General features: G+C 37.1%; 3 protein-coding genes, 2 long non-coding RNA genes and 2 pseudogenes across 22 annotated transcripts; 3 read left to right on the plus strand and 4 right to left on the minus strand.

Moving 5' to 3' along the window:
* The first annotated feature begins 58208 nt into the window (after positions 1-58208).
* On the plus strand, positions 58209-686302 carry LOC105465590 (laminin subunit alpha 2). 7 transcript variants are annotated; one of them, XM_071096438.1, is made up of 66 exons: positions 58209-58416; positions 212778-212948; positions 222863-222975; positions 261004-261246; positions 306170-306349; positions 309238-309327; positions 311260-311377; positions 316814-316992; positions 324879-324978; positions 331303-331463; positions 344770-344910; positions 347449-347622; positions 414319-414420; positions 416262-416473; positions 424770-424881; positions 430983-431036; positions 431217-431330; positions 434710-434837; positions 443825-443911; positions 451073-451284; positions 455028-455134; positions 456221-456484; positions 461103-461283; positions 464105-464241; positions 475382-475618; positions 476878-477021; positions 477703-477882; positions 477992-478180; positions 478264-478397; positions 483269-483386; positions 491635-491769; positions 505866-505990; positions 512863-512949; positions 516741-516934; positions 530136-530278; positions 534487-534585; positions 547675-547786; positions 555301-555463; positions 556860-557070; positions 565021-565137; positions 566117-566280; positions 567601-567739; positions 597271-597373; positions 609115-609231; positions 611212-611394; positions 616377-616531; positions 623939-624082; positions 625101-625234; positions 627296-627455; positions 631118-631242; positions 635226-635388; positions 636062-636206; positions 644307-644445; positions 646481-646492; positions 650073-650193; positions 652669-652845; positions 657834-657982; positions 663297-663473; positions 663710-663878; positions 674022-674134; positions 674451-674640; positions 676558-676713; positions 678693-678846; positions 682065-682195; positions 684137-684359; positions 685945-686302. In XM_071096438.1, exons 1-66 carry the CDS (start codon positions 58305-58307, stop codon positions 686100-686102), a joined length of 9681 nt encoding a protein of 3226 aa, XP_070952539.1. In that variant the 5' UTR covers positions 58209-58304; the 3' UTR covers positions 686103-686302. The 7 variants fall into 7 exon arrangements, with proteins under 7 accessions (XP_070952539.1, XP_070952542.1, XP_070952540.1 ...); XM_071096441.1 differs by having other exon boundaries at positions 516741-516796; XM_071096439.1 differs by lacking the exon at positions 646481-646492.
* On the minus strand, positions 96500-98779 carry LOC139363092 (mesoderm-specific transcript homolog protein pseudogene; annotated as a pseudogene).
* On the minus strand, positions 674034-727826 carry LOC139363302 (uncharacterized). 4 transcript variants are annotated; one of them, XR_011623357.1, is made up of 5 exons: positions 727293-727826; positions 695070-695231; positions 691587-691946; positions 679161-679381; positions 674034-674165 (listed from the first exon to the last, which is right to left on the minus strand). It is a non-coding gene; the product is annotated as an uncharacterized lncRNA (long non-coding RNA). The 4 variants fall into 4 exon arrangements; XR_011623354.1 differs by lacking the exon at positions 727293-727826 and adding an exon at positions 721820-727286; XR_011623356.1 differs by lacking the exon at positions 727293-727826 and adding an exon at positions 721820-727285 and having other exon boundaries at positions 691587-691637.
* Positions 727827-744472: 16646 nt separating this feature from the next.
* Positions 744473-947870, minus strand: LOC105465592 (Rho GTPase activating protein 18). Of its 3 annotated transcripts, XM_071096445.1 has the most exons (16): positions 889856-889979; positions 886150-886267; positions 811261-811463; positions 807848-808083; positions 803183-803246; positions 798485-798654; positions 786846-787011; positions 784283-784374; positions 779600-779677; positions 775960-776119; positions 773957-774039; positions 768327-768533; positions 766918-767058; positions 751790-751914; positions 747814-747875; positions 744473-745982 (listed from the first exon to the last, which is right to left on the minus strand). In XM_071096445.1, the coding sequence occupies exons 3-16, from the start codon at positions 811439-811441 to the stop codon at positions 745891-745893; spliced, it is 1857 nt and encodes a 618-aa protein (XP_070952546.1). In that variant the 5' UTR covers positions 811442-811463; positions 886150-886267; positions 889856-889979; the 3' UTR covers positions 744473-745890. The 3 variants fall into 3 exon arrangements, with proteins under 3 accessions (XP_070952546.1, XP_024643626.1, XP_011712394.1); XM_024787858.2 differs by lacking the exons at positions 886150-886267; positions 889856-889979 and adding an exon at positions 947789-947870; XM_011714092.3 differs by lacking the exon at positions 886150-886267 and having other exon boundaries at positions 889856-890061.
* A 30625-nt stretch (positions 947871-978495) lies between these two features.
* On the plus strand, positions 978496-1005538 carry LOC139363303 (uncharacterized). 2 transcript variants are annotated; one of them, XR_011623359.1, is made up of 4 exons: positions 978499-978621; positions 979119-979177; positions 988267-988324; positions 1005409-1005538. It is a non-coding gene; the product is annotated as an uncharacterized lncRNA (long non-coding RNA). The 2 variants fall into 2 exon arrangements; XR_011623358.1 differs by lacking the exon at positions 979119-979177 and having other exon boundaries at positions 978496-978621.
* LOC105465593 (UDP-GalNAc:beta-1,3-N-acetylgalactosaminyltransferase 2 pseudogene) lies at positions 982383-984022 on the plus strand (annotated as a pseudogene).
* On the minus strand, positions 1000721-1043889 carry LOC105465596 (transmembrane protein 244). 6 transcript variants are annotated; one of them, XM_071096450.1, is made up of 7 exons: positions 1043737-1043887; positions 1043470-1043558; positions 1028198-1028283; positions 1025674-1025747; positions 1015589-1015714; positions 1013451-1013495; positions 1000721-1000842 (listed from the first exon to the last, which is right to left on the minus strand). In XM_071096450.1, exons 2-7 carry the CDS (start codon positions 1043500-1043502, stop codon positions 1000799-1000801), a joined length of 408 nt encoding a protein of 135 aa, XP_070952551.1. In that variant the 5' UTR covers positions 1043503-1043558; positions 1043737-1043887; the 3' UTR covers positions 1000721-1000798. The 6 variants fall into 6 exon arrangements, with proteins under 6 accessions (XP_070952551.1, XP_070952550.1, XP_011712401.2 ...); XM_071096449.1 differs by lacking the exon at positions 1000721-1000842 and adding an exon at positions 1009904-1010698 and having other exon boundaries at positions 1043737-1043889; XM_011714099.3 differs by lacking the exons at positions 1000721-1000842; positions 1043470-1043558; positions 1043737-1043887 and adding exons at positions 1009904-1010698; positions 1030668-1030798.
* Positions 1043890-1153433: the final 109544 nt, after the last annotated feature.

Genomic DNA, 1153433 nt, shown 5'->3' on the forward strand with positions numbered 1-1153433 from the left:
ATGACCAATGGAAGTTTATTCCATAAATGCAAGATTGATTTAATATTTGAAATCAATGAATGTAATTTACCACATCAACAAGAAAATGAAAGAAAAATATGATCAATAGATGCACAAAAAGTATTTAATAAAATTCAACACTAATTCGTAAGAAAAAAAAAAGATCCCAGCAAACTAGGAGTACACAGAAACATTCCTAACCTGATTGAGGAAACCTATGAAAAACCTACAATTAACATAATATAACTCTTAGTCGTTCACGAATATATATATTATTCCAACAAAAAATCAAGCACTCATTGCTCTCAGCACTTCTAGTCAATTTTGAAAGTCCTAGCCAGAAAGTTAAACAAAAAGAATAGCAAACTATCGCAAGAACAGAAAACCAAACACCGCATGTTCTCACTCATAGGTGGGAATTGAACAATGAGAACATTTGAACACAGGAAGGGCAACGTCACACACCGGGGCCTGTCGTGGGGTCGGGAGGTGGGGAGGGATAGCATTAGGAGGTATACCTAATATAAATGATGAGTTAACGGGTGCAGCACACCAACATGGTACATGTATACATGTGTAACAAACCTGCACGTTGTGCACATGTGCCCTAGAACTTAAAGTCTAAAAAAAAAAAAAAAAAGGCCATAAGATCCAGAAAAAAAGAATAAAAGCAGACTATTTCAAGAGAATGAGAAGACAAAGCACAGGCTGGGAGAAAAAATTTTCAAAAGATACATCTGATTAAAAAAAAACTGTTGTCCAAACTATACAAAGAACTCTTAAAACTCAGCAAGAAAATAAACAATTAGGTTATAAAACAGACAAAAGACTTTAACAGAAACCTCACCAAAGAAGATATACAGATGGCAAAGAAGCATATAAAAAGATGCTCCACATTACATATCATCAGGAAAATGAAAATTAAAGCAACAATGAGATAAAAGTAGACACCTATTAGAATGGTCAAAGTCCAGAAGGTTGACAACATCAAACACTGTCAAGGATGTGGAGCAACAAAAACTTGTTCATTGTTAGTAGGAATCCCAAATGGCATGACCACTGTGGAAGACAATCTGGCAAGTTTCTTAACAACAAAACACGCTCTTATCATTTGATGCAGCAATTGTGATCCTTGCTATCTACCCAAAGAAGTTGAAAACTATGTTCACACAAAAACTTGCATTCAGATGTTTATAGCAGCTATGTTCATAATTGCCAAAACTTGGAAACAACCAAAATGTCCTTCAGTAGCTAAATAACTGTGGTACATCCAAACAAAGAGATATTATTAATGGGTAAAAAGAAATGAGCTATCACAACATGAAAAGACATTAAGCAAGCTTAAATGCATATTATTAAGTGAAAGAAGTCAATCTGAAAAAGCTACCTACTGTATAAACCCAACTATATGACATTCTGAAAAAGGCAAAACTAAGGGGACAGGAAAAAAAAAACAAAACAAAGAAACAGGGAGTAGGGTTGTGGTGGGAGAAGTGATGAAGAGGCAAAACACAGAGAAATTGAAGGGCAGTGGAAATATTATGATACCATAATTGTATTTACATATACAACCCTGGTGTAACTACTAATTTCTGGTGATGATCATGAGTTAACATAGGTTCATCAACTGCTAACAAATGTACCATTTTAGTGAAGGGTGTTGATGATGTTGAAATCTCTGTACCTTACTCTCAATTTTGCTGTGCACCTGAAACTGCTCAAAAAAATTAATTTTTTTAAAAAAGTTTTTTTTAAAGTAGGAAGATTAGGACGAAAGAAGTAAAACTTTATTTGTTAATGATGACATAACACATTGTATACATAAAAAATGTCTAAACATTTTAAAAGTAAAGCAAAAACAAAAGCAAAAGCCTACTAGAACTAATGAGTGAATTTAGTGTGGTGACACAAATGCTTCCAGAAAACTGAAGAGGAAGGATTTCTAATCTATTCTTTTGAGGCCAGCATTACTCTGACAAATGCATTACTCTAACAAACCAGACAAATGCATTACAGGGAAAAAAAATTATAGAACAATATCCTTTGTTAATGTAGATTTTAAAATTATTAATAGAATTTTAGTAAATCAAATATAATGTATACAATTAATAAAGTGATATGAAAAAGTGATGTTTATGCCAGTAACACAAGTTTAGTTTAACATTTGAAAGTAAGAGAATATGACCCATTATATAAACAAACTAAAAAAGAAAAATCACATGCTTATCTCAACACATGCAGAAAAAAATGTTTAAGAGAATCCAGCTTCTAGTACTATTAGAAACACTCAGCAGGCCGGGCGCCATGGCTCCAGGTACTTTGGGAGGTCAAGGTGGGCAGATTGCTTGAGTCCCGGAGTTCAAGACTAGCCTGGTCCACTTGGTGAAACCCTGTCTCTACAAAAAATGCAAAAATTACCTGAGTGTGATGCTGCGCACCTGTAGTGCCAGCTACTTGGGAAGCTGAGGTGGGAAGATTGCTTGAGCCCAAGAATTCGAGGCTGCGGTGAGCCGAGATCATATCACTGCACTCCAGTCTGGGTAACAGAGCAAGACCCTGTCTCAACAAACAAACAAACAAACAAACAAGCAAACAAACAAAACCATTCAGCAAACAGGAACGGAAGGTGTATTAGTTAATATTCTCCAGAGAAACAGAACTGACGCAGATGGATAGATAGATGAATAAATGGATGGATGCAGAAAGGCAGGGATTGAGAGACATTCATTTCAAGGAATTAGTTCACGTGATTGGGGTAGTAAGCAAGTCGGAAATTTGGCAGGCTGATAGGCTGGAATCACTGGCAAGATGTTGTGGTCTTGAGTTTGAAGATAGTCTGGAGGCAAAAATTCTCCTTTTGGAGACCTTAGTCTTTTATCTTAAGGCCTTCAACTGACTGGATGAGGCCCTTTGCCTAATGAAGAGGAGTCTACTTTACTCAGAATCTACTGATTTGCATGTTAGCCACTTCTAAACAGTATCTTAACCGGAATATCTAGACTGGTATTTGACAAAACAACAGGGCACCATAGCCTAGGTAAGCTGACACATAAAATTAACCACCATAGAAAGGAATGTCTTCAACTTGATAAAATCGTCTTTGACAAACCTACAGTTAACGCCATATTTATTGGTGAAAGATTGAATGCTATCCCTCAAAGATGAGGAAGAAAGTAAGGATACCCTGTCTCATCATTTCTATTCAAAATTGTATTGCAGATTTTAGCCAATACAATATAGCAAGCAAAAGAAATAAAAGGAATCCAGATTGGAAAAGAAGCTGTATTATTTGTAGATGACATGACGGTAGAATATCCCATGGAACCTACAATAAGACTACTCTAACTAACAAGGGAGTCTAGAAATGTTGCAGTATATAGGATCAATATATAAAGTTAATTATGTTTTTACATAGTAGTAATAAATAGGAAAATGGCATAAAAGAATACTACTTAAAAATACTACATCAAAAATATAAACTAGGGAAGAACCTGACCGAAAAAGGGACAAGAATTGTATACTGAAAATTATAAAATATTGCTGAGGTAAATTAAGGAAAAGCTAAATAAATGGAGAGATATGCTGTGTTCATGCGTCAGAAGACTAAATATTGTTAAGATGTCAGTTCTCTAAGAATTGATTTACACATTCAATGAATTACATTCATGTACATGTTGCCCAAAGCTGCTTTAGCACTACAGTAGCCAATTTGAGTGGAAGTTGCCACAAGGGATTGTATGGTCCATAAAGCCCAAATTATTTACTACCTAGCCTTTTACAGTAAAAGTTTGCTCTATTTCTTTTTTATTTTTTTGTTTTTTATTATTATTATACTTTAAGTTCTAGGGTACATGTGCATAACGTGCAGGTTTGTTACATGTGTATACTTGTGCCATGTTGCTGTGCTGCACCCATCAACTCGTCAGCTGAGCCTAGTTCTTTTTTCTGGCTCCTTCCTGTGTCACCTCCGACTTATACACCAGCATGCCAAACTTCTAACATTTTCTAATGTACCATGCTGCCTGTCATCTTCTGTTTTCTCTGAAAGATTGTAAGCTTTCTCTGAAACCTTCATGAGGAAGGCATTGTGTCTAATTTGTTTACTGGGGACTGGCATGTAATATCTTCTCAGTAAGTAACTATTGAATGAATTAATATATAAATGACAGCTTTGGACAAGACAGGTTTGGACCCAGGAAGAATGGTTGAAAAAAGCTTTTGTGACTATTATAATGGCACTTACCATTGTTCTCTTCCAAAAGAACTCTATGTCATTTCTCCCGGCTAGACTAGATTCCAATTTGAGACAGAGTTAGAGTTCTTAGAATCTAACTTTTATATATATATATAAATTGTGGAATCATATCACAAAGAATTATTGTATAAACATTTGTGAAATTAACCTTCCCTCTGACATAACATTGATAGATTTCTGAATTCTATCTTTCAGAATTGCTTTCTGAATTTTTTTCAATCCGATTTTAAATGAAAATAAAAATTAGTTTATTGACTGATATGCTAACACAGGAGGGGAATTCTCTGGGCTCCTTTTTCAGATCAACCACTGACTTATTTTGTATAAAAAGCACACATTTTTATTTGCAGCCCTGCTTTTTCCTATTTAAGATGGTGAGAAAATGAGTTTCGACATAATTCCTTAATATGATTATCAGGAGAATCGTCATCCCTGTAATATTTTAAAGTACAAAATTTGGAAGATCTCTGAGTGCAACTTCAGGGGTTATGGAGGAAGAACAGGTAGGCATCAGTAGCTGGGTAGAGAAGACAAAAGTTACACTTCTGTTATGTAAGTAAATACTATCTTGATATTCAAAGTAAATAAATGAAGTGCTTTAAAGTACAAATGACACTTGAAACTGTGATGGGAACAACCATATGATACTGATCAATAAAAGTTACAAATGGAATCTTGAATGAAAATTACTGATTCAAATCACTAGTTACCTAGTTTAACAATGAAGGATCTTACCTGGGGCAACCACATTTCAATTGAAGGAGAAGGGGCAATACAGCTCTGATACTATGTGTTTGATCATTTGGATTAAATACAGTAGGAACAACCTTAGGAAGCCAGAAGGTACAGTGAGACATCTAAACAATGAAGGGATGATATTTGGGAAGGAAAAGCGGTTCATTATTTAGACATTAAAAAGTTAAACGGATGTTAGACATAGTGCTTTTTGAAGATAAGGATTTATGTCATAACCATGTATTGGATTATAAAGAAATTGGAAAAATATATTGCAAAATATAGATTTTAAATTGGCTAGAAAGAATACAAAGTGACATCAGTCATGTTGCCCCAGAAAAATAACGTCCTAAAATCTCTCTTTGTATTTTTTTTGGCGCAATGCATTTGGCTTCCACCTGTGCAGGAAAAAAGGTGATGGGCAGAAGCTGCTATCATCCCTGCAGAATATTTTTGACTCAGCAACGGAAAGTGACATCCTAAGTTACAGAAAATTGGTGGAGATATACAATTGGACAAATAAAAGTCATTTTATTTCTGTCAGAAGTTAGAGTGTATAAACTAAGAAAAAAGGTTTGCAAAGCCAAAAAATCCAAACCTTAGAGGAGAAGTAAGCAGAAACTGTTGACTTAGAGTAAAAAAATTAGAAAGATAGACAAAGAGTGAATATATAACAGGATTACTGATGCATTATGTTCTTTTTGTGTCATCTCCTTGTTTCCAGAGACGAAGGAAAGATGTGTGAGAAAATAAGCAAAACAACAGCAATAAAAAATACCCAACAACACTCCCAAAAAAGACACAAAACCCCAAATTTGAATATTTATGAAGAAAAATATTTATGAGGAAGGCCAGACTTGAAATCAATCAATAAATCTGAATTAAGTAATAATTTATCAAGTGATGTATGATGTTTCTTGAATTCATAAAGTACCTTCAGAGGGAATGTGTCCTTAGAAGAAAAATAATAAACCTCTTTAGAATTGGGTTTAGGGGATGGCACTTCATTCAAATTTGGAAAACAGAAACAGCTGTTTCTGAAGAGCTGCTATTATTAAGACAATAGCAAAAAATTGTTAAAAAGCCTTTAGATATAGGAAAAAATCAACTTATTCAACATGGTTCCTTCAACATTGACAGACGACAGCATTGCCCATGGATGTTGAGTAGGGAAGTATGGTCCAGGTACTTTTCTGGACACTGGAGATTCTCAGGGAAGTCACAGTGTCAGTTATTAAGTTGCTCACAGTATATTGAGAAAGAGATGTGGAAATAAAAAATACACTCCATATATTTTTGGAGAGGTATACATAGAATACATGAATATATTGATGAAAGAGCTCTTATGTCTCAAATTCTCAGAATGGATTCTCAATTTGCAGGCCAGAGAGAGATCTTACCTACTTTATTCAGCACTATATTTCCAGTTCTTAGAATACTGACTGGCACAGAAGAGTACTCAGCATTTTTTTTTTTTTTTTTTTTTTTGAGACGGAGTCTCGCTCTGCCGCCCAGGCTGGAGTGCAGTGGCCGGATCTCAGCTCACTGCAAGCTCCGCCTCCTGGGTTCACGCCATTCTCCTGCCTCAGCCTCCCGAATAGTTGGGACTACAGGCGCCCGCCACATTTTTTAAAAGAATGAACAAAAATTAAATCGGGCTTAGGATGTTAGGCTAAATTTTACTGTGGAGATGATGCATAAACCGATTCTTTGGGAAAGACAGGAAAAGAATACATCAAGTTACTCAATGGCACAGAAGGACAAAACAGCTTGGTAGTCTGGTTAACAGCCAGTAGGTCTGAGTGGCTGCCAGCCTTGTTTGGGAGATGAAGTCGCTAAAGGCTGAACAGCCTGGAGAGGGGAGCAGGGGTTATCATTTTAGATAGATTAGACATGTAGAGGATACTGAATGTTTGGTATGGAAGCTCACCGAGATAATGGAAGAAAAGCTCTTGCTTGAAATTTCTTTCTGAAAAAGATGAGTTTCAATACTGTGTTAAATCTGACTGTGGCAAGATTTGAATGGGCATCTCAACCAGAGCAGAGGAAGTTCTGAGACTTGGAAATGACAGAAGCACTTTTGGATGGTGGACTTTGAGTGTGTGTGGATTGCCTCTGGCCATGGGAAGGCAGGCCAGGAGAAATAGACCCGAGGGTCGGACTAGAGCTACTCCATATTGTAGTATAAGTCATTTACTGTTCAAAAATTCTCTTCCATTATCACACAGTGGTGATATCACCTAGTGGGGTTCATGGCTAAAGTCATAGTCTCGTCTCAATTGATGGTAGGATATTAAGATAAAACCTTGGGATACTCTCACGGAAATCTGCAATGAAGCCATTGATGTCTTATGCGGTTGCAGCTTGAATAAGACACTTTGGCACATTGTTTGTACATAGGAAGCACACATAAATGTTAGTTGCCTTTATCTTTCTTTGCCCCATATCATGAAAGGCAAATACTTAATGATTTCCATGATCACAAGCATTTGCCTTTCACTGCTCTTTATCAGTATCCGAATTTAGTGTCTGATCTTTTTTATTCTATGTAGACAATTTTTATTTATCTGCTTCGTCTTCTTAAAATGCTTACTTACTTTCTCTCCAACAAGTCATGTTAATCAATTCGATTAAAACTTGGATATTATCTCTATAAGGATACCTAATATCAACCTAATTTTGTGTATTTATTTCCTATGCTTGCAATTGATTTTTCTTTATTCTCACCAAATCTTAACCAATACTTAAGGTCTCTAAGTTCCCATCTAGTGCAAGAAGATACCTTCAGCCCTACTGTGTTTGTCTGAATTCAAACTACTATTGCTTTTCGGTCACTACTACTCATTAGGTATTAATGATTTTGTGTGTTACGGATGATGTCACCAATAGGTTGTAAACTCCTTGACCATCAGGTCTTCTGTGTATTTGTATCCCTCACAATGCTAAATCCAAAGCTCAGTGTATACTCATTAAGTGCATGCTACTTAAAGAGTCCACGTGTGGGTGGAAAAATGATTCTTAAGTCTCTCTACAGCCCTAAATCATGCACCTTTTTGATTAATCAGAGTTGGGAGGTGCCTTTCTCACCACTCTTCTCTTTCAGACTTCTTTATGACCTTTCTTTTGACATTCCACTATTTTCTTTCTGCCATCAACGACTTGCTCAGCTCTACATCAATGAGATCTTTGTGATTATAAAATAACATGAGGTACGCATGGAAAGAATTTGTTGCATATCACTATAAATGAGATGTTGCTCACATGAGGTAATGTGATATGGCAAGCCCCAATCACTGGAATATTCTCGGTGTATTATTGAACACAACAAAAATGGAACAGTTGCACCACGCACATATGACTTTGCAAATTTATTCTCAGAAACGGTGAAGTAGAAACCCTAAATAGCTGCTTATAATTTGCTGTGTTATATATAAATACAACTAAGTGTAGACTTATCTCCAGCATCTGGTTTAGTAAACTGTTTATCAGCTATCTAAGGATCTTTGCTATTATATGAATAAAAAATTTAAAAATGCTTGGTTGAAATTTTCTTTTGTGCTTCTTAAAGGTAGAAATAGTAAGCAAGAATATTGGAACATTTATGAAGAAAATAAATGTTGCACAAAAAAAGCTGTGTAGAAAATTGGACAGTTGATATAAAATTGTTATCACCCTGAATATTTTCTTATCATTATCTCAGAGTTTTTGAATATATCATTTTCTAAGTTATTCTAAATAGCAAATGGGAATCATGTACCCAGTTAATTGACAATTTAATTAGCTGAACTATGATAGTATTTTTCTGATGAGTAACTTAGAATATTAGTTAAGTCAAGCTGATATATTGTCTGCATTTGTTCTGCAGGCACAGCTGTGTTTTTACTTCTACTGACGATAACAATTTTTTAACCCCTGATTTGTGACAAAGAAGGTAAGACAGTCATTTTTCTCTAACAATATCTGTGGTTGTTATTCCCAAGAGAAATTGCCTAAAGGCCCTCTTTTCCAGTTATAAGTTTTCTCAAAGACAAAAAATTCAGTCTCTCAAAAGCTATGAAGAGCTGTGAGCAAACTAGGCTTTTCCCAGTGGGTTTTCCCATAGCATTCCAGGACTACTGCTGTGCCCCTCACTGCCGAAACTGAATGGGGTTATAAATTGTTAGGACTAGAGAGACTAGTTGGAAATATTGGTGAGATCAATTTAACAGTGACCAGTATGCAGTCTATGCTCTCTCAATGCTATTTAAAATTAATTAAATATGATGGAGGTAGAACCCTAGAAAAAAGAAAATCAATACAACTAGACATCTTTACTACTGCTTTTGATTGTTTGTTGGTTATTTTATAATGGCAAATTAATGAAGTGAGGATTATGTGTAGAACTTTGTATGTGTACTTACATACACTTTGTTACATTAAGAGAACAGTTAGCTTCAATGAAATATAGACTTACCTTTTTTTTTTAAGAACTACAATCACATCACTTTGATGGTATGTTGATGTATTTGATGAAGACAGAAAAGAGCCGTACTAAAATGGGAGCCACAGTCCATATGAAACATGCTAACGTTGATAATTTATTTCTACTTCCTTTGCCTTTCTTAGCCTTTCCTCAAGACTTGGACCACACCAGCCTTGAACACAAGTTAAGTTTAGAGTAAGAGCTACAGAGACATCAATCCCTCAGTCCCCATCTGACACTGTCACAGGTGCCCCATGTCATTCTGCTCACTAAAATACTTACGTTTTCATTTACTTATCCTCCTGGTAATTTTTTTTTTTTTTTTTTTTTTTTGAGGTGGAGTTTCACTCTTGTTGCCCAGGCTGGAATGCAGTGGTGCAATCTCGGCTCACTGCGACCTCCACCTCCCAGGTTCAAGTGATTTTCCTGCCTCAGGCTCCCGAATAGCTGAGACTATGGGTGCCCACCACCAAGCCTGGCTAATTTTGTGTATTTTTAGTAGAGATGGGGTTTCACCATGTTGGCCAGGCTGGTCTTGAACTCCTGACCTCAGGTGATCCACCCCCGCTTGACCTCCCAGAGTGCTGGGATTATAGGCATGAGTCACCATGCCCAGCCTCTTCTGGTAATCTTTTGCTGTGGCAGTTGCTTCCACTATCATTGAGAAGCCCCTAGAGGACTGTGAGGGCCCATCCACCATGGCTATTCTTAGAATATTAATGCAAACTTATTTTTCCCACTGGTACTCACATTTTTTCCTCACCTAAATACTATCACAGAATACTGTAAAGTTCACAGAATTGGCAGAGATTTTCTTGATTGATTTCAGCATGACTGACCAACAATGCATCATTGCGTTTTTCAATGATTACTGTACTTTATCCTCAGCTTTATAGTCCTTTCACTGAGGTTACAAAGATGAAGGGTAACAAAATATAAGAATTCTCTAAAAAATATTTTCAAAAATGTTCCTTCCACAGTCACGTGTGTGGGCCTTTTGAATCTCTCTTCAAGAAGAACTTGCTGTTTAACTGTAAGTAGTGTGGTGAGCTGAGAACCTACAGCTGTGAGCACATTCAGTATCTTTTGATCCAAGTCCATACTATTCTCAAACAGCCCCTAGTCAATGACTGAGCATGGTCTGGGCAGTGGTCCTGGTCCATCTGCCCAGAACAGGACTCCACTAAGGGACAATCTTTGCTCCAGAGTTTCCTGTTGGGTTGGTTGAGATTTCATCAGAACTGTATCACTGCTGAGAGACTCCCTGCCCAATCCTTCTTATAGCTCATTTTTCCTTTTGTAAGTATCAGATTTTCATTATGACCTCAAGCCTCTCTCTGCCAGATTCTGCTTCTTTCAACTCTTATCTTTTATGTGTATTGCCTCTCAATAAAATTCTTGATTGCCTATATTTGTCTCAGAGTCTGCTTCCCAAAGAAATAGTATTTTACCTGATTTGTTTAATGCTTAAATCATTTGCTGTGATTTATAATCTAATTCCCCTTTTACTCTCTTAAGTTCTTCCACAAACAGAGTTTGAGACTGGGGCTTACATCTGGACAGCTTATTTGCTAAGTTATTCTAAAGAACAGGAGTGGACACTGGAACAGAATGAAACAGAGAATCCAAGGGTAGTTAGTCAGTTGGTCACTGTGAGCTACTGGAGGAATGTACTACTAAATACCTGTTGAGGAGGTTGGTCAAACCCTTTCAGAACTGTTTGCTGGAAGAATGAAAAAAGGGAGTTGATATGATTTGGATTTCTCTCCTTACCCAAATCTCATGCGGAATTGTAATCCCCAGTGTTGGAGGAAGGACCTGGTGGAAGGTGATTGGATCATGGGGGTGAATTTCTCCCTTGCTGTTCTCATTATAGTGAGTGAGTTCTCACCAGATCTAGTTGTTTAAAAGTATGTAGCGCCTCCCACTTCACTTTCTTCCTCCCGCTTCTGCCATGTAGGACGTGCCTACTTCCCCTTCGCTTTCTGCCATGATTGTAAGTTTCCTGAGGCCTCCCCAGCCATGCCTCCTGTACAGCCTGCCAAACCATGAGTCAATCAAACCTCCTGTCTTTATAAATTACCCAGTTTCAGGTATTTCTTTATAGTAATGCAAGAACAGACTAATACAAGAGTGATTTTCATCACCCCCTGTGTCCCTCCTTGGTCAAAGGTTGCCCTTAGGGTGTTGACTCATTTGTGCTGCCTGGTTTCCTTGTATATGCTTGTATCCAAATGATTGAATGGATTCCTGCTGGCAACCCAGGAGTGGGATAGCAGATAATCCTTTGCCAAGAAGTGAGAGAGAGGAGGAATACCTGAAGCAAGATGCTATCACTTATACCTCTGTACAGCTATTTGCTGCATTAAGGGCTAAAATTAAAAGGCAGGTCAAGAGAATCTGAAGTGTGCCCCAAGAAGTGTCTAATATACCTTCTTTGGAAGCTTCATTACAAGTTAGGCTCAATTTCTCTTAAGGACTTCTGGCAATTTTCCATCTTTAATCCTGTTTTCACTGTATTAAGAAAATTTTGAAATAAATAAAATTATAAAAAATGATGCAATAGGACCCTACATACCCAGCTTTAACAACTGTCAATATTCCACCACTCTTATTTCATCAATTGCTCCCTCACCTTTTCTTCTGGCATGTTTTAAAGCAAATCCAATGCAAAATATCAATTTTTATCTATAAGAACTTTAGTATATATCTCTATTAGATAAGAACTTTTAAATCTAATCACAATATCATTGTTACACTTGGTAAAATAAATGTAATCTAATGCCAAGTTCATGTTCATTTTTTCCTTTTTCCAACATGCTTCTTATACAGTTGCTTTATTTGAATTAGAATCTTAACATTGCATTTGGTTTGATGTTTTTAATTTAATATATAATATTGTGTGTGTATGTGTGTGTGTGTGTATACCTAACACCCCATTTATTTGTTGAAGCGACAGCAACTGGATCATGTGTCCTGTGGAATTTCCTATACTATCTCACTGACTGTTAATGATTCCATGGTGTTTGTATAAGATACTCCTCCATACCAGAGTTTTTAACCTGGGTATCCCAGATTGATAGAATTCAAGGAGTCTGTTACTATGGATTGGATAAAAAAGCATCTTTATGTTCCCTGACCACTACCAGAAAGTTAGCATTTCCTTTATATTGAACGTAGGCAACCAATCACAGAAATATTAACACCACCCTGTAGGCTTCTATTTGTCACAAGTAAACAAGTAAACATTTCCATATAATATTACGGTTGTTGCAGATATCTTGAAGTGTTATTTTCCTTTATTATTATTCTATTGGTTAATTTACATCAACATTTAACTGTGGGTATTAGATACCTCACTAGAATATAAGTTATCAGTTTTCTTGTCCACAATCCTGGTTAGCCAACTAGGAACCAAACCTGAGCCTAATAATTATTTATCGACAACACCATGACTTGGTTTGGATAGACTACATGGGAGTTCTCAACTCTGTTTGTGTTATTAAAAGGCAGTCTTTTGTTACACAAGCTATGAATGTAGACTATGCAAGTTCAAACATATCTTACAGTTGAGGTAAATACCATGTTTGCTATTTAATGTAACTTCTTATTACTACAAGTAGATTGTGTGCTTCCAGCTCTAAGCTTTGTAAGCAGCAGAGGCTCTTTCTTGTTTATATTTTTTCTTGGTACCCTTTGAACACTATCTATGTTATGAAACAAAAACTTTCACATACTAAAATATTAGCAGTGAAATTCGATTTCAGGAAGACTCTATATATGTGAAAAAAATCTTGGAAATTTATGTGTTGAAATGGATTCTGATGTATTTCTTTTGACAGGTCTAAATCAACTAAAAATTATTGCACCCAATCTGTGTCACATGGAGTTGAAGAGAATAAAAAGCAGCGAAAAAATATTCTTTGTTAGAGAGAATTCCTTTTTACTATTTTATTTTAAAATTTATAGAAATTCTTAAGTTGTTGAAAATCATTTATCAAGTTATAGGTGGCAAGAAAACATTGGGGATTCTTATTGTACTTGTCTTTCCTTCCATATAGTTCCTAGGTGAGTAGTTTTATTTCTTTAGTAAGAAAAACAAATCATGATAAAATGTTGAATTATTTCTACACGATAGTAAGGTGAGTGTATATTTTATCATTTTTTCCCTGTATTTTTTAATTTTCTCAGTATTAAAAAAACTAAAAAACAATGACACCATTGCTACCCTCAAGGAGCAATGCAATAAAAAAGACAAGCAAGTAAAACACCAATTTGGAAAGTGTGTGACTCATGCTATGTTAGAAGGACAGACTATGTGCTATGAGAGCAGAGAGGCTGGGTGCCTAACTGATAAGAACTAGGGAACAGCTTCCCAAAGGCATGGCCAGCAATTAAGAGATGAGAAGGAGTTGATGAACTGGGAACTGGAGGTTGAGTTTCTGCTGAAGGCAGTAAGAAGAGTATTTACAAAGGAAAGACAGCCAGAGAGAACATGATATTTTGGAGGAACTGGAAGGAATTTTTAATATCTCAGATTCACCTGGTGTGTGAAGGAGTTGTGAGAGTGGAGGCTAGAGAGGCAGGCAAGAGTGAGATGCTGAAAGGAAGTAGATTAAACTCTCAGGAGTTTCAAGTTTATCCTGAGTGAGGGAACCCACCAAAGACTTTTTATTAGGGCATAATATTACCAGGTGTAGATTATAGAGAGATCATTGCAGGGAGACCAATCAGCTTGATCTTATAATAGGCTATTTGAGAAGTGATTATCTGAATGAGGGAGAGAAGCAGTAGGGCATAGGGGAGGAAATCAGATGTAGGAAGAGAAGACTATAGGACTAATTACATGTGACTGTGAGGAACAGAAAGAATAAGCAGATGACTAGGTGAGTAATTTTGAATGAACTAGGATTTCTATTATTGCTTGACAAGTGTTACTAAAGATATGCAGTATAAATGTGACCTATTACCCTGCATAGTTTTTGAAAGACTACCTTAAATTTTTCAAATGTTAACCAAAACTAGACTTTAAAGAAGTTACAATTTACTAATAATGATCAAGATTTAAGTACTATAATATTAATGAGTTGCTATTTGCTACACTGTAAAATTTAGAATCCAGATGATAATTAATGGGACACTTTGCACTGTGACATCAACTGTTATTAAAATGATACCTGAAGGAAATAATTAAATGTGTTTATGAGATAAATAGCTCTTTCTTACCACATACTTTTTCAGTCATTCATTTAATTTTGAAATCCTCAGATTTGTACTGACTCTAAATCAGGGGTTCTCAAACTTTAGTCTGCATCAGGGTCACTTGAAGACTGTTAAAACTCAGAATGCCGGCCCCGAATTCTTAATCCAATAAATTTGGAGTAGCATTTGGGAATGTGCCTTTCTCAGAAGTTCTTAGGTGATGTGAATGCTGATGGGCTAGGAACCACACTTTGAGAATCACTGTTGTAAAATGTTATGTGAATTTATTTAGTCATTAATTCAACCACTGTATACAAATTTAGAATGAGTACCTACTATGTATCAAAACCTAGAAATAAAACAGTGGGAAAGCTACATAGTGAGTGTTTAAGTTTGGTTTATATCACAAATTAATCCAGTGTTTAGCTACTACTTGCAGTTTCATCTTTCTATGGTATTTTTATGTCACCCAAATTTTTTCCATATGGAATGAATCAGTATTTTATTTATCAAATCAAGACAATTATACTTAAAATGAAATGTAAAGCTATTTCACTAAATCTGAAAAGTGAGATCTGAAGATCTTATATTTGTAAATAGTGATTGAGATACTGTATTAGCTTGCTAGGACTTCCAAAACAAAATTCCACAAACTGAGTGGTTTCAACAACAGAGGCTTATTTCTCAGAGTTCTGAAGATGGAAAGTCTATGATCAAGGTGTTGGCAGGACTTACATTCTGGTAAGGCCTCTTCTGTTGGCTTGCAGGTGGCTGTCTTCATGCTGTGTCATCACATGGCTTTTTCTCTGTGCCTGTGCCTTCCTCATCTGATGAGGACATCAGTCATTTTGGATTAGGGCCCACCCTACTGGCCTCATTTTAACTTCACCATGTCTTTGAAGGCCCTATCTCAAGTATGGTCACATGGATGAAGGCTCATGCTTATGACTTCATTTCACCTTAATTACCTTTTCAAAGGCCCTATCTCTATACATACTTACATTCTGAGGTACTGAGGGTTGGGACTTCAACATATGAATTTTGGGTAAATGCAACTCATCCCATAACAGATATTCACAGTTGTTATGAGAAAATATATCCTTGAAATACAACTTTAAAATTGCCCCCTTTGAATTTGTATCTAAAACATTCTTTTTTCTTTTTCATACAGACAGTCCTTCTATAGCCATAAATTGAGTGCTACTACATTTCCAGGGCTACCATAGGAGCCAAGAGAATAAACAAAGCTTATTTTGCCTTCATTTTCGAAGGTTATTTCTAAATATTTATTTGTAAATTTGTCTATTAGTGAATTACAACCCCTAGTCCTATAGAAGGCATATTTTGTTGAAGGGTCAGTTCCTCAAAAGATCTAAAACATCCCATTTAATTGATAATCTGATTGAACTATCATATAACTCACAATATAAACTAACCTAATCCCAATTTGGGCTAAGGATAAATTGGATTTTCTTGATGCAAGTAGTAAAACAATTCACACAAGGTCGTTCACTCAAAGGAAGACTCCTCTGTAAAATAACTACATAGGGAGTTGTGGACAGGGTTGAGAAAATAAATGAGATCCACTGAGGTGTACCAAGCCTAGCCATTACCACTCTTAGATCAGAAGGTTCAAAGGCAGGAAATTCGGATGTTGGAGCCTGCTGAAAACTGGAATGAATCATGGAGGAAGGGACACACATGGGGAGCTGTAGATGGGTGGGTGAGTTAAGCTACTCACAGAAATATGACCCAAAGCAATGGAGTAGTGAAAATATATTAATTTCTCCTTCCTTCTGCCCTCTATTCCCCTGATGGTGCCTTCTTTTATTCAAATCCCATAAGAAACCAGACAACAAGAGAATCTGAGTGACATAGTCCATTGGGATTGTCAAAGAAAGGAGTAGAATACATGAACACAGGGGAGGACCAACGAATAACAGCAAATAACCAGCACAGAAGCTGCAGTGGGGCTGAGATTACAGTCAGCACAGCCATTCGTATATGTTATTTACAGATGAGAATATGTGTATATCAAGTATTGTTGGTATAAAATAAGCTTGTATTCTTCTGCCTCTGAAATTGAATCACGGAGAAGACTAAGAAATATGCACAATAGATTACAAAGTCAAAAAGAATAAACAATTATGAGCTAAGTCATGTACTGAGAAAAAGAAAAAAAAAGTGGAGGCTCAGTCCAGGAGAGATCACTGGGGGTAACAAATTTATATTTTAACAAAAATCAGTTGACCAATTTTAATGATGGCTTAACTAGTGTCCTGAGCTTATTATGCTCAGTGTCATGGTAACTTGATAGTTGATGTAAGATATTTTCCCAATCGTTGTGGAGGATATGCCCTACTGGAATCTACTTATTTGAGAAGCCTTTGAAAGAAAGTCTTGGCAGTATTCTTAGAGTGACCAAATATTTCCGTCTTTGGAAAGAGTTATACAGTTTCAGAAACTGCTAAGGTAGCTGTGTGGTATTTGAGCTCTATAGGTGGAGAGTGTAAATATATTACTTGACAAGATAAATGAATACCATAGAATAATAGGAAATCACCACGTTTTTTAATCCGACATTTAAGTGCAGGGGTACATGTGCAGGATATGCAGGTTTGTTACATAGGTAAATGTGTGCCATGGCTACACCAATCATCGCATCACCTAGGTATTAAGCCCAGCATCCATTAGCTATTCTTCCTGATGCTCTCCCGCCTCTGAATCCCCACCCTCCAACAGGTCCCAGTGTGTGTTATCCTCCTCTATGTGTCCATGTGTTCTCATCATTCAGCTCTCATCTATAAATTAGAATATACAGTATTTGGTTATCTGTTCCTGCATTACTTTGCTGAGGATAATGGCTTCCAGCTCCATCTATGTACCTGCAAAGGATGTGATCTTGTTCATTTTTATGGCTACATAGTATTCCATGGTGAATACATTCTACATTTTCTTTATCCAGTCTATCATTGATGGACATTTAAGTTGATCCCATGTCTTTGCTGTTGTAAATTGTGCTGCAATGAACATATGAGTGCGTGTATCTTTATAACAGAATGATTTGTATTCCTTTGGGTATATACTCAGTAATGGGATTGCTGGATCAAATGGTATTTCTGCCTCTAGGTCTTCAAGGAATTGCCGCACTGTCTTCCACAATAGTTGAACTAATATATACTCCTACCAACACTGTAAAAACATTCCTTTTTCTCCCCAACCTTGCCAGCATCTGTTGTTTTTTTTTACTTTTTATTAATAGCCATTCTGACCAAGTATTTATGTATATAAAAAAGCAAAAATTAGAAATATCCTCATAAAATATTTTACCTCATTTATCAAAATAGTTGGAGCAATTATAAATAAGAGAAAATCCACCATATGATTAATTTACTCTTATCTTTGCACAGTTTCTGGGTTTTCTAAAATGCAACATATTATTGACAAAGCATTCCATCTTTTAGACAAATTCTACAACTTTATCTCCTCTGACAAATATTTCTAAGTTCAATTTAACTGAACCCATAAGCACTAGAACTCATTATTTCCTTAGTGAATCATTTGAACAAATATATATCACTGCCGGAAATAATTAGCTAAATTACTAGATTGAATTCTATTCATATACTTGTTTGTCATCTGTCTCTTCAAATATTTGTAGCAATTATTTTATTTTTATTTTGCTAAGGTTTACATTGGAAAAGGACATATATGTTGGGAAGAATCATACAGTGATTAATCCTGTGGGCTTGCAGTAGAGTCCACAGATTTGAGCTGTGGCTCCTCCTTGCTAACTGTTTGCCTTAATGAAGCTTTTAAACTTCTACAAACTTTACTTTCTTTATCTGTAAAATGAGGAATAATAGCAATATTTCTGCAAGAATTATTATGAGGAATGTATGAAAAATGTATCTTGATTGGTCAGTGATTTAAGTATTTAAATTATTATTGCTATTGTTAGTACATGTATCTAATATTATACACATCTAAAATATCAAAATAATGATAATATTTACTTGTTTATCAGTATGCCATTTTTTGATGTTTATATCACTGGATATTAGCACAAACAACACAATATGCAACGTTCTCATACTTTAGACTGACCCATTACTTAATTTAGTGTATAATATGCCTATGAATAACAGTAAATTAATATTTTGGACTTAATATTTCTCTTTTGCAATTATTGATCTTTTAAAATAATTTATTATTGGTGAATTGAGAAATAAGATTTTAATATTAAATAGTTCATCTTATAAAAAACATATAATAGCTTAGTAATTTGGGTGAAATTTTAGAGAAAATAAATTCCTAAATGTTAAGTGTTTCCTGGCTGGGCATGGTGGCTCACACCTGTAATCCCAGTACTTTAGGAGGCTGAGGTGGGAGGATCACTTGAGGCCAGGGGTTTGAGACCAGCCTGTGCAACACAGCATGGCTCCATCTTTACAAAAAAATAAAATAGAAAACTTATCCAGGCATGGTGGCACATGCCAGTAGTCCCAGCTGCTTGGGAAAATGAGGTGGGAAGATCATTGGAGCACAGGAGTTTGAGGCTGCAGTGAGCTATGATTGCACCATTGCACTCCAGCGTGGGCAACAGAGTTAGGCTCTATCCCTAAGAAACTTTTTAAAAAAAGTTTCCTCTAGTCACATTCTGAGGCATTCTAAAAAGTCAACATTTCCATCTGTTCTTTCTATCATTAGTGAAGCAGGTGGTGTATGTAATATCCAAGGTGAAGTAAAAATCATTTGGGCTTTCAAAAACTCTAATATGAGTGTATAAGAAATTAGTACTACTCCTGTTTACAGAAATTTTTTTAATGGAAGACAAATAATTTTAGTCATAGATATTTTGTTTTCCCCCATAAAAATAGAGGAAGACCTTAGGCCATTTGTGCCTAATCCCATGTATTTAGAAAGTAGACCCTCCAAGGAAAAATAATTCTAGAGATCAGAAATTCATATCCACAATTAGTACGCCTTGGCTTTTCTACCATACTTTACTGCATTCCTCATGTTGCACATAACATACAGACACAGACACCCAAGAGAAGGTGGCTTAAACATTAAAGGGGATTTATTGGCTTTCATAAGTATGTAACTCTGGAAGCCCCTTGACTTTCTGAGCTGGTTTTGATTCAACAACCTAATGGTATCTTTACGGACCCAGTGTTTTTTGGTATTTATTTTCACCCATAGTCAACTTCATCTTAGAGCTTTCCTCATGACGACAAAATTGTTGCAGCAATTCTAGTGTGTATAACCATACATCATCCTGAAATAAGAGGGTTTCTTTCCCAGCATTCTAAGCAAGGGTCCTAAAATTCACTTGTCAAAGTTCAGCTTCTGATTGGATCAGTTAAGTTTACCTCCATACATTTGAAGTAACCACTATGCAGGGGATTAGAAATGTGCTGATTGATTTAGGTCAATCAGATGCCATGCTCTCTAGTTTAACTTTTCTTATAGTATCTGGGCTACATAGTGGAATGGTATATATACAAACTGAAATTCATAATGCTTTTAGGAAGGAGAAAGGAGTCAATAGATGCTGACTAGATGGCCAATTAATCCACTGCAGGGACTTTAATCAGAGTCAGAAAAAAATCACAAAAATCACAAAATCTAATCTCAGAGATTTTGCTAATATAACTACATCTTAAATTACATCTAGAAATAAATAAAAGCACATCTAAAGAATATGTCTACTAATATTACAGTAATTATTTAACTTGTTTTTTCTCAAAGAGAGACTGTATTACCAAGGGTTACCTATTTTTTTAAATGCAGATCTTACTGAAGCATATAGATCTTGGGATGCAAAAGTCTTAAATGACTGTGGTCAAGTGTATATTGGGCAATGTGTTGCAATGGAGTGTATTATTAGTTACAGAAATTGGGTGCTTAAAAAAAAACTCCTAATAAATGAATAATATAATAGAAAAATCTAAAAATATCCACTCCTAATGGCATCTGGGAGACACTTGTCATGTGAATCCATAGTGCTCAGTTCAGATACCTTTTCATCTGCAAGCATATTATTGGATTTCTAGATCTGGTTTAGCACTGGATGGTTTAAGAATGCATATATGAAAATTATATGTGGTTTTATCTTTACCATTTCTCTGGTGCCATCAACAACCACACCCCCTATTTCAAATAGACCTCCAGGACTGACAACTAACTGTATATGAAGAGAGAAGGAAGAGTTAACATTCCTCTTCCGTCTTTTTGGTTTTAGCACAACCACTCTGGATAAGTTGAGGCAAAACTTCAGTTAGAAGAGACTTGAGAATATTGGGCCAATACACAATACATATTAGTCAAGGTTCTCCAGATAGTCAGAACCAATAGGTACTTAATAGAACCTATGAATATTATAAGGAATTGGCTCATGCAATTATGGAGGCTGATGAGTCCCCAAATCTGTAGGTGGCAAGCTGGAGACCCTGGAGAGCTGATGGTTTTGTCCTAGTTGAGTCTGTAGGCCTGAGAACCAGGTATAGTTCTAGTATGAAGGCTAGTAGGTTTCAGACCCAGGAAGATTCAGTGTTTCAATTTGAGTCAGAAGGCAGGAAAACACCTGTATCCTAACTCAAAGGCAAGAACACTTCTTTTACTCAAGAAAGCCTCAGCCTTCTTGGTCTGTTCAGGACTTCAACTGATTGGGGGAGTCCACTGAGTGGGAGCCCACCCACATTATAGGAAGGACAGTCTGATTTTCTCAGTCTGCCTATTCAAATGTTAATCTTATCCAGAAACACCCTCACAGACACATCTAGAATGATGTTTGACCAAATGTCTGGACATCCCATGAACAAGTCAAGTTGACATATAAAATTAACCTTCACACAATATAAGCTCAGGATGGTTTGTGTGAAAAGTTAACAGATGCTGTAAATTCTTCTTTAGGGACTGAACAAAGCAATTCTGTTCAATTCAAATGAACAAGATATAAAGTGTTGCTCCAAAATTTTTATGACTTTAGAGCCAAAATTCTTCAGTTCTTTATACGATTTTATCCACATGTAATGACCTACATAGAACAAATAAACATGGGTTTGTATATGACTGTATTTGGAGGAAAGAATTAGGAGGATTAGAAGGATTAACGATATAGCAAACGTTATTTAGCCTAGAAAAGAGTTCCAAAAAGGACACCTTGAGAATGTGCATATCTTCAGGCCAAACTATGCTTAAAATTTTCCAGGAAGTTTATTGGTGCTAATATTTCTTAAAATCCTCCAGAAGAGTAGGCTCAGACAATAATTTGATAGTCAAAGTATTGCATATTATATATAAAAGGAATTACTGCTAAGTTAGGCCACACATGAGTTGATTTACATGAAGAAGAAAGGGCTTGGTGGTAGTTTATGCTTGGTTGATGCTGGAGGTCGGAGAAGTGCAGAGAAAGACCCCCTTGACTGCGTCTCAGCCTACGCACAGAGAGGCATAGGTAATTGAAAGAGTAATTGAAAGAGCCCTTTTTATAAAGGATTCCATGAAACAAGGGAATCTTGAGCATTGTCAGTTCAGGGCTCTGGTCTGAAATGTGACTGAGAGAGAGCGGTATATTCTAGTTGTTTATTTTTTCTAAGCAACACAGCATGACACAGACATAGAGAAGACTGAAGGAAATTCAGTGTCATTTTGTTCCCTAGTGAGTTTGCAGCTTTGTAAGCAACAAGAGAGGTTACCCTTATCTGGAAATAATATTTTCATGAAGGGCACACACCGCAGCAGCAGTGTGAGAGGCCACCCTCAGAGTGCTTTGGTAGAGAGCAAACTTCAGGGAGATGCTGGACTAAGTCCAGAGAATTGTTTGTAAGCTTATACAAGACAAAACAACAGGCGGAGAGGACTGGATGGAGATGCTGGATATTTTTTAGACAGATGGAGTCATAATCCAATGGTATTTGAGTTGTTGCTGTTAATAAGATTACTTCATATTGGCAAGGGATGTATTCAATAGCCTATTTTTTAGCTTTATGATTGTAAAAACTAAACAAACAAAAATAAAAAGAGACAATTAATGAACCTCAAGGCAAATAATACTTGTACTTATGCTATGTATTTCAAGGGAACTCTGTTTTCCTATTACATTACTTCCGGGTCAGTGACTTCTAACGTCAGTTGTAAAAAGGATTGCGGATTACTTACGTTCAGTTTAGAGGTTAGTTTGATTGCCTGAGGCATGGATAATTAAATGAATAAAGGAAGACCCAGGAGTTCTCTTTTATATTGTGGGAAGCTAGCGTTTGATATGCAAACCTTTAAAGAATAATTCTTCAGATTGGTTAGCATTGTCAGAGATGAGAAATAGTTACTTATGAGAAAAACATGAAATGTCTTTGATGGGTTTGCATAAATGACTCCTCTACATGGCCCTAATTCTGATGTTTTTTGATGTTTTAAGAAGAATTTTTTTGTTAGTAAATTGCAGTATGTGAACTATACAATAATCTTTCAACACATTTCTTGTTCTGCTTATATTAGAACTGTGGGTTTGAGGTATTCAGACAAGAACTGTGTCTGGTAAATGGATTATATTTTCTATGGAGTTGCTGAAAGACACATACAGCCTTAACACTTGAGTATAAATAAATTATTGAATTTGATGGTATTTGGTTCAGACTGGATCTTTACTCTGAAAATGTTCTTTTCTCATGTTCGCTGCCTCTTGACTCCATCAACTTTGTTTTAGAACTGGTTTCGACACAAGAGAAGAAAAAGTGAGAGCCTTTTACTTGGTAGATTGAGGCTCAATGTTATAATGAACGTCAATCTAGCTCTCGTCTTTACTTATTTCTGAAAATTGGAATTCTGGCTTGCTCCTGTTAATAGGCTATATGGATTAATTAAATTGACTAATTTTTCAAGGATTCGAATATGGTCAAACTCCCTACCACAATAACATTGTGGCATCCAAGTAAGTAAGTTTGAAATTGTCCTTAACTCTACTTTCTACCTCATACCTTCTATCCCACATTTAGCTGTTTATCAAGTTCTATGTTTTCAATGTTCTCGTGAATATTGTTGGTGTTTTGCCCATATCCCCTTGGGTTTTCCTGTCCTTTCCATGTAAAATGACCTGATTTCCAAAGGCCATTTTTGTCTAATGGCAGCCCTTGTGTTGTTGAATCCATTTTGCCCTCCTGCTACTGAATGCACTTCACAAAATAAAAGTTGGAATGAAGAGATAAAGAATAGAGGTTCCTGGGAATTAGCAGCCTTCTGGAAGGAGCCCTTAATTGCTAAGTAGCATATTGGCTCAGGGTGTGCTGTTGAGGGAACTCCAAAGTTATACACTTCTTCACCTGTTTTTCCATAGCACTTGTCCTCTGTGTTTCTTAGATTTGATTATAGAACATCCATTAGATCTTATCTCTTTTGACTCCTCCTCTCGACTGCTCCAGCAAAGGGACCAGAAAAGGGACTTATCTCTGCATTTCCATGATCTTGGGCTAAACTTGGCTCATGATGGGCCTTCAACAAATGGCTACTGAAATGAACTGGGATTATCCTTTGTGGCATCGAAATCCCTCAATCAACCTTTTTAGTCCTCTGATTCCTCTAGAATTGTGGAGTGTTTGACCCTCCATAGAACATAAGCTTCTCTTTCAGGGAATGGACTCTTGGACTCTTGTGCCTGAAATTCCAACTCATGACTTTTGCCTTCTAATTGATGACAAGTTTCATTTGATTTGTTTTTCTGATTTTTGCTTTCCTGGCTAGTCTTTCCAAAAAAGAAGAAGAAGAAGAAGGAGAAGGAGAAGGAGAAGGAGAAGGAGAAGGAGAAGGAGAAGGAGGAGAAGGAGGAGGAGGAGGAGGAGGAGGAGGAGGAGGAGGAGGAGGAGACAGAAATGAATTAAGAAGAAAGTGAATGAGAAAAAAAGAAAAGGAGAAAATAAATGAACAAAATGAGAGAGAGATGATGGGGAGAAGGAGGGAGGAAGTAAAATGACAGGAAAATTAAAATGAGAAGAACGTTGAGAGCTCATGTTAGATGTTCTTCCTCTTCTCAATAAAGTTGGAGAGAAAATCAGTGGCTGAGATAAAGAGATAAGAAGATACAGGACTGAGTGGAGTGGAAAAGGCTTGAGAAACCTGAAGAGGAAAACAGTGCAGATAGATAAGCAGCAGTGAGGCACAGAATTGGCATTTCTTCAATCAGTAAACAATTACAGAGCACCAATATGTATCCTGTCTCATACTGAGCATGATTGAGATGAAGAATACACATCCATTACTTTATATCAGTATTTTCATTCTATTATTTTCACCAAGTTTACTCCTCAAAACATCTAAATAATACTATTAGCCAAAAATATGAAAACATTTATTTAAAAAGCAAAACATATATCAAGTATTTAAGCCTTGAAACTAAGCATTCTTCCATTACATATAGCTGCTACCAATGTCAGAATCTATTATTCTCCTGTTTTGTTGTCCAGTAAAGAGAAAAATACTTCTGGCAATATCACTTTCTTTATTATCTTTGCTGAAGTTATCCAGAAAGCAGGATATTGAGTCATTGTCCCAAAGCAGAAAAAAATACCTGCTGAGGTCTGCTCAGAGGTTTACAATATATTCTAAAGTAAAGTGTAATTTTATAACTAGAGTATTTTGACTCAATTTCACAATTCTAAGAACTTTTAGGCCTATGGCAAAAATCTTAATCTACTGGTTCAGGTTTTAAATTCAATCATAATCTTACATTATTCTTCCATATCACATTTCCTTATCAGTTTTCCCCAAGAAAGAAGGCAATATTATATGTCAAAATTACTATGTACACTATTTACACTTTAAACCTTGTGCAAAGTTAATTATGCAATTATAAACAATGTACATAATAAGTAAAAGGGTGGAATTGGCATCTGACACACCTGAAATAAATTTTTTTTCTGTCACTTATTAGCTGTGACCTCAAAGAAGCTATTTAGTCTTGTTATATTTTAGATTCTGCTCCAAAAATGGGGAAAATGGAGTAATTTAAGAACTCAGTGAATTAATAGATTGAAAACTAATAAAAAATTGGCTGGTAATAACACAAAGTTGATAAATGTTAACAATTTATACTGAATATTTGCTTTTCTTTTAGTTTGCTTTAAGCTGTTCATTATGTGGTCTACTTTCCTATACACTGAGAATTTCCAACCTAAAACTCATGGTGAGGGAGTCTACTTTGTTATACAGAAACTTAAATGACAAACATTTATGATGCTTTGTTGTCTTGCGTCTCACATAGTTAGGCTTGGAAACCAAGTGCCATGTGGCCTATACTTTGAATTGAGATAATGTTGCAAAGAAATATACACAGAAGTGAATCTGTCTTAAAGAAGAAAAAGACAGCCATAACAATGACAATCACCTTCCGGGGCAGCAATATCAGGAGTCCCAGCAGACATTTAGAATTGTTAGTGGTGCTTCCTGTGGCTTTGAATGTGTTTCAGCAGTGGCAACAGTGGCAAGAAAAGTGGCAAGTTCATAGGGTATTATTTTGGCTGCTGATCTAACTGTGTGACTGCTAAACCTGGTTCTCTAATACCACTGAAATTATTTCAAAACCTGCTTTTCTCTTGAATCAGCCAGTGTTAGTTTTTGTTGTTTTCAATGAAGAGCCCAGATTCATAAAAAATTGGGACCAGAAATATTTGCAAGCAACAAGCCTAAGGGAAAATTAGGCATGGATGTTGGGGGGTTGAGAAGTCTGGGATTTGTTAACTGGCTTGGAGGCAGAAAAAAAAATCTAGTATTAAAGGAAAGAACTTTCGTAGGCAATGGCATGTGGTACCCAAGCCACTAATTAAATTATCCACTGTGGTCATCTACTATGAAATAACCATTGGAAGAAAGGCTGTGACAGACCCAGTGTCTATTACAGTATAGTATGAAGGGCAATTCAATTAGTATGGAAGACTTTTTTCTGAATATATAGACATCCTAAAAAAAGAGAATGGTTTTCTCAAATTCCAAAATTCTTGGCTTAAGGCACAGACTGTAAGGGAATTTCTAGGTCCCTGCTGATAGAAGAAAAGATATCCATCATCTTTTGCTATGCATAGCTAAGATACTGAAAACAAAATGTAAGATTGAGTTCATGTATTGCTGAATTGTGTTGAGTGAATTCATTGTTCATACTTTTATTAGTGCATGCAAAACACTGTCCAGATACAAAGATAAATAGATCTTGCTTTTCGGTGCAGAGAGGCACAAACAACTTAATTGTAGTTGTTTAATCACCCAGATGAACCCATCTGTTTTTGTTAGGATTATATTTGCCCGCAAGTAACAAAAGTCTAACTAGTGTGGTTTGTACCTAAACCAAGAAACCCCGAGGTAAGACATGGTCAATGCATTCAAAAGCTCTGTGGTGTTAGGGCCTATGGCTCTGTGTTTCACTTTGATGTTCCCTCATGTCAAAGGATGGCCACTGCAATTCTTACCTCTTCATTCATGTTCAAGGTAGGACCATGTTAAGAAAAAAAGGGCAAAATCTGCTGTGTATTTCCCCATTTATCAAGAAAATAAACATTTTCCCAAAATACCATCAACCTTACACACTTCTGCTAAGGTATTGTAGTTACCTTAGGTACGTGTGTGTCCACCCTGACAATAAGAAAGTATAGAAAAAAACAGGGGAGGTTTGTCATGATGCATTCCATTGGGCTACACACATTGCTCTCTGAATCAAAGTGAGAGTGTTAAAAAAGGAGGTAAGGAATGAATATAAAGTTGTCAACTAATAAGGTATGCCACATTATCCTGTATTTATTTTGCCAGATTCTGAGTGTATGATTGGAATACATATTTTTAGTAACTTGCAACACCTCCATTTACTCATCTAAACCATGGAATAAAGGTCACTATGACAGAAAGGACAAAATGCAATCTGGTGATTTCCTTTCCTAGCAAGATAATAAATTGGAACCAATACTCTATCCCTGGAGAAAAAACACCATTATCAAAAACTTGAAAGAAGCCCAAGATACAATAAAATGCCCTGTTCTTTGGAAAGATCTACTGGAATGCCTCAGACAGCTGATATATCCCCCATCTCCACCAAATTTCAGTGACGTGGTAGTCCCCTGATTTTTCAGAGAATATATTTTCTCTCTTCTGCAGCTGGTTTTTCTCATGAAGGTTTCCAGCGTGGTTGTCTCTTGTTGCTTATCTGGCTTCTTTAGCATAATGTCATTGATGTATAAGTAAACTACTCAGTTTTGTGCAGTATCCTGGGGCTTCAGGTCCCCTCAAGCTATATTACAAGAGTGTGGGTGAGAGTTAACAGAGGTGAAAGACAAGAGTTTAAGTGTACATGTCCAGAGTCACATCAGTGTGCTTTGGGTTTGAGAGCCTGATGAACTAGTCACTTGAGTGTTCGTGTGTGTGTGTTATTATGGGTGTGTTTGCAAAGACAACTCTAATACAGTTACTGATTTATTTCTAACCATTCTTTCTTAAGTTATTTGAGTTTTGGATTACCGTCCCTAAAGGAAACATGTATTGTATTTTTAATTAGATTGGTTGTTAGGCCAGCCCATACAGGTCAACTTAGTCTTGTTAGGCCATGAAGTAGGTATAGTGTGATTGCACTAATGAGCATTTTAGGTCCTATAAAAAGGAAATCATGAACTGCAGTGGAAGAAGAAAAAAGAGGAGGCATCTTTCTGTCTTCAGGGCTTTGGAAAAAAGTAAAAGAACCAAAACTGTTGCTATTCTACTTCCTGGTTATTGATGTGTGGCCCTCATCCAGCTTTACTGTAAGATACACATTCCAAAATTATTGACTTTTAAAAATTAATTTACACTAATATTTATAGCACTGTATTTGCTAGTAAATGTGAAGATGCTTTACGTTTGGGTTCACGAAGTGCTATTTCGGTAGGCTGGCTCTACCTACAGGTCTACTCCCAGTGTTGGTTCGCCAGACCTCTTCTGCTTTCTACAGCTTCTTCTTTTCTCCAATTCTAAATACCTAGATAATTCTGAAACTTTATCTTCTGGAGATTCCTTTGGTGGCAAGCTTGGCTTCTAAGAATTGGGAGAGTGGATAAAGGTAGATGGTTAGCATTTTGGGATTATCTGTACATTGAGTTTTAATGAAACTGAGGCCTGTTTAAAAAAATTATCGTCACTGTTAAGCAGACATTGTCATTAGAAAGTCCTAGTAGTTTTATTCCAGGGCTCCCAATGCCCTAGGAACTACTAGAAAGCATATTGCAGACTTCTGCAAGCCAAAGAGGGAAAAGAGGAGAGAGCTGTTCAGTGGGCAGGGCTCCAGCTGTCTTCTTTGCTTACAGACTTTTGTGAAGCACTAGATGATATTTAATGCCCATTGAAACTTCAAAATTCAATAGCTTGATACTTACAAATTCCCCACTTATAAAATCTTAATTTTTTGAAATGTGTATGATATTTTGTATTAAAAAATATTTGATAAATTTGAGAGAATTAAATACAATGAATTTTAAAGTGTGATTATTTTTATTTATAATTAAAATCAGTAATAGATAAGTACATTGAATTTTAGAACAAAATAAGAGTCTTGTTTTTTCTTCCAAGGCTTGATAGATTAAAGCAGCATTAAATCCCTATTCCATCATTTCCTAGCAATGTGAACTTCTTGAACTTTTTATTCTTTAATTTCCTCATCTGTAAAATGAAGATAATAATGGCATCAATCTAGTGATAGTAAAAAAATATTGTAAGACATTTAAAAGCTTTAGGAGAGTGGCTGAAAGATAGCAAGCACTCAATATAAATTATAATTTTTGTTATTGCTTATTGTGAAATTATCAACTTGATATGGCTTGACCACTGAAAATTAGAATGCCTAATTTATGCAATTGCAAAAAAAAAAAAATAGGACGTCTAGAATAGTTTGAAGTAGAAATGCAAAAAGGAAAACAGATGGGCAATATCCAGTAAGAAAATTTTGCTCAGTATTGCCCATCTGCTTCTCTCTGCCTGCATGCTTTGCAGTAATATAAATTTTCAAAGAGCCAAGTAATATAATTCTCAATCTAGTTTAATTTGTGTTTGCACTTCATTGGCTACTGGCAAGGGAATGGTTAGATTCAGATTTGATGATAATGCCACATAGTCCTCATGTTTATCCCATGAGAGGCAAAGCTGTACAAAAGATTAAAATTAGTAGGAGGCAATTATTCTCCTTATTAATCAATTCTAGACACATTTGGCAGCTTTTCTCTTGCAACAGAAGTACTATTCAAATAAAGGTGGTAGAGACTCTTTTCAAAAATGTTATTTTAATTGAAAGTATCAAGCTCTCTTTAGTAGACCATAACCTTCTTTGCCTAAGAATGTGTTAAGATTAGTATTTTTTCATTTGAAAATTACATAGTTTTCTAAAAGCACGATCATTATTCATTTTCTTATTACCTTAAAGCATGCTTCTTCACAGTGAAAATAAATAGAAGCTTATTTGATTCAGGAATTATGAAATACTGCACTTTCTGCCTAACAGGAAAACGTTGATATTATTTTGATTTCTTTTAATAAATGGCCATTCATGCAGATCCAGATTAGAAATTGGATGATGGTTTTCCTAAATGCAAGACTGAAATAAAGCTTCTGTATTTAGTAAGTGATTGCCAGGTTTTGCAGAAATAAAGACAGAGATTAAGTTTATAGATTACTAGGCCACATGATCATTTTTCTGTTTTAAGAAGTCGATTCAAGCAGGCACTTGGGAATGAAAAATAAGAGACAGTAATTTGGGGTTTACTTGTACTCCAGGAGGGGAAAGTGTGCTGATGGCTTTTCCTCTCCTTTCTCTTGGATAATTCTTAGTAGGGATAGGAATGTAGGGATAGGAAGGTAAGGATAGGAATGCTCTACTGCAATCAAATACCCCAACCTCTCAAGGTCTGATAACAGCAAATGTTTAGATCTTATGTACACTACATGTCACTTAAAACGGCATGGGACCCAGGTACTGCCTTCTCTGGACCATTGCTAGTCTCCATGACAGAGTGGGGAAAAGCACGCTGAAGTACACAGAAGTGACAAATGCCACATTTCTTAACTAACTGGCCAAAACAAGTCACATGACAAGCCAGGGTTCAAATCAGTGAATTGTAACATCTCCACTGGTAGGGTTAATGAATTACCCCTTTCAGCACTCATCACAAATACGACTAAAAGAGACCTTGTTGAATCCCCTGCAGACCTGCATCTGAAAAGTAGGAGGAGAGAAAAATTCTAGTTGTGTTAGATCAGTCATTTTTGTAGTGTGGGAAGAGAGAGAAAAGATCCAGTAAGAAGTAAAAACATAAAATTGACCTTTATCCTGAGTAGCACTTCTAGCCATCCCCAAATTACTCTGGTTGAGTGTTTTGAGATTATATGTCCTGACATGAACAGGGTGCTTCAATTTTTTAAAGACAATTTACTCACTAACTTAAAATTCAGAGTCTGTCAAATGATTTTCTTTCTCAATACCTCTTTTGATCCAAATGTTCTTTCAGTTGAAAATTTTTGTAACACTATGCTAGTTACAATGAATCTACAAGTACTTCATAATTCTTTCTATATTTCTTGTCATAATTTTTGCCTCCATGTAGATAATGGATATATTTTGATCCTAATTGAATTATAATATGGTGTAAGGTAAAATAGGTTGGTGGGACATTTGGCTTCTAAAGAATATTATTTGACACTTAAGATATAAATTTCAACCCTATTTTTCTCCTTCAGAGGCGTGCTGATTCAGGGAGCCATTCTATATTCTTAAACCTCTAAGTCAGGGTTAATGATGTATTTTATGTTCCATACAAGGGTTTTATCTACTGCAGAAGTTTTGTAAAAAAGTCCAAAAGAAAAGAATTTCCTTTAAAATGGTAGAAGCTGTTCTATGGTATGTGTTATCAATTATATTCATAACTAGGAGCTCATTAATTATTTTTTGAAATGTTTTGGTCTCTTTGTGGTAGCCTTCTCCTAATTAAATATCAACATCCTCACTGACTCTTCTGGTATACGTCTGCCTTTCTCAGTTTCCTGACTGTCTTTTCTCCAGGAGAAGAGGAGAAAATTATCTGGTCTGATAAACTGAGGAGTAAGAATTGGGCATGTAACGCTGTGGCTTTTCTATTTCTGATGTTTGACTGCTTGCTCAGTCCTCTGTTCCATAAATAAGTTTTCTTTGGGTGGGGCTCTGTGGAGTGGTGAGGGTGATGCTTGTAGTTGACTCCTAGCTGGTGGAAGTGCCTTACTCCAGGATTTGGTATTGAAAAGCTCTCCTGGTTACACAACAATACGATGGTACTTTCCAACAATACGATGGCATATACTGATTTTTTATTTCTTCTCTGCCTGGCTCCTTTGTCTATCTTTTAACAGATACTGAACTCAGGGAAAGAGAAAATTTTTCAAATCCTAAACATCCAATCCTCCTCTAACCAGCCCCATCCTAGGTTCACTGCTACAGGTTAGTCCATCCAATTTCCCTGCCGCTCTTCACTAATTAAACTGGAATTGCTGGAGGTGGGTCTGGAAATATATATTTTCAGAAAACTCCATATATGTTTTGATATGCTCACAGGTTAATGAAGATGTTGACATATTGATTATATGTGTTGCATACTTTTTCAAGTTTATGTTTATGTTTTCATATTGTTTATGATTTTTGACATAAAGTTTTGAAATTTACTGATAAGGCTATTCATCTTTATATTTTTCCATTTCTGTCTTCCTCTATATTGGGAGTTGAATATTTTCCTGTAGATTTTTAGGGTTTGAATTTAAAATAGGTTATTTAAAAATCACTCCATGAATGCATGCATATTATTTAAAAAGCCCCAAATTGTATAGAAAAATATTTATTAAAACACAAAAATTGCCCATTAGTAACACTTCCAGCCTTATAAGCAACCATCAGGAACAATTTGGTACATGCAGATATAGCTTTGTATTTCTAATTTTGATGTTAACATATATCTTCCTTAGTAACTTTAAGAAGTGTTTGTAATTTTGTGGGTACATAGTGGGTATATGTATTTATGAAGTGCATGAGGTGTTTTGCTACAGGCATGCAATGAATAATAATCACATCATGGAAAATTGGGTATCCATTTCCTCAAGCATTTATCCTGTGTGTTACAAACAATTCAATTATACTGTTTAGTTATTTTTAAACATACAGTTAAATTATTATTGACTATAGTCTAAGTATTTTTTTGTATGCATCAACCATCTCCGTCTCCCCACCCCCCATCACTGCCTACTACCCTTCCAAGCTTCTGGTAATTATCCTTCTATTGTGTACCTCCATGACTTCAATTGTTTTGATTTTTAGGCCCCATAAACAAGTGACAACATGCAAAGTTTGTCTTTCTATGCCTGGCTTATTTCACTTAACTAATGACATCCAGCTCCATCCATATTGTTGCAAATGACAGGATCTCATTTTTTTTTTTTTTTTTTTTTTTTTTTTGAGACGGAGTCTTGCTCTGTTGCGTAGGCTGGAGTGCAGTGGCCGGATCTCAGCTCACTGCAAGCTCCGCCTCCCGGGTTTCTGCCATTCTCCTGCTTCAGCCTCCCGAGTAGCTGGGACTACAGGCGCCCGCCACCTCGCCCGGCTAGTTTTTTGTATTTTTTAGTAAAGATGGGGTTTCACCGTGTTCGCCAGGATGGTCTCGCTCTCCTGACCTCGTGATCCGCCCATCTCGGCCTCCCAAAGTGCTGGGATTAACAGGCTTGAGCCACCACGCCCAGCCCAGGATCTCATTCTTTTTTATGGATGGATAGTACTCCATTGTTTATCTGTACCACGTTTTCTTTATCCATTCATCTGTCAATGCACACTTTGGTTGCTTCTAAATTTTACCTAGTATAAACCATCCTTGCCTTCCTAGGATAAATCCCACTTGGTCATGATGAATGATTGTTTTAATGCATTGCTGAATTTGGTTTGCTAGTATTTTGCTGAGAATTTTTGCATCAGTATTAATCAGGGTTATTAGCCTGTAGTTTTATTTCTCTGAAGTGTCTTTGTCCAGTTTTGGTATGAGGGTAATACTGGCCATGTAAGAATGAGTTTGGAACTATTCCTTCTTCCTCTGTTTTTTTGAAACAGTTTCAGTATGATTGATACTAGTTCTTCCTTAAGTGTTTAGTAGAAACAGCAGTGAAGTCACATCGGGTCCCAGGCTTTTCTTTTTTGGAGAACTTTTATAATGGCTTTATATACTTGTTACTTGATGTTGGTCTGTTCAGCTTTTGGATTTTGTTATGGTTCAATCTTGATAAGTTGTATGTGTCTAGGGATTTATCCATTTCTATATTTTGCAATTTATTGGCATATATTTGCTCATAGTAGCCACTAATGACCCTTTAAATTTCTGCAGTATCAGTTGTGATGTCTCCTTTTTCACTTATGATTTTCATTATTTGGGTCTTCTCTCTTTTTTCTTAATCTGGCTAACGGTTTGTCAATATTGTCTATGTTTTCAAAAAACCAACATTTGTTTATTGATGTTTTATATTGTTTTCATTTCAAATTCATTTATTTCTGCTCTAATTTTATTATTTCTTCTACTAATTTTGTATTTGGTTTGCTCTTGCTTTTCTAGTTCTTTAAGACTCATCATTAGGTTATTTCTTTGAAGTTTTTCTTTTTCTTTTTTTTTGATGTAGGCACTTATAAAGTTTCCTCTTAGTACTGCTTTCACTATATCCCGTAGGTTTTGGTATGTTGTGTTACCATTCAATTTTCTTCTTAATCTCTTCATTGACCCACTGGTAATTCCAGAGCATATTGTTTAATTTCCATGTATTTGTGTAGTTTCCAAAATTACTCCTGTTATTTACTTCATTGAAGTCAGAGAAGATGCTTGATATTATTTCATGTTTTTGAATCTTTTAAGACTTATTTGTGACCTGATTTATGGTCTATCCTTAAGAATAATTCCTGTGCTGAAGAGAAAAAAATGTGTATTATGCATCCATTGGATAAAATGTTCCATAAATAAATATCAGATCAATTTGTTCTGTAGTAAAGATTAAGTCCAATGTTTCTTTGTTGATTTTCTTTCCTGGAGATCTGTTCAGTGCTTAAAGTGGGGTGTTAAAGTCTCCAGCTATTATCATATTGGGATCTATATTTTCTCTCTTTAGTGCTAATAATGTTTGCTTTATATATCTGATTGCTCCAGAGTTGGGTTCACATATATTTTAAATCCTTATATCCTCTTGCTGAATTGATCCCTTTATAATTATATAATGGCCCTTTTGGTCTCCTCTTATATAATGACCAGTTTTTATATTGATATCTATTTTTGTCTCATGTAAGTATAGCTACTCCTGCTCTTTCTTGGTTTCTATTGGCATGGAATATCTTTTCCCCTCCCTTTATTAATTCTATGTGCTGCTTTATAGGTGAAGTGTGTTTCTTGTAGGCAACAGATCATTGGGTCTTTTTTTTTTAATCCTTTCAGCACTTTGTCTTTTGATTAGAGAGTATAGTTCATTTATGTTTAATATTGTTATTGATAAATAGGGTCTTACACCTGCCATTTTTTTATTTATTTTCTGTTTGTTTTACAGGCTTCTCTGCTTTCTTTCTTTCCTTCCTGACTTCCTTTAAGTGAAGGTCATTTTCTCTGGTGATATGCTTTCATTTCCTTCTTTTCATTTTGAGTGTCCTTTGGATGTTTTTCAATTTGAGGTTGCCATGAGACTTGTAAATAAATGGGTTATCTTATAACCCATTATTTTAAACTGATGAAAATTTAACTCTCATTGCCTAAACAAACATGCAAAATTAAAACTAGTAAAACTCTACACTTTAACTTCATCCCTCCACTTTTTAGATTTTTGTTGTTTATTTTTATGTCTTTTTATACTGTCTATGTTTTGAAAAATTGTTGTTGTCATTATTTTTTATTGTTTCATCATTTTGTTTTTCTACTTAAGTCAGGAAAAGTTTACACACCATAATTACCATGTTACACTATTCTGTGTTTTTACTATTACCAGTGAGTTTTGTACCTTCTGATGATTTTTTTCTTGCATATTCACATTCTTTTCGTTCAGACTGAAGAATTCCTTTTAACATTTCTTATAGGGCAGGTCTGGTGTTGATAAAATCCTTCAGCATTTGTTTGTCTGGGAAGGTCTTTATTTCTCCTTCAAGCTTAAAGGATATTTTCACTGGATATACTACTCTAGATTACAAGGTTTTTTCTTTCAGCACTTTAAATATGTCATGCCACTCTCTCTTGGCCTGTAAGGTTTCCACTGAAAAGTCTTCTGCCAGATGTATTGAAGCTCCATTTTATGTTATTTGTTTCTTTTCTCTTGCTGCTTTTAGAAACCTTTCTTTATTATTGACATTTGGGAGTTTGATTATTAAACGCCTTGAGGTAGCCTTTGGATTAAATCTACTTGTTGTTCTATAACCTTCTTGTACTTAAATGTTGATATTTTTCTCCAGGTTTGGAAAGATCTCTGATATTATCTCTTGGAATAAACTTCTACCCCTGTCTCTTTCTTTACTTCTTCTTTAAGGCCAATAACTCTTAGATTTGCCATTATGAGGCTATTTTCTAGATCTTATAGACATGCTTTATTGTTTTTTATTCTTTTTTTTGGTACCCTCTGATTGTATTTTCAAATAGCCTCTCTTCAAGCTCACTAACTGATTTGGATATGTGTTCCTGCTCAAGTCTCATGATGAATTGTAGTCCCCACTACTGGAGGTGGAGCCTGGTGGGAGCTAATAGGATCATGGGGTAGATTTCTCGTGAATGTCTTAGTACCACCCACTTGGGGTGTCCTCATGATAGCGAGTTACTTCTCATGAGATCTGGCCATTTACAACCATGTGGTACTTCACTTTCTTTCTCTTGCTCCTGCTTTCACCATATGACATGCCTACTCCCCTTTCACCTTCTGCCATTCTTCCTGAAACTTCCCTAGAAGCTGAGAAGCTGGTACCATACTTCCTATAAAGCCCGTATAACTGTGAGCTACTTAAACCTCTTTTTTAAATAAATTACCCAATATTAGATTTTGTATAACAATATAAGAATGGCCTAATACACTAGATATTTCTTCTGCTTGATCAGTTCTGTTAGTAAGAGACTGTGATGCATTCTTCAGCATGTCAATTGCATTTTTCAACTGCAGAATTTCTGCTTGATTCTTTTTAATTATTTCAATCTCTTTGTTAAATTTATCTGATAGAATTCTGATTTCTTTCTCTGTATTATCTTGAATTTCTTTGCGTTTCCTCAAAACAGCTCTTTTCAATTATCTGTGTATATCTCTCAGGATCAGTCACTGGTGTCTTATTTAGTTCATTTGGCAAGGTCTAGTTTTCCTGGCTGGTCTTAATGCTTGTAGACTTTCTTCACTGTCTGGGCATTAAAGAGTTAGGTATTAATTGTAGTCTTCACAGTCTGGGCTGTTTGTGCTTGCTCTTCTTAGGAAGGCTTTCCAGGGTTTTGAAGGGATTTGGACCCAAAGTCCAATAACACAGTGATTTTTGCAGACTTGTAGAGGCCTTAGTGATCTTGCATAAGATCTGGAAGAATTATCTGGATAACCAGGCAGAGACTCTGGTTTTTGTCCCCTACTTTCTCCTAAACATAAGGAATTTTTCTATATTGAGTCACCTAGAACTGGGGGCGTGGTGATACAAGCACCCCTGTGGCCACCAGTACTGGGACTGTACAGGTTCTGATCTGAAGCACAGCATTGGGCCTTATCCAAGGCCCTTCCCTTAGGGGTGTCCAGTTCCCCCAGGCCCCAAGCATGTCTAGAGATGCTATCAGGAAGCCAGGGATTGGAGTCAAAATCCTTAGCAATTTATCTAATGTTCTATTCTATTGATGCTAAGCCGGCACTCAAGCCAAAATACAAAGTCCTTCCCACTCTTCCCTTCCCTTTCCATAGGCAGAGGAGCCTCTCCCTATGGCCACCACTTGTCCATGGGTTGGGGGGGGGGTTCTCCTAGGCCACCAACAATGTTCACTTAAAGCCCAAAGGCTCTTTTGTCAGCTTCTGGTGAATGATGCCAGGCCTGGAACTCACTCTTTGGTGAGTTGGCTTTATTCTGGCCTAGTACAGGTCCAGAAATGCTTTCTAAGAGCCTAGGTATGGTCTTGGGAACCCCAAGAGGCTGCTTGTTGCTCTACCCTACTGTGGCTGAGCTGGTATGTAGGGTATAAGACAGTCCACTTTAATTTTCTCTCTGCTTTTCTCAAACAGAAGGAGTCTTACATCATAGCCACCATAGCCGGGAATGTGCTGCGTCTCCCTTGCAACCAGGAGTTCTCAGAGCACATGGTCCACGGCATTCCCTTCTGGCCCACCAAAGGGAACCCTGTTCCTTGAAGGTTATATCTAGAAATGCAGTCCGGGAGCGAGGGCCTGGACTAGAAGTCTCACAACTCTGCCCAGTGCCCTATCATGCTATGGCTGAGCTGATATCTAAGATGCAAGACAAAGTCCTCTTTACTCTTTGATCTCTTCTCTTTAAGAGAAGGAAAGAATAACTTCTATTGCTGTAAGCTGCACTGCCTGGGATTGGAGGAGGGATGGCGCCAGCCCTCCCTTAGCTGTGCCAGCTAGTGTCTTCCCAGGTCGTGTGCCACCCTACTTTGCTGGCTCTAAGCCCAGCCCAGCACTAGGAGTTGTCTAGTTGTCTTTTTGTCCTAGGTTGCCTTTCGCGTTTACCTAGAACCACAGAGTACTTTGTCCTGCAGTGGAGAGGTTTGCCAAGGTGTGCCAAGAAACTCAAGTTCTAATGGCTGGAACGGACCGTTCCTCTCTGACTAGTGCTGGTTCAAATGCTCTCTCCATGCACAGGCACTGGCTAAGCCCGGTATGGCTTTATTTTCTACTGTGAAAAGGCAGCACTGAGTTCAATATAAAGTCTCCCAGTTGCTGTGCTCTCTTGCCCCAAAGAACACAGACTCTCTCTCTGTGCAGCACTGCCTCTGCAGGGGCAGATTGGGAGGGGTGGTGTGGGTGATTCAAGACTGTCTCTCCTGCTTTCCTCAATCCCTCTTTACATGATATGAAGTTAAAACCAGGTACTGTGATTGCTCATCTGATTTTTGGTTCTTGTGACAGTGCTTTCCTGTGTTCAGATAGTTGTTAAAATTTGCTGTTCCAGTGAGGGAGACAAATAGTACAGGCTTCTATTCTACCATCTTGGCTTAGTAACTTCTTAAAATTAGTATATCTTGGTGAAATTTTCATGCCTATGGAACTACTTCCTTTTGATAATGGCATAGTATTCTATAGAAATGAAAGACCATAATTTTTAAAATTCCCCCACTGATGGACTCGAGGTCTCCAAATATTTACCATTGCAGACACATCGCTGGCAAGTACAAGCTTTTTTCTTTGAGCTCCTAAAAATAGAGCCTCATGTTCTTCAAATTAGTGCAATTAGGATGACATGGCATAAAATAGGATTGTGATAGACCACTCAATACCTGTGTGTCTTTGAAACTAGAGCACCAACCAAAACAGAATATGGTACTTGGGGAGTCAATGTGGGCTGCCCAGGCAAAAGAGTTCTTGTGTTTGGAGGCTGTCACAGTGGATATAAAAAGTGTACAAAATCACTAAATGGGAATGCTGAAGAGTAGGTGCTGAAAGAGTGCAGTTGAAGAAGAGCTGTCAGCTGGATGGAGGCCCTTAACATGGGCAATGAAACCTTTGTGAGATGAGGGCTATGTGAGGCTGAGGGCAGGTCTTATGGGAAGTTGGCTGCAGGAGCTGCTTCTTAATGGAGTCCTAATAGTATTGAATCAGCCCAGCTGTAGGCTTTTTCCTTTTATACTGGAGGTTGTATTTCTATTCATGCTTTCTGTACTTCCTTTGCCTGGAAAAAAAAAACCATGTATTAACCTACACAGATTCTATGTGATATTTGCACCCATTATCTTATTTATGAATCAAGCACTCATAATTCACATTAGAGAAATACGGGCTGAGGTAAAACAGACTGTGTATATGAATCATATGTTGCTACAAGAGGAATAATTACAACAAAGGAAATTTATGTTTTAAATGTTGAGGATTCTACCAAATTGTTCCCCAAAACAATGATAATAATTTACAACAACAGGGTTTGAGAATATTTTTTCTGTATGTTCATCAGCACTAGGTAGGATTAACTTTTAGATTTTGTTTGTTCAATTTATTTCACCCATCAGAGTAAAAATAGATACTTCATAATTAAAACAATATCTTATCTAAGATAATTAGTTGAAAAATTTTTGTGTCTTTTTTCCAATTTAATCTTTGTTCTTGTGAATTATTTATTAATATTCTTTGCCTACTTTTACACTGGGTTGCTTGCTTTCTTCTTAGTAGTTCATAGAAACTTAAAAAACATGTATATAAACCATGCACCCATTATATGTTGAAAAAAATTCCTCACAGACTTTGGCCTGTAACTTAACATTACATGTGAGTTATTTTCACATGAAAAAAATTTAACATTTTTATGTGAAAAATTATGCTGATTTTTCTCTGGTGGTTTGGAACTTTATGATTTGTTTAGGAAGAACTTTCCTACCGCTATATTATTCATATGTGAATATGTTCTTTTATAATTTTCATGTAGACTTTTGAAATGCTATTATATTGTTAAAATTTGAATTTATTTGATATTTATTATTCTGTAAGATATGCAATAGTCACCTGTTTCATTTTTTTCCTCAATTGATAGATAGTTAATGATCATAGGGTCAACCTTCCTCCCCTAATTCATAAGGATTTTACCTATAAATCTAAATATACACTATTGAATTGATTTATTTCCAAATTGTTGAAGTGTTAATATCTTCCCTGGTTGTTCTTCTTTTTTTAATTGAAATTTTGTTTTGACTATTTGTAACCTATTTCCCCCCTAAGAAAACTTTTTTAAGGTAACTAAGACCCTCTCCTTAAGCAAAATTTAGTTAGATTCTAGGAGCCCTCTTCTGGATAAGGCCTTGACCCTGGACTTCCATGTTTGTCCTTTCAGAGTCCAGTTTTAGCAAGAATCCTGCTGAGTCCAAGAGTGAGTCCCCCACCCCTGATATCAGGTCACTCTGGCATAACTTCAGCAAGAATCCTGTTAAGTTGGTTTGGCAAGAATCTCCCTGCCCTTGATGTATCCTTTTAGTAAGTTTTCGTCCACTGACCTCACAATCTACTCCTTGGCTATGAATCCCCACTTGTACTTCTTGCATTCGGAATTGAGGTCAATCTCTTTCCCCCATTGCAGCATCCTTGACACACACAAACAGTCATCAGTAAAGTGTTCTTATCTTTTTAACAAATGTCAGAATAATTTTTTCTTTAACAAGAATCAACTTGTCATATTTCATAAATAATTCTAGGGTTTTAATTAGTATTGATCAATTTTGAGAATAATATTTGGCACATAGTCTGTATCTCTAGCTTTTTTAAAAAAATCTGTTGCATGAGTATAATTTTATTTTTATAGGTCTAGGCATACAAGTGCATACAAATGCATACAAGTACACATTTGTGTAGTTTTAAGCTTTAATAATATCAGAAGTATAGGCATAAACTTACAAAACATATTTAAACGTTCATTTAGTTTTTTTACATTTTTTTATTTTTGGGAATTAGAATAATACATTTTTAATTCTTTTTAGTCAATGTTTGCCATCTTCAATCAGAAAGACTAAAACAAAATTAAAAATAAAAAATTTATGATTCACTAAATTAAATGCATGTATAGGAAATGTAAACAAATACACTTTCAAATGATTTTGAGGGTAGGTTTGTATAATTTGTAAAAAGGCACAACGTTTCAAAGTAGATAGAGGGGAAAGGCTTTTCTTGGCTTTTTATCCTGAAAAATGAGACTAAAAATATAAAACAAATATTTATCTTATGAAAATAAAAGATCATTTTAACTGCTCCTATTTATGGCATACAGAAAGAATGAAATGAGAGTGTTTTGTTGTAAATTTTTCTGATAATATTGTGTGAAAACATGATATAAAATTATTTATTTCACATTTGGCCTTTGTAACAAGGTCCTTAAACAGTCCAGTTTTACTTAAGTATGCAAGATTGGTTTGTTAAGCACTTTGATCTTAAAATCATTCTCTTTTAAAGCATTCATCTTGTTACTATCCTTCTTCATTTTATCTTCTTTAATTGCTAACTGGACTAATTTCAAATGATCTGGTTTGTACCTTATGTAGTTCCCAAGGTCACTTTCAATGACTTCATGCAGCGTTATACTTTTTGCATAATTTTCATTTTCATATTGTAGTTGATTTATATTGTAATTTTTACTGTACTATTTGAAATAATTTCTAATAATCAATAAGAGACTGACCAATAATTTAGAGTGACATGCAGGGATATGCTTCACTGAAGTTTGGGAAATAATTTTAAAATTGAGCTATTAAGATAGTTATTTTAATGTTATAATGACTTAATAATGACTTTATCTTTTTCTATCTAATCTAACAACTGTGGAAACTCAGATAACTTTTACCCAGACAATCATCATACCCTTTTATCACATGAGTATTATCCTGTGTTTTTTCAGTCAACTTCCTTTTTTGGGTAGCGTTTATATTATATATCTTTCCATGTTAGGACCTAAAAATATACTTTATTCTTGTATGCGGTATATATGCTTCATAGGTTTATCAGCTCCTCTGTTGGTAGAAATTTAGGAGACTTCTCATTTTTCACTAGTACAAAGAACACTGTGCATAGCTTCTTAAAATTATTATTATTATTATTTTCTTTTTGGAGGGAGCACCCAGATCATAGCTTTTATTAGTTATATGAGAATATTTCCCAATAATAGACATGAAATGAACTTGCTGGGTTGAGATTTTAGGTATTTTACATTTAAGCATATTTTGTCAATCTGCACTCCTCAATGTGTTTAGAAATTTTGCATTTCCATAGACAGTACATGAGCATCCCATATTATGTCCAACTCTTGAATATTTCCAACTTCTTGTTTTTTGTTTCCAACCTGATGGATGAAAACTGGCACTTAATTGTTTTAATTTGTGTTTTCTTACTAACTGGCAAGGGTGAGCATCTTTTTCTATGTGTATTGCTCTTCCCATTTTCTCTTTTGTGAATATCCTCAATATATATGTTACTATTTTTTTTCTATTGAATTATTTGCCTTCTCTTGTTCATTTCTAAGAATGTGATATATGTTTGAAGTACTAAGCTTTTATCTCATATATGTTACACATACTTTCTACCTGTCTGTTGCTTATCTGTTCATTTTATTTATTGTAATGTTAATATTACTTATGGCTTTTCAATTTTGAGGTGTTAAGAAGGCTTCCCTATCTTCTACTATATTTTCTTCTAATGTGTTTATAATTTTATTTTTAACACTTCTAACACTGCCTTTAAAACTTAGCTTTAAGTTAAGTTAAGTTCTTAATCTGCTGGAATTTTGATTTTGTGAAAAATGTGAAGCAAGAAAATCTGGTGGGGTTTATCTTTAAAATATGCCTAGTATCCACCTCTTCTCTCCACCTCAGCTACCCTCTGGTTCTAGACACCATCACAGTTACAGATTTCTGCAATAGCCTGCTAAGTGATCATCTTTTGTCTGTACTTGTTGACTTCAAGCTATTTCAACACAGCATCCAGAGGTATCTTTTAAAAATATAAGATACACTTTGGGAGGCCGGGGCAGGCGGATCATGAGGTCAGGAGTTTGAAACCAGCCTGACCAACATGGTGAAACCCTGTCTCTACTAAAAATACAAAAATTAGCCAGGCATGGTCGTGCATGTCTATAATCCCAGCTACTCAAGAGGCTGAGGCAGGAGATTCGCTTGATCCCTGGAGGCAGAGGTTGCAGTGAGCCGAGATCAAGGCACTGCACTCCAGCCTGGGCGACAAGCGAGACTCCATCTCAAAAAAAAAAAAAGAAAAGAAAAGAAAAAAAGTAAAATAGCAATAGCTACTGTTTTCACTCAGTGTAAAACCAGTGTGTTCAGAATGGCTAACACGATCTGTCCCCATTCTCGCTGGCCTCTCTTACGACTTTGCTGACCCCTTTCTTCATCCTTCAATGTCTTAAAGTTTGCATTGGCTTTAACTTACACCCCACCTCAGCTCTATGCACATATCCTGCTTTCTACACAGAGTACCCAAGGACAACCTGCTCTGTTTCCATAGGCCTCAAGCTAGGTTGCTGCTATAGCAGCTTCTTCTACTTTAGACTGATTGGCCTGCTCTTGCTGGTGTTCCTGGTCCCTCTTTAACATATGAGCACAAACTTTCTTTTGCTTCTTTTTTAGGGTTCCTGTGTTGCCACTAAGTTTCAAGACATGGGCAGCAGTTCTTCGCTCTTCATTTTACTAAGCACCCAAACATGTGCAACTCAGAAGTGTTGGGGGCTAATTCCTAAACAGTGAACTTTGACAAAAGGGTGATGGAGTCAGTGGACAAATTATTGTTCCCTTTTCCTCCTTTTGGAGGCAGAGTAGCTTCATGCAGTTTCTGGAAATGTCTTGCATGGCTAAGCAATTGGCTTGCTATAAATCTGTGTCCAGCTCAACAATATTTTCCTTTATTGTCTTCTATCTAATTCCCTGTTTTACTTCATTTTTCCAGCATTCCTGCTTCTTTGGGATTGTACTTCATAATAAAATGTTAGCACAAATGTGTTTCCTTTAGGGTCTGTTTTCTATAGCACCATGGTTAAGACAAATTTTTCTGCAATGTCATGCTTTCACTGAAGCCTATCCCAGTCACCTACTCCAGGCACTGCTCGCCCCTACAAATCTCTTTGACTTTTTCATTTATTATTACCTAATGTATAATTTCCTTAATTATTATAATTATTATTTGTATCTTCCCTCTTTCCCCATAACAAAAGCTTTCAGGTTATAGAGAATCAGAGGTCTTTGTTTTGTTGATAGCTGTATCCCCAGCACCTAGAACAATGCTGGGCACATAGGAGACCCTCAATTAATATCAGTTGAATGAACTGAAATGAGGTCTGGTGTTGATACTACTGACGAAGCATCACCACCATTGCCACTATAATAAATTTGAACTTATCTCTGCTTCTTTATACTATCAGATGTAGGTTAGGAGGCCTGTTTGGGCAGGAGCTTCTGATTGGCAATGTTTAACACTGTTTCCCTTATCAGTTTCTTGGAAACTGATTTGTTTTCTGTATTGGATGACAAGACCCCTCCTTCTACCAAAAAATCAAACAATAGTTGGTTTCCCAAAAGAAGGACTAGAAAAAAAGAAAAAAAATTCCTTATAGGATTGAATTAGATTTACAAATTAATTTGGAGGGACTCTTTATATTTTGAATATTGTTATCTAAAAGTATTGAATAATCTTTATTTATTTAGGTCACCTTTTATGTTATCTGGATGTTTTCAAAATATTGCTTTATATCTTTGCCTTATGCATTTCTTGTTATGTTTATTACTAGATAGAATTTTTCAAAACTAGTATGAATAGATTCTCATTTTCTAATTGTGTTTGGTATATAACACAATTGTTTTTTATTTCTATAATAACTGTGTATCTATCTTCCTTGCCATACTCATTATCATTGTTTTAAATAATTTGACATTTCTCACATTTAATTACTCAATTTATTTGGAATTTTATGTATGGCATTTAGTGAAGATCTAACTCAATTTTATTTTTCCAGTTGTTCACCCAATTGTCTAAGCCATTATAGCTGATACTTCTGTTTTCTCCTCATTAATTTATGATGCAAATGAGCATACACTAAATTATTTTGTGTCTAGGCTAGCTATGTTTTTGAATTATTTCCTCCACATTAATTGCTCAACTTCATAGAGAAATCTATTCCCTTGACTGTGTGCTCTGTCCCTGAATGACTATGAAATGCTTGCATAAGAACTAAAAATAACCATCTGGACATCTCCAATGACAATTACTTCAACACATCTAACTCATACCTGGCAGTCTTTCTCTATGTCCTATCTCAGTTATTAACACTGCCAGACGGCCAGTTGCTCCAGCCAGAAACTTTAGAATAATCCTTAAATCCCCATATCCGGTTGGTTAGGAAGTCTTGTGAATTCACTGTTCCAAACATCTCCAAAATATTTTCTCTCCTCTCCACTAACACTGCATTCATTGGAGTGCTGTCGGCTGTCAGATCTCAGCTTAAATGTCACCTCCTGTGAGAGGGTGTCCTGCCACCCTATTAAAGAAGACTTCACCTTATAGTTACTGTTGTATCACCTCATTTCTTTCCTTTATAAATGTTTTAACAGTTTCTAACGACTCATTTAAAACTTTTTACTAATTTATTATTTATTTATCCAGTAGAATGTAAGTGCTGTGACAGTGGGCCTTGTCTATTTTGTTTTCTGTAGTAATGACAGCGTCTAGTTTTTTGCATGTAGCAGGCACTATGTAATTATATGAGAATGAATGAATGAAAGAATGAATGACACAATGACCTCTTATTAGTTTTATTTGCTTCCACCTGTCTTAGTCATTTTCTTCCAAACAGCCCTCTGCACTGATAGAACTGGTTACCAAAATAGAGATCTAGTCATGATAAATCTCATTTAAAAATCCATCGCTGCCTCCTTAAGTACAAGATAGATACTACTTTCCTTAGCTTATAAAAAAAAATGATAGAACTACTTTGAATCTACTTTAAATGAAGTTTTGAGTAGAATTGAAAATATGATATTAGATCAAAATCTTAAATTCATATTTCTGTATTAAATTCTGTATTTAGAAAAATTGAGTAGTTTTAGAGGGGAAAAAAACCAACATGAGTTAATCTAGATTATGTGTATCCTTTCTTCAAAGATGTTTCCAACTTATTTTTTCCCACATATTAAATTCTTTTATTTCTATTCTCCATAGGGATTTTTTTGTTTCTATTAATTTTTTTCTATATTTTAGAAATTTAACCCTTAAACACTGTTTTTTTTTTTTTTTTCTAGGTAGAGCTACAGAAATCAAACAGAAAATAATTGTGTTTTGGGATTAGACAGCAGGGTTGATTTCTCTTATGCCATTTTTCCTTCTACAGATAATAAGCCGGCACTGTGTGATAAAACTTTCAGTGACAAGGAAAATGTGCTGTGTTCGCAAATACTGTCCACATGTGACTTTTGAATATGTAAAATGACTAGGTGACTGAAAACTTGAATTATTAGTTTTATTTTATTTGAACTTATTTAAATTTAGCTAATCATGTGAGGCTAGTGGATACTGCATTGGACAGTGCTAAACACTACAGGAAGAAGGCAAAAATTATCAGCCTGTTTGAAAAAGCAAGACTCAATTATCGGCTGACTATAGGAGACAGCCTTTATACATAAAGATAGAGGATGAGAAAAATATGCAAAGTAAAGATTAATTATCAAATATATAGAGTGGATATATGAATATCATGTACATGGATTTTGGCAGAAAAAATATTACCAGAGATAAAGAGAGATATTTAATTATGATAAAAGATTAGATTTTGAGGAAGATATAACAATAGTAATGTGTAGACACTGATAATAGAGCTTCATCATGAGTAGAAATATTATGATGAAGAACTCTTAGTCTTAAAATGAAGACAAATCTTATAAGATTGTGGTGGTTTTAAAATATACTCACATGTTTTCTGATACCCCTCCTTTGTAAGGTGTAACCTAATTTCTTGTCTCTTGGGAGTGTGATCTGTACTTATTTATCTACTTACAGTAAACAGAACTTGATGGAAGAGGTGTGTGTGACTTCTGTGACTAAGTCACAAATGGCATTATGGATTTCTCCATGCCCTCTTTGTCTCTAATATCACTTGCTGTAGTAAGCCAACTGCCACATCATAAGGACACTCAAGGACCCCTATGGTGAAGCACATGTGGCAAGAAGCTAAAGCCTCCTGCCAATGGCCATCTTAGACGTGGATCCTCTAGCCCCATTCTAGCCTTCAGATGACTATAACCCTGGCTAACATCTTCACTGCAACCTCATGAGAGACCCCGAGTCAGAACTACCTGAGTAAATTATTTCTGAATTCTTGATCACAGTAACTCTGTGATAAGTGTTAAATTTTTTAAGCTGCTAAACTTGGTAGCAATTATTTACTAAGCAATAGATAATTAATAGAAGACATAAAAGATGAAATAGAAATAGCCACAATTATAGTTGGAGATTTCAACATTTATCTCTTAGAAATCGATAGAACAAATAAACAGCAAATGATAAGTATAAAGAAAAATGCTATAAACAAACTTCACTTAATCAACCTTTACAGAGCACCCCACCTAAGAAAGGCAGAATACCATTGTTTTCAAGTGAATATAGAATATTCACAAGTATAAATATACCATATGCTACAATAAAAAACAAGTTTCAGTAAGTTAAAAAGTATTGAAATCATGCAGATTATGTTCTCTGGCTGTAAATAAATTAATGAGAAATTAATAACAATAAGATACTGTTATATCTAGCAAAAAAATTTTGCTAGAAATTTCTAGTAAAAATAATAATATTATTATTAGCAATAAGATATTGTTATTTCGAGCAAAAGCTCAAAAATTGAGTATTAACAACGTACTTAAAAATAACATGTAGGTCAAATAAGGAAACACAAAAGAAATATTTCAAGTTTTTCATTGAATAAAAATTTTTCAATTTTCAAATTTGTGTGACACACCTAAGGCTCTACTTAGAGGAAAATTTAGTGCTTTAATACTTAGGAAAGAAAAAAGGTTTACAGTCAATCTAAACTTTCACCGTAAGAAGCTATAATAAAATGATGAGTGAAGTAATCCCAACATAAGTAGAAGGAAAGAAATTTTAAATATTCAAATAGAAATTAAAGATATAAAAAATTTAAAAAACAATAAAATAAAAAGTAGTAAAGCCAAAATCTGATTCTTTGAAAGAAACAACAAAATTGACAAGCCTCTAGTTTGAATGACGTTAAAAAAAATTGAGGAGACACAAATTACCAATATCAGGAAAAGGGGGTATCATTAAAGATCCTATAGACATTTAAGGATAATAAAAACTATTTTGAATAACTTTTTGCCAATAAATTTGACAACCTAAACAAAATAGATACATTCCTTAATAGGTGCAAATCACTAAAACTGATGTAAGAAGAAATAGAAAATCTGAACAGTAATTCTATGTTTACTTGAAATATCATGATATGATTTGGCTCTGTGTTCCCATCCAAATTTCATTTTGGATTGTAGCTCCCATAATTCCCATGTGTTGTGGGAGGGGCCTGGTGTGAGGTAGTTGAATCATGGGGCGGTTTTCCCCGTACTGTTCTCAAGACAGAGAATAAGTTTCACAAGATCTGATGATTTTATAAGGGGGAGTTTCCCTGTGCAGGTGCTCTTTGCCTGCTGCCATCCATGTAAGACAGGACTTGCTCCTTTTTGCCTTCTACCATGATTGTGAGGCCTCCCCAGCCATGTGGAACTGAGTTCATTAAACCTCTATCCTGCATAAATTACCCAGTCTCAGGTATGTCTTTATTAGCAGCATGAAAATGGACTAATACAGTAAATTGGTACCAGTAGAGTGCAGCACTGCTGAAAAGATACCTGAAAATGTGAAAATGACTTTGGAACTAGGTAACAGGCAGAGATTGGAACAGTTTGAAGGGCTCAAAAGAAGACAGGTAAATGTGGGAAGTTTGGAACTCCCTAGGGACTTGCTGAATGGCTTTGACCAAAATGCTGATAATGATATGGATGATGAAATCCAGGCTAAGGTGGTCTCAGATGAAGATGAGGAACTGCTTGGGAACTGGAGCAAAGGCGATTCTTGTTATATTTTAGCAAAGAAACTGGTGGCATTTTGCTTCTGCCCTAGAAATTTGTGGAACTTTGAACTTGAGAGAGATGATATAGGGTATCTGGCGGAAGAAATTTCTAGGCAGCAAAGCATTCAAGGGTTCACTTGGGTACTGTTAAAGGCACTCAGTTTTAAAAGGGAAGCAGAGCATAAAAGTTTGGAAAATTTGCAGCCTGACAATGCAATAGAAAAGAAAATCCCATCTTCTGAGGAGAAATTCACGCTGGCTGCAGAAATTTGCATAAGTAACAAGGAGTTGAATATTAATCACCAAAACTATGGGGAAAACGTCTCCAGGGCATGTCAAAGACATTTGCAGCAGCCCATTCCATCACAGACTGGAAGGCCTAGGAAAAAAAAACAATGGTTTGTGGGCAGAGCCCAGGGTCCCTCTGCTGTGTGAAGTCGAGGGATTTGGTGACCTGTGTACTATCTGCTCCAGCTGTGACTAAAAGGGGCCAAGGTACAGCTCAGGCCATGGCTTCGAAGGTGCAAGCCCCAAGCCTTGGCAGCTTCCATGTGGCGGTGAGCTTGCCAGTGCACAGAAGTCAGGAACTAAGGTTTGGGAACCTCTGCCTAGATTTCAGAGGATGTATGGAAGCGCCTGGATGTCCAGGCAAAAGTTTGCTGCACGGGCAGGGCACCCATGGAGAACCTCTGCTAGGGCAGCGCGGAAGGGAAAGGTGGGGTCAGGGCCCCCACACAGAGTCCCCACTGGGGCACTGCCTAGTGGAGATATGAGAAGAGGGCTACTGTCCTCCAGACCCCAGAATGGTAGATCCACTGACAGTTTGCACTGTGTGCCTGGAAAAGCCACAGACACCCAACACCAGCCCGTGAAAACAGCCAGGAGGGAGGCTGTACCCTGCAAAGCCACAGGGGCAGAGCTGCCCAAGGTCATGGGAACCCCCATCTTCCATCAGTGTGACTTGGATGAGAGACAATCAAAGGAGTCAAAGAGGATCATTTCGGAGCTTTAAGATTTGACTGCCCCACTGAATTTCTGACTATCATGGGGCTTGTAGTCCCTTTGTTTTGGCAATTTCTCCCATTTGGAATGGCTGCATTTTCCCAATGCCTGTACCCTCATTGTATCTAGGAAGTAACTAATTTGCTTTTGGTTTTACCGGCACATAGGTGGAAGGGACTTGCCTCGTCTTAGATAAGACTTGGGACTGTGGACTTTTGAGGTAATGCTGAAATGAGTTAAGAGTTTGGGAGACTGTTGGGAAGGCATGATTTTGAAATCTGAGGATATGAGATTTGCTAGGGGCCAGGGGTGGAATGATATGATTTGGCTCTGTGTCTGCATCCAAATCTCATCTTGAACTGTAGCTCCCATAATTCCCATGTGTTTTGGGAGGGACCTAGTGGGAGATAATTGAATGACGGGATGGTTTCCCCCATACTGTTCTCGAGGTGGTAAATAAATCTCGGTCAGGTCTGATAGTTTTATAAGGGTTTTCTGCTTCTTTTTTTTTTTTTTTTTTTTTTTTTTTTTTTTGAGACAGAGTCTCGCTCTGTCGCCCAGGCTGGAGTGCAGTGGCCGGATCTCAGCTCACTGCAAGCTCCGCCTCCCGGGTTTACGCCATTCTCCTGCCTCAGCCTCCCAAGTAGCTGGGACTACAGGCGCCCGCCACCTCGCCCGGCTAGTGTTTTGTATTTTTAGTAGAGACGGGGTTTCACCATGTTAGCCAGGATGGTCTCGATTTCCTGACCTTGTGATCCGCCCGTCTCGGCCTCCCAAAGTGCTGGGATTACAGGCTTGAGCCACCGCGCCCGGCCGGGTTTTCTGCTTCTATGTCTCTCTCATTCTCTCTTGCCATTGCCATGTAAGAAGAGTTTTTCACCTTCTGCCATGATTGTGAAGCCTCACCAGCCATGTGGAACTGTGAGTCCATTAAACCTATTTTTCTTCCCAGTCTCAGGTATGTCTTTATTGGCAGCATGAAAACAGACTAATACACATTATATTTGAAATTTATAATAAAACCTTTCCAAAAAGTAAACTATAGCCCAAAATAGTTTCACTGGTGAAGTTCTATCCAACATGATGTAGGGAAGGAATTATGGAAACCCTACATGAACTGTTTCAGAAAGAAATATGCTCCAACTCATTATGTAAGGTCATCATAACCATGATACCCAAACCAGATAAAGATATTACGAGAAAATTACCATAGACTGATATCCCTCATAAACATAGAAACAAACATACTTTTTTAAATAGAAAAAGCTCTATTGAAGTATAATTGATATAGAAAACACTGTACATATTTAACGTATACAATCTGATGAGCTTGGACATATACATACACTCGTGAACCAATGCCATAATCAAGGAAATAGACATGTCTCTCGCCTTTAAAAGTTTCCTCATGTCCCTTTCTTCTGTGTGTGTGGCAAGAACACTTCACACGAGATCTACATTATAAAATGTTTAAGTGCACAGGATAGTATTGTTGACTATTAGATACAAAAATACTTAACAAAATATTAATTAATCTACTCAGGTGCACTCAAAATGGGTGCACTAAAATCTTAGACTTCACCACTATACTATTCATTCATGCAACCAAAAGTGACATGTACTCCAAAGGCTTTTTGAAATAAAACAATTATATATTTAAGAAAGAAAAATAGTAAATCTAAACTGGTGACATATAAAGGGATAATACATCATGACTCATTGGGATTTATTGCAGGACCATGAATTTGGTTTAATGATGAAAATCAGTCACTATAATTCACCATATTAACCAAAGAAAACAAATCATGTTTATATAAACAGATGCAAAAAAAGCATTTACCAAAATTTAATATTATTTTGTCAAAGAAACTCTCAGCAAAAGAAGAGAATTTCCTCCACTTTATACCGAGCATCTGTTGAAAACCTACAGCCATCATCATAATGGTCAATGAATGTTTTTTCCCTCTGATAAGAAATTAGGCAAAAATGTCCACTCTTACCATTTCTATTCAACTTTTTAACTGGAGGTCACAGCCAGAGCCAAATAGCAAGAAAAAAATCTAAAAAGCATACAGATTGGAAAGATAGAAATAAAACTGCCTTTATTTTTAGATAGCATAATCCTATGTATAATAATCCTAAAGAATCAACATATAAACTGCTTACAAGTGATTTCAACAATTTTTTAGGATCTGACGTATATAACCTAGATCACATATTACTATGAAACTAAATTTATGAAAAACTAAATTGAAAAATATTTATAATAGCACTCAAAAACTTGAAACACAAATTAACTTTTTTTTTTTTTTGTCTCACTCTGTCACCCAGGCTGGAGTGCAGTGGCGCAATCTTGGCTCTGCCTCCTGGGTTCACACCATTCTCCTGCCTCAGCCTCCCGAGTAGCTGGGACTACAGGTGCCTGCCACCACGCCTGGCTAATTTTTTGTATTTTTAGTAGAGATGGGGTTTCACGGTGTTAGCCAGAATGGTCTCGATCTCCTGATCTTGTGATCCACCTGTCTTAGCCTCCCAAAGTGCTGGGATTAGAGGCGTGAGCCACCGCACCAGGCTACAAGTTAAATTTTAGAAATTATGTTGACATATACATGAATGGGAAGCCAAGTTGGGAGGATTGCTTGAGCCCAGGAGTTCGAGACTGGCCTTGGCAGCATAGTAAGACCCTATCTCTACAAAAAAAAAAAAAAGAAAAAATTTTTGATTAGCTGGGTGTGGGTGAGGTGATATATGCCTATAGTTCCATATTCTCAGAAGGCTGAAGTGGGAGGGTTGATTGAGCCCAAGAGGTTGATACTGCAGTGAGCCATGACTGTGCCACTGCACTACAGTCTGGGTCATATAGTGAGACTCTGTCTCAAGAAGAAGCGCGGTGGCTCACGTCCGTAATCTCAGCACTTTGGGAGACTGATGTGGGTGGATCACTTGAGGTTAGAAGTTGAAGACCAGCCTGGCCAACATGCTGGTATTTTTAGTCTCTACTAAAAATACAAAAATTAGCTGGGCTTAGTGGCACACATTTGTAATCCCAGCTACTTGGGAGGCTGAGGCGAGAGGATAGCTTGAACCCAGGAGACAGAAGTTGGAGTGAGCTGAGATTGCACCACTGCACTGCAGCCTGGGTGACAGAGTGAGACTCTGTCACAAAAGAGAAAAAAAAAAAAAGGAAAAAAACCTAAAGGACATGTACATTGAAAACTATAAGGCACTGCTTAGAATGTTAAAGATGTAAATAAATGAAGACAGGCTATATTCGTGAATGGTAGTCTAAATATTGCTAAGATATCAATTATCCCACAATTTACCTATAGGTCCAACCTCATTATAATCATGTTCCCTATTCTCCTTTCTTTGGGTAAAAATTGATAAACTGATTTTTTAAATTATGTGGACTTAAGAAAGCTAAACATATTCTTACCATATGATCCAGGCAATTGTACTCCTGGGTATTTACCCAAAGGAATTGGAAACTTGGGTCCACACAAAAACCTTCAAACAGATGGTGATAGCACTTGTATCCATAATTGTCAAAACTTGGAACCAACCAAGGTGTTTTTCAGTAGATGAATGGAAGAGTAAACTGTGGTACTTCAAGATAATGAAATATTTTTTTCAGTGCTAAAAAGAAATGAGCTATCAAGCCATGAAAAGAGAAAACTTAAATGCATATTACTAAGTGAAAGAAACTAATGTGAAAGGCTATATATTGTATGATTCCAAATATATGAGCTTTTGGAAAAGGTAAAACTAAGGGGACAGTAAAAAGATCAGTGGTTGCCAGAGTTTGGAGGTGGGAACAGGGAGGAGGCATGAATAGGTGGAGCACAGAGGAATCTTAGGTCAGTCAAATTACTCTATATGATAGTGGAATGTTGGATACATGTCATTATAAATTTAAGTAATTGTAAATTACATTAAACCCTGATGTAAACTATGAAGTCTGAGTGATAATGATATGTCAATGTAGGTTTTCAGTTGTGACAAATATATCACGCTGATGGGACATGTTGATAAAGGGGGAGGCTATGCATGTGTTGGGTCAGAGGGTATATGGGAAATCTCTGTACCTTCTGCTCAATTTTGTTGTGAATCTAAAATAGCTCTAAACAATAGTCTATTAAAATTAAAAAATAAAATATTCAACTTTACCAATAAATAAATTTTTACCTAAATATTATATAACATGTGAAAAACCTAAAATAGTAAAGATAATTTGATTTTGTAAAACAACATTGTAGGATTAACATTACCTAACTTTGAGACTCACTATAAAGCTACAGTAATAGAGACTGTGATAGTGGAATAAGGATGGATATATATATGTCAATGAAAAGAGAGTCCAAAAATAGACCCACACATGGTCAATTGACTTTTGAAAAAAGATCTAAGATAATTAGATGAGGAAATTATATCTTTCTCAACAAATGATGCTGAAGTGAATGGATATCTGCATGGAAAAAGAAAGCCCTTACCTAAGCCTTTACTTCAAAGCAAACACCAAAATTTGCTGGAAATAAATTATAGACCCAACTGTAGAAACTAAGACTATAAAATCTCTAGGAAAAAAATAAAGAAGATAATGTCCACAACTTTGGTGCAAACAATGATTTCTGAAAGGGACAAAAATATTAAGCACAAATGAATGATTTAATTGTATTCAATCAGAATTAAACACTTCTGCTCTCTGAAAGCACTCAAAATGGAAAGTCAAGTCACAAATTGAGAACAATACATATTATAGTAAATGTACTTGACAAGGTCTTTTCTCTAGAATATGTATTTAAATCTTATTAATAATCAGGCAAACAAAGCAAAATGAGCAAATATTTGAAGAAGAATTTCACAAAAGAAGATATACAAATGATCACTAAGCACATGAAAATATGTTCAGCATCATCAAAGAAGTGCAAATGACAATGCCATTGAGATATCACCACACAAGCACTAGAGTGGCTAAAATGTAACACTATTAGATGTTAATAAAGCCATAGAGCATCTGGAACTCCTATATGTTGCTGTGGGAGGAATGTAAAATTATACAACAACATTGGAAAACAGTTCCACAGTTTTGTAGAGTGCTAATTACATACCTGATAATATAACTCCTAAGAACTGATAGGAATAGGGAAATATAAACATGTCCATGTAAACACTGTGTTTAAATAATCACAGCAATTTTATTCTTCATAGCCCCAAACTAGAACAACCCAAATGTACTTTAATAGTTGAATGTATTAAAAAATTGTGATATATCCACATAATGTAGAATGATAGATACTATTAGAATGAGATAGAATATTATTCAGCAATGAAAAGGAATGTACTACTGATATAAGCAGCATGACTATACCTCCATAACATGTTGCAAAGTGGAAGAAGCCAGACACAAAAGATTACTATTTTATTACTGTATTTACATGAAATATGAGAATAGTTATAATCTATGGTGACAAAATTAGATCAGCAGTTGTCTTTTTCTGGGAATGGAGGTTTGGGGATTTATTGCAAAAGATCAGAAAGAAAACTTTTTGAGATTATAGAAATAGATTATATATTGCATACTTTGTCAGATGAGTATTTACATTTAAAAAATGTTCCAAACGAGCATATTTATTGTGTGTACGTTGTACCTTTTTTGTTATTTGAAAAAAATATAACTCTAAATATACTGGTTCATTTTAATTTGGGTTAAATATTTAAGAATTTTTTCTATGTGCTGAATCAAACAAGCAGAGTTGACAGTGGAGATCATAGTCTTATTCTCAAGGCATTTTCATGTAAAATAGGAGCTCAGGCAACTGGAGTGACTGCAGAAAAGCAGGTACAAATATTGATTATAAAATCCTGGGAAAATGTAAAGAGGAAGGGGATAGAGGGAACATGGTATATTTTCATTCTATAATTAGAGTTAGCAGCTGCATCATTCTGATTTTCCTTTTTATTCATTTCAGTTGAGGTCATAATATTGTTGAGTAAATATAATCATTCTGAGCCTAGCAATAGGTTTAGAAGGTTAATTTAGGGTGCCTCTTTGTTATTAGATGTACCTGAAAAACAATTTTAGGCAAAATTAGACCAAATTAAAAACACTGGTGTTTCAATTATAATAAACACTCAAATAGAAGTTTTATTATTGTTTATTATAACAATAATTAATAATAAATAATGTGTGAGTGTGCAGACATGGGCCAGACTACATTTTGAAAATTTCCACAGTAAGGTAAAAGGATTATAAAGCTTTCTGGTATAATATTAACAGAATTAAAAAAACATGAATAATATTAAAGAATGGGCTTTGGCTAGTGATCAGTTCTCTTGGAAGCAATACTCTCTTAATTTTACTGAAAGAAAATTCAACTTTAATATAGTATTTAAATAAATCAATACAACATCTTAATGATAAAATAAAAAAGAGAAAACTATTTGTAAAAGACAATATGTGTTTCAGTATATAAATTCTTGGGTAAAACTACCTTAGGAGACAAAATAAAATAGAAGTTTGCACCTATTCTTAGATGACCCCAATATAATCGATGGGGTGTTGATATTGTGCTGGTGACTCAAATACCATGGGCAAGCTTGTCATCAGTGATGTGCTTCTCCGAAAGCACATCAAAAAAAAGTCAAAAAACGCAAAGTAAATTATCTTCTCAATTTATATAGTAGATGTATCCTAGAAAACAAAAACAACATAAAAAATTTTGATGTGGAAACAAACTTAAATTAGGTTTCAAATATAATGCAAGGTTTTGTTGTTTTGTTTGTTTGTTTACTTATTACATGAATGACCAGTGACCCATTCAGAAGTCCAAGGACAAAATATGTTGTAGGATTGTCCTGACCACTGAGGGACAGCTCGCACCCTGACCCCACAGTATACTAAGGCCTGCAGTAACCGCCGTTCCCGGAGTAAACCAAAAGACATCCTTCTGCAATTCACAAAATCCATTAAGGAGTTGTTTCAAACCTTACGAGAACCACTGACTTAGGCCGTAAAACACAAACGAACAAACAACAACAAAAACTAGGCATGGCAGTAGTTCTGCTAAGTTAAAGAGGAGAAACCAGGACTGGTAGAGATGAAATTGTGAGTCTGGAAGGAAACCATTGCAAAGGTCTTTACCTTTAAGTAAATGTCTCCTAACTGAACTGAAAGCCTTCATTGTAACCATTACTTCGGTCAGGAACATTTCAGAGACGCTGGGGGGAGGGGGGGGAGGGGGGTTGTTTTTTCTTGCACTCCCTTTACTGTCCTCCCAGCAGCCTACCTAGCAGTAAGTTCCCCGGCCTGCAGTGTCCCCAGAGGCACCTTCCCTCGACTAGCAACTTCTCAGACACCCTGACCTTGGGCACGTCTTGGATCTTCTAGGTACCCAGTGGCTGTGCACAGTTTTGCCAGGCCTTTCTCAAGAGGTAAAAGTTCCTGGCTGTTTGCATTTCCCAGAAATAATGTTTTCCATGTGTAGGGATTTTACAGATTTCAAAGTGCTTTCATGTCAATTACTTTCTTTAATTTAAAAGAAGTTCAGATACCAGGTCAAGCTAGGAATGATCCGGTCTCAGAGGGAAGGAGCCGTCTAGGAAAGGAGGATCCTTTAATAGAGGGCCGTCCTGGGGCCGCGTGCCCGGGGAAGGCGAGAGTGGAGGAGTGTCCTCTCTCTCCCCCACCCTCAGGCGGCGGCCCGGCCAAAGCCAGAGGGGGCTGTCTCCTCCTCTTCCCCAGCAGCTGCTGCTCGCTCAGCTCACAAGCCAGGGTCAGGGGACTGGGCGGCAGCGACTTCTCTGGCTCCTGAGAAGTGGATCCGGTCGGGGCCACTACGATGCCGGGAGCCGCCGAGGTCCTCCTCCTCCTGCTGCTCTCCGGGGGCCTCAGGGGCGGTCAGGCGCAGCGGCCGCAGCAGCAGCGGCGGCCACAGGCACATCAGCAAAGAGGTACAGTTGAGGCACGGGCTTGGGTTGCATCCTTTGCCGGGACGGAGACCCCTCACTTCTTCCATTCTTTCGAGAGTTGCTGTCTGGGGACCGCCGTCTTGCTTCGCCGTCAGAGAGTGCGCTTTGGGGCAAGAGGAACTTGAAGCAAGTTCAAGTTCAATGCCCTGAGAGAGTAGTGTAGGGGGAATTACCTAAGTCCTGCAAAGGGAACGGGTAGTGCTTTTCATTGTTCGTTCTTTTCGAAGGGATCTTGCTATCACGATACATCCTGTAAATTGATTGCTGAAATCTTTCCAAGAGAAAAACTTTTTCCAATTGGAAAAAAAAAGAATTTCTTCAAATCTGATTCTGTCCTGCAGAGAAAGGTTTCCCAAGCTGTGTGGTTCATATGGAGGGTAGCTGATGCATCTAATAAAACAATTACACACACACACACACACACACACACACACACACATATATATATACACACACACATATATGTATAAATTTTACAGAACTTTGTTTTCAACTTTTAAAACAGGATTTCTAAAGAGGTTATGTGTTTTTTTTTCTTTCATGGCAATGGCGCCTCCAGCCTCACCTTTTTCAAGCCCACATCTTATCTTCATATCCTATTTTATTGCTGTGAAATCGGAAAATTTCTCCTTTTGTTTAAACACAGAGGAGACTTCTATGTCATGTGTACTTTAAGGCCACAGTGACGAGATATTCAATTTGGGGGACTTTGGAAGATGGCTGTATTTAATGTAACTTAAATAACTTATTCTCCTCAGAGCCTCTTAGTATTTATGTATATATCTCTCTCATTTCTGAAACTTTTGGGAGTCTTTGAAGAGTTATTTTATTATCATGAATTTTACAGGAAGTACATGTGCAGCATTCTAAAACATGCTTTGTAACACAGTATTTCAGCAAACAATTCTTTAAGTTGGAAAACCTGTATCAAAGTAAAAAAAGTTAAGAAATATTTATTATTCTGTTTTAAATATCAAAATGTTTAACCTAAGAGTACAAAATCTGGAGGTTAGAAGCTTTTAAAAGTTTTAATGAGGCTGAATCTGCTAAAGTTTTGAAGTATACTTATCCTTCTTCCAGTTAACTTCTAGCTAAGTCAATAGTTCTGATATTTGTTCTTATAATCTTGCATTTTTAGCAGTACTATTTTTTTAAGGAGTAAAGAGATATCCCAGGCTCCTTCTATAATAATAACTCCCTGATTAAAATTCTTGGAATAAAAACGGCCTTGCATTCACTATATAACTTTTTTTCTTCTATTTTTGCTTTTGCTTCTCTGAGAGGTAAAATGGGGCCAATGTGACTTAATGAATAGAATTTATGAGAGTGATTTTGAGAGTATCTCTGGCCACTGATTTTTTAAAATGCTACTTTCAACTATTCAACTTTGCTCAATTACAAGATGTGTTTAAATAAGACATAATACTTTAATAATATTAGGTAGCTGGGAGAAATGAGGGGCCAGGGGCACCGATCCTTATGTCCACTTGGAATGGGGTAGAAACGCAAAGCATGCAGTGTAGGGATCAAGTGAATTGTTGCTGAGAATTATCCTGAGCACGCATAGGATTTCTCTTTTTCCGTCTCCCTTCTTATTTACTCTCTTTTCAAATAAGGTAATATCAACTCTGATTTCTATGACCCAGGTACAAGATGAAGTGAATTCCAGAGGAAGGGTTTATACTACCATTCTGTCAAGATACCACTTAAATGCTACATACAATAAGGAATTTTATTCAAAATAACTACAACATACAATCTACTATAGACTGCTATAATCTGCATTCTAGTATCCATTATTGTCTTTGTCATAGACCATTTACAATATATTTGGAGGTTGGCTCAAGGATAAATGATTTAAACCTGTTAATGTTAAAAGTATGTAAAATTCATGGAACTTTAAAATTGGATAGTGATTTATGATTTAAAAATGCCTTATGTACATGATCTTTATTCGCCTTCAGATATTATTATTCTCAAAGGACAAATTTAGAACATAGGCTTGCAGTAGTAGTAATTTAAGTTTACATAAGATAACTTCATTTTCAACAACTAAAACACTTCTGGTATTGTTTGTGCTGAATTTTCTTTTTTATGGTTCCAAGGTTTCTTTCCATTAATTTTTTAGGCCATGTTTTCTTTTCAGTGTTGTTCTATTGAAGCAAGCCCTCTGTGAAAATCATGGGATATGAGTATGACTGAAGAAGGGGTTGCCTGGCTGAGATAAACTTTTCTGTTTTTGATTATACCAGCACTGACCTTTCTAGGGAAGCGCTAATTGTGTAGAAGTTCTATTTTTCCTTATAATTCGATGCCAATTTATTAAGAATTTTTGACATGAATCAACCATTTTGAGATGTTGTAATTGAGTTAGAAACATAACCAGACTTTTTGTTTGTTTTTTACTTTTTCTTTGAAATCTTCTGTGGTTTGTGTAGCATACTCTATTGTAGTATGAATAGCATTGATTCAGCAAGAATGATAGTCCAAGGAAATTCTTTAGCTATATTTAAAATTGACGAAATAGGAGAATGATGTAATCAAAATGATTCTGCATTTCAGCAAGTCAGCGTCTAAAATTTTTTGTGATATTCTTGTGAATAATATGTGGAAATGGAAGCATAACGTTAGGTAAATTGCAACTGATTGAAAAATAGTTTCCAAAGAATATTGCATAGTGGGTTACGATCAATGTGGAAAGAAGTCTCTAGCAGTCCCACAGTGGTTTTCTTATGTTCAACTATCTTGGTAATGGCTTGATGGCAAATGTAAAATCCAAGCTTATCAGAACTGCGGGTGGTCCAAAATTGATACAGGTGGCTAAGCAGGTTACTAACAAGTTCAAAAATTTTAAAGGTCTCTAGAGCCTGGACCATGAATGGCACCTACATGAAGTTGCTTTTATTATTCATATCCACATGTTAAAAAAACTCCATTTGTGTTCTTCTGGAAATTAGTTATATCCTTTATATATTTAGGAATGAATATGAAGACAGGAAGAGAAAGGCCACTCTGAATTACAGCAAGTTCAATATGAACATATAGTATAATATAGTGACAAAAAAGGTTAGCTCACTTTTATACAAAACTCATAGAAGCACATAGGTCTGTTGGTTAACACACATTTGGGTATTTCATTGACAAATGGGTGTAGATTCAGAGAGGGGAGAGCAGAATGGTTAAGAGTCTGAGATTTTCAGAAGACGAATGTCCCAAGTAAAACCTTTCCATCTGAACAAGGAAAGATTTAGGGAAGGCAATCATAAGAAATGTCCTCAAATTTTCCGAAGAGTCGTTATGTTAAAGAGAGACTATTCTAAAGGCTGAACGTGGATTCATAGAAGAACATGACAAACCACCAGGTTTGAATTTTATAATATGGAGAAAACAGCTACTCTCCTCACTCTCTCCCCACACCATTTTGAGCTGTTCAGAAATAGCTGGATTGTATTTGACCAACTTGCTTCTGGAAATGACCATGCAGTGATCAGATGTACAACTAGTGAGGGCTGCTTTATGAGGGAATACCTCTACTGAGAGGAAGTTAAGATCCATCAACTGTCTAGCCATTTTTCAATTCTAAGATTCTAATATTGTAGTCTATTGTTTTTAGAGTGCATACCTGTATTTAAATTTCTGAATTCTTAAAATGTCAAGAAAATGTTAAATATATAAAAATGTGCTTTTAAATCCCTTCTGGGATTTAAAATAAAAACATGTTTGAGACAATCCTCACACATTTTTGGCAAGAATACTTACATATTTAGCATGGAATTTCCACATCGCCGTCAATTGCACAGTTCTAAAACATCTTGTGTTATAACACACAAGAATACTTTAGAAATTACCTGAGAAGTTTTCAGGGGACTTATAGTGGCCATAAACCTGGAATTAATTTTTTAAATGTTTTTCTTTGCTGCATATGTAATTTTTTGGCTTGTTTGCCATATACTGACCTAATCATTTAGTAAAAATGATTCATAACAGATAAAATGCATGGCATCTCAACATATTCAAAATATTCATATGAATACATTCAACACTAAATATTATAGATGTGATAGAATTAATAAAATTAATATAAATTTTATATTACGTTATATTTCACATATTAACGTATACAGATTTCTGGTCTATCTTAAGATTTTTCTGCCCTAGGATTTCATGCAAACTAATGAACTGAATCTATATCAAGAGATGCTGGGGGCTGGGCAAGGTGGCTCACTCCTGTAATCGCAGCACTTTGGGAGGCCAGGTGGGTGGATCACCTGAGGTCAGGAGTTCAAGACCATCTGAACCAACATAGCAGAAACCTTGTCTGTACTAAAAATACAAAAATTAGCTGGGCGTGGTGGCATGTGCCTGTAATCCCAGCTACTCAGGAGGCGGAGGCAGGAGAATCACTTGAACTCTGGAGACAGAGGTTGCAGTGAGCCAAGATCGTGTCACTGCACTCCAGCCTGGGCAACAGAGGGAGACTCTATCTCAAAAAAAACAAAACAAAACAAAAATTTAAAGAGTTGCAACTTATCATCTGTCCAGTTTGCAGTAGGGCCTTATTTAGCATCTAGAAACCATGTGAAAAAGATCAGGAAGAAATTATTGTAAATAATTATTGTAAGTGGTTGCACAAGTGGTTTAACTTCTAATCTAGAAGATTCGGGTTTAGGATTTGTTTATAGTTGCAACTTGAAACTCGAGAGCTAAACAGGAATTTAGGCAGAAGCTCAGTTGCAGTGAATGAGAAAACAAGATAGAGTTTAGAGAAAGATACAAGTAGATTTTCCAGGCTTAGTATATGTCAAGCAGATAGAAATAAAACTAATTCTAGGCTTTCCCCATTGTTAAGACTGAATTTAGAGGTCAGAATTTGTGAAGGAAATTGGTGGGGTTGGGCCTATATGCATTAGAATGTGGTAAATGAATGAATGTTTACACTGAGTAAAACAGACAAAAAAATTCCTGCTCTTGTGGAACTAATATTTAGTTGGGATGGAGATGAGGAGACAGGACTATGATGAATATATAATGAAGTAACATAAGAACACCTATATTGTATAGAATGTAGTTGATGATAAATGCCCTGGACAAACAAATACAGCGGGGTAAGGACAGTCAGGAGTTCTAGGAATGGAGGGAGGTTGATGACTATTTTAAATAGTTGGTAAAAGTTGACCACTTTGAGAGGATCTCACTTGGGCAAACACTTGAAGGTGACGTGGGAGTGATTCGTGCAGTTATCGGGAGAAAAGTACCCTCTGTACAGGGAGCAGGCCTCTGAGGATCTAAGCTCGGAGCACGGCGAGAAGGCTCAGAGGAGAAACGGGAAACTGGAACACATAGCATTGTTGACCTTAATTGTAAAGATTTTGCCTTTTAGTCTGAGTGAGACAGGGAGGCATTGGTGAGTTTTAACAGAGTTAAATAAATGAATAAAATCACTGTTATGTTTTTTTTCTCTCTCTCTAACACGCACTAATCCATGGGACTAGACCAACAGTCCAAGCATAGAATTATTTTAGATTCATCTCTTGTCCCAAACATCCCACTGATACAACACATTTAAATGATTCTACATTCAAGAGCATTCCACTTCAATCATCCTATCTTATCTTATCATGGTGAAGCTCAGGTGCGTCTTTGTAACACTTCTTTTCTTCCCTTTGGCAACTCAGTGCTATTCCATTATTCAAAATATATCAGTACCTCAAAAACAACTTGTGTGCCGGGAACTTCCGCAGCTTTTAAAAATTTTGCTCCAGTGTACTTAGAAATATGACATAGATTTTAAAAGGTAATTTTAAATAGTATGCACTTTAAAACAAAAATGAATTATTCACAATTCCACATGGACATACAGGAACTTTGGAGTTCCCTTTTTTATTTTCTATTTCAATATCAAACAGTAAAGTTCGGACACAATTGTTGAAAATGACATAGTGATGTATTGCTCTGATGACGTATTTTATGATATGAACTTTGAAATGCTATCTCTTTTACATTCAGAAACTTATTCTATGCTCCGTTTCCATTTTTGTGACTGTTTTAAGAATCGCTGTAAGTTTTAACAATAACCTTTTGGACTATAGTATGCAATTTTGGCCTAATTTAATTCTGTCATTTAGAACAAAAAGGTGAAAAAATTGGATAGCTTTTCCCTCTCTCTCCCTTCTCTTTCTCCCTTCCTTTCTTCCTTCCTCCCTTTATTTTCCTTTTCCTTTAGTGTTCTTCCTGTGAATAAAATATGGTAATTAAAATTCTAACAAATGTAACATTCAGGAAGATAGTAAGGCAAAACGTTACTTAAATTTTCCTTGTTAAAAGCCACAGGTAATTACTATCTAAAGATAATTTGGGACATACTTTCAGGGTGAGTTAAAGCTAAAGACATTTGCTTGTCAAAGATGTATAATATGGGTTTAAAAATGTTTTTCTCCTAAGTAATCTTGAGTGTGGATCTTAATATGGGAACTTTATGCTATTTGGCTTTTATTTGGACACATGACAATATCATTGAAGATTGCCTATTAATGGGTTATTATTCATAATATCATCCTCTGTGACATGCCTAATCTAGTTCAAATAACAAGTTAATCTATGCAAATTGCTGATGATGAAAATCTCAGGAGCTGTTTAGTGCCTGACACTTAGGAAATGTACCTTGTGCAATGTTAAGTATGTCTCTGCATGTGTAGTCCACTCAACTGACCCCCGAACTGTGTACCTTCCCAGGGCTCTTCATTTAGCTGTGTCCTGAGTGTTAGATGGTTTCGATTGGTATAATAATATGTAGTTGCATTGTGAGCATTAACACATTTACTTACGTAGCAGAGCTGTTCAGTAGATTAATATAATTATCCTCATTTTGTAGAAGGAAAATATGCCCAGCAACTTGTCAAGGACAAATAAAAATTCCAATGCTTGTTTTAGAGTTAGAAATTGGACTTTTATATATTTATCTTTTATAAAACACCCTGAGGAAAAAAAATATATATCCATTTCTGAGTTATGTTAGTCTATCATAATCAGAGATTCATTTGGTATTATGGAAGAACAAAAAATAAAATGTTTAGTCTTGAAGATTTTTTTTCATTTAAATATATACACACACACACACACGCACACACGCTGCTTATTACTATGTAGACATATACACACATGTGTATTACTTAAAACTATGCATTAATTCAAATGCATTCATCACATTTTAGTCTTTACATTCTTAGAACTTTGATTACTGGACACTAGGCTATAAGAAAATATTAATGATTCTTTATTGGCTTTTCTGAAGTCACTTTACAGAAGTTACTGCAGCAAGCTAGAAATACAATGGTATTTATTATACTGTATAATGACATCTTTAAAAATAGTCAATGTGTAAATGTCAGTGAATGAAAAGAACAAGAACCAAACAGATATACCTAAGAATCAGAGCAAGGTTAATCTCAAAAGTCCTTCTGAAAAGATGAAAAGCCTTGGCATCTTCATAAAAACATTCAAAGACTTTCATTTGAAGTTGAACTCAGTTAAGGCAAAGTTTTTCTAATCTCCCAGGTTTTGAGAGGGTGTGTTTGTGTATGTATGTAATTGCAGCACCAGTACACATGTACCATTTACAGCCTAGCACTCACAGGACCTAATCTGTATATTTAGTATGTTGTCTGTTTGATTTTTGTTTTCTTAAGGTATTAGATTTTGTTTATCAAAATCTTTGAATAAGAAAATCTAAAAATTGAATTTCTAGAAAAGTCTCATTGCCCTGACAAAGGATTATGGACCAAAGAATAAATTATAAATGAGACAATTATAATATTCCATCCAGTAGCTATACTGTTAAAATTCCAAGGTGTAATCCCTTTCGAGTGACTTGTAACTTAGAAGGTCCTATTCTATAGAAGAAATAGAGTTAGTAGAGTTTGCTGCATCAAATATAGTTTTTCAAATGCCTACGTATTCTAGTTGACACAATTTCCTGGCTTATTGCCTTCTATGCAATTTTCAATTACTGGATGAAGCTGAAAGTTTGAAAGAGAACATGAAGCAGTGCAATTGTCATTTCAGTGAGCTACCTTGTCTCATTGGTTTGTCATGGTGTATATGTAAAACACTGAATATAAAACATGAAACATCTAGTATAGCCTCAATAAATGTTCATTTTCAAAATGCCTCAAAAAAGGAATTAAACCTGACAACCTAACATGATATTCTCTGGCTGAAAGAAACACTCTTCTCCAATATCATGTGGTATACCAAATTCAGTTGAGGGTGTTTGTGAAGGAAGGAATTTGCGTATATACTTGAAAACACAAGTGTTTGAATTCTGTTCTAATTAGAATTTGTGCTGCAGTATTTTTTTATTCTCAACTTTATAGCTTAGCCTACAATAAAAACTCTTATTAATACATACCTCTTTATACCTTCAGTTTCCACATACAGTACTCTGCTTTGGAGGTAACTTTGAATCATAGAAAATGTATGGACTTGGGAGAAAGCTAGAATTGGATTCATAGCCAAGTCACCACTTTACTCAGATCAAAAGCCTGAATCAACAGAGTTAAATCTTCTATTTGTAAAATAGGTTTAGGTTAGATAATAAATGTGAAAATGCTTGCCAGATAATCAGTAAATGCTAGCTCTTTTCTTATTTATTTTATGAGCATAAAACTAAAAAAATGATATTTGCTTTGCATATAACATAGCGTTTTTGCTTAAAAACAGCAAAATATTCTAAAAATTTCTTTGAGTAGAACCTAAGAGACTATAGATGGCAAACTATTTATCTCATTGCCAAGAGATTGAATAATTCTGTCGAGGTTACACAGCAAGTCAGTAACAGAGATAAGAAGAAACACAAGTTCCTATAATTAGCCAACAGCTACGTTAGTAGCTCTGTGTGAGAAGTGATTTAAAACAGGCAACATGATGGAAATTTTTGCACTAATTTGTAGTTATTCATACTTAAAATGTGATACAATAAACATTTTTTCTAGGAATCTCATTGTTAACTATGTATTTATTTTGTTGATAAACTATTTTTTAAAAACTTCTTTAATACATATAATATCTTTAGATAAATATATGGCATATAGTAAGCATTTCATAAAGGTTAGTTATTATTCTTAGTCTATGAAGTATATGTTTTTCTTGACACCTGCTTGGGTAGAGATGACAATTTGACATGTTTGACACACAATGTAAGTTAATTTCAGCATGGCCTTCAGTGAAAAGTCTATTGGATTCCAGAAAAGCTCTCAATATAGATTGTCTTTATTCGGACTCTCCCTAATTACTACAGTGAAAAAAAATTCTTGGAATACATTATTTAATACAACTCTGGATAGGGAGGATTTTTAGTGTGTCTACTTGTGTATTAAATTTTTAGTGTGTCCATTTTGTGTTAAATCTACTATTAAATTAAACCACCAAAAAACAAAACCAAAAAAACCTACTTCAGAAAATCATGTAACACTCTAACAAATCTCTAGAGAAAACTGCTTTTCTAAACTTGGGAACACTGGATTTTGAAAATATTTCAGACAAAACACTTCTTATAGGCCCTTTTACCTTCAAAGTTTCAATCTTGCCTAACACATAATGTGCAACTATTCATTTTTTCATTCTGATACATTAGAAAAGTCACTGGATTTGTAATTGGAATTACAGAATATAAATTTTCCCTCTAGCTCTTCCTAAAGAGATTACCTTAAACATGGATAAGTCATTTAACTATTCTGAAATTCAATTTTCCATCTAAAAAATAACAATATAATGTTCGAATCTATTTCATGGGGTTGTTATAAGGGTTAAATAAGGCAGACCATAAAAATACCATTATTAATACTATTTGTTATTGTAATAAATGACAGAGTTGGCCTTAGGCATCATTGGTTATGAAGTTTGCTCCACCCCCTTTCTTTGTTTTTTTTCCCCCCAGTGGCTCTTAACCATTAATTATTAATTAATAATGTTATTATTAATATACATATATTTATTAATAATGTTTTTAAAAATGTTTTGTATTAATATACTTAGTTCTCCTGTTTTCAAGGACCCATGACACATAGCTTTCAAACATGGCACAAATTATTTGTTTAGTAAACATATACATACTATTGCATAAGAAGAAAATGTGGTATCTGAAAATGTACATCAGTTTCCTACAAACAAATAGCAAATAGTAAGTATTTAGTGAAACTATAAAACTATCATAAAAATAGTCCAGGGGTTCTGAAACATTTTGTGTCAAGATTCCTTTATCCTCTTAAAAATAATCAAAGCTTTGATTTATGGTATATCTACTATTTGATTGTATTAAAATTAAAATTGGAAAATTTAAAAATGTTTGCTAATTAATTTTTTAAAAAAGTAATAAAACAATTGCATATTGACAAAAAGAACGTAGCTTTATGACAAATAATTTTATATCCAAAATAAAACTCTTCATGTCTGGTTTAATAGAAGAGAACTGGATTCTCATTTCTGCCTCTGCATTCAAATTATTACATGTTATTTTAGTTTAAATTACTTTGGTTTAAGCATATTAAGAAATATATAACAACAAGTATAGATATGCTGTTGGAAAAAAGAGGAGGCTTTCAGTGCCTTTTAAGATAGCTGTAAATATTATTTGATTCTATATCAAAACTCAGTAAGTGGTAGTTTTCAAAATGATTGGCTGCAGTGTGGTATCTGAAACTGTATCAATGATATTTTTGTACTCTTTTATATTAAAATGCACTGATCTATCTTGCACTTAGAAAGAATTTTACCCAAGTGTGATGTTATAGCATCATTCATAGATCATTTGGAAGATACTGATTTACTAGTTATGCAGATCACTCACAAGTTGACAGATTTTCTTGTAAAATATTTTTTTAAATCACATTTTTTATCACTATTGATCTCATCAGAAAAGTCCCTAAATATTAGAAGCTGTTAATCTCACAGTGATAGAGACAAGTTTTTCAGAATTTTTATTTTCCTTTGTAAGTTCATGTAGTTATTGACAAATTTTGTTATTTTTCTTGAACTACAGTTACTTTATTCATTTTTAAGAAAGTGTTTATCAAACAACTGAGTCTTAAAAACCATAGTCAGGTACTTTGTGTAGTACATAGGGTATTCCACGAAAAAAGTGGCTAGTTTAGCTTGCAGCTGAAAACAGTTGTACAAATGCTTTTCCTCAAATCAACCATCATGCTTCAGTATACAATTAATGTTAAAAAGATGTACCCAAGGGTAAAGATTTAATAAATTTAATCATTGTTACTACTTTATCAGGTACATTCATCAGTGAAACTAGTTGTTTTTTTCTTCTGGGGGTGTGTGGTGGTGAAAAGTAAACTGACCACTAGCATGATTTAGTACCCCTGCCTTGATTTGCGCTAATATACCATCAGTGTTTCCCACGACTATTACTTTTGCACCATCAGTGCACATGTCAACACAATGAAAAGGCAGCTAATAATTAAATCTCATTACTGAAAGCATTTTTGCACTTGTGTACCTATGGATAGCAGATCTTCCTCTGAGCTCTACAGGGTTAGACTATAGTTAAGTTCCTCACTGCCTGCCTCTTCACCAATTCTACAAAATCTATAGCCATATGAAGGTAAATTTTGCAATCGGAAAAAGCCAAAACCACTTCCGTTTTTACCTCAGGTCTAGTCTAGGTGAGTGATACCATTTATTTTTAAGGGGGAAGAAATCCAGAAGAGACTCTTCAGTGGAAAAAGCAGGAAGGGTTAAAACCAGCCAGACATACATACAGAAATCAAAATCTCTCCATATCACCTGCCCTTCTTTCTTTCCGTTCACTTGCTCAAACTAGAGTAGAGATAGTGTACTTACCCACAGTTGGACTTATGATGTTATTCTTAACAGATTTTAAAAGTGAACTCATGGCCGGGCCCGGTGGCTCACGCCTGTAATTCCAGCAGTTTGGGAGGCCAAGGCGGGGGAATCACGAGGTCAGGAGATCGAGACCATCCTGGCTAACACGGTGAAACCCCGTCTCTACTAGAAAAAAAAAAATACAAAAATTAGCTGGGCGTGGTGGCGGGCGCCTGTAGTCCCAGATACTCGGGAGGCTGAGGCAGGAGAATGATGTGAACCCGGGAGGCGGAGCTTGCGTGAGCAGAGATCGCGCCACTGCACTCCAGCCTGGGCGACAGAGCGAGACTCCGTGAACTCATGAGCAAGGCTTAGTACAAAGGAAACATGCTAATATCGGTAATTCTGAATATTAGCAGAGGAGATTTTTATTCCTTGCTGAGCTCCTGAACTCACATCAGGAGGGGTCTTTGTACTTTTCATAGAAAGAATTATTGTTAGAAGCACTGGATATCATATTTCTCAAAATTTGGAATTTCCTTCATTTATTTCTAGCCTTTGAAGTTTTGTGATTTCTAAAGCATTTAAAAGGTTTTGTAATGTTGAGAACCTAAAACGTGAATCTTTTCTCTGTGCCCTTCTAATACCATTATATGTGTGTCAAATGATGGATCTGGTTTCTTTTTCTTATTTGTTGGGAGATGTCCAGAGACTCAAGGATCCATCCTTTGACCAACTTTTTCACTCTTCAAGGGCCTCATACTGCTCTGATTTCAGATGTATAGATATTTTGCTTATCAAACACTGCTGGGTCTGAACATGACTGGTAATAAGATATTTCCAGATTAAGTGGACAAATTGCTCAGAACTTTTTAGTATCACAATTTAAATGACTAAATTTTTGAGGTTTATGTGTTTCCAGCCCAATATGCCCTCTCCTTATCTAATGTAATTTATCTTTTAAAATTAGACTGGCTTTGCATATGTCAGATTTTGTATTTAACAGACTTTTTATGTATTTCTTTGTTAGGAAGTGTTCAATGTTAGACAAAGGGAGCAGTTTACTTTGGAATCCATGTCCTGGTCCTGTTGAATAACATGCCTTCACCCTTCTTCTCTCTCTTTTTTTTTTTTTCTCCCATACACTTCCAGTAACATAGAAAGAGTTAATTGGTGTGTCCCATCTTTATTGCTTTTGTAAATAGCTATAGATACACTTTATATGTAGATAATGGTATGTTTTAAAATTCTGCAAAAATACCTTTTCAATTCTCTTTATTCTCTTTCTCAAGCTTTGATAAAATATTTTTCATTCAACTTTTAGTGACTGATTTTCTCCGTTGAGTTCCTGATGTGGTGCTACCAGAAGTGGTGCTGAGAAAACGTTATTCTAAAGTTCCTCATTCACCTAGGATCTGAAATTTTATCATTATTTATTTATTCCTTTGGATAAAACATTGCCCTTACAGGCTATTCTTTTCTAAAATGTTTGCTGTGCTGTTATTATTCACTTTAATGCAAATTAATTTATCCGCTGACCTTCCTTCTTGACAGTTTAGGACTGTATTAAGTTTTCAGATCTGCTTGGTGAGAAATAGTGAAATAAAACTAGTTAACATCTATGGAATACTTAACTATGGGCCAGCACTGCTGTAAGCATGTCTCATGCCTTAATTTATCAAAGGTAGACACTATTAATCTCATTTAACAGAAGAGAAAACTGAAATACAAAATGTTAAGTAACTTTCCAAAAGTCAAACAACCAGTGAACCAGTAGAGACCAAGATTTGGACCTAGGTGGTTCTTCTTTGTGGCCCATTCACCTACCCATGGCAGCATGTGACCTGAACCCTGAAAGAGCACAAATTAGTAAGTAAAGGGCTTCCTTTAGTGACATACTGCAGAGGTGATTTTGTTTCCCTCTTTTGTGAGGTTTCCTATGAAAAGATTAACATTTAAACAATATTTACCATTTACATTCAGCACTATATCCTGATATATCAGAAGAGTCTGTGAACATTTTTTTTAAAAGAATCTTTGGAGATAGCAATGAATAAATTCTTAACTGTGTCAGGTACGCGTGAATTTTTTGAGTCATATTTAAGGGTTTGTAGCACTCCTAGAATTATTAATTGGTAAGAGTGTGCTTTTTTTTTTCTCTTTGTTGTTGTGTGCAGTGTTAAAGCAAAAATAGTCAAGGCCCAGGGCTTTTCCTGGTTAATTAATGGATATATGACAAGTGATGGCAAAGGGATAGTTAAAGTTATTAACTTAATCATTAATTGGCCCAGGATATCCCCAAAGCCACAGCTGGAACTGAAGTACTACAAAAATGACTGTTTTGTTGTTATACCTTTTCTTTACATAAGGAAATAAATAAGCAAAAAGAGGGAGTATCTTACCTATTTGTTGATCAAATATCTTATAATTCTGCTTATGGTAAACTCCCAGAGTAGAGAATATCATCCAGTTGGTCCCCTTTTTGAAACTGGATTGCAATGGAAATCCTATTGGCCAGTTACTGGTTAACAGGAGCTGTAGTGCTAGAGCTGTGACTGCATCAGAAGTCCAGCGGTGTGGGCACAAAGCAGCGCAGCACTTTTGAAGTTAGACATCGAGAGTTTGAGTCCTAGATTCACACCTTGCTGGCTGAGTGCTGTTGAAATAGTGCTGTTGAGCGAATTATGTAACTTCTTTAAACCTGATAATCTCACCTTTAAAAGAATGACAATAGTAGTGCCTTTTTAAAGATTAAATGAACTTAAGTGTTTTTGTATTCAGAAGAGGATGGAATCATCATTCAAAGACTTTATAGTCGGTGGTGTTTTCAGCATGGACAACAGGAGTTTTAACTTAAAAGATCTAGAAACTGGGCTTGTTGGCCATAGTTTTAGTGTGATTAGAGGTGGTCATAGGCTGGTCTAAGTTGCCATATCCTGGTTATGGATGGTAATAGAACTGCCTATTTATTTGATGTCTTTGCTTAGTTGTCTCCTAGGTCCTTCAAAGAGAACATTTGCCAGGATTGAACATAGGTACTCTGCATTTCCTCCACTCTTCTCCCATCAGCTTTTCCCAACTCAGAAAATGGTACCATCATTCACCCCTTGAATCAAATTTGACATCTAGAAGTTACTATTAACTTCTCTCTTTCCTTCACCTCCCAGATTGAAATAATCAGCATGTCTGTCATCTATACCACCGGAGTTTATTCCATAAATATCCACATCTTTTTGTCCTTATTGCCTTCTAGACCACAGTACTGTCTTTTTTTGCCAAGGCAACTTCAGCAGCCTCCCAGGTGCTCTCCCTTCTTTTCTCTTTTCCATTTTACAATCAATTTTCCATGCAATAGGCAAAGTGAACTCTGAAAATAGTAAATCAGATTAGATCTTTCCTCTGCTTAAAACCTTTCAATGCTTTTCTATTATAAGAATAAATTCTAAATTCATTAGATTTTAAGGCTATTCATGACAGCTCTTGTATTTTTCTTTGATTTCAAATTATTCTCTTTTTCTGTTATTTTCCAGCAACAGTAAAGACTTTTTTTTTTTTTTTTTTTTCCATTTCAAGGGCTTTGTCCTTGCTGTTCCTCTGTCCATAACATTGTTCCATTAGATCCCCGATGGCTGTCTCCTTCTCAGTGTTCCAATCTCATGTCAAATGTCACCTCTTAGAGAGGCCTTTCCAGAGGACCACTTTAAATTAGTTTCTGTCAGGCACTCAACTCCCTGTTGTAATTTCTTTGAACAATTAAATAAATGTTTATCTTGAATACCCTTGTTTATTTATTTTTCTTCTTTGTTGTTTGTCTCCCCAGACTGTTGGAATATAAATTCTGTTCTAAAAGAATCTTCATCTCCAGAGTTGAGGAGATACATAAATATATATTTTTTTATTTTGAATTAACACATGGCTGTGTTCAGGCTCTTCTGAACGTAATTCCATAGAGGAGGTCAAAATTGGATTCCTGTATGTAATGAATCTGTCCTGTTTATGATTTTCAGTTATATAATGAGTTAGAAGACCAATCCAATCATATTTCAGATAAACCTCAAGAGCAATTGCTATGGCAGAGAACTAGAAGGGTATTTAATCAACTAGTTCCTCTTCTAAGATCTTTAGCTCTTTAACAGTTATAAATTAGTAAAGTATGTTATATAATGCTAGGACTTTTTGCCTTTCATTGTTTCTATTGCTTTATCTCCAGCTTCTAGTGTGACATATGGTAGGCACTCAAAAATTGGATGAAGAAGCAGCTCTTTTTGGACAGACCAAGAGTGTTGCCTTTTAAAACATTTTATGTGTACTTTTTCCCCCTGATCCTTTTATAGTATGAATGAATATTTGTATAAGATATAAATTTCTACAAATACTGAAACACAGTATGGACAGATATGAGTTATCACTATTAATATCAGCTAGATAATAAATAAAATATCTTAGAAAGTAAGGCTACTTTAAATTATCTTGCTTCTTGAGTTTTTATTTTTCCACCTCTAAGGATATTCCAGTAAGAGTTGAGCAGTATTTAAGCTTTGGATAAGGAATGCGTATTTCTTGGCTTAGTCAGAACTTTTCTGGATGGAAGGTCTTTTTGGATGAGAATTACACTACATAAGATTAAAATGCCCATTTAAGATGTAAATTCTAAGGATAAAATATAGATAACTCACATGGGGCGATTTGATTGGCATCTGTTTTCATTTTTCTTTGTTTCTTTTTAGATACCACCAAAGTCCTTCCTATTTCAGGCAAAAAGATATGTTTTAAAAACCACTCACAAGGCCTCTACAATATGTCAGATAATTCATGTGCGTGCATGTCCTTGGATGTGTATGGTCTCTTGCTTGAAGTTATCAGCCAGCAAAATGGTGAAATACTTAGAATTAGTAAAACATCTGGAGGTCAAGAAATGCAGTACCTATATTCTTTTCCTTATTTTAAGAATGAAACTGATAAAAAGTAAAGTGGAGCTGGCCCTTCAGCAAAGGAGGGATTTTTATTTATGAGTGAATTTGAGAGAAAGGGGGACAAGAAAAGACCTTTGAGATCAGGGCCCAGGTCTGTTTTGTTGCTACTGTATCCTTACTGCATAGCACAGTGCCTGGCACCTAGAATGGTCACAGTAAATACTGAATGAAAAATAGAAAAGGAAGAGCTAACTTTTAGGAAGGAACACTTACTTCCCACTTACAGGTATTGAAAAAAATATGAAGATGGTTAACATTATGATACTGTCAGATGTAGGCAGTTACAATTTCTACTCAACTGTAGAAAAAAGAACTAAAGACAGAATTTACCAGGACATGAAAGAAAGGTGTAAGATCCTGGATTCCTGAAACAGGATGTTCCAATTAAATATTTAAATTTAAGGGAGGATTCTAGGAGTTTAACAGCTATTTAAAATATGCCCTGCTGGTTTTCTTCCTAGGTTCTCCACACCTTCAAAGCTCATGATTTGGACAAGATTGCCTCTTTACTTTTTCTAAATTAATCTGGTTCATCCATTTTTTTGCAAAAAATGACAACTCCCCTCTCTCACTAAGGTATTTGAGCCATCCAGAACACCCTCCTGTCTAGGCATGTTGGCTCACAGCTGTAATCCCAGCACGTTGGAAGACGAAGGCAGGAGGATGGCTTGAGGCCAGGAGTTCAAGACCAGCCTAGGCAAAATAGTGAGATTCCTGCCTCTACAAAAATAAAATGAAAAAATTAGCTGTGTGTGGTGGCACACGTCAGTGGTCCCAGCTACTCAGGAGGCTGAGGTGGGAGGATTACTTGAACCTAGGAGGTCAAGGCTGCAGTGAGCCATGATCACACAACTGCACTCTAGCCTGGGCATCAGAGCGAGACCCTATCTAGGAACAATAAAAAAACCCAAAACAAAAACATGTTATAGATTATCTATAGATTCAATTTTCAAAAATCCTAGGCTTCTCATCTCTAAATATTGTTATAATGCTGCAATTTTCAAATTAGCTTTCACCTTTAAGAAATGCTACTTTCCATATTGGAGTGAATAATTAATATAGAACAAAAATGTATGTCTGAGATTTAGAAAATCTTGGGATTCTGTTTCTATCCTTGCTTATTTTTTATTAAGCTAAGTCATTCATTTTAAGAAATGATCCCCTTTACCCCAACTGTAGAGGTATATACTACCTTATATACTACCATACTCAAAAGGTTAGTAAAGAGGCATAGAAAGAGTAGTGAAACAGTGAAACCTTCTAGATGCCAGATGCTAGACAAAAGTGAAGCATATGACACCAGCATGGTGAAGAAGGAAGCTAATTAAGACCATCAGATAGTATTTGATTTTATTTCTCCATAGAAATCATGATAACTATGTTACATAGTTACTGAAATTTAGACATTAAGTTTGTGGAATCTCTCTGACAGTTATATTAGCTAATCACCAAACAGAAATTTTAAAAGAAGTATTTAATATTAATTCCCAGTCTTAGGAGAATATTTAGCTAATAATTCCACAGTTGACTGCAGAGTTTATTCATTATTTAATTCATAATGTCTTTTCAATCACTTTATTGTTTCTTGATTCATGAAGAATACATACCAAGTGTATTAGTCTGTTCTCACACTGCTGTAAAGAACTGCCCAAGACTGGGTAATTCATAAAGAGGTTTAATTGACTTAGTTTCGCGTGGCTTGGGAGGCCTCAGGAAACTTACAATCATGGCAGAAAGGAAAGCAAACACTATCTTCTTCATGATGTCAGGAAGAAGTACAGAGCGAAGAGGGGGAAAAGCCCCTTATAAAACCATCAGACCTCATGAGACTCACTCACTATCATGAGAACAGCATGGGGGAACCACTCTCGTGATTTACTCCCCTTCCAGGAGGTCCCTCCCCCAACACATGGGGATTACAATTTGGATTACAATTCAAGATGAGATTTCGTGAGGACACAGAACCAGACCATATCACCAAGAGAATAAAAATTAACACAGAATGCCACTTTTCTATTCCCTTTAAATATTTTCAATTGAAAATATTTCCATGACCTGGCAAGTTCTTACAGAATTCAATCACTATTGATGTCCCAATTGGTATAATAAAAGAAGAAAACACATAATTTTGAGACAAATTCCACCTTTCCCACACTCTCAGCATATAAACACATAATTGAAACAAGAAAAATGAGAAAATAAATCAAATATATAATATGATGAAGAATTTACACTATTCATTATGAAATGTGGGACCAAAGTGACAAAAGTAATTGGACAAAGGTAGACTCAGCAATGAGGACCTGGAAGAAATGAGTTTTCAACCCATTTTAAAAGTAGAAGAGAAGGTAGGGTATCAAAAGTAGAGTGTGCTAAGGAAAGTGGAGGGTATTTTTGTTGTTGTTGTTGTTTTTAGAGACAGGGTCTCCCTCTGTCACCCATATTTGCCCATTGCAGCCTTGAACTACTGGGCTCAAGTGATCCTCCTGCCTCAGTCTCCCACAGTGCTGGGATTACAAATGTGAGCTACCCACCACCCGATGTTTTCTTGATTCAGTAAAAGAAAATTGATGGTTTCTCATGTTCACCAGAGGGAAACATCCATTCATTTTATCAATGTGTTCAAAATAATTCTTACTCCTTCTTTCACTTTCAAGTGTTTAATTCATTTTTGTATTCTATTCATAAATATGACCAGATACAACTTAGAATATGTATACCATCTTATTTCATATTAACACACATATTTTGTTCTTTCATAATAGATTTGTGTACAGTTTCATATATCAGAGTGTTAAATATTGAATTCATTATAATTTACTTAGTAAAATATTGATGTTAAAATCTAGTGTGTTTATTTGAGGGGTATAGGAGGCTTACAGTGAAATCATCCTTTCATCAAGATTTCTTTGTAAGACACAATTACTAGAATTGTGCTTTGTGCATTATATTCCATTGACGTAATTTTAAACTTCCATTCTACTTCACTACAAATGGAATTTCATTATATCTGACTCCACAGTAAGTGGGTTCCAGAATCGTTGACATTTAGTAGAATTACAGATATTAATGTCTTTGTATTTTCTGCATTAAAATGCATTATGTGTGCTTTCAATTCTGTTTTAAAGAAACTGCCATTGATTTACATAGTTGTATGGAAGAGTTTTGTTTAAATGCCATTGCCTGATTTCATGGTGGCTTTTATTTTCCTTCTGAAATCATTTACAAATATTTCTTAGGGTATTGGCTACTGTTGGTTTGAAATGAGATAAAACTTATGGACTATAAATATGTTTGTGTAAATTTTCTCTAGCAGTAAGTCTTTCTAAAATCTTTGTGGACATTAAGCTGTAATTGTAGCTTTCTCTTGCAAGTTTCTTTATTCTCTGCTTTATTATTCCCTTGTAGGAAATTAAGTATTTTATATAATAATGCTTAGAACATCTTTCTCTTTTAAAGAAGGAAATTAAGATAAAGAGCTTGGTGAGAATAGCATCTTTTCCCGGATTGTATGTTTCTGAGATTTGCTGATACAGCGTCTGCTGTGGAGGCAGGAGAAGGAGGGATCCGGGCTGAAGAAGTAGACAAAGACAGTGGACTTTGGTTTTAGAGGCCTGCTGCTGGGATCTTCTCACCCATTCCTAGCAGAGCTCAGAAGTAGGCATCCAGTTGCAGGTAATTGTGTTTTGGGCTCAAAGGAGCCCTTAGAGTGCCAGACCTAAAGAGGCAACGCCCGATAAGAGTTTCAATAATTGTATCCGTTCTAGAACCGCCATTTTCTTAAGAGTCTGAGGCCCAGGGACAAATGCCCAGGACATATATACACTTTGATAGAAGGAACATTTCAAATCCATCCAGGTCAAGATCACTCACTAGGTCTTGTGCACCTCCTCCTCCTCTTTTCTGTCTGGAGTTAGTAACTACCACAAAAGACAGCTTTCTGACTCGTCATTATACCACTCACAGTCTTATTTTTAGCTTGGTTTGAGGGTGTCCTGATGAGTTTTTTTTCTCCCTTTCTTTCTTTCTCTGTTTCTTTCTTTCTTTCTTTTCTTCCTTTCCTTTCCTTTCCTTTCTCCCCTCCCCTCCCCTCCCCTCCCCTCCCCTCCCCTCCCCTCCCCTCCCCTCCCCTCCCCTTCCTTTCCTTTCCTTTCCTTTCTCCCCTCCCCTCCCCTCCCCTCCCCTCCCCTCCCCTCCCCTCCCCTTCCTTTCCTTTCCTTTCCTTTCTCCCCTCCCCTCCCCTCCCCTCCCCTCCCCTTCCTTTCCTTTCCTTGAGTCTCATCCTGTTGCCCAGGCTGGAGTGCAATGGCGTGATCTTGACTCACTGCAACCTCTGCCTCCTGGGTTCAAGCGATTCTCCTGCCTCAGCCTCCTAAGTAGCTGGGATTACAGGCAAGCTCCACCATGCCCGGCTAATTTATTTTTGTATTTTCAGTGGAGATGGGGTTTCACTATGTTGGCCAGGCTGGTCTCGAACTCATGACCTTGTGATCTGCCCTCCTTGGCCTCCCAAAGTGCTGGGATTACAGGTGTGAGCCACCATGCCCAGCCTTCCTGCTGAGTTTCTTAGTATTATTGCCAGGTCAGAATTTAGGCATAGTAACATGAAACATGTTATTCTTCATCTGGAGGCCAGAATATAATAAGCACTGTTAATTTAGTTAAAGGAAAAGGCTGCTGTTGAAGATTACACTTCTTGTGTATGTGTGGGAGATTACAGAATAATGTCTCTTTTCCAAGATGCTATGGTTTTCTTTTGCTTATACGCCAATTTTAATCAATGGAGGAATAAGTTAAATTAAATAATTAACCATTTTATAATTTTAGTTGCATATTGGTTGACCCAGTACTTATATGATGGTATAAAGTTCTAGAAACTGGATAACTTTAAAAATCTTTCCATATAATGCATTATATTCTGGGTCATAGTTTCCTATATTATAACTACTAAACAAGATAAACCAATTTTATTTTCAAAATCAATCTTTGGGGTAACTTTTACTTAGAGCCCTGACCTAATAAATGATGTACGTGTTTATTTCTGACATGTATTTTGATAATCATTTAGATTAGTCTTATTTGTGTTGATATGTATAATAAAACTTCTTTGGAAAATATGGTTTATTTATTGAGTTTAAACCTCTTATCTCCATTTAGCTTTCCTAAATTTTAACTATTTTTTTCTGTTCTATTGAAGGCATAGTAACAATTTTGTGTCAGGCATTTTATTCACTTTGTTTCAACTGTTCTTGAGATCCCTGAGGACTAGGACTATTGCAGTTATGAGTCTATAACTGAGGAAAGGAAGCTTATCTGGACAGGAAGATATTTACAGTATGATATAAAGACACAATCACTTTTTAAAAACAACATTTTAAAGGTATAATTTCTATAAAATAAAGTTTTTTTACACATAAGCAGTGTATGTGACGTTTGACAAATATATATACCCATGTAACCATCACCCCAACCAAAAACAATAGAACATTTCTACTTTTCCAGAAAGCCCTCTCTGGTGATTCGCTGTCTTCTTCCACAGCCCTGAAACTCTTATCTGATTAGTTTCATCTGTCCTAGAATTTCCTTTATATGAATCACCAACCATGTACTTTTTCCTGTCTGACTTCTTTCACCCAGTCTACTGTCTGTAAAAATCATTCATGTTTTTGTGTCCATCAATATTTTGCTCCTTTTAATTACTAACATTTTCCATTGTATGAATGTGCCTCCATTTTTATTTTATTGGCCTGTTGATGACATTCAGACTGTTTCCAGTTTTTAATTATTATGAATAAAGTTGCTGTATATAAGTCATGTACAAGTTTTTTTAGGGATATATGTTTTCATTTGTTGTGTTTATCTAGGAGTCAAATTCTTGGGTTGCATGGAAAAAAATGTTCATTTAATTTTATAATAGAAAAATTGTTTTCTAAATAAAGGCATGATCTTAGTCTGATAATGTTTATTTACTTCTATCAACATATGTGTTTGGTGAGTTATTTTTTGGATAATGAATGATACCATAACTGATACTTTTTCTTCCTACTTCTTCCTTTCTCCCTCTTTTTACACAATTAAAAAAATAAAGAGAAAAGTTGGCTCTACAGGGAAAGATTTTGTTTTTTAAGTTTCTGGCAAATTTGAGATTTCTATAAAATTCTTCATAGGCATATAAAGCAGAGTAAGTATATTTTGTTTAACTTTTAAGGCAGGGTATTATCCATTTGTTAGTTAATTGTTTAAAATTTATTATAATTATGGGTAAGGCAGTGATACAAAAGGAAGAAAAGAAAAATCCCAGCTTATTATTTAGTAAGAATGTGTCAATGCATTTTGAGTGAGAAAAGTCATTTTACACTCCAGATACAAAGATGAGCAAGACAATTTTTTAACCTCAGGAATGGTATAGCACAGAAAACAGTGAATGTACGTATATCATTAGATTTAGACAGTCAGGCTGAATGTGGAAAGGACTTTAAGAAAGTTATTAAAACTGTTTTTAAATTATAGGGAAGTAGAAACATTTCCATCTAACAGGAGTAGGGCAGTTTCACAGAGGAGTTGAAATTTGGACCGAGTTTTGAACAGAAGAGAATTTTGATGGGCAGATCAGGAAAAGAGCAGTGCAGGAGGAGGGAATGGTGGGCTGTGGAGCATGTGCGATGAGAAAGGCAGATTAAGTTAAAATAGAGTTGACAAATTGTGAGAACACAGGATTAAGGGACTGGAATTTAAGTTTAGATTTGCTTTGATAAAGAAAAATGTTACTTTGTGATGAGAGAAAATAAGCTAAAAATTAAAAATTTAGAAGCATATCCACTCTGAGAGATTAAGAAAAGTAAAGACGGGGTCTGCTAATGTGTTATTGAAATGGACTGCAGAGTACAGCCATTGGCATTGATGAGTCTAGATGCTGTGAGAAAGATCATTACTACATTGACAATTCTAAGTGGCTGGAGAACTTTTAAACTTTCAAATTCCATATTTTTAGTAATTTTTCAAATGTGATTAATTTAGCCCACAAAAATACACCCCATCATTGATATAACCAACCATTATAATTATTTATTCAACTGGTGTACTTTGTCTCTAAATGACACATTTCTATGAAAAAAGATCAGCTTCACTAACTCCTCAGGCTTCTGGCTGTGACTTTTCATAAATGTCTGCATGAAAGTAAGCTGTAACTTTGCTTCATTGTTGTTTAGATGACATTAATAATTGGTTTTACTTACTGACTACAGGCATTATAATACAAGATTCCATTTTAAAGTTGTGTACTTGTAGCTTATTGCAACATAGTGACCAAGACACCATATTCTTACTTCTGGAATCAATTTGTGGTATTGTTAACAATATCTTTACAACTGCACTAGTCAAGCAGTCAGAGCTAAGCTTTCAGAGCAGATTAGGGGAAGCTTGTTAGCAATAAAACATAGTCAAAATATACCAGGCGTAATCATATTTTTATGTAGTGAAATTACCTCAGCACATAGTGACTCTAAATTAAATGAGTTTATAATTGAGGTTTGTGTGCAAGGGAAAAGAAAATTCATCTGTTATGGAAACTCTCTATATTTTTTACATTATAGCCAAAGTCTTAGTTACCTTTTGAGGGTATCTGCAGGTGCCATTAAATTCAGCTATCCTCTTCAGCTGTGGGTATAAGCATATGGCAAACCCAGGCAAAAATTAGAAAAATAAAAAGGATTGTAAAGAAATGGAAGATAAAAAATTAATAAGAGAAGAGGCAAGCTAACTTCCTCATCCATTTTTTTTCTCAAGGTTATTAACAGAAATTATTTCCAACATATTTATGGACATTTATGTTGGAAATAATTTGCATTTCTACTTTAATGAAAGAAATTGCATTTCTACTTTAAAAATAGCTTCCTATGGCTGAAGGTTTGCTTCAGTTGTTTTACTGTCACAACTCCCAAAAGCCACCTGGTTCTGCGATGTCATATCAATTTGATACTTCAAACCAATGGTTTGTGCTCATTGGCTCCCTGGTGCAAACAGGGAGATAAGTGCTACGTAAATAGCAGGTGAATGTAATTTTGCACTTTAGAAAATGTCTGCACGTTTATTAGAAAAGTGAATGCTGAAATCAGCAACAAAATGTAAAGTGAGCAACTGAGAAATACTACTTATGATAAGAGCTCACTTGTATTGTTTAACTGTGTAATCCTCTATCATATATATATATATGTAATACTTGCTTCAAGTTCATTATAGCTCCTGGGCCCAGTACATCCTAGTCCAGTTCCAAGCATGTCTAATTTTAAAATAGCTATGCTCACTTCAAAAGAAGATTTTGCTACAGTTTTATTTTATGTTATAGGCTTTAATTTTTTTTTTTTTTTTTTTTTTTTTTTTTTTGAGACAGAGGCTCACTCTGTCGCTCAGGCTGGAGTGCAGTGGTGCAGTCTCTGCTCACTGCAAGCTATGCCTCCCGGGTTCACGCATTCTCCTGCCTCAGCCTCCCAAGTAGCTGACACTACAGGCGCCTGCCACCACGCCGGGCTAATTTTGTGTGTGTGTGTGTCTTAGTAAAAACGGGGTTTCACCATTTTAGCCAGGATGGTTTTGATCTCCTGACCTCGTGATCAGCCCGGCTCGGCCTCCCAAAGTGTTGGGATTACAGGCGTGAGCCACCGCCCCTGGCAGGCTTTACTTTTAAAGTTGTATCACGTATAGATAAGAGAGACAGCTTTCATGGACACCTCAATTTAGAAGAGTCTTATGGGCACTTTGTGAGATAAACGGTAAGTGTATGTGCTAATCAGATAATTCTTTTACTAGAGCCTTTAGGTGAAGATACCAAATCTAACACATCCTGATAATTAAACTGGGTTGATCATTATTGGGTTCATTATTATCAAATTTAATTATGCTTTATTTTGTAATGTTTAAAATGTGTTCTTAAATTCAGTAGAATATTAATATATCATGCTTTTCCATTTTTTAAATCTTATTAAAAATAACAAAAATATTACTTATCCAAAAATGCTTTATACTTAATGTACATTACTGATTTTAAGTAAAAGAAGGACTAAGACAATGCGCCAGACCTATTTATGAGTAGCTCTAATTGGAGCAGCTTATTGCTGGACCCTATTTAGTGGTAGAAATAAGGTTGAGATGGCTGAATATTTCATCTAATTTGAAATACTTTGGTGTCACATGGACCTTTTCCTGAATACCATGGCTATGTACTCGCTATTTGGCCAAATGCTGAAAATGAACATATATTTGCCTCTGTCAAAATGTTTTGTAAATGTTCACTCAGACATTGACATGAGCAAGGCAGAAAGGTTAATGGGAAAAAAATGATTTTTCTTTAAAAAACATACATACACATACACATTTCCTCTCTTTTAGTTTTTAACCTGCTTTTTAGATTAGTCCATAGTTGTCTTGGAAGAGGTGTTGGAGAACAGGGTGAGAGCTAAGGAAGGAATTCTACCCAAAGCGTTTTTGGTTCTCTTAGTATTTTGTGGAACAGCATGAGAGATGTCTTCCAGTTGTGTAGGATAAGTACAGCCCACTGAACGCTGCTTACCAGCAGTTTACCACAAGCCAGTTATAATGTCAAAAACATCGGAACCCTTTCTTTTCTTCTATATTTGAATAATGATAAATGCCTTCATGCTGTGTGAACACTATTGAAGTGTGTTTCTCTGCAGGTAAACTTGGCAGTGTCTTGTATAACTACACTCAATGGGAGTATTACTTAAACAGTGTGAAATACATTGATAAAAATTGTATCACAATTTGGAATGATGTTTATGCAAGTGGATAGTCTGCCAGTTATTTTATAGTCTGAAAAATGAACCTCTAAGGCTACAATATCAAATCCAAGTCTTTATAGTTGGATATCTGTAGTGAAAACAACTGTGGGGGAATAATCTAAGCTTAATCATTTGGTGATTAGTCTACCAACTATTTATGATGAGAGATAACCTATCTATTCTTTATTTCTAAAATAAGATGTATAATACAACTAATTAGTCACTATTTTAAAAGGAATTTAAATATGGTTTTCATTGAAATTCAAATATTTAATTGCATGTGTACCTAATGCCTAATTATTTACATGTCGGCTGATGTTACCTATTATTTAACTGCTGTGCTGTTCTTAATTGCTGCTAGTTCATCTCCGCCCATCTCCCTTGGTGATGATAGTCCTGAATTTCATGGCAATTTTCAATAGCAGTTCAATGGTCCTAAGTGAGTAGCATAATAGCCAGGTGAAAAAAAAAAAAATTATTTGATTAATTGGGATATGGGAATTAAGGCCCAAACTTTTAGTCCTTGTTAAAGTTTTTAAAACTTCAATTATCTTGATTCATATTCCCATTTGTTGGGTCGGTAGGCACTCCAAAAAAATATAATAATCAGAGAGAACACTAACTGTAGGTACTAGTTTTAGCAACGGAAATAACTGGTATTAAAATCACTGAGCTTCTGTTACGTGAATCCCTGAGTGTTATGTGGCTGCTTCTTAAATGGATTATGCAGTGCTCTTACAATTGGGCATTTCAGTTGAACACTGATTCAGTAAAGTAACTGGCATTTCAAGTCTTCGTTCTCTAGTGATTGCTTTATCTTTATTCAATGATTGCTTTTTTAAGTTAGAATCTGGTTGCATAGTGCTCCGTTGTTCTTTCCTATGGAGTGGTGTTTCTCAAATAGGGTCGATGTGGAGAAGCCAGGAGACATCCTACAACTCTGAGAAGCATTTGATGTTGGCAGCAGTGGCTGTGAGGTTAGCGCATGAACTTAGGGCTGGAGGTGAATCTTAACCTTCGATTCAGCATCCTTTCCATCTGAACATTCAAGTCAAATTGGAAACCTGTTGGCCCTCCAGCTGGATCTTTCCACTGTTTTAATCGGAATGGATTGGATAAGTTATAAGCCAGATGGTAAGACTGGATCTGATGGGATGGGGTTTGGTGAAGTGGAAACTTTTAAGCATTAGGTTTGAGATAGCTAGGGAGTGTTGACCTCTCTTTCCCCCTGACGTTATCCTCACATTTGTTTTTATTCCGCCAGATCTACCTTGGTCCACCTGATTCTTGTTTTCATTTGTTTTCTTTCATTCACTATGTGCTGGCTTTCTTTCCTTTTTTAAAAATCCCATGGCATCTCATCATCTCTTCTTGTCCTCTCATTCTACAAATAGAACATGAAATTGAAGCCCCTCTTAAAAAAAAAACAAAAAACTAATTATAGAAGTAATATGTGTTTACTCTGTACTTACCACAATTAGAAACTATATATAAGCAAAAAGGAGAGCTTGCCCATCAATCCACATGCAACACTGGTTGAACACCTTGAAGATTTGTAATAGTATATAGAGAAGAACATTCATTTTCTTAACTATTTAAAAGTGTGTTCCGCATTCTCAATTAAAAGTAATTTTATCTTTTACTTTTTCTTTTATTCCTTTTTAAGCAACAAAGGAATTAAATTTCCTTTGTTTTATATATGGCCTATTAACCTCAATGGAGAAAGAGGCTCCCCTTGCTTGCTTCAGGACTTACATATTATTATAGTTAGTCCTTAGGTCAATGAAATGAGAAGAGCTTCACATCAGCCCCTAGTTCTTCCCCGTGGAATTTTAATTTCTCCACAACCACTTTACTGAATGTGTATAATTTTAAGAATTATTTCATTTTCTTACAGCTTTTTCTCTTTGTTTTATACTCTCACCCTATTATCTGTCCTTTTTCTTTTTTCTTTTTTTTTGAGACAGGCTCTTACTCTGTTGCCCAGGCTGAAGTGCAGTGGCAGGATCATGGCTCACTGAACCCTTGACATCTCAGTTTCAAGTGATCCTCCCAATTCAGCCTCCCCACTAGCTGGGACTACAGGCTCTTGCTACCACACCTGGCTAATTCTTCTATTTTTTTTTTTTTTTTTTGTAAAGATGGTATTTTGCCATATTGCTCAGACTGAACTCCTGGGCTCAAACAATCCTCCTCTGTTGTCCTCCCAAAGTGCTAGCATTATAGGCATGAGCCACTGAGCCTGGCTTTTATATTCTTAATAATTCTTGTTTCTTCTATTTATTTTCTTTGCTTTAAACTCATTGTTATAAAGTGGTATGGGTTAATCAAGAGTGATGGAAAGATTAGCTCTGTTTTTTTGTGTGTGAGTGAAAGATTTAGAAGTAAGAAAATATAATTATTTTTCTTCCCAAAGTGATATTTACCAAAACACTGGTAACATTACTTTAAATTTCCTAAATTTATAATTCAATTTAGTGAAGTAGGACTTCTGAAATGGATTTTTAGATATATTGGGGAAAAAAAAATTCAGGATCTAAAGTAAACTTTGTAGGATGTATATATATTTGCATGGCAGTCATGGTTGTGTTTATCTGAAAATCGAATACATTTTTATCATAAAAATCTACATAATTCTAAATAATCTTAAGTGAAATTAGAATTAATATAAAGAAATAAACAAATATTGGAAGTTAGAATTTGCAGATTTATTAGGTGTTAAACTGAATTTTTCATCTTCTACTCCTATCCTCCCATATATACTATATAGAAAATTGTCACCCAACCTATTGTAGAACTAGAAACCTAGTAGTCTTCCTCATCTTCATTTTCTTTATTATCTCCACTACACTAAACATTCCCTTGTAATAAATAAAATATTCACAGCATTGTGCAAAAAAATGTACATTTTAAATTTCTAGTATAAAATTTGATTTGTGACTCTGAGCCCCCAGTTTCCTTAGGGCAAATAATATGGTTGCTTTCAGTTAATTTTAGTCCAATCCAGTAATTGTTCAGTTACTTTTCCATTTAAAACAAGTAGTTCGAGGTTCAGCCTTCTCATCATTTTCTTGATATGGAATCTGGGAGCATCAGGGAACATAAGTAATGTCACGGTGTCAGGATTGGGAGGTATGCATTTTGGATCCTGATTAAATGCATCAACGTAGGTAATATATTGTGATTGTTTCAAATAGTGAAGATCAGAAATCCTTCCTGGCACAAATTCAGTTCCCCACAGTAACCTCAAAATTGACTTCAAACCTACATTCTATCTGACCCATGGTGTTTCGCCTCTTCCATCACTTTTCACTGTGTTCTGCTGATCTCCAGCAAATGAATGCACTCCCATTCTGTTTCCTCAATGATGGGCCCATAAAAATGCTGGAAGTTTTCTTCTATTTCCCTCTTTGAGAATCTTGAGGCACTCATTGGGATTGTGGTTCTGGGGTTGTTTCCCTCTTTGTGCCTAATTATGTGTGAGCCATATACAATCAACTGTTCTCTCAATATCAAGAGGTGGCAATTTTAAGTGTTCTATGTTTTAAACTTTAATGTATAACTTATGGCAGTCAATCGTGATAATACCACTATTCTCACTAGTCATGATCATCATTATCATCATTGTCATCATCGTCATGTAACAATTATATAATGGTTAATATTGGCCACAAATCAATCCTAGTTCCTTAAAATCTATTAGTTGAGCCTTATAAAACCGCCCTTTTTGTAGGTTCAAATGGTGAGTAGAAGCAATTTTATATGGTTCAACTTATTATTACTTCAATTTCCTTACAGGCTTACAACCATCACAGTGACTCAGGCCACCATCATCTCACAACTAGAAATCATCACTGTGGCCTTCTAATGGATATTCTTGCTTCCAATTTAGCCCTCCCCCCTTTGTTTGTTGTACTTCAGCTAGATTAAGCTTTATAAAACACAATAGGATTGAGCAATTCCTCTCTCTAAAATGCTGTCATGGCATCTGATTGACCTTAGTATGAAATCCAAGTTCTGCTAATGTGATTTATAAGTCATGTAGCCGTACATCCCAGTTAGTCTCTGACAGCCCTGGTTTACAACTGCTGCCCCAGCCTAATTAATAGTGGTGCTTCCTTTATTCTCAGAAGTGGACTGGTTTGGATGATGAATTACATGACCACCTTATTTATAAGGTACTTCATGCTCTGGCCTCTGCAATTCTCTCCAGCCTCATCTCTCACCACTTTTTAAATCATAAAAATGAGCTGTATCCATTCTGAATTCCTTTGGATTTATGGGATATATCACTGTCTCTTTCAGTTCAGAGCCTGTGCCCATAATGCTGCCACTGCCTAAAACATCTCTCTGTTAACCTCACTAATGCATGCCAATTTTCATGCTCCTTTTTCCTTTTTTCTTTTTTTTTTTTTTTGACGGAGTCTTGCTCTGTCCCCAGGCTGGAGTGCAGTGCTGCGATCTCAGCTCACTGCAGTCTCCACCTCCCGGGTTCCAGTGATTCTCCTGCCTCAGCCTCCAGAGTAGCTGGGTCTACAGGCGTGTGCTACCACGCCCAGCTAATTTTTGTATTTTTAGTACAGACGGGATTTCACCATGTTGGCTATGTTGGTCTTGATCTCCTGATGTCACAATTCGCCTGCCTCGGGCTCCCAAAGTGCTGGGATTACAGGCATGAGCCACCGTGCCCAGCCCTCATGCTCCATTTTTATAGTTTCTCCAAGAAGCACTTTCTGACCTCTAGACTAGTTTGAATTTTTCTATTTTCTGTACCCATATTGGCTCTATTTTTCCCCTAATCAAACCCTTTTCCCAATTAACCACGTTTATATCCTAGTTTATGTGCTTCCTTTTACCTTGTACCATTGTTTCTCTGGGGCCTTGTAAGTATTTGTTATATAGATATTACATATATATATATATGCATATATATGCACACATATATGAGTGTATGTGTGTGCACATGTTGAACAAATTAATGAGACAAAATATAACTTTAAGGTTGTTTTTGGACTTTGACATCTGGTCTTGACTTTTTATGCTGAGAAAGGGATGTTGAGAGTATGAAGCACTATAACAAGAGAGAAGAAAAGAAAGAGAGGCCAGAAAAGGGCCGATGATTGAATATCAAGAAAGGAACAAATAGAAAAGAATTGAGAGGCTTTGAACTGACAGTTTGGATGGACAACTACATTCCATTTCTGATCATCGATCCTGTCTTTGCACTGTTGCTTGCACTTATCTTAGCAGTGGCACTTAAAAAGCCGGAAACGCATATCTTGCCTGCAATGTACAAACTTACCAGAACATCGTATATAGTAACAGAATTTTCAGTATAAGTATAGATAGTAATTATGTTTGAATTTGAGTAAGTATTTGACTAAGATTATCTCTCCTTTTTTAAAAGTTGGTAAGTTATGTTAAACAAAAACAAAACAATTTCTAAAACGATGACTAAAAGTAAGGATTGTTTAAATCCGTTTTATAAAATTTACTTCCAGAAGATAAAAGTGGGAAGCTGAAGTGGCATATCATTTCTAAGCTATTTTTGTAGGTCGAATTGCATCCTTCAAAAAGAAATGTTGAAGTCTTAACCTCAGTTACCTATGAATGCGACCTTATTTGCAAATAGGGTCTTTGCAAATGTAATTAAGTTGAGGTGATGTCATACTGGTTTAGGGTGGACCCTGATCCAATATGGCTGATATCCTCATAGAAGAGGGGAGGAGATACAGAAACACAGGGAGAAAGCTGTGTAAAGATGGAGGTAGAGATGCGAGTGGTGCATCCACAAACCAAGCAATGCCAAGGAAAGAAGCATGGACATTTTTTCTTGCTGTATCTAGAAGGAACCAACTAGGCTGACATTTTGGTTTCAGACTTATAGCCTCCTGAACTGTGAAATGAATGTCTATTGTTTTAAGCCACCTAGTTTGTGGTAATTTATTATGGCAGTCCTAGAAAACTAAGATAGCGAAATTAGGAAACAAATATAGCTATACTAGGAAACAAATATAACTATTTTAAAAGGGGAAAATATATTCAATATATTTAATACAGAAAAGATGAAGATATAGATAGTAGAACGATCAGAGGAATAATAATTTTTCTCCACTGTTCTCAATATCACTGCTAATTCCTATAAGAACACAATTACTCAATCACTAATCTGCTGTAGTAGTCTCATCAATGCTAAGCCATACTGCAGGAATGAATAAACCCCCAAATCTTAACAGCTTGGCATTACAGAGGTTTATTTCTCAATGATGCAATGTCAAATACAGGTCCATTTGGTGACTCAGGGTCCCAGTTGTCCTCTTCTTGTGATGTTTCCAACTCAGGAAATGGCTTTTATGGTTGCTATGGCAGAGGAAGAGAGTAGTGGGGAGCTGGCACCTAGGTCTTCAGTGCTTCAGCTAGGAAGTCATAGTCATGACTCCGCTCCACATTTTTACAATCTGAGAATAGTCAGATGCCCCTCTTAACTGCAAGGGGCTGAGAAGTGTAGGGAACACAAGAATATTTTTTGAGAGCTACTATCTCTGCTTACATATAATGGCAGAAGAAAATATGCTCCAAAATCTATTAAAATCATACTATGCTCTCAAAGATTCTAGATACTCCCTTAATTTGATTTTTTATCCCAGTTACAGTTTTTACATGCTTCTTTTCATATACATATATACACACACACATATATGTATTTATGTGTGTATGTATACCACACACACATATATGTATTTATGTGTGTATGTATACATAGCTGTTACACAAGTCTTTCCATTAACGTGGTGTTATATTTGTCTTTACCAGAACTACTAACTACTGACAACATAAAACTCTTCTTCACCCAAAATCATTCCTATTTAAACATTTACTAGTGTTCAATTCTAATACCATTGAACTGCTCATAAAGGAGAAAGAGGAAGAAAAGAAGAAGGAGGAGGAGGAGTTTTCCTGTTAAGTTTTTAGAGTAAAGGAAATATCCTGCCATTTTGATTATTTTGAGTATCAATTAAATTATCAGTTAATAATTCAAGAAAATATATCCCAGGAAAAAAATTCCCCTATATAATAAACTACAGCTTTTTTTAACATCCTTCTTAATCCCTCATATGAAAAATTTATACTCCCCCTCTTAGATATTAGTAAGAGCCCATCATCCCTGCTGGCTTTGCAGCTCATGCAGATGGATTATTTCCCAGCATGTGGATGCTCTATTTGACTCCACTGTAGGCCAGCCATCCCTTCTCATCAATCATGTTGCAATTATTTTTACCCAATTACATATTCTTTTGGAGAAGAGAATTATTTAACCAGAAATAACATCAACAAGCCTTTTACAGAATATACATGCTTAAGTTTCACACCATATTGTTGAGATATTTTGAGTGTTTAAAAAATAGTATGTGAATATATTTTGGTTGTAAAAAATTCAAACGAAACTTTATACCCATTAGGATGGCTGCCATAATTTTAAAAATGAAAGGTAGAAATTGGTGAGGATGTGAAGGAATTAGAAGCCTTATGCATTGTTGATGGGAATATAAAATGGTGTGACAACCATGGAAAGCAGTATGGAGGGTCCTCAAAACATTACAAATAGAATTACAATAGGATCCAACAATTCCACTTCTGGGAATATGCCCCAAATAATTAAAAGCAGGGTCCTGAAAAGATATTTGTACATCTCTGTCATAATAGCATTATTTACAATGGCCAAAAGGTGGGAACAACCTGGCTGTTGACAGATGAATAGTTAAATAAAATGTTGTACATGTATACGATGGAATATTATTCCATCTGTAAAGGAGAGGAAATTCTGACACATGCTACCATATAAACGGACATTGAGGACGTTCTGCTAAGTGAAATATACCAGTTACAAAAAGACAAATACTGTTATGATTCTACTTACCTAGAGTCGTCAGATTCATAGAGACAGAAAGTATAATGGTGATTACCAGGGGCTGCAGGGAGAGAGGAATGGGGAGTTATTATTTAATGAGTACCAAATTTCAGTTTTGCAAGATGAAAAGCATTCTGGATGTGAATGGTGTTGATGGTTGCACAACAATGTGAAGGTACTAATACTACTGAACTGTACACTTAAAAATGGTTACAACGATGAATTTTACGTTATGTGTATTTTACCATACTTTAAAATCATTCAAAACCAACATCCTCACTCCCAGTGCTCTATCCAGAGAAAACCAATGCCTTTATTCTTTAGTTATGCGTTTACATAGACACAAATTCTCACATAGCATTATATGGTTTATTCTTTGATTCATTTTGTTTATCACATAAATGTCATCTTAATGCATATCTTGTTCTGCATGTTCAACAGTATCTCAGTCTTGCTATGAGAAATGGAGCAGGGAAACTTCCTGGGCCTAAACTGAATAGGCCATTTTATTCTCTTCTCTTCCACATTCTTTGTGGTTCTATCTCCATTGGACTGGGACTCTCCATTGGTCCTTCACCAATGAGCCATTCTGACAGAATATTTCACCAGATCTAGGATTTCTACATAGTACTTCTAACATTTCAGTATTTCTTTGCCTAAAATTTTCTGTTCTATTTGAAAATTGTGTGCCTTTTTTTTTTTTTCTTTTTCCTTTTTGTTACCTACATGGGGAGGTAGAGTGTTGGCCTTCATGGTCATTTTACCGCTTCAAGGATCAGAACATATCATATCCCAAATTTATAATCCCCAGAGGTAACTCAGATATGTATAATTCTTTAATAATAATGTGATTTGTTCTCAATATTTAAAGTGAACCCAAGATGAAGAGTTGGAAAGAAAATTTTTAAAACTCTAATGCTTTAGTAGGCTCTCAAACTGGTGACAGCTCAAATCTTCTGTTTCTTTTGTCAACATATAAAAATCCAGAATAGCCGGGTGCGGTGGCTCACGCCTGTAATCCCAGCACTTTGGGAGGCCGAGACGGGCGGATCATGAGATCAGGAGATCGAGACCATCCTGGCGAACACGGTGAAACTCCGTCTCTACTAAAAATACAAAAAAAAATTAGCCGGGTGAGGTGGTGGGCACCTGTAGTCCCAGCTACTCGGGACGCTGAAGCAGGAGAATGGCGTGAACCCGGGAGGTGGAGCTTGCAGTGAGCCAAGATTGGGCCACTGCACTCCAGCCTGGGAGACAGAGCCAGACTCCGTCTCAAAAAAAAAAAAAAAAAAATCCAGAATAACAGTTAAATATTCCGTAGCTAACTATTATTTAATACTAATATTATGTCTTGGTTAATGGAAGACACCATAGACCATATTTTGAATATTTATGCTCCTTTTTAATATTGGTAATCCTCCTTCTGAGATAAATTCAGGAATCTTATTAAGGTATATACTGAATCTTATTAAGGTTGACATCCAGTTTGAATACGTTCATCCTCTAAGGTATGGTTTTGGGTATAAGCCATCGAGCAAGCACAAAATAGCGAAGCTGAGAGCTGCAGGACATAAAGATCTGGTGGATTCTAAAGAACTGAGAATGATAGATGGCTACTGAAATGAAGTGTGAAATGGTATCCATAGCTGATATTTGTCTTTAACTGATAAAATGGCTAAAGCATTTCCCGGTCAACACACCACTCTCCCTCCTCTCTTCTTATTCCTCTAGAACAGTGGCCTTCAACCTCTTTTCTTGATAAGAAATGCACTTAAATTGGATAATATCTCTCTAACACATTCACACATAATAAAAATGACACGAGATGTCTTAAAGAAATACTTAGACATTTTACATTCAGAGGACTCCAATATTTCTATTTTATATTCTTTTTAAAATACTGGTTTTGACCTATTAAACGGACTTCAAGGTTCACTAATAAATAATAATAGCAATTTGAAAACTACTCGTCATAATGTTTCACCTTATATATTTGACTTCATTAGAATAATTGAATGTATGTTTATTGTGTAATTCAGGAGTCCCCAACCCCTGGGCCACAGACTGGTACTGGGGATTGGGGACCCACGCATTCCACCAGTCAGTGGCCTGTTAGGAACTGGGCTGCACAGTAGGAAGTGAGTGGTGGGTGAGTGAGTGAAGCTTCATCTGTGTTTACAGCCACTCCCCATCACTGGCATTACCACCTGAGCTCCGCCTCCTGTCAGATCAGCAGTGGCATTAGATTCTCATAGGAGTGCAAACCCTATTGTGAACTGCATCAGTAAGGGATCTAGGTTGCATGTTTCTTATAAGGATCTAATGTCTGATGATCTGTCACTGTTTCTCATTATCCCTAGATGGGACCATCTAGGTGCAGGAAAACAAGCTCAGGGCTCACCCTGATTCCATGTTATGGTGAGTTGTATAATTATTTCATTATATATTGCAATATAATGATAATAGACACAAAGTGCACAATAAATGTAATGCACTTGAATCATCCCAAAACTACCCCCAACCCTGGTCTCTGGAAAAATCTGTCTTCCACAAAACTGGACTCTGGTGCCAAAAAGGCTGGGAACCACTGGTATAATGAATTAGTTCAAATTTACCTGTATAGATAGTAAAAAAACAATATATCTGCAAGCTGGAAACTTTGTTCAAAAACTGTACTCGAAAACCTTCATAAAGGATTTCATTCATTAATTCTTTACTAAAAATTCACGTCTGTGCATGTTAAGGCAAAGAGAATAGAAACCTCTTTTTAAAAATTGCAAAACTCTTATAATGCCTTTCAGAAGATCATCTTTAAGTATGTGCTTCTTAATTGTTTCACTGGAAGTCAAGTTTTCACTTATATTTTTACATGGTGAACTTCCAGGAATGAGATATAAAAACTGTAGGATATGTTAACATAAGACTCCTGAAAGATTCAAAATTCACAACTATCACCAATTTCACCCTTAAAGAGTAGTGTTCCTTCTTCCTGAAGAACTTTTCAAATTCTTACCTGAATTATATTTATTAGTAGTAGTTTGTTTTTTTTCCCAGAAATGTGAAGCCAGTAAAATTAGATCAACATTCTTTCTATTGACTCAAGAATACGGGAAGGTCAATCTAATGGTATGAAATTTGCAGTCTCATCTAGGCTTATAGATTTAAATATTACTTCTATGTTAGTGACTTCGAAATCCTTATTTCCATATTTGACCACTTCTGTGAGTGAACTCCATCTCTAACTTTCTGTCTCCTTTGGATATCCTTACTTGCACATTCCTTCCAGAACTTACAACTTAACATGGCTTAAACTTAACAGCTAAACATTCTCCCTCTGAAGTGTCCCATTCTTTCCACAGTCCTCACCCACCTCCATCAAGTTATTCTCCTCCTGTTTCCAAATTTCTGCTGAGGGTGCCATCAGTCTTGCAGGTATAAACCATTAGATTCCTATTAGATCCCTATCTTTCTTCCCATTATATCAATGAGCAAGGTCTTGATTCTATTTCTTTTTTTGTCACAATTTTTATTAATAGGAAATAAACACTTATTCCAGTTTCAAAATTGTTGTACTTGAAGTTGCTAATTTAAAAAAAAAAGAGTTTTAAATAATCACTTAATAATCATGCTTTGACTAAGACAATGAAATGTGGCTTAAAAAAAAAGTATTCAGCATCATTTGCTCATAGGTCTTTCAGAATTTGTTCTTAAAGTTTCTGGAACTTTCCTGTCTGTAAAGTACAGGAAATACTGAGCTACATTGGAAAGCCTCTCTGGGACAGGCAATGGGGAGTTAAGCAGTTGTCATAAAGGAATCAATGTACATTCAGCACAGTGACTTGGACTGCACAAGAATCCCTTCCCCTCTAGAGTAGCTCAAGAGAGATACGTTTCTAAGCACAGAGGTATGAGGAGTCTCAGACTGTTATTTGCTGTTCGAATTGGTCTCCCCATCTAGTAACAGTAAATCTCTGACACGGATGCTATTGGCCCTTAATGTTCTGTGATTTTAGGGAATAGTTTGGATTTAGTTTAATTTATTCAGAAATCAAACATGTTTAATTAGGTTCACTACTCTGGCAGAGTAAGGGTATGCTGGTTTAGTATCTTTATAATATATATATATATAATGTGTAGGTAAATCATAGTCTTAAATCATACTTAGAATACTATATTATTTAAACTAATATCTATTTTAACAAAATGTTTATAACTAAAAACAGCTGATGAAACTAAATCCAAAGGTATGACAAAGAGGACTCAGCTCTTTGTTGCTTAAAGAACTTTTCAAAAGCGTGTGCCCATAAAGCCATTCAAGGAGACGGAAGGAGGTCCCCTTCTCCTTATTCTTACTATAGAATTCCTATTGGGGCTGGGCCAGAAATGAGCACTTCTAAGTATTTCAGAGAAGTCCAAAGTGTTAAAAAAAAGTCTTCCATACAAAAGAACGTCTTTCTGAATCAGTGAATAGTAATGCTCATCAGAATTTCCTAATAACACAAAAACAAAGCCAAGTTCATACATTCGATCAGTTGTCAAAGTAATAGGAGGTGGATTATGTCAACCTTAGTCAGAGCTCCTGCTGGCTTCTTGCTATACACTGTTCACCAGTTTGAGTAAAGTGAACTTTGTGAGAGAATAGTGTTTGATGGCCAGGACCTCTTCTGGGCATTCTTCCTAGGTGGAATACACAACAGATAAGGGAATAGAGGAGGTAATACAGGGAAGCTCCTCATTCCAGCTCAGAAGGAGGTGATGAAGCCCATATATGCATTCAAGGAGCCAATGGCATCATCTAGCTGTGGATAGTGGCTTATGTGGTGGTCATCCAGAATCGACACTGTGGACCACAGCAGCGTTTTCCCGTACAGCTCCAAAAACTCTGGATAGAGATTTACAGGATCCAATGGCCCATAGATAAAATGAATAGGGATAGTTACAGAGGCAAGAGCTCCCACCCAGCGCCTTCTGAACTTCTTCCTCTGATTGATGTACTGTAAGAGACCATCAATGGCTAAGTTCCCGTCATTGTTGGGGATCGCTGCCCACATGTCCCACAGCTCACTCTCAGAGGGCCAAGTATACAGCCCAAAGACTGTGGTGAGACCTCGAGAGAATACAAAGAAGTTCATCAGTTGTGTGAGGATGGGTGATAGCACACCTATATCTTTGAGTAGCATTTGGAGAAGGAGAGGACGGTGAGTCTCAGGGAAGATACCTCCATTTGACAGAGACTCTATATGGTATGCCGACCAGATCAATTCTGCTTATATCTGAAGAGAAGGTCCTGAGCAACAATTATCTCCACAGTCATGAGACTTGATCCTGAGGTTCTGGAGCCCCAGATGCCGCAAAAGCGCTTCCACAATGCTGACCTGCTCAAATATGGACTAGTGATGTGGTCTCGGTTTGTCACTGAAGCTAACGCCTAAGAAATCAAGGGCAATCACTGGATGAAACCTCAAGGTCAGACCTTCCCAAATATTGTACCAATCGTAGCTGGATGTTGGAAAACGTGTAAAACCACAACTATCTCCTGACTTCCATCCACACCCACAGAGTCTTGGTAGAAGATACGCAGTCCCTTGTAAGTGAAAAACTTGCCTGAAGACTTCCAGGAGTGAAGATCGTGTGAGAGCTGAGGGGGCCGGATGTGCGGGTACGCAGCAAGCAGAAGCACTGCCCACAGCCCCACCCGGACCCACCTGGACCCACCACTCCCTCATCCTGCGGAGGCGATCTCTGCGCGCGGGTGCGTTATCCCAAGCTGCCCGCCGCAGCGTTGCAGAGCACAGGGCGCCGCGGCCCTGCAGGGCCGGCCGGCGGCGGGGGCGCAGTCAGCAACCCACATCCAGCACAGGGCGGCGCCGCGCCCGGCAGCTACAGCCACTCTGGCGTGCACGGCGGCACTGCATTTGCTAGGCGCGACTGCTGCAAGGGAAGTGCCCGGGTGTGCTGGTTGCCGCGGCCTCTATTTCTAAACTATTTCTTTTATTTTCCTATTTCTTTTCATTCCTATTGCTTACACCCTCACTGACTATTGCAACCGCCTCTTGAGGGGATTGAAATATTCACAGATATTCCATTTATTCTCCTTTTGGGCATGTAGTAGGATTACATTTGCTCACTCCTGAAATTAGGCATAGACACAGTCAATGAAATGTGAACAGAACTGACATGCGTTACTCTTAGACTGAGTACGAGTTTTACAAGCCAGTGCATAATTCACCATGCTGTAGAGACAGATGATCTTCCAGATGGATGCCTGAGTGTAGTGTAGCTCAGTTCTCCCCACCCTTCACACATGGACCCAAAATGTACACGGAGCAGCAGCAAGAAATACATGTCCTTGCTATCTTTGTTAGTTTAATCCACAGAGACTTCGGAGTCTGCAGTTATACAGCATCCTAGCCTGTCCTGACTGATATGATCCCTTTACTGATTACTCACAGTCTCTTCTCTCTCCGATTATTCTACATCACTATCATATTAATCTTCCTGAAATAGAAGTCTAATTACATAAATTCCTTATGAAAATCTTTCAATATTTCCCTGTTATCTTCACTGACTTTCACATCACAGAGTGCATCTCAACTTCCTTTTAAAACCGGTTTCTCTACATGCACACACACACTTTCTAACGCGTTTGCTTTTCTGTTCCTGTGATTCTAGGATGCTCTCTGCTAGTCCTGTCCGTTTAAGTGCTACCTATTCTTAAGTAACAGTTCAAATGCCAGTATCTCTATGAGGCCTTTTCTGGATCTCTGCAAAAAAACCGGGGGTGGGGGGGGGGGGGGGCGGGACAAGAAACACCTTCCTTCCAAAGGAACAAAGAATGGCAATAACTTATAAGTAAGCCAGATTTTAGCAATTGGACCATTTTTGTCTTAAATATAACTAACCTGTCTCTGTAGCTTACAAGGTATTCATAAATTCTTCAAACAAAAGAAATTTATCATAAAGGATACTGGTAAATAGAAGTTCTGTGAAATTGTTTTAAAAATAAGTAAATAAATGAATTCCCAAAGGACTTTGAGTCTTTATTGTAGTTCTCATCACACTTTGCCGTGGCCATTTCTAGCACTTTTCAGGCAGTAAATGGTCTTCTTTCACTTCCACGTTGTTGAAAATTCTTTTGCATAATGCCTAGTAAATATCTTAATGTTGAATATCTGAATGAATGAATGAATGAATGAATGAATGAAATTAAGGTTATATTGTATTTTACAACTACCACTTTTTTCTTCAGAAGTCACAACAAGGCAAATGTTGCCAATAAAATAGTTCTCAAGTTAAAAAACATAAATATCTGAGAAATGAACTGAGAAAAGGAGAAATCGTTACAGGACATGAATGGTACAGGATAATAGTACATATCAAAGGGTGAACTCTGGGTCACAGCTTGTGGGATCAGGCAAGAACATATCTAGTCATAGTCTTTCAAATAATCTTCTTAAAAATTATTTTTTCTGAGATCCACTTTTATTCTTTTCTCTGACTAATTTTATTTGGCTTTTAAGCATTTCTTCGTGACTTCAGTTTTTAAACAATTTAAACAAATAAAAATTACGTTACAGAATTGTTACTTTTAAACTCTTACTTTCCACTTGGACTATTATTGTAAAATCTGTTCTTATTCTTTTAATTTATCTATATTCTTTTGTTTTAAATGTAATAATTGTTCATTATATTTTTCTCCAACTGCTTTAAATGCACCAAACCTTCTTTTCTGTGTAAGAATCAAAGTCCATAAATATTCTTTGTCATTATCCTAACCTTGAATAATAAAAGGAAAAAAAAACTCTCATAACTTTTTATTATACAAAATAGTCCTTAAAATATCCCCCTAGTTTTACTGTAAATGTAGTCTTCATGGCAACAGTCAAGAGAACAAGACTTAGTCATTCTTCATCACACATTGCAAGGGGTATGCCTCTTCTGTTGTGAGGCCTGCAGCAATATTCTCACAAGTGGAGCTCTGGGTCATTGACTGCACTTTTGCTAATGAGAAATCTTCAGTAAGAGTGACCAGGCCTTATGCAAATATCTCCAGTAGTTTCTTCCACTAGTGATGCCTTAGAGCCTCAGAATCCATCACTCAACAAGTGTTTACTGAAAACTTATTGATACTCAGATCTTAAACTGTTACTAAACAGAATACCAGATATGGGATAGAATTCCTGCCTGAAAGGTTTATACTCCAGACAAGACTTACATATATTACAGAGAAGCGTAACAGAGCAAGTGATTAAGTTCTAAATTTCACTGTACACCCTAAAAAAAAAGGAGAAATTGATATGGAACATGAACGGTATAGGAAAACGGTCCTTAGGGAGGCCAGACATGAGAGGGTGAGCTCCAGGTGATCACTTCTAGGATCAGGCAAGAACATATCTAGTCCTGGAGTTAAGATTTCTATTTTTTCTAGATTTATAGAGGTACAATTGACAAGCAAAAATTGTATATATTCTAGATATGCATGATGATTTAATATACATATCCATTGTGAAATGATTACCACAACCAAATTAATTAATATGTGTATCACCTCATATATACTTATCACTCTGTGTATGCGTGTTTGTTTATGCATGGAGGACATTTAAGATATATGTTTGGAAAATTTCAAGTAAACAATACAATATTATTAACTATAGTCACTATTCTGTACATTAGTTCCCTAGAACTTATTCATCTTATAACTGAAAGTGTGTACCCTTTGACCCAAACCTCTCATTTACCCCAATTCCTGGCAACTGCCATTCATTCCACCATTGTACTCTCTGCTTCTATGAGTTCAACTTTTTTAGGTTCCACATGTAAGTTAGATCATACTGTATTTGTTTTTCTGTGTGAGGCTTATTTCACCTAGCACAATGCCCTCCAAGCTCATCCATGTCATTGCAAATAGCAGGATTTCCTTCTCTTTTATGGCTGAATAATATTCCTCTATCTCCCTTTCTCCCTCCCTCTCTCTCTGTGTGTGTGTGTGTGTCTGTGTGTCTGTGTATGTGTGTATACCATATTTACTTTATCCATTCATTCACTGATGGATACTTAGGCCATTTATTTATCTTGACTGTTGTTAATGATGCTGCTATGAACATGTGGATGCAGATATCTCCTTGAGATACTGATATCACCTTTTAAAATATATAGCTAGAAATGGGATTGCTGGGTTATATTGTAGTACTATTTTTATTTTTTGAAGAATCTCTATGCTCTATGGTGTTTTCCATAGTGGCTATGCCTATTTACATTCCCACCAAAAGTATAGAAGGGTTTCTTTTTCTTGGTTTCCTCTCCAACATGTGTTATCTTTTATCTTTTATGTAGTAGCCATCCTAATAGGTATGAGGTGATATCTCACTGTGGTTTTGATTTGTATTTCCCTGGTGATTAATGATGTTGAACACTTTTTAATATACCTGTTGGCCGTTTGTATGTCTCTTTTTGGAAACATGTCTATTTTTTAGGTATGTTTAGGTTCTTTGTCCATTTTAAAATAGGCTTATTTTGTGTTTTCTTGCTATTGAGTTGTATGAATTCTGTATATATTTTGAATATTAACTCCTGATCATAGATATAGTTTGCCAATATATTATTGCATACCACAACTTGCTTATTTATTTTGTTGATTGTATCCTTTGCTGCAGAAGTTTTTAGTTAGATGCAGTTACACTTCTTTGTTTTTGCTTTTGTTGCCTGTGCTTTGGGTGTCATACCCCAAAAATCATCACCAAGACCTATGGCAAGGAGCTTTTTCTTTATATTTATTTTAGAAGCTTTATGGTTTCAGATCATACATTTCAGTCTTGAACCCATTTTCAGTTATTTTTGTACATGGAATAAGATAAACATCCAAAATAATTCTTTTCCATGTGGATATCTAGTTTCCCCAATACAGTTTATTGAAAAGACTATTTGTTCCCCATTGTGTAGTTTTCATGGCCTAGTCAAAGATTAGTTGGCCATATATTTGTGGGTTTACTTCGGGTTATTCCATTTCTTTGGTCTATATGTCTGTTTTTATAGCACTACTACACTGTTTTGATTACCATGGCTTTGTATATAGTTTGAAATCATGACCCATTATGCTTCTGGCTTTGTCCTTCTTTCTTAAGATTGCATTGGATATTTTGGGTCATTTGTGATTTCATTTGAATTTTAATTATTAAAATTCTTATTCTATTTTTAGAACTGTTTTTTCCACATTTTCTTTTCTTTCTTTCTTTCTTTCTTTTTTTTTTTTTTGAGGTGGAATTTCCCTCTTTTCACTCAAGTTGGAGTGCAATGGTGCAATCTCACCTCACTGGAACCTCTGCCTCCTGGGTTCAAGTGATTCTCCTGCCTCAGCCTGCTAAGTAGCTGAGATTACAGGTGCACACCACCATGTCCAGCTATTTTTTTTTTTTTTGTATTTCTTAGTAGAGATGGGGTTTCACTATGTTGGCCAGGTTGGTCTCAAACTCCTGACCTCAAGTGATCCACTCACCTCAGCCTCCAAAGTGCTGGGCTTACAGGCATAAGCCACTACACCCGGCCATTTTTTCTACATTTTCTAAAAAAATGCCATTGAAATTTTGAGTGACTGCATTGACTCTGTAGATCATTATGGGTAATGCAGACATTTTAACAATATTAGTTCTTCCAATTAATGAACACAGAAAATCTTTCCATTTATTTGTGTCTTCTTCCATTTCTTTCTTCAATGTCTTATAGTTTTCAGTGTACAGATCTTTCACCTCCTTGGTTAAATTTATTTGTAAGTAAGTATTTCATTATTTTTGATGCTATTGCTTTGGTTTCTTCTTATTATTATAATTTGAGTTCTAGGGTACATGTGCACAACGTGCAGGTTTGTTACATAGGTATACATGTGCCATGTTGGTTTCCTGCACCCATCAACTCATCATTTACATTAGGTATTTCTCCTAACGCTATCCCTACCCCAGCCCTGCACCCCCCAACAGACCCCAGTGTGTGATGTTCCCCTCCCTGTGTCCATGTGTTCTCATTGTTCAACTCCCACTTATGAGTGAGAACATACATTGTTTGGTTTTCTGTCCTTGTGATATTTTGCTGAGAATAATGGTTTCCAGCTTCATCCATGTCCCTGCAAAGGACATGAACTCATCTTTTTTATGGCTGCATAGTATTCCATGGTGTATATGTGCCACATTTTTTTTATTGATTTTTTTCCTGTCTATTATTGATGGACATTTGGGTTGGTTCCAAGTCTTTGCTATTGTGAATAGTGCCACAGTAAACATACATGTACGTGTGTCTTTATAGTAGCATGATTTATAATCCTTTGGATACTTAATTCTTTTTTGGATAATTTGTTGTTAGTATAGATGCACAACTGATTTTCATATGTTGATTTCATATCCTGCAACTTTATTGAATTTATTTGTTAGTTTCTAATATCACTTTAGATGGAGTTTAGGGTTTCCTACATATAAGATCATGTCATCTGCAAACAGAGACAATTTACCTTCTTCCTTTCCAATTCAGATGAATGTTATTTCTTTTTCTTGCTTAATTGCTCTGGCTAGGACTTATAGTACTACGTTGATTGGGAGTGGTAAGAGTGGGCACCTGATAAGGTTAGGCTTTATGTCCCCACCCAAATCTCATCTTCAGTTGTAACCTGCATCATCCCCATAATCCCCACATATCAAAGGAAACCAGGTGAAGGTAATTGAATCATGGAGGGCAGTTTCCCTGATGCTGTTCTTGTGATAGTGAGTTCTCGTGAGCTCTGATAGTTTTGTAAGGGGCTCTTCCCCCTTCTCTTGGCACTTCTTCTTGCCACCTTGTGAAGAAGGTGCCTTGCTTCCCCTTGGCCTTCTGCCACAGTTGTAAGCTTCCTGAGGTCTCCCCAGCCATGCTGAACTGTGATTCAGTTAAACCTTTTTCCTTTATAAATCACACACTTTCTTGCAGTTCTTTATAGCAGTGTGAAAACAGACTAATACAACACCCTTATCTTATTCCTAATCTCAGAAAAGCTTTCAACTTTTCACTATTCAGTATGATATCAGCTGTAGACTTGTCATACATGTCCTTTATTATGTTTAGATACATCCTTTCTATACCTAATTTGTTGGGAGCTTTTATCATGACAGGATGTTGAATTTTGAGAAATGCTTTTTCTGCATCTGAGATGATAATATGATTTTTATCCATTATTCTGTGAAGATGATATACAGTAGTCCCCGTTTATGCATGGTGAATACATTCCGGGACTCCCAGAGGATGTCTGAAACTGCAGATTGTACTGAAACCTACTTATAGTATGCTTTTTATTCTACGTATATACCTATGAAAAAGTTTAATTTATGTTAGGCACAGCAAGAGATTAACAACAATAGAGCAATTATAACAATATACTATAATAAGAGTTATGTGAATGTTGTCTCTCTCACTTCCTCTCAAAATATCCTATTGTATTAGACTCATCTTTCTTCTTCTGATGATGTGTGTGATAAAACGTCACCATGATGAGATGAAGTATGGTGAACAACACAGGCATTTATGTAGGCATTAATCTACATAAAATTAGGTTACTATTGACTTTCTGATTATACATCAGAAGGAAGACCATTTGCTTTGAGTGACCCTTGATTATTGAGCTATGAGAATGTTGACGGTTGGATGCCAAGTGCGTGTGATGTCAATGTCCAACAGGTCGGTTGTGATACAGTTTGGTTACCCTGGAAAAAGGAATGGTTCATCTCCTGGGTGGGAGGAAACAGGACAGTGTAAGATTTCATCCTGCTACTTAAAATGCACAATTCAAAACTTATGAATTGTTTTTCTGAAATTTTGCATTTAATATTTTCAGACCATGACTGAGTGCAGGTAACTGAAACCATGGAAAGTGAAACCAAGCATAAGTGAGAATTCTGTATCACATTTATTGACTCGTGAATGTTGAATTATCTATTTATTCCAAGGATAAAGACCTCTTAATCATGGTGAATGTTCCTTTTGATATGCTGTTGAATTTGATTTGCTAGCATGTTTTTGAGGATTTTTATATATATATTCTTCAGAGATATTGGCCTGTAATTTTCTTTATTTGTGTTGTCCTTATCTGGGTTAGCATTGTATAACAGTGACCTCATGTAATGAGATTGGAAGTGTTCCCTCCAAGTGTCTGCTCTTAGATTTTTCTTTATTGGGAGATTTTATTTAAATTTCTGATTTATTCTCCTTACTCATTATTGGGTACTCATTACCCAAATTTGTTCAGATTTTCTATTTCTTCATCACTCAGTCTTGGTAGATTCTATGTGTCTAGCCTTTATCAATTTGTTGTAAGTTATTGTATTTTTTGGCATATAATTGTTCATAGCAGTCTCTATGATCCTTTTTTATTTCTGTTGCAATATCTCCTCATTAATTTAAAATTTTATTTAGTTGAATCCTCATTCCTTTTTTCTTGATTTGGCTGCAGGTTTGTCAATTTTGTTTATCTTTAAAAAAGTAACTCTTAGTTATATTGATCTTTTCTATTATCTTTCTAGTCACTATTTCATTTATTTATACTCTAATGTTTATTACTCCCTTCCCTTTTCTATCTTTGTCTTAGTTTTTTTCCCTATTTTCTTGAGGTATAAAGTTAAGTTGTTCATTTAAGATTTTTTAAAATATAGGCATTTATCAATGTAAACTTCCTTCTTAGAACATCTTTTGCTGCATCCCAGAAGTTTTGGTATGTTGTATTGTTATTGTTATTTTCATTTGTCTCAAGACACTTTTGACTTCTCTTTGGATTTCTTTTTTGATCCACTGGTCATTTGGGAGTATATTGTTTACTTTCCATATATCTGTGCTGGGATTAATATTTCTGACTTTTTAGCCGGGCTGCCTGTATTCTAATTACAACTTCACCACTTATAAGGTATTTAGCTTTAGGTAAGCCATTTAAACTCTCAGTGCCTCAGTCCCCTTATCTGTAACAATGAGGAAGATAATGATATTAATATTAATAAGAGTATCTACCGCCCTGATTGTGAAGATGAAATGAAATAGTCAGTAGAAACTAGTTAAAATTGTTCATAGTATACAGTATTTATTCTTTTTATGTATAACTGATGTTTTATGAGATCCTTAGAGTGCTAGACACTGTTTGTATGAATTATTTTATATGATCTCACCACAACCTTATAAAAAAGTTTTTATTGTCCCATGTTTTAGGTGGAGTGGTTACAGGAGTTAGTTTCAGCCAACAGTTAGTATATAGAGAAGCTGCTAGGCAAACATAAGATTTTTTTTAAATCTAGCATAAGGACCTGAACACTTTACCACATCTGTCTCGCCTGTTGACTATGAATTCAATGCCTAGATCCCATGAGGCAAGGGTCAAAGCATTTGATGTTGGGAATGTCGAACTCATACTTCTCACAGGATGTCCTTCTGAGAAGTATTCTTTCTCTTACTTACTTATGTTTTGTTAATTTTTGCTTGGTTTTGATTGTTTGTAGACATCAGTTTGTAATTTTTTGTGTACAACAGAAATGAAGGGAAGATCCTGGGAGTATCAACATTTAAGAGTGACCAAAAGAATGGAAGCCAGCAAAAGGGATAGAAATCTATCATCTTGACTCCCAAACCTACTCCATGTTGATAGTCTTAATCTTAGTTAATGATCCCTGCTGCTTGATCCAAAAACCTCAGAATGACTTCACTCATTTCCCTCCTTCTGTACTGTTGTTACCTCTTCAGAGACAAAACTTCAATACTTTCCACTTAGACTTTCACTACTGACTTCTAACTCATCTTTTTCCTGCTAGCTTTCTCTTACTTTGAGCAGTTATCCAGCTTACTCTAAGACCAGAGTAAATTTTCAAAAAAATAAAAGGTTCTGCAACTTTTCATTTTTCTTCAATTCCAACTCAGGTTCAAATGTTTGTCACCCAGTCTAGAAGGGCTTTCCTCCACAATTTTGCTTGGCAAACTCCTTTTCGTCCTTTAAGACCCAACAAAATTGTTGCCTTTTCATGAAAATGGACACTCTTCCATCCTTCCGACATTAACAATGTTTTGTTCTTGTGTCCATGATAAACCTTGTCATAATATATTACAGTTTATCCTGGAGGAAAGCACCACAAGACCAAGAATTTCCTTTATATTCATCCCAATGCTTGATACATAGTAGCCATTTGGTAAATACATGTTGAACGAAAGCATGAATTTATAGCATATTTACCTTCGCTTGACTTGGAGTTTCATAAGGAATGCAACAGCATCCAATTTATGTACTTTCTTTCTGCTTAACAAAGTATCTGACACATAGTACAAAAGTTAAATATAATAAATAAAAGATTAATTGCACAGATTTTTAAAAGGAGATAGAAAATATTTTAATATCTAGGAATTTCACCCTAAGATGGAAGACCTGTGGGTGGTTACAAGTAGGTAAGCAGAGTCCAAAATGTAGTGTCATTTTCAATGGCAGAGGGGAACAGGAGAGTCAGTAAGAAACAAATGCTCAAGGAGCTTGAGTGGAGACTGAAATAGGCATCTCTTTATTATCTTATTGGCTGATTTATACTTCTTATAAAATAATTAGCTTACGCATTACCTCCTCTAAGAAACAAGAATCTCTCCTAGGCAGATTATCCAAAAGTTTGGGTCCAAACATGATCCAAAAGTTTACGTTGGCCTACCATGGTTCCTTTACAAAAAAAGACCAAAAATGTTCTGCCATTCTTGCTCATCATGATTTTGCCTCAATTTTTCAAGTTATGTTTTATTCATAATGGATTTTTTTTTTTTTTTGGTTTTCTGAACGTGTTCTGTTGCTTTTACTGCCTTAAAAAGCACTTATCACTGAGTCTTCCTACTATTTCCTTCACTTCCACATACCCTACTGAATTTTCAAACTGCAATTCAAATATTCCTTCCTTAGGGGAATCTCATCAGACTGTCTCCCTAGACCACCACACCCCACTCAACAACTAGATCACATCCCTTTATTAGGGGTACTATTGTTTCAATATAATTGCAGTTATAATTATTGACCCATTGAATTGGTTGATTTGTGTCCCTTCCTTCTTTATCATAAGCTTTAAGAGGGCAAAATCTATTTCTGTTTTTCTTATCATCTTTCCCTCTTTAGTGCTTCCACATTGGTACATTTCTGACACCTAATAAATATTTGTTGGAAGGAATAAATATTAGTGAGAGAATAAATGGGTAATGCATTCATGAGTGAATAAGGATTATATCATATTTTTGTGGTAAATATTTTGTTTACCTCCAATTACTGAAACAAAGAGTTTCATATCCTGAAATATGACCTTCAGAGTTTCATGAAATGAAAGGTTTGATAAGGCTGGACATGGTAGCTCACACCTGTGATCCCAGCACTTCCGGAGGCCAGGGTGAGAGGATTGCTTCAGCTCAGAAGTTCAAGACCAGCCTGGGCAGCACAATACTTTGTGTCTACAGAAAAAGAAACAAAATTAGCTGAGTGTGGCGGTACACACCTGTAGTCCCACCTACTCCAAAGGCTGAAGTGGGAGAATTGCATGAGCCCAGAAGTTCCAGGCTGCAGCATGCTGAGATCATGCCACTGTGCTCCAGGCTGGGTGACAGAGCAAGAGCCTGTCTCAAAAAAAATTTTTTTTTTAAATAAGAAAGTTTTGATAAGCAGAATATTAGTTTAAATATGAATGAGAAGAGATGTATAGCATTTGTAGGTGTACAGAGCCATATATTCCATAAAGGAAGAAGTTAAGAGCAATGATATGGAATAAGCATGGGGCTTTTAAGAACTTGTCTAAGTAGAGGGTATTCTTTGGTCAGTACTTGAAAAAATAAAATAAGGCTTGCTGGAGTGGAGCAAGTCAATGGAAACCCTTCACAGTTAGGAGGAGCATTTACACTAAATGACTTTATTTCAAACATTCAACAAACACTGACTGTCTATTGGTTACCAGCCATATAATATTAGGTGCTAGGGAAATAGAAGTAAGTAGAATGAGGTGGGGGAGGTTCATTGTGGCTCTTGGAAAAGAAAATACATAATCAAAGTTTGTGTTAGAAGGGTCAATCTGAAGGCTTTTGAAAAATGGATCTGGGATAGGGAGGATGTTTGCTGAATGAACAAATCAATCGATTCAATTAATTCAATAAACTAATTATGATTTTAGTGAGTATTCTGTGAACCCTCACTTAGTTTGATTACCTTGACTGTGACATTTAACTTTGTATTTCACTACTTCTTTGCTTCTCTTACATTCAGTTAAAAATATTTTTAAAACATAATTTTCAAGGTTCAGAAACAAAAAAGTAAATGACATTCTGGAAAAAGATAGATGTGCTTAGAACCAAAAAATAAAAATAATGGAGATGGTAAATATGTAAGTGAGAAATATGATGATGATTTTCATTAACAAAATACACCATTAAATATATTCTCATGTGGTCCAAAGTAATTTCATTCTCTGCGCCCAGCGAGTTGTTATCTACCGATGGTGGTTTTTCAAATGCACCGTGCAGTTAGAGGTCTGTGACCCCCATCATAGACCTCCATCACTGAGAAGTTCAGAGGTAGAAGATGCAGCGGGACAACATTGGCCTCCATTAATCTTAGCTTGAAAAGAGGATCTTTAGAGAACACTATCTAAATTTAGCTGTGTTCAAAATGCTCCACCACAAAAGAGCAGCATAAAGCAATCTCATTAAAACAAGCTCAGAAAACAATTCCAGGATATATGAGTAAAAGCAAACTGAACAATGGAAGCACAAATAGTATGACCTTCTCTTGACTTCTACTTGCACAGCTCTACTTATTCAAGCTCTGTTTTGGACATTAAGCTTTTTTCATAGCCATAACTTTTGTGTTTTTTCAATCATCCCATCTATTATGTTTCCCCTTACACTTTTTATTGAGTTCTTTTAGGAGAAATTTGAAAAAAAAAAATCTTTATAAATCGAGGTTTTTTTATTCAAGAGCTTTTAAAATAACAGTACATCACCAGATCATTAAAAAAAGTGTTCTATTGTAGTTAAGTTACTGTTCATTGAAATTTCTCTAGTCTTCAATGGGAGAGCTACTGTTTCTTCCAGTTGAGCTCAAAAGGAAAAGCAAAAAAAAAAAAAGATGGGCAGAAGCCAGAAATGCTGAATAAATTAGTGTCCTTTTTATTTACTTTTTAAAAACTATGAATTGGCTCATTTAAATAGATTCTAAAAGTATTTGTATGTGGGTCCGAACACTGTTGTCATGGAGATTAAAACATTTTTGCTGTTGTTGTGTACACTAGAGATGGCAGTTTTCTTTTAGTTGATGCTTCTGTAGAATAAAGAAGAGTTGAGCTGAGAAAGGTATGTCTTAATGGAATTGTTAATATGTAGTCTTATTTTGGATGACATTTTAAAATCACTTACATATTTAATCTGTGTATTGTAGAGCATGCTGGGCAATTATCAGTTCCATTGGTAACTGCCTCAGTTGCAGTTCAGTCTTAAGTACTTACCAAAGGGAACTCATCTGGGGCGGCAGGGGTAACTGAAAAGTGTGGGAGCTGAGGAAGTGTTTGAGAGCTTGTGGGCAGTGTGCCTGCTCCAATTGTAGTCTCAGTGAGGAAGAGCACCATCTGTGCAAGATTTTCTCAGATGTCCTCTTTAGAACTCTCATTGTCATCAGTTCTATGTGCTCTAAAATCATTACTTTTTCTTCTTCATTTTGAACATAAGCTATTTTTTAAGACATATAGGTTTTATTTCTGTGTGATCAAAAACTATGTCTCGGGCAACTTCTACTTTTTGGGAGTAACAATTATTTTCTTTGTGGTCTTGACTGTCTCACTCTCTCTGTTTGTATATATACATCTATGGATGTATATATACACAGAGAGAGTGTGTGTGTATATATATACACAGAGAGAGAGACAGAGAGAGAGTCAGTCTTGCTCTCTTAACCAGCTGGGGTGCAATGGTGCAATTATGGCTCACTGGAGCCTCCACCTCCCAGACTCAAGCAGTTCTCATGCCTCAGTCTTCTGAGTGGCTGGGACTACCAGCATGCACCACCACACCCAGTTAGTTATTGCACTTTTTTTTGAAGAGACAGGGTTTTGCAGTGTTGCCCAAGCTGGTCTTGAACTCCTGGGCCTCCAACAATTCTCCTGACTTGACTTCTCAATGTGCTGAAATTATAGGCGTGAGCCACCTTGCCTGATCATCGTCCACATATATTTTTGAAAGTGAGGAACAATAAGACTTTTCTAAGTTTTTTTCTGTTTGCTAACTTTGCTAACTTATCAGAGAAAACTAGTGGAAATAATATTAAAAAGAAATCACTAAATGCTACTCATGGATAATGTGCAAGAAAACACAGCAAAATTATTAGGCACAGATGAAGAAGAGAAGAAGAAAAATGCCCGCTTTGTGAGAATACCACAGTAGACCCTTCAGATAGGAGGTACCTTATTAAGAAAGAGCAATTCTTATTAATGAAGATTTAGAGAGATCACTTATAAGATGTGTTTATGGCAGCAAGCTCATTCGGTACATACATGTAAGAGGAAATCAAGATCTGAAAAGATTTTCAAAGGTTAGAGTGATACATCTGTTATGATGCAAATAATAGTGATATACTCTCTATTGGAGATTTGTTCTCCAAAACTTGACCATCTAATACTTTGTAGGAACTAATATGTATAATATTAGGGGGCTTAGTGGACAGAAAGTTCATTAGTTGTTGGTATTGCGATAGAATGAGGAAAAAGCGAATGGAGCCTTATATTATATCAATAGAATGGTTTCTCAAAGAGTAGTCTACGGCTCACCTGAGTATAAGTCACAAAGGATGCTGACAATGCACAGTCAAGGTTCCCTACCTAGATTAAATGAATTAATTTTGGACTTGGGTTTAGATATTTACATTTTTATCAGGACTTCTTATGTTCACCCCCAAAGTTTGCAAAATGCTTATCTAAAATAAGAAAGGTGATAGGCCTGATCCATCTTCTGCTTAGTAGGCTAAATCTGGAAAATGTAAACCTCAGGTGCCAGACTACGGAGGGATATAGAAAAGCAATTACTTTTTGCATTAGTCCATCCTTGCATTGCTAACATCCTAAAGTTTGGATAATTTCTAAAGAAAAGATGATTAAGGCCAGACGCGATGGCTCAAGCCTGTAATCCCAGCACTTTGGGATGCCGAGGTGGGCAGATCACGAGGTCAGGAGTTCAAGACCAGCCTGGCCAACATGGTGAAACCTCGTCTCTGCTAAAAGTTCAGAGAAGGAAGAAAGGAAGGAAGGAAGGAGGGAGGGAGGAAGGGAGGGAGGGAGGGAAAGAAAGAGAAAAACAAGAGAAAAGAAAGAAAAGAAAAGAAAGATAAAAGAAAAGAAAAGACGATTAAGTGGTTCTAGATTCTACAGGCTGTACAGAAAGCACAACAGCATCTGCCTCTGGGGAGGCCTCAGGAAGCTTCCAATCATGGCAGAAGGTTAAGGGGAAGCAGGCATGCCACATTGCATAAACAGGAGCAAGAGAGAGTGGGAAGGTGCTACATACTTTAAAATGACCTCATGAGAACTCACCATCATGAGGACAGTTCCAAGGAGGATGGTGCTAAACCACTCATGAGAAATCAGGTCCCATTATCCAATTATCTCCCACCAGGCCCCTCCCCTAACATCAGAGATTAGATTTCAATATGAGATTTGGGTAAGGTCACACATCCTATATCACTTTTGGAGAAAGAATGGAGGTAGCTGTGAAGGTTTGTTACATCATGGCATTTGAGGAATGGCTGGGGTGATGGCAAATATTTATCATCTAGAAGAGCAGGCTCAGAAAAGATATACCAGTTGTTTTCAAATATCTGAGAAAATATCAGTAAAAAGAAGTATAGTCATGTCCCTCACTTGCCTAAACATTTTGATTAAAAATGCATTTTAGTAGATTTAATTATGCCCTTTTCCTCTGGTGACCACCTGTTAAAATTTTCAAAACCTAGACCTATTAAAAAAAAAATTGTCAGTAAGATGCATTTGTTGTACCAAACTTCTCAGTTCTGGACTTTTTAATCGGTGTAGTTGCCATTGGACTCACCCACCAGGTTGCCTGCTAATCCATCTGATCTGTGTCACTTAAATACAGCAGGGAGTGAAGAACAGCTGCTTTTCTTATTTCATTCTTCTTCTAGCTGTCATAAAATCCAGGTACCAATAACTAGGGATAAGCGTTTTACCAAGAGAAGTTATTTCAATAGCTTGAACTTAAATACCAGCTTAATAGTCAAAAAATAAAAATAATGTTTAGTATAAGTTTTAATAATGGCATATAGATGAAATAGTTGGACCTAGTGACTTTTAAGTTGTGGCTGCTTTTTAAATGAGTTCTCTGGATGTTTGAGGACTTTGTGTATACACGAAGTCCTATCACATTTGTGGTAGGGAGATTCTAAGATGACCCTCAAGATTCACAACCTCTGGGGTATGCATCCTATATGATCCCCTCCTGTTAAGTGTGATTGGAGCCTATGAATATGACGGGACATCATTCCCATGATTAGGTGACATTTTACAACAAAGTAGAAGATATAATTCGGATATAACTCAGCTCCCTAATTAGTTTTCTTCAAGCTTCTCTAAAGGAAGATTATCCTGAGGGCACCCATCTTAATCAAGTTAACTCCTAAAAGAGCATCTAGTTCTCAGAGAGCTTTTCCTGCTCTTGAAGAAGCAAACAATCATGCTGTGAGAGGGCCACACAGTAAGAGGCTCAGGAGGCCTCTAGAAGCTGAGAGCAGCACTGGATTGATACTCAGCAAGAAAGCACAGCTGAGCTAACACGGAGACTGCAGCCTCTCTAGGTCGACAGGAACTATCATAATCAATGAATGTTGTTTAAAGTCACTACGTTTGTGATAATTTATTATACAGCACTAAAAACCAAATACGAAAGATTTTTTAAAAGTCTGAGTTGAAGATATCTTAAGCCAAATTGCATTTAATACACCTAACCTACTGAACATCATAGTTTAGCCTAGGCTACGTTTAACATACTCAGAACACTCACGTTAGCCCACAGTTGGACAAAATTACCTGGCAGCGCAGTACACTGTGGAATATTGGTTGTTCAACCTCATGAACATGTGGCGGACTGGGGTCCTCAGCTCACTGCCCCTGCCCAGCATCACACAGAGAAATGTGCTTCATATCACTAGCCTGGAAAAAGATCAAAATTCAAAACTTGAAGTATGGTTTATGTTGACTACGTATTGCTTTGGCACTATCACAAAATCGAAAAATATCAGGTTGAACCACCGCAAATCGAGGACAATCTGTACCGCCAAACAGCCCATTACTCAAATCCTCAACTTTTTCTCTTTAATACTTGTGACCTCTATTTATATAGTCAATACTTCTTGATTTGAAAAAGGATTGGATGATAATAGAAGTGAAAAGTTTGAATGATTATACCCATTCTTAAGGATTGGATGATAATAGAAGTGAAAAGTTTGAATGATTATACCCATTCTTTCTTTTTCTTTATCTACAAACCAGCATCCAGTTGGAACACTGTCGAATTTTAGTTCTCAGGTTGTAAACTGCTGAAAGTTGAGACATTTGATAAGTAGGTCTCACTGAATATCACAATTAATCTATTGAAGAAGATTGAGTGATATACACTGTTAAACCAAAGGAAAAATGGTAAATGAAACGATGATTTATATTTTTTTCCTAATTCATGAACATTGAATATTAATTTAGTGGTCTGCACTGGTAGCTTGTTAATTGTTTGATATCTAGCTGAAAAGTAAAGTGTTATATCACAGATAGCTTTCCTAATTGCAAACACATCACCTTGTTTATTCATTTGTTCACTAATCTTTAATTAGGTATCTATTCTGTACCAAATGGTATGCCAGGGGTGAGGATACAAAGATAGAATAGGACGTTTCAGTACAGTGTGAAGAAAGAAACATAAAGAAATAAGACTGCTAAAGTATTTTAACTACCAGGTTTGCACACTGACTTCATGCTTCATTTGGATTTTCTGAGGCTTCAACGTTTTCTGTTTTTAAGACTAACCTCAAGGGTCAACTCTATCATGAAAATTAATTGCTATTTATGTTTCCATCTATAAGAAGAGTGAAATAAACAACAAAATCTAATGACATTGAAAAGTGCTTTCAACGTACTGTTGAGTGGGAAAAGCCACATTTTTAACTTGTATATTCAGTGTGATTCCCATTTTGTAATTCTACTCTCGATCCGTATATGTGAATATAATACATAAGAAAGAGGTTGGAAGTAATTCAATCATGAGGTTAACAAGTTTTAACCCGGATGAGATTGTGTGTGATTTTTAAGAATTATATTTATTCTACCTAATCAGCATGTATTACTTTTATAACCTGAGAGAGAAACATTATTGAAAAAGAAGAGCATGAATTTAAAGGGAGGATGTGAGACTGTAGTTGTTACATATTTTTTTTGGTTTGGAACTTGGTTAGGAAAGGAAAGAGGGACAGAGATTTTGGGACATAGAGGGAGATGCAGGCCTGAGGACAGTTACAGCGTTATAAAGGGAGAGGTTTAAGTATCATTGTAATATGAGCAGAAATTGCAAAGAGTGAGAAGCTAAAATGGAAGGGAGACGATAAATAGCTCAACAAGGCTTTTAGGGAAGCAGAAGTGACTCAGATTTGAAATACAGGTGACAGAATTAGTCCTAAGGAGGAGAAAGAAAAGATCTTTTGAGACCATAAGAAAGGAGGTGGAGAGTTGAGGTAGCCATAAAAAATACAGAGATGAAAAGGTGGGAAGTTAAAAGAGCGTGTGTATGTAGCCTAAATTCTTGCTATGAACTAGAAAGCCAGGTCATTAGCTGAAATTGAGAATGGGATAGGGCTGTTCTTGGGGAAGTTAAGGCTAGAAAAATCCAAGCAAAGCAGGTAACAAGAGAGGGACTTGATTCCAGACTGTGAACAGATTTGAGTCAGGATCAGAAAGCCACCCTGGGATTTCAGTGCTATAAACCTGTAGTGGGAACTCTATAAGAATACTAATTTCTCCCTTCATCTACAAAGATACTATACTGGTCCTGTAAAGAGGCTTAGTCACTTCCCAGTTTATGTATTTCAAGATTATATTCAAAAAACACAGAAGGTTTTCAGTTTGTTCCCTAACCTGACCCCAGTCTCCCTGTTTGCATCCAAGACATACCACTACCACTTCTAAACCACCTCCATCCACACACACAACACACACCATGCTTGAGTCATTCCAAATTATACACCTTCCTCTAAATATTAGTGTGAAATTAAGACATTTGGGAAATGTGTTTGATATGATTTGCATGTTTGCCCCCTTCAAATCGCATGTTGAAATGGGATTCCCAGTGTTGGACATGGGGACTGGTGGGAGGTGATTGAACTATGGGGGCATATCCCTCATGAATGGTATAGCACCATCCCCTTGGTGATAAGTGAGTTCTCCATTAGTTCCCATGAGATCTGGTTGTTTAAAAGAAATTGGGATCTCCCCCTGCTTTCTCTTGCTCCCACTCTCTCCATGTGACATGCGTACTCTAGCTTTACCTTCTGCCATGACTGGAATCTTCCTGAGGCCCTCACCAGAATCAGATGTCTGCACCATGCTTCCTGTACAGGCTACAGAACAGTGAACTAATTAAACACCTTTTCTTTACAAATTACCCAGTCTCAGGTGTTTCTTAAAAGCAATGCAAAAATGGCTTCACACTGTGATATTTGGTATTTTCTAGTCCAATAGTGAACATCTCCCCAATCTAGGATAAATATGGTATGAATATTTGAATATTTTTATGAGTAATAATTAAGCTTATTGAATTATCACAACTCCAGTGAGATATGTCTAATTTTAATATGATTAGAAAGATGAAGAAGTCAAGACCAGTGAGGGTTACTAACTTTTCAAGGACACGCTCATCCTCATGTGAGAGCTGGAACTCAAAACCAAACCTTGACTTTGTCAATATGCACTTTTGGTTCCCAATCTGATGTTAGGTGTAGATTCTTCTCTCCTTTAACCAAGGGCCAAATAATACACCCTCCCACCCCGTCCTGCCCCAGCTCTCCTCTTAAAACCAAACTGTTGCTCTCTCACTTTAGTGAGGTGGAGGGAAGACTATTTCAAATTGACTGATGAATTAACCCTATCAAAGGTCAGAAAAATGTCAGATAACTTACAGGGGGAAAAAATAAAATAAATATCAAAATGTGGAAATGTTTAAAAAAGAAAGACAAGAAGGATAGGGGAAAAGAGAGGGAAGAATAGAGACAGAAAGGAAGAGAGAAGGGAAGGAAGAAGAATGTTTGATGAGCTTATGAAGGATGTCTCTTTGCAACTGAGTGTGTGAATTTAGATGCGTTTATATAACACGAAACAAAATGAAATGAAGGAAAAAAAACCAGATACATTCAGTGATTTAAAAATGGGGTAATTCTTTCTGTTTTTATTTCACAAGTCTTTTGTAACTTATTTTAGAGTTTTAAAACTTTGTAGACATATTTAAAATGCTCAATTTTCACTAAAACAATCACATTTTTAAACATAAAGGCATATACTTGGTGTGACAACCTAACATTTACCACCAAGTGTTAAAGATGAACCCGTTTTAATTTTAACTAGATGATTTAAAATTTTTTGATATACTTGAGAATTTGGGACTACCAAAAACCCCAAAATATGATCCTTCATAGTTTTTATTATTTCTAAACTATTTTGATTCTAAAAAAATATATGTAAATACTATCTGGAGAATTTTAAATACTACAAATTTAAGGAAAATATTGTTTAAGTACTTACAATATGCCCGGGACTGTACATGATGCTAAAAGTAGCAACATGCAATGGTTACTGACTTCAAGTGGCATCTTTTTGAAACAGAGGGCAGAAATGAATAAATCTAAGAGACATGATGTGAGCTTGCCCCACACTGGTGAATATGTGGCACTCAGAAAAAAGAGTGTGTGAAACTGCAGGAGAGGAGAAGCTTTGGGTTTGGCACTCCAGGAAGATATGTTCAAAGCGGAAGGTAAAGGGCACTGATTGTTCAAGAAAAGTGAGTACTCTGGAAAGGGTCATTATTTCTGAAGCAACATACCAAAAAGGAGGCAGGAAAAGAGAAGACAAAACAGCAGTGTGGAAGATGGGTGAGGAGCCAGACCACGTGGGTAGAACTTGAGTATCAGAATGTTTCTCCATCTAAATGCTACTAGGACTAGAAGTCTTATGGACATTTTATTTACTCTACGAAGTACCCACCTCAGTGACAGACAAAGAGTCAACATCTGGGAGTAGCTTAGGCGGGTTCCACACTGCCCAGGATTGAGCCTCTTTCTCTCACTTTTTAGCTGTTTGACCTCCGTCAAGTTATGTCACCTCTCATGCCTCTGTTTTTTTGTCTGTAAATTGGGAATAATAAGGTACCTACCTCTTAGAAGTATTGTGAGGATTATATATACATATATATAATAATATATCATATATAATGTTAATATATATTAACACATACATATAATCTGCACATATGCTTATTATGTATGCCCATATATATATATTACATTATATATTCATGTATATATATACATGTAAGGTGCTTAACAGAGTCCCTGGTACCAAATAAGCACTGAATCAACATTAACTATTATTATTTAGTTTGCCTGAAACATTCAAATGGTGTAGCACTAAGGCCACGTAAAAATATCGTGTATCTCAGCTATTGAAACTTTTTTCAGATTTTTGGGTATCTAGGATAGAGAAGGGGAGGAAGGATCTAGTCACATAATATTTGAGAGTCAGAAAATTGTTTCAACAATAATGTGTTTGTATTTGTCTGTGTGAGGTTTCTATTATGGTCATTTTCATGGAGCCAGTCAAGCATTGACTTTGAAATTAGGCAGATATGAATTTGAATTGCAGTTTTCCCTCAACTAGCCATTTGACCTTGTACAAGTGACTTTAACTCATTTTTTATTATTAAAAAAATAGGGATTTTTCTTTGTAAGATTTTTCAAGAGGATTCAATGTGATAACAGGTATAAGTGCTTGGTAGAGGGCCTGCCATAGATAAATCCTCAATGAAGGGTAACTGTTACTAAAAGGAAGATATAAGGGGAGATACGACACCACTTCCAAATAAAAATCCTGGTTCAATGTTGGAGCAGGGGGAACCCCTTTAAGAGAAGCATCCTCCCAGCATAATGTCCAAAATGAAAATATTTCATTTGTAAGCATAAGAAAGGAGTCATTTTAAGTGAAGCGACCGACTTATCGAGCCAATCCACTGAGCTGTAGCTTGGAGTCTGAGTTACAAAGTAATCTATAGTGATCTGAGGGAATAATACAAACTCCAAGCTAATGATTGTAGAATAAATTCGACTGGTATTTGCAGTCAAGTGTCATTAAGGCTAATTCTCCTTTACAGAGGCAAAAACTTCTTATTGTCCCCAAAGCTGTTGATATAGTATGCAACTCAGCATGTTACAGAAATGTTGTTTATCCACTTTGGCTATTTTGTTAAAAAAAACTTTTCTACCCTTTTTATTTACTTATTTTTAAATTTCTATATTTAATAAGTAAACCAAGCTTCAACACTCTTTAGAAAACATTTCAGGCCCGTCGTGGGGACTCACACCTGTAATCACAGCACTTTGGGAGGCTTGTACAGGAAGATCGCTTGAGGCCAGGAGTTCAAGACTAACCTGTGCCACATAGGGATACCCTGTCTCTACAGAAAATGAAAAATAATTAGCCGGGCATGGTGGAACATGTCTGTAGTCTCTGATACCTGAGAGGCTGAAGTGGGAGAATTGCTTGAGCCCGGGAGTTTGAGGCTGCAGTGAGCCATGATCGTGCCACTGCACTCCAGCCTGGGCAATGGAGCAAGACCCTGTCTTGAAAAAAGAAAACAAAAACAAACCATTTCAAATTCAAACAATATATTTTTCTGAATTAAAAAAGAAAAAAATACTTTCTTTAAATATGTGAAAAAGCAAATGTCTTTTCTAGAGTATATTACATTTTAACAGCTCTTGAAAATTCAGTTAAGTGGTCTAGTGCTTGTGGTAATCTGGATGTTAGCTAAAAAGAATAAAAATTAATTCCATACATTATCAACAGCAAAGAATTTTGGAGTATCTACCATAAATAAGGAACTGCTTTAGATGCTGGAGATCTACATATGGTTAAGATATAATTTCAACTCTCAAGGATCTAGTTTGTTGAGAAACATAGGCATCATAACAAATAAATGTTCTTGAATTCAACAAAATTAAAGCTTGATTGTTCAGAAAGCAATGTCGTCTATATTTAGCAGATCTGAGTTCACTTTTTGTATAAGTAGAAGGGTCACACTTTTATATTAATAGTGATAATATTATTAACATTGTTAGATTTCTTCCATGTACTTTCCTAGGTATTTTGTTTATTCCTAGAATTTTATAGAATAGGTAGTTTTTCTTATGTTAGCCTTCAGTTGCAGGTGATAGAAATCCAAACTGAGCATCTATTGACTCCTCTATTGATCTGTTCAGGGAAGTGCAGAGGAGACCTGCCTTCGCCATCTGTTGACCAGAGGACAAATCACATCGTCAGGACTCTCTCCTCTCTCCTCTCCACTTTCCTCTTTGTTGTCTTTATTTTCACTAAGGCTCTCTTTGTAAGGTGCATAAAATGGCTATTAGTAGCTACAGGATTAGGTCGTGGTCTATAGTAGTTTAAATCAGAGAAGGAAAAAGACCTCCTGTTCTTAAAGTCCCTATTAATCTCTGTTGGCCTTGCATGGGTGATGTGCCCAACCATGTGGGAACACAGGGCAGCTTAGGGCATATTTCCATAAATATCAGAGACGTGGTATTGCCTGATATATATTTCATAGCTAGCAAATGACAACTGGAATTGAAGTCCATGTTTCTTCCGAGTGATCACTCTCCCTCTGTTTAAGTACCTTTCAACTGAAACTGTTTCCTAGCGTTACTTTAATTTTGTGTGAAAAACTATCTTCTCAATTTTAAGTAAAAGCAATGAAAAAGGCCCTCTAATATTTTCTGCTCACAAAAAAATTAGCTTTACAGATAGTGGACTTCATCAGTAGATACAGTCTTTAAGGAAGAAAAACATAGTTCATATACAGTATTACTATACCACTTATTATGTAATGCCTCCTGGATTCTGTAATAATTGATGATCTGTGTGATCTACTTCCCATCTTCCAAGATGTGCCCCTCATTGAAAAAACAGAAACAAAACCTGTGTCTGTAGTATGTATATTTGTGCATTTAAATGTTTGTGCCCATGGACTTGTGTGTGTGTGTGTGACTGTATGTCTATGTATATGTACAGTGTTTGTGTGAGAGGCAAAGAGAAGAGAAAAAAAGTATGATGTTAGCTTATCAATATATTATAATTAAATTATGTTGACTAGTTTCTTTATCTTTCTCTTCCAAACTGATAAAAGGACAATTTTTGGTGCGCCATTTAAAAAGAGAAGAACTTTTCCCTCTATACTGAGGGCAATTTTAAAAGAAGGTAGTTTCTCAGATGTTTCTAGTCAAAATGACAAACCTACAAAGTACATTTGCATTACTCTATGTATACTTTATTGGCAGTGTCCTTTAAATGTTGAGTCCAAGCTAAGTTTTCTTAATCTTCAAAAAGTTTAGGGATCAAATTGTATCCTGCAGATTTTTGTTGTTTTTGTTATGCTAAATTTCATTTCATCTCTTTTTCTCCTTTAGTTCTACAGGGAAATTAGGTTAAGATTGTTTGAAAGTAGACTTGAGTCCAAAAATTTGTCTCTTTGACCAGTAGATTGTTTACCAATTTTTAAAAATATAGCATGCATGTGGAAGAAAATGTTACTTTTGCATGTCAGCATGTTGTCATTATCATTAGAAGAGCACATCTTTCAAAGAAACAAAATATAAACTCCATAGTGATGCCTGATCTTGTTCTTGAAGATGGCTATCATTTTAACTGTTATAAAACAGGAAGGAACATCATGGAGCATTAGATTATAATATCTACAGTCCCACTAGCACACCATTAAATAAAGTGAAGGTATGAATATTTAAATTAGAATTTGTTTTTTATACTATATTATGTCAGGAAGAAATTGCAAGCTCTGGAAATTCTTTGTGTCTTAGGAAAATAAGATTCCATTTTTTATAGCTCTTTTAAAAAAATACCTGCATCAGCAGACGATTGGTAACAGTCATCATATTTGGTGTTATTTAGTATTTCTTAAAAATGTGGCAGTTGTGTTTATGTGGGTGTGGCGTGTTGGCATTTTTACATTATCGATTTCCTTGATTCAATTTCTACTCTGTGCTGACCTGTCATATGGGATAAATATAACTACAGTAAAGCTCTATTGTACTTCAGTATAGTACAACAGATAAGTAAGCCAGATATAATACATTTGGGTGAAAAAAACTACAAAATCATAGAGAGGGAACTTTGTAAGAGCTTTTAAAACAATCTTTTGGTTTAAGGCAGAGAAGTATTCTACAATGAAACACTAGATTGCATAAGATGAGCCTGTGCATGTTCCAACTTAATTTTCTTTGTTACTCTAAGAACTCCCCATATATATGTAAATTTTAGCAGTATTAATGGGCTTTCTTCAGTGTGTCAGAAAAAGATTATAATTTGTGGATACAATCTTCTTCTGTCTCTGTGTCTTTGTCTATAAAATGAGAATAACAATAGTTCCTATCTACAAGTGTTATTGAGGAAATTAATGAATCATATGTAAAGAGTTCAGGACATTTCCTGGTATGTAATAAATGCCGTATCCTCATAAGCCTTTGCTTTGATTATCCCTCAGATCTTGTATTAAAAATACAAACCAAAGATTTATCACTACATTTAATAGAACCATTTTAATGACTGTTGGATTGAACTTTTCCTCTTTATAGAGATAGTAGCACTTACTACTATGGATAAAAAAATGCATGAACCACCTCAATAATAATTGTTATTTAGTATTTCCTTTTGAAGGGTGATTCTTACTATATTTTTGCTCACACCTGTACCGTATGAATTTATCTCTAGACACAGAGATAGAGGTTAAGTATATTTACTGGGACCACACAGCTAGGAATTGGCAGAACCAGGATTTGGGCACTAAAATCTGTGTACTTAACCACTAGCCTACATGGCCATTGGAAATGAATTATACAGAGATGAAAAGTTTTAGTTATAGATTCCCTCATTGAAACTCAAAAACAGCAGGCCAAATATATAAAAGAACTCAAAATCGAGAATATTTTTGAAAATAGAATAAAATGTAATAGAAAAAAAATCACATTTAATAGTTTCTTTCTTCTATTACTTTTACCATTCCAGTTATGGGCATTTGGATACAGTTTGGGTTTAATAAAACCCCCAAGTATGGTTTTTATTAAAATAAACAAATCTATCATTGGTCAATACATCACATTTATCTCTCTTTGCTAATAGTGTCAAATCTGAACAGCAAATATAGAGCTACTATACAAAAATCAAAGATTTAAAAGTTTTAGCATTGCATCGAGCTATTAATCACTGTGAAAACATTTTGAATGCCTCCATTTTTTAGATGATAGCTACACATTAAAGAGGGAATGTAGGTAGAGTGGTTGATCAGTGTATCTAAATAGACTATAGTATGCAAAAACATTCAGTAAAATATATTCCTTGAGCAAAAAGAAAAAATAACGACAGCTGATCAAAACACATGAATTTATATGACTCAATACTTCTTACATTATCATACATTTTGCTACCACTTTTATGAAAACAGTTCACAGAATTCACAATGTGAGGAGCAATTACCATCAAAGATACATAATAATATGCCATGCGGTATATAGAGCCACAGGATGAAGATGGCAGGTTTTTTTGAGCCATCAATTTTACTCAAGGGCATTTTAAAATAATATTTTAATATTAAAGGAAGCATATCGTGCTGTAGAATAAAATTTATTTGAATTTTTAAAATCTCCAACCTGACTCTTCCATGAAATTTCAGAGTTGTGGCTGTTAAATTGGAACTATGCCACCAAGCCCTGGGGTATGTCTATTTATTCTTCTCTGCCTTTAGGGAATTTTTTTAAAAAGTTTGAGAAGCCGTGAGATAATGCAGCCTTCATAGTTATTCTGTTTGTAGATTGGTAGGAAATTTTTGATACTTATTATGAACCCAAGAGTGGAGGTGAAACACAGCACTGGATATTTTTATATGTGTTGGTCTATGTCAGTCAAATAGGATAGATAAAATGATAGTCTTGTTAGTGAAAGAAAATAAGGACAATTAATGTATAATAAACTTAAAGTTACATGATATGACAGCGCAGAATTAAAAGTATGTGTGTCTAGTAATTTTTTTTTTTTTTACCTTGGCAATTGTTGCTTTCTTCGTAGGCTTTTCCTATTGTTTTCTGTCAAGACATTGCAGTCTGTTTTAATCATTATCATCTACTGCTTCTATTTCACTTGTCATATCATACTAATTCATGTTTGGTTCTCAACTAATACTATTTCAGGAGGTCACAAAGAAGGCTTTTTTTTTTTTTTTTTTTTAAAGGAACACCAAAATCAAATGATGGTATGGTAGATTTTATGTGTGACTGAGCTTGTGTGGAGTGAAGAGAAATTCAAAATAAACTGCTCTCTGAGACACACTGCATGGAAATATCAAAGCAGTGCAATTCCCTCATAAATTAAAGGTTATACTGTCATTCTATTTTGGGCCCATCCAGAACATGATGTTTCGAGAGCCACAATTTCTCAGGACACTCTTCTGTTTTTGACTGTGGTACCAAGAAATTTGCCAGGGAAGGAATGACTTGCCTTTATTCTTTTCATTTTTAATCTTTATTCTTTATAAATTTAATTCTATTTTAGCAAATTAAGAATATTTTTCCAAAATCCTTTTAAATTATTGAGTGTTTATTATGAGTATTTATGATGTGCAAGGTGCCAGGCTAATCGCTGGTTGTATATAAAGGTATTTGGACTCCAGTACTATTCTATTTTTATTTTGTAGTCTGTGTGAATTTATAAATCACTAAATCTTTTAGGTTTAATACTCAAAACTCCTTTTGTCATCAATATACCTACCACAGACTGTAAGGGATTATTTCAAGTAGTCAGTTGGGGATTGATACAGTGTTAGTGTATTTACACCATTCTATCAATTTCAAGTGTGTTCTTTTATTCTTTTTCTTTTTTCTTTAATTTTTCCAGGCTGAAATAGTTATCTTTTAAAGTCTATTCTACAGCAGCTACTCCACTGCAGTCATTGCCTTTAGCTTTCTCTGGATCGCCATTAGGCCTCCTTGAAGTCGTGCTTATTACAGATACGTGAGGAGTGCATTTGGCGGGGGGAAAGGGGGAAACAGATGTAGAATAATTCTTTTTTGTTGTTGTTTTTAACACCCTTTTCTATGATGGCCAGTGTTTCACTGATCTGGTTAGCTGTCTCAGTGGCTAGATGGTTTGTCTTGAAGAGCAGTTTACACTGAGTAGTGACCAGGTCCTTGAGAGCTCTTAGCTCATCATTCTTTAAGTATAATTTGGAGTATTCTTCCCAGTCTGTACTACTTCATGCATTGTTTTTTTTTTTTTTTTGCCTATTGTATTTAGAGTTTTTCCTGAAATGAATTTCTCACTATGTATTTGACTACCAGGAAGAGTTGTATCTTCTGCAACTTTGAGGTTTCACTTGAAAATCCTCTTAGCTCATACAGGGAATACTTCATTCCAGTAGGTCCTTAATGTCCTTCCCTGTTTCCTGTTTCTAATCCATTTATTGCTCTTTGAAGATTACCTTATACTCCTTTTTCTTATTATAAAATATTGCATATTCATATTAAAATCTGGAAAATTCATAGAAGCAGAAATAAGTAATCTAATGAATCAAAAACAAAGTAGTGTTTATTAATCATTGCAATTATTTATGAATTTTGGTTTTAATTTTTCAACATTTGGTCTACTCGATCTGTGGCACACATTGTTCTATGAAATCCAAACAATGTTATTGTAAAGTCTCTGGGCTTCTTAGAGCAAAAGTTTTAAAACCATCATTTATATGTTTAATATATTTTTATCTATTTCTAGATTTATTTTAAAGGCAGAAAAATAATATAACAGGCTCCTGGGTATCCATGGTGTTTATGTATTATGAAGAAATGAAATATTACTCATACAGTCAAAACCCTAGCATTAAATTCCTTCCCCTCCCTTCAGAGGGAACCTATTATAATTTATAATTTGTGATCATGAATGATTTCAACTAATTGTTATGATATTTGTATTTATTCTGCACCTTCACCCTCATCATCATCCTTACAATAGGCTTTATCTTTTGGAACTATGTATAATATTGATGTGCTTTGGTTTTAATCATCACCTGCCTCTTGCCTCAGCAAGCTCTAGGTTGTATTTTAAAGGAGGTTAAATATATTTTCACTGAATTTAATAGTATCTAAGTAATACCTTTCGAAGAGTCAAATAATACAGAAAAGCTCATAACAAAAAGTTGCAATTCTTCTATCCCTCCTTCACTCTCAGAGACATGACTGATCTATCTTAGCTGTTTCTTCTAGCATTTACCTCCGGATTTAAAAATAATATATTTAAACAACTATAACTTAATTTAAATATTTTAGACATTATCTCTTCCTTTCCTAGTATGGAAGACAAAGGTGGAGCGCTCTCATCTGACCCTCACACATTTCTGCCTACATCCTGCAACACACACTTAAAATAAATATTTAATGCTAACATTATTAAAACTATATAAATATTACTCACAGCTGAGCTCTGTGGTGCACTGTGTCTCCTTTTTCTTTTTTTTTTTACATGGTTGCTTGGCGTTAATAATTGCCTTGTTTTTAAAAATTAGTCTTAGTTTACTATATACATTTTCCTAATTTTAAACTACACACTCTGACAGAATTATTAAACTCCCTTCAGTATGTTTCATCGCATTTGGAAATCTATTAATTGATGATTTTTGTTATTATTTGTGTTTCATTGTTAAGAAAAACCATCCTGATGCTTTTCTCTCCCACATTTTTGTAACTTCCTTAGAAAGAGGGAAGAAAAGGTAAATGTTTTCCATAAATTATGTGTCTGAAGATGCCGTAATTCCCCCCTCTTTTAGATATAAGCCGGCTCTAGAATTCTAGGTGGAAAGCATGTCTTCTCAGAATTTGAAGATACTGCTTCATGGCTCTCAATTCTTTACTCATCTTACGCTATGAACCCCGGGGTCTTTACATCCCTTGAGGACTGAAGCATGTTTCCACTTCGGGTCCTTTGCACTGGCTGGTCTTCTTTCTGGAATGCCTCTCCCCAAAATATCTTCTGGCTGACTCTCGTTTCTTCTTAGAGAATTGCTAAGATGTACCATTCCCAATGAGCCCCCTCTTGTCCTTTTATTTATTTTTGCAAACTGCCCCTGCCCACTGCCATTCCTGGTCTCCATAAACAAGTCTTAGTATTTCTTTCCTTTCTCTTTTCATGTTCAAATACACTATATAGTTTACTCATGTATTAGGTAAACTTTTTATTGCCTCTCTCTGTACCCCCCAAGCTACTTCCTGACCCTTGAAAAAATGTAGATTCCATGATGGTATAAAATTTTTATTACTTTAAAAATTTTTTCTAAATTAATAAATTATGAAACAATAATATATTCAAAGCAAATAGATGTATGCCTAAACACCTAGAAAAGTGCCTGGCGCATTTTAGAAATTAAAAAGTATTTGTTATGAATAATTTCATGATTTTCCACATTGAAGTTGCAGAGTCTTGCCAATTTCCCCCATCTTACATATGTGATCAGATTTCTGCATCTGTAAACTTTTAGGATTTTATCTTGATCCCAAATGTTCTGCAGTTTGATCACAATATGACCGGTGCTATGAATTTTTTGACCCTGGAAATTCATACCTCTAACTTATAGATTTTAATTTTTCATTATTAATTCTTTAACAATGTGCTATTTATTTATGGAACTCTTCTTAGTTGGATATTGAATTTCATGGATTAATCCCCTAGCTTTTTGTCTTTTCTGTATTTTGATTTGCCTCTCTCTCTTTTTTTTTTTTTTTTTTTTTTTGAGACCAAGTCACACTCTTGTCCCCCAGGCTGGAGTGCGATGGCATGGTCTCGGCTCACTGCAACCTCCGCCTCCTGGGTTCCACGATTCTCTGGCCTTGGCCCCTCTTCCTGAGTAGCTGGGATTTCAGGTGCCTGCCACCACGCCCGGCTAATTTTTGTGTTTTTGGTAGAGACGGGGTTTCACCATGTGGACCAGGCTGGTCTAGAATGCCTGACCTCAGGTGATCCACCCGCCTCGGCCTCCCAAAGTGCTGGGATTACAGGTGTGAGCCACCTCACCTGGCTGATTTCTCTTTTCTTTTATTTCCTTTTCTTTATATTCTATTGTTTCCCCTGGGGAGACTTCCTCACCTTTGTCTTACAACATTTTTAAAATTATCATAATTTTATTTTTAATAACTCTTTTGTGCTTTGAATAGCCTTTTAAAAATTAATGCCTCATCCTGTTCTTGTTTCGTGCATGCCGTATGTTTTGCTAGTTCTCCGAGGATGTTGACTCATTTTTGAAGTTTTTAATCCTATTTTTCCCTTTGTTTCCTCCTCTGAATGCCTTCATTCTATTTCTCTGTTTTGTTTACTTTCATGGGAGATATAAAATTTCTGGGAAAATTTTGCTGTCCAATAATGTTTAGCTGAGACACTAAAATTGTTAAATCTCTGTATGTCAGAAAAACATGTTAACTCAAGTATGAATGAGGTATCATTTCATTGGAAGACTCCCAAATATCCTCTCAGTAGGTTATTTTTATGAACAGGTATTTTCCAATCTTTGTCTGCTAGCATTTCTGTGGAGAATGGAGTATGAGCTAAGGATGAGAATAATCACATTCTACAATATGTAGATTTTCACTTTTTCATCTTTGGTATGAAATCTTATCCTCACCCCTCATCCTTCACTGCATGGTAATTGGACACTTTCTTATTAAATTTCCCTAGAGAATTTTATTAAGGTTCGGTAGAGGGACAGAACTAATAGGATGTATATACATATTATATATAGGATATATATGAGATATATATAATATATAGGATATGATATGATATATATGATATGATATATGATAGTTATATATATGATAGATATGATATTATATGATATGATATATATGAGTTTATTAAGTATTAACTTACATGACTGCACATATATATATATATTAACTTACACGATCACAAGGTCCCATAATAGGCTGTCTGCAAGCTGAGGAGCAAGGAGAGTCCAAGTCCCAAAACTGAAGACCTGGAGTCTGATGTTTGAGGGCAGAAAGCATCCAGCATGGGAGAAAGATGTAGCCTGGGAGTCTAGGCCAGTCTCTCCTTTTCACATTTTTCTGCCTGCTTTATATTTGCTGGCAGCTGATTAGACTGTGCCCACCAGATTAAGGGTGGATCTGCCTTTCCCAGCCCACTGACTCAAATGTTAATCTCCTTTGGCAACACCCTCACAGACACACCCAGGATCAATATTTTGTATCCTTCAGTCCTATCAAGTTGACACTCCGTATTAACCATCACAAGAATAAATTCCCAGTAGCCTCTTGTCAGGTTCAGCAATGGGATAGTAACTAGGTTTATAGGGTTGGCAGGGGGATCTGGATACCTAACTAAGATTTTGCAGCCTCAACATTTACTCCAGTCTTGTAAGTTACTTGGTGCTTCAAATTTCAGAGACATTCTGGGGATCAGCAGCTCAAATAACACTTCTTGCTGTGGTTTGCTCCTCCCCTTTGCAGACACATCCTATCCCCAGCTTTCACTGCTCTGGGCTAATACCACTCACTCCATCCACTTTCCTTCCATCCTATATGAATTTGTTAACATTTCTTTTCTGATGTCATCCTCTGGCCCATATATATACATATTATATATATTTTATATATATATATATGACTTAACTCTTATTTTAGTAGATTTGTGGGTTATAACAGCATTTAAGTGTGTGTGTTCACCATCAGGTTTAACCAAAGTCCTAGGCCTGAGTATTTCAATCTGAAGAACAAACAGAATATGATCTTACTTTCGTACCTCTATTTTTGATAGTCTGTAATACTGAGCCCTATCTATGCTTTCAATCAAATTACCAATGGTATGAAACTCTTTAATTTTGTGTGTCTCACATTAATACAGAGAAGTAAAGGGGGGCTTCCGAGCCTCTTTAACTGCATGACTATTGTGAGGAGGATGCTTATGAGTTGTTCTTCATTTCCATGGGGACAAGGACAATCAAAATACAGTATAACTACATTCAGAGTGTTATTAGAAGTTAGGTAGTACCTTTTAATTGTTAAACAATAAAGTAGTAACATTTTGCTCATTAGGCTTGTGCTTATCAAGACAAAGAGGCCTGATTTACTGATGTAGTAATTTTGTCCAAGGCTTTGACATCCATATGATGTAGACCTCTGGGTACCAAAGAAGTCTATAAATCCCAATCACAACTGTGATTAATTATGAAAATCTTATGCATGTATTTCTTTAGCTGATGACAGAGGTAGAATCAATTAAATATTACTTTAAGTTTACTGCCCCTATTTCTCTTCATTTGAAAACAGCTCAAAAATCTCTTATTAATGAAAGAAAGTGTAACAATCAAATACTCACATTTCTCCTGAATAAAACAAACTACTGATGAGAGACTAAGATAATTATTTTTAGTATCTCTGTTTGTTTATTTATTTATTTATAAGTGAAATAAGACATGATTATATTGGGAGAAGAATAGTGACCCAAGGACTAGATGCCCTTCTTCTGGTACAGTTCTTTCACTATCTGGTATACCTCTGAAGTGTGATTGAACATGACTGATCATAACCAGATAATCTTTAAAGCCCTTATCCTCCCTCCCTTTCTGTATTTTTACTTTTCTTCCCTTCTTGATGCTAAGACCTTGATACCAAGTTGTTCACAACTGACCCACATTCTAGGGTGAAATGATGGTGCATGTTGGAGACAAATATACAAATAAAAACCATATGGTTACATTACTACTGTGAAATGCATGTAGAAAATGCTGGGGTAATATGGACGATTTTCTTAATAATCTAATTTCTTACCTAATAGACAGTCAACATTTCCAGTCATGGAAATGAACTATGTCCACATGACTGAAATCCTTCACATCTGGCTATCTTTAGGCACTAAATTGTGTCACATTGACTGAGTATTTTCCAGAGTGCTTTGTTTACTGTTGTAAAATCTTAAACCAAAATGTTACATCAAAGGAAGAGTTGCATCAAAAGAACCTCAGCAAAACCTCAAAACAACCAAACACTCCACTTCTCTGTTTAAATTATTAGCAAAAGCAGCTCTGTTATCCCAGCTTCTAAGCTAACCAGACTCATCATTTTGGCCTTTCATGTATGCTTTTCCCATGGCCAAAACGTCCGCAAATTACTAATAAATGCTGGCAAGGAGAGAGGTTAAAACAAGGAAGCCATGCGTTTTAGCTGACAAAACATTCACTGAAATGCTATCTGGGTGAAGCACTGAGAAATTCATCATCTGAATAGTCTAAATTATAGTACATGAAGAATGCAACTTGCTAGGGGGACATACCTTCAGCATTATTCGAGGTTAATTTAAACCAACATGCAGATGTTTGTATGCTTCATGTGTGGTATCCCAAAAGGTTATGTTTTCTCTTTTGATCTTTGAATATGCTGATCACCTTTCATGAACAGTGGCATTCAATGCACTTTGAAGAAAACATAATCTTTTTCTTTGAAGGTAACTTGTAAGAAAGAGAAATCATTAAAGCCTGGAGTGTAGGATTGTTGTTGACTGAAATGGTATCAAGTGAGTTGAATGCCCCCTATTTTAAAAGTGGGCATGATCTCTATTATTACTGAAAAAAAAATCTGCATTTTATGTTATATCTGACATGGGAAAGGGATGCTTGATGAGTAGCCAATGATGTTGAACTGGCTGTATTTTCCGACTGACTTGTTTTTCTTATGAAGGCAGCAGTTTAGTAAAATTGTGTTTGTTTTTCTTTCTGATAGTCTCTAATTGAAGTTTGAAGGTTCATTACACAGTGCCTGGGAATATGCTGTCAAATACAATTCACCTCTCCCACAGTGAATGTTGGCATGATTTTATAGGACAGGGTACTCTAGAGCTCAGCTGTCATAATATTTGGCTCCAATTTCATTCATAATGGACAGAATATCTACAATGTTTTGAATCCCTACTTTCAAATGTCAGTGCACTGGAACAAATATTAAAGAATGGGTTTGAATCTAAGCAGATGAATATAGGCCTTCAAACAACATGTTGTGTGTTGTTTCCTTCAATTATGTTGAAATAATGTAACCTTAAATGTTTCACAGATGTATCACTTGAAATCTAAAACACATACTACTCATCAAAGTCATCTTTATTTAAGCTTAGGAAGAAAAATAAAAATCTAAAATGTTTGCTCTTAGTCCACACACACTTCTCATCTGGCAGGACATTTCTGATTTTATCTAGGAAATTGAATATATGTCAGGTAGGTTTGGGTTGCTGGGTAAATGAGTGTGCTTCAGTGTCAGGACTGTTTTTATTAACAGATTTTATAAACTGACTTGGTAGTTTCCAGTTCTGTGGCAAGAACAATCTATCATAATAAACCTGTAACATAAATGTACAGAATACATTCCTGTTTCAAGAGTCTATAAGAGGAGTCCCCTCATGAACAATTTATATGAGAGGATTATAAAATGAAGTTCAGCAGTAGCACAAGCAACTGTGGTGAATGGTGTGTTGTTAAGGTACTTTAAATCATGAAAAAAATATACTTTCAAGGATTTATTAATCTTACTCCAAATATGTATATTTTGGTAAATAGCAATTGGAAAGAAGAGTTTGTATTTCTTAGAAGCACAGAGCTGACCAATATATTGGAAAACTAAATAAAGCCGGCCAGTGATCTCTGTTCTGAGTGAAATAATTTGCTCTGTTTGACATCTGGATGGCTATGTCAGTGTCACTTTATTTTTCTTTTGTGCAAGTTTGATAAACTCTTTAAATACTAATGTGTATTTTAGAAAATGCAAATTCTGTTATATTCCAGGAGGAAGGAAATTGCCTTAGGATATGAATCAGATTTGATAACGTGATCATCAACTGAACTATATCTTATTTATTTAATTATTCTAAATTGATAACATCATGAAAGATAATTGAGATTTTTCCAATTTTATTTTACTCTTGCTTCTTGCTTATTTGAATCATTCATTTTATTCTTCTTCCTACTCAGAGAGGCTAAGCTCTCAAAAGGAAAGAAGTAATTTATTATGTGTAAGTTTCTAAGCATAGATATTTTTCAACAAACACATAAGCAATTATTGAGGACATTATTACTTATGTCACATAAAAACTGTATTTAAACAGGTTAAAAATATTTTCTGGTGAGTTTTATTTATTTTACAATGTTTACAAGTGAATCGTCAAGATGTCTCCCAATATTATTTCCTCTCCAGATAGCAACCTTTAAATCCTCCTTAAGTCATCTTTTATTCCAGTTTTCCTTTTTTTTTGAGTTTAAAGGAAATAAATTATAACAATACAAAACTTATACTCTTGGTCCCATAGCTTCTCTTTTCTGTTGAAATATAGCTTGCTTTTTGGAATATTAACATGTAAACCAGAGGTGTTTATTTTCTTGTTGTTGTTGTTTGTTTGTTTTTTGAACAATCTGACTATTCTAAAACACTTTTTAGGATATTACTAATTGTCAATCAGGAATTGAGATCCACAGATAAACTTATCAGAAACAGAAAATTCTTTTGAATACATTTTTAATATTTAAATAGTCACAGATCAGCACTAATTTTTTTTTTAAAGATTTTATTAAATAGGTAGGACTTCACATTGGATTCAACCTCGTATTTAAAATGCAAATACTTTTTTTTTTTAATGCACAAAAGTTATATGTTTTTTTATTTGCTTGTTTTGTTTTGTTTTTGTTTTGTTTTGTTTTTAAATTTATTTATTATTATTATACTTTAAGTTGTAGGGTACATGTGCATAACGTGCAGGTTTGTTACATACGTATACTTGTGCCATGTTGGTGTGCTGCACCCATCAACTCGTCATTTACATCAGGTATAACTCCCAATGCAATCCCTCCCCCCAATTCTGAAAGAATGTATAAGAGGCTATTAATAATAATAACTAATAACTGAAGGCAGGCTGTGAGTGGAGACTGAAAACTAGATCAATGGCAGACAGCTATGAGAAAAATACATATATATTTTATATATCTGTGAATTTTGTTCTTGAACTATGTGAATTTCTTTCTTTCTCAAAAACATAAATTTAAAAATAATGATTGCACAAGTAAATTCTGAAACATTACTAGATTAAAAAAAAATAAAATAAAATGCAAATACTTTCTGATTTCTCTTTTTGCTAAGTAATATTCTAAGAGATTAGTCATATATTTTAAAATGTTGTGACTGTTTTTATGTTCTATGTTTGTATAAATGTAGAGATTAGACACTTGTTTAAGATCCTTAAAGATCTGAGATAAATTATTTTTGAGAAATACAAATTTCTTTCTGTAATTTCTACCTTCTGTGAATAACTTCCTGAAGACTGTTCTGTTGCTCTTGGTTTATATGCAGGTCTCTTAAAATAAAAAATAAAAATAAAAAACAATACATGAGGACAAAGACTGGAAATAAAGGAAAAATAATTTAAACTCAAGGGATTTTCTTGGGTAAGGCCTCAGAGAATGTTCCAGCTGTTCTTAAGAAAGGCATTGTATATAAAGGCCACATTTAGCTGAATCGATTGAAAAATCCTTATTATTTTGAGAAATAATTCAATTGTTGTCTCAATGCTAAATATTCATGAAAAGTATCTATTCATTCACGTAATCCTTTTTAAAATAAAGTAATTAGAAAAAACAGGTCAATGTGCTAAGAAATGAGCTTTTCTTTATCAAATGGTTAATTCTTTATTAAATGGTTATTCTTTAAAATGAGCAAAGATGAGCTCTGCAAATAAGGTACTTGTAATAATGAAAGTACTATATGCAGGAATACTGGCTTTTTGTTTTTAATCTGCAATTGGTTAATTAAATTTCATTGTGAATGTATTGCATAAAATATATTTCAAAGGCACCATTCTTCCTCATAATACAACTAGCGAAGGTCCAAATTTCAGTGACTCAAGTGTAGGTTGGAAAAAGTCCTCACGGACTTTACGCAAATTGTTAGAAAAGCTTATGTAAACATGACTACTGTGAATACAGACCAGGGACGTGCCCCAGAGTCAATGCGTTCTATTCACTTGCTGCCACAATGCTTTCAGGCCTAGGCTCTTTGCAGACAGAAAGCAGCATCAGGGAATGGTTAGTACCTGTGCCCAGCGGGGTTTGTTGAACTGCTAATGGACACAGGTAGATTCAAGTCCTCTATCATTCCCAAAGACATACAAAATCAAATATTGACTTAAAGAGAAATATAAATGAAATAAATTCTAAAAGGAAAAGAAAACAAAGAAATGTCTTTTACAAGGCACTAAAGAAAGACACAAAGGAACGTTCATATAGATTATTTTATTCAATATTTATTGAGCAAAACGTTTGTGCCAGGCACTGTTAGATTGGCCTCATGAGCTTTGCATGGGCACCCACTTGCTATATATCAGGCTTGGAAACATACTCCTGACCAGCATTTATGCTAGATGTGATTTCTGTCTCATACTGTGCTGAGGGAGTGACTAAAATCTATATTGACCAATACCTGATGAGTATATTTGACAGATGTTTAAAAATTAACCCTGCTCAAAAGTGTAAGGGAATCTCTGCTAATCAGGATCATAGGTTTGCACGGGTTCCTAGGAGGAAAAGAATGAGTGTGACCAGTTTATACACCAAGCATCAAAGGATTCCGTTCTCTCCCTAGGGAAACACGGATTTTACTGCTCAGTGGATGATGAAAATTTGATTCTGACTTTTACACCTCAGATTATTTCTAAGTTATTCAGTCTTAGCCTAGGATTCCCAGCCCCAGGTCCATCGTTGCTCAAGGGTAAGATCACAGACCTAGTGCCTGCATTGTTCCCCTTCTGCCCAAGTCGTGAGGGCCAATTTTGCTCCCTAATAATTTGCGTTAAACAAACCAATCACTAGATTCCTTCTACAGATGAAAATGCATTTATTCAATCAAACAAAAGGGAATCCATGTGAGGCAACTAAGGAAAGGCTTTCCCTCCAGTCTGGTGAGCAGTGGCTATGGCTCTGCTGGCTCTATTTTGGGAGGTCTTTATAAATGACCACAATTAAGCTGTAGATGTACTCATGCCCTAGATGTAACCATCTGTTCTGGGGAATATGGCTTGGTAAACCCATTGGTGTCTAACACTTATTCATGTCATTCATTCATTCATTTATTCAAACAAATATTTTTGAGCTCTTATGAGATGCCAGGCACTGTTCTAAGCAATGGGAAAACAGAAGTAAACAAGTGCCCATTCTTATGATGCTTTATTTTAGAGGGGATGGGAAGAAGGAGAAAAAACTAATGAATAAGGAAAGAAATAAATCAGCAAGATAATTTCGTATAATGCTAAGGATGAGAAGAAATGAAAACAGGTGTTGGAATAGATCATGGGGTGGGAGTTAACTGAAAGGGTAGTCAAGAAAGGCCCTGCTAAAGAAGGGTTGAGTTGGTTAGAGCCCAGTGAGGGACTTTCCAACTCTGGAGATGTTTGCAGAGAAATGCAGAGGTCCTAAGATGGGAATGAACATCTCATGTAGGATATAGCTTCTCATGTTTGAGAAACAGAAACAAGGCCCTAAAGGATCTAATATTGTGAGCCAGGATAAGGGCAGCCAGGGTAAGGGCAGATGACAGGTAGGACCTTGTACTGTGTATGTAGGACCTTGTACATGTAGAAGTCAGATCACGTGGGACCTTGTGCTTCGTTTGAATTTTATTCTAAATGTTGGGAATCGATTAGATGATTTTGAAAATAATACTTGCTTAATACTGTGCCACTCTGCCTACTTTCTGAGAAACAGATCATAGTGAGACAAGGGTTGGAGGCAGGCAATGCTTCTACAGAAGACTTTGATGGGTTCGGTTTCTATAATTTCCAAACTCAACTTTGATGGGTTTGGTTTCTATAATTTCCAAACTCTGCAGGAGACCACTACAGCTTCCTTCTCAGATGCTCTTATTTACTATGGGTCCAAACCCCTCAGCAGATAAAATCTGGCATCAATAACACTGCCAATTCTGGCTAACACCTTGGCCAGTGGAAAGGATTAATATAACAAGAGGGGAGACAACAGATGGAAAACCATTTCTTTTACCTCTTTTTTGGTCTCCACAGGATGACAATAACACTTTGTGATAATCACATGTATGCAATTTACCAGAAGTTTTGAAATCTTAGATTACCTCTAACATTCCAATTTCTAAAGGCAGTGGACATGAATTCCTGCAGCTCTCTGTGAATACATTTTAGCTGTTAATATTATATTACAACTTCCTACATAGTTTTAAAAATTTAGGTTAATGTTTCCTGTTAATTAATTGATTGATTGATTTTTTTTTTTTTTTGAAATGGAGTCTCACTCCGTTGCCCAGGCTGGAGTGTAGTGGTGTGATCTCAGGTCACTGCAACTTTGCCTCCCAGGCTCAAGTGATCCTCCTGCCTCAGTCACGAGAGTAGCTGGGATTACAGGTGCATGCCACTACGCCCAGCAAACTTTTGTATTTTTAGTAGATATGAGGTTTCACCATGTTGCCCAGGCTATTCTCAAACTCCTGAGCTCAAGTGATCCACCCACCTAGGCCTCCCAAAGTGCTGGGACTACAGGCATGAGCTACCGCACCCAGCTTCCTGTGAATTTAAAGTAAATTAATATTATGTACACAGAAGTGACAGCAAAAATGCTTCTATTTGGATAAAACAAAAAAATTAAAAGTATTTTAAAAGTGAAAGATACCACATACTTTAGAAATAACTGGTATTTGTATGCAAGCAGGCCCAAATCTAACTTTGTGTGAAGATCAAAGTCAAGTACAATCATAGCTCATGTTGCAGTTATTTCGAGGTCTCAAAAGGGATAACAAAAATCTATAATAAAAAACAGAATCTGGGTTAAAATCAGTGGAAATAATTTTTATTTCAGGATTAAATAAATTGAGTGAAATGAAGTATCTGGCTTTTGGAGGAAAATACGGTGTCTTATTCTTTATTTTATTTTATTTTATTTTTTTACACCTAGGGAAAGAGCAGTAATACTTTATTTTATTCATTCCCTCTAGGGTTTTGTTTTTTCTTTTCTTTTTTTTTTTTTAATTTATTTATTATTATTATACTTTAAGTTGTAGAGTACATGTGCCTAATGTGCAGGTTTGTTACATATGTATACTTGTGCCATATTGGTGTGCCGCACCCATCAACTCGTCATTTACATCAGGTATAACTCCTAATGCAATCCCTCCCCCCTCCCCCCTCCCCATGATAGGCCCCTGTGTGTGATGTTCCCCTCCCTGAGTCCAAGTGATCTTTAAATTTATAAGCCATAAACTGCAAGTCACTAGCATCATTATGTTGATGAATTACCAGGTTTAATTCTTATAAAAATTGAAATTATCTTCTGAATGCTAAGTCATATTTTAGCCACAGGTAGTTTTTGTTTTGTTTTGTTTTGTTTAATCAATAATTCCTGAAAGAATGAAACTTATTTGACTTTTATTACATGACAAGGTTTAAAAAAATTTGCTTGAATAAAACATTATGGAGCCTGAATTCAAAGCATAGAGGCAGAAAGTAAAGTATGAAGATCTTTCAAATGTCTGTCACTTTTAATAGTTTTGTTCTATGTTATATGACCTGCGAATGTTAAGAGTCTGTAAGAGTTTCTTCAGCTGCATTTGATTTTACCAACACCCTGTGGGTACAGTTAAGAAGATGACTTATTTGAGGCTTTATAACTGAAATTGGATATGGTTCAAATGTTCAACAGATATAAACATACTTTAATTAAGAATAAATATTTTTATAAGATTGCTCAAATGACTTCTCTCAAAAATTTATTCTAGAACATCAGCAAATAAATTTGCATTACAAAATAGAAAATTCAGTTGTGGAAAATCATATTCTAACTTATTCTGATGATGTATTTCCCTTGTCAGGAAGCTTTTCCTTGAAGCGTGTTTTATGATTTGTGATAGAATTATCATCACTAAGTTGATCATTGCCCATTGGTTAGTCTACATTTACTGCCTTTTAGTGACATGAGCTCAATTCTAATTAAGAATGAGAATAGCCTATAACTGTAAACATGGATAGCTACATGTGTCTCTAGTGAGAGGTACTAGTCCTCTTTGACATTTCTCTTAAAGCGAAATTTATCTGGGGTAGTGATGGTTCTACTGGTAGCCATGTGGGAAGATAAGGAGCCCAAGATATTCATTTCTACTGCTGGCATGAGGAATGCTGTTTTTCTGCTCCATGCCAGTCTCTCATTTGATTCAGAAAGATTTGTGTGTCCTTAGCTTTGACCATCAAGAAGAGTCCGTCTCCTTTGCCCTCCTGTGCCTGGTGCCTGAAAGACCTAGTGAAGACTGAAAGAAAAGTTTTTATTTTTTTACATAGTGAAAGCACTTCAAAGCATTTTGTTATACATATCTGTAATTTAACATGATACCTATATTGATCATTTACATTTCAACACATTATTTTAGCAAGTAATGAACCGTTCTTAAGTGCTTAGTGTTGTCATAGGCATAAATCAAGTAGGATACCTGCCCTCAAGAAAGTGTATGATTTTATGCATTGAGATAAGAGAGGATTACTTTCACAGAAACAAACAAATAATTATTTAACAAAATGGAGAACTTAGGCTCATAGGTGAATGTGAGAATATGGAGGAGAATGAAAATCATTGCCAGGTGAGTGGTCAAAGAGTGCATTCTAGAAAAGGTGGTACTTGCACAGGGGTTTGAAGGATGCATTGGGATTAAACAAGAGAGAAATGAGAGGGAAGACAGATCTTCCAGACAGAGTGTCTAGAAGCAGAGCCAGCAGCAGATTTCAGTGTAAGCAATTTATTGAAAAAGTCCTCTCAGATGATATCTGTGGGAGGATAAAAAGAAGCTGAAAAGGGTAGGGGAAAAAGTAGACAAAGATGTGATCTCCAAAGTTGAGCCTCAGACTGATACATGGCATGGTCTGAAGGTAGAATTGCACCACAGCAGTGGGTACCCCTTAAGGAACAGGATGCCGGGATTTTACACCTCATATCTGTCAGTTATTGGCTCCAGGTTCAAGGGGTAGGGGGAAGTGCAAGTGATGTATCTTGCTAAAGGTCTCAGGGTGAGGACGCTCTCATTCAAAAAGGCAGATCTCTGGAATGAGGCAGCTGCAAGCCATTAGCAGCCAAGTCTTGCCTCAGCTGAGAGATGGGTACCAGGATGAAAGGCCTGGTAAAGGGTTATGGGTGTGCCACCAGTGGAATTTCCTACAATTGGAATATATATGCTAGGTGCATACAATGTTAGGTGTGAGAGGGGAGACCAGCCTGTTGGAAAGTATTCATTAATGCATATTTGTCAAGAATTCTAGCTGGTAACACTATTAAACATTAGATATTGCTATTTTATGTTCTTTGAAGCAATTACACTGTTGGAAAAACCTTGTTTTGTAAAAAATCCATTCTATTCACTGTCTCACAGATTTAGGACAGTTTATTAATTAAGAACACTAGATTTCAAGTCAAACAGACCTGACCTTAAACCTTGACCTTGTTCTTTGCTGTATAAATGGTTTTGTATGAGTTACTTAACCACACTGAGCCTCAAATTCCCATCAGTTATATGTGGATTATAATGTCTGCCTCATGCTTGTTGTGAACGTTCAGTGTGATCATTCATATGAAGAAGCAATGAACACAGGGTCTGGTGCACATAAATGTTCAACAAGTGATAGACATTACTTCCTTCTGGATGAGTAAAACCTTGATGTTTTCAGTAGAGGTATTTGGAACTATGGTTGAATCTTTTCTGGGAGTTATTGACAGGACTAGAGTCAGGATGAGGTGGATGAAATGCCAGGTACTTTCATTTGTATGACTTGAGAGTGTATGCATCTAATTTTGCACCCTCGAGCACCTCTCTCACCTCAACACTGGAAAAAATATATGCCGGATTAAAAAAAATTAAATTGGAAAGGATGGTTTGTAGAAATGTTAGAGCATCCGTAAAACTCATTACAAAGGAAAATATATTAGTAATAAAATGATTCTAATAATACCTCGGGAACCACTCTAATTCCAAATCATCTCTATGTCTCTTGTAATGGCTTTCCAATATTCTTTGAAAAATATTGAGGCTATTTTAGTTGTGATATTGGTATTCTGATTTAGTTTAAATATCCTTTTATTCTTGAGATATAACATTTCAACTGAATGGCAACTATGATGCAGTTGAAAATGTACAGAAAAATAAATTACAAATTAGTCAACATATTAATTTAAAAGCAGTTACAAGCAAGTTACTATATTGCAATGAAAGAAAGTTCCTAAAATTGGTAATTCAACTATTGCTGTCCTAATAGCTGAAGTCATTTTCATGTGTGGCAATCCTAAATCAAAACCATCGTATGATACTGCAGACCTCTTAATAGCTTGGCTCCAGTGCTAATGAGCCCAGGACATTAGAGCTCATTTGAGAGCAGGATTCATGATTATTTTAATGTGCAGTTCTCCTACCTCTGGCTTTGTCTCAAAGATGTAGCCACACATGGAGAAGGACACTGATAATACGAGACTTTGACATTCTTTATAATTTTTCTTTTGCCAGGATCCTTATAATCCTTGAATCAAAATGATTGAAGCAGTTATTTTTAAAAGTAGAAGCTAGATCTAAAATGTATTATTTCGTGCCTCTTTCTTTTGACATTATTTTGTTCAGAGCACCTTTAAACATTCTATTGGTGATTAAAATATTGAAACTATAACAGTATTTATGGCATGATTTTTAAATACTTCTTTCAGCTATATACTTCTATAACTTATTGGCTTATTATTTGGTTTAATTGTTCTTAGGTAGCATTAATTATGAGAATTTGCTTCTTGGGAATTTGAGAATAAAGGAAGCGGGAAAGAGGAGGTGGTTGGAGGATGGATATAAACTGTTTTTTCAATGTACTGAAGGCATTTCAGATAACCAGAAGAATCACAGCAACAAGGGACCATTTGGCCATAGGATTAAGCCTGTCACTTTACCTACCCCACGAATAAGTAGCTATAGCAACTTACTAAAAGTGCTTAGCCACCATGGGAGTGGATGGAGTTCTTGCTTTGTGGGGACAATGCTGTGGGACCTCAATGCCCCCATCCGTAAGGGATCTTGGGAATTGCCTTCTAGCAGAGAGGCCAACTCACGTTTCAAATAAATATTTTTCTCTCCTCAATGGCTTTTTTAAGCTTTGCACATTAACACTGACCTAGTGCACCATTTAAAAGTCCTAAATATATCACACAGTGGCCAGCCCAATCAGGGTAAGTGGTCAGACACCAGCATGCTGTGCACAGTATGCTAGTTGGCCTTTGTATAATACAGGGTACACCATTTATGTCCAGTTAACCAGGTGACCCTCTAGTTGCTTTATTAAGCACAGGGTTGACGGTCAAGCAGGTCACAAGGAGGACAAAAAGTGTCCTTGCATCGTATGAAAAGAGTTGCTTGAAATCACAGAATGCCTCCTATTAATTGCTAAAATCCAATTTCCACCTGAAGACATGCCTCCATGACTTGTGAGAAAAATCAATTCTTTAGGTAAATAGGATCTGCAACTCAAACACTCAGACCTATTAGAGTATCCAGCAGAATGCCAGGAGATAGACTGAGCTGCAAGATAAATATGGAGCCATCTTGTGGAATATAAATTTTAATTAAAGGTTTTAAGTGAGCATATAATAAGGAAAGCATTGTTTTATATTAAAATGTATTCAATTATATTATGGGATGGAACTGAAAGTTCACATGCAGTTTTCAGATGTGTCCCCCAAAGTTAATATATTTCCTGGGCACTCATTCACACTCTTCTGCCAATAGTATTAATGCTTTGGGAAATGTTTGAGAAGTGCTATTCTAGTGGAAATGAGCCTGTGGGTTCACTGATTCATTTATCCACTCATTCATTTACTCATTCATACAGTATATAGCTTTCAAGCCACTTTTATGGACTATTTTTATTAACTTTGAATATCAAAACCAATAAAATAGACTTTGTGTCTGCTTTGTGACACAACCTAATGAGTAACAATTTTTAAAAGAAAAATAAATAGCAAATGATGAGTTAAGTACAACAATAAATCAAACATAATGCTATTAGGACCATATGGCAGAAAAACAACAGAATTTTTTTTTAATTAATTAATTAATTATTATTATTATACTTTAAGTTCTAGGGTACATGTGCATAACATGCAGGTTTGTTACATATGTATACTTGTGCCATGTTGGTGTGCTGCACCCATCAACTCGTCAGCACCCATCAACTCGTCATTTACATCAGGTATAACTCCCAATGCAATCCCTCCCCCTCCCCCCTCCCCCTCTCCCCTCCCCCTTCCCCCTTCCCTCCTTCCCATGATAGGCCCCGGTGTGTGATGTTCTCCTTCCCGAGTCCAAGTGATCTCATTGTTCAGTTCCCACCTATGAGTGAGAACATGCGGTGTTTGGTTTTCTGTTCTTGTGATAGTTTGCTAAGAATGATGGTTTCCAGCTGCATCCATGTCCCTACAAAGGACACAAACTCATCCTTTTTTATGGCTGCATAGTATTCCATGGTGTATATGTGCCACATTTAAAAGAGTTAGCGAAGACTTTCCAAAGGAAGTGGCAATTAACCTGAGGTTTTTAAGGATGAGCAGGAGAATTTCAGGCAAATAAAACTTGCAGTGGGGTTGGGGGTAGGTGGATGAACCATGATATTCCAGGTGAATAATTGAGTACTTTAGCTTGGGAGGAGGGCCCTAAGCGAGAAAGTATATGACGTATTTCAGGAACTGAAAGAAATTTGGAATGCTTGGAATATAAAATGTGGGGCAAATGATGGAGGACAAAGAGGCAGCAGGAATAATATGGTTTGGCTGTACCTCCACCCAAATCTCATCTTGAATTGTAGTTCCCACAATTCCCAAGGGTCATGAGAGGGACCCAGATGGAGGCAATTGAATCATGGGGGCAGGTCTTTCCCATGCTTTTCTGGTGATAGTGAATAAGTCTCACGAGATCTGGTTATTTTATAAAGGAGAGTTCCCCTGCACTTACCCTCTTGCCTGCCACCATAGATGTGACTTTGCTCTTCATTTGCCTTCTGCCATGATTGTGAGGCCTCCCCAGCCATGTGGAATTGTGAGTCAATTAAACCTGTTTCTTTTATAAATTACCCAGTCTTGGGTATGTCTTTATTAGCAGTGTGAGAATGGATTAATACAAGGCATTAGAGGAAAAGAGTGGGGAGGGGTAAGGTTGAAAGACAAGCAAGAAGCAGATCATGAACCACTTTGTGAGGCTTGTTAGTGAGTTTCAGGGAAATCCTTCTGACCGCAGTATGGAAAATGAATTGGAAGGGTTAGAAGAGGAAAATTCATTAAAAGGTTATGAAGTAATTAAAGGGATTTAGGATAATGGCCTGAACTAAGATGGTGGCAGTGGGAATGAATAATATGAATGGACTGACAGGATTTTTTATTTTTATTTTTATTCTGTATTTTGACTCAGCAGGCGTTGGTAGCATTAGGTATAGAGAGTGAGGAGGGAGAAGGCTTTAGGCATGACACTCAGGTTGCTGATTTGGTTAAAAGAAGCACAGAAAGATACATTTGAAGAGGAAACAAGAATCCCCACTTGGAGTTTTTTATTTTGTTTTGTTTTTGTTTTTTCCAGTTCCTGATAGATAGCCATGCTCAAGTGTCCGAGTGGCAGTTGAGTCTTTCGAGTCAAAGCTCAGGGGAGAATTCGAGCTGGTGATAATGATTTGGGAAATTTTACTGTATAAATACTCATTGGAACCCAGGGAAATGGGAGGTAATATCCAGGATAAGCTTGCAGAAGGAAGAGAATGTATGGTAGGAACACAGAGAAAGAGATCAACACCAGAGAGGAAGAGATGCTTTACTTGAGGGTGGACTCTACATTTTCATTGTTCTCTTTGAGAGAAGCATCATGACAACAAGAAATTTGATTTATTCCATATTTCAGATGGTTTTGAAAGTGGTATCTCACTAATGAAAGGAGTGTGAAATGAATATTGTTGACATTCCTGAGGAATGTATCTTGGGGCCTTAAAATTTGTAAGTATCATAAATATCATATGAATCCTAAGAAATTCTGGGATTTAAGGATGAGCAGGAGACTTAGGTTCTTGATTCTGTGTTATAAGTTATTCTCCAAATATAGCGGGACCATAGCACTGATGAAAATGATTTATACAGTAGTCTTGTGATCCAATGTCCATGTATGAATAAAGGTTACTGTTCCTGTCCTCTAAATTGGGGTTCCCAGTGTAATACAGAAAGACTACCGTGTGATAGTAAACAGAAAGCACGATCTACATTTGACCTTATTTTCCTCATTGGATGTGTTTATGGATATATTTTATTCTGCTTTTATCTGTCTGAGATTAATGCCTTGTCTGGCCTTTTTTCCTATTAGTACCTTTGGTTATAAAGAACTTTGCATTGTTACATTACCAATTTTCAGTCTCTCTTCTTTTTTATTTTTTAATTTCTTTGCCACCGCCTCTTAATACATAATGTTCTTTCTTCCTTCTTTCCTCCCCTTCTCTCTTTCCTCCTTCCTCTTTTCTTTCTTTCTTTCTTTCTTTCTTTCTTTCTTTCTTTCTTTCTTTCTTTCTTTCTTTCTTTCTTTCTTTCTTTCTTTCTTTCTCTCTTTCTTTCTCTCCTTTCTTTCTTTCTTTCCTTCTTTCTTTCTTTCTCTTTTCGTTCCTTCCTTCCTTCCTTGCTTCCTTCCTTCCTTCCTTCCTTCCTTTCTTTATTCATTTCCTTTATTCTTTCTTTTTTTTTTCTTCAGGGTCTCACTCTGTTGCCCAGGATGGAGTACAGTAGTGCAATCATGGCTCACTGCAGCCTCAACCTCCTGGGCTCAAGCAATCCTTCCACTTCCGCACCCCTAAGCAGCTGGGACTACCAGCAAGTGCCACCATGCCCAGCTAATTTATTTTCGGTTTTTGTAGAGATGAGGTCTCCCTATGTTGCCCAGGCTGGTCTCAAACTCCTGGGCCAAATGGTCCTTCTGCCTCGGCCTTTCAAAATATGGGATTACAGATATGAGCCACCTTCCCCAAACTTTCCCTCTTTTTTTTTTTTTTTTGAGAGATTCTTAAACTAGATTGTACTTATGATAAATGTTGTTTGATTCATTACCTTCAACGGTGCTTTCAGTCTCTGATGGTTCAGACAAATGATTGTGTGTAGTTAACATTTCACCTGAATCAGGTTTCGATTGAGACAATAATTTCCTGACTATGTCTCCACTTCACAAAATTAATTTATTTTAAACTTTTCTCTAGTTTTATCACTGTTTTGATAAATAGTCTTATAGTAGAGGAAGACTTATTGAAACAATTTCATCGCTTTTTTTCTCTTGTTTGCCTCAGAGTATGGTTGATTCATTCTCTCTCTAGGTTGGAGCCATTGCAAAATCAATATTTTACTTTTAAATGACTCTAAAATGTATACATTCTAGTTAAGTACTCTCAGCACTATGAGTTGTCCTTCTTTTAAAGGGAACTTATTTTTCTAAATGATATCATTAAAAACAAGTCATTCCATGAGAAGAGAAGATAAGTACAGAGTTGTAAACCTGCAATAAAATAAGTACCCTGGATATCCAGCTTCACTGACTAGTTTAACTGGCTCATTCTTACTCCTTAACTAAATGCTTTTGAGATGCAAAGGCAGGGTCTGAGGGAAATTATCAATGAATACTTGTAATGAACCATTGAGGCTGGTTGTGAATAGTTGAAACTTCCAATATTAAGGCTCTGTATGCCAAGAATCTAGTTATACTTTCAGAAAAATTTTTTTCTGACCATCTACTCTGTGCCTTAAGCAAAAGCACCTGCCCTTCTCTCTCCCCCTCTTTTTTTTGTTTTATTTGAGAGCATTGGCACAGTCTCGGCTCACTGCAACCTCAGCCTCTCAGGTTCAAGCAATTCACCTGCTTCAGCCTCCTGAGTAGCTGGGATTACAGGTGTCTGCCACCAAGCCCGGCTAATTTTTGTATTTTTAGTAGAGACAGGGTTCCACCATGTTGGTCAGACTGGTCTTCAAACTTCTGACCTCATGATCCACCCGCCTGAGCTTTCCAAAGTGCTGGGATTACAAGCGTGAGCCACCATACCCAGCCAGGACCTGCCCTTCTCTAAAGGCACTTGCTTGTAGTTGTTGGAGGAGATAGGCTTTGATTAACTCATCAACCTAATTGCAAGTATCATTTGACATGAGAAAGGGTAAGAAACAGGATTCTCAATAGCGTGATCTACAAGATAGACAGCAGTCAGTAGACTCTTGCTTCTCTGAGGAAGTGACTCTTGGAAGAATTAGTAGGAGCTAGGTGGACAAACTGGGGTAAAATAGAAGGTTGAGAAAGATGTTTTCAGAGAAGTTTCCACAGGAACATAGTTCCTCTCCTGCTGTACTATGGAGAGAATACGGAGCCTTCAGAGATATAAAAATGTCTTTGTGGCTGGAATGCAAATATGAGGTGAAAGAGTTTGAATTGAGGAAGGGGGCAGAGCATGCAACACTTTAAAGGTTACTTTAAGAATTTAGTGCATTGTACTCATTAAGTGATGTGTTTACCACTTAGGTCAACAAACATTCTGTAAAGGCTTAGATAGTAAGTATTATAAATATTGCAGGTGATATGGTCTCTGTTGAAATTATTCAACTCTGCTGTTGTAAGGGAGAAGCAGATATAAACAATATGTATGTGTGAGTGGATGTTTCAATAAAACTTTATTTACAGAAACAAGCCATGACAGTATCTGGCATATCCCCTGATTCGATCAATCCTAACATTGCTGCCTTATTTCCCAATGTCTCCATTTGAACTAATGCAGGGATATTTTGGAGACTTTAGCAGTGCCTAGTCAGCAAGCATCAGTGTCTGTAGACATTGAAAATAAGATTAAGGAAAAAAAAATGGACTCCTTTGATTTTCCTTTGAAGTAATGTCACAAGAAGAAAACAGCAGGCTGATTCATTTGCCAAGAAAGGAAGAGCATAAAAGACAAAATGAAATGCCAGAAACTAGGTACTAGAGGAAAGGAGTGCTAAGAAAATGTTCAAAAGGTATCTTGAAAAGCAAGGATCACCTGGTAGGTGAACTTGTTCAAAGTGTTCACTAACTCACCTCTTGCAAGAACAAACTATCTTATGAGGCTCTTCTCCAACATGTCTGATACACAGCACGTGCAGTCAACAGACTCTGTAGTTGCAAAGTATTGAGTTTTGTGCTCAAGCTATAGAGGATAAGGCACTGTCATAAAATTGTTCAGGTGAAACCCAGCAAAGCTTAAAAGACTAAGGTGGATTTTGCCTCCTCTTTTAATCCGGTACTAATTTCTTTGAGTAATTTCAGAAAACTTTTTTATGCTAAAGTGATTCGTTTATAAAGTTCTTGTCGGCCGGGCGTGGTGGCTCACGCCTGTAATCCCAGCTCTGTGGGAGGCCGAGATGAGCGGATCACCAGGTCAGGAGACCAAGACCACCCTGGCTAACACGGTGAAACCCCGTCTCTACTAAAAATACAAAAAACTAGCCGGACGTGGTGGCGGGCGCCTGTAGTCCCAGCTACTCGGGAGGCTGAGGCAGGAGAATGGCGTGAACTGGCGAGGCAGAGCTTGCAGTGAGCCGAGATCACGCCACTGCACTCTAGTCTGGGAGACACAGCAAGACTCCGTCTCGGGAGACACAGCAAGACTCCGTCTCAAAATAAAATAAAATAAAATAAAAAGTTCTCATCAAAACCACCAGTGTATTTAAAATATTTTGGAGTTATAATACAGGACACAAGTGAAAGAAGATACTTACTAGGCAGGATGGGCTAGATTATGCTGCAATAATGAACAACCCCCAAATCTTTAGTGGTTGCAAACAACACAACTTTTTGTTCCTCACTCACAATATGGGTTCATCATCGTCAGCAGGGTGCTCCAAGAACCACAACTGCTGATATAGCTACTGACAGATCAGTAACCTTCTCAGTGTTGCTGGTGGCCATGAGAAAAGGCAATAATCATCTTTCATATCAAATATCAGAACAATGCAAGAGAAATATGGCGATTTTACTCTATATCAGTATCACACACACTAACATTTGGTGTGCATTTTAGAATATCTTGCTGGTGCCCAGTCAATGTGTCAACTTTTTGCACTGTATACCCCTTGAAATGTCAATACTCCACAAATATGCATAGTCTGCTGACAGTAACCTGCCAGGTTCTAGACTTCCATATTGATCACTGTTAGCTGAATGTGTAGGTGAATTTTTTTTTCTTTTTTGTTTTTTGAGACGGAGTCTCACTCTGTCCCCCAGGCTGGAGTGCAGTGGTGGGATCTCTGCTCACTGCAAGCTCCGCCTCCGGGGTTCACGCCATTCTCCTGCCTCAGCCTCCCGAGTAGCTGGGACTACAGGCGCCCACCACCACACCTGGCTAATTTTTTGTATTTTTAGTAGAGACAGGGTTTCACCGTGTTAGTCAGGATGGTCTCGCTCTCCTGGCCTCATGATCCACCCGCCTTGGCCTCCCACAGTGCTGGGATTACAGGTGGTGAGCCACCACACCAGGCCATGTGTAGGTGAAATTTTTGTAGGGTATGCATGTGACCATTCACAGAAGGCAAGAGGTTCTCTTTGGAATTTAATTTTCTGTGTGAAAAAGAAATCACATTTTTTTTTGTGTGTGGAACATTTCTCATGGAATAATGGGTCATATTAGGTTAAGTTTAGGAAACTGATGTTTATTGAGCTGTGCACATATCTGCTAAAGGAATTTCACATCTATAAATAAATAAGCTTATTTTTCCATGGTGCCAGAGAGATAATGAGACTTTCATATAAAACTATTTTTGCCAGCTGAAATATCATGATTGTTATTCTAATATTTCCTCCACAAAGACTTAGTGAACTGCGTGTCCATTTTAGAAAGTTGGAGTAGATATTTTAATTTTTTCTTGCTTCTTGAGAACTAGTGTCAACAATAAAAATAGCTTTGATATTAACGTGTATATCTTAAGATTTCTTTGATCAATACTAATTAAAATAAATCTGAAATGCTAATCATTGGACAAATGTGAGATTTTTCCTTTAATTTATACATTAATTGATGTAAGATAGTATTTAGAAAGTTTCAATCCTTTCCAGTTACAATTCTAATTGTCCCTTACCTCAAACTAAACAAATGGACTCTTTCCCATATTTTTCAACTTGGTGAAGGACATTCTAATCGTCTAGATGCCTAAATCAGAAACCTAGGAGTCATCCCTTCATTCTTTCTGTTCCTCACAGTCACACTTAATTAGTTGAATGGTTTTCCGTCCCTACGTACTTCCTGATTTCCTCCCCGGTGCCCTACTGCTTCTCTCCCTAATTCAGATAATCATTTCTCGACTATCCCATTTTAAGATCAAGCTATTTTGTCTCCCTGCAATGATCTTTCTAGAACCTGGTAATGTCATGCCCTAATGAAAAGTCTTTGGTCGGCGTCTGTCACCCAGGATAAACTTGAAACTCCTGAGAGTTGGATCTACCTCCTTTCAACATCTCACCCTTGCCTGCCCTTCTAGCCTCCACTCTCAAAACTCTTTCACACATCATTTGAAACTGAGACATTAAAAATGCTTTCCAGGGCTTGGTGCAGTGGCACACACCTGTAATCTCAGCATTTTGGGAGGCCAAGACCAGCAGATCGCTTGAGCTCAGGAGTTCGAGACCAGCCTGGGCAATATGCAAAACCCCATCTCCACCAAACAAAAAACAACAACAACAACAACAACAAAAAAAACCATAGCTGAGCTTGGTGGTTGTGCCTGTCATCCCAGCTACTCAGGAGGCTGAGGTTGGAGGATCCCTTGAATTCAGAAGTTCAAGTCTTCAGTGATCAGAAATTGAGCCACTGTACTCCAGCATAGGTGACAGAGCCAGACCCTGTCTCAAAAAGAAAATGATAATAATACTTTCAGTTCCTCCAAAATAACATGTCTTTCCTTTGTAAATACTCTTCTTACTGCTTTTAGCAGACATTCAACCTGCAGGTCCCACATCATTGACTCATTCTTGTCTCTTAATTGCTAGCCAGGCCTTTGGGAAGCCATTCTCTAGTTCCTACTCAGTTAGACACCAACCTCTCTGCACTGATAGCACATAGGCTGTCCCTGTAACATAGCATGAGCCACACACTTTCCAAACTTGGTGTTTACCTGCTTGTCTTCTTTACTGCGTTGCTCCTTGAGGTAGCAAGGATGTCTTCTTTATTAGCTTTTTTATACTGAGAAAATTTTAAAATACAGGAAAAGAAACATGATAAAATATATACCCACATTCCTAAATCTTAGAAATAACTGTTGACATTTTGTCATGTTTTCTTTTCTTACTAGAGAAAGAAAATGAAATAAAACTAACCTTCATTTCTATCCTACTTTTCTGCCTGTCTTAGAGGCAAACAATATCACCAGTTTGTTGTCAATTTATTTCCCATTAAAAATACTTTTACATACATATTATTTATCTATAGCCAACAAATCTTATACATATGTGGTATTTGTGTTTTTCCAATTTTAGAAATGGTTTCCTACCTTTCTTAACTTATGACTTCTGACAATTTTCTTTCAAAATTATGCCAATGTGTATAAATCTCAAAAACATAATATTGAGTGGATATGCCAATAGGTAGAATGTCATGTAAAGCTTAATTTTTGTCAATTTTATGAGTAAAAATGGTATATCACTGTTGTTTTTATTTACCTTTTTGATGAATGAGATTTAACTTTTTCTCATTGACCACTCACATGTTCCCAACTCTGAATTTCTAGTAAATTCATGTTTTTCCAGGGAATGAAACAGTGAATGGCCACCGTCTGGAGGAAATGGGAGTATTCTAGATGCATAGTCAGGCAGTGTGGTTAGTACTGTGCAAGAATGGTAGGAGAGGATGGAGAGGAAAATGGGAAATCACCTTGCTAAGAAGTTTGGATTTTATCGTCTGGTGATAGAAATGTATTGATGGGCCCTGACAAGGGTAACAACTATTTTAGAGCTGAATTTCAAGAATCAGCTTGTGAACAATGCTTTGGAGATTAAGACAGTAGGAAGAAGATTTGAAGCGGTAAAGTGATTTAGAAAACTATTGCGGTGGACCAGACAAGAGATGGTAATGGCCTGAAATGAGCAGAGGGAGTGGAAATGAAGTCACATGGCTGCAGTTGCCATTTATTGGAGAAACTGAATTTCAGGGATTTGGATTGGGTCAAGGTATATTATGCACATAAACTAAATGTTAATGATATTTATTTAATATGCACCAGTGATACTCATTTTTCTCTTCACTAAACTGAAGATTAAGGCAATCAGAACCTACTAAACATTGCTGAATTCACCATTGTATCCCCCAGTGCTAGTAGACAAAAAGTATATAATGAATTCTACTAACTACCTTTTGTAGTGTGGTTATTCTTACAGATTTTACCCTTTTCCTTCCTTTCAGTAATTCTTGTTTCCCCATGCCCCATATATCATTTAGCCACTACACCTTTTTGTGTTATTTTGTTTCTGCAATGATGCTGCTGCAATTCAGAACTGCTAGCAAAATCTCATGTTTAGCTTGATGTGATATTTTCCTGCTTATAAACTACCCATGTTCTTGCTGTGCTGTAGTCAATATGTGGAACTCTTTTAAAGCCTCCTCATTCATTGCAGATGTTTGCAAACTTACCTCTCTCCTTAAGGACCCATTAGTATATATTTAAATAGGAAGATCATTAGAGACAAGTATCCACATGTGAACTCCCTTAGCTACTGTTCTTTTCTCTAAATTTGTCATTTTCTCTGTTCAAAACTTTTCCATCTTTCTACTTTGTGGACACCTCTGGAAAAAAAAGAAAGTAATGTCTTACCAATTTTGCAGAATTGAATTACAAGTTTCTCACACCAAGACATTTTTCTAGGGAAGAAACAAGGTTCTTTTGTAGAGACGAGAATTTAAATGAATTTTTTTGCAGTGGGAAGAGAGATATTCTCACTAGTCTTACAGGTTTTCATCTGACTTTATAGTTTAAACTTGATAGCCATTTTGATGGCAGTAAACATGGTTTAGTTAAATTTTACTCCATCCTCAGTTTTCCTGAGGGACTATCAGCTGCTGTGTTTGCTTTACAAAACAACATAAATTGCATGTATCCACCCTGGGAATCACTTCACTGCATTGAATCTGGATAGGACATAAAGATTCATGAATATTTCACAGTTTACTAGGAACCATCACTTTCTTGCTCTTCTGTGTAGATCTTCTGCTAATTAGTTACTTGGTACGTCTAAGATACGTTATTTTTATTATACATTCAAAGACTGTATTACTTTTTATTCCTTTGATATAAATCATAATATAGTGTCTTGTAAGTACGGCTTTTTAAAAACTCTTTTCATAGGCTGCCTCATTCTTTTTAGATTTATGCCCATGATGTACATGGTCCTGAATGTGGAATAGGTCTCTCTGAAGAAAAGTGGGTCAGATGGTCGTTCGTGCAGATTGGAAAGAAACTAGTAGCTTCCTGGTCTCTTTTGAAGGGCTCTGTTGTAAAATACGGATTAGTCAAGGTTTACAGTGCTGTTACTAGCCTGAACACTTCAAACCACCATGCAATTTAAAACTATTCAGTGCTTATGGCAAAATTCTGGTCTTTTGATGTTGGGGCAGGAGTAGACATTTTATTGGAATGAAAGGCAAAAATAGAGATGAAAACATTGGATCATTTTTGGCAGGGGGATTGACTTACCTTTAATAATAATTTTTTATACCTTTAAATCCAGAAATGTCAAGAAGATGACACACAAGAACAAAACAAAAGAAAATTCAATTTAGAGCCCACTTAAGAATCTGACATTGATCTTCCAATGCCTTAAAAATGTTTTTATTATGAAAAAATTTGAACATATAAAAAGTGGAAGATATGGTGTAAGGAACCTTCAAGTACACATTACTTGCTTCAATAATTATCACCCATCAACCAATTATTTTTCATCTGTAACCCCATCAACTGTTCTGTTTTCCCACTGGAATATTTCAAAGCAAATCATCGTCTCATATAATCTATAATCTGCAAATATTTAAGTATGCATATCTAAAAGTTAGAATTCTTTTTAAAAACATAATCTCAATATAATTAAACACTAAAAAATGAACAATAATTATTTAATCCCATCAAATATTGACAAGCTATTATTCTTTTAATATATATGAGCTAGAATTTTATGTAGAGAAAAGCTTTCCACCATTGACTCTTGTTTACCTACAGGTAGAATTCAAACAGGAAAGCAGATCAAATACTTGATTCTTTCTATTTGCCAGTTTTTAGAAAAAGCGAGTTGGTTTACTAGTATCCTTTAATGGTAACCAGTTGGTTTTTTGTATCTCTATGAACTCATAGATTTTAAATATATTTGAGGTGTTTCAATTCATTGCAGTTATGATTCTTTTCAATAATCAAATTGTCTCATCTTTGGTTGGTAGGAGTGTCTTCAACTTGGCTTTCTAGTCCTTTAAACTCAGTTTTCCTTAATGTTTCCCATGCTTTTCAGTGTTAAGGTATGGTAGGATTGTTTTACATATTTCCTGCCGTGGTCTTAGAAGCAGTCATTTCATGGAGGAGTCCTGGTTCCTTATAGTGAAAAAGGGTATTTCAAGACCACAGGTCTGTAGGGCTGTTTACTGTTAACATGTAGGTGGTTTCTAGGTCTTTTCAGTGGACCAGGTGGGAAATATGTATTTTAAATAGAGAAAATACATTATAGTTTATTCTGATATTTCCATTTAGGAATATGAGGCTTATATTTAAATTCATTAATTTCATATTTGTATCTTTTTTCTCATCCACTGAAAGTTTTGATTCCTAATAACTTGTTTACTCTATCATGCTGTCTATATATCATTTCATAATAATAATAGAAATATTATCATATACAACATAGTTGCTGAAATGACTTTGAAAGATTTCTTAGCTACGATTTTCTATTTCTAAAACATCCCACTAGGCATCTACAATCAAATTACCTTTAAAAAAAAAATCACTTGAAAAAATTCTTTTGTGGTTAAGCCACCAAACAACGTCATTGGCTTATTTGACTTTTCACCTGAAAATATTTTAAATATTTGTTTTATAATGATGTAAAACTCTTTTACATAGTTTCAAGGTCAAATTTGCAAAATGAGTTATATTCAGAGACTAGACTCTCTAGATCCATTCATCCTGTTTTCTTCCTCACTAATGTGTAACCATTTTCTTTAGGGTTATCTTTCCTTTTGTTAGAAATATTATATAGAAAAATAGGTTATTTAAACAGTCCACTTAAGAATATTTTTCCAGTCTTTTGCTGCTACAAATCTTGCAATCAGTTGTTTTGTGCATGTGTCTTTTATTTTTTTGTCGGTGCATCTTTAGGATAGAATTTTTTTTTTTTTTTTTTTTTTTTTTTTTTAGGCAGAGTCTCGCTCTGTTGCCCAGGCTGGAGTACAGTGGTGTGATATCAGCTCACTGCAACCTCTGCCTCCCAGGTTCAAGTGCTTCAGCCTCCCTAGTAGCCAAGACTCCAAGTGTGCTTCAGCACGACTGGCTGTTTTTTTTTTTTTTTTTTCCGTGTGTTTGGTAGAGACGGAGTTTCACCATTTTGGCCAGGCTGGTCTCAAATTCCTGACCTCAGGATCCACTGGCCTCGGTCTCCCAAACTGCTGGGATTACAGTTGTGAGCTACTGTGCCCTGCCAGGATAGATTTCTAAAAGTGTGATTACTCAGTCAAAAGGTAAAAGTAGATACATTTATTAGATGTCGTCAAATTCTTCTTTGGGGGTAATGCTACTTTCCAATCCTAAGATCAGCATGTGAGAGTGTGTTGCGTTTCCATAGGTTCTCCAACAAATTATCTTGCCAAACTTTATGTTCCAAGGCTTTGTGGGGATATGTCTGGTAGTTGATTGGGGCAGAGAAAATGAGAAAAACTTAGTATGAAGAAAAGAGTCCTGGGCTTGAAACTAAAAGACACAGGTTTAATTCTTGACTACTCCTGATCACTTGTTTCACCTTAGACAAGTCAGCTAACTTTTTTCATCTGCTCCACAGATCTGTGGTAAGGATTAAATGAGATGACATCCACGAAACATATAACAGAATACCTTGCCATAGTGGTTACTCAGCATGTAGGGTTTTTGTTTGTTTGTTTGTTTGTTTGAGACAGAGTCTCCCTCTGTCGCTGAGCTGGAGAGCAGCAGTGAGATCTCTGCTCACTGCAACCTCTGCCTCCCACATTCAAGTGATTCTCCTGCCTCAGCCTCCCGAGTACCTGAGATTACAGGCATCCGGCACCACGCCCAGCTAATTTTTTGTATTTTTAGTAGAGATGGGGTTTCACCATGTTAGCCAAGCTGGTCTTGAATTCCTGACCTAGGGTAATCTGCCTGTCTTGGCCTCCCAAAGTGCTGGTATTATAGGCATGAGCCACTGTGCCCGGCCTAGCGTGTAGTTTCTAAAAGGCAAAGCAATTGAGATTTGTACAACATTTGGATATCGACAAAAGTTATTTGATGAGAACATACAAGGGGACATCTCTTATGGACTAGTGATTTTTGGATTGTCCACTTGATGTTAACTAAATATCCTTCCTAATGCCAAACCAGACTAAGAATATGTGATGCTGAATAAAAAAAAAAAATTTGATTTCTCTATCAAATATACTTTTAGGTAAAAAAAAATACAAAGTATAAAATATTTGTATGGGTAAATGTTTTACTAAGGGTGTCTGGATTATTTTCTATTGAGCAAAACGTGCTAAACCAGCATAAGACGCACTGAACTAAAGTGCAGTAGAGATGCTACTGTCAGCAAGAAAAGGACTCAAAGAGACAGGAAGCCCAATCCAAGCATTACCTGGACAATTAAACAGTCAGTTATTGAGATTTTCACAGTTCTTAGAGTTTAGACTAAGTTAGGTTTTTTTTTTTTTTTTTTTTTTTTGAGACAGAGTCTCGCTCAGTCCCCCAGGCTGGAGTGCAGTGGCGCGATCTCGGCTCACTGCAAGCTCCGCCTCCTGGGTTCACGCCATTCTCCTGCCTCAGCCTCCCAAGTATCTGGGACTACAGGCGCCTGCCGCCACACCCAGCTCATTTTTTTTTTTTTTTTTTTGCATTTTTAGTAGAGACGGGATTTCACTGTGTTAGCCAGGATGGTCTCGATCTCTTGACCTCGTGATCCACCCGCCTCGGCCTCCCAAAGTGCTGGGATTACAGGCGTGAGCCACCGTGCCCAGGCTAAATTATCTTTTTTAACTTTAAGTTTTAAAAATCATAATGGAAAGAAATTCAGTTCTTAACTTTTATTTTCTGGGCTTGATGAAGATTAAATTTCATCAGAGATGAGCTAAACAAATTAAAACTGAAGCATTTAATTTAGAAACGTCAGAAATTTCTTCAGCCTAAAATTGTTCATTTAAACAAGTTTATTAGATTCTGAAATTAATAGGATACTGAAAAATCTGAAATTATTCTTTCCTGGAAAGGTGAATCGACAAACAGGACAAAATTGCTATTTTATAAGTAATACATATTGAGTCAAGAAATAGTAAAGGATTATTTGTCTTCAAGAAAACATTCGATGAAGAATGGCAATGTTGGTGGTATATAGATGTAAGATGCTTAAGAAGAATGATTATGTAGAAGATGTTATAGACGTCATAATTATCTTTAAGTCTGCCTTCTCTAATTCTGTAAGTTAGTTAAACACAAATATTGATACTTTAATTTTTTAAATATTTTTTAAAGTAGCTGAAAATGGGGCTCCATCCTTCAAAGTTCTAACAATACAATTTATAATAAAGAATATGTATGAGAAACATTTGTTCTTAGAAATTCAGAAAAATCAAATATATAATATGAAGACAGAATAATGTAGAGAAGTTAAAGAGGAGAAGGGGGTGACGAGTTCTGAATCAAGTGAGTTTTAGTTTCTTTTAAGTGAAATCATGCATGCTCCTCACATATGCTAATGTACAAAACATCAATTTATAGAATAGTATTTGAATTACCTGCCTGGCCTTTGCAAGCCTAGACCTTTGAATGTGCATTGGAATTCTTGATGTATATTTTCTAGCTGGGTTACTAGAAAGCAAGACACTTTCCGTTCAGTACCTTGGGCTCCCCATCTATTAAGTGGAGATCATTAAAATCTGTCTTGCATCGCTGTCCTAAGGATTTGAGATGAAACATACAAAGGGCTTAGCACATAGTAGGTGTTCCTAAATGGTAACTTTATTCTTCACCTCAGGCTTTGCTTATACTTATAAAAGCCAGTTTTGTAGATAACTTGCTGACTAGAACTAAGAATAGTTATAAATATTATAAATATTGGCTAAGTTTATTTGAGCTGCTATAACAACATACCATAAACTGGATGGATTATAAGCAACGAAAATTTATTTCTCACAGTCTGGAGGCTGGGAAGTCCAAGTCCACAGCAGTGGCAAATTCAGTGTCCAGTGAGTACCTGCTTTCTTGTTCATAGACAGCACGTTTATTTTCTGTAGCCTCACATGATGAAAGGGAGCAAGAGGGACCTCTTTCAGACACTAGTCACCTCCCTAAAGCCCCACCTCCTGATATCCTCACATTGGAGATTAGGTTTCAACATATGAATTTTAGGGGGACACAAACATTCATAACATAGAAAATACATATTATTTTAAAATGCTTTCTTATTCTTTATGATAACCACTATTAAAACCAAACAGAAAGCTGTAGAACTAGCCAAGGTATCTTACATAGATTTGCTTCAGAGGAGTGTTTATTAGATTCTGTTGTATACAATATTTGCTTAGATTTTTCTGTTTTTCGGGTCCTCGGCCTATGCTATTACAGAAAGAATATTACTCTCTTTTGTATTTACTCTTGGTTTCCTGAAGGAAGCAATTATTTTAATTATTGATTATTTATGGTTTAATGGGGAACCATTTTATTCTAATTCATAGGAATAAAACAATAACAAATAGGATGCATGCAAAATATCTCATAAATGTGTACCTAACAAATAAAACATACATCTTCAAATATGAATATGCATTTAGAGCCTGGCTTGCTGTCTGAGGTCTTAACTTGTTCTGTGCTTCAACTTCCTATTATAATGGATGCTGCACATGGAAGCTCTTGGGTCACCACTGGAGGTAATAGCACCCTGTAGAGTTTTGTGTCTGGGAAGAAGTGGACTTTGTGGTTAGGCAATTAAATATTTACCAATTTGCCTTAAGCCAAGTACATGTTAAAGGACTATTTTGTATTTTTATTTTGTTTTTAAGCAGGCCCCTTTCTCTCATGTTTATCTTTCCTTAATTGGGGAGTGTATTGTTTAGTAAAAAGCTTTAATCTGAACTACTTTCATTGTGTATGTGTGTATGTTGTTTGAAACAAATGAACTAAAAATGTTTTTAACTGAGCTGCAAGTGAAGACTTGTCAGTACATAAATTATACAGTATTATATATCCCTATATATGCATAAAGAGGATATTTTAATCAGCACATGTCCCTGTATTTAAAAGTTAAAAGAACCACTCTACAGAGCTAAGAATACAGGTATTTTCATTTTTTAAATGATTATAACAGGGGAAATTCCACTGTTGTTTCTTTAGTGTTTGATGAGAGATTGTAATCTAATCAGTTTAAACAACTATAAACACAGAGATGATCATTTAAGTTGGATTTTCATTTGAAAAGTAAGTTCTTGGAATTTAGGATATTGCACAATCTGTCCCACACAGGGGGAAAAAATCACCTACTTGTGATTTTTGCTAAATTTTTTTCCCTGAGAATAGAATCCTGCTGGGAAGCTTATTTTATTCTCTTAGATTTGCTTCCTCCTTTTTTCCCCCTCCTGAGAACAATGACTGGTTTACAAATAGAAATTTATATCAACTGACACAGTCCTTTTTCCTTATACTGTTGATCTCAAAACGGTTCTGCAGTCCTGAAATAAGAAACACCATTGCCATTTTTTGGTACAGCCAGTGCTCTCAAAAATGTAAATGGATGAAAGTGATTCAATCTATTATGGAAGCAGAAACATCTTCCTTTTGCTTTACAAATTTTTCCAAGTAAAATACAGTCAGGTTTGTAACATTGCATAAAAACTTGCTTTAGAATTCTTTACAATAAATTGAAGAAAATAAAGCAATCTGCTTCTCATACTAAACTGTGAGGTGAAAAGCATTATTTTAAAGAAATATTTCCATTTTGTTAGTGTACAAAATTCTGTAATAGTGGCTAACTTCTTCAGGAAACTTTTTAGGTGAAACTTATGATTGACTATGAAATCTATTATAGGACAAACAAAATAAAATGAGAATAGAATTACATGTCTAATTAAATGATGAGATATCTAGGCAAACTAACCATTCAAGTTTTAATTTTTATGAATACTTTCTATGTGCCCCTGACATCTGTACATGTGTTTAATTTCCAATGAATTCAAAATACTTCAAGTGGTCTCATTTGAGTATTAACTAGGGAAATACATTCATAGTCTAGTAATTTTCTTTTATGTCTACATTATTTTAAAACATATCATAGATTTTCCACTATACTTTATGACCAGAACACATTTATTTGTAGAATATTTCACTTATTTTATATTACAGCATATGGTACAGGACAATTGATAAGGTCAACTGTTCAAAACTTCAGATGCAATGATGGAGCCTTGGCATTTGTAGATGTAACATTCACAGTTGCAACTCTTTCAGTTTCAGACATTTGTGAGGAGCCTCACAGGTGTGTAATATGGTTTGAAATTTGTGAGGACAGCAATTCGTGCTCTGACTCCAGTCATTGGTGGCCAGTGAGGAAGCGCAACTGATCACCCAGTATCAACTTCACAATGTGGCTTCCACTAATTGGCACCTTATATTAATTTTTATGAAATAATGAAAACCTTATTTCATAACAGGAAGTGGTACCCGAAAAGAAGTTAAATGGCTAATCCTTTATAGTTTTTATAGTTTTGGAAATTTGTGATCTCAAGACTATCCCTCAAGAATATCAAGGTTTTACTGAAGTTAAAGACATTTGTTATTCTGTGGTCAGATTATTTCAGTAGTTGAGATATAGTTTCACATTAAGGGAGAAATCTACAAACTAGAAATGGTTTGCAAATGGCAAGGCAAAGCATTCAAATAACTGTTACATGTGATAAAAATCTCTTTTGGAATTCAGAATGACTAGGTACAGGACCCAGGGATTGGCATTTAAAGAGAACTCTTATACACACACCTAAATTCAACCAAAAAAAAAAGTCTGTATTCTATAATATCCAATTACCTTCATTGTGTAGTGGGGAAAACGAAGAGTTGAATTTCTGGTTAGCTAGATTAGGGTAGGCAGACACCAGCTGTTTGCTTTGACATTTCAATTTTCCCACTTAGCTTTGTCCTTCTGTCTTCCCTTGCCATTGATGATTTTGTTGTAGGTACACCACTTCCTTGAATCGACTGATATGAAGAGAAAGCTATAACTAAAGTTAGGACAATGTTAAAGTAAGGTCCAGCTCTCAGGGCTATCCAAAAGAAAAATGGAAATTTCATTTAAAATAGCTGCATCTTTTAAGTAGGAATATTTTGGGCTATTATATGCCAAACCCATCACTGGTACTATTTAATTTCTCCTCCCATCAATGAGAACTCTCGCTGAGACATATTGTGAAATCTTTCTGAGGATGAAATCACTTAACCGCAGCAATGCCACTGATTATTTTCAACTACAACAACCACACTTCTATGCACATATATCAATCATGCCATAAAACATTCTGACTAAAAAGCTCAAAAGGAAATAAGCATTCTCTTTTCCATATGAAGGTATTACTGACCAGCAGAAAGTGGAAAAATGTATACATAATGTATATAGATACTGACTTAACAATGAGTGAACAGTTGTGTCTCACAAATTTCAGTAGCGTTGTCTTGACAGTGGTTCATGGTGCTTCTGTGTTGCTAGGCAACCCAAGAGGGGATGGCGCATTTAAACGCAAATTTACTTATATATGTTAGATTTTAGACATATTATATTGAGAGTGTATTACACATATCATTACAGGCTAGTTGTACATTTCTGTTCTGTCTTTTATGTGAGCTTCTCTGTATGTACATGAAAGACACTTTGTCTGTATCCTTGCTCCTCTATTTTTGAAAATTAACATAGTCCTAATATGCATTTTTATGGTTGACAGTTGTGGCTATATGAGAGAAAGTATGTAGCCTTTGATGTAAAAAATGATTGTTTTAAAAAAAACATAAACTGTCCAATATACGCTTGTGTGTGTCAGTCAGAGAGGGGAAGGTGGAGAGAGGCAGTGTTTCTGAAACAAGAGATCTATGAAAGAAAGGAACAGTCTGTTAGTTCCACCTGGTTCTTCTCATTTAATTACTATAATTAATATGTGCAGAAGAAAAATTAATAGGGTTCTTAAATCCAGGGAGATATTAAATGTCAGAAATGTGGATATTTGAATTAAAGACGAATCAACTTGAACAACACATTATAATGTTAAAGAACTGGTAGCACATTAATTTCAAGTGAGAGTTTTAAACTTGATAACTGCAGTGGTTTTGTGAATCCAATTTTAAGAGTTAAATGTTGTGTCAATGCCATGAATCAAGGAATAGATATTTATAACAAAAGATCTTTATGAAATGATGCATAATAGATTGTGATGGCTGAAGCTGCTGAAAATTGATGGTCTAAATCAAAAGGATGGATTAGGAATCTTTGTGGAATTATTACACACCTGTAGTTTTGTGAGAAAATCAGGGAATGTCAAGATCTTTTACTTCAAGAAGGACTTGAAGAATTTGGGGGTATACATTATTGTATTAGCTTAGTCAGTTTACAGCTAGCTAGACAGTGCAGACTTGTGAAGGAGGATGTTTTCAGTGTATCACACAAGGATCATGGCACCAGTCCTGAAGAAGTAGGTGGAGCTTTTGATCTCCATCATACCATATACACACCTATGTGTGGGAATGCCGGGATAGAATCTGATACAGTTAGTGTCTGAAACACTTTGAGTTCCTTATGGTACTTTGAATCAATATTTAGTTGAGTACTTGTTGTTCGTTTCTTTGTATTATCCTCATTAGATTGAACCTGTATAGGTTTATATTTGAAACTAAAGATTAAATTGAAAGTAAGTTCTACTGCATATTTTATCAAGATTATTTTTAAAATAGCTTTTATTTCAAGAATCCTGAGTACATATCTACTGCTATCCTCTACTGCATAGAAATTTAGAGATGATGAAAAAGTATGCTCCTGGGTTTGGTTTTCTGGGCAAAGAAAATTAAAAACTTTAAACAGGTATCACATAGAATAATATACTCAACAGAAATTATTTTGTGAGTGACAATTTTCATAGGCATTATATGTCAGATGAAATAGCTAATTAACATTAATTCTATTATATTTAGCATAATACCATATATACCTGGGTGAACAGAGAAGATTTCTAAAGGATGAGTTTGAGAGGTATTGATAAGGACCAGATATTTAGTGAAGAAATCCCATGATTCCTTAGATTTGTGACTCTTCAGTGACACATTTAATTAGTTAATGCTTTGTGAATCCCAGAATTCTTTGTAAATATTGTGATATACCATATTTTTGTCATATGAATAACAATGTAATTCTGATTCTCCTATAGATGAATCTCTGCATTCTATCTTTCATGCTACTTTGAATTCAGTTTTTAAAAGTGAATTTAAACATCACAGTACTTATCATATGATATTCAACAACCTGACTGATTTGTTTTCCATTTTATTTTATTTTATCAACTTTTATCTTAGAATCGGGGGTATATGTGCAGGTATATATCACACAAGATATATTGTATGATGCTGAGGTTTGTAGTACAAATGAATCTGTCATCCAGGTAGTGGGTATAGTACCCAATAGGTAGTTTTGTTTTCAGACAAAGTCTCACTCTGTAACCCAGGCTGGAGTGCAGTGGTGCCATCTTGGCTCACTGCAACCTCCACCTCCTGGGTTCAAGCACTTCTCCTGCCTCAGTCTCCATAGTAGCTGGTATTACAGGCACCTGCCACCACGCCTGGCTAATTTTTTTGTATTTTCAGTAGAGACGGGATTTTCACCATGTTAGCCAGGCTGGCCTTGAACTCCTTACCTCAGGTGATCCACCTGCCTTGACCTCCCAAAGTGTTGGGATTACAGGCATGAGCCACTGCACCTGGACCCAATAGGTGGTTTTAAACCCTTTCTCCTTCTCTCTCTCCCCTCTCTTGTACTCCCCAGTGTCTATTGTTCCCACTTTTATGACCATGTATTTTTCTTTTTTAAATCAGTAATTTTTTAGTTGTTAAAATCAATTTTTGCATAGATGACAATTTACTTAGCCTAATTTCTCATTCTTAAGTAAAACAAAATAAGGACATAATTAATAGACTTGATATATACTGATTTTTTGGTATAGATTACTCAATAAGTACTGAACTTTTTTCTTTAGGACGTTTAGAGTTTTTGACAGGTATATAGTCAAGTTCTACTCTCTTTTACTTCCTTTTTATTCTCTCTGATTATTTGTGTACGAATTCATTCTTTATTGATAATATCAAAATGACAAAACATACAAGGTCTTTGTCCTAATGGATCTTATAAATCTTATGCAGGAGGCAGACAGTAAGTAACTAAACAATAAAATTGTATATGTGGTAAGTGCTATGAAGGAATTAAACAAGTTGACACAACAGAAAGTAGTTGTGTTGGGCAATTTTAGATAGAATGGTGAGTGAATGCTGTGCATGGAGGTGACATCTTGCCAGAGACAGGAGGATGAGAAAGAGCTTGGCATGTGAAGATCGGGGAAATGAGCACATTGGGCAGAGTGAGGCAAATATGAAAAAGGCATGATGGTGGGGAGTGTTTAGTGAGTAAGAGAAACTATCATCAGAGTAACAGGCAACCTACAGAATGGGAGAAAATTTTTGCAATCTATCCATCTGACAAAGGGCTAATATCCAGAATCTACAAGGAACTTAAATTTACAAGAAAAAGCAACTCCATCGAAAAATGGGCAAAGGATATGAGCAGACACTTCTCAAAAGAAGACATTTATGCAGCCAAAAAACATATAAAAAAAGCTTATGATCACTGTAATTAGAGAAATGCAAATCAAAACCACAATGAGATACCATCTCATGCCAGTTAGAATGACGATCATTAAAAAGTCAGGAAACAACAGATACTGGAGAGGATGTGGAGAAATAGGAACGCTTTTACACTGTTGGTGGGAGTGTAAATTAGTTCAAACATTGCAGAAGACAGTGTGGTGATTCCTCAAGGATCTAGAACCAGAAATACCATTTGACCCAGCAATCCCATTACTGGGTATTTACCCAAAGGATTATAAATCATTCTACTGTAAAGACACATGCACACGTATGTTTACTGCACACTATTCACAGTATCATAGACTTGAAACCAACCCAAATGCCCATCAATGATAGACTGGATAAAGAAAATGTGGCACATACACACCATGGAACACTATGCAGCCATGAAAAAGGAAGAGTTCATGTTCTTTCCAGGAACATGGATGAAGCTGGAAACCATCATTCTCAGCAAGCTAACACAGGAACAGAAAACCAAACACTGCATGTTCTCACTCATAAGTGAGTGTTGAACAATGAGAACACATGAACACAGGGAGGAGAACATCACACACCAGGGCCTGTCACGGGGGTTGCGGGCAAGGGGAGGGATAGCATTAGAAGAAATACCTAATGTAGATGACGGGTTGATGGCTGCAGCAAACTACCATGGCGTGTGTATACCTATGTAACAAACCTGCACATTCTGCACATGTATCCCAGAACTTAAAGTAAAAGGAAAGAAGAAAGAAAGAAAGAAAGAAAGAAAGAAAGAAAGAAAGAAAGAGAGAGAGAGAGAGAGAGAGAGAGAGAAAGAAAGAAAGAGAGAGAGAAAGAAAGAAAGAGAAAGAAGGAAGGAAATGGGATAGCCAATGTGACTAGAGTGAAGTAAGGGAGAGGAAGAATAGTATGAGTCAAGTTTGAAATTGAAGACATGAACTGGCTATTCAAGACTTTATACCCGTGATGTGGCCAGGCATGGTGGCTCACACCTGTAATTCCAGTACTTTGGGAGGCCAAGGCAGGTGGATCACTTGAGGTCAGGTGTTCCAGACCAGCCTGGCAAACATGGTGAAACCCTGTCTCTACCAAAAATACAAAAATTGGCCAGGCGTGGTGGCACATGCCTATACTCACAGCTACTCGGGAGGCTGAGGTAGGAGAATCACTTGAACCTGGGAGGCAGAGGCTGCAGTGAGTCAAGATTGCACCACTGCACTCCAGCCTGGACACCAAAGCGAGACTCTGTCTCAAAAGGAAAAAAAAAAAGTTTATACCTGTAACGAGATGAGAAGTTCAGATTTTCTGGTGTGTGTTGTATAAATGAAGGATGCAATTTTCTCAGACAGAAGATAAAAGGAGTTGAGGTTCGTAATGAGGTGATTTTAAGGATCGATCATAGAATCATCAAGCCAGGAAGGAGAGAGTGAAATCAGGGAGAAGGCGACGGATGGGAGAAAGGACCCTGACTTACTATAACAGAGTCCAAGAGTCAGAGAGCTGCACAGATGGAGTGTGGTATGCCGGTCAAGGGAAGAGCCATAGGAGTGGGTGCCTGATGCGGAGAGGAGGAAAAGAGGTCAGCGAGGAGGTAAAGAGCCTGGGCACAGTCATGTTGGTGGATTTTACAGTTACACAAGGAGAGACAGGACGGAAGATGGTGAACCAGAAAGTAAGTCATTAATAATGGCTGAAAGGTGGTTTTATGGGGGATGTGGATTTTCGGAGAGAAAGAGAAAACTGATTAGGAAGTAGCATCAAAGAGGAACAAAGTTGACACACAACTTATCTCTAGATCTTGAAGGTCTTATAGCATATTGTTTCTAAGTCAGAAGTATGATGATGAATGGTCATTTTCCTTAAAATAAAATCATATATCCATACTTACTGACTTACACCTATATGCACTTCTGGGAAATTTAGCCAGCATGTATTTCCACAAGGGCAGGGATAGTTTTTGTTCTGTGGGCTGCTGAATGATCACAGCCTAATGTATTGCCTTCTCAGTAAGCACACATTGACTTAAATCAGTTGGGTAAATTGTAAACTTAATTCCTTACTTTGACTTTAATTTGCAAATTAAGAATAGTGTACTTTTCTTATTTTCAGGCCTTATTTATAATTCCTAATGCTATACGCTATTATGTTACAGCATGCACTTGTATTTTGACACTTTCTAATTATTGTCAAATTATAAATATTACTAATTAATATATCCTTGATTCTTCATAATATTCTATTAACCAGCACTTAACACCTTTTTCATAAAACACTTTTCAGGATATATTTATAGTTAGGGCTTGTTGACACTATTTCATCTTGGTTTCAATTTACACAGTCCAAATTTTCAAGTAAAACCTTATGGAATTATCAGATTCATCGCTAACTTTCAAAACTTTTATAAAACACCTGCTGAGTTTTCAGATATTTATTCTGGAAAGAAAAGACATGCTGGAAAGAAAAATTTTACTTACTCTAATGTGTTTTATTTTAAATAAAAAGTCCTATAGGTTATGATTTTACTGCCTTCTTTTTTTTCTGAAAAACATTAAGGTTTCTTTCCCAAAGCTTATTAGTTAATTGTCAGTTTTTATATAAGTCCGTGAGGTCAAATTTGTATAAGGCAGTAATTTTAAATTCTCCCTCTCTTCCCACCCTTCCTTTTTTCCCTTTCTCCTTTATTTTCTTTCTTCTTCTTTATTAATTTTTAAATATGCATATCTCTTTTTATAGGAGAAAGGATGGATAATGATGGCAGCATTCTCTAACCATTCTAATATCTCATCCTAGAAATTTTAATAAATGATTTACTAACATTCTCATCAGACTTTTTATTATGAAATAATATCAAAGAAAATTTGCTTTTTGAAAAAATATCTTGATACTAGTATTTTACCAAATTCATGGGTATCGATAACTTTTGATTTCTCATTACTTTCAAGTATCTTCTTATTGTAAAATTTTAATCCAATTTCCGATCCCATGCTTAACACATAAAAATGAAGAAATTGATGTTGAGGGACTATCACATTATTTTATTCTGAAAAGTTGTTCAATTATTCTAAAGTTCTATATATTAATCCAAAGCTGTCTCTACTTGGGGGAAAAATGTGTGTGTGTGTATGTGTGTGTAAAATTTTTTGGAGATATATATATATATATATATATATATATATATGAGGATGACTGCCTCATAAGTTTCAGTACAATTGATATATATATAGGTTATATCTGCATTTTCAGTTATATATATTTATATATATAAATGCTTGGCCATCTTGTCTCTTTATTTACCTATCTACCTATAAACTTCAGCATTTTTTGTTTGGGTAATTAATATTTTGAAGTTTTCTCTCTTGTTATCCTTGTTTGGAATGATCTGTTTGAGACTTACTGTGTTTTTAACAAAAGTACATGTAAGTGTGATATACTTAACTTTATTTTTTGCTAAACAACAACCAAAAAGACCCCCTAATTTTGAAAAGTGTCCATCAGCATCACTGTTTGGCATTTTATCATAAAGATTCAATCAGTATTCAATAAATCTATAATTGAATAAATAATGTTAGCAGCAAATATCACAGGCTAGGATCAGCTTAAGAAATCTTCAAAATGTGAGCCTACATAATTGAGACCAAGTGACATTTCATTTGGTGTTAATTAACATATACTGTGTAAAAATGGTATTATTCTTTGCACAACAATATTTTCAGCATTTTAATGTGAATTTTAATGTGCTTTCTGATACTTTAATATGTTTTAACTTGTGCCAATAGATTTTTTTTAGTAAGAAATGAGTGATAATCTTAATTTTATTTTACCCGATTCAAACATTCTTGCCTTGATCTTAGAGGCCGGGGAATAGGCAGCATGACCTCTCATCTCTTCCTCTCTTTCCTCAGTCTTAGTGAAGAGTGTCCTATTCACCCATCTGTCCACACCATGAGCCATACTGTGGATCATCCACTTGCCACCAAGTCCTGCATGTACTGCCTCTTTCCAGTTACAGCTACTGCCTTCATTTGGAATCTAAATATTTCTGCCCTTGATTTCTGAACTGAGTCTGCAGTTAGTCATCTGCTGCCCTCTCCTCATTCCTTTCATCTTTCTATCATTCCTGCTTAATACTTTCCTAGGGATCTCCATGGTGTCCGATATAAAATTGTACTGAAACTTGTAATCAGGCAGGCATCCCCTTTATAATCAGATCTCCATCATCAGTCCAACCTGGTCTTTGACCTCTTCTCACTGACACTCTATGCTCCTGTCATGCTGGACTGTGCAGTTGCTGGGCAGTGTACCTGCATGCTTTCCTGCAGGCTATCCCATCTGACTCTCTTCTCCTAAACCTCACCATATTTGCATGGGTAACATGTCCTCACCTCTTAAGAATTTCCTGAAGTTCTCCCTGACATCCTGATTCCTGAACAACCACCCCTTTGTGTTCACAAAGGTCTTTGTAGATATATCATTTATCATACAGTATTTCCACTGAGAGTTTAAGTGCCTGTTCCCCATCGTGGCTCCTGAGTAGCTATGCAGAAGGTGTAGGGGAAGCAATCTAGTGGAATTGGGCCAAGGAGACTTGTCTCTAAGCTACATTGGCAGAGCAGTGTTTTACTTAGATTATATCTATTTAAGATGGATTTAGGGAGGCTCAGGGAGATTATTGGAGAGAGGGGAAATATGAGAGACCCTAAGCACCTCTTGGCAGCACTTCTGTGTTTCCTCTACTGTGGAGTGAGCTCCTGGAAAACAGGGACTCTGTCTGTCATCTGTGTGCTCCCTGAGCACCACATGGTGTGTGCCAAATAGATTGTATGCCTGCTACATAGTAGGCTCTTAATAAATAAGAAGTGAATTGAGGATTGTAGATGCTATTCATGTTCCCATATTAATTTGCTTTCAAAAAGTAAATCCTCTGTGGCACTGAAGTCTATTAAAAATACACTCTTCTTCCAAATAAAATGTCTGCTCCAGGTGATTTGAGGAAGACATGTGGGCTCAAATAAGATTAAACCAAACCATTGTCATGTACATGTAAATATTACATGAGTAACTAGTCTTACATTTTCTCCACTAATGGGGATTTATTCTAAAAAACTTTTTTGTTCAGTATTTTTTGATGAAGGAATAGTCAGAAATATCAAAAGCCTTCTTACTCCATTTTAGGCTGCCATTTTTTCCCTAAGAGCTGTTACACATCAAGCGTACCTAAATTGCCTTTCTGAAATACAGGAACACAGTGTATTGTCAGTAAAATGGTCTGTGTTGATTAGTTCGTCTTTGGGGTGTACTTGATTCATCAGATGATGGAGATCCTGCTGGCATTTCATGCAACCTGCTATGGTATGTGGGCTTTATTGGCTTCCCAGCAGTGACACTGACACAAATTGTCAGATTTTATGGGCAGTTTTAAACCTAATGAAATACATCCTTGAGAAGCTTCCTTCACCATTTTAGTAGCTGTGCAATTTGAAAGAAAAAAGTCAGTGTACACCACACAGGGTAGTTCACTATTGAAATCATGGAGGACAATGACAGCATGCTTATTTTGCTCTTGAACATGCTGTCATTAACTGCACGATGGGATACTGATGCTGCCTCAGAGGCTGGTATTAATCTTTGTGCCAAACCTTGCAGAAATCCTGCGTGCATCTACTGACGTAAGCATTGCTCTCCATCTCTTTGATCTTAAGATTACTCCTTTGGGGATAGAAGGTAATATAAGGCTGCTGAACTTAAAAAAAAAAATGCTCAAAGTGAGTGAAGGTAAAAGATGTTCATTTTCTTCCAGTACTGAAAATTAAGAGTACAGACCCACATATTATTATACAAGAGAAAGTAGTCCTACGACTGCTGGATAATTTACATACATTATCTAATTTAATCATAACCCTGGGAGAGTGGAAATAGTGCTATTCCTATTTTACTAGTGAGAGACTAGGTGATTTGCTGGTTTTTGATCCCAGGGCTACATGAATACAAAGATAAAGCTTTAATTCGTTCTGTATAGGGTCTCAAAGCAGTCATTTTACTAAATTTTTGATCTTTATTAAACATAGACGCAAAAGTAATAATAATATTTCCACATGTAAAGGGATGATGACAAAAATTAATGTTCAAGACTCATTTCAGTGTTTTTCTACCTCTTTAAATATTCCAGAAATGGTGATACAGTCAGGAGCAATATATTGCCAGGAACTTTGGCAGGATGAGAGATCACTTTTTGGATAGAATCAGTCGCAGGAATTTTCCAAATGATTCACACAGAATCAACTTAATCTTCTGGAAAACATTTTAGGGACCACAAATACATATTGTACCCAGGATGTAGTGTACTTACTGCAGTGTGGTCTATGATTTTTCTTGGCATGCGTAATTCAAAGACCCAGATAGAAATGACTGATTTTAGCACTTCCAGCAATAAAACAAAAGCTCTTCTACAGGAGAATATCTTCATGCATGTTAAACATATCAATATCTCAAGTAAATATAATGAATTTTGAGATAGGGATCATGCCATTGGGGTCTCATCTGGTGGCCATGGGGAAATGGTCCTCTTTCTTGGGTTTCTTTGGAGAGTATACTATTTGACTCTTTAGTCAAACTGAGGATCAGTATTTTCAAAGTCTATAAAATACTTAAGCCATCTTGTAGAAATAAATAGTCTTCCCACCCAGACCATAATCTCTCGAATAATTATTAGGAATTTTCTTTTTTCTTTTAAGCACTTTGGAATTATAACTTAGATTCTTTAAAAACTGAGTTTTATGACTGATTTTTCAAAAAAGCCTCAAAATTTTGACAAATGTTGCATTTATTTTTCTAATTAGGATAAGTATTTTTAAAAGTCACAACATGCTTCAGCCAAAAATCCAGTGTGAAAATAGAAATTAGAAATGATCTTTTGAAAAAATTAAGAAATCATTTTTTGAAAAAGTGTGGAGTCATTAATTAAGTGTTTGACCTTTTGTGGCTTCTTAAATGTCCATTTTCAACAAGATAGAAGCAGTTAGAAGGAAAAGACTATGAATGTAGGTTCAGGGCCAGAGGACAAAAACTGTTGAAATTGCCTTGATATTGATTCATAGATTGCAAACGAGCACTTTTTAAAATTTAAACCCTTGAATATGATATCTCAGGCACAGAGTGAGTTCTTTATATATACAAAACGTGATTCTTACCGCCTGCCAGCTGTCTTCCGATTTCACAAGATGACCTTGCCTCTAAGTTTGACACGTAACTCATAAAATGCATGGCTCTGGAGAACAATTATCACGACGGGAGTATGCTTTCTTGATTATATGGCGGGATCCTCTTTCCCACCTCTGCTTTTGAAGGATATTAAAGGTGAGATTAAAAATGCTCCGGTTGTTCTGCTTGTCTGATTGTAACAGTGAAGAAGACAAAATTGATTCTAGCTTATGGCTCAGTGTTTCAATGTTATTCCGCAGCACTTGTTTGCCAGCAGCTGTTAGGGATTATTGCAGGTTTCTTTGTCAGGAACAGTGTGGCAACAATAATAAATCAGATTTAAACTGGCTACTGAAGGGGTTTGTTTAAAAGATTTAAAAGTCTCTTTAGAGTCAAAGGTGTTAATTCTACCTGGTGAACCAGAATGATCATGCATGTATCTTGGGACTGACTTATATTTTCTAAATATGGGTAATGATCATACATGCACTGAAAAGAGGACCATCTTCTCCCAGAAATATACAACACCAAAAGATTCTCTACCAGACATGCATGAAAAGGTAGAAAAGTACAATATTTCTTTAATCATTTTCTTTCCTCTCTGGTTTAGGTGAAATAGAGGATACAGCTCTGATCATTAGAATTTCATATGGAAAACTCTCACACACATAGTGGATTTGAGGAAATCAATTTTCACTAATCTAGAAAATTCTCTCCTCAAGAGAAAAGGGATTTTAAAACTTTCATGATGTATTTAAATTCAACATATCTTTCGCCTACTTTAAATAGGGAAAAAGTGACTCTAAGGTCATAACGTGGAATTGACTTTACCCTTCCTGGTATAGAATGGCATTTCACATTGAGAAAAACTAGGGAGAAGCACTGAAGAATGAATGGGCAGTGGGGAGAATAATGTAGTTCATTATTTCATTATTTGTCATGGTAGCACCTACTTTATATAATCTATCACTCCTACTTGTCCAAATATGTGTTTCTCCTAAGGTAAAATTTCAAAAATTCTTGATGATGTTTTGGAGGTTCTGTAGAGAAGGTGAATGGTATAGAGCTAAAGCAAATCTTGTATGACTTTTTATTTAATATGTTTATTTCCTATACCTATACCTTTACTGTGTATACATATACACCCATATCCCTATATATTCACGTGGTCACATTTGATTTCAAATTTTATTTGTGAAAAAAGCAGATTTATTATTTTTTCTCTTTGAGGTGGAGTCTCGCTCTGTCACCCCCCTGGCTGGAGTGCAGTGGCTCCATCTTGGCTCACTGCAACTTCCGCCTCCCAGATTCAAGTGATTCTCCTGCCTCAGCCTCCCGAGTAGCTGGGACTAGATTTATTCTTAATCCCATTTATCCATGTGGAGAATATGTCACCCTGCTCATTTCACTTTGCAAACCGACTCACTATTTTTTTGTTACCTCTTTCCATCTATTTCTTTTTGCTCTGTCACTAATAGAGCTTTCAGCTACTAAGACACACAGGAGTGCTTTCTAGAGAGTAACTGAAATTAACCACATACATTGTTTTGGTGGCAAACCTTACAGTCACCAGTCATTTATAGTACCAAGTCCCTGCTCTTTGGGTAACAGTGGAAAAGAAATGCTACCAAGCTCCTTATGTTGAGAAAAGACTGTTCTCCCATTTAGAAGTCTTATGCCCACATCTGTGCCCTTTGCACATTTATAAAATAACCGTGACTTGTCCTTTATGTTTTTTCAAGCATTCATACCATTAGGCAAGGCTCTGCTTAACGGAAGAGAAGTATTCTTATTCTGTGCCCAGGTGGCTCATCCGTCTCTGGGTATTTTCCAGCATCGGAGGTGGCAATAGTGTGCTTAGTCTCATGACCGAGCAAAGAAAATAACTTTCCAGAAATTACTCTTAAAATCTCCCATTATGAGAGCACATGTTTCTCTTAGTACTGTTTACTCAGGACTTTCAGGGTCAGTAGGCAAACTTTTCAACAAATTTGGTTTCTTTTAAAACTTATTTTTGGTAGTTTTGTTAAATGTGCCTGGTAATTCATTTTAAGTGGAAAAGGGATGGAGATAAAGGGTAGGTAGAATTCTAAATGTCCTAAGGCTGTTTTATCATCCTATGGTTTTAATAAGTTTTATCTGGTAACAGACAAACATTGTAAAAACAAGAATGGGTTTAATGTAGTTAAATAAAGAAAATGTATTAAAAGAGAAAAATGAGGCACTGGGTTCTTCTACTCTTGTTCATATTCTTCACCCTTGTGTTCCTTCTGCTCAGGACTCCATTGTAAATGCTCAGGATTAATTTTTTGTTACTTGATGCAGTTCTATACTGTACCTTGTCTTTCTGCAAAGCAAAGATAATATTGTAGTTTAAAACTTGGCTATACACCACCATGAGGGAATATGCTTCCATCATTTTTCTGCAGAAACATTTAAAATTTCTTCAGCTATATTTTGTACTTACCTGAATTCTTAAAAATAGAATATAGATAATACATTTCCCTATTTTTGTGACTCACGCACTGTTAATAGTTACTGTTCTAATTTGAATAATATTACGCTTTGTTAAGTTATTTAGAACCACTTACCTCTATCTGTAAATAACCCCGAGTTCCTATACTGTCATCACCGTTGTTTCTTCTAACATGCTGTATGTAATGTAAAATCAAAATTAGTAAGTTGTTATAATTATTTATGATATAAGAAGTATTCTCCTGTGGATAAAGTACACATTTATTGTGGACATTTATAATACTTTTTGTTTGTTTTGGCGTAATTCCTTTTTCTTGACTATTTACAGGAAATAGCTGGTTATAGTTTTTACCTAAGTCTCATTTGAGATAATGGATTATGCAAATAAAGTTTGCTCACTGAAGGACAAGAATATTCTGTATGTTTTTTTCTGGTTCTTCAAGATGATAGTTCATAAAGAATATGTTCCATTGACAAAGTTAGTTATGTATTTTAGCTTATTAAATGAATTTAAGGACAAAGAAGAGAAAATAATTTTCAAACCCACTGTGCTTGGCCCTCACTAATTATGTTTTTGCCTATGGGATATGGATTTTGGAGGTTATATTTATGATAAGTGACACACCATTTATAAATGATAAAATATAAAATATTTGTCTTAAATAGGGAGATGCTGTAATGTCTCTTTCCCCTCTTCAACATAATCATGTTACAGTGATTCCTCAATGAGCAGCTGAATTTCCACCTCTTCTTGAGCCTATCACCATCATGCTGCTTTATGAAACTCATTTTTAGAGATAAAGCAAATTGTCCAAATGTCACCAGTTATTAAATCTAAATGTGGGCATACAGGTTTTATTTGAAGCAGTCTTTCAGCTTTTCTATATGATTACATTTTTATTTAAAAATTTTGAATAAACAGAATAAAGTGATAGCAAATGGCTAGGCAGCTCTTACGGTGGTCAAGGAAAACCCACTAAAAGAAACCAGCATAGTATTTTGTATGAGCACAGAAGGTGTGGGTTAAAGAAATCCAATGTCTCTATTTTAGAAAGAAATGTCATCAAGGTGGACAGAGACCAGAACATGTAGCACTTTGTAAGCCATGAAAGGCATTTTCATTTTATTCTTGTAGATTTTAAGTAGAGATGCAGCTTAATTCTCACGCATTTTAGAAGTATTTCTTTGGTTACCATATAGAGACAGTTCTCATATAGGGAGTTTATTATTGGGGCGCAAGATCTAAAATAGAAAGACAGGATATGAGGCTGTTGGATCCCCGTTATAATGGTAGCTTGGATGAGATAGATTTCATGAAAATGGGAAAAAGCAGACATGTGTGGGATGTTTTCGGCAGGTGGAATCAATAATACTTATTAATGGACTAGAGATCTTGGTAGTAAAGCAAAGAGGAGAAACTTTAGATAAGGCAGTTAGAGAAGGAAAATCAAGGATAGACTCTAGAGTTTGGTCTGGAGCAATTGCATGGATGGTGATATCATTGAATGTAATGGAATAGATTGGGAGTGGTACAAGATTTTTCATGGAGGGAAGTCCAGAGAAGAGAGTTCTGCTTTCGCCATACTGAAGTTTAGACCCCTTTTTAGACATCTAAATAGAACTATTGATTTACTATTTGGATATGTAAGTCTCGTCTGTATGCCATCTCTTCTGGCTATCTTACATTTGGATCCTGTGTATTATTGACACTGGCCTGGAAAAGCTGGCAAAACCTAGAACTGCACTTGTCCCCTCTGCATTTATACCGTTTCAGTTAACAGGTCTAATTTTAAGTTTCACCTTTTCATAATTGATTATTCATTTGTACACAAGTATTTATTGAGTATCAGAAATAGCATTTAGTCCTTTCAAGCTTTAGTCGTTCATAATCCTATTGTCCAGATTTCAGCAGCATCAGAAGAAGCCATATAAACACTGCCTTGGGATGGCCCTTAGATGGCCACCAAGATCCCCTAGTGACATTTTGTGAGTACAAAGCAGAAGAAAGATGTCCTTCATTCTGTACACAGTGTGCTACATTGTGGTTTAGTTTATTATTAAAGAGCATAATTAAAAAGAAAACATATGCTATTTAGGTCTGGATTTCTAATTTTAAGATTAAATGCCTTTATGCCATATTTCTTTGAAGCTAAACATGTACTTAAACCTCGGCTCCCCCAATAATTAGATATTTGAACATGGTGGAAATAATGAACCTATCATCTTTAAAACAAAGAATATAAAATCTGATAGAGTGGATAACATTATTATAACAAAGTAAACATTTAAAGATTATAAAATATTAAAAGTTCAATATTGTCATTAGACTCTAATCAATGAGTATATCAGGTATTCTGACACGAAGAACTATCTAGCCTTAGAGCTTTGAAATATAACTAAGAAATCCATTAAAATAAACTAAATAGAATATATTCCAAAGTAACTAATGTTTTTCCATATTAACTCAGAACAATTTTGTCTGAAATTAAACTCAATATAGATCATTTATAGGTATAAGCATAGAGTTTAAATTCAGGTAATCTTATTTGGATGTACAAACCATGAATATAGACATTAAGGAAAAGTAGCCATAATTAATTATATCAAATCTTCAGAGTTCACACCTTTCCTCTTCCTAAAAACACATACAAGTTTAGGCTGGTCAAGATATCAGTGTCTGCTCTGAGATCATCAAAGTAATGCATCCATTCTAAGAAGCACCAGTGGCATAGAAGATCATGGTAAAAGAGCAAGAAAAGGAGCCCTCACTTAGAACCCCATAAGACAGGAAAGATACAGCATCAACCTGTCTTCCCCAGTTTATCTGTATTATGGATGTAAGAGCGTTTTGAAATAATATTTTACTTAGTAAAGTAATATCCACAAGCATTTCACCATGAAAAAATTAAACATTTTAAGTATATAATATGAAATGTACCATCTCTGATGATTATTTTTATTGATGATATTCTTGCCAACTCTAAAGTACTCTAACACTAGAATTTTAAACTTGTTATATTTTTTACTTTTGGTATGAATATCAAAGAAAGGTATTACCTGTAAGAATTAGATTCCTCATTGTTCCTAAACAAAGAGTTTCTTTTTATGTAGTCTGCACTAGGAATTGGAAATGATGCACACAAAATACATCCTTTTAACCTGCGAGATTGTTTATGCATCTTAGGTTTGCATAGTTTTGCAAATGCATGCATTTAAAAATCACCATTTGTATTTTGTACTCTTCTGGCTTTTGACTGCAGTGGAAATTTGGATTGAAGACAATGGAAACTGTGAAGTACAATATATAAACTTGCATCCAACCGAGAAAAACCACTACTCTTATCTGCACTTCAATCAGCAGGAGGTTCTTTTTCAGTTTGTTTAGAAAAAGTAGGGCCTGTCATCTGCATGGCATACAATCTTTGACAGAGAAATTTTCTTTTGCCCTTTGTATCTTAACTACTAAGTTCTGCAGAAACTTCTGTCTAACTGCAAAACAGTTTAAGGTATCATCTATGACAACGTTAAAAGTAAAACCCAATCAAATTTTATGTTATCATGCATAATAGACCAAGCACAATTATCTGAATACCAAACAGGGCCAAATATCTCTCTATGATTCCGATGAGACATAAAAGCATTTTAAAAACAAATATGTGCTATGAATCACTTTGGAAAACCTTTGGCATTATCTACTGAAATTAATATGTGCATACTCTGTGATGCTGCAATTCAACTTGTAAGCATATACTCAAGAGAAATAGGTGTGCATGTGTACCAAGACATATTCAAGAATGGTCATAACAGCACTATTAATAATATCTAAAGCTGGAAATAACTAAATGACATTGCTATTGGCAAGAATAAATATTTTGTAGTATCATCATATTAAGAATACTATAAAGCAGTAAAAATGAACAAGCAACTGTTATACCCAACAGCATGGGTGAATCCATAAACATAATAATAAGGAAAAGAAATTATACATAAAACAGGATACAGTGCCTGATTCCATTGACATAACATTCAAAAACAGATGCAATTCAACTTTCATGTTAGATAGAAGTCAGGATACTAATTACCTCTGGAAAGGGTAAAGATAGGGGAGATTCTTAGTATGGGCAATATGCTTTTTTGATCTATATGATGGTTACATAGGTTTTTATATGTAGGTTATTAAAATATAGTGATAATATTATGATCATACATTGAGGCTTTTATTTATTATAATCAGTTGGGATTATACAAAGAGTACATTTGTTCATTTTTCTATACGTATATATACAATATATATTACATATATATACATCAATTTTTTAAAATGTTCTAAGAGAAAGAAGAAAAGCTCAGTAAACAAAAACAACCCATTTCGTTTTCACTAGAGATGAATTACTATTATGTTCAAATCATATATACAGCATATTATATATATATAACTCTTAAAATATGCTGAATAAACAAATCAACAACTACATCTAGACTTTCTTCTGCATCGCAAAGCAGAATTACATTTAAATGCATTTTATTTCACACTTAAAGAATTAAAATAAAACTCTTTTCTGAACAATCTTCCAATATATTGACCATAAGTAAATTTAATATGAGTCAATTATTTTAACGGCTTTGTAACTCAATGTCTGTTGTATTTATCTTGATTTTTATCAAGTTCAGCAATTCAATTTCCACATTTACTTTTGTTTCTATTTTTGTGAGGCACTATACTTTTTATAATAAATGTTACTGATATGACCACCTAGTTAGAAAATTTTGTTCATGAGAGTATATTGATTTTAGCAAAATTTACATATTTACATATATACATCCACATGTTTGCATATGTAAAAATATAGGTTATTTACTTACTATTGAAGTGTATTATGGAAGATAAAAGGTTTTCATCTCTGGCATATGACAGCTTTGGTAACATAAGTTCTAGCAAACTTTCATTACTCCTACATATATATATATTTAATTGTTTTTCATAATTTCCTGGGATGCATCATCCAAGAGAATGATTGAGCTGATGCTAAGGCACCTGCCACATGCCAGACACATGGTGACTTGACTGATGATACATGTGATAGGTGTTTCCCAAGAGAGTCCCTTTAAACAAGGTTTTTTCTCTCCCTTCATATTGATGAAGTGTTTTTTCTAAAGCCATTATTTCATTTATTCTACAAAAGACAAAATTGGCATTTTCAAAGTAGAACACGGTCTTTTGATACCTGTCATCTGAGATACTTACAAGTTTTTTTTATTTTTTTCACAAGTTAGCATCAAGGGGAAATAATAACAAATGCAGTTATTTTGTGTTAGATCTTGTAGGTCTAAATATATGCACAGCAATATTTAACATCCTGAAATCAGGAGTTTTGTTTCTGATGGCATCTTTTTCCATTATGTGATTTGAAACATTTTAGGGATATTTTCCTGTCCACTTTGCATGGAAAAAACTACAGACTTTGTCAAATCTAGTTGCCTTGGAAGAAGAATGAAAAAGAGGAGATGTGTTAACCATTATAAAATTTTAGGAAATGTTAAAAGTAATATGAAAGTCAAAGGAAAGACTGATGAGACTTACTATTATGAAATGAGGTTTCTTCAATAAATATATAAGTACAAAAAAGTTAAATTGTATTAAGAAGCTTGAGAATAAAAAAGAAAAAAAAGCAAAGTATTTAAACCACCCCTCTTGAGCTCCCAGCCACGTTCCTCTTAGTTGTCTAACAATAACACTTCTTGGCTATTTCATTGGATATTTCTAAATGATAGGGTCCTATTCATATATCTCAACTTGTCAATTTTTGATATCATCAATTGACATTCTTTTTTAGAAATCATGATTTAGCTTTCTTATACTCCATGTTCAGTGCTTATCCTTTGAATGTAATAATATCATAATTTTATTTAAATACTATGTGTCTTTTATGATGTAAATATTGTGTAATACTAAAACATCTACTGTTCCATATTTACGTGTTTTATCTTAAGAGGTTTTTTTGTTTGTTTATTTTTTCTGGATTTTTAGTTTTTCTCGTACTTCTTGTCCTATTTGCCATTATTATATTATTTTCCCACTAACATTTCAAAATATTAGTTTTTCTAAATAGTATGACTTTTCTTTAGAGTTCTTCACCCAAAGTCCTCTGTGTTCTGCCTGAACTAGGACTGATTATTCCCTACACCCACTGTACTCTTTTTCTACATTGGATCTACCTTGTCAGGGATCCACACATTCCTCTTTCTTGGTTTACTTTATCATTTTGCTGGAGCACATCCTCAAATGTCTTCTTAAGAGATATTACATGGGCAGTGAATTTTCTGAGTCCTTCTATGTTTAACTCATTGCAATATACAAAATGGTAGGCTTGATCCATTTTATATACTTATTCCTTCAAGTTTTGGTAATTTATCTGCATTGTTATTAAATAATAAAATAATATATTAATATATTACTTAAAATATAAATTCAAATATAAATTCCTTCTAATTTCTCTATTCTATTTTTTTGAAACTCCCATGAGTCAAATTTTTACCTTTTTGTGTTGGTAATTGATAGTATCATTTCTCTCATATTTTAAATATTTTTTTGTTTCTCTTTTGTGGGTGATGTCTTCAACTTTTTCATCCAAGAGTCATATTAAAACTTTATTTTAAAAGATTTGTATTTTCCCTTTTTAATATTATTCAATTTTTCTTCTTGAATCTCTTCAAAAATATTAATTAGCAGTTTGCTTTTAAAAATATTTTCAGTTTCTTTTTTTTATAAGCATTTGTCTTCCAGATTTGTTCCCCTGTTTAATCTTGATTCTTCTTTTCCATGAGAGACTGTTTACTCAACAATCTACATACTCTTTATTCCCTATTAACATTTAACTGTGATATACTAAAATGGCCTGATTGAGGAACTGATTGAGATGATTAAGAGCTCTGTAGCAGGGCACGGTGGCTCACGCCTGTAATCCCAGCACTTTGGGCATCCGAGATAGGCAGATCACCTGAGGTCAGGAGTTCGAGACCAGTCTGGCCAACATGGCGAAATTCCGGTCTCTACTAAACGTACAAAAATTAGCTGGGTGTGGTGGCGGGCGCCTGTAATCCCAGCTACTCAGGAGGCTGAGGCAGGGGAATCGCTTGAACCTGGGAGGCAGGGGTTGCAGTGAGCCGAGATCGCCACTGCACTCCAGCCTGGGTGACAAGAGCCAGACTCCGTCTCAAAAAGGATTGAAAAAAAAAAGGAAGAAGAAGAAGTCTGTGTATAGGGCAGGACAAAAGGTGATTTGGTAGAAAGTTAGCTGTTTTGCCAGGCAGCATCAAATGTAAGAATGTGCAGATTTTTTCCTCTGGGATCCTATCATTTCTCCAGAATGGTAATCTCCATACTTATCCCTGGAGGAGAGGTAGTTACAAGTATTCTGGGGCCACAGCTGTTCTTGGTCTTTTGTCTACCCTTGAAGGTTCCATCACTGGAATAAACCGGACAGTTAGACAGATTAACAGGAGAAAAGGCATACACATTCATTACACGCACATGTACCTGGAAGGCAACAAAGTATGAGACTTAAAGAGGGTCCAAATGATTGAAATTTAGATAGCATCTGGAGCTATGGAAGGAAATAAGGACTTAAAATCTCATAGTAGGTGGTGGCGACAAGCTGTGGGAATGTGAAGAGAGGAACTGCATGGCAAGCAAAGGCTGTCATATCATGAAGATAAAGTCTCTAAGGTAACAATCCTCAGAAGAATACGTGAAAAGGTGTCCCAGGCGTGGTGTCCTGGGAGTTTCCTCTCCTGAGATAGGATTTAATCTTCTCTGGTTCATGTAGATTCCAAGGGAGGGGTTCATGTCAATTACGTTCCTTCTGGAGGAACTTCCCTTAGATAAGGGGGAACTTCAGAGAAAGCCTCTCTCTGTGCTTGAGGAGAGGCAGAGGGGTGAGAGACAGGAGTGGAAGACGAGTCAGAGAGACCTTGGTTCTAAGGCGGCTTCTTTAGTCCAAGTGCTCAGCTCATGAAAGCGCCATACTTCGGAGTACTATTTGCTGAGCCCTAACAGCCACAAATGGAAGAAGTATTCCCCTGTACTTCTTGACAAGTTTGCATTACTTTATCAGATTATGTCTCTTAATATAATCACATTTTATGAATAAGTTTCATTTCACATAACTGATTTATTTATTTTTTAAAACCACAACTTTAATTCCCAAGTGTCTCTTAGAAGTTTCTCCTTTTTGGATTTTCATTTTGATATTTAGTAGGCTTAAATTCCAGTGTTTGACAAAACCCCTGGCTTTTGAGTCACAGTTTATTTCATTATAGTAGACCCCTAATTGCCAAATTACGATATCTTATGAACTGGGAAAAATGCTGACTTATTTAGGACATTATGTTACCTATTTATTCCAAAATATTTCATTTGAAAATCAACTACATTCCCATGTAGACTTTTCTTTGTACAAAAATCAAAATAATTATGGAAAGGTAAATTATTCTGATGCTAAAATTAGCCTTTCATTGATTTCAAGTGGATTGTAATTGGCTAGGATCAAATACATGCTTTATGTAATACAGTTTATTTCTCAAAATGACACAGAAAGTGCACATAATTCTGGAAGTAAAAATGTTCAAAAGCTAAGAAGCTCTCCTGTTATTTTTCTTCCATTTGCTACAAACATATATAGAGTGTAGTTACTTCTCTAGCCATAAGAATTAGCAGAAGCTTTGGAGAGAAAAGGTAGGAGACTGAATGCCCTGAGCATCCCTTTGAATAGCTCAGGCAAGAAGAGGTGCTATTATCCCAGGAGGAGACTGTAAGTGACTTCTGTGTAATTGAAAGTATGTCCTGCCCTGATAAGGACTTGTGGGTAAGGAAACAAGAGACTAGTAAATAGCCAAAGGGAAGAAATCAGAAAAGCTTGCTGTGTTCCTCCACTTAAATGTATGTTATTTCTTTAGGGTCTGCAGGTTTTACAAAGAGATGAAGACTAATTTGGAATGCTACTTACCTCTGTTTCCGAAAGAAAAAGGCTCCTCCAGAATGTGGTTTTAAGTAGGCCATGGACCAAAAGTAGGCCATAAGGCATGGCAGGCAGCTTTATGAACTTCAAGGTTCTAGGAAATTTCATCCTTTGGAGAGTTCCCCAGTGCTTTAAACAGTATTAGAAAGAAAACAGCAGTACAAATCAACCATCCTAGTAAAAATCTCTCCTGCAAGACATTACTGAGTGGTGAAGACGAAGTGGTTTTGCCATTGTTGTTTTGTACTGTTGGTTGGATGGTTTGCTTTGGATATTTGCTTGCTTCTTTGCTTGTTGATTTTTAGCATATAAATAAAATTTACAAGGCTAACAAAAGAAAATAAAGCAACCTTTCAAGAGGCTTTAAGATAACATCATACATTTTTGAGGTTTTTAAGGCTGAGATTCTATTTTGTTTTACTTAAAAGGAATGTTACAATGCTGTTAACATTTTTGCTTATTCTACATTTTTGCTTATTCATGAAACTCAGAAGAAATTCTGTCTATTGACAGGCTCTCATTGTGTATTCATCACCACAGTAAACACTCATTTACTCCAAAATTAAGTGCTCAGTGATATGCATGTTATAAATTCATTCTCAGTTGCAAAATTTTCTTGGTGCTTAAGAAATTGTACTTTAATCGCTTTTAGCCAAAAAGTTTAGCAAAAATTGTAGTTTAACATAGTACTGACTGCCTGTGCTTAGATTTTGATAAATGTGGACAAAATCAATGGATAGATGTATGAGGAGTGCCCAGATAAAATCATCATACTTCAAAAGCTTTTTCTAACATAACTCACAGCTGTAGACTTTTTCTTTCAATAATACGCAAAAACAGTTTTCATAACTAGAAACCACCGACTTTCTATTCAAAGAGGACTTCTTTGCAGGAGGCAGAGTAATAACTCAACAAAATAAATAGAATCTCTAATTTCAAGATACTATTATACCCAAAAGTAATGCGAATTTTAAAAAATATTTAGTGTTTCCAGTTTAGATATTTAAGAGCACCACTCACATCTACATGCCAAATAAATTGACTCCACCCTCCACCCCTAATATCAGGGCCCCATTTCGTCCATTGTCTTTTTTCTTAGTTATATCTTGATATGTCACCCTATTAGTTTTTTCCTTGCAGCATTTCACTTGCTAACTTCTTACCGTTTTTAAACAAAAATTTATACACTACCCTGCCTGCGTCCGTGTTCCTGCTGCCTCATATTCATTCATTCTTCAGCTGGTGGCAATCAGCATTCAGTTTCTCTCTATAAAACTGTTATTAAATTCAATAAGCTTTTCATTTCTGAAACAAGTGAAGATTTTTCTCTATCTTTCCTGAATGCTTTATGGCATTTAACATATCTTTTCTAAATAAATTAACATTATGATGGTAATGGTATATCCAAATAGCTATCCAGTTTTTGATTAGGCAGAAGTATGCTTATGGTCAGTCAGAATAAAAAGTCAGACCAACATGGTGGCATGCACATGTAGTCCCAGCTACTTGGGAGGTGGAGACAAGAGGACCCTTTGAGCTTAGGAGTCCGAGGCTATAGTGCACTATGATTGTACCTATGAATAACCGTTGCACTCTAGCCTGGGCGGTGTAGCAAGACCCTATCTCTGAAAAAAAGAATCAAAGGCCTTAAGAAGTATTTTATTTTTAACTCAGAAAATTTAAAAATTAACTTAGAGCTAAATAGTTTGGAGTTCATAGTGTGTAGAAATGAATCTTGCAACAGTAACAGTTTCCCATTACACATAATAAATGTCTGCTTTGAGTAAATTTGTTGAGGAGTCTAATTTAGTTTGAATCACCAGGAATAGACACAACTGAGGTTTTATAAAATGTAAAAAATCAAATGAACTCTGTACTTCCACTTTTTTACATAAAGTAGATCTTCCACTTCCAGTTACAAAAATGTCTTTTTTTCTCACTCTTGAGTTGTTTATCTGCAGTAAGTAAGTTTGGGAAAAGTGCAAGTATCCATATATACATTGTTTTGCATTTAAAAGAAAAGTGATAATGTTCAAACCCATGGTATGTACAAAAATCAAAAGCTCAAATCATGAATTTTGTTTGTATTAAGGATTTTTACAAATAGTGGCATGAGAATAGTTATTGCTCTTTAATAAAGATAGAGATACCATATTTTGCTTTAACATACCTAGAGGCACCTTTTTCATCAATAGCTTTGTTAGTAGGTCAAGGAGAAATCATATCTAAGTAGAAAGGTCCATGGAGAAAAGAGACAAACCATGTCGGAGTTAAAATTAAATTGAAAAAATTTAAATCAAGGAAACCATTTTTGCTTCTTTTGATATGATGTGCAAAATCATGCATTTTAAATGGGAAATGGGAAATTTCATAGCCTCTTAGCAGTGATATGAGCTTTGTGGTCTGAGTGGATACAGGGCATGTGGGTGCTTTGCTCATTTAAGGAAATTGCATTAGAAACATTCTCACTACATTATGGAGCCACAAGAAAATTTATAGTGATTTCTTTTTGGTGGGACAAAGTACACGCTCTTTTCCAGCTCAGGATCCTTTTCCAGTCTTCCTACGCTTAACAGCCAGTACAAACTTAGTCCATAAAATGTATTTGTTGTGCACAGACCTGCACAAACACACACACACGTAAGGTTTCACGAATCGGGTATGTATTTTGTGTATGTGTCAATCTTAGCCATCAACTGGAATTTGTGTTTCAGTTTGGATGCTAATTTGCCTCATCAATAAAATGCCCTTCACTTACTCTCTCTAGACGTAGACTATTTTCCATCAAATATGTTAGTGATTTCGTATTTAATGCGATATAGAATAGAATGAAAGGTTGTGTGAAATTAAAGTCATGATATCAGTTATCTATCTGTCATGGGGAATAAAATAAGTGCTTTGACCAGATATAAAAAGTATTTATAGTAATTAAGTACATTCATACTGTATCAACTAAATTTGTAGAATATTGATTTCTGTATTGAATTATGTAACATTTTAATTAAAACAAATGTATTGTCAGTTGTGAGCAGCACAGTGGTAAGAATAGTTTGTATGAAGATCGTTGCATAACAGTGCACTAAAATTGAGTCTAACTGCAAAAAAATGAGCACAGTAGCTACACATTTAGAAAGAAGTTCTAAGAATAGAGCAGTTTACATGCAAATAGTATATATACATGTATGTGCTTCGTTAGAAGAAAGAGAATTTATTGTGAGTGGGATACTTTCACTCTTTCAGACTTAAGGATTCTATTTCCCAAATAACTTCATTCATGTAAGCAGCATACTTCATGTGAGTCAGGTTTTATTTTCCAGGTGTTTTCTAATGTGGGAAAGTGAAATACTAGGGTTTGAAATGGTTCTGGGGATGCAGTCTTTCCTGTCAGATTCCAGCAGATGCTGATATAATTTAATATTCATGGAAGACAGGGCAAATATAGAATAGCATCAAACTGATTTTGCAGAGTTTTCAAGCCAGATGTCCCTTGGCATTTACATGGAAGAAGTCTACTGTGTACCAAGTTGCATATTTTTTTGTGTAAGTTCTCAGCCATGGTATGTAGTCATTGGTGTTTTGACAGCCATCTGCTCAGACCTTTCTTTCTCCGTTCAGCCATAACTAAAATTGAATATTTTTCAAATGTCCCAGGTAGTTTCGATTTTAAGATAACAGAAAACTAATATTCAATGTTAAAAAGAAAAAAAAGCAATACCTATCTTTGGCTTAGTAATAACCCCTAAATTGAAAGATAATTTCTTATAAATAGCAGTGCAAAATGAATAAACTTTGAGAACAGAGGCCTCACCTTATTATCAAATGAGTTTGTTTTAATCATTTGGAAGGCTCTCAGCTAGACACTGAGGAAGTTATGGAAATGAGTAATTCCAAGGTGACTGTTCCGAGGATAGCCTTGTTATACATAACAAGCACTTTGTCAACATTTGCTGAATGAATGTGTATGTTAGAATCCATATGTAATAGCTTGTCCATTTGAACATATTTTCACCCCACTAATAGCTTTTAATACGTGGAGGTACACATACACATTTCTGTGTTTTTCGTGGGTGAGATATGTAGGCTTACATGTTGTAAGTGAATGAAACCGTGTTTGATAAGAACTGTTGAGCATTGACTATGCACTTATTGATGTGCTAAACATTCTGAAGATTCAGAAGTATACAATATTATTTCTAATGTTATGGTTACATCTACAGACAAAGAATTAAACAATGATTCTTTTTAATGGTAAGTTGTGATTTTTTTAATGGCAAAGATAGGGACCAAATGATACAGAATAGGAAAGGATGAGTTTTTTCTCTGTCAGAAGGATAGATTTTGAGCTAATCTTGAAACAAATACTAAATTTAGACTTATGGAGAATAATTGAGGAAAGTAAATGAGCACTACCCAGGGGAGGTGGGAAGTGAGATGCTGTGTTCAGAGTGAGATAAGGAAATAATTTGACCAGAGCATGGGATTTTAATTGAGAATATTAAGAGAGAAAATTATAGTAAATGTAGGGAAGGTGTATCAGAGTGAGATTATCATATACTATACTTGAAATATCTAAATGAAGTATTTATGTTTACTCTAAAAGTCAAGTGAGAGAGATTCTGGAGTGAGACAAGAATGTGAGGAATGGGGACTTCTGTGGAGTTTAATCTACAGTAATGCACATTAATCTGATAAATTATTATAATCTTTGTTTTTAATAGAAATGGGGATTTAGAGTACATCATTACAGGTGGAGAAAAATGTGAATTTAAAGCATATTTTGAAAAACAAGGATAAGAATTAGTGTTTAAAACCGAAAAGAGAAGAATTTGTGTCAGATAACTCCAAAATAAAGTAAATGCACATACACGTACACTACATACATGCTCATAATTTAAATTACGAACTATTTTATCACACTCTGCTGTGTAACTTTTTCTAACTCATATTGTATATCATCCATATTGTATTCTTGCATTAATTAATGTATTCATTAAATATGTCTTCAGTACTTTTTTGGGTCCAGTATTACATTAAGCAGATATATTATTAAGCAAGTTTAGTTTCAGAAATTTAGTTCAGAAAAAGAGGGATGATAAATAAATATTATTATGAGTGTTTAGGAATACTAAGACCCTGAATCCATCTATCAGTTTCCCCTGAATCCATCTATCAGTTTCATAACAATGATTTTCAAGCTTGTTTCATTTCTCACAGGGTAGACAAAGACAAAATATATATCTCATAAAAATAATAATTTACCAGGCATGCTTGTTGTAGCCAAGCAAATATATTGAATTCTAAAAATATTGTTTATAGCGCTTGTTTCAACATGCTTGGGACAAGTTAATGTTTACAGTTTTATGAGTGAATAAATCTATATACTGAAAACATTTCATTCAATAAGTTGACCTTCTTGAGGTTTGAATAAATTTTGGAGCCTGAGGGAATCAATTTGGTTCTGAAGTTGATCTCCTAGGTATGTCTAAGTTTAAGCTCTTAATATAATTATCAACCCTTTATTATTTTAATATTTCATTGCATTAATTCTCTTTTGGAATATTTTCGCTGATCAGTAACTTCTAGTCATAAACCATTCTGGTACCAATCATCAAATTTCATATTTGTAAGAAAAAATGAATAGCCTTTGGCTGTCTTGATGTGCCCAAATCTACCAAGTATATATCTCACTTCCAAAATAGTCTCAGGATATGTTTTCTAGATATGATCTTAGATGATGGAGAGTATTGTTAAATTAACAAGTAGGACAAAAATAAACAAAATATTATTTAAAAAACAAGGAGAAAGGAATATGTTAGAAACGAGTAAGAAGTTCCATATGGAAAACTGAGAAGCAATTTTTTAGAAGCAAAAATCTCATGACGCTAAAACAAGATGATGAAGAAATTACTCTGTGTGCAAGTGTGGAGAAAAAATAGCTGGTGATACCATAGTGATCTTACAGCTCATTATACATCAGCAATGAAGAGCTTTAACTACCATGCAATTAAAATACTAGAGAATATAAATAAGAGTGTACCATGTGTATGTGGCAGCATATAAAAACTCAGAAGTGGAAGGAATTTTAGTCAAGTGCTACTCTTGAAAAAGCAAATTGATTAGGAATATTTAATTAGAGAACAACATAGACACCTTCTGTAATATCATTCAAGTAAGAATGTCTCATTTTGGACATCTTACTTATAGTCAGATTGATTCTCAAAACACTTTTTAAATGTCTAGAAATATTTACAATGGTATTTATCCTGAGAAACGCTTAAAAAAAAAATTAGAAAACATAAAGGTGACTGAAGTTAGGAAATAACATAAAATTGGTGATGATGAGCAATTTTCTTAATGGTTGTTCATAATTGGAAAAGAACAGATACGCTCCCAAATATATGAATTGTGAGATGAACTGCAGTAAAAGACCCCAAGAAATTGAGGGAAACTATGGAAATGATTTTAGCAAGTGGTAGCAAGCTATTTTTGGTTGCATTTTGAAAGCAGTTTTTAGAAATTTCTAATTTTGAAAATCTTAAATTGATTCTTACGAATTCTGGGGCTCCTTCTTTCTCAGACCTGTAGGGCAACCAATTGTAGAGACTTCTCCCTTCTGTTAATTGACTAAGATCTGCTTACATATCAAAGGTTACCTCTGGTTCTCAACTGGAAAAAAGAGTTCCTCCTTTTTGAAGCGGTTGACTCAGAATCAGGTCCTTCTTTTAAGATCCTTACATTTAATTACTTTGTCTTCAAACCTGGGGTCCTAATATTTGCATAGGAATTTAAAGTAAAGATTGGCTGACTCTTATTTCTCTTGACTTGTATCTACCCTTACTTTAGCTCACCCTCTGGGCTTGACCTCTAGCCAGTCTCACTTTGAGTATCTTTGAAACTCTCTTCTTATTGTCAACCCCTACTTTGATTTTTTTTTTTTTTTACATTTACTGTTTGCAGTGTAGAAATGTATCTTAAAAATTATGCAGAAATTATATCATATAGTGTGCTTGCAAGGGTTTGAAGCTCTTTGAAGGCAACAGACTTTGCCTGCATTGTTCATTGTTGTGTAATTACTGCCTAGACAAGTGCTTGGAAAGGTGGAGGGATTCAATGAATATGTGTTGCATATAGTTTAAGAAGAACTGGGGCTGGAATTAGAAACACATGTTCCATCTTTAGCAAATCACCCATCATCACTAATCTTTCATTATTTTATCTGTGATATTGAGCAAGTAATGCCTATCCCATCTATGTTATAACTTTGTTGGAAGAATCAAGGGATAAAGTGAAAATACTTTGTAGAGTTCAGTGCTACACATTTATTATGGTCAATGAACTGCATTACCCAAACCAATATTAATTGTACATAACATGTGACAAAGAAAGGCTTACGGTTTTGGAGTTTGTTTGTTTGTTTTAGAAGACCAGATTAACTAAAACAAATATTTTCCGTGAAGAATTTTTTTTCATGTTAGAACTCATATGATTAAATTGATTCACAAAATTTGAGGTCATTTATTAATTTTATGAATATTTTACTGAGCACTTATTTGATGTCAGTGACTCTAATTGTCTCTGAAAATAAAAAGATTAATGAATCATGGCTTCTGCCTTCAAGGAACTTAGAGTTTAATGGTTATAGAATGTTGGTTCAAAAAAAAGGCAAAAATAAAATTCTGACAAAAACTCATTATATCTGAGAGTTTATATGTGCTTGCTAAATAAAAAGAATTATTACCAATAGTATGCTGAATGACTGTAAAATGCTGACTTTTTACTTAAAATATTTACAAGAGGAAACAGAATATTTGTGGGTTTTCCTGCATATTTATGTGTGTGTTCAAACAGCTGCTAGAGAACAAAGTGTTTTGCTATAAACACTGTCAAATCTCACTTTGAAAAAAATGTGTCTATAAAACAAGTATTTTCATAGATATACTAAAGCTGCATAGAATTTGCTTTTATAGCATAAAACAGAATTAGATGCTTGAGTCAGCTCTGAAGTACTTTTTCATGCAACACTCATTCTAATTCCTTACTCTATGCATTAGGCTGAGGCCTGGTGTAATTTGAAAGTGATAATGCAATATAGAAATTCCAGAAGCTGGGGGTGGGGGGAATAGACTGGAATACTGCAAAATGCATCATTTAAGCAATCAAACTCCTATTTCATCAACCAAACCAACCTAATCCCATAGAGAATTCAAAGTGACTCAGAAAAAGACAAACAAAAGATGAAATGTTTTGTTTATTTTCCAGATGGAATGTGTAAACTATCCAGAGGGTAGTGGTATGGGTTTAGAAAGACAATTCACACAATAAATTTTAAGGAAATAATGGTTTTAGTCTTTGATGCTAACATTATTTCTGGGCTTCCAAGTCACTAAAACAATACATGCATCATTTTTTAAAAGTTATTTTTATTGTGTTGTTTGGTTTCGTGTTTTAGTCTTTTTATTTTCTGACAAAAGAAAGTTTGCCATGTCTCCAGAACAGGCACACAATTTATGTACTAAATCCTGATATGAATTTCTTTTCTTCTGGTTTTTTTTTTTTTTTTTTCTTTTTTTTTCTTTTTTCTTTTTTTTTTTTTCTTGAAATGGAGTCTTACTCTGCTTCCCAGGCTGGAGTACAGTGGCACGATCTCTGCAACCTCTACCTCCTCGGTTCAAAATGATTGTCCTGCTTTATCCTCCTGAGTAGCTGGGATTACAGGCGTGCATGCGCCACCATGCCTGGCCAATTTTTGTATTTTTAGTAGAGATGGGTTTTGGCCATGTTGGCTGGGCTGGTCTTGAATTCCTACTGGAGTGATCCTCCTGCTTTGGCCTACCAAAGTGAGATTACAGGCGTGAGCCACCAGGCCCATCCTCTGATATGAATTTCTTTCTTCTCTCTTTCTTTCCTTCTCTCTCTCTCTCTCTCTCTCTCTCTCTCTCTCTCTCTTTTGACAGAGTCTCGCTCTGCCGCCCAGGCTGGAGTGCAGTGGCGCAATCTCAGCTCACTGCAAGTTCCGCCTCCCGGGTTCACGCCATTCTCCTGCCTCAGCCTCCCAAGTAGCTGCGACTATAGGCGCCCGCCACCACACCTGGCTAATTTTTTGTACTTTTAATAGAGATGGGGTTTCACCATGTTAGCCAGGATGGTCTCGATCTCTTGACCTCGTGATCTGCCCGCCTCGGCCTCCCAAAGTGCTGGGACTACAGGAGTGAGCCACCGCACCCGGCCTCTGATAGGAATTTCTTTTTCTTGTTTTTGTTTTTTGAGAGGGAGTCTCGCTCTGTTGCCGAGGCTGGAGTGCAGTGGCCGGATCTCGGCTCACTGCAAGCTCCACCTCCCAGGTTCACGCCCTTCTCCTGCCTCAGCCTCCTGAGTAGCTGGGACTACAGGCGCCCACCACCAGGCCGGGCTAATTTTTTGTATTTTTAGTAGAGACGGGGTTTCACCGTGTTAGCCAGGATGGTCTCGATCTCCTGACCTCATGATCCGCCCGCCTCAACCTCCCAAAGTGCTGGGATTACAGGCGTGAGCCACCGCGCCCGGCCTCTGATAGGAATTTCTTATTGGAGAATCCCTTTATGTGTCCAGCCCGGTGGTAGGCTCTGAGAATACAGTGATGAACAAGGTAAACAAAACATACGTAGTCTCTCCCATCATGAAGCTTACATTCCAGGAAGGAAGCTAGACCTTTGATAGATAATTATCATTTAAAATTAAACCTTGTAATCAGTGCTATGCAAGAAAAATAAGGCAGAATTAGGGGCTGTAATGAAGGACCTGTTTACAAAGCATTAGGAAAGCCCTCATGGAGGAAATAAGACAAGGAAGAAACACTTGTGAACAATAGGAAGGTATGTGGAGTGAGGGAGAGTTAAGGAACAGAGATTTCTAGACAAGCTCTAAGGAAGGGAAAAGCAGAGCCTTATTGTAGAAATGGACTAAAGGCAGTATTCTTTGAATGTGATGAGAGGCTATTGTAAGCCAGGATAATCGTTTTGAATTTTAACCTAGGTACAACTGGGATCTACTTTTAAGAAGACTGACTTGATCAGATTTGAATCTTAAGAAAACTCGTTATGTTAAAAAAAAAAAAAAAGGGGGGGGAGCTAAAGAAAGGATAAGGGTAGTCAGCAGGCCATTAGGAGGCTATTGCAGACGTCCAGATGTTACAAATGCTTGTGACTTGGCCCCAAGTATTGGCAGTGACCCTGGAGAGAAGCAGATGGATCTGAAATTTATTTTGGAGTTAGCATAACATTAAATGATGCAATGGCATCAGTAATGACTCCCAGTTTTCTCTATGAGACACTGGGTGGGTAAAGTAAAATGTGTTGAGCTTGAGAGAATTCAGGAGTAGCTAATCCTGGGTGTCCCTTCGGGTGGGGATTGGAACACTGAAAACCATAAACTCTACTTTGGAGAGTAATATTGAATTTGTGATGTTCCTGAGACATCTAAAAAAGTAGAGATTTAACCAGGCATTTGGATATATAGGTCTATACTTTCAGAAAGATATCTGGTCTGGAGATATAACTTGGGAGTTATTGACTCTACAGATGGTGTGTAAATGGGTTGGAAGTGGATAAGATTTGGGGAAGAGAAGAATGAAATAATAAAATGATCCAGGATTAAGCCCTGAGGAATGCTAATAGTTACTGATTTAAAAAAAAAAAAATGAAAAGAATGAAGTAAATGAATGTGACTTTTCTGTTTCATTTTGTCTAAGTGTTTTAAGCCAGAGAAAACATAATGTGGAACAGTGTTTTTATGTGTGTTTTATCACTAGAGATAGGAAATTGTCAAGCTGTACTTAAGGAGCAGGGAGGGTCCATGGGGAACAGCATCTTTCCTGATGCTGTTGCATTCATCAAAGCGTACATGAATCTCTTCTGATATTTTTGTTTGAGGAACATGAATATAAGCTCATGCTCCTAGCATAGCAATTAGTTTAGAGATTTATCATTGTTTTGTTTTTACTTGTGAATTATTAACTGTAGACACAGCCCTAAATTTTTTTTTGTTTTCTATATCACAAATACTTTTTTTTGGTTTAAGATTCTAAATTTCATTTTCCGTGGCTTGAAACTGTTTTGCACTTCCTCTCCTTGCTTTGTATTTTGAGTTTACACACTAACCTGCCAAAGAGACATCTAGTTTATAGGCTTGATTTTGGAAAGCAGACAGAAGAGAGCAGATACTGAACATATGTTCCGCTGATATTGATGAAGTGAGGTTGGAAGAAGCTTGGAAGCAGTCTATTTCTCTCCAACTGCCACCCCCTCAATGAATATTTTGGGTACCCTTATGCTGGAACATTCCAAATAAGTGCCCCAGCTATGTTTTCTTTTTCTTTTTTTTTTTTCTCATAATGATTCTGAAAGACTTTAGGATGATTTAGAATTGTTCTACAAGTGGAACATAAACCAAAACAAAGCAATTCAAGGACTCTAATTTTAAATGGGTGATGGATGAGATTTCAATGCAAATTGTAAAGACTGAAAATGGTGTGACCAGAGAAGTGCCCCCTAGATAGTAAGTACTCAATAAATGACAGAAGCAGGGTGTAGTATGAACCTGTTTCTTGGGAAAATAGATTTGAAGTTAGACAAAAATCTGTTTAATCAAAGTCTAGATATGATCTTTTGCTAACTTTTGTGTTTTGTTGCTTTGGTTTTTTGGAGTTTTTTTGCACTTCAAGAGGTCTTTTTGATCTGAGGTAGGGTAGTCAATTCTAATTTATTAAGCATAAAGTGATTGGTTACAGGTGTTTTAACAAATACTTGGAGGAGTTTGGGTAAGTTGAAGTACGAACACGTTATTTGAAGTCACTGTTATAGAGGTGCACTATTATGTCCTTCCTGATGTAGCCATTAATATTCCTACAAGAAATCTGAATTATCATGACAGCTTTTTTTTTTCTTTTTTCTTTTTTTAATTTTAGATTCAGGGGATACATGTGCAGGTTTGTGACATGGGTATATTGTGTAATGGTGAGGTTTAGGCTTCTAGTGAACCCATCACCCAAATGGTGAACAATATATTCTGTCAGTAATTTTTCAGTCCTCATTCCTCTCTCAGCTTCTTTTTGTATTCCTAGGTGTCTATTTTTTCCATCTTCATTTCCATGTGTATCCATTGGTTAGCTCCCACTTTCAAGTGAAAATGTGGTATTCAATTTTCTGCTTCTGAGTTATTTCATTTAGGATAATAGCCTCCAGCTCCATCCATGTTGCTGCAAAGGATGTGATTTCATTCTTTTTTGTGGCTGCTTAGTAGTCCATGGTGTTCATACACCGCACTTTCTTTGTCCAACCAACACATAGATTGTTGACCACATAGATTGATTCCATGACTTTGCTATTGTGAATAGTGCTGCAACAAACACACAAATGTAGGTGTCTTTTTGATGATAGTTATTTATTTTCCTTTGGGTAGATACCCAGTAGTGGGATTTCTATATCAAATAGTAGTTCTCTTTTTCATTCTTTAAGAAATCTCCATACTGATTTCCGTAGGGGTTGAACTAATTTACATTCCCACCAACAGTGTACAAGCATTCCCTTTTCTCTGCAACCTCACCAACATCTAATATTTTTTGACTTTTTAATACTAGCTATTCTAATTTGTGTGAGGTATCTCACATGGTTTTAATTTGCGTCTCCCTGATGATTAGTGATACTGAGCATTTTTTCATTTGCTTTTTGGCCACTTGTATGTCTTTACTTACTTTTTTTTTTTTTTTTTTAGAAGTGTCTGTTAATTTCCTTTGCCCACTTTTAATGGAGCTATTTTTTTTTATTGTTGATTTGTTTAAGTTTCTTATAGTTTCTGGATATTAGTCATTTGTCAGATGCACAGTTTACAAGTATTTTCTCTCATTCTGCAGTTGTCTGTTTATTTTTGTTAATTGTTTCTTTGCTGTGCAAAAGCTCTTTACTTTAATTAAGTCCCATTTGTTCATTTTTGTTTCTGTTGCATTTGCTTTTGCAATTAGTCTTAGTCGTTAATTCTTTACCTAGGCCAATGTCCAGAAGAATTGCTCCCAGGTTTTCTTTTTATGGTTTCAGGTCTTGCATTTAAGTCTTTAATTGATCTTGAGTTAATTTTTGTATATAGTGACACATAGGGTCCAGTTTCCTTCTTCCGCATAGTGCTAGCCAGTCATTAAATAGGGAGTCCTTTCCCCATTGCTTATTTGTATTGACTTTGTCAAAGATTAGTTATAGGAATATGGATTTATCTTTGCATTCTCTACTTTGTCTCATTGCCTTATGTGCCATTTTTATACCCTTACCATGCTTTTTTGATTACTATAGCCTCATAGTCTCAGAGCATAGTGTGAAGTCAGGTAATGTGATGCCCCCAGCATTGATCTTTTTGCTTAGAATCTTTTTGCTTTGGTTATTTGGGCTCTTTTTTGTTTCCATATTAATTTTAGAATTGTTTATTCTAATTCTGTGAAAAATGACATTGGAAATTTGATAGGGATTGCATTGAATCTGTAGATTCTTTTGGGTAGCATAGTCATTTTAATGATATTGATTCTTTCTATCCATGAGCATGTAATGTTTTTCCACTTGTCCATGTCATTTATGATTTCTTTCATCAGTGTTTTGAAGAAATAATAATCAATTCCTGGTAGAGATCTTTTACCTCCTTGGTTAAATGTATTCCTAGGTATTTCACTTTTACTAGTTATTTTCTTATGTATGTCTAAATTTTAATCACAGCAAATTTATGGTGTAATCCTATCTTAATTAGATGAATGGTGTCCTTTGTTGGGGATTTAATAAAATCTAATACTGCTTAGCTGGACCAAGTGGCTAAGATGACATTTGAGTCCACAGTGGACCTTGTAGCCTTTCTTTTATTTGGGGTGTCTACTACACAGAGAAAACACTGGTATTCTATAAACATGCCTAAGATCCATTGAAGTATATATGGTTAGCTCTGTTGATTTTCTCTTTGGTTAAAATAAAAATACGTAACATTTTCACTGTAATCTGTTTGGAAGGAAGACAGTAAACAATTTTAAAAATTAATTCCACAGAGAAGCATGTACTACTTTTTCTGATTAAAGAAAAAAAGAAGAAGAAAAGAGCCCATAGCAGCTCTGAAGCCTCCAAAAATACTGTTTTATTTTGGAAGCTGAAAAGGGCATATCTAACCAACAGTACAAGACAAACTGAAAATCCTATAAACAGGAATAGAATACATGCTCTCTTTGGTTTTGTTTGCTTCTGAACAACTGGATTCAACATTATTTCCCCCCACCCCCCACCCCGCCCATCTCTTATGCATTGTTGTTTCAGGACAGCTATGATTCAAATGGGGCTGATTTTCCAGATCTATTAAACCCTTCATCTGCATTGTGGATCAAATACATTAACTTGCTGTCTGCAGTGCACAGCGGGAAATCATTCTCTTCCACATTTTGCTTTGTGCCATTTTTGTTTTATACCAATATGCTCTGACACACCCACATAGCTCAGGATTTCAGCAGTCAAGTATCTCCTTTTCTTCCTTGATAGGTCTTAGAACATTTTAAATTGGTGTATTCTCTTTTTTCTTTTAAGTATTGAATCACTTGCAAACATCTCTGCTTGCATGAATATTTTTCAAAATGCTCCATAAACCTAGAAGCTGAAATGGAACGTTAGAATCATTCAAACACAAATTTTGATTTTATTCCTTTGAGAGGTGATAGGTGCTTGGCATGAACTAGCAGGAGAAATATTGTCTACCAAGAGTAAGATGAGAGAGAGAGGAAGAGAGAGAGACAGAGACAGAGAGAAAGAATGAGAATCTGCCATGTATTCTTGTAAACAATATATGATATCTTAGAGGTTATTTTAAAATTAATATATTGAAGTGAATTGTTTCATTGACTGAATGGCTTTTCCATAGAAAGACTCCAGCTATCATCAGTTATCAGTTACATTATTGGTGGTCTTTACAAACTTGACTATAAATGTTGAGACATTATTTGATAAATACATACACATGTGTGTGTATAAGTATCTATTGGTATCTCTGCATGTTAGTTAAAAATATAATAATATGCCAGATGCAAACAATGAACACAGCTACTCCACAATATTCATTTAGTTTGATATTTAAGCTGATAAAACAAGAAAATATATTTTTAAAATTTTGTGCTAGACTACATTAGAAAGATTTTCTTTAAAGATGTGAGCTTTATAGAGGTCATTTTAAAATGATGATTTTTCAAATTTTACACAGTTAAAGATAGTGAAAATAAAGAGCACATTGAAAAATAACTAGATGGACATTTTCACTGTGAAACAGAATTCCTGAAGTGACACTATGTTCACTTCTGATCATGGTCATTGTATAACCATTGAGTCTTTGTATAATTGCTGTGAGTAGTGTCACTACCGTTTTCCCTTCACATTTTTTCTATAGATATTTAAATGAAGCAACTGTATACATATTTATTCATTTTGTCAGTTATAATCAAGTTATTCTCTCTTAATCTTTCTAGCTTCACTCTCTGTGTGTGTCTGTGAGTGTGTACATAACATGTGATATTTATATCCATCTTCCTTCTTGATCACAAGCAACAGAAATCACCAATACTATTTTACTTAAGCTGAAATACATTTGAAATATATCATATAACTTGCAGAATTGATGGGAAAATTTGAAAACCACAGTGAGAAGATGACAGACATCAAGGTCATCCCTAGGTTTTGATACGTGTACAGAATAGTCATTGCTTACTGCTGCCGCCATCACTACTTCCTCTTTCATTCCTCTGATATGACTATCTCTGCCACTATCATTATCTGATTTTCCTTCTCTCTCTAGTCTGTGCTTCACATGCTCAAGAGTCAAATTCCTAGGCCAAAGTCACATGCACATGCCCTAATTGCTATAGGGTAGGGAGAAAAAAAGTCTCCTCTATTTACGCTTCCTTGGCAGGAGGCAGGACACTGCATACCCTCAATAGTAAACACAATGCCAATTACTCAAGAAAAGAAATGGAGGATGAATGTTGGACAATCAAGAAATGATAAAGGTCTGCCACATTTTTCATACAGGTTGGCTTTCTCTTTGAATATTTTCACTTAGCTAGTGTACCAAAACAGTTCTACATTTCCACCAAATTAAGGGTCTGATTAGTTTAATGGCCTTCATTTGCCATAATTTTCTCAAGAAAGATTATACAGTGCATGTACTTATTCTCATTCAGCAAATTTAAATTTGAGTGGCAATATATTCCAGCTAGTGTTATCCATGCCCTCAGTAATTTCACAGACTAGAGAGCCACTGTAAAAAATATTAAAGTTACAGTATGGTGAGGGTTCTACTAAATATCAACTAAGTAGTATATGGACACCGAGAAAGAAACAGAAAATTCTGTGGGGCAAAGTCAGAAAACACTTTCACAGAGCAGGGAATATTTGAGCTAGGTCATGAAAGATGACCATGCAACAAAAAAGGAGAACATTCTTTGTTGAAGAGACAAGATAATGTCATCACAAAGCATTTTCAAAATGCCTGCTATATTTGTAAATAGGAAGATATCAGTTAACTAGATGTATAAGAATGCATGAAGGAGGATAGCAACAGATGAGTTCAGACAGGTAGAAAGGGGGCCTGATTATAAATGCTGAGATCACCAAGGAGTTTGTGTACTACACTACAGGTGATAGGCAACTCACAAGTCTTTAAACAAGGAAGTGAGTTTTGGGGAAGATAATTTCAACAATGGGGAAGATTAATGGGAGTGGAGTCATGCAGGAAGACTGGGAAGGACAGTGGTGTGCAACCTTTTTGAGCCAGGGACCAGTTTTGTGGCAGACAATTTTTCCATTGACAGGGATAGGGGCAGATGGTTTCAGGATGAAACTGTTTTTTTTTTTTTTTTTTTTTTTTTTGAGACGGAGTCTCGCTCTGTCGCCCAGGCTGGAGTGCAGTGGCCGGATCTCAGCTCACTGAAAGCTCCGCCTCCCGGTTTCACGCCAGTCTCCTGCCTCAGCCTCCCGAGGAGCTGGGACTACAGGCGCCCGTCATCAGGCACTAGATTCTTATAAGTAGCTCGTAACCTAGATCCCTCGCATGCACAGTTCACAATACAGTTCATGCTCCTGTGAGAGTCTAATGCTGTTGTTTATTTGACAGGAGGCAGAGCTCAGATAGTAATGCTTGTTTGCCAGCCACTCACCTCCTGCTGTGCGGCCCTGTTCCTAACAGGCCACAGGCTGGTACTGGTCCACAGCCTGGGGGCTGGGGACCCCGGGTTAGGATGCTACTATAATAAATGTAAGGTAAGGTTAGGATATCTGAATATAAACGTTGATGTGTGTGTGGTAGGGGAGTGGTGTGTGTAGCTGAATTTGAGGTAGAGACAAAAAGTAATTAAACTGGAAGCAGAAATCTTAGAATGGGGAAAAGTAAGACATTCACAAAGTATCTTTTAATATTTTCTGGTTTCTGTGGAGTCACATTTTATTAATGTGTCACATTTATTAATGCTGACTTTGATGTTTATCTACCTAGAAAGAATGACAGAAATTTCAGGAACAAAGATGACTGTGAATTAGGTACCAATATTTTTGTGGACAGTCTTCATGAAGTCAGCCAATAATGGAGATGAGTATGTGGAAAGGGTGCATTATTTGGACTTTTCGAAAAGAAGTTATTGGGCAAGCATGATGGCTCATGCCTGTAATCTCAACAGTTTAGAAGGTCGAAGTGGGAGGATCACTTGAGGCCAGGAGTTTGAGATCAATTTGGGCAACAGAGCAAGATCCATCTTTACAATAATTTTTTCAAAAAATAGAAATTAGCTGGATATGATGACTTTCACCTGTAGTTCTAGCTACTCCGGATGCTCAGGCAAGAGGATCACTTGAGCCTAGGAGGTAGAGGCTTCAGTGAGCCATGATCATGCCACTGCACTCCAGCCTGGGCAACAAAGTGAGATCCTGTCTTAAAAAAATTAAACAAATGAAAAGAAATGAAGCTATTGAATGACAATGAAAGAAACTGATTTGTAAGTGCCCTTCAGGAAGCAGAAGGAGGCTACTGTCTTTCCCCAGTGATTTTTATGAATCCACTGAGGAGATCTGCAGAATTGGTGTCACTGCCAGAGGAAACCAATGCTTCACTTGCAAAGAGGAGTACTTTCTTAAAATTGAGAAATTTGGAAATATATCATAGAACTTGTAAAGCTATGATGAAAGTTGGCCCATGAGTGTGTTTATAGAAGGTAGAACTAGATGGCATAAGACTCAGGAGGTGATAAATGTTTTGGTTTAGAGTAGGAAGGAGAGTGAAACACAGTAGATCTTTAACAATAAAATTTTCACTCATTTGGAATTTTGGAAACTGTGTTTGAAAACCAGCTGTGCCATTTAAATTCTGGGCATTTGTTTCTTCATTTGTAAAATTCAAGTTTGAACTAGGCTTCTTTGAACTAAATTCTTCTTGCCACCAGACAACATCCTTCTTCTTCATCACCTAGAGGAACATTGCCTGCCTGAAGCCTAAGGAAGTAGCCTTCCCTATGCCACACAGCAGACCCCTTAATGGTTCAGTGAATTTCTCATTGACTTGTACAGTGCTTCAAAAGAAAACACTTATGCATCAGACATGATTCTAAGTCCAAGTTCTTCATTTATATGAGATTAAAGAACTGGAAAACTGTACAAGAGAAATAGTCACCTCCTGATTGCAGGCCTGTGGGTTTCTTGGAAAAACTCAGCAATTTTGCTCATCCAGGACTATCTTTTTGCCTGGTTCCTCTGATTCTGAAGGAAGTTGAAAAGATAGTTTTCCTTTGCTGTATCCAACATCCTTTTCTACAGTTGATTTAAGAAATGCCAATCTAACTTTTTATTGATATTGATATTGAAAATACATAAAATCCAATGAATGAGATAAATCTTACATATGTGTCATATTTCTATAGATTTTTTTTGACCAACATTTTATTTTGAAAATTTTCATGCACATGGTAAGGTTGAAAGAATCATACAGTAAACACTACGTACTCAAAATATAGATTCTAAAATTAGGCCAAGTATAGTGGCTCATGCCTGTGATCCCAGGGATTAGGGAGGCTGAGGTGGGAGAATTGCCTGAGGGCAGGAGTTTGAGACCAGCACAGGCAACATAGTGAGACCATGTCTCTACCCAAAAAAAAAAAAAAAAAAAAAGTGAGCCTAGCACGGTGCTGCATGCCTGTAGTTATAGCTACTCAGGAAGCTGAGGCAGGAAGATTGCTTGAGCCCAGGAGTTCAAGGTTACAGTGAAGTATTATAATCATGCCATTCCACTCCAGCCTAGGCAACAGAATGAGACCCTGTCTCAAAAAAATAATAATAGTTAATGCCAGGTGCGGTGACTCATGCCTGTAATCCTAACACTTTAGGAGGCTGAGGCAGGCGAATCAGTTGAAGTCAGGCCAATATGGCAAAACCCCGTCTCTACTAAAAATACAAAAAATAGCTGGGTGTGGTGGCAGGTGCCTGCAATACCAGCTACTCAGGAGGCTGAGGCAGGAGAATCACTTGAACCTGAGAGGCGGAGGTTGCAGTGAGTTGAGATGGTACAGCTGCACTCCAGCCTGGGTGTCAGAGCAAGACTCTATGTCAATAATAATAATAATAACAATAATAATTATAAATTAACATGTGGCTATATTTGCTTTATCACATATCTATCCATCTGAACATATCTACCCATAAATCCATTTTATCTTTTAATATACTGCAAACCTCATTCCTATACACATGATCATGAATATCGTTAACTGGAGTTAAATACTGCTATATTTCTTTTCAAACTCAAATTTATCTACATTGAAATGCATAAATTATCACCCAGTATAACATTCACTCACTGAATGTAATATTTAATTAACAAATACATACACCATTGTAATACAAACTGCTATCAAGAATATTATCATCATCCCAGAAATTTTCTTTATGCCCCTTCCCAGTCAGACTCTGCCCCCAAGCCCCCAAAGGCAACCATTTTTCCTGTTTTATTTTCCCAAAAGATTAGGTATGTTTAAAAAGATCATATAAATGAATAATAGAGTATCCACTCTTTGGTGTAAACTTCTATTATGTGGCATAATCCTTTTTGGAGTCATCAGCGTTGTTGCGTGTATCAGTAATTTGTTCCATTTTTATGTTGAATAGTATTTCCTTGTTTAAATACACCACGGTTTTTGTATCATTTCTCCCATTTCATGGAAACCTAAGGTGTTTCCAGGTTTGGTTATTATGATAAAAACTTCTATGAACATTTTTGTTTAGGTCTTTTTATGGACATGTAGTGTCGTTTATCTTGGATATGTACCTAACAGGGGAAAATGTGAAGGACTTTTGTATTTATTAAAAACTACCTGTTTTCTAAAATGGTTATGCTAATTTACATTCCCAATAGCAATGCAACAGACTTTCAGTTGTTTCACAAACTTTTTAATATTTGGTGTTGTCAATCTCTTTAATATAATGCCATTTAATCTAAAACATGAGAACTTTGCCAATATATAGGTCCAGTTACCGTGATCTCTCACCCACCATTTCTTCATTATAGTTGTCATATATATTCTATTTACAAACATAGGCAATGATGTGATTTTTGCCTTAAATATTAATATGCATTTAAAAGAATTTAAGAGGGAAAAAGTCTATTGACTTCAAGTGTACTTATGCTTTCTTTTATCATCTCCAATTTTCTATTAATCACATATAGTGGATTTTTTTAAATTCTAGATACTGTGTTACATTTTTCAGTTACAGAATTTATATTCAATATATTTTGTTGTTACTATTTCTTTTTTGGTACAATAATTTTGTGCATGTGTGTGTGTCTTTGAGTATAGTTTAAAAGCTGCTTGAAGATGCTTGCTTGCTTATTCCAACATCTGGTTGATCTCAGTACAGTCTCCATTGATTGCTTTTTCTCATAAGTATGAATTACTTTGTACTGTTTCCATATATGTCTAGGTTTTTTGTTGTTGTTGTTGTTGTTGTTTTTGTTTTTGCTTTTGTTTTTTATTGCAACCTGGATGTCATGAATAGTATATTGTAGAAACTCTGGGTTTTTTTATGTTCCTCTGAAGAGCACTCACTCATTCTTTTTTGTTCTTGCATCAGTTGGTTAACTTGACTGGGCCCAAATTTTTTCTTTCCTGTAGAGTGCAGGACCTAAAATCTCTGTTCAGTTTTTCAGTCTTAGTTGGGCTACTTGGAATCTGCCTAGGGCATGTGTAGGTATGGCATCATTGAGCAATTTGGACAGTTTATGCACAGATTGAGGCTCCCTTTCTGTGGCCCTCTCTTTACAGCCGCTGTGGCTATTTTTAGTTTTGTTGACTAGTTCTTCAAGCCAGTAAAACTGTGGGTTTCTATTTGAGTTTTAGCCATCCAGTGCCTTTTCCTTCTAAGTATTCATAGCCCTCCTGGCTTACCTGTTCTTGGGTGCACTCCAGGTATCTGGTGTTTGCTGTGTGTGTATATATATACACATATGTGTGTGTGTGTATATATATACACACACAGGATTTATAGCTGTTATCTATGGAAGCTTTGCTCCGATATACACAGGATTTATAGCTGTTATCTATGGGAGCTTTGCTCCGATAAAAGCTACTTCACAATTATTAAAAATAGAACCTCCATAAGTAGATTTTAAAATGCTTCTGCCATTTGAAACCAAAAAGTGGGATTTTGAGAATGTAGATCATCAAAATCATGCCAACATGTATGAACATACTACATTATTTGAGAAAGCAAATACAGTATAAACACATCCAAACAAAAACGTGGAAATTTGGTGATTTTTTCCAAATGTTTGCCGTATTGTAGCAGAATTTCAATTTTTCACATGATATACACTTAGCCTTTTTCTAGATATTCTGTTACCACATATATATATATATACACTATAGAACAGAGTATATTACTCTATATATTATATGAATAGTCTAATCTCTAATAAAATATATAGTATAAACAGAATATTGTTTGATTTTTTGTTCAGATATTGTTCCTTATAACCAGAACTCCAACTAATTTAGTCTAGTGCTATGCAGAAAAAAAATGTCAATCATAGTTGTATGGATAATGATCACTGGCTTTTATGTCATTAACATTACAGGACCTTAAATTGAGTTAAGAAGCTGTAAGTCAATACTCTCTAAAGGTTCATCAGTTATTTATAGTTCATTTACACTCCTAATGTTTACATAATCTTAACCAAGTAACACATATTGAATATGGAAATAAATATTGCCCTGGCGCTTTTGAATGGGAATAAGTAGGCACAGCATAATAAATTTAACGTAAAATGAAAATGGGTTGCAATCTATAATAAGACATGCTGAAGATTCAATAAAAGCTCAGATATTGATTCATTCTTCAAACTGGTCATTAGCAACTAATTGGAGACCTTCACTGACCAATATGCTTAACTGATTTTTAAAAATAAACAGCAAAATAGCTGATGAAATTTCATAAAGCAACTGTTCCCTGACCATAAAACAAGGCAATTAAATTTTGCAAAGGTTAATTTTTGAGCGAGGTCAGGAGATCGAGACCATCCTGGCTAACGCGGTGAAACCCCGTCTCTACTAAAAAATAACAAAAAACTAGCCAGGCTAGGTGGTGGGCGCCTGTAGTCCCAGCTACTTGGGAGGCTGAGGCAGGAGAATGGTGTAAACCCGGGAGGCAGAGCTTGCAGTGAGCTGAGATCCGGCCACTGCACTCCAGCCTGGGCGACAGCACGAGACTCCGTCTCGAAAGAAAAAAAAAAAAAGCACATAATCAACAACTGTAATAGAAACAAATCAAAGACAAGAATTGAAAGATCCTAAATGTAAATTTTATTAGTATCTTTAGTTTTATGGTTAGAAAACTCTATGAAGCAATGATGGATTGGTGAGGAATAAGTTACTTATTTTATTAAAGATTTAAATAAGCTTTGCCAAGGACCAGATTTTGGTTCTACTTTAGGCCCTGACAAGAAGTCTTGTAAGCTTTTTAAAGAGCTCTCTTGAAATCATAGTTATCGGTCTTACTAATTCATAACTTTGTACGTATCGTTTATCTTCTCTGAGCTGCACTTCCTTCATTTATAAAGTGGAATTAATAAAATTTATACAATGGGTTATATGGGAATTAAATAATATGAAGAATATAGAATAGCTTCAGAACCAATGTTTCTTCTACTCTGTAATCCCTTTGTAGCTGTATGATTTTGCTCTCTTTAATTATTTAATTATGTGGGATAATTGGCGTATAATCCAATTCTATATTTTCTGAACATACAACATGAAGAAAATAATTTTTCTCTGGTCTGTTCTCTTCCTCCTATGATTGCTCAGGCCTGGGAAAGTACAGGTCTTGCCTGCTCCAATCAGGTCTTTCAAGGCTCACCAAAGCAGGGCACAGGGAATCTTACCCATACCTGCAAAACAGGACTGAGGCCATGGTCAGGGTCAAAACTAGTCAGTGCTGAGGGAGGAGGCAAAAATTCAAGAGAAAAACTGACAATGCCGTGGTGAAGTTTTAGAAATGTTAGCACCTGCCTGTGATGACTTTTGTGTAAGTACGCTGGCTGTCTTTGAAGGGGGCAGGTGGAGCTAGACTACTTAAACTCATCATATAAGCCAGCAAGAGAAGTATAATTTTACAGATTCCCAGCATGTCTCTTCGTTCTTACTACCTATTTTTCTATACTGTAAATTAAATTTTAAAGAACTGGAGAAAAATCCACTAAAACAAATTACTAACAGTGACAAATAAGCAGTGGTTTATGTTAATATGTAAGTGCACCATTGTATTAGTTCATTCTCATGCTGCTAATAAGCATGACACACCTGAGACTGGAGAATTTATAGAGAAAAATAGATTTAATAGACTCACATTTCCACATGGCTGGGGAGGCCTCACAGTCATGGTGGAAGGCAGAGAAGTAGCAAAGGCAGGTCTTCTTACATGGTGGCAGGCAAGAGAGCATGTGCAGGGGCACGGCCCTTTATAAAATTGCCAGATATCATGAGACTTATTTACTAGCACGAGAACAGCATGAGAAAACCCTGCCCCCATGATTCAAATATCTCCCATCGTGTCCCTCCCACAACACATGGGGATTATGGAAACTACAATTCAAGATGAGATTTGGGTAGGGACACAGCCAAACCATATCAACCATTATGTATATTCAGTATGTAACCTATCTGTATCTGTATATATATCCACATCTATATACAGAAAATTACATAATCTTGTATGTTGAACAATTACAGATTCAAGTACTCTGACTCACTCATCATTCACATAAGCTTTCAGCATAGAGACCATACTCATATGCCATTCCCTCTGCCTGATACGTTTGGTTTTACTTGCTCCATTTTCCCTAACAGATAAACTTCTATTTCTCCTTGAAAATTGAGCTCCAGATTACTTCCCGATAAGCCCATCTTAGTAATAGTTTTATTCTCAGATCCTTTACTGTCTGGCATGATATGTGCTCAAAACATATTTGATGAAAGAATAGTTGTACAGTTAAATGCAAAATGGTGATGAATGACAAAAGAGACAGATATACAGACAAACTTTATTTATTTAATCATATATCATTTATTTACCTAGAAAATAAAATGTCTAAGATAGATAACAGCATGGAGACCATCTAATTATTTTTAAATTATATGGTCTGATAAACTTCACAAAATTGTTAACCTGATAAACTTAACAAAATTGTTAGGCAGTTTTCACTAAGCCTCATATCATGGAAAAGATAAAAAGAAAAAAGGTAAAAACTTTTATATGATACTCTACTTTTTATAAAACATTACATTTTCTAATGAAATAAATAATACTTTATGAATGTTTAATATTTCTGTAACCAAAGATTACATAAGCTTTCCTTACATCACATTGACAGAATGTTTCATTTTGTTGGTGCCAGAGAGCACAGAGATGAGGGTGGAGTAAATTTATCAGGAATAATTAATGAGATAGTGATTAAGTGAAAAAGTAGGTACCATTGGCAAATCAGGAAAAATTAGCAACCTCAACTTTTAGCTGGAGAAAAACACAAGGCAGGAGGCCAAATGAGAGCTGGGGGACACTATTTTGGAGGAGCAGAATCAAGGGATTTGAAAGATGTATGTATGGGGAGGGAGAAAAGAAAGAACAGATAGTTTGGGTGCAGCTCTTTGGGAGATCTTAAGCATGACTGAGACAAGAACTGAGCTGTCACTTGATCTTTTGAATTCATTTTCCTGTGGAATTTTTTACAGTGATTACCATAAAGATTTAAACTATTTATAATTGCCATTTTTACTGTACTATTATCTTTAAAGAAATCGTAATAATCAATACATACAAGTCTAATGATCAAATATTATAAAAATTTTCCTAATTTACTTTCTTTTTTAATTTTTTATTTCTTTCAATTCCAAGGCCAACCAGGTCTGCAAGGTAAGACTAGATCTATGTTGGTTTCATACAACATTATAGATGCCGTTCAGTGGAGTGATTAAGAGGATAGACTGGAGCCAGATTGCTTTGGTTCAAATCATAGCTCTGCTACTTGCTAGCTGTAATCATGCGCGAGTTACCTAACACCTCTGTACCTTCTTAATAAAATAGAGATAATAGTGGTATGAAGCTCATGTGGATGTTTCGTGTAGCAAATCAGTTCATGCAGAAAAATAATGTACGAACAGTGTCTGACAATAGTGCCTGGCACATTGCAAACATTCAACGATGCTGACTATTATGATTATAATTATTATTATTATATGCAGATGATATAGACAAACATTTATGAGTCCAATATTTATAATCTAATTATTCATTTATTTTACAAATACATTGAGTGCCTACTCTGTCCCTACTATGTGCCAAGCTTTGAGGATAAGGCAGAAAACACAAATTCAAGATCTAGGGATCTCAGTAAAATATCAAGTCATGAGATTTAGTCAGGAAAGTTATTTCTCCTTCCTTCCTTTCTTCCTTCCTTCCTTCCTTTCTTTCTTTCTTTCTTTCTTTCTTTCTTTCTTTCTTTCTTTCTTTCTTTCTTTCTTTCTTTCTTTCTTTCTTTCTTTCTTTCTTTCTCTTTCTCCTTCCTTCCTTCCTTCCTTCCTTCCTTCCTTCCTTCCTTCCTTCCTTCCTTCCTTCCTTCCTTCCTTCCTTCCTTCCTTCCTTCCCTTTCTTCCCTTCCTTCCCTTCCTTCCTCCTTTCCTTCTCTCTCTCTCTCTCTCTCTTTCTGTTTTTCTTGACAGAGTCTTCCTCTGTCTCCCAGTCTGGAGTGCAGTGATGTGATCTCAGCTCACTGCAACCTCCATCTCCGGGGCTCAAGCAATTCTCCTGCCTCAACTTTCTGAGTAGCTGGGATTACAGGCGCCCACCACCATGCCCTGCTAATTTTTGTAATTTTAGTAGAGACAGGGTTTCACCATGTTGGCCAGGCTGGTCTTGAACTCCTGACCTCAAGTGATCCACCCACCTCAGCCTCCCAAAGTGCTGGGATTACAGGCGTGAGTCACCATGCCCGGCGAGGAATGACTTTCTATCAGAAGTTGAATTGATATTGACCTACTTGGCACATATATAGAGCGGAAACAACCTAGACGGTCAGCATTTTTTCTCCATAAATAGAGTCAAATTATCTGTAATCTCAAATGTACCTTCTCCAAGAACAGATTTTTCAGTTAAAGAGTGGCTTTTGATGAGTGTCTTTGCTATACTGTTATTGAAAAAGGGTCTATAATATGCAAATGCATATATATGCATGTATGAAGCACAATTGACATCAAGTTACAGGAAGAAAAGAGACTGAATTTGGTTCTCAGAGGGAATAAAAAAATCTCCCCAGCCCTACACTTAGATGGACCTCTGAGATTGCATCTACGAAAGTCAAAAACTTCTATTATATCTAAGACATAATTACTGGTGTATGATCATGGACTACTATAATGGCTTGTTTCTGGCAATATACTGCTTTATAATATTGCTGGATAGCATGGAAAGCAGTAAAAAATGGTTTTCCAAAATAAACATTCTCTATCTTCTCTAGTCTGGGGGATAAAGAAGTTTTAATAATTATTTACACCAAAGGATAATTGGAGCATGAAATGACCATAAAAAAATTTGCATAGTTGTGAAGAAACATTAGCATGCAATTATGTCTTAATACTAGATATAAAATATATGAAATGGAAGATGGAAGATTTAGTGAGATCTTTTACCAATAACTTCAACAGAAGATTTGTTTTCTAAAATGTGTCCTAGAGACAGGACCTTCTTTCTAGGTAAATAATAGAGATGAAAAATTAAAAAGAGCCTTAAAATCCATACTTAAGACCCAGAAAGAAAAATAATATTCTTTTGATAACACATAGTATTTATGTAATATACTGAATTGTCAGGTATTTATCATTAATTATCTCATGTTGAGTTACTTTAATGCTCTGAAAAATATTTTATCTCAATTGCTTTTAAAATGCATCAAAATCATAACTTTGTTTCTGGTCTACACACCTTCATTTGTCCGTCTTTTTCAGGTTTATTCCCTGCTGTCCTGAATCTTGCGTCTAATGCTCTTATCACAACCAATGCAACATGTGGAGAAAAGGGACCTGAAATGTACTGCAAATTGGTGGAACATGTCCCTGGGCAGCCTGTGAGGAATCCCCAGTGTCGAATCTGCAATCAAAACAGCAGCAATCCAAACCGTATGTATTTTAGTGTGTATTTGTGTGGCAGTGGGTAGGATCTATAATTGTGAGATGTTGAGGCCAAGTTGCATTAAATTCAAGGGTTTGTAATCCTAAGAATTCCTAGAATTCTTTTTTCCACTAAGAGCTTCTTCCTGGCCCCTCTTTGTCATTCAGCAAACATTATCAGACTTCCTTCTATGTACTAAATACGGTGATTGGAGATGATTCGCCAGCTGAAGGCCTGGGGCAGTCATTGGGTTTACTAACTCCAGATACCAGAGTGGTTTCTGAGGATGTGGTTATTAACTCAGGCTATCGTCATTCATTGGTAACCTATGTGCCAGGTATTATACCTGAGATCCAGGAGGAATAAGGTAGGGTATGGTCTTTGAGCTACTGATATATAGTGTGGTAAGTACAAAGGAAAGAATGAGCACGGGGTACTGCAGAATAAAGAGGATGGCCACAAAGTCAGTCTTGGTGTAAGTAAAGGCTTGCTAGAAGGAGTGATATCCAAGCTGATAACCAAGGACATGAGATAAACAAGGGTATGAGATAAACAGGTAAAGAGGTGAGGGAGGGGAAGAGGAGAAGTCATGCCAGGAAGAGAAATCAGAATTAGAGAGAAAATCCTAGTTACTCAGGGAGCTACAAGTAGTAGACTAGAACTGAAAGTGCCAAAGGGCAGAGAGTAGAGATGAGACTAGAGCAGAAGGCTGGAGCGGGATTATGAAGGCATTTAACACCACAGGAGAGGTGATTTAGGGAGAGGCACCATGCGAAGCCCTCTTTCCGGCCTCTATGAACCACAATGATACCTCAGACTTATTGATGTATTTATTCAACAGGCCTTTGAATGCCTCCTATTAGCAATGCATTATATTGGCGCATAATGTTAAATTACACATAACCCCTGATTCAGAGGACCTAGAGGGGAAATAGAGGCAAAAGAAAAGTAAATTTGGTGATAAAGGAACACGAATGCTCCATGTAGATGCTAAGGTCATCTAAAGATTCCTGATTAAGAAATCTTTATATATCTCTATCTCTATCTGTATCTATCTTTCTGACATGCCTTCTTCTCTTCTCCTCCCTTACCTCTCTCTCTCTGTGTATATATATATATAAATATAATATGCATAAAATAATATAGAAGGTGGCTATATACTTATATGTAATCTACATAAAGGTAAATATGTATCTTATATTATTTTTATTTATATTATTTTTAATAAACAGATATATTATTTTGTTTTTATTTTGTTTTTGAGGCAGAGTCTCACTCTGTGACCCAGGCTGGAGTGCAGTGGTGCGATCTCAGCTTACTGCAACCGCCACCTCCTGGGTTCAAGTGATTCTCCTGCCTCAGCCTCCTGAGGAGCTAAGATTACAGGCATGTGACACCATGCCTGGCTTTTTTTTTGTATTTTAAGTAGAGATGGGGTTTTGCCATGTTGGCCAGGCTGGTCTCAAACTCCTGACCTCAAGTGATCCACCCACCTGAGCATCCCAATAGATATATTTTTTGTTAATATTATTTTATATATAATATATAAAAAGGTAGATACATATATATATATATATATGTAGAGAGAGAGAGAAAGGAGGTTAATAAAGTGAATACTTAATGTCAAGTGAGGTGAACTATGATGTGAGTAAAGCTTCACAGTTATATTATTTTAAAATTTACTCAGTATTTCTTCTTCTTCTCTTTTTTTTTTTTTTTTTTTTTTTGGAGACGGAGTCTTGCTCTGCCACCCAGGCTGGAGTGCAGTGGCGTGATCTGGGCTCACTACAAGATCCGCCTCCCGGGTTCACACCATTCTCCTGCCTCAGCCTCCCCAGCAGCTAGGACTACAGGCACCTGCCATCACGCCCGGCTAATTTTTTTTATTTTTTTTTATTTTTAGTAGAGACAGAGTTTCACCGTGTTAGCCAAGATGGTCTCGATCTCCTGACCTCGTGATCCGCCCGCCTCGGCCTCCCAAAGTGCTGGGATTACAGGCGTGAGCCACCGCGCCCGGCCTCTTCTCTATCTTTTTTAATAGAACTTATTTTTAGAGCAGTTTGAGATTCACACCAAAATTTAAAATACAGAAATTCCCCATATATCCCCCGCCCCAACACATGTGTGGACTTCTCCATCACCAATATCCCCCTCCAGGGTGCTACATTTGTTACAGTCCATGAACCTACATTGACAACAGCATCACCAAGTTCATAGACTGCATTAGGGTTTACTCTTGGTGTTCTACATTTTATGGGTTTGGACAAACTTATAATGATATATATCTACCGGCCGGGCGCGGTGGCTCAAGCCTGTAATCCTAGCACTTTGGGAGGCCGAGACGGGCGGATCATGAGGTCGGGAGATTGAGACCATCCTGGCTAACACGGTGAAACCCCGTCTCTACTAAAAATACAAAAAAGCACTTTAGGAGGCCGAGACGGGCGTATCACGAGGTCAGGAGATCGAGGCCATCCTGGCTAACACGGTGAAACCCCGTCTCTACTAAAAAAATACAAAAAACTAGCCGGGCGCGGTGGCGGGCGCCTGTTGTCCCAGCTACTCGGGTGACTGAGGCAGGAGAATGGCGTGAACCCGGGAGGAGGAGCTTGCAGTGAGCTGAGATCGTGCCACTGCACTCCAGCCTGGGTGACAAAGCAAGACTCCGTCTCAAAACTGTAGTCCTGTAGTCCCAGCTACTCCGGAGGCTGAGGCAGGAGAATGGCGTGAACCCGGGAGGCGGAGCTTGCAGTGAGCTGAGATCCGGCCACTGCACTCCAGCCTGAGTGATACAGCAAGACTCCGTCTCAAAAAAAAAAAAAAGATATATATCTACCATGAGAGTATCACACAAAGTAGTTTCATTGCTCTTTTTTTTTTTATTATAAAACGTATGAGAGCTTTTTCTCACAATTTACATTTTTTATCCCAAAAAGAAAAGTGAAAGGCATTGTGCCTTTTTTCTTGGAGCTGGTTAAAGAGAGGCATGCATAGTTCCCTCATTATATAATTTAGGAATGCAGAAAACATTACTATATTTGAGCAATTGAGACATGTGATTAAAATTAGTGTTCATATATATCACAGAATATTAGAAAACATGTTAAGACACCAAAGAAGGCAACCACCAGAAACCTTTCCTATTAATGATTCTGATTCATTTCCTTCTTTTTTTTTTTTTTTTGGTTTTGTTTTGTTTTGAGATGGAGTTTTGCTCTTGTTGCCCAGGCTGGAGTGCAATGGCATGACCTCGGCTCACCGCAACCTCCGGCTCCCGGGTTCAAGAGATTCTCCTGCCTCAGCCTCCTCAGAAACTGGGATTACAGGCATGCACCACCATGCCCGGCTAATTTTGTATTTTTAGTAGAGATGAGGTTTCTCCATGTTGGTTAGGCTGGTCCCGAACTCCGGACCTCGGTTGATCCACCTGCCTCGGCCTCCCAAAGTGCTGGGATTACAGGCATGAGCCACTGTGCCCGGCCGACTCTGGTGAATTTCTGGGTTGTAAGTTGTTATGGTATGGGTGTAGGAGTGGGGAGTATCATTGTATACCCATGTATTTGCTAGCTCTTGTATAGAATGTCAGAGGAAAGGACCTATGTCAGAGCCCTTTGCTTTTATGTAAAAGCCAAGGGAGTTCAGGTAAATGGAGTCAAGGAAGGCAATAAAGGGAAACAGATTTCAAGGAAAAAAATCAGGAAAATGAGGCATTAGGTATGTGATGAAGGAAAGAATTTTCAGGAAGAAAAAGTAACAGTTTTAAATGCTTCCAAGATAATTGAGTAAGAAAAGCATGAAATAGGTTTCCCTTGCTTTTGACAACATGGCCATCCATTGATCACCTTTCTAAAGTACTTAGCAGATTTAAGTGTGGCAAGAGGCACACTTAAGAGGTAATAAATGAATAATGAAGAAGAGGGGAATATAGAAATATTCTCTCAAGTATCCTTGATGTGAAAGAGAATGAAGGACAGAGGAGGTTGTGGAGTTGCAAAGGTTTTCAAAGATAACAGACATTTGAGCTGGTTTAGATGCTTAGGAGGAAGGGCAGGGAAGTTGAAGACCAAGTAGTGGTGGGGATGATGTCTCTCGAGAAGTAAAAACATATGGGTCCTTAAGAATAGTCAAAAACCTTATATTATAAGATACGTACTTTTACCTCACCAAATCAGAAAGAAGGAAGAATGAATAGCAGCACACAGCAGAAAGTATTGGGAGAAATTTCTTATTTGATGATCTTGATTTCTTCATTAAGATGTAAATCTGGGTTACCTGCTGAGGAAAGAAGCAAACATTTAGATTATGAGCCTCTCAGGGGAATAGGAGGGGATCACTGAGCCATAATCGGAATAAAGTGGCAATTCCATATGGAGTAAAATAAAGAATCGAACGTGTGGACTGATACTCTTGGAGCAATACAGGGAAAGTAGAATGGAAGGAGAAGATGGCAAGAAAATTTAAGAAAAGGCCAGAAAGTAAATGAATTGATGGATTATTAGTTTCAGGTTCATTAGGCAAGACGTAAAGTCTAATGGAGGGAAACCAACATTGGTTCAGGGACTGGTGGCCTTGAAAATTTCGTGGAGAATGTGAGAAAGCCCAGGGGCATGAACGGAGTTGTGGGGAGGAGGTGCGAGTGTGTAGATGTGTGTCTAGGATGGGCTGTGCAGACAGGGAGGATTAGAGAGATAAAATATGTAAAACCATAAGTGTGTGTATATGTACGCAGGTATATAAATATACTTATATTTATTAAATATTTAATTTGACATGAAATATATGATGTGTTATATAATATACTTATATAATTATATTAAATAAATTTATATAAGTAGTATATGTACATATATAAGTATATTATGTATATATAATAATATATACATATGTGTATATAATATTTACACCAGAAAGGCAAGAAATAAGAAAATATATCCAATCATAAAAATGGGATGGAGGAATGATACAAAGATTGGGGTAGAAAATAATTGGGATCTCCACTCAATTATTTTTATTCTTGGTTGGAAAAATGGATGAGATGCATTTGTCAAATTGAGTCCAAGAGCTATTCTGTCTCTCACCCTCTTGAAAGTTCTACATTCAGAGTATCTTTTATCTCGTGGAAGATATATATATTCAGCCAATACTATCCATGTTTTCACACTGAAACCAAAAATGAATAAATGATTTCAGTAAAGCAAGATGTATATAAGTTATGATTTGTATTTCCCCATTTTTATTTACCTGTAGTGTTTTTTAAACCCGTCACAGTCTGGATTTACTTTACATTATTATTATTACTATTATTGTTATTATTATTGTTATTATTTGAGATGGAGTCTCTCACTCTGTTGCCCAGGCTGGAGCGCAGTGGTGCGATCTCAGCTCACTGCAACCTCCGCCTCCTAGGTTCAAGTCATTCTCAAGCCTCAGCCTCCTGAGTAGCTGGGACTGCAGGCATGTGTGCCATGGCATCTGGCTAATTTTTTTGTATTTTTAGTAGAGATGGGGTTTCACCATGTTGGCCAGGCTGGTCTTGAACTCCCGACCTCATGTGATCTGCCTGCCTTGGCCTCCCAAAGTGCTGGGATTACAGGCGTGAGTCACCATGCCCGGCCTGCATGATTATTTTTAAATGACCAGATTCATTCCACATTTCCAGATTATGCTTTAGTACTAGAAATTTAGAAAGAATAAAACCCCACAAGAATAAAAATCTAGCAATCAACTGCATGAATATATGTTAATAAAAGTTAGATCAACAGGTGATAAAATTCCACAAATTCAGTGAACTCTGAGAATAAATATGGAAGGTCCGCAGTGAGTTACCCTGCAAAGAAAACGAACCTTGAACTTTCTGACTGTTAATAGACTTTGCTTCCCAATTAAAAACTAGCAGTTTGAAAGGTTTACCTCATCAATGATTCCCTATCCAGTTTTCAGATGCAGTTAGCCCTTGGATTGACTTGCATATTTATCCTTGTTGAGGATGTTATACATTTCTATCTCCTTTTAGATAAGGGAACTATGCCAACAATTCATCAGTATTTGCAAATTAATTTGATTAAACTTTCATAATAGGGATTATGGTTAATTGTTGTTTCATCTCCCAGTCCTCCTTTTCGTGACTAATTCTCTTATCAATTTGACCTGAGGTGGCATATATCAAAATTTCCAATTAGACAACTTCTCTCACAATTACCTAAGAGCCATGAATTTGATTTAGAAATGGGGTTGCACATGTGTGTTTTTCTATCACGTATTAAACCCACAATCTGTAAAAAAGATTTAGGTGGATGTTTGGGAAATGTTTTCTGTGATATTTATTTTTCTTCAGAGGCAGTGCCAACAATATTTCATTTATGGCTTGGATTCCCAATATGCCAATTTCAGCACCCCCTTATGTCACCAGGGTCATTTGTTTGGTATTTAGTTATGCTTCTGGTATTTGCTGTCATCATAGAAACCTGACATCTTCCCTAGCTTCAAAAGAACAATTTAACTAACGCTAACATTTAAATATATTCAGAAATTTTGCTTTTCATTAATGAGACAGGAAGCCTCATCTCTGTGGACTGCTAACATGATGATTTGGTGGAAAATAAAGTCCAGCCAGCTGTTAAGTTGAATTTAAAAATTTACCAATAACAGTGGAATATTTTTGCCCTGTCCTGTACAGTCATATTAAGATTTGCAATATGAATATCCATATCTGGAATAGGACTATCATACCATAAATAGCTCAAAACATAGCCTGTATGTTTTCAGTAAATATTATGGCAGTTTATTATATATCAATTATAAACTAATATATAATACAAATCTTCACAAATCTGAAAATGCCAAATTTAGTGAATATTCAGCTTTTTTATTTTTAAGTGGAGTCTCACTCTGTCACCCAGGCTGGAGTGCAATGGCGTGATCTCGTCTCACTACAATCTCTACCTCCCGGGTTCAAGTGATTTTCCTGTTTCAGCCTCCCAAGTAGCTGGGAATACAGGTGCCTGCCACCACGCCCATGCTAATTTTTTTTTTCCTAAAGATGGGATTTCACTGTGTTGACCAGGCTGGTCTTGAACTCCTGACCTCAGGTGACTTGCCCACCTCAGCCTCCCAAAGTGCTGGGATTACAGGCATGAGGCACTGCACCTGGCCAATATTCAGCTTTTAATAAAATTTTTCTTTTAAAAATGATTTTACTTTCTATCAGATTCCTATTGCATTGAGGACTCAGTTTTGCTTTATTTTTATTGTTTTTTCAAATGTTTTACCAAGTGCAACTTGTCTCTTATTAAGATTTAGAACAGTGTACGTTTTGAACAGATATATCATTTATTTTATGTATATGCATAATAATGGTTAGAATGTTCATAGTTATACTGTTCATCAGTAACTCCGTGAATAAAGGGTTCACATCCAAGATGTTTTCACTGGTCCATGGCAAAGTAAGAAAATGAGAACAACTTTCCACATTTTTCATAAAAATAGAAAGGATACAATTTAAATAATTGTCCTCCATTTTGATCTTATGGTTTTTAAAAACTGTTGATGGTTTTTAAATGCCCTTTGTTTCATGAAATAATAATGATGCTTTATTAAATGATAGAAGTATATTGGAGGTTATTATTACTTGGAAAAACTAAAAGCTAGAACTCCTATATCAATTTCACAAATCTGTCACACATTTATTTTTAACTTCACATTTTTTTTTTCTGAAAATTATGAGTCTGGAAACCACTGCTGTGAGCAGAATTTTGTTATTCCTAGATCAGAGATGACACATAGTGTTGAAGTGATTTTTCTGTGGTCAATTATGTACTAAGTGGTGGAGCCAGGAGGAATATCTAGCTACCCGTGTGCCAGCACCTCATGGTCCCCCTCTCTTTCATCACCATTATTATTAGAATACATGGCTAGATTGCAATATTCGGTAGGAAAATTGGGAGTCCATGTTTGTTCCTCATAGCGATGTGATTTGTTCATTATGTGAGGTATTCCTTCCAATTTAAAAAGGATTGTGTTCTAATCTAAAAGGTCATTCATAAGCCACTCATTTGAAACATCTTCCCAGATAATTAGTTTTATGAAATTCTCAAGACTGACACCCCAAAGCATCCTTAATCTATAATAAACACAGGAGCACAGGGAAGCTCACCTCCACTTTGTTTACATTTCTATGGGCAAATGTGCCGACTTTCCAGTGAGATGTGAGGAACTTAAGTGCCCTTACTGTAGCCTTGGGAATAGAAACAGGATCACCAACAACCTCCACTCCTGCCATCTTCACCCACACGTGAGCAAGGCCTGTTTAGAGAGGGAGAAAGAAAAAGACCTTATATTACTTGGAAAATGAGAAGCAAAGATTTTAGACAAGAACCAATGACTGGGAACCAAAATGCAATGAGTGCTTGGCAACCCAGGAGTAATGGCTGCTGTTGTGAGACATGGGAGCTAAAACGGGAGGAGATGAGAAACTCAGCTTTGAGGGTTTTAAGAAGGAAGGGAGCTACAGCAAAGATCACAGGTCTGTGGGGTTGCCACGCCTCCTATTTTCTTTTTCTAATATCCCTTTTGATTTTCACAATTGGTCCTGTTCTCATATGTCTGGCGTGAAAGTAAGGGAAGATCTGTGGTTTTTTGGTAGGATGGAGTTTCATGTGCCATTGTCTCCTTCCTTGCCATTATTGTGAAGATTCCTCCACTAGAGCTAGTGATGATGGCAACAGACAAATGCCAGATGGGAGGTTTGGGTTATCGTTCATATTATTAAATAGCGGTAGAAAATTGGCAAGTTAAAGACTGGCTGCAAAAAGCTTCTGTAAGGGCCAAGGGAGAACTTCCCTTTTGCCCTCTGAAGGTTTTCTGAAAAATCAACTGAAAAAAGTTAGCTTGGTAGGTGAAAGGCATACAAAGTGTATTTTAAAATACATAGCATGGAATAATCACAGGAGGATGATTACCCAATAACCCCATGGGGGCATAGATGTGGATATACCCTTCTTCACAGGGGAGGGGAGATGGGGAAAATAATGGCAGTTTGGCAAATAGTAAATGATTTTTAGGGGAATTCAAGAACATACAATGGCCTGGGACAAAGTCTGTTGGGCCCACAGAGCAGACAGTGGTTTGTAACAAAAGTTTGTTCAGGTGTGTTGACAAACTTCAGTCCCTCTTCATGTGAAATGAGTTAAATTAATGAAAACTTAGCAAAAGGGCCAGAGGAAACTTTTCTTCTTGGTAAGATCAGACTGTAAGTAGATAAGGGAGTATCAGAGTAAAACTTATTTCAACATTTGCTGGTCTCCAAGGACCTTTAATTTAAAATAATCAGCATACCAGGATGCTATATTTTCGGGTATTGGTTTCTGAGCCTCAATATCTCATAGAATGAATTTAACAGCGTTTTATATTAAAACCAGATACATATTGGACTCCTCAAGTCTTGATAATAACGAATGTGTCAGAAGGGCAAGTGTTCAAGTATCTTTCAACCACAAGTCAGGATTTCATGTTTCTGTTAACAAAGTTGATGGCATACTAGAGCTGTCTCAAGAGTTAGTTGTTGCTTTTTTGAATGATACAGGTCAATTAGATTTTAATATTATATCTTTACACTTAATTTCTGTAGTTACCTTTCAAAGTTGCGCATCTTGGTTGACGGCCAGAGTGCTGACCAGCTCATTCCCCTGCAGCCTAAGCATTTAAACATTTCCTGCTACCTTGTATGATGCTATGAGACAGCTGTCATTGAAGAAATTCTGTTGAAAATCTGAATTACTCTCTTTTTGTATTATTTTCATGTTTATATTCACATGATGATTGTTTTAACAGTTTTATTATTATTTTTTTTACTTTAAAGAAAAAGCTATAAATTAGTTATATGATCTTTTCTTCCTCCTTTCACATGATGCTGCTAACTCAATAGAGAGACACCCGATTACAAATGCTATTGATGGAAAGAACACTTGGTGGCAGAGTCCCAGTATTAAGAATGGAATCGAATACCATTACGTGACAATTACACTGGATTTACAGCAGGTATAGTTCCTCTTTTTTTGTCATTTCCACTTTTGAAACTGCATTTTACATTTGCTGTTTATTCAGTTAGTGGTTTGTGAGTGAAGGGATACTTTTTCTTATCACTCTCTATTGTTTTCTTGATAAGATGAACAAAGGGTCCTATTCATATGGCATATTGTTATTGAAAGGTATTTGGCATTTAATGCTAAAGCACAACTCAAATGGAAGCATGTGAAGAGCTTAGAATTGAATTAGGAGCTGACTCTGTTTTAGCTAGCTGGACTTAATGATGAAAATATGGATCAATAAAATTTTACATAACAAAAATATAATAGTATCATTTTTAACTTTTAAAATAATACAGTGCTCCCACTGTGCTGATGGTGTGTGCACTTGAAGGTTCTTGGATAACAAGGCTCTTGAGCAAATTGCCTCTCATTACTGAGAGTTGAGAAAGCTGTGACAGTTGATTTCAAATTAAACTTGGGTGACTAAATGAGGTAACAAGCCTTGTAGTTATACAAAATTGATGCCGGAAGTTGTTCAAGTTTGTCTTGCATAGGCCTGGGTGCCTTCTATGCTTAATTTCTTTCTTCCTTCTCTTCACAATATTCAGGTCAGGCTGAAGTTATTAATCAGGAATCACCAGCACCTCAAATTATTTAGGCTTGCAATTAGGATGGAAAGTGGACAAATGCCACATTCCATCCTATTTGTATTCCTAAATAATGTGCAGGGGTGATGGTCAGGATAGTTAATGACAGACACCATACACTGTAAAGGTCATGGTTTTTATAAGTTGTCTGTGTGGGGAAGCCCCAGCCAGTGGGCTAGATCAGCACAAGACATTTTCCTAATGAAGGCCATTTGCCACCAGCATGAGTACAGTCTCCCTCCTCCAGTGTCTAGGTTCATTTTGGTGAGGGCTGCATATATTCAAGAGCCACAAAAAGCTGGCTGGAGCAAACAAACTGGCGGGTTACACGGTAGACCTGCCTTCCACCCATGTGGGACTCTTCGGGATATGAGGATCTGGTGGCAGCAGGGGCTCAGTGCTGCAGCTTAAATCACCAACTGGCATGGACTTATTTCTACCCTCACTAGTATACAGCAGCTGAATGTCGGTCCTGAGTAAATAATATTTCTCAGGAAGTCTCAGAACACTATCAGAGAATGGCAAGGTAAGTGACCACACTGATCAATCATGCTTTAGGAAAATTAATCCTGTGCATGAATCCCCTGGAGATCTTAGCCTTAAAATGGACTGCATACCACTCCTGATAAAGACAACTTGATTCTTTATTGGTCACAGGAGTTCTCCCCCTTCATGTGATCATTGAAAGTCTAGTCTCCCAATCAAGAGTGAGTCTGCTGTGCATTGACTCAGGTCATCTCCTGGGACAGGCAATCAATAAATAGTGATGTTTTATTGTTCTGGTTTACTTTCCATTTATTCTTTTAGATTGCACATAGAACAATGGAGTCAATTTTTAATATAATTTGCACAAATCACTTATACTACTCTTTGAGCTCAACAGCAATATTATTTACCTGTTATCAAACATGGCAGCATTTTTCCCCTCCTAATTTACAACTGGATGGTGCAACCACAAGTTTTTACTAAATCATTTCTATCTAACTTGCCTATTTTTATCAATTCAGCAAGTAAAAGAGTTTACCTGAAAGCCTATTTTTCACTGATGTCATTGATATTTTCCTAAATTTGCTTTGCATACTCACTCATCTATTCCCACACAGTATCTTAAAAATTATGTGGATTTGTCTTTCTGTTTTCTCTTCCTCCCATTTAGTTTAATGGAGGTAAGATGAGTAAATATGGCAAGACATATTTTATGCTTCATTCATCATAACAAAGTGCCAGAAATCTGTATATAACCCAGGTCTACTGGACTCCAAAGTCTGACATTCACCAAGTGGAATTGGTACAGAGGATATGTGTTCAAATTCTCCCATATTCCAGGATGGTGTCCATCCATATCCTTATTTATTCCAGCTTTCTATTTCCTGAAAATCAACCTACTGTGTGTGTAAAAGAAGGGGAATTCAAGTAATCTATAAAATGTAATAAACCCTTATTTCTACTTGACTCAAGATTTTAATTTAGTCAGTTATTTAATGATGTGAAAAGTTAAACAGTTTTTGTAATCAAGTTTCGTGATGGAGCTTCTCAGACAAGAAACAGCTTCAGACTTCTCATTTGGCCCCAGGCTTTGGCATAACAAGCTGTGAGACATGTTTATAATACTTACTCAGCTACGGATGGTATATTGTACTGCATTGGCAGCAGAGAAAATGTGGACATTCTTATTATGTAACTGCACACAATAATCCTGAATAAGCCAGCTAATATTAATATTCCTATTGCATAGTTGAAGAACACTGTGCTTTAGAAAAGTTCGGTGACTTGGCCTTGTTTCTAAAGCTTATTATGGGCAGGGCTGGGACAACATGAATAGTCTGGATCCAGACCCAAAGTATACTAGTCTTTTCTAAGGGGAATCTGAAGACATAATCCTAGGGAGCTCAGGATAATTTTATTATATATTTTCAAGTGCTCCAAATATAGTTCAGGTTCAAGAAATATTGCACTATCTTCTCCTGGCTTCTATGGGATAATATAGCCAACAACCTGTTTTGTTATAAAGCAGGGGACTAGAACTCTCATTTTCTAGTATATTCTAGTGTGCCTCTAAAATGGCAAAGCTTCTGTCTTTTCTACCTACGGCATGAAGGATTAATAGGTTATTCAAGATAAGATGAACTATTATCCAACTGGGAGTAAAGGGCAGTAAAGTTATAATGAATAGGTAAATATCACTAAATGTTTGTTTGTCATTGATTCAGCAAGAGGCTTGACCATTTATTAGCTTTTCTTCTTATTTTGAGGTGTATAAATTTCAACAAGTGCCAGTATTGTTGTTGATAAATGCTTGGCTCCTCTGTGACACATTTTTATAAATTAGTATCTGAAACATAACAGAAACTATTGCATTTATTTGATTAAATCACCATACATTACAGTCGGCTTTTTTTTTTTTTTTTTTTTTTTTTTTACATTTTAACATTCAAGATAAGCACTAGAAAAAATAGCAATGTGTTTGGAAGAAAGTAGCTACTTATTTTATAAGTAGATTGTTCTTAGATACGTATTACTAAGGGATTATTAACTTTTCTCAATTCTATTTACTCATAGCATATTTTGAGCAAGTGATTTAATCATGCTGTGCCTCAACTTCTAGATTAGCAGAATAAATACTACAATATCTTGGCAAGAAAATTAAAATCATGATAATGGCAATATAGCAACTAAATTCCATCTCACAATTACAGCTATTAAAAGGACCTAGAGTCAGCATGAACTTAAAGAAAAGCTTAACTGTTCCAGTGATGTGTATATAAAAATGCAATATAATCATGAACAAAAAATACAACAATTTAAAAGAGAGAGTAGTAGGTACTCAAATGTTAATAAGATGTCCAAAACATTCTATTTTAGTATTTTTCCTACCAGATTTCACCAGAATATGTCATTATGTCTGATTTTATTTATTTCTTTTAAAATCTGGCCATTATCTCCATCGTGCCCTTTGATTTGTTTCAGAAGAAAGCTGATTGGCAGGTGGGGTAAAACAGATGGGCAGCTTTTCAGTAGATTTTTCCAACATATATTGTGGTCATACTCACTCCTGGCTAATCCAGGAATGCCATTAATTAGTTAAGCTCATGTCTTAACTAGGAGTCTTCTTCTCCTCAATAAACAATTCACTTCTCTTCCTGGTGTATCCCTCAAAACTAAGAATGCATTTATCAAACAAGATTATCTTACAACTACAGAGATCACACGCCACATATTCTTAACCTAAATATTTTATTCACTGACCTTGCAGAGAAAAATTTGGTGAGATGGGCTAACAGTTTTAACTGGAAGTTATGTTTTAGGAGGAGGATAAACTAGTATTTCTATGAAAATATTACTATACTTTTAGAATCCATGTCAATAGTATAAAATGATTTTTTTTCTAAAGCCTAGAATCATTAATGTAAAGGTTAAACATTTCTGCAAAAATAAAACACAAAATTCATGGTGATACTTTATATATTCAAGTTTTAACAATCATTTAAACATATGAAAGGTGGTCCAATTTTCAGTCTTGAAGGAAGGTCATTATTCTTTCATATCAAATTATTTCTTCATGCTCTTCTTACTGATTCCTGATTACTGATTAAAGGATGTGTTGTACAAGGAGGGAATTTTGGAAAATTCATAATTACATGGAAATTAAGCAACATACTCCTAAACAACCAATGGATTAAGAAAAAATTAAAAGAAAAATTTAAAAATAACTTGAGACAAATGAGAATGGACACACTAACACTGATGAGAAGAAGCAAAAGCAGTTCTAAGAAGAAGGTCTATAGTAATAAATACCTACATCAAAAAGAAGAAAGATCTAAAATTAACAACCTAAGGTTACACTTCAAGAAACCAAAAAAAAAAAAAGGAACAAACTAGGCCTAGAAGTAGCAGAAAGAAGGAAATAATAAAGATCTGGGTAGAAATAAATGAAATAGAGACTAGGGAAACAATGGAAGAGATTAGCAAAACTGTCACTTGGGTTTTGGAAAAGATAAGCAAAATTGACAAAACTTTAGCTAAACTTACTAAGAAAAAAAAGAGAGAAACTCAAATAAGATCAGAATTGAAAGAGGAGACATTACTATTGATACTTCAGAAATACGAAGGATCATAAGTGACTACTCTCAACAGTTATATGCCAACAAACTGGATAACCTAGAAAAAAATGGACAAATTCCTAGACACATAGCCTACCAACACTGAATCATGAAGAAATAGATAATATGAGCAGACCAAGAGTAACGAGTTTGAATCAGTAATAAGAAATACCCCATCAAAGAAAAGTCCAGAACCTGATGGTTTTACTGCTGAATTCTACCAAACATTTAAGGAACTAATACCAATCCTTCTCAAAATCCTCCAAATAACTGAAGATGAGGGACTACTTCCAAACTTATTCTATGAGGCCAGCCATTAGATACCAAAGCCAAAGACACTACAAGAAAAGAACATTACAGATCAATATTTTTGATGAACATAGATGCAAAACTCCTCAACAAAATACTAACAAACCAAATTGAACAGCACATTAAAAGGATCATTCACTGTGATCAAGTGGGATTAATCCCAGGGATGCCATGATTTAACCTTTGCAAATCTATAAATGTGATATCTTACGTTAGTAGAATGAAGGACAAAAATCATGTGATCATCTCAATAGATACAGAAAAAGCATTTGACAAAATTCAACATTCTTTAATGATAAAAGCTGTCAACAAATTAGAAGGAATGTACATCAACATAATAAAGACTGTATATGACAAATCCACAGCTAACATCATACTCAATTGTGGAAAGCTGAACGATTTTTCTCTAAGATCAGGAATAAGACAGGGATATCCACTTTCACCGCTTCTATTTGGCATAATACTGGAAGACCTAGCCAGAGAAATCAAGCAAGAAAAGAAATAAAATTGGCATCAAAATTGAAAAAAAAAAAGGTAAAGTATCTCTTTTTGCAGATGACATAATCTTACATATAAAAAACCCTGACTCCACTAAAATAACTGTTAGAACTAATAAATTCTGTAAATTAGCAGGATACAAAATCAACATACAAAAATTAGCAACATTTCCATACACTCACAAGGAACTATCTTTAAAAAAAAATCAGTAAAATAATCCCATTCACGGTAGCTAAAAGAAAAATAAAAAACTTGGTAATAAATTTAACCAAAACGATTTCTATGATTTGGCTCTGTGTCCCCACCCAAATCTCATCTTGAATTGTACTCCAATAATTCCCACATGTTGTGGGAGGAACCTGGTGGGAGATGGTTGAATCATGGGGATGTTTTCCCCCATGCTGTTCTTGTGGTAGTGAATAAGTTTCATGAGATCTGGTGGTTTTATCAGGGGTTTCCACTTTTGTGTCTTCCTCATTCTCTCTTTGCCTGCTGCTATCCATGTAAGACAGGACTCTCCTTGCCTTCCACCATGATTGTGAGGCTTCCCCAGCCACGTGGAACTATAAGTCCAATTAAACCTCTTTCTTTTGTAAATTGCCCAGTCTCAGATATGTCTTTATCAGCAGTGTAAAAACAGACTAATACAGGGATGAAAGACCAGTACACTGAAAACTGTAAAACAATAATGAAAGAAACTGAAGACACAAAGAAATGGGAAAACATCCTGTGTTCATAGATTGGAATAACTAATATTATTAAAATGTCCATACTACTCAAAGTGATCCATAGATTCAGTGCAATTCTTGTCAAAATTCCAATGACATTTTTCACAAAAATAAAAATAAATCCTAAATATTTTATGGAACCCCAAAAGGTGCTGAATAGCCAAAGCAATCTTGAGCAAAAAGAACAAAGCTGGAAGCATCACATTATCTGACTTTAAAATATATACAAAGCTGTAGTAATCAAAACAGTATGCTGCAACATAAAAACAGATACATAGACCAGCAGAACAGAATAAGAGCTCCGAAATAAGTCTAAGCATTTAGGGTCAATTGATTTTTGTCAAAGGTGCCAAGAACACACAATGGGATTGAACTATCCAATGAAAGGTGTTGGGACCAGTAGATGTCCTCATGCAGAAGAATGAATGTAGACTCTTATCTCACACCATATAAAAAATCCATTCAAATTCTAAATGAATTGAAGACTGAACCTGTAAAACTACTGAAAGAAAACACAGGGGAAAAGTTCCATGACATTGGTCTGGGCAATGATTTTTTTAAAGATATAAACCAAGAAGCACAGGAAACACAATAAAAAATAGACAAATGAGATTACATTAAACTGAAACACTTCTGGATAACCAGGGAAACAATCAACATGGCCGCTCTTCAAATCACTGTATTTATTTTGTTGGTACTATTTGGGTCACTGCTAAATTGGTGAATACAAAAGTAACACAGAAGAGATTATAATATACATGTTCAAAATGTAGAGTACACTTTACCTGGATATACTTTGTTTAAGTACAACAGAATATAATTAAAATCACAGTTCTTGGCCCGGCGTGGTGGCTCACGCCTGTAATCCCAGCACTTTGGAGGCCAAGGTGGGTGGATCACGAGGTCAGGAGATCGAGACCATCCTGGCTAACACGGTGAGACCCTGTCTCTGCTAAAAATACAAAAAAATTAGCCGGGCGAGGTGGCGGGCGCCTGTAGTCCCAGCTACTCAGGAGGCTGAGGTAGGAGAATAGCGGGAACCAAGGAGGCGGAGCTTGCAGTGAGCCCAGATCATCATGCCACTGCGCTACAGCCTAGGCGACAGTGTGAGACCCCGTCTCAAAAAAAAAAAAAAAAAAAAAAATCACAGTTTTTTACCTGCTTTACTTGTATACATATATTTAAGATCATTGTTCAGTATCATAAGTAGAATCTGTGGTTAATTAGAAAATATATTTTCCCTCTAAATGAATTTGTGCTGACTTTTAAAATCATTAATAAATGTGACAGCCAGCTTTGGTGTCTATATTGAAGAAACTGTTCATCCTAATTGGTTTCCACTTGTCTACCCTTTGGTCTGCTTTCAACATAGCAGTCACAGCAATCTCATTAGTACAGATCACACAACGCTTTCCACTAAAAGTGGAAATCTTATTAGTACAGATCACACAACGCTTTCCATTAAAAGTCTCTACTGGTTTTCCATCACATTCAGTGAAAAAAGCACAATGCCCCACAAGGCCTTAAGGACCTTTTCCTCACCTCTTTTCATCTCTAGCCTCATCTGATCTCTCCTCCTCAGTTGCCCAGCTGGTCGTCCCACTGTGTTTTCAACACTCACACGTGCCTCAGGGTCTTTGCACTTGATATTTCTTATGTCTAGAATTATTTTCTGAAATTTCAATGTAACCTGTTTCCTCACCTCCTTTTGGTTTTTATTCAAGTGTTACCTTCTCAACAAGGACCCCCTTGACAACTCTATTTAAAATTGCAGCCCCCAGCCTGTCCACTTCCTACACCGCTTTTCCTGCTTTATTTTTCTCCATAAAATATATCACCATTTAACTTACTATGTACATTTTACTATTTATGTTGAATATCTTTCTAAATGCAATTTTTATGTGCCTGGAGATATTTGTTGTTGTAATCATTGCTTTCTAAGCACTTAGAATAGTGCCCAACATACAGCAAGCATTCAATGCGTTTGTATTAAGTTAATAAATGATTGAATGAATAACCAGTACAAGCCACCGATCCATAATTTAAGAATCTTATTGAATCTGAGAATTAAAGGATTAAGTGATTTCATTGTGCTTCTTATGATAAACCACACTGCATTTTTTTTCTAATTTATGAAATTTCCTTTAAGGTTGAATGGCATTGTTTTAGTCTGTTTGGGCTGTTATAACAAAGTCAGCAGCAATTTATTTCTCATAGTTCCGGAGGCTTGACATCCAAGATCAAAGCACTGGCAGATTCAATGTCTGGTGAGGGTCTGCTTCCTGGTTCATAGATGGCCTTCTTCTTGCTATAGCCTCACACGGCAGAAGGAGCAAATAAACGTTCTGGGGTTTCATTTACAAGGGTACTAATTCCATTCTTGGGGGCTCTGTCCTCGTGACCTAATTACCTCCCAAATCCCCATCACCTAATACCATCACATTGGGGGTTAGAATTTCAACATATGAATTTTAGGGGAATAGAAACAGTCTATAGAAAGCATGAAGTAAATTTTCCTCCAGTTCCTATGCATGTTCTTACTCTACTTTTAAGCATATTCTAAATTTCAGTCATATCTGTCACAATGTGACTTTACCACACTTACAGCTTTATTTGGGAAAAGAGATGTTAATTATTCTAAGTCTTCTTTTGTAACAGAGAAGTCTGGGACTGTCATTTTTGTTTTTTGCTTGACATTTTATTTTTTCCTTATGGAAAAAAAGTTAGTATAAAAGAAAGGGAAAAAAGTTCATACAATGATGCTGTTTAAACGAGAGTGTAAATGTAGGATATGTATTTTGATCTAAAATGTTGATAAACCAAATTCTAGCAATATAATGAAAATGTAAACATTTTGGAGACCCAGATCCTATTTCCAACAGAGTCAAGATGATTGCCCTAGAAAATGCTTCTTGAAGTCATGGAATAAATTAGACAATTGTTTATTTAACAACAGGAACAATAATACATAGAGAGGAGATCTGTTAAAAAATTTGTGAGGAAAGAGCTGTGAAAATGTTGAAACCACATGAATTCTGTTATGGAAAGTCTGAACAAGACTCTCTAAAATAGATTGAATGTGGGCAGTTTTCACAGCTGTCTGATGACTTCCACACACAAAACATCCACATTTCATCCTTTTGGTGGAATACTGTGTATTTTCCAATTTTATTCTTAGGGTTTAAATTTTTACTTACATATTATGCTTATGTATATCATATTTGTTATCTATATTGTAGATAACTAATATACGATTATATTATTTATTTATAAATAAGGAATTAAAAACTTACAATTAAAATCAATTATATTATTTATTTATAAATAAGGAATTAAATAAGGAAGAGACTGTATTTATTATAGATCTTGGATCTGTGACTAAAAACCCCATGCACAGAGAAAATTCTTGAGTTAAATGGCTTCACTGGTGAATAGAAGTTAGAATACCGGTTATTGTTACAAGGAGAGGGAAGATAATGACTGGGAGACGGTATGAGTAAAGTTTCATCTCTGATTTTTTATTATATATATAAAATTATACAATAATAGTGTGTTAGTACATAGAACTAATATAATTGTAAATAAGTATATTTATATTATATAATAAAATATAATATGCAAATATATAATATATTGTATAATATATAATTATACATAATAAAATATGATAAATAATATTGTATAATATATAATTATATACAATTATATTAATTATATGTACTAATGTATTAGCTGTATGTATTTATATGTTCCTATATATAAGATTTTTTCTAGAAATTGACTACATATTTGAATTGTGAGACAGCATGTATGTTTTGATTCATAGATAAGATATGTTTTCAATATTACCCAAATCTCTAAAATACAAATATGGCAAAAAATGCTGGAGCGAAACTAAGGAGAAATGAGGAGGTATAATTATGCCCAGATTCCATTTCTTTATCTATGACTTACGCGTCAGTACATATACCTTAGGTAACTTGTTCTACTTTTATGCTCTTCAATTTGGTCATGTGTAAAATGGAGCCAATAGGCCCACTTCCTTATTATGACGGATATTATAAGGATAAAGTGATGTGATATAGGCAAAGAGCATAGCACACTGCTGCACTTTAGTTGACACTCAGAAAATATAACTTTTGGTCTTCCGCATTGAAAATAATGGTGAATGGAGAATAAATGGGCTAGAGTTGTAATGGGAAAGATGGAAAATAACAAAACAAAAGCTCAAAAATACTTTAATTACTGGATATTTAAATGATACCTACCAGGTTCACTTTGTATATCACCTAAGAACAGTATTTTACTCAATATATTTTTAGTACTTTATGGACGTTAATATTTCTATAGAGAAAGCTTAAAAAATGTCACTTGTGCATTGAAACTCTTTTGTAACACCTTCTTTACTCTTCTGTTGTTATTATATCCTCCAGATTACTTAAATTTTTAATCAAGAAGTAACCTTATTACTAATATGCTCTTTACTTAAAAGCTTTTCTGATTTTTTATTTTAGTTATATCAATCTTGTTTTGTTATTATTTACAGTTTTTAATTCTTTTAGTAGTTTCAACCTTTCTGCAACTTTCCATTTTATATGTTTCATTAATGGCATATAATGAAGTTTAGATGTTTTGTCTGGTTTGGCAGTGTTGGTCTTTTAATGAAACATTCATTTTCAGCAGATCTGTGTGTATCTAAGTGAAGCATGTACACAGAAAAGGTGACAAATAAAAGTCCGATAGAATTTTTGCTAAATGAACCTTCCCAAGTTACTACTACTGAGACAAAGATAACCAGCAACCCAGAAACTTTCCTCATGCCTTTTCCAATTGCTATTTTGCCTCCTCCCCTAATAGTAACCAGTATTCTAACTTCTATTCACCAGTGAAGCCATTTGATCTAGGAGTTTTCTCTGTGCATGGGTTTTAGTCACAGATTCAATATCTATAATAAATGTGGCACTCACTAGAGTTTTCATTTCTTATATTTTCAGTTTAGTTGAGTTGGGTTTTTCAAGAAATTGATCCATTCCCCTAATTTTTCAAATATATCAACATGAGTTGTTAGTGATATTATCATTTTTTAATTTACAGTGATCTGTAGTGATGCCCTTTTTTTCATTCCAGATATTGTTTGTGTAACCTTTGTGTTTCCTTTACAGCTTTAATAGGTCTTCATAATTTCATTAGTCTTTTCAAATAGCCAGCTTTCGGCTTGATTGATTTTCTCTATCATGAAATTGTTTTATTGTATTGAATTCTGCTTTTATGTGTTGTTTTTACTTCTGGTTATTTTTTATTTTAGTTTACTACATTTTCTTAGCTTCTTGAAATGGATGCCTATGTTATTAATATTTCAGTTCTTCTTCTAATATATTTATTAAAGCCTACAATTTGCCTCTACACAGGGCTTTAGTTGCCTCCTACAAGTTTGATGTATTGCATTTTTCATTATCATTTATTTTAAAATATATTCTAATTTTCATAGTAATTTTTTCTGTGGCCTCTGAGTTATATATAAGTGAAGTGCTTAATTTCTGAACTATTGAGTGTTTTTCTAATCTTTTTGTTTTTGTTGTTATTCCTTTCTTCACTAATTCCACTATGGTCAGTATATTTTCAATTCTTTGTGACTAAACTTTTTGAGACTTGTTTTCATCCAACATGTGGCAGTGACTTGAAAACAATGTGGAACAGTTGCCCTGGCTCACTACTGTAATCCCAGCACTTTGGGAGGCCAAGGCAGGTGGATGGCTTGAGCCCAGAAGTTCAAGACCAGTGTGGGCAACATGGTAAAACCTCATCTCTACCAAAAAACAAAAACAACAACAACAAAACAACCCCAAAACAAATTAGCCAGGTGTGTGCCTGTAGTCCCAGCTATTCTGGAGTGTGAGGTGGGAGAATCACTTGAACGCAGGAGGTAGAGTTTGTGGTGAGCTGAGATTACGCCACTGCACTCCAGCCTGGGTGACAGAGCTGGACATCAGACCCTGATGTCAAAAAAAGCAAAGAAAAGAATGCAGATTCTATAGTTGTTGGTTGTACTGCTACAAATACATCAGTGAGTTATATTTATATATATTGAGACTTTTTAATTAGAGGCATACAAATTTGGGATTATTAAATTTAATAGTTTAAATTTTATATTAACCTTTTGTATTAAATTTTGTATTAACCATTTTTTTAATACTACTGCCAGCAGTACTATCTTTAGAGTGTACTTTTGTGTGTGGATTCACTAGCTTCCTTTTTTTGTGTGTTTGCATGATATAGGTTTTCTCATATATTGGGTGTACGTATATTTAAAGTGTATCTTTTGTGAGCAGCATAAATTTGAATTATTTATTTAACTAATCGAATAATCTTTTCCTTTAAATTGAATACTTAATTCATTTACATTTAGTATTACTATACTGATACATGGGTTCAAATTACCATATTCTCATCTGTTTTCTGTTTGTCTTATCTTTTGTTAATTTTTCTTCCTCATAACTTTCTTACTTTTGGAATACTAAAGGTTTTTCCCTATTTAATTATTCTATTTCTTCTTTCATTAGCTTGTCTTCTGTGAAGTCTTTTATTACTCATACTAATTACCATAAACATGGTAACTTGCATCCTTCATTTATCAGAACTTTGTAATGTTTTACCTGAGTCCCACCTCCCCATCAGATTTAATTCTATAGTTCTCATATGTTTAATTCTATGTATATATTAAGCTCCATAGGAAGTAATTGTTACCATCATAAACATGCAGTATTCATCTAGTTTTAAACACCTTTAACTCTTTTGTTTATTTTTTGTTAGTATACTTTGTTTATTTATTTATTTTTGTTAGTATACGTCCATCAAGAAAGTCTCCCATTTCTTTTCTGCCTTTTTAAAATGAAGGCCTGCTAGTGACAAATCTCTCCTTTTTTTGTTTTTTGTTTTTTTACTTTTCTTTACTTTTGAGACTTATTTTCCACTGTGTATAAAATAGAATTTCTTGCTTGGTTGGACTTTTGTTTTGTTTCCAGCACTCTAAATATATCTTATCATTATTACCTGGTTTTCATTATTTCTATCATGAAGTAAGTGGAAAGTCTTATTGCTGGTCCTTGGAAACAAGATCATTTTTCCTTTTACTCCCTTGAAGGCTCTTTTGTTTTGTTTTGTTTTGCCTTTGGTGTTCGGGGGTTTATCACAATGTACTTAGGAATGATTTTATTTGTATAAATACTGTTTGGGATTCAAAAGCTTCTAGATTCTGTGGATCAATGTCTTTCACCAATTTGGGGAAATTCTTAGCCGATATTTTCTCGAATGTTGTTACTGTCCATTCTTTCTCTCCACTTTCCCTGAAACTTCAGTCACATCTCTGCTAAACTGTTTGCTGTGCTCATTATGTATTCTGTGGCTTCTTTTCATTTGTCTTCTCTTCTTTTGAGGTTTCTCAGTCTGTACATTTTCTGGGTGACCTGTTGTTTGGTATAAATAATCCTTTTTTTCTGCTAGATTCAATCTTCTATTACATACATTTACTGGATTCTTAATTTCATTAATTTTGTTTTTTAGTTTTAGAATATCTATTTGATACTTTAAAAAAATTAGATTCCAAATACCTCTCCACTTAGTCATCTGGAACCTATTAGTAACAGTAATTTTAAATTATATGTCTGATAACTCTAACATTGGAAACAACTGGGAGTGTATTTCTATTGTCTTTTCATGCGTTCATGTTTTACTGTTTTATGACAAGCTTGGTAGTTTTTGATTAAATAATGTATGTGTCTGAAAATGTATAAAAATTCTGGAAGACGTTATTTTTCTCTTAAAATTATTTATTTTCATTCTGTCAAGAGTTAGTGTAGAGGCAAGTTGCTTTGATTCAGTCAGCAACTTAAATGTTTTGTAGCTTAGTTAAGAGATTCGGATGGTTGTTTCTAGTTTACCCTTAGTTCTAGGGATAGACTTTCAGGACTCCAACAGAAACCCCGTTTTGTTTACCACACTCTTTCCTTCTTGGCTGATTCTGAACTCCAAAGTTTGTATTCCCAACTCTGTGAGACTTCCCAAGGATCTTCTTAGTTTTTCACTTCTCATGAGTTCATTTTTGCATGATGTTTATCTTCTGGCTCCTTCACCACTTAGAAATTGGCAAATCTCTTGAAGGCAAAAGCTGTGAAGAATGTAGATCTTATTACTCTATGAATTATGGTCCCTCACATCCTAGCTGACTTCATAGCCCTGAATTCTAATGTTTATCTTCTTATCCTCTGAGATTGCTGAACACGCTAAGATGTAGCTTTCTCTATGACTTCCTATTCAACTGTCAGCAGATCAGTAAAAGTACCCTGAGAGGAAAATGGCCAGCTTACCTTAATTTGCTTCCTTTTTGTTAAGTCTGGCTGCCTTGGTTGCTTGCTGATGCCTTCAAACAGCTGTTTTTAGTATTTTATCTAGCTTTTATGGTTGTTGTCTTTGAGAGAAAATGGAAAGGGAAAAAATATTTATTTTATTTACAGTTTTAAAAATAAAAATCAGCATATTATCTGATAAAATTGTTATTGCTTTTTGCGAATTTAAGGAACGTTCTGAATTATTGCTTCAATATTAAAACAGTAATGATTGGAATATTTTGATGGATTATGAAGATAGAATGTGTAAAATTGGGATCATGTGGAAAATCTGGGATGCATGAAATTGGCATATAAAGTAGGCCTAAACAAAGTAGGTGCTATTCTTAGTAAGAAACATCAGGCCTCTTATGGTATATCTGCTCTGAATAATACATAAAGAAAATAATTTAACAGTAATGTGTTTGAAAAAATATTTATTGAGCAACTACTGTTTTTTAAGCAGTGTTCTAAGCCTGAAGTTCTGCCCATTGAAGGAGACAAGAGTCCTTGCATTCCAGGGTTTTCAAGTAAACAATTTAAAATAGTACAGTTCATGGAAAAAAAAAAAAAAAAACAGGATAAGATTATAGACAGTGATGAAAGAGCTAATTTACATGTATGTTCTATGTATGCATTTTTGACGAAGTGCTATTTGAGCTGAGAATTAAAAACCAGAAAATACCCGTCATAGAAAAATCTGGGTGAAATTTATTACCAGCAGGAATAAATGTGGGGTGCTGAGGAATGGAAAGAAGACCAACGTGGCTGGAACTGAGTGATCAAGAGCAAAGGTGGCAGGAGATGCTGTCAGGGAAGTCTCCAGGTCTTCTTAGCTCCTGAAGGGAGTGGTCAGTCATGATAAAGAGTTTATATTGAATTCTGGGTATAATGAGAAACCTGCAGTGGTATTTAAGCAGGTGTAACATGATTTCCTTTATCTCATTAGAAGTACCATTCTGCTAAATGGAGAATGATTACAGTGAGATAAGTATGAAAACTAGATGGCAGTCAGAAAACCGTAGCACTTTTTTAGCAAAGAGAGGGTGGTAACTTGGACTAGAGTGGTAGTAGCAGAGAGAAGTGGCAGGCTGAGATTTATTTGGAGTTCGGCATCATCTGACTTGATGGCGGAACAAATGTGGAGAGTGGGGCCAAAATGTTGACTCCTAGGAGTCTGGCCTGAAGAAATTTTTCTGAAATAGTATGGATTGAAGGAGGAGCAGAATGGAGATACTGGGTGGCAATTAAGGGTCTGTTTTAACATGTTATGTTTGGAACATTCGAGTGGTGCCGGGCATGGTGGCTCACTCCTGTAAGCCCAGCACTTTGAGAGGTCGAGGTGGGAGGATTGCTTAAGCCCAGGTATTTGAGACCAGCAACCAGCCCGGTCTGGTCTCACAAAGTGAGACCCCCATTTCTACAAAAAAAATAAAATAAAAAAATTAACCAGGCATAGTAGTCCCAGCTGCTCAGGAGGCTGAGGCAAGAGAATCACTTGGGACCAGGAGGTCAAGACTGCAGTGAGCCATGTTCACGTCACTGCACTCCAGCCTGGGAGACAGAACAAGACCTTGTCTCAAAACAAAACAAAAAAATTATTCAAGTGGAAATATTAAAGGGACAATTGGATTTATGAGTCTGCAGTTGAGTGATATTGGGAAAGAGACTGTTCTTAACAGTAAAGCCCTGTTTAAGATCATTTAGAAAGCAAGTATAGAGATAAAAAGAGGGCCTATAATTGAATCCTAGTCACTTCAAATTTAAAGATGGTAAGATAAAAATACATCAAGAAAGGGAATCTTCAACTACGGCAATGCAGGTGCTGTGAGGTACAAGTTAAACCACTCAGGTTTTGGAAATACATAAACGGGGGGGAAAACACCTAAATGGTAGTGAGTAATACACACACACACACACATACACACACACACATATATACATACATACATATATATATATATTTTTTTTTAATTAGAGAATCTTTAATAAGAGGTGAATGGCTCCAAACACAGATTTAATTTGGAAGCTCCCACACTAGCAATACCTACTGGTGTTCATTTTATTTATGTAAACACACAAATGTTGACTATGTAGTTTTTGAATTAAGGAAATAGCCAATAAAACTGTGTGGAAAAAAGATAGTGGTAGCAGATAATAGCATGTTTTACTTACTAAAGAGATTGTGTCTAAATATTAAAAGTAATACATTCCCTTCTCAAAACACTTCATTTTTGTTTGTTTTCACAAATATTTTAATGTGGATTTTGAGCCACATTTTCTGTAGGAAGGTCATGGTAGATTAATCTCAAATTAGCTGAAACAATCGACACAACGAAAAGAAAAACCAGCCTTGAAATATAGTGCAACTAAGCAGATCAGTTTAAAACACTAACGAGCAGTTGCCTCTCAGCACTGGGTCATTATGATTATAGTAATATAATACGTTAGGTTCAGGTTAGGAAGCAAAGATGAGTAATCTTCAAAAGACACAGTAAATAGTCAATTTAGCTGTCTACCTTCATAGTATTTACTATTTCCATACTAAAAGCTTACAGTTGTGGGCCAGAATATATGATATTCACGTAATAGTATTTAAATTGAATTTCATGTTTTTGCTTCTTCATTATCCTTACCACCACCCTCCTCAATGAATTCATCTCAAATGATAAGTTTTTCCACCCATCATTGTAAGAATAATTTATTTACTTAATGATTCTGGAAACATGAGAATGTTTATAAAATGAAATACAAAAATTAACAAATGGAGTGGGCAAGTAAAAAGACATTTTCCCACTGATTTTAGAGTATAATCAAGAAAATTAAACTAGTGACAAAATAGATTTATTTAACTTATAAGCTAATTCATAAATTAATTGCAAAATTTATCATAGTATGCATAACTGGGATTTTGCAGATTTTTTGTAAATAGATAACATCCTGATACAATTAACAGATCTCCATCAGCTGCATTAGATTTCAAGTTGCCTTGCTACCATTGTATATATGCATATAGATAAATATGTATATGTACTGCAATACAGACCAGAAGATACAAAGTTGTTTTATTTTGTTTGAATACGTAATATAGAGAACCCTATGTGTTCTATAGCACCTTATATATCTTTCTTTTAAGAGAACCTCATGGGACTTCCAAGTTCTTCACTGAAATAGCTCCTGCTTCTTATATTACCTTTTGATATGTCAGAAAGATTCTTTTTCTGGAAGCTGTTGTTTGCATCCACATCATTGCACAGGCTGACAATCAAGACACTATTTCTCACTTTCTTTAAAACTAAATCAGGAGTTGGGGGAGTGGAGGGATGACTAGGCAGAGCAAAAGGATTTTTAAGGCAGTGAAAATACTCTGTAGGATACTATAATGATAGGTACATGTCCAAACCCACAGAACGTGCAAGGCCAAGAGTGAAGCCTAATATAAACTATAGGCTTTGGGTAATTTTGATGTGTCAATGTCGTTTCATCAGTCATTACAAATGTACCACTCTCCTGGGGGATGATGACAATAGGGGAGATTATGCGTTTATGGGAGCAGTTGAGTGTATGGGAAATCTCTGTTTTTTTTTTTTTTTGTTTTTGTTTTTTTTTCTTTTTTGAGACAAAGTCTTGCTGGGTCGCTCAGACTGGAGTGCAGTGGCACGATTTCGGCTCACTGCAGCCTCCACCTCCAGCGTTCAAGCGATTCTCTGGCCTCAGCTTCCTGAATACCTGGGACTACAGGTGTGCACCACCATACCCAGCTAATTTTTGTGTTTTTAGTAAAGACGAGGTTTCACTTGACCAGGCTGGTCTCGAACTCTTGACCTTAAGTGATCTGCCCACCTCAGCCTCCCAAAGTGCTTGGATTACAGGTATGAGCCACTGCACCTGGCCAAAATCTCTGTATCTTCCTTTCAATTTTGCTTTGAACCTAAAACTCTCCCTAAAAAATAAAATATTAAAAAATAAAAGAAACTCTATGTACCCCACTGACTCTTTGTCAAAGATTATCTGTTGTTGTTTTTTTTCCCCTCAATTCATGCAATTATTAACACTTTGGACCACATTATCGCTATGGTTAGCCTCTTATAATATGCTAAGGCTATTTTTTTAAAAAGTGGTAAAATGACGTAACAAACAATTTTTTTTATCTTAGCCACTTTTTAGTGTACGTTGTGCAACCATCATCACCATTCAGCTCTGCGATGCTTTTCATCTTGTAAAACTTGAAATACTGCACTCGTTAAATAATAACTCCTCATTCTCTCCCCCCAGCCCCTGGCAAACACTATTCTACCTTCGGTCTCTATAAATTTGATCATTCTAGACCTGTCATATAAGTGGAACCACACAGTATTTGTCCTTTTGTGACTGCCTTATTTCGTTCAACATTATGTCTTTGAGATTCTTTCATGTTATAGCATATATCAGAATTTCCTTCATTTTTAAGGCTGAATAATATTCCAATGTGTATGTGTAAGTACACTCACACACATACATATATGGCACAGTTTTTATCCATTAATCCATCTGTGGACACAGGTTAATTCCACCTTCTGGCTATTGTGAATAATGCTATAAACATGGGCATATGAGCTTCAATCTTTAAGGTTTCAGTTACTCATGGCAAACTGAAGTCTGAAAATATTACGTACAAAAACATTTTGAGAGAGAGAGAGAGAGAGAGAGAGTCTACATTCACATAACTTTTATTATTTTATATCGTTCTATTTTTATTAGTTATTGTTGTTAAATCTCCTACTGTGCCTATTTTATAAATTAAACTTTATCAAAGATGTGTATGTATGCAAAACTACATTGTATATATGAACTTCATGCATTGAGTAAGGGTCTTAGGATGTATCCCCTGAGGATAAGGAGGGAATACTACAATTCTACTATTAATTTTTTGAGGAACCACCATATTGTTTTCCATAGTGGCTGCACCATTTTACATTCCCATCGGCCATACACAAGGAATCTAATTTCTCCACACCCTTGCCAACTTTTTTTTCTGTTTTTTTTTTCTTTCTTTTTAAATAGCATCAAATGAGTGTGAGCAGTAGTGGTTCATATTTTTAGTCATCGTTTTCCGATATTTCTCAAGATAATTTTGAAATATTGTAAGAGATATAAAATAACTTCGATGTTGGAAAGAATAGCAGTGAAGAATGTGCATGTAAAATTTGAGAATCTTGAAACATGACAGATACAACATTACATTAAAGGAAATTAAATCCTGGACAACTTTTCTTAGCTTGTAAGTACATATACAACACATAGAAATACATGTACCTATAAGTACATATAAAATACATCCTTTCTAATTTTGGCTATATTGTCAGATTCCTGAGAAAATTATTATCTTTATAGCCTCTGTGATATGTCACCAATGCAAGGCCCATGATAACTCAAAAAGAGTCAGTTAGTAAATGAACTCTTTTATTATTTGTATAAATTATAGTTTTTATAATATAAATGTAGTGTATGAATACTTGTATCTGGAATTACAATAGACACATTTTTATCTCCAGGGAGTTACTACTGGCACTTTTTGAAATCCTATTTTGTCCGAGACACTGGACAAAATATTTTACATAAATTATCTTATAGAACTTTTCAACTCTGTAAGAAAGACACTATTATAATTAGAACATTGTGTATCACAGAAATTAAACAACTTACTCAAAATGACACAGTTAGAAAACAATAGAGCAGAAACTAAATCCAGTTCTTTCTGATGTCAAAGACTGCCGCGTATACTCTGGATGACCTGAACCTTAGAGTAACTAAAAGCGTCAGACTTCTCTGATGTATAATTGTGATAATCTCACTAAAAGCAAGATTAAATTACTACAGAAGAGTCTTAGAATTTAAAACTCTAAAAAGTGAAACTTAGAATTTACCAAAACTGTTACTAACTTCTCAAATACATGTATGGATATAACCTGAAATGCTGGGTTGACTATTGAAATGTCTGTATGTTTTCTTGATTTTTTTCCAAATGTTTTGAAAAAAGTTATTGTATTATTGAATGCTATTCATTGGTCAATTTGAGTAATCTTCTTTTAAGAAATCATGCAGAATTTGTGGGCCCTTGATCCTAATTCTGTTTGGGTAATTCCAATTGCAATAGGCTAAACACTGCACTGGAAGATTTGAGAAAGAATATCATTGATCCATTTTGTCAAAATCATTTCTAGAAGTTTAAATCCTTTTTTCTTCATTTTTAGTGTGATTCACTGATTTTGCTACGGAAAGAACATTTAACTTCTCTCAGTAATCACAAGAAATACCTGCCTGAATGTTTAAGTATCAATAGAGGATTTAAAATTCTTATTACTTGTAAGCATTAAATGAATTCAATACTCCAAATTTTATAAAAGAAGCATTTCTGAAGGTAGAAAACAAGGATAATTTTTAAACACAAGAAATCACATGCCTTTTGCATCATTATCAATGTGGTAAATCCTAAAACAACTTGGTATTAAAATCCATTTATTAGAAACTTGTTTAATTAATATGTCAAATATCTGGGTTTTTAAGTTATATATAACAATCAAAATATTCCTAAAAACATATTGAGAACTTTAACATAACATTTTACCCTTGAAATGAAATTAGTACTGGATGGTTGGATTAAAAGCCAGTAGAAATTATTTATTATCCTATAAATGTAGGACTGTATGAGTTCTTGGTAATCCTTTTTCATATTTTTATTACTTTTTTCCAGTACCTAAGTGGATACTGGTGACTGGTATATAATAGGTAACCAATGAATAGATACTAAATAAATGTGTTCCTTTATTCGATTTTCTCATCTCTGAGCTTTCCTGTCTGTGTTACTATAACATTACTTTATTAAGTATTTTCTCTCACTCCATTACAATAATATTACAGAAGTTATTCCCTGATTAAGAATAGTATATATTGACAATCCAAGCCCTCAAATGAAATTTTTTCGTGATCTGAATGTCCAATAAAGGTATAACATGCTAGTTTTCCAGTAGGTGCCCATTTTCAAGATTCCAAAAGTTTCAACAAAAACATTTATATATTTTTCTATTGATTGCATAACATGGGAATTCTGTTTTGGGAATGCACATAAAGATTATGATATTCTGAACTGTATCCTGAACTGTAATTTATTCACTGTCCTTTTTAAATTTGTCTGTATTTTTGGTTTCCTGAGAAAAATTGTGTCTTTATAGCCATTCTGGATATTGAATATATTGAGACTCGCTTTAATTCTCTTGATTTTTATTAAGACTTTGAATTCCAACTTTATTAGTGAACTACATGCTTATATAAAAGTACATTTCATCAAACAGCTTTCCCTTTATCTCTTTAAAATCATTCCCTTTTATTATTTTCAGTATGCTTTAAAATTAATGCTTTTAAACTTTATTCTTGAAACATTTGGTTTTTCCATTGCTACTTTCCTATTGATTGTTTTCCGTATATGTATCTTGAGATTTTAGTCTAGGTTTTATAACAAGCATAGCTATATTTACAGATTTTTTTCTATAAAGTTTTTTATATAGATTCTAATTTTTAATCTTACAAAAAATTGTTAACACCATTCTCATTTGGATTTATTTCCATCTAGTTCTCCTCTACACACACACACACACGTGTGTGTACACACAAATACATATATATATATAAAATGGCCAGCACACCAATGAAGATAAAAATGAACTTTATAAAGTTTTACACTTCTTTTAAACTGGATATTATATTGTGAACATCCCCATGTAACTGCATAGTATTTGAAACTTAGTTATTTAAACGTTAAATTGCAAACATATGATCTTATAGACTATTTTCCTGCTTCTAAGACTTCTTTGGAACTGTGGACTCCCTGAAATGCCAGGGTAACATAAGTGAGACAGAACAGCTAGGGAACCTCAGGGAACACCACTGACTTTATGGTGTTAGCCAGTATCATGAGAGCCTGCAATGTTACCTTTCAAATCAAGTGATACATTTATATCAATAATTAAATAAATTTGAAAATACACTGTCATTGCATTTGCAATCTTCTGTCTTTGTTCTTTATTCATTGCAATAATAAAAACAAACCAAAAAAACCAACCCCAAATCCAATGACTATTGGCGGGGGAATTATAAGAATAGATGGGAGTGAAGACCCAAGCTGACTTTACCTCCAACTCGAAGATTTTTATCCACTAATCTAATTTCTCTTTCTGTCTCTTTTTGTTAAAAGTTTCAAAGTAGATGTAGGTTCTCTTGCCAACTTGATACTCGTGTTCTTTCCTTTTCAAGATTACATAAAAAGTATAACTTAGATCCGACATATCAACCTGGAATGGATGCAAATATCACTACTGATTACAACTAGTATTTAACGAGGCTTACTATGGACAAAACACTGATCTAGGTATTTCATATGTATTATGTTTTGTAATCCTCACAACTTTATGAAGGAAGTCTACGATTATTCCCATTGTCCAGATGGAAATAAGCTGGAGCACAGAAAGATTAAGAAACTTGCCTAAGTGACAGAGCCCATTTAACAATATACTGCAGCAGTCTCTCGACCAGCAATTCCACTTGAATGTCTTTCTGATGGAGCATCACAAAGTTTACCACTCACAACAGAATCCCTAATTTCCTTCCTCAAAACATGCACTTCTCTCCGTGAATAGCACCATTCTTAAGCCAACTGTTCAGACAAACAAAAACAAACAAAAACCCTGGGAATCATCCTGGATTATTCTTTTCTTTTCTTGCCTTTTAGTCAGGTCCTGCGAATTCTACCTACAAAATATACCCTGAAACTGCCCACTTATCTGAACCGCTATTATCTTTAGCTAGGCCACCATCATCTCTCTCACCAGAGCCACTAGTATCACCACATATCTGGTGTCTCTGTTTCCACATCCCCTCTCTATAGCCCCCTCACCAAACAACAGCCAGAGTAATCTTTTAAAAATATACCTTAGATATCATCACCCCTCTGCTCTAAATCTCCAAACCCTCCAATGACATCTCAGTATATGTAGTCTGAAATCTATATGTACTACATCCTGTACAGCCCACATTACCTGACCCTTGTGTGATTCTCCAATGTCATAACTGACCACAATCTGTTGCTCCTATTGTATTCCAGCCACATTGGCTTTCTTGAGATGAGCCAAGTTTATTCCTGCATCGGAGTCTTTATGCTTGTTCTTTTCTCTGCCTTAAATGCCATTTCCCAAGATCTTGACATGGCTTCATCACTTGAGTCACTAAGGTCACTGCTCAAATGTCACCTTCTCAGAAGATCACCATCTATTATAGAAACCTCTACTTAAAATCGCATTACTTACTCATTTTCCTTGTTCGCCATTGCAGCGTTATCCTGAAAAATGTTTAACAACTTGTTCTCTCCAGAGGATTTTAAAAAATAAAAATAAATATGATTTAAAGTGTTAGCCAGTTTCCGTGTTGTAAATACTCCCTTCATAACTGATTTCAAGTGACCAATGTGCTGTTATTGGACAAGGAGTTGAGAAAAGATACACACGATTAGATTTTGAGAGCCAGTGCAACTGCACTGCAGGTGTATCGCCTGTTCGAATCTTTCTTTACCACTCAATATATTAACACCTAAGTTAAAGGCTGGCACAATAAGTAATGTGTTGCTTGATAATATTTGTAAAATAAATGGATCAGTGAACAAGTTAATATGTCACTCTGTGGTCTTTAAAATATATATAGAAATGCAGAATATTAAAATCTGTAATACATATTTTGAAAAACAAAGGTGAGAGTAATGCTAGCCAAAGTAGGTTTGACTGCAGGCACAACTGTCCTTCCCACTCTTCTTAATTGAAGAGTCACCTCAATCCCCATTTGAATGTTCTCTTTTCAACCTCCTTAGAAAGGTTACTGAGAATGTAGATATTTAAATGTATTCTGTTCATCTTTAAATAATTTCATTTATGTTTAAGCTGCAAAAATTGATCCGAAGTTAGTCTGGTGTATTGTGTAAGCATTTGATACATTTCTAAAATGTTGTTCGTGTCAAGAATATCTACAATTCAAATCATGACCTTCTTTTGGCTTGTATTCTAATTTTGAAGTTTCTGACCTGGACACAAAAATGATTAACTCAAGAATTTTAATAGTCATACTGTTGTTCTTCACTTCTATCAGTAATGATATTTGATAGTGTAATATGCTGAGCAGGCAAACAATGAAAAAGTCCCCTCCATGCAAAATGTATGTAAAATCAGCTTTCAATAAGTGAACAGTATTTACTACCTGCTGTTCCTTTTCATTATTTGCAGTACCATTCTTAGACTCACTGCAGGCATAAACCCTGGGATAAGGAAAAGTTAAGCCTGCATTCTTCATACCTCTAATAAGGCTTTGCCAATAGCTGCAATCATTTTACAACCATCCACTTATGTTTAGGTTTAACAGAGTCTTGGCTTCATAATGAAACACTTCATTAAAGTATTTTTATGGTATCTGTTTACACATATGTTCATGGTAGAATTGCATGGTGTTCTGTTAACCAGTCCTTGCCATTCACATGGACTCAGTTTATAGTGTCTGGTTATGCTACTGAAGATCTTCGAGCTTTACCATTTGCTGTTAAGTAATTGTAGTCAGTCAGACTGCCCAGGAAGCCCCATGGACTCAGTTTTATCCCTCGGGTATCACAAATGAGGAAGAGTTTGATTCCATATTGGTAAAATGCTACTTCTGTTTCCCAAAGATATGTTGTTTCCTAAGATTTGCTTCTAGATTTTGTGATTAAATGTTTTATTGGACAGGGATTTCAGAATCAGAATTTCATGACACTTTGTCCTACTTTAAATGAAAATGTCTATAGACTTTTCTAGTGAAGGCTTTTACAAATCATGTTAAGGGATGATTGAATGCTCACAGCAGGACACCTGGCATTACGGAAGGTCTCCAGAATTATTCTCCCTTTTGGGGGGAACTATAACCATGATTTTTTGTGACACTCATAACCTGTAATATTAATGTTAGAAATCTGTTCGCATGTCACTTTTAAAAATCTTTTTCTTTTTTGCCTCCTGTAGCATGAGTGCTAGTTTGATTAAACTAGACACTTGATTTTCTCCAATGGTAACATATTTTTTACAAATGATTTTTTCTCTGGTGCAACCAATTGGGCCAATATGAGGAACTTTGGAAGGACCATGAGCAGTCAAACTTGCTAACAGCAAAACATATTTTTCTGAAGGCAGCATGAAAAGGACGGAGGAGTTCTCTAAGTACTGTGAGTTCCGTGGGTCCTTCTGAGCTTCAGAAATCCAGCTCTCAGCACTTCATAAATCATTTCTGACCTGATGTCACTGAAGTTGTATTATTATGTAGTTAGTATCAAATTCAGAAAAATTGGGAGAAAATACAAAGAAAAGAATTTGCTGGGTGATTCCTGTAAGAATTTTATCATGTCCTCTTAAAAATGGTAGCTTTTCAGAAATATTTGTTAACTTTTTTGCATTCCATCTTGAGAAAATGTCTATATAGATGAGTGTCATCTCCTATCCTTGTTTTTAAATCATATCCAGAATGACATCAGGCTCTGAAGCCTTCTCATTTTTTCCTTTCATTTACACTCTTCACACTTCATTGGCAACTGAGGTCACCACTTTAAATTTTAGGGTGAAGGCTAAAGGCCAGCTTGACAGACTGTTGGCAGATGCTCTCTTTTGCAAGTCTTCGTTTTAAAGAAAGAATGTGGGATTTAGAAATATTTCAGATTGTCATCTTGGTAGAATTTCTCATCTACCAATGAGGGATGCGGCATCTCTATTTATTTATGTTGTGTTGGTTAGATATGTTCACCCATTAGGTACGTGCAGAGGTACCTCAAACCATCTGAGAGGTGGCATCCCATTTTTCATCATCTATTCAATTGAATTTCAAAAATAACTGACCATCTTTTATATACAAGACATAAACAGACATTTATATTCTATGGTATCTACTGCTAGCAACTTACAACAGTTTTGGGGTAAAATAAAGGCAAACTTGCTTCATAACGAAACAAAATTGAATTATCAAAAAGAAATGTACAGTTGTTGATTTAAAATATAAAATGAGACATGAGAACAACCTTAGGTTAGAAATTCAGATGTAGAAAATATCTGTATAAGAAGTTACTTGAAATACTCATAGGCATGAAAGGTATGCAAAAAGCAAAAGTAGACAAAACTGGATCTATGAAGTTGCTCCATAATGTACTAGTCAGGTGAAGTAGCACAAGTTACCTAGTGTATCAATTTTCTATTGTTAACACAACAGATTACCACAAATGTAATGGCTTAAAACCTCACAAATTTATTATCTCACAGTTTAATAGCTTAGTAATCTGACACAAGTCTCACTGAGCTAAAGTCCAGGTGTGGGCAATATTGCATTTCTTTCTGGAGGCTCTAAGGTAGAATTCATTTTCCAAAATTCATTCATTTAGGATAGAAACTGGAAGAATCAGTTCCTGCAGGTTTCCTGCATCCCTTGGCTCCTGACCCCTTCCTCCATCTTCAAAGCCAGGGACAGTTTGAATCCTCCATTGTACCACCCAAACGTCTTCTTTTGCCTCCCTCTTATACTTTTCAGGACCCTCATGATTACATTGAGCCCAGTGGATCATCCAGGATCATCCTTTCATCTCAAGGTCTTTACCTGAATTATATCTACAAAGTTCCTTTTGCCATACAAAGGTTCATATTCACAGGTTCCAAGAATTAAATATAGATGTCTTTGAGGGACCATTGTTCACTCTACCATAACTAGCCTATCTCATTTCCATTTTCTCATCAGTTACTACCTATCTCTTAGAGTTCTTGTTAGCAGAAACAAATTTCTGTGTGGTAAAGTGCCTGGCAAAAAGTAGGTCCTGAATAAAATGTTATTTTCCCCAAGGAAAAGATTATTAGGAACTAGAACATTGGGACACACCTTTGTTTAAAAAGCTCTAATTAATAAGAACCACAGCAGGGGCACACATGCAGGGGTTGGAGAGGAATTCAGTCAGTGCTGTCTTCTGAACACTCCTTCTATCTTCATTCTCTCCTCTGCCATTGTTTACCTTCCATTTTAGGCAAGGAGCTGTATTAGGAAAATGTGGTTTCCTTTTATTAAAAGAAAATCTCTAAATTATTAATAGATATTACTTTTCCAAAGAAAGTTTCAGAAATGAGAAAAACAATATAATCAAGATCTGTGGACACTTTAAAGACGATGATGATGGAGAAAAAGACTGAATTTTGCAACCAGGTTATAATAGCTCCTGAGGGTGATTATAATAGGGTGATTAGGCCATGCATGGGCTGCAGGGGATTAAATAGAAAAGGAGTGGTAAAGTAATAAACAGCAGAGGATACAGGCTACTCTTAAGAAAGTCCCTCAAGAAGGATAAGAAAATGGAGCAATATATAAGGTTGAAAATAGATGATGATATTTCATTTGCAAGAGCTAAAATTGACTGTTAAGTGACTCTGATCTGTTGAAAGAATTCATGAACCAAGATCAGAAACTTTCTACTGTCTTTGATTTGTTATTCTACGCTGTTAACATTATACTTCTAACACTTCCCATCACTACAAATCTTTGCTATTATTCCCCAAATGCTTTGAACTAGAGTGATTCATTTATGTGTGTAATGTCGTAAATTGGAGTACGTGTAGGTTCTTCTTACCTTGGTAACTACACAAGCACAAAAACCAAAGGCAATGCCAGGTATTTCTCCAGGGTGAATAATTTTTAGAAGGCAAGTTTAAACTGTTATATTTCTGATTGTCTGTGATTCACACCATTGTTGTACTCTGTGATGGTTTTATTGAAAGGACTGTCATGTTCCATGGGGGACTCAGCCTACCTGCTCTTTTACCAGTAGCTGGTGGGAAAGCCATGCTGTGCCAGTGACTTATTCACAGGAGGCAGGTCAATCTTTTGAAACCATAGATTGTTTCAAATGAGAGAGAAATATGGGAGAAGAGAATAGATGTCAAGGGTAATGCTAAAGACAAGGAAAATGCTTGCCTGGGTTTTCCCTGCAGCCAGCGTTGTTAAAAATGATAGCAACTTAATGAAGCATGGAGTACTAAATGCATTAATAAGCTGAGGGAGGACCTTATTCATTCCAATTTGGACTCTGTTCACTCGTGTTACTCGTTTTCTTAAGACTGGACTAAAATTGTGAGACCTTATGGGCCAACAATGCCCTTTAGAGCTGATAATTAATTTGAAAGAATTATTAAAGCATATTTCTTGAGCTAAGAATGCAGTGTATTCACAGTAAGAGGCAGAGTTAACCATTTATCAAGATAATTAAGAAAATGCATTAAAGGTTTGCTCTGTAAGAGCAAGCACTAAATTACCAGTAATAGTAATACTATTATGTGAAAGGCAATCAATAGTTTGCTTATTAAAATGAGATGTATTAGCAAGCTTTTTTATTCTGATTATAAAAATTTTCACATATACACAAAAGTATAGAGAATACAATGGACTCAAATGTACCCAATACCCATCCATAAGTATTAACTCAGGACCCCTCTTGTATCAGTTTTCAACTCATCCACCTCCTACTTCACCTCTCCAGATTATTGGGAAGCAAATTCCATATGTATTACTCTCTTCGTAACTACTTCATTATGTATCTCTGAAGGATAAGACTATTTTATAAAGGAAACCATTGTCACATCTAAAAATTTATGCTATTACTGCTGCTTCTTTAATACTAACAAATATTTACTCAGTATTCAAATTCATCACACCTGCTTCCAACGTTTTTAAAAACAGTTGAATCAGGATTCACTTGAAGTCACATACTGCATTTGTTCAATATACCTAGGTTTCTCAATCTATAACATTATTATTTCCTTGCAACTTATGTTTTTGAAGAAACCATATTGTTTGTCCAATAGTGTTTCTTACATCCTGCATTTTGCTACTTAGGGTTCCTGTAGTACTGTTTGCATATTTCTCTAATACTATATTTCCCAAAAACTGATAGGTAAATTTAGAGAGTTACTCTGGTTCAGGGTTCACATTTTTGGCACAACCACTTTTTTTGTGTGATAATTTCTTTTTTTAAAAATTATACTTTAAGTTCTAGGGTACATGTGCGCAACATGCAGGATTGTTACATATGGATACATGTGCCATGTTGGTGTGCTGCACCCATTAACTCATGATTTACATTAGGTATATCTCCTAATGCTATCCCCCCCCCACCTCCCCATAATAGGACCCAGTGTGTGATGATCCCCTTCCTGTGTCCAAGTGATCTCATTGTTCAATTCCCACCTATGAGTGAGAACATGCAGTATTCGGTTTTCTGTTCTTGTGATAGTTTGCTGAGAATGATAGTTTCCAGTTGCATCCATGTCCCTACAAAGGACACGAACTCATCCTTTTTTATGGCTGCATAGTATTCCATGGTGTATATGTGCCACATTTTCTTAATCCAGCCTGTCACTGATGGACATTTGGGTTGATTCCAAGTCTTTGCTATTGTGAATAGTACTGCAACACATATACGTGTGCATGTGTCTTTATAACAGCATGACTTATAATCCTTTGGGTATATCCTCAGTAATAGGATGGCTGGGTCAAATGGTATGTCTAGTTCTAGATCCCTGAGGAGTCGCCACACTGTTTTCCACAATGGTTGAACTAGTTTATAGTCCCACCAACAGTGTAAAATTGTTCCTATTTCTCCACATCCTCTCTAGCATCTGTTGTTTCCTGATTTTTTAATGATTGCCATTCTAACTGGTGTGAGATGGTATCTCATTGTGGTTTTGATTTGCATTTCTCTGATGGCGAGTGATGATGAGCATTTTTTCTTGTGTCTGGCACAACCACTTTATAGATTTGCTTCCATCATACTGCATAAACTATCTGAGCGTCTCTCTTTTGGGATGTTTGTGGTCATTGACCAGCATTAATGGCCACTGGTCCATCATTTTATGGGGCTCCCTTCATAGTAAACTGCATAGTAAACTATACACAGTGAACCTTGTAGTAAACTGTAGCGTCTTGTGTACTATAGCAATCTACTCCATGTTGCTTTTTTCATTTAGCATTAAATCCCGCCATTCATTGCTCTTCCACCTCAGGGTTTTCTTGCTTATTATTACTTGTTAAAATTCTTCCAAATCACATTTATAATCAAGTTGTTCAGCACTAAGGAAAAAAACTGACATTTTCATGAAAAATGAAATTGCATTACATTTATTTATTCTCTTAGGGACATTAAAAATAACTTGCTATTTTTCAGAGCTAGACTTTAAGATTTGCTTTCTTGCAGAGTGAGATAGAGAAGTCCTTCAAATACTGTCCCTTGAAGAATTAGGCATTGATTTAAACCCTTTTGAAAAACAATTTCAACAAATAATTGAAAATGTTCTCTTCAAAGGATTATCATTAGTCATCCAGTTAGATTATTATTTCTTAGGAATTCTGGGGTGGTGGAATAATTCATTTTCCAATTTGTTAACTTCTCATGAGTTTAATGTGAGTATAAAAAGTCTGTTTTAATTGGGGGCAGAGTATTTCTTTTTCTCTTACAGTGCAGGAGCCAGTTACCCTGAGGTGAAATGGCCTGTTGGTGTACCTGCGACTTCAGGAATTTCATGCTTAGCAATTGCAGTACACACTTGCGGGGGTAGGGGTAGGAGTTTGGATAAGTGGGTTGAACTTAATAACTCAGTGACAATTACAAATCGTTTCACTATGGGAAAGTATTTGAAGTAAGTTTACCTGAAGATAGAAAATATGGGTGGGCAAGCTCCTCCTGAACTCCCCACCACATTATTCTAGATTTATTGAAGTAAATGTAAACTTATAAGGGGACATAAAACTCACACAGAAAATAATAATTAGATGTATTTCCACGTTAATTTTTAAAGTTTAAAACATTATTTAAAAACTTATTATCATCGGAGCTTGACTTAAACAAGTTCAGTTGTAACATTGTCAGAATCTGTATAAGGATCTCTTCAGGCAATTTTTAAGATGAGAGTGAACAACTAATTTTCTGAGATTGCCTAGACATTTTTGTAACGGGGTAGGAGCCATGTTCTGTGTGGCTTAGGTGGGGATGGGGCTTTGAGTGAATGCTCTGTTGTACACAGACTTAATACATTCACCATTTCAGCCCACTTTTCACCTCTGCTTTCATCAGACCTACCTCGGTGAGGTTCTAGACTTCTGCTCTGCTGCAGTCACTCAGTACTTTAGGCCATAACCTCCGCTCTCCTTCCTCGGCAGCTCACCGTAGACCTTCCGGAAAAATGCTAAACCCTTCTCATCCTTTTCTTGTTATTGGTTTCTATTTTCTTTCTTTCTTTTTTCTTTAGAGTCACAGGGGAAGAGCTGATAATCGCTTTGGCTATAGGTATCAACTCAAACAGAGAGACATTACCTGCAGTTCTGTGAACATTCCCAGATTATTCCAATGGGTACCAAGCTTGAAAACATGATGTCTATGATTCTTTCTGGTTCTGATATTGTATAACTCTCATAACTTAATGAAAGCCACCGTTCCTATTTGGATAAATAAGAGAACTGAAAAACACACTGTTAGAACTAAGAATACAAACGAGCTTTCCAAATATATTAGAGATGGCATCACAGTACATGGAAATGTTAAAATCCATAACATGGGCAAGAGCACATACTAGAAAAGTGCAGAGACTCCTTAGAAGTGAAACATTTTTGTTCCATGTACATCCATTTGCTATAGGAGTTCAGGGACAGACAGCAATGTGAGTAGGAGGCAGAGCTCAACATTGGGCAGAAATTAGACACACACTCTTCTCTTGAGAGATTAAGAAAGAATAAATAGAAGAGAGTAATTCAGGTCCTATGAAAAGGATAAAGCATTGTCTTCCATAGAGAATGACCTTCATTAATATTTTTATGGCTTTCATGGAGATCATCCTAAGGAAACAGAAGTCCTTTGGCCTTATTACATCATTACAGAATCACACTTTGGCTGTGTCTCTTAACATGTGTGACAGTGATGCTCAAAAGTCTCTGTAAATCTCCAAAACACAATATTCTTTAGTAGCATTTCTTAGATTTGTGATTCTTCTGGGGACAAAGGATCTGGAATACAATGGGTTCCTGAGAATCATAGTAGAAGATTTTTTTCTTTTTTCTTTTTTTTTTTTTTTTGACAGTTTTGTTCTTGTTACCCAGGCTGGAGTGCAGTGGTGTGATCTCAGCTCACTGCAACCTCCGCCTTCCAGTTTTCAAGCAATTCTCCTGCCTCAGCCTCCGGAGTAGCCCACCACCACCCCCGGCTAATTTTTTTTTTTTGTACTTTTTAGTAGAGACAGAGTTTCACCATGTTGGCCAGGCTGGTCTTGAACTCCTGACCTCATGATCCACCCGCCTCAGCCTCGCAAAGTGCTGGGATTACAGGCGTGAGCCACTGTGCCCGGCTGAGGTTTTTTTTTTTTAAATCAAGACTTAGCAGTGCATGTGCTAGAAACTGGTTCTGGTTTTCAGACTTACTGACATGGGTATAGGTGAGCTAAGATATTCAACTCCAGGGCAGGGTCTAGAGTAGCCAGAGTTCCTGGGCTGCTCACTTCAGGCTATGAGGGCTGTTGAACACTGGTAAAAACCCCAGTACTGTACAAATATCATTTTATCTTAGCCATGATGTTCAAAAGATTGGAAAACATAACTCTATGTGATGATCATTGTCCGTTGCTTATTATTTTGAGACTAAAGGATGCTTTAGAAAGACCCTATTCTCTATTTCCACACTAAATGAGATCAAGTTCTTAATACTCTTCTTATTGTAGGAGGAACACCTAATTCAATGCTGCATCAGTAATTAAATGATATGTTGTTAGATGACATGCAAATGAGTAACAAATTGAATATGAAATAGAAAGCTTCCTTTGTTACGTAAATTGTCAAACACTTGGTATTGTTTTTAAAGTTATTTGAGATTTTTTTTTAAGACACCAAGTTTGTAACAAGTGCCCTTCAACAGAAAAGACACTTGGGTATCATGCGATGTTATCTTAGGTTCCTCAAAGCCTAGCAGTCATAGCATTTTAATACTTATTAATGGAGTGTTTGCCTTCCTTGCTGCACATGAGAACAGATTGGGGTGGGGGTTAATCATCTGGAAATGCGGTATTGTAACTACTGATTTTGAAGAGTCTTTATAATGAAAACAAGACACAGTTAATAAAAGTAGCATAGATAACATTAGAGAGTTATTTTTTTAGGGCCATTAAATATTTGGAGTACAGTACTTAGAAAATCACTGTTAAAATTTTTACAGTTACTCTGAAGCCTGCTAAGAATACTGCTATTTATTACATTTTTAATAATGCTATTTACTACATTTTAAAAGTTTACTCAAAAACTACATGACTTTCAAGTCATTTAAGAAGTCCAAAAGAAACTCCATGCCAACAAATTTAATTAATTTTGCATGGAATGTGAAAGAACCCGTAGAAAATAAATGAAAGAGGGATATTGTTTTGAAATGGGACTCATTCAGTGTTCTCTAAGGCGGTGACTGCTTTTCCATGTCACTTACTGCTGGCAATTATGTTGAATTATAGAAAGAGTCTGTGGGGTCTCTAGTAGAACTTCTCTTCGTGGATTATTTTTATCTGTTATTCCAGAGCCAACACAGGAGCTATGAAGTCATAAATCCACATTGTAGCTGCATGAGAACTTGGCCCTGTCCCATATTTGCATGCTGAGTGTTTTCTAAGCAAAGTTCTTTATCCATAACCTTAGTGGAGTCTTATTTTTCTTAGTGAGTACCTGTGATCTCTAATATGCTTTGTTATCTCTCTTTTTGTTTTATATCTTTAAAAAATATCTCTATGTTTTTATTTTTTCTGGAAGGAAACGGGCTCACTTGAAATGTTTACATAAGTTCTCTCTTTCACAAGAACATGCAGTATTTCGTATTCATTATCTCATTATCTCTTCCCTCCTTGTGTCTTTAGAAAAGTAACAATGGACAACAGAGGGTAAAAGAGTTTAAGTAATTGTCTCAACTCACAGATACCTAATAGGACAAACACTCCAGGAATGTACGCCTTAGTTCCTGCCGGTGACAATATATATTAACTGGGATTCAAGCTTTAACAAACAGAAAAGACCAGCGTAAAACTAATAACCATAACATAGAAGCACATTACATGATTTTGGCTATCCAATTAAACGTAATCAATATCAAATGTCCACTGTTTCAGAAGAATTACAGTAAGAAATATAGCATCTGTAACCCATTTCTCATTTGCCCGAAGAATACTCGCCAGCAGCACTTGTGGCTGCAGTGTTTACCCCGAGATAACTTGTGGATTACCGTCCTCAAATTATCCCCAAAGTTTGCCACGCAATATTTCGCCTTTATTAATATTTTTGCAATGCTCTCGCATATTGACTTTGGAAACAAAAGACATCATTCTATTTATAGCATTCTGGGTTTGATAGTAGTATTTCCATATACAAAATATAGTAATTATTGATTGCAGAAATGTCAAATCCTGGAAAATACAGCATTCCTACATAAAAAATCATTAAATTCTGATCATCATATACATTTCTGTTACATTAGGATTAGAGATAAGTTTTATTTAGAAATAACTCTAAGAACAGTTTTCATATTTTATTTTCACTTTGAAAATAAGTCAAATTTGCTTCAGCCTCAGCGAACATGTTTATGTAAAATTAAATGAGAGCTGGCAGTGAGCTGTACATTTTTTTTCCTAATGGGAAATGGGTTATGGGTTAAAGATGTACCAGCTGGCTGGGCACGGTGGCTCATGCCTGTAATCTCAACACTTTGGGAGGCTGAGGCAGGTGGATCACCTGAGGTTAGGAGTTCGAGACCAGCCTTACCAATATGGTGAAACTCCATCTCTACTAAATACAAAAAAAAAAAAAAAAAAAAAAGAACAAAATAAAAATTAGCCTGGTGCAGTGGCACCTGCCTGTAATCCCAGCTACTAGGGAGGCTGAGGCAGGAGAATTGCTTGAACTTGGGAGGCAGAGGTTGCAGTGAGCCAAGGTTGTGCCATTGTACTCCAGCCTGGACAACAGAGCAAGACTCAATCTGGGGAAAAAAAGAAAGATATAAAAGCTAGAGGCCCTGGCCTCTACAAGCCAGCAATTAGTTATTCGTCTTCCTTGTCTTCTTTATCATTTTAAGACCTTGTCAGTAATACTTTGGGATTACCAGTAGTTAGGACCAAGATATTTCATATTTTATAGTAGAGACAACTCTATCTGTGCATTTTATAAGATTAATCAATTGGTATGTTTCTTGATGAATTTCTATATGAAGAAATTCTACGTGATGAGTTGTTCAATATGAACTGTCTAAAAAACAATTCCTTATGAATAATACCTAAAAATGCATAAGTAGCAAATATCTCTTATAATGGTTGGTGTAACATGTTCTATGTTGTTCCTACTTTTGCCCTTTCTCTGTTACTTATTTTACTTTGTCTTCATTTTAAAGATAATTTTATTTAAAAGTAAAACATTTATGTTCATACAAAAAATATAGCAGAATACGGGATGGAAAATAAAAGTCCTTCTCCTTTTTCCTTGACTCCCAAAGGAAACAGCTTTAATATGTTCACATATTATCTCTCCCCAAATGTCTTGGCATATTCAAGCAGTTATAGGCACATACATAGATATGTGTGTCTATCTGCATTTATACTTATCTATGTGCCTTTGTAAATATAAATTCATCACTATTTCTCACCTGCAGTGATACTCAATAAAACAGAATTCTCAAAGCCCAGACGCCTCAGGACAAATATCTTGGCTGTCCTTCCTATGCTGGGGCCAATCAGCTGGCCTCAGGGGAGAGGAGGCATTTGGGAGGTTGGGCAGCAGTGATCTGTCAACAAGTACAGAAGCACATCAGTATTTTATCAACTAGTTGTTCCACAGCTGTGCCTAAAAGGCTAATACTAACCCTACTTTGACTCATTCGATGGGTAATTTCCCCTCCATGGTTCTCAAGCAAGCCTGCATTCAAGTAAAGATCTCCAAGGACTAGCATCAGAGCCACCTGTATTACCCCATTCCATACCAACTTTTTATATTTTTAAATCTAGTCCCTTAGGGTATACCATAGATCCTATACATGTATGCATGAGCTACCATGTCAAAACTATGAAGCAGATAAAATGTATTTCCAGAGAGCATCCCTTTCAGGATTCCCTCTAGCTCAGCAGGCCTGTTAATCACATTGTAGTGAGCCTGTCCTCCCAATGGTGTCCCACCAGTGATCTCATCCACTTAGAGCTTAGAGCTGCCAAGCTCTCATACCTCATAGCATTTACTAGTCAAGAACATATCATACTGTTTTATTATTATAGCACTTTTCATTTGTCTCATTATTACACTGTATTAACAACACATTGATGGTGGAATAGTAATTTAAACTAGTTTATATCTGTCTTTCTACCTAGAACATTGTATATAAATGTCATTCCATAATGTTTCTGCACTATTTTTTTGGACTACATTGGTAAAGACACAGATATGTACTACCACAAAACATTTAGAATATTTCTTTTTTTACATCTTGAAATTCTACACAAATTTGTAAATAGAGCATTGCCACATTCCTCTCCATTGTCACTCTGTCGACAGTAACAATACCTCTTTATTTCGCCCCTTTTCTTGCATGTTTACCTTTTGTAAGGAGAAGGTACAGAAACCCTTCAGTTAATGTGTTTCAGGTTCAATCAGTTGTCTTCATAACACTGGAATTTCTCATCCATTATTTTCTATTTGGGACTGTAAATGAATGGACATGTATTGAGGGTTTACTGCCACAATGCTAGAACCACAATCTGAACATAGGAATGTGTTTATGTTGTTTTTGCTGCATACTAACTCCCTCTAAATGGCACTTTTTTGAGGATTATCTGATATAAGTAAACATGTTTTCTAAACTATCAAGCACTATTTACACTGGGAATTTCTAGCTTGTATTTTACAGTCTTTAACATAGTAAAGTGAGTAAATTCGTATGTACTGTTAATAAATGCTTTAGGTGGTAATAATTATAATGGAACTTTAAATGTCAGGTGAAATGTTGCCAATGAGTTGTTACAAAACTAAAATCCAATCTTAATCCATTTCTTTTAAAGCCATGGTTGTCAAAACAAAACATCACTTCTTAGCAAAAAAGGTTATTAAATATGAACCTGTAATGGTAAAATCATTTCAGACAACATTATAAGATTATAGAATAAAATCTGAAATAAAATCTACTGTAGCATTTAGACTTATATTTGACATAAAATGATGACAATATTTGGGAATTCAATGTTATTGTTGTTGTTATTCTTCCCTAGGTGTTCCAGATTGCGTATGTGATTGTGAAGGCAGCTAACTCCCCCCGGCCTGGAAACTGGATTTTGGAACGCTCTCTTGATGATGTTGAATACAAGCCCTGGCAGTATCATGCTGTGACAGACACGGAGTGCCTAACCCTTTACAATATTTATCCCCGCACTGGGCCACCGTCATATGCCAAAGACGATGAGGTCATCTGCACTTCATTTTACTCCAAGATACACCCCTTAGAAAATGGAGAGGTAAGATGAGAAAACTCACCATTTAAGCACATTTAAGACGGCAAAATAGGCCTGTCAGAAAGACCTGAATATATCAGTAATTAATGTGAGGGAGATTTTAAAATAGGATTTAGCAAAAGTACATTTAAATGAGTTATTAAATAAAAAAGAAAAACCTGAGGTGATTAGAATTTTAACTACCTTCATGTGTCTCCCATCTCCAGTAAAGATCAGAGAAGAGGAAATAGGTTTAATCTGGAAAGTCAATGATTAATTTTACATATAAAGAGACTTTCTCAACAATGAGGATTGCTAATGATTAGAGAAGGACTGGAGACCTTACAGGTGGCCTTACATTTGTGTGTACTTTGGTCTGAGATGGAGACAAAAGAAATGAATTTGTGAAGAAATGTAATCCACATGAAAGACCCAAATGAAAAGTAATTCTTTCAATCTTTTGATGTTTTTCTGCTGTCACCCCATAGGGCTACAGTGGGGTTTCTTCCCTGGGTCAGGCTTTGTGGAATAGTGATGTGCAGGAAGTCTTAAGTTCTCAGTGATGTGCAAGTTAGGTTATATGCTTAGTTCAAATATGTTCTACTTCTCCAGTGCCTTTCATCCCGTGGTTAAGATTTGAGATTCATTCATTGATTTTAAGCCACATATTCTAAACATGGCTTCAGTTATTATTAGTTTATTAGTTGTGTGTGGAGGTGGGGAGGTTGGTGGTTTTTTTGTTTTTTTCTTCTGTTTTCTGGCTTCGTTGTGTGTTCTTGATCCAGTTACTTAAATTCTCTGCACCTCAGTTTCATCGCCCATAAATCAGGAATAATAATAGTTCTTACCTCATATAACTGTCAAAAAGAATAAATGCATTATTATGTTTAAAGCATTAGAACAATGCTGAAATGCACACTAAGTACTCTGTAAGTGCTATTTTTATTGTTTTGTTGCCATTAAGGAAACCATTACTACTATTATTTTTATTATTATCCTTAGTCTTCTCTTAAATACCCAAACTTTGACTTACTGACTCTCTTGGATTATCCAATACCTCTTTAGTATATTTCCCTAACTTGTCTCCCTTTAGTATATGTGACCCACCTCCTTTCATCCTACCTAATTATGTACATCTCCATTGATACTCACACATCTGAAGCTAGTATCATCTTTTATATTTACATTTTCAGAAAACCCGTACATTCTATCATGCCCACCCCAGCCGATCTAGGGTTATCTCTAAACACTTCTAGAGAAAATTAGGTTTTTGGCATAAATCTGTCAGACCCTCATTAGGCACTATTTGTGTATTAATATATACCAGTGCTTCACTATATTTCAAATTCCATGGTCAAAAATACCAGTTTTGGGGAAAAACATTCCAAATGGTACTCTCAGCAGAGATCTCAATCTGCCAAATGACAAGGACTCAAATGCAGTGAGTCAAACAGCTGTTCAACCTGCTTTGTGCCTAGAGGCATCCAATTCCTGGCCAATTTGGCCTGAGGATAGGAGGGTAGGGACTGCAGAAAGAATTTTGAGTTGAATTTTTATTAATTTTTATCCTAGATTCAGTTTACATAAAACTAATAATTGTCTAATATTTTAAGGCTATTCTATACCTTTAAAAATGATTCAATTCAGAAATTTATTAAGCAATGCAAAATACACTTAGGCAGATATGTAAAATGCATGCCACAAGCATATACCCTACCCATTCTCTCCATTAATAATTGTTCTCCATTTCTTAAACCAAGTCAGCCTGCCAATATGAAACAAGATGTGTTTGTTAGTTAATTACTCAGTTTCTTTAGTTGGCTATATTGTTTTCACTCCTAGACAACACTTACTAAAAACTGTTTATTGATGGTTACTATTAGGAGCAACTGACTGAACTATCTCTATGACATGTTTCCTTATATTCATTTGTCACTCATAGGGAAGTGAATGAAATAAGGAACAGAAAGTAATTCGAAATATCTGTAATAGAATGATAGGATTGAAGAATAAGAATTAAATTCAGACTTCTCCTAGGCTATCTGTTCATTTTATATAGCTTACTTTGTGGAATATGTTACTTTTTTGAATAGACAGGTGATATTCTCCAAGACTCTCAGCTCAATGGTAATAGAACTGAAATAATAATTGAGGTCTCTGATTCTCAGGTAAATATTTCATCCATAATCTGGTAAAGACTAGAAGTTGTCTTTTAAAGTTGACAATCGCTAAACTTAAAAATGGTTCAGAGGAAATATAGTATTGCTGGATCTAATGTAAGTAGAAAGACACATGGAATTAGAAGACCTGGATTCTGGTACTGGTTCCAGTTATTTGTGGGACCTTGGTCAAATGATTTAATCTCTCTGGGATTAAATTTCTTTAATAGATGAATTAGTTCAATGCCAAAATTGTTCTAAGGCAGCATGGTATTTTCTAAAATAATATAGTTTTGGCTATCATACAACATTTGAGGATTTTCTAAAAGTTTTGGATGCTTTTCTCTAACATTATCCAGACAAAGCTGTGGAATAAATCTCACTCATCAGCTTCAGTTTCAAAATTGTGTACTTTCACATAACCCTTAACACCTGGAATACAATTATTAGTCGTTTATGTTCAAAACTTTACAGAGAAGTGACAGTCAAATAAGAGAAGCAAACATTTAAACCAGTACATAAAACATGATTGTATAAGTACTACAACAGTAGTGTGTACAGAGAGCGATAAACCTCCCCCTGCTTGAGTGGAAGGAGGCACATTGAGAAGATAACTTCTCAGAATACAGGACAGCAACAACTCTTATCTCAAAAGTCTCAAAGCCAATATGCAAATTCATCTCTAATAATGCCTATGTGTTAAACTCGGTACATACAGAATTCACCTCCATTGTTGAGGGATATTGTTATTAGATATAGGATTCTAGGTTTGCAGTTATTTTGTTTTGGAACATTTTATTGTTTTCTGGTTTCCATTGCTTATGCAGAGAATGCAGCTATCTAATGACAATCTTTTGGAGTGACTTTTCTCTGATTTCTTTAAATATGTTTTCTTTATCTTTGTTCTTCAGTAGTTTTACTATGATGCTCCGGATCTTCACTGCCCACTACAAGAGCCTCTAGCCATATGTGGTAATTCAAATCTAGATTTCAGTTAATCCAAATTAAATTAAAATTCAGTTTCTCCATTGCACTAGCCACATTTCAAGTGCTCAATAGCCACATGGGACTAGCAGCCATCACACTGGATTGGGCAGAAAGGAACATTCCCATTATTGAACAAAGTTCTGTTGGGCAATGCTACTGTAGATTGTACCTTTTTATTTTCTACATATCTGCAGACTGATGTCTTTCATCAGTTCAGAGAACTGTTCAGTCATTACTTCTCTAAATATTCCCTCTTCCCCATTCCCTCTGCTCTATGATTCTAATTAAAAATGACTTGGAACTTTTTGCTGTATACACTATGTATCTGAAACTCTCTTTCTTAGTTTTCATCCTTTTGTCTTTCTGTAGCTTCATTCTAGATATTTTCTTCTGGATTATTTCTAGTTCATTAATTCTCTTCTCAGCTATGTAAATATTGCTATTAAAGTTATTCATAGGATTCTTAATCATATATTGTATTTTTCAGTTTCTAAATTTCTCTGGTTCATTTTCATTTTTGTTTCTTATTTTTTTTGAGACAGAGTCTTACTCTGTCACCCGGGCTGGAGTGCGATGGTGGATTCTCGGCTCACTGCAACCTCCACCTCCCGAGTTCAAGCGATTCTCCTGCTCAGCCTCCTGAGTAGCTGGGATTACAGGCATGCGCCACGATGTCCAGCTGTTTTTTGTATTTTTAGTAGAGACAGAGTTTCACCATGTTGGCCAGGATGGTCTTGATCTCTTAACCCCGCGATCCACCCGCCTTGGCCTCCCAAAGTGCTGGGATTACAGGCATGAGCCACCGTGCCCGGCCTGGTTCATTTTCAAATAGAAATTGTTTCTCATTTTACATTGAAATTTTATATTTATAGTAAAATTTTAATTTAATGATATGATTTATTCTAAAAGTTTCAATATTCTATTTTTGATCTCCTTGAGCATAAAGTAAAAATTATTTTTAAAAGTTTTTGTCTGATAATTCTAATATATGACCTTTTTGGATATATTTTATTTTCTGTTTCATCTGCTGATTCTTTTTATGCTGTCTTACATTCTTATGTGCCTGATTATCTTTGTATAACAGAAGTTGTATTTGAAAGAGAACGTGTAGAAATAATTTGAGAACTAGTATATTGTTTTCATCCTGTGTGGATTTTCTGATGCTACTGCCAGGCAATGGAAATCTGGATCAACTTAATTCAATTTTAGGGATTCAAATTTCTGGGACATTCAGATGATTCAAAGCGGTGCTACAACCCAATGACAGCTGCTTTAATTCCAGTATATGCTCATGCTCATGCTGCCTGTCTTTGGAGTCCAAGCCAGCGTGCGTGGGAATTACCAAAGTCCCACCCATGCAGTCCTGGAATCCAACTTTTGTCCTCCTAATACAGCAGGGCTGTCAAAGTGCTGCTCATTCTCTCAGCCATGTCTCTGGACAGGAAAATGCTCCCAGGACAAAAACTGTCACAACATACCAATCACCTGTCTAGACATCTCTTTTGTCCTTGATGTTGAGAAGGTTATTCTTCACTCTCCTGATAGCCCTCACATGGCTTTAAACATATATTTTTGTATATTTATCCAGTTTGTCTAGTTGTTATCATTGAGAGTGTTGACTCTTACTGTATAATCTACCATAAATAGAAGCGAAGTTGCACATGCATTTAATTTTTTTTTTATTTTGGAATTTTATTTTGGAATTATGTTAAATTTACACACATATATGAAGATTACAGAGAATCCTCACATTCCCTCATCCAGATATCCCTAGGAATAATATCTTAAATAATGACAATACACATGTTAAAACTAAGAAGTTAGCATTGATACACTGTTGTTAACTAAACCGCAGACCTTATTCAGGTTTCATTCGCTTTACCAATTTCATTTTTTCTCTTCTGGGTTCCAGTTCAGGTACTATGTGGCATTTATTCACTGATGTGTGACAGTTTTAAGAGATATTTTAAGAGATATTTAGAGATATTTCATAGACTATTATTCAATTTGGGTTTGCCTGATGTTTTCTCATGGTAAAACTGGGCTTCTGGATTTTGGGAACCAATACCACAGAGGAAACAGTTTTCTCATTGCATCAGTCATTGTTTATTAATATATGCATATATTTTTGTTTCTTTTTTATTGGTTTATGGGGCTTATGCTTCTATTAATAGGTAGATTTTAAAAATGATTTTATTTTTAATTTTTATGGTTACATAATAGGTATATATATTTTAGACAGATTTTTCATGTGGACAACAGTATCTAAATATTTACTGTGATTTGTAATGTATATTTTTGACGAAGCATTGAACGGTCATTTTCTTCCAGACCATCAAAATATTCCTTAAATATGTCAGAAATAAGAAAAACAAGTCCCTCCCTCCCTTCTCCCTTCCTTTCTTCCTTCCTTCCTTCCTTCCTTCCTTCCTTCCTTCCTTCCTTCCTTCCTTCCTTCCTTCCTTCCTTCCTTCCTTTTTTTTCTTTCTTCTTTAAAAACAGGTTCTCATTGTGTTGCTCAGGCTAGAGTCCAGTGGCGTGATCATAGCTCACTGCAGCCTCAAATTCCTAGTCTCAAGAAATCTTCCTACCTAAAAAATCAACTTCCAGCTAATTTTTAAAATGTTTTTGTAGAGACAGGGTCTTGCTATGTTGCCCAGGCTGTTCTCAAACTCCTGGCCTCAAGTGATCCTTCCACCTTAGCTTTCTAAAGTTACAGTCTTCTGAGATTACAGGCATGAGCTAAGGCCCATCCATGTAACAAGGCATTATGAAATAAACATGTCTGAATTGTTACACACTAGTTAGACAACAATGTTCATGTTTTAGGCTTAGAACATTAATAGGAAATAGTCTTCTTGTGACTAACGCCAAATCTACTGAGTCTAAGGTTTATTACATTGCCACTTGTCTAGAGAATTTTTGAGACATGTGCCAAAATCTTTAGAACATTAGAGCTGAAAGATACCTTAGGTAAATTTCTCATCGATCTATTAAAGGATATTCAAACTCTCAATTTCAGCCTCTGTATCCAAACTTCAATACTGCCCTATGTCCATATCATCACTGGAGAGGTCTAGCCTTTCCTTATGGCCTCTTTAATCTTAATTGCATCATCTCTGATGTTTTATTTGGCTTTGTTACTCCTGCTACTCCCACCTGTTTCCCTTCATGGTTTAGTTTGGCCCCTTCTCTGCCCTCCACCCCACATTGATTTCAAGAGATCCACAAATGTTAATCATGTGGATTTGCCAGTCCCCTAGATAACTAGGTTCAACTACTACCAAGAAAGAGCTTAACCCTGAAGCTTAGCATCCTAGGCCTGCACCCAAAGGGAGAAGAGAAGCTCATTCTGAGCTACGAGATAATCATAAGGTATCAAGTCTCAAGGCCTGGCAAAGGAGGGATAATGGAGGACATAGGTGGGACAATAATATGACCGGGTGTGTCGCTATCCAGGCTGCAAATAGAAGGAGGCTTTGAGCAAAAGCCTTAAAAGAGTTTTATTTTAGAAGAGCAATTTTCTATCATCAATGCCAAGAGAAGGCTCAGCAGGGACCCTACTTTGTCCTGCTTTGAGCAAATGATACTGAGCTCCCTAAGAGGAGTTGCAGGGTATGAAGCAACAGACCACAGGAGCCTCCATTACTTTGAGGTCAACCATAGGGTAGAGTTCTTGTGGGAACAGCTACATAACATGCATGTCCAGCAGTGCCGCAGGGAACCAAGCCATCAAGAGCTACTATCACAGCCCAAGTGCTGCCTCTGCCGAAAGCAGTAGCCCAGATGCTATTGAGAACTGCTAACAAGAACTGCCACTTGGAAGCACCCCGATAATTTGGCTTTACTTGAAAATCACCTAGAAGCATTTGAAAAATAGCTACTCCTGAAACCAGAACTTTTAATTCATTAGATTTGTTAGAAGCTCAGGGCTTCAGCCTTTTAAACCCTGTAGGAGAAAAAGGCACCAGTTATTTAGGGAAAGAATAGTGATCATTCCAGCTACTTCCAACTGAAGAAAGAGACTAACCTTTTCTGTCAAGAAATGTGATAGGTTTTAGTGGACTGAATCTCTTCGCAGGTTTGAGTTGAGCAAATAAACTTCTAACTAAACTTAGGTTATTGATGGTCGAAGGGGTAGCTGAGAGAAGAATCACAGTAATAATGTTGAGGAGGACGAACTGTCTAGATGGCACTGCTTTAGAGATCCTAGAATTAAAATTATAATATTTTTCTGTTGTATGAGACTTTTCCTTTTCTATGACTCAGATTATTGCTTTTAATTTATTTGGATTGTCACTAGGCTGCTACCTAAATATTCATGGTTGCCATAGTGATTTTGCTTCCATTTCCTCATACAGAGAACTTTAAGTTATTTACATACGATTTTTTTTTCCTGCTTACCACCACCTTCTCACTCTCCTGGACTGCAGCTCAATGGAACTTAGATTCACTTTGATTCTGCTTTGAAACATGGCAGGCTTATATAAAAATCCCGGGAGAAACCATCATTAAATCTTGAAGACACTTTTTTTTTTGTAAACTGTATGTAGAGCTTTGATATTATTTTGATTTCCTATGTGACAGAATTTTATATATACAGACAGAATATTTTTCTTCCTCTTTTCATCATCTGACATTATGGTGATCCTTAGAATTGCAAATACAGGAGAAGGAAGACACAAACCCAAGACTGTATTAAAAAATGTTTCAGAAATTCTCCTTTGATATAACATTGTTAAGGTTATAACATGATTTCACATGTGAGTTTGTATGGAAATGAGGGAATGGAAATGAAGACCTAGCCTTTCTCAGTTACCCTTGCAATTGTTCCTTTAGGGAGAAACAGTGGAGTATCACTAATTTGTGTTGGTTTTGAATAGAAATTTAGGTAAATAATTAATTGGGGTTTCAGGCTTCCTTTCTCTAAAAATAATTCTTTTTAGACCAATGTGGGGCAAGTCAGTACCTGGAGCAACAATGTTAAAATACCTCCTTACAATGAGGTTTATATGGAGTCCTCTAAAAAATGAAATGTTTCAACTCTGGTTGGAAGACACAGAGCAGCTGAAATATTTTGGAATGACACACACATAAAATACATAATTTATTTAAGGTAATATGTTGTTATATTTTAAAAACACATCTTTGTAATAAAATAAAGATAAAATTAAGAGGATTATATTCCTCCTTTTTCTCTGTTGATCGGTTAATAGACTCCCTTACTCCTCCTATATATATATATATATAAAATGCCCAGAAAGCATCCACAAATCCTTGTAAAGTTAATGCAGTATTGTTGAAAAACAAAGATAGCCAGAGAAACTGAATGAGAATGGAATCCTGAGGAGAAAACACCAATATTTAAGAGACCTGGTTTTCTCAGTGTTGTGGAACAGGAGCCACTGAAATGGAATAGAAGGGTAAGCTTCTGTTAAGCTGGGTAAAGAAGCCCAGGGCTGTGGAAGAAGGTACAAAGACACTGCACACTGACTTTTGGGGAATTACCTGGATTTGGTTTTCAGGTAGCTCTGCAAGGATTAACAATAGGGTTCAGAAAGAAGAGTAAACTACCTAATATGTGCCCCAGCCAGTTTACATGGTTATGAAAACGCTCAAATTAGATTTTTATGGCAACCCTCTCTTTAACCTCTACAATATAATAGCATTTCCAGCCTTTTTATTCTCAAGGTTCAGTAGCTAACATTGGCTTAAGCCCACTCCTAACTGTGAAATGACTGAGCTGGCTCAGCCTGGAATGCGATGGGGGAACATGAGAGGGACCCAGCCATACCACATGGGGCCATGGCTAGGGAGGGCAGAGGCTACTCTACAAGACCGAAGGAATAAGTGAAGCAAAACACCACAAGCTTACTGAAGTTGGAGGACCAGAAGGAATAGGTGAGGGTCTCAGTGCTAATGTAGGGTTAGTCCAGGACTAAGTAGACAAAAATAACAATAAAAACAACAACAATAATAATAACAATAACAAATGATGGCTAGTATTTGTTGCACATTTATTTTATGGAGGGTGTTAATCTCAGAATTTTCCATGTATAAATTCATATATACTAATACTTGTCCCATTTTACAGCTGAGACACAGGTAGTACAGAGAGGTCAAATAACTTTCCCAGGGTTCCTTAGTTAGAAATTTTTGGAGTTGTGATTTGAATTCAGTATATTCTCAGAGCACCAGAAAGGTACAAGGCTAAAAGTTTCCTTCTGTGTCTGGGGTTTCCTGGAAAATCTGCTCAACACTATAGGCTCAGAAGTCCCCTCTCTTAGCAGGTTGTGCTGAAACTCTATGTGAGATTGCACAGGTCTGAGTTTGAGCTGCTGCTTATTTTTTATTTTGGGGTTTCAGTGTTTTCATGTTTTAGATTTAAAAAATTCTTTACCTTTTAGCTTTGATGAATTACTTCATTTTTATATCTAATAGGGTTTTTTTTTTACCTTCACTTTAATTGATTTCTTAACCTCTTTATCTTGCTTATTTTTTGATCTTTTTAATAATTTTGGATTGCTGATTTTAATAATTTTTTCTTGGTGTATTTATATTTATCAGTTTTTTCTGCTTCAAGCTTTATTCTGGGAAATGATGTATATTTATATTTCTTTTGTGTTGTTTTTAAAATATTTTTAAAATTTTGTTTCTGGAATTTCATGTATTTCAATTGTGTTACATACTTGTCAGATTTTTTTCTTTAATAATTTTTAAAGTGACTTTTTGCATAACTTTTGATCATTTTACTCTTAGCCTATTTTGCACTTTTGATACCTAAATATAATCTTGTTTGTCTAGTGTTTTAGTGTCTTTATTCATTGCTTCTACGTGGCAATAGGAAATATGACCATAAAAACCTCAGTGAAAGTAACCCACATTTACAGATGGCTTGTATTCCTTTATCCCAACCCCCACACCCCACCCATTCAACCCATCTGTAGCCTCCCTTTCAGCTGTTCTTAAAAGACCTTCCTTTTTAAGGGAACTTACATTTTCCCTTCAATACTAAATCCCAAAAGCTATAGCAATACAGAAGATCCACTGACTAACAGTTCTTCCCAAGACAATAATAGTAACTTACATGCATAATTGTTAAAGCAGTTTTAAGGTTTTTGTTTTGTTTTTTGCTATCCATGTTCCTAAAACATGTTATTCCTCTAAAATTTTACTATATGAAATAATTGACTAATGGTTGAACAAATACTATAAACATATAAGGAAGGTGATATGGGTTTACTCACAGAAGAATCCTCAAAACGTATATCTGATTTGGTTCTAATAAGAATCACATTACAGGAGATCCAACAGAAGCTATATAAAAAGGGTTTTAGAAAATGTCTTTAAATATTAATTTGCATCCACTATAGCATTACTATTTGAATTTAACTTCCTTCCAGTACACCTGTAGAATGAGCTATTGAGTTTAACTTCTTTCCAGGCATGGTTATGGAGTCTGCTAGTGTGTGGGCATTCCAGGGGTCACACCATATTAAATAGGCTGGTGATAAAATGGGTAGGACAAGATTTCTCATCAGGAACATTTTAAACAGAATCTGTTGATTCTATGTTGGGGGCGGAGGCTGGGGGAAATAGGGAGATATTAGTCAATGCATTACTTTTATAAGTGGGCAACAGAACCCATGTTTTGTGGTCAAAGTACTGCAGAACTTCCCAAGCATTGTACACATGTTTCAGTTTTTGACCACGACTTTAATGCTCCACAAGGAAGCCCTCTAAGAATCTTTTTCTTGTCCATTTCTATAAGATAGAACAAACTGCTGTGTTAGACATAGTTGAGACCCATTATAATAATGTCACTACATTTTTAAATAAAATTCTGAAATGCCTTAATACATAAATCAGTTTATGAAGTCTTTAAAATTGGCTGCTAAAACCAGTAAAATTATATTTTTGGAACATAGTTAACCATTTTGTGCATGTAAGTGAGACTGTAGAAACTAGGGTTTTAAATGACTTAAAAGAGATATATTTCTCCAAATTGTAGGTAATTATATCAATATTACTTTGACAGAGATATAGTAATTCTCCATCTTAGAGTAAAATTTAATAAAATATTAAGTAAACCAACAAGTAAATACACTTTTGGTTAAACAAAACTTTAAAAATTATGTTTTTCTTTTATTTGACTCAAGCTAATTCTTTCTGTTATTTTTGTTATTAATTGACTACTCAGGTAAAATTCCATCTAAATTGAATTGACATAATCTATTCCATTGTCAGAAAAGACCAGCCCTCTATCCCATTCAATTTATTAAACCGCTAATCTTCCAGACTTTTCTTCAAAGCTTCTCAGTTTTGATCCAAATAAACTTCAGATTTCATTGTATAGACCTGTTACTTCTTGTGTGAAAGACAGTGTGGTTTCATAGAATCTACTCTTGGCCATTGTTAGTATTGTACAGATAGGCACACAAGCGTTTAAATATGCTAGCACCTTATTGCAAAAAAAAAAAGTTCTACTTATATTCATTGCAATTTATTATAGAAAATGTTTTCTGAACTGAAAATTATAAACTGTTGTCAATAATTCAAGTCCCAATTCTGAAGTGTATTGAGATTACTGAACTGTGAAGCAGAAACAATATTTATTCTCTACATAAAGAAAGAAAAGGACTATTAAATGAACTTGATATTATAAGAAGCCCTTCAGGTTGCCAAAACTCATATTATGACATCTGTAATCAGGCCTAAAATCCCAAGTAAACATTCCCTGATGGAATGGCAGATCATGCTAGATTTGCTGGTTAGTATCAGTTTTATTTAACGTTACGTAAGTAGAGTTTAAGCCTTTCAGTTAAAATATGACTCCCAAGCAAAAGGAAGAGGATTAGTGGATTAAATGTTGTTTGTATTATCAATAATATTGGCAATAATAATTTGTCTATTGCGCTGTGTCAGTTACAAGGCACTCTACCATGCATTCTTCCATCTGATCCTCACCAAAGCCTTGGAGATACTTGAAGCCAAAATTGTTATTATTCTCATTTTACAGATGGAGGTGAAGGAACTGATTTGAGGTCACATTGTGGTAAATGTTCAACACTAATCTCTAGTCCAGGTCCAGTTCAGACCTTCTGATGGCAAACCTTATAACCATTCCACTTCATAAATGGAACACTTAGGTCCAATCAGTCATTTTCTAAATGTGTATTTACCATTGGTCACAAGGGTTTGTACGACACTGTGTGGATAATTAAATGCCATCCACCATCTCTACTGAGGAAAACCCAAGGGTGTGTCAGTTAATCAGTCTTACACGGGAAAGATAATGTACTATTATCTTTATTGCAAAAGTATACTTGAAAATACAACAAAGGATATTGAAGCTATTAAAATGAGCTTCTGATCCTTAGGGAAACTATTTCAACACTAGAGCTATCATCAAAAGTCCTTGAGACAAGTAACCCAGGAGTGGAATGGTTATGATTACACTTTATAGGCAAACTTAAAAAGATATCAGGAGTTGCTTTACTAGGTCCCCTGCTATGAAGTGAAAACTGGAGAAAAATGTACAGCAAAGCAATCTAGCCCGAGGATGTGTACTATTTTGCACCATAGCAGACTGACTACAGTCAAATATTTTCATTGGAAAAATGTAAATGAAAACTGTTGCTCAATTCTGCTACTTGGGTAGTACATAAGACATATAATTTAAATTCTAATCATGGATAACAAAAATCCTATACTTATTTTGATACTTATTTTGCAAAGGAAAATGGCAGTCCTGGTAAGATTATAAGTTAGAAAATTATATTTCCTTTGTGTAAATTTGTTCTTTAACTTCATTCAGTAATCAGAATTATTTGTTTCCTTTTTCAAATTATAAGTGCCTTCTAAAACCGAGCCTACTACTATTATGTTGAGCCATGGGAAATTGCCAGTATTTGACTATTTTAGTCAATTAAAATGCAGTTTCATATGGTTTAAACTAATAATATGCCAAAGCATGAATAGAAATACTTGCAGAAATACTGTCCTAAGTATAACCTCAGATGTACACAGCATTTTAGCAAAAGCATCAATGGGAAATCAGACAAGTCCTTTTGCTGAAACAATTTATAAGTATAATAATTTAATTTGTGAAGGCCTTTTCTTTACCAAATTAGTAATATGGTGAATATTAAACTAAACATGAATCATACTACATTTGTTTTTAAATTTTGTAGGTAAGGGGGGAATAGCAAGTAATATTTTTGTACTAATAATCAGGCATTTTATCAGTTGTTATAAGCAACTCCATGAAAGTTGGTGGTATACAGGTTACCAGTAGTAAGTTTGAGAACTGTGTTGTTTTGGCTCAGAATATAAAACATGTATGTATATACCTGTATCTTCACATAGACACACTCTGTTACCCTTATATGTATTATATAATCACATGTGTAGATGTTCATTGTATCAAGAGTGACAGTTGACACCTTTTAGGAGCATTTTACATATTTTAAAACCTGACATCCACTTACAGCACTTATCCACTATTCTCTTCAGGATAAACTACCTTTGTTGCATGACTGTTGGTAAAAATTCTTGGATTATGTCAAGGGAAAAAAAAAATCCTCTATTGCTTTTTAAAGAAAAAATATCAGAATGATTTAATTTTGTGTTACTTTTTATCTCCACATTAGTTTGTTCGTTCAGTGGATTGAAGACATTTTTCTCTTCCATTATTTCAATTTGTTATGTTGCATCCATTTATCTTACAGAAAGATAAACTTTTGTGTTGAATTAGCTGTGGAAGACCAGTGCACACATTAATCACTACTAAGCAAATGCATTACAAAAAAAAAAAAAAAAAAAAAGAGGACAACAAAAATGAGCTGGAATACAGTTTCAGTTCTAACACCAAACAATTTAATATCATGAACAATTTTCTTGGGTATATGTAGCCAGTGAGTAGACCTCAACATTTAGCTATTTTTTTCAATAAATAAATATTGAGCACTGCCTTTATGGCAAACACTGTCTTAGGTGCAGGGGATAACGGACATTATGCTTTGGAGGGATTAGATTAGAGATGAAATAAGTCAGAGAAAAGATCTCTAGTACAGAAAAATCTTGGTTACAAGATTACAGAGAGAGAGAGAGAGAGAGAGAGAGAGAAAATGGTAGTGACCTGTCTAGGGAACTGTGTGATTGCCACGTGGAAAATGTGGAAGGGAATGATGGGAGACAGGCTATGTTCCTAGCAAATTGCCTTGACTCACCATAATTATTTCACCTACTGAATAACTGAATACATTGAGTAGAGAGGCTGCTTGTACCGAACAGTAAAACAGTTTCAGGATGAGAAAATTACATTTTAAACGTACACTTAGGGAAAACAAAAACAAAACACCTGCCTTGCAGAAACATGTCATAGAAACAGATTTTAGGGAGAATTATTTCCCTGTACAATGATTATGATCAAGTAAATGTTAAAATAAAAAGAAGGATGTTTAGCAGCATAAGAAATAGAAACATTTGGAGTTTTAGCTTTAATTTATACAATGTATCCTGTTTTATAAATGTTTTCCAACAATGTTTACATAATGTGGGGGTCACTCTTTAGCATGAGAGGCTCTGTCACTAGAATTGCAATGTGTTAGCCCCTCATTTTCTCCAGTGTTTTTGTAAATCTTTCCATTGACAATCTTTTAATAATTCCTAAAACAATCGGGGCTAATGTTCGAATTCTAAGTTCTTGTCATAAATCAATCAATCCAGTTGGCAGGAGATGGATGTACTCTTTTTGCTGGTGTTCCATGCTAAGAAAAGCACACACATTTTTCTTGAGAGTATGGCTAGCCGAAGAGCATCTGAGAACTGATGGAATCCTAAGGCAGACAGAAAAGCCAAAAGCCAAGTAACTGGTTTTGTCTTCAGCACTTACATTTTGTTGTCTGGGTGCCATGACATAGCCTCTACTAGTTAATTCCATTAAGCAACACGGGCCATTTAAATATAGGCAAAACAAAAACAAAACAAAGCAAACAAATAAAAACTCTGTGACCGCAGAAAGAGCCTGTAACATAGACAGAAGACTACAAATAGTGTTCTTAGGAAGATAGATCATTAAAACAGTAGCAAAATGGGAGGAATGGTGTCCTAAGCAACATAAAGTGGTATACGCTTCTACCTGTACAAACACTCAACTGAAATTTGCCAAGGATCACTAGTGTCTTTGAGGCACCCTTGAGAGGGGAACCCGGAAATAACCGTCATCCTCAGCCCTTCCATGGTAAGGCCCTACACTAGGACTCAGAGGAGAGATAGTTCGGAGCATTTTATCCCTATCACTGGAAAATAGCTCAGTTGGTGCCTAACTTCCTTTTGTTGAAAATAACACAGGTAATTTTTTAGCCAAATGAGATTTTTGTCAAAAAAGCAAACAAAGGCAGAATGTGAAAAGGAGCTGATATCAGTAATTCCAAGAATACTAAAATTTGTCTTAAATAATAAAGAAATAGCATCTTCAGGCCCTTTAGAGTTTAGACTGCAAAATTGGATGCAGATCAAATAGGATATTTATATATTAAAAAATCCCAAGAGAACTTGTACAGCATAAGGTAAATACAAATCAAGGTTGAACAGATATAAGATAATTAGGTCAAGAGTAATCAGCAAAATATATGCAGAACCAAACAATACTTTGATATTCTGGTCTGGAAAGAGGATTTGGGGTTATTCTGAAAAATAACATCACTACAACCCTGTCCAGAATTCACAGCTGCAGAAACAAGAGTAAACAAGTCATCTTATTAGAAGACTGCAAGGTTAAAGAACAGCTAAAGATTCAAAACTAAATGACATTCTTGTTAGTTCCCATTGATACGATTATAACTCATGCAATTCCCTAAAGGAAAACTACAAAAAGGATGTTTCTTGAGATAGGAATACAAATAAACTTTTGCTTGTTTGTTTGTTTTGTTTTAAATCCAGTAATAAGAATGAATGTTTTCTGTATTTGCTTTTAAAACAAAACAAAACAAAACAAAAAAAACTCTGTATTTTATGTGCAGACATTTAACATAAAATCTTTTCCCAATGTCTTTTCTTACATGATTAGGTAGTTGAAAGATGCTACTGTTTACCAGGCATTGCTACAAGCTTTTGAGTTCCATGAGGGAGGGTGCCATGACCTACTCCTTTGTACATTTGCCCACTCCTCAGTTTACATCACATAAACATATACGTATGGTCTTCCATGCAGTCAGCCAAATCAGATAAATCATGCCTGGGAGTTGAAAGTGGGAACTGACTTGTCTAGTTTGAATAATCTGATTATCGAACTAACTAGCTTAGAATTTTGTGGTGTTTGCATATGTCATTCATTTATGTACTAGAGCTACACCTAAATCCCAGAAAAATCGATAACAAAATGACCTATTATTCTAGATTCAAATTTTAAAATCCACATAAATTAATAACACAAATTATTTGTATGACAATGACTTCTATTTTTTTCATTTCACCCTCAGAGATCTGTACTTCCTCTATCCAAAAGCAACACAGAAGCAAAATGTTACAGAGATACCAGAATGTTGCCCAGAAAACCGAGCATTAATTACTCAAGCCAGGAAACTCCCAATTTTGCAACTCTATTTTATCATTTAAGAGAGATCTTTCCACATGTGTGTACTAAAAAAGAACAGAGAAATGACCAGTCTTCTGTAACTTAGCAAAAATACAAATTAGTGTCTCCACTTTGATTTCTCTTTTTGAAATCAATTTTCAGCTGGGCTTTCTTTTGCCTCCGGTATTCTGGATGATCATTTTGTAGCATCTGGATAATTTTATATTAACATCTGGAGTCGAGGGTCTTTTTATTTGTCTGATGCATATAGAATACTTCTGTAAGAAATGTATTTTCCCAGCTGCTGTTTATTCCTTTTAAAGAGACATGGTTAAGTGAGTGTAACAGCCTCCTTAGGAAATTCAATTCCTAAATTCCTTAGGAAACACAAACCATGTTTCATCTGAAGTCCTGCCAGTCTATTTTCTCTCCTACCAGCTTTTCCCATGGCAGAAATGGTTGAGATCTGTACAGAAGGAGGACTTTAGTCTGGTAACAGGTGGTGTTGCTGAATGCAAGGGCCTTTGAAATCAGGCCTGGTTTGGAATCTTGGTCCGGCAATCAATAGCTGTGTAATCTTGGGTAACTCTTTGAAGTTTAGTTTCCACATCTAAGAATGAGGAAGTATAAATACATATCTGCCCACATTGGTTGTATTAAATGAGATAATTTATATAACACATCCGGCTAAGGTGCAGATGTAATAAATGACAGCTGTTATTATCATTTATTTCCGCACATTGCAGCAAGCAACTTACAATTTCTTATTTTCCTGACCTCCTAGGGCTTTTATGCATGCAATTAGCAATTTGGGATTTGCACAAGGTTTTTTCGGAGTACAAGCTTTTTGAGAGCTGTGACTGAATCTTATTCTTTAGAAATTTACTCTGAGTGGAGGAAAAGGAAGAAACTAAGTTGATTAATGACATTATAAAAGCAGGTAGAGAATCATTTCTTTCTGAGCTTCTGTAGCACAGGCTATGAAGTGTGCTAGTAAATTCAATTTTAAGCAAAGTTTCAGAAATCACCATAATAAAATAAATACTGTAAGTCCCAGCTATTAAACTGGCAGGGATAAAAGAGACCTACATTCATTAAATTAAATGCAATGTTCAATGTTGTTCGAATGTTGTTCAAAATGTTTTTAAATTTTTTCTTGTAGTTGATTGTTTTTAAAATGATGACTTCATGTCATGACTCTCAATGATTTTGTTTATCTCCCTGCACCCAAAATTATTCGCCTTCACAGATGAAATTTGGTAATATTGAGACAGTCAAAGGAATGTCCTGAAGTTCTGACCACAGCTATGAATAGTTCTAAAATCTTCTGAATATTTTTGGGATATGTATCCAACCAAGATGATTTGTGTGAAAGGTTTTTCCATTCGCTTAGTTGTATTATTTTTTAATATAATTGTTTAAAAAAGATTTATGTCATATTCACAGATTAAAAGGCAGTTTTTAAAGGAGATGAATTAACAGTATCAGAGAAACAATTTTAATAACATACATTTTATGCATGTATTCATTCTGAAAACAGTTATTTTCTTCAATATATTATTTTCTTATAACTACTTTAAAGAAATTAAGGACTTGCAGGTTGTCTAGTTTTTTACTATTTTTCTTATACATAGCAATATTGGTGCTCAATAATACTAGATGAGCAACTGAATGAAGAGATGACAAAAATAAATGAATTTATTACCACTGCATGTTAAAGAAGTGTACTTTTTATACTTGTCTTTGAGAAAAGTGTCAAGGTGGCATACATGACAAAACACAACTTAAAAAGACAAAAAATTAAAATTTCACTGAACAAAAAAAAGAAAGAAAAATGCACACTAGCTGTTCATCTGGGATGAGTTAGTTGTTGCAGTTGAACTTGTAATTTAATGCAGAATTGTCAGACAATTAGGGCCAAAAAAGAAAATGTTAAATTATCTAGTGTCTCACAAAGAAGAAAGCTTTCAAATTTTCAAGATGAACATTTTATTGGCAATGAATTCTCAGAGCAAATTTAATGCAGTCCTTATGTAAGAACATCAGGTAGAAAAAAGTATAAGGATTTCAAGCATCGCTAGTGCAAAGGACAATATTACTTGCTTATTTCTGCAGCATAAGAAAGCTAAAGATATTCTCTTAAATTTTTTACTCAGTGGTGATCCATGTGTCTCTGAGGAACTAAGATAATATGATTTAATTCTGTACTTTTGGAACAGTCTAACTTAATTCATGAAGGAGTACAGGGGATGGGCGCTTAGTATGTCCACTTTGTTGTCACTCTCAAATGTCAGATGTGCAGACAAATTCTCAGAGTTGAATTACTTGACAGACACTTAAGCATCCGTATTTGTTGCCAGGTAGTCTAAAGTACAGAATGTACTCCTACAAAAACAGAGAGGCAGCCTACTGCCATGCAAAAATGTTTTTTCAGATGGCTTCTGGTTAGAACCAATATATTTTTCTAGCACACACTTTGAGTGATAATAGCTCACATTCCTTGATCATGTGCCATGCGCCAAGTACCATTCTAAATGCCTTGGATCTTGTAACTCATTAAACTTTACAGTAACCTCATGCAATGTACACTCTTATCGTTCCCATTTTGCAAATAAGAAAACTGATGGGCAATACTACCTTGCCCAAGTTTACACAGCTAGTAAGTGGCAGAGTCAGGATTTGAACCCAGGCTGATGGTACAGTCTGCATGCTTAGCCACAATCATGAACCTGCCTTCAAAGTGCCTGTGTTTGCATAAGCATGTGGATACTACAGGATACATACTTTAGACTTATATCATGTAGGAGGAATAGTGACATGAACCATAATAAGAGGAACATTAACTAAACTTTGCTTGCCTTACCCATGAAAGAAAATCAATGTGACTCCCTGCCAGATATCTGATAATGAAAAGAAATGAATTGTGATCAGCAGGATAAAATGAAGAAAATAAAAATGTACACTGAAATAGTTGAACGAATGAATTAACAACCTATTTTATAGCATTGTGCTGGAGAAGAATGCTCATCTTACAGAGGTGATTGTGTCTAATAAAAACTGCACTGGATTTGAAGTAAAAAATGAAAAATAAAAACTGGATCTAATTTCCAATTCTGTCACTTGCAGTCTCTGTAACCTTCTGGTCTCTTTCACTGGGATCTTAGATGTGCCTTCTTAGAAGCTAAATTTTCTTATCTGTGAGTTGGTTTACGATTCCTTCTTCCTCTATCCTCTCACTTTATTGTGATATCAAAATAAGATAGTGTATGTGCATATCCTTGGAGATTTTAAAGCTATTTGAAAATGTGCTGTACTTAAACACGCTGAACATAGTTAAAATACATGCATCTGATTAATGTAAAAACTATACCAATGTATTGTAGTCCAGTTGGAAAGACAAACAGCTTACATAAAGGTCTATTTTGTTGCATTTAAAGTTGGAGATTCACCTCTTATAAATCTCTTCCCAAGTACTGTGATCCTGTCTTTAATACAACTTTAATAGACTGGAATATATGCCAAGAGTATACAGTCAGAATTTCTCTAAGTATCAAAGACTGACGAGAAACCACTGAAAGCTGTGAAAAGTGTGTTATTGTTTTTAATTGCTTCCCTAAAGAATGAGAGAAGGCGAAGCCGGGACGCTAGTGGTGTTGATGGGCTGTTGCTCCTTATCCATGATGGGTAAGAGTGAGGAACTAAGTCTGAAAACTTTTTAAGGGGAAAATAGCAATATAGCATACTGGAAGTTTTGTTGTAATATTTAAAAATTCCAATTAAAAAATAGATAGTGCAAAATTGTATAAAGCAATTATATGAGAATTGTTTGGGGATCAGCGGTTCGAAGATAAAGAAAGTCTCCTCCCCATGTTCTTTTCACTGCTAGCAACGATGAACATTTGGCATATATCCTCCTAGATTTCATTTTCTATGCAAAAGTGAAAATGTATGAATAAAATGTGTTCTTGTTATATTACATAGTTCTTGTTTTAACACAAGTGGAATTATCCTCTATATGGTGTTTATGATTTGCTTTTGCACTTATGAGGTTGTATTTAAAATGTTGTATACTTTTTAAATTTTAGCATCCGTAAATTTACTTTGTTTTTATTTTAACATAGTATTCCATTGAAACGTAAGTATACTGCAACTTATTTATCATATCTCCACTCATGGTCCTTCAGGTTATTTCTAACTTTTCTTGATTATCAGCAATGTTATAATGACTGTCTTGTACAAGTATATTTATACTCTTCCATTAATACTTTCGTAAACAAATCTGAGAAGCGAAATTGTAGGCTAAAGGATATATTGTACATTTTATTTTATTTTATTTTATTTTATTTTATTTTATTTTAAGACGGAGTCTTGCTCTGTCACCCAGGCTGGAGTATAGCGGAGTGATCTCTGCTCACTGCAAGCTCTGCCTCCCTGGTTCACGCCATTCTCCTGCCTCAGCCTCCCGAGTAGCTGGGACTACAGGCTCCCGCCACCACACCTGGCTAATTTTTTTGTGTTTTTAGTAGAGACAGGATTTCACCGTGTTAGCCAGGATGGTCTCGATCTCCTGACCTCGTGATCTGCCCTCCTTGGCCTCCTAAAGTGCTGAGATTACAGGCATGAGCCACTGCGCCTGACCCACATTTTATTTTTGATATGCACTGGCACAGAATTGTGTGAAGAACCAACTAATAAATATGTCTAAGGACTTTCTACGACTTTCTACATGTCTCTTCACATTGGGTTAGGAAATCTTCAAGGAAATTAGTATCCTCGGATATACACAACCTTTTGCTATCGTATTTGCTCTAACATGGAAAAAAGGCAAAAGATATGGGAAAATGTAGAAGTGGGCATTGTAAAAGAATCCAAATGTATCTAATGTCTTCTTCATTCTCCTTCCTTCCAGCCTTTATTTAAAAAATAGCTTCTGAATTACAAGGATATTTTTAAGCCACATGAATCAGTATGCCCCTTCAGCTGGACTTTTCAAGGAGACTGTGAATGCTGAAATGGTTAACAATATGTGAAGCTAAATTGCACTGAACCGTGGAACCATGTGGTGTGGCAATAGTGGGTGGGAAGACATATTAGTCCAGAGGTCCCTGCTGAGCAAAAGACAAAGACCTCCTTCTCCATTGTCCCTCTCTGATGGTGGGCTTGGGATGTATTTTCAGAAATAATTATTTGCAGGGATCTTATAAAAACAAATGAATCACCCTCATCACTGTGCTTGTTCCGTTTTGCGATGTTTGTCTACTAGACTTTCTAAATTGGGAGATTTCGAAATTCAGTAAGAAAGATATTTTAACATTTTTTTTGAGGTCCTCAGTGTCTTCTGCAAATACACTTTCAATTTTTATTACAGACAGACTCTCTTGATGCTGTTGTTCACCATTGCATTTCTATTTAACTTGAATATTTTAATATAGCATGAGTCATTCCCATGGATTAACAACTTTGTATGCTAGCATGTCTAGTTGTATCTTCTGTGTGTTTTCAATGATGTGTCTGCTACTCCAAAGATCTTCCTGAATTTTACATATTAGAAGTGGCATAGCCTCATGACACTTTATATCAAGCAGGAAGTTCTGGAAGGTGATGCTAACAAATACCTCAAATCTGGAAATTGTGTGCTTTAGAAAAATAAAGTCATCTTGTTAGTGAATCTCTATATTAGACTTTCTAATACCTTATAAACAGGTTTTCAGAAATTAATTATATTGATATCCTAAAAAAAAAAAAACCTAGGGAAAAAGCTGTGTCTCAAAGACATTACAATGGAGTAGTAAATTATAAACAATATATTTTGAAATCATAATTAAAATTAATGAGTCAATTTTCTGAGGCATTGACCTATTAAAGATTTATGAGTTACCTAAACCCCCAAATCTTTCCTGAGGTAATAGCTTCAGATGAGATAAAGGGAAGGTATCTTATTTGTTGCTTCACTGCAGGAAAAAATAAAATTTGTGATTATGACTCATTATCCTGATGCCTATTGCAAAATTACAGCTCACTCTTAAAATTTTGTGAAAAAAGATCATTAAATGTTTTAGACATTTCTTAAAACTTATAAGCGAAACTTTCAAGTTTTTAAAACCGATTTACTGGTTGTATATGTAGCTAATTGTCTATGAAAACTTTAAGCTTAACTCTTTGTAGACCTTCCATCATACCATTACTTTATAAATTATTATCAGAATATTGAAGGAAATAGACTTTTTTCCAACTATATTTATGCAGTCAATATTTACTAGGTAGTTTTTGAAAAAATCTTATATGAGAACGTATTACTTGTATGCCAAATGTTTCTTCATGGAACACCGCCAGCATAGACATTTTTGTTTCCTCTGTCCAACTGGATTTCGTTCTGGGAAGCTTCAATTTGTACATGAGCTCATTTTCACAAACCGTCTTACCAATACTTAGAGTCCAAAGTGAAATTCAGGGACCTACGGCCCAGCAAGCCTTCATGTGCTATTCTTTGCTTCATGACTTTGCAAATCTGTGGGAGACCCTGAATCACCAGACTGAAAAGCAGGATTACATATGAAGTTTACCATCTGATTTTTTTCCTAAGGGTTTTTACACAAATGTTTATACCTTGTCTTTTTGTGTGGATTCAGCATCTTCAGGTTTACTGAACAGGGCTTGTGAAATCTGTTGTTCACAATTGAGCTCATTCCCACTGTGTTGATATACTCTGGCTCCCCAACACAGCTCCACCCCACTAACTCCCAACCTTATGCACCACACTATTGGGCTTAAATCCAGGCTCTGCCACTTCCTAGCTGGTTCTTGAGCATGTTCTTTAACCTCTCTGAACCTGTTTCCTCATCCACAAAAAGGATGAGGAACACAAAGGATGGGCTAATATCTTCTTAACACTGATAATTAAATAAGATAAGCTTAAATTATAAAATCAGCATAGAGGGAATGTAAATTGGTGCAACCACTATGGAAGGAAAAAAAGTAGGAAGGTTCCTCAAAAAATTCAAAATGGTACTGCCAGGTCAGGCATGGTGGCTCACACCTGTAGTCTCAACACTTTGCGAGGCTCAGGCAGGCAGAGCATTTTGAGGTCAGGCATTCGAGACTAGCCTGGCCAATGTGGTGAAACCCCGTCTCTAGTAAAAAACATAGAAAAATTAGCCTGGCATAGTGGTGCATGCCTGTAATCCCAGGTGCTTGGGAGGCTTAGGCAGGAGAATCATGTGAATGGGGAGGCAGAGGCTGCAGTGAGCTGAAATTGTGCCACTGCACTCCAGCCTGAGCAAGAGAGTAAGACTCTGTCTCAAAAAAAAAAAAAAAAAAAAAAGGAACTACCATATGATCCACCTTCTCACTTCTGCATATATATGTATATATATATATTCAAAGCAATTGAAATCAGGATCTCAAAGAGATATCTGCATCCTCATGTTTATTTTAGCATTATTCACAATAGTCAAGATATGGAAACAACCTAAATATCTGTTGACAGATGAATAAATAAGGAAAATGTGGTATATATATACAATGGGATATTACTTAGCCTTAGAAAAAGAAGGAAATCCTGCCATTTCAGACAATGTGGAAAACGTGAAGGACATTATGCCAAGTGAAATAAGCCAGAAGTGAAAGGACAAATAATACAAAATATCATTTATATAAGGAAACTAAAATAGTCAAAACTCAGAAATATGAGAGTAGAATGGTAGCTACCAGGGTCTGGGGTAGAGGGGGAAACAGGAAAGTATTAATGAAAGGGTAAAATTTTTATTTATTCCAGATGAATTAAGTCCTTGAGATCTACTGCACTGCATAGTGCCTAGACTTAACATTACTGTATCGTGTGTTTTAAATTTTCCTAACAAAGTCAATCTTACAAATGTCCTTATCACAAAATAATAATAATAATAAATAAAGAGAGTGAGAGAAAACTTTTGGAGGTTATCAATATGTTCATGGCAGAGACGGTGGTGATGGTTTCACTGGTGCATACTTATCTCCAAACTCATTAGGTTGTAAACATCAAATACGTAAGGCATTTTGTATGTCAATCAACCTCAAAGTGTGTGTGTGGTTTTTTTTTAAGCAGTATAGAAATACCTATTTTTTAAAAATTATTACAACTTAAAGCCTTCTAACTCATGGTGTTTTCTTGAAATTATCGTAGTATCTTGGTTAATAGTTGAGATCTAAAAGCTTAGGCCTAAATTCAGATAGAAACCGTGGCACATCTGTTATAAGTTTTGAAACCAGGTGCACAGATCATCTTTGTTCCAGACGATCTTCTCAGGGATGTTTGTAAAGTGAACAGCCTTGGAAGGTAGAGATGGTGTCTACCCGGGAAGCAAAGTGTAGGTTTACTCATACCTTGCAAGGAGAGATGGTGTCTTTCTCCAGATGAGGGGAATATGTTTACTACCCATAAGAAAAGATTTGTGCCCCTTAAACTGAGGGTTCCTCTTCTGCAACACCACCCACTGTGAGTGGCGGCATCAGCTGGCCCGCTTTCTATCTCTCTGCAGGAAGTAGAGCCCAGGCAACTGGCACCAAATATGCCAAAGCGTAAGCTGCTTCCTGGGCTGTGAGTAATAAAGTCCCTTTTCCCTCTTTTAGAAGTCTCATATGTTCTGCCAGCAGCCACCAAGCTGTGTCAGGCTAAATTGTTGTCTTGCAAGTAGAATAAAATCCCAGACCCTTTGCAATCTTTTACCAAAAAAAAAAATAATTAAAAAATATTATTAAAGAAATATTTTAAATACCACATAATTCACCAATTTACCGTATACAGTTCAGAAGTATTTATTAATAGTATATTCACAGAGTGTGCAACCACCACCACAGTCGAATTTTAGATCATTTCAACAACTCAAAAAGAAACCTTGTACATGTTAAGTGGCATTCCTTCCCCACTCCCTGCAAATCTGCTTGCTCTAGCTGTGCTGGATTGATGTCAGAACACAGGAGGGAAGGGCAAACGCAAGGGAGCAGGTAAGAGACTTTCACACAACTCGGGACAAATGATAGTGGCTTGGAGCAGGGTAGCAGCATGAAGGTAGTGAGAAGTGGTGGAATAGAAGATACATTTTCAAAGTGGAACCAATAGTATTTCCTGACCAATTGGCTCTGCCAAGAGGATGTGCTGATCAATTTTCTGTGAGGTGTGAGAATGAGATGGCTGAGGGGTGAGTCCACGGTTTTGGCATGAGCAAAGGGAAGGATTGAGTTGCTTTGAAATGAGTTGGGGAAGACTGTGGGCATAGCAGGTTTTGACAGAGAAGAATAGGAGTCCAGCATTGCATATGTTAACTTGAAATGTCTATTAGACATTTTGGTGAAGCTGAATAGACGGTATATAGTATTCTGGAATTCAGATGAGAAATGCTGCTTAAAGATATGAATTAGAGAATTTAAAGTCATGAGGACTGAATGAGATCACCCAGGAAGTACAAGAAGACCTAGAAAAGTAACAGTCCAAGAACGGAGCTCTAAGGGACATCAACCTTTAGAGGTCAGAGAGATGAAGTAGAGCTAGTAAAACCAAGGAGCAAACACACACAGATTTGGAAAGAGAGATTTCCCATAAGAACATTGCATGCATTACATATTCTCTTGGTTGGATGTGAAAATAATCTTTTGGGAAATATGTGCTTAGACCTTGATGTGATGCATACAATAAGCAAGGGACAAATTGCTAATTCTATTTGCTTCCTAAGAAAATGAAATGTTATTAAATAAACAGTGTCAGGGCAAGGAGTCCAGGTCCATAAACAAAAACTTGACCATGCTTTTCCAGGTTTAGTATACATTAAAAGTCAACAAGCTAGCGTATGCTGTTTTATGGCCCTGAGGATCCATATTCTAAATTATCATATCAGATTTCTTTTTTTTTTCTTTTGAGACAGGATCTGCCTCTGTCATCCAGGCTGAAGTGCAGTAGTAGCACAGTCTCAGCTCACTGCAACCTCTGCCTACCAGGCTCAAGCAATCCTCTCACCTCAACCTCCCAATTCACTGGGACTACAGGTGCACACCACCACACTTGGCTAATTTTTGCATTTTTTTGTAGAGCTGGTGGCGTTTCACCATGTTGCCCATTCTGGTCTCAAACTCCTGAACTCAAGCAATCCACCTGCCTCAGTCTCCCAAAATGCTAGTGTGAGTAACCGTGCCCAGTCCCTATCAGATCTTAAATGTCATATATTCAAGGATAAGTCACTATGACATATGCTTGAAATAACATCTGAGAGATAAACTCTGAATTTACAGACTTTTAAAAAAATTTGTAATTTATGATATATTCAGTTTCTGAAATTCATATTTAACACTTGATATTCAAAATTAGGTTTTGATTCTGGCTTTCTTTGTGTTTGTAAAAGTTTGAAAGACATTTATTTTAAAGTACAATTTTATTTATGATATTATAAAAGTCTTATCAGTAGAATTGTACACATTGAGAAAAAAAAAATGAACCATTCTGCTTCGTTCATATTAGTTTCCTCCCCATTATGATAAGCCAGACTCAAGAAACATTTTATTTTTATGTAAAACTAAGGTGGTGTCTTATGTGATGCCAAACATCTGGGTGAAACTGAAAAATATAGTTAGTCATCAATGTTTATTACTATCTGGATATTCGATGTCATGGAAATGATAAATCATAATTAGCATTTCAATTTGTCAAACAGATGTTCATTGAAAAACAAACACAACCTATTCCACAAGCTGGAAGGACGTTTTAGATGGCCCACCTAAGTATAATTGTTTTTCTGGTTCTCAAGAACAGAAACAAAATTTGTCAGCATAGTTCATTTAATGATGTGTAAAGATAAGGTATGGTTTGTTTTATTCAAAATGTGAGATTTTACACTGAAATGATACTGTGTTGAAATTTGATTTAACCTGTGCTTTTTTAATGATATTAATTGCTGAAAACAGCAGCAGGCAGAATTATAAATTTAAATATAATTTATAGTGTCGGTTTAAATACGGGTATAAGCATATCACAGATTTTTGCCAGGTGTTTTTTGATGGCTTTTATTTTTTATTGTAAATTGACAATTTCTAATTATATAAATTTATGGGGTACAAAGTGGTGTTATAATATATGAATGCAATGTGGAATAATTCTATTAAGCTAGTAACATACCCATTCCCTCAAATACTAATTTTTTTTATGATGAGAGCACTTGAAATTTACTCTTTTAGCAATTTTGAAATCTGCAATACACCATTATTACTTTTATTCACCATGCTGTGCACTAGAAGTAAAAAAAAAATAAAAAATAAAGCCCATTTTTTTAACTGAGATTTTGTACCTTTTGACATCATCTCCCCATTCCCATAGCCCTCAGCCTCTGTAACTTCCTTTCCACTCACACCTTCTAAGAATTTGATTGTTTTAGATATCACATATAAGAGAGAACATGCAATCTTTCCAAATGACAGAATTTTCTTTTTTAGAGCTCAATAGTATTTCATTGTGTATGTGTACAACATTTTCTTTATCCATTCATCTGTTGATGGACAGATTGATTTCAGAATGTGGCTACTGTGAAGTGCTGCAGTGAACATGGGAGTGCAGATATTTCGGCTAAACTAATTTCACATCTTTTGGGTGAATACTTGGAAGTGAGATTGCTAAATCGCATCGTAATTCTACTTTTAGTTTTTTTAGAAAACTCCATTTGGTTTTCCATAATGGCTGTACTAGTTTACATTCCCACCAACAGTGTACAAGGATTCTGCTTTTTCCATATTCTCGCCAACATTTGTTATCTTCTTTTTGATGATACCTCTTCTGATAAGTGTGAGATGATATCTCATTGTAATTTTAATTTGCATTTCCCTAATGATTAGTGATTTCTTCATGTATCTCTTGGCCATTTGTTAGTCTTCTTTTGAGCAATGTCTATTCAGATTCCTTGCTCATTTTTAATTCTTTTTCTTCCTCTTAAGTTGATGAAATTCTTTATATATTTGTGGATATTAACTCTTTATTGAATGTATGGCTTACAAATATTTTCTCCATTTTCATAGTTTGTCTCTTCACATTGTTGCTTCCTTTGTTGTGCAGAAGCTTTTTAGTTTGATATAACCCAATTTGTTTATTTTTAATTTTGTGGCCTATACTTTGGGGGTCAAATTCAAAAAATTATTACGCAGACCAGTGTCATATAGTTTCTCCCCTGTGTTTTCTTCTAGCAGTTTGGAGTTGCTGGTCTTACACTTAAGGTCTTACACTCAATTAATTTTGAATTGAGTTTTGTATATGATGTGAAATAAGGGGTCAATTTTATTCTTCTGCATGTGGATATCTGAAGGGGTGGCCTGCCCCTCCACACCTGTGGGCGTTTCTCGTTAGGTGGAACGAGAGACTTGAGAAAAGAAATGAAACACAGAAACAAAGTATAGAGAAAGAAAAAGTGGGCCCAGGGGACCGGAGCTCAGCTTACAGAGGACCCACGCCAGCACCTGTCTCTAAGTTCCCTTAGTATTTATTGATAATTATCTTTACCATCTTAAAGATAAGGGAGTGGCAGGACAATAGGATCATTTTAGGGAGAAAATTAGCAGTAAGACATACGGATAAAGATCTCTGTGACATAAGTAAGTTCAAAGGAAAATGCTGTGCCTTGATACGCATATGCAAACATCTCCATAAACCTTTTAGCAGCATTGCGCCAGCAAGTCTCGCCAGCAAGTCCCACCTTATGCCCTAAGGCGGTTTTCTCCTATCTCAGTAAACAGAGCATACAATCGGGTTTTACACTGAGATGTTCCATTGCCCAGGACGGGCAGGATTTTTAACCAGCAAGCTGCCTTCAGGCACTTGTTTAACAAAGACACATCCTGCACAGCCCAAAATCCATTAAACCTTGAGTCACCACAGCACATGTCTCTTGCAAGGACAAGGTTGGGGGTAGGGTCACAGATTAACAGCATCTCAAATACAGAACCAAATGGAGTCTCTTATGTCTACTTCTTTCTATATAGACATAGTAAGAGGCTGATCTCTTTCTTTTCCCCACAGATATCTAGTTTACCCAACACCATTCATTGAAGAGACTGACTGACCTTTCCCCATTGTGTATTCTTAGCATCATAGTACAAAAATAAATTGATTGTACATGCATAAGTTGATTTCTGGGCTCTCTATTATGCTGCATTGATCCATATTTCTTTTTTGCCAGTACCATGCTGTTTTAATTAATACTACAATAGCTTTGTAGTGTTGTTTGAAGTCAAGTAGTGTGATGTCTTTATTTTTGTTTTGTTTGCTCGTGATGGGTTTGACTGTTCTGAGTTTTTTGCGGTTTCATGGGATTTTAAAACTGTTTTTTCTATAGCTTTGAAAAATGACATCAAAATCTTGATAGGGATTGTACTGAATCTGTAGATTGCTTTGGGTGGTATGGACATTTTAACAATATTAAATTCTTCCAATCCATGAACACAGGATATCTTTCCATTTATTCATGTCTTCTTCAATTTCTTTCATCAACATTTTACAGTTTTCAGTGTATGCAGGTCTTTTCATTTCCTTGGTTAAATTTATTCCTAAGCATTTAGTCTTTTTTATAGTTATTGCGAATGGGATTTTTTAAACTCTAAGTTTATTTCATAGATGGCATTGATATAGTAAAATCCTTTATTCTATAAATGGCATTTATATAGTAAAATCTTTTCCATGATGAATGATTATTAGTCTTAAATGAAATACAAATATTTGATTTTATAAGTGAAAATATTTCTTAAGTAAACTATCCTCGGTTGCCAGTTTCTTTCTTAAAACTTTAATATTTCCCAGCAGCTTCCTGTGGTTGATTCTTAAGGAATACTGCAGCTGAAAGGAGCCCAGGAATTCTGGGTGATGGAGGAAATATGTGGCCAGGCTCTGCTATCCATATCTTACTCAATTTTCAGCTTGAATTTTATACTTGGACTCTGAGCTTTAATTTTTGTGATCTAATTTCCTTTTCCCCAATAATATTTGTTTTTGAACTAGTCTTCCTCATGCCATTTAAATAAAAATTTCAGGAATAAAGAAAAACACGGAGTATTAAAATGGAGAGCATTAATATTGTTATAAACAGAGCACCCCAAAATAATTATTTTGAAAGAGCAGCACTCATTTGAATTTATAAACTCTGGAATGCTTATTTCAAAATTGTTAACTAATGTGTTAACCTACATACAAATTTGTATTTTTACTTGAAAGCAGGATTGCTGGTACTGTACATGTGCTTTTATACAGATTGTACACATTGAGGATGATGTTTATGCCATAAGAGAATCATTTCCTCTCTTTTTATCGGGGCCATTACATCATTTCTCAAATAGACCACTGTTAGGAAGTAGGGATATATAAGTATAAGGGAAGAGACCCAAGTAAAAACAGAGTGGTGCATATCCTACAAATTGAGACTAAGGCATATTTTATCTTTTAAAATAACATATTTTAGAGACTCAGTAAAAGAATTTTAAACGGGCAGAAATACAGATGTAGCTGTTAGGAGGAAGCATTATTTCAGTCACAGCACATTATTGGAGGATAGGAAGAGCATGTGGTATTCTAGTGAAGGAGCTTAATTATAATAGAGAAGAAAGGATTAGAAACAGAAAAGAAGGTGGATTATCAGGAATAAAGTCAAAGAAGGGACTGAATATTGATCAGATTTTCAGAAAAACCTACAAACAAACCCCAGCACACACTAGCACCAGTCATAGACTGAGATTTGCCAAAGCTAGCTCTCTTGGGGTGCACTCTGGTTCACTGTGAATACAAGTGGGCCATAGAGTGTGACCATTGTGGTCTCTGGCCCTAGGCCATGGAGTGAGATAATTGAGACAAGAGAAGTCTGTATATCATCTCTCCACATAAGCAATAGAGCTCACTGGGCTGCCTGTGAACAAGATTTTAGAGATTCACTTTTATTTTTCTTAGAAGACTGCCACACTTAGCCATCTGATACAGAATGGCATCTCCTCTTAACGAACCTGTATCTTTATTTGCATCTTATCAAACTGGGAGATACTGAAGTTGGCAGTGATGCTGATAGTGGTGAGACATGGAAGATGTAGAGGAAAGCTACAAGGAAGCCTGAGATGGAAAAGAAAGGGTAATTTTTAGAAGTAGATTGGAAGAACTGCTTTCTGGGCAATAAATATTCACTGGACTTAGAATGTATTCCTTTTTTTTTTAAGGAACCAAGTTCACGGTTGTTAGAACTACAAGAGGACATTAGATAATCATGACATTAAATAAGCATAAAAATAATGCTTATTTTTAATTTTTCCAGGTGTCATTTTATAAAGTATCTCTATGAAGAGATTAATGTTAGCTTCTTGTTTTGGAAATAAGATAATGGGAGGGAAGTACAAATGAAACAGTTTTGTTGCCATCTCTCATTGTGAACCAGTTTAAAAATGAAAACAAACAAACAAAACAACTCTTAAGCCCAACAGCAACATTCATTATAATTTTCCTAATTACACTCTCTTTTCTTTTTGCTAAGAAGGAACGGTTGTATTTTTGTCATTAACAGAAAAGGGAACAGTGCCTAAACAACCTATTATAAATTCTTCTGGGAAAGCATATTACAAATAATTGAAAACATCCCTGATTCTGTGAACTTGACAGCAAATGTATAAAAGAAAGCAATTCAGCCCTGGTCCCTGGATGAGTGATTAAATGTTTTATTCTTTTTACCTTTCATTCATGCTGTGTTTGTCAAGAGGAAAGAGAAAAGGAATGCTGTGAAAAAAAGTCCACTTTAGACAAATAACTTACAATAATGATCAATGATCTCTAATCAGCTGTTTACTCATTTTTCTTAAGTTGTAATGTTTCTTAATATTAGCTATTCTGCATGGACCCGGCAGAAAACAAGGTCCTGAGTGTTAGCTTGTCCCCAACTCCCTACCAGCTAACCAGCAGCACAAGCTGTATCTGAGCTTCTTTGAGGGCATGGCCCTGCAGCTCCCTGTGGTCAGTTATTAGTCTGAGTCCAGCAAAGGAACAAGAACACTGTGTGCTTGGTAAATCTACAGGAAACTTCATCTTCTGGTTGTGTGGGAGGAGAGGTCCCTTTGTGTACTCTGTTTCTTTGAAGGAACTAGGGATCTGTTGGTGCTGTACAGATGTCGAGGTGCACAGAGCCAACATCTTACAAACCTAGTAAATAAATGATTAAGATTCAACTCTGTACAGAATCCCCCATAACGGTAGGAACCTAAACTTTGGAATACTGTTGACTTGTATCAAAATTGTTGTTGTCCTATAAGCCATGTAAAATTAACTACAGATCTCCTCAATGAAACACTTTCTTAGAACCTTGATATTTTTAAATGATATCGAGCCATCTGTATACATCATAATGGTGAGCTGCAAATGTGGTGGCTTTAACAAAATTTTAAGTATGAAGTCAGATGTATAGAGGATCCCTTCTCCATTGCATTCTTCTATTTTTCATTTCCCGCTTCTCACAAACTACTGCCCAGATGTCAATAATTCTACAATCTCCTGTTCCTGCAACCTTTGTGTTGGTCCTTGGTCATCTACTCTGATCTCAGCCGCAAAAGCCATCATGTCAGGGGACGAGATTATAGGTCATCCCCAGAGCAACAGCCTCAGCACCTCAGCAGAGATCTGGAGGGGATTTGAGCTAGAAAGAACTCTGACCTTACTCTTAATTGCTTGCATGAAAATTGGATATGGATAAGAAGACAAACCCAAGAACATGTCCTGCTTTCCTTGATGCACATTCTCCTATTGATGTTCAGCTACCTTAGCATTTCCAGAAGCACCTCTTTATTGTGGGTGGAAACTTACTTATTCATGTTATCTCAGGCTGTCCGTGTTGGTAACAGGTAACTGCTATAAAGGGTGGAGCGCATCCTGCTTAATGGAGAGATCCAGTGTCATTTACCTTTTTTTAACTCTTTCAAGGGTAATGACAACTACCAATGGTTTCTCCTGTGTGCTAGATATTGTTCTAATCATTTCACATAAATTATTTCTTTCAACCCACCAAACAACACTATAAGATAGATATTATTTTTATTTACCTTTGTTAGAGAAAACTGAGGTACAGAGAGATTAAGTAAATTGTCTAAATTCACATAGATAGTAAGTGGAGGAGCCAGAATTTGAACACAAGCAACTTGTCTCCAACAAATGTGATCTTAAACTGTGGTTAACTCTCTGAACACACACACAAACACACATACATACATGGAATCACACAAAGTATCAGGCACATGGGGATAAACAATATTAGAAAAGCATATATATACAAACATCCCTACAGTCGCACACATAGACTCAGGTTTATAAACCCACTGAAATGAAGACTCATCATTTATGAAAATATACAATTTTGTTCTGCAAAATAATTTAATTTTTTAAAATTCCTTATGCAATGAGAAAAGATCAGAGAGGCCTGAGTTTCCTTTTATAGAGCTAGGCTAGGGGCTATATTTAGAGTAATTGAACACATGAGTTCACTTGAAAGCAGAGAAACTTGACCAACTGTGAATATGCAATTTCACTCTACAGATGAAATAAAATTAAACAGGGCAAAAGTAAAGAAGAATAGATACTAGGTAAAGTGATGGAAAGAGACACCAAAAAATTAGTCACGTGAAAATGAAACTAAGAGAGGGAAAGGTGGCAAAAGAAGGGAACATTCAGAGAATGTTGATATATTGAGAGGTGAGAGTAGGGAGTTGGTAGGCAAGTGTCAGAGTGTGGAAGGATGGTGACAGTCACTAGGAACTCCAGTTTGCATACACACAATGTTAAGAACATTAGAAATTAGCTAGCCAATGGAATGCTCAGTCTTGAAGAGCTTGTATCTCTGCCTAAACTCCTGTATGCGATAGTATGATTCCAAAAATTTAAGTCTCTGACATCTTGAGTTTTAAGCTTTCTGAACGTTAAATCGGCTGAGACTGCTGGTAGCTATCCTGAAATGCTGCTTCTATACATATGAGTAAAAATCCAAATTAATGTATTTATACAGCTTTTCATTTATGTACTCATAAAATACACACACACAAACACACACACAATTCAATTTTTCTCTGAAGAACCTTTGAGTCAGAGAATGAGAATGAAGGAGACTGAATTTCTCTTTTAAGTTCCGGTCTAGGTTTTGTTCCAATCTAATGACACAGGATCTGGCACCATATTTAGACCTCCTGCTGCAAGATTTTATTTTAATTTTAAGCAAGTGTTCCCACACGGGGACTGAAAACAAAACAGGAAAATGTTGCTTAAGTTTTCCTTTGAGCTGTTGTTATCTGACTTTCAAGTGTACTGATTGTTCTGTCTCACCAATGTAGGTCATTGTACTCTCAGTTATTTTGTTTTCTATCAGAACTTTCTCTAACAGCTCTCCACATTAAGGGAGATCATGTTATTTCACAGAAATTTATTTTTGTTATTAACATATTTTCTTCATCTCCCTATTATTTGAGGTTTTAGCACTTTCTTCTTTGTAGACTTTACCATAAAGCATACGTATTTTTGAAAACTAGGGAATGGCTTTTACTTACTAAAGTACTTAGGTACTAAACCTATCATAACCAATTTCACTTATTAAGATGTTAGTAAGACTTTAGGAGTTGTTGGTTCTTTTCCAGAGAATAATACTTTAGCCCAGCAATCCCCAACCTTTTTGGTACCAGGGACTGGCTTTGTGGAAGAGTGTTTCCACGGAATTGGCAGGTAGGGTGGGGTGTGGGGATGGGTTTCCAGATGAAACTGTTCTTCCTCATATCATCAAGCATTAGTTAGAGTCTCATAAGGAACCTGCAAGCTGGGTCCCTCACATGCACAGTTCACAATAGGGTTTGCGCTCCTTTGAGAACCTAATGCCACAGCTGCTGATCTGACAGGAGGCGGAGCTCAGGCACCTACTTCTGTGCAGCCTGGTTCCTAACAGGCCACAGATAGTACTGGTCCATGGCCCAGCGGTTGGGGACCCCTGCTTTAGCCCTCAACTCTTAGGCATGTTTCAATTCTGATTTTGGTCAGCATAGAGTTTTGCTTCTATTTACCAGGAGGATCTCTACTGTTATGGATCAATGGCAGGAGGTGATACTGGGTCTGGAACTATCCTTTGGCTTAGTGACGTTTGTATTCTAATCTGCCTCACTCCTGCACCTTCTCAGGGGACCTGGGCACTGTCTGATCCCATGACGGGTCCTACATGGTGACCTAGGGCATGGTAAACAGTCTACCCCAGGAAGCCTAGAATGGATAGAATACAGATTCATCCAACACAAATTCATGAAGAAAAGTCAAGATCTGCAGAAAATCAAACAGTAAAGACTATTCCAGAAGAGCAACAGCAGGACAATAAAGAGGAGATGGAGTTAAAATGCTGGGTCTGTCATAGACAGGATTGGAATGGAATCCCAATCAGATGATAGAACGAAGGGAAGGTGCACAGAATAAGGTTCTCACTAGTGGTGAGCTTTCTGTCACTACAAGTCTTCAAAATGGGCCTAGATGACCAATTCTTTTTCATTCAACAAATGCTTATTGAACCCTTCCTCTGTGGGTAGTGATGAGCACATTCAGTGAATTCAGACTGGAATTGAACACACTGAAGCATTAAATGAGTTAATCTTATATGAGTTCGTACATACAGATCACATGCAAGAGTGTCTCATACCCAGTAACTTTGGAAGAATAACTACTATTGTTTTTGTGTACAAGATCTTGCGTATTGTAAAGAAATTTCTGAAATAGCAATGAGGTTGGAATACATGACTAATGATTCTATTCTCTTATGATATCTCTGGTTGGGGCACGCCCAAAACAAAATTTGGAGCAATGCAAATGTTTGAGGAGAGTGAAAGAACTTCCTTCTGGTGTTTTTCCCTCCTGACTTGCTCTGAAGCTACTCCTCTTAGATTGTTTCCTAGCTGTGTATTCCTATATAGTCTTAGCTTAACAGCACAAAGATTTGACAACAGTGTCTGCATTTGATAAAATCTGCATTTTATCAAATGCAGACACTGTTGTCTACATTTCCCAAAAGAGATTGAGAAGCCCTATTTTGACGGCTCTTCTTTTATCTATGTAATTATCATATACTTTAACTGAAGAAAGAAAAACACAAAGATAAATACTATATTTCAACTTTGAGTACTTTTTAAAAATTATTTGAAAGCATTTAAAAATATATGTAAAATGAACTCTGTATGCCAAATTCCTTTCAGAGAAAAAAAAAGAAAGGTAGAGGGAAGGGGGAAATTTGCATTTAGTAATTTTATTTTGTTTTGTTTTGTTTTTTTGAAAATTTCAGGCAGTTAGTAATCAGTGTTCCTTTTGTACATCATGCCCAGTGGGAATGATACCAGGATCTTTCATTCAATTATATGGATTACAGGTCACCCACCTGGGCATGTTTCAGATGAAACTAACCTAAGCTCATCTTGAATAAGGGGCTTAGAAGTAAATGCTTTGTTTGTTGCTTTGAGTTGCATAAAGCAGGACGACCACCAGAGGCTTTGTAAGAAAAAGAATCATAAAGACTTTGAGAAAATTGGAATCCTAAAGCAGCTGAGGCTTTGCTTCTATTTTTGATCGTTTTTAAAAACTTAGTTCTTCCGGTGTTCAGTAGTTCCATAGTAGTTAGAAAGCACTGCCATATGAAATCTGCTATTGGTACAAAAAGAAAATGTTGCAGCCAACTCTGATACAACGAGACAGAGAGCGAGAGAGACAGAGAGAGAGAGAGACAGACAGAGAGAGAGAGAGAGAGAGAGAGAGAGAGACAGAGAGAGAGAGACAGAGAGAGAGAGACAGAGAGAGAGAGAGACAGAGAGAGAGAGAGAGAGAGAGAGAGAGAGAGAGAAAGAGACCTGTTCTTCTTTGACCAGCAGGAAAACAAAACAAAACAAAAAACTGGACAAACCTTTTAACTAGTTTCACTAGGAGAAAAGAAAAATAAAAACATAAAATAACAAACACTCTTTAAAGAAAACGGCTTTTCTTATTATGTTGAAATTTATTAAAGACTATTGCTTTGACTGAAGAATATGTTTAAATATTTTGTAGAAGGCAAAGCTTTCATCCAGGAATGACAAGTGCAAGGACTGTAATTCTAAAGATATTAAAGAAAAGGAGAATGACAATTTAAGTTCAGGGACAGTTGGAATCAAGCAGTAATGATTTACAGCTTTTGAAAATTTTCAGGCACTTAGTGGTCAGTGTTCCTTTTATGCGTTATGACCAGTGGGAAGGATATCAGAATCTTCCATTCAGTTATTACGGGTTACAGGTCACCCATCAGTGACCTGTGGTCACAGTGTTAGGTACTGAAAGCATAATACCTTCTTATGTAAGAGGGAAAGACCTGTTAAGTCTATGCTTAGGGGTAGAGTTGTCAATGATACAGTCATATTTGTTGAACAGTTCAAGTTGCCATTTCCTTGTATTCTTGGAAGAGGTAAGTTCAAGAAGCTTGTGCCCAGTTCTTGACACTTTATTATTACAGCACTACCTTTCAAGCCACTCAGTAGTCATCGAACATGTAAGAGTAGTTGTTCTGTTTGGTCGTGTAAATTTGTAGTGACAGTAGGAAAAAAAAAAAGGACCTTTATTAAAGACCTTCCAAACTAATTCAGTGCCCTCCATGCTGCATGAAAACAAAGTCTTTCCAAAAAAAAAAAAGGAATATTAAGGCACCTGAAGGGACAAATCATTTATAAAATTATTTTTCTCTTTGTGATAAAAAATATAAATGGCTCTGTATACTAAAAAATATAAATGGCTCTACTAGTATATTTAATAATCCTTTATTGATTTACCTAAATGTATGAAGATACCCATATAATGTTTTTTTAAATATTTATTATAGCTCTAAAATAATTTATTAGACTATAATAAATAAATTTATACTAGAATTTATGATGAACAGTCATTAAATAGAATTAAAAATATAGGTAAAATACGGTTAAAGCATATACAAATTTTAAATGATACATGCAATGCACAAATTGTAAATGTTTGCTTGAGGAAAGAGTTAATTCATTGGAAGCTCTATTCTAGTCTATAGTATTTGGGGACTGCTATTGATATGTTCATTCAACAAATAATTACTGATAATATAGTATGTACTTAAATCATTATGTTAAACACTGAGGCTATACAATAAATAAGAAAATGTATACCCTCATTGAACTTAAATCTATTAGCAGACACAAGCAAGTAAATTGGCAATAAAAATAGGGGGGAGTCAAGGGAGTTTGGATAAATTGTAGAAGGAGATCCTAGACAGTCCATGGAAGTATTTGTGGGAAGATGGAATTGGCAACACAGTTGAGATTTTAAAGATATATAAAGTACATCTGTGTAAATGGCAAGCAGTGAGAACACAGAAAAGGTGTTTGAGGAAAGGACCTAAAGATAAGATAGACCGTGACACAGAAAGGAAAGTAAAAATTCAGTGACCATCTAGTAGATATCCAATACATATATTTGAATGAATGAGTGATAGACTAACTATATGAATGGGAAATATTGAAATATAAAAAGGGAGTAAAGCTCTGAGAGGTAAGCATATGTTTTAAGCCTTCAGAGTACCTAATCATCTGAATATGCAAATAAGCAGTGTTAGAATTAATAAAAATGACTCTAAAAATGAGAACTCTTGGCTGGAGAAAATAACAAAATATGAAGTAAAGGAAAATTGACAGAATACTTCAAAAACTGTGCCTGATATAATTGGAAATAATGCCTGGAAAGAGATTGAGTCCATAATCCTGTATTTGCTCATTAAGGCCAGAAAGATTCTTGATAAGGAAATGTCTAGTCTGAAAGGTCTAAAGATTGTATTAACCTGTATAATAAATTATATCTTATGAAACTCTTGTCATTTATACAGTATATTTGAATTACCCATGCATTACTGTTTCATATATTCATGGTATTTTCATATTTTATAACATTTAAAAGTATTTCAATATTCCATTGATTTGAATAAGATTTCTTAAATTACAGTGAAAACTTTCTGATAAGGTATGGTAAGATTATTTTTCAGTGACTATGCTGATACATACAATAAAGCCAGTGACAATTCATAAAGATGATAATACACTTAGTACAAACTGAGCTTCAATGGGATTACTAAATGAGTATGTGAGGACAGAGCAGAGAAAAAGGCCAAGGATTGAGCACTGTGGTGCTCTATTACGAGAAAGTTAGGAAGGATTAAAGGTAGCAGTGAAGGGGATTGAGAAGGGGTAGCTGAAGCAGTAGAAGGAAAACAAGAACAGTGTGTCCTGGAAGTCAATGGAGTAATCAGTTGTCTCAAATGCTGCTAATAGATCAAATATGGTGAGGACTGAGAATTGGACACTTCAGTTAGTAATGTGAAGGACATTAGTGACTTTCCCAAGAGCAGTTTCAGTGGAATGGAGGAAGACCAATGGAATAATAGGAGCCTTGTGGAGGAATAAACCAAAATGTACCTATTTACCATCCCGAGCCAGACTCAGAGCCTTTACTCTGTGCTAGAAACACAATGACCAATTGTTGCATTGTTCCCGTTCCTTGAGCTTTCTACAGCTCACCTTGCTTCTTCAAATGTATACAGTTAGACCTCCGAATCTGTGGATTCCACATCCACGGATTCAACTGATTGCAGATGAAAAATATTAGAAAAAATACCTGCATCTGTACTGAACATGTGCAGACTTTTTTCTTGTCATTATTCCCTAAATAATACAGTATAACAACTATTTACATAGCCTTTACATTGTGTTAGGTATTTAAAGTAATGTAGATGTGATTTAAATAATTTTGAAGTATGTGTGTAGGTTACACGCACATACTATGCCATTTTATATCAAAGACTTGAGCATCCTCAGATTTTGATATCCACAGGAGGTCCTGGAACCAATCCCCACAAATCCCCTGAAACTATAACTGATGAGGGGTGATGGTACTTCTTTTTTTATACAGTCAAAAGAAAAGAGATTAGGCTTATTTTTGAAAGTTCTTTTTATAATCTTATTATTTCTCCTGAAATAATGCCATATTGAGCATGACTGGATTTAAGAGGTTCCCAGATGTCTCAGCCACTCATTTACATACAAATTCTTTGTCCATATTCGTACATTCTTAATCTCAAACTACACGTATGGATTTACTGTTTTGTCTCCTGGGGTCAGCTTACTTTCAATTTGTTTTGCTTATTTCATTTGCACACTTGTAGAGATTGATAACATAAACATGTTTTAAGAGAGAGCATACAACACATCAAGTTGCCAACTTTATCCACTTCTGCTACTTATTTCAAAGTTTCTGATACTTATCCATGACCTTTCAGTAGCCTTCATTCTCCCGTCTATCCATTCACTCAAGAAACTTGTATTGTTAGGGAAGGTATTAGAATTATGGCTCTTCCAGCTGTCCAAAACAAATGTAGCAACATAAACAGACAAGCATAATACTGGAAAATCATCTATATGAGAAATCTAATTATTTGCGGCATAAATCATTTTTAAAATGTATTCTAAAATAAAAATGCCAGAGACGCACGGAGGTCTTACTAATCTGTAAAGGAAACATGATTTATATTGTATGCTTACACTAGTAAAAACAGGATTATTTGGGTGAACAGAGTATCATATTGATATAGTCATTTGGTTATAAAAAGAGATATTTCTGATGAGGTTTCCCCCATTTATTTGCCTTGGAAAATGAATTTCAAAGAAAAGTATAATTTTAAAATCTAAAAAACCAGTTGATACCCATAGTCTGATATTTTCAGTTGGAATGAATTCCTGTGACAGCATGAACATACACCCACCACCAGGTCTGTAATAGAAACCACTTTGCAAGACATTACAGGCTGCCACAGATTTCTCAGGTCCTCACAGCAAGACAGTGGTGGTCTTGGGGATGGATACATTTCATCTTCCTTGAAGACTGATACCACCCTCCGGTTGTCACCCCATAGGAAATCAGGAAGTATGCTAAGCTATCCAGTGGACTTGGAATTACACTGCATTGTGCTAGTGGAAATATCCTATCCAACATTATGATTTATTTTGAAGGAAAATGGAAAAAAAAATACACACAAAACGGTGGAAGGAAGCTGCACACAACATCGCCAAACAGCTGGCTTGTTTTATATCCCAGAAACAGCTTGGGACTAACTGTATTCACAAGATCTCTTGGCAGAGTAGCTTGATGAAAATACCAAAGCTGTGAGAAGTGTTCTTTTGCTGAATCCTTCATGTAGCTATCATACGGTTTATTAACTTAAATGAGAATATGTACACCTTTTTTTTCCAAAATGTGCTTTGTATATTTAAATGAGAAACTTACTGATTCTTTATACGGCACAAACATGATTCACCACAGTATTCGCACCAAATAAACCCTAATAATGTTCAGAAACTATAATCCTAGACATGTATTGATTTCCTTCTTTCTTTCAAGTAGTATTTTTGGGGGCAGTCGAGGGAGAATTTGATAGAAATGTAAGCTTGAGTTCAACGGCACTGGTGACTTTCTTGGGTGCCAAGGTTAATTTCAGAGGGAAATTAGTTTTAATGGCTTCATCCATACATTTATCCATTCTTTTAACATTTAACTCTTACTTCCTTAAGCGAAAAATATAACTCAATTCTAAACACATTTCTGGCTCACCTGCTAGATGCCAGAAATGTGTATCTTGAGGAATATACAAGATCTGCTTTACTCTTTTAGAATCCCTGCACTAGAGAGGATTCAGTATTTTCAGATTCAGTATTTTAGAAGACCTTGCATTCTATTCCTTACTAAGTATCCAAGGTAGATTCAATTAGCTGGAACATATTCATATTTTTATCGTGAGGCATTTTGAGTCTATTCTTTGTGACACCAGAATTAGTTTCTCCTCTCAGAGTTTGCTATATTTCTCTGGTGACTCAAGTAGTTTATTGGCAGTCAGTTTGTAAAAGGCTCCCTGGGATTATCTAAATGCAGGATGTTAGCAATGGAAATACATATCATTGCCTCTCCTGTCAAAAAATGTAATTAAAACACATGATATATCATCTTACAAAAGTGGATGAAAATTTCAGTGGGTGACCTTGAGTCACAGCTCCCCAGTGCACACACTGTCCTGTACCCAAGCATCTCCCAGACAGCACAGAACTCCCACTTCCTGCATCCCTGTACGTTTGGCGCTGTGTGTATGTTTGTGTGTGTGTGTGTGAGAGTGTGTGTGTGTATTTTCAGTTCAAAATCTACCACTCAATTTCACTTTCTTTAACAATTTTGGTTTGATTCAACTTGTTACATAGGTAATAATCCATTTACAAAAAAAAAAAAGTGAAAATACGTGCTTCTTCCTATCTGTATATTGAGAGATTCCTCATTCTTTTTTATGGTTGCAAATAATTCATTATGCAGATATACAATTTATTTAACCAGTCCCATATTGATGGATACTAGGTTATTTCCAGTCCTTTGATGTGACAAAAAAATTATAATCAAAAATGCTGAGGTAATAATATTGTTTTTGTCAGTTTGGGCAGCCATAAGAAAGTTCCATAGACTAGGCGGGCTGTAAACAAGAGAAATTCATTTCCCACAGTTCTGGAGACTGAAAGTCTGAGATCAAGGTATCTGCATGGTTGCCCTCTGGTGAGGACTCTTTTCTGGCTTGCATACTGCTGACTTCTTGTAGCCTCACATGGTGGAAAGAGAGCTAGCTAGCTCTCTGACCTCCTTTTATTAGGTCACTAATCTCATTCATGAGGGCTCCACCTTCAGGATCTAATTATCTACCAAAGGCCTTGCCCCCAAATATCATCACATTTGGGATTAGGGTTCCGACATATGAATTTTAGTGGGGGAATGCAAACATTCAGTCCATTAACCATATTCAGTTCACCTGCATTATAGTATCCATATCATTTTATATCTGTAGAATAATTCCTAGAAGTGGAATTGCTAGGTCAAAATTACTGTGTGTTTCTAATTTTGATAGTTACTGCTCAATTTACTTTCTTGAGAATTTGTATCATTTTAACTTTATACCTGTAAATGTAAGAGACATGTACCTACTCTCTTAGTCGTACAATCAGAGAGTATTACTAATATTTGTGGAGTTGGCCAATCTGAAAAAATGGGAAGTTTATTAGTTTTTAACTAACATTTATCCTATTATGAGGGAGGATCAGTATCTTATAAACGTTTAACAGTAATTTTCATTTTCTTTTCTTTGAATAGGGCCCTCATATATTTGTGCATTTTGTTATGTTGTTGGTGTGTTTCTTTCTTTATTAACAAGAGTTCTTTAGGTAATGGGAACATACTTCCTTTATTTGTGCTAACAGTACTTTTTATTTTATCACACAGTTTATTCTTCATCAGAATTCTTTGCTCTTGGGACGTCTCTGTGAGAGCTTGCCAGCATTGTACACCTTTGGAGGGCAGTTTGTTGTCAATTTCTCAATTCTTCTTTCACATAGAAAATGATCTGACTGAATTGTATTTCTTTCGGTGTCAACTGTGCTAAATTATTGTCCTAAAAAATTCACCGTTCCATTCAGGTTTAACATATTTTTTAGAGTGTGATTTTCATAGAGTATGTTACATTCTTGGTCATTTTTTGTCTTCTTGACCTATCAATTACTAAAACAAAACTACACACAACAATAACCTAAAACAACCTATTGAAATATCTCACTGTGAAGATAGATTTGTCTAGTTTTTCTTGTAATTTTTATTCTCCACATTTTAAGGCTACATAATGTGATGCTTTCAAGTATAGAATTATTTTAAGTTCCTAATGGGTTCCTTTTGTAATCTGATGTTTTATAACTTTTCCCCCAAGTTTTCTGGTTTCCCACCATACCACAGATTCTTAAATAATTTAGGGCACAATAATTTTCAGAGAAAGAATGATTAAGAATTCGTGGAAATCCTAAGAAGGTCAAGTTGGTGCAGTGCCTTGGAAGAAAGAAATAGAGGTAGCTGAAGTATATAGAGAAATGCCTATGATATAAACAAACAAATTGCATGTACATGTATTAAGAAGACTATAACATATGTCAATTACTTCACTGGATGCCAGTGTATAGGCATGTACCTGAATCTGCCTAACAGATTGGGAGAATGGGAAGTTACCTTTATTTTTCCAAGAAAAAGAAACAAAATCAATATTAAAATTTTGGAAAACATAATTGTTAAATTATTTTTCATATTGTCTAGATTCACATCTCTTTAATCAATGGGAGACCAAGTGCCGATGATCCTTCTCCAGAACTGCTGGAGTTTACCTCTGCTCGCTATATTCGCCTGAGATTTCAGAGGATCCGCACACTGAATGCTGACTTGATGATGTTTGCTCACAAAGACCCAAGAGAAATTGACCCCATTGTCACCAGAAGAGTAAGTTATGATGAATCGTATTAGAACCTACAAATGATATCCCAGTTATCTTTTTGTCTGTTAAATACTTTTAAAAAATTGTTAGTGATTTGTAGGAGTGGTTATTATCAAATTTTTATTTTAGAATTTTAAATTATTTTTATTAATTATCATTATTTGAAATTTGGCAGACTTTCATTTGTTCAGATTCAAGCTGTGCCACTTATTACACGTGTAACATTTATCAAACATTTTAGCCTTCTCAAACTTTAATTTCTTCTTTTGTAAAATGAGAATCACAATGTCCAGTTAATAATCTTACTTTTCAGGATAAAATTAGTCTTTGTACTTTAGGTGATCTGTACTGCTATTATAATTGGCTTTGGCAAGTTACTACTGCAAGTGCAGGGGCTTTGAAACATGATTTTTGCCATAACTGAGCCAGTATACACACATGCACACATACAGAGAGCAGTATGTCTGAAACCTTAATGTGCATGGAATTAGCCAGTGATCTTGTGGAAATATAGATTATGATTCAGTAGGGCAGAGCAGAGACACTGCACTTCAAAAACTTTCCAGGTGATGCTGGTGTTGCTGGTTTGTAGGCCATCAAATAATTTGGTTTTATGCTTGATTAATGAATCACAATCCATAGTTTTAAAAATGCACTGTTATAGGAGAAAACTGATTCTACATACTGTTTTATTTTCCTTTACAAATAAAATATTAGGTGAAAAAAGTTTAAAGCATCTTTTCAAAAGCTTTTTGAACACAAGAGCTAACAGACGTGCTGTCTTCCAGTGTTAAACAGGAATTTGTGGAATTACAAGATAGATGACCAACTCAGATTGGTATGAGTGATAACCGTGCTTCCTCCTGTCTACCTTCTACCACATTCACTGGTTTATGGCACCTCCCACATATGCTGCTACACAACCAAGACATTATTATCAGTGAAATCAATTCAGCCATAACTCCATAAAGCAAACTCCTGTGAATAGAGTATCTCCTGTATGACTAGAGGCATAGCTAAGAAAGAGGATTATAGGGAGAAATTAATATTGTAGGACAAAGCACTTAATTCTAGAATGATCCTACTAAGGTAACACCACTGTTATCAGTTGCAAAATTGCTGAATCACTAGGGTAAATAGTTACAGATCCTAAATACTCCTCACATGTTTTCTTTCCTCGTTACTTAACTTCCCACATTTAACCTCTCCATCATCACAAGGTAACTTTTAAGGCTTTAGTTAGTCCTATGCAACGTATGTCAGATGTTTTAGTGCCCTGTATTTTCCAAACTTGAAATAATTTCCCCTTGTATTATATCTCAACATATTGTACATTGTCTCATGTAAAACTAATCATTATTTTATAGCAATGTTTAGACTTTTCACTCATTTAAGAAAACATTTTCAATTCTAATTTTGGTGTGACTTAAAAATATACACCGAGGAAGACTGAATAATATTGAAGTGAAATTTAATCTTTCTTGACAGTATATCTAGCAGAGAAAAAAAATCAATGAAAATAAATTAGTGTTCTTTCTATCATCTTTTGCAGGAGGCAGAGTGGGGGTTGGGGTACACATCTATTATTTGTAACTTTATCGTACATGAGCCTTTAAAATAGTGCAGTGTAAGTCAACATATAAATATGTTGTTTTGAAAGTACTGAAGTTCAATAAACACTACATCTAAATTTAAATATATAAAAATAAGATAGCGAATTTTAGCTCTTCTTCACGACTCAAAGCAAAGCATTATACATTTATATTTGAAATAGATTTCACAGTTTTAAAAGCATTTACAAATACTACTGTATCAGCATTCTAAGCAAATATCTCTATTTGTATGTATATTATTAAGTGATGAGGTAAAATGAAAAAAAAAAAATTTATACTATCCAAACTCCCTAGCCAGTTCCATTACTTCAAGGTCTCGGTATATCAAATAAGATAACATAACAAATATATTTTCAAAGACACTATATGTATGTAACAAAAACAAATAAAAGGAAAAAGAAACAAAGAAGTAAATTGGAAAAAGGGGATTTTTAGTCAGGTAACTCAGATATGTGTCCACCTACATATTCTTGCTAAATCTGTGTTTTTCTTTTGTGTGTGAAATTGGAATAATAGAACTATTGAACACTAAGATGGTTATTTGAATATGATAATGTAAAGTGCTCTGAAAATTATAAAATGTTATGTACATATTAATTAAAATTTTAAAAATAGTCCAGCCTCCATAATTATCCTTAAAAAATAGCTGGATAGATTAAAATAATTAGTAAGATAGCTCTATATTAACTTCATATATAAAGGTAATTGTATGGACTTTTAAACATAGTAATATAAAAATGCAAATGTTCTGCACAATAAACTTACAGTTAATGACTTTTTAATTTTCTTCTTAATAATTAAGGACTATATTGTTATGAGCACAATTTCTCCCTAAATTTTGTTAGTTCTTTTCAAATCCATCAAGTAAAACAGTGTGCATATGATTTGTGAATACTGCAGTTCCTATAATCACAATAAAAGAGGGTTTCTTGCAAGAAACTATGTAAAACAACTTTTAAGAAGAATAGCTGTCCTTAGCCCCAGATAAAAACTACTGTCAGCCACAGGTACTCCAGCATGGACTTGGTACTGACTGGGAGAAAGACATTTCTAAAATGCCTACCTAACTTAAATTAAAGGCCACTCTTCCTTTGGGCTAAGATTACAATGCTAGAAGTTACTTTGTTGGTTTTGTGAGTCCTCACTTGTCCTTAAGAAACACAAATGTCCTTCAAACTAAGGATAAAAGCAGAAAATAAAGTTTTTACTGAATGTCCCCTTTTGTTATTTTCACCTTGCAATCATCTTAACAGGATTTCTCTCTGCATTGCTTTTTGCAGTATTACTACTCGGTCAAGGATATTTCAGTTGGAGGGATGTGCATCTGCTATGGTCATGCCAGGGCTTGTCCACTTGATCCAGCGACAAATGTATGTATATTTATAGGATGCTTAGGCAAAATGAAGCCCTGTGCTGTAAAATGTTTCATGAGAGTCTTTGCTGACAGAGAACACTGTAAATGGGTGTCAGGTCCCCACTTAGACAGTGTAACAGAAATCCATGCCAGGGTGAAATAAGAGCTGGCAGTTAGGATGATAGACTTTGAAATCAGCCATCACAGTATCAGAAAACAGATTAGTTTTTCTTTTTTCTTTTCTTTTTTTCAAAAAGGCTCCAAACTGGTCTATTTTGAAACCTCTCTAGCTATGACAGCCTGCCTCATGATGTAGCTTTAGCGAATGCCTGCCATCAATCAACCTGACCATTTCTTTTATAGTTTTTAATCAAAAAATTAATGCAAATGAATTAAAAAATGTGCAGGGAAGTAAATATATAAATGGCAATGGAACAGGAGGATAAAGTAGGGCAGGGGCAATGAGGGGATGGAGGGGGTGGAGTGGATGAGAGAATCAAGAGAGCAGTAGTGGCAAGCCGGAAAATGCCAGAATGCTTTTGGATAGAGTTTTTTCATTAATGACAATGAATTAAGTGAACATAACCTAAAGGAGAAGATGAATAATGAGCATCTGTTTTTCCTGTCGTAGACAAACTGGTGAAATTCAAACTCATCTCCTGTATAGTATATGGAAAAATACATTGAATAGTAACATCAGTGAATGTAAATAGGCCACAATTTTTTTCTCAAATATTGTAATGCAAATGACATTATACTCAAAGCTAGTTTTCTGATTATTGGATTATAATGTTATCTCCTAGGAAGATTAAAGTACACTAGCATATTTTTATGGGCAAAGCTGCAGTGCTGCTTTCTGCCTGGTATGGGTGCTTTTTTTTTTTTTTTTCATTTTTTAAAATTTTACTTTAAATCCTGGGATACTCATGCACAACATGCAGGTTTGTTACATAGGTAAATGTGTGTCATGTCATGGTCATTTGCTGCCCCTATCACCTGCCCCATCACCTAGGCGTAATTTTCCACAGGCTTTAGAGTCCCTTTGTCTCACTGGCTTTCTGCATTTTAAAAATCCATTTACTGTTATTTTATTTGTAAGAAGTGAAAGAAATGCATATGCCACCATGGGATACAATGCTGCCATAAAAAGGAATGAGATCATGTCCTTTGCAGGGACATGGATGAAGCTGGAAACCATCATCCTCAGGAAACTAACACAGGAACAGAAAACCAAACACTGCATGTTCTCATTCATAAGTGAGAGCTAAACAATAAGAACACATGGACTCAAGGAGGGGAACAACACACACCTGGGCTTATCAGATGGAGGGAGACAAAAGGAGGGATAACATCAGGACAAATAGCTAATGCAGGCAGGGTGCTTTCTATCAGGTGTACTGATGAGCAGTGTTTCCAAGGCTTTGAAAGTCCGCAAGACAGCCTTGGAAGGCCAGTTCCATGTAGCAAATTGAGACTGTATTCAGAGCACACACAGACAGGAGATTTAGTCCTAGAGACATTAGATTTATGTTTTACCTGCATCCCCAGAGGCCTAGGAATCAACTCCCTCCTTTTTGCCATATCCAAAAATGTTAACAACATTTTGAGGGGAGCCTTAAAATAAGCACATCGACCCCCAAAAAACACATAGCTCCCAGGCATCAGAGAAGGAGAATTCAGTCTTCAAGACCACTCCCAGCTTGGCCTTCCTGCTTTCTTCTGAGCCTAAACCCAGTGATTCCAGAACCAGCCTGGACTTCCTGAAGCTGATGTCGATCAAATACACCCACTTCAAGCCTGGCACCACTTTCTTCCTAGACTGTGTAGTTTTACATTTTAGTACATAGTCCAGATGTTTTCTCTTTTCTTCGTAGTATCTTTAGAGAGAGGCTTCCTTTATGGTTCTAAATAAGGCTAAAATTTGTGCTTCCTCCCTCTTCTTGACTAGAAATCTCGCTGTGAGTGTGAACATAACACATGTGGCGATAGCTGTGATCAGTGCTGTCCAGGATTCCATCAGAAACCCTGGAGAGCTGGAACTTTTCTAACTAAAACTGAATGTGAAGGTATGTTCTTTAGAAGCCAACAAAATATGTCATACTTCCTTTCCAAGAAAAAAAAGCCAATAATGAAAAATAGTGAAATGGCTGGTTATGCAAATGTGTCAACAAATACTCATTTATATTATCACTTCGAAGAGAACCCATATGTCTAGCTTTTCCTAAAGGGAAATATCTAAGAAACGTAGCAGATGACTTTATAGCCTAATAGTGACAACTGGTCTTATTAGGTGACAGGTATCATGGAGGAACCTGTGTTTCTGGAGATTTTCTCCACCCAAGAAAAGACCTGAAAATAGTCTTGGGCTGAGCTGTAAACCTAAACTAGCATAAAGTCCAATTCAACTGAATTCAAATATTAATATTACAGTAAATCAGCCCTAACCACATTTTTTTCAGCTCACTAAGTATATATGGCCTTCAAAAACAGCTTGATAGACATTTTAAATTAATACCAACAGTATATATTCTCCGAATAACAAATTAACTCAACTCACATTTATCATGTACAACATGTCAGACATGACAGGTCTTTAAAGCTATTGAATCATAACACACCTTAATCATAAAATGTTCCCCAACTATAAGATATAAAGTCGGCCTTCCATATCCACGGTTTCCCCATCCATGGGTCTAACTAACTGCAGATCAAAAATGTTTGAAAAATAATTGCATCTGTACTGAACTTGTAAAGACGTTTTTCTTGTTATTATTTCCTAAACAATATAATACAGCAACTATTTATGTAGTATTTACATTTTGTTAGGTATTATAAGTAATCTAGAGATGATTTAAAGTATACAGGAGAATGTGCATAGGCTGTATGTAAATACTATGCCACTTTATAACAGGGACTTGAGTATCCTTGAATCTTGGTGTTTGAGGGAGGTCCTGGAACCATTCCCATGGATATTGAGGGATGGTTGTATTTTCTTTTTAGTTTGAGATTCTGCATATATGCTATTAGGTCTCCTTATTTTCTGCACTCACTTCATTTGCTTTTGGATTTGTGTCTGCCTGCTTATAAAGATATTATGAATTAGAAATCTCCCATTATTATAGAAGCATATCTGGAGGCATGAGCCACCATTGGATCATCACTCACCATGCATGGTAGGGGACCATTGGAAGCCCAGCCTTTGTTTCCTTCAACTACTTCCAGCCATGTTCTGGCTAATCTCTCAGTTCTCCACAGCTTCTCCATAGAAAACAGACATTTGTTCTAAAGAGTAACTTTAAATGTAATGCCACCCAGGGATGCTTGCTCTCGAGCTTCTTTAAATTTTAATTACATTTCTCTTCTGTTTGTGGAATATCAGTAATCATAAGTGGGAGCAGCACTTGAAGTTAGGGGTCTTCCTGTTGCCACTGACATGCTTTCACACAGTGATAATTATGTAATGTTAAGTGGCTCTGCAAAATCCTTTACCACTCTTTACTTGTGTTTCTATGTTTAAATACAAAACAAAAAGAATAGAGCAACTTGTTAGCAATAGAGGTAGACTAACCAAAGCAAGACATTTCAAACTGCTACTGTACACGTTTTTAAAATAGTGGAATTGTGAAGCATTTTTTTTTTCTTTCCCTGTAGGGAAGAGGGAAGGTCATATTTCCAAACTGAAAAACAAACATTTTAAAAACCCAGAAATTCAAGATGGGGATCTTAGCCATAAAGTCATACATAAAATCACACTTTCAGCAATGAATACATTCCTAAAAGCTTATGTAAAAATGTTCTTTTCCAAGTTGAATCATATTCCAATCACCTTAATATTTAGAAAAATCCTTCCGTGACATGACAAATCCCTCCATAAAATGAATAATCACATTCTAATTCATTTGAGTTTAATTTGGATTTTCATCAATCTAGCTTACATAAGGGAAGATAATATCTCTAAAAAGCATAGAATATTCATTCAACTGCTAAGCCTTTACTAAAGAACAGTTTCATATGATGTATCTTGGACATTCCGTGAAATAGTAAGTTGCTGACGACGGAGCAAAAACATGGCTTCGTGATCAGTTACTAGCCATATTCTTGAAGGTTACACACAGAGCAGGGTAGGCTGCAGTCTACAGACAGAAAATGGGGCTGTAGGTGTAGGGTCCTGGCTGCACAGAGTGTGTGAAGGACCGTTTCTTTGGCATCAGTGTTTTACCTATAGTAGTTCATAGTTGTAAACACTCTTGACAACACCAATTCTAAATAGTGTGAGTTTGTACTACTTTATGTTTTCCTCTGCTTACACTGGCAGCAGAAGTTTTGACTGTTTCTTGAAATACACTTTTACAACAAAGCTTTTAAGAATTCATAGCCAGGTCCAATGGCATGCTCCCAGGTACTGGAAAGAAGCTATGGTGGGAGGATCTCTTGAGCCCAGGAGTTTGAGGCCAGCCTGAGCCACATAGTGAGATCCTGTCTGTATTATTCTGTTTTCACATTGCTATAAAGATACTACCCGAGACTGGGTAATTTATAAAGGAAAGAGGTTTAGTTGATTCACCCTTCTGCATGGCCAGGAGGCCTCAGGAAACTTACAATCAAGGAGAAAGAGGGAGCAGGCATGTCTTACATGGTGCAGGAGAGAGAGGAGAAAGTGAAGGGGGAAGAGCCCCTTATAAAACCATCAGATCTTGTAAGAACTCACTCACTATCACGAGGACAGCGTGGGGGAGCTGCCCCCTTGATCCAATCTCCTTCCTCCCTCCATACATGGAGATTACAATTTGAAATGAGATTTGGGTGGGGACACAGAGCCAAGCTATATCACTGTCTTTCTGAAGAAAAAAAAAGGAAGTCTTGTATGTTGTCCTAAAGATATAAAACTGCTTACAATGCCTAGTGATTTGTATTTATTACTGTGTGTTCCCTAAAGTTTGAAACTCTCCATTAACATAGCAAAAATGCTATATTCTAAATCAAATGTCAGCAGGTTGGGAAGGGTATTTACAACAAACATGACAAAGGGATAATAACCTTTCTATATTAAGAGATCTTACATATCAATAGAAAAAAGTTAATTAACCTGTAAAAATGAGAAAGATCAAAACAGGTATTCCTCAGAAATGACATATAACTTTGTAAAAAGATAATCACACTCATAATGAAGGAAGTATCAATTAAAACAATGACAATATTATTTTTCACTTATCAAAGTGTTTATTCTTATCAAAGTGATTATTCTTCCACTCAACAAATATTTGAATGCTTATTATGTCCGGGAATTATATTCAAGGGTTGATATCACACTAGCTTGGTGGCTATGGAGACACTGTTTTATCATATCTACTAGAGGAAAAGTTCATTTGTCATAGCATTCCTGGAGGGGAATTTTTAAGTGATTAAAATTTAAATTTTACATATCCTCTGACTAGAAATTATGCTTCCAGGAGTTTAGCCTATAGATATATTAATATAGATGTACAGGGCATAGTATCATGATCCTCATCATTGTTATACAAGTGCTACCACTACTGCTACTAACATTTCTTGAGCTCAGTATTTAGTATGTTTCAGGCATTCTGCTAAGCATTCGCAAAACATGTATAAGAGACAAGTACTAAAGTGATGCTAGGACTTGAGTTTTTGCCTAAGTCTCTCAATTGGCAAATAGGAAACTTTTCTAACATTAGAGCTCCTCCCTGCACCCAGCATCCTTGTCCTCTCAGTATGTGTTCAGTGTTATTTGAAAGGGAGAAACATGGAAACTGTGTAACTGTTCATTAATAGGGACCTGATCAATACCTTCATTCAAGTAGTACCCTGTGTACCCTTAGGGGATACACATGCTAATGTGGAAAGAGCTTCATGATTTACTGTTAGTAAAAAGAAATGGTTCTAAACAGTATACAAATGCCCCTTCCCTTTTGTAGAATAAATAAAAAGATTGAGTTGTATGCATACAAGCACACCTATGTGCACACACACACACACACGTGAAAATAAATGTAAGTACTCCTAAGAAACTCAACATCTCAGGTAGGAAGGAGACTCTACGTCAGTATATTTCCCTGGTTCTATCCTAATATAAATTCTTCATGTTTAGAAAAGTCTTACCCAATCCTTTCTGGAGAAAGGGATTTTTCACTTCTTTGAATTCTTCTAATGTAACATGAAAAAGACACGGAGGATGAAGAGAAGAAAAATCAATTGTGAACTTATTTATAAGACATTATGCTAATGATTGTACTTGCATTATCTCACTTGCACTTTTAGATATCCCAATCTAGTAATTACTATTGATCACTCCGTGTTTTATATGGAAACTGAGCCTTCATGTAATTAAGAATTTTCCAGTGTCATATGACTACTAAGTAGGGGAGAGCACACTCACATCCAAGACAGTTGGGTGCAAAATAGCATGATCTTAGCCGCTAACTCTCGGTTTGTCTTAATTCCTTGGCGCACGCCATGTATCTTATTTCATTCACCAGGTAGAATGTGAAGGGATCCTGGCAGTCTTTAGCAGTGCAGACTCTGGAGTCTGGCTTCAGAGGTTGGTTTCCAATACTGATTGGAGGATCTTTTACATGTTATTTCACTTCTCTGGACTCAGGTTTCTAGTATATAAAAATGGGTTAATAATAATAATACCTAATTCCTAAAAGCATTTTTGAGGATTAAAATCAGTAGCAACAAATATGGAGCATTCAGAACAGTGTCTGGCATTGAAAAAAACCTAAATATGTTTTAGTTGTTATTAGTATCAAAAGAAAGGAATTACATTATATGTATTTTTCTTTACCCATAGGCTCTAATACAGAAATTTCCATATGGTAATAATTCATTACAGATGACCTAGTTGTTAATCATTCAGTGCCATCATTCAATAATTTATTATTTGTTATAATAGGAAATTGTAAGTTGATCCATATAAAATTGCACATTAGTCAAAATCAAATATTGGCAATTGCATATGATTGAGCTTAATGTATATGTTTTAATTATTTCAAATTCCATTAAAATGTGTGAATTTATTAATACCTACAATAAATCCAGATACTTTCTAGATGCCTTTGTGTGTGTGTATGCTAAATGTAATTTCCCGTATGGTACAAAAATCTAGGCCAGGAGCGGTGGCTCACGCCTGTAATCCCAACACTTTGGGAGACTAAGGCGGGTGGATCACGGGTCAGGAGTTCAAGACCAGCCTGGTCAACATGGTGAAACCCTGTCTCTACTAAAAATACAAAAATTAGCTGGGTGTAGTGACGCACGCCTGTAGTCCCAGCTACTCGGGAGGCTGGGACAGGAAGATTGCTTGAACCTGGGAGGCAGAGGTTGCAGTGAGCCAAGATGGTGCCACTCTGCACTCCAGCCTGGCAGCAGAGCAAGACTCTGTCTCAAAAAAAAAAAAAATCTATTATGTATAATAGAAATGATTTTTAAATGTATCTGAAATCTGAAATTAATGTTTATTAATTTATTTTTCCCTAATGCAGCATGCAATTGTCATGGAAAAGCTGAAGAATGCTATTATGATGAAAATGTTGCCAGAAGAAGTCTGAGTTTGAATATACATGGAAAGTACATTGGAGGGGGTGTTTGCATTAATTGTACCCAAAATACTGCTGGTATAAACTGTGAGACATGTATTGATGGCTTCTTCAGACCCAAAGGGGTAAAGTATGCTTTTTCCTTCATAAAGAGTTATTTTTTGCTTTTTCATACAAAAATGTTTTATACAAAAAAAAATTTTTGAAAGCTTCTCTAAGCAGTTGAACCTCAAATTAAAAGGTGAGTAGGAATATTTCATAGTTGAAACTAAATCTGTGAGGATGTAAAATAAAACATTTCCATCACTCCAGGAAGTTTTATCATGGCTTCTTCCAGTCAATCCCCACCCCAGGCAAACTCTATTCTGAGTTTTAGAACATAAATTACATGTGCCTCTTAGAGAATTTCATAAAAATGAAATCATACAGTACATACTAGTCTGTCTTCTTTCACTCAAGATAACATTTTGAGATTTATCCATGTTGTTTGTGCATCAGTAGTTCTTTTTCTTGAAAGAAATTGCTGAGTAGTATTTATCTGCCTGAACATATTAAAATTTTAAATCCATTCTCCTGTTGATAGAAATCAAGATCTTTTCCAGTTTTAGTTTAGCTTCTACAAATAATTTTATACTACTATTTTTTTAGACTATACGTTTTATAGTCATGTTTTTATTTACCTTGTGTAAATACTTAGGAGTAGAATACTTTTTTCATAAGATAGGTAGATGCTTAACTTTATAAGAAACCATCAATATTTTGCCAAATTAGTAATAATGTATAATGTGTTCACCAAAAAGTTATATGAGTTCCAATTGTTCTATATCATCTCTAATATATGATGTTGACTACCTTTTCGGATTTTAGTCATCTAGTGGATGTGAAATGGCATCTGATTTTGGATTTAATTTTAATTTAAGGACTTATTGACCATTCCTGTATCTTCTCATATGAAGTACATGTTCAATGTCTAAATAATATTTTTTATCCTAAAAACTTACAGAGCTATTGCCCATATCAAGTAAATGTTTGTGTGTGGTGTGAAATATGTAACCAGATTTATATGGTTAACCTGAAGTTCTATACCATTTGTTGAAAAATCAATTGATCATATTACATGGATCAATTTCTAGAACCTCGGTTATCTATTTTTCCAAGCATCTGTTTTTCTCTCTATGTGCTAATACCATACTATCTTCATTGCTTTAGTAAGTCTAGAATTTAGGTAATATAATGTACCAATTTTATTATTTATTTTCAAGATTGTTTTGTCTATAGCAGGGTATGTGTGTGTGTGTGTGTTTCCATACAATTTTAGAATCAACTTGTCAATTACAGAAAATATTAGGATTATTGCTTAGAATCTACATGCAAATATGGAAAATGGAGCTTGAGGAGTTGTTGGTCAAAGAATACAAAATTTCAGTTAGATAGTAGGAAAACATTGAAGATATCTATTGCACAACATGGTGACTATAGTTAATAACAATATATTTATTCTTGAAAAATGCTGAGAGTAGATTTTCAGCATTCTTACCACAAAATTGATAATTATGTTAGATAATATGTTATTAGTTTGATATAACCATTTCACAATTTGTATATATATATAACATATACAGTGATATTCAAAATATCATGTCACACTTGATAAATATATACAATTTTGTCAAAAGAAAAAATTAAACTTTAAAAGAAAACAAGTATTGAGGAAAATAACATAATAATATTGAGTCATTTAACCAATGAACATAGCATACCTCTCCATTTATTTCTATCTTCTTTATTCATGTCAGTGTTCCAGTACAGAGATCTTGCATGTCTTTTGTTAAATTAATCTTTAGTATTTTGCTTTGCATGATTGCAAAAAAAGTTTTTAAAATAGTTTTCAAATTATTTAATGTAATTATTAAAGAATTTTGAATATTGACTTTATGTCCTATAGCCATCCTCAATTTCTTTATTAGTTCTAGTAGTTTTAAACTACGTGCTTTAGAAACGTACACATAAACAATCATTTTACCCGCAAGTAAATTCAGACTTACTTCTTGCTTTGCAATCTTTATGCCAAGGTTAACTAAAAATAGTGAGAGCTGACATCTTCACTTTGTTCTCAATTTTAAAGTAATATTTCACTATTGAGTATGACGTGAACTGCAGATTTTTAATGGACGCCCTTTATCAGATTCAGTAGGTCCCCCATTATTCCTAAGTTGCAGAGAGTTTTTATAACAAAATGGTTTTGAATTTTGTCATATGCTTTTTGAAACCTACTGAAATGAACATAAGGATTTTCTCCTTTATTCTGATAACGTGGACAATTTACACAAATTTAATTTTAAAATATGAAGCCAGCTCTGCATTTGTGAATTAATCTCCATTTGGTTATGTTATATTATCATTTTTATATATTGGATGATTCAGTTGACTAATGTTTGGTTAAGAATTTTGACATCCTTTCATAAAAGATATTGGATTGGTCTATAATTTTATTTTCTTATAATGTCTTTGTCAGGTTTTTTTATCGGGGTATACTGGCATCAACAAATGATCTGGGAAATGCAATTCATCTTCCTCTGTTTTCTAAAGTAACTTCAGATTAAAATTAATTCTCTTTAAAATGCTTGATAAAATTTCCCGGTGAAACTATCTGAGTCTCTAGTTTTCTTTGTGGGAAAACTTTTTTAAATGCATTGGCTAATTTTTATTAGACATAGGCCTAGATAAGTTTTGTATTAATATCTTTGGGGAGGGTCAATTTTTGATATATTGTATTTTTCAAGTAATTTATTCAATTCATCTAAATTGTCAAATTATTGGCAATTGGCAGTTTTAAAAATTCCATTATTATTTTCTTGAAGTCTATAGCATCTATCTGGATATCCCCTCTGTGGTTTTTAAAATGATTAAGTTGTGCTTTTCTCCTTTTATTGATCACTTTTGTTAGGGGTTTATCAATTTTCTTAATCTTTTCAAAAAAACTCCTGCCATTTTATTTTTTGTATTTTTATTGATTCTGTTCTATTTATTATATTATTCATTTGACCTGTTTTGGGTTTAAATTATATCTTCTTTTGCTACCTATCAATTTGGAAAGTTAAATGATTTTAAACCTTTCTTCTTTTATCATGTGAACTTTTAAATATAAATTTCCTTCTAGCAGTTCTTTAGCTGCTGCTCATGAATTCAGAAATTCTGTATGTTCATTATCTATGTAACATAATTTATAATTTCTCTTGCAATTTATTTTTTGTTGTCTAATTTCCAAATATTTAAGCTTTATTAAATATTACATTTTTTATTTCTACACTGGATGTTTATGATCTGAGAACATACTCTCTAAGATGTCAAACTTTAGAAGTTTATTGAAATTTAACTTATGGCTCAGTGCATGGTCTCTCTTGGTAAACAAATAAATGTGGATTTTTCCAGTCTGATTATGGATTCCTACCTTTCTTTCATTTTTTCAGTATTTCTTCATGTTTTTTGAAGCTCTGTTATGAGGTACATACATATTTAGAATATTTTGAATCTTTATATTTTTTATATCTTATAAATTGATATTTTAATAACTGTGATGATCTCCACTTAATCTCAGATATCACTTTTTATCATAAAGTCTACTTTGTTTTTTATTAATATTGTTATAGCAGTTTTCATATGCTTACTCTGTATGGTATGTCTTTTCTGATTTTGTTTAACTTTCAACCTATCTTTATTTTCATTTAAAAGATTTCTTATAAAGAGTAAAATAGATGGAGTTTTTATCCTGAAAGTTACTGTGTGTTTAGTCCACAAATTTAATATAGTTAATAATATGATCGGGTTTTGCTCTTTGTTTCCTATTTGTGTCACAAAATTTTTGTTCCCATTCTTCCTTTTCTGTCTACTTTTATGTTAAACAAATATCTTTCAGTATTCCATTTTATTTCCTTTATTATCTTTTTAGCAGTACCTCTTTGTATATATTTTTTTCCATTCCAACTTTTATTTTAGGTTCAGGGAGTACGTGGGTAAATTATGTGTCATGGGATTTGGTGCACAGATTATTTCATCACCCAGATAATAAGCATAAGTTTTTCAATCTTCACCCCGCTCCCACCCTTCTCAAGTAGGCCCTGGTGTCTATTGTTGCCTTCTTTGTGTCCACGTGTACTCAATGTTTACCTCCCACTCATAAGAGAGAACATGCAGTATCTGGTTTTCTATTCTAACATTAATTCACTTAGGATAATGGCCTTTGGCTCCATCCGTGTTGCATCAAAGGACATGATTTTATTCTTTTTTATGGCTGTGTAGTATTCCATAGTGTATATGTACTACATTTTTTTATTCAGTCCACCGATGATGGTACCTAGGTTGATTCCATGTCTTTGTTACTGTGAATAGGGCTGCGATGAACATATGCATGCATGTGGCTTTATGGTAGAATGATATATATTCCTTTGGGTAAATGCCCAGTAATGGGATTGCTGAGTTGAGTGCTAGTTCTGTTTTAAGTTTTTTGAGAAATCTCCCAACTGTTTCCCACAGTGGCTGAACTAATTTACATTCCCACCAGCAGTGTATAAATGTTCCCTTTCTCTGCAACCTCACCAGTATCTGTTATTTTTGACTTTCAGTAATAGCCATTCTGACGGATGTGAGATGGTAGTATTTTAAGCTCATGATATAGTGATATAGTCCTATCTTTTGGACTATAGTTTTCATATGTTGCACATAATTTATAAGCCACTAATACAATGTTGTAATTTTTGTTTGAAGTCACAAAGTTACAAAAACAGTCTTAAAGAAATGAAAAGAAGGAAACAAACTTTACATTAACCCAAATTTTCCCATTTCCCATACTCTGTGGTTCTATCTTATATATATTGCCCTCCTGCTTGAAAAATTTCCTTTTAGCATTTTTTTTTTTTTTTTTTGGTAGTGCAGAGCTGCTGGTGACAAATTTTCTCAACTTCCCTTTATCTGAAAATGTCTTTAATCTACTTTCATTATTGAAGGATATTTTCATCATAGTTACAGAGATGTGTGTTTTCTTCTTTGTTTAGCATTTTAAAGATGTGGTACCATTATTTTCTGGATTTCATTCATTCTTATGACAACATAGCCATTATTTGTTTCTCTGTTCTATATATATCTTTAATTCACTAGATGATTTCAAAATTTTTTTGTATCTGCTTTTTGACAGTTATACCATGTATGATAAAACTTTGGCCTGTAGACCAAATCTAACTCATGGCCTATATTTGTATGACCTGTAAGCAAAGGATGTTTCTACATTTGTAAAGGTTTGTTAAAAGACGAAGCAGAAGAAGGGGAGAATGAAGAGAACTTTGAGGGGGAAGAAGAGAAGGAGGAATGAACAGAGTCTTTATATGGCTTATTTTACTATCTGGCCCTTTACAGAAAAGTTTTCCAGCCTCAGAGTTAAACTATGATGTGTCTATATGGCTTTCAAGCTTACCTTGCTTGATTCGCAAAGCTTCCAGGAACTATAAATTGAGATTTTATTCCACATCTAGGAAATTTTAGGCTATTTTTTTAACACCTATTTTTGGATCAATGTTTTTCTTTCTCTTTCTAGGACTCCAACTGCATGTGTGCTAAGGTGTTGATTGTATCTGAGGCAGTGCTAATTAATTTTTTTTTCTTTCTCTGTTCTTTAGATTGGATCTTTTCCCCTTTATCTGTCCTTATACTTTGTTCTACATATAATGCATCTTTAATTTAATAGCTGATTTTAAAATATTCTCATTAGGCCAGGCACGATGGCTCACACCTATAATCCCATCACTTTGGAAGGCCGAGGCAGGCAAATCACTTGCGGTCAGGAGTTCAAGACCAACCTGGCCAACATGGTGAAACACCGTCTCTATTAAAAATACAAAATTTAGCCAGGCATGGTGGCAGGCACCTGTAATCTCAGCTACTCTGGAGGCTGAGGCAGGAGAATAGCTTGAACCCAGGAACTGAGGCTGCAGTGGGCTGAACTTTTGCCAGTGCACTTCAGCCTGGGTGAGAGATCGAGACCCTATCTCAAAAATAAATAAATAAATAAATAAATAAATAAATAAATAAATAAATTCTCATTATTTATATATAATTTTAACAATTATACCATGTTTGAGAAAACTTTGGCCTGTAGACCAAATCCTGGCCTATAGCCAGATGACTACAAAAGTAGTAGTCATTAGGTAGACTTCTCTTCCTCCTACCATCTTTACCTGATGTTAAGCATATCCAGTGAATTATTAAATTGAGGTATTTTACTTTTCAGCTTTCTGGAGTTATTATATTCCTTAGAGCTTCCATTTCCCTGCTGAAATGCTCCAGGCTTTCACTCATTATAAACATTATTTCCTTTATATTCTTGGTCATATTTACAGAACTTACGTTGACTTCCTTGTATGCTAATTTCAATATCTGGGTCACCTCAGGATCTGCTTTTTTTAGCTTCTTTTTTTAATAAGGACAACATTTTCCTGTTTCTTTCCTGTATATCTAATACAGTAGTCCTCCTTTATTCACAGAGGATATGTTCCAGGAACTCCAGTTGATACCTGAAATCACAGATAGTACCAAACTTATATATACTATGTTTTTTTCTGTTTGATACCTGTGATGGGACTAAGTGACTAACAGGAGGATAGTGTCTCTACAGCATAGATATGCTGGACAAAGGGATGATTCATATCCCTGGCGAGACAGAGCAAGATGGCTTGAGATTTCACCACACTATCCAAAATGGAATGCAAATTAAAACTTATGAATTGTTTATTTCTGGAGTTTTCCATTTAATATTTCTGAACTGTGGTTAACCATGATAACTGAAACCTCAGACAGCAAAACTGCAGATGAGGTGGGGACTACTGTAATTTATCATCTGTACAGGACATTTTGGAGAATACAATGCAGAGACGCTGGTTTCTGTTATGTTCCTCTGAAGATTTTGAATTGATTCTAATGAGTAATAAACTTGCTGAGTGATCACCATGAAGTCATGAAAGTTTCCTTTCATATTTTGTTGGGACAGATTAATGGCAAACTCCAGGTATTCGTCAGACATTTCTAATGTAGTTAACTTAAAGTCCAATTTCTCTTTACCTTATGGTTTGTAACACCTGAAAACTCTTCTCACCTTGTTCAGTTTACCAGCGGTTGCTTTCCACTGAATTTCCTAGAATCTTCTGAATGAATATACGATAAAGGGATCAGTAAAGGCTGGGAAGGGTATTGTTATGCAAATTTTGTGAACTGCAATTTAACAGCTAAATAATTTATCTCTATCATGTTCATAAAATTATTGTCTTAAAAATGTCATTTTAGATTTATCCACTTAATAACATTTCATTTATATGTGTATATAAAATATGCCTTACCTATTCTGTGCACAGTCCTAACTTCATAATGGGGGAACGAATGAATGTGTCTTAAACAAATGATGATTTTGAAACTCATCTGTGAAGTTAGTTAATTGAGATTCAGTCAGGTATATAAATAAGTCTAATTTTAACACTCTGATTTATAGTAGCAAACAAGTTTTCATTTGTAAATTAAGCCTAGATATATATACATATGAAAGCTATATTTAATAGGTGGGTATTTCTTGGACAAATAATTTAGTTTTTTTGTTTTTTTCCTATTAAATCTGGAAAATAAATCTTGTATATATAGCATATGAACACAGTGTAGGTTTGTTTAAGTAACTGTGTTCATATACTATATAAACAAGATAAAAAGGAATAAAACATGAAAATATCAATAATTATTGAATCTAAGTAACAAATATATAGGAGTTTATTGTTCCATCACCTTTACATTTGTGTAAGCATGTAAAGGAACTGGATTTTAGACATTATAAACATGTATTAAAGGTAATTCTTATAATTTTCTCAATAATTTACTTCTCTGTATTACTAAAACTACTTTGTCTATAAAAGTTTGCTGAAATGAAAAATATTGCTATTTTTATTACATTTGGTTAAATTCATTTTAATATTTTTGTTAGGTATCTCCAAATTATCCAAGGCCATGCCAGCCATGTCATTGCAATCCAATTGGTTCCTTAAATGAAGTCTGTGTCAAGGATGAGAAACATGCTCGACGAGGTGAGAGCTGCAGCAGAATGTCACTGTTCTGATAAAAGGACAACTAAAAGCCAAATATGATTATTTTCAGAAGAATATTTTGCAGTAAATGTCATTCATGTAATAAATTTATTCTTTAATCTATCAGTGTATTAGCGTTCCCTCCAGGAAGCAGTTTTTAAATTCATCTCGATAATTACTTTCATGTTTAATTATAATGTTTTCATAGCAAGAAGAGTTGAATTATTTATTTTGAGATACACACACACACACACACACAGAGATAGAGAGAAAGAGAGAGAGAAAGTCAATCACAAATCTGTGGTATATGTAATTTTTTCATGTCATGTTATAGTTTGTAGCTTCTATGAGTTCTAGCATGAAATGCCAGCGTTCACTGAGGAATGTGTGTGTTGTAGTGGGAAAAACAAACAGAAGAACTCACACATTGAGATGTAGGCAATAATATAGAAAGCAAGAAGTGTTTATAAAGGACTAAGAAGGTAGTAGTCATGAGTTAATGAAGAGAAAGAGGCTGACACTAATTTAAGCTAAATACTTCCTTTGAGGAATGACATTCATGAACTCCAAACATTAAGGAATCAAATGCCAACATAACTCCTTGATATAAAGCGTTTAGGAGCTACTTCCAGGGCAGTTGCTCTCCAAGTTTAAGTAGGAAATTTATAGAATGCACTGGGACATTTCTTCTCTAGAAAGACTAAAATTAACCAAGGCTACAATGTAGTTTTCCCCCCCCCCCCCAATGACTAGCGTTAAAAGATTGGCAATGTTTCTTAGGCACAATTCTGATTACCTGCATTCTTTATAAAACTGTAGGATTATCAATCTGAGTGTTACATGTAGACTAAATTTTGAAATATTAAAAAGCAGATACCTTTTGATAGTTGAATGATGAATTACTGAGCTCACTTTTCGTTTCAAGCCTTCTTTTCTTTTTGTGGTTACAAGTAAATCACAATGTTGTTTTCATTAATAGCATGTAACTCTTCCCTAGCCCTTTTTGAATAATGAGTATATGATCACAGAATAAAAATGGAAAGGTAGAAAAATAAATATACAATTCAGTGGTAATTCAGGAGAGATGCCATTATTAACAATGTCATATATTTCTGTCATAATGCATAGAGAAATTTGTGATACTACTTCTCTTAACTTTTTGTGATGAGTTTCCCCAAAAATCTATGAAGATGTTCTCTGAAGTCTGGTTTCAGCACTTAAATAACACGTTATTATGTGGTTGTGCCATAATTATTTACCCTCTAAACTTTATATGGACATTAAGATTGTTTCAAATTTTTGTTTATTGTAACCACTCCTTTAATAATAATTATTCCATTTAATTATTTTTCAATTATTATAAAAACAATACATAGTAAAATAAATTCTTAATAGTAAAGAAATAAAATAATAAGTGTCCTCTTCAACCTATTTATCCCAGTCTTACTTCCAAAATTGAAAATATTGAGCATTTTTTCCAATTCAGTTTTTTAGTGAGTTACCTTTAATATCTAAATAATATTCTTATCAGTACTTTTATCACCATTACATATTGCCTATTGACTCTGTCTGGAAAGGTGAAGAAATGTATCACTCACAACACCTCCCTCCTTCATTCCACCATTCATACATTTTTATTATGTGTTTCTTCTATGATATCTTTATCATATTCAAGAGAGCTTACATGTCTATTTCATCGTTGACTACATTTAGACTTTCTCTTGTGGTCCTACTATATAAGATGTGATAAAGACCATCATCCCTACATTTTTTGCCACTTGTCAGTGTCTGTCAATTACATATTTATCTTTTCAAAGATTTTCAGTTATATTCAGCTCCAGACCAATAATTAATGCTTGTAATTTAGAAATAGAAATCTAATAATCAAGATTGTAACACTGTAATTAGATACATATTATTTGATACAGACTCAGATTGCAAAATTGGACAGATATCTGTAGGTCATTTTAATTTTCATGCTTACTCTGATAACTTCTTTAGGAAAGAGTGTAAGATGTGGTCTTATGGTTTGCACTTCTTCATCAGATTACATAACCAGATAGTAGAAAAGGATATTTTAGTGTATTACTGGCATTAATTTGATTACCAGGGAAATACAATGTATTTCTTTTCTGATTTTTCTTTTAGTTTTCTTCATTTTCTTTTGCTAGAAGGAGGTTTTCTCTCTCATAGATTTATAAGAGCACTTTAAATATTAAAAACAGTGATAGTAGGTCACTTTTTAATAATCAGTTTTCAGATTTGCTTTGAGTCTCACTACTGTTGATAATTTCTAATGCACAAAACTTCAAAAGTTTTATGTAATCAGCTATCAAAATTCAGGCAAAATTCTCTACTTATAATAATGATATCATCCCATGGTTATTATATATTTTGATATTTTTGTATTTCTTACATGCTTTATAATCCTAAAACTCTCATCTATCCAAAGATTAGAAAAATGTATTTGTTTTCTTTATTTGTATGATTTCATTTTATACTCAATTTTTTAATCCATCTGGAATTTATTTTGTTACATTTTACAGGGAAAGTTTCAAACTACATTTTATTTTTCAATACTCTTTTTTACTCATCTACATTTAATATTACTTTCAGCTCTTTAGACATATTATGTATATTTATTTTATTTTCTGTATCTGTTAGAAGCACTCTCTGTTATCTGAATCTGAGTCTGCATTTTTATTTCTCTTCTATCTCTTATTCATATGGTCTTCATTTTCTTATGTGTGTGTATGTATGTATGTGTGTTTTGTGGATGTATGCCTGCATATGTATTTCTTAGTTTATTCTTTCAGAAGCCTTGAATCTACATGAGGTTATGTGATAATGACCCAGTGTATGTAGGACCTAGAATTTTTGTTGTTCTTCTGTAAAGCCATGCTCCATGAACTGTAGTCTAGTCATCAGAATTTGCCAGTCAACTCCAGGAAAGACATTGTTTTAAAGAATGACTTAAGTCAATGTTTCTTTCTAGAAGTCCATTCTGTAGTTTCTCATCTCCAAGGGGTGTCTTTATTTCACACCAGCGCAACCATACTATTATCTGCCATCTATCTATCTATCTATCTATCTATCTATCTATCTATCTATCTATCTACCTATCTATCTACATACCTACCTACCTATCTATTTTTCTACGTTTAATTTTATTCTGTATCTTCAAGTGTTCTGAACAGGAGGGGTTCTTTGGACATCCAGTTTACAATATTTCCAGAAATAAAAGTTAAGATAGGCATTGTTTAATACATGAAGTACTTCTCTATTTAGCCTCAATTTCTGGAAATTTTAACATCAGAAGTAAATGATAAACTATTTAATGCCTTTGTAAACTTTATTAAAATTATCAGATTTCTTTTCCATTTGGTCTATTAGTGTAATCTATTAGAAATGAACTTATTAACATTAAATAGGCCAGGCGCAGTGGCTCACGCCTGTAATCCCAGCACTTTGGGAGGCCGAGACGGGAGGATCACGAAGTCAGGAGACTGAGACCATCCTGGCTAACACGGTGAAACCCTGTCTCTACTAAAAACACAAAAAATTAGCCAGGTGTGGTGGCGGGCACCTGTAGTCCCACCTACACGGGAGGTTGAGGCAGGAGAATGGCGTGAACCCGGGAGGTGGAGCTTGCAGTGAGCCAAGATTGTGCCACTACACTCCAGCCTGGGCGACAGAGCAAGACTCCGTCTCAAAAAAAAAAAAAAAAAAAAAAAAAAATTAAACAATATTTATATTTCCAGAGTATGTTCTACCTGACATCAGAGGGGATCCTTTTAATGTACTTTAGGATTCAGTTTGGAGTTTTACTCATCTTGATTCATAAGTTAAACTGCCTGTGACTCAGACACCCACCAGTTGTGCTCCTTTGGCAAATCACTTAATTTCTCTGTGCCTTATTTACCTCATCTGTGAAACGGAAAAATAATAGTGTCTGCCTCATATAGATGTTTGAGTACCAACTGAATTAACCCATGTGTTTTGTGTAATGCTAAGTACAATGACTACCTTAAAATAAGTGCTATTTGAGTCTTAGCAGTTTTGTTTATTTTGTGTTATCATTTTTTGCATTTGGATATCAAGTTAAAATTAGCTTCATAAATTGAATTACATAGCTCTCCATTTCTATATGACCATAAGAGTTTCAAGTTTTGAAAACAGTCTGTAAAAATTAACTAGCATTACAGAAAACCAAACACCGCATGTTCTCACTCATAGGTGGGTGTTGAACAACAAGAACACGTGGATGGACACAGGGACGGGAACATGACACACCGGGGCCTGTCAGTGGGTGGAGGTCTAGGGGAAGGATAGCATTAGGAGAAATACCTAATGTAGATGACAGGTCGATGGCTGCAGCAAACCACCATGGCACATAGATACCCATGTAATAAACTTGGATGTTCTGCACATGTATTCCAGAACTTAAAGTATAATAATAAAAAAATTAACTAGCATTAAAAGACATTTGTGGTAGTTCTTTGATAATTTGTCCTCTTTTGATACCCTTGATTAGCTTTGTTTACAGTTTCCTTTGCTTGCTTTTCTTTTTTTCAAATCTCTTTATTTCCTGTGGTGTTTATGTTTTCTCTCTCTTATACTTAAATGAATTGAATTTTAATTTATCTGTATTTTTTAAAGTAATGGACTATTTAAGCCTAGAAGTTTACTTTTGGGTATAGTTTATTTTTCCCATACCCAATAAACATTAAGTTCCCTTTTTACTGCTATTATATTCTACCTGGATAGCTATTTATTTTTAATCAAAGTCTTGATTTTCTCTTTAACCCAAGAGTTATTAAAGAGAAATATTTAGGCATTAATTCTTAAAATGGTTGAATTTTGCATAAAATTCTCTCATCATGTTTGATATTTGGAATTAATTTAATTCTAATTTTTGTGGCATTTGATACACATCTAAAAGTAGTAATTTATGTTAAGAAAATAAGCCTTAGATAATTTCTGCTTTGATAATTGAACATTTTTTATAGATTAGTCAATCATAAGCTATGGTAAATATTTAAAGTTATATACCACATAATATGTAATTTGACATTATTAGATTATTCAAATTTTCTGTTTTTACTTACTTCATCTGTAAATATTTAAGATGAGTAAGTTAGCATCATTTTCAGCCATTGACTTTTAAACTTTTTATTTCCGATATCTTTTGTTGTCTACATATTTTTGTGTTGATAATTAGTGCTTATTTGAAGCATGAACTTAATAATTTAAATCATGTTTTTATTATATTTTTATCAATGTAAAATGAGAGTTTGTCTTATTGAACCTAGTTTATTTGAGTTCTACTTTGGCCCTAATTAATATTTCACAACTTTTTTTTCTTTTCCATATGCTTTCTTGACACACATTCATTTTCTTTTATTTGTGATATTCCTGTTCATTTTGTGTATCTCTTGTGCATATTACATGTTTATGTTTTTAATAAGAACAGTAAGACTACTTAACTCATTAGTATGTATTTAGCATGCATTTCTGACACTAATTCTGTCATTCTGCTTTCTGCTTTCTCTCCCTAACGTTTCCTTGCCTTTTTTTCCCCCTCCTCCTTTCTTCTTTCTGATGGACTATATATACTACTGATCTGCTTTTATCTTCCTCCAGATTTTGAAGGTCTGTTAGTTGTATTAATTCATCCTGTATTTTTTCCATTTTTTTAACCAAAGACATGAATAAACAGTGTCTTTTGTACTTCTTCATGTTAAAAAAAAGTTAATTTAAACTTTTCATTTCCCTCATCTATTGCTTCTTATCCCCAAAGTATCAATTCCCATGAACACCTTTATTTTCTTTAACAATACTGCCAGTGGCAATGTTCTTGGAGAATCATTGTTAAACTGTTGTTTTAAGTAGTATATCTTTATTCCCAAGGCTACTTGCACCTGTGATAGTCTGTTGGAGCAGGCTTGTTTCATGAGCCACTAGTTTTGCATTCATTACTGCTTATTCTTCTCAATGTAGCATCATCAGCATTAGTGTTTGTGGAAATCACTCCTTGGTCTTTGTTTTCTATAGTCATAGTTTGGTAGATGCTTTGAGATTTCATCTTTCTTGTTTACATTTTTAATATTTTTATTGACACTTAGAAGATGCTATGTTTAGCCAATCATAGAAAACTTTTAATTAAACCCTATGCTTTTTGGTTTTAACTTTTCTTTATTGATGTACATCAAAAATCTATTTTTGTGTCAAAATAGTCTTTTAAAGGTTACGATCATTAAAACCTTAAGAACGAAATTATGTATTTGTTTTAGAAATGTTGATATGTGGCTCATCTTTCTTTAGGTTTGGCACCTGGATCCTGTCATTGCAAAACTGGTTTTGGAGGTGTGAGCTGTGATCGGTGTGCCAGGGGCTACACTGGCTACCCAGACTGCAAAGCCTGTAACTGCAGTGGCTTAGGGAGCAAAAATGAGGACCCTTGTTTTGGCCCCTGTAACTGCAAGGTACATTGTTTATTCCAGTAATGTACCACTGTCAAGATAGAAGGTTATTTTTCTTGGCTTCTCTGTTGATTTCCTTGGCATTAAGCAATTATAATGACTTCTGGAAGTATCCACTATCTATTCTATATGTGGTGACCCTATACATGTCTTTAAATGCCCACCAGCTTCACTGTAGCAAGATGTTTATAAGGCACTTATCTAAAAGCCTACAAATGCACAGAGGATAAACCACATTTAAAGGCTATGTTATTTTATAACAAAAACACTTTCACCCCATTGCCCAACTAGGGTGTTAATTTAAAAATATACGGCGCTAGAAATAGCAACCCTTTAAAACTGAAGTGCATTCAAATCTATTATACCTTTGCATCTAAATCAGAAATGAATTCTGTCAAGGGTTTTATTCTGAATTTTTAGATAAACTTCTAAAGGTTGAACACAGGTAAGTCTTCACATACTCACTACATTCAGATTTTTCTGTTTAATTATAAAAAATGTACGAAGCCCTAATGAAATTGATTAAAGGCTCAATATTTTCTTCCAAGAGTACTTTTGGAAATGCAACTTTCTTTGTTGTACATGTTTACCTAATAACAAATCATGTTAACACCAAGGGATGCATTACATCTGCAGCTTATAAACAATATGAAACATAGAGGCATGCACAAGTGAAAAATGAAAAGACTGACTTACTTTAGCTATGGTAATGAGTTCTATAACATTCTGACCAGACGGTGTATAACTACATTATCTGAGAGAATGAACCATTCTTTGAAAAAGTTAGCATACCATACTAACGTAAAAATGAAAGTTACTACTTTTTTTCTTTATTTTCAATTAAAGAGGGACCCTTATTAAAAATATTTTAACATGTTAGTATTATCTTGGCAGCTATGAAATATTATATAGTTGTATTTGATACATGTGAGCCTATGTGTACATATACAACCATTAAGCCATAATATAAGTAGCAAATATTAGTTTTAATGAAGTGTTTATGAACTGGGACAAGAATGTCTGGAAATATCATATCAAGCTAAATATAATAATAGTTACATAATAGGTTTATGTTACATCAGGGGCAATTTAGGAACCTATTTTGAACTACTGAAATAACAAAAGTCCTGTGGACACAGTAAGCAGAAAAGTCCACAAGCCTGTAGTAAAAAGTTGCCATGTCCTGGAATATAGTAAATTTTCTAATCTATTACATTTCATTCCAATATTATCTGAAATGAAAAATTGCTTGAGTCGACCAAGATTGTGTAGCAGTGTGTGAGTGATTGATTTATTAAGGATACCTCCCCTCTCCATCTTGTATGTCTTTGTGGGCAATCCTGCAGGCTCTTAGTGCATCTTCTCTAGTATTCATCAAAACATGCCTTGTGTGTGCTTTATTCTCTTTTCAAAACTCCCCAGAAATCTCTAACCTTTACCACTTGTTCAAATAAAGGACAGGCCAAACTGAGCTTAAAATGGAAAGAAACCTCCTGAGTTTCTGGAATACATAAAATCAAACAGGGAAGAAAAAGAAGTGGTTTGCTATACCTACCACTCATACAATGGTGATGTCTGGTATTTGCAAGGAAAGAGAGTAACAAGTGAGTTCATTTTCTTTGGTAAATATAGCGAGAAAGGCTAGAACAAGAGAGCTGTGGGGATTAGCAGGGCTCCAAGGGAAAGCCCCTTGAGCTGCTTGCTGCCTGCTCTCAGCCGAACTCAATATTGTACTCAGAATGATGATAATCCTAATAAGAAAGACGCCTCCTGTGTAGACACTTGAAGCTCTACACAGACAATTAAAACGCAACAATAAACAGCAATTCAGAAATCATAAAAGAGAATGAAAATTAAGTAAATAGCGTCATTAAAATAAATGCCTTTCAACCATGTGATATCTTAAATAGAAAACTGTAAGTTCTTATAAACTAAATTGTTTCAGGATTAAAAACTTGCAGAAAGCAAGTTTCATAAAACATCTACATAATTATAAAAATCACAAATTATATGCATATAACGTGAATTATATCACAAAATTACATCATATCACAATAATGTCACAATATGCCATGAAGAGTTACATCAAAATGTGCATGCAATGTACTACAATTAAGTGCCTACAGTCTCTTGTTTAAAAAATACTAAATAACCCAGCATTTCAACAAAATATGCATACAATTTAAATACTGAAAGGACACTTAGTGTAGAGAGAAATGTAACAGTTCATACTGTTTCACAAAAACATGATTTGACATAGATATGTCAACTGATTGTAAAAACAGCATGGACCACAATGCTGTCTAAGAAGCAAAATTTTATTGAGAGACTAAAATATTGGAGATATAAATTCAAATCAAATGACATATTTTTAGCAGAAGGGGAAGAATATACACATAAGTGTCCATGTATTTATATCCAAGTTAGTAACTTTAAATAAGTATTTTTCTGTAAATAGAAATAATATAAATCACACGTGAAATAATGTGTATATAAGTATTCATCTCCAAAGTGCATATTAACCTTATTTATACCTTTATTCTCTTATACTGTAACATATGAGTTTTTAAATAATTTTTCATCAGAAAGAAATATCTCACTGAAGTGTGAAGATGTTTTTAAAAAGGGCTTCATTAAGAAGTCTTGGGCCTAACTGGTTTTTGTTTTATAAATTTTAAATGACTGCTCTGTGATGAGTGCATTTCAGTTGAGGCTGTATTATTTTTCCTGTGGGTAAAATGACATACTGAGCTGATATGGACATCACTTCTCCCACTTTTGCTATTTTAAAAACACAGATATGCTGCATAAACATAGCAAATAGATTTATAAACATTTGGATTCAAGAAAGAAAGGGAAATTCCTAGATGTCAGACCGAAGAGGGAAATCTAAGTTAAGCATAAGCAAAAGCTCAAGCTAAACTGAGCAACTGGGGTCATGGGGTGGGGGATGGGAGGCAAGTCTTAGTTCTAAGATTGGGGCTAATGTTTGGAGTTTTAATGCCCTCACTAGGACTTGCCACTAGGATTTGGACCCACAGAGGGAAATTGCAGCTGAACTCACTGAAGCAGGGACACTAGAAATACTTTCAGACAGGGAAATGGGGTCTAGAAAATTCTTCCTGCAAGCCTGCAGAGGCAGCTAGAAAACTTTTCTTTTAGGGCCTCTGAGTGGGTAAAGGTTACTTACCTTGTGTAGGACCAAATCCTCAAACCTGTGTGCCACATGGGAATGGGATCCATTTTTATTCTCCCTTTATGTGCTGGAATTCTTCAACAAGTCAAGGAAATGGTATTCCCATAGGAAAAATAATACAGCCTCAACTGAAAATGATCTCATCACAAAGCAAGTAAAGTACACAAAAGGAAAATAACTACAAAAGGAAACCAGCAGCCACAAAAATAAGAATATTTGTACACAAAGAACTAGAAAGGATAGTCCGAAAGAAGTTTTATATTCATAAAAATCTGTGATAATATTTTCATCACATAAATCATAAAAATGTTTAAAATATTGAATTGTAAAAGCATGAATAGAAGATTGAAGAATAAACAAAGAAGGAATAGGAAAAAAATAAAACAGATGCTATATTAAAATTCAAAAGTAATCAGGTTTGGAAAAGAAACATATGTAATTTACTTCCAGAAATGAAAAAAATATATATAGTCATTGAAATTAAAAATTCAATCATTGGGTTAAACAAGAGATGAGAAACTGCAGGATAGAACATCAGAAATATAGACCTGAAAAAATTACCTATAAATTGACATAAGGAAGTAAATAAATATGATGCTAACTGACTCATAGAATGATAAAATTCAACGGAAGTTTAGCAGAAGTTGCCAAAGAAGAGATTAGAAGAAGTTGAGGAGAAACAATATTCAAAAAAAAATGAAGGAGAAAAGAATGATCATGAATTAAAAACTATTATAAATCCTCAGTTTGAGGATGATAAAAAATAATCTTACCCATAGTAGAAAATCTGTCAACCAGCAAGACAAAGATAAAAATATTAAAACTGGGGGCAACTATCTTTATTGTGAGTGTTTACCACTCACAGTCCAACTTCATTGAAAGAAATATTAAATAATACATGTCCTTTAGTAAGAATATTGAACCCATAAGACATTTTAACTGGATTGTAGCCTAGAAGAATCTATCTATAAAAAGCAGTAGTATTTCTTTATGTCAATGACAAGCAAATAGAAAATATAATAAAAATATTTAGAATAGCGACAAAAACTTTGTGATACCTAAAAATAAATGTTTTTAAAATTGAGATAATTTTTAAAGGTTATTGAAGAACGTAAAATTCTAAATGAGCAGACAGCTGACCATCACCAAGTACCAGTGAAAATCTGTGAAATTTTAAATGTTTACCATTTCTATTAATAGAGTTAATTAGTACCACAATTTAAGAGGGCAATATGGCATTATTTAGTAGCTTTGAAGGTGATAAAACCCTGTCAACCAACAATTCCACATCCAAATATTTACCCCAAAAAACTCTTAAAATATGTACAGAAAAACCATCTAAAAAGTGCTCAATGTAGACGTACTTACTATGATGAAGATAAGAAAAATAAATAAATAGCAAAAATAAATTCTCATATTCCCTTTAGTCTGATAAAAAACCAGTTAAGTGAATGAAACAGGTCTTCATGTATAAACAATGATAAATTTCAGAAACTTCAGGTGGAAAAACAATGTCATTATGCTATTATTTATATCAAGTTGTAAAACATAAAACAATGCTACATTGTGAGTACATACATTATAATTTAAAAATTTAAATACACTTGTAGGGTAAGTAGTAATTTCAGAATAGTAGTTACCTCTAGAGAAACAGGAAAGGGAATAAAACAGAAGTGAAATGAGATTCATTTGTATCTAAGTATCATTGCTTTAAAAATATATCTGAGGCAAATATAAAATATGAATGTTTTGTTACCTCTAGGTTGCATGGGTAATGCATGTTATATGTGCTTTTTTAATGTCTTAAAATAATTTCTAATTTAAATTTCTTTAATTGAATGTAAAAAAGAATTCCAGATTTAAAAAGAAGTGAATGAAATTTTTAATAAAATGTCAACTACATTATTGCATTTTACACATAAGATTTCCTCTTCAACAATGATATTAATGAACATTATCATCATCATATTTCAAAATGTTAAAGGAATGCTAGCTCAAGACACTAAAATGTTTATAATATTTTTGCATTGTTAAAAATTTTGAAATTTCTGTCTCTTATGAATTATAAGAGGCAAGTCAATTTCAGATATATGACAAGTCATTGAATGTAAGTGCTGTCTGACTCTCAGTATTTGTTTATTTCAAGTACCATATGCTAGAAATTGGCTCTTTTGCAGTTTGGTGTCATATTATTTATGCAAAATCAGTTGGTTTGTAGAATCTCACACATAATATAAATTGACCTTGATCTAGGTAGGAATATGTGCTTTTAGTTTTATCAAAGTCTTATAAAAGAAAGATAAATAGTGAAGTAGAAGACTAGAAATTAAAGTCTGTATTTTCGTATTGTTTTCCTTTGTTTTTATTGCATTTTTCCATTAAGTCCTTACAGGCCCATGAGACTATGTGATCTGGCCTTGGCTTACCTCTCCAGAATGTTCTTGAGTATCAGTCACTGTTTTTCAGCTTTGCTTAAATTTCTTGAGTCTATTAGTTCTTTGTAGCATCTGGAATTTTATAAGTTCTATTCGAATTGCTTGGGAAATCTCATTTCTAGCCCTATTCCTTTGCTTAGCCAGGCATTTTTAATGGCTTGGCTTAACTTCAACTTTCACAGGAAAGCTGCCCCTGCATCCTCAAATCATATCATTCTCATAGCATAATCACTTTTCAAACCCTTTTCTTTTATGATCTCATAATTATTAATTCTGTTTTATGTCTATCTTACCTCTGGTGATGATATGGACCCTATGTATTTTCTTTATCATTGTACAATAAGAAGATAACACAATGACTCATACAAAAGAAAGATGGAAGGAAGAGAGCTAAAATCTCGTGAAGCTTTAACAGTCATTTAGCCTTTCTGATTCTATTTTGTCATCTATGAAATGGTGTCATTGAATCTTTTCTGCCTTTCAATAGGTATAATTATAACATTGAAGCCCCGTACAAATATAAAGTATAACTATAAATACCTATTGGATTACTTTTTGTTGTTGTTTATATTGCTTTTCTCAAGCAGAGATAAGTTTCTGTTCTTTTTCCCTGAAAGGATTTTTATGGTGTGTTAACATTTTTATTGGTTTTGGATTTCCCCCTTCTTTTTCATTTGTGTACAGGAATGGTCACTTCATTAACCTGTAGACTTGATTCCTGGGTATTTTTACAAATGGCCTTCAATGGTACATTTAATCCTGAATCTAAATTACAGATGTAGAATTTTTGGCATAAAAGGTTCATGCAGGAATTTATCTCTTGCAACAGCTACAGTTCAAATAACATTATGTTAGCCAATTTTTTACATTGACAGACTCCTTGACCAAACTTTGGAAAGGCTTCTCTGAGTCCTCTTTTTGATGAGGCCTCTTCGTTGAGCCTTGTCCTCAAACCTAGCTTGGTTATAGCAAGAATTCTGCAAAGTCAGTGTGTGAATGACCCCTTACCCTTGATATCTGATCCCTCTGGCCTGTCTTCAACAAGAATCCTGTTCATGTGGTTTAGTAAGAATCCCCTGTATCCCTGATGTCTCTTCTTAATGATTGTTCACCCCTGATCCTTGCTCCATGGCTATAAATCTCCACCCTGTTCCTTGGCTGTGAATCCCTACTTGTTCATGTTGTATTGGGAATGGAGGCTAGTTCTTTACTAAGGTCGCTTTTTCCCTATTGCAGTAGTTTTTCACTGAAGCCTATTTTCATTGTTTTAACTACTGTCCAGCTCTGGTTCTCTTTCACACTATTAAAAGCTAAGCTTGTGAAAAGTGAGAACTAATGTTTATGTATTTCCTTCTCCTCCCTAACCCATCAACTGTTATCTAGCCTTGGAAAAGGGTGTTTTAGGAGTAAGTCCTCAACAAATACTGCTAATTAACTAATTATCCTTGTTTTGTTAACTTCTTTTAATACTAGGATGCATTAGTATAAAGGTCATAACAGAAGAAAACCTGTAATTAACTACAAACTACCAAAAAACCAAGCATGACTGAGAAATTCCTGAAGCAATTATCACAGAAAAATAACTTAAATGTCACTGTATCTATTCCTGGTAACTTTGTCAGTAGTACTCCAAGCTGACTAACAATCACAGTTCAGTATGTATTGCTGAAGTTGTACCTAATTTATAAGGCAGTAGCTTCCATGAGAAAGAATATAAGAAAACTACTGTGACTGTATTTCTCCAGAGAAAAACTGTACTGAGGAAACTACAGCAAAAAGAAAATTGATGTCAACACGATAGTATCTCACTTCAAGAAATCAAAAACAAAAGAACTTAGTAAAATTTTTCTAATTCAACTTTGTTTTTAAAGGGAAAAGAGAACTAAAGAAAAAAAGGCAGCCATGATAAGTTTTTTGAAGCATAGGCCACAACATTGAGCTATGTTCAACAGAAATAGATGTCTAAAGCACACATTTCTTCCTAAAAGAATGAAAACTGGTTCTTGGGGAACAAAAATATCATTGATTTTATGTGAAGGCAAACATTCACATGGTGCATCTGTACATAAAATATATCTGGAGTATTAAAGCTTCATGGTGGGGATGATTATGAAAAAATGGCTATATAGGTTCTGTAGGGACATGATAATAAAAAATAGATTAAGTAGACTGAAAACACTACTCTAAAGTGAAGTGACATGTTTTAATATCATAATATGTGAGAATATAAAAGTATTTATGTGTGGATTATTTACAATGGAAAAATGAATATTATCTATTGGGGGAACCTGCCCCCAATATTCCAACATAGGTTCTTTCTATTTTCCCTAAGTGTTGACTGGTCTGAGAAATAAAGAGAAGGAATACAAAGAGAGGAATTTTACAGCTGGGCCTCTGGGGGTGACATCACATATTGGTAGGACTGTGATGCCCACCAGAGCCACAAAACCAGCAAGTTTTTATTAAGGATTTCAAAAGGGGAAGGGGTGTACGAACAGGGAGTAGTTCACAAAGATCACATGCTTCAAAGGGCAAAAGGGAGAACAAAGATCACGTGCTTCTGAGGAAACAAGGCACAGACAAAAGCAAAGATCACAATGCAAACGGCAAAATTAGAATTACTGATGCGGATCTATGTTTAGCTGTGCATGTATTGACTTGATAAACATCTTAAACAACAGAAAACAGGATTCGAGAGCAGAGAACTGGTCTGACCTCAAATTTACCAGGGTGGGGTTTCTTCCCCACCCTAATAAGCCTGAGGATACTGCAGGAGATCAGGGTATATTTCAGTATTTCAGTCCTTATTTCAACCGCATAAAACAGACACTCCCAGAGCAGCCTTTATAGACTTCCCCCAAGGAATGCATTCCTTTCCCAAGGTCTTAATTATTAATATTCCTTGCAAGGAAAAGAATTCAGCAATATCTTCCCTACTTGCATGTCCATTTATAGGCTCTGCAAGAGGGAAAATATAGCTGTATTCTGCCTGACCCCACAGGCAGTCAGACCTTATAGTTGTCTTCCCTTGTTCCCTGGAAATTGCTGTTATTCCTTTCTTTTGCAAGGTGCACTGATTTCATATTGTTCAAACACACATGTTTTACAATCAATTTGTACAGTTTAACACAATAGTGGTCCTGAGGTGACATACTTTCTCAGCTTATGAAGATAACAGGATTAAGAGATTAAAGTAAGACAGGCATAAGAAATTATAAAAGTATTAATTTTGGGAACTGATATGTGTCCATATTAAAATGAAATCTTCACAATTTGTGTTTCTCTGCTGCGGCTCCAGTTGGTCCCTCAGTTCGGGGTCCCTGACTTCCTGTAACAATTATCTGTTCATATTTCATTTTATTAATATAATTGATTAGAATAATGGCATAGAAATAGCAAAAGTCGAATATTTGGTTTTAAGAAAATATGGTGATATAAGGGAATGAATATTAATCTCTAGAGTGGAAGTCTGTAGCATTCTAGAAATTACCCTGTTTTATAGGCTTTAGTGTGAAAGTTATCATTAACTATGCAAATTGAAAAGAATCACTAATGGACTCTATACAAATAAAGTGTTAAAATGAATTTATTGGATCAATAGGAGTTTCCCAGTAGGAATGCTGAGAGATTTAATACATTAGACTCCATTTTGTTTAGATTAACAGTTAAAACAACTTTAAATTTTTTTATTAAATTATGTTTTTGCAACCATTGAAGTACAAACAAAAAAAGAAAAAATTAGTTATATGTTAATAACTTTTTAAAATTCATCAGTACAAATAAGTTATAGAATTATAAAGGAACATAGAAATCTCATGATGATTAAAATAACATTCAATCTGGAAGGTACAAGACTTTTACCATCATCATTTGGTATTTAGGGTCAATTTAGGGTCTGTGCTTTAGGGACTGAATTGGATGATGGTAATAAGGTATAATATATGGTCTGTGCCAATCTTATAAATGGCAAGAAAAGAATAAAATTATGGTTTTACTGTTTGTATTTATTTATCTATTTATTTATTTCAATAAATGCCCTTTAGTAGATATTTTTACATCTGGAGACATTCTTACATCTGGAAGAGGACAGCGTGACAGTACCCTATTTTAATCTTATGAAAATCTTGGGATACATCTTTTTTGCTCAACCCTATGGTTTTTCTGCCTTATTTTTTTCTTCAGGGGCATAGTGGACTCTGGTGATGAATTTGGTGTCAGGTCCAGAACATGTTGTCTGTATGCCTCTTACAACAATGATTTTCTTCCACCTTGTAATATACTTATCTGAAATCAGCCTCATCAGAAAGTACATAGGGAAACTATCGTGACTCTATTTCTCCAGGTGGAAACTGTGCTAAGGGAACTATAGCAAAAAAGAAAATTCCTACTTCCTTTACTATAATCCTCTTGAGGGCATTTTTATATTCCCTATGATATCTCATATGTCTTGTATACAGTAGTTCAGCTATAAGGTGATGAACGAATAATATAAAGAATAAAGCAACAATAAGAAATAATGTACAGAGCATTTATTCATAATTTGATACTGATATTGATAACAGAGGAAGTGAAATTATTCAAAGAGCTCAATCATAAAGCTAATGGCTCACTTGCAAGCTGGGAATCAAAAAAAATGTAAGTCCTAGAATATTCATATCAAGAAGATCTTCCAAGAATAAGCCAGGAATGCAATTAGGAGCTGACTCATGGATGACAATGGTTGATGAGTCACAAAGAAAGTTTGAAAAAGCAATGATGTCCCTGGAGACACATAGAAAGAATTGGAACTAGACTGTCAAGATCATGTATATTAACAAGCTAGTAGAAGGCGGGAAACTTTGGTCTCTATGAAGATGTGCACAAAAGTCCCGGAACACGGTACTTCTGTGTTCGAATTGTGCTACTCTAAATTATATAAAATATACTCTGTAATGTAGTAAAGAAAGATTTCTTTAAGCCAATGTCTTACATTTTATAGACATTTTACTTGCTACTGCCAACTTAAGTGACTCAAGTATAGTTCTGTTGATTTATCTCCTAATGAACAACTGCTAATGAATGACTTACCAATTCCTAAGGAATATCTCTTAGGATGGGCTTTCTGAGCGCAGGGCCCTGGATCTCAAGTACCAAGTGAAGTTCTAGCATATAGGAAGTATTAAATGCAAGACTGAGTATCCCTTATCCAAAATGCTTGAGGCCAGAAATGTTTCAGATTTTTGATTTTTTCAGATTTTGGAATATTTGCAGAATACACACTGGCTGATCATTCCTAATCAGAAAATCCAAAATCTGAAATGCTCCAATGAGCATTCCTTTTGAGCATCATATAGGTGCCCCCAAAGTTTCAAATTTTGAAACATTTCAGATTTGGGATTTTCTGATTAGGGATGCTCAACCTGCACATTTGTCTTGAAAAATAAATAATGAATGAACCTCCAACTTTTAAAATGAATTCTTGTTCCCAATGTCTTTGCTAACATCAGTCTCTCATTCTGTCTATGTCCACAAGTTGAATTTTTAAACCATGCTTCAAGGATCGGGTCAAACTCCACTCCCGTCATAAAGCTTCCTTAAGCCTTATAGCAGAAATTAGTGCTTCCTCTATGTGCCCATAATTTAATTCATTTCTCAGATGCACTTACTATATTCTACCCTGCATTATAGTTGATTGTGAGTATATCTTTTTACCCAACTAGATATTGGTTTTTAAGGACAAAGACCTTGACTTATTTATCTTCAGAGTGCCTAGAATTCCTACCCTAATATGTTGCTTCAGGTTATTAAATAAAATTGAATATGAAATTATTTAATCATATTTTTTCAAGGTCCTTTTACTAGGCTAAAATGGAACTAAGGAAAATGTAGCTAGTGTCTGCAAATTTCTCATTGTTGAACTTAGTCTGAATCTCAGAATAGTGGCATTATAAGCTTTCAAATTAGAGTAAATGAAAAGTAGATTAGACCAAGCGCATAAGAACACAGTGTACAGAACAGCTGTACTGTGTCCTCAACGGAATAAACTAAATCATAATTACAGATATGTTTCATCTTTCTTGCCTTTATACTCTTTTGAAGATGCTCTCAACTTTAGTGCTTTGGGGATTTATTTGTCACTATAAGTCTGAAATTAGTTTGATTAGTTTTGCTGATATCTATCATTTCAAAATGTCTGAAATCTGCCTTAAAAAGTAAGCTGGCAAAAATCTTATGGCAGTGCTTAGTAAGGTTCCCACATAGAAGTGGCTGAGTTTGTAAATGAGTCATAATAATTCAGTATCAAAAAGTTAATTTAAGACAAATTATTCTCTTGGATATAAGGAGGACTGCTTTCTTTATTCTTAAAATTTTCTCCTTATTTCTTGATGCTATTTTACTCTTCTCTTCTGATTTTCCATATATGTTCTCAGATTTTATCATCCCTGTCTTCTGCTCAATCTGGGTTTGTTTAAAGATGTTTTTATTAAGCTCGTACTCTGTGTATAGCACTTTTCTATGCATGAAAAACATGACAGCCGAGAGATTTATTTGAACTTAGTAAATTTGATGAAGCTAATGCTCAATGCTGTACCAGGAACCATGTTATTTTCTCAGACTATAAAGATAAGTAAGACAGAGTTTCTACCCCTGAATAGATTATGGTAGATAGCTAGAGAGAACAATCTTTGAACAATGCTTTTTTGTGGTTGTGATAGGGTAATGTATAAAGGGCTATGAAAACTACATTGAGAGAGAAGTTAGTTGTCCAAGGGAATTTATTAAAAAGCCTCAGAACTGATAATAAGGGAATTCAAGGAAGAGGGGAAATGTAGAGAAAATGTGTATGTAGGGAATATTACAAATCTGTTTCCTGGAAAGCAGGATGCCTTCATTTAGAAGTATTAGTCAAGATTAACTGCTCTTTAAATTGAGAGATTACATCCTTCCCTGTTTATCATTATAGGGTCAGCTTTCACTGGCCTGAGTCCACATTTTAGGCTCAACTGTATACAAATAATTTTTCAGTGTACTGAAAGTAGGATTAATGAAACCAGTCTGGAGAGCAGTCACAGAATGAGAATAGCTCTTTCCCATAGTATCACTATGTGACTAACTGATTGTTCTGATGTGTTACAGAAAACACTGTAAACAGTTAACCAGGAGAAAACTTTGCTACCTTTCTACTTTATCTAATCTTTACCCCAGTTTCTCTACCTGTCAAGTTCCTATGCTTGCCTCAAATGTACATATTTTTAATCTGAAATGTGAAAAGTATTTATAACTGGTGTGATATCAATGTTCTATTATACATCCATGTATTAATGTCTTTAATTTTACCATAAAATTAAATGAAGTTCCTCAATAACAGAACAGTGAACCTAACTGGCCCCATTTTAGTCTAATTCATTCCTGCACAGGTATTTATCATGACATTTACTCTACACTCAACCTACATGAAGATCAAAATAGTCACTTTTACGAGAGATTTGCATCCAGTAATCTTTCTCACCCGTGTAATTAGAATGGATATGGCTTAATATAGAGCTTTCGAGCAGATTTTTTAAAATATCATTATACTTTAAATATAGTTGAGAGGGTAAAATGAAGAATGTACAGTTAATATTTTCCTATACAGACATGGACACAGCTCATAATGTTGAAGGATACCTCTGTTGCTGATACATCTCTTTATTTTCAGGAGAATGTTGAAGGAGGAGACTGTAGTCGTTGCAAATCCAGCTTCTTCAATTTGCAAGAGGATAATTGGAAAGGCTGCGATGAGTGTTTCTGTTCAGGTGTTTCAAACAGATGTCAGAGTTCCTACTGGACCTATGGCAAAGTAAGCAAGCACCATTTGGTTCTGTTTGCTGCCCCATCAGCCTTCTTTGTTGCTTTCATTGTGGTTCCTTTGTAAGAAATTTTTACATACTTTTTTCTGATAGTGAACTTCTACATGAAGTTACATGAAGAAGTAATGGAATTTTCTTCAAATGCTATTCTGTATTTTTGCTCAAAGCCTTTGAGGTTGTATGTGTAATATTGTGTAGACTGGAATTTCTTAGAATAGGTAGACATTGTCTTTTTAGTGTTCATGATTACTCTATGAAACAGTAATGCAATTAAGGTTTGAACTCCAAGGGTGCATGATTTAAGAGAGAAAACACGACATTGTGATATGAATTATAGTTTCCATTTACTAGTATGTTTGTATGCAAGTTGAGAAAAACTCTTTATCATCTATATACATAATACATATTATCCACCAACCCTTTAGTTACTATTTGATGTTGCCTAGGCTCTTTCATTATTAAAAGGGGACATTAAATATAGACAATACCTTCATTCTGAGTTGGCTTGAAAAACTATTAAACTATTTAATAGCAACTGAAATTTTCTTTCTTTCTTTCTTTTTTTTTTTTTTTGAGATGGAGTCGTGCTCTGTTGCCCAGGCTGGAGTGCAGTGGCGCAATCTCGGCTCACTGCAAGCTCTAGTTCCCGGGTTCACACCATTCTCCTGCCTCAGCCTCCCAAAAAGCTGGGACTACAGGCGCCCGCCACCACGCCCGGCTAATTTTTTGTATGTTTTAGTAGAGACGGGGTTTCACCATGTTAGCCAGGATGGTCTCCATCTCCTGACCTCGTGATCCACCTGCCTCGGACTCCCAAAGTACTGGGATTACAGGTGTGAGCCACCGTGCCCGGCCTAAAAATTTTCTTTGTTTAACATGAATGTCTTTACTTTTCTGACTTCATTGCCTACACTACTTACTGCCTTTTCAACTCTGTGCAGACAGCATGTCGTCTCCCTATACAGAAGAGTGTCAGAGGAAAATGGGGCTTTCTGGGAATTTTACACAGCCTATGTGGCTGGACTTAAGAGTGTAGAATGGTAGGAAATGGGCTAGAGAGAGAGAGAAATCTAGAGAGGGGAATGAGAAGCTAGAACTTATAGGGTTGAATATGTTAAGAATTTGAGATATTTTACTTGGAGTGTCATTGAAGAATTTTAAGCTAAGGACTGACATTATCAGAGTTGTGTTTTATAAAGACTGCTATTTAGATAAACTATTTCCTAAACACTTCTTCCTTTCAACTTTAATCAGCGGACTAATCCTGAACAGAGCTATCAAATATTTTCTCTGCCTGCAGTGCTTTTAAGTCAAACCTCATATTATGAAATATTATCTATACTTTATCAACTATATTGCTTTCAGAGCAGACTTCAAAGAATCAAGCACAGATGGACATCTAGTCTAACTTCCTCATTTTGTTTACAAAGTCCCACCCCACCCTCCAGACTACTCCACTGACAGATCAAAATTTCATAGCCAGCCAAAGGGCAGAGCTGGTACTCAAGCTTTGATCATCAGATGCTAGAGACACAGAATCCCACTCAACTGTCTTAGAATGCCTCAAGGGTGACGTTAGAAAGGGAAGAAGAGCAAGGAATATATTACTTATTGTCCAGTAAGTCAACAGGTTGTACCTGGTTTCTATTTCTCATTTAACCAAAGAAATCTCAGTGATTTCACAGCTTTGGGATAAGCAGAGTCAAATAATCTATGAAGAAAGTTTTAAAAATATTTCATCCACATAGAGTCACCCTTAGCATTCTGCTTCCCATCACCCACAACATGAAGCAGCTCATGCATGTCTAGTAGGTTCCTGATAGCTTGTACCCTAAGCCCTCAGTAATCAGTGTTTTGTCCTGACTGGGTAGGATGCTTTAAATTAGACATGTAGCTGTGGGCCTGAACTTGGCTGGAGCATAAAGATGTAAAAACAAATCATTATGCATTCCCTGATTCCTCCTTTAAGGTTCCTTCCATTTCTGGGTCAGGGATCTAAGCTGTGGGTCCCCACAGAACTTCTGACCCTGTTTGAAGGAATACATACAGTATTGCGAGGTGTTGTCATAGTAACAGGCCGGTGGGTTCAAATATCCTTAAGCCTCAAAGTAGAAATTTTTCTAAAAGCAACAAGAAATTACTAGTGGAGTAAAAAATATGGAACTGAAAGTCCAACTGTTTGATTAAGTGTATGTTATAACCGTTGTATGACTTTGAGTGAGTTTCTATGTTTAAGAAAGTGGTATTTGGAACGACAATCTTTTAAAAAGCGTAAGTTCAATGAAAACAGATTATTATAGAATAACTTGGAAACTCCTAGAAACATCGAGGAAAAAAATAAACAATGGAAACCTACATGAGTACATATGTCTAATGATATTCATAATGCTCATGTTTTTTTTAAATGTTTGTAGTTTTGTGTTTTTTTTTTTTTAATTTCCAAAAGTAGACATGACCAGGAACATGAAAGAAAATGAAGCTTAGAGATATTTTTTTTTAAATTAATGATGACGTGTGTTTTCTCTAAGATACAAGATATGAGTGGCTGGTATCTGACTGACCTTTCTGGCCGCATTCGAGTGGCTCCCCAGCAGGACGACTCGGACTCACCTCAGCAGATCAGCATCAGTAACGCGGAGGCCCGGCAAGCCCTGCCGCACAGCTACTACTGGAGCGCACCGGCTCCCTATCTGGGAAACAAAGTAAGTCCACGCTTGATTCCCACTATTCTGCTTTAACTGACTGATGGTGAGAATGGGTTTTAGTTGGTAATTCTTTTAGAGAAAAACAAAATTAAATACACACTGGGTTGGATTGCCAGAACCAGCTAAATCACATTGAGGTGGGCGTCGCTTCCATGTTGCACAAGACCTTAACCAGCCACGACATCCCTAATATGCAACTTTGTATAGTTGATGTTCTGTGTAAACTTTTTGAATGGGCAAATAAATTAATGAAGCCTCTAGGGTATTTTGTAAAGCAAATTACAGCTATTGGAAGAAACTGTGTTGTGCTTATGTGAAAAGAACTGTTTTCTGGAGTTGTTTATGGTGGGATACTTATTGAAGATTTTCTCATCTGTTTCTATTCCATTACAAAACTGATACTCAAGAGATTTACTTTTCCTTCTACCTGATATGAATGTTAATTGGAAAAGAAATGTATTACATAACTAATTAAATGCTTGCCATGAGGCTTATGTAAACAACATATTTCCTGGAGCTCAGACAGAAACTACCCTAAAAGTGCCAGATTGGAAGCACATGTTTGTTTTAAAGCCCACACATACGTAAAAACATACACAGATAAACAAATGTAGCAGTCTCAGACATACAGGCTTATTTTTTTCTGTTGTGGATTATGTCTATCTAGGTAGATATCCTGGGGTTTAGAATTTTAGTTTATGTTGCCTAATACTTCGTTGGAAATAAAATTTGGTGACTTCTTTATAAACGTGAATACTTGCTTGTTGTGTGAAAGTTAATACCTTCTCAGCTGATAGTTAAAATACCTGATCACACCAGAAGCTGTGATGGGAAAATCCCTTCGTGAATTGATGCTGTTTAAGCCTAGTTTACACCTAACAAAATATAGCATTATTTATGAAGAAATCGTCATTGATTAAGCAAATAAAAGTATGTTTATAGTCAGTGGTTTTCTTGCATGGCATGTGAGTATTGAAAGAAAAACTTAGTATCTCATATGCTACTCAGTGAATGGGAACTTGTGGTGTTGGATGGTTGAAATATTTTTAATTCATGGCCGTTTTCTTTTTTTTTTTTTAATTTATTTATTATTATTATACTTTAAGTTGTAGGGTACATGTGCATAACGTGCAGGTTTGTTACATATGTATACTTGTGCCATGTTGGTGTGCTTCACCCATCAACTCGTCATTTACATCAGGTATAACTCCCAATGCAATCCCTCCCCCCTCCCCCCTCCCCATGATAGGCCCCGGTGTGTGATGTTCCCCTTCCTGAGTCCAAGTGATCTCATTGTTCAGTTCCCACCTATGAGTGAGAACATGCGGTGTTTGGTTTTCTGTTCTTGTGATAGTTTGCTAAGAATGATGGTTTCCAGCTGCATCCATGTCCCTACAAAGGACAAAAACTCATCCTTTTTGATGGCTGCATAGTATTCCATGGTGTATATGTGCCACATTTTCTTAATCCAATCTGTCACTGATGGACATTTGGGTTGATTCCAAGTCTTTGCTATTGTGAATAGTGCTGCAATAAACATACGTGTGCATGTGTCTTTATAGCAGCATAATTTATAATCCTTTGGGTATATACCCAGTAATGGGATGGCTGGGTCATATGGTACATCTAGTTCTAGATCCTTGAGGAATAGCCATACTGTTTTCCATAATGGTTGAACTAGTTTACAATCCCACCAACAGTGTAAAAGTGTTCCTATTTTTCCACATCCTCTCCAGCACCTGTTGTTTCCTGACTTTTTAATGATCGCCATTCTAACTGGTGTGAGATGGTATCTCATTGTGGTTTTGATTTGCATTCTCTGATGGCCAGTGATGATGAGCATTTTTTCATGTGTCTGTTGGCTGTATGAATTCTTTTGAGAAATGTCTGTTCATATCCTTTGCCCACTTTTTGATGGGGTTGTTTGTTTTTTTCTTGTAAATTTGTTTGAGTTCTTTGTAGGTTCTGGATATTAGCCGTTTGTCAGATGAGTAGATTGCAAAAATTTTCTCCCATTCTGTAGGTAGCCTATTCAATCTGATGGTAGTTTCTTTTGCTGTGCAGAAGCTTTATAGTTTAATGAGATCCCATTTGTCAATTTTGGCTTTTGCTGCCATTGCTTTTGGTGTTTTAGACATGAAGTCTTTGCCCATGCCTATGTCCTGAATGGTACTACCTAGATTTTCCTCTAGGATTTTTATGGTATTAGGTCTAACATTTAAGTCTCTAATCCATCTTGAATTAATTTTCGTATAAGGAGTAAGGAAAGGATCCAGTTTCAGCTTTCTACTTATGGCTAGCCAATTTTCCCAGCACCATTTATTAAATAGGGAATCCTTTCCCCATTTCTTGTTTCTCTCAGGTTTGTCAAAGATCAGATGGCTGTAGATGTGTGGTATTATTTCTGAGGACTCTGTTCTGTTCCATTGGTCTATATCTCTGTTTAGGTACCAGTACCATGCTGTTTTGGTTACTGTAGCCTTGTAGTATAGTTTGAAGTCAGGTAGCATGATGCCTCCAGCTTTGTTCTTTTGACTTAGGATTGTCTTGGAGATGCGGGCTCTTTTTTGGTTCCATATGAACTTTAAAGCAGTTTTTTCCAATTCTGTGAAGAAACTCATTGGTAGCTTGATGGGGATGGCATTGAATCTATAAATTAACTTGGGCAGTATGGCCATTTTCACAATATTGATTCTTCCTATCCATGAGCATGGTATGTTCTTCCATTTGTTTGTGTCCTCTTTTATTTCAGTGAGCAGTGGTTTGTAGTTCTCCTTGAAGAGGTCCTTTACATCCCTTGTAAGTTGGATTCCTAGGTATTTGATTCTCTTTGAAGCAATTGTGAATGGAAGTTCATTCCTGATTTGGCTCTCTGTTTGTCTGTTACTGGTGTATAAGAATGCTTGTGATTTTTGCACATTAATTTTGTATCCTGAGACTTTGCTGAAGTTGCTTATCAGCTTAAGGAGATTTTGGGCTGAGACAATGGGGTTTTCTAAATATACAATCATGTCATCTGCAAACAGGGACAATTTAACTTCTTCTTTTCCTAACTGAATACCCTTGATTTCTTTCTCTTGCCTGATTGCCCTAGCCAGAACTTCCAACACTATGTTGAATAGGAGTGGTGAGAGAGGGCATCCCTGTCTTGTGCCAGTTTTCAAAGGGAATTTTTCCAGATTTTGCCCATTCAGTATGATATTGGCTGTGGGTTTGTCATAAATAGCTCTTATTATTTTGAGGTACGTTCCATCAATACCGAATTTATTGAGCGTTTTTAGCATGAAGGGCTGTTGAATTTTGTCAAAAGCCTTTTCTGCATCTATTGAAATAATCATGTGGTTCTTGTCTTTGGTTCTGTTTATATGCTGGATTATGTTTATTGATTTGCGAATGTTGAACCAGCCTTGCATCCCAGGGATGAAGCCCACTTGATCATGGTGGATAAGCTTTTTGATGTGTTGCTGAATCCGGTTTGCCAGTATTTTATTGAGGATTTTTGCATCGATGTTCATCAGGGATATTGGTCTAAAATTCTCTTTTTTTGTTGTGTCTCTGCCAGGCTTTGGTATCAGGATGATGTTGGCCTCATAAAATGAGTTAGGGAGGATTCCCTCTTTTTCTATTGATTGGAATAGTTTCAGAAGGAATGGTACCAACTCCTCCTCGTACCTCTGGTAGAATTCAGCTGTGAATCCATCTGGTCCTGGACTTTTTTTGGTTGGTAGGCTATTAATTATTGCCTCAATTTCAGAGCCGGCTATTGGTCTATTCAGGGATTCAACTTCTTCCTAGTTTAATCTTGGAAGAGTGTAAGTGTCCAGGAAATTATCCATTTCTTCTAGATTTTCCAGTTTATTTGCGTAGAGGTGTTTATAGTATTCTCTGATGGTAGTTTGTATTTCTGTGGGGTCGGTGGTGATATCCCCTTTATCATTTTTAATTGCGTCGATTTGATTCTTCTCTCTTTTCTTCTTTATTAGTCTCGCTAGTGGTCTGTCAATTTTGTTGATCTTTTCAAAAAACCAACTCCTGGATTCATTGATTTTTTGGAGAGTTTTTTGTGTCTCTATCTCCTTCAGTTCTGCTCTGATCTTAGTTATTTCTTGCCTTCTGCTAGCTTTCGAATGTGTTTGCTCTTGCTTCTCTAGTTCTTTTAATTGTGATGTTAGAGTGTCAATTTTAGATCTTTCCTGCTTTCTCTTGTGGGCATTTAGTGCTATAAATTTCCCTCTACACACTGCTTTAAATGTGTCCCAGAGATTCTGGTATGTTGTATCTTTGTTCTCATTGGTTTCAAAGAACATCTTTATTTCTGCCTTCATTTCGTTATGTACCCAGTAGTCATTCAGGAGCAGGTTGTTCAGTTTCCATGTAGTTGAGCAGTTTTGATTGAGTTTCTTAGTCCTGAGTTCTAGTTTGATTGCACTGTGGTCTGAGAGACAGTTTGTTATAATTTCTGTTCTTGTACATTTGCTGAGGAGTGCTTTACTTCCAATTATGTGGTCAATTTTGGAGTAAGTACGATGTGGTGCTGAGAAGAATGTATATTCTGTTGATTTGGGGTGGAGAGTTCTATAGATGTCTATTAGGTCTGCTTGCTGCAGAGATGAGTTCAATTCCTGGATATCCTTGTTAACTTTCTGTCTCGTTGATCTGTCTAATGTTGACAGTGGAGTGTTGAAGTCTCCCATTATTATTGTATGGGAGTCTAAGTCTCTTTGTAAGTCTCTAAGGACTTGCTTGATGAATCTGGGTGCTCCTGTATTGGGTGCATATATATTTAGGATAGTTAGCTCTTCCTGTTGAATTGATCCCTTTACCATTATGTAATGGCCTTCTTTGTCTCTTTTGATCTTTGTTGGTTTAAAGTCTGTTTTATCTGAGACTAGTATTGCAACCCCCGCTTTTTTTTGTTCTCCATTTGCTTGGTAAATCTTCCTCCATCCCTTTATTTTGAGCCTATGTATGTCTTTGCGTGTGGGATGGGTCTCCTGAATACAGCAGACTGATGGGTCTTGACTCTTTATCCAGTTTGCCAGTCTGTGTCTTTTAATTGGAGCATTTAGTCCATTTACATTTAAGGTTAAGATTGTTATGTGTGAACTTGATCCTGCCATTATGATATTAACTGGTTATTTTGCTCGTTAGTTGATGCAGTTTCTTCCTAGCCTCGATGGTCTTTACATTTTGGCATGTTTTTGCAATGGCTGGTACCGGTTGTTCCTTTCCATGTTGAGTGCTTCCTTCAGGGTCTCTTGTAAGGCAGGCCTAGTGGTGACAAAATCTCTAAGCATTTGCTTATCTGTAAAGGATTTTATTTCTCCTTCACTTATGAAACTTAGTTTGGCTGGATATGAAATTCTGGGTTGAAAATTCTTTTCTTTAAGAATGTTGAATATTGGCCCCCACTCTCTTCTGGCTTGGAGAGTTTCTGCCGAGAGATCTGCTTTTAGTCTGATGGGCTTCCCTTTGTGGGTAACCCGACCTTTCTCTCTGGCTGCCCTTAAGATTTTTTCCTTCATTTCAACTTTGGTGAATCTGGCAATTATGTGTCTTGGAGTTGCTCTTCTCGAGGAGTATCTTTGTGGCGTTCTCTGTATTTCCTGGATTTGAATGTTGGCCTGCCCTACTAGGTTGGGGAAGTTCTCCTGGATGATATCCTGAAGAGTGTTTTCCAACTTGGTTCCATTTTCCTCCTCACTTTCAGGCACCCCAATCAGACGTAGATTTGGTCTTTTTACATAATCCCATACTTCTTGCAGGCTTTGTTCATTTCTTTTTCTTCTTTTTTCTTTTGGTTTCTCTTCTCGCTTCATTTCATTCATTTGATCCTCAATCGCAGATACTCTTTCTTCCAGTTGATCGAGTCGGTTACTGAAGCTTGTGCATTTGTCACGTATTTCTCGTGTCATGGTTTTCATCTCTTTCATTTCGTTTATGACCTTCTCTGCATTAATTACTCTAGCCATCAATTCTTCCACTTTTTTTCAAGATTTTTAGTTTCTTTGCGCTGGGTACGTAATTCCTCCTTTAGCTCTGAGAAATTTGATGGACTGAAGCCTTCTTCTCTCATCTCGTCAAAGTCATTCTCTGTCCAGCTTTGATCCGTTGCTGGTGATGAGCTGCGCTCCTTTGCCGGGGGAGATGCGCTCTTATTTTTTGAATTTCCAGCTTTTCTGCCCTGCTTTTTCCCCATCTTTGTGGTTTTATCTGCCTCTGGTCTTGATGATGGTGATGTACTGATGGGGTTTTGGTGTAGGTGTTCTTCCTGTTTGATAGTTTTCCTTCTAAGTGTCAGGACCCTCAGCTGTAGGTCTGTTGGAGATTGCTTGAGGTCCACTCCAGACCCTGTTTGCCTGGGTATCAGCAGCAGAGGCTGCAGAAGATAGAATATTTCTGAACAGCGAGTGTACCTGTCTGATTCTTGCTTTGGAAGCTTCCTCTCAGGGGTGTACTCCACTCTGTGAGGTGTGGGGTGTCAGACTGCCCCTAGTGGGGGATGTCTCCCAGTTAAGCTACTCAGGGGTCAGGGACCCACTTGAGCAGGGAGTCTGTCCCTTCTCAGATCTCAACCTCCGTGTTGGGAGATCCACTGCTCTCTTCAAAGGTGTCAGACAGAGTCGTTTGCGTCTGCAGAGGTTTCTGCTCCGTTTGTTATTGTTTACTGTGCCCTGTCCCCAGAGGTGGAGTCTACAGAGACAGGCAGGTTTCCTTGAGCTGCTGTGAGCTCCACCCACTTCGAGCTTCCCAGCAGCTTTGTTTACCTACTTAAGCCTCAGCAATGGCGGGTGCCCCTCCCCCAGCCTGGCTGCTGCCTTGCGGGTAGATCCCAGACTGCTGTGCTAGCAATGAGGGAGGCTCCGTGGGTGTGGGACCCTCTCGGCCAGGTGTGGGATATGATCTCCTGGTGTGCCTGTTTGCTTAAAGCGCAGTATTGGGGTGGGAGTTACCCGATTTTCCAGGTGTTGTGTGTCTCAGTTCCCCTGGCTAGGAAAAGGGATTCCCTTCCCCCTTGCGCTTCCCAGGTGAGGCAATGCCTCGCCCTGCTTCAGCTCTCGCTGGTCGGGCTGCAGCAGCTGACCAGCACCGATCGTCCGGCACTCCCCAGTGAGATGAACCCAGTACCTCAGTTGAAAATGCAGAAATCACCGGTCTTCTGTGTCGCTTGCGCTGGGAGTTGGAGACTGGAGCTCTTCCTATTCGGCCATCTTGCTCCGCCCTCCCGTTTTCTTATTTTTAATAGACCTCTAAATGCTATTACAAAAAGTGTGTAAATGTCTAAAACACATTTTCAATGAACATGTATTCTAAGAGACAGCGTATGTTGCATAAAATTCAATAGCTGTAATAAAAATCAAATTAAACTTCTATTTGCAAGGCCGTTTACAGCAAGAAGTCATTTTATCCTATTCTATTTAGGAAACTCTGGTATTCCCAAAAAGAACAAAATAGCATGTAGGACTTGAATTTCCACTGCTTAAAATTGCCAAAAAAAATATAAAAATGTACTGTCAATTTAAAAAAAAAAAAAACTACTCTGAGGAGTTCCAAGAAGAGCCTTAGGTCAAAATTGGATGAATTTCAAAGGTCTTATTTCTTATATGATGGCAACACTTATTTAAAGTAGCTTATAATAGAAATATTCTTTACCAGATTTTCCATCCTTTCTTCTTTGGTCATATGCATTTTTTTTCTGTTGGCTGACAATCAAACTGACAGAAGGAAAGCAAGCAAATGGAATATTCGATAGAATCAGAACAAAGAATTTGGACATCCCATTAGTAGTTGTTGGTTCCCGAAGATAACTTCCTTTATCCTGGTTGAAATGTTTTTTTCTTATAACCCACAATGAAGCTCTTCATATTCCCCTACCAATCATTTTCACATCGAAACGCTGTTCTTGCCTGTGCTGCCGTTTCCATTCGGTGAACAAAATAACAGTAACAGGGTGTACAAATTGTTTGAATACGGAGGACATTTTTAATGTAACGTGAAGCCCTTGGTGGTTTACTGTCAGGCATCTCAGTATGAATGAAACAATTTGCCTTAATAACTGAACCATATAAATTTTTGATACTACAATAATACTGCAAGCTCTCAGAAATTACCACAGTACATCTTAACTGTCATGTCACATCACGTAAATTATAGTCATGATGACATGCTTAGCTTGGTTGATTTAATATCTTGCTAAGGAAATGGAAAATTGTAGGGCCTTGTCGGTAAATTCAATAAAGCCACTTTTCTAAATAGCTGAAACTAAATTCTTTTTCTTTTCTTTTCTTTTTTTTTTTTTTTAAACGGAGTCTCGCTCTGTCGCTCAGGCTGGAGTGCAGTGGCAAGATCTCGGTTCCCTGCAAGCTCCGCCTCCCGGGTTTACACTATTCTCCTGTCTCAGCCTCCCTAGTAGCTGGGACTACAGGTGCCCGCCACCACGCCCAGCTAATTTTTTTTGTATTTTTAGTAGAGGTGGGGTTTCACCATGTTAGCCAGGATGGTCTCGATCTCCTGACCTCGTGACCCACCTGCCTCGGCTTCCCAAAGTGCTGGAATTACAGGTATGAGCCACCACACCCAGCTGAGGCTGAATTCTTTACCAGTAATTGCTGTTCGAATCAGAACCATTGCCAGAATCTGACAGAAATAGCATATCAAGATACAAATGCATCTGCTTAAATGTTCAATTTTATTTACATCCATGACCGAGAGGCTATGGTACATAATCCTTCCTCTGCTTTTTTAGTGTTATTTCCTAATTGGAAAAAATTATGAGATGCTATTAGCTTTTCCTAAATATTTATATACAGACTTTCAAACATTTTCCAAGTTGCTTGATTATAAGCCTTCTTCTATCAGAAGGGAGATATGGTGTGCGTGTTCTCTTATAATGGAGATGCCACATGCCGTTATTCTTTTTTTAGGAGCCTAATCCCAAATAATAAAAGTGTGCTGACATGGGACACACTGTTGCTCACATGGGTGTCTGCCTGGTTGTAATAAAACTCAAGAATACTAGCCAATTTAGCAAAGGAGTACCTTGTATCCTGTGAAACATTTTTCACATTTTTACTCTCTTGGAATAACGAAGTAGAAGTAAGTGATTATAAGTGCATGTGTGGATAATGGATGAGGCCTAGGAAAACTTAGCACGTTTTTATACTTTCTATTTTTGAAATTCCCACAATCTCAGCTAGGAATTATTCCTCAATTTTTTTCCCCTATGTACCAGTGAAGATTTGGCACAACTGGCAGAATAAAGTGTTAATTTTTCCCCGCCTCATTCTCGATAGACAAAGAGAATTAAATCAGGCACCCACAGGGCTATCCCAGGTGCATTTCATTTTCAAAATGCTTGGCAAATGTTAATGCTTGGTTTTAGGGCATTTGTTTAAGCAACCAGGCAGCAGTGGAAAGAGCTAGAGGACAAAGAATCCTGCTGGTTTGCTGCAGGCTACAGCTATTCAGAAACAGTTTGGGAATTTCAGAGTTGGGATAATTTACTGCCTTAGTAAACTAAGTGCTACTGGAACATTGTGACAGTCATTTACTTAAGGTTACCCTAGTGGTCTGAAATAGTTAATGCAGCTTCCAAAAGCAATTCTCTTTGCATCTGTTAAGTTCTGAGAGAAGCTAGCTTGGCTTGTCTACTGTTCCTGTATTACCATTAAGGTTTGAAATTCTGTCTCTGAACATTATTAAATTAATCTTATATGATTTGTTCTTCACCCAAACATGCTTATTTTCTACAGCATTATGCTGTCTTTCTGTTTCTAGCTTAGAGAAGCCTTTAAATTTTTTCATGTAGTTGCCAAGAATACCTACAGCCTAGTTTAAGATGCACATTAGGAGAGTCTGCTGACATAGTAGCACCTGGCTTCTAAAAGTAATCTCTGGTAAATTCTTTTGTTGTTCCTGCTTGACTTTCAGTTTTGCTTCACAGATCTCAAATTAAAGCCATAGATTTGAAGAAGTAAATTGATATTTGAGATATATAGGACAGGGTAGATCTTATCACATAAAAGAAGCTCAACAAGTACTATCTAATTGATGCTACATGCTTAACACAAACAAAATTCTAAGAAAAAAAATTTTTTTTTTGGATTGGTCAGAAATGCCCATTGAGTTAGATTTGTGTGAGTTGAAAGATGAATTCTGCTTTACAAAATAATTAAAAACTCACTAACAAATATGTTCCACTCTCCTTGCGTATTTGTGACATCTTCCTTCATAGTCCTCAAAATTATTCAACAGTGAAGTTCAAACCCCTCCTCCCCATCCATAATTTCCTCCTATTTAGATCTTGGATTAAGTGGGTTAGTTAAGAAGATCCTTATGCAAATGAAGAATGGCATGGCTATAAAAGCAAACAGGATAAATCAACTATGGTTGATTTTTTATTCCTTAAATCAGATCCCATCAAGACTGACTTGGCAATGGAGTAGAACCAGGAAGAAGGTTTGCTGCCTAAAATAAACTGAATTAATTTGTAAACCAAAAATAAAATTCTAAGCCCCCTGACCAAATGAACCGCCATCTTGGCCAAGGGAATCCCAAAGAAACCTGAAAATCCCAAAGAAACCTGAACATCATGGGAAGGGACGGTTACACATTCCTCATTATACGATGCTCCCTTTGGAGTTTAGACACAACAGACCAACAGTAACATTAAAACAGAGATTTTAAAACTGACTAGACAGACGCTTTATAGCAGCAAGATACCAAATTCCAACCTCACTCTGGTATAGCATAACATAACAGATAGCAGACCCTAAAAGAAATCAAAGTATTTTATACCAAAATATATTTCTTTGACATATGAAATGGCCTTGCAAAGCTGTCTCTTGGGGAAATTTGCATTCTATAGAGAATCTCCTTCCCTTACTAAGTCTTTTCTAGAGAGTCGGATACCTTTTAAGGTCTGGTGAGAGACATTCACCATCAGCCTGCTACTTTAGCCTACTACCTGGAGGCTTCATCTACCTGACAAGGACCATGGCTTCCACAATCAACCCTCTTAACTCAAGCTGACATCAACTCTTCAGGCATAATTTTACTCTTTTGACCAATTGCCAGTCAGAAAATCTTTGAATCCATCAATGACTTGAAAGCTCCCACCTCGCTTCGAGATGTCCTACCTTTCTGGGCCGAACCAATGTATAACTTACATGTATTGGTGTATGTCTTTGCCTGCAACTTTTTTCTCCCTAAAATATATAAAGCCAAGCTGTAACCCAATCATCTTGGGCACATATTCTCAGGACCTCCTGAAGCTGTGTCACAGGCCATGGTCCTTAACCTTGACAAATAAACCTCTAAACTGAGACCTGTCTCTGATACTTTTTGGTTTATAAATTGTTAAGGATAAATAAGAAAATAAGTATTAAAAAACAAAAAAATCAAGGACTGATTTATTTCCCATAGCTATGATAGAATCTGCTATGTAAAACTAGCACAAATGCAAGAGGTCAAGGTCAAACATAGAAATCTCTGTCTTACCTACCCTTGTCATAACATTCTCTTGACATTTTTCCTAATTAAATTTATAAAGCACTAGTTCTCACATTACAAATTTTTATATAAAAAGCATTTTAATCTTCACATGCATTCTATGTACACTGTTTTCCATTTTGTTTACAATTCATCAGCTGAATGAATACTAGATAGGAAACTGTTCCATTTGATAAAAACTCATGAGAAAAACAAAATAGCTTACCTAACAGTAATTTCAGTAAGGGTTGATGTGTGATGTGGTTGGCAACAAAACTTACATGATCTAGGGCTACATTGGCAGGAATTTACTGGTCAGGACAAAGGAGGTAGTGTTTGTACAGATTCTGCACAAAACACATGTCACCCAAAATATTTACCTTACTTGTGAATTTCTCTTTTTATCTTTGTTAATATACATGACCCAAGTCATCAGCTAATAAACCAAGAAATCCAAATTAAGAAGAAATAGAGCCAGGATTACTGTCCAGATGTGTCTATAGCCTCTTCCAATTAAGCATTTTTTTCAATCAGTTAAGTTTAGGAGTTCTTGCAGGGCATTGATCTTTGGAATAGAGATACTGAAGCAGCTTATTCAAAAGAAAGCATAAGAAAGGGAACAACAAAGATATGAATTTGTATAAATACAAATGAATGAGATGAATAACAAATGTCAATAGAAAGGACACAAATCCACCAACTTTTTAAAATGGTTTCAAAGCTCTGGCAAGATTAATCAAGCAAAAAGTGGGTGAAGCGCACATAAACAATTTTAGAAATGTAAAAATGGACGTAACTGCAATTACTTCAAAAGTAAACAAATAAGGAAGTATCAGAAAATAAATTAAGAGTATTATGAAAATTTACACACAATAAATTAGAATACAATTTAGAAAAAGGAATATCTTTCTAGGAAAATGCAACTTAATAAAACTGACTCAAAGGAAAAAAATCTATAATGTCAGATAAACATTAAAGTAATTGAATCAGCAGTGCAATAAACCATCCAATGAAGTTAATTCCAAGCCTATTTGTTTGCAAGTAAGTTCAATCAAAACTCAAAATTTTTTTTAAATGCAAAATTATACAAACTTTCCAGAGAATGGAACAACTGGGACCTGCTCTTCAAGTAATTTTATGTGACTTGATATAAAATCTTGACAAGAGGACTATGAAAAAGAAAACCCCTACCCAAAGCCACTCATGAATATGGATGAAAATATCCTAAATAAAACATTAACAAGCCAAATCCATCAGTTTATAAAAATAGTCAGGCTAAATTGGCTAAGTGGATTTTATCATCGGTGTTTAAGGTTACTTTCAAATTAGAAAACGGGTTTAAGTAGTTGACCATATTGACTGATTAAAAGAGAAAAAAATCAGTTATCTCAATAGATGCAGAAAAAGAAATGGGTAAAATTAATTAAACATTCTTCATGTCTGAAAAATTTTGAAAACTAGAGTTGGAAAAGCACTTTAACTGACGAAGGCTACCTACATAAAAATCAATAGCAAATATCTTACTTAATATAAAATCTTTAAAGTATTGTTTAAGATCACAAACATGAAACAGTTGTCACTATCACGACTTGCATTTAACATTGTGCTAGAAGATCTGGACAGTGCAGTAGATAGGAAATAAAATATATAGGAATCAGAAAGGAAGAAATAAAACTCACTTGTAGATGATATAATTAACTGCTTTGTAAAATCAAAAGAATCTACAGACAATTCTTAATCAGTGAGTCAATAAGGGGACTATATACAAAAGTAATATACAAAAGTCAATCATATTTCTTTATATCAACACTTTACAAAAATAATTTTTAAGAAGCCATGTGTAATAGCAATAAATATAAATAGTACCAAGGATTAAATTTGTAGGGAAAAGCCAATGGCCAAGAATAATCAAAAGAAATTCTAAGCAGGGCACGATGGCTCGCGTCTGTAATCCCAGCACTTTGGGAGGCCAAGGCGGGTGGATCACCAGAGGTCAGAAGTTCAAGACCACCCTGGTCAACATGGCAAAACCCTGTCTCTACTAAAAATACAAAAATTACCCGGGTGTGTTGACAGGTGCCTGTAATCCCAGCTACTCAGGAGGCTGAGGCAAGATAATCACTTGAACTCAGGAGGCAGAGGCTGCAGTGAGCCAAGATCAGGCCACTGCACTCCTGCCTGGGGCGTCAAGAGAGACTCTCCAAAAAAAAAAAAAAAAAATAGAAGGACATGTATATATACATATATATAGAAATTCTAAAGGAAAGAGGTGGGTCTTTTTGGAAAGTGATTGTCATGAGGGTTCTAATCTCCATGAATAGAGTTAATGCCCTTGTAAAAATCTTATCTGATATAAAGAGTTAGGATTTACTTTAAAAGATATAATGATTAAGGCAAAATGTTATTAGTGTGAAAATAAACCAATGGAACTGAAAAAATAGCCCATAGACATTGCATACATATATGAATACTTAATTTTTAATGAAATAAGCATTGCAGATCAATGACAATAGGATAGACCCTATACAGTAAATGGTCTGGTACCACTGATTATCTAGAGAAAAAATTAAAATTTCTGCATCTTTACTCCACATTATACATAAAAATAAACTCCCGTTGAAACAAATCATAAATGTTCAAAAATTATGCTAAAAACAAGAGTTTATAAAGACAACACATTGGATTTCTGCTCCTGACTAACTGAATAATAGTGTCTAGATTTCCTTATCTGCCTTAAACAACAAGAAAACCTGAGGGGGAAATAATGTGGAACAACAGTTTTTAGACACTGTTCCACAGATAGCATAAAACTGTGATCTCTGAAAAAAAGAAACAAATGAGGTGAGGTTTACAGTTGCCCCAAGATTATTGCCTGGGGACTGTCTCCAGGGTGAAGTGCATTGGTGTATTGAGAAAAAAGCCAAACATAGCCTGGCCTTGTGAAATGGAAAGACAGAGATTAGAGTTCATGGAGGCCCAGGCAGCTAGCATTTGTGAGGCAGCATACAAGGGAAGAGGGACCTGACCTATACAGAGAGAGAGGAGGAGAGAGCTGCAGATACCTGTAAAGAGAATCTAGAGTACTGAGTTGTAAGTATGTGAGAGAAAACTACCTAAGGGTAATGGAAGAATCACTAAAAAGTAGTAAGAGAAACAATTCCTGAGCTGATACAGGGCTGGTAATAGTTTACTTTCCTACCACCCAACGTGGAATGCCTTCATAACAGGGACTAAATTAGCTCCAAACTGTAAGCTACTCTAGGTTCACCCTAACAAATCTTAAAAACAAGCCTTAAAAGAAGTCGACTTATTTCAAATAAATTAACTACATGCCAGAACAAAGTCCAATAGTATTTAATTACAACAAAATCCAGCACTCAACAATGCAAACTTCATGATGTCTGGCATCAAATCAAAAATTACCAGGTACATAAACAAGCACAGCATATAAACCACAACCAGGAGGAAAATCAATCAATGGAAACAGAATCCCAAATGGCAAGAAAATCATGTCAAGATATATCAGAATCAAATTATTAAAAAGACAGATAACTGGAAAATTTGTAAAAGCAGCCAGAGAAAAAAATAACATTGCCAGACATGGTGGCTCATGCCTGTAATCCCACCACTTTGGGAGGCCACGGCGGGTGGATCATGAGGTCAGGAGTTCAAGGCCAGCCTGGCCAATATGGTGAAACCCCATCTCTACCAAAAATACAAAAATTAGCTGGGCGTGGTGTGCACACCTGTAGTCCCAGCTGCTCGGAAAGCTGAGGCAGGAGAATCACTTGAACCTGGGAGGCGGTGGTTGCAGTAGGCCAAGATCACGCCACTATACTCTAGCCTAGGCAAAAGAGCGAGACTCCGTCAAAAAAAAAAAAAAAAAAGAACGAAGAGAAAATAAATAAATAACAGGTACAGAGGAACAAAGATAAGGAAGAGCAGTCTCTTGTGAGGCATGATATGCGATGGTCTGAATGTTGGTGTCCTCCTAAAACTTATATGCTGGAACCTAATGCCTAATGTGATAGTATTAAGAGGTGGGGCTTTGGGGAAGTGATTAAGTCATGAGGGCTCTAATCTCCATGAATGGGATTAATGCCCTTATAAAAGAGGTTGAGGATGCTGCCTTGCCCTTTCCTTTACGTGAAGGGGCAGCAGGGAGGTACCACCTTGGAAACAGAGAGCAAGCCCTCACCAGACATCAAATCTGCTGATGCATGCATCTTGGACTTCTCAGTCTCTAGCACTGTGAGCAATATATTTTTAATGCTTAAAACCTACCTAGTCTGTGTTATTTTGTTGTAGCAACCTGAATGGACCAGGACACTTTGCAAGCCAGAATGCAATACAGAGATATGTTAAAGTATTAGGAAAAAGCAATGCAAGCAATCAAACAAACAAAACAAATACTATCAGTTTATAATTCTTTACCAGGCAAAAATATCTTCCAAAAATGAAGAAAAAACAAAGATTGTTTCAGAGAAATAGAAGTTGAATGTATCACAGACTGATGTACACTAGAAGAAATGTAGAAAGTTCTTCAGGCAAAAGAAAAATGATACCAGATGGAAATTTGCTCCTACAAATAGAAATAAAGTGTATCAAAAAGGTGAATAGCAACGTTTTGTCACCAGTGCTAGCTATCACAGGACCTCTAGCCAGTCATGTTTTTAGCTGTAGGGCCTAACACCATGGTTAAGGAATGAATACCTAAATACACAAACTTAAAGTAGAACTTCAAATACTCCCTGTATAAAATTTTCTCTCTGAAGTTTTAAAAAGAAAGACTGGGTTGTAAAATAAGTATAAAAAAGTCTTGCTTCTCCAGCTCTCATTTCTCATTTCAAACCTAAAGAAAGAAAACCAGCACCAATTGCAAAGTGTTTCAATCAACTCTCAGTGTAAAACTTCATGTTGTTTTCTGTAGCTTTTCAGTAACTTCTTACACTCACGTTCTGTGTGCAGCTCAGTGGAGAACTATTTGGTATTCGGATCCAGTGGATTGTTGGTTCTGACACACTAGCCTACGTGCAGGTGGGGCAGCCCCCAACATGCTGGACCCTGCCACTTGCAATAGATCAGACCCACCCATTGTGGTTGAGTGAGGCAGTATTATGCCAATTCTAAACCTGGCTTTCTGTTTATTGTTGCTGAGTGTTGTTGGTAGTGGGAGAAGAAAATGGGTCACAGACAGTGTGAAGACGCAAGGAGATGACAGCTATCTACAAGCTAAGGAGAGAGGGCTGCAACAGCTTAATTCCTTGTAGCGTTCATAAAGAACCAATCCTGCTGACAGCTTGATCTCAGACTAGCAAAATAATACATGACTTTTTTTCCTCCTTCATTTCCATGAGAATTGGGTGAAAGCTGTTATTCATATAAGCGGATGACCTGATTCTCTTATTGTGGTTACCTTTGATTAGTGTTTTGGTCTTTATGTGTTTCACAGACCTGATTCAAATGCTGGATCTCTGCTTTATTAGCTTTGTGATTTCGGACATATCCCTTAATCTAGTTGAGCCAGACTCTCATTATCTGCAAAATGAGGGTTCTAGCACCCCTCAGAATTGTACAAAGCTCTCAAAAATATCTTTAGCACACCGAAGTTGTCCGATAAATGCCAATTGCTTTATGCATTTCTGTAGTTGTATGCTGCCATAATTTATTTTGGAGATCATCCTTATATTAGTAAAAGACATTTGTTAAAAAACACTTTGTCACCTGTCTGACACAGTATCTGGTGGTAGTAAGGATAAGACATCATTAAAAATAAAAATGGACAATCAGAGAGAGTTAATTTTAGCAAGTAAGTAGATTATGTGCCTTAAATGGCAGCTTTGTAGCAAAGTGCAAAACATAAATAAATCAGTTAACCAGCTTTGTGAAATACCCACAGAGTGTTTTAGACTTTATTTTGAAGGTGCCAAATTAGAGCTAACATGCATCGCTTCATGTCTTCCCAAGAAAATTACATGATAAATATCTAACTATCTCTGCTTCACTGACGACCTAGCAGTGAAAGGGATTTGAGGTTTGTGCCCATCAATAACTAATTAGAGAAGCAAATTTTATAACTAGTCAGTATTCTGTGGCTACAATGTGACAAGTTAAAATAAGATCCTTAAGGTGGGCGCTAACCCAATATGACTTGTATCCTTATGACAAGAAAGGACAATTTGGAGATAAACACACAGACAGGATGAACATCATGTGAGCATCCCGATGGCCATTCACAAGCCACAGAAAGAGGCCTGGAACAGATTTCTCTTAGCCCTCAGAGGGAACTAACCCTGCCAATACCTTGATTTCAGACTTACAGCCTCTAGAACTGTGAAACAATACATTCCTGTTGTATAAGCCACCTAGTCTGTGGTATTTTATTATGGCTGCCCTAGCCAACCAATACAAATCATAAAACATCAATTATTTTTAAAATCTCACAATTTTCATTCTTGTTATATATATAAAACAAAAGGTGAATCTCTTTAATGTATAAAGAAGTTAAAGAAATTGATAACAGAAAGGCCAACAGTCCAACAGAAATGAATGAGCAGTTTATAGAGAAGAAAATTTAAATGACTCTTAAATGTATGAAACAGTACTCAACCTGACTCATAATATGCGAACAACACTGAGAAATCATTGCCTTCTAACATATAGGAGAGTCAACCAAATGAATAACACATGCTATTACTGTGGTTTCTTCAGGAACAAAGGTCCTCATAAATTGGTAGTGGGAACATACATAGATGCAATCCAAAAAAAAAAAAAAAAAAATTCAAAGTTATAACCGGGCAGGGTGGCTCCTGCCTGTAATCCCAGCACTTTGGGAGGCTGAGGTGGACGGATCATGAGGTCAGGAGATGGGCACCATCTTGGCTAACACGGTGAAATCCCGTCTCTACTGAAAAAAATACAAAAAGTTAGCTGGGCCTGGTGGCGTGCCCCTGTAGTCCCAGCTACTCGAGAGGCTGAGGCAGGAGTGTCGCTTTAATCCAGGAGGCAGAGGTTGCAGTGAGCTGAGATCATGCTACTGCACTCTAGCCTGGGTGACAGAGCAAGAAAGTCTGTCTCAAAAAAAAAAAAAAAAAATCCAAAGTTATAAATGCACTTAGTCCTACATACTTCTCTTCTGGGAATTTATACTGTAAGTGTATATATATATGTGTGTATATATATATGTAAAATGACATATATGTAAAGTGATTCCTTCCAGAAATGTTTGTGATAGTCACCACAAAGCTGTCAATCACTGAGAGACTGATTAAATGAGTTTTGGTACACTCGTGCAATCAAACACTATAAAACTGTAAAAAAAAAAAAAAAAGGAAGGAAGATTTTTGTATAATAGTATGGAATGATCCAAGGTGTATTTTAAATAAATTAAACCTAGGAGGCCAGGTGCACTAGCTCATGCCTGTAATCCCAACACTTTTGGTGGTTGAGGCAGGCAGATCACTGGAGGCCAGGAGTTCAAGACCAGCCTGGCCAACATGGTGAAACCCCTTCTCTACTAAAAATACAAAACTTAGTGGGCATGGTGGCACGTACCTGTAGTCCCTGCTATCAGGGAGGCTGAGACATGAGAATCACCTGAACCCAGGAGGCAGAGATAACCGAGATTGTGCCACTGCACTCCAGTCTGGGTGACAGAGCGAGACTCCATTTCAAAAAAAAAAAAGAAAGGAAAAGAAAAAAAAGAAAAGAAAAGAAAAGAGAGAAGGGAAGGGAAGAAGGAAGGAAGGAAGGAAGGAAGGAAAGAAGGAAGGAAGGAAAAGAAATTAAACCTAGGAACAATGTAGTTTATCTAATATATATATGACTACTATTTGTCTTTTAAAGTGAGAAACGAATATGTCTTTGTAATTATAAGGTGACTTAGCTACTTAGAGTGACATGTAGCATTTGCATCAAGGTGAGTTTGTCTCAAAAGCTCTGTTCTACTGCCCCACTCAAGAACAGGTATTGTCAAATTTGTAAAATAGGTATTTTAACTAGAATAGACTTTATTTTTATTGCTGATTTAATCTATTACAAACTATTACTTTTCTATTCTAAGCTGTTATAAAAATTATTGCTTTAATATGATCACTTAATAAGTATTAAACGCCCCAATTCTATCTGCTAAAAATTGTTTGGCATGTTTAATTGATCACAAGGATTCGAATAGCACTCTTATCTTTCCAAGTATCTTCAAGAAATTCTTATTTTCAGCAGGGTGTGTTGAGGAAACATAAAGCTTACATTTTTATTCCTGATGTCTTCTCATCACTTCCAACAGTAGCCACTGAGTCAAAGCCAGTGCTCTCTTTCCTCACTTTTTCTAAAGCTCTCCCTGTCTATTAGCTACGTCTGAGATTGCAGGCAGTTAAAATCCAACATTTGGCACACTGAAAAAGGGGCTATGTGATAGGGCCCCAAACTGAAATGTGATGAATTATTAAACAGGTAGTTTGTTGGGTGATTGAAAATTACCTGCGAAAGAGTGCTTATCTCCTTGAGGCACATCGAAAGCTAACGGAATTGAGCCAATTAGACTGACTGTCTCTTCAATGAGTTGTGACCTATCATTGGTAATAGCTTATTATGATGATAAATGAACCCATCTCTCAAACTGAAGCCTGAGTACACACTTCAGCAGTTTCCTTGAATCATGAGGCCATTACCTCTCAACTTCAGATCGACAGCAGTGACAGCCACAGGAGCAGAGAGCATGCATGACTAGACACAGATGATTGTTTTACTCAGATGAATATATTTACAGCTATTTCCAAAGAAACGGGCCCTTCTTTTGCATTGTGTATTCATATCTGAAATAGTTACCATATGACATTTCCTTCATTAGGAAGACAATCCCTCCCTGCTGTAGCATTCTGAGATAACTGGATTTTGAAGGTCTTTTTTTCCTTCACTTTTTGTTTATTGTTTACAATGTTTTAATTTCTCATTCTTGTGAGTAATAACTCCTTGTTGAGTAAAATTTCAGAATAAAAATATTGTTTTATAGTAAACATGCTTGTAATATCAAAACAAGGGTTTTTTAAAAAAATTAATTTCATCCTATTACATTTCACATTTTATATTTGATGTGGGTTGGAGGAACCCCTTAGAGCTTCTTTTTTCTTTGTAGAGAAGTTTTGTAGAGATCAATAGTGTAAGAATCATACAAGTGTAAATAGTTCTGTTTTGTTTTAATTTAAAAAAAAAATGGAAAATTATTTAAGTAGTTACTGAAATTTGGTAAGTTCCATGTGCTGTTATATTGATATATTTTGTTTTAGGAGAACTAGAAGCAAAAGGGCTATTTTTATAATGAAATACAATCTTCTAGTTCCTAAAAAGTATTATACACCTGTTAGCTGCCAACTTCCCAAAAAATACCCCTGAAAAAAAAAAAAAACCTGTTGGTCAAGAAAGTTTATGAAGTTATTACAGTAAAGAAGAACATCGCCTTGATATTCATAGTAATGTCTCAGAAGGTGAGGGTCAGGGGAAGATATTTATAGGTTTTAGGGAAAAGACTGGGTGATTTCAAGGCAAATCTTGCATGAGAGGGAACTGGTTGGGATTCTGCAGGGTTTATTATATAATAGTTTTGGATTTGTCACCAGAGTGAAGCAAGGGTCTTGAATCAAACATTGAAGAACATGTTATGAGTCTATAAGGAAGTTAGTTTAGATGGATCACAGAGCAGACAAGATTTTCTTGGAGATTGTTCACAGCATTCTTAAAATAGGGGGTGGAAATTTTGCTTGCTCCCAGCATTATTTAGTACAGGAACAGGAAATGGTGTTAACCTTACAAGAGATTGTGTCTGCTTTAGTTCTTACAGACATATGTTGACTGAATCTTCTGTGCCACTGTTTCCTAATATATAAAATGAAAATAATATGAATACCTACTTTATAGTGTTATTTTGAGGGTTAAATGAATTAACACATATGCAGTACTCAAGATGGTGTCGGAAAATGATAAGCATTTAGTATTAGCTATTATTATTAACTCCAACTGGGCTTAATTTGAGGTCAGGCATTATTTTGTTGAAACTTTATTTTATTTTATTTTATTTTTGAGACGGAGTCTTGCTCTCTCACCCAGGCTGGAGTGCAGTGGCGCCATCTCGGCTCACTGCAAGCTCCGCCTCCCGGGTTCACGCCATCCTCCTGCCTCAGCCTCCCGAGTAGCTGGGACTTGTTGAAACTTTAGAAAGACTTCCCTCACACATAAACAGACAGAAAGAGAGAGAGGAAGAAAGAAGAAAAGAGAGAGAAAGAGAGAGAGAGATAGAGAGAGGCAGAAAGAGAGAAAAAGAAAGAGAGAAAGAAAAGGAAGGAAGGAAAGAAGGAAGGAAGGAAGGAAGGAAGGAAGGAAGGAAGGAAGGAAGGAAGGAAGGAAGGAAGGGAGGGAGGGAGGGAGGGAGGGAGGGAGGGAGGGAGGGAAGGAGGGAAAGAAAGAAAGAAAAGAAGGAAAGAAGAAAGGGAGAGAGAGAAAGAAAAAGAAAGAGAGAGAGAAAGAGAAGGAAGGAAAGAAAAGAGGGAGAGAGAAAGAAAAGAAGAAGGAGGAGGAGGAGGGGAAGGAAGGAAGGAGGAAGGAAGGAAGGAAAGAAGGAAGGAAGGAAGGAAAGGGGAGGAAGGAAGGAAAAGGGAGGAAGGAAGGAAGGAAAATGAAGGAAGGAAGGAAGGAAGGAAGGGAGAGGAAGCAGGGAGGGAAAGGAAAGGGAAAAAATGGAAAGAATAAAGAAGTAAATACTGCAGGAAAGGAAAAATAATAGGAGGAATTTGCTCAAATATGTTTAATTTTTAGGGTATTTTGATTTACGAAGTAACTGACTATCAAGACCTCTCTTAGAGATGATCTGGTATGACAGTAAATGGCTTTTCTTTCCAGTTTTCATCTCGGGCTGGGTTTGAAGTGATCATCAGCCTCAGTGTTCTGGAAGTAAGTCATTTATAATGGAATGGAATTGGAAATAACCCACAGACCAAAAGCTTAGCAAGCCATTGAAGTTCCCCTAGGCCATTTACTGCCTTAAGCTTGTTTTTACTTGTACTGCAGGAAAAAAAGAATGAGTATGGAGGTGGTGTTCTTATATCACATAATTTTAAATTAAGATGTGATGGTTTTATATAAAAGTGAAAATGCTTGATTTTGCTTTTTCTTCAAGACAAGTACAGAGATGAAATGTGAATATGTTAATATCTAATCTTAAGTCTGCTCTTGATCCGAAACTCTTTTGAAACTTTACCTAGAAAATGATAGAGCAATTTAATGTGTCTCAGAATCTAGCAGAGATTTGGATGGTGATGGATAGAATAAGGGCTTAACACGAGAAATAATTTCTGTTGTACCAAGCTCGTGAGCTTTATGCATGGTGAAAGATATTTAGGCTAAAGAAAATGTTAACTATGCAGGGAATGAAACTCATGACAGCTTGATCCCATAAGACTTAGCAAGGATAAGGTTTGACTCTGCATCCCTGACTTATATAGTGCGGTATTTTTATTTAAAGGAGATAAGCCAGGTTGAAGGATTCAGCAAAACTGTTAAATTAACTCCTTTAAAAAACTAGTTATTGCTATGAAAGTCTCTCAAGTGCGGTGCTCAGGCTTTTTGCGTCTGTCATCTGGAGTCTTTATTTAAACTGTTTATTATTAGCTGGGCGTGGTGGCTCACGCCTGTAATCCCAGCACTTTGGGAGGCCGAGGTGGGCAGATCACGAGGTCAGGAGATGGAGACCATCCTGGCTAACGCGGTGAAACTCTGTCTCTACTAAAAATACAAAAAAAAAAAAAATAGCCGGGCATGGTGGCGGGCACCTGTAATCGCAGCTACTCGGGAGGCTGAGGCAGCAGAATGGCATGAACCCGGGAGGAGGAACTTGCAGTGAGCAGAGATCGCGCCACTGCGCTCCAGCCTGTTTGACAGAGCGAGACTCCGTCTCAAAAATAAATAAATAAATAAATAAATAAATAAATAAATAAAATTTTTAAAAAGTTTATTATTGACCGTTACTCTGGATTCACTTACTCAGGAGATCTGGGGAAACCTACGTTTTTAATCAGCTCCCCAAGTGATTCTTCACCCATAAGAATTTGGGGGCCACTCTTTTATGACTACTTTTTTAAATTACTGATGATTAATTATCTGCAGATATTTCCCTAGACTATGACTTTCCAAGACTTTAAAAAAGCAAACAAATAAACAAAAAACCCTGCATATGCTTTTAGTCTGAATTCAGGGATTGATTTTCTTATTCAATAGTCTATCCTGTACAAGGGAACCCTAAAATAACGCCTTCTTAGCCACCACCAAAGTCTATGCAAATACAAATTTATTTATCAATCTCATTAGAAACCGAACCACACATGTGTGCGCGCGCGCACACACACACACACCACACCAACCACACATTTACATTGGAATAAAATGAATCTTAGAAAGCAGCTATTTTTTTTTAAACAGGAAGTCTAACATGTACCGCCATTAACATTTGGAATGACAGAGAAAGGAAACTTGGCAGAACTAGAATATTGTGTGAAGGTTGGAGATAGCTTCAGATTCTAGAAGTTTCTAGCTCTTCCTGAATATGTGTTAACAGTTTTGCTGTTTGAGCTCTGCTACCCACTAGCCAGGTGTAAACACAGGCAAGACCCTTAACTTCACAGGGCCTGTTGGGAAGAGGTTATACTTTTTTAGCACAGAACCTGTTTTTCAAACAAAATCCTGATTAGAACACCCAAAAACAAACAAAATAAAGGATTCAAATGGGTGACATGGCCAGTCCTGGTTACAATATGAGACAGATGCCGGTTACAGTGGGCAACAGAACAGATGCTGGCTACAGTGGTTGACAGAGTTCATTTTTTCAAGCAGAAGGTAGGGCTGGTTTCTGGTTATAACATGCGATAGAGTTAGGAGTTCTACCTACATTATGTCCCCATGGCCTCATCTGTGGTTTCCCCATAAGAAAACTACCTTTTGGGAAAACAAGTTATGAATACAAACAGATCAGATGAATTAAAAGGTCTCCTGCAGATTTAAAATTTTATGGATATAATGCCAGATATAATCTTACACTCAGTTGACTTATTAGTATAAGGAAAAAATAACCCTACAAAATATGGTAAAATGAATCCATGACAATTGAAAAGAAAATAATTGCACTCAGCTGAGCTGTTGTCCATATCTAGATGCACTGAAGATACATAAACCCAGCCACAGAAAATGTGGAATGTGTCAAAGCAAAGCAACTAAAATGATTCAAGGCACTAACAGTGTTCAAGCTATGTAATTTCTTACCTATATTGCAGGAAAAAAAATCTGACTTTTTTTCTACCTCCAACCTCCCTCCTCTGAAATGTTATTCACATACCTGGTTGAGAAGAATCTTTAAAAAACTCAAATTTGATTACCTTAGTCCTCTGTTTAAAATTTCAGTGTCTTTCAATGAAAGCTCAGAGACCATTCTGGACTTGTAACTCCCTTGCAGCTCGTAAGGGACCTGTGGTCCAGTAATTAAAATGCCCGTAAGTGTTCAGTGCTCTCTCATGCTTTTCTTCTCACAATGTCCCTTCAGTACAGGATTTCTTTCTCCCATTTTCCTAGTCATCATTCAAAATGCATTTAAGCATTGACTTCTGTATGAAATGTTTCTGATCACCGTATCTCCCAGCTCTGGCTAAGTTAGGCCTTCTCTACACAATTCCCATGAGACCACCTACCACCCAGCAGGCAGAAATATCCCTCTTGACTTTCTCACTAAACTGTGAGTTCCTAGTGAGTAAGAACTGGATTCTGTTCTTCTTCCGACCTCTAGAACCTAGCAGATTGCTTTGGAGAGCTTAGGAACTTAATTCTTTGTTGAGTGAATAAAGGGATGCTTTGTGTGGACAGTAGTTATTTCTGTTTCCACAGAAGATGAACAAGAGAAATACAGGTAAAATTATCCTAAATTTTAAAAAATTTGGAACTTAGAAAAAGTGTTGGATTTAAGTTCCTTTGTCTGGATTTCTGAAACATTTTTAAGATTTTTTCTGGGATCATTTAAGGCCACATCTATTCAAAACCAAGGGGAGGACCAAAATATTCTGCCAAATTCTTTTCCAGCCCTCAATTTTTATGAGCCTGAGTTGCATTGTGTGGGTAAAAGTCTTGTGCTCTGTGGATCAGGAGGAAGTTAGATGTTTTGGATATTTACATAGAAACAAAGAATTTGAAGACTGGAAAGAACTTGAGCAGGACTCTATTAAATGTGTTTTGTGTGAGATGGTTTTCACCCTATGTTCTTGTGGTTCCTCCATGCTAGGGGCAGGAGGTAGGATGAAGCAGATCGGAAGTCTCTTTCCCTCTTAAACCAGGATGTTTTTTTAAAATCAATTTTGTATGTTGAGAGTCCGTGGAGTGGAATGTGGAAACTGGGACCCTGAAAGATTCAGTCACTTGAAAAAAGATATACAGCTTCTCCAGAGGCCAGGCAGACATCAGATTTATGATTTCCTGACTTCCACTGCAGATCTCTCACCATTTTTCTATGCAAGACGTAAAAAAAGAGTCAGCTATTTACTTTCTAGTCAAGGTAGGTTAAAATCAAGCCACTGGTTTTCAAACATCGATTTAGGGTTCATGCCATCAAATTTAAAAATTCGCTTAACTGAGTTTAATTTGCGTTCACTTAGGAAGCAGCTGCCTTTCAAGATAATAAAATAAACAGATACAATAATATTTGGTCAGCTGTGGCTTTTAATTTAAATGTTTAATTTAACGTTGTTTAGTTTGCTGGATTCCAAAATATTCTCTGCAAGAGAAGCATACACATTCTAAAGCATTTCAAGTGTTTATTATGATGTCCTAGAGGTGGCTGTCTTTCTGTTGCTGCGCATACCCTGAGCAGACTTGACATTGCTTTGGAAGCACATATTTTCTGATAGACATATTACTCTCATAATCTAAAATTTTTCACAAGTTACAAAAGTGGGGTGGGCCATTTTCTTCTTCACTGTCTCTAGGATTTTGCTTTTTTCCAGATGTCATGTAGTTAGACTCATAGTGTGTTGTCTTTTATGTTGGCTTCTTTCACTTGGCAATACACCTGTCAGGTTCCTCCATGTCTTTTCTTGCCTTGAGAATTCATTTCTTTTTAGCTCTGAATGTTGTTTTGTTGTCTGGATATAACCACAGTTGAATTATCCATTTACCTCCTGAAAAACATCTTGATTGGTTGTTCTGGCAATATGAATAAAGCTGCTATAAACACTCGTGTGATAAGTCTTGTGTGGATATAAGTATTCAACTTATTTGGGTAAACACCAAAGAGTACAATTGCTCGATCATATGGTCAGAGTATGCTAGTTTTGTAAGAAACTGCCAAACTATCTTCCAATATGGTTGTATAATTTTGCATTCTCACCAGCAATGAATGAGAGTTCCTGTTTCTCCACATTCTCACCAGCGTTTAATATTGTCAGTGCTTTAGACATCAGCTATTCTAATAGGTATGTAGTGGTACATCATTGTTGTTTTAATTTGAAATTCTCTAATGATGTAAGATGATGAGCATCTTTTCATATGCTTATTTTCCATCTGCATATAAGCTTTGCTGAGGTATCTGTTTAGATTTTTTCCAATTTTTAAATTGGGTCATTTATTTTCTTATTGTTGACATTTAAGAGTTCTTTGTATGTTTTGGACCATATCAGGTACATCTTTTGCAAATATTTTCTTGCAAATGGTGATTTCTCTTCTCATTCTCTTCACAGTGTCTTTCATAGAGAAGATGATTTTTAATTTTAATAATATCTAAAATAAATTTTTCTTTCATGGATCTTGACTTTATATATAAAGAGTTATATATAAAGAGTTACTACAAACTCAGGGTTATTTAGATTTTCTTCTATGTTATCTTCCAAGAGTCACAGTTTTGCACTTTATATGATCCATTTCGAGGTCTATGATCCATTTTGTGTTAATTTTTGTGAGGGTCTGTATCTGGATTTATGTATTTTTTCACAAGTTGTCTCAGTCAATTTTCTGTTGCTGTAACAGAATACCTGAGACTGGGTAATTTATAAGGGAGAGAGTTCTATTTAGCTTGTGATCCTGGGAGCTTGACTAGGACATATAAGTTAGGACAGCTGCATTTGGTCCAGTTCTGGTGAGAGTCTTGTGCTGCATCTTAACATGGTGGAGAACTGAAAGAAAAAGTAGGCATGTCCAAAATGACCAAACACAAGAGGGCAACTTCCTTTTTAACAACCCACCCTTGAGGTAACTAATACAGTCCTGCAAGAGCAAGAACTCATGCTAAGAAAGGTATTAATTCCTTTTTAAAAACCTAACCACCTCTCCAAGGCACCACCTCTCATCACCCCATTGGGAACCAAGCCTCACTATGAGTTTTGATGGGGACAAACCGTATTCAAACCGTAACACAAATGATGTCCAGGTTTTCTAGTGCCATTTGTTGAAAACATTTTTCTTTCTTCATTGAATTTCCTTTGCTCCTTTGTGAAAGATCAGATGACCATATTCATATGAGTGTATTTCTGGGCTTGCTATTCTGTTCCATTGACCTAAGTGTCTTTTTTCTCACCAGTACTACGTTGTCTTGATTACTATAGTTTTATACTAAGTTTTGAAGTTGTGTAGTGTTAGCTTTACAAGTTTGTTCAATATTATTCGAAGTCGTATTGGCTATTCTTGGCCTTTCCTCTCCATATAAATTTTAGAATCAGTGTGTTGATATCCAAAAAATAACTTGCTGGGATTTTGACTGGGATTGCTTTGAATCTATACACAAATTGGGAAGAACTGGCATCCCACCTTGAGTCTTCCTATTTATGGACATAGAATATCTCTCCCTTTATTTAGTTTTCCTTTGATGACTTTCATTGGAGTTTTATAGTTTTCCTCGTATAGATTTTGTACATAATTTGTTAGATTTATATTGAAGTGTTTTTCGGGGCATGCTAGTGTAAATGGTTTTGTGTTTTTAACTTCACATTCCAATTTGCTTTGCTAATATATAAGGAAGCAATTGACTTTTATACCACCTTTTTCTTCAGACAGATGGAATCAAGTGACTTGGAAATTGGCTTTGTTGCTCTGTCTATCTTGAAAATTCTCATCTTCCTTCTGAAAACCATAACCTACATATCTCAAAGTTATAGATAAAATGCTGCCTACAAAGTCCTTGTAATGTTTATGATCTAAAAGACTAAATAAAGCCTCAAGAGATTATTCAAAATCAGAGTTGTTGATTCCCAGTGGATACATAAAGGGCTATGTTACATTAGCTGCAACTCTAATCCAATATCAGAGCTTCTGACTTCCACTCCCCCATATCTAGGGAGGTTTCCCTCAACAGTTAAAAAATAACTATAGATACTGCTTTGCCATTTCATGCCACAAAAATGCATTTCTGAAGGATGCTACAGAGCGATATGTATCTCTTAAGCCCAGCTCCTATCTATTTCTCAAGGCGTGTGATATCATAGAAAGAATGATGGAGTCAAATAGATAAATGTTTATTTATTTATTTATTTATTTATTTATTTATCAGTCAAATAAATCTGATTTAATTTTTTAGAACTTAACATTTAGTAACTGTGAGACCTTACAGAAATTTCTTCACCTTGTATCCTTTGTCACTTTATCTATAAAATGGAGAGTGTAAATACTCCTTTTTAGAGTTATCATGATTATTTAATCTAATAACACATGAGACACTGGATATGTAATAGGAACTGAATAGTTATTAACCCACTTGCTTTCCTTTGACATTTCCAGAAAATAAAACTTGATTGAATATCTAAGATTATATGATAGATTCCACTAGACTAAGTGAATCTAAGGGAAGAAGTATTTGTCACTTTTCTTCTCTTCTTTGGTTTTTAAAAAGTACCATTAGAAATAGAATCAGTAACTATAAACAAATTTCTGTGTACTGATCCAATATTAACGAGACAATGATTGTTGACTGTGCCTTACTGTGCGAGGTAAAAATGAACTCAAGATATTATCAAAATCATGAATCAGAAAGAAAATTTTGTTTTACAAATGATGGATAACTACAAAACAACTAGGACATATAATCTCTGATTACACAACTACAGTCTATAGCTATATTCTGCAGATTAAACACCATTGTAGAGATGGAAACTTTATTGTTTATATTTTATGAAAACTGTTCTCTTTTGTTTTTATGTCAGTTTGAGAGTACAAGAATATCCTGGAGGGCAAAACATGCCTTTCATACATTAGAGCTGCCTAGAGCATAGTCTGGCACATTATATAAATATTAAATAATTCCTATAATTAAACTGATGTTCTTTGGAATGAGGATGGAGACACATAGTTATCTGAATCGCCTTAAGCGAGTTTTGCAGTAAGTAGATTTTACTATTCTAGAATATGTAATGAATGAATCATGCTATGTTACAAGTATTAATTAATGGTTGAAATACAAAAACATCTCCCTTGAATTATGTGAGAATCTACATCACAGCGAAAGGAATTTATCATGATAAATGCTAGTCAATGTTGAATCACAGAAGGCTATATGAGATCCATTTTCATTCTTAAAGAAAATTATTATATCTTTTTATTAATACTGTGAATATCAACTCAGTAAATAATAAAGAAAACTAATATAAAGTATAATTTGTAATATTCTATTTATGATGCATGATTTTTGTTGCACAATTAGAAAATACTTAAGTTCTTGAGAATAGTTGGAAGGGGTTGTAATGATCAGAAACACATATTATACCTAAACATGTATTAGGACCTTGTTTTAAAAATTAGATCTTGAAGCAAGAAAGTAAGCTGTATAATTATGTTCTTAGAATACAGGGTCAGGTGCGGGGGCTCATGCCTGTAATCCCAGAACTATGGGAGGCCGAGGCGGGCAGATCATGAGGTCAGGAGATCAAGACTATCCTGGCCAACATGACGAAACCCTGTCTCTACTAAAAATACAAAAATTAGCTGTGTGTGGTGGCATGTGCCTGTAATCCCAGCTACTCTGGAGGCTGAGGCAGGAGAATTGCTTGAACCCAGGAGGCGGAGGTTGTAGTGAGCTGAGATCGTGCCACTGCACTCCAGCCTGGTGACAGAGCGAGACTCCATCTCAAAAAACAATAATAATAATAATACAGGTAAATACAAGAAGTGTATTTTGAATGCAAAATATCTATTTTTAGAATCTCAAACCCATGAGTTACTTTCTTCCATATATAAGTCCCAACATCTGTTTTCTATAATCAGTCTATGTCTATTAGATGTGTAATTATATTAATTATGTAAGTGCACATGAATACCAAATTATTTGGTTAATCTTCGAGTTTCTTTTAGCAATTATATACTCTCCTCCGCATTAGATTGAGCTTTCCCTTCAACTCAGAGAAATCAGTGTCAACAGGCTACCTTCTATAAGACTACCAGAGAGCTATGCATTAGTCTGTACAAGGATATTTCTCCTATAAATGTTCCCATAGTGCTTTCAATAGAGAAAATCTGTTACCATGTTGTCAGTAAATTCAAATATTTCCTCTTTTGTAATACTCTGTTCCTATTAAAACAAGAGCTGTTTCCTTCTTTGAAACAGGATATTTAGATTTATCTGGTTAAGATATCCTATCTTAAACCATAAGACCTTTTTGAATACTTTACATAGAGAAAAATGAAAAAAATTAAACAAATGTCAGAGCTGCTGGGAACCCCAGGATGTAATCTACTGTAGATTGTCATTCATAGACAAAGACACCTCCTATTTATAGGCTTGGGACAGTTCAGCTTCTCCAACTTGAAGAGCGTTTTGAAGATCAAATACAAGTGGGTCTTGTGAAGTTTCAAAAAATGTTTCTCAAAGTTCTTTGAGAAAAATAAATTTGGGCCTGTAGCCAATAGTTTGTATTCCAGACTTTAAAAAAAAAATCAAATCCAGAAACATCAGATTTTATTTGACATAAAATATGTCATGACATATTTTAATGTAAGTGCAGAAACTATCTGTAATGAATCAAAACTTAAATCAGATGACATTAAGACCAGCTTTGCTATTATCACAGATGACATCACAATTAACTTTTAATATATCAAATATATGAGTGTATTCATATGTTATCAGTCATTTAATCATGACATTCCAATATTAACATCTTAGTGTATTGTGAAAATGATTCATTTGTAAAGTGTTTTTCCTCTTCTAGACTTTCAATTTCTTGAAGGAAGGAACAGTATTTTACTCATCTTGTGGTGACCCTCCCGTACATGTTGCCTGAGACATAGTAACTATTCAACAAGGTTTACAGTATTCAGTGAAATTATATAAATCTTGGTTTAAAAAGTTTGATATACAACAAAACATACTTGGGCAAATTATAAAGCTGTTCCTGAAAATGAGCTAACACATATTTAGTTGTTAAAATTCTGAGGGGAAAATGTAAATTAGATGTGAACTACCTCTACAATATAAAGTAGCAGTAGGCTGTAAGTTAAAATAATGGTTTCTCTCATTTTCCAGTAACATTCATTAAATGCCTGATACAATTCTGTACTTCTGAAAATTGACTATAATGAAGAAATCCTGGCCATTATAAAATTGTCATCCAGTCATAGGTAGAATAAATGAGAGAATTATGGTGATCTAAATATAGAAAGCATTTAAATTGAAGAACAGATGAAATTGTGCTTCTAAAACATTTCAGTGTTGTTCATTTTCTATATGTTATATTGAAAAAAGTAATATGGAAATGTAATGTTTTCATTTGCAGATGCTTAAATTTAGATACATGTTTAATACTGTAATCATTTTGATCAAACAGCTGCTATTTATTATTCAATATTTATATGTAAAACCTGAAACTTTCGTCTACATTAATGATGGTATTGTGATAAAAGTTACCTGTGTATCAGCAAGATTTGCCAATTCTTTTTATTCCTTAAAGAATATCTGACAATTTGCTGGTTTGCATAAGTTTGAATTAAGACACTGTGATAATGTCCTGCAGTATATATGTCAAAATATATGGGGTCAAAAAGACACTCTAAGATAGCAGTCTCCAGGAACCTAGGAAGTATGTGATCCATAGGAATGTACATATTTTATTTTCTTTAAAAATAAGACCATTAAAAGTTCATCGCATGAATTGACACTGGCCTGTTCCCTGGTAGAGTACCAGCTCAAGATGTTTTGAGGAAAAAATTTGCATTTACCAAGTGGGAGGATTTGTAGTGGTGATTTCACTTGTTCATTGATTTAGACATATAAAATATTGTATTTTTTGCACAACTAAGTTGGCTTTCAAATTATATGACCATATTTTGAACTAAATGAAGCTTTGCTGAATAAATACATGAGTTAGTATATGCCTTCAAAAAACTTATAGTGAAATAGTATTAACTATACAACAATAAGCAATGAACAAGAAAACACTAGTGCTTACCACTGCTCCTGGTAAGAGCTTTCCTTCAGGCCCAAAATGAGATAAAAGTAATGACAACATAAAATTGGATGAAAAGTTTGTCAACAAATAAGGAATCAACTGTCTTGCAAAAGCAGCTTTTATTATACAGAAACCATTTTGAAAGCAGTTATTCAGAAAGATTCCATCAGTATATGATTTGTAGCTCAAATTTTTGTTGGTCTATCAATCACAAATACTATTTTCTGCATAATAAAACTAGAAAATATAATTAACCTATTTTTAAAGTCTTCTAAACATGAAGTTTCAGTGAGCTTTGAAGCTTTTTGTTAAATGTTAAAATGTTATACTTTCCAAATAGTTTCCAATTATAACCAATTAGCATCAGAAAATGTATTAGCCAAATTTCATCAGGAACCTAATTTGTGAGAGAATTGAAAAATGAGTATCATAATTTAGTATGCTCAGCTATTGATGTAATTCTTATAATGGGACCTGTGTATTTTTTTGTCTGTGCAGTATCTCTTTTCAGCTGTGAAAACCATTATTATTAAGTATTAAAACAAACCGAGGGCAAGGCACGGTGGCTCATGCCCGTATTCCCAGCACTTTGGGAGGCCAAGGCAGGTGGATCACTTGAGGTCAGGAGTTCAAGATCAGCCTGGCCAACACGGTGAAACCCTGTCTCTGCTAAAAATACAAAAATTAGCCGGGCATGGTGGCACATGCCTGTAATCCCACCTACTTGGGAGGCTGAGGCGGGAGAATCATTTGAACCTGGGAGACAGAGGTTGCAGTGAGCTGAGATTGTATCACTGCACTCCAGCCTGGGCCACAGAGCAAGACTCCATCTCAAAAAAAAAAAAAAAAAAAACTGAACCTAGAAACGGACCTTCAAATGTCAACACTTAGTAATATTTTTAATTATTAAACCAAGATTTTCAAAAATAAGAAAAGCATAGTTGATTATACTGGTTTCTAAAAAAGATTGTAATATATTGTTGAGAGTAAAAGGGAGTTTTATGTCAACAATTAAATTATTTTAAAATAGTGTTCATTTCATTTCTCATATTTTAAATTACTTATTTACATTTTAATAATATATTACTATCATAACACATGTATGTAGTACAGGTGGAAAGAGAGAGCATATACTCTGAAAGCATTTTTAATTATAATATTGTAAAACCAAACTCTAGAGACCCCTGTTCTAGGTAATTGATTAGTCCAGTAAATGCAGACATAAGAAAAATGTATAAAATAGATGACATTAATCTTTCATGCACAATAGCACCTTTCTCCAGCTGTGGCTCTAAGTCTCCTGATGGATTCTTTACTGCTCTCAACTAATCCATTATATGGTTTTAGACATTCAGGATAGACACTGAAAGGAATAACTATTACAAAAGTAAGGAATAACTATTAAAAAAGTAATTTTAAGAGGAGCATTTGACTGACTAATTTATGTATTCATTGATCCTGCATATATTTGATAATTTGATTGGTGGTTTGATTCCAGATATATTCACTTGCCAGAAACTTTCTAGTTTCCAAACAGCGAATACAACTTAGACGTCATGAAACTTACATTCTTGTTAGAAGAGAGAGTATTAATTAGATAAGCACACAAAATATATAGTGTGTTAGATAGTGATAAATGACAAGAAAAAAAGTAGAGCATGGAGGGCCTAGGAAGGATGATAGTGATTGAATAGGCTTTAATTTTAGATGGAATATTAGATCAGAGAACTGAAAGTGACTAGGAAAAAATTATGTGGGTATCTGGAGCAAGAGGGTCTTGAGAGAAAGAGAAAGTAAGTGCGAAGACCCTAAGATATGAATGTGCCTGGCATGTTCAAAGAACCTCAAGGATGGGGTAAGAGTGGGGGAGAGTTGAAGGATGTGGGGAAGGGGAAAATACAGTAGGCCTCTGGCACTTTGTAGTTAATGTCTTCACATTTTTCTTGCAATGCAATGCGAAGCACAGACATGTAGTGATCTGAGTTATGTTTTAAAAGGGTTAGTATGATTGTTACTTTGAGAACTGATTGAGCGAGGACAAACAGATAGACCAGGTAAGAGACTTGGCATTCATCCAGTCATTAGCTATGAAGGCTTGGACCACAGTGATGATGGTGAAAATGGTCAAGTGTGGTTTGAGTCCAGATACATTTTGAAGGTAATGCTAAAAAGATATGCTAATAGTTTGGCTGTAGAACATGAAAGAAAGAGAAGAGTTGAGAATTATTTCCCAATTATGACCTGAGCAACTAAGAGACTTGTCATTGACTTAGATAGGGAAGACTGTGGTAAAAACAAATTTTTTTAAGGAAGATCATAAGCTTAGCTATTTATATAAAGTTAGAGGTACCTATTATATATCGAGGTGGAAATGTTAAATTGATAGCTAGTATAGAAGTCTGAAGTTCATTGGGTCAGGGGCATCTGAACTGAAGATGAAAAATGTTTGAATCATCAATACAGATGTCGTTTAAACCAGGAGACTAGATGTGATAACCAAGGAAATGAATAATAAGAGACAAAATAAGAGATCTAAGGATTGGACCCTCCAGCACCCCAACATTTAGAAGTTAGGATACTGAGGAGGAAGTAGAAAGGAGCCTAAGGATCAGTGACCAAAAAAGTAGAAGAAAAACCACAGAAGTTTTGTGTTGAAAGTCATTTGAATGAATCAAGTGATCACCTTTGTCTGATACTGTTGATGGGCCAAGTAAGGTAAGAAATGAGAATTGACCATTGGATATAGCAATGCATTCGACTAATGACCTTGAGAAGAGTAATTCAGTGGAGTGAAGGACAACATGGGAACTGGAGTGGATTTAAGAGAGACTGAGAAGAAAGAATATGGAGACGGCAAGTGTAGACTTGTGTTTTTCTAGAAAGAAAATAAGGGCATAGATACTTTTGTAGGGGGTGGAATGGTGCTGGGACATGTGGAAGTCTCTTCTATTGGTCTTTATATTCTTAGAAAATAGAAAATAATTGAGTATGAGAATATGGGAGGAGAATGCTGAAGATTCAAGGAGAAAGGAGAAAGTGTGAAACAGTATCCAGGAACATGGCAAAGAACATGGAGCAGACAGCATTAGGGATCTACATGAGCTTAGTAATCATGAATTTGAGGCAAGGTCAAAAACTGTGAGTTTCTTCAGATGTATCCAGCTCAACAGTTGTGGGTACAGAGAAGATAGAGATTAGATTTAACTGAAGCTGTGGTTTAGCCAAGTGAATACAGTAAAACTAGAGATTAAAATAATTGACCATGGAATCTAAGACAGTGATGAGAAACCCTCAAGCTACAGCAATTTCCCATTGTCTCCCTAAATGCTATTGGTACTGTATTCAAGACAAGTCTTTGTTTTATAGGACTACATAATGCCTGAGAGGATATTTAGTATCCTTGGCCTAAAGGATAAAGGTAAAGTGGTACAGTACACATTTATTATGCTGTACACTAAATATCAGTAGCACTCTGCCACAAATTAAAGAAACAGTATATAGTCCTTGACAGTGCTTTAACTCCATTGCATTTCCTTCTTTTTTAGAACGGAGTTTTTTTCTATATGTTCCCCAAAGCAAGGCTAATTTATATAACATTAAATTACTTATGGAAATGCAAAAATTAATCTGTTCATCTATTTATTATATCCAGCACAAAACATAGCAATAAAGAAGGCATAGGTTAATGTTTGGAAATTATGCTTTACTGAACACATAGGAATTACTACCAATCATTTAAATAGTTGCCTTATTTCTTAGACAAATAGTAACTGAAATGTATGGAGCATTCATGTGTATATTTGGAATGTATTAAGTGTTCATGTGTATACCTAGCACAGTGTTAATTGTTTTGCCTGCATTATCTGATTTGATTTTCCCACAGTGCTCTGAAGTATGAATTATACTATATAATATCTCTATTATATAGTAAACAGTATAAAAATATACCTATGACTTGGAGAATGGAAAAATGTTTTACAATATTATATTCTGGTTATTCCCTTTCCTTCCATTCATGTTGACATTGAATTGTTCTAGGCTGCTAAGGCAGCACCGTCAGAAGCCACTTTTTTTCTAGGCATACACATGATTCCTTTGTCCTTTAGTTCCTTAAATTACCCATGCACTTTTCTCCTCTTTCTTTTTACATTGATGATTAAAATAGTGAGCCTAAATTTTTTTGAATAAAACCCAACCGAGTGGAACATACGCCCTACAAAATATCATTTAGTGCATTTTAAACATAAAATGATTTAACTGCTTGAAGAAAATTTCCAGCTTCTGAAATGGCATGCCATTAGATGTTAGTGACATTTATTTATAAACAAATAAATGCCTTCAACCTCTATGTAGTTAGTATCAATATAGCCATGCAATATATATGGAGTTCCAAATACATTTCAAAAAGTAATATAGATACAGTAGTGATCTCTTATGTCCCTTTGATTGAAACTGCATTATATGAAGTTGTTTCCTTTCAGCACAATAACCTGAAAAATATAGCTGTCTATTTAAAGAAGACATTTTCTTGTTTGGCAGAATATTATCATCATACAGCATATGTACAATATGGTCCTAATTTGTGTCAATATGTGCTAGGCTTAGAAAACTCGCTTTAAGTTTTACCAAATTTATTTTGGAGTTTAACTCTTACTTTTGACATGATTTATATTCTAAGGAGATCTCAGCTTCTTTCTACTTAAATGACATTACAAAGATAGAAAGGTATATATTCTTATTATAGCAGTGTCTGCCAGGGCTGCAGTCCTGTTGTTAGAAGGCTGTCAGAATTTTAAATGTAAGCCTTCCTTTCCTAGGTGTTACAATTTAATCTGCTAACTCCTATTAGTTTCTGAAGACTGTGCGGCCATCCTGTGTCTTAGCACAAAATCTAGATATGTATGTTCCTGATTTTTTCTCCATATTTACCTTCCCCCAAATGTTTACATTTTATTATTTCAAAATAATAATAATAGCAATGGATTTCAAATTAAAATTCTGGCTAGTGAATCCCTCAGGAATTTCTTTATATTGATTGATTTATATGTTGTAGGCTAAATAATGCCCTCCTCCAAGATACCCATAGCTGAATTTCCAGAACCTGTAAATATGTTCCCTGTTACATGGCAAAAGAGACTTTGCAAATGTGACTAAATTTAAAAACCTTAAGGTGGGAAGATAATCCTGCATTATCCAGGTGGACCAAATCCAGTCACGTGAGATCTTAAAAGTAAAAGAGGGGGTCAGAGTGATGAAACCATGGAAGAAGAGGAAGGAGAAATTTGAAGCATGAAAAATAATTCATTCATCATTGCTGGCTTTAAAGATGGAGAGTCCCTTAGACCAAGGAATGTGAATGACCTCTAGAACCTGGGAAAGAGCATTGGCTGACAAACAGCAAGGAAATGGGAACCTCAGTTCCACAACCACAAGAACTGAATTCTGCCAACAACCTGAGTGAACAAGGAAATAGATTCTCCTCTAGAGCCACCAGAAAGGAATGTATCCACGCCAACACCATCATTTTAGTCCTTTTAGCTAAAGGAGACCCATGTTGGAATATTCACCTACAGAACAACAATATTCCAACAAGGAAGCACATGTTGGAATATTCAACTACAGAACCATGAGATAATATATTTGTGTTGCTTTCAACTGCTAAGTTTGTTATGGTAACAATAGGAAACTAATGCAATGTACAGTTGACCCTTGAACAATGCAGGGGTTAGGGATGCTTATCTCTACACAGTTGAAAATTTGTTTATAATTTTTAACTCTCTAAAAGCATAACTACTAATAGTCTACTGTTGAACAGAAGTCTTACTGATAACATAAAAATTTGTTAACATATTTTGTATTTCATATGTATATATACTGTATTCTTACACTAAAGTGTTAGAGAAAAGAAAATGTTATTAAGAAAATCGTAAGGAAGATAAAATATATTGTTGTTCATCAAGTGAAAGTGGATCATCTTAAAGGTCTTCATCTGCATCATCTTCATGTTCAGTAGGCTAAGGAGGAGGAAGAAGAGGAGGAGTTGATCTTGCCATCTCAGGGGCGGCAGAGACAGAAGAAAATCCACGCATAAGTGGACCGGACCTGCACGGTTCACACCTGTGTTGTTCAGGTGTCAACTGTATGTGAAGGCCTTCTTCTTTAAACAGAAAGGAGGTATTTTGTGCACAAGATTTGAAGAAAACAATGGGATAAAAAAAATCATGGCGATTTCATGGTATTTGTCCTTTTTTTCCCTCTCCCCTTCACTAAGGGGCTTGAAAAACCAGTTTGAAACTCCACTCCAGTAGAGCAAAAAGAAGGACTGAAAGTTAAGAAGATATTTTTGTGAAAAATGTTATGAGACAAATTTTGACACAGGGTTGAAGAACTCTTTTTTTTTTTCCACATCTGACCAAGAGCAGGCTTGATATCCTGAGCGTTAAGGCCAGCTTTGCTTGAAGCAAAGTTCTCACTATGTGAAGTAGCAGCCACGTAATGAAGAGTTATCTTGATGGGAGGCCAGAACAAATTTGCTTTGGAGATGTATAAGGGCCTAAGAACTATTCTTACTGAACTCCAATGTGAGACTTTATTTCTATCCATTGGCTTGCAAAGCCTGGAGATATATGCATTATATAAAAATACTGTGTTTATAATTAGAAAAGCCTCCAATAATTAATGTCCAACTATGCAACCAATTTAAATGATGTCCACATAATACCACATATAGATGAAAATCCAAAAAGTCAAACATTCATTATAATAATTCTTCCAATCTAGTTGTTATTATGTAGAAGCCCCTCAGAGGGCACCCTGTTTTGCTGACTTTCTTGAGTATTTTACTTACACCACAGAATCAGGATGTTCAAAGTATAACAAAGATGAGAGGTAAGTTGAAAAAAGAATTAATAGTGATATTTCTTCTACCATATACATGTTATCTTGGAATTTTTTTGTAATAAGAAATCTATTAGGATAAATATAGTTTAAATTGAATAAGTAAATTTCATTAAAAACAAAATATTTCTTTGGGGTACATTTTATAAATAGTTGCAAAATCAAAACTGTACTTTTTAAATATAAGCCATATTGATGCAAGTAAGTCAATATGCTCATTATTAATTGTGTATGTACTTTTATGTTATTTAGAAAATTTAATTACATGTACAATGTTTTAAGTATTCAACAGATAAACCACCTAGGAATATAATAAGGGGCATAAAACATATCATTGACTCTGTGTCTTTATGAAACCAAGTAAAGGAAAGAAAAGTCCGTCAATTACTCAGCCAGTTTCATCTTAGTATTGTACTGTAAATTGAGGTCTATGTTTTCGAGTGAATGAAGTCTAGTAAATTAAGTTCATCAGGTCTTATTCTAGTTTATTTTAGATATAAATGTATGATTTTTAAAACTGGGAGTAAAATCTTACACATATTTCTGAAATGTTAAGAAGATAATTTCATAATTCAAACCTGTACAAGAACTTAGTCTGCCTATCTGAGCAAATTGTACATTCCTTATTGAATGCTCATGTGAAAGACAAGCAGGAAACTTCCAGGGGCCAAGGGACTTAGAACCGACTGAACTGGAACAAAATCAACCATAAACCTTCGGTATTTCAGTACGTAGAGTTTGTGGACAAAAAGAATAGGCTCTTACCAATTACTATGCTACCAAAATATCCAGTTTTGCTTTTACCAAGTCTTAGTGAGAAGTGAATGAATTCTAACAAGAAGATTCAAAGACCCTGGTGCTCCCGTGTTTCCCTTCACTTACTCTGCACGGTCAGCACCTCTTCAAAAGACTGAACTTTGCTTCACCCCAGCATTTTCCATTTGTTGATAGAGCTACCGGGCTTTTCTATCTTTCTACCATGATATAAAATAGAGATTTATGTTTTCATGAATTGTACCAAAATAGAAATGTATTCATTCTCTTTGCTGTATTCTTAGATTTATACATGCTTTGGATAGGACCAAGCTTAACACCAAGCCATATGTAAAAATATGCCTATTGAATTACCTAATAATCACTAAAATTATAATGGAATTTTATTTTGTCCGGAAAGATGATCAAATTTTCTTGAATGTCAGATATGTAAAGATATTAGAAAATTTAATAATATGATATATGTGCTTGCCTAATGATTATTATACACATTAACATTTCTTCAGTTCTCATTAGCTAAATATAATGTAACTCTAAAAATGTCTATTATCACATTAATTTGCTGAAAATTTATTATGCAACTTACCTTGCCTGAAGAATATTTTGCCTGGATGTTCTTTTCTCTTTCTTTTTGAACTTTTATTAATTAATTTAAAGTATATTGCTAGATTTTATCACTTTTTTAGAAAGAGTGAAATTCCTTGTTTTTGTCTTAATTATTTGATTCTTAATTATTTTAAATAAAAAAATTACATAATTATACAGGGAAATTTTTTAAAGAAATTTGACTAAAAAAGTAAAGGTGAAGTCAATCTATTCTGGGATCACAAAAATAGTATATGAATAGATAGAATAATTATAGGCCCCAAAGAAAGATTAAGAAATAAGCTGTAGAACAGCCTAACTTTTGACCCGTGGTGGATGAATTTATTAAACTAGCCAGGTACACTACATCAGACCTAAAAATGTACCCGTTACCTATTGCCAACCTGATTAACAAACAACATCAGAATTACCAGTGTAAAACAGCTATTTTAATATGTTCACAGATTTTGCAGGTAAAGAATTTGGACAGTGCATTGTAGAGATGGATTGTCTTTACTCCATAATATCTGAGGTCTCAGCCAGGCAAACTTAAATGGTAGGGGTGAATTGAATGGCTGGAGGCTTCTTCACTGATATATCTGGTGCCTGGGCTACAAAAACTCAAAGGCTGAGCTCAGCTGAGATAGATAACCAGGCATCCCACGCATGACCTAGATATGTAGCTTGGGCTTCCTCAAAACATGGTGGCCTGAGGCAGCTTCCTTTAGGGTTCCAAAAGAATAGGTAATCAGAACACAAGGCAAAAGCTCAGTGGTCTTTTATAATCTTACCTCAGAAGCTACAGACTACTTCCACAGTATTCCATTGGTCAAAGCAATCACAAACCCATTCAGATTCAAGACACAGGGCAAAGACTTCAGTGACACTCACTGGAAAGATCATCAAGGAATTTGGGACCATATTTTAAAACCATGATAACGAAATAAAATGGAACAGAAAATATGTTGTCCCAAGCAAATAGTGTTTATGAGCACATGTGGAGACACAGAACTGAAAGCCAAGACCAACACCCTCTGCCATTATTTGCAATTTGACTTCGAGCATATTGTATATCTTTCCTAGGACCATTTTTTCTTAATGATAAAATAAAGTAAGTGGTTTGGGGTTTTAAAATATATAAAATGCTTTGACAGCTGAGGAAATAAATGTAATCAATAAGATTTTCAGGCAGCTTTTTAATACATGATTGCTTTCAGAATTTAAGTTGTAGATTTTGAAGTGATAAAAAGTCATTCGTTTATCAAGCTACTGCTTATTCATCATTGAATACATGTCTACCAAAGATCAGATGGTCATACATATAGGTTTTCTTTATAATTCACTTTTAGTGAATTTCAAAGAAATTTCTGATATTTTAAAATATAAAATGATTACTTCAAAGAATGACAAGTGGCCCAAGTTTAGGAGACAGTTAAAGCTCAGTATTTTTCTGTCTCAGCAGTTAGGGTATGGGTTAACGGAAGGAGGTGTTTTCTTTCTTCCTCTGTGGGAGGGGACATTTTTGTTAAATGAACCAGAGAGCTTATGGAGTTTTGGATTAGGAAAACCTTTGCTGTTGCCATTTCCACGCAAGTACACGGGACATTATACATTTAATTGGAAATGTTTTATAATAGTCGTTAGTAGCCAGAGATAGCCTTCTGTTTTAACTGATAACACAAGTCCCGTGTATTTTCACATACCAAGATCTAAATGGTAGCTCAAAGAGAAAAATTGATGAGGAGCCTGAAAATTAATGATACATAAAAGCTTTTGACTATGACCTTGAGATGCAATTTGGTATTTATGATGTTAAATTACTTGCCTTGTTTTAAATACAGAAACAGCTGGTCTGTGTGGGAGGGATGTTCAGTTAAGATTGAGCAAAAAGAGAGAAACAACAGAAATTTTAAGTTCTTCAAAAAATACTATATAAAATAAATACTACAAAATCCAACGCAATATGTTAAAGTTCACAAAATACATAAAGGTTGTCCCCTGCAAGAAGTATACAATTGCTCCTCTGATGTGAAAGCATATGAAGAAAATAAGTATCCAAAGCTGCATAAATATTTGCACCCCTGTGAGAGTGTGAGAAAGTGTGTGTTTTATGTTGTGATTGATAGGATGGCTTTCATGGCCCACTTTGAACTCTTAGCATGAACTTTGGAATATCCTGAGGGTCTGTCTGCCTTTGTATGGCAGGAACTCTGTTTTCTTAGAAAATAGTAAAGAACAGTTTGTACTCCTTTGTTCTAAAAGGGTGCCTATAGTTTATGGGAATTGGGGAACTTAGTAGAAAAATCAACAACTTTCTCATATTTCTTGTAAAAAATGCTCACCTTTATTTGGAAACTTTGGCCATTGTTTTCTTTTTCTTCTTTCTTCTCCTCCTTCTTCTTTTGAGTTAAAAAGGCCAAAGTCTGACCTACTTATATGTGTGATGAAATGTGTAGTCTCTACCAAGACTATTTATTCTAATGATTTATCTACTCAAGATAAAAAGAAATAAAGTGAAGACAAATCTAAAATACTGTGTAATGTACTTTCTTGAAAGCAGTAAGTTCGTATGTTAGAGGACTTCCCTATTAAACAAGAAATCTTGAACACTTCATTGAAATTGTATGATCTGATTTTTATTATCATTTAAGTCAGGGAATTTTAGAATTAAAAGTGTCGATTATAAAACTGCACATATGTATAGCCTCCAAAATGTGTTAAACTTTACTTCATATGAATCTCAAAGTACTATAACATCATAAAATGAGCAAGAAAATTATTGAAATTTGCACAGTACAGATGACACTTTTAATGTTCACTGAGGAAAATAATTTGTCCAAAGTTATATTTCTGCGAGATACTCAACTGAGACATAATCTCAGCTTTTTTCCCTTCCATATTCTATATTTTGGTTTTCATTTTGCTCTTAAGAAACAAGTATTTTTAAAATGAAACATCTGGTTTCAGCAGTGCTGGCTAACACTGAGAACTCCCTTCCCTTATTTTCTTCAATGTCACCCTTCTATAAAAACCTCTGAACATCTGAATACATTTTAAGAGCACCCTTTATAAAACACACTTTTTGCTTGGTTCTAAGTTTCATTTTGCAGGTGCCAAAGTCACAAATATTTCACCGCAGGCAGATATTCCAGGTAGTAATGCTGATATTTTTATGAGTCATTTTATCTGACAAAATTAATTTAAGAATAAATAACACTGGAATAGTAAGTAGCATGCATTTTGGACTTAACTCTTATTTTCTCTATTTCTATCCTTCCATGTTTTAATAGATTAATATACATTCATATGTATGTATGTACATGCACATTCATATACACACACATATAAATACATATATATATTTCTTTTTCGTCATTTTATATAGGTGGAAATGTGCTATACACATTATAAGAGCGCAGTATAATTTTTGTGTAATATAATTTGAAGTTAATTCCATATTGGATAGTTTCTTCATTATATGTGTAACTATATGTAATATATCATATGTATCTATGATTGTGTATTTCATTGAATGAATGCACTCAAATGTGTTCAGCAATCAGCATAGAGGTTATAGAGGTTAAACATTGACTCTAGTACTAGACTGTGAAGGTTCAAATCCTGCTTTTACCACCTGTCATCTTTGTAACCTTGAACAAGTTATGTAAGTACTCAATGCTTCAATTCCCTCATCTTTAAAATCAATGTAACAGTTATAAGATTCTTACCACATAGGGTTGTGTGTGTTGTTTTGAGAATTTAATGAATGAATGTATCCAAAGCCACATTGTAGAGTGCTTAGCACTTACAAAGCATAATGTCAGTGTTAGCTGTCATTTCCATCGTCATTTTTAACATGTTTAATTGCAACCCCTATTGATGGACATAAGGATATTTTCAATATTTTTTACTACAAACATTGTTCAACATTGTTTTCCGGTTGTTGTTGTTGTTGTTGTTGTTGTTTGAGATGGAGTCTCGCTCTGTCACCCAGGCTGGAGTGCAGTGGTGCGATCTCGGCTCACTGCAACCTCCACCTCCCGGGTTCAAGTGATTCTCTGCCTCAGCCTCCCGAGTAGCTGGGATTACAGGCGCCCGCCACCAGCCCTGCTAATCTTTGTATTTTTAGTAGAGACAGGGTTTCGCCATCTTGGCCAGGCTGGTCTTGAACTCCTGAACTCATGATTCACCCTTTTCAGCCTCCCAAAGTGCTGGGATTACAAGCATTTTTCAATGAATAGCCATGTGCCCAGCTATTTCTCACATGCACCCTTATAACTGTGGGATAAATCTCTGAAGATGAAACTGCTATGTCAAAGTATATATATCCTTTTATAATTTTAACAGATATTGCCAAATTGAACCCATATGTTTTAGGCATGCTACCACCAGTGCATGAGAGTACTTGTTTCCCTAAACCCCTCTCTAATAGAGTATATTATCAAACTTTTGGGTCTTCGGCAATCCAATGGGTGAAAAATGACATTTTGGGCTTGGGGTGGTGACTCATGCCTGTAATCCCACCACTTAGGAGGCTGAGGCAGGCAAATCCCTGAGGCCATGAGTTCGAGACCAGGCTGGCCAACATGGTAAAACCCTGTGTTTACTAAAAATACATTAAAAAAAAAAAAAAAAAAAGCCAGGCATGGTGGTGCACACCTGTAATTCCAGCTACTTGGGAGTCTGAGGCATGAGAATCAATTAATTGCTTGAACCTGGGAGACAGAGGTTGCAGTGAGCCAAGATAGTGCCATTGCACTCCAACCTGGGCAACAGAACGAGACTCCATTTCAAAAAAAAAAAAAAAAAAGGGAGAGAGACAATTATACTTTTTTCCACACAAGCTTTACAATCTAATTCAAAAATCTATTTTGAACTTACCGAATCCCAAGAATAATTAGGAGAGGAAAAGAGATAATGTTTAAATAAATTCTATCTGCCTGGTACTATAGAACATGAAGAATGGGTTCTGTGTTCCTCTTAGGAATTTCTTTTTAAAACCCCTCAAAGTAGATATTTTCATACCCTTTTAGACATCACACAACTTATAATTCAGAGTTGAATTAATTTTCCCAAAATCACACAGTAAATATATAGACTACAATTAGAGGGTGGGTAGGTCTCATTCTTAAACACATACCTTTGCATTATAGTCACATGATACCACTGAGTGTGTGTGTGTGTGTGTGTGTGTGTGTGTGTGTGAGAGAGAGAGAGCCAGAGAGAGAGAGAGAGCCCAAGAGTGAGAGTTTGTCTTGAGAAGTGTTTAAAAGGTAAACATAAATCAAGGATGCATTACAGTATCACCAAAGTAACGGTGTGAACTTGAACAATTTAACCTTTCAGAGCCATGATTGCTCCATCTATACAATAGAATAATAATAATAAACCTACATTATACAATTTCTGGAAATTAAATGAGGATGAAGAGTACTTTTGAAATTCTAAAGTTCTGTGAAAATGTTAGCTTTGATTACATATGGTTCAGCAGTTGGGTCTCCTTATTTTTTGAGATCTACCTTTTTTTTTGTATTATCTGTAGCTTGCTAAAATAACGTACCAGATGTTTTTGTTTTCAAATTTTAAAAATCCAGATCATACTGATTAGTTACAATGGTATAGTATTCAGAGAATCTTGCTCTGGGCAGTTACAATATTTTGGAGATTGTTTTACATAATAGCAACAATAACAAGAACAATGATAACTGCTAACTTGTTTACATTTACAAAATGTCAAACACTATTCTAGAATATTCAATTGAATCATCACAAAAACCCTATGAAGTACTTACTGTTATATTGTTTTGATTTCCCTGATGGAGACTTGACACAAAGAGAGACTAAGTAATTCACTCCTGTCACACACAGCTAAAAGGTGGCAGAGCTCAGTGTTTTACCCCAGGTGGTCCAGTTCTAGAGCTGTACTCTTTTCCACTATGCTATACTATCTTCCTAATACTATCTGTACAAGGAATTTTCTCCTAATGAAATGTGTTGCTGTACCCTATATAAGCTTTATCTCTAAAATTGCAGAGCAGGGAGCAGGTGGATAAAGCCAATTGCTATTCTAGTACCCTACAATAGAAATTGCAATGGACTAACTCTAATATTTAAATAACCCACTGTTAATAAACTGGCATGGTGGAATTGCATGTTTCCCAGTTAGATCAGATCTAGTTCAACGTCTCAGCAGATATAGGAATTCCTTTTCTATCACCTCAGACAGGTGGACCTCTACTCATGAATCTTCAGAGAAATGGATACCATACAAAGCAGCACATTACATTTTCAACAGCTCTAGGTATTATTTTATTTATTTATGTTAGATGAAGTTTTGCCGTGTTGTCCAACCTGGTCTCAAACCCCTGGGCTCAAGCAATCCTCCTGCCTCAGCCTCCCAAGTAACTGGAATTATAGTTGTGTGTCACTGCCCCTAGCTCTAGTTCCAGATTTTAGAAGTTAATTCTTACACAGGGTTCTCTGGAGGGACAGAACTAATAGGATTGATGTATATATAAAGGGAAGTTTGTTAGCAGAGTTGACTCACATGGTCACAAGGTGAAGTCCCACAATAGGCCATCTACAAGCTGAGGAGCAAGGAAGCCAGTGCGAGTCCCGGAACCTCAGAAGTAGGGAAGCCAGCAGTGCAGCCTTCAGTCTGTGGCTGAAGGCCCGAGAGCCCCTGGCAAATCACTGGTGCAAGTGCAAAGATCGAAAAGCTGAAAAACTTGGGAACTGATATTTGAGGGCAGGAAGCATCCGGCACAGGAGAAAGATGAAAACTGGAAGACTGCGCCATTCTAGACCTTCCATGTTCTTCTGCCTGCTTTATCCTAGCCAAACTGGCAGCTAATTAGATGGTGCCCACCCAGAATGAGGGTGGTTCTGTCTTTCCCTTTCCTTTGGCAAGGAGATTAACATTTGAGTCTGTGAGGGTTCACAGACACACCCAGGATCAATACTTTGCATCCTTCAATGCAATCAAGTAGATATTCAATATTAATCATCACATTCTCCAACACGTTCTTATATAGGTTCTATTTCTACACTATGAACAGTGAGGTTTTTCTCTAGTATACTTGATAGACCTTCAAATGTTCCAAGAAAACAATCATCATGCTTTTCCTAAGTCTTCTCTTTTTAAACACTCCCATTACCTTTCCAAACCTTTTGTTCAGCTATTGGGACCATCAACATCCTGGTCACACCTCTATGGATGAACTCTAATTTGTCAACTACTCTCTTAAATGGTGGTGTCATGACTTGATCACAGTGCTCTGGATGTGCTCTGACTAGCTATGACTGCTGCTGGATCGCCGCTTCCTTTAATCTGTACACTACTTGTTTTCCTAATACAGAGACTATGTTGTTTGCCTATGTATCATAACATATTGAAAATGCATTTACAACTTATAAAGTATATATTATTAGGTGCTAGAATTTACACTATTATTCTAATATACCGAAGCTGAGAAAAGTAATGCCATATAGTTGATTTATGTGTGTAAATACCTAAGTGACTTAAATATTGATTTTTCTCCTTCAACTGCAGATCAAACTTCCCAAATGCTAAAGCTTCCTTATTTTAAAACAAATGCATTTATGGTTCACCAGTCTACAGTACAGTAAGCTTTTTATAAGTAAGCTCAAATCACTGAAAAGCTCAAATAGACACATCTCCTTTAGCCTATTTTTAGGACTGATAAAGCTAAGAACAGAGAAACCAATAAAGACATATTTTAATGATGGCAAGGTATCTCATGGGGTAGTACAAATTTATCCCAGTTTTTTTATGCCTTCTCTATGTGTAACACGTTGAAGTGATATATGGTGTTGAATGTGATTAAAATTCAGCAGATACTTATGCAAGATCTACTATCTATAAGATGCTTATGCAGAGTTCCATAGGGAAACATTAAGACGTGAATAAAATCTGAATTGGGCCATCACTATGATCTCTCCCCAAATCCTGGGATTTTAAAGTGCATTTAGAATTATGAAATAAACCACTAGGTTTTTAGTGTGAAATTTTTATAGTATTTTAATTTTGAAAACTATACTTATTAAAACAGTATGACTGACAACATTTGTTGAGTACATGTTATGTGCTAGGTACCAAGTGAGGAGTTTTATGTTTATTTTCTCATTTCATCCTGAGAACAAACTTCTGAGGTAGGTGTGATTCGTCTCATTTTAGCGAAAATTCACTGATGCTCTGAAAGCAAAATTAACTTTCCCAAGGGCCTTGTAGTGCTTAAAGGCAGAATCAGAATCCACAACCAGCTCTGGAAAATCTCCAGAAATGAGCTTAATTTTTTATGTTATTTATATATGACTCCAATATTAATAGACACGTCAAACAACTAACACAACGCTTTACCTGTTTATTTTGGAAGAAGAGGCATAAAATGTATTTTATTAACCTGTTGTTTCTCCTCTGGAGTGTGACTTAGTATCTATTGCACCTTTGGGATTCTTATCTTCTAAAATTCACAAACAGTTTCTACTGCTGTAGTAAAGAATCACCTGCAGAGTTCACGCTTGAGGGAAGAGTGAAAAGGGAATAGTGGTAGATCAATAACACTTAGCATCACATCAAAATAGTATTCCAAGGTTGGTGTTCTGGCTTCTGCTTTTGTGGGAAATAAGTTGTCTGCTATTTCAAAATGCCCTCCGTCTGAATAATGTAACCTGAAATTTATTCAACTCATATTTAGCACTTTAAGCCATATTCAGGGTTGTGGACAGTGTAAGTAAACAATGAGGATTGGCTGCAAGGCAAGATGAGAACTCTGTTTTCTATGCTCTATTGTTCCTCCCTTTGCAACAGAAGTAGAAAGGGCCATACCATAGCCATCTACTGTGCAACGTGATGAATATCCTTAAAGACAAAATCCTTAAGCAGTAAGTGAAAGGTTAACTACAATTCTCATTTAAAAAGAAAATTGCATTGCTCATATCTCTTTTTTACAGCATTCCCATAAATTTTCCACAACGATTATACATTTTCTTTTTATTCATTTGTCATTTGTTTGACAATGGTAAACCTGTTTGTCTTTAGCTTAAAGGAACTTGGATTAAATTTTTTTGTTTGTTTGTTTGTTTTGTTTTTTTGAGACAGAGTCTCGCTCTGTAGCCCAGGCTGGAGTGCGGTGGCGCAATCTCGGCTCACTGCAAGCTCCGCCTCCCTGGTTCACGCCATTCTGCTGCCTCAGCCTCCAGAGTAGTTGGGACTACAGGCGCCCACCACCACGCCTGGCTAATTGTTTGTATTTTTAGTAGAGACGGGGTTTCACCGTCTTAGCCAGGATGGTCTCGCTCTCCTGACCTCGTGATCCGCCCGCCTAGGCCTCCCAAAGTGCTGGGATTACAGGCGTGAGCCACCGCACACGGCCTTTTCTGTTATTACAATCAGCATTGATGTTGTATATTATGAACGTGTGACTTTTCATTTTCTTGGCAGAGACTTTGAAAAACATTTGAACTCTAGTCAATAAGAAATCTCTGTTTTAATATAAAACCATAACTTAAGGTTTATTTGATTAGGTCAATGTTTAATTATGGATAACATGTATTTTTTGCACTGAATATTTACACATAAATTAATCTAGCCCATAGTAAGAGTGCTAATGGAATGTTTCATCCAAACTTAAGTTAGTAAATGGAAAACAAACAGCTGTTGCAAAGACCCTGTTTTTGGGTCTGGGCCTCATAGCACAAATTCAGAGAATTTCGCCACTACCATTTACTCACATCTGTTGAGATTGTACTATTTCAACTCAAGATTTGATCAATATATGTCACAAAGTAACAAGTAGTACTCTAAGCCAGAAAACTTAAAGGAAACATTAAATACTCATTTCCTATATGGAATGTTGCCTTTCTAAGCACATTATCTTCTTCTACGTGACGTGACGTTTTGCAAATCTATTCATAGGAGATTTATATTTTCAAGTGTGCCCAAATGGATCTAAGTGTTGGGGAAAGATATGTGAAATAAGAAAAGAAAAAAAGCTAATCCATTTGTTTTAAAATTTTGTCTGCCTACCACATTTTGTTGGACTTCTTGTTATATGAGAACTCCTAACTGTCTGGTTTTCAATTGCAACCAAAAGCATTCTTACCTGATCAAACTCTTCAAATTCTATTTACTTTGAATTATAACTGAGTACATGGAAAGTATAATTGGGCCTTACTTTTTTTTTTTTCCATTAAGTTCTAGGGTACATGTGCACAACGTGCAGGTTTGTTACCTATGTATACATGTGCCATGTTGGTGTGCTGCACCCATTAACTCGTCATTTACATTAGGTATATCTCCTAATGCTATCCCTCCCCCATCCCCCACCCCACGACAGGCTCCAGTGTGTGATGTTCCCCTTCCTGTGTCCAAGTGATCTCATTGTTCAATTCCCACCTATGAGTGAGAACATGCGGTGTTTGGTTTTTTGTCCTTGCGATAGTTTGCTGAGAGTGATGGTTTCTAGCTTCATCTATGTCCGTACAAAGGACATGAACTCATCCTTTTTTATGGCTGCATAGTATTCCATGGTGTATATGTGCCACATTTTTTTAATCCAGTCTGTCACTGATGGACATTTGGGTTGATTCCAAGTCTTGCTATTGTGAATAGTGCTGCAATAAACATACGTGTGCATGTGTCTTTATAAGCATGATTTATAATCCTTTGGGTATATACCCAGTAATGGGATGGCAGGGTCAAATGGTATTTCTAGTTCTAGATCCTTGAGGAATCACCACACTGTCTTCCACAATGGTTGAACTAGTTTACAGTCCCACCAACAGTGTAGAAGTGTTCCTATTTCTCCACATCCTCTCCAGCACCTGTTGTTTCCTGACTTTTTAATGATCGCCATTCTAACTGGTGTGAGATAGTACCTCATTGTGGTTTTGATTTGCATTTCTCTGATGGCCAGTGATGATGAGCATTTTTTCATGTGTCTGTTGGCTGCAGAAATGTCTCTTTTGAGAAGTGTCTGTTCATATCCTTTGCCCACTTTTTGATGGGGTTGTTTTTTTCTTGTGTATTTGTTTGAGTTCTTTGTAGATTCTGGATATTAGCCCTTTGACAGATGAGTAGATTTCAAAGATTTTCTCCCATTCTGTAGGTAGCCTGTTCACTCTGATGGTAGTTTCTTTTGCTGTGCAGAAGCTCTTTAGTTTAATTGATCCCATTTGTCAACTTTGGCTTTTGTTGCCATTGCTTTTGATGTTTTAGACGTGAAGTCCTTGAATTGGGTCTTTGAACGCAGCAGACAAAATACATGCTCAAGATAGGTTAGTGCTATTCGAGTGAATAAACATTTTGACAAAAATTTGTATGAGAAATTCCTGTCGGCCTCTCATTCCTCTCTATATGTCTTTCATAGTTATTCTTTTTCCCCCTGACAATCAAAACACTGTAATGAATATCTCTTGGCCTTAACAATAAGAAACATTGAATTGGGTTTTGTTTATTGTATATTGACTAGGCTGTAGTTTATGAGAATGTGGAGTTATATGAAATTGGGAAGAAATAATATGAGTAAGTAGTCCTGTGGGCAGTGGAAGGGCTGAGCTTCTGGGACACTGATAAGCCATCAGTGTTAGTTACACTTGAAGCAGTATCTCTGGTGGTCTGTCCCAGAAGTATATCCTTGACCCTGTCACATTCATAGTTTTCATCACTACCTTTTATACTTCTGCAATTTAGGTCACCCAACACAGATTATATTATCAGGTTAAACTGATTGTAGTGGTCACATTGAAAAGGAAAAAAAAAATCCCAAATTCAGGCCTTTTCCCAGCCATTTCTAATTACTGCACGTGTAAAAGGACATAGTTATTGTGAAAAGAAATGCTATCAAAACAGTCTAATGACTACAAGAAGAAAAAGAAAAGAAGAAGAAGGAGGAAGAGGAGAAGGAGACGAAGAAAAAAGCTAAGGAGAAGATGGGTAACAGGAGAAAAAAAAGAGGGCAAGAAAAGCAAATAGGAAGGAAAAAAAAAAGGAGGAAGAGAGAAATGAATGCAGGCAGGCAGGATGTTTCCTTCAGGTGTTTTATGTGTCTCCCCTGGACTGCATAACTCAGTTTCTTCCCTTCTAAACCAACTTTTCTAGAATGTATTGTCTCTGTTTGACACCTACAACTCTGGTCCATTTTCTATGCATTAAGGATGATGATGTAACTTTAAAACCTCTCATGTCAATTCTGCCTGTTCGCTAATTCTACAATCCTCTTGTTTATGTTCTATTCTAATAATTATTGGGCTTTTAAAGAAGAGAAATCTGTTCTTATCTCAAATTTATAAATACACTGAAGGAAATAACAAAACCTTGAAGTGAAACACTGTTTCTGTGATAAAAGAGAGCTCTACAAACAGATGCATGAATAAACACTTTTATGGGAGGGATACCTTTTCAGAGTTTAAGACTCAGGGGCTTTGGAATCTAAGAAGATGAATCGCTTGCCCTGTTTGTGATCCTGAATGGAAATTGACAGATATGTTTAATTTATCCTGCTTGCTATTACAAAGCCTTTTTCTCATTTGATTTTTGTGTATCCCTCCTGAAGTATTTGCTCTGGTAAGCAAAAGCAAATATTAGGTTTTACACCCCATTTAGTGAAATAACAGTGATGATAATCTGACATCAGAGAATCAAATGTTCCAGGCTTATTTCATGAAAAGGATTTCCTCTCCAGATACATTGTCCTCAATAGGCTATCCCATCCTTCATTCCTCAATTCATATTTCTTGAGATTGAGAGGGAAAAAAAAGAGGCCAGACCACTAGTAGCCTACTGCTAAATTCTTTTATGAAGCTTAGTTTTATAAATTATCTTTTAGCCTTTTTCAGTCATGTGGGAAAACTTTCCTGCCTCATTAAATCTTTAATGCAATGTGCACCATGCACACTATATTGTTATTTGTGACATTAGGTTATATATTGCATAGTAACGATAATATTACTTGCAAACAAGCTGGTTTTTTTCCCCCTGAAGGTAGAATTAAAACAGGTACTCATGGGAAACAGCTACTTGTGTTGTTCTTTTCTTAATGGGGTGAAGCTGAAGAACAGGAAAGTGAATGGCTTAGCCCAGAACCATCTCCAGGAATGGTGGTACATTTTTCCTGCAGTGCCTTCTCAATTTGATATCTGAATCTCCCTGAAGAGAATTTCCCTTAGTAGATATGGAGAAAGAGGGAAAAGGCCAAGCCTTTGGAGACCCTTATGAAATGGAATGAACTGCTCTCACTAAATTCACTTTCTCTTTGTATTGAAAAGAGATATAATTTTCATCTCTAGTAAATATAGTCTAATCCATCCAGCAAATATAAGAATTACCTCAAAGTGAACTAAAATTGCACTTACTTCTACCTGTGGAAAACCATATTTTTCTAGTCAATAGAACAATGACAGCTTAGTTCCTAAATAGCAGGAAAAAATGAAATGTTCAATTGGCTGAACACACAGTGCTCTGTAAAATCAGAGAAACCATTTCTGTCCCCAAAATGAACTAATTTGAAAGTCTCGAAGATGCTCAATTTTATGAAAGACTCATGAAATTAATAAATGAGTCTGCAAAGTCCAAAAATGTGGAAAATTACAGTTATATTTAGTATATATAACTTACCAAGACCACTTATATTTTGTTAGAAATTTTCAATGAATGTTAACGGATGAATTTTTTTATACAGAGTTCTCCTGTTTGGAATCTTTTAGCTCCCTTATTTACTGTGGTTGCCACTGACTCCTCATCAGACTGAAAATATAACTAAAAACCTTCTTTTCCTTAGTCTTCTTACTAGTGAAACATCAGCTAAGCAAACAAAGAAAAGCATTTGAATGATCAGAGAGCTATAAGAATGAGAATTCTGACAGGAAAATTTGTTTTTAAAAATCTAAGTCAGGGGGGCGGAGCAAGATGGCCGAATAGGAACAGCTCCAGTCTCCAACTCCCAGCGCAAGCGACACAGAAGACCAGTGATTTCTGCATTTTCAACTGAGGTACTGGGTTCATCTCACTGGGGAGTGCCGGACGATCGGTGCTGGTCAGCTGCTGCAGCCCGACCAGCGAGAGCTGAAGCAGGGCGAGGCATTGCCTCACCTGGGAAGCGCAAGGGGGAAGGGAATCCCTTTTCCTAGCCAGGGGAACTGAGACACACAACACCTGGAAAATCGGGTAACTCCCACCCCAATACTGCGCTTTAAGCCAACAGGCACACCAGGAGATCATATCCCACACCTGGCCGGGAGGGTCCCACACCCACGGAGCCTCCCTCATTGTTAGCACAGCAGTCTGTGATCTACCGGCAAGGCAGCAGCCAGGCTGGGGGAGGGGCGCCCGCCATTGCTGAGGCTTAAGTAGGTAAACAAAGCTGCTGGGAAGCTCGAACTGGGTGGAGCTCACAGCAGCTCAAGGAAACCTGCCTGTCTCTGTAGACTCCAACTCTGAGGACAGGGCACAGTAAACAATAACAAACACAGCCAAAACCTCAGCAGACGCAAACGACTCTGTCTGACAGCATTTAAGAGAGCAGTGGATCTCCCAACACGGAGGTTGAGATCTGAGAAGGGACAAACTCCCTGCTTAAGTGGGTCCCTGACCCCTGAGTAGCCTAACTGGGAGACATCCCCCACTAGGGGCAGTCTGACACCCCACACCTCACACGGTGGAGTACACCCCTGAGAGGAAGCTTCCAAAGCAAGAATCAGACAGGTACACTCGCTGTTCAGAAATATTCTATCTTCTGCAGCCTCTGCTGCTGATACCCAGGCAAACAGGGTCTGGAGTGGACCTCAAGCAATCTCCAACAGACCTACAGCTGAGGGTCCTGACTGTTAGAAGGAAAACTATCAAACAGGAAGGAAACCTACACCAAAACCCCATCAGTACATCACCATCATCAAAGACCAGAGGCAGATAAAAACACAAAGATGGGGAAAAAGCAGGGCAGAAAAGCTGGAAATTCAAAAAATAAGAGCGCATCTCCCCCGGCAAAGGAGCGCAGCTCATCGCCAGCAACGGATCAAAGCTGGATGGAGAATGACTTTGACGAGATGAGAGAAGAAGGCTTCAGTCCATCAAATTTCTCAGAGCTAAAGGAGGAATTACGTACCCAGCGCAAAGAAACTAAAAATCTTGAAAAAAAAGTGGAAGAATTGATGGCTAGAGTAATTAATGCAGAGAAGATCATAAACGAAATGAAAGAGATGAAAACCATGACACGAGAAATACGTGACAAATGCACAAGCTTCAGTAACCGACTCGATCAACTGGAAGAAAGAGTATCTGCGATTGAGGATCAAATGAATGAAATGAAGCGAGAAGAGAAACCAAAAGAAAAAAGAAGAAAAAGAAATGAACAAAGCCTGCAAGAAGTATGGGATTATGTAAAAAGACCAAATCTACGTCTGATTGGGGTGCCTGAAAGTGAGGGGGAAAATGGAACCAAGTTGGAAAACACTCTTCAGGATATCATCCAGGAGAACTTCCCCAACCTAGTAGGGCAGGCCAACATTCAAATCCAGGAAATACAGAGAACGCCACAAAGATACTCCTCGAGAAGAGCAACTCCAAGACACATAATTGCCAGATTCACCAAAGTTGAAATGAAGGAAAAAATCTTAAGGGCAGCCAGAGAGAAAGGTCGGGTTACCCACAAAGGGAAGCCCATCAGACTAACAGCAGATCTCTTGGCAGAAACTCTCCAAGCCAGAAGAGAGTGGGGGCCAATATTCAACATTCTTAAAGAAAAGAATTTTAAACCCAGAATTTCATATCCAGCCAAACTAAGTTTCATAAGTGAAGGAGAAATAAAATCCTTTACAGATAAGCAAATGCTTAGAGATTTTGTCACCACTAGGCCTGCCTTACAAGAGACCCTGAAGGAAGCACTAAACATGGAAAGGAACAACCGGTACCAGCCATTGCAAAAACATGCCAAAATGTAAAGACCATCGAGGCTAGGAAGAAACTGCATCAACTAACGAGCAAAATAACCAGTTAATATCATAATGGCAGGATCAAGTTCACACATAACAATCTTAACCTTAAATGTAAATGGACTAAATGCTCCAATTAAAAGACACAGACTGGCAAACTGGATAAAGAGTCAAGACCCATCAGTCTGCTGTATTCAGGAGACCCATCTCACACGCAGAGACATACATAGGCTCAAAATAAAGGGATGGAGGAAGATTTACCAAGCAAATGGAGAACAAAAAAAAGCGGGGGTTGCAATACTAGTCTCTGATAAAACAGACTTTAAACCATCAAAGATCAAAAGAGACAAAGAAGGCCATTACATAATGGTAAAGGGATCAATTCAACAGGAAGAGCTAACTATCCTAAATATATATGCACCCAATACAGGAGCACCCAGATTCATCAAGCAAGTCCTTAGAGACTTACAAAGAGACTTAGACTCCCATACAATAATAATGGGAGACTTCAACACTCCACTATCAACATTAGACAGATCAACGAGACAGAAAGTTAACAAGGATATCCAGGAATTGAACTCATCTCTGCAGCAAGCAGACCTAATAGACATCTATAGAACTCTCCACCCCAAATCAACAGAATATACATTCTTCTCAGCACCACATCGTACTTACTCCAAAATTGACCACGTAATTGGAAGTAAAGCACTCCTCAGCAAATATACAAGAACAGAAATTATAACAAACTGTCTCTCAGACCACAGTGCAATCAAACTAGAACTCAGGACTAAGAAACTCAATCAAAACCGCTCAACTACATGGAAACTGAACAACCTGCTCCTGAATGACTACTGGGTACATAACGAAATGAAGGCAGAAATAAAGATGTTCTTTGAAACCAATGAGAACAAAGATACAACATACCAGAATCTCTGGGACACATTTAAAGCAGTGTGTAGAGGGAAATTTATAGCACTAAATGCCCACAAGAGAAAGCAGGAAAGGTCTAAAATTGACACTCTAACATCGCAATTAAAAGAACTAGAGAAGCTAGAGCAAACACATTCAAAAGCTAGCAGAAGGCAAGAAATAACTAAGATCAGAGCAGAACTGAAGGAGATAGAGACACAAAAAACTCTCCAAAAAATCAATGAATCCAGGAGTTGGTTTTTTGAAAAGATCAACAAAATTGACAGACCACTAGCAAGACTAATAAAGAAGAAAAGAGAGAAGAATCAAATCGACGCAATTAAAAATGATAAAGGGGATATCACCACCGACCCCACAGAAATACAAACTACCATCAGAGAATACTATAAACACCTCTACGCAAATAAACTGGAAAATCAAGAAGGAATGGATAATTTCCTGGACACTTACACTCTTCCAAGACTAAACCAGGAAGAAGTTGAATCCCTGAATAGACCAATAGCAGGCTCTGAAATTGAGGCAATAATTAACAGCCTACCAACCAAAAAAAGTCCAGGACCAGATGGATTCACAGCTGAATTCTACCAGAGGTACAAGGAGGAGTTGGTACCATTCCTTCTGAAACTATTCCAATCAATAGAAAAAGAGGGAATCCTCCCTAACTCATTTTATGAGGCCAACATCATCCTGATACCAAAGCCTGGCAGAGACACAAAAAAAGAGAATTTTAGACCAATATCCCTGATGAACATCGATGCAAAAATCCTCAATAAAACACTGGCAAACCGGATTCAGCAACACATCAAAAAGCTTATCCACCATGATCAAGTGGGCTTCATCCCTGGGATGCAAGGCTGGTTCAGCATTCGCAAATCAATAAACATAATCCAGCATATAAACAGAACCAAAGACAAGAACCACATGATTATCTCAATAGATGCACAAAAGGCTTTTGACAAAATTCAACAGCCCTTCATGCTAAAAATGCTCAATAAATTCGGTATTGATGGAACGTACCTCAAAATAATAAGAGCTATTTATGACAAACCCACAGCCAATCCAATATCATACTGAATGGGCAAAAACGGGAAAAATTCCCTTTGAAAACTGGCACAAGACAAGGATGCCCTCTCTCACCACTCCTATTCAACATAGTGCTGGAAGTTCTGGCTAGGGCAATTAGGCAAGAGAAAGAAATCAAGGGTATTCAGTTAGGAAAAGAAGAAGTCAAACTGTCCCTGTTTGCTGATGACATGATTGTATATTTAGAAAACCCCATTGTCTCAGCCCAAAATCTCCTTAAGCTGATAAGCAACTTCAGCAAAGTCTCAGGATACAAAATTAATGTGCAAAAATCACAAGCATTCTTATACATCAGTAACAGACAAACAGAGAGCCAAATCAGGAATGAACTTCCATTCACAATTGCTTCAAAGAGAATAAAATACCTAGGAATCCAACTTACAAGGGATGTAAAGGACCTCTTCAAGGAGAACTACAAACCACTGCTCAGTGAAATAAAAGAGGACACAAACAAATGGAAGAACATACCATGCTCATGGATAGGAAGAATCAATATCGTGAAAATGGCCATACTGCCCAAGTTAATTTATAGATTCAATGCCATCCCCATCAAGCTACCAATGACTTTCTTCACAGAATTGGAAAAAACTGCTTTAAAGTTCATATGGAACCAAAAAAGAGCCCGCATCTCCAAGACAATCCTAAGTCAAAAGAACAAAGCTGGAGGCATCACGCTACCTGACTTCAAACTATACTACAAGGCTACAGTAACCAAAACAGCATGGTACTGGTACCAAAACAGAGATATAGACCAATGGAACAGAACAGAGTCCTCAGAAATAATACCACACATCTACAGCCATCTGATCTTTGACAAACCTGAGAGAAACAAGAAATGGGGAAAGGATTCCCTATTTCATAAATGGTGCTGGGAAAATTGGCTAGCCATAAGTAGAAAGCTGAAACTGGATCCTTTCCTTACTCCTTATACGAAAATTAATTCAAGATGGATTAGAGACTTAAATGTTAGACCTAATACCATAAAAATCCTAGAGGAAAACCTAGGTAGTACCATTCAGGACATAGGCATGGGCAAAGACTTCATGTCTAAAACACCAAAAGCAACGGCAGCAAAAGCCAAAATTGACAAATGGGATCTCATTAAATTAAAGAGCTTCTGCACAGCAAAAGAAACGACCATCAGAGTGAACAGGCAACCTACAGAATGGGAGAAAATTTTTGCAATCTACTCATCTGACAAAGGGCTAATATCCAGAACCTACAAAGAACTCAAACAAATTTACAAGTAAAAAACAAACAACCCCATCAAAAAGTGGGCAAAGGATATGAACAGACATTTCTCAAAAGAAGACATTCATACAGCCAACAGACACATGAAAAAATGCTCATCATCACTGGCCATCAGAGAAATGCAAATCGAAACCACAATGAGGTACCATCTCACACCAGTTAGAATGGCGATCATTAAAAAGTCAGGAAACAACAGGTGCTGGAGAGGATGTGGAGAAATAGGAACACTTTTACACTGTTGGTGGGATTGTAAACTAGTTCAACCATTATGGAAAACAGTATGGCGATTCCTCAAGGATCTAGAACTAGATGTACCATATGACCCAGCCATGCCATTACTGGGTATATACCCAAAGGATTATAAATTATGCTGCTATAAAGACACATGCACACGTATGTTTATTGCAGCACTATTCACAATAGCAAAGACTTGGAATCAACCCAAATGTCCATCAGTGACAGATTGGATTAAGAAAATGTGGCACATATACACCATGGAATACTATGCAGCCATCAAAAAGATGAGTTTGTGTCCTTTGTAGGGACATGGATGCAGCTGGAAACCATCATTCTTAGCAAACTATCACAAGAACAGAAAACCAAACACCGCATGTTCTCACTCATAGGTGGGAACTGAACAATGAGATCATTTGGACTCAGGAAGGGGAACATCACACACCGGGGCCTATCATGGGGAGGGGGGAGGGGAGAGGGATTGCATTGGGAGTTATACCTGATGTAAATGACGAGTTGATGGGTGAAGCACACCAACATGGCACAAGTATACATATGTAACAAACCTGCACGTTATGCACATGTACCCTACAACTTAAAGTATAATAATAATAAATAAATTAAAAAAATAATAATAAAAATAAATTTAAAAAAAATCTAAATAACAGAATGGACAAATATAAAAAGAGGCTAGATCAGACATACCCAAACATTCTCAGTTCAGAATGTTCATAGTGTATTCATGATTTTTTCATAGTGCCTCCTTGGCCAACAGAAATAAGCCACCGTTCTATTTCTTAAGTAGTTAGTGGCAAACAACTTAATAAATATTCATGTTCTAACAACCTAGCAATTGTTTAGAAAGAAAATGGACTGAAAATAATAATTTTTTTCATAAATAACCAGAATTACTTACTTATGGGATGTGGTACCTTTGGGGCAGTATATGCCTTCTCAAACTTGAGTATCAGATTGGGTAATGCTATCCTTATTTCCTTTTCCACATTGACTTTTGTGCAGTTCTTGCTTTTAATTACAGTTTTTTAATAAGATATAAGATGGCCTAAAGTACAAGTAAGCAAAAACATGGCTGAAAATGTTGAGAACATCCTTAAATGGAATATAGCATGTTCTAAGGTTTCAATTTGTGAACCACCTTGAGTTAGTTGTTGCAGTGCCCAACAGATATTTAGTATCGCTGTGTTTCCTTCAAATGTTTAGAATATTCCACTGTGCCTTTATGAGTTCACTGCAGCACCCTGGGGCACCTCTACACACAGTTTGTGAACATGGGAGTAGATAGATCCTAGAGGCATTGAAACTACACAGAAACTTGAATGACATTAGGGATCCCAGAGCCACTGGAGAATCTTCATTAGGGAAGTGCAACAACATGTGTAATAGCTGATTAAACTTTCCCCATAAAAAAGACTGAAGTCAGAGAGATGAATTCAGATTCTTGATGAGGACCTACTTGGTGTGATATGGCATTGGGAATGGAAAATTAGACTAGAAATATTTCAAGAGAATAGATTGAAGGACTAATCTGATATAAATAATAAAGTTAAAAAATCTGATGCACTTATGAGTTTTCTAATTTAAAATAGAAAAATAAAGCATTTGGCTTGACCCAATCATGGAGGTTGAGAAAATGATCAAGTTTATCTCCCAGAAAGATCTAGATAATGAGATTAACTTAGGGTATGTTGAGTGTTTAAGACATTATTGGAAAGTAATTCAGTAAAATACTGTTAAGGGCTACATTGCATTCCCTCAAAAGTCATATGTTGAAGTGTTAATCTTCAGTACCTCCGAATATGACTCTGTTCAGAGATAGGATCTTTTAAGAGGTAATTAAGTTAAAATGATGTCATTAGGGTGGACCCTGATCCAATATGACTGGTGTTCTTATAGCAAGACACAATTAGAGCACAGATACACTCAGAGGGAAGTCCCTGTGAAGAAACAGAGAGAAGGCAGCCATCCATGAGCTAAGGTGGGAGGTCTCAAAAGAAACCAACTCTGTTGACACCTTGATCTTGGACTTCTAGCTTCTAGTACTGTGAGATAATAAGTTTCTGTTGTTTAAGTCACTTCATCTCTGGTACTTTTTTATACAGGCAAGAGAAAATTAACAGAGAAACACAGGACAGGCCAGAAGATATAGATTGGTGGACCGGATATAAACATAGTAGTTAATCTATGAGAATGGAATCCGTAAGAAATGATAATCAAAAAAGAGTGAGAAAGGTCTTAGAGCTATCAATCACTGAGTGGAGAATAAGAAAAAAAAACTGTCTATAAGTGAGACAGAGGTATGACCAGGGCAGGGGAAGGAGTACCAGGAAAATTCAATGTAATGAAAGACAAGGGAGTCAAGAATCATAAGAATCTTGACTCTTAATCATAATGATTAAGAATGAAACTCAACCAAAGGGCCATTAGTGGTTGCTACACAGAATTTATAAATGACCTTTCAAGATTCACTTCTAATGGAGTACCAAAGGCAGTCAACAGGATACAGAAGATAAAAATTAGAAAACATGGATGTATGGGAAGACAGAAACTGAATGTGATGCGCCATATCTCTAAGTTTGATAGTGAAACTAATAAATAACCATAGGTAAGAGCTGGAGGAGACAATAGACATTGGCAACCCTGTGCACATGGGATTTGAAGGAGAGAGTAAATGTTAGGATACTGAAGGGTTTCTAAGACAGTGCAGAAGCGAGGGCAAGGAGGCACCAGACAAAGGTGGCACCTGGAACATGGAGGAGTGGACAGATGGAGAAGAGGTAGAGAATTCTTCATCTAAAGCAAGAGGAAAGTATGATATATACTCGGAATATTCTTGAAGCTTTTTCTCTGAATAAAAGCATCCTTCAGAAAAAAAAAGTATTGTCTTGTCTCTTATACAATGGTATGTACTCTTTGGGGAAGACACATTAGCTGGAGACAACACCAGGAAAAGCTTGATTTTACAGCTTATGGGAAGATTGTGGAGTTGAAGAAAAAATAGAAAGAAATGAATTTTAAAAATAATAAGTTAATATTCCTAGGGGTACAACCTCTAAATTGCAGAGTGATATCTTAAGCAATCCTTTTAAGAATTACTTAAGTGCCTGAGCGTGGTAGCTCACACCTATAATCCCAGCACTTTGGGAGACGGAGGTGAGTAGATTGCTTGGGTTAGGATTTTGAGACCATCCTGGCCAACATGGCAAAATCCCATCTCCACAAAAAATACAAAAAATTAGCCAGGCGTGGTGGCACATACCTGTAGTCCCAGATACGGGGGAGGTTGAGGCATGAGAACTACTTAAGCCTGGGAGGAGGAGGTTGCAGTGAGCTGAGATTGTGCCACTCTACTCCAGCCTTGTTGGCAGAGTAAGACTCTATCTCAAAAAGTAAAGAAAGAAAGAATTACTTAAGTGAGTACTTGACTAACTGGTTATATAAATGTGATCATAAACACATACCTTTAGGGTGACTGAAAAAGATATTGATTCTAATATTGTAAATGAGTACTCGTGGCTTGGGAAAGAACATCTAGTAACAGTATCCTGAACATTTTTAAAATGGTCTGTATTTCACACAACTTAACTGGAACAGCTTCACCCATGACAATTTCCAGGCGATTCAAAATATGTTGTAATAATGACAAACATGAGTATCAGAGACACACAAGAGAGTTTAGAAAAAAAATCATTTTATGGAATATGAGCTAAAACAATGTTTTACTGTTGTTGCTATTTTTATTAGCCCTCAGCAGAATAAGGTAAATTATTTCTATTCCTTAGTTCGTGTTTTATATTATCTCTGACATATGTAAGGCACCGCTATTTTTCTGCATATTTATTTGTTCATCTTTCCCCCTTTCTCCACCTCTAATTTCTCTCTCTTAGTATTTTACTTTATGTCAGGAATCCCCAACCCCCCGGGGCTATACAGGTCCATGGCCTGTTAAGAATTGGGCCGCACAGCAGGAGGTGAGCATCAGGCAAGTGAGCATTACTGCCTGAGCTCCACCCCTGTCCGATCATCAGGCATTAGATTCTCATAGGAGCATGTGCCTCATTGTGAACTGCACATGCAAGGGATCTAGATTTCATGCTCCTTATGAGAATCTAATGCCTGATGATCCGATGTGGAACAGTTTTATCCCAAAACCCCTCCTCTGCGTCTGTGGGAAAATTGTCTTCCACGAAACCTGTCCCTGATGCCAAAAAGGTTGAGGACTGCTGCAAGTTTACATTATATGTGACTTTATTATAAATAGATATGAAAAACACATTAGCAAATCAGATATCATAGGTGATCTTTTTCTACTTCATCTGTAGTCCTAACAGTTTTGACATTCAAATTACACACAATTTGACTCTTTTTATTGACAAAATGGAAAATTATCCTTAATTCAAAATGTATTTTATTTGAGCATATATGGTGATTTCATATATTAAGTTGTTATTTTTCTTTCCTTTTTAGAGAAGCCATATTCAAGAAAAATAGCATGTACTTCAAATTTTAAATGATCAAAATAGATTCGGAAGCTCAAAAGTTTTGGAACATTATAGGCCTATATCCCAATATTCTTCCAAAATCTATTTTCAAATATATTTATTAATTTAGAAAATTCTAAATAATCCATTCCTTTTTTTGAAATATATACAATGTAAAACTTTTTTTTTCTCCTGCCTTTCTAGAATCCTCTTATTGAGAAAATGTGTAGCTGATCTAAAGAAGCATGCTATGTGAAATTTTGAATGTTTATCTTAATAGAACCTAAAATCTTCCACATAGGTTCACCCCTCATTATTCACAATAATGCCAAGTGCTCTAGTCCAGGCAGATGTTTATTATTTTAAATGTGAAAAGACATTAGAATAAGGCCATTTCTCAGTGGATTAGGGGAATCAGAGTTTTCTGAATTTAAGTTCCTTATAGAGCCCCACGTAATGAGCTATTAGACGATGTTGCAGGACTGTAATATAAAATCCTGTTTAATCAGCCATAGCGAGCTATGTGCCATTCTCTGTGGAACACTAAGAGGAATCAGGGTTCCTCCTCCTCCATCCAGTGCACTCCCAGCCCGGAATTGCTTTCTGGTCAGGGTCGGCCATGAAAGGCCATAGAGAGCCAACCCTGCGAAGCCAGGTCTCCACATGTCAGCACAGAGCAAGCAGCAGAATACAGATCATCAGCTTTGTTTTATGAATGTCTCTATTTACAGTACTGGAGTGGAATTTTAAAAAAAGGATTGCAGTATTTGCATTGAATCTGTCACTCACAACTTCAATTTTGATTCCTGTCCTATAAATGATCTTGCTTTCCCATTTTTTTCTTAATTTCTACAAGGTGACTGTCAATGTCAAAAAATGTAAACCTCAAGTGTATATACATGGTGCTTGGCATGTATGTTAGAAAGAAAGAAGTTCACTTAATGAAAAGAGGATAATATTTATTCAAACTAAGCCTATTAAATTACACAGAGGAAAGTATACCTTCTTTGGCTGTTTTGATTGAATTTTAATATAAAATAAAACTTGCTGCTAACCTTTTGTTTTTCTTTGACCAATAACATTTCTCAGCTTAGTGTATGGGTTATGTAAAGTACCTGTCAAATGGAGGGATGTCTTTGTTGAAAGAATCCAGACTCACAGAAAGTTAGTGACCCTCAGGGATGGGTAGAAATCTCCCAATTTTGACAAAGATCATTCTCTGTTTGGGATTTGTAAAGCTCAAACTATAGACTAAGAAGATGACAGGAGAGTCTGGTGTTTGGCTTCATGGACCTTAACCTATTTCAGCAAGCCTGCAATACTGGGGAAAATAATACATAAATTTATGTTTATGTCACGCTTGCAGTTGATGAGTAAGGTTTGTAAAAGATTACTCCTAAATAAATGCCTATCGTTCCCACTCCATACTCCAGTGATTTCTGCTTCTTGCAAATACTGCCCTCTAGAACAATAAAATTCTTATACAACAATAAGTAAAATATGATTTAATAGCCCATCTCCTATCCTGTAATGATTATGCATCTTCTGTCTTGTAGCTCCCAGCAGTAGGAGGACAGTTGACATTTACCATATCATATGACCTGGAAGAAGAGGAAGAAGATACAGAACATGTTCTCCAGTTTATGATTATCTTAGAGGTAGAGTACTGAGACCATCATTGATGTTCACCCATGTTACTTCCTTATGTTACTTGAGGTTACCAGTACTGTATTTTTTACCTGCCTCGTTTGACATTGACTTACGTGACTACTAAAAATATATACCTTAGGAGTTTTTAATGCCACTCTTATGTTTCACTCTGAGACATATCTAGAAGATTGAGTATATTTGTTGGGTTTGAATGATAAAGGAGAACTCTAGACCAGACTTGAAATGAAATTTCAAACGTAAGTATCATGTTTCCAAAATATAAATATTATGAAAGTGTTTAGGTACACGCTAATTTACATAGTTGTGTTTTTCTCATTTTCGCTTGCTTCCAGGTAGATTTTATTGTCTACTTCTTTGATTACATTAGATAAAATAAAATGAAACAGGAAACTTGTTTATTTAGCGATAGTTTAATCTCGACTTCAAAATCCTGTTTTAGGTAAGAAAGGTACAGGAGAAACTGCTTTCAAGATTTGAAGGGCCATAGGCAATTTCAAAATGCTCGAAGCCTGAAGTTTCCTTAGAGGCTCTCTGCCACCCTTTCTTATCATATCCATTCTTTCCAATAATGTATCCCCTTCCCTCGACACTGATACATATTCAGAGGCACACACATGCATGCATGTTCATGATTCCAAATGGGTAGATGTTAATTTAGCACCAGGCTCTGTTGTTCTTCTGTCTTGAAACTTTCATGCATGTGAATCTATGACAAAATAAAAAATTCTTTTCTCAAAATGGACATTTTCCAGTATGGGATGAAGTGGTCTGCTCTTACTCTCTTTCTCTCTCTCTCTCTCTGTGTGTGTGTGTCTCTCTCTGTGTGTATATATATATATATCTATGGCAACTAGATGTATACTTTGGAATTCCTTTAAGATGAAAGGAGTTCTCTAAATGCAAAGTGTTGAGTGAAATTACGTAGCATTCATGTGAATGAACTAAGAAAAGAAGGATTAACTAAATGTCATAGGTCATTCAATATACTCCTTAGATGCCATTATCCTATTTTGAGAATTAGACTGCAATCTTTTTTATTGTTTGTTTTTTCCCATGTAGAAAGTTCCTTTAAAATAATAGCTTAATTCAGTTTTAAGTTTCTTTCTCTATTGTTCTACACAACCCACATCCATCATAAAATAATATATTTGAAATATGTAACTTTTGTGCACTTTTGGCAATTTGAGGTGTTTGTAATCACATATATGTTTATGAGTTGTCAGGTAGCTATTATTTTAGTTAATGGGGAACTAACATCATGCCAAACCAAGAAGCGAGAAGCATATGCTTCATAATGCATTTGGCTAAGGTTAATATTGAAATTGCATTGCCTTCCCTTCATGTATCCCACAAATATATTCCCTGAATGATAGGGAAAGCCAACCCGAAAATAAAAGTCTACTAAAGGCAGGCATGGTGACTCACACCTGTAATCCCAGCACTTTGGGAGGCTGAGGCAGGTGGATCACCTGATGTCAGAGTTGAGACCAGACTGGCCAACATGGCAAAACCCTCACCTCTTCTAAAAACACAAAAAATTAGCCGGGCTTGTTGGCAGGCACCTGTAATCCCAGCTACTAGGGAGGCTGAGGCATGAGAATTGCTTGAAGCTCGAGGCAGGTGGCAGCGAGCGGAGATCATGCCATTGCACTCCAGGGGATAGAGAGAGACTCTGTCTCCAAAACACATAAATAAATAAAAAATAAACATAAATTTAAAAAGTTAAAAGTCTATTGAGAGTGGAGGATCCAAATAGAGATATGTTTAACACTTTTGTACCCTCTTTTCAGTTTTACCCTTTGTGCTTTCTTTTTTTTCCTCCCTTTAGGGTAATGACTTGAGAATCAGCACAGCCCAAGATGAGGTGTACCTGCACCCATCTGAAGAACATGTTAATGTATTGTTGCTTAAAGAAGAATCATTTACCATACATGGCACACATTTTCCAGTCAGTAGAAAGGAATTTATGACAGTGCTTGCGAATTTGAAGAGAGTCCTCCTACAAATCACATACAGCTTTGGGATGGATGCCATCTTCAGGTAAAATCAAGAACTGCAGCTCCAACGTTCACACATTTGCTTTGGGGCAAAGGTGCAGGAGACGCCCCGGAGTGAATTTTTTAAGGCACCTAGGACTTGCTGTCTTCAAAGAACAGATAAGAACGGAGCCCTAGTTTTCTGAAAGGTTTTCCTCTTAAACCTTTGCAGTTTTAAATGCCCAGAATAAATTCGTCTCAGTTTTTATTATTATTGATGATTCGCTCACAATTGTGTCAGAACGTGGGATCAATAATGATTCCTATATTGAGAAATGTTATATTGGAAAATAAAGTCTCCTTTATGATGGTTCAGAGTGGGAAACTAAAATATATACTTTCCAGGGCACCCTTATTTGGAAAGCAGTTTCTAAAATATTTCCTTCCAGTGGTTGTTAACTAGTTTCTGGCTTAATAGTATATAGATTGTAATAAGAAACGTAAGTCTTTTCATTTAAGTAACCACCGATCTCACTATAAAACACTTTAAGACTATAACAGCCACATGGTGTAAAGGAAAGAATATGAACTTTGGAGCCAAACTGAGTAGAAATTCAATAAGCTTTATTGCTTACTGTATGTGTGACCTTGGGCAAGTGATTAGGCCTCGAGGAATGTTTCTTTCCGGTGTGAAGTGGATATACTAATGCCTACTTTTCAGGGTCTTTGTTAACATGATATGTGATAATTAGGAAAGTACTCATCACCTAGAACACTTTCAGTTTTTTCTTGTTCTCCCCCGCACCCCCTTGTTTTCTAAAGAGCAAACTCCCTGACTTGAACCAAATCTGCTTGTGTCTGATTAAATGCTGTAGGCTGCTATGTTTTTTTATTTTTAAAACAATGACATTTTTATCTGACAGAATTTTAACTTCAACTGTGTCTGAATGGGCTCTTTACCCTTCTCCTTTTCTTCTCTAATAATAAGTAACACAAGGTGTCATAGGAACTTGCTTCTAAATCAGATTAAGTTAGATGTTCAAATGTGACGCCAGCCTGACAACCCAGTATACCTTTAATGAAAGCAATGCCTCCAGTATTGGAGTTTTTATTGCTGATGCCACCACCTCTCACCTCCCTGTTCCCCATCATTTCCCTGTGCTGCCTAGTTTGCCTTTCACTGGTAATATTTCAACTTAGTCTAATCATCATTACCATTTCCCAAAGGAGAGAACTGCAGAATCATAAACAGAACCATTGCCAAATAATGTACCTCTTTTGCATAGGCAGTTCTTTAGAAGCTGGGTTAAAATGCCGTGGAGATGAGAAGCAGCACTTAGGAATTAATTATGTTTTTCCCATTTAGTAAATAGAGATTGTCATGATGTTTAAACAGTACAAAGAGATGAGTCCTCCAGCTTTCAAAATGAATGACAACCAAATTGAAAAAAAAAAGTGGCTAGGGGGGCTTATTTATTTTTGTCAGCATTGCTTTTCAGGCTAGTTAATACAGAGACATTTCTCCCTGATTTATGTCAGACAGTTTCAGTGTCTACCCATCTTAAAATCACTGGTTTCATTTGCAGTCTTCTGAGGTTTCGCCATATAGGAGGAATGCATTCACAGTGCGACTCTGTGAAATGACAAAAGAGCTAATCCAAGTAGGTGGCTACTTTCTGTCACCTATATTACCTAAAGCTCTGTGGTTCAGTAAGTAAAAGCCAGTGTCAGATTTGAAACTCCTACCCACTCAGGTGAGCTGAAAGTGAGCATGAATCTGGAGTCAGTCAGTAAGCTTGTTATATATTATCTGTGATCTACTAGTAGATTGAGTCATATTTGCAAAACATCACTTGAATTGATTTCGACTTGTCTTCCACAGTAGGCTTCCGACTTGGTATACTGTTTGTGTGCAAGCACGAGTAAATTGAAGCTCAACAAAAATTCATATTTAGACTTATTTACAGTGGATTTACTTCCGTGGCAGTTCTTTCAGCAAATGGGCTTAGGTTCCTCCAGTTATATGGTTAGATGGAATTGTATAACGGAAGGAGAACTGGACTGCGGGTCAAGGATTTTGACTTTTGTCTTCAAGTCAGCTATTTAATAGTTGTAAACATAAGTATGGTTTTGACCTCTTTGGACTTCAATCACTTCATCTGTAAAATAAGGAGGACGACAATTGCCCTGCCAACTTCAAAAGGTCGCCGCAAGAATTGAATTACAGAGCTGCAAAAGCACTTGGCTAGTGATAACCCAGCATACAAATATGAAGCATTTCTATCTTATCTACTTCATCCCAAAGGATCACGTTTTCTCCAAATACCATTAAGACTTAGAGACCTCTAGAGAAAGGCACATACTGGTATTTCCATACATATGACAGTTCTTACTGTCATTTTTTTTCCAGAATCCTGATACCCATTAGATAAAATAATTTATTTTCTTCTCACTGTCCTCACTAGGAAGATGAAGGCACAAGTAGAACACTTTTCCTTCTTCTTTTAAGAGTATAAGAGAAATCAACCTAACTGAACTGTGCATCTTTCTCCTTTAAATTCTCCAAGCCTTGGATTTAGTAACATCCTTGGTCTTTAAATTAAGAAAGGCTTTTATGAAGCACCTACATTAGATACAGAACTCTGCACAAAATGTGTTTTCCTCTTACTTTACAGTAGACATTAGTAGAGTTCACCAAATTTCCAGTCTCATCCATAAGGGATATTGCATTTCTCTAACCCTGGAGGGTAGATGTGTCATATGACTTGGTTTAGCCAATGAACTGTGGCGGAAATGTATTTTTTTTCCACCTGGTTTAACGTTGAATTTCCAATGTGAGACTCTCTGCAGCTTACTCAGCAAACAGATTAAAAAACAGCTTGGGGCCAGGCGCGGTGGCTTGTGCCTGTAATCCCAGCAATTTGGGAGGCCGAGGCGGGCAGATCACGAGGTCAGGAGTTCAAGACCGGGCTGACCAACATGGTGAAACCCTGTCTCTACTAAAAATACCAAAATTAGCCGGGCGTAGTGGCGCATGCCTGTAATCCCAGCTACTCAGAAGGCTGAGGCGGTAGAATGGCTTGATCCTGGGAGGCAGAGGTTGCAGTGAGCCGAGATCTCGCCATTGCACTCCAGCCTGGGCAACAGAGGGACACTCTGTCAAAAAAAAAGAACAAAAAAAACACCAGCCTGGAATACAGATTTAGCACACAGAGGTCAGCTGCCCTAACAGTCACCCAGGCCTGTAGAGGATTTTACATGAGTAAGCCTTTGTTTTCTGTGAAGCCATTGGGAATTTGGTGTTGTTACCACAGCATAACCGAGTCCATCATGACTTTATCATTGATACAACTCATGAGTATTGCTTGAAAATAAATACAAAATATTTTCAAGGCAAGATATTTTTACACAACTTTTAGTGTAAATTTTGGGGTTTGGGATCAAAAAAGATTATACATAATTTATATAATAATCCAGAAAAATTCTTGTAAGCAAAGGAGTCTTTGATAATCATAGAAATAGTATTGATAGGTACACAGTGTACCTCTACCTTCTGAAGTTAATGATTTGGGTAACTACATTTTGAAGACATTTTGCTGATTACACTAGGACTTAAAAAGATTTTTGCAGCTCCCTTGGCATCCGGCTATTGGTAAGAGGTGCAGCCAAAATTTTACCCTACGTTTCCTTCCCGTTATCTTTGACTACCTCCCAATGCTATTCCGTAAGTATTCGATTCGTTCAGTCTGCAAATATTTACTGAGCACCTTCCATGATTATCTCTCTAAATCTTAGTTCCTCTTCTATACAATGGCAGAAACAATGTCTAAATTTCAAGATTGGCAATTAAGTGAAAACACAATGTATGTTAAGCACCTGAAATAGTATCTAGCATATGTTGGGAGGCAATGCAGGGTAACAAGGAGATCCCTGGTTTTGGAGTCGTGCTTGGGTTTGAATCTATGCTGCACCTTTTGCTAATGGTATTATGTTGGTCAAGGCTCTTTACTCCTCTGAGCCTCAGATTCTTCATTTGTAAATGTGACTAGACATGGGTTGTTACATTGTTTATTGATACTTAAATGAAATGTCTTTCCAACCTGTATCATAGTGCACAGAAGATAGTAGACAGTAAGTAGTAACTATTAAGAAGCAGTCATTCTAGGCTAGGCTATAAGGATACAAAGGTGGACAAATGATCATTCAACTCAAAGAAGGCATTGTACAGCAGAGAAGACAGATCTATATATACATGCTGTACATTTATGATAATATAAATAGTGCAGAAGAAGTGTGCACAGTGCATCCTGGGAGAACTAAGAAGGAAGAGGTGAATTCTTGTGTTAGCATTTAATACACTTTTAATAAATTGCTGCAAAAGTATCAGATTCTGTCAGTTACTGCTCTTACTTGATGTGAGATTGAAAATGTTTAGATAAAATATCTTGCTCTCTCTCTATATATATAGAAAAAAGACAATTGTAACATCAAGAGTTTTTTGTTGTTTTAAAGTATAATGTTTTGAGCTGGTTGTTTTAGTATAATATAGCATGTCTTACTCTGGTGGGAAATGTAGTAAAACAAAAATATTGAGAACAATCTTTAAAGCAGCACCAGGACAATGTCTCTGAAACAGTTCCAATATTTTCCATAGTAACTTGTAGAATTATGTCCTCTCTCTTCATCCATCATCTTTTCTGTATTTTCAAGGCATAAAAATAAGAAGGGAAAGTCAGCTAAAGCATTTGACTTAGTTGACAATTCTTTGATAGCTCATGCATCTCCAAAATTCAGTGCTTTATCACTGCCAACATTATGTATTTAAATGAATGCAGCTTGATATCAAGAAAATGACCATATTGAAGGAAAAAAAAATAAACTGCAGCCTTCTTCATGAGTAACACTTGAAACTGTTAAACACATTAAAATCCCATTTAACAAATAGCAGAACCTAATGAACATTGGGATTGCTCGGTGAATACTAATGTGGAATATTACTGGGAAGGATGTTTGAGTGTTGAAGTTTCTCATAGCTCAAAATGGTTACACAGATTAAGGAGAGGAACATCTGTTGTTCAAAAGACAAATGAAATTTGTCAGTTCACTGAAAATATTTTTGTTTTTGTATCTTTTTTAAAACCGTTTCTTAAAGTAGTCAATTGCTCATTCTTCTATTTTGAAATTTCCAGAAATCTTTCTTTAAGTGTTGCATGTCAATTTTATATCAGAAACTCTTGGGCTGTGTCTAGATACAGTTAATCAATCTGCTGTTTAGTAAATTATAGTGATCTATTGTATGATAATCAACTAGTATATCAACCATGAAATCATCTAATTCTGAAATTAAAATGATCAGAATTATAGGCTTATCAAGTGACAGTCCATTAATTCCAGGCAGTTAGATTTCACAATACATTCAGGTGAGTTCTGGTCTCTGGCCTCAAGTTCTAATGATAACAGTTTCCGTTCATTTTCTATGTCAAATCAAACAAGTAATTTGTCTTTTACTTATCTGATTTTATTTGTCTGAAATGTGGTTAGTAGGCTTTATTGTATCCTTTGTCATGGAATGTGTTAGTCATTGATTGTAATAGAACTGTTTTCCATTCATCTATTCATTTGTTATTTAAGTATTTAGTCAGTTACTTTTGTATACATCTATGCGTCTATCTACCCATCCATCCATCCATTCATCAATTCACCCATTCAACAAAAGTCTACTGAACTACTGAACATGTGTGAAGATGATCATGTTGCTTATATAGATGGCAGGACAGGTTTCTGTTCTCAAGGAGTAGCCCATAAGCTCATACCAACATAAGTACTGTCTTTAGTTTAGTAACTCTTCCAAACCCTGCTGTGTTAAGGAGACTTATGAGGCCCAGAAATTCTGTTTCTAGATATATATCCAAAAGAATTGAAAATAGGTATTATGTGTTCACGAATATGAATAGCAATGCTATTTATGATAGCTCAAAGGTAGAAACAATCCAAATATTCATCAACTGATGAATGAATAAACAAAATGTAGCATGTACATGCAGTGAATATTAGTCATAAAAAGAAATGAAATACTGATACATGCTACAGTGAAGTTATCTAGAATAGGTAACTTCATAGTGACAAAAGCAGATTGTTAGCTTACAGGGGTTAGAGGAAGAGGGGAATAGAGAATGACTGCCTAATGGATTCTGGGTTTTCTTTTGGGCTGACAAAATGTCTTAGAATTAGATGTATGTAGTAGCTGCACAACATTGTAAATGTACTAAATGGCAGAATTGTACGATTTATTTTTTAAATTTTAAATAGGTTTGAAAATGTCCATCCTACCCCAAACATCAAACTTCCTCTCTATGTATAATTTAAAATGCTTAATTTTATGTGATGGGAATTACACCTGAACTAATGACAAGAAAAAGAAATGCCTGTGACACTGCATTTTTCATTGACAGGGTTCCTTGGTGAAGGGGGAAAAAAGCATTTAATGATTTTCAGATGACACAAGTAACCTAAACACTGTAGAACAGTGATATTTGCCTAATCTAGGACCTTCTACCAGGTTGTCCAAAATGTGCCTCTAGAGAAGATAGCACTCAATTAATAGTGTTGGATGAGTTTATTTACAGGTAAAGATAATTTGCTTGTCTTTAGAGGGTGCCACCTAGCACTCAGCAGCTAGGATGATTCCATCCAACTGCCTGTATTTGGTGATTTCAGGGTTAATTTCCTTTCCTGCTTCCTGATCATATATGAACTCATACATATTCAAAAGTACTGTCAAGAGTCTAGGCTTAGCAAAGTGGGGGTAAAAGCAATGAAAATTTTAGAAATCTATTGCCGAAAAGCTTACAATTTGAATAAAGATCATCATTTTTGAAGATACGTTTACACCTTGTAATGAGCCTTTTAGCTTTGCTCTCTGACTTGATTCCCAAATTCCCAACATTGATTCCCAAATCTAACAAGTTATTTGGTAAGTGTGAATCACTGATCAATAAAAATCTACCATCACTCCTGAGAAAGGAACTGAAAATGCAGGCCATAGCAAGAATCAGTTGCTTCTTTCTTATGGTTACAAGATGGCAAATCATATGCTATAAAATGTCTATCAGTAATTTTTAAAACTGTAATTATTATGAGTCAATAGTAGTCATTTCATTATGTGCTCTTAGAGTTTATTTAAAATGTATTTTCATACACTAAAATGATTTGGAGATACAAATAGTAAAAAGTATATTTCTTGTAATGTTCATGTAGTCATTTTTATTTGGTTTCAACAGTCAATGAAAATAGGTTAATAAACTGTCTAGTATTTCATAATAACCTACTGTGTGTTACATATTAAACAAGAACTTTATATTCATTTTCCTTTAAAATCAAGCTCAAGGTATATGAACTATTATATTATCTCCATTGTATAGAAGAAAAAATTGAGGTCTAGAAAGAATAAGTTATTTTCTTCTAGACCACGAGGCTGGTAAATATCAGAGAAAGGACGTAAATCCTGGTCTATTTGACTCGCAAAACTGTATTCTTAATAATTAATCTTTTAAAATGTCCTTTTACACAAAAATAGGAAAAGCAAGTAAGATACCGGTAACATTTATTTAAATCGTGAATGCATAATAAGAAAAGAAATGTGTGTGTGACAGCATTTTTTCCAATTTTCCATTTGGCCAAACCAGGTTTTCTCTAAAATAATGAGTTATGCCAAATCACTCCACCAACATCACCAGATTGTAAAAAAGTACCAATAAAATGAAGGCCATAGATACAGAGAACAACAGATTTAATTGAGGACAAAAACAAATCCCAGAGATCATTCTAAGTCAGTCAACTGAGCATTTTGAGAAAGTTTAGCTTATTCCGATGACAAACATGTGGGTTTATCTCAAAGGAAAAGAAAACACAATTGTTTTATCTTTTATTTCAATTTAAAAGCTGAGATGGATTGTTAATATTGTCTATTTCTGCTTTCCTTGTTTAAGCACTAAAAGAAATCAAGCAGTCATTGGAATCTTTTCCATTTTAAAAATCCCTTTAACTATATGATTTTTTAAATGTCTATCTATCTTCAAAAAATGAAAATCAAAACACATAGCCGAGAGCCAAGAGACAAGGAAGAACATTCTCGTATCTCTTCAGCATTTGGGGTTGGTGGTGTTTGTCAGCACTGTAGACTGAGCCAACTTGACCTAATATGACAGACGACCAGAGCTTTTGGTTATGGTATTCATCAGCTTCCTTTCTCAGCATACATAATTGGCTTATATTTATGTCATCGTTGCTGTACGATTCCTACAGCTGTATAATACCTAAAAACTTCACTTATTCACCATCTCTTTTTTCCTCTGCCATAGGTTGAGCTCTGTTAACCTTGAATCCGCTGGCTCCTATCCTACTGATGGAAGCGTTGCAGCAGCTGTAGAAGTATGTCAGTGCCCACCAGGGTATACCGGCTCCTCTTGTGAAGTAAGTTTGCAAGAATGCATCCTCAGTGCATTCAAAGTTCCCTCAACATTGCTTTCAATAACCTGTTCTAATAAGAGCTGGTTTTTTTCTATCAATAATTACACAAATAATGGGTATCACTTAAAAAAGAAACTTGAATGTCTACCAAAAGCTGTGGCTTTCAGTTAGAGTATTAACCACATAATTTCATCTTGTAACTGTTTCTCTCTGAGCTATTTTGCCTATGACTGAAAATCTGATGTTTCCGTCTTTGTTACCTATTTGATCTATTGGATGGTAGCGGAATAAGACTTCAAAATATTTTCTCTTCGTTTTCATCATAATGGTTATCCAAAATTTAGCACTATATATTTTTTTACTTTTCTCTCATGTTTTAATTCTATGTATCACACTTTTCCTCTACTTCATTTCTAAGAATACAACCACATCACAATCATCTGAAGCATTACAATCTTCAGAATGTCAAGAACATAATATATGGAAAAAATACCTTGATAGAGAAAATTGGCTACAGGTCTTTCATTTGTTTAGCACCTGATGTTTGAGATATTTATTGTTGTCTCTGTATCCTAGATTTATAATAAGATTAATGGTTCTTACTTAATACCACAGTGTGTCATCTTAAGGTAACACTTTTTATTTTTTATTTACTTCTATATATTTTCTTTTAGATTGTCTGAAAATTAGTTTTATTTGAAACCTGGTCAAAAAATGTGAGCACTATTTCCTTGACAGAGGGCATGGCTTGCAGATAAATAGGAGCTTAGTTTCTTTAAAATGGTGCCTTTAAGGAATCATTTGAGTGTACTGAGATATTTCACTTCAGAACACTACCTCATTATGCCATTTATAGAAATACTCTAGGCATTGCTTTGTCGGTTCTCTCGTACTTTAAAAATAATGCATACATCTAGAGATACACAGTCATATTCATGACAGCTGTGTTTCCTTTCACTGAGCTCAGATTCACCTTTCTAGAAATAAAACTAGATATAACTTATAGAAGTACTTGCTTTTCCAAAATTCATGTAGATAAGATAAAAATAATTATGGATATCAATTAGCTATGCCAACCCAAATTTGATTTTACATATAAAACATACACTGTATTTGATGAAACAAGAGCCTTTCGCTCTTGATTCCAACCAGACTGCTCTATTGGAACTTTAAAGATCCTCTCTCAATTGGCATAATACATAAGTTAATTCTACTCTTGTTTTAATGCTTGTTTCCACATACGTTATTCTCATCCTTTGCATTATCTTTTATACAAGTTCTAAATGCCCATTGAATATAAAATTACTTGAATATTACAATTGCTTAATTGGCTATGCTTTTAGTCTCTTCCTTCTCTCCGTCAAAAATATTTTTGATGCATTCTAGATATGTCTGACAAATTCTGTAAATTTACCTGCATAAATTATCAGTAAGTACATACAACATAATCCCTGTCCTTATGGAGCTAGCAATCTGTTTAGGGAGACAATAAATACCTAGGAAAAATGGGATCTCAGTGCTATGTAATTAAGGGACCAGTATGTGCTACAGAACATACATGCAATAATCATTCAGAGGGATGAGCTACTGCAGTGGAGAGAGATGTAAAGTGTCCTGGAGTGGAGAAATCTTAAACTGGATGCTAAATAATGGTAACAGATAGATAGAAGCATTTGAGTGTGAAAAACAAAAAAACAAAAAAAACAAAAAAACAAAAAAAAAAAACAAAGAAGAGAGAGATAATAAAAGCTTCCTGTATCTGTCACACAAGAATTGTTTGATAAATAAAGTTACTTTGTAATCCATAAAAGAACTTAACTGAATCAAGAGACAATGAATTTTGGAACTTTGAATTTTCTCTCTGACTTTTTCATTTCTTCTACTCTCTAAAATTCATTTTTTTCTTTATCAAAATTTTCTAGCCCTAAATTCTCTATTATTCAGTCCTATCCTTTCATTATTTCATTTGCTTTTCAATTAAGTGTAGTTCATAAGGCCAGTCATTCTAACCTTGTTATCACTAATATCCTGGGATCCCTTAAAAGCTGAGTAAACACCAAAGACCATTAATGTCTTAATTCCAACTTGCTGAGAACCTCTAGCCAAAAACAGATCAAATTACTCCATTGTAGATATTCTCTTTTACTTCATTTGAGGCCAAAGTGTTGATTCAGAATCTTTTTCTCGTTTCTACTTGACTTCTTATAAAGTGTTCTACAGTTAAATCTTTAAAAAATTTTCTTACTTTCATAGTACTGTCATCATTCATTTCACCTGACAGATGAGACAGGTGGGATACTAAAAAAAAGAGTTTTGGGCAATCTCAGTTTCTTCTATATAATGGAAATAATATTAACCACCTCATAGAATTGCTTGTTTGTTCATACTTTCATTTAGCTGACTAGTATTTGATGAGCATATATTTTGAGACAAACAAGACCCTACACATGGAAAATAGTACAATTAACAATGCAGATATTGTACCTGTCCTCAAGGATGTTGCATTGAGTGGTGGCATTAACAATATGCCAGAAAGCAAATATAAATAAATGTGACAAATTCTATGAAGGAAATAAACAGGGTTAAATAAATAGGGTTCTATGATAAAGTTACTGCAAGTGGTTGTATGAAGGTTAGAAAGTCTATTTTGTAAAAGTTTGTCAGGAAAGGCTTCCTGAGGTGGTGACAGCTAAATGGAATGTTGAAGAATGAGAGGGACAACGATGTAAAAAGAGCTGCTAAGGAAGCAGTGTAGATTGTGGAGTATGTAACGACTGCAAAGAAGGAGCATGGCTGGAGCTTTGTAAGCAAGGGGAAAAGCAAAGGGACAAGATGTGAATGGAAAAGCCAGGCCATTAGGAGTTTTGCACATATGATAAGAATTGAGCATTTTATTCTCATGGCATGGAACATCATTGCAAACCTTTTAGCAGAGTAGTGGAGTAGTGTAGTGATCTGATTTACATTTTTGGGTTTGGGGTATTTCTTGTTTTTTGAGACAGGGTCTTGCTCTGTCACCCAGGCTGGAGTGCAGTGATGCTGTCAAAGCTTACTGCAGCCTCAAACTCCTGAGCTTAAGTGATCCTCCTGCCTCAGCCTCCTGAGTAGCTGGGACTACAGGTGTATACCACTATGCCCAGCTATTTTTGTTTGTTTGTGTGTTTGTTTTAATAGAGACAAGAACTCACTATGTTGCACAGGCTGGTCTCGAACTCCTGAGCTCAAGCAATCCTCCCACCTCAGCCTCCCAAAGTTCTGAGGTTACAGGCATGAGCCAATGCACCCAGCCTGAGTTACATTTTTTTGAAGAAGGCATTATGGCTACAGTAGGAAGAACATGTCTTAGGAGGGCATGAATGATAGGAAGGAGAAGGGTTAATATGTAGTTGCAGTGGAACACAGCAATAATAGTGGTTGCTGTTAGGATCATGGCAGGGGATATAAAAAGACTTATCATATTCTATATATATTTTGATAGTAGAACCAGTAGGACTCACTGATTCAAGACTGTATGTCTGGGGAGAGATTAAAGAAATAAAGAGTTTAAGAATGAGTCATGGATGACCCGTATGAACGATTGATCGGTTGCTTGTGTTGTCATTTACTGAGCTGAGGAAGACAGAGAGAGGAATAGTTGGTAGGGGTGGGGGGGTATGGAATCCATAGTCCAGTTTAGACATTTTAGGTTTGAAAAGGCTGTGAAGTGTAAATGTTAATGTGCATTTATAATATTCAGGTCTTAAATTCAGCATGTCTGTCTGGTCTAGAGATATGTTTTTGGAAGGCATCATAAACTATGGAACTGAATAAAATTACCCAGGAGAAAGTGTAATTGATTAAAAAAAGAGAAAAATAACCCGACTCAAACCCCGAGGAGCTCCTGACATTAAGAAGCAGGGTCAAAGCAGAGGACACAGCAAAGAAATATGGTAGAAATTTGAGAAGTGTGATGTCATAGAAGTTGAGAAAAGAAATTGTGAGAGGAAAAAGAGTCAGCTAGGCCCCAGGCTGATGAAAGGTCAGATAAAATGCAATTGCAGAATCGTCCATCAAATTTGGCTGCATGGAATTTGGTGACAAGGACCAGAACAGTTTTAATTGAGAGGTGGTGACACAAAACAGATTAGAATGGAATGAAGTGTGAAAAAGAAGTGAGGAATATAATACTTGTTAAGAGTAGTGTTACTGAAAAGAAAAACATAGATGACTAGAAAAGTTATATGAGGTTGAGGACAGTTTTGTCATTTGTGTTTTGTTTATTTTTGATGGAGACACTAGATCGTATTTTTTTTGTGCTGATAATAATGACCCAGTAGAAAAGAAAGTCATTACTAATGCATCAGAGAAAGTGAATATTGAGAAGAAAACAGGTGCTGGAATCAGATGACAAGTGGAGCAATGTTCCTTTAGGAAGAAAGACCCCACATCCCCCACATCTCTTGTTTGGAATGGGAATATGGCAACAAGGTTTGGAGATATATGCTTAGATCTCTGGACTTGTTAGTGCAAAGATGGCTTTAATTTTTTCTGTGAGTAATAAGATAAAATCACTGGCTAAAAGAGAGGTGTAAGGAGTTGGGAAGATTGAAAAAAGAAGACGTGGTATGAGTAGTGCATTTGCAGAGTATTAAAACAAAAAACGTATTAAGGAAAACTTCATGGATATCTGTCTGAAAACAGATTAGTTCTCTTCCTTTTCTCAATATCCTTAATTTTTACCCCCTTATGAACATGTAGCTTCACCGGCTTTTAAAAAAGTATATTACAGAAGGAAATCACTTCTATAATAAATCTAGGGATGCAAACAATTTAATGGGGAGGTATGGGAAGGGATTTAATTGGGAGAAATGGAAATGGAAAGGGATAGAAATTTGACAATTTTGGGTTGGTTGTGGGAGTTGAACAACGAGAGCACATGGACACAGGGAGGGGAACATTACACACTGGGGCTTGTTGGGGGGTGGGGGGCTAGGGGAGGGATAGCATTAGCAGAAATACCTAATGTAGATGATGGGTTGGTGGGTTCAGCAAACTACCATGGCACGTGTATACGTATGTAACAAACCTGCACGTTCTGCACGTGTATCCCAGAACTTAAAGTATAATAATAACTAAAAAAAATAAATTTGACACTTTTTTGTTACTGCTCAAATTAAAGAGAAAGTTTATTTTATTTATTTTCAGATATGAAGTATCAGTACATAATGTTTTTATGTGTTTGTTATTGATGCTCAGATTTGAGAGTCCTCATATCCTGAGGCAGAAGGAACATTTCCACAGACACATAACACAATTCTATATCCTTTATTACTTCAGTGATTTCTCTTTTGTTTCCTTTTTCAACTGGAAAAGATGGGCTTTTCATGATATATGATGTTGTACTCAACCATCCAGAAATATAGTAAATAACCCACAAGATGCAATTTCATTGGAGGGGGATCATAAGCTCTTAGAGGGCAGCAGTATTTGCCTCGTGCTTATTTTGCATCTCATCCACTTTGTAGTAATCCCCACAGACGAAAAACTTAATTAAGGATGACGGGGAACTTAGAGCAGGCATTGACACAGGGAATCTAAGACTCAAATATCCTGTTTTAATCAGAATTCAGTTTTTATATAATAAAGTGTTTCACATTTTAAACAAGGAATGAAAAATACAGGCAAAGTTATAGAAGAATGCCATAAAGTAAACTAACAAGAAAGTATGTGGTAAATAAATCATAAACTTTTTGTATACATAGCAAAGCATTATAGGATTGAGGAAATTTAGCATGAAATACATGAATTATATATGTGTAGAAATGAGCTGTGTACGTGGTCAAATATAAGTGTGGGTGCTGCCTTTCTTCCAAATCATGTCAAATATTTTCTGGAAATGATGAAGTTAAGGGCAATTAGTATGTGGGAAAGTGAACACATTCCAGAAAATCAAAATTGCTTGGGATGACATTGGGTACTCTCTTAGGCTAAGATTATATGATGAGTTCTTTTATATCAGCTGCCTTTTTTACAGTACTTTTTCTTCTATTTTCCTGTCTGTACTTTTTACTTTGAGACTGTCACATTTCAATTCTTTATATCTCTGCTTTATTTTACCATTTCAGAAGCGACACCAAGCTAATGCTTCCTCTAATCTCATACCTGCCAATAACGCTAAGGTCAGTGCAAAGCCCCAGTGTCAGGAAGAATACCTCTGTCGCAACGTGTCAATAATGGCAATGCTTTGACAAGCACATTTGATGAGTTTCCTACATGTTATTTTCTATTATCACAAAACAAACAAAAACAACTTTTTGTTTTAATCTCCAAAACCATCTAAAGCCTTATTTTCCTTTCAGTCTTGTTGGCCTAGGCACAGGCGAGTTAACGGCACCATTTTTGGTGGCATCTGTGAGCCATGTCAGTGCTTTGGTCATGCGGAGTCCTGTGATGACGTCACTGGAGAATGCCTGGTAAGTGCTCTCTTCTTTGGGGATGCTGATTGACAAGTCTGAAATCATCTCAACAGATGCTACAATTCAGTTACTACCTGGGGACCTTAAACACTTGAGTCAGTAAGTGCTTTGACAAAGATCTTTGTATTGAACTGAATTGGAACTGAGAATGCTCTTTCATATGTGATCTCCCTAATGAATATGAAGAAGTGTTTATTCATATTAGTCCAAGAATTAAATTAGAATCACATATATTATTTTAAGGCATAACTTATGATTGGAGATATAACTACCATGAATATATATGGTTTACTTCCTTCTATAAATCTATGGAAAATACAGTGTACTTTTAAAATAGAGAATAATTTTTATCCCCATAACATGAAAAGTATAAAATATAACCTTTACAGGAAACATAATTAAGTTTTCTTCATGTTGAAAGTGAAAACATACTGCATATTTTTACTTAAAATGTTCAGAATTTAACTAAATGCATAGCGTCATTTGTAGATTAAAAATAAAAACAATATGTAATACATATTCACCAGAGCTGCTTCTCCTTTACAATTAAGTCTAAGCTTTAACCAGAAAATAGGCTTTACAAAGTGCAAAGCACTTTCCATCCTGCTAAGAAGTCTTAGGATTGGAGAATTACACTGAATAGACCATTTTGATTAACTCAAGGGCATGTTAGTTTTATATTGTCTGACATGGCATGAAGCTTGAAACAACACTTCTCATTTCATTAGTCTTGCAGAAACACAATTTAAAATGGTGCCAATTTAGGAGGATATCACACTCTCATTTCCCTGAAGAATTTAAGGCGGACTCTGTTATCTGTAATTCTTAATATTCTATCTTTCTCTTGCTCATTTTCCCCCATTTCTCTTCTACTTAAAAGCTTCTGGGAAAAATCCAAAATGAAAATTCAGGGCTTTCGTTTCAGTATAATTTGGCATTTAGGTTTATTGATGCTCTTTCTCTTTTCTCTATATAAGATTTTGTTTAATTGCATTGCATTATAAAGCATGAGAGTCTTAATTTGTGGATCAGTAGATTTTTGAAATGACATTTTTATGAATAGAAAGACTAAGTGATTTTCATTTTAATTATGCCATAAGTCTTTTAAAATGTACTTTGGGAAAAATATTGGGTTACCTTTAAACACTTTACTAACATGCAATAGGAAATAATATTCAGCCCAAAACTGACATGGAATTGTTTTATTTACCCTAAGAAGACAAAAATAAGTATGTCATAATACCAAACTCATAATGTTCCCTATAGTCATATTTCATGTTGAATTCATTAGGATAAAATCAAATCAAATGTTCATGCTGAATTCATTAGGATGAAAGCAAATTGGTCCATTTGGTGATGTGATATTTCTAAAATGAGAAGCCTTTTTTAACGAACGAAACAGTGTCATTCAGCATAATTTTGAGAGAAAGAAGGGAGAGAACAGACCCTACTAATGAAACCTACTTTACTGATTTTGTTTCATGAACAGAGAGATAGGAGGTCTCTTTCAAATAACAGAGCGATCTTGAGGCAACAGTGGACATCTTGATGATAAAGACAGAATCTGGTGTTTCCTGAATTTTCCATCATAGCTAGTAAATGGGTGATCATGTAGGATATACTGACTTTCAAGTGCCCTTTCTCCAAAATAGTACTGAAAACTAAGTGCTGATATTCCATTTTGAGTATGTGAGTTCTGATATAATATACAAAGAGAAGAATATTTTAATGTTGCTCATCAAGGGCATTCTTACTGTTCAGTTGACCCTGCATTTTAGCTTCTTACTTAGTTTTCATGAGCATTAAATAGTATGGATTTTACCATGAAAAATAAATTTATGAACAAATGCTTAGCTTGCTTTAAAATTTGATTATAAATGATCTGAAATATATTTTTGACAACAGAACAAAATCTAAACTTCTGCAATAGTGTAGGTCTATATTAAAAAGACATTTTAACTCAAAGTACATTTGAAGTAAGCCAGGAAATATTCAATGTCACATGGGAAGATTGCATGCTTGCTTCTTCTCATGGTTCTTGTGATATGTAATGTGAGCAAAAATTTGTAAAGCGCTTTTGTAACAGGACGCCTGTAAAAATAACCAGTTCATCAGAGTGAAACTTCCATGTTTTTGTTTTGATTTCCATTATATAGGTTGTCTGATGCTATTTTCTGGTTTCCACTACAAAAATACTTGAGTTTTAAGATGATTTTTATTTAATGAAACATGACATTAGAAAATGTAAGAACTACATAATATTTCTCTTTTAAATCAATAATTGGGGAAAAAAACCCCTCTTAATTATGCAAGATTTTCAGTTGAAAGTTGGAAATACCATTTTCAACATGTTTAAGGCATAATTAATTTTTTGATTCCATTTTTTGAAAACCCTTAAGTCTTTGAAGACATAATTTTAGTTGTATCAGTGAGATAACATGCAAATAATTTTACAAAAAAACAAAACAATTCTTTAGTAATAGCTTAGTTTAGCTAAATCTAAAAATTGAAGGGAAGTAAAACAAAAATCAAATCAGGGGAAAAATCTTTCTCCATGTTTTGCCCATTAAATCCCAATATGCTGCATTATTAAGGCAACTATTCATAGTGGGGTTGACCTTAATGCTATCTTTTAAAACGTTTTGTAAAAAATAAATTTCAGAAAGAATTTTAAATAACTTAAAGAAAAGCCTATTTTCAAATATCACCAGTTACTACAGAAATACATATTCACATTTAGTTGATGAAACTGGCATATGATGTGTAAAATTTTTCAGATTTCTCAATGTTTGATTATAAGTCAAGCAAGCTTCTCACAGCTGTAATACAGTAGTGCATTGTCCAAGCCATCAGAGTCCACTGAGGCCAAAATTAATGTCTGAGCTAAGAGGGCATAGCCCCAGAGGATTTGTATGACTAGCCACAGTCTCCATTAAGTCAGCAATTTCAAGCTGAACAATTGATTTTTACCTAGAATCAGCTACAATTTCCATTAAACATATGTTGTTAGTGCTCTATGACTATACACACACACACACACACACACACACACACACACACACACACACAAATCATGTATTTTCTTAAGGAAAAAAACTAAAGAAAAAATGAAGTAAGATTTGCATAATGAAAAACATTAAAATGAATTTCAGTCATCTTTTTGTAAGTATGCATATGCTGAAATTAGTATGTAGTTTATAAGCTAGATATTAAATTAACTTTCAATGCTATTTCCCTGCTGTAAAATTGACCATTTAACATGGAAAAGATATTCTTGCTGGTGGGGAGCAGACTAATGACTTCGTAGACCTATTTTTGGCAGCATGTTGATCCCTGACACCAAAATAATAAACTCTGATGCGCATTTCTTTCTCAGAACTGTAAAGATCACACAGACGGCCCATATTGTGATAAATGTCTTCCTGGTTTCTATGGCGATCCTACTAAAGGAACCTCTGAAGACTGTCAACCCTGCGCCTGTCCACTCAATATCCCATCCAATAAGTAAGTAACAGACTTACCCCATGAATAAATTTAGCATCCATTTCTGCAAGTACATTTTTCATAGCAAATATACCCTTTCTCTTATCCCATGTAAATAAATAATAAACACAGACATGAATATTTTTCAGGAAAATAATATGAATTTTCCAAACCTAAGGTATTTAAAACTATGAGGATTTCTAAGAATTTTTAATTTTTTAGCTCTAGTTTTGGTGATATAATATCTGAGAGTAGAACTCAAAAAGAATTTTGACACCAATTCCAAAGAACATAAACATTTATACAAACATATACATGTGCATGCATGTACACACCTACACACAGACACATACCCATCTTCATGCCTTAATAAAAGGATACAAATACAGCTAATTTGGATTCTACCCGTACACTATTTTTTTGTGAATCTTGGGCAAGTCATAAACCTCTCAAAATGTAAACTGAAGGGGCTGATTTAACTGACTTTTAAGCACCCATCCTCTCTCTTCTTTTTTAAAAAATTCCAGTTGTTTACCTAGAACAACCACCTTAGAGCAGATTTTTTAAAAACACACAGCAACAAGAAAGAGCACTTGACTTCCTCATTTCCTTACCTTTTAGGGGAATGCTATATCCAGCTGCTTGAATTCACATTTCCTCAGGGCAGCCATCTCTAAGTAAACAGCTAAGCACACCCCAACAAAAATGTTCTGTTTTGTTTTTAAATTGGGATATTATGTTGGAAAAAAATCAACAATTGTTACTCAAAAGCAATTACAGATAACTATACTTTTAAATAAAAGGAGATTCTTTTCTGAAGAACTCTCTTAAAGGTGAGCTTAGTGCTTAATGAAGTTCATATCGTATTGTACACTTTCCAGCTATCTCTAGGCACTGTGATAACTGACAGAGCAAAAATTGTCAATGATCTTTAAGGGAAATCTGTCAGCTATAGTCTTTTAATGTGAAGATGTGATCAAGTAGGTCATACTTCAAACTCTTACCCAGAATGCGCCTAATTAAAACGGTCTTTTGTTCAATTCAGTGAATACTATAAGCTAAAGACTTTCAGATAATTCTGACGTTAAGTTTAAATGTTCTACTTGGAACTGTTCTTCCTACTGTTCAATCCGCATGAAATCCTTATCCTCCCAATGACCTTCTTTACTCAGAATTTTTTACCTTACTCATTGTTTGAAAAAGAAAAGAAAGTACTACTATTTCATAAAAGCAGACTGCTATATTCTAGGCCAAACACTATATTTGGTATTATTTCACCTTCAGCTATAACTCAGTAAGGTAGATATTAATATCCTCATTTTATAGATTAAGAAATGAAAACTATTAGTAGAAAAAATGGCATTATGGTGCCAATTCTAGAACCAGAATCTTTGGTTTAAATGCTGGGTTCCATTCTTTCCAGCCGTGCAACTTTAGGCAAGTCACTGAAACTCTCCGTGCCTCAGTTCTGTCATCATTAGTTATAATAATAGGACTCTCATAGGGTTGATGTGGGAAAGACATAATTGAAATGTGTAAACCACCTAAACTGTGACTGGATATGATGAACCCAATCTAAGAGCTGACTGTTATTAACCTGCTCAGAGTCATCGAGCATTAAAGCATCAGAGTTGGAATTCTAGTTTTAAAATCCATGTGCTTTCCAAATCTCTACAGTCTACAATGAAGACTTTAAAAACAAGACACAGTGCATTTTAAGTGATAACACTAAAAGCAATAATTAATTCGTTAGATAAGTCAATTTATCTGGCAAGATTTTGAGAAAATAAGACGTTGGTTTAATGCAGGGGTCCTCAACCATCTATGGCCTGTTAGGAACCGGGCTGCCCAGCAAGAGGTGAGTGGTGGACGTTACCACCTGAGCTCTGCCTCCTATCAGATCAGGCAGGCATTAGATTCTCATAGAAGCTCGAACCCTATTGCGAACTGCACCTGTGAGGGGTCTAGGTTGCATACCCCTTTTGAGAGTCTGACTAATGCCTGATGACCTGACGTGGAACAGTTTTATCCCAAAACTCCTCCCCTGCGTCTGTGGACAAAATTGTCTCCAAAACGAGTACCTGGTGCCAAAAATGTTGGGGACCACTAGTTAGTGTATATTAGTGATCAGAACATTTCCAGGGCTTAAGGCATGAGCCTGAATGAGCACAAAGCTGAAGATTCTTTAACAACCAAGGATGTTAGAGAAGAGGAAGAAGGCAAGAGAGAAACCTACTGGAAAATAATGAATATAGGAGAACAAATGAAATATATTCCTTCATAATTAATGGCTACTCAAGTCTATGATAGTCACAGCATCACATAAAAACCTGCACTCTGGTATGTAAGTGAAGAGTTAGATCACCCAATGGAAGACCTACTCGTTTGCCATGACTGAATGGCATTCTCTTAACCATCCTCATTTACATGAAACTCATTGTTCATGACTAACATGCATTTGAGGAAAGCAGAAGGATTTCATCTGGCCACTTGTATTGCATCTTCGTCTCAGCCAAGATTTCAAGAGCATTAGCACCACTATCAATCCAGTAGAGCTGGCTGCTCATTGCACCATGTGAATTCCAGCTGAATACATATTAGAATTATATAATTGGTTGAGTATGTAAACCCTATGGATTTACCCTCAAGTCTGACCAACATTTACTACAAATGCAGAAGAAACATTAGGGAGATAATTTTGCTTGGATAATTATAGGCATTCATGACCCATTGTTGTCTCTTTATTTGCTGTGCATTTACTTGGATAATGGGTTCTAATTGTTGTTTCTGAAAAAGAAAGAAAGTCTGCAAGCATTAAAACACAGTCTATCAGTGCCAAAGGGATCGGGGTTCCAGTGTCCAATAATGTTATTTCCTAAAAGATGTGTATTCCAATTTGGTATAATTATGTTGATCCTGATTTTTAAAAATGCAGATAACACAGTGATAGCAATACCAGTAACACCAAGTATTTAAGGATTCTTCCATTTTCAAAGTGCTTTCACTTAGAGTAATTAGCAATTATTAGTAAATATTATAATTAGCAAATTATCAAATATTAATATTATAAAATATTTAAACTAGCAAATTACTAAATAATAATTTTATTTTTAGTAATAGAATTGGGACTAGAGTAGCAATCTATTTTAAATTCCAGCTTTCAACGTGGTATTTTAACAAGCAGAAAGGGAGGGCAGTGATAATTCACTTAGTTTATAAATCCTAGAAGTTTTGTGATAGGATTATAATGTCTTTTACATTTAAAACAATTTAAAACAATTTTACATTTAAAACAACTAGAAAATTATCATAGTTTAACTGCACAACTGTAATGAGAAAAATCCATTTTCGTCTAACAACCTGAAATGTTTAAAAAAAATCAGTAAACAAGACACTTACTGACCTAGGGAAACTATCCTTTTTAAAAAGGTTTTGTAAAAAACATTACTGTTATAATGTGAGCTAGAAACTCTGAGATATGAGTTGAATATGTGCACATAATCCTGAAGATGGGATTTTAATTTTCATGGGTTATTCAGAGGAAAAAAAAAAAAAAAAAAGAGCTAAAGGTTGCCGCAACCTTCATGGGAAGTCTAAAGCTTAGTGATAGTTTTACCTTGGTGATTTATCTATTTAATCCCTGGTCATAAATCTTATAGATCACAAGCATTTTGGCTCCAAATTTCTTAGATAATATTGCTAAATAAATCAAATGTGTAAGAAGATAGAGATAGATTGGTGTAATTATTATGATGTATGAATACAGACAAGCATATAATATTTAAATTATACATATATATCAACTTCATCAACTATTTACGGTGGTCACTGTGCTTGGCCTTCTCATCTTGTTGATGTATCTATTCTAGCTATAGATTGTAACTAGGCAGTAACATTTATCTGGAGAGAAGCAAATAAAAATGTAAGTATTCCAAATGTTTATATTCATTAATTTCTGGCATCACATAGCTTATAGGTTAAATAAAATATGAAAGTGACATGTGAATCTCTGCCTTTGAATACTTAGGATGTGTTTGAATATATAATATTATTGAAGTTGTTATAGATTTTCATCAGTTATATAATAAAAGACAGTATTGTCCCAAGGCTGGGCAGAGGTAGGCCCTCAATAAGTTCTGTCTACTAATATCGTTGTAAATACTACTGCCTTGTGTGGGTCAGGAATGCTGAAATTTAAGTTTTTGAAAGAATGAAACTCAAATTTAAGTTGACCTTTAGGCTCACTCAAGAGATCATATTGAATGCACATTGTTAAAATTAATATAGAGAAATATATTCCAAGACAAGAGGTAAATTTAAGGAAACATCCAATTCAACCATATTCTCTAGAAAATTGAGAATGCTCTAGATGCTTTAGTACTCTTTCCTACACATTGTTTTATGTCCACATGGGAGATTATGATGGGTCTTCCTGGTTCCATATACCAAAGGAAAAAACTAAAGTTCAGAGAAATTAAATGCCTTGATAGTGATTATACAGCTTGCTTGTGGCAGAACCAATATTGGAACTTATATATTTTGACTCACCTCTCTGTGCTTCTTCCAGTGGGGCTACAGTAATAGAAACAATTACAGAAACATTGAAAAGAAGCAAAAAAAAAAAAAAAAAAAAAAAAACAATAGAATTTAATGTCAGACAAACTGTAAATGTTCACTGTAAAAATCAGTAAATCTTCACTGTTTGGCAAGAGTTATGTTAACTATGCTACATAGTTACAGTTATATTAACAGGTATGTTAATATAAGGGACTACAACTAATATAAGGGATGCGAAAACTGCAGATTTAATTCTTAAACTATTAACTAAATACCTTAAACGTTAAATCAACATACCTTAATTTGTTTAAAAATTTGTAAAAAAAAAAAAGGCAAAGTTTTTGAAAAATTAGTAAATTGTATCTATAATTTATTATGGCACTATGCTTTCATACTTTTTCAGTATAAAAGGGTTTATCAAATCAATCATATTATTCCATTTTGCAGAATAGGAAACAGGTTTAAAGAAATATATCATTCAAAGACATACTTAGAAAATAAATCAAGTCTAATTAAAAAATCCAATTGTGGAGATTAAATCAGATTTCATAGTACTTAAAGGTAATTAAAGAAATAAGTGTTTGCTTAATGATTCTTCTGAGAATAAGTAGGAGAGATCATTGAACTGAAGAAGAAAAAACTTAGAAACTTCAGAAATGTATGAAGCTAACACCAAAATCATGAAGTAAATGATTTTTTTCTTTTTCTCCTCTTCCTCTCAGTCCTCTGCCCCCTCTCAGTTATGTGTGGATAGTCTCATTACCCTCATCTGCAGCTTCTCCACTGACATTGCGTAGCCACTCAGAATGGTTTCTTTTCCTACCCAACTGTTCAAGATGATAATTAGTTGAAAGGAGTCCTGATCCCCTATATGTGCAAATACAGAACATGCCCTGATTCTCTAACCCTCATGATGGAAGTTTTAATTTTATGCTCGTGATTAAAGGAGTGGTTGTTTTATATGACATCACAGTCCCAAGAAGCAATTCCTTATATTTTATTTCAAATGCATGACAGTTAAAGACACACAAAATATTCTCACACATTTACTTAATATGTGTTTAATTTTATTTTAGAGTATTGGATTAACTCTCTGTGGGAGCATTTTATGTTAGAACTGAATTTCAGGACCCACAGGAGAAGTTTCCCTAATGTCTGATAATCAGGAATTGTTGAGCTTCTATTGAGCAACTGTTTTGTTTTTGGCTTCTGGCTGCTCTGAATTGTTTACCTGTTGATTGTTCACTTTTGCATTAGCTGTGAAAAACCTCAAGGCCAAATGCTGATCCACCATTATCAAATGGACATACCTTATAACATGCAGTTTGAATTCTAAATACACCCTTGAATTTATCTTTTTTTTAGTATTTTTTTATCTTTAACCTTGCTTTATTCTTAATGCACATATTTTGACAGAATTAAATTATTTTTAGAACAAGATTGATTGTTTCTGTATGTATGCATGTACATGCATAAACATACATGCATATGTTGACATACATAGTCACATGTGTGCACATGTATGTACACATACATATATGCATACGTGTATACATACTTATAAGTAGATCCTTATAAAAATAAAAGTGTATATTCAACCATTAAGAGGGATTATTTTCGTGTCCAGCTTCTTATTGGTTATCCCAATAACAGCTTCCCTTCCTTCCCTATTTGTGGAAAATGCCTGCTGCTCTTGGCTTTCTTGTGTTTCCTGTGGCGTGGTTTGGATAATCCAGGATGAAGAACATTCTCTGCTGGTGTGGAGCTAGCCAAATAGAGATAAATGACATAATCTTGGAATCACTTGAACTCAGTGATGATCTCAAAATTTCCTCTTCGTGTCACGGAACAATTAGCTTCATATCTTGGCCAAAATCAGTGCTAAGTCACTGCATTTGCCAATGCAAATTCTGTAGACGTTTTTTACTGTGCATGTTTATTTCTCATTCTAATTTTATTTTTGTTGTTGAATGCCATCTTCTGCCATAGCTGTAACTGCAATTACAGCAATAAGAGAGTGAATCTTCGGTTTATGTTGTTGAAAGACTATCAAAGCACAAATACAGATATATTTTATGAGAAAGTTTTATTTGGATGCATTATGTCAAGTATCCACATTACTAGAAACCTAAACTTACTTAATTCTTACCAGTAGGTTTCAATGACAGTTGGTTATAGGAAGAAGAGAATATCACCTTAAGAATCTGAAGTCCTAGATCCCATACTAAATTCTCCTGGAAATTTTGTATATGACTTTGGTTAAGAAAAACTGTGCCTGCCCCAACCAATTCATAGGATTTTGTGAAAATGTGGTAAAACTGTAAATGTATGCTGAACGGTAAGGAGCTAGTCAAATCTAACATATTCTTATTGCTTAATTTTTTTCTTGAAAAAGTGTTGATTTTTGTCAGTGAACACCTTTTACTTTACTTATGTTGGTTTTAACTGACAAGTGAATGCATTTAATAATTTGAAATCTATTTTATGAATAGGTTTAAAATGTAGGGTGCAGTGGCTCATGCCTGTAATCCTAGCACTTTGGGGGGCCAACGCAGGTGGATCACTTGAGGTCAGGAGTTCAAGACCAGCCTGGCCAATATGGTGAGACCCTATTTCTACTAAAAATACAAAAATTAGCCAGGTGTGGTAGCACTCGCATGTAATACCAGCTACTCAGGAGGGTAAGACAGAAGAATCGCTTGAACCCAGGAGGCAGAGGTTTCAGTGAGTCAAGATCGCACCACTGCATTCCAGCCTGGGCAACAGAGCAAGACTCTGTCTCAAATAAAATAAAATATTTTTAAAATTTTCGGAAGCTTTGTCAACAACCATTGACACGAGTTATGATAAACTGATGTAGGATTATAAAAAATAATTGGTACCGTTTTCTTTCAATCAGTGTAGTCCTATAGAGGGGGTATTTTAACCTGCGCATCTTCAGTGCAATCACAATCCTGTCAAGAAAATCACCCATAGTAAACTGTCTTTGGATCATGTGTAGTAAAGTACAGGATGCTTTATAAAAGGAGTTTCTTTACTCGCAGTGCACACGCTGGGTATGTCTTGTCTGCTCTTCATGACAGCTACTATAACTCCTTAATGTGGAATCTTTGATCTAGATAATATTTATAAATTCAAAGCATCCCAGACCAGGTTTTATCTCCTTGACCCAAGAGATTCATTTAGACTTTCCACCTGAGCTGAAATGTTTAAAACATAGACTTACCTGGTCCTAATATCTTGCTAGCATCCCAAAAAAGAGAAGAACTATTAAATCTTTGCACAACTACCCAGAGTTAAGCCAGAGAAATACCATTCAGAAATAGTATTCATGATCTGATCTGCACCGAAGTTAAGAAAGTATTTCAAAGTAATTCAAGTGTCAGGAGCAGGATGAAATCAGGACTTGCAATGTTTAATTTGTTGTTCTTTCTTTAATTCATTTAGCCATCAAGCAAGCCTGTATTGAATTGCCCTGTCATATATAATAGAAAATAAATCTACTTAGGGAAAACATAATAAGAGAAAGATTAATTGAGGGCATTTCCCTTTGAAACGGTAGCACAGCAGACCTTACAGAATTCAAAATGGTTGATGGCCCTTCAGCGAGCCAGTCAAGAACCGCATAACCATGTGTCAATCTTGGGGTAGGGGTTCGTGTATGAGAGGTGCCTCTCACAAGGCAAAGAAGCATGACTGGAGTGAAACATGTTGTTGAAGGCTAAAGCTAGCACCTGAGTTCTCTGCTGGTTCTTCATCTGGTGTTCAGCTCTATTACTTCAGACCCAAATTAGAAATATGTGCAAAAAGAGAAGTGAACTTTGAAACATGCCAGAAGGTATGAGATGGCAAGGTTGCTTTTGTTTGTTGAGATTTATGATAAGTTTAGGTAGAATATGCACGCTTGATCTCTTCTGAAAGCTTTCCTGAGGTGTGAGGGCATACCTGCAAGGAAGCACATGCCACAGCCTGCACACAGGCATGCCCCACTATGGCAGCAGCTGAAGAAGGAAGAACTGCCACCATCACTGCCACATACTGAGATTTCCAAAATCTCTAACAAATTTCTTCAGGCTGCTTCAAAGTCAGAGGGATTTGGCTAGAGAAGAAAATATGTGAGGCTGCATATGTGCCAGGCCTGGAGGAATTTCTAAAAAGCAGCTCTACATTTCCACTTGTTACTGATGATCACGACCCAGAGCAGTCGGAAGTCAGTTAATAACATGTCACAGGGATACTGCTCTCCACTGGGCTATATTCACGTCTGCAGAAACAGCGATGTCATTTCATCCTCCATTGGCCAGACCCTAATCTCAATCTCTGGGGCGAGAATGACCAGTCTGTACTCTTTTGTCAGAGCAGTAGTGGAGAGAGAAATGAGAAAATGCTGCTAATGACTTTGTGTATGTGTTTCTTCCTTGTCCCTGTTTTCCACAACAATATCAACGTAGCTTTAGCCCAACGTGCCATTTAGATCGGAGTCTTGGATTGATCTGTGATGGATGCCCTGTCGGGTACACAGGACCACGCTGTGAGAGGTAAGCGTGTGCTGCACTGTCTTGCAAAATGATTTCTACCTTGGGAGTTATAAAACCACAGATACAATCATCCTTTGCATCATCCTTTGGAGAAAAATGGCCACACTCAATGAGGTGAAATAAAGTTTCTCAACACACTTGTCAAACAAATGCATTATATTTTTGTAATTTATTTATTTTTCAGAAATTGCTTCATAAATCTTCATTCACTCAGAGAATATCTGATTAATGTTTTAATCTTAAAGGTTAAGTATTAACCTACAATCTTTGTAGAAAGTATTGCTCAAGTGGAAAGTCATGCACTTTAAAATTTATCTTGCTGTCTCTGTCGGCACCATTTATTTTTCATAATTAGCTTTTTGTCCTTAAAATGTAGCTTGAATGCGTAGTTCATAGTTCACCAAGTGGTTCATAATTTACTTTAAATATACTTGAAAATAGAAACAAAATGTAATTTATTATCATGATTTGTATCTTCTTCTAATTACTCCTAAAGCAGTATTTTAATTCCTGTTGATTTTACTGGGTTACTTTGCAGTGGACACAAGAGTATTATTTTATGTGATTTGTGTGATTATATTTCCTCCTGAAATGTTTTTGAAGAAATAATTCTTCTATATATTCAGCCTCAGCATAAAAATGATACAAACTTCCCCCTTGACATCATTGCCAAACACAAAAACCTCCCTCTGGTTTCAGCACTGGAAATGTCCACGCTGCTACCCTTCCTGGGAGGGCGGGGTGCAGAGGAAGTGACCTGCTTTCACTCATCATCACTGAGGCTAACCCTGAAGAGGGCTGTTTTTGCCCGTCTTTTCCTGTCATCTTGGCAGCTATCACCCCTGTTTCAACCAGGATGCATAAAATTAATGAAGCAGGAGCCTATCACCCAGAGAGAATTTAGCTAGCGACTAGCAGTCTGTGGACAAACTGCCAGTGACAGTTCCTAGCAGCAACAAGTACTATTTGTGAGTATGGAAGCATCTGTAAATTAGGAATGTAAGAAAAAAAAAAATGAAACAAGCAGCGTTTATTTGCAATCAAGAAACTAGATATCTTTAATTGTGTGTGTGTCTGTGTGTGTGTTTAAAGAAAGGCATGTGCATATTACTTACTATAATAGGAGAACATATCATTGCCAAGACAGATTTACATCAAGTGCTTAAACCCCCCAGTTCACTACAGGCAGCCTTTTTTTAGCAACTGGAAAATGACAGCTGCTCTGTCATACAAGGCTATTAAATCCACTTATCTAGGTGAGCATAATCTCTGATATATTTATATTGCTCTGCTTTATGTACTATACTCCCTATACATGTTAGACAATAGTTTCTGAACCATCTATAATTTAAAACCCCACATTTTACTTAACAAACATCTGTTTAGCAACTACCATGTGCTGGGTACAGGGCTAGACATTGGATATAAATATATGCATTTTCCCATCCTTGCCCTCAGCACCTCACATCTTTCTTTAATGCAAGTGAGGATGGTTGCATGTATTCTTCAGAGAATTCTATTTGAATAGCAAAAATCACCAAGGAACGAAATACCTGACAGAAAGCATGATTTCCTGTCTAAAATCTGTATTAATCTGATTCAGAAGATGGCAACATGCATATGCAGTGTAATGAATGGCATAGCTTATCTCCAGCTCAAGTTTTTCCACAACTGATACCATATTTTTCTGGCCAGAATTTAGGTTAGGGTTTTCCAGGAATATTTAAGATTTATAATTTCATTGTATTTATATGAGTCAAAAGAATCCCTTAGATAGATCTAAAATATGAGGGAAACATTTTTTTGTTTGAGATGTGCCTGTTGAAGTAGAAGAGAGGGAAGATAAGGGTCAGGGTAAGGAGGAGATACTGGTTGCATTGAAAATCTTGTAATCAAAACCATTCTGTAAATGATTTGTGTGATCAGCTTATGCACATCATCTAAATAAGACCAGAATTTAAAAACTAAAGCAACATTTCCCAAATTGTAGATGTTCCTGGAATAAAGAATTCTGTGATCACATAAGTTTGGGAAGCATCCATTTGCATGTTAAAAGTTCTGGCATGTCCTACAGTGTGTAATGAAGAAATCTGTTCAATTTGTTTAGCTCAGCATTTCCTCAACTTATGTGGCCATAAACTCTCTGCTTTAACTATATAGAAGGAATATGTCTCAGACTACAGCTCAGGTGGGACAACAGTTATAACTTTATAGTCTTTATCACAATTTAATGTATATTTTGAGACCCCTTTCTCTATATGTGGGACCTGTGAGGGCTTAGAAACATAATCTGAGCCCCTTTCAAGTTGTTTTCTTCTCCTCTCTCCAAGCTTGAATCAAAGTTCTATTAAGCTTACCTAGTACCAAAGGCCTTGTTATGCAAGGGTAGAAGGGAGGGTATAATGTCTGTGAGTATGTGTTGAGCAAGGGGACATATGGTAGGGCCAGCCAGTGCTGAGCATTTCACCCAAGCATGTTTCTGCTGACCTATCCCTTTTTTCCTGTCCTCCTCATTACCTTTCCTTTCAGGTCTAGAAAGCCTCCCAACTACTTTCATTCCATTCTTGGGGGCACAGGAATCATTTAGCTTATTTCATTCCACGCTAAGACCCACCAGCATCTCTACCATCATCATTTTCCAACTCCATCCCATTTTCTATTTGGAAGAGGATGAGCTACATTCATGGAACTGGTGGCTTTCAGAGCTTGGAGTCTGGAAGATTCCTATGTCTCTGCCTTCTGCCCTGTCAAATCCCTTCTCTCAGACATGTAGCGCAAGATGGCCTTGCTTCTTGAATGGAGGGGGTGAAGAAAAGCAGTGAACAGGAGAGTGGCCAAACAAGATACAACCAAACATGGACTGGTATTCTGTCACAAGTAGAACACTGGTTACAGCTTGGAAAACATTCACTGATGGCCAAAACACCACTGTTTTTGAGGTATCACTGCTTTGCTGGGGATGTTTTAAACAAAGGGAAAAGAAGAGTCAGAGAGTGAGGGGAGAAGGTATTCATCGTGGCACCTTTGCTAAGATTCTAGACTTTTATCATCTGGACAAGAGGAGAAAAAAATTAACAAAGAGACAGTATCTTGAAGGGCTAAAAGGGATTAAGTAAGCCTTAGAGCATCAAGAGCAATTAAAAAGAATATTGAGCTAAAAGTGAGTTAAATGCTGAGGATACCTGCCTGATGGGACACTAAGATACTTTCAGAATAAGTCTATAACCTCAGCAACCTGTCATCCATTATGGAGAAGGCATTTCAAAAAGACTGTGGCAAGTTTACCTGGTGGGTTCTATAGGACAACATGAAACCTAATGGGATATATAGACTTCTTAAGCCCTCCCCACTCCCCAGCTGGCAAATTTTTAACAACTCCTCCCTAGGTGAGGGGAGAGGGGTCAAAAGCCAGGACTAATTTCACAGTTGCCACTGAAAATATGGAAGGTATTTAAATCCAATTGCTTAATATTTTGAAAATTCAACTACAGTTTTATCCTCAAGATTCATATCAGGTATCGAAGAGATTCCTTTTTGTTTCTTAAACTTCAGTTCCAAAATCCGGTTTAGTTCTTGTCTGCTTCAGAATGTCTGAATTGGAATCAAGTCTAATCACCCCTTTGATCACTATGCTCTTGAGACCTTCTACTCATTTCTGAGTCTCCTTGTGCCTTTGGGTCCTGAATGCAGAGCATGGGACTTACTAGTGCCGTTAGCAAAACTGCGACTCCAACTGAGGTGTCAAGAGGCCACTCATTTGTGGTTGTGCAGTTTGTACACTGCACAAAGACCCTCAGGGAAGGGGAAGATTGAGGGCTTGAATCCAGTCTGCCCTCTTCTTTTCCATGAAGTCCCTGGGTGTCTAGCTGTGTCCACTGTCTCTTTACTTTTTCTGCATGTGTCTAGAGAGAACACTTTCTTCCAACTTGCAAAAGGCACCATTTGAGCAGGCAAACACCCTCAGTCTTTTGCTGATTGTGTCAAATGGGAGGAAGTAAGAACACAGCATTACAGCCACGCCCCTTTATACAGCAGCCACCCTCTTCTGTGCCTTTGCCAATACCGTTCCCTCTGCCTGGAGGATTGCAGCCCTTTCACTCCTCCGCCCGAGGCTAACTAATCCCTGTTCAGCTCCCAAAAGTCAGCACTATCATCCTGAAAATGTCCTTGATTAGGCCTAATCTGAGTTGGTTGCCCTTTTCTGTGCTGCCATAATAGCATTTGCATATCTCCAGTTGTTCTACTGCTACATTTTAAAATGTGTGTTCATTCTCCATGGACTGTAGTATAAGATGGTACCTTCTTTATATTAGTACCATGTAAAAGTGCTCAACTGATTTTTTTTTTTTTTTTTTTTTAATGGGGTGGGAGAAACAAGAGCTTTTCTCATTTGCTTGGCTAGATTAAGCTAGCATTATATTGTTTCATTGTTTTCAGTGTATAGATAATAGAAATGTAGACCATGATTTTAGCCAAAAGTTGCTGAAAAAATGATGGTGCAGAATGAGATAAAAGTCTCATCAGTGCGGTTGCTTTCTTCTCATTGTTGCTTCTCTGCACGTCCGCTCTTTTTCTACCTCTCCCTCTCTCTCTTCTTCTCTCCCTCCCTCCCTCTAACATTGTTCCTAAATTATCAATAGCAGCAAGAGTAACAAATAACTGCATGTGTTATCTGGAGTCTTATTTACATTTAAATGGTCCTTTTTCAAAATATTGCAATTTGATTTGAAAAAGGTAACAGATATGGAAAGGAACAATGCCTTTGTTATGTCAAGATGTCTGTTTCTAGCAAGGCATTCAATAAACTATTTTTTAAAATGCACTCATTCTGCCTTGCATATGAAAATGAGGGGGCTTGACATTTCACATTGCAATTATTTTTGGTGGAGTGAAAAACCAAAGGACTGTGATTTAAACTGATTTTAATTAGGTGAATCCAACTTGATCAGACTCTAACACATTATTTTTATTAATAAAAGTTATATGATTAGCAGCATTATATTCTCTGACCCTCAAATTACTTTTTAATTCCGAATGGAACATCTTCAGAAATCTCTAATACTGTTCTCTGTATAGAAACACACACCCATACACCAGTAATGTGCTGAAGTGTTGCAGAAAATAGTCCCACTTTCAGTAACATGGCATATGATTTTTCTATCATGTATATTCACAAATTTTCCTTACATGTCCTGCAAGAAAAAAAAAAAAAGACAGATACTTCTTTAGTTATTCTATTTAATTGTAGTTATCTTCTTCCTGAAATGAGTTTTTTTTTATTATGGAGAATTTCAGTCTTATTAATTGGTATCTAAGTTAAGAAAAATTCCCAGATCTCGTTATATAAAGCCATCTCTCTGAAGGGCAATAAGTCATCTTGAGGAAAGTGAGCTGAAAATAATAGGTTTTCGTTTGCTGTGATAATGATCATTGTATATACTTATTCCAGTGGCACAAAGTGACTCTCTTACTGGTAAACAAAATGAGATGTGAATATACGTGGATGTGATCATAAGCTCTGAATATTAAATAAGGCAAGAAGAATCAGGTTAAAATTCAAAAGAATCTTCTTCTTATCTTTATCAAATGTCTCTCCTGAAGGGATTTTGGGGGAATTTTATGCACTCAAATTTTATTACATATTTTATAATAGAGAATTAATGAACAATTATATTTGTGGTTGGCAGTATTCTTCTAAGCAGTATTTATACAACTCATAAATGGATAAAATCTTTTGTGAATATAAGTAATTTCATTTACAAAATTATGATAAAAGATCAAATCTATGAATTATAGTACCTAAGAATCTATACGTTTTCTAGAAAACTAAGAATAGTCAGTGTATCTGCACCAAATTAATGACTCTGCCCCAGAATTGTGATTTGTTAAAGTACTCTCAACATAATGTACTGGATTTAAACCATTTTTATTTCAAATGGGAGAGAGCCTTTCTCTAAATAATGACTGCATATTTGTGAGTAGATGAGCATAAAAGTAGTGTACTACTGAGAAAATTATATTCTCCCACATTGTTTTTGATCCCCTTCAATTTTGACACTTGCTGCAAAAGACTTTATCTTCATAAGATGGCAAAAATAACAGAGCTAGCCTGACCATGAGATTCAGATGCCCTGTTTTGTTTCTCCTTTGGCAAGTGTGGCTTAGTATAAAGCGTGAGCAAATGTCATTGAAAGAGAAGAGAGAGCAGAATATAAATAGGCGCTGCCTATAAGGACATTTCTGCATGCCTGTAGCAGTAAGTTGCATTTTAAAACATAACATTTAGGTCAGAGAAAATTTGCTGCAATAATTTTTTAAAAATCTTCTCTGCCATGCCCTATAAACAAACTTTGGTTTTTCCAATAATATGTAGATAGTTTTTGGTAAGAAAGAAAGAGAGAAAGAGAGAGAGAAAGAAGAACAGAGAAAGAAAGAAAGAAGGAAAGAGAGAAAGAAAGAAAGAACCTGGATTTGCTGATAGAGTTGGCAGGCACAGTTCAGTATCACCTTATGGCATATTCCCATAATATGCAGGCATGCTTTCTCAAACTTCCCTTTAGTAAAGCCTTCAATGAAAATCTGCCTCTGAATTCATATGCAAATACATACAAATAGATTATTAATTCAGATATACCCACAGCCCCCACCCAATTAATAAGAATCTTCTGAGTCACAGTTTCTAGTTAATAAATTCTGAACTCTTATTACTGAATTTCCTTGTGAGCCTGTTTCCTCATAACAAGTTCTGGCTGCAACAACAACAAAAAATGTGAACCTTACATAGTTGTAGCGAAAATAACCAACTGGAGTAGAGACACATGATGTGTTGCACTACAAAGGCTTTCCAGCATGGATCTGGATTCCTCCAGAGTGCCAGCAGCAGATTCTTATTATGCTTTGGTCTCGTCTTCAGTGCCAGTGACAAGATTATATATATTTTTTTTTCGGGCTGAAATCTAATTACTAGTGGGCTGGCAGGATTTCATCTTGTATCTACACTGCAGTCGTAGAAAAACATTTTTTTAATCACTTTGCGTTTGAGAAAAGGAACACTTAAAAGGAAAAGCCATCATCCTGGGAGAACGGAAGAATGAAAAATATGTAAACATTGCCCCAACTGAGGTCCCCCTAAAGGCTCACTGATGAAATTTCTTGCCTTAGGTGTGCAGAAGGCTATTTTGGACAACCCTCTGTACCTGGAGGATCATGTCAGCCATGCCAATGCAATGACAACCTTGACTTCTCCATCCCTGGCAGCTGTGACAGCTTGTCTGGCTCCTGTCTGATATGTAAACCAGGTACAACAGGCCGATACTGTGAGCTCTGTGCTGATGGATATTTTGGAGACGCAGTTGATGCAAGGAACTGTCAGCGTAAGTCCTGAACTATTGATGCCCCTGACAGAATTGATATATTGTACTTCAAAGTAGCTGATGAGTTCTTGACTGTGGATTGAAGAGTAGGAAATTATGTGGAATACATGGTTGATAGATGTGCAGAATATACAGAGTCTGCATATTCCAGAACATTTCCTTGTACTAACTAATAGAGTAAATCCTTTGAAAATTGCTGTGTTATTGAAGCGTCACTGTTTTCCACATGATAAACATGTTTCTATTTACATGCGGAAGTTTTTTTAATGAACTTATGTCCACGGCAGGAAAGAAGAATTTGCACATTAGGTAGACCCCATGTATCCTTTTTTTGTTTATCTCAATTCTAATCACTTGCCTGAAATAAATTTTTCTGCCCATGATATTTCAGTAGTAGCCATCGGAAGATGTTTATCAGTTATGCTTTCATATGTTAACCTTACAGTGTCGTATTTTGTAATTGGTGTAAAATTCTGCCAATATTTTCACACATTGGCATTTGTCATTGTTGAATGATTAACCTCATTTTAGTTTCATAATAGTAATTTATGGACTATTTCTAGAATGCTCTTTCAGTGTTTTCCTTCCACAAAAGTAGCTACTCTAGGGCTTCATTCATACTAGTATAATACATTTCTCCCCTCTTTACTTTTTTAGCTATATTAATACTACATAGAATTTCCAAATCGTTAATATCAGTGGGATTATAATATGAAGGGGAATCTTGTTGCAGAAGGTCAAATAGAATGTGAATCCAATGTTAGCACTTGGCCATCATCAGCTTCATCTACTGTCATAATGTTTAAGCACAGTAGATTATGAGACCAGCCTATCCATTCATTTCTGTCCAGTTTATGTGAGAGGCCCTTCCAATTATTCAGGTGGGTCCCAGGACATGCAGAATTATAGAAACCACTGTAATGTAGCCTATCATCAACTCTACTGTAAGCACTAAAGACCCAGTAGGGTCCCCTATTTCATTAACAGATGTGTCTCTTTCATCACAGGTTTAGAAGATGAGTTCTAACTTTGTTATTTAATAATGATAATTTGTTGAATCAAAACCAGATCACTCTCTGTACCAACTGGCACCTATTAATGTAACCTGTACTTTGATCTTTTTTTAAAGCAAAATTTCCAACAGGCTCAAAGTGCCATTAAACACTGAATTCTTGATAAATGTGTAAAATCATAGGGAGCCTAAGAAATTCTTCCTTTCCGGCCGGGCGCGGTGGCTCAAGCCTGTAATCCCAGCACTTTGGGAGGCCGAGATGGGCGGATCACGAGGTCAGGAGATCGAGACCATCCTGGCTAACACGGTGAAACCCCGTCTCTACTAAAAAATACAAAAAACTAGCCGGGCGAGGTGGCGAGCGCCTGTAGTCCCAGCTGCTTGGGAGGCTGAGGCAGGAGAATGGCGTGAACCTGGGAGGCGGAGCTTGCAGTGAGCTGAGATCCGGCCACTCCAGCCTGGGCAACAGAGCGAGACTCCGTCTCAAAAAAAAAAAAAAAAGAAAGAAATTCTTCCTTTCTGACAGATCATCTAGGGTCTACATTTTCTAGCTGTGTGCTCCTGAGCAAGACATTTGACCTCCTTGAGACACAGTTTCCTAGTCTACAAAAAGGGTCATGAATTTTCTGTGGGGACTAAAGGATTTGGCACATAGAGGGTATCCAGTGAGTTCCTGAGTCCTGGAGATGCTCACACATGGTAACTGTTTTTGGTAGCAGTGCTCATAGTAGCTGTGCATATCAATTGTTCACCAGTGAATTCTAGGGCTAAGTTAGTCATTTACTGACATTTTATCCTGTCTTCCAATAACCCCCACCCCCATAAAGTTAGAGATATTATTCCACTTATTTTATTATGGTAAACTAGGGATCTGTGGCATGAAGTCTTAAGAACATAAAAAAGAATGTGAGAATAAAAACATTTTGACCATTACCAATTTTCATACTACTTGCCATGAATATAGATGTGATTATAATTTTTAATGCTCTTTGCCATATAATCACAATTAAAATTATAAGAAGCACATTTGTTACTTATTTTATAATTTTTCATGGATACAATTATCACTTCTATGCATGGGTGGTAAAACCTCAAGGAAAGAAAGTTCATGAAAATACATTATTTTAGTTACCTATAGATTTGTTCAAGAAAAGTACACCACTACAAAGAAATACATTTTGCATTTTAAATGTGTGTATATTGTTGGTGTCATACTTTTCCATTGAAATGACACTTTAGCAAAGCTTTATATTGCTTTGTTTTTTAAAGATAACGTTAATTAATTACCATCATATTTATGGTAAAATTTAATTTTGCAGTTTACACTCTAAGAAGACGTGACTTCTAAAGTCTAAATAATTTGATGTTTTTAAAATGTGTGTATGATACGCATAAGAAGCTTTCATAAAATAATAAAAGTATATACAAATTTGATAAATCAGATGAAAATGGATATTTAAAGGAAAAATTTTCAGCCTTTCCTTATATTTCAGCTACAGACTATCCATAGGCTCTTTCTGTTTCTCAGTGGCCGTTACTCTAGTATCCACTTGGCAGACACTGAAGACAAACTTTACTGGAAGATAAATTAAGCAGTTTTTAGAAGAGCAGTTGTTTTGTTTGTTTATTTGTTTGTTTTTTAAAAGGAGAACCTAGAGCCAGGAGAATAAAATATTAGCATAGGCTGATAGAGTACCTGTTTATAACATAATTTTAAGTTGTGTTCAAATCAAAGTATTCAGAAATTTAACAAAATCATCTATGAGTAGCCTAAATTCCCATGTCATCTCCTCCTTGTATTTTTATTCTGGTATAAATGCAATTATATGTACCATTAAAAATATAGGGTAAACAATGAATTACTATTCTATTTGTGAAAAGGCCACTTGAGCTTTAGACTGATTTATTCTACATTTTAGAATAACCTCAGACAGCTTTATAACAAAGCAAAAAAGAAAAAAAGATTACTTAAACTACATATATTTTCTATGTTTGGAGATAGCCTATAAACTGTAAAATAAAAGTGATTCTTAAATGCTATAATGCTATAGTCTTAAGATACTTGAAATGATGCTGTTGTTGTCTTAGAAACTTTCGAATCTTAAAAAAGGCATAAATATTTCACCTCAAACCTTTTTTTAAACTTAACACAAAAACTGGCACATAGTAAATCATTAAATCAAAAAAAGTAACTAAATTTGTCTAGATTAATAGTAACATTAAAATTATGCCAAGGGTGCTATTAATTTTGATAATTCCTCAAAATTATTTTAGTTCTAAAGTCAGTATGCATTACTTACAATGGGATAATAGTATTTTAAGTGTTACCCTGAGGTATCTGTAAAGAACTAAAACAGCATTACACCTTGAGTCAAGAACTCCAAGTTCCCATTACGTTCTGGACTCACCTATATGACAGAACAGGCATATGGACTTGTATAAGCTATGGCTTCTTTCGATTTCAGTGTCTTCATGCTCAAAATTGGAATAATGATGATGACATTAATATTTTAATGGCATTTGATGGGCCAGACAAGTTGCTAAAGCCTTTACATGAATTATGTCTACAGCTTGTAGAATTGTCATAAGGGTTAAATGCCTAACAGGGCACTTAACATTCTGTTACTGAACTTAAGTGTCCATGTTACCATGTGGGGTATATTATTATTTAACAAACCTATTAAGACTATTAGAAAGTTTTCCTGACCACAGATTTCTCTTCTCTTTGCAGCCTGTCGCTGTAATGCCAATGGCTCTTTCTCTGAGATTTGCCACAGTCAAACTGGACGGTGTGAGTGCAGAGCCAACGTGCAGGGTCAGAGGTGTGACAAATGCAAGGTAAAGAGTAGAGGCTGACCCATACGTTACTTTCTCTTTGCAAATGTTCACTGACTTTTCATGACATGTTTTGTATACCTTCGTATATTAAAAGGAAGGTTTGGGATTATCTAATTCTACAAGTGAAATGACTGTGATCAGTGAAAAGTTTTTTTCAGACTAGAACAAAATTCATTGTACATTACCATTTGACCTTAAGCTAACATTTTGTTTGGCAGTGAATGTGTATTATATTCGCTTTAATTCAGACATTTCTGAAACAAATAGCATGCAAATTTAATCTTAATCTGTGGAGATACTCTTTCTTTTGCCTTTACATTTTTGGCAGAATAAAATTTTACTCCCGGGGCCGGGTGCGGTGGCTCACGCCTGTAATCCCAGCACTTCGGGAGGCCGAGGCAGGTGGATCACAAGGTCAGGAGTTCAAGAACAGCCTGGCCAAGATGGTGAAACCCCGTCTCTGCTAAAAACTACAGAAATTAGCCAGGTGTGGTGGCAGGCACCTGTAATCCCAGCTACTCGGGAGTCTGAGGCAGAAGAATCGCTTAAACCGGGTGGCAGAGGTTGCAGTGAGCCGAGATGGTGCCACTGCACTCCAGCCTGCGCAACCGAGTGAGACTCTGTCTCAAAACACAAAACAAAACAAAAATGTTACTCCCTTTGCTTTTTAGCAAACACCTTCTTCTAGTTCCATCATTTAAAAGCTACTTCCTGTGAGAACTGTACCTAACAGAAGTTTTCAGTAGAGAAGCTAATCAAGGTATTTTTTAAGATGCATTATTTTGCTAAAACAAAATATTCAATTAAAATAGAGCATGTTGTTCTCAGTCCCTGAACATACCGATTGCCCTGCTTTCAGTATGGCAAGCAACTTCAGATTCCTCCATGAGAGCGGACAGATTTGCTCTAGCTCTTTGACAGAAATGCCTTGTATTTGTGATAAAGATAGTTAAGCAGAAGCAAGCATTTCTCCTATGTCAAGCTGGCCTTACTGTAGGAAGTTTGAAAGTATCATCTGCTTCTATCTCTTGAATAATATCATTGCTCTGTTTTGTTTTTATTGTATTTTATGGTTGGCTTTTAAAGCCCAATATGTGGTGGGATCCAGAGAAGCGATTCTGTGTGCTATGTGACTGCGATCCCGTTGGCTCTGTGTCACCGCAATGTGATATTACAGGAAGATGTGTCTGTAAATCAGACTTCGTAGGGAAACAGTGCAACCTCGGCAGGCAGGTGCACCAACAGGAGGAGCAGCCGCGGAGAGCGCAACGGGTGCTGGGTTCTCCTCAGAGGTGGGCTATCGGCAGCTCCAGCGGGTGCCCTCGGGGAGCCTATCGGGCCCCAGCTCCGGTAATCCCAGAGGCACTGCATGGCTCATGCCTCCGCATGCTGTGTTCTGTGTGCTGCGGCTGAAGTTCCCTGGTGGCATTTTACCAAGTAACAATTGCTAAGTGTGCAAATTGCAAATGCAAAAATTAGACAATTCCTAATTGAACCCTTGCCCTTTTAAAAATAACCATCCATATGCTTTAAAAAGCATATTCAAGTTCATAGGGTCATAAAACTTTCAATTAACCCAACTTTCAATTAACCATGAATATGTAGAAATCAAATAAAAATCTACTTGCGAGAACCTATAATCTTAGAAATGGAAGGGACTTCAGGCATCCTTTGGATAAAGCTAACTTTTATGAATGAACAAATGAAGGGAAATCTAGCAGAGAAAGTGATTTGCCCAAGAAAACTCAGCCCGTTTATCTGGTATTTTATCATCCGTAAAAATTTTGTTAATTTCAACATCAATTGTGCTTATGTGTACGACAAACACAAGAAACACATTTTCACACACTATAAATGGACAAGTACCCCAAATGGGGGAAGTTTTTTCTAATTACAAAAGTGTGGTTCTCCTATCACAGGACAAAACAAAACAAATGCTGGGGAAGAAGGAAGAGAGTGAGGGAGGGAAGAAGAGGTCCCAGGCTGAGCTGCAGAAGAGCAGGAGACAAAACTTGCCAGTATAGAGTGAGGACGTGCAGGGAGTTGAGGATAGGGCATAGAAGGAGAGAGGGAAATAAAGGGTAAAGAAGAAGAAGTGAAAAACAACTCATGGTTTTATTTCTTGGCTCATTATCACACATTTTTTAAAAAACAAATTTTGATGTCAGACTGCCTTAGATCAAATCCCGGCCTCATTACTTCCTAGCTATAAATTCGTTGAATCTTTCTGTAATTCAGCTTCTTCATCTGTAGTAAGATCCACTTCAGAGAGTTTATGTCTGCTTACATACTCCAAGAAGCAAATGCTAAGAGATTTCCTGGGGGAAAGGCCAATGAAGCATGAAGTGGGAGAGAGCATAGCCTGCTGCTGCAATGGGGTTCTGACTCCCAGGAAAACATAGAAGGAAACACTGGGTAGGAAAAGCCTCGTTTGGTGAATTTTGTCAAACCCTAAATTCTTGGCCAAGCCAGTGGGATGTACCCAAGCAAATTTTACCCACTAAAGGAATCCTGAATTGGTCAGGAAGACTCTAGTATCTTATTGTAATCAGCCTGAGAGAAAGATAATCTTGTGGAAGCTCATCTTAGTTCATTCCGAGTGCTATAAGAGCATAGCATAGACTAAGTGGCATGTAAACAACGGAAATTCATTTCTCACAGTTCTGGAGGCTGGGAAGTACAAGATCCAGGTGCTAGCAGATTTCCTATCTAGTGCGGGCCCTCTTTCTCTAGACGGTCATTTACCCCATGGAACCTCACATGGTGGAGGAACCTCTCTGGGGCCTCTTTTATAAGTGCAGTGATCCCATTCAGGAGAGCTCCATCCTCACGACCTAATCACCTCCCAAAGGCCGCACCTCCTGTCTATACCACCACCTTGAGGGTTAAGATTTCTACATATGAATTTTGGGGGAACATAAACATTCAGTCCATTACAGAGCGCCTCTGGTGGATCCAAAAGCCAAGAAACTGGAGGCTTTCATTCAGTGAAATTCTGCACTGCAGGTTGTCTGGAAGGTAGATCGGATGAGGCGCCTCCAAGGTGTCTCAAGGCAGCAGTGAGAACAGTGTATCAGGCAGGAGCATGGAGAGTTTTTAGTAAATGTTAGACCTGATTACTATTATTATTACTAGTGTTGTTAAATGAAAACATCTTTAAAATAATTTTTTTCAAAACCAAATGCATACATTTACAATAAAAAAAGATAATAACTGATTAAAATGTCTCCAAAATATAAATTTAGCAGAAAATCAACGTTCATTCAAGCCCTACATGTCTTACAGTACTATTGCATGAAGCAGGGTTTTATCCTGAGACTATTTCTTCCTCTGCGGCAGTATGTGTGAGAGCTAAGAGCTCGAATTCCGGAGCCAACCTAGCTGATCTGGAATCTTGACTCCACAGTTGGTTAGCTCATGACCTTAGGCAACTTACTTAACCTGTCTGTCCCTCAGTTTCACCACTCAATAAAAAAGTGGTGAGAATGACAACTGTCTGCCAGGGTTGTCCTGAGGAGTAAATGAGTACATATTTGTAAAGAGTTTAGATTTGTAAAGGGTTTAGAATCGTGCTTTTCAAAAAGGAAGCACAGTATGTGAATGCTAGTTCTTATTACCCCGAGAGAGACACATTTATGGGAACCCATCCAATTTCCCACTGGGTCTGGACAGACACTCTCTCCTGTATTTGTTTTACCTCATTAATTTCAATTACTGACTATGAATGTCTGGTCCTTAAGTTTGTTTACTAGTGGGGTTTTCTTTAGCCTTTGAAATAAATTTTTGAACAAATTTGTAAACATTTTATTACTAAAATTTGGTAGTATTTAGTTTGCTACAACTTAGCCTTTAAAACTACATTATTTAAATATTTGAAATGTGAGGTAGAGCCATTTCTTCTTGTATATTTCCTTACATGATCAACTTTGGAATTTTTAAAATGATAGATATAATTTAGAATTTCATTTGATATTTGATTGATTTAAAGGGGTGTACACACACCCATTTAATGAGTAAATCAATATGAGTGTGTTGCATATATATAGATGTAATTATATAAGTCTATATATATATATGTCTGTGTATATATATGTCTGTACATATATCAGCATATATATATGAGTGAAGATAATTTCTGAAATAAAGATGAATACAATTCTATGACTCAGATATTTTTCAATACTGTTTTAATATATCATGTTTAGTCTTTTTGTCTATATATTTCTGTTTCTGTTTGTGTGTCTGGGTAGTGTGTGTGTCATTATGGGTATGTAATTGAAATTTACATAGCATTTATATAATTTCGTATTTTTGTTTAATTTCTATTTCATGCTATATCCTAAGCATATTTATATCATTAAAACTGCTTCAAAACAGGATTTTAATTATTGCATATTATTTTATAATGTGGATGTCATCATTTAATTTATTCAACAATTTTTCTAACATTGAACATTTAAGTGCCTGCATAGTTATTCACCATGATAAATAATATTGTAACAGGCATGCTTTTGCTTTAATAATTGTTCCAATTTCTGATTGTTTCTCTAAGCCGGGTATCTACAATTTTACGTGAATTTCTTTTTACCAATAATAATACTATATGGTTAGTTTTTTTTATATAGGTGAATTTAATTTCAAAGTCATGTCATCTGTTGGAACTGTTACATGCTTTTTTCTTTAATCATTTACCACAATCTGAATTAGAACTAGAAATAAAAATAAAACCAAAAGTACATGTAAAGATGAGAATGATTGTCAAACTCATTCAACCCATTTTACATTTTAAAAATAAAACTATTCTTAGCTACAGTCATTTTAAAAGTCTAATTTTCAGTTTGATTTCATTTTTATAACATTTTTAAAACTACTAACAATAATATCTAAAATATATAATGAGGCTTATTCACTTCTCTTTGGGTGGCTCACGTTAAGTGGCAAAATTTGTTTTTTTACCAAGAAACAATGATTAAGTCTAATTTTCCACAATAAGAATTATTTTTACAAAGAAGTAATTACCAAGACTAATTTTCCAGATTAAAATATCATAATAATGTGACATGCTTTATATTTTTTAAAAATAACCCTGAAATACTTTAAGCAGGATAGATTCTTTTCATTTTTCTGACACAAGTGATTTTTTAATCCATCAGCATTTTCTAACATTGTCATTTTAGGCCTGATAACATGCATTTCAAGAAAGTCAGCCGAAGCTGGTAATGCAAACTTGACCGTAAAAGATTTGTTATAGATAGATAAGAGATATGCATATGAATAACTCATCAGAGAATGAAAGTTTCCTTTACTTACCTGCTCTGGTTCTTTAATACATGTTCTCACTAAGCAATTTCAATTATTAGAATGAAACCCAAGAAATCAAATGTTTGTTGAACCAATTATTTGGTCAGTGTAAGCATAACCTGAAAATTATATTTATAATATGAACATTATAGCAATGATTAAAAGCATGTATGGATAGTGACAGAATTCTATCAAATGCTAGGGCGAAAAGGATTATTTTAACATTAGGCTGCTGGTCGATAATGCCGAAAGTACTTTTACCAAGTAGGAATCCATAGATCTGAAAGTAATCAATTCAGATTGCTAAGAAAGAAGCAAGTAAAATTTTAAATTAAGACTAGAAATATCACCTATAGGTCCTTTCCATATTGCTATTGGAACCTTGAGAAGTATTGGGACAGGCTGGTGAAAATACAACAGACAGTAAAGGAAGTGCCTAATTCTGCAGTTAATTTTGATAAAATATCAGAATAATTGAACTTTTCTCTTTGGATATCCTAGACAAGGTCCATTTGATTGAATGAAAACCCAGTTGTCATAACATCAGTGAGGAATCCTGATAACTCTCAAGTTCCTTTTTTCCCACCAGATCTTTGGTATTGTGATTCTTGCTTCACTTTGAGTTAACTGATTTAAATTTAATTTTTCTCTCCTCTTCCATTGCCAGCCTGGGACCTTTGGTCTGCAATCAGCAAGGGGCTGTGTTCCCTGCAACTGCAATTCTTTTGGGTCTAAGTCATTCGACTGTGAAGAGAGTGGACAATGTTGGTGCCAACCCGGAGTCACAGGGAAGAAATGTGACCGCTGTGCCCATGGCTATTTCAGCTTCCAAGAAGGAGGCTGCACAGGTCTGTAAATACCACTTAAGTCCTACATATTCACTCTGATAGTTTTAGAGTCTGACTTCTGTAATGGTTTGTTCTTTTAAAGGAAGCGCAGATTGATACAACATATTTAACATAATGAGTAATGTCTACTTATTTTTACATTACTTAAAAAAAGAAATACATAGTAGTTTGAAATACCGCCTTAATAATTGTGTGCAAGTACTCAATAAAAATCAGCAGAAGCTCATTTGGTTGTGTCCCTCCCTGTCTGTGACATTCCTTCAGCCAGTCACTCAAAGACTGCTACAGCTTGAAAGGTAGATGTTCGATTTTTCTGGTACCAATCTTATCTTAGTTTAAGCTCAAACTCCACGCCAAAGCATTTCAACTTTCCCTTTTTCCTATTGCAAAATTGGTATCAGGATCAAGAAGTCAAGGTGGTTTTTTTTTTCTGGTACCCCCAAAATGTTTCCATCTACTTTTGGCTGCCTTGAAAACTGTGACGTTCTAAGAGAGAAATAGGTTCGCTCTAGATATTTAGTTCATCAAAAAATGCAGGCAGAGGTTTCTAACCATGATTCCCTCAAGCAGTATTCTTATACATCCAGCCACAGCCTTCACCCAAATCATGAGCTAAGAAAATATCACTTGGCATGCTGCAGATGAAAGTAAAGATTGAACATTAGCCTTGATTTATATGCCACTAATTTCGAATTGACCCTTATTCCAACAATCACTAGTTTGAATATTACCTTTGCTTACTAATGTCATTGATTCAACCTGGATAATGCTCACATACTCTCAGCACCATAGTAAGATTTCAAAACATTATTATTCACTGTTGTGGCAAATTTATGTAGGAAGCAGTAGGAATAATATTTAAAACTATTTAAAGAACCATATCTTTCAGATATTCTCTAGCACTTTAGATATGTGGATTTTACCATAAATTAAGCCATGATAAGTTATTCTAATTGTTATAATTGTAGATCCTGTAAGAATCTGTATATCTCTAAGTCAATATCTGTATATACTTAAAAATTATAAAGCTGTATTTTAAAATATACTCTGTTCTTTAAATCCAAAGCTCAATGACATTTTTACTTAATATGAATTAATGAGGTAGTATTATACATTTACATACACATAGTAACAAATTATAAACGAGACCAAGAATGTTATTTTAAATTATAGAAAGATGACAGTATTTAAGAAATGCAGACCAACTAACATTCTGACCCAAAGAAACACCACAGAAAAAAAAAGCACAAAACAGGCAGGTTAGTAATAGGACTGAGGACATGACTTGCACAAAACAGCCTGGATTTGTCTAATGGCTCCCTCAGTAACTAGTTCTGGGACCTTGAGTGATTTTGTTTCACTTTCCACCTGCAAAATTCATCTATTAAATTAAGATAATAATAGTATCTACCACACATGGTTTTTGTTACAATTAGTTGAGTTAGTGGCTATAAAATATTTAGAGTAATGCCTAGCATGTAAGTGCTATGGAAGCATTTATCATTATTATTATTATCTTTATTAGTTTTATTCATTGTGGTATACATTGTGCTTTGGCACAGGAAAACTAGCTAATTACTCAGGTCTTCTTTCTATTTAGTGTTATGATTCCGCTGAAGAACTAAAGATAATTTCTGTTTGCAAGTAATGATTTGGACTGTCCCATGACATTTTTTAGCATATAAATTTAAATGTAATGGTAACTATTTTTCTTCTTAATGAAGGACACATCTAAAATAAATCATTTGGCTTAAAATTAGCAACAGCAGTAATAACCAAAACAGCAATGACTAACATTTATTTAGTGTTTACTCTGTGTAAAGTATTTTTCTAAGCATCTTTCACAGCTGGTATATAATGCTGTGAGCAATGATTATTGTAATCTCATAAAAAGTGAGTTTAGTCAAATATTCTAAGTATATTCAGTGAAAATGATTTAGTCATCATATAACCAATTAAAAGTTTACTCGTAACATTAGTCTTCCATTTGAATTCAAATATTTGGGTTTCTTCCCTCACTTACATTTCTTTGACATGAAACGCTGCACTAGAAATATTCTTAGTAGCTGGGTCAACTATCGCTATGTGGCATGCGTTCCTTGTCTTGGATGACTTTGAAGATATTCTCAAACATTATTTTTACAATCTTTGAAAAAGTACAAAAGGTATATAACTTTGTACCATTTGAATATTGCATGGTAGCAACAAAAATGAAAAATCTATAAAAAAAAGTTAGGTGGTAAATAAAAATCAAAAGTATCTTTATATATAAACAGTGTCAGTAGTTCAACTATTTTAAAGTATTTGCAAAATTGGAATATCATGATGTGTGTGTTTCTAACTATATACATGATGTACCAAATTTAAGAAGCTTATTAAGTTTTTTGGTTTTTACTGTAGATCAGACTCATCAACAAGGAAAAACTACTCCTTACAGCATAAACAAATCAGAAATGAACTTAAAATAAATATACAAACAAAATAGTAAACTTTATAATACCTGGATATAAGGTATTACAGTTAACATGGAATCTGATAACACCAGTTCTTTCCTTTCTTAAACTTCATAAGAAAGCTAAAAATACTTTAACTTTTGAAATTATTACATGAAATACATCTTATATTTATTGAACAGCTCCTTTCTGAAATACACTGTATTATAATATAAAAGGTGAATGAGGTAAGTTTTTATTTCCAAATATCCTTAAGTATAGAACTGAAAAGAAAGGAAGATAAACCAACACAATATAAAAGTCAACACTTTGTATCAAATTTTTACTATTTTTTCCCCTTCTTTGTTTTCCCTCTTATACCTGTGAAGCTTGTGAATGTTCTCATCTGGGTAATAATTGTGACCCAAAGACTGGGCAATGCATTTGCCCTCCCAATACTATTGGAGAGAAATGTTCTAAATGCGCACCCAATACCTGGGGCCACAGCATTACCACTGGTTGTAAGGTGAGTGAACCACTTTTTTGCTCTGATAATTTTTTGGAGAGATCTTTGTTTTATAGAGCTCTATAATTGGGCATTTCAAAATTCAATATTATATCACAAAATAACGTAGAACTATTACTATAATGTGATTGCAAATATTAATCAGTATCTTACAGTTTACTTGTAGGAAAGATGATGAAGTAAGCACACATTGATGCAGCTGAACCCTTGAAATCTACAAGAGGGGTACAAAAGAACAAAAAATTTTATAATAATACCAGAAAAGAGCTATAACTTCATACCTAGGCACAAGGACATACATCTGCAAAGCATGAGGAAATGAGGAACTAATTAATTTTCCAAAAATCTATAGAAATTGCCCCGGATTATGACTAGGTTTTAGGTTTCAGGAAGTAGTCGAGATCATTCTGAAGAGTCATTTTAACAACATTTAGCTTGGAAAAAAATCATTTTTTCCCATTAGTAGTCCATAGAAAGTGACATGGCCAAAGTCATGTTCAGAGAAATCCATCTACATTAGCAGGGATGGGTAACAATTTATAAGGCTGTTGAAGAAATATTAATGAGAGATGCCAGAAGCCTGGACCCAGTCAATGAGCATCAGTGAAGATATATAGAAAGCGAGTTACGTTTTAGAACTCAGACTGATACAGCCTGGTGAACTCATTGATTTGGGGAATAAGAAAGAGAAGGCGTAAGGATGACTCCCAGGTTTTGCTTTGCAATGGAGTAGATGATAATAAGTACCAGTTATGGTTATAGGAATTATAGGAGGAGGAGCAAGTTCAGGAAGGAAAGATAATCACTTTGGATTTTTATCAGCTTTTTGTGAGGTATTAATAAAACAAAATTCACCCATTTAAAGAAATGAATTTTAACCCATGATTACAGAGGTGTAATCATCCCTTGTGCCCCATTGCCGTGAACTCCCCATCACTTCCCATGCACCTACTGTTTTGCCTTCTAGCATTGTAATTTTGCAATTTCTACAACTTCTTAAAAATAGAATCATAGTCTGTTTTTTGGGGGGAGGGTTGTTTGTTTCTTTGTTTGGCTTCCTTCACTTGCTGTTATGTTTTTATGATTCATCCATATTGTTGCATATATCAGCAGTTTATTCTAAAAATTGCTTGATAATATTCCATTTGTATAATGTACAGTGACTTGCTTATCTGTTTATCATTTGATGGATGTTTGGGTCATTTCCAGTTTGGGGTTACAATTTTTCTATGAACAGTAGCATACAAGTCAAAAGCACATTTAGAGACAAGTGTTTTCTCTTTTTTTCATAAGAACACTCCACATCTTTACCAACTCTTGGAATGTTAACCCTATTTTAATTTTAAGAATTCTGAGGCATGTGTATTTCTATTGTTTGCATTTATTTAATACCTAATAATGTTGGGAATCTTTTTGTTATTTATTTGTCATTTATACATCTTCTTTTATGAAGTGTTTACAAAGCTTATGCCCATTTCTATTTTGAATTGTTTGTTTCCTTAGTAATGCATTGCAAGAATTCTTTATTGATTCTGGATACATGTTCTTTAACATATGTTAAAGCTTGCTTTTCATGTAGATTGCTTTTTACCTGGTTTCATCATCTAATTTTTATGAACACTAGCTTATTATCTTTTTCTTTTATAGTCCGTACTTTTTTATGTTCTACCCAAGAAAGACAAGGTCCAAGGATTTCTCTCCTAGGTTTTCTTCAAGAAGCTTTATAGTTTTAGCTCTTAAATGTAGGTTTGTATTTCATTTTGAATATTAATTTTTCTATATATCAGGTAGTGGTCAAAGTTCACTTTTTATGGATATCCAAGTTTTCAAACATTATTTGTTGTAAAGACTATCTTTTTCCCATTGAATTACTTTGGCTCCTTTGTCAAAATCTATCAACTATGCATTTCTGGACTCTTTTCTGCTTCACTGATCTATTCTTACGTTAATACTAGTTAATATGTTAATTGTTGTAGCTTTCCAGCAAGTCATAAAATCAGGTATTGTAAACTCTTCAACCTCATTCATCATTTTCAATACCTTTTGAGTACTTTTAGCTCCTTTACATTTCCACATAACTTTTAAATTTAGCATGTCAATTCTTTACCAAAAAGCCTGCTAGGATTTGGCTGAAATTATATTGAATTAATAGGTCAATTTGGGAAGAACTGACATCTTACAAGTATTAGATATCCCAGTGTATGAACATGGCATAACTCTGCATTTATTTAGGTCATTATAATTTTTTTCTCAGAAATGTTTTCTAGTTTTTGATATGCAAGCCTTGCATATATATTGTTAAATTTATCAGTGTTTCATATTTTTTATCAAAAGCAAATGCTACTGTATTCCATTTCAGTTTTAAATTATTTGTTACTAGAATAGAAAAATACAATAATTTTTATGCGTTAACCTTCTATACTGTAATATTGCTAAACTTATTAGTTCTAGTTACTTTTCGGTCCATTTAGTGGGATTTTCTTGTATATAATCATGTCATCTGCAAAGGGAAATTTACTTCCTTTCTAATCTGTGTAACTTCTGTGGCATTTTCTTGTCCTATTGCAGTAAACTATTGACTAGAAGTGGTGGAAGAAAATATCCTTGCCTTATTCCTTATGTTAAGTGGAAAGCATTGTCTCTTACAATTGAAAATGATGTTGGCTATATTTTACCTATAGGTGCTCCTTATTGGTTTGAGGATGCCCCCTCATGTTTTTAGTTTGCTGAGAGCTTTTATCAAGACTATGTGTTCAATTTTGTTAAATGGACTTTTCTGCATCTATTGAGATGACCATATGATATTTCTTTTTAAGCTGTTAATATGACAAATTATACTGATTGACTTTCAAAATGTCAATCCAGTCTTGCAATCTTTAGATTAATCCTGCTTGGCAATTGCGATTATCCTTTTAAAATTATGTTGAATCCTGTTTGCTAGCATTTTGTTAATGATTTTGGATCTATGTTTATAAGGAATATTGGTATGATCTTATTTTTTCTTGTGGCGTTGTTGTCGGTATGAGATACTGCAAGCCTCATGAAATGGATTCAGAAGTATTCCCTCCTCATAATTTCTAAAAGAGTTTGCACAATCAATGAAGTAGAAAACAGAAATACTTTAGAGGAACCCAAAAGCTGGTTCTTTGAAAAGATCAGTAAAGTTGATAATATTCTAGAAAGGTTTATCAAGAAAAAAGAGAGAAGAAACAAGCAATCAAAATCATAAATAAAGGGGGACATCACTATAGATCCTATAGACATTAAAATAATAATATGGTAGAAATAGGAACAACTTTTGCCTAATAAATGTAACAACTTGTATGAAAAGAACATTCCTTCTTTTTGCTTACTTTGAGTTTAATTTTTCTCTTGTGTTCCAAGTTTCTTAAGGTTAAACCTTAGATCATTGATTTGTAATCATTTTTCTCTACTAATATAGGCATTTTATATTACAATTTTTTTCCAGGAACTACTTTGTTTGCAGTCCACATATTTTGGTATGTTGTGCTTTAATTTTCACTCGGTTTAATATAATCTTTCATTTATTTTGGGGATAATTTTTAGTTTCTAAATATTTGGGGAATTGTCAAGGTATCTTTACTATTACTAGTATCTAGTTTAATTCTAAATTGGTCTGAGAACATAATTTGCATTATTTCAGACCTTTTGAAAACTATTGAGATTTAGTTTTATGGCCCAGAATAGGGTTCAGTTTGTTTATTATAACATGTGCACTTGAAAATAATGTGTATTCTGGAGTTGTTGGATGAAAACTTCTATACAGGTCAATTATCCTTAATGGTTTTTATATCTATATGTTCTCTCAGTTACTGAGAGTGTTGGACTATAACTTTGTCTGTTTCTTCCTTCACTTCTCTCAGGTTTTATTCACACGTATTTTTGAGCAGTGATATTAGGTGCATGATCATTTAGGATTGCTATGTCTTTTTGAAAAGTTGATACCTTTTGGCATTATGAAATGTCCCTCTTTATTCCCGGTAACATTCCTTGTTCAGAAGTACACTTTTCTGATATTTATATAGCTATTCCAACTTTTTTTAATGATGTTTGTGTGGTATATATTTTTCACACCATCATCTATTTCATCTCTCTTTTTAGTTTTTTTTTTTTTTTTTTGAGATGGAGTCTCGCTCTGTGGCCCAGTCTGGAGTGCAGTGGCTGGATCTCAGCTCACTTCAAGCTCCGCCTCCCGGATTTACGCCATTCTCCTGCCTCAGACTCCCGAGCAGCTGGGACTACAGGCGCACACCACTATGTGTGGCTAATTTTTAAATTTTTGTGTAGAAATGAGGTCTCACTATATTGCCTATGCTGTTCTCAAATTCCTGTGCTCAAGTGATCCTTCTGCAAAGTTCTGGGATTACAGGTGTATACTACCATGCCCAGCTTATGTGAGAGAGAGAGAGAGAGAGAGAGAGTGTGTGTGTGTGTGTGTAAATAACATATATTTAGATCTTTATTTTTCAACCAATCTTAATAATTTAGCCATTTAATTTGAGAGTTAAGTCACTTCCATTTAATGTAAATATTGATATGATTGGATTAAGCCTACACTTTGCTATTTGCTTTGGCTTGTCTTATCTGCTCTTGCCTTTTTTTTTTCTTCTTCTTATTGTCCTGCCTTCTTTTGCATTAATTTGTATAACATCTTCTCTTGACTTTTGGATTATTAAAGATACCTATTCATTTTGTTTCTTTGGTTTTGTCTAGGAATATACTTCTTTAACTTTCCAGAATGTACATTAAAATAATATTATACCACTTTACATTTAGCATAAGAACCTTACAACAGTAAACCTCCAATCCCCTTTCCTATCCTCTGTACTATGTTGTCATGTATTTTTACTTCTATATATTATACATCTGACAATATAAGCTTATGATTTTGATTTCAATAGTCAATTATCTTTTTTAAACAAGAAAAATTTCTCCTATAACTATTTTTCCATGTACATATCAATTCTAATGCTTTTAATTCCTTTGTGTACATTAAAATTTTCATTTCATATCATTTTTCCTCTTCCATTAACTACTTCCCTAATCTTTATCATTTTATTCCTGTTATATCAAGTCTGCTGACAATGATTTTTTCCTTTTTTTTTGTTTTTTTGGTTGTTCCAGTAAGTTTTTATTTTATTTCTTTTTTCTTTTTTTTTCTAAACAACTTTTTGCAGAGTATGTAATCCTAAATACTGGTTTTCAGCAATTTAATTATGCTTTTTGTTTTTTGTGTGTGTTTAATAATTATTTTTTCATGGGATTAATTAGATCTGTTGGCCCTGTAGGATTACAGTTTTCATCAAATTTGGAAATGAAAGTTGTCAGCCATTATATCTTTAAATATTTTTCTGTTCTTCATTCCAACTGTCTTTTTCTGGAAATCATTTTTTGTATGTTGGACAATTGATATTTTCCATCTCACTGAGGTTCTTTTTTTTTTTTATTATTTTTGTATCTGTATTTTTTATTTCTGATAGTTTCTATTGTCAAGTGTCCAAAGTCACTGATTTTTTAATGCAGCCTAACCTGTTTTTAATCCAATTGAGTCTATTTTTTATTTTAAACATTGTATTTTTTTATCTTTTAAATTTCCTTTTTGACATTGTATGTCTTTTATTTCTTTACTATATTCACAATTTTTCATTTGTTCTTGAAAATAAAATGTTTATAAACATTAGCATTTTTTAAATGATTGTCTGCTAACTCCATCTTTTTTTATTGCAAGACTATTTCTATTGACTGATTTTTCTCCTGTTTATGAGTCATATTTTCTTGATTCTTTACATGCCTGATAATTTTTGTTTGGATGCCAGGCATTATATAGTTTTTGTTGTTGTGTATTGGATTTTATTGTATTTCTTTAAAGAATGTTGAACTTTATCCTGGAAACTAGTTTAGATAGTCACGGGTCACTTGGATTCTTTTGAAGCTTGCTTTTAAGTTTTGTTAGGGAAGGTGCAGCAGAACAGTCTGAAAGCCAGGGGTCAGTTAGCCCCTCTACTAAGCCGTGAAACTTCTGAGAATACTACCTAGTGGGTTACTACGTCTCTTTACTCTGGTTGTTGAAAATATGGCTTATTCCAAGCTTTCTCTGGCCTCTAAGAATTTTTTCAGCCTAGGGTTTTCCAATGCCATTTTCCTTCATCCCATGCATGTACCTATCAGCATTCAGCCAATGACTCAAGGGAACCCTTCTGCACATCTCTGAAATAATCTTTCTATCTAACTTCTTTCTTTTTGAACACGTATTCTATTTGCCATCATAAGTTTTAGCAGCCTCAGCTTCCTCAGATTCCACTCTTTGTCTCTCAACTCAGCTATAATACGGGCTTTGGGTTTACCCTGTCTGTGTTGCAGCCTAGAAATTCCCTCTGTACACTGCTTCATGTTTTTTTCCTTCTCTCAGAAATCACAGTCCTGTGCTTCCTATAATTCAATATCTAAAAACAATTGTTTCTTGGTCTGATTTTTGTTTTATTTGGTTGTGTAGTTTAATAGCTTAACAAAGAAGAATAAATACTGTAAAAACTAAGAAGAGACTGTTCAGAAGAAGAATATTCTTCAGTGCCTAATGCAACACAAAGGTCAAGTAGGATTAGTGCTGAAGTGTATTCATTAAATTGAAGAGCAATAATAAGAGCATTTTTTTTAATGTTAGTGAGAGTCATTCCAATTGATTCCATTGGGTTGTGAAACATTGAAACGTGATGACCAAGTGTGGTTCTGCTTGACCTAATAGCAGTACCCTATAGAGATGTAAACTCTTTTTACCACTGAGTTAGCACAGATGAAATAATAGACTCTAACCATCTTCACATGCATGATAAAACATTTGAGCCTGGTTTAGAATATGCTGACCTAGAGGAAAACAAGTGTACTGATGATTTTTCAAGGAAGTTCAGGTGTCTGACTTCCATTAGACATGTGATTAGAGAAAATAAAAACTGGACGGGACATTCATTTTTCTATGGCCAATAGCATTATTAAGTTTAAAATTCAAGAGAGCTACATTTTTAGAAACAAAACAAAAACTCCTCAGAATTTCAAAGTGTTCTGATGAGTATGAACGATGCTATAAGTGGCTATGACTGCCTTTTGCGTTTTCAGCTTCAAATGCAAGCATCCACTCTATCACTTGTACTCAGGAATAAGCCCTAGGGAAACTTACAAGAGTTCCATTTTATCCACAAAATGCTATGATATAGCCAAACTCTAATTAAACTCCTGAAATGGAAGTTGATACCTCATGTTCAATATATAAATCAGGATAAAATACATTCCAAGTTTCTGTTAAAATGTAGTTATATGTTTGGTACTATCACTTTTACTGATCACTAGATAAATATTCTGTTGACTAAAGTTGATTGAATTTTTTGATTGCTTTAAAATCACCGTTAAAAGTCTAAACTTCTGAATCAAGAAACACTTTGCCATTATAAAGAATTACAAAAACAAACAAACAAACAAACAACAACAACAAAAAAGCCTCATAGAGCCTGTGTCAGACCATTCTTGCATTGCTATAAAGAAATACCTGAGACTGGTTAATTTATAAGAAAACAGGTTTAATTGGCTCGCAGTTCCGGGGGGTGTACAGGAAGCATAGTGGCATCTGTTTCTGGTGAAGGCCTCGGGGAGCTTCCAATATTGTGGAAGGCCAAGCGGAGACAGGCTTCCACATGGCAGGTTCGGGAGAAAGGCAGGGATGCCATGCACTTAAACAACCAGATGTTGCCAGTTGGCACTCTCTGTCGTGAGGACAGCACTAATCCTGAGTGATCAACCCCCATGATCCAAACACCTCCCACCAGGCTCCACCTCCAACACTGGGAATTATATTTTAACACGAGAATTAGTGGGGACATATCCAACTGTATCAGAGCCCTCTCAAGTAATTTATTTATGAGCATGTGTTTTACTGTTTTTAAAACTGGAATGACTAATTTAAATGAACAGTGATTTGAAATTTATAGCTTCCCTTTCTTTGTGTCATGGATAATTTCTCTGTGCTAAGGTGTGAGCATACACATCATTTGAGCTGTTATTGAAGTAGAATACGAAGCCTGCCTTCTTTAACTAGCAGGGGAATAGTGAGTAAATTCTCTATTGCTAAACAAATATTACATCTAATTATGATTTAAGTTTGATGTTGGCCATAGTGCTATCTAAACACATGGTTGATGGTCTGGTTTATTCTCCACTATAACTTCCTGAATAAACTTTCTGATTTGGAAAGGTCCCAATGTCTATTTGTACTGTCAACAATTTTGTAAAAATTCGTGCTTTGGTTTTATACAATTATTTGGATAATTGTATATTTTAGTTAAAGATAAAGATGTCTCACAGGATAATTTAAATTTATTATATGATTATAGTTTTGATAACATAATTTTCTATTAATACCTGATTATGGCCCATTTTGTTTAAGTGAGCCAATACATACTCAAAGCAGTCAGCAAAGAAAAACTACGTAAGTGAATATGTAAGTCACCTGAATTTTGAGATTTTATTCTACACCTGATGTTCCTTAAGTTACTTGGGGGTGAGGTTAGTGGGTTATTCTATGCCTTGGAAGCTGTGTCCATGTTTGTAATATACAAATAATCACATTTTAGGTCTTTGGGTTTAAAATACCTTCTAGTTGCAGCCCCTATTGCAGCCTTTCTACTGATTAGCAATAATGAGATAGAAAAATATTTACCTGTAAAGACAAAAAATAAAGCTAATCCTGATAATTATTTTAACATCAGAATCTGGGAAGATTTTTAACCAAATATTTGGGCAGGAAGGACAATAGAGGAGGAACTGGTGATTATACATCACATCTTAGAAACAATAAAATCATAAGTAAACTACTGTTAGCAGGAACAAAAACATAATACCTCTGGTAGCAGTGGATATAAGAATTAAGCTGAGGAGGGAAAGTGTGAAATACACAGTGAGATGCAGCCAGATTTGGATCTAGGAATTTGGCAAGGTGCTATGCATATGACTTTACCACTGAGCTGTAGATCTGAGAAGGATAATAGAACAACACCAAAAAGAGTTAAGTCACAGACAAAGTGCATACACTATGTGGTGGCAAACTCGGACACAGAGAGAGGTGATGCCCTTTGTAATGACAAGTCATGCTCTGCTTGGGAGACAGAAACCACACTGGTTTCTTAAACAGTGAAATGGAATTGTTAACTGGTAAAAGGTGGTTGGTTACTAAAAAAGGATAAAAGAAAGCTATAAAGGGTCCCGAGTACAGGTACAGAAGAGCAGCTACTCCCTCTAGGCTGAGGGAAGGAAGACAGTGAAGGAGTTAAGGGCTAAGAGAGGACATGCTCCTTCTCCCCACCTGCAGCAAAGCTGAGGTTCAAAGGTCTTTGAAGAGAGTGTTGCTGTCATAGGAATGTACAGCCTATGGGTGGTCAAACAAAACCAGAAACAAACATGTCGGAGTTCATAGGCAAATGCATGTCTGTAGAAGCTGCCCACCGTTCTTGGAGGATGGGAGCATGCTGGGCTACTGAGAAGCAGACTTCAAAGTCAGAGTGTGTGTGCAGACCAAAGTTAGCCAGAAGAGTGCCTATGGAGAGACAGTGTGCCCTCCCAGCTGGTATTCTTTCTGGGCCACTGGGCTCCCGCGCTAAATAATACAAAATAATGATGAAAATTCTAATGAAGAACCAGAACTCAGCTTGGAATTGTGGTGGGCCACCATTATGGACTTATTAGGTCCTTCCAGGGGTCTCCATTAACTAAGCCTATCATTCTGCCACCTGATACGGAGAAATGTCTACAGGGTCTACCTACTCTATTACAAAGCAGGGTGAATTTGGAGCTCAGAAACAGTAGATGTATAATTGGCACAACTGGTCGCAGAAAATGACTTATTCCAAGATCCTAAATGACATTTTAGAAATTCATTTGGCATTTTTATTAAATTGCAAGAAGATATGAGCTCTGTAAATCAAGAACAGAAACCTTTCAAAGGAGAATATGAGACAAAAAGACAAATGGATAAGCAGAAATTCAAGATGAGAGAAATGAAATAAAATTATTCAAAAGAAGTTAAGATTGCAATAGAGTAATGAAAATAAGCATTTGTGATATGTGTATATAATAAAACTTTTCCTGTAAAACAGGAGCTGTGAAAGTAGGGTACCAATTTGAGAGGTAGATACAGCAAGAAACGTAAAACAAAGGAAAATGATTTCAGAAGACATTAGGATATTACAGATTTGGCGGAGAGACCAGAGTGATGTACTTCAAGAATTATAGGTGATCCTGAAAAAGAAAATTGATTAATTAGAACAGATGTAAAAATCAAAAACAAATCTGAAGAAGAAACAGTACTGAATCAAAACCCAATTATGTTCCCAAACTGAAAGAACTCACTATGTTCCAGTAAATTGATGGAAAAAAAAAAAAAAAACCCAAGCTTTAAAAAATTCTAGCAAAAATGTGAATTATGTAAATAAAGAGAAAATCGTGTTTATATCTTGGGCAAAGAAAAACGTTACTAACAAAGACCTCAAATCAGAATTATATTCAAGAATAAATGCCAAAAAACAATAGGCTAGATGTTACTTCTCTTCAAGCACTCCTTGGATTCCCCAAGTCTAGTTTGGTGCCCTTTATATGTTCACATAGCATTTTGGACTTCTCCTTTTATATAATGCTTATTCTATCATGTTATGCTAACATATTTACTGTCTTCCTCTACTAGACCATAAGGTATGTTTCCAAAGAAATGTTTAAATGCTACAATTATAAGATGATAAGGTAAAATAACTTTGTTTAAAATTTAATCTTCAAGACAAAGAGCAGTTGGAAAAAGCCCATACCCAACCCCTCTCTACCTCAAAAAGAGAGAAAACACATTTTCTTTCTAATTCACATAGCACTGTGGTTTCTGCACGATCATCTATTTCCATAAACGCAGGAAGCAGTTTTAATGTTTATGTTCACTGATGTTTCCCAAGTGACTAAACTAGAATAGTACAAAGCATATAACAGATACATGATTAATATGTGTTTAATGGAAGCATAGAAACATTAGAATTAAAATTTTAAGATATTTGCCATAAAGTTGTGTTAATGGTTGCTGTTTTTATCTCCTCCATAGGCTTGTAACTGCAGCACCGTGGGATCCTTGGATTTCCAATGCAATGTAAATACAGGCCAATGCAACTGTCATCCAAAATTCTCTGGTGCAAAATGTACAGAGTGCAGTCGAGGTCACTGGAACTACCCTCGCTGCAATCTCTGTGACTGCTTCCTCCCTGGGACGGATGCCACAACCTGTGATTCAGAGACTAAAAAATGCTCCTGTAGTGATCAAACTGGGCAGTGCACTTGTAAGGTATGTGCTGCCGACATGCAGCTAGGGAAAACCTCCCTCAATTCTGTTTCCATTGCTCAGTTTTAACTTCATTCAGTGTTTGTTATACCTGCTTCGTTAAGCTAAACAAACAGATGGACAAAATCTCGTTGCCAGACATGGAGTTTTCATTGATATGTATTTGTTGGCATACCAATAAAACCTGCTTTTCTAGAACTTATTTTCAACCCAAACCCACCTTTTTTTGGAGTTGGTAGAGATGATATATTTTCAATGGTAAAGTTATTGTTTTAAACGTATATTAGCTTTGCTTCAATAAGGACAACCTGGGAAGGTGACAGGGAAGACAGTTCTTTTAAGCATCATCAGAGAAAATCACAGCTAAATAATAAGCCTTATAAAAACCATTTCTTGAAAAATTAATCTGCAATCGCTGTATACTAGAAAATATATTCACTGCTGTGGAAGTTTAGTAAAATTTCAACACATATAAACGCTGTCATTACAAACAGTGACTATGTGCAAATTTCAGCCCTCATTAATATGGTTAAATGATGTAGAAAAAGAGCCAATTAAAAAGGATAAAAAGGATTTTTCCCCTCAGATAGTTCTGAAAAATCAATTCCAGGATAAATACAGTTTAAACTGTGTCAGAGGTATCTTTTCAAGATAAAATCTATGCAAAGAGGGACAGAGGAAACAGGAGGATAAAATCTAGGGAGTGGTTGTTAAAAGGGCCTTGAGAATTGAGGAGAACGGCAGTTTCTACCATCAAGGACTTCAGCCAACACCGACTACAATGCTGCATTATTATATCTTGCAATTATGATCATATATTATATTTAATACATGTTATCTATGTATATATTATATTACAATAATTACATAAATTGATATTTTAATTTGCTGCCTATTTCTTACGGCTTTTAATAGCACCACTGTTTAGGACTGAATGTTTTTATGTTGCTTTTGAAATTTTCATGAGTCTTTCATATTGTTCAGAGCAGAATTGTAGAAAATGTACCACTTACATTTAAGAAACAATGTACGATACCTTTAGTCTTACATCTATTTAAAAATAAAGCATTTTCAAAAGACCCATGAACTCCCAACAATGAGATTAACTACATGTGCCATTTGAGATGTGAGTCTAATATTCAGTGTTCTTTTGTTTTGTTTTAAATTTTTTAAAAGGAGTGTGCTCCTGTTATGCATTCTTAAGGTGATTTATCCCCTAACTTTGCTGTTACAAACTCTGACGGTCTCTTGTCTTTCCTCAGGTGAATGTGGAAGGCATCCACTGTGACAGATGCCAGCCTGGCAAATTCGGACTCGATGCCAAGAATCCACTTGGCTGCAGCAGCTGCTATTGCTTCGGCACTACTACTCAGTGCTCTGAAGCAAAAGGACTGATCCGGACGTGGGTGAGTAGGGAACTGCTGAGCCATGTAATGGTATAATGTTAGTTCCTGCTGGTGTCTTTTAGTCAGGCACTAAGGGCTAGTAGGAAATGGCAAAACATTTAAGTAACCTTTTCCTCTGTGAACATTTAGGAACAGCGAAGGGGTCACGTGCCATTAGACAGTTGGAGTAAAAGCCTTTCTTATTTGTTCTTAAAAGTAGTTGACTTATTATTGATAAGGAAATAGATGCCAAGTGAAAAAGAGGAACCTTGTCCAGGAAGCATTATGTTTTGGGATGGGAAGAGTGAGGGCACCAGAGCATGAACGTTGATGTCAGCTAACGCAGCAATAGGAACCAGAACTTGTCACACATTCATTCCAACCAACCTTAGGCAATCATGATTTTTGGAGTGGAAGCATGTTCATTTTTGATTTTCCTTTAACTCTTTCTACATTTAGATTCCATTTGTGTTAGTGTGAAAGGCTCCAGTGTTCACAGATACTGTGGTTTTCACTATGTGAATTAGTCAAAAAGATTTACGTCCTGCCATGCTTGCCCACTATGTGTGAGTTCTGTTGCATGTGAGAACATCATCAGAATGGGGATAGGGACTGCAGATAGACATGCAGTTCATAACTTAGTTTTAAATAAATGTCCAAAAGCGTAAATTCAGCCTTCTGCTGTATTTTGACCCCTTGCAGGTGACACTGAAGGCTGAGCAGACCATTCTACCCCTGGTAGATGAGGCTCTGCAGCACACGACCACCAAGGGCATCGTTTTTCAACATCCAGAGATTGTTGCCCACATGGACCTGATGAGAGAAGATCTCCACTGGGAACCTTTTTATTGGAAACTTCCAGAACAATTTGAAGGAAAGAAGGTAAGCACAAGAACTTTAATGTCAAGTGAGAACAAGATAAAATCTTGTTTTTAGAATCACAACATTTGGAGATTTATCCAATTCCTCATTCTTCTTTTTATTTTGTCAGTTGATGGCCTATGGGGGCAAACTCAAGTATGCAATCTATTTCGAGGCTCGGGAAGAAACAGGTTTCTCTACATATAATCCTCAAGTGATCATTCGAGGTGGGACACCTACTCATGCTAGAATTATCGTCAGGCATATGGCTGCTCCTTTGATTGGCCAATTGACAAGGCATGAAATTGAAATGACAGAGGTAAAGTTATTCATTGTTTGGTGAAAAGATGCCAATGGTTTCGCATTCGGTTTTGTCAGAGTGATTTCTCTTCTTCTTAACAGAAAGAATGGAAATATTATGGGGACGATCCTCGAGTTCATAGAACTGTGACCCGAGAAGACTTCTTGGATATACTATATGATATTCATTACATTCTTATCAAGGCTACTTATGGAAATTTCATGCGACAAAGCAGGTAAACTGTAATAGAAAATATTCAAGCTCTTATTTTAGAATCTGTAGGGAAGGTTACTGACCTACAGATATCAGATAAGAAAGATTGGAAAGTGGTTGGTTTTGCAGTATAATGATAGAAGACAAACCACAGTGGCTTCCCGGTGACCTGGAAGAAGTTACTGTCATTCATCAGAAAAGAAAAATAGCATGAGAAGCAAGTTAAAGGGAAAAAAATATTTGGAATTCACTGCAGACATAGTGAGTTTAAGATGCCAGTCATAAATTCAGGAGATCATGTACTGTAGGGCAGGTAAAATTAGCTGTTGTGCTATTAACGGACTATAAGAGTGCTGAGAAAGCGACTTTCTTCACCCATCAGGTGAACTAGGCAGGGCCAAGTTGATCCAGTCTCCTCCAACCGTGGGCATTATCTGTTCACTCCAGTGTGCAACACAATGTTGTCATTTTCCCTATGCATCATGATGAGAAATGATTCTGAATCACTTTGAAAAAATCACACAGAACAGCAAGAATGAATGCAATGTTGTCGAACCTACATGATGGGAATACTTCAAGGGAGTTGTCCATGTTTTCTTATGACCCAAATTGGCCAGTTGAAATGAGGTTTGTTGGGTCTGACACTTAGGACCACACTGGGGACATTCATGATACCAGTGTCAGTGGAGTCCTGGGGCAGAAATCATCTCAAACTTTTAAAGAAAGAATGTGACACATGAACCCAATATTATGAATGTAAAGTATTATTTTCCATGGATATAATTGTAAAAAGAAGGAATAACATAGTGTCAAAAGTAAAGAAATGATTGTTTAATTTGAAAGAGTGTGTTTACAGACCATGGGAAAGGATTAGTAACGAGGAAAATATTAAAATGTGAAATAAAGAGAGAATAACTAATAGAGGAACCAGGAGACTTCCACATCATGAGCCCTCATGGTCATATTGCTTGAGTGGAAGGTTCACCTTATCCAATGGGATAAAATGAGAAATCGCACAGATGTAGGTAAGTTTCATACCATAGAGGCAGAAAGTTGAACTGAGTTCATATATGAGATCTCATTTTCTCTTTCACATCAGTTTCTGTTACAGTCTATAAGAATACAGAATCAATATATGTTTGTAAATAGTCTTATGTAATAAATTCCTAGACCTGCCTAGGAAAGCAAAACAGAAAAATTATGAAGCCTCTCAATGGCCAACTAATGAATATAAAAATACTATTTTTCAAATGTTTATACTGTAATAAGCACACAAGACAGCAGAAAATCTTTTATTTCATGCAGAAGATCCATAATGCTTTTCTGTTCATGTAGAGACTTCTAGTAAAAGAGTAAATCAAGGACCAAAATTCACTTTTATATCTGTATTCTTTTGGCTTCCTTTTGATATTTCTCACTATAACAGGAGATTTTTTTATATGAAATAATAAAAAAAGCATATACTTAAAAAATGCTGTCAGCTATACTGTTAATTATTTTAGAATATCAAATGTAAATTAGGTGACAGAAGCCATAGCATATTTGCATGTCTTAGAAAATAGCAGGTAATTTCGTGAGTTTGCAAATAGATTATTTTGCAAATGGTTCTGTACTGCAGTAAGAGTTTGGTAGTAAACAGAACATCTTGTTAGTGGAACTGATAGAAACAATATTGTCATTCATCTTTAATTATACTTTCTTTGCTCCTCTCCCACCAATTTCACCTTCCTACACTGTGACACTTTGTCTTTTCTTCCCCCTGCCGCCCCATGTCTTTTTCTTTTGTCACACTGTTTTACATCCCTCACTAAATGAGATCCTTTGGTTTAATTGACCATTTTTTTGAAACTTTAGAATACATTTTTCCTAATCTCAGTAAAAACTAGGGTCATAGTCTCACAATACTAAGAACAAATAAAGCGTGTCATCAGCATTTGATTTTGTAAGGCAGTGGAATTGTGGCAAAGGTTTTTAAAAGGCTTAAATAGTCCCTCTAAAGTAATTAAAATAACCCTGTATCTTTATTTATTCAATTATAAATTTAAATCTCAAAAGCAGAGCGTTTAAGAGTTTATATGCGATTTGAGATTTGAACTTTGTACATTGTATCAGTGCTGGCATTATCTTTTTTCTTTGCCTTTGTTTCCTTTTATAAAGTTTAATTTAAGGAAATAGCAACTTTTGCATTTCAGTATTCATTTAAATGGAAGCTGGAGTTTGGCCAAATCCCTGATCCAATCAAGGCCATTGCCCTCTAATCCCCTGAAAAAAAACGGTGTATTACAAAAATATTTGTTGTTGCTGCCATTCAAGCTTCACTTGATTTGTAAACACTTGCTGGTCTGTTATGTGCATTCGTGTGCAAGAGAAAGGAGAATGAAGCCAGTAGCTCCTCCGGCTATAAAATTCCATGGAGATGCCAATGCAAAGTTACCTTCTTACTCCCGCAGAGAGCCCAGAGAACATAAGGGAAGTCTTTCTTGCAGGAGGGGAGTGGTTTGTTTACAGCTTACCACCACTGTGTGTACTTATAGGGAGCAGAGAGTGAAACTTGAATTTTAATTGAATGTGTGTTTCATCAAGACCAGTCTTCAGAGTGCAGATTACAATGCTAGCAAAGCCAGAACATGCATTCATAATTCAGTTTCAATAAAACCTACTATGCTTGTTATAAAGTTTTGATTCAAACTCCTTAAACTACTGGAGGTAACTTTTATTTGAAGCAAAACTATTCATTGTCACATTTTAATTTGAAGCAAAACTATTCATTGCCACATTTTAAAGTTTATTTGCCAAACATGTTTGTGTTACCAGTTAGTCCATCATAAAACAGTCCCAGTTTATGGACTACATATATTTTTTAATGAAAAGGGTATTAATATGTTATCTTCAATTATGATTTTCTTTTCAATTACAATGACTATTCACCATCAGAAAAGGTGAGTTAAGTTACTTGAAGGAATTATTTAATAAAGTTAAAATATTATTTTGAATCATTATTTATCCTCAGAAAGATATCTATATTATTAGATTATGCGTGATCATTATTTTCTAGGTGGTTTTCTAAAGTTCTTGAAAGGTCATTCAGAGCGTTGGGAAGAAGAAATTTGGGATAGTAGTAAATTAAAAGCAATTTCACCAGTGCCTATGTGAAATAATCGAATGGGGAATGATCTTGGGTTGTCTGTTTGCAAGAATATAAATGTCTAATTAATTGGCCATGTCTACCTGAAACCACTGACATTTTAAAAAATAGGGGAAAAGTTATCAACAGGATATAAGACATCCAATATACTGAACTTCTTATGATTTATGTGACTCTTTTGCTAATATGTACTCTTAACATTTGAGGAAGCAAAAATGCAATATTAGGATGTGGTACATGAGTCTCAGAAATTTAAACAGCTTCAAAACAATGTTAATTATCTTGATCTAATCATCCCACAATTTATCTATGTATCGAAATATCACATTGTTTCAATAAATGCAATTGACCCTTGAACAACATGGTGGTTAGGAGCATCAACCCCATCTCATGCAGTCAGAAATCCACATATAACTTTTGATACCTTCAAAACTTAACTACTAATAGCCTCCTGTTGAACAGAAGCCATACTGATAACATAGTAGATTAACATATATTTGTGTAGGTATTATATACTCTATTCTTATAATAAAGTGAGCTAGAGAAAATAAAATGTTATTAAGAAAATAATAAGGACTGGATTCAGTGGCTCATGCCTGTAATCGTACCACTTTGGGAGGCCAAAGCAGGCAGATCACTTGAGGCCAACAGTTCTGTCTTAATTTAATAATTCTCTTAATTTAATACTTAATTTAGGAGAGCTAAATAATTAAACATGAGGCCAAAGTACATAAGAAAGCGGCAGTCTTTTATTGCAAATATGCACACACTCTCAGGCGAGGTTCTCGGTCCTCAGGTATGGGGCCAGGGAAGTCGCGCCGGTGCTCTGGGGTGAGGTTCTCCGGTCCACAAGTAGGAGGGGCCGAAGAAGTCATGCCAGCTCCTGCCGGCCACGGACTTTTATGCATTGGTACTGGAAGGGGGAGGGCAGTGGGCGGGATAAGGGTGTGATAGGGGTGTCTCCATAGGCGTGGCCGGGTAAGTTTGTATCTCTTCGGATTGACGTCACCTGGCGCATGCTTGGTTGATCTGCATCTTCCCGGGTGCCGGCTGCATTTTCCTGCGGGGGAAAGATGGTGAGGAAGAACCCGGAAGAAACATGGATTGTGCCTTACTTGTTCACCTTCCTCCATCTTGTCCTTTCTCCCTCACCCAAACAAGTTCGAGACCAGCCTGGCCGACAAGATAAAACCCGTTTCTACTAAAAATACAATAATTAGCTGGGCATGTTGTTGCACACCTGTAATCCCAGCTACTCAGGAGGCTGAGGCAGGAGAATCACTTGAACGTGGTAGGCGGAGGTTGTAGTGAGCCAAGATTATGCCACTACACTCCAGCCTGGGTGACGGAGTGAGAGTCGGTCTCAAAAAAATAAATAAAATAATAAAATAAAATAATAAGAAAATATATTAAGTGGCGGTGGATCATTGTAAAGGTCTTCAACCTCATTGTCTTCATTTCGAGCAGACTAAAGAGGAGGAGGAAGAAGAGGAGGGGTTGGTCCTGCTGTCTCCGGGTAGCAGACATGGAAGAAAATCCCCATATAAGTGAACCCATGCAGTTCAAGCCCATATTGTTCAAGGGTCAACTTATGTACAATTATTATTTGTCAATTAAAAACAAAAAGACAATAGAACATACTTGAGGTTGACAAAAACCTGAGAAGGATATCGCTGTAGGATTGAGTGTTTACTAGGTGATCTTAACTGACTGTCCTGGTAATCTAAGTACATTCTCGCTGTTTCTAGGATTTCTGAAATCTCAATGGAGGTAGCTGAACAAGGACGTAGAACAGCAGTGACTCCTCCAGCTCACTTGATTGAAAAATGTGATTGCCCCCTGGGCTATTCTGGCCTGTCCTGTGAGGTAAGGTAGCTCCTACTAACCTGCTTAATCTCAACTCACTTCAGGAGCTAAATGGAAATACTCCCAGAAGTACGTTTACTGCATACTTATTCTTAATCTGTTTTATTTAATCTTCCACTCACAGTGTGAGTCACAGTGGCAAGAGGATAATGTTATCGATACTTAGTACAAATCACACCTGAAGGGAAATAGTTGATAAAAAATTTAAAGATTTGTGAAAATATTTACCAATCAGGAATTAAGAATGTTTTAGTAAGCCACTTTATTATAACTGATCTATTTTCTTGGACCACTTCTGAAGAGTTAGAGACTTTTAAACTGCAATGATTAGGAGATAGGATTATACTGGGTTTTGAAAATATTTTTATACAGAACATGACAAAACTTGTACACTAAATAGCAGGCTGCTCTCTTTAACATAAGCTTCTCAGGGAAGCATACATTTGTTCCAACAGTGCTGCTGTAAGTCATTACATTTGTAAAACTATCTTTTTTTTTACTTTTTTTTTTTTTTTTTTCTGAGACGAAGTTTTGCTCTGTCGCCCAGGCTGGAGTGCAGTGGCGCAATCTTGGCTCACTGCAAACTCCACTTCCCAGGTTCACGCCATTCTCCTGCTTCAGCCTCCCGAGTGGCTGGGACTACAAGCGCCTGCCACCACGCCCGGCTAATTTTTTGTATTTTTAGTAGAGATGGGGTTTCACCGTGTTAGCCAGGATAGTCTCCATCTCCTGACCTCATGATCCGCCCACCTCGGCCTTCCAAAATGCTGGGATTACAGGCATGAGCCACCGCGCCCGGCCTTTTTTCACATTTTAAAAGTAATTTTAAAACTGCTTTTTAATAAACTTTCTGGGATATTCTCTTGTCTGCCTTCAGGATTGTCAAATTTCTTAGGATCTTCACCTTCTGAAAGTTGATTTACTTTCTATAATTATGAAATATGAATAGAAACAGTATGAATTAAGGGAGGTGGAATGAATGGATGAGAAACTGCCCTGGATTTGAATCTCAACTTCGCCATATAGTAAGCCTGAGGCCCTGCACAGGGTACTGCACCTCTTCAGGCTTTAGCAGGTAGACACCAAGTCCCTGAGTAACCACCACTACACTTTCACCTCTCCCGCAGACCCTGCAGTCTGAAGCCTGGCATGGGAGGGACCTCCAGGACTGCTCCAGCCCTGCAGCTGGGATTCTTTCTCATTAGTCAGGCTGGCTGTGCTCACAGCATACCAGTTAGATATTATTAATATCTCCCTCACCTATAGCCTCAGAGTCTTATGAAGACTAAATGAGCTGTGAACGTTAAGGATCCATCACAGCACCTGGTGTGTAGATGATGTAAGTTTTGATGGTTAATATTATTATTAATGTAATCACTAGTTATGTCTCCATGTACTGATTCGGTTATAAACAATTTTATACATCTTATTTTGTAAATAGGATTTGAGAAGTTTTATTAAGTATGGTACATGAAACAGATGATAACACTAGGTCAAAACTGAAGTGCAACTTAAAAATAATGAGTATGCATTTCCTGAGAGGGACATGACATCATGAAAAGAAAAAGAAATTTAGTTTCAGTGAATCCTACCTAGTTGCACTACTAGGACAGGGTACTTGCTCTGTTTCTTGCTAAATCTTGACTTTTTACCTATACATCGTAAGGATTGATTTAAATGGAAACGTATGTGTGAAAGTCTCGTTACAAACTGACATGCCATTCAGCTTCGTTACCATCACATGGATTCCACATTGTTCAAGGAAAAATTTTATAGAATAACTGCAACTACTTTGTGACACAAGCTTTAAATAATTTTCTAGCCTTTCTTGTGACTGCTCTGAAGGGCAATATTTATTTACCTGTGTCCATTTTGAGCTAATAAATAATCAAGTAATCCATCTCCTTATTAAATCATATCTCCTACATCTATTTATACACACACCAGTAAACTTAAACTGGTAGGCACTGCTTATACAGTAAGCACTGCTCTTTCCAATATACGTATGTACACATAGTATATGGGTGAAAACTGAGACCATGTGGCACATATAAAATGAGTGACCTTTCCAGTGAGCATTGAAGATTTTAAAATGGAAGACAGAAAGAATGTGAGATTTTTCTAGAGAAAAGATGGAATTTCCTTTATCCTAGGTAGTGTTTGGTTTTACTTTTAACTGTGTGCACTTGTGATCAACACTCTTAATTACTATAGACCTTCGTTATTACATAGGTATCCAATCTATAAAATGACAGATTGAGTTGAAGTTCTAAAATTATCTGATTCTGCAATATTATTTTGCTATAGAAAATATTCAGTAAGTAGTCAAGGCTGACCTTTAGATATCCTGAAGAAAAGGTTATTATAGCTATATTTTTCTGGATTTATTTAAAATAATACTATTCACTTGTGAACAAAAATGTTAGTAGAATAGCAAATTATTTTCATGCAACCAACCTTCCATTCTGGATTTAAAATGTTAAAAACTTTTCTTCACATGATTGATAGACTTTTTAAATAATACATTCAAATACATGCTTTCCCATTAATTTGAGTCATTTTCCATCATTATATGAAAATGTAAATGAGCACAAATAAAGCAAATTATAAATGAAAATCAGGAAAAACTAAGAATATGTACAAATTGTCATCTGCATTTGTGGCTTCACCGTCCCATGACTTTCACTTAAGCATCTATTTACAGACAGTAATTGCAGTAATATCTTAGTAGAGAGATTAGAAATAAAGGCCTATCTCTCATAATAAGGTACCTGAAGTGTTTTCCACAACCCATGGCCTCTAATCCATAATACGTCTTATTTATAATTCATCTTGATTCCTAAGTGTCATTACCCAGGCATAAAATCTTATCATCAAAGCAAGAGCTCAGGACAGTTTTGAAATAATACATCCCATTCCAGTAACATATGCTTTGGGTCATGAACACACAAAGCAATTCCTCTACAATATTTTTACAAAATGTATAGTATTCTAGAGATGTCTGCATCTACAGGCTATTTTATTTCATGTTTTAATCCACAATATGGTTGCAAGTAAACAAAATTAAGTTATCAGTTACTGCTAAAATATAGCCAGTTGTAAAGACACTTAGCCTTTGCCTGTTACCTGTACTGTGATGACACTGCAGCCGTGGTCATTAAAAATGTTAGTTCTAGAAATGCCTAATTATTCTAATTTACTGTTCCCGAAGGGTCCAGATTACCTTCAGGAGTCAAACAAAGGACACCATTTCCTCACCAAATGTCTTGGTGTTGGAGCCCTTGAGTTTGTTATGCTTTATTTAACCTGCCTTTGAGTTACATTAAATGTAGGTTATTGCCCAAACTGACCTAAACTGAGCTCTATGCAGTTAAAAGGTTATATGCAGGTATCATTCTGACTTATGACTTTCTTAAAAATGGAAACTATTCAGCATTGCATGTGCAGCTCTCTGCAGTAATATGGAAATCAGAAATTTGTCAGTGATCTCAAGGTCATGTTTTCATAGTTTCAGCTTCTATCCTCTCTTCCCATATTTTAATAGGGCTTTAGGCTCACAGTTGAATGGCCTGTGTGTATCGGGTCGCCACTCAGAAGCTGTCCCTTGTGGCTACTAAAACTGATTTTTTTAAATCTCCAAATAATTTATACCTATCGTCAACTCATAAACCCAAAAGGCAAAATGTAAAAATAGTCTTAGCTACTTACACATGCACACATCTATCCTTTATCACTTCTGTTGCACACCGGAGACCCAAAGTCTCTGTTTTCATATACAGACAAGTTTTGAGGAAATGGCATGGGTAAGTTATATTATAATTTTGTTTACAAATATAACCTAAAACAATCATGGTGTCTTTATTTGTAGTTTATTTCCAGCAATTACATTGAAAAAACTATTTGAAATAGAGAAACCTATTAATTTATGTATGTCAACTATTAAACATACTTTATCTCAAGTTATCCTCATATCAACCCTGTGAAAAACAGAACCTACCATTGCTTGAGTGCTTACTATCTCCCGTACCTTTCCCAATACAGTTACACCAACATCATCGACTATAATTTATGATCTCCATTTTACAGGTGAGAGAATTGAAGCCCATGATCACACACCCACACAGCAATTCAAACCTCAGTGAGTCTGTTCCCAAAACCTAGGTAAACTTGTACTCAGCTATTATACAGTCATGTGCTGCTTAACGACAGGGATACGTTCTGAGAAATGTGTTGTTAGGTGATTTCTTCGTTGTGCAAACATCATGGAGTGTACATACACAAATCTAAATGGTAGAGCCTGCTACACACCTAGGCTGCATTGGATAGCCTGTTGCTCCTAGACTACGAACCTGCACAGCATGTTATTGGTACTGAATACAGTAGGCAATTGTAACATAATGGTAAGTATTTGCATATCTAAACATATTTAAACATAGCAAAGGTACAGTAAAAATATAGTTCTATAATCTTATGGGACTACTGTCGTATACATGGTCCTATCATTGACCAAAATGTCATTATGCAGCAGCATATGACTGTACAATATTCCTACATTCTAGGTGAGGAAACCGAGGCACACAGTATTCAAAACCTTACTACATACAAAGTGGTGGAACAGGAATTAAACCTGGGTCTACTGGATTGCAAAATCCATGCAAAGATACAAGATTGAGTGTTTTTATGAGCTCCAGCACAAGTATCTATTTTTATTACTAAACTCTGAAGAAAGAAAGGAGCGCAGTGTGCAGCCCTGAGCCTAGAATATGATGGCTCTCTACTGTCTGCTTCATTCTCTCCTCTCTATCCTCCCACATTTTTGTGTAAATTCGATCTGATGTTTTGATGAAACAATACATTATGGAAATAAATTAAAGATAGAGGAGAGCAGAAGAAAATTGAGCCATGAATAATTTCAACACTGAGGAAGAGAACTTTGGAAAAGTTTAAATTAGAGTAGAAACGAGGAAGAGGAGCTCAGGAAGGTATTTATTTACTTTTCTTTAATTCGCCATTGTGTTCCAGAAAGGATTTTAGATGGGACTCAAAAAGTAATTTTTTTGCTTCCAATTTAAACATAATCATTCTCATGAACTTTGTCACAGTTAACCAAGAGGAAAAACAATCAATATTGAAAAACACCCTAAAATTTTTTTTAAATGAAAGAATGATACAAAATTATCAAGGAAAAGAGAGACTTTCTGTGTGTCTTTTTTTTTAAATGTTTTAAGTTTCTGATTTTTGCATTGTCAAATCTTCTCTCTCTCTCTCTCTCTCTCTCTCTCTCTCTCTCGCTACCTCATAGAAATTGAATCCATCAGGACACAAAATAAATCAAAACTAATCTAAAATGTTGAAATTGAAAGACACTTTAGAAGTCATCTGAGTTAACCTGCTCATTTGTGGGATGAGAAAACTGTGTCTCAAAGTAACTTGCCCATATCTCTCAGACAAAACTAACATAAAATCAAAGCTTCCCTATTCATTTCTTTTACAGTACCAAGGAGTGGTATGCACTTTGTTTGTTTGTTTGTTTGTTTTGTTTTGTCTTGTTTTTTGTTGAGACAGAGTCTCGCTTTGTCACTCAGGCTGGAGTGCAGTGGCCGCATCTTAGCTCACTGCAACCTCCACCTCCCAGGTTCAAGTGATTCTCGTGCTTCAGCCTCCAGAGTAGTTGGGACTACAGACACGCATCACCATGCCTGACTAATTTTTGCATTTTTAGTCAAGACATGGTTTCACCATGTTGACCAGGCTGGTCTGGAACTCCTGACCTCAAATGATCCACCCACCTCAGCCTCCCAAAATGCTGGGATTACAGGCGTGAGCCACCATGTCTGGCCTTGTCCATATGCCCTTTTAAATGCACACATGCACAGTAGAGAATAAGGAGCTTGCCAGTGATGCTGCACCCTAATAGGTTATTAGACTCTCCTAAGAGTTTTAAAACAAACCCGGGCCTCAACTCTCCCCCAAAGGAATTGAGTCCACCTCCGCTATGGGTGGACCAGACCACAGACTCCCACTGCGGGTGCTTTTCTATTGTGTCAGGCTGCCTGCCAGGGAAAGCCACAGTAATAAGAAAAATGTGTAGTGCGTTAGAGTAGACTTCACCTTAGGGCTCACCTTCACGTTTGGGCCTACAACGCTAAACTTTGTATAATTCCTCGGTGCGGAGTATTGTTTCTTGTCTTTCTTTTTCTTCCAAGATTTATTTTAAACTTTTGTTTGAGTTTAAAGTGAAGCTAGAAACTTCCTCTCAATTTGTGTGATTTTTCATACAAATTTTTATGGACAGTAATTACAGTAATAACTTAGTAAAGAGATTACAGAGATAAAGGCCTGTCTCTCATAATAACACACATGCATGCACCTAGCAAGTATGTCAATAATACAACTATGTGTGTGTGTGTGTGTGTGTGTGTGTGTGTGTGTGTGTGTGTGTGTATATATATATATATTCAAGGATGAAATCCATGCACAGAAAATCCCATTTTATTCAGTGGTCAGCTTGTTAAAGAATTGGAATAAGCCACACTATGAGCCACTTTTTTTTTTTTTCTTTGAGATGGAGTCTCGCTCTGTCGCCCAGGCTAGAGTGCAGTGTTGTGATCTCAGCTCACTGCCAGCTCTGCCTCCTGGGTTCACACCATTCTCCTGCCTCAACTTAAGGAGTAGCTGGAACTACAGGCCCCCGCCACCATGCCCAGCTAATTTTTTGTATTTTTAGTAGAGACGGGGATTCACCGTGTTAGCCAGGATGGTCTCAATCTCCTGACCTTGTGATCTGCCTGCCTCGGCGTCCCAAAGTGCTGGGATTATAGGCGTGAGCCACCACGCCTGGCCACTATGAACCACTTTTAAATGGATCTTGGTTTATTTCTTCAGTTATGCTTAAATTAATTCCTCAACCATCATTTCCAGTACTTATTCAATAATAATGGCAAAAATGAACCTTGGTTTTTAAACAATATGTACAAATTTTGTTAAATTATATGATTATGTCCACCGTAAGAAAAATAAGACTCAAAATATCTTGAATACTATTCTCAGTTTCTCAGTTTTGTCTGTCAGCTTGCTGAAAGTTGGGACATTATGAAATCTCATTAGAATTTCTTTTAGGATATGATAAAAGCAGAGTCTCTTGATTAAGTGCTTAATTAAGGTACTTTTGCGTTATCCAAATCTAAATAAACAAGAAGGGTGCTGGCTATTAAACTAGATCTTTTTATAAGGAGCATCTTTGTATATTTGTCTCTGGACTGTCTAGGCCAGAACCAAAGGGATGTGGAGGCACTAGAAAATTCTTAGTCTGATATTTTTTCTTGCTTAGTCAGTGATCACTCTTCTTTCATCAATGGGCATAAGATTTTTAAGTGAAAAAAAAAATCCTACTTAACCAAGGTGGTAAAATAGTCCCCTTGTAATTCTCCTTGGGATTTGAGAAACTGACTTCCACCTTTTATTCATAAATCAAGCAATGTCTGCAGCTATGTGTGAGGAAAGGGCTGAGCCTGAAACACAAGACAGTTCTCATCCTCATTCCAGAGCTGTGGACTGCCTTCCAGAAAGCCAAAGATGTTTGTTGATACATTTTCATAATAAACCCAAATGAAGATGGAAGTCTTGATTTTGCATATGTCAGCTTCACTAGAAGTTTTCTGTTTGCTTTCAGAATTTTATTGCAAGATGAAAAAAATTATATCAGGGAAAGATAAATTTTATTGGTGGTCTAATAGTCCCAAAACATGCAGAGCTTTTATTATTTTGGATTTCTTACTTTTATAGTCTTTAAATTATATCAGTATAAATAATGCATCCATAACACTTTTTATTTAATTTTTTGCTGTGTTTCATTGGACATATGCTAGTTATCCATAAAGCACAGTAAAAGCATATTTTAGGTGTTAAAGACATTGGAATTGTCTTTATTCCATATGACAATGTTATTTAAAAACAAACCTCTTTTTCAAGAAAAAGACTCTTTGGAGCTCTTTCAGGCTGAGTTGTATCTACAAATAAAAGCTTTCCTTGGTTAAAGTCTGATTACACATAGATGTCGCCTGAACACCTTGGAGACCAGGAAGAAATACCCATTAGGTATCAAAATTGGCACTTGTGTTTGTAAGTGATGTTGCCCCTGCCGCAGGTAGGGGAAGGCCAGTCTGTCTTTGCAGCCACTGAAGAGCTCAAGCATTGCTAATGCAAGATTTCTAACTTGGCTGTCCTAATTGGCTTCCTTTTCTTTCAGGCATGCTTGCCAGGATTTTATCGACTGCGTTCTCAACCAGGTGGCCGCACCCCTGGACCAACCCTGGGCACCTGTGTTCCATGTCAATGTAATGGACACAGCAGCCTGTGTGACCCTGAAACATCGATATGCCAGGTAGTCCTCTGAGCCTTTCTTGAACTAGGCCCATGTGCTCATTTCTCTTTACACATGCTCAGCATCTGCACTCAGAGGCTGGCTAAGCTGCAAGGGAACACAACCGTGTGTGTGAAACAAAATATGCAGGGGAAAAAGATATTCACAGAGTCTACATTTTAAAAAGTAAGGAAAAAATAACTGGGAGAACCACTGTGCATGTCAAAAAATAGAATTTTAGCAGCATCTTAGAAGAGCACCAGAAGACATACGTATTTAGAAATTACATGTGCCTTTTTTTCTGATTATTTTCTTATAGATAAACTTTATATAAAATTTGGAAATTACAGAAAAGAATTAAGAAGAAAAAATTCACCCCAAATGCAACATAAGATAAAATTTTAATAATTTAAGTATTTCCCACCAATTTTTACATGTGTTTGTGAATAAGATTTATATAACACCATTGATGCAGTTTTATGTCTTGTCCCTTAAATTTTTACCTATCATGAGGTTGTATTGTGTTGTTAGATATTATTTAAAATCTTTACAATCTTTGTTTGGATGACCCATAATTTACCCATTTCCCTTATAATTAAGGTCACTCTTATTTTTTTATGTTTCTGCTAGCACCCTGCACTCTCTACCACTACCGTCTACATTAGAACAATCAGAACAATCATGTGTTCCACCCTTTTTATTGTAGTCACTGTAAGAAATTCAGGTTGCCCCTGTCACCACTTGTCCCCCAAACTGTAATCTGCCTACCGCTCATCTTTGTTAAGCCCATCTCCTACCTCTGCTCATCTTCTGAAACTATTCTACTGAGCCTTGTGGCACTCATGGTCAAAATAGGCAAAATCCCCTGCAGAATCCTCCTCTTCCCTCAATGTTCTCTCCACCATACTGACTGAAACCCAGCTCGCACTTCACATGCTGCTGCCCTGGCAGCCCTCTTAAGGAGTAGCCATCACCCCTTTTTTTTTTTTTTCCTGAGACGCTGACTCTCTGTCGCCCAGGCTGGAGGGCAGTGGCGATCTTGGCTCACTGCAACCTCCACCTCCTGGGTTCAAGTGATTCTCATGCCCCAGTCTCCTGGGTAGCTGGGACTACAGGCTCACGCCACTATACCTGGCTAATTTTTTGTATTTTTAGTAGAGACGGGGTTTCACCATGTTGTCTGGGCTGGTCTTGAACTCCTAACCTCAGGTAATCCATCTGCCTTGGCCTCCCAAAGTGCTGGGATTACAGGCATGACCACCACGCCCAGCTGCAGTAGCCATCACTTTCTTTCACTCTCTTCATTCCCCTGAGTCTGAAAGTGGGGCAGGATTTTCTGCTCCTCGCTGCCAGTTTTATATTATCCATCCTCCTCTACATCAGGGTCCACAACCCCTGGGCCACAGACAAATATTGGTCCGTGGCCTTTTAGAAACCGGACTACACAGCAGGAGGCAAGCAGCAGACAAAGGAGCAAGCTTCATTAGCATTTACAGCTGCTCCTCATTCCTGGCATTACTGAACTGCCTGAGCTCCACCTCCTGTCAGATCAGAGACAGCATTAGATTCTCATAGGAGCACACACCCTATTGTGAACTGCGCATGCGAGGGATCTAGGTTGTGTGCTCCTTCTGAGAATCTAATGCCTGATGATCGACGATCTGTCACTGTCTTCCATCACCCCAAGATGGAACTGTCTAGTTGCAGGAAAACAAGCTTAGGGCTCCCACTGATTCTATGTTATGGTGAGTCGTATAATTATTTCATTATATATTACAATGTAATAATAATAGAAATTAAGTACACAGTAAATGTAATGTGCTTGCATCATCACAAAACCATCCTCCAATCCTAGTCCATGGAAAAATTGCCTTCCATGAAACCAGTCCCTGGTGCCGAAAACATTGGAGACGCTCGCTGCTCTACAGCACCCAGCTTTGACTCTCATGCTTCCCTCTATGTGTGCCCCTCTCCATCTGCTTGTCGAAGTCACCTACTAACCTTTAAATACCCCACGTCCTTCCTTGCTGATTTTCCCTGTCTAATTGTCATTTTCCCTAGCACTACTCCTGTCATCATTCTTAGTGATTTTAATGTCCATAATCTTAACTCTTCCACACTCTTAACTTTCAGTTTCGTGTACCTCTCTGGTCTCCATTTGAAGCATCCTTTTTTTTTTTTTTTTTTTTAACCACTGTGTCATTTCTCTCTAGTTCAATTCTTCTAAATACTTCAGCTTCAATGTGTGTAATCTCAAAATTGATGCACACACTTTTTTCTTGTTCCTTATTTCATGTTTCCACTGTAGTAACCACCTTAATAGTCATGATCCTTCATTGGTATTACTGCTTTGCAATGTTCATTTCCCTGGCTACTCCTTTACTTATTTTTCACTCAGGTGAACTCCAACACTGTGAGAATCCTATATCTCCTCCATATCTGCACCTTCTTCTTCTTTTCTTTTCTTTTCTTTTTTTTTTTTTTTTTTTTTTTTGAGACGGAGTCTTGCTCAGTTGCCCAGGCTGGAGTACAGTGGTGCAATCTCAGCTCACTGCAAGCTCTGCCTCCCGGGTTCAAGCCATTCTCCTGCCTCAGCCTCCCGAGTAGCTGGGACTACAGGCGCCCGCCACCATGGCTGGCTACATTTTTTGTATTTTAAGTAGAGACAGGGTTTCACCATGTTAGCCAGGATGATCTCGATCTCCTGACCTCATGATCCATGATCCATCTGCTTTGGCCTCCCAAAGTGCTGGGATTACAGGTGTAAGCCATCACGCCCAGCCACCTGCACCTCCTAAACTGAATGTGGCTGTAGAAAAAGACAATTGTGCCATCTAATCTCACCTTAAATTCATGATCACTCTCTTCAAATGGACCCTTTGTGCTGCTCTGCAATCATGCCACTTTTCTCTCATCCTTTTTCTTGTCCACATTGCTAGTTGATTATTTCATACCTTCCCCTCCATCCTCAAGCCTAAACCTCTCCTCTCACCCCCTCCAATCCTTACCCTCAGTTGATGGTGTTGCTTCTTACTTCATTGAGAATTTAGAAGCTATCAGAAGAGAGGTAACAAGCTCCCACTACTGCATGCACCCATTTTTCTGCATGTGTGCCCAATTATTATGACTCTTTTCTATTATTGTGAATGAACTATTCTTGTTTCCAGAAAAGATCACATCTTCCCCATATGTTCTCAATTCTACCCCTCTCCCACTTGACAACATCACTCTAGCTAATCTCCTCCTTATCTTGTCACTTTTCTTTCCACCTTAAAAGCAAAAACAAACTCTCCTGACTCATTTCCCTTCTGAGTAACCACTTCATTCTTCTCCTTCCATACAATGGAGAGCTGTCTATCCCCTGTCTATAATTTCTCTTCATCCATTCTCCTTTGAATTACTAAAAACAGGCTATCACCTGCTCTTCTATATTGGAACCAATGGCTAATGTACGGCCACCAGTGTTCACCTTACTAGATCTAACAGCCATGTTTGCCACTGTGAATCACCCCATTCTTCTTGAAACCCTTTGCTCAATTTGCTTCCCAGGCCATGGTATTCTGGAGATGTTCAAATTCAAACACTGCTCCTTCTCAGTTTTCTTCATTACTCTGAAATCCGCGTAGTGGTATTGCTGGGACTCAATCCTTGCAGCAATTTGTTTCTCTAGCTACATTCATTCAGATGCTGATCTTACCCAGGCACATGGCTTTCTATGTTGAGATGTTTTGATATTGACATCCCACAGTATTTACTATTAAGTTTATGATTTAATTTTAGATCCAATCATTACTATGGTGTGAGGAGGTAATTTTTCTGCAGATATGTATTACCACTGTAAAGAAACATTTACTGATTAATATTTCCTTTTCCCCTTGATACATTGTTATCTCTGAACATACACAAATTTATTTTGTTGATATTAAGATGTTTCAGATAATCCATTTTGTTTTACTTACCTTTTAGTTCTTATTACAGTGTTCTGCTTACCTTCGTTTTATGTTAAGTTAACATTATCTGGTAAAACAAGGTCTTTTATTTCTCTTCTCTTCTAATTAACTAGATGCTCTTACATATTCTTCCAGCTGACATTTTTATGCACTATTTCAATCTCTTACCCAAACATGTTACTGGAATTTTGATTGGAATTAAATTAGCCTATTTGTAAAGAATTGATATATTTACACTAGTCACTCTTCTCTATTCAGACATTTTATGTCTTACAGTAAACTGTTTTAAAGTTGTCTATATTGAGCACACATTTCTCATATTAAAATTCTTTCTATGTATCTTACATTTTCATTTTAACGGTAAACATTAGCTATTTTGTTTCAACATAGTAAATGTACTAACTGGTCATTACTGGTAAACCTTAACTATTAGAATAGGTGTTTTTACATGTATTTGATATCAATAACTTTTGTTTTAGTTCTAGAGGTTTATCAATTGATTCAGTTATTGTTATGTTTACAATACTTTTTTTTTTTTTTTTTTTTTTTTGAGAAGGAGTCTTGCTCTGTCACCCAGGCTAGAGTGCAGTGGTGATATCGCGACTCACTGCAACCTCCACTTTCCAGGTTCAAGTGATTTTCATGCCTCAGCCTCCTGAGTAGCTGAGATTACAGGCACCTGCCACCATAACTGGCTAATTTTTGCGTTTTAGTAGAGATGGGTTTTCACCATTTTAGCCAGGCTGATCTCGAACTCCTGACCTCAAGTGGTCTGCCTGCCTCGGCCTCCCAAAGTTCTGGGATTACAGGTGTGAGCCACCACGCCTGGCCTATAATACTATTATTTGCAAATATTATAATTGTGCTTTTACTTGTCAAAAGCTATATCCGTTATAATAATAATTTCATGTTTTTTAATTATTTCCCAAAATAATCAGCTTTCTATTTTATTCTTGATTTTAATATGATTGCCTTAAGTCTTTCACCATTAAGTATGATGCTGATGTTTAGTGTAAGAAAAACATTTCTTGTCATGTTAAGAAAACTAATTTCTATTCCTAGCTTATAAATATATCCTATTTCAATCAGAATAAGATATTTAAATTAGTCATATGCTTAATTGTGGAGAGTGGGGTAGGAATGCAGATGCATTTAAGAGGTGATCCACCTTAAACAGAACCATAAATGATATTATTGACAAAATAAATAACTAATATTAGCCATCCATGAATTCCAGAAATAATTACTATCTTGCTTTAGTATACTATTTTTTCATCATCTGCTTGCCTGAAAAATTCAATAGGTAATTTGGGGGGGTTAATCTATACACATTCTTAAGCAAGAATTAAATGCATTTTTGTTATGCAATCTTCACTGGCATTTTTAACACAGTTATGTTTGCTTTATTTGATTAATTTAGAAGCATTTATAAAGAATGCAATTTAATTTCATTTTTATTAGGATTAAAATTATCATCTTTATACTGTCCTCTTTTGACCAATTGATTATTATGACTACTTTTGTTCCCTAAGAATTCTAAAAGCATGTCTATTTTCTGAGTAGTCCCTAGATGAAGTAAAAAATAAATACTTCCATTAAACAAACACAGCTGGTATAAACCGTTATGCTCTGAATTTTTATATTTTCTTTCATGGAACTCACAACTTTTGAATTTAGGCAACTCTGTTCATCTTTGAAATGGCCTCATGAGGCAAATAAGAAATAGCTGTTATTACTCCCACATTGTAACTGAGGAAACCGAAGCATACTGATTTCTCTTTTATGTGTAATATGGATCTCAGTTTCATATCATATCCATTATACAGAGCAATGCCTTCTACTTTGGTATAGTGGCAAGCATGAACTCTGCAGTCAAAGTGCCTTGATTCAAATCCTGGCTTCACCCCTTACTGGCAGTATGAGCCTACTCAATTTATTTAACCTTAATGAGGTCTTAGTTTCTTCATTTATATAATGAAAATAATAATAGTGCCTACTCACAGAGTTTTTGTAAGGATTTGATGAAATACTCAATAAAAGACTTAGAACATTACTTAGTGTATGGTATGCTTCATAAAAGCAATTATGATAATGATGATCATAAAGATGATCATTACCATACACGTTATCTACCATTTATAGTTGAAGAACCAATCAGTTGATAATTGATCAAAAAATGTAAAAAAAAATGTCTAGCACTATGCTAGATTTTCTTACTGTCTTAGTCCATTTAGGATGCTGTAACAAAATATCATAAACTGGGTAGCTCATAAATAACAGAAACTTATTTCCCACAGTTCTGAAGGCTGGGAAGTCCCAGATCATATCTCCAGCAAAGTCAGTGTCTGGGGAAGTTTTATTTCCTTATCATAGATGACCCCTTCTTTCTTTGTCTTCACATGTTGGAAGGCACTGGATAGCTCTCTGGGGTCTCTTTTGTAAAGGCCCTAATCCCACTCATAAGGCTCCAGCCTCATGATGTAATCACCTCCTACAGGCCCCTTCTCCTATTACTATCACATTGGGAGACAGGATTTCAACATACGAATTTTTGGAGAATGCAATTATTCAGGCCATAGCAAGCCTTAACCTCCAACATGATGATATTTGGAGATGGGCACTCACTTATCTTGTTTTTCTTTTTCTTCACACCTTTCCTTGAAAATATAAAGTGCATAGGAAAGAAAAGTATAGAAACTTTATAGACTAAATATTTCAAAGAAACCTAGATCACTTTGTAACTATGCTCTTCATCATACCTAATGATACTTGCAAGATAATTGTTGCTTCATCCTAGGCATTAATAAATCTTTACATAGGCATGTTATGAATAGCTCAGTGACTATTACTCCTTAAGAAAAAAAACTTTTTGAAGAATAAAACCTATGTGATACTGAATCCAAGGGGAGAGAGGGAGATAAGTGAACTAACAGTAACTGGTACACACACATGAGTAGGCAGAAAGAGAGAGACAGAAGGAAGATATTTTCATTTAATCATTGCTACACCCTGTGGTCAGAATTATTTCTCCTATTGTTTTTTCACATGGGAATATTGAAGCCTTAGCTAGTTCAAAAGACTTTTTAAAGATAAAATAATTTGTGGAAATATTATTTTCACTCTATCACAATTCTTATTTTTTAAAAAATAATAAAATAAATCTCTATAACTGATTGTTGCTGTTGCCTGAAACATTTAATCAATTAACCCTATCTTCAGTAAATAGACAGATTTATAACTAGAATTCACTAATTTTTTGTTTTGTAAACCTTATTTAATCTACCTAACAACCTTGCCAAAATAGAGATTGTTAGCCTTATACTAAGTTCTGAAAATTAATGCTAAGAAAACCTATAAAGTCTTGACCAAAAAGTATTAGAAGCAGGTTTCAAATCCACCACAAACTGCTTTCTCCAGATGGCAAGAGAGTGTAAACACACTCTGCTAATTAAATGAGTTTGATTTTGAAAGCTCAAGTGAATTACATCTTAGAGTCGTGACAGAATCTGCAAAAGTGACTAGGGGTCATGTATGGAAAACACTTGACAAATTGTGAGAACATAAAATTTGTCACAGGATAGTAAGCAATAAAACGTCTTTCCAGGTTTTATAAAGGAAAATAAAATGTAGGAAACAGATTGATTGTGATCTCCAATGAAACTTAAGTATTGCTTACTTAACAAATATCTGTCAACTGTGGAAAAAATAAACAGTGCTCATTAGGAATCAGAATAGGTTCACTTTGTTGGGGGCGGTGGCTCATGCCTGTAATCCCAGCACTTTTGGGGGCCAAGAGAAGAGGATCCAGGAGTTCGAGACCAGCATGGTCAACACAGGCCCCATGTCTACAAAAAATTAAAAATTGAAAAAAAGAATAGGTTCACTCAAAATAACACATATCAAACTAAGTGCTAGGTTTACTGTATATATAATATCTGAAAACCTAGTTTTCTAAATCACAGTAAAATATCAAGTTTATCAGACAATGTGATACATCATATCTCAAATTCAGCAAAAATAATAACCGCTATTATGTGTCCAAAACTGTGTATGTACCAGGACCAAAACAGGTCACTGTACAGAGATTTTCTCATTTATTGTTACAATAAACCTATGAGATAGACAAGATTATTTCGTCTTTTACACTTGATGAACTGATGCTGGAGAAATTAAATAACTTGCTTAAGTTATAAAGCAGTAGAGGTCTTATCCATGATTCAAATGCTGGTTTTGTTTAAATAGGCGTTTGATGAGCTATTTCATAGTATCCTTGCACACAAGATTGAAAATATGAGCCAGATGTTAGCCAGCTGATAGGTTGATGGGCATACACGTTGCTAAAAATATGTGACCCAGAGTACGCTCTAGTGATATCTCCAATGATGAGGCATAAGCTTTGTATTTGACCTTGTTTTGTTCAAAATATCTGTAAATGCTTTGGATGAGATCTATCAAATATTCAGATAACATAAAGCTGAAAGTATTATCTAATGTGTTGGATGGTGGGAAAAGATCCTGACAGATGAAACTATGAATTACAATTAACAAGATGAGATTAATAGAAAAGATTTGAACTCAGGTAAGCTCACTTGTTTGTTCATTCCTGTGGCATCTGTTAATTATGTTTCCAATATACAGGTCTATGGCCTATGATAGGTACTAGGAATGTGAAGACTGCATGAGTCTTGCCCTCTAGAGCTTATTTTCTAGTTTAGGGGAAAGAACAGAGGAAATGACACGTATTAGCAATTCACGTGAAGTAAGAGTCCTTACTTGATTGCAGATTCACTAGGTGCCAACACAGGGCATTGCTACTTGTATAAGATCCAAATCAAGGGAGGAAGTACATTTAACATATTTGCAAATCACAGCTAGAGACTTACATTTGAAGGAAACCCTGAGTAAGATTGCTAAATGTTCAGCTTGAAACAAAGATTTAGGAGGTAATAGTATTCTTAGATTTTGAGGACCTTCCCTAGGAAAAGGGAATTAGACTTAATTTTCATCACTTCAGAAGGCAGAACTTGGATCACTGATTGAAAATTAGAATGCAACAAATTTTTATTCACCGTAAGGAAAAACTTCACAGCTTATGCAAGATGAAAAAGCCGTCTTATAAGAATTCATGCATTTAATGATATCTCAAGGAAAGTATAGAAGGCATTCCTGTATGGCAAGAAGGTTAGGTTAGGTAATTTCTCACCTTAGGGCTGAGATACTATAATATTAATGTTATATTCATTTGATTTTGTAGAAGGAATATATACCAACAGTTTTCCAGTGTGCAAAAAAACTTAACAAATCTAATATATTCTAATGTATTATTGAAGAGATACTAGCACATACCACTCTTGAGAATATAATTAAACTTCTCATTAGGCATCCAAAATACAGAAATTTTCCCTAAAGGCTAATTTTTATATAAGAAAAAAATTATGTACACTATTTCAAAGCAGACAGGAAAGTCATATGAAAAGGGTATGTCAGAAAAGTTTCAAAAAGAGGCTCCTGATTTATGTGTTGTGTGTTTGTGGACCTAACCAGGACATTTGATTCAATTAACCAAGTTTAGTATGTCAGCAACCCTGTGAAAGATTGACAAGATTATCCAGAGAAGATTACAATATTTGCTTTCTCTATTGAAGAAATTATGTCGACTTACAGGTATAAGAGAAACAAAATCATATTTTTGAATCTCTTGTCTTTTTAGTAATGATTATTGGCTTTAAGGATTTTAATTGAGTTACTAATGTCATATTTAGGTGACATAAAATAATTCATTATGCAATTATTTCACTGCAAAAGTAAAATGCTGAAAATTATTGTTGAAGGTCCTATGTATTTTTGGCACATTCATCTCTATAACTATAAAATATTTTCTTAAAACACTCCCCAGTTAACACTTATTCGTCAACATGACCCCTTGCTGAATGACTTGAAGTTAGAATTCATAGATAATTATTTTATCTTGGAGCCATTATCTCTCTTAATGCTACTGTTAAATATGGAATGGCTCTTTTATTGCTAAAAACTGGTGGTTCCTTTGGATGGTTGAGTAAAAGAGGATTATGGCACTTAAATCAGTGGCAAAATATGACAAATCATTTTGCTCTGCTAACCACTTTTCTGCAATGACACTTGAAATTTGGGCTTTTTCATCTGAAAAAGCCTGACCAGTTTCATCTAGACTTCCCGAAACATGCATTCATTCATTCAGCCATTCAAAAATAGTCATTGAATGCCTCCCATGTTTGATGCACTAAAAGGAGCATTTAAGCCAATTTTAGGGCATTAGGGAATGTTTCTCAGAGAAACTGACATTTAAAATGAGAGCTGAAATGAATAGGTGCTAGCCCGATATACACTCTAGAGCTAAGGATTTGCAAATGAAAAGTCCCAGCAGTGATAAAGAGTATCCACATAATTTGAGAATTTCAGATGGCCCCATGTGGCTATGGCATTATATGCAAAGAAAGCCGTGGTTACAGCTACATATGTAGGGGTAAGTACTGTGGTGGTAAAGGCGTGGTGGGGCGGAGTGGCAGATAATGAACTCCTCCTTGCCATGCTAATAACTTGTTATTCATCCTGACTGCATTTGGGAACTAGTGTAGCCTTTCAAGCAAGAGAAGGGCATGGTCTGATATGTTCATAGGATGATCACTCTGATTGCAGTGTGGAGAAATCACCAGATAAGAAAATATGGAGACAGGATCTTTAACTAAGAGGCTATTCTAATAATCCAAGTAAAATATGACAGTGGCCAGATGAAAATAGTAGCAACAAGAAAGTCAAGAAACAGAGAGTAATAGACTCGTGGAACTGATGATCTGATGGATACCTCTGATAAGAGAGGCCTGTAGGTTGCCGACCTTGGCAATTGAGTGGATGACAGTGACCTCAGATGAAATGAGAAATACAGGAGTATTCGCAGGTTTAGCAAGAGATGAACTTAATTGTGGTCATTTCAAATTTAAGGCGCTTCTGTGTTATACAGTATTTACTCAAGAAGCCATTAGAAGTGGAAGTCTGGAACCCAACAGAGATATCCAGGCTGAATACATAAAATATAGAGTTTTGGGCACACCGTTAACTGAAGTCATAGTAATGGATGAAATCACCAAGGTAAATATGGAGGAGAAAAAAGAGATGAGGATCAAAGTTAGAATTAAGGGCATCAATTATATTAAACAGAAAGGGAAGGAAGAATCCATAAAGGAGAATTAGAGTAGCCGTAGAAATGGGAGAAACATCAACTGGCTTACTCTTAAAGAAACCATGGGGGCTGGGTGCCATGGCTCACACCTGTAATCCCAACACTCTGGGAGGCTGAGGGGGATGGATCACGAGGTCAAGAGATTGAGATGATCCTGGCCAACATGGTGAAACCCTGTCTTTACTAAAAATACAAACATTAGCTGGGCATGGTGACGCACACCTGTAATCCCAGCTACTCGGGAGGCTGAGGCAGGAGAATCACTTGAACCTGGGAGGCAGAGGTTGCATTGAGCCGAGATCATACCACTGCACTCTAGCCTGGCAACAGAGCGAGACTCTGTCTCAAAAAAAAAAAAAAAAGAAAAAGAAAAAGAAAAAGAAAAAGAAACCATGGGAAGAGAAAATTTCAAAGAAAGAGTATCCAGAAATATCAGTGGCTACAGAAAACGTACGTATCATGAGACCTGATGATTCTAAGTTTTGCTTTAGCAACAAAGATCTTATGGGTCATTCTGGTATTGTGTTTAATGGTGAAACCAGAAGCCTGTTTAAAGGGTGAATGGGAGATGAAGAAGTAGAGACCAGGAATGTAAACAATGTCTTTTAAAAAGCTTATTGAAAATAGGATAGACATTGTTGAGCAATTTGAGACCTCACAGATTTTTTTTTTTTTTAAGACAGGAAAGGCTTGACCAATTTCAAATATTAATGGGAATGAGCCTGCAAAGGAGGGAATGAAGATGCTGGAGAAAATGGGGAGGCAGGAGGCAAGGAAACCAATTTAGGAGTGGAGTAGCTTCAGACAAAGGACGGAAACAAATGTCAAATGGATGGAAAATAATGTGGCAAGACACTGAATTGTTTGCCAGGAAACCAAGGGAGCATCCAAATTAGATTGGATTATTATAATAGATAATAGATAATTATTTTATATTGGAGACATTATCTCTCATGCTACTGTTAAATACAGAATGGCTCTTTTATTGCTAAAAAATGGTGGTTCTTTTGGATGGTTGAATAAAAGAGGATTATGGCACTTAAATCAATGGCAAAATATGACAAATCATTTTGCTCTGCTAACCACTTTTCTGCAATGACACTTTAAATTAGAGCTTTCTTATCTCTTAAAATAGGGGGCCATCATTGACTGAGGGTGAGGTGTAGAAGTAGAGGATTTGAGATTCGCCAGGCACTTTGGGAGGCTGAGGTGGGTGGATCACTTGAGGTCAGGAGTTCGAGAACAGCCTGGCCACATGGTGAAACCCCATCCCTACTAAAAATACAAAAATTAGCGGGGCATGGTGGCATGTGCCTGTAGTCCCAGCTACTCGGGAGGGTGAGGCAGGAGAATCCCTTTACTCAGGAGGCAGAGGTTGCAGTGAGCCAAGATCATGCCATTGGACTCCAGCCGGGGTGACAGAGCTCTGTCTCAAAAGAAAAACAAACAAACAAACAAAATGACAAGATTTGTACCTTGTCATATTGGAAAAACCGGATTCATTTCACATTGTTATAAAATCTGTAAATGTCACAATATACTTTCAAATATAACACGAAAAATGTAAAAACTAAATGATCTAAAATTCACTGTGGCAATGTCATAGTTTCACTGCAAGAAATAGCATAAACTCTCAGAAAGAGTTAGCACAAGTTCTAAGCAAAAATTAATTCCATAGCAATATCTGTGGTGGAAATGACGTCAGCTATTGTTTGTTGTGAATTACCACACATTCCATACCAACAATTGTCTGGCCGTTAGACGACACATGAAACATTCTTCAAGAAGAATAAATACATTCTTCTTGATTGATTAAATGAAGCAGAGCCCAGTCTATGGGATATCATCCAAGTTCAGTATAGAGCCTGCAGGCAGCTTTGTGGCTCCAGCTGAGATTATCAGGAAGCCAGTTCACTAACATGTCCATCTAGTTTGTTACTGACTTACTTGTTTCTCAACTTTTCTTTCGATGTTGTTTATGAGATGTAAGTCACTATTCTGACCAGTCCAAATCCTGTCTTATAAAATCCAACTAAAATCCAATTCCAAATTCCCTTCTTCCTTTTTCTCAACTCTCAAATGCAAGGACCACATTCCCATGAAACAGCATTCAATGTTGCATTCTTGCTGCCATGTTTATTTTTTGTCAGGTGGTTTTTTTAAATTATTATTTTCCCAAAGCTTACGTAAATTTCTAGAAGGTAGGATGTTCTTTCATTGACTGTTTCAGTTGATTCCATGTAGCTCTTCCTAAGTTCTTATTGCATAATTGATTATTGCATTAAATATAATTCTGCTTCGTGAAAATTTTAATTTGAAGCTATTTACACACTATTCTGAAGCTATTCTTATTTCCTTATGGAAAGGTGTTAAAGGATATCACTCCAATGTCTCTTATTATGCAAGCATAAAAAAGAAGATATTGATCTGAGATTGCTGCTTTTAGATTGACTCCTCCATATTTATGAAGAACCACCTACATCTGTGCTTTCCACCTTGAGGTGGTTTCAGAAAGCCCACTAGTGGGCATGTGCCAAGGCCACAGTATTTGTAGCACCTTTTTCTAACATCTCAGAGAGCTAAAATCTGGGATATGAAGAAACGTAAATGCCTAGAAGAAATAATAAATTTTAGAGACTCTTGAAGACTATTCCCCAATTTAGAGTAGGAGAAATATTTACATAGCGATCGATGCAGGGAAAAGAGAATAGTAACTCTTATTGTCAGTGTAGCTACAATAGCTCGTTATTAGTTTCTCAAATAAAAGAGCTTCTTTAAAAATATTTATATCAAAGACTGAGTTCTTTGTCAGTGATAAAGTGTGTGTGTGTATGTGTGTGTGTGTGTAAGAAAGTATATGTGTTCATAGACACACATTCATAGCTAGGGACTGTATGATAAATTACATCCTAACTCTCACTAAATGAAAAACAAACTTCTTTCCTTTACAGAATTGTCAACATCACACTGCTGGTGACTTCTGTGAACGATGTGCTCTTGGATACTATGGAATTGTCAAGGGATTGCCAAATGACTGTCAGCAATGTGCCTGCCCTCTGATTTCTTCCAGTAACAAGTAAGATTGAGAAATATAACCACATTTCCCAATCAGAAATGCCATCTGTCTAGCACATGGGCTGTCTATGATTTGGCTATTTTTTCCATGTAGACAAAAATCTCAATTTAAGATAGAGATATTTTTAATAATATAAAAACATGACAAAAGTGAGTATATAATACTCTATGGCTCATTTTTCCTTTGAAACTCTGCCCCAAGTAAATAATACTTATTACTTAAAATGTAAGTACCAATATTAATGTAAGATATGTTTATAAAACAAATTATATATATATATATACACACACACACACACATACACACACACAAATATGCATGGTTTCATAAATATACCTGTCTAATGTTTACCTATACCTCTGCCCATAATATCAGCTATGAAGGATTGTTCGGGTGCATATTATATAATTTTTGTGGCTGTTTCCATTTATTTTATGTGTTTGATTCAAGATTTGGAAATAATTATCAAGAAAACAATTGAAAAATTGTACAATTAAAGCAGGTGACTTTTTGTTATGCTCCAAAAAAAAAAAGGAAACTCCCGGAATCACAACCTCTTTTTTCTTAAGATGGTCTGAGCTTGGTACCATGGAAACACAGCCCTAACAAGAAACAAAAGCTGGCATATCTTCTTTCAGTGCTGTCTGAAGATTCTGCACTGGTTTATATATTGATGAAAACTGTAGGTGTTTTCATTTACCTTTTTGCCCAGACTACCTGCACTTTCTGTTAAGTGATTTGTAGACTTCAGTAAGGCAGGGCAGTTTTACTCTAAGAATTTGCTTTTGAAAATAATGTATGGCAGTTTGTTCAGAATTAGAATTCTGGACACTTTATCTTGAGTGTTAAAGAGCCACAGAGCAATTCAGACAACGTGATCTTTGCACCTGTACCTACTCACTTTCTTCTTCATCTTCGGCTTTGTATGCATTCTGAAAACATTTCCTGTAAATCATCTCCTTTTCCTTTGAAAGCTCCTCTTTTTTGTTGGCTGGAATCACAAGCCTTTTACAGGTGTCAAATGTAAATTTTTAGGTAAGCTGGATATTGAAGAGGATAATATGCATGGTCTTATTGTTCATCCAGGGACCAAGTAGTAGGGGTATGAAAAATAGTATTATTTTTGTCTTTCTTTCCCTAATTTCTCCTTGATGCCCAGATTTAAACAAGATAATGCTATGTATTTAATTGTTTTAAAAAGTAAGCCATTTGGATTAGAAAATGTAATAACTAATTGATAATTCCCTGGTGATTACACTATAATAAAAGCTACAGGAGATATACAAGAGAAGCATGCCATTTTTTGGAGGAGCTCACTGTAAAACCTGTGTGTTAAGGGGTATCAACTTAAATATAAAGAGAATTCAAAGGCACAAAACACCACACTTAATACCGGAAGCTTCAAGAACATATGAAAAGAAATAGTAGCATGTATAATGGATCTTAAATAATTAATTTAAAGATTTTCACTGGTGGGAATAGTAGGAAATTAAATAGGCAAATGCTTAGAAAATACAAGGGATGTGCAAAACCTAATAAGTAACAGAATTTGGAACATGGAGTTCAGACACAATTTCATAGTCGCAGATGAAAATGAATGGGAGAATAAAGTCCATTTTGTAGAAAACCCTAAATACCAGTCTAAGAAATAGTTATTTAATTTTCTATGTAATAAGGAAACACTACAAGTTTTTATTTTGAAAAAAAGGTTAATATGATTATAGCCACATTTTAGGAAAACTATTATAATAGATTTGAGTATAATGAATTGAAACAGGCAAATGAGAAAAGCATAGAGACCAATTAAAAGGCTAGTATACTCGCGTGGGCAAAAGGTAATTAGAACCAGAAGTAGGTAATAGTAACAAGAATGGAGACAAAGGAATGAATGTGAGAAAATTGTTTAATACAACTCTACAGATTTGAAAACTAATTAGATGTGAGGGGTGAGGGTCCGGGCAGGAGTTGAAGACTGAGGTTTTTAGGCAGGTTGCCCCTGAAAAGGGTGGTGCCATTAACTGAAATAGAGAAACCAGGAGAAAGCTGTTAGAGAAGAAAGATAATTTATGTTTCAAATGGGTTCAGATTGATAGAACATATCTGTCTGAATGGAAATATGCAAATAGCTGCAGGAAATGGAAATCTGAAAATTGTAGGAGCAGATGAAGGAAAAGATATGTTAATAAGTGAATTAAAGTTGGATAAGATTTCCCAGGCTAATGTTATCCAAAGCTAGTATATAGAAAGAAGGAAAGGCAGGACTTCATGTTGGGAAAGAAGAAAAAGGCGAGCCAAGGCAGGGGCAGTCAGAAGAGAGGGAACCCGGGCGGCACTGCCATTGACACCAAGGGAGAGAAGAGCAATGAACAGCATTAGTTGCTGCTTTCACAAGGGAGACCCAGTGAATATGGTGGCAACTGACTATTGTAATTGAGCAAATAAGGGGGCTTGCTGCCTGAAGCACATTGAAGCCAATAACGTTGGCATTGGCTTTGGGGAAAAGAAAAGGTTTATTGCAAAATTGGTCAGCAAGGAGACAAGAGTCAGGTTCAAATCTGTCTCCCTAATTTGGGATATGAGGAAAGTTTCAAGGGATCGGAAGGCAAGGCAAAGGATTTAGAAATGCTGGCTTGGCAAAGTCTGATTGGAGGGCTTCAAATTTGATCACTTGCAGTAAGGTATATTGAGGCAGATTTTAGCCCTAGATCTTCTGGGCCAATGAACCCCTCATTTCCGAAGTAGTGCCAATGTTCAGGTTTTGATTTTGTCCCTGTTTTGTTGGTTCAAGGGGAGGAATAGTTGGTTCCTGGTGGTGTTAGAGGTCACAGTTTTTCTATTGAACATGCCTAGGCTACACGACTTGCAGTTTTTGGCTCTGTTATACCTAAAAGATAACCTGACATTTTGTTATCAATAGGGTAGGCCCAGTTTTGGTTGGTCCTGTGGTTACACTATAAGAATCATTGATGAATTTTGACCATCAATAATGAAAGCAGAATTTTAATTTACAGTTTTAAGAAATTTCAAGAATAAAATGGTAGAATACTACCCTGATTGGTTAGCAGGATCAATAACAGAGTCTGTTTTCATTTTTGTTTCATTGTTGTTTTATGTGATTTGTATAATTTGAGTAAATTTTTATGCAAAAGACACTGAATCAAAATATCAAATTAAAATGGCAAGGTCAGTGACTTTCAAACTTTATTGATTGCAACCACTGTAAGAAACACTTTTTTATATCATAAGCCAGAAACCCACAAAAACTTGTGTGTGTAGATATCTAAATAGATGTATTATATACCATGCTGTTTATTTAATTTTGTTATTTTACATTTTTAGAAAAAAATTTTAGCCAAAACCTACTAAATGGAGTTCATGAGTCACTAATATCACCATCTAAAGCTTGGGACATATTAGGCTAATTAACAAAGTGAAGACCTATAAATGGTGAGAAGAGAATAATTAAAATGTGAAGCAAAGAAACCAGCCAGGGCAAAGAAAACAGGCACTTCTCCTCAAGACATAAAAACAGATTCTGAGGAATAGATGGAGGAGGCCGAGATATCTCAATTTATGACTTCAATCTGTGCAGTCAGTGAGAAATATGGAGGGATGATGAGTGATTACTGACTCATTTCCACGGCATTAGTTCAAGTCCTCATTATCTCTTACCAAAACAAATATGGTAGAAATTTAACTCTTATAACAGAGTGGCAGTGCTCACACACCCTTAGAAGTTTCCAGTGCCTTCCCAAGGAAAGATCAGACTCTTTGAGCATTAGAAACCCTTTGTAATCTGACTGCCTTTCCAGGCTCCATGCCCTCAACACCATTCTATATAATGCCAAGTTTGGCGTTTCTTGCACTTATCTAGACGTCGTTAGCGATCTGCTCTTGCTATTCCGTGAGACAATCCCTGTAAAGTCTAATTTATTTTTAAAGACATTTTTCAAACATTACCTCTGCCACAAAACCTATCCATAGCACAGCGTGTATTTTGTACATTTTATATACAACTAACACATTTTACTATACAGAATTATTTCAATCATTCTTTCAGAAGATGAACATTTACTAAGCATGTACTTCATCCCAACACTATGAATAGATAAAAGATATGTTTCCTGTCCTATATGTGTACATATCTGTCTCTCACATGGAATTGTAAATTCCTTGAAGGTAAACATAATATTTTATTTATTTCTTTATTCAAGAAAAAGTTAATGAGGGCCCAACCCAATGCTAGGCATGGCTCTTCATACTGGGAATATACAAGTGAACAAAACAGCCCGTGTTTCCTAGCCTTCTGGAGCTTATGTTTTTTATGAGAGAGTAAGATAAAGAAGTAGATATATAATCTAATGTCAGGTAATGACAAGTACTACCAGGAGAAACAAAGGAGCCTCAATGAACTTAGAGTGACTAAGGTATGATTTTAGATAAGGTGGTCAATGATCTTCACAAACAGATGAGACTTGTGCAGAAATGTGAATGGTGTGAGTCATGTGAATGCCTGCAGGAAGAACAGTCCCCTCAGAGAAAAACGTCACTGCACTGGCCCAGAGACAGGCCCATGCTTGGCCCATGCTTGGCAGACAACAGGATGCTAGGGTGGTTGGAACAGAGTGAATGAGAAGAGGGTGCTAGGAGATGAAGTCAGCAAAGCTCTAATGAATATCTAAATGTCCTGAAAGCTAAAAATCTTCCAGTGGCAAGAGGTGTCTTGGTACAGGATAATCCAGTGGTGTTATTGATGGAAGCACCAGCAGCATTTGCAGATAGGAGATAAGTGGAGTGTGACAGAGGAGACACGGTTGACACCATGGTTTTTGGCAGAGCAAATGGAAGCATGGAGTGGCCATTGACTGGGATGGGGAAAATTAGGGAAAGATCTGGTGTATTTTTGGAGGGGGAGAAACTTACTTTAAATCTGTGAAGGTAGGCACAATGTTTAGAGCCCTTAGGACTAAGTGAGATCATTTAGAGGAGAGAGGAGAAGGGAGCAGAAATCAGAAAACTGAATTATGAAGCACGTTAAGAGATCAAGGGCATGCCACAGATCCAACAAAGGAAACTGAAAAGGAACAACCAATGAACTGGGATAAAAACCAGAAGGAAATGGTTTCCAGAAGCCCATTTATCTCTGCAGTGTCCATAGGAGATGACAGAGAGAGCAGACTCTGTAAATGTTTAAAATTCTGTTGAGGGGAGTTTGGAATTAGCAGCCATAGGGAAATGTAAAAGATGCTCACCATGAGAAAAGTCCAAGGATTTCTTAGTAGCCCTGCAGACGAAATGAGAATTGAGAGCAGATTAGGGAGTTGTGAACAGAAAGAATAAACTCAAGCTTCAAGTGAGGTGGAATCCCTACTCCCTCCAGAAGACCTTTTATGAGATATAAGGAAACAGTGCAATCTACCATAATATCATAATTTGAAAAAAAAATCAACTATTCAAGAATTACTACATTCCTACATAGTAAACACTTTATTAATTACTTATTTATTGACATTTCATTATTTTACTATAAAAAATGGAATTTAATCTTATTGACTCTTTAGAGTTTCACTGGAAATGTCTAAAATCTGTATAAGAGTGTGTGTGCGCGTGCGCACGTGTGTGTGAGTGCGCATGCACAGATGCACTCAGTATCAGGCTTTAAATGAATGTGCTAAAAACTTGGCAGAGTGTGTCAGTTATAAGTTTGTTTTTTGTGAAGGCAAAAATAAATTTGTTGGATAATGAGTTTGTGAGTAGTAGATCAATTTGTTCACATATTTTGCAAAAGTTAGAGCCTATTACTCATTCACGTACTATTGATGTAATGCATTAGAAGACAGTTAACATTAGGTCCTAATGGCACCTGACCAAAAGGAGCTGTGGGACTGGCCTGTACACCTTATCGCGTGTTCAGCATCAACTGATTTAGTGAAGCAGCGAAAAGGAAAATGGTGTGTGCAGCATTATTGTTCTGCCACAGATACATGTTTTATTTTCCAAGTTTCCAATGCATCACTCAGTTTTATCTAATGGGAATGCCAATGAGAGAAGTTTGTAACAACCCAAAACTGCATGCTAATATAGTTTAGTTTTCAAGTCTTGTGGAGTCTTTTTTTTTTTTTTTTTTATGGAATAAGATCATCGGAAATCCTGAAGCAAGACAGACTGGCTGTGGTCTACCAGCATTGTAGTAAAAACATTGGGGAAGTTGTATAAGACCTAATTATTAGAAAATACCATAAAATAGTCATTTTCATAGAAAAAGCTTTCCCTTTTTTCCTCACTACTAAATCACATTACTTTGTGTTCAAAGTGAAATGTAGAAATGTAGTTTGAAATCTGGATGTAAATTAGAAAAGATATTCTTTTATTCCAAGTGAAACATTTATTCACACTTCATGTCTTGAAGCATTGGTGGCCATTTGGGCAGAGTTTTCAAGAAAAAAAAATTATATAGATTTTATGCCCTTTTTTTAACCTAAAAGATAATAAGTAATAGCTATTCTACTATCAGACAATGTGCATAAATTCTAGTCAGATTTTTCTTTTGATTAGTGGACAATAGGACAATTTTGCTGGACGTTTAGTATATTCATGGCTGTCACATCATTGTTAAATTCCAGAATATTAACATGCCTTGTGTGATGCATTTTTAATTCATCATTTAAACCAAACAATATGTAGTTGTTTACTATTATTAATGGTTTTTCACTGTGATGTCCTACCATTAAATAAGAACTTCAGCTAATTATAAGGATGGCATTTATCACCACTTAAAAGTAGGTCCCAAAACCCTTGATAATGGATAGGAATACTATTTCATAAAATAAATGGATTAAACTTTTTTTGCAATCCTTTTCTTTCTGATTCAGTTTCAGCCCCTCTTGTGTCACAGAAGGCCTTGATGACTACCGCTGCACTGCTTGTCCACGGGGATATGAAGGCCAGTACTGTGAAAGGTACCAACAGCCATGAAACGTACAGAGTAATGATATGTAGGGATTATATGGTAAAAGGTCACAATAGGAAAACATTCATTATTTGAAGAACTTCAATATTTGCATAGTAGTTTAAATTATAATGCTTTCAAAACTACTTGTATATCTTAGAATTTATCCAAAGAAAGTTGTTTATTTCCACCATGTTTAGACTATCTCAAAGATTCCAAACTATTTCACAATTATCTAATTTATGCTTTAGTATATATATATATATATATATAATTTTATATATAAATATATAATTTTGTAAGGACAAATCAATTTTCAAAAGCTTAGCAGTAGTTACTACTAATGAAAAACTGGCTACACTTTTCTTATTTTAATGCACTGGAAAATATTGTCTGGAAGTCACTGCATTCACATCATTGTTCTGAACACTGTGGCACTACACCAGCAAGTGTATACATAACTCAAAATATAAATAATATCAAGAATTTTTAATTAGTACCCAGATAATAAAGTATTTGTTATTCAATTTTTCTTTTCAATAGGCAAACAATATGATTTAAATGTTTTCTCTTACCATATTGCTTATGAAATCTCATAATGCATGTATACAGTGTTAAATTGAATTCTGAATGTAATCCAAATGGTAAATTAAGGAATACAGTTTATTGTCTAAACAAACTCACTGTCTAGAAAGGTTGTAATTAATATCTTCCAGATACATATTTTCTATAAGATCAGTATCCTGGATATTCAAATTTGTCACCACCATTTTTAGTACATTTTAGGTATTATCTCTGATATAACAGAGAGTTACTAATGTTAACTACTAACATTATACACACATGATAATTCTAGCATAATTGCTAGCAGTATAAAAGTTTTATAAAGATTCATAGACTTTGCTCAGTTCCAACAGTTTAGCTATATTCCATTTGCTTCATCTATAATCTCAGGAATCATCAATAGGCCACCTACTTTACACTAATATTGTGACAATAAGTGTGTAAAGGACACTGTTGGTGCCCTGCCTAGGCACCTACACTGAAGCCTTCTCTCCAACAGAAGAGGAAGAAAGGCCTGAGTGCTTACCCCACCTTCCTGCAGTGGCCCATGGCTAACCAGCGTGAGAGTACAAAAGTCCAGCTCTTTGGCCCCTAAGTGGAACAAGTTTTGAGGTCTTATTTTATGCTCCAGAGCATTCCATGGAATCAGGCTAAGACTGGGACATCACCTGAAATCACACCCTTAGAGTTTTTCTTTTCCATGTCCTGCTTCACCCATTCCTTTGCTAGATTCTCCGAAGAACACTTAAATAAGTTTCTTTGCAAATATAAACTAATACTAATTATCAGCGCCCACTTGAGAGTCTTGTTTTATATAGCAAGCAACAGCTTTATTAATCATGGCAATAAGTAACTAAATAATTAGGCTTAACTTTTATAAATCCCAATGCAATTTTTATACATTTGTAAAATATATTTCTAAATAAATCCATATGTGGTAACTCTAAACACAATATCCAATATTTGCATATATATAAAACAGTGGATTCACAATTTTCATGCCAACAGAAATTAGCAGCAATTAAATAACTCACAGCAACACCAAATCTAAAAATATTTCCATTTGTTCTGAAGATATGTACATCATTTAGATATAGATATAGGTGATACAAGTACATACTTGTTAATATCCACCAGGGAGCTTTGGTATTTATGGTTAGACTAATACTTATTTCTTGCAGTAGGATAGTCACCAGTAGGATAGTGACTAAAAGCATTGCTGGGCACCAAAAGGATTATATACAGTAATTCAGGAAAAAAAAAATTTATAGTATAGCTACATTTATACACTGTAGTTACATTTTCTACAAAAGCATGTGTATGGAAAAGGCTAGAAGGGTACACTAAAATAACAATTATAGTGTTAAAGCAGAATGATTCCAGAAAATTTATTTTTAATATCCAGGAGTATTTAATCGATAAAAGCTGTCGGTTTGTATAGCATATAGATGAGCAGGGCCATCCAGTGTCAAATGTGAGTGACTTAAATTGTTTTTCCTGTCCTCAAATGTTGTTATAGCTTTGCATTCATCATCTCTAACATATAAATGATCAGGTTATATGTCTCTGAAAAATTGCTTTATTCAGCTATATTAAACCAAAGTTCTTGGTTAAATTTTTATTGTACCCTTCCAAATAAATTTGTTCCAGTGCTGAGAGCTTCTTAAATCATTTAAATCATCTTTTGACCTGCTCAGACTGATCAGGTTAGGTCTAAAACTGCTTAAATTTCTTGAGTATCCCTGTAATATAGAAACCTCTCCCCATACTTTATTTTCAACACTCTTGTAATAAACTCTTTGAACATTTAATCAATCTTAATCTGCTTGGAATACAATTATTTTACCTGTAAATGTTAAGAAGTCATTCAAGTGGACTTACTTAAATGCTATATTCAGTATTTGTAATCTTTTATTGAAAAGAAAATAATCAAAAACATAAATGTATAAAAGCCTAATGTCACAAATTGTTTTCTTCATGTTTTGCCTTTTCTAACCAGCACAGGATGAATTAACTTTCACAGTCAGCCATGCAGATTTCACAGTCTCAGGCAGTTAAAGATGGTCTATGATTATCTTGCTAGTATTTATAGTTGCTGGCTCCAGTCCCCTACTGTCTCTCAACTTCCTCACATACTTGCCTGTTCAACAAAAATTCTAACTGTTGGTTATATTTACACTGACCATATATATAACTTGTTGTCCAATCTGAGACACTATATTAAAAACAGGAAGTGTTTTTAGCAATTAAGCCACAACAACAGGTAGTATGAAATTGTCCTGGGCGAACCGCAATGTATGGCCCTGCTAGCATTGTGCAAAGTTACCAAACTTCCAGTGTCTTAACCCCGAGTGGAATACACTTAGGTGAATGGATGCATAGGTAGGTGGAAGAGTCAATTAATGGACTGCATTTAGGGTTCATCCAGTTGGATTCTCTTTCTAATTTTCCAAATCAGTGTTATATATTTTGTTTGCATATCATTAACCCAATTCCACAGATACACATGAAAAATCCATCTTGAGGAAGATGTGGTAAAAAGAAAAGATGAATAAAATTAAACAGAAAATCTGAGTAGCCTATTGCCACTTAACTTGCCTCTTTTGCCTCATTAGTAAAATTAATGCATTGTATTATTTGGTTATTTTGAGCTCTGAAATTCATGAGTATAGGAAAGCCCAGAAGTCAATATAGAATTGTATTCATCTCTAATTGTAGAAGAGGACTTAACAAAAAAGTTTATGATCTAGAGCAGTGACAGACAAACTATGGTCCACAGGCCAAATTTGGCCTATTTCTGATTCTGTATGGCACTCAGTTAAGAACTGTTGTTACAGGTCAGCATTTACAATCAATTTGATGATAGCAGGCACTAAATTATAACCCAAATGAAGGATAATTTCAAACCTCAGGAAGAATCCAATTCTTCTCATTAGTAGCCTGATATTATAAAGTAATTTGACTTATTATTGTTATTATTATTATTACGTTTTCAATTCCGTCAACAACAACAGCAGAATGCTTTAGAATTTTATTTCTTTTTCACGGCATAATCTTGCTTTTCCCTATGTCCTGCAAAGTCTACTATTTACTATCTGGCCCTTTACAGGAAAAGTTAACTGACTTATGGACTCTTGCTATCAGTTTTGTTTCATCAAAACAAAAGACCACCCACACAACAATGTGGAGATGTGACTTGCTATTAACCTCTTTTGCTTTGTCACTGTTTCAATTCAGGTGTGCCCCTGGCTATACTGGCAGTCCAAGCAGCCCTGGAGGCTCCTGCCAAGAATGTGAGTGTGATCCCTATGGCTCACTGCCTGTGCCCTGTGACCCTGTCACAGGAATCTGCACGTGCCGACCCGGAGCCACGGGAAGGAAGTGTGACGGCTGCAAGCACTGGCATGCACGCGAGGGCTGGGAGTGTGTTTGTACGTATACTAACTTCGCGGTTAGTTTTGGAGGCCTCGATTCCATTTCTGTCTCATTTCCAATGAGAAAGACTGACTCCCTCTACCTCCCTTTTTTTTTTTTTTTTTTTTTTTGCAATAACTAGTTCTACTCTTCATTCTTTCTGACACTATCTATCCACCTTCTGCTGTTCACCTGCTGACTTCGTGTCCATCCTGCTGAGCTAAGAACAGCTGAGAAAATCCTCAGTGTGCTTTACTCAGTTCATTGAAAGACCTACAGTGAAGCTCCTGGAGGCATTTTATTTGATTTGTCCATCTCAGGGTTTCCAGTTTCGCCTCAAGTTGGCATTGCCTTTGTGACAGATTAAAGATCTGAGTATATTAAAAATTTTAGAATCCTCCTGAATTTGTAATCGACTGGACAGATACTTTAAGCCTTGAATGACAACTGACGTTTCTTTTCCCAGCTTTTATGAAAACCCTTGGGGATACTGCTTCATAATTTTCTCTTGAACTACAAAACTCGTAAGCAGTAACAATGAAGTCAAGTATTTTTACTCATGTACAATAAGTGGAGAGTAGTTTGCTCTCTTGCTGTCTGTCTTTTTTCTTACTGATTCTGGATTTGGTAGTGCCATATTGAAAGTACATTGAAATCAGTAGTTAAATATAATTCTTAGATCTTGCATACATTCAAATCCAAAATAGGTTATTTATAAATTTAAGGAAGGAATGCTGTTCTATAGTATTCTTTTCTTAAGGAATTTATTTTAACACCTTTTCTTTCAACATTTACCTATTTTAATGATGTTTGTGCATGTCAACATTTCTTGTTTTAGCATGTTGTTTGTGTCTAAATTGTAATAGTATCTTAAATAGAAGAATTTTTGTTTATGTTCTAGTTTAGTAAGAGTTAACCTCAGAAGCTAAGGCTGTATTAAAAAATACACCAAAAAGTTAAGACTGGGTGTTGTTTGGGAAAATAGATATTAAAATCATTTTTTCTTCGTATTTTAACCATCTTTAATGAAAATGTATTACACTGAAAATAAATGTGAAGGTAGGTGAGAGGGGAGAGATTAAATGTACTGTCAAATACATTTATATTGTCATATTTAGTTGTTAGTATATCCACACTCATTCTTCCCAAGTATAATGATATATTTTAATGATAATTAAAGAAGTAGACTACCAAAGTATTTTATAATATTGCTTTCAAGTTAAATAAATCATTAACTTGCACATAATTAACTAGATAATATATAGATATTCTTAATGTAAACATGAAACAGTCCTTGAATTATTAATCATCACTTTTATTAATTATCCAGAAGCAAACTTAAAATAAAAAGATCACATTAATGTTAAGCACAAAAATTAAACAATAGCACATTAAAATCTGGGGAAGATAATATAATGGGATTTTTGGGGAACATTTCTTTTAAGGAGAACTGGCATTCTGCCCATCAACAACAATGGCTTTAAGTTTTCACTGTTATTGTTGATGATCAATACTTTTTGAACATTTTGAATACATTTATCATTAGAAATCTTAACTCATCTTCTCCCTGTCGCATATGCAGGTTTCTAATTTCCACTTGTCCCATGTGATATTAACAAAAGGGCCAAACCTCCAGCTACAAAGCTAAACCAGTTTTATTTTATTTTATTTTATTTTTTGAGACGGAGTCTCGCTTTGTCGCCCAGGCTGGAGTGCGGTGGTGCGATCTTGGCTCACTGCAAGCTCCACCTCCCGGGTTCCCGCCATTCTCCTGCCTCAGCCTCCCGAGTAGCTGGGACTACAGGCGCCTGCCACCACTCCCGGCTAATTTTTTTGTATTTTTTAGTAGAGATGGGGTTTCGCCGTGTTAGCCAGGATGGTCTCGATCTCCTGACCTCGTGATCCGCTCGCCTCGGCCTCCCAAAGTGCTGGGATTACAGGCGTGAGCCACTGTGCCCGGCCTAAACCAGTTTTATAATGCCTATTTGCTTTATTCTTGCCCCATGAGGAAATGTATTTGCAGGGGTTACACATGATATTTAATTCAGTTGCTAGACTGGAAGTGTTTATATTCTTTTGGAGGGTTAAATAATAGCAATTTTTCTTCCAGAAAAAAATATTAAATTATAGGATTGTTTTTGATATCTAGACCCTTTTGCTAAAGCACAATTAATTATCTTATAATTATGCTGTATAGATTTTCCATATACTGCTCTTAAGCATTAGTGATTTCCACTTACTTCTAGGAATGTTTTCTCTTCACCTTTCATGAAGCTAACTCGAAGAATTGTTACACAGAGTATCTTTAGACTTTTCATGTTTTCTTTTCTTCTAAAATTTCTCCAGTTATGGAAAAATGTGCCATGATTCTATGATCTTGGCCTTTCCCAGGATTCAGTTTCTACTTCTACTCCTAGTTTTGAAATGAGATAAAAGAAGACACAAGTGAGGATGTAATTCTGACTTATTCTCAATTCTCCTTTTAATATATTTCTGTATCCTTAAGCTAAATTAGTGTGAGAGATCAAAAAATGGGTTCATCTTGTGTGTTTGATCTGCAGGGCTTGTTTTAGCACCTGTGGTCGTGGTGGACTTGTCTAAGGCCTGGGGGTGAGAGTAAGGGAGGTAGCTTGGCTCAAGCAAGAGAATTTAGATGTAGTAAGAGAAATGTCTGCAGTGCTTGTTGTTAATATGGTACTGACTACAGAAAATAAACTTTCTCCTATTACTTAGAATAAGTAAACAGTTTAGTAGCATGTATTGTACAAGAGTTAATTTTGCTCCCTTTAGTTACTTCTCTGGGAAATATAATTTAGACTGATCCACACCATAGATTTGTGTATTTCAAAAAAAGAAAGAGAGAAATGCATGATAAATGACCTAAGCCTGATCATTGCATGATCTCAGGTAATTTGCTTATTAGTGAAAGGAATCTATACACTCACTATAAATATAGATTAGGCTCTTATTTCACAAAGGATATAAAATTCTGCTGAAGAGATCAGGCAAAACAAAGCCAATGCAGGAACTGTGAAAGGACTTCTCTTGGACACCTTGGTCCTTAAAATACTTACAGCTTCCAGGGACAGCTGCCAGTGACCAGGCCTGGATTTTGCTGGATCCAAAATGGAATTTTTTTTGCAGCACACAGGCCTTTTATATGTGGATTTTAACTACTATCATGAAGAATTTATACGAATAATCTGTGTCCACATTAGGAACTATTTAGACATCACAGTCTTTCAAAGTTAGTGACCTAAATTCAGCCCCACCAAGCAGAGTCAGTTCCTGGGCCTAACTCAGCAATGTATTCACCTTCAAATTCCAGACATTCTCTACAGTCCCTTTTACCACACAGGGTTCATCATAATAGTAACTTTATTTAAAGGCTCACCTTGACTGAGAACTTGCCATTTTCCCAGCACTATATTAAGCATTTCACATGTGGTTCTTTTCATTCTTGTAACATTCCTGTTCCTTATCATCCCCACTGTGTGATAAGAACACTTGAATTTAGGTAGGTTAAGTCATTTTCTCAGTGACTTTTCAGTAGATCTGTGATTTGAGCATGGGTCAGTCTTACAAATCTTATTTTCGTAACCTCTGTGCTGGCTACTGATAAACAGAGAAAGCAAACGTGGTTTAGCCAATATATTCAACAGTAATGAATTCAGCCTGCTTCCGTTTTAGAGACCATTCTACCTCGATTAAAAATAAATATAAAATGAGGTAAAATTACAAAATGAGAAATTTTAAGTATATATAACTCGATACTGACATTTATTTTCTTCTAACCTTTGAGACTCCTCTAAGATTTAAAACATTATGGCATTTATGGTAGATTGGTTTTCATCAGAGATGGTCAAGTAGAGAGTGTCTTCTATGCAGAAGAAGAGACACTAGCTGGATGCCCAGATTAACTTCACAGCCTCTTTTTATTCTAAAAGGAATTATTTGGGACAGCTTTACAATGTTATGTATGTTGGTGAGTTCTGAACAGATATTTTATTAATTTCCCAAATTAAGACTTCTTCTTAATAAGTTAATACAAATCCATCCTCCTCTTTCAACTCTCGTTCATAGTTCACATGTCATTTTATAAAATGAGAACAACTAACCTGCCTTCAAGGAACTTAAAAATGAACGAAGAAGCCATTATTTGCTTAGCAGTAAAGTTTAGTATTTTGAAACACAAAACTTGGATTTGTTCATATCCTATTTTCTGTAAACTCATATAATTAACACAGAATAACTCATGTGATGTTTAAAATAGATTATGAGTGGCATAGTAAAATATATTACTCTCCTAGAGAACAGAAATTAAAATTAGTATCTGTTGGCAAGATATTACTTCATAAAAATTGCCTGAAATAACATTTTATAAATATCAAATTGATGTTGCCTATTTTTAATCACTGCATAGTGAGGTATTTGGGATATATCAAATTTTATTATTTACAGTAACAATTTACTTAAATTCTAACATACATTTATTTAAAATAAAACATACACTTTGCTTGCCAATTTGTAAAAGTGATCACAAAGTATGTTTTCCACTTGCAGCCTGAGATTAACCTAGATAAATGTGATAATTTACCTTAACTCTGTAAAATAGGCAACTTCCAACCATTTGGTGAAACCTGAAGTCTGAAGTTTTATCCTACCTTGACCTACAAAAATGTAATCAACACTGTTGTTTTTAATAGCCAGTTGCCACCAAAGATCTGATCACAATAATGCAGAGACCATTATATATTATCACTAGAACACTATTTTACATTTATAATAAAAAATGATTAATAATGGCAGTTATGGCTCCCTATACATGGGAGCAGAAACAAAATAAAATGTGGTTATCACTGTAGTGAAAACAGGACTTTCTATTCTAAAAGATGATGATAAACATCAGTTGATCTCCAGATGCTGATTATTGATCTAACACTTTGCTTGTTGTACCTCCTAAATGTCATCCTCTCTCTGTTCCTCCTCACTGCTCAAGTAAGCTCTTATTTGGAAGGACAGTATGTATGATATAGTTTTCTATAAGTCTAAGCTGTGACATGTTGTTCACATCCAGGTGTTAGGCAATCTATAAAACATTTTCTCTTCACCTTGTCTGCACCTTCTACTCATTTGTTGTGTTAGTAAAAGATATTTGAATTTCTTGTTGTCAACCTTAGCAATGGTCTAGGCTAACAGTGTGTGGAATGGCAACTATCACTGTGATTCTAGATGATTTTCCTAGTTGTTAGAGATCCGTCTCAGTGGTTTGTATATCATTGAGGAAGCTGCTCTGTTAGCTGATTAAGGACTTGCGCATTTGAATTGTCATATAGAGACAGCTGATGACTGTTGCCTTTGTTTTCAGCAAGTTTTATTTTAAGAGTAAACTAAACTCTATTTTGATTGCAATTTCCACCCTGGCAAGGCCCAGGAGGTTTTACTGACCTTAAAAGACAAACTAAAATCACCTAATCTTAAAGTTGGAAGAAGTAAGTAAACTAGTCTAGCCTTCTCTTTTTTCTGTGACGTCCACAAAACAGACAGTATCCTAATGCAAGGAAGCATGGCGTTATGAAGTGGCTACAGAAGGTTTGAATCCTAGCTTGCAATTTGTGTGACATTATTTAATTTCCTAAACCTCATTTTCATCATCTGTAAAATGGATATAAAATACTACATACATGTATGTTAAGTATCTAAGCATAATAGGTGCTCAATAAATTCTAGGCATTGTTATCATCAGTTATTAGGTAACCATTTTTTTCCCCAGAGACCTGATGTTTTGTGCAACTCATCAGTTTCTGATGAAATATTTTCTTTATTTTAGGCTGACTTTCCGTTTCCAGTTATTATCTCTAATTCTAGGCTCTTCAAGTCACTGAAAACCCCTTTTATGGCCACCTTACATTCCTCCTGTCTTTAAGCCCTTCGCATGCATTATTTATAGATTCATAAGCACCCTGGTTGTGACTATTTTTCTCATCTGTAAAATGAGGATACGAATAGTATTTACCTCACAGAATTGCTGTAAATATTAAGTGAGATAATGATGGCAAAATATAATACATTGCCTGTCATGTAGTGACTGTTGTGTAGATAAAAACTATTATCTCATTATTATTTATAGGACTTTCAAAGTTTCCATTAGTGTTTTGAACAGTTATACCATCTTTGAACCACACTGAACTTGTTTTCCTATGTATTATATATATAATTTGATTTAATATCTATAAAACACATATCATATCATTATTTAATATACAAAATCATATATATAAAACATGTACATATAAAACACATATATCATAAAACATATATAAAAAACATAAATATCATTACTTGGTACGTCAGCAAATTCATCAGTCTCAACTGAAGTCTACTGCTTTCCTCTCTATTCAAAGAAATGACAGGTTTAAAGGCCTTCTTAATGACTCTGGAATCAAATATTTATTTTAGAAGATATTTATTTTAAAATAGAATAACTAAGTACATTTTAATAAGCCATAAATATATGCTAATGTAAAAGTTTCTTTTTGAAGATGATAAGGGGAAGTGAGAAACATAAAATTCAGATCCAGGGAACCATCAATGGCATTCATCTGGAAGAGTTAATTTAAAATACACACATTAACACATAATTTTATCTTTTGTTAAAAACATGTCTTTATTCATTTTATTCCTATTTGATTAGAGCAGAGAATTTATGTATCTCTACCTAAAATTGGTTAATAGTTTTGGCCGTTTCAAAAATACTCAGTGTCCTCATTTTAGCTTCAGCTTCTTTGGTTTGGATGCAGTGTGTGATTTCTTTTTTGACAGTAAGCCAGCAGCTATTATGCATGGGGAATCCTGGTAGAAATGCAGTATTTTGTACTAATTGCTAACCGAAAGATCTGTAATACTGGCTGCATGATTTGCCCCTTACATGTGCCCAGCTATAACAATCTGAATTTAGTACTGCATTTGTTAATATTAGACACAAATTTATCCTGACACTTTTATAGGCAAAGCCTCGGAAACATTTAGTCATGTAAAATATAATCACGGTCTTGAAATATTTGCTTTTGCTCCTCTGCATTTTAGGCAGGATTTCACTTTGTAACCTTATCAGTATTGCTGAATTTGGAGAATGGTTTGGAAAGGTTCTTTGAGGTCCCGACTGTAAGATAGGTGTTAATTTACACTGAGCTGTTACTGCACTTTGTCAAAGAACAGTTGTTTACACAATGTGAATAGTCCATGTCTCTACATACTCTTCAGATCTTCCCTATTATAGTGAATTAAATTTGGTTTTAATTTGCATTCCATTTCCAATGTTTGTTGCCAGACACTTTGGACTTTTTGAGGGCAAATAAAAATAGCTTCTGGTGTAAGCGAAATATTTTGTGTCCGAGTAAAATAGCAAACCATTAGGTAAAGGACACTTTTCCCCATGTGTTTACCTTATAACTTCATGAGCTAGACTTGTACAGAAGCTTTGAAAAAACCCCCATGGCTGTCATATTCATAAGTCTCTCTGACCCATTCAGACAGATGTTAGTATATTACTTGGAGCATACTATAAAACTTACCTTTCACTTATGGAAATGTGCTTGTACTTTGTTCCCCAAAAAGCAAATACAGAGACCATAAGACATGGGATAATAATAGACCTTTGGACACAGAAACATAAAACGGAATGTATGAGCCCTTGAAAGAGCAATTAAATACATTTTCATTTCAACAACTGAAGATGAGGAACCAAAACAGATGGGCAGGGGATAGAATAAATGAGAGAAAAATCAGTATTCATCATGCCTCTTGGCATTCTAGTACACCAATTTACTCCATAGCATATTACAGTAGGTCAGCTCTAGTTCTGCAGTCCAGTCCCTGGTTTATTCTTGTATGAGGTAAAAATTGAGAAAACTATAGGTACTTTCCCTGGCAATTTCTGGAACCACCTAGTAAAGAGTATCTAACCATGCTATTATCAACAAACTGATTCAATTCCTTCTTGGATATAGGTAGGTTATATATTATTAAATAAATTAAAGAATAATTTAGTGTTTGCTATTAAAGGCACACGCTACCCTAAAAAGCATGGTGAAACATCTTATTATCGTTATCAAGTATCTTTCAAGATCTTGTAGGTGAAAAATGAGCAAATTGCTTGCTTACGTCCTGGGAACATCTGCCCAAAATACATCTTCACTAGAGGTGAAATGGAACTTTTAAAACAATGATTAACTTGGGCTCAGTGTGAAAAGAACCTTCCTATTTTTCATAATTCCTAATAAAATTGTAATTGTTACCAATGCTGTTTTTAACCTATTAATTGCAGTTGAAAGTCTCTGATCTGAATCACATGTGCAAACCTTGAATAAGTGTATCCGTTATTGATTGTATCAGTTATACATTCCAAAAGTTTAGTAGCTTAAAACAACAAGGACGTACACTCTCATGATTCTGAAGGTTGGCAATTTGGGCTGAGCTCAGTTGGACAGATCTTCCACTGTCATGCCTAGGGGTTGCCAGATGGCGTCAAGCCCAAGTTGGGGCCTCAACTGCCCTTTCCTCTCTCACGTTGCCTCCCTTCCCCAAGGAGGCTAACCTGGGATTGTTCTGAAGGCAGCAGGGGTCCAAGAGTGTGAAAGCAGAAACTGCAAAATTCAATATGCTCCTCTGCCACTTTCTGTCCGTCAGAGTATGCTGCAAAGCCAACCCAGATTCCAGGGGAAGGGAAGTAGACTTCACCTCTTAATGGGAGGTGCAGCAAAGAAGTATTAACAATAACCTTTTTTTTTTTTCTTTTTTTTGAGATGGGGTCTCACTCTGTCACCCAGGCTGGAGTGCAGTGGCACAATCTAGGCTCACTGCAGCCGGATTCAAGTGATACTCCTCCCTCAGCCTCCCGCGTAGCTGGGACTATAGGCACATGCCACCATGCCTGGCTAATTTTTGTATTTTTAGTAGAGACGGGGTTTCACCATGTTGGCCCGGCTGGTCTCAAACTTCTGAACTCAAGTGATCTATCTGCCTGTGTCAAGCCTCCCAAATCCTGCTTGGATTACAGGCCTGAGCCACCACACCCAGCCAATAGTAACCATTTTTAATTCTCCCCAGAAATGAGCATCGCTTGATCTGTCAGTCGTGGTGTTGTTTCTTTCCTCCTAAAGTTCTGTGCTGATTTTCTTCCCCTCCATCTCTCCATTACAACATCCCTTTCCTGAGTCAAAACTGAATTCCTTCAGGCAGGCATCTGAATAGTCATTCTTATTGATCGGACAATCTCTGCCTCTGCAATCACAAGATAGTTCTCTTTCTCTCTCTAAACCATGGTTTTTAATGTATTCTCCTGTTCTTCACACATCTGTGAGGTTTTCTAGCTTGTTCTCACATTCAGAAGTTTTCTGTTCGGCCAACCCCAACCTTGTCCCTTTTCCTTCTTCCCCTCTCTCTTCTCTCCTAACATTCTACCTCCCTGATCTCACTACATCATGTACTTGGGCACACATCATGCTCAAACATTAACCCCTGCCATTCTCTTTGTCCAAAATGTTTTGATGCCCTTCTTTCACAAAAATATTAGCCCACAAATATTTATTGAATGTTAACTGTGTAAAACACCCTTTCCTAGGCACCATAACCAAGGTGTTTAAGGTCCCTTCTTTAATGAGGGAGAAAGAATATATAAATAAATAAAGTAATAAGGTAGCCCAAACAGGTATGAGTGTTAAGAAAGCAAAGGAAATGCAGTAGTGACTGGTGCAGGGTATGGGGCAGGCGGTGGTGGGGAGTTTCAGGTAACAGTAATTTTAGAATCATCAGGGACTTTCCCTCTGAAAAAGTGACACTTGAACTCTTGACTTGAACACCCAGGAACCAGGTGAGAGAAGACCAAGGGAGAAGAATTCTAGGTAGAGAAGACAGCAAGCAAAAGGACCTCTTCCAAATCCTTGCTCCCTTGAAGATTGAGCATCCCTGTAATTTATCACCTGGTTCAGTGGTTTTACCCTTTGGCTACATGGTTTTTCAAATACTGGAATATTTTAAAAATACAGTGCTCACGCCTGTAATCCCAGCATGCTGGGAAGCTGAGGTGGGAGGATCACTTGAGGCCAGGAATCTGACACCAGCCAGGGCAACACAGCAAGACCCCATCTCTACATTTAAAAAAAAAAAATAGCTGGATGTGGTGGCATATGCCTGTAGTCGCAGTCACTCGGGAGGCTGAGGCAGGAGGATCACCTGAGCCCAGGACTTTGAGGCTGCAGTAAGTCATGATCACACCACTGTACTCCAGCATGGGTGGCAGAGCAAGACCCTGTCTCAGAAAAAAAAAATAAAAGTAGAAATACTGAAGCTTAGACCTTACCACAGACCCATCAAATCACATTCTGTGGTGGTGAGGAGGGAAAGAGCCCAGATATCTGTATTTTATAAATCCTTATGTGATTCCAATGGGCAGCCAAAGTGAGAACCACTGATCCACACCAATGTTTGTCACATTCTAATGTGCAGAGATAACGTGGGACCTTTCTAAAGTGCAGATTCTGATTTCCTAGATCTGGGGTAGAGCCCGATTATACATTTCTGATAAGCTTCCAAATCGTGCCAAAACTGCTGGTCTGATTGCTACTCAGAGTGTGGTTCACAGACCAGCAGTATCAGTATCATATTCTCAATCAGAGACTAAGAGAAACCAGGTGATCAAATCACCTCCTGATTCAGAAACACTGGGGGGGGGGGGGGTGTGACCTAGCCCTCTGGGATTTCTAAAAGTCCTACAGGTGTTGAGGCCCACTAAAGCTTGAGAATCAGACTGTGGATCTTGGTGTTTAGACACAGTCAATTCGGCACTTAATTGAGTTCTATGTTGTGTTTTCTGTAACTGTTTAATATAGACAGGTCTGTTGAAGGTTGCATTGAACGGGGCTACAAAGCCAAAACAATCTTTTCCTTTTACTTGGTTTCCATGCAGTGCAAATTCTGTTTCATTCTGGCTAGGAGAAGAGTAATAGATACAGCCCTAGTTCCAGACTTCTGCTCTTGCCTCCAAAGCCTCTGTGTTCACTCAGCTTGTGAAGCATCAGGAGCTTGCAAAGCCCCTGCAGGTGATGCTCTGCAGTTGCAGGTGTCACCTGCAAGGAGCTGATTTATTAAAAGCCCTGCCAGGGCAGTTTAATCCCTGTGAAGTGATATTGTAACTCACCTCTAGCTGCTGTCCTATCAAAAAATCACCCTCCATCCTCCTTCTCTTTGTTTACAAGCACCAGTTAATGGTTTTCTCTCCATTAAGCAGCTCAGGGGACTGCTATTTAGAGAACTAATTGAATTCTTGCCAAGTTTGGGCATGATCCAGAGCTACTCCAATTCTCATATTTTCCATGCTATGTATTTTCCCCTATTCTAACATGTATATAGAGTTGATACCTCTATCTGCAGAATGTAAGAAATTATAACTGTACACATGAGAGTATATTATAAATGCGGTAGTTCCTGCTCCTTGGCATGAAGAAACACCTTATTACTCTGCAGTGCAAAACTAAAAATATGCATGTTTTCAAATCTGCCAAAAGAATCAATATATGTTAATTTTGGAAATTATACTACTATTTATGAGATCTATTCCATAATGAAGCGTCAATAATCCATTTGTCTCTCTACCAATTCTACCACCAATCCCGGCCGCTACCACCAAATTAGAATAGTACCTCTTTGACGGCCAAAATATTATAGTGAGTGCATTAGTCCATTCTCGTTATAAAGAAATGCCTGAGACTGGGTAATTTGTAAAGAAAAGAGGTTTAATTGGCTCATGGTTCCATCAGGCTGTACAGGAAGCATGGCTGGGGTGGCTTCAGGGAACTTTCACTCATGGCAGAAGGCAAAGCCGAAGCAGGCATCTTCACACAGCCAGAGCAGGACGACGTGGGGACTGGAGGTGGCACACACTTTTAAATAACCAAGTCTCATGAGAACTCTGTCATGAGAACAGCACTAGGGGACTGGTGCTAAGCCATGAAAACCACTCCAGTGATTCAATACCTCCCACCAGGCCCCATATCCAGTATTGGGGATTACACTTCAACATGAGATTTGGATGGGGACACAGATCCAAACCATATCTGGTAGAATATTAGCATTCTTGGCTACTTAAAGAATACACTTTTTCTGGCCTTTAGCAATTATTTCTCTATAAGACCGAAAGAGGTTAATCATCAAAGTAGGGATTTGGGACTGCATCTAATCATGCGTGGTCATAGACTGAAGAGATAAAGAGGAAGAGTTGGCAAATAAATAAGTCCATAAATATTATCATAAGAAAAAAAAACACTAATTACAGAAATAAAAGTTATTTTTCTTTTGAGGTTTTTTTTTTTTTTTTTTTTTTGAGATGGAGTCTTGCTTTGTCGCCCAGGCTGGAGTACATTGGCACGATCTTGGCTCACTGCAAGTTCCACCTCCCAGGTTCACGCCGTTCCCCTGCCTCAGCCTTCCAGGTAGCTGAGACTACAGGCGCCCGCCACCACGCCCGGCTAATTTTTGTATGTTTGGTAGAGACAGGGTCTCACCATGTTGGTCAGGCTGGTCTTGAACTCCTGACCTCAGGTGATCCACCCGCCTCGGCCTCTCAAAGTGCTGGGATTACAGTTGTGAGTCACCACTCCCGGCCTTCTTTAGACTTTTTTTTTTTTTTAATTATTCTACTTAGTAGATACCAAGCCAAAAATTTATATACTTTTTGAATGTGTAATACATAAAGCACATGGATGTCAAATTACTATGATTTTCTCCAGTGCAATCTAATGTAACACCGCACATTTAGACTCTGGAGCACGTTTTATTCCCTGTGGAAAGGTTCCTTTAGATTGCTCGGGTAGGGATTTAGGGGGTATTTTTAATGTTATATTCGATACCTTGAAGGAAATCTTCAATGCTTGTGCAATACACTTTTTCTTTCCAAATCTGTTTGCTCCTCCTCTTTGGTCCCTCAGTTTATATTATCGCCTCTATTTCAGGTTCTGGGTGACATGCATATCTGTTCTTTTGTTGTTGTTCTTATCTTTTTTCAACCATCATCCATTTGATAACATTAATATTCTGAGATGAGTAGCTTCCTCTTCCATGGAATTATTCTTGGACCATAAAATATTTCATAGCTGAATTCTTTGAACATCTGCCTGGGATGTTTAGCAGAAGTAACTACTCTTTGTCGCTTCTATTTCACAGTCTGTGGAGATGAGTGCACCGGCCTTCTTCTCGGTGACTTGGCTCGCCTGGAGCAGATGGTCATGAGCATCAACCTCACTGGTCCGCTGCCTGCGCCATATAAAATGCTGTATGGTCTTGAAAATATGACTCAGGAGCTAAAGGTAGGTTGGTACAGTCACAAGCAAGGGCCAGGGACAAGGTGACAGAAGCTTCACAAGCGATATTGGCCATAATTGGTAAATGTTCTTCCCACAGCTCCAAATCAAGGGACACAGCTGTTAAGGAAATTCAGAGACTTTCTTAACCAGTGTTTTTCAAACTCAAGAACTATAATATACAGATTTCTATTAAGGGAAAAGAGTCTCATGTACTCCCCAGTGTCTGGCCTAAATCAGTTTTATTATGTCACTTAAATATGTGCAAACATAAAATCAGGTATGAACTCTTTATACTTATAGCTCTATAAAATTAAAACAAATTAATCCTTACGAAACCAATAAAATTCAAATTAAAAACATTAATATAAAGTAACATGATTTTGGCTGAATGGAAATTGCTACTTGCAACAAAAATAGGATATTGACTATTTCCACACAGTTCTTCCACCAGAAGTGATGTGGTAACTCAGTTCTCCTACCTTACCACATTTGAACGAGAGAGCCCCCTGCAAAGGGTCCTGAAATGACACGTGGGCATCACTTGACAAGTTTATGTGACTTACGTGTTCAGTCTGCCATCGGATCAAACACGCAAGCAAATGTAGACACTGAGATCTAGTGGCCATATTCATCTCTCAGGTGCCTAGCCTGGGATCCAGAAATGCTTACGTTAATATTTAAGGTTATCGTCAAAATGAAAACACATAATTAGAATCTTGTACTAGAGAACTAGAACTAGTAGACCTTTAAAAGTTCTTCAACAAGCACCAGTTTGATAAACACTGTTCTAAATTGTGATTAAAGCTTTTGGCAGTTAATGAGGTCAAAGAAAATATTAAGGAAATTGGGGTTGTTTCGTCTGATGAAAAAAGATGAAAGGTGTCAACTTACTCTCAATTATCAGATATTTATTGAGAAATTATAGAATGCCTAAGCATTGCACATGGTTCCCTGGGGATTTCATGACTCTTTTAATATCTTCACTACCCTTAGGCAATGTAGATTCTATGTGCTTTAAAAATAATCATTAGGCCGGGCGCGGTGGCTCAAGCCTGTAATCCCAGCACTTTGGGAGGCCGAGATGGGTGGATCACGAGGTCAGGAGATCGAGACCATCCTGGCTAACACGGTGAAACCCCGTCTCTACTAAAAAATACAAAAAACTAGCCGGCGAGGTGGCGGGCGCCTGTAGTCCCAGCTACTCGGGAGGCTGAGACAGGAGAATGGTGTGAACCCGAAAGGCGGAGCTTGCAGTGAGCTGAGATCCGGCCACTGCACTCCAGCCTGGGCGACAGAGCGACACTCCGTCTCATAAAAAAAAAAAAAAAAAAAAAAAAAAAAAATCATTAACCAATAATCAAGCAATTAGCAAAAATACATAATGACCATGTGTTTTACAAACATTCAAAGTACATTAGAGTACAGCGATTGGAGATATCAGTAAGATTCAGAGTAACCAGGGAAGGTACCATTACTGAGAGTATAATTGCTGTTGGAATTTGAAGCAGAGACACAATTTTAATAGAGAAGTATTGGTTGCTCTAGAGGAAGGCATCTAAGATTTCTTCATTAGGTGTTGGTAGATATTCTTTCAGGAAATATATTCTTTAATTCTGACGGTAACCTTCAAGGTAAGTATTATTATCCCTATTTTCCAGAAGAAGAAATCAATAATGATGATAACAAGAATAACTAACATTTATTGACAAGCTAGGCAATTGACTGAAGTCCTACATGGATTACCATACATAGCTTTTACAGAAACTCCAAGAAATAGGAAAGAAGTTGTCATGGGCTAAATATTTACATCTCCCCAATTTGATATGTTGAAGGTCTGTCCTAGTCCATTGGAGCTGCTATGACAAATACCATAAACTGATTAGCTTATAAACAATAGAAATATATTTCTCACAGTTCTGAGGCTGGGAAGCCTAAGATCAAGGTACCAGCAGGTTCAATGTCTAGTGAAGGCCTGTTCCTCATAGAGAGTGACTTCTTGTTATGACCCCACATTTAATTCATTTAATATCTGGATACTGAGGAAAAGGATGGCTAGCTCTCTGGGGTCTCTTTAATAAGGGCCCTAATCCCAATCATGAAGACTGCATTCTCATGACTTAATCACTTCCCAAAGGCTCCACCTCCTAATATCATCACACTGGGGACTAGGATGTCAACACATGAATATTGGAAGGACACAAACATTCTGACCACAGCAAGCCCTAGCGCCCAATGTAATGGTATTTGGAGATCCCTCTGCCATTTGAGGCCACAGGGAGAAGGCAGCTGTGCTTAACACAGCCATGTGAGCAGAGGCAGTGGTGTGAATTAGGCCTGTCTGGCAGATACTAAAAGTCAGACCTGCTAGTGAAAGATAAGGCTGGAGACTTCAGTGAGGCAGGGTGATATGATGGACAACCTTGAAAGTCAGGCAGAAGAACCTGAGTGTACCTTGTGGTCCCGGTATTCAGGGAAGTGAAGAGTTTTGATAAAAAGAATGCTGATCAGTTATTTTCCTTGTATATGGAAGGAATACAGAAAAATAAACTAGAAAAGCAAACATCTTAGTTGAACATAAAACATTTTAAAACTAATAGCTAAGCAATGGATGATGAATTAAAGAGGGTCCTATAGAAGAGGCTCCAATTTGTGAACATCATCTAAGCCAAGGGTTTCAGTGACCCATCCACTTCTGGCTGAATATTGATCCAGATGACCTGGATTATCCTGAAAATCCAGTCTTTCTTGATTCTTTATTTTGTTCTTCTTCCATCATTCACTTGACATTTTTATACTGAGGATCACCTTTTGATATTATAAAAACTTAAGTTATTTCACCTCTTTGCTCAATTCCTTTAACTATGTCAGTGCTCCCCAAGCTTCAGCCAAAGACCATCAAGGACACACATGTGATGGAACAAAGTGGGATTTATTAACTTGTTGCAACAAGGGACACTGAACACCATTGTGTGGGAATTGTGGGCTGTCTCAATAAGAAGGTGTAGGAATAAATTCCAGTATTTGAGGCTGTGCTAGATAACTTAAGGTTAGCACTCAGCTGGGTGCTATTCGGAAGTGAGAGTAATTAAGTGAGTATTTGTGAATCCTATCTAGAGGGAAGGAAGAACAGAGAGAGGATAAAGCTATGATTAATAAGGAGGCGGTGGTCATTCATATTAGCCAGGATATGGAAGATTGGGGTAGTTTTGTGGTCTGCACAAAACCCACTACGATTTTGTCTGTCCTTAGGCATTGCAGGGTAGTCTCTTTTTCTGTGTTTCATTCATCACTGGCTCCAAGTGACCTGGTCTAATGTTAGTGTCCTGTGAGATTATTTATGTTCCATAGGAAAAAAATATGGCCCCGCTGTCAGGCCAGTTCCTAGCAACACGGAGGGCAGGCCAGTTAGTTAGTGCCTAGCCGGGTCCCTACATCAAGGCCTGCCATTCTCTTTTTTACCTGTGATCTGTGTCTCTGTTAATTGGAATGGGAGCCTTAAATGGGCCAGGCAAGGAGTTTATCTTAACTCTACCGCTTACTGACTGTGTGATCTCGTGCACATTTTTAATCCTTTTCAAGACAGTTTGCTCTTTCATGAAATGGAATAACACCCCCCATCGAGCTGTTGTGAGAATTAAATGAAAAAACAAAACAAAACAAAAAAAGCCTGGCACTTAGTAATTTCTCAATAAGTCACTGCAATTTTTATTTTTATTTTTTTTGAGACGGAGTCTCGCTCTGTCGCCCAGGCTGGAGTGCAGTGGCGAGATTTCCTCTCACCACAAGCTCCATCTCCCGGGTTCACGCCATTCTCCTGCCTCAGCCTCCCGAGTAGCTGGGACTACAGGCGCCCGCCACAAAGCTCGGGTAATTTTTTTTTTTTTTTTTTTTTTTTTTTTTGGTAGAGACGGGTTTCACTGTGTTAGCCAGGATGGTCTCGATCTCCTGACCTCGTGATCTGCCTGCCTCGGCCTCCCAAAGTGCTGGGATTATAGGAGTGAGCCATCGCGCCCAGCCTGCAATTTTTATTATTTGCCTGAATATTTGGCGTGACACTCAATGTGTAAGTGCACAGTTGAAATAGCTTCCTTCTCTTTTCTTTGAAGATGAGAAGGCTAAGTTCCTTATATATATACAAAAATGTGTTCTGTTAAACACTGATCACTGCAAGGCCATTTACTAAAATGTTTATGGGATGGAATCTTTTTCAGCACTTGCTCTCTCCTCAGCGGGCCCCAGAGAGGCTTATTCAGCTGGCAGAGGGCAATCTGAATACACTCGTGACCGAAATGAACGAGCTGCTGACCAGGGTAAGTTGGCAACATTATGAATCTCTTGAAAGCAGATAGATTATGTCGATGAAGGAAAATTACTTCGAAGTTCTGAAATGTAAATCACCTTCTTCCTAATTCCCAATTTGGTATATAAAATACATGCATTCTGACTTGCTAGTTCTGCTTCCAATCAAATCATAGAAATCAGTAGCACACAGAAAAGTGTGGAATACCTGGAAATTGTCAAGAACATTGGCTAAAAAGTCCAGAATGACAGTGTTTTGAGAACTTTATTCAGTAGCGTCCATGGTAGTTTTCATCTGTTCTGATTTCCAAAAGCACTATCTTTGATTGTGGAAAGAGAAAGAAAAACAAATGAAAATACTTGTGGTCTCTTTCATCTCATCGTGGGATTTTTGCATTTGTATAGAAATACAGTGTAAATCAGTCTTTCTACACAAAAGAGGAAATCTTCTCTATTGTGAGACTCCAAAGCACTTAAGACACTTTTTAAAGTCAGAATGTAAAGTCCATGTTGCATTTATCAGACTTTTTAAGGAATTGGAAATTTTAAATTTTCAAAACTGTGATGGCATTAAAAACTTTTTGCTGTTAGAATGAAGAAAACAACACAAAGCCCGCCATCTTGTGGCCAGAAATATGCATGAAGCGAGAAACGGGGCTGCAAAGTAGGGATTTAATTTGATTATCTAAGAGCTTTAAATGATAAAGAATATTGGAGTTAGAAGGTTCCTGGGGATTATCTAGTTCATTTTGTATTTTAAAGAAGAGCTGCCTCGGGCCATGACAGTGAAACGAATTAACAATGGCCATACAATTTGCTAAACCCAGGGACCTAAGCAGGACCCAGTCTGAAGATTCCCACTGGCCCAGTACTTTTTCTACATAGCTTGCTGTCGGTGTAGGAAAATTTCCACAGGGAAATCAAATAGGCTTCTGAGCACATAATGCTAAACAATGGCCCTGATGTTACAACAGCATACTAAACACTTTTTCAGAATCTCATAGCAACAATATAAAATGTACAGATACAACATGGAGTTTCTTGCCAAATGTATGTAGACATTAGATTAAATTGAGTGCATTTATCTCATATTAATTTAATACGTAAGAATTCATATTTGTTATGTGACTACTAATAAATATGAATTTTCTAACAGGTCATGGCAGAATAAATCAATTTAACAAGCACACATAAATGTTCATAACATGCAAAGCCTAAGTTAAGTGTTGGCAGATGAAAAATATGAATGAGGCTCAATCTGTCTTCAAAGAACTTTCAGGGGTGTGTGTGTGTGTGTGTATACATCAGTGTTTAGGTGTATGGAGGACAATATTAGACAATTGCATGCAAGTATAAAATAAAACATGAAATAAAATAAAGTCAGAAGAAATTCTTGAGAAATATGTAGTAACAGAACAATTTCATCTTGTTAGGGTTAATTAGAAAAAAAATCCATGTAATAAGTGGCATTTCATTCATTCATTAACTAACACTTATTGGGGGTTTCCCATGTTCTAGGAATTATGACAGACACTGGGGATAGAGGTATGAGCAAAACTGTGCAGTCCTTGCCCTCGTTGGCTTAGTATAGTCTGATGGTCTGACCTTGGAGACACAAGAAGTATTTCATTAAAAGTGTCAGATCTTTATTATGTCTCAGCCTACACTCTTTACTCTTTCCAGCAGATTCTCTCACACTGTTTTTTAAACAGACTTTGTTTTTTAGAGCAGTTTAAAGTTCACAAAAAAATTGAGCGTAAAGTTCAGAGAGTTCTCATATCTACTCCCTGCCCCCACAGTCTTCCTCACTGTCTACCTCCCCCACCAGAATGGTACATTTGTTACAGTCGATAAACCTAAGTTGACACCTCCTCATCACCCAAAGGCCATCGTTTACATTAGGGTTCACTCTTGATGTTATACATTCTATGGGTTTGGACAAATGCATTATAACATGTGTCCACCATTGTAGTATAATATAGAAAAGTTGTACTGCCCGAAAAATCCTCCATGCTTCACCTATTCATACCTTCCTCCTCCTTGACCCCGACAACCACTCATATTTTTACTATCTCCATAGTTTTGCGTTTTTTGGAATATATAGCTGGAAGCATACAGTGTTTTGCTTTTTCATGTTGGCTTCTTTCCCTTGGTAATATGCACCTAAGGTTTCTCCATATTTTTTCATGGCTTTATAGCTCATTTCTTTGCAGTGTTGAATAATATTTCATTGTCTAGACGTCTCACTGTTTATGTATTCGTTCCCCTACTGAAGGACATCTTGTTTGCTTCCAAATTCTGGCAGCATGATTCACGTTGCTATAAACATCTTTGTGCAGACTTTTGTGTGGACACAAGTTTTCAACTTATTTGGGTGAATGTAAAGGAGCATGATTGCTGGATGGTATGGTAAGAGTATATTTAGTTTTGAAAGAAATTGCCAAAATGTATTCCAAATGGTCTTTACTATTTTGCATTTCCACCAGCAATAAATGAGAGTTTCTGTTGCTCCACATCCTCACCAGCATTTGGTGTTTTAGTGTTTGGATTTTGTCATTCTAGTAAGTGTGTATGGTATCTCGTTCTTGTTTTAGTTTGCAGTTCCTTAATGACATATGATGTCAAGCATCTTTTCATATGCTTATTATTTGCCATCTGTATATCTTCTTTGGTAAGGTGTCTATTTAGGTCTTTGTCCGTTTTTTTCATTGGGTTCTTTTCTTGTTGAATTCAGAGTTTTTTGTATATTTTGGTTAATAGTCCTTTATCAGATATGTCTTTTGCCATTATTTTCTTCCCCTCTGTGGCTTGTCTTATTCTCTTGAGAAGTGTCTTTCACAGAGCAGAAGTTTTCTGTTGTAAAGAAGCCCAGCTTGTCAACTAGGTTTCTCCTGGTTGAGCCTTTGGTGTTGTATCTAAAAAGTCATTGCCATACCCACGGCCATCTAGATTTTCTCCTATGCTGTCTTCTAGGAGGGTTACAGTTTTGCATTTTACACTTAGGTCTATAATCCATTTTTAGTTAATTCCAATACTATTGTAAAATAAACTTTTTACTTTACAATAGTTTTAGATTTCAGAAAACTTGCAAAGAGAGTACCAAGAGCCTTCACATACTCCATTCCCAGTCTCCCCCATTGTTAATGTCTTACATTAGCATGGTACACGTGTCATAACTAATGAGCTAATAATACTGATATATTACTGTTAACCCAAGACTATATTCATATTTTTTCAGTGTTTACTGAATATTTTTTACTGTTTCAGGATCCCATGCAGGATACTATGTTACATTTAGCCATCCTGACTTCTTAGGTTCCTCTAGACTGTGGCAACGCTGTCAAAAATACTGTAACAGTGTTTTTGATGACTTTGACAGTTTGGATAGGTTCCTGTATTTGGTAAGCTGTCCCTCAATTGGGGTTTGTCTCGCATCTTTCTCATGATTAGAATGGAATTATGAGTTTTTGTGGGAAAAACTTCAGAGGTAAAGTACCATTTTCATCACATTGAGAACCCATGTGACCAATACGACTTATTACTGTGGATATTGACCCTGATCACCTGACTAAGGTAGCGTTTGCCAGATTTTTCCACTGTAAAGTTACTCTTTTACACCCTTTTCATACTCTAATACTATTTTTATCTGCCCATTCTTCAGATTCAGTAACATAAAAGGCATAGAAATAGGACTACTGAAAGCAAAGATCACTTTGATGGGTTGAGAGGGGGGAGGAAATGTAAATACTCATTAATTACTTTTTTCCTACTATATTTGTAATTAGAAATATATCTTCCATGCAGACCACAAACACTCAAGTAAATATGACAAATTCTCTCTCTGCCTGTGGTCAAGGTGCATAACAATCAAAAGGTGAATTAATACAGATGGAATTATAATTAGAGAGCTAGATGGTTTTATTATCCAAAATCAGGCTAAGTCCACTAATGCCTCTATCTCAGAGTCATGAATGATCCTGCAGTTGCGACCTGGGTATGAGAAATGCAGTGGCCACAACTTCCAATTACCCATGACTACATTAGAGGAGACAGTGCCCTAGACTAGGACTGCACATTGGAAATACTAGGAGCCCTATCTTACACCCATAGGTTGTGATGCAATTGGTCTGGGGTACAGTCAGACCACTGGGATATTCAAGAATTCCCCAGATTATACTGATAAAGAATTACTGTGATCCTGTAGTTACTTAATAGCTAAGACTCCCTTTCCTCTGGAAAAATGCCTTAATTGGTACTGCCAATCTTTTTTTTTTTTTTTTTTTTGAGACGGAGTCTCGCTCTGTCCCCAGGCTGGAGTGCAGTGGCCGGATCTCCGCTCACTGCAAGCTCCGCCTCCCGGGTTCACGCCATTCTCCTGCCTCAGCCTCCCGGGTAGCTGGGACTACAAGCGCCCGCCACCTCGCCCGGCTAGTTTTTTGTATTTTTTAGTAGAGACGGGGTTTCACCGTGTTAGCCAGGATGGTCTTGATCTCCCGACCTCGTGATCCGCCCGTCTCGGCCTCCCAAAGTGCTGGGATTACAGGCTTGAGCCACCGCACCCGGCCTTTTTTTTTTTTTTTTTTTAAACAGAGTTTCACTCTTGTCCAGGCTGGAGTACAATGGCGTGAACTCGGCTCACTTCAACCTCCACCTCCTAGGTTCAAACAATTCTCCTGCTTCAGCCTCCCAAGTAGTTGAGACTACAGGCACCGGCCACCATGCCCAGCTAATTTTTATATTTTTATTTTTATTTATTTATTTATTTTTAGTAGAGACGGGGTTTCATCATGTTGGACAGGCTGGTCTCGAACTCCTGACCTCAGGTGATCCACCCACCTCGGCCTCCCAAAGTGCTGGGATTACAGGCGTGAGCCACTGTGCCCGGCAGTATTGCCAATCTTTGTTCTGCTCCTTTTTCTCTGCTTGGTTGGCTCATCAGTCACTTGATACAGTCTTTAGATTTGTTAAGAGCACATGGCGAGGTTGATCCTGCCTGACTGCTGTAGGAATTGCCCTCTCTTCTTCAAGGGCTTTTATATTTTATACTCATAGTTTTTAAATGGGGAAATCGAATTCCCTAATATCCCTGGGTAAAGAAGATATTATTCCTCCCAAGAACTCACATTTAAAATGTATTTTGATGTATTTCAATTAATGTATAAATATAAAGTAAAAAAATTACATAATCATATATCTCTTTCAATGCATTTTGATTTGTTGCCATTTTGTTTTACTCATTGGAAGAACCCAAGTTCCTCACATATGAGAATCATGCTTAACATATTCAAACTGCCCTACAATATGTGTGGAATATTAGGATGCTTTTTGATGATGACTCTACTTACCTCTGTAGCTATTGTCCTCAGCTCCTTTCTTTTTTCAGAGCCAAAATTTTTGAAAGAGTTGGAGACAAGTCTGTATTTATTTCTCACTCCACTGCTGCCTGGATTTTCTCGCCAGTCCACTACTGAAACTGTTTTTATAAGATAACCAATGATGATCTGGTAACTAAATCCACTTGATACTTATGAATTTTACTTGAAATCTCTGCAGCAGTTGCCAGCTTTGATCTTTCCTTCCTTCTTAGCATACTCTCCTCTCTCTGTTTTTCTCCTAATTCTCCAACCTTCCATTCTAAGGCTCTTCCTCTTATCATCACTTCAAAGTTGGTGTTCCTTGGGGACTAGACCTCAGTCCATGTTTCCCCTCACTCTATAACTCTTCCTTTGATCTTCAGTTGCCATGTGTAAGCTGTTAACTCATAAATCTATATTTTCAAGGCTGACTTCATTCTCATGCTTTGGTCCTGTGTGCCTTACTATGGACTGTGGATTGGACATCTCAAACTAAACTCATCATTTCCTCTTAAAGCCAATTCTTTCTCCTATTTAGACCATGTCAGTGTTTTATCCTCCAGTATATGCCCAGTCTCCCAAACCGAAATTAGCAGGTTACCCTTCACTCTACTCCCTCTTTCACCCTTCATCAAATTTGGTTTCCTTCTATGGTGGCTCTTTGTAAGCCTTATCCAACTCTAACCAGTTATTATTTATATGGCAGAGTGAACATTCTAAATTACAGATCCTGTCATGTCATGTCATTCTCTTCCTTAAATTGTACTATGGCTTTCCACCTTTTTTCAGGATGACATACAGTGCTCTCCCACCATGATCTAATCTTGCTTCTCTCTCATCTCTCCCCACCACTCACAGTCTGGTCATCTGGACCCCCGTGGATTGAGCATGTAAGCCAGAAACCTATGAATTTTCTTTGGTACCTCTTTCTTCCTCATGATGCTCCTGCTTATCCAACTCATTACCACACACTGGGCTTCCACTTGTGTGTATGGCATTCATCTCTACTACAACACTCTCATCCAATCTCATATTGTCTAGTTTGGGATTATCACATTTGTTTTTTAGCTGGTCTCTCTGCTTTTACTCTTGTTCTCCTCCAAATCTGTTCTCTGTAATGTAGCCAGAATGAACGTTTGCTATTCCAAATGTGAATATGTCGTCATCGCAGTACTTACAAATTCTTCCCCGACTTCCCTTAGGCTCTTAAGATAAAGATCAAAATTCTCCCTTTGGCCATATCTCCCACCACTTGTGCCCCTGGCCATCTGCACTCCAGCCATACTGTCCCCAAGGCACTTTGTCCCACCACAAAGCATTTCCACACATTTCACTACTTTGCCTTAAAAGTAATCTATCTCTCCCCACACTTTGTTAATTTCTGTTAACTCCAATTTACTTTTCAAATCTCAGCTTGTGAAAGCCTGTGCCATCGCAGGGGTTCTGAGATTCTTCCTGTGCTTATCTTTTACCGGTATTATTTCCTCCAGTTTGCAATTATAAATTTATCTACATGATCATTTGACAAATAACTCTCTAGTCCACCAGACTGTAGACTCCAAATGGGCAAGAAGCCTTTTTGTTTCTTATCAGAGTATCACCAATATTATGCACATAATAGGTGTTGAGTCAATATTTGTTTAATTAATTGTGAATAATTTTAAAAGCATTTGAACAAGATGAAATGTAGACAAGCCCAAAATAAACACTGATTTTGCATGCTTTAAAATGCATTAAAATCAGGCATATATTTATAATTATATTATTGAATATTTTGTTTTCATTGATAAACACCTCTTAAATGTTTATATTCGGTAAGAGGAGAATGCTGTGTAGTAGACTGAGCTGTATAAAATATTAAAATTTAGCTTCACTTATATTGTATTTTATTGCCTATTTAATATCAAATTTAATGAAAATGAAGCATTTCCAAAAGGATGAAACTAGTTTTTAAATTATTTAAGTGCCAATATTATAAGTTTATAATATTTTATTTATAGTTTTTAAAAGATTTCAACTGCTAACAGTGTTTTTTATTTCTCCTTTTATAGTTTTAAAAGATATATATATATATATATAAAAAATATAAAACAAGTCATATCTTTTTTGTTTGGAACTTTTAAAATTGGCATGTGAAATATTTAGGAAGAAATTCTACATGGAACTGGCTCATTGTCATTCCACGGGGTCAGCTGGTTGCTCTCTTTCCTTGTGTGTTGTTGGTCCTCACGGCTTGCCTGATGAGTCCTTCACTGCCACTTAGACATATGGAGCTGGTAATATTGGAAGATGACCCTTGAGAGTATCATATAAATGATTTGATCTGAAATTTAATTTTAGCAGGAAACCATATGAGTCCGCAAATGCAAAGGTAGACGGTATCTAAGCAATGTTATCTATTCAGTAGTTAGGTTTGCTCCATTGGATTCTAGTTTTAACATAAAGAATGCAGAAAATGAAACACACTGGTAATATCCAACCAAGAAAATTGTGTGCAGATTTTAAGAGGCTCAGTAAGAACTGCTTGAGCTAAAGCAGGAAAGTAACAGCTACATTGTTCAGAAGTAAATTAACGTGTGCTTAATGGTAATGCATGCTGCCTAGACATAAATACTCTAAAAAACAAAACAAGAAAAAAATAGAAAAAGAAATGGGGGGAAAAAACCTAGTTGAGTGAATGTCAACATAAAAAAAAAGGTAATCAAAGGCAAGAGAGATACAAGATACTGTGTAAGGCATCATTTACAAAGGAACACTGTAAAGATTGCAGAATAGAGGTAAGAGGATGTTAAAATAAGAAAATCCAAGATAGAGAATGAAAGGAAGATTGTACAACATATTAGGATAAATGAGAAGTTATTTGTCAAATACTCAAAGGACAAGATAATAGTGAATGAGAAGAAGGATGACTAAAAGATGGAGATGGTAATTTAATAAAACACAGAAAGAGCCAAACTGAATCAGACAGATAGTTTCTATCATGTAGTATTTAGCATTCACTCGTAACATTATCACTAGCCTGTCCTGGGTGAGATTGATTTTTGTGAATTTTGCTTTGACAATGATACCACTATCTATCACCACCGCCCATAGGTGATAGTGCATTTGTCATAGACTTCTTTATGAAGTCTCTCGTGGGTATTTTTGACAAGGGTAACTCTTCAACTTAATTACTGTGTAATGAGACATGATTTTTAAAAATATATACCTAGATGATGTTCTGATATGATTTTGAAATGTGTTAATTCACTGAAAGCCAAAACTTACATACGTAAAGTATACATTAACTGGAGCAGTGTCCTCCACTCACCTAGAATATTCCAGTTTTCATGTATTTTACTACTGTTTCTGAATGTTAGCCGAACAAAAAATAGCTTTGGGTACAAACAAAACAAAAAAAGTGTGTGTTTCATCTCCAATTCCCCATACATGTAAGTTCAGATAAGTCACTTAACCTCCTCATACCTTCCTTTTCACCTGTGTAAAAAGAGGGATCATGCCTTCTATATATCTCTAAATGCAGGAAGAGTAAGTGAGACACAGGAGAGTGCTGTAAGCCTTTGCAAACATGCATATAAATCTGGCATAACTATTCACAATAGCAAAGACATGGAATCAACCTAAGTGCCCATCAATGATAGACTGAATAAAGAAAATGTGGTACATATATGCCATGGAATACTATGCAGCCATAAAAAAAAATGAGTTCATGTCCTTTGCAGGGACATGGATGGAGCTAGAGGGCATTACCCTTAGCAAACTAACACAGGAACAGAAAAATCAAATACTGCATGTCCCATTTATAAACGGGAGTTAAATGATGAGAACACATACACATATAGAAGGGAACAACGCACACTGGGGCCTACCAGAAGGCAGAGGGTGGGCAGGATGAGAGGATGGAGAGGATCAGGAAGAATAACTTATGGGCACTGGGCTTAATACCTGGGTGATGAAATAATCTGTGCAACAAACCCCATTACACACATTTACCTGTGTAACAAATCTGCACATCCCGCACGTGTACCCTGAACTTAAAATAAAAGTTAAAAAAATATAAAAAATACAAGTACTTCTGAAGTACAGCTGAGCCTGACTGTGTGTAACTCATCCTTTAGAGTGCCAACCCGCATTAAGTTGATGCTTTTGGTGCCGGGAACCTCACAGCTCCTCCTCTTCTGGAATGTAGCCTAGAGAGGAAGCTCTTCTTCTAGTTTAGAGGGAAGGTATCTCCTTCAGGAAGCACTGCACTGGCCCTGAAGAGTCTGCCTACCCTCTTCCTGCCCCCTACTCCCACTCCCATCCCACCAGTGTGGAACTACTTGGTGTGTAATCAAAGGCCCAGTTTGAATTACTGTGAGGCCAGTGGCTAGCAAGCAGTGTCGTTGGCACTGGAGATTATCATGCCTGGTTCTCTTCCCAAGCTTCAACTGTAGCTCTTGAGCAGCAGCTTCCTCTGAGCTTCTAAAAAAATGCCCAGAAAACTGCCCAGCCAACCACATTTGCTGGCAAGCATAGCACCAGGCATACGGTCAGTTTGAGTGCTATTAGTTAGGCTTTAGAACTTCCAAGGGATCGTTGGTTTGATTGTCATGGTATCAGCCAATCACCCAACATCTTTGACCCATGACAATTTGCCAGACACTATGCCTGGCACTCTGAGGAATAAAAAAAAAAATGAGACAGAGCCCTAGCCTGCTCTAATCTATCTATCTAATGGAGGTTAGATAGATATGGCAAAGCACCCAACAAAGTTACTACCCATTAGAGTTGTGAATAGTGGTAATAATAATTATTTTTGGAAATCTAAGAAAAGAGAGCATGTGCTAGAATAGGTAAGGAGGGCTTCACTGAGAAGATGGAGTTGGAACTGAATCTCAAAAGCTGGATTTATTTTGGAGAAATAGAGAGGAGTTAAGAAACAAAAGTATGAACAAAATCTTTTTTGAGAATGTTCCAAAAGAAAGTAGGCAAGAAGAATGGTAATACGGTTGGCAAGATTGGTTAAGAAAATTGTTGTTTAGTCCTGTATATAACAACATTAGAGAATATTTACTGTAAGTTAGGTATCATACTCGGATCTGGATATAATATGATGAACAAAACAGACCAGTTCTCACCCCCTTAGAACTTACCTTTCAGTTGGATAGGTTGTCAATAAATAGGTGAGCCAATTACTAAGTAATTCTCAAATCCATGGTGCTAGGAAGGAAACATCCTGCTGCAGGAAGTGTGGCAACCTAGGTAGCACCCTGGGAATGGCCACACTAAGGAGAAGCCCTTAAACTGAAAGCTGTTGGGTAACAAGGACCCAGTCTTTAAAGGTGTTGAGGAGAAGTTCATTCTAGGTAAAGACAATGGGATACAAGAGAGTGCTAAGAAGGGATGAGTTTTGCTATGTCAGGGAGGTTCACTGCATGGGGTCTTAGTGCTAATTTTTTGAACTTCTTTCTTATCATGGAGCTTGTAGGATTCTTGACAATTTAGCATTGAAGTACTTAGTACATCAATACTAAGAATAAAATGCACGTGAATGATGACTCTTACACAATCCTACATAAATGAAATAACCTGTAAAACAGATTACAACCCAGAGGAAGTAAAGACAATGAATATGATCTTGATCATCCAGAATTTAAAAGAGACAGTGCATGATATATACTTACTTTTTAAAATTTAGACACTTTGAGTTGTTAATAAGAATTGGTCCATTTGTTGCAAAATTATGATTTTTTGGTAACAGAAAATATATTGATGAAGCAAAAGAATATATTTTAAGTTTAAATTATAATGTACATTTTCTGTATCATAAGAGACACCAGTGGTATTGATACATTAATTCTTAAGGTAAGATACTGGAAGATGACCAAAATGTAGATCAAGTTCCTTATTATGGTGTTCGGTAATATGTGAAAGTAGGAGTGGTACCATAAAGTCCAGTCAAGTCTAGACTGGAAAAATATCCAAAGCAGTTTAGACTACCAACGTCTTTTTTTTTTTTTTTTTTTTTTTTTTGAAACAGAGGCTCACTCTGTCGCCAAGCTGGAGTGCAGTGGCATGATCTTGGCTCACTGCCAAGCTGTTGACCTTAGTTAGTGATTCAAAAGTAACGTTTAAAAAATTATGGATGAGTATGTGTGTATGGGAATGTGTTTATGTATATGTATCTGTGTGTAAAAAGTTATTTGACCCATCAGACCTTTGAGTGCAAACACTTGCAAGAAACAAAGTTTAAGGAAATTAATGGAACATAATTGCAACACTCACCACAAAAGCAAGGATTTGAGTAACCTAGGGATTGGATGCACAGTTTGTTCCAAAAAAAGTTTTAAATCTAACAGTGAAAATTTTAGAAGAATAAATCCAGAGCATTATAATACATTGGTTAATACTCTCCAAATTATTGTGTATATGTACTGCAAATTATACAGAAAATTCCAATGGATTCTTACCCTTTCATCCTTTTATTTGTGATGTTAACACTTGCAGGTTAAGAGGTTAGATGATAATAGTTGGACTTTATATTCTTTCACTTATGCAAAACCTTGAAAACTTTCATAAGTTAAACCTCTTGCTGCCCTTGGGAAATCACAAAATGCAGTACAATTCCTCTAGCATCTTTTACCATGTTCTGTGCTGGCCAGACATTTAATTCTATTTAAAATTCACTTATGTATATTTTAAAAATTAATTCTTTGGCCATGCCTAGTATGCAAGCACTCTGGTATAAGATTGTAGACTATTAATATGCTGCCAACTTGGACCTTATTCAAAATTATATTGAGACAGTTTGTGATTCTCTAATTCATTATCTGTAGTTAGACTATCCATATCTTTTTAGTAAAAGAGAAGAAGGCTTATATATTGGCATATGCATACACATAGGAAAATAAAGTGTAAACCTTTCAGGATACTCTAAACCTTGTAATTTTTAAAGAAACAATGTTATACACAAACCTTTTTTGTTTGACTAGATATGGTATATTTTAACCGTGAACACATTGAATGCTTTCCAGTGTGTCAAATGATATTTTAAATGTGAATAGAGGTGAATGTGCTTGAGAATACTCTTTGGGAGGTGTGGCTGTTTTGGGGTTCTGCTTTACTTTGCTGACAGTGTTGCATGATTCTGTGATTAACAACCATATTTCTGGTGCTATCATATGGAAAAAGTTAGCATTTATTCTCCCTTAACGTTTTATTGGCATCTTTGATGTGTTATAAAACAGACATTTACTACTGAGTAGCTAAGCATTTCCCCCTCTTTGTTTCTTTAATTAACGTATTGATCTAAAACAAATCTATAGGATCAAGCTTATTGAGGCAGACAGCCTGTTCATCTCTCAAGAGATCACTGTTGCACTCCACACACTTTTTCAGTAAATAAAATATGGACAAAACTGCAACATGTGGAGGCTGAAGATTCCATTAAAGACTTTTGGCAACTGTACCTTAAAGATATTTCAAAAATAATTGTGCTTTATCGCTTCTTCTGTGCCATAGCATATAACAAGGGTTTTTGAAAAGACCAAATACAGCTCTCTGATTTCCATTTAATGGAAGAAGTAATAAAGTTTAATTGTATACTTGAGCACAGGGTGTCATTTCCAATACATCTGATCAATAATTCATCGATTGCCTTTGGCTCAAAGTAATATTTGAAAGAAAATGCAGCCAGTGGGAGCTTCTCTAGCTGTAGCTTCATCATCTCTATTAATTATGCTTTTCCTGAATTTGGATCATTAGGCTACCAAAGTGACAGCAGATGGCGAGCAGACTGGACAGGATGCTGAGAGGACCAACACAAGAGCAAAGTCCCTGGGAGAATTCATTAAGGAGCTTGCCCGGGATGCAGAAGGTATTAGAAAGAATCATGTTTTAATCATCATTTCTCCCAACAGAAAAATACCGACAGGGATGACACAGGACTGGAATTTCTCTTGCTATAAGTGACATCTGTAAAATCAAAGGTTGAGTTTCAAAAAGTAGTATGGTTAAGATATTCAAGGGTATCGTCTGCTGAGAACCCGTGACCTGCAGTGTTAAATTAGCGATAGTAGTCAGTGAATTAGTGACAATGCGGGCAGAATAGCAGTAAATTCTTGAAACATGGCTATTATGATTACATAAGAATAGGAAACTTTTGTTTTTATTTGAAAGTATTTAAAATGTTTTTCATTTTTAAGAAAGTTAATGTCATCATTCCACTTGATACATTAAAGCAGCACTTCAGTATCTCAAAATGGCCTTTCAAATACCGGGGACTGGTTTTTAATGAACATCTGTTGCTTGGGATTTGGATGTGTTACTTTATGAGAAGCTCTGATGCATTTAGCTCACAATGCTCTAGGAGTTAGTTCTTGCCATCTACTAACATGAATGAGAAAGTGGAAGCCATTTTTGGGCAAAAGCCCAAATTAAGAAACTCAAAGAATGCAGATAATGCCTCTCCGCACTCACCCCCCCAAAAAAACCTAGTCCTTAAATATTTGTTAAAATATAATAAACATGCACGCAGGTTTAGAAATTGGGAAATTGTTGTTTTTTGCTTGAAGAAATAAAACATTTTTCTTGCTCTACAATAGTATGCGTTTTAGATACTTTGTTTCTTAATGTAGCCAAATAAGTAAGGATGTGAGATCAACTTCAAGGCAGATTCTAATTGATAATTCTTAGGCACCACTGGCCAAGAAGAAACAAATCCCAAAGATTCACCACTGCAAGAAGCAACAGGGTTTTTTTTTTTTTTTTTTGAGACGGAGTCTTGCTCTGTAGCCCGGGCTGGAGTGCAGTGGCCGGATCTCAGCTCACTGCAAGCTCCGCCTCCCGGGTTTACGCCATTCTCCTGCCTCAGCCTCCGGAGTAGCTGGGACTACAGGCGCCCGCCACCTCGCCCGGCTAGTTTTTTGTATTTTTAGTAGAGACGGGGTTTCACGGTGTTAGCCAGGATGGTCTCGATCTCCTGACCTCGTGATCCGCCCGTCTCGGCCTCCCAAAGTGCTGGGATTACAGGCTTGAGCCACCGCGCCCGGCCGCAACAGGGTTTTAATTTGAGAGCTAATTTGAGGCAAAGGTGTGAGGTTCTGAAACAGAAATTACCTCTTCCAGCAACATCTCAGTTAACTCGTTGTGGTTTATCCTCTGCTAGATGAAGCTGTTGTACTTTCCCTAGTATTACTTTCCATTAATGCTGCTTGAAGTGCCCTCCTCCGACCGAAAACAACAACAACAACAAATCCCACTGCAGGTAGAGCATCTTCACTCTGAGCTGATCCCCAAACGCCCTAGTCAATGCTCCAGGAACTTTCCTTTTCTTTCCATTGACATTTCAAACCCCCAACACCCAGGAGCCCATCCTGGGGACTCATTTTCAATTTGTTTCAATCAAGCATTGGTATGAGAATAAATGCTAGCATATGTTTTAATAGATCCTATTATCAAAACTGCTTACTTTATTCTCTGTATTGAACCCTCCGTCTCCCACCAAACACAGATGCATATTCATGATTATGCATGAATCAATATGAATGACTATGCATGGTTATGCATGAATGCTCAATATGAATATTTTCTTCTTCTGGGTGTCTAGGGCCTCTAGGTACTGTTTGTACAATTTGTGAACCAACATGGGGGCAAAGTGGAGATGACATTTATCCCAGGCTTGCTCACCACCCCAAATCCCAAGTCTATACACCAGAGAAGGGATTACCCACCAAAGGTGTCGCTCATTTCCTAAATTATGCATAGATCACGTGGTCTGATTGTGTCTGTCCAGATAGGGCACCCGTTTCTAATTTATGTAAAGTGCCATGTGGGATAGCTATACTTTAGGGAAATAAGAACACTATTCACTTTTGCCTGCAGGCACTATTTGGCAGAATTAATCCAACTGTTAAAATTGAATGAAAGCTCAAATTTAAATTGTACCAGAGCAACACTAAATGTTCATTGAGATGTAATACAAAGCTTGGCAGTTTAAGGGAGAAAAAAAGAGAAGGTCGGGAAAGGAAGAGAGGGGAGGGAAGGAAGGGAGGGGAAGGAAGGAAGGGAGGGGAGGGAAGGAAGGGAGAGGAGGGAAGGAAGGGAGGAGAGGGAGGAAAAAAGGAAGGAAGGAAGGAAGGAAGCAAGGGAGGGAAGGAGGGAGGGGGAGAGAGTGTGGGAGGAGAAGGGAGGGAGGGGGAAGAAAGGAAAGAAGGGATGAAAGGAGGAAGAGAGGGATGGAGGGAGAAAGGAGGGAAGGAAGGGGAAGGAAGGGAAGGAGGAAGGAAGGAAAGGAAGGAGGAAAGAAGGGAGGAAGGAAGGAAGGAACGAAGGAAGGAAAGAGGAAGGAAGGAAGGAGGAAAAGGAGGGAGGGAGGAAGGAAGAAAGGAAGGGCAGAAGGAAGGAAAGAAGGAAGGAAAGGCAGAAGGAAGGGGGAAGGGAGAGAGGAAAGAAGGAAGGGAAAGGAAGGAGGAAGGAAGAAAGGAAACGGAAAGAAGGAAGGAAGGAAAGAGGAAGGGAGGGAGACAGAAAAGAAGGAAGGGAAAGGAGGGAGAGAGGAAGAAAAAAAGAAAGGGGAAGGAAGGAAGGAAGGAAGGAGAAATAAGAAAGGGAGGGAGGGAAGGAAGCACTAACCAAAGGCTTTAAGTAGGTTATACAACATATCCACACCTCTTTTTTTTCACTCTCGAAACTATAATATGAGGGATAACCATCAGTACTTTTACATTTTTGTTAGTTGTAATAAATTGCTGTGGGAAAAGTAGATGCTTCAGCCTGACATTTATCTATTTCAGCTTTATGTTTGGATAGATGTACTATTCATCCTATCTTTCATTATGAGTCATGACCTCTTCATAGATAATCAACTTCTATTCATCTAAGGCATTCTTATCTCACTATAATTTTATAATATCTACCATGCTATGACTCCTGATTAGTTCATGAATAAACTCTGTTTTTTCCATGCATTATTAGAATTAATGAGTGGACATAGGTAAACCCATTAGTGTTTATTTCCTGACATACAATAGGACTTAATCAATGATAGACACCTTTCCTTCCTGTTTCTCAGATCAGAGTATTTCTATTCTTAATAAATTTACCCATCAGAGGATCTTTTTTTTTTTCAGACTTAGTATGAAAACAGTTTTGCTTCTCCTGAGGAATTTTTACTCATATTTATAGATACTGTATGCCTCTTAAGAACCCTATTTGTGTTCCGTGCTACACATAGGCTACTAAGATGCTTAGAAGTGGACTTAGGATGCACTGCATGGAATGTTACGGCATGGTTTTCTGTCTACTAATTCTTTTCCTAATTTACAAAGTTTTTTTTTTTTACCTGTAGCGCTATTTCCCTTTATTTTAATTTTATCTGATATTAGGATTTTTTAAAATTACCTAAGTCCTCCTTTGAATTAAGTTGGAAATAAATAAGTAAATTGCAAAGATATATATTTTACAATCATTTTCAATACTGTGGGAAAGAAAATATATTGAAGTGATAGCGCATACTTTTGAATAAGAAATGGAAAACACATTCATCTCTAAGAATGCTCAGAGAAGTTCCAAATCCTATTTATACATAGGATCTGGAACGATATATATGTATATAAACATAAAAATGTATGTTTATATATGTGAAACAATTAAACTTCTCCTATTAAAATGATGCTTCCTTTCCTTTTTTGGCTGGGGGGGCAGTGATTTCTAAGAAAATCATATTGCCTAGCACTTGATAGATGCCTATGAGAGAAATGGAAAATGACAGCATTTTTAAATTTAACTTTCAGTAGAAAAATAATGGAAATAAAAATTAAACTAGACAGTTCACCATACAAAAAGAATGTTAAATGAGGGTAAGTAAAGCACAGTGAAATAACGGGAAAATAACTGTAAAACTTTAAAACACTAATGATAAATAAATGTTATCTGAATAAAACTGAAAAGTTTTAATGGGCCATATATAATTTATTTGTGTCCCAATGAGGCCATATTTTTCTCCAAAACCCATATCTAAAATCTGTTTTTCATAATGAAGATAAAGTAGCACACATACCAAATACCCATTTGAAAGATGCTATCATTTAATCCAAAAAGATGCTGAAGGACCATGTCCATTTTGGGGAGCTTGTATTTTTTTTTTATATAACATGGGTTGCAACAAAAAGCTGGCCATGGAATAGCAGTTTATTCCATGCAGCCAATAGCAGTTTATTCCATAAGCAGCCAATATATTTGCTAAAATGTTTGTTCTTTTGGTCCTAATCACGTTGCAATCTTTTGGGACTATTTCAATAACAGTAATTGCAACAATTGATAATATCCAACCGGAAAAAAAAAAACAACAAGAAAACAACAACCTCATGACTGAGTTGCACAGTGATGTCCTATAGAAACTGTATGGAGTACATGTTACATGTTTTGATGTTTTTCTTTTTTTTTCCTCATGTTTTCATTTTCCTTTTTACTTTAAGTTCTGGGATGCATGTGCAGAATGTTCAGGTTTGTTACGTAGGTATACCTGTACCATGGTGGTTTGCTGCACTTATAAACCCATCAAAAGAAGACATTTATGCAGCCACAAACATATGAAAAAAGCTCATCGTCACTAATCATTAGAGAAATGCAAGTCAAAACCACAATGAGATAACATCTGACACCAATCAGAATGGCAATTATTAAAAAGTCAGGAAACAACAGATGCTGGCGAGGCTGTGGCTAAATAGGAACACTTTTACACTGTTGGTGGGAATGTAAATTAGTTTAACCATTGTAGAAGACAGTGTGGCGATTCCTCAAGGATCCAGAACCAGAAATACCATTTGACCCAGCAACCCCATAACTGGGTATATACCCAAAGGAATATAAATCATTCTACTATAAAGGCACAGGCACGTGTATGTTTATTGCAGCACTATTTATGCGAAGAGATGGAACCAACCCAAATTCCCATCAATGATAGACTGGGTAAAGAAAATGTGGTACATATACACCATGGAATACTATGCAGCCATAAAAAAGAATGATATTATGTCCTTTGCAGGGATATGGATGAAACTGAAAGCTTCAGCATCCTCAGCAAACTAACATAGGAATGGAAAACCAAACACCACATGCTCTCACTCATAAGTGGGAGTTGAACAGTGAGAACACATGGACAGGGAGGGGAACAACACACACTGGAGCCTTTTGGGGGTTGGGGGCAGAGGAAAGGGAGAGCATTAGGACAAATAGCTAATGTATGAGGGGCTTAAAACCTAGATGATGGGCTGGGTGCCGTGGCTCACTCCTGTAATCCCAGCACTTTGAGAGGTCGAGGTGGGCAGATCACCTGAGGTCAGGCATTCAAGACCAGTTTGGCCAACACGGCAAAGCCCCATCTCTACTAAAATGCAAAAATCAGCTGGGTGCGGTGGCATGCGCTGTAATTTCAGCTGCTCAGGAGGCTGAGACAGTAGAATGGCTTGAACCCGGGAGGTGGAGGTCGCAGTGAGCGGAGATTGTGCCAATGCACTCCAGCCTGGATGACACGGCAAGACTCCATTTCAAAAAAAAAAAACAAACAAACAAACAAAAAAAACCTGGATGACAGGTTCATAGGTGCAGCAAACCACCATGGCACATGTATATCTATGTAACAAAGCTTGCTTTATTAATGCACGATCATTTTGCTAAAGCCATTTTTGTGTACCTTAATGATTTCTTCTACTTGTTTACAAATGGTTTTAATTTAAAGAAATTATGTATGCCATCCAAAAGATACAGCCATATTTGCCTTTTCCCTTTCTCTATCTGATGTCATTCTTTTTCCACCAGATTTTTATCTGTAGAAGTTTAGCTTTGAGACTAGAGCACAATAGAAACAGTGAGATTCTATCTCTCATTTGTCACTTCCTCTATACTGCCTAGGCCCAGAACCTAAATTAGATCAAATTTCAAAAGATATCTCTTATGAAAGCTGATTTATACACACACACACACACACACACACACACACACACACACACACACATTTAACAAAGAAAAACCATACAGCTTTAGCAGGTTGAGAAGTGGCATTTATTAATATCTTCATTTTAAAAAATGGGTACAAATTATGTCAGTTAAAGCCCAGATTGCTGGTCCTCACCCCCAGAATTTCTGAGTCCGCAGGTTTGTGGTAGGGCCTGAGCATCTGCATGTCTAATGGACTCCAGGGTGGTGATGCTGCTGCTGCTTGTTGGGGACCACCTTTTAGAACCACTGTGCTGACCCACCTTCTCACATGCCCTCTGCCTGCGCTGCTTGTCCTGCCTGTGTGCAACTGTTTCAGGAGCTCTGCCCAGTGCAAAACTCTCTCCAAGAAAATAAATTAATTTTCAGGATTATTTATGTCATACGGAGATCTTCAGATACACCCTTGAATGGTAGAAAATGCCTCTTGGCCAACCTAGACCCCTCCTCATTCTAGAAGTTTTCAAAGGTAATATAGAAATAAGTATTCGGCTGACAAAAGAGTTTGAGAAAACATCTCTCTTAAACTCACTAAACAAAATGTCCTATAGAACACACTCCAGGAAACTTTAGTATAAAACTAATAATATAACTGTGTAAATGTTTTAATTCACCATTTTAAACTTTTATTTGACAGAAAATTCTTTTTTCAAATGAAATCTTGCCCAGAACACCAACCTATAAAGCAGATTCTTGGCAGAATAGACATCATTTGTAGAAAACCTGAAGCACCTGGAGAATCCTACGATTCCAAGGAGCACAGTTTGAAACCCCATTTAATGCATAATAAACACAGACCCTTGTGAAGGATGCTATGGCTGGAAGGTGTCGTTGAAGCCTAATTTATAACCCTTCTCCTAGAAGGGTTATAAGCCTAGACCAGAGTGCTTCTTTCTTCACTCCTTTAAAAAATGAACACAGGAGAACTATGTGGAAATACAAGGGCAGGTTCATTTTCAGAGATCTCATCACTGAATGTATTTCCATACTTGGTATTTTTAAGCTGACTGATAGCACTGCTATGACTATCTTATCAGCAATGCAGAGCTTGTGTTTCCAGCCTCCAAGTGTTATGCTACAGGTCACCGTTTTTTTTAGAGCTTGTACCTGAATATGCTTTGACCTACTTCTTTATTTGTAATTCTTTCTTTCTTTTGAGGTTAGAAACACCATGTTTTAATTGCTGTAACCCCCAAAAGAAATAAAATATTGAGAAATATATTACATTTCCCTGTTACTGATTGTTGTCTTAACTGCCTCTGTGTTTCCCAACAGGAACACTCACGGCAAAATACTCTTCATTTGGAGATGGTGGTACCCAGCAGATGCTGAATACCATGTTTTCATGTGGCATTTTTGTTTACTAATTTACAAAATTTGTTTTACCCCCTGCAGCTGTAAATGAAAAAGCTATAAAACTAAATGAAACTCTAGGAACTCGAGACGAGGCCTTTGAGAGAAATTTGGAAGGCCTTCAGAAAGAGATTGACCAGATGATTAAAGAACTGAGGAGGAAAAATCTAGAGACACAAAAGGAAATTGCTGAAGACGAGTTGGTGTGAGTAGATGAGTTATTATTTTTTCATTTGACACACTGAGATTTCCAGATAATTTACAGTTTTCTAAATTTTTATCGTATGTATAAATAAAAGATGCTTTGTTTTTCCAACCTGGAGATGTTTGCTATGTTATCTATTATCTGTCTATCTAGCTATCTATCTATCAATCATTATTTATTCATTTACTTATTTAATTGTACTTTATCATTGTTCTAAAATGAAACAAAAGCGTGTTCTTGCCTACATATAATCAAGTAAATGATCTTTTCTGGTGTTGCCCCTTCTATAATTAGGCTAATGAGCTTGCTTTGTTAATCACCTGCATTAGGGACTTTTGGACTATCAGTTGATTTTTGTTTTAATAAAAATACCCATATACAAAGTAATGACCTTACCATTCATGTATTGGCCAACCTATACATTTTATCATCTTAAGAAATGCTGAAAAGAAAAGTCATCAAATAATAAACACCTAATACTTTCAAATAAGAATTGGGAATATGAGGGTTGGGAAAAGTGATAGGGATTTTACTCATGCTAAAGAACTTTTGTGATAACACTCAATAAAATAGATATATCTCTACATTCATAGTCAGCTAACTTCAAAGTGGTAGTATTATTAATAGTTAAATAATTTATACTAAACCAGCAATATCAGCACACCAGAGAACTTGTTAAAAATACAGGTTGTCAGACCCCATCCCAGACCTCCTGAATCAGAAACTTTGGGGATGGTACCAGCAAACCATGTATTAACAAGCCCTTCAGGGGATTATGAGGCACGTTAGTTTGAGAATTACTGTCTTTCAAGTATTTAGAGTTTCTGAATGATTTGGAAATTATCACTTTAGAAAAACTGGGTAAGTTAAACCCAGAAAAACTTCCAGATCAGTCAGTTGGAAGAAAAAGAAACATAGATTAAAATCATGCTCTTCTACTAGCATGACAATGACCTAGAATTCTGTTCACAGTTTCTAAGCAAACATACCAATATTCATCATTACATTCAAAGTAATAGAGAACAGGTCTCAGTATGATGAAACAGGTGGACTGTTTGATTTTGGTATGTGAACTGAATCATAAAACTCATAAAACTCATTTCATCAATCAGATTCCCAGAATGACATGAGACCCCTTCTGATTCAAAATGTCTTTTTACTTACAAATTTAAAAGGATTTTTTAAAAATATGTTTTGCTTTTATTTTAATTAATTATAAATGGGCTCAGGTACCAGTTTTCAACTTGATTTAGCACACAGTGAATCTATTTTACGTGTTTTCTTATTTTCTCATTCTTTTCATGTTAGTATCTCTTTGTAACGTTGTTTAATACCAATAAACCCTAAGGCAGTGACATGAGCTCATTGTCTATCATTGGGCTGGGGGTGGTTGCAGAGCTGCAGAAGGGCTTCTGAAAAAAGTGAAGAAGCTGTTTGGAGAGTCCCGGGGAAAAAATGAAGAAATGGAGAAGGATCTCCGAGAAAAACTGGCAGACTACAAAAACAAAGTTGATGACGCTTGGGACCTGTTGAGAGAAGCCACGAATAAAATCAGAGAAGCTAATCGCTTATTTGCAGTAAACCAGAAAAACATGACTGCGTTGGAGGTGAGTCTTAGGAGCACTTTTGTCTTAATCTCAGAAGGTTGGTGACTGTGGGGGCAGTGTTGAACATGGCTGGACTATTCTACTTGATGCCCATTTACAAAGATCAAAAGTGACAACTCTGAAAGGGAACTTCTAAGAAACAGAACAAGAAATGACTTTTTTTGTTTTGTTTTTAATGACCAGTTACCATCACTCAAAGTATCAAATAAAATTTCGATAAATTAAACTGTTGAAGATATTTAAGAACACTGTGATACAGTGGAAGAAGTTCTTTACAGGGAGTCAGGCGACCTTGGTCTCAGTGACAACTGTGCCACTTAACTAGACATACAAATTGGGCAAGTCAATGAACATCTGTAAGCATCGGTTCCCCAAATCTACTATGACTGCATTATACTATAGTAGGTGGGGTATCTTCAAATATTCATATCATATTATTTTGCAGCTTTCCCAAACTAATTCCCAAACTTTGTTCAGAGATCTTGCTGCCAAAGATCATAGAAGTCCCCTACACTTTCAAATTCAATCTAAGCACATGACAAATAGCTCAATGAATTGAGACCAGAGCTTGCAAAACATTTGGTTCCCCTTTTTCTGTGCACTGTGTTCTATGCAAATGATCCTTTAAAAGGGACTAATAGGAACAGATAAGGTCTGGGTTATTTTCTCCTCCTTTTCCACACAGATAACAGTTATTTCTCAACTCAAGAAATTATGGGCAGCCTCTATCTTTTTAAGAGTGCTGATGGAACTAGAACTAAAACAGATTCCTCCATTATTATTTTCTTCTTCTTTTCATTTTCTTTCTTAATCTTAACATAGTAAATAATCACTTTTCCTAAGAGTAAATTCAGCACATATAACAGCAGAAACCTGTATTTGATATTAATATTTAAACAACAACTTTCTCCCCAGAGACAAATTTACCTTTGCTGTTTCCAAAGTATCCGACTCCGGCAGGTCAGAAAACAGAAGCAGACCTAAACGTCTTCTAACACATAATTTCACCTGCAACAGTAACTCAACACCCCCAGGCATATAGTATGTATGTAGGAATGTTTGTCGAAGGACAGTAACGATTGAATAAAATGAACCAGGATTTTAAAAATCTATTTATTTCTATTTTCCTTTGGATTAAGTAGTAAGAGGATGAATTACTTTTTTTTTAAATATATTTTATTTCTGGGTCCCTCTTCTGAGACTCAGCCTTGTCATTCTGGTAGAAGATTGAAGAGGCTTACTTTTTTTCTTAACTGAGTCACCTAATCCTAACTAATTTGGAGTCTACTGACATGCTAGCAGTATTCCAGAAAAAGCTCTCTCCTGTGAGGCAGGATGCTGGGCCACTGTCCTATCACAGGCTCCAGCACGATTCGCCCTGCTTGGTGACACACCGGCCGTGTGACTTACCCGAAGGTGCACCTCTCTATTTTATGGCACCAGTTTGAGAAATGAAAATTACCTGTGTGGAAAGCACAGTAAGTATTTGAGAAATATTTCAAGAAGAGTTATATGGCACAGTCAGTAGTACCTTTAGCTATTCGTTTCTTTTAGTGATGTTTAAAACCAGAAGTCATCATTCTTGGGCACCCCTACAAGTGCCTGGAGCTTATGTATAGTCAGTATTGAAATTCTAAGTGGTCCTTTTTGGATTTTCATTTTATGTGCCACGCTTAACTAAAGGCTTCTTTAAAAGTTACTGGATAAAATAGATAAACTAATTGAATTAATATGAATAAGGCATAGATTATTTATGGTTGCTTAAATTACCATGGTTGCTGCCCAAACGGCTGATAATCACGTGGAGTGTTTGTTAAGCCAACAGGTTTCATGGGCTCACAGCCAGAGAGTCTGTGTAGGCTGGTCTGCGGTGTGGCCCCATGTCTGTATTCTAACACTCTCCCTGGGCTAATCTGATGCCTATACAGGTTGAAGAAAACTGGCGCATTACATCTCTTTGGTAGAATAGTCAGCTGCATTTTAAATAAATAACTCTCTTATGGCTGTGCCCACAATGAAGGTGATATAATTAAGACCCAACTCAAAAACTTTCTATTTATTTTAAGGTGGTATGTAATTTTCTTTTTAAAAATTTTATCAAGCCTCTAATTCATTCAGGAAACATGCTAGACTCCAAAATTGATTGTGTCAATGATGAGGCCCCTCAGAGCAGCAGCCTCGGTGTGACCTAGAAACTTCTCAAAAAGACGAATTCTCGGACCCCATCCCCAAATGATCAACTCAGAAACTCTGAGAATGGGGCCCAGAAATCTGTGTTTTAAAAATCCCTCCAGTGACTCAGATGCAACCTCAAGGTTGAGAACCACTGGTATAAACAATAAAACACCATCTCTGATTACTTCAAGTAACTTGTATTTAGTGAGAGGTACACATAAGCAAACCACTCCATACAGTACCATAATTGTCACAGGGGTAAGCAAAGGAGGGAGTCTAAGTCACCCCTGAGTTTAAGAAGATCTTTGTAGAGGCCCTGACACTTGTGCTAGATCCTAAAGGGTAAGCACTGGGCCACAGAAGAAGAAAGAGAAGAGCATTCCAGAAGCTGGGAAAAACATATACAAAGGCATGGAGGAAAGAAAAGGACATTTTGGGGGAAAGTTCAGTGGTTTGACAGGCTTGGAAAGAAGCGAGTGAACGACTGAAGGGATAGAAAGACAGAGAAGATAGGCAGAGTGCAGACCTTCAGTTCTAAGAGAATCGCATTGTGAGATTAATCTAAGTAATTGGTTTTTATCCTGACAGCTATAGGAAGCAATTGAAATATCGCAGTCATGGGTTAAAATAAAATGTTGCAGAATTTGAGTGGTTCACTTAAACTGAAGAAATGGTTTTTGTATTGGAAAATAGTGTGATATTAGGCTAGAAAAGTAGGCTGAGATAATATTTATCTAAATGTCTGTCAGGTACCTACCATATCAAGGTACTGTCGGTAACCAGGGTATTTGAGGTTGAATAGAAATGACTCCTGGCCTCAAAGAACTTACAATCTTCTGAAAAATTCAGACATGTTAACATTTCACTCTACGTAATACTATGATAATATTGACTGGGAGATTCAGCAAAAGTTTCACAAATATGACAGCATCATAGCAGAAGTGGAGAGGAATTGGAAGAAAGACAGAGCAACAGGAACCCCAGCCAGAGCTTTGGAAGTGTAAGGTGATCTTAGGATGTTTTCAGTATAGCAGAAAAACTTTCAAAAGCTACGTAAAAGTCTGTAGCAGAGAAGGCTCTGGAATTTGGAGCCAGATCATAAAAGGCTACTAGATAGTGATGGAGTTGGAAGGGCATTTCCAGCAATGGAGAGAGGGCTAAGGGAACTGGGGACCTCACGGGCAGGAGAGAAGACGAATAATTCAGTGAAGCAAAAGAATATGTATTGAACAATCTATCCCCAAATCTACCATTATAACCTTGCCAAAGAAGGCAGTGTGGATCGAGTAAAGAGTAAGTTGCTACATAAAGATTACACAGGCCAGCCTGGGCACCATGGCGACACCGTATCTCTATAGAAAAATGCAAAAATTAGTCAGGCATAGTGGTGCATGCCTGTGGTCCCAGCTACTTGGAGGTTGAGGTGGGAGGATTGCTTGAGCCCAGTAGTTTGAGCCTGCAGTGAGCTGTGATCATGCCACTGAACTCCAGCCTGGATGACAGTGAGACCCTGTCTCAAAAAAAAAAAAAAAAAAAAAGAAAGCAAGAATAGACAGTAAGAGAGCTTTTGCAGGTTCCTGAAGACTCTACCACACCAACACACCACAAAAAAAAGAAAGAAAGAAAGAAAAAGAAAGTGTTCAATTTGCAAAGCTCTGGAATAAATTAAGATATAATTGATTACAAGTTAAAAGTAGAAATATAATCAACCTTCATATCCAAACAGAATCATTGAGCAATTATACTTATGCCATACTTTTTGTAGAATAATTCTCCCTATACGTAGGCCTTCCTTCTGTTTCTTAAATACTCTAAGTTTTCTATATTAGGTATTTTATATGCTATATCATTTTCTATCTGTCCCTCTCTTTGTTTTTATTGTACTCATCTAGTCTTTCTTTAAGAATATATTATACATTAATTTACTCATTCATTTTATCTCTCCTCCAGACAAGCCATGAGGAACACGTGTTCTTCCTCACTTCATCCCCAAATCCTAGAACAGTATCTAGCAAAGACAAAACAGATTTTTCTTCAGTAAATAAAGTGCCATAAAACAAACCCAAATACTCTATACTTTTATCAATATTTGTGAGCTCCAAATTTCCATCTTTCCTTGGTTCAAAGCTGGAACCCATCAGTATCTAATCTGAAAATAAGACACCTCCAAAATTTCTTTAACCTCATCCCAACACTTTGGGATGCCGAGACGGGTGGATGACGAGGTCAGGAGATTGAGACCATCCTGGCTAACATGGTGAAATCCCATCTCTACTGAAAATACAAAAAAAAAAAAAAAAAAAAAAAAAAAAGCCGGGTGTGGTGGCAGGTGCCTGTAGTGAGGCAGGAGAATGGCATGAACCTGGGAAGAGGGAGGCGGAACGTGCAGTGAGCCGAGATCACGCCACTGCATTCCAGCGTGGGCGACAGAGCAAGACCCTGTCTCAAAAAAAAAAAAAAAAAAAAAATTATTTAACCTCTTGATCATCATTTCTGATTGAGTATAATAGAAGCACATTTTGATCTTTGCATGACAATTGACTCCCTAAAGTGACTCAATTAGAGCTTTTACAAAAGATTCTAAGTCACTACTTTATTGAAATCAAAATATATATAGCTCTTCAATTAACACGTGTGGAAATATTCTCCCTGTTTCCAGTGGCACAGCATTTTAAATTACCTCGATCCATTAATTCGAACAAGCCACGTTGTAAAATATTCTTGTGTTTCTGTACATGCTATACTTTAACTCAGTTCATACAAAAGCTAAGGGCTAAAATTGGCAGTTGTGTAAAAGAATGTTAGACCCTTGGAAGATCAGATATGACTTGTAATCAGGGACATTGTAATCAGGGACATTGGGACTGTTCCTACATTTGTTTTCTGTGAAGAGTGAATGACATATCACTACTTCCCCTGAATTAGTGATGGGAGTAGCTGAATGAGCCAAGTGTCACCAACACAAGTCCCAGGAATTGACTCCATTTTCTTTCTTTCTTTTTTTTTTTTTTTTTTTTTTTTGTAGACAGAGTTTTGCTCTTGTCACCCAGGCTGGATTGCAATGCTGTGATCTCAGCTCACTTTAACCTCCGCCTCCCAGGTCAAGCAATTCTGCCTCAGCCTCCCGAGTAACTGGGACTACAGGCATGCACCACCACAGCCAGCTAATTTGGTATTTTTAGTGGAGACAAGGATTCACCATGTTGGCCAGGCTGGTCTCAGACTCCTGACCTCAGGTGATCTGCCTGCCTCGGCCTTCCACAGTGCTGAGATAACAGGCATAAGCCACCATGCCTGACCCATTTTCATTTATTTACTAAAAACATCTATTGAGGAAACTCATCTAGGTACTAGAGATAGTGGTACATAAGACTGTCTTTATGGAATTTGTGTTACAGTGCAGGCGACAGTCACTAAACCAGTAAACAAGTATAAGATACAAACAAAGTTTGGATGCATGGGCTGATATACATAAATTGTTTATTGATACATAATACATGGTATATCGCATGATATTGCATAATACATTCAATGTATTGTCCTTCGTTAACCATGTATAGTTCAACAGGCTGTGCCTTTCTGCTAGTCCCCGTACATGTATCTGTGATGCTTTGGTATTTCTGATTTTTATTACATAATCTTTGTTTTTAGCAACTCCTGGCAAAAGTAATCAAGATGAATCAATCTATATAAAAAAGAAAATAATATTATCTATGTTTCTATAGCTTTTGACCACTCTAAAGAATACAATTCAGATAAATGAGTTCTAAGAACAAAATAAGGTAATTATAATAATTAAAATTACAGTGTTACTGTGTGCCAGGCAGTGTTTTAAGCTAATTCTTCTCTAATTTTACAATGTCTATCAATCGCATGGGGTTCTTGTTAAAATTCAGATTCTAAGTCAGTAGTTCCTAAGAACGGATTGAGATTATGCATTTCTGATGAGCTTCCAGGTGTGGCTGATGCTGCTGGTGAATGGGCTGCACATTGAGTAGGGAAGGACTAAACATTTTATATGAAGCTAAATTACTTCCTTAAGGTTTCATAGCTTAGGCGTGAGCAGAGCTGAGATCCCAAACCGGGAGGGCTGTCACTTGGGTGTAGCTTTTAATCACTGTGCCGTAGTATATAGAGAATGATTGAGACAAGGATGGGTGCTATTTTAGATAGGTAATCAGAGGAGTGGCTGTTACCAAAATGGAGGGAGGAGGAAACAAGTCAAAGAGCAGGAAGAGTACATAGTGGGAAGATCTGCAAGTGCAAAGGCTTAGAGGCAGGAACTAGATGTATGTACCTGGCAACATACTGATTTGGTTGGTGAAGGTGAGGAAAGAAGGGTATGAAATTAGCACTAGCCCAGTGCAAATTTTAAAAGTGTGATTTCTATAATAGAAGAGATAGTATTTTCATAGTCCAGGACCCAGGATCTATCATTAAGTAGACAGGGGTTTAAATCTTAACCACACTGTACTATTTTACCTTAAGGAAATCATTTAATGTCTTAGTTCATTTAAGCTGCTATAGCAAGAGACCAAATACTGAGTGACTTATATGCAATCAAAATTTATTTCCTATGGTTCTGGAGGCTGGGAAATCCAAGATCAAAGTGTTGGCAGATTTGATGTGTGATGAGGGACCACTTTCTGGTTCACAGACACCATTTTCACTGTGTCCTAACATGGTGAAAGGATGAACAAGCTCCTTCAGGTCACGTTTATAAGGACAGTAATCCTATTTATGAAGTCTCTGCTTCATGACCCGGTCACCTCCAAGGGTACCACTTCCTAATCCTATCACCTTGAGGATTAGGATTTCAACATATTAATTACCAGGGGACACAAACATTCAGACCACTGCCCTTTACTTGTTCAATTTTCCACTTATGTAAAAAGTGATCAACATAGGATCCAAAGAGTTGGAATAACAAAATGCTTATAAACTGTCTGGCACATATTGAGATCTAAATGAATTAGCATTATTGTCTATAGAAAAAGCCTATAAGTGGTCAAAGCTTAAAATTACAATTGATGCAGTTAAATCTATAGGTAGAATGGTGATTTCAGGAATAGGAATGAATCAAAAGTATAAAGAATAAAATAAGTAAAAAAATGCCCCAGATAGAGAAATAGCAATATTTGTCTCTCATTAATTTTACTCTTCTAGGCCAGGATTGAGTTTTGTGTAATTTCGAGACAAGCTATATGTTCCAAAGAAAAATTATAATCTATTCTCCCATGAAACAGTCCATTAGGTTGATTCTTCCATGTGATAGTTTCTCTATTTCTTAAAAAATACTTTTAAAAAAGTACTTTCCCTAAGTTTCCTTAAAAATCTCACTTCAAATTTCACAGAACTCCCATTGAATACATCTGCTTATGTTTATGCTCACAAAGTACTCATTTGTATATAGATTCTAGAATTCAATATGTAGTACCAATGTAACTATTCAGCACTTACATTTTAGTTAGAAATGGATACTCCATCTTTCTTTTAAAGTAGTTTTAATTCCTCAACTAGTATCGCATAACTTTTCTTCGCTTGGATGACTTTCTCACAATAAGAAGGAGAAATAACCTGTACAAGCCTCTACGTAGAAGAACTCTTGAAGGACTGGCTAAGTAGTTTATATTATTCTCATCTAGCCACATTGTCAACATGATGTACCTTTTTTGCCAAGCTTTTATTCAAACAGCTCAGGAAAGTCAGGAATACAGGGGTAGGTAGGATTTTATGAAAACGCAGTTTTGATGTCTTGTTCATAATGGTCTACAGAAAAAGAAGGAGGCTGTTGAAAGTGGGAAACGACAAATTGAGAACACTTTAAAAGAGGGCAATGACATACTCGATGAAGCCAACCGTCTTGCAGATGAAATCAACTCGATCATAGACGTGAGTATTTGGTAGAACTCAAAAGAGAGATGGTAATGAGTAAATGGGAGCCTATGAGAAAGCTCAGTAATATAAGGAAATACTAGTATTTGTTTTCTTGTAGAGATAAAATTATTTTTGCATTATTCTGCTGTGACCATGCCTATCTATTGGTGACAACTGGAGTATCACTTTGTTCTCCCAGTGGACATGAGTGTTTGTGTGAGGGTACTCACACATTCACACAAATCTGTTTTTGTCCACAGCGATGAAGGACATTTCTTGTTCCTAGAGCAGCACTTACAATCTGCTTCAATATTTATATAACATTAGTTAAAAGAGAAATGTAAATTTACAAACAGGCTTTTAACATGTAATGTATAATGCATTACATAGAGTGATATGTGGTCATAGAAATGCAAATGGCCTAAGAGATCCTAATGATATGTATAACTATGAAGTGGCATTGTTTAAATAGATAGGCTTTTCTTGATGTAAGTTGGTTTCTTAAATTTCCTAGTCTATTTCATTAAATAATGACTTTAATTCTCTATTCTTTCTGCTATGTTAGTAAGTTTGAAGTTTCATTTAAAAACTGAACATTTGGGCCAGGCGCATGGCTCATGCCTGTAATCCCAGCACTTCGGGAGGCCGAGGCGGGCGGATTGCCTGAGCTCGGGAGTTCAAAATTAGCCTGGGCAACATGGCGAGACCCCGTCTCTACTAAAAATTCAAAAAATTAGCTGGGTGTGGTGGCAGGCACCTGTAATCCCAGCTACTCAGGAGGCTGAGGCAGGAGAATTGCTTGAACCTGGGAGGCAGACGTTGCAGTGAGCTGAGATCGCACCACTGCACTCCAGCCTGGGCGACAGAGCAAGACTCTGTCTCAAAAAATAAATAAATAAATAAACAAACGTGTAGTTATGTCTCATAGAGAAATTAGTAAAAGAGAGGAGGCTTGAATTCACTTGCTTAAAATGCCCTCTTCTCTACAAATCAGTATGTTGAAGACATCCAAACTAAATTGCCACCTATGTCTGAGGAGCTTAACAACAAAATAGATGACCTCTCCCAAGAAATAAAGGACAGGAAGCTTGCCGAGAAGGTGTCCCAAGCTGAGAGCCATGCAGCTCAGTTGAATGACTCATCTGCTGTCCTTGATGGGTATGTCATTTGTTGTTGGAAATGTTTGTGTATTTTGATGCTTTTCCAAAGGTTTTGACTGGCATAAATGGTACAGAATCATTTTCAAATCCTGATTTCTGTTAAGTGTGAACACACTAGCTATATGGCTCTTCTGTGGACAGGCTTAATTAGGAGGTTCTGGGCAAAGCTCTGCTAGAGCAGCATCAAAGTCTGAGTTACAAATAGATTCAAATATGGCTTAGTAGGAAATGAACATAGCCCTAGGCTACACTTAGAAAAAATTATTTTCTGTTCTTTATTAGAAAGCACAGTGGTTGCCTTATTAGCATTTTAAATAACATATAGAAACACATTCTGTTTCAAATTTCAGTTTTATGTTTCTAATGCAATCAAAACAATTTATTGTTAAAAGGGAGACTTTTGAAAATGTGGTCCCATACATAGCCTTTAAGTCTTTTTTTTTTCTCTTTTAAGCTCCAGGGAGATATTACATTTTCTACTGTAAAATATCAGCTTATTCTAGCTGGGATTATTACATAGGTCATAGGAGGGAGAGTAAAGAGGGAAGTATATATTTGACTTACAAACAGCCTTCTGTGTGTAACTGATATGCTTCTCCCACAATTTTGAGATTGTCATAATTAATAGAGGTGCTATTAGCCCCAAGAATAATTTGCCCAAATAAATCTACATCACATGCAAGGCTTTTTTCTCATACTTAATACTTACTGTTACAAAGAAAAAATACTAATGTTTGAAGACCTTGGAAAATATATGCATTATCATTTTATTTTATGTCAAACTTTTGCCACTTTATAATGAAGGGTGAGTGGTAGATGAAACACAAAGCTAGATATTATCAGATCCAAGTTCTAAGTCCTTTCTTGGGGACATATTGGTCATTTGGCCTGAAACAGGCCATTTACTCTTCTGAAATTCATTTAGTCTCCTCTGGGAAGTGCAGCTATCCCAAAAAGATTTTGTGAAATTAATCCCAGTAGAAGAAGTGCTCTGAATCTCACAGCATGCTTAACAAACAAAGAACTGTCTCATATCACACACCTGCTAGAGTACATGGCTGCAGAGACTTTTGGAGGATGCAATGGGTATTTAAGATATGTTGGTAGTGTTTCATAGCTGAATTACTTAGAAATATAAGTTTAGGTTGTAGAAAACTACAAGACAATATAATAAGGAGATACTTCACTGTGATTTGGAATTGTCCTAGATATATTGGCCATGATCATTTGGAAGCCAGATTTCTTAATAATTGGGATGTTCTTCACTTAAGTACCATTGAGTGCCCTGACATTCTTTTTTTTTGAATCATCCCACCAGAATCCTTGATGAGGCTAAAAACATCTCCTTCAATGCCACTGCAGCCTTCAAAGCTTACAGCAATATTAAGGACTATATTGATGAAGCTGAGAAAGTTGCCAAAGAAGCCAAAGATCTTGCACACGAAGCTACGAAACTGGTAAGAAACAAATAGCACATGTTCTGGGAATGGAAGTCAACCTTTTTGCATTTTTCAAATGTAAGTCAGTCTGGAAAATCCCAGTAAATTGACATATTTGTTTTGGGTTATTTTTGAAGACCTCTTTTAAAATTTACCTAAAATAAATTCTCAGTACGCTAAAATTATAGTAGAACTCTTTTGTCAGTCACCCACTACTACTGTTAAGGTCTTAACATTATCACAGACACCAAGCAAGTTTGTGCTACCAACTCACAAAATAAAACAGGCAAAGAGAACACTCTGCATCGGGAATTTTATCACCATTATCTCAAATGTCATTAGTAAAAAAAAAAAACCATTGCATATAATCACACACAAGTTGGTTACATATGAAGTTTGGCTATAAAATGCACTTTTTATAAAACATACTGGATTGTATGCTTTTAAGCAATTTATACCATTTTTATGAATTAATGAATTTTTATGAATTTATGAATTAAAAAGCTCTTAACCTTTGGTTACAGTCATTGTTCATAATACATTTGGAACAAGTATTTTAGAGTTTGGGCATTCCAAGTTCTATCATATTATTTGAACGCCTTCAATGGTGACAAATCTTTATTCTTTACATGTAAAGCAACATTTTGTAAATAAGTTGTGTGATAGTAAGTTGGTAGTACTATTTCAGCTTTTAAAAAATCTCATAGGAATCTTCCTGAATAAAATGTTTAGAACCATCATTTATTTATTTTGCTTCACATAGAACCTACCAAACACATGAGAATTTTTTTGGGGGGAAACCTGATTGGACATCTGACTGTGAGTGAAATACACATAAGCAATGGTGTTAAAGAAACCGATCAATATTTTCTTTGCTTCGGTGTTGGGCAAAAATGCTTTCTAGGATTTCAGGGATATTAGAGATACCACAGTCTTAGCAGGTTCATTTTGTGGTCATAATGAAACATCACATTCTATGAGCAATTAGTACTGTTTTTGGTTTCTCTTGAATGAGCGAGCTCTACTGACGCCATATGTTCTGTTTACTTCTTATTCAAAGCAGTGGCATGATCATTGCAGAAGCGTTTCTATGTTCAGTTATCCTTTCAAAATGAATCTACGTTTCAAATCTAAACTAAATTTTTGTTCATCTTCTGATAGATAATTTTCTATTTTAAAGACCCTAATTTCCAAGTTCACCATTTTCATTTCACCTCTTTTATTGTATGATTATTTTCAGCACCTAAAATGGTGCCCGGCAAATAGTAGGCACTTATGAATGAATGAGTGAATTTTTTCATTATAATTGACACCTTTTATGCCTATTCATAATCTTTTATACCAATAAAAATTTGCTATAGTAATTGCTTCATCCTTATAAATTTATTGTAACATTTTATGTTAAGGAGTTGTTTAATTTTACCCTAATTTAATACCTTTAGGAAAAATCATTTTTTGCCAATATGAAGTGTGCACTTACTTCTTACCACCCACGCTTATGCATGGTAGGCTAACCAACCTCAAACAGAGAGTGATGGTGAGTCGTAATGCATTACATCATGTCCGCGGTTATCATTATTCCTTCTCTCTTTCCACAATCATTTAAAAATAATTAAATGCCTGAAAAATTACAAAATAAGTGCTATAGAGAATCACTGATTCATTAAATGACTATCAGAAAATAAAAAGATGATCTGTCCTAGAAATTTTGTTGGAATGTTTTTCATAAGCAGAATAAATAAAATTTTAGTTTTAATAGATCAGTATAATATAGTTCTATTTTGCTGGAAAAGAAATATATTTGAAAAACATTAAGTTGAGTAATTATCTAGATAAGACTAACATCCCATAAATATAAGATCTGATATGTAAGCTATAGATCAACAGAGAAGAATGAGATTAAGTGTATTTTCTTTTATATTTAATAGTTTTTTTTTTAATTTATTTATTATTATTATACTTTAAGTTGTAGGGTACATGTGCATAACGTGCAGGTTTGTTACATATGTATACTTGTGCCATGTTGGTGTGCTGCACCCATCAACTCATCATTTACATCAGGTATAACTCCCAATGCAATCCCTCCCCCCTCCCCCCTCCCCATGATAGGCCCCTGTGTGTGATGTTCCCCTTCCTGAGTCCAGGTGATCTTATTGTTCAGTTCCCACCTATGAATGAGAACATGCGGTGTTTGGTTTTCTGTTCTTGTGATAGTTTGCTAAGAATGATGGTTTCCAGCTGCATCCATGTCCCTACAAAGGACGCAAACTCATCCTTTTTGATGGCTGCATAGTATTCCATGGTGTATATGTGCCACATTTTCTTAATCCAATCTGTCACTGATGGACATTTGGGTTGATTCCAAGTCTTTGCTATTGTGAATAGTGCTGCAATAAACATACGTGTGCATGTGTCTTTATAGCAGCATAATTTATAATCCTTTGGGTATATACCCAGTAATGGGATGGCTGGGTCATATGGTACATCTAGTTCTAGATCCTTGAGGAATCGCCATACTGTTTTCCATAATGGTTGAACTAGTTTACAATCCCACCAACAGTGTAAAAGTGTTCCTATTTCTCCACATCCTCTCCAGCACCTGTTGTTTCTTGACTTTTTAATGATCGCCATTCTAACTGGTGTGAGATGGTATCTCATTGTGGTTTTGATTTGCATTTCTCTGATGGCCAGTGATGATGAGCATTTTTTCATGTGTCTGTTGGCTGTATGAATGTCTTCTTTTGAGAAATGTCTGTTCATATCCTTTGCCCACTTTTTGATGGGGTTGTTTGTTTTTTTCTTGTAAATTTGTTTGAGTTCTTTGTAGGTTCTGGATATTAGCCCTTTGTCAGATGAGTAGATTGCAAAAATTTTCTCCCATTCTGTAGGTTGCCTGTTCACTCTGATGGTAGTTTCTTTTGCTGTGCAGAAGCTCTTTAATTTAATGAGATCCCATTTGTCAATTTTGGCTTTTGCTGCCGTTGCTTTTGGTGTTTTAGACATGAAGTCTTTGCCCATGCCTATGTCCTGAATGGTACTACCTAGGTTTTCCTCTAGGATTTTTATGGTATTAGGTCTAACATTTAAGTCTCTAATCCATCTTGAATTAATTTTCGTATAAGGAGTAAGGAAAGGATCCAGTTTCAGCTTTCTACTTATGGCTAGCCAATTTTCCCAGCACCATTTATGAAGTAGGGAATCCTTTCCCCATTTCTTGTTTCTCTCAGGTTTGTCAAAGATCAGATGGCTGTAGATGTGTGGTATTATTTCTGAGGACTCTGTTCTGTTCCATTGGTCTATATCTCTGTTTTGGTACCAGTACCATGCTGTTTTGGTTACTGTAGCCTTGTAGTATAGTTTGAAGTCAGGTAGCGTGATGCCTCCAGCTTTGTTCTTTTGACTTAGGATTGTCTTGGAGATGCGGGCTCTTTTTTGGTTCCATATGAACTTTAAAGCAGTTTTTTCCAATTCTGTGAAGAAACTCATTGGTAGCTTGATGGGGATGGCATTGAATCTATAAATTACCTTGGGCAGTATGGCCATTTTCACGATATTGATTCTTCCTATCCATGAGCATGGTATGTTCTTCCATTTGTTTGTGTCCTCTTTTATTTCACTGAGCAGTGGTTTGTAGTTCTCCTTGAAGAGGTCCTTTACATCCCTTGTAAGTTGGATTCCTAGGTATTTTATTCTCTTTGAAGCAATTGTGAATGGAAGTTCATTCCTGATTTGGCTCTCTGTTTGTCTGTTACTGGTGTATAAGAATGCTTGTGATTTTTGCACATTAATTTTGTATCCTGAGACTTTGCTGAAGTTGCTTATCAGCTTAAGGAGATTTTGGGCTGAGACAATGGGGTTTTCTAAATATACAATCATGTCATCTGCAAACAGGGACAGTTTGACTTCTTCTTTTCCTAACTGAATACCCTTGATTTCTTTCTCTTGCCTAATTGCCCTAGCCAGAACTTCCAACATTATGTTGAATAGGAGTGGTGAGAGAGGGCATCCTTGTCTTGTGCCAGTTTTCAAAGGGAATTTTTCCAGTTTTTGCCCATTCAGTATGATATTGGCTGTGGGTTTGTCATAAATAGCTCTTATTATTTTGAGGTACGTTCCATCAATACCGAATTTATTGAGCGTTTTTAGCATGAAGGGCTGTTGAATTTTGTCAAAAGCCTTTTCTGCATCTATTGAGATAATCATGTGGTTCTTGTCTTTGGTTCTGTTTATATGCTGGATTATGTTTATTGATTTGCAAATGTTGAACCAGCCTTGCATCCCAGGGATGAAGCCCACTTGATCATGGTGGATAAGCTTTTTGATGTGTTGCTGAATCCGGTTTGCCAGTATTTTATTGAGGATTTTTGCATCGATATTCATCAGGGATATTGGTCTAAAATTCTCTTTTTTTGTTGTGTCTCTGCCAGGCTTTGGTATCAGGATGATGTTGGCCTCATAAAATGAGTTAGGGAGGATACCCTCTTTTTCTATTGATTGGAATAGTTTCAGAAGGAATGGTACCAACTCCTCCTTGTACCTCTGGTAGAATTCAGCTGTGAATCCATCTGGTCCTGGACTTTTTTTGGTTGGTAGGCTGTTAATTATTGCCTCAATTTCAGAGCCTGCTATTGGTCTATTCAGGGATTCAACTTCTTCCTGGTTTAGTCTTGGAAGAGTGTAAGTGTCCAGGAAATTATCCATTTCTTCTAGATTTTCCAGTTTGTTTGCGTAGAGGTGTTTATAGTATTCTCTGATGGTAGTTTGTATTTCTGTGGGGTCGGTGGTGATATCCCCTTTATCATTTTTCATTGCGTCGATTTGATTCTTCTCTCTTTTCTTCTTTATTAGTCTTGCTAGTGGTCTGTCAATTATGTTGATCTTTTCAAAAAACCAACTCCTGGATTCATTGATTTTTGGGAGGGTTTTTTGTGTCTCTATCTCCTTCAGTTCTGCTCTGATCTTAGTTATTTCTAGCCTTCTGCTAGCTTTTGAATGTGTTTGCTCTTGCTTCTCTAGTTCTTTTAATTGTGATGTTAGAGTGTCAATTTTAGATCTTTCCTGCTTTCTCTTGTGGGCATTTAGTGCTATAAATTTCCCTCTACACACTACTTTAAATGTGTCCCAGAGATTCTGGTATGTTGTATCTTTGTTCTCATTGGTTTCAAAGAACATCTTTATTTCTGCCTTCATTTCGTTATGTACCCAGTAGTCATTCAGGAGCAGGTTGTTCAGTTTCCATGTAATTGAGCGGTTTTGATTGAGTTTCTTAGTCCTGAGTTCTAGTTTGATTGCACTGTGGTCTGAGAGACAGTTTGTTATAATTTCTGTTCTTGTACATTTGCTGAGGAGTGCTTTACTTCCAATTACGTGGTCGATTTTGGAGTAAGTACGATGTGGTGCTGAGAAGAATGTATATTCTGTTGATTTGGGGTGGAGAGTTCTATAGATGTCTATTAGGTCTGCTTGCTGCAGAGATGAGTTCAATTCCTGGATATCCTTGTTAACTTTCTGTCTCGTTGATCTGTCTAATGTTGACAGTGGAGTGTTGAAGTCTCCCATTATTATTGTATGGGAGTCTAAGTCTCTTTGTAAGTCTCTAAGGACTTGCTTGATGAATCTGGGTGCTCCTGTATTGGGTGCATATATATTTAGGATAGTTAGCTCTTTCTGTTGAATTGATCCCTTTACCATTATGTAATGGCCTTCTTTGTCTCTTTTGATCTTTGATGGTTTAAAGTCTGTTTTATCAGAGACTAGTATTGCAACCCCCGCTTTTTTTTGTTCTCCATTTGCTTGGTAAATCTTCCTCCATCCCTTTATTTTGAGCCTATGTATGTCTCTGCGTGTGAGATGGGTCTCCTGAATACAGCAGACTGATGGGTCTTGACTCTTGATCCAGTTTGCCAGTCTGTGTCTTTTAATTGGAGCATTTAGTCCATTTACATTTAAGGTTAATATTGTTATGTGTGAACTTGATCCTGCCATTATGATATTAACTGGTTATTTTGCTCGTTAGTTGATGCAGTTTCTTCCTAGCCTCGATGGTCTTTACATTTTGGCATGTTTTTGCAATGGCTGGTACCGGTTGTTCCTTTCCATGTTTAGTGCTTCCTTCAGGGTCTCTTGTAAGGCAGGCCTAGTGGTGACAAAATCTCTAAGCATTTGCTTATCTGTAAAGGATTTTATTTCTCCTTCACTTATGAAACTTAGTTTGGCTGGATATGAAATTCTGGGTTTAAAATTCTTTTCTTTAAGAATGTTGAATATTGGCCCCCACTCTCTTCTGGCTTGGAGATTTTCTGCCAAGAGATCTGCTGTTAGTCTGATGGGCTTCCCTTTGTGGGTCACCCGACCTTTCTCTCTGGCTGCCCTTAAGATTTTTTTCCTTCATTTCAACTTTGGTGAATCTGGCAATTATGTGTCTTGGAGTTGCTCTTCTCGAGGAGTATCTTTGTGGCGTTCTCTGTATTTCCTGGATTTGAATGTTGGCCTGCCCTACTAGGTTGGGGAAGTTCTCCTGGATGATATCCTGAAGAGTGTTTTCCAACTTGGTTCCATTTTCCCCCTCACTTTCAGGCACCCCAATCAGACGTAGATTTGGTCTTTTTACATAATCCCATACTTCTTGCAGGCTTTGTTCATTTCTTTTTCTTCTTTTTTCTTTTGGTTTCTCTTCTCGCTTCATTTCATTCATTTGATCCTCAATCGCAGATACTCTTTCTTCCAGTTGATCGAGTCGGTTACTGAAGCTTGTGCATTTGTCACGTATTTCTCGTGTCATAGTTTTCATCTCTTTCATTTCTTTTAGGACCTTCTCTGCATTAATTACTCTAGCCATCAATTCTTCCACTTTTTTTTCAAGATTTTTAGTTTCTTTGCGCTGGGTACGTAATTCCTCCTTTAGCTCTGAGAAATTTGATGGACTGAAGCCTTCTTCTCTCATCTCGTCAAAGTCATTCTCCGTCCAGCTTTGATCCATTGCTGGCGATGAGCTGCACTCCTTTGCCGGGGGAGATGCGCTCTTATTTTTTGTATTTCCAGCTTTTCTGCCCTGCTTTTTCCCCATCTTTGTGGTTTTATCTGCCTCTGGTCTTTGATGATGGTGATGTACTGATGGGGTTTTGGTGTAGGTGTCCTTCCTGTTTGATAGTTTTCCTTCTAACAGTCAGGACCCTCAGCTGTAGGTCTGTTGGAGATTCCTTGAGGTCCACTCCAGACCCTGTTTGCCTGGGTATCAGCAGCAGAGGCTGCAGAAGATAGAATATTTCTGAACAGCGAGTGTACCTGTCTGATTCTTGCTTTGGAAACTTCCTCTCAGGGGTGTACCCCACCCTGTGAGGTGTGGGGTGTCAGACTGCCCCTAGTGGGGGATGTCTCCCAGTTAGGCTACTCAGGAGTCAGGGACCCACTTGAGCAGGGAGTCTGTCCCTTCTCAGATCTCAACCTCCGTGTTGGGAGATCCACTGCTCTCTTCAAAGCTGTCAGACAGAGTCGTTTGCGTCTGCAGAGGTTTCGGCTGTGTTTGTTATTGCCCCCTCCCCAGAGGTGGAGTCTACAGAGACAGGCAGGTTTCCTTGAGCTGCTGTGAGCTCCACCCACTTCGAGCTTCCCAGCAGCTTTGTTTACCTACTTAAGCCTCAGCAATGGCGGGCGCCCCTCCCCCAGCCTCGCTGCTGCCTTGCCGGTAGATCACAGACTGCTGTGCTAACAATGAGGGAGGCTCTGTGGGTGTGGGACCCTCCCGGCCAGGAGTGGGATATGATCTCCTGGTGTGCCTGTTTGCTTAAAGCGCAGTATTGGGGTGGGAGTTACCCGATTTTCCAGGTGTTGTGTGTCTCAGTTCCCCTGGCTAGGAAAAGGGATTCCCTTCCTCCTTGCGCTTCCCAGGTGAGGCCATGCCTCGCCCTGCTTCAGCTCTCGCTGGTCGGGCTGCAGCAGCTGACCAGCACCGATCGTCTGGCACTCCCCAGTGAGATGAACCCAGTACCTCAGCTGAAAATGCAGAAATCGCCCGTCTTCTGTGTCGCTTGTGCTGGGAGTTGGAGACTGGAGCTGTTCCTATTCGGCCATCTTGCTCCGCCCCCCCATTAAGTGTATTATTAAGTTTAAAAGAGTTCAAAGCATAACAATATAGAAGAGTCCTCTACCCATTTGAGTCTAGCCCTATAAAGAAGGAAGAATGTTTTCAATAACTTAAAAAGAAAAACAAAGAAACAAATTATACATTGGCAGGAGAAAAGGAAAAGGTCAAGTAAAAAAGCAACCAATGACCGCCATGAAGAAAATGGAGGTCAGATAATTTGAGAAGAAAAAAAGCATTGAAACTACCATAAGAAAAGAAACAAAGAAATGATAGAAATAACATCCAAGCATAATTAAGACAATACTTTAAAATCAACTTTGATTTTTTAAAAATTTACTTGTCTTCCTATATATAAACACACATAGACAATCAAGAATCACATTAAAAGGAAAATATGAGAGAGAAGGAAGTGGATCCTTTATAAGCAGGAGACAGCTAATATGATTTGTTTGTAGTGCAGTATTATTTTGTAGAGTAATAGCTACTTGTCTTGCATAAATAATTTATTTAAATATCAGAATGAAATATTATTTTAAGAACTTAGACATCATGAAATAACAAATACTATTTTTCTATTGGTGTTGGGCGACGAAAGTACTATAAAGCATTTGTTTTCCTGCATATAATCTACAAGAAAATATCTCATTTTGTACTTCTCTAGAGGGTGCAAGGAAAAGAAGAAAGGAGATATGTCACTCATAAAATGGAATCAAAATGGAATATGGACATCCAGTAATTTTTTCTAATCTTAGTGGCTTTGATCCTATAAGATTCTAAAATAACAGAGAATTAGATGTTTTTAAAACATTTCCAGGTCATAGATAAACTCAAAGCCTACATTATCTACCAGATCAGATTTTTTAAATTGATGAATGTATTAGGGTTCTCTAGAAGGACAGAATTAATAGGATAGATGTGTATATAGAGGGGAGTTTATTAAGGAATATTGACTCACACCATCACAAGATGAAGTCCCACAATAGGCCGTCTGCAAGCTAAGGAGCAGAGAAGCCAGTCCGAGTCCCAAAACCTCAAAAGTAGGGAAACTGACAGTGCAGCCTTCAGTCTGTGGCTGAAGGCCTGAGAGCCCTTGGCAAACCACTGGTGTAAGTCCAGGAGTCCAAAAGCTGAAGAACTTGGAGTGTGATGTTTGAGGGCAGGAAGCACCCAGCACGGGCGAAAGATGAAGGCTGGAAGAGTCAGAAGATCTGCTCTTTCCACTTTCTCCTGCCTGCTTTTATTCTAGCCACACTGGCAGCTGATTAGATGGTGCCCACACACATTGAGGGTGGGTCTGCCTTTTCCAGTCCAGTAACTCAAATTTTAATCTCCTTCGGCAACACTCTCACAGAGACACCCAGGAACAATACTTTGCATCCTTCAATCCAATCAAGCTGATACTCAATATTAATCATCACAAGTCCACCCCTTGTCAACTTAAAACCATACACATCTCCTGAAATCACACATAATCTCCAAATAAAGACAATAATAATGTCCTAATTATCCTAACAGAATACAGCTATCCCTTGTACAATCGGAAGCATACTAATCCTTAACCTAAATGCTATTACATGAAGTTAACAACACTTAAATGCTGATATGAAGTCAATAAATTTTATGTCACGTGATAAAGGAAAAAGAAAGCAAATGAAGATATTTTCCTAGTACAAGTGTATACATGCACAAACATATTCTTAGCAGTATAAGGAGGAAAGATTCATGACAATTACAGTCTTCATTTCTGCTACTGGCCACGTGGTCATAGCTGATATTGATGACTACCTTCTTCTACTACCCATTATGTATTCCCGTTGCCTTCTGCAAGCACTCAGCGGGTCATCATTTTTTACCTGGTTGGGTGACCCAAACCTTTATTCTGGAAGGGTGTGTGCCATTTGTAGTCCTGTCTAGATTGGGTTGTTGTAGTTTCCCGTTGATCTTAATCACAGGGGATGGTAATATTAAGAGATGCCCTATGGGATCTCTTGTATTCCACGCATGCTCTTCCTTACCTCTATAGTGGAATAGTAGACTGATTTCACCTTGATATTCTGGGTCAATTACCAACAAACACTGTAACTCCCTTCTTAGCCTGTTGACTTGGAGGTAGGAAGGTCCCAATTGGCCAAGTGGCAATCTTAACTTCCAGTTTAATGGAATCATTGTTGTATCTCCTGGTGACAGCATTCTTCCCTCTGGAACTAAGATGTCTAGGCCAGCAGAACATAATGTTTTGGAAACAGGAAGCAAAAATTTTGTTAGTGGGTCACTTGGGGTGATGGTGAGTGGTGCCACTTCCACTTCCACTCCTTCATTCCGGGACCATGAACCCTGGCTGTGGAAGAAACAGTACCATATTTTGGACACTGATTCAAGGCATACACAGCCTTCTGCAGAACTTTACCCCAGTCCGGCAAAGTATTGTCGCCTAGTTGGCATTGTAATTATGACTTCAAAAGGCCATTCCACCATTCTGTCAATACAGCTGCTTCAGAAAGATGGGAAACATGGTAAGACCAGTGAACTCCATGAGCGTGAGCCCAATGCTGCACTTCTTTAGCTGTAAAGTGAGTGCCTTGGTCAGAGGCAATGCTGTGTGGAATGCCATTACAGTGCATAAGGCATTCTGTGAGTTCACGGATAGTACTCTTGGCAGAAACATTGGGTGTAGGATGGGCAAACCCATGTCCAGAATAAGTGTCTGTTCCAGTGAGGACAAACCTCTGCCTTTCCATGATGGAAGAGGTCCGATATAATCAACCTGCCACCAAGTAGCTGGCTGATCACCCTGAGGAATGATGCCAGATGGAGGGCTCAGTGTTGGTCTCTGCTGCTGGCAAATTGGGCACTCAGCTTTGGCTACAGCCAGGTCAGTCCATGTTGCTGAGCCTGTGCATAACCTCCATTCCTGCCACCATAGGCTGGGGAAAGAGGCTGAGTGGTGTCCACAGAAAGAGTCATCCTATCCACTTGATTATTAAAATCCTCCTCAGCTGAGGTCACCCATTGGTGAGCACTCACATAGGATATAAATATCTTCACAGTTTTTGGCCACTCAGAGAGGTCCATCCACATAACTCTTCCCCAGATTTCTTTGCCACCAATGTTCTAATCATGCTTCTTCCAAGTCCCTGACCATCCAGCCAAACCATTGGCTACAGCACACGAAATAGTATATAATTACACATCTTGCCATTTCTCCTTGCAAGCAAAGTGCACAACCAGATGCACTGCTCAAAGTTCTGCCCACTAGAAAGACTTCCCTTTGCCACTATCCTTCAGGGATGTCCTAGAAAGGGGCTGTAGTGCTGCAGCTGTCCACTTTTGGGTGCTACCTGCATATCTTACAGAATCATCTGTGAACCAGGCCCCAGTCTTCTCTTCCTCTGTCAACTGATCATGGGGAACTCCCCATGAGGCCATCATTGCAGGCTCGGGGAGAGAAGGCAGGGTGGCCGGAAGGGAGGCCATGGGCAATTGAGCCACTTTCTCACTCAACTTACTTGTGCCTTTAGGACCTGCTTGAGCCTGATCATGTATATACCACTTACATTTGACAATGGAGGGCTGCTGTGTATGCCCAACTTTATGGCTAGATGGGTCAGAAAGCACCCAGTTCATGAAAGGCAGTTTAGGTTGCAGGGTGATTTGATGATGTACAGTCAAACGTTCAGTTTCTGCCAAAGCCCAGTAACAGGCCAAGAGCTATCTCTCAAATGGAGAGTAGTTATCTGCAGAAGATTGCAGGGCCTTGCTCCAAAATCCTAGAGACCTCCACTGTGATTCACCTATGGGAACCTGCCAAAGGCTTCAAACAGCATCCCTGTCTGCCCCGACACCTCAAACATCATTAGATCTGCTGGGTCATATGGCCCAAGCAGCAGAGCAGTTTGCACAGCAGCCTGGACCTGTTGCAGAGCCCACTCAAAATTGGCAGCCTTTCAGGTCACTCAATAAGTGGGCACTGTAACACACCCAGGAACAATGCTTTGCATCCTTCAATCCAATCAAGTTGACTCTTAATATTAATCATCACAGTGAATGAATAGATTTTCTGGGATGTTGGCTCCTTGGAATGACCGCCAGAGGTAATAAGCACACTCTCACTGGTACTAGGATACGAGGTCCTCCTGTGCCCATTTCCACTGGAAATGTCTTAGATGCTGTGCTCTTCAATCAGGTATATCCAAACAACAAACAAATGAATAAAATAAGATTAATGTAGAATGAATTCCATAGTTCAGATTCTTAAAGATAGTGGAAAATTATCACATAATCACCACCTGTTTTGAAACATTATCTTCTTTCCTTCCTTTCTTCCCTTTCCTCCCTTTCTCCAAGTCAATGGAATGTCCTAGTTTAACTTTGATGTGGAAAATTTAGGCAGTCCTCAACCTCTCTAGGTATGCCGAATTAAAAAAAAAAAAAAAGATGAACCACATTTTTACTTCCCATGGCAAGTGGAGTCCTCCACTTTCTTCTGTTCCTCTTACTCACCTTGCAATCGCTGTCATTTTGTAAAATTTCTCTCTGTCTCTGTCTCTCTTACATACACATACACTCACAATGTTCTTTAATATCTTCTAATCCTGAATTTCCTTTCTCAATTTGTTTAGTTATATCTTCATTAGAAATGAGTATTAGAAATTGGGAAAAGTTTATACTGGTTTTATTAGGGTTCTCCAAATAAACAGAACTATTAGAAGATGGATAAATAGATACATGGATTGATAAGTGACAGATAGATGAATGGATGGATAGGTAGATAATAGGTTGCTAGATGATAGAGAGACATAGATAGATAGATAGATAGATAGATAGATAGATAGATAGATAATAGGTAGATTAGATGATAGATGGAAAGAAGAGATTCATTATGAAGAATTGGCTTATGTGATTATGGAGGCTGCAAAGTCCCAGCTGTGAGCTGCAGACCCAGGATATAGTTCACTTCGAGTCCAAAGGCCAGAGAGCCAGGAGAGTTGATGGTATAAACCACAGTTCAAGAACTAGAGAGAAAATGAGATGAGATGTCCCAGCTCAATCTATAAGGCAGAAAAAAAGGGAAGGAATTCCTCCTTTCTTTGCTTTTTGTTCTGTTCAGGCCCTCAAGAGATTGGGTGATGCACAACCACCATATTGAGGAGGGCAATCTCTTTTACTCTCATCCAGAAACACCCTCACAGACACACCCAGAAATAACGTTTACTCTAGGTGCCCATGGCCAGTCAAGTTGACACATACAGTTTACAATCACACTGGCCTTCAACTCCAGCGCACAATGTGGTCTTCCTCTTTATTCTCCAAATTCCAGTTCTCTCACTTACTACAATTATCCATATTTCTTGGGAACAATCATTCTAAAAAACGTTGACCAGGCCTTTTGTAGGCATTTCTAGGAAAAATAATATAAAATATGGAAGAAAGTGAGGGGAGTTTAGATATAATGCATTTTTTTCATAGAAAAATGATAGTGGGAAGGTTAGTAAAGAACTGTGCTGTGTAAGCAAGATGTAACCTTTAGACAAGGTGAAGAAAAGGGGAGAAGCCTGGAAAAAATAATATCATACAGAAGGAGAATATTCTTAAATATATGAACATCTCTTATAGAAAATTTCCCAGTGTTCATTCTTAATACAAGGAGAGTAAGAACTCCACAGAAACCTCAAAAAGAACTTCTGCTTGTGATGGGGTTAGCTGTCTAAGGAGTAAACAGGACTTTTGAAACTTTACTCTTAAGTGACAGATTAGTGAGGGGGAAACACGCTGATAAACACTGAACTACTACAAATACACTTCATTTGCTATAAATACACTTCATTCACTGAACTATAATAAAATTCACTTCAAAAGGAATGTAAACAAAATGAAAGAACTTGGATATTAAAGGGGTAAAAGTGAACAAAAAGATAGAAACTGTGTACAAATCTAAGTAAGCATTGTGAAAAGCATAATGATAATAATTATTAAACATGTGGAATTAAAAACAAAGTGGAACTAAAACACAAGAGACGAATGACATGGAAAATGGGGCAGGTAGTCATTATTTAATAAAAGTTTTTAAGATTCTTGAATTCTGGGGAGGAAAGTAAAAAGCTAATTAACTTTAGTTTTTACTAAGAATATGTATTAAACATTGAAGAAAATTATAGAAAAATAAAATTGACAGTATTTGAGTTCTCCAGAAAAACAGAACAAATTGGAAGTGTATATATACACAGATATATATATATGTTTTAAACAATTGGCTCATGAGATTGTGGGGTCTGGCTGCAGGGAATAGTGAATATTACCGTCTTGAATCCAAAGGCAGTTTGGAGGCAGAATTTCTTCTTCTTCAGAGGACCTCAGTAATTCCTCTTAAGGCCTCCAACTGTTGGATGAAGCTCCTCAACATCATGGAGGGTGACCTGCTTTACTCAAAGTCTACTGACTGAAAGGTTAATCACATCTAAAAAATACATTCACAGCAACATCTAGACTGCTGTTTTACCAAAAACCGGGTACGATAGCCTAGCCAAGTGGATATAAATTAACAATCACAAACAGCTAAACATTCCAAACAAGCAGACAGAGAGAGAGAGAGAGAGAAATAAAGAAGTGTGAAGGGAAGGAGAATTTTCAATCAGTTCTGTAAAAGGCAAAAAAAAAAAAAAAAAATAGAAAAACAGAAACAAATTGTAAATATAAAACATAATGGAATTAAATCCAAATACAACAATCAGGGTAATTATCACCAGCTGCCTCAAAAAATAACCCCTGAAATCTCACACGATGGGCATAATTCAAGTTTATGTCTCACATCACAACCCAATGTGAGTTATACCACCGTTTACATCTTGTAGTGACACCATACCATGTAGCCTCCAAGGCAGGGAAGAGAAAAAAAGGAAGAGACATGCAAGCCCCTACCATATTGGCTCCTGTGGCCTGGACCACGTCTGGTCTAAGTCATTGACCAGAAGTAGCCATGTGCCCCAAGCTAACTGTAAGGGAGGCCTGGAAAAGTAGGAGGCACATAGGATATTTGCTGAGCACTAACTATCTCTGCTTCAAGTTGTCTTCATAATAAATGCAAACATTAAAATTGACAGGTAACAATGATTTTCATATTGGATTAAAATGTCTGAAACAAAGGCATTCGTCTATATATGACTTACACAAATACTGCAAATCTTAGGGGAACAGAAAGACTGAAAACGAGAGATAAGGAGTTATTAGGGATAAAGAAAGTGATCATGATAGAATAAAAGGAAGAAGGAAGACTAAAAAATTACGAGCCTGCAAGGTCATAATAACAAAACCTATGGATAAATAAAGATAAATATATCAGAATAAGAACATTTTTATATGTTTAACAGGGAGTGATTTTACCATATCTCTCTTAAAAATGGATAGATCAAGCAAAGAGACACAGATATTAAAAGTACCTTAAACAAGATGACTTAATGGCCTTATAGAACTCTATATCGACTAGATAATTAATTCTACATGCCCCATTATATGAAGTAACTCATGAAAAAAACAAAGGACCACAACCTAGATCACAAAGCAAGTATCAGCAAATCCTAATGATCCAATAGCATCTAGACTGCATTCTCTTATCATAATGCAATACAATTAGAAATTGGTGTAAAACAATTGACAAAAAAGTTTTAAAATAAAAAACACTTCAAAGTAATCCATGGTTTGAGAAAAAACACAGTTTAAATTTACAAAGTATTTAATAACAGAATGGAAATAAAACTTCACCTCAAAATTTGTGTGTACAAATAAAGTGCTACCAACAGGAAAGTGTAGTTTGGAATGTAGATACTAGGAAAGGATAAGAACTGATACTAATTATCTAAGGTTTCTGCTCAAGGTGTTTAAAAAAGTACACAGAAAGAAATAAAAATAAAAGCAGAAATTAATGACCTAAGGAAAAGCATTAGACAGGGTTGACAAAACAGAAAGCTGATTCCTAGAATAAACTAGCAAATAAACAGAAGACAAGAACAACTAAGCAAACAAAGAGAGACAACACAAATGAATAGGATCAACAATGAAAAGGGGATCACAACTGTAGATGCAGTATAGATTGAAAAATAAAAATTGATATATTGGAGTATATGAGCAACTTTATTCAAACACATTTGAATACTTAGGTGAAGTAAACAGTAAGATTAGAGCAAAATTTACTCAAAAAGAAATAGTACACCTGAGAACTATAACCATTAAAAAAATTTAATCAGTAGTTAATACAACAAAATAACATTGTGTTCAAAAATGTCAAGGACCCATTATGCAATTTGTTCCAAAGAATAAAAAAAGAAGAAAAATTTCCTCAGCTTATTTTATGAGGTTGATACAATCTTGATGGCAAACCCTACAGAGGACAGTACTACAAAGAAAGCTATAGGCCAGTTATTTAACTAGAAAGAGAAGCTATAAATGAAACACTATAAAACTCAATTCAAATGTACATATTTTAAAGATCTATAAATATACAGTAAAACATTAACATTTGCCAGATATGGATGATGGGAACAGAGGTGTCTGTATTAATTTCTAATCGTATCTATATTATTTCCTACTTAAATGTTTTAATTAAAGTGAACCTAAGAGGAGATAGAACATCAGTCCTGAAATAAAATCTGTTCTAAAATAATAAAGAAAATAGGTCTAAAATGAGTCTGGAAATGAAACAACAACCCTCATCCTTTATACCAACAAGAGGTTCTGAATTTCTTTCCTTTTCTAAATTCATGATGCATGCCTGTTTTCATTTCTTTTAAATGATCAGGGGCTGATCGTTGCAAGCAACAATCCCCTGACCTAACTTTTCTCTCAACTAAGCTCGCAGCTCCAGGATCAACCATTCCAAATCTTTCAAATAGTTCTTCTTTTACTACATCTCTTAGTAATATTATTGTGCCATCATGTATTTAATTAAGTGGGGCATTATCTGTTTAATTACTGCTATGATAAAGGAGATGTAGTTCACTTAGAGAATATCACATCACATTTTCCCACTCATTAATTTCCCAATATAGGTACATTACTATGTTTAGATTCTTCATTTTTTAACCTAATATACTGAGAGCGTTATTTCCTGCATAAATGGTAGACTCTATGCTCTTTAAGATGAAGCTATTTATGTCCTCATTCTTCCCTTTAGCTTCATTTTTTCCTTCTCCTCTCAGCTTCTACCTCTTTAACTTTGATATTGTGAGAGTCTTTACATTTTATCTATGTCCATAATTGTTCCATAGCAGAATACAGAAGTCCCTTCTCTGAAGCCATTTGATGCCTTAAAGGACTCCCTTTGATTTTTTGTCAGTGGGGCATTTGATGCTTTATTGCCAGTTGCTCTGTGCAGGAGAGAAGGGATATTCTGTTCCATAAAATAACTTGCAGTGAATTATTCCTTTTTATTCTCACAACTGACTCTCATTCTCTACCTCACCTGTTCTTCTGAAGGCCTGGCCTTCTCCCAGCTTTTTCTACCTCCTTGCTGGCATTTACCCTATAGTGCAAGTTGTGGGTACAATAACTGAAAAAGATTGAGGAGCAGGAACTATCTAAATAAACCATGGTGGCTGAGTGCAGTGACTCATGCCGGTAATCCCAGCAGTTTGGGAGGCTGAGGTGGGAAGATTGCTTGAGCCCAGGAGTTTGAGACCAGCCTGGACAACATGGCAAAACCCTATCTCTACTAAAAATACAAAAATTAGCCAGGCATGGTGGCACATGCCTGTAATCTGAGCTACTCAGGAGGCTGAGGTGGGAGGATCCCCTGAGCCTGGGAGGTCAAGGCTGCAGTGAGCCAAGATCATGCCATTGCACTCCAGCCTGAATGACAGAGCAAGACCTTGTCTCACACAAAAAGAAAATAAAAGGCCCATGGTGGTGTGGCTAGGAAAGAGGGCTCACCCTGCCCAAAGGGAAGGTTTCTTTGCTGAATTTATACACTTTATTTGATCGACTTCTCTTTACTCCATCATAGTTTTATTCCCCACCAATCTCCCTCACTCAGTCACTCTATTTTACTTAATCTCTTGGTAGTATTCTCAGAATTCAAATTTTAAATTAATTTATCTATATGTCTGAGGAGCTGTTTGTTTTCCTACTGTATATTTTGCTTTCTCCATGGGAAAGATATGCTTGGGAACCTCATGCAGTCTTGGCAGGAGTTATGTAGCCACTGGGCTAGATATGTCAGAACACACAGCATAGTGAGCCATTCCCTGGCCAGTTCCATCGCCCAGAGCCAGACCCTTTGGGCACTACATAGACTGCTTGTATATGGGAAGCTTGTATATGGGAAGTTCTGACGTCACAGGATCCTTGGGGTGTTGCTTCACCAGCTAGAAACCTCTGTGACCGGTGGCACCTTTGCCTGAGTTTTGCTCAGGTCCACTGGGCTCGTTATGCCCACTCAGCCTGGCAGGCTACACTTGGCTCACACTACCGCTACTGGGCTGGATCCCACGCCTGCCAAGGGTGATTCGGGGCAGAGTGGCGAAGGGTGTGTGAGTGAGCATGGGGTCCAGCCACTGTGCACAGCTAAGCGTGCCAGCTGCAGTGGGCTGGGCAGCTCCAGGTCCTGGCTCCATGCGAGACTGTGGCTGAACCAGACATACTACAAGTGGTTTCCACCACTGGCACCAGGGAATGCAGTGGCACCCAGGAACTTGGAGATGCCGGGAACCACAGAGGCTGAAAGAGGGTCTCACAGCCCTGGCTCAGGGAGCCCTTAGGTCTCAGCTCACCAAAAGGCCACAGCTCTTCTCTCCTGCTCATTGCTGTCAACATGGTGAGCTGGGGAAGAGGGTGTATTTCAGCCCTGTTTGTGTTACAGCGCTTTTCATTTACACCATCTGGGGGGTCCCGAGTTCTTGTCCCACATCCAGGAAGCATGAGGTTTGCAGACAACTGGAGGGTGAGCAAGGTGAAGAGGTGCTTTACTGAGTGACAGTGCAACTCTTAGGAGGCCCGAAATGGGTAGCTCCTTTCCACAGGCAGGTAATCCCAGCATCCATGCAGCACCCTCAACAGAGGGGAGACACACAGTGGGTAGCTCCTATCCACAGGTAGATCATCCTGTTGTCTGCCCATGTCTGGCTGAGTCCAGAGTTTTTTATGGGCTTCACAGGGGAGGAAGTATATGCTGATTGGTCCATGGGTGGCCACGAGCTGGCCCAAGAAAGCACCATAAGTTCTCACTCTAGTTTGTGAAACTGTACTTCAGGCAGTCCCTGGCTTGAAGGTGGGGCTTCACCGAAGGCCCACCCCTTTCCACCCAGGAGCTTGTCTACCTCCTGCCACCACCAGCCTACCATCCACAGCGCCCACTGGCACCCAGGCTGTTTATGCCGAGGGTCACCTTCAGGCCCGTGCAAAGCCACCCTCCGCTCCCTCTTGGCCTCCTTCCTGTGCTCCTTGGCATCCAAAATCCAGAAGGGGCCAAAGTAGCAGGGGGCTAGAGTGTCAATGCCGCCCTGAGCATATGCACACCTGGCTGGGTTGTAAAAGCCTCAACTTTGCTCTGAAATCAGCATGGGGGCTGGGAACAGGGAGAGGCCAGGCAGAAGGAGCAGGCACTTCTGAGCCTGTAGTGGAAGAGAGGTGGCCCGAGAGCACAGGGATGCCGGGGTCCACAGCTGGCTGGATGGCTGCAGCTGCACCCAGGAGGGCAGGGCTCCCCCACCTTCAACTCGGAAGGGGACATAGCTCCCACCTGTTCCTGGCTGCCACCACCTCTGTGGAGCACAAAGCCAGACAGGCTGACACTGCCATTACTGAGACCCTCTTGCTCTCAGAAGAGTTTTCATGGCCGGCTGCCTCTGTTTTCTCTGCTTGGTGACTGTGGTGTTCTGTTTTGTTCCTATTTCCTTTTCTCAGAAAAAAAAGTCTTTAGAATTAAAATTTCAGCTGACGATAGATCCCCTCTCCCCAGGGAGCAGAAATATGGATATCCCTAAAGATCTTGAGTGTTTCAGTCTTTCACTGTTTTACACTCAATATTCCATGATTTTTATCTAGATATGCCTGGTGGACAATAGGTGATCGCCAAATATAGATTGTCCCTCCCACCTCCAAATTCTAATGCTAGAAATTGGGAATGGCTATGGTAGTCCAGATTTTCAGAATTAATAAGATATTTATATTGCCCTAAGAGATATGGAAGTTGAACAAAATAAAAAAATTCAAAGTAAAAACAAATAAAATTACTTTCTTTCCCTGTTTAGTTTGAGGTCATGTGTAAATATCAGTGAATGTGATGTCATAGAGGATTTTTTTTTATCAGAATTAGGTTCGAGTTGTATTATGGAAATTTCTAATCAAATTAAGGGAAGATGCTAGCAGGTCAGAATTTGGGAATTAGATGATCTGGCTTCAAATTCAGTACATATTGTCTATGTAATTAGCTGTGTCACCTAATGTATTAATAATACCTTTTCAAGAAACATTGTGCCATCTGTTCTGATTCCTCCATTGGCTTAATTCCTATAATAAATATAGTTTCCAAAGTTTAGAACTTAATTTTCAGAATTTATTTTAATTGACAGATAAAAGTTGTATATATTTATCATGTACAAAATAATGCTTTGAAATAAGTATACATTGTGGAATGGCTAAATCGAGCTATTTAAAAATATGCACTACTTCACATACTGATCATTTTTTTGTGTTGAGAACACTTCAAGTCTACTCTCTTAGCAAAGCCACGCTGGCTTTTGTGATTTTTGTTTGTTTGTTTGTATATGATACTCTCATTTGGGTCAATAATTTTTTTTAAAGTCTATTGGAAGCAGAGAAGTAAACTTTTTGACCCAAACTTAGATGTATTTAAAAGTTCAAGGCATAAAATGATGTCTCAGGGTTTGTGTCATCAGTCAGAAACACAGAAACTCTTTTGAACAATGCCACAGTGCAATCTAAGTTTGATCTAATTTACTTCAAGACAACAGTGCTCTTGGTGCCATCCTACCTGCTCTAATTTCTACCCCTAAGTAGAATAATCAACAGGTGAGATTGCTATGTTGTATTTGATTCTGGACATTAACTGGAGGGAAAACGCGAAGCCCTCTAAAAATGGTGTCTAACTTAATAGACCCTCTCCATTACTTTTGCTCAAAACTAAGACTCTTTGTGGTATCTGCCCACCCCACCTCTAGTAGCCAGCTGCTAGTCCAGGGTCTGTCTCATTGAAGCAGTCTAGTGGTACCCATAGGTGCTGAGCAATTGCGGGTGTCATGCTGTAATTGAGGAAAACCATTCTTACTTAGCTTTGTATTTTTGAATGCTCCCTTGATTGTCTTTCTTGGTGTTCCCATCAAGCTAAAAATTCACACTCACAAATTTTAAATTATCATGAGCATTTTGGGGGATTTCCTATTTCATCTCTGAGTCCCCTTTGCATGCTCAGTTGCTTTCAATCTTGACAGAGACTCATCTGATCCATCTACCACTCTTAGGATATGCTATGTAATGCCAGGGACCTACAGCCTTTTAACAGATTGTTGCCCAAGGCCATCTCTTTGGGGTGTTTCTTGACTCATTTTTTAATCATTATTTAATTTTAATAACCTATAGTACTTAAAAATATACAGTACTATATAAAGCACCTTAAAAATTGATGCATAGTGATTTTCTTATTTTAAAATTGTGTATGATTTTTTAAATTATTACAAAAGCAACTATTATAGAAAATAGAAAATTCAGAAAAACAAGAAGGAAAAAATGTAAAATGTGCATATGAATACTTACTTTTATAATATCCTTGTATATCTACTCATATATTTTCCCATGCAAATAGTTTTTGTACAGATGGGTGATGTTTATGTAACTGTTTCATAGCTTACTATAGCAAGTAACATCACATACATATTTTAAAAAATATTCTCAAAAACATATTTTTAAAATGTATATTGAACTAGATTCCACTATTTATTCTGAGAATTCACATTATTATAGTAAGAACATTATCCTTGATTTTGATTCATAGTCTAACATACCAAACTCTAAATTTCTTCTGTTACACACTTTACATAAACATAATGCAGCCCGTCACCAACCCTTATATATATAGCTGCACATTTTGAACAGTTTTCTTTATTGAAAATATTTTTAATTTAAAATCATCTAAGTTTTATATTATCTTGGCACATTAACCCCTGTGGACATGTGTAAGACTTCTCTTCTAAAATAAATTATTTCATAAAGAGAGAGTAACAGAATAAGTCATAAGCCATGCTGATGAATTTTTAGTTACTACTGTCTTTAAAAAATAAAAACAAAAACAGAAAATAAATATTTTACATCTTCTTTTAGAGCCAGCTCTTTCAATGAATTCAAAAAATTCATCGCTAATAAAAAAGTAATTTGAGGAACATTTAGGAAAAAAGCATAATATATAAAGCAACGTAAACAATAACTTTTAAACTTGGTTGTTTAGAACATCACTGGTGTACAGGTTAGTCAGCCTGATAAACTCTAACTTGCCTTCAGGTCTCATCATCACACCTCCCTCCTCCAACAGAGCCTCCTCTGACAGCCAAACATCTAGGCGTTTCTGTGCTTCATTATGGTGATGATTGTCTTTCTTTATAAGTGACTATATTTGTTTGTCTTTCCCCTTCCCTACACTCCAGTTCCATTAGGGAAGGCACAGTCTTTCCATTTTTGAATATTTGATGCTTGAGACAACTAAAAAGTTTTGTTGGGTAAATAAATCAATTCACTTATCTATTAATCAATGGCAGTATGCTTTAGCGAGAGGAATTATGAATATTTAATCAATAGTAGGAAGAGGAAAACAACATGTATTAAAATGCAATTAAATGCCAAGCCATCTGTTGAATCCTAACAGACTTTATAATTTCATTTTTTCCTACTATAATGTTTTAAATTACCTCATTTTTCATAAACAATTATTAACTAATAAAAACCTACAGCAACTTACATAAAAATAGACTCTTTTGCATGATATAGTTGAAATTTTTATATAACTTGTATATCCATATGTATGAATATATATACGTATACAGACACAGACAGAGAAAACCAAGAATTTATTGTTTAAAAAAAAAAAAACCTCTAAAAAACAAGAAACAAAATACCTTTCAACTCAAAGACTCTCATTTATATTTCACATATGCTGTAGACACAGCTCAGGAACTCAGATGTGATGCTTATGCATATGTATAAAGTATAATTAGCTTAGAAAATGCTGCTTCATCACCTGTCCTGATATTGTTGATGTGCTTCAATAACTTACCAAGCAATGCTGGAAAAGGTTCTCTCCAAATTCCAGTGAGTTGAAACGGTGCTTTTCACCCATAACATGTTAGTGTTTTCCATTTCCTTATCATATGAAAAGTCTGTCCTTTAAACCCGGATTGCTGGCAGACTGCTTGTAACTGACAGTTGTACGCCACAAGCTCTTTACTTTAATGTTTTAGAGAGCTTCTTGAAACATTGAGGCATGTCTTTTCCTCCAAATCTCTTGATTGTAACCTCTCAATTCCACAGTGCTTGCATGAGGTGACTACTCTCTTTTCTCTGGCCTATTCTATTACAATAACCAATTGATGGTTCCTTTTTTCCCACACAGCTGCCCAATACATCTTCCTGGACTACAGCTCTGATCACACTCTCCTACTCAGAAACTTTCAATGCCTCCAAATTGCTCATTGCTCAGTTTCCTTAATCGCACCTTCGAACCTTCCAGAAATTGACTCTGACCTGTCTAATAGCCTTACTTCTCCACATTGCCTTTGACAAACCCTACAATCTTAGGGAGCTAAAATACTCGCTCTCGCATCCATGCATCGAAAGTCCCTGCCTGCCTCCCTGCCTTTCCTTATACTGTTTCTACTATATCTTCTACATTCCCGTATATACCACCTGTCTTCTTTAATCTGAGAAAGGAGTTGTTGACTAAGGATCCAGGAAGAAATCACTGACTTCCTAAAAAGCAGGAAAGAAAAAATTGCCTGGAAGCAAAGAGCAGGTGATATTCAGAAATGCAAGAAGATAGAAAATTAGCAACACGGAGGTCTGTATCAGTAGATAGCCTTCAGTCAGGGCCGCCATGTTCCTGGATGAAGGTGCAAGAGTCAGTGGAAAATCAATACACTGATAATCATCCAGCCAGACTAATCAGAAAAAAATAAGAAAAGTCACCAACTACCAATATCCGGAATACAAGAGGTGAAATCACTACAACTTCTGCAGACACTAAAGGGTGTTTAGAGGATATTATGAACAATTTTATGGCAATAATTCAACAATTTGGATAAAAAGGGCAAATTCTTTGAAAATCACAAACTACCAAAACTCACTCACAAACAAATCATCTGAATAGTTCCATATTCATTAAAGATTTAATTTGCAGTTCAAAACCTTCACACACACAAATTCAGTTCCAGATGACTTTACTTGTGAATTCCACCAAACATTTAATGAAGAAATAATAAACTCGTTCAGAAAATTAAAGAGGAGAAAATACATCCAACCTCATTCCACGAGGCCAGTATTACTCTGATACCAATGTCAGACAAAGATAGTTTTTAAAAAAGAAAATTATATTATATAACAATATCCTTCCATGAACATAGATGCAAAAGTTCATGGCAAAGTTATAATAAATCAAATCTAATGATTTATTCAAAGGATTATACATTATCACTAAATGAGATTAATCCCAGGATATAAGATTGGTTTAATATTTGAAATTAGTCAGTGTAATTTACCATATAGCAAACTAAAAAGCAAACTATATAATCACCTCAATTGACATAGTAAAGGCATTTGACAAAATGCAACATCTATTGTTTTAAAAAACAGCCTACTAAGAGTAGGGGAACTTCACTACTTGATCACTATAAAAATTTATTTTTTAAAAAAACCTAACAGCTAAAATCATACTTAGCAAAAGACTAAGATTAGGAACAAGGCAAGGATATCTGCTTCCATCACTTCCGTTTAATATTGTACTAGAGATGCTAGCCAGTACAATGGGCAAGAAAAAGGAAATAAATGGCATCCAGATTGAAAAATAAGTACAATTGTTTTTATTCACAGATACTCTAGAAGTCTAAGCATAAAATCCTGGTGGTTCATGCCTGTAACCCTAGCGCATTAGGAGGCTGAGGCAAGTGGATCGCTTGAGGCCAAGAGTTTGAGACTACCTGGGCAACATAGCAAGACCCCATCTCTACAACCCAAAAAAGTTTAAAAAGCATAAAATAAAATGCTATCTATTAAGAAAAGTTACTAGAACTAAAAAGTGAGCTTACCAATGTTATAAGGTACAACATCTATATATGAAAATCAATAATTTTAAAGACTGGCAAAGATACGTTGGAAGTTGAAATTAAAAGGATACAGTTTACAATAGCCTTAAAAATGCGAAAGACCCCCTACACCGAATACTCTGGAGATAAATTACAGAAAATCTAAATAAATCAAGAGAGATACCATGTTCATTGACCAGAAGATTCAATATTCCTATAATCCTAGTTTTATACATATTGACCTACACATTCAATGCAATCCCAATAAAAATCCTAGCAGGCTTTTTCCTAAAAATTGACAGGCATATTTTAGAATTCATATGGAACTGGAAAGGAGAAAAATGTTGGAAATATTATACTACCTGACTTCAATACTTACTACCAAGCTATGGTAATCAGAAAGTGAGGTGATGGTACCAATATTGACAAATAGATTATTAGAACAGATTAAAGAGTCCAGATACAGATTCAGACATGTGTGGTCAAATGATTTATGACATAAACACAAAAGCAATACAAGGTACATTTAACAAATTCTATTAGAGGAATTGAATATCCATGAACAACAACAAAAAAATGAACTTTAGTCTGTATCTTGCACCTTATTCCAACATTAACTCAAAAGAGGTGCTAGACCTAACTGTAAAACATAAAAATACAAAACATCTACAAATATATAAGAGAAATCTTTGTGATCTTGAGTAAAGCAAAGATTCTTAGATACAACACCAAAAGCATATCCTTAAAGGGAAAAAAAATTAACAACTTAAACTTCATCAAAATTGAGAACTTCTTCCCTTCAAAAAAAAAAAAAGCACTTTTAAGAAAATGAAAAAATAACTACAAACTAGTAGAATATATTTCCAAATTACATATCTGATAAAGGACTCACATCCAGATTATTCATGCATATCATTCAAAACTCAAAAATAAGAGCAAATAGCCCAAGAAAATTTGAACAAAAGATTTAAACAGATACGTCACCAAAGAAGGTAGAAAATAAGCATGTGAAAAGATTCTCAATGTTATTAGTCATAAGGAAAACACAAAGCAAAACCAAAATGATGACCCAATTAGAATGTCTAAAATTTTAAAAGACAGGTTATACCAAGTATCAATAAAGATGTAGGCAAATGCAACTCTCATACACTGGTGGGGGGAATATAAATAGTTCAGATACTTTAGAAAACAGGTTGGTAATTTCTTAAAAACGTAAACATAAATTGCCATATGATCCAGCCATTCCGCTTCTATGTATTCACTCCAAGATAAATGATGGCATATGTTCACCCAAAAATTTGTACACAGATGTGTACATATCCCTATGATGAAATACTACTTACCAATAAAAACGGTCAAATATGGATACACACACAACATGGATGAATGTTGAAACTATGTTGAGTGAAAGAAGCCAAACAAAAAGAGAGTACATCCAGAATGGTTCCATTTATATAAAATTCTATGAAATGCAAACCTACAGTGATGGAAAGCAGACCAGTGTTTTTCTGGGGACAGAGGGAAGAGAAAGAAGGATAGAAGGAAGGCATTCAAAAGAAATGATGGATATATTCTCTACCATGGTTGTGTTAATGGTCTCATGGGTGTATATATTCAAAACTTATCCAATTGTAAATTGGTTTGCATGGTTTGTTTATGCCAGTTTTACATCAATAAAAGTATTAAACAGTATGGTCATCTCTGGTCCCATCACAATTTCCACAGCTTAGATTTTAGCCTCTTTCACTGTCATTTAGTGAATATGGGAATAGGTAAGATGGGCCATCTTCCTCTCCTCTCTCTTACCTATTCCCTTTATTTCCTTTTTTAAATTCTTTTCAAATTTTTTTAATTTTTGAAACTTGTATTTTAGGTTCAAAGGTACATGTACAGGTTTGTTATATAGGTAAACTCTTGTCATGGAGGTTTGTTGTATAGATTTTATCACGCAGGAACTAAACCTACCACCCAATGGTTATTTTCTGATTCTCTCCTTCCTCCCACTAACTACCTTCAAGTAGGCCTCAGTGTATGTTGTTCTCCTCTTTTCTTTGTGTCCATATGTTCTCATAATTTAGCTACCACTTATAAGTGAGAACATACTGTATTTGTTTTTCTGTTCCTGCATTAGTTTGCTAAGAATAATGGCCTCCAGCTCCATCCATGTTCCTGCAAAGGACATGATTGCATTCATTTTATAACTGCATAGTATTCCATAGTGTATATGTACCACATTTTATTTATCCAATCTGCCACTGAGCCTATTCCTTTTATTTTCTTATGCTCAGCAAATCAACCTTTTTTCCCCACTGTAGTCTTGTGACTCACTTTGCACACGTGAGGTTAGCTTTAAAATTATGACTTTTAAATGCTTGTCAGATTATATTCTTACAAAAAGATATTCACACTCCAAGGCCCTGGGGAAAGCTGTTTTCTTTTTTCTTTTTCTTTTTTTTTTGTCTAGTTTTATCTAGTACTATAAATGGCCCATATTATCCTGGCGATTCAGGACTGTATTATCATCCTTGGTTATTTTACTACAATAATATTGGCATCTACTGAGACCTAGTTTACCTCTATACATTTTATCCCTTTCCAAATTGACTCAGACTCCTGAGTTTTAAAAATTCTTCTCTCCACTTTTTAGAGTTTTCTCTTCTCTTTGCTCATTGTCAGACAGAACGTCAGCTGTCACTTCTGCTGTTTTCATGTGTTTGTTTAGAGAATCTTCACACATTCTTTCACTGTAGTTTCGTGTGTCTAAACTGTCAGAAAACCTATAACCAAGGGAGTAAAAATGATGTGTAAATTTGGAACAAATATAGAATCTGAGTGGGTAACCTAAGGCTGGCTTTGTGAGTTAAAGTGCATTGCATCTGTGCCATTAATTTTGACACTCTTTTTTTTTTTTTCCAAGATAAATGACACTTATGTGATGTCACTGTATCTAATTCCCAAGAGAACTATAGCAATGAGAATTCCTGTTTTTCCCAGTGGAAAACATCATCAGTTTTCTGGAGAATAATTTGCCAAGGTTGTCTTTTGCAAGAACTATGTTCAGTGTTCCTTTTTATTCATGTAGATGTTTCCAATATATCTTTTTGTAGATATTTTAGTATTGTACAATCAATCTGTTCTATGAGCAATCGATTATTTACCTGAAAGCTCTTAGAATAATACATTAAAATAAATTTGACCACAGCCATACCAAGTTCTGTAATCTTTTCTAGTTTAATGTTCAAATAATGTGACTGATAAAAATAATGTAACTAAGGCAGTCCAGATGTCTTTAACAAGTGTTATGCCTGTGATAATCTGAGTTCAGATTTATATCTTCAACAGTAAGTATTTAGCATTCTCCAACCCTTCTTGTACTTGCAATACTTTTCTAATTTAAAATTTGCACAGAAGATTCTATTTGATTTATCTCTTGCTATATATGAATTATGTAATGATTGCTGAGAAGCAAACACTATTAAAATGGATAACTAGACATTCGGGTTAAACATTCCTTTTCCCATATCATTCTATTAACTTTGTGTCACCTTTTTTAATCTAAGCCTAAACAAATATATCTTTGCTTGGAGATAATTGTGGCTCAGAGATTGTCATTTAGAAGATTGTGTTTTGCCATACTGCTTTAAGATGCATTTTTAAAAAGGAGCAGTGTTCTTTCTCATTTCAGCACTTGGGAGATACAGGAAATGCTCCCCTCACTCCACAACTAGAGTGAAATTTACTTAGGGATAAAGTCAGGGGAGGTGTTTAGTTCTTAATTTGCTTGACTTCTGCAGCACGTCATAATACTGCTCGGTTATGTCCTTGCAACACCGCCAGTTATGCATTGAGTCACTTCTGCCTCTCTTAATTTCCATAGTGTCATGCTCTCCTAGTTTCTCCTTTTCATCTCTGGAATGCCAGTCACCTTGCCAGCTCCACTTTCTCTACCTACTCTCTAAACATTGAAGTTCCTAAGAACTCTGTTCTAGATCTTCTTATACCATAATAAACAGTCTCCTAACTTTAACTACCGAAAATGTGCTAATAATTTACAATTCTATATCTGCAGCCCAGAACTCTTTCCTGAAGGTAAACTCTGTGTACCAACTGCCTTCTGGATCCCTCCACTCCATTATTCTATGGTTTTAGATGTATGACATTTGTTTTTCTGTCCACAGGCAACAGGTCCTCGGGGTTTATTAAAGGAAGATGCCAAAGGCTCTCTTCAGAAAAGCTTCAGGATTCTTAACGAAGCCAAGAAGTTAGCAAATGATGTAAAAGGTCAGTGTGGCCATAGTTTTTGTTATATTCCAGTTAATTGAGTTGTTACTGATAAGATATTCTATCACACTATTGGAGAATATAATTTCTTTAGCATGATTTTTGTGATGATTCTATAATCTATTTTATGCAAATAAACTTTCTCACTAGTTTTACAAAATTTTGTCCACCTATCTCACTTCAAGTAGGGTAACATTTCACAATTTTTAAGTCTTATTTCTATAGCATCATTTCACCTGTATCTAATGTATAGTAACTTTTTGTGTAACAAGTTTTTAAGAGTCTCAAACCTAAGCCAGCCATAGTGGCTCACACCTGTGATCCCAGTGCTTTGGGAGGTCGAGGCAGGAGGATCACTTGGGGCCAAGAATTTGAAACCAGTCAGGGAAGCATAGCAAGATCCCTTCTCTACAAAACATTTTGTAAAATTTAACCAGGTGTAGCAGTGTGAGCACATAGACATAGCTACTTGGAAGGCTGAGCCAGAAGGATGACTTTAGCCCAAGGGTTTGAAGTTACCGTGAGTTATGATCACACTACTGTACAGCAGCCTGGGTAAGAGAGTAAGACCCTGTCTCTAAAAAGAAAAACAAAATTAAATACATTTTTCTTTTTTTGAGATGAAGTCTCGCTCTGTCACCCAGACTGGAGTACAGTGGTGCAATCTTGGCTCACTGCAGCCTCCGTCTCCCAGGTTCAAGTGATTCTCCTACCTTAGCCTCCTGAGTATCTGGGATTACAGATGCGTGCCACCATACCCGGTAATCTGCAATTTGAGTAGAAACGGGGTTTCACCATGTTGGCCAGGCTGGTCTCAAACTCCTGACCTCAAGTGAACCTCCCGCCTCAGCCTTCCAAAGTGCTGGGATTATAGGCGTGAGCCACCATGCCCGGCCCTAAATACATTTTTCTTGTATTTTATTTCTGATTCAGGAATCAAAATGCACAAAATATCTACTGCTGTATTATGGGCTTCGTGTTAATAATACATCATTAAACATGGCTGCTCTCTGTATGAGCCATTACATTTATTATTTCATGCACGTATCTCTTGTTTCTCATTTGAATTGCCACCTGTTTCTCTCTCCAGTTTCATTCCCTACCATTTTCTGTCTCATATGTGTCTCCCCAACCTTACCTAAGTATTCATAATTCCTCCCAAACATGGTACTATTCCAGGCCTTCATGTTTTCAGTATTATTTCTTCCCCTTGGAATGCCTCATCCTTCACTTCTCTTCTTTGTCTAACTGCTTTGTCTCAGACCTTCAGGATTTAGTTCAAATGCCATCATTTCCAGGAAACCTAACACCTCAGCTGATGTACATGCCCCCTCTCTGATACAGTTTTCTCATAGACTTGTCAAACCACTTGTCAAACCACTTGTCAAATCATGGACTAATTAATGTTTCATCATCTTTTTAAATTTAAAAAAAAATTTTATTGATGCATAATAGGTGTATATATTTTTGGCATTCCATCTACTTGAGGAAAGACATGGGGTTTTATTAACTGTGTATTTCTAGTATGCATAATAGTGACTAGCTCAAATGAGGAAATACTTATTTTGTACAATAAATGTTGTTGGCTTACCTTACTTATCTTAGAAAGAGAAGAGGTTTGAAAATCATTTACATTTGACATGTTTTGGTCTCAGTAGAGGTTGATATGGAATTACAAGTTCTATCTCCATCATAAGTAAAATTTTAATAGTACAATTCTTCAGACTGTGTATTACAGGTGAAATAAACTCCCTACATACATAATTCTGCTCAGCAGGTACCTCTTATTACAATCTGAAGAATGACTATAAAAAGCCAAAACCTGTGTTCCTATTGTACAAATGGACTCAATCCCGTGACTTTGCGGTCATTCCTTCCTATCTCATACCCTTGCCCAGGGCTGGGAATAGAGAGGATGGGAGTGAGGTGATTCATGCAAGTGCAGGAACCAATCCTGTCTTTAAGATTTTAGTAATATCAGGGCTGTGCCCTTGCCTCTATTTCCCCACAAACACTGGTATTATAAAAATGAAGATTGAGTCCACTTGTCCAATAGGAACACAGGTTTTAGCTTTCTATAGGGACTCTACAGATTGCAATAAGAGCTCTTTGCTGTGCAGAATTATGTATGTAGGGAGTTTTATTTCACCTGTAGTACACAGTCCAAAGGGCTGTACTATTAAAGTGCCATTTATAATGGAGATCACATTTGTTCATCATGTAGCTTGTTTATTGCACTAATTTTGATTTTTTACATATTGCATTAAAATATTTTTATCTTGACTGCAGAATTTTTTAATGCACCTTTAAATTTTGCACCTGAACTGAGTGCCTTAATCACCTTGTTCTGCTTCCAACCCTGCTCTTGCCTCTATTTCCCCACTTACACTGGTATTATAAAAATAAAGAAAGAATTTTATTTTTAGGCATTTTTTTCCAAGAGAAAAAGCAATCTAAAGACAAGCATGGTAGGAAGGGTTAGGAAACAGAAATGTTCGTTAGTTTAAATTTCTTTTTTTGTAGTTCAGGTAGTACATTATTTAAAGTAATGAAAACCCACAAACTACTCAAGTAATAATTCCTCTAGAAAACCAAGCCAAGGCTATGACGGAGATGGGAATGTTTTCTTGCTACATTATGACATTTCTCTGATTTGTGGCCAATTACAGAGGTTATAAAATGGCTGTTAATCAGGGAAATGCCATATATTACCACCAGGAACTGCTGAAATGGGCCCTACAGAGCAAAACTCTTGACAGCAGCTATTAAAATAGAGATTTAGTCATTTCTCTCTCTATGGTGCCTGGAGTTAGAAGGAATAAAAATGGTGAGGCCAGTATACCCTCCATATTTCTAATTTGTTGCTTGGTTCAATTCAGTACAGTTCAGTTCGTGAACTTCAGTCATGAATGACTTAGAACTGCTCCCTGCCATTTTTATGCTGTCCTTGCCTTGAGGGAGTCTGAACTTGCCAGGAGCAATTTGTTTTGCTTTTTAATTTTTTAATATACATCTGTTAAAAGTAAATTTGCCCTTGTGTGAGTTTGAGATTTGAAGCCTGTCTACATTGCACTGATCAAATGTCTGTGAAGATAAAAAGTATTTTGTTGATAGATATGAGGCTTGGTACAAATTGATGACTGAAAGAGTGAGAAGATGAATTAGTACCACCAGGTGAATGAATACTACTTTGCAGATGAACAAGAAATTTTTTTAGGCTGGGCACAGTGACTCATGCCCTGTATGTAATTCCAGCATTTTGGGAGGCCAAAGCAGGCAGATTGTTCGAACCCAGGAGTTCAAGAACAGCCTAGGCCACATGGTGAAACCTCGTGTATACAAAAAAAAAATAAAAAAAGAATCAAAACTTAGCTGGCCGTGGTGGTGCGCATCTGCAGTTCCAGCTACTCAGCTACTTGGGAAGCCGAAGTGGGAGGATAACTTGAGCCCAGGAGGCAGAGGTTGCAGTGAGCCAAGATCGCTCCATTGCACTCCAGTCTGGGTGAGAGAGTGAGAGCCTGTCTCAAATAATAATTAATTAATCAATAATAAAAATTAAGAAGAAATTTTTTCAGTAAAATACCAACTTCAGGTTCTCATGGAATGTGTATACGGCAAGGAAGAAGTAGAGTTTGGTTTATTAAAAGTTTGAGACTATTAAGATTTTTAAATTATACATCTTATTTTATATTGACTAACTTTTCAGTTTTATTTCCTTTTTCATTTATCCCCGGTTTTTGTCTTTGCTCAGGATAAATGAAATTACTTAATTACTTAGAAAAATAATAGGTAACATGTTGGCCAGGTGCAGTGGCTTGCACTTGTAATCCCAACACTTTGGGAGGCCGAGGTAGGCAGATCATCTGAGGTAAGGAGTTTGAGACCAGCCTGGCCATCGTGGTGAAACCCTGTCTCTACTAAAAATGCAAAAATTAGCTGGGCATGGTGGCGGGTGCCTGCAATCCCAGCTACTCGGGAGGCTGACGTAGGAGAATTGCTTGAACCCAGGAGACAGGGGTTGCAGTGAGCCGAGATTGCACCAAGGCACTCCAGCCTGGGCAACAGAGAGAGACTCTGTCTTAAAAAAAAAAAAAAAAATAGGTAACATATCTATAAAATAGATAACACAGGAAATAAAAAGAACTATTGTCTGGAGATCTGTGACAGCTCCCTTTGAAGGAGGTGGTTTGTCTCATAGCACTGTAGCCTGTGGTATATAATTACAGTTAACCCTTGAATAATGAGGGAGTTGGAGAGCATGGATCCACTGCACAGTTGAAAATCCACGTATAACATTAGACTCTTCATAAACTTGACTAAAAAAAAAATCTATTCCCAAGCCCAAGAATAATGAATCAGTGCGTTGCTTGACATATGGTGCTGTCCCACACATTATTCCAATCATTAAGTTTTATCAAACCAATTGAAGCCTTCCTTCCATACTGTGGTCCTCCAAACACTCAGTCATTCTGTTGAGACAAGTGAGCCATGAAGATTCTGAGATCATGGATGTAATACACTTGCAATTGCTAACCTGTTGAGATTCTGTGTTATTATTTTATATTTTTAAAATAAGAGAATAAACTGGAATACTGCAGTGCTGCTAAACCAAAGTATGATATAGGAATGCAATTGTGACTAACGGATCCTTTTATTACTAAAGATATACTCCTTTTGAATTTGCATATTACCCTTTGCCTGAATCAGCCTTTCCATAGCAGGCATGTAAAAGACAAGCAAAATCTGCTCTATTGACAACAATTTTAGACTAAAAGGATGAAATCAAGCCTGGGTCCCCTGGCCTGCTGTGGTCTGGAGAACAAAGCAGTCTTTTCCAGGTGAAATTGCCGATCCCTCATACAAAGTTTTGGTACCTCCTTTAGAGTGTGAGTGGTGGAAATCAAAAAAATAAAACGAGGGTGGACTTCGATTAGGAGAAAAAATGAAAAGTGGCAAAATAGTGGCAAATATAGAAGGGCAGGTTGTATTGGAAAGATTATCCCTAAGAGTGAGTCGTAGCTTGTCTCATCCAAACCCACCATGTGAGTAGAAGATGAGAAACAAACATTCAGAACATTCCTGTATATCATCTCAGCAAGAGACAAAGGCCTGTGTGATAAAAACTGGACTTAGAGCTAAAAACTCATCTGGGCTTTGTTGTGATTAAATCCAATCAGAGTCTGAGGTTCTGTGGGGTTTTTTGCAAGTAAGTTAATTTAGACCAGAGATAAACAGAAATGCCTTCAAGAGACTTACGGATAACATAAAGGGATGGTGGGGACTGTGTTAAACCAAAGAGTATTTGTCTTATTTAAAGGTATTCAAACTCAATTTTCTTGCTGGCCAAAAGAAAACAAGTCTGCAAGTCCACAGTCAGCATGTCCTAGAGGAGTCAAATGCGGCTGTTGATATCTGGTGGTTTTAGTTTTTCATTCCACTGGCTGCAGAGAGGACTCCCTTTTATCACAATATCCTAAATATTTGTAGAACCTGCTGTCAGACAAGTACACCTTCCCTCTTTTCCTGAGCCTCCTACTATGACCCCCTAGTGGGAGGAAGAGCATATGCAAGCATGGTGTTCATTGTGAACAAGATCTAATTTTTTACTTTCAAATCAGAAGAGGGTTTCTCCATAACCTGACTTCCTGTGAAACAGTCATCTCTGAGGTTCCCATATGTGGTCACTCTAGTACGTATGCCTGTCTGTGCAGAATAAGTAATCAGATATAGAGCACATCCCAAACTTGTGACAGCTACTGGGGAAAGGGAACACAGGAGTAACAATCCTGAAAGAAGGCTAGAAGTATAAAGGTTCAGGAAATGATACCATTCCGAGTCATTGTCACCAAACTCAGTGATTGCCTGCATAATGCAGAGAATTGGAGGAATTTTTCTAAAAAGTACAAAGATTGCATGTAGCAACCTTATCAAATCAATTTGCTGGAGACCTAGGAGAGAAACACAGTTGTAGATTTCACCTTCTGTTCTTCCTCACTTGGGTGCTCTTCTTTCCTACCTAGGTCTCAAGATCCTGCACTGGGTCTTTAGGTTGACTTAGGGGACAGGGTCTTTAGAAATCTCAAGAAGCCAAAATCTGAACACAGTGGCTTACGCCTGTAATCCCAGGTCCTTTCCAAAGTCATCACATTTCCATGAATTTCACCCTTGTGAATGGGTCATTCTTTCAGGGCATTTATTTGTGCCCTGTTCATATTAATAAAAAATGAAAATTCCATTTGAGAAACTCAACTGGATGGAATTTGAATAGTCAAATTAGACGTTCCTGTTAAAACTTATAGAAATCATCCTGATTTTTTTTTTTTTTTTTTTTTTTTTTTTTTTTTTTTTTTTTGAGACGGAGTCTCGCTCTGTCGCCCAGGCTGGAGTGCAGTGGCCAGATCTCGGCTCACTGCAAGCTCCGCCTCCCGGGTTCACGCCATTCTCCTGCCTCAGCCTCCGGAGTAGCTGGGACTACAGGCGCCCGCCACCGCGCCCGGCTAGTTTTTTGTATTTTTTAGTAGAGATGGGGTTTCACCGTGTTAGCCAGGATGGTCTCGATCTCCTGACCTCATGATCCACCCGTCTCGGCCTCCCAAAGTGCTGGGATTACAGGCGTGAGCCACCACGCCCGGCCATCATCCTGATATTTAGTTTACTAACTGCCTATGGTAAATTCAGCACTTTTTCATGCCTCTCCCAGTTTATTTCTCATATCAGTCACATGAAGCAAGATGTTGTCTTTATTTGACACATGTAAAAGGGACAGAAATGACATTTGAACCCACATCTTCCAACTCTGTGTCCTATAATAATTTCACTGTACCAGACTATATTTCAGAGAAATAATGTGTAGCAGCTTTATTTTGAGATCGTACATAGTTAGTTCTAATATAACTAAGCCCTAATTTATATTTAGCATCATGTTAGAAACATGATAAACACGAGTAACTGCTCATTATTAATGCAAGTGACTTGCAAATCTGCCCTGCGATTTTATTCTGGATATATCTATTTTGTGCCATTTCAATGGGCATGTGACAAAGGAGAATTATTCTGTCAGCATGTTCCCAGTCAACCCTTGCTACTCTGCTTCTTCCATTCCCTCATTTTGAGTCCTGCCTTTGCCAAACTAATTCTTGGACATTTTTCATCTACTGTATGAAGAGGAGATGAGAAAGGGAGAGCCAGAATTAAAGAGGTATGTGTGTGGAGCCTTTGAGTTTTGGTGGATGTGATCTTTAGAGAGAAAATAGAGAGAATGACTAGGCTTCTGTTATTGGGTATGAGAGCTGAAGGAATAAGGAGAGGGAATCTAGAAAATGTAACTATGGATTATAAATTAGAACTTCTTCTTATTCTCCAGAAATCACTAGTAAAAAAATTCAGTTGGATTTTCTTTTAACTATCGATAAATCTGTTTCTTTACCCTTGTTACAATCGAAACTGAACCACAAGAGTTCTTTCTTACATTTTAGTTACGGATACATTATGCCTCCTCTGTCTTTTGGCTAAACTCAGCCTTGGAGTGCTTATTTTTCTAGGTTTTCCCCGCTATTATTTTGTAAGTTCCATTTTGAAATCTGCAATTCTTCTCTGAATAGCTTCTACTCATCTAATTCTATCACCAAAGCTACAAAATGTTTAGACGTAGTTCAAGAAATTCCAGAAACTACTTTAGAAAAAAGTGATCAGTGTAAGAAAGGGCAAATTAATAAGGATCAGAGTTAAGCAGCTGAAATATTTTTTAAAAATCAGAACAGGTTTGGAGTATACACACTGTAACTTGCTAGTACAAAAAAATTGCAGAGAATCAAAATTAGTGCTTTGGAACTTGAGAGGCAGCAGTAAAAATATTCTTCAGGTCAGTCTTCTGAATAATTGGCCCAATTGTTCAGCCAGTATTTTGCTATCAGAATGCAGAAAGTGGTATAAACCCAGGGATGCCCTTCAAATTAATGCTCTTTTTCACCATATGTGAATATCTTGCTTGCCAGAACATTTGAATGCTCCATTATTTTAAAAATTAAATCCAATCAAGAAGCTAAGAAATGAAATTTCTACAGTTACATTTTCTAAAGTGTCGAAGACTTTTAAGCTAATATCAAAAGAGCAGCCCTTTATTCTCAAAGAATTTGTATAGATATCAAAGTCATAATCAGACTGGCTTTATTTCAGAGAATATGCTTTCGGTAGCCTATCCAAAGATTTCATATTAGTATAAACAGTAAAAATAACAGAAGTATTGTAGGAAAGATGAATTGTGATTGACACAGGAGAAAATTCAATTACTTGGAAAGTGTATTTTGTGGGATTAGAATTGAAAATAATAATACATTAGTGACTGAAATAGACATATTGATGTTTTAGAGCCATGCCTTGCTGGAATATTTTACGCTTTGTTTTTCAGTGATGTCAGGTCTTTGGCTTGGAATTTAACAACAGACACTTTAAACAATGTTATGTGCTTATATTAGTATAATCTGTAGTATAAAAGAGGTTTAAGGTGTCTGCCTATAAAACTCTTTATACGAAATGGAGTGGATCATTAATTAATATGCCCAGTACTCTTCTTCACATCCAGACACCATCTATCCACCTTTCCCTTTGCTATTCTTCACAGCTGCAGGTCAATAAAGATGCGGATAGTTCTCCAGCTGCCCGTGGCCTGCACAGCTCCTCTAATGAGCCGCATGCACAGCCTCTGAGAGGGGTGTGCACACAATCAAATCAGGACTGCTCTAGCTCTATTATATGGGGCATATTCTCTCCCACCTGCCTTCTCTGGGTACCAGGAAAGTGATGAAAATCAGTCTTGGTGTTGGCAAATAACATGAAGATAGCAAATAACAGTCTTCCCCAGTTAGGTGGTTTACCTTTTTTAAAAAATTGAAAAACAGAAATATATGCACACAGAAAGCAATTTAGCCAGCACAACCAGGTATAAAATGAGAAGTTTTAGTACATTGTCCCTCACGGCACTATTAACTGCCTCCTTCTTTCCCAGTTTCTGCTCACTATTAAGTACTGTAAAGGTTTTTGGCATGTTCTTCTCTACCCAGCTCCCACCAGCCCCTACCATCCCAAATGCTTGTATATGTGTCAGTATATATATGGTGCATCTTGCTTATTTTCATGGAAAGGTCTTAAGATTTATTTCACGGCCGGGCGCGGTGGCTCAAGCCTGTAATCCCAGCACTTTGGGAGGCCGAGACCGGCGGATCACGAGGTCAGGAGATCGAGACCATCCTGGCTAACCCAGTGAAACCCCGTCTCTACTAAAAAATACAAAAAACTAGCCGGGCGAGGCGGCGGGCGCCTGTAGTCTCAGCTACTCGGGAGGCTGAGGCAGGAGAATGGTGTGAACCCGGGAGGCGGAGCTTGCAGTGAGCTGAGATCCGGCCACTGCACTCCAGCCTGGGCGACAGAGCGAGACTCCGTCTCAAAAAAAAAAAAAAAAAAAAAAAAAAAAAGATTTAGTTCACGTCCACATCCACTCATCTACTTCTTTTTATAAATTGCACATGTACCATTGTATGAATGTGCTATGTTGATATAAACAGTACTTTAATCTTATTAGGGTATTTTCATTCCCCCCTCCTTTTTTTTTTTTGTTACAAAAGAAGAGCTAATGAGTATCCCCAAAGATAAATCTTTTACAGGTATATTGTAGGGTAAATTTCTGTCAGTAAAATTGCCAAACCAAATACATGTCTATTTAAAATTCTAATAAACTTATTAACTTGCTCTTCAAACAGTGGAATCAGTTTGCACTTTCACTAGCACTCTTGTGAGCACTTGGCATTATCATACATTTAATTTTTCCCAATCTCAAAAATAAGAAATGACATCTCATTGTTGCTTAGTTTTACAGTTCTTTATGATAATGTTGAGTGCTTTTTAAGAATTTCATAATTGATTATGTATGTTTATTTTATTGTGAAGTACCTATTCTTATATTTTCCTCATTATCCTTAAAAATATGGAACACTTTGCATATTTGCCTGCCACTTTTACACATAGACAATGCTAATCCACTCTGAATAATTACAATTTGGTTATATATGTTGCTTAGGTGAGGCTTCTCTGATTTCTGTAACTGTGACCAATTTTTTTAAGACAACAAAGGAGAAAATTAGAGGAAGACAAAGGAAAGGAGGAGGACAGGAAGAAAACGTTGAGGGTGATGGTGGGAGGAGCATTACTACCCAAAATGCTCTACTGATCCCTGGTTTTGACTATCAATCCCTGGTAGAATGCAGTAGTTAGCATTGTTTATGGAATGAGACTAAGTGGATTTGAATACCACCACTGCCATTTATTAACCATGCAAGCTTAGGAAATTTACTCAAATTCTCTAAGTCTCAATTTCCTCATTTGTAAATTGGAGATAGTAACAGTATATACATCATCATATACATCATACATCAATGTTATTGTAAGGATTAAGTAAAACAACCCACTGAAACTGAAGAACACTAAATGGGTGTAACATATACACTCAATGCTTGTCAGGCATTGCTCTTACTAAATACTGGTCCATCCTATCCAGGAGGGACTAGAACAACTTCTCTTTCTTGGTCCTTTCTCAGTGGTCCTCCTTACTTGGGGCCTCTGTCTTGTATTTACATGTTGCATTTCTGTGGAGCTAATTTAAATAATTGGTATACATGTCCCAAAAATAATTTTTATGGCATAATAAACTATTAAAAATTTACCTAAGAAATGATCTGTTGTATCCAGTCAAGAGAGGTAAATAGTATGGTGGGAAGTATAGGATTTTTCATATTTTGTTTTTTCCATTTGAATTTTCACTAATAAATGATGTAAGAAAAAGAAGACAGGTGAACTCCATTTCAGTCTTAAGATATATTTGCAGTTTAATGCATACCTGAGCAAGATTTCTAAACTTATATCAACAGATTGGATCTTTATTTTCCTTCCCCTTAATGATTTCAAATTTTGCTCTTTATATTGTTGTACTCGAATTTAAACTGCTTAGTTACTATTACAATATAAATTAATCTAAAGTTTAGACAATATTAAAAAGCTAGTGGAAAGAAGCTAGAAAACTTATATATGTAATATTAAATTATCTCTAGCAAATGGCATTTTTGAATACTAAAGATAACATTGCTAAAGTAGCAAGAGAAAAAATTCTATATAAAGTTTATTGGACCCAATTTGTAAAAATATTGTTTACTTTATGAGAAAAATGACTATTACCAGATATGTGCTAAAAGTTGTTTTTCCATTTATTTAGTTTGTATTTTAGTCCAAATAAATATTAATAAATATTATTATACTGAAGTTGGAGGATTCTGCTAAACAGTAGTATCTGAGATTTTGAAAATCTAATCCAATGATTTATTTTGGTAATAAAAGTTTTTAAATAAGTGGAATCAATGGGAGTGATAACAAGAGGGCATAATTACAAAAGGAGTAAAAAACTAATTCTTTGGAGGTTTCTTCTCTATAGGAAGATATCAAATTAAGTCAGATAAAGATCAGATACCAAGAAGAAAATGTCAATGTTCAACATGTAGAAGCATCCAATAATTCAATGATAATTAAAAACACATATTTTGTTGTGATTGGAAATATATTTATGTATAGATGCCAATAAATACATTGTCTTGCTTTTAATTAATTTTATATTAAAATAACCTGAAATCGCATATCCAAGTATAAGCTCAGAGATGATAAAACTTAATCCTTTTTTTGTTGTTGTTTTCTATTCACAGAAAATGAAGACCATCTAAATGGCTTAAAAACCAGGATAGAAAATGCTGATGCTAGAAATGGGGATCTCTTGAGAGCTTTGAATGACACTTTGGGAAAGTTATCAGCTATTCCAAATGGTAAACATTCAGGACACTACCAACTGTGTCAGTTGACCTGAAATTTTGAAGACTGTTGTTAACTTTTACCAATTTTTTCTAAGATTATTCTGGTACTATTATCTGGAAATTAGATACTGGTTTTCTTACTTATGAATTCTTCTTTGTGAGAATGAGAAACTAAACCAAACTTTGCATTATGGTATTTTTTATCTTTTATTGCCTTTAGCCAGTATCCTTAGGAATGTGTTACAGAAAGGAAGATATAGACATCTTATTATTACAAAACTCATTCTTCAGTATTGGCAGGGGATTGGTTCCAGGACCCCCCCACAGATATCAAAATTCTTGAATACTCAAGTCCATTTTATAAAATGACATAGTATTTGCATACAACCTATGCATAGCCTCCCATATCCTTTAAATAATCCCTAGATTATTTATAATACCTAACATAATGCAAATGCTATGTAAGTTCTTACAGTGTATTGTTTAGGAAATAATGACAAGAAAAAAGTTTGTCCATGTTCAGTACAGACACAACCATTTTTTCCCCCTAAATATCCAAATATCCAACTATCCAAGGTTGGTTGAATTTACAGATACAGAACCCACTGACAAAGAGGGACAACTGTATTGTCTTCTGTGTTTCAGCCCAAGAAATCTTGTATTAGTGAGATAGAATAAATCACATAGACACTATTCTCTAAAATACTGATGTAGCACCACAAAGGCACAGTTTATTAAAGTACCTGCAGTAATAGGTGAGAGCCCACTGCATTCTCTCTTGATAAAGTTCAATTTCTTTAGCTATTCCAACTTTCTAAAACATTAGTGGTCAAACCATGTCTGTAATGTCTTTCTACCTATTAGAACTGCTGGAAATTTTTGAATGTTATTAGTTCCTGAAAGCACACATTATTTTAAAGATACTACTTTTACTATTTTTATACTGTTAAAGCATGATATAATAACTGCAAAGATTATAAACACTTATTGAGTACTTAATATACTTACCTTAAGTATGTATGTAATCCTCATACCAATTGGAACAAAAAAATTTGCTTCATTTGCTCACATCAATTGGTATGAGGATTACATACACTTAACATAAGCATATTGAATATAGATAACATAAGTATAGATAGTGCTATGGTAATAACACTATCTTAACATAAGTTAGCACTAACACTTAACATCAGTTAAGATAGTGTTATTATCCCCACTTTACAGGTAAGAAATAGACACAGCATACTAAAGGCCATTTTGCTACAACTGGCACATAGGAAACTTAAACTCCACAGTTTGATTTCAGAGCCTATGATCTTAACCACTAACCTATACACACTAGTAGTCATCTACAGGTACAATATACAAATTAGGATCAGGAGACAAATGCGCATGTTTATACAACACAGTTAACATTAAAATCTAGTGGTTTTTACTTTTTTAACATTTAAAAACCTGAGTAACTTTTCAGATTTTCATGTCACTTCTTCAGTAGTAAGTACATAGAAAATTTCCAACGCTGAAAACAAATATAATTACACAAATGCATGGCCTAACATACCTAACAATGTTTCTCTATCCTAAAATGAAAATACGTTAATTTCTCTCTAACCCCCACCCCGACCCCTGCCCCGCTTTGGAAATGCAGATTAAATCTTAAGCCTCATTTTCATGAAGCTCACGTGGATAAATTTATCTCGTTAATAAGTTCAGCAGCAAATCACAATATGACCTTAAACAATGAACATTTAGAATAGTCACTTCACTACTTTAAGAGCTAATCAGGTATTCACAGCAAAAGTCCCTGAGAAAATTTAATTTAGCTAAAAAATTTGCTTCATTTGCTACACCTGAATGAGATAAAGTTCAGCCTTTTCTCTTTGTAAATGTGTCCCTGAGATTAGCCAGCGGCAGCCTCACTTTGACAAGCATGGATTAAGCCACTAACTCCACACCCTTTGTTTTGTTTTTCATACCCTCATCTGCTGACAGACACAGCTGCTAAACTGCAAGCTGTCAAGGACAAAGCCAGACAAGCCAACGACACAGCTAAAGATGTACTGGCACAGATTAAAGAGCTCCACCAGAACCTCGATGGCCTGAAGAAGAATTACGATAAACTAGCAGATAGCGTCGCCAAAACGAATGCTGTGGTTAAAGATCCCTCCAAGAACAGTAAGATCTCCTTTTTCTTTCTTTTTTTTGAGACGGAGTCTCGCTCTGTTCCCCTGGCTGGAGTGCAGTGGCGCGATCTCGGCTCACTGCAAGCTCCGCCTCCCGGGTTCACGCCATTCTCCTGCCTCAGCCTCCCGAGTAGCTGGGACTACAGGCGCCCGCCACTGCGCCCGGCTAATTTTTTTGTATTTTTAGTAGAGACGGGGTTTCACCGTGGTCTCGAACTCCTGACCTTGTGATCCGCCCGCCTCGGCCTCCCAAAGTGCTGGGATTACAGGCGTGAGCCACCGCGCCCGGCAGATCTCCTTTTTCACTGCGATGATGTCATTTATTTCCTCTCACTGTAAAAGTATCCCAGACTCGTAAATGCTCGAGTTGGAAAAGACCCTCACAGTGGTGTAGTCTGCCTTCCTTGTTTCATAGATTGGCCTCAGGAATCGAGTGTCATGCAGTTCCAAAGCTAGAATCTAAGTCTTCCAGCTCTGCCCCAGTGCTTTTGTCATCTGAATTTTTTCAATTCGAGAAGAGATTAGGAATTCTCAAGGTGTGCCTAACATTCGGCATAGAGATGCCAAACACTTTTTAATCCGTGTGTGTAATTAAAAATACAGTTGTACTTGGGTAATTATATCCTCAGAATTGGCGAAGTGTCATGGAACATAGAGGTTAAGGGGCACGTTCATTAGCAGACTTGTTAGAACAGGGTATGAAAATGATATCAAATTGAAATACATTAAAATTTGAAAATCTTGATATTTTATTATTTAGATTCCAGTTATTTCACATTTCCAGGAAAAAAAATAAAGCATTTATCTAGTTTCTAAAGACTATTCACATCTTTTATATATTGTATCAAATTATATTGACTTAAGGATTTACTGAGAAAACCTGAGAGAAAATATCATAATTTATATTATTAGTTAAATATAGTCAAAATATTAAGATTTTTAAATGCATTTTTCCTTTTCTGTCAAATGATACAAAGCTATATTAGGCCAGGTACAGTGGCTAACACCTGTAATGTTTGCACTTTAGGAGTCTGAGGCGGGAGGATCACTTGAGCCTAGAAATTCGAGACCAGCCTGGGCATCATAGCAAGACCCCATCTTTACAAAAAATTTTAAAAATAGCCAGGCATGGTAGTGGCATTGCACCTGTATTCCCAGCCACTTGGGAGTCTGAGGCTGGAGGATCCCTTGAACCCAGAAGGGTGAGGCTACAGTGAGCTGTGATCATGCCACTGCACTCCAGCCTGGGTGGCAGATTGAGATGCTGTCTCAAAAAAAAAAAAGGGTTACCTTGGTACCCTTGTTACATGGTTTCACCAAAGGAGATGCTTGGGTAATCTGTGTGTTTCACTTTCAAGAGACAAGCCCTCTTTATATGCCAACATTTTTTGGGGGTGTCAAAGTATTTGGAGTATAAAAACAAAAGCACTGTAATTGGTATTATATGCCATACAATTCAAATGCTGTTTGAGTGGGGAATGGAGCCTGATTTCAGCATCCTAGCCTCCAATCAAATCCTATGGATGCTATGATAAAACAGACATTATTAATATGACTTCTTCATAAGCAAGGAAGAGTACAAACACATATAACATAAACTTCAGAGCCAGAGAGAAAAAGGGGAGATAAAAACGTTTTTAAAAATTTTTAATGTAAGCCCAGAAATGGCTTGCCTTGTAGTTCAAAGATTCCATAGTAACTTCTTATGATTTATACCAAATCACAATATTCCCACTAAAAATGAATGAAAGCAAAATTTTAATCAAATATTACTATCTCTTCTGCTTATTTCATAATTTAAGATATATTTTTAACTTTCATTTTAAGTTCAGGGGTATAAGTGCAGGTTTGTTATATAGGTAAACCTGTGTCATAGGGGTTTGTTGTAAGGATTATTTATTTCATCACGCATGCATTAAGCCTAGTACCCATTAGTTATTTTTCCTGACCCTCTCCCTCATCCTGCGTGCCATCCTCCAAAAGAATTCCATTCTATTTTAGATTGATTCTCAACTAGTTATGGCCTTTCATAATATCTCTGTTTTAATCCGATCCTCTATTATGAGAAATAGTTAATTATCTATAAATATTAATTAAATTGGGTCTGTTTTCATCTTACTAAAACGTGGAAATAATTTTTAAAATACAAAGAGTGGTCACTAAATTGCATATTTTGTGTACTTTTATTTGATAACATTTGTTTGAGTTAAAATGGGGTGCATTTATAATTAGTATCTCTTATGAAAAATACCATTTTTATAGTCACTACTTTATAATATTTATAGAAAATACTTCCTCATGAATTTTCTAATTTTTTTGTTTTGCTTCCATGTGAAATTGCCTGCAGAAATCAGTATGTATATGTTTATTTATATACCTTTTAGTGACGCTCATGCTTCATTGTCTGTTGCAAAAAGTTTCAACTTTGCATGTACTATATTTTGGTTTTGCTTTAAACATTGCATAGCTATTCTTTCCACTGTCACAGTATTAATGGTAGATATGTAAAAGGAATCTTCCTTTATAAAAAGGTCATATGTGGATAAAGGTGATATAAAATGTTTTTAATAGTGTTATAAAAAGTTTGATCAGGCGAAGTGGCTCATACTCTAACCCCAGAACTTTGGGAGGCCAAGGTGGGAGGATCACTTGAGGCCAGGAGTTTGAGACCAGCCTGGGAAACATAGCAAGACTCTATCTCTACAAAAAGGAAAAATGAGTGAAATATCTATATGATAGTCACATAAAAGTGGAAAACTGAATTTCTCTATAGAATTAACTAGATTATGCTGCCTCTGATAATACAGATTCACCCGCTGACATACAAATGACTTATTTGCAAGAGGATTAAAATAGATTAGGTCTACATTGTTGTTGTTTTTATGCCCCAAAGCTCACTTTTCCTCTCCACGTAATTATTCTCAACTTCTGTAGAATTATATTTGGAGAAACACATAATAAAATTAGGTATTAACAAATGAGCAACTACTGGGATATCAAAATATTCTCTCTTAAACATCCCGTAATTTAAATTGAAAGTCAAGATGAAACTGAAAAAAATAGCTACAAAAATAATAATAACAAAATTTAATTTATCACTATTTGAAAAATACGACCAAGGGTGACCTCAGTGGAAAATGAGAGCAACTATATTACTAAACCATCACTGAAATAACAATTTTAAAGAATCAACTTTGGTGACTTAGAAAAAGCAGAGTTAACTTAAAGAATGAAAAAGATTGAAAAATTAATGAATTTGAAGACAGAAAATAATAGACCTGATAAATCTAAGAGGTGACTCCTTAGGAATATAGATTAAAAATTAAGTGATTGTCAGGTTTCATCAAGAAAAATAAAGGACAAATAGGCAAAGCTCTAAAAGAGGCATCATTAGACAAGGGAGGAAATTTAACGCGTAAGAGATTACTTGGCAAAACTTCAACTGCTCCAGAGGATAGAGGAAAAAGAGGGGAGAAGAGGAACTTCCAAGTTCCATTTTGAAATGTTTGGCAAAAACTTCTGAGAACTTGTGAATAAAAGGGTCTGTAATTTGCCTCAGTCTAGGTAGCCTTTGTTTAACTACTTTTGCTCTTTCTCATTAATCTAAATCTAAATCATTTTGCTTCAGTTTTCGAATAATTTGTAGAATGTCAGAATAACAGTGGAGAATTAAAGGAAGGGCAAAATGAACAAATAGTTTATTAAAAGTATACAAAATAAAGGGATCACTGTGTTTATGCTATCTATTTGATGACATAACAAACACTTCTTTCCAGATAACACGCACTTCAGGAATAAAATACTGCGCTCAGTTCTTGATATAGCAAGCCCCAGCTATTCGTTAAAGTTAATAATAGACCTATGTTCTTTTTAAATGCCAGTAACAATATAAGTCATATTTATGAGTATGAGTTCAAAATACCTACTTCAAAACCGAATTTTAAAAAAATAATAATTTACTTCCCTTTGAGCGCATGTGATTCCTTCCTGAGGGTTGGTTCTCAGTGGTTGTATGTCAGCCACAGAGCAGATCATTCAGAGTCTAACATGGCATGTAGCCTTGAACCTTAAGCAGTTTCACTTTTTCATCAGAGTCACAATACAGAAAGCTGAACAATACACACTTAATCAGATAATAAATGACATAGTGTGGATGAGACTGCCAGCATCCCAGCAATAGAATAAGCGGTTTACCACGTGGCATAGGCCCTCCGTTGAAAAGCACATAATGAAAGTCTGTGGATCAGTGATGACCTCCAACTACTTTAGGGTTGAAACTTTTGAAATTGCCAATATGTAACCCATTTTTTTTTTAACCTACAAAAACAGCTGTTTAATATGGGTCAACCTAATATATAACACAGGATAATCAACCGTTCTTCAAAATGAAATTGAACTGCACCATGAAAGATTTAATTAAATATAGGCCTCTAGTCTAAGGGTTTTTCAACATCAAAATGTTCTTCAAAAGACATTTTGATAGCTTCTCTCTTTAAGATGTGCAAAAAAAAAAAAAAAAAAAAAGACGGTGAGAAAAAGAAAGAAAACCAATTTTGTGTAAAAACCCTGATTTAAATACAGTTCTGGTTTGGACAGACTAGGTGACATTTTAAAGATGCTTTCATTTCCTTGCTTCTGTGACTAAAGTTCTATTCTGTAAAGGTTAACTTTTTGGCTGAAATTAGAAATTAAGCATTGAATTAAGTTCTTCATATTCTCTACCTTCAATGCTAATTTTTACCTTAATCACAAAGCAAAAGTGGTGGCACTCTGTCCTAACATCTGCTCCCCTGGCCTGCTTGAGTCTCAACTAAAATATTCACATTTGCCATCACACATTTTGCTTTAGCTGTTATGGCCATGCTTTGTCGCGTTAATAAGATGAAATTGTTTGGTTAAGCATACTGCTATTCTAATTCTGTGTGTGCACGTGTGTGCATGCACATACGTGCACACTAATTTTGTTCTATGCAGTTGCCGACGCAGATGCCACTGTCAAAAATCTAGAACAGGAAGCTGACCGGCTAATAGATAAACTCAAACCCATCAAGGAACTTGAGGATAATCTAAAGAAAAACATCTCTGAGATAAAGGAATTGATAAACCAAGCCCGGAAACAAGCCAATTCTGTAAGTTCTTTTTATCGTCAGTATCAGTAATTGATTGTAATTGTTGGATTATTCCTAGAGGGAATGTCTTTCCCCAGGATTCCCCAATGAATGATCTTGGGTTCTTTTCCTTTAACCTGAAGCGATTTGGGGTAGGAGGAGTTGGAGTGGGGGAGAGGTTAGTTTTGTTTTGTTTGTAAATTGCAAAAGACATTTCATGGAACAATAATTACCACTTATTATTGTAGAACTAAGAATTCTGGTATATTCTATTACTGTTTGCATAGAATAATACAAATAGCAAGAAAGAAAACCTTATTATTGTATAATAAAAAGCCATGGATGAGAGTACCTTCCTCTTGCTAAAAACAAACCAAAAAAAGGCCAACTAGTGAGGTTATGGCAGGAATGAAGGAACAATATACGAAATAAGAGCAAAAAGAAACAAACATTATACATATATATTCTTTTGTCTCATATAAACAACAATAAAAATGGCTTTGGTTATAATTTTTACATTTATTTTTTGTTTTGGAGTAGACAGGAAATAGCTGATTTGTCTCAAAAATTTGCTCTTTATTTACCCAATTTGAAGTTACTAGGATAGAGACAGAGCTTTCTAGAAGGTAGCATGCTAATGAGCCAGGGCAGAGTTGTTAAGTGCCAACGTGAAACTTTAGTCAAAGGAAGGAAGGAAAGGGAGTGGAGGGGAGGGGAGAAAGAAAGAAAGAAAGAAAGGACAGTTTTCTTGTTTTCAGGCTTGAACTCAAACCTTGTTAGATACCTTAGTCTTCCATCTCAAAAATTCTGTTTTTTTAACAACTGTGGAGCTAGGACGATCAGAAAAGCCCTTGCTTAGTCCATCAATTTATATTGTTGTAGTATTTAAGAATATGATGCTCCAGTAACAGCATATTCTTTTTCCTCCTTATTCACATCTAACACTTCTAAACAATGCCAAGACAATAAGTTCAAGGTGAACATTGAAAAGGAATTCATGACTGCCTGAAAAAAACTTAGAAAACAACAAAAAGGGCCGGGGCGGTGGCTCATGCCTGTAATCCAGCACTTTGGGAGGCCGAGGCAGGTGGATCACAAGGTCAGGAGATCGAGACCATCCTAGCTAACACAGTGAAACCCCGTCTCTACTAAAAATACAAAAAAATAGCCGGGCGTGGAGGTGGGTGCCTCTAGTCCCAGCTACTCGGGAGGCTGAGGCAGGAGAATGGCATGAACCCGGGAGGCAGAGCTTGCAGTGAGCCGAGATCGCGCAACTGCACTCCAGCCTGAGAGACAGCAAGACTCCATCTCAAAAAAAAAAAAAGAAAAAGAAAAAAAGAAAACAACAAAAAGATTAGTGAAGATGATGTTACATAAGACCAGAGTAATAAATCAGTGAAAGGATCTGAGAAAACATATATTCAACTAGAATATGAAAGCCAGGCAGTATCGTTGACAGGTGATCATTATGTATGTAAAGCAGAAGATTAAAAGAAACCAGATGTTACTTCAAGGTTTGAAGTTTTATCTAAGATTTAGCCAACATGGAAAAAACCTCTACTATGTTCAGTGTTACTTTCTGTAAGGTACACAAAGATGTATAAAGGAGTTCTTTCACTCACAAAGTTTATAAAATAGTAGGGAAAATAAGATATGTACACATACCTTGTCACATAATGCAGAATGTTCTACCACATTATAGAAGCCTTGAGAAGTGACATAAAAGTTCTAGAAGGAACAATCACTTCTAGTAGGGCCTGAAGATTTCCTGAAGGGAAGGATTTGAGCCAGGCATTGAGGTGGGATAGTGCTGGGGAGTTGGAGGTAGAGTCAGGGAACGGGGAGAGTATTCTGAAAAGAGGGAATGACTTAAAGGAAGGCAGAGGGAGAAGGAAGTTTTAGGGTCCGTTTAGGAAAAAGAAGTAGAGTTTGCCCAGAGTAATTGATAAAGGAAACACATAACCAGAAAGGCCAATAGAGGCCAGGTCTTGTCAGGCCTTCAATAATCAGTTAAGCAGTTTCATTTAACAACACTTGTACTTGGGATAAGCCTCACTGGAGAGGATAAGCTGAAAGCTTTGAGCATGGAACACAGTGTAATCAGAACTGTGCTTTTTAAATATAAATCCAGAAGCAATTTGTGGGGTAGATGAAAGAAAGAAGAATGAAGGACCCAACTATAGCTATGGCAAGAGAAAAGAAGAACATGGTGTACCACTCTTATATTTTGCAGTGTTAACTTGGAAGAAGCAATAAGAGTAAATATTATTTTGGAATCTCACCTTTAGCCACATTTTCTGACTTAGTCATCAAGTAGATAAATCTATACTTTTTTATTATTTCTTCATTGTAAAGATTTCTGAGTGCTTTTCCCCTCCTCACAAAAGGGTGAAATTTGGACATGTAAGCATATAAAACCTGTCTTAAAGTATAAAATAAAAGAAAGGTATAGGCTGGGCATGGTGGCTCATGCCTGTAATCCCAACACTTTGGGAGGCCAAGGCGGGCAGATTTCACGAACTCAGGAGTTTGGGACCAGCCTGGGCAGTGTCACAAAACCACATCTCTACAAAAAATTGAAAAATTACCTGGGCATGGTGGTGGATGCCTATAGTGCCAGCTACTTGGGGGGCTGAGGTGGGAGGATCACTTGCTCCGGAAGATGAGGTTGCAGTGAGCCATGTTCACACCATAGCACTCCAGCCCGGGTGACAAATAGAATCCCCGTCTCAAAAAAAAAAAAAAAAAAAGGAAAGAAAAAAAGAAAGGTACAAAAGTAATGTTAGAAAAAGTAATCATTGTCCATGCATTTCAAAGAAATTCCCAATCACTTTTGCAAATGGAACTACAACACAATGCCTTATTTTTTGTAAGACATTAGAAATATGCAAGTAGCCAATTTTTTTCCAAATGAGTTTTGTACTAAATGAATATTACATTTTCTGATTTGTAAATATGGATATCTGGATATGACCTTAACACATACTTGACATGACCAAAACATTAAAGACATTTATTTTAAAGTAGCTTTCTCTGGGTTTGTTGATTCTGAAATTGAGTGGCTGATACTCCTTTAAATGAATGACCTACTTACTGGAAGAAAAATACAGTGAAAATCCAATAGATATAATAACGGGATACTCAATAATGTTTGAGTTCATGATGATTAACTGGTAAATAATGTTGTATTATTGAAATGCCTTAAAGATACTTAATGCTTAGTGATTTTTGTTTAGAGGTCTTACTAAGGATCTGCATTAGAAATAACAATAATTGATAGAGCCAAACATTCTGAAAGGATGTTTGAATTTCAGAAATTTCTTTCCTCTTACAAGAGGGATATATCCCAAAGATTTCTTCTAGAGATATAGTATTTTGATTTACCTGATTTCTTCTAAAGATATAATATTTAGATTTACCTGTTTAAAGTTGGTTAAAAGAAATACCTATTATTGAAAATCAAAACCCAAAGTATTCAAAAGGAAAAGACTACTAGTTATGTACTGGTTGTCAACAGTTTGGGCTAAGTGAATGTTTCAGGTTCTGAAAGTATATTCAAAACCAGAAAACAGAGAGCAGACAGTCCAAGAGGATTTTCTACATGAATGTGTGAGAGCTGGACAATAGGTTACTGTCTAATCCACTTCGCGCTGCTATGACAAAATACCACAGACTGGGTAATTTATAAAGAAAAGAAATTTATTCTCACAGTTCTGGAGACTGGGAAATCCAAGATCAAGGTGCTGGCAGATTAGGGACCTGTTTTTCTGCTTCCAAGATGGCACTTTGAATGCTGCATCCTCAGGAGAGAAGGAACATTGTGTCTTCACATGGCAGAAGAGCAAGAGAGAGAGAGCTCTCACCCCTGTAAGCCTTTTTAATAGTGGCATCAATTCATTCATAAGGAGGGAGCCCTCATGACCAAAACACTTCCCAAAAGGGCCCCCTCCCAATACTGTTGCACTGAGGATTAAATTTCAAACACATGGATTTTGTTGGACACATTCAAACCATAGCAGTTACTCTGTAGGATTAATTGCTGGCCTATTTGGCATAACATCATCATTTTGTTTCAAGAATTGTATTTGTTAGATATGTATTCTATACAATAGATTGGTTGTAACCTCTAGTGACGTTAGATACTCAGTTTTAAGATGGCTCCTCTCTTGGACTTGGAGTTCTCAGGTAGAGCTTCACCAGGTCAGTTAGATTTTAATGCTGCTGCTCTGTCTGCATCAGTTTTTTTTTTTTTTTTTTTTTTTTTTTTTTTTTTTTTTTGAGACGGAGTCTCACTCTGTGGACAGGCTGGATTGCAGTGGCGTGATCTCGGCTCACTGCAGTCTCCGCCTCCCAGGTTCAAGCAATTCTCCTGCCTCAGCCTCCTGAGTAGCTGGGACTATAGGCATGTGCCATCATGCCCAGCTAATTGTTTTTGTATTTTTAGTAGATACAGGGCTTCACCATGTTGGCCAAGATTGTCTCCATCTCTTGACCTCATAATCCGCCCGCCTTGGCCTCCCAAAGTGCTGGGATTACAGGCATGAGCCACCACACCCGGCTCTGTCTGCTACACTTTGACAACCCCCTTTTCAACGCACTAATCATGGCATCCCCTGGTTTTTTTTTTTTTTTGGTTTTTGTTTTGTTTTGTTCTGTTTTGTTTTGTTTACCAGGCTTACCTAAGCAAGGACTGAAATTCATTCTGTGACCAAATGATCACGTTACATTTATATTCAGTCATCTCTTCTCTAAATAATAACTGAGGGATATTATTCAATTGTGTTTTGTTTTGTTTTGTTTTGACATAAAGTCTCTCTCTGTCACCCAGGCTGGAGTACAGTGGCGCAATCTTGGCTCACTGCAACCTCCGCCTCCCGGGTTCAAGCAATTCTCCTGCCTCAGCCTCCTGAGTAGCTGGGACTACAGGCACGTGCCACCATGGCCAGCTAGTATTTTCAGTAAGATGGGGTTTCACCATGTTAGCCAGGATGGTCTCGATCTCCTGACCTCGGGATCCACCCACCTCAGCCTCCCAAAGTGCTGGGATTACAGGCATGAGCCACCGCACTCAGCCTCAATTGTGATTTTAAACAAAACTGATTTATCAAGAATTAAACTAGCCATAATACTGCCATAGGGCCAAGCTATAAAGCGTTTATGAAATAAAAATGAAGTAAACTACATATAGTCACTTTGACTACTAATTCAGCCCCATCAGAATTGGATATGCTTATCTGCCAGGGATAATGCACTATTCAGTTCTACTCATGAATTCCAGTCAGATCTTGATTTCTTGTTCGCTTTGATCTTCTTATGATGTCAATGGTACTTATAGCCTGCCTCAGATATTAAATTTTCTCAATGCCAAGGTCTTCTCTGATAGTGATTTTGGTTCACTTTCAGCAAATTGCTAAAAAATCACTATATCTGACACCCTTTCCTGAACATTAAAAATATCTGAAGACCATATTTTTCCCCCTGCCCTCTACTGTGCTGTCTTTCTCTTGCTTTGCTTTATTCTTTTTATCTCTAATCCCTTGGATGACCCTTGGTATAGCTGCCATTCTATCACAGAACACCCTTTGCCAACTCCCATCGCTCATCTGCTTTGCCATGTTAACATCCAAGTAAAAATTGTACATTTCCTACATTGTTTTGCAATTCATTTTCACTCACCTACTCTCAACACTGTATGTAGAAGGGAAATTCCCTGATTTGTGAAGCAGGAACTAACTTCCCAACTGAAAACCACCCCATCCAGAAGACTATCTCCTTAGGACACAGAGTAAACACTCTGGGGACCTTAGTTGGCCCGAAGTCCTGCACCCAGCAGTTGGCAGGCTGGCCCCACCTTTTTGGGGAAGGCAAGAACAAGAAAGTGGTTTAAGCAGCAGGCTTCCTGGGATGTCTAGCCCCAGGCCACCACACTCAGGCCTCCAGGAGTCACCCTTCCTCAGGTGGTGGAGGAAACAGCCTCTGTTTCTCTCCAGAACACAGTTTCCTCTTTGTGGAGATACAATTTGTTTAGCAGATCAGGTGAGTCAACAACAATAAACAAATAAATGACTTATGTAGGTCTGTGGGAGACATAACAGATCTTCTGTATCCCTAGAAGTCTCAAATCTATATGAATTTACCATTGCAAAAATCCCTCTTTAGTCTTCTCTTTTGAATCCAACCAATTTGGCACACAACCTTTGCAGTAAACTTTCATAACCCTTGGAGAAGGGCCACAGTTCTGCCCATACTCAAACACAAATGAGACCCCTGGAGACACCTCCTGGTGTCATGATCATATGGAGGCTGTTTTGGTTTCTAGGCTATCTTGTTGGGAGTCTGCACAGCCCTTCCATAGGGGTAATGATAATGCTAGTTCGTTTTCTTCCAAATGTGCAAATTACACAAGTAGCACAAAATGCTAGAAGAAATGAAAAGATGAAAATTCACGGCAAGTGAAAGCCAACAGGGCATTTGAACAAATGGCAGAGAGAGGTTTTACATCTTCCTCTGTCTCTGCCTCTTTCTGGAGTGCTATCAATGAGCAAAGTTACAGATTCTCTCTGAGTCCAAGCAACTATTTTGCTATCCTGAAAGTAACCCTTTGATGGTGATTTTCCATCTGACCCTACAGAAATTAAATCAAATAATCAACTAGTGTTGTTTATGATTGAAGGAGGGCTATCTAAATATAAGTAAAAATTGATATGAACAGTGTTACTCTATTCATATAGGCATTCCTTTTTTATCAATTTATAGTAATTTTTAAGGTATTTTTCAAAAGAAAAGGAAGCTATTAAATACATTAGTAGTGATAGCCATTGGAAATTATTTCCATTTCATTTCCTGGCAACTTCATAAAAAGGTATAATTTATTCTGAAATGTGTGTTCTGAGTGGAATGATTAATATTCTTCTTACTGTTAGAACACCTAGAACAAAATCTATTTGTCCTCTTTCAACTATGAGAGCATGGGAGGGTTGGTAATTTCCTCTGGAAAATGGAAAGAAAAATAGTTTCTTAGTTTAAGTGATACCAAAACCGCTGAAATTTCAATTGTAAAATTTCACTAAACAACCTAATGAAGATCATTCTTGTTAGTTCCATGTAAAATCACCTTCCTAAAATGTTCCCATATTCATAATGGAGAAAGGTATGATGGTAGCAAATTGTTAGTTGCATGCTTCAAAAAATAGTATGATAACAAGACATGGAACTGTGAACAGCTCATTGGCAAAATTCTACTGGAAAACTGCTCTTCTGTGCCCTCATTAATGAGTATAATGGTGTCTGCATATGGGCATTTAATGATACTATTTGATGATAGAAAATAACTTCAAAGAAGAAGCAATGATGGCTTTGTGGTTGGAAGCTACTTCAAACTTTCTGAGAGATTTACTCTTGGTTCTTTGTACCTTGTTTTTCTTAAAGATCAAAGTATCTGTGTCTTCGGGAGGTGACTGCATTCGAACGTACAAGCCAGAAATCAAGAAAGGAAGTTACAATAATATTGTTGTCAATGTAAAGACAGCTGTTGCTGACAACCTCCTCTTTTATCTTGGAAGTGCCAAATTTGTAAGTCTAATATTCAACTTTTCATTAGACTGTGTTTGTGTCTAGCTAGAGGTTAATCCAAAAATGTGTAGAATCCAATAACATGGTCCCCAAATGGTCTAACATAGGCGTTCAGATTTGAAAACCTCAACATCTTACCTCACAAAATTCTGAAGTGTCAAATTAAGTTAGAAGTCAAATGAAAGGAAGAAATACAGTATTTAGTCACATTTACCTTCATTTTTCAGTATATCATCATTTCTGTTAAATTATACTTATAGATCCAGTGATTTAAGAACGCTAATGAGAACAAAGCTATTTTACTTACTTCTTATTTGTTTATCTTATTTACTGTTCAAACTAAATTACAATAAACTCTTCTGTTAATGAAATGAAAATAGCAAAGTGTGTACTATTTTTTTTAACCAATGAAAACTCTGCTAACCTGTTTTGAATTTATGACCTGAACTGAAATAACACAGATTATATGGACAAAAGCCCACCCATAAAGTTCTAATTTCTTCCATTTGAACTATTTGATTTTGCATGCATGGGGATCTTCCAAAATGAATATGACTTCTTAACAAATCAGTCATGGTGTAAGTCAATATTTGCCGTTTGGGTAAGGAATTCTAGGTCAGTTTGAGAAATAAAATCATAGCCGCCCCCTCAAAAATGTCAGTGTCTTTGGTGAAAATAATAATGGATTCTAAATTTAAATATTTGTTTTTATCTTTACCACAAGTATCAGAGTGATAAAGGCTTTGGTCTCAAAATTAGACTTAATTAGAATTGGTAAAATTAACAAACATGCCTGAGCATTATGGACTTTTTTTTTTTTTTGCTTTAAGGATACAAAAATAAAATATTATTTTAATAACGTATAATAATAATTAATATTATTTGACAAGTATTATCATGAAGCTCCTAATTATTTCACATGTCTGCAAATGGCACTTACTGAAAATCACTCTGCTTGTCTCCTCTTTAAAGGTGCTTTATATCTGATATCTCTTGTGTTTGTATTTCTCTGATCTAGATTGACTTTCTGGCTATAGAAATGCGTAAAGGCAAAGTCAGCTTCCTCTGGGATGTTGGATCTGGAGTTGGACGTGTAGAGTACCCAGATTTGACTATTGATGACTCATATTGGTACCGTATTATGGCATCAAGGTAACCAACTTAATAAAGATTAAGATAATTAAATGATAGAATTTTGAAGTAGTTTCCCAGTTTATAAGACAACTCCTATTTCCATTTCAATAAGGTAGCTGTGTATGTATGTAGATACATGTGTATGAATTTTATATGTTATACGTATACATGTCTGGGAGTGGGTATGTTTGTCGTACTTGTTAGGAACTGACAAACCTTCCAGGTATTGACCAGAGGAACCAGTCCATTTCTGACCCCTTTATCTTGTGTCTGTAGGAATTTGGGGGCGTCGCTGTCTCAGGCTTCTTATCTCGCCTGAAAAAAGTACCGTCACTCATTCTTATGCAATACAAGCCAAAGCATAAGAGCATCATTATTGCCTGTCTTTGGTGTACACAGTTCCTCTTTTAGTCTACATAGCCACCATAGAAACATGCAGTATCAAAACGCTGAAATTCATATGTAACATATCAGGTCCACCCTACTTAAAATGGGAAATAATCGAGAATTGATTCAGTTATCCTATCTTTGGAGCTTTAATGCAATTATCAACGTCTAGTACGATATCGATTACTTATAGAACTATCCCTGTCTTCAGCACTTCCCTCATTATCTCTTCTTGTTTTCCCAATTCTCAACTCCCTGTTAAACCCAAAGCAGCTAACAGTTGAGAGGTATGGTTATGGGCCTAGGGCTGGGCATGAAGCTGATCGGAGATAGAGAAGATATAAGGAACTGGTAATCGTTGACTCTGGGTGATAGATACATAGAGTTGCATTCTGTTTGTAGATACTTAAGTTTTTCCATAATAAAAAGTTTAAAAGAAAGAGCCACGTTCAATGGCATGTGCTGTAGTCCCAGCTACTTGGGAGGCTGAGTCAGGAGGATCATTTCAGCCCAGGAATTCAAGGCTGTGGTCATGATGATCGTGCCTGTGAATAACCACTGCAGTCCAGCCTGGGCAACATAGCAAGACTTCATCTCTTAAAAAAAAAAAAAAGGTATAAAAAAATGAGAAGCAATATTTTTAGTTCGTTTTAAGCAAGTTTTTCAGCAAAAGTGTGTGTGCATGTGTGTGAGAGAGAGAGAGAGTGACAGAGTGCTTGCATATTTAGTGGTGTTGAGGGAATTAAGTACTTAACCGGGTTTAAGGACATTTATACTCATAAAGTACAGTTCTTCTTTCAGAAAAGATACATTCTGTTAAAGAAAGTGAACCTTATTTGATAAATTCATTCTTTTGTTACCATGTATTTCACTTAACACTGCATCCTCAAAGATAAAAAGATTACCAAAATGAGACAGCAGGGAGAGAAATATGACACCGAAGTTTTATTATGACTGCTTGTCTCCAAAGAGAGACCAGATTTTCATATTTAACAGCTCATGGAAATCAATCACTTAAAAAAGAAAATGAAATAAAATGATAATAGCTTTCAAAATTCTGTTAATTGAATTTCAAAGTGAACTTCTATGCAATTTGTACACTGAAATCTGAACGGTGGATATTGTACTACACATTAAGATGCTGTGCCAAACAATAAAAGATATACCATTCTAGGAAGACTACTTCAACAAACTGGGATCCAAGATATTATAAAGAATTTTAGGAGAAATCTTGCAGCTTATGATGTGGAAGGGTGGTTCATTTGGGGTCCACTTGCTGAATTAAATTAAACAAAATGCCGAAAGTAATATAAACTTGCATAAATTGTATGTGTTGGAAAATAGTAAATTATGTAAGCCATAGGAAAAAGAGTTTCCACTTAACCAATAGCAATTCCATCAATTAACTGCTGCTGTGTCATTTCATGTCAATGAACACACACAGAATCAGGATATGGTGGTCACTGGTTCTGGTTGAAACTGATGTGAGTGTTCAGCCAAGATCAGACTCTGAGTATTGATTTGAGATCTAATGAATTTGGAATGTTAGAAACTAAACAGCCAGTTTTCTCCTAAATTCTTAAAAACAAGTCTCTGCATTTTGTATCTTTTAAATCTGGAATTACCAGAAATGTGATGCATATTACATTTTCTGTATGTTCCTCCCCTTCACTTCAACACGTACCCTTGAAGAACTGGGAGAAATGGAACTATTTCTGTGAGAGCCCTGGATGGACCCAAAGCCAGCATTGTACCCAGCACATACCATTCGACGTCTCCTCCAGGGTACACTATTCTAGATGTGGATGCAAATGCAATGCTGTTTGTTGGTGGCCTGACTGGGAAATTAAAGGTAATGTGTTCATCCTCCTCCTGTTCTATTTCATCTTTGTTGACATCTCTTGACATAATTGCTTCAGGAGAAGGTATGATAAAGCTCTGTAAAACTTGACCACGTTTTACTTAACTTGCATTTATGAAAACATGAATTTATTTTGAGTAAGAATTTTCTTCTTTGAAGATTCAACCTGGAAACACAGTATTTTTAAGCCTGTGTGTATTTATTTAAACAGCTGTTGTTTTGTCTTTATCTGTGGCATCAGTTTTGTGTATATTCTTGTTTTAGTTGCCTCAAGAGCCAAGTGTTTTTTAAGTATACCTGATCTTCTGAATCGATTTGTGATTTATAGATATGAAGTGCTATAAAGTTCATACTCACATCTAATTAAAAGATTTATGAATACTTTGGGAAATATCACAGGAGCTATAAGCTTTCAAAACATGATCTGGTTTTAAAGTTTTCAAGTTGCTCTTATTCTTATACGGTGATGCACTTAATATTCATAATTGCTTCATGACAGTCCTTGCGCATTTCAAAATGCAGAAAGCCTGCCTTTTAAAGAAGGTTGTGTTGATTAAATGGAATTAGGTGTTGGGAAGCCACTATGGGTGAGATGCAGGAGCACAACCAAATATAATGGATAATCCTGGGATTGTCAGAATCATTCTGGGATGAGATTAGTCAGAAAACGTGAAAAGCCAGGGTGACCCCAAATTTATGAGGACTCAGCCTTCATATAGAATGAGGTTATTTTATTTGCTTTGAGTATGAGCTGTGACTCTAAAGTATGAGAACTGATTCCAAAACCACATGCTGAAGTTATCCTCATTTCTTAGAACTTCATATAAATGTATATGGTACATAGTTACATATAGTCATATTACCAACTTTCTCTCCTTCACAGATGGATAAATACAGGGACAGCACACAGTAGTACAAAAGCCATGAATTTTGAAATCAAATCCAGGTTGAATTTCCTTCTCTTCCACTTACTAAAATATGACCTTAGACAAGTTACTTAACCCCTTGGGCTTTGGTTTTCTCAACTAGAAAAGAATGATAAAAATATCTACCTTGCTTGCATATTGTAGGATACAATAATACATTTTTTAATATGCTTATAACTCTTCCTATATGTTAAGTAATGTTCTCAGTAGTTTACATGAATTAACTTGTTTAATTTTTACAACAACCCCAAAAGGTATGTCTTAGTCCGTTAAGGCTGCTGTAAGAAAAATACCCTGGGTAGTTTATAAATAAACAAACATTTATTTCTCACAGTTCTTGAAGCTAAGAAGTCTGAGATCAAGGTACCGGTAGATTTGGTGTTTAGTGAGGGCCAGTTTTTCATAGAAGGAGCCTCCTTGCTGTTCTCACATAGTAGAAAGAGTGAACAAGCTCCTTTGGACCTATTTTATAAGGACACTAATTCCATTCATGAAGACCCTGCCCCTCACCACCTAAAACTCACCTCTCAAATGCCCTGCCTCCTAATACCATCACTTTGGTGGGTAGGATTTTAATATATGAATTTTGGGAGGGACACAAACATTCACACCACAGCAAGGTAGATACTAATATTCTCCTCATTCTATAGTTAAGGAATCTGAAGAAGAGAGACGTTAAATATCTTGACCAAGGTCACACAGTAATTAGCAGAGCTGGGATTTGAACACAGGTTAATAGGCACAATAGTCTTCACTCGCAGCATCTTGCTTCACTGCCACAGTGAATAGTGAGATTGTGTGTATAAAATATATGGCGAATAACTGAGATGTGGTCATCACACCTTAAATTGTACCTTAATTATTATTATGCAAATGTAATTGGCACAAAAGCAGCATTCTGTCAGTCTCAGAAAAAGGAAGAAAACATGAACAAATGAAATCTACAGAAAACCTTAAGAAGTCATTTTGGCCAAGAATTTCAAGGCTCCTGCCACACCAGAATATGAACCAAAAGCTGAAAACAACTAAATGAACTTGCTGATGAGAATTCAAATGAGCAGGAAAATCTCTCAAATATAGCTTTTCAGGATGCGAGAAGAAGCAGAAAGCAAGCAGAATTCACAAGTAGAATAATCAATCTCTAGAAAATTAAGAGGTTCAGACTGATGACAGAGCATTGCAAGGACGATTCCAATGTGCAAGTCAGTCTTTCTATGCGGCTGTGCAACACGTGGTCACAGCAGTGGGAAATGTACATGTTGATGGGTTTAACCTAAAACTATAGCAGTAGGCCATACCATACAGCCTAGGTGTGTAGTAAGCTATACCATCTAGATTTGTGCAAGTACTGTACACTCTATGATTTTAACTATTCAGTAACTGATTTTACTATTTAAAATTTTAACTAGTCAGTAACTGTTTTCTTACATGTGTTCTAAAAACCAAATGAGTCAATGCACTGTTTTTCCTAGATAATTTGAGTAAATGTGGGTTCACTTTGGCACAGAGTTTTTAAAGTTATAGGCACCAGAATATAGTACAGTCATGTGTCACTCAATGTCAGGAATACATTCCAAGAAAGATGGAATTAGGCAATTTCTTCAATGTGCAAACATCATAGAGTGTATAGTACACAAATCTGGATGGCACAGCCTACCACACACCTAGGCTCTATGGTATAGCCTACTGTTCCAAGGCTACAGCCTGTACAGCATGTTACTCCACTGGATACCGTGGGCAATTGTAACTCAGGGTAAGTATTTGTGTATCTAAACATAAACAAGGTACAGTAAAAATACAGTATTATAATTTTATGGAAGCACCATCATATATGTGATCTGTCATTTACCAAGACATTTGTAATATGTCAATGCCAAAACAGTTGTTTAAATTTACAACAAACTTCTCTAGGAGGGACCAGGTCATTCTCTTTCTTCATGATTGTGCATCAAGCCTAAGACCTTTCCTGTGAAAATGACACCAGGATTGAATTTGTTCAGATTATTTATTGATTCTCTGTTTGACTCCAGGCCCTATGCTGTGTATACAAGCAAACAACACCAACGTGGTCTCTTTTCTTACAAAGTTGCTTACTTTTTCTTCATTCCCTTGAACTCGAAATCTTCTTGGCTGTGAACAGAAATTAAAAAATTTAGAACAGCACTACCATAGAGTGATTTAAACAAGTGCTTTTACAAAATCTCTTCTATGTCATCAGCACGTACCCTTTCTTCAGATCTCAGGGGAAAAATCTTTGTGTATGCATGGCCCAAATTTGCCCAAAGAAAATTAGGTAGGAGCATTAGCATTTATTGAACACCCTCTGTATGTCAGGCACTGAGATTGGTGCCATAAATAAATTATCTAACTTTATTCTCACAACAAGTCCACATTGCAGACAAAAGAATAGAATTGTGGAGAAGGTCAGCAGCTCACCTAAAGTAAGAAGCTAGGAAGTGTTTATTTACTGATGATGAAAACTGGTATAGCAAAATGTAATCAGCATTCATTGATTACATAGTTGAGCTTTTCCCCTGTTGTAGACTCATCCTGGAGTAGCTCTAAGGATATAGATATAATATGATGAAAAGATGAATATGTACATATGCCAAAATATCAGAAAGAATGGATAATGATCACTTTAGCTTCTGCTGATAACTCTCATGGATAAACCAAGATTATTTGTGAAATTCCAAATTCTAACAAATACGGTATTTCTTTCTGCAGAAGGCTGATGCTGTACGTGTGATTACATTCACCGGCTGCATGGGAGAAACATACTTTGACAACAAACCTATAGGTTTGTGGAATTTCCGAGAAAAAGAAGGTGACTGCAAAGGATGCACTGTAAGGTTAGTTGAGATGAGGACTCTCCCAGATCTGTCCTGTGCATAATAAAAGCTTCAATTTTTATTGCATAATATTCTATTATCATGTGGATGATGTAGAGCAGGTTTGAAATGATTATGCTCAGAGGTGGAATTACCCCAAAACTAATGAATCTTCAAGTCTCTGCCTGCATTTGCGCAGGCATATTTCAAGCCCTGGGAGGTACACTAGCAGTACATTTGCATAGTCATATGTTTTTATAAAATTTGCAAAGGTAAGAAATTTTGACTACAATCAGTTAAGTTTCCACTCCAGTGTTCCTTCATGTCGAGGGGGGTTTTAGTGTCTGTGAGTAACTCATTGTTACAATTTTTTTTTTTTTTTTCCTAAAGAGAGCTTTCCCCAAACTGATTAAGTTTCAGGTCTTGCTGAGCATGAATTCACTCTATTTATGTTTATAACAAAATTAGAACCCCAGCCCAGGTTTTATGGGTTTTTTTTATTGACACATAGGATCCTACAAGTGCTTCAAGTGGAAACCTATGGGATTTAATGATTCTGCTTCAAGAGAGAAGGAGAACAAGGGGCCGCGATAGTCCAGGAGGAAAGTTCCTAATACATGTCCTCAATTATAAGATAGAGGGTAGAATGAATAGGAATTTGAAAATATTTAACATCCTATCATACTAAGCATGTGTAGAGAATAAACATTTTTATATAAAAATGAATAGAGGATATAAAATATTTAGCTAGAAGTAGAGGATTTCTCAGCATAAAAAGCTTAGAGCCCACTGATCACCCAAGCCTAAAGCAATTTTATTATATTAAATTAAAACGATAAAACATATTTTAAATACCTGCAGACTTAACATGTCATAACAGCAACTCAGAAACCATTAAGTGCTAAGGAGTTTGTGTTATTTTCCATTTAAAGGACATACATATGTTTGTAGGACCCAAATCCTACAGAGTACACTTCACATTTCCTTCTCTACATCTCTGCAGTTTTATAGAAGAAAGTAGCCCCAAAATATTATCCGTCTAAAAGTCTTAACTTCCAACTCTTTGTTTTCTTTTTGACATCATGGACTTGTCAACATGAAATTGAGGATAGTTTGAAAGCCTGACCCATTCATTGTTTAAGATGATTTTGTCAATAATCTTCAACAAAATCTAACATGGAAGGTTGTCTGTAAAATTCTTTCAATACATGAAAGACAATGAAGCCCATATTAATATTCTGCTACTCATAAACAAACACCAACTTTTCCCCAAGCATTTTTTTGGTAAACTTCTAAGTAGGATTTTCAAAAGCCTATTATCAACAAAACACCTAAGGCATTTAAATATCCATTCAGCAGTGCATGTCATGTGAGACTGAACATCACTAATTAACAATTCTGCAAAGATTTTGCACTTCAACATATAAAGCATTATGCTAATTTCTGATAAGAGTATTCCTGTATATACATAGGGTGTTTTGTAGGTTGCAGAGATTCACACTTACAACTTCTTGATACTAGAATGAATACAGCCTAGTCCTGGCCATGAAGAGACATCACCAAGAAGGGAGGAAAAGACAAATATTAAATATTTCAAATATCAGACGTAATACAAATCCCTTTAAAAAGACATATTCAGAGTATACTATGATTGCCCACATCAGATTAAGGGCATCATGATCTGCTTCATGGAGGAGGTGATGTTTGAAATGGGTCTTGACCTGAGGTAACAGTCCAAAAAGAGGAGACAGCAGATGAAATGTGAAGAACATTCTAGTTCCTGAAACCAGTAAGAGCAAAGGGAGGAAGAGTGGGAAGCTGGAGTGTTTTTAGAAAAGAACAAGTGTGAATCCAATCATACAGGACTGGCAAATGGGAGAATGATTCGGGTAAGATGCAGTGGCCACATAGGTTCATACACAGTTCTTCCCAGCATAATCATGATTTCTTTTCTACCCCCTAACGGTAGCTGAATGCAAAGTAAACCAACATAGCTGAAGACACCAACCTCAAAGTACCGTGCCACAACACAGCCTGTCCACAGTGCCCATTCACCCACATGCCTGCCTTCTGCATGACTTGGCCAAGCACTCTATCTTGGAAATGTTCATGGTCCACGTCTTTTCTGTCATTGTGCGTTTTTGCCCCATTGCTAACACTTGGCAGTGTCAACCCTTCTCATACCCGTTGTAATCAAACTATCTTCGCATTTTCCTTTTAAGGTGAAGTGATATGTATACTGAAATAATCCTATATTTTTTAATGTTTTAGTGTGTCGTTTTGAGCTGTGCTAATACTTTGATCAGGATTGTTATTGTTTTGTGAGTTCTCTAATTACATAGTTGTGTAAGTTTTTAGCAGTCAGCCCCAACCCTATTTTCCCATAAGCCCCATTATTTGTTAAAATAATTTTTATGGAACTCCTGGTGTGTGTTTGTTCATTTATTTGTTGTTTTCAGGAAAACACTTATCACATTTGAACATAAAGAGCAATCATTCCTACTAAAGAGCAGGAGTGATTTTATGGAGAAGATGTAAAAATGAGGCTAAAAGAGGTAGACTAAGAAAATGTCATAAAGACCTTAGAATGTCAGTTTTAGAAATTTGCATTTATTCAATAGTCAGTAGAAGAGATGAAATTGTTGTTATGCTTTAGAAAGAGTAATCTGTCAAAGATATTTTTGAAAGTGTATCTTATTTTTCTCACACTTCTAAAATTCACATTAAGATTAAAGTAAGGGGGAAAAAAAGCTGCTACAAGTAAAATGTAGATAGTTGAGCATTGAAATGATATTTTAATAGACTAAGCCCCAATAGTCACCTAGTTCTTGTTAACTAGAGTTAAATGTGGAAGAACATAGTTGCTCCAAAATAGCATAATTAAGCTATACTAACTTTACCAGACATCAAGGTTCAAAAGAGAAACAAAAGGCAAGTTAAGAAGCTTAGTGTTTATTAATTATGAAAGAGTAGGTTTTTTTTTTTTTTAGTAAATGTATTCAGAATGAATAGGATAATTCTATTCTATGTCAAAATATTACAGTATATACCTTGAAGGACTGGTATTTTTTCTCATCCCATAGTCACCAATTCAAAGCCAGACTTATCTTGCTTCTCCTAGTGTTTGCTAATGAATTAAATGAAGTGGGGGGATCTACAGCTCTGTGTTTAGCCACTCCCAGCCCACAACTCTTTCTTGCAGATATCTCCACAATCGTAGTAACATCAGACAGATAGATAGGTAGATAGAGAGATACATAAAAATAGCCTCATGTTTGGAAAAAATATTTTAAATGTTGTATTCACAAGACTTATCTTAGATATTCATTAATTATGCACCCAGTATTGATTAGACATATATATATTCTTTGTGAGGCAATTTGCTATACTAAAATCTTTTTCATCCCACAAACATCAACTGGATTCTAGGATCCAATTACTGTACTGTATGTACTAGATGTTTTGAGTTTGTGCCTGACATGGGACCCAGCCCATAATCTCTTAGATGGTCTCATGAAATTTACATTCTAGTGAAGCAGACAGATAAAAAACATACAAATAAATACAGGCCTCCGTCATTGTCTGAATCTAATTTGTTCCAGAAAAACTTGTTGGAAGGCAAATATTGAGAGAAGGATCCTATATAAAAGAAATGTAATAATGTATTCTCAGCCCATCCAGAAACCCCACCACTTTGTCCAAATACCACTAAGACACCCTTAGGCTTCAATATAACTATCTACTACCAAGTGCTTCTACAAAACATAAAGCACTTAAAAAAACTGATGACTTAGTTATTGCACACCTCATGAAAGGTGAGAGATGGTTTTTACTTATTCTAGCACGGTGGCAGTAGAGATGGAGATATGTGGATGGAACGAAGATGTATTTAAGTTATTTCCTGCCCTACAACAGCCTATAATCTCACTGCTATTCAATGATGTGTTGAATAATGACAGACCAAATAGATATGATCTGATTCACGTGAAATGTCTCCTTCTCAGTCCTCAGGTGGAAGATAGTGAGGGGACTATTCAGTTTGATGGAGAAGGTTATGCATTGGTCAGCCGCCCCATTCGCTGGTACCCCAACATCTCTACCGTCATGTTCAAGTTCAGAACATTTTCTTCGAGTGCTCTCCTGATGTATCTTGCAACACGAGACCTGGTAAAGATCATGTGCATAGCAGAGTTTCCATGATTGAAAATGTGTTTGCTTCTTTTATCAGTTATTGGTAAAATTATCAGTTATTTTCTAAAAAGCTTGGGATGGCTGTCTGGCAGCCAAGAATGGGTGATACAGATAGTGCTTATGTATTTTCACTAGTAACTTTAATCACAAATACAATTTAATTACTATTTATTTTCAGTACAGCTCCCCACATAATCCTTTAAGCAATACATCCGGTAATAATTTTTCCCAGCATGGAGCCATGCAGCAGCAAAATGCTTCCTTAATCTTCTTTCAGAGACCTAAGTTGAAAAGGGGATTCTAAATATTCTTTGGCCTCATTGTTTTCTGGTCAGTATTTCTTAATGAATTCTTTCAGGGAACATACCTTTTGGTTCACTTACTATGTTTTCAAATGAACTCACATTTTACTACTGTAACAAAAGGGTATGTCTTAGAAATTTGGTTGTGACCATTTGCATCATAATTTCACAACCACAGAAATTCAGAAAACAGTAACACCAATTCTATTTTCAGAATGGATTTCTGTAGCAGAGCGACATATTCAGCAATTTAGCCACAAGATCCTAATATAAACCCCACAAAAAAGCGAACACTCATCTATTTCTCTGTGTATCTAATCACTGGTGTATGTTTACTCTATTAATAGAGAGATTTCATGAGTGTGGAGCTCACTGATGGGCACATAAAAGTCAGTTATGATCTGGGTTCAGGAATGGCTTCTGTTGTCAGCAATCAAAACCATAATGATGGAAAATGGAAATCATTCACCCTGTCAAGAATTCAAAAACAAGGTGAGTTTTTACAGTAATAATGCAATATGGGCCTTAATCATGCAATCCAGAGTGCACATGTACCTGATCAAGAGGAAGACTCCATCTATCATTTTAGCTACTCACGGGTTCAGTGAAAAATTGATACAGTCATTTTTTTGGCTTAGATTATAGGTGATTTGGGTTAAACATGACTGATCGAAGAGCCAAATGCTTCTCTATCATTTTCTTTTGAAATTGAGAGCTTAATTTGAAAGCATAAAGCTGTCTTACAAGTTGCAAAATTATATCCTGTAATATGTTTGAAAAATGTTGAGTGCTTTTCTTTTCTCCCTATTCTGTCAAGATGTTTCCTTTAAAGCGGCCCACAATGGAATCTGTAGGGGTGGTAGGGCATAGTTATCAGTTCTTTGCTCATTTAAATTACCAAGCATTTGTATGCGTGCAAGTAAATAATTGATCAATAGTAACATGACATGGTTATGATTCGGGGACATTTTAAAACACTTCCCCAAATGTTGTTTTATCTGATCACATAAGCAGGTATTTTGTTCCAGTGTTAGAGAAAGTAAAATATACACTCAAACTTTTATGTAGTCACAGACATATATATAAAAGATCTCACAACCAAGACAGAAATCTAAGTCTATTAGTTCCGAGTGTCATACTATTGCTTTTTAAGTATATAATTGCACTAATTCTGTGTAGTATGGCGTTACCAATATCTGCAAATGAAACTTCGTTACTTCTGCTAATATAAACAGACTTAATTAATGTTGCCAATGCCAATGTGACATTTCATGAAAATTTAAATTTAACTTTGTACCGTCTTTCATTGCTGCATTTAATACATATCTGCCAAGCACCTTCTAAGTTCCATGTAAGAACTAAATGAAGTTCTAAGTTCTTGCCTTCAAGGAACTTGCATCAAATTGGGGAGATAGACAAGTATCAATGGTTAGAGGTTAGAGAGCTAATTGCTCTGATAGAGATGTGTGTAGCCGGCTAGCAATCTCAGAAGAGAGACACTTGAGTCAAACAGACAGGTCAGTTTCCACTGGAGTGCCCCTGAGGCACAAGCTGGATGAGGAGTTAGCTGGATGAAAAGCATGTATGGACATTTCAGAGTAGTGAAAGTCGTGTGAAAGCCTGGAGTCATCAGAGAGCATAACACATCCTTTTCCAGCTGCATTTCCAACAGGAAACTCTAGAGAAACCCCTCATATGGGACAAAAACTGGCTTTACAATTCTTTATTTTGGAGTGCTGCTGCATACATTGTTCCTGTGTAAGAGAGGCACAAGGCACATTTGCATGTCAGAAGCTCTGTGTAGTTAGTTGTTCAATAAGAAGAATGTTTCGCTGTTTAACCCAGCATTTCCCAAATTTATTTAATCAGAGAAATCCTTCCATTCCTGTAATACTAGCATTCTGCTGAACACACTCTGGCGAATGCTTTAGTAATTACAAGTGAATACATAGCCTACATGGATGAATGTTGGCAGGAATTTATCAGTAGGGGCCAAGTGATGACAGAACCAGTGCATAAGAGGACATATGAGCTAAGTGAGTGAGTTTCAACTTTATCCTGAAAGCTACAGGGATACAGAGAACACTAGGAGTTTTAAGAAAGAGTGTGATATCATAAGATTTGTGCTTTAGTAAAGTTTCTTTAGCAGCAGTTTGGAGATGTGTAGCAATTTAGGATGCTACAGTGTCTGGTGAGCCTAGTGTCTCCCCACCAACTTCTCTTCTATAGTAGTAGAATAATAGATTTGAAGAAAGAAGGAAAAGATGGATATGCATTATAAAAGAAAAAAAGACAACCTAAATGTCCATCAACAGATGATTGAGAACAAATGTGGTACATATACACCATGGAATAATATGCAGCCATAAAAAAAGAAGGAAATCATGTCTTTTGCAGCAACATGAATGGAGCTGGAGGTCATTATCCTAAGTGAAATAACTCAGAAACAGAAAATCAAATACCACGTGTTCTCACTTACAAGGTGAGAAGCTAAACAATGGATACACATTGACGTGAAGGTGGAAACAGTAGACACTGTGGACTCCAAAAGGGTGGAGGGAGGAAAAGGGGTGAAAGTTTAAAAATCACCTATTGGGCTGAGCACGGTGGCTCACGCCTGTAATCCCAACACTTTGGGAGGCCGAGGCGGGTGGATCACAAAGTCTGGAGATCGAGACCATCCTGGCTAACATGGTGAAACTCCATCTCTACTAAAAATACAAAAAAATTAGCCGGGAGTGGTGGCAGGCGCCTGTAGTCCCAGCTACTTGGGAGGCTGAGGCAGGAGAATGGGTGTGAACCCAGGAGGCAGAGCTTGCAGTGAGCCAAGATAGGACCACTGCGCTCCAGCCTGGGCAACAGAGCGAGACTCCATCTCAAAAAAAAAAAAAAACAAAAAAGTCTCTTGGGTACAATGTTCACTGTGGGGGTGATGGATCCACTAGAAGCCCAAATTTCACTCTTGTGCAATATATCCGTGTAACAAACCTGCATATGCACCCCCTGAATCTAAAATTTTAAAATAAGAAAAATAAAGACATTGAAAACACTAGGCTGAATTCTGAATTGGCTAATGCTATAAACTCTAAAGATAATAAGATGCTTGGTTAATGTATAGTGTAACAAACAGGGATAAAATGATTCAACAACTTAGGAGAACAATTTTTATAAATGGTCACCTTGGAAATGCTAATTTCCATGATCAGTCTGTTATCTCAACTTTTATTCTATCCAATAAAGCAAATAACCAAAAGATCTGTGCTCTGAATCAATGTTAGTCAAAGGTCAAGTTACAGAATTATATAAATTTGAAAGTAGTTAAAAATATGTTTTAGGTTTACTGTAACTCCAACATTCCATCAATTCAGAAAGTTCTTCCCCCAATAGGTCTAATTTTTCCAGATTTTACTAGAGCTACTGTTACTGTTACTTTTACTACTCTGTGGTCCAGAAATCAGAAAGAACTTTCCTTTATCCCAGCCTACTCAGTATCTTCTGTGCCATTTCTGGTTTCTAGTTCAATGCTTTTGACACAGTTGGCTGATATCTTCTCATTTTTAAGTCTTCTCCTTGGTTTTCAAATTGACTCTAGACTCACATTGCTTTTTGCCTTTCTGAATATTCCTGTCAAATGCACCAAGCAGTCATTCTCACTTTTATTTTGGGTGTTAATGACATGAATCATCCTCCTTACTTCTCTAATGTATCTCTCTGGTGTCACCATTAAAAAGAAATTAAGTCCTATGAAGTTCAGTTGTTCAGAATTTTGATTCTCAAATTAGACTGGGAACATCTACCTTCTCCTGCCCATGGTTATTACCCATTCTCTATTATTTCTGGTGTCTCACCACAAATTTCTCAAATCAAACAGATGAAATTTTTTATTATAATAAAACTATAGCTGTTCTGTTTTTCCACATGCATTCTCATATATCCAATATATTTTCTCTGATACTTTTAAAGTATTTTATTACTATAGCAGGTCAGTTAATATGTATTAATTTTTCCTTATAAAAAGAAAAGCATTGAAGCCTCAATGGGAAAAGCAAATATTATAAACAAATAATTAACAAAAGAAAAATGCAGACTTCTTATATAAAGTTGAAAAATGTAATCTCAATAGATTACAAGCATATGGTCCTTGACCTGCAGTAGCATATCCAAAGATCACACTTAAAGCAGCAAAATCTGAATTTACTTACTACCTGCTTTGATAAGAGTAGCTCTTATAGGACACATTTATTAAATACCAACTATACATCAGATACTATGCTGGATCAGTGAAGATGCGTAAGGTTCCTACCCTTGAGTGACTTACCTGCTGCACAAGTAGCAAATTACCGTATCGTTAAGATACAGTAAATACCAAGGGAGATACTATGGAGGGAGAGAAATAAGGCACTACCTGAGCCCTAAGGCGTTTTTTTGGTTGTGGGGGTAGGAGAGGTGGAAGCAGTTGCAGGGCGATCCAGGCCAAAAAGCATCATATGAAAAGATAAAGATGTATAAAAACATGGATTATTTGAGCAGATGTTGCAATCAGTTTGAATTACTGGAGTTTACATTTCAAAAGAGTGATAGAAGATAATGCTGGGAACGTTGGCAAGGGCCAGATCACAGGAAGCTGTTTAAACTATGTGGAGGAGTTTGCAGTTCATCTTGATGAACTCGATTTTAAGTAGAGATGTGAAAGGGTAATTTCGACTTAAGTATATTAGTCGAGGTGTCAATTGACATCAAAGAAATGCAGAATAAATCCACCATATGATACCACTACACAGTTATTAGAATGACTGAAATTAAAAAGACTGGCCATACTCAGTGCTGGCAGAAGGTGGAGACACTGGAACTCATACACTGCTGCTGAGGATATAAAGTAGGATAACATTGGAAGAGGTTGGCCATTTCTTAAAAGACTAAATACACATCTTCTATACAAACCAGTCATTTCACTCCTAATTATTCACCCAAGACACATGAAAGCATATTTTTACACAAAGACTTGTACCAGAATGCTCACATTACTTTTATCTGTGTTACTTAAAAACTGTAAACAACTCAAATATCCATCAGCAGGTAAATAGATATACATAAATTGTAGTATACTCATACTATGGAATACCAGTCAGCAATAAAAAACAAGAAAGTATTAATATAGGTACAAAATGTATGAATATCTAAATAGACAGACAAAAAAAAGGCAAATTTAGGCAGACAAAAAGAGTGCATTTGTATAAAATACATGGAAAATGTAAACTAATCTATAGTCACAGAAAGCAGAGGGATGCTACTTGTGAATGGCATATGTAGGAAAAGGCAAAAAGGAGGGATTACAAATGAGCATAAAGAAACTTCCGGGGTGATGGATATGTTCATTGAGTGTGGTGGTGGTTCCACAGGTGTATACATATCTCCTAAAGCATGTAGTTGTTAAATTGCATGCTATAAACATGGTTTAAATTATAGCATGTTAATTATTCCTCAGTAAAACTGTTTTAAAAGTAGAACAGATATTAAAGGTATTTCGGAGAAGAAATTAGTGAAGCTGTTGATTGATTAGATGCGGTGAGGAAGAAGTCAGGATGATTCTCTAGTTTAGTAAATTGGGTGGGGGGTCATAATACCAACAATAAAAAAGTAAGTTAAGTAATACAGATTTGGGAGTGAGATGATAATTATTTTGATTTGGAATGTTTAGCTTTAAGTACTCAAGGAAAATATAGATGATGGTGTCTCACCTGTTGAATGTGAATTTTTAGGCAAAAATCAGGTCCAAGCATACATACATTTAAGTCATCAATACATTGTCAGTAGATATAAACTTGAGTTTGCCCAGATGGCTAAAACCTGAGATGTGGGCAAAGGAAGGGATATTATAAAACATCAACATTTTAGAAGTGTTCAAAAATAGATCCCGTGGTAGGAGATTGAGAATGAAAGGTAAAAAAAAGCCAGAGAGCTTGACATTGTGGAAGCCAGAAGAAATTTCCTATAAGGAAAGAAATGCTAACAGCATTAAATGTTGCATAAACATGGATTCAGATAAAGATTAAAAGGACTCCACTGGGTTTGGATATAGGGAGGTCCCTGAGGACTTTAGCAAGACCAGAGTTCACAGAGTAATGGGAGGGGAATTGAAATAAGGCTCCAGCAATGTGGATCATTGCTCCTTTTCAGTGACCAGATTATTTGTTTTACAGAATTATTCTCAATTAGTTGGCAAGAGCAGTGTCCCTTGAAATTCACGTACAGTCCTTCAGGAGTGTTCCCCATCTTCTTTGAGTCAGTTACAGAACCACAGTCCCTGACACAAGTGTGCCCTATCCCCCAAATGCATCAATAAGGAAGCAAAGCTGAGAACACTCAATTAGATTTTCAGTGGATCAAGAAAGAGAAAAAAAGAGTAATAGCCAAAGTAAAAACACTTAGCTTATAACAACTCTGCATTGATTATAAAATATTTGTTAAGTCCCTACTCTGTCTATTACTTAATAAAATCCTGATTTCCCTACCTACTTATAAATCACATCTGAATCCATCAACTGTGAAATTTTGTGTTAATAGCCTACTTTTCTATTCTGTAAAGAAAAGAAATAGGGCATGAAATAAAAGCAAGCATTAGCATTTACTAGCATTTCCTGGTAGAACCCACTTCATCGCTATCACTCATGAAGGATAGAGTAAAGTACTTCCTTTAAGTCAGTAAAAATATGCCATCCTGTCTCTCTGCCAAAGTTACCTTTTGGGACAGTGAATTTCAATTCAATTGTGTTGCTGCTCTTTAATCATTTTTTCTTAGAATGATCTCTAAAAATGCATATATTCATTCATGGATAAGGAGGAAAACTACCTCCAGTCACCAGCTTGCCTGTGATAGAGAGGCAGAATCTCATTTTCAGACACCATTAAAATACCCACCAGGTCTGCAGAAAGAGACTATTTTCATCTTCCAGTCAACAGCCCCATATGAAAATGTCTTTGCAGATCTAGATAAAAAGGAATGTGTATGAAAAAGTCTTGAAAACAGTTTTATAAATCTATTTTCTTTTAGCCCCCAGTCCAGTCAAGGAGATATATGTGTATGAAACTAATTATGTATACAAAAATAATAAAATAGGTGTGTGAAAGTGATTCAATTTTAAAATCTTAACATGCTAACTATATTTAGTAGGACAATTATTTTAGGTATTTTTCTTGTTCGCTTTTAAGTCTGGTTTGAAGTGTTCATTGGTTTGTGTATTTGATTTTGGTCCTTTTTTAATAAGGCAATTGTGTTTGATTTTACTGAAGATAGATCTTTCTGAAATGATAGAGCTATAAACTTCAAGGGAATTTTGGAATTCGATGTTTCTCTGTGTTTTCCAAAGAACACTGATTCTGAAAGATGATGGGTTGAGTGAAAATAATATTTCATGGTCAAATAAATTTGGGAAATACTTTTTGCTCTATGTCCTTCTCTAGGAGCATTGCATTGCATATTAGCATGCCGAAAGATCTGGGCAGTCATAAAATTAAGAAGATAAATGTTTAACTTTGTATAACCCAGTATTTGTCATATTTATTTGAGCCAGGAACATCCAAGAAACCAGCATCCTAAAAAATAAACATTTAGAAATTTCCTTATAACCCATTGGTTCAAATGCCCATTTTCAAACCCTTGCTAATTCGGATCCTACATCAGACAAAGGTTTAGAGGTCAAATCTGTCATCTTAAGGAACTGATGTCAATATGCATCAAGGATGCATATGAAGTAGTTAAAGGCTGGATCTAAGGAACTGTGGTAGAAAAGCATGTAATTCAGAAGAAACCTAGTTTGACCCCTAAGAAGGGAGCGGTAGTGAGGGGGATCAATGAGATAAGGAGTTACTGTCTGCTTTCTAAACAATGTAGTTTGAACAGAGAAGTTCCTCGTCTTTCCTTTTTTCTATCTATTTCTGAATTCTTATCTTCATCACATTAAAAGTACCTTGAGAGACCCAAAAGAAAAGCAAGAAGGCATGACGACTATACCTCTGTCACAACACTTAGCATCCCAGTCTAAAATGTAATTTATAGTGGATCTGGATCCCACAACTTCTGTGTACAACATCCCCTTCCACTTGCATGTACAACCATATTTTACCACAGTAACACTTTGCAGATGAGTCTAAATCCCAGTAGTTTCTGTGGATAGTGAAACTTAAAGAGCCATAAATTAGACGTGCTTCTAATTAATTATCTGATTCCTAATTAGATATCTTTGTTATTTAGCATTTTTTAATCTTGCTTTATTTTCTAACTACTTGTCTAGATTATGGAAAACTACATCAAATGGATCTTTGATGTCCATTTATTTTTATCTCTTTTATCTTCATTGGTTTGCCTTCATTGGTGTTCAAGCTATTATTTTCATGCTCTTTGGGGGATAGTTTAATAATGTATTTTATTGATGTTGTTTCTGTAATTATTAAATTGCTAAATATAGTGCAAGTGCTTGAGAAAGTCAATGTTAATTCTTGAATTAAACCAAATTTGTCTTGAAGTATTAATGATGATATAGATGTGGTTGATATTGCTCAAATAAAATGTTAAATTTTCTATCTCCTTTATAGCCAATATATCAATTGTAGATATAGATACTAATCAGGAGGAGAACATAGCAACTTCATCTTCTGGAAACAACTTTGGTCTTGACTTGAAAGCAGATGACAAAATATATTTTGGTGGCCTGCCAACGTTGAGAAACTTGAGGTAATTTAGTTTATAGGTAAAGCTAAGGATTAAGTTTTAATTAAATGACCACTTTGCTCACTAGAGTTCTGAAGCTTAATTACAATAGGAATGTCATATAACCCTTGGTTGCAGAAAGGCCTAATCAAAAACATCATGTTGCATGTTAGAACACCACCAGGATTTAGAAACCAAAGGACTAATTTGACATCTTTGTTGAAGAGATGGATTGGAGTCACTGTTTCCTTTATATGCACCTGCTGAAAAGAATTATGAACGTAATTAAAGGTAGAAGCCAGAGTTGAATGTGGATCTTGTAATTGCTGTTCTTCTTGTACATTCACTGGAGATAATGGCACTCTGACATTGCTTAGTGTTCTGAAAATTAGTCAGTGTTCCAGGATGCTATGAGTATAACCTATTTTATTGCTAAGCATTAGCATCATAATGGCGTATTGGAGCTTTCCCATATGCCTAATACAAGAACTATATTAGTTGTTCTCATGCCCGTGCCAACATTTTTTTTTAATTTCACATATGCTTTTTAGCTAGCAGTATGGGGAGACACATTTGCTTCCGAATTTAGTTAGTTCAAAAAATAAAGTAACTAAAAAATGTCAGAAAATACTCACGTGCTATGTAGTTAATTTACTGCTCATTATAAAACATAGGATAGTGTATAAGGATGGTACTTGGTGCTCCATAAATGTTAATTAAACTCTAATTAGAATGGGATTAATTGACTTGGTTAAACCATAAGAGTTTATTACAGGCTACCATGTTTTTAATTTTTTTGTTTTGTTTAATTAGTTTGGTAGTTTTTAAAGGGTATAAAAGTTCTGTCTAGGTTTTCTACTCCAAAAAGACAGATTATGATTGGAAAAATCCCGGAATAACTGAAAAGTGTGATGGTCAGTTATTTTCATATTTCCCAAATGAGCAGTGAAGGTTCACTCTCATTCTATGACAGCTAGTGTGCAGGCTGAAATTTCTTCTCCCCAAATCTAAACTCATAGACGAAGCAACTGTCTAATTATCTGATGAGCTTCATGGTGCAAATAAATTGGCTCTGCATTCATTGTAATGTATTTGTGTTAGAAAAATAAATTTAAAGTGTCAAGTCAGAAAAACATTACAAATCAAATTTGAATAGTACCACAGTTATTACATAGAAATTCATTTACTGGACAGTCATTCACCAAAAGTTTGTTGAGTATCTACTATGTGACAGGCTCCATACTAAATACTAGGAATCCAGTGGTTGTTCAGATCTAAGATTTGCTTTACAAAATCATTAACTCTATATTATTGAGTGAATTAAATACAGCCAAACTAAGGTTATTCAAATCTAGCTTCGTTTATTCTAGTAATGATTTTAGTGATCATAAAATAATTTTTAGGAATTATCTATAAAGGCGTGCCTGTCAAATTCTATAAAATCTTATAAATCTGAATCTGTTAAATGAATCTTTATCAGTAAAATGTTTTTACTTTCATGGTACAGCATTGCATAATTACAGTATAGTATTTCCATAGTGTGGTACATTATTTCAAAACAGCTGTTAGAGATATGTTTGTGATTGATAAAGGAACCAAACATTCATAGTTACCTGCTATTTTGCCTGCAGACAGGTTCTCAATATGACAAAGTGCAAAAGATGTGGTAAACAAATTATTTTTACATGCATTGTTAAGCTCAAGCTCTTTGAGAGGCAATATTTATAAGCCATTCATGAACACTACAGAATAGTGACATTGTACATTTCCCATTTATTAGATTGATAAGAACAAGTACTTTAAATTCATATTTCAAAGTAAAAATTTTCCAAGTTGATGGTGTGCGCTATGGTCATATTTTGGTTCTAATTTCACTGCTGTCAAGGGCATATGTCTATTTTTAGTTCTGTTGGAGCTTTTGCATTTCTTTCCTTTGTAGATCCCTGTGAAATGATCTTTTTAAAGATTTGTGATTTAAGTTTATTGTTTTACTAAATGAAAATGTAATTATAAGTAAATTGTTTTTATTTTTGTTTTTTTCCTCTTTCCCGTTACCTAGTATGAAAGCAAGGTAAAATTTAAATTTATGCATGCCTTCTTCGAGTGCATGGGTTGGGTAAATGTGGCTTCTTGGATAAAGCAGCCGTGCAGAAGCAGAGCAACACCAGTACAGCTTTGTTCATAGTATGTTTCACGAGCAAGCCGTGCGCTCTGTGAGAGTTCTCCTGCTGCCCCTTGCTGGCCAACATTCTGCTGCTTACCCACCATCAGTTGGGCTGCAATTTGAGTTGTCTCACCAGGCGTGATGAGATTTGCTCTGCTCACTTGTTCAAACATCTGGGCAGAGTGCCCCTGGTAACCAGCAGCACACACTCAAAAGGCAGCTGGTCAATTTCTGGTACACAGTCTAGTTCTGGGGAACACAGGGAAGTGGACTCTTGGGTTGAACCCCGGGCCCCGGCCTCCCTAGTGCCATGCTGTCTGCTGAAGAATCAAACTGTGCTCTCACATGCTTACCACTGTCTTCTTGCTTTTTGCAGGCCTGCAGATATGCAAACATTTACACAGCCTCTGCACCTCTTGTCCAAGCTGTTTATGTATTGACATGTTTATTTAAAACTAGCTATGGTGCCAGATGAAAGAATCTCTGGAAATACTATATTTAAAATAAGTATTTGCGTTAATAGTAAAGAAGTGTGAGATAGTTCTAGCTTCTCAGGAGCATTTTAATTCTTACTATCATTAGCATAAAATCTGTGAGCAATGGGCCTCCATAAATGGCTGACCAAACCTCGAAGATGTGCAGGGCTGGTATCCTCGGGCTAGAGCTAAAGCCTGGTGTTTTGGCATTTCAGAGCCCAGCTGTGCCAGATTTCTGCAAAGAAGATAATAAAGCCAAACTGATCCAAGAAAATTTTAAAACCAAGTCTAGATTTTTAATAAAAGGAATAGAATATACAGAAATGAAAGTAGGGGAAAATAAACCATGCGTTTTATCATGATTCAGTTGTAAGACCACCTGTGCTGTTTGCTGAGATAGCTAAAAAGTGAAGGCTGGTTTTCATGGAAATATATGTTAATAAAACTCTGGGATGGCACTGTGTAGGTTTGTAATTTTGCCTTTGAGTGGTGACCCTTAAGAAACAGAGACCCGTGGTTACCATTGAGTCCGGTCACCTTATGTGACTGTTTATCCCCTGTAATTGTCCTAATACTGAGGTTGCTAAATCGTATTTTAGAATGGTTCTTTGTGTTTCCATGAAACAATGAACTATATAACTTATAGGGGTGATTTACTTTATTAACAAGACCTCTGAAAAAAAATGGTGATAATTCAGTCTTTCCATAAGGAAAATATGGAAGCAAGTGAACACTGTTAATCAAATTCACCATTCTCTTTGCATTATGCAAGAAAAATATAAGCGAAATTCTCGCCCTACAGTTGGACATGTTCTTTATAACAACCAACTGACTGAATGAAAAGAAAACCTTGAGAACAAGGAAAAATGATCAATGAAAATAAAGTAGTTCCAGAAAGGAGTTGGGGGTGGAAACAGACATGAAATAAATCACCTGATATACACTGCCAAGGTCTGATTTGTTTTTCCACTTGTTTTTCCTCATGCCATGTGTTTTTCATTAAGATAAAAAAAGGAACTTGGCATCATGGGACAATGAGGAGAGAATTAATCATCACCCTATCAACTACAATGTATTGATGCCGACTGGACAGTTTTTACCGACGCTGATTAACACCACATAAAGAATTATCTTTTTCACTTCTATATAGTTTCACTATTCAAAATAGTAGCCACAAGTCACAGTAGCTATTTAATTGTAAATTAAATCAAATTAAATAACAATAAATATTCAGTTTCTCATTGAGACAAGCTACATTTCAAGTCCCAATAGCCACGTGTGGCTAGTAACTACTGATTTGAACAGTGCAGAACAGACAATATCCATCATCACAGAAAGTTCTGTGGAACAGCACTGTTATAATTAAAGAAGTATCATCATCACTGACATTCTGATAGCCTTTGTTTGTTGAGCACTTACTGTGTGCAATGCTATTCCTTAATTTATTAAACTTTTGCAACTTGATCATGTAGATACTATGATTATTATTATCGTGCCTATTTCACATATAAGAACACTGAGTCTTGGAGAACTCAGATCACTTGCAACATCTGGACTCAAGGGCAAGGACTTCATTTTCTAATCTGCTGACACACTTGCCCCATTTTGTGAAGTCGTATGCAAAAGTAAACATTCAAGTGTAGATTGAGTATAAAAGTCGTTTTTCAAATTTATTGAAAAAATAAAATGTATGGGTTTTTGCATTTGGTTGCTTTATTTTGTTACTGTTCTCATATAGAATACAGACTTTGGGGTCAATCTGTAAACTAAACTCATCTGTTAAAAAAAAAAAAAAAAACACATATTTTTATTTCGAGATAGGGATCTCACTCTGTAGCCCAGGCTGGAGTGCAGTGGCATGATCGTTAAGTCCCTGCAGCCTAAGCCTCCTGGGCTCAAAAGATCCTCCCTCCTCAGCATCTGCAAGTAGCTGGGACTCCAAGCACACATCAACATGTCCAGCTACTTTTTTTGGAGGGGAGGGCAAAGACAGGGTCTCACTATGTTACCTCAGGCTGGTCTTGAACTTGTAACCTCAAGCGCTCCTTCCTCTTTGGCCTCCCAAAATGCAGGGATTACAGGCATGAGCCACTACACCCGGCCAGTAAACCTAATTTTTAAACATCTGTTTTTAAACTATGTAATCCAAAGAATGTTTCTTAGACTTTGTTTTACTTAAAAGCCTTAAAAGAAATATGTAATATTATCTTATTTTTCAGCTATCTCTCAAGAAAAAGCCTCAAATAAAAAAAAAAATTCTTTTTCAAGATAAACATTTTCAGATTTTTTCCTAACTTTTGAGCAAGGTTTTTTTTTTTTTTTTTTTTTTTTTTTGAGACTGAGTCTGGCTCTGTCTGGAGTGCAGTGGCCGGATCTCAGCTCACTGCAAGCTCCGCCTCCCGGGTTTACGCCATTCTCCTGCCTCAGCCTCCGGAGTAGCTGGGACCACAGGCACCCGCCACCTCGCCCGGCTAGTTTTTTGTATTTTTTAGTAGAGACGGGGTTTCACCGTGTTAGCCAGGATGGTCTCGATCTCCTGACCTTGTGATCCGCCCGTCTCAGCCTCCCAAAGTGCTGGGATTACAGGCTTGAGCCACCGTGCCCGGCTGAGCAAGGTTTTTAAAAACTTTTTGTTATATAGTTTGTTTATGCTGCCTACACAATTATCTTCTCTTTGGTGAAAAAAAATAAAACTTATTTCATTACACATATAAAGCATTAATAAGAAGTCAGTTAATTCCTGTACCTCATGTTTAAATGCTGTGGGTGAGATTATTGTTAAAGGGGAGAAGAAGGACTACAAAAAGACTCCTTCTGCAGGATAACATTCACATCCAGTTAGACTAACCAGTAGATAATGGAAACCAGAGTTTGCTGGGTACACGTGTGCACAGTTTGATAGACATGTGCCTGCATGTGTCTGCTCCATAAGGCTTCCTTCCAGTAGTCAGAGACTACGCTGCCATCACCGTAATGATATTGCTTTTGCTTTCCATTTGACTATTTAATAGGCCAGAAGTAAATTTGAAGAAATATTCCGGCTGCCTCAAAGATATTGAAATTTCAAGAACGCCGTACAATATACTCAGTAGTCCCGATTATGTTGGTGTTACCAAAGGATGTTCCCTGGAGGTTGGTCTGTTTTTGACGGTTCTCTAAACACATTTATATCAGATTTCACTTACTTAGTGTGGCTGCTCCTACAAGGATCAGTCTTTTGTTAATATATTTTACATTTCTACTGATCCTACTCTTAAACGACAAAGCAAGATTAAAGCATTCTATAAATTACCATGATAAAAAATGGGATTATGAAGTCCCAGAATTTTGATCCAATTTTCCAAATGTGTAGCTCTTCATGGCACATATCAGTAATACTAATCTTTTTTCTGTTTTTCTCTTTTTTTCCAACACTACTTTTCCCTTTTCCTCATTTTTGTCATTCATTTTAAATTTATTTTACTTTTATGTGTTGCATATAGCTTTATTAGCAACCTTACATTTTTTTCTGGAACCATTCGAGTTTACACAAGTAGCAAGCAGTAATTTACACCATAACCATTAGTGCATAGTCTGTTGTCTACAACCTTGAAGTCTAGCCCCCTTGTCTTTGAAATAACGTAGACTGGGACCTGTGGCAACCAACTCTGCAAAGACTTGTGTTTGACATGCCTGCAAAGTCCTTTGTTAGCTGATATCCTCAGTAACTCTTCTTTGATGCTAAAGCATCCTGGCATTCCCCATTTTCATTTAACTATTCGGCACTGTTTGTTCAGTTGACACTGACCCATATGTGAGAAAGACCCCGGCCGTAGCTCTACTCTCTTAAAATATCGATAAGCAAGAGTCAATGGTCAACAGCAAATATTAGCAAGAATTTTATAGAAACTCAATAATGATGAGCTTGTTTTTAAAATGAAAATGTTAAATATGTCATTCTCATACATTTTTAATTATCCTACTGTAATACAATTATTCATTTTGGCTGCCTCTTCTAATTAAAATTATCTTAAACCACTCCAATAGAATAAGGGAAATGAAGGGAAAATGTGGGTAAAGAAAAAAGTAAGTCCACCACTTGAATGTTGAGGTTTAAAGACTGGAACAGAACTTTCAAGATCTTCATTGTTCACAGCTACAGGCCCCAATTTGGAATTGGCCATAGACACCCACTCTGAGAAGCCTAGGAATAAGAAAAGGGAAAATACATTAAGAACTAAAACTGTAAGGACCCATATTGGCTTCTTAAAGGAAGTTTTACTGAGAATTTTAATCTTCAAAGCCTAACTCTCATTCACATTCAAAAGATATATACATGAGGATGGAAACTGTCCGGAAAACGAATAGCCTCTGCACGTGGAAATTACGATTCCGTAAAGGCATTTTGCAGTAACCAGGAATTATTTTGCAACTAAAATATGAGGCAGAAATTTGATGTGGATAAATATTGAAAAGTCTGCACAGTAGTTTTATCTGAACTATCTAAAACTCCATGATTTGAAAATTGGAATAGAAAACAGATTATACATTTTACCAGCTCGTGTGTCATTTAACTGGTCTTGAAACACTGTGGGAGGAAAATAGCCTACATTAAAGGATTCTTTGCTTTTACTCCTACAAAATCTAGGACTTTAAAAATGAATATTTTAAGCACTTTAAATTCCTAACTACATGGGCTTGCTTAAATAAATACTAGCAGATTCATACAGTGGAAAGTCCTCCTGCCATTAAAAGTGATGATCTACATTTACTGAGAGAGTGATATCCTCCACATATGTAAGAAAAAAAAGACATTAGGAATGAACGTGTCTATCAAGAATCATTTGAAGTGTAGGGAGGAGGAGAGAGGAAGAGGGCAAGGTTATGAAAGAGTGAATGAATGAATGAATGAATGAATGAATGAATGAATGAATGAATTATAGAAAGCTCTATGCTTCTGCACAGCTTTGAGGAGACTGAGATGGGGAGCTGATTTTCTCCCTTTTGCACCTTATTTACACTTCTACTTGAAATGTAACTGTTTTAATTTTATACTCAGCAAGGACAATGGTACTACTTTAATTTTAAGAAAAAACTAGACTATGTGGTGTTTGGTTTATTTATTTTTAAGGTTTGGTCTTATCACTGGGGAAAAATGCAGACATAGATAATGGTCATACCCATCTGTAAAACATAAACAATTAAGTGATAGAGTTTATTCAAGAGATATTAATTATAGTGTTTTCAAGGGAAACTTAGGGAGATTGATAGACATGTAACCGCTTGTGTGTCAGTTTGGCTTAAATCTTTGGTTTAAACAAACAAAAACAAAAGTTATCTAACAGTGATAATCTTCTATATTTAAAATCAAAAGTTCTGGAATAAAAGTAGATGCTATAATTCTGATTTTAACACAAACTGCTTAGAAGATTTGAAGTTATCATATAACTAGAAATAATATTTCTTCAACTGCTCTTAAGCTTTCCATTAACTGTGGGTTTTCCTGCTTTCTAAAACTATGATCTATTTCATAATCACATTAAGTGCATCGAGGAGGGTGAGTGAATGGAGAATTTATTTAAATTTTTATTTCTAATGGTGTCTACTCTTCTTTTTCTTTACTCACAGAATGTTTACACAGTTAGCTTTCCTAAGCCTGGTTTTGTGGAGCTCTCCCCTGTGCCAATTGATGTAGGAACAGAAATCAACCTGTCCTTCAGCACCAAGAATGAGTCTGGCATCATTCTTCTGGGAAGTGGAGGGACACCAGCACCACCTAGGAGAAAACGAAGGCAGACTGGACAGGTACCTTCACACCTAGCTGATAATGCATTTTCCCTAATGTTTATATAAAACAGTTAACTTGCTTTTATATTTCTAGTTTTGCATCATTTATTTCTGCTCTTGTCTTGGCTAGCAAGGACTGAACATTCCATTTTTCCATGCTGGCCTCCTATTTCACTCGCATCATCTCCCCAGGACAATTGTCTTCTCTAGGATGTTCCTGTTGATCAATTGCAGGTGCAAAGTCACACTCATATCTGCACCTATATTTCCTATGCATTTAACACATGCATATGTAAAGAGGACAACTTAAAACATATTCACATTATCTTAATTTCTACTGTCTCCAGTCCAACTCCTTACAAAATCTGTAGATATTTACCTACGGTCCCTTAAATTTAAATTCCTCTAAGATCAGTTTCCCAGTTGCACTAGCTGAAGTGATAGTCTGTTGGGCCTGACTCATCCCATCCTCTCTGGACACAAAGAAGGGCAGAAAATGGACCTGGGAGAAAGCAAGAAGAACACAACCAACACAGACAGGCACAATTGTAGCCCAATAGCATTCAAGGATGTTAAAGCCTAAAGAATAACAACCAGCCAGGTGTAGAGGCCCATGTCTGTAATCCCAGCACTTTGGGAGGCCAAAGCAGGAGGATCGCTTGAGCCCAGGAGTTTGAAACTAGGCTGGGCAACATGATAAGACCCTATCTCTACAAAAATGTTTAAAAATTAACTGGGCATGGTGGCGTACGACTGTGGTCCCAGCTATTCAGGATTGCTATTCAGCTATTCACGCCACCACACTGTAGCCTGGATGACAGAGTGAGACTGTCTCAAAACATTTTTTTAAAAAGAGTATCAATTTTGCAAGGACATAAACTTTAGTATTTATATCCCCTGTCCATTTGATTCTGTTAAAAGTAATCCCTCCAATGCCCAGATTTAAGCATCATACCTCTTATTGCCTTGGTATTCTTTAATACCTTCAATCACATTTTTTAAAATGTAATTTTGCATTTAACCTAGTTTTTCTCAGTGAAAGGGTTCATAGGAATTATTTTATCTGCCATGACCAAAAGAACAGAATACTTTATAAATATGTCCTTAAGTACGCACATACCGTTGTAAACCAGATCATGTTATTTGTGATTATGTGTTTTAAAAATCAATTTTAGCATGTGACATTTATTGATCATATCATGTAACAAATCTATTTATTTTTCTAAAAAATACAAAGCTCACACAAAATATTCGCAAATAGAACCCAAAGATGTATAACCACGAGTAACTTGGATTATTTCAGGAATGCAGAAGTGGTTTAATATTAGAAAATCTGAAAATCGTCCAGGCACAGTGGCTCACACCTGTAATCCCAGCACTTTGGGAGGCCGAGATGGGTGGATCACAAGGTCAGGATTTTGAGACCAGCCCGGCCAACATAGTGAAACCCTGTCTCTACTAAGAATACAAAAAAAAATTAGCTGGGCATGGTGGCAGTCGCCTGTAATCCCAGCTACTTGGGAGGCTGAGGCAGGAGAATTGCTTGAACCTGGGAGGCCTAGGTTGCAGTGAGCTGAGATTGCGCCATTGCACTCCAGCCTGTGCGACAATGCGAGACTCTGACTTAAAAAAAAAAAAAAAGAAAGAAAATCGAAATATCATATAATCTTGTCAATAGATAGTAAAACGTGGTAAAATTTAACAGTCATTCATGATTTTAAAAAAATACTTAAGTAAACTAAGAGGAAGGAACTTCCTTAGCCATCTATTAAAAAAAACTATAACAAGTATTCCTGATTTTAAAAAAAAACATTATAAACATTTGCTATAAAATCAAGCCCAAGAAACGAATGACTATTTTAACTGCACTGATCTTAGCATAGTAAGAAAAGAACAAGTAAATATAGCACAAGAACAAGAATAAGAACAAATATATAATTTAAGAATCATCATAACAAAATAGGCACAAAGCCCATACGGAGAAAATTATAAAATTTCATTGAATGATATCAAAGTAGTTCTCAATGATTATAGTCAATAAATTGGTATAGTCAACATGTTAATGAAGATAGTAAAGACTCAATATTAAAAATATGTCATTTCTCCCCAAAATGATATGTAGATTCAATTATAATAAAATATCACCTTATTTTTCTGTGAATCATGACAGCTTATTCTAAAATTTGTATCAAGGATGAAATTCCTAGAAGAGAAGGATAATGTAGGTGGGGCTGTTCCACCAGATAGCAGCACATTGAAAGGTAGAGTTTTGTATGGTGGAACTATCATGTTAATTCATGTATAACTGTGCAAACAGGAAAGAATTGAGAACACTGAAAATACACAAGCACAGATGGAAACAACACTTGACAATAAGTGGCATTGCATTTCATTAAAAAAAAAACATTGAACTGTTCAGTGAATGACTTCAGGGTAATTAGTTATTCATATGGAAAAAATGAAACTAAATTTCTTTTTCATATCAAACCAAAAAATAAGTTCACAATAAATTAAAGTCTTAAATATGGAAGGACAAAAATCTTTAAAATTCTTAGAAGAAAATATACCAGGATAACTTTTGACCTTCAGGAAAAGAAGACTTAATCGAACAAAACAAGATTATAAGTGGAACTGCATTAAAATTAAACTCTTTGGTCATCAAACAACACAAAACACAAGCCTCGGTCTGGAAATGTACAGTATGTATAATCTACAAGGAATACAGTCCTTGTCCCCAAAAGGGGAAAAGCTCATTGCAGTTTTTAATAGGATATCAAAACATACTGGTTGCTATAGTATTAGAAAGAACAGTATTGGAAAGATGTGAATCAAAGAGTGCCTTTGATCACTGCTGGTAGAAAACGTAAATTTCTAAAGCAACTTTGGAAAACAGTTTGGCACTGTCTTCTAAAGTTGAACATTTGCATACTGTCTACAAGCCAGCAATTCCACTCCTGGGTACAGACCCAAGTTTTTGCACATGTGCATAATAAGACTTGTACAAGAATGTTTATAGAAGTGTTCTTTATAATAGCAGAGAAACTAGAAACAACCCAAATATTCATCAGCTGGAGAACAGAGAGGCAAACTGTGGCACTTTTGCATAACGGGATATCAAGCAATAAGAAAAAGGAATAAATTATAACTCAACATAACAACATAATAAATAGAAAATAAATAAAAATGAAAAATGTGCTATATGATACCATTTTTGTAGATTTGTTATACAAGTAGCACTAAACAACATATTGTTAACAGACACATGTGAATTTCAAAAAAAAAAATTTTTTTTAAGTAAGGTAATGATAAACATAAAATCCACACTTGTGGTTACCTCTGAGATGGAGAAGCAAGGAGATAGTATTAGAAAGAAACTCATAAGAGATGCAATGGTATTGTTTCTGAAATTTGGTGGTAGATTTACAGGTATTCATTTTATTGTACAGTGTTAATGCAGATTCATCATTTACATGTATATCACTCATATTGTGAAGAATATATCAAATAGTCATAATAAAAATATTTTTGAAGAGTAGGAGAAAAGTGTTATTTTATTTCATTTCTTACTACACATAATAAGCACTAAATAAATATAAAACACAAATGCCCTCTTAAATTATTTTCTTTATCTTGAAAAATAAACTTTTTTCTCACTATTGCAAATGATAAGCTAGTTATAATAAGAAGACCAGATCAAATATTCTGAAATAGATTTCCACTAAAGGATACTTGATTCCTTCATCATTGCCAGATTTTTAAACACTACCTACTGGCTCCAAATTTCTCCCCCTCAAGACGAAAGAATGAATGTGAATCACCAGCTTTCAGGATAGTGCCTAAAATAAAACAGATTCCTATTACAACAATTACAATAAGAAAACACTAAGTACTATAGTATAAAGTAAGTTAAAATGACATTTTAATGTTTTAACATTTTAATAACTCATATCTAGTTTATAAAATATCATATATGCTATCTGAAGGAGGACCCAATGTTAAATAGTGTAAATCTGTTAGACATAATTAGATTTACATTCAGTGCTGGTTAAATTGACATGTTTCATACTTCAAAGCTAACAGTTTTGATACCTATAGAGTTATTTGTGATTCCGTTCTGCTAAATGGGTTTGATATGTCGAACAATCCATGAGCTAAGGAATTTTTAATTGAGTGAGTAGTTTGTGATTTCCCTTTGACAGATGGTGAGCACTTATCCAGATCCTCAAAATGTTTTGTGGAGGACATGTAACGACATACATGATTTAGTAAATTACTGGAACATGATGATGTTTGATGGAAACTGTCTCTACCACCACAGATGACTCATGGAGAACTGAGCCATCACTGTGCGTCAGGTGCTCCCATACTCCACAAGAAAGGGAGAGCACGTGGCATCAGCTCTAGGGACAAGGACTGCATTTAGGCTCCCTGGGGTTCATGATGGGATATCAAAACCACACTGGTTGCTATAGTAACAGCAGCAAGAAGAAAGCAGGCATGTTTGTGGATGAAAATTTATCTTCCTTCTTTCTAAATGTGGGAGGCAGGTTACATGTTTGTGATAGCAATCTATTCCACCAGCTCAGAGAACAAATTGAAGTCTAAATACTCAGAATGCCACAAGGTTGAGAGTCAGTCCTGATTCTCAGAAGCTAGCTATCCACTTGTGAATATAAAGGACAGGGATTTTGTTGACACACTTTGTCTCCTGATGGGTTTTGTAAGTTAGAGGACCAACGCAAGCACAGCTGTTACTTTCAGCATCACAAATCTGCTTTGCAGAGAACTGCTATATTAATATATCCACTTTCCAGATCATCTCACAAGCATAAATGGTAACTTATTAGAAAGATATTTCCAGCTGTTTTCAAAACCATTTGAGAAAAGTCTTAATTTCTCAGGTAAGTTCTCAGAGCAGATGAACCTGTGGTTCTGCTAGGGAATCTCTAAAGCTAAGTCATAAATGAGACTTCTGTTTAATCTTCAATAACCACTTGCTTTTGCAGGCCTATTATGCAATACTCCTCAACAGGGGCCGTCTGGAAGTGCATCTCTCCACAGGGGCACGAACAATGAGGAAAATTGTAGTCAGACCAGAGCCGAATCTGTTTCATGATGGAAGAGAACATTCCGTTCATGTAGAGCGAACTAGAGGGTAACAATAGCACTAAAATATTTATTATTGTAACTCAGGTGAACTTCCTTTGCTAGCACCAGTATCCATCAGTATCTGCCTGAACCTCTGTGTGTGTGTACCTACCATGCCTTGCAAAAGGATACAGTAGCTTAATTCCCTCTTCTTTACTTTTCATACTTCGGGAACCTCATTTGCCTCGGCCCTTAGGAGTTCCACCCTTAACATTTCTATTTGTGCAGTTATCTCTACCTTTGGAAAAACCAAATGCATTTTCTGAAGGTATAAATAAGAAAAATCTCTCTCTCTGCCCCTCCTCAAATAAGGTACGCACACAGCGAAACACACAAAACAGCTCCACTGGAACCAGCAGGCTTTGGCGGCTGCTGTCTCGTTCAGGTTCCAAAGTGGTTATGGCAGCTGCTTAGCTATCACAGATACGGAGTGTGGCAGCAGCTGCAGGACCTACTGAGCCTATTAAGTGCACATTTTGTCCCTGTCCCCCTTCCCAAGATTTGCAGGGTACCTGCAGAATGGCTTCCTGAGGGAACAGAATCAAGGGAGGGGAGGAAAATGACTGCCGCCCTGAGATTGGTCACCTTTCTACAAATCTACCAGAGCACTTGCCCCCAGCCCTGGGCCTGGGAATTGGCTTCACTCATGCACAAACTGATGACTTTCTTTAGAATCCTGCGATACTTTATACTTACTTTATTAGGAAAGTCATCTGTATTTTTCACCAAAATACTGTATGACAACTCAGAGAGATACTTAGTTTAGAAGAACAATTAGAGAAAAAGGAAACAGAAACCCAGAGACTTCAGGGGCTTCAGACCTCCAAGCCAGCAATCCATTTATCAGACTGAAGACATAGAAAAGAACTGGAAATCCAATTTGATGAGGTGTCAAAACACAGAGGATACTTTTAAATGTAACGAGTATGAATATGTAGCAGTAGTTCGGCCAAGCTGATACTATCCTGCAGTGAAAGACCTACATTTACTAATTACCCTCTTGTGGAAAACATTTAGATGAGTAATAAAGATTTCTTACCTTCTAAGTAAATAGCAAAGCTTTCCTCAGATTTTATTATTATTACTATTATTATTATTATTATTATTATTTAGAGGATTAGGCTTTAAGTTGAATTGATACTAAGCATTCATGCAGAATGGCTACTGAGATGTTTAGAAACCATGATTGAGACAAATGAGGGATCAATATTTGGGCAAACTAAGAACTTTTACTAATCTAATAGCCAGATACTGCAGACTTGGTCTGTGAGGAGAAATGTAAACTGAATGCTCTCATTTGAATCTTAGAATGTTTTAGAATCCTGGTTTTACATGTCTTCTAGATTAGATGCTAGACACTTTGACAAACTTTAATCCTTTTCATTGTGGAAAGGACTTTTTAAAATATTTAAACTTTAGTCAGGCGCGGTGGCTCACTCCTGTAATCGCAGCATTTTGGGAGGCCGAGGCAGGTGGGTCATGAGGTCAGGAGTTCGAGACCAGCCTGGCCAACATGGTGAAATCCCGTCTCTACTAAACATGCAAAAAAAAATTAGCCAGACATAGTAGTGAGCCCCTGTTATCACAGCTACTCTGGAGACTGAGGCAGGAGAATTGCTTAAACCCGGGGGACAGAGGTTGCAGTGAGCTGAGATCGCACCACTGCACTCCAGCCTAGGCAACAGAGCAAGACTCCATCTAGGACTCCATCTCGGAAGAAACAAAACAAAACAAAACAAAACAAAACAAAACAAAAAAACCACACACACACACATTTAAATGTTAAAGAATTTCAATAAATAACTGCAGATTTGAGAAATCAGTTGACCAAAATCACTCAAAATGTGTTATTTTGTTGAGAAAGAATTCTGGAATTCCCAAATGCATTACACTGTTGTACCAAAGTGTCCTTTTAACAGGTGCTTCTTCAAGAAGGGCATTTTATTATGCCAACTTCACAGCTGTTGACCATCAATCCAACCTTTATTTGATTAAGTTCAGTATATGGTACATCACTGGAAACTGGTCATTTAGTTAATTGGCCATATAAACAAACAGTTTTGCCATTCATTGTTAATTACAGGATAATATATTAGATATATTAGTGTGTAGTCACTGAACTCTGTGCCAAAACAAGAACACATTTGCTACCATAATGGCTTATTTGGCACTCTAAGGTTAAAATGCCATCTACTCTATAAGCAAGTGCCACATTAAACTGATTAACCAGAGATCACGAGTGACCGTGAGAACTTCACCCAGAAACATTTTTTAATGCTTTATATGCCTATTCTATGGCATGATTTGTGTAACATACTAGACAAAGATGATTTGTTTTAATTGTTCTAAATGTATGTGAGATCTGTAATAACATCCTTTCATCACAGATGAGAAAATATTAACTAACTTGCTCAAAATCATATACTACAAATAACAGGGTCAGGTATTAAATGAGACATATTTGACTCAAATACCTCCATCTGTGCACAGCCAATAGATTATTCTTACATTTTTGTGTGACTATAAATGTTTATATTACTTAATGTTGATTATGATATATGATTATTAATTTTGAGATATTTGCTTTATCCCAACACTTTTCAGACTATGCATGTCAATCATCATTTCTTTTCCTAAAATCCTGGACAAAATGATAGCTTTAATACCACCTCACAAAATAATTGGATTTTTACCAAATTGGGGGCCAAGCTTCTCAAGAAGCTCTTTCTCCCTTGCCCTCTGCCTCTCTTTACTCCACCTCCCTCATTCTCTCTCCCTTCCACCCCTTCGTCTGGAAAAATTTCCCTTCAGTCACTTTGGTATCTAATTTCTTGGCACTCCAGTGACCTCTGCCTCCTATATCTGCTTTGTCCTCTGATCCTTCTCCTGGTGTCTGCCTTGGTGGCCAGTAGTTCTCACTGGACAAAAACATCAAACCCTAAGAGCCTGAAGTAGTTACTTAAGCAAATAGGACAAGCAAATGAGCTGAGTTTTTCTTCTGGGAAAGCTTTCTTCACACAGGTACAGAAATAGGCTAAAGGTCACAAAGTAGGGTGAGATATTTTAGGAGTCACTTGGGGTTTCCAGAATGAGATAAAGATTTTAACACTGAAACCTAAATATTTTCTTTCTTAACATCCAAAGTATGTTCAAACAGAAAAAAAGATTAGATTTTATTTATTATGTAAATAACAAATGCTAGGACACTTATTTCTCTTAATATCTTCTTCCAAGTATGCAATCCAATTGATATGCTTTTTAAAAAAAATCTTAAACCCATATTCCAAACAAATAAGAAACAGGGTATAAGTAATAAGATAATTATGAAACTCTAAGAATTGGCCATTGAAACTGTAAGAAAATAAATAAATAAAGCTGACCTATAATAATCCTAACGTAATACAAAGTTTAATGTACCTTTTTGCACATAGTAGGCCTCAGTAAAAAGCTGTTAAATAAATACTTTTAAAAATGGAAAACACACCAGAATCATAATGGACTTATTGACAATGTCCTTCTCAATGAAAACGAAATAAATGATCTAGATTTGGTGCTCCTAAAAGGTAAAATATGAGCAGGATTTAGCTATAGTTTTCTAGCAATGCCCTATTAAGTAATACAGCTTCAGGGGAATCCCTTAATTAATATTTTCCGCTGTTTGAAGTAGGCATTTTTATCTCCATCTTATAAATGAATGAAATGGACCTGAGCGTGATTAAATAACTTGCCCAAGGTCACACAGCTAGTAAGCTTCCACACTAGTACTTAATTCCAGTATGTTCCTCCTGAAAGCCCACACTCATTCTCCGTCACCACCCTGTGAACTGGTTAAAAAAAAAAAAAAAAGGGTCACTATGATGGTCCTTGTGGCAGAACCACACTACAAAGAGAGGCTACACCATAAAGAGGAAGGCCTCTAGCTTTGTAAAATTCTAATCAAGAACAGAGATTTACTCTCCTTGGACAATCTTTAATAGAGGCTTATATCCCTCATTAAAACCCTTAGGATCCCTGTGATATCATGTTGCTAAGAGGCTGCTTTCAGCTAAAGGGGAAAAAGGGTGTGGGGGAGGGGTTTCCCAATGAGTCACACATACCCGGAAGTGAGTGGTTTTCTGAAATTCTCGTCTCAGAAAACCACTGACACTCTTAGCAAGGAAGCTGAACCTTCTGGGTTTTGCCAACACATTTTTCCATAGTTTGGTAAAGAAAGAAACCTCAAAAGTATGTCATTTTACGCTATTTTCTCTTTGAAACTAAATTTTACTGGTAGCTTCTTCACCCCCTTAACGGTGACATTTTGAGCCACAGCAAAATCCATTTTTTGTCCCTTTCTCTTACTTTTGAATTCTCTTGCTTGTAAAGTGCCAATTCGGAGCATCTTTACCCTGGCTTATTGTTTTTTCCAGTTCTACATGTGGTTTTTCTTCATAAAATCAAGTAAGAGGGCACTTTAGGACTGAGGTTTCCACCCAAGTACTTTGGTTTTCTCTCCACATATAAAGTAAGCTTTCAGTAATCCATTCATGATCCTCAGGCTAGTGACTAATGCTTATGACTAATAGCACCGTGATGACTGTTAAGACCGAAACTCAAAACTTGCTTCCGGAACAAAAGAGAAAATGCCTTTGGTCATTTTCATCAGAACTCTTTGTCCCCTTCTGATTCTTGGCCCAGGGTTCCAAGGATTGTTGTAAATAAGTAGCATGAGGTTCTCAATTAGCAGTGTGTGAGTTATCTCTCATAAGCAAATTAGGGAAATTAATGAAACAGCCACTAAGGAAAATCATTGCAAGGAACAATTAGCAGGGTGTTCTTGCCTGCCTCTTCTATTCAAAAGCCATCAGCCACATTCTTTATAAAATGTGCTTTAAGTGTTTGCTGTTGATTCCTGCAATCTAAGCTCTCAGGAGGATGGTTTGTTCCCCAGCAAGAAGATAATAGACAGCACAACCCAAGAAAGACCCCACGCTATGCTAAACCCGCCGACCCTTATACAATTAGACATTACTGCACAGTACAGAAGCCTCAGTTGTCACAACCTCATGTGTTGGGCTGCACAGTGCTGTTGCCAACTCCGCCAGAGGCTAATGCTGCAGTGCACCATGACCTGGTTTCAGTAAACTTTCAGGGAGAGTGAACAAGGGTGTCATGGGACGAGATCCTGAGAACTGCGTTTGCTTAATGTAGAATTCCCAACCATCCAATTTTGGCTCCCTTAAAAGCTATGGTTGAGAGGGGTGAAGGGTGGCAGGAAAGAATTTGATTTCCAACTGTATTGAATGAGATGTGATTTATACTTAATTTTAATATTTTATCAGCATCTTTACAGTTCAAGTCGATGAAAACAGAAGATATATGCAAAACCTGACAGTTGAACAGCCTCTTGAAGTTAAAAAGCTTTTCGTTGGAGGTGCTCCGCCTGAATTTCAACCTTCCCCACTCAGAAATATTCCTCCTTTTGAAGGCTGTGTGTGGAATCTTGTTATTAACTCTGTGTAAGTGGATCTCCTCATTACTACTACTAATTCTTATTTTTATTTTTCGGTATCGGGGTCCCAATGCATCTACATTGTCTACAGTTATGCAGGGGAGGAGGGAAACAATGAGGATCTTCAATTTAGACTGAGAAAAGCACACTGATGGACTTAAAATGGCATGCAGAGATCGGGCTTAATTGTAAGGAAGCAAAAAAATGAAAATAAAAAAATCTTATTTTATTACATTCTATTAGCCCCATGGACTTTGCAAGGCCTGTATCCTTCAAAAACGCTGACATTGGTCGCTGTGTCCATCAGAAACTCCATGAAGATGAAGATGGAGCAGCTCCAGCTGAAATAGTTATCCAGCCTGAGCCAGTTCCCACCCCAGCCTTTCCTACACCCACCCCAGTTCTGACACATGTAAGTGTTTATATTATCCCCATTGCTTTCTAATTTTTACCTAGTTTTCTGAGTCATTTCAGAAGGAAGATTATTCAGGATATCTAGTACACTCTGCTATTAGAATTGAAGGAAATATAACCTATCAAAACCTATTCTTACATCTTTAGTTGAATGACTTACCTATACTTCTTCCTTTAATTTTGTTTACAAAACAGTACATTTTCAGTTGAAATGTTGGAAAACACAGAAATATCCAGAATCGAGAATAAAAGCCACCTATAATACCATGACACAGGCAACCATGTTGGTTTTCAGGCCTTTTTATCTGCATAGTAGATGTCCTACCTCTATACAATTTGGTGTCCTGTTTTTAGAAACTGATAATACACCACTAAAACTGTTTCTAGGCCAGGCAGGGTGACTCACGCCTGTAATCCTAGCACTTTGGGAGGCCAAGGCGGGCAAATTACCTGAGCTCAGGAGTTAGAGACCAGCCTGGGCAACAATGGTGAAACCCCTCCTCTACTAAAATACAAAAAAAATAGCCTGGTGTGGCGGTGTGTGCCTGTAGTCCCAGCTACTCAGGAGGCTGAGGCAGGAGAATCGCTTGAACCAGGGAGGCAGAAGTTGCAGTGAGCTGAGATCGTGCCACTGCACTCCAGCCTGGGCAACAGAGTGAGACTCCTTCTCCAAAAAATAAAAATAAATAAATAAATAAATAAATAAAAACTGTTTCTAAACATCATATAAATGTGTATGTCTAATATGATTTTATGTTAAGTATTAAGTATATATACACACAGAGACACACAAGTATTTATAGCATTGGAGGTCACATAGCCTTGATTGGAGCATGGGCTCAAGTCAGACTGCTGGTGTTCAAATCCCAGCACTGTAACCGACCATCTGTGTGAATTTGAGAACGCTACCTAGCCAATCTATTTCTCAGTTTCACATCCAAGTACTAACCAGGCCCAACCTTGCTTAGCTTTCCAGATAAGAAAAGATCAGATGCTTTCAGGGGGGTTTGGCCGCAGACTATTTCTGTATCCTCATCTGTCAAATGAGGATATTAACAGCACAGACATCAAAGATTTTTATCAGAGTTTTAAAAGATAATGTTTGTTAAATGACTCACACATACTGAACATTTAATAAATGGCGTAAGTACTATATAGTAATGATAAGAATTAGTATTTCACCAGCCCAGGGCTAAAGAATTTTCATTCAACATATATGTAATTCTCATAACGGCTCCGTAAAACATAGTCTTTCTATTTTTAGTCGAGTTAATAAGAATTAGCTATCTTAAGTAACCAACCCACTCACATCACTAGTAAAAGGCAGAGTAAGAATTTGATTCTAGCGAGTCAGACTCCAAAGTCTGACTCCTTATCTCTGGAACACTCTGCCTTTCCAATTTCTTCTCTTTTAATAGACCATGGTAGGCTATTGAGAGTGTTTCCAGTTTTTCACTATTAGAAACTATACTCTGATGAGCTCCTCTATGCATCAAACTTTTTCATTATTTCCAATTATTCTTAAAATAAATAAGTAGTTAGGAAATTATAAGACCAAAAGATGAATATGTCTAAGGTTTTCAATACACATACCTGAATTGCTTCTTCCACAGGCTATGCCAATTTACATTCTTACCACCAATACAACAAAGACGGTCATGGTCACTACATTCTTTACAGCTCATGTGCTGCGGTTGTATTCCATACCAGTAATGGGTGGGATATGTTGTCTTGAGTGCAGATCTTGAAAACTCTTGAATATCTCATTCTCTTCCTTAGTGTCCACGATGGAATTGGTTAAGCAATGTGCTCCTTGCACTAGAAATATTTATTCAATGGGAGGCCAAATAACCATCATTCAAGGAAACTGGTTATTCACTCCAAGCATCCTTTCATCCTTTGTAAAATATGGATATTTCACCTACCTTGCCTACCACATAGAGTTATTATGAAAAACCAAATGGGATAATGTATGTGGAAGTTCTTTGAAAACTGGGAAAAGCATACCCACATAGACAATCTGAGGAATCCCTGCATTTAGTGAATAACTACTACGTGTCCAGTACTCTGCCAGGTGTTTCGTATCTGTTATTTCATTTGATCTCCACACTATTAATTGTTTTATTTACATTTATTTATATTGCTGCAAGTATTATATTTTACAAAGGAAAATACCTAAGATCCCACAGCTAGCAAGTGGAAAACCATCAGTCATGTGGGGATTAGTTCCAGGTGTTGATTTCATCCTAAGGCATTCCTGAGATCTGCCACATGGATTCCAGAATGTTTCGTCAGTTCTTTTATAATTCAGCCACAGGCTAGATCTTTGCTTAGCAAAGGTAAGGTTAATGATCCTCCTCTTCACCCTTATATACCTGAAAATTATGTGTTTCTCAGACTCAAGAATGCATTTTCAATTGAAGAATTAGAAAACATCATGAGTTGAATGAACTTTTTTGACCTTGGATCCTAATGTCCACTTATAAAAATGTTTCTAGGAGAAAACAGAGCCTAATTTCTAAACAACTAACTTAAAAGTATAAAGTGAAATTGGCAAGAGCCCTAACGATCATCTGGTCCAATCACCATCTTAATGCATGAATTCCTTTTATATGATACTTACAGCCTTTGCTTGAACACTTCATTGACAAGATTTTCCAGTGTTATAACAAGGCAGGCTCGAGTTGTTAGAAAGCCATTGGTTATATTGGGGTAAAAATGAGTCCCCAAAACTTCTATGTAATGATCGTGTTTCTACAGGCAAACACACTTTATTATGTATTCTCTAACGTCCCTTCAAGAATTTGAAAATAGCTGTCTTCTCCTTCCCTAGGCTAACCATTTCCCTAGTTCAGGTATTCTTTGTATTACCTCATTTCTAATTGTTACCCCTCTATGATCAGTATTCTTAAATTTGAAATATTCCCTTCATAATATGGCACCTACTACTCAAAAGGAAGTCACCAGCTCAGGGGACGGTGGGACCCCTCCCTCCCTTAATTGTTACCATATTTCTACTAATGCACCTAAGAATGTTTTAACGTTTTTAATAGATACAATGCTACTAATTCCTAATCGAGTACCTTATTCAATCAAGCAGAACCTCATGGACCTTCTTATCTATCACTAGAACATCCTCCAGGCAGGTCTCTCAACCTGTGCTGGTTTGGATTTTTAGGGATAACCCTGCCAGCCTCCATGGATCACCTTACTTTTCTAAGTACTTACACAAACTTCATTTTATAGGGCCTCTCAAGCACATTTTTCTGTGGTATTTAGAGATCACACTTTTTCCCTTTTTCTCAAAATAAAGATACTTGCCCATCTGGGAATGGAGATTTTTACTCATTTAAGGTTCTTTTTTTTTTTTTTTTATAACCTTCTGTTCTAATTTCGATTTCCATTTCCTCTCAGCAGTGTATGTTTTAACTTTTCCGAAAACAGAGCATTCCACTTAGTAGATGAGACAGAAGCAAAAAGTTGAGTAGCACGCCAAACTGGTTGGTTTAGAAAGAATCACCGAACATTAGAGCTAGAAGACACCCTAAAGATTCCAACTCTTAACTTGCACATGAGGAAAGAAAGCCCTCAAACTTACAGCATGGCCCAGGGTTACCAACATGAGCGATAGTTGGAACTAAAACCCAGATAACTAAATTCCAACTGCTATTTCCCCTTCTTTTTTTTTTTTTTTTTTTTTTTTTTGAGACAGGGTTTCGCTCTTGTTGCCCAGGCTGGAGTGTAATGTCACAATCTCAGCTCACTGCAACCTCTGCCTCCCGGGTTCAAGCAATTCTCCTGCCTCAGTCTCCCAAGTAGCTAGGATTACGGGCATGCACCACCACGCCTGGCTAATTTTGTATTTTTAGTTGAGACGGGATTTCTCCATGTTGGTCAGGCTGGTCTCGAACTCCCGACCTCAGGTGATCCTCTCGCCTTGGCCTCCCAAAGTGCTGGGATTACAGGCACGAGACACGGTGCCCAGCCTATTTCCCCTTCTTTTGCACATTGTAATTATTTCCGACTGTGTGGTCAGGATTAGATTTTTTAGAACTTTCCATCTCTATTAATTGTATCATATTCTAGAGTTCAGATTATGGAGCCACAAATATCTTCTGTTTTAATTTGATTCCTTTCTTATGTTCTTTTTTTGTGTGTAGGGGGAAAAAGGTGTCTTCTTTTTAAAGGTTATTAAAAGTTAAAAGTTTTACAGTTTAATTTATAACAAATATTTATTAAGCATCTACTAAGTGCAAAGTTGAATATGATATTATCATTGCTGGTCAGGGAAAAAGAGAGAGAGTTGCTTTTTCTGCCATAGCCCTCCCACTTTTATTCCATGATTTCTGGCAGGTTACTTGTCCTTTCTAAAAGTAAAATAATTAACAGACAAATAAGGATAGTAATATCTTCCTGCTAGGATTACTATTATGAGGGAATAAGTTATACATTTTATGCAAAGCACCCAGCACCATGCCTGGCTCAAAGTAACATTCCATCTCTGTATTTATTCTTGTGTTTGTTTAACTTCTGTGTTTCTTTAACTTAATTATTCTAGTTAGTTTAACTTTTCACATTTTTAGGGTGGGTGACAGGTGCTAGAAAAAAAAGGGATGTGGTAAGTATTCAATTTTTAAGCAATTCCAAACCCTTTTATTGGTTTGATATGTAATGATATATGCATTGTAATGATGTGGTTATTAAATAAGTCCTCCATAATTTTCAATTCTCACCATTTTCCTTTTTTGTATCAGACTTTAGATTCTTTTTTTTTTTTTTTTCTTGCTCTGTTGCCCAGGCTGGTGTGCAGTGGCACAATCATGGCTCACTGCAGCCTCAATCTCCCAGGCTCAGGCAATCCTCAAGCCTCAGCCACCTGAGTAGCTGGGTCTACAGGTGCATTGCACTGTGTCTGGCTAATTTTTGTATTTTTAATAGAGATGGGATTTCGCCATGTTGGCCAGGCTGGTCTCGAACTCTTGGGAAGTGATCCACCTGCCTCAGTCTGCCAAAGTGTTGAGATTACAGGCATGAACCACCATGCCTGGCCCAGAATTTAGATTTTTAAGAGTTATTTAAGAACTAAGACTTAAAAGTTAACTCCTGAAGTGAGAACTGCCTATTTATGAGCTCCATATTTGTGCTAGCACAGTTGACAGAAAAGATCTCCTATTCTCAGTGCCCTTCTTTTTCTTCTTTACACCCATCACACCCAATCCTGCCAGCAACTAACAGCATGAGGACAACATTCACTATACTACAGGGCAATGTAAGAGTGTCTTGAGAAAGCTCTGCCCTGTGAAATGGATTATGTCAATCTTATGATTAATTCATGTTGAACATGCTAGATTAAAGAGCATTTCATGCATATTATCTCATTTCATAGTATGGTAGCTTGTCTTCTCTTTATACTTCTCTCTTATTCTTTAGCCCATTCAGAGCTAGAGAAAACATTTCTACGTGTTCTATTTGTGGATATTTTTCATGGAGGATGGCAGGAGGTAGAGGTAGATAAGAGGCTGAACTTCAAGTATTACAGAAATTTGTTGACATGTGGAAAGTTCTCTGCAAGTATGTGCACTGTTTAGACCAAGTCTTTTTAACAAGGATAGCTTGTGTGGATTTGTAGATAATGAGCTGGTTACATTCTTTTACTTGAATTTTATTGAAGAGTTCAGCTGTAAACCTCACAGTTTAAAATGTGAAAACTAAGAAAAACAATACAAGTAGCCATGGAGAGTTCCTGTACTGATGAGGTCTCTTTGGGATTTGAGGAAAAGAAGTGAACAGCGAAGGAAATAATAAAGGAAAGGAAAGTGATTTCCCTAGGAGCTTTAGTGCTACACCTTTAAGAGCTAAGTACAGTCAAGGCCAAAGGATAAACTGATTGGCTACTGATATGTATTCACAGAGAAAACATACATTTTCCACATATCAAGGAATCCCTGTTTAGACATTAATGTATAAATATTACTGTAAATGCCCAAGACCCACCAAATGAGCTTAAGTGCAGTGTTAACAATAATTCAGTTTCTCAATAAACATCTTGAGTAGGGCTTTTATATTTTAGAAGATTAAAGTCAGTGCTATAAAAAATATCTTCCATTTATTCATCCATAAAGAAAATCATGACAAATAAGCATCAGATGTGATTTTAGCCCACATTTATTAGGGGAATTATTGACTCATGAAAGAAGAAAATTATGCAATTTCTATGATGATTCATTGTTTGGTGCTTTCAAGAACAAAGATGCCAGTTTTGATAAATGCAACATAAATCTCTGCTCAGGACCTAGGAAATTCAAGAGATGCTTATCAACGAATTATACGCACTCCTGAATCTAAGAACTCATTTCCAAATGTCAGCCACCAATCTGCAGATAGAAACGACCATTGCTTTATTCTGACCTGAAGTTAAACAAGTGACACTGTGAGGGTGAAAACGTTTTGGCGCCATTACTAATTTGGTGCACTATCTACTTGCGTAAACAAGGCTTTGGGAAGCATGGCTTCCTCCATAATTATTCCCAACCACGTCACTGATATAATCAACAGGTGCACCACCACGCTAGACTCCCCAGCCACGTCCTGTCTGCCTACAACCTGTAACCTACCAAGCAAAGGCAAATGAAAAACAAGCATATCTGTCCTCCTTTCATACCCCATTTTCACCATTATCTATTTCTAGTACTTTAAAAAGTCCCCACAAGGTGGCAGAATTGTAACACGTTGAGATTGATGAGCCTCTACTGAGACCGTGAATTTTTTTTTTATTATTATTATTCTTGTTTTAACACATTTGAGAGATTAGTGTGTCCAAAACAACACAGGCAAAGCATCATGTCCGTAGAGATGAGGATGCCTTCAAGTATACACTAGCTTAGAAAAGGATGATTCATCTTGCAATGACCATTCTTTAAAAGTTCCTTAAAATTACCTCATTAGATCTTTTCTCTTACCCTTTTGTCTTAGCTTAGATTTTAATGGCAAGCAGAGTTGAAAACATCCTTAATGACAAGATCATTTTATTTCTGAGCAAAGCACGGGGCAGTGTCTGTTCCATCTCACTTGTTCCCCCTTTAACATTCTAGAAGGAAAAAGGAAGCTTGAGCTGCTGAATGAGCAGCTCCACCCACTGTGGAACATGAGGCAGAAGGAAGAGAAGAGGAAGCAACACCGGGCAAACCAATAAACTGGTGCTGCCCTGATTCCATCGTGTTTTTTTCTTTTTGAGACAGGTTCTTGCTTTATTGTCCAGGCTGGAGTGCAGTGATGCAATCGTAATTCACTCTAACCTTGAACTCCTGGACTCAAGCAATTCTCCTGCCTTAGCCTCCCAAGTAGCTGGGGCTTTCAGCATGCAACAACATGCCTGGCTAATTTTTTATTTTTTTTAATTTTTGTTGTTGTTGTTGTTGTTGTTCTTTTGGAGAGACAGAGCGGGGCAGGGGTCCTCACTTTGTTGCCCAGGCTGGTCTCAAACTACTAGCCTCAAGTGGTCTTCCTGCCTCGGCTTTCCAAATGCTGGGATTACAAACATGAGCCTCCATGCCCATCAGACTTGGTTTCAGTTTACCCCAGGAAAAGTGATGCAAGGAAGACATCCTTTAACCAAGCAAGGGGGAGATCTAGATTTGTACAAAACGCTGTCAAATTAGAGGGTGGGGAATTTTTGTCCCATTTAAATCCTGAGGTACACATGTATAAAAAGCCTCTCACACCAGCACTTCTCAGTCCTTTTCCAACTACCAGTTTAATAAAGGAAGGTGATAGAAGTTTTATTAAAACAACATCCATCCTGTTGCAAATCAATGATAGTAAACATCACCTTGGATGTCCTTAAAAACAAAGGGCTATACACCATAATGGCTTTAAACTTTGAGGTTACATGTTACAGTGTCAGTTTGGTACAACTGTTCCGTAACATTGGCTCATCTGAGAACACCATTTTATTAAGCACTGCTTCTGCCTGCTTCTCCAGGGCTGCCCGTTGCAGAAATGGAGGATCTAATCCAGGAGGTGCTGTTCTTCCTAAATTTCAATCGGGTGTGTCCTGCAATGACTCTTAAAAGAACTTTGACAAAGTCCTTGTCCTTTTCTGGTCAAAGGTTTTTTTCTAAAATGACTTGACCAGTGCCTTGTCCATCTAGAAAATCTGATAGTGTACGACGACACAACAACAAAACAAAAACAAACAAAAATCTGCTGCTTAGCTCGGGACCAGTTTTGGATACACCTGTCCAGTCTACCAGCAATCAAAAAGTCCCCCACAGCATACAGCTGCTACCAGCAGTGTACGACTGCCACCTTGAAATTTGTTTTCATTTTAATAGAGAAGTTATATTAACATTTACATATAGGAATTAGACAAGTGACTGTAACCGCGATAACATGGACATAACCCACTGGTGGTTCTCTTTTGAGCTACATGTAATTGTTTCCTAATTCCTCAGCATCCATTCACGATTTTAATCCCTCAGTTTTCAGAGCCGAGGGTGTAAAGATGTTTCAGTGAAATTCTGTCCCCAGTGGACTCACAGCAGATAGGATTCTCTTAGCAATTTCTGAGGAAGACCGCGGGCTCCGCATGTTTGTCGAGATGGTCCTCCGTCCGGGAAGTATCGTGAGAGGTTGATAAAAGACCCCAATTCTATTAATAGGAGTATTCATGACTGAGATCTTAAGCTACCGAAGCGTCTCCATTCGGGCTCTTTTTGCAGGCAGCGTAATAAGAAAGGTGCCACATGCTGACTCTAAAAGAGGCCATTCAACTGTGCGAATGAATAGCATTTTCCTGTCCTGCCCACGGGGTTTTGCATAGCTGTGTGAATTTCGGCCAGTCTGCTCTTTATAACTGACCATCTCCCGGGAAGCAAGAAGGGAAATACTTCCATGAAGACCAATTTTATAGTGTTTCAAAACACTTAAAGCCTTTTACCTGCTGTGGCAGAGTGCTTCGTTTGACTAAGATCAAGAGAAAAGAGAACAAGGCTTTTCCTCATCAAGTAAAAATGTCCTGTGTGCTGATGAGTCATCTCTGAGGTACACTCTTTGGGAAGAACACTGTGCATCAAAAGCCTGCCTTGGGCTGCTTGAGAACCTCTGCTGAGTCAGCACTCACTGGGGCAGTGGCCCAGCCAGAGCTATTAAGTGCAGATCTTAAAAACAGATGTGTTGGTGAGAGTGTGCAGGTTATTTTCTCATGTACTGCGTGTTCTAAGAGCCTTCCTAAGCAGCCTGTATATCGAGCTATCTTGTGAAAATAGAGAACAGGGAAAGGAATTGTGGCTTTGGTAATTTAAGGAGCCTTGATTATTTATGGAGCTGTGTGTTATGGTAGCCAAATGTGATCTACTTAGCCAGGACCACTGTATGCTTTGCAAGCCCCAGTGCAAAACTGAAAATGCAGGACCCCTCATTGAAAAATTATTAAGAATTTCAAGATGGTGACAGCAGAGCATTAAACCATGTGACGGCACAGCCCCGCACCTAGCTCTCCCCCTTCAGCACCCTGGGAAGCTGATCTTTGAACAGTGGCAGTTGAAATGGTGTATGGTGGGTTACATTTTTAAAATGTGCTGGGTTGCCTAGCAACTGGCAAGGGCCTGAATGGGCTGACGTGCAGGTTTAGATACACCATCTTGAAAGTCTAAATTCATGGAAACCTTCTAGTGGACTGATAATTTTCAAGAAAAAGTAATATAGTGGGAGATGGAAATGGGGAGGGCAAGAAAAAACACATTTTTCTACTGTTATAACCCAAGCGGCTAGCTTGTCATTTTCACTGTTCGATCTTCTAAGAATAGAACTCTTCATACGTGAAGGAAAAATGAAAGGGAAATTCCAGTTTTCTCAGAAATATAAATAAATTTTTAGAGGATAATGAAACTATGAATTAATCAATACATATGTCTGAGCACATTCCTTTAGCAATTCAAGGGTGTGATATAAGAAAACTGATTCACACTCACTGAGCACTTGATAATAAGTACTTACTATGCAGTAGACTACAGAGATGAATAATGTACAGTTTTTATTCTTAAAGAATTACTCTAATATGTAAGAAACAATTAGACAGCATCATTACCTTTTTAAAGAACAGTCCATAATCTCTTGTCTTTCTCTCCTGGGTATTTTACAGGGTCCTTGTGCTGCAGAATCAGAACCAGCTCTTTTGATGGGGAGCAAGCAGTTCGGGCTTTCAAGAAACAGTCACATTGCAATTGCATTTGATGACACCAAAGTTAAAAACCGGTATGTATCATCCTGAGACACTGGGAAAGAACTGATAAATGAAGAACTGAGTATTCGTGTTTAATTAAGTTTAATCTACTACACTTATTAATTAATGAAGCTAGCTTTTCTTTTAATTTACTGAGTACAGTAGAGAATAGAATGTTATTTGAGCCTGAGGAGCCCAATGTAGGAAATCAGTAGTCCAGGACATTCCTCATCTCTGAGAAGGTTTTACTCTCCTTTATGAAAATGCAGCCATGATCTGATACTGCTCTATTTTAGCATGAGAATGCTCTTATTTTTCTATTTGACTTTGCATGCTTTTGTTTCACAGTCTCACAATTGAGTTGGAAGTAAGAACCGAAGCTGAATCTGGCTTGCTTTTTTACATGGCTCGCATCAATCATGCTGATTTTGCCACAGTTCAGCTGAGAAATGGATTGCCCTACTTCAGCTATGACTTGGGGAGTGGGGACACCAACACCATGATCCCCACCAAAATCAATGATGGCCAGTGGCACAAGGTAATAGTCCCCTGGATATTGGCAGTACCCTAAGGGAATTAGTGAGTGGCAGCCATCAGCATTCTCCTGGTGCCAGTATATTTTGCCAGGGCAGACACTGACTCTGGCAGAAGCTAAAAATAAAATGAGTGCCATATACAACTACTACAATCTTGGAAAATGTGCTCAGACCTGTGTAGGTTTACATTTGACCACTGACATGCTTCATCATGGTTCCATCACTGCTATTTGGCTGTGGTTCTCAAACCTCTACCCATAAACTGAGACCAGGCGGCTGAAGACATTTCCACTGCTCTAAGTGAGAAACGTAGAACAACAGAGTGTGTTCATCATAAAGCTTGATGTATTCGATCTGAAGGAATAATATTTATTCTGAGATTATATTATAGCATTTTCATGGTGGCTAAAAGGCCTTTCTATTATGAAATAGTATTTGCCAAAAGCAAAAGTTGGCAACACTAAAATGGGTCCCAAGGCTCCCCACCTAACCACACACTGGTCTGTGAAAACCAGGAATCCAGGAATCTCTGGCTTATCATGCTTAAAGGGCTCTAAGGTATCATTTCTACTGACAGTTATTTGGAACAATTTTAAAAACGTTGGCCTTACACCCAGAAACTGGTACTATTATGGGCACAGAAGGCTCGTTTGCCAGCTTACTGTCCTCTTTGGCATGACTGCAAATAGATAATATACTGCCTGATTAAAACAAAATCTCAACATTTGTCTCTGCACCTGCGATAGCCTATGAAGTAAAGCTTCCCTAGGTAGACCAATAAAATTTTTAATTTTCAGAGTACGATATTATTAGATGTTAGATTTGGTTAATGTTAACATACTTGGACTTGTCATATTCTAGAAAGTCAAAAAACCTTAAAAAACGCAAAGCCAACCAATTTGTTATCATGGAAATAAGAAAAAGAATCTTCATTTTTGCTGGGAGCTTATGACTAGCAAATATGGATCCAAATGAAGGAGCTCTCATTAAGATTTCTTCCATCTCTAGCTAATAGAATAATAAATATGACACTTGAGAAAAAGACATATCGTTGAACCACAATGAGGCTGGGATTAAGAAAGGGACTTAAATACTATAATTAGTCAAATTAAAAATGGATTTTATTTTTGATGGTTTTTTAAAATTACTTCCCAAACCAGAATAAATATATGTAAAATGAAGAGTTAAATTACTCTAATCCTGACCCAGACTAATTTTTAAACCATCATGGTACTTTAGCGTTTTACAGGCTTTCATGCTCCTTTACCTAAATTCAGACTCAAGATTTTTATACTCCAGCCAGTCTTTACACCCCTTATTTCATTCTGTCTCAGAAGATAATTCGCTCCACCACCCTAATTTCAGCCTCAGTCAGTTCTCTGTCTTCCTCCCTGACTTTGTACTCATCAGTTTCTGCAGAAAGAAGTGCAGCCTATTTGTGCCACTCTTTCTCTAATTGTACACAAGAAGGGCCTGTTAGGCAAAAGGACGTAGCGTATCTGAAATCGTGTTGGGAGCCCAGGCTCCTTGCTCAATCAAACTAAGGCACTTTTAAAACTGTACATGAATTTTGCTGCACTTAATTCATGAAAGTGCTATTAGTCTGCAGGCTTCCTTACAACATTCCTCCCTCTCAACACATATCCACACTCGGGAAACTCCTGAAGAGACTTCAACCTAAAACTGACCCAGGAAAATTCGGTATTCTTTTGGTGATAGTAGTCATGGAAAAGACAGAATTTGAGATATTCTGTAAAATGGGTTTAACTTTCCCATATATAATGGGCTTAGCACATACTAAGCACTGTGTACATTGTTTCAATTTTTCTTGGTAACATTGTTAAAGTCCTTATGTCTTATACTCTGCATATTTGAAATTTGTTCAGGATTGGCATTAATGACCTCTTTCTTTTTTGTAGATTAAGATAATGAGAAGTAAGCAAGAAGGAATTCTTTATGTAGATGGGGCCTCCAACAGAACCATTAGTCCCAGAAAAGCTGACATCCTGGATGTTGTGGGAATGCTGTATGTTGGTGGGTTACCCATCAACTACACTACCCGAAGAATTGGTCCAGTAAATATCTAATTTCTTCTTTATTACCTAAATATATGACTGATTCATTTATTGATATATTTTGATTTATTAGGTCACATGGGCCCATGAAAGCTGATAGGTGAGTAGGAAGTTATCTTTTCTGAAAAGGGACAGGTTTTTTTTTTGGTTTTTTTTTTTGAGACGGAGTCTTGCTTTGTCACCCAGGCTGGAGTGCAGTGACGCGATCTTGGCTTACGCCCGGATAATTTTTTGTACTTTTAATAGAGATGGGGTTTCACCGTGTTAGCCAGGATGGTCTCCATCTCTTGACCTCATGATCCGCCTGCCTCGGCCTTCCAAAGTGCTGGGATTACAGGCGTGAGTCACCGTGCCCGGCGGACAGAAGGTTTTTTAGATTAGCTTATGAGAGACAATGCCACGGAACACTGAGTGGGGATTCTGGAGCCAGACTCTCTTGGTTTGAATACCTATTTAACTATTGACTAGCTGTGTGTTTTGGAGCAAGTTAATCTTTTTTAACAAAGAATTCTCTTTTGCAAAATAGGGTAATGATAATACTAAACACAAAGGATTGCATAAAGATTAAATGATTGAGTTGGGCGTGGTGGCTCACACCTGTAATCTCAGCACTTTGGGAGGCCAAGGCAGGCAGATCCCTTGAGACCAGGAGTTCAAGACCAGCCTGGCCAAAAACCCTGTCTCTACTAAAAATACAAAAAATTAGCCAGGTGTGGTGGTATGTGCCTGTAGTCCCAGCTAGTTCGGGGGCTGAGGCACGAGAATCACTTGAACCCGAGGGGCAGAGGTTGCAGTGAGCTGTAATAGCACCACTGCATTCCAGCCTGGGCAACACAGCAAGACCCTGTCTCAAAAAACAAATAAATAAATAAAAATAAAGTGATTGGAAGAGTAGCAGGCATATAAAAAGCACTGAAAGATGAAAATGATGGTATGTATTCATGGTGTTCAGGCATAGAGATTTAGCAAATATTGAGAGATGCAGTAGTTAGAGTACAGTTATCCAATTTTGGATTCAGAATTTAAAGCCCTCACAGTTTTGTAAATCAATATTCACCAAATAATTTTTTTTATCAGACCATGTGTCCTAGTTTGCTTTGGAAAGTGTTACTCTGAGAGAAGCATGGGGGATTGATTCGTGCTTTTAGAGAACACACTAGATACAAATGTGATACATTTCTGTACTCAAATTAGAACACATGATAATGTAGATTTGCTCACTCATCAAAGACAATCACCCATTATAGTTGTAATTCTCAGCATTTGGCTTCTCTTGTGGATGATCAGTATTACTTTCCTTTCATAGCTATTGGATATGCTTTTTAGGTCTATCAAAAACAAAAGTCTCTGAAGTGACACTGGTAAAAGCAATTCACTTGAATTTTAAAAACAGATAAAATATAATGGACCAGAGTGTGATTGAGTTACTTCTAAATTCCTTGAATCCCCGATGTTTTATGCAAACTTTCAAGTTTTATGCATATTTGCATTTTCTTAGGGGAGGGTCTGCTGCTTTCATTAGATATTCAAAAGGAAGAAGCACTGAACCAAACCTAATTACCTTTTCAAATAGAAATTGAACATAGGCTATGACAAAATGTGTATATAGTAAGTTTAATAAACTATTAATAGAAACATAAAATCAGGAACATAAGAGACCAATTAAAACTTATGATACCCACATGGGGCCCATAGCTCTGTCAAACCAATGGAGACATAGTGTGCAGTATTTAGACTATGAGAACAGTCATATTCCAGGATAGATACATCTGAGTTGAGAAGCACAACACAGGATTTTCTGCATCCATGCCAGGAAGCCTGGTGGTAATAGAGAACCCAGGCAGCTTTGGGGGATGTCCTACCCTAAGACAACTGGCCAATAACCACACACATAGAGCACCCCACAAATGATTGTATTCTACGTAAAGGCAAAGTTCTGCTAAAACTTGACATTTGTTTCTTCTGATCTGAACGTTTAGGTGACCTATAGCATTGACGGCTGCATCAGGAATCTCCACATGGCAGAGGCCCCTGCTGATCTGGAAGAGCCCACCTCCAGCTTCCATATCGGGACATGTTTTGCAAATGCTCAGAGGGGAACATATTTTGATGGAACAGGTTTTGCCAAAGCAGGTAAGGCTCTTTCATTTCCTTCCTGTTGATTATTAACTGGATACAAATACTAACTTCTTGCTAGTACCAAATAATAAAAGTTCCCAGAGTCCTAAACTAGTATCCTTTATTTAAGCCAAAAATAAACTTATGAAAGTAATTTCAAAAATGCTTCTTAAAAATTCATGTATCTGATCCTGATAAGAATTAATAGAAGAAATAAAGTAAAGGTCTATTTAGAGAATTTATTCCATCTCCTTTACTGGAGATTAAGAACAGCAAAATAAATAATTTTGCAAGAACACTCATATGTTTATACTATGTTGTTTTCCTACCTTCCAGTTTCTGGAGATATGTTTTTTTTCTTCTTTTCAATTCCCTGCAAGGCTGTATTTCATAATCTCCTCCCCTTCAACACATACCCATACACACAATGCATACCCGTGTCCGTTTCTTGTTGATGGTGACGATGGCTGGCATCATTTCTGGCTTTCTCCACTCCATTTCCAATGAACATTTCCAGTATGGTTTTATATCACTGGTCATGAAGGTACAGCTAGGAAAAAGAAATAGGAAATAACCTCTACATAATAATTTTTTAATCCTTTGATTTTTAATTTTTGTGGGTACACAGTGGCTGTATATATTTATGGGTTACCTGAGATATTTTGATATAGGCATGCAATGCATAATAATCATATCAGGGTAAATGGGGTATCCATCACCTCAAACATGTATTCTTTATGTTTCAAACAATCTGATTATACTCTTTTAGTTAATTTAAAATGTACAATTAATTTTTTTTAACTGTAGTTACACTTGTGCTAGGAAATACTAACTCTTATTCATTCAAACTATTTTGTATCATTAACCATCCCTACTCCTCCCTGCCACTAACCTTCCCAACCTCTGGTAACTATCCTTCTAATTTCTATCTCCATGAGTTCAATTGCTTTCATTTTTAGCTCCCACAGATAAGTGAGAACATGTGATGTTTGCCTTTGTGTGCCTGGCTTATTTTACTTAATATAATGACCTCGAGAACCACCCATGTTCTTGCAAATGACAGGATCTCATTCTTTTTTATGGCTTATTCATATCCATTATATATATGTACCACATTTTCTTTATCCATTCATCTGCTGATGGACACACAGGTGGCTTCCAAATCTTGGCTATTGTAAATAGTGTTGCAATAAACAGGAGTGCAGATATCTCTTCGATATTCTTTTGAGTATATATCTAAGAGTGGAATTGATGGATCATATGGTAGCTCTATTTTTAGTGTTCTGAGGAACCTCCAAACTGTTCTCCATAGCAGTTGCACTAGTTTACATTCCCACCAACAGTGTACGAGGGTTCCCTTTTCTCTACATCCTCGTCAGCATTTGTTATATTGCCTATCTTTTGGATAAAAGCCATTTTAACTTGGGTGAGATAATAGCTCATTGTAGTTTTGATTTGCATTTCTCTGATGATCAGTGATGCACTGATCATCATGTTGAGCATCATGTTGAGCATGATGATCTGATGATCAGTTGAGCACCTTTTCATATACCTGTTTGCCATCTGAATATCTTCTTTTGAGAAATGTCTATCCAAATCTTGTACCCATTTTTAAATAGGATTATTAGATTTTTTTTTCCCTGTAGAATTGTTTGAGTTCCTTTTATATTCTGGTTATTAATCACTTCTCAGATGGGTAGTTTGCAAATATGTTCTCCCATTCTGTGGGTTGTCACTTCACTTTGTTGATAGTTTCCTTTGCTGTGCAGAAGCTTTTTAACTTGATGTGGTCCCATTTGTCTATTTTTGCTTTGGTTGCCTGTGCTTGTGGTGTTATTACTCAAGAAGTCTTTGCCCATTTCAATGTCAAATTTTGTGATGAGTTTCAGCTTCAGCTTCTGCAGTTAATGGATTGACTTGCCATCCTGCCTGGGCTCTTATAATTCTGGATCAGACCAAACCAGAAAATTACCCACTTCCTCTGTTTCTAATGGCCCTTGCCATCCCCTGAACACACAGTGTAATACAATTTACATAAGACTTGGGTGGTCAGAAGAGATCACTTCACTGGAAAACATACAATTCATCTTAACCTTTGACATCTTTGTTCTTAAATGTTTCTCCACCGACCCAGTCACTGGGACTTTGTATTGACCTCTTCATTCTTTCTGTCCTCAGCCGAACTTCCTCATGTCCTTCCTCTCTTCTCCTTACTTCTCCCTTTTGGTTTTATTTTGCAGAACAATTCAGCTTCTTCTACCCTTTATTTATTTTTTTATTTATTTACAGAATGGGTGTCACTATGTTTCCCAGGCACAACTGGCTAGCTTTTATTGTTAAAATCTGCTATGAACCCACCTTTGCCAATCCAAACCCATCGAGGTTCTCAGTAGAACAAAAGTCTTTCACATAACAGCTACCATCCTTCATTGGAGACAGCTGTGGCTACACATAGCATTTATTTCTTGACTAATAAATAGAAGACTTGGAGAAAATTCCCCTGAGTAGTTCCCTGATACTCAATTCAGTTTCCGTGGTCTAGACAGATCTTAACAGATCACTTTGTTCCTAAGAGGCCTATCTTAAATACTTGCTCAAAGATTTAAAGAAATCAAAGAGTCAAATATGGAAAATCATAGAGAAAAGAATTCACTGGATGAACAAGATAAGTCTACTTATGTCCCAGAAACTTCCCATCAACATTGTATTTACAGTTTCTCTCTGTATTAATAAAATGTGTGGCAACTTTTGAACCCTTTTAGATGATTATGGCACCATTTAGTGTGCCCCACTAAAATTTTACTGAAAAATCACTGAAATGTTTTTCTTAACCCAACTGAGAGACTTCTAAGATAATAATACCTGACAGTGAGATTCTTTGAGTCAATCTCAGTGTGTATCCATTTATTCAAATAATACATATTAAACCATCATGATGTGCCAGACACTTTAGTAAGCACAGGGATAAAATGGTGAAAAGTATAGACAATGCCCCTGATCTCATAGAACGTACATTCCAGAAGGGAAGGCAGCCCAGAAAAGAAGCAATAACTATGGAGTGTGTTACAGGACACAATGGTGGAAGATAGGCCAGGCAAGATCTGAAACTTACAGCCCTCATTAGAATTAGCTAGCATTTTAATTGAAATCTAATAAAAAGTCATGCATTGCACACGTTTGAATTAACAGTCCCCATACTCTAATCCACAATATTTAAAATCTTCATTTTACAGTTGGTGGATTCAAAGTGGGATTGGACCTTCTTGTAGAATTTGAATTCCGCACAACTAGAACAACTGGAGTTCTTCTGGGGATCAGTAGTCAAAAAATGGATGGAATGGGTATTGAAATGATTGATGAAAAGGTGAGTGTCAGCAATCGAAACATTTCTGATTTCTTCATGATATTGTTGATGTGTAGATATCGTTCATGTGTGACGAACTCGAATATTTTGAAGCCTGGCTGTATTCTTTGTTGGGAGAAAGCTAAATTGTATGTTTTCATCCTTCTGGATTATTTCAATTTGTGTATGTTTTCAGCATAACTATTGTGTAGGCCAGTATAAACTTTAAATGCATTAATTCTACAGCAAGCCAATTATGTTGACTAATAATGAACCAAATAGTTTGAGATCTCAAGTTCTTACTGTGTTGCTATGAATACACTCTTATTCTCCTCTTAAGCAACACACTGTCTATGAAACTATTGACTCCAGTGGGAGAAAAGGCAGAGGTGTGGATCATCTAAAATTAGTCTGCCTCTTATAACAGGCTAGGCATCTCTTAGAAGTCAAGGTAGCCAACTGACATAACAGTTTCTCAATTTTTTAAAAGAGCATCCAGATACCATTTCAAAAAACAGCAAATTTATAAAAGTAGTGTGTCAGATTGATAATAATTGATAATCAAATTCTAAACACCTCTCTAAGCCCTGCAGTGAGACAACTTTGCACTATAGGCAGCAGGTAAAAAGAGAAGGCAGAACAAGAAATTTCACAAGTTTTCTATTTGGCTATTAAATAGGAATTGTACTTCAACTCAGTTCACGTTTCTACCCTTAGTGTTGCCTCCCAAGAAGAAAAATCACATAGTGACCTAAACTATTCTTTTCTTGCTTTCTTCCTCCTTCCGCTCAATTTTCAAACTGTCCTCAAACAAAAGTAATGCAGGAAAAAGGATCCACCAGCTTAGAGGTAAAAAAGGGTGAACAAATAAACAACACTTAATAGTTTTACCAAATTTTCAAAACACACTTTTACTACATCTTTTTCAAGTAAGCTTCATTTCATCAAGTGCTGTTAAGGGCAGTTACCATCAATATGTCACTATCATGTGCATTTCTCACCAAGCTCCTTTTACATGCAAAAGCTACCCAATATAGTATGCAATATTGTATACACCCAATATAGTATGCAATCTATATGCAAACTCCACCCAATATAGTAAACATTTCAGTAATAATTACATCACTAGAGTTTACAAACTTTTCACCTATTTACTTGCCTTTTTAATCTTCTTTTTTAAGACTTCATTTCTTTTACCTTGTCAAATGTGTTGCCAAACTGACTAATGTTTTTAATGTTTCAATATGTTTCATTTCTTCACCAGCTTCAAAAGAATTCTGTCATCTCAAATTTCAGGGGCCTTTCCACATTACTAAAAACAGATTTTTCTCATTTAGACCAGAACTTCTAATCTAAGTTCTTCATTGTTAGGAATTTAACTGGCCTTCTGGCTCAGGTCTTTGGCACCTGTGACATGAAACGGGCTCCAAAATATAATTTATGTAACTCTTAATCTTGTATATAAAATGAAATCCATGAAAGAAAAAACATAATTAAAACGTCAAAAGTTTAAAATTTTAAAAATCCTTTACTTTGAATTTGTAAACCAAATAAATAGTCACTTTAAACAATATCTTTTAAGAAAATTTTATAAGGTTCAGTAAGAACTCTCACATTCTACAAAGATCTGAGGTAGAATTTTTCCCTGTGTACACTAGGTCCTTTTCTTGTCACCTGGCCTCAAATTTTTCTGAAAGCAGAATTATTACCAGCTTTATGTATCTTGCCTATTAACTCCCAACAATGCCCCAAAGCAAAGAACATAATTTGTGGCTCCTGGTGATTAGATTTATACTTTAATTTCTATCAAGTTTTAAAATTTTTTTCAATATGCCCAGTTACATCCAGTTCAAATGATTCTGGCCGACGTCTTTCCTAGAGACCTGATCATTTTTATGTGTGAAACATCATGATACTTCTTTAATAAAACCATCTGTGACTGTTCTATTTCCTGCTTTCCAGCTGATGTTTCATGTGGACAATGGCGCCGGCAGATTCACTGCTGTCTACGATGCTGGGGTTCCAGGGCATTTGTGTGATGGACAATGGCATAAAGTCACTGCCAACAAGATCAAACACCGCATCGAGCTCACAGTCGATGGGAACCAGGTGGAAGCCCAAAGCCTAAACCCAGCATCTACATCAGCTGACACAAATGACCCTGTGTTTGTTGGAGGCTTCCCAGGTGAGTGTTGGCTACCCCAGCAAGAATGTCTTTGCTCTCTTATGTTAGTGGTTTTGAAATCATTTATATTTACATGTGTCTAAGAATGTGTGCTTATGTGTACTTGCTTCCTAGCTTTAGAATCTGCTCCTATAAATAGCACCTTACCTAAAATTTCCAGTGTGTAAAATGAACATATTATATAAACCACATGGGACTGAACTTTTCATGAGAGCCCCCAAAGTTTCATTTGTGGAGAGATTGAAGCTAGAGGAAATGAATTTGGCTTATAAAAGATATGAGGCATTTAACAGCAATTGGAGCCAAACTTGGTGTTCTTACTGATTTTTTTAAAATTAATATACCAGAGGAATCATAAAATGTTATGGAACTTATTTCCTCAAGTTCTGGAAATCATTGGGTTAAACGTAGCTAATTTCCCCCTTATGTTATTATAGAGTTTATATTTATATTACAAAGAAACCCAAGCAATAAATCCTCATTCAAAATCCTTCTCTAGCACATTAAACATAGCATGTGAACTGCAGAGATTTACCTAAAGTGCCCATAAACAAGAGTGGCCAACTTGATGAGAAGTAAGCCAAGTGGCTCTTAATAAGTACTGTAATAACATAGCCTCCTGGAATGGTCTTTCATCATTTTGTCAAGAGGAACTTTTGTCCCCGTCTACATAAAGCTCCTTTGCTTAATGAAACAAGCAAAATGTATATTCAGCCATTGTTGACAGAGCAACGTTGACAGAAATGCAATGGGGGCCCAACGACAGCTCCTCTTTCCAAAGTGCCTTCTGGGTTTTAAAAAGATCTTTTGCTTCAATCAGGATACATTCCAAGACATTACGAAGGAGGTAATGTACTTCTCCATTCAGTCTATGAAATGGGATCCTGATTAACACCTAGTAGGCCTGCTGAAACAAGCACCTCCATAATAAGAGGAAGATTCTACATGAATTTCCAAACTACTTAACCTTTAGGGATTTATTTTTACAATGTAAGAAAGTGATAAAGTCACCTTCAAAAAGTTCTAAGTCAGTACTTAAAAGTATTTGATCAATTGCTTTGTTTCATGAACTAACATTTTACGATTTTAATTCACAACTGTAAATTTGTTCATCCCAAACCACTTTATTTCATATCTTAAGATGTATATTCTAGATGTTTTCAGATTTTATAATATATAACTATTAAAAAGTTGAGGCTGGGCATGGTGGCTCATGCCTGTAATCCCAACACTGGAATTACACTTTGGGCTGAGATGGGCAGATCTCTTGAGCCCAGGAGTTGGAGAGTAGCCTGGGCAACACAGCGAAGGGAGGATCGCCGGAGCCCAGGAGGTTTAGGCTGCAGTAAGCCTTGATTGCACCACTGCACTCCAGCCTAGGCAACAGAGCAAGAACCTGTCTCAAAAAAAATTTCAGTTGATCTTTCTTCACAATTCTATTAGTAAGGCTAAAAACAAAACCACTAACTTTGCATAGAACAGCATTCCAATTTAATCTCAAGCTAACAGGTGACTTTGAAACATGCTCTTAACATTTGGCGCAGGAGCATTTCAAAGCTGAGCCCTCTTGCGTTGCCTTTTTCAGATGACCTCAAGCAGTTTGGCCTGACCACCAGCATTCCGTTCCGAGGTTGCGTCAGATCCCTGAAGCTCACCAAAGGCACGGGCAAGCCACTGGAAGTTAATTTTGCCAAGGCCCTGGAACTGAGGGGCGTTCAACCTGTATCATGCCCAGCCAACTAATAAAAATAAGTGTAACCCCAGGAAGGGTCTGTCAAAACAAGCATATGAAGTAAAACAAATATATTTTACCTATATATGTTAATTAAACTAATTTGTGCATGTATATAGAATTCTTTCTGTATTCAGATGGTGCTAATTCAGACTACAGACTGAATTTTAATTCAAGTTCTTTCTCAAGTCTATAAATATTAAACTAATTATTTCATTCTAAATAATTGCCTGTTTTGTGTGATTTTAAGGATAAAAGGAAACTGGCCATAAATTGTTGAATTTGCAACATGCACTCCAGTCATCTCAAGGAAAGAGTTCAGATGTAATTTATGAAGGCAATTTTTTTTAACTTATTCCTATTAATACTTTTATCATCCTTTACCATGTATGTCAGCTTTGGCCTTCTGTGCAAGTCACTGACAGGAAGGGAATTTGGCATGTGTGATTGGGAGGAAATCAGTTCTCTTACTCTGTTTGTGAAAGAATTAGCAAATCATTTTCCTGACCCAAGTTCATGATTAGAGAGTTTAACTAGCCATATGAGATAATAGCTTTTTATGCTGAAGGTAGAGGGTATAGATCAGATTCAGGCCAGAAAGCTTAATTATTTGATTTTCTTATTGATAATGATTTTTGGGCTTTGGGGAGATGCCAGAACCAAGCTTATGAATGACAACTAAGCACACATTTGATACTACAGTACTAAGAGTTGGGACTCTCTAAGCCTACAGTGAATATCACAATTTACACCTAGGTGGAGAGGAATAATGCTGAAATGCATTTCTACTTATCAGGAAACAATAAACCAGAAACTTAAAAGGCATACTTCATTGAGTCTTTTGGAGTTGTAATTTGACCTAACAAATTCATTTTCTAAAAAAGTTCTGTGTTTTGTTCTCCTTTTACCCATGATTTCAGTCATCTTCAAAGAGCTCTGTGAGAAGACTGGCCTTGATTTCATTCACCAGCTTAAAAAGGAAACGTTTCATTTGCCATCTTTAGTAGACAATGGTTGCAGTCTAAGAATTCAGAACATGTAAAGAACAGGAAACTTTCTTCTCCTATTTTAGCAAAAATTTTAGCAAAAAAGAATAATCCTCTCTGACAATGTTATCCACTAGGGGAAGGAAGGTGCTGTTTCCAATCGAGGTGATGACTGACATATTCACTATTTCACCACCGTCCAGTTGCTCAATACAATTTGTACACACAACTTCATTCTAGAGAAGCAATTCTCAACCCTGGCTCAGTGTTTTAGAAAAGTGCCTATGTTTTAGAAAAGGGCCTAGGGAGTTTTTAAAAATCTGGTACCTGGTCCAGTGATTCTGATTTTGTCTAGGACACAGCCAGAGCATAAGGTTTTTTTTTTGTTTTTTTTGTTTTTTTTTTTTTTTGAGACAGAGTCTCATGTTGTCACCCAGGCTGGAGTGCAATGGCACCATCTTGGCTCACTGCAGCCTCAATGTCCCCAGTTTAAGTGATCCTCCTGCCTCACTCCCCAAGTAGCTGGGACTACAGGTGCACATCACCATGCCCAACTAATTTTTATATTTTTAGTAGAGATGGGGTTTCACCATGTTGCCCTCTTGAACTCCTGAGCTCAAGCAATCTGCCTGTCTCAGTCTCCCGAAGTGCTAGGATTACTGGTGTGAACCACTGTGCCCAGTCAAGCATGAGGATTTTAAAAAACATTCCCAGGCAATTCTAATGTGTTGTCAAGGATAAGAACCACTATTCTAAAAAGAAACATTATCCTCCATGCCAACAAAGAGTTTTATAGTCATTCGAGAACCCTACTATTGGCTTTGTCTTGGCCATTTCCACACCTATTAAAAAAATAATATAGGCCAGGTGCAGTAGCTCACACCTGTAATCCCAGCACTTTGGGAGGCCGAGGCAGGAGGATCACTGGAACCCAGAAGTTTGAGACCAGCCTGGGCAACATAGGGAGACCCTGCCTCTACCAAAAATCTAAAAATTAGCCAGGCATAGCGGCATGCACCTATAATCCTAGCTACTCCAGGAGGCTGATGCAGGAGGATTGCTTGAGCCTGGGAAGTCAAAGCTGCAGTGAGCTGGTGATCATACCACTGCACTCCAGCTGGGGCAACAGAGCAAGACTCTGTCTCAAATGAAAGAGATATCTTTTTATATCAAATATGGAATCTAGTGAATTTAATATATAAAACATTGAATCTAGTGAATATCTTTTAACCAAACTTTAAGAAATAAAACTTTTGAAAACCAATGTGTTTTAAAAGTGGAAACATACATCTGCACTAAACACTGACATGACTTTGGGGGCTTAATCTGGACACTGAGTGGGATAAACGAGAATAAAGATGTTGGGTTCCTTAGATTAAAAGCTAAAGCCTTTCTTTCTTGAGTCTTGCACAGAAAGATATGTAACAAAATGGAAAGCAAAGCTACTTAAATTGGCACTCCTATCAGAATAAAATCCTGCTTCAGTCAATTTGTAGGTAGAGGCCTTAGAATGATAGAACTGGAAGTGAATTGAGATCAGCGAATACAGTGATTCTCAAGTCTAGCTAGATATTAAAATTGCCTTGGGTGCTTAAAAAAATCTACATTTGGGCTGGGCACTGTAGCTCATGCCTGTAATCCCAACACTCTGGGAGGCCAAGGCAGGAGGATTGCTTAAGCCCAAAAGTTTGAGACCAGCTTGAGCCACATAGTGGGACCTTATCTCTACAAAAAAAAAAAAAAAAAAAAAAAAAAAAAATTAGCTGGGAGTGGTGGTCCTTGCCTGTGGTCCCGGCTACTTGGGAAGCTGAGGTGGGAGGTTCACTTGAGCAGGGCAGGTTGATACTGCAGTGAGCCAGTGATTGTGACAGTATGCTGCAGCCTGGGCAACAAAGCAATATCCTGTCTCGAAAAAGAAAAACAAAATTGACATCTGGGTGTCACCCCAGCCCAATTAAACTATAATCTCTGGGTAGGGCCCAGGCATTGGCATTTTCTAAAAATCCCCACTTGATTCAAATGTGAAACCAAGACTGAAAACCCCTGGGCTCCTGTCACCTCCACATTTTATGGGGAGGAATTAGAAGGAACTCAAGGATATTTTGATAGCTGTGCTCAAAGTCCAGCCTTAATAAAGTTTCCCAGTGTAGTCCAGACAGTTGCATCTGGATCCAAGCAGAATTCACTGAATTAGGTTTGGGCAAAACTTATCCCATACAACATTCATACTCCAGAGTGACCCATGAATTTGGATAACCAAAAATTGTCCAAATTTTAAGATCAGAAATAAGACATTTTGGTTGGGCACAGTGGCTCATGCCTGTAATCACAGCACTTTGAAATGCTGAAGCAGGTGGATCACCTGAGTCAGGAGTTCGAGACCAGCCTGGTCAACATGGTGAAACCCCATCTCTACTAACAATACAAAAATTAGCTAGGCGTGGTGGGGCACCTGTAGTCCCAGCTACTCGGGAGGCTGAGGCAGGAGAATTGCTTGAACCCAAGAGGCGGAGGTTGCAGTGAGCCAAGATCATGCCACTGCACTCCAGCCTGGGTATCAGAGTGAGACTCCGTCTCAAAAATAAATAAATAATAAATAAGGACATTTTATGAAAGAGAAAAGTTTCTTCTCTAGTATTTTTAATTAATTTCTGACCTCAAAAATCAAATTAATACTTATCCCAAAACAAGATAAAATATTTTCTCCACTCAACCTTGTCCCCTCAATGATTTCCTCTCCTCCTACCACCCACAGCAATTATGAAGAAAGCAGAAGACTTTTCATTTATTTTCCAAACACCCACTCCTACCAGGTTGTCAGCCTTCTTCTTTAAAAAGGTGCTTTGCACTTTAGGAGAAAAACATTTGTGAGGGGACTTTTATTGAAGTTACCATGGTGAACACCACCGACTAAAGAACAGAGCAGATTTCAGCCCCAAAGCACCAGAACACTGACAGACACTTAGGGCTTCAATTAGCGCTTTAAAAAAATCATCACTATTTTCTCCTACTCTGATTTAACCTATTGTCCCCAACTACAGAACTCTTCTAGATTTCCTACTTACTGACGGAGGAAAAAAGGACTTTGACAAGTTGAAATTCTCTCGATGTTATATGAATTATTTGCTGAGTTATTTGGTGTACAATATAATCTGTGATTAACATGAAAACAAAACACAATACCATAATCCATTTTTGCAAGCCCTGAGTATACTCTTTTTTACTACCACTTGCAAAGGATGTGACTCAACTGCTAATGCCACTTTTTAATCTCATGTTAATGTCTTTTAATCTCAGTTAAATTAAGAGCGATATAAAAACATATGCACTTTATTCCTTTGCTCAACTGAGATTAATACATACCTCACACCCAAAGTATACCTGGAGGGAAGCAATGCCCCAGGCTGGACCCTAAGTTCCAACTTGATTTCGGAATCTTGGCATGCAGGGTGGTGGCTCAGACTCATTCTTCGACCTTTATGCCAGTTACCTAAGTGAGCATGATGTTTGTGCCCATTATTGATATGAGGGTGTCATTGGCTGAACTGTGTCTCCACAAAATTCATGTGTCAATGTTCTAAACCAGAGTACTTCAAAAAGTGACTCTATTTGGAGATAGAACCTTTAAAGGAATAATTAAGGTGAAATGAGGTCACTTGGATGGGCCCCGATTCAACATGACTGATATAAGAATTTGAGAAGAGATTAGGCCACAGATAGGCATACAGAGAAAACCACGTGAAGATGAAGAGAGAAGACGGCCATCCACAAGCCAAAGAGAGAAGCCTCCAGAAGAAACTGACCTTTCCAACACCTTGATCTCAAACTTCTATCCTCCAGAATTGTGAAAAAATAAATTTCCATTGTTTATGCCACCCAGTCTGCGTTACTTAGTAATGGTGGCTCTAGAAAACTAATATGGAATGTTTCTTCACTAAAAATAATATTTAAAAAATTTAAAGTATCAGCACATTTCAGGTTCTCTGAAGAGTGACATATATATCATAGAAATCCATTATTTTGAACAGTGACCATTAAAACTTATGTAATGATTAGAAAAAGTTTGAGAATAAGAAAAGTACATTCATAACATACTTAAGAAAGTTGTTTTATATATTCTTGGGGATATTAGAAATAGCTACATTCAGTTATAAGTCAGAATTAATACTTTTTGAACGTTTTGGTAGAATGGGCTCTCTTGAGAGCTAGTTTTGTATCTTTAGGTTTGAAGAACTGCTCATTCACCCTTGGACAAATTAAGGCCCTGTTTTATTTAGAAAAGTTATCTCCCGGAAGCGCTACACTTCTGCAGGAACACACCTAGAGATAGAAAAGGTGGTAGCAGTAGAAGAAGTGAGAAGTAATTAGACACTGATTTATTTTGAAGGTTGGGTTAGGCTATTTTTGCATCACTATAAAGAAATATATGAGGCTGGGTAATTTATAAAGGAAAGAGGTTTAATTGGCTCACAGTTCTGACGCTAAAGGAAAGAGGTTTAATTGACTCACAAGAAGCATGGTGCCAACATCCGCTTGGCTTCTGCTGAGGGCTTCGGGAAGCTTACAATCACGATGTAAGGCGACAGGAAGTCAGCCCATCACATGGCGAGAATGGGGAGCAAGAGAGAGAGAAGGGGGAGGTCTCAGACTCTTATTAAACAACCAGATCTCCATGAACTGACTGAGCAAGAGCTCACTTATCACCAAGGGGGTGGTGCTAAACCACGCATGATGGATCTGCCCCCATGATCCAATCACTTACCATGAGTCCCCACCTTCAACACTGCAAATCACATTTCAACATGAGATTTAAAGGGGACAAACGTCCAAACCATATCAAAGGTGGACTAGTGCTTCCTGAAGGATCGCCTATGGAGTGTGACAAAATAAGATATTGATAACTTGTGGTCATCTGGAAGGATAGAGTAAGTATTACTGGGGGATGTGAGTGGAGTAGGCATTTTGTGGAAAACATAACACAGAATTTAGTTTTAGACATGTTTAATTTAAACTACCCAGTAGTCATCTAAGTGCATCATGCCACAGGCAGTTGAACATAAGGGTCTGCAGTTCAAGGAAAAGATCTGAACTACAGATATAAATATGGGAATCATGAGAATATTGATGTTACTTATAACTACAAGACTGAGCGAGATCACTAAGGGAGTGAGTATAGAGGAAGGACTATGGACACACTCCCACATTAAGAGTATTAAGAGTATGGGCATCAGAAACATTATTCAGAACTTAGAAATAGGCAAAATAAATTTCTGGATATTCTTTCAGTGCAGTACTTACTGGGCTTGTCTTTCTATCAACTGGTCTGTTTTACAACTCCACATAGGCAAAGGTTAACTTGTAGGTTTTTGTCTAGTAGGGATGCAAATAAGTTTTGTCTGGTGGAGAGATAACCCTAAAGGTAACAGTTTTATATCTGAGAAATCTTATCCTAATATTCTTTTATGAAATGTGTGTGTGTGAGAGAGAGAGAGAGTGTGTGTGTGTGTGTGTGCGTATGTGTGTGTAGCTTCTCAAATTCTTATACCAGTTTTAACATTTTATTGGTTCCCTCATGGATTAAGTTAAATAAAATCTTTGACATGAGTTCACACTATCTTTGCCTGAGAGCCATAAATTTTTTAACTTTGAAAACTGGGAAAAAGGGAAAAGGAGTAACCAGCTGAATTTGCCCAGGTTAATTGAAAACTAAAAGCCAGTTCACACAATGTGTTTATTTGTGCTTGAATTTTCTCAACACCCCGACCTTATGTTTCCACTGCTACATTTCTTATGAAGTAAATAGTAAGTTTAAAAGTTACTTTTACGCTAAGGAGGGAAAAAAGGCTTAAGAGAAGAATTTTGGCTTTTTATTTCACTTTTATGGGCAATTACATTCTCCTGTTAGCCTCAGCTTCTAGACACAAACACACACACACACACACACACACACACACACACACACACAGTCTTATCTGTTTAATAATGTTGGAGCCAAGAACAGATTATCTGAAGCCAAATACACCACTGATTTTTATATTTCTTTACAGAAGTCAAACTCTTGAACAATAATAAAGGATTGAAAAAACATAGAATTTTTAAATCATTTTGTTACTTTTGAATTACATAGGACAAAACAATAGTTTTAAGTAAAAAAATTATGTCAGCATATTATTTAAGATCACTTTATGTAATTAATTTGTATAATATTTAAAGTCTATTATCTTACATGTAACTTAAATAAAATTATTGACTTTAACATCACAAAAGAAATATCTGAACAGACTTTCACTGAATTTGGAGAACGTGTTTTGGATTGACTTAATTAAAATGCAAACTACGCAACATTACAGAATTCACTGGAGCACCCTGATGGGCACCTCAGGGAGATGGGCAATCATCCCTGAAACTGAAGTATCCACATTAGAAACTGTTAACTGTTTATGGAGGAAAATACACCATACATATTAACACATGGTGAACAGAAAAGAAACACAATATCAAGTACCAGTTCCAAATCAAAATTCACCAAGCAGATGCTACAAATTTTAGGTGCTGATGAGTCATTGTGCTATATTTTGCATAGGCAACTCTATAGAGTGTGTTCCAGGGTTAGAACCACCAAGGACTTATTTAAATAAATAAATGAAGGTTCATACATCTTTCAAGAGGTATAGAATAGGCCAATTAACTTCTTTGTACATAAACAGATGGAGATGGAGTACAGAAGGGTAGAAGGATGGGAGGGAGAGGTAGAAAGAAAGAGAGATTTAGGCTTTTCCCATTTTAAAGGTGATAGTCCCTTTCATTTAAATATGTAAATAAGAGAAAATGTATTTATAAATTTCTTTCATTTGGTCTTATACCAAATGCATATTAATATTTTCATTGACATTTTAACAATGTGTTGTGGAATCAAAAATGGACCAAAACTAACTTTATGATCTGATGTTTGTAATTCTTACATTTTTATACCTTAAAATATCAATTGGATTATTTAGATACTCTTCATTTTTTTGATTCTTAATGATAATTAAAAAGTTTACACTACCATGTGTAGACGATTCTCCAGAATAACACATTGTTGCTATGAATAGTTTAGTCCCAGTAAATAAAATGTAAATTGAATATAATTTAACATTTCATTTTCTTTCATAAATTGGTTTTTAATGTATTAGTGGTAATCATGCTGCCTCATATAACGAGATAAATGTAAATTATGGATCTGGTGAGGCAGATGAATATAAATTATGGATCTGGTGAGGCAGATGAATATAAATTATGGATCTGGTGAGGCAGATGTGCAGAAATTACTTCATAACAGTCAAAACAATCAAGGTGTTCAGCATCACTGTGTTGGGTAGTTAACAAAATGAGTAACTGAATCATAAAATTTATCTGGTTTTCATTAATTGGCATGCATACTCACTTGATGTGCTCCAGCAGGCTCTAAACAGTGCAGCTATTAAGTGGAAACTTTTAATACTTTTATTTTGTATAATGCTCTTTTAAATGGAAATAGAAATATTTGCCATTTTTGCCTTATAAAGACAAGAATTCTCTTGAGCACAATCATAAACCCTAGATGTACAATATCACTAGTGAGAAAGTACAGTTTAGCAATAATTTTCAAATGGTATGTTGAGACATGTCAGTGGGTCATAAGATCAAATTACAGGTTAGTAAAAGAGCAACTTTTATAACAGAGTAGGATGGAAGGAAATGAATAGAATAGAACACAGTAACAACACCAAAGTGCACTGTAAAGAGGAAGCATTGTTTCGTGAAATTTGTCTTCTGTATGTTTCTGTGAGTATACACACTGGGTCATAATATAAAATGTATTTGTTTCTGTGGATTATAATTTTTAAAAGTTGAAGTAGAGGATATCAGAAAATATGGGAAAATAAAATGGGGGAAAATGAAAGGGATCAATAAGGAAATTATTTCTTTGGGGAAATTAGAATAATAAATTTGTAAAATGTATATACTAACCAATACAATTGGCTTAGTAATGTAATATAGACCATCAAGCTGTACTCTCAAACCTCACTGGGGTGTTCCATTAAAAACTGTAGCTTAATGAAGACTCCGCAATTGTTATGGCTCTGACTCTACCGGATAGCAAGGGCTTCAGTTGAATCCGAAAACTTGACACTGAAAAGAACAGAAAAAAGGTGGTAACAATAAAGAAGAGTCATGGGAGAACAAAGTTATTGAAGGAATAATGGAACAGGAATATAATGGAAACTAAAGACAACCAGATCCAGCACAGTAAAACTAGGATTTCTCTTTTTGAATTAAAACATTGCCAAAATCTCATTTCCTCAGCAGACTCTGAAGAGTAGAGCCCCCATAAAAGAATTTTTTAAAAGGCAAATAAAATACAAAGAAAGATTTGTTCAGATCAGCCTTTAGGTTAAGAATAAACCATTTCTTAAGATCCATTTGTAAAAATCAATTCAGACATAAACTAACAAAAATGTGTGCAGCAATTGTAGTAGCTCATGCATAATTATAATACTGGATAAAATAATATACTATTTTGTATGGGTTCTTAAAAAAATCCTTTTTAAGGTAAAAGAAAGGTACGTTTATTGAATGTATTGCACTGCAGAAGACAACTGCCTGAAATCTATTCTCTTTACTTCCGGAAAGAGTTCCTTACATTTTCTTAGGGACCTATTCCTTTCACCATCCCTATGCCAGAACTGGGTGCTACCAACTCAATAAGTGAATTCCATTCCGCTTCCTGCCTACAATGCTTGAGATGATAAGGAATCTAATCAGAGCCAGTGAGTTTTTAGTAAGGCTTATTTGAAATGATGCACCCCTCTCCTGAGCTAAAGCGTAGTGTGCATAAGGATGTGATAGTTGCAACTGTTGTATCTGATTTGCTACTAAGTAGGGACAGCCCAGATCTGCCAAGCGATCAAGGGAAGCATCCTGAGGATGAAGATGACATTGCAAAAGGCAGAATGGAGAAACTACATCTCCGGTAAGACCTCATCTGAAGTCTGTCATAACTCTGCCCTTTTCACCTATGTACACTAGAATAGTTACTTTGTTGTTAAAGCCAATATTGGAGTTTCCTCTCATCTGCAATATTCGGTTCTAATGGATAGATCTGCGAGCCATGTGCCAGACCCTGTACTCTGCCTAACAGACACAGTTTCCTAGTAAATGCCCTCAACAGTCCTTTGTGACAGCACTGTTGTCATCCCCATTTTAGATATGAAAAAACAGAGGCTTAAAACAATTAAGTGACTTGCCCTAAGTCACCAAGCCAGAAGGTCCTGAAACCATACATTTTAAATTCAAAACATTCTCATTAGGTTCAATACGTTCCAAAAGTAAAATCCTATATTACTTTTCTAACATTTCAATTATTTTAAAAACTAGAACTTGCAGGATACAGGTTAAGTAGGGATTGGGAGCCCAGTGCTGTTCTCATTGAGAAGAGAGGTAAACGACGTTCCTGACCTTTCTTTCCACATACATTCAGTTAAATCCTAAAACATACAGGCACTCTTGAGACAAGAAGTATATCTTGTCCACAGTTCTTTAGTTTGTAAGCAAAATCTTCAAACCAGCCAAAGCAACTCAAGTATGTTTATTATCAAAATATCAGGATTTTTCATGGAACCCAAAGGAAAAACAGAGAAGCCTGAGATCGTAAGGACATGCAATCAAGGACTGAAACGATCAGGGCTCGTGGCAGCTATTCTGCCTCCATCTTTGCTTCCTTCCCACTGTGTTTCTGCTTCAGTCTTCTCTCTCTCCAGATGGGATGCCTGGCTTTGGCTTCATGGAAATAGACAACCTCTGATTCTAACAGTTATTTTCAAGGGGCCTATGGAGAAGAACCAGCTGCTCTTTATTCAAATTTTAAATTCCCTAAGAAGGAAGCATGACTGGCTGGACATGAATCAAGTGTTGACCTCTTGTGAACCAAGTGCTATTGCAGGATCAGGTGGTACGAATAATCACTCTCAAGTGGCTGAGAGGTGAGGTGATCCTAGAGAGGAGGAGATTGGCTACACAGAAATCCAAAAACTGTTTGACTATAGGATTAGCAGTAAAACAAACCAAGACAAAGTCAGAGCTAAATTCAGGATGCATAGAAGTTCAGGGGAGAAGGAATTCTGTGGGGCTGTCACGTGAGGGTTTGAGTCCCCAGGGAAACTTGAACTTGGTCATTAAGAGATTTAGGAAGAAGAAGGGAAGGTAATCCAAATAGGGAAATCTGAAACCTGAACAACAGAACGTGATCTGATGAATGAATGAAATAATCGTTTTTTAAATAAAATATGTAACAACAGAAACAGTCATTGAAAAAAAAATGAACTGACATGTTGAAAGTAGAGCTTTTTTGATATCCCTAAAGAGGTAGTAAGAATTATGTGGTGTCTCTTCAAATTCTTCCAAAAAGACAGACAATAAATGAATTTCTCGACTAAGTGTGGTTTTGAAGTGAAAGCTTTATCACCACAACTAAAAAATATTAGTCATTGATTAAATGATAATGAGTTTTTAAAATCTTTCTTCTTTCTTCCCCTGCTTCTAAACAACCCCATCTGCCTGATAAATCGATATAAATTGCTCCATAATTTAAAGGCTTAGTGTTTACTCAGAATATTTGGTTTGTGTGTCTATTGCAGTCCACATAGTGCAAATATGAAAAAAATATCTAATTTTCTTAATGGAAAGTCTATAATTGATTCAATCTAATGTAGTTCTGAAAGATTAATAAAGATACTTCTCCTCATGGCAATAAGACAAACATTAAACAAAAACTTCTCTGAGGAGTGAATGGCAACCCCAGCGACCTCCTTCTCATGATCTGCAAACACTTTATAAACACATCCAAGTGGGATGTGACGGCTGGATCCACTGTCATCTCTCCCGAACTAAACTAGATTGCTTTCCCACTCAAGTGGAATAAAAATGTAAAACTCAAATAATGACCTTTATTTATGCTTTCTAGATCAAACATTAGGATTCTCAGAAATGATTTTTCAATTAATTCTAAAACAAGGTTATTAATATTAGTAGCTTGATAAATTATAAAATGCCTCTTGCTTTTCCTCTGTCTTCTCCCTTTTTCTTTGCCTTTCCATTATGTCACTCTCTTGTTTAAAAAAAAAAAAAATCTAATCTTGGTGAATACCTGATTGAGATCAATAGACATGGCTATGAAAAATGAGAACAAGAAAAGTTATCACTCATCTTTCATCTGGCACCTAAGTTTGAGAGCCTCCTATATGTAATGCACTGATTAGGTGCTGGAGACACAATGTTGAATAATTAAGACAGAATCCCTTGTCTCTTCTCTTCCTCTGGGATAGGAAGGTAAGTCGAGCAGTAAATAAAATAAAACTTTGTTGGGAGTACTATAAAGGAAACAAGGGACTAAAACAGAGAGAAATGGGGAAACCAACTTTAGAATGTATGCTCAGGAAAGCCTTTTCTCATTTTAGGTGATACCTAAATAGTATCTCATTTTAGACATCATTTGGGTGACACCTAAAATGAGAAGAAGCCAAGTATCTGAAAAGCATGTTCATGCGTTTGGGCAAGGCAGGGTGTCACCCCTCAGTAGGCAGTTTGAGCAGAACTAGAACACAGAGACTCCAAGCTGGGACAGGATAGATGTCTTCTAGGAAGTGGAAGAAGATCAGTGTGGCCAGAGGTTAACAAGCCAGTGGAAGGATGGCATGAACTGAGTTGGACAGAGGTTCAGGACCACATCATGCAGGGTTTTATGCGTTATGGGGATGAATTTGGGTATTGGTTTTAAGAGTAGTGACAGGCCACCGAAAAGCTTTAATCACAGGGCCTGATTCAGTTTCTTTTGCTGCTACCTGAATACAGGATTGGAAGGGCACGAGAGCAAAAGCAGAAAGACCCCCAAAGTAATTGTGGCAAAAAGGTGATAGTGGCCTGGACTACGGTGTGTTTGCAGAAACATAGAGAAAAAGATACATTAAAGAATATTTGAAGACAGAGCTAGACTTAAGATGGATTGGGTGCAGGAGAGGTATCTGAGGAATAGGCAAGGAAGATTTCAAGGACAACTTTTAGATTTCGGGACTTGAAAGATCATGCAGATACTGACGATGTTGTTTATAAGACTAAGGAAAACTAGGGAGGTGAGAGGAGAGTAACAACTATAGGATACTTTGTCTACAGAAAATCCAGGCTTACTGGGCTTTAAATCTTATGAAAATGTGTCATCTAACATAACTAAGAGGTACACAGTAGGGCAGGATCCAAGTGCTGGACTTTAGGGCTCTGAGTCCGCTGCTCTGTGGTTCTCTTAACTCTGCCCTGTTCCTTATGGGTTTATCCTCAGGCACAACAGCCGCAACAGTTTCCAGTATCAGTACATTTTTAGACAGAAGTGGCCATCTTGACCACTCTATGCTTCCTACAAGTGAAGAAAGATTTTCTAAAAGTTTTACAGAAGTCTATACTCAGTTCTTATCGGCAGAATATAACTACCCCCAACCAACAGTATGCAGGAAAAAGGAGATCTTCATATTTTCTAGTATCAATAAGGATATTTTTCCCAAACTAAAGATAGAATTCTCTTCCCAAAATATGTTAGGAAATTGCAAATAATAAGATAAAATCAGGATTTAGGTATTTACCCTAATGTATTGAAAATGTATGCCCACTCAAAAACCTGCACACAGATGTTTATAGCAGTATTATTAATAATTGCCAAAAATTGAGAGCATCCAAGATGTCCTTCAATAGGTGAATGGATAAACAAACAGTGGCATATCCGTATAATGCAATATTATTCAGTGATAAAAAGAAATAAGCTATCATGTAATGAGAATACATGGAGGAAACCTAAACGTACATTTCTCCTTTTTTAACTATCTAACTTAAAATGTGATACAGGCTTCGAAGTGAAAGAAGCCATTCTGAAAAGACAACATACTGTATGATTTTAACCATATGACATTCTGGAAAAGGGCAAAGCTATAAAGACAGTAAAAGGAACAGTGGTTTCCAAGGGGCCAGAGGGGAGGAAGGGGGAGAAATGAGTAGGCAGAGCACAGAGGATTTTTAGGGCAGTGAAACTATTCTGCATGATACTGTCATGGTGGATACATGATATTATGCATTGGTCAACACCCACTCTGTACAACACAAACAGTGAAACTTAATGTAAACTATGAACTTTGGTTAATCATAATTTATCAATATTGGTTCATCAGTTGTTATAAATGTACTGCACTAATGTAAGTTAATATTGTAATACAGGAAACTCTGTAGGGGTTGGCAGTGGAAAGGAGTTTATGGTTTCTGCTCAATTTGTCTGTAAACCTACAATTTTTTCTGAGACAGAGTCTCACTCTGTCACCCATGCTGGAGTGCAGTCATGCAATCTTGGCTCACTGCAACCTCTGCCTCCCAGGTTCAAGTGATTCTCATGCCTCAGCCTTCCTAGTGGTTGGGACTACAGGTGTGTGCCACCACACCTGACTAATTTTTGTACTTTTTGTAGAGACAGAGTTCCACCATGTTGGCCAGGCTGGTCTTGAACTCCTGTCCTCAAGTGATCCACCCACCTTGGTCTGCCAAAGTGCTGAGATTATAAGTATGAGCCACCATGCCCAGTCCCTACAATTACTTTTTTAAAATGGTCTATTAAAATAAAATCAGGACTCTGCCAACCAGAAATACAGGATAAACAGAGCTGCATAGGTGACTAATGATGTCTACAATGGGTGAGGGAAATAACTAGATTCTTTTTAAACATCTTGAATTTGTGATGTGAAGTATCATGTCGAATATGTCAGGTAGGCAGTCAGATGTGTGGATCTGACACTCAAAGGATAGGCCTGAGCAAGAGATATGAATTTTGAAGGCAAGGGGTCAAAAATTCATGGCAATTAGTAAGACCTCTGTATTAGTCCATTCTCATGCTGCTACGAAGAAATAACTGAGACTGGGTAATTTATAAATGAAAGAGGTTTAATTGACCCACAGTTTCTTATGACTGGGGAGGCCTCAGGAAACTTATAATCATGGCAGAAGGCACCTCTTCACAGGGCTGCAGGAGAGAGAATGAGTGCAAGCAGGGCAAATGCCAGACACTTATAAAACCATCAGATTCAAACAAGACTCACTCATTATCACGAAAACAGCATGGGGGAAACTGCCCCCATGATCCAATTACCTTTACCTGGTGCCGCCCATGACACGTGGGGATTATTACAATTCAAGGTGAGATTTGGGTGGGGACACAGAGCCAAACCATATTAACCTTCTAGGGAGAGAGAGAAAAATAGAGGGTTCCAGGACCAGGTATGAGAAACTGTGGCAGGAGAATAGGGTCTGGAGGCAGGGAACCCAGGCTGATTCACACTGACTACCTAGAACTGAATCAAAAGGAAAACCCCACCTCTGCACACCCAAGTAACAAAAGAATCAAAGCTTACTCCCTTTGTAACTCCCCACCACCACCTTTTTTCTGCCTTGCAGATGGAAAAATGAAACTACCTCTGATTGGTCCCTTCCTGCAACCAATCAGACTGGTCATAGGCCAAGTCTTCATGTGTAACTTTGTAACTTCACTTCAGCCTCTGATTTGGTCACCTTCTGCAACCAATCAGACTGGTTGCAGGCCACTACTTCATTTACATAGGGTGTAAACCAAGTAACCAATGGGAAACTTCTAGAGGGTATTTAAACCCCAGAAAATTCTGTAACAGGCTCTTTTGAGGTGCTTGCTCAAGCCCACTCCCATTCTGTGGAATATACTTTATTTCAATAAATCTGTGCTTTTCTTATGTTGCTTTGTGCATTTTGTCCAATTCTTTGTTCAAAACACCAAGAACCTGGACACCTTCTACCAGTAACAGAACTACCACATTCAGAGGTTGAACTTGAAGGTGATGTCAATGAAGGAGAATGAGAAGGAGCAATGAGATTTTAGGAAAATGTGATGTCAAGAAAGCTAAGAGAGGAGAGTGTTTCAGGACACAGGGAGAGTCAAATCTTATGTTATTTCTGTTTAGTGTTTTAGTTCTATTAAACTCACCATAATTGGTTGTCGCTGGGGGTTTTTTGTTTTTGTTTTTGGGTTTTGTTTGTTTGCTTGTTTTTGTGGACAATACCTATATTGGTTTAACACCTTTTTTTTGCTTACTATCCTTTCTTGAATTCCACGCCCTCCATCTGGCTTATTTGTTTGTTTGTTTGTTTGTTTTTTGCTCAGGAATTAGATAAATAACTCATTTAGTGAGGGTGAACTTCTTGGTTTGTAAGTGTCAGAAAATATGTTTGTTCAGCTCTTAATCTTGAGTGATTGTTTTGGGTATAAAATTCTAGGTGGACATTTTCCCTCAGCATTTGATGATACGATTACATTGTCTTTCTACATCAATGAATGCTAATAAAAAATCTACTTTTATTTGATTAGTGTCTTTATAGGTACTTTCTTTCTTTTCTATGGTAGTTTTTAAGAGTTTCTCTTTGTTTATGATAATCTGCAATTTCATTACGATGTATTTAGGTGAAGATTTTGGTTTTGCACTATTCAGAACTTAACGTACATTTTTCCATTTAAGATTTAAGTCTTGCAATTTGAGAAAATTTTCTAACATATCTCTTTAAATATTGTCTCTTCCAAATTTTTTTTTTCTCATTTGAATCTTAGTTAACTTAAATTGGAGCTTCTCATTTTATCTTCCATGTGTCAACCTGTCTTTCATACTTCCCGAGACAGATCCAGGTTTTTTGGGACCTGCAGTTTAGACAATCTGGGAGTCTTTAAACTTAGACTCCCAGAAAAAATCTGCGAAAGAACACAAAAGTACAAGTAGAAAATTAGATATGAAGTACATATTTCTTTAGAATAAGAAAAGTAAATCACATAAATTAGACATTGAAACAAAACAAACAAATTCTACAAACATAATAAACTCCAGAAAAATATTGTAATATGTATATTAACTACTAGAATACCTCCATAATTATTTATTGTTCTCCATCTTTGGGTGCATATTTTTCTGTGACAATAATTATGTAATATATTTTTCAATTGAGGGAATGAAAAATATTTAATCTCTCCTCTAGCTTGGTTATTATTGACAGCTGTTTTAGTGCCGCAAGTCATCATTGGTCAAAAAATGTGCATGGACTCTTCAATGTTATCTAACATACAAAAAGTATGACAGAAGCCAAGTGGAATGAAAAAATTCTGCAGTCTTCATCAATTGCAGTTAAAAATCTCACTTTGCAAATTTTTTTAGCAACATATAACAATATAAACACACTGCTAAGGAGGAGCATAAGCTGAAGGGTCTATGCAATTGAGGGGCCTAGAGCTTAAGCACCATTACTTCATTATAAATTTGGTAAATCAGTCTCTGTGTATTTCCTCTTTCTTTCTTTCTTTTTTTCTGCTGTATTCTTGCTTTTTCAATTCTATTTTGCATTTCATTAATTCTCTTTTAAATGAAGTTAGTCTGCCATTTAGCCCATCTATTGACTTTTTCATTTCAATGACTCTTTTTTTTTTTTTTTTTTTTTTTTTTTGAGACGGAGTCTTGCTCTGTCGCCCAGGCTGGAGTGCGGTGGTGCAATCTCCACTCACTGCAAGCTCTGCCTCCCGGGTTCACGCCATTCTCCTGCCTCAGGCTCCTGTGTGGCTGGGACTACAGGCACCCGCCACCGTGCCCAGCTAATTTTTGTATTTTTAGTAGAGACGGGGTTTCACCATGTTAGCCAGGATGGTCTCGATCTCCTGACCTCGTGATCCGCCCATCTCGGCCTCCCAAAGTGCTGGGATTACAGGCGTGAGCCACCGCGCCCGGCCGTCAATGACTTTTTTTATCTCTGAAATCTGTTTTTCTTTTTCATGCCTTCCTATAATTTTCAAAAAATAATATCTATTATTCAGTTTTTTCTTCATAAGTATCTAAACATTTTAAAGATTCTGATATTTTAATTTACGCTAAGTTGCTCTATTATCTATAATTCCAGTCATTGGAATGCTTCCGATCGTTATAGAGGCAAACAATCACAGGGTGGTAGAGTGCCTTGGTGTTTTGTAATTTTTGATTGTATGCTAATTATGATGACAGTCTTTCATGTGCCCTGGCTTACGAAGGCATCTCCATGGAGCACTTTTCTGTTTATCTTTATGAATACAGCCCAGGTCTGATACTTTGTCATATATAGGGCCTGCAGTTTCGACACCATCTCTGCACTAGTATTAAAATCCCATCCCCTTGTTGAAAAACAGATGTAAGATAATTTGCTTATTCAGGAAATAGCAGATTTAGGAGGATAAATATTGTTATTTTTCTATGGATAGAGGTAGAAGTTGATACCACTCACTAACACAAACACACATAGAACTGGAACAATGGTCACTAGCAGCTCCCAGTATCACTTTCCAACAGCTTTATGACTGGAGAGGGAAATAAACTTCTATCTTCCAGTTTCAGTTTGCAAATTCCAGTGTACAATGCTCCTCTTCAACGTGGTGTTCAGAACCAAATGGCCCGATGTGAGCCAAACATCATTAAAAAAATAATAACTCTTATACCATTGAGATTGACATTCTAATTCTGTTTACATGATTGCAGAGTTTTCTTGCAGCTATTGGCTGATGTTGTTTTTAATCACCTGTTATTTCTCACACGTGGACACAAGTACTCAACATAGGAATCCTCCATTCTGTAATTGTATGATTAATTTTTTACATCTAAATTTAGGGATTATATGTATCCCTTTTACATTTAATCTTACAACTTTCCCCACATAATATCCAAGGTTTTTTTTAGAATATTTATTCTACCATCTGGGTGAACAGATGGATGGATGGATAAAACATCTAACATTACTCCACTCAGTAGAGCTGACTGTTTTACAGTCAGCAGTGCTGTTCTAAAACTATTTCAAGCTCTGGATCCTGCTTCTATTATTTCCCTATCATTGCCCCACTTTCTCACTTTTTTTTTGGATATTGCAAGCAGTCACCACTAGCAGCCAAGGAAATTGCAACTGAAGAGAAAAGCTTATCATGAAGAAATAGTAATTTATGAAGTGGTACCCCAGTGGCCTGGATTATTAAAGGCTCCCAATGAGCCTACCTCCCTTTGGAGGAGCAGTTTATGCAGCAGGAGAAGCTGATTCAACACATTTCTGATTCTGTACCCCCTCCTGGTATTGGGTATGCTATCACCAACTCTGCTAAGTGATCAAGTTTCATGGCACATGTAATGATGGCACAGCGGGACTTCAGTAAACAACAAAAATTAAGAGGTAGCTAGGGAAAGCAGACAGTTATGGAAGAGAAGACTTAAGGATGGGGAGAGGTGGCTCCTAAGGCAGAAAATTATTCCTATTTCAGGCTTGAGTCTAGGGAAACATAAATACAGTAGTCTATTGTACAGCTGCCCAATCGGAATGGGTTTTGGCCACTATCAGCCTGGAAACGTTTGTAACAAGCAATTGTAAGAGTTATTTGGCTGATTATTAGTGCCTGAAGCTATTCTGTCATTCTATGCTAAATAATAATAGTAATAATCATAATAATAATTTCAAATTCTTTCATACAATGGTCTTTTAAAAACTCAGTACACTCTAATTCCTAGCAAAATATTATTTGATAAGGGATATGGCATCATATTGCTAATCTCTCAAAAGTTCTTGAGGGATATCATATTATCCCATTGAATATTTCTGACTATAGTATTGGTTAAATGAATGATCTCCCTGTAGATGAGTCTAACAGACATGAAAGGCTTGATTCTTTTATTAAATGATTTTTTCCTCAAAATTATGAAGTCCTCTGTGTGTATATTTAAATTCTAGAATTTTTCCCCTTATATAACTCCCCTAAAGAAAAAGTCTATAAACCTATCAGAGTTCTCTTTTGGGGGGTCTTCACTCGTGTTAATGTCTCTGCCATGCCTCCAAAAACTCCCTTTCACATTCCAAACTTTCCTTTCATTGTATCTTCATTTTATATTGACTTATTCAAGGAAGGAAAATCTGTTTCTTGGTTTTCTGGTGGTGCTTAACCCATATTTTCTTTCAGTAAAGTGAATATTTACAACGAGACATTATGATAGATTTTAAAATGCTGACATCACAAATATCATAAAATCCAGAAAATAACAAAACAATTAACTGCTTGGCAATCACCATATTCCTTTTGTTGTTGTTGCTACCTACATTTTGTTTTTTGTTTTTGTTTTTGTTTTTGTTTTTTTGGTTTGTTTTTTTTTGTTTGTTTGTTTTGTAAAATACATGTAGCAGAAAATGTAACATACTTTAAAATGCTAAAGATTAGCATTTGTGATTCACTATATGCTGATTGTTCTGAAAAGCTCCTTCATGGGTCCTATTTCATGTTTGAAAGATGCTAGCCAAAATCCCTCTTGAGCAAAGAGGAAATTGCTTCTTCTGCCTTGATTCTGGATTGTCTTCTTCATCCTCTTCAGGAATAGAGAAAGCAAGGAGGCTGGGCAAGTCAGTGAATCCCAGTTCCCAGGTAGCTGTCAGCTGCAGCCCTGACAAAGCCTCTGCAATGTCTTTCCTAGGGTGCTTAGCTGAGCAGTGCCTGCGCTGTGCGGCCCTCCCCTGGTAGCAAATGTCTGCATGTGCCGATTTCTTGTCAGGGTAATGATTGTCCAGGGTGGTGATTTCTTGTACAGGGTCGCTGTTGTGTTTTGTGAATATGTGAGTATGTTGGCGTGGGGTGTTGGAGGAAAGATCTTTAGCTCAGCAAACAACAAATCAGCAACTCTACCAAAGTCTCAGTCTCTGCCTCAAGATAGCGAAGAAGTATACATTCTGGTTTGATTTTAATTGACTAGAATTAGATTTAAAAAGACAGATTTCAGTTCTTCTGTGTTAAGACTAAGTGCCTTTTCATTTATGTTGTTTGTTAAGTAATATACACAGAAAATAAACACAGACGAAAACTATGCTGACCTAAATAACTATTTGCCTTGTCTTCTGCAGATGTAATTTGAAAGCCTGGATAAAGAAAATAAAGTTCCTTAGGGTTTCATGTGATTACAAAGGAAACGCTCCAGAAAACTAAAATGGCAAATATATTTAAGGTAATTCTCAGTGAATAGACTTGGGTTGCCACAATCCATTTTATTATTGCTTTTCTAAATTGCTTTCTTGCTGTTCTCTACCAGAGCCTCAGATCAATCTCTAGGAACTGTTGTGAGAACTTGTCCAACGTAATGACACCTGGCACAGAGCTGTAATTGTTTTATGTGCAGGGCATGTTATGCTGTGCACTAGGTCTTTTGCTTCATTAAGAGACCTTGAGTCTTATAGTAGGCTTTAAGCACAAAAGAGGGTACCATACAGCAAATGTTTTAGTTTCAGTAGAATTTCACCAGAAAGCAAGGAGCACATGGTCACGGGCATTTGGGAAATGAGAGGTGGTGGGGAGGCATCTAGAGCACAGTGTGAGTTATTGATTTATTGCCTCTCAGCTCCAAATCCTCCTTTCCTTCCATGGAGCTGAATTCTGTAAATACCTTCCCATCACCAGCTGGCCCAATGTTCAGCCCTGTCAGTGGAGGAGCACTGGAGGAAAGAGTGTTTTCTCTTGCTCTGTTGTGCTCACCTTGTTGGGCTCCTGCAGAGGGTCCAGTTGTTTCAACAGCGCCTAGGGGCCAGCAGCAAGTGCTCTCACCTGTGGCAGCTTCCCCAGCATACCCTTGAGTTATGAAGCACCTCACTGTGACCAGTTTTCCAACACTCTCCTTTTGGGCAGCTTCCTAGGGGAAGGTCCACTCCAGTTCTCTGCACTCTTCCCTGAGGAAGCCTCATAATAGAGTGTTAGTGAGCATGGTTTCTCCCCTAGAGCAGTTTCCCCAGCTCCCCACAGTCTGTAGAGTTCTGAGGCACAGTACCTTCACGAGGACAGCTTCCCTCGAACTCCAGGGGGAAGATTTCCAGCAATTCCTACCAGAGCGGTGCCACAGTGAACTGCTCCATGCCCCTCCACAGTCGGCATCTCAGCCCCTGGAGGAGCGGCCTTTTTCTTGGGTGCTCTATCCCAGCCCCAGGGCATGGCTCTCCCTATGTCTACTGTTCTTTACTTATTTGCATTCTCCATGCTTCTATTAGCCAATTCCTCATTACTGAAATCCCCTCTGAGTTATTTATGTTAAACTTTCACTATTTTTATGTGGTTTCTGTCTCCTGTTGAACTGACTGATAGAACCCCTCAGTGATGAAGAAGAGAGAAGGGTTCTCAGTGCTTCACAGAAAGAAATACTGCTTTTCCCCTGAGCATTTCTGTGCCATGTACCCATCTTCCTAACAACACCCTCCCTGCTCTCTATGCTTGGTCATCAATGGCTTACCCCCATTGAATATTCTTCCCATAAAGGTCTCCTACTTCCCTCACTCCCAGTTTCCCCAAATCTGTGCCTGTCTTAGACAAAATCTTGGGGGGATGAGTAAGAAAAATCACTTTAATTTCTCCATGAAATGTACCGAAGTAAAACCTGCACCTTGACCTTTAAGAAAATTCCCAACTTTTATATTCTGTAACAGATTCTTGAATAAGAGACTCTGACTTGATCAATATTGCAAACTGCCAAGTTTGTGAAAGTACCTGAAAATCATGCTGAGAAACAGCAGAAATTTGTTCATAATATGAAGGTCAGTTGAGAATTTCTGAATTGCACTGGACAGGATCAGAGCCACTATGGCCTGGTTTGACACTATAATCTATCTCAACCATGGCACACAGAAAATTGGTGTTCATGACATAATTTTCTAGTACACGACCAGAGTAGTGACAAATTTACTTCCCATGATGATTATAAATAAAAGAAATGCACTGTAAGTGAAAGCTAGAGATGCTGAAATATACACTACACTTATTTCATTGATCTGATTCCTCTACTGGCCTTTATCCTCTGGCCCAAATAGGCATGTGCTCCAATTATTTCTCTAGGTGTAGGTAACTTCAATCTCACCTTAAAAAAAGAATGATTCATTTGAAAAATTAGCATCTGAGCATAAAACATGAAACAAACAATGGACTTTTGTCCAATAACAGAAATACATGACCAGATTCCATTTCACAAGCATGCTGCAAAGGGTACAGAGCTATTCATTTTATATTTGAAATCCATTCATTTAAGGATACGACATAAAACCCAGTTCCTGAAACCTGCACGAATATTGTACTGAGGCTCAGCTTAGGTAGTGCTTGGCCTTGCAAGTTTCATTTTGATATACATTATGGTCTGTTCACCTCTTCAATTAGCCTCAGAGGTGAAAGACATAGAGGATTTTTCTCTTGAAGTGCTATGAATCTCAGAGGGTATAGTAGCAGAAGGGTTTTAGGGGGTGGAAAAGGGTGAGAGCTGGATGGGGCCCATACAGGCGATGTGCAGAGTGTCGTGTGGATTAGAGTGATAAAGATGAGGATGGCGTTGGGGTCTGGGGCCTCTGGAGGTAATCAGCGTATATAGAGATGAATGACACCATGATATTAATCCTGGTCAACCCTAGTCAGATGGCAAAAACAAGACTTTGGGTGCTGAGGAGTAGAGAAGTCAAAATACAGAAAATGCTAGAAAAAGAACTTAAAGAAGATAAATGTGGAGAGTGGGATGAGTGGTGCACAGGACTGCTATTTTTTTTAAGCCATTAATTTTTCAAAAAGTAAAATTTTCTGAAAGGCATCATTTTCATAAATAATTCTAAAAACTAATTTTGAGCCACAGATAAAGATCCAATGAAGCCTCTCAAACCCTGCCAATATCTCTGAAAGCCTAAGGTCCTATAACTATGAGTTACAGTGCTTGTTACATTCCAAATGCTTATCTAAAACCCAGACCTCCCTCTCAGTCTCCTAACCCACATGTCTAAATGCCTTTTCAAAATATCAACTTGTATGTCTAATAGGAACCTCAAATTTTATATGTCCAGAACCCAAATCCTATTATCTCCCTATTATCACCAAAACTAAAACTAAAACAAACTCCTGCATAGAAGTTATATATAACCAAATTGCTCAGATCATTTCACTGCATAATTCCCTTCAACTCCTTTACCCACTCTCGCTTTGTTTGTTGTCTTATGTTTATATGCTTTTTAAAATTTTTTGACAAAATACAGGTAACATAAAATTTATGATTAACATTTTTCAGTGTATAATTCAGTAGTATTAAGTACATTCACATTGTTGTGCAACCATAACCATTATCCATCTCCAGAACTCTTTTCATCTTGCAAACCTGAAATTCTGTACCCCTTAAACAAGAAATACCCTCAGCCCCTGGCAACCACCATCTAGTTTCTGTCTCTATGAATTTAACTACTCTAGGTATCTCATATAAGTGGAACCATACAGAAGGCATCCTTTTGTGACTGGCTCATTTCACTTAACATATTGTCCTCAAGGTTCATCCATGTATCAGAATTTCCTTCCTTTTTAAGGCTAAATAATATTCCATTGTATGTATACACCACATTTTGTTTATCCATTCATCTGTCACTGGACACTTGTAATGCCTCCATCTTTGGCTATTTGAATAATACTTCTCTAAACACAAGTGTACAAATAGTTTGAGACTCTTCTTTTAATTCTTTTGGATATATACCCAGAAGTGAAATGGTTGGATCAAATTGTTTGGTGTATTCTTTAGCAAAACTATAACCCTGGTCAAATTCTCTCTCTCTCTCACTCTCTCTCTCTTCCCCCTCCGCCCCCCCCCCCTCTCTCTCTGTGCCTAATTTAACCCTGCATTCCTGCAGCTGTTCCTGGCAGCAGAAGAAACAAAAACATTAAATTCTCTCAATTCACAACTAAAAACTAGTATAACCAACCATCCTGGTTTGCCCAGGACTATTTCATTTTTAGCACTGAAAGTCTAAATCCGAGAAAACCCATGAATTCCAAGCAAACTGGGACAGTGTGTCACCCTACCAGAAACCTGAAACAGGCCTTTGATCGTACCTTGCAATCACATTGTACTTTCCTAGGCCTTTTATTCTCCTACTCCCCGAATGACTACTTCACACCTTCTGCTCACTCCTTAAGCCTCCAACACATCCTCGTCTCCTCACTCTCAACAGATTATCTTAATTCCTACTCCAGTAATTAAACATAAGCATCCAGAAATTAACTTGCCAGATTCCTACCACCATCTACCCACTTGCCATGGTCTACACCCACAATCTTTGACTTCCTTCCTAGTACCTATCTGTCAACTATCCATTTACCTAGAGAGGAACTCTCGGTGTTCCTCTCTGAAGCCACTTCCTTGTTTTGTGAACTACATCCCATTCCTTCTCATCTACTGAAGAAACTCTCTCTAGCAATCATCCCCTCATTTTAAACATCAATTTCCTCCTTTACTTGATCATTTCCAAAACCAATAAAATATTTGGTTATTACTCCTGTGTTTTTTTAAAAAAAAGAAAGAAAAACAACCTTCCTTCAGCCCCACTTCCCCTGTCTGTTAGACCATGTCTCTAATCTTCTTTACAAGCAAAACTCTCTGAAAGTGTTTTCACATATTTTCTCCAATTCTTCCCCTCTCAGTCTCTCTTAAACCCTCTTGAACCTAGCTTTTCATTCCCTACCACGGTATTACATATGCTCTTGTCACAATCACCAATGATCTTTATGTTGCTAAATTCAATGATCGATTAGCAGCCCTCCTCTTACTTGTTAATAACATTTGATAAGTTAGATGAGTTACATCTGATAGGTTGATATACTTGGTCAGACCTTGTTATCTAATACATTGCTGGGCCTTCCTCCTGTCTCCTTATTTCCTTTTCTTCTCTTTCTTTACTTCTGAAAATTTGAAGTGCTCTGTATCCGTTTTTGGCCCTTATCTCTTTTAGATTCATACTTGTTTAAGAAAAAGTTTTTAATTTTAAAAAATTGAAAAAAAACTGTAGATATTTATGGTGTACATGTTTGAAAACATACATATATATGTAGTGGAATGGCTAAATCAAGCTAATTAACATATGTATTGTCTCACATATTTGTGAAGATAAAATCTTTCTTACCAATTTTCAAGCATAAAATACATTGCTATTTTTGTACAATAGATTTCTTGAACTTGTTCCTCCTGTTGAACCTAAATTTTGTAAACTTTGATGAACATCTCCCCAATCCCTTCCCTGCCAACCCCTGGTAACCGCCATTTGATCTTCTGCTACTATGAGTTAAATATTTTAACTTTTTGAATTTCTACATATATGTGAGATCATGTTGTATTTGTCATTTCATTCTTGACTTATTTCACTTAAAATAATGTTCTTTAGTTTCATCCATGTTGTCACAAATGGCAGGATTTTCTGTTTGTAAGGCTGTATAGTATTCCATTGTGTATATATCCAACATTTTCTTTATCCACTCATCCACTGATGGACACTTAGGGTGATTCCATATCTTTATCTTAGCTATTGTGAATAGTGCTGCAATGAACATGTGCGTGCAGGTGTCTCTTCAACATACTGATTTCATTTCCTTTGGATATATGCCCAGTAATGGGATTGCTGGATCACATGGTAGTTCTGTTTTTAATTTTTTGAGAAACCTCAACACCTTTTTCCATAATGACTGTGTGATTCCCACCAACAGTGTGCAAGGGTTCCCTCTCCTCCACATCCTCATCCACACTTGTTATCTTTTGTCTTTTTCATAACAGTTATTCTAACAGCTATAAGGTGATAACTCATTGTGGTTTTAATTTGTATCTCTCTGATGATTAGTCATGTTGAAGATTTCTTCTATATCTGCTGGCCATTTGTACATCTTCTTTTGAAAGATGTCTATTGAGGGGGTTCAGGACACGCTACCTCAAAATATGGCACGTTGGCATTTTGAAACCACCTTCACAAGGCTGAGAATTATAAGCCAAGATTTCAGCAGAATTATAGTTAGGCATTAACCAGGGTACATTAGTGCACCTAGACCCACTTTCTTACAGTTGTTAACTAAGAATCGACATAGAGCATGCTGATCCGTCTCCTACATTGCTCCTGTAGATAAGATTTGTGATATTAAAATTATAAAACCTTTTGTACTCGAGAACTATTTAAGGTATTTTTCGTTTTATTTTATTTTTTATTGAGACAGAGTCTCGCTCTGCTGTCCAAACTGGAGTGCAGTAGCATGATCTCGGCTCACTGCAACCTCTGCCTCCTGGGTTCAAGCCATTCTCTTGTATCAGGCTTCTGAGTAGCTGGGATTACACATGCGCACCACCCACGACCGGCTAATTTTTGTATTTTTTAGTACAGACGGGGTTTCGCCATGTTAGCCAGGTTGTTCTTGAACTCCTGACCTCAAGTGATCCTGCCTTGACCTCCCAGAATGCTGGGATTATAGGTGTGAGCCACTGCACTCAGCCAAGAATTGCTTAAGGTATTTTTAAATCTTTAATTCCAGCAGAATGGCTGATGCTAACCAGTCTGAAGACTCCCCTTCCAAAGGAACCGACTCAGCACAAGAATGCAGTTTCTACATCACCCTGTCCAATGACTTCACATCTCACTTCTTGACCAACTGTCTATCCCCACACTTCAGCCCATTCCCCATCCAGACTCCTGAAAACCCCTACCCTCATACCTCTTGGGAAGGCAGATTTGAGGTTTCTTCTTGTTCAGCTGCCCTACAATTATCAAACTTTTTTTCTGTTGCAACTCCTGGTGTCGCGTTATATTTACTCACTGTGCATTAAGCAATGAACCTATTACAGTTACATTTTGAGAAAACAGCAGAAGCAGGAAGGTCTCTCTGTCTGTCTCCCACCCTCCTGCACTGAATAAGGCCTTCACTCCAGAGGCACCTGTCCTATACACCTGTCCTGTCCTATTACAGAGATAAGAAAAGGAATGTTCTTATCTCTGAAGATGTACTGAAACAGAGAAGAATCTGAACAAATAGGCCTTGGTAAGTTTCCCCCAGTTTTTTACCATTAGATCATACCCCTTTTATCCAATTATACTTCTCTGTAACTATCTGCTTTTTCATCAAATTTAGCATAAAAATACATATTCTCTGTTTCTTTGGGAGTTTATTTCCAAAGGCTCCCAAGTTACATAAAACTTATTTTAAATAAAGTTGTCATTTTTAAATTAATCTGTCTTTTGTGATAGGAGCCAAAATCATGTATCTCATGATGAGTAAGGAAAATATATTTCTTTTCCTTTACTATTCAGGGTTTTTGCCCATTTTTAAGTTGCGTCATTTATTTTCTTGCTATTGTGTTTTCTGGGTTCTTTATATATTTAGTATATTAATCCCGTTTCAGATATATGGTTTGCAAATATTTTCTCCCATTCCATAGGTTGTCTTTTCATTCTGTTGATTGTTTCCTTTGCTGTGCAGAAGAACTTTTAATTTGATCTGATCCCATTTGCCTATTTTTGCTTTTATTACCTAACCTTTTGTTAGGCATTATTTGATCCATACTCATTCTTTTGGTGATCACACCCAGCTTCCTGCCTTTAAAGATGCTGACTGCCCTCAAATTTACATCTCCAACCCAAACTTCTCTCCTGAACTTCAGACTCACACACTTTAGTTGCCTAACTAGCATCTCCACTTGGAAGTTAAATAGACATCTCAAATATATACCAAAACTGAAATTTACGATCTTTATTATTTCATTCCCAGCTTTTTCTCCCTAAAGGCTTCCCTATCATAAATGATGGTAAATGTATATTTCAGTTTCTCAAGCCAAAATATTTGGAACCATCCTTTAGTCTTATATATTTCTTTCACAGTTTATATCCAAATTATCAGAAAATGCTATTTGGTCTACCTTCAAAATACACCATGTTGCAGTTGGTGTTTTGCTGGTGTTTCTGCTGTTCACTAAGGGGTGGCTGTGACATTTTCCTGGCAGTTTTTCTTCTTCAGCTTGGGTAATTTCAGAATAACAGAAAAATAGAGCAAGCTAATGAATAAAAGGGTAGAGCATGGGTGTGATACTCTAATTGCTTCTAAGAATTTCCTTTTTTTTCCAGGAAGTTATGCTTAGAAACACATACATGCAGCTGAAGAAAGACGAAAAGTAAAGTAAGACTATAGCTCTTGTACAATGGTTTAATATGTTCTGTACAGGGTCTATCACATTCAGTGCCTAATGACTGCTCACTGACACAAATAATACCATATTACATTTTTATAGTGGCTTTCTATGTGCCCAGTGTTGTTCTATGCATCTCATTCAACACATTTACTCTTTACAACAATCCTACCAGACACTGAAGTCCTTGGGGGCAGAGAGTGCTTTGCATCCCCAAACACTAGCAAAGGGCCTGGCGCTCAGTGATTGTCCAAAAAATGTTTGTTGAAGGGGTTGACTCACTGACATAGGCTTATTATCCTTGTTTTACAGCTGATAAAATAAGACTCAGAGAGACAGAATGACTTGCTCAATATCACCAAGTTAATAACTGGGAGTCAGCCATCTTCTAATTCCCAAGTGAGTGTTCCCCACAATAATCACAAGCTATAATTACTTCAGAATGAGTTATGGCATCTCTGTAAAGTGGGATTTAACACATTAGAGTAATAATCTAACACAGTTTGATTGTTAAAGTTCAAGTTTTAGTGCAGATCTGCACCACAAAAGCAAAGCTAAATGTTGGGGCAATATTTTCCAGAGATCTTAGTTATTTGCTTTTGCAACAAAGAGTCCGCACAATGAGAGAATGCTATGGGGCCTCCAGAAAGATGGTCATCTCACCTCTATTTGAATACTGCTCCAGGACAGCCCACTCAATATTGGAATTCTTTATTGTTAGAAAGATATTCCTTATTGGCCGGGCGCGGTGGCTCAAGCCTGTAATCCCAGCACTTTGGGAGGCTGAGGCGGGCAGATCACGAGGTCAGGAGATAGAGACCATCCTGGCTAACACGGTGAAACCCCATCTCTACTAAAAAATACAAAAAAACTAGAAGGGCGAGGTGGCGGGCTTCTGTAGTCCCAGCTACTCGGAAGACTGGGCAGGAGAATGGCTTGAACCAGGGAGATGGAGCTTGCAGTGAGCTGAGATCCGGCCACTGCACTCCAGCCTGGGCGACAGAGCGAGACTCCGTCTCAAAAAAAAAAAAAAAAAAAAAAAAAAAAAAAAAGACATTTCTTATTTAATATAACAAATATCTACGGAATTTCTACTGTCACTGAACCAAAGCTAGGTCTACTCACTCAGTGCAATACAGTGCACTAAAGCCAAACATTCACAGAAAGATTTTACAGCAAGAGAAAGGAGGGTGTTTACTTGCAAGACACCAAAAAAGGAGAATCAGGAAGCTCATGCTTAAGACTCAACCTCCCTGGTAATTTACAAGCAAGGGTTTTTAAAGGTAGGAGTACATTTCAGGAAGGCAGAAGTTAAAGGCAAAATCATGAATCAATACACGGAGGTTATACATTGATTTGGCCTAAAAAGGCGGGATATCTTGAAGTGGAGGTTGACAGGTCATAGGGAGATTCAAAGATTCTCTGAATCGCCATTAGTTAAAGAAGAGAAACTTGGGGTCAGCAGAAATGAATGTTAGGGTCTGGCCTATGGGAATGACTTTCTCCAGGCCTCTCAGGGAGAAATTCAGAACATAGAATCGCCATCGGAGTTCAGTCCGCAATTCCCCCTCATCTGAGGTCTATGTGCCAGCAAATGGCATTTTCTATTTGGCGGGGTCTAGGTTTCTGAAAAACAACTCAAGGACATATGTTAAGATGTTATCTTTAGTTTCTATAGAAAAACAAACATCTTGTGACTCTAACTTCCTTGGCTATTTTCTTAAGTTATTATTACTTGCTTTCTTATCAGGTTGCCTATTTCCTTCTCAAGGCTAGGCAGGTGCTGAAACTTTCCTTGAAGGAATTCAAGATTGCCCTGTATTTCCGTGCTTGGTGGTTGAGGGAGCAGCAGGCCCCCAAGAGTGGTGGCTGCTCTAACTACGTCAGTCATTTGGAGTTTTCTACTCCATATGTTTAATCTTTATCTGCCTCCCTACCCCACTCCACCTACCTTTTTAAATCTCTGAAGACTACTGTCATACCTACTCTAAGTAGCCCCATTCCTTCCTTCTGGGTTATTTTCAACCATGTTTCATGTGACATCATGTCCATATTTCTCATCATCCTGGTCCTCATGCTCTGAATAAAAATTAGATTATCACGAGTCCTCTTAAAATGTACTTAGCAGAACTTAATATAATCTCTCAGGATAATTTGAAAATGCAGAATTTAGAGAGTAGGTCTTCTCTTGCTTGACTCTCCCTAACTTTAGTTGACAGAATTTAAAATAATTGCCTTTTTTCCCCCCAAATGTATTGCTTCATGTAGAGTATACTAAAAGTGTGTTCAACTAAAGAACAATTTTTTCAATTCACAGAAACTTTTGCCCAGAGAGCTGCACCAAGCCTGTGCACTCACAATTTTTTAAAGATTCTAATAAACAACTTCATAATTTTCTTAAAGTGCATCTTCCTTGTTTCTGTATAGCTTTTGACATTGAAGGCTAAACACACCAAGTTTGCAGGCCAATTTTACCTAAGCAGTAATTCGACAGTAATATGAGAGTTCACTTCCCCTCTGCAGGTTGAAATGAGACTTAAGTTTCTGCCTGCAGATCTTCACGCCTTCATGATGTTTAGGGCCTTGGTCCTGAACCACCACTCTCATCCATCTTGCACTATCTGTCCCGCTCTGTCAGCTTCCAACACCATGATTTTCTGCCCTCCCACGGTGCCACTGCTCTCCTTGTGTCTAACACAGTATCTTTTCTTTCTGCTTTCTTCCTCGACCACAGGTAAAGTTCTGGGCTTGGACTATTCTACCCTTAGCAGCTCTCGGTAAACTACGCATTACTCAGCCCGTCCTTGAAACCTCATGTCCCACAGGGTTTGCCGTAGTCCCCTAAGTAGGACCCACTGGACACAAAGCAGAAGCACTTTCCCCACAAGCCCTCCTGAAATCAGCATTTGCATTACTGGGTTTGACCTTAGTTTTCTGATTGCTAGCCACTTCTGTATAAGGGGTTGGCCTGATCTCCTTTATGTTTAGCTATTGGCCAGGATCATGTTCTAACTGGGTAGAACACTTGGCATCTCATCAACTTCATTCTATCACCTTCTATATGAAAATTTCAGTGGCTCTGTTCTACCCACCAGATTGGACTACCATAGATATTGATAGCTCCTCAATCAAACTGAGGTTCACAGTATCCTTTTGGACAGGTATCTGGACTTCAGGTCTCCCTTTTCTAAGAGTGGCCTTACAGCTGGATCAAGTCCCCTAAGTCCTGGCTTCATCCCAAGTTCTAGTCTCCATTTCTCCTAATCTGCGTGTGTACATCTATGATTTCAGCAAGCCTCAGTCCAAAACCAAGCCTGTTAAAAGTCCTATAATAATATTTCACTTGACCTTGTCTCTCATAAATCATTGTCTATACTTTGTTGATTTGATAAGTTTATTCTTTTCTTCACTCAACCTGTGAACAACATCAACAAAAAAAAATGTTCGGTCTTTTCCAGTGCAAGAAGAAAGAAAAAAAAAATGTTGACATGAGCTATGTCAGCCTGCGTGAGGCTTCTCTCTAGCTTTTAAAACAATAACCAATCAAAACTGTTTGGGTAAGGTTGCTTAAACATACTATAATTGAATTCACATTTTACAATTTTATAGTGGAAACAAGAAAAATGTAGTCAAATATTTACCTAATTTAATGCTATTTCTAGGACAGTCTCTTAATCCACTAATCCTACTTTATAAAGAGAAGAAAATGAGATTTATTTGGCATATGTTCTTCCTAGTGAACCTATTTTAGTCCCTCATACACATGCTTACAGATTTATAGTTATTGCAAATACAAACAGGTGGAAACAGCCTGCGGTTAGTGAAACAGTGGCAAGAGATGACTCCTACAGGTAACAGCTTCCCTTGACAGAGAATCACAGCACCTTTTTTTGACCTTTCTGAAATATGTTCCTTAAGTAGTTTAATAAATAAACAACGAGGGTAATGTAGAATTTTTAAACGGAGTTTTACATCTTCTCTCAGAATGAAAAGAAAGATGAACTTTGGCATTTGTCAGAACTGGTTTCAACCTACAACTAGACAGCTACATGACCTGAATGTCTTTAATTATGAATTTCCCTGTGTGTTAATGAGAGCATAATATCTTACAATTTGATTGCCAGGATTAAACTAAAACGTAAAGCAACTAATATGTAAGAATTTAATAAAGGTAAAATCCCTTTCTCTTCATCCTCTTCTAAATGTTAATCTAAAGTTTCTTATACAATTAATTTTCCTCTTTAAGATTTAGTTTCCTATTCTATCTAACAGAACAAAACTTTTATAAAACATATGGTCACCATTATCTCCTTTCAATATCTTCCAACTTACCCTAAGTGAATACTAGTTTCCAATTTTCTTCAGCCATATGGAAACCTGGGAAAAATTAGTCAAATAGGTATATGCTCCCCAGTTACTAAGGGTAATGAAGTGCTCATATTAATGCTTTTGAGAATATCCTATTTAATTTAGATTGGGTATATGTGATTATATTAAATAAACAGTATTCTTTTAAAACACGTAGACCTTGCACATAACTCTCCATATTTGGGGGTGGAAGGTGGGCTTTCCGAATGTTCTGATCTCCACCAGCCCACTTCTCCGAGACTACTGTCTTTAATGGGTTATTCCTGTCACACTTTACTAAACTTCCCGACATCGCCATTTTTTTTAACATGGAAGTATCTAGTAAAATCTGCTACTCCTGCTGCCATTTAGGGGATATTGTTTCATCTTCACCTATATGTGTGCCTTATTTTAAAAAACATTGTTTTCATTTTCCAACTACCGTCTGCAGTCATCCTCTGATGCCTTCCACATAGTGGGGACTCAGCAATCAGGACCAGCTTATTCTCTCCTGAACCTTTTGCTCCCCAAAATCCTCCCCCGCTATTTTTTCAGTGCTCTCAGGTGGTCCCGCACTTGATGCTTAGATTCTAAAGCCAAAGTCTCATCCATGGCAACAAATAACCAAGATAGAAACCTACTCCGACACCAACCTGATTATAGCAATAATGGTATCTCCCACCTTTGTAATATTCTCTCTTCATCTCAGCAATGCTCATAAAATCTACCCAAGACTTCTTAAGATATTTCTTTTTTTCTCAATGAGTAATTTTAGCAAACATAAGAAAGAAAAGTGCCAGGAATGTAAACAAGAAAGGTCGGGATAATCAGGGCCATAAGCAAGCTCCATCCCATGTCAGCCAGCCAGGGCACCCAAATTGTCTTCTTCAATGGCCATGGCATGACTTTCCAGGTTCAACCAATCTCAAGGCAGCTTTGGAACAATCAAGAAACAGTTATGCCCAGGTTCCAACTAATCTGTGGGAGGCAAGCACACAAGAAATAAGAAAGAAATTGACAAAGAATATACTATTTACAGTTTTCTTTATGTTACATTTTATACAACCTTACAGAGCTTTGTAATGGCTAGAATGTCTAAAAGGCCCAGAAAATGTTCTCTACCTCCTTCCTTACCTTGAGCTGACATTTTTTAAAAAGAAGTAATGAATTGAAAGACTCTTGAGTACCTTAAAGGAGCAGGGAAAGAACTGGGAGCCCTGTGTTTGAGTCAAATTCAAAATTTGCTTAATGACCTTGGGTAAATTGCTTTGCCTCTTTGAGTCTGTTTCCTCATCTAAAAATGAGAATGACATTATCTTCTTCCTAAGACCATTGTGAGGGATAAATGAGAGTATATTTGAAAGGATTTCAGAAAATATAAAGTGCCAAACATATGGTAAGTGCTATCATCCAATTCCAGCAAAATAACAGAGTAGAACCACCCATCAGATGAGGGGGAAGCTACAAAATGTGCAATTTGGATCAGCGCACGAATTTCATTCCCCAAACCACAAAATTATCATCCCTGCTTCAAGTCACCATACTGGTCTCTCACATCTTATAGAATGTATATTTTCAAAGACAATGTGTAGAGATTTCCAGGGCTCTGGAAAATGGAATTGTTGCCCCTGGGAGTATAAGAAGAGAAACACAAAAATTGATCTTAAAATAAGCTCATTATGTGGCATTTTGTTAGTGTTGACTAGAGAAATAAGAACAAAAGATTTGATGTAAATGTGATTTAATCTCTCAAGGAGATTAATGTCTTCTTATATGTATACATAATTTTCTAAGGTAAATTATATTTTTCCAACTTATTTTGCAATCATTTCTAACATATTTCCCAATCGCCCCTCACCTCCTCCACTCTAATCCTACGGGAAAGCCTTTGCCCATCCCTGTCTGTTTGTTTGCCTTATCAATTTGCCTTATCAGTTTGCCATCTATTTGCTGTCAACCCCCAAATACATATCTCCAGCGCCGACCCCTCTCTTGATGGACAGATTTTGATATCTGACTGCCACTCAATGCCTCTACTTAAATGTCAAACACGTCTCAAATTGAACTCTTGATCTGCGCTCTCTCTCTGTACCCTGGTTTTCTCCATCTTAGTTAATGGGTACTCCATTTTCTAGTTGGTTAGACCAAACACTTCAGAGTCACATTTCCACATTCATTCTATCAGGAAATCTTTTTCGTCCTACTCTTCAAAACAAATACCAATCTAACCACTTCTCACAGATGCTACAGCTACCATTTTCGTCATAGCCACCAACATCTCTTGCCTAGGATACACAATAGCCTTTTGAAACTTACATCAGTATATGCCATGGCTCTGCTCAAAACCCTCCAGTGGTAACCCATGGTACTCCAGGGAGAGCCTGACAAGAGTTGACTCTACTGTTACCTCTATGACCTCATTATCCTATTTTTCTACCCCAGCTCACCCTGCCTCAGCCACACTGGCCTTTTTACTGTTCTGTGAATATCCAGGCACATTCTCTTCTTATGACCTCTGTACTAGTTTTTTTTATCTGCCTGGTGAATGCCCTAAGAGATCCATATAGCTAACTCCTTCACATTGCCCACTATCTCAAGGAGGCCTGCACTGACCATCCTATTTAAAATTTCAATTCCCCTCCCTAGCACTACAGATCCATTTTATCTTCTTCTTATTTTTTTATCTTCTCTAAATGCATAGCACTAATAACTCCAATATGATCTTTATTGGGTTTTTTTTTCTGTCTTTCTGTATTAGAAAATAAAACCACAAGGGCAATGTCTCAGGTAGAGTACCTGGCACTCAAAAGATATTTGTTAAATAAATGACTTCAGTCTGTCAGTTTTCTAGAATCTTGAAAGTTGGGTCATGGGATGTATTTGTTTCCTATTGCTATTCTAACAAGTGACAATAAATTTTGTGTCATAAAACAAGAAAAATTTATCCTCCTACAATTCTGAAGATTGGAAGTCTAAAATAAGGTTTTCAGCAGGATGTCTTCCTTCTGGGGACTTCAGGTCTCTGTTTCTTTGCCTTTTTCAGTCCTAGAGATTCCCTGTACTCTTGGATCATAGTCCCTTCTTATCACCCCACCTTCTTGTTTCTGTTGTCACATTTCCTACTACTCTTACTCTGATCTCCTGCCTCCCTCTTAAAGTATCTTAAAGAAGCAATGAAAGGTTGAGGTAATTAGGGCCATTAGTAGAACCATTAGACTTGCGATTACAGCAGGCCCACACAGATCATCCAGGATAACTTTCCCACCTCAAGATCCTTAATTTATTCACACCTGCAAAATTCCTTTTGCCATATAAAATAACATTCACAAGTCCCGGGAACATCTTTGGGGTGGAAGGACAATATTCAACCTACCAGGTTGAATATGAGAAACAGCTAGAACTACAACAGCTGAACAGATGCGAATGAAACTACTACAAAACTATATTTGCCAGTGGAGCAGGCACAACAAGGAATAGCCAAATTGGGGTTCAAGCTTTATTTGAACAACTTGGGAGACAGATAATATAATTTATATTTAGACACCTACTGAAGATAGAAAGAAAACTAGTAGATTTGGGTTAGAGAAGTTTTGATCAAAGAGCTAAGAGACAAGAGTAAGAACTTGGTCCAGGGTGAAACACAGCATTTCTCCTAAGCCACATAAAGGATTTTGGACTTGGTTCTAAGGGAAATTGGAAACTACTGACAGGCTTACATGGGAAAATGGCCTAATAAGACGTACATTTTGAAACATAGCACTCTTGCAATAATGTGGGAAAAGAGTGAAGAGTAAGAGGATATGTGAAAAGACCACTTGGGAGAATGATGAAGTAGTCAAGGTGACAGTGGCTTGCTACTGTATTGAGTCTTAGTTTCCTCTCTGTCAAACAAAGATCATATTATCAACCTCACCTGGCTTTTGCAATGATTCAATAAGAATACACATAAATCACCATGTTGGGCACATAAACTGTGTTGGCTACTGGCATTGTAATTCTATGTTATCTATTCCTAATACAAAATTACAGAGCTACTGCTTAAAAGGAAATAAGGTATTGATTATATCTGAAACAAGGTATTTAAAAACCAATAAACCATTGACCTAAGCACAACAGGATAAGGAGCTGCCCTCTGCACTGTCTGATTAGGTTGAGAAGATAGGTCTTTCCACACCTCTTGCTAATAGAAGTAAGAGATGACAGTGAGCTCAGAGGGAACTTTGGGCCCTGGATGTTAATAACTGGGAAACAGGGAGAAACAAAATCATCACAGTGACATTTTGTTGCTAAAGATGCAATATTATGAAAATGAAAAATGTTGAGGGTCTCAGAAGTGCTTTTTCTTGTGTCTCCAAGCAATGAGGTCGAATAGTACTGGGTATAGGAATAGACTTGGGCATGGCAAGTAGGCTCAAGTTGTGGCTCTATCATTCACTAGTCTTACCATTGGGAAAGTAATGTAAACTCGCTGAGCTTCAGTTACCACTTCTGAAATCAAGATAACACCAGAAATATATCACATATGACTTTTCATCAGAATTTGATGAGAAAATGCTTGCAAAGTGCTAACACAGTGCATGACACAAAGTACTCAAATAGTTATTATTACATTATTTATGCTGTAGCCTTTTTCTTTTCTTATATGTTGATCAGTCCAGTATCTTCAAGGAATTGTGAAATAGCATCCTGAAAGTTAAGGGAGGCAGAAAAGAGACCAGAAAGGAAGCAGCAGAGAGAATGCTAGGGTCAATATCAAGTCATCTTAACCAGGGACAACACTCGCCTATGACTCAAGCAAGGATGGGAAATTGTGTTGCAGTCGAAGCGTGTCAGCAAAGAGCAGACTAAGAGCAAGCAAGGGAAGATGTAGGCTGGAGCCAAGGGGAAGACGGAATGACAGTATCACAAGAAGAGGTCATCTCCTTGAGTGTCCGACTCACTGTTGCCAGGAATCCGACAGCCCACAGGAGGAGGAGGACAAACGAGAACACTGGGCGTACCCTTGAACTGCAGCTGCCTTCTCTGAAAACACAGGCATGTTAACTCTCCTTAGATGAAAAGGGGAAAGAAGCTCTTTGTTTGCAGTCTATTCCAGAGGGCATTGAGTGTCTCCTATTGGAGTGTGAAAAAGAACCACTTAAAACAAGACTGCTGTTGTCAACAAATAAAATCAGGAAGACAAATCTCATTAGATACTATCAAGACTAACAGAGACTAGTACTTCTGAGCTTTCCAATAGATTTGGACTGCCAAGGTTTATAAGTTGCATATGGCTAGGAAAATAAAATAGATAATCTAATTTTCCAAAAGCCAAGGGAGTGTGAGTCAAAGATAAGAAAAGAAGGCTTATATAACTAAGTCTCCTCAGGAGGAGAATGGGAGAGTTGCCTAATCCACATTCTTCCCTTTTGATGTCCCATGAACTCAGGCTGAGAAGAACACATTTAATGCTATGGGAAGGAAGAACTGGGATTTTTGTCTCAGCAAAGTACGTAGAACAGGCACTTGGAATAGCTGTCATAAGATGAATTTAGAAATTTTCAGAATTATAAAGTGTAAGATGTCTTCAGCAAACTAGATATGACTGGTTACAGGTTATGCCCATACAGAAAAAGATTTCAATGGCTCCCCATTGCCTAATGATTACAAGATCCTCCCCCTGGGGAGGAAAAACCTTCCCTTTCTCTGTTCAGTCCCCATGGTGAGATCAGGAAACCCTGAGTGTCCCAAGTATGCCATATCACCTGTGTGTGAAGACTAATCAGAGGATGCCCCATCCAAATTCTAAATTCCCAAGATGAAAGGACTGTCCATCTCAAGGCAAGCATCCACTCTTGGTCCAATTACACATAGTGAGCCCCACACCACAAACATGGCTCCCAGAACATGTGCAACGGGGGAAGGAAACTGTGGATTTGTTAGAGATCCTAAAGTGTGTCCAGATTACTTTTCCCTCTCTTTATCTCCTGATTGCTACACTCAATCACATTAGACCTGTCGGAAAAAGAAATTACACAGGACTTCAAGGCCAAGATTTGGAAAATAGTCAGTATATGCGCTCAGGCTCATAAATCTTAAATTGTATTGTACCTTTCTAAGCTTAAAGGGCATGGGTCTCAGTAAAAGTGACAAAATCACATCAAGGTGGGGATGTTCAGAGTACAGTTTCTCTGGTATGTGCTGGTTCCTTACCAGGGAACGTGTGTAGATGCCAGTGTACATGTCATGGAAGCCTGGCACTGGGATATTTCGAGTCTCTTTTAAATCCAGCTATGTCACTTTGAAATGATAGCGTTATTATCTTAAAAAATCATCAGTGCCATAGGGTTGAATTCATCTCAGTTGATTTTCCCCTAAGTCTCATGCCTGTAGCTACAGAATGGCACCTAGTTCTCATAGATGAGTGATCATTCATCTGCAGAGCCACAGGGCCCAGGAGGTACTGAACATGACAGGCTTGGCCCTGGCCTGTCACACAGGCCCCACTCAGTGTCCCCTCAGAAAGAAGCCTCTTCCTTGTCCTTCCAAGCAGTGCAATATATCCCTCTTTCCCATCACTAGAATACGGTGGTTTTGTCTCCTGGATTAGGTTGTAAACATTATGGCACTGCTTAAGTGTCAGTTTGAATCCTGGCTCAGCCACTTGACCATGTGACCTGGGAGAGAGAGTTGCCAACTGGGAAAAAGGAGATAAAAATATCACCCTCTTAGGTGTGTTGTGAAAATTAAAAGGCAATGTATATAAAGCACATAACATGTTGCCTGGTACAAAGGAACTGCCCAATAAAGGCGAATAACATCATTATCATTTTTTGAGAGAAGAGTCAGTATCATACTGCTATTTGCATGCAATGCCTATACCTAAGTACAAAAACAATAAATTAAATAGAAAAATGGCCACTCCAGGACAATGCCTCCAGCCACCTGACACAGAGACTTGCCAAATGCCTAACATGAAGACACAGCATTGGCAGGTTGCTAGACTTGCCTGTCTTCTTTGAATTCCTCTTTGGTTGCTACACTTGCCTGAGTTCTTCGAATCTCTTTAGAATCCTACCTATCTGTGGATGCTAGACTCGCCTGTCTTCTTCGAATCCCTTTAGAATCCTATCTATCACATGTGGGTAAGTTCTAGGAGTGTATTAGCCACAAATATCCATTGAGCACCTATTATGTGCTAATTACTGGCTTTTAACATTGCAGATATCTGATGAGAAAAAAAAAAAAAAAGACCCTGTTCTCAAGGTGCCAACCATCTCATTCCTGAATGCATTATCTACTTTAACTCTTAATGTTCACCTCGTGTTCACCAATCCAAAAGTTTTCACAATTTCATGGTTTGCAATGATTTCAGATTTTCCAGCTGAAGCAGCAGCATCTTTTCCGGTTGACAGCATCCCTCAGGACACTGCTGTCAGCCCTACTCTTGCTCTGGTTCTATTGCAACAGCATCCAGGTCACTGCTGTCATTGTAACTAACATTCACAAATGATGGGCACAATTTACAAAGTATTTGTGTAGATTGTCTCATTTATTGCATCCAGATGGGATACGTATGGGTTGCTTTACCACAGCTCCATACAGCACAGTCTCTGCTGGGTTTTAGAATCTTTTTAAATAAGCCTAGATGCTCAGTTTTCTTTTTGTCCACAGCAGGTCCCTGAGTCTTTGTCTTTATGTAACAATTTATATGTTATTCACCAAGCTTCTCTTCTAGGTTCAGACTCAGGGTAACACATTTTGTGTTTGAAATTTTGTGTTTCTCTCAAATCCATGGCTTTGTACTTACCATCCTTTGAAGGTCATCCGCTACCTTTGCTCCCATTCAGAGCTTTGATCATTCTTATAGTCCGAAGTCAGATCCCAAAGCATCAAAGCATCTTCATTCTGAAATGATCTTATGCTGCCCTGGGAAGGAAAGTTTCTTAATTTATTTTTATTAATTTTTATCCACTAAATATGTATCTCAGTCACAGCATTTAAAATCTTAGTCATTATATTTCTCTACCTAGATAATTCATTTTCCTTATTTTCTTCTGTAGGTAGTTTCCTAACTACATGACTCTGACAGAGCCAAAGAAGTTGCATGTGTACTAGGACATATTTTGGTGTAAAAGTTTGAGAAATAATTTTAAAATCTCAAACACATGTATCAGTTTCTCTCTACCTAAATGTTTCTTCACTCTCACTCAGGATGATGCAATACTGCTCTGTGGTGAATTACCATGGCCGTTCTTGTGGGTCAGTGCTCATGCCACATTAGTGATTGACATTTGACTATCGCTCATGTGTCCATAAGTTTATGTGTATATATTTTGACATAAATAGACCAGTTTTAAATATCATTTAACTTCTTAGCAAAAAAAAAAAAAAAAAAACCTGATACAAAATCTCAAGTTAAAAATGGCTAAAAGAAAATTCTATTCTATTCGCTTAGTAATTCCTATGTATAAATCAACATATTCAAGGAGAGGATGAGGAGCAACATTATTTGTAACTATACCAACTTTGCAAGAACAAATAGTTCATAATTTCTAAGGAAGCCTTCTGTAGTAATCATCTCAGGCTACGATAACAGAATGCCAAATGGATGATTTAAACAGCAGAAATTGATCCTCGCAGTTGTGGAGACTAGGAAGCCCAAGATAAAGGTGCTGGACAATTCAGTTCCTGGTGAGGACTCTTTCCCTGGCTTGCAGACAGCTGCCTTACTTTACATTTCCACCTTGATGCATATACATTAAAAAAGAAGGGAGATCTCTCTTTCTTCCTGTTAAAGCCACTAATTCATGATGAAATCTTGCCATATTTAAAAGAAAAGCCACTATTCGTAAGAGACCCACCCTTATAACCTCACCTAACCCTAATTATCTCCCAAAGCCCTCATCTCCAAATTAACAAATAAATATTGGGGAAATAAAAACAGTTCATAACACCTTCTTTATTGAATAATAATCTCTCAGCTCAGAACAACTTTGGAACACCAAGGCAAAAAAAAAGAAAAAAAAAAAGGCAGCATTATGTTAAAATAAAAACATTTAAGGTCAAATTGGAAGAAATATTCATCATTGTAATAATAATGCTGCTGAGTTTGGTTGCTGCATACATTATTTACTGTGGGCCAGGTGCTCTTCTATAGCATTTATATTCTCTATTATATATACTCATTCAATGTGCAAATATGATAAATCTAAGGATCCTAAATATACAGTTTATGCATTTGTTATAGAGTATATATAACCAGTACTGTAACAGAGAAACAAATAATATAAAAAGATATCTCTCCTGGTTTTATGAATTCACTAACAAACATATGAAACATTATTAGCCTCATTAGTTATCCATGAAATGCAAATTAAAACAGCAAAATGTCATTTCTTCACCCATGAAATTAATGAATATTAAAGAAAATGATGGTGCAAAGACATTGAGATTATCACTCAACTGCTATTGATGGAAGTATAAATTAGTATGACTTTCCTAAAAAGCAATTTGACAATATATGCAACAAGAGCTTTACAGATTTTTCTCTTCATCAAGCCAGTAATCATTTTCTGGCATACTTCTCAGAAATTAAAAAATGAATGATTATAACAGCTGGGTAACAGGTCCTTATATAAGTCAGATTGTTTCAAAAAATACAAAGACGGACCTAATAACTTTGAGACAGAGATCTATTTTTTTTGGCATATAATGAACTTTTTAAAAATTCAAAAACCTGCGTATCTCTGAGTATCACTAAAATAATTGCAATTAACATTTGATTGTGAAAAGTTGTTCTGTGTCTACACATATATAATTGAAAAAGAGGACTAAATCAATGCTGAATTTATTAGGAAAAATATCTATCCATTGATAACTAAATTTTTTAAAAGCTGAAATCCTTTCTCAGAAACTAAGTTTCAGTAAAACTTAAATGTTTTATTAATTTTATCAAAGTATGTGATATATTTTTGTTTCATCAACAATAACTTCAACATATATACTTATTTTGCTGTAGAGAAACACAATTGCTTTGTATCATTGAATGTATTACTTTAGGATAAACTTCTAAGGAAGAAAGTCCAATAAAAACAGGAGTTCAAGGGAAAAAATGTAGAAATTCTTGCTATTAATGATGAGCTTCCATGCATTTTTTAAAACAGACAACAGGGTATCAAATCACTATGGTTCTGATATTATTCTTGAAATAATTTAAAGTATTAGAATGTCATTTGCAATTATTTAAACTTAGGATGAAAAATGTTAGATTTTAATGAAAAAAATATTCATGGTAATACATCCTTGTAGTAATCATTTTAGGGAGTATGTAAGTGGAAAATTTTGAAGAACATCATTATAGTGTATTCAGTGTATTGTTTACCATCCAATAATTAGGCTTTGGAATCAAAGCCTTCTGTAACACTTGTCCTAAGTCTTGTTTTACAGGGCATCATATTTTTCAATGCATCTAGTATATGTTCCTTGGGTTTTGCTATATAAATTATAGTAGGCAGAACAAAACTCTTATTATATGTGGCAATGCAGAAAAGGAATGAGAATCAGGACAGCAGCTCCCAACCAAGGATACCTTCAAGAACGCTGCTAATATGGAACAAGCTTTAGTGTCTCAGAGTTATCAGCCCTTCTTTAACACCAGCTCCCAAACACGTTTAATTTAAAATCATTTGATTTAAATGTGGAAAAGTTTCTTAAAGGTAAAAATCATAAAAAAGAAAACTTAAATTAATGGTATCCCTTAAAGACAGGCAAAATTCTTGGAGAAGGAGGCTTTTTCACCTTTAGCCCAATTTTCTTCAAAAGTTACTCTGAGTGATCTTTTAGATACTTTAGCACAGTCAATTTTCTTCAAAAGTTAACCATTGTGAGTAATATTTTAGATAAGAGGAACCAAGAAGTTCTTGTATTAACTAAAAATAGAAATACAGATAATTCAGATATTAGAAATTAGATGTGAAAACGATTTTATGATCAAGTTTCCCTCTGCAAAATATCCAAGTGGGGAAAGAAAGCCTTGATAAACCTTATTCCTCTGCCTTTTCCCCCAACAATCCCAACTAAATTCATAGTTCCCAATTCCTATTTACATGTTGGTGTTTGGCAATAGGCATCTGTTCCCATCACTCCAAAATACTCTAGACCTGCTCTCTAGGTCAGCCTTGAACTTGTAGACTTCAGCTCCAGTGGTTTCTACTTAACTTTTATCTGGTTCACTTCTCTCAATTATTTGACATAGTTGAGCATTTCCTTTCTGTTAAACCTGTTATCAACCCTGACATCTGTGATTTTTACTCTTCTGACATTACTACTATGGTTTGAACTGTTCCTTCTAAGGTATTTCTCCCTTTATGCATCCCGTAAGCGGAGAAAGGCATTCTTCAAAGTTGTTCTTAGCCCTCTCTTGGCCCTTCGCTCTCAAGGGACCATTTGTTTTGCTTCTATGGCTTTAAATATCACCTCCCTGCAGTATTTTCTAAATACATATTTTCAAAGAAATCTTACCTAAAAGATGTCTCAGTTGTAACTGTTCAGTCTTTTCAACACTGTAAGCTCAACATATCCTCACCTTCTCTCCTTTCACACCCATAATACTTCCCCCTCCCTTGCCCCAATCACTTCATTTCAAACCAGTACTTCTCCCTGTTCTGGGAGTCAGTGAAAAGCACCATCATCTTCTCCTAAAGGTCTTTAAACCCCGCTCCCTCACTTCTCTTCATCCAATGGAATCATCAAGTCCTTTTGACCTCACTCTGCAACATCTGTCTGCCCCGTTCTCACTTTTCACTGCCACAATCCTAATTCTGAGCCTCATCATTTCTGACCTGATCTAGTCTTCAATATTCTAACTGGGCCTCCAGCTTAAGTACCACTATACTCCGTTAACAATTACCCAACTAACAGTGTCCTTTCTTTATCCTCCCATTACATTTTACCCATACAATTAGTTGTACCCATATCGGCTTCCCTCAAATCAAAGCCCATTTGCTAGGGATACATTCCCCGTCAATCCTAGTCACAAATCTAAATCCAATCTCCTTGTGGAAATGCACACACAATTGATTTTTACATCATCACAACCTAATTTATGGTATAGCACATAGCAAGCACCAAAATGCTAAGAAAAACAAATGGATAGCCATTTTTCTTTCAGAAATGTTAGAGTATTCCTTATCAAAATAATATTGTCTAACGAACTCGGTATACTTTGATGTATTATCTAGTTATGCCTAACAGTTTCTTAAGAATAAAGAATCTTCATTCCTTCTCCCTTCTCTTTTCTTTTTTTTTTTACAAAGTTTCACTCTTGTCACCCAGACTGGAGTGCAATGGCGCAATCTTGGCTCACTGCAACTTCCGTCTCCCAGGTTCAAGCAATTCTCCTGCCTCAGCCACCCAAGTAGCTGGGATTACAGGTGTGTACCACTACACCCGGCTAATTTTTGTATTTTTAGTAGAGAGGGGTTTTGCCATGTTGGCCAGGTTGGTCTTGAACTCCTGACCTCAGCTGATCCATCCACCTCAGCCTTCCAAAGTGCTGAAATTACAGGTGTGAGCCACCACAACTGGCTCCTTCCCTCCTCTTAACATCATAATTAGCATGAGGATGAATGAAGCATGTCCTAGAACATGTTTCACGATTCTTCGACAAATGGAGATGCACAATCTCTTACTTAATTCTTCATGTTCTCAGTAAAACTCCTTGTTTTTGCCAAATACTTGACAAAAAAGTAACAAATATAAGAAGTAATGTTTACTTGCCAACAAAATTTTAGTCTCCCTGATTCTAAGTATGGATGTCCAAAATAATGCCTTAAAGATATAAACAAGATAGGGCACACAGCTCCCCACCGTCTCTTGCCTAAGATATTACATTCCTTAAAAAATAAATGAACTTGGTCCTTGTCTGTTCTTACACATAAAATCATGCCTGCCAAAATCACAATTATGCCCTCACAAATTGTAACCAAATATACTTAGGCCCAAATTTTAATATAATTTTACACATACTGGATCTTCACTCCCTATATAAAAACTATACGCTGCATTAAAACAGTCTAACAAACATCTCTCTAGACAATTTTTCCAAAATATAATCCTCAATAAGACTCTAAATAAATTTTAATTCTTTAAACATCTAGTATTTCTTTAGTCAACAATACAAACTGCATGATACAAGCAACCAAAGCTAAGATGCCCCAAGATTTTCCCCATTGAAATGAGAGTCATGAAGGCACAAGTAATGATTAAATCACTCCCTTTTTGTGATTGTAACAAAGCTACAGTCAGGTGAAAGAAAAATTTAACTGATTGACTGCTCAGAATTTGGCCACTGTCTGTGACTCTCCTTATGAACTTCCCTCCAGGGGAAATTCCTTGTTCACTTTGGCCCTTGCTGGAGGGGAAGGTGACTTGAAGCAGAGATTACATGAAAGCTGTTATTTTGTAAAGGTTACAGGAGATGCAACAAGAGGCAGCGCTGAGCTACCCAGGTGCAGTGAGAGAAGAACATCAAAAGAGGAGTAAAGACAGCACGAAGTAGAGCTGCATTCTCTGAAGCTTATCTGAGCTCCTTCAGTTCAGAAATCAAGATTTGCAATCTCAAGATAAAAAGCTGGCTTGTGACAAAGCCAGTGTTTCTTGACCAAGTTGGAAGTACCATAGAAGCAGTTTTTCTTGCAACCAATCTATTTCTCATATACAGTATGCAGCTACATGTGAAAATAACTCATGAAACTCTTCAAAGAAACCTTAGGGACTTGAAGAAATGCTTATATGGAAGGAGGGGGTTCTAGTGTTTCATTTGGAATCCTTTCTACCAGAGCCAACCGACTGCATACATGACTTTAGGGCACAAGTGAAAAAGAGAAGCTGGATGCCAAGTCCGGATTCCAAGATGTGAAGCCAATGGAAATGGGAGGGAAATTATTATTGCCATTTAATATGTATTAAATATAACATTTGAGAGATCACAGACCCAGAAACACCAGGGCAAGGAATTGGAACTTCTGCCAGCATGAGCAGCTAACGCCAACTGAAAGAGCCCAGGATTGTCCCAGAATTGAACAATGTATCAAGACAGAAAATGAACCGCATAAGAGTTTTTCTTCCTAGACCTTCTGGTCTGAAATGTGGGGAGAGAACTCTGTCTTTATGCCAATCTGTTTAACTTAAATGAAACAAACAATATTTAAAGTTGAGCTGAGCTCACGGAAGTAGAAAAAAGGTGTTTTCACAAAATTATTTCTATGCCCTACGGTGCCACCGATAATCTAAGGAAGAGTTACTAGCACTGATTTCCAGGTGAGATAGTGTGGCATTGGAATCAATGACTCCAAATGAGATAAAGAGGGACATTCCATAAATATCCAACAAATGACTCCTAACTTGGGGAAAGGAATGTTCATGGGGGATGCTATCAGAATTACCCTTCGGGGGAAGGCTGGTTATTCTAAATATAGGTGCTGCCCACCATTCCGCCATTCTCTCATCTATTTATTGGGATCTATTACTGACTAGGTCTGTTACATCTTTTCTCTGTATTGATGGGAAAAATAGAATATGGCAGAATTACATATAAATATAAATATATATATATATATTTACACACACACATTTGTTTTTTTGAGACTGAGTCTCACTCTGTCACTAGGCTAGAGTACAGTGGTGCCATCTCAGCTCACTGCAACCTCCAACTCTCTGGTTCAAGCAATTCTCCTGCCTCAGCCTCCTGAGTAGCTGGGATTACAGGCACACGCCACCACACCCAGATACTTTTTGTATTTTTAGTAGAAACGGGGTTTCATCATGTTGGCTAGGATGGTCTTGATCTCCTGACCTTGTGATCTGCCCACCTCGGCCTCCCAAAGTGCTGGGATTACAGGTGTGAGCCACCGTGCCAGGCCCAGAATATTTTAAAATTATTAAGGTACAGCTCTGATAATATTGAGCAAAATAACAAATAATAAAAATACATTTATTAAATACTATCAGGCTAGTATGCTGCTGAGTCCTTTGTATGGATTATTTAATTCTAGTAAGCTGCTAAGAAGTAAATATTCCTATTATTATCTTTATACAAAGTATGAAATGAGGCACAGGCAAGTAACTTGTCCAAGATCACATTTGTTAACCCAGGTTGTCTAGCTCCAGTATCCATATCTTCTCAAAATATTACTTAAATTTGAAAAAAAAAAATACTTAAAATTTAAAAAACTTTTTCCTAGCATCAAAGGCCCTATGTGAAGCACTTCCAACTCTTTCTTCTGCTAGTGCCTTATTTGCTCTCTTGTGTAGCAGGAGAGCTCCTTATACATGCTGTCCGTACTCACAGTCCCCAATTCTCATTCTCTTAACCCCGCTACAAGCATCCTTATCACTTTACCAAAACTACTCAGCAAGGTCTACTAAGACCTCCATATAGATAAAGCCAGTGGTTAACTTCTGCCCTTTAGCTCATTTGAACTATAAGTAGCATCTGATACTACAATCACTCCCACTGCAGTTGGCTTCTGGGGCACCACTGTCTCTCGGTTATCTATAAGGTTACTTATTTTCAACCTCTTTGCTAGTTCCTTTTTTTCTAACCGCTAATGTTGGGTAGCTTCAGGGCCAAGTTCTTGGTAATTTTATTATACCCAGACTCACTCCCTTGGTGATCTCATGCAAGGTCATGGTTTAAAAGTCAATATGCATGCAGATGAATCCAGCCTAGACTTCTCTCCTTAATGCCTGCTCATGTAACTGCTTTCAAAATATTGCCACTTGGATATCTAACAGGCACTTCAAATTCCATACATCCATGACTGAACTCCTGAATCCCTGCTAACGGTACCTGATTTACCTCCACTTCCCTATTTCTCTTGTTGGAAAATCCATCCTTGCAATGGCTCAAGTCAAAAATCTTGTGGTTATCCTTGATTTAAAATCCTCTTGTATCAGAAAAAATACTGTAGACTCTACCTTCAAAAATATATCTAGAATCTGATTACTTATCACTCCACAATTACTGCCCTCACCAACAGTGCCCTGCTTCACTCTCAGAAATGTCCTGATTTGAACAATAATCGCCCTAACACAAAGCCCTCCATGATCTTATTCCCCATCATAGTGTTACTTCTCTTCCCTGCCCTGTTACTATCACCAGCCCTGAGTCCACCCCAGCCACACCTTTGGTAACAGGCACATTTCTGCTTTGGACCTTTGTTCTAGTAGTTTTCTTTGCATAGAATGTTCTTCCAGATATCTACATGGCAAGTTCCTTGAAGACTTGTTTCCAGTATTTTCTTAGTTTTTAATTATTCAATGAGACTTCTTGTTGAATGCTGCAATGACCCTATCTCTCCACAACTTGTCCTATTTGTTCTGCTCATCTTTTTTGTCTCTATTGTACTTACCACCTTTCAATACACTATAGAATTTTATTTGCTCATTAATATTTCATTATCAGTCTCCCTCCACTAGAATGTAAGCTCTATGAAATAAGGGCTTTTTGTTACTTTGTTCACTGGTGCATCTCAAGGGTAGAACATGTCTGGCATATATGTAGGTGACCAGTAAATATTTGTTGAATGAACACATATACACTATCACAGTGACTGGCAAGATGGCCAAATAGGAACAGCTCTGGTCTGCAGCTCCCAGCAAGATCAACCCAGAAGGCAGGTGATTTCTGCATTTCCAACTGAGGCACCCTACTCATCTCATTGGGACTGCTTAGATAGTGGGTACAGCCCATGGAGGGTGAGCTGAAGCAGGGTGAAGCGTTGCATCACCCAGGAAGCGCAAGAGGTCAGGGAACTCCCTCCCCTAGCCAAGGGAAACCATGAGGGACTATGCCGTGAGGAACAGTGCATTTCGGCCCAGAAACTACGCTTTTCCCAGGGTCTTCACAACCCACAGAGCAGGAGATTCCCTCAGGTGCCTACACCACCAGGGCCCTGGGTTTCAAGTACAAAACTGGGCGGCCATTTGGGCAGATACTGAGCTAGCTGCAGTGGTTTTGTTTCCTAACCCACTGATGCCTGGAACGCCAGTGAGCCAGAACCATTCACTCACCTGGAAAGTGGGCTGAAGCTAGGGAGCCAAGTGGTCTAGCTCAGCAGATTCCACCTCCACAGAGCCCAGCAAGCTAAGATCCACTGGCTTGAACTTCTTGCTGCCAGAATAGCAGTCTGAAGTCAACCTGGGATGCTCAAGCTTGGTGGGAGGAGGGGCGTCTACCATTACTGAGGCTTGAGTAGGCTGTTTGCCCCTTCAGTATATACAAAGCTGCTGGGAAGTTCTAATTGGGTGAAGCCCACTACAGCTCGGCAAAGCCACTGTAGCCAGACTGCCTCTCTAGATTCCTCCTCTCTGGGCAGGGTATCTCTGACAGAAAGGCAGTAGCCCCAGTCAGGAGTTTATAGATAAAACTCCCATCCCCATGGGACAAAGCACCGGGGGAAGGGGCAGCTGTGGACACAGCTTCAGCAGACTTAAACATTCCTGCCTGCCAGTTCTGAAGAGAGCAATGGATCTCCCAGCACAGCACTCGAGCTCTGCTAAGGGACAGATTGCCTCCTCACGTGGGTCCCTGACCCCTGTGCCTCCTGACTGGGAGACACCTCATACAAGACAGCTCCAGCTGGCATCTGGCGGGAGCCCCTCTGGGATGAAGCTTCCAGAGGAAGGAGCAGGCAGCAATCTCTGGTGTTCTGTAGCCTCTGCTGGTGATACCCAGGCAAACAGGGTCTGGAGTGGACCTCCAGAAAACAGCAGCAGATCTGCAGCAGAGGGGCCTGTTAGAAGGCAAACTAACAAACAGAAAGGAATAGCATCAACATCAACATCAACAAAAAAAGCGTTCACACAAAAACCCCATCTGAAGGCCACCAACATCAAAGACCAAAGGTAGATAAATCCACGAAGATGAGGGAAAAAAAAAACAGCACGAAAATGCTGCAAATTCCAAAAACCAGAACACCTCTTCTCCTCTGAAGGATCACAACTCCTCACCAACAAGGGAACAAAACTGGATGGAGAATGAGTTCAATGAATTGACAGAAGTGGGTTTCAGAAGGTGGGTAATCACAAACTCCTCCAAGCTAAAGGAGCATGTTTTAACCCCATGCAAGGAAGAAAGAACCTTGAAAAAAGGTTAGAGGAATTGCTAACCAGAATAACCACTTTAGAGAAGAACATAAGTGACCTGATGGAACTGAAAAACACAGCACAGGAACTTCATGAAGTATACACAAGTATCAATAGCAGAATCAATCAAGTGGAAGAAAGGACATCAGAGACTGAAGATCAACTTAATTAAATAAAGAGTGAAGACAAGATTAGAGAAGAATGAATGAAAAGGAACAAACAAAGCCTCCAAGAAATATGGGACTATGTGAAAAGACCAAAAAGACCAAACCTAAGTTTGACTGGTGCACCTGAGAGGGATGGGGAGAATGGAACCAAGTTGGAAAACACTCTTCAGGATATTATCCAGCAGAACTTCCCCAGCCTACCAAGACAGGCCAACATTCAAATTCAGGAAATACAGAGACCACCACAAAGATACTCCTCAAGAAGAGCAACCCAAAACACATAACTGTCAGAGTCACCAGAGTTGAAATGAAGGAAAAAATGTTAAAGGCAGCCAGAGAGAAAGGTCAGGTTACCCACAAAGGGAAGCCCATCACACTAACAGCAGATATCTCTGCAGAAACCCTACAAGTCAGAAGAGAGTGGGGCCAATATTCAACATTATTAAAGAAAAGAATTTTCAACCTAGAATTTCATATACAGCCAAACTAAGCTTCATAAGTGAAGGAGAAAAAAAAAATCCTTTACAGACAAGCAAATGCTGAGAGATTTTGTCACCACCAGGCCTGCTTTACAAGAGCTCCTGAAGGAAGCACTAAATATGAAAAGGAAAAACCGGTACCAGCCACTGCAAAAACATACCAAATTTTAATGACCACTGACACTATGAAGAAACTGCATCAATGAATGGGCAGAATAATCAGCTAGCATCATAATGACAGGATCAAATTCACACATAATAATATTAAACTTAAATGTAAATGGGCTAAATTTCCCAATTAAAAGACACAGACTGGCAAATTGGATAGAGTCAAGACCCATCAGTGTGCTGTATTCAGGAGACTCATCTCACATGCAGAGACACACAAAGGCTCAAAACAAAGGGATAGAGGAATATTTGCCAAGCAAATGGAAAGAAAAAAAAAAAAAAAAGCCGGGGTTGCAATCCTAGTCTCTGATAAAACAGACTTTAAACCAACAAAGATTAAAAAAAGGCAAAGAAGGGCACTACATAATGGTAAAGGGATCAATGCAACAAGAAGCGTTAACTATCCTAAATATATATGCACCCAACACAGAAGCACCCAGATTCATAAAGTTCTTAGATACCAACAAATAGACTTAGACTCCTACACAATAATAGTGGGAGATTTTAATATCCCGTTGTCAATATCAGACAGATCAACGAGACAGAAAATTAATAAGGATATTCAGGACTTTAACTCAGCTCTGGACCAAGTGGACCTACCAGACATCCACCCCAAATAAACAGAATATACATTCTTCTCAGTACCACATAGCATTCATTCTAAAATTGACCACATAATTGGAAGTAAGACCCTTCTCAGGAAATGCAAAATAACTGAAATCATAACCAATAGTCTCTCAGACTACAGTGCAATCAAATTAGAACTCAGGATTAAGAAACTCACTCAAAACCACACAACTACATGGAAACTGAACAATCTGCTCCTGAATGACTACTGGGCAAATAAAAAAATTAAGGCAGAAATAAATAAGTTATTTGAAACCAATGAGAACAAAGACACAACATACCAGAATCTCTGGGACACAGCTAAAGCAGTGTTTAGAGGGAAATTTATAGCACTAAATGCATTGACACCCTAACATCACAATTAAAAGAACTACAGAAGCAAGAGCAAACAAATTCAAAAGCTAGCAGAAGACAAGAAATAACTAAGATCAGAGCAGAACTGAAGGAGATAATGAAAAACCCTTCAAAAATCAATGAATCCAGGAGCTGGTGTTCTGAAAAGATTAACAAAATTGATAGACCACTAGCCAGACTACTAAAGAAGAAAAGAGAGAAGAATCAAATAGACACGATAAAAAATGATGAAGGGGATATCATAACTGATCCCACAGAAATACAAACTACCATCAGAGAATACTATAAATAACTCTACGCAAATAAACTAGAAAAACTAGAAGAAATGGGTAAATTCCTGGACACATACACCCTCCCAAGACTAAACCAGGAAGAAGTTGAATCCCTGAATAGACCAATAACAAGTTCTGAAATTGAAACAGTAATTAATAGCCTACCAACCAAAAAAAGCTCAGTACCAGATGGATTCACAGCCGAAGTCTACCAGAGGTGCATAGAGGAGCTGGTACCATTCCTTCTGAAACTACTCCAAACAACAGAAAAAGAGGGACTCCTCCCTAACTCATTTTATGAGGCTAGCATCACCCTAATACCAAAACCTGGCAGAGACACAACAAAAAAAAGAAAATTTCAGGCCAATATCCCTGACGAACATCGATGCGAAAGTCCTCAATAAAATACTGGCAAAGGGAATCCAGCAGCACATCAAAAAGCTTATCCACCACGATCAAGTTGGGTTCATCCCTGGGATGCAAGGCTGCTTCAATATACTTAAATCAATAAACGTAATCCATCACATAAACAGAACCAATGACAAAATCCACATGATTATCTCAACAGATGCAGAAAAGGCCTTTGATAAAATTCCACACACCCTCCTGCTAAAAACTCTCAATAAACTAGGTATTGATGGAACATATCTCAAAATAATGAGTCATTAATGACAAACCCACAGCCAATATCATACTGAATTGGCAAAAGCTGGAAGCATTCCCTTTTAAAACCAGCACAAGACAAGGATGTCCTCTCTCACCACTGCTATTCAACATAATATTGGAAGTTCTGGCCAGGGCAATCAGGGAAGAGAAAGAAAGAAAGGGTATTTAAATAGGAAGAGAGGAAGTCAAATTGTCTCTGTTTGCAGACAACATGATTGTATATTTAGAAAACCCCATCGTCTCAGTGCAAAATATCCTTAAGCTGATAAGCAACTTCAGCAAAGTCTCAGGATACAAAATCAGTGTGCAAAAATTGCAAGCATTCCAATACACCAATAATAGACAAGCAGAGAGCCAAATCACGAGTGAACTCCCATTCACAATTGCTATAAAGAGAATAAAATACCTAGGAATCCAACTTAAAAGGGACATGAAGGACCTCTTCAAGGACAACTACAAACCACTGCTCAAGGAAATAAGAGAGGACATAAATGGAAAAACATTCCATGCTTATGAATAGGAAGAATCAATATCATGAAAATGGCCATACTGCCCAAAGTAATTTATAGATTCAATGCTATCTCCATCAAGCTACCATTGACTTTCTTCACAGAATTAGAAAAAACTACTTTAAATTTCATATGAAACCAACAAAGAGCCCATATGGCCAAGACAATCCTAAGCAAAAAGAACAAAGCTGGAGGCATCATGCTACCTGACTTCAAACTGTACTACAAGTCTACAGTAACCAAAACAGCATGGTACTGGTACCAAAACAGATATATAGACCAATGAAACAGAACAGAGGCATCAGAAATAACACCACACATCTACAACCACCTGATCTTTGACAAACCTGACAAAAACAAGCAATGGGGAAGGGATTCCTTATTTAATAGTGTTGGGAAAACTGTCTAGCCATATGCAGAAAACTGAAATTGGACGCCTTCCTTACACTTTATACAAAAATTAACTCAACGGATTAAAGACTTAAACATAAGCTCTAAAACCATAAAAACCCTAGAGGAAAACTTAGGCAATACCATTCAGGACATAGGCATGGGCAAAGACTTCATGACTAAAACACCAAAAGGAATGACAACAAAAGCCAAAATTGACAAATGGGATCTAATTAAACTAAAGAGCTTCTGCACAGCAAAAGAAACTATCATCAGAGTAAACAGGCAACCTACAGAATGGAGAAAATTTTTGCAGTCCATCCATCTGACAAAGGGCTAATATCCAGATTCTTCAAGGAACTTAAACAAATTTACAATAAAATCAACCCTATCAAAAAGTGGGTGAACGATATGAACAGACACTTCTCAAAAGAAGACATTTATGCAGCCAACAAACATGGAAAAAAGCTCATCATCACTGGTCATTAGAGAAATGCAAATAAAAACCACAATGAGATACCATCTCATGCCAGTTAGAACGGTGATCATTAAGAAGTCAGGAAACAACAGATACTGGAGAGGATGTGGAGAAATAAGAACACTTTACACTGTTGGTGGGAGTGTAAATTCGTTCAACCATTGTGGAAGACAGTGTGGCAATTCCTCAAGGATCTAGAACCAGAAATACCATTTGACCCAGCAATCCCATTACTGGCTATATACCCAAAGGATTATAAATCATTCTACTATAAAGACACGTGCACACATGGTTTATTGCAGCATTATTCACAATAGCAAAGACTTGGAACCAACCCAAATGCCCATCTATGATAGATTGGATAAAAGAAAATGTGACACATACACACCATGGAATACTATGCAGCCATAAAAAAGGATGAGTTCATGTCCTTTGCAGGGACATGGATAAAGCTGGAAACCATCATTCTCAGCAAGCTAACACAGGAACAGAAAACCAAGCACCATATATTCTCACTCATAAGTGGGAGCTGAATAACGAGAACACATGGAGACAGAGGCAGAACATCACACACTGGCACCTATCAGGGACTGGGGAGCTGGGGAGGGAGAGCATTAGGAGAAATACCTAATGTATATGACAGGTCGATGGGTGCAGCAAAACACCAACGCACATGTATACCTATGTAATAAACCTGCACGTTCTGCACATGTATCCCAGAACTTAAACTATATTAAAAAAAAAAAAAAAGTTAATTATGCCGTCTTATCTTAGACATCCCTTCACTTACTTTCCCGGTTCACTGCCTTCCTTCCTGTCATAATCCTTCTGCTTGAAATAGACGTTGTCAAAAGCCTAATTTCAGCTTAGAAAAATGTCCTCTTCTCCCACCCTTCCCATTCAATGGATTAAGGATAAAAGCAGACAAACAGATTGAATATAGAAACTCTGAAATTATTTACAATTTCAGAATCAGTAATCAAAGCAAGAGCTCCACAGTGTTCTTACCTAACTGCCTGGCACTGAGTCTTAGCAACTTCCCTATGAACTCAGGTTCATTTAAAAAACTTCCCGTAGTTTCGATTCAAAGGAATCCCTGACCAATACTGCCACCTACTGATGAGTAGGTGAGAAACCAGGACAATCAGAGAGTGCAAACCAGTTTAATGAAAACGAGGAAAGACAATAATGAAAAATCCCATGAAGTTGGTAAAATAATCTGCCTTTCCCAAAGAGTACTAGTAAGGAGTTTACATCGAATTCTACAGCAGCATTAAGCAAAGATTGTGTAAGTGCAAAGAATTACAATGACCTCCGATATAGTCTGGCTCTGTGTCCCCACCCGAATCTCATCTTGAATTGTAATCTGAATTGTAATCCCCACATGTTGGGGGAGGGACCTTGTGGGAGGTGACTGAATCATGAGGGCAGTTCCCCGTGCTGTTCTCGTGATTGGGAGTTCTCACAAGATCTGATGGTTTTGTGAGGGGCTTTTCCCCTCTTCACTCTGCACTTCTCTTTCTTCTCTGTCCTGGCGCCATATGAAGGACATGTTTTCTTTCCCTTCCGCCATGACTGTAGGTTTTCTGAGGCCTCCCCAACTATGTGAGTCAATTAAACTTCTTTTTTTTATAAATTACCCACTCTCAGGTATTTCTTCATAGCAATGTGAGAACAGATTAATGAAGCCTCTTTCAGAAAGGAGCATCACCAACGTTAACAGGACAACCAGTCCTCCCTTAAGAGTTCAAATGTTTCAAACTCAAGGCAAATACATTTGTTTTTATTTTGTCTCATACACACACAGAAAAACAAATAAAAATCTAGCCTGAGATTTAAAACTCACTAAGGGAAAAGAATCACAGCAAAAGCAGTAGGTTAATATCAGGATATTTATATTCAAGGATCTATAGTATCAAGCTTTTTTTCTCTTTAGATCCAGCCATGGTGGCATGTACCTGTGGTCCTAGCTACTTAGGGGACTGAGGCAGGAGGATTGCTTGAGCCCCAGCACTTGAGGCTGCAGTTAGCCATGAATGCGCTACTGTACTCCAATCTGGACAACAGAGAAAGACCCTGTCTCTAAAAAAATAAAGATTTTTTAAAGTCCATATTTTTTGGTTATTTATGTCATATTATTCAATATTGATTAACTTGGGTCATGAGTTCTAAAAGGCATTCAAAATAAAATGGCATTTTCACTTTTTAAAAATTAAGATCTGATACTTTTTCATGATCAAAAATATGTTGTGTCTCCCTCCTGACCCTCCTTTTCAGGTAGGTAGCAAACATTGTGAAAATTAGTTGGCATAGGCTTCAGAAAACCTTTTACTTAAATCATCATCCTCACTGCTATCTTTTTTTTTTTTTTTGAAGTCATATACACCTAAAATGTTCTAAGCCCTTAATTTTTCTTTTATGTTGTTAATTGTTTTCAACCCACTAATAAGTACCATTTTGCTAATTGGGAAATTAATACATATTGTCAAAGAAACAGACTAAACTGTATTTTGAAAATCCTAAAAAATAAAAATTTGTAAAAGGAAAAAAACTAAAGATGAAAACACATTTATATCTCTGACATCTTCCTACTTTAAAAATGACAAAGAAAATAGCAGAAATAAAATAGAGGTGACTTTTAATAACAAAAAGAGTCCATTTCTCAATATTAATAAAGAGCAAAAATACTCATAAACACATAGGATTAAAAGTAATGATTCCAAGAGAAGATAATTTAGAAAAAGCATTTAATTACAAAATTTTCTTTTAAATAAAAAAAGCAATGGCACGAATCACCACAAAATTATTTAAGTGATCATATCCACAGGCTGTTCTTGTAATTATATGCTAAAAATTTATGACTGTTCTCATTAACACCATTCCCCCCCCCTTAATTAGAGACATCAAGAGCTTCTGAGAATGTGTAATTTTTCCTAAAGTACTACTAAAAGTATCATAAACACCGTTTGTGCAGCATTCATTTACATCACCTTTTATTTACTACCTTCTAAACTCATAAAATATTTAACATTTCTCTACTTCATTTCTCTTATTTACAATACAGAGGCTCATCTCTTGTCACAATATGGTTTGTGCATTAAAATCCCTGGGAATAGGCTTTTGACAATATTTTAATAAATTGACTCCTATTATTTAAAATAAGAACACAAACAAAAGCTTGTTCACCCAGAAGAATAACTCTTCCAGTAGACTTATTCAGGAGTTTAAAAAAAATCCCTCTTTAAGTAAAGTACTTTCTTCAACCATTACTGGATTATACTATCATGCATATTTATAACGCTAATATGACAACACGTAAAGCCAGCTATGACTTTTAAAATTCCATTTAGAAGAGTACAGTAGACAGAAAGTGCTTTGGCTTTCACTCTCTTGTTATCCATAATCCAGTTATTATTTCACATGGGTATATTTTATTTATTCTTAGTATATAAGTATTTAATGGTTCAGTAATAACTGGCAGCTTCTGACAGTCCTATTTTCTTGATCGCTGATACAATTCTGTGAACATAAGTCAGATGAACTGAAAAAAAATGCAAATCACCTCCTGTGATACAGCAGGAAAAGGTGGAACGTTATTATTTGAGCAAATGATTCAAAGAGATGAATACTAACATTCTGTCGTGACAGGAATACTGTGAAATTAGGTATGTTTTAATGTGCTATCTTCACAACTTGCCATACCTGGTATTTGTTATCTTTTTGGTCAAAAAGCAAACCTAACTGGGAAAGGGCAGATGTGAGGAGGTAATAGAGGTGAGAGAGCATATATTACAGTATACATGAGTTTAGGAGAAAAGAGTGGGAAGAGAATACATTTTCACATATTAAAAAAAACAACTATGTCACATCTGGACACATTTCACAGAGCATATGAAAACTGCCCAGAAGCTAATTAAGCCTCTTTACTCTCACTCCAGAAATTTTTTTCTAATAATAACATTAATAATAATTAATATAATTCTGGCAGCGGCACAAACCTATGACTTTTTAAGGCTTGAGGGAGTCATTTTTAAATAGTTGGGTACAACTGAATAATCAGAGTCCTGCCATTTCTTTTATTTACACTCTTGACTCAGCAAGAATTATTACAGAAGGTCCACATGGTTATCTGCAGCTGGTTAAGTCTTCTACAATGGCTTTGACTTTATAACCCACTCAGCATTTGGGTTAAGCTGATATAAATCCTTCATGTAAGTGTCATCATCAAGGCAGCGTTCCCCTGTTAAAATAGATGTTGTGTCAGTTTAATACAGCAGGTAGATTGGTATGCAATTTTAAACTTAAGCTTAATTATTTAACTCTTAAATCTTGGGCTTCAACATACTTATTCTACTTTGGGAGGCTGAGGTGGGCAGATTGCTTGAGATCTGGAGTTCGAGATCAGCCTGGGCAACATAATGAAACCCCATCTCTACAAAAAATACAAAAATTAGCTAAGCATGGTGGCTCGCACCTGTAGTCCCAGCTACTCAGGAGATTGAGGTGGGAGGATGGCTTGAGCTCAGGAGGTGGAGGTTGCAGTGAGCCGAGATTGCGCCACTGCACTCCAGCGTGGGTGACAGAGGCAGACACTGTCTCCAAAACAAAACAAATCAAAAAAAAACTTCTCATTCTTTCCTGTTTCTCAAAATATTGTAAAAATTGGCCAACAACTGGAAAAGTAAAATTGATAGTCTTTCTCTAAATGAATAGGTTTCAAATTAATTTAGGAAGCTGAAAATATTTTGTATGATAGGCTTTTAAATGGTTCCTTAAAACCTTAATCACCTTATTAGGAGGGGCAATGGTTCTGAATCCACCTAAGAAACTACACTTAATTCCCAAGATCTAAAAGTAAAAGAATAAATCAAATATATTAATGTTTAAATAACCTTTACTAATAGAGTTAACAATTCCAGGTTTCTAGTGTCATGGCCTATTTAAAGAATAAGCCTTCACATTCCTATCTTTAACTTTCAATAATTTATTAACATTTTTAATTCCCACAAAAACATTCTACATAATTTATTGTTTTATATGTATGTATGTATATGTGTGTGTGTGTGTGTGTATGTGTGTGTGTGTGTGTGTGTATATATATATATATTTTTTGAGACAGAGTCTCGCTCTGTTGCCCAGGCTGGAGTGCAGTGGCCTGATCTCGGTTCACTGCAAGCTCTGCCTCCCGGGTTCACATCATTCTCCTGCCTCAGCCTCCTGAGTAGCTGGGATTACAAGCACCCGCCACCATGCCCGGCTAATTTGTTTTTTGTATTTTTAGTAGAGACGGGGTTTAACCATGCTAGCCAGGATGGTCTCGATCTCCTGACCACGTGATCCACCTGCCTTGGCCTCCCAAAATGCTGGGATCACAGGCGTGAGCCACCGTGCCCGCCCTGTAAAATTATTTTTAATTACTATTTTGAACTTAACATTATTTCATTTATTTCTTAATAATTTTACCCTTACCATTTCCAAGAGTCAAAAAAGAGAAAAAGATTATTTCAAATTTTTAAAAAGAGATGGGTAAGACTCACTGATAATTACAAAAGGGTAAAAAATATAAAACATGGTCAAAATTAATTCATTCCATTTTTTAAATTACTAATGTGAATTTGAGTGTGTGTGCATGTGGATAAAATTTAGCAGTAAATCAACTATGGCAAAAGTAAATCTGCTTTTACTAAAAATATCTAATACTGTACTATAATAAAGTGCTATCTTAGCCTTATATAAACTCAACTACTTCCTTTACTATGTGACATGAGTATATTAAAAAGAAGGGAGTTTTGAAAAACTTGCATCATTAACCATTCCAGGAGTTATTCTTACTGTATAGGGAACTTGCCTTTGCTGAAATTGAACATAGATGGGCATTTGTACAGAAGGAGCTCAAACAGAGCCTGAAGAGAAAGGTCAAACCATTAAATAAATTCACAATATTCAGCAACTATCTAAAGCATGGTATATTTTACTTCTAATTTCCTGTTCTTCCTCCAAAGACATAAATAATAACCACTGGCAATATCCAAACAGCATGTGAAATGTAAAGAGAAAAAAAACCTGCTTACCAATATTTCCTCCAATTTCATACAAAAAAACTTCTCCTTTCTTGAGAGTCTGGGCAACCCCACTATGAGGGACAAAACAAAGGGATTACTTGTATCATCAAACAGCTTGCAAGTAAATCACTTTAACGTGCTTGGGGAATTCTGGCTGGTATGGAAAAATTCATAACTTAGATACACTGTAATTATCTACACGTTTGTATTTTCCCATCTGTTAAATGTACCCAATAGGTAATAAAAGTGTCACACCTGTACATTAAGATAAACAAATGGAATTATACATCTGAAGGCAAAATAGTAAATCAGTATCTAAATTTGTAAAATTCAAAAGAAAAGTTAATGTAACATTTCAGCTGCCAATCAAATTATTAATATGATTATCCACTTTGTATACAAGCCTAAATGGTCCTCATAAAACTATTAAAAGAAATGTTTCCACCTTAGTTTTCACATTATGCTTATTCAATAAGTATTTATCATGGGTTTGCTGTGCTGACAACTCCAGTAGTGTGCAAGATGCATATAAAGAATAAGACATGCGTCTGGCTGGGTGTGAAGGCTCATGCCTGTAATCCTAGCACTTTGGGAGGCCAAAGCAGGTAGATCGCTTGAGCCCAGCCTGGGCAACATGGCAAAACCCCGTCTCTACCCAAAATACAAAAAATTCAGCCGGGCATGGTGGTGAGCGCCTGTGATCCTAGCTCCTCAGGAGGCTGAGGTGGGAGGACTGCTTGAGCCCAGGAGATGGACGTTGCAGTGAGCTGAGATTGTGCCACTGCATTCCAGCCTGGGAGACAGAATGAGACCCTGTCTCCAAAAAGACAAAAAAAAAAAAAAGTGTTTAAAGATTTACACTCTTCAAAGAATAAAGTGTTCCAGAACAAGCTTCAAACATAAAAATTGGTGAAACTCAGTGGCTTTCAAATCTTTCTATAAAAGAATTACCTGAGAAACCTGCTAAAAATTCAGACCGAGAGCTCTAGAAACTCAGATTTAACTGGTCTAGAATAAAGCCCAAGAAACTGCTTTTCAAATGCTCTATAGTGGATTCTGAAGCATGGCAAGGTTAGTAGACCACTGAGATAAGGCCCTGAAGACACGCTCTCTGGAACTGAGAAGAGAAAATCAGGTCTGACTTGTATTCGAGCCATTAGGAAGAACATGGTATAGCAGCAGCCTCCTCACCACCCACGGAATGGCTTCTGGTTCTCCTCCTTTCTCTCCCCGCCCTGTGTCCCTGGCACACTGGAGGGCTCTCTGGGTCCTCAGGCTATGTTCCACCTGCTGCACTGCATCTGATCCACTTTGTTTCCAACCAGGGTGTAGGTTTATCTTTTAAATTAAGTAATTTAATCATTACTATTTTTGTTTTTAATCTAGTACATAACACAATCAACTATGGGTCTAAAGAGAGTCCCTATTTCTGTGAAAACCAAATTGAATGTTTCAGGAGGCTTGATTTAAAGAAAGACATCTAGTTAGATATTGCTCTCAGACTGATTCTCAAGTATCTGTGTTCCACTTTAAAGAAACAGGAACTAGATTTCCTGGCATACTCAGATTTTTGCATAATGCTAATCAACAAATTCATCATTAAAGAAAAGGCAATAATCCTTTATCAAAGAATGAATGAATGTGCAATTTATTATACATATATTGTATGTCATTCATGTATCTATTGGCTTCAGTTGAGGAGGTGGGGGGAGAAAAAGAATGGAAGGATATAGAGTTTCCAACTGCCCCAACACAGGTGGAATACAAATGGAAGCAGCACAGGAATGTGGTGGAAGAAATATATAAACATTTACTGAGAATTTCACTTCTTATGTGGCCCAGACAGACAGTGCTATATGTGCACGATCATTTTCCTAGTTAATTACAATAATAGACGCTATTCTGGTCCATTCTTATAAATGAGGAAGTTGGACTTAAAGAGATAAAAACTAGCTGAAGGTGAAACAGAAATAGTTAGCTTTGAAATCCAGATTGCATCCGCAAGCATAGGGAAAGGGGCTGAGGACTGGGTGCGGAAGTGAGGTAAATGGAGGAGAAGTTTACCAGACTTCCATCTAGGTGGAGAAGGATAGGAGGAAGAGCGGGAAGAAGATACCCTAATCCGGGTGTAGCAAATGCTTATTTAATACAAACACAACAAGCAGGAAATCCAAAATTGTCAGAGGATAGTTGTCACAAGTTGGTGCTTTCTGTAACAATATACCTATGATTGTTTCATGCTGTACCTTAAATATTAAAGTCACAGTTGAATGTGGTGTACAGCTTCATAGTCTCACACTATTAGCAAGTAGAGGAACAAAAGCACAGACTAAATTGAGCACTTGGGTCCTGAAAGTAAATGTAAATTAACTGTGTCTGGCTGGAAAGAGCTGCTTATATCTGAAGTCTGGCCAGGTCTTCAGGTACACATTCTGGGAGACAATGAGAGCATGGCTGGTGGGAAGAATGGCAAAAGTTTGTATCTACTAAGTCAAAGTAGGGAGCAGAGAGGAAGTGGACTGGCTTTGCAGAAGCTGCAAAACACTATAGGGAGGAAAGACATTTGAGAACTTCCAACTGCCCCCAGGACATAATCCCCCAAAATCCATCTACTCTCAGACTCTGCACTAGTGGTTCCCAGATCTATGGTGCTCTGTAGATCCTCCAGCCAGCATGGAGAATGGTTATGGGACTGCCTTTGGAGTGAAACCACAGATTGAGAATTCCAGTTCTACCACCTATGAAAAAATGTGTGACCTTGCAAATCTCTGTTTTCTCATCAGTGAAACAGATGCAATAATAGCACTTACTTCAGAGTGCTGTTTTGAGGGAAGTTTACACTGGCTTATTGAAGCTAGATATTACCAATAAACCTCTCTCTCATTTCATCACCATCTGTTAGCTGCACAGAGTCATCCTTTCTCCCAATTTATAAACCCTAAGGGAAGGTACTTTAAAATATATGTTTATATCTCCCCTTCCATTTATGGTACTAGAAGTATGTAACATGTTTGTTCTGTTTAAGGCCCTGTGCTAGAACAGAAACATATTACATACTTCTAGTACCATATATTAAAATCGGAGAGGCTTTGGCGGAAAGCTTGATTGAAGCCCCCAAATGTTAGAATGAGGAGATTAAATTCAATGAAAGACCAAGAGAGAGTATTCGTAAACTGAGATGCCAGTGCCCTGGATTTCCCTCTGTTTTTAAACATTTAGTTTATTTCAGTGACTGAAAATGAGGCTGGAGAAGGCATGAAAACATGACTTCAGCTAAAAGAAAGAATTCAAAAGGCAAAACCTGAAAATTCAATATACTTGTTAGAATCTCTAAAATTTAAGAAAAGACACTACAAAGTGTTGTGGAAAGGGCATACTCTTACTATAGTGAGAGGGATGCTAGCAGCTTTCCAATGACTTTCCCTGCCCCGTCAACCCCAAAATATAGATGAAGGGCCTGTTGTCCTTAATGAGGATGGTATGTTCTCCCCTTGAGACTTCAGCACTCAAAGGCCTGGTTTTCCTCTTTCAATTCTTTATGGTTTGTTTTTAAATTTGACCATTTTGAAATTCATTATATTTCATAGAAAAAGTTGTGTCTTTTCTTTATTTTAATGCCACTGCATCCTAATTAGTAATTTTTCTTACAGCCTACAAACAGTAATTAACCTCCAATCAACATATCCTGGAAAGAATATTGAGTGGTCTCGCTTGGCAAGCCCATCATAGGCCCAGTGAAGGAACGCTCAGAAATCCTGCTTGAATCAAGCTCAACCTGAACACAAGCCACATCAAATGAACTAAACTCATTCTAACAGTCTAATGGTTAAGTCTGCTGTTCTCTTCTTCTGGGAACACAACATTTTTAAGCATTTCATACTACCCCACAATTAAAAAAAGGAAAAAAAAAAAAAGCAGCAGCGAACGGGAGAGAGAGAGCAAGTGAGTTATGCCATGGAATAATTAACACAAAACAGGCCTCTACCTTTCTTGGCTGAGAAACCTGGCAAGTACATCACTGGCTTTTAGTTCTTCAGTTAGCTGTATTGCCATGGAAACTTTCGAAAGATGGGGAGCTTGCACTCGAATCACTCCCTGAGGAACGTCAGCCTGCAAAGCAATAATGACACTGGAACAAAGCTGGCAGCAGCTGGAATGTGTAACTCTACAATGCATTATATAGTAAGTGTGCTTAACTACTACACATTTTACTTCACTACATAAAAACCTTAACTACTGTATAATGTAATTTGCTAAATTACATCAAACCTCAAATATCCTCTTAATGGTGATAGGGGAACTTTATAATGCCTGTGCAGTAATGCTTAATTATTTTTAAAGATGTAAAGAATGACAGCAATAACCATTACTGCCATATTAAGTGCTGATTTCTGAGTATTATCTACTAGAGGGTGCTTCTTCATGTAGCAATTTATGAAATTGAATCAGAAAGAAGTTACTTTGTGTGCTATTGCAATATGTACATTTGAAAAATCTTCCTGGACATTCACAAAATTTCACAAAAATTTTTTTGTCTCTGAATGTTTTATAAAAAAGAAACATGCTTTTCTATTTATATTATGTCTGTTCCCCATTTGGTTAATGAGCTCATGCTTTTTGGCTATACACTTTGAACTTACGATGACCCCTTCTAAATCTTTTGCCCACGGATGTGAAAAACATTTTATGGATTCGAGGATACCAGTGAAAGTTTATGAGGTTTGTAATACCAAAATGTCAGCTATAGCATTAGAAATATTAGGCTTAATTAATTCCTAAATGATTTTGCTAAACTAAATACTATTATTTATAACCATTATGACTTAGACCTTAGAATAAACAGCAAGCATAAATCATGTTTAAAAGATAATGCTTTAAAAAATATAAATACCCTGCTCAATTGAACCAAAATTTATTAAGCATCTACTGAGTACTGGATATTGTACTATGTTTACTTACCTAGTAATAAGAAACAAGTCCTTTACTGCATAATATTATTTTATGCCCACAATATCATGTCCTTTTTTTTTTCTTTTTAATGTACACAGTCTTGAATTTTTTTTTTTTTAAATAAACATCTCGGGAGTTTGAGACTAGCCTAGCCAACATGGCAAGACCCTGTTTCTACTAAAATTAAAAAAAAATTAGCTGGGTGTGGTGGTGCCCACCTGTAATCCCAGCTACTTGGGAGGCTGAGGTAGGAGAACTGCTTGAACCCAGGAGGCGGAGTTTGCAGTGAGCCAAGACGCACTCCAGCCTGGGAGACAGAGTGAGACTCCATCTCAAAAAATAAATTAATTAATTAAATAAATATCAAGCAGAGATATACAACAGATGCCATTAATCTGATTTCTTTCAAAGTTCAACAAAAATAATATACCTTTAGAATCAGGCTCTATAAAAATGTAGGTACCCTAAAAGATTTAATATTGCTTCTCAGTAATATCAGAGATTTAGTGTGGGAATAACAAGAAAAAGAAGCAACACTGTATAAGACTGTACAGTGAATATGGGACTGTGTAAGGCCACGGACTGCAAACAACAGCTAGACCTGCAAAGGTATCACAAAGGACCTGACCATCAACCTCAGAAATCCTGCTGCAGAGTGGGTGGTGCCCCACCTGCCTCCTTCCTCTGACCACTCAGTGAAGGGCCACAGAACACATTACTCCAAACCTTAACAAAAATAGACAAAGGCTTCCAGGGCCTTGCACTCATGATTTTGCTGGGCTAACTTTGGTCACAGCATCCTCTTCTAACTTCTCTTGCAGGACATATTATGCTCAATTCAATCTGTGAAGGACAACCTAATTCCAACCTCCCAATTCCAACCTGTGCCCAAATCCCTCAATTCCTGCTTCATCTTTCTACCCAGCCTGAATCCTTGGCTTGGTTTTTTGACTTATTGATACTTTAATCTATGACCTTGACCTTATCCCTAGGATACAAGTATAATTTCCTCTGTCCTTGATTCTGTGACAGGCTTTATTTTCACTTGTAACACTTGGGAAAACATGCTGCTTCTTGCAATGGATGGGGCATTTCATGTGGTACAAAGCAGTTATTAAATCAATGGTGTAACATACAACTCAGGGACTCCATGAACTTCTCCCTGGGGTTTGAACTCTAGGTTATTTCCCACTATGGCCATTTAACCTGTTTGCATGGCCTCACCTATCTGTTGTCTCATAGAAGGTGGAAAAGAATAAGTGGCATGGACACCTTTAACGTTACACTGAAAATTGTAATAGCAACATCTGAAGCATTGAGACTGTGCTCGTAAAACCCCAATCTGCCTTGTCTACTCAGTAAGCACAACAATATTAGTATTTTGAATTCTGTTAGTTTATCACTATTATTACTATTGTTTTGTAGAGGGACCTGAATGGCAGGCTAGAGTTTGCAGATAGCCATGTACTTTATATCGAGGTTAAAAGTTAGGAAATCCTGGTTAAGTCATAGTGTCAAATATCCTTATATATAGGTTTATCAGGGACAGAAATTGCTCCTATAGTCACATCTTATCCAGCCCTAGAATATCAAGGCAGTCAAATCTACACTGACCTTTAAAGTGAAGATGATTGGATTAAGTTTTTATATAGAGAAAGTCCACAATAAATGAGTTGCAAAACCAAAATGATTCAGAAAATAATATATTATCATAGACAGTTTAGGGATATGGTAACCTTAAGTCAGCTCCTTGCCTTTCCCCCTACTATTTCTTGTAGCACCACCTATTGTTTAGATAAAAAGGCCCATCAGCACTCCAAGCTTTCCTATCTTTGTGTACGTTCTACTCCCCCTCCCAAATCTCTCTCTGCTAACCATTTTTCAAGGCTCAGCTCAAATACCTCAAACTCCATGGACTCTTCCATGCTCCACAGGGTCAAAAAGAATCTCTTCATTCTCATTCTTATAAAGGAGCCCTGACTCTCCTTTATAAGGGTCCTACTATATGACCTGTATTCTGGTTGTATGCCACATGTCTTACTGTCATATGTAGCCACCCATCAATGTTTATTAATTAAATGAATCATTCAAAATTACTTATTTTTCGTTTGTTTTTACTAACAATTACAACATAAACAAAGTAAAATTAATCTAGAATAAAAGAAAGTATGCAAAGGGGTATCTCCTTAATGGCAAAAAAATCATCTTAGGAACATTGTCTAAAAGAAACAAGTTAAGGTGCCTCTATCCACCATATGGTATTCCTTCCACTACCAAGAAAAGACAAGAAGGGAAAGAAAGCAGAGAAAAGGAATTAAGTATGCTACAAGAGACGATTCAGTCACTTACTTCTGTAGAGAGTCAAAGAGAAAAGCCAGAGTTACTAACATTAGCATGTACCTGCTTGGGGATGTAGTCTCTTTTCCCCTCCAAAACCTCTCATGAAGAGCTGAATGTATTAGTCTCTTCTCGTGCTGCTATGAAGAAATACCCAAGACTGGGTAATTTACAAAGAAAAAAGGTTTAATTGATTCACAGTTCCTCATGGCTAGGGAGGCCTCAGGAAACTTACAATCATGGCAGAAGGCACCTCTTCACAGGGCAGCAGGAGAGAGAAATGTCAAACAAAGGGAAAAATCCCTTATAAAACCATCAGATGTCATGAGAACTCACTCGCTATCACAAGGACAGCAGCATAAGGGTTACTACTGCCATGATTCAATTACCTCCTACCAGGTGCCTCCCACAACACATGGGGATTATGGAAACTACAATTCAAGATGAGATTTGGGTGGGGTATCATTCCATCCCCAGCCTCCCAAAATCTCATGTCCTCACATTTCAAAACATAATCATGCCTTTCCAACAGTCCCCCGAAGTCTTAACTCATTCCAGCATTAACCCAAAAGTCCAAGTCCAAGGCCTCATCTGAGACAAGGCAAGTCTCTTCTGCCTATGAGCCTGCAAAATCAAAAGCAAGTTAGTTACTTCCCGGATACAATGGGGATACAATGGGGATACAAGCAATGAGCAAATGCACCCATTCCAAATGGGAGAAATTGGCCAAAACAGGGGGCTACAGGCCCCATGCAAGTCTGAAATCCAACAGGGAAGTTGCCAAATCTTTTTTTTTTTTTTTTCCAATGGAGTCTTGCTTTGTCACCCAGGCTGGAGTGTAGTGGCGTGATCTCAGCTCACTGCAACCTCTGCCTCCCGGGTTCAAGTGATTCTCCTGCCTCATCCTCCCGAGTAGCTGAGATTATAGGTGCTTGCCACCATGCCCAGCTAAATTTTGTATTTTTAGTAGAGACAGGTTTCACCATGTTGGCTGCTGGTCTTGAACCCCTGACCTCAAGTGATCCACCTGCTTTGGCCTCCCAGAGTGCTGGGGTAACAGGCATGAGCCATCATGCCCAGTCTAACCAAATCTTAAAGTTCTAAAATGATCTTCTTTGACTCCATGTCTCACATTCTCACATTCAGGTCATGCTGATACAAGAGGTAGGCTCCAACAGCCTTGGGCAGCACTGTCCCTGTGGCTTTGCAGGGTACAGTCCCCCTCCCGGCTGCTTTCACAGGCTGCTGTTGAGTGTCTGCAGCCTTTCTAGGCACATAGCAACAGCTGTCAGTGGATCTACCATTCTGGGGTCTGAAGGACAATGGCCCTCCTCTTATAGCTCCACTAGGCAGTGTCCCAGTGGGGACTCTGTGTGGGGACTCCAAACCCACATCTCCCTTCTGCACTGCCTTAGTAGCGGTTCTCCATGAGGGTTCTGCCCCTGCAGCAAATTTTGCCTGGACATCTAGGCATTTCTGTCTATCCAGGCATTTCCATACATCCTCTAAAATATAGGCGGAGACTCCCAAACCTCATTTCTTGACTTTGGTGTACCTACAGACTAAACACCATATGTAAACTTGCCAGGCTTAGGGTTTGCACCCTCTGAAGTAATGGCCCGAGCTGTACCTTGGCCCCTTTTAGCCATGGCTGGAGCTGAAGCAGTTGGGATTCAGGGCACCACGTCCTGAGGCTGCGTAGAGCAGGGGGGCCCTGGGCCTGGCCCAGGAAACCAGTTCTCCCTCCTAGGCCTCTCTGTGATGGGAAGGGCTGCCTTGAAGGTCTCTGACATGCCTTAGAGACATTTTTCCCATTGTCTTGGTGATTAACATTTAGCTTCTTGTTACTTATGCAAATGTCTGCAGTGGGATTGAACTTCTCCCCGGAAAATGGGTTTTTCTTTTCTATCACATTGTCAGGCTGCAAATTTTCCAGACTTTTATGTTCTGCTTCCCCTTGAATGCTTTGCCGCTTAGACATTTCCTCCACTAGATACCCTAAATCATCTCTCTCAAGTTCAAAGTTTCACAGACCTCTAGGGCAGAGTCAAATTGCCACCAGTTTCTTTGCTACAGCAGAGCAAGAATCACCCTTATTCCAGTTGCCAACAAGTTCCTCATCTCCATCTGTGACCACCTCAGCATGGACTTCTTTGTCCATAACACTACCAGCATTTTGGTCAAAGCCATTCAACGCATCTCTAGAAGTTCCAAACTTTCCCACATCTTCCTGTCTTCTGAGCCCTCCAAGTCTTTAGGAAGTTCCAGATTCTTTCATATTTTCTTATCTTCTTCTGAGCCCTCCAAACGGTTCCAACCTTTGCCTGTTACCCAGTTTCAAAGTCACTTCCACATTTTCAGGTATCTTTACAGCAGCACCCCACTCTATCGGTACCAATATCTGTATTAGTCATGGTTCTCTAAAGGGACAGAATTCATAGCATAGATGTATACATAAAGGGGAGTTTATTAAGGAGTATTGACTCACATGATGACATGGTGAAGTCCCACAATAGCTCATCTGCAAGCTGAGGAGCAAGGAAGCCAGTCCGAGTCCCAAAACCTCAAAAGCGGGGAAGCGGACAGTGCAGCCTTCAGTCTGTGGCTGAAGGCCAGACAGCCCCTGGCAAACCACTGGTGTAAGTCCAACAGTCCAAACCTTGAAGAACTTGGAGTCCAGTGTTCGAGAGCAGGAAGCATCCAGCCAGGAGAAAGATGAAGGCCAGAGGACTCAGCAAGTCTGTTCTTTCCACTTTCTTCTGCCTATTTTTATTCTAGCCATGGTGGCAGCTGATTAGATGGTGCCCACTCACATTGAGGGTGGGTCTGCCTCTCCAGTCCACCAACCTAAATGTTAATCTCCTTTGGCAACACCCTCACAGACACACCCAGGAACAATACTTTGCATCTGTCAGTCCAATCAAGTTGACACTCAATATTGACCATCACACGAAGAAGGCCTCTAATAGTATGACCATACGCCCATGATTTCTAAATGAGCTCAGGTATCATAGCTTTGGGGAGTACGACCATGCTTCCTTATGAAATGAGGTGTTGAGTTCAGGGTGGTATAAGGACTTGCACAGAAAGCATCACATCTGACCCAGGAATCTAGGATCTTTCTGATAGTTAAGAGTTTTAATAGAGTCCCAAGGTACTAGCTTCTGGGGGCAATTGAGAGTTTTCACGTATATGTGTAATGTTAGGTAATTGACATATAATTGACATAAAAACCACAGGCTGGTTTTTGCCAAGATGGGAAGCAGCATGAGTACCCTCCTACAGATTCCTTCTGGCTATGAAATAAAACATTTCCCACATCCCTTTCCCTCAATGAGCAGGGAATGAGGTTAAGCCACCTTTGAGCTCAGCAAGAAACCGTCCCAAGCTACAAACTGTAATCATTTTGACTTATTTCAAACAGCTTGAATATCAACATCCTTGGAAAGCATTTCATTAAACTAACAATAGTACATGGTTTTCATTAAACCTTCCTAGGCTGACATTCCCTGACCACTAAAGAACCTGTATTCTATAGCAAGGAAAGCGTGTGTGTGTGGTTTGTGTGTCTATGGGATATGAACATTTCTCAGCTTGTTTATTGCTGCAGTGATTCATCCTATCCAAATTCTTACAACGATACAGAGATTGAGAGTTTGACTCAATATGGATCTACAATGTTCTTTATCTCCGAAGAAGAAATGAGTTTAACCAATATATATAATGGTAAAACTAAAGAGTTAAACTTGTTTCTGGGAAGTTTTTTGCTGGATATCTTGACAAGGAAGGCCAAATGATATTTATGAAGATGACAAACAATAAATTATGCCAAAGCCATCATTTAAATGGTGTATGACAACCACTATTAAGTACTAGAATCATGCTCTATCGAATACTGAAGCTATTAGTATACTAATTACATTGAGATGCCAAGCGTTGAAAAGACACAACATGCCTGATAGTTAAGCCAAACAGTCTGTTCTTAACTTGAGCCATAATAACTGAATCTGTACACAGTATGATCTTTATAACCTTTCTATTTCACATGTTTTAATCTAAAGTTGTGACTCTGTCCCCTGCATTTTTTTCCCCATTGAGAGAGGGGAGGAGTGTGCTTGCGAACTGCAGTTATGTGAGGTACAGCAGGACTGGAGAAGGGCAGTATTTGACTAACACACCATCAAAGAAAAGTCACAAAGGATTTTACAACTTCAAGAGTGTTAATTTCTTATGCATGCAAAGATTATAATAATAGAGAAAATGACCTCATATTGTCTTCACATGTTTTACATATTGAAATAAAGTTTATATTTCTAAACCTGATTTTATTATTATCTGGTTAAATAACAATTCTAGCATTTTTTCATAAGATATATAAAAACACTGCATCGCTCATATTTTTGCACTCTAGAGATTAGAAATTGAATGTCAGACCTGTAGAAGAGGTCTTTTTCTTTTCCATTAAAAGCTAATTTAAATGTAAAGCTGACATTTTTTATGCTACAGAAAACCCTTTTTATCTTCAAAAGGGCAAATTGGAAATATAGCTTTTTCAAAAAGAAGGCCAGATATAACACATATTTTAGAAAATTAAACAGGGACATTTTAGCAAGGTATCTTAAACTAAAATGGTATATTCATCACCCTAGTCTGAACTGACAATACTGGGAAGTGGTGATATAAAAGGAATTCTCTAATGTCTTGAACTATGTGCTAATTATAATTGGATCTTTGTTATCCAAATGCCTTAAACTTTTATCCAACTCACAGATTCAGAGGATTTTAAAGAAAGGCTTAAAATAACTTCCATAGTTAATAAGCATTCAATTTCCAATGACATAAGTTCTAGTATTTTTTATTTTAATGTGGTATTTTTATGCACTATTACAAAATCAGGGAATGTCATAAAAAGAAATAAGATTTTGTGCTTGATATTGTAATTTGATTTTCCACTTGGATCCCCAAGTAAATCCAGACACTGTTTCCAGACCTAAAGCAGATGCTTGAAACAATACCTGCCGCAACGCTTTGCAGCGAGAACCATTAAATGAAATCAGAGTTGCAATTCTAAACAGAGTTGTGCATAAAGGCACGCAACTCTGGCCACAAACAACTCAGCATCTACACCACACTGCTTCCAATGCCAGGATTCTTCCAGTGGTAGCAACAGATTTCTTTTTCACAGCCATAGCCCTACACTCTAAAATGTGACAAGATTATTCTGGAACTTTTAGCAAGTCACGTAAGCTCTCTAAAGCTTGAGTTCCTCCCTGGTAAATTAAGGGTGTGATACTAGCATGTCCCAAGTTAACACTAACATTAACCCTAGGAGAGAAAGCCTTTTGTTTCCTTGATCTGTGAGGTCAAATGTGGTGAGCAGCATACGGCATCTTTGACAGAATCTCACAGAGCCACTCTGTAGCCTCACTCTCATAAACGAACAGCCTCCCTTTGAGAGGTGAGCTTGAATGGCAGAAGAAACATCATACAAACCTAAGTCACAATAACCCTGAGGCCTGGATGAGTCAACAAATCATAATCAATTGTTCATCAAAGCTGCCCCCACATTCTTAGTAGGCAGAGATGCAATCTGAGGTAATTATAAGATATCTGGCATTTCCTTTAAAATTCTAAAAGGAAGAAACATGTGGGAGATAGGATGCAACAAGATCAGAAAAATGTGTTCGATTATTGATGATAAAGGTTTTGGGGGGCTCATGTACTATTCTTTCTACTCATATGTGTGTTAAAAAAAGTTTCATGATAAAATTAAATATACATGTGCATACACACATACAAACACACCAATAGGAAGAGGGAATTACCCTTCCAGTTTTTAGACAATACACATGCCCAAGTCCTGCCCTGGGAGAGTCTGACTCAGTGGGTGTAGTGAGTCACCCAATCATGGTTTGCTTTTTGTTTTGTTCTAAAATAATATTAGTAGGCCAGGTGCAGTGGCTCACACCTGTGATTCCAGGTGTGAGAGGCTGAGGAGGGAGGATTGCTTGAGGCCAGGAGTTCGAGATCAGCCTGTGCAACATAGCAAGACCCTGTCTCTACAAAAAAGTTTAAAAATTAACCAGGCATGGTGGTGCATGCCTGTAGTCCCACTTACTCACGAGGCTGAGGTGGGAGGATCCCTTGAGCCTGCAACTTTGAGGTTACAATGAGCCATGATTGCACCATTACACTTCAGCCTGAGTGACAAAGCCAGCTTTTATCTCCAAAAATAAACAAACCTTTAAAAACTTAAATATTACAGATGCCTCTATTGTGAACTTCTGGTTAAACACCATTAATCTGATCCTAGGCTATCATTTTATAAAAGAAACTGAAGCCCACAGAGGTAAAATGACTTGTCACACTCACTCATGGCAGAGCTGGGGCTACATCCTCAAGCCACATGACTTCTGAGGTCTATGTGTGGGTGCAGGTGTGTGTGTTACCAATCCCAACAAGTTAAAGGCTATCAGAAAATGATTGTTATTAATGGTCTACAATTTTCTTATTGTTCCTCCAACTGTTTCTTCCTAGTATAATTAATGCATAAGACATATTAGTATTTAAGAACATCTACATTTGAACCAAACACTTAGTATGCTGTAATCACTAAAAACACTTGCCTTATGAGGTAAATTGAGTACATCTTACAAGTTGGCTCAAATTATTAATTACCTAGTCTAGCATGTCTTAATTATACGAATGCCCGATTTTAAACAGTTAGCTTTAATAGCATACAAAATTATTATTTTTTAAGAGGGGTGTCACTGTGTTACCCAGGCTGACATCTAACTCTGGGCTCAAGTGATCCTCCTGTTCAGCCTCCCAAGTAGCTGGGACTACAGGTGCATGCCACTGCATCGAGCCAAAGCCTCTTAAAAATATTACCTTGAAGAATGTTTACGATCTATAATCTCTCTCACTCTCCAATCCCTGGCAACCTAGCTTCTTCCAAAAATTATCATTGACAATGTTTTGGGGAAACTAATAATTAACCTTCAAATTCAAAAACCTTTGTCCAATGTTAACCTTACTCAGCCTCTCCACAGCATTTGGCATTACTAACCAAGCTCTTTTTACTTAGTCTACTCTTTCTGCCTGGGCTTCAGATAAACTACATCCTTCAACTTTCTCTTATTTCCTAGCATCCTTTACCAGCTCTTCTTGAATGGCCCATACTTCAATATTGTAATCCCTAGAGATCTCTCTTTGTCTCTTTATTTTCTTACTCCTATATCCACCTTGTATAATATGAATCACTCTATGGCTTCAACAACAATTTCTAGGCTCATCCCAAAGCTGTGTCTCCAATGCTGGATGTTCCTTAAAATTCAGGCCCCTGTAGCCAACTCTCACACAGGCATGTTAACCCAAAGTGTCAAAAACTTACTTTTAAGCCTGTTTCCCTTTTGCTTGATGCTAAAGTCACCCAAGGCAAAATTTGGCAAGTCATTGTAGATTCCCTTCTTCTTCCACACCCTTCACATCCAATCAGTATCCACATCTTGCAGGGTTCCTATTGGCTCACATTCTAAAGTTTTTTCCATTCTCAACTGGGCCTTGGCTCTAGCCCAGAACCATTTTAAGAACTACATATAAAACATATTTTATAACAGCAGTGATCCATGTTCATTGTATTACCACCCATAAACCCAGAGTTTTGGTATATATCCTTCTTAGAGTCCTTCTGTGATCTATGGCGAAACAAAGGATAATGGTGAAGACTCCATGGATTTAAAGTCATACAGATTTGGTTTCAAATTCCAGCTCCACCAATTCCTGTCTAGATAACCTTAGTAACTTTAAGATCAGTAATTCTCATTTTCCTCATCTGAAAAAAATTACACAATAATACACTCCAATTGGACTACCATAAATATTACATGAGACAATGTTTATACAATGTTTAGCATCATGCCTGATCTATGCAAAACATTAAAATCATAGTTACTACCCCCTAAAAATACAGCACTACACCACTCACTGATTCCTAACTTCTTTTTTCACATAGTAACAGATTACGAATCTCTTCAATGTCAAGATACACATTTGTACATTTTCATGGTATTTCGCTGTATAGATATGCCATAACATATTTAACTAGCCACCTCTATTCTTTTGGATTATCTCTAATTTTGGTCAGTGTAAGAAAATGACAATGAACTTAACATAAATATTTGCTTGCTCATGCTATTACTCTCAATTTCTGAGTCCAGTGAAGTGCATGGTTTTCAAGACTTTGCCACATGCCACTGTTCTCTGGAAGGACTCTACCAATTTATATACTCCCATCAACAAGGAAATTACCTACCATCTCCTACTTACCCTCCAGTCTTACATTCCCTCAATCTTTCCTTTGCCTTTCTGCAGTTCCCTATCATGCACAGAATAGAAACTTTGCTCTCTCTCTCTCTCTCGAGGCTCACTCCTGCTTCCCCCATCTGCCCCTGTCTCTCTACGCACCTAAGTGGCCAGTTAGTATGACCTGATTGTCTCTCCAAACATTTCAAATATCCCCACTTATATGTCTAATAGACATCATACTCAACAGGTCCTAAATTGAAATCACGAAATTGAAAGCAATACCATCCTTCCAATTTCTCAGGCCAAAAATCAGTCATTTTTGACCTCTTTTGTTCTCCTACATGATTTCCATCAGGAAATCTCAATAGCTTTAACTTCAAAACAAAATCCAGAATCCAACCATTTCTCCACTTTCCAATGCTGATACCCTGGTCTGAATCACCATTATCTCTCACCTGGATTACAAGAACCTCTCAAATGATCTCCCTATTTCTCTTTGCCCCCTTATAGTCTATTCTCAACACAACAGCCTAAGGAATCATTTTAAACCATAGTATAGATTTTCAAGCCTTTGTTTCAAACTCCCGTTTCACTCAGAGTAAATCCAAATTTCTAAAGATGATCTGTCTACAAGGCCCTATGCAATCTTGTCCCCTTGCCCCCTGACCTCATTTCACACTACCATTCCCTCTGCTGGCTTCACTCCAGTTACAATCACTCCTTAAGGTAAGTTCCTACCTTAAGGATTTTGCACAGACTATTCTTTCTGCCTGGACTGAGTTGCCTGAGATATACACACAGCTCAATTCCCTGCCCTTCTTCTTGTCTTTGCTTAAATGAATAATATCCAGACTATCTCAACTTAATAGTGCCAGGGGCTCTCCTTCCCAATTCCCCTTGTTCTGTTGTTTTTATTACTTTTGGAGGATAAACCACATACTAACACATTATATGAATTACTTCCTAGATTTACTTTTATTTTTAGAATTTAAGCTGTAGAAGAGCAGTGATTTTTATATGTTTCATCCAATAATTTATATTTCAAGTATCCAATAATTCCTGGCACACAGTAGGCACATATCAAGTAACTGTTTAACAAATGAAAAAAACTACCCCCAGGCAATTTCATGCCCTATAGTTTCATACTGCATATTTGAATGATTTGGAGGAGAGTCAAGAAAGTACAGCAACCAGACAGAATGAAGGAGGGGGCGTGGCTTACAGCAAAGTAGATGGTCTATGTTCCATCCAAAGGGAACAGCTTCTACTCAATTCCAGGCAATTGCTACCCTGCTCGAAAGCAGGCCCCTTACCGCCAGAAGATGAGGGATGTCCCAACATCCATTTGTTATTCAGATGGTGGTTCAAACTTTCACATTAAATCTTTTAGTTTTAGAATTCTGGCAGTTGCCAGTTGGAAGAAACATGCAAAAAACTCTTGTTACTTAGTGACTTACCACATATCCACAGTATTTGAACTTAGCTTGCAACTCTACTTGTTCTGTGATTGCTTTCTGTGTCTATTTACTCTCCCTAATAAAATGACATAATTTTTTTAAAAAACCTTTGGATATTGATTAGAATTTTTTTTTGAGATGAAGTCTCACTCTGTCACACAAACTGGAGTGCAGTGGCACAGTCTTGGCTCACTGCCTCCTGGGATCAAGCGATTCTCCTGCCTTTGCATCCCGAGTAGATGAACTACAGGTGTGTGCCACCGCGTCCAGCTAATTTTTATATTTTTAGCAGAGACGAGGTTCCACTGTTTTGGCCAGGCTGGAGATTAGAATTTTTCTACCAAAATGACAGGCCAAATGGACCTCCACCATGGGCTGCGATGTCAGAAGCCTTCCTCTGCGGGTTAGATGGCTCCTCTCTAGTGACACCTGAACAACACTGATTTATTTTTCACATCTCAGCTTGACTCCCCAATGAAGCCTCTCTCATGCGTACTTCCTGTTTTGTCGATGACAGTACCGTGGTCAGGCTTCAATCACATACCTCTGAGCTACATCCCTTCTACATCCCTTCTCCTGGCTCCTCGAGGGTGAGCACTCAGCTCCCTGACTCCCTGGGAACACCTAACATAAAGTGGGGGCCTAGCACCAAGGTGGCAGTAGCATTTTGTTAGATGAATAACTGAATTTCACATAAGGGAAAAACAAAACAAAACTCAAATGCTTTTTCCCATAAATGACAAAATCACTAAAATATTCCATCTCCAAAAAGTAAATATTTCATTTTTTTCTAAATATTATTAAAAAGGTACACCCCAAATATTTCCTTAAGTAGATCCTCAGCCTCAGAGTATCACGGCTAAATGCCCTATAAAAAGACAAGGCTATAAAGTCACTTAATATGAATGAGAAGGGCTGCAAAACAGATTTTATTCACATATTTACAATGGTCTTAGAGGTAACAGAACATTCTAAATTTAACCAAAAGCCAAACAAAAATGCTTTCTAAAAGCCTTTAGGATAATATCAAGGCCTTTCTAAAAAAAATAAGCATTATTTACAACTTCTCTTTATGTTTTTAAAGATATTTAAAACTTGATTTAAAATGTTTTACAATGCCAAGGAAGTATTATTTTTTAAGAGTGAGAGATACAAATAAATCTAAGAGAAAAACTTTGTTTTTATGGTTACTGGATCCATAAGCAGGTCATAACCAAAAATTCAGACAAAGGCTGATAACTGCATTTTCACATTATTCCACAAGATGTCAGCATGTAACTAAACAACTTCAATGGTGGTGGTAGAGGGAGGAGGTGGATTCACTTAAATAGAACAATAGAAACCCGTTCATTTCATGATCTTACGCTACAGCTTTGGTAACTCACTTCATAAACGCATATCCATGTATATTTCATTATTGTAAACCCAGTTCTTAATATATCCTTACAGTACTTTATAAATACAGCTATTTAGGTATTTCTTTTTTGAAACACCTTAATTTTTTTCTTTCCAATTTAGCTCTCAAAATTCTTCTGATCAAATTAAGAACCTTCAAATACTTATTAAAGTCTAGGAATAATCCTCGGCACAACACAAACATTAACCTATTTGTCTCTCTGGATTAGCTATTTTCCCCCATTCTACAGATGAGAAAAATTTAGAAAAAAAAAATGTCAGTGGTTCACGTGGGGTTACTTACTCACTCTAGATTATATATTCAGTAGGCCACTAGAGTCTCTGCAGGAGAGGTAGGGGTAGGGGTGTGTGTGTGTGTGTGTGTGTGTGTGTGTGTGTGTGTGTGTGTGTGTTCAGTCTTGTCTTGATATCTTCCTTTGTTCCCCATTAACAGCTCACATGCTGAGTCACCAACACCTGACCAACTATCAATCCTGATCATTAGCAGCAGTAGTAGGAAGATAGTTACTGATGTCTTTCACTTACAAGTAGTACCAAAGCCTAGTAAGTGGCAGAAAGTCATACTATGACGACATTAAATAAAAATATTTGGTATTAAAAAATAACTTAAAATCAGAATAGACACACGTCTCCACTATTTTCTTACATCATTTGTACTCTTATCTTGCTTTTCATATTTTTCTCGGTCATAAGCCATTTTCTTCAGCAGTTTCTTCATGGCTCTTTTATCCTTTTTATGATTTTCCGTGTTTTGCTTCCTCACTTGGTTTACAATAAACTTGGGAATCTACAGAGAAAAGGAATTAATCTTAGAGAGGAAAAAGAAATGCCAGCATTTTAAACTACAGAAAAAAACTGTATTTTTTAAATTTCGAAAGGAGTAAAGAGTTTCTCTTTTTGATAAGACTGCCATTTTCCATGCAGTATTCATTAAATCTGTGAAAAGAAAGTGCTTCATATTATTCCCTTACCAGGTGTGCAGGGCATCCACGTGGTGTAATTCACCACCCACTGTGGAAGGTTCCAAAAGAGGCTTTGTGAAGTTCAAGGACACAGTGGCCTTCTTCCAGACTGGAGACCCCCTGAGGTGACGAGCAGTAGAAGCCACCACCTCCATAGGTCTTTCCTTTTGCAGCCTCCTATCTACAGCCCTGCTAGCTAACCTAAAGTCCCCTTCTAATAACCAGCTAGCCTCTGCTGTCACGAGAGAAGGAACAACTCCCCAAGAAACAAGAGCTGATAGGTGGCTAGCAAAAATCCAGGACAAATTTATCCTAAGAAATCACATTAGCAAAAACAAAATATTTTAAGGTATCAAAATGTAACCATGAAATAAGGTTGACAAACATTGAGATTTAATAAATGGACATTAATTTTTTATTAAAAAACACATTTGAAATCATCTACATCAGTTGTCTTTTTATAGATTATAAAGACTTCAGGATCTAAATATCATCACTCTTTTTAACAAATTAATGTTTGGAAGTTCCTCAAATAACAGATTGAAATATTCAATATTATAATTTTGCTTGGAATTCCTTTAGGTCATTTTTTTCTAAATGCTTCTAAGATGCCTCGCTGAAAAATTATAAATTTCATTGGAACATAAGCACCTAATCAACGAAGGCTCTCATCCACTACCATCCACTGATAAACTGTCAAAACAAGCTCAAAATAAGTGTAAAACAGAGGAAACCATTTTTAAAGATGTTCTCAGCAATAAGGGTACAAAATGCATGCACCCCTTTCAATAAAGGGTCTATGAATAAGAACTGAATAATCTGAAACGAAGATAGCATGGGCTTTTAAAAATAGAGCAGGACTAAACACTGAGAAATGGGAAAATAGGCAGAAGTAAATAAAAAGTACTTCTTACAAGGCATGTTTTGACATAATTTTAAAACAGAAATTCACAGGGCCCTCCTTACCTATACAAATAAAATGTCTTTAATATTTTCTGCACTCACAAATTTTAAATGTAATTTAATAAAGCTAATAACAAACATGTAGTATGTTTTTAAACTACTAAGAACAAAGCATATGATATATACTTACTGTCCACAGAAGTTTTTGATACTTAATCAATAAGTGCATGGTATTTGCTGTCCCAGCTGCCATTACAAATTCTCGCTGTTCACTGGACTTCAATCCCAACGCATGACACATAAAGAGGTTTGGGGCCATGACCATTGCTACATTCATGACTGTCATTTTATTTTTTTCTTTATTATCTATTACTCTTTGGAGAAATTCAAGAAGGGCCTGAAACAGAAATGACTCTTTTGAGATTGGTGTCATATATGAAGGTAAAAGATTAAAGCACTGTCGCATATGCAATTTTTATTTCATTAAAAAAAACAAGTTGTGTATAAGCACAGTCAACTAATCACATCCAACAGGCCCTGTTACCAAGACTTCTCCATTTGGTTGACGCTCCCTGAGGTGGAAATTTGCTTCTACTAAGGACCTTGGTGCTGGAGAATGAAGCAGGGATGGCACATAGCTGAACTAGGGAGCAGAGAGAGGAGAGGGGAAGTGTCAGACCTCTGGCCTATGGGAGTCATGGAGAGCTGAAAAGTAATTTAAAACATCATACAAACATTTGCCTATTTTAGGAAGTGCTGCATTTTCCTATGTAGAGACTTTTAAAAATTACCTCAAAAAGGGTCATTCGACTCCAGTTTCATTTGCTTTAAGGCAATCAATATCTGGCTGATATGGAACTTATAAAGAATGAACCAGGCACTGGGCATGGTGGTGTACACCTGTAGTCCCAGGCCCTGGGCATGATGGTGCACACCTGTAGTCTTAAGTACTGGGCATGGTGGTGCAAATCTGTAGTCCCAGGCACTAGGCATGGTGGTGCACACCTGTAGTCCCAGATCGGTGGGAGGATCATCTGAGCTTAGGAGTTCAAGTCCAGCCTAGGCAACAGAGAGAAACCCTATCTCGGAAACAGAGAAGAGAAGAGAAGAGAAGAGAAGAGAAGAGAAGACAAGAGGAGAGGGGAGGGAATATTGTGATAGAAAAAGTGGAGAAATGAAGAAAGACCAAAGAGAAATTTTTTTTTTTTTTTTTTTTTTTTTTTTTTTTTTTTTTGAGACCAGGTCTCACTCTGTTGCCCAGGCTGGTGTGCAGTGAGAGATCATAGCTCACTACAGCCTCAAACTCCTGGGCTCAAGTGATCCTCCTGCCTCAGTCTCCAGAGTAGCTGGGACCACAGGTGCACGCTACCATGCCTGGCTAATTTTTTTTATTTTTCATAGAGGCAAAGTCTTGCTATGTTGCCCAGGCTGGTCTTGAACTTTTGAGTTCAAGAAATACTTCCACCTCATCCTCCCAAACTGCTAGGATTACAGGCATAAGCCACCATACTCAGCTGATAATTTTTTTTTTTTTAATGAATGAAAAAAAGGAACTTTTCATCAGAACAGGTTAGGTTATGCTCAGCTTGATGCCACGTACATCCACCCCTATTGCAGACACTCATTGTCCTCTGAAAGTACCTTCTCCAAAAGATAAAGGCAGCTGAGGTCGCCCTACTCTAACAGGGCTTAAGATTTCTCTTTTGCCTTCTTCATTTGTTCTAGAACAACAGTAACTAATAACTGCACAGGTATTCAATGTTCTCTATGAATGAGGCAGTTTATGAAGCACATTATAGAGATTACTTAATCCTAACTTGGAGACAGACGCTGTAATTACCTCCATTTTACAGATGAGAAAACAATGTTTGAAGAATGTAAGTAACTTCCCGGTGGTCATACAGCTAGCAAATCCTGAGAAAATTTAATTACATGTCTATCTGGCTTTTGTTTCTAAATTCTTAACTACTAAAAGAATCATTTTTTCATAGTTAGCCTAAAATCCCTACCCTAAAAAAGCCAAATATACTATACTAAAATGGAAAAAGGAAAAAAAGTGTCTATCTTTCAAAGAATTTCAGGAAAAAAAAAGTTACTGTAAGTTCTAACAGGTTGCTCTTGAATCAAGTTTAGCTGCTATATAGACCTTGAAAATTTGAAACAAATTAAGGACAGAGCTTTAATATCTAACAATGAGATTTATGTATCTAATTTCTAGTACAGTGCTCAGAAAGTTAAATTGTAATCCAAGCATAAAGTTATATAAAACAACATGTTCTCAAATGAGGACAAAAGATTAATTGAAGTTTAGAAAAAATATTTAATTTTGTTCCACAGAGACCAGAATAATTGTTCAGGGACCAGTGTATCTCTTTCTTTATGAGCATAAATTACAGAGATTAGGTAATAAACCATTTTAATTGTGGTGTGCATATGTAATAACGTTACTCAAAATATTACTACCAGAATACTAGAGAATAAGACAGTTGATATAAAATTAACGAAATGTTAGCCCAGCCCTTGCTGAAGGAACTGCAGAATTTTCTATCTGAACCTTAAGAATTTCCCCTTTTTATATATATATATTTTTTATTTCAATAGTTTTTGGGATATAGGTGGTTTCTGCTTACATGGGTAAGTTCTTTTGTGGTGATTTCTAAGATTTTGGTGCGCCTGTCACCTGAGCACTGTACAAGGTACCCAATATGCAGTCTTTCATCTCTCACCCTTCTCCTATGCTTCCCCCGAGTTCCCAAAGTCCAGTGTATCATTCTTACGCCTTTGCATCCTCATAGCTTAGCTCCTACTTATAAGTGAGAACATGCAATATTTGGTTTCTTATTCCTGTGTTACTTCACTTAGAATAATGGCTTCTGGTTCCATCCAAGTTATTGCAAAGGCCATTATTTCATTCTGTCTTATGGCTGAGTAGTATTGCATGGCATGTGTGTGTGTGTGTATGTGTGTATCTATCACATTTTCTTTATACACTCATGAGAACTTCTCCTGTTTCAAAAAGTATTTACTTTATCACCATCCTGGTGGTATCAATCTATCACTGGCCTCACTCTCTGAAAAGCCAGGTTTGAGTCCCAGCACATTTACTTATTAGCTGGGTATGATGTTAAACCTTTATATACCTCTGCTCTTTAAAGCTTTCTTATTTGTAAAATGGGAATACTTATCTCTCAGCCTGGAAGGATTGAGATAATGTATATAATGAGCTTCTTAAAACTACAAGAAAGATAAATGTCAAGAATTATATTAACATGGATCCCCTCTTGCTATCGTAAAATCAGTCTTCAGTATGGTTCCAAGTCAAAGGTAGGTGTGATTATTTGTCCAAATGCATCATAATTCAAAGTAAAAAGGAACTGTGGGCCAGGAGCGGTGGCTCACGCCTGTAATCCCAGCACTTTGGGAGGCTGAGGTGGGCGGATCACCTGAGGTTGGGAGTTCGAGACCAGCCTGACCAACATGGAGAAACCCCGTCTCTACTAAAAATACAAAATTAGCCAGGTGTGGTGGCATGCGCCTGAAGTCCCAGCTACTCGGGAGGCTGAGGCAGGAGAATCGCTTGAACCCGAGAGGCGGAGGTTGCGGTGAGCCAAGATCACGCCACTGCACTCTATGCACTCTAGCCTGGGCAACAGGAGCGAGACTCTGTCTCAAAAAAAAAAAAAAGTAAATGTGGTTAAGTAGCTTGCCCAAACACACCTGTCACTTCACTATCACACCAAGATGTGATATTTAACATGGTGCCTCCTAACCCTTAGACTTGCTGTAGCAATATTCCAAACAAGTCATGTACGTGATTCTGTCCTTCAGATGACAACTGAAGGCGTGTTGCTAGCACTGGATAAGTCAGGGAATTTTGCATTAGGCTTCCTGAAATTATATTGCATTGGAGTTTCCCTTCCCTTTTACAGAACTAAATTTATGGCTTATTCTTTGCACATATGGCATTCTTGTTAAAATGTTCTATTATTAAAGTTCTGGTTTGAAACCTTCAGCAGAGCTGGCTAATTAAGTCACTAAAGCTTAAGTAAACATGTAAAATTACTTGTTTGCATCTTCCAGTTTTTTACCAAAAATAGTACTTCCTCCCCCTTAATTAAAAAATTATGTTTCCAATAGCCTCATACACAAAATATAAGAACTATCCTATAATTTTAAAAATATTTTTTAATAGTTTTTTTAAAAGAATATGCCTGGGACTTTGAGGGCAAAGTCCAAAGAAAAGTTCCAGATCAGTCACACCCAAAGCAGCCATATTGAATTGAGTGCTTCCTCCCACAACGACTTGAACTCATTTGAATGTAGGGGTATCTTAAGTAAATCATGAGTCTTGCAATACTCACCGCACACTGGTCATTGATAGGATGGTCACCCAAAGATGTGCCAAGAAAAAGTCAATGAGTAAGAAAAAGATGTTCCTCCCTATTTCTGAGTAGTTGAAGCCCTGTGTTGGGAGCACTGCTGACAAGCAGGGTACATGTTGGATCATCAGCCCCACTTTGTCCTGGGCCATATGCCCCTGTCTCAGCCACAGTCTACACACACTTACACAGCAGCCCTGGGCACACACACTTCAAATATAACCCTTTCTGAATTGACCTCTGTCTCAAAAGCAAATTGAACCAAAACCTAATGCTGCCTTCTGGGTTATTCATTTGACAACCAGTGAAGCAAAGGGCTTTTTTTCTGACTTAGGAAAGGGAATAGCCCTTTGGAAGTTCTCCTGTAGCAGACATAGCATTTTTACCTCCAGTAATCCCCATAAGCTGCTTCATCAAGAAAAGTTGAGTATTAATATGCATTCCATGGCATTAAAGAACTATCAGTCATGCAGTTACAATTCAAGGAGTTTTAATGAATTAAGAGAAAAAAATTCCAAGATGTAGCAAGTAGTAAATTTTTTTTCTTAACTTGAAAGTTCTTTTCATGAGGAGATTTCATTTTAAATAGAAAAAAATGAAGAGGGTAAAGAAGCCCTCTACCCATATAAAAAATATTTTTACGGCAAGGACAAAACTTAAGATAATACTTTTACTAAGTTAATTTTTTTTCTTTTTCTAAGAGTTTATAATTAAACCTTTTGCAACTACACTATAAACTCTATAAACTCTGCTGTTAAGGAAAATAAATCAGTGTGGCACAATCCCTCATTATAAGAGCTTCTGACAACACTTACAATAGATGGTATTAAGTCATATAAACATTAGACCAAATCACTTCAAAATGATGATATAAATCAGAAACCCAGGATAAACCTTTAGAGAAATAACTAGAATTTGTTTGAGTTGGTCTATACTTTGGCTAACAAATGTATCAAATCACCATTATGACTTACTTCAAAATCTACCATTTCTAACTACAAATTGTAATATCTTTAGGTAGTAGTGGGTTATATTTGATGAGCTTTAGAATTTTTGTTTTAAACATTTATATTTTACCTTACTGCTGCTAACTGCTTATTAAATACAATTCGATAAATGCAAAAAAAAAAAAAAAAAAAAAAAAGAGGAGAAAAAAACTAAAAACCACCCATGTTTCCATTAACCAATGAACCTCAATCATCTGGTTTGGAAGAATAAATGTTATAGTGAAAATTTAAAAAAAAAACTTAAAAATATTAGTAACATAACCTCATAAATAAAGAGTTAAAGACTTTCACCCTCTGTCCTTAAAAGTAGGCTTTTTTCTTTACAGACTTTTATGACCATATCCAAGATACACATCTTATTGCTTTGCAACAAATAGTGAAAAATTACTGTGCTTAGTTCTAAGGGATATTTAATGTAAATTAACCAAGCTGACCTTCAGTGTGTCCCTGTTTGCATCAGGTAGGAGGATGACAAGAAGGTTCAAAGCCTGTAGTTGCTGCTTCTTGGTTGGAAGATCTGTAGAAAAATTCAATAAATCTGAACTCTTTTCTTTAGTGAACATTTTCCTTTACTTTCTTTTTTCACTTTTTAAGGAAAAAGTTATTTGGCATAAACATGACTGTAAAATCTAAGACACAACGACTGAGCAGCAAGCCTTGTTGAGAGTGTGTTTGTGGGAGATCAGCAAAAGCAGCTGCTGTTAGGAGCTTCCTCTCTCTCAGAATGCTCACTTCCAACTGTGATCATATGACGCGCGGCCTTATGTTTGCAGACACACAACAGTGCTTTGGAAATAATTTTAACTTCTGCATGATAATTATTCCCCAATGAAAAGACATAGAGGATGGGACCTTCCACGATATGGTATCAGGGTGCGTCTGTAACAGTGAAGTTTGTTTCTTTTAATGGCGAGTGAACAAATGCATGGTAAGAGTCCATTAATTCCAACAGGAATATGTAAAATACGGCCTGGAACACGATAGGTGCTTATAAATGCCTGTGGAATAAATTAGAAAACCAAGCAGCAATTCAACAGTCTCAGAGGTGCATTATTATCATTGATGCTATCATTTTCAGTAGCCCTTACCCTATTTAAGTAATACTCATGGATATTTAGAATCATTCCAGCATTTCTTTTCAGCAATAAATTTGGTCCTGTAATTCATATCCAGGAAATGTATGCAACGTAGCACAATTTAAACATTAAAAAGTATTTCCAGCAGAAGCTAATTTATTCTGTTTAAAGAAGAAACTTGTTAAGAAAAAAATACTTTAAACAAGATGATTTCAGTTTCATCTCTCCTAGAAATTCTGAAGAAATGTCATGATACGAGATGACTCATGAAACCATCTCAATATTGTATGTGTTAAGAATAGCCTGGCGGTTCTGGTTGAAACTGTAGCTCACTGCAATTTTTTTTTTTTTCTGAGTCGGAGTCTCACTCTGTCTCCCAGGCTGGAGTGCAATGGTGCAATTTCGGTTCACTGCAACCTCAACCTCTCGGGTTCAAGCAATTCTCTGCCTCAGGGAAGCAGGGATCACAGGTGCACATCACTATGCCTGGTTAATTTTTGTATTTTTAGTAGAGACGGGATTTCACCATGTTGGCCAGGTTGGTCTCGAACTCCTGACCTTAAGTGATCTGCCCACCTCAGCCTCCCAAAGTGCTGGGAGCTCACCATAATTATTAATAGTGCCCCTCTTTCATTCTTATAAGTGCCCCTGTTTAAAAGATAAAGATACAGTTACTTGAAGGCAGTGATCGCATTTTTACTTTTCTTCATGGCCTCTAGGTGTAAAATGGATAATTAGGTCAGTAGATAAACCTTATAAGATGTGGGTTCACTGGAAAAAGAATTGAGAACTATTAGAGACACTAATGTGTAACTTGCCCAACATGACAAAACGGCAGTACATAAGAAGCAGCTTGTGACCTTCCGCCAATGAGGCAGCAAAATGCTTTGCTCCACATTTCTGCATGACAATGTCAGAATTTAATTTTTCAAGAAATGCTCACAGACCCTACCACTTCTCCTTGTGCTTTTATAATAACTGCTCATCCACAACTTCTCCAGTAAGAGTTGCTTTTTAACACTTGGCAAAAAAATTGTATCAGAGATCTTACATGACTCATTCTATTATAAGAGAAACGTGAAGTTTCCAGGTTTTAACAGTGAAATATATTGTATTGCTTAAATGGCATACAATTAATCTGTACCCAAAGAGAACATTCTGTTATCTGTTTACTCAGAAATGCATATTTATAAGAAAAACGGAAAACAATGCATGGCAGCTGAGCACCCACTGACATCAGTTGAGTCAATATGTCCACCCAAATACGTCTGGTTACGTTCTTTGTGATGCCAAATGTCATTAAAACAATTAACATAGATGGCACCAGCAGAAGGACTGCTTCAAAGAGGGATAGTACTTACTCTGGACAGCCTGAAAGGCTTTGAGATACTCCACACTGAGCAATGGCTGAGGCAACTCCCGAATGAAGAGCTTCAGCAGGCTGGCGGCATCATGCTGTTTGACACTTTCCCAATTAAAAGTCCCTTCATAAAACTTTGCTTCTAGTTCTTGGCAAAGATTCTGATAGGCACAGGAAAAAAAAAAAAAAAAAAGCAGCTATAAGTGCATTTTTTTCTTGCTGAGAGTATGATACATTTTCACTTTCAAGAGATTCTGCTCTTTAGACAAGACAAAGCAAACTACCAAAAGTCAGTATTTCTTTTACTCAGAAAAAAACTACTCCTCTCCTCTAATCCAAACGTATTTTACCAATAAAAAACTGTACCTAAGGCCAAAACACATTTTAAAATTTATACTTTTTCCTGGACATTCCACAAACTGTAAATAATAAAGTTTTAATTAAGAGATTTGGTTAAAATAATTGTTCCATTTTGGGGCTTCATCTACATATTATAAATCTTCATTAAATTAAGAAAAAAAATCATTAAAAAAGAAGTATGTTTTAAATTATTTAGAAGTATATTACATAACAAAATACATATTCAATCTCTGGGCCTAAAACAGAAGGCTACCTCTGATTAGTCACCTATGGGAAATGGAAAACCCAATTTTAAAGCAAACGAGGCATGAAAATACATCAATATACCTGTCTTTAACGCACAGCCATCCTGCTGCCAGCTGCGGAAAACAATCTGAGTCCATGCAGAATTAGAAATATCTAGTTAACTTACCTCATAACTCTACAATATTTGTCAGGCAAATTATTACTAATAAACCAATTGAGTTCTGTAATTACTATTTTTTGTATACTTCTTTACTATACATAAATCTTACCATGTTAAAAACCATCACAAGTTTCTGTCAGTTTCCTCTATTACATAAAACCATTCTCCCAAAGTATGTTTTCTGTTTTCTTGTAAGGCAAATTACCACATTTTCTCTTCCTAACACAACAACCATTCTCTACCCTCAATTATTTGTGTAATTGATGAAATAGGTGAAGGGGAGTGGGCAAAGACAGAAAAAGAAATAGGGAGGAGGGAAGGGGGAGGGAGGAAAGGAGGGAGAAAAGGAGGGGAAAAAAAGAGGAGGGATGGAAAAAAAGAGGAGGAAGGAAAAGATAGAAAAAGGGAGTGGGAGATAGGGAAAGAAGGAAGAGGAGAGAGAGGGGGCATGGAGGGAAAGAATGAGGGAGGAAAGGACAACAGAGGAACATCCAGAGAAGAGAGGCAGAAAGAATGGAGGGAGAGGGAGAGAGAATAGTACAGAGAAATTTGGTGGGGCCAGGGAGAAAAGAGACAACCAAAATTTTTGCATATTATCTTTTAAATTATTTATAATGGACCAGCTGCTGCATAATTTGGCATATGACAACAGGCTGGGTTGAAGAGTTGAGCCAGCTGAATCCACTTAATTGGCCTTCTTAGAAATTACACTTAGTTAAACTTGTCCTTCTGCCAGCCTTCTCATTGCAAAGTAAAATCTGCATTATATTCACTATTCTGTACTAAGTAAATTTATTTTTGCCTCCTGTGAGCTGGCCATCGCAGTCTGCTAGTGAGGGCCTGAGTGCTTTCAACAGTGAATTGAGGACTATCTTGCTGATATGGGTAATATGAAGTTATATTTGTTACCTGTTTCTGAGGAACTATATCTTTGTTAGTGAATGTACTTACTAGAACTTGTCTCAGAACCACACAATGTCCATGACTGACTAGTGGTGAACGTGCCGTAGGTGTTACATTAAGTGAGACAATGACAAACTATGAAACTTACAAACACCACAATTTCAGGGACGTCTAAATATCAGACGCCAAACCCAGGGGACACAAGTGGAAGCTTATGATCTGAATATAGCAGGCTACTCAAATCCTATTAAAATGAGATCACTATGCAGTAAGAACCAAGGAGGTTGAAACTGGTGTCCTAAATCAAGGCAACTTATCAAAATAAGCAGGTGATGCAAACTGTGGAATGTATAAAGAGTAATTCCAATCCTGGCCACGCCACAGCCCATTAGAAGCAGGCCAGGACAGTGTGCACTCTCCAAGAAACACTTAGTCTTGATCCAGTTCTAAAGATTTCATAAAGAATGTTATGAAAGTGAAGAGAGATTATCTCTCTTCTCTCCTATTTTCTCTTGGATTTTCAAATTCAGGAAGACATGCATTGGATGTGGGCAGTGGTTACTTGTGCTATCTCAGTGCAGAGGTAAAGGTGAATCTGGAAGATTGGGTAAAAGTGAATAGTTAATGGCTGCTTTCCAGATACAGCTACAATTCCAAGTATGAGTCCCCTTGATATTTAAATCCCCTGAGGGGATATGTAGTATGCATCCCCTGTAGGGTAATTCCATGTTTATCATGCATTCATTGGAAGCTTCATCCCCCAGAGCAAAAAGTGAGGCACAAAGATGACAGCAGGAGGATACATGGTACCCCAGAACAGTAGGAAAGAAATGTCATCCAGAGAGAAGAAAATGCACGGGAGAAGGTAGGGCTCAAATTGGGAAGTCTGGGAATTATTCTTTCACCAGCCAGACTCAGGCTACCCTGGATGCAGCAAGACAGGGAACTGTGTGAATTAGGAAGGTGGTTGAGAGTGTCTCGTCTGACCTGCTCACTAAGACTAATTATGCATAGGATGCCAAGGCCCCCCATCTGCTGGAGTCTATGTTTCTGGCTTTTTTTTTTTTTTTTTTTTTTTTTTAATCTTTGGAGACAATGTCACGTACTGTTGCCCGGGCTGGAGTGCAGCGGCACGATCTTGGCTCACTGCAACCTCTGCCTCCCAGGTTCAAGTGATTCTCCTGTCTCAGCCTCCTGAGTAGCTGGGAATACAGGTGCCCAACACCATGCCCAGCTAATTTTCTGTATTTTTAGTAGAGACAGTGTTTCACTATGTTGGCCAGGCTGGTCTTGAACTCCTGACCTCATGATCCACCCACCTTGGCCTCCCAAAGTGTTTTTTATTTTTAAGAAACAGGGTCTTATTGCTCTGTCACCTCGTCTGGAGTACAGTGGGACAATGAGAGCTCACTGCCACATGGAACTCCTGGGTTCAGGCAATCCTCTCCGCTCAGCTTCCTGAGTAGCTGGAACTCCAGGTGAGCACCACAGTGCCTGGCTAATTTTTTAAAATTATTTTTTGTAGAGACAGGGTCTCACTTTGTTGCCCAGGTGGTCTCGAATTCCTAACCTCAAGCAATCCTCCCGCTTTGGCCTCCCAAAGAGCTGGGATTACAGGTGTGAACCACCGCGCCCAGCCCTGACTTTTGTAAACTCAATTGCTACTACTCATCCTGGCCAAATCTATCACAACTATCCCCACGCCATTAATATTTTAACTCATCACATTCTCTTGTCATAGTATTATTATAGGTAATATGGTGATTTTGGAAAAAAAAAAAAACGAAAAACAAAAACCAGACAGGACTGTAAAAAAAAACTAAACTGAATGATAAAAGGTTTTATTGTTTTATTTTATCTACTTTACTAACAATGGAAAAAAGGGGTGGAGAGGACAAGTTTTTTAGCTTTTAAAATGCATAAATGTAAATAAACAATAAAATGTTTACAATTAGTAGAACCCAGAGATTACCTTGATTCTAATGGCAGCTCCAGGGATTCGTAAGAGGCCTTCGGTTTCCAAACCTCCCTCTTCAATTCGAGAAATTAGCTGTGCATAAACAGAGAAACATTCTAATTTCGATATTTGTAACAGGTACAATTCCAAATTTAACATCTGTTTCACATGTAAATAGAACTGATTACAATGACATGTAAACTGGATTTTATGAGGTTTTGAATGCTATTGCACTACCACTGTCCTTCAAAACAGTAAGTCCAGAAACTTTTGTTGCAATTTAGAAAAAGTTGGGCCTTATGCTACTTTATAACAGAAGTGTGCGATTTCACACAACAGCTGTGGTACTCCAAACAAACAGAGAATAAAGATGCTCATTGTTTAAAAGCAACTAAGAACATCTATTTATTCTGCTTTTCCAGAAACCTACATTCTGCAATCAAATAAATCTTATGAAAATCTAACATTTGCATATTTACATCTCATTTTTAGCTTGTTCCAAGAAAGAATTATTTATGACATGCAGAAAAAAAAAAAACTGTTTGCAAATATTCATTTTTAAGCCTTTGGTGTTAAACAAAGAAAAATGTCCTTGTATATGGCCTCTAAGTCATACCTGATGCCCAATGAATACACTGATCTAACTCCAGATTCCCACAAAAAGCATTTTTGTTTTTGTTTTTTAAAAAAGCAGAAACCCGCAAAAATAAGGCAAATGGAGAAATTACAATGACTATTGGAGGCTAAGAAGAAGATAAAAGAGTGGTCAGATTCTTGGTAAAGTGATCTTCTTGGAGTAGGCATTCCCTGAGCAGTACACAAAGCCTTTACAGAACATATTCTGCTATTTTAAGAAAATCAGTTTTCATGTCCTCGTTTAACTATAAGGCATTTCCTAGCATCATACAGGTTTTCCTCCCTGGCACCCATTCTCATTTCACAATTGCCTTCTCTACTTTATAAGAGACAGACCTATTCTTCACTCATCCACAATCTTACTATAATATTCTCTGCATGCCCGAAGGCATAAAATCTTCTAGAGTATCAAAAGAATGTAAAAAAAAAAAAAAAAAAAAAAAAAAAATCAGGGAAGCCTCCTTTAATGATTAAACAAGACTCTATAAACTACCCAGAGCTTACTGTTTTCCCCTTGCACATAAAAGTGTCTGTTAGGAGCAAAACCTGGCATCATAAATGAGGTCTTTTGACCTTTGTCTCGATATTCTGAAGTTAGATATATTGTAGGATGTGGACACTGGAAGAGATGTCAACTTTTCTTTCAAGACTTCGCCTCTTCTATTCCTGGGTTATATTATGGCCAAAGAATGCACTGATATTGAGGAAGCCAGATAAGAATTAAGCATAGTAGTCTCAAAATTCTCCTAAGGATTATTAGAAAAAGAGAAGCATCTTTGATCAGTCAAAGCAGTACAGGATTTTTAAAAATTCTTCTGGAGTATTTTCCAAGACCACGTTTTTTGAGTAACACTGGATAAAAACCCACAGCAAAAATTTTAGGCGAATTATTTTAGATCAGATGGGCATTATTCCAAATAAAGCATTTAAAACCAAATTTAACCAATATTCAATGTATAGCCAATTTTCATTTTATGTGATCTTATAAAATGTTTAAAATGTTTCTAGTCCTATTAACAAAATGTACAATTGTATGCTAGCTGCTGGAGCAAATTAGTTTTCAGCAATACATGCCTTTCACTTTCAGTAAGTACACAGGAAAAAGTGATTGTGACTTCTAAATAACTGAATGAGCATAATTTCTGCATTTTAATATTTGAGTCCTTTTCATTATTCTCTAAGGCTAAAAACCAGCACCCAAGAGAGTTATGTACATATATCCTCTGAAGGAATGCCACGTGTTTTCTCATATATCTCGCTCTGAAAATAACATATTTTTAGCTACCACATTATACTGCATTATTAAAATATAAATAATACTTTATAGCTTTCTTTTTCTTATCAGGATTAAAATAGAGATGAAAAATAACTACCTTGACCCATACATTTTAATGATGCTGTTTTGACTAATTTACCTATGTTCTGTAATTTATCAGTAATTTTCATAGCATTTCTCAAAATATATATTACATACTTATGTGAATTGAAAAATGAAACGAAAATACAGACTCTGACACAAAGTATGGCTGAGTTGGCTGATTCATTTGACAGTGAAAACACTAGATTTGATAATTAGGTTATAAGGCAGACTTTTTTCATAGATTAAAAATTAGCAATATTTCTATTTCCCCACCTTTCTAAGAATACAAGGTTTAAACAATGTACCTCTGAGTAAAATAATAATATAACAGATAAAGGTTCATAGATATTAAATAAGCTTTGTTAGTGCCCTTTCTGGGTATATAAGCTCAAAAAAATAGTCCTCTAAAGACTGGTAATGAATCTTCTTGCAAATTAGTCGTTTCTAATTTTTCCCCTTTAACAAAACAGAGATAAGACCTAGGCTGGGCGCGGTGGCTCAAGCCTGTAATCCCAGCACTTTGGGAGGCCGAGACGGGCGGATCACGAGGTCAGGAGATCGAGACCATCCTGGCTAACACGGTGAAACCCCGTCTCTACTAAAAAATACAAAAAACTAGCCGGGCGAGGTGGCGGGCGCCTGTAGTCCCAGCTACTCGGGAGGCTGAGACAGGAGAATGGCGTGAACCCGGGAGGCGGAGCTTGCAGTGAGCCGAGATCGCGCCACTGCACTCCAGCCTGGGTGACAGAGCCAGACTCCGTCTCAAAAAAAAAAAAAAAAAAAAAAAAAAAAAGACCTAATTGAGTTGTCAGCTGATAAATCAAAACTTTTTTTGTGATAGATCATTGTGACTTTTTGCTTAAAATCCACAGGGGATGCAAACAGATGAGTGTTATCTACAAGTAAACTTTTTATATGGTCCCTTATTTTTTATAGAAACAAAAATACTTTAGGGCCATTATCCAATCCTTCAAACAGATAGACAGCCAGAGTCTGCAGAATGTTAAGGGACCAAAAATGTAAAATAACCAACTAAATAAATTAAAAAAAACTTCAAGAGAAAATGACAAAGGGAGATTTTTCTTAATAGACTGGATGCAATCCTCAGGCAGATCACGTGGCATCATTGAACCTCCACAGAAACTGAAGCTCGCTGTATTTCTGTGGTGTGATGGTGAATTTTGTGTTCCAATTTGGCTAGGCTATAGTGCCCAGGTGTTCAGTCAAACACCAGTCTATATGTTGCAGTGACAGGTTTTGTTGTTGTTGTTGTAACAGTAGACTTTGAGTAATGAAAATTATTTAATACTCTCTATAATGCGGTGGGCCTCATCCAAACAGTTGAAGGCCTAAAAGATTTTGGTTTCCCAAAGCAGCAGCAATTTCGCTTCAAGATTGCAACAAAGAAACACTGCCTAAGTTTCCAGCCTGCAGCTTTTCTACTCAAGATGGTAGCATCAACTCTTGCCTGAGCTTCCAGTCTGCTAGCCTGCTCTACATATTTCAGACTTGTGAGCCCAATTGTGTGAGCCAATTAAAAAAAAAAAAAAAATCTCTTCATCTCACTCTAAATATATCCTATTGCTTCTGTTTCTCTGGAGAACTTTGACCCAGGAAAGGATGCTGCTGAGATCCCTGCTTTGTATAGGCTTTGGTATATAGTAAATTGCAACTGTTACTGACAGAAGAATTTGAATATGTAGCCTGTATTTGTCAGCCTCCTCCTGTTAATCACAGGTACTGCTGACAGCTCTCCATAGATACATGTTCTGCACACGGTGGCTAGCAGAGGCTGATGGGTGGGATAAACTGTGTAGAACAAAGTTTGTCAGGAGAAATAATGAGATGCAGGTTTGAAGGTAGTGGTAGATATGAGAGGAAAAAAGCACCAAATGTTAGTAGGTAAGACAGGGAATTGACTAGTTTGGAAGAGCGGAAGAATGAGTGCCAAGTAGATTGAGCCTTAGTACTGGATTAGCTTGCTGAGCCAATTAACTGCAAATCAATTTCTACTGTCCCAAGAAATTTCAGACACTGTGATATGCCTGGGCTGCAGCAAAGAATCTACAGCTTGGGTAGTTCGCAACTGAGTTGACCTGTCTTCCTCTCTGTGCGTTCCTTAGCTTTTCTCAAATGTAATCTGTGTTTCTGAACAATGATGGCTCAGAGGTTGCATGGAAATTTTTATATTGCCATAGATAATCCCCTTATGAATAATTGAGTGTTGACTACACAAGTGACTTAATAGTTTAGCAATCATTTTCTAATTCTACTTTATGGTTTCTTTGCCTACTTTGGAAATAGGCACTGGTAAATTAAATTGGACATCCTCACTGTAAATAGAAAAGCTTAGGAAATATACACAGGCATGAAATATTCATGAGGATGCAATTCCCTAGAAATTTATAAGCAGTTCCCACTCCTATGTATTATAGAATTGAAATCTCAATTATACAAAGCCAGCTAATATAAGACAGGAAAATGATGCCAAGTAATCACAGTTACAGTAATAACACAGAAAGCATCACCATGAATATAAAACTTATGAGCCCTTGAAACAAATTTGCTTCCTGAATAGAAAATCAAAGTACAAAACATGACAGTATATCAATTGGAAAACTATATTATAATAATATGAATACAAAAAACCACTATTAGCTTAAGTATGTTCTCTCTATGCTGACCGATCCAAGCCTACTTACTTTTTGAAAGATCAAGGGTATTCGAGTTCCTAGTACTTTCCTCTGATCTTGTTCTAATAGCACTGTCAATGGAATGCAAAAAAGACCAGAATCTGCAAGAAAAAATTGTCAATCTATAAAATATTAATATAAAAATGTTAAAGCATGAGATTTCTGATACTGTCAATCAGACAACTATATATTGAGCAACTACTAAGTGAATGACAGCATCTCAACATTATATATATGGTGGCCAATAGCAAAATCCTGGCCCTGACTTATAGAGGCATGTAGCAAGGAAAGACAGCTAAACAAATGATTGCGAATAATTACCAACATAATTACAAAAGTGCAAACTGCTGCATAAGAGAAATAGAGTACTGTGACAGCATGAAAAATATCCAGATAATTTACTAAATGTAATCAAATTAAAAATTCTTACTTAAAAGCAAATATTGGCCAGGTGCAGCGGCTTATGCCTGTAATCCCAGCACTCTGGGAAGCCAAGGTGGGAGGATTGCTTGAGCCCAGGAGTTCAAGACCAGCCTAAGCCTGGGCAACATAATGAGACTCTATCTCTATGAAAATTTAAAAAAAAAAAAAAGTTAGGCAGGTATGATGGCAGGCTCCTATAGTCCCAGCTACTTGGGGGGCTGAGGTTGGAGGATAGCTTGAGCCTGGGAGGTTGAGGCTATGGTGAGCCATGATTGCACCACTGCACTCCAGCCTCGGTGACAGAGCTGTCACCTTTTTATCACCAAAAAAAAAAAAGCAAATATCATTCGTCTTTTCCACATTAAATAGACACTGAACATTTTACAATACAGCAAAATATAAATATTTGCTTTCTAAGAAATCAGGCAAGATTAAGATCTTGTTCTACAAATGTTTCTTTTTAGAAAACAGATACTTTCTACTCTTAAATTTGTGGTTGTATACACTTAGAAATAGCTCCAGAAAAAAATGACGGTAATAATTTACAATTTTTCTAAATTAAAATCATATGCCTTGAGTCTGGTATGAACATGGCTTCTACCAGCACTTCCACCCTGCCCCCATCACTGAGTGGACAGTTAGCACCAAAGTGGTAACTTTTTCCTTTATGACCCACACCAGCATGGAAGCGAAAATCATCTGTGAACATGAAAAAGGGGATTATCTTGTGGTGTGAGGACAGACATTGGATATTGTGACACTTAATCGAGATGCCATTCAAAAGAATGCCAGTACCCAGTAAATAACTTTCCAGTTTGGGAATTCAGAAAAGATGTAATCTCAAAAATGCCAGGGGTCTAGGGTATAACATAAAATCAGTATCTTGGATAAGACAAACAGGTATTAAATAAAAATGGAAAGAAAGTCTATTAACAGTGATAGCCTTGATAAAACAATTTAATGTTTCTTTGCCAGGATGCAATTCTAAAACATACCAATAAAAAATTAAAAAAAAAAAAAAACTCTCTGAGCCACTTTAAAAATCTTGGGCACTGACCCACAACTGCTGAAATTGTATTTCTAGTTTATGTTTGGAGAAGACTTTGTGATGAGCTTCTCAGAAAGCATCTTAAGTCTTCATTATCAACAATGGACTTCGGAAAAAACAGAGCACCATTTAACTCAGAAATTCACCATCCTAGGCTTTAAGCTCAAATACTCAAAGGAACTAAGCACAGAATGAGGTCTTCTGGGGCCCAGCATGACAGGACAAGAAGGGAAGGTACACTTCAGTCCTACAGAGTAATTGCCTCTAAAACCTAAATCAGGTGAATACTCATCTTTGTGAATGTTACCATAGCAATTCCATAATCCTGATTCTTGGTTTCTCTTTAGGAGGTACCTCTAAGGTTAAATAAGAGGACAAAGAATCCTAAAGTAAAGCTTTGTCAACAGAGAATTATGTGGATTTCAAGACCAATAAATTACTGGAGAAACAAAAACTGAAGAGGTGTCTGTTCTCCATTATATCATAAAAAAATAAACTGTTTATTTAATGGGTAAAGCAAGGTACTTACAAAAAAAAAAACAAAACCACTCCACATTTCCATGATGAGTACAGTCTAGTGGTATTGTTGTGTCACAATGGTGGTATTTTCTTAATAGGGGAAAGAATGTCTTTGCAAAATAGGTAAAATTAGAATGTCGAGGAACAAAGGGGCAGACTACTAACTGGCCTATTTATTTTCTATCCAATGAATAAACAAAAGTAGTCACTGAGAATCAACAGTCTTAAAGTCATTTTTCAAGACCTGATTCTGGAAATAAGTATGTACACCAAATATGTATCTTTTTAAATATATAGTTTTTAAAGGAGAAAGCACATGAGTTACAATTGTTTCAGATTTTCCTTCTATGAGAATTAAATTATTTCATTATGCCTTTATTCTCTATAGTCTAGGACACAGTGTATCTCTATCCAGTTACAAAACTTTCGAAGGCAACATCTTAGAATATAAACTTTAGACGTCTTCAAGTGTTGGTTTATTTTGTAGGTGTTTTTCCCTGTCTCCCAGAAACACTGCTAAAAAGTCAAGTCCATCCTTGCGATTTGAGAAATAAATGCAACGATTTATCATTTCATGATTACCTCTTGTTTTGATTTTCACAGCCTTTTGTTGTTTCAGCTCAATACCCAATACATCATAGAGGGCAGTCAGCTCAATCAGAGCTAAATGGCAAACTTTCTTCATGTCCTGAGGTGCGAGGTCACCAATCCTTGTGGTACCCGTTTTGTCTTTTGGCAATCTGAAACTCTAAAATAAACATTAATATAGTAAAAGCTTACAGTATCTAACCTCCATTGCAATGCAAGAAGAAAAAACCAGCTACAGAAAGAAGTTATACTCAGAATAAGTGACAAGAAAAGCCACAGTATAATTTCTCCAGACAGAATGAAGAGTGATCCTGCCATGACGACGACCCCTAAAGCTGTGGAGTGTTCAAGAGTCAACATTCAAAGTCTGTCAGACAATGAATGGGACCGGACCGCAAACTCGGAGTATTAATACCAGTGGCTCGGAGGACAAGAGAGACAGTGAGCCCAATGGAGAAAAAGATTTCTAGTTAAGTGACCTTCAGAAAAGGAAGGCTAGAAGTCAAGCACAATCCATGAGGGGGAAGGGGAAGAAAAGGGGGAAAGGGAAGGGTAAAGAGAGGGGGAGAGGAGGGGGAAAAGAAAGAGGAGGGGGAAAAGAAAGAGAAGGAGAGGGAGGGGGAGAGGAGGGGGAGGAGAAAAGGGGAGGAAAAGGGGGAGGAGAAAGGGGGAGGAGAAAAGGGGAGGAAAAGGGGGAGGAGAAAGGGGGAGGAGAAAAGGGGAGGAAAAGGGGGGAGAAAAGGGGAGGAAACGGGGGGGGGAGGAAAGGGGAGGAAAAGGGTGGGGAGGAAAGGGGAGGAAAAGCGGGGGAGAAAGGGGAGGAAAAGCGGGGGAGAAAGGGAGGAAAAGCGGGGGAGAAAGGGGAGGAAAAGGGGGGGAGAAAAGGGGGGGAGAAAAGGGGAGGAAAAGGGCAGGGGAGAAAAGGGGGGGAGAAAAGGGGAGGAAAAGGGCAGGGGAGAAAAGGGGAGGAAAAGGGCAGGGGAGAAAAGGGGAGGAAAAGGGCAGGGGAGAAAAGGGGAGGAAAAGGGAGAGGGGAAGGGGAAAGAGGGAGGAGAAAGGGGAAAGGGAAACGGGGAGGGAAAAGGGAAACAGGGAGGGTGAGAGAGAAGGGGAGGGTGAGAGAGAAGGGGAGGGTGAGAGAGAAGGGGAGGGTGAGAGGGAAGGGGAGGGTGAGAGGGAAGGGGAGGGGAAGGGGAGGGTGGAGGGGAAGGGGAGGGTGAAGGGGAAGGGGAGGGGAAGGGGAAGGAAAGGGGAGGGGAAGGGGAAGGAAAGGGGAGGGGAGGGGAAGGAGAAGGGGAGGGGGAAGGAGAAGGGGAAGGGGAAGGAGAAGGGGAGGGAGAAGGGAAAGGGGAGGGAGAAAGGAAAGGGGAGGGTGAAGGGAAAGGGGAGAGGAAGGGGAGGGAGAAGGGAAAGGGGAGGGGGAGGGAGAAGGGGGAGGGAGAAGGGAAAGGGGAGGGTGAAGGGAAAGGGGAGAGGAAGGGGAGGGTGGAGAGGAAGGGGAGGGTGAAGGGAAAGGGGAGAGGAAGGGAGGGTGAAGGGAAAGAGGACAGGAAGGGGAGGGTGAAGGGAAAGGGGGGAGGGGAAGGGAGAGGGGAATGGGAAGGGGGAGGGGAGGAGGGGAGGGGAGGAGGGGGAGGAGGAGGGGGAGGAGGAGGGGAGGAGGAGGGGGAGGAGGAGGGGGAGGAGGAGGGGGAGGGGGAGGAGGAGGGGGAGGAGGGGGGGGAGGGGGAGGAAGAGGGGGAGGGGGAGGGGGAGGAAGAGGGGGAGGGGGAGGGGGAGGAAGAGGGGGAGGGGGAGGAGGAGGGGGAGGGGAAGGGGAGGGGGAGGAGGAGGGGGAAGGGGGAGGGGGAAAGGGGGAGGGGAACAGGAGAAGGAAAAAGAAAGGGAGAGGGAAAGGGAGAGGGAAAGGGAGAGGGAAAAGAAGAGGGAAAGGGAGAGGGAAAGGGAGAGGGAAAGGGAGAGGGAAAAGGAAAGGTAAAAGAAAGGTAAAAGGAGAGGGGAAGGAGAGGGGGAGGGGAAGGAGAGGGGGAGGGGAAGGAGAGGGGGAGGGGAAGGAGAGGGGAAGGAGAGGGGAAGGAGAGGGGAAGGAGAAGGAGAGAGGGGAAGGAGAGGGGAAGGAGAGGGGAAGGAGAGGGGAAGGAGAGGGGAAGGAGAGGGGGAGGGGGAAGGAGGGGGAGGGGAGGGGGAAGGAGGGGGGGAGGGGGAGGGGGAATGAGGGGGGGAATGAGGGGGGGAAGGAGGGGAGGGGGGAGGGGGAAGGAGGGGGGAAGGAGGGGAGGGGGGAGGGGGAAGGAGGGGGGAAGGAGGGGAGGGGGGAGGGGGAAGGAGGGGGAGGGGAAAGGAGGGGGAAGGAGGGGGAGGGGAGGAGAGGGGGAGGGGAGGGGGAGGAGAGGGGGAGGGGAGGAGAGGGGGAGGGGAGAGGGGGGGGGAGGGGGGAGGGGGAGGGGAGGGGGAGGGGAGGGGGAGGGGAGGGGAGGGGGAGGGGGAGGGGAGGGGAGGGGGAGGGGAGGGGGAGGGGAGGGGAGGGGAGGGGGAGGGGGGGGAGGGGAGGGGGAGGGGGAGGGGAGGGGGGAGGGGAGGGGAGGGGGGGGGAGAGGAGGGGGGGAGGGGAGTTGGGGAGGGGGAGAGGAGGGGGGGAGAGGAGGGGGGGAGGGGGAGGCGGGGGAGGGGGAGGCGAGGGGGGAGGGGAAGGCGAGGGAGGAGAAGGCAAGGGAGGGGAAGGCAAGGGAGGGGAAGGCAAGGGAGGGGAAGGCGAGAGGGGAGGGGGAAGGCGAGAGGGGAGGGGAAGGCGAGAGGGGAGGGGGAGGGGAGGGGAGGGGGAGGCAAGGGGGAAACAGAGGAAGATGACATGGAGAAGACAAGTACAGGGAAGAGAAAGAGGAATAGCAGCCATGAGTGTATGCTTAGAATGTGCCAGGTACTCTTCACATATACTTATGTATCTTTTAATTGTCACAGAAGCCAAGTAAGGTTGGTCCAGAAAGACTAGAGCACATTGGGTTAAGAGTGGAGGGACACAGGGAAACGAAGAGCATGGACTTCAGAGCTTACCAGTCATCTGTCTACTTACTAGTTGTGTGACTATGGTAATGGCTTAACCTTTCTTTCTGTAAACTGGGAGATGGAGGGGGAGGGAAAGGAGAAGGACAACAAAAAGGAGGAAGAGGAGGTGGATGGGCCACCGAATTTAGAGGGCTGTTGTGAGATTTAGTGCCCAGCACTTCCCAAGTAATTTTATGTGGTTGCTACTGCAGGTTGAGTATACCTCATCCAGACTGCTTGAGACCAGAAGTGCTCTGGATTTCAGATTTTGAAATATTTGTATATACACAATGAGACATCTTGGGATGGGTCCCAAGTCTAAACACAAAATTGATTTATGTTTTATATACACATAGCCTGAAAGCAATTTTCCAAAATATTTTAACTAATTTGCATGAAACTAATTTTGTGTTAAGTACTTATGTGTGGGATTTTTCACTGTGGCATCATGCCAGTGCTCAAAGAGGTTCTGATTTTGGAACATTTAGGATTTTTGATTTTTGGATTAGGGATACTCAACTTGTATATTACTTTCACTGCTGAATAAACTGGGACTAAGATGTTACTTCATAATCACAAGCACACAGTGGTATGTTTTTCTGCCTTTCTCAAATATCATCTTTTAATATTAAACACATTAAACATTAGAAAGCAAACCACAAGATAAAAAGGCAAATTTCACTAGTGTGTACATTTAATACAAATTACAATCCCATTGTGTTTACCCATTACTAAAACTGATCATTCTCTTACAGTTTGGGTTTACCTTTGAATTTTCCATTTAATTCAATTGCTGATTAGCTGATTTAACTGCATCTATTTTATTCCCTTTGCTTTGGTACTATTTGCATCTTATCGTTAATACTTCATCGTCTCAATACTAGGGCAAAAGACATGTCCTAAAGCAGTAATTCTCAAAGGGTAGTCCAGGGAACATTGGGGGTATCCAAACCCTTCCAAAACGTCCAGAACTATTTTAATAACTAGTAATGAGGCATTATTTTGCCTTTCAAACTCTCATTCTCTCATGAGTATACAGTGCAGTTTTCCAGATGTAAATGAGTGCCATTGCAACAGACTGAATGCAAACATAAATACGAGAATCCAGCTGACTTCAACTAAAACCAGACATTAGAGACTTGCTAAAATTAAAACCATGATACACTTAATTTTTAGAAAATATGACTATTTTCCATTTTGAGAAAAGGGTATTTATTTTAACTATAATATTCTTATATTAAATGGACTAATATTTTTTCAATTTCTCAATTTTATTTTCAGATATGGTAAGTGTCCATAAGTATAACCCACATAAACAGAAGGTTTTTGAGGCCCTTAATAATTTTTAAGTGTATGAAGGAGTTGTGAGATGAAAATGTTGGAGTCACTCTCCTAGAGCAATTTGTAAAACCTATGACTTTAAGTGAGAAGCTAATTCCCTTTAAGCAAACTCAATTCCAAAAGAGAGACTTCAAGTCCACTGTAAGAGGAAGGGGTCTTTCTTAACTGTTTGTAATGTGTTTTTTTCTAGGAGAACATTAAATAAACAGAATGAACATCACTGAAGATGGGGCCTAAGCAAATTTCCAGCAGGGGGCAGGATGGCCTCCATGGGGCACTGCACTGGATTCAAGAGGGTGGAGCCAGACCACAGGTGGCAAATCCTGTTTTCATCACTTACTATGTGACCTTTGGCAAACAATGTCCCCTTCTGCGCCTTAGCCTCCTCATCTGTAAAATGAGAACAACTGAACCTAACTTATAAGGTTGTGGTGAAGATCAAATGATAAATAGCACTCAAAAAGTATTACATATTATATTTTTTCATGGAGCTTTTAAAATAATATCAGCATGTCATGGTCTTCCTTTATTCCTATGTGTCATGGCAAGGTAAGAAAAAAATGAAAATAATAATTATCTTATCGAAAGACAGTTTATTTAATTCTGCAAAAGTCCTAATAAGGTAAGAATTATTACAGCATCTTCTAGGTGGAGAAACTGAGACTCAGTTAAGTCCCTTATACATGGCCACAAAGCCAGTGATGTCATGAGGATGCAAATTCAGTTCTCCTAAATCCTAAGTTTTGTAACCCTTCTGTTTTACTCCATATTTCCCATCCACCAGAGTAGGCAGGGAGATATCTAGGTTGATAGGTGTTCATGTGGTACCGTGAGCCCCTCAAGGAGAGCAGCCACTTCTTAACCACTTCTGTAACCCTGTTGTACCACAGACCTGGCACACTATGGGTGGTCTGTCACAGTCCACTAAATGAATGAAGACGCACATCCTACAGGGAGGAGAGCAAAGAATCAAACTCAATGAGGTGGAGGGCCCCTGGCTTCGTGTTCCCCTGATTTTCTGTGATTTCTACTGAGTTTTCCTTTTTAAAAATCACACAAAACTGGTCACTTTTTCCCATGTTTGGTCCTATATTTCTGGTAATTGCTTCATTTTCTGAATGCTAAACCAACCATATTTACCTTTTTTTTTTTAGTGCTAAAAGTTTCATTAAAATCAATTGCTTTGTGTCTAATAAGCCAAGCACACGTAATACAGGCATTTAAAGCATTACTCAAGGTAAATGTTTACAGAATCCTGAAATATTATTAATTCAAACATTTGATTTACCTAGCGATATATGTCATGAGCTTATTTATTTATTTATTTAAACATTGTGCTTAATGAAGGAGTTAGTTCTTTATCCCAATGTTTAATTCATAGCAGCAGCTTTAAATATTTATGAAGTTTCCTGTCGTTTTTTGTTTAGTTAATAGACTGAATGGTTCAGTTCGTTGGCTAAGAGAAAGCAGTGAAATTTCAGCAAGAGAAAAGTTCTCTACCTCTTGGAAAATGTGTTTAAAGAAAATAATAAGGCCAGGCATGGTGGCTCATGCCTATAATCTCAGCACTTTGGGAGGCTGAGGCGGCTGGATCACCTAAGGTCAGGAGTTCAAGACCAGCCAGACCAACATGGTGAAACCCCATCTCTACTAAAAACACAAAAACTAGCCGGGCGTGGTGGCAGGTGCCTATAATCCTAGTTACTCAGGAGGCTGAGGAAGGAGAATCACTTGAACCCAGGAGGTGGAGGTTGCAGTGAGACAAGATTGCGCCATTGCACTCTAGCCTGGGAAACAAGAGTGAAACTCAGTCTCAAAACAAAACAAAACAAAAAAAAAAAGAAAGAAAAAAGAAAAGAATAAAATAAAAATTTTCAAAAAAAAATATAAGGTCATTGATTCCCATGTGTTACCATAAATTAACTAGGTAGCTTTCCCTGGCTGTGTTGCTCTTTTGTAGGATTTGCATTTGGGAGTCCTTAGGCATTTCATCACTAATAATCAACTTGACTTTTTAACTCATCAAATCGCTCTAGCTTTGACTTGGAAAGCAAGAGAAAGGCTTCAAAAGCGTAGTCATTGATGTCAAGCCTCAGCATGTCAAGTTACTTCTCTAACTTGTTTCCATGTATGAAAAATAGGGATATCTACCTCCTGGATGTCATCTAATAAATAAAATAATTACAGACCATAATATCTGAGATATAATGTGTACACACTACGTAGGGCTAAGTTTTCAAACTAAAGCAAATTAAAGGTTATAAAACCTGATCTCCAAATTTAAGAGGAGAAATTTGAATCCACTGTGAGAGATCATAAAGAATTAACAAAGACTGCTCGATGCTGTGAGGAAAAGGAAGTGAATATGAAATGAGGTCAACAGAGAACAATGTATTACACAAAGCCTACTGCTTATTTACAGAAGCAGAGGAGCATGGAACAGAAATGGAACTGAAGGTTTTATCTACTTAGACACCTGCCTCAGAGTAGTGAATAGAAATCTTACTTCTTCAACCATGGGAAGGACTTGTAGAAATTTAACAGAGTCCACACCTTCTAGAAGACAAATGGACTAAAAAAAAGTTTGTATAGATGAGTATAAGCCTATTTGCATAAACAAATACATGGACAGATTAACAATAATGTCTAAAGGATGCAACCTAAATCAAAGGTGATTTCATATATTTATTTGATCTAATATAAGTTCATGATCAGGAAAGATAGAACAGGAAAACTGATCTTGAGCTAGTCTCTGAAGAATAGATTAAGGTTTCCTTGGCAAATACAGAACAACAGAGGGGTAGAAATGGAGAGGTCATTTTAAACTTGGGGCACAACATGAATATAATTAAGAAACTAGGTGAAGGTAAATTAGTTAAAGAGAGAAGAAAATGGCAGAGGGAGTTTTGTTTTGAAAGCTCTCAAGTGGAGACTGATTATATTTCATTCCATTGTTAGAGTCAACAACTTAAAAGCCAACAATGTCTTCATTTTGTTTAATTAGATTCTACTATCTTTCAATTTAAAACCTTTCCATATTTTGCGATGAAGACTGTCACTTTGAAAACATACTTTTCGGCCGGGCATAGTGGCTCATGCCTGTAATCCCAGCACTTTGGGAGGCCGAGGTGGGCAGATCACAAGGTCAGGAGTTCAAGACCAGCCTGGCCAACATAGTGAAACCCTGTCTCTACCAAAACTACAAAAAATTAGCCAGGCATGGTGGTGCGTGCTTGTAATCCGAGCTACTCAGGAAGCTGAGGCAGGAGAATCTCTTGAACCTGAGAGGCAGAGGTTGCAGTGAGCCAAGATGGTGCCTGGGCAACAGAGCAAAACTCCATCTCAAGAAAAACAAAAACAAAAACAAAAACATACTTTTCCTGAGGATAGTCTGGCAGAGTGGATCATCATTTTAGGCCAATTTGCATACTCTTTTACTTTTCCCATTAGGTATAAACACAAAGTTTTAAAAATATACAAGAAGGCCAGGCACTGTGGCTCATGCCTGTAATCCTAGTGTTTTGGGAGGCCAAGGCAGGAGGATCACCTGAGGAGAGGAGTTCAAGACCAGCCTGACCAACATGGTGAGATCCCGTCTCTACCAAAAATACAAAAATCAGCCGGGCATGGTGGCGGGCACCTATAATCCCAGCTATTTGGGAGGCTGAGGCAGGAGAATTGCTTGTATCCAGGAGGTGGAGATTGCAGTGAGCTGAGATCGCGCCATTGCACTCCAGCCTGGGCAACAAGAGTGAAACTCCATCTCAAAAAAAAAATATATATATATACACACACACACAAATATATTTATACACACATATATACACATACACACACACACACATATATACAAGAGAGCCTGGAAACAATTCAGATGTCCACCATTAGGGGACTGACTTGAAAAATTATGATACATCCATACAATGGAGTACAATGTATCTAACAAAAAGAAGTGAGAAATATTTCTCTATACTACTATGGTATGATTTCCAGAATACACCAGTAAGTCAACAAAACAAAAATCAATGTGGAAGAAACTGCATAGTGAGCTACCAGTTTTCTATGAACAGAAGGATAAACCATGATATTAAAAGGAAAGAAAATTTGCTTCTAAGAGGAGGGATTGAATAGGTTGGTATATATATATGTGTATATACATGTATATATGTATATACACATATATATACTAACATATATGTATACACACATACATAAATACATACACACACACATATATTTGAATATTCATATATATATATATATGAAAGTTTGCCTCTAAGAGGAGGGATTGAATAGGTTGGTAGCTGAAGGATAAAAGCTAGACTTTTAATACACTTTGTTTTTCAACTTTAATGTTGGACTACATAAGTATTTTACATACTTATAAACCAAAATTAAATTTCAAGAAAAGCAATCTCTAAAAATTGATAATAAAATAAAGAAAATTAACCAAACCAGGTATGCAGTTGATGGCTTAACCATCCAAAGAGTAACAATCCTAGACAACTTAAAACACAATAATTATAAAATCCCTTTTAGGATGTACCCCCAAAACACACACACACACACACACACACACACACACACACACACACAATAAAGAAAGAAAAACAAGTTTAAACCATTTCTAGTAATCATATTATTGATGGTAATATTAGCATACTCTGAGAATACTGTGCATTAGCGTAGGATAAAGCAAACATGCAATTATGTGATATTCTAAATATATCATCTGCCATTTCCTGAGAACTACAATTCTCAGCATGGGAGACAGAAGATGCTCATGTACTTCTGTGTCCTCTGAAAAGGCTCAAAAGTAATGACCAGCCCAGAGAAATGAACACTTCTAGTGTCCTGATCATAGTCACAAAAGTCTATTTCTGCTCAACGGAATCAGGGTTTCCTGCAGAAACAAATCGGTCTAGGTCTGGAACAGAAAATACACCAGACAAGCCTATAAAATCTTGTCCAGGATGTCAAATATGTATAAATCTATGAGTTAAGACTATTTTTACAAATATATATAAGTCCATGAGTTAAGACTATTTTTTACAAAGCAAATTAAAACATTAATTGGTCACAGGTGAAAACTGTAAGTCAACAATTTCTGATAACAAATAGAAGGTAAAAATGACCACTTTCAGAAAGTTGTTCTCAAAGAAATATCCAAATGAATAACTAAAAAAGAAGAAAATATTAGATCACAATTTTGTAACCGTTAATAAATTACTGGATCCAGGTATTGATCAGCAACAGCTGCTACAGTGACAAAAAAAAGAAACAGCTATTATGAGCTTCCCAACAGAAAACACACAATCACATATCTGACATAGTCTTGACCCCCCCAAAAAAGTGAAATTTAAAGTCAACTAATTGATAAGAAACAAAAGAACATGTTAAACTACACCAGGGGAATAGTCAGAGGGGGAAACTCTCCACAATTTAATAACCAGGTTTCTTTAATAAATTAATGAGGAGGGAGGAAGGAAAAATAGTGAGAGAGAGGAAGGGATAGAGGGAAAGGAAGAAAGGAGGAAGAAAGGAAAGAGAGAGAGGGAAAAAGAAACAGAGAAGGAGATTTAAAAATTCTTAAAAGACGTATCAACTAATTGCAATACAATACATGAGCCTTATTTGGATCCTGACTCAACCTGTATAAAAAGATCATAAAATGATGTGATACAATTTGAAATCTGAAAACTGCTTAGATATTTGAAATTAAAAATTGTTGGCATTTTTGGTACAATAATGGTTATATGGTTATGAGTTTTAAAATCCCCTCTTTGTCTTTTAGAAATATAGATGATAAAATGTAATTCAGAGATGTATTTCAAAATAACACAGAATAGGGAACTGGGTGGGGGTATGAATAGGTCAGGATTGGCCATGGGCTAATGAGTGTTGGGGCTGAGTGCTAAGTATTTGGGGGTTCGGAATACCATTCTTTTTAACTTTTGCCTTTGTGAAATTCTGCATAATAAATGTATTTTTTAGAAAATACAAGATATTCAGTAGCAATGAGAACATTCACTACACAGAGCTTGATTTCTAAACACAATTTGCTGCTAAAAAGTACCAGAGCTTCTTGGAGAAATGGATGCTTTCAAGTCTGCAGGGAGAAAATTACAAAGAGAGCCTGGAACATCTTGTGCTAGAAACTGAAGAAGCAATTATGGAAGACTGTGTCAGCCAGTAAGTGTAGAAGGAATAATAGAATTTTAAAATAGCCATTTCTTAAGCACCAGGTTAGTTATTGTTTAAGGCAAAGTTACAAATGGATGGTGAAACCACTGGCCAATAGGCTTTACTGACATAAAAGATATTTGCCCAGTCTCAAGGATGACAAATTATTATTAATTGCACATAGGAAAGGTATCTTTTTACGATGAGGAGATCTAGTGAACATCTCTCCTTAGATAAGTTGGTGATCAAACTTCTATCACCAATAAAGGGACCAGCTGGTACTATGCATCTCTTCTGATGATGCAATCGAAGGCATAAACATCCTCCATGCAGTAAATGTGGCTAAAAATGTATAACTTGAATCCAGTCCTGAGGAAACAATCAGAAAACTGATTTGGACTCTTCGATAATACTGAAGGAAAGCAGGAGACTGACCTAGATTCAAGAAAACCAAACAGACATGACAACAAATATAGTATATGACCCTCGTTTGGAACCCAAATGGGAGTGGAAAAGGGAGAAGCTATAAAGAACAATACTGTGACAATTGGGAAAGTTTTGATATGACTGTATATTAAATATGATTATCACTTCAGTTTAAATTTCCTAAGTATTAAACTAAAAACAAAGTTAGAACATACATATAGATAGATATAGAAAAGAGGTTATAAAATGTTAATAACTGTTGAATTGATCTATGAAGGCCAAATGGTGTTTGCCATACTATTCTTTCAACTTTTCTGTGGGTTCTACATTTTTAAAATAAAAAGTTGATGAAAAATATATCCTGAGCCAGGTGTGATGGCTCATCCCTGTAATCCCAAGACTTTGGGAGGCTGAGGTGGGAGGATCGCTAGAGCCCAGGAGTTTGAGATAAGCCTGGGCAACATAGTGAGACCTCATCTTTCTCTGTCTGTCTGTCTGTCTCTCTCTCTCTCTCTATATATATATATATACACACACACACACATATATATGTATATGTATGTGTGTGTGTATAACTGTATGTGTATATATGTATATGTGTATGCACATATATGTATATTTATAAATAGTGTACTACATACAGGTAACGTGGCATCATCGCCTTTGCTCTTCTGGATTTTCTCCTTGGAGCTCTCTTTCTGATTGAGTGCTTGCTCGGCAAATGATACCTCCAGGTTGATGTCTGTTTCAGGGGCAGGTGTCTCCTCAGGTGGGATCAGCTTCTCTTCACCAACAAGGTTAGATGTCTGGTCTGGGGGGCCAGGGGAAAAGAACCCAATTCATATGCTTTATTTCTTTCTTTTTTAAAAAAATTCTAATGCATCCACTACATAAAAACATTTGGGAAGAGTACTATTATCTCCAGGCAATACTTAGCTGTTATTTTAATAATAAAGAGTATACTCAAAAATCCTATCAATGGTGCATGGGAAGTGGGCAGGGAGACTGTGGTGACTAGCAATCCATAGTTCAATTGTGCAGTCTTTGAGAGCACAGTCCTTAAACTGGGTTCCAATTCCAAAACATTGCTGGAAGATAGTAAACTTTTAATGAAAAACCTCAAAAGGTTTTGAAGTATTAATTGTTGTTTTATTCTATACTGAGAAACTAAAAGCAAAAACAGAGGGAGGTAATGAGCAGTAATCTCTTGTAAAGCTAGTAGTTTACCATTTAATTAATTTCCTCAGAGTGGATCAGATTCCTGGAATAAACTTCTTCCACACCCTGCATTTACTTTCTGGAATATTACCTACCTATCATAGTAAAATTTCCAAAACAACAGTTAGTGCCAAATAATTATCACTATGCGAGTCAGGTCTGGACGTACCTGGTACGGGAATGGTTGGGTTTCCACCTGATCATGTCAAAGAATATAAAAGTTCCCATGACTATAAATACTAGTCAAATAATTTTCACATATTTACATCAAGATTTCAAGGATATCGTAAGTTTAACTTTGTTTTGGCTTTTTTTGGTTTGTTGTAATCCTCCACAAAGGAATTTACATTTAAAAATCTCTTTGCTGAAAACACCAGGTTTAAGCTTTGGAGAAGATAATTCTAAATTTGATTATTTGGTAAATTTACAGTTTTAATGCAATTGACAGAAAAAAACCTAGAGCCAATAACCAAGATTACTGTTATTTTCTCACTGTTGACCTTTCAATCATAGTAAGAAGCTCTGAATTACAAAATACATCTATGCAGTGTCTACACATGCTTACATACTAACAGGCTCACGTACAAACAAAGTGACAGAAGCTAAAGTTAATTTAAAAAGTTAATAAATGTCATAAATGCATACATTATTAAAAGTCTGCGGTTCAGAAAAATAATCTTTATATTCATTTACATAAAAGTGAAAATGCCTGTTTTAATCAAAATCAAGTTTAGAAGTAAATATGGATCTAGTTTTATTCAGTCCCATTAAATAACTAGGGTAGACTTCGTGGGCATGAGACCCCTGCAGCCACACAGGGCTCCAGGCTCAGGACGGCTCCACACTTAGTTTAATACTCTGCTGTTACATCATGAAATTAAATAAGAGGCCCTATATTTTCAGTTTGTCCCTGACCTTGCAAATTACATAGCTGGTCCTGATAGCATCTGACAGTTAAGAAAGTAAGAATTTACCTGTGCCAATTCCAAAACTAAGAATACATTTAAAGTCCGTTGATACTATTAGTATTCATCTGCTGCCATGTATATTTATGTTTCTCAACAGCCTGTGACCATTTTTTAAATTAGAATACCTATACCTTTTGATGATTAATTTTTTTTAAGTATCAACATGAATGTCAAAGCACAATTTTAATTTTATTTTCCCTCTGGTTTACACTCCTTTATGTTTTACTGTGACTATGTACGTTGGTTTCCTAGGAAACTATTCTAAGAGGAAAAAAATGATTAGCCATTTTCTTAAATTAGAAGCTACCTTTCTAGCAGCTGAGTAGCTGTGGGTACGAATTTCAAAAGTACTCTTTCTTCTCACCACTTCCATGTCAGGGTTACAATGAATACCCCCACACTCACACCCACACCAACGGACTATGCTGAATGTAAAGCTGAGTAACTATAATTAAGGTATTACACATTTAACACACAAATTCCCTTCAAAAGCATGGCAAAAAAAAAAATACCGCATATCAAAGTTCTGGTTAAAATAGAAAATCAAGTTGAAGTGGAGCACAGAAAAAAAGAGTTTCAGGGTTGAAGGGGGTAGGTACTGCTACAAGAAATGGATGATTACTTGGCTAATAAGTGATGATTTAATTATCTACTCTTAATAAGAACAGAATGCTGAGATCAACCTTTTGGTTCTTAAGGTCCTAAAATAAATAACATTTCTGTCATCTAGTTTCTTTTTAAGTGCACAATAGCACTGGGTTACAAACATTTCGCAAATCTCCCTCAAGTTTTTCAGTTGTCCAAAATATCCTGAAATGCCTTAAAAAAAATTTTTTTTAATCACCTGACTTTAAGATTCAATTGCTTCTATTTAAAAAAAAAAAAAAAAGATTTTTCTTTCCTCTGTAGAAATTCAAAAGAAAATAAGAAACTACACATATCAATATAAAAGTTTAAAAAATTATTGGGGCATTATTAATATTTCTAAATGTATTATTAAATACTGGGCCTTTCATAGAGTTTATGATTTAATGAAAAATGAACACATTACAGTGAATTAATTAATTTGGAATGTAACAACCCTTGCAACTATAAAACTTAACAACTTTTTCATTTAGAATAAGTATTGTTGGTGGAACATGTTTAAAAATCCAAGTGTGGGGAAAACATTTAAAAGAGACTATGTCTCCCACGCCTTCAAATTTTAATCAGAAACAGCCCCATTTTTGAACCTGAGACAATGTTTCCATGCATTTCATCCTGAACTTTCCAACGTTTGGCTTACACTGGTTAATTCACTGGCTAGTGAAAGAGCATGGCATTGCCCAGAACAGGTGCAATAGGGAATACTCAGTGACTTGGATGGCATCACACATTCTCTTGTTATTCTGATTGGAGGCTCTATGCCCACTACGTAGCATTCTAGCAAAAGCAGATGTAAATCAGGCAGCAAGTTTGTCACATTTCACTTGCCTGCTGCAAGCTAGGCAGGCAAGTGCTCACACTATGAACTTGTCTTCCAGAACTTTTGTTGATATAGCCTACATCATGATCCCTTGCAGGGGAGGAAAACACCAAGAAAAGGACAATGTTTTCCTCAGTATCCATTCACCAACTGCCAGTCACTCTTCCCCAGAGCCCAAAGCATATTGACATTGGCACAAAAAAACCTGTCTGTCTCTCCTGATGACCCAGCTCTCTAGCAGGCAGGGTAGCTATGCCAGCTTGCTTGCCACTTCAACATCTGTGGGTACATAGATTTGAGAAAACACCTAGTGATTTCATTCAGTTAAAACGCATAAAACTGAAGAAACATCCACAGAATAGTAAAAAGCAAGTGCTTTTATAAATATATATGTGTGTATACACATGTGTGCATATTACCTTTAAGGCAGGGGTGCCAGAGAGAAGTTCTGAGAAAAGTATGGAAGGAAAATATCCCATATGATCTTGAGTAATGTAGGATTTTTATAGGAATGTTGGAACACTCCTCAGTCCTCCACAGTTTACCTAATACTCCTCCCACTACTACTTCCAAACCAAATGCAACACTGTTAATGGCATGAACACCCCAGTTGCTAAATTTTAGGAATATAAACATAAATCACCTGTTTTAGTTTGTTAAATAACAATTAACGATTAAATTTTTAAGCTTAAATCGATTAACTTCACTTAGAATATTTTCCCTTTCTGTAAACAAATGAAATAGCTATAAACTCTTTCTTAGTAAGTACGAATACAGCCTTAATAGTCACTTTTGGCTGGGCATGGTTGCTCACATCTGTAATCCCCACACTTTGGGAGGCCCAGGAAGGCAGATCATTTGAGGTCAGGCGTTCAAGACCAGCCTCACCAACATGGCAAAACCCTGTCTCTATTAAAAAAAAAAAAAAATTAGCTGGGCATGGTGGCATGTGCCTATAATCCCAGCTACTGGAGAGGCTGAGGCAGGAGGATCACTTGAATCTGGGAGGCGGAGGTTGCAGTGAGCCAAGACCACACCACTGCACTCTAGCCTGGGAGACAGAGCAAGACTCCACTTCAAAAAAAAAAAAAAAAAAAAAGTTACTTTCTTCCATACCTCAAGTTTCTAATTCACTTCTGAAACAACAAATGTTAGCAGAGAAACATGAAAAGGAGAATTATAATCAATTGCCCATAAAAATCTTAACTATTTAAAAAAGTTTTTCTATAATATCTAAAAAATTACCCCATTTATTAATTAGGAGCTTGTGATTTAAGAACAATGCTGCAAGTTTGTTGGCTCAGTGACCAGCTGTATGGCACTGGAAAGTGGTTTCTCAGCTCTAAGCCTCAGCTCACTCATCTGTAAAATGGATTAAGAACAATAACCATTACATTGTTTTTGGGTGTATTAAATGAGGTAGGCATCTCCTGATAACATCTGGCACATGGTAAGCACTCAGGAAGATACGTATATGCATTTTGAATCAGAAGATAGGGATATACATTAAAAGAAAATTGAAGGCCAACTATATGCTCAGCCTCACGTAATGATCCACTTGGGACTTTTCATTAGCATTTTAATAGAATTTGTTTACTAGAATGGAGGGTGAATGTTTCATAAGACTGTAACTGTTTGTTATGCTAATTAAAGGGGGCGGGGAAAACAAGAGAACAGGTTCAACATACCATCTCTTCCTTGGTATTTGTTTTCATTTGTTCTAAGTGACTGCGATTCAGTGTCATCTGGAGCCTAAACATAGAAAACAGGCCATTTAGTCATCTCCAACTCAAAACCAGAGAAAATGATATTGTAAATAATTTTGTTACTAATCTTTAGAGTATAAGAAATGTACTCAGAATTATAACAATCACAGTGCAAAAGGGGCACTAAGGTAATAATCAACAAGCAATCATCCAAAAAATATTTTATTACCTACAACTTGTAAGAGACAATAGTATGCCCAGTGGGAAATATAAAAAAAGTCATGAGTGTGTCCCTGTCATCAAGAATGCTACTATTTAGTGGAGGAGAAAGGATGAACATGTTAAAAAATTAGTAATATCTATTAATTGACAAATGGATAAGCAAAATGTGGTCTATCTGTACCATGGAATGTTATTTGGCTATAAAAAGAAATGAAGTATTGATACATGCTGCAACAGAAATAAACCTTGAAAACATTATGCTAAGTAAAAGGAACCCGTCACAAAGAGCCACATATTATATGATTCCATTTATAGCAAATGACCATAATATGCAAACCATAGAGACACAAAGCTGACTAGTGGTCACCTAAGAGTAGGGAGGGAAAGATGGGGAAGGACTGCTAAGGGATATAGGCTTTCTTTTGGAAATAAAAATGTGCTAAAACTGATTGTGGTGATCATTGCACGATTGTGAATATGCTAAAAAGAACATTGAATTGTGCACTTTTAGTGGGCGAATTGTATGGTATGTGAATTATATCTCAATCATGCTGTTATAAAACGATAAAAGTACATGTCCCTAATAAAATAGAAATTCTTCAAGTAAAAAAAAAAAATCCAGAAATAAACGTGAGATAAGTAACTAAATTACCAAACCAGCAATAAGACCTAAAACATCTGAAGGAATTCCTGTTTTCAAGGGGCCGGGGCAGTGACACCCAAGGAATGGAGCCTTCCAAAGGTTTATGGAGATGGTAAACCACGGCTGACTCTGCTCAGCAGTAAATGTGGCCAGACAGTACTTCCTCCTTTCCAAGTAAGGCATTCAGAGGTCAGGAAGGAGAGTCTGGATCAACCACAGAAAGAGGTCTATTCAAATTATTTTTAAAAATAATATTGATAATTCTACTGGATTTTATCTCAGACAGAAAGCGGCCATTGCAGTCTCACTACACGTTTCACCTCAAGCTGTTGTCCAGGAAGGACTTCATCCTCCACCTGAAGTCTAAAAAGAGCCTAGAAAAGCACTAGGCTAGGGACATCTTGACCACTAATGAACCACTTAGAGATGGGGAAAACCCAGGACAATGTTATAGTGACTACTACCAAGTCACAGAAGTGGGACGTGGGTACCCAGCATCACTTTAACCCCTTGAAGGACAGAGCAGTCCCATTCTCTCTCCTTCCTCCCACAAGTCGGCAGAGGCTGGTCCTGCATGGCACAATGAGCGGAGTGATTCCAATCTCACAAAAGAACACATATTTTGGAGCATGTGGTTGGAATTATTTTCCTTAGCAATTGAAGATGGCAGTACAGATGGTGTTCATTTCTGTATTATATTTTCTAGTGTCAGCAAGGCCTTCATGAGGAAGCATTTAACATGGAAGAGCTGAATATACAGTCGCTCAAAAACAGAAGAACTGCAAGTGAAGATGGCTGGCCCACGTTTGCTTGAGGGATGGGGGAGATAAAGCACTTTTCTCATGGGTGGCAGTGTTTCAATCAAAGGCATGCAGTGTAAGCAAGTTACCATTATTCAAATTTCCTTTTGCTAGTTCTCTCTTAATGACTCCATCAGATGACACAATCCACCAATTACCTTGGACTCAAACCATGTGGTTCTGACACTGCCAGAAACTTGCTGGAAAAATGTTGTTTCTAGCACCGAGTAGCAACATCCTCTTGGAGACTGGCAGAAATCCCACAGTTTATATTTTGCTTAGGCTCAGCTCTCTGTTCCATCCCCCTTTTCACTTTTCACTTCCTCTTAACTCCCTTAGTGAGGGTTCTCTAGTTGGGAAGAAAATGTCATAATACTAAATTTCCTTACCATTCATTTTTCTTCAGCTGGAAACCTAGCCCAGTCCTTTAATACTAGTGGATATCCCAAATAACCACTGGGTAGTAAGCAAGTGCTTAACTTAAGCAAGTGCCTGGAGCAATTTAATGACCCCAAAACTCCTATAAAATGGACTGGACTTGATTCGAAATTGGTCATGCAAAGAGAGTAGCAATCTGCAGCTAGAAGGGCTTTCTTGTAAGAATAAAATGTCTAGAAAAAGCAAGAGTGTCTACATGACAGGAAGATACCATGAATATAAACCCTTTCATTCCTTTTTTAAAATAAATAATCATTCAATTTTTGTTATCTTCTATAGTGTGAATAGAATCTCATATTCAGGATGCTTAATGTCAGAATCGTGTACAAAATGCAAATATACCAGGATAGAGAGTGGTTAAACGCATGTACTTCAAAATCAAACAAATTTGGGGTTACTATCTATAGGACACTGAGCAAGTTACTTAAAATCTAGCAGGGCGCGGTGGCTCACACCTGTAATCCCAGCGCTTTGGGAGGCTGAGGGAGGCAGATCACCTAAGGTCAGGAGTTCAAGACTAGCCTGGCCAACATAGTGAGACCCCGTCTCTACTAAAAGTACAAAAAATTAGCCGGGCATGGTGGCGTGCACCTGCAGTCCCAGCTACTCGGGAGGCTGAGGCCGGAGAACTGCGTGAACCTGGGAGGTGGAGGTTGCACTGAGCCAAGATTGTGCCACTGCATGCCAGCCTGGGTGACAGAGAGAGACTCCATTGCCAAAAATAAAAATTAAAAAATAAAATAAAATCTATGAGCCTCAGCCACAGAATGGAAATAATACCTCACTCACAAGACAGCTGTAAGGATTAAGTGAGATAAAGCACGTTAAAGTGGTTGGCACAGTAATTGTTCAGCAATGGTGGCAGCAGCTGGTATTGTTATTATTATTACAATCATTGTTCAAGAGTCCCATTCCGTGTTCATTCTCCTTCCAACCACCTCACTGGGTCTTTTAGGCCAGAGCTACTCAAGCCAGAATGTAAATCAACTTTGACCTCAAGAACACCATCTAGATCAGCTGATTTTTTACTTTTTTTCTGGCAGCAAGACTTTTTTGATGAAAGAAAGAAGGATCATTTATATTCTGTGCAGGCTCCTTATGCCCTTACAGATGAGTAAAAGGTAATCCACCAACTGGCTTGTTCGAGTAGCACTGATCTGAGCCACACAGTTCTTGTACTGTTGTTGTTGTTGTTGTTGTTGTTGTTGTTGTTGTTACTGTTGTTGTTTGAGATGGGTTCTCATTTTGTCACCCAGCCTGGAGTGCAGTGGCATGAACACAGCTTACTGCAGCCTCCACCTCCAGGGCTCAAGCGATCCTCTGGCCTCAGCTCTGCAAGTAGCTGGGCCTACAGGCACACGCCACCACACCCAGCTAATTCTTGTGCTTTTTGTAGAGATTAGGTTTTGCTATGTTGCCCAGGCTGGTCTTGAACTCTCCAGTCTCAGCCTCACAAAGAGCTGGGATAACAGCTGTGAGCCACCACGCCCAGCCTCTCAAACTTTTATCATGCCTTCCCTGATACCTCTCTTCATTCATCAGTCCCACAGTCTCTACCAGACCCCACAGCTTTCATTAATAAGTCAATCACCTAGACAAATATTTACTCAATCTTTTGTGTGCTGTCGCTGTGCTAAGGCTAGACACCTTAAAGTTTAACCTAAAGCTGCCTCCTTACATATCTTATGTTCATCCTAAAGGGTTTCTCTGTATTTAGTGAACTCTAACCTGAGTATGTAAACAGACTGTGTAACCTACTCGTGTCAATCACCAAATTTTGACCAGTCAAAGGTGGCCAACTGTTCAAACCATATTCAAATAAGGCAAACACAAAGCTGTGACCAATCCGGCTGATTCTGCACCTCACTTCCATTTTCTGTCGATCACTTTCCTTTCCCTGTCCATAAATCTTCTTTGACCACACGGTAGCACTGGAGTCTCTCTGAATCTGCTGTGATTCTGGGGGCTGCCCAATTTGCAAATCACTGTTTGCTCAATTAAATTCTGTTAAATTTAATTTGTCTAAGGTCTTTCTTTTAACACCACAAAGGAGAAGTTACTTCATGTCTCAAGGTTCCTACTTTGTAATTCAGCTGCAATTAGCTCCCTCACACTCTACTTATCCATCCCCAAACGAGTCTAGGGACAAATCAAATATTCCTACAAGCATTAATAGATAGGGAAGAATACCCTAATCCTACTTTTGTCTAAGTAACTGTTGGTAGTCACGTTGACTGAGAAGCTGTCCGCTGTCCCTGTCACCCCTAGTGGAGTTAGAGTCACTTCTAATGCTCCAAGGACACCCTCTTCCCCTAATGCATGGATTGTCATGCTGAATTTTAACTAGTTTTGTTTTCTGCCTCATCAGTATAACTTCCAGAAAGGCAGGAAGCAAGTCTCTCTTGTTTGCTGCAAGCATAGAGTTTTGGTGCCTGGCACAGAATAGGTGATCATTACATTTTTAATCATTCGAATTAAACCAGATTGATCCAATTAATTGTAAGCAATTAGTCCTTTGCCTTAACATCAAAAAAGAAAACCTACTGTTTCTTTCGATTCTCTCTGTTGAGCAAATATGTCTCTGACGTCAGGAATCTGGTACTGTTTGTTTTTCTTCCTCAAGGTCTGGGAGACCGTCTCTACTCGTTTCTGAACTGCTGCTGCCTGGGTCCGGGTCAATGTTGATAAAAACACCATGCTTTCCTGTGGATCTCCAGCAGACTCTCCGAAGAGATTGGACAAACCGGCCTCTTTAAGCCACTCTTCTTCCAATTCTCCCTCTAAGACAGTAGAGAAAAGTAGTACTTAAATCACAAAATATAAGAACCTTTATATTTTTTAAGCTGTTAAAAATTCTTACTAAAACTCTTCTATTGTAACCAAACCACAGTGCTAATAATCATTATCTAAAACTTGGACAACTGCCATACACTCCAGCCACGATATCAAATTTTAGATGGATTTCATATATACTCAATTGAAATTTTTAAATGACTTCACATGTAATTAACCTCTATAACTTCCTATAGATTAACCCAGAGGATGATACTATTCCCCTTCCAGAGATGAGCAAAGAATAAAGAGATAACTTACTTCCATCAAGTTACAGAAATAAGTCAATGCTGGGGCTATATATTAAGCCCAGTTTCTTGGCTTAAATTCAGTACTACCTCAGAGTCCAACACTAATTTATGGAAAGCCTTGTTTTCTCTGTTCACTGTAGCTGACAGGAAGTGCAGCAAAGAAGTTAACAGCATCAGAACATTGGGAACTAATCAATTTCAAATTAATTTTTCTAATCTTCCAAGTCAGCACATCAGATTATTTTACAATGTTTTTTAAAAGCACAATATATTCAGCAAAAAAAAAGCTTATATAGGAAGCTAATCAAACAAGAATCAATTCAAAACACTGAAAGCAGGAAGTAAATATTCATGCAAATATTGTGTAAGATCTAATGAAAGTTATTTAAAAGCAGAAGGATAATTAGAATAGATTCTTTCCAACCATCATGTTTATAGAGGAAAATAAAGGAGGGATGAATTGGGACACAAAAGACCTGGATCTGTACCCCATTTCTGCACCTTGATAGCCAAGTCTCTTTGGACAAGTTACTTAGCCTCAAGTTGACTGTTTTCTGATCTGTACACTAAAGCATACCTCTTCCAGCTATGCTATAACCAAAGGTGAGAATGTTATATGGAAGGAGTTTTGAAAAGCCCTGAGACAGACTGAATCACATGGTATAGCACCTAGTCCTGCCTGTCTTTCTATACTATATAAACTTCTTGATGGCAGAAATCAAGTATTAATAACTGACTTCAAGAGACATAAGCCAGTACTAGGCACTGTGCACACCAGACAACAAAAACAGCTTACTAGCATAAAAAGTCAGCAAGGCCGGGCATGGTGGCTAGGCTTGTAATCCCAGCACTTTTGAGGTGGGTGGATCACTTGAGGTCAGCAGTTGGAGACTGGCCTGGCCAACATGGTAAAACCCGCTCTCTACTAAAAATATAAAAATTAGCTAGGCGTGGTGGTGCACGCCTGTAATCCCAGCTACCAGGGAGGCTGAGGCAAGAGAATCTCTTGAACCTGGGAGGCAGAGGTTGCAATGAACTGAGATTGTGCCACTCCAGCCTGGGTGACAGAGCAAGACTGTCTCAAAACAAAACAAAACAAAACAACAACAAAAAACTAAGTCAGCCATTATTATTTATGCTTTTAAGGTAGTACTCAGTATTGGTGTACAAAACCAAATTGCCAGAAAAAAAGCTGATGTTGTTACACAACAAGGAAAATAAACAAGATTACTATGTAGAGTCACTTTTTCCATTAAAAAGTAGAAGTAAAGCTTAAACAATTTAAAGTCTAAGAAAAGGTGTGGGCATGTAGAAAACATTCCCAATCTTCTTGATGACCACATAGTACATAATAATCAATGAATCTAATTAACGTTGGAGAATTATCAAACAGCTAACGACATACTTCTATGTATTGGGTTTAAACGCTGCTTTCTCAAACATATTCTCTCCTTATTCAGCAGACTAGTATGCTACATCCATCTTGAAACAGGGAGAAAGAAAGGGTGAAAGATACTATTAATTATCACAAATAAGCTTGACTTTATTGGTATCATATTTGGGAAACGGTGACAGAAAAATAAACAAGAAGCTAAAGAATGAGTTAACTGTAGTGTTCTTCTAGGTCTGAGAAATTAAATTAAGAAAAATCCCCAAGTCTTCTTTTTAAATAAGTATTGGTAGATTTTTCAAGCAATGTTGTAGCCAAGGAGAAAAATCTTATTTATATAGATTATTTAATTAGATCCTAAGTAATTTAAGAAGTCATTGTGTTGAGAAGTAAGTCTCTATTCGTGGATCACAAAGCACTGATTGGGGCTCTCACATTTTGGCATTTATATATCAACTTACATAAACATACTGACAAATGTATAGATGGCACAAGGCATAGAAAGAAAGCTAATATAACAGACAAGAGAAATGGACATGAAAAACTTGGCAACTGCTTGAATTTCAGAGATTAAAAGAAATGGTACAAAAAAACTTTTAAGTAAAGTTTTACATGTTTCTCCCAGAATATCAATTATTACAGAAGACAATGGGAACTATGGCTGGAAAGTGACTCTACAGAAATTATGCACCAAATACAAGAAAGAAGTAAATATGGAAGCTAAAAACGGTAATGCCACCATCTACTGCCCAACTCTGTATTTTTAGATTAGTTGGCTAAACATGAGCCATTGCATCCAATCTGGAGAACTATACTTCGAATGACAAAATAGCCAGGACCACAGCAGGTCTTTGAAAACCACCCACAAAGATTGGTTTATGTGAATTTTCTTTCTAGAAAGGTCCTGGCTAGGAACAAGATAAATATTCTCAAATATATGAAAGGCTATCATGTAAAAATAGAAGAGCTCTGTTCCATTTGTCCCAAAGGCATAACTACAGCAAGAGAGTCAAAGTTAGAGGACAGCAGACTGTAAATCAATAAAACAAAGATCAAAGGAACTCAAGCTGACTGACCACTGGAAAAACAGTATCACTGCAAAGCAGTGCTCTTTCTATCACCATCTGCACTCACTAGAGACCAAATGACAATGTGGCTATTATATTACAGAAGAAATTTAAAGAGAGGTTAGATAGTTTCAAAGATGAAGTCTAACTCTAAAAAGCTATGATACAGTGAGCTTAGCCAACAACATTCCAGCCATATCTATGACTACGCTAACTTACTTATGCCACTTGTATCTGGCAGTTGCATCCATAAATCTGCCTCAAACAAGTAATTTTCAAGTTGAAAGGCAGTATCTTTTTTCGGTGGTCCTAGCTTTAATTTTTTTTTTTTTTTTTTTTGGTTCTCTTCCTTTCTATGCATTCATTTCCTATAAATACAAATACAAACAATAAAAGCCTTATTTAGTTAGTTATTACCATCAGGTTCTTTGACGACAACCACCTCTTGATCTTCTTGTCTGTTTTCACTAGATTTCTTGATGTTTTCTAGTTCTATCCAATAGTCTTCCATAGACAGTTCATCCAAAGAATCCTGGGAAATTGATCGATCAAATGGAGGCTTCTCCATAACTCTGGTGGTGGTGCTTTCCTGGTTCATAGTGTACTGGCCATATCTGCGACTACAAATTCAAAAGAACACATGGTTTATTTTAGTACAAAAGGAAGCAGTATAATTTCTAAAGTATCACAGCAATGTGCTGGAGAATTTGTTAACTCCTTAAGTTCTCCTTAATAAAACCAAAGGAATATATATTTTGAAACTGTTTACTCTGGAGTGCTACTGATTATAATATGCTTGTAGAATAAACAGTTGCATGCTCCACAGAAAAGTATGGTGAAGTACAAAGAGCAACATGGTAAATTATTTTTCCATTTACATTAAATGAAGACTCATTTTTCAAATATATTTTTTAGCGACAAGGTCTTGCTCTGTTGCCAAGGTTCAAGTGCACCAGTGTGACCATCGCTCACTCTAATTCCAAACTACTGGGCTCAAATGATCCTCCTACCTTAGTCTCCTGAGTAGCTACTACTACAGGCATATACCATATTGCCCAGCTATTTTTCTTTTGGTAGACATGGGGTCTTGCTGTGTTGCCCAGGTTGGTCTGAAACTCCTGGCCTCAAGTGATCCTCAACTGATCCTCGCACCTCAACCTCCCAAAGCACTGAGATTAAAGGCATGAGCCACCACACCCAGGCATAAGAGTCATTTAAATCTGAAAGTTAGTTTTTAAAAAGCAACATGTTAAATCTTAATTACAGACTATTAATTGGGAATGAATTTTATACAATTTTTGTGTTTATCATTTATATTCATAAACAAAACTTAGTCAACTGTTATATAGTAAATATCTTCAACCGATGAAGTATTTGAATTTCCATTTTATTTTTGAAATCAAAATATAAATAGGATGATTTAAGTTTGCTGTTATAATCTACTGTAGAAAACAATTTCTAATCTTTATTTATAAATGGACCCATGATTTATATGTATTAAAAATTCCAAAATGTGGTAAAAACTCATTTATTAGCAACTCTGAATAGCTTGGAATTACCTCAAACATTTCTCTCTCTGATATCATCTATGAAGAATAAATTGAATAAATAAGAGTATTTGTATAACTTCAAGTAAATGGTATTTTTTGTTATAATTCACATCTCACCTACTTCTAAAATAGAATTAAAGGAGCTTGTAAGACCTAGATTTAATAAGTTTTTGTTTTATTATTTACAGAGAAAACCATGCCTGATTCCTTAAAAGAAGAAATTTTTCAGCTTTGATGCCTTTCCTTTATTTACAGTTGATATGGTTTTGCTATGTCCCCACCCAAATCTCATCTTGAATTGTAGTAACCATAAGCCCCACATGTCCTGGGGGGACCCAACAGGAGGTAATTTAATCATGGGGACAGTTACCTTCATGCTGTTCTGGTGATAGTGAGTGAGCTGTCACGAGATCTGATGGTTTCATAAGGGACTTTTCCCCTTTTTGCTTGTTACTTCTCCGTGTTGCCATCATATGAAGAAGGGTGTGTTTGCTTCCCTTTCTGCCATGATTTAAGTTTCCTGAGGCTTCCCCAGCCATGCTGAACTGTGAGTCAATTACACCTCTTTCCTTTACAAATTACCCAGTCTCAGGTATGTCTTTATTAGCAGCATGAGAATGGACTAACACAACAATAAATTTTTTTAAAGAATACAATTTGAGTGAGGACAATCGTTGAATAACTGTTTTGCTATTTTAATTTTCAGATTACTTCTCTCAAGAAGGACTTCCAGGAAGTAATTTTTCGTTTGCCAGATTGGTTTTACTTACTGTACATATTGAAAAGAATTTTTAAATTACAATAAAATTCTTTAATAGTGTGTGAACATTCACATTTAAACTAGCCTTTCCCAAAATTGTTTAAAATAGTAGGATTTTAACAGTACATAAGGGAGAGGGTCACTAAACTCTGGGCAAATCTATCCAGCAGCTTAATTCCAACTGGTTTGTTAGAAAAAGTCAAGGAACTTAATTTAATTGCCTATTGCTGCAAATAAATGCAGTATAACTGAGCACTTAGCTTTAATATGCTGATACGCCAGTTTTATTCCTTTAAAGATGAGTCTTCCTGCCTTGATTACAAACTTTATTAATGCTGGTTGCATGCATGAATAAACAATCACTATAATCTCTCCCCAGTAGCAACCTTGGGGTGGTGATGGGTGGGAATTAGGACAGGGGCCAACAAGCCTAAGTCTAGACATGTTTGTGAATCTCTTTCCTTAAGTCTCCATTGTTCATTGTTTGCCTTCTTCATCCCTTAATTCAAGGGGTACTTCCTCCCTCCCTGGCCTCAATCGTCCTGTTTACATCTCTGTGTTCCACCTGGGTCCCCATATCCGGCCCCAATGGTCATTACATAGCCAGTATTTTTTTTTTAGAGTTTTCACTCCTGATTCTTAAATTAACATGTAAATGAGAAAGTCATCCCTCTCTTAAAAATAAAAAATATATATTTTTAAATTTCTGGTTCATCAGCTCAACTTATCTATATTGTTCATATTCCTTACTTCTGCCTTACCAGGATAGCTGATGTTAATTTACAGATGCCTGCCAGATTCATTTTTCATATTGCATGTCAAATATACAGATGCTTTATCCTTTTGTTTTCTCTCTCATAGTGTGAAATTGACCACCTTACTTCTGTCTCCTTCAACTCTTACCCCCCTGTGAGACCACAATAAGTACTGTAAACTGTGTGAAGTATAATGACTAATGCCAAATAATTTGGTTTATCTGCTCATGGGAAAAAGGTGCAGTTGAACTAGAAGTACATTAAGCCTTTCAGTCCCGAAGGAATGTGTTTATTCTGGCAAGAATTTTCCAGTAAATTTCCATTAAGATAGCATGTGCAGAAAAATGCAAGGTCATTGAGTAACACCATTGTTACATAAATACACCATCTATATCAAGCCTTGCTTTCAAAACATGCATAAAGCAAAAATTGAATAGCTTAGTGCTGATGAATTGACTCAATATTTTGACTTTAATAAGATTCAGAAGCTGAATAGCTTTGTGATAACCTAAAAATACTGAGTCATGGAAAGGAGGAATTTTCTTTTTCTTTCTTCCATATTTTTTTGATCACTGGTAAATACTGCAAGAACACATTTTCATTTTTAAATAAGAGGGGATGAGGAGTGGGAAGGACGCAGCCATTCAGTAATAGACTACCCTCCTTGGTCACCCTGCCATGTATTTTTTTAATTTGTCTAAAAATGTAAGTGAACATTCCTTCAGTTTACATCAATGAACATGTTGTGTTACTTCTTTTCTTTGTAGCATATATTCTACTTTTGTACTTCAGACAGGCAGTGACTAAAAGCCTGGACCCTCTTAAAACCATTCTGCTAAGAGGCCAGTTAACTGGTTTCCTCTTTTCTGTTTTTAGGAGTATGTTATATGATACCATGTTCATTCTGCAAATGAGGTTCAAAAACATAAAGCAACATCTGCTAGATGTAATGAAGTACAGAGCAGAAATATTTTATATTTCCAAAAGATCCAAGCTGACACATGGTGTTGAAATCAAAGAAACACGCAGTTTATACCACAGGCAACTACCAGTGACCCCTACCTGACTTTCTAGCAAGCAATTATTCCAAGTTCCTTCCTCCTCCCTCTCCCTCCAGAATTCTGTGTGCTAATCATGCCATGGATATGCTTCAGAAGCTCCCGCATTTCTCACCTTTTCCAACTATCATGACAGAACTAGACACTGTCCTCTAAAGGAAGTTGCCAGCATTGCTCTATAAAGAATTGCTTCCTAGCTTGCTGTACAAGTCACGCTCTTTCCAATACACCAGAGTATAATCATTTTGCTTTTTTACCATGGACACTCACATCACAAGCAAATATTCACTTTACAGACCCTGATGGGCCTTCCCGGAATCTTCTTTTCCCTCTTGCTAGCATGCTCTGTTTACAAAAATGAGGGCTTTGTTTTGTTGTATTTTCCCCAGGTATATGCTATCCCATTTTCTGGTGATACATTTTCCACCTAATCAGTGAATTTCAAAGGCAATGATATCGTTCAGGGTATGAGTTATAATGCCTGTTATTTATTTTGTCATAGCGAATATTAAACTGGTCTGACATTTTTTCTTTACAAAGAGGTGGAGGTTGCCATTGATTATACTGAGGTCAGCTAGAAGATTGATGATTTATTCTGCTATCAATGCAGTCAGCTCAGTCAGCAAAATGAAATGGAAACATATGGAACTAGGAATCTAAGTACCAAATGATTCCAGCTCTACTTAACTGCAATCTTTGGGTAAATCACTCAATTTCTCTACTCCTCACTTTTCCTATCTAAAAAATGGGAAGAATAACAGTAGCCTTGCTTGCTTTGTTTGTTGTGAAAATTCTTACTGAAGTGCCTCATAGGTAACCATGAAAAACGTCCCCTAGGTAAACTTGTGCTAACTGCATAGAACTGCCCCTCACACTGTTTAATAAGATCCAGAGGAATCATATGTCCTCTAGAACATTCTCAAGCTTTTTGGTCTCAGGACTCCTTTACACACTTAAGATTGTTCTAAGACCCTCAAAGAGCTTTTGCTTATGTAGGCGATATCTATTGATATTTATAATACTAAACACTGAAACAAAAAAATTTAAATACTATTCATTTAAGAATAAACATCTTCACAGAGATAACATTAAAAAGGCCATTTTTCAAATAAAAATAGTGAGATGAGTAGCTCTGTTTTATATTTTTGAAGCTGCCTTTAATATCAAGCTTAACAGAAGACATCTGGATTCTTACATCTGCTTCTGCGTTCAATCTTTTACAATATTACAGTTCACGTCGTCTCTGGGAAACCCCACTGTATTCTCATGAGAGAATGAGAGTGAAAGAGGCAAATAACGTCTTAGCGTTATTATGAAAACAGTTTTACTCTGCTACACACCTGAAAGGGTCTGGAGAGCCTCTGGTGTTCCCAGACCACACTTTGAAAACCACTGTTTTAAGAATTCTCAGAAACAACACCTAATGGGTCTGAAAATGCACATTTCAATTCTGTGGGCAAAACTCCAGAAAGCCCTCTGAGAGAAACAGACTTGCTTTCCTAGTGACTGGACCTATTTCTTTGTTTTTGTTTAGTTCTGTATCTTTTCATACAAACTGGGACTTATTCCAATATATCCATATTTAATTTATACTATAATGACAAAGAATAAAAACGTCATTTAAAAAAAACCCCTCCCTTATCAATATTGTTAATCTTTTGCTGGTGTCCATGATGAGTAAGGGGCAGAAGTTCTCTCTGGGTGTCCCCTTTTGGCATATATTTGAAAAATGTGCCTTAATGTGCCTTTGTCATCCCTACCCTCTAGCTAAAAACTCCCTCAGGGCAGATTTATGTGTAAGTAGGATGTTTCTTCTGAGCTCATATATTTAACTATCTGGTCCAATTTCTACCTTGTGTTCCCTACCCTGTTAAAAGTCCTGCTGTGATGCTTTATACCCAGTCTGTCTCCTGATTCTGACCCTTCGAGGCATTTTTGTGGCCCAAAGTCAGCTTTCTTGAAATCCTCTGATCCTAGCACCTGTTTTGTTTTGTTTTCTTACAAGATCCTTTCTAAAAAGGATATACTTTCTTTCATGTTCCCTATTCTACTTTTATTTCCATGCAGGACAAGAAGTGATTGAGTTGGGATATACATACAGTGTAAGACAAAAGAATAAAGTTTATTTTTGTTTCGGCTTTGTTCTGTTTTAACGTGTAGAAAAAGAAAAGGCGGGGGGTGGGGGTTCTTACTCAGATCATGACTTATAAACCATAATGACTAAGAATATTTTAGAAAAAGCCATATGTATTGAAGTGTAAACATTAGAATACTATTGCACCTCAGAGATTTAAACCTATCCCATCATTTTCTAGATGAGGTAATGAGGCCTGAAGGTTAAATATTCCCCAATTTTACCCAGCAAAGGGGTGACAGAACCGAGATTAATGCCCTCATTTCTTCTTCAGTGGTCACTTTAATATGTCAAACAGACTAAAAAGGGTAGGATTTACTTTGTTTTCCCCAGATGCATCAATCTTTCTGAGTTTGTATTGCGTATAGCCAAGGCAAAAGTAATCTTGTTGACAGTCTATAATTTGCACTTTCAAATGACCATTACACTTATCAAGAAAAAAATACATTTAAAAATCAAACCATATATTTTTAAAAGGGATGAGAATTATTTTCCAATGCACTTTTTCTTTTTAATTTTTCAATTTTTTTTTTTGTTTTCTGAGATGGGGTTTTGCTGTGTCTCCCAGGCCGAAGTGCAGTAGCACAATCATAGCTCGCTACAGCCTGGAGTTCCTGGGCTCAAGCAATCCTCCCAACTTAGCCTCCCTGAGTAGGTGGGACTATAGGCACACACCACTTCACATGGCTAACTTTTTCTAGAGACAGAGTCTCCTTGTATTGCCAAGGCTGGTTTGGAACTCCTGGCCTCAGGCAATCCTCCTGTCTCAGCCTCCCAAAGTGTTGGGATTACAGGTGTAAGCCACTGTCCCTGTTCAATGCCCTTTCTAAAATATGGTTTGTGGCCAGGCACAGTGGCTCACACTTGTAATCCCACCACTTTGGAAGGCTGAAGTGGGAAGAGTGCTTGAGCCCAGAAGTTCAAGACCAGCCTGGGCAACTAGTAAGACACCCATCTCTATTTAAAAAAAAAAAAAGTGTCATGCTGGGCATAACTTCAAATATAATCTGTTTTTTTAAAAACTTTGTTTTGTAAATTTTGAAATTTTAAAATTTAATACTGTTTCTTCACATTATCTCTACGTTGGAAAAAAAAAAGCATGTTTCTCATGTGTAGATTTCTCTCTCTCGTTTCAGCAGTGATATTAAAGAACTACTGTAATCACTACCATGGCGAGATGGCAAAGCTATTACTATTGTGTAATGGCCCTGTCCATCAAAATATGCTGAATTTGAATGACTATGAAGAGCTGCAGCCTATGAATGACCCAAGTCATTTTTACCCCTTCGAAGAGAATGCCTACTGTTGTTTAGCTGAAAGCAGTAATTATTAGAAGTGGCTCTGACATCCAGGAAGAAAGAACACTGATAATGCCTGAAGGCAGTAAGAAGTTGATTAGAAAGCAATATCACATCACTCACCCACACACATACCCATGCAACCATCAGAACCCAGAGAAAGAATCTAATCTCTTCTATCTGACTCAATTGCTATAGTCTCAAGGATGTACTGAACTTCACATAAACTTACTTATTTTCCTCTTTGCATATCTTACCCTTTTCATTTTGGGAAAAAAATAAAATTTACTTAGTTCTTTCAGCTTTCCTTTTCTTTAAAAATAAAAGTTGCAGCCCGGTGCGGTGACTCATGCCTACAATCCCAGCACTTTGGGAGTCCGAGGCGGGCGAATCATGAGGTCAGGAGATCGAGACCAGCCTGGCCAACACGGTGAAACCTCGTCTCTACTAAAAATACAAAAATTAGCTGGGCATAGTGGTGCACGCCTGTAGTCCCAGCTACTCTGGAGGCTGAGGCAGGAGAATCGCTGGAATCCAGGAGGCAGAGCTTGCAGTGAGCCAAGATCATGCCACTGCACTCTAGCCAGGGGACAGAGCAAGACTCTGTCTCAAAAAAACAAAACAAAACAAACAAAGTCACTTAACATCTTGTATAGTGCTTTATAGTTTTTCAGTGTTCATCCACTTTTGGGTTTGTTTTATACTCCTCACTTTTGACAGGCAGAAAAGACAAAAAAAAAAAAAAAAAAAAAAAAAAAAAACACCTCAGCAAAACAATAAGCAAATGACCTGATTATCCTGTTTATGTCACATTACCTAAGCAAAACTGAGAAAAGAAGCCCATTAATGACACTGTTAAGAGCTAGCTTTGAGGCCGGGCGCGGTGGCTCAAGCCTGTAATCCCAGCACTTTGGGAGGCCGAGGTGGGCGGATCACGAGGTCAGGAGATCGAGACCATCCTGGCTAACACAGTGAAACCCCGTCTCTACTAAAAAATACAAAAAACTAGCCGGGCGAGGTGGCGGGCGCCTGGAGTCCCAGCTACTCGGGAGGCTGAGGCAGGAGAATGGCGTGAACCAGGGAGGCGGAGCTTGCAGTGAGCTGAGATCCGGCCACTGCACTCCAGCCTGCGCGACAGAGCGAGACTCCGTCCCAAAAAAAAAAAAAAAAAAAAAAAAAGAGCTAGCTTTAAAAACTTAGCTTTATCAGTTTTAGAGAAATACATGGCACAACCAATTCATAGGTGCTGGGTTTTTTGTTTGTTTTGTTATTTATCGTTGCGACTTTCACTCTACTTTTTCTTTTTTTGTTGTTTTTTGTTTGTTTGTTTGTTTGTTTTGAGACGGAGTTCTGCCGTTGTTGTTCAGGCTGGAGTGCAATGGCGCAATCTCGGCTCACCGCAACCTCCACCTCCCGGGTTCAAGTGATTCTCCTGCCTCAGTCTCCCAAGTAGCTGGGATTACACACATGTGCCACCACGCCTGGGTTTTTTTTTTTTTTTTTTTTTTTTTTGTATTTTTAGTAGAGACAGGGTTTCTCCATGTTGGTCAGACTGGTCTCAAACTCCCGACTTCAGGTGATTCGCCCACCTCGGCCTCCTAAAGTGCTGAGATTACAGGCGTGAGTCACGGAGCCTGGCCTCCCTCTACTTCTTGACATCACTAAAAGAATAGGGATATAGTAACCACCGCCAGGTCTGGTAGAAAGAAGGGAGGAAAGGCCTAGAAAGAAAGGAATATGGGAAAGGCAGCAGGCAGCCGAGGCAGGTTGCAAAAAATCACTTCCTTTTTAGATACAGACACAAGGAACATATAAAGGGAAAATGGTAGGCCACCACTGGCCAGGCATAGGTGTCTTGCTTTAGAGCTCTGGTTCTAGGTAGAAGTGAAATCCTCTTTGTTCCTGAGCGTGCCAAATCTCTCAGGAAGCAGTTTTTCCTCCTCACTCGGAGGTACAACTCAACAAGTAGCCAAATGGGAACCTGGGACCTTAATGTCAAAATCACCTTCCAAGACAAGGATGAAGGTATCTGTAGTGGGGCTTTGACATAAAAATCTCAGGATCTTGCAACATGGGTTCAAAGCATATCCACTTCATTCAATTATCCGTCACCATGACTTGCATCCACCTGATACCCTGGACCTGCTGTTCTTTCTCCAAGACTCTCTATCTTTTTCTTGTTCTGGCCAGCTGTAGAGCCACCTGGAAATAAAACACCAGTAGCTACCTCGCCACTCGGAGCATAGGCTCTCCAGTTTGATCTGTTTTCCAGCTGTCATTACTCAATTTCATATCTCAGTACCTTTCTCTCTGGGGTTGGAATCACCTTGCTTCTGTAGCCTCCCCATATCCCTTACCACATCCTGCACTTTGATGATCTGCTCATGAGTGTCCCCACCATTAAATTATGTGTTTCTTGGGGGCAAGAATCCACGTTTCTTTTTTCTTTTTTTTTTCATTTTAGTATCCCTGGGTTCAAGCAAACTGCCATAGCAGATGTTGGTGAGCTGTTCAATTATTAAAGTACTGCTGCCTCTGAAATAATTTCTAAGGCATTTCTTATTTAATTGCACAAAACTACAAAAAAATAAGAGAGAGGGATGAAAACTGGATAGTAAAGAAATTAGTCATCAGAAAACTCTAAAATGAATTAAGGTAAATGTCCCATGTCTCCATGATGCTACTTGTGGATGTTTAGTCTAAAAGTAGGTTTCTTAAAGGAAACAGAAGCATCCAAAAGGAAGGGCTGGTTGCATATGAGACTGTAACTAATATTAAATTATAAACAAGTTTCAGCTCAGAGTTTTTTTAAGCACACATTCCATAATTCCATTCTTCACCTTAATCTTTAAAACAAATAAATATTTACTGAATGCACTACTCTCTGGTTGGGTGCCTTATCACAGATGTTGCTTTAACCAAGCTCTTCAAACCTTTAGTGTGAGGTAGATGACAAAAGACACCAGCACCAGTTATGGGTGGAATTTTCCAGTTCCTCACTGAACTAGTGGCCCAGACAACTCTTTCCAGCATATGCCTCCAGGTCATGGCCTTTACTTCAAGATTGTCCCTAACACTCTTCAGGCCCTGCAGTGGTTCACCATTCCTTCTTCAGTAAGAATTTCACCTCCTCTTGGGCCATTTCTGCCACTGTTATCCACTCATTCTCAAGTCATCCCCTGCTCAATCACTTCCTGAGATTTAGACCAATAATTTGAGGTGACATCTATAGTCCCTTGCTCTGGCCTAAGTGCTACTTATTCCCCGCCAGCTTCGTATGTTGAAATCCTAACTCTCAAGGAGATGCGATTAGAAAATGGAGCCCTTAGGGAGGGGATTCGTGCTCTTATAAAGGAGGCCCCAGATGGCAGCCTCGCCTCTTCCACAATGTGAAGGACATGGTGAGAAGGTGCCATCCGTGAGAAAGCCAGCCCTTCCAGACACCTAATCCACCAGCCCTTTGATCTTGAACTTTCCAGTTTCTGAAACTGCGAGAAATACATTTCTGTTGTTTATAGGCCACCTAGCTTATGGTATTTTGTTACAACAGCACAAACAGACTGAGACACCCTTCCTGGCATACCTGCCCCTCCCCTGGTCTGTTTCTCAAGTTCTCCAGGGTTTGCCTGAAGCCCCCTCACTGTCCATTACTAAAGTTGTTCCTTCCCAAGATGGAGCCCAGCTTCCTCCGCACGACTGTCTAGTACTCAGTTCTTGTTTCACAGCAACCATATAGCTTTAGAGGTAGTGATCAGCATCTAAATTTTTTGTCAACCTTTATCCATTCATTTTTATTGCTCTTGGCAAATCAAATTTTTCACCTTTTCAGTTTCAAAGCTGTGCTGTTTTCTTTCTGAGAAATCTGTCAAGTTCCCAAGACATTTTCATGGATAAAATGAAGAAAGATTCACTAATAAAGATTAAAGGTTTTTCCACCTCCCCTCATATTCTTCAAGTGGTCACTCAAAATTCCCCCATCGTAATTTCTATTAGTTCAGAATCTCATCACTACAGTTTGCCAATACACCTTAAACATGTAATAATACAGATAAATTTACACCAGGATGCAAACTCCCTCACATATAAGACTTAATATGCTTCAAGATCTGGGATCCAAGAAGAGTATTTAAATATCAGCCAGGAATTTCATTCTGGCTGCTGACTGACTACAGATTTATAAATTGTAATATTCTGACATCCCTGCAGTTCATAAAAAGTTTCTATTGATTCTTAATACCTGTCATGATATAAGCACTAACAAAATACTTGTTGATATAATACAAAATTATAAACAATGTTTTGAAATTTAATGTTAGAATAGTACTGAATATAATCATGGTTTTCCTTATTTCCTATAGCAAATATATTGCCCTCCAGCAGGACTTTTATATAACTTTCCATGCTAATAAAAACATCAACACAAGGCAATGGTGAATTTAAAAAAAATTTTTTTGATAATAACAAAAGCTACATAACAGCATATTATGAAAGAGACATGGGCATTATCATTAAACTCTTCTTGGTTCTTTGTGATTATCCACTGCAATAAGGTAGAGAAATCATCTCATATCTCAGTGGGAGTAGGAGAGTATGAAACCAACCTTCCCCCAGCTAGCAAAGGAAAAAACATAGACAAACACTGGATGAAAATACTAAAAGTGAAAGGAGATTTGTGTTTATGTTAGAAAATATAAGTGGAGAGGATATTTATAAAGTAATGTTGATGAATAGTAATAGAACAATTAAAAGCAGCAGCACTTCTGTGGTAAATACCTAGATTGAAAAAAGAAAACTGCTTCCCTTATGTTATAACTGTAATTTTACGGGTAACTCAAAATGAACTTCAAACACTACAATGCTCCACTGGTAAGTATGGAAGGCCAGGAAGTGTTTTTATATGCAAGGTGCTAAAAGTCAGCTCTACTAGGGGGACAGAGAGGATGGAGAAATAACTCCCAGTCAAGCAAATAATTTAGCCAAGCTTAGAAACAATTCATTTGTATTTTCTACTAAATGTGTTCAGCAGTCAGTAACAAAGTAGAATATGTGAATACTACTACAAAACAATCTTTTTAAGTGAGATTATCTAAGACCACTTTTTTCTTCACATATTTGAAATGCTGAGCCCAAGACAGATGTGAATGCAAGCAGCCTAAAAGATACATGAAATATAAAACAAGAACTAAAGACAATTTCCATATGCAAAATGCTACTTGTGGGTAACCCACAACATTTGAAGAAAAAAAAAAAATCCAACTGACCAGCCTGGGCAACATAGTGAGACACTGTCTCTACAAAACATAAAACAATTAGCCAGGCACAGTGGCATGTGACTGTAGTCCCAGCTACTCAGGAGGCTGAGGTGGGACGATCCCTTGAGCCCAGAAGTTCAAGGCTACAGTGAGCTATGATCATATCACGGCCCTTCAGCCTGGGTGATAGAGTGAGACCCTGTCTGGAAAAACACACACACACACACACACATACACACAACTCACAAAAACAAGCATTTTCAGTAAAAGCCACTGAGCTTTGTTTAGAGGATAGGAACAGGGCTCACAGGGCAGTGAAGCCTAACATGAATATGAGGGATGGACAAAGGTTTTACAAGAAGGGATTGTGGAAACCTGAGAAAGGTGAAGGGAGGAGAGGTAGATGACAGAGAAAAACACTTTTAATAAGGAAGCACAGTTAATGCTATTCTTGTGCAATGCCACATCATCTAGCACAATATGGGCATACTGAGCTCCAGCAAATGCCACCCGCAGACACATCAAATTCTAGGCGGATTAAACCCCACAAGCTGGAAGTTTATTACCCTGTCCTAGCTTAATTTCTGTTCTGATCCTTAAGAAACATCTCTCCCTTCCAACCCTTAGTCTCAGTCCCATTACCAGGCTTACACTAGCCTACTGCTTACCTGTTTTTCACATGGGGCAGCAAAATTCCCACTTAACCAAAAGCAATATGGCATCAGGTTCCAAAATGTCATTCCCTGTGGGGATCTGAAACAGCTGAAGATGAACATAAGTAGTTCATGGCCTCAAGAGTTGCCCCGCTACCTACAGCCAAGGCTGTCTTGGCACTCCATAGAAATCTGACTCTGTATCAGTGTCCCATTCAAGGACTTCCACCTCTAGTCTTCCATTTCCATCCCTCTGGTTCTTCTCTGCTTTTGCCATTGCTATACACCTGGATCCTCCTCTCTGCCCAGTTCCTATAAAGAAATGATCCAAGTTGACTGATTTCTACTTCTCCCCAAAATGCTGTCTGCTACATCACTTTCCTGAGCCCTGAATTCTGCACTGGTCAAGGCTCCCAGGAACTCAACTGAACCTCAGCAGAGGTCTGAGCTACCCATGCCCCTGCTTGTCAGGAAAGAGAGGTGGAAGAAAGAACTGTTGTGTCAGAAATCCATCACTTCAGAAGAGATTAGTTAATGAGCTATTGAATGGAAAACAGAGGCTTGACTGGGTGTGGTGGCTCAGGCCTGTAATCCCAGCACTTTGGGAGGCTGAGGCGGGCGGATCACCTGAGGTTGGGAGTTCGAGACCAGCCTGACCAATATGGAGAAATCCCATCTCTACTAAAATACACAATTAGCTGGGCATGATGGTGCATGCCTGTAATCCCAGCTACTCGGGAGGCTGAGGCAGGATAATTGCTTGAACCCAGGAGACAGAGGATGTGGTGAGCTGAGATCGTGCCGTTGCACTCCATCCTGGGTGACAAGAGCAAAACTCTGTCTCAAAAAAAAAAAAAAAAAAGAAAAGAAAAGAAAAGAAAACAGAGCCCGTAGAGACCACAGTTATAAAAGATGATGAAAGGATTAAGAGCATGTAATATCCTCCAGGGCAGAAGTCAGTATTTATGCTGTATCACAGCCATGGAAGCCAGTGTAGATGATAGCATCAAAAATAGAACTTCCTTTACCATCTTGCCAGGATAAGTCTACAGAAAGATCAAGGTTGTCAGATACTCTAAGGTAAAGATCAAAGACTTAAAACTTTTTCTTGCTTTTTTTTTTTTTTAAACTCATGTGTTTGAGGGCCAATTGTTAAAGGCTCCTACCTCATGAATGACATCAGTTATTTGCAAAAGCCAGTTCTGTAAAATGCACAGCTTTCATAAGACATATATTGTCAGACTCTAAGCATACTTTCATACACCAACCAACACAATACAGAAATGCTAATTTCTTAATCCAATAGTTTTATGAATACAGTTTTACTGAACAATGCCTATATTTATTCATTGGTCTTCTCTCATTACAGATATTAATCAGAATTATGTACTTAGGTTTTATTATACAAATCATTGCGGTTATGGTTTTCAAAGGAACTTCATCCACATAATATATGTTAGGCCTCTGAGCCCAAGCCAAGCCATCGCATCCCCTGTGACTTGCAGGTCCGCCCGCCCAGATGGCCGGAAGTAATGGAAGAATCACAAGTGAAAATGCCCTGCCCCACCTTAACTGATGACATTCCACCACAAAAGAAGTGAAAATGGCCGGTCCTTGCCTTAAGTGATGACATTACCTTGTGAAAGTCCTTTTCCTGGCTCATCCTGGCTCAAAAAGCTCCCCCACTGAGCACCTTGTGACCCCCACTCCTGCCCACCAGAGAAAATCCCCCTTTGACTGTAATTTTCCTTTACCCACCCAAATCCTATAAAACGGCCCCACCCTTATCTCCCTTTGCGGAGTCTCTTTTCGGACTCAGCCCGCCTGCACCCAGGTGATTAAATAGCTTTATTATTCACACAAAGCCTGTTTGGTGGTCTCTTCACATGGACGCGCATGACAATATATATTTTCCATTTCAAGTAATACAGGAGACATTGAAAAAATAGTGAAACTGAAATGAAGCCAAGGCTTCAGTGTTTTGGTGGAGTGATACTATAGAACTTGAGTTCCTGCTTGTTAATGATAAACAGATCACTAAAGTTGTGATTCACATAATCATTCAACAACTACTGACTCCCTATTAATTGCAAGGCAACTATAAATGCTGATGTTTGAAGTCCAAAGAAGCACAGGGCTTTACTGCTGATCTCTGAATCTACATTTTGATAGAGGTGATAACATATGTAGGGAAAGAGTAATACAGGGCAGCCTTGGCTTGTTTGAGTGGGACAAACAACAGGTGTGGCAGTGCTCACTGCCAGTTAAACGTAGGCAATGACAAGATGCCAAAAAGTGTTTAAAAATGTCAATAGCACAGTAGGCCGGGTGCGGTGGCTCATGCCTGTAATCCCAGCACTTTGGGAGGCCCAGGCGGATGGATCACAAGCTCAGGAGTTCAAGACCAGCCAGGCCAATATGGTGAAACCCCCTCTCTACTAAAAATACAAAAATTAGCCGGGCATGGTGGCGCGCACCTATAATCCCAGCTACTTGGGAAGCTGAGGCAGAAGAATCGCTTGAAGAACCTGGGAGGCGGAGGTTGCAGTGAGCCCAGATCACACCACTGCACTCCAACCTGGGCGATACAGTGATTCCGTCTCAAAAAAAAAAGAAAAAAGTCAATAGCACAGTAAGAGGAGGTGAGAAGGGAGATTCCAGTCTTTTGCTACGCCTCATTCTAATTGAAAAAAGCTCTCCTAGAGCCAACAGTGTCTTCCTGTTGTTCAGTTCAACTTTATTTCCCTCTAACTTAAGCCCATTTCCTGTGAGCAAATAAAGAAGTAATCAGTGTCCTCTTTATATTAATCCCCTCCTGGGAAAAGTTCAAGGCAGTCCTTTACTATATCTTGAGTTGGCCAATCAGTATTACTCCTTTACTTTTTTCCCCTATATTTTAAAAAGCAATGTCTTATAAATACAACCTGTAGTACACATTCTTATTGACATCTAAATCATGAAGTACCTACAGATAATAGCATATCATCTTTGTTCTGAAATTTTTCCATTGGGCCTTTTTCAGATTGGCTCTTACTCTGCAAGTGAAAGCTCCAAGTTGACATTAATTTTAGAAACAGGTACATATTTAAGCCCAGGTGGGAAGTCCTTGGCACAGATACCAAAGTTAAAAGCCTAATCATAAATGTTTTTTGCTTCCTAACTGGGGAAATTAGCACAGTTATTAATTGCTTTCCATGGTTCTAGTTTCTTTTTAAGAAAGCCTTTGCAGATCATTTGCATTAATATTATGCTAATAAAAGGGGATGGTAACTAGTTTAGTCTCTTCAGTAGTAACTACAGATCAGAGAGAGATAATTTGCATGTTTTCTTAATTGAAGTGAGCTGGCATTTACACACTCATTTTCATCATTTTTGAAAAAAAAAAAAAAAAACTTAATACATGTTGGGCCAGACTGGACAGGAGTAATTTCTCCAATGGAATCATCTAAACTCAAGTATTTCCAGAGACATTTTGCTTCTAAGCATGAATCTCAAATGACAAGGATGAGTATTCAAACACAGAGCAACCATCTGCATCACAAAATACATTTCAGTTCCTCTCTGCAGAAGGAATTCATTTACCGTGGAAGGCCATTCACTTCCACTTCTGAGTGCTTATTCCTCAAAAAGCTTCCAAGTATTGTGAGAACAATGATTAAAAGAGGATCTTTCCATCTGTGCTGCATTAGGCTGCAACACAGACCCTCCTGCAGAAACAGTTTTTGCATAATTCATTATGCCATTTTAAACCCTCATCAGTGAATTGCAATAAGCGATGGAGTATGTGCATGACAGAAAAGAGACCGACGTTTATTAGCTGCCCGCTAAGCAGTCACCTAATCCTTACTTTGGGCTATTGCTCCATGAATCATAGTATAGGGTCACTCATCTTATCTCCAGTGGGTTCTTACTCCCACTTGAAGTGTGGTCATCATTTTTAGCCCATACTAATGCCTCCAGAAAAAGTTTCTTACACCATTATCACTGTATAGTGTGGGAAGGAAATACTAGTGGAAGAGAGAAGGTGGCATATCTTCAGGTCTACTGTTCACCGTGTGAGCATGGCTGATACATCCTACAAAAGGAATGACAATATCTTGTCTCTTCTCCTTCTAAAAATCATATAGCACACCTATAAAGCCATAATTTCACCTGCCACTTTGCCTTGGAAGTGCCAGGCAAGGACCTCTCTGGGTCCCAACTGACACCCCAACCACAGAATCTGTATCTTGATTTTGTTATTTGGAGATCTGTTTAAGGATGCACTGGAAAAGAATTTTATGATTACAAAAAAATTAAAATAGTCTTAGGTACCTCAAAAAAAAACAAAAAACAACAACCTTTAAACACTGAAAAACTGATTAAGCAGAAGGTAACAATGATGGCATGATGGCATGCAATGTATATAATTTTAAATTACCAAAAGTAGTGAGAAACTGTGTGGACAGCAGGGTTGAGGATGCGGACAAATCTTACACTAAAATTTCTCACTTTCCATTTCTAATTCCCTAGGTCATGGTAAAAAGAAAAACAATACATTTTGAGTTTTCTATTTATAGGTAACAGTAACATCTGACATATGATAAAGTTCTTCAGTTTGGTGATTCAGTAAGAATCAAGAAATCATCTCAAAAATACAACTTGAACTGAGTTCACTGATAGACTCTTCACTGAAACAAATTTAAAGTCAGTAACTCATAAGAATGGAAAACAACTAAACATCACTTTACGGAATCTTCAAAAGCACAATTTGGCGGGGGGGGGTGCGTAATGGGAAACCTTCCTGAGGTGTTTCAAATATGAGAAATAAATTGATATTTGAGAACAGTGCTGGCCAATAGAAATAAAAGGTGAGGACAAAAGTTATTTAATGTTTTTTAGTAACTACATTTACAAAAGTGAAAAGCAGATAAAATTAATGTTAATTTTAACCCACGCAATATACCGCAAATATTATCACTGCAACATGTGAAAGGACACAAAGATAGATGTGTACCCGCCCCCCACCCGCTACACCCTTGTTCTGCTCTCTAATCTTTGCACATACCAGAGATTTCATAAGTTCTGTGAGTACCTGGTTTTCTGCATGTACCAGAGATTTTGTTTTGCACATACCAGAGATTTTGTAAGTTCTGAGGCAAGGTCACAAGACGTGTTTAAGTAAGATAAACTCTTGCTGCCATAAACCTGCTCTCCCGCCTCAAAGTTTGAACCAAAATATCAGAAATGGCGGGAACCAATCATAGTTAGCCAAATCGCCTTGTTCAAACACTAGCCAATCATATATCTGATTTGTATAATAACTCTATGCCCACTTTTCTTAGACTATATAACACTGCTCGGAGCTCAGTGGGGGAGCTCTCCTGCCCGTCTCGTTTCACGAGCGAGGGAGAGTTCCAGGTTCGAACCTGTAATAAAGATCCTTGCTGCTTAGCTTTGACTCTGGACTCTGGTGGTCTTCTTCGGGGAATAAACGGTCTGGGCATAACAAATGGGGGCTCGTCCGGGATTTCCCCCAAGCCCACCAGACCCCCAAGTCAATGGATCTTAATCTGTAGGTAAGCCGGCTTTGTCACTGTCTCTGTCTTTGTCTCTGTCTGTCTCCCTGAAATTTCGCGAAATCCGTAATCTGTAATCTGTATTGGTCTGTTTTATAAGTGGCATGGTCTTGGCGGACGCGCTAAAAGACAGCCACTCGGGACTGGTGGGAGACGTCCCCCAGTGCCTATCTGGGGGCCTCCATCCTTGGTTGCCCCGTCTGACTCAGGTCGGAAGTCCGACACGCGCTCGCGAAGGCTCATCGTTTCTCACTGTCTGTCCGTTATTGTTAAGTGTTAAGTCTAAGTCCAAAACGAAACATAAAACCTTTTCTTCCCCTTCCAGGACCGGACCTGTCGGATACTCCCCTCTGCTTCACACTCATTTTCGTCCCTCCTTCTCTTTGTAGGAGCAGTCCAAAGATGGGCAACAACCAGAGCACGCCGCTCTCACTCCTTGTTACCAATTTTAAGGATGTGAAGGCTCGGGGGCGTAACTTAAGCGTAGAACTAAAGAAGGGAAAGCTAGTTACTTTCTGCCATTCGGAGTGGCCCTCTTTCGGCGTAGGGTGGCCCTCCGAAGGAACTTTCTGTCTCTCTATTATTACTAAGGTAAAAACTAAGATTTTCCTGCCAGGGCAGTCAGGACATCCTGATCAAATTCCTTATATTCTAGTGTGGCAAAATCTTGTGGAAGACCCACTGCCCTGGATAACTCCATTCATCCTTGAGCCTTGCAAGGTCCTAGTAATGCGACCTACAAGACAAAGGACTCCCTCTGCTCCCTCGGCCCCTGCGCTGCCAGACAGCCAGGACCCCCTAAGGTTAGAACCCACACTTCCCCCACCATATCCGCACCTTATCCCGCAGGACCCAGTCCCCCAGGGTGGTGCTTCCGTAGAGGGAAACCAAGAAGCGGAAGCAGCCGAGAGCGAAAGTAACCCGGGGGGACCGGCCGGCCGAACGCGAGGCCGCGTACTGCGGGACCAAGCTTCCCGACTCCCTGACTCCACCGTAGCCCTGCCTCTCAGAGAAATAGGATCGCTCGGGCCCGGCGCGGTGGCTCACGTCTGTAATCCCAGCACTTTGGGAGGCCGAGGCGGGCGGATCACAAGGTCAGGAGATCGAGACCACGGTGAAACCCCATCTCTACTAAAAATACAAAAAATTAGCCGGGCGCGGTTGTGGGTGCCTGTAGTCCCAGCTACTCGGGAGGCAGAGGCAGGAGAATGGTGAACCCGGGAGGCGGAGCTTGCAGTGAGCCGAGATCGCGCCACTGCACTCCAGCCTGGGCGACAGAGCGAGACTCCGTCTCAAAAAAAAAAAAAAAAAAAGAAATAGGATTGCTCGATGATACCGGGCTCTCCCGTCTCATGTATTGGCCTTTTTCCACTAGTGATTTATACAATTGGAAGTCCCAAAATGCTCGGTTCTCCGATAATCCCAAAGATCTAACCTCGTTGTTAGACAGTGTCATGTTTACTCACCAGCCAACCTGGGATGACTGTCAACAGCTCCTCCGAATCCTGTTCACAACGGAGGAGCGGGAAAGAATCCAAGTTGAGGCCAGAAAGCTGGTTCCAGGAGATGACGGCCAGCCAACTGCAAATCCTGACCTCATTAACGCGGCTTTTCCTTTGACCCGGCCCAGATGGGACTACAACACGGCAGAAGGTAGGGGACGACTGCTCATTTATCGCCAGACTCTAATGGCGGGTCTCTGGGCTGCAGCTCGCAAGCCCACCAATTTGGCTAAAGTATATTCTGTGTTACAAGGTAAGACAGAAAGCCCCGCTGTGTATTTAGAGAGATTAATGGAAGCTTTCAGACAGTATACCCCTATGGACCCGGAAGCACCGGAAAATCAGGCTGCGGTAGTAATGTCCTTTGTAAACCAGGCAGCATCAGATATTAGAAGAAAACTCCAGAAATTAGAAGGTTTAGAGGGAAAGCAGATTCAGGACCTCCTTCAGATGGCCCAGCGAGTTTATAATAATAGGGATACTCCAGAAGAAAAACAGTTCAAGGCAACCAAAGAAATGACCAAAGTTTTAGTAGCAGCTTTCCCCCAGGCAGGGAATGGCCAAAGCAGAAAGCAGACAAAGCAAGGCTCTAGGCAAGGATTAGAAAAGGATCAGTGTGCTTATTGCAAGGAACGTGGTCACTGGATTAAAGACTGCCCAAAGAAACGGAGACCAGCTAACCCTACCTCCGTACTCGTTACCCAGGACTCTGACTAGGGAAGACGGGGTTCGGACCCCCTCCCCGAACCCAGGGTAACTTTGCAAGTGGAGGGGTCCCCAGTTCGCTTCTTGGTCGATACTGGGGCGGAACGCTCAGTCCTAACCAAACCAATTGGAAAAATGTCTAAGAAAACATCCTGGGTGCACGGGGCCACAGGCATCAAAAAATACCCCTGGACAACCCAGAGGACTGTAGACTTAGGAACAGGAAAAGTCTCCCATTCCTTCCTACTCATCCCAGAGAGCCCCTGCCCTCTACTAGGGAGGGACTTGCTGACAAAAATGGGGGCCCAAATCCACTTTGAGCCAGAAGGGCCCAAGATAACTGATTCCCAAAACAGGCCAATATCTATCCTGACTGTCACCTTAGAAGATGAGTACAGACTCCATCAAGAGCAAAAGCCCCCCGATCAGCAAATTGACTCTTGGCTCCAGCGTTTCCCTGAAGCGTGGGCAGAAACTGGGGGCTTAGGGCTAGCTAAACATCGACCTGCCATATTTGTGGAAGTTAAGCCAGGGACGGACCTGGTTCGGGTTCGGCAATATCCTATGCCCCTGGAGGCAAAAGAAGGAATTACGCCCCATATCTGCTGACTCCTAGACCAGAGAGTCCTACGGGCTTGCCACTCATCCTGGAATACTCCACTGTTACCTGTTCGTAAACCCAACAGTACGGACTACAGGCCAGTACAGGATTTAAGAGAAGTTAATAAAAGGGTCATGGACATACATCCCACTGTGCCCAATCCATACACCCTTCTGAGTGCTTTACATCCCGAAAAACAGTGGTATACCGTTCTTGATCTAAAAGATGCTTTCTTCAGCCTTCCTCTGGCTCCCAAAAGTCAAGGACTCTTAGCATTTCAATGGACGGATCCTGAGAGGGGCATCAACGGTCAGCTAACATGGACCAGGCTGCCACAAGGGTTCAAGAACTCGCCAACCCTGTTCGATGAAGCCCTTCATGAAGATCTGGGTGAGTACCGGCGGCAACACCCTGAAATAACTCTTTTGCAATATGTTGATGATCTCTTAATAGCAGCCAGATCCCCGGAAACTTGTGTTCAAGGGACTGAGGACCTCTTGAAGACTCTGGGGGAGCTAGGCTACCGAGCCTCAGCAACAAAGGCTCAGATCTGCAAGTCGGAGGTAACTTATCTGGGGTACCTATTAAAAGGGGGGCAACGCTGGCTAACCAAAGCCCGAAAGGAAACAGTCCTACGCATCCCTAGACCCCAGTCGACACGGCAAGTGAGAGAATTCCTGGGATCGGCAGGGTTCTGTAGGTTATGGATACCCGGATTTGCTGAGTTAGCCAAGCCCCTATACCAGGCAACAAAGGAACGGCAGCCCTTCAATTGGACGGAAGAGGCTGAGCTGGCCTTTCAACAAATCAAAACTGCCTTGTTATCAGCCCCCGCGCTGGGGCTCCCTGATGTCTCCAAGCCCTTCCACTTATACGTAGATGAAAGTAAGGGTGTTGCAAAAGCCGTGTTAACACAGTACCTAGGCCCCTGGCAGAGGCCAGTTGCCTATTTGTCAAAAAAATTAGATTCAGTGGCTGCTGGCTGGCCACCCTGCCTGCGGATAATCGCGGCGACCGCCCTAATGGTCCGAGACGCTGATAAACTTATCATGGGGCAAGAGTTGCGCGTTATAACCCCGCAAGCCATTGAAGGCGTCCTCCGGCAGCCGCCGGACCGATGGATGAGTAACGCCCGGCTCACCCACTATCAAGGACTGCTGTTAAACCCCCTCAGAATAACTTTTCTGCCCCCAACCTCTTTAAACCCTGCTTCACTGCTGCCAAATCCAGACTTGGACGCCCCATTCCATGAATGCACTGAGATACTGGCTCAGGTGCATGGGGTGCGGGAGGACCTGCAAGATCGTCCGCTCCCCGACACAGAACTCACCTGGTTCACTGATGGCAGCAGCTACGTCCACCAAGGCCAGCGGTATGCAGGAGCGGCTGTAACGTCAGAGACTGAGATACTTTTTCAGGATGGACAGAAGCATTCCCAACTAAGAGAGAAACTGCTCAGGTTGTAGCAAAGAAAATTTTGGAAGAAATCCTCCCCAGGTATGGCTTTCCCGTCCAAATAGGGTCAGACAATGGACCAGCCTTCATTGCTAAGGTAAGTCAGGATTTGGCTTCCATTCTTGGGGCAAATTGGAAATTACATTGTGCTTATAGGCCCCAAAGCTCAGGACAGGTAGAAAGGATGAATCGGACTCTGAAGGAGACCTTAACTAAATTGACCATGGAGACTGGCGCTAATTGGGTAGCACTTCTCCCCTACGCTCTGTTCCGGGCCCGAAATACCCCTTACAGACTGGGCCTCACACCATATGAAATCATGTATGGCAGACCCCCACCCCTGGTCCCCAGTCTAAAAGATGACTTACTCAAACCTGAAACTGAAAATGTCTCTGAGCTCCTGTTCTCCTTACAAGCCTTACAGAAAATTCACCAGGAAATTTGGCCCAGACTACGAGAACTGTACGAGGCAGGACCTCCGCCGATGCCTCATCCGTTCCAGCCGGGAGACTGGGTCCTAGTCAAGCGCCACCGGCAAGAAACTCTTCAACCCAGGTGGAAAGGACCACTGCAAGTACTCCTGACTACTCCCACCACTCTCCAAGTAGAAGGCATCGCTTCGTGGATCCACTACACACACGTCAAACCAGTGGACCCAACATCCGACCTTCTCGAGCCGTCTGGAGCACCGGTTACATGGACTGTAGACAAAGCTAAGAACAATCCCTTAAAGCTAACCCTGCGCCGTCACCCACATAGCTGTAACCATGTCTAGCTTGCCTATGCTTTTATGCCTTATACATCTGACTCTCCTAACTGCTGCGCCGTCTAATCCCTATGTCTGGAGGTTCTGGCTCTATGAGAACAAAACTCACCCTGGGGAAACCCCCCAAGCGAGTAAACTGCTAGCTACTGCAGACTGCCCCCCCTCCGGGTGCAATACTCCAATTTACCTCAATTTCACTAATTTCCAAATTGCCCAACCGGGGATACCCATGATTTGTTTTGAATATGATCAGACTGAATATAATTGTAAGAATTATTGGTGGCACCAGAATGCAGGTTGCCCATACCACTATTGTAAAATGCACTCAGCCAGGGTATGGGACGAATATCCGAGAAAGTCTAACCTCCTCAGGACTCGCTACCCAACAGGGACTCCCAACATATTCACTTGGATAATAACAGATCCAGGGCACTCCCGGTGGACATCGCCCCAACATGGGGCAGTCTACTACGATGCCAGTAGTAGCTGGCCTAGTAGCCACCTGTACTTGTGGCGGAGTCTAGTCCAGATTCGACCCTTAATCCATACACAAATCCACAGACAGGAAACCAAGCTATCACAAGACTTGCAGCCCTTCTCCTGGCTAACCCTATTACAAGAATGGCTAGCATTCGCCAACCTCACCGGTTTAGGCGACCTGTCCTCTTGCTTTATGTGTGCAACCCTAGGAAGACCACCATTAACCGCTGTTCCCCTTTCCTCCCCACCCACAAACTATATGCCAGATTCTAATTCATCAACAGTTGCAATACCTGATGTAGCCCTGTACCGTGACCCATACCAAGAGAAATACCCCTACTGTTATTCAGCATTTAGTAGCAGCCTCTGCAACCAGACGGCTACATACCCTAATAGCCCCATACGTGCTCCCCCTGGTGTGTTCTTCTGGTGTAATATGACTCTGTTAAAAACTCTGTCCAAAAGCATCTCTGACGGACAGTTGTGCATCCCTGTTACACTAGTTCCCCGACTGACCCTGCTGACCCCGGCAGAGTTCATAGGCTGGGCAGGGACTGCCCCAACTGAAACTGCGTGACATAGACGAGCAGTTTTTCTACCACTAATTGCCGGAATATCCTTAACCACCTCTGTCGTCGCAGCGGGGTTAGCAGGAGGGGCCCTACAACACTCCATGATAGGAAACGACAAGCTGTTACAACAGTTCTCTGTTGCTATGGAAGACTCCGCCTATTCCCTAGCCTCCCTTCAGCGGCAGCTCACCTCCCTAGCACAGGTCACCCTTCAAAACCGCAGAGCCTTAGACTTACTCACGGCTGAGAAAGGAGGTACCTGTATGTTCCTCAAAGAAGAATGCTGTTTCTATATAAATGAGTCAGGGTTAGTTGAGGAAAGAGTCCAACGCCTACACGAACTAAGCTTAGAAATGAAAAAGCAACAATTCACTACAGCCGCTAACAATTGGTGGAGATCTTCAATGTTTTCCCTTCTGGCACCCCTTTTAGGCCCCCTAATGTCTTTACTACTTCTATTCACTATAGGCCCCTGTGTGGTAAATAAAATTTTACAATTTGTCAGAGAAAGGTTTGATACCATCCAACTAATGGTCCTCCGTAGCCATCACCAGCCTCTCCTGCACCCAGAAAGTGAGGCTATATTATAAGACTCTGGAAATCCAAGATTGGACATCCAGTTACTTATGAGAAGGGGGAAATGAAAGGACACAAAGATAGATGTGTACCCGCCCCCCACCCGCTACACCCTTGTTCTGCTCTCTAATCTTTGCACATACCAGAGATTTCATAAGTTCTGTGAGTACCTGGTTTTCTGCATGTACCAGAGATTTTGTTTTGCACATACCAGAGATTTTGTAAGTTCTGAGGCAAGGTCACAAGACGTGTTTAAGTAAGATAAACTCTTGCTGCCATAAACCTGCTCTCCCGCCTCAAAGTTTGAACCAAAATATCAGAAATGGCGGGAACCAATCATAGTTAGCCAAATCGCCTTGTTCAAACACTAGCCAATCATATATCTGATTTGTATAATAACTCTATGCCCACTTTTCTTAGACTATATAACACTGCTCGGAGCTCAGTGGGGGAGCTCTCCTGCCCGTCTCGTTTCACGAGCGAGGGAGAGTTCCAGGTTCGAACCTGTAATAAAGATCCTTGCTGCTTAGCTTTGACTCTGGACTCTGGTGGTCTTCTTCGGGGAATAAACGGTCTGGGCATAACACATGTAATAAATATGGGAATTATTAATGAAATCCTTTTTATGCCATTCTAAGTCTTTGAAATCCTGCACGTAATTTGCACTGTCATCATAACTCAATTTGGAGCAGACAGTCCAAGTGTTCAATGACCACAGGTTGCTGACGACTACTGTCTTGACAGGGTAGCTTTAGAATGAATGAGGCAGTAGGCAGGTTCTCCTTGGACAGCCCAGCAGATACAATTGCTGTAATTCCTTCTCACTGCTAACATGTATAAGTTAATGCCTGTTTATCTACAGAATATTTGTTTTCTCATTGACTCAGCAAATATTCAGAGAAAACCTACTTTATTCCACACTATGCCAAACTAAGGAACACAGGTGTACTTCACACAAGATAGGCCTAGAATTTTTTATTTTTATTTTTATTTTTTATTTTGAGGCAGAGTCTCACTGTCGCCCAGGCTGGAGTGCAGTGACGCAATCTCGGCTCACTGCAACCTCCACTTCCAGGGTTCAAGTGATTCTCCTGCTTCAGCCTCCGTAGTAGCTGGGATTACAGGCACTTGCCACCAAACCCTAGCTAATTTTTTTGTATTTTTAGTAGAGATGGGATTTCGGTATGTTGGCCAGGCTGGTCTCAAACTCCTGGCTTCAAGTGATCCATCCAACTTGGCCTCCCAAAGTGCTGGGATTATAGGTGTGAGCCACCATGCCCGCCCTGGGCCTAGAATTTAGAAGGCAACAAAGACATGTGCAACACCATATCCTAAGTGGTAAGTGCTATGGAAGCACATATCAGGGAAGCCACAAGCTCTAGTGAAGGGATCCGTTGAAGGCTCCACAGAAGAGTGACATGAGCTGGAGGTTGAGTACAAGGAGTCTGCCAGGTAGAACGTGATGAGAAAGGCCTTCAAGGCATGGCAACCACACAAGCAAAGACAGAGAAGCAAGCATGGACAGCGGGTTTAGAGAACCACGAATGCGGTGATGTAGACAGACTGCATTCGTTTTCAGGGAGGTATAACCCCCTGGGGGAGGGAGAAAGCACCAGCTGGGGGGTTGGGGGTGGGGGGAATAAGACTGACGCCAAATTCTGCAGGACCTTGCTTGTCAAATTAAGAACCCTGGAATGCAGGCAGTATGACAATGGAAAGTTTTTAAACAAGCAAATGTCACTATCAAATTCCTGTTTTAGAAAGATAATTCTGAGAAGGCACATCCTGAGACAGCCTGGGGCCAAGATACTGTGGAGTAAACAGATTGCTGAGAGATGATAAGGTCCTGAATCCAAAGGGCATTGGTAGAAACAAAAGTGGAAGTTTTTCCCAAAGAGAATGCTTTGGTGACCAATTAGACAGAGTAGATAAAGGAAACAGAAGAAACAAAGATAATTCCACAGTTTGTTCTTGGACGGGAGGGTAGATGGCAAAGTCATTAATTGAGAAAGGGAAGATAGAAAAAAAAAAAAAAAAAAAGAGCAGTTTGGCAGAGAATGTGACACCCTCAGTTTGGACCTGTTGAATCTGAGGTATGTTGGAGACCCTTGCTACCTAAATGTGCTCCACGGACAAGCGGCACCAGGCATCAAGCTTGCTAAAAAGACAGAAATCTTAGGCTCCACTCCAGATTTGTTGGATTCAAATCTGCATTTTAACAAGATCCCAAGGTGACGCCTGTGCACAGTCAAATTAGACAAGGACTGATCTAGGCATCTGAAAGTCTACGTTGTGCTCATGAAAGAGTTACTGGCTGGAGGATAATTTTGGAATAATTAGCATATCCATGAGAGTTAAAATGATGGGAGTGGAAGAGTGTACCAAAATCAAATTTAGGATGAAAGACTCTGTGTGTGGTGTGAGGGAGGTTGCATGTTTGGAATTGAAATAAAGAATCATCATAAAGGTCTACAATGGCTCTCTTGTTAAGTACATTAAATAAAAACTGAACCAAGAAGAAAAGGAAGAGGAGGAGGAGAAAAAGAGGAAACAAAACCTTTAAAAACAAAACAACAACAACAACAAAAAGAATCACAATGGTGAATTAACATTAAAGCTATAAAGAACTTCTTTTTATGATTAAGAAAAACTCATATTAATGTTCCTTAATAGTCAGGGATGCTGAGCAACAAAAATTTGATATGAGTGGAAGGAGAAATAAATGGAAACTTTAAAAAAGAAGTGGGAGCAGTCAGGTGTGGTGGCACACACCTGTAGTCCTAGCTACTGGGGAGGCTGAGGCAGGAAGATTGCATGAGCCCAGGAGTTCAAGTCCAGTCTGGGCAAGAAAGTAAGACCTCATCTCCAAAAGAAAAAAGAAAAAAAAGTGGGATACAAAATATGGATAATTTGTTTAATAATTTGTAAAAGACTTTTTAAAAAGTTAATATATGGGATGATGAATATAAAAATATTAACAGTGGTTTGTCTTGATAGTAGGATTATAGATTACTTTGTTCATTCTACTTTACTGTTCCTTTCCCCCTATTTAGTAAGTATCCACTCCTTTTTTCTTTAAATGAACAAAAAAAAAAGACACTGTTTGCTGGGATGGGGGGAATCAAAAGGCCTGGATTCTTGGCTAGTTTTGCCAAGCAGCTAACTGACTTTAGGCAAGTCATTTCACCTCTGCATGCCACGGTCTCCGCGGCTGTATACTGAGGGGCTTGAGAACAAGATGTTCTCTTCTAAGATGATTTCCAGCTGTGACTGTCTAGGATCCAAATTGGCAGCAAGGTGAGATTCATGTGTTGCCTCTAAACTCTCCCTTGACAACACCACAAATAATGTGCAGGGTATCCGTTCAGCCCTCCACCCTCAGCCCATCCCAGTCTCTGCATCCCACCAGCTCACCCAGCGAACAATGATCCTGGAGTTTTGTTCAGAACCCAACAGCTGTTTAGAGCTGGTTTCAAGTCCACCAAGCAGTCATCTGTGTCCTCTATTTCCCAGGTGACACTGTTGTCACTACCTGGTGTTGCCACACACACACACACACACACACACAGAGAGAACACAGAGCCCCTGAAACCAAGGGCCCCTCCCAAGATCCATGCAAGTTGCAGCTCTCTGAGGCATAATACTCTCTGAAGGCTCCATGCTAGATGCCAAATGATTAAAAACCATTGTGCATAATTACCATTCCATGTAAAAAGCCTTAAAATATATTTTTAATGGTTTTACTGCAGGTCACAGAAGCAAAGGCAGGAATAGCAAGCTGTGCTCTTTCATGTGGGAGGATAGTGCACATGAATACAAATATGGCAGAAGATGAAAGTACAGCAGACAAGGACAGGCTGATCTTTCAGCAGCGACAGCAACCCAGTGTGAAGGGCCCATCAGGGCATGATGCCTGCTTCTCAGCTCCTTGGAACAAATACTCAGTGTAAACGCACTCTCTCCTTTTGAAGTGGGTGCGATTTGTCTATTGTCATCCTCTTGCCTTAAATTATGCTCCAATATGGATCTGGAGAGGTGTTTTTGTTCTTCTAGTGCAGAAGTCCTTCACATTAGCCCATGAAAGCTACTAAAGGGGTTCTTCTCCTGTAATACATGCTTCCCTCTACAGCAAACTTGTAGTCAGATGGCCTCCTTCGAGTGATACTGAATGGCCATGTGAAGCCTTCTTTCTGTTTCACTGTGCAAGGATTCACAAGCACGACCTTGTAGCCATAGGCAAAGTCAGCTGTTTGGTTAAAATCAGGGTACCGACAGCTCGCACTATCTGATACAAGATTCACTGCTCTCTATGCCTTAATCAATTGGTCCTGCTAGAATACAGAGAGGCACATTAGGCTAAACTGAATGTGTAAGTGAGGAACAGTATGGATCGAGCCTGCCACCTCTTAATTCCAACACATCTCAATTCCTAATAAGAATTTAAAAGCCTAAAATCTGCCAGAAAAAGAGAACTCTCATGCATTTGAAACGTAAATGTTAATTAAAATTTTATTATTTATGCTGCCCAGTTGCTCCACTGTAAGAATTAAAGGTGTATTTAATAATTTGTCAGGGGCAATTATCACAATAACAAGACTACGAGGCAGTTGTCATTATAACCCCCATTTTAAGGATGAGGAAACTGAGGCTTAGAGAAAATCAGCATGGCCAGGAAAGTGAAGATGCAACCCAGCCGTGTGGCCACAAAACCCATGCTCTAGCCTCTGTAGGATAAAATCCTTTGAAATCTGTCCTCAGCAAGGGTAACACATGCTGTGACAGGGTTTAGAGCTGAAACGACCCTGGAGATCATGAGGTCCAGTCATTCTCAACCTATGTATGCTTCACAGCTGGCTGGCAGAGGAGGAGCAGCAAATACTCTGGATTATCAATGCGCTCCAAGACATATGTGATAGATACGGACGATCCAGTCCCTATCTTGCTCTGACAACACAGGCTTTTTCTTTTTTTCTAGAGATGAAGATAAAAAACAAGGTTCAAGTCTGGTATAAAATCCTCTGCATCCTGTTTCCTAGGCCCCAGTAATTAAGTCCAGTCCTTAATTACTCCAATGTGAATATGGCACAGCAGAAAAACTGGGTGCTTTGCCCAGTAACATCCAGGTAGTTAATAGCTGCACCAAACATCTAAAAAGGTCTCCTGACTCCCAGTCAGGAAACAGCACAACCAAGTATCCTCCATTAGGACAGACTGTATCATGACAGAGGAAACACATTACTCTTTAACTTTATCAGCAGGGTAATAAAGACAGGCAATAAATACTCTTTTATTGATAATTATTTTCACTCTGTGAACTTTGACAGCCCAACCCACTGATCTTTTGGCTAAAGAACAATTAGCCACAATGATAGCACTTCACGTATTCTCCACCATATCCACACGTAATGAAATCTCCTTTGGAAAGAGCTGTTCATACTAAGATTTTAGCAATCGCAAACTGAAGCCCACCAGGGCGACCTGGCAGTCAGAAGTGTTTTGTTTGGCCAGCAGCGTGTTTCAAACATTTTTAAATTGGTTTACCATGTTTTTTTCTTGTAACATGTTTCTCTGAGCAGGCAGCAGGTGCGGTGGGGCTGGCCCCTTTGAACAGGTTATCTACCTCCCAGGTTGGCACAGCCCCCACCAGTCCCATCTGAAAGCTCTGCTATCTATGGGTCCCTGCGGGCCTCTGGGTTTGCAGCCTCTGCTTTACTGCATTAATGTTATGGGATTAAAATGGCATGACTCGTTATCTCGAACCCATCACCAATGATTGGCATCTGAAATCTGCATCAAAATATTGGGCTTACTTTAATCAAGACAACAATGAACACAGCAGGGGATGGGGAGATAGGACTGAACTGATGACCAGCTAGGTTGATTATGGTCCTTCCTTTATCAGTAAATAGCAGTATTACTTTGATCAAGACACCTACCCTCAATGGATCATGGTTATTTCCTCATTTGTAAAATAGGAAAGTTGGACTGGCTACTTAAGTTTTTTTTTTTTTTTTTCAACTTTGAAATCCCGTGAGATGTTTCCTACCCAAATTGCGTACAAATCTAGGAATTTTCCCAGGAATAGAGATGTTAGTGAAGAGTAGAACCTGAGAAATATGTCTTTGGAGTCACCTAGACTAGAATTAGCAACTTGGTTTCATCATTTTCCATAAGATCAAACGCAAGTTATCTAAAACTCTCAGAGCCTCAGTTTCGTCACCTTCTTTCATTTACTCAAGATTGAAGTAAATGAATTTGAGCATCTACTATATATCAGATACATTCTATATGATGGGGATTTAGTAGTGAGCAAAACAGTCTGTGGTCTGATGGAACTTACACATTCTAGTGCAAGGAGACAAAATATAAACAAAAATGTATAACCAGTCAAGTGGTGAGAAGTGCTATGAAAATAAATTAGGCGGGTTAAGAGGATGGGTGGGTAGCAGGGAGCAGGTTATTAAAGATGGAAGAGAAGATCTCTCTGATGACACTTGAGACCTGAATGAAATGGGGGGATGACATTAGAGACCTGAATGAAATGGGGGGATGACACTAGAGACCTGAATAAAATGGGGGAAGGGGATAGCGGGCAGGGAGTTTCAGCCATGCAGATATCTGTGTATAGACTGTGCTAGGTGAATAGTTATTATGAAAATTTGATGATGTGAGAAAGAGAACTCTGATAGAGCTTTTAGCACTTTTTAGAAGTGTGATAAGTTCCTTTCCTCCCACCTCTTCATTCCCCACTTTCCCTCTTCTATGCCTGTTTGTCTTCGGGATCTACTCTCTGCCTTTACATCAGCCCCAAACACAACACAGCGAAGTACACCAAGGGTTTAATTCCACTCTCTAACCAATGACAATCTACATCTGTCAAATCCTATTTTTAATAATCAAGTAAGAAGGCCGGTGCAGTGGCTCACGCCTGTAATCCCAGCACTTAGGGAGGCTGAGGCGGGTAGATCGCTTTGAGCTCACAAGTTCCAGACCAGCATGGGTAACATGATGAAATTCCGTCTCTACTAAAAATACACACACAAAAAATTAGCCAGGTGTGGTGGTGCATGCCTGTAGTCACAGCTGCTCGAGAGGCTGAGGTGGGAGGATGTCTTGAGCCCGGGAGGCAGAAGTTGCAATGAGCCAAGATGTGCCATTGTACTCCAGCCTGGGCAACAGAACCAGATCCTGTCTCCAAAAAAAATGAATAAATAAAAAATAATCAAGTAAGAGAGCCAAGTCTTGCCTCCACTATGTTCTGGGAAAGATCCTTTTATAATAAAATGCTCCAAAATACAAACAGGTAGTTAATAACAACATAGAGCAGAGCAGAAGAGGTTAAGATCACAGTCTCCCTATCAGAAAAGCCTGGATCACATCCCAGCTTTGTTTGCTGCCTGCATGACCTTGATTAAGTTGCGTAATCTCTCTGAACCTGGATTTTTTCACCTGTGAATTAGAGACCAACAATGTTACCTCTTCTCAGAGTTCAGGAGAAACCTGAATGAGATATGTACATAAAACACATGCAACTTTCTTGGCACAGAGGAAAGTGCTCAATGATGTGCATCTGTTTCTATCAGGGCTTTTCATTACAAGTTACAGAAATCAACTCCAATATCTTTGCCTGCTGCTAGTCTACTGGCAAAATAAATATATTAAAAATATAAATTAAAAGAGAAAAAAATTAACTCTGATGAGCCAAGCAGAAGAGAATTTTTTTTTTTTTTTTTTTTTTTTTTTTGAGACGGAGTCTCGCTCTGCCGCCCAGGCTGGAGTGCAGTGGCCGGATCTCAGCTCACTGCAAGCTTCGCCTCCCGGGTTTATGCCATTCTCCTGCCTCGGCCTCCCGAGTAGCTGGGACTACAGGTGCCCGCCACCTCGTCCAGCTAGTTTTTTTGTTTTGTTTTTTTTTTTTGTTTTTGTATTTTTTAGTAGAGAGGGGGTTTCACGGTGTTAGCCAGGATAGTCTCGATGTCCTGACCTCGTGATCCGCCCATCTCGGCCTCCCAAAGTGCTGGGATTACAGGCTTGAGCCACGGCGCCCGGCCGAGAATTTTATTAAAAGCGTACTGGGTGGCTCCCAGAATGTTCATCAGCCAGGAATAATGCCTCGGATCACGCCACGGACTGATCCAGGAGCACCAGGGAGCAGCAGATGATGGTGCTCCACCAGCAATGCCGGTAGCAATTGACATAGCCCTCTTTTTGTGTGGAAAAGAGGGTTACTCTGCCTCCCAGCAAGTTCTGAAAGTAGAGAACTCCCCGCACCAGAATGAGCGCTCAGATTCCGGACAGTCAAAAGAATCGCAAGTGTCTAGCCACACCACCAGTGCAATACAGTCCTCCTCCCTCCACATCATGGGGATTGGCTTCAGGGCCCCCTGTGCATACCAAGCCCTGTGGATGCTCAAGTCACCGAGTTGGCCCTCTGTTTCTGTGGGTTCTTATTCACAGGGCCAATGGTATACAGTATCCTCATCAAACCACCTTTGGAGCACCTACTAGTTGATCACGCTACTTCCCTCACCAAGAATGTCCCTGGCCCTCTCCACACACTTCAGCCACATCCTGGAGACCCCCAACTCTGGGATGCCTTCAACCTGAACTCCAGGCCCTGCCTCCACCCTTCCCCAGCTACTTCTCTTGCAAAGTACCCTATTATAAACTGATTTACATCCTGACTATACCTGTGCATATAGACACCGACTCTTTTTAGAAGTAGAGATAAAAAACAAATGTATATACAGTTGTAAATACATCCTGGTTCACTAATCATTTCTGTGTATATCTCATCCCACAAATAAGATTACAAGTCTTGGTTGACTGGGAACGCCATTCTTTTCTCCTGTATCTGTTAAACGCCTATTTCCTATTCTTTGTTGATGCTTAATAGCACTTCCTTTAAATCTGGGATGAAGCATAGGTTTTTTTTATAGGGAGGGTCAATTGTCTAATTCATCTACAAATATTCCTTTGTTAAAAAAATAAATTCAAAATCTAATATGGAATGAGAAAAGTAATCAGTCAATATTATTTCACAATATTGAAGCATTTACAAATGATAATAAATTATCATTTTGTAAACTCAGTTTTGTTTTGTTTTGTTTTTTTTAATCTAAAGGGAGTAAAAATATCTTCCCGCTCTGGGAAGTGGGGGAACCTACAATGCCCCAATTTTACCAAGAAAAAAAATATTTTTTTTTTCCTATGGAATAACATCCCCATCTTGTGGGCACTGTTGTTCAATGTTTTCAAAAATCATAGCAACATTTTTAGAAGAGTGATATCTCTTAATACTTCTCAGGGATAGAATTGAACTACAACCCCTATTTGGCCCATAAGCCAAAAGTTCCCTGTATCTTTAATAAATGCTTTCTGCACGAAGCATTCAAAAATTTAATCAAAATCTATAATGAGTCAGGCATCAACCAGGCCTATATAAAAAGAAAAATATATATGTGTGTGTGCGTGTGTGTGTGTATGTTGTGTATGTGGATGTATATGCATACATATCTTTGGATTCACGGGTATCTAAAGAGAATTCCTACCATGAAAGGATTCTCTACTCACATGAGTAATAAACTCATTCAGGAAACATATATTGAGATCCAAAGTGTCTAGTAGGGCATTGGCTATTCCCCTCAGGTCAGGATTTGCCAAGCAGAAGGCAATACATACATGGAGGACAGGGAGAAACTGACAAGAAACTCAGTGGTTCCCAGCAGGCTCTTGGCCAAGGACAGGAGGCTGATAATATCTGCCTGGGCTCTTGGCCAAGAGGAGGAAGGTTACTGAGCATTTAGAAATATGCATGCACAAAAGAACTGAAAATCAAGAAGGGAGAGGAGGGTTACGAGACAATGGAACAATGGAAAAACAAGGGAAGAAAGCATCAGTATCCTTTTCATCAAAGGGAAGGAAAGACATGCACATCTATAAAAAGGAAGTAAAATGAAAGTGAGGAAAGAGGCTGACAAGAGTTTCCAATTCTTTCTCCCTCGGTCTGTCAAATGCCCCTTGGATATGCAAGTAAATCTGCAACTTCAAGATACCATAGATATGTAAAGTACCCTAGTCAGCTACCTGCCATCCATTTGGAATTATCATGTAACAAGCTTATCTGGTCTTGTTTATATTAATTTCCCTCTCAAATAGTTCTTTTCTAGAGATAATGTTTCCCAAGCCAGGACATGATATAAACCCACTATTTCTGATCATATTTATTTCAGATGACCTTTTTCATTGAAGGGTATCACTGCATGATGGAGCACATGTGCAATATAAATACAGCATCCTCAACTGCTAGTCCACAAACCATAAACTTATCCAAATAATCTCACACACACACACACACACACACATACACACACACACCATTAAAAACAGTCTATGGCCGGGTGCAGTGGCTCACACCTGTAATCCCAGCACTCTGGGAGGCCAAGGCGGGCAGATCACAAGGTCAGGAGATAGAGACCATGGTGAAACCCCGTCTCTACTAAAAATACAAAAAATTAGCCGGGCGCGGTAGTGGGCGCCTGTAGTCCCAGCTACTCAGGAGGCTGAGGCAGGAGAATGGCGTGAACCCGGGAGGCGAAGCTCGCAGTGAGCCGAGATTCGGCCACTGCACTCCAGCCTGGGGGACACAGCGAGACTCCGTCTCAAAAAAAAGGAAAAAAAAAAAAACAGTCTATGGACTCAGTACATGTCAACATCTCCAAAATCTCTTTTAAATCTTTCTAAACCATAAAAGAAGTCAGTCCCAGGGCACCCTGGTCCCCAGATTCTTCAGTCTGCTGTTCAAGACTCTATGAGCTCTGCCCAGCTTTTCTCCATTCCTCCTCGGGTTCCTCTCCCACTTCTCCCTTCAAGTCCCCCACTATGGCCAAACAGTACCAGCTTCCGGAGCCCACCAGGCACTTTTACTACCCCAGAAGCATTGCCTGTACCGTCCCCCTCCACCTAACACCCTCGACACTTCCCTAATGGCCACACTGCAGCAGATGTCCTCCACTCGATCTCTAAACGTCTACCACGTTGTGCACTGCTCTTCACCAACAATCACTGAATGACTCCACAATTATGATGAGATTCCTTTAGTGACAGTCTGAGGTTGCAGGGAGAATTGCAGATTTTGAAGTCCAACAACCTTGCTGCTGACAGGACATAGAACTCTGGGTATAATATCTAACCTCTTTGAACACTTGTTTCCCTATTTGTAAAACGAAATTGAACAGTACCTATCATCTTGCATGGCTGTTAAGAGGACTAGAAATAATTCACATAAAGGGCCAAATAGAACTGCCTCAACTCCAGAGAAATAAAACAATTACACGGTGTCTGTAGGACAGGCTGTGTGCTCAGTGAAAACAGAGCCAGGCACTACTCTCCTCTGTGGTCTCCGTACTCCAACTACTGTGCTTGGCATCTAACATGCACTTTTTTGTTTTTTCTTTTTTCTTGAGACAGAGTCTCGCTCTGTTGCCCAGGCTGGAGTGCAGTGGCGCAATCTTGGCTCACTGGAACCTCCGCCTCCCAGGTTCAAGCCATTCTCCTGCCTCAGCCTCCCGAATGGCTGGGACTACAGGTGCCTGCCATCATGCCCGGCTAATTTTTTTGTATTTTTAGTAGAGATGGGGTTTCACTGTGTTAGCCACGATGGCCTCGATCTCCTGACCTCATGATCCGCCCATCTCGGCCTCCCAAAGTGCTGGGATTACAGGGGTGAGCCACCACACCCGGCCCTAACACACACTTTTTAAAGTCAGAAAAAATAGGCCAGGCACGGTGGCTCATGCCTCTAATCCCAGCATGAGCTGGGAGGCTGAGGCAGGCGGATCACCTGATGTCGGGAGTTCAAGACCAGCCTGACCAACATGGAGAAATCCCATCTCTATTAAAAATACAAAATCAGCTGGGCATGTTGGTGCATGCCTGTAATACCAGCTACTTGGGAGGCTGAGGCAGGAGAATCGTTTGAACCCAGGAGGCTGAACCCAGGAGGCTGAACCCAGGAGGCGGAGGTTGCAGTGAGCCAAGATCATGCCACTGCACTCCAACCTGGGGAACAAGAGTGAAACGTCTCAAAAAAATAAATAAATAAATCCAGGAAAAATAACTAAACTAATATGCATCAAAATGTTAATGAATCTATATTCAAGCAATGGTTTTATAAACAATTTGTTGTTTTTTAATTTGTAGTTTTCAGGACTGCCTTAATTTTCTAGAGTAAACAAATATTATAAAAGCTATGCTAGCCGGGCGCGGTGGCTCACGCCTGTAATCCCAGCACTTTGGGAGGCCGAGGCGGGCAGATCACAAGGTCAGGAGATCGAGACCACGGTGAAACCCCGTTTCTACTAAAAATACAAAAAATTAGCCGGGCGCGGTGGCGGGCGCCTGTAGTCCCAGCTACTCAGGAAGCTGAGGCAGGAGAATGGCGTGAACCCGGGAGGCGGAGCTTGCAGTGAGCCGAGATTGCGCCACTGCACTCCAGCCTGGGCGACAGAGCGAGACTCTGTCTCAAAAAAAAAAAAAAAAAAAAAAAAAAGCTATGCTAAATATATTCACTACAGCACCATAATTTTGGCACATAATCCCCGTTACACATTGCAAGTAGAAATTACATCGACTTTATATCTATTTGTCTCTTATACTTTGTATAATTTTTCTCCTCAGGCACTTATGCTTGCATAAAGCAACTTTGCTGGACTGAAATAAGGACAGTTTTAATTAAAATTCCCCTTAAATTCAACTCCAAAACACCTCCTCAGAATTTTGTTTGTGACCACAGTGTGTGTTAATTTGGTTATCAAGTTCAAACTTTCTCTGGTCTAAATTCAACTTTAAAAAAAAAAAGGAAATAAACCTAAGAGAGCTTACATTATCACTTCATGGATATCTCATTATTATGACATTCCCACTCCCTTATATGGTAGGTGTCTACAGTCATCTGGAGTTTTAGTATTTTAAATATTCTTCAATATATTATGCAAAGTTAACGCAAGTGGAAGATGGAGAAATTCTCTATTTCAAAACTGAAGCGGCAACAATGTGCCCATTAAAATGAAAAGGAAGATCACATATCACAGGTAATGTTTGTTCCTGCATGCTGGTAGAGAATATTCACACCAAGGATGAAGGGTGGTACCCTCTCATAACTTAAAAGCAAAACAAACTGCCAGAAGAGAAGGCTACATTAGTGGACAACTAAATTATTTGAAAAGTCTCTTATACCATCTACTTCACATCAAAAGGAGAATCATTCAGATTCACCAAAAGTATGTGAAGTCGTAACTCCTATTTTTTTTTACTGCCCTCCCCCCACCAAGCCTTTCTCAGCCTACTCCCCTCCTCTGGGAACTGCCAAATCATAACACTGTGCTCCCCTGTGCTCACCTGCTGGCATCAGCAGGAACCCAGCTCCCCCTCAGGTTCCTCCCCTCCACACAGATCTCAACTTCCTCAGGCCTTCCCGGAGTCCCAAGAAGTAATGACTTTTACCCAATTCCCAACCTGATGTCAGTTTTTAACACTTCCCGGTACCAAGCCCTTCCCAAGATAGAAAACCTACCTCTTCAAATCATAACATTTGCAGAGTTACAGTATTTTAGAGATGTCAGGAGTTAGAAGTCATGGATACCCTCTAGTTCAGTGGCTCTCAACCTTAACACACTTACTTGCCTTTAACCTAATACCTATTTTATAATCTTCACCTTTATGATTCTGAAGTAAAATTCAAGTAATTTACCTATACATAATCCTGTGTGTATGCATATGCCCTTTATCATAATATTAAGGAGAAATAAAGGAAAATCATTTAAAATAGGTATTTCAATATGTGCCTGGACACTAACAGACATAAAACGAAGTGGTCAACTGTTTATATTTACCTATACTTATGAGTGCGTTCACATTTGGAAAAAAAATCAGAAAACATTCTGCATGAGAAATACAAAAATTAAAAGGATAAAGGGACACATGTGTTCATCTTCACAAATGAAAATGTGAATTAGGGCCAGGCGCAGTGGCTTATGCCTATAACCTCAGTGCTTTTTGGGAGGCTAAAGTGGGAAGACTGCTTGAGCCTGGGGGTTCAAGACTAGCCTGGGCAAAAAAGCAAGACCTCATCTCTATAAAAAAAAAATATTAAAAATTACTCAGGTGCAGTGATGTGAGCCTGTAGTTCTATTAATAGCTACTTGGGAGGCTGAGGTGTGGGGATTGATTGAGCCCAGGAGCTCGAAGCTACAGTGAGCTATGATCGTGCACCTGCACTTGAGTCTGGGTAAACGGAGTAAGACTCTGTCCCTAAAAATAAAAAATAAAAAAACTTGAGTCAGATTAATCAGAGGTGAGACTGACTTGTACATGACATCTTTTCAGGAATGCCAGCTAGGTCATTCTAGACACCAGACAATTCTTTGTTTGGCAGGTCTGTCCTGAAATTGTAGAATGTCTAACACAGCTGGAACCTGCCCTACAAATGATGGGACAACATAAAACACCCCCACAAATTCCCAAAATACCCTTTAGAGGGCATTACTGAGAAGTACTGATCTAGTTCACCCCATTTTGCCTCTGAGAACACAGAAGTTCTGAGAGGTCAAGTGATTACAATACTCACAGCAGGAATAGGTCACGAACCATGACAAAGTGGGTTCCAGAAACAAGTCTCATAATCACCACCCACACATACATGTGCACGCACACACACACTTCCTCTCCCCTCCTTTCTTCTACACATGGCTGAGATTTTTCACCTATGTCCTCTGCAATCATCGTGCTTCAAATTCAACCATCTGTGTCCCTCTGACCCCACCCGTCCCAGGTTCTTCCTGAATTGTGTGTGCCAACCTTACTCCCCACGGCACATCAAGTCTCACTAATGTGCCCACAACCTTGGCCTTGTTAACTCAGAGCACAAAGATCTCTAACTTAGCATTCCCCTTCTTGAGCTCCAACCAGCCTCCTGACTGTCTCCGGGACCTTCCACTTCCCAATCAGCCCTTTATGTCAGTTCCTTCCTTCCCACTCCCAAACTCAGCACCCAAGAGAACTCATTCAGCATTGCTCCCTCAACATTAACCATTATGTGTAACATGGGTCTCTTGGTTGACACCCACTGTTGGCTTTTTCCTTAGTCCTTACTACACAGAAGTGTGAAGTATATTAAGTTCCATATCTACACAGGCTTGCAATACTTCCTATTCACCAAACACAGTACAATTCTATTCAGTGTAGTTCTAGCTGTTTAAACATTTTTTTCAATGGCTGTCCCCAGTGTGCTGAGCTAATGTCTAATTCAATCAACCTATAGGAAACAACTTCGCTTTTATAATCATTAGGCAATAAATGATGAGGATGCTCCTTCCAATAATGTCTTTGTTCATGCTCTATGGCTAAGAGGAATGAGTTTCTCAAAGAACACATTTCCTTCAAAATCTGGTTCTTGTTAATATCCTCAGCAAAGCTTTCAAGACCTTAGCTCATATTGATCTCTGTATTCTCAACTTATTAACAATGACAGATCTTCAGAGAAGAAAGAAATCTACAGATTACCTAGTCAAGTCATTTTATTTTACAGATGAAGAAACTGGAACTCAGAGAAGGGAGCAAGCAGTATCCAGTGATACAACCAGTTGTCTGCAGAGAAAGCTGCAACATAGGTCTCTCCACTTCCTGCCCAGTTTCTTTTGATTACACCAATGACTCATTGCATAGCATTTACAGACCTTTCAAAAGATCAGAATTGTTTTTCTTTAAAAATATGCTTCTGCATAAATTTTAGAAAGATAATTCTATTATGCTTCACAATGTCCTTCATCTAGTGCTTAAAAATGGAAATATTTTTGCTTGCTACATATTTTCATACTACATGGAAATTTAATACAAATATCCACTTCCTATTTCCCTTGTTAATTTCTTTCTCTTTCCCCCTCCCCCCCAAGTCAAAACCCATCTGCAGCTTGCTTCCCAGGACAAAACAGTCATGCCAAAAAAAATCTTAAACAGAGTAGCCAAATCAATGTCCCAAATGAAGGTTAAGTTATACAGCATTTTGGTTTCCAACCAGGTTTATTTTACAAGTGTTTTTTCTCTTTATAGGAAGGAGAGAGTAAAGGAAATCACAACATTTCTAAAGTGTGCCTGCATGCCTTAACTATTAGTCAACAATGATTCATACATTTTTAAGCTCTTAACTGTCTCAATGAAACTTGTCAGATCTCAACTATTTTATATGGTAAATGCCTTGAATGATCAGATTCAATTATTTCTATTCTTTTCATGCACTTATTTTTACCATTTGTTTCTTAAATTAATGTACATCAGTTAACTCTTTTTAATGGTATCTGTAGAGACCACCAGTCAAAATGCAAAATAACAACTCATTTCACCAGCTTTGAAAATCTATTATTTCTATTATTTGAGGTTATTTTATAATATATTTTAAATACAACTGCAATGTAGAAAAGGAAGTAGATATGTTATCCCAAATCTACTAAACTGAGTGACAAAATAGAGAAAGTTTCTAAAGTACTGGCTCAAATTTCACTGCCTTAATCTCTAGGCCTACAGAGTAATACACACACACACACACGCACACACACACACACTCCTCCTCTTTGAAAAAGATGATAGTCATTGATTTGTTTTAAGCTTCTTCCCAATTCTGCCTCAAGCTTTTAATCTCCCCATCACTAAATACATATATTTTATTACAGTATTTTATAAACTGTCTTAAAATTTCAATTAATAATTTTTACCTACATGAAAAGTGTTCATTGAAATTCTCATTATTACAACTACCTGGTATTGAAGGAAACAAGTGTAAGATGTTAGCAAGGAAGGAGGCACATAGGAAGATTTGTAATACATGTCCACAACTTTAAAAAAAGACACTGTAGGCTGCCTGCCTGGTTCCATCATTAATTGTGAAATCTTGAATGTCACTTAATCTTTCTGGCCTCCTTCCTGCCATGTAAACCAAGGGAGAATATGAACATGGTATCTGTTTAAAATTCTATGGCTCTAGGACACTACAAAAAATGTACTGAATTATTTTTCTGTGACGTGACTGATTAAAGAGCTTATATACACAGTCAGCTTTCCGTGTCCATGAGTTCCACATCTGTGGATTCAGCCAACCATGGATCGAAAATACTCGGGAAAAATAAATATCCTACACAAGTTCCAAAAAGCAAAACTTAAATTTGCTGTGCACTGAGTACTATGTTGAATCTATGCAAGTAAAGTGATGTATGGGTAGTGTGTTAGGTATTATAAACAATCCAGAGATGATTTAAACTATACAGGAGGATGTGCATAAGTTATACTATGCCATTTTACATCGGGGACTTGAGCATCTGTGAATTTTGGTGTCCTCAGGGGTTCCTGTTCAATCCCCCATGGATACCAAGCAAGCGAGGACTGTTTATGTTTAGTTAGCCCCTCAGCAGAGGCCCTCCCCAAGAGTTAAATTATGAATCCCTGATGTTTGTGACATCGGTTCACTATCACGTATTAAGTGTGGCCAACTGAATCTACGATTATTTCACAAATTTTATTTTTATAAGGTGTCACCTCCATTCTTCATTAAAAAAATTTTGACAAAATTGCTAACGAGCAAAACAGCCACGAGGGAACACAATAATAATGAAACGATACCAGCAGCTTATACTTACTGAGCTCTCACCATCTGCCAGGGACTCTTAAACATCTGCACAGGTATTTTTGCATTTACCCCTTACAATCTTACCATTCTGATTTGTCAGTTGAGACACAGAAGGACAAGTGGTGAAATAACGTGGCCCATGCCACATTGTAAGTGGGAGATCTGGACTTGGACCCCAGGCAATCCACCTTCAGCTCACTCAGGTGGCTAACCCCTTCACCTGGGAGTGTCTAATGAAGAGACTGAGTGGCAATATATGTACGTCAGTTCAATCTCACACTGATGAGCTACATAATCCTAGAACCCATTTTTCACATCTGCAAGGTGTGGGCGGGTGTTGGAGCTTTCACAGTCCATTATCTGGCAATGTAATCTGGAAAGCCCACAAAAGCGTTTACCACAGACATCTAAAAAAGATGGATACTTCTCTCCGGAACACCTCTTACAGCACAGCCACTTGCCTTTCCCTGCTTAGTATAAATGGACCTAAGAGCAAGGAAACAGCTGGGTTCCCAGCTCTAAGACATTATGAGAGAGTATCTCAGAGGGAATAAGAAATAGAGACTTAATTGTTTTTCCTTGTTCCTAGAGATCCAGGTAATAAATTCCCCTCCATATGTCCCTATGTCTACCTGTGCTGTCAATCAAATAGCTACTATTTTTAGACCAACTCCTACACCAAGTTTACCCAAGAGCCACCTCACTCCACCTTACTCCACTCAACCCTGCTCCATGCTTGTCCACAATTGGGGGAGCAATTGAATCACATGTAAGGACTGACCAATAAGGGGCCATGGGTCATTTTAAATGGCAGCTCTTATTTCTGCTCATGTTTAAAACAGATCCGCCCAAAACACCTGGTTGGTGCCATTGGGGTCAGACACTTGATCCATTGTATCAAGTGTCAGACTCTGATTCTTTCCTGGCTGTCTTCCAGAAGAGGCTACTGAATGGTGAGAAAGGTAGGAGAGAATGAGGAGAGCTGCTGACCGGCCAAGCTTCCTCATATCTTATGCAGTTGGTCAGTGTTCCTTTAATAGGTGGGAAAGTAGTAATCTGTAGCAAAAGTAGTGAATGTCTTCTAACGAGGGAAAGTGGTAAGGACTGTTATTTCTGCTTTCTAACGACCCACAAAGGTTAAATTACCCTAATGAGTTGCAGAGGGGGGCAACAGGTCCAATACCACAATTAGAACCTACATCACAGGGTCAGTCTATTCAATGGAGTTTAAGGTATTCAGAAACTGAATATTCACTAGTATGTGAAACTATCAAACGATCCAAAAATCAACTGTACGTGGCTTAGGAGCTCTCACACCCCTGGCATCTCCATGGTTAGAGCTCACATGGAAAATATTCCTTTTCCATCCTGAAGACGGAATGGAAAGACTCAATCTACTCATGGAGCTTAATATTATACACCTTATAGAGCCTCAATTTTAAATGTTACAATAATACTCTTTAAAGCACCTGCAAAGTGTGATGCACTGAGCAGGCACTCACTGCATAACACTCATCAGGGATTCTAGGTTCTGGTCCTCCCATCACCAGTTAGACATGAGCTCCCTGAGTAGTCACTTTACCTCTCCAACGTGCATTTCCTTGGGTGTGTAAAAAAAAAAAAAGGGTTATACCAGACGACACTCAAAGTCCCTTAAACACAAAAATCTATAACTACAAGATAAAAGTAATATCCTCGAAAATTATCAAACCATCAGTGGTTTATCTGAAAACAGACGAAAAATTTTTGTCCTCTTTTTTTTTTTTTTCTTAAAGTAAGGAAAATAGAGGATTCGGGGACAGTAACACCGCTGAATTTTTGTAAGCCTAGATAAGATAAATGGCAATGCCAGATCTAAAATGTAAATTCAGAGAGACTGTCAGAGTCCTGTGCCAAAGGTCAAGTTTAAATAAAAAGTTGTTTTGTTGGCCAGGCGCCGTGGTTCACGCCTGTAATCCCAGCACTTTGGGAGGCCGAGGCGGGTGGATCACGAGGTCAGGCGAGTGAGACCATCCTGGCTAACACGGTGAAACCCATCTCTACTAAAAATACAAAAAAAAATTAGCCGGGCGTGGTGGTGGGCGCCTGTATTCCCAGCTACTCGGGAGGCTGAATCAGGAGAATGGCGTGAATCCGGGAGGCGGAGCTTACAGTGAGCCATGATCGCACCACTGCACTCCAGCCTGGGTGAAAGAACGAGACTCCATCTCAAAAAAAAAAAAAAAAAAAAAAGTTGCTTTTGACTAATATAACTCCATCTACCTTTCTTTCCTTGTTCATAATAATTACATTAACTTATGATTATGGGTAGCTAGTTTTAGCCAGTTTGGTGTACTCTCACTTTCACTAAGTACACCAATTTAAAGTTCTGACTCTAAAAGAAATGAGACACTGTTTTAAAGCATTTAGATTGTATCTCTGGGTTATATTTGTGTGTGCTATTCAACAAACTCCTAGAAATGTCCTCACTGATGTTTACAGAACATTCAATGAAAGACGCAAAATAACAATGGCTACACTATTTCTCAGAATTCTATCATTAAGAGTACCTTGAAAAGCTGGTTGGCTCTTTCCCACACATCCCCAACCCTCTTGGTCTTTTATTATAGCAACACTGTTCACAAGTGACTTCTTCCTGTCATCATTTTTCCTTGTCCTTGCACAGAAACCTTCGCAACCAAACTTCAGCACTCCTACCACTGGCTGATATTTAAGCTTCCCATACAGCAATAATATTACCACCAAAGCTATGAGTAATTTTAATGTGGGAAAGGGAAAGGAAGTGCAAGATAGCAATAACTGAAAGCTAAAAAACAAAACTTGCCTATGAGTATCATCCATATTTTATCAACTCTGCCTTACATTTCTACCAAAGTAGAATTATCCTTGTTTGTTGTCAGATAACAGAGAAATGATTACATGCACACAAGTTATAGCAGCTCACCGGGGGGTAGGTGCAAACTTCAAGTGTGTGTTCTTTCAAACCATGCCCCATTGAACCCCAGAGGTCCATAGGGTAGGCCTTTTTGGGTCTCTGATCAATATTTACACAAAACATGAAATAAAATTCCCCCTTACATCTCTGAGCACATATCTGAACTTAAATGCATTATGGATTAGAAAGTTGCAGTTCTTTATTGATCTCTTTTCCAAATCCATGCTGATACAACATTTGTGCTTAAGAAAAGCTGTACAGGCAAAGATATTGCTCAGACATATACAACACACTCAACAGATGCCTGGCAAAATGCAGGAGCCGTCGGCATCTGTACTTATGGAGATACAGCAACCAAATACATTGTAATTTGGAAACAAACCCATGTAAGAGGTATCTGGGGGAAAACTGTGGAAATTTTAATATGGCCTTCATATTAGACCATAATTATCTTTGGTGTGATAATGGTACAGTGCAATGGTTCTCAAACTTGCCTGCACATTAGAATCACCCGGAGCTTCACGAAAAGCAAACAAACAAAAAATACTTATGCCTGTGACTCATGCAGGGATTGACATTAATTTATCTGGAGTGTGGTCTGAGCTTTGTACTATTAAATTTTTCTAAATTTAAAACTTCAAATATAGAAATAAGATTTACATGTACTTATTAACCCACTATAAAAATTTCTAAGTGCTTAAATCTTTCAAAAAAAAAAAAAGTTGAGAAAACAGTATCAACCATCCTGCTGACATGACTATCTTAGAAAAGATACTATCCTGGGCACAAAATTCAGCATATCACAAACAGAAAACTACTTTCAGATGATAAGAAATGTTTAGGAATTCACTAAATAGCTTAATAAACTATAGAATAAATTCTTTTGGCTTCAATGCTTACTTTAAAATGTCTTTAAAAGTTGAAGTCCAATGCCTTACTTACATTATTCTGAATATTAATTGTCTCTGTAGAATACTGCAGGCATAGGATACATTTGGGTTTTATCTCTACTGACCCTAAAAACACACTTTAAAGTACATTTTAAAATAAATTCTTACTATTCATCTGATTTGTCCTAATTTGCCACTTTCTCTTAAAAGATACAACAAAAATGTTCCAATTAATATTGGTTCTTCAATCAGTCTAAACTAGTGCCATCTGTCATCTGAACAGTTATTATTCCTAGGAAAACTGTAGTTATTATTCATTATTTATCTCTCGTCAACTTGATATTTTTCCTTGGCAAGAACATAAAAAGAATAGTGAGAAACATAGCTGGAAAAGCAGATTGGAGTCCTCATTTTGAAAATGTTCATACTTAAGCATGTACTCATTTGGAAAATATTTATTGAGAACCTACTACATGCCAAGTAATGTGGATACAATTATACACAAGCCAAACAAGATCCCAGATTTATGGTTATGTTGGGAATACAGACAAACATGCATGACACAATTAGAGGGCTGCTTTTAGAAAGTAATCTGATGATCAGAATTAAACTAAACCTGGCTTGTAGTAAAAGCTGATATTATATGTAAGTAAATAAAAGGGTGTTCTTTCATGAAAATTAAGTTTGGTGGTAAGGTCCTCCTGGACAAGCTGCTTACCATTTCGTTTTTATTTCTCTTTCCTCCCATATTGATTTCATGTGACTGCTATAACAAATTACCAAAATTTGGTGGCTTAAAACAAATTAAATCTATTCTCTAAAAGTCTGGAGACTAGAAATTTAAAAGCAGGATCACTGGGCTGAAATCCTGGTGTCAGCAAGGTCGCACGCCCTCCGAAGTTTCTAGGGATCCAGTCCTTGCCTCTTCCAGTGTCTATCTGGCGGTACCAGCATTTCCTTGCTGTGGCCACATGACCTCAGTCTCTGCCTCCATCTTTACATGCTTCTCCTCTGCATATCAAATCTCCCTCTGCCACCTAAAAGGATACTTGTAATTGCATTTAGGACCCAACTGGATAATCCAGGATAATCTCCCATCTCAAAACCCTTAACTTAATCACATCTGCAAAGACCCTTTTTCCAAATAAGTTCACATTCACAACTTCCGTGAATTAGGACTTTTTTTTTATTTTTGGAAGCCATTATCAGACTATCATACCTACATAGAAAGCCTAAGAATGAAAAAGGGTAATGAGGAAAAAAACCCCACAAATTTACTAAGCCAGAGCATTTACAGTTCTGCTCCAAACACATCTGAAGAGTTTTTCTGCTTCTGAATAGGTCCCCAAAAGCAAAGTTCTTTACTCCTAAGTTATTTAATGTGTTTATGGTGAGAATTTAATTAAATTATACTGGGAAGTGCCATACAAATTAAAACTTTTTTAAAATTTTTATTTATTTATTTTTTTTGAGACAAAGTCTCACTCTGTCGCCCAGGCTGGAGGGCAGTGGCACAATCTCGGCTCACTGCAAGCTCCGCCTCCCGGGTTCACCTCCCGGCTTCTCCTGCCTCAGCCTCCCGAGTAGCTGGGACTCCAGGCGCCCGCCACCACGCCCGGCTAATTTTTTATATTTTTAGTAGAGACGGTATTTCACCGTGTTAGCCAGGATGGTCTCGATCTCCTGACCTCGTGATCCACCCGCCTCAGCCTCCCAAAGTGCTGGGATTACAGGCGTGAGCCACCGCACCCGGCCTAAAACTAATATTATACCTCTTTTCTCCCCCCTCTTCTTCCTCCTCAGCAATAACCTCAAATTTCCCTTCAAACAGCTCCTGTAAGTTTTACTGACCCATTTCAGAACTCTGGCTTGACACTTCACTGTATTACATCCTGGGAGAGAGAGCCCAAGAAAACTCAGCAAACAGCCCCCTACACAGGGCCAGTTCTCAGGAGCCTTTAGGATCAGAGGTGAATCTGGGCAAGGCCAAAGCCTGGTCTGGTGGTACCCTGGAGCCAGATCGTTTCCAGAACTGGAAGAGTAACATGGCATTCATCCAGGGGACATGCTCATTACAGCTGCTTTTCCTTAACTGAAAAAAGAAGTCTGGGTTAGAGAGCCTAAAAGCCTAAAGGCAAAATTATATGGATAACCCAGACAGGATGGATAGACCTCAAGGCTCCAAGGAAAACAGTGAGGAGCCTTTATGACTTTTGTACTTCAGCAATGACAGCAGTGGAGGAGGGGCCAGATCTCTGCCTTCCCGATAAACCTTTTGAGTAGAACTGTAACGCAGCCCACCATCATCCTGACTCGCCTCCTTCTCTAGTTTCCTGGATATGGAGAATTGCTGCCATTCTAGAATCCACTTGCTAAGATCTTTCATCAAAAGTATTTGTTTGTTTGTTTGTTTGTTTGTTTGAGACAAACTCTCACTCTGTTGCCCAAGCTGGAGTGCAGTGGTGCAATCACGGCTCACCGTAACCTCCACCTCCCGGGTTCAAGTGATTCTCCTGCCCCAGCCTCCGGAGTAGCTGGGGCTACAGGCACGCACCGCCATGTCCAGCTAATTTTTGTATTTTTAGTAGAGACGGGGTTTCACTATGTTGGCCAGGCTCATCTTGAACTCCTAACCTCGTGATCCCGCCTCAGCCTCCCAAAGTGCTGAGATTACAAGTGTGAGCCACGGTGCCCAGCCAGAAGTATTTCTTAACATTGTTAAAACTTAATGGTGTCCTCCAAAAAAGAAAACATCCTGATGTAGAAAACCTACATATAAATCAATAATTCAATGATTGCTTGTATATAAGCCCCATCTACTTTCTTCTCACTCCAAATCTGAATTAGTATACAAATTCAATCCTCAGCCTCTTAAGCAAGAATAAAAATACCACCTCATATACTATGATGCCATTAGAAATATATTCCCATTTTATTTGAGCTATTAACATTTTTTTTGCTTGTATAAACAGAATAAATAATTCATTTCATGGATTAAAACATAGCAACATGAAGGCAAATGCAAAATAAATAGCAAATCAAAATCTGTGAAATACTAGACAAGGGTTGTCTGATGTAGGGCAAGCACTGTGAGACAGTCCAAAGACAACACATTGCATTTCACTTTGTTTTCAAAGAACATGGTGACCAAGTTCACAGGTTAGGCAATCCATTATCCCCTCTTCCTCATTTATTGGCTTGCCTTCACCTAGCAGAAGTTTCAGGCAGCTACACAAAAAGTCTATTGTTTCCTCTCCACTATATCTCATCAAGTAATGTCCTTTCACTCCAGTGAAAAGCCTATATTCTCTTACTGAGCTCATCCGAGCTTATTAAATTTATAATTTAACAACTGTGCCAACACACTGTAATTACAGAATCATTACATGGTTTTTACATACAATTATTTTTTAAAGGAAGGCTCGCTGGAGATCCAGTTTATGAAAGCAGATATTACATCAATCCCCTTCATACATTCTGAAGAAAATCTCCTTCACCTCTTACTACCCACCCTACCAAGGAAAGGACAATATTGGTGTCTGTTAAGTATGAAGGCATGCCAGGGTCACAGAAGAAATAACTCCAGCTTTGGAACATAAAACAACCCATGCCTTTCTCTTTGCCAAGCCAGAATCCTGACATGACCGCTTCTGAAGCCCCCTTGCCTCATTTCCCTGTGTTCTGAGGCTAGCTTCCCTCTCTGGCAGACCCCCAGGACAATACATGAGGTCTTACAGCCAAGTAGTCCTACAGATCCAAGAGGAATCAAAGCATAGCCGTCACCCACACAGGATGCAAATGGCATCTTCTCGTGGACAATTGGGTGCCATTATCTGTAGATGGTTATTGAAACATAGATTTCTGACATTAGTGTTAGTCCAATTCTAAAGTTTGATCTGGCAAAAATAAACTAAAACCCTAGAGATAAAAAGTAACATTCTTATGTTCCAAAGTATCATCACATAATTGGCAAACATTTATTGACTGTCCACAGCCTGCCTGGCATGAACTAGACGTTGAGATTCAGGAATAAAGAAAACAACATGTTTAACGCCTTGATGAGTTTATAGTCTAAGATGGATACAGTAACTGGACATACAGCTGAGAATAAACAAGGACTGAACAATAAAACACAACGAGAATTTTTTTGAGAAAACTGCACACATAATGCATTTTAATTAAACCATATAATACATTTTAATCAAAAGACATAGCTTGATAATATTACTATATTCTATTGATTGTTCTATTTCTTTTTCTTCCTGTTTCTCCTTTCTGTTTTTACCACCATAGTTATTCGCAGACTTATATACTTCAGAAAAGAAAAGTGAGAAACATGTTTTGTTTTTTTCTTTTAATTTGAAGTGGAAGGAACCAGCACAGGGTTGTTGGGTTTTTTATCTGCCAAGTAAGGGCTTTTTTTCCCCCAGATATGAAAAACTATATCTACTTTCATTAGCTTCATTTCATTAAAACATTGATCACACATTAATAAAAGAATTTGTGATCAAATTAATTTACATATAAACAACCAATATCAGATCCTTTCATATTTTGATTAGCAGTACGAATTACAGAGCAGGAATTATAACAAGTAAGAGAAGAAAAAAGCCCTAATGAGTCAAAAATGTAATGGAAAATAGAGGTTGGAGATGGCAAAATCTTTCCTTATTTCACAATTTTCTCTGGGGCCAGCCCAATTTACCTTTAACAATGCAGTAACAAAGTAGCAAGGTGTATCTCTGCCTTGCATGGAGTGGATATAGTGAATGAGAACACCATCAAGAATCATAAAATGATGTAGGCATACCTGGAAAGTAACATGAAGGTGTAACCACGTTGGGGGGAGTTCTGCTAAGAAAGGAAAGGTGAGAAAATACTTGGGAGAAAATGGCTTTTTAAAGTGTGAATTGAAAAGAGAAGGAGCTCGAGGCCAAGAAACTGACACTGACAGCCCGAGATGATTGAAGTGCAGATTAGGATTGAGTTGGGGCAGTTGAAAAATAAAGTACAGATCTGAAAAATCTTAGAGAGAAAAAAAATAACAAAGCTTAGTAACAGCTCCTTGAGCAGGCCTGGGGAGAGAGATGTCAGTGATGACTCAGATGTCAGGAGTGGCAAGGCAGGCCAGCAGCAGGACTGCCAGCCACAGGAGGAAGTAGGAGAGGAAATGATGCATGTGATAGCTAAGAAACACTATAAATGGCTACATATCTGTGGTTTCTCCAGAAAAAATGCATGTGCAAAACGTTCTGTATTCAGTTCCCTAGTTAAAATATAACTGTGAGGAGAGCAACAGATTAACTACACAAATTGTTGCTGTAAGATAGCATGCCTAAGAATGTGCATGGGAAAAAAAATACTGAGGCAAAATAAAATTCAACTGTGGTTAGCTCTAGAGTAGTATTATATTAATAATATAAGTGACTTTTGCCTCTTCCTTTGTGCTGCTATTTTCCTAAATTTTCTCTAATGAGAATGTTGTCTTGGAGGGCAAATTTTTGAAAGTTCCTAAGTGATCATGTCAGAATGCTGTGTGTTAGTCTGTAAAGTTCACGGAAACACATACACACCAGAACGCATCCACCAACATTAGGAATTATGGAGCTTTCAGCACATAGAGGGTCCTCCGAAACAGCATTAATGTATCCATAGAAGTCGATGTGAGTCACTGTAGTTGGCTTTCTGGTGACTTTCACGTGTTTAGCATATAATGAGAAGTACACAGGTTAACCATACTTTACCCAAATCATGAAAGCCAAGAAATGTGTCTAATCAATAAATTACTTAACCCAAAGTCTAATACTACCCCAAGGAATTTTTCAAGAAGATCTGTGAAATGCCCTCTAGAGTTAGAGAAGATATCAGCACTAAGATATTCAAGTATTCAATAGTGCTTCACGATCCTAGAAAAGTGGAATGGGTACTTGCAAAGTAAACTGGGCAAATACAGTATGCAAGGTCACTGAAATAGAGAAACGTCATTACCACTTTCTCAGACTCTGGCAGTGGACAGTGGACACAGTGTAGTAATTAATAGGACAGCCTCTGCAACCAGGCTGCCAGGGTTTCAAAGCAGCCCCACCACATTCCTAGCATGTCACCTCGAGCAAGTTTTCTTCACTTTTGGGTCTCGGTTTCCCCAACTATAAAACAGAGACCATAACTATACCTACTCTCATAGAATCATGAAATATAGGGCTGGGCGCAGTGGCTCATATGTAGAATCCCAGTACTTTGGGAGGCCGAGGCCGAGGCCGAGGTGGGTGGATCACTTGAGGTCAGGAGTTCAAGACCAGCCTGGCCAACATGGTGAAAACCCATCTCTACTAAAAATGCAAAAATTAGCCAGGCATGGTGGCAGGCACCTGTAATCCCAGCTACTTGGGAGGCTGAGGCAGGAGAATCGCTTGAACCCACGAGCCAGAGGTTGCAGCGAGCTGAGATCACACCACTGCACTCCATCCTGACAGATGGGCTGACAGAGCAAGACTCCGCCTAAAAAAAAGAAAAAAAAAGTGTGAAATATAAATGAGTCAATATTCAAATATAGGATATTATAAAGCACATAATACCAGGCAAATTGACGGTATGGTTTAAAGGTTAGTTGTTATTATTATATATTGATTAAAGAGAGATGTCAAAAAAGCCCAGCCTTCTCAAAAATTCTATTCAGACTTAGATGCAACCATTAAATGTGCCATCATGGTGATCACTTGATAGTTTTCTCCGTATTGAAAAATACAAGGTAGCTTTTTCCTCTCCCACTTCCTTGTATTTTCCCATCTAAATCTACACACAAAAATGAATCTAGTTAATACTTGAGTTCCCAGAAGTGAGAAGTCCAGATGGTTTTCTCCCTACTCAAGCCCTCCTCTAGGAAACGAAGAAGTCTTTTTGCAACAACCTTGTATGTTGGCAACAACTTTCAAAATCAAAAGCAAGTTGACTCCACTGTAAAAGAAAAAGGCTTCTTGAGCCTTTACATTGCGGGGTCAGGGGCGGCGGGGGGCGGTTGGTACACAGGTGGAGAAAATTAGAACAGAAAAGGAAAAGTCTGGGCTAAAGGAAAATTAAATAAATTTGGGGTTTTGCTAAAGGCTGTAACACCTAGCTCTCCCGTGATGCCGCACAGCTTCTCGGAACCCAACTCTTACTATTTCCTCAGCTCCCCTCTCTGGATAAAGGTTCTTTTCCCAACAGGGCCATTCATTTGTGTGGTAAGTACCAACATAATGTAAAATATGAACTCCCACGCTTCCAAACCCTCCTACCATGGCTGCCCTGTGTTCCTCAGCCACTTTCTCCTTTGCACTGTCCTCTAAAGGCTGGGCTGCTCATCTCTTAGTGAGCTTGCCTTCCCAGCCATTCCCACAAGACTCCCTGCACATTCTACAAGTGATCTGTGAACTTTGAAAGTTCCTAAGCGATCATGTTAGATCATGTTCAGGGAGCATCTGCAAGCTCACCTTACCTCCAAATCTCACCAATCAGAGGAGCCTCCAGCCTACCACTCCACCAGTAAGATATGAGGATAGAGGTTCCCTGTGCAGGTAAGCTGGCAAAGACCAGAGTCTTACCCAGAATTGCTTGGCTCCTCACAGGGTTCTCCTCACCGACTTCTTCAAAGTTCAGTCTATTCCCTAGGATACTGAGAAAGCCATCCACCTGGATATTCCAGAGAAATATGGGCTGAACTTCCAGAATCCTCAGATTTGCAACTATAGAAGTGTTTAAGTGTTACAAGTTATAAGTTATATGGATGTTTGTCTTTCTCCAGACTGATATTTCTTTCAGAAGTCAGGGGAGTCATCCTGTTATCTGCCACTGAATTCCCTCCCTAATAAAACCTTTTTTTTTTTTTTTTTTTTTTGAGATAGAGTCTCTCTCTCGTTGCCCAGGCCAGAGTGCAATGGTGTGATCTTGGCCCTACTGCAACCTCCGCCTCCTAGGTTCAAGCACTTCTCCTGCCTCAGCCTCCTGAGTAGCTGTGATTACAGGCACACGCCATCATACCTGGCTTTTTTTTTTTTTTTTTTTTTTTTTTTTGTATTTTTAGTAGAGACAAGGTTTCACCATGTTGGCCAGCCTAGTCTCGAACTCCTGACCTCAGGTTATTCACCCAACTCGGCCTCCCAAAGCGCTGGGATTACAGGCGTGAGCCATTGCACCTGGCCATAAAACCATTCTTTGCAAGCACAGTTTCATCCCTTTGAGATGACAATTGGCTACAGATGTTGAACAGGTATGCAGGGACCAGCTTTTATGCACCCCACCTTTAGGACTTGCAACTTCGGTTCATGGGTCTCAGAGAAGTTGTAAGTTACCAGTTTCCAACATTCCAAATTACTGCAAATGGAAGAAACTACTAATGTTTGGAAACGCCAAGAGTCTGAGGATCTACTGACACAGCATATAGCTAAAACCTCACCCACATAGTGTTAAGAAAGCATTTCCTGCCTGTCTGGGCTGACAAGCCACAACCCTTTTCTTCTCCTCAGGCACCAAGCAGGACTCATCAGGACACCTGGGCTCAGGCTCAAAGCCTGTCAAAGTAGGGCTGGACTGAGGACACACCTTCATTCTCTTCCCAGAACAAGGGAAGGAAATAGGAGAGCATCTTTGCTCTAGGAAGGCAGGCTTCAGTACAGGAAGTGGCAACAATTCATACAAAGTGCCATTCTTTCCTCTAACCCACACCTTGACCTGTGTTGACCATCTCCCTCTCTCATCACACTATCTCTAGATTCTTCCACATACTCATTGAAAACTGTGTTCATGACAGAATAGAGGAGGAAACTGTCTCAGATAGCATAAGAGGTTCAATAGTAACCAAGCATTTTTTTTTAGTTATTTCCAGTGGGCCCGTGTGCTTTAGCTCACTTAAATCTTCACAACACCACTAAGGCACAGGGATGTTTTGTAACTCATCCAAGGTCAGTTAACCAATAAGGGTGGATCTGAGACACAAAACCATGCCATCTTGTCATCGAGAGCTCCCTCTTCCCACTGCAATGTCAATCCATTAGACAGTTCCAGTTCAGTAGACCCAGTGATCTCTGATAGAGCAATTGGGTATTCTGAAGAGTGGGCAGATCACAAGCAAACATGGATGAAAAGAAATCCCAATTCTTCAGTCAAGACTGATCTTTAAGACCTTCCACAAAGTGGCCTCAACCTCTCATTCCAATCTTCCCTTCTCCTCCCCAAGAGCCATGTCAGCATCCTTACAGTATCAACTCCCTTCCAAACTTCTCTCTCTTCAGAATGTATTTACCTTCTTCCCCTAAAACCAGAATGTATTTACCTTCTTATCCTAAAACCCAATCCTATCCAACTGTGCCAGCAAGATGAAACCTGAAACTTTCTGTCTTCTTAGTTGGATGTAAGATGTCATTCTTCTGTAAACACCTATAGCAAGATTGTTTAAAAATGATTTAACATTATAATAATTGTAACTTCCAGTCCTGTAACACAGATATGACAGAGCTTATCATCTTTAGTAGAAAACATGGGACAGTACACAAAGCACCTGTTAAACTCCAAGGAGTTACCACAGCAGTTTCTAAAAAACACGTCTTATCAGCTGCGCGCAGTGGCTCACGCCTATAGTCCCAGTACTTTGGAAGGTCAAGGTGAGTGGATCACCTGAGGTCAGGAGTTCAAGACCAGCCTGACCAACATGGTGAAATGCCATCTCTACTAAAAGTACAAAATTAGCCAAGCACGGTGGCACATACCTGTAATCCCAGCTACTTGGGAGGTTTAGGCAGGAGAATCACTTGAACGCAAGAGGCAGAGGTTGCAGTGAGCTGAGATCATGCCATTGCCCTCTGGCCTGGGCAACAAGAATAACACTCCAAGTCAAAAAAAAAAAAAAAAAAAAGTCTTGCCATTGATAGCTACTATACTGGGTAATGAAAACCAAATATAGCTGCTACCAGTGACAATGATTCCATATTTTGGAGATTCAATAGACTGATGCTAAGAGCAATGCATCTACCTATTGTCTAATATAAAAACCTCTATTTTCTTCCTGTCTCCTTGAGAATCTCAATGTCACAGAGTCAACAAGAGGCAAATTCTAAGTAATTCTTTAGCATGCAAAATGTATGTGCTATTACTCTCCTTTGTCTGGAATTTATTAAACAAGCAGAATCAAGGGAGCGAATCTGAAATTTCTAGAGGAATAAATGTGCGCTGTCACTAATGATCATCTCTGAGGCCTTGTCGGGCGTTTGGGAACAAACTTGCCAGCCTCCAGCATGAAAGACACCAAGGAGAAACCTGACAGCTGAGAAGTTTCGATTTCCCTCTCACGTAAGGATAAGAGAAACTGGCATATATTGTTTGTGTGTGTGTGTGTGTGTGGTTGCTTGGATGGTTTTGTTTTTGTTTTATTGAGACTAACTCTCACTCTGTCACCCAAGCTGGAGTGCAGTAGTGCGATCTCGGCTCACTGCAACCTCTGCCTCCTCGGTTCAAGCAACTGTCCTGCCTCAACCTCCGGAGTGGCTTGGATTGTGGGCATGCACCTTCATGAACGGCTAATTTTTGTATTTTTGGTAGAGATGGGGTTTCACCATGTTGGCCAGGCTGGTCTCGAACTCCTAGCCTCAAGTGATCCACCCACCTCAGCCTCCCAAAGTGCTGAAATGGGCATATATTGTTTTTTAACTACCCCAAGAAGGAGAAACGGGCATACATTGCTGTGAATTTGAAAACTTCACCAGAGTACTTTCCTCAATAATACAGGAATAAGAATCCACTTAAACATTACAGTTTTGCATTAAAATGCCCTTTCAGCATAATTGCAGGAATCCTTGTGAGTGTATAAGCAAAATGCATATATATTGACACCTTTCTGTTCCTCTATTTCATCACTTAGAAAAGGCATGCATTTGCTTTTCACAGAAACCTGGAAAACAGTATTTCTGGAAAAACGATTCTTTGTGTACCTCCCACAGTCCTGGCGTCCAGCCTTCAAATTTCCATTCTGAATTCCAAAACTACAAAGAGGTTTGGCCATGTAAGTAAACTTGTCATCTAATTTCTAAAGGAGGCTGATTCATTTTTAAGTAATTGCATGCATTTAAATTATGAGTCTTATGTTAATAAGTAGACATATAAGCGCTGTGGCCAAACAGTTCATTTATAATGTTTTATTCATTACAAAATCAACATAAATGTTCTGCCCATGTACACGTGTGTGTGTGTGTGCATGTGTGTGTATGTGGTGTATGTGTAATGATTTGTATGGAAACTATAAGTAAAAATGCACCAATAATGTATTCATAATTCTTACATTATCATCACATACATGCAGTGCCTAAAGTGTAACAGTTCACAAAAATGAATAAAACCACTGCTGAACTAAATATATGTTCATCAGAGAGAAACCTACAAATGCTATGCTTAAGACAGAGACAATTAGTATCTGATGTGGCTTAAACAAAAGTGGTAGATTTTTACCCTCATCTCATCTATTATTACATACAACATATAACTTCTTCAAATGCAAAATGATTCACATTCCAAATACAATAAAACATAACAATTCAGAGACTAAAGAGAGTTGATTGTCTACATTACTTACAAGTACAATTTTAGAATCTATAGATAAGGTTCATTTTCAAACAAATAATATTTTCCTTATTTACTTTTTCCCAATATGTAATACAAATAAAATATTAAATGATATAAATATTCACTTCGAAGATATTCAGGCATAGAGGATACATATCAATAATACAGCATTATGTAGATTTGTAGCATTTCATATTCCTCCCCCTGAAAACAAAAACATTTCACACTACAATTTCACCAGCTTAATGACATATGTCACAATCTAGATGATTCATGTGAGACCAAATAAATTTTATATGCTTTCACAATTTCATATATTCACAATATTTCACAATATCTGAATAAAGCAAAATTTATATGCTTTCAAAGATTTTCTTAAAATCTTTGAAATTGAAAATTCATTTCAATGCTATCATTACTTATTCAATACAAACTACTTTTGAATTTTTAAAATGGTACCTGAATACAAAATCACCCCATAACAACTGTTTTGCATCTCAATCATTTATATATTGAGCTCAATGTAAGCTGATCCTTTGAGAAATACAATGCATGTAATATTATTGCACAAAATCCTCACAGTTCAACTGGTTGTTCAACATTAATTTAGTCCACTAATACAAATGAGATGGGGAAGAAGCAGGTAGTATGTGTATGGGGGAAGGAAGGAAGTGAATGGCCCCAAAACAGTCACCTCCAACATAAACACACACTTTCCCTAGCCTTATTCCTTGATAAAGACTATACAGACTTTGGCCCCAGCTCTTATCAGCATGGGGCCCTTAGAAGCCTAGAGAACTCCACTAACAGAAAAAGAAAACTACTACTCGGGGGTGGGAAAAAATTGAATCATGCAGAAATGCTTTAGCATATCCATGAAAAGATCTATCTTAATCTAAAAAGAATTCTGTGCACTTTAACATTTTGCTGAGTAAGCTGTTTTTTCCTAATAAAATTCACTTTCAATCATTTCTTCAAGATGCTCAGATTATTACGATTTCAGGTAGAAATTTGAAGAGAGGCTCTCTCTAAGCATTAAAACTTACTGGCCAAGGGTTCACAGAACAAAGTTTTATAAGTGATATATTGTATTCGAGCACTATCAATTTAAAATTTTCAAAAGTACACCTAAACAAGTGCTTCTCGCCACCTAACCAGGAAGCATAATCTCAGAGGTGTGAACTACCCCACAATGGCAACAAACAAAAGGTCTCTGGCTGATACTACATTCACATAATTGTGGGAGTCCTCACCCACCCACTGCCCAGTCTGTTTTCAGGTTCCCAAAAGGCTTCCAAGGGGCAACAGCTACTCCTCCCTGCAGCCATGTGCTCCAGGAAGTGCTATGTCCATGCATCTGATACCCCCGTTTCTGGTCAGCCCACACTGGCGTCTCCAGTCCTTGGCTGTTCTTGCAAGCCACCTCCACTGCCAGGAGTGCCTCGGGCAGTCTCCTCTCAGGGGCCACCTGGGCTTGGCCCAGGGCTTCCTCAGCACTGACATAGCCAGCACCTCTGTAGAATGACAGAGGAGGAGCAACTGCCCTTTCCTTCCATAATTGTTCTCCTCTTCCAGGCCCCTGACCATTTTTCTGTTCCTGGCCCTGAAACCCAAAGACCTCCTCTTTCTTTGAACGACAACCTCTGGGCCTACTGGCCTAAGTCAAAGGCTGGGCAGCCTGGGCATTTCTGTGGATTTTGTTTTCAGTACCTTGTGAAATGTTTTACTCTTTACAAAATGCATGCTTCCTTCCTCTCCTCTCCTCAAAGGCAGGCTGTCCAGGGAGTTAAGCTTGCCTGAGCAAACCCTTTTCTCAAGAATATTCCATCGTGCCTGGGTCCCCAGTAACACAGAGTTCATTCATATTTTCCTTCCCTCTCTTTGTCCTCCCTGCACTAGGTTGGCTGACTTTGGAAGATCCCTCCATACGAACCACTTGCCTGGGTACAGAGAAATGATATCATGTCAAGGTGGTTAAAAAGGCACAGAATTTCAGGGGAGAAATATGAAAGCACACAGACATCACCCACAGAACTCTACAGGGAGAAGGCAGCATGGGATGGCATCCTAGGAAAGCAGGAACAGTTTGAGTGGACACAGAATTCTATTTTTGCCAAGATTTGTAATTTGTGGCAGCAGGACATTTATGGGAACATGTCATGCAGGGACACCTTGGCCTGGAAATCATCTATTTATAAAACAGGTCTAGGTTTAGGACCAAGAATAAGGCAATCCCCATACCTTTGGCTTCCTAAGAAATTCAAATCACTTCGCCTAAAAATGGAGAAGCTCCTGAAAGAGCTGTAGTGAGTTGATCACTTGGCTAATATTTATAAACTAAGAAACTCTACATGCTATGAAAAACATCCATGACTAAAAGATTATTACAAGTATATTCTCTCCCACCAGCCAGTTCTTATTCATCACCTTCTCAAATATCCAGTAATTTAATCAAAGGCACTTTTGAACCACCAAATAGGTCATTTTATTTTAGAACCTTTGGGTCTGTGGTAGGCCAAGACTTTAATGTCCTTGTGTCCCCCTGAAATACATAAATGACTTTACTACATGAAAAAGAGCTGTTCATCGGTAATTATGAGAACTCCAAGCTGTTTCACACCCAAAGAGAATTGTCCTTGGATTTGAGTGGAAAGTTCTCATGCAACAGCAAGGGTACCGAAACAATCTAGATTGTTGGGGAAGACCTGGAGATAAGGAGACTCAGAGCCATCTTACTGTACTATTTCTAGGCTTAAGAAGATCTGATGCTTCATCTTCTAAAGAAAAATACAACCATTAATGCCAGTAGTGATGGTGGTGGTAGCAGTGGTGTTCTCAAAGCATATCTTGTTTGTGTGTCATGCTGGTTCCAGAAGACTTTTAATGCATCTATGGAGTTTCCAGTTTTCAAATGATTACTAATGGGGAGAGAAGAAGGTCCCAGCCTAGGGCTTTCTCTTCTGCTCTATCTACAGGAACTCTTACTTCCCCCTTGGTTCCTGTGGCCCCCACTACAGCCATGGACCTCCCCAAATGCTGCTAGGAAGAGCCAGACCACAGCCTGCCATAGAAGATGTCCTCCCTGTGAACTGAGGCCCCACTGCCACTCAGACACATGCACACAGAAGGGAGAAAAACAATAACTGCACTGACTCTACACCTCTCAGTACAATGAAAATGACTGAGGTTCAAACCAAAGCTGATGTACATACAGGTCACGTCATCTGGGACCAGTTATGTCATGTACCTGAGTTTTAAGATGAGGATAATAATTCTCATCTTATGAGGATTAAACAAATTCCATCTTAAAGTACTTGGAATATACAGAGTGCTCAATATATTTTCTTCCTTCCTGTGATGATACAATTTGCCCCAGTTTTATGAGCAGCTGACCATGAAATGCCAGTCGATGTCAAGGCGACACAAAATTATTTACTAAATGGCAGAATTTTGTAAAAGTATTTACTACTTTATTGTAGTAAATAGCATCTTGGCGCCTGAAAGCAGTTAAGGTGATTTCCCAAAGTACCTATTTTACTACCAATGAATTGCCTAGAATCCAGACTGGCATAACCTTCTCTAAATACCAAAGGGAATAGAGCTTTTATTACAAAAGCAAACACAAACTACCAGACAGGCAAACATTCCCTTGTACTTTTAACTTGCTCGGTATATACTTGAAGAAATAGCATTCGGTTCACAAAAGATAGAAACAAAATAATTTCTCTGAATGGCACAGTGGTAAAGACCCTGACAACGAATTGCCTAGGTCTAAATCTCAGCCCTGCCACTAGCAGTGTGACCTTGGGCAAGTTACTTTACCTCTCTGTGCTTCTGTCTCATCATCAGTAAAATGAGGATAATACCAACAGCCTGAATGGGTTGCTATGAGGATTAAATGAGGTAAGACAGCCTCTCCAACTGAGTGGCAGTGATCCTTACCTGAAAATCAATGTTCTGCAAGAAAACGCTGAAACTGTGCCACTTTTAAATAGAAAAACTTGTAACACATATACCCAAGACACTGAAGCAGTTTCTAAAACATACGCAACAAAACTCCCATGTCGAATAAAGAAACTATCATGTTGGAATACAAAATGCTTAAAATGCTATTAACTGAAGACCAGTTAGTAAGATTATGAGTTGCTTCTAGGCAGTGACAATGGTATGTATCCTCTTAGTTGACATTGTGTATGTTTTCAACATGTCACTTATTTCCCCCATATTTAGGTTAAAATGTTTTGTTGGGCTTTAAGACATAAATATAAATTTTCTCTATAGAAGATATAAAGTAAAAACTGTTTTACTGAAAGACTTGTGTTCTGTGAAGCTTGAGTATTAAAAAGAAATATTCTTACTATGGAAATAAATTCACCAAGGTGGAGATTCTGCAGATCATGTCAATATCTGTAAAGTATATGGTAGCAAGCAGAAGACAGCTTCAAAACATTAACAACTGCGACTATTACGAAAAAGCCTAAAATATCTCACTCATTCCAAAGTATACAATTTTTAACATTTTTCAACGTATAAAGGGACAGCCATGTTTGGGAATTTCACAAACTGTGTTCCCTGGAACAATGGTAATAACAATTCTGCAAATAATAATAATAATAATGGCTCCTAGATCAAAAACAATTTGGAATATGTTACTTGCTACAAAGTCTCTGCATCTCTCTTTTAGAGATTCAAAACACTCACCAGGATATTACATGCTACAAGAAGTCCTGCAGTAAACTTTTTTTTTGCCCCAGAAACTCATTGCTTGCTAACTGCAGTAAACTTTGTTTACACCAAAATATTGAACCACAAAACTCTTTTTAATGGAACACCTGTTAACAGTGTCCAACACACAATTTTGGAAACAGGGATCTAAACCCAATTTATGGAAGAAATTTTGCTTTAAGCGGATTAACAAAGTATTAGTCTCTCCTGAGATGTGTAAATAGCTGTAAGAATGGGCCTTTCATTTTAAGAGCTGCTACCCTGGACTTTGCCTTCAAGCTTCAGGCTTCAAGCTAAGTTTAAAAAGGGATTAGTCTTTTTCCTCTCCCTGCAAAACGGAGATGACACAATTTTCAATCTATAACATAGGGGATGGGAAAATTATTGAAAGTTTATTTCTCTAAATGACACTAATATCTTAGCAATTAAGTGATCTGACAAAGCATCCCATCATTTCTACAGGCAAATAATTTAAATGTATGCATTAAGTCCCCTCAAAAACAGTGGCAGTCCTAAGCTGAAGATACGAAGTATTTTAAAGAAATGTAAACATTTTCTTATCTTAAAGTACTGTTAAAAGAAAGTTCCCTCAATTAAGGGAAAAACATTGTCCTCCAGCCTGCCCCACCCGCCTACAGCTCAGAGGGCTTCCTAGTCACGTATCTTCTCCCTTTCTTTGAAGTGTGGCAAGAAGCAAATAGAGTTTAGTAATAAGCACAGTAAAGTGAAAGTTTCTAAACGAGAAAGAAAGGAAATCCTACACTGATGCTATTCAAGTATGTGAAGTCTCAATGATAACAGTTATTGGATGACTGCTAAATGTAACTACTGTACTGGGAGTAGAAAAACCAAGTAACTCAAATACTGGCAATTAATTTTCCTATAGCCTCTGGGATGTTTTTCACATGTAACATGTGATCTCAAAAAAATACCACCTACTCTAAAACACTGCATCTGTGTCCAATAGTCCCTTAGAGTAAATATCACTGGATGTAAACAAAGAAGGGCCTTTGGCAACTTGGCTGCCAAGAAAAGGCGGCAGCAGCTTAATTTATTACACTACACAGAATAATAGCTAGCTGACATTTCACAAGAACTTCCTACAGACCCTGTCATGTTCTTTAAAAGAGTATCTCGTTTCTCAGTACTCTGTTCTTCCCAAATTCAAATTGGCACTTGTGCCTAAAATCTAAATTTACATACTTTTTGGAAAACATTTTTGGGAATCAAGCATAATTTTTTTTTTTTTTTTTGAAGACGGAGTCTCGCTCTGTCGCCCAGGCTGGAGCGCAGTGGCGCGATCTCGGCTCACTGCAAGCTCCGCCTCCCGGGTTCACGCCATTCTCCTGCCTCAGCCTCCTGAGTAGCTGGGACTATAGACGCCCGCCACCACGCCTGGCTAATTTTTTGTATTTTTTTAGTAGAGACGAGGGTTTCACCGTGTTAGCCAAGATGGTCTCGATCTCCCAACCTCGTGATCTGCCCGCCTCGGCCCCCCAAAGTGCTGGGATTACAGGCATGAGCCACGGCGCCCAGCCCCATAATTTTTAGCAGGGGGGAAAAGTCTGTATAATAAAGTGTCCTGCAAACAATAAATACCCAGTCCTTCTAAAATATCAAATATCAATCAATTCAAAAATATAGTTAAGTTCTATTATATATGGGGAATTGAATCTATATAGTCCTTAGGATAAAGAATAATACCAGGCCCCTGCATAAGGCATTTATGTTCGTGATGAACAAAAAGATTATTCAATATGAAGTTACCAACAAAGCCAGGCTAAGAGATAAATGCACATAGGATATGCATTTATATACAGATGCAGATTTTAAAGTCAAGCTCCAGGGTATAGGGGATCCTGTATAAGAGTAGCAAGCAAGAAGATCAGGAAAGGCAGGTAAGGCCAGGTACAAAGAGCCTGGAATGACATCTGGGTAGCTTTTCACCGAAGATAGCCACGATCAACTCCTTCTCCTCTCTGTGTGCTAGCCATTCCCTCATTGAGAAGTGTATCCTATTCCTCCATCCTCTCGAATCTGAGTTGGCCTATGATTAATTGGCCAATAGAACACAGCCAAGTGACAATGAGTAACTTCTGAGGTCATGAGAAGCCTGGTAGCTTCCTCCTAGACTTCTCGAAATCCTCGCTCTGGGGTAAACCCGCAAGAATGTCAGAAGTCTGATTACCTGGCTACTGTCGTACTATCAGGGAGCCCAAGTCATCCAGAAAATGCAGGAGGAGAAATGCAAGAGATAACCAAGCAGCACAAGTGCCAAATAAATGTGTACATGAAGAAGCCTCCGATGACCCCACCCTAGCCCATCTTGCAAGATAAAGCCCAAGAAAGAATTTGATTGTGATCCTCCAGAATCAGAAAAGAAAACTAGGGTTTTTAGCCCCTAAGTTTTGGAATGGTATGTTTCACAGTAACAGACAACTCAAACCACCACCTTGTCCTTCAGGATAGGGGTCACACACTGGCAGTGCCTGGGTCAGATCCATCCTGCAGATGGGATTTTTTTTTTTTTCTCAGTATTTTCGAAATCCTAGCTAACATTTTCTACCAAAACCCACATTTTTCTGAGGCCTGCAATTTCTAGTCATCCACTTCACTCATTTATTACCTGCCAGGTCTCTATTGATTCTTCTGTAAATAAACCTTGTTCTAAGAAAATAACAGGGGGCAAAGGATTAATAATGCACTTATACAATTGCCTAAATATATCCTGTGTGATTACACTATAATAGAAAATAATTCAGAAATGCTATACTTCCAAAGAAATTCAGTCTGGAAACATTAAAATATATCCCCATTTGCAATAATAAATAAAAAATTAACCACCAATAATTTATCTTTAAAAAAGACACTATATACATTTACTCCTAATTTCACCTAAAAATATTCTATCAGATGATGTACCGTAACTTTGTATTATTTGGACAACGAGAAATGAACAGGCACACACTTAGTAACCTTAGTAAAAACATTAATTATAGAATACGTTGATCAAGTTACATGTTTCTAGCCCACCTATAAATAGCCTGAGTTGCTTTCAACTTTCAGTTGCCAACTTACCTTTTCTTACTCAAACTTCATCTCAATTACTCAACAACAAACTCTTTGAAAGTTCTATTCCTCAAAAGAAAGAACCATGCAAGACTTCCTAAATATTGTATTTAAAAAGTTGTTTTAGAACCCAATTGAGTTGTACTGCAAGCTCCTTCAGAGCAGACATTTGTACATTTGTTTTTTTCTAGGCTTATCATTTGTACCTAGCAAAAACCTTCACTCTTGTTTAGTTAAAACATGTATTCATTTTCAAAAAATAATTTAAAACTTAAGATATCCCATGTTTACATGTCTTTAAAGCCTGAGTTACCCAAATCTCTCAGTATGATTTTAATTTTATGCTGTTCAATCAATAATTCCTATTATTTTCCTTAAATATAGATGGTATCTGACAGTCATTAGCATTCAGAAATGAGCCAGATCTCTACAGCCAAACCACCAAAATTTCAAAATTCTTGTTAGTGTGAATTGCAAGATTTTTCTACAGAATTCTAATTTTATAGAAGCATGGTGTTAAAGCACTTTGTTTTTGGAGACGGAGGCTTGCTCTTTCGCCCAAGCTGGAGTGCAGTAACGCGATCTTGGCTAACTGCAACCTCCGTTTCCTGGGTTCAAGCGATTCTCCTGCCTCAGCCTCCCGAGTAGCACGTACCACCATGTCCAGCTTTTTTTTTTTTTTTTTTTTTTTTGAGATGAAGTTTTGCTCTTGTCGCCCAAGCTGGAGTGCAATGGCACAATCTCAGCTCACTGCAACCTCCGCCCAATGGGTTCAAGCAATTCTCCCACCTCAGCCTCCCGAGTAGCTGGGATTACAGGCATGTACCACCACGCCAGACTAATTTTTTTTATTTTTAGTAGAGACGGGCTTTCGCCATGTTGGCCAGGCTGGTCTTGAACCACTGACCTCAGATGACCCACCCCGCCTTGGCATCCCAGAGTGCTGGGATTACAGACATGAGCCACGCACCCAGCCTAACGCCCAGCTAATTCCTGTATTTTTAGTAGAGACAGAGTTTCACCATATTGGCCAGGCTGGTCTTGAACTCCTGACCTTGAGATCCACCAGCCTCGGCCTCCCAAAGTGCTGGGATTTACAGGCATGAGCCACCACACCCAGCCAAAGCACTTCTTCTTACTTTACTACATTAATTACATTATACAGCTATAATCTGATTCATCTAAAGTCACAAGAATGCATGCCATTTTCCACCTTCCTAAATAGTCCCAAATCAATGACAAATGTAGACAAGTACATAATCCCTAACAGAAGACAGGCACATGTTTAGGAGACAAAGAAAGGCATATTTATTGGAGTATACAAAGCTCCCATGTGCCTGGGGAAGGACATTGTACTAAAGTATCATAACTTTTACTTCTCAGATCACAAAAGTCTGGAGACGCAACAAAGAAACATTGAACAGAAACCCCCAACTTAGCTGAAGACTTTATTTGGGTTGGAAAAGTTTATTTCTAAACCTGTAGTTGGGAACTTTTCCTACAGTAATGGTGCTACAAATAAACGCTGTTTTAAGTTTTCTGGCTAGTAAAAAGAAATTAATCCATAATATGGTAGAATTATAGAATGAATATCTCCATGGAATTTAAATATCATTTCTGCTATTTTTTCCCTACGAAAAATGGCTGCTAAATTTCTAATTGCATACAGCTCTATCCTCCCCCCCAGTTCATCCTTTCGCTAATTATGTCCACACCCACCAAAAAAGTCCCAGTCTCTTAGAGGTGGAAGCAAAGCAGCCTGCTCTTATGAGCCTTTTGTAAGCAGGAACTACAGTGCTGATAAGAACTTGAAATGTAGGTGTAGGGAGAAACTGGAGAACTTACTAGGAGGACATAGTTTCCTAGCCTACGGCCTGGAGCATGTACGCAAGTTTATTATGTATTCTATAGATGAGGAGAAAAACAGGACAGTTTTCAAATTTTTGCATTAAATGGGAAGGAGATGGGGCACGGAGCTCAAGAAGAACTAGGTGAAGGGAACACATCCCCCAGATCTGTGCCACAGATATACATTCAGCTGAACTCTGCCCCATGAAACATCACTTCTTGGTTATGAGAACAGCCTAATCAAAAACAGCTGTTTTATATAAATAAATTTTAAGGGCACAAAAGTATAACAATTATTCTTTTCTCAAACCCTTTAGCTACAACAATACATTGGTACTTTTACCTGCAAGTATTCATATAACCTAAAGTCAATTTGCTCTTTGAGGAACATGTGCAAATAACTTTTCCTTGCTCTACACTAGACGATTTTCCATCTTATTAAGAGCAACAAACACTCTGCAACTTTATAGCTACCCAAACTGAAGCATTAAAGCTATTCAAAACAGTCACCCGGGCCTAACAAGAGTTCGACACGTTTAAACACTTAAAGTCCTTTTTGGATATTAAATGTAGTATTCAAATAATATGAGCTATTTATATAACTCATCCCACTATTAGTTTTAAAATAAAGGCGTTATACTGCATATGCATTAGAAACAAACATTCATTTCCCAAATGACTTACAAAGTAATCACAACGATGCTTTCCTATACTATTTCCAAATTAATTCACCAACAGGTAACAGTCTGCCCTTTATCATCATCAAAAACATGTACTTTACGTCAAGCACTCATGTAAGTATGTTACATATTTGACTCAGTCAATCCTTAAAATAACTCTTGAGTTAGGTATTATTATTCCCAGTGTGCAGAAGGAAACAAAAAACTTGAGGCCCTGAAACATTAAATAACTAACCCAGAGTCACAAGCTACTACATGAAAGAAAGTAGGACTTCAGCCCTGGCAATCTAGCTCCAAAATCTGTGTATGCAATCACTACACCTCCTCCCGCTCACTCGTTCATTCATTCAATCTTTTAGTAACTGCCTAAAGTGGACTAAGCACTTTGCCAAGGCTTAGGTATAAAGGAACACTCCTCCCTTAAAAAAAAAAAAAAAAAGACAGGCAGTTTCCCACCCTCGATGAACTTACATCTGAGTATATAGCGAAAAGTAAAACTCAAATTAAACTCAGAAGTTTAGTATGACAACTCTGGTTAAGTGAAATGAAGTGAAATGTCTGGGGAAATTGTAAGATACTGTATGGAAAAGGATTTAGTAATAATATTCATCAGTATAATTTTTTAACTTTCTCAAACGCTACACATTTGATCTTTATGATTAACTTTGTGAAGCAGGCAGGACATCATTACACGATATGATTTCATAAATGAGGAGCCAGATAAATGTGTTATGTCCTAAATATCTTAGCAAAGATGCCACATCCTTTGTCCAGGGATCTCCCTATCCACAGACTCTGCTTTTCTAAAAAGATCCAGAACAAGCCAAATCATAAGCTGCCTGGGGATGTACTATGGCCTGTTCACAAAGATTAACTGGACAAATCTGATCTCCTTTTAAAAATGTGAAATTAAGGCTGGGCACGGTGGCTCATGCCTGTAATCCCTGCACTTTGGGAGGCCGAGGCAGGCAGATCGAGAGGTCAGGAGTTCGAGACCAGCCTGACTAACATGGTGAAACCCCATCTCTACTAAAAATACAAAAATTAGCCAGGCGTAGTGGCGGGCGCCTGTAATCTCAGCTACTTGGGAGGCTGAGGCAGGAGAATCACTTAAACCCGGGAGGCGGAGGTTGCAGTGAGCCGAGATCGTGCCACTGCACTCCAACCTGGACGACAGAGCGAGACTCCATCTTAAAAAAAAAAAAAAAAAAAGCGAAATTAGGAAATAAAGAGATGGGTCAGTTAGCTATGAAATGTAAGATAACTCAGGAGGTAACCAGGCTGGGCATCCACCAGGAGCCAAAAGCTCAAACTGAAATGATGAAATTAGAAAACCAGTGGTTAGCAAAGGATCGAGAGTCTCCAAGAGAGCAGAAACGCCACGAGTGTCCACACATGATCAGTTGCTAAGGGAAGAAGAGATGCCTCCTTTTCCTATGACCCAGATCCCTGTAATAAACCTCATTTCCCATCAGGAAACCTCATTGTTCTTTACAGCCAAAAAGCTTCTACCAAATGCATATGAAAAGGAGATGAGGTGCCATACTCTTTTTCAACACAGAAATTCAGATACTTAGTGGACTTGAGTATGGGAAAAAACCACAGGTAGTAACTGGTCACACAGGTCTCCACGTTTCCTGTTTATTTCTTGCAAAAAAAGGATAAACTTGGCCAGCTCACAGCAACAAACATGGAAGTCAAAAGAATGTGCCTTTAGAAAGATCTAGACATCCCTTCTGCTCCTCCTGCCCTAATCCATGCCCAATACCCTGACTCATCCCCACTCTCCTCAAATAATGAGATTTCTTATTCTGTATCCCTTTTTAATCAAAAGAAAATAAAAAGCCCATTAAATACCAACTAAATAAAACATTTAGAACAAACCATCTTTCTCAAAGTATTCGTACGAAATGAAAGGGTGGGCACAGGACAGAGGGTACCTAGAGCAGGGTTCAGGAGAGGATTGTTGTCATACCTGGTCTAGCAACCCCAAACCTATGGGGTGATCCATGCTGTTAACGACTCCCACTGAGACCCACCGCCTACGGGCCTCGTCACAGTGACACCACTACGACGACGAGACAGCCTTCTCAGGGCTTTTGGACAGAGCAGAATCAAGAAGAGGCAGCAGGGCCGGGCACAGTGGCTCACAGCTGTAATCCCAGCACTTTGGGAGGCCTAGGCGGGCGGATCACCTGAGGTCAGGAGTTCGAGACCAGCCTGGCCACCATGGCAAAACCTTGTCTCTAATAAAAAATACAAAAATTAGACAGGTGTGGTGGTGCATGCCTGTAATCCCAGCTACTCGGGAAGCTGAGTCAGGAGAATTGCTTCAACCCAGGAGACAGAGGTTGCAGTGAGCCGAGATTGCGCCATGCACTCCAGCCTGGCAACAGAGCGAGATTCCATCTCCAAAACAAACAAAAGAAGAAGAAGAGGCAGGAGGAAGAAGAAAGGGAGGCAGGAGAAAGAAGACAGCCACAGGGCGTGGACCTTACAGATTCATGAGCAAGGAGTAGAGAGAGAACTGACCCTGTGGCCAGGGGCAGTCTTGGCCTCTAGGGTGCTGGGTTCTCTTTCTAATTCATGAGACAGATGTTTACAGCCAGCGGGGAATTAAAAAAGAAGAGTGAAACAGATAATTTGTTCTGGCAATACGTCCATTTATCAAAAGTGATTTAAGCCTAACACCCATGCAGTCCAGTGGCAATCATGTGCATCATTAAATGCCATCAATTGTTATGAGTCTTTATTGCTTCAACACTTGTAGAAGTATGATAAATACTAGTAGAACTCAAAATATTAGGAAATTCATAAAATATGAGAGCAAGCCCCCCTTAGAAGAGACAAGGGAGCACAGTGCAATTATACAATGCAGAAGTAATAAATGTGCTGTGGACAACAAGGCAAATGTTCAGCAAGTTTCTCTAGGAGGGGGTGGGTGGGGATGGTTCTGATAATTTCTAAATCCTTATATTTGAAAGGCATAAACTTAATTAAAAGTTCTAGAAGATATTATAACTTTAATAGGCCCACAAAAACCACAGGTCTCATCAATGAGAGGAATCAAAAGGCAAATATCACATGTCTGTCAATGAACGTAAGACCTCCCCAGTTGGACACTGGGTGCAACCTCTAACAATTCAAGAAGAAACTATGGATAGGGCTTTTAAACTACAGTGAAGAAAATGTCTTTACAAAGGACCCTTATGTCACGAAATTGAAGAAGAGATTGATCTGGAAAACAATTATCCCCGTGGACAGGTTTAAATCCATTTAGTCACTAAATTCTATGAAATTAGAATGAGGAAATACCCTTTAGAAGCTAAAGTTAGAAAAAATAAAATTTACATATTACATAATTGCATTATAAAAACTCATTACCATTCCTTTTTTCCAACAACAACAACAACAACAACAAAAATATATATATATACACACACACACACCCCATCAGGTAATATACAAATTCAGAATGCGGAAACTTTTTTAATGGTATACTACATAGGTTTTTAAAATCCTGTGAAGATTCATGTAAAAACACTGAACTAATCAAGACAGCCAGCCATGTTTCTCTTTTAATGTTTATCTCAAAAAGATGTTTCTCAAAACTGAGCTTCAGGCCAGGCATGATGGCTCACACCTATAATCCTAGCACTTTGGGAGGACGACGCAGGCAGATCACTTGAGGTCAGGAGTTCAAGACCAGCCTGGCCAACACGGTGAAACCCCATCTTCACTAAAAATTCAAAAATTAGCCAGGCATGGCAGCAGGCACCTGTAATCCCAGCTACTGGGGAACCTGAGACACGAAAATCACTTGAACCTGGGAGGTGGAGGCTGCAATGTGCCAAGATCACCCATTGCACTCCAACCTGGGTGACACAGCGAGACTCAGTATTGGAAAAAAACAAACAAAAAAAAAAACAAAAAACTGAGCTTCATGTCTTGCTCAATTTACCCCAGCCCCCTTATACCCCTCTGCAAGTCTTCCCTATCTAAATTAATGATCACTTTAACATTACAAGTTTCTTAGGGCAAAAACCTTGCAACAATCTTCAGGTATTCTCATTTGTCCATCTCCTACAGGCTCTAACGTCAAAAGACTCCGCTGCTCACCCCATTAATTACTAAAACAACTGAAACCCTGGCCCAAACCACCACCACCTTAACTTCTTGAGCAGCACCACTGCTTCTACACTCCATAATCAATATAACAGCCACAGGGACCTTTTAAATGTGCTCTCTTCCTCCACTGCTCAAAACCCACTCCCTCAACGGCTTCCCGTCTTTCTTTCAGCAAAAACCCAAGTCCTCAAATGTTCTATAAGGTTATCAACTCACACCTTGCTTTCTTCTTCCTCCCTCTTCCTTACCCTGACCCCTGCAGCCACGCAGGGCTCTTTGCTCTCTGGGTACTTGGTTTCAGACTTACTCTATCTAGGCTTAAGGCTTCTACACTCCCTACCCACTACCTGCCTTAAAAGCTCTTCTTCTTCTGATTTTTGCCCCCAGATATTTTGGGGCTCACCTGTCACCTGCTCAGGTCTTTTTTCCCTCCAGGCTACCCTCCCTGCACCCAGGTGTTTGTCTAGTTTATTTCCCCCCATTACAACCCCAGTATTTAAACAACTGCGTGATACACAGTAAGAGAGAGCTCTTATATGTGGAATGACTGAATGATGATGCTTGCAGAACCAAGGAATGGGTGAGACAGGAACAAGTCAAGAACTGAGATAAGCTTATCAAGATGATAGCCCTCTTACATTTGGCATACTCGGCAGTAGTCGTTTTAAGAACAGGAAGAAAGCATGGAGACAGGAGTGAGTCCAGCTGCCAAAAGAGGATCCACCCACATTCTATCTTACCATAGAGTCAATATTTGCAGACCTCAATGCCCATCAATACCCCCAAGAAAGGCCTAGTATAGGCAATCACTACCAGTTCAAATCATAAATGGTGCTATGGATCAAGATGATATTTCCAAGGTCTTTCAAACTTGAAAGGCCTAAACTTTTACATTATGGTTCATTCTCAAATACGTCATTTTTTAAGCATATGGATCATGCCCAGGTTTCTTAACACATGACAAAATGATATTCAGAAAAACGCTTCTGAAACAAGGGAGAATATTCCATATCCTGCAAAACTCAATCCTTTCTTTCCTTTTCTTTACCTAGTATTAAAGAAAAAGCAGCTAGCTACCAACCAGACACTCTTCTATGGGCTTGACAGAGTTCATCCCACTCAGCTGTCTTAATGAGGTGAGTAATATTATGAAGTTCAATTTACAGGTAGAGAGAGAACTCCTCCAAGGTCACACTGCTAATGAATGAGAGAGTTGGGATGTGACCCCAGACAGGTTGGCCCCCAGAGTCCAGGGTTTCTGGGTTTATGTCACCCCTGTGTAGCGCCTCTTGGTTCTGCCTACCCAATACCAATGGCAAGTTGGGTCAACAAGACCTTACGTGATGAATGCCGTATATTTATTCAGAGAAGGCATAAAAATATCTCACTCATCGGTCCATTTAGGTAGCTAAGGAGTTAAAAGGCCCAATAAAAAAGGTTGATGTTCATATTAAAATATTAGTAAAAAATATACAAAGTAAACAACCATTTCTCTTAAAATGGGAAAGTCAAAGGAGAACAGTAAGAATAGACAAAATGCAATATTCTTTGAAAAAATTCTTTTCTAAAGTAAATATTAAGAAGCCTGCTTGAAAAACAAGTAAACAAAGTCTTATAAACATAGCTACTCATAAAAAAGTGGTTTCCTTTGGAAACATTCAACTGTGTACAAGTCAGCCATAACAACTAATGTTAACATATTTCTTCAAATCCTCATGTTTTGATGAGGAAACATACAAAAGAAAAACAGAACTCCATAAAGGGAGAGGCTGTAACCAGGAGTGGGAGGAATTCCTTAATTTGACATTCAATAAATGTTTTCTGATAAAGAGGGATAATGGAATGAAGAAAATTTTAGCTAACAAATTACTTCCAAAAATATTAATTCCCTACTATCCCAGCTTTTCAAAAGACCAAATGGTAATAAAAAAGGACTTGGAGCCGGGTGCAGTGGCTCATGCCTGTAGTCTCAGCACTTTGGGAGGACAAGGTGGGCAGATCATCTGAGATCAGGAGTTCGAGACCTGCCTGGTCAACATGGTGAAACCCCGTCTCTACTAAAAATACAAAAATTAGCCAGGGGTGGTGGCACTTGCCTGTAATCCCAGATGCTTGGGAGGCTGAAGCAGGAGAATCACTTGAACCTGGGAGACGGAGGTTGCAGTGAGCCCAGATCACGCCACTGCATTCCACCCTGGGTGACACAGTGAGATTCTGTCTCAAAACAAAAAAAAGACTTGGTATGGCTAGGCTAAAACTCAAACACTTTCAGGCTGGGCAGAGTGGCTCGTGCCTGAAATCCTAGCACTTTGGGAGGCTAAGGCAGGCAGATCACCTGAAGTCGAGAGTTCGAGATCAGCCTGACAAACATGGAGAAACCCCGACTCTACTTAAAAAAAAAAATGCAAAATTAGCACTCAATCCTTTCTTTCCTTTTCTTTACCTAGTATTAAAGAAAAAGCAGCTAGCTACAAACCAGACACTCTTCTATGGGCTTGACAGAGTTCATCCCACTCAGCTGTCTTAATGAGGTGAGTAATATTATGAAGTTCAATTTACAGGTAGAGAGAGAACTCCTCCAAGGTCACACTGCTAATGAATGAGAGAGTTGGGATGTGACCCCAGACAGGTTGGCCCCCAGAGTCCAGGGTTTCTGGGTTTATGTCACCCCTGTGTAGCGCCTCTTGGTTCTGCCTACCCAATACCAATGGCAAGTTGGGTCAACAAGACCTTACGTGATGAATGCCGTATATTTATTCAGAGAAGGCATAAAAATATCTCACTCATCAGTCCATTTAGGTAGCTAAGGAATTAGGTAGCTACAGGTGCATGCCTGTAGTCCCAGCTACTCTGGAGACTGAGGCAGAAGAATAGCTTGAACCTGGGAGGCAGAGGTTGCAGTGAGCCAAGATCGTGCCATTGTGCTCCAGCCTGGGCAACAAGAGCAAAACTCCATCTCAAAAAAAAAAAAAAGAAATACTTTTCAATAAATACGCTAAGTCATACGCTAAGTCATATACATATGTATAAACAGCATTATAAAGGCATGAATTCATCTCATGAAACTAAATATTGGATTAAATATTTCAAAGAACATATTATTTACAGACAAAATATTGTGATAAGAAAAGTTATACTTCCATGCTCTCTCCTATAACTTTTAAATGGGTAGGAGGAAATGCAGAATTTAATTTAGCTTTTATTTTTATTTTATTTATTATTATTTTTCTTTGAGCCAGGGTCTCGCTCCCTCACCCAGGCTGGAGTGCAGTGGCGTGATCTCGGCTCACTGCAATCTCTGCCCCCACAGCCTCAAGTGATCCTCCCACATCAGCCTCCTGAGTAGCTGGGACCACAGGCATGCACTACCATGCCTAGTTTGTGTGTGGGGATTTTTTGTTTTGTTTTGTTTTGTTTTGTTTTGTTTTGTTTTTGGTAGGGAATTTGGGGGGGGTCTTTTTTTTGCCCAGGCTGGTCTCTAATTCCTGAACTCAAGCAATCCACTCACCTCAGCTTTCCAACGTGCTGAGACGGCAAGTGTGAGCCATCACACCCAGCCTAATGTAGCCTCTTTTTAAGAGTTTTGTTTTGTTTTTACTTTTTGGAGAACTTCTTTAAATAGGCATCGACCATCAACCTTGCACCTTGGAGCAGCTTCCCAGTGCTTAAAACATCACCTGACCAACCCAGCCAAAGCCAAAGTCCAGTTCACCCCCACCCCAAACCACCATCACCATTCTTAGGTGGTCACCACTGACCCCATCCCACCTTCAAATCCTCCTTCCTTCTATTCATCCCCTCCCCCATATCAATTACAGTATCTCAATTCTCCTAGGATAAACAGGGCAGTCTCCCAAAACAACAATAAGTTTATCTGATTCGTTACCCCTTCCTTAAGGGTAAAAGCCAGTAAAGACTAGCTCTCCTCCCTCCTTCCTCCTTCCTCCCTGCCCTGAAACCAGGCTCCCATCTTCTCTGGTCAATATCAGTAACAATCCCTAGAACTAATTCAGTGGTGGGAAGCTGGGTCTGGTATGGGCAGGCTACATGGCAGCCAACAAAGATGCCCACCTGGAGCTGTGGCCCTACAGAGGGCACCTGCTGTGTGGGCAGCTGCCCACCCTGCCACCTTAGTGCCTCTTGGTTCTGCTTCAGCCTAGGCAGAGAATGGTCTGATCCTCTCTTGTTCTCTCAACCCACTCAAGTATGGGCCACCCACACTGCAAACACGGAATAATGAGTATCCAGAACTGGAGATGCAGCCCCAGACAAAGGCCTAGAACTTCAGACCTTCCAAAAACTTAACTAATCCCTGGGGTTTGAGTCCTATGTGAAAATGAGAGGTTTGGACTCACAGTCCTTAAGGTCCTTTCCATTCTCACAATCGAGATCCAAGATTCTGCTCATATCCTTAGGCCATCCCAGCCTAAAGTCATTGGAGAATGTGCTGTGCTTGTATAATTTTGGCAATTTTGACTGACATGTGGAATCCAAGTTATGGTTGGGTATGGGGTTGGTGTTGCAGGCTGCTTAATGCTTAACAATTACTAATACATTACAGAAAAATGGATGAAAACACCTCAAGATCTCTTGATTTAATGATTTAACATTAAGTCATTTAAAATGATGGAAAATGAAATGGTAACACAGCTAAGGCACAAGCAGCAAATCTTTTTCATCTTTGGAAATGAATTCATTCAATGAAATACATACTGTGGATGCTATGTGAGAAACAGTTCCGGTCAGCTGGGAGTCTAACACCAAGTATTACAGCCATTCCTTTGATTTTTCTCCCTCCCTCATATTTGGGGATTTTAAAACAAATGAAAGGCAGCATTATTTCAGCTTAAGGCACAGGCATAAGTCACATAAGAACAAAGAAGGTTTTATTATCACATTAAGCATTGAGGAGGAAATGTGCTTACTGATAACTAATTTAGTGTTCTAAGCTATTAGGTTAGTATTTGCTTCTTGCAATCTTCTAGGCCAATATTTATGATTTATATCTTGATGGAGGTAAAAATGTTCAGCTAGTGAGAAGGTCATTAAGGAGAGAAAGAAAAAAAAAAAAGCTCTTAGAAAATGGAACAAGAACAAAGTACACAGACAGGGAGAAAGGTACCCTTTGTGCCTCAGTGGTCTATAGAACATTTGCCCTCTCTGCCTATAAAGTGATTTAACATTAACCACATTTCATTCCAGCAGCAGAGTGCTATCTCCTGACAAAAACTCCTTTCTGAAAGCCTGGGGGGAAAAAAATCCACATACACAAAAGAATGTGAAACATATTGCCACAGGCCAGTGTCTTGGGCTTTTTGCCTAAGAGGTTTGCTTTCAGCAAAGAGAGGGGGTAAAAAAACACTCTAACAACAACAGCTTGTACAGTACAGTGAACAGCCTCCCTGCTTTTTGGCAGACTTTCCCAGCGAACAGTTCCAGTGGCAGTGCCTTGAGCCCATTCAAGAATTCCATTTCATAGGAAAGGAAGTGTTTCAGATACACCTATTTGATCTTTCAGCATGTGCAAATGCACCTGCTAAACACCTAGTCTGACAGCCCATACAGTCCTCTCCCCAGTTCCTTCTTGTCCGTCTTCACCAGTCATCATATGGGTTATTTCAGACTTGGACTAGGTGAGATGAAAAGTACATAAAAATCACGCCAAACGTTGCTACTGCTGCTGCATGAGCTTAGGCTCGACGTGCAGATGGAATTCCCTTCTCCCCACGCCAACTTCCCTGTCACTTTTTCCCTGGAGCAGGTAAGAGGGTTTGGTTTTGTTTTCAGCTTCCAAAGGCTTACCTCGAGGTGGCTTCTTCCCCTCCCTTTGCATGGCTGTCCCCCACGGCCTGGTCCTTGCCGCTGGGGTGGTAGGCTGTTAGCACCACTCCCTGGGAACTGGAGAGCCAGCTCATGGTGAGAGAAGGGGCATAATTTCTGCGATCCTGACACAGAGAAGGGGAAAGAAGTTCCTGTCTCGCCTGGCAACTCGCTCATTAGCATTGGCCAGCTCCTCCCCGCAGGCTGGTGATTCGCACGGGGAGGGGCGGGGTCTGTCCAGGGAAGGGCTTCCTGCCTCTCCAATTAGAAGCTGCAACTCACAGCATTGTTTAAACTCTGGGCAATTGCACTCTGGGCGGCTTTGGTTAAAGGAGGCGAAGGGTGGAAGCGACGGGTTGCACCTACCCCCAAGTTAGTCTGATCAGATTAAACTGCCAGAACGTATATTCAACTCAAAACTGTAACTACAAGCCATCTTGCTTAGGAAGCCATGAGTTACTACCGAGCCTTTTCTTCCCCCTCCCCAATTCCTCTATCTGATAATTTCTGCTGCTTAATGTAACATGAGTTAAAGGCATTTCTTAACCCCTTCATGTTCAGCGTTAAAATTAGCCACAGTAAAAAACAACGAACCTGCGGCACAACTGTGCAATCCAGACGACGAGAAAGGCTTGATCCTTGTGCCCAGTTGAAAATGCCCTCATAAAAATTACTGTGTGTCCTGGAATGTCGTCTTCTTTCACATAAAGCCAATCTCAAATATACATCTTATCAAAATATTGTTCAGTACCCAAAAGGGATAGACCTACCAATGCACTGTTAAGTGTTATTGCTGGGAACAAAAGAAGTCCCTGCCGTTTGTTGAGCACCTACTATATGCCAAGCTCTCATGGACGGGTGTTTCACATGTATTATCTGATTCCATTCAATTCTCTCTCTCTCTCTCTCTCTCTCTCTCACACACACACACACACACACACACACACCCCCTACAAGATAGGTATCACTATCATCTGTGTTATACATAATACAAGGAAAGTAAGGCTGAGGGACAAGTTAAGTAACTTCACTAAGATAACACAGTGGCTAGTGCCAGAAGCTGGATTTGAAGAGAATTCTAGGCTACATTCTTTTTTCTTTCTTTCTTTTTTTTTTTTTTTAATCACCAGTATGCTGTTCTTTGTTTTGCAGATTAAGAAACAAGTTCAAAAGTTATCATAAACACAAAAGACAACTCTGTTCTTTCTCCCCATACCCCCTCCAAAAAAAAAAAAAAATCACATTTTTAGTTTGTTTTTGAATCAGGGTCTCACTCTGTCACCCAGGCTGGAGTACAGCGGTGATCATAACTCACTGCAGCCTCAACCTCCCGGGCTCAAGAAATCCTCTAGCCTCAGCCTCCCCAATAGCTAGGACCACAGGCATGCACTACCACGCCCAGCTAATTTTTTTATGCTTTGTGGAGAGGGGGGATCTCACTGTGTTGCCCAGGCTGGTCTTGAACTCCTGGGCTCAAGCAATCCTCTTGGCTCAGGCTCCCAAAATATTGAGATTACAGGCATGAGCCACCACGCCCAGCTTCTACTCTCTTTGACATACCCAGTAGTCTGAAGATTTTTTTAGATTTTTATGATTCATCCAACTATCTAGAATTCCCCGTGAACAAGCTTTCAATTCCATCATTACATAAACTTATTGCTTATACCTTTTCATTATTTAAAACAGTCATGAAAAATCATTTCTTCCTCCTTACATACTCTAGAAGTATCTGAAATTTATTTTTGAATCCTCTTATAATTTACAGAAGTCTTCCTTAAAAAGAATTTATATCTTCCACCCTCCCCACTGCATTGTTGCTCAGCCTTCCCATTTCCACTTCCACAGGACTTTACTTGCTATCTCCTTTTTATCCCCATGACCTCAACCACCTCTAGATCCTATAATGCAGTCTTAGCTCCAATCTTACAATAGCCCTTTTAGCTCATCTCCTTGTCACTTCCTTTAAATTGCTTTAACATTATGATCACACCCTGGCATAGCCCTCATGATCCCTCTCCTTGCTTAAAAACCTTCATTGGCTCACCACTGCTAAGAGAGCCAGTTCCAGGCTTTGGAGCAGATCACTGGGCATTCCTGCTACCTTATTCATACAAGTCTTTCCATCTGCTAGACACAATCTTTTCAGGTCCCACTATCACTCCTTTCTCTTCATCTGACAGCTAACTTAAATTTTATACCTACTGAGCCTTCAGGAAACACTGAATGGAGGAAAAACTGAATGAATTGAAAGTATCCTTTAAAACTCTACTAAATATATATATATCTCTCTACTAAATTTATATTTAAATATGTGTGTGTGTGTGTGTGTGTGTGTGTGTGTATATATATATATATATATTTTTTTTTTTTTTTTTTTTTGAGACAGAGTTTTGCTCTTATTGCCCAGGCTGGAGTGCAATGGCGCGATCTCGGCTCGCCACAATCTCCACCTCCCAAGTTCAAGCGATTCTCCTGCCTCAGCCTCCCAAGTAGCTGGGATTACAGGCACCTCCCACGACGCCAGCTAATTTTGTATTTTTAGTAGAGAGTGGGTTTCTCCATGTTGGTCAGGCTGGTCTTGAACTCCAGACCTCAGGTGATCTGCCAACCTCGGCCTCCCAAAGTGCTGGGATTACAGGCGTGAGCCACCATGCCCAGCCAACTCTACTAAATTTTTATATTAAAATTGGTAATATTAGATAAGTGGTTCCCATGCACATACCAGTGCTAACCTATGATGAAATGTTCACCAGTTCAGGCAAAATGAAAACTATAGAGAGAGGGAGGCAAAAATTAAAGTAAATTAGAAAAAATGTGTTTGTCTTTTTAATGTCCTTACATGGAAAAAAACGTTAATACCCAGCTTATCCACCCCCACCCCATTTTTTATGTAGCTACTCTGAAATGCAAACATATGGGAATCACTATCTTACACAATTACTGATGGCAATCTCTACATTATCATTTGGAAATTCTTTTCTGTTCCCCCCCCCACCCTTTTTCCTCCCCTTACTTCCCTCTACCTCCCTTTTTATTATCTTCCTTTTTTTCTATTTCTCCTTTTTCCTTTGCTATGTCTTTAGCGTGTCAATGTCATCCATGCCCATTGACAGACATGGGCTCTGCGCCTCTCACGTGACAGTTTGCGATGAAGATTTTGTCCAGTCATAGCCAAAACAATTATTTAGTTATATTTTTGTCGAATTATGGTCTTTTTTTTTTTTTTTTTTTTTTTTTTTTTGAGACGGAGTCTCGCTCTGTCGCCCAGCCCAGGCTGGAGTGCAGTGGCGCGATCTCGGCTCACTGCAAGCTCCGCCTCCCGGGTTCACGCCATTCTCCTGCCTCAGCCTCCCGAGTAGCTGGGACTACAGGCGCCCACAACCGCGCCCGGCTAATTTTTTGTAATTTTTAGTAGAGACGGGGTTTCACCGTGGTCTCTATCTCCTGACCTTGTGATCCGCTCGCCTCGGCCTCCCAAAGTGCTGGGATTACAGGCGTGAGCCACCGCGCCCGGCCTAATTATGGTCTTTTCACTTGTTTAACAACAAATCACAATGTACAGGTTGGAATGTAATTATTTTACAAAGTCAAAATAATATTTGAGTTTGCAATAACCGGTTTTTAATTTCTGTGCGGCACAAAACCAAATGTGATACAAATTGATTTACATAGCTTCATACAGAAAATTTGAATCCTTCTAATTTAGCTCTCAAATGTCTGAAAATCCTCCTAGCTTCTTCTCCTTTCCTCCCAGCAAGCCCTGTTGCTACTGGTCTAAGGGTATTGCCTATCACAGGCAGAAAACTGGTAGGACTGTGGCCTGGTGTGCATAGCCTCAGATACATGCTCAAGTAGATTAAAAATGGTTTTCAGAATTTTCCTATGTCATCAAGGAAGCAAACCTAACTACCAGTATGGTCCCTTAAAAAGCTGTTCTTTTTTGGGAGGCTGAGGTAGTGGATCATCTGAGGTCAGGAGTTCAGGACCAGCCTGGCCAATATGGGGAAACCCCATCTCTACTTAAAAATACAAAAATTAGCTGGGTGGTGTGGTGGTGGGCACCTGTAATCCCAGCTACTCAGGAGGCGGAGACAGGAGAATTGCTTGAACCCAGGAGGTGGAGGTTGCGGTGCACTCCAGCCTGGGGGACCAGCACGAGACTCCGTCTAAAAAAAAAAAAAAAAAAGAAGAAAAAACCTGTTCTTATTTCACACTGTAAACTGTACTAAGGTTTAGCTCACATCCATCCCTTATACCATTATCGCTCTTTTGCAGAGACAAATATTATGAAAAAAATCACACACACTTTTTTACTCCTTTCCGCAACCATTTTAAACACACACACAAGAACCTCAAGACCTTGAAGATGTTAATATTCCGAGCTATTAAGTGCGTGCCAAACACTTTCCTGTTATGAAACATCTTACAAAGTAATTAACAACATCAAGACAGTTTAAACATTCATTTCATTCATTCTCTTTAAATGGGGTGTACTAGATGACACAGGAAGGGAAAAGGAAGTGGTAATTTATGTACCCAAATAGGTTGTTAAAAATAGGGTGAAGATGGTCCTGCAGTCTCTGACATTTGACATCCATGTTCAAAAACAATGAAAAAATTTTTCTTCAGTTCAGTGCTAGTGGTAGCAAAGAGTTTATTAGCTGGTTTTTATCTGTTGATTTAGGAGCCTCTTTGTAACATGGAATTATATTAGAAGAATGTCATGCAATGGAATCAACGTACAATTTATCAAATTTTTCCTCAACTGGTCTAGTTCTCTTAAAGAATTAACGAAGGAGAATATGTACACACACTCTCTATATGATGATGAAAATCTTCAGAGACAAAAGCCATATGAAAATGACCTTTCAAATGGTACAGTTAAATCCAATTTTCAATATTATAACAAGAACTTGAATAAATTAATCAACTGTGAAGTTAAAGTTTCACGTAGGTGGTAAAGGCTAGACGTATGAAGTAGCATTGACTACTGAAGAGGAAGGGTTCTTAACATCCCTTACCTCATGTTTTATCACGACCTTGTAGGAATAGTTCTTGTCAGCTTACAAAGTTAGCTACCTCTGTGTTAGGGTACTATAACTGAAAATTATTCCACATAAAGAATCTCAAACTATTTCCTTGGGAATTACACTCATTGTTATTAATTCTGCCTCTGGAACAACAAGAAATAACCCTTTTCCCTTTCTCTGGACAGCTCTAAAAATGTCTACATTATTCTCAAAGTTATTTTCTTAACTGCTCCTCCTGGGAGAAAATACTAGCCGTGCTTGGGATAATTTGTAACTGCTATTGCCAGAGGTTAAAATTTAGGCTTTTCGGCAATCATATAGAAAACATGTTTCTTACAAATAGTTTATTACCAATAAATAACAATAGCTAATATTGAGTCCTTACTCTTCGCTAGACCTGGTACACATAGTCTATCATTTAATCATCACAATCACCACCAGGGATAGAAACTGGAATTACGCTCACTTTAGAGATGAGGAATTTGAGGTCATCCGGTTCGTCGGTGGCAGAACCAGGACATGTAAACCTGGGTTTATGTGACCTTGGAGCCTGAGCTCTTAAGCATTATAAAGGTTACAGCAGTCCTAGAATTGACATCATTTTATTTCTGAAAAGAATCATAAGAATAACAAAGTTAAATAATCTACAGCAAACCTAAGGTCCTTAATCAAATGGAATATTGATATAAATGCAATGCTATGGAGATTTACACTCAATTCTTTTCTGGTACTTTGAAACTTGTTTTTTATGTCAAATTATTGGGGTAGTGTGGCATAATATATATACTAGTCTAAAAGGTCATCATCATTATGCCATCATATCTAAAATTGTTTCCACTGACAGAAGTGAAAAAAAGTACTCTGATCATTATGATTATGAATTTTTTTCTTAAAAAAGCAGATTAGATGTGCGGAACCCAAAGCTTATAGAATTTGTTAGCTATGGAGCCTTAGATGAGGCCTTATGCAAGAGCCAGACTCTGAAGATTCAATTTCATTTAACTTCATGAGAAATTTGCCCTTCATATCAAAACTAGCCTAAGCTGGAAATTATCCAAGAAAAAGTGCCATGCCCCTAACTTTTCTTTTGGTTTTCTCTTCATTGACAACTAGAATGGAGACATATGTTGCAAACGCTTGCAACTAGAAGTATGAAGATGAAGTATATTCTGGAGGCTAATACATACTAGAAAAGTAGAATTTTGTTTATGAATATAAGTTTCGATTTTAAAAGTCTACAATTGTATCAATATTAGATTTGCCAAATACAAAAATCCTTGTCCTGCAGTAGATTACAAAGGATGCTTATCCGCTTGTTATGTAAAAGCAGCCACTGTCAGTGGGGAAGAATGGTGAAGCTGCAGATCTAAGGAAAGGGATGAACTGATTCATGACTTGGAGAAAAAGAAAAATGGAAGCCATGTTTCCTTCTTTTTTTTTTTTAAACAGAGTCTCGCTCTGTTGCCCAGGCTGGAGTGCAGTGGTGCAATCTAGGCTCACTGCAACCTCTGCCTCCTAGGTTCAAGTGATGCTCCTGCCTCAGCTTCCCGAGTACCTGGGACTACAGGCATGTGCCACCACGCCCAGCTAATTTTGTATTTTTAGTACAGACAGGGTTTCGTTGTGTTGGCCAGGCTGTTCTCAAACTCCTGACCTCAGGTAATCCAGCTGCCTTAATCTCCCCAAGTGCTGGGATTACAGGCATGAGCCACTGCGCCCGGCCTTTTTTATTAATGGGGTTATCTACTCTAAAATAAAGGCAGTTCTTCCAATGTGTTAAAGTAGTCCCTGGAGTATTCTTTTTTTTTTTTTTTTAACCGAAATACTTGATAAAACTGCACAAATGTCATTACATAATAATTTCTATATTCTGAGCCCATTGGGGAATTTTCAGTCCTAGAAATGTCATCAAAAATGGTGAAGCTTTCTGCTTCCTTTCTTGAAGGTAGAGAGGAAGAAATGGTGAAGCAAAGTTTTTCTGGAAAACAGGAATCCTCGTCCCCTACTTACAAATGAAGCATCTTAAATGTTCACTAGTGTACTTGCTTTTCTAGTGAAGAGACTAGATTCACATATCATCATGGATCATTGCCCTCTACAAGTGCACGAATTAGTAGCAAGAACAACTATTTTAGGGCCATGTAAGTTATCAATATCATCAGAACTTGGGCCTTAATTACTAACATCTTAAAATGGGGTATTAAGAAACAATAGAAAAATGTTAGTATTCTCTTTTATGACAAAGCTTCATTAGTTTTCTAGAGTATGTCTAGATATATGTGACTATTTCACAGAAAAGGTTTAGTTTTAAAGAGAAAAGGAAAACACACCCTCAAGATAATTTCAAAGAGGAATTTAATGGGCATGGGAGGTGGCTTATTTAATAGTAATTTTTTCTGGTCAATTGGATGATTAAATCTTTTCATTCTTAAAGACTCAGAACATGCCGAGTTGTTTTGCACGCAGCCACTGTGTCAGCAGAGATTGGAAACAAACACTAGCCAAGATTTTTTTAATGCCATGATTGAATGCTGGCACAGAAAGGGACAACTTCTTAATGTCTCTGCAAGCAAAAATCTCCAGAAGGTGAATATAACTTTTTTCCAAATTTGCTTTTACTCAAACAGGAGAGTAACAATTCTTGGCCTCCTGACATGACTTCAACTCAGGGCCTTGGGAAGATTCTAGATGAGTCAGCCTCGATCTGTGTCTAGCAGAGCAAGTTACACGAATTCCTTTTTTTTTGACACAGGATCTCACTCTTGTCACCAAGCTGGAGTGCAGTGGCACAATCACAGCTGATTGTAACCTTGAACTCCTGGGCTCAAGTGATCCTCCCACTTCGGCCTCCTGAATAGCTGGCACTGCAGACATGTGCCACCACGCCCATCTAATTTTTATTTTTTTAAAGACAGGGCCTCGCCCGTTTCTCAGGCTGGTCTTGAACTCCTGGGCTCAAGTGATTCTCCTGCCTCAGCCTCCCTGAGTAGCTAGGGTTTCAGGCAGAAACAACCATATCCAGCAGGTTATATGAATTCTAATTTCCTCTTCTACTACAGACCTCTAGGAACCAAGGTTTTCAGGAATTATTGTTAGCAAAATGAAAGTAAAATAAATTATATATTAAAAAAATATAGCCAGGTGTAGTGGCTCACTCTTGCAATCCCAGCACTTTGAGAGGCCAAGGCAGGAGGAATGTTTGAGCTCAGGAGTTTGAGACCAGCCTGGACAACACAGCAAGACCTTGTCTCATTTTTTGTAGAGATATATAGTATATATTTTTGTATATATATAATATACACATACAAATATATACAAAATATATACAAAAATATATACTACATATATAATTATATATTTTTTGTATATATTTTGTTTTTTTGTATATATTATATATGTATATATTATATATAATGTGTATTTTGTAGTTTTAGTAGAGACAAGGTTTCGCTGTGTTGGCCAAGCTGTTCTCAAACTCCTGACCTCATGTAATCCAGCTGCCTCAATCTCCCAAAGTGCTGGGATTATATATATATTATATATTATACATTATATATAATGTATATAATGGTTACATATAATATATAACTGGTAAATATAAAATATTTAGTATATTTAATATTAAATATATAACATATTTAATATTATATATAAATATATATTTATATATTATCTATATATACAAATATATAATATATTAAATATATATTATATGTATTTTTTATATATATTAAAAATATTAGCCAGGCAAGGTGGCATGCACCTGTAGTCCCAGCTATTCAGGAGGCTGGGAGAAAAAGATCCCTTGAGCCCAGGAGGTCGAGGCTGCAGTGAGCCATGATCAAGCCACTGCATTCCAGCCTGGGTGACAGAGGAAGACCCCGTCTCAAAAAATAAAACTAAATAAATACATGTAGGGGTGTGTGTGTGTATATATATATGTATATATGTGTATATATATTCACACACACATTATTTTGTGGAAAAATAGAATTTTATTAAAATTTATTTGGGGAAGAATTTACCTTGTTTCTTATATGACCATTATGACCATTGGGGATTTTTGTTTTCTGGAAATAATCATTTTTTGCAAATAAGTGAGCTATAAGTAAACACATTTTGTACTGTATCCCCTCAATTTTAAGAAACAGATTTTAACATATTCAAAATTAGTATATACTGTAAAATCATTCAGATTATTTGATATGGTGGCAAGACTTATTTCCCAAAAATCAATTAACTTGACTCATCTTACAATTAATAGAAAGCTAAAATGAAGAAATAACGTACTCTGTCTCTGCCAAATTTTGGTATATCTTACTTAGCTACCTCATTGGGTATAAAGTATTTGCTTCATTGGTTATATAGTCTTTATGCAAAAATAAATTCTAGTAAAATAAGTAAATTGCATCCAAAATTTTGAGTATCATTCATTATATGTTTTTTTGGAGCCAAGATCTGTAAGTTTCAACTGATTTCGTGCCTTCAGAAAAGATTGAGAATCACTGTGTAGATGTTACTGTAAAGGCTTTTCACCTAAATGCCCCATACCTTACTCTAATTGAGAAAGATCTCTTTATATAATATCCTAGCACCAAAATGGTTTGTGCTCCTGAAACATGCTCCGTAAATAGCTGGAAAGGTTATTTTCCCTCATTCTATTTAATAATTTGGCTAGCTGGTTTGTTACAAAGGCCCAAAGAACACAGCTATAATCACAAGGACCTTGGCCTTCTGAAATGTTAAAACAGAGAGAGTTTAAAGTATAGGGCTGAGGTTGTCCAGAGTTTATATCTAGTCCAAATATCTTTTTTCATAGAAACAGCTGCTAAGGAAACAAAGGTTAGGCAACAGCTGGTCAGGCAAATGGTTACAGTGCCAAGACTGTAAGATTTGAGGAAAACTCCATATCCTGACACCAAAACGCTTTCTTACAGTGTAAACTGCCCCTGTTCAGAGACTGCCTCAACACACAGTCCCGGGCTCTATCAAAATAACTATTATAAGAACTGATGCCAAAGCCTTAAGAATCACTCATAAATAACATCTTCAAAATTTCTATTCCACCCCCCCAACACGCCCCACCAAACAAAACAACAAAAATTCAGAAGATTGTCTACACTTCAGTGAAAAAAAATCACATTCCACTACAGAGAGTAAAAAATATATTATTTTCCATCAATCCGTCTTCCCAGTAACTATGTTTCATCTTTGTATTTTTCTTTTAAAGTCTATAAGATAGTTTTCCTTTTCCAATAAGAAAGTTACATTTTTAATACAGATATGTCACGTTCCTACTAAGATTAGTAACAATAAACGTAATAAAATTCTGTCTAGCCATCATCCTTCTAAGCATGTCACCACATTTTATACATACAGAGAATACCTCTCAACACTGCAGATTAGATACATTCATTAAAAAAAGGTTTAATCATAATTGGCATGAGAGTGAAGAAAAGCAGGAAGAGAGTGCCTTGGTGTGACAAAGGTAGATTATTGAAGTAGTTTTAAAATTTTTTCCAGAAGGTGAATATAACCTTCCAAGTGTTTGAGTTTAAATCATACTCTGTGATGTTCTGGGAAATTTATATCACTATAAATTATCAAGCATTCAAATCAAGGCAGTAGAGCCAGATTTGGGGTCACAAAAATGAGACATATATCAGAATTCTCCTTACTATGTCTGCCAGGCTCAAAAGTAATGCTTGTCTTAACCTTGCAAAGATCATCAAAATAAAACTCTGGTGGGCAAATGAATACATCAGTTGGAGAAAACAAAGTGAAATAGGCAGAGCCCTTCACAATTTCATTTCTTTCAAGAGAGACTGCCTTTACAGTATTTTATGCAGTCTATTGGGAAGATTCATGTATTGTAGGAATATAAAAAGAATTCAGTAGAGTCACCATCAAACATTTTAAAAAGAGACTTCTTCAAAGGTTTCAGTCCAGAGCAGAAATTCTACCATCTCAGTGTGAACAAGAAGCACAAAATGATCCTGTCTGAGACTCCTCGGCTCATCCAAGAGCAGGTACCAGGCACCAGCAATGGTCTCCTCCAGTGTTTTGAGGTAGACAAGTAGACCTGCCTCCAATAAAATAATTCCCTATCAATCTACAGTTCCACCATCAAAGTCATATGTGGGGTTATATTGCAGAGTCACTGATTCACTTCAATCAAATAGTTCTAAGAGGGATAGATGAATCAGATACAACAATCCAGCCCCCAGATGTTTATATTCAGTTAGGATGGACATGTGTGTGCCTATTTATGACATGAAGCATTAAATCATAAACGCAAAAATAAGTATACTTCATTGCTAAGTGGATATTTAGTTGTAAATATTTCCAAAATCTATTAAAGTTTCATAATTAAAGTAATGGGCATATGTGATTTTCCCATAAGCTTTCTGTATTAAACACTTATTATAACTAGAGAAAATGCTAGTAAACATACATCAGGTACTAACACACTATATCTTTTTTTTTTTTTAATTTATTTATTATTATTATACTTTAAGTTGTAGGGTACATGTGCATAACGTGCAGGTTTGTTACATATGTATACTTGTGCCTTGTTGGTGTGCTGCACCCATCAACTCGTCATTTACATCAGGTATAACTCCCAATGCAATCCCTCCCCCCTCCCCCCCCCCCCCCGTCCCCATGATAGGCCCCGGTGTGTGATGTTCCCCTTCCTGAGTCCGAGTGATCTCATTGTTCAGTTCCCACCTATGAGTGAGAACATGCGGTGTTTGGTTTTCTGTTCTTGTGATAGTTTGCTAAGAATGATGGTTTCCAGCTGCATCCATGTCCCTACAAAGGACACAAACTCATCCTTTTTGATGGCTGCATAGTATTCCATGGTGTATATGTGCCACATTTTCTTAATCCAATCTGTCATTGATGGACATTTGGGTTGATTCCAAGTCTTTGCTATTGTGAATAGTGCCGCAATAAACATACGTGTGCATGTGTCTTTATAGCAGCATAATTTATAATCCTTTGGGTATATACCCAGTAATGGGATGGCTGGGTCATATGGTACATCTAGTTCTAGATCCTTGAGGAATCGCCATACTGTTTTCCATAATGGTTGAACTAGTTTACAATCCCACCAACAGTGTAAAAGTGTTCCTATTTCTCCACATCCTCTCCAGCACCTGTTGTTTCCTGACTTTTTAATGATCGCCATTCTAACTGGTGTGAGATGGTATCTCATTGTGGTTTTGATTTGCATTTCTCTGATGGCCAGTGATGATGAGCATTTTTTCATGTGTCTGTTGGCTGTATGAATGTCTTCTTTTGAGAAATGTCTGTTCATATCCTTTGCCCACTTTTTGATGGGGTTGTTTGTTTTTTTCTTGTAAATTTGTTTGAGTTCTTTGTAGGTTCTGGATATTAGCCCTTTGTCAGATGAGTAGATTGCAAAAATTTTCTCCCATTCTGTAGGTTGCCTGTTCACTCTGATGGTAGTTTCTTTTGCTGTGCAGAAGCTCTTTAGTTTAATGAGATCCCATTTGTCAATTTTGGCTTTTGCTGCCGTTGCTTTTGGTGTTTTAGACATGAAGTCTTTGCCCATGCCTATGTCCTGAATGGTACTACCTAGGTTTTCCTCTAGGATTTTTATGGTATTAGGTCTAACATTTAAGAACACACTATATCTTGAATTAGGGTGGGTAGAACAGGGCTTTTCATAAGGGGGGGGACAAAAGAAGCCAAGGCTGACTGCTGACGCTAGGTCAAGGTGTGTTCACAAAGTGTTGTGAAGCATGCAGGATGGGGAAGGGGAGGCAGGATAGGGAGATTCACCATAGAAATAGATAAATTTCTACCACATGTTTAGGGACATCCAGTGCTTTGCAAGTATTTCATCTATATTCCATAGCAGTGGGGAATAATCCGAGGTGACTGAGCGAGATAGCAACATCATCAGATCTACACAAAGAGAAAACACAGTGATGGCTGTGAATAAATAGCCACGGACAGGAGGAAAAGATGGCTAGGAGGTTGCCACAGTGAGCATATCAGTTAGGAGGTTGCAATGATAGGACAGCAGGGGCAGATCCATCTCTGCTTCATCATCTCCCCCAACCCATGCTACACATAGCAGGGCCAATGCAAAGACACAGTGGAGCAATAGAATCTTCAGGACCTCGTAGATATGTGGAAGTGGGAATGAAAGAGGGAGTCCAAAACTATCCAGTGGATTTTACCCTAGATGAATGGAGATGTCTAACAAATGGTCAGAAGACAGACCCTGATATTCCCCACAATAGGAAGGCCTTGGGCATACAGTTTTGAAGTGCGTGGTAGCAGACGGTAGGTGACGAACCAGTGTTGAAAACTCTCTTTTCTTAATTGAGGTTTTAGATCTCTAGGCAGCCTTCCCCAAGAGAACTAGTTGTCCAAAGGATTTTTCTTCTGTCTGCCTTATTGACGAGTGCTGCATTTACCTGTTTCTCAGGGATGCTTAATTTCCACACTGGGAGCCCACATAGGTCCTTTAAACTTCAAAACTTCAGGGAAGTTTTTCATCAAGGATACAGGGTTTAAGGGCAGAGTGAGGGAGGGTGGAGAAGAAAGATCAGAAAGGTGAACCTACTAAGCATCTATCAAGTTTTAGACACTCGCTGAGCTCTTTAAGATATTTTTTCTCTCTTAATCCCCCATTTGACAACAGAGGGATGATGGTACTTCAAGATGTATCAGTGACTTGGTTGCCCAAGATGGTATAGCCAGCCTTTGGTAGAGGCTAGGAGGAGGCTAGGCTCACTTGGAAGCCCAACTGCAACTTCCAGTAACAGGCACCCATATCATCTTCATTTAGGTTTGAGGATTTTTTTTGTCTGACACAGAGTCTCACTCTGTCACCCAGGCTGGAGTGCAGTGGTGCAATCTCAGCTCACTGCAACCTCTGCCTCCCAGGTTCAAGCGATTCTCCAACCTCAGCCTCCTGAGTAGATGGGATTACAGACATGAGCCACCATGCCCAGCTAATTTTTGTATTTTTAGTAGAGACAGGGTTTCTCCATGTTAATCAGGCTGGTCTTGAACTCCTGACCTCGTGATCCGGCCACCTCGGCCTCCCAAAGTGCTGGGATTACAGGCATGAGCCACTGCGCCTGGCCTGGATATTTGATATTACTGAAATAAGTTTATTTCTTTGTTACTAGATCCATTTTCAGCCTAAATAAAATGTGATTACTAAATAGAAAAAAAAATTCTAAAGCTAAAAAAATTCATAATTGAAGATTTTCCAGATAGACCATGAAAATATAAAACGAATTCCCACAGGAAATTACCAGTGATTCCACCCTGGATGTTTAAGGCCTGAAGGTCTAATACCTACCGTCAGTTGCTCTATCACAGTATAATACTGATAACTTGCTTTGCTTTTGGGTTGACACCATGGTCTGAGGTTTTAGTATTGATCTTTAATTTCCATCCATCTTCATAGTTTTGCTCTATCCAAGCAAAAGAATAGTATGAATTGATTTAGGGATCACATTTTTTTTGAACATTTGGTTTATATGACCTCAAACCAATTTTCTGTGAACAATGAAAGGAGGAAAACATCTGCTCCAAAAAATGCTAGGCCAGGTGAATAATATCCTTCCCCCCTCTTCCTTTTCCTCTTCTTTAAATAGAGGCCCATCCTTGTTTACAGGATGAGGGCAAGAGGTAAAATCCTTTCCAAAAAGGATGTAGTGTATGACATTGTTTTTAAGTTATTCTGCAAAACTGCTACATTGGCTGCCCAAGGAGATTTATTCAACATAAGAGTAGCTAAGCTCTCACCTGTATCAATAGATACCTGTGAGAGGCCTAATGGAACACTAAGGAACACTGGAAAAATCAAAGGCTCTGAGGGGATCTCTCTCTTAACTCACTCATACCACTAAACTTCTGTTTCTGAATCCATAAAATGGAAATGCCACGTTCCTACCTACCAGGGCTGTTCTAAGGTATAAATAAGCTTATTGACAGGGTAGAGAAGAAGAACAAGCTTTCACTGAATTTTATTCATTGCATATCTGCATAGTGCCAAAGCCTAATATGGAATGCTTTATTCCCATCATATAGACAAGAACAGTGCAACTCAAAGATTAACAGCAGGACAAGCTCTTTGCTCAAATTGCTTAGATTTAAAAAAAAAAAAAAAAAAAAAGCAGAGCTAGGATTCACAATAAAATCTCTTTGATTCAAAAATTCATGCTTTTCCCATTATTCTATTCTGTATATAAAACACCATATGCATTGTTAAGGTGATCTTAGTTTTGATACTATTAGTTTACCAAATCTAAGAAATCGATCACTTGTTAAACCTATCATTCATTATTTTGTCAACAGCTTATAAAGAAAAAAATAATAACACTGCCAATAATATTATGAACCAATTGTAAGGTTATACTCCAATTTCAGAGAAGTTTAAATGTGAATGAAACAAACATACATCTTAGAATCAATGGGAGACAGAAATAGAATGCCCAAGTAGAACCAATTTTTACATTTCATAAAAAAGTTACAAACTTGGTTCTTTTCAGGCTTACCAGGTCTTTCAAATCTTTAATAAATGATAGAGATGCCGGGCGCGGTGGCTCAAGCCTGTAATCCCAGCACTTTGGGAGGCCGAGACGGGCGGATCACGAGGTCAGGAGATGGAGACCATCCTGGCTAACACGTGAAACCCCGTCTCTACTAAAAAACACAAAAAACTAGCCGGGCGAGGTGGCGGGCGCCTGTAGTCCCAGCTACGCGGGAGGCTGAGGCAGGAGAATGGCGTAAACCCAGAAGGCGGAGCTTGCAGTGAGCTGAGATCCGGCCACTGCACTCCAGCCCAGGCGACAGAGCAAGACTCCGTCTCAAAAAAAAAAAAAAAAAAAATGATAGGGATACAGCCATTTATTCAGTCAATATTGTATACCTACTCTGTGTGGCATTGTCTCAACCTTCAAGGACAGCAGGCATACCAAAAAATAGCTCTGGATATGATGATAGAAGACTGCAAAGATAAGAGGGTACATAAAGCATGGAGTAGTTAATTCTCCCAGGGACAGAATGAGCTGTCAATTTTTTCAAGGCAAACACAAAGGTCGAGTTAGTGGCAGGTAGTCATTTACCTCCTCATCATCTTTATTACACACAAGTAACTGACGTCAAATGCAAAGCATCCATTTTATTATGAAAGTCCCTACCCTGGATTCATCTGTTTATCCTTTGTCGCCTTTAGGAAGGTTTGTCGCCTTTCTGACTGGCACAGAAGTCTTTGTAATGGGCCATGGATTATTGGAACCTGCCCAGGCCTGGATTCCTCCAGACTTTGCACGTCACCACCTGTACCCGTCACGTTCCTTGGCTTGGTTTTTGGGCTCCTGGATAGACTCTGGGATTGTCCCTTGGCTGACCTGCACCTTAGCATTTTCACTGAAACAGTCCTGCTGGGATGAGTTTCTGTGTCTTCTAGGAGTACACGTGAAGGCCTAAACCCTAGAGACCACCTACTCTGCCCTGGATCACTTGGCAATGACTCAGTTTATATCCTTTAAGAGTTCTGTTTTGCACCAATCAATGAATTTATTTGTAGCCTGACAGACATGTGTTAGAAACACAGTCATTCATTTCTAAATATCAAAGCCACTACTTGTCACATGAATTGATGCAGCAAACTTCAAGTTAATTAATAAAAGAAGAAAATCCCTAACTACCTTTTGATAGTTGCAAATTGTCTCTTCACTCTCTATTTCCTGGATTAATGTGAGGGTTGCCAAATAGGCTCTAAAATATCACCCATGGCATAAATGTTGCCAATTCATTTGTTTATTATTTTGTGAGAAAGTGTTCCTTGCCTACGCAGTTTATTCATTCAGCAAACACTTTTGGCATGTACCTACTAGTGAAAGGCACTGTGATACTGATAGTGATGGTAATATGTTGATGAATAAGATGGAATAATGAACCTGCAAAAAGCTAAGGGGCTCAAATTTTTAAATCCTTGAGTTGAAAACAATATGCATTTATTAAAATGTCAATTATATGCTCTTCTGTACTATTTTTCATTTCTGTTTTCTGAAACAGTTTCTACTCCACTGCCTCTGTTTGACAAATGAGGAAACTGAAAAATTAGAAAGATTAAGCAATTTGCCAGAGATAAAACCAACAGTGCTTAGATTTGAACCCAGGTCTCTTGACTCTAAATCAATCATCTGACCTTTTTACTAAAACATGTTGCTCATGACATCTATTCAAAAAGGGGTATTATGGTATAGTTAGACGTTCCAGGCTCAGGCAGATTTGTGTTGTGCTGGTTGTCATTAATGAAACCTTAGAAAACAACTTAGCAGCTAGAGCTACAGTATTTCAAATGCTAGTCTTTCAACTAAACAAACAAGATACCCTATGTTTGTTCACATTTGACCAAGGAAATATCATGGATCTATATTATATTCATATAAGTGCTCCATAGATTCATTGGAACTCATTATAATGAATTCCAGGTCCATAACAAAGGATTGTTCCAAAGGTGACCCACTCTTAACTTGAAATAACATTTGGTCCCAATAACTAAATCCTCCTGGACTGGAGTCCACTGAGTAGCAAAGCACTTGCCTGCTTGCTTACTTTCAGAGTACTCTCTGTACTCTGTACCACCATAAAGAGGGGTATGAAGCTGTTCTTGTAGGTATTTTCAGTTAAACATGTACTCTTAAAACACATACAATAGCCTAACCTTTTAAAAAAGTGACAGCCTTCATTTCTCATGGGAAAGAACTGGTTATTAATTTAGATCTCCCTTAGACACTCTAGAAAGGTCCAATTACTGAAGTATGAACAACATTTCAAGGTGTGACAATTTCACCTACAACATGTTCCTATGGAATGCGTCTCACTCTTTATTCTGCTATCGTGCTATACTAAAGTTATTTATACTTCTGATAAACCCTTCCCTCTGCTGTGCACACACATACACACATGCACACAGACTCCATAGGACTCTGTTTCCTGAGGAGAGGAAGTTCCACCCATTTCCCTACTCTTAATATGTCATCTAGCACACAGTCATTCATTAGCATTTGTTGAGCGAATATGCCGAAGTGCCAAAGTAAAAGCCACTGATCTGCCCAAGGACACAAGTAAATGCCTCGAGAGGTCTGCATCTCCACAAAGGAGACGGATGGGTCAGTGTCAACCCTGAGAACAGCATAATAGAGAAATAAGGTAGCTGTAAATCCTTGCTAGAATAGTTATCTGGTTGATAAAATAAATGCTGGAAATCTGTGGTAAGAATAAGCTGTTGCACTGAATCACCCATTATTAATTCAACCCTATATCACCAGTGAAGGAAAAGTAACATCAACTATACATTCTGAAATAGCAAGGAAAAAAATCATTTTCACTCTGTGCTTTTACCTCCCCTCTCTTAAAGAAACCGGAATCACTATCACATTAGCAATGACTGATTTGTCAATAGTCACAACCTGTCTTTATCTTATTGAGCTTCAGAATCCATGATAAAATTGCATCAAGAAAAGAATATGAAGTCCTTGATTCTCTATAGCACAGCATTAAACTACTACTTTAATCACTAATCAACAACCATAATTTAGCCTAATTATAAATTATAAGTATCTAATTTTAGAAGACCTTTGCTTTATAAATCCTAGACACTAGAAACATTATTAACTTAGCGTCTTGAAATTATTCCAGGGCCGGAAACATCCCTTGTACATTCTTGCTGCATGTATCTGGTCTAGAAACAGACCTGTAATCAGGATCTTTTCTTCAGGTTTCTAGGGGTCAAAGCAGTCATCTATTTGGTATGAGTTGAGCATCTCTGAGAAGGCAATTATATGCCACCCACCCAAATCTCTCTTCTCTTTGTACTTGAAATATCACCTTGGGCCTCAGGTTGTATTTTAATTGCTCCCCCAAGGTACTGGTCTCTGGAATTGTGGTAAATTTAAGCCCTTATCAATGTAACAAAGACCTGAGTCAAGGAGATGCCTGAAATGGGAAAATAAATCCCAGAAAGGAAGGGACACATTTGCCGCAGCATATATGCATGTGCATGGAGAACATAAGCCTTTTGCTTATAGCTTTGAACTACCACCAATTATGTTTCTGTTGGGTGTTGACATTTTCAACTAGAACTGGGACAACTGAAGTATTATCTTTGCCAGGTGTAACTACTGGCATAAAAAAAGGCAAAAACCATTGTGGCCCTTCAAGATGTGATGGCCAGTGACATCGCACTGAATTTTCTGATTTGTAAAATGAGGGGTTGTGCTGCTCCTGGGGACCCCTGCACACCTTTAAGCTCCCACATGATAGGTCTATGGTATATAACTATGGCACAAATTTCACTGGCAGTGTGATGGACCTCACTTTGTACATTGGCAGGTCATATAGGTATGATGGTGACAGTCACCAGCTGATTCAAAGAACAGTGTCCCAAAACTCCTGACCTCTGGAGATACTGGACAGTCAAGAGTAGCGAGCAGTGAAACAAATGGGGGAAAAATGTTTGCTGCCCTGGCCTCCTACTCCTTGAAAGGCCTTCTATAGGAAATTGCAAATCATTAAGAAAGCTACAGGGGGCCAGGCACGGTGGCTCACGCCTGTAATCCCAGCACTTTGGGAGGCCGAGGCGGGCAGATCACGAGGTCAGGAGATGGAGACCATCCTGCCTAACATAGTGAAACCCCATCTCTACTAAAAATACAAAAACAAACAAACAAACAAAAAAACAAAAACAAAAACAAAAAAAACAAAAAAAACTAGCCAGGTGTGGTGGCGGGCGCCTGTAGTCCCAGCTACTAGGGAGGCTGAGGCAGGAGAATGGCATGAACCCGGGAGGTGGAGCTTGCAGTGAGCCGAGATCGCGCCACTGCACTCCAGCCTGGGTGACAAAGCAAGACTCCATCTCAAAAAAAAAAAAAGAAAAAAAGAAAAAGAAAACTACAGGGTAGCAGCTTTAGCAAGTGAAGGCTAGTAACTCTTTCCCTGGAAGCTGCACAGTGGTGCTGATTTGTCATTCCTGATAATCCCATGATGCTGGACATCACGAAGTACAACAGCTAATTTGTGTGGTCTTCCCATTAAGAGAGAGGTAGCCTAGTAGGGACTTGGCTTTGGAAGAGGAAGCCAGTATTAGGAGTTTATCTTTACTGTTTAGAGTTGACTTTATTTCAAAGGATGTCAGCAGCATATATCATGTGACAGTGGGTTAATCATGACCCCTCATCCAAATGCAGTCATCATAGTACCTGGTCTTCCCACTACTTCTCGTCCATAAAAAGAGGGTTACTCTATTCCCTGATAGCCTTGCCTTCATACCATCCACCTCCAGCCAGAACTATTAATCCAGGGGTAGCAGTGTGAAAAAGACCAGTGGCTTCAGGAATTTTGGTTTCCAAAACTGATATGGATACTAATTAGCTCTGTACAAGTTAACTTTTCTCTGTCTCCACACCCTAAGCAAACAATGAAAGGGCTGGTTAGACCATATGAGCTCTCAGCTCCCTTCCATCTTTAGTGATTCTTTGATAATAATATAAGTTATCTAAATGGTATAATTTATTATGATTGCTTACTGTGTACCACGCACCATACTAAGTGCTTTTCATTTATCATCTATTTTAATCCTTACAGAAAGAGAGGAAAATGACATTATCCTCACTTTATAGATTAAAAACTGGCCAGGCGCAGTGGCTCATACCTGTAATCCCAACACTTTGGGAGGCCGAGGCAGGCAGATCACAAGGTCAAGAGATTGATCGAGACCATCCTGATCAACATGGTGAAGCCCCGTCTCTACTAAAAATACAAAAATTAGCTAGGCGTGGTGGCACGTGCTTGTAATCCCAGCTACTTGAAAGGCTGAGGCAGGAGAATTGCCTGAACCCGGGAGGTGTAGGTTGCCGTGAGCCGAGATCGTGCCACTGCACTCCAGCCTGGAGACAGAGCAAGACTCCATCTCAAAAACAAACTAACAAAAAAAAAAAAAAAAGAAGAATCAAAAATAGAGTTTACAGAGAGTTCTTCCCTACTTATACTTTTCAGTCAAAAGGTGTTCTTTGTTTAAAAATCACACACAAATTCAGTGAGACAACAAAAAATTCACATGAAACCAGATCAAATATAAAATAGTATTATTCTAACCATTCTATTTTATCAACTGATGACTTCACTTTTTACTCTGCTTTTTTAAACTGCCAAATCAAGTGAATAGATTCATTATTTTAAACACGGTGTTGCATAAATCTGGAGGATTCCTCTGACAAGCCTCTAAGAAGGTGTATGACAATGATACGCAGGTACTGAAATCAAAAGCAGCTTTAGGAAAACTAATCTTCTGTGTCTAGGGCCTTGTGTTAAAAATGCCTTCGTCAGGGGTGACTCCACTTCAGTGCCAAATGTCTGTCATTCACCTGTCATTTCCATCAAGTATTAATATGAAAAAAGGCAATGTTTTCACCTGTTATAATGAGGCGAACTTTTAGCTTTAATTTGATTGCCACCTGCTGGCTAAAAGACAAAACCTTCCTTCCGTAGCGAAAACTGCTTGGTAACTCAGAAGGATAAATGCAAACAAATGAAATTCATATCATTAGCAAAGCCAGCGCTCTCTTCCACCAGCTTGTTTTCTAAAAGGAAGGGAACTGATATTTAATGTGTCTATTGTATGTCAGGTGCTACGCTAGGTGCTTCGGATTCCTGTATTATTACATTTAATCAGCTCCAAACCATGTGACATACCACCATTTTGAAGAAGAAAAAACAAGCAACTGGCTTCACATCACACAAACAGAAAGCAGCAACAATCCAAAACTAGGTCTCACCTAGACAACTTTCCTTCATCATCAACATATCCTCATTCCATGATTACATGATTCCATCCTACCATGAGATGCCCTAATAATCTCATGCTATCCAGAAAATACTGGTGAGCTGAGGCTTAAAAGCAGAGCTATAATTCACTGCAGAGTCACAAAGCCTTCCTGATATTTCACAGGGAGGCAGAGACAGGCCAGATAAATACCTCAAAACCTTAGCAGGGAGAGCCACCAACAATCAGTCAAAGTAAGGTAGTAGAACGAGAAGACCGAAAGTCATCAATAGAAGCAACATAAGGGGATGAGGGAAAAAAAAAGACTTGAATAATTACAAACCTTCAGTCCTTTAGCAAAAACAAACAAAAGAAAATAAGGGGTGTTGGGTATTTTTCTTTGGTTTATTTAGGAAAGACTCACCCGCTCACCCGTCTCCTGGGGGTCCCGGGGTACTGGTGCCATGTAGCACACACATGGCCTAGCGCCTGGCCACCAAGAGCTCAACATCTTGTTGGCCAGGCACAAATAAAAAAGAAGGCTTGCATACTAGGGGTACTCAGGGCCCCTCTCTCACTCTCATCTACCATCTCCTTTTGTCTTTGAGAGTCTTTACCACTGAAAAAAAACAATGGCTAGTGTTTGAGTGGTAACCTTGTGCCAGACACTGTTCTAAGTACTTTAATATATTAACTTAATCTTCACACAATGGTAAGAGATAACTGGTGTCTTTAATCTCTCTTCCATAGATGGGAGGGTAAGCAACTTGCCTGAGATCACACAGATCTCTTAAGTGATGGAACCAGTGTTCAAATCCAGGCACTGAGGCACTTTGTTCCCCAATTTATGTCTTTAAAAAATAGTTTATGTGGCCTCTCAGAGAATCATGATCGCCTTGGTTTCGCAGAGGAAGACTAGGAACAGAAAGGTCAAGTGATTTATCATATGTTGTACAGTTAAGAAGCCAGCAGGGCCAGAAGTGGAACTAATTCTCCAACGATTTGTCAGTCCAGTTATCTATTATTACCATCATGTTGCTTCTGAAAATAAGAATAATGACACAACAAGCAGAAAGAACATACACTCCCACTAAGGAAGTTCAGGGTCAGGTTCTTGGGAACAGAACCTGCAGTAGTAATGATGGTGGAATGTGCTTATTCCAGCAAGGCTGCTGGAGGTTGGGAATTACCTCCAGATCCAGCTCATCAGGCTGAGAACCCCTCTTTTATCTTGGAGGCCAGCTCCACTCCACAGAGAGGCCTGGCACGAAGAAACAATTCTGTTAGTGAGAAGTGATTAATTAGACATCACAGATAGCCCCTGTACTTGGAGGAAGCATGTGAACTTCCATTTACATGGTTTATCAAATTAGAATGATCATCAACTTCTGGGGCAAATTTTAAATGTCAGCTTGATGTTCTAGAGCCAATTGGAAAGAGAAGAGAATTACAATCCACTCCAAACTTCACTATGAAAGTAACACCCACACAAAATCGTATCCTCAGATGAAATTTTACCTGGAAGTTTTAGGAGGAATAATTATCATTTAACAATCATTTTCCACTTTGCCTAAGACCACTATAATTGGAGAATATAGTTATAACTAGCATTTACCACCAATCAAAATATCGACACTGAAGGCAGTGTTTAACGAGATAGATCAGGAATTGAACCAGTCCAGAATTAAAGACAGAAAAATCACAAACTAATGATCACCAGTACGTAGACCTAAAGGAATTTGATGAGTGTTTCTACTTTGACATGTATTTGATTTCATAGGACACTAAAGCTTGTATGGCACTATACTTTTTTAATTTTTTTTCCACCATATAATGTGTATGTGTTTTCCTTTATGACGGCTTTTGGGTGAAGGGGAAAAAGTGCAAGTAGAGAAAGGAAAAAAGTATGATGGAAAATGTAGGAGATTCCACAGAGAATTTTACAAGAGTTATAATATTCAGTGTTCTAAAATACTTTATAATCATTGCCAATAGCTTGAAGATACATATATCATGCTGTGCCCGTGAGCTAAATAAACTGAATTTGTTTTAAGCTTTAGTGTAACATTTCAAGAAAAATATGTATCTAGAGAGGATGATCAGAATGGTATGAAATTCTCAAAATATATATGAGAAAAAGTAGAAAGAAACAGGAATACTTGTCTTTGAGAAAGAAAAAACCTTCGGAAATAATAGTAGCAAACATTTACTGAATGTGTATTATATACCAGACATGGTGCTATGTAATTTACATGTATTACCTCATTTAATCCTTACAACAACCACATAAGTTAAGTATTATTGCAATTTACAGATGAAGAACTGAGGGTGAGAAATACTCACTACTCACCCAAGATCATGAATTGACAAATGGGGAAGGTAAAACCTACCGGCAGGTCTGCCTTATGTAAAAGCCTAGCATCTCATTCAATCTGCTGTATGGCTGCAATGTAAGAAACCATTGCTGAGTCTGTATTGTAGAGACTGTGCTGATAGACAGGTTCTGGTACCACTGCTGCCACCACCTGGGAATATGCTTTAGGTAAATTATCATTTCAATGCATTGCTGCCCCTTCATCTAACAAAGCAGCAGTTTGGATGATCATTAAAGATTTTTATTACTTAGATTCTATAACTCCAAATATTTGGAAATGTATTGAATGGAGAATGAATGAATTTTGTTGCTCTAGATGGCAGAATCAGAAGAAATGGACTTATATAGAAACTGTCTATAACACATGGATTTTTCTGGCATTTCTATAGAATAAAGTGGAAGAGAGAAACATACAGAATAAGAGAATCAATAAAAATATGTCCCAAACTTTTTCAACATTAAATACATTTACATTTTAGCGACATTTTCATGTATTTCCTACTAATGGTATAGTAGAACCAAAAAATTACCCTGAATTCAAATTTTACAAACTAAAATTATAAAATTATATTCTGTGCACCTTCTAATTATTTTCATATCTATCTTTGAGGCAGTGACTTTCAAAAAAATTAAATTCTGAATATCTTAAATGCTAAAATGATTTTAGTAATTTGAGGCAGTTAAAATGTAATTTGGCAGTGCTAATGTAAGTGTTTTAAAACATTTATAATCCACCAAAAAAACATGTTGACATATTTATCAGAACAATTCATTCTCAAATATAAATGTTTCAGATGACATTTAATTATTTTTCTATCAAACTAAGGCTACGGTAAATAAAATTTAAGATATTGAGAGAAAATCCATGTTGTCTAGCCATTCTACTCTAAAAATTAACTTACTACCTCTATGGGGATGATTTGCAGTCTTGATTTCTATTCTCGATTTCTCTCCATTTAATGCTAGGTCTTGCATTTCCAGCTACCTGCTGGATCTCTCTGCTGGGCATCCCTTCAATACCTCAACTCTAAATGTGCATCTTGCCAGCCTGTGGAAATTACAGAAAAGTGTCGCTAAAAGAACTTTATGAAATGATAGCAATGAGTAGTCCTCAGTGTCTGATCCAATGTAACCTGAAGAGTAGACCAACTATCAGGCCAGCAGAACCATGCCAGTAGGAATGGTTTATAATCCCGTTGGGTTAACATATCCAAGGAAAGATCATGTGGATCAGAAGAGAAGCATAGCCAAGGCAGGAAAAGCAGACACATGCATGGGAAATGGCAGCATCTCTCCAAATGAGAGGCCAAGGACCTTACCAACTTGACATGGACACTGACTAGACCTCGTTACTGAGAGAATATCCCAAGTCTATTCTATCTGGCATCCCTTGTTTTTGCTTACAAACTTTTTCTTCTCATAACATGGCTTCACATGTTGTTCTGCCCAAAAGTAGACATAGTACTATGCAAATCAACCAAACACAAGAATTTCAGGCCGGGCGCAGTGACCCATGCCTATAATCCCAGCACTTTGGGAGGCCGAGGCGGACAGATCACCTGAGGTCAGAAGTTCAAGACAAGCCTGGCTAACATGGCAAAACCCAGTCTCTACTAAAAATACAAAAATTAGCTGGGTGGTGGGCGCCTGTAACCCCAGCTACCCAGGAGGCTGACGCAGGAGAATTGCTCGAGCCCAGAAAGTGGAGACTGCAGTGAGCTGAGATCACGCAGCCTGGGCGACAGAGCGAGATTCCATCTCAAAAACAAAGAAGAATTTCACCTTTCTGTGTCACTGGTCCCTAATAATGTATCAATAAAATGGCTTCTAACTTACTTGACAGAGGATGAATTGGCCATGCCCACCTGAATACTCCTGTCCTTGACAAGTCAAATATAATACAAGAAACATGTACAAAACGGAAATACAGCTCTGTGATTTATCACAATGCAAACTCAAGTAAACACCTCCCCAATTAAGAAACAAGATACTCAGGCCCAGAAACCTTGCATGCCCACTCCACTTCCTTTTCTATGTCTACCTCTACTATCTGAAGTTAACATGGTAACCAACTCTTTGCCTTTTTTTTTTTTTTTGTACGGTTGCCACCTAAGCACACACCCCTAAAACTGAAGCTCATGTTTTATCTGTTCTTTAAGTTTTCTGTAAATGTAAAGATACAATATGCATCCTTTACTGCCTGGCTTTCTTTTGCTTCTAATTATGCTCATAAGATCCATCCATATTGTTCAGACTATTCAGATAATTGGAGTTTATTCATTCTCATTGCTTCATAGTGCTCTATGGATAGAACACAATTTATCTGCTCTACTGCAGAAGTTAGGGCTGTTTGTGGTTTGTTGTTGTTTTATGTTTTGAGACAGAGTTTCACTCTTGTTGCCCAGGCTGGAGTGCAATGGTGAGATCTCAGCTCACTGCAACCTCTGCCTCCTGGGTTCAAGCGATTCTCTTGCAACAGCCTCCTGAGTAGCTGGGATTACAGGTGCCCACCACCACGCCCAGCTAATTTTTCTATTTTTAGTAGAGACAGGGTTTCACCAAGTTGGTCAGGCAGGTGATCGATCCACCTTGACCTCCCAAAGTGCTGGGATTACAGGTGTGAGCCACCATGCCCGGCCCTACAGTTTTTATCCGCACAAATAATGTGCTATGAATACTCTTGTATGTCTCTTGGTTCACTTGTGAACACATTTCTACTGAGTATATACCCAGGAGTTGAACTGCCATGTCATAAGGTCTGTATACCTGCAACTTTAGCAAATAATGCTAAACAGTTCTCCAAAGGGATTGCACCTATACATTATCTCAGCAGCACAGGAGAGGTCCTGCTGTTCCATACCATTGTCAACACTTGGCATTGTCAGTCTTTTGAATTTTAGCCAATGCGATAGTTAATACTGAGTGTTAACTTCATTGGATATATATATATATCCTATTAGTTCTGTTCCTCTAGAGAACACTGACTAATACAGATTCAACCTGTTGGGTGGAAAAACTTAAAATCACAAATAGAGTTAGTTTTATCAAACACTACATGCATCTATTTAGACAATCAAGTTTTTTTTTTCATTTGTTCTGTTAATGCGGTAAGTTATATTTTTTTAATGTTAAACCAATGTTATATTTCTAGATTAAGCCCAATTTGGTTGTTACATATTATTTTTTCATATGTTGCCAGAGTTGGAATGTATTTTATTAGTGACTTTTGCATCTAGCTTCATAAATAAGAGAGGAATGTATGCTGTGATACGAAGAATAATGCTCTCCCCTCAAAAAATGTCCAGATCCTAATCCTTAGAACCTGTGAATACATTATATTCTACAATAAAGGGAAGTGAAGGTTGCCAATTAGCTGACCATGAAATCTGGAGTGCCCTAGATTAGCCAAGTGGCCTAAGGTAATCAGAAGAGTCTTGAAAAGTAGAAGGAGGAAGCAGTGGAGGCCAGAACGATGCAATATCATAAGGACTAGGCTGCTGTTGGCTTTTTAGATAGAGGAAGAGTTTTCACAGCTAATGAATGCAGGCAGCTTCCAGAAGCTGGAAAGCGCAAGAATTCTCTCCTAGAGCTTCCAGAAAAACATGTAGCCCTCCTGACACATTGATTTTAGCCTAGTGAGACTTGCATGGATTTCTAACTTATAGAATTGTAAGATAATACATTCATATTGTTTTAAGTCATAAAGTTTGTGATTTGTCATAGCTGTAAGAGAAAATTATAACATGTGCCTAAGTGGTAATTCTACCAAAAAAGTAAAGAATTCTCAATTTCTGGTAATAACCTTCTTAGTGTTTGGTATCATGATTATTCTGATTTCCTTAAAAAAATGCTGAGCTTTCCTTCTTTTTCGACTATTTCAAAGAGTTTGAAAAACATTCATTTTTTAGTGTTTTGTAGAATTCATCAATGCAGGCATTTGGGCCAAAGGTGTCCCTAAGTAAACGTTTTAATTATGAACTCAACTTATTTAATAGTTACAGAATGACTCCAGCGTTCTATTTTTTCTTATATCAGTTTTGTTAGTTTATATTTACTAGGAATTCATTAATTTCAACTAAATTTTCAAACATATCAGTATGAAGTTTTCATGATATCCCCTTATCTAACGTCTAAGATTTATAGGGACGTCATGTTGTCTTCTTCGAGATCAGTATTTGTGCCTTCTCTTTTTCTTAATCTTAGTTTCACCAAAAGGTTATTTGTTCTTTTAAAGAATTTGCTTTTAGAATATATGATTGTTCTTTATTATATTTTTTCATGTCATTTCTTTCTTCCCCTATATTTTTAACTAAATTTGCTGGTCTTTTTACTTTCTCCTATCATATACTTAGCTCACTGATATTTAGACTGTCTTTTAACATATAGTCATACATTTCCTTCTAAACAGGGCTTAGGTTTAGCCAATTCATCTTACAAATATGAATCAATATTACGTGCTGAAAATATCAAAATATTTTATAATTCTAGATTTGATTCAAGGGTTGCTGGATGCCAGTTATGTCTTTATTTCCAATCATGTGGGTTTTCTCTAAGTCTCCGTTTGTTGATTTGTAGCTTATTTGAAATTTGATCTCCAAGATATTCTGTAGGATTTCAATCCTTTAAAGTTTGTTCAGACTTTTTTTGACCCAGTATATAGCCTATTTTAATAAATGTTTTACACATGCTGAAAAGAAGGTATATGCTCAGTTGTTAAGCTCTATGTGCTCATCAAGTCACATTTGCTAACTGATGTTCAAATCAAACTAATCATGCTGTTCAAATTTTCCACATCTTTGCAGGGTTTATTTTACCTTGCTTATTCTATTAGTGCCTCGGAGTAGTATATTAAAATCCCTCACTCTGGTTAAAGATTTATTTCTCCTTGTAGTTCCATAAATTTTATGTGGCAGTTATTTCTTATTGCAAATTAATGAACTGACATTCTGGTCTTTACTTCAGCCTTCCATAAGTGTAATTTAGATAGAGTGAGTCAGACTCTGAAGGTATCATGGCCTCTGGATCCCCACAAATGTCTCTGGGTCAAGGATTCTCAAACTTTATACCCTGAACCCCCTTTGTCAGTCTGGGGAAATTGGTAGACTTCAAGTTTTTAAATGCATAAAATAATCAAGATAACCATTTCAGAGGAGTTAATTTCATCTGTTATCAATATGTTAAAAGTAATTGTGATACTGTAACACATGGGTTTCTTTACTGTTACATTCAATAACAAGATCAAATGGTAGTTCTCATGATCTCTATAATTTCAAATTAGTTCTAAGCACAAGTAGCTTTAAGATATTTGCAACAACTGCTCTGTGATATGAAAATATCTGTGATCTCCATTGGTGACAAAGTAACAGATTCTGCTAATACTACTGTGGTTTGTGGCCTACATTCTTTTTTCTTTTTTTTTTTTTTTGGACAGGGTCTCACTCTCTCACCCAGCCTGAAGTGCAGTGACATGATCAACAACTCACTGCAGGCTCCACCTCCTCAGCTTGATCGATCCTCCCACCTCAACCTCCTGAGTAGCGGGAACTATAGGCACATGCCATCATGGCTGGCTAATTTTTGTATTTTTTGTAAAGACGAGGTTTTGCCATGTTGCCCAGCCTGGTCTTCAACTCCTGGGATAGAGCAATCTACCTGCTTCAGGCTCCCAAAGTGCCAGGAATACAGGCGTGACCCATCATGCCTGGCCTTTATAGCCTATATTCTTAAAGAAATATTCAATTTGAGACAGTGAAAATAAATATGCAATTTTGTTTCTGTCCATGTTCATAGGCACCCTCAGTTTTACCTGTTAAGGGATTCATGTTCATGGACCATAGGCTAACAACTTCTGCTTCAGGTTGTCAAATCAGAGATAAACCTTTTAGGTGTTATAAGTTTAGGTTTTAATTTTTTTTTTTTTTGCTTTCTGAGACAGGGTCTTGCTCTGTTGCCCAGGCTGATGGACAGGAACATAATCACAGCTCACTGCAGCCTTGACCTCCTGGGCTCAAGGGATCTTCCCACCTCAGCCTCCCGTGTGAAGACAGAGAGTCTCCGTGTTGCCCAGGCTGATTTCAAACTCTTGGGCTCAAGTGACCCTCCTGCCTCATCCTCCCAGAGTGTTGGGATAATAGGCATGAGTCACTGTACTTGGCCAAATCAACCTTTTATAAAATTCTCTAATAGTGTTTTCACCTCTAGTTTGCTAGCTCCTGTTTATTCCATTCTCATTCAGTATTTTCTTCCCCCTTCCTCATTCTTGCCATTTATTATTCTTCAGTTTATAATAAAAACAAATTCCTAGCCTTTCTCCTATTTAAGTGTCTTTTTCTACCAACTCTGCTATTTTAGTTAATGATATAATCATTTTCTTAAGGAATAGGATTGTTTCCTTCTCTGAATACAAACAGTAATCTATTCCTCGTATATTCGACTCATTGTGTTTATCATATTGTGTCTTCCATTATATTTATATACCAGCCATATCAACATTAGATAACAAATTTGTTTAGAGATTTACTCAACTATTTCATGAGTATGAATGCAACAGATGTTCTGTAAATGCTTGTTGAAATTATGTAATTTTTACCTTTTAATTATATTCATCCTTTAGAGATCAATTGAGTGGATAAAAAATTGACTGACATTTCATTTTTATTGTTTTAATCTCTTTAGAAAAATCTAAATCTAGATAAAATCTCGATTTATGTTAACTCAATTCTGGAAAGCTGCCAAATGCCCATTTATAGAAAAACTGACAATCTGTGGTATTTTCATACAATCAGCAATAAAAAAATTAGCTTAATACAAGAAACAATACAGGTGAACCTCAAAAACATCACAATAAGAAACAAAACAGACATACACACTTAAAAGCCAGACATAAAAGCACATATGTATTTCATTTTAAATGAAGTTCAATAATAGACTAAATCTACAGTGACAGAAATCAGGATGGGGGATATGAGAGCAGGACTTGGCTGAAAAGGGCACAGGAGAACTGTCTAGGATGATGGACATGTGCTTTTTCTTGATCTAGGTTGGTGGTTACACAGGTGTACACATTTGTGCTCATTCACTGATTTCTACATTTTACCATAGATGAATTATGCCTCAATAAAGTTAAACACTAAAGAAAATATACTGGCCAGTCACGGTGGCTCATGCCTATAATCCCAGCATTTTTGGAGGCTGATGCAGAAAGACCACTTGAGCCCAGGAGTTACAAGACCAGCCTGGGCAACATAGGGAGACCTTGTCTCTACAAAAATAAAAATAAAAAATTAGCCAAGTGTGGTAACACATGCCTATGGCCCCAGCTACTTGGGAGGATTGCTTAATCGCAGGAGGTCAGGGTGGCAGTGAGCAGAGATCTTGCCACTGTACGCCAGTCTGGGCAACAGAGTGAGACCCTGGCTCAAAAACAGACAAACAAAAAGATAAAAAGCTGCAGCATATAGAAGAAAGCCTACTACTAGGCACTATTCTAAGAACCGAAGATGTAGCACTAAACAAAACACTGGGATATGAAAGAGAAAAAAATAATGAATAGTATGTTGTGATTGTAAACTTCTTTTGACCAGAGCAAAATATATGCCTAGTAACATAATTTGAATTTCAACCTTTCAGAAGCATTCTTTCATGCTGGTTTCCCATTTTTATTACAGTTTAATGTCTTTATTAATACATTTTTATAATACACAGTTAAGTGTTCATTGTAAAAATATATATAGAAAATCCAAATAAGCATGAAGAAAGTTAATTCTCCATAATCCCACCACAGAGGATATGTTTTTATATTGTCTAAATAAGCTTTTTGTTCTACTATTGGACTATGTCCAATAGTAACAAGGGGTTTTAACTATAAGTTCCAAGATCATTTCAACATTGAAAATATTCCATTCTTCACCTATAATCCCAGCACTCTGGAAGGCCAAGATGGGAGGACTGCTTAAGCTCAGGAGTTTGAGACCAGCCTGGGCAATGTAGTGAGACCCCATCTCTTTTTTAAATTAAAAAAAATCCATTCTAATTGATTCATCAGTCATTAAAAAACAAACTTAAAACAAGAAACAGCTAGGATATGTTTTATTTACAGCTTTTCACAATAAAGGGAGTATGGATCTATGTGACATTTGTACATTTAGTACATATTTTAATGCGATTGAAACTAAGTCTGAGGAGACTATACGGGCTTAAGAATCCTTGACTTCAGTCACTGGATATCATCAGGATTTTTGGAAATGTTTAACACATTAAAAACATCCATACAGAGAGGATGGGGTGAAAGTAGATACAGAGTCTTAAGAATAAAATGTTCTAATAGGTCCCCAAGGCTTGCAGCAGCACTTCCAATGAGGGTGGAGGGAGTGGTTAATTGTTCTGCCATCAGTGCATTTAGGAAACAGTTCATGTCTTTTCTTACCCTAGGAAAATCGGAATACACATAGTAAAATGATGCTGTCAGAAGTCCTACAGTCAGAAAGCAAGCTTGTTTTTATTGAACATTCCCTCAAACTTATTTGGCTGTCCAAGCTGCTCTCTCTCCTCCTACTCCCATCTTAAGTGACAACTGGGAACATCTCAAAGGCTACACTTTGGAAACATCAGTGTATCAGGGGCACCCGGTCCATCCTGATGTTCCCAGCTGCCCTCTAGCTTGCCCGCCATCTTCTTCACACACACATCAGAGCACCACCACTGCAAACCCACTGCCACTCACCATTGACACCCCTGGTGGCTCCAAATGCTACCCCTTGGGACAGGCTATTTGCTCAGCATGAGTACTCTGCTCCCACTTAGGCCTCCCAGCTGGTAAATGCCTTCTCACGCTTCACCAAGTTCTGGTAAAACTTGCTCGTCTCTGCCATAGAGGCTTAGACATTTTACATTCCAGTTTTCTAGGCTTCCATTTTACACGCCAGTTTTCACCCTTCTAGACATTTCCACATTATAATTGCTTGTCTTCTTGTGTAACACCCTACACACAAGTCTAAAGGTAAGATCCCTAGATAGTAGGTCGTTTTCCATTTTTTACTAAGGTAGACTGTCAGATAAGAGTCTTAAATATTGGTTAAAATTAATGAATTGATGAACAGTAAATTATGATACAAGCTCTTTTCAGGGAGGGAAAACAAAATGAAATAGCAGATTAAGGTGCCTGGCTATATTCTTATTTCATCAACTAACATATGGTGTTCAAAGTCTTACTGAGAGTGCATTTCTGAGTAACCTCAGATCTCTCCATTTATTATCCAATCAAAAAACATCTGTCAGTGATGGGTTATGCTGTAAAAAAATTAAAAAGGCTGGGTGTGGTGGCTCACACCTGTAATCCCAGCACTTTAGGGGACCGAGGCGGGTGGATCACCTGGGGTCAGGAGTTCAAGACCAGCCTGGCCAACATGGTGAAACCCCATCTCTACAAAAATATAAAAATTAGCCAGATGTGGTGGCAGATGCCTGTAATCCCAGCTACTTGGGAGGCTTAGGCAGCAGAATCACTTGAACCCAGGAGGCAGAGGTTGCAGTGAGCCAAGATCGTGCAACTGCACTCCAGCCTGGGACACAGAGCGAGACTCTGTCTCAAAACAATAAAAAAAAGAAAAAAGAAAAAAATGGACTAAATATCACTGAATATACATTTTAAAATGGGTAAAATTATGTTTTATATTGTTTACATTTTACCACAACAAAAAAGTAAATAGAAACAAGAATCATTTTTCTGATTGTTGTGGGAGAGGGAAACATACTTAGTAAACTAATACAACACCTACAATTTTTTTAACCAATTTCTTTGAATAGACAATTTTTAAATGTGTTGAGCTGAAATTGAAAAGAAATCTAAGGGTAAAAACAAAGCAAGTGAAAAGAAGTTATGAAAGCATAGATGCATGTTTTTATTATAAAATTAAACCACAAAGAGCCCTTTAATTAGAGAAAATAGAGAGCTATTACTGTAAATGACATCCCCATTAGTACTAAGTAAATTGCAAGGGACAACTTACAGCTTATGTGTGACTATGAAGTTAACTGGCTTACAATAAAACACATTCTAATGCCATCTAAGAACTGTCTATGAGTGAGATTTTTATGTGGTTCATAAGCTTATTCCAAAAGACATCACGGTATAGGGGTTCCTAGGGTACTTTGATATCTGAGGGACAAGTTGTAATAACAGATCCTTGAGCCCTTTACTCATAAATGTTCTTCAAAGGGGATAATGTTTCTGCTTTGTTTTAGACTAATCAGCCGTGACTTTATAGGCAAACTGCTTCTTTATTTTGGAACTTTAATCAAAAGCTCTAGTCTTTATAATATATACAGAAAAAGCAACTACATTTAAACTCAGTCCATCATTCACGTGACTTATACAGATCAAACACATTCTGCTTCTTTTAGTTTTGCCATTCTTAAAAATAAAACACTTCTTAAATTGGTTTAACTAAGATTTTCCAGGTTTCCTTTATATATTATGTAACATGTAACACTGAGAAAAAAAAAAGATCTGTGAAGAAATAGTAAATCATATAAAAAAAAGTGCCAATCCAACCACAGAAATGACGCTTCCCTAGAAATAGTCACAACATACCAGATAAACAGCAGTAAGAACTTTCTAAAAACAAATTCCAGAATTTTCTGTTCACCTCTTGTAGTTATTTTTCATAATCAAATGTGGGAAAGGTAAGGGAAAAAAGTATTATCCATTGACTCTGATGATCTGGTGGCAAACTATAAGGTTAGTATTTTCTGTCACCTTTTTCTTGAGATGAGGGTAGGAATCCTTGTACTTTTAAATCCCCAGGATCTGCTATAGACCACATGGAGTTAATGGATTTATTTTTTCCACTACTTCTTGTAGACAGATAATCTAGGATCATAAAATAGAAGAAACCAGTTCATACAGAGTGAGTGCAGCCAAGCAGCCATCAGCTTCTTCCTATTCCACTTCACTGAGCAATTACTGAACAGACGAGCTGTACAGACACTAAATGAACATCGTCACTACCTCTCACTTGTTTTTTGCTTCTGACCTCTTTAAAGGTTTGGACAAAGCAGGTACATTTTGTAAAGACCTAAATAACTTATGAGAGAGTACAAAGTAAAAGCTATTTATCAATTCTGCATGGCCTGCCATGCCCTTTCACCATCCTAGGGATACAACTTCCCCCCAAATGATTCCAGTATCAAATACTGTTATTTTGTTGCTACTTGATCTACTTCTAAGGCCTAGTGTTTAGACCTTGACATATAGATTTGTCAAAAAAAGCTTCCATCCTCCCCATTGCGCAGCTTCTCTGCCTAGTCCCAATCCCCTCTCTCCATGGAATTCTACACTTGAATTTCTGACTCATCCCTTTGTGATTTTCTCAGAGTTGACACTTTATCTGCTTGGGCTGTGGTCCCAGCCCGTCCCTTACAACTTAGTTAACTTCCCCTATACTTGACTCCAGAGATGCTGTACTTACGATACCAACCAACCTGCCTTCTAGCTGACCAAATTCCAGACACTGGCACCCTGGGCCTGCTACTTCACTGTAATTTGTAGACTGCATACTCGATACAATAAAGAGTATGAAGCTATTATGTTGGTGCAAAAGTAATCGCGGTTTTTCTCATTACATTTGATGGCAAAAACCGCAATTACTTTTGTACCAATCTAATATTTGGCAGTATCGCCCAAGCTGTTTGGGGAGGTGAGAGAAGGGACACATTTGCACAGCCAAAGACTAAGACTTGATAATAAGAACTCTGATCCAAAAAAAAAAACAGACATATTTCAAGGGAAAAACTACATCTTGTCAGCATAATGTGAAACATGCAAGAGGTTTAACACATAATATGTGACACATCAAATAAGCTTACATCAAAATATAAGTGAAGAGAAAGGTATCAGAACATCCTTTAAAGTACATTATATGCAAAGTTAATAAGTAAAGAGTAAGTTTGGCCATTTTCAAAAAATCCTTTTTTCCCCATGTAACCACAGATGTAAAAGAATATCTGGATAATATTACAGGAATAATAATGGAGGAGACACAGGAGAGCATGTGCAGTCTCTACCATCCAGGTACAAATAGTGGGAAACAATTATGTATATAATAAAACTTTTCCCAACCCTCTAAAACCCACAGCAGAAGCAGAATGTTTGAAACTTGCAGGCTTCTATCTAGGTTGGGGGAGCTTTTCTCTCGTTATATGTTTACCAAGAATTGGTAAGCTATTAACTAGTTGGACCTACTATTCTAAGCAGACACATTTTATATCAAACTGATGAAATGAGTTCAAAAAGAATGGCTTCTATAAAAACAAAGTTGAATGCCACATGAATCCTCTAAAAGGCAGGCTGCCAAGAAAAACTGCTGTTGAATTAGGAGAGAGCTAGACAGCCATAAAAAAGCTAGAGAGAAATTTATAAAAATCTAGAATCCGGCCAGGCACGGTGGCTCACACCTGTAATCCCACCACTTTGGGAGGCCAAGGCAGGCAGATCATCTGAGGTCAGGAGTTCGAGACCAGCCTGGCCAACATGGTGAAACCCTATCTCTATTAAAAATACAAAAATTAGCCAGGCGTGGTGGTGCATGCCTATAATCCCAGCTACTCAGGAGGCTGAGGCAGGAGAATTGCTTGAACCCGGGAGGCAGAGATTGCAGTGAGCCAAGATTGGGCCATCACACTCCAGCCTGGGGACAAGAGTGAGACTTCGTCTCAAAAAAAAAAAAAAAAAAAAAGAAAATCTAGAATTCTACTGTGAAGATGTTTTAAACTATAGTACTATATGATTTTTATTATTTATAGAACAATAGAACTCAAAATACATTTATGTCCTTATGTTTCCATGTGTTATATGAGCATGGGGAAAGACACGAAGAGGTACCAACACCAAGTTATAAGTATGGATTTCCTATTTTTGTACTATTGTTTGGAAAATGGTCATGGAGATAAGGTGAGGGGGGAAACGACCGCATGTGAGAAAAAAGTTACACAATAAATAACATCATAAAGATAACCGTGAAAGGATGATTATTGAAATATCAGTGGTAGTTATTGTCGAACAATTTTAATTTCATACATTTCACCATTTGTGTATTTTAAATGAACATTATTTTATATAATCATAAGAAAAGGAAGTTGATTTTCATTTTGAAATGTTTTAATATAAAAAGTGTGAGAACAGAGACCATGAGATTAACTTTTGGGGGAAAGCGGGGAATCAATGCGTAGACATTGCAGGAAAATTACTTTTGATTTTTGCTGACAGAGTGCCGACCATTATACCAGAGAGGAAAGACTATAGTGAACAATCTCTATCATTTAATTTTCTGAATCTACAGTTCCATTCTTCAGGGAACGAAGGGATCAGTTGTTTCAAACCTCATGCTCAGCTTTTAGCAGGACATTTTCTTGTCCGCTTTTACCTGCAGTATTTTAGTAGAAAATTAACATTGTCTTTTATAACTAGAGCCCATAGACTTATTTATCATTCTAAGTCAACTTGTCTTCTGGTGGATTTTCAATATTTAACTCTGGGCCAGTGCATCATTCAAGCATTGCCTGTCACACGTTATAATTTAATTGAAAGAGCAATGTACTCATTATCCTTTGACTTCCCAATAGATGCGGAGCATCCGATTGGAAGGTGCTTTGTGTTAATTGCAAGGGATAGGGGTCTTTGACATTAAGTTCTAATGATACACTTCCATGTGGGAAAACAATTTGTAAGGAAACCTTGATTCTTTTAAAAGTTGACTTAAAAGGAAAAATGCAACGGGGAACAAATTCTAAAAGAAAAATAACAACTTCGCTACAGTGCAAACTACTAACTCAACAACATCTGGAACCAGCGACAAGAATCCAGCTCCAAGCTGGACACAGTGGCTGATGCCTATAATCCCAGCACTTTGGGAGGCCAAGGAGGGAGGACTGCTTGAGGCCAGGAGTTTGAGACCAACCTGGACAACATAATGAGACCCCATCTCTACAAAAAATAAGGTCTCAAAAAAAGAATTCAGGTCTACTTACAGTGTCATAACAATTCTTTGGAGTTTTTAGGAAGTAAACATATATGTATTTTTTTAATCCTTTTTAACATTTTTCCCTTTCCAATACATCTCAACCTTTAAACTTCAGTACTACTTAGAAAAATCCACACACACCTCAATCTATTCCTTTTTCTCTATGAATTCAATTATTTATTAGACAGGCTAAAATAGCCACTACTATTTAGGTGTATGGTATCTTCTGTACATCAGGTTCTTCACCCATTAGGTTGGTGCAAAAGTAATTGCAGTTTTTGCCATTACTATGGCAAAATATTAACTCATATATGGGGGAATTCAGGCTCACAGAAATTACCTAACTTGCCTATGTTTCTATACAAATAGGAAGTGATAAAACTAGAATTCAGATACATCTTACCCTGGATTCTGGGTGAGAGCAGGCACAATGTGCTCAAGACAGGGACACACAAATGCCTCCACTTTTGCTATTAGCTCCATTGGTCAAAAGCTACCTTAGGAGTAATTTTATAAGATTAGGTTTACTAAAAAAAAAAAAAAATGTATGAAGTGAATTAATCTGTACTAATCTGGAACCACTGAGTAAAAAAGTGAAGTCCTAGAAAATAAATGCAATTTTAACAGCTTTTTAAAAGATTAGGTTTACTTTAGAGGGATTCCATCACCTTGGTTGTGCTCCAGAACTGTTTGTCTCCATATTTCTCCAGGAAGGTCAAAAGAAAAAAAAAAATTATTCTAGAGCTACTGCAGGCTAGCATCAATTTTCTAGGTCCCCTGCAAAACCACTTCCATTCACTCTGAGTTAAAAGGACCATGACTAGGAAGGAGCCCTCCTGAAGTGGACTTTAGGTTCATACCAGACTATTAGGGAAGCTGGTGCGTGAAAACACGCCCGGCGGGAGGAATCCCGGTGCACCTTGGTGCAGCTGCCTTTGGCTGACGCAAGAGTCCTGACAGACACTGATCCGGCCTGTTTCGCTTCCTAGCTCTTCTCATCCTGTCTTAATAATTCATTTGGTTTTACTTTCACTTACACACAAACACACACACCACACGAGTGTATCACTAGGAGTTGTTATTAGTATACTTAATATTAATGTCAAGAGCATGTATTCTGAGCTCACCCAAAAATGCAAATGCTTTTTCTCTGTGAAGAAAATATGGTTAATTCCACAAATTTTTCTTTTTCTCCTAAAAGTAACAATTAGATTGTTTAGATGCTGTATACTCTGTAATGTACAAAACCAGACCTTCAAATCTCATGTCAAAAGCAGAAGTCAAACACACAAAAATCAACGAATTTGATTAGCAGGATGGCACAGTTTGCAAATTACCTGCTTTCCATTTTTCTTCTCTACATCTAGGGACCGTAAAAAGCGGCAACGTGGCATGGTACAAGGATTCTGAACTTGACCATCAGGAACCCTGGAGTCTAGTCCTGGCTGTCCCACTGAACTGTTGTTGTGCTACCACAGGCAAGGGCCTTAACTTCTCTGGCCTTAGTTTCTTGATACGGGAAACAGGAAGAAAGATGACCAACCAGCTTCTAAGATGCCTTGCAGTCTAATCCCCACGTTGGAGACTAGCGATCCCACCTTCGACAATGCTTCCCTACTTTAAACTTTCACTTGAACTGTGAACTTTCATTATCATTGCCCAGCACCCCCATTAGAAAAAACAATCACTTGGTTACAAGACTGACCAAACATCTGCTCTAATCTTGCAAAAAAGAACTGAAGAAGCAGGAGAAATGGAGCACTACCACCTTCTGTGCGAAATGAAACTTGTGGTTATTTGATGCCGCTGACAAAGGACATTATTACACTATTCGGAATTACAAATGAGGTTAGAGGTAGTGTTAGATATTAAGCAGGTTCTATTTCATGGTGATTAACAAGGATAGAAAACGACATGCTAAATCACATCAGAAATGTCTTTTGGCTGTTTTTCTTAGGTATGCCAGGAAGAACTGGAGTCGCTTTTATTGCTTTTCTTATTCCTGTGCTCCTGAAGGGAGAGGGGAACAGGCAGAAGAATATTAGTCATCTGCAATTAATTACTCACTGACTTTTCTAAGCCATGATCATCTTTCCTTTTGAGCTTTCATCTAAGTATCTTTAAGAACTTCTGAGTATTAATTATACCAACACTGTCTTGAAATAAGTTTTGGCTTTGATTAAAAATTATGTGTCCTACTTTTAATTACTCTCTTCAGGTGTGGAGCCTAAAGAATCCCAGAAGGTTTGAGTTTGGAAAGATGTTGAAATACATCCGGACCGACCCTCACATTTTACAGTTTTTGAGACTAGAGAGGTTAAGGGACTTGCCCGATTTCACCCACCTAATCAAGAAACAGATTTAGCCTAGAATGAACCACATCCTGTTCTCTAAGGCCTCATTTGAGTTGGTGCCAAAATAACATATTTCATAATAATCTTGTAACCACTCACCTCCTAAGTTACTTTAAAAAAGTAATTTATGGATAACTTCCTTAGACGCGAGGCCAGCATGTAGGCGGAAATGCCTGCTGCCATTTAAAGATGATCTGAGGACTTAACATGAAATATATTTCCCTTCCTGAAATTTTCAGTATTTGTGATACAGGCTAAAATTCAGGCAATCAAGATTAGGTTAATCCTCTCTACATGGCAAGTTATTTTGGAGATGAATGAGATCAACTGTGTTCAAATGCAAGAAAGCAGCCCCTAAACCTTAAAAAGTCCACTTTATCTGGCTAGTAACATTAAAACCTGGGTTCAAGCATTATGCTATCTGTGAGGGATAGCAAAAACAGGTGAAATAGCTTCTTTTCTTAATGTCACCTACAGTACCCAAGTTTCTCTAGGGTCACTGAGCAGTGTGGGAAGGACATAAAAGAATGCTTGTAGGTGAGAAAGAAACAGGAGATCACCTACGGGGTGTTTAAAGAATTTTTTTTTTTTTTTTTAATTCACAATATGGCAGAGGTCCAGCCTTCAAATGCAACACTTATCTCAAGGGAACACCATGACATAGTTCAAAGCCTTGAGAATCAGAACAGGCTCCTCCACTTGACACTCATGAGACCCTGGGCTTATTACTTCACCTCCTTAAGCCTCAGTTTTCTCATCCATAAAGTGGGATAATTGCCCCCCCACCACAGAACTGTTAGGAGAATTGAATGAGATAATACATAAACAACGCTGATGTTAGTCATCAGAAAGTAGTACTCAATAAGTAAACTCAAGCTTGCTTCAAGACAATTGGCCCATCTTCAGACCAAGTGTTGGGCCATTAATGGTTTATGTAGTTGTAAAGCACAAAGATACTCACGGAGCATTCTTTTCATAATGCTATTTTTCTTCTCTCCTAAAAAGCTGTTTTAAATATATATATATATTTGTGTGTGTGTAAGAGAGACAGGGTCTCACTCTTTTGCCCAGGCTGGAGTACAATCGCATGACCATGGCTCACTGTAGCCTTGACCTCCCCGGTCTCAAGCGATCCTCCCATCTCAACCTCCTGAGTAGTTGGGACCACAGGTGCATGCCACCATACCTAGCTCATTTCTTAATTTTTTGTAAAGACAGGGTTCTCCCTATGTTGCCCAGGCTGGTCTCGAGCTCCTGGGCTCAAGCAGTCCTCCTGCATCAGCCTCACAAAGTACTGGGATTACGGGAGTGAGCCACTGAACCTGGCCTAAAATTAATTTTTTGTTTGAAGGAATGAGACTTCAGCTGATCCTTCTGACCACCATTATTTTTTTTTCCTCTAGAGACATTCAGAAAATCATGTGAAATTGCATTGACCTGGGTTACATTAGAGCATCTAATCCGAATACTTATGCTTTGTCTCTACTTTGTAATATCCTTTTGTTTTCTACCTTTTGTTTGTTGCCTCTCACTCTGCCTCACGAGGCTCTCCTCCTCAAAGGAGGCACAGGTGATAAAAAGTGAAAAAAGTTATGAATAATAGTTGAAAATACAAATAAATTACATTAGAGCCTAAAGTCTGGGAGCTTCATGACCTAAAAAACAAAGACCTCTAGAGAATACATCCGTATGCTTTTTGGTTATATTTTTTATGCTTTGTATAATGTCACAAGCCTGCGTTTCTGAAAACAAATTTTAATCCAAAAAAAAAGCACAGAAATTAATTTTATAGAGTTCATAAAACTATCCCTTGACTCTATCATCTTTTTTAAATACTCAATTTACTTTATTTTTGCTATGATTAGGGCCAGAATTATTTAGTAGAAATGATGCCAGGAAGTCTGTGTGGTGACTGTTCTGCCAAACATAAAGTGTTGGCATTCTGCTCAGACTTTTCAAAGGACGACTCCACACGGGAGATAAGGCAGAATTTTACATCGGCAAAACGTAAGGTCAGGTATTCCTTACGTTAGGTATCAGTAGCCTAAAATCAATTATTCACTTCAGAAAATACATTCTATCACAAATTGAAACGAGGGTTGCATGTATCCTACAAATGTCCCCTGTCTCTTTTGTTCTTGCGCGCCATCTAGTGTTATTTAGGGGAATATTTACCTACAATTCTCACGCCCAATCCGGCCTTAGTCTGGAGAGCGATCAAATAGTTCAATACCCTGCCTTCATTTTTCATTGAAAGCCGAGTCACTGCTTTCCGGAGGTGAAACAGATAATTACTGATCATTTTGAAATTAGATTTTATTCTGGGATACTGGGAACAGTCTCCGTTATACCCTGCTGACTCACTTTATTGCTCATAATCATCATTTACCGAGAGTTTCAGCAGCACGGAATTGAGATATACACAGTGCTCATTAAAGAAAATTAAATATTACAGTGACTTCAAAATTAGACAAATAACTGTTTTGGTGCAAGGTATATACTTTACTCAGACTCAGAATGAGTTTGTTCAGACTCAATAACACCTACGATAATCACTTATAAAATGGGCATCATTATATATATTACCACCAACATAATCTATCTTCGAGGCTTATTTTGAGGGTGGGGGGAAGAATTTTCAAAGTCCCTAATAGAGTTTATGATCCACGGAAGCAATTAGTGACAGCCATTTTTAATACGGAACAAGTATTCCTATAAAATGGAGTTCTCAGAAGCCAACACTCCATTGGATCAGCACCCACCAAGACAAATCAGATATGGTCTTGTGCAATTACTAGAGTATTCTGTCTTCCAACAGTTCTTCCCCCATGATGTATGCGGTACAGTGGAATGGGTGACCACAGTGGTTCTAGTGCTCACACAGGTAGAGCTCACAGCTCCTTCACTTACCAGCCAAGTGACCTCACACTTCCCACTTGACTTCTCTTCAGTGCAGTTTCAATATCTGTCAAATAGGGATAATGATAATATCTATGTCACTGATTTTTGTGAGGATTAATGTGCTGATATGTGTACCTGGCACCTAGCAAGTGCTATATGATTAAGTTGTTGTTTAAGTATTAGCTGAAATTTAAAGCACAACAAAAGTTGTTTACAGACTGGCTGTGGTAGCTCATGTCTACAGTCCCAGCACTTTGGGAGGCAGAGGCAGGAGGATCACTTGAGGTCAGGAGTTCAAGACCAGCCTGGGCAACATAGTGAGACTTCGTCTTTACAAAAAAAATGCAACATGTAGCCAGGCATGGTATTGCATGCCTGTAGCACCAGCTACCCGAGAGGCTGAGGAGGCTGAGGCAGGAGGATTGCCTGAGTGAGCCCAGGAGTTTGAGTTTACAGTCAGCTATGATCATGCCATTGCATTCCAGCCTAGGCACCAGAGCAAGACCCTCTCTGGAAAAAAAAGAAAAAATTATTTATTTGGTACAAGTACTAATAACACTGTTGTAGAGGTAAGTGATATTTAACAAAACCCAAATTTTTGAGAAAAAGGTTACTACGCTACATAGGTTGGTGTTTCTAATATACATTGTTAAAAATGTCACCTTGAAAGATCTTTTAAATAGAAGTATTTTTATTTTAAACAATACTAATTTTATCTTATTTTTTCTTCTATGCCCCCCTACTGTGCTACATGCTTGTGGTTATTATGTAACTTAATTCCTAGGACCACACTCTGAGGGAGGAGAGCGTGACCATTTTCCAGACCGTACAGATGAGGAACTGAAGCCTTAGAGAAATTAAGGAACTTGAAGTTCAGAGCTGGCATGTATAGGTGAAAAACACAAAAAGGCTCCAAATCCAGGAATGTTTATAACCGCTACATTAAATGCCCTCTCCACTTATAAATGGTTGACGTGGTGTCCTGTAAATGCTTAAACATAAAATAATCCCTAGCTCCTACAGCAAATAGCTTAACTTCTCCAAGTCTCCATTTTCCTTAGATGTAAAATGAGATTCAGTGGATCAGATGGTTCAAGATGCTGAAAACTCTAGAATTTAAAGCAAATATTTTTACTTCGTAAGTCTTATTGGTAAATCTAGGAATTTATTTGAAATTGAAAAATAAATCTATTGTCTTAATTTGGCTTCCTTCATTTGGGCTGCCATAAAAATATGTCATGAATTATATGGCTTATAAAAAGTAATTTCTCACAGTTCTGGAGACTGGAAAGTCCATCATCAAGGCAGATTCAGTATCTGGTGAGGGCCCACTTTCTGGATCAGAGATGGTGCCCTCGTGCTTTATATTCACATGATAGAAGGACTAGCTAGCTCCCTGGAGTCTCTTTTATAGGGGCATGAATCCCAATAATGAGGTCTCTGCCCTTGTGACCTAATCACTTCCCAAAGGTATCACCTCCTAATACCATTTCCTTGGGGGTTAGGATTTCAATATAGGAATTTTTGGGGGGATGCAAACATTCAGACTATAACAGAATTGTTCTACTGGATTCTCTAATTCATAGTCTAACAATTATAAATCATCTATATCAGTACAAGAAATTGTTAGATTTGATATTATCTAATTCAAAATTTGAAAAGTATAAGGATATTTATCCTTATATAAATAACATCATGGTATCACAATATGCAATTCATTAAATTTATATGAAATCACAAAATCAGACAACTTAATATTTTCTTATTCTGTGATATTTAGACATTTTATATTAAAAATACTATCACTTTACTTACTTATTAGCCAGTCCCAATTTGAGTAAATGTAAAAAAAGGAGAAATGTGCCACAAGTCAACCTAGGTATTAGCAACACTAAACATCATTGGTATTTTGTTTTTATTTTCCTCAAGTCAGCCAAACATGTATAAGAAATAGGAAGATAATAATATTGGTACAATCTTACATTCTTTAACATTCAATTAACACACATGCAACAGTTGAAAGGGATTACTTGCTATTATGGTACTGATATAATAGACAGTACTGAATTCAGTCTCAGTCCCCATAAATCATCCTATACAGCCAATGCTGCAATGGTCTGGCCAAGAATGTGAATTCGGTAGTGGTCACCAAGATAAGGAAACTTAGTTCTTAACAAATGAGCACATTAGGGTAGTAGTGATACTTAATGTAGAAGGAAGAAGATATTCCCACATGTCTGACCATTCATTGTAAGGTTCATAATCTTTCACACACACTATTTTCATTCTCTTCATAGGACTCATAACTCTGATTTATTTATTCCCTAATTTTTAGTTTATAAATAATAATTGTGTATATCTATTGTGGACTTGTTTCAAAATACATGTGGAATAGCTAAATTGAATATGTACATTACCTCACATATTTTTGTGGTGAGAAAACTTAAAATCTACTCCTAGCAATTTTCAATAACTCAATACATTGTTATTAACTATAGTCACCAAGTTGTACAATAGATCTCTTCAACTTATTCCTCCTATCTAACTGAAATGTTGTGTCCTTTGACCAATATCTATCTCCCCAATCCAGCCCACCAACCCCTAGGCCCCTGGTAACTACCATTCTACCCTTTACTTATGAATCCGAGCTTGTTAGATTCTTCATAGAAGTAACATCATGTAGTATTTGTCTTTCTGTGCCTGGGTTATTTCACATAACATAATATCACCTAGGTTCATCCATGTTGTCCCAAATGACAGGATTTCTTCTGCTTTAAGACTGAACGGTATTCCACTGGGTATGTACACACCATATTTTCTTTATCCATTTATTTATTGGTAGACACTAAGGTTTATTCTATTTGTTGGCTATCGTGAATAATGCTGCAATAAACATGGGAGTAGAAATATCTTTTTGACATACTGATTTCATTTCCTTTGAATATGTCCCTGGTGGTGGGACTGCTGGATAACATAGCTCCATTTTTAATTTTTTGAGGGAACTCCGAACTGTTTTTCATAATGACTGTACTAATTTACCCTCCAGCCATGATGTGTTTATCAATCATCTATCAAAATTCAGGTTCCATGACATGAGGAATTAACCTGTCTTAATAACCTGTATGCCTAGTATATAATCTGTATAGCTAGTATGTGACCTAGTAAATAACCTATATACCTAGTACCTAGAATAGTAGTACCTAACACATTCTAGTTGTGCAGAATGTATTTACTGAGTAATGAATGAGATCATGCAAGTGGTTAAAAATAAATTACTTTCTCTGTCCAGATAAATTTTATTGCTAATACTTTGTTGAGAGTTATTGTCCTTTCTACCTCTCCACCACTAAGACGAATCTCCTCCTACCTCCATTTACAAGTGTATCTTAATCTGAAAACCCTTCTAGACAATGACAGACAATGATTGTTTGGTATCCAGCAACCTAACCTGCTCCTGAGCCTGGCGGATATTTGCCCTCATGCACACAACCTTCCTTCTGGGCAAGAGGCATTTCAGGGTGGTTCTACCTCTCCTTCTGAAATTTCTTGTCTTCTCAGACTAGATGCTCTCATCTGGCAACATGAACTGTGCACACCTTCATCATGCTTAGAGTTACAAGTTTCCTTATGGATTGAGAGAGACTTGTGTCTCATAAGCATCTTCACCTTTCATTAGTAGATACATATAATGTACACCATGACAGGTGTCAGATGTCCTCCTACCCTGAATCTTTGCTTTCTGAATGAAAACTTGGATGTCATTCGGTACTGTGAGATGGACAAGCCCACATCCACAACTTGCTTCAGACGCCACCCTCACCACACCCCTCCAGCCCCTGCAAAAACCTATAGTAGCTCTGACAAGGCCCACATCTAAACTGCACGTGAAGGTACCAGGCTTACCATCAGGCTTTTCCACACTACAACGCCTCTGATTCCCTCCATTTGGAGGTAGATCTCAGTTTGCTAAATCTTTGAGGAGGGCACCAGATGGCAACAGGCTGACACTTTATGCTGTAGCATAGTTTCTAAGACCAACCTTAACCTCATACTTTGGGAGTTTGTGAGCACAAGGTACACGAAGTATCATATCCCTTTGATGGGGCATGAGCAATTAGACAAATGGTAGCCCTGTTGCTATTACACTGGATCACCCTAGACTTGGATTATATACTTCTTAGGCTGGTTATCCCCCCACCATATTCTAAATTTCACTTGAGATCATTTGAAATAGGCCTTTTTCTTGACAACTTCGACAAATCCCCAAAGAAATCTGTATCTAGGCACAGACCTGCGGGCCTTGTAGAGCTCTATGGCAAAAGACTGTCAATCAGGCACAGGCTCAGTACTACCTAAGGTGCCTTTAAAATACAGATTCCTGAGCTCCAGTCTCAAGAAATTTTGACTCAGGAAGAGTCAGGTGGGGCCTGAGAATCTGTATTCTTCAAAAGTTCATTTACTACTGGCACTTCCTCCCAACCATCACTCAACTCTCCACCTCATTGTGTCTGAAGTATATTCATGTTAGGAGCTCATTAACCTAAACTGCACTTCTATGAGCAATGCAAAAAGCTTCATCTTGCTCTCAGAATAAGGAAGGACCCATTCATTCATTTGTCCATCAGACATCATGCTAAAAATCTATAGGGAAATAAATAATAAAATATAGTTCCATGGGCAGGACTGACTACATAATTTATGGGGTGCAGTGAAAAATAAAAATGTGAAGGTTCTTGTTCAATAACTTTTTTTTTTTTTTTTTTAAGAGACAGGGTCTTACTCTGTTGCCCAGGCTGGAGTGCTATGGCATGATCTCAGTTCACCGCAACCTCCGACTCCTGGGTTCAAGTGATTCTCCCGCCTCAACCTCCCAAGTAGCTGGGATTACACGCGTGTGCCACCACATCCAGCTAATTTTTGTATTTTTAGTAGAGATGAGGTTCCACCATGTTGGCCAGGCTGGTCTCGAACTCCTGAGCTCAGGTGATCCTCACACTTCGGCCTCCCAAAGTGCTGGGATTACAGATATGAGCAACTGTGCTCAGCGAAATTAAGATGCCATTTCCCCCGTAAAATAGGGCTCAGGAAATATTAAGAATCTCAGGACAGCAACAGCAGAGCATTAAACCAAGCATGGGGCCCATCTGACCTTGGGCAAAGCATATTCATTTTCAGAATCTACTTATCTAAACTACACTCCTAGGAATGATAGAAAAGACAAGAAGTATTTCATTTTGCTCTCAGAACAAGATCTCTTAGAACTATGTCCATAATCCTGGCCCAGCCTGTGTATGAAGAAGGAATCTAGAACATTCCCACCTGAGAAATGAAGTTCCACTAACAGGCAAAAAGTGATGAGCCGATCAAAAAAAATATTAATGATCATGAAGAAACAGTCTCCATTTCAATCAATTTTTCTAGTTGAACTAGAGTTTGTACTTCTAATGAGTATGCTTAAAATAACAACAACGTAATAATAAATTAGCATTCTCCATTACTTCGTGGTTTTCCCAGGTACTATAGCTTTCTAGAATCTATGAAAATAAATCCTTAGAAATAAAATTCTCTTTGTTGAGCTGACCAGGGGATATGCAGGTGATATCCATGAAAAGGAAAGAACAACAGGTCTTCATTTCTACTTAACTCACAATAGCTTTTAATATCCTTTCTAATCTTAATCATATGCAAAAAAAGTATGAAAAATTTCACTGAAGACAGCCAGGTTCAAACTTGAATTAATCCAAAGGCACTTAATAAATGAGCTCTTTCATACTACAGAACATTATTCTTGTTAAGCCATTTGTCAAATTCATATGCCAACATTTCACATTAGTAATCATCATGATTCTATAATACAGAATTATGTAGTTTAAGAAGTTGATGGCTATTTTGTTGTATGGATTTGAGAATCTATAAACCCAAGTCTTGGTATTTATTCCTATCCTTTTAAGATTAAAGAATTTTAAAAAGAAAGGATGCAGGCCAAAAGCATGACAGAAATGCTTGCTCTTCATAAACACAGTGCTTAACAGTTTTTTGTATGGATCATGATTGTCGAGGTTACTATATTAGCTGCCAAAGTGCCAAAGGCTTGGTTCTTCTACATTTACTGTTTCATTGCTGTTTTGCCTTATTTGTATTCGGACATAATACTTGGCTTCAGAACATTATAAATAGCAATCAACAGAATTAAAATGAGCACAGCCAGCATACAGTATATTGAAACTGTGGTACGAGTTAACGGGTGCAGCACACCAACATGGCACATGTATACATATGTAACAAACCTGCACGTTGTGCACATGTACCATAGAACTTAAAGTACAATTAAAAAAAAAAAAACCTGTGGTAGAGAGGAAACAAGTTCTCTAAACAAAAGCGCACACAGAGTAATAAGGGCTTTATATTGTTTAAAAGGTACCTTGCGCAGATGTTAAGGGATGTTTTCTCCTTGCACACAGAATAGGAGGAGCCAGGAAAGATGACCTCCCTAGCGCCGCAGCCATTTCTACACGGCACTTGTACATTTAAGTTTCTTTCTCTGACACCATGTAAGAATAGCAAAATGTGAGCCCTTCACACACGGTCAAAATAAAATCTCACTCACTTTCAAGGAAAAGTAGAAAAGGGAAGTATCAGGTATAGAATCATAATTTTACACACTGAAAACAAATTTACAAAAGAAAAATAATTTTGCTGAATTGAACACTATACTTTTTGGACTATAGTTTTATTGCAGTCCACTGACAAATGTAATATCCATTCGATAACAAAATTCCAGTTTATAGATTTTCTGAATACTGATAATATAACAAAATCTATGTCGAGTTGTTGTTTCGAACTTATCAAAACATCCCATATATACCTCAACCAGCAAAGCCTATATGATAGTTCTATACACCATGACAGGTAAGTATTCTTCAGAGCCATTCTTTTAAAAATACATTCAAGCCCTGGGACTTCCGAGGTGGTGAGCCTGGGGTAAGGGCCAAGCATGGTCTTAAAATAATTTTAAAACTCTCTGGGCGATTCTGAAATACAGCTAAGGCTCAGAACCACTGTTCCAGACAAATGGTTCTCAAAGTGTGGTCCCTAGACCAGACACATCTGGGAACATTCCAAATGCAACTTTTGCAGCTCCACCCACACATACTAAATTAGAAACTCACTGTGGGGAAGGAGGAGTTTAACAAGCCCTCCATGGGATTCTGATTCAACTTTGAGAATCACTGTTTAGAGATGAGTTAAGTCAAAATCGTCTGTCTTGTAATTACTAAAACAAAGCTATCAGGCCTTTCACCAAATTTTCTTTGACAGTTTCTATGCTCATCATACAAATCAACATCCATCTTAGACATATACTACTCCATATAAGGACCTAATAGCTGCTACTTTGGGAATGTTTCTACAGGCAATCACTTGTAGGATCTTAGCCTCCAGCTCTTTCTCTGGGTTAGAGCAGAGGTCAGCAAACTTTTTCTGTTAGGGTTAGATAGGAAATGTCTTCAGCTTTGCAGGCCACATGGTCTCTGCCACACACAACTGTCATACACAATACATATGTGAATGGATGTGGCTATGTTCCAATGAAACTTTATTTACAAAAGCAGGGGTCAGGCCAGATTTGGCCCAAGGGCCGTAGTTCTTGGAAACTCCTGAGTTTAAGAAAATGACTATAGACTAGTTGGGAAAGCAAAACAAAACACAACACACCACTCCTCACCCATGAAGGCACACTCACCCATGAGCACAAAACTGATCCAATCTGGAAGGACAGACTTCCTTCCAGATGAAGGACAGACTACAAGGAAAAGGAGAGAAGGAAAAGTGGTTCATTTATTCACTCATCCACATAGTAAACATTAACTAAGTGTACACTAATGTATGGAACCAAACACCAAAGCCCTATCCTCACAGACCCAAGTTTAATAGAAGAAAAAACTAGATTAGACATGAATAAAAAGAAACAAGGCTTTAATATTGACCAAATTGTTCTGAGAGTGTAGGGTTGATTGACAAGGTCTGAAGCAGCCCTGAAATAGGTCACATTAGGCCTGGATCTTCAGGATTGAAGAAGATGATGTCTCTTGGGAAAAAGGGAGAAAACAAACATTCCATAGGGAGACAGCAGGTACAGAGGCACAAAGCTCAGGATTAACACATTCAAGAAACAAAGAGATCAACGTAACTGGACCACAGGGACAATGGTAAGAAACGGGAGACAGACTTGGAACATGGGCAAATTGGGATGTACCTTGTCTGAGAAGTTTGAAGTTTATGTGGATATGCAGTATTGTAAAAGTTGGAAACTCTCATAATCAGAACCTTTAGAGAAAAAAAGAAACTCAATAGATCATCCTGCCTGTAGCATAAATGACCAATTAGGAGAGTGTTGCAACTTCCTATAATATTAACTGTCAGTTATATATGTTATAATATTAATATATATTAATATAATATATTAATATAATGTTAATATATAATATTCATATTAATATATTATATTAATATAATATTAATATTTTATATATATATAATATTAACTAAACAAAAAATGGAGAGAAGCTCTCTTAAAAAAAAGAAAGATATTTGAGAATAGAGTATTGCAACAGGAATACACTGCCATAGTAAGCCATGTTTATATTCAGGGAGGTAAAGGAAGACAAAGTTTTAAGAGAAAAAATGAGGAGGATTACATAATTGCTTTGACATAATTATCCTTGGCTACAAAGATCAATAACAAGGATGATGCCAGTCTAAGATTGAACCAGCCCTTGCTGTGCAGATGTCCTTGCAGAAGTAGTTTTTGTAGAAGGTTTTAATGGCTTTTGTGCAAGCTTGTGACTTCTTTGGTCTTTTGAAACACTTTTTTAAAATCAGGCAAACAAGCATGAGAATCTTCCTTCATAGCCTTCTGCAATGCTTAACAGACCCAGTGAAAGACAGAAGTTTATTGAACCAAAGTAGTGACTGGTAGACTGGATGAGAGGAAAAGTTTTATGAGGCTTTTCTGAACTTGCATAGACATACTTTCCTACTGAATGGAGGAGAAAAAGCTAAAAAAGATTCTCGTCGATCATTTGGGAGACTTTAGAAAAGGTCAGACTTAACTGAGACAGGAAATACAGCAGGAGGAGCAAGCTTGGATTACAAATATAAACCCTATTCTTTTATCGGTATGCTGAATTTCAGACGTCTGGGGACAGATAAAGAGGTGGTCTTAAATGTTTATTTCATAAAGTGACTTATATGAAATCACTCTAAAAGCTTGGAAATAGAATGCAAACAATACTAGTATTTTTAATAATCAAGTCATTACACAGCTATTAAATGGAACGTATTTGAAACCAGAATAAGAGGTGAAATGAATACATTCTTGGAGAGTTGTAAGGAGACTACTGCAAGATTTCTCCCTTCTATGCTTCAAGTAGCCCCTGTCTGGGGGTCTGGAGGAAGCCCACTTCCTCCTTTACTGATAAGTACTTCTGGAAAGATGAAGACTTACGAGCAAAACAAAAAAGTTTGATCCTCTCAGTCTTTGAACCTCTTCTGGTCTACTCCAAGTCAGAGTGGTCCTCCCAAGTTCAGCCTCTTCCTAGTCTACCTCTAGTGAAAAGACTCCAATGTAAAGAGAGTACTAATATCCACGTCTCTGCTAAAGCAGGATAGTGAACAAGTACAACTTATATAGAAGGTCAAAGGGGAAAATTCAGCCTTCCTAACTGCAAGGAGTGTAGTGCTAACAATTTAGGTTGTGAAAGGGGTTGGTTAATTGAGAAAAACAGACACCACATATCAAAGACCTCTGGCATCTGGTGTGCAGTAAAATATTTAATAAATAAAAGAAGTGACTCTGTGGCACATAAACTCACTTTCTCATCCAGTCATAGAGCAGACATTTTCCAGTTTATTTAAGCCAAAGAGAGATTTTATCAGAATAAAACAAGTTTCTCTGAAAATAACAACACTGGTGTCCAAAAGGGTTCACAGGACAGATACCAAAAATATTACCTGTAAGTTTGGGTGCTAAGACTACAGAATACTTCATTCCTTTTGAAGACAGATCCCTGTATTTTCGAACTTTTCTATAGGATACCAAAAATATTATAGCAATTAAGTTTGGGTAGAGGGATTATGATTTAATTTCTTTGGGGACAAGTCTGCATGTTTTCTAGGTTTTCTACAATGAAAGTATATTATGTTCGTAATTAAAAATAAAACACAATTTACAGAAGGAGGTCTATGTATTGGCTTCCACCTCCACTACTACCTCCGTAGTGCAAGTTACCAAGGTCTCCTGTCTACAGCAATGACATCTTTCCTGATCTCCAGCTTTCCCTCTTGACATTCTCCACATAGCAGCCACAGTGCTCCTTTAAAATGCATTCTCCAGTGGGTTCCACTGCACTTTAAAAAAAATGCAGTCTCTATAGCCATTGCCTATCTCTTTAAACTTATCTTCTTCCTCCCCAGCTCCCCCACACCCTAGTCCCCACCTCATTCCCACCCCCATACTCCATTCCTGCCATTACCCCACCACACACATACCCTCCAGTCTGACTACACTACTATATATCCATTGCTAGAGCAAACCAAGCAACCAGAAACATGTCGCCAGACTTCAGCTCCATTCCAGGTTCAAATCATACGTCATTTCCTCAGAGAGGGCTTCTTCTCTCAGTGCCCTACCAGAAGTCACACTCTAAACTCTTTCTTTGTCTGCTCTTCATAGCACCAAGAAGTGCCAATATTCAGATTCCAACTGGACTTTCACGTTTGATAAGATGTCTGCCATGGCCCTCACTTAACCTCCATTGCTGAGCTGCTTGGCAGAAACAATATCACGGAGAAACAATATCAGGCTTTGCCTCAAACCTCGGTGTATCTGTGTTCTCAAGTTGTATTCCTAGCAGTGACAATCAAAGTCACTGGCTGCATTAAAAGCTAACTATACCCTTGAAGATGACACAGAATCCCTGGAATTTGGGGCATGAATATATCAATCCTAGAACTAATTTCATTTTTCTGGCATCTTGCCTAGACTACACATAGTTAATGTTTGAGTATTTCCAGTTCTCTGTACGTACAATTATCCTTTCATTAAATTGCTAAAACCAAAGCTAGGAATCATTTAAGTAACGGAAAATTTCTTTATTACATCAAAACCAATCAGTGATTAGCACTAGGACTGAAACCTATCATGCTATACAAATAATAGCTGAATAGCTATTTTTGGACTGTTAAAAATTTGATGGAGGGAATAACTGAGAAAGTTCTCTATTTGATGGTGATGATGATGATAATGATGCTTATTTAGAGACAGAGTCTTGCTCTGTCATCCAGGCTGGAGTGCAGTGGCAAGATCATAGCTCACTGCAGCTTGGAACTCCCAAGCTCAAGGGATCCTCCCACCTCAGCCTCCTAAGTAGCTAGGACTACAGGCAAGCGCCACCACACTGGGCTAATTTTTAAATTTTTTTGTAGACAGGATCTTACTATCTTGCTCAAGATGGTCTCAAACTCCTAGCCTCAAGCCAGCCTCCCAGCTTAGTCTCCCAAGTAGCTGAGGCTACAGGCATGAGCCGTCACACCCTGCCCTATAGTTCATTAATATGCTTACAATCTATATTTATGTTATTTTGTTATAGTAAGTATAATTTATAGGAAAAAATAACGAACATTTATATTAAGATAAAACATTTCTGATCATGTAGCCCTCTACTGAATGTTCTTGGGGTGTATTCCGGTCCTGGTTTTGAGAATAAACAAGTTATATAGCTGAACTATGTTCAGCTCCTAAGCACTAGTTGAGTCCATTTCTAAAATAGTAGTAGGGAAATAAAGAGGCACATAAAAGTTCTTAATGAAGCAAAAGGCAGGGAAAACACATTATAACAGAAGTTCTAGGACTATTTGATTGCCAAAAGGGAATTCATTATATATCAACCATGTGCTTCACAGACTAACTCCCTCTACGGGAGCTTATGAAATCTCAGTTATTTTCTATCTGATATGGAAGAGACATGGAGGATGGAGAGTGGGGTCTGGGACAGATTAGGGACAGAGGATAGGATGCCTCCACCACAATTCTCACCCTTTAAAATGGGAAACATAATAACTTGCTCTGGAATAGTTTTACTCCTCATTGTGTCATAGTTGGGTGACAGAGGAAAGAGGGAGAGAAAGGAACAGAACAGTCTCTCTCTCATATTCAAATGCGGAAATCACTGTTTCCTGTTTTCCTTTTATGACTGATCATCAAGGCAGTACTCTGGGTCACTGCTGAGTGTGGTACTCAGCATTAGAACACATTTTGTGTCTAACTAGAATAGGAATGATCATTGCTGGTTACAGACTTACCATCCATCCCAGACAATGAGACCAACACAGACAAGGGAATGGAAGACAGGTTTTCCTCAGTAAAATCCTGGGTCTTTGAGAGCTTCTGAGAAGGGCGCTTCTTACGTTAATTTCACTAAGGGACACCTGGGTGGGACCTGAGCCGCTAGCAGCATGAACAGGCAAAGATCAGAGGTCAAACTATTAACATCGGAGAGCTCAGCTTTTGTCTTCCCATGAGTCCACTAAGGGCTCAGGAAGTGGAGTGCTACTAATCATGCTGGGGTGTTGACACCCAAAAAAGGAAGAATTAGGTTTCGCCAAGCTTCTAGATAAGTAATCAGACTTCAAAGAACCTCATCCCTTTTGTAGAACAAAGTTTGTTGACTGAATGTATGTGGGTTCTAGTCCCTACAGAACAAACTAGAAATAGGAATTTCTAGCGCTATACAAGCTTGACCCCTCACCCTTTCTTACTAGCTGATGTGTCCTCAGGTTTGTCGCCTTCTTCTTGCTTTGTTAGAATTTCCTGACCGGTTCCAATCATCTTTAACTGTTTTCAGAGCTGAGACACACCTCCCTTGCCTTATGTACCTGCCTGAATTTCATGTATCAGGCACGCCTTCATAGACCTGTGCAGATCTGCCATGGCAAGCTATGGAAAACAGCAAGTACATCAGTGAAGGCTTGGATTACCAGTGATAAGGCAAATTTTGAACCTATTTTACAGTTTGTCTATAAAGATAATGTCACTCATTCATGGTTAAATGGGCCTGCCAGGGTATGCGTCACAAATAGTAAATTATGTTTAAAAGAAGGCTTTAAAAGCAATCATCTATCCAGAAATTCCAACTTTTTTTCCCAGTGAAGTAGTCACCACTCAACAAGTATTTCCTTGTCTTTTTTCTTCCTCTGCATCACTGCAAGATTTTTATTCTTTTTATTTTGGTTTTGATAAGGAAAGAAAGATCCTTTGATGCCTCAGAGAAAGAATACAGTTATTATTCCAAATGAGTTGTTTTTAATAAGTGTATATTTAAGCATGAAACAAGTCTAATACCAAACTAGGAAGACGACATTTTTCTGCCCCATTTGATTACAATTGCTAAATGGTAGACAATACTTGTAGACCTATTATCTTATTAACTTGGAATTTACTTGGAAAAGTGCTTTCTCTTAAAACTGCTAGCCAAATTAATAGCAATGGAAATTGTAGCTATGATTACACGACATTTTGGACAGGTTTTCTTTGGTGGCAGAGTTAGATATATTTATGCAGCTGCTGTTGGTTTCAGTTCCTACAGACTCCTCTCTTTCACTTTTTTCTATGAGGAGCCATATGAAGATGTTGACTTTCCACAATTTCCATCAAAAATGTTATTTTGCAAACACAAAACTACGTTTTGAAAATGTTTCTTTACTTTTAAACCAATGCCTGATTGGAGAAGCCATCCTTCTCAGCACCCAAAGATGACGAGTGTTAATTTTAAATTTTTGTTTAAATTTGTGTCTCCTATTTATTTCAAGAGTAAACCCTGAACACGTTTGAGGTTGTGTTGTTTTTTCTTAATAACCAGATAATCATAGTGTGACTATTTCCTCTAGTCAGTCTAAATTCAATGCTGACCAAGGTTGATGTGAATGTCAAGATTAATTTTTCTCTCTTGGCTGTTACCGAAGTCATAATCATCTCGAAAAGGCTATTAATTATATCAGTTTACCTACAAGCATAAAGTACCTTTTCCAAGAATATCCCAGGAATTATTTTTAAAAGGAGAAAAGAAAGTACCCTTAACCTCATCTTGCAAATGGAGACTTAAATGTTAGGCTCAAGGCAAAATTCTACCAAGTAAATTTTAGAGTCAAGACGGGTTAGTAAGAACACTAATGCTTGTCTTTAACCCCAACCTGAAAAGATTTTTTTTTAATTACACAAAAAGTCCTCTTCCCCAGTCTTCCTTAAGAACAAACTAATAGAGTGAGAGCAAGGCTAGTTGAAAGACATTTCTCATCTGTATATTTCAAAGCTGATATGCATTGCAAAGAGAAAAGCATGCAAAGATGCTCTCCTTACCGGAGGTGAAAGCATTGTGCCAGCTCTGTCACTACAGTAACCATCTTCCGCAAGTGGAGAGCAGGGAACGCCAGGGTCCCAACAAGTGATGAAAAGCGATAATTAGAGCTCCTGCAAGAATCTTCCCTAAGCACTTTCTTCCGTGACACACCTACTTTGTGGCATCTACGCGCTCTTCACGGCTAACCACAATCCTGTCATTGCGGCTCATTCATCCAGCAGCTGCTGGAAGGACCGGGCTGAAGCGTGGGCGCGAGGAGGGGGACACCCGTGCGAGCGCTGAGCCGGCAGAGCGGCGGCAGCCCACGAACTCCCCGGGCCCCCGCCGCTGCGCCGCTGCAGCTGACCGTGCGAAAGCCGCATGTTATTGGGTAGAAATCAGCTTTCCAGGAACAGGCATCAGCTGTGCACGAGCCCGGCAGCATCTCCAGACAAGTGCTAGCCGGTGTTGGTGCAAACCAAAGCTTGCTATGTGCTCAGAAAGCGGCCCCAGCTACTGAGCATGCTCGGCTTCTACCCAGCTGCTGTTATCAGAGCCCCTCAACTGTTGACTTCTGCTGATTTGAGAAAGGGAGAATGAAGGAGTGGGCACGAGGGTGCGATTCGGTGAAGGTAATACCTTAAATCTGGAAATGATCTCTTCCGTATCCCCGTGCCCCTTCCCCATCGCAAAAATAAAATTTAAAAAACAGAGTAAGGATACACTGCTCTGCAGTTAGGAAACATTTTTATGGATAGGATGATAGAGATGTTTGAAACCTACCAGTAGATTTTAGTTTTTCGCTTTCTCCCTGCCCAAACCTCCGGGATCAAGCTTGTGGTGTAAACTGCGAAAGGGTTTAATCCTAACAAATCACTGTTCCTCAAGGATTAAGTATAGAATTGCCTTGTATTTGAATATCTAGGCAATGTGCCACAAATTAATTATCTCTCTACAGTCATAATCTGCCTCCTACTAGACAACAACTTTCTTAAATATTTTATAAAGTAATTGTGCCAGTTTTGAAATTTAAGTGTTAACTTATATTATAATACACATCTTGAAATTTAAGTCTTCCAGATGGTAAGCTTGATGCAAGCAAAGAATGCCTGACTGATTCACGACTGTAAACACAAATCTTTTCTTGCGGCCTTGGTGGATGGCCAGTACTTCATAAATGTTCCTGTGATGATTAATTGGTGAACGATGGGTTAGATCATCTGTTAGTGGTGCTTACAGGAAAGCTGAAGTTCTCGAATTTGGTATGGACCCCTATGCTAACTCGACCTTCTCAGCTATTTTGGGCTTGTCAATTATTTGAAGATAGAAATACACTATACATTAGGTGTGCAATGTGTAAGAAAATGGCTTTTAAGTACTATTTACATTTTATTATTTTTATTATGCCTCCTTTTCTTCTCTTTTTTCAGCCCCCTAAGATGCCACTCTCCAAGTTGAGCCTAATTCAGAGCATGCTGTCTCAGCTACTACTGAAACCAATAACATCAACTCTCCATTGTTTGCAGATAACAAAATTATTTCATTTTGAGAAACTTTTAGCCAGTCATCTCTGCCAAGTACATGGAGGGTGAATCTGAGAGGCTTTCACAGCTGAAAGGGAGCCTGAAAGCTGGGCCTGTGAGAGCCCACACAGGACACAGGTGAGATGGAAGTCAGGTATCTCTTGAATTCCTACCAGGTGTTTCTCTGGCCTGGCCCATGAGTCCAGTTCCTTGGGGCTGGAAAGTCCTCTCTTTCTCCCCTTTTTCTCTGCCCCATCCTCTGACTCTTTTGTTTGTTTGTTTGTTTGTTTGTTTTTTCTTGAGACACAGCCTTGCTCTGTTGCCCAGGCTGGAGTGCAATGGCACAAACACAGCTGAGACAAGTGCTAGCTGGTGCAGTGTCAACCTCCCGGCTCAAGCAATCTTCCCACCTCAGCCTCCCAAGTAACTGGGACTACAGGCACACACCACTACTGTGGGCTGATTTTTTTATTTTTTACTTTTTGTAAAGACGGAGTCTCACCATATTGCCCAGGCTGGTCTCAAACTCTGGGGCTCAAGCGATCCTCTCTCCTTGACCTCCCAAAGCACTGGGATTATAGGTGTGAACCACTTACACCTAGCCCTCTTTCTGTCCTTTTAGGACTCAAGTGTTACCTAAGTACCTCCTGACTCCAGAGCAAGCCCACTCTGATTCCCCTTCCCTGTGCCTTTCCAGTGATACTTTCTTCATTATCTGTAGTTGAATCATACCCCACCATACCAGCAGCTTTGAATTTCTTAAGGGTAGAGACAATGCTGGTTTTTTTTTAAATCTGTATGTATAATTGTATACATACAATTACAATTTTAATTGTATAATTGTATACATACAATTACAATTTTAATTGTATAATTGTATACATACAATTACAATTTTAATTGTATAATTGTATACATACAATTACAATTTTTATTGTATAATTGTATACATACAATTACAATTTTTATTGTATAATTGTATACATACAATTACAATTTTTATTGTATAATTGTATACATCTGTGCCGTTACTTGTTTTCACATGTTGTCAAGATTACATGGAGACACAGGAAGAAGTCCTTCTATTGTAATGACCACTTAGAAAATGGACAGAGTTAGTCTAGGGACATTTCTTAAAGGAAGTGATTGCAGAAGGAGAAAGAACCTTTTCAGTATAACCAAATCAAAGATTTCATAACTGGAAAGGAAGATGCAGACCTGCTAAGAACAGATAACTAGGGTGAGGCTGTTTTATAGGTTTTAATCCCTACTTCTCTGTCCCGAACAAAAATAGAAACAAGTGGGGAGACACAATTGCTCCTGCTATGGGCCCCATGGACTCATTCAAATTCATAGCAGAGATTCCTTATTCCATCTACCTCATTTACCATCTACCATTTTTTTTCTTGCTATTTATTATATTGCAATGAACCTGGTTCTCAAGGGTTGCCCAAGGTGTTCTAATCACCAAAGTCAAGAATTTCTCAGTTTTGATGACAAAAATCACAATTATCACTTATTTGCACCTTATTCTCTGCCAAGCACCACTAAAATCTTTACAACTATCACATTTAATTACCACATGAAGCATTTTTTAGCGGCATTTATCACAATCTTATATTTTGAATTTATAGTATATAATAATGTGTTTGCTAATATCCAAACCATACAGACACACAAACAATAATTGGTGATGGATAAGGACAGAGAATATTATCTTTAGCTGCTGACAAAACCAAGGCTTTGAGAACCCAAGGTAAGATAGCTAATAGGTGGAGCACAGTGTGAATTCCATCCTGTTTAGTGCCAAAGTTCAACAGTCCTTAACCAGTCTAAATTATAGCCTCGCTCCACAATAGTACCTTTTCCAAGAAAATATGGCTAAAGTTGAAGGCAGGGGCCAATTCCAAGTTGACTTGATGCCACTGGGGCTCAGAAACCAATACCTCAAAATATAGCACTTCAACATGCTGAACCCAAGGAGCCTCAAGGTCTGACCTTTCCCATCCCACCTCTAAGCATCTCTCCAAAAGCACAGGATGGATCCGAAGTTCCTTTATCTGTTTAAGATCCAGATCCATCAAGGACAGTAGTGTTTTTTTTGTTTGTTTGTTTTTGTTTTTATTCCCCCCTGGTAATACCAAAAATGTAAACACACCTGAACAGACCCTTCACAAGATATTGTCTGCCTCCCAAGATCATTCAGATCCCAAAGTGAACTATTTACAAGTTAATTTCTGTTCACAGAGTCATTCATTCTCCCTCTGACATGGTTTGGCTCTGTGTCCTCATCCAAATCTCATCTTGAATTATAATCCCCACATGTCGAGGGAGGGAAGTGATTGGATCATGGGGCCTGTTTTGTTTCCCCCATGCTTTCTCGTGATAGATCTGATGGTTTTATAAGCGTCTGGCATTTCCCTGCTTGCACTTCTCTCTCCTGCCACCATGTGAAGAAGGCCCTTGCTTCTCCTTCACCTTCCACCGTGATTGTAAGTTTCCGGAGGCCACCCCAGCCATGTGGAACTGAGAGTCAAGCCTCTTTTCTTTATAAATCACCCAGTTTTCGGTAGTACCTTTATAGCAGTGTGAGAACTGACTAATACACCCTAGTAATCCTATTGCCTCTTAACAGAATTCCTCTTCATCCTGTTCCCATAACCAGTTTTCTTAGGTGGTATATAAGCTTTGAAACCCATTGGACGGTACGTAATCACACTGTGGTTCTCCTGTGTACATGTTAATACATTTTGGATGCCTCATCTCCAACTAATCTGCTTCCTTGAGTTGATTTTTTTGTTTTGTTTTGTTTTGTTTGTTTTTTGTTTTTTTTTTTTTTAGTGAAACTTCATGGGCAAAGGGGCTGTTTTCTCTTGGCCCCTATAATGCCAAATCCTGGGCTTAAACTCTACTATTCTGTCCCACTCCTCTACAAAATTCTTTCCTCTTTTGAATTCCTTGACATCACAGTTTTCTAATTCTCTGCCTTTCTTATTTTTCCAGAAAAGTTAAGGCTTCTTTCCCATTCATTCATTCATCTCATCGTTGCTACTTGTAACAATAGTTATCACTTATTGTGACTTCTGCATTTCTGTCTAACTAGTCACCCTGTTTTAATTTCTTGCTCTTCCATCCTTCTTCCAAAAAACCCCCAAAGTGTACTCCTAAAATTGCATTTACCATTACAATTGAGAAATAAAAATAAAATTCTAAGTCACCCAGCTGACTTAATGGACCCCCCTCTTGGCCAAGGGGACCCCAAAGAAACCTTGAAAACTGAGTTTCCAGTCATGATGGGATGTGAGGTCGGACACCTTGTTATATCCCCTCCCTCACTAACTGCCATTAGGCTTTCATCCCTAAGGGTGAAAAAGAAGCCAGTCCTCTCAAAAGACTCCACCACTGATAGCAGCCAAATGCCTGATAAGAGACAACCAGCTATAGAGTGGTTCCGGCCAGTCTACAGAGGATGCACCATGAGGATTTTGATGTCCTCTGCTTCACCTTTTGACATCAGGGGGCCAGAAACTCTACCCTCGGATCATGCTAATGCTGCCATTTTTTGTAGATGGGCCCCATGAGGAGGCATGAAGCTCAGTTGGATATGCACATGCTTCTCCTTTCATAAGTATTCATGGCTCCTCCTATGGTTTATTGAATAGATTTGCTCATCCCACCCAGCATAAACTCCTGTTCCCTTTGCCCCTCCCTCAAGTGTTTGTTTCCCGCTCCCGACCAGAGGTTACACTTCCCAGCCTGTCAGAATGGCCACCTGCAGGCTGCAGCCCTTTATGAGAACTAAAGCTCTCCTTTCTAAATGTATGAACCTCATCAATCTTCAGCTGACACAGTGAACATTGTTGATTGTCTTGAGAGAGTCGGCCTTTCTTCTAATAGATCCCAAATTATCCATCTTTATCTGTTCATATCCCCAAACAGTCCATTTGCTCAAGGAAAAGTTCACCGGTCTGATTCTCATTGATCTAATAGCAACACCAAACTCTTGCCATTCCTTGGTTAAGGAATGGGTATGTAACCCAATTTTACCTGATGAAAAGGCCAGGAAAGTTTGCGGCAGGCTTCAGAAAGCTATCTCCTTTTTCTTTAGTGGATTTCTGAGATTCCTTCTTATGTCTTATATTTAAACAAGGAAATACATAGCCCCTAACACTACTAGAAAGCCTCTTTACACCTTGAAAAGAAGTCAACATTGTACAAAGCGAAGAGCAGAGATTTAAAAAAAAAAAAAAAAAAGGTTGGGGGGACTACTGGTGATATCATTAAATTGATCTATCCACCCAAAGGCCTACCTTACCTCTTGATTTATTGGATTGTGAGCCAATAAAATCTGCTTAGAACCAATTGAATTGGGTTTTCTACTTACAGTCAAAAACCTCTTGTCTGAGATAGATTTTTTTCTTTCCTATTCAAAATGCTGAAATGATTAGGAATAAACTAAGTTTTGTGGTATAGCATTTGAGAGTTTGTTCCTGGCCCCTTCTGTCTTGGAAACTTTGTCTCCCATTATATTCTGCTATGCACTTGACACTCTGGACATGCTTGACTGCTTGCTCTCACCATGTCACTTGCTATCCCACAGGCCCCTGCCTTTGTACTGCATTTTCTCCTACTGAAATTGAACTCTTCAAGATCCGGAGTACAAGATACTTCCCTCTGAGACAGATTTTCAAAATTAGTATTTCTTCTTTTTATATCTTCATATATGTTGCTTGTACCTGTGTGTGTAAATCTGGGTCCTCCAGGAGGCAGAGCAGCCAGGATGGAATTAAACTGCAACAATGACGTCTTAGGAAACGTGTGGGAGAGAACATGAAGAGAGCCAAGGGAGGCTGGGGGAACTATCAGACTATGATGCAGGTATGACCCTGAGTGAAGAAGAGAGAAAAGGGAAGGAAGCTGGATGCAGTATAGTTATCAAGAAAGTTCAGCAAGGGTGGTGGTAAATCCTCAAGCCAGCCTTTCATCAGAGGAGTCTGACTTCTTCCAGAAACAGGCTGCCCTAGTATGGCTGCCACTCTCAGTCGTTGGCTGGGAGCAGCCTACAGGAAGCTTGGTTTCAGTATAAAAGCTGTGATGCCTGTCATAAGGGGACCTTGTTCACTCCCTGCAGCTTTACACTCCCTGCAACGTTACACTCCCTGCAGCTGGAGGGTAGGAAGGTACTTGCTCATGACTGCCATACTCTTTATTTATTACTCATTCAGTATGTCCTAAATTCTACAAGTTATTTACATGAATCTCTTCCCTGCTGGATATAAACTCCTTAAGGGCAGGACCTGGACCTGGATTCATCTTTTTGTCCCACTGTGTGTTTTCCATAGTATGATTCCAGTAGACTGCTGCTGTGTTACTGAACTGCATTCTAGAATATATTGCCTCAGACCTCTATATCTGCAATTCCTTAAAATAATAGGAATAATACACCCCCTAAAGTCAATGAGAACTTGCTTTCATAAGATGTAAGATATTGTTCCATGATTAATATTTTTAAAAAGTTTAATTCAGTTGTACTCACCTGTCTTCTCCTACAGATCAATGTGTCTCCACAAAGAAGTTTGATTCTGAAATTTCAGCATTGATGAGGTAGTGAAGTGGAGCATTTGCTGATTAATACGCAATTTTTCACAAATTTAATCCCCAAGGAAATGGATGATTAAACTTGGAGTTAAATTTATAATGGACTTTAGTTTGGGCTGGAGAAAACTATTTCAGACTGGTATGATACACTCTACTATTTCTTCAACATTCATTTTTAGGTGACATGAAAATGGATCTTTCAGGTACATTTTTTTTTCAGATAAAAGGAAGATTAATAGTGGCCACTGACGAATAAAGAAGATTAGAAAAATCTGTGATTATTTAAGGTATAATATGCATTATTAAGCAAGGAGGGAAAGCATGTAAATACAGGTATTTTGGCACTTCATTATACTTTGTAATGTTCTAGGTACTATCAACTTAGGGTCAATCAATTTATCTATGGTTAGGATATAATAAATAGTGCTTGTATCAGTTATGGTCCAATAAGGAGACAGAAACCACACAGTAATTTGAAAAGAGAATGTTTAATATAAAGAATCATTAACTATTTACAGAGAAAATTACAAAAAGGGAATAAAAATAAATTCAAAGAATACCCCAAGACTGAGTGAGTTTACTCAAGGAAGGAGGGCCTCTCCAACACTGGGACTCAGAGCTCTTTGGAGTGGTTGCTGTCCCCTGGATGGTGGAGAAATTCACTGGGTTGCCCAGGCTGGAGCTGGTCCACAGTCTGCAGGCTGATACTCACAAGCTGTAAGTCTCCTGCTGAGATGCTCATGGGCTAAGCTAGTAGGCAGGACACTGCCTTCTGGGATGCTGATGAGATTTTCTGGGGAGCTACCTGCTGGGCTGCTGTAGAACTGGCTGGGAAGAAGCTGGCTGGGTACTGACTGAAATCACCAGAAAACCAGAGTCACCAGCAAGAGGTTTTGTTGAACTCTCTGGGCACCCACAGAATTCACCAGAATCTACCTGCAGCAGTGTACCACTGAACATACTGATGTGAAGCTAGCTGGGGTGACTACAGAGTTCATCCAAAAGCTGCTGCTAGGAGAATGAGATGCCTGGAGAGCCTGCTGAGATGACTGCAGCCCTCCCCTGGAAACTGCTTTGGGAAGTACTGCTGTATCTCACTCACTACTGTAAAGCCTCCTGGAGCACTTTTGGAACCACTGCAAGATTTCTACAGCGGTGCTGCTGAAACTCCCTGGAAGTGAGCGCCACTAGGTGTCCTGAATGCCAGTCCAGCGCTGCAGAAGCAAGAATGTTGGGGAAAAAAAAAAAACCCACTGGAACCAGGAAGAGACATCCCATCCTCCCTCAGTGTCCCTCTAGCGCCCTCTACTGACAATGCCTAACATCATGCCTGCTGGCAAGAGAAATGCTTCTTCAGTGTCAAGCGATAAAAGAATGGATTTGGAGCTGAGAGGTAATAAATTGATAACTGACACAGTCTTTTTGTCAAAATCACAACTTTGTATTCAAATGCTCTCTTTACTCACTTGTCTCTTCCATTAGTAGATGATATGTGTTTCAAAAGTAAGGATAATTTTTATATTTCATGTGTAGCACAGCTCCTGGCACATATTATGTATTTACCAAACATTTGTGAAAATGTTGTACTGAATACGTAAATATTGCATCCTGTGCTAAAAGATTCACCTGGTCTGAGAGCACTAGGTCTGTGCAAATTTAGGTGGCATAAAGGGAAGCTGTTGTTTTCATTGTTTGTACACAGAAGGAAAATGGCGGCAGTGCTGATTGACACATGGCACACCTGCCGAGTCACTATTTTCTAAAAGTGGAATTTTTTTAAGTCACTAGGAATTTCAGTTAGGGTTGACTGGTTGGAAATCCTCCATAAATCTCTAGGGAAAAAAAATCTCCTTTTTTTGAGCAGCAGTACATTCTACTCAGAAATGTACTGCGACAAAAGCAGTTATACTAGTAAGCTGAATGATGTCCATTTCACACAAACTTTAATAACATGGAAAAATGAAATAAAAACTACTGGAATATATGACAAAGGTTTGTTGTGCTTAAGTATATATCAACAAGACCCATTTCTTCGACATTTTGATTTAAGGACTGAATTTATGTTGAAGGTTGAATTACTTGAATGAGTTTGGGAGTTGAAGAATAGAGAGATGAAATTATTTTGTCAATATCAAGCATCAAATAAATGCCTCAAGTAGCTAGAATAAGAATAAAAGAGAAAGACAGATTTACTTTAAGGAATTGGCTCACACAATTGTGGGGGATGACAAGTCTGAATTTTGCAGGGCAGGCTTGCAGGCCAGAGACTGATACCTAATATCTCAATTTGGAGGCAGAATTCCTTCTCCCTTGGGAGACTTCAGTGTTGTAGTTGTTTTTCTTTGTTTGTTTCTTTTTTGAGATAGGGTCTTGCTCTGGGGCCCAGGCTGGAGTGCAGTGGCGCAATCTTGGCTCACCACAGTCTCAAACCCCCTGGGCCCAAGTGAACCTCCCACCTCAGCCCCCTCCAGTAGCTGGTACCACAGGTGTGTACCACTACACACAGCTAATTTTGCTTATTTTTTGTAGAGACGAGATTTCACTATGTTGCCCAGATTGGTCTTCAACTCCGGAGCTTGAGTGATCCTTCTACCTCGGCTTCCCAAAGTGCTGGGGTTACAGGAGTGAGTTACTGTGCACAGCCAGTGTTTTTTTCATAAGGCCTTCAACTGATTGGATGAGGCCCACTCACATTATAGAAAGGTAATCTGCTTTACTCAAAGTCTATGACTGGTTTAAATGTTAATCATATCTGAAAAGAAAAATCTAGATTAATATTTGACTGAATGTCTAGGGACCATAACCTAGCCAAGTTGACACATAAAATTAATCATCATAACATCTAACTTCATTTGCAAAATCACCTTAGCAATAACACCAAAAATGTGTGAAAATGTTGTACTGAATACATAAATATTATATCCTGTGCTAAAAGATTCACTTGGTCTGAGAGCACTAGGTCTGTACAAATTTAGGTGGCATAAAGAGAAGCTGTTGTTTTCATTGTTTGTACACAGAAGGAAAATGGCAGCAGTGCTGATTGACACATAGCACACCTGCTGAGTCACTATTTTCTAAAAGTGGGATTTTTTAAAGTCACTAGGAATTTCAGTTAGGGTTGACTGATTGGAAAGCCTCACCAGTCATCACATGCATTATTATTTTATACATTTAATCTTTTGGATTTATCAAGATGTAAGATAACTGAGACAGACAGAGAGAAACTATTAGCACAGTGTATTAGTCTGTTCTCACGTTGCTATAAAGAACTACATGAGACCATATAATTTATAAAGAAAAGAGGTTTAATTGACTCACAGTTCTGCAGACTTTACAGGAAGTATGGCTATAGGTAGGCCTCAGGAAACTTACAGTTATGGCATGAGGCAAAAGGGAAGCAGGTACATCTTACAAGGCTGAAGAAGGAGGAAGAGAGTGAAGGTGGAGGTGCTAAACACTTTTAAACACACAGCTCTCATGAGAACTCACTATCACAAGAACAGCAAGGGGGAAGTCCACCCCCTTGATCCAATCACCTTCCACCAGGCCCCTCCTCCAAAATTGGGGATTACAATTAGACATGAGATTTGGGCAGAGATAAAAATTCAAATCATAACATGTAGAAATCGTAAAGGAAATATTAACATACAGAATTTAACAAAGTATTACTGGTATAAAACATTATGACCAAGTGGAGTTCATTGGATGAATGAAAAATTAGGTCAATGTTAGGAAATACGTTTAAACCCCTACATAGATTGAAAGATTAAAAGGAAACTGAACATGTAATTATCATAGCAGAAGCTTAGCAGAACCGTTTTTCTGGCCAGAGGAATTGAGAAAAGGGAACTTTAGGAGTCTGAGAATGTGGGGGGAATCCCTGAAATGAGACAGCTGGGCAAGAGAACTCTCTATACAAACAAATCTGACACAAGCCCCCATTTTAATCTCTGCGTGTACAGAACATACCCAAAGAAGCACAGCAAAGGCTTTGGGAATGGAACTATGATATAAAACAGGGACAGATTCACAAACTGGCCCATGCACAGGGTGGATTCATACAGCGTAGCACAGCTTTGAGAAATGAACTGACAGTGGAACCATAGTCTAAGATGGATCTTTTAGTCTGAACATTGACTGATTGCTGACAGCAGTTAACATTCTCCACAGGAGTTTAACAGGGCCCAGAGTCTCACAATATAATATTCAAAATGCCTGTGGTAAAATACAAATGTATGAAAAGTATCACAAAAATCTAACCAATTGAAGGAAAAGTTCATCTACAGATGCCAACTCTGAGATGACCAGATGCTGGAATAACTGGACAAAGGCTACTATTCAGGAATCAAATAGACTGAAGTGTTGATGTACTCAACAGAGTGGCTAAATCTCAGCTGCATGTGTTAAGTGAAATAAGCTAGACTAAGAAGGGTGCATTCTGTGTGATTCCACTTACATGGTATTCCAGAAAAGACAAAACTACAAAGATGGTGATCTGTTAAATCAGTGGATGTTTACGGTTAGGCATGAGGGGAGGGGCAGACTACAGTAAGAGTCACAGTGGAATCTGGAGGGCAATGGAAAGTATCTTGAGGGTGGTGTGATTACATGACTACATGCATTTGTCAAAACTCAGAATGTACAGCAAGCCAGGTGTGGCAGCGCATGCCTGTAGTCCCAGCTATTTGGGAGGCTGAGATGGGAGAATCGCTTGAGCCCAGGTGTTTGAGGTTGCATTGAGCTATGATCACACCACTGCACTCGTGGTGACAGAGTGAGACTCTGTCTCTAAGAAATAAAATAATAGTTTTTAAAACTTAGAGTTTATAACAAATAGAGTGAATTTACTTTATGTAAATATAAAAAGAAATATTAAGAATTTTTTTTTAAATTACTCTCATGCCTTTGAGGAATGATTGAACTCTATTAACGCATCTCCCATCTTACATACTAATATTGTGGCAGCATTTTCATATTCCCTTGTTTTTATAGCTACAAACCAGTCATCACATGTAGTATTATTTTATACATTTAATCTTTTGTTTTTAAGATTTATTAAGATGTAAAAAGTTCTTTTCTACTTCTTGCATCTCATTTCTTCCTGAAATTAATATTCTCCTCCCTGAAGTACCTTTCTTAATAATTCACTCAGCATCATTTGTAATTTCGCTCATGTTTTGTTTATCTTAATAGCAGTTCATTTTGACCTGACATTTGAATGATAGTTTATCTGGGTATAAAATCTAGTTTCTCAGTTATTTCCTCTGAATATTTTGAATATATTATTTCGCTGTCTGAGAAGATTTCACTGGTAATATTTCACTGGTATTGATGCTGTTTATAAGTCATTATTTTGCCACATTGCTTAACATCTTCTCTTTGATATTCATTTATCTGAGTGTGTATGTAGTTTTGCTATCCTGTTGATTACTTGATTTGACTTATGAATCTTGGATTCTATCTTTATTAAATTCTGAAAACTTCTATTTTACGCCATTTATAAAATTTTCCTCTTTTCTATTTTCTCTAATGTCTTCTTATGTAAAACCAGTTAAATGTATGTTGAACTTTCTCATTCTATCTTTCATGTCTGTTCATTTTTCTTTCACATTATCTATTTTTTACAATGTGTTGCTTTCTGGATCATCTTCTCAGTACAATTTACCAATTCACTACTTCTATTTCTAAATATAATCATATGTTTAATCTATTCAATGTTTTAAAAATTCTAGTGACTATAGATTTATTTTCTTAAATATAGATTTATTGTTCTTAAAATTACCTGGTAACCTTCATAGTGATTTATACCTTTCTCATATTCTTGTTTGTTTAGTTTGTACTGCTTTAATTATTTAAACATAATCATTTTATAGTTTGTGCCTGATAATCTTATTCTTGATGTTATTCTTGGGGTTTAATCATATCATTTTTTTTCTCTGCTGACTCTTTTTGTGGTGCATCATTTCCTGTGTGTTTTAGAATTGTAGATTGTAAATTTATCTTCCCAGGACTTTATAATGAGAATCCTATGTGATCTGATTTGACATACCACAGGATTATAATTAATCCAGCAATAAAATTTATGTTAATGTATACAGTTACTAGACTACAGAGATGCAGTTACCAGACTATAGAGATGATGAAAATTCAAACCTGAAACCTGTGTGATTGGGTTCATGATTATAAATTTATAAGAAATGTTTTTGTTTCTTGATTTTTTTCAACTACAGCCCTGGCTAAGACTAAAAGTTTTCCTCATCACCTACCTGTGCCAGGGACAGAAAATTTTTAGTCTACTCTTCTCTGTGTGTATATAACTTCAATTGCTTATCTTTCTATAGACCCAGTTCCTTACATGCTATCTCAGCATGAAATTATGTTCAGTTAATTTCCAAGCCTCTAGTTTATCGAGATTCACATGCCCCTTTCAGAAGACTGAAGTATCAACTCACACTTAATCTTGTTGTGTACAGTTCTCTTTAGATTTTTATCTTCTGGAGATTTCCCTCACTTTTTTGTTAGGATAACTATGTATTTTTAAATTAAATATACTATCTTTTATCCATCATTTCTATGTATTTGTATATGAAAGATTTTTAGTTTATGTAGACTGCCCTATTTTCAGAAAACCTTCGATTTCCTTTATACATTATATTTAAAAATATTAATTTGCCAAATTTTTATAAACACAAAATATTTTGATATTAATTTTGAAGTCATTTTAATGGCATCAGATAAGGACAAAAATTACATAACATGTCCAATAAATGGTTCATGTTAAAAGACTAAAAGCCTAATCACAGGTTAATAACCAATGTAGTCTTCTAGAATTTTTACAACCAATTTGAATAAAACACTGAATACAGAAATGGTTAATGGGATAATTGCATAAATAACTTTTCTTGGGATAATTGTGTAAGTAACTTTTCTTCACAGGCGAAATCTCTTACTAATAGATCCTAATTCTAGCAAGAAAATTGACATGGAATTTTGAACATCTAGTGTACAAATTATTGGTTTTGGATGTTTGCTGTTCATCAATTCTTAGAGACATAAAAATGATTTAGCATAATGTTGGCAGGCCTGCATGGAAATGAGTAAATGCTTTTATGGCTGATAGTAATAAATTGGTGCCATTTTTCTAAAAAGCAAAAAGGCAGTATATAACAAGATCTTGAAAATATATTTGTATAATTTGACAAAAAGAATTCTACTTTTGTGTATACAGCTTTCCTTTTTATTCATCTGTTTTTTTCTTCCTTTGTTCATTGACCAACAGTATTTAGGAAGGTGATTGTATGTCAAGTCTTATGATTATTCTGTGGATAAAAAGATAATTCAGACACACTTCTTTCCCTTGAGAAACCACAGACCTAATTGTGTAACTCACTTCTCCTCCTACTTTCACACTCCCACCCTGCTCCCCAAAGACATGCATTATCTACAAATATATTTTGAAACTTGATAGTTTATTATGGCCATTTGTTTCACATAAGCTCCTTCAATAGTCATACAAAGAAATATAATGGTAGCATGAATAGTGAATATATGTCAATCTACTTCTTCTGTGAGGGAGTAATACAGTCCACAATTAACATCTAGCCATAGATATCTAAATAATGGAAAACTATGAAGAAAAAATATCTTTTATTATTTATTTTTTATTTAAACATATATGTTCATTGAGTATAATATGATGTTTTGAATATGTATATTTTGTGGAATGGCTAAATCAAGCTAATTAACAAACTATCATTTTTTTTAATGGTGAGAACACTTTAAATCTACTTCCTTAGCAATTTCCAAGAATGTAATACATTGTTATTAACTGTAGTCACCACGTTGGACAATAGGGGAAAAACTATTTTTCAACATTGGAGAACATGCCACACAGGACTGTGAATTCTGAAGTGAAAGTATTGATATTAGACCTCCCATCACCTATACTTTCTGCCCAGAGGCAATTCTTTATAGTGTAGATAGGAAAACCTAAACAGTCTGACAATTATTCTGAGTTGAATAGACCAAGGTTGAAGGTATAAAAACATTAACCAACTAGAATTCATGGAGTAGATTACTCAAAAATCATAGGTATATGGATAAAATGTCCAGAAATCTAAGTACGGAACCCTTGAATTTTTACCTGAATATGAATGTGTTTTTACATAGAGTGAATACTCCATAAGCCCAGACAAAAACAGCTTTCAAGAAATGAAGGCCGGGCGCGGTGGCTCAAGCCTGTAATCCCAGCACTTTGGGAGGCCGAGGAGGGCGGATCACAAGGTCAGGAGATCGAGACCACAGTGAAACCCCGTCTCTACTAAAAAAAATACAAAAAATTAGCCGGGCGCGGTGGCGGGCGCCTGTAGTCCCAGCTACTCAGGAGGCTGAGGCAGGAGAATGGCGGGAACCCGGGAGGCGGAGCTTGCAGTGAGCCGAGATCGCGCCACTGCACTCCAGCCTGGGCAACAGCGTGAGACTCCGTCTCAAAAAAAAAAAAAAAAAAAAAGAAATGAATAATTACGAGTTGTAAGACGAATTTCTAGAATTCACAGAACCAGGAATTAAGCACTCACAATCCAAGTAGAGAGGTCTCATTGAAGACATGAGGCTTGAAGGAGCTTCATTTAAAACTTACAATAATGACAACTCTAGACACAACTTTAAAAAGCTTAAAGGGCCAGGCATGGTGGCTCACACCTGTAATCCCAGCAATTTGGGAGGCCGAGGTGGGCAGATCACCTGAGGTCTGGAGTTTGAGACCAGCCTGACCAACATGGAGATTATAGGCATGAGCCACCGCGCCCGAGCTTGTGCCATTGCACTCCAGTCTGGGCAACAAGAGGGAAACTCCGTCTAAAAAAAAAAAAAAAAAAAAGCTTAAAAACAAATCTCAAAGGCAATATGCTCATCAAAAGAAACTTGATTGCTTTCCAGAAAATAACCAAAGTATTTTAAAATAAAAAATCCAGCAGTCGACAACGTAAAATTCACAACATTTAGCATCCCATCAAAGCTCACTAGACGTGAAGAAGGGAAATGTAACTCACAATCATGAGAAAAAATCAGTTACAAAAGAAATCAGAAACAAAAGAAATAACAGATGATGAAATTTGCAGAAAATGATGTTAAAGTATCTATTATAAATATGGTACATATGCTCAAATATATGAGGGAGAGTAGAATCATGATGAGGAGAGAAATTGAAAGTGTAAAAAAAATGGAATGTGGCTCCTAAAGATGAAAAACACAAAATCTGAAATGAAAAAGATACTAGAGGGGGTGAACAGAATATTAGACACTGCAAAAATAAAAGGTTGAACTTGAAAACCTAGCAACAGAATCTATTCAAAATCAAGTACAGAGACAAAAGACAGAAAATAGTAAACAGAGCACAGTGACATGTGGAACAGTATGAATCAGGCTAAACATATCATGAGAGTCCCAGAAAGAAGAAAGCAGACAGAAAAACAAAATCACTAAAAGCTTAATTTAAATGCAGAGGAAAAATTATACTACTGACTAGAATTTTTACTCAGTGAAAATAGGTTTCAAAAATGAAGGTCATTCTTTCACAGTTCAGGTCTCTGAAAAACTTCCATCTCCCACTGAAAGTTGTAGTCTTAAGAGTGAAGCCATCACATACAAGACTTCAGTAAAGTCAGTCTGAACACTTGCATTAGTTGATCTTATTTATTATCACAAGCTTGAAAACACACAGTTCTAGAAAAGGTGGCCTCCCCGTGCACACATATAATTTTTAAAAAGGAGAAGGCACTTTGTGAGGCTGGAGCAGGAGGATGACTTGAAGCCAGGAGTTCAAGACCAGCCTGGACAATCAAGCAAGACTGTCTCTACAGAAATAAAAATTAAAACCAAAAAGGAGGGCAATAGAAAAGGGAACAGTCAGCACAAAGAGGCCTGAAATGTGCAACAAAAATCAGCACAATGAAAACAATGAATAATGAGCCCTGGAATTCAAAGAGATGGGTTTTCATTACGTTCTGAACAACACATTACAAATAAACTATTTTTAAAAATGAAAAGTGAGGGAAAAGAAAAAAGAATGTCAACCCATTAATTGAGCTCTTCATTTTCTCTTCAAATTGTTTTTGATACATAATAGTTGTATGTATTTATGGGGTGCATGTGATAGTTTGATACATGGATACAACGTGTAATGTTCAAATCAGAGTAATTGAGATATCCATCACCTCAAACATTTATCATTTCTTTGTGTTGGGAACATTTCCAATCTTCTCTTTGAGCTATTTTGAAACATACAATGAATTATTATTAACTATAGTCACCCTATTGTACTATTGAACACTACAACTTAATCCTTCTGTCTAACTGTATTTTTGTACCCATTAACCAATCCCCATTTGTTCTTGATAAAGTTCAATCAACTCTTTTGTGAACACATATTCTCAGGTCTTTTTGGGATATGATTATCAGCAATTCTTTGACCTTCAAAGAGAAATCTGAGTGTTCGAATTCACTGGAACTCCCAATGTTGACAGTGTGCTTCTCTGAGTTTCCTGAGATGTGTTGCCATTTCCACTTTGAAGTGAATCTTACAGCTATCTGGTTTTAATATATTCTCCTTCCTTCTTATTCCCCAACTCCTCAGTTAAAGGATTTGTCTCCTGGTCAGACAAGGTGATGGTGGCTTCACCCAGTGTTCTCCTCTGAACAGTAGGTACCAGCCTAGGGTACGCAGAACCTTGCTACAGGGTTTACAAATCCACCTGTATTCCTCACAGTACAATCAGGAAAATACCCTTTTTAGGTGGGCACCAAGACCCAACCTAAGCTAATGAACCTGTTTGTGCTGGGTGTTTGAATCTGCTGTGGAGATACAACAGGTAGGAAAGGAAGTAGAGTGAGTCATTTCAGATATAGGTGTGCATTACTTCCCACTAAAATGTACTACTGGTACCTGTTCCAAGGAGTATGTAGGCTCTCTTCATTGGGTACTTTTCATGTTCCTCTTGTAGTCTAAAAACATGCCATTTTCCAAAAAAAAATAAAAAATAAAAGAATAAAGTGAGAATGGGGTAACCCCTTAACTAAAAATAAGATAATATTATTTGTTAAAAATCTAAAATGTAAAACAGGCCATATACACAATCTGTAATTATAACAACTCTACAAAGCTAATATTATGATCTTCTTTGCAGCAGAATGCAAATACTTAATCCCTCTGCACCATAGTCTTATTATTCTGTCTCCCTATCTAATTGACTTGCTGTTCATTCTATGATTTTGTCCCAGTGTTTCTCAGTTTCATTTCTCCTGACTCAGAAGTATGGCACATCTTTATATTTTGATGTTAGTATTTTGTCTTGACTTATTCATAGATACTCCTTAATATTGCCCCTCCCAGGTCAGACTAGCCCATTGCTATATTTTTTTCTGACTGCAAGAGGCATTTGTTCATTCAGTAAACATCCATTAAGCCCCCACAGAATTCTAACTCAGCAGTGAGAAAAGAAGGTCTATGGACAGTACAGTGCTTATAACATTTCAGAACAAGTGCTTCTCCTCTGGCCAAAGCCAAAGCCTATTAGTGAGCTCGATTAACTCCTTCACCTTAAGTAAGCAAGAAAAGATGAAGCAGAATAGCATAAGTGAGGCAGATGACTTCGGTGACAGCTGATCTGAGCACATGCTTTGGTTAAATTCTAATTTTATAAATATTTATTGAGCATCTAGGCAGAAACCGGGAATGGGAGTATGGTGGTGAAAAAGGTGGACAAGACCTAGACTTTACTGGCATATACACTTTAGTAAGGCACATGGACACTGAATTAGTGGGTGATGAAAATCTTGTAGGTTGAAATGAAGGGCACTTACCCTAGTGAAGAGTGAGGGAAGATGAATCCAGGCAGAAGAAATAGAACTCACAATGACTCAGAATTAAGAAAGAGCTTGGAATACTGGGTGAACTGAGGGTGGATGGAGGTGGTGGTCTGGAACAGGGATAATGGGTGGTGGGGTGGTAAACAGGTGGAAAGGTAAGCTTGATACTGAACTGGGAGCCTCTGCGGTCTTGTTAAGAATTTAAATCTTGAAAAACAAGAGAATCTTTAAAAAGAATTTTAAGCAGGTGGAGTAACATGATTAGATTTACATTCCTAACCTAACACAGTGGATAAAATAAGCAGAATAGGGGACTTTTCTTCAAATATGGCAGATGGAACACGTACACCTCTAACTGCTCCCCCAGTCCTTTCTAAAATAACAGTAAAGGTATTTTTTAAGAAAGCAGAAACCCTGAATGACAAGGAGAAGAGTAAAAGTGATCCCATCAATAAAATTTTGAAAGCTGAAAAGCAGATGGCCAAGTGGTAAAGGATTTAGCAGGCCCAAGAAAACCAAACCAACAGTGGAAAAGCAGAGAACCAACCTGATTTATACAATAGAATCCCCCAAAGCTCAGCAGCTAGTGCCACCAGCTGCTTCTAAATGTAGACATGACAGGGACCAGGGAAAGCACCAGAGTCAGGGGCACTGGCCTAACATCTGTTTAAGAAGCAGTCAATCTCTGTTCCATGTAGCTGGGCTACTGTGTTTCACCCACCCTGGGGAAAGACTGAAGGCTTATTCTCCGGAAAGGAGGTTTCTGGACTAGAGGACACCTAGGCATAGCCAAGAAGAAGGAGGAAGATAGATGTTGTCAACAGACCGGTACTGAAACCTGGCAACTTAATTCTCCACTCCTAGACAGCGAAAAGTCAAGCTTTCGTTCATAAGGCAGGAATGTAGAATCATCTCCTTTAAAGAACCTTTTCAGCTCAGGGGAAAAGTCCTAAAAATACTGACATCAGAGGCTCCACAACTGCTGTTATTGCAAATGATTTTATTGTTACAAAAGTATTTAGTGAGATTTTATTAATTCTCCCCCCAATAGATTCCTTTAAATAATGTTATATTAAAATTTATATTAATAATTATAATTTACTTTGCATTTTAACATTTATATGTCATTTTGGATATTTTAGAATATAACTTTTTTGAAAATATATAAACAAAATTTTATTTACATATTTAATGAAAATACAGTCATTTCATATTCAATGAAGTTAAGCTCACTTTGAATATAATTGCATTTTATATCTTAATCCCTTAGTAAGAATGAGTTCAAATTGAGAAATAGAAAATATAAAAGTAGAGCTCAGGGGAAAACTAAAAAGCATAAGGAAATAAGAAATGTTCAGTGGTGCAGTCTGCTTAAGTTATTAAAAACTGGAAACAACAAAAATAAGATTTATATTGAGCATGACCCACATAAAAATTGTAAACCGGCCTGAGCATGGTGAGTCACACTTGTAATCCCAGCACTTTGGGACGCTAAGGCAGGAGGATCACTTGAGCCCAGGAGTTCCAGACCAGCCTGGGCAACAAAGTGAGACCTTGCCTCTAGAAAAAAAATTTTAAAAATTAGCCGGGCATGATGATGCAAGCCTGTGGTCCCAGCTACATGGGAGGCTGAGATGGGAGGATCGCTTGGGCTCAGGAGGTCAAGGCTGCAGTGAGCTGTGGTTATGCCACTGCACTCTAGCCTGGATGACAGAGTTAGATCCTGTCTCAAAAAACCCCCACGAAATCGTAAACAATATGTTACATATTCTTTATTATAATAAATGAAGATTTAATTACTGACCAAAATAATGAAAATGAAAAAAAATACTTTTATCAAGTCCACAACTTAAACAAGTCAAATGAAATCCCTGCAATTTTATATAAATATTTCATGAAGATATTACTGTAAGAGATGGTCAAAATCACAACATAAGTGATAGACATATGCTGAAAATAAATATAACTATGTTTAAACTTGTACAATTATTGTTTCATTTCCAAATATGCTTACAGTGGCTTTTTTTTTGTTTTTTGAGACAGGGTCTCACTCTGCCCATGGTGGAGTGCAGTGGCACAATCACAGCTCACTGCAACCTCAACCCCCCCAAGGCTCAATCAATCCTCCCACCTCAACCTACTGACTAGCTGGGACTACAGGCACATGTCACTATTCCCAGCTAATTTAGTTTATTTTTTGTAGCAACAGGTCTTACTACGTTGCCCAAGCTGGTCTCGAACTCCTGGACTCAAGCAATCTTCCAGCCTCACCCTCCCAAAGTGCTGGAATTACAGGCATGAGCCACTGCACCTGGCCACATATTGTGACTTTTATTAACAATTTCATTTACTATTCCTCAGCTAAGCAGCTTCGCCAAATGTAAATTAATTAAAAATAGTCTAAGAACTACACTGACCTAATTTGACATTAATGTTAATAGAATACAAATCATGAGAAAATCCTAATTTTAACAAAAATAGTATTTTTTAAATTTTTAAGTGTTTAGTTATTAGATGGCATTTTGGCTTCCATTTGTACTCTCTCACAGACCATCTAGAGTTAGCAGTGGACTAGAGACTGGTCAACAGTTGTTAAATCAGAACCCATTACCTTAACCAGGTGAGGACTCATTAACTTAACCGGAGGATTCTGTAGACCTGATAACCACCTTTAATACTTCACTGGGATCATTTGGGAAGCAATAATGCAAGCAAATTAACCTGAAGAGATTCAGCCAGGGCAAAAGAAATAGAAAGAAAGGATGCATGAAAGGAAGATGGTCTCTAAATCACTGGTTCACATCAGAATCACCTTCATGAAACATTGAATAGAGTAGACAGAGCTAATAAAAATTTTCATCCATAAAAGGTTTAACCAAATAGTTTCCAGACTATTTGCAAATCTGGAGTGGTAATGAGTTGCTTGTTTACTTTTGTTATTTTTTCTTAAAAAATAGTGATTCTAATGTGAGGAAGCAATTGCAATAAAGTACAATAGATATGACTTAGTGGCATCATCTTCTTATTGAAAAAATACCCCAACCTCATCTTATCTGCAATGGAAATAGAGTATTTCTTTAGTGCATATAATAGAAAAAAATTACAACTGTCAGAAATGATAACCTAGACTACTTGTAGAAAGCTTCCCTTAAAGCTGTAAATCACCAGTGTTAGCACAATTGCGCAAATTTCCTTTTCGTTCCTTTTTTATTCTTCTCCCTGTCTGTATTTCCTCTCCTCTTTATTTCTTTAATTGTCCCCCTTATAAGTGTTTCCCCACATTGACATTTCGAGTAATGCTTCTCGTTAAAAATGTAAAAATATTTTCACATTTTTGAACATATGAAGCATCAAAAATGTGTGGCCTTTGTGATATAATTCTTTAGATTTGTGACATATTAGGGAAGAAGATATTTTTAGTTTTGACATTTGAGAAAGTTTTTACCTGTATTAAAACATATGTTATAGTCTTCATTAGGATTCTTATTTGAACACACAAAAAAAACATCAGCAAGAAAACGCAAATAGCAGCAACAGTGAAGAGCACTGGCTTAGGTCAAACAGACCTCAATTTAATGTGAGCTCCCCCTTTGCCAGCTGTGTGATATAAAACAACTAGTTTAACCTTCACTCGTCTAAATGTCCTCATCTGCCAAATGGGTGTAATAGTAGCTCCTATCTCCTAGAGATGTGAGAATAAAATAATCTGTGTGAAATCCTTGGAATTGTGTGAGGCACACAGACAAGCTTGTGGACATTATTACTGATCCCACTGTTGTTATTATTATTCATTATTTTTAAGTGACTCTGATTTACTTTTATAAAATAAAATAATACGTGCCCGATATGGTTTGGCTGTGTCCCCACCCAAATATCATCTATAGCTCCCATAAATCCCGTGTGTTGTCGGAGGGACCCGGTGGGAGATAACTGAATCAGGAGGGCAGTTTCCCCCATACTCTTTGTGGTAGTGAAAGAGTCTCACAAGATCTGATGATTTTATAGGGGATTTCCTCTTTTGCTTGGCTCTCATTCTCTCTTGCCTGCCATCATGTAAGATGTGCCTTTGTTCTTCCCTCACCTTCCGCCATGATTGTGAGACCTCCCCAGTCATGTGGAACTGTGAGTCCACTAAATTTCTTTATAAATTACCCAGTCCTGGGTATGTCTTTATCAGCAGTGTGAAAACAGACGAATACAATGCCTACAATAGAAAAATGTAGATTGCAGAGAAGCACAAAATAAAGAGTCTTCTTCTGACTGCTACCACCCACCTCTCTGTTAATGGCTTCTTATGTATCATCTCTCAAATTATTTTAGGAACCAGCTTATATACGATCCTTTCTGAAGCTTCATGCAGGCTTTGTCACTGAACATTTTATTTTGAATGGCTTTCTCTATCCACACATCTACATCATTCTCATTCTTTATAATAACTGTATCATATTTCATTGTGTACACGTACTACAATTTATATAAACATTCTTTTGCAGTTTTTTTTTTTTTTTTTTTTTTTTTTTTTTTTTTTTTTTGCAATTATGTCTGTTAGGAAATGTCCTAGTGTGGTAGAATTTCTGGATTAAACTATGTGTATTTTCTACTTTGGTATATTTTGCTGAGTTACCCTCCCAAAAAGTTTGCATTAATTTCCTTCAGTGGTATTTAATGAATTTGGGTATGGCCCTGAAAAGATGCATGTAAATAATCTGTTTGAAATAGATTTTTACATTAAATTCCCTAGGGATATGATTTGCTTTAGCAGGGTTCATGACCCTTTGTGATAATTTTTGAAAGATGTAGATTCTCATCTTTCTGATGATGTGCATTCCAGAAAGTGCTTGGGGTACACATTTTAGAGGAAGCATGTCTTTGGGAGACTGAACAATGGCCAGCCAATAATACTCACAACCCAATCCTTTGATTTCAGTGCAGTGGAATTCACATCAGACTTCTGACCTCCAGAGCTAAGATTATAAATGTGTGTTGTTTAAAATCACTAAGTTTATGGTAATTTGCTACAACAGCAGTAGGAGAAACCATTCATGTATCTCAGATGAAGATTCAGCTCTGTGGGCACATGCCGTCCGTACGAATGTATGAGAGCACAGCTTTAGAAAACCAAAAGCTGGCCAGGTGCAGCGGCTCATGCCTGTAATCCTGGTACTTTGGGATGAGGCAGGAGGATCAGTTGAGGCCAGGAGTTCGAGACCAGCCAGGCCAATATGGCGAAACCCCGTCTCTACCAAAAATACAAAAATTAGCTGGGCATGGAGGTGCATGCCTGTAATCCCCGCTACTCAGGCAGCTGTGGCAGGAGAATCACTTGAACCTAGGAGGTGCAGTAAGCCAAGTTGGTGCCACTGCACTCCAGCCTGCATGACCGAGCTTGACGCCATGTCAAAAAACAAACAACAACAACAAAACCCAGAAAACCAAAAATCTTTAGTACGCAAAGCAGAAAAGCATTGAACTGGCCACATTTAGAGCAATATGGGCGGACCTGGAGGTCAGGATATTAAGCAAAATAAGCCAGACATGGAAAGACAAATACTGTATGATTTCATTTATATGTAGAATCTAAAATAGTCAAACTCATAGAAGCGGAGACTGGGTGGTTCCCAGGGGCTGAAGGTAAGAAGGGGTAAACCGGGAGGTGTTGGTCAAAGGGTACAAAGTTTCAACTATGCAAGATAGATAAGTTCTGGAGCTCTTCTGTACAACATAGCGTCTATGACTGACAATATTACATTGTATACTTAAAAATGTTCTAGGAGGATAGATCTCACATTAAATTCTCTTACCACAAAAGGAACAACGAACTAACAAAAAGTAAAACGAACAGGAGGAAATTTTGTCGGAAGTAAATAATTTTGTTGCATTGATTATTGGTAATGGTTTCAAGGGTATATCCTTATCTCCAAACACATCAAGTTATATACGTTAAAAATCTACAGCTTTTTGCCTGTTGTCCCAGTTACTGAGGAGGCTGAGGCAGAAGGATCTCTTGAGCCCAAGAGTTCAAGGCTTCAGTAAACTATGATAGCGCCACTGCACTCCACCCTGGCAACAAATTAAGACTGTCTACACTTAAGAAAAAAGAAAAATAATCCACAACTTTTTGCCTGTAGTCCCAGTTACGCAGGAGGCTGAGGCAGAAGGATCACTTGCGCCCAAGAGTTCAAGGCTGTAGTAAGCTATGATAGCGCCACTGCACTCCAGCCTGGGCAACAAAGCAAGTCTGTTTCCAAAAGAAAAAAAAAAATCTACAACTTTTTGTTATGTCAATCATACATTAATAAAGTGGTTTAAAAAGTGTTGAGCAGGCCACTCCACCTCCCCATCCTCCACTGCCCTAGACTCCAAGTGTCTCCATGGAGCACCCAGGGTTCCAAGAAGCAGATTGAAAACTATTCCTTTACTAAATGAAACAAGCTTTCCTTTAAAATTTGAGCATGTATTCGTAAATCTGATCTTAAAAAAAAATTTATTTTCACTTGGTAAGTTTGTTTTTGTTTTTGTTTTTTGAGAGAGTCTCATTCTGTCACCAAGGCTAGAGTGCAGCAGCGAAATCATAGCTCACTGCAGCCTGGATCTCCTGGGCTCAGGCGATCCTCCCACCTTAGCCACCTCAGTAGCTGCAACTATGGGTGCATGCTACCACACTCGTCTAATTTTTTATATATGTATATTTTTTAGTAGAGGTGAAGTCTTGCTGTGTTGTCCAGGCTGGTCTCAAACTCCCAGGCTCAAGCAATTCTCTTGTGTCAGCCTCCCAAAGTACTGGGATTACAGGCATGAGCCACCGTGCCTAATCTTGATAAATATCTTTTGTTTTTTCAACTTGGTAAGTATTTATTTATTTATTTATTTATTTTTCTATTTTCAGGGACGCTATACTGTGCTAGGCTCTGGGACACAGCATTGTACAAGACACACTTACTCTCCCTCCCCCAACCCCCCACCCCCACCCACACAGGCTAAAGTGCAGTAAGGAATGTAGCCAATTCCAATGTAACAGACAAATGTTTTGATTGATAGGGAAAGAGTAGGGAGCTGTGCAGATGAACAGAAGGGGTACTGTCCATGGTCTCATATGAGGAGCAGGTTAACAGAGATCTTTCTGAAGATGTCCAAGCTGAGAACAAGCAGAGTGACCCAGCCCAGGCATAGAGGAAGGGACTGGGTAAGAGAAAGTGGGTGGAATGTAGATGATTATTCCCACTGAAAGAACAGCATTTCCAAAGACTTAGAAGTGAGAATTGGGTAAATGTGGAAAACCAGAAGTAGTTTGGCATGGCTGAAGCACAGAATGCCATGGTAAAATGGAAGAAAGTGAGGCTGAAGCTTTTGAGGGCCTTGCTGTTTCTATAAAGGTACTTCCAGTTTATCATCGTGTCCAGGCAGAGCCGCCTCTGTAGGTCTGGGGTGGAGCCGCCTTTGCATTTTGAATAATTACTCTGGCCAGAATGAGGAGGCCAGATGAGAAGGAGCAGCACCAGAGGTGGGATGAGCAGTGAGGGGGCTACTACAGGAATCCAAAGCTCATCTCAGTGGATCTAGACCCAAGGGAATGACCAGAAGAGTTGTCTAGGTCACACGCTTGGCAGGGCCTGGTGATGAGTGGACATATAGGGAATGTGGCAGGAAGAGAGAAATTCCAAAAAGACAGCCGGATTCTTGTCAGGGAACCTAGGAAGCTTCTATCCTAGAAGTTTTGAGTTTAAGAACTTGGAGGAGGTATTCTCTCAGAGAGGTCTAGTAAATCGATGCATAAACAGATCTGGAGCCCCAGAAATAAATCTGGGATGGAGCTAGAGACTTACGAATTACAATTCATACCTGTTATACTTGTTACAAGCATAAGAAGTGTAATGTAACAAGTTATGCTTGGTGTTAAGCAAAGCATGGTGGCTCATGCCTATAATCTCAGTACTTTGGGAGGCCAAGGAAGGAAGATTACTTGAGCCCAGGGGTTTGAGACCATCATGAGCAACATAGTGAGACCCCATATCTACCAAAAAATATTAGCTGCACTCCTGCAGTCCCAGCTACTGGGAAAGCTGAGGCAGGAGGCTCCCTTGAGCCCAGGAGGTTGAGGTTGCCATGAGCCGTGATCTTGCCACTGTACTCCAGCTGGGGTGACAGAGCAACACCCTGTCTCAAAACAACAACAACAAAAGCAAAGAGAGTGAATTAAATTACCTAGGGAGAGGGTGTAGAATGGGAAGAGAGTTTAGGACAGAATTCTGGGGAAACCAAAGAATAAAGGACTAAAGGAAGAGAAGCCACCATGAGGCCAAAGAGGAGTAGCTGCCAGGGAGGAGAAGGAAAGGCAGTCAAGTGTGAGGAAGTGGTTAGCAGAGCCGGATGCGGTGCAGTGGAGGGTTAAATACAATGATCACAGAAAACATCTCTTGAATGTAGTACTGAAGGAGGTCTTGATCTTCACTCAAATAGTTCCAATAGTGTGATGGGGGCAGAAGGGTGACTACAAGATTTGAAAGTGACTGGGAACTGAGGTCTGGTGATAAGGGATGCAATTCGGAGCACAGGTGGAAGCACTCACCTCAAATGAGGGAAGGGAAACACGTTCAACTGTAACAGAAGGAAAAGAGGAAAAGATGGGTGCATTTATATTTTCTTTAAGGCAAGATTTTGACAAAGCTTCAAATATGAATGACCCTCTGATATCCAAATTATAAGAAAGTGCAATTTGCATTCTTTTTTATTTTTATTTTGTTGAGATGGGGTCTCACTCTTGCAGACTGGAGTACAGTAGTGTGATCTCAGCCTACTGCAGCCTCCACCTCCCAGGCTGAAGCGATCCTTCCACCTCAGCCTCCTGATTAGCTGGGATGACAGGTGCATGCCACCACGCCTAGCTAATTTTTTGTATTTTTGGTAAAGATGGGTTTTTGCCATGTTGTCCAGGCTGGAGCAATTCAAATTCTTGAGTTGCTTTATATGACAGAGACAGGACAGACAAAGATTAATTTTGGCTTTACCTAAGGAGAAACTTGTTAATGATTATAGCTACTAAAAATGGAATGCTTGTGTTAGTAAATTGCGAGTTCCCTATCACTGGTCTGGTTGAAATAGAGGCAGTAGCTTCTTCAAAAAAGAGTAAAGAATAAAATGGGGATGGCAGGGTTGGGGGTTGGAAAACAGAGGATTAACCACATGTTTTCTAATGTCCCTTCCTGTCCTTGACATTCAACCCTGCAAACTATAGCAAGCATGTTATGTATTGAGTCTCCTCCCTCTTGATTCCTTTTGGCTGGTGGTAAATATTTCATCCTGCAGACCCAGCCTTCAGATCCAGAAGCAGTCCCAAATATTTCAGACCTAAAAACTGCATTGCCTCCGGGGTGGGGACTGGAATTAGGCCTCTGACCTATGCTTAGTTTCTGGAGTGTCCGAGTTGTGAGCCTTGGGACTCCCTGGATGCCCACAGCTTTCCTCCAAATCACCACAAGCGCCCATTCCAAGTGGCATTGTCTCCCTTATTGTTGGGCACTTGCTATGTTCCAGATGCTGTGCTAAATGCTAAATATATGATGATGAAAGTACATTCCATAAGGATACAGATTTTTGTCCAAAAACAGTTCACTGATGTATCCCCAGCACCTAAAACAGTGCGTGGTACAATGCAAGTCTTGATAAATATTTTTTCAATGAATGCCACAGACTGTCTTCTTGAATCCAGTGTACAAGACAAGCATATATACTGACAACTGCAGTATAATATGGCAAGTACTATTATGGAAGCTCATAGGAAGCACAGAAGGGGAATACCTTCCTTAGCCTGGGGATTTTTTTGGTATTTTGGTGCCCAACTAGCATTGGAGCACAAACCTGAATCAAAATCTGCCTGCTGACTTGCCAGCCTTTGCCACACTTGTCTACCCATAAAGCAGAACCACTTCACTCTACCCTAAACCACTAGCTTCAGTCAAGGCACTCCTCTTGGGTCCCTTGGGACCCCTCTGCCATTGAGGCACTGCCACCATCATGACCACGTGTGGATATTGTTCCTGACCAGAGGTAGGCACTCACATCTACCAGGACAGGTCACACCCACCAGGTCAGTGTCCTTAGAGAGATGAATGTCAGCCTCAATTGCAACTTATTAGACATTGTATCTTGGACAGCTGGCCGGGCTCTTAGAGGGCAAGGCACATTGCCAGGAGAATGCCTCTAGCACCAGCCACACTCCTGCCCCTATGCTGCCTGCCTTAGAGTCCCGGTATGATTCACAGGATGTTCAAGCGAGTTCTCTAGGAATTAACAATCCAGCCACTAGCCCAGCTCATTTGCTTTCCAGCACATGTTACTAGGAACATTGAAGTGTCATCATAAAGAGGGAGGGACGTGGTGGAAGGAGCATGAGCTTGAGACCCAGACAGCTTCTTTGCCTCCTTTGTGTGACTTTGGGCAAGTCACCTTAATTGTCTGGTTCCCCATGTCTCCCTTCTCTCCCTTCTTTTTTATTTTTCCCTATTTTGACATATCAAGCATACAGAAAAGCTGCAAGAATAGTAAAAAGTATTCCCAGAAGCCCTTCATCCAGATTCCCAAAATGGCAACTGTGTCTGCAATTGCTTCATCCTTTCCTCAGTCACTATCTGTGGGTGCTTGTGTGCATGTATACCATGCATCTCAATTTTTTTCTGAACCACTTAAGAATACCTCTTTCCCCTAAATACTTTAATGTGTATTTCTAAAAACAAGGAATTCCTCAAGTAACTAGAGTACAGTTTTCAAAATTGAAACAAATACTATTTGAAATAACATTGAAACAAATACTATTATTTAATCTATAGACCTGTTAAGGTTTTGTCAATGTTTCAAAAATGTCTCTTATAGCAATAAAAATCCCAGATCATGCATTTCATTCAGTTGTCATGTTCTTTTTTTTCCCCCCCACTCTTCTGCTGAAAGAGAAAGTTGTCATGTTTTTAAAGATTCCTTTAATCTGGAACATTTTCTGAGTCTTTCTTTGAATTTCATGATATTGGCATTTTTATAAAGTATAGCACAGTGATTTTGTAGCATGCCTCTAAGTTTGGGTTTGTCTGATGTACCGTCAAGAATAGATTCAGAGGCTAGGCGTGGTGGCTCACGCCTAAAATCCCAGCACTTTGGGAGGCCGTGGCGGATGGATCATGAGGTCAGGGTCTGGAGTCTGAGACCATCCTGGCCAACATAGTGAAACCCTGTCTCTACTAAAAATACAAAAAAATTAGCCAGGCGTAGTGGCGGGCGCCTGTAATCCTAGCTACTTGGGAGGCTGAGGCAGGAGAATGACTTGAACCTGGGAGGCAGAAGTTGCAGCAAGTCGAGATCACATCACTGCACTCCAGCCCAGGAGACAGTGGGACACTCCGTCCCCCCAAAAAAGAATAGATTCAGATTATTCACTTTTGGCAGAATGACGCAGAAGTGATGCTGAGCTCTTCTGAGTGCATCATGTAAGAGGTATGTATTAGTTCGTTTTCACACTGCTATAAAGAAATACCCGAGACTGGGTAATTTATAAAGGAAAGAGGTTTAATTGACTGCGGTTCCACATGGGTGGGGAGACCTCAGGAAACTTACAATCATAGCAGAAGGTGAAGGAGAAGCAAGCACCTTCTTCACAAAGCAGCAGGAGAGAGAAGAGTGAAGGAGGAACTTCCAAACACTTACAAAACCATCTGGTCTCGTGAGAACTCACTCACTATCATGAGAACAGCATGGAGGTAACCGCCTCCATGAACTAATCACCTCCCACCTGGTGGCTCCCTTGACACATGGGGATTACGGGGATTACAATTCGGGATGAGGTTCGGGTTGGGACACAGAGCCAAGAGCCAAGCCTTATCAAGGTATATGCTGCTGGTCAGTCCCATTGCTAGTAATGTTAACTTTGACCATTTTCTAATGTGGCGTTCTGCAGTTTTCTCAACTGCTATATTTTACCCTTTGTATTTAAAGAAAGATCTTGTGGGGATGCCCATTACTCCTTAAACAAGATGAATCAATGATTATAATGGCTGGCAAATGTTGATTTGTACAATTCCAATATTCTTTCTAAATGTATGAGTTGGCAGTCCCTTGTAAGAAAGAGTTTACCTTGTCCCCCAATTTGCTTGTTTTACTCGAGACTAATGAAGTTTAATTTACTAATAGTGTAAACTCCTTTAATTTACTATCTTTATTTTGATACTCAAATTGTCCCTGGTTTTGCCAACGGGAGCCCCTTTGAGCTGGCTCTTTTATCTTTTTGGTATGTCCTCATCATCCTTTGGTATGATGAAACGTCCCAGGTTTATTTTATTCTTTCCGTAAACTACCCCTGCTTAGCCATTTTTTTTTTTTTCAGAGAAACCTGGCTGTTTTAGTGAAGAATGGTATTTGGAAAACAAGATCTAGTGCTAAGAGGTGAACCCCATTGTTAGTGGGATTTCATTTTTTCTAGGTACTCTCAGAGGACAGACCTGAGTGGGAAGGAAAAGGGGGAGTCAATGGAGTTGGGGGAGAGAGAGAATATATACATACATACATATATACATACTATATATGTATGTACATACATGTGTAGGTCTGTATTTGTGTGTGCATCTTTGTGCACGGTATATATAGAGGCAATATGTACATACACATACATGCGTATATTCTGTACATATATGTGTATATATGTATATATTCTGTCTATATACATACATATATGTATATATTCTGTACATACATGTGTGTGAATGTATATTCTATATACTGTGTATATATATATACACAGATATATTTGTATGTACATATTCTATCTACTTTGTATATATATACACACAGATATGCATATATGTATGTATATATTCTGTCTCTCTGTTTGTATATATTCTGTCTCTATATATACTGTGCAGTTTCATGCACAGAGGCACACACACACATATACAGACCTATACATATGTATATCCATTTGTGCCAATTTGTCTATGTCCCCATGAGTCACACTGATATCGACAATTCTAGTCCCCTTTTCAGATTTATCACTATCTTCTCCAACAGTGAGAACTCTGGATCCCAGCATCACCATTGTGTGTATTTATTTATTTGTTCAATTCTAGAACATACAAGTAGTTCTGGAATTACTAACCTATATTTCTGGGGAAAAAACGGGGTCTACTAATTAGAGTTCGATATTTGTTTAGAGGTATTTTTGCCTTTAGCCTGAAGGCAAGTAATCTAGATATTTTGTTCAACATTTGCCTGAGTTAATTTTGTCTCCCTTCTTGAGTGTGATTATTGTATTCATTTGATTTATGTGGGGCAATTTATTTGTTTCCAATTGCATTCAGTTTCAGGCTATCCCCCCTTTTCTTTGTGGGTTTTTGCGTTTTTATTTATTTATTTATTTGAATGTGGGAAACAGTAATATTATGGGTTTAATTGTGTCCCACCTCCCATCCCCTGATTCATTATTGAATTCCTAAGCCACAGTACCTCAGGACTCACCCTTATTTGGAAATAGGGTCGCTGCAGTTGTAATAAAATAAGTTAAGATGAGGTCATACTGGAGTAGGTGGCTCAGTATGACTGGTGGGACACCAATGTGACTGATGTTCTTATAAAAAGGGAGACTTTGGACTCAGAGACATCCATACAGGGAGAACATTATGTGAACTGGAGTTACGCTGCTATGGGCCAGGGAACTACCAGAAGCTAAGACAGAGGCCTGGAGCGCATTCTTCCTAGTGCCTTCAGAGGAAGCGTGGCCCTGTCGGTGCCTGGATGCAGACTTCTAGGCTCCAGAACTGTGAGGCCACAAATTTCTGCTGTTTACACCGCTAAGTTTGTGGTACTTTGTTATGACAGCCCTAAAAACCTAATTCAATTAATATAGTTCCAGAACTCAGGTCTATAAAAACAAGGTGTATTCAGAGAAATGACCCTTTACTTTCTACCCAACTCTCACTATGCCCAGTAGCAACCAATATCTTTATCGTAGTCTCTGATTTTTTCTTCTTGTGTTTCTTTTCATTCAAGCTAATAGTTAAACATGTGTTTATTTTCTCTGGAAATCACTCTATATTACTCCCCACAGATCTTATTCATTCTGTTGTATAGCTGCATAGTAGTCCATTTTGTAGATATGCCATTTTTGTGTACATTGTGGGGAAATCCATTTTGTGTGTAGACATGTCCATTTTGAAGAATAGTTGCTTCAACTATTCTATATGTGGGCATTTAGGCATTTTCAATGCAAACAATGCAGAAATGAATAATCTTGTGCATTTATATTTTTGTATTGGCGAAGGTATATCTTTACAGTAGATTTCTAGAAGTGGGATTCTTTGATCAAAAGGTAAATACGTGTGTGATTTTTTAGGTATTGCGAAATTCCCTCAAGAAGGCTGCATTCCCTTTAGCAACATATGAGAGTTCCTGCTTTTCCATAGCCTAACAAATAGAGTGTGTTATATATTTTTAAATGTTTCCTAATCTAATAATAAATGATATATCAGTGTAGTTTTAATTTGCATTTTTCTTATCCTGAATGAAGTTCAACCTTTTTTCATACATTTTTATACCCTTTTTCGAATTGTTTCTATATTTCCTTCCTTTTTCACTTAGATTTTTAAAATCTTTTCACTCTCGATTTTGAAGAATGTTCTATACATTACAGAAGCTCACCCTTTTTCTGCATGATAGAAGTGTTTTCATCCAGTATGTCAGTGGTTTTTTTTTTTCCTTTGTTTATGATGCTTTTTGCTGTCTAGATTTTCTTTTTCATTTTTACATAGTTAAAAATCATCTTTTTTAAAAAATTTTTATTTACATCCAGATTTGGAGAATCCGTTAGGCCTTTTCCAGCTTAAAGAGAAATTCATTCATTCTTAAAGAGAATTTTCTTATTGTACTTGATGGTTTCTTTTTTTTTTTTTTTTTTTTTTTACCATTAGGTTCTTTATCTGTTTGAGGTTTATTCTTTTCTCTCATATGAGTTATGGATCTGATATTATCTTTTTTTCAAATGGCTACCAGTTGTCGCAGAAACATTTATTAAAGTTCACTCTTTGCCTTTTTGATGTAAGATGCTCCCCTTATCGTATACTAAAGTTTCAAATATGTTTGAATTTCTTTCTGGACTTTTGTTCTATTCAACTTATCTGTCAATGTCTACTAGTAATATGCTTTTTTAATTTTAGAGGCTTTTTAATATGTTTTTTTCTTGGTTTTTTTTTTTTTTAGACTAGAATGAGGAAAGTATATTTTAATATCTAGTAAAGCTAGTATTCCCTCAAAGCTTTTTTAAAAGCATTTTTCTGGGTATTCTTGCATGTTTATTTTTCCATATGAAGTTTGTGAAATTTTTTAGTGATATTGTACTAAATTTATAAATTTGCTTAAAGGAAAGACTTATCCTCATTTTTATGATGTTGAGTCTTCCAACCCAAAAATAAGGATGTTTTTCTGTTTGTTCAAGACGATTTTTACATCTTTCAAGAGTGTTTAAAGTTTTGCACTATAGATTTTGTACATTAATTGTTAAATATATTTCTAAGTACTTTTATCTTCTTTATTGCTAATGTTAATGGGGCTTTCTCTGCTCTTGTGTTCTCCAACTGATTATCCTTTATGTAAATGATTGCAACTTGCCCACACCTCCAAGGCTGGCCCTGTGGACCAGTTGGCCTTATTTCTTCAGTGGAAACCTAGTCACTATGATGTGGTAGTAGGTGTGTTGTCACCTTGCTGTAACCATGAACTTCAAAATGTGATAAGCACCTGGCTGAATCATTGGATGCAACATCCCTCATTAAGTCAACATGTGCTGTCAAGTTCATAATAGGTGCCTGTGGCTGCTAAGTGCCTGTGGAAGACTGGGAGGATCCCTACTACTCAATATCACAAACCCAGCTTTGAATTAGGAAATTGAGGCATTTAGTCTCTCTGAAGACACTTCATCAGGGCTCACTGAGGACCGAGTTGTCAGTGTGAGTTTCCAAGTTCTCTACATGATCATTATTACCAGTCTTGAGGTGTACTACAATGGCAATGATGTGGGTTTCCAGAGGAACGTCGCTGTCAAGCTTTCTCAGGCAGAACAGGAAGAGGCCCTCTTCATTGGTCACTGGAGTCCTCCAAGCCATGGTGTGCAGGTGAACACGTTGTGTACAAGCACATGGAACAATTCATCTTACCAGAGAGCTTTGAAGGTACAATCTCATGGGAGAGCCAAGACCTCCAAAGCTTTGTGTTAAGAAACCTTCACAAAATGGCAGTGAATATGGAGGGGGATTCTTGGAGTCTTTACAGCTGGGGAGGGTGCATTGCCTCATGAATTATTGGAAGGTATGGAGGGAGTTGGAGTGGTTTTAGATGCCTTAGTTAAGGAGGAAAACAGCATCTATGATGATAATTGTTTTTGTGGATGTTGTCAACACTCATTGAAATATACCTGCAAAATTATTGAACTTGATAGATGGACTGTGGAAACAACCAACTTTGATTTGTTACTAAAGACAGATGATGACTGTTACATAGGCTTGAAAGCTGTATTTAATAGAATTTCTCAAAAGAATCTGAATAGGTCTAATTTTGGTAGGGGTATTTCAGACTGAATTGGGCAGTTGACAGAACCAGGAAGTGACAGGAGTTGGAGCACCCTGGTCATGCTTATCCTGCCTTTGCATATGGGTCAGGGTATGTGATCTTCAGGGACGTCATCAACTGACTGGCAGGCAACTCCAGGAGGTTACAGACCTGTCAGGGTGAAAATGTACGCATGGGCACTTGGATGACAGCCACAGAACCTAACAGATACCAGCACAGCATGTGGCTGTGTGAGAACACTTGTCAGACAGGAATGTTGTTTTCCCCACAGTATTCTCCACAGGAGCTGACAGAACTGTGGAAACTGAAGGAATTCTGTGGTGATCCATGTCAATCTGAAGCAAGATAACAGGATTTGAATTAGCAGTGTCTAAACTCAGGGTAGGTGATATGGTTTGGCTGTATCCCCACCCAAATCTCATCTTGAATTTTAACTCTCACATTTCCCACATGTCGTGGTAGGAACCTGGTGGGAGGTAATCAGATCACAGGGGCAGGTCTTTCCCGTGCTGTTCTCATGAGAGTGAATAAGTCTTACAAGATCTGATGGTTTTAAAAATGGGAGCTTCCCTGCATAAGCTCTCTCTCTCTCTTTGTCCACTGTCATCCATGTAAGACATGGCTTGCTCCTCCTTGCCGTCCACCATGATTGTGAGGCTTGTCAAGCAACATGGAACTGTAAGCCATTAAACCTCTTCCTTTTATAAAATGCCAGGTCTTGCGTGTGTTTTTATCAGCAGTCAATTGGTATCAGTAGAATGGGGCACTGTTGAAAAGATACCTGAGACTGTGGAAGCAACTTTATAACTGGGTAACAGGCAGAGGTTGGAACAGTTTGGAGTGCTTAGAAGAAGATAGGAAAATGTAGGAAAGTTTGGAACTCCCTAGAGACTTGTTGAATGGCTTTGACAAAAATGCTGATAATAATGTGGACAATGAAATCTAGGCTGAGGTGGTCCTGGATGGAGATGGGGAACTTGTTGGGAGGTGGAACAAAGGTGACTCTTGTTATGTTTTAGAAAAGAAACTGGTGGCATTTTGTCCCTGCCCTACAGATTTGTGGAAACTTGACAGAGATGATTTAGGGTATGTGGTGGAAAAAATTTCTAAGCAGCAAAGCATTCAAGATGTGATTTGGGTGCTCTTAAAGGCATTCAGTTGTATAAGGGAAGCAGAGCATAAAAGTTCAAAAAATTTGCAGCCTGACAATGTGATAGAAGAGAAAATCCCATTTTCTGAGGAGAAATTCAAGCCAGCTGCAGAAATTTGTATAAGTAATGAGGAGCTGACTGTTAAGCCCCAAGACAATGGGGAAAATGTCTCCAGGGCATGCCAGAGATCTTTATGGCAGCCCTTCCCATCACTAGCCAGGAGGCCTAAGAGGTAAAAATTGTTTTGTGGCCAAGCCCAGGGTCCCCGTGCTGTGTGCAGTCTAGGGACTTGGTGCCCTGTGTCCCAGCTGCTCCAGTCATGACTAAAAGGGGTCAGGACATGGCTCGGGTTGTGGCTTCAGAGGGTGCTAGCCCCAAACCTTGGAAGCTTCCATGTGGTGTGGAGCCTCCAGGTATACAGAAGTCAAGAATTGAGGTTTGGGCAACTCTGCCTAGATTTCAGAGGATGTATGGAAATGCCTGGATGCCCAGGCAGAAGTTTGCTGCAGGGGTGGGGCCCTAATGGAGAACCTCTGCTAGGGCAGTGCAGAAGGGAAATGTTGGGTCAGAGTCCTGACATAGAGTCCCTACTGGGGCACTGTCTAGTGGAGCTGTGAGAAGAGGGCCACCATCCTCCAGACCCCAGAATGGCAGATCCACTGTCAGCTTGCATCATGCACCTGGAAAAACTACAGACACTCAATGTCAACCCATGAAAGCAGCCAGGAGAAGGGCTATACTCTGCAAAGCCACAGGGGTGGAGCTGCCTAGGGCCATAGAAGCTCACCTCTTGCATCAGCATGACCTGGATGTGAGACATGAAGCCAAAGGAGATCATTTTGGAGCTTTAAGCCCCATGGGATTTCGGACTTGCATGGGGCCTGTAGCCCCTTTGTTTTGGCCAATTTCTCCCATTTGGAATGGCTGTATTTACCCAATTCCTGTACCCTCATCGCATCTAGGAAGTAACTAACTTGTCTTTGATTTTACAGGCCCATAGGTGGAAAGGACTTGCCTTGTCTCAGATGAGACATTGGACTGTGGACTTTTGAGTTAATGCTGAAATGAGTTAAGACTTTGAGGGACTGTTGGGAAGGCATGATTGGTTTTGAAATGTAAAAAGGACATGAGATTTTGGAGGGGCCAGGGGCAGAGTGATAGTGGATATGGTTTGGCTGTGTCCTCACCCAAATCTTATCTTGAATTATTGTCACTCCCTCAATTCCCACATGTTGTGGGAGGAACTTGGTAGGAGGTAATTGAATCATGGGGACAGGTCTTTCTCACGTTGTTCTCATGACAGTGAATACGTCTCACAAGATCTGATGGTTTTAAAAACAGGAGTTTCCCTGCACAAGCTCTCTCTTTCATTGCTTGCTGCCATCCTTGTCAGATGTGGCTTGTTCCCCCTTGCTTTCCACCATGACTGTGAGGCTTCCCCAGCCATGTGGAACTGTAAGTCCATTAAACTTCTTTCTTTTGTAAATTGCCCAGTCTCAGATATGTCTTTCTCAGCAGCATGAAAACGGACTAATACAATGGGCAAATGATAATCCAAGTGTAAGTTTGAGGAAGCCCAAGGTTTAGCAATAGATTTGTGGTCTTTCAGGAGAGTTCTAGACTGGCACTTTCACTTGGAATCAATGTATTTCTTAATGTTTGCGCAAATTTCCTTTTTAAAAATCAACTGATTCTGTTGCACAAGAAAAGTTTTTATGTATATATTTGAAGACGATTTGAAAAACACTAAATTATTTTATAAAAGAAAAAATATTTCTAAAAATAAAAAAGAAAATGCCATTGATTTCTGTATGTTAATTTAATAGCCTGCAACATTATGAAGTTTTTTGATTGAGGTTGCCATTGATTCGCTAAGATTCTCCAGGTATATGGTACATCTGCAAATAGAAAAAATTTATTCCTTCTTTTCAATTCTCCTAGCTGTCTTTTGTCTGATTTCTTTTGATTTCTTTTGTCTGATGTCTTTCAATTTCTTTTGTCTGATTGCATTGGCTGACATTGCTGGTAGAATGTTGAGAATAGTGAAAGCAGTGGCCATCCTTGCATTGTGCCTCTTATTGTGTTTTCTCATTAAGTAAGGCACTGACTTTAAGACTAAGGAATATGTATATTTTATCATGTTAAAAATGTATGTAACAATTCTTATTTTCTTGAGTTTTTTTTAAATCAGAAGAGGGTATTGATATTTTTAACAGGCTTTTTTCAGTATCTGTGGAGGTAATCATACTATTTTTCTTCTTTAAAATCTCAACATGGCATATTATACTAATGAATTTTCTATTTTTGAAACAACCTTGCATTCCTGAGATAAATTCTACTTGGTCATGCTGTATTTTTTTAAATGTGAAGCTTGATTCTTTTTGCTAATATTTAGAATTTTTCCAACAATTATTCATAAGTGATACTGGGCTGCAATTTTCTCTTTTTGTACTGTCTATACCAGGGTTAAGTGTTAATTTTATACTTGCTTCATGAAAAATGAGGATGTTTTCCTTCATTTTCAATTGTCTGTAACATGTAACAACAGAGCATTGGGACTATCTGATCTCTGAAGATTTAATAGTGATTTTCAGTCTCTCTAGCACAAAATGGGAACAATTATAATATTTCCTTCTAGGGAGTTGTCAGAACAATTGAATTGATGGACTTGGAAGTGCTTTACAAACAGCACATCTCTTGTCATGTGTTGATTACTGTAACAGAGGCAAGAACAAAATGTAGTGCAGAATGGGTAATTAAATCACTCTCAATAGGGAAAAAGATAGATACTGAGAAGGTTTCATAGAAATTATCTTTTAGTTCAATTTTGAATGAGGAGTAGGATTTTACTGACCCAAAAAGTAAATATTCCAGATAAAGGAAAGAGCATAAGTGGAGATATTTAAGCTTATGATTGCAAAATTTACCACATCCATGTAGTGATGTCTAGTTGATACTTTGACATACATTTATTTCTTTGATTCTTCTAGGATGGTAGGTGATTTGGTTTGGTGGTGTACCCATCCAAATCTCATCTTGAATCGTAACTCCCAGAATTCCCATCTGTCATGAGAGGAACCTGGTGGGAGGTGGTTGAGTTATGAGTGTGGGTCTTTCGTGCGCTGTTCTCGTGGTAGTGAATGAGTCTTACAAGATCTGATGGTTTTAAAAATGACAGTTTCCCTGCACAGTCTCTCTCTTTGCCTGCTGCCATTCATGTAAGATGTGACTTGCTCCTCATTGCATTCTACCATAGTTGTGAGGCCTCCCCAGTCATGTGGAACTGTAAGTCCATTAAAGCTCTTTCTATTATAGATTGCCCAGTATCAGGTAGGTCTTTATTAGCAGCACGAAAACAGACTAATACAGTAGGATAGATATTATCCCCATCTTAAGGTCAGAGAGGGCAATGACTTCACAAGTAAGTAACAGATCCTAGCACAGACACAGAGAGTAGACGCTTGATAAATATTTGGAACATTTTCTACTGATACAAAACCACAATTGACTTTGTTTCATTCACCCTTCCTTCTGTTCAGCTCTTATTTTTGTATATTATGCAATTAAACATTTATTACCAATGTTTACTGTTGTTTTGCATGATAACATACTGGCCATTCATTACTTCATTTATGTATCTTTTATCTTCACAACTAAACTATAGGTAAAGTTGTGATACTATTTGATAGATAAAGTAGACATTTGTTGCTCGAACTCCTTGTTGACACAGACCTAATTTTTACTCTCGTACTCTGCTTCTTCAGATAGCTCATGGGTTTCAAGGGAAGCTGACACTGTCTTCCACCCTTCCACTCTCTAGTCACAGGTGAGCTCAGATTGAATCAACACTAAACAACTCATTCCACTGCTCTGGGATGGCGATTGGCAGAGGATCCAGTGTGAGCCAGTAAAAACAGAACTTTTTGGGAAAGAGACATCCTTGCCCTTTTTTCATTGGCTCTAACAAGAAGCATGAGGAACCAGATAGGAAATACAAGAGGTGAAACCGTCCCCAAATGGAGCTCCTACAGGGGAGCAGATTGAAAAATAGAGAGACATGAACCAAATCTTTTATTATTATTATTATTATTATTATTCTTATTATTATACTTTAAGTTCTAGGGTACATGGGCACAACGTGCAGGTTTGTTACATGGGTATACATGTGCCATGTTGGCTTGCTGCACCCATCGACTCGCCATTTACATTAGGTATTTCTCCTAATGCTATCCCTTTCCCAGCCCCCCACTCCCAGACAGGCCCCGGTGTGTGTGTGATGTTCCCCACCCTGTGTCCATGTGTTCTTATTGTTCAATTCCCACCTGTGAGTAAGAACATGCAGTATGTGGTTTTCTGTCCTTGTGTTAGTTTGCTGAGAATGATGGTTTCTAACTTCATCCATGTCCCTGCAAAGGACATGAACTCATCCTTTTTTATGGCTGCATAGTGTTCCATGTTGTATATGTGCCACATTTTCTTAATCCAGTGTATCATTGATGGACATTTGGGTTGGTTCCAAGTCTTTGCTGTTGTGAACAGTGCCACAATAAACATACATGTGCACGTGTCTTTATAGTAGCATGTTTTATAGTCCTTTGGGTATATATCTAGTAATGGGATCACTGGGTTAAATGGTATTTCTAGCTCTAGATCCTTGAGGAATCACTACACTGTCTTCCACAATGGTTGAACTAATTTACATTCCCACCAACCATGTAAAAGTGTTCCTATTTTTCCACATCCTCTCCAGCAACTGTTGTTTCCTAACTTTTTAATGATTGCCATTCTAACTGGCATGAGATGGTATCTCATTGTGGTTTTGATTTTCATTTCTCTGATGACCAGTGATGATGAGCATTTTTTCATGTGTCTGTTGGCTGCATAAATGTCTTCTTTTGAGAAGTGTCTGTTCATATCCTTTGCCAACTTTTTGATGTTTTGCTTTTTTTTCTTGTAAATTTGTTTAAGTTCTTTGTAGATTCTGAATATTAGCCCTTTGTCAGATGGATAGATTGCAAAAATTTTCTCCCATTCTGTAGATTGCCTGTTCACTCTGACGATAGTTTCTTTTGCTGTGCAGAAGCTCTTTAGTTTAATTAGATCCCATTTGTCTATTTTGATTTTGTTGCCATTGCTTTTGGTGTTTTAGTCATGAAGTCTTTGCCCATGCCTAGGTCATGAAAGGTATTGCCTAGGTTTTCTTCTGGGGTTTTTATGGTGTTAGGTCTTACATTCAAGTCTTTAATCCATCTTGAGTTAATTTTTGCATAAGGTGTAAGGAAAGGATCCAGTTTCTTTCTGCATATGGCTAGCCAGTTTTCCCAGCACCGTTTATTAAATAGGGAATCCTTTCCCCATCTCTTGTTTTTGTCAGGTTTGTCAAAGATCACATGGTTGTAGATGTGTGGTGTTATTTCCAAGGCCTCTGTTCTGTTCCATTGGTCTAGATATCTGTTTTGGTACCAGTACCATGCTGTTTTGGTTACTGTAGCCTTATAGTATAGTTTGAAGTAAGGTAGTGTGATGCCTCCAGCTTTGTTCTTTTTGCTTAGGATTTTCTCAGCTATGTGAGCTCTTTTTTGGTTCTGTATGAACTTTAGAGTAGTTTTTTTCTTTTATTTCGTTAAGCAGAGGTTTGTAGTTCTCCTTGAAGAGGTCCTTCACATCCCTTGTAAGGGATTCCGAGGTCTTTTATTCTGTTTGTAGCAATTGTGAATGGGAGTTCACTCATGATTTGGCTCTCTGTTTGTCTGTTATTGGTGTATAGGAATGCTTGTGATTTTTGCATGTTGATTTTATATCCTGAGACTTTGCTGAAGTTGCTTATCAGCTTAAGGAGATTTTGGGCTGAGACGATGGGGTTTTCTAAGTATACAATCATGTCATCTGCAAACAGGGACAATTTGACTTCCTCTTTTCCTAACTGAATACCCTTTATTTCTTTCTCTTACCTGATTGCCCTGGCCAGTACTTCCAACACTATGTTGAGAGAGAACATCCTTGTCTTGTGCCAGTTTTCAAAGGGAATGCTTTCAGTTTTTGCCCATTCAGTAAGATATTGGCTGTGGATTTGACATAAATAGCTCTTATTATTTTGAGATACGCTCCATCAATACCTAGTTTATTGAGAGTTTTTAGCATGAAGGGCTGTTGAATTTTGTTGAAGGCCTTTTCTGCTTCTATTGAGATAATCACATGGTTTTTGTCATTGGTTCTGTTTATGTGTTTGAATACGTTTATTGATTTGAGTGTGGTGAACCAGCCTTGCATCCCAGGGATGAAGTCAACTCGATTGTGGTGGATAAGCTTTTTGATGTGATGCTGGATTTGGTTTGCCTGATTTTATTGAGAATTTTCGCATTGATGTTCATCAGTGATATTGGTATAAAATTCTTTTTTTGTTGCGTCTCTGCCAGGCTTTAGTATCAGGATGATGCTGGCCTCATAGAATGAGTTAGGGAGGGTTCCCTCTTTTTCTATTGATTGGAATACTTTCAGAAGGAATGGTACCAGTTCCAATTTTTACCTGTGCTAGAATTCGGCTGTGGTTCCATCTGGTCCTGGACTTTTTGTGGTTGGTATGCTATTAATTATGGCCTCAATTTCAGAACCTGTTATTGGTCTATTCGGAGATTCAACTCTTCCTGGTTTAGTTTTGGGAGGCTGTATGTGTCCAGGAATTTATCCATTTCTTTTAGATTTTCTAGTTTATTTGCATAGAGGTGTCTATAGTATTCTCTGATGGTAGTTTGTATTTTTTTATTGTGTCTATTTGATTCTTCCCCCTTTTCTTCTTTATTGATCTTGCTAGAGGTCTATCTATTTTGTTGATCTTTTCAAAAAACCAGCTCCTGGATTCATTGATTTTTTGAAGGGTTTTTCGTGTCTCTATCTCCTTCAGTTCTGCTCTGATCTTAGTTATTTCTTGCCTTCTGCTAGCTTTTGAATGTGTTTGCTCTTACTTCTCTAGTTCTTTTAATTGTGACATTAGGGTGTCAATTTTAGATCTTTCTTGCTTTCTCTTGTGGGCATTTAGTGCTATAAATTTCCCTCTACATACTGCTTTAAATGTGTCCCAGAGATTCTGATATGTTGTGTCTTTGTTCTCATTGGTTTCAAAGAACATCTTTATTTCTGCCTTCATTTTGTTATGTACCCAGTAGTCATTCAGGAGCAGGTTGTTCAATTTCCACATAGTTGTGTGGTTTTGAGTGAGTTTCTTAATCCTGAGTTCTAATTTGATTGCACTGTGGTCTGAGAGACAGTTTGTTGTGATTTCTGTTCTTGTACATTTGCTGAGGAATGTTTTACTACCAATTATGTGGTCAATTCTGGAATAAGTGCAATGTGGTGCTGAGACGAATGTATGTTCTGTTGATTTGGGGTATAGAATTCTGTAGATGTCTATTAGGTCTGCTTGGTGCAGAGCTGAATTCAAATCCTGGATATCCTTGTTAATCTTCTGTTTTGTTGATCTAATATTGATGGTGGGGTGTTAAAGTCTCCCATTATTATTGTGTGGGAGTCTAAGTCTCTTTGTAGGCCTCTAAGAACTCGCTTTATGCATCTGGGTGCATATATATTTAGGATAGTTAGCTCTTCTTGTTGAATTGATCCCTTTACCATCATGTAATGGCCTTCTTTGTCTGTTTTGACCTTTGTTGGTTTAAAGTCTGTTTTATCAGAGACTAGGATTGCAACCCCTGCTTTTTTTTTTTTTTTTTTGCTCTCTATTTGCTTGGTAGATCTTCCTCCATCCCTTTAGTTTGACCCTGTGTGTGTCTGTGCACATGAGAATTGGTCTTCTGAATACAGCACACTGATGAGTCTCGACTCTTTATCCAATTTGCCAGTCTGTGTCTTTTAATTGGGGAGTTTAGCCCATTTACATTTAAGGTTACTATTATTATGTGTGAATTTGATCCTGTCATTATGATGTTAGCTGGTTATTTTGCCCATTAATTGATGCTGTTTCTTCATAGCATCAATGGTCTTTACAATTTGGCATGTTTTTGCAGTGGCTGGTACCAGTTTTCCCTTTCCATGTTTAGTGTTTCCTTCAGGACCTCTTGTAAGGCAGGCCTGGTGGTAACAACATTTCTCAGCATTTTCTTGTCTGTGAAGGATGTTATTTGTCTTTCACTTATGAAGCTTACTTTGGCTGGATATGAAATTCTGGGTTGAAAATTCCTTTCTTTAAGAATGTTGAATATTGGCCCCCACTCTCTTCTGATTTGTAGGGTTTCTGCCGAGAGATCTGCTGTTAGTCTGATGGGTTTCCTTTGTGGGTAACCTGACCTTTCTGGCTGCCCTTAACATTTTTCCTTCATTTCAACCTTGGTGAATCTGACAATTATGTGTCTTGGGGTTGCTTTTCTCCAGGAGCATCTTTGTGGTGTTCTCTGTATTTCCTGAATTTGCATGTTGGCCTGCCTTGCTAGTTGGGGAAGTTTTCCTGGATAACATCCTGAAGACTGTTTTCTAACTTGGTTCCATTCTCCCCATCACTTTCAGGGACAACCATCAAATGTAGATTAGGTCTTTTCACATCGTCCCATATTTCTTGGAGGCTTTGTTCATTTCTTTCTACCCCTCTTTCCCTAATCTTTTCTTCTCACTTTAGACATAAACCACATTTTAAGCTGCACCTGAAGCCAGTAGACTTACTTTTCAAGCACAGAAGCCAATAAATGCCTTTATTCTCAAAATCAGTTTCTACCATTTTCAACCAAAGTGTATAACTAATACAATAAAACAGACAGTCCTGTATATATCTGATATATCTCATTAGCAGTAAGGAAGCAGGCAAAAAATCATTTACTGAGTTTTTGTAAGAATATAAATGTAGTACAGTGTAGCCATTCATGTCTTCATTCAATACACACTTACTAAGCATCTACAATGCCACTGGTTGATAGGTTTTCATGCAGAAAAATATATGTGAACTATCATTAATATTTTTATTAATGTAAAATAAATTTGCCATTAGTGTTTTAAGATTTTTGGAGCTTTCTACAAATGATAATTTATTCATTCATTAACTCAATTCAACAAAAATATTTTGAGCACTTACCATGTGCTAGTCCAATATTTCTCAGAGATGCTTCCCCTTGTAATTAGCAGAACTCATTTGTAGAAAAGCATGTTAATGACTATGAAAATTAACTCACATTACCATTCCAAATTATAAAACCAGAACTTTGTACCGCTAGCCCAATCTTGTTTACTATATTAATAGAACTAAGAAGAGAAAAATGAACATATCAAGTTTTTATATATTTATCAAATTAGATTTAGTTTGGATTTTGTTAAGTGGTAAGAAAAATAGCCAATTCTTTAAACATCATTATATTCCTTTATTATACAAATATATCCTGTAAAAATTGAAGTATATTTAAGCCTGACTTCATAAGATCAAGTATAGTGGTCAACAGAGCATTTGCCCTCACAGCACAAAAGAATTATGCAATATTGACTGAGCTTCAGAAAATGAATCTCACCCATGTTTACTTTATATAGTATGATATATAACCCATCTTATTTGTACTGCAACATTTTGAAGCTACATTTGGAACTGAAATTTCTAAAGATGAGATTCTTCAGTGAGTTTATAAGTTTAGTTAGCTCTTCAAATTATAATAGATACCCACAAATTGTTTTTTTGTTACAATAGTTCTATCAGCCATTAACTTTAGGTTCACAAGCAGCATTAGAAATGTTCTTTAAAATAGGCTGCTTGAATCAAGGACTTTGGGAGGCTGAGGCGGGATGATCACTTGAGCCCAGGAGTTCGAGACCAGCCTAGGCAACATAATGAGACTCTATCTTTACAAAATATGTTTAAAAATTAGTCAGGAATCGTGGAATGCCTGTAGTCCCAGCTACTAGAGAGGATAAGGTGGGAAAATCGCTTGAGCCCAGGAGATTGAGGCTGCAGTGAGCCATAATTGCACCACTGCACTACAGCCTGAGTGACAGAGCAAGACCCTGTCAAAAAATAAAATAAAGTAAAATAAAGTGAAAAACAGGCTGCCTGATTCTTCGATTTGTATGTTCCACTGCCATAAATGGATATTTCCATTGGAAAATCCTACTGTCAGCTCAAAAGCAGCATGCCCAGTGCTTAATCTTTCTCTGTTCCATTCCCAGCCATTCTCACCTTGCACCCCAGGTCATTCGTATCATGAATTTGATGCACATCACTGTATCAGTCCTGCCATACATCTGTGCACCCATATATAATATATAGTAACATTTGTGTGCATGTTAAAAATATCCACAAAGAGATAAACATGTGTTTTGATTTTTTCACCAACATATTTTTGAGATATATCATGTTCACTTACAACTTCTTATTAATTTCTTTTAAGGGATATATAGTATTTCACCTATTAATAAGTTTTTTAAATCTACATCATATCAATGGACATTTATGTTGCTCTAATTTATCTCTATTAGAAACAATGCTGTAATGTATATTTTTGTACAAGTGTCCTTGTGCATGTGTTTCTCTGGGGTATTCACCTATAAGTTGACTTGCTGATTATGGGATATCACAGAGGCACAGTTACTAGATACTGCTTTCCAAAGACAGGCCAGTTTAGCAGTGTTTGAACATTCTCTTTTCTTCACATTCTTGACATTTATTAGTTTCATCTGCATTTTCAACTTGAAATTCCTTAATCTCAAGCTACCTTTGACAAGTCCCCAAAATATCTGCAATATAACTTGATGTGCCACTAGATGCCTCAGTAGTGTTTGGCTAATTTCTACTAAAACTCTCTGCTACGAGACACCTTCATGACACATAGTCAATTTTAATGAAGTAAAGATTCTAATTCCATATACTGCTAAACTTCCTCTCAGAATCCCATCACCAAATTTTGGCAAATACTTTCAGTCCAATATCATAAATCTAGTCACTACAGGACTTTAATTAGGCATGTCCAACCTTTTGTGTAAACCCCCAAACATCATTCTCCATGGAGTACAATTAACAGAACAATGAAGAGGAATAAGTATTGGCCAGGATGTGGGAACACAATCACTTTTACGTATTTCTGATGGGCGTACAAATTGATTGCTATATGAGCTTTGGTGTATCATCGACCACATCTAGTAAAACAAAAAGTACACGTTGATTGTATTGAGTTTTTATTTCAGCTAAATTCATTTGGTAAAAAGTAGTATTTCATAACTATGGAAAATTAACTTTTCTTCACAGTCATATTGGCATTTTGTATTTCTTATTTTAATATCATTTCTAGTTTGTATCCTTTGTTCATTTTTCTGTTAGGCTGTTTGTATTTCCTTATTCATGTGTAACAGTACTTTCTATATTCAGGATACTATTATTTCATATAAGTTTTTGTGTATCTATATAAATTGCAAGTAACTTCATGCTATATTGCTTGTCTTTGAACTTTGGTTATGATGTCTTTGTTCTTTTTGGTCTGAAACTTTCTTCTTCTTCTAAAATATTGCTTAATCTTTTAAAAACTTTATGTTCCTAATCCACTCGTAATTTTATTTTCTTTTTGAGATGGAGTCTTCCTCTGTCTCCAGGCTACAGTGCAGTGGCCCAGTCTTGGCTCACTGCAACCTCCACCTCCTGGATTCAAGCGATTCCCCTGCCTCAGCCTCCTGAGTAGCTGGGACTACAGGTGCAGGCCACCACGCTTGGCTAATTGTTTGTATTTTTAGTAGAGACGGGATTTCACCATGTTGGCCAGGATGGTGTCGATCTCCTGACCTCATGATTCCCTGCTTCAGCCTCCCAAAGTGCTGGGATTACAGGTGTGAGCCACCTCGCCTGGCCACTTGTAATTTTTTATGATATAAAGAACCCTAATTTATATTTTCCATATGGAAAGTCATTTATTGAATGATATATATTTTCTCTACCAATTTTTAATGTTACTGCTGTCTTTACACTAAGTTCCAGAACCTGCTTGGGTTTGTGCATACTTGATTCTGTTCCATTGATCTATTTATCTGTTCCGAAACCAAGACCACAATATTTTAGTTATTATAGCTTAATACTAAATCTTGACATCACATATAGCAAATCCTTCCCCTGAACTCCTTTGAAAATTACCTGGACTATTCTTGGACTTCTACTCAAATATGAATTTTAGAATTAGTTTGGTAGATTTTTTTCATTGAAAAAATATTGATTTAAGAAATTAATTCAGAGATAATTGACTTCACAACATTACATCTCCTAGTCTATGGACACCTGCAATTATTCAGTGACTTTTTAACATATTTCAACATAGTTTAGTTTAACAAGTTTTCCACATATAATTGCTTAGTTTTATCGTGGTAATTTAAGATTCTGTTGCTAATTTAAGTAAGATCTTTATTTGTTTGGGATATTTTCTAATTATTTATTAAAAAGGGACACTTAAATTTTTTATGTTTATCTTACTTCCTACAACGTTTCTATATTCTTTCATTGATTTTAATTAGATAGTTATTTATTTTTATTTTATATGCCATGTCATCATATACTCTTTCACTAATAGCCTATTAACCTTTTATTTGTTATTTTATCTCTTATTCAATTGGTTAAGAATTTCAATAGAATATTGAATCATGGGCAAGGGATGTTAACTTTACTTGTTTTGCTATTGACACTATTATTTACAAATCAGTGTCTGACCATTAAATATATAGTTTGCATTAGGATTTTATACCAGATAAATAGATTTTGTTTTATGTTTAGAATGAAAATTTTAAAAAAAATGAATCTTGAGGAGTCTGTTATTTTCTTATTTTTATAATGATCACAGTTTTCTCCTTTAATCTGACATATGTTGACTTGCATTGATAGATTGTCAAATGTTAAACTATTTTTATATCCTTAGGATAAAGTTTATGATAATGAGGTAATATTTTTAGAAGTACCCAGTTTGGATTCATTTGGAAATATTTCATTTTTTATATTTTTAAATATATCATTGTAAGTTAGATTGGTCTATTATTTTATTCTCACTTACATTTGTCAAGTTTTGGTATCAATGTCAGGCCAGACTTGAAAACTAATTAGACAGCTTTTTCTCTTTTTCTATTATGACAGAGATTGCCTGGTCCTTAATCATGTCATACAATTTACAATCTGAACCAGATGTGCTTTAGGGAAAAGATATTTTATTTTTACTACCAAATTAAGTTCCCCTAATAATTATTAATTACTTAATCTTTCTAGCAATGAGGGAGGCTCCCTGGGCATGGGACCCTCCCAGCCAGGTGTGGGATATAATCTCCTGGTGTGCCCGTTTGCTTTAAGTACAGTATTGGGGTGGGAGTTACCCAATTTTCCAGGTGTTGTGTGTCTCAGTTCCCCTGGCTAGGAAAAGGGATTCCCTTCCCCCTTGCACTTCCCAGGTGAGGCGATGCCTCACCCTGCTTCAGCTCTGGCTGGTCGGGCTGCAGCAGCCGACCAGCACCGATTGTCTGGCACTCCCTAGTCAGATGAACCCAGTACCTCAGTTGAAAATGCAGAAATCACCGGTCTTCTGTGTCGCTCGCGCTGGGAGTTGGAGACTGGAGCTGTTCCTATTCGGCCATCTTGCTCCGCACCCCCCACTTAATCTTTCTATATCTTCTATTATTTAAAAAGTGTCTATTTTGTCAAAATCTCAATTTTTAATTATACGACTCTAAAATCCTCTACTTCATCTGAATTATATCTAATATTTTATTCCAAACATTGTTTATTTACATTTTCTCTTTTTCTTGGTCAGCAGTAGCACTTTCCACACAAGGTAGGGGCTTGACAGGTCTGGAAAGATCAATTTATTTTAATGCCACTTTGCTTTCTTATTAAGAGATTTTGGTTTATTCACTATAAATTTACACTAAGTCTATTTGCTTACTTTAAGGAAATGATTATAAACACCATCCTTTCTGTTTTATTAACCACATTCAGTGTCAGCAAGGCCAAATTCTCACCTGATCATGGAGAGGTTGGGACACAGAGGGTCAGGAGAAAGCAGAGTCAGTCCCCAGATATTTTTGGACAACATATTTGCCTCAAGTTGACCAGCATTCTGAATAGCACCTTTTCCTCCATTGGATAACTTTTTATATCTGGTTGTTCTTAAATATTTTTATCTTCATCATCATTCTTCTTCAACTTCTGTATGTCTTGATCAGGTTTGGGTTCTTTCATTTGTCTGACTTGACGTTTGGTCCGCCCTTTCACCTGGAAACACCTATGCCTCTGCAGTTTCAGAAACCCTTCAGCTATTACATCCACATATTTTCTCTTCTTTATTTTTAGTGGCTTATACTTGTAGGTGCTGATTAAATGGGTGTTGAAGCTTCTCAATCTAGCTTCCGTGTTTCAACTTATCCATATTTTCCATCTCTTTTTCTGTAGTGAATTCTGAGTTTCTCAATTCTTTTTTCATGTCATTAATCTTTTTCTTCAGCCGTATTTAGACGACTAATTATCTTGTCTACTTAGCTTTTTATAGCAATGACTATATTTTTCATTTCCATGATTTCTAAATCTGTTGCTTTTGTATGATTACCAACTGTTCTCACTGAAGAAATGGTGTTTCCTATTTTTCTGTTTGAGGGAAAATATGGAATATGTATATATTTGTTTTAAAATTGCTGCCTTCTTTTTCTCTCCGTGGTTGAAATTCTTCCGTATCTTGAATATGCTATCTTCCATAGAGGTATGTTTGCTCAATTGATTTGTCATTTTTGGAAGAACTATATTGTGTAAAAACACTTTTGTGCATGTTGTGCTCTGATTGGTGGGTTTGTGTTTTCCTTGGACCATATCTCTGTGTTACATAGGTCAGACCAAGTCTTTCATTAGAGCTTTTTGGGATGGCTCTTCTTCGTTGAGAGGGATGGGGGTGGTACCGGATCAGAGAGAGGCAAGGCGACACCCCTTAGGGACTCCTTTCCCAGGAGGCCACATCTGAGATCTCACTATTTCCTGTAGACTCTTATTTCCTTCCAAAGTATGTGGCTCCTTGAAAATGGAAAGCCCTTTATTCACTTTAGGTCCTTGGGGAATTCTCAGATAACACCAAGGGCTGGGACCCAGCGTGATGGGAATGGGAGGAAGTAGATCATCCCCTCCACAGGACTGAGGCAGGGAGGCAGGTCAAGGCCATTCAGAGACTCTCTGCCTACAGTAGCACCTAGGAAGACCCCACATTCTAGATAAAGTGATGTTGCTGAGATGAGACGCAATTGGATTTATATGAAATCTTCCTATGACCTTTGCCTGAGACCTTTGGTCTGAGGGGAATTTGCTTAAAGCTCTACCCCTGGCGATAATATTCTCTTTTGTGAGTGATAACTTCCAGGTGGCTGAGATCTGCTGCTAGCTTTAGCACAAAGCTTCCTGGCCTTTGGTAAGACCAAAAGCAGGCATCATACTACCTTCCAAGGAATAATCTTTCCTGAACACTTGGCACACAAGGATGGAGGAAAAGGAGGTGAGAGCAGTAGCCAAAGGATTAGAACGATTCCGTAGTGAAAGGATGCTAACAGTAGGGGCAGAAAACTCACCATGGTTCTTGGTGCTAGTCTATAAACAAATATTTATGTCTCAATTACTCAGTTGTATAATGGCATGTTACACTTACTCAGTGCTTACCATATTGTACCATAGCATGGTTATCAAAAAACTTCTAAGTTCTTCAGAGGGCACCAAATAGTAATTTTTCTGCCTAATGCCAACCTCTCATTTTATCTGCATCCTAGTCATTTTGTGACAGCAGTTTCCTAGAAAGAGATGCTGATGATTCATAACCAGGTACCACTGATACACTCATTAGAAGACTTGCTGACTACTTTAAATTTGATAGAAAATTAACTGCAAGTCTCACTGGATAACTCCTATATACTATAACTCCTATATATCTTAATTTACTACATTTTTTTTCAGGGTTGAATAAAAGAATAAAAACCTGTAATCTTCAGAGAATAAAAGTGCAGCAAATTAAGAAAATATATTATAAAACATTTTGTGGGGAAGGACAAGGGATAGCTATTATAGGATTAAATATATTTGACGTTATCTTCTGGAAATGACCATTTAAAACCTAATTAATTCTCAGCGTTACTGAAAATCTTAAGTTATTTTCATGTTCTCAAACCATTCAAGATAAAGAATGGTGCTCGATGGTGAAAGCCATTGTGACCATAAAAATAGTCATATAACGTAGTAGGCATCACTACATCCAATTCCCATTTATTCTTTTTCCTTGATACCATTAACCTAACCGGATGCTGATGGTTTGGAACACATTGCCATTTAATACTCCACTTAGACTGTACACATAGTATTAGTTCCAGGAGACAACTGGAGGCCTATAAAGGAAAGGGAAAGGGGAGATGGATTGTAAGATTACATATTTCTGGGATTGTTTCTTGTTTGTTTTTAAAGCATGGCCAGCACATTTTCACATTTAAGACCCACTGATACTAAACACTCATGAAAGGAAAAAAAAAAAAAAACTTTCAGTCCTAGCTCCAAGGTAGAAGTTAATTTTTTAAAAAATGTCATTTTTTTTTTGAGACAGGGTCTTGCTCTGTCACCCAGGCTGGAGTGCAGTGGCTCGATCTTGGCTCACTACAACCTCCACCTCCCAGGTTCAAGCAATTCTCCTGCCTCAGCCTCCCAAGTAGCTGGGATTGCAGGTGTGTGCTACCATGTCTGGCTAATTTTTGTATTTTTAATAGAGACAGGGTTTCACCATGTTGGCCAGGATGGTCTCAAACTCCTGACCTCAAATGATCTGCCGACTTCAGCCTCCCAAAGTGTTGTGATTACAGGCGTGAGCCACCACGCCCAGCCACACGTTTTTTTAATGTGAAAGGAAATAAAGACACCAACACATTGCACATCACTGCACAATGTACACACAGTCTTTATGCACAACGTCTCTGAGATATGTGCACTCTTTCTTCTGGAATGTCTTGAGTTCCGGAAAGCTGGAACGCTGTTCATTCCTAATCCCACTTGGGTTTTTGCCCATTTGATTGTCCTCTGATGAATGTTATCCATGGCAGACAATGACTTTTTACAAGCCACTTTGAGATAGCTCAGGTGCTTGTGTGTCCGTGCTACCCCATGCTATGGAATGGACTCTGCCTCCACACCAAGGTAGTGTCCAGTTTGTACATCTCCATCTGGATTTTTTTTCTATCACTGTGTAACTGATGGATTTTTTTTCCCTCTTCATTTTCCACTGCAATTACAAACAGTAAGTAGGTGCCCAGAGAAGAGGGAGATCAGATCTAGTTTTGACCACAGAAGGAAGCACATTGATTACCACTGAAGCTTCTTCTCCAGGGTGGATCTTTCTGCCCTGAAAAACTCAACCTCGAGCTCAGCCTGATTGGGAATTCTAACATCTGCAGATGCTACTATCTTTTCCTTGTAAAATGACAAGGATATCCTCTAGATCTGCACTGGGAAATGCAGTTGCCACTGGTTTAAATTTGAATTAAATAAAAAATTCAGTTCCTCAATCACAGTAGCCACATTTCAAGAGCTCCATAGCCACATGTAGCTAGTGGCTACTGCGCAACACAGCATATATATAGAACATTTTTATCATTGCAGAAAGTGCTGTTGGATAAGACTGTTCTACAACATACATAGAATATTTCCATTTCAGCAGCAAAATTTGGCCCTGAGAAGAGACTTGATATCTTTGGATATGGTGACTATCTTAGAAGGTCCTTTGGGATGGGGCAAAGTGATACCCTGAAGGAACAAGATTGGAGAACAAAGGATAGTTGTTAGCTAAGAATTTTGCTTTGATTGCCTGTATAAGGTAGCTGTGGTCTGAATCTGATTGGCTTGAAACATACAGGTGTTTTTAGAGGCTGTGTAGAGAAAAGGCAAGAAAGGGAAAAGAGATCTGGCAATTAGGAGCAGCTAGGGGAGAGAGCCAGGATGTCTAATGAAGGGATAAAGCAGTGTGCTTTGTCAAGTGCAATGCAATCCCTCCTCCATCTCCCCCAAAAAACCTTATGTAAAATATGCTTTACTTACTAATGAGTTGAAAATTTAAAATGTAGTTTTTGCGAGTCTGCTCTCAACAGGAGTTTTGGGAATGTACAATGTGTCCAATTACATTGGGTTTAAACATTTTACTTCCTTGCTACTTAGTATCTTCTTTCTCCAAGGCAATCTGTGTATGTCTTTTCCTTAGGACATTAAAGACTTTTGATTGGCGGAATCAGCTCAAGGATCAGTCCCTTCCCAGGTGTGCCAGTGTTTGACACTTCCTGGAGTCTTCCAGTTTGCAACTAATTTGGTGGATTATAGCTGACTGCTTTGAAGCAAGGAAAAATTAATTTGTTTTTTCTCTTATTTAACAAATGTGTATTGCACACTTGATATGTAACAGACAGTGTTTTAGAAGCTGGTTATATAGCAATGAACAAAATCATATTCCTGCCCTCAAATAGCTTAAGTCTCTTTTCCTTTTATGCCCTATCATCTAACCAAAAACAGCTAGTTACAGATATGACAATTACTAGATACACTGCTTTACCTGTTACACTTGACTATGCTAAACATTATGTAATTTGAAGATTACCATTCATTTGTAAGGTAAGGTAAAAAGATTCATCTGGATCACACAGTTAATAAGAGATAGGGGTAGGGTTCCAACACAAACTTTCCCCTTTCTTCTTGAGACATTATGTGCTTGAGACATGTGCTTCTTCTCTTGAGACAGTATGTGCTTCGGTGAACCAAAAATGGGAGGTAGGAGAAAAATCAGATATGTCCTTTGCTTTTATATTTCCCATAATGCCTAGCATGATATCCCAGAACCTAGCAAAATTGTCTGACATGTAGGAGGCATTCAATAAATATTTGTTGGCTGGTTAAATAAATAGCTACATAAATGGATGGGTAACTGGCATCATGTGCAGTGTAGGCATTTAATCCATATTTGTTGTTAAAGGTTACTCCAGAAGTAGGATAAAATTAAATTCTTCTGAATTAGATTTGGCTTACTAACCACCTTCATTTAGGTTTCAATTATACAAATCAGTTTTTTGCAACAACTGAGAAGTTGGTATTTTTTTCACAAAAATATAATTATTAGATGCATATTAATAGTGTAAAATAATAATTCTTAATGTTGGAGTGACATATAAAGTGGGTGTGCTCAAACTTCTGAGGGGAGAATAATACAACATTTCTGAAAACCAATTTGAAAATATTTTTCAATAATTAAAAAATTGTCACACTGTATGACCTAATAATTCTACTTCTAGTGATCCATTTAAAAGAACTATCCAAGAATGCAAATGAAGACCTATCTAAGGTCTATCTACTTAATGTGAGGAAAAAAACCCCAAAAATTCAAGCATCAATATTAAGGATTAAATTATAATATTTATATTGTAGAAAAATGTACAGCCATTTGAAATATCTTTAATAACCTGTTTAGAATATAACATAAAGTTTTAGAGAAGCAGAATTTAAAATTATAGTATGATCCAAAGTATTCAAATAATGCACACATACATACACATATACACACACATACACAAATGTTGGCTGAGATTATCTTGAATTGTAAGATTATGAGTTATCTTGGTTTTCTTCTTCACACTTTTTGTATTTTTTTTAAACAATAAAGAACACAATACTGTGGTAATGTCTAAGAGTGTTAATGTACAAGAAATACACAGGCATAATAAAGAAATACAAACTCAGTTTTAGATAAAGAAATGTTATATCAACTTTTAAAATACTGGTTAGATTAACAGTTTGATATTTTAAAAAGGTGTCATTTAAAATACTTAGTTGAAATAATATTTTTGGTTTGTTTAAATTATTGGGTATGTGGGAATGGTGGTGGTGAATATTTTCACTAAGAAGAAAGTCAAGTGGTAATTAACTGTTTTTTAGGATGTATTTGAGCCTTATGTTACTGAACCACCAAAAACATTTGTAGAATAAAACAAAAAATGTGAAAGAAACAGCTAAGTACGAAATAATAAATGGAAAAATTGTAATTTTATTGTCCCCTATTAAAAATGTGAAATATTCCCACATTTTTTCATATTTTTTGAGAACTGTTTATACAGTTGAAATTTTCTATAGAAGAATTACATTATCTTCATATGAACCATATTGTATTTTCTTCCTTTTTTGACAATTTTTACCAAAGCTATATCTATGGATGCTTTGTTATGCATTTACTTACCTAGCAATTCATGTTTCTAAAGTGTATAAAGCAACAACATTAGGAAGTGCTTTTGTTCTTCTGTTAGATATTTGTCATAAACAAACTTCTCTATCTCATAATATACATGTTTGCAATTTTAGAGGATAATCTCTACAGCTTTAGTGATACTAAACAGCTTTAGAATTTATCAGTTCAGCTATTAAGGTAAATTGGTTGAGCAAAACCCTTAAAATTTTAGATAGGAATCTGATCTTTATACTGCAAATGTGAAAATAGTTCTCATATACATTTGGGATTATTATCAGCAAAAGAAAATATACTGTTCATTCATTTGGGACATAATTTTTTTAAGTAAAACATTATTAAAGGAGTATGTAAATGGATTTAAATATAAAATAACAATGGTATCATAACTTTAAAGCATGTTTGTGAAGAAGTTATGCATAACATACAAGTATTATCCTTCTTGAAAATATGAAAATATTAATCCTAAAACTATGCATCAAAATACCAGGTAGAATTCTACCAACTTATGCTTTTATATGGGACACTGGAAAAGTTAGTTAAATAAACATAACTCTTGGCCTTTGAAAAGGTCTTATTTATCATTTAAGGCAATAAAAACTAAAGTGGATATTTAGTTGATATGTTTGATATATAATATTTTTGTGCTAAAATATGCATTCTAATTGAATTTTTAATTTTTTTGTGTCAGGAGATATCATCGAATAGACAATGGTAATCATTTTAATGAGTAAAAGAGGAAAACCACAGATTATTCCTATGATCAGAAGAAATAAAATGAAGGAGTAACACAATAGTAATTACCTGAGCAGATGGATTTCTAATCCTAGAAATAAACATGCTAATGAAGCTACACTACAGAATGACAAGATATTAAGGTCTTCTGAGTCTGGAGAGATTGTTATTCTAATTTACCAGTAGAACTTAATTTTCATTATATTAAAAAGTACTTAATCAACCAAATCTTTTTTAATTAACCAATGTATTTAGGCAGTTTTAGTGTTTCTGTAAATTTCTTCCAAGGGTGTTAGTTTTACAGGGGCACAGTTCCTCATCAGTGTATTCATAGTTTGTTTACTGTCTGTACTTTGCACAGAGCAGAAATGAGTTTTACTGTCTCTCTAACAAGGCACTTTTTCCTGTGTGCTGTCAATGGGGGTTTTAATTGCAGAATCAAAGCTCATATTGCTGGCACTTTCATAACCACCCTATGCTGCCTTCCTTAAAAGATAAAAAATCTGCCAGGCGCGGTGGCTCACGCCTGTAATCCCAACACTTTGGGAGCCCGACGCGGGTGGATCACGAGGTCAGGAGATCGAGACCATCCTGGCTAACACAGTGAAACCCCGTCTGTACTAAAAAAAAAAAAAAAAGTTAGCCAGGCGTGGTGGCGGGTGCCTGTAGTCCCAGCTACTCAGGAGGCTGAGGCAGGAGAATGGCGTGAACCCGGGAGGCGGAGCTTGCAGTGAGCCGAGATCGCGCCACTGCACTCCAGCCTGGGCGCCAGAGCGAGACTCTGTCTCAAAAAAAAAAATATATATATATATATATATATATATATATATATATATATATAAAATCTTCGTTAGTAATTGGAATTCATAGTACCTTGACTGATTAGGTGAGCTCCAGGTTTTGTCACTTCCCCGGCCAATCATTTTGGAAGAAATTAACTGGAAGAATGGGAAAAATTGATGGGATACAAAAGTTCGTGTGATAAGTAATGTGAGAAAGAAGCAAAGGAGCCAGTGCCATATTTTCATGCTTACCTGTACATGGTCAGTTTACATTTTCTAAACTAGTAACTGATCAATACATCACAGGTTTTGGATGGACACATAAAATACATAAAATCAGCATGACATTTCTTATTGGGAGAATTGAAAGCCTTTGTGGAAGAAATGCATTTTTAGGGCAAAAAGACTCAGGAGAAAAATCTAGGCAATGGCTTAGTTTAGTTTCTCATTTGTGTGGATGTGTGTTTGAGGGAGTGTTACTTTCCTGTCCCTTTTCTTATGCTTATATTTTAGTTGTAACCATAGTAGGCACTTATTTTATATCAGGAGATACTTTAACTATATTAAAATGTGGTAAATATTTAATACAGTTATAAAAACTTAACTCATCTCAGTTTACATCCAATTCAACAAACCTTTATTGAATAATCAGGATATTTTTAAAAACATAGGACTGGCTATACAGAGCTATACCAACTTACCAAAATATGATCCCAATCACTTAGACCCTTGCTACTCAAAGTATGGTCCAAGCACTGGCATTTCTTGGGAATTGTTAGAAATATGGAATCTTAGGCCCCAATTCCTGCCCTCTGAACCAAAATCTGCATTGTAACAAGATCCTCACATAAATCAAATCCACATTAAATTTTGAAAAGCACTGTGTTAGAAGACCACAGTCTAAATACGGGAAGTAATTTCATAAGAAATGCTCTAACAGAGAACAAATACCAGAGGCCAATCAAAGAATGCAATTCTGGTTGCAGGGATTCACAGTAGTTTTGAATCTGCCCCTTACTACATTACACTTTCCACAAGATACATCAGCAGCTTCTAAAGCGTGCCCCTGGTCAAATACATTGGAGAAACAGTGCATAATGTATACCATAGTTTAGAGATGGCTTGTTCATAATAGTGTGTTAAAGATTTTAGCCAGGCATCGTGGCAGGTGCCTGTTGTCCCAGTTACTCAAGAGGCTGAGGCAGGAAGATTGCATGAGCCCAGGAGTTGAAGGCTGCAGTGAGCTTTGATTATACTACTGCACTCCAATCTGGGTGAATAAGTGAGATCCTGTTTCAGAATAAATAAGTAAACATTTGGAGAAATCCTGAAATAAATAAATCTGTTTTACTTAAACCCAGGATTCCACAAATAGACATGGAACACACTTTGAGAAACACTGCATGTTATGAGTTTGCAACGTTTTGCTTATGAAGTATTTTACTAGAGTTGTTCTGTACTCCATTAGCTTCTTTTTTTTCTTTTTATACTGAATATATTTAACCTTGAATATAAGTTTGAACAAAAAATAAAATTTAGCTCTGACACAATGTATGTAGTATTATAGAAATTCTGAGGCAAATTAATTCAACTGTTCTGTTAAAAATTATCCAGATCTGGATAGATAAAGTTGTCTTTGAACAAATAGTATGCTAAAGTCTGGCCTCCACATATCATTGAAATTAAGCCGGATCCTGCAAGTAAATGAAAGGGAAGTTTTGGTTAACTGTCAATAATGAATAATTCATTAGTGACATTATGAATAAGAACAATTGTCATGACTAAAATAATGTTTCTGAAACTGACATAGCATTTGAAACAGAATAGTTTATAGATTCAGCTAAAAGAGGTAGGTATGTAGTCTGAGGATGGTAAATTGTTGCAATTTAAAACTTCCTTCAGGGAATAGGTGCATGGTTCTGTCAAATGATATTAAGAAGTTCTTAAAACTCAGAAATCAAAGGCAATGGAGTCAAAGCACATGCCAAAGAATTCACGATTCTCAATTCTTTTAACTCTTCAATCTGCCTTTTGTTTGTGTTGTGGTTGTTTAGAATATATATTTTTTCTAAAGGGCTTTCCCTCTAATTATAAAAGGAAAGCATGTCCACTAACTTGGGAAATATTTCAAGTATAGAAAATATATTTTAAAAAGCAGAATCTCACCTCCCTGAGATTCTCAACTGTTTGGTTTTATGAAAATGTCTTTAGTTCTGATTTCATTGGCCCAGTGATTCTTGTTTGTTTTAAAATATTGATCTGGCCTTACACAATTTTCACAAATCTGCTGTTCTCTGTGTGGCAGTAATAGTATAACTCCCATAAAAGGTAAAGTTTCCTGAGTTAAGAACTCTGACAGGACTGCACGACTTCCTTGCACAAAGACACATGTCCAGAGTGAGACCATGAGATAGAATTTCCCAAATGTGTAGCCACTGTTCTCTTACATTTAAATTTTTCACTCAAAGAAGAAAAAAAAAAAAAAAAAGGCTAACTCAAATGTTACACTGCAACTTTTTTTTTTTTTTTTTTTTTTTTTTAAAGATGGAGTCTTGCTCTGTTGCCCAGGCTGGAGTGCAGTGGCGTGATCTTTGCTCACTGCAACCTCCGCCTCCCGGGTTCAAGTGATTCTCCTGCCTCAGCCCCCGAGTGGCTAGGATTACAGGTGTGTGCCACCATGCCTGACTAATTTTTATATTTTTAGTAGAGATCGATTTCTCCATGTTGCCCAGGCAGTTCTTGAACTCCTGACCTCAAGTGATCCACCTGCCTAGGCCTCCTAAAGTGCTGGGATTACAGGCGGGAGCCACAATGCCCAGCTGCAGCAACTGTTTTCTGAGTAATCCAACCATGATTATTGAAGAAAAATAGTCATCCAACTCTTTTAGCAAATTGAATTGGCCATTCCATTACACCTAACTTGACTCTTCTTGGCATCAAGGTGGCATATACCATGTAACTGAGCTGGCTAAAGCACGGTAAATTCTGTGGTATTAAAAATAAAACCCAAAAGTTATAAGTTCTTGTTTTTGGAGAGAAAAAGTCATTTCACTTAGGCTTACAGAATTTCTTACCAAACCTTTTCTGATTTATTAAAAATTTACATCTTTGAAAGACATACAAAATAAAACCTCAGTACTTTCTACATGTGTTTTCTGTACATACTAAATAATACTGGAGGAAATTACACATCTAAGACTTAACAGACATGCAAGGTAAGTGGAGAATAAACTCTAGTGAAGGAGCCAATAAATGACATAAATAATACGAGTACTCTAAACAGATAATGTGACTAGATGTTGTGATCATTGCGGTCAATACCTGGCTTAAGCGAAACAAAAAGCTTTAGGAAAGTTCATTTTCACCTGGTTAATTTCCTTACTAGGTATGTGGTTGATGAATTCAGTTCAATTTGTGAGAAAAAAAATGTAATTTCTTCTTGTACTGCTACCATAAAGACAGTGATGTCATACATGAAGAAAAGTGAAGGTGTCACAAATATATCCAGTGTGTTATTCTCTGTAATTTTTGAATGATAAAGTTTTTGAATTTTTTTGGTTTAATTACATGACCCACATAAAAATATTTCCCCCATCTTTATATATAAATATATATTTATATTATATAACTATTATGTAATATGCATATATTTATAATGCTAAATATATAACACACACACACACACACACACACATATATATATACACATATTGCTTACAAAAGGCAATTGTCTATATTCTTTTGGGACCCTCCCATGGTGAAGATTGAACAGCTTTCCTTGATAGTCTACTGGAGTGTGTTCTTTGTCAGGACCCCAAATACACATTACAAATTTGTATAAGATACAACTATATAATATATAATATATGTAATATATAATATACAAATTATATCATTACATGCCAAGAAAATCTCTGCTCCTTAATTTTATCTCATTTAATTCTCTCCATACTTACACAGCAAATATTTATTAATGCTCTACTATATGCCAGGCACGGCCCTGAGGACTGAATATTTTATTATGGACATTTTAGCTCTTAAGAGATTTTTTTAACACTTAAAAATGAAAATTAAGCCATTCCATAATTTTCCTTTCAAAGGTTAAGCAGCGTTTTCTATTTTCCAGTTGAGTATAGAAACAACTCCTTTGACCATTTGTATGTTCTTTCCCAAGGCATATCTTGTATGCTTGCCTCTGTGTGCTTTGAAAGCAATAGTCACAGAACTAGAAAGCAACAGGGAAGTCCTACTATGGCTTGTGATACTAACTGATCAATCCATCTTCTTTTCAGTTTCTTTTGACTCTTCACATTGTCTAAATGGTGTTCTCAATTTCTGTAAGCTCTGCTCTTAACCCTGTGCATTCTTTATCTTAGAGTGTGTACCCACTACAGAGGCAGCAACCATTACATCCGTGCAGTAGTAGCTTCAGGATTCTATGTAGAAGTGTCTCTGGGTGGCCATCTATGTTGAGGGAAAGGCTAGTTAGAGGACACACCTTAGTGACTCTGAAAATGCTCCTAAATGATCCAATTCTATAAGCTTCGGTTTTTACATTTGCTAAATTGGCATATAATACTTATCTCACAGGACTGTAATAAAGGTTAATGAGATAAATGCAATGTCCCTGGCTTATATTATGCATATCAATGAATGGTAAGTACTATTAATACTGTGTAGGCCATTAAAATTGAGTGGCAATTCCAGAGCATGTTTGGGTATGCATGCTGTTGTCAGAACAGATTGAAGATATTATACAAGATTATTGCCAAATCAATAAGAGTGATTAAAAAAAGATTTTATGACCTTTATATTTGAAAGCCAGATGCAACAGATTTAGAACTAAATGATTTTCATATTTGACAAATATTGAAATCTGTTAAGAAGCATAGAAGCATCCAACTTTGCTTTACAATTACTTTTATTTACTTTTTTATTTTTTAGAGATGGGGTCTCACTCTGTTGCCCAGGCTGGGGTGCAGTGGTGTCATCATAGCTCACTGTAGCCTCAAACTCCTGGGCTCAAGAGATCCTCCCACCTCAGCCTCCCAGGTAGCTCAGATTACTGGCATGAGCCACCATGCCAGCACTGTGTAGCAGTTTATTAACACAAGTAACTGTTAATATTGTAATGTTCTGTTTCTCTCCTAAATTTCTAATTACTGTTACATACTATGATTAAGGAAGAAAATAAGTAAAAGCGTGTGTAATCTCGTCTCCTGTATGTTCACTGTTTTGTGTCTTGATTTTCCTATTTCATAAAATAGAATTCTATGGAAAACATAATCCAATTTAGATTGGATTTCTTAAAAGTCAGACTGAGCTAAATGTGGTTGGCTACTTCAATTCTAGAAAATGATTTTAGAAAACAACAGGGGAGATTAAAGTTAAACACCTTGAAGAACTTCTCAATTGTTAAGAACTTGAAAATACTATGAAGACATAAAATTTATTGACTTTGTTTCAACTTATGCGTTGCATAAGGGAATAAAAAGACTCAGAACAATGTCTATGCTATTGCTGCTCCAACTGTGGTCTCTGGACTAGCAGTGCCAGCATAACCTGGGCCCTACCCAGACTCACTACCTTTTTGCAAGATCTTTAGGTGATTTGCATGCATTATGTACATTACAAATTGAGAAATTCTGCTCGGAGATATACTTCTAGGCTCTTTGTATTAATATGGGAAAAAAAGAGTGGAGGCTAATTTATCTTTGTATATTCTTATGTTCCTAGTTGTTTACCTGGAAGCTCTTTTCATACTTTGCTAGTTTCAATACACACTCATTTTTGTTGTGGTTTCCACTTCCTTCATCATAATTTTGTCTTCACCGAAGTATAGCTTGAGTCTTGACTATTTCACTGGAATTCTTCTACAGAGGGCAGTTCCCTCTAGCGATCTATAAATCAGGTTTCAACCTCTTTGTCCTACTAAAAATTCAACCTTTTGAGGATCCATAAATGTTATGAGAGGGCTTATTTAGATAAGTTGTGTACAATAAGAAGTTAGAGAAAACTGTGTCTTGGAACATAGGAATAAATAAAATATAGTCCCATAATAAGATGTGAGAGCATGAAGCTTTGTGAATAGATGAGGAAATGTCAGAGAAGGAAAGAAGAGGAACTGTATTGTTTGGCATCCGTTCTTTCATGTACCTGTAACTCATACTGTTTCTGAGTCTACCCAGTCTGCCTGTTTTTACAGTAGAATGTTTGATGCACCCATGAGCATATAATCAAGTGTGTATGTAGATTCCATTACAAGTGCAAAAATGGTCCCTAAAACACTTTTTAAAGAAAGTTATATCTATCTGCTCAAGTTTTGCTCCTCGTGGAAACTCAGTCCCTATTTCCTACTATAAAGGAAAAATGAGAGGAGAAGAAAGGGAGAAAAAACTGGTGCAGATCAGTCTTGGAGGCAAGCTAAGAAAATCCATGGCTTATTGAAGACTGTGCCAGAATATAGTCTTTACTGACTTTCACTCCAGCTCCTTCATTATTGACATCAACATCTGTTATTCCTCTGTAAATTCAAATTGTACCAGAAGCAGAAGTAGAGTATGCTATACTTTTTTTCCTTTTTCTTTTCTTCTCTCTTTTTTTTTTTTTTTTTTTTTTTTTTTTTTTGAGACATAGTCTGCTCTGTCTCTCCTAGGCTGAAGTGCAGGGGTGCAATCTCAACTCTATGCAACCTCTACCTCCCAGGTTCAAGCGATTCTCCTGCCTCAGCCTCCTGAGGAGCTGGGATTACAGGTGCCCACCACCACGCCATGGCTAATTTTTGTATTTTTAGTAGAGATGGAGTTTCACCATGTTGACCAGGCTTGTCTCAAACTCCTGACCTCAAGTGATCTGCCTGCCTTGGCCTCCCAAAGTGCTGGGATTACAGGCATGAGCCACCGCACTCGGCCACTATACGTCTTATATGTCTATTTAACGGATGTATTTTTGTTTCTAAATACATGTTAAGATTGCACCTTCTCTCCCATGGATGGTATCTGGGTTGGCCTGAGAGTATATTTGGGCCAAAAGAGACAATCAGTGGAGTCCATCTTCAGTAAAACTGTGTTTTTTTAAAAATTATCTTAGATATTATTATTATCTTAGAAAGGTAATGATTATAAAATCTATGAGAAAATAAAATATATTTCCACAGTTGTTCTATTTAACGTTGTTTCTGTGCATTAAAGAATCTAAACAAACAATTTCATTATACCTAAAGCAGCCCACCAATGTGATGTCAAGGGGAATTCCAACATAACTGCAATAGAAAAAAAATGTTTAATTTCAAAACATGCATTTTTATCTTTTACTCAAGACGAAATAATCCTGTTTGGTCAAAATATGTCCACCCAACAAGAAAAGGTTTATCCATGTTCACGAAATCAGGTAGCCCCCAGTTGTACTTCAGTCCTGGTCTAAAAGGTCACTTGTTAAGTCAAACCTTTACAACTCTTCTCCTAGAAATAATACTATGAATTGTGAGGTTCTCAGGTTAGCTCCCAAAGTTGATTTTAAGTGATCATCCTAAGGCCATCCTGAATCCTCAATGCCTAGTTCCCTCAGGAATTCCAAACCACTTCATGCTGAAGTAAGTCACTTCTGTCCAGTAGTCATTTGTTAACATTTTCTAAGTGCCACGTGTTAGATGATTAACTCATAACTTTTCTAGGTCCAGAACCTATAGCTCATCTCAACCCTGAGGATTGAACCACCTATACTCCAAGTCCTTTTACAAATATTGGTGGTTGTCTTGCAGAAAAAATTAAGCCCCAAAGTAAAGTAGAGCACTTCAGAAGTAGAGTGATGGGGGCAGGGCCTTCAGTGATTCTTTGAGTTACTGAGGGAGGGCTTGTGTCTGTGGAAACTGATACTAGGCCATGAATATACTGGCATTCTTTAATAGCAGTGAAGCTGGGAAGTTGTAATTCATTTGGAAATTGTGTGTTCTTCAGTTGGAGACAGATTGTACTGTTTTTGTTTGTTTGTTTGTTTTTTGTTTTTTGAGACAGAGTCTCACTCTGTCACCCAGGCTGGAGTGCAATGGTGCAGTCTCAGCTCACTGCAACCTCTGCCTCCTGGATTCAAGGGATTCTCCCTGCCTCAGCCTCCCAAGTAGCTGGGATTACAGGTGCCCGCTACCACGCCTGGCTAATTTTTGTATTTTTAGTAGAGATGGGTTTTCACCATGTTGATCAGGCTGGTCTTGAACTCCTGACCTCAGGTGATCTGTCCACCTCAGCCTCCCAAAGTGCTGGGATTACCGGCGTGAGCCACTGCACCTGGCAGAGACAGATTATACTATCAACAGATCAGGGCACTGAAAATATGACAGTGATTTAAGTTGGTCATAAGTAAGAATAAACTTTGAATTATAACCTGTGGTTGGTTATCACTCATATTTTGACTGATATGCTTTAAAAAATAAGGCAGTATAGTAAGGGAGAAAAAAATACAGTGGATGAGTAAATTTTGAGTGGATAGGCGAACAAATGGATGAAATAGTCACTTACTGAGTGAATATTATATACTAGACACATGTCAGACAATTTCTTATTATCTAATTGAAACCTCATCAGGTTTCCCACATTTTGTAGAGAAGGAAACTGATGTGAGAGATGTGACTTGGCCACAACTACCCACCTAGTAAAATGTAGGACTGGAATTTGTATCTATTTTCTTCTGACTCCAAAAATCATAGGTAGAAATAAAAACCACTTAATCTAAGAACTGGTATTTGTTTTAAAATAACTGTTGCTGGACAGGTGTCCATGAATCCCAGTTCCCAGTCTTTGATCAGTTTCTGCCCTCACGGAAGGGTTTTGGAGGAAAAATATGTCCTACAGGGCAAACCTTGCCAAGTTGGTGATAAGTTGAATGTGAAAGGGAAAGATCTCTATTTCAGTTTAGTTCTGAATCAGGTTGGATCTTGAAACAGAAAAATGATGCAGGGAAAACCAGGGTAATACAAATAAAGTTTAGCTAATAATAGTATTATACCAATGTTAATTCATTAGTTTTGACAATTGTACTATGGTTATATGAAATGCTAACATTAGGGGAAGCTGGGTGAAGGGTACATGGGAACTCTCAGTTATATTTTTGTAACTTTTCTGTAACTCTAAAATTATTTCAAAATAAAATATTTTTTAAAAAGTTTTAAAAAACCTCCCTGAGAAGAGCGGTAGAAAAAAATGTGGCTGGAAAGAGGGAGGAAGACCTTTCATCTTCAGTTTTTATCATTTAGCTATCATACAAGAATATGCAGACAACAAAGTTCTACTCAGGAAGTGGTTTACGTCCAACATCTGTTTTAATACATTTTCCTTGTTTCTGTTATTTCATTTTGCTTACCAGTTGAAGTGATGACAACATGAAGAATAGTTACTGAAATAGCATAATCCCAAACCCATTCTTCCACAACCGGAACAAAAAGCAATCCACAAACAAAGTAGGTGACCTCTGTTGAAACTAAAAGAACTGCAAATACAAGGAAGAATATAATTATTGGGGACTAGAGCAACTAACATTCTGATATACAACTAGTAATAAGACCAGGAAAGCTTACTCTGAGAAGAAATTTTGGTAAGAATTTTTTAAATGTTCCATTTCCTAACAATCCTCATATTTGGATAAAATGATTAACGCATTTTATCTTTTAACAATTTTTAGATTTGTAGAAAACCACAATATATCATTTCTGTTTCACATTCTTTGTATTTAACATTTTAGAAAGTGAAATACAATAAAGAAATGTTACAGTGTAACCAATATGTGCAAATCTGTAATTGTATTGCAAATCTCATTTTAAGCTTTATTAAAAACTAATGAAAAAATCCAGTTCTGAGTTTTGAGAAATGAAAAAAAAAATTAAACCAAATGTAAGAGTTTATTGAACTATAACATTTGTTTGATACCAAGCACTGCCTAACTTGGAAATGAGTTCCTTTGTGTCTTTGTAATAAAATGGTTCGTTCAGATCGTCACTTGGGAAACATAACTGATAACCATGAATGAAAGAAAGTCTCATAGATGACAGGTATGGATGGAGACACTCTCCTAAATCCACTAGTTGTGACAGAGTGGTTTACCTGAACACGTATGAAGAGCTAGATATTTACACGTGAGAACCACAAATCTCTAAGAGCCCTGAACACGTGATGGGTCAATCTTTTGCCTCTTGTCTTTGATATGGATCTTTAAGACTATCATGGTTTCAAAAGAGAAATCCATCAAACTTTAAAGTGACAAATATATGTGATACACCACCAAGGTCCCTTTGTAAATGATACCACTTTCCATAAAAATTACCTTTCCTCTTAAAACACAGAAAATAAGTGATATGTTCATATAATTCAGGGATAAATAAATCTAGGCAAACTCTAATATTTTTCAAAGCAAAAAATAAAATAATCACCTTATGTCCTACTGTGTAGAAGTAATTTATTATCCAGCAAGCCAGCAATTGCAGTCGGTAAGCGAGGTACCAAGGAAGCAAGCCCTAGGTGCAATCTTTTTAAAGGCCTCACACATATTCCTCTTCAATTCTATTTAATTTAACTTAACGGGTTTCAAAAGTTAAATACAGAATTCATACTAACTTCTTTTCTATTGCACAGGAATTCCTTTGATCAGTGGAGATCAGTTCAGCATGACCTGCCACCTAATATCCAAGAAAGAACTGTCCTGTTGTGTCATATTGACACCATCTCTTTCCATCACATTTCATTCCTCCCTCCCCCACTGGTTTACAGAATCACTACATTATTGTAGAGAAAGAGAGATGCCTCTTTTGTCAGCATTTAGAGATTTTATAGGTTAACTTGCAGCTGCTTGGAGATAGTGATTTTAGTCTTGCACAAGCTGTATTCATGTTTATTAATACAGAATACTTATGCTTTGTTCATGATAGGAAAGAAAGCATGACTTAAGGGAAGTAATACAAAATTTGAAGTCAAGATAACAGCATTCTAGTCTCGCTTTTACAGCTAAAGAGTCATAAGACCTTGTCTGGGCACGGTGGTTCACACCTGTAATTCCAGTACTTTGGGAGGCCGAGGTGGGAACATCACTTGAAGCTAGGAGTTCAAGGCCACCCTGGGAAACATATAGCAAGACTGTCTCTAAAAGAAATTGAAAAAAACTTAGCCTGGCATAATAGTTTCCCCCATAGTCCTAGCTACTCAGGAGGCTGAGATGGGAGGATCTCTTGAGTGCAGGAGTTTGAGATTACAATAAGCTATGATCGTGCCACTGCACTGCACTCCAGACCAGGTGACAGAGTGAATCTCTGTCTCTTAAAAAAAAAAAAAAAAAGAGTTATGGAGTCGGTTCCAAGATGGCCGAATAGGAACAGCTCTTGTCTGCAGCTCCCAGCGAGACTGACGCAGAAGGCAGGTGATTTCTGCATTTCCAACTAAAGAACCTGGTTCATTTCACTGGGACTGGTTGGACAGTGGCTGCAGCCCACAGAGGGTGAGCAGGGCAGGGCATCGCCTCACCTGGGAAGTGCAAGGGGTTGGGGGATTTCCCTCTCCTAGCTAAAGGAAGCCATGACAGACTGTATCTGGAGAAACAGTACACTCCTGACAAAATACTGTGCTATTCCCACAGTCTTAGCAACCAGCAGACCAGGAGATACCCTCCCCTGCCTAGCTTGGCAGATTCCACACCCACGGAGCCTTGCTCACTGCTAGTGCAGCAGTCTGAGATAGACCTGTGACACTGCATCTTGATGGGGGGAGGGGTGTCTGCCATTGCTGAGGCTTGAGTAGCTCACAGTGTAAACAAAGAGGCCTGGAAGCATGAACTGGTGGAGCCCACTGCAGCTCAGCAAGGCCTGCTGCCTCTATAGATTCCACCTCTGTGGACAGGGCATAGTAGAACAAAAGGCAGCAGTCAGCTTCTGCAGACTTAAACGTCCCTGTCTGACAGTTCTGAAGAGAGCAGTGGTTCTCTCAGCATGGTGTTCAAGCTCTAAGAACAGACAGACTGCCTCCTCAAATGGGTCCCTGACTGCCATGTAGCCTGACTGGGAAACACCTCCCAGTAGGGGCTGACAGACACCTCAAACAGGCAGGTGCCCCTCTGGGACAAAGCTTCCAGAGGAAGGATCAGGCAACAATATTTGCCATTCTGCAGCCTCCACTGGTGATACCCAGGCAAACAGGGTCTGGAGTGGACCTCCAGCAAACTCCAACAGACCTACAGCTGAGGGGTCTGACTGTTAGAGGAAAACTAACAAAGCAAAAAAAAAAATAGCATATATATCAACAAAAGGAACATCCACACCAAAACCCCATCTGTAGGTCACCAACATCAAAGACCAAAGGTAGATAAAACCACAAAGATGGGGAGAAACCAGAACAGAAAAGCTGAAAATTTTAAAAAACAGAGTGCCTCTTCTCCTCCAAAGGATCACAGCTTCTTGCCAGAGAGGGAACAAAACTGGATGGAGAATGAGTTTGATGAGTTGACAGAAGTAGGCTTCAGAAGACTGGCAATAACAAACTTCTCCGAGCTAAAGGAGCATGTTCTAACCCATTGCAACGAAGCTAAAAACCTTGAAAAAAGGTTAGATGAATGGTTAACTAGAATAAACAGTGTAGAGATGATGTTAAATGACCTGAAGGAGCTGAAAAACATGGAATGAGAACTTTGTGATGCATGCACCAGCTTCAATAGCCGATTTGATCAAGAGGAAGAAAGGGTATCAGTAGCTGAAGATCAATTAATGAAATAAAGCGAGAAGACAAGATTCAAGAAAAAAGACTGAAAAGAGATGAACAAAGCCTCCAAGAAATATGGGACTATATGAAAAGACCAGATATACGTTTGAAGGGTGTACCTGAAAGTGACGGGAGAATGGAACCAAGTTAGAAACCACACTCTTCAGGATATCATTCAGGAGAACTTCCCTAACCTAGCAAGGCAGACAAACATTCAAATTCAGAAAATACAGAGACACTACAAAGATAATCCTCAAGAAGAGCAATTCCAAGACACATAATCGTCAGATTCACCAAGGTTGAAATGAGGGAAAAAATGTTAAGGGCAGCCAGAGAGAAAGGACAAGTTACCCACAAAGGGAAGCCCATCAGACTAACAGTGGATCTCTTGGCAGAAACCCTACAAACCAGAAGAGAGTGGGGGGCCACTATGTAACATTCTTAAAGAAAAGTGTTTTCAACCCAGAATTTCGTATCCAGCCAAACTAAGCTTCATAAGTTAAGGAGAATTAAAATCCTTTACAGACAAGCAAATGCTGAGAGATTTTGTCACCACCAGGCCTGCCTTACAAGAGCTCCTGAAGGAAGCACTAAACATGGAAAGGAATAACCGGTACCAGCCACCGCAAAAACATGCCAAATGGTAAAGACCATCGACGCTATGAAGAAACTGCATCAATTAATGGGCAAAATAACCAGCTAACATCATAATGACAGGATTAAATTCAAACATAACAATATTAACCTTAAATGTAAATGGGCTAAATGCCCCAATTAAAAGATACAGACTGGCAAATTGGATAAAGAGTCAAGACCCATTGGTGTGCTGTATTCAGGAGACCCATCTCACATGCAAAAACGCACATAGGCTGAAAATAAAGGGATGGAGGAAGACCTACCAAGCAAATGGAAAGCAAAAAAGAGCAGGGGTTACAATCTTAGTCTCTGATAAAATAGACTTTAAACCAACAAAGATCAAAAGAGACAAAGAAGACCACTACATAATGCTAAAGGGATCAATTCAACAAGAAATGCTAACTATCCTAAATATATATGCACCCAATACAGGAGCCCCCAGATTCATAAAGCAACTCCTCAGAGACCTACAAAGAGACTTAGACTCCCACACAATAATATTGGGAGACTTTAACACCCCACTGTCAGTATTAGACAGGTCAACAAGACAGAAGGCTAACAAGGATACCCAGGACTTGAACTCAGCTCTGCACTAAGTGGACCTAATAGACATCTATAGAATTCTATACCCCAAATCAACAGAATATACATTCTTCTCAGCACCACATTGCAGTTATTCTAAAATCGACCACATAATTGGTAGTAAAACACTCCTCAGCAAATGTAAAAGAACAGAAATCACAACAAACTGTCTCTCAGACCACAGTGCAATCAAATTGGCACTCAGGATTAAGAAACTCACTCAAAACTGCACCACTATGTGGAAACTGAACAACCTGGTCCTGAATGACTACTGGGTACATAACAAAATGAAGGCAGAAATAAAGATGTTCTTTGAAACCAATAAGAACAAAGACACAGCATATCAGAATCTCTGGGACACATTTAAAGCAGTATGTAGAGGGAAATTTATAGCACTAAATGCCCACAAGAGAAAGCAAGAAAGATGTAAAGTCGACACCCTAACATCACAATTAAAATAACTAAAGAAGCAAGAACAAACACATTCAAAAGCTAGCAGAAGGCAAGAAACAACTAAGATCAGAGCAGAACTGAAGGAGATAGAGACATGAAAAACCCTTCAAAAAATCAGTGAATCCAGGAGCTGGTTTTTTGAAAAGATGAACAAAACAGACTGATAGCAACACTAATAAAGAAGTAAAGATAGAATAATCAAATAGACACAATAAAAAATGATAAAGGGGATATCACCACTGATCACACAGAAATACAAACTACCATCAGAGACTACTATAAACACCTCTACCCTAATAAACTAGAAAATCTAAAAGAAATGGATAAATTCCTGGACACATACACCCTCCCAAGACTAAACCAGGAAGAAGTTGAATCTCTGAATAGACAAATAACAGGTTCTGAAATTAAGGCAATAATTAATAACCTATCAACCAAAAAAAGTCCAGGACCAGATAGATTCACAGCCGAATTCTACCAGAGGTACAAAGAGGAGCTGGTATCATTCCTTCTGAAAGTATTCCAATCAATAGAAAAGAGAGAATCCTCCCTAACTCATTTCATGAGGCTAGCATCATCCTGATAACAAAGCCTGGTAGACACACAACAAAAAAAGAGAAATTTTGGCCAATATTTCTGATGAACATCAACGCAAAAATCCTCAATAAAATACTGTCAAACCGAATCCAGCAGCACATTAAAAAGTTTATCCACCAGGAACAAGTCGACTTCATCCCTGGGATACAAGGCTGGTTCAACATACTCAAATCAATAAACGTAATCCATCATGTAAACAGAACCAATGACAAAAACCACATGAGTATCTCAATAGGTGCAGAAAAGGCCTTTGACAAAATTCAACAGCCCTTCATGCTAAAAACTCTCAATAAATTCAGTATTGATGGAACGTATCTCAAAATAAAAAGAGCTATTTATGACAAACCCACAGCCAATATCATACTGAATGGGCAAAAACTGGAAGCATTCCCTTTGAAAACTGGCACAAGACAGGGATGCCCTCTCTCACCACTCCTATTCAACATAGTGTTGGAAGTTCTGGCTAGGGCAATCAGGCAAGAGAAAGAAATCAAGGGTATTCAATTAGGAAAAGAGGAAGTCAAATTGTCTGTGTTTGCAGATGACATGATCGAATATTTAGAAACCCCCATCGTCTCAGCCCAAAATCTCCTTAAACTGATAAGCAATTTCAGCAAAGTCTCAGGATATAAAATCAACATGCAAAAATCACAAGCATTCCTATACACCAAGAATAGACAAACAGAGACCCAAAACATGAGTGAATTCCCATTCACAATTGCTACAAAGACAATAAGGTACATAGGAATCCAACTTACAAGGGATATGAAGGACCTCTTCAAGGAGAACTACAAACCTCTGCTTAACGAAATAAAAGAGGACACAAACAAATGGAAGAACATTCCATGCTCATGAATAGGAAGAATCAATATCATGAAAATGGCCATACTACCCAAAGTAATTTATAGATTCAATGCTATACCCATCAAGCTACCAATGACTTTCTTCACAGAATTGGAAAAAACTACTCTAAAGTTCATATGGAACCAAAAGAAAGCCCACATAACCAAGACAATCCTAAGTAAAAAGAACAAAGCTGGAGGCATCACACTACCTGACTTCAAATTATACTCCAAGGCTACAGTAACCAAAACAGCATGGTACTGGTACCAAAACAGATATCTAGACCAATGGAACAGAACAGAGGCCTTGGAAATAACACCACACATCTACAACCATGTGATCTTTGACAAACCTGACAAAAACAAGAGATGGGGAAAGGATTCCCTATTTAATAAATGGTGGTAGGAGACCTAGCTAGCCATATGTAGAAAGCTGAAACTGGATCCCTTCCTTACGTCTTATACAAAAATTGACTCAAGATGGATAAAGACTTAAATGTAATACCTAACACCATAAAAACCCTAGAAGAAAACCTAGGCAATATCATTTAGGACATAGTCATGGGCAAAGACTTCATGACTAAAACACCAAAAGCAATGGCAAAAAAAGCCAAAATAGACAAATGGGATCTAATTAAACTAAAGAGCTTCTGCACAGCAAAAGAAACTATCATCAGAGTGTACAGGCAACCTACAGAATGGGAGAAAATTTTTGCAATCTATCCATCTGACAAAGGGCTAATATTCAGAATCTAGAAAGAACTTAAACAAATTTACAAGAAAAAAACAAACCCATCAAAAAGCGGGCAAAGTATATGAACAGACACTTCTCAAAAGAAGACATTTATGGAGCCAACAGACATATGAAAAAATGCTCATCATCACTGGTCATCAGAGAAATGCAAATCAAAACCACAATGAGATACCATCTCATGCCAGTTAGAATGGCAATCATTAAAAAGTCAGGAAACAACAGATTCTGCAAAGGATGTGAAGAAATAGGAACACTTTTATACATTGTTGGTGGGAGTGTAAGTTAGTTCCACCATTGTGGAAGACTGTGTGGCAATCCCTCAAGGATCTAGAACTAGAAATACCATTTGACCCAGCAATTCCATTACTGGGCATATACCCAAAGGATTATAAATCTTTCTATGATAAAGACACATGCACGTATACATTTATTGAGGCACTATTCACATAGCAAAGACTTGGAACCAACCCAAATGTCCATCAATGATAGACTGGATTAAGAAAATATGGCACATATACACCATGGAATACTATTCATCCTTAAAAAAGGATGAGTTCATGTTCTTTACAGGGATGTGGATGAAGCTGGAAACCATCATTCTAAGCAAACTATCACAAGAACAGAAAACCAAACACCACATGTTCTCACTCATAGGTGGGAGTTGAACAATGAGAACACATGGACACAGGGCGAGGAACATCACACTGGGGCCTGTCGGGGGGGTCGGGGGCTGGGGGTGAATAGCATTAGGAGAAATACCTAATGTAAATGACAAGTTGATGGGTTCAGCAAACCAACATGGCACATGTATACCTATGTAACAAACCTGCATATTGTGCACATGTACCCTAGAACTTAAAATATAATAATAATAATAAAGAGTTATAAGATGTTGAGCAGGATTTTAACTTTTAGATAAGTCTGTTTTCTTCTCCATAAATTGGAATATGGAGTATTATTTATCTCAAAAAGTTGTTGGGAGGATTTTAATGTAAAATGAAAGAAATTTGCAAACTATTCTCTGCGATGCAGAGGAAAGATACTAGTAATTGGAGTGTTTTAACTGGACTCACACTTTCCAGTGTCCTTGCTAAAACTGATCTCTTGGGTGACAAAATTATTGAAACCTACACAAAACCTGACCATAATAAATACATGCCAAAGTCTCTGAGATTACTCTTATATTTTATTAATATCTCTGAGATTAGACAAGTATAGATTCTCAGAGCAACAACTTTGAAGAGTTATGACATTTATCTCCCCAAGCCCAAAATTAAAGATTTAATAGGCTTAGGGTTTATTGATATCTTTGTACAAATGTTTGTGTTTCATGAGAGGAAAGGACGACTGTAAACTCTGCCAGGCATTTTGGGGATCTTCACTAATCCCTGCTATGTAAAAGATCATCACTGGTCTCCGCTATGAAAAAACACAGCCTTCTCCAATAAGCCTGTGATATTGCCTTTTCTTTAATGACTGACCCAAAGACTAGAATTAAATAATGACAATTGAGTGTTCAATCTCTCCCTCTACCCAAAACACACACATGGCCCATACCTGACTCTTTACTGGGACTATATTTTTTAATCGTTTGTGGATAGTGTTGGTAAAAGCTAGGGAAGTGCCTGAAAGAAAGTTAAGATAAAGTGTTAGACCTCTTGTATCTCAGAATCGAAGTATCTCGTTCTCACGTATGCTTTGCTATCCAAAATTGAATCAATAATGGCACCAAAAAAGGATACCCATTTGAGGAGGCTGTTCTAAAGCTTTTTATTTCAATTCAGTCACTCTAACTGAACAAGTTTCCTATACAAATTATACTAGAAATCCCATTTCACTGGCCTCCAGCAATTTTTCCATATTTGCATATTTGTACCCCAAAAAGATTCTCCAATGGTTTTCTAGTGAATTGTATGATTTAAGGAATTGACAACACATTAAAAAACAAGAATAGGGAAAAACTTAACAAAATATTAAGAGTAATTACTGTATATAGAATGTAAGTATGTGATTTATTTTACTTTTTTCTGCTTGTAGATATTTTCTAAACTTTCATTAATTAATATGTTTTATTTTATGATAGAACACATTAAAATTTTACTTTTCTAAAGATGTAGGAAACTCACCATGAAGAGCCCCCAAACAAGAATATTTTACATATATTCAAGGTACTTAGGTGTAATTATTAATATACATAAGGTTAATGAACATACTAGATATTAATTAATAACTATTCAACAAAAATGCCAAATTTAAAAGAGACAAATTTTGCCTTAGTGTATTCTTTCTTATTGTTTTTCTTCTGCAACAAGTTCTATACTATTTTGGGAAGAAAAATAAAACCAAGCAGAAATGTACAAAGTAGAAAATGAAAGTTCTCTGTCATCCCAAATGGGAGATAACAATTTGTTGCATAATTCTCCAGACTTCTTATCACTGACACCATGTATTTTACTTTATGCTACAAAAATGAAATTGTATTATATGAACTCTTTTGCTGTATTTAATTTTCTATTTTATATCTCACAAATATTTTTCTACATCAACACATTATTATTCGTCCTTTTCTTTAAAAATAATGAATAAAAATTCACCCCAATACAATGAAATGAAAATTTATATAAGAATTCTCCTTCCTTTTCTCCACTTATTCCATCTTATTCCACCTCCAAGGAATTACAACTTTAAAATTTTTGATAGCACTTTTCCTAATTAATTTTTGAAGTCAGATAAAATACATAGATGACTGTGAGATAGGCCTGATATTTAAAATTTTTTTATTAAAAAATTTATTTTTAATGGCATTTTGTTCACTAATTGATAAGAATTTTAAATTAAAACAATTACCTTTATAGTTTATGTTGAGCCATGAGGGATTTGTTTTGAAATCAAATGGTGCCAGGACATCCAACTCATGCACCCTAAAGATGTTATAAATGAAAACAGTTTACTCTGGATGAAGCAGTTCATAACTGCACATCAAAGCAACGCATATTACTATTCTCATACAAGGATAAGTTACTCCATTTACCCACATTATGGCACATTTCAAAACTAGCTGAAATGGGAAGAAATCACCAGTGAAGATAATAATCTCTATAGAATTTTTTTCTGACTCAAACGTCTCACTCTTCTTGCTAGAATTACAAGTTGTGGTAACAGTTACAGCAAACTTTCAGATCAATCATTAGGTGAATGCCGGGCGCGGTGGCTCACGCCTGTAATCCCAGCACTTTGGGAGGCCGAGGCGGGCGGATCACAAGGTCAGGAGATCGAGACCACGGTGAAACCCCGTCTCTACTAAAAACACAAAAAATTAGCCGGGCACGGTTGTGGGCGCCTGTAGTCCCAGCTACTCGGGAGGCTGAGGCAGGAGAATGGCGTGAACCCGGGAGGCGGAGCTTGCAGTGAGCCGAGATCGCGCCACTGCACTCCAGCCTGGGCGACAGAGCGAGACTCCGTCTCAAAAAAAAAAAAAAAAAAAAAAAAAAAAAAAAAAAAATCATTAGGTGAGAGGGAAAAAAGGTAACAAGGGACAAGGCAATGTCTAGCTACAAAATGTAAGCTCACTTTAGGGCCAAACCAGTAGTTCTACAGATGTAAAATAGGTTCACCCAAATGGTGCTATAACATATTTTTTAACATTAAGTGAGCTACTGTAGCAGTTAGAATTAATAAAATGCTAAATACATCTCATTATGGATATATTTTTGAAATGTAATGTTGAAAAAAGTTATAAAATGACACCTATTATATGATACCATTTATATAAAAAAAACTTACTAAGCAGAAAAAAATGAAGTGAGCTAAAAAGAAAGAGTTTTTAAAAACTGGCTGACTTGGATAACAGCCAAATAACATTTTGTCCACATTGTCTTCTTTGTCCAATTAAGTTCTACTTTAATTTTATTTGATGTCTCAGCTAGAATCTTGGTATTTCCTGCCATCAAACATGGAAGGAGAATGTAATACCATGGAGACAGCGGAGGCTTGAAAAACAACAAGATACAGGTTCTAATCCCGGTAGTGTTATAACCATGAACTTGGGCAAGTCACCTAACCTCTCTGGGCTCCAATTTCCTATCTGTAAATCGAAGAGATTAATCTCTGAGTTCCCTTCCTGTTCTAAAATCTGAGACTATAAAGCACACAACTGGACTTTATACTATACCCAAGTTTGTAGTTGTGTGCAGCTGGCCAACCAGTTTGCTGCCTCCTGAAGCTTTAAGGTCTAATTACTTCAAATTCCTCACCTCTGACTCATGTTAACTACAAACCCTTGAATGCTCAGAGAATCCTACAGAGTCTTGCCTTCTCCTTGCCCCCGGCATAGCCTCACCATCTCCAGTCCCAGCAAACAGGCTGAGGCTGCATGTGAGCGCCAGATACTTCCTCCATGGGCTTGCCTGCAAGCATGCTGAGTAACATTCTTTCCATTGCAAACACTGGTACCATTATGTTTTGATAGTTGCATATTGGTATTAATTTGCGCATTGAAATAGAATTCCTTGCTTGCACAATAAAATTCAATTGTGTAAGCACTCAATTTCTAAGAAATCATTTGTAAATACACATAATGAATCTCAAGGCAACCAATATATTGGCAGCCAAAATCTGTAGAGACAAAATTCAACCATAGCAAGACAAAAAATTACCTGAAAAAATAATGTTTTACACTTACATAAAAACAATACCATTAAAATACGTGTATTGTCCCATTTTGTCCTCATAATAACTCTTTTTTGGATTATTCCATTTGACAAACGAAGGCACTGAAATAGGAGATACACTGTGGTTTGGTCAAGATGATTCAGAAAGTTAGTAAGAACTTGGGTCTCTTGCCTCCCAAAAGCTATCTCCAACCTAACAGAAATTATTTAAATTGGATGTGGATGATCGTTAAGCGCCTTTCTTGTTCAAGCCTTCTCTGATTCAATACCAGACCAGGGAGTAATGGGTTCACTTTCTTTCCATGAACATCCTCCAAAGAGGTAAGAGAAACAGTCCTAACTGATTCTATCCACTTCAATTCATGATTGTTACTTTTATCATTTTCAGAGATAGAACATTTGCCTATTTTCACTTAAATAATGAAAGTAGGCTGGATGCAGTGGTTCATGCCTGTAATCCTAGCACTTTGGGAGACCAAGGCAGGAGGATCATTTGAGGCCAGGGGTTCAAGACCAGCCTAGGCAACATAGTGAGACCTTATCTCTACCAAAAAATAAAAAATAAACAAAAGTAAGAAACTATGTCTTAAAAAAAAATCCACATCCTCTAATCCATAAAGACATATGAAACGTTAACTATAAAAGTCTTTCCTATTCAATGTTAGCTTTTTAATTCTGTTTGAAGACAATGTGCTACTTACTCAAACAACATGCACCCCGTGCTCAGGGACACATAGTACACGGTGTAGAACAGGATGACACACAGAAGAAGCTTCTGCAAAACAACCTGTGGAGAAAACAGATGTGAGGTCCAAGAGCTTGGGATTTTTCACATGGTCTTTGGTAACTAGTTTGGCAAAAGATGATGAATGATTACTAGATAGTGCTGGCTAGCCTTGTATTGCTTAAGGACCCACGGGATGGGAAGGACTTCAAAGTGTCCATCTTGGAGCTTCTTCGGCGGTATAATTTTCTTAAGTGTCATGTGTCTTGGGTTTGGTTTATCCTTCCTACCATGTATTGAAATCAGTTAGTTTTTCTTTTCATTTGAACATTAATAGCCTCTAGATATTTCTAGATGATTGCTTTCATTTCGATCCAAAATAAGATGAATAATATATAGTCTCTATATTAGTATGTGTTTTCAACCATTAAACTTTTCTTATTTCTGTTAATATTAAAATTCAAATAACATTTTAATTTTTTAGTACATTCACTTACTATAAAATTTTCCTTGTGTAATCCAAAAACATGAGGATTGTACTACATACCCAGAAAACCTACAAATACTAAATCTGTGTAAGACATTTGGCACTATTTTTTAAATTAAATTATAATTTGTGAGACAATATATTTGTTGACAAATTTTATATAGAGATACACTGACTTTTCCTGACAAATTTATAAAACACTACATATTTTTAAAATGTTGCTAGCTGAAGAGGTTACCATCTCACACATTTGCACCAAGAATTAATGCAATATACAAATCCATATCACTTACGCTCCATTCACTGGAACAAACTTCCTAAATGCCAATATTTGTATTTTAACTTGACAAAATGACTCTAAACCTCAGCTGTGATAATAATATAATCTTGCCAGTCATAATAATAATGGCAAGAACCACAGTTACTTTTGCACCAACCTATAGAAAGATGAGAACAGGTAAATTCCAAATAATATTATCAAAAAACCCACATAATACCACAATAATTAAACCTCTGTACAAGAATTTACAGAGCAATTTGGTAAAACACAATAGATGGTCCTGAAATGGACTCTTCCACATCTGAGACCTAAGAAAGAAGCACTGCAGATTAATGAGAATTGGAAAGATTATTTGACAAATGGTCCTGTGAAAATAGTCTAACTTCTAAACAGAAAAATCCCATTAGATTCCAGTCTTGTACCAGACACCACAATAAATTTCAAGGGGATTATAGGCTTAAATGCCAAGGAATAGGTTGGGAGAAAATATTTCCAATATATATCACAGGAAAAGGATTGATATCTATAATATATAAACTCACACAAATGTTAGAAAAAGACAAACCAATAGAAAAATGGACAAAGTATATAAATAGGCAATTCACATGAAGAAACACTTAAAAAGCCAACAAACAATCAAAAATGTGCCAAACTTCGCTATTAACCTTTTCAAAGATATCCTTATGACTATAATAAAGGTCGCAGCATTTCACATGAGAAATGCTCAATTTACTCAGTTTATTCTTTTATTTTAGAATCTTAAAGCCATTTTTGCTTAACCCACACTCCAGCACTTTAGATTTATTATTATTTTTACTTGAATGACCAATTCACCAAACTGACCACATATTTTCACTTGCCTAGGTACAGAAGGAGCCCACAGCTAGAGGCAGGAGGAGAAGCTAGTTAGCAGAGAGTAGACCACAACCAAGTGGCTGAATGGACCAAATTTACAGATCTACCAAGAACCTACTTCTTTCAACTATTTTTAAATGGGTAGGATGTGAAGCCTGACAGGGCCATGAGAAAACAGGACTCCAAGGTTCTGGGACCTTCAGAGTCTTCCCCCATCCCTTGCTCCCACACCATCCTCAACACCCCCTACTCTTTGCCTATGTCCACCCCCAGCCTTGCTCACCAAGTCTCATCTCTCTTCGCTGATTCTTATCCCCAGTTCACCCTCAGGATCTCACATTCCTTGTCTCTGTTTTTTGGTGTTTTTTTTTTGGTTTTTTTTTGAGACAGAGTTTCGCTCTTGTTGCCCAGGCTGGAGTGCAATGGCACTATCACGGCTCACCACAACCTCAGTCTCCCAGGTTCAAGCAATTCTCCTGCCTCAGCCTCCCTAGTAGCTGGGATTACAGGCATGCACCACCAAGCCCAGCTAATTTTGTATTTTTAATAGAGTCGAGGTTTCTCCATGTTGGCCAGGCTAGTCTCAAACTCGCCTGCCTCGGCCTCCCACAGTGCTGGGATTACAGGCATGAGCCACCCCGTGCCTGGCCTTCACATTCCTTGTCTCTTAATCTCTCCTCCCTTATGACCTTCAGTCTCTCCTTCCTCAACCCTTGGTCCCCTCCTGTCCATGCTCCTCATTCTCTCCCTAAGACCTGCATAGCCTGTGGTTCCATGATAGCTGACACAACATGATTTTTTAAAAGGAATGTGTACAAAAGAGACCTTCTTCCCACAGCTGTCTTTCTTTTATCAGAGAATAAAAATCCTTCCTAGAAGCTGCAAACAGCCTTCCCATTATGTCTCATTGTCCGCCACAGGGCCACATGTCCACTTACTGAACAATCACAGGTAGAGTAAAAGGGTTTACCATGGCAGCTTTATGACATCATGACTGCGCTTCCGGGGACAGGCACCTACTGCCTCAATAAAAGAAAAATTGGAGTTCTATTAGCAGGGAAGAAGGAGTTGGGCAGGAAACTACATCTTCCACTGGGAAGGAATCAATACGGAAATAGCTAAAAGCCCTCATTTTGTAGCAAAGAGTCTTTGAAGGTCAAAAGAAAATGTGGAGGTATTGCCTGAGTTGAGGCCCATGCATCGACTGGCTCAATTCTTCCCCAACTGCTGGAATAAGAATTTGCTGCTGGGAGATGGGTATGTAAAACGGAGCAGCTGGGAGCTTCTTCAGCACTATAATTTTTTTAAGAGTCATGTGTCTTTGGGTTTGCTTTATTCTTCCTACCATGTATTGATATATCAATTGTTTTTCTTTTAATTTGAGCATGAATAGCCTTTAGATCTTTCTAGATGATTGCTTTGTTTCATTTCAATCCAAAGTAAGATGAATAATATATAGTCTCTATACTAACACGTATTTTCAACCATGAAACTATTCTTATCTCTGTTAATATTAAAATTTAAATAACATTTTAATGTTTTAATACATTCACTTACTATAAAATTTCCCTTGTATAATCCAAACGTGAGGATTGTACTACATACCCAGAAAACCTACAAATACTAAATCTGTGTAAGACATTTGGCACCATTTTTTAATTAAATTATAATTTGTGAGACAATATATTTGTTGACAAACTTTACATAGAGATACACTGACTTTTCCTGACAAATTTAGAAAACATTAAATATAAATATAATATCAAAATAATATATTTTAAAATGATTTGTAAGAAATATTTGGAAAAGCAAGACATAATGTTTGTAAACAATTTTTCTACCTGAATTATAAGTCTAGATTTTCAAATAATACTTTTCTCATAAGCAAATTCATTTGCTTTTACTATGTTCTTCCTCGAATCTACACCCTACGGAGTCTATGGAACCTAAGTATTTTCTAAAAAACAATCAGCCCATCACTTCCTCTGCTTTATATCCTTTTATGGCCTCACATCATTATCAGGATTTATTCTTCCACTTTTTTCATTTGACAAATAGTTACTGGGCGGGGTGGCAATGCAAGGTAAATTGGATGTGGTCCAAGCCATAGAGATGCAGTTGAGCTGTTGTTCTCAAATGTACAAGCATCAGACTCACATTAAGGTCCTATTAAAACACAGATTACAGGGCCCAAGCCCCAGAGTTTCTGATTTGGTAATTCTGGGATGGGTTCCAGGAATTTGTGTTCATAACAAGTTCCCAGCTGATGCTGCATCAGCTGTACCTATTACCACACTTTGAGAACTACTGATCTAGAGGCAAGAATGAGTGAAGAAATGGCTACAATACGAAGAGAAGAGGTATAATTGAGGAGGGTATGGAGTGCTATGTAAGCCCAAGCAAGACAACAGCAGAGAATGGGTAGGTTATGTGTGTGTGTGTTTGTGTGCTTCCATGCACATGTGTGAAGGGGGCATGAACATTCCCCAGAAAATCTTGACAACATTTATTGTAGGTTTTCTTGAGTTACGATATCACATCTGCATTACCTCATTTAATCCTTATAAAACTTCTGAGTGGTAGAATCCTTTTTTAGAGAGAAGAAAAATGAGGCTCAGAGAACTCTTGTAACTTTCTGAACATTTGACAGTAAAATGCTGAGCTGAGATGCAAGTGCTGCTCTGACTCAACCCTTATTCTACTTATGATGAGCTGGAGCAGTGGCAGGGGTGTCCATAGGCACAAGAAGCACTTGCAAAGACCTGGGTGAAGCCAAACTTGATGGAGAGGAGTTTTGGTAGGAGAGGTTTAAAGAGCTGAAGTCAGAGGTGAAGGGAAGTTTATGCCTTAATGAGGAATTTTGCATATCTCTGAAGGCCCTGGGGAGACTGAAAGATTTAAGGAGTAGTATAGACTAGAGAGGGGCCATTAGGTCGGGGAAGCATTTAAATGGGTTTGCAATGGAAATGGAGAGGAGGACAGGTATGTGAACTATTAAGGAAACAGAATAGATAACTTGTGGGGGTTAAGGGAGAGGAAACTGTTGACTCTATCTCCCAGTTTTCCAACCCAATTTTACTGATTGGTTGGACAATAAGGGGAGCACTATCAGTTCTAAATGACTGGAATGGTAATCCATAATCTAGCCCAGTGCTGTCCAGCAGAAATACAATGCAAGCCACATATGTAATTTTAAATTTTTTAATAGCCACATTTATAAAAATGTTGATAAGGTAAAATTAATTTTAATAATATTTATTTAACACACCATATCCAAGATATTATGATTTTGACATAAATGAATCATCAAAAATAGAGATATTTTATGTTGTTTGTTCATACTACGTCTTAGAAGTACAAAAGGTAATTTATTTACAAGACATCTCAATTCAGACTAGCCACATTTCAAGTACTAAATTGCCATGTGTGGACAGTGGACAAGACAGTTCTCACCTCTGCCTGTCCTCCAGCCTCATCTCCTCATCCCCTGCCCCAGTCGATAGCCTAACTATATTGACTATTTTATTGAGGATTCCTACGTGACAATCACTGTACTCATATTTTCTCATTGTATTCACCCTTCCCTGTACCCCACCACTATATGCATACAGGAAAAACTTTCTGGGTTTGGCTGTCTTTCATTTGCATTTCACAGACTTGGAAACCGAGACAAAGAGAGATTAAGGAACTAATCCCAGCTCATGTGGCCTACATGTGGCAGGGCTCTAGGCCAGATCTGCTGGATGTTTCCTCTCAACCCTGTGCTGTCCTGCCCCCACCCAGAAGTTCACAATGAAAGCATGCTGAATAATCTTTATTTATTTATTTAGAGAAGGAGTCTTGTTTTGTCGCCTAGGCTGGAGTCCCATGGCATGATCTTGGCTCACTGCAACCTCCACCTCCCAGGCTCAAGCAATTCTCCTGCCTCAGCCTCCCGAGTAGCTGGGATTACAGGCGTCCGCCACCACGCCCAGCAAATTTTTTGTATTTTTATCTAGAGACGGGGTTTTACCATGTTGGCCAGGGTGGTCTCAAACTGCTGACTTCAAGTGATCTGCCTGTCTTAGCCTCCCAAAGTGCTGGGATTGCAGGTATGAGTCACTGCACCTGGCATGAATAATCAATTTTAGTTCAACACTCTGTTTTTAAAAGTATGAAAACTGTGACTCAGACAAGTTGATTGAATAGCCCAAGGACACACCTTTATTTAGTGGCCAAGTTGAGATTAGGAAAATAATTGTATTGAATTAACAAAGTAAAAGCACTGAATAATGTGGTCCAAATGAGGGAGCATTATTTTATTATGATACAATATTATTGCTGCACTCTAGGAAAAGCCAATATGTGAGATTCAGAATTTGTAGCTGTCTAGATATTTGGCTACTGCCAAACTTTTTATTATGTTTTTAAATATATTTGGATCCTGAATCAAATAAACTTTTAAAAATTAAGACATTTATGAGACATTTGGCTATTTAAACTTGACTGGATATTTAATAATGTTAAAAAATTATTGCTACGTTTTTAAGGTAAGATAATGGTATGGTATTTTTTTCTAAGTCGTTGTCTTTGAAGATGCATAAGGACATGTTTGCAGTTGAAACAATATGATGTCTGGTTTAGTTTCCAAATAAAAAGATAAGAGAATAGCTGGAAATGAAGATGAAACAAGATTGAATAGGAGTTGATAATTTTGAAGCTAGGTGAGGGATAAATGGGATTCATTATACCATTTTATTTAAATTTGCATATGTTTACTTTTTTGGTAATACCTTTTTTCAATAAATTTATTCAACCAGTGAGCATCTTCACAAAATTTAAAGCATGCTTTGATTAATACAATTTTGAGGAACATCCCTGAGGGATGTGGTAAGGGGTAACCTTTGCTTAATACCTGTATGTGCGAGACGCTAAGCTAGCCACTTTGCAAACCTTATCTCCTTTAATCCTCACAACAACACTGCCAGACAGCAAGTATGATCCATCTTTATCATTGGAGCACAGAAGCTGGCACTTCGCCTTGTTTGTTCCTCTGGGGTCAAGGACATACGGTTTCAGGGGGTTTACAAGTACTCTGGCCCATTGAGATGGGGCTGGCATGAAGAGAAAAGGGTCACTGAGCAAGTCCATGGACTCAGCAAAGTCCCAGGGACCAGAGGGCGTGTTGTTCTGCTGGACTATACAAGGGCAATGAAGAGGCAGGTAGCTATGCCTACTGGCAAGGAGAAACACACCTTCCCCCAGTAACAGCAGGTTAACAGGGCTCTACGAGGGGTTTGTCTGCAAACAGTGCCTCACCTTCCTTTTAGCGCCCTGGCGCCAGCCACAAACCGTTCTAGGTAGCCTTCTCCTGCCTTCTCCAGCTCTTCTCCATACGAGCCCCACAACCTGCAATCCAGTCTCAGCCTCTCCCCCAGCCACCTCCTCACCACCTCCCTCAAGATCTGGTGCTCCTCAGGCAGATCCCTGCAGAGCCTATTCAAGCTCCCTCTGGAATTTTCTTTCCAGTCTATTGATGGAGCTCATTTTGGAAGTTGAAAAAACAAACGAGCACCCACAGCATTGAATGTTCCTCTTCATTGCTTTCCCACTACACCAAGTCTAATTTTCCGGCACAACATCACCTCCAATGGAGGAACTCGTAGAAAAGGAAAACACAAGAACATTTCACAATATTATCTTGTGCATATGAGAAAGTCACCCGTGGGTCCTGTTATTTCCTTTGTGTTCACTTTCCTCTTTGGTGCTCCAGCCATTCTTAAGTACTTCCTATATCTGGAAAAGTTCAATGCTGTTCCCCCTATCTAGAATTAATGACTCCTCTCTTTGGAAAACTAACTCCCACTCATCTTTTCAGGTCTAAACTGATACCTCACTTCCTCCAAGAAGTCCCCCTGACTTCTTAGTCTCTACTGTATGCTCCCTAACACTCTCTTTTCTCCCAAAAAAGCCCTCATTAGTCTGAAGATTTATAATATTCAAACACAGATCATTATAACTGCAATTTCTTTATTAAAAAGCTTCCACCTTTTTTTTTGTTTTACAATCCTATTCTGAAAATGAAATAAATGTGCACCAGTCTGCAAAATGTGCACATTTATGATGTAATGAATGTTTTTACAAGTTGCTTTCAGAAAATGGTCTGCTACAACTGGTCTTTACATCTTTGTCATCTTTTTCAATCAAAATATTTTGATACCAGCCTTCCTTCTACTGCCCTAAAAACTAAAGCAGTTTTAATAAGTTGAAATTAAGAAACGGCTATACCTATGTAAAAAAGGATAGAGGAAAGTGCTATTGATTTGCACACTTAGAATCTCCCAAAACCATGAGCACTATCTTTGCTAAGGGTAGGCTGGAACCTGGATAGAATATGAGTATGTGCAGGTGGCATCCCTAAGGATTCAGAGCTTAAGTGGAGCTGAGTACTTCAGCAGTGTAACTCACTTAACTGCCTTGCCAATTTCTACACTGGCTCGATGGGGCATAATTCAAAAAGGAAAAGCTCACATTCATTCCACTCTCCTGGAGCTGAGAGCCACCTCTCTTCATTTAGCTCTCGAGTTTTTCTTGTTGTTGCGTTTAATAACACCCTAGTGGGATGTCTTCTAGATATTATTTTATGGTTCTGCAAGTAATTGCTAAAAGATACAGGGTCTACTTTTTCTATGCTACTTACCTCATTTTATTTAAGAAGGGACTGGGAGGAAGAGATGTGTCCATTTGGCTCACTAATATATGTGTAGTGTCTGGTGTGGTTCCTGACACACATTAGGTATTCAAAGAATATAAGTTGTTGGATGATTTGTTACGGTTTTAGAATTAATAGAAGGATGGCTCCACAGACATTCTGGTTATTTAAGTAGAATCAGTTACGATTGGTCAGAGTCCAGGCCACACTGAACAGTACCCCAGATAAAAGCAATCTTTGCTGTACAGTGAGAGAGCCACCAATCAGGAGATAATTATCAGGTGTTGACATTCTGCCCAAAACTGTTTCAGACTTCCTGGGGATAAAAAGGAAGAGGTAAGAAGAGACAAAATAATCACACAGAAAATAATTAGAACAAGCAAGTATACCCAACATTTATGACTCTTTACTGTGTACTTGTCTAGATGAGCTCACTCATCTGATTAAACATGTGAGTTAGGATTATAGTCACCTCTTTATAGATGAAAAAACAGAGGCCTAGAGAAATTAAGTGATTTTCACAAAGCTACTCACTTAAAGAGTTACAATTGTATATACAATTGTATATAAAATTTATTGAATCCTGGTCAGAACAAAAAGCTTTGCGGTTCTGATTACAGCTGGTCCCTGACTTACAACGGTTCAATTTAACAATGTTTCAACTTTACAACAGGTTTATTGGGACGTAATCCCATTGTAAGTCAAGAAGCATCCATAATTGCTAAAAGTAATTGCAAAGCTACCTCACAGAAAAGAGATAAGCTAGGTTTCATGAAGATCTAGGCTCCTAGGAACAATCACAATGGTCCAGACTCTTCATATTCAACATCTGCCCACATACACGGCCTTTAAGTGGTTCACAAAGGTTATTATTCTTAACGCTGGTAACTGCAGTTTAACAAACCTCTCAGGTGATTACAATGGAAATAACTACTGAGGATATAGGAACTGGTCTAGGTGACAAACAGAAACCTAGACCTGTCCTAGAGTTTCCCCTCAGGCAGGATTTCCACATGGGACAGCCACAGGTCTGGGTTCCTGAGCAAAACGGGCAAGAGACAAATTTCCAATTAAAACGAGCAAATGTAATATTTTACTTCACTAACAATAAAGAAACACATACCCAAACTTCATAGACACTATTGTTCTATCAAGTTAGTGAAGATATTTTTCTTTTTTAAAAAATGAATTACTTGTTCTGGTGGATGAAATGCATACTGTTCTAGACAGCCTTGCTAAAGACGGTGGGGTATAGTGTCAAGCTAATGTGACATTATAATACATTTATTTCTCAATGACAGAAAGTGAAGACAAAATTTCCAAAGAACTTAGTAAGTATTTTTCCCAAATTCTCACAGGCAGGAAAAAGGACATTCTCCTATAATTCAAAACTATTACTACACACAATAAATCCTACATAGATATAAAATATTATTGATATAGAGTTTATATTCAGATTTTCTCTATTGTTCTCAAAATCTGAGAATTCTGGAATCAATCATATTTTCACATGTTACATTTGGTTGTCATGTCTCTTTAGTAACCTACTCTGAATTTGTCTGATGGTTTCCTCATGATCAGATTCTTTGGGGAAGAATTCTACAAAGGTAATATTGTGCATTTCCCATTGTATCTTATGAGAAGATGTAAAATATGACTTTCATTATTACTGATGGTCAGTTTGATCACTTGGTAAAGGTGATATCTACTAGATCTATTTTCACTGCACTGTTCATCATTTGTAATTAATAAGTAATCTGTGGGGTGACACTTGAGACTATATAAATACCCAGTTCCCCCAAAACTTTTTAGCCATTCATCAACATATCTCGTCTGAATCAATTATTTATATTGGTATTGTAAATCGATGGTTTTATTATTTTATTTTTTCTTCTGCATTTCAGTAGATATTCTTCCATGAAGAGATTTCCTTTCTTACCCTTGAACTTACATATTAATTTATGTATTTATTATTTATTCATTTATTTTTGATAACTTATGGTCTTTTTTGTTTTCTGTGTGCCATAATTAATTAACATCATGATTCCTGTTGATGCTCAAATTATCCCAAGTTTGATCAATTTGAGCACCTACCAGATACCACCTGTGTTCTTTTTACATATCCCCATCATTTTTATACTTCCTTGCTTTATGACATTCCAATGGGATATTGTCTTTTTCATTACTACATTTTCATATACACGTTTGTCTATTTGTGAACTTTCTATTCGCCTCCATTGAACTATCTACCGATGAATCAATACCACACTGTTTTAATTATAGAAGCTTTATAGTATGTTTTAAAATCTGGCAAGGCATTTGTTAAAAGGATAGAGCTTGCATTAAGTGTTCTTACCACACACGCATGCACACACAGGAAACCATCAAAGGAGCACAAGGAAACTTTATAACGTTTACAAGGAAACTTGTGGAGGTGATAAATATGTCTATTATCTTAATTATGGTGATGGTCTCACAGGTGTTGCAAATGTTCAAATGTATAAACTTGTATACATTAAATAAGTACACTTTTTGTATATTAATTTATTCCTCAATAAAACTGCTTAAAAATATCTAGTAAGGCTAGTCACCTCTCCTTTTTCTTTTCTTTAGGGTTCTCATAACTATTTTTATTTTTTCATATAAACTTCAAAATCTACTTGACTAGCTCCATAAAAACAACTTTGTTATTTTTATTGAGATTATGCCAAACTTATTAAGATGGGAATAAATGATAGCTTTATTATGTTTACGAGTACCATTCAAAAACAAGAAAAATTTCCAAACTTATTCAAGTCCACTTTTGTATTTTTCAGGAGTATGTTAATTTTTTTCTCATATAGATTTTACACACTTCCTGTTAAGCTTATGATTAAATAAATTCTTTTTGCTACTAATACAACTGAAGTTTCCTCTTCTGTTACATTATCTAACTAGCTATTGTTTGTTTATAGAAAGGCTTCTGATTTTTGTATTTTAATAGTCTATTACCTTACTGATTTTTAAAATTGTGTTAGTGTTTTCATTGTTGTTTTGGATTTTCCATATATACTATGATATCAACTGTAAATAGAGATAGTTTTACTTCTATTTTAATTATCATGGCTCTTTCATTTGTTCTGATCTGATTGAATGGAATAGTATCTCTAACATATATATTTTATTTAAAAAAATTTTTTTTTTTTGAGATGGAGTCTAGCTCTATCGCCCAGACTGGAGTGCAATGGTGAGATCTTGGCTCACCACACCCTCCATCTCCCAGGTTTAAGCAATTCTCCTGCCCTAGCCTCCCAAGTAGCTGGGATTACAGGCACATGCCACCACGCCTGGCTAATTTTTTGTATTTTTAGTAGAGATGGGGTTTTGTCATGTTGGCCAGGCTGGTCTGGAACTGCTGACCTCAGGTGATCTACCCACCTCAGCCTCCCAAAGTGTTGGGATTATAGACATGAGCCACTGCGCCTGACCCTAACATATGTTTAGATAGTAGTGGAGTTAGTGGACATTCTTGCCTTGTTCTTGGCCTTTCTGTAAATGCCGCTAGTATTCTCCATTAAGTAATATACCAGCTTTAGGACTGCAATGTGTGTGTGCATGTGTGGTTATATATATATATATATTTCAGTTATATATCTGATCAGACAAAATCATAAGTTCTTATTTTATTCAGTATTTTAATCAGGAATGGTTCAGGAACGATTGCCAATTTTTGTCAAAGGCAGTTTTAGCATCTATGAAGATGAGTGAAGATGATCATATGATTTTCTGCTTAGATTTATGAACATCTAAATTACGTTAGTAGATTACCTAATATTGAACCATCCTTATGTTTTTGGAATAATGTCACTTGGTCATGACGTTTTATTTTTATGATGAGTTCTTGGGTTCTGTTTGCTAATATGTTTAGATTTTTACTTCTGTATTCATAAGTGAGATTGATCTATAATTTTTTTTTGTACTATCTTATATAGTTTAGGTGACAATATATTTCTTGTTTCATAAAACTTCCTTGTGGCTTTTCTTGTTTTTCTATACTCAAAAATGATTTAAGTAGCATTGGGAGTATGTGATCTTTGAAGACTTAGGGGAATTCTTTTGTGAAATCTAGGCCTAGTTCTTCTGTTATAGCCTTCTCCATTTATTCTATGGAAACTGGAAGCCCTTGTGTGATTTTGCAAAGCAGAATGTTCCCATTGCCTACAATAGTTTCACTCTTCTTTACAGAGCAAGTAACTATATTCACTAGGTCTGGCTCATATACCATCTTCTCACTCCACCCCTCACTTCAGGACAGAATCAATCTCTATTTTCTTTTATTGCTTCCATAATATTACATTTGTCTTATAGATCTGATCATGCTTGCATTGTAGCATACCTACTTTTGGAGGTATACATTTCTTTCTCCAGTCTCTAAAAGACAGACACTGATTTGATCACATTTAATTCTTCAGCCCCCAAAATACGGGTCAGGCTTTCATAGGTATTCATTAAATATATTTTGAATAATAATCATGGATGGAAGGAAAGAAATAATGGAAGACAAGACCACTATAGTAGGAACCATAGTCTTTTTTTTCTTTTTGAAACAGAGTCTTGCTCTGTCACCCAGGCTGGAGTACAGTGACACAATCTCAGCTCACTGTAACCTCTGCCTCCTGGCTTCAAGGGATTCTCTTGCCTCAGCCTCCCTGAGTAGCTGGGACTACAGGTGTGCACCACCACAGCCAGGTAATTTTTGTATTTTTAGTAGAGATGGGGTTTCACCATGTTGACCAGGCTGGTATTGAACTCCTGACCTAAAGTGATCTGTCTGGCTTGGCCTCCCAAAGTGCTGGGATTACAGGCATGAGCCCCCGCACCTGGCCGGAACCATAGTCTATTAATAAAGTATGTGGACTCTAAGTCAGATATGCTGGAGTTTCTCCCCCAGTGATCTGAATGACTGGCAGGTGTGTAACATTGGCTGCTTACTTTCTGAGTTTCGTTCTACTCGTCTATAGGTAAAGTTTCATAAGGGATTTGTATTCCGAACATGTGTACAATTCTTAACATTAAGTACTGTATGTGCTCAATAGATAATACTTTCTCTCTTTCTTCTCCCCATGGGAAAGCCTGCATTGTAGTTCTCTGGACAATTCCTGGAGAAATCATGAGATATGACTCTCTCACCTGAAGAATCACAGCAAAGGATCCATCCTACTGATAAGTAGTTCCCTCTGAAATTGCCTGAATGAATGAAATTCTCCAGTTCAGGTGAACAGCCCTGAGGATATGCAGGCATGTGTTGTGCTTCTGAGATTTTTACAACATTTGTTTTACAGAGGAAAGTTTACATTAGTTTAACATAGTTAGGAAACATGTCGTCTACAGGAGTAGAATACATTGTATTCTGAACAATTTAGCAGTCCTCAGACTTGGACTTTCTTCCCAGTTCTTGTGCTATTTTCCCAGACAGCAAATTAGTTAAATGGCCTTTGGCCATGACTCTTTCCCTTGAGTCAGCTTTTCTCTCGTTTAAAGTGTAGAGATAGGGGGGATTTAATTAGCCCAATGCCTGGCACATTGCATGCACTCAATAAATGTTTGTTGAGTATTCGAGTTCTCTCTAGATGGTCACTTTTGCTATTACTATTAATTTATGAGCATATCGGTAATTATTGTGCTGATAATACTGACAGTGAACAAGCACTTAAAAGAAGAGTTAACTCATAACTTATAGGGATGTATAATGAGAGTCCAGATAGTCAACAACCTGTCTGTTTCAAACATATTCACTATTATTCTAATGTTCTAAGGCTGTAATTCTACACATGAAGCTCAGATAATTCTAAGATAGTGAGGAACTGCAGCAACTATCTGGATATTTTCCCTGCAGTGTGTGTGTGTGTGTGTGTGTGTGTGTGTGTGTGTGTGTGTGTGTGTGTGTAAGCCCCGACTAATTATAGAACCCCCATTCTTTGTGTAAGCTACTTAAGAGAAAGGATTTTATCTTTTAATTTTTATCTCTTCAGCAGAAGTTATTATTGCTAGTTCAATCCCAAATCTATACATAAATTATGAAATTTAAAAACCCCTTAAAAATAAGTTTTTAATAAATATTTTTCCTGAAATAATGTTTTTACTGACCTTGAAAATTTTTCTTAGCTGTTGTCATGCTCAACATTACTCACTGATGACATATGTGGTAATGATGGCAGTGTAAAGAAAAAGCTTGAGGAAATACACACGGTGCTGATATTTTACTAAAATGAATGTAGCACTCATTCGTAATTGTAATTTAATTTTTAAGTAAAAATCTGATTTCCACTATCATTCCCTTAAGCCTGGCTCGTTATAGGCCTAAAGCCTGTGTGAATTTACACAGCTGCTTTGAGGCTTTGCATATTTCCTTGTTTTAGATTCTTTGATTTTTTTTTAAGGGGTATTTTTACACTGAAGTAAAACACAACTATTAGCACTAGCCTGGGGGGGGGAAAAGAAACTAACAAACCTACAGCTTGAAATGTTTCAAAACTTTGCCTTTAAAATTTTGCACACCCTTTAGAAGTTACAAAAATAAAAACCACTCCCTGTAAAAAAAAAAAAAGAAAGAAAGAAAGAAAGAAAGAAAAAAAGATTGAGAACAAACTGTCATGATTTCAGAAAACGATAGCAGACGTGCAGGTGTTAACACCAGAGAGCTCACCTCTGAATAAAATGGTGCCTTCTAAACAGCCACTATTTACATGTTTTAGAATCCTTTCTTGGGCATGGGTGCCTTTATATTGCCCTATTACCACAAGATACAAGCCGTGCAGCAGAATGTTTTCTGTATGGTACCCAGCCAAAAGTGAAACAAGTTGCCCACTGACAGAGAGGCCATTTATAGAACATATTCATTTACACCAGTGCTAGGCAGCCACTGAAAGGCAATGCAAAGAAGTAATTTCTCTTTACCTTGCTGGGAGCAACTCTGACCTGGAGAGCCATGTACACATCCTACGTCAAGGAGGTGATGAAAGCCCCACTCCTTATAGCGATGACATCTGGAAGAAGACACAATTGTCACCGTGAGCTTTTCAATTACTCCTGAAGACTAAGTGTGAGACGCAGTAGTGCAGGATGATTGGATTACGCAAAATGAGACAGATGCCATCTGCGAGCCATGCGTAAGCTGCTGAGTGCCAAAATGAACATCCTTATTAAACGACGGAGTTCTCATACCATTTGTAGTTTGGTCAGATTTGAAAGATGAGTTGATTGTTTTTAGATAGTGCTGCAAATAGGCAGGGACTTGGAATCCTTTCTGGCTGTATGAGTAATTACTGTCTCATACTTAAATTAGAAACATTGGTTTTCAGTTAGGTCTTGAGATTGTTTCCAAAGGATGCTGCTGCATTCATGTTGAAGCATGGCCTGTCCTCTCTGTTTCACTCACAAGGGCCACAGAGTTCTGAGAAAGAAATCATCAGTTCCTTTCACATCATGACAAAGAAATGTAAAAATTATGACTTTTTGTTAGGAAACAAAAGGATTCCCATACTCTAAAATAATGGCCACAGTCCAGTGGGTGGAATGTTTTCCAGAAACTGCCAGGAGGCAGTATTGGAGCTCTGTGTCTCTCTGAGTCCTGAGGCTCCAGAACCAATCCTTCATTTACAATCCATTCTCTCATCTTTTTACTGGCACCAACTCTATTATTATTATTTTTTTATTTTTAATTGCTGTGATTACATAGTAATACAGTAATATACCCATAGTATTTATGGGGTATATGATATATTTTGATATAGGCATTGAATATGTAATGATCGCATCAAGGTCAGTGGGATTTCCATCACTTCAAGCATTTATCCTTTGTGTTACAAACAATCCAATTATACCCTTTTAGTTATTTTCAAATGTACAATTAAATTATTATTGACTATAGTCACTCTGTTGTGCTATCAAATACTAGATCTTATACATTCTCTCTCTTTTTTGTATGCATTAACCATCCCCACACTCCCCCTTTCCTCCCACTGCCCTTCCCAGCCTCTGGTAACCATTCTTCTGCTTTCCCTCTCCATGAGTTCAATTGTTTTCAATTTTAGCTCCCACAAATAAGTGGGGACATACGAAATTTGTCTTTCTGTGCCTGATTTATTTCACTTAACATAAGGACCTCCAGTTCCATCCATATTGTTGCAAATGACAGGATCTCATTCTTTCCATTGACTGAATTCTATTCTGCACCTGTACCACATTTCTTTATCCACTTGTCTGTTGATGGACACTTATGTTGTTTCTTAATCTAGGATATTGTGAAACATGCTGCAATATACATGGACATGCAGATACCTCTTCGATAGACTGATTTCCATTCTTTGGGGTATAGACTCAGCAGTGGGATTGCTGGATCATATGGCAGTCCTATTTTTGCTCCTTTGAGGAACTTCCAAACTGTTCTCCATAGTGGCTGTACTAATTTACATTCCCACCAACAGTGTCTGAGGGTTTCCTTTTCTTCACCTCCTCACCAGCACTTGTTATTGCCTGTTTTGGGATAAAAGCTATTTTAACTGGGGTGAAGTCATATTACTTTGTAGTTTTAATTTGCATTTCTCTGATGATCAGTGATGTTGAGCAGTTCTCACATACCCGTTTACCATTTGTATGTCTTCTGATAAATGTCTATCAGATATTTTGAGCATTTTAAAATCCTATTATTAGAGTTTTTCCTGTAGAGTTGTTTGAGCTCCTTATATATTCTGGTTGTTAGCCCCTTGTCAGATGGATAGTGTTTGAGTACTTTTTTCCCATTCTGCAGGTTGGCGTCTTCACTTTGTTGATTGATTCCTTTGCTGTGGCACCAACTTTAGATGGGAACTTAGCTGTGCCCTGTAATCCTTTTTCCGTTACAGCATCTTCTTAACCTCTATAAAGAGAAGATTCTGCAATACCTACCTGCATACCAAAAGCAAAGGTGAAAAGAGTGCCTTCAGCAAGTCCAGGCCTTGATAGTTTTCATCTGAATATGTTATTGAATTTGACATTCATAATGTATATTAATAACACTATCAATGCTCTTTTATTCATATACCTTAGATAATTCCTTTAATATGGGGTTGCCCTGTTCTCTGCTTATATTGTGAGTTCTTGCAGAAAAAGACTTTTCTGTCTGCTAGTAACACTGAAACAGCTCCCAGTGTCGTCTTCAGATCTCAGCACATGGTGGACCCTAACTAAATGCTGATTGTCCAAATCCCATGCCCTGCCCTGTTTGTAACAGTGATGACCCAGATTTTCTCCTTAAAGAGGGCAGGCGGAGGCCAGGCGCGGTGGCTCATGCCTGTAATCCTCCCACTTTGGGAGGCCGAGGTTGGTGGATCACAAGGTCAGGAGTTCAAGACCAGCCTGGCCAACATAGTGAAATGCTGTCTCTACTAAAAATACAAAATAATTAGCTGGGCAAGGTGGCGGGCGCCTGTAATCCCAGCTCCTCGGGAGGCTTAGGCAGGAGAATCGTTTAAACCGGAAGGCAGAGGTTGCAGTGAGCCGAGATCACGCCATTGTACTCCAGCCCTGGTGACAATGAGGGATTCCGTCTTAAAAAACAAGCAAACAAACAAAATTAAAAAAATTAAAAAAAAAAAAAAGGGCAAGTGGAACTTCCTGGGAGTCAGAGCACAGCATAAAGCAGAGGACTTGTGCCTGACTCACTCTACTCCCAACACAGGCTGCTTTGTGTACAACTCAGATGCCTTCTGAATTACTCAGGTAAACAATAACCACCCAAAAACTATCGCTCAGGAAGTTGGCACCATACATTGGGAACCAATACTCCAGCAACTCTACTGGATAAAATACTGAAAAGTACTAATTTTCTATAATTACATTGGAAAAAAATTGGAAGGCCAGTAGTCTGATGGGTAGAGATTATGTGTATATGGGTATTTACATCTATAATAAGCATTTTTTTTTTTTCATCAGAGTCACCACACTGGATTTAAGCATCATTTTTTGAATTGCTACTGTGATCTATTGTGAGAAAAAGGCATGAGGCATGCGCATACACATTCAGCAACTACAATTCTGATTTCCAAGTCTGTCATTAGACTGATGAAATATTTACATGTGTACATTTTATATGTATATGTGTGTGCATATATATAGTGTATACATATATTCATTCAGCACATACTTATGATAAAGAATAAAATACATACAACTCTTCACATTCTTGAGTTCTGAATTGTGCTCCTTCATATTTCATCATGTTTTAAATTATTTTCAGTCCTTTTGTGTAATTTGTATCCAGAATTCTCCTTTGTTTGTTAAAAATCTGACTCAGCTACTTCCTTCATGATAGAGGCATTCAAAAACTTCAAGGTACTAAAGAAATATTTTCAAGATTGTAGCACATAATTTAGAATTTCTCCTTGATAAAATCAAAAGAGAAAATGAGCTCAGATCCACAATTACTAATTGCAAATCGTTAGGGCCAGATAGGCTTCCAATTTCAGAAAATTTTGAATTTTAGTCAAATAATAGGATCCATATAGTATATCACATGTCCAAGTAGCCCAGAACTTCCCTCTGTATCCAAACATTGTTTGAGCAGCAAAATGTATAAATATTTGCCAGAAGTGGGATAAATGAAAATTAAATAATTTTGTCAATTTGGTTTCATCACCAAATTCATTAAGGTCTGGTAATATTCTGTCACCCAAGGATAATAAAAATAGTTTCCACGGATTTTTAGATTTTTGGATTCACAAAAGGAGTACTAGACAAATACAGATTTAATTATAAGAATCTACAGATTGGCATTGATAATAGAACTCTTGCTAAATTAAATTAAATTTGGCCTAAAGCAGCCTCTGCACATAACAAACTGCAGCCTAACTTAAGAGCATATTCTTATAAGGAGTTGCTGAGCCTCAGCCAATCACAGCAGCTAAGCTTTGGCCAATCACAGACTGTCAACCAATCAGAGAGTGTCTATATCAGGCAAATACTGAACTGTAGCCAATCAAGCTGTTTCTGTATGTCATTTCCTTTTCCTAATATTGCCTCCCCATGTTGAGTGGAGCTCTCTGAACCTCTCCTGGTTCTGAGGGCTGCCCAATAGATGAATAATTCTTTCCTCAAATAAACTCTGCTAAATTTAATTTTTCTAAAGTTTTTCTTTTAAAACTGTAAATACAATTTTAAATGATGTGGTAAAAATAAAAATGTTGTGTTGACAAAGTCAATTTGTCCCCAAGAAATTAAAAAGTAAAATTTCTTTGCCCTCAGTGCCAGAATGAAATAAGAGATTTCCCCTGATGCTTTCTGCTCCATTATAGCTGGCTTTGCTTTGGAAGTCTGATGGTGTTATATTTTTAGTTTTACTGATTCTCTCTAACCCATTTCTTCCCTTCAGGCCCTTCTACCACATCTATTGTTCACTGCCTTTGTGAAATTGAATTATTCTATAGGATATCACTAAATCATAAAAACATTAAGAATAAACAGACTCTATTTTATTTCAGGGAGCCATGAAAATAATGGTCAAAAGTGGGGTAATTTTTTTTCTGTTTACAGCCTTCATGGAATTTAGGTTTAGGCCCATGTTAAGGCAAAGATACATGTATACACACGAGCACACACTGATTTCACTGCTTCATATTTGTTGAACAGTAAATTGTGTCTTGAAAGATAAAGGCACAATAAGGAGGAGTGCCCCGTATGGTAATGAATGGCACGGCATCATAAAAGAGTTGGCATGGATGACTAGTTATGAATATTCAAACTGTTATTAGATAGATAGTAGTCTCCATGCTCCCTCCCAAAAACCTAAACCAGGTTTACCAATGACTGCAAATGTGGACACTTGAGTTTTGGTATCTCATTTTACTTACTTTTAAGCCAGTTGACTATGTGCTGCATCTTATCATAGGTAGTACGGAATAAAGGATCATCTTTAAGAGGATATAGAAAAGATCTGGAGATATACATTGTATCAACTTGAATTCACATTGGGAAAGAAACATACAAGTTAGAGCAATTCAATACAGTGATCACATAGTAAAAATAAATACGAAAGATGAAGTTAGAGCCCTAATTCAAAGAATATGAGTTGTATCTTCAATAGGAAAATAAAATAGAGTGGAGAGAAGGAGAGAGGGGGCATTCGGATAAGAGAAATATAAAGTACAAAGGAAGTGAGAACAAGGCAATGAGATCTGCTTTGCTAGAGAATGAGAAATAAGACTAATGCAGGGGTGGAATGTTGATTGGTGAAGGCCTCAAAGGACAAAAGGAGCGTTGGATTTTGGTTCAAAATAAAACAGCACTGTTCTTGAGCAGCAGCATGAAAGACAAAATCAGCAGATGTGAAAAATTATTTTAACAGCAATATAGGAGAAGAGACGACAAAGTGAGTATATATTGGCTTATTGAAAAGGCTTGAAGTTTGATTTTGGGGCCTAGAATAATTGAGAATAGTTAGATTTTTGAGAACACCTTGGAAATAACAGCCTTCTTGATGAGAAACTGAGGAAGGGGGAACAAAGAAGAACAAAAGTAAAGTCAAGATTTTAATGCCAATAAATTAAGGGGATTACAATGCTATTGATAAGAATAGGTTATGAAAACAGGCAATGAAAAGCAAACTGTGGGATTCAACACATTAACTTTCAGGGTCAGTTCATACATCAGTGGGCATCAGAATCACTTGGAGGACTTGTTACAATACAGATAGAAGGGCCTCAAACCAGAGTTTCTAATTCAATAGGTCTTGGGTGGACCAAGTGTTTGCACTTCTGAGTACCATATTTTGAGAAGCACTTATTTAAATTATGTCCTCTAAGACAATTCATGATGGTTGAAGGTGAGGATGGAGGTCTGGGCCAACGACATAAGTATGAGAAGTATCTATACCCAGGCTGTTGTTGAAATTTTGTCGCGGAAATTTCTGACTTACAGCACTTTCTATGATTTTGATACCTTCCATCAACTGTTTCCTTAATTATATGCTCATATTGAAGTGAAATGAATGTTTATTCTCTGGCAGTTGGGAGTAAAAGGGGCTGAAAGTTTAAGAAATAAAAACATTCTGAAAATAGACAGTGAGTGTATAAGGGAAGATCAGAGCATAGCTTTTGAAGAATGCAACAGAAAGAGAACCAGGAGGGAATTGCAATCAGGCATTATGTGATATTGGGAAAAAAGACTAGGTACTTGACAATCTACTCTAGAAATTTCTTCTCACTCTCTGCAAAGATGCAAAAAGGTGGAAATTTAAAAGGAAAAGTTAATAAGTCTACTTTGTATTTTAATTATTGTCAAGTACCCAGGTGCTTAAGTGAAGAGTTTCATGTACATATAAATTACTTCTGTGCCCTAGCATATTTGTAGAAATCTAAATGAGATGTTGTTCCATTTAAAATTTAAATAACTCCCTTGAGAAAATGCCAACCAGACTGCTTCAACTAGAAGCCAATGCATAAACATGTATTTGTTATTTACTTGTTAATGTGTTCAGTATCTTTATGTATTCTGGCCTTTTTTTTTTTTTTTTTTTTTTCATGAAAACTAAAGTCCTGTGTTATGTGATTTGATGACCCTAAAATGATGTTTGGAAAACTAAACAAACAATATTGTGGTAGATGCAGACTATACCATTTATACAAAGGCTCCCCTCAACCCTTCAAAAATAATGGTTACAAAGTGATACTACATTGTTCCCAAAGGGCTCAGACGTGTCTGAGCTTACACTTTTTACAAAATGGCGGGTTCAGATCCCTGAACCTAACTTTTTAAAGGATGACGCAGTGGAGGGGAGTTCGCCTGAGACTCCAGAGCACGGAAGGTGATTAAGGGGCAAACTGACTTTGTTTAGCAGGCTCGAGCTCATTGTATCAGCCTTGGTTCTGGCAAGGCAGCTGCTGGCAGAAATGTTCAGCCATTTTACATTCTCTGTATCCTGATTGGAACTTACCTCTTACCAGAATGATTTGAAGTTAAAATGAAGTTGGGGGAAAGTTCAAGCAATCCTTAATACTTGAAAATGTACAGCTTCCAGGCTCCAACTGGGGAAAAATTTGACTAAAGCCAGATTATATGTATATATATGTATATATAAAACATGCCCGTAGGGTTTCTTGGACATAAAATTGTTTTTTGAAGACAACAATATGATGAGTTAAGAGTGAATGAATCAGAAACATACGGATTAAATTTTCCCTGAAATTTGCATGGATTTGGAAGTCATGGAGAAAAGGGCACTTGGCAAGATGCATTTGGGATTTTACTGAACCAAAAACATTTGAGAAATTATCTGAGGTTCTTGGGTGGATGCAAAACTGTGCCAATTTTTTTTTTTTTTCATTTTTACAAACTGCACTAAACTAAAAAAAGAAATAAAAGTCACCTAATTATAATTTAATGAAGACATGGAATACTGCTTGTACAGCAACTACCAAGCTTCACAGATAAGCATTAGTTTTCTAAGGGATTGGGCTGAGGGCATTTGCGCACAAATATAAATCAAACATTGGCATTAGTTTCACAGACTACAAAGAAATGCTCAGTGCCCAAAGATACAGCAGGAGTACAACCTGATGTTGTGGAAAGAATGCTTCATTTGCTGGCCGTTTTATTTCCCCTCAACCTAAATGAAACTAAAATAAACAACAATAACTAAAATGTCACTTTAAGGAAAACACGTAGTGACGCTTACGTGTATGCATTATTAGGCTCTTTTGTTTGTTTTAGTACACAGCATGTCTATATCATATCACTCTTGGGGTGTGACCATGCTACAGCAAGGCCTTCTGGGACTTCTAGTATCAGGTAAGACGAAGCCAGGTTTATACTAATCTTGGTGCTTTAGCGAGTAAAAGTAAGCTTCAAGCTGCTTTAAAAGCTTTTAAAAGGTTTTAACAAAATGATATATGAGGAAAACATGTATTTTTAAAAAATCTCAGTTCCATTGTTTTTATTGTACTAAATATTGTTCAGCACTAGCAAAGACCTTAGTTTAACGATTTTTCCCATGCCTTTTTTCTGGTGGATCAAAAACTAGCATCCTATTCATACAGGATCCTATTCAATAACTATATTCATGTAATAGCTTAGAAAGTAGTTACAAAGAGATTTTCTAAATAGTCACTTTTCAGTGTTTAGTTGAAAAGGAAGGTAAAGAAGAGGAATGGAATGCATGGTGAGAGCTTTTATAGGGTTGGATATGTATGATAATCTTTGTAGTTTTAATCCAGGAATCTAAAATTTAGACATACCATGGACATAAGCAAGAATATCAGAAACCTCAACTTACCCCAAATTTGCTCTTGACCCTGGGTAAGTGAATTCACTGTTTTTTACTTTGCAGATGGGTTCTAGCTTCTCAAAAGGAAGGTTCATTTGAGCATAAAACCTATCATAAGCACTTCCAGCTAATAAGCTAATAATAGGAGCAGTTTTTAAGTGAAATCTGAGCTGAACTGGGGAGTCATTTATAGATCCTGTTAGGTGTGCACATTTTTACTTGGGCAAACTAAATTAGCTGTGTAAATAACATTTAAAATATTTGAAAGTCAGTCTCACGGACTTCTTACCTCTGACAATATCCTGTCTTTGCAGGGAAGGAGAACTTGGAGAGGGTAAACAAGCATGGGAAAGTGGATGGGTTTGCTCAGAAGATGCTAAGAGACCCAAGATACGGATGCTTGATTTCTACAAGTTTTTCTTTAGAGAAAATATCATGTCTATCTGAAGGGGATAGGCCTTCATGTTGGCAGAAAGGAAGTCCAGAGACCTCTGTGAATTTCCAAATTTGTGAATGCCACCGTAAAACACTATTTTCCTACAAAACAAAAGCAAAACCACAAGTGAAGATCTATGCACCTCTTCAGACACATGGTTATTGATCTCTCTCACCTACAAGTACATTTTTCCTGGCTCTGGTACTTGCTGTATCAATTTTTCAATCTGTTTTTACTTATTTCCATACAGAACACACAAGGGAACTCAGTTGCCTCATAGAGTGGAACTATTGTAAAACAATTCAATAGATCATAGATTTCTATTTTTATGGCTAAAAGCCATTAATTTATTACACTGGTTACTTCATCTTCACTTCCATCTTTGGCCTTAACAATTGTCTTTCTTTCCAGGGCCTGTTTTTTAAAATAAGAGCAATTTTGTCTCATTACCAGATTTACTGCATGTGCCCTATTACGGAGGGAAAAGAAGCTGCTCCAGGTTGTGGCTACTGAATGAATGAATGAATGAATGAATGAATGAATGACTGCACTCTCACCTTAGTGAGGCAACCAGTTCTTATGGATGAGCTCCATAGCAAACAGAGCTCAAATTTGAGCCTCAGCCTGAGATTCACTTCCCTCAGGGTGTTTTCCAATACTCTTCCCCAACCCAACACATTCGCCTTAGTTAGTGCATCTACCTGTGTGTTTCTATGGCACCTTGCACATTGCCCATCATAGCTCTTGTCACTTTCCATTGTGATTGCCTATTTACTTATCTTTATACCCACTAGACTATAAACCCTATTAAGGCGGGTATTGTGTCTGACCTGGTTTATTTCTACAATGCAAGCACATAGAAAATGCCCAAGACACACACACATGCACACATACATGGACACACATTCATATATACATATATATACACATATACACACACACACATATATACACACACACACACACATCCATACATATATTAACAGATAAATAAATGGATCATGGGCTACATTCAGATATATACGGTCCTTTATTTTAAGTGGAATACAGTGCCTACTAAAGGACTGTATACATTTGAAAGTGTGAAAACATGAATAGTAGAATAGCAAAAGTGTACAAAAGTTCAACAACAGACTTGAACGTGATAGATTTCCAGACCAGAGAGATTTAAAAAACATTTTTAAGTGTGCTTTTTCTTAAAGAAACCATACATTCCTTCATTTTACACAACCTTTCGTTTTCTTTCATTCCTCAACATTGAATACACTGTTGACTGCTTTAGATCTATTTAACAGACAAACAAATTGAAGCCAAAAACTGTGTTTTTCAGAATGCCTAATGATATCCATCTTTGTCTTGAGATGTCACATTTATGAAATCCATGGTTTTTATCACTAGTACCAATGTTTTCATTTTTCCAATTTTTATTGTTTTACAAAATAAGAAGGGAAAGGGCAGTAAAGGGTAAAATGAGTGTATAAACAGAGCTGTGCCGGCCAGAAAGGTGACAGAGCCAAAAGAGCTGAGGTTTGGCAGACAACTTCACCACATGCAATCCATCAAGCTCCTCTGGATCTTCCTCCAAAGTGTACCTTGCATATATCAGCTTCTCTCATTTTCTATTACTATCTCCATGGTCAAGCCACCGTTATTCTTCCTTATACTACTCTACTCGTCCTCTGTGTCCTCACATGGTCTTTTCTCTGTGTGTGCACATCCCTGGTGGCTGTTTGTGTGTCCAAATTTCCTCTTCTTATAAGGACATCAGTCGCATTGGATTAGCGCCCATTCTAACAACTCTGCTTTTACTTTTGCCACCATATAATACCCATTTACCACAAAGCAGCCAGAATCAGTTTAAAATATAAGTCAAATCACTGGCTTAAAATCTTCATTAACTTCTTAGTGCTTAAAAAAAAAAAGATTCTAATTGTTTATTCTATCATAGAAAGGTCTCCCTACCTGGAATGGCTGAATTGTCTGACCTCATTTGACAAGTACACCCTTCTCCTGCCCATTGTACACTTTTGTACACTTTTCTTCCACCTATTGGCCTTTGTTGCATCCCAAGTATGCCAACCTCTTTCCCACCTCGTGTGGCCTTTACTTTCTGCTCCTTCTGCCTGTGATACCCTTCCCTTCATCTTTGTCACCTCTTTCAAATCTCAGGTTATCTGTCCTCTGAAACAGCCACTCAGTGACTCTAGCATACCATTCTATTTTACATCTCTGCACAGAGCTTATTGCTCTTTAGTAATTTTCTTCTTTTTGTTTAGTGTCATTTTCTCTAAAAGAATGAAGACCTTGGAGAGCAGGGGTCTTGTGGCTCTTGGAGGAAGTTGAAGCTCTCGATTAATGGGTAATTCTCAGATTTTTTTTTTTTTTACACAAATCAAAAGCTGATTATATTCTTCACGAGAAAATTATGTCAGGAAGATACCAAATGCTAACAAACTCCCTTTGTCCAGGAGATTTCTTTTTTTCTGAATATCAGGCTAATTGGAAAGATCAAATGCATGCAAGGTACTACAAAACTCACTGCATACATAGAAAGGGGTAATGTGGGTGGAAACACAGAGCATAATGTGTGAGAACACTTAACACAGTCCCCAGCACATATTAGGCACTAAAATCTGTTCATTGGTTTATATGTTTATCACTTATTATTTGTTAATCCCTTAATTTATTCACTCACCAGGTCTAGCTCACCAATCCCAAGAGAAGCTGCAGATATCGATTATAAAATTTACTTCTTATCCCTGTCTGCGTGTCTCCAGAGAGGGATAAGAAGTAAATCCACCAAAGCAGTTAAAGTCTAGAAAAGCTGGACCTGGAACTGACTGCTTTGCAGCCTTTCAGTGTCAAATAGTAACAAAACCAACAAGGAACTTAATGACTCAGAACTGAATACACTCAACATAGAAATTTTTCTAAGAGAAATTTGATAGATGATTCTTGGACAATTAAGCATGTACTTGATCTCAGAATCACTATTGATTTTCAATTCTCTTAAAAGTGAAAATTAATTCATAAATTTGCTAACTATGAAGACCTTTAAATATTATTCTAGTTACAGAAAGCTTGATGGCATAAAGTAATGATTTTTTATGCCCATAAATTCTAGGTCAGGAGTTCAAGGGCACTGTTGGTTATTTCTCACTTAGGACTACAGTCAGATTTTGATTGGGGTGACTGTCATCTGAAGGTTTTGGGGCTTCAGGATCCTCTTCTAAGGTGCCTTCCTTACAGGTGTGAGAAGTTGATCAGCTGCTCCAGTTTTCCTCTTCAAGGAGCCACTTTAATGCCCTCGTAGTATGGTGGCTGTCTTCCCCCAGAGAAAGCAATCTAACAGATCAGGGTGATAAATACAATACCTTTGCACCCCTGAGACCATATACAATCACTTTTGTACTCTCTCCGTCACACAGGGCCAGCCTTGATTCATCTACTAAATCCAGAGAGGGCTCTATAAGGGTGTGGGTCATTGGGGATCATTTTGGAGGCTAACACAAATATCATTAAATATTAACATCTTGGGTAGATAATATGATTAGAGGGTGCCTGAGGACCAAACAAGGATTTTTACATTACAAAAGTTAAGAGAAATGAATTGATTATAGCAATCAGTAACATGAGTATAGTTTTAAATAAAAAAGCATAATTATAGCATATTCATAGGAAAACATGAAATTATTTTAATCACTGAATGTTCTGCATACCTTTGAAGACAGGATCGATCACTGACTCATTTATCCAAACATTCATTTCACTAAAATGTATTGAAAAATTGCTATATACAGGGTCTTGTGAAGGAACCTGTGGAAAAAGTATGAATTTTGACATCCTCTTTTCAAATGTAATATAGGTCAATAAAGGCATTAGTAGTTTGACCAATAAATTGTAGAAAAAACAACTCTCTACACTGATTGGTACCTTAAAAAAATTCTAAAAAACAGTTTTAGACTATTTATACCCATTTCTTTATAGCTTTCCACTTTTCCTTCCAATGCAAACCCACGGTCAGCACCAGGGATGGGGGTAGGAACCTTAAAACTTGATTTGATTAATCATTAGTTTCAATGTATAGCTTGTCTTTTATTTAAAGGCATATATGAGCACACACGCACGTACACATGCAAACACATACATCCTACATGCATATGCCCATTAAAGTACTGATTTGGCAATAAGTTATGCCGCTGAATTTTGATCCTTAGGTTCTTCTCTCTGAAAATCAAGTCCAGATGATCTAAAACAAGCCGACAGTAAAAATGAGAGAACAGGTTTTACCAAATTTAGACCCACTCAAAACTTCATGGAATCTAAGTTTAGAATACACTGAATTTTCCAGCTCTTTCTGGGTTTTGCTTTGCCTAGCACTAGGGAGTGCATCTTTCCAGCAGTTTAAAAGAAGGAGGAGGAGGAGAAAGAGCAGTAGCAGTTCGTGAAATAACTTCCGCAACTTTTAGAAAATAAAAAGGGTAGAGAAAATGACACCATGATAACTTGATGGTTAACTTTGCACATTTCTCTAGAATTTACCCCCAGGGCATGAACAGTTTCAAATGGATGGTAGGAAGGCGATGTTAGATGAAGGTCTTCTGAGTTTGAACAAACCTGAAGTATTTGAGAAGTATCTGGAAATAAATGAGTCTAAACTACCACTGGACTTATAATAGATACTGTTACAATTTACCAGAACGTTTAAAACTCAAGACAACTTCTTCCATGTCTCTAAAAACAAAATAATCAATGGTCACTGATGAAAAGTCATATTACTTATTCACTCACTGTTTTCTAGTATTTCAGTGTTTATTACTGTCCAGCCTCATCTTGGTTATATTTTAATAACCAAACATTTTCCTACAACTGTGAATTAGCTTAAACAGTACAATGTAGTTACCATATTGTGCTTCATCTGCTAAACCTATCATGTCACAGCACTAAAATGATTCATTTAAAAATCAATATTTTAAAAATATATGTTGATTAAAATATACCACTAGAAAGGTATTACATGGCTTACAATGGAAGTGAAATGTATATAAATATGAATAAAAAGGCAAGTCACTAGTATGAGACTAAAACTAAAACTGAAACTAAAATTTTCATGGTAAAATCCCAGCAGGTATGTACTTGTATAGTGTATACTTCTAAACACTGAAGGCTTGTAAAAGTAAATGTGTTAAATAGAAGTTTGATAGCTTATCATAAACCTATAGGGAAAAAAACAGACTTTGTGTTTTTGATATTTTGTGCATTAATATATTATTACAAACATGAAGATGTTTGTGAATGTTTGTTTTTGTCATTTTCTTTGAAGTCACAGCATTGGACCATCTTTATTTCTGTATAGAGCTGCTTCAATCATAAGTCATCTAGACTTCCCCTGCCTGTCTGGTTTTTATGTTTTTGTTTAAGACAGTGAAATAAGTGTTTTTTGAATCAAAAAATAAGATACTGTTACAGAACTAAGCATATTGAACATTTATAAAAAGAACCATTCAATAATACTGTTTCAGACACCACAATGCAGACAGGTGTTCCAAAAATAAGTCCATAGGCTCTGTATTTGCACTTCCAGCCCAGTGTTCTCGTGAAACTCAATCATAATGACTCTTGAGCCTGGCGATTCAGCTAAGCATAATTGAATATGGAAAAATTTACATAGAAAGTTTTGTGCCAACAGAAAATATTTATGTTTGCATATAGTAATGGCATTCTTGGACAATTTGGAGTTTTGCAGAAAAATCCCATGTGAGATAAGACCTGATACATTAATTAAATTATGCTAGCTTGCTCAAATTGCTATGATATAAACTGACATACTTTCTTCATCATGGGTTAAAAAAATAATGATCTATTACAGGAAGTGAAACCTAATTGCATGAAACCAAACCCACACAAAACTGAAGTTACTCAGATAAACAAAGTTTCCTCCAAGAAAGCTTTGCCTTGCCCTTTTCAAGACATTAACTGTTTAGTTAATATGTTTATTAACTAAACATAGTTTATATGTCAGATTTAAACTTACCAATCAGAAGATTACGGAATGAATATTTGTCTTGTAAGAAGCTCTTTGTTCCTTCTCTTTTCAATTGCAAGGTCACGCATTTTTTTCTTCATGCCCCATTACTTTGGGGAGCACATTTATTATGTAAGATAGAGACTTTGGAGAAAGTCTTATAATCGTACACATCACTCCCTTTGTCAATGTTTAAGTAAATGTTCATTCGCAAGCCTAGTTATCCCCAGGGCATTATTTATTCTAACATAAATAGCATCTATAAAATTAATTAGAGAATGATTCCTCCTATTTGTCAGTTACTCTAAAGTTTTGCTTTGAATAAATTAATCGCTCAGCTCACAGTGATGAGTAACATGCTCAAGGATTACTGAAAGGAAAAAAAGATTCTTATCAGGACTTCCCCTTGACCTTACCAACAGAACATTGATGGAACAACGGCAAACAAAACCAAAACAAAACAGTCAAACTGATGCTGGGAAAGAGATGGATGTGTCACCATTGCTGAAGATAAATATAGTGGAAGCTGCACCTGGCCAAGGTGAGCATTGAGATAAGAAATACCCAAATTTAATGATAATCCAAAGTCAGTACTTACAAAGAGATCAGACCAGGAAATGTGCCAAGTTTGTTTAGGGAAAGTAGGGGAATACGGAAACTCACAAAGAAGAATAAGAAATAAACACATAATTTCATTCCTCAGATATAATCCTTGTTAAATTTTAGACTATTAACATAATTTTTTTAAAAAAAATAGAGATCATGTTTTATTAACTTTTAATTGACATTTCCATGTGTCAATAACTATTATATATTTAAAATGGCTGTAGAATGAATACTGCACACTATGGAGGTATCATTTTATTTAACAAATCTCTTATTGCCAGACTTTTACCACACACAGGCTTAGTTGTAATTGTTGCTATTGTTTTACTATTTTAAATGATGCTGTGATGTGAATTCTTTTATGATTGTGAATAAATATTTGAATAAAGTAAATTACCAAAAGTGGATTTGCTAGGTAATTTGCACATTTTCTAGGCATTTGTTGTGTATTGAAAATGCTCCTCTAGAAAGGTTATACTGATTGATAACCAGCCATGTAGGAAAGATGAGGTTCTTTTCAAGGCTTCCATCTCAGCCCTTGCAATTTTGTCTCAGTAAGTCTTAAAAGCATGGGGCCTGAGGCCTAGAATTTGGGAGAGAGAGGGGAAAGCCCTGCTAAACATGTGTGCAACTGTGCTTCTTTGACTTCTGCTTATTCCATGTAATCTTGTAAGTGGAACACATTACACATAGGAGAATTGTTGGCCAGTGCTAAATGACAGAAAGCATGATAAAATTAAGCTTCATAATTTTTATCTTAAGAGTAGGAGAGATTTATTTTATTTTTTATTTGTATTTTAAATTCCGGGATACATGTGCAGAAGTGCAGGTTTGTTACATAGGTAAACCTGTGCCGTGGTGGTTTGCTGCACCTGTTGACCTGTACTCTAAATTCTCTTCCCTCACCCCCCAACCCCCAGCAGGTCCTGGTGTATGTTATTCCCCTCCTTGTGTCCATGTGTTCTCGCTGTTCAACTCCCACTTATGAGTGAGAACATGCAGTGTTTGGTTTTCTGTTCCTGTGTTGGTTTGCTGAGGATGATGACTTCCAGCTTCATCCATATCCCTGCAAAGGACATGATCTCATTCCTCTTTACAGCTGTATAGTATTCCATGGTGTATATGTACCACATTTTCTTTATCCAGCCTATCACTGATGGGCATTTGGGTTGGTTCCATGACTTTGCTATTTGTTTATAGTGCTGCAATAAACATATGTGTGCATGTATCTTTATAGTAGAATGATTTATATTCCTTTGGATATATAACCAGTAATGAGGTGCTGGGGCAAATGATATTTCTGGTTCTAGATCCTTGAGGAATTGCCATACTGTCTTCCATTATGGTTGAACTAATTTACATTCCCACCAACAGGGTAAAAACATTCCTGTTTCTCCACAGCCTTGCCAGCATCTATTGTTTCTTGACTTTATAATAATTGCCATTCTGACTGGCATGAGATGGTATCTCATTGTGGTTTTGATTTGCATTTCTCTAGTGATAGGTGATGTTGAGCTTTTTTTCATATGTTTCTTGCCCATGTAAATGTCTTCTTTTGAAAAGTGTCTGTTCATATTTGCCCACTTTTTGATGGGGTTGTTTGTATCTCGTACATATGTTTAAGTTTCTTGTAAATTCTGGATATTAGACCTTTGTCAGATGGGTAGATTGCAAACATTTTCTCCCATTCTGTAGGTTGCCTATTCACTCTGATGATAGTTACTTTTGATGTGCAGAAACTCTTTGATTTAATTAGACCCCATTTCTCAATTTTGGCTTTTGTTGCAATTGCTTTTGGTGTTTTAGTCATGAAGTCTTTGCCCATGCCTATGTCCTGAGTGGTATTGCCTAGCTTTTCTTCCAGGGTTTTTATGGTTTGAGGTTTTACATTTAAATCTTTAATCCATCTTAATTTTTGTATAAGGTGTAAGGAAGGAGTCCAGTTTTAGTTTTCTGCATATGGCTAGTCAGTTTTCCCAGCATCATTTATTGAACAGGAGATTCTTTCCCCATTGCTTGTTTTTGTCAGGTTTGTCAAAGATCAGATGGTTGTAAATATGTAGTGTTATTTCTGAGGTCTCTGTACTGTTCCATTGGTCTACATGTCTGTTGTGGTACCAGTACCATGCTGTTTTGGTTACTATAGCCTTGTAGTATAGTTTGAAGTCAGGTAGTGTGATGCCTCCAGCTTTGTTCTTTTTGGTTAGGATTGTCTTGGCTATACGAGGTCTTCTTTGAGTCCATATAAAATTTAAAGTAGTTTCTTTTAATTCTGTGAATATCAGTTGTAGTTTGATGTGAATAGCATTGAATCTATAAATTACTTTGGGCAGTATGGCCATCTTCAAGATATTGATTCTTCCTATCCATGAGCATGGAATGTTTTTCCATTTGTTTGTGTCCTCTCTTATTTCCTTGAGCAGTGGTTTGTATTTCTCCTTGAAGAGGTCCTTCATATCTCTTGTTGCTGTATTCCTCAGTATTTTATTCTCTTTGTAGCAATTGTGAATGGGAGTTCACTCGTGATTTGGCTCTCTACTTGTCTATTGTTGGTGTAAAGGAATGCTGGTGATTTTCGCACATTGATTTGTATCCTGAGATTTTGCTGAAGTTGGTTATCAGGTTAAGGAGTTTTTGGGCTGAGATGACAGGATTTTCTAAATATAGAATTATGCAAACAGAAACAATTTGACTTCCTGTCTTCCTATTTGAATACCCTTTATTTCTTTCTCTTGCCTGATTGCCCTGGCCAGAACTTCCAATACTGTGTTGACTGGGTGTGGTGAGAGAAGGCCTCTTTGTCTTATACTGGTTTTCAAAGGGAATGCTTCCAACTTTTGCCCATTTAATATGATATCGGGTGTGGGTTTGTCATAAATAGTTCTTCTTATTTTGAGATATGTTCTATCAATACCTAGGTTATTGAGAGTTTTTAACATGAAGGAATGTTGAATTTTGTCAAAGGCCTTTTCTGCATCAATTGAGATAATCATGTGATTTTTGTCTTGGTTCTGCTTTGTGATGGATTATGTTTATTGATTTGCATAGGTTGAACCAGCCTTGCATCCCAGGGATGAAGCTGACTTAATCATGATAGGTAAGTTGGTTTTTTGTTTGTTTGTTTGTTTGTTTGTTTTGAGATGGCATTTTACTCTTGTTGCCCACACTGGAGTGCAATGGCGCAATCTTGGCTCACTGTAACCTCTGCCTTCCGGGTTCAAGCAATTATCCTGCCTCAGCCTCCTGAGTAGCTGGGATTACAGGCATGCGCCACCACACCCAGCTAATTTTTGTATATTTAGTAGAGACAGGGTTTCACCATGTTGGTCAGGCTGCTCTCAAACTCCTGACTTCAGGTGATCCATATGGTGGCTGTTTTTTGTTGGGCTGCTGGATTCAGTTTGCCAATATTTTATTGAGGATTTTTGCATTGATGTTCATCAGGGTTATTGGCCTGTAGTTTTCTTTTTTTTGTTGTGTCTCTGCCAGGTTTTGGTATCAGGATGATGCTGGCTTCATAAAACCAGTTAGGGTGAAATCCCTCCTTTTCAATTGTTTAGAATAGCTTCAGATGGAATGGTACCAGCTCCTCTTTGTAGCTCTGGTAGAACTCAGCTGTGAATCTGTCTGTTCCTGGGCCTTTTTTGGTTGGTAGGCTATTAATTATTGCCTCAATTTCAGAACTTGTTATTGGTCTGTTCAGGGATTTGACTTCTTCCTGGTTTAGTCTTGGGAGGGTGTATGTGTCCAGGAATTTATCCATTTCTTCTAGATTTTCTAGTTTATTTGTGTAGAGGTGTTTTTAGCATTCTCTGGTGGTAGTTTGTGTTTCTACAGGGTCATCGGTGATATCCCCTGTATCATTTTTTTATTGTGTCTATTTGATTCTTCTCTCTCTTCTTAATTAGTGTAGCTAGCGGTCTATTTTGTTAAGTTTTTTGAAAAACCAACTCCTGGATTCATTTATTTTTTGAAGGGTTTTTCGTGTCCCTGTCTCCTTCAAGTCTGCTCTGATCTTAATCATTTATTTTCTTCCACTAGCTTCTGGATTAGTTTGCTTTTGCTTCTATAGCTCTTTTAATTGTGATGTTGGGGTGTCAATTTTAGATCTTTCCCACTTTCTGATGTGGGCATTTCATGCTATAAACTTCCCTCTTAACACCGCTTTAGCTGTGTTCCATAGATTCTGGTACATTGTCTCTTTGTTCTCACCAGTTTCAAAGAATTTCCCAATTTCTGCCTTAATTTCATTACTTACCCAGGAGTCATTCGGTAGCAGGTTGTTCAATTTCCATGTAATTGTGTGGTTTTGAGTGAGTTTCTTAATCCTGAGTTCTAATTTGATTTCAGTGTAGTCTCAGAGACTGTTTGTTATGATTTTAGTTCTCTTGCATGTGCTGAGGAGTGTTTTACTTCCAAATATGTGATTGTTTTTAGAATAAGTGCCACGTGGCATTGAGGAGAATGGGTATTCTGTTGATTTGGAGTGAACAGTTCTGTAGATGTCTATTATGTCCACTTGATCCAGAGCTGAGTTCAAGTCCTAAATATCCTTGTTAATTTACTGTCTTGTTGATCTGTCTAATATTGACAGTGGGGTGTTAAAGACTCCCACTATTATTGTGTGGAAGTCTAAGTCTCTTTGTAGGTCTCTAAGAGCTTCTTTTATGAATTAGGGTGCTCCTGTATTAGGTGCATACATAGCATACATATTTAGGATTGTTAGCTCTTCTTGTTGAATTGATCCCTTTACCATTACGTAATGCCCTTTTTTGTTTTTTGTTTTTTGTTTTTTTTATCTTTGTTGGTTTAAAGTCTTTTGTCAGAAAGCAGGATTGCAACACCTGCTTTTTTTTTTTTTTTTTTTTTCTTTCCATTTGCTTGGTAAATTTTCCTCCACCCCTTTGTTTTGAGTCTATGTGTGTCTTTCTACGAGATGGGTCTCCTGAATACAGCCCACCAATGAGTCTTGACTCTTTATCCAACTTGCCTGTCATCATGATGCTATCTAGTTATTTTGCACATTAGTTGATGCAGTTTCTTCATGGTGTCATTGGACTTTATATTTTAGGTTGTTTTTGCAGTGACAGGTACCAGTTTTTCCTTTCCACTTTTAGTGTTTCCTTCAGGAGCTCTTGCAAGGCAAGCCTGGTGGTAAGAAAATCCCTCAGCATTTGCTTTCCTGGAAAGGATTTTATTTCTCCTTCACTTATGAAGCTTAGTTTGACTGGATATGAAATTCTGGGTTGAAAATTCTTTTCTTTAAGAATGTTGAATATTGGCCCCCACTCTCTTCTGGCTTGTAGAGTTTCTGCCGAGAGATCTGCTGTTAGTCTGATGGGCTTCCCTTTGTAGGTGACCTGGCCTTTCTCTCTGGCTGCCCTTAACATTTTTCCCTTCATTTCGACCTTGGAGAATCTGATGATTATGTGTCTTGCAGTTAATCTTCTCTTGGAGTATCTTAGAGGTGTTCTCTGTATTTCCTGAATTTGCACGCTGGCCTGCCTTACTAGGTTGGGGAAGTTCTCCTGGATAATATCCTGAAGTGTGTTTTCCAGCCTTTTTCCATTCTCCCGGCGTCCTTCAGGTACTCCAGTCAATTGTATGCTCAGTCTTTTCACATAGTCCCATATTTCTCGGAGGCTTTGTTCATTCCTTTTCACTATTTTTTTCTCTAATCTTGTCTGCATGCCTTATTTCAGCAGATGGTCTTCAAACTTTGATATCTTTTCTTCCACTTGGTCGATCTGTGTATGCTTCATGAAGTTCTCGTGCTGTGTTTTTCAGCTCCATCAGGTCATTTATATTCCTCTCTAAACTGGTTATTCTGGTTAGCAGCTACTCTAACCTTTTATCAAGGTTCTTAGCTTCTTTGCATTGGGTTAGAATATGCTCCTTTTGTTCAGTGGAGTTTTTTATTACCCATCTTCTGAAGTCTACTTCTGTCAATTCATCCATCTCATCCTCTGGCCAGTTCTGCAACCTGGCTGGAGAGTTGTCATGATCATTTGGAGGAGAAGAGGCACTCTGACCTTTTGGGTTTTCAGTGTTTTTGCTGATTCTTTCTAATCTTCTTGTGTTTGTCTAGTTTCGATCTTTGAGGCTGCTGATCCTTGGATGGGGTTTTTGTGGGGACTTTTTGTTGTTGATGTTGCTATTGTTGCTTTCTGTTTGTTTTTCCTTCAATGGCCAAGTTCCTCTTCTGCAGGGCTGCTGCGGTTTGCTGGGGGTTCACTTCAGGCCCTATTCATCTGGTTTGCTCCCGTGCCTGGAGATGTCACTCAAGAAGGCTGGAGAACGGCAAAGATGGGTGCCTGCTTTTTTCTTCTGAGACCTCTGACCTCGAGGGGCACCAACTGCCTCCCTTGGCTGGGAGGTGGGGGCTCCCCTGCCCAGTTGTGGCTCTCAGGCGGGTCACCGAACCACATTGCTCTTCCTTCCTCTCCGCGGATCACAGAGAGATTTATTGACTTTCTGAAGGTTGTATAAGCAACTCAAGACATGACCTAAGAATCAAATGCAATCTAGTGACTATTCTGATAATTACCAAGTCAATTTTTCATCCTCATAAAAGTAATTCAGTTTAATTTCTAGGTTAATTAAAAATTAATAAAAGATGGCAGATGAATAGCTCAGAAGGCTCCTACCTTCTTAATCTACAATCCAAACAATAACATGCTTTTAATAACATCATTTACAAATGAGCTAAAACTGTGTCATCTCCATGGCCGTAACTCAGGACACTGGCAGAATTATATGTGTCTAAGAAATTCAGTCAGATCAATTTATTGAGGCTTCTTAAAATGCCACGATGAATAGAAAACTTTGAGTGGGAGTTGGGGAGGGGACCTAGACAGGCAATGAGAATCGAAATGATTAAATCACTTTGGTCATGTTTCATTATTCTGTGGTCATTTTGCCACAGACTTTATTTCTGAATTTACTTTCTGGTTTTCTTAACATATTATATAACTGGGAGGCAGCAGTTTGGAGGGACACATTGGACAGGGAAACCAGGATTCATTCGTGGCTTTCCTATTAACTGAATGACTTGGGATCATTTCTTTAAACTTTCTGGTCTGCAGTTACTTCATTTGTCATGTAATCACTTATCTTGATGACAAGCAAATTCTACTATTAAAATATAGATATGACCCAGTTGAGTTGATATGGTGGTTAAGATATTTGACTCTAGAGCCTGATTATAGATTCAAATCCCAGCTACTTACCACTTAATAATCACATAACTTTGGGATATTTGCTTAACTTCTCTGTATGTATCAGTCCCTTCATCTTCAAAACATGAATAATAATAGCAACTACCTCAGAGAGTTCATGTGAGAACTCAGTAATATAGTTTTTGCCTGACATATGGTAAGTACCCACTAAATCTTAGCTGCCAATAGTAGTATAACACTCATTATAAGTGCAATAGAAATGTATTATATGAGATCCTTCAATTCATCTAATGTAGGAAACCTTAGGATTAATGTTTTCATTGAATCTATCTGAGCACTATTTAGCTCAGTATCTTCACTGGCAGTAATGACTTATTTTCATGATGAAATTGGCTTCCTTTTCTAAATAAGTTTTTTATACTTAGAAAGGCCTTCATTTTATCTTTATCTTCTTGTTTCAAACCTGCTTTCAGAAAAACACTGGAAGAGTTGCTAACATTGTTATGATTATATTCAATTGGCTTTCAAAATATGCTTCAAGTTTTATGAGATCCTAAAATTTGTAAATTAGCTTTTTAAAAAATTTTTTAAAATCACATCAGTCATTCTGTTCAATAAAAATTTTGACTACACATTCAAAGACAGTGTTGATATTTGGCATTGTGTGGCTCTGTCTTGGTCTGCCAAGGGAGGTTAATTATCAGAAAAGCAGAAAATCCTTAGTGCAACGTAATTCACCCTAAGGAGGTCCTTCACCTGTTTCCAGAGGGCAATTGGAATAATAAGCAAGGCTTTGGTATAAAAAGAATTTTTATTAATGTAAAAATAAATTTATTAGTATCCAAAATTTAATATCACATCTTAAATTACTTCAGTTCCCATATGACAAAAGTAAAATTAAATAAGATTTCAACATAAATGCAGATATGGCCCTGCACAGGTTACAATAATTTGACAATGAAATAGTCTTTCATGTCAAGAGGAAATATGTTAAAGCAATACAAGGCATAAAAAGACTTCTTTATTTGAGTTGATGAAAGAGTGGCAAGTACCAAAGTAGATGCAAAAGAGATCTATATAATTATACCACAGATAAAAAGATAAACCTGTCAATATCCCAAATTTGTGATATTTTAGGAAGTTGTAGTCTTTCCTGAATTTAAATAAACAAAATAAAAAAAACAGACAACCCTTGGAAGCAATCAATCCTTCCAGACCACACTTTGTTAGGGAAGAATATATTTTTTTAAAATATTGAAATGCTAATTTTTGAGACGGGTTACTGAAGTAGTTGAAATTTATGATTATTGTCTTATGTAGCCCTAATATAAAAGGGGAATGATTTTGTGTATCTTTAATTACCTTTTCATCATACCTAAGTAAGCTTAGGATTTATTTTAAGTTTCTGATTTAAAACACACATTGCAGGGAAATCAGAGCAATAACTGGATTTTAACATCAAGCATTCTGATGAAGAAAGCACCTCATCAATTTGAAGTGTTTTCCAAATATGCAAAGTGATTGGAAGACATAAGTTAAAGGAGCATTTCAACCCCAATTTTTGACATAAAGCATTTCTGAATTCCATGCAATAAAAGGATCTTAGCTTTAATGTTTTCTCATAAAGCCTTATATAATTTGAAGTATCTAACTAATTTTGTCCAAACTAAATATAAAAATAAATTGCTTTTGAAATTCTTGTATTGACAGCTAAAGATGAAAAGGAATATGTTTGTGGCATTGGATCAAACCAGTTAGTGCAATTTAAATTTCCAAATGCATCACATGTGAGTATAGAAAAGAAATTAGAAAATATGATCTGTGTTCTCAAGATAATCCATCCATACGTGAAATGTATGGTTTAAGCCAATGTCTCAATAAGAGTAGATAGATGCAAGTATTACTGTGGGTCTGTCGTCAGGTGGAGGGCTGGGGGAGGCATAGTATTAGGAGAAATACCTAATGTAAATGATGACCTAATGGGTGCAGCAAACCAACATACCACATGTATACCTATGTAACAAACCTGCACGTTGTGTACATGTACCCTAGAACTTAAAGTATAAGAAAAAAATATGCAAAGCACCTAGCTCAGTATGTGGCATATACTGAGTGCTAATAAATGTTGACTAACATTAGCCATCTTATTTCTTTAGAGAAACAGAGAAACAGGAATGCACCTATGTTATTGAGTAACAGGAATGCACCATAAATTGCTTAGTAATTCACCTACATGTGCGTATTGAGATTGTTTCCTCTGTGGGTTGCTTTGTTTGGTTGGTTGGTTTGCTTGGTAGTACAAGCAACACATATTGTGTACTACACAAATAAGACTACTTCTAAAGGATAGAGTGCTATAAGTAGAACCATTGGATAAAGAGACGCAGATTTCCAGCTCTGATAGAGACTACCAAAAGGCCTACACTGATTTACACTTTCAGTATATATGAAGGTCTATTTTCCTTTGGATATGATCCCAGAAAAATGTAGTGCCAATCTGATAACTTATTTTTATTTGTGGGTTACAAAGAAGTTTAGGCTTTTTTTCCCCAAATGTTCCAATTGTCAGAAATTGCATGTATTTTTTTTATTATAATACTTTAAGTTCTAGGGTACATGTGCATAACGTGCAGGTTTGTTACATATGTATACTTGTGCCATGTTGGTGTACTGCACCCATCAACTCGTCAGCATCCATCGACTCATCATTTACATCAGGTAAATGCAATGCAATCCCTCCCCTCTCCCCACACCCCATAATAGGCCCCGGTGTGTGATGTTCCCCTTCCTGAGTCCAAGTGATCTCATTGTTCAGTTCCCACCTATGAGTGGGAACATGCAGTATTTGGTTCTCTGTTCTTGCGATAGTTTGCTGAGAATGATGGTTTCTAGCTGCATCCATGTCCCTACAAAGGACACAAACTCATCCATTTTTATGGCTGCATAGTATTCCATGGTGTATATGTGCCACATTTTCTTAATCCAGTCTGTCACTGATGGACAATTGGGTTGATTCCAAGTCTTTGCTATTGTGAATAGTGCCACAATGAACATACGTGTGCATGTGTCTTTGTAGCAGCATGATTTATAATCCTTTGGGTATATACCCAGTAATGGGATGGCTGGGTCATATGGTACTTCTAGTTCTAGATCCTTGAAGAATCACCATACTCTTTTCCATAATGGATTGAACTAGTTTACAATCCCACCAACAGTGTAAAAGTGTTCCTATTTCTCCACATCCTCTCCAGCACCTGTTGTTTCCTGACTTTTTAATGATTGCCATTCTAACTGGTGTGAGATGGTATCTCATTGTGGTTTTGATTTGCATTTCTTTGATGGCCTGTGATGATGAGCATTTTTTCATGTGTCTGTTGGCTGTATGCATGTCTTCTTTTGAGAAATATCTGTTCATATCCTTTGCCCACTTTTTGATGTGGTTGTTTGTTTTTTTCTTGTAAATTTGTTTGAGTTCTTTGTAGGTTCTGGATATTAGCCCTTTGTCAGATGAGTAGATTGCAAACATCTTCTCCCATTCTGTAGGTTGCCTGTTCACTCTGATGGTAGTTTCTTTTGCTGTGCAGAAGCTCTTTAGTTTAATTAGATCCCATTTGTCAATTTTGGCTTTTGTTGCCATTGCTTTTGGTGTTTTAGACATGTAGTCCTTGCCCATGCCTATGTCCTGAATGGTATTACCTAGGTTTTCTTCTAGAGTTTTTATGGTATTAGGTCTAACATTTAAGTCTCTAATCCATCTTCAGTTAATTTTCATATAAGGAGGAAGGAAAGGATCCAGTTTCAGCTTTCTACTTATGGCTAGCCAGTTTTCCCAGCACCATTTATTAAATAGGGAATCCTTTCCCCATTTCTTGTTTTTCTCAGGTTTGTCAAAGATCAGATGGCTGTAGATGCGTGGTATTATTTCTGAGGACTCTGTTCTGTTCCATTGGTCTATATCTCTGTTTTGGTACCAGTACCATGCTGTTTTGGTTACTGTAGCCTTGGAGTATAATTTGAAGTCAGGTAGCGTGATGCCTCCAGCTTTGTTCTTTTGACTTAGGATTGCCTTGGCAATGCGGGCTCTTTTTTGGTTCCATATGAACTTTAAAGCAGTTTTTTTCCAATTCTGTGAAGAAAGTCATTGGTAGCTTGATGGGGATGGCATTGAATCTATAAATTACCTTGGGCAGTATGGCCATTTTCACAATATTGATTCTTCCTATCCATGAGCATGGTATGTTCTTCCATTTGTTGTGTCCTCTTTTATTTCACTGAGCAGTGGTTTGTAGGTCTCCTTGAAGAGGTCCTTTACATCCCTTGTAAGTTGGATTCCTAGGTACTTTATTCTCTTTGAAGCTATTGTGAATGGAAGTTCATTCATGATTTGGCTCTCTGTTTGTCTGTTACTGGTGTATAAGAATGCTTGTGATTTTTGCACATGAATTTTATATCCTGAGACTTTGCTGAAGTTTCTTATCAGCTTAAGGAGATGTTGGGCTGAGACAATGGGGTTTTCTAAATATACAATCATGTCATCTGCAAACAGGGACAATTTGACTTCTTCTTTTCATAACTGAATACCCTTGATTTCTTTCTCTTGCCTGATTGTCCTAGCCAGAACTTCCAACACTATGTTGAATAGGAGTGGTGAGAGAGGGCATCCCTGTCTTGTGCCAGTTTTCAAAGGGAATGCTTCCAGTTTTTGCCCATTCAGTATGATATTGGCTGTGGGTTTGTCATAAATAGCTCTTATTATTTTGAGATACGTTCCATCAATACCAAAATTATTGAGAGTTTTTAGCATGAAGGGCTGTTGAATTTTGTCAAAGGCCTTTTCTGCATCTATTGAGATAATCATGTGGTTTTTGTCTTTGGTTCTGTTTATATGCTGGATTACGTTTATCGATTTGCATATGTTGAACCAGCCTTGCATCCCAGGGTTGAAGCCCACTTGATCATGGTGGATAAGCTTTTTGATGTGCTGCTGGATTCGGTTTGCCAGTGTTTTATTGAGGATTTTTGCATCGATGTCCATCAGGGATATTGGTCTAAAATTCTTTTTTTTTCTTGTGTCTTTGCCAGGCTTTGGTATCAGGATGATGTTGGCCTCATAAAATGAGTTAGGGAGGATTCCCTCTTTTTCTATCATTTCAGAAGGAATGGTACCAGCTCCTCCTTGTACCTCTGGTAGAATTCAGCTGTGAATCTATCTGGTCCTGGACTTTTTTTGGTTGGTAGGCTATTAATTATTGCCTCAATTTCAGAGCCTGCTATTGGTCTATTCAGGGATTCAACTTCTTCCTGGTTTAGTCTTGGGAGAGTGTAAGTGTCCAGGAAATTATCCATTTCTTCTAGATTTTCTAGTTTATTTACGTAGAGGTGTTTATAGTATTCTCTGATGGTAGTTTGTATTTCTGTGGGGTCAGTGGTGATATCCCCTTTATCATTTTTTATTGCGTCTATTTGATTCTTCTCTCTTTTCTTCTTTATTAATCTTGCTAGCGGTCTATCAATTTTGTTGATCTTTTCAAAAAACCAACTCCTGGATTCATTGATTTTTGGGAGGGTTTTTTGTGTCTCTATCTCCTTCAGTTCTGCTCTGATCTTAGTTATTTCTTGCCTTCTGCTAGCTTTTGAATGTGTTTGCTCTTGCTTCTCTAGTTCTTTTAATTGTGATGTTAGAGTGTCAATTTTTGATCTTTTCAGCTTTCTCTTGTTGGCATTTAGTGCTATAAATTTCCCTCTACACACTGCTTTAATGTGTCCCAGAGATTCTGGTATGTTGTATCTTTGTTCTCATTGGTTTCAAAGAACATCTTTATTTCTGCCTTCATTTTGTTATGTACTCAGTAGTCATTCAGGAGCAGGTTGTTCAGTTTCCATGTAGTTGAGTGGTTTTGGTTGAGTTTCTTAGTCCTGAGTTTTAGTTTTATTGCACTGTGGTCTGAGAGACAGTTTGTTACAATTTCTGTTCTTGTACATTTGCTGAGGAGTGCTTTACTTCCAATTATGTGGTCAATTTTGGAATAAGTGCAATGTGGTGCTGAGAAGAATGTATATTCTGTTGATTTGAGGTGGAGAGTTCTGTAGATGTCCATTAGGTCCGCTTGGTGCAGAGATGAGTTCAATTCCTGGATATCCTTGTTAACTTTCTGTCTCGTTGATCTGTCTAATGTTGACAGTGGGGTGTTGAAGTCTCCCATTATTATTGTATGGGAGTCTAAGTCTCTTTGTAAGTCTCTAAGGACTTGCTTTATGAATCTGGGTGCTCCTATATTGGGTGCATATATATTTAGGATAGTTAGCTCTTCCTGTTGAATTGATCCCTTTACCATTATGTAATGGCCTTCTTTGTTTCTTTTGATCTTTGATGGTTTAAAGTCTGTTTTATCAGAGACTAGGATTGCAACCCCTGCTTTTTTTTGTTCTCCATTTGCTTGGTAGATCTTCCTCCATCCCTTTATTTTGAGCCTATGTGTGTCTCTGTATGTGAGATGGGTCTCCTGAATACAGCAAACTGATGGGTCTTGACTCTTTATCCAGTTTGCCAGTCTGTGTCTTTTAATTGGACCATTTAGTCCATTGACACTTAAGGTTAATATTGTTATGTGTGAACTTGATCCTGTCATTATGATATTAACTGGTTACTTTGCTCGTTAGTTGATGCAGTTTCTTCCTAGCATCGATGGCCTTTACATTTTGGCATGTTTTTGCAATGGCTGGTACCGGTTATTCCTTTCCATGTTTAGTGTTTCCTTCAGGGTCTCTTGTAAGGCAGGCCTGGTGGTGACAAAATCTCTAAGCATTTGCTTATCTGTAAAGGATTTTATTTCTCCCTCACTTATGAAACTTAGTTTGGCTGGATATGAAATTCTGGGTTGAAAATTCTTTTCTTTAAGAATGTTGAATATTGGTCCCCACTCTCTTCTGGCTTGTAGAGTTTCTGCCGAGAGATCTGCTGTTAGTCTGATGGGCTTCCCTTTGTGGGTAACCTGACCTTTCTCTCTGGCTGCCCTTAACAGTTTTTCCTTCATTTCAACTTTGGTGAATCTGACAATTATGTGTCTTGGAGTTGTTCTTCTTGAGGAGTATCTTTGTGGCATTCTCTGTATTTCCTGAATTTGAATGTTGGCCTGCCTTACTAGGTTGGGGAAGTTCTCCTGGATGATATCCTGAAGAGTGTTTTCCAACTTGGTTCCATTTTCCCCCTCACTTTCAGGCACCCCAATCAGACGTAGATTTGGTCTTTTCACATAATCCCATACTTCTTGAAGGCTTCGTTCATTTCTTTTTCCTCTTTTTTCTTTAGACTTCTCTTCTCACTTCATTTCATTCATTTGATCCTCAATCGCTGATACTCTTTCTTCCCATTGACCGAGTCGGTTACTGAAGCTTCTGCATTTGTCATGTATTTCTTGTGTCATGGTTTTTATCTCTGTCAGTTCGTTTATGGCCTTCTCTGCATTGATTATTCTAGTTATCAATTCTTCCACTTTTTTTTCAAGATTTTTAGTTTCTTTGCGCTGGGTACGTAATTCTTCCTTTAGCTCTGAGAAGTTTGATGGACTGAAGCCTTCTTCTCTCATCTCGTCAAAGTCATTCTCCGTCAAGCTTTGATCCATTGCTGGTGATGAGCTGTGCTCCTTTGCCAGGGGAGATGCGCTCTTATTTTTTGAATTTCCAGCTTTTCTGCCCTGCTTTTTCCCCATCTTTGTGGTTTTATCTTCCTCTGGTCTTTGATGATGATGGTGACGTACTGATGGGGTTTTGGTGTAGGTGTCCTTCCTGTTTGATAGTTTTCCTTCTAACAGTCAGGACCCTCAGCTGTAGGTCTGTTGGAGATTGCTTGAGGTCCACTCCAGACCCTGTTTGCCTGGGTGTCAGCAGCAGAGGCTGCAGAAGATAGAATATTGCTGAACAGCGAGTGTACCTGTCTGATTCTTGCTTTGGAAGCTTCCTCTCAGGGGTGTACTCCACCCTGTGAGGTGTGGGGTGTCAGACTGCCCCTAGTGGGGGATGTCTCCCAGTTAGGCTACTCAGGGGTCAGGGACCCACTTGAGCAGGCAGTCTGTCCCTTCTCAGATCTCAGCCTCCATGTTGGGAGATCCACTGCTCTCTTCAAAGCTGTTAGACAGAGTCGTTTGCGTCTGCAGAGGTTTCTGCTGCTTTTGTTGTTGTTTACTGTGCCCTGTCCCCAGAGGTGGAGTCTCAGCCTCCTTGAGCTGCTGTGGGCTCCACCAAGTTCCAGCTTCCCAGCAGCTTTGTTTACCTACTTAAGCCTCAGCAATGGTGATCACCCCTCCCCCAGCCTCGCTGCTGCCTTGCCGTTAGATCGCAGACTGCTGTGCTAGCAATGAGGGAGGCTCTGTGGGCGTGGGACCCTCCCGGCCAGGTGTGGGATATAATCTCCTGGTGTGCCCGTTTGCTAAGACCCTTGGTAAAGTGCAGTATTGGAGTGAGAGTTACCCGATTTTCCAGGTGTTGTGTGTCTCAGTTCCCCTGGCTAGGAAAAGGGATTCCCTTCCCCCTTGCACTTCCAAGTGAGGCAGTGCCTCACCCTGCTTCAGCTCTCGCTGGTCGGGCTGCAGCAGCTGATCAGCACCAATTGTCCGGCACTCCCTAGTGTGCTGAACCCAGTACCTCAGTTGAAAATGCAGAAATCACCCATCTTCTGTGTAGCTCACGCTGGGAGCTGGAGACTGGAGCTGTTCCTATTTGGCCATCTTGCTCCGCCCCCCCGGCCCCGAAATAGCATGTATTTTATAGTCCATTCTTTTTCCATTGCTATGAAATAAATCTTTATTATATGTTAGGTTTGATGTAGATCATTATCTAAATATAGGCATATAGATATATGAAAAAGTGTTTCTTTGAAGGAAAACAATGTCTCCATTTCACTATATATTCTAATTCTAATCATGTGTGATGATCCAAAAGCTACGTACAGGAGCCATGTTGTTTTGTTGCCCCATGAAATTGTCTTAACTGGGCTTCATTATTACCTTGCTTTTCACTGAGAGAACTTTCAAGAAATACCCTCGTGGGCCTGGTGGCATACACGCATAATCCCAGCTACTCAGAAGGCTGAGATAGGAGGAGAGCTTGAACCTAGGAGTTCAGGGTTGTAGTGACCTGTGATTGCACCAGCCTGGGTGACAGAGACTTCATCACAAGAAAGAAAGAAAAGAAAAAAAGGAAGGAAGGAAGGAAGGAAGGAAGGAAGGAAGGAAGGAAGGAAGGAAGGAAGGAAGGAAGTGCTTACATGAGCTGCCATTTCTGAAAATCCTACCTCACAATGTTCACTTGGCTGATACAGACTTCCTCCAACCTGGGAAAATAAATATGCATGACATATGACAGACCAAAGCTAACATCCCTAAAAAATGAAAAGCACTTGGTAATCAATTTTTTTTAACTTACTAGAGAAATTGGCAAAGGATAAAAAGCGTGAAAGGCAGCTCTTAGAAGACAAAATATAATTGTTCAATAAACACATAAATGTATGCCCAATCTTACTCTTAATTTAAAAAATGCAAATGGAAATAATGAGAGACCAATCTGAGCTTCCTCCTTGCCCTGTTGATAAGTTGGCAAGCAAAAAGCTTCTGGGTGTGAAATAAATAAGCACTCTTATGGGCTGCTAATAACAGAAAAATTGGTGCATACTTTTGTGAAATAATTTGGCATTACTTATCAAATGTTTAAGTGATTTTTATTTTGCAATTCCACTACTAAGCATTTATCCTGAGTCTGTCTTGTGCATTTACACAGAGACAGATAAATGAAATAATGTCTATAGTAATAATTTTTGTAATTATAAAAAAATTGAAAACAATCTGTTTTATAAATAGATTAGATTGATAGATTGTGGCCATTCATACAAGGGAATATCACTCAGCTGTTAAGAAGGATGATATCTATTTATCCACCAAGATTTATATATACTGCGTATGCAAACCAGCAGCTCAGCTTACTGAATAGATTCTGAAGGCTCAGTGCAGACTCTGGAATCATACCTGGGTTTGAAACTTGGCCCCACCATTTATAGCTGGGGTTATCTATAGAAAGTATCGTAATATCCATACGTCTCATTTTGCTTGTCTGTGAAATGGACACAAGAACAGGACCTACTCACTAGTTGCTATGAAGATAAATGATACATTATTTGCAAGGCACTTAGAAAAGGGTCTGGCACATAGAAAGCACTATATAAGTTTTTGTGAAATATAATAAATACATGGAAAGTCGTTTAAAGTACGTGAAGTAGAAAGTAAAGTGGGGCAGAAGAGTATATCCATATATGGAAAAGAAATGATAGAGGTGAGATACCTACTTCCATATGAATAAAACATTTCTGGAAGCCACAATAAGAAATGATGAGTTTACCTCTAGGATATGGCAAGGAGTTACATGATCTTAAGGCCGTTTTATTTTCACCCTTCAGTATCGTTTGAAGTTCTTTTATTTTTATTTCATGGGGAAGTGGAAGGAGATACAGCAGCAGCAGCAACAGCTCCTGGATTTCATGGCAGGTGAGAGGCTGTTTCACCCTTAGCTCACAGGTGACCTCTGCAGCATGGTAGGTTTCATGCTGCAAGCAGCTGGGCTCACATCATCTTGTCTCTGATTTGACCCAAATACTGTCTCCTGTCTCTTTGTGTTTGTGTGTGTGTGCGTGTGTGCGTATGTGTGTGTGTGTCTCTCACACACACCTATCTATGTTAAAAAGCTAGTATCATGTGGTAAGTACAACTTTTATTTCTATTATTAGTAGTAGTAGTATTTGAGATGGGGTCTCATTATATCACCCAGGCTGGCCTTGAACTCATGGAATCAAGTGATCTCCTGTTTCAGCCTCTCAAGCAGCTGGGATTACAGGTGCGTGCCACTATGCCCAGCCCTATTATTTTTAGTTAATGATTCATTAGGGGTGTCTTCCCATTTTCTTACATTTTCTTCAAAAATATGATTTTAATAACTGCATGATGTTCTATTATGTAAATACACTACAGCCTTTTCTGAACAGATCTAAATGGGCCAAGTGGAGGAGAGAATCAAGTTCATGTCCTGTGAGGTCAGCCTACACAATGTACTCACAGTCTTCATCTTTTACTGCTGTATGGCGTTCCTCCTCATTGTTATAAAAATGTAGAAGGCAAGGATCTGGCAAGCTAATTCACTTTAAGATACAAATTACTGATATAGGGGAAGATTGATACTGATACTGTTATGGGGGAAAACACTCTGCATTTTAACAATAAGCAAACCATTAATCTAGAAATTTAATTTTTAATGGCAGATTTTCACTTATTAGCAAGACAAGTAAAGGAAATGTTGCGGATGGAAGAAACATTTAAACGTAGCATTTGCAGATGAGACTGGGTAGATGTTGGCTGAATTGAAATATTTGGAAGCTGGCATAAATAGGCCTTCAATATGTCATCTTTTTAATTGTTGCAAATTGCTACAGCATACAAACCATAGCCACTCAAACAAGTCACAATAGTAACAAGAGACCACAGAGACCCCTGGAATATAAAATACTAGCTTTCCAATTTTGCCCACTCACGGTTCCTGGCTTTGCTATCACCTTTGGTAAGTTTACTCGACTTTTCTGTGTTTCACTTTTATCAACTACACAGTATGGTCTACCCTAGAAAGATTGTGAGAAGTGAATGCTCAAAATAATCAATTTCATGTTTCTTACCTTCATCTTTCCCTTGCCTCTCTTCCCAGAAAAGGCTGAATGCTAGAACACAATACCTTTGACAAAAAACATGAATGCAAGTCTTGCGTTAAACACTTACCATCTAGGCAGGCAACTAATCTTAGCTCACTTTGCTAATTGATAAAAATAGGCTAAAATATATCAATGTATGCTTTAACTTAAATGAATGTTAATGTCTGTTGTGCCTATTACCTAACACTTTTATCGCCATTGGGAGAAGAAGCAGGAGGGTAAAAATACATTTAACATTTTTGAGAACATAGTATGAGTTAGCTTTTTCAGTTGCTTACCTCCTTTGATCCTCAAAGTAGCTGCCTAAGGTAGATAGTTTACAGAGAGAGATGAAAGCTTAGAGTTTACCCCAATGCACACACTTCAGAAGCAGTAGAGCTAGAATTAAAATTCTAAGGCCTCTCTCTGCTGCTTCAGACTGCCTGTGTGATCTTTAGAGGTCTGTAGAGGCACATGGAATTCAAGAATTACTATTATCATATTACTAAATGGTTATAAAACCAAAATGGCATGAGTCACCAAAGTGGGAGTGACTCACCAACATCTCTATTGTGAGAACTTTTTGTTCTGCAAATCTTTTCTCAATATGGAAGGAATTAATTTATGATGAAGTGTTTCATAAAATAAAAGCATGATATGTCAATGCCTATAAGTGTATATCCCAATGATAGCTGGATTTTTAGGTACAGATGACTAAGCTTCTTACATGTGTATAAAGTATATAGATATTTATATAGATATCACACATATAAGAAAAATGTGTGTGTGTGTGTATATATATATATGATGGAGATAAATATGTGTATATGTATATGTAAAGAATATATGGTCGGACTCTTACTTTATATCTGAACAATAGACAGGGAAAATTGAGTACAACATTTGAAAAACAGGTAAATTCAATTCCTTTTCTTTCCCTGTGTAATGTGAGCCACACACCTTCTAGCTACTTGGTGAATCATCTTAACATCATGTCCACTTACATTATTTTGTCTTTCTCATTCATGTCATTCCCACGGAAACCAAGAAAGTGAATCTTACACACCTGTCTTCTCTTCTTCCTTAATTGTGGCCAAATGTCTCACCCTTCATACAATAAACATGTCCGAACTGTTCTCATGCCAGTGTCTGTTCCAGGCAGAGCAACACGAGGCACTGCATGTGCAAAGACAAGAATTCGCTATTTCTGCTCTCCAGGAGCTCACAATTGAATCAGAAGAAGCTCAGTTTGGGTGGTGGAGCCAGTGAGACTGACTTGGACATAGAGGAGGCTGGAGGAGGGAAAGTCCTCCTCCAAATGCAGAGTGAGCAGGGAGAGCCAGGGATGACTTTTTGACAAAGTGTGAGAAAGCTGGGCAGAAAATACAGTGAGGGCACCAGGAGAATGTAAGTTTAAAAGATGTCAAGTCACATGGTTTGGGGACATTCTTCAGCTGGCTTTAGAAGGAAAGAGATGAGAAAACATCTAAATTCAGGAAAAGAACAGGGCATTGTGGCATTTTTCCCACCTTGTCATTGACACCTTCCCTACCTCCTATGCTACTAAAAATATTGGTCATCTTGGGTAAAAGGCTTGTCCTGAGGCATGTGGTCACACCATGTCCCTACATATGAGTCATCATAGCCTCTCTCACCTAGTGTGTATGTGTACCCCAGACCGTGAGCTGCAGTGATAAGTGAGGCTTGACTGTTCAAGTCAGACACATGGCCCTGAAGTTTGCTAGCCTTCTCATCTCTACTTGTGTGCTTGAATTTCCTAATCCTTGATTTCCTCATAGGTATAATGGAGATAATAATCTCTCTCTCACAAGATTTTTTTTTTTTTTTTTTAGTGACAATTTTTAAAAAGTACTTAGTAAAGTACTTGTTCTAGTGCCTGGTATATAGTAAATGTTCAAAAATTTTCCTGAATAATATTGTTTTGCTTTATACATATCTCATTTTCTTGCCTGGTCTATTCTTTTTTTTTTTTTTCTCATGGAGTTTTGCTCTTGTTGTCCAGATTGGAGTGTAATGGCATGATCTCAGCTCACTGCAACCTCTACCTTCCGGGTTCAAGCAATTCTCCTGCCTGAGCCTCCTGAGTAGCTGGGATTATAGGCAAACATTACCACTCCTGGCTAATTTTGTATTTTTAGTAGAGACAGGGTTTCATCATGTTGGTCAGGCTGGTCTCGAACTCCCAACCTCAGGTGATCCGCCCACCTCAGTCTCCCAAAATGCTGGGATTACAGGTGTGAACCACTGCGCCCAGCCTTGTGTCGTCTGTTCTTAACTTCCGTGGTTGCTCATTTTATCTCCTGCCTTAGCCTCATTCCTCTCATGTTTAAAATGGATTCTTGATTCCCTCACACTGCCCAGGGCCACAGGCTCCTTCACCTGTTGCCACATTCTCCTGGGTCTCTACTCCAATGGGCTGTCTGCGTGGACTGGGTGTGTCCTGTTCCTCAAAGCTGCTTCTAAACCTGCCCTCAGATCTCATGTTCATCCCTACTCTGGAATACTCTGTGGCAAGAAAGAAAGAAAGAAAGAAAGAAAGAAAGAAAGAAAGAAAGAAAGAAAGAAAGAAAGAAAGAAAGGAAGGAAGGAAGGAAGGAAGGAAGGAAGGAAGGAAGGAAGGAAGGAAGGAAGGAAGGAAGGAAGGAAGGGAAGGAAGGAAGGAAGGAAGGAAGGGGAGAGAGAGAGAAAGAAGGAAGGAAGGACAAATTAAATGATGTGACTATTCTGATGAAGAGGGTGTCTAAGGTGTATTATTGAATGAAGAAGGGGAGGTATAGCTTAGGAGGTGTGCTATGATCTCATTTCTCAAATAAAATGTGTTACTTAAAAGTCTCTATGGTCTAAAATTTTTCAACAAGCATATATATTTGGAACCTCTGTGCTCCTGATTCTCTGACTCAGTCCGGGACTTATACCATTGCCTGCTCAGCACCCCAACCCCAGTTCTAGACTCAGACTGGGACACTGGCTCCTCTTGTCTGGTTCTTGGGCTGTTGGGTTTGGACTGGAAGTACACCATTGGCTTGCAGATCACAGATCCTGGGATTTCTCAGCCTCCATTATCACATGAGCCAACCTCTCATAATAAATTGCTTCCTATATGTCTCTTTCTCTCCATAAGGTATATCCTATTGGTCCCATTCCTCAAGAATACACTATTTTTACTATTGTGTGTGAGTATTTTCAAGGAAATTCATGTAAGTTACAGGCATCACAAAGACTCCTGTGAAATGAAAAATAGAGGTTAAAACAAAAGGATAGAAGAGAGGAGTCTGCCTAAACTAGCGTTTTGCAAAACGACCGTGGAAGACTGAGTTTGCAAAATGCAGGATGTTAATGGCTTTTACAGAAGTAAAGATCATTTGGTCAAATATGTCTAAGAAATACGAAGTTTGGTGAAGTCAAGCAGGTTTATTTATTTAATGCAGGCCATCTCTGAGGCTTTAATGTGCTCATGCTCTCTGTGAGTCTGCAAAATGGGGGAGAGTAGATGGTGTCCCTACAACACCATCTTTTCCTATGGAGCAGCACCTGACATCTTTTTTTTTTTTTTTTTTTTTTTTTTTTTTTTTTTTTTTATGAGAGGGGAAACGGCCAACGTTTCAGAAATGCTGACCCAAACCAAGTGGGCCAGCTATTTCTCTCCTGAAATATCTCTGGTGTTTTTGTTGTTCTTGTTGTTACATCTCTGTTCTCTTTTATTCTATTTCTACCAAGTGTTTGTATCAGACAGTTGCCTTTCAGTTCAAAATTTTGTCCATTTAATAACCATATAGTCAAAATCTCAAGACCTGGTGGACTCGAAATATAAATAACCTCAGGCTGTTTACAATGATCCCAAACCCCAAATCAGCCAGCTAAAATAAGTATCTCCTGTACTTGAGAGAAATACCTCCTTTGCTTAAAAGGGAAAATTTTGTTTTTGAAAAAATACTTTTAAATTTGATTCCTAAATGTAAAACACCGTCATTGTTGTTTGGACCTCACATTTAGAGATTGAGTTGATCTTCATCATCACTGAGTTTTCATTTCAAGACACATTATCCTCTAAGCCCCTTTTTGAACTCCTGACCTCAGGTGAGCCATCCACCTCAGCCTCCCAAAGTGTTGGGATTACAAGTGAGCACCCGGCCTCTAAGCTCCTTTCTGTTAGCTTAGTCATTAATTCATTCCTTCACTTGTTCCTTTTTATATCCACTTCCTGATTCCATGTCTCTTTCCTCCTACCATTCTAATATATTCAAATACATTAAATACAGAAGTTTGGGATTTTATGTTTTTGTAAAATGTGGAATGTTGTTTTTATATTATTTGTGGGAATTATTTCAGCCCTGCTGTCCAGGCTGTTATGAGATTCTGACTGGATAACTTTTAATAAAATGTTAACAATTAAAACATCACTAATAACTGATTCACTCTTTTAAGTTACATAGGTCAACATTCGCATGAGATAAGTCAATGAATTTAGTAGCTATGTGTATCTATTTTGCCAAGCAATAGTGAATGCAAAACAGAAAACCACCACATCCAAAGAATATCCTAGTGTTATTTGCTAAAAATTGAAATGTTCATTTTATCATTCTCTACATTCTTCTTGCAACAGGAAATGACTTCTGAATACACTGCCTCATTTGTCATTGTCAAGGATTAAATATGAACCAAATTTGCAAGGTACATTTTTTAAAGTTTGCTAGAGCAGAATAATGTCATTGTCAACACTTTTAAACATTTTATGACTTTGGAATTTCTCCTTAAAAAAAAAAAGTACATTGCCAAACTAATTAGAATTGGTCATGAATATTAATATTTGAGTTGAAAACAACTGCCACTAGGTGGCAAACAATCTACACATAGACTTAAACAAAAGAGAAAATTATAAATGCACTATATCATATATGCATATTAAATGAGACAGTGCAAAGTAGATGGTTAATGCAGTATCTTCTGCATATTGTGAATAATATCACTACTTGGAAACAAGCCTAACAGTACAGTGACAAATGCACTTTTTGAGGAGTTAAACTTTCTTTTGTCTTAAGTAAGATTTAAAAAAAAAAAAAAAAAAAAAAAACCAGAATGAGAATAGCAGATATTGACCTTAAATTCTAACATTTGTCATTATTTGGAACTGGAACATGGACATTTATTAATTATCTCATCTGTGCTCTCCAAGTTAGGCATCTCTCTATGGTTGACAATACACTGATGATGAAACTCTATAGCCCTGAGAGACCTTGAACTTCTTGTCCTTGGGCTTCTTGTCTGGCTTCATGGATTCTATATAGTCATCAATTTTTATACCATGTCAGATATAGGAGAGAGAAAGCACTGCTGGGATTTTTCTTTCTCCATCTGATACAACCTTCTTGGGAATAGGAGAGACGATGCTATGTGAGAAGACTTCAGTGCTAGACTGCCAGGTTGGAATCTTAGCATAATTTCTTACAAGTTGTGTGCTGTGATTTAAATGTGTCCCCCAAAGTTCATGTGTTGGAAGCAACAGCCTTAAGAGGTGGGGCCTTTAAAAAGTGATTAGGGCTCGGTGTGGGGGCTCATGCCTGTAATCCCAGCACTTTGGTAGGCTGAGGCAGGTGGATCACTTGAGGTTAGGAGCTCGAGACCAGCCTGAGCAACATGGTGAAACTTCGTCTCTACTATAAATAAAAAAATAAAAAAATTAGCCAGGTGTGGTGGCATATACTTGTAATCCCAGCTACTCAGAAGGCTGAGGCAGGAGAATCGCTTTAAGTTGGGAGGTGGAGGTTGCAGTGAGCCGATATTGTGCCACTGCACTCCAGCCTGGGTGACAGAGTAAGACCCCGTCTCAAAAAAAATAATAATAATAAAATAAAATAAATACATAAATAAATCAAAACAAAGTGATTGTGTCACAAGGGCTCTGCAGTTATGAATGGATTAACACCATTATTACAGGAGTAGGTTCCTGATAAAATGATAAGATCAGTCCCTTCTCCCCCACTCTCCAACTTTCTCTCATGCACATGCTCTCTTTTCCTTCTGCCTTCCATCATAGGATGACGCAGCAAGACAGTTCTCACCAGATGTGGGCCCTTTGACCTTGAACTTCCTAGTTCCAGGACTTTCAGAAATAAATCTCTGTACTGTAGAGATTACCCAATCTCAAGTATTCTGTTATAGCAGAACAAAAGGGACAAAAAAGACAGTGTAACTGTGACAGACTATTATTGCTCCCAAATAATCATTTCTCCTCCTTGTAAGGGGATGATACTTCTTTGTTCTATTGACCTTGGGCTTGGCCATACGCTCTGGCCAGTGGTATGTGAGTAATCATGATGTATACTGTATCTAGCAAGCGGCTTCAAGAGCTGCAGTGGGTTTCCACCATCTCTCTTGCTTTTACCCTCTTCCAAGGAAATGATGTGTCCCTCAGAAGAACTGTCTACTCCTTCAGCCTGGGGCCTGAAATGAGAAGACCTAAGAGAAGAGCTAAGGAAAGTGAGATGCAGCCACCAAAATCATATATGTGAGAAATAAGTATTTATTGTTATAAGCTATTGGAATTTTGAAGTTGTTTCTTATTACAGCATTACCTAGTGAAAACTGACTATGGCCCTCAGTTTATTAACCTGTCAAATGAAGCTAATAATAATATTCATCTCACAGGACTTGGATTCAATGAGTTAATACACAGGAAGAATGTTGAATAGTACATAACATTATGGAGGCTATATATTATTATTGAAATAGTCTAAATGCATATGCCATAAAAGATTACATGTATTGAATGACTAATAGAGACCAGGAATGTGTTACTCATGATTTTATTTAATTATGCAGTATCTTTCTAAAGTATTGACATTCTTGTTTCATAGAGCAGAAAACAGAGACTCAGGAAGTCTTCCAGTTCAGTGAGACTTTCAGTTCCTAGTTCAGTGTGGCTAACTTCCAGTTTTTTGTGTGTATGTTTTTTGCTCTGTATCAGTCACAGTTACACTGTCTTTTTTGTCCCTTTTGTTCTGCTATAACAGAATACTTGAGATTGGGTAATCTCTACAGTACAGAGATTTATTTCTGAAAGTCATTTCCAATAGTTTTGGAAAATACAAATAAAATTGAGTTATTAGAAAATAAATAAACAAATTTTAAAAGACATACAAGATATAATTCCAATTTTTTATTATTAGATTCCATAGACATAAAATTACATTTTAATTAATGCCATTGGAACAAATATAATGTTAAAAATGAAAGAATTACAAAAACTGTCCACATTATTCAGTGAAAATATGTATGTAGACCACTAATGTAGAAAATCACTGTTTTGACAATAACTTTTTGTCATTTCATAATTGTAACTAAACAAAAATATGAATGAAAAGCAACTTACCAACTTCAACACTATTTACATACATTAAACTACCCACATACAGTTTTTAATGTGACAAGTAAGCTTGCTTCTTACTTGTTAACATATCTAATCTACATTAATTTCTCTTTGTTTGTTTTTTTTTTTTTTTTTGAGACTGGGTCTTACTCTGTCGCCCAGACTGGAGTGCAATGATGCGATCATGGCTCACTGAAGCTTTGACCTCCTGGGCTCAAGTGATCCCCCCACCTCAGCCCGCAGGTAGTTGGGACTACAGACGTGTGCTACCGAGCCCCACTAATATTTTGTTTTTTGTAGAGATGAGGGTCTCGGGGGTCTTACTATGTTGCCCAGGTTGGTCTCAAACTCCTGGGCTCAAGCTATCCTCTGGCCTCTTATGGCTGGGATCACAGGCGTATACCACCATATCTGGCTTTTTTTTTTTTTCCGGAGACACAGGGGTCTCACTTTGTTGCCTCAGTTGGTCTTGAATTCCTGACCTCAGATAATGCACCATCCTTGACTTCACAAAGTGCTGGAATTGCAGGCATGAGCCACGATGCCAGGCCTACTTTAATTTTAACAACTGATAGTAGAGAAACAAGTCTCACAAAGCTGTGTTAATGGAAATGAAACAAAAGATTTTAAGGCAGTTATAGCAATCTCAGGATATTCATTTTAATTTTTTTATCCAAAATGAAACATATGCTGCTGTATATTCAGAATTTCTATTTTTATCAGATGCCAAATTCAATAATTTACTCTGTAAAGTTACAGTTAAGTTCAAATTATTTCTTAATGAAGGAAATGAATTCTAGATTCACACTTCTGGGTTATCATTGGCAAACTAACTTTAAGACATTGTGTTGTAAAAGTTCTGCTGCAGACAATTAGTAGGCATCTCTGAGGCCATGTAGCATGAGTCCATGTAAAACTCATCATGTAATTTCAAGAACACTTAAATCGTTCTATATTTGCTGACTGAGATGAGTTAACTGCTCCACGTTGAATGTTTCAGCAAGCAAGTGGTAGAAAAAGATTTGTATGCTGGTCTCCTCCATTGTGTAAGGTTCTTCTTCCTCTATTGGAGGTTGTCATCCTGTAAGAAGATCACCTGAGATATGAATTATATTTGTTCTACTACCTATACTGTCTAGCAGGACCAGTGGCTAACCATATCCTGAAGCCAGCCTTAGAGAGGACAATTGGCTTAATAAAAACATACAGTTGACCCCTGAACAACTTGGGGGCAAGGAACACTGATGCCCTGCAGTTGAAAACCCTCAGATAACTTTTGACTCCCCCACAAATTTAACTACGAATAGCCTATTCTTGACCAGAAGACTTAGCAACAACATAAAGTCTATTAACAGATATTTTGCATATTATATGTATTATATGCAGTATTCTTACAGCAAAGTGAGCTAGAGAAAAGAAAAGGTTATTAGTAATTAAGAAAATCATAAGGAAGAGGAAATACATTTACTATTCGTTAATTGGAAGTGGATCATCATAAAGGTCTTCATCTTTGTCATCTTCATGTTGAGTAGGCTGAGAAGGAGAAGGAAAAGGAGGAGTTGGTCTTGCTTTCTCAGGACTGGCAGAGGCAGAAGAGGTGGAGGAGGTGAAAGGGGAGGCAGGAGAGGCAGGCACACTTTATGTAACTTTTATAGGAAAAAATTCGCATATAAGCGGACCTGCCTAGTAGTTTAAACCTGTGTTGTTCAAGGGTCACGCATGCACACACACACACACACATACACACAGTTATATATGCATACACATACATATGTTTATATATCACATATACATATATGTTGTGCATACTTATTGGTTAAAGTGTATATTGTACTAAATATTGCTGTCTGCATTTCAAACTCAAATAATGACTTTTAGACCTCACTTCTTTGAATTGTAAGTACAGTTGCCATGCTGTATTGTGTGCACTTTGGTGACAGAAATAAAATTTGAAATGTTTCTGGAAATTTGTATTCATCTATAATTGATTGACTAGTCAATTGGCTGGTTTGTTAGTTGCCTTGGTTACAGCATTCAAATATTTATTGGCTACCTGGTCTAAATAAGATCAAATTACAACTTAATTTCCAGTATGAGAAAATTAAAGATGGTTTTTCCATAAAAAATTGGACAACTATGAGATTCTAGGGATCAGCCTGTAAGCACAGGCGAGGAATTTGGATAGAACCAAAAGATACAACCTTAGTTCCTTACTCTCAGTTAAAAATAGGGCATTGTTTTAAGTGCTTCAATTCTGGCCATACAATGGTGGGTGGCTCATGCCTATAATCCCAGCAGTTTGGGAGGCCAAGGCTGGAGGATCACTTGAGCCTGGGAGTTTGAGATCAGCCTGGGCAACAAAGGGAGATGCCCCCACCCCATCTATACGAAATATTTTCTTAAAAACTAGCTGGATGCGTTGGTGTGCACCTGTGGACCCAGCTACTTGGGAGGACGAGAAGAGAGGATTGCTTCAGTCCAAGAGGTTGAGGCTGCAGTGAGCTGTGTTCACACCAATGGATTCTAGCCTGGGAGACAGACTAAGACTTGTCTAAAAATAAAATAAAATAAAATATAAAAGTAAAACTGGAGAGTATGTCATATCCATATGTTTAAAACACCAGCATTTAAAAATAAAGCAATAACTTCAGTTTTAAAATTATATCCAATCAAACATTTTGTTACCATAACAGTTTTATCTATCTATGGAAATGCAAATATATAAACAAGCTTTTCCGACTCTTTCTACACATACTTCTAATCCATGCCTTCATGAGAATTTTACCTATATATTTATGATACATTTTTATGCTTAAAAGTCTTTAATTAGCCTATAATACTTTCTATGTAGTATTTGAAATTATAAAATTTTGTGAACATAAGGCTCTAAGCATTAAAGAAATGCAATCTGGATTGAGTTATCATTATTATTAGTGCACAATTGATCCAAACATTTATTAAAACTTTGATGTAATCCCAGCACTTTGGGAGGCTGAAACAGGTGGATCACGAGGTCAGGAGATCGGGACCATCCTGGCTAACACGGTGAAATCTCGTCTCTATTAAAAATGCAAAAAATATTAGCCGGGCGTGGTGGCAGGCCCCTGTTGTCCCAGCTACTCGGGAGGTTGAGGAAGGAGAATGGCGTGAACCCGGGAGGCGGAGCTTGCAGTGAGCCGAGATCGCGCCACTGCACTCCAGCCTGGGTGACAAGGCAAGACTCCGTCTCAAAAAAAAAAGAAAAAAAGTTGATAAATATGTGTTAAATACATTTACTGGAAATGCATCTTTTAATGAAATAAATGGGGTTGTATCTGTGTATGATCATTACTCGTTACTAAAATTAAAAATGGCATTTCCGTTTTTTGTTTTTACAAATGTATGCCCTGAGAAACACAGCTGACCTAAATAAGTAGAGGGAACTGGATGGAGTTTGTTGTGGCTCTGTTATTCAATTCTTTGAACTCCTTTTGAGACATATAACAGAAATTCCATAGTGATTTATCGTCAAAAATTAGTTTTTAATAATCTATTGGTTAAGAACTCTATTAGATCCTCATTGGATTTTGATGAAAACAATTGAAAAGAGAAACTCTCGACAAAAAACATTTGCTAACCAATCATTTGCGTTATTCACTTTCTCAATACTGTTACCAACACTTGGAACTGCTCCTTTCCCCACTGCCCTTTTATGGGTGCCTCAGAAGTTTTTTCAAACAATGAGAATACAATAAAGTAAAATTCAATTCAGGAAAGGTGAGTTGTTCACTTTTCTTTTATAAAGTTTGAGAAGAGGGATTATAAATGGAGATATGGAAATTAGGAAAGCACAGAAGACAATTTTAGTAGTTTTCTGAGAGTATACATGTGAAAGGTGAAGATCTGGAAGTTGATTTCCTTAAAATCGTGGTCCTATGTAGGCCTTGGAAAGGTTCCTGTTGCTCCCAGATATACATAAACCCCAATTTGAAGGTACTGCTCTATGGTCAGGAGAGTAATTCTTTTCTGGGTGAAGGGGGTTTTGCTTTACAAGTTTATCACAATCTACTTCCCGGTTAACGGACCTAATAATATTATCTTACAAGTTACTCTTTTAAGACAGGTGGACAACTCTTCATTTGTTATTGTGTGTAAAAAGAAAGCTATTGGCTAAATGAAGTAACACAAATGATGATGTTCTTGCCAAAAGACAGAACCGTCTTTAGTTCTAAAATTACCTTTCCTGGTACCCAGTTTAACCAGAGAAAATTATTTTCTAGACTCTAGGGATTTTGAACTGTACAGAACCTGGTGAAAAGGTAGCGAGAAAGCATTTTATGAAATCTCAGGGTTGGCAAAGTTTTCCTCTTCTGGGCATCCATAATTCTCTCTGCAGACCTTTATCTAACAAGAATACATTAAAATTATTTTCTTATTATCTGTCTTCTTCACTACACTATGAAGTCCTTCAGGTGAGAGGATCATGTCATACTCATTTTTGAACCTCCACTCCCCAAAACTGCTACACAATACTTGATATATAGAGGTGCTCAATAAATATGTACAGAAATGAACTCCACAGAATGAAGTGAAACAATTCTATTTGCAGGGTGTGATGTGAAAATTAGAAAACTCTTTTGCCCTGAAATATTAACTTTCAAAGTCATTCTTAATTTATTTGATAGAGACTTTTGCATCTCTTAGCATCCTAATATTAAAAAATGAAATATGACTAAGATTTAGCTGGGAAAATATAGCAGAGAGAAGAGAAATTGTTCCCTACAGTGGGAACAATCTCTGCAATAACACTGCAGACCTTGCAGGAACATGGCAAGGAGTGGAGCTTCCAGGGAGAGAATGTTTTAGGAGAGGTGAATGAAGGGTTTTATCCAGGCAGGATCACCAGGGTCAGGTGTATGATTTGGGATTTGATCAGAAGCATAATACGTAGCCATAGAGAGTATTAAGCATAATACTGCCATGATTTGATTTGGTTATTACAAGAAACGCTGGCAGAGACTTCTTTCTCTAATAAAGTTAGCCTGGGTTAATTACACCAGTCCTTATGCTAAAAGCAATAAAAACTTCTAGAAAAATAATTTTTAAATATATTTAAAGCATTGAAAAATCAAAAGTGAATAAGGAACTTCCAGGCCAAAACCAAATAGAAAATAGGAACCCCAAGAGATCCAAGAAACCAAATGAATTCTAAACAAGGTAAATCAAAAGAAGTGCACAGTTACATACATCAGAGCAAAGCTGTGGAACATGAAAAACAAAGAATTTGCAATCAGCAAAATAAAAGATAATGTTTTCATTTCCTAGAGCTGCCCTAACAAATGGCCACAAACTGGGTGCCCCAAAACAACAGCAACTTATTCTCTTACAGTTATGGAGGACGGAAGTCTAAGATAAAAAAAAAAAAAAATCGGAGAGAGACAGGTTGTAGATAACCTCCTTCCAATCTCTGCCTTTGATTTCACATGGTGTTTTGCTGGGTATGATCCGTCATGGAACAAAATTCCTCTCCATCTGTGCATCTATAAACTACAAAACAAATTATCTGCTTTCCAAATTCAATGATGAGACAGGCATAGGGTAAACATTGCCATCCCAAAAGGGAGAAAGTGAAAAAAAAATGGGGTCACTGGTTTGGAGCAAGCTTCCAGCAGGGAAAACTCCATTCGTCTTCAAAGCCCGAGAGTGAACCTGTGTGGATCAATCCACTCTCTGGGCCTGCAGAAGCCTCAGGGTCCACTTCTCTAGTCTCTGTCTCTGCATCCACAGCTCTGCTTTTGCAGTCATTCTTTTTTCTTAAAGGGTAGCAGATGTTTGTAGTTCAGCAGTTCTGTCAGCCTATTTTTTGCGTGTAGAATCTCAGAAATCCAACGGCTTTCCTTCATTTTATTGAGTCTTCTGGCTTTCTCAGTCTAAGCTGGCATTGTTTTTACTGCTATACCATTTTCAAAAACCTTATAGGTCACTTATATAGCTCAAGGAGGTTCACACCTCCTTGAGACATGAGTATTCTCCACAGATTCTGCCTGGATAACCTCATCTCTATTTCTGGTTTCTGCTGAGATGGTTGGTTGGATCTATGAGTCATAAACCTAATCTCTCCAGCAAAAGGTTGCCAGCCACACCTTTGGTGTTCTATTTAGCACATGCTTTGGGATTTTTTGAAATATGGATAGGCTGAGAATGTTCCAAATCACAATGTTCTGGTTCCTTTCTGCTGAACAGTTCTTTCTTCAATTTACCTCTTTCATGTCACATTTTACAGTAAGCAACAATAAAAACTCAGGCTGCACTTTCCACACTTTGTTGGGAAAGCTCCTTAGCTAAATATCCAAATTCATCAATTATAAGTTCTGTTTTCTACCTAGCCACAGAATACAATTCAGCCACATTTTCTGCACTTTATAACAAGCATTACTTTTCCTCCAGTTTCTAGTAACATATCCTCATTTCCTTCTAAGACCTCATCAGAAGCATCTCTAACATTCATATTTCTACCAATGGCCTCTCCAAAGCAGTCTACCTTTTTTTTTCTATTAAGCACCTTAAAATTCTTCCAGTCTCCACCCATTATCTGATTCTGAAGCCACTCTTCATATTCAGGTACTTATTTACAGTATTTTAGTAAGTGTTTAGGTATCTGTTACAGCAGTACCTTGCTTCCCAGTAACAAAATCTGTATTAGCTTCCAGGGTTGCTGTAACAAATTGCCCCAAACTGTGCCACTTAAATAACAAGCTTGTTTTCTTACATTTCTAAAGGCTTGAAGTTTGAAATCATAGTATTGTCAGGGTTTGTTCTTTCTGGAGACAATGAGGGAGGCTCTACATCATGCCTCTTCCCTAGCTTCTATTGGTTCCTGGCAATCCTGGGTGTTCCCTAGCTTAAAATTGCATTTCTCAAATCTCTGCCTCCTGCTTTATATGGCATCCTACCCCAGGTGCCTCTGTCTGTCCTCTTCCTTTCTTATAAGGACAAAAGTCATTAGTTTAGGACTCACTCTGAATCCGGGGTGATTTTGTCTTGAGATCTTAAATTAACTACATCTGAAAACACCCTATTTCCAAATACGGTCACATTTTGAGGTTCTGGATGGATATGAATTTTGGGGGAACATCAAGGAACCCAATGCAGGTCCAGCGGAAGAGCAGCAGCAGACTGGTTTTCAGTAGTGACAATAGAAACTAAAAAACAGTGAAGGCTACTTTCAACATACTGAGAGAGAAAGTGACTTCTAACCTAGTGAAAACATATTTTTAAAACAGACCCAAGATAAGGTCATTTTCAGACAATTACAGAGTAAGCTTGCAACCGGTAGATATTCATGAAAGAAAATTCCAAAGAATGTACTTCAGGCAGAAGGAAAATAGGACTAGATGGCAAAAAGAATGAAGAGTGCAGAACAAGTTAAATTGTGAGTATATCTACATGACCATAAACAGTATAAAATAGTAATAATAGCAGTGGAATTTTTAAAAAATTAAAGTAAATAACAACTAAAATATATGAATCGGGAGGGGGTAAGTTGAGTTAAAAATGTTCTAAGGATCTTATAAAAAGTGAAAGTAGTGATTACTTTGGAATTTTGTTTATATTAAGTACACAGTTTAAAATGTCTAGGGTAACCACCAAAAAAGAGGAAAAAGTAGATAAAAATTTTAAAACAAGCAATTAAAAACAATAACACACATACAAAATCAACCAGTGAAAAGGAAACAGTATGTAGAATAGCTGGCAAAAATAGAAAATATCAGATATGTTGCTAAATTCACACAAAATGTATCTGCAGTAAGTTACATTAAATGTAAATAGACTAAATGAACCAAAGAACAAATATTGTCAGAAGGGATAAAAAATACAACTGCATGATATTTGTAACAAACATAACTCAAATATGTGTATACAAAAGATCAACAATGAGGGAATGCAAAAAGAAATACCATGGAAATACTTACACTAAAAATTCTTGGGTAAGATGCATTACTGAAAAAAAAACAAAAAAAAAAGGGAATTGCTATATATTGATTAAGAGGTTTCACTTACCAGGACAATATAACAATTTTATATTTATCTTCACATATTACAGCTTCAAACTCTATTATTCAGAACAATAATTAAATGAAATAAAAATAAAAATAAATAAAAAGTAATCTCAGCATTTTGAAAGGCTGAGGCAGAATGATCACTTGAGGCCAGGAGTTTGAGGCCCTGTTTCTACAGGGGAAAAAAAAAAATCAATTACAGTGGGTAATTTTAACACACTTTTCTCAGCAGTTTCTAGAGGAACAAGTAAGAACATTAGTAAGATTATATAAGATTGGAAATTACTAAGATGACATAATATTTGAAAAATAAAATTAATACAATTGATGTAAAGTACAAATTCAATCATTGTTGCATACACAATCTTTTTAAGCACAGATAAAGCATTTTCAAAAATTGACCATAAAATGAGCCATAGCAAATTTCGCCACATTTCAAAGAGCTGGGTAAGATAAAGCACATTTTATTATCACATCCAATTAAACCAGATATTATTTTTTTTTTAATGTAAGTAAAATAGTTCCACACTTATAAATTAAGAAGGGTACATCTAACTAACCCATGAGTCACTTCTAACAAACCCTTGTGGGATAGGTAAAGTAGTTTTAACAGGAAAATTTATAATCTTAAATATGTATATTAGAAATATAAGGGCTGAAATTTAGTGAACTAAGCATCCATTGCAAAAAGTTAGAAAAAAACCTGCAAAATGAATTTATAGAAAAGAAGGAAAACAATAAAGATAAGAACAGAAAATAATTAAATGGAAGACATGCAACAGAGAGGAACAATTTAACCAAAATTTGGTTCTTCTGAAAGTGTAATTAAATTGACAAAATTCTAGTACTACTAAATGTGTGTGTGTCTGTACGTGTGTGTGTGTGTGTGCGCGTGTAAAGGTAGAATGAGAACTAAGAAGTAATTACTACTATCAGGAATGAAGAGACATTACTAGAAGCAATAACAAGTTAATAAAATATAAACAATTTTATGCCAATATATTTGAAATTTTAGACAAATTCCTGGAAAAAATGCATTTTCCTAAAATTGACTGAAGAAGAAAACAAGTAATTCTTTACCATTTAAATAGTTTGAATTAGTAAAGACTTTTCCACAATAAGGAAAAAAAATATCCACATCCAATTGACTTCAACTTTGAGTTCTATTCAATGCAGAGAAATCATGCTACTGTTACAGTTTTCTTTTCTTTTTTCTTTTCTTTTCTTTCTTTCTTTCTTTCTTTTTTTTTTTTAAAGAGACAGGCTCTCACTGTTGTCCAGGCAGGAGTGCAGTGGTGTGATCACAGCTCATTGCAACCTTGAATTCCGGGGCTCCAGCAATCTTCTTATGTCAGCCTCCTAAGCTGATGGAACTACAAGCATGTGCCACTATGCCTGGCTAATTTGTTGTTGTTGTTTTAGAGATGGGGTCTCACTATGCTGCCCAGTCATGTCTCAAACACCTAGCCTCAAGGGACCCTCCCACCTCAGCCTCTCAAGGTGCTGGGATTACAAGCATGAGCAACCATGCTGGCCATATTTTTTTTTACATTTGAAAAAGACAGCATTCCTCAAATCATTTTAGTAGGTTAACCTAACCTCATACAAAAACCTGACAGGTACCAGAAAGGAAAATTAAAGATAATTCCACTAATGAATATAGTTACAGCAATCTTCAAAAGGACAACAGATCACAAACAAGTCAACATTTGTATAGTCTACCACAAAAAACCATTTGAAGGATAAAAATTACACAATGATTTCAATAGAATAAAAAAGTGTTTAAATTCAGCATCTATCTATAACTTTTTAAAAATACCCTCTTAAAAAACTAATAATAAAAGTGAAATCCGTTAATCCAATAGAGGCTATCTGTCAAAGCCTACAGCAAACATTCTTAATGATGAAATGTTAATATCTTTCTATTTAATATTGGGAATAATATAAGAATGCCTGTTAGCACCGCTTATATTCAGTTTTTTTATTGGAGATCTAAACCAGTACATCTAGGCAAAAATAAAATGAAACATATAAGTTTTGGGGTAAAAAGTAGCACCACTGCCATAATTGCTGGCGATATGACTGAGTAAACAGAAACTTTTAAGTAATCTAAATAGAAATTATTAAAATTAATAAGAGAATATAGCAAGGTTGATGAATACAAAATAAGCACACAAAATTTTGTGTTATATAACTATATGTAGCAATAAACATATTAAAGTGAAATTAAAAGATATAATTTTAATAACAAAATTATGGGTATTTAGAATATATTAAAATATGTTTAAGAGAGCTGCAGGAAACTTTTATAGAATATTATTGAACATAGTTGCTGGTTTTTGTTTTTGTTTTTGTTTTTTTTTGAGATGAAGTCTCGCTCTGTCACCCAGGCTGGAGTGCAGCGGCGCAATCTCGGCTCACTACAAGCTCCGCCTCCCGGGTTCATGCCATTCTTCTGCTCAGCCTCCTGAGTAGCTGGGACTACAGGCGCCCGCCACCATGTCCGGCTAATTTTGTTTGTATTTTCAGTAGAAATGGGGTTTCACTGTGTTAGGCAGGATGGTCTTGATCTCCTGACCTCGTGATCCGCCCGTCTTGGCCTCCCAACGTGCTGGGATTACAGGCGTGAGCCTCGGCGTCCGTTCCCGAACATAGTTGCTGGTTTAAAGGAGCACTCACTGGTTGAAGTTTTGACAATTTGAGCATCGAAATGAAAAATGAGATAATGGTATTAAATCATGGCATTGAAAAATAAAATTTATGAGTTCATGCTGATAGCAAAAGCATTAAAAAGGAAGGTGAGAGAATGGAAAGTTCTCTACAAAAGAATGCCAACTAATAAATGCTAAAGGGATGATAAAATTTTAAGTCACTCTTTTGCAACCTCTATAGTAGTAATTGATCATCAATGGATGCTCAAATCACTAGGTGAGAGATTACTGGGGAGCAGGATGTGCATATAATTTTATAATATCACCCAGTGGGTTACTCATTAATTTCAAAGAAAAAAGTTACATTCTCAAAGGTGAAATGTTTCGGATACCAACTTAACAAAGAGATCAAACTTAACGTTAGCAATAATGAAACAAACTGAAATTAAGAGTATCTGGAGGTGAGCACTGAGCAGGAAATAAATGCTCTTACAGAACCCCTGCCAAAACCCTTAACCAAAACTGAATCATGAGAAAACAATAACATATTCAAGTTGAAGATTTACAAAAACAATGGCCCAGGTTTTTTAAAAAATGTCAATGACATGAAAGAAACAAAAAGATTGTGAAGGGGGCTGGAGAACTGCTCTAGTCTGAGGAGATGAAAAATATGAGAAAACTAAATATATTGCATGATCCTAGATTGTTTCTGGATTAAAAGCAAATGCCCGGACATCTAGGAAGGTTTTGGATTTGACCAGAGAAGCAGAACTGCTAATAAGTGAAACCGAATGTGGGATTTATTGTGGAGATTGGGTGGGATGCAGTTGTAGAAGCTGGTGGAGCAATCTATGCAGGCTGTTGCTTCTGTTTCTAGTATTAAGTCTAAAATTGATTTAGGTCCAGCCAGTCAAGCAGTAAGGGAAGAAGGGTGCACGTGATGAGAGCAAAGGGAAACCAGGACTGAGCCTGGTTCTCACCACCAACAACCTCAGTGCAGTGGGAAACCTAAAAGAGAAGCTAGCCCCTTTTCCCATGGAGCTGCACATGCACTTGGCCAGGACTTCCGGAAACTGAAGGAGATTCAGTAGGAGCGGGAGGGTCTGGATGTTATCTCATACCAACAAGGTGGGCTAGCAGAGCAGTGACAGCGTGTGTGAACTGCCGCAGGACCAGGTGCTCAGCACCGACCTTCAGTGTTACAAGATACCTGCAGTTTCACTTCTACCTTCCCAATCTCATGCAAATTTCTCTTACGGGCAATGCCAAATCAGAACCAGGCAGGAAAGAGAATTCTGAGAAATGTAGCTTCATCTTAACTAAGTCTAAAAGTGTACAAAGCAACTATAGTCTACTCTTTGCTAACTTTTCATCAATACATAACTCTTTTGACTGTATTTATCTTCTGAATAAAGACAATAACAAAATCATGCTTCGGCCTAACCCGATGAAAATATTCCCCATGCAACATCAAAACATGAGGACTCTGCAATTGACAATGTCTGTGTCACCCCAAAATTTATGTGTTGAAATCCTAACTCTCAATGTGATGGTATTAGAAGGTCATGGGGATGGAGGCCTTGTGAATGTGATTGGTGTCCATATGAAAGAGATTTCAGAGTTTTCTTGCCCTCTCTCCACCACGTGAGGATACAAGAAGTCAGCCGTCTGCAATCCAGAAGACGGCCCTCACCAGACTCCAACCAGGCTGGCACCCTGATCTCATAAATCTAGACTCCAGAACTGTGAGAAATAAATTTCTGTTTTTCTCATAAACCACCCAGTTACGTTACATTGTTGTGGCAGTCTGAACTGACTAATAAAGACTCTTTTCCTGAAAGAGGAGGCCGAGTCCTTTTTTCCATTTTTGTGTGATATTCATTTCTCTTCTAGCTATGCCACACTCTCCTTTTGACATCATATAATTTAATACTGAGATATAAGATTAATACTATTAATGCATTGTTTTAGAAGGTACAGGAATGGTAGCAGGGAAGAAAATAATTTAAATAAGGAAGAAACACTTTACATTATTATAGTTCTTGTTTTTGCAACTGGTCACATAGTTGCAATTGGTATTTATAACTACCTTCTTTCAGTACCCATTCCCCATTACTTTCACCCTCAGCAAGGACCTCTGATGGTCATGGTGGGGTGACTCAAACCTTCATTCATAAATGGTGTGGGCCATTAGTTTTCCTGTATTGTGTTAACATAGCTTTCCATTGATTTAATCACAGGACAAGGGAGTGTTACGAGACACTACTAGAGAATTTTTTGAGTTCCAGACATTCTCCTCCTCCCCCCTATCATGTGGTAGCAATCCTCATTCCAGCCAGTACAGTAATCCAAAACCCTAAGATTAATTTGTGTTCTCTGCATTAATTACATAGAGATGTTAGCAAGAACAGTACTGGCCAATCATTATGGGTGGAAGCATCAAGTGAGTATAGGCAAAGGAAATGAAAAGAGTGGATGTAGAAAACATTTTTTAGAAGTTTGATGGGAAGTGGCAGAACTTGGCTAGTATATCACCCAGTAGGTTATAATATCACCCAGTAGATTACTCATTAATTTCAAAGAGTGAAATAACATCCTTTGACCACTCATCTCTTTCCAGTCAGAAAAGAGATAAGGGGCCAAAGGATGTTAGAATGTGTCTTTGTGTGTCCGTGTAGAAGTTTCTAAATGAGAACTGATTCTTCTCCCAGTTTAGTAAGTGGTAAAACCATGCACCCACCTTCTTAAACCAAAAGCTTAGGAATGATTCAAATGTACTACCTTTCTTTAAACTTCATATCCATTCTGTCAGTGAGTCCTGATGTCTGTCCCTGCAATATATCCAAATACAATTATATCTTACCACTTCCATCAACTATCTCACTTGACAGTATTCTTCATTTGACCACTGCAATAAGCCTCCTAGCTTGTCCCTTTGCTTCGATTCTTGCTGCATTTCTCCCTCTCCTACTCCAATGCCCAACCCTTTTCCCACATAGCAGTCAGAGTGATCTTTTAGAAGAGGAATCAGAGCATGTCTCTGCTGCAGTAAGCCTCCTAGTAGTTTTCCCTCCATTTACCTACCATGGCCTACAGGACATTCCTTAATCTGGTCCCTGCACCAACCCCATCTTCTACCTTTATGTTCCAGCTCAGGTGTCCCTTACTCTGATCCTTGAACTATCAAACTTACTCCCCTCTCTCAGTCTTTTTTGCATTTGCCCTTTGCTTTGCCTGGAATGCTTTGCCTCTGCTGGATCCTTGTGTGGCTGGCTCTACCCGTCTCACCTAGTCTCAACTCAAATGGCCCCTCTTTAGAGATGTGCCCTCCCACCACCCCATTCAATTGACCCATTGTGTTTTATTTCCTTTATAGCACATGTCACCATCTAAAATTATCTTGCACGTATACATAGCATAGTATTTGTTTATTTTCTTCCTCCCTTTCAGTATATAATAAACTTCCTGAAACCTAAGACCTTTTCTGTCTTTTTTATGTTCTATCTCTAAATTAAGAAGAGTGGCTGGCACATAATAGGTGCTCAGTGAATATCTGTTTAAAACAAATTAATGAATAATTCCCAAAGGAAAAAAGAGAGAGAGATAATACAAGAGATGGAATAATTTACATGTTAAATTGTTGTGCAGTTATTCTCCCCCAGATGCAATGTCCACCCATCCTGGCATTGCTCTGTCTTAGGAAGCTGAGCCCTGTAGACTTCAACATTCCAGTTCCTTCCTAAATGGTTTCTGGTTGGGTTGAGTAAGTAGCAGGAACTGGCAAGAAGATTGAAGAATACGAGAGAGGACAGTATTTCGTCTCCATTTCCTGGTTGCTTCATGACCACTTCCTCACAAAGACTGAACTTCCCTGAAATGATAGTTTCTCTCTCCTCTTCCCCAAGACTGCAATTCTCCAAGTTCCAGTAACAGCATTGCCACCGCTCGTCCCTTCCGTTCTAGGGATTGTAATTCTTGATAGTGCTAGTTCCTGGGTGCTCTAACATTTTTCTTAGGCCTCTTAACTGTGACCAAACCTCCACAAGTAGCCTCTTATTAAAAGTCTCACTATTGGAACCATTTGGAATATACAGGTTGTCTTCTGCCTGCCCTTCAAGATCCACTCTCCATCTTTCTCTACCATATTTTGTGCACCAGGAAGCTAAACCATCTAGACTTGACCAATGAAGTCCATTAGCCAATGTCTTTCAGTAGAGTTCAGCTAAAAAGAAATACCAGCAGGAAATTAGAGGGTGAAAGAAATGTCAAGTCAAGGTATTTATTCTCCCTCTTTAGTTGTCAGTTGTCTCAAACTGAATGTCTTTATCCCATTTCTTAGCTCCTGTCAGGAAGTTCATTCTTATACCCCGTCTGTACTTTCAACCCTTGTCACTTCAGACCTTGAGGTATCGAAAGCTCTCTGCTGCTACAAGTTGCAGGATGTTGTTCCATCACGTGTTGCTTTTCCCAAACCTTGTGCACATCTTTGCGTATAATCCCTTTGTTAAACTCTCCAAATTACTCAATTTGATTGTACCATATGTTACCTGCCAGGACCCTGACTGGCAAATGCAGTGAGGCTCCGCCATTGCCATGTCAGATGATGCCTCTCCAGCGAGCTGTCAGTGCATATTAGCTTATTTCAATGCAAAGGATTGTGCTTGTTATTCCAATACTTTTCTCTCTCACTAAGCAATAGTGACTTAATCAAACTCGGAGAATACATACTTGTGAAAAGAATGGCAGATGGGGCAGCTCTGCCTTGTTTGAGATTCTCCGAATGCAGGTTCTGGTCCTTCAGGATCCACTGAAATTTCTGGGCATCACATTGGGCTACCTGTTTGTGCTCCATCTGCTCTGCGGTGCTGAAGGGAAGGGTTATATAGACCATGGGTCTGTGTTGGAGTCATTTCTTCTTACGCTGAGAATTCTTTTCTGTTTTTTAAATTTATTTTTACTGAAGTAAAATGTACATATATAATTTACCAGCTTTCCCATTTTTAAGTGTACAGTTCAGTGGTAATAAATACATTTATATCATTTTCCCCCTTCATCCTTCCCTTCCCCTGAGTGCTGAGAATTCTTCATCTCAGTCTACAACTACTTGAAGTTCACACTTATGGCGGTCATCAATTCAAAAATGAGGCCATGCTGTGTAATGGTGAGATCATGGCAGTCAGATATACCTGGATCTAAGTCCTGACTGTCTCACTTGCCATGGATGTGCTAACAACAGCTGCACACCACCACTAACACTATCTCTGCTACAACAGATGGATGTCCACGCTGTGACAGGCAGATCACAGTTACCTTATATTCAGAAATGACTTCTCATTTTTTGGGTCTGTTTGTGCTGCATCTGTTCTGCTGTGGTGATGGGAGGGGTTTTACAGGCCAGGCTGAATTTTAAGGGGAAAGAAGAAATCTTCCAGGTAGAATACTCCTTGGAAGTGTTCCCTCCTGTTGACAGAAATCACTAATGCTGTGTTACTTCCTGTATTTCACTGTGGAACCACATCTGCCTGAAGCAATCCAAGTTGCCGCTGATTAGCATTCATACATATAATTCAAGGACTGTATTTAGACACACAGACTCGGTGTAAAATAATGTGTATTAGTCTGTTTTCACACTGCTGTAAAGAACTACCTGAGACTGGGTAATTTATAAACAAAAGAGGTTTAATTGACTCACAGTTCTGCATGGCTGGGAGGCCTCAGAAAACTTACAATCATGGCAGAAGGTGAATGGAAAGCAAGGCATGTCTTACATGGTGGCAGGAGAGGCAGACAGCGATGGGGGAAGTGCTATACTTTTAAACCATCAGATCTCACGAGAATTCACTCACTATCACAAGAAGAGCCTGGAAGAAACCACCCCCATGATCCAATCACCTCCCACTAGGTCCCTTCCCTGACACATGGGCATTATAATTTGAGATGAGATTTGGGTGGGCACAGAGAGCCAAACAATATCAGAAGGCATGTCACATATGCGACTTTTTAATGTAACTTTTCCACGTTAAAATAAAAAAAAAAAAAAAGGTCACCAGTACACAGTCTCTGGGTGGTCTTCCAGAACAGAGCCCACATAGCTTAATCAGGCCATAGCTAAATGGATGCATGATGAGTATGTGGAATTTGTGTGGCCTGTTTCAGTCCTTCTGAACTTTCACCCTATTTGTATCAACTCAAGGTTCAAAAACAGTGTCTTTCCCTTCAATTAGCTTTAGGCATAACCGGAAGTTGGTGTGTATCAGTTAGGATTTGATTGCATGCAAAAAGCAAAATATTTTCATGGTAGGTTTTGCATACAAGAACTCAGTTTTCTCACCTAACAAGAATACTTGTCCAGTAAGGTGCAGCTACTTGATGAACCAGGCAGGGACCCAGACTCACACTTTTTGTCCTGCCAAGCTTACCTTGTAACATTCATAAGCACAATTGTAGCATGACTGCTGTAGAGCAGGCAAATATATCTGCATTCCTGGCAGGAGGAAGGAGAAAGGGGCAGAAAGCCAAAAGGGCTGAGTTTCCCCAGAGATTTCTGATTGCATTCATTGGTCAGAACTGGGTTCCATGGCCAGCCTTAGTTGCAATGGACTCTGAGAAGGTATTTTTAACAGAGTCCATAACTGTCATGACAAAATTGGGGTTCTGTTACTACAGAAGAAAAGCAGCATTTGGGAAGGCAACTAGCAGTGTCTGACCTGTGCTAAAAATTCAATTTTTCTTTTCTTTCTCTGAACTATATATTTTCTTCCTTCTTCTGATGTAGTTCATTCTCTGTCCCTAGAAGCACTTTTTACATACCCATCCCAGAAGAGTTTACTCTCAGTTGCAGTAGTATATGTAGAGTATTTGTGAGTTGGGAGTGAAGTTGGGATTGGGGTGGACCCTGAATTATAATCCCAATCAAGGCAGTTTTACATAGGCATATTTTGCCCCTCAAAAATCAGGCTTTCCTGGCCAGGTGCAGTGGCTCAAGCCTGTAATCCCAGCACTTTGGGAGGCTGAGGTGGGTGGATCACTTGAGGCCAGGAATTCAAGACCAGCCTGGCCAATATGGTGAAATGCTGTCCCTACTAAAAATACAAAAATTAGCGGGGTGTGTGGTGGGCATTTGTAATCCCAGCTACTTAGGAGTCTGAGGCAGGATAATCGCTTGATCTAGGGAGGCAGAGGTTGAAGTGAACTGAGATTGCACCACTGCACTCCAGCCTGGGCAACAGAACAAGACTTCATCTCAAAAACAAAAACAAAAACATCAGGCTTTCTTGGTAGGATTATGAGTTCTGCTTCAAAATAAGATTTTTGTAATAAAGCTGAAGCAGGAGAACACAAAGCTCTTAGGGTTGGAGAGAAATTGTAACCTCGATCAAGCTAGTTTTTTCTTTTTCACAATTTATTTTCATTTCTTCTCCCTTGTCAAGTTTATTATATTATCCTTATTGTCATTATAAAGTTAGAAAGAATTTTTAGAAAACATTTGGGAAATAGAGAAAAGAAAAGAATAGTCACTAATAGCTTATTCCAGTACTTCCACTATTATTGTACTTGTATATTTCTTTCTTTCTTTTTCTTTTTTTGAGATGGAGTTTCACTCTTGTTGCCCAGGCTGGAGTGCAATGATGTGATTTCGGCTCACTGCAACCTCCACCTCCCACGTTCAAGCGATTCTCCTGCCTCAGCTTCCTAAGTAGCTTGGATTACAGGCATGCGCCACCATGCCCGGCTAATTTTTTGTAATTTTAGTAGAGACGGGGTTTCACCATGTTGGCCAGGCTGGTTATGAACTCCTGACCTAAGGTGATCCACCTGCTTCGGCCTCCCAAAGTGCTGGGATTACAGGCATGAGCTACTGCGCCTGGCCTGTATTTGTATATGTCTTGTTGTTAAATCATAACATTCATTGAATTTCATATCCCAGTTTTACAATTAGCATATCATAAGCATTCTTGTTATTATAATTTATATCACAAACGTTATATATGGGGGGTGTGTGTGTGTAGTTGTACACTGCAAAATGATGTTTTAGTCAATGACTGTATATACAATGGTGGTCTCATAAGATTATAACACTGTATTTTTATTGTATCTTTTCTATGTTGACATGCACAAATACTTACCAATGTGTTACAGTTGTCTACAGTATTCAGTACAGTAACATGATGCACTGGTTTGTTGCCTAGAGGCAATAAGCTATACCATATAGCCTACAGGTGTAGTAGGCTACACTATTTAGGTTTGTGTAAGTACACTCTATGATGTTCACACGATGGCATAATTACCCAACAACGCACTTCTGAGAACATGACTACGCATAGCAAAACTAATAAATTCTTATAGGAATGTTGATATTCAAAAAGATCAAAATATTAGCCACCACTTAATGAGCACTTAATGTCAGGCATGGTATTAAGCACATTCTCAACTACATTAACTCATTTATTCCTTACAACACCCTATGAACAAGATATTATTACCATCCCTATGAACAGGTGAGGAAACTGGAGCTCAGAGACAGTTAAATGCCCTTTCTAAAATCCCACAGCTAGTGTTCATTTCATTTTTAAAAATAATAATATGTAAAATAATGATGCATAGTTCTGGTAACAGAACATTAATGCAAAATTTCTGTCCAACCCTAAGAGCTTTGTGTTCTCCTCCTTCAACTTTATTACAAAAATCTTATTTTGAAGCAGAACTCATAATCCTACTAAGAAAGCCCGATTTTTTTTTTTGAGATGGAGTCTCGCTCTGTTGCCCAGGCTGGAGTGTAGTGCAAGTGATCTTCCTGCCTCAGCCTCCGAAGTAGCTGGGATTACAGGTGCCCACCACCACATCCGACTAATTTTTGTATTTTCCATAGAGACGGGGTTTCACCATGTTGGCCAGGCTGGTCTTGAATTCCTGGCCTCAAGTGATCCACCCACCTCAGCCTCCCAAAGTGCTGGGATTACAGGCTTGAGCCACTGCACCCTGCCAGGAAAGCCTGATTTTTGAGGAGCAAAATGTGCCTATGTAATCACATGTAAAGTGAAGATTTGAAAATTACCCTATCAAGTTAATTAATTATATCTGTTTTATTCAATTGGGCCCTCTATTCTAATAAAATTACTATTTGACTCTGCTGCATACACAAGCCTTTTTTTAAAAAAAATTTGACAATTCTCTGCACTCAGCTTAATCACTGTCCTGTGATCTTTTGTGTTATTTATTAAAACAAATGATTATCCATATCAAAGTGTAGTTTTTCCATTTTCCTCTCAGACATGACACAGATATATTTGGAACAGGGAGGTGCTGATGTCCTATCACTCTTCATAAAAGGCAAAGTTGGGAAAGTGAGAAAAGTCCACAGTGTTTCTTAGGATATTCCTAGATATCTTAATGCCATAAAGCAACAAACTACCAGGTGATTATCAAGCGAGATTATCAGTACATTGATTTAATATTTTTCTTAACCTTTTTCTTGCAACAAGAGAGCTCATCTAAGAAGATATCTTAATGCTCCCATTCAAAATGATTAAGCCAGAAAGGATTTACAGCACTCTTTCCCTGGCCTGTTATTTAACTAGAACAATGAAACTAAATATATGTCTTCTAAACACTTATTTAGTTTTTGTTTTAATAGGTAATAGTCAAACGATTTTTTAAAACTTTTTTAAAAACTTGAACAAAGTAGACACTGAGAAGGTTCCTTCCTACCTTGCATTATCTATCACATTCCTACTCCTCCCATGAATAACTGCTTGTATTAATTGTTCATATTACTTCCTCTGCTTCTTGTATCAAATGTAGATTATCATACACTTTACTCCACACCTTGAGTTTTATCTTTAACAATATTTCCCCGAGATTTTTCCTTATCAGGACATCTTATGCTTCCTCATTGTTTTTTTACAGCCACCTAATATTCCATTGTGTGCATGTACCGTAATTTAATTAACCACCCTGCTGATAGACACTTGGGTTGTTTCCAATCTTTTGCCTTCACCAACAATGCCATCATGAATAACCTTAGACACAGATCATTTTGATGTGTGCCGATGTGTCAGTAAGATGCATTCCCAGAAGTGAAACTGCTGGGTCAAAGGGTAAACACATTTGTAACTATTAAAAATACTGCCAAAATGTCCTTTATGGGGGTTGTGTCATTGTGCTCTGCCACTAGCAATGTATGAGAGTACCTGTTACCCCATAGCCTCAGAAACATATTTTGTTCAACTTTTTCACTGTTGCCAATCTGATAAGTAAAAAACTGGCGTTGGTTATTGAGTCTGACTTTAATTCACAGAGCGATATCATGCAATTTTGAGTAATGTGAAAGACTTTTTGTGGTTGTGATTTTTGTTTTTCATACAATCTGTGTCTGCCACACACTATCCTGAAGTCCTGTGTCACAAAATCACTGCTATAAGTGGAACTGTGTCAGTGAGGGCTTCCAGGATTTATATATCATGCCTTTTGACATAAGGCAATAGGTATGGTGTCAGGAGCCCTTGTATTCAAGCCAGGAGAAAAATGAAGCATCAAGGAGTCAAGTCCTAGACATTCCTATAATTGATTATGTCCTTTGAGCCAGTCATTGAATCACTAAAGGTTCAATATCCTTATGTGGTAAAAGTATCAGGAAGCAGAATAATGAAAAATGAGATAAAGTTTTAATGACTCTTGCTGAGGAGGGAAAAGGATGGGAGAAAACATCCATTTAAGGCAGCAAAATTGTGCCTTACTGATATCATCGATTGGAAATATTGGGCTTGTGATGACCTGGGTAGAATAAAATAGTTATACTCTGGAGTCTATTTTGTTCCAACATGTTGAGACATTCATATGGACCCGATACAGTGAAATGTTCAGGTGGAACTTTGGGATACTAAATTCTTGCAATGGGGCCAAGCTAGTATTGAATTTAAAAGGGACTGGTGTTTGTAAATACTTTGCCTCAAAATCTATGATTGGATACAGATTAAATTTATTATGTTTTGGAGATTGTGCATATCTTATGACCATAATTTTAATTAAATTTAAATTTCAAGATAGTCTGCTTAAAATTGTACAATTAGATTTCAGGCCATTGATATTTATTAAATAATTATCCCCTGGATGCTAAATATTTAACTAATAATATGTAATTGACACATTTTTGAAACATTTAGCTGAATGTATAGTATAATCCTGTTTCATTTGAAACCTTGTGTGTTTACTGGTAGATATTTGTATAGAATGACATTGGAGAGACTATACATTAAAAGTGTATAGCCTTTCAAACCATTCTATCTAGGTTGTAGAATTTCAAGTAACTTTAATTTTTTGTTTGCTTATATGTATTTCTATAATATTCCAGAAAGAACATTTATTATCTTTGAAAAATAACTTTGTAAAATCAAGGAAAAATATTTTGAGGTTAAAGATGGGACTGGAAGGAGACTTTCATTGCCAAAAGTTCAGTTCAAAGAATTCTCGTGTCTAGTCAATGCTGTTAAACCAACCAGAGGCATTTTAAATGAAGTAGGGTAACAATTTGCTAGGTGCTTTTTTCTATATTAGAGATCTCTCTCAACATTTTCTGTAGTGTCATTTCTTCCTTTTTTACATTTTTTATTTGAAGATAAAATAGAGGAAATCTTAGCACTTGAAGGTGAAGAGACTTTCAACGTATCTATTTGGTATGTAAACATGATTTTTCAACCACTTTGTTTTATGCCTCTCATGATTTCCAACAGATATAATAGGTCTTAGTTCCATTTTCTATTGTATTATAAAGGTTATTTTCACAGGATGCTGTTCACAGTATCTTTTTAACTGGTCTCTGGGCAATCCATCTGACAAAAAGCCAGATTAATATGTTCCTAAAACACCACTTTCATTATGTAACTTTCCTGCTCAAAAATCTCCAATAGTTTCTTGTATTTATTGTCATGATTTTCAAGCTTTTAGACAGTAGAACATTTTCTTCCCCTAAAGAATACTTACATGGAACCTCTATGAATAAAACAGATGACAGTAGTGTTCTATTAGAACTTAAGATAAAGTCAATCAATAAAAACCATGAGGCTATTTTGATACACACAGAAAGAGAATCGAGTGTTATGGTTGAAACTGAAAGTCTTCAGTGTTCAAATATATTTCCATATTTTATTCTGGTTTCATAGAATGGAAAAAAATCTCCATTTGTAAAAAAAAAGTAGATGCTGTTAATAAAAGGTTTTTTAATAGCTAAGCTTTCAATCACAATGAATAAAAAATTACATACAAAGTTTACCCCAGTATTTGCAACGAAAGTTAATGTGTTGGTGGAAATCACTGTGTCAAAAAGTGATAGATCAGGCATTGGAGTGTGGGTGCTGATTTGCTTCTCTGTTTGTTTCCTTGTTTCTTTTAACTATAGAACTTAATATTCACGAATCTATTTTTTAAATATTTAAGATCAGGTTGGTGTAAAAAGCTTCTTAGTTCATGGAAAGATTTTCGGCAAATGAGAGTCAGTTGGTTCTTTGCAGCTTTAAACTAGGCGTTCTTTTTTTTCTCAATGCTGTGTATACTGTCAAACTTCTTTTTCTATAAAAAGATCAGTTTTGTCTGCCGAGGTGGAAAACATTCTTCCTTGTTGATCTCTGCAAGTGTAGGGAATTGTTTTTTATGGTATTCACACTCTTCTCACTTTGATATTGTGCAGATCACTGGGGCCTTCAACCTATGGAAATACATCTTTGACCAAAAGTTCCAAGACCATCCATTTACTGAGGACTTGGCCTTCAAGTCCTCAAACCCTGAAAATTATCTCCTAAATAAACATCAAGATCTAAGGCGTACAAGCCTCTGAGATTGCTCCTTTGGCCTTACATGTGTGTTTTCATCGTGTTATTTTCATATTTTTCCTGATGATTATTGCCCGTTTCACTTTTTCATGATTCACTTTTAGTTCCTCAGAAACTATTCTTCTGAGGATTTACCTCATGCACCCAAATAAAAAGCACAGTTTCATACCATTTTCACTTTTTGAATTATCTTTACTTTTTGTCATAATTGTACTCTACCTTTTATTGCTTAACACTTTTTAACATTCTTTTTTTATACTTATTGCTCTTGATAGGGTAAGTACTGTTTGAAAACACTTTAAAACTAAGCACACATTCAGCAAACACAGTCACTTCTCAAGTACACAGTCAAGAATTAAAATGAACAGGCCAGGTATGGTGGCTAGTGCCTATTATCTCAGCGCTTTGGGAGGGTGAGGAGGGAGGATCACTCCAGGCCAGGAGTTCAAGACCAGCCTGGGCAACACAGGGAGACTGTGGCAAAAAAATTTAAAAACTAGCCGGGCATGGTGGCATGTGCCTGAAGTCCCAGCTACTGAGGAGGGTGGGGTGGGAAGATCACTTAAACCCCAGAGTTTCAAGGCTGCAGTGAGCTGTCATCATGCCACTGCACTCCAGCCTGGGTGTCAGTGACAGACTCTGTCTCTAAATAAATAAATAAATAAATAAATGGCACTACTGTGGATACCATCTGTGGGTGGCAGGCAGCAGTGACTGTCTACTGCCCTAGAGCTAGCTCTGTTGTGTGTCTATGGCAGTGTGTAAGTTGCAGATTCGTAAGCTGATTTTTCTAGGGAGTTTCTATAGTTAAGTGTACTTTTAAAAGACAATTTAAATTTTTTAAGAAAAGCAATTAAAATCAAGCATTAGCAGAACATAACTACATGTTTAACAAGGGTTAGCAAATTTATCTTATAAAGGACCAGATAGTAAATATCTTATTCTGTACAAGTCATACAGTCTCCAGTGAGACTACTTAACTCTGTGGCTGTAACACAAACACAGACATAGACAATATGTAAGCAAATAGGCATGACTATGTTCCAACAAAACTTTATTTACAAAAACAGGGAGTGGGCTAGATCTGGCCCACAGGCTATAGTCTGCTGACCCCTGGGATAGAGTATAAACAATTCTTGTTTGTCTTACCCAGTGTACATAAATAAATAAATAATCATTCTAGGAGATTAAATATAGCTACAAATTCTTTCCTACTTCTTCCACTGAGAGGTAGAGTCTAAGTTCCCTTTCCCTGAGTCAGAGTTGTCCTTTGTGACTTGCTTGACCAGCAGAATGCTGTGTAAATATCATTCTGGGATGTCTGAGGCTAGATAAGAAGTCTCATAGCTTCCTCTCGAGCCTCTTGGAATGCTTGCTTTAGAGAAGCCTCCACCACGTAACAAGGCCAACAACCCTCAGGCTGTCAGGTAGTTAAGAAGTACAAGTCACGTGGCAAGGCCCTGGAGGATGAACTACCCTATGGAGAGAGAGAGAGAGAGAGAAAGAACATCAAGGTGCCAGATGTGTGAATGAGGAAGCCATCTTGGATGGGACCCCAGGTTGAGCTGCTCCTGCTGGTACCCAAGTAGTACGGAGACAAACCATCCCCACCTCACTTTGTCTGAATTCCAAACTGACCTAAATAAATGCTTCTGTGGTTGTTTTACGCCATGAGCTTTCAAGGTGTTGTAGGGAGTTCAAGGACTTCAGGTGTTTCAGCTATAAAGGGATTTCAGGTATATTGAGGGAAAATAAAGACTATGGGGGCAGTAGCATACAATGAGCTTACCTTGGTAGGCACAAAAGAATGGGCTCTGTTGGCAGACAAAATGCAAATACTCTGGAATCAGTGAAAGAAAGCACTTCTCTGCAAGTTTTGAGAAGGGATCTGGAATGTATCTATTGCTCTGTTGATTAGATCACATTCTTTGGAATCTACTTTATTCTCAGGCTGCATCTGAGGGGAGGTCTCTCACAGCAGAAGACATCCCAGAGGCAGCAGTGAGGATCCATCACCAGAAGGGGAAGAGGCACAAGAACTTGCGGGAGGAAAGGGAGTCAGAGAGCAGGCTAACATGTCTAGATACTTCTGCTCAGCAGCGCTGTGGGACAGAGAGCTCAGAAGGCCATCGCAGCCATTTATAGCCCCAGAGTTTTTCTTATGTATGCTTAGCAGATATTGGGTGCAGTTTATGAAGTCTGTAAAGTAGGCAGGCTCTAAATGACCTAAAATATGCTTATTTGTGCTACATTTATAAAAACTGGATGTGTAAAAGTTTGAGTTTAGAGCTTACGGGCTTTGAGTTAATAGCCTACTGTGAAGAAGTAAACAACATGTGGGCCAATATACACCGGTTATCATTGGGCTCACGTATATGACAGATCGTTTCATTACACAGCAATAGATAACTAGAACAATACAGCTATGCTATATTGCCATCTTTTCAGATATCTCTATTTTGTATGCCCAGTTAGATTCCACATTTCTTTAGCACACCGATGTCTTAAATGTTTTGCATAATGCACGGGATTTAACCCAATGCTTTGTAAAGAGTTTCTAAGTAATAACTATTTCTTAAATGATGCAAATTTGCAGATATTTTGATGGTCAAAGAACTCCCTATCCTGATTGGTGGGCACAAAAGAATGTTTGTACGCAAAATGCAAAATGCAAATTCTGGAGTCAGTGAAAGAAAGCACTTCTCTGCAAAGTTTTGAGGAGGGATCTGGAATTTATCTTTTGCTCTGTTGATTAGATCATATTCTTTGGAATCTACTTTGCTCTTATTTACTGACAGTTACATATGGTTTGAAAAATGTGATTACCATGCACCAGTATGCCAAATAATATTTCTCAGTACCATGTGAAGATTTGGCCATACTTAGAAAGCTCTGTGCTATAACTGACATTAGCTGGTATGCACATTTTACTTATGTAGTATATTTTAATTCTGGAGCTGTAGATGCATCAGCTTCTTTAACTAGCGAAATGCCACCAAGACTCATATTGGAGTTGAAAACCAAAACTGGGACATGTCCCCCATGTCTCTGAGGAGATGCGTCATTGCTCATCTCTGCATCTCTCTGCAGGTCTGCTCCCTTCTCCATGCCCTCTTGACCATCTTCTTATGTTTACTCAGGATTTTCCAGCCCATAACTTCCATTTGCATGTGGCTTTGTTTGACCCACAATCTACAATCCTAACTCTATCATGCGAGACCTCAGCTTCAACTTCTTTTGCTAATTGGCAATAATCTTTCAGCTTTCTAGTTCCAAAATTTCTGCAAGCAACACGTGGTTGGTTCAGATGGTCTTTTATCCCCAGATCACCAGCTAATCTGTGGATGGGCTCTCCTTGATGGAGTGGACCACATCTCTCTAAATAGCTGAGGTCAGTGACAGGGTGGGATATAGAGCCAGTACACGCTACAAGACACAGAATGTGGTAGTCAAGGTCTACCCCTTTCTTCAGAGGTTGTGATGGATTGGGAGAAAGGGTCAGAATCCTCAAAATATATCCTATCAATTGTGGTTCATTGTCACCTTGACAACTGGCTATATGGAAGTTCAGAATCTGAGCCTAGAAATCTAGAAGAAAACTGGTGACATTAGCCAAAATGAGGAAAGTACATGAGGAAGCCAGTTTTGTGGGATATGGTGTATTATGATATTGATTTTTTAAGAATAATGTGGAGATCTTCTCTGTCTGGGTTTTCTCATAAATTGATAGAGAAAGTTCCTGAAACATGACTAAATTATACGTGTGAATCTTTAGCACATTCTTCCTTTTTCCAATGTAGCTAAACAGTTGCTGAAAATGTTACCTATTAAATAAATTTCAAATGTGATTACCTAAAATCCATCTTATTGCCAAATAACTTCAGGTAAATAACGCCCATTAATTTTAAATTTTTGGTTATAGCACAAAAATGGCAAAAGTGCTGATCACATTCTTGAATTTATAGTGTTTCAATAATAGCATTATCAGGCCAGGCGCGGTGGCTCACGACTGTAATCCCAGCACTTTGGGAGGCCGAGGTAGGTGGATCACCTGAGGTCAGGAGTTTGAGACCAGCCTGGCCAACATGGTGAAACCCTGTCTCTGCCGAAAATGCAAAAATTAGCCAGGCGTGGTGGCAGATGCCTGTAGTCCCAGCTGCTCAGGAGGCCGAGGCAGGAGAATTGCTTGAACCCGGGAGATGGAGGTTGCAGTGAGCCGAGATCACGCCACTGCACTCCAGCCTGGGTGACACAGCGAGACAGAGCGAGACTCCATCTCAAAATAATAATAAAAATTAATAATGATAATAATAATAATAGCATTATTCAGGCTTATCTTAGGTCAAATGAGTAAATTAAATTTACAAGAGATAAACATTTCCTTCGTTGTGGAACTGTTATAATTCTGGATACCTTGACCTAGAAGATGAGGTAATGGAATAAGAAACTTTGGGCAGGAAGTAGACTTTGTTTTTAAAGCTGTCTTAAAAGATACAGTCATACTGTGGGCCAATGACACTTCAAGTGTGCATGGCTATTTCTTGCAATAATGTGGTCTGATTGAGCAATTCTAGAGAAGGAACACTTAAATCACAATAAAAGAGCCCAGTAAGTTTTCAAATTATTCTCATCACTGGAAATGTCTTCCCTCAAGTAAGTCAAATTCTGCTTCCTGTAACTACACTCATTGCTGCGAGTTATTCCCTCTGAAGCCCTATAGAATAAGGGTCAGGTTCTTCTACCATTTCTCACCTGACATAATTTTCAGATCCCTCACATTTTCTTACCCTTCTGAATATACTGGTGACTGTTTTTGCTTCTTTCTTAATGTGTTTCGAAGAAGATTCAAGTAGCACTTACAAACACAATGGACTAGAGTTACATAACTCAAGAGTTAAGAAAGACTGGAAATGGCTTTTTAAAAGTTAAGTAATAATAGCCATTAGATGTTTTATCAAGAAATAATAATGGTGGCAATGACAACTAACTCAGGTGTAGATCTCCTAAGTTCCCAAAGCCCTTTCTTAGCTGACATTTCTCCCCTATCCGTATTTGCACAAGCCATACTAGTCTTATTCCTAACATAACTCCTCAGGACCTAAGGGAAAGTTGACAGTTACTGTGTGTAGTTTGACATAAGAAGGACAAAAAAACCCTTCTACTTCCTGAGACGTTTTGTAAATATGTGATCATGTATGCAATTTGCATACATGAATTAAACTTTTTGTACACAAATTGTAGCAATATATCCAACGTGCTCTGCTATCACAGTTTATTTAACAGCTCACCTTCTTAAAATATTTGGTTGTTTCCATCTTATTGGTAACAACAGGGCTGCAGTGAATATCTTTGTACATATGTTTCTGCCCACATGTGCAAATTATACTTATGAAATTAATTACTCATAATGAAAATGATGTGCCAAAGAGCATGCACATTTTTAATTTTAATCGATGCCAATTAACTTTCAGTGAACATACACCAAGTGTAGGGGAGAGCGCCAGTTTCCCCCATACCCTTGCCAAAACAGTTTGTTACCAAATGTGTTGATATTTGACAGAATAAAGGTGAAATATGATGAGATGCGTATCACTTTCATTTTAACTGGCATTTTTTTAATAGTGACGTTGAACATCTTTTCAAATGCTTAATAGTTGTACTTTTTATTTCTGGACTGTTTGTATCCTTTTTCTATTGCACTAATGATCTTTATAAAAATTTGTTGCTAGCAATTTTTATATATGAAGCTATTAACATTCGGTATATAGCAAGACATAAATATTACCACCAGATTGCATATATCTTTGGACTTGGCTGAATAACTTTGGATGTGTTGATTTTTAAAATATATTGAAAGAAAAGTTTTCTCTTCTCTGAGCATACATAAAAAACTGTCCATTTTCTTCTAGTAATAATTATAGTTTCATTTTAATCTTTAAATGTTTGATCCATCTGGAATTTATTCTGGTAAAAGATGAGGTGAAAATTCAACTTATTTTTCAGCTATTCGATTATTCTAGAATTATTTATTGAGCATTCTATTTTTATCCAATAATGTTAAATTTCACTTGTATTATTTACTAAATTTTATTTGGAGATTCTGTTTATAAATCCACTCTTGTATCTCATTAGTCTATTTGTAAGTACATGTGCTGTTACAACACTATTTTAATTACCACAAATGGTAGAATGAATCGTCCCTCATGGCTGCATTTTTCTCACAGAATCTTCCTGAATATTCTTGTGTGCCTATTTTTCGTTTTGTTTTGTTTGTGTTTTGAGACATGGTCTCATTGTCACTCAGACTGTAGTGCAGTAGCCTGATCTTGGCTCACTGCAGCCTCGACTTCCCAGGCTCAGGTGATCCTCCTGCCTCAACCTCCCAAATAGCTGGGATTACAGATGCGTGCCACACGTCTGGCTAATTTTTTGTATTTTTTGTGGAGATAGAGTTTTGCCATGTTGCCCAGGCTGGTCTCGAACTCCTGGGCTCAAGCGATCTGTCAACCTGGGCCTCCGAAAGTGCTGGGATTACAGGCATAAGCCATCATGCCTGGCCATATGCTTATTTTTAAATGTGATGTTTAAAAATGTGTTTAGTTATAAAAAATCTCTTGGTATGTTATTGAGATTATGAAAAACATACAGATTAATTTTGGCATATTAGGTATTTATAACACACCTTGTGCTTAGTTAATGCCTTTTTTTGTCCTTTAGTAGCATTTTAATTTTGCCTTTGTAGGGTTTTCACATTTCTTACATTTATTTTCAGGTATTCTATCTTTCTGTTGCTATTATAGTTTCAGACTGGTTACTGTTTGTATATAGAATAGCCCAGTGACTTTACTAAATTATATTGTCAAGTAAAATGCTTTAATATATCTAATCTTATTTTATTAAGAACTGTTTTTGAGATGAAGTCTCACGGTATATGTTTAGCATTTTATCAACTATCTTTTAAGCATCTGCAAATATGAGTATACCACTTTTCTCCTTTGATTTATTAATGTAGTCAAATATATTATTATATTTCCTAATAACGAAACATTCTTGCATTTCTGATATGAGCCTTATCCAGTCAAAATCTATTATATTATGCTTTTAAGATAGGATCAATTTTACTGGCTCATTTTTTATAATTTAAAAAATCAATTCTCATAGTGAAATAGATTTGTTGTTTCCTGGTTTCATAATATCTTTCTTGGGTTTTAGTCTTGGCATTGTTCTAGTTTCTTAAAAGGAATTTTCCTGTTTATTTGTTTTGGAACAGTTTAATTAGCATTGTAGTTCTCTGTTCTTTTAAGTTTCAGAAAATCACTGGTGAAATACCTGGGCCCTGTACCTTTTCAGGGAGGAGAGTGGGGGTGAACTTGCTCTTCGTGAATTTTTGCTTTTTTTATTTATATTTTCTACTTCTGTGATTAGCTTTATCTATTTCACAGAGGTTATCAAATTATTTGTCATACAGTTGGTTAAAATAATTCTTTATAATTATTTAAATGCACTGTGTATTTAGGTTACTTTCCTATCTTCATTCCTAACTGGCAAACTCCAGCTTTTTTTTATCTTGGTTGGATTAGCGAATGCATCTCTGTTATACTGTTTTCTTTGCTTGTTTTCAAATAATCGGCTCTTAGATATACTTAGTATTTCTATTGTATTTTCTGTTTCCTAATGCATTTATTTCTAAATCTTCATCTTCATTTTCTTAAAGCTGTAATTCTTATTAATGTGCAAATATTCTTAGAGAGAGACATATTTAAACTGTTAATACTCATTTCTATCTTAGGATAAATGAGTTCCAGATATTGTTGCGGGCCTAGGTTTTGGAAATGGGAAAAGATAGTTAGTAATCAAGCAATTACTTGAGTCCCAGAGAAGGGGATGGAGGTGACAATAAGTATAATCATGGAGTTAGAGTCTGGGGAGATACACACTTCCCATGTCATAGAACCTCTCCACACACATTCATCAGAATGTGTCCCTACAACATCACCACATAATGGTTTGGTGTTCCAGGGCAGCAAATAACTTAGTAGGTGTTGGGAAAGTGCTTAAATAAAAAACATGGGATTCAGTGACATAAATTGTGAAACGTAAGTCATGGTACTTTTTGTTTTTCCACAGTATAAATTAAACAAAACCAGGAAAACAGCTTCATAGGGAGGCTTATATCTATCCAGTAAAATTCCCAGTCATGATATTTATTCACCCAAAGGTGCTACCAGAAGGGACAGAACAGATGGGTGACACTGTGACAGCCCAGGGCTGCCTAGGATAGCCATGGAGTCTTCCTTCTCCCTGCACTGCTCTCCTTTTTCTAATTGAAGTTTGAACACCATCTTGCATTTTCAGCATTCTTTTGTGCACTTCTATTTGATCCTAATAACAACCTCATTTATTAGACTTTTCTTGTGTACCCTCTCACATCCAACCAAACACATCTTGCTACCTTTTTTTTTTTTTTATGAGATGAAGTCTTGCTCTGTCACCCAGGCTGAAATGCAGTGGCTTGATCTGTGCTCACTGCAACCTTCGCCTCCCAAGTTTAAGCTATTCTCCTGTCTCAACCTCCCAAATAGTTGGGATTACAGGCGCGTGCCACCATGCCTGGCTAATTTTTCGTATTTTTAGCAGACACGGGGTTTCACCATGTTGGCCAGACTTGTCTCGAACTCCTGACCTCTTTCTCATCTTTTTATTTCCAGGGTTTCCTTCTGAGTTTAGAATTGTATTATTTCATATCCAAATTCCTGTGGTAGTCTTCCATCATCCTTCTGGAGGTAAGATAGGCTTGCTGTTGAAAAACAACTCCTGAATCTCAGAAGTATAATATGACAAGGCTTTATTTCACAATTACATCATAATTTCATACAAGGTATGAGCTGGGGTAGTGCAGGGTCAAAAATTGTCTGTGTTGTCCTTCAGGGACCTAGACTTTATATATCTATGGCCTCAACCCCTGGAGCCTCAGAGTTCCCCACTGTATCATCTGCCTCTGGCTGACAGATGAGAAACAAGAAAGTGTGTGGACAATTGTGCAGGAGGTTTTCAGGGCCAGAGCCTGAAGGCGGCATACATGGATCCTGCCACACTTTATTGGCAAGAAGTCAGTCATATGGCTGCCCCTAACTGTAAGAGAGGATGGGAAATGCAGTCTAGTTTTGTGCCCAATAGGAAAAGGAAATATATTTTGGTGAAAACTGCGTACTTGGCCACAGCCAGCCTCTCTGCCCACCTATGTTGCATACTGCTACCAGATTAGCATTCATTCAGTCATTAAACAAACATTTACTAAATACCACTATCTGCCAGCTACTATGCTATGCACCATGAATACAAAAATGCATAACTTCTAATTTTGCCTTCCTTGGAACTCACAAGCTAGTGGGAGATGAGAGTACTAAAAAAATATGTCTACATTGAATTAAGTACAGTGGTCCTCCCTTATCTGCAGGGGATAACTTACAGGACTCCCAGCAGATACCCCAGACACAGATAGTAAGCACCCTATATATACTGCTTTTTCCTATATATGCATACCTATGATGAGGTTTATTTATTTATTTGTTTTAGACACAGAGTATTGCTATTTTGCCCAGGCTGGTCTCCAACCCTGGGTTCAAGTGATTGTCTGGTCTTAGCCTCCCGAGTGGCTGGAACTACATGCATAATTTACAAATTAGGCACAGCAAGAGATTAACAACAATAACTAATAATAAATAGAATATTTATAACTACATACTGTAATAAAAGTTATGTGAATTTGGTCTTTCCCAAAATATCTTATTGTACTCTATTTACATGACAGTAGTTTCTTCACTGGCAGACTCAGCATCTCCAGTAATTTTTATATTTTTCAGCCCAAACATATTCCGGAATCTGTATAACCACCCCCCACTTGCACTAAATGACTGATGTCACTCGTTTCTTGGGATCTCTTGATGAAGTCTTCCTACAGGCTCAATGCTTTCTGGCACAACACATTGCTGTGAATTGGAACATGTTGCATTCATGTCTTCCACCCACATCTTTAATGCCTTCTCCATCATAATTGAGCACTTATACACCGTGGCTATAACTTTTGCAGTTTTAGATGCAAAATAAAACTAGCACAAACGTCTTTTTCCTTCTTCACAATTTCACAGACAGAGGATTTGTCCTTACCATAGATCCAGATTTATGGTAAAGACAAATCTATGGTATGAAAACTAAGCATACAATATTTTTTTCTTTCTGTATTAAGTCAAGGACTTTGATCTTTTTACGTAAAGGAAGTACTTGACAGCTTCTCTTTGTCCTAAATTGCCAGCTTCACCACTCTAGTGCTTTGAGGCCATTATGAAGTTAAAAAAAGGTGTCTCGAACACAAGTCCTGTGATGCCACAACAGTTGATCCAATTATCCAGTTAGCTACTAAATGACTGATGGGCAGGCAGCATCTACCGTGTGGAAATGCTGAAAAAAAGGATGATTCATGTGCCAGATGGGATGAAGCAGGACTGCACAAGATTTCATCATATTACTCAGAATGGCAAGCAACTTAAAACTGACGAATTATTTCTAAAATTTTCCATTTAATATTTTTGACCATGGTTGACCACAGATAACTGAAACCACAGAAAGTGAAACCATGGATAAAGGGTGATTATTGTACCTTGATGCACTAAGCCAACTAAATTTCCTATGATAATTCAAAGGGAGACATAAAAGGAATCAACTGGGCTGTATATAACAAATATTTCAAAAATATCAGCTTACATAAGATAGAGTTTTATTTCTCTTTCACATAAAATAAGTCAAAAGGTGAGCCCCCTCCAGTTAGTATGGCATAACACTGATGTCAAGGTTGCAAACTCCTTCTATCTTGTATCTCTGCCATGCATGGCTTCCATTGTCAGGGTGATTTTAAGATCCAAGATGGCTGCTGCACTCTAGCCAATACACTTGCATTCCAAACAGCATGAAGGAGGAAGTGAGAAGAAATGAGTGCCACTTTCGTCCAAGGAGATAACTCCTACTTCTGCTTAAGTCTCATAGGCCAAAACTTAATAACATGGCCACACATAGCCACTGGGAAATCAGACAATGTAACCTTTTATTTTATTTTATTTTACTTTTTTTTTTTTTTTGAGACAGAGTCTCTCTCTGTCACCCAGGCTGGAGTGCAGTGACACGATCTCGGCTCACTGCAATCTCCTCCTCCTGGATTCAAACAATTCTCCTGTCTCAGCCTCCCGAATAGCTGGGACTACAGGCGCACGCCACCACGCCCGGCTAATTTTTGTATTTTTAGTAGAAACAGGGTTTCACCATGTTGGTCAGACTGGTCTCGAACTCCTGACCTCAGATGATCCACCCGCTTAAGCCTCCCAAAGTGCTGGGATTACAGCCATGAGCCACTGCACCCGGCGTATAACCTTTTAAATTAGTGCCAGAGTGACCAGTGAAAAATTCAAGGTAACATAGTAAGAAAGAAGGAGAGAATGGATATTGAGAGACAAGTAGACTCTACTAGAGAGGGAGAAAAGCTACTTGAACTGAAGAAAACAAAATAAAACAGAACCGAGTTTCTCCAGTAAGACAAAATTTAAACTGACTCTTAAAACAAGATTAAGACATTACTGGCTACCTTAAAGACCATTTTCAGTGAAGTGGTAAGGGAAGGTGTTCATTCCTGTATGGCTCTAGCAAGCCGATTTGGTGGCCTTATCCCACTTCACTGTTCCTGCTTTGCCACATATGCACAAAAGGCCACATGAGAAGGGAGCCCCTAACATTTGTCATTCAAAGTCTTGCTTCTCATCTGCCATTATTCAATCCAAGACTCATCCTGTTTCTCATTCTCCATTTGATGTTGTTGGAGAGTAATCTTGCCACTTACTCCTCCAATTTTATCCTTACTTCATTCTTTTCACATTTGAGTTTAATCATTGGGTTTTCATTATGGGCTCAGTTTCTCTGGCTAGCATTCAGCTTTGTTATCTCGACTAGGCTACCATAATATTGATCCAGGTGCACATCTTGATTCACCTTAGTTCAGATCGTCCTCATTTCTGTGCTGGCTCTATGAGCCAGAAGAGGTTATCTGGCTATGGAGCAGGATCCTGATTCCCAAACTTCCATATTTATCCAGACTATCATTGGGTAAGAGGCAAAATTCAAGGGGGTGGTCCTTTTTAAAGTTATGTTTAGACTGAGATATAGTGGTGGCCAGAACCTACTGCCAAGCAACGTCTCAGCCTCTAGTAATGAGAACAGAATGAATATTACCCTGATCTATCCTTCTACTTTGCTCCTTGCCTAGACATACATAGGTTGCTTCCTGAGCTGTTGGGGGTTATAATTTGACTTACCTATAAGTCCAGGTTGTGGTACACTTCAGGTCACCAAGGATGTTTACTGATTCTTCATCTAACAATCTCAACTTCAAAGCTATTCCAAGCTCTTGACAATCATTTTGGAAATGATCTACTGGTGCCTGGTGCTGGAAAAGACCATCACACGAGACTATACCCTTCCATACTGGTATGGAAAAGTATATGAAACTGTCTTTTGTCTTTCCTATAAGTAAATGGCTTCTCATGTTGTCATCTGGTATTAAACCCTGATCAGCACAATATCCATCCCTGAGAATGTCATGGGAGCTAAGGAGCCATAGCATTCATTTTGGTTTAATACCATCAGTGTTGCCCAAGTGCCACATAGGGAGTCTCTCAGGCCATGCTATCAGTGCCCAGGGTGCCAACTAGGAATGCCACCTATTAAGAAGTCTTTTCAGAAAAGAAGCCAGAAAAACTACCTTTGTTTTAAGATAAGGAGTACACACTCAACCTTAGGACCAGCAGAGTCTACAGCAGCTTCTCATTTCATGTCAACTCAATCATAATGGGCATATAGCAACCTCCTCTTCTGTATGGGTTTCAAATCACCAACTACTAGACTGTCAATACTATAAAGTTGATGTCTTATACTCACTCATATTTGGATGAGTATCTGGGGTCTTCAAAAGCCAACACATCCAGGAGAACTGTGCCCCTAGAGAGCTTAGAGGTAATACAGTCCCACATAGAAATGAAGGGCCACCTCAGGAAATGGCAGCAAACCATTGTCTACATCCAGCAACTCCTTCTAGAACCCAGGAGTCTCTTAACTTGGCACCTGAAGAAAATATGGGTTAGAAGCTTTTGCTCGAGCAATAGACCTGCCTCAGCAGGCGAGTCTCAAGCCCAATTCTTTCATCTGTCATGGCCTTGGATCTCTAGTCCAGTGTCCAGAACTACACAGAAACTTCAAGGATGCGTTAGAAGATAAACTGTAATCTGTGCATTTTTTATTTAAAAGCAAAGAGAGCCAAAAAGCCTATAAATAATTTAAAATTGAATGATGAAAAACATTTAATTATCCCAAAGAAGAAAGAGAAGAGGGAATAAAAAATAATAATAAAATGGTGAACCTTTCCCAAACATTAATCACTTTTTTTTTTTTTAAGCTGGGATTACAGGATTGTGCCACCATGCCTGCTAATTTGTAAGTTTTTGTAGAGGTGGGGGTCTCACTATAATGCCCAGGCTGGTCCTGAACTCCTGGCCTCAAATGATCATCCTGCCTGGGCCTTCCAAAGTGCTAGTATTACAAGTGTGAGCCACCATATCTGGCCTACTTTAAATTTAAATGGACTACACATATCTAATAAAACATGAAAACTGTAAGAATGAATTAGAAATGCAAGACTCAACTATATATGGCCTATAAGAGATGTACTTTATTTATTCATTTATTTTTATTGTTATTACTTTTTAGCTTCCTCGGGCTGAAAGAGATGTACTTTAAATATAAAGACAAATCGATTAAAAGTACTTTCTTAAGGAAATAATAGAAAGCCAAAATCAATGGAATAGAAAACAGAGAAACAATAAAGAAAATTAATACAGATAAAATTTGGTTCTTTAAAAAGACAAATAAAATTGATAAATCTGCATGTAGCCAAACTGTTGAAGGAAAAAAGAAAGATAAATTGTTAATATTGGGAGTAAAAGAGATGATATCATTACTCTAGATCCTACATACGTTAAGGATGATAATGGAATATAATAAACAGAATTACACCAAAAAATTCAATAATTCAGATGGAATAGACAGATTTCTTGATGAAAATAGTTTACGCAAACTGATACCATATGAAATAGAATCTTTTAAAAATACTATGAAATAATAGTGACAAACAATGTGACTATAATAACAAATATAGGGCTATAATAATTATAAACATATTATCTGAGTTGTCTTATATCTATTAAAATTTTTATTTACTTACCAGAAAATTTCCCACAAAGGCCCAGATAGTTTTACTGCTGAATCCTATCAAACATTTAAGGAAGGCATAACAACACTCTTACATAAACTACCTAAGAAAATAGAGGAAGAGAGAATACTTCCCAACTTGTTTTATAAGGCTACCAAAACAGTGATACCAAAATCTGACAATTATGCTCAAAAGAGAAAAAAAGAGGCCAGGCCTGGTGGCTCATGCCTACAATCCTAGCACTTTGGGAAGCCGAGGCAGGCAGATCACTTGAGCCCAGACCAGCCTGGGCAACATGGTGAAATCCCATCTCTACAAAAAATACAAAAATAGGCCAGGCGTGATGGCATGAGTCTTTAGTCCCAGCTACTTGCAAGGCTGACATGGGAGAATCACTTGAGCCCCTGAGATTGAGGCTACAGTGAGTCATGATCACGTCACTGCACTCCATCTTAGGTGACAGAGCGAGACTTTGTCTCAAAAAAGAAAGAAGAAAGAAAAGAAAGAGAGAGAGAAAGAGAGGAAAGAAGGAAAGGGAAGGGAAAGGAAGGGAAGGGAGGGCAAGGGAAAGGAAGGGAAAAGAGAGTGAGAAAGAGATAAAGAAAGAGGGAGAGAGAAAGAAAGAGAAAGAAAAAGAAAAAGAAAGAAAGAAAGAAAAGAAAGAAAAGAAGAGAAAAGAAAGAAGAAAGAGGAAGGAAGGAAGGAAGGAAGGAAGGAAGGAAGGAAGGAAGGAAGGAAGGAAGGAAGGAAGGAAGGAAGGAAGGAAGGAAAGAAGGATGGAAGGAAGGAAGGAAGGGAGGGAGGGAGGGAAAGAGAAAGAGAGAGAAAGAAAGAGAGAAAGAAAGAGAAAGATAGAAAGAAAGAAAGAGAAAGAAAGAAAGAAAGAAAAAAAGAAAAGAAAAGAAAAGAAAAGAAAGGAAGGAAGGAAGGAAGGAAGGAAGGAAGGAAGGAAGGAAGGAAGGAAGGAAGGAAGGGAGAGGGATAGGAGGGAAGGGAGGAGAGGGAAGGGAAGGGATAGGAGGGAGGGGAGGAGAGGGAAGGGAAGGGAAGAAGGTACAGGGAGAGAAAGAGAAAGGAAAGAGGGAGGGAGGGGGGAAATTAAAGATGAAGAAAAAATTACAGACCAATATTCTTCATGTACGTAGACACAAAATTATTTTTACAATATAAGTATATCAAATCTTGAAATATATGTAAAGGATGATACACTATAACCAAGAGGGGTTTATCCTAGGGCTTCAATAAATGAGAGAAAAAAATAAATGTAAAACAGGTGAGCAAATCGAATGTATACAGTAAGATGGTAAAAGTAAATACAAATATAAATAAATAAAGGTAATTGACTGAATGTAAAAAAAAATTTAGACTTCCAGAATGGATTAAGAAACAATAACAACATACCATGTAAATGTAATGTATATTAAAAAAGACAGCAATCATATGTAGTTTACTGTACATAACAAAACAGAAAAGTTGAAAGAATGGGAAAAAAATCATACAAATTAATTAAAAAGAAAATTGGTGTAACTCTACTACAGGTTGATTATCCCTTATCTAAAATGCTGGGGACCAGAAGTGTTGCAAATTTCAGACTTTTTTCGATTGGAGAGTATTTATATATACGTAATGAGGTATCTTGGGGATGGGACCCGAAGCTAAACACAGAATTTATTTATGTTTCATATACACTTTATACACGTAGCCTGAAGATTATTTTGTGCAATGTTATTAATAACTGTGTGCATGAAGCAAAGTTTTCACTGCATTTTGACTGTGACCCATCACATGAGGTCAGGTGTGGAATTTTCTACTTGTAGTGTCATGTCAGTGCTAAAAAACTTTAAGTTTTTGGAGCATTTTAGATTAGGGGTACTCAGCCTGTACTAGCAATGATAATAGACTTTAAGCCAAAAGGCAGTAGTAGAATTAATAACAAGAAAGCTTCAATTCACTGGGAATGTTTAACAATTCTAAATTCATAAGTACCTATAATATTTACATGGCCTCAAAGTATGTAAAACAAAAATTAACAAGCACTACAAGGAGAAATAAAAAATAATGAATATTTGCCTCCTTTTCTCACTTGTTTTTAATTCATTGGATTATGTTATATTCTGTGCTCATTTGTTAGTTGGTTTGAAATTTTTTTAGGACAAGCAGGGATACAGCTTAATTAATTGATTGTAAAACTCTAATAGTGAGACTTCACCTAAATTATTAAAATTTCTCATCATGGTCCCTAATCCCCTTCTGAGAAGAAACTGGAAGTGTGTTGTCTTGGTAAGAAAGCCCCTCCTTTGGGCCTAGGACCTCCCAACAAATGCTACTTTTTAATGAGACTTTTCTCCTTTGGTCAATAGATTACCCCTAAATTAATTGAAGCCTTAGGCCTTGGATATAAAGCAAGTCATGTGACTTCATTAAAATAGTATAGTTAAAATGTCAATGCTATCTTTGAAATTAAATGTAGGAGTTGCAGCTCTTGTTTTTATTTTCATTTTAAATCTTTTATTTATTCCTTCATGTATTTGCTTCTTCTGAAGTTTATTTAATGGTAATTCACACATGAGATACAAGATTTAAAACACATGAATGGAAATATTTTTTAAAAATTCATCCCTTAGGCCTCCGCTATCCAAGCCCCAGTTCTAATTGTACAGGTAACCCATGTTACGGAAAGGTAGACTACCCAACGAATGTTCTTCACCTTGCTTTTTTTTTTTTTTTTTAACTATTTACCCTAGGCACTATTTCATACCAGTTGATCAGGTGGGTACCACATTTTTTTTTAATGTTCTGTGTCCTGTATAACATTCCTGCACGGATGAAGCACATTTATCTTACCTGCCCCTTCCAAAGGATGTTTGTAGTCATTTGCTATCACAGACAACATTGCAATGAACAGCTTTGTATATATACTTTTGTGTTCTTGCTGGAGATTATTTAAAGAGAAAATTTTTTTAAGTGAGTTAGGAAAAACGGCACAAATACGCATTTAATTTTGATAAAACATTGCCAAATCATCCCATAGTTAAAAGTTCTACAAATGTACTCTCCCAACAATTACTGAAAGTGCTCGTGCCCCTGAACTCTGGCCAGAACGGTTTATTATTACAATGTTTAGCTTTAGCATTCTGATCAGTGAAAAATAGTTTCTTGTTGTCATTTCAAGAAGGACTATTCTTATGAGGGGGTTGAGTATCTTTTAAAAAATACTATAAAATATTAACAAAAATATGAGTATAACTAATATAGTGTTATAATTATAAACATAATAAATCCATCATAAATATGAAATAACATAAGATATACTATTTGTCAAAAAAAATTACATTACCAATCAGATGAAAACCACCATATACCCTTCCCTAGTTGAACTTCTCTCTCTCTTTATTTCAGAAGTATTCGCTACCTTGAATTTAATATTTATCATTCTCAGGTATTTATGTAGATCTTACATTTATTTACTCCCAAATTACATAGATTTGTGTATATGTGTGTGCATATAAGTGGTTGGCATGTTTTTAAATTCTGTATAGTGTCATATTGCAAGTATTCATCCTGCAGTGTGCTTTTTGTCCTCGACATTATTTTTTGATAATTCATTCATGATATGTATGCAGCTCAGATTCATTCATTTCCTACTGCTCAGTAATCCATTGAATGAATATATAACCATTTATTTATTCCACTATTGACAGTCCATTTAGGCCATTTCCAATTTTTGCTCTTTGTGACAATGCTACTATGAACATCATTGTAAACGTCTCTTCATCGACATATGAGCAGACCTGCTGGGACCCGCTGGGTCACAGGGTTTGGATTCTTCATTTTTACTACATACTGCCAAGTCGCTTTCAAATGTAACTGTTCCAATGTATGCTCTCATCAGCAGTATAGAAGAGTCCTCTTGCTTCACAGTTTTGCCAAACTTGGCTTTAGAACATACTAAGTTTTTGCCAATAGGATGCATTTGCAACAAAATTTCTACAGATTTAGTTTTCATGTGCCTGATTATGAATAAGACTAAACATCTTCACAGATGTGTAAAAGTCATTTGTATTTTTCTTTTATATAAACTACCTGCTGTGGTGTTAGCTCGCTTTTTCTATTAGGTTATTGTTTTTTGTCTTATTTTTAACTGCTTTATGGAAAGGTTTTTATTTTAGGAGATTAGGTACATGCTGCCTTAACTATCATTTTTTACCATCAATCGTTTTTCTAGATTTTCTTTTTTCTTGTGTCCTTATTTATAGTACCTTTAAAACCAACTATTTAAATTTGTATATTTTATACATATATTTACATAAATATAACTTTATATAAATGTGATCATATATATGTGTTTTGTAAGTGTGCAGTGTTTTTCCACTTTTTATGTGGTTTTCTCCTTAGTCTCTCCTACTTTTCCCCTCATGTGGCTTCCCTGTTCCCCCTACAAAGATAACTCACATTATAAACTTTACATTAATTATTCCATACTTTTGCTGCCTTCAAATGCTTCTGTACAGACTTGTACATTTATATACATACTCTGCAGGATATTTTAATTTTGTCATTATTTGGTTTATAAACATGCAATTATGCTAACACAATTTTTTTTTTTTTGCTTTTTATATTTTCATTTAACAATACTTTGGGAAAATACCTCCAAGTTAACCTGTGTAATTCTAACTCATTTTTCTAATGGCTCCTAAATTTTGTTGCATCAACAAAAATTTTGCTGAGCAAAAATCACAGCATGGAAACTTACAGGGACCTAAAGAAGAAAAATTGTGCTTAGTCAATATTTTATAAATATATTTTGGATATGTATATGCATGAACTTTAAAGTGACATTAAGAGGTACATTTTACTCCATAAAATTTGTTGTTGTGGAAATTAAATATATGAATGTATATGTACCTCTTTTGTTTATATACTTATGTATCTATATTATATATTATAATTTGTGTGTTACATAAATATATATTTTTATATATTAGAGGTAACTATTATATATTTATGATATTTATATTATTTATATATCATATATGAAGTAAATATATACTTATATATTACATAAATATACAGTATATATAAGTATATACTATATATGTATGGTATGTATATACCATATATAGTGTATATATGGTGTATATATATCTATACACACACATAGAGAAAGCGAGAGAGACAGAAAGAGAGAACAGAGCCAAGTGATAGAAAGTACACTCTATTCCTGGCTCAGTAACAGACTGTGTGGAACTGGGGGAATAATTTCACTCTGTGGACTTCAGTTGTCTCTCCCGTAAAATTGAGGATAGAGTCAGGACACAGACTGCTTTTCTGACGAGGTCAAAGAGTTCCTCAAGGCAATTTAGGAGGAATCCAAGGTTTGCCAAGGCTTTACATTCACCAGCTGACATGGCGCCACCACGTGGTAATAGTGTAAACAGTTTAAAATGTACTGGATCTGTCAGCTTTTAAACATGATTCATCAATGTTTAATTTGAGGAATTAAGATTATTTAAACTTTGGTGCATACATTGAGACTTTATTAATATGTTTACTTTTCACTATTTGAAATTTGCATAAAATGTGACTACATTGTATAGACAGGGAAGTTTTGAAATCTAACATTGTTTCTGTACCACAAAGTAACAACCAACCACATTTAAAAATGGGGAAAATACTATAATAGAAGAATTATTCACATCAGAAAGCATTTTTTAAACAACAATATACAACATATTTAATAGCCATATGGTTAAAAAAACTTTTCAAAATGCCTAAAGTCCCTGAAATTAGTTAAGTGAGTGGGGTAAGCACAGAGTTGGGTGAAAAGACATGAGACAGTACCTCAAGAACTTTTATTGTTAGTATTATATTATCGTTTAGACTTCACAATATTTGGGATTTACACTAAACTGAAGCACATTACACAATCCAGTAGTAAGATAGTAAATAGAATCAAAATGGAGTATTAATTTTGTTTAACATTTACATACTTATTGTCATTTATTGAAATAACTGTACCAACTCTTACTGTTTTTAGATGTTTTTAATAAATTCTTAATTTTGGTACAGTTTTAGATTCATAGAAAATTTGCAAAGAAATGAATTTCCATATACCCTGTACCCAATTTTCTATGTTAGCATCTAACATTACCATGGCTCATTTGTCATAACTAAATAACAAACATTGATACATTGATACATTGTTATTAATTACAATTTGTACTCTACTCAGATTTGCTTAATTTTAATCTAATGTTCTTTTTCTGTTCCAGGATGGCATATTACATTTAGACATTATGTCTCCTTGTGCTCCTCTTGGCTGTGACAGTTTCTCCAATTTTCCTTATTTTTGAAGGCTTTGGCAGTTTTGAAGAGTGTTAGGTATTTTGTTGACTGCTCCTCAATATGGGATTGTGAGATGTTTTTCTCATGATTGGAATGGGGTTCTGGTTATTTGGAAGGAAGACAACAGAGGTAACGTGCCATTCTCTTCACAGAACATCAAGTATTCATACTGTCAACATGACCTGTTACTATTAATAACCATGATCATCTGTTAACCTTGATCATCTGGCCAACATAATGTTTTCCAGGTTTCTCAATTGGAAAGTTACTCTTTTTCCCACTTTGCCTGTAATACTCTTTGGAAGGAAGTCACTATGCAAAACCCACACTTAAGAAGTAGGTAGAGAGCTATACTCACTTCCCTAAGTAGGAACTATGAACATAAGTTACCCAGAATTCTGTATATTTGTCTCTTTTCCACATTTGTTTATTTATTCAGCTATTTATATCAGAAGAACTCATGAATATTTGTTTTATACTTTGGATTACAATCCATTACTACACTATCTGTCTTGATGCTCAAATTGTTCTAGTTTTGGCCATTGGGTGTTTCTTCAGGTTGACTTCTCCTTTCCCTTTGACACACTCCCATCGTTTTGGTTTTGGAGCACTTCTTTACTTCCTGACACTAAAAGATGCTCCAAGCTCATCTTGTATATTTCCTGCCCCAGCCTTAGAATCAGCTATTTATTCACGTTCTGGTTCATTTCATTCAAGAATGGTATTAGAAACCAACCAAGATGTGGGCAAGAGGCGTGACTTTTGTTGACTTTGGATCCTCCCTCTGTATGTATTTACATAAACGCTTTCCTCTCCATGTCTTGATCATCTTAAAACTGAGCTTGTTTTAAATAGAGCTTTGAAAATTTTAAGAATAGTTTAGTCAATAAGACTTCTTTCACTCTTGTTAACTATTGTTTCGATTATTGCTACTGTTACTACTACTCCACTAATGGTAAAGTTTGTCACTCTCAAATACGAATTCAGGATAAAAGCTTTCTGGAGAAAAATATATAAATTATTTACGCACTTTTTCTCACTAGATTCCTTTTCACTAAATCAGCAGCCAACAAATATGTGTCTCTAAGTGAATAAACAGAGCTGTGTATACATATGCATACAGGTGTTTCCCTTTAGGCTTCTTATTGGAGCACATTTCTAGAAGAAATGTGCCAAAATTATTAGACTTTGATTCACTTGAAAGCAGCACCTGTGTGTTCTCTTCATCTTTACATTTCCAAGGCTTAGATCAATGCTTGATACATTCCAGAGGTTTCCTAAAGTTTTGCCGAATAAATTGCAGAGCCCCCTGGAACATGGTGAAGTTTACCATCGATCATTTAAATGTGTCTCAGGTTTTGTTTTTTTGTTGTTGTGGTTTCGGGGGGTTTTTTGGTGATAAGTTTTTGTTGTACTTTAGTTGCTTGTTTTTGCTTAGGAAGGCTTCAGTGACAGTAGTTAAAGAAATTGTGGTTACTATCACTTTTTTTTTTTTTGGTGGAAACTGATTTCATCTCTCTGATACTGTTTTATCTGAGCCATGGTAAATTAATCACAGTTTTAGGCTTCTTCTTCACTGGCAAAATGAAGTCCAAACTGCTCATTTAAGAGAAAATGCTTGGCCAAAAGAAGCCTGTAAAACCAGAGTGTGCTTTTCCTTGATTCACAGTAAAACATGAACCCTTTATTTGAGCTCTTTATGACATGGAAAAGCATTTCTATGTATTGTGTTGAATAAGCTATTCTTCCCCCGGATGGTATTGAATTTAATTAGAAGAAAATATGGCTTTGATGATATACTGCTTCATTTTAAGACCATAAGTCATCATATCCTCTAAATGGTGGGATAACGATGCTGAAACAAAACACTAAAGAGGGAAAAAATTATTCATTTGGTGTTCAGTCTTTCTGTGGAAAGCGTGTGCATTTTTATTCTTTATCTTCCTTATATTTTTACTTCCAATTTCCCACTTAAAAGAAGATTCTCTTGTATGTTCTATTTTAATTTTACTCTAGATTCAGTACAATTTCATAAAATGAAATTCATTTAAATATAATTCAGGAACCAAGCCGTCTTGAATGAAAGTATTTTGAGACAGCACTCAGGGTTTCAATATAAACACTGCCATCATCCATCCATTCATTCATTCATTCACTTATTAAAAATCTGTGTGTCTGTTGCCATCCTGGTGCTGAGAAAACATGAGTGGGAAAGAGAGATGCATGGCCTCAGCAATTTGCAGGAAAGAAGGAAAAAGAAACTGAATAATGTAGGATGGTCCTAGCTAGGTGAAAGAGAGCATGAGACCTGGATATGAACTGAAGTCTGGTTATATAAGAGTTTGTATGAGATAGCCTCCGAGGATAAAGTGTTGTGCACAAGTGTACAACAAATGGGGCAGGTGAGAACTGAGACAACCTGAAGTCTTGTCTCTGGGCACTAGTGTTTTTCTTTTTCTTTCTTCTCTTTTTAAATAACAATTGACATTTGTCAAGTGTTTGCCCAAATATGGACACTGATCTAAATATTTTGTGTGTTCTTAATTAATACTTCATTCTTCACAACAGCTCATCCCAACACTTGGTGCACTGAGACAGATTCTGTGTTGCCTGGAGTAGGCATTGTAACTCTCATTTCCATTTTGCAGATAAGGAAACAGAAGCAAAGAGAGTTTACATAACTTCACTAAGATCATACATTCCCAAGTGTCATAGCCAGGATGTAAACCCAGGCAGCATGCCCCAGAGCCTTCCTCCTGCTGTAATAATGGTCTGAACTGCTTGAGCTTTAAGGAGAGAGGAGCAGCAGGCAGAAGCAGAAGGAGTTGTTTTTCCAAAGGGCTTCATGAGACAGGTAGAATCAGTGAAGAGGGGAGTGTGGGGTGCTTCTTAGGTCTGTTAGGTGGCAACAGGTGATCTAGAGTCTGGGAGGGTGAATCTAGCCTTGCTCCTTAAGAGTGATGGGATCGGGAGCCCTGATATCCACACATCTCAGAATGGATACCATTCTCAGTTGGAACAACGGTGGCCCTAACACATTCTCTGGAAATTTCGGAAGCCCAAGGATAGTGACAAAGAGGGAGAGATGTTGGGAGGAATCAGGGTATGGATGGAGTGGATCAACAAAATAAGTGTAACCTAGAAGATACTCTATGGGAACTGTTCATGATGCTGGATGTGTTGATGCAGCTTAAAGGTTATTTCAGTGCAGGGGACGCTTTGATAGCCTTGTCAAAAGTGTGTAAGCATTGCTTTGCTAGTGTTGTTTTCTCAAGCAATGCATATGACATCCCTGAACCTTTCTCTGCTTTCTAGGCACACCATGATTATGAGAGATTTGTGTTTTTCACTTCATTGAGCATGGTTTAAATGTCTATAGGTCTGTATTACTTTCGTAAACTGAAAATAAAAATCTCTCATAATTTGATAGAATTCAGTTAACTTCTAAGAAAATAATACTACTTTATTTAAAAATAAAGATTCAAAATAGTAATCATAGTTTAAGCATATTGTTGAGGTGAGAGAGAAATGTCAGAAATCTAATTGAGCCTTATTATACAGTCCAGATTTAAGAACAAGGGATCATACAGGTGGACCAAATAGTCCCTTTCCCAGTGTCTTTAAGGGACAGATGAGAAAACTCGAGGTGTCTCATTGAAGATGCAAGTGAACTCTCGGACATGAGCAGATGTATTGCTTGGAATGATTGATGGCCTTTTCTGAGATGAGTGAGTGTGGTAAGTTGATTTCATGATTGTGCTTCTGCCAAAGGCTCCAGCCTAGTTCTCCTCTCATCTCTAAGCCCCTTCCCTCTTAAACTACCACTCTATCACTCTATCAATGAAAGTAAAAATAACAGGTTGAGTTTTTCCCAAAAGTGGGACAAAGGAGTTCATTTTCCCATTACCTGGTAATAAAAATTGTTAAAAGAAAAAGAAAAAAACTGGGATATGGCTGTCTTCACATGTATCATCAAAATGTCCCTGCCTTGGGAAATGCTATGCCAAAGTGACCATTTCCAAGTCTCTGAAGTCAAAACAGCTGCATCTTAGTGGCTGCCTCAAAATCATGGTATGAAAATGACTGTCAAAACAGCCCCATCAAAATGTCATGTACCTGGAGCCCATGTGAGATGCTCTGTAGACATCTCTGGGCATCATGGGACAGGAATCTCATAATGGGTTCCCCTTCGTAACCACAGTCCCCTGAAGCTTCGAAATACCCGTATTAAAATTATCACACCACAAAATAATCTGTACAAACAACCCTCATGACACGTTTACCTGTGTAACAAGCCTGCACATCTTGTGTCTGTGCCCCTGAATGTAAGTTAAAAATAATAATAATAAAAATTATCACACCAACTAAGCATCATGGAAAAGGTAAGCAAAAGCTTTTACAGGAGGAAAACTCCAGAAGGAGAAAGCTTCCTGTGGGAAGGGACATGGCCTGGGGATTGGAGAGATGGGGGGTGCATTGGAGAAGGGGCAACAGGAAGGAAGAAGGTATTCCGGGCAGAAAAGACAATGAACACAGAGAAAGGAATGAGAAACTGAATGGGATGATGGCCACAACCTACAGGTGTTTCAGGTTGCTCACTATCCAACCTTTACTGAGCACCTACTGTATGCTTTAGCATGTTGTCCCCATCATTTTAGAGAGGACATAGTGAATCTAGTACATGATACAATCTTTTTTCCTTCCACTAAACAACAGCAAAATACATCTGGTTCCCAAAACAATATGGTTTTCCCTCAAATATTTTTCTAATTAATTTCTAAATTACATTGATTTGAATTAAATAATTCAGAAAAATGATTTTTTTCTCTTTATTTTTTGAAAACACCTTAATCTGAATTAAATACAGAGACGATTTGGTTTCTTCTGAAACACACAATTACACTGGAAATATAAACATACAAAATACTGCTGGCCACTTAAGTATTAAACATTCACTTGGTATGCTACAGCTTTTGGAAAATAAAATACCAATAATTACTCAATTTTAATAATAATACTTTGTGTTCTATGGAATCAAAAAGTGTGCTGGAATATTTGAAATACTATGTCAATCTTCTTTAAAAATGAATCTTAAATGTGGATTAAGTACAGATTATTTTTCAGTAACATTACTATTAACCTGAATGTTCCCATGGTAACAAGACATCTAACAGAATATAAAACAGATAACTTTCAATATTTAAATCATAACTCATAAATAAAAACATGTCTGTAGTTGTGTGAAAGTTACACATTAATTCCATTGAGAAAGGATGCAGAAATCCCCTTAGAAATCATATTTTTAAAATTTTGCATTATTTTTATAACCAATTTCTGATTATAAAAGTAAAAATGCTTTCTGTAAAACAAATTGTTAAAATACAGCAAAAGAATAATTAAACCTGAGATGAGAACTGCTAATCTTTGTTTTAATCATTTTTGTATGTTGTTTTACTTATAAGTTTTAAAAACAAAATTTGGATCAGAATATCAATTTAGTTTTGTTGCCTTCATTTGTTACTTCTTCCCGTATCAATTATTTTTAAAATTTGCTTTGTAGATGGTAGATTCATGATGGTCTCTACAATGTAGCCATATACTTCCTGCTTCAGTCATTTTTGTTTTTTAGTCTTGTCCACAATAAATCTAATACTTGGAGTTGCGAAGTCATACTCCATGCCCTCAAAAAATAATGACTGAAGTAGTGTTAAATTTGTTTATGTCCATTTTTTTTTTTACTGATTTTATCAGGTGATCTCTATAAGCATTCAAAATTGACTAAGGATGTTTTAGACTAATTAGCCCTCACTAGACCTATCCTATGTCTAAAACACAGTAATTGAGAAATGTTGTAGGAACACAACCCTAAAACAACTAACTTGTGAAAGAGAATTTACGGAGAGAAAATGCCTTACACGAGGACTTCTTTGTTATTAAATACCTCTGATTTCCGTAATTTTAACTTTGAAGTAGTGTCAAATACCAGACACACAGATTGTAACTGTCCTATCATGGTCCATTTAATAGCACAGGGACCGTAAAATCTGACAGACCCAATTTACTGGAATTTAACCTCATGGTCAGCTGGGGAAATGCTGACTTTGCCTTTTGGTTGCAACTAGCAGCAAGGAAGATAAATTTACACTAAGTTGAAGAAGGCCTCCACCCATGAGGAGAAATGCAGTTGGGGACCAGGAACTGTGGGAACTAGGAATGGAAAGATTTGGGAAAATGGGAAGTCCTTCTTTTTTCCTAGAAGTCTCAGGTCAGTCGCTCTCTGTCCCTTGATGTGTGGTTGTTGCCCTGCCTAGAGAGCGCCTTCTCTGCTCCTGGGTCCACAGGGCAAGGGAAGATGGCCGCCCACAGGTCTGGGACTCACGGGAAGATTCAGACCTGGCACATCCGGGAATGGATTCTCCCTTGCTCCCAGTTCACCAGGTAATTGTCTCAGCTTGACTCAGGTGCCCAATTTCGTGCCCATCGGCTGTGACCAGGGAGCAGAGTCACCTTGTAAAAGCCTCAGTGCTCTGATTTCCCACTGATTATTGAGGGCAGGAGACTGTATGACGCTCCTGATTTTTTCTGCTGTAATCGTGTGGCTAAACCGTAGGCTCTGAATTCATACGAACTATGCTTTTCCTTTTACTATTGTTTTCTTTTTGAGAATTATATTAATAGTAGATGAATACATTTTCCTTGTATCTTGTGTATAAACTTCCAGACCAAATTTTTCTTTGGGGGATATTAGTTTAGGTGTCGTTCTGCAATTCGTTTTTGTTTTGATGCTTAAAATGTCATATATATTAAGAGTTATATACTTTTAATGAATTTATTTTTAGAGGTATACAAATAATACATGAATGCATTTTTATTGTTAAAATCTAGTAATACAGATCATATGGATGAAAAAGTCGAAATTCTCTTTCACACAACACCTGGACTATCATTTTTTACCTTCTTAGGACTGTGGTTTTTATATATATTGTTCTGGAACTTGAATTAAGGTACAAATATATACTCATTATTTAACAATACATTGCTTTAAAAACAGTACTTAAAATACATGTCTAGAGGAAAAAACAAAATCCTCTTTCAACATCCTCCTTCTACAAAAATTCAACTTGCTTTCCCCAAATTGCCATTAACAGTTTGATATGTATTCTGGATTTTTTTTCTATGTATTTAAATACACACATCCATATAAAAATATACAATTGGGGATTTTTTTTAACATAATTGGGATCACAGTGTAGAGATTAAATAGAACTTTGCTTATTAGAAATTTACAGATCTGTGTTGAAGACGGTTTCATGTCAGTATCTGTAGATCACTTATAAAGTTCTGCAAAGCATTCCATATCATAGATGTTTCATAATTTATTCCTTCATTGGTGGATATTTATCATTTCCATTTTTCACTATTAAAAATACCGTGATGATGAAATTAGTTGTACATATTCCTTCACGGCCATATGAGGATATTTTTATACATCAAAGAAACAAAAATGTTACAAAAGGATACTCCAGAAAAGGCTGTGAACATTTCATTTCTGCCAATAGTGTATGAAAGTGCACATTTCCACACAACTTTGCCAGTCTTGGATATCAGCAATCCTTTTTCATTTTTGCCAGTCTAAAGGGTTAAAAATATATAGCTGAACTTTCTTTTGTTATAATTTGTGTTTCATGATAATTAGTGAGAATGGGCATTTCTTTATACATTCATTGGTCATATATATTTTTTCTTCTTTGAATTGTCTATTCATATATTAATATGTTCTTTTTTTCTCTTGAAGTTTTTACTCTATTTTTTAAAAATCAATTTGTAGGAATAATTTGTTGATCTGTCATATATTTTGCAAATATTTCCAAGTTTTAACTTTGTTCATGGTGTTTTATCATATGAAGTTTTAATTGTTTAGGTAGTCAACACTATTAGTCTTTTCCTTATGGTTTCTAGATGTTCTGTAATGTTTAGGAAGTTTTTTACTATACCAAGTTTATAATGTATTCTCTAATTTGTAAATAAGTTGATACATTTTCTAAATGTCCAGCTTTTAAAACCATCTAGAATTATTTGTGTATGTTCATATTGTAAATTGGAAGCTATTTTACTCTAAACAGCCAATTGTCTTATTTATATAAGTGACTAATATTTACCCAGCAATTTGAAAATCTACCTTTCTTATAAATTAAATTCTCATATATAATTGATCTGCTCCCAGATCTTATTTTCTACTTACCTATCTCTACACTTATGACAGTGCTATACTGTTACAGCTATGATAACTTGATATATGTTTTAATATGTGGTTGTTCTCTTTTTTTAACTTTTCCTGAAATTCTCACATGTTTTTCTTCTGGATGAGCTTAAATATCTTCCAGTTAAGTTCCACAGGGTGTCTTTTGTGGATGTCTTTCCAATTTCCTCCCAGAAAAATTCCCACAGATTGGAAAACTCACCTATAAAACCATCTGGGACTGGTGCCTTTCTGAGATTGATCTTTGGCTATCTTCTAGGCTCCTCGGTGGTTATTGATATATTCAGGTTTTCTATTTCTGCTTCAGTCAAACACAATCATTTGTGTTTTTTAGAAATCCTTTCATCTAGATTTTCAAATTTTTTATATAAAATAGTCTTCCTTACTCATTTCTTATGCTGGTAATTTTGTCTTTTCACATTTTGTTGTTGCTGTTCTTTTACTTTTTCTTACTTGGACATGACAAAGATTTGTTGACCTTATCCACCTGGATAGGGTCTCCTCTGAATTGTGTTGCTTTTCTTCCCCAAGTAGTCCCTTCTCCAAAGCAAGACCTAATTGTGTGCTATGTAAAGTCGGCAGGGCACTCTGACTGCCAAGTTCCATTCTGAGCAGGAAGAAGTCAGGCGGGCTAGTGACCTCTCCCGTCCAGTTACCAAAATCAAGAGGGCTTTAATCTGGGGTGTAGCCCATTGGCTTTATTGATCATATGTTCCCTTTTTTTTCCCCTCTGTATCTGTGGTGGAGTTCCAGGGAAGTCTCTGCTGAGCTTCTCCAGGGCAGGATAATTCTCTGAGGGGACCTCAGCCTCCCATGGCAGATTATTCACCCTCCAGAGAGGGTTTTTCTGATTTTATCCAGGGGCAAACACTGCTAATCCCCACCACTCAGCCTAAGTGGAAAGGGAGAAAGAAATAAGGTGCCCAACTGGCCTAGCTATTTCAAGAATGTGTTGACTCTGAGCTCGGATAATCACTGAAATTCCTTCAACACTGTAAAATTTTCTCTTACCCGTGTTTTAGCCTGAGGTTTTCTCTAACCTCGTTTCTTCATCAACCTGATTTCATTTGGTTTCTATTTATCTTCCTAGAAAATTTCATTTTCTGAGCATTCTTTCTCATTTTCTAGCACTGATATAGATTTATTCTTGAGAAACAAATAAATAAAACCATTTCTGCCATTTCCTTAAGGGTTTGGAAGTGAGAAAGGGTATATACATGTGCACTCTTCCACCGCTTTTAGCCTGTCTTTTTAAAAGTTTGTTTGCACTGAACTAAAGACGATAGTCCAAATAAGTGATGATCAAAATAAAGACTGAATAGCTCCATCCCTTCTTCACCTGCTATTGTGTCCCTTATTAGAGTAATAAACTGAAGCTCATATCTCCTCTCTGATTATGTTGTAAAGTGTATTAGCATTTCTGGCCTTTAATGCCTTTGCAAAGGAAAAGATGGTAGTTAGATTGTGTGTGGGTGGGTGAGTGTGGGTATGAGAGGATGGGTGTATAGGGTTCATTTGTTTGTTGTTTGAAAAATTTAACATCTGAGTTAGGGAGAATAGTGAATTGGTAAGCCACTGGTTTCCTAGAATAAGACTGTTTCTTTCCAGAGAAGAGAAAAATGGCCCTTTTCTATTTTGTTCTAGCAACATAGTAACCATGGATCTGTGAACTTAATAGCTAAATTGTGGTGATCACAGAAGACCTTTCTAAAATACACTTTGATATAATCCATTTGTTCACCAACATCTTACTACAGGTAAATAGATGTTATTTTTCTTGCCAGTGATTATGCTGCTTATATGTCTAATGTGAACGATGGGCTGGACTTAGCAAAAATATTTTTGTTTGCTTTTATTGCAATTTTTGTTTTCTTACTTTCTGGTAAACTCTGAACATAATTTTTTTGTGTTAGAAGTTTGTGCTTTAATTTTTCTTCTACAGATTAATATAAAGGTGATTATTACCATAGAATTATTTACCAAAACACTTGTTATAATATAGACAGGGCACTACTGAGTTTGTTCCTGAAAAGGTTTGTGTTATGAATAAATGTTAATTGTTATATACAATAATTTCTATGGAATCTGGAATGTTTTCAGGTTGTAGGTCCTGACAAAATTAAATATATCTACCTTATATTAATTAAATAGTTGCCAATAAAAATTTAAAATTGGCATTCACCAGTTTCTATTTAGAATGGTTTGTACATGAAAAAAAAAATGAACAACTATTTTAAAAGATAGGATATGCAATTCCAGTTTAGCCAGAAAATACTTCTATAGAAAACAGGGCAACCTGCCACAATGTCTCAGATAAGGCTTGTCAGAGTAGCATCATATCATGAAATCATTGAATGTTACAGATTGAAATTACTTTGAAGATCTTTTAGTCTGCTTTTATATGTACAGTGGTGTGAATTTTCTCCATGACCCTTGAACATAAGAATAAATAATGTTTCTTAACTTCTCTGAGTCAAATCAAATCTTGTTAGGCCCTCACCTCTTAGGATTGTTGAAAATCTGTTCTTCCTCATTTGGAAAGATGGGCCTTTCCTTGAACGCTGTAAAAATCCAGGGTCATACACCGTGTAGAGAACTCTGGGAGTGGTCTTCTGTCCTGCTGTCAAGGTCACTGGGATGTTTAACTTGTCACTTCGGCTAGGCTATAGTGTCCAGTTGTTCAGCCAAGCACCAGTCTAGATGTTGCTGGGAAGATAGTTTTTAGATATCAGCATTTTAACAGATTACTCCTCAGAATATGGAGAGGCCTCATCTAATTGAAGGCCTTAAGAGCAAAATCTGAGGTTTCCCAAAGAAGAAGCAATTCTGCCTTCAGACTGCAACATAGAAATTCTGCCTGAGTTTCCAGTCTGCAGGTTGCAGACTCAAGATTGCAATACCAACTCTTCCATAAATTTCCAGGCAGTGGGCCTGCTCTCCAAATTTCAAACTTACCAGCCCCCCACAATCGTGTGAGCTAATTCCTTAAAATAAATCTCTCTGCATTGGTTCTGCTTCTCTGGGGAACCCTGATTAATACATTCCCTTTTGAACTCTTTGCTGGCCATGTGTTGCATTCACAGTTGAACCTTTCTGCTGCTCTCAACATCCTCACCCTCTTTGGTAAGTCCTTGCCCCTGTGTGCTTGCTTTGGTCATCAAGGCAGCAGCCCTTAAGGTTCAGTCCCACAACTCCACATGCTGCCTCACCAGAGGTCCTGCTACATCTTGAGGCCATGTGAAGGCAGAGTACTAATTTGTGTCACTTTGGAGTCTCACTACTTTTCTACCTTCTCAGCCTCTGGGAATCCAGCTCTTCCCTAGGGTTGAGTCATGACCCAACCAACACCTTCATATCCAAGCATTAGAATGTATCCTTTTCCACCGACCTCAACTCTGACACCTTAGGCAGAACCAATTACCTCCTAACAAAGATCTGAGTGGGGATATATTCAAGAAGGATTTTAAAATACACATAAAGCTGTTTCTTTCTCTTTGGGCAACAAACTCAGAACACAAAGGCTTGACATTACGTACTAGGAAATTTACTCTTTTATTCCTTTGATTATTCTACATCAGTGAGAATAGAAATGAACTAATTTTCATTAAACTGTCTTGCTTTGAATGTAAAGAGCCAAGACCCAGAAAAGTTAAGTGGCTTCCTCGAGTTTCCCAGAACACTCCTTTAAGAAGAATAAGATGCTATCTGATGCCCTATCCCTCCCACTTCCCACCCCTTCACCTTACATCTGGCTACAAGCAACTGCATATTTCTGCAAGTTCACGGAGGAACCAGTGTTGAAACTGCTTTGCTACTTCGGTATGAAACGGCAGGTTGGAAATTGATGGATCACAGTTTCTGTGGCTATTGGCAGCCAGAGCCTCCCCACATTATTCAGCCACAGGCTTTGGAGGGAAGAGAGAGACCCTTCTGAAATACGCAACTTAGTCCAAGCTTGAAATTCAGTGGGTGCCACCTGGCAACCACGATTAGAAAGTTCTAAAAAGCATTACACAAAGAATAACTGCTTTATCCCACCTTTTGATAAGTAATCCTCTCTGTTTTTGTTTTTATTTTTTAGTTTACCAGCTCAGTAGAGGAATGATGCAAAATGGGGCTTCGGGCTGAGGCAATGTAACTTGGGTTCTTCCTATCAATCTCACGGTCTTATTATGTAAGCTTATTTCTTCTGCTGATACAGGAGCAAAAAAAGGCTGACTTGTGACATTTTTGCAGTTGCACTCAGTTGTCTAAACATACTCAGACACTCAGACATTCAACAGTACATGAGTAGCCAGCCATTTGGCTTTGCAGCCAAGAAGGCTGTGGCTGAGGATTGCCTGAGAAAATATCTGCTTTTGATCAAAATAAAATTCAAACTGTAAACCAATATAGTTCATTGCCTATAATAAGCTTTGTCCCTTAGGGTCACAAGAAAACTGTCAGCTTTATGTGTCACTAGATCTCACTCGCTTCTCCCTTTCCTTCACTTTTGCTCTCATTATTCATCTACTTTGTAGCTAATGATTTCTAAATTCTGGTTGGTTTCTTTAGAGATCTGCTTTCTATGGAGGTTGTCGTATGATGTCCTTGAATTTTTTTTATGTTTAATTATAAGAGAGTGGCATATGTGTATAGATCGTCAGGCATTAGGACATAGCATTTGAAATCAGAATATGTCCCCTTGTCATGGCACCATGAAATACATCTGCCAGGAGCAGAAGTCTCAAGATTTCCCCAAAATCTGTTTCTGCCAGATTAGCACCTGTGACCACTGCCTTGTGGCCACATATTGCAAGTATTATAAAAGGCACATTGTACAAACTCTAAAACAAAGCTCAAATCCTAGCTCTACTGATTGCAATCTGTTTATAAACAGTGTGTAAGTTACTTTTCCTCTATGCCTCAGTTGCCTCATGCATAAAATTGCAGATTTAAAACAAAAAAGTTACATCACAGAGTTGCTAAGAGGCTTTGGTGAATTAGTGCATGTAAAGCCTGCTGAATGGTACTTGGCACATTATAAGCACTGAATTAGGGTTACAGTAGTCCCTATTTATTTAGGGGGAAATATTTCAAGACCCTCAATTGATGCTGAAATGGTGGATAACACTGAACTTTATGTATACTCTGGTTTTTACTGTTCATACCTATGATAAAGCTTAATTTATAAATTAGGCACAGTAAGACATTAACAACAATAACTAATGATAAAACAAAACAATTATAACAATATGTTGTTGACATGGTTTGTCTGTGTCCCCACTGAAATTTCATCTTGAATTGTAGCTCCCATAATTCCCACACATTGTGGGAAGGACCAGTGGGAGGTAATTGAAACATGGGAGCGGCTCTTTCCCATGCTGTTCTTGTGATAGTGAATAAGTCTTAGGAGATCTGATGGTTTTATAAAGCAGAGTTCTCCTGCACAAGCTCTCTTGCCTGCCACCATGTAAGACATGACTTTGCTCTTCCTTGGCCTTTCGCCATAATTGTGAGGCCTCCCCAGCCATGTGAAACTGCAAGTCAATTAAACCTCTTTCGTTTATAAATTACCCAGTCTCAGGTATGTCTTTATGAGCAGCATGGCAACAGACTAATACAACTGTAATTAAAATCACAAGAATGTGGTCTCTCTATCTCAAAATATCTTACTGTACTGTACTCACCTATTTTCAGACCATGGTTGACCTTGGGTAACTGAAACCCTGAAAAGAGAAACTATGTATAAGCAAAGACTATTGTAGTTATTATTAACCAGATTTTTGAGAGACTTTTGTTCTGTTTTACTGAAGACTAAAATAGAGTTTACAAGAAAAAAAAGTGTGTGTATTATATTTGGCTCTGTTATGAACACTGATCTAGAACATAGTAATATTCCTTTGGTTTCTTTGGATAAAAACTGTATGCTTATTCTAAAAAAGTCTTTGCTTTCAGGCAGGAATATTTGAGATTCACCCTCAAGAAGTGGTTTTTGAGATCACTGTAGCTTCAAAATTCTTCAGATGATCATCTGGATTCACAACCATTTCCTTATGGTTTGGAAAGAAAATGGGGAGGAGATAAAAGTAATAAGCTTGGCTTAAGATGTAGAAGATTTAAATTCTAGGCTTTCTTCGGCTGTGTAAAAGAAAGTCTCTGAGTTCAGTTTCCTCATCTGAAAATTGAAGGTGTCCCTGCAAAGAAGCTCTTTAGGAAACAATCCTGTTGGAGCACTAATTTATAACATACAATTTTAAGCTCTAGATATTTAAAGAGTTAAATGTAAGAGTAAAACTATTTAAGTATTAATATAAAGCATAGATGAATATCTGATATGGCGTAAGAAAGGTCTTTCTGTTCAGGGCAATGAATACACAATTCAAAACAATATGTTTACATAAATACATGAATGCATGAAATATGTTCTCTGTGTGTGTGTTTGTGTGTGTGTGTGTGTGTGTGTAAAGCTTACCTCTCATGGGGGAGTGGAGGGTGATGTGATCAAGGAGGGGTCCTTGGGGACATCAACTCTACAATTAGTTTTTTAATTTCCTACATCTCAAAAGGGCAAATTAAGTTATCAAAATTTTTAAAATAACTTCTATAAATAAAAAACCTTAAAATATAAAGGCAAATACTACAATAGTCTTTTTAACAACGTAGTAGGGAAATATATATACTATATAAACAATTCTTAAAAATAATAAAAAGGATGGAAATACCATTATAAAAATAAATGAAAGAATATGAAGCCAGTCACACTGTGTGGACCTGATTTGGATCTTGATTCCAAGAAACAAACTGCAAAAAAAAAAAAAAGATAGAGGTATAAGACAACTGGAAATTTTAACACGATATCTGCTGACAATAAGAATTATTGTTAATCTTTTCAAGTATGGTCATGGTACTGTAGATGTGTTTAAAAGCATCCTTAATTTTTAAAGATACATTCGCAGTCATTTACAGATGAAATGGTATGATATCTGGCATCTGCTTCCACATAATACAAGGGTGGGGTTGGTAGATTAGAGGTAAAACTGAAGGAAGATTGGCCATGAGTTGATAATTGTTAAATATGTATGATGGGCTCATTATTCTATCAACTTTTGTGTAGTGTTCAAAATCTTCCATAACAGGAGGAATACCAAAAGGGTAATACTGTATAGGATGATGAATATATAATTCAATATGTTTACATAGATACATGAATGCATGAAGTGTGTTCTCTCTGTGTGTGTGTGTGTGTGTGTGTGTGTGTGTGTGTGTGTGTGTATGTGTAAAGCCTACCTCTCATGAGGGACAGGAGAGGAATGTGATCAAGGAGGTGTCCTTAGGGACATCAACCCTACTGCTAATGTTTTTATTTCTTATGCTGGGCAAAACATAAAGTGGTGGTTGTTACATTATTTTTTATTTTATTTTGTGCATCTTTGTTATTCCTTCATATGAAAAGATATTTTTAAACTATTCTGTCTCCAATTATTTTTCAAAAACAGAAAAACTTGTCTGTGGTTTTTTTTTTGGTTTTTTTTTTTTTTTTTTTTTTTTTTTTTTTGAGACAGAATCTCACTCTGTCACCCAGGCTGGAGTGCAATGGTGCGATCTCGGCCTACTGCAACCTCAGCCTCCCGGGTTCAAACTATTCTCATGCCTCAGCCTCTCAAGTTGCTGGGATTACAGGCATGTGCCACCATATCCAGTTCACTTTTTTATATTTTTAGCAGAGACAGGATTTCACCATGTTGGCCAGGCAGGTCTCCAACTCCTGACCTCAAGGGATTAGGCCGCCTTGATCTCCCAAAGTGTTGGGATTACAGGCGTGAGCCACTGCACCCAGCCTAAAAAACATGTTTTTTAATAAAAAAAATAAATAAATAAAGCTAACCATTAGCTATTAGGAAAAATATTTAAACTTGTTTTAGCTAAAAGGAATACAAATTTAGATAAGATTCCATGTTCTTTTTTTTTTTTCCTAGAAGATTGGAAACGATTAAAACATTATAATAATCAGTGCTGGCTAAGGCATAGTAAATTAGATATCCTTATATACTGCTGGAAATAAAAAATTATTTTCTAACATTCTGGGAGGCAACTTGATGTACAAAACAAAGTAATTCCATTCCTAGGTAGTTATTCCATAGAAATAACCAGAGAGAATCACAAGATTTGTATTCAAGTTTGTTCATTGCAATTCTGTTTTACAGGAAAATTGGAAACTTCTGTGTCTAACACTAGAATGTAGTTAATACATGTATGATGGTATGTTCATAAAACAGAATTCTATGTTGGAATTAAACAGTCTTGTTTCTAATCCATGGAAAACATGCTTGACATATTATTAAATTTCAAAAGGCAAGCTAAAGATTGTGCATATAGCATGATTCCATCTTTGTAAACAATAAACAGCATCTGAGCGTGAGTGTGCTGGCAGGGCTGTCTCAGTTTGAGATTGTGTGCTGCCTTCTGAGATGTAAGCAAGTCTGGGCAGGCCTAAGTATCTGGTAGGTGGCCTTCCAGGCTTTTCTCAGTTTGCTTGGGGGAATGAAGGAACCTCCTAGAAAATAACTCATTCTAAGCAAAAAGGGAGTTGTGGAAAACAGTGTGACTGTAAGACTAGGCCCTGGGATGAGAGACTACCCTATTCTGAGTCCAGGGGTGTCTGAATCCTGCATCTACCCAGGCTCAACCTCTGGGATCTAGGATAGAAGCTGGTCTTGGGAGAGAGAGGACGGTATGCAAAGGCAGGAATAGCTGCTTAAACCAAAAGACTTGCAACACATCAGAGCACTACCGTGTTTTAGTGTGCCATAGTGGAATGTAACACAGATGTGGAGGAGGGCTTTCCTTGCTGCCTTTCTTTTGGCCTGCACCCAGCTTGGAACCTTGAACACTTCAGTGTGTCAGGGCCATTCTTGATTGTAAAAAGCAGCCAGGGGCCTGCCATGTGGGATCCGCCTTGGCTAGTGCCTGGGCACCTGTACATTACTCTCTAGAAACCACAGAAACGTGTTGGGAGCAGGGCAAGATTTTCCAGGGGACTAAGGTCCTACATTTTCACAAGCCAGTAAAACAGAGGTGATACCATCGAAGTGACCCTGTGCTTAACTCCAGATGGGATGACTTGAAGAAAGTCACATTACACATATATGTATATATGTCCAGAAAATGACCAAAGAAAATAAATCAAAATGTTATTTGTTCTTATTATAGGTGATTTTAGTTTTTCTTATTTCTGTGTGGGTTGTGATGGTATCAGTTTAAGATTAAATATCTCTACCACTGAGATCCAGATATGATGGAGCCTTCCTGAAGAACCTTCTGGTGAGTGTTCTATGATCACTATGGTGAAAGTCCCAGGTTTCTGGCTCAGTGAAGGCCTGGGGATTACTCTAAGATATTTTACTCTGAAGAAAGAGAAAGCATATTTGATGTTTCTTACTACTGTTATTAGGAAAATATTGAATATGCAATCTCGATTCCCTTTTAGGTCAGATATTCTATATTATTTTATAATTCTGTGAAAATGTTTATAGGTCCATAATTAAATATCTTTGACTCATCTAGGAATATGAATGTATAATAAATAACTTCTGTTGTACAGGTTGCGTTTGGCTCACAAAATTTTCTTTATCTCCTAGCAGAATTCACTAAAATAGTGATGGAGACCATGGATTTAAATATATTCATAGGGGCTGGGTGTGGTGGTTCATACCTGTAATCCCAGGGATTTGGGAGGCCAAGTAAGAAGGTATGCTGCCCAGGAGTTTGAGGCTGTAGTGAGCTATGATCACACCACTGCACTCCAGCCTGGGTGACAGAGTGAGACCCTGACTCTAAAAACTAAATAAATAATAATAAGTAAAATATTCATATGAGATCCAACAGCTAGAAATATCTAAAACAATAAAAAACAATAAAATAATTTACTTAAATTTTTTCTATTTATGCCAGTCTTTTCAATCCCTCGCATATCTGGAAGTGGTTCTGTCTTTATTTTAGCTATTAATATATTAAACTGTTTTGTATTTCTCAGTGAAGATGAAATATGAAAATGATGCTTTTGCATATATCAGGGAACTATGTCTGACACAAGAGCAGTTTCACGTGATATAAGATAAATGCATTGAGGTCTCCAGGGGAGGAGAATGAGTTAGAAAATTTGACAAAGACAATTTGAATGGGATACTAATAAATTGTACTTTAAAGCTGTCAAAGTCCTACATTTACTATATATAAAGTACTCACAGTCTTTTTCTAGAAGAGTACCACATTAAGAATATTGTTTTCAGTTAAGATTTTGAGCTTTTAGAATATCTGTTGATTTTGGAAGAACCAGCCTTTTGATTAAGATTATTCCTACATTGTTCCATATTTTTCCATCAGCATTCATAGTTCATTATTAATATGATAATCATGTTTGTTTGGGTGAATGGCCTTTATCATATTTGAGTAATTTCCTTTGTTTTCTACTTTACGTTTAGCATTAGGAGAATTTTTTATCAAAACACTTTTGGTATCTATGATATATTCATGGCTCTTCTCCTTTAGTTTATTTATTCTTATTTAGTCTATTGATGTAGTCACTGAAAGATTTCCTAGTTTTGAATCATTCACACATTCCTGGAACCACCTACCTGGTTGTGTAGCCTTCTTTTGATGTACTGCTGTTCTATTTGTTAATAATTTATTTAGAACATTTGCATATATATCTGTTAGTAAATTTGGCCTACATAGCTTTCGTTCTTGTTGCTCTACTAACTGTATTGGGTGTTGGTATTAAGGCTATATTGGTTTTATAAAATAAGCTAAGGAGATTTCCTTTCCACCCCCATGAGTTGGCATCATTAAAATAAGTATTATCTATTCTTCCAACGTTACTATCAGTTTAAAATCAATATGGGCCTGATGCTTTTTAAATGGTTAAGTTTTGTCTTCTTTCCAAATGCTTAAAAAGGGTTTTTTTTTTTTTTCGTTTTTTAGTCAAGTTTCTATTTCTTTGTGGTCAAATGCTGTAGATGCGTTAGTCTGGATGGGTTTTGCTAAGCTGAAGTAACAAAACATAAAATCTCAGAAGCTTAACACAATACAAATTTATTTCTGGTTCACATCACAGTCTGAGATGGGTCATCAAAGAGCCATCCTTCAACTTATAGCTATGCTATCTGGAATATTCTAAAATCATCATTTAAAAGGACTAAAGGGACGAGCAGGCTATGTTTAGGTCCCAGGACCTGAAAGTGCCCTATATCACTTGTATATTCTCACATCTTTCACCAGATCTCTTTCTCATGGTCTTAGCCTAATAATGAGGTGTCTCTGTGCCCGTAAGAAGAAACAGTGAGAAAATGAAATAGCATCTTTCTACCATATAAGTTATATTTTGCCAGGAAATTATCTAGTTCTCCTAGATTTTAAAATTCATTGCCATATAATTGACGACAGTGGTGGGCCATCTGGAGCAGGGGCTGCCATCATGCCAGCTGAAGGGGGGAAGCATGAGTGGTGATGGCAGGAACGGCTGTGGGAGCAGCCGTGGTGGCGGTGGGCCCCCTGTGCCCTGCATCCCAAGGCAGCCAGCTGCACCACTCCCACCCTTGCATGGCTGGGCAGGACCAGCTCCTAGAACCAGAGCCTCCACCACAGCTTCAACCTCACTCCCCACTGCATCCCAGGGACCCGCAAGCACCTGGCTGAAGGCGCAGCCGGGGCTGCGGGGCCCACCCCAGGAGCATGAGGTGGTTGGTTTGTGCAAGGTTGGCCGGGGATGCCACCCTGGGAGCTGCTACAGTGTGGCTGGGCCAAGTTGCCCACCAGCAGCGGAGCAGTGCAGTCAGGCACTGGCGGGCAGAGAGGGTCCCTGAGGTGAAGCTGGGCCCAGGGCAGTGCCACGCCCATGGAGCTGGTGGGAGCCAGGAGAAGGTAGGAGCCCTACCCTCCCGGCATGGCTGTAGCCTCCCAGGTTGCAGCTGCGGACCCAGCCATCTCTGCACTCTCGGGGGTCCCGGGAAGGTACCCCCTTGCCCTGAAGGCTCAGAAGTAGATACTGCTGCCTGGCCTCTCCTCACTCAGTGCCCACTCAGATAATGGAGCAAAGTTGAGGCCAAGCCCGGGTGCTGCCGCAACCTGGTTGGATGTGTGCACACTGGGAGCAGCACTGACAGACCAGGCCCCACCTACCTTGGCCCCCTCCAGCCTTTGGGCACCAGTGAGCACAGGAGAGAGGCCAAGGGGGTGCTGAAGGCAGCTTGACTCTGGCTTGCAGGCGCCCCTTGGCACAAATAGCCCGGGCACCACGAGCAGCAGCAGGAGGCAGACAGAGGCAGAAGGGGGCAGGTCCCTGATGAAGCCCCACCTTCAAACCGGGGAGGACCTGAAGCCTGGGGACTGGGCCGCTACTCCCGTGTAGACAAGAATGGGAGCTTGTCGTGCCTTTTCTGGGCCCGCCCATGGATTCCCATGGACGAATCGGTGCACACTTCCTCCCCTCTGAGGCCCATCAAAGTCCTAGGCTTGGCCACACTCAAGAAGGCAATGGCAGGACCAGCTGCAGAGAGGAGCTGCCCACCCCAGGGTCTTCTCTCTGCTGAGAGCTGAGGAGAGGACAAAACGACCAGCTATGGAGAGGTACTACCCTCTCTGCTGAGAGCTGGATACTCATCCGGAGGACCTGCCCAGCAGAGAGGAGCTACTCCCTCTGCTAAGAGCTGAAGAGATGATGGGAGGACCATCTGCAAAGAGGAGCTATCCTCCCTGCTGAGAGCTGAACACTCATGGGGACACCTTGGCTATGGAGAGGAGCGTGTCTCCTCTGAGCTGTTCTATTGCTCAATAAAGCTCCCCTTTGTCTTGCTCACCCTCCAATTGTCTGTGTACCTCATTCTCCCCTGATGCAGGACAAGAATTTGGGACCCATTTGGCGGGGCCAAAAGAGCTGTAACACAAGGCTGAAAGATTCCCTTTGCCTGCCACGTTGCGGGTGTCAAGGAGAGAAGAAAGAAGGAGGGAAGAGCTGTGGCTCTTCGAGTACTCCAGACCCAGAAGCTCCCCTACCCAGGGCTGTGACACGCTCTTAGGGCTCTGCGGTTCCTGGTGTCTCTTTAGGGCTCTGCGGGTCCTGGTGTCTCCAAGCTTCCGGGCGCCACAATCACATTCCCCAGTGTCAGCCGTGGAAGCTGCTTTATGGTACTACTGGTCCAGCTGCAGGCTCCCCAGGAGCCGGTGCCTGTGCCGGCACCTGGAGCTGCCCACTCCTCCGCAGCCAGTGTGCCTGGCTGTGCACAGTGGCTCACACACCCCCTCACCACTCCGTGCCTGGCTTGCCCTTGGCAGGCGGGGGATCCAGGCCGGTAGTGGGGTCCAGGCCAGTAGCGGGAACCAAGGGCAGGCTGCCAGGCCGAGTGGGCGGAATGAGCTCAGCAGGCCAGAGCAAAACTCGGTCAAAGGTGCACCAGCCACAGAGGTTTCAGGCTGGCGCAGTGACACCCCGAAGATACCATAACAGAATGGTGTATAACCTATAATCATTTTAATTGTATCCCTATCTCAGGTTATATCTTCTTTGTCATTCTTAATTTTGTGTAATTTTTTCTCTTTTCTTCCTTTATCTGGCTTACCTCACATCTGTCTACTGGTCTTTGTACTATTCCAAGTAAATAAATTAGTTGCGATAAGCAAAAGAAAGTTCCTGTTCCCATAAAATTTTTATCTTCCTGCTTTTGTTCAATCTATTTTGTTGTTTCTTATATAAATTAGATGACTTTTAAATTTTTTTTTTTTTTTTTTTTTTTTTTTTTTGAGACGGAGTTTTGCTCTTGTTATCCAGGCAGGAGTGCAATGGTGCGATCTCAGCTCACTGCAACCTCTGCCTCCTAGGTTCAAGCAATCCTCCTGCCTCAGCCTTCCACCTCAGCCTCCCGAGTAGCTGGGATTATAGGCACCCGCCACCATGCCTGGCTAATTTTTGTATTTTTAGGAGAGACGGGGTTTCACCATGTTAGCCAGGCTGGTCTCGAGCTCCATGATCCACCTGCCTCGGCCTCCCAAAGTACTAGGATTACAGGAGTGAGTCACCGCACCTGGACTTAATTTTTTTTAAAATTTTTAATAAAAGCTTTGAAGTTTATAAAATTTCCTCCAGCTTTAACATATTCCATGGGTTTTGGTATTAACAGTTCTCATTTTCTTTCCTTTTTAGATCATTTTTTTCCTTTGGTTTTGATTTTCTCTTTGATTTGGGATTCAAAAAAATAAAATCGCACATTGTCATTTCCAAAGAATTAAATTTTTTGATGATTATATCTGTTTTATGTTGAATTATTATCAGATAATGTGGCCTGTAAAGTTTCTACTTTTTAGAATTGATTTAATGTTTTCTTTGTGGCCAAGAACATGATCGATTCTTCTAATATTCCATAGATTTTGGTACAGAATGTATGTTCTCTGATGGAAGACATAGCTTTATACACCTTGTAGATTGTACTATTAAAATAATCTATGTTCTTATTTATTGATCTACTTGATCTATCCAATTCTAGAAAAAGCATATTAAATTCTTTCACTATATTTCTTTAAAGATCTAGCTGCACTTATAGAACCTTTGTACGTGTTTGATGACTACACTATTTTGTGCATTAAATTTTATGCATAATCTAGGGGAAAAAACTTTCTTGAGTCTAGGTGAACGGCATCTCTCACCATTAAACAATACCTCTCTCAGTTCTGTTTAATGTTTTTGGCCTTGGGCTTATTGGCGTGAGCCACCGCACCTGGCCCATAGCTGCTTTCTATTTGTCTGTTTTGCTGGTACAGGTTGAATACCCCTAATCTGGAAATTCGAAATACGAAATGCTCCAAAATCTGAAAATTTTGAGTGCCGACATGATGGCAAAGTGGAAAATTCCACACCTGACCTCATGTGATGGGTTGCAGTCAAAACACAGTCATACAACGATGAAGATGACATTGTTAACACTGCAGAAAAAGTGCCTACAGATGACATGGTGAAAATGTGTGATGGACTTATTAAAAGAATAGAGAAATGTGCATTCACAGAGAACAGGACATTATGTCAGTTCATAAAATCAAAGAGACTTCTAAAACAAAAACTGTTATTAATGAGGCAGGTGACTCTGGAGGAGACATTTTAAAAAGCCATCCGGCAGAATGCCTCCTCATCCCCAGAGGACCCACTTCTAGGCCCTCACCTGCCTCTGATGTTTATTCTCACCTAAAACAGAAGAAGAATGCAGTGTACAACAACCTTTTAAACAAAACACAGCATTTTAGTTGCAGACTGAAAGCCTGCCATAATTTGTTGTTGCTGTTGTTTAACAGCTGAAACAGGTATTCCATGCTGCTTAGTTACCTGAACACATTAGTTTTTCACTGTATTAATGGTATGTCACATTTTTTAGTGTTAAGTACTTGTTTGTGAATAAATGTAAGAAAATGATTGCTTATTGGTAGCATATACATTCAGAGTCAGGAGTGATGGTGATGCCAGACAATCACAGATTGTCCACATGTATGGACATGTATGAACTTTGTTTCATGCACAAAATTATTTAAAATATTGTATAAAATTACCTTCAGGCGATGTATACAAGGTGTACATGAAACATAAATGAATTCCGTCTTTAGAATTGGTTGTTGTTCCCAAGATATCTCATTATGTACATGCAAATATTCCAAAATCTGAAAAAAATAGGAAATCCAAAACACTTCTTGTCCTAAGCATTTTGGATAGAGGATACTCAATCTGTGTGTCTTTGCTCACGTATTCATTTTCAATGATTCTTTGCTACTTTGTTTTAGATGAGTAAATGTGTCATTTCAAAATCATTTTGTAGTTTGGCGGGGTTAAAAAATGT

This window comes from Macaca nemestrina, chromosome 5 (assembly GCF_043159975.1).
Source record: "Macaca nemestrina isolate mMacNem1 chromosome 5, mMacNem.hap1, whole genome shotgun sequence".
NCBI lineage: Eukaryota > Metazoa > Chordata > Mammalia > Primates > Cercopithecidae > Macaca > Macaca nemestrina.

Coding starts and splice junctions, on each gene's coding strand:
- LOC105465596 (XM_071096449.1), bottom strand. CDS start 1,043,502: ATGGCTCTCCAGGTCAGAGTTGCTCCCAGCAAG. Junction 1,028,284..1,043,469: donor TCAGAGTTGCTCCCAGCAAG/GTAAAGAGAAAT, acceptor TTTTCTCCACAG/GTTGTTTTGCAGAAGCTTCT. Junction 1,010,699..1,013,450: donor ACATTGGTGGGCTGCTTTAG/GTATAATGAAAT, acceptor CCCTCAACATAG/ATGGCCACCCAGAGACACTT.
- LOC105465590 (XM_071096438.1), top strand. CDS start 58,305: ATGCCGGGAGCCGCCGAGGTCCTCCTCCTCCTGCTGCTCTCCGGGGGC. Junction 424,882..430,982: donor ATACCGGCTCCTCTTGTGAA/GTAAGTTTGCAA, acceptor TTACCATTTCAG/AAGCGACACCAAGCTAATGC. Junction 443,912..451,072: donor ACAGGACCACGCTGTGAGAG/GTAAGCGTGTGC, acceptor TTCTTGCCTTAG/GTGTGCAGAAGGCTATTTTG.
- LOC105465592 (XM_011714092.3), bottom strand. CDS start 889,968: ATGAGCTGGCTCTCCAGTTCCCAGGGAGTGGTGCTAACAGCCTACCAC. Junction 784,375..786,845: donor TGTGAAAATCAAAACAAGAG/GTAATCATGAAA, acceptor TTTTTCTTGCAG/ATTCTGGTCTTTTTTGCATT. Junction 774,040..775,959: donor AGCCTTTCAGGCTGTCCAGA/GTAAGTACTATC, acceptor ATTTTTCTACAG/ATCTTCCAACCAAGAAGCAG.